Here is a 1,058,973-nt window from a genome sequence, read left to right as displayed (position 1 = left end):
TACGAGGAAGATGAGAAAGAGCCAGCACTTGGGAAGTGCCCTCATGCCTCTGGAGGGCAGGTCCCTATTTCTTCTTTGTAACCTCTGGTCTGGTCTCCATCGCTAGAAATGGCTTCTTACACTTCAGATTGCTTCTAGAGCTACACCATATATACTCTAATTTCTGGCTGCTTTCACTACGAGTGATGTTTTTGCATATCCATGTTGTGTGTATCTGAAGTTCATTCTTTTTTATTTCTGATAATACTCCATGGTAAGAATATATTGCTGCCTATTTCCCTGTTCACCTGTTGATAACTCGGACTCAAAGCATAATTGACTTGTCAAGGAAATTGTTATAGCATCTCCCAGGCCCACCCTAGGCTTGCTAGAATCTCCGTGAGCCACCTGTTGATGAAGGGGACATTTGGGTGGTTTTCAGTTTCTGGCTATTAGAAATAAAACTGGGGACAGTGTTTCCATTCCTCCTGGGCAAGTAAACTATGAAGGAAAGTTCTGGAACATCGGTAAGTGTATGCTTAACTTTATTAAAAATTGCCAAATTGGCTCAGTGACTTTATACCATATTCATGGATGGACATTCCAGTTGCTCCACATTGTCACCAACGCTTGGTAGTGTCAGTTGTTTTTATCCTCCATATCTGATGAAGTTGAGTGGTTTTTTCCCCCCTGTACTTAACCATTTATGTTTTTGTGAAGCATCTGCTCAGATACTTTGCGTTTTTAAGAAAGCTGGACTGTTCGTCATGTTGCTGTGGAGTAATGGGTGTTCCTTATACACTCTGGATACCGGTCTTTGGTCAAATACTTGTTTTCTAGGTATTTTCTCTCATCCTGGGGCTTGACTATTCATTTTCTTAACTGTACCTCCCTGTATTTTTATCTGAAAAATTGGCAGACGGGTTGTTATGATTGGGATTTCATTGAGTTTATAGATTAGTTTGGGGAGTATAGATGTATTAGAAATTGAGTCTTCAGAAACATGAACTTCTTTTTTAAAAAGAAGATCTTGGCCAGTCGCAGTGGCTCACGCCTATAATCCCAGTACTTTGGGAGGCCAAGGCGGGCAGATCACCTGAGGTCAGGTCAGGAGTTTGAGACCAGCCTGGCCAACATAGTGAAACCCCATCTCTACTAAAAATACAAAAATTAACTGGGTGTGGTGGCATATGCCTGTAGTCCCAGCTAGTCAGGAGACTGAGGCAGGAGAATCGCTTGAACCCAGGAGGCGGAGGTTGCAATGAGCCAAGATCAGGCCACTGCACTCCAGCCTGGGTGACAGAGCAAGACTCCATCTCAAAAATAGTAATAATAAATAAGATCTTTAGCCAGGTGTGGTGGTGTGCACCTGTAGTCCCAGCTACTCTGGAGACTGAAGTGGGAGGATCACTTGAGCCCAGGTGGTTGAGGCTCCAGTGAGCTGTGCTCACCACTGCACTCCAGCCTGGGTGACAGAGTGAGATGCTGTCTCTTTAAAAAAGTAAAATAAAAAATACTACTTGTTTTGGCAGCACATATACTAAAATTGGAACTATACAGAGATGATTAGCTTTAAAACAATTTTTAAAGCCTGGGTGTGGTGACTCACGCCTGTAATGTCAGCACTTTGGGAGGCCAAGGCAGGTGGATCACCTGAGGTCCCCACTTATCCTGTGCCTCTTTCTGTGCCACTGCTGGAATGCAGTCAGCTTGCACAATGGTAAGGATCTGTTGGCAAGGGTTATAGATTTTACATGTTTACTTAAATCTGCTTTGAATTGTAAGGGGTCATCTTTAAGTTAGGGACATCTTTAACAGTAACTTTTGCCCCTGCCTGTGACCAGGGATTACACACTACAGCTACTATGCACCAAGAATTCAATACTAGTTCAGGCCAGGCACAGTGGCTACACGTGTAATCCCAACACCTTGGGAGACCGAGGTGGGCAAATCACCTGAGATCGGGAGCTCAAGAACAGCCTGACCAACATGGTGAAACCCCGTCTCTACTAAAAATACAAAAATTAGCCAGGCAGGGTGGCAGGTGCCTGTAGTCCCAGCTACTCGGGAGGCTGAGGCAGGAGAATCGCTTGAACCTGACAGGTGGAGGTGGCAGTAAGAAAAGATCATGCCACTGCACTCCAGCCTGGGCAACAGAGCGAGACTCTGCCTCAAAAAAAAAAAAAAACCCAGGTGTGATGGTGTGTGCCTGTGGCCCCAGCTATGTGGGAGGCTGCAGTGGGAGGATCATTTGAGCCCCAGGGGTGGAGGCTGCAGTGAGCCATGATTGTGCCATTGCACTTCAGCCTAGGTGACAGAGCAAGACCCTGTCTCAAAACAAAAAACAACCACGGTTTATTATATACAGGGTCATACAGTACGGCTAACGATGCACTACAGATTGTACACCAGCTAACTGCACCAGAGTTTGAGTATTACAGTTTATTATATACTGGGGTTATACATTGCAACTGACTAGGTACCATGGGTTGCGCACTACAAAGTAGGAGTCAAAGGGTGGAGACCGTTCTAGCCTATTAAGGTCAAAGTTCCAGAACAAAATGAGACGCTGTAGGTAATGCCTGAGGCCTGGAAGGAAGTGTGGATTTGGCCATAGTAGGAGTGGAGATGGGCTGAGGTTGAGATGAGAAGAGTCGGGCAGGTTGTGGGAAGACCCATGCTTGGTGTTTTTGTGGTCCACTGAAGTATACAGGACGCTGTCAGCAGCAGCCTCTAGTTCAACTCATACCACCTGAGTGATACGAGGCTTATCCCTGGTTCACAGGTGAAGAAACAGTTACACAGTAATCTGACAGCCACGTGGTTAGTAGGTGCCAGAACTGGGTTGGAAGCTGGGTCTGCCTCACATTTAGGACTGTAACAACCACTAGGCTAAATGCCTCTCCCAAATTCTCCCCAGGGATGAAGACCGCACAAATTACATTTTGAAATTATCTGATACCTGACAATATCAGAATTGTCATATTTGTTTGGATTTCCCATCCACACAACCCAGTAAAATCAAAGCTCAATGCCAAAGTAAAAAGGCATTGGTGATGTACCCCAAAGGTCTTTCGTCCAGAAGGTCTAACCCTTTGCAGATGACTGGACACGCGGGAATGATGAGCCCAGAGGGCTCTGATCTCCACCTAAAGTGACACATCCTTTGTCCTTTAGTTGTCCCTCATGTTCTCTCTCAATGACAACAGCTAACACTGAGTTCACATGTGCCAGGCACTGTCCTCAGTTCTCACAGTGACCCTCTAAGGCAGGAGGGCTTAATCTCTTCACTTGGAAATGGGGGTTTGGGAGTTTAAATTCTTAGGTCACCTTGGCGCTGGAACCCAGCCCCTAGGTGTCCTGGCTTTCAGGCTTTTACCAGGTTTAGCAATGACCAGGTGTAGCAGTAATGAGGAGGGCTGTGTGTTGTTTAAAACTTTTGAATCATGCCTGGCTTTAATTTGTTATCTTTCTGCAAACAAACAGACTGGGCATAGTGGCTGACACCTATAATCCCAGCTACTCGAGAGGCTGAGGCAGGAGGATCACTTCAGGCCAGGAGTTTGAGACCAGCCTGGACAACATAGCAAGACCTTGTTCCTACTAAAAACTAAAAAATTGGCCGAGCACCATGGCTCATGCCTGTAATCCCAGCACTTTGGGAGGCTGGGGCAGGCAGATCACGAGATCAGGAGTTTGAGACCGGTCAGTATGGTGAAACCTCATCTCTACTAAAAATACAAAAATTAGCTGGGTGTGGTGGTGCGTGCCTGTAGTCCCAGCTACTCGGGAGGCTGAAGCAGGGAAATCGCTTGAACCCGTGAGGCGGAGGTTGCAGTCAGCCAAGATTGTGCCACTGCACTCCAGCATGAGCGACAGAACAAGACTCCATCTGAAAAAAAAAAAAACTAAAAAATTAAGTGGGCATGGTGGTGCATGTCTGTAGTCCCAGTTACTCAGGAGGCTGAGGCAGGAGGATTGCTTGAGCCCAGGAGTTCAGGTTTACAGTGAGCTATGATCACCCACTGCACTCCAGCCTGGGTGACAGAACAAGACCCTGTCTCTTTAAAAATAATATTTGAAATGTAACTGGAGTGTTATCTCGGACTATCATTTTCAAGATCTACTGGATAAAACCCAGATAAAGCTTCTGTCCAACATCATACTGGGTGGGCACTGATTAATGAAGTAATTAAAACTGATTTTATTAAATCATTTTAATATGCCATATTAAAATGCTGTAACTTTGGTCAATCCTCATCTTATTTCATCTTATCAAATGCTTCATATTTTCTACTCCTAACAGCAAAAAGTAAAAATGATATGTGAGCTTCCAGAGTGATTGTGGTGTATATATATATGTGTGTGTGTATGTTTATCTATACACACACACAAACATATATACACTTTTTCTTTAAAAAACAAACAGTGAGGCCCTCCTTTGCAGAGTGATTGTTTTTTAAGCAGTGTGTGACTTGGTTTCTTTACATTCATAAGAAAATCTGGTCATGATATTTAACAGCATGGATGGAGTTACTTCTGATTTTTATATTTGATTTTCATTTAATAAATCCCCAAAGCCAAAAAAAATCATTAAACATGTTCACACACATTTACCAAATGAATTTCATGCTTTCTAGCATACTCCTTACTTCGTAACTTACTACTCTAAGCACACATTATATTGTATTATTATAAATTATGTTAAAGTGGATACAGTATGATTTATTTTCTTGCTCTTGTAACATGGTAAAATAGATACATTAATTATATATCATTTTAATCTTTACTTGACTGCATTTAGCAATCTGTCTTACAAATACATTTTGTATTTCTCCGTGGCTTCTATAATAATCCTGGAAATGTGTATTAGCACATTTATTTGAATTGAAAAATGAAGTCACGTAACAGAAAGTGAGTCTATCTGGCTTTCTTGTTTGACAAGGGGGACGGGCTCTGCAAATCAGATATCAGATGCCATATTTTTCCATAAATTGAATAAGCTAAATCTACAGTTATAACTTTGACAAAAATGTATTAATATTTAAAGAAGTAATATAACTTTTACTTAAAAAACATTTTATTGCAACTGGGCAAGGTGGCTCAACCCTGTAATCCCAGCACTTTGGGAGGCTGAGGCGGGCAGATCACCTGAGGTCAGGAGTTCAAGACCAGCCTGGCCAACATGGCGAAATCCTGTCTCTAATAAAAATACGAAAGTTAGCCGGGTGTGGTGGCGGGCGCCTGTAGTCCCAGCTACTCCAAAGGCTGAGGCAGGAGAATTGCTTGAACCCGGGAGGTGGAGGGCAGTGAGCGGAGATTGTACCACTGCACTCCAGCCTAGAGCAAAAAAAAAAAAAACAAAAACATTTTGACCAGGCGCGGTGGCTCACACCTGTAATCCCAGCACTTCGGGAGGCCGAGGCGGGTGGATCACAAGGTTAGGAGTTCAACATCAGCCTAGCCAAGATGGTGAAACCTTGTCTCTACTAAAAATACAAATATTAGCCAGGTGTGCGGTGACAGGCGCCTGTAATCCCAGCTAGTCGAGAGGCTGAGGCAAGAGAATCGCTTGAACCCAGGGTCGGGGTGGAAGGTGCAGTGAGCCAAGATCATGGCACTACACTCCAGCCTGGGTGACAGAGTGAGACTCTGTTTCAAAAAATATATATATTTATTGGCAAAGACATAAATGATTTAACAATATTTTTATGTTCCTCACACCTTACTGAACATATTAGGTTAAACTTGATCCTTTTAAATTAATATTAGATATCAGCCTCAGAAAATTCTTTTTGTTTTCATTGAGGTAAATGTACATACAGTGAAATGCACAGTTTAATGAATTTTGACAAATGCATACACCTGTATAACCATCACTCAAATTGAGACACAGAACATTCTCATGGAGAGTTCCCAGCCCATAGGCAAACACCGTTCTGATTTCCAACAACATAGATTAGTTTTTGCCTGTTCTTGAATTCACATCAATTGAACATACAGTGTGTGCTTTTTTGTGTCTGGATTCATTCACTTAACACAATGTTTTTGGGATGCATCCATGTGGTGTTTTTTGTTTTTGAGACAGAGTCTCACTCTGTAGCCCAGGCTGGAGTATAGTGGCGCAATCTCAGCTCACTGCAACCTCTGCCTCTTGGGTTCAAGTGATTCTCCTGCCTCAGCCTCCCGAGTAGCTGGGATTACAGGTGCCTGCCACTGCACCTGGCTATTTTGGGGGAGTTTTAGAGACAGGGTTTCATCATGTTGGCCAGGCTGGTCTTGAACTCCTGACCTTGTGATCTACCCGCCTCAGCCTCCCAAAGTGCTGGGATTACAGGCATGAAACCACGCCTGGCGTATAATTTTATTTTTAATTGCCGAATAATATTCTATCGTGTACATATACTACAGTTGGTTTACTATTCTCCTATTGATAGACATCTGATTGTTTCCAGTTCGGAGCTTAATGAATAAAGTGGCTGTAAACATTTGTGTACAAGTCTTTTTGGGTAGGTATGTTTTTATTTCTTTTCCTTTTTTTTTTTTTTTTTTTTTTTGAGACAGGGTCTCACCCTGTCACCCAGGCTAGAGTGCGATGGCATGATCCGAGCTCACTGCAGCTAGGCATCCTCTTGTCTCAGCCCATAAAATGTCGGGATTACAGGGATGACCCACTACAACTGGCCAACTGTTTGCTTTTGTGAAGGTCTGTTCAAATTTTTTGCCTATTTTTAAAAACTATTTATTTATTGAGATAGGGTCTCAGTCTGTTGCCCAGGCTGGAGTGCAGTGGCTCAGTCATGGCTCACTGCAGCCTCCACTTCCTGGGCTCAGGTGATCCTCCCACCTCAGCCTCCCCAGTAGCTGGGACTGCAGGCATGCACCACCACATCCGGCTAATTTTTGTATTTTTTGTAGAGATGCAGTTTTGCCATGTCACCCAGGCTGTTACCCATTTGTAAAAAATTGTTTTATTTATTTATTTATTTTACAGTGAGTCTCACTGTGTTGTCCAGGCTGGTCTTGAACTGTTGATCTCAAACAATCCTCTTTCTTCAGCCTTCCAAGTAGCTGGGATTATAGGCGTGAACCACTCCACGTGGCCTTGTGCTGGTTTTTAAAAATCAAGTTGTTTATTATTGATTTGTAGTCATTCTTTATATATTCTGGATATAAGTCCTTTGTCAGCTATATGTATTGCAAATATTCACTCTCAGTCCATGGCTTGTCTTTTTATTTTCTTAACAGTATATTTTGATGAGCAATAGTTCTTAATTTGAATGAAGTTCAAATTAACACTTTTGCAACTACTTAGTGCTTTTTGCATCTTCTCTAAGACATCTTTGCCTGCCCCAAGGTTGCACGATATTTACCATATTTTCCTCTAAAAGCTATCTCACTGCAGCTTAGACCTCCCAAGCCCAAGCGATCCTCCTACCTCAGCTTCCCAAGTAACTGGGACTTTCTTTTCCCCTTTTTTTTTTCTTCTTGAGACAGGGTCTCACTCTGTCACCCAGGCTGGAGTGCAGTCGCATAATCAGAGCTCACTGCAGCCATGAACTACTAGGATCTAGGTGTATGCCACCAAGCCCATCTAATTTATATATTTTTTATAGAGACGGGGTTTCGCCACGTTGCCAGGCTGGTCTTGAACTCCTGGGCTCAAGCAGTCCTCCTGCCTGGGCCTCCCAAAGTGCTGGGATTACAGGCATAAGCCACTGTGCCCCACCATATTAGTTTTATATTCAGGTCTATGATTTGTCTTGAATTAGTGTGAGGGATGTGAGGTGGATGTTGAAGTTCATTATTTTCCATATGGAAATCCAATTATTCCAGCACCATTTGTTGAAAGAAATATTTCTCCAATGTCTTGCCTTGGTACCTTGGTCAAAAACCTATTGGCCATTTATGTGTGGATTTATTTTTAAACTTGCTATTCTGTTCCACTGTTCTCATCTGTTCTTAGGTCTATACCACATTGTCTTGATTACTGTAGCTTTATAACGACTCTTGAAATCAAGTGTAGTCAGTCTTTAAATTGGCTATTGCAAGTCATCCAATTTTGTTCTTTTTCTCCAAGATACTTTATTTTTGGCTCTTCTAACTCACTTGCAGTTATATTTACATTTTGGCACCAATTTGTCAACTTCCATGTTTTAAAAGGCCCCTTGGGATTTTGACTCAGTTAGCTTTCACTGTGTAACAGCACATGTTCACCTCGAGACACCTCTGTGCATTAGCTGGCGGTTGGCTGATGCAGCTGCATGTGGCTGGGAGGCTCTGCCTCCAGATGGACCTGGCTTCACATTCCCTTGGCGACCAGGCTGAGGAAGATGCAGGGAGGAAGGTTTCTCTAGGCCACCTGGCTGGGACCAACCCCGCAGCCAGACGGGGCAACTGCATGTAAGCCTCTCAGGGCAGGACTGCTGACATCCTGTCCACCGCTGGTAGTCACATGGTTGAGCTCAGCGCCACTGGGCTGAGGAATCAACTGTGAAGGCAAAGGAGCGATGACTTTTGGACAGTAATCTCATCTATCACACCTTTCTGCAGACACCCAGACTCAATTTGGGTCACAAAAGATCCTTTTTTTTTTTCTTTTTTTTTCTTTTTTGAGACAGAGTCTTGCTCCGTCGCCCAGGCTGGAGTGCAGTGGCCGGATCTCAGCTCACTGCAAGCTCCGCCTCCCAGGTTTACACCATTCTCCTGCCTCAGCCTCCCGAGTAGCTGGGACTACAGGCGCCCGCCACCTCGCCCGGCTAATTTTTTGTGTTTTCGGTAGAGATGGGGTTTCACCGTGTTAGCCGGGTTTGTCTCGAACTCCTGACCTCAGGTGATCCACCCGCCTCGGCCTCCCAAAGTGCTGGGATTACAGGCGTGAGCCACCGCGCCCGGCCACAAAAGATCCTTTTGAAAGCCAGGTGACTTCAGTTGTAGCTTCCATCACCCTGAGGCAGGACGACTGAGTGGCCAGCTGTGGGTCCTCACCCAGGACTGTCGGTAGGAGAGCACCGTGTGAGTTCTGGAGGACAGCCTGGGAGGAGTCAGAGCACTGAGTCACTGTAACAGAATTTCCTTCCATTCTCACCCATGCTTCCTGGGACCGCAGCTGTAAGCACTGACATTCACAAACATGGTGGATGGAAAAGAATTGTTGAAGAGCCCTGAGTCCAGCAATGGGCCACCCGGTTCTTCCTGAACCTGGGAATGAGAAAAAGAAAGGTTCACTATTTTCCTTAAGAGATTATTTCCAACAAAAATGTATACCTAATGAGTGACACTTTCATGACTAAGAATTATTATTCAAACTTTGTAATACATTTGTGTTTGATTAGTTGTGTGCTGACAATTGTAATAAGTAAACCCAGAAGAATTTTTTCTAACACTTGGTCTCACAGGAAATAAAAACGTAAGATTTCAATTTATATATACTTTTTGTTGTAGACAAGTATATAGCATAATCAATAAGATTTTCAAACATAAAAGAATTTCCTTAGGATAAAAACACGTGGAAGAATTACAATGGAAAATGGGTTCTGTGAGGAAAAGAGCAATGTGAAATATTAAAGAAGAGATGGCTCAGGCACAGTCCTCCGTGCCCTCAGAGTCAACCAACTGTGGATGGAAAATGTAGTCCGGCCTATGATGGTTATCTCTGTACTGAAGGTGTACACACATTTTTCTTGTCATTATTCTCTAAACAATACAGTATAATTATTTACTACATGGCATTTCACATTGTGTTAGGTATTAGAAGTAATCTAGGCCGGGCACGGTGGCTCACGCCTATAATCCCAGCACTTTGGGAGGCTGAGGTGGGCGGATCACGAGGTCAAGAGCTTAAGACCACCCTGGCCAACATGGTGAAACTCCATCTCTACTAAAAATACAAAAATTAGCCAAGCATGGTGGCAGGCACCTGTAATCCCAGCTACTCGGGAGGCTGAGGCAGGAGAATCGCTTGAACCCGGGAGGCCGAGGTTGCAGTGAGCCAAGATCGCACCACTGCACTCCAGCCTGACAATAGAGCGGGACTCCGTCTCAAACAAACAAACAAAAAGTAATCTAGAGATGATTTAAAGTACGTGGGAGGATGTAGGCTATATGCAAATACTGCACCATTTTACATCAGGGACTTGAGCTGTGCATTTCGGTATCCACTGGGGGTCCTGGAACCGATGCCCCACAAATACAGAGGGACAACTACACTGTTTTGACTGGATTATATAAGATATCAAATCGATATGGTATTTTTCTTTTCCATCTGGTTACATTTTTAAAAGTGATATGACAGTTTTATTTTTAAGTGTCAATATTTACAATGTTCCAGAAGTTGTATTCTTTGTAACTATTTAAACGTACATAATATTTTAGGTGTCAACTTAATATGTAAGGGGGGTAAAAAAACATTTAAAATGACATTTGGGGGTATGTAAACAAAACTGAAGACTGCCGATGCCGAGTGCATTCAGTGTACGGTGGAGTCAGAAGAAACCCAGAGATTGGCTACAGACTCCCTGGTGTGATCGTGCCACTGTACATGCTGGGACTAAGCTGCTGGGTTCCAGCTTGGCTGTGGGATCCCTCTGCCTCAGTTTATCATCAGAGGATGAGGGTAGGTGTTCCGAGGCTTGAATGAGTAAACACTCATGCAGTGCCTCGAACAGGTACTTGGGCCAGAGAAGCGCCCTGTGCCAGTGTCTGCCTTTTGATGGAAATGCATCTCTTAGGAGGCAGTGCAGGAGCCCATGGGCTGTTAGGTCATCTTCCCATGGACCCGTGCCGAGTTCTGCTTCTTCAAGAAACACAGAACAAGACTCTTCCCTTCTCCATATGTGAGCCCAATAAGAGTGTATTAGTCCACTTTGGGCTGCTATAACAAAATACCATAGACTGGGCAGCTTATGACCAACAGAAATGTATTTCTCATAGTTCTGGAGTCTGCAAAGTCCAAGATCAAGGCGCCAGCAGATTCAGTGTCTGCTGAGGGCCTTCTTCCTGGTCCATAGATGACAGCTTCTCCCTGTATCCTCATGTGGTAGAAGGGGCAAGGCACTTACCTGAGACCTCTTTTTTTATTTTTATTCTTTTTAGAAATGGAGTCTTGTACTGTCACCCAGGCTGGAGTGCAGTGGTGTGATACATCTTATTATACCCTTGAACTCCTGGGCTCAAGAGATCCTCCCACCTCAGCATCCCAAGTAGCTGGAACCACAGGTGCGCACCACTGCAATGGGCTTTTTTTTCCTCCCCCCCAAGACAGAGTCTCACTCTGTCACCCAGGCTGGCGTGCAATGGGGCAATCTTGGCTCACTGCAACCTCTGCCTCCTGGGTTCAAGCGATTCTCCTGCCTCAACCTCCCAAGTAGCTGGGATTACAAGCCCACACCACTATGGTGGGCTAATTTTTGTATTTTCAGTAGAGACGGGGTTTCACCACATTGGCCAGGCTGGTCTCAGGTGATCCGCCTGCCTCAGCCTCCCAGAGTGCTGGGATTACAGGCGTGAGTCACCGTGCCCCGTCGGCTAATTTTTTTTTTCAAGACAGAGTTTTGGCCGTGCATAGTGGCTCATACCTGTAATCTCAGCACTTGGGAGGCCGAGGCTGGTGGATCACCGGAGGCCGGGAATTTGAGACCAACCTAGGCAACATGGCAAAAACCCATCTCTACTAAAAATACAAAAATTAGCCAGGTGTGTTGGTGCACTCAGCTACTCAGGAGGCTGAGACATGAGAATAGAATTGCTTGAACCCAGGGGGTGGAGGCTGCAGTGAGCTGAGATCGCACCACTGCACTCCAGTCTGGGTAACAGAGGGAGACTCTGTCTCAAAAAATAAATAAAGAAAATAAAGAAAAAGAAAAAAAAAAAAGATGGAGTCTCGCATTGTTGCCCAGTCTGGTCTCAACTCCTGTTCTCAAGCGATTCTCCCGCCTTGGCCCCTTGAGGAGCTGGGATTATAAGTGCCAGGCAAACAAGGCCTCTTTTATTTTATGTATTTATATTTATTTTTTGAGAAAGGGTCTTGCTCTGTCACCCAGGCTGGGGTGCAATGGCATGATTTCAGCTCACTGCAACTTCTGTCTCCTAGGCTCAAGCGATTCTCCCACCTCAGCCTCCCAAGTAGCTGGGAGTATAGTCGTGCGCCACCATGCCTGGCTAATTTTTGTATTTTTCGTAGAGATGGGTTTTTGCCATGTTGGCCAGGCTGGCCTCAAACTCCTGAGCTCAAGTGATCCACTAACAGGGCTTCTTTTATAAGGGTGCTAATCCCAATTGTGAGGGCTCCATCCTCATGAAACAATCACCTCCTAAGGGCCCCACCTAATACCATCACCTTTCATGTTAAGATTTCAACATACGCATTTTGTTGGGGGAAACACACACTTAGATGATGGCAAAATGTTTGAAACAGTGACTCCTCCCACCCACTGCCTGAAATTGTCCTGTTATGTATCCTTCTGCTTCTCAATTCTGATGGCCCTCTTCCATGTGTGATGCCACTGGGAAATGCAGGCTCTTGAAACAGAGGAGCTTAGGAGAGTGTTGGGCTGTTATGTAGAGAGTATCCACTAAGGGACCAGGCCGTCATCAGGAACGGGACACATGTGCTCTCACTGTTGGTCACAACCCGCCATGTTCCCAATGAGGAGGCCACACCAGTCTCAGTGGGCTCACAGGGTATCCAGGACTGGGTTCCAGAGCTGCACACCCCACCTGTTGCCTCTTCACAGAAGCGGGGCATCTACCTTCCTCAGGCTAGTGTTGGTGGAACAAAAACACAAAGCACAACGTCAGTGCCGTGCCATTTCCTGTCACCCCAGCGTCCCAATCCATGAGCTTGCCGTCTCCCTCCATTGTGATATTCTGTCATGTTTCACAGATTTCTGTGCAGAGGTTTTGTACATCTTTCTTTTCATTTGTTCTTCCATTTTTAACTTTTCTTTTTTCTTTCTCTTTTTTAGTTTTTTTGATGGTCTCCCTCTGTTGGCCAGGCTGAAGTACAGTGGCGTGATCACAGCTTACTGTTGCCTTCAATTCCCAGGCTCAAGCCATCCTCTTGCCTCAGCCTCCCAATTAGCTGAGACTACAGGTACGCGCCACTGTGTCCAGCCTCATTCTATTTACATTTTATTTTTAGGCCAGGCCTGATGGCTCATGCCTATAAACCCAGCACTATGGGAGGTTGAGGTGGGTGGATCACTTGAGGCCAGGAGTTCGAGACCAGCCTGGCCACCATGGCAAAACCCCGTCTCTACTAAAAATACAAAAATTAGCCAGGCGTGGTTGTGCACACCTGCAGTCCCAGCTACTTGGGAGGCTGAGGCACGAGAATTGCTCAAACCTGGGAGACAGAGGTTTCAGTGAGCCAAGATCACGCCACTGCCCTCCAGCCTGGGTGACAGAGTGAGACTCTGTCTCAAAAATAAATATTTTTTTATTTTTAATTGTCATTAGTATATAGAATTATGGTTAATTTTAAAATATTGGTCTTATAGCCAAAATCCTTGCTAAACAATGTATCACTATATTATTATTTTTTTTTGGGTCGGAGTCTTGCTCTGTCGCCCAGGCTGGAGTGCAGTAGCCGGATCTCGGCTCACTGCAAGCTCCGCCTCCCGGGTTTACACCATTCTCCTGCCTCAGCCTCCCAAGTAGCTGGGACTACAGGCACCCGCCACCACGCCCAGCTAGTTTTTTGTATTTTTTAGTAGAGACAGGGTTTCACCGTGTTAGCCAGGATGGTCTCGATCTCCTGACCTCGTGATCCACCCGCCTCGGCCTCCCAAAGTGCTGGGATTACATGCGTGAGCCACCGCGCCCGGCTATATTATTTCAAAGAAACATGATGCTAGATAAGAATAATAGTATAAAGGAGTCATTGTGGAAAAGCTGAAAGTTGACAGTTGTTCACATCATTATATGCTTGGCTTCTTTGACAATATTTACTTAATGTTTCTCCCCATAGAAAAGATAGGTTTTGTTTTGTTTTGTTTCTCAGACAGCATCTCGCTCTATCACCCAGACTAAAGCGCAGTGGTACGATCACAGCTCACTGCAGCCTCAGCCTCCCTGAGGGCTTAGGTGATCTCCCACCTCAGCCTCCTGAGTGACTGGGACTACAAGCACACAACCATGTCCCACTAATTTTTGTATTTTTTGTATAGATAGGGTCCCACTCTGTTGCCCAGACTGGTATCAATCTGTGCTTAAGCCACCTGCCCACCTCAGCCTCCCAAAGTGCTGGAATTACAGGTGTAAGCCACCATCCTTAGTGAAAGATAGCTTTTCTCTTTTAACTCCAGAAAATGCTACAAGATGGATACACCACATCCACACAAATCTCCCAAGGACTTTAGAGAAGATGCATTTGGATGAATTTGTAACTCTTGACCTTAAACAATTTGGGGCAGCACCTCTCATTGTGCCCTGGGTGGTCCTCACATCAGGCTTAGAAACACTAGCTGGGCTGGGCGTGGTGGCTCACGCCTGCAATTCCAGCACTTTGGGAGGCCGACGCAGGTGGATCAAAAGGTCAGGAGTTCGAGACCAGCCTGGCCAATATGGTGAAACCCCGTCTCTACTACAAATACAAAAAATTAGCTGGGCATGGTGGCACATGCCAGTAGTCCCAGCTACTCGGGAGGCTGAGGTAGGAGAATCGCTTGAACCCGGGAGGTGGAGGTTGCAGTGAGCCGGGATTGTACCACTGGCACTCCAGCCTGTGCAACAGAATGAGACTCCATCTCAAAAAAAAAAAAAAAAAAAAAAAAAGAAGAAAGAAAGAAAGAAAAAGAAACACCAGCTGTCCTCAGGCTGGGGCAAAGGAAGGCAAGGGCACCCACACCTCGTAGGTGAGACACCATCCTTTGAAGAGGAACTACATTCACAGTTAAATTTAGGGAGCTGTAAGTAAGTGTGCCAGACTAAAAGGCAGAGATCAATGCCTGCCTGAAAAAAATACAGTTTGAAAAGAAAAAAATAATAAAAAATAAAAATAAAATGCAGTTTGACTGGGCATGGTGACTCACGCCTGTAATTCCAGCACTTTGGGAGGCTAAGGCAGGCAGATCACTTGAGGTCGGGAGCTCAAGAGAAGCCTGGCCAACATGGTGAAACCCCATCTCTACTAAAAATACAAAAACTAGCCGGGCGTGGTGGCATGCGCCTGTAATCCCAGCCACTGGGGAGGCTGAGGCAGGAGAATCACTTGAACGCGGGAGGCGAAGGCTGCAGTGAGTGGAGACTGCACTCATTGCTCTCCAGTCTAGGAGACAGAGCAAGGCACTGTCTAAAAAAAAAAAGAAAAATGTGATTTGAAAGGTGACAGAGGGCCAAAATGAAGTACCTCTTGTCTAGAGATGGTTACCTGGAGAAGCAGAAGGTGTGGCCTGCATTCAGACCTGTTCACCAGTCAAGGGAACACCATATCCAGGCCCCTCCACCCCATCCTGCCAAGGGGGCCCGGCTGGCAGACCCAGTGGAGGATGGCACTGGCAGATTTTAAAGAGAGTATCATGGCCTGTTTTTGTTCTGTTTCTGAAACAGGGTCTCACTCTGTCACCCAGGCTGGAATGCAGTGGCACAGTTATAGCTCACTGCAGCCTCGACCTCGTGGTCTCATGCAATCCTCCCACCTCAGCCTCCTGAGTAGCTGGGACTACAGATGTGTGCCACCATGTTCAGCTAATTTTTAATTTTTATTTTGTAGTGATGGGGTCTCCCTGTGTTGTCCAGGCTGATCTGGAATGCCTGGCCTCAAGCAGTCCTCTCACCTTGGCCTCCCAAAGCACTGAGACTCTGGGCACAAACCACTGCATATGGCCTGCTTAGTTGTTGTTGTTTTTTTTAGATGGAGTCTCGCTCTGTCGTCCAGGCTGGAGTGCAGTGGCACAGTCTTGGCTTATTACAACCTCCACCTTCCAGGTTCAAGCAATTCTCCTTCCTCAGCCTCCTGAGTAGCTGGGACTACAGGCGTGTGCCACCACAACCAGCTAATTTTTTATATTTTTTAGTAGAGACAGGGTTTTGCCATGTTAGCCAGGATGGTCTCAGTCTCCTGACCTCATGATCCACCCACCTCAGCCTCCCAAAATGCTAGGATTACAGGTGTGAGTCACCGCTCCCGGCCACCTGCTTAGTTTTTAATTAAACACACACACACACACACACACACACACACACAGTCTGGGCACAGTGTCTCACACCTGTAGTCCCAGCACTTTGGGGGACTGAGGTTGGTGGATCGCTTGAACCCAGGAATTTGAAACCAGCCTGGGCAATGTGGTGAAACATCATCTCTAAAAAAATTAGCTGAGCCTGGTGGCATACTCCTGTAGTCCTAGCAACTTGGGAGGCTGAGGTAGGAGGATCACTTGAGTCCAGGAGGTCAAAGAGGCTGCAGTGAGCTATGATTGCACCACTGCACTCCAGCATGGGCAAGAGTGAGACCCTGTCTAGAAAAATACAAAAACAAAAAAATAAGGTCAGGTGTGGTGGCTCATGCCTGTAATTCCAGCACTTAGAGGGGGCCAAGGTGGGAGGATCACTTGGGCCAAGCAGTTCAAGACCAACCTGAGCAGCATAGTGAGACTTGTCTCTACAAAAGTTTTTAACAATTAGCCAGGCACGGTGGCATGCACCTGTGGTCCCAGCTACTCAGGAGACTGAGGTGGGAGGATCACTTGAGCCTGGGAAGTCAAGGCTGCAATGAGCTGTATTTTCACCACTACATTTCTGCTTTGGTGACCCTGTCTCAAAGTATATATTACTCAAAGAATCACAGACTATTAGAGCCGGAAGGGATCACAGAAGACCTCTACCTCCATGTTTCCTAAAGTATGCTCCATGGAACCTCGAGGTACCTCGTGAAAAAAGGGTTCTGTGGCTAAATGGGTTTGGGGCAGGTTGCATACTCTCTCACGCCCTCCTTCCTCTTTGTAGAAGCATGACTCTTCTCACTTTGCTAAAGGCTCTGAGAAGACCTGCAGACAATAAACTTATGTATTGTTGTTTGATCCAGTGCTTCCCAATTTACCTGACTTCCCAAAGCTTCTTTAATCATGTGCAGAACATGTTTTAGGAACAAATGATTTGCTCCAGTGCCTGCATTTTAGTCTTGAAGAAACAAAGTGCCCCCAAAGCCGAGGGCTTTGTCAGCCCTGTGGCCCCAGGAGCTTGCTCTGTACTACCCCAAACCCCTCCTTTCACTCTCATGGCGAGTTGGTGCCTTAGACCAAGTACACCCAGCGTGCAGACCCGCAGTCCAGGCTGCTGCAAATGTCCCTGGCTGGGATTAGAGCATCTTATCAAAGCATCAGGATCCTAAAACACAGAGGAAGGAATTGTATCAGGGAGAAACACTGGGTCCAGAAGACCCAGAGTCAGCCCAGTCACCATCCGGGTGTGGATGTGGGTCTAGGGGAGAGAGCAGCAAGGGCTGGAGACATGTCCCAGCAAGCACCGAGAGGCACAGTCAGATGAGTTAAGCAGGTTCACTGATGGCAGGAGAGGCAGCAGGCCGAGGGGACTGCAGTTCTCAGCTCGGCTGGGTGGTGGATCTGTTAGCCATGCTGAGTGAGGAACACCAGAAGAAAAGCAGGTTGGGAGGAGGGTAGCGATGGGGCTGCAGGAAGCGGGCTGAATTCCTGAACACAGGTGTGGAGGGTGGAGGCCTGGAGAGGATGGGCTTATCTAGGAAAAGAACAGAGGGAACCCCCCACCGGTTCCCCACCCCCGTGCCCCAGAGGGCGAACTCAGTGACTGCCTGGGCCCTGGGGATGGAGATGGGGCAGACAGCAATGGCACCCCTCCGCCAGCAGAGGGCCACGGTGTCAGCCACATCCAGAGAGAAGTGACACAATGAAGCCCTCACAGACATTATCTTGCCTTCTGGAACTAAACCCTTGCAACAAAGTTCCCCAGCACAGCGCTCAAAGGAGCAGAAGGCGGGCTGAGGGGAGCCAGTGACAACAGAGCCTTCTGGGCCTTTGCCGAGGCGTACAGTGGCTGACAGCAGGGCAGCTGGGCCTCAGGGATTCCGGGCAGAAACGAGTTTTGTGGATGTGTCAGGGAGACAGGGGCAGAGAGAGAGGGTGGGCAGCTGCGAACTGGGGAGACTGATGCGGTGGCACGGTTCATCAACAGGAAAGTGGTAACATTCGTGATTATTCAAAAATTCCCATGAAATACTATAGCAAAGGTACGGAAAAAGTATATAAAACGTAAAAGTGCAGTTTAAGGGATGGCCGCCGAATGCAGGGCAGCACTGCAGGAAGGAACAGGCCTGGCACCTCCAAATCCCCCAGGGCTCTGCTGGGGTCACAGCCCACCCACCCCAGCTGTATTCACCATTCTGACACTTAGAGTAACCACCTTCTTGCTCTTCTGTCAATTATTTACTACTTAATGATGCATCCCTAAACAATGCAGTTTAATTTTGCCTGTTTTGGAATTTTTGTGGATGGCTAGATTCCACCCTGTGAAGATGACCACTGTTTCTCCATCCTGCCCTCCGTGGTATTCAGTGCCGCGCAGTCCAGGCTGTGACGAACAATGCCATGCACACTGCCACCCGGGTTTCCCGGTGCTCATAACTACACATTTCAGGAGCACGTTTTGTATCAGCAACGTGGTGAAGACTGATGTCCTTTGAGTTTTCGGAGGAAGTGCTGGTTCTCCTGCCCTTCTTCAGGGCTGTCCTCCAAGACTGCACAGAACTAGTTAGGACCAACCTGTTGGCTGCGGAGCTCCTGGCAGTCACAACTCCTGTTTATTCTTCGCCTGGAACAGGGCCTTGCACCCAATATGCAGACAGCCGATGCCACGGGGTGAAGGAATGTGCCGGGAAATCTGGAAAAAGGCGACCAGTCACTGTAGACTGTGGGTCACCCTCTGCCTTCTAATCCCCCGCCACTCAGGGGAGAAAGGAGGTAACCACAGGCTGGCTTTTCCAGGAAAGCCGCCGAAAAACCAGACGGACCCAGCGGGACGGCACAGAAACGCTCGGAGGCGCACGACGTTCCGAGGAGGCCCCGACTGCTGGAATGGGCATGTCCGCTGATCTGATCCCTGATACCAGCTACAATGCACTAAAAACTTCTTGGACTTTCTAACTGCTGTAAACGGATTAGCTGGGTTCTGGGGCCGCGCCGGGAGGTGGCGGTGTGGTCCTGCGCGAGCGGCCGGCCGCGTTCAAGTTCAAGCTCCGGGCTGGGAGGCAGCTTCCCGACCTCCGTGTTTCTGTAGTAACTTAAAGAGCCAGGCTGGGGGCCGAGGGGCTCGCGGGGGAGGGTTCCTGCCCCCGGGGGCGGCGGGGAAGGCGAGGGCGCGTGGGCGACCCCGCTCCGGCGGCACAGCCAGGGGGCCCGGCTCCTCCCCGTCGGGAAGACGCGGCTTCTCCGGGCGGCGGGGAAGGGTCCCCGGGGCCGCGCCCGCCCCCGCGCCACCCGGGCCGCGCCGCCCTCGGCCCTCGTCCCCGCTCCCGCCCGCGCTTCCCACCGCCCGGCCAGGTCCCCAGGCCCCTCCCCGGGTCCCCGCCCCAGGCCCCGCCAGACCCGGCGCCGCCGCCGCCGCCGCCCCCGCCCGCGCGCCCAGCCCCGCTCCCCCCGCGAGCGCGCTCCCGCCGCCGGCCGCGCCTCCCCTCCCCCTCCTCCTTCCTCCCCCGCCCTCCCGCTCCCGCTCCCGCCGCCGCCTCCGCCCGCCGCCCCGGCCGCGTCGGGTAAACCTGTTTGGAGAGGCGGCCGCGCCGGGGCGGATCGTGCGGCCGGCGGCTCCCTCGCGGCTCGCGGCGTCGGGGCCCGTGGCGCGCGCGCGGCCGCCCCTCGGCCCCGGAGCCCCTCGGCGGCGCCACCATGTACTCGGGAGCCGGCCCCGGTGAGTCCTCGCGCTCGGGGCGCCCGCCCGGCCGTTCGCGCGCTCCTGCCCGTGGTTGGCGGGCCCGGCGCGGGCGGCGGGGGCCGGGGATCGGGGGGCCGCGGGGTCGGGGCGGCGGGGGCCGGGGGCGGGCGAGCCGGGGCCGGGCTTGGGGGCTCGGGGAGCGGCGGCGGCGGGGCCGGGCCGGCCGTTTTCTCGGCGCCGCGTTGGACGCGCAGCCCCGGCCTCCTCGGCCCCCGCGAGTCGTCGGGGCGCCCCGCGCGGCCTGGGCCCCTCCCGCGCCTCGGGCCCGCGTCCCAGCGTCCGCATCCCCCGCCCGGGGCCCGGCGGGCTGGGGCCGGGGCCGAGGCTGCCGGCGCGTGTAGGCCCGAGGCCCGGAGCGCCCCGCTTGGCCCGGCCTCGCTGCCCGCGCGGGGATGGGGGCGCCGCAGCCCGGCCTGGCCCGGCCCTAAGCGCCCGAGGGGGTGGAGGCCGGCTCGGGGCGCCCGGCTCGGGGCGCGCACGGCCGGGAGGGGAGGGGGCTGCGCCGGTCCCGACCCCAGCCGCCGCGAGTCTGAGGCGCGCTCCGCTGTGGTCCAAGATTCTTGCCGCCAGCACTTCTTCGGCCCCTTTTCCCAAGGAAAGTCTGGAAATGCTGAATTTTGGCCAATTCCTGTAGTTAGGACTGCCGCCTGGAAGGGGGAGGACGCGGCTCCCCGGAACCCTCAAACTGCGTGCGCGGCTCGTTCTCATTCCAGACACGCCGGCCTCCCCATTCAAGTGCTAATTCCTTTTACAATTTCCTAGGAGAGGTGAGGCGAGGTGGATTCCTGTAGCACCCCTTGTTGCTAGTCGGCCTTTCTCTGGAAAAGTTCTAAAAAACTTAAAGCAGTAACGCATTGTTTTTCTTTTTAAATGCAGAGTAGAAGGCGGTTTCCTTGCTGGGCCGAGAAAACGGTCAAGTGTTGTACTGCTTTTGGCGTGCTCCCACCAGGCACGTGGCTCCTGGCTCTCCCGGCCGGCCTGGCCGCTGGGACGGGGCACCGCCTGCTCCCCTTTGTCCGCTGGGCCCCAGTCGGGCCGCAGCCTCGCCAGGCTCGGGGCTTATGTTTACCCGGCCGGTGAGGAGGCTCGCATTCCCGATGCTGCCCTCGCTGCTGCAGACCGGCCCCAACTTGTGCGGCCCGGGAGGCCCCCTGGCCCACCTGGGTCCGTTGATGGGGGCCCCCACTGCTGAGGCTGTTGGCTCTGTGCCTTGCGAATGTCGCGTCTTTTTTCTGATGTCATTTAGAAAGCTTCAACAAGGCGGAGTCTGACCAACTTTTCAAGCCATGAGGGCTATCAGCAGTTTGAAGAATGATTTTCCCCCTACACCTGGGAGGGCCACAGTCCTGGAGCAGATGCTGGCCTCTGGAGGCCCTGAGTGGCCAGGCGCCCTCGTGGGAAGGGACCGGGCATCCCCTTGTGTGAGTTGGGACCTTCCAGCTCCTTCCTATAGAGGAACACAGCACACACGGGACTGACAGCACATTTGTTCAGGTTATCAGTTTTAAAAGTTGGAGGCCCAGAAAAAGTGAAGAGCCTTGAGGAAGGTCAAGCTTTCCGTGTTGTGTTTTGCGTGTTAGTTAATTCGCTCCGCTTGCGGAGGTTGCTGGTGTTTGTGAAGACAGACAGTCAGGGCTCAGAGAAGCTGAGAACTTCACCAAGGTCACGCAGCAGTGAGTGAGTGTTGGGACCATCAGTCGGACTTCCGAGCTGGTTCTCTGGGTGCCTTCCTCAGGGCAGTGCCTTTCAGGCCCTATAACCCAGACCCACAGCAAGAAGTGTCTGTTAGGGCTGGACTGGACCAGCACCTGCCCGCCTACTTGTCATTGACAGTGAGGCTTCAGGAAGCAACCCCAGCTCACTGCTGTTCTTTACTGTGTGCTCTGCCCTGGGACGCTGGCTTGTCGATTTCATTTGTCAGTGTACCTTGGCCCTCAGGATCCGCAGGCTTGTTTCTGTCACTCGCTGCTGTTTGGAGATTGTTGCTGTGGTGTGGGCCTGGTAGGGAGCGGACCCTCTGGAACAGGACAGTGGTTGAAAGAATAAATGTGTCTGCAGGATAATTCATAGCTAATGGCAGGATGGGAATGAACCCAAGTTTCAGGTTGTATAAACGTGCTGTAATTATAAGTCTGTGGTGCAGTTCAATTTTATGCTACACATTAAGGCTTTTAATTTTGTGTAAAAGGAATTTTTGGAATAGTCTTCGTTGAGACTCTTTTTAATCTTATATTTTCTAATTTAGAATTATAAGACATTCCATTTGAATTATAGAAAAATTACATTGAGAGGCCAAGGCGGGTGGATCACGAGGTCAAGAGATTGAGACCATCCTGGCCAACACGATGAAAACCCTGTCTCTACTAAAAATACAAAAATTAGCCGGGCGCGGTGGTGCGCGCCTGTAGTCCCAGCTACTGGGGAGGCTGAGGCAGGAGAATCGCTTGAACTCTTGAGGCAGAGGTTGCAGTGAGCCAAGAGGGCGCCACTGCACTCCAGCCTGGAGACAAAGTGAGACTCTGTCTCAAGAAAAAAAAAAAAGAAAAGAAAAATTACAAATAGTTTTGCTACTTCCAATTGTAACACCCTTATTAGGCAACTTACTAATTTAAAAAACAGTTCACAATAGCTCTACATTATACCAATCACAAACAAATGCTATTACATATGTGAATGCTATTTAGAATCTGAAGTTAGAAACGTGACTGTTTTTTCCATTTTTTGAACTGAGTTATTAGGATGGGTGGATTCTCCAGTGACCTTGAACTTTCGTTGATGAACAAATTAGTTGTTTGGTTTTTTAACCATTCAAAGGCCTTGAACTGTGTCTGGTGATCGCCTCCCCCAGGATATTGTCTCTTATGACTTTGCTACGCTTTCAAGCTCCTGTGTATTACACCCCTCGCAGATTTGCCACAAAGTAACCTCTGTGACATCTAAGACTTGACAGTTGTCTAAATAGGATTGTGACTTTGAGAAGAGCTGACCTTCACCATGGTTTATAGAGCCATTTAACTCCTCCTGCCCCCTCTCTCCCTACCCCCAGTGGTCCCCATGAAGCTATGGCCAGTTCTCCCAATACTGGTGCCCATTTGCCATGGCAGGATATCGTGGTCTACCCATGGGGCAGCAGACATGGCTGAGGCCATCGCAGTATGGCTGGGTATGTGTGCAGAGTGCCCCTTGGGTCTTTGATAAACCCTGGGGAATAATTTAAGTAAGTGCATAGGAAAAAAGATGTAAATGCTTCCAAACTCCTAAAACCTGTACAATTTGAAGAAGCAGAATTATTTTTTAACTTCTAGTTTCTATCTCAAAAGTGTCCCCAATGCCAGTCGGGCTTATTCTGTCTGAGCTGTGCAGTGAATGCTCTCCTGTAATGGTCCCGTCTCAGGTGGTTTTGTTTTATGAATCGTTATTCTGAATCTTCAAAACGTAACATTTGAGTTTTAAAAATAGTTAATATTGTGAAATAATTGAAAAGACACAAAAGTAGAGTGACTTGTTTAATACCCTCCCATTTATCCATTACGAAGCTTCAACAGTCATCAAGGTTTTCCACATTTGCTTCAAATATGCCCCTTTTCTTTGTGGACATTTTCCAAAGTGAATTGCAGACCTGTCATTTTACCTCGCTATTTAAGTATGCGTGTCTAAAGCAATGGAGACATTTTGAACATACCCCAGTGCCGTTATCACAGTTAACAGTCTGTGATCAATTTCTCTCATTTTCTCAGAAATGTGTTTACAGTTGGGTGCTTTGGATCCTGAATTTTAACAAAAGTTCACACACACATTTGGGTCTCTGCCTTCCACCTCTAAAGCTAGCCCACCCTCTCTCTTCTCCCTGCATTTGACTTGTTATATTTATGTCTTTTTTTTTGAGACGGAGTCTCACTCTGTGGACCAGGCTGGAGTGCAGTGGCCGGATCTCAGCTCACTGCAAGCTCTGCCTCCCGGGTTTACGCCATTCTCCTGCCTCAGCCTCCCGAGTAGCTGGGACTACAGGCGCCCGCCACCACGCCCGGCTAGCGTTTTGTATTTTTTTAGTAGAGACAGGGTTTCACCGCGTTAGCCAGGATGGTCTCGATCTCCTGACCTCGTGATCCGCCCGTCTCGGCCTCCCAAAGTGCTGGGATTACAGGCTTGAGCCACCGCGCCCGGCCTTTTTTTTTTTTTTTTTGAAACGGAGTCTTGCTCTGTTGCCCAGGCTGAAGTGCGGTGGCACCATCTTGGCTCACTGCAACCTCCTCCTCCTCCCGGGTTCAAGCGATTCTCCTACGTCAGCCTCCTGAGTAGCTGGGACTAAGCCACCACGTCCAGCTAATTTTTGTATTTTTGGTAGAGATGGGGTTTCACCATGTTAGCCAAGCTGGTCTCAAACTCCTGACCTCAAGTGATCTGCCCATCTCAGCCTCCCAAAGTGCTGGGATTACAGGCATGAACCACCGTACCCGACCTACGTCTTTTAAAATCTCTTTTCTTCCGAGCATTCGTGCCTCCCCTCCTGCTCCATTTTTTCTTTAATGGTTTTAGAAAGAACCCCATTGCTCAAAATCTTTGTTTTTTGGTCTCCATTTTGTTGAGGGGGGCTGTTTGGAGACCCAGTTGCTCATGGTTTTAATTCTGACACATTTAAGTGGTGTTTTGTTTTGTTTTGTTTTGTTTCTGAGAATTGGGGTTGCTCTGTGTTGCCCCAGCTGGAGTGCAGTTGCACAGTCATGGCTCACTGCGGCCTCAAACTCCTGGGCACAGGCTGCCCTCCTACCTCAGCCTCCCTAGAAGCTGAGACTACGGGCATGTGCCGCCATGCCCAGCGAAGGTTTTTTCACTTTTTTAGAGGTGGAGTCCTGACATGTTGCCAGGCTGTTAAGCATGTTTTGGGGCAGGTCCCTTTGCATGTTTAATTTTCAGTTGCGGCCGGGCGCGGTGGCTCAAGCCTGTAATCCCAGCACTTTGGAAGGCCGAGACGGGCGGATCACAAGGTCAGGAGATCGAGACCATCCTGGCTAACACGGCGAAACCCCGTCTCTACTAAAAACACAAAAAATTAGCCGGGCGAGGTGACGGCGCCTGTGGTCCCAGCTACTCGGGAGGCTGAGGCAGGAGAATGGCGTGAACCCGGGAGGCGGAGCTTGCAGTGAGCTGAGATCCGGCCACTGCACTCCAGCCTGGGCGACAGAGCGAGACTCCGTCTCAAAAAAAAAAAAAAAAAAAAAAAAAAAAAAAAAAATTTCAGTTGCGGCAGAATCCTTTTTGTGGTCCTCTTTCAGCAGAAGCGACGCTGTATAACCTATGGCAAATATGGAGGAGAACTGGAGAATCTTGCTCAGTTTATCTCATAATTATTTCAAATAAGAGGGATTCTTTTCTCCCCAGTGTTGGGTTGGGAACGGCTCCCTCCTTCAGTTACCTCTGCCCTTATCGTTTGTGGCCAGCTCTGCGCTCCCTGTGGTTGCTGCCTCCTCCTCACTGGGGATCTGCTGGCCCAGCCACATATTCAGAGCCCTAAGCCTGCTGCTGCGGTCAAGGGCCTGCACTTGTTCGCTGTAGCCACTATTCTAATTTTTTCCTCCAAAAGTTTAGGAACTTGAAACCACTCTTTGTTCTCGGTCCTTTACACGTTGTGACCAAATCACCAGGCCCCTCTGGTTTCTCTCTCCATGGAGTTGTATCCAGGGTGAGTAGACACTTCATCATCTGCGCTGGGAGTTTTCTCCAGGGCAGTGGGCACCTGTAAGCTTTCCCTGGTACGACACAAGACCTGTCCACGCAAAGCAGGGTGGACGGGCGGCCTCTCAGGTTCAGTGCATTTTTAAAATCTGGGGCTTGTGTATATCTTAAAGACGAACAGGCTTGAACATTTTAAACTTGTTTCACCCCTCATGGCACTGCACTTCCTGAAATCCTTATAAAATCTGATGGGCGTGAGTGTGGTGTCATTGAGGTTGCCACTGGTTCTTTCCAAAGGGTGCTGACGCGCGTCCCCGTGGTGAGCTGGGAGAAGCAGGGTGTGGGAGGTGGGCCAGGCCTCCCTCTGTCTGCCAGGAGCCAGGCTGTGTGGGTTGCATCAGGAACTGGAAGCCCTACCTCTTTCTTTTTTTCCTTCTTTTTTTTTTTTTTTTTAAGACGGGGTCTCACTCTCATGGCCCAGGCTGGAGTGTGGTGGCACAGTCAAGGCTCACTGCAGCCTCAGCCTCCCCTGGCTCAGGAGATCCTCCCACCTCAGCCCTCCTGGGCAGCCTCCCAGGTAGCCTACAGGTGTGCACCACCGCGCCTAGCTAATGTTTTGTAGAGACGGGGTTTGCCCTGTGTTTCCCAGGCTGGTCTGGAACTCCTGGATTCAAGTGACCCACCTGCCTCAGCCTCCCAAAGTGCTGGGGTTACAAGTGTGAACCACTGTGCCCGGCCCCTGCCTTTTTCCTCTTCTCACTGTTGTCGAGGTGGACAGACAGGAGTCTGGTCAGAACTCCAGCCCCGTCCACATCCGCTTGCGTGGTCTCAGTTTTCTCGCCTGTGAAGTGGGGACTTTGGCCTGGATGCCTAGCGTCCTCTCCAACCTGACTTCCCTCATACAGTGACTCTTCTGCCTTCCCACCTGGCCCCGGCCAAGGGGCACGGGCGCCTCTGCTGGAGGGGAGTGGCACGTTCCCCACAAATCCCCACGAATCCTTAGTCTGCATGCTGTGACCCAGGACAGAAGAGAAGGTGCTGGAGGCCTGCAGTGACAGCCGGAGTCGAGGTCACATAGGCTGGCAGAGCCTGGCTCCTACTCTTTCTTGCAGTGTTTCTTTTCCTGTTTGATGTGTCAAAAAAATCCATGACTCCCAGAGTCAGGCATTTATTATTATTTTTTAATTTCTAAATTAATTAATTAATTTTGAGACAGAGTCTCTCTCTGTCGCCCAGGCCGGAGTGCAGTGGCACACTCTTGGCTCACTGCAACCTCCGCCTCCCGGGTTCAAGTGATACTTGTGCCTCAGCCTCCTGAGTAGCTGGGACTACAGGCATGCGCCACCACACCCAATTTTTTTTTGTATTTTTAGTAGAGATGGGATTTTGCCATGTTGCCCAGACTGGCCTCGAACTCCTAAGCTCAGGTAATCCACCTGGCTCAGCCTCCCAAAGTGCTAGGATTACAAGCGTGAGCCACCATGCCCGGCCTATTATTATTATTATTGTTATTATTTTGAGATGGGGTCTCACTCTGTCGCCCAGGCTAGAGTGCAGTGATGCAGTCACGGCCCACACGGCCCACTGTAGCCCTGACTTCACGGGTTCAAACGATCCTCCCACCTCAACCTCCCAAGAAGCTGGGATGATTTTTTGTAGAGATGGGGGTCTCCCTGTGTTGCCCAGGCTGGTGTCACTCCTGGCTTCAAGTAATCCTCCTGCCTTGGCCTCCCAAGGTGCTGGGATTACAGGTGTGAGCCTCTACACCCAGCACAGAGTTGAGCATTTCTTAGAAGCATCTGTGACCTAGGCCAGGTTTGGGACCCACTGGGTTTGGGATAAGGGTGGGGAGGGAGGTAGAAGCCCTGGAGCATCCCCATGGGAGTGGAATTGAGGGAGGGAGGAGCCCATGCCAGAAACCTGGAGGACAGCTCCAAGACAGTGGGGTCAGTGCATCTGTGGGAGATAGCGTGTTGGGTGCCCCACAGGGCACTTTGTGGGGTTCTCCTTTACTGATGAAGCGCGCAGTTCTGACAAGTGGCCGCCATGCTTGTGTGCGGTGCCCCCTGTGGTTTCATGTTGCCGTGAACACCACTAGTCCACTACCAGACGGAAGGGGACTTCTGAAGGTGATTACTGGCGCTTCAGTAAATGCCATGCAAATTGGCCAATACCTGTTTTTAAGGACCTGTATCCCAAAACAAACAGAACTGTAGCAAGGCTTAGAAACAGCCAGACTCAGGGACTCAGGTGGCTCCTAACCCGAATCTCTTATTGTAATTGACATCCATCTTGGGAAAATCCTACTGGGGTAGTAACTCAGGGCAGCGTTGTCCTTTGCCATGTCGTTGCTGAGTGTTTCAGCTCTGGGGTTTGTCCGTACAGAGTTAGGGTACTCTGCTGCCAGAAGGCAGCCACTAGACACTTTCATCTTGCAGCTGTACCTAAAAAGATCAAAAACCAAAGTTCACAGGTCATAGCCATTTGAGATGTTTGTCAGGTTTGACTCGTGAGTAAAATAATACAACTATTTTGAGTTTGTGTTTCCAACATCATGCTGACTGGTTGGAGGCGTTTGCAGCAGCGCTCTTGTTCCGACGGTCGGAGGACCCTAGGGTGCTTTGCCCTGTTTGTTTTTGAGCTTTGATGGTGAAAGGACCCTCCTGTGGGACCCACGTTCCCAAGCCTCTCTGGCGTCTTACTCTAAGTGAGCTTATTTAGGGCGGGAAGCTGGTGGGCACTGGGTGTAAATGGGGACCCTGTAGCCCCTGCTTTGGGGTGGGTGTCCGAGTCCCTTATGATTGTAGGGTGATCAGTGCCCTGTTTTGTGTGGCGCTTGGCGTGCTTGGAGACCTGGACACCATTCTGGTCTGAGCACGGCCCCATGCTCGTGTGCAGGCTGAGCAGTGGGAATGAGAAGCCTGGGGAAGCCCTGAGGGATGGCGGCCTCCCCTGCTCCTCAAGCTGGCAAGCCGGGGCATCATTTGTTTTACGCTGTTTTTGCAGGGACAAAGGAGTTAATAGAGTGACACAAGTAAAAAATGCAGAGAAAGCAAGGAAGATGCCAAGAGTGATGAGGGGGTGACTTGGAGCAGATCTGTGTGTGGAGGTGCCTGAGCTCTGGGGAGTGGCTGGGGGCCCATGTGACGTTGCAGGATGCCCGCCTCAGCATGACACCACCCCCAGCGCAGGCTCAGGTCAGGCCCACCTCAGTGGAATCCTGGGCACGTGACGGGCGTCTCGCCTCACCTCTCTGAACCTCAGTCTCCTCTTCGTACAGAGTGAAGGCCTCATCCTCGTGGTGGTGGTGCTTTGATCAGAGCAGATGATGCGGGCGACCTGCAGTTGCGTCCCACATGCGGGGCCCTCAGAAGGTCCCTCTGATGGTGACTGTTACTCCCTGTGGTGAGGGCGTTACTCTGCCTGGCAGTAGGGCGGGTGCTCCTCCTCCCTTTGATCCTCTTTGTTGACCTCTGGGTCTTTACTTTGCAAGCAGGGAAGGATAAGAAAACATTTTAAAACACTTATCTCTGATAAATAACACTCATCTGTCTGGTGTCCACAGCGGTCTTGAGAGGCTCGGGCTGGGGACCCAGAAAATGGCCTGTGTCGCGCAGAGCTCACCTCCATACAGACCCAAGTGCACCGGACCCCAACAGCACTTGGGGACCTTCCTTGCCCGCTCGTAGACAGGAACAACACTGAAAGGGCGCCAGCTGTGCCCCCCGGGCCACGAACCAGACTGAAGCCGGTGGAACTTTAGAAAGCCACGTGCTGCCCGTGGCTTTGCCGTGGTGGCTCGAGTGGCCCCATTGGTGACTGGGGCAGGGGGACGTTGCTGGGCACGCTTTGGTCCCTGTGCATGCTGCTGCTTCGTGAAGTATGCAGTTTGCAAGATGCTAAAATGCGTGGCTCACTGTAAGAACGGTCACGTTAGGTGTGGATGGATTCTCAGTGCTGAGACGCTCACTCATCACACCTTAACTTCGCTGTTGGCCCTGGAAGCTTTTTGGGGGGTGGTCCCTGTTCTGTGCAACTCCCCTGAGGAGTGCAGAGCATTCTCCTGGAATGTTCTGGAACACTTGAGGGTAACCCTGTGGGCATAGCCTAGCCATTCCAGGACTGTCTGGTGAACGCAGGATCTGGGTCGGGGATGCACATGGTGAGTCGGCAGGAATTCCGGTTGGACTGCCCCGGGGAAGCTTCGCAAAGGATGTGCCATTGGAGGGAGCCAGGCTGGGGTGAGGCCCGTTCATGGCGTGTGATTGAGGAGAGGGCTTGGCGGCAGCATCAAAACAGAACTCAGCAGTGCGCCAGGTGTAAAGCACCCCCTGGGTATGTAGGATAAAAGACCATGGTCGGACAGGGTCAGGGGCTGGGGTTGGGGAGGGGCGAGTTGCCTGGTGATCAGCACAGACCCACCAAGAAGGAGCGGGACTGGGCCGGGCGCAGAGGCTCACGCCTGGAATCCCAGCACTTCGGGAGGCCAAGACAAGCTAATCACCTGAAGTCAGGAGTTCGAGGCCAATATGGTGAAAACCAGTCTCTACTAAAAATACAGAAATTAGCCGACCTTGGTCGCGGGCGCCTGTAATCCCAGCTACTCGGGAGGCGGAGGTTGGAGTGAGCTAAGATCGCACCACTGCACTCCAGCAAAGGAGGGATGCAGCCAGGGCCCAGGTGCAGGCTGAGGCAGGGAGGTCAATACCAGGGACATGCAGCAGGGACCAAGCAGAGGAGGGATGCCAGCTGACTTAGTCTTTAAAAGGATCCCTATGGCTACTATGTTAGAAACAGACCAAGATGGGGGGGGGTGGAAGCAGAGAGGCCTTCCTGGAGGAGGCTGCTGGGATGGTCCCAATGGAGGGCATGCGCCGGGGGGAGAGGACCACTGGAAGGAGCGGGAGAGGGGTGTGTGCCATGCACTGTCCCCTGCCTCCAGCGTGGTGTGTCCGTGGTTGATGCTGCTTCTCTTTGAGCCCCGTCCCATTTTGCGTTTCTCATTGCAGACCCCAGTGGCATCATCTTGTTGACAGATGTTTCAGATGTCACCACATGACAAGGGTGTGTGTCTGTCTCCCTCTCTGCTCCTTTTATGCCCCCCATAGTGTCCGGCATCTGAAGGCCAAGCCTTCCTCCCTGCCGGGGAGCACACGGTGCCAGGGTTGCCCATTGCTCACTGGTGTGGATGTTCACAGTTGGCGGCCTTGGAATGCGAGGACCAGAGCCTCCTCCTGAGCCCCCAGCCTTGCTGTTTGTTGGGGACACTGGCTGCTCGGTGCTGCCGTCTCCCGCAGCTGCGTCTCCTGGGTGTAGCCCGGTGTGTTCTCTGTCCCGAGTGTCTTTCTTGCAGACCGGTGGTTGGAGCTGTAGGGGTGGTTGGATGCAGGCTCTCCAAGTTTGGGTTTGTTCTGCCGCTGTCCATCCCCGTCCAGGTTGAGGTGGTCATGCGCCGAGCACGCCGGCTCTGTGGCCTGGGGTGCGTGCAGTGTTGATGATCTGGCTTCACTTCTACAAATGGGGACTTGCCCTGCTTGGCTGGTTGGGGTGTGCTTGAAGACAGGGGCAAGGCTGGCCCCAGTGGGCTGCCTCCCAGAGTGAGGCAGGGCTCCAGAGGAAGCGGAGCCGAGTGACCCGGTCGAGACCTCCTGGGCGGGGGCTCTTCGGAGCTGGCCTGAGGAGAGTGGGTGCCACCCATGCAAGCCAGTGTGAGTGTCTGTTATGTACAAGCTTGGTTCCAGAAACCCAGGAGGGGACGGTCCATTGCACTCACCCTGCATCTTCCTGGCTCCCCGTGCATCTCGCCCTATGGTGGGCTCTCCTGTCCACGTGTGTCCATCCCCCACTGTGACCTCCTTGCCCCGGGATCATCTTGGTTCCCTTGTGTCTACTTTGCAGTGTTCGCCATGTGTTTTCTTTTACTCACTAAAGGCTTACTGCCTTTGGTCATTTCTTTGTTTAAGAGTTAAATCTGCATGTTGAAACTCACTTGCCCTATTGAAAAGTTCCATAGCCATCCCACCCTGGGACCTCTTCTTGTGGTTTGTGGCTCCGTGACAAGTGGCCTCCCAGGGCTGTGTTTGGGGTGGGAGGTGGCGTCTGTGGCCTGGCAGGGGTGATGACGGTGGCCATTATGGAGGAAGGGGCCATGGGGCCGCATCCCGTAGCTCTGATGGAGACAGGTAATGGGTGTGCACGGGAGGGAAGCATGGCCACGTCAGAGGGCACGCAGCAGGACGGTGCCCTCTGTTCCCACCAGCCCTGTCCTTCTGGGGGTTGCTAGGTCCAGGCGTGCCCCGTGTCCATCCCGGGGTCAGACCGTTGACTGGCTGCTGGAGGCTGAGTGCCTCCCTGTGTGCCCTCAGGAGACAGGTCAAGGCTGGAGTGCCGGGGGGACATGTGGCAGTGACATCAGATGAACCATTGTAAGATAAACAATTCAGTGGCATGTAGCGCATTCACTGTGTGGTACAGCCGTCATCGCTGACTACTTCCAGACCATCTCATTCCCCCAAGAGGAGACCCCATGTGCATTAAGTCGTCACCCCCATTCCCTCCCACCTAGCCCCTGGGAACTCCCCGTCTGCGTTCCGTCTCGCTGGATTGACCTATTCTGAGTATGTTCTACAGATGAGGCCACACAGCCAGTGAACTCTTGTGTCTCCTTCTTTCACTCGACATGTCTTCAAGGCCCACGTGGCATCAGTGTTTCATTTCTTTTTGTCATCAAGTATCTGAGTGGATGGATATGTCCCAGTTGATCCATAATTTGTCTTGTTTCCACCTTTTGACTATTACAAACAGTGCTGCTGTGAGCATTTGTGTACAAGTTTTCATGTGGACGTGTGTGTTAATTTCTCGTGGGCTGGGTGAGATGGTGACTCTGTGTGTAACTGTTTGAGGGCCCGCTGAGCTGTTGTACAGTGGCTGCACCATTTCCATTCCCGCCAGCCACTGGCGAAGGGTTCAGTTTCTCCCCGTCCTCATCAACACTTGTTATTATCATCTGAAACTTTTAGAAAGTGAACCATACTAAACCATTCCTAGCAGATTAGTTACCAGAGTGAAAAAAATGTTGGATGTAAGATGTCTTGCCCAGATCACCTAATGGATATTAGGTGTGTTCATTTCTTCATGCCAGAATGTACAGCATATTTGGAACCTGGATGACTAAATGAACATAATAAAGGTAAACATCATTGAACAAGGCTGAAAAGGGAGTCCGGTACCCACACTCCATCCTGGATGCCTCATATGTCAAAGAAGCTTGTTCTCTGAGTCAGTGTTGAGTGACAGCTATGCGCTGGGGTCATGCCCGCGACTGGGGACAATGGTGAATGGACACAGTCTTGGCTTCTGCCCTGCGAGCTCACGGTCTGAGTCATGAACGCAGATGTGAGTCTGTGAGCAGTCACACAAATCCATGGAAAATGGCAGGTGTCTCCAGCGCAAGCAAGTGCTTGGTCCAGTAGGAGGGGCAGGAATGTGGCCCCGAGCGTGGGGTGTCAGGGACTGCTGCGGCCAGAGGCTGCCAGAGCACGGCCATCGTCCTCCAGCCCAAGGAGGGGCAAGTGTGGGAGACAGCGAACCCACCGGCTGCAGGGTGGAAAATGGTTGGCACGTGGCTTGGAGATCATCAGAAATGGCACCTGTGAGGGCAACTGTGGGCGGAGAGATGGAACAAATGTGATGTGAGGGAGAGGCTGGTGAGAACTTCTGCTCCTTTGGCATGGATGGGCACAATTCAGGAGTCAGGGAGATTGCTTGAGCCCAGGGGTTCCAGGCTACAGTGAGCTATGATTGCGCCACTGCACTGCAGCCTGGGTGATGGAGTGGGACCCTATCTCTTTTTTAAAAAGAAAAAAGAAAAGGAGACCAGATTTATGTTGAATTTGCAAACTTTGAGGAAAAAAATTTTTTTTTTCTTTATCTTGGGGACAGGGTCTTACTCTGACACCCAGGCTGGCTTGCAATGGCGCAATCTCAGCTCACTGCCTCTGCCTCCCTGGCTCAAATGATCCTCCTGCCTCAGCCTCCCACAGATGCATGCCACCATGCCTGGCTAATTTTTTTGTATTTTTTGTAGAGACAGGGTTTCGCCATGTTAGCCTAGGCTGGTCTCAAACTCCTGAGCTCAAAGCACTCTGCCCGCCTCAGCTTCCTAAAGTGCTGGGATTACAGGCGTGAGCCACCATGCCCGGCCGAGAAGTTTTAAAGGGCTTTTCATTGTGGAAAAATTCAAATGTACTTAAAAGTGGAGGAGGAAATGTAAGGAACTCTCATGTGACCGTCACTCAGCCTGCCCTCCTCTCCTGCCCCGCACCCTCCACCGTTTGAGTCATATCATTTCATCCATAAACATTCTCTTACCATTGTACTTGACAATGATTTTAGGCTTACAGAAAAGTGTCCAGAGTAGTGCAGGGCTCCTATAGATGGCTTCCCCTGTTGCCATCATCTTGTCTGATCCTAGGGCAGGTTGGCATTGCTATAGGCCTCTTACCCGGCCTGCAGCTCTTAGGCACATCTGTCCATTTGACTAATGGCCATTTTCTGGATATTCCATGTTCGCTGCTGGAGCCCCCTCCTGCCCAGGCTCCCATGTGGCCGGTGCTGTTGCCTGAAGGCTCCTCTTCCTCTTCCCTTCCTCCTGACCTGGGACCCCTTCAGGTAGCCCCGCATCTTTTCAGCGTGCCTCTTCACATTCTCAGTTTCTCTTCTGGAACCTGCAAGCTGCTCCGGGCTCCTTGTATTTTTCCTGCACTAGCCCGTTTCATCCCTGAGCTCCTGTTCTTTTATTGGAGGATGGTGCTAGAAACACAGGTCTGGACGCAGGCAGGAGACACACACGTCCACACTAGCATGTGTGTGCACACATGCTTATCCACTGCATTCATGTTGAAAACCATGGGATCATACCAGCGTTTCAGATTCACGTCCACCCCAGCAGGGTTTCTCGCCTCCTCCATTGCTTATAACATTAACAGGTGTTAAGAAGCCTGGCGCTCACTGTCCACAGTGTGTCTGCTTATTCGTTGAAACCTAGCGTGCCCGTAGAGTGTGGAGAATTGCCGGCCCTCACCCCTGCGAGACAGACTTTCTGACCGGAACCCTCATATGTGTGTGTGGCTCTTTTTGTCTGTGGCCTTCCAGTGCAGTTGGAACGCTGCTTTCAAGAGTTGCCTGGGGGAGGTCCGTCCTCCTCTGTGCTCTGCAGTGCAGTGAGCGCGAGGCCTCCCGCGGCTTCCTTAAGCCTCTGGCCTGCCTGGTCCCTGGCGCCAGGTCTGTTTTCCCTGCTCCCTTCTCTCTGACCCCCTTGGTCTGAGCCACGCCTCTGGGCCCCAGCATTGCTGGGCCACGTTGTTGTTTTATTTCTCTTGTGTCCTTGCATCCGGAGTGGTAAGACATTCAGTGGATGGTTTGTGGATGGTCATTAGTGGTCCAGAGCGGTAAATGAGGCTGTTGTTCGTGTTGCACTTACAGCTCCTGTTAGGGAGCCGGTCCTGGTGTTGCCCGTGGATATTAGGGTTGCTGCCGAGCCTGCGCCACAGCCCATCCCTAGCGACTTGGCGACAGTGGCTGCCAGGCGCGGGTGCGGCTGTGTCTTGTATGTGTGTGGGCAGCCCAGGGCCAGGGGCCCCTCCTTCCATGGCAGCCTCTGTCTGCATCACAGAGATAAGGCCACGGCCGCCACCAGGATAAGCAGCCAGCAGCTGCTCTCAGAGGAGCCGCCCTGACCCCTCCCATCATGCCGCCGTGGGGTTTCCACGCAGAATTTTCCTTGGGCAGAGTTGCTTTTTGATTCTAGTTTTTTAAAAAAACTGTTCTTTCCATCATGATAGAAAGACATGCTCATTTCAAATAATTTAGACGATGTGGAAATAAAAGGAAAAAAAAATCACCTGTAATATTACTCACAAGAAATATGTTTTCTTTTTTTTTTTTGAGACAAAGTCTCACTCTCTCATTCTGTCACCCAGGCTGGAGTGCAGTAACACAGTCACGGCTCACTGCAGCCTTGGCCTCAGGAGATCCTCCCACCTCAGCCTCCCAGGTAGCTGGGACTGCAGGTGCACCCCGCCACCCTGGCTGATTTTTTGTGTTTTTTTTAGAGACGGGTTTTCACCATGTTGCCCAGGCTCACATGTTTTCTATACATGGGTAGACAGTTGGGATCAGCCACATTTATGATTTTCTGTCTTTCTTTTTCAATTGTCTTGAGCATTTCTGAGTACTATTTATTTGGGGGAGGTATATTTACAGTAGTTTTGGGTTTTTTAAGGTCTTGCTTTGTCACCCAGGCTGGAGTGCAGTGGCATAATCACAGCTAACTGCAGCCTCAACTTCCTGAATTCAACTGTTTCTCCTGCCTTGGCCTCCCGGAGTGCTGAGATTATAGGTATGAGCCATTGCGCTTGGCCAACTTTTTTTTTTTTTTTTTTCCTGAGATGGAGTCTTGCTCTGTCGCCTACGCTAGAGTGCAGTGGCACGATCTCGGCTCACTGCAACGTCCGCCGCCCGGGTTCAAGCGATTCTCCTGCCTTAGCCTCCCGAGTAACTGGGATTACAGGCGCCCACCACCATGCCCGGCTAATTTTTTATTTTTAGCACACCCTTAGCCTCCCAAGTAGCTGGGATTACAGGCGCCCACCACCATGCCCAGCTAATTTTTTATTTTTAGTAGAGACGGGGTTTCACCATGTTGGCCAGGCTGGTCTTGAGCTCCTGACCTCATGATCCACCTGTCTCAGCCTCCCAAAGTTCTGGGATTACAGGTATGAGCCACCACGCCCGGCCCAACTTTTTTTTTTTTTTTTTTTTGGAGACAGTCTCACTCTGTTGCTCAGGCTGGAGTGCAGTGGTGCGATCACGGCTCACAGCAGCCTCAACCTCCCAGGCTCAAGCAGTCCTCCCACCTCAGCCACTTGAGTAGCTGGGACTACAGGTGTGTGCCACCACACCTGGCTTTTTTATTTTTTAGTAGAGACAAGGTCTCACTATGTTGCCCAGGCTGGTCTCAAACGTCTGGGCTCAAGCAGTCCTCCCACCTCAGCCTCCTTAAGTGCTGGGATCACAGGCCTAAGCCACCATGCCCAGCATCCAACAATTTTGTTGTTGTTGTTTTTTTTATTTTTCTTTTGAGACAGTCTCTCTCTGTCACCCAGGCTAGAGTACAGTGGCGCGATCTCGGCTCACTGCAAGCTCTGCCTCCTTGGTTCACACCATTCTCCTGCCTCAGCCTTCTGAGTAGCTGGGACTACAGGTGCCCGCCTCCACACCCAGCTAAGTTTTTTTTTTTTTTTGGTATTTTTAGTAGAGATGGGGTTTTACCATGTTAGCCAGGGTAGTCTCGATCTCCTGACCTTGTGATCCGCCCGCCTTGGCCTCCCAAAGTGCTGGGATCACAGGCGTGAGCCACTGCGCCCGGCCCGCATCCAACAGTTTTTAAAGTAAAAGGATGATGGCAGCACACAGATCAGAGGTTGGGCTCCTGTGGGACAGGATCACGCCTGTGGGCAGCTGTGCTCGGTTCTTGACCACCAGCTGCGTGACCAACATTGGTGTGTCATCAAAACTCTTCATTTGGGCATGAGAGTGGTGTTTCTCAGCCTGGCGCAGTGGCTCACATCTGTAATCTCAGCATTTTGGGAGGCTGAGGCAGGTGGATCACTTGAGGTCAGGAGTTGGAAACCAGCCTGGCCAACATGGTGAAAACCCCTGTCTCTATAAAAATACAAAAAATCAGCTGGGCATGGTGGCAGCTGCCCGTAGTCCCAGCTACTCAGGAGGCTGAGGCAGGAGGATTGCTTGAACTCTGGAGATGGAGGTTGAAGTGAGCCGAGATCTGCACCCCAGCCTGGGCGACAGAACGAGACTCCATCTCAAAAAGAAAAATAAACAAAAAAGAATGGTGCTGCTCTCACAGGGTCACTGAGATTCAACAGGTCAGTACGCCCGAGAGTGTGATGTGCAGCGAGCACTTGCGTTAGCTGCTAGTTGTGTTGTTGTTTCTATATGCCTAGAACACCCTCTTTTTCAGAGTGCTTCCTTCCACCGTCTGACAAGGTGTTTGGGGATGAGGGGGGTCCACTCTCACTGCCGGAGGCTGGACCTGCCTCCTGCTGCATCCCGGCATCCCGCATCGTCGCTTGCAGAGAGCAGAGCTGCAGGAAGCATTTGGTGGAGGGTGTGCGGGGGTGGAGGGTGTGCGGGGGTAGAGAGCGGGGCCGGGATGGACAGGCTGCCTGGTGAAAACACACAGGGCTCCGCTGGACGCAGTCAGTGCTGACGTGTGTCCCTTTCCCGAGGGCCGTTTACAGGTGCTCCTTGTAAATCCACCTGTGCTCAACCCCTGCTGGGTGGAGGCCATACCGCAAGGTCGAGCGAGGTGGGGGCAGTGAGCTGTCTCCCCCGAGGCTCTCCTGTTCTGTGAGCCTGCTATCGGGCAGTTCTAGGGGCTCTGGCACCAAGGCCCCGGGCTCCCACCCAGGCCCTGCCCACTGCTGCTGCCTCTCTGCCTGGCTCCTTCTCTGTAAAATGGGGATAATAATAGTGACTGCTGTCATTGTTAATTATTATAAATAATACCTATGTGCTCATAGGAAATTACGTGTCATAACCATCAGAATATGACCATAATGCATTGCATTTTATTATAATTTAGTTCTTATAAACAATTGTTGATTATAATTCGTTGCAATTATTAATAAGTGATTGTGTTAATTACGTAATAGTTACTATAGTTAATAAGCGTTGTTGTTGTCATAATTAGTAACAGGAATTACACTGTGGGAGTGAAGTGAATTAATGCATGGCAAGTCTTCTTGGAGCATAGGAAGCCCCTGGTGCCGGCGGCTCGCTGTTGCGATGGGTGGCAGGGCTGTCATCGGTCCTTTGAGGAGTGAGCCTCTCCTGTAGGAATCTCAAAATGATGCTTTGGTAAGATTGTGCCAGTGCTGCCTGGATAAAGCAGGGTACAGGTGGGACGGCGGTTGGGGTCTCCTGAGGAGTCTCGTCTGGCATGGACTGTGGGGTGTGGGAGCCTCATGGGGCTTGGTTACAAGGGTGCTTGTACAAGAATGTGGAGGACTCAGTGCAAACCTTGTCTTGTTCTGAGGAAGGCACGTGCTCTGAGGGGGAGCCTCTTGGCTCGGGGCTCGCTGATGACAGGGTACGTGTTGATTCAGATGGAAGATACCGGAAAGCATGTTTCTTACAAAATGCCCTTGTAATGGGAACAGGCGTCTTTTGTTCTTTTAAGTGACTCTGCAGGTATTTGGTCCCATCGTTTGCTTGGATATTGTCAAAGTTTGTTTTCTAAACAAAGCCCCAAAGAGACAGAGCAAACACAGGAGTGCTGCAACTCAATCGTGTGTTTAATTGAGAACAGACCGTGGGCAGGATCTGTGGCGCGCAAGGGGCGTGGCTGTGGTGAGGCCGGATGGGCAGGAGGGTGGTCTGGTTCCGAAAAGCAAAACCACCTTGAGCATGGTAAAAGTTTCATTTCACTGTGGCTATCCCCTAAACATCGGCTGTAATGGACAGAAGCCACCATTTCCTACCTGATGTCAACCACTTCTGTTCTGTCCCTGAAGTGTCAGCTCCTGGCCAGGCAGTGGGGGGGGCCCCACTTCATGCTGGTTCTGTGGCTTTGAACTCACGAGCCTGCCACCCTTCTCTGAGCGGGCTGTGTGCCGGGCGGAAACACTGCCTGGGCCGGGGCCACCGTGGCGTGAGAAGGGCCGCCTGGGGGCCCAGGGCCCGGAGCAGGTGGGCAAGGAGTGGGTGCTGACTGTGTGCTCTGGGCCGTCGGCGCTGAGTCTTGCAATTCTGGCCAGGGGGCTGTCTCCATTATTTCACTCCCTGTTTGTTTATTTTATTTTGGTTTGCTTTGTTTATAATATTTTATTTTGAGACCAGATCTCACTCTGTTGCCTGGGCTGCAGTGGAGTGGCACGATCTGGGTTCGCTGCAGCCTTGACCCTCCTGGGCACAAGGGATCCTCCCACCTCGGCCTCCCAAAGTGCCGGGATTACAGACATGAGTCACTGTGCCAGCCTGCTTTTGTTTATTTCAAAAGTGGAACATTTTAAATGCTGTGTTTGGCAAATCAGGACTCATACAACAGTTAGTGGAATTGCGCTATGGATAATGAATATGTGAATGGCAGTGTCAGCAGGGAGTGGCCGCAGGCTTGGGTGTGATGAAAAGATGGTACCAAGAGACACACGGATGGAGTCTGAGGCTACAGGAGTGACTTGAGCGGTCAGAATGAGTTCTCATGACTTCAGTAACAGCAGCAGCAGTTACCAAGGGCATGGCAAGCGCTGACTGCCAGGCGCTGGCAAAGGGCTTTAGGTGTTCATGACTCTGTGGGTCCTGCCATCCTTCCATTTTGGAAGTGAGGAGACTGGGGCACAGAGGGGTTCAGGTCACACAGCAGTAAGTACTGGATCCTGGATTTGGACCTGGCGGTGCCTGCAGGTTCTAGAACCTTGACTCGTGTGCTCATGGTCTGGTCGTTGGACCCCAGACCCGGGCGGACGCCTTAGTAAAGTGTAGGCTGCATTGTCACTGCAACAGGTTGCTGAAGACATGAGGAGAGTAGCTTGTATGGCTTTGCCATAGTTGTGCAAACATGCAGGACTTTTAGGGGACTTCTCTGAAGTAGAGCAAACTTCATTAAGGAATAAAAGGAGAAGATTGGCTCAGAATTTAGTGGGTTTGGATTTCCCAGTGTTTTCATTAAGGAATTGGTTGAATGTGTTTTTTTTAGGATACTGTTTTGAATAAATGAATATTGACTTGAGTCCTGCCTTTGCTTTTGTTTCGTTTTGAGACGGAGTCTTGCTGTGTTGCCCAGGCTGGAGTGCAATGGCGTGATGTTGGCTCACTGCAACCTCTGCCTCCCGGGTTCAAGCAATTCTCCTGCCTCAGCCTCCCGAGTAGCTGGGACTATTGGTGCTCAACACCACACCCGGATAATTTTTATATTTTTGGTAGAGACGGAGTTTCGCTGTTGGCCAGGCTGGCCTCGAACTCCTGACCTCAGGTGATCTGACCCCCTCGGCCTCCCAAAGTGCTGGGATTACAGGCGTGAGCTACCACGCCTGGCCCCTTTGCTTTTGCTTTTACATCATGGGTTTCAGTCTCTTTCGGTCTGGTTCCCTCTGGTGTACCCTGTGCGGCTGACTCTGTAGGGTACAGATCACTGAGAGGATTTGCAGCGCCTCACCCCTGGGGCTGACGCTTGGGACATTTTCTGAAGCTCCTCCTACGGCTTCCTGATAGCCGAGGTCGATCTCCACATGCTTCTGTGGAGCATGATGCCAATTGGATAAGAAGGTGAAAGACCTTTGTAAAGCTCCCCTCCAGCCTCCCTACGGGGACCCTTCTCTTTTACATCACAGCGGAAGAGGCTGCTCTTAGGGAGGGGTCTGGGAACACAGTTGAAGGTGCATTTTTTTTTTTTTTTTGTTTAAGTTCTAGGGTACATGTGCACAACCTGCAGGTTTGTTACATATGTATACATGTGCCATGTTGGTGTGCTGCACCCATTAACTCATCACTTACATTAGGTATATCTCCTAATACTATCCCTTCCCCCTGTCCCCTCCCCACAATAGGCCCCGGTGTGTGATGTTCCCCTTCCTGTGTCCAAGTGTTCTCATTGTTCAATTCCCACCTATGAGTGAGAACATATGGTGTTTGGTTTTCTGTCCTTGCGATAGTTTGCTGAGAATGATGGTTTCCAGCTGCGTCCATGTCCCTACAAAGGACACAAACTCATTCTTTTTTATGGCTGCATAGTATTCCATGGTGTTTATGTGCCACATTTTCTTAATCCAGCCTATCATTGATGGACATTTGGGTTGGTTCCAAGTCGTTGCTATTGTGAATAGTGCCGCAATAAATATACGTGTGCATGTGTCTTTATAGCAGAAACAGAAGGTGGATGTTTCACAGCCATTTGGGGTGCCCTGCGGCCCTCTGCTTCTGTTGGTCACCTTGGCGTGCGCATTGATCTTCGCCCTTTAGGCCCTGGCGCTGCAGCCATCAGTGCATTGAAGTCTGGTCCCATCATGTGCCCAGACTTTGCTGGGCTTGTGTGCAGTGCCGGGTTAGAGCTGGGGATAGGAGGACACCCAACTTCAGGGCAGGTTTCTTTGTGTGCTTTTTTTTTTTTTTGAGATGGGATTTTGCTCTTGTTGCCCAGGCTGGAGTGTGGTGGTGCAATCTCGGCTCACTGCAACCTCTGCCTCCCAGGTTCAAGTGATTCTTCTGCCACAGCCTTCCGAGTAGCTGGGATTAAAGGCGTGCACTACCACGCCTGGCTAAGATTTTGTATTTTTAGTAGAGACAGGATTTTACCATGTTGGCCAGGCTGGTCTTGAACTCCTGACCTCAGATGATCCGCCCACCTCAGCCTCCCATAGTGCTGGGATTACAGGCGTGAGCCACCGCGTCTGGCTTTTTTTTTTTTTTTTGAGACAGAATCTTGCTCTGTTGCTCAGGCCGGAGTGCAGTGGGAATGATCATGGTTCACAGCAGTTTCAACCTCCTGGGCCCAAGTGATCCTCCCATTTGAGCCTCCCGAGTAGCTGGTACCACAGGCATGCACCACTACATCTGGTTACTTTAAACATTTTTGTTGTAGAGACGAGGTCTCTCCATGTTGCCCAGGCTAGTCTCAAGCCCCAGGACTCAAGTGATCCTCCTGCCTCGGCTTCCCTAAGTGCTGGGATTGCAGGTATGAGCCACCATGCCTGGCCAGCTGTATTTATAGTCTGATAGAAACCAGACCGAAATTTCTGCAGTGGTCTTGTGGATAGAGTTCCATTTGTCATTGATTCTGTCAGTATTACCATTATTCCTGAGGAAACCTCAGGCAGGGCTGCTGTGTTTTTAAGAAAATACTCTAGATGACAATCCACTCCCAGAAAGGGACGTTCAGACGGCAGCTCTTCAGCCGTTTTCGGTCAGGGCCTCCTTACATTCTTAAGTTACTGAGAACCCCAAAGATCATTTGTTTATGTGGGTTATATCTATCGTATTACAAATTAAAACAGGAGTTTAAAAATCATTTGATACAATAAATGTCATTTTATTATATTAAATATGTATTCATATAAATGTTTTTATGAAAGATAATTTCTTCTAAAACAACAAAATATAATGAGAAGAGGGGCATAGTTTTACATTTTTCCTAAATCTCCTTCAGGTCTGCCTTAATAGAAAGCATCAGCTGGCTTCTGGATTCCGTTGACAGGGGTATGTTGGGGTTTTTTTGTTTTTTGGTTTTGGTTTTGGTTTTTGAGACGGAGTCTTGCTCTGTGGCCCAGGCTGCAGTGCAGTGGTGCAATCTTGGCTCACTGCAAGCTCCGCCTCACGGGTTCACACCATTCTCCTGTCTCAGCCTCCCGAGTAGCTGAGACTACAGGCGCCCGCCACCACGCCTGGCTAATTTTTATGTATTTTTAGTAGAGACGGGATTTCACCGTGTTAGCCAGGATGGTCTCGATCTGCTGACCTTGTGATCCGCCCGCCTCAGCCTCTCAAAGTGCTGGGATTACAGGCATGAGCCACCACGCCCGGCCAGGGATATGTTGTTTTGGTTTAAGTATAAGGAAAAAAAAAAAATCTGGCTGGGCTCCGGTGGCTCATGCCTGTAATCCCAGCACTTTGGGAGGCAGAGGCAGGCGATCACAAGGTCAAGAGATCGAGACCATCCTGGCCAACATTGTGAAATCCTGTCTCTATTAAAAATACAAAAATTAGCTGGGTGTGGTGGCGCACACCTGTAGTTCCAGCTACTCGAGAGGCTGAGACAGTTGAATCACTTGAACCCAGGAGGTGGAGGTTGCAGTGAGTCAGGATCGCGCCACTGCACTCCAGCCTGGGCAACAATGCAAGACTCTGTCTCAAAAAAAAAAAAAAAATATATATATATATATATATATATATATATATATATATATATATATATATATATATATAACCTCATACAGCTTTGTAACTGGAAGGGAGGGTTATTTTCAAAGCCTTTTCAGATAATTACGGATATTTATTGCTACTACACCAAAACTCGAAAAGCAGTAGTTTCTTTTTTTTTTTTTTTTTTTTTTTTGAGACCGAGTTTTTTGGCCTTTGTTGCCCAGGCTGGAGTGTAGTGGCGCAATCTTGGCTCACTGCAACCTCTGCCTCCTGGGTTCAAAAGCAATTCTCCTGCCTCAGCCTCCCAAGTAGCTGGGATTACAGCCCCCACACCCGGCTAATTTTATATTTTTAGCAGAGATGAGGTTTCACCACGTTGGCCAAGCTGGTCTCAAACTTGATCCACCCACCTCAGCCTCCCAAAGTGCTAAGATTACAGGCGTGAGCCACCACGCCCAGCCAGAAAAAGCAGTTGTTTCTTGAAAGTCAGCCGCAGTGTAGAATTGCAGCCCGAATGGATCCTGCCTTCCATGTGGTTAGTCCATCATGCACTAGGCGTCTGGAACACACTGGCTCACGGAGTTACACGGGCCTTGCAGTAGTGACACATTTAGCAGCACAGATCATCAAAACATCCCATTCACGAATACTGTTGAACTCACCAGAATTTTTTTTTTTTTTTTTTTTTGAGACGGAGTCTTGCTCTGTTGCCCAGGCTTGATCTCGGCTGACTTTGATCTTGATCCCAGGCTGAGTGGCATGATCTCGGCTCAGTGTAACCTCTGCCTCTCGGGTTCAAGTGATTCTCCTGCCTCAGCCTCCCGATTATCTGGGACTATAGGCGCCCATCACCACGCCCGGCTAATTTTTTGTATTTTTAGTAGAGACGGGATTTCACCGTGTTAGTCAGGATGGTTTTGATCTCCTGACCTCGTGATCCGCCCGCCTAAGCCTCCCAAAGTGCTAGGATTACAGGCGTGAGTCACTGCACCCGGCCGAACTCACGAGAGGTCTTTTAGGTATTTGGAAGCATGAAGCTCATGGTGGCGAATATAAGTTTTCCACAATTCTAGTTTTTATGTTAAAGCTTGAATTTTATGATTGCAACAAACACCGTCAGCCATTTTCTTTGAAGTGCAGGTCACTCTGTCTCCTTGGAGAAGACATCTGCCCAGCACCCTACTCCAGGTCACAGCTCGAAAGGCCACACTCAAGTGTCTGTCCTCAGGGTAGCCTCACACTTAGGGGTATGGGGGTACGTGCACCTGCCAGTTCCTCACAAAGAACATTCAGAAGGCTTAAGAGGCTGGGCATGGCCAGGCACAGTGGCTCACGCCTGTAATCCCAGCACTTTGGGAAGCTGAGGCGGGCAGATCACCTGAGGTCAGGAGTTTGAGACCAGCCTGGCCAACACGGTGAAACCCCATCTCTACTAAAAATACAAAATTAGCCTGGTGTAGTGATGGGTGCCTGTAATCCTAGCTACTTGGGAGGCTAAGGGAGGCAGAGGTTGCAGTGAATTGAGATCATGCCGCTGTACTCTAGCCTGGGCAACAGAGCGAGTCTCCATATCAAAAAAAAAAAGAAAAGGCTTAAGAGTCATTGTGGAATAAACTTGATTCTTTTTGCTGCTTTCTCCGGGACGTTCTGAGGTAGGCCGGTTCTGTCCCTGTACTGTGCACGTGCTGTGGTGGTGAGTCCAGTGTCTGAGGGCACCGCCGGGCACTGCCGCCTGGCGCTGTGCAGATGCACCGGCAGTTTCACCCGAGCCCCCGGAGCAAATGTCAGCACCGGGAAAACAAGCAGCTCTGGCCCTGGGGACCCCCCTGAAGCTCCCCAGACCACACTTAGAGAGCCGCGAAGTCAGAAGACTCCTAGGTCCTCTTCTGTTTAACTCTCGAATGATCGCACTCACGCGCGTGCCTGCTTAATCCCGGAGTGTTTTGGAGAGATGTTCCACTTTAATTAAATTGTATCATGATTTACAAACATGTTTGAATAAAACCACCCAAGAAGACCATCTGATTTGGAATCTAAAATCTCATATGCATGGAGTGGCTGCCTGGCTGAGTCTGTGAGGGATTTGGGGGACTGTGTGTTTTTTTCAAAGTCTTTGGATGGACCGTTGCTTTGAGCAGATGGGGGGTTGGCCATGGGCAGGACAAGGGCTCCTAACCCCTCTGGTGCAGAGGCAGTGGGGCCCAGGGGCCTGTCGCCTTCAGGAGCCAGCCTGGGCTGGGCGTGTGTTCTCTTTTGGGCTGCAGGTATGGGAGCCGGGCTCCCTGCTCATGGTGAAAATAGGCCGCTTTCAGGAGCAGTGTCTTCAGAGGGTTGGAATTCTCTTTGTGCTTTTTGTGGAGAAGTTTTTAAGTTATTCCCTTATTAAGAAAGCCTCTGGCCAGGCATGGTGGCTCACACCTGTAATCCCAGCACTTTGGGAAGCTGAGGTGGGTGGAAACCTGAGGTCAGGAGTTCAATACCCGCTTGGTCAACATGGTGAAACCCCATGTCTACTGAAAATACAAAATACAAACAGTTAGCTGGGCATGGTGGTGGGTGCCTATAATCCCAGCTACTCGGGAGGCTGAGGCAGGAGAAGCACTTGAGCCCGGGAGGCAGAGGTTGCAGTGAGCCGAGATCATGTTCCTCCCATTCCTGATCTCTTGTCTTTGCTCTCTGTCTTGGTTTTTGGTTTTGGGGGTTTTTGTTTTTGTTTCTTGAGACAGGATGTCCCTCTGTCACCCAGGCTAGAGTGCAGTGGCTGATCATAGCCCACTGCAGCCTCAACATCCCTGACTCAAGCAGTCTTTGTGTCTCAGCCTCTCAGGTAGCTGGGATTACGGGTATGCACCACCATACCTGGCTTTTTTTTTTTTGTAGAGTCAAGGTCTTGCTGTATTTCCTGTTTCCCAGGCTGTTTTTTAATTCCTGGGCTCAAACAATCCTCCTGCCTTGGCCTCCCACCATGCTGGGAATTATAGGTGTGAGCCCGTGTGTCTGGCAGTTGTAGTCTGTCTTTTTCCGTGCTGGGATTACAGATGTGGGCCCCCGTGCCTGCCGTTGTAGTCTGTTTTTTGTCTTTTTCTGGGCAGTCATTTGTTTGTACAACTGATGTCTTGAGCACCTGCTCTGTGCTGGGCCCTCTTCTAGATGCTGAAGAGAAAGGAGCAACCAAAACAGAGCATTCCTGCTGTCGGAGAGCTATGATCTGGGGTGGAGGGGGATGGGCAGACAGACTCAGGATGAAGGGCAAGGTGTGTTCAGGTAGGGTGGTTAGGGAGGCCTCACTAAGATGGCAGATTCCTGAGGGAGTGAGGCCGCAGCTGTAGCAGAGGGAGAATTGATGGCCAGGCTGGTGCGGCAGCAGTGGGCCGGGTGATGGGTGGGCCGCTGTGCCGACCTGCTGTGGCCACACTCCTACTTGCAGAGTCTCAAGGTTGCCAGCTGTTTAGACAATACAGACTGACCCCCAAGTGTGGGCTGGAGCCCGTGTGATCTCCCCAGCCCACCCGGCAGGCCCCACTGCCCACCCACCACACTGCCAGGTGCGGTGCCCATCCTGGGTTCCCCGTTTCTGCTCATGGAAATTCCTTCTTTCCAAGATTGGCTCAAAACAGGTTTCTTATGGAACTTTGCCAAATAGCTGAGGATCCCGCAGTCCTCTCTGCAGCCGCTTAGCACTTGGCTCACGCTGGCTTTTCCTTTCCATTCTGGTGATGTACACAAGCCTGTGGCCCGCAGGGAAGGACTGGGAGGCCCTGAGGCAGCATCCTGTTCCCCGCCAGGCCCCTGGCACAGCGGAGCCTCCAAGAGATGCTTGCTGGATCTGCAGACATTTTTCGGGGTCCCGTGGGTGTTAGGCCTGGTGAGGCAGTGACCCGGTGGTGGAAGCGAGGTGGTGGGTGGGGACGGCCTGTGGTGTATTTGGGAGGAGCAGGACCTCACCATGGGCCCCCTACACAGTTGCAGATTCTTGCGAGGGGTGCCCCATCACCCCACGGGGCTGACTCAGGTATCCAGACATTGCCAGGATGCTGTTCTGTGACCCTTGCTGCCCTGGAGCGGCTGAAAAATATTAGATCTGGCAGGGACACTCCTCACTGCCTTCGTCTGACTCAGGGCGTTTTAGGGGTGTCGGATCAGTGGCCCCAAACTGCAGGTGTTTGGCCTGCGCAGCAGAGGCTGGGGAATGGCACTTCCCTGTTGATCGTCCTGGCTGGTGCCTGCCTGGGTGGCACTGGATGCAGTCCCAGGTGGCACATGGTGCCGCCAGCCATGACCTTCCCTCAGCCTGGACCTGCTCCGTCCGTGGTGTCTGCTCAGGTCCCCGCTCCAGTCTCCTGCTTGCTTAATGCCTGCCTGCCAGCTGCGGGCAGCTCAGGGCCCTGAATAGCACTGGGAGGGGACACAGAGCTGGCAAAGCAGAGGAGCTGCAGACCTGTCTGTTGGGGTCTCCACGGACGACTGTGGAGAAAACAGTAGAGGGTGACATGGCTGATGTCCTTGGGACTGTGGTGATTTGCACAGAGAAGGAGACCAGGGAAAGTAGCCACTGTGCTGCCAGAGCTCTGCAGATTTGCTGCCTGCCCTGGGGATGTGACAGGAGACCGGAGCGTGCTGGAGGGGAAAGAGGGCAGAATGGTAATCAATGGCAGCGTAAGAAGTGCCAAGTGTAACATCCACCTCTCACAGGTTATCTCTGTCTAATGCTAATGTCTGAAAAACAACAGCTTTGCTTTCTCCAGACAGAGCTCACAAGCCCAGATCACCACTGTGTGTTTAGGAGTGGTGGTTAAAGGTCTAAATAATCTGTTGTTGCTGACAATTCATTCATTCTATGTGTCCTTCACCAAAGACCACAGGGGAAGGTATCAGTTCCTCCAGGGGGAGTATAAAGGAGCTACGTGCTGAGCAGATTCATTGATTATTGATTAGATATTCCATATGTTTGTAAAGTATGTGGAACAAAACGAACTGGTTTAAAGTACCTAACTCAGCTGCGTTAAGTCTGTCATGATGTTGGGCATGCATCACTCCATCGAGGTCCGGACGTTTCCGTCACCTGGAGCAGAAGCCCTGTGCTCCATGAGCAGCTGCTTCCTATGGCCCCCTCCCAGCCCCTGGCAACCACCGCTCTGCGCCGCATCTCCATAAGTGGCCTGTTCTGAAGTCATACGTGTGACCTTTTCTGTCTGGCCTCTTTCGCCTAACAATGCTGTAAAGGTTCATCCATGTCATAGCAGGTGCCAGTGCCCCATTCCTTTTCATGGATGTGTAATATTCCACTGTATGGATAGAATACATTTTGTTTATCCATTCATTTGTCAGTGGACATTTGGTTTTTTCCATACGTGTGTGTGTGTGTATGTGTGTATATATATACACACATACACATAATTTTTCTTTAAGAGATGGGGGTGAGACGGGGTCTCACTAGGTTGCCCAGGCTGGAGTGCAGAAGCTATTCACAGGTACAGTAATAGCACATTACAGCCTTGAATTCTTGGGTTCAGGCAATCCTCCTGCCTCAGCCTCCTGAGTAGCTGGGACTTCATGTGGATACCGTTGCATCTGGCTCATTTTTAAATTATAGAATTTTTTTTTTTTTTTTAATTTCAGACGGAGTTTCACTTTTGTTGCCCAAGCTGGAGTGCAATGACATGATCTTGGCTCACTACAACCTCCGCCTCCTGACTTCAAGCGATTCTCCTGCCTCAGCCTCCTGAGTAGCTGGGGTTACAGGCATGTGCCACCACGCCCAGCTAATTTTGTATTTTTAGTAGACACGGGGTTTCTCCATGTTGGTGAAGCTGGTCTCCAATTCCCGACCTCAGGCGATTCACCCGCCTCGGCCTCCCAAAGTGCTGGGATTACAGGCATGAGCCACCGTGCCCAGCCTTAAATTATAGAATTTATTATTATTATTATTTTTTTGAGACAAGTCTCGCTCTGTCACCCAGGCTGGAGTACAGTGGTGCAGTCTTGGCTCACCGCAACCTCCGTCTCCCAGGTTCAAGCAATTCTTCTGCTTCAGCCTCCCGAGGAGCTGGGACTACAGGCGCACGCCACCACGCTCAGCTAATTTTTGTATTTTTAGTAGAGACGGGGTTTCGCCATGTTGGCCAGGCTGGTCTCGAACTCCTGACCTCAGGTGATCTGCCCACCTCGGCCTCCCGAAGTACTGAGATTACAGGCGTGAGCCACCCCTCCCAGCCAATTATAGAATTTTTAATTTGCTATGCTTCCAAGCCTTGCCAGGATGATAACTTTGTATGTAACTTTGTCAGAATGTATAGGCTTAGTTTGGCTGGTTTTTTTTCACATTGTGCTGAAAGCATCAACTTTTGGAGAATGTTTAGTGAGTCCTCAATGTTGTGGAGAGGTTCTTGGAAACTGCATTTTTAAGCAAAACAAAGTACATCAGGTTCTTGAATAATGTTTTGTTTTAATGTTGATTAGGAAAAAAATATTTGTTAAACATCACGTCACTTAAACTTGCCGTTTCCAAGAACTGTCAACAGTGTTAAGTGAACTGTGTGCTCCTCGCCTGCTCTCGCGGTAGGTGGGGGCTCCACGCTCCTGCCTGCAAGGTCTTCCTGTGCTGGAAATGGGTAGAGGCATCTCCCTGGGTCCCCTCCTTAGGGATCAGAATCTACTTGGTTTCTTCAGACAAATTAAAATGTCATCGATGCCCTGGGAGGATATACCTCAGTGGTATTTCTTGGCATATTTAATTATGGAAAAAAATCTTACTTTATTTATAGTAAACCTTTTTGAGTTGCAAATATTTTACTGTGAGCATGATTGATTTATAATTATGAGAAAGCAACTTAGTCTGCATAATTTGTTTATAACATTGGTCATGTTGAGTATATTTGGAGCCTCGAAGGCATGGAATATTGAGCAGAGTGCGGAAAATAAAGCGGTTTTTGACACCGTGCTTCATTTTGCAGGTACTAACTGACTTGTCCATTTGCTAAGCCTCATCCCACCCGTCAGTTTTCCTGCCCAGCAGCTGTTACCGCCCCCATTCTCGCTTGGCCCCCGTGCCAGTTCGGAAGCCTTTGAGCAGGTTTGTAGCTTTCTCCTCCCTTCCTGCAGAGAGTACCTTTAATTTAGCTCCATCAGCCACTTGTCATCATTCCTTTTCTTGTCCAAGTTTATAGTCAAGAGCGGTGGCTGGGAACTAGAGCTACCCCTGGACCAGCAGGGCGATGGGTCTTCATCAGCTGGGTCCCGGCGTGGCTTCTGACCTACCGCTGGGCACCCCTGCGAAAGCTGCAGATCCTCCCCTAGAAGACAGCATGCGGTGACTTGCACAGCCTCAGACACGCCTGGCGTGGTACCCCCATGCATCCTCCCTACCCCAGAGCCCTGCACCCCGTCTGTCTTCAGCCCAGGCTGAAGACAGCCTGGTCACTCCTTCATTTGCTGATATATTTTTTAAGCCTTTTTATTGCCTCTTTGTTTGAATGGGTATTTGTACACACAATTAGCGTTAATTGCAACATCGCTAAGCGTTTTTGCTTACGTAATTTTCAAGTTCTTGAACATGAACTCCCAGCTGGATGGAAGGTGCCACTGAGCAGAGACCAGCATGGTGCTTCTAACTTTCCGACAGTGCACAGCACGTTTCACTCATTCTGATGAGCTTGAGAATGTATCTGCTCCAGTGCGTTGTTTCCCTGGTGCACCTCAAGGCCTTGTGGCCTACAGCAGCATTTCCTACCGTGTCTGAGCCTCCGGGGCTGCTGGGACTGCATGACCCAGAGGGACGTCTGGTCAGAGGCCAACTTAACCTCTCGGTCACCTTGGATGGGGTCTTGCATGGGCCTGGATGATGGGCCCACTCCACGAAGCTCCTTCATCCTGAGGGAGGGGCAGCCCATCCCCGGGAGAAAGGAATCCCAGCAGAGGGCACAGCAGAAGCAGCTGACACCTTTGCAAGCCCTGAGGGATGCGGAACAGTCATGCCTGTGCCATTTGCCAGGCAAGGCACATGGCTGAGCTTGAGTCTGTGGAAGGGGCCACAGCAGTATGGGGCTGGAGTGAGCCCCTCTTGAGGGAGTCTGTTAAATCCGGCCCCACTGGAGCGCAGACACAGCTGCAGCGCGGATGAGCCTCAGGGACAACATGGCGCGTGAGGGAGGCCAGGCACAGAGGGCCACGTGCACGACTCCACCTCTAGAAATGTCCAGACTAGGAAGAGCCATTGAGAGAGAATGCAGGTGCGTGTGCCAGGGGCTGGGCTTTGGAGGGAACGAGGTGTGACGGCTTAATGGGCACGTGGCTTCTTTTGGGGGTGACAAAGGTGCCCAGGAATTGGGTGGTTGCATTGGTTACACAACAGCGTGGATATGCTAAAGGCCACCTCAGTGTACACTGGAAGATGGCTAAGGTGGTAAATTTATCTGAATTTTAACAAGAAGAAAAACCGGGCCCTGGATCCCTCCTCTCATGCACATTTGTCATCCCAGCTCTGCCAACGTAGCCCAGTGTGGAGCTTGAAGGCACCGCACCCTCTGCTTTGAGGTGTGTGTTTTGGCTGACAGAATTCCCAATGAGATCTGGGGTTCCGCCGTCTGCTGAGCCAGGTCCACGGGGCCAGATTAGACCCCATCTGTAATCTCCGCCACGCCGCCGTTGGGGCCTGAGTCAACCCGCACTGTCTGAGGCCCCCACCAATTCTGGGCTGGTCTCTGAAGTTGGGGCCAGCAGCAGGCCTGCCTTTCGGATAGCAAATAATAGAAGGAAATCCATAATTATCATTTAAAAGATGTGGCCAGAACACTGCACGTGGCATGGCCTGCGATCCAACATGCGTGCAGGTGTCATCGTTAACTTTTCTTCAGTCCTCTGAGGAAGTAGAACACCATTTCGATTTGTTTTAAATTGTGAGCTCGTCTCTCTTCAGGAAGGAATTGATCAAAGCAGCAAACACTCCTGGATATTTTGTCTGCTTGATTTTCAGCAATTTACTCCTAATTAATTATTCTGACTAGGAAAAAAATGGTAGCTCTCCGGGATGCCAGTGTTTAGAATTGACATTTCAAATAGCTGGTTGGACAAATTGGGGAAATTTTCTGATTTCTGTCATTTGTTAAATTTGCTTTTAAGTATCCCTCAGGGAGCTGTATTCATTCCAAGTGCGGGGAATTAAAGTTGAATCTCCATGCAATTGAATTAGCCTGAGCCACGAGGATGGGCTGCAGAAGCCTGCTGAAGCTTACAGGGAGATTTTACTTAAAGCTAAAGCTTATTTCACGGAGTCTGTTCTGACTGTTTTCTAACACCACCATGATGTACAGTTTACTGTTCCACGTGTGCCCTGTTTTGTTAATATTGGAACAGTTTTTCTTTTCACAATGTACGGTGATTGTAATTTAAGATAAATGTGGGAGTATTCTTCTACCTAAGGAAATGCTGAGTCGAAATGCTGGATTTCCAAATATATCACAGGGGAGAGGACAGTTTTTTCCCTTTATAATGACAGTGTTGCCAACATGACCTTATAGCTGTGTAGGCTGGGGATATTTTGATGTGTAATAAGAAAATGTCACAGAAGAGATAACATCAATAGAGGCTAAACTTTCCCTTCATGATATTTATTTTTAACATCTATTCCACTCTGTAATACGGACCCTCGGCCGGGCGCGGTGGCTCACGCCTGTAATCTCAGCACTTTGGGAAGCCAAGGCGGCTGGATCACAAGGTCAGGAGATCGAGAACATCCTGGCTAACATGGTGAAACCCCGTCTCTACTAAAAATACAAAAAATTAGCCAGGCGTGGTGGCGGCGCCTGTAGTCCCAGCTACTTGGGAGGCTGAGGCAGGAGAATGGCGTGAACCCGGGAGGCAGAGCTGGCAGTGAGCCGAGATTGCACCGTGGCACTCCAGCCTGGGCGACAGAGCAAGACTCCGTCTCAAAAAAAAAAAGGACCCTCATGTGTTCATGTGGAAAACCTAGTGACTAGGGAGGGAGGGCTATGATCGTTGCGGTGGATGAAGTTCTTAAAACAAATGAATGCAAACTCAGTGGCTCTTGCAGGAATCCAAGCCCTGAAGAAGCTTATTTTCCCTTCATGTAAATTTCCAGGGCTGTGTGGGCTTAGCTGCTCTGCTCCATGCAGCTATTCAGGGATTCAGGCTGCAGGGCATCTTCATCCCAAAGGGGAAAGACCGTGGAGGAGGAGGCTGTGTGGTTTCTGTGTGCTGCCACCGCTGACCTGCCTATCACGTAAACCTGCCAAAGCAGGGTGCCTTACCTAGGGGTAGAAAATATTTGGGGGAAAAAAGCAATAAAAAATATTATAAAATTTGAAAGTACAGTATAATAACTATATAGTGTTCGTTTTAGGTATTGTAAGTAATCTAGAGCTGATATAAGGTAGATGGGAGGATGTGTTCAGGTTCTAGGCAAACACCAAGAGACGACTCTAGCTGGCAGCCACATGCTCTGTTGCTCCAGAAAAAGAAGCAACCAGGCTGGGGCAGACAGCCCCAGACCGTGCCATGGTTGGGGAGCGAAGGGAGAACTAGAACCTAGCTGGAGACCATTCACCACGTGGTTCATATGCATCAGCCTCACACTTGCCAGGCATGGTTCTAAGCTCCAGGATAGACCAGGGGTTCTCTTTGGGTGTGCCTAGTTCAGGGAGGACCCGCGATGTAGTGTGCCAGGCAGCAAGCACTGTCGAGGCGAGCACAGCGGGGGGCTGGAGCTGCTGGGGCACGTACCTTTTTTAACAAGGTAGTCAGCAGGCTCTAAGGAGGTGACATGGAACAAAGACCTGAAGGAGGTGAGTGGGTGAGCAAACCGCAGGGATCTGAGGAAAGAGTAGACAGGAAGTGCAAAGGCCCTGGGGCGGGGAGCGTGTTGGGTGCCTTGTGGCCGGAGGGCCTCAGAACCCGTGGGAAACTGACTGCCTCCAGGTGCAAGTGAGATGCTACTGGGGGACTTAAGAGTGGAGGGATGACCCGGTCGTCCTTCCTGGTGTCTCTAGCTGCTGTGTGGACACAGGGGCCTTGGTAGGCACTGTGAAGTGATCCAGCTGGGAGAAGATGATGGCTTTGGCCTGCATGCAAATGGTGGAGGTGAAGTTGACAGATTCTGGACGCAATTTGAGTTTTTTTGTTTGTTTTGTTTTCTTTTCTTTTTGAGACGGAGTCTCACTTTGTCGCCCAGGCTGGAGTGCAGTGGTGTGATCTCGGCTCACCGCAACCTCTGTCTTCCCGTCAATCCTACGGGGTCTTGGTGACCCACTCACAGGGGTTTGAAGGAGGCAGAGCAGAGAGAGGGAACATAGGACAGACGTGGCACCGGCAGACATGGAGGCCTCTTTCCAGAAGGATGTAACTCTCCTCCGAATGGGAAAACAGAGCATGTTTTGGATTTTTTTTTTTGTTTTTTGAGACAGAGTTTTGCTCTTGTTGCCCAGGCTGGAGTGCAATGGCGTAATCTCGGCTCACTGCAACCTCTGCCTCATGGGTTCAAGCAATTCTCCTGCCTCAGCCTCCCAAGTAGCTGGGATTACAGGCACCCACCACCACGCCCGGCTAATTTTGTATTTTTAGTAGAGATGGTGTTTCTTCATGTTGGTCAGGCTGGTCTCGAACTCCTGACCTCAGGTGATCCGCCCGCCTCAGCCTCCCAAAGTGCTGGGATTACAGGTGTGAGCCACCGCGCCTGGCCCCGTGTTTTGGATTTTTAGACCCCATGACGCTGACTCCTCCATGTGCTGCAGGAGTCTGAACAGAGGCTACAGTTAACACAAGGCCAGGAAGCAGAGGCCTCGCTAAACGCAAGAGTAATTAAAGGACATGTCTTTCGAGTAGACTTCCTACATGTCCCACTTTTGTGCCTTACAGCGTTTGTTGTTTGTAATGACGTTTTGTAAAAAATAACTTTTCTAATTGTTGCTCACGTATAGGAATGCATTGTGGTTCAGCAAGCTGGCTGGATTCTTTCTGGCTCTAACAGTGCGCCTGCAAAGGTGTCTCGTCTTCACGGAGGCCGTCACGTTGTCTATATGTGTCTTTGTGTCCATTTGCCTTTTAAATCATGAGTGGGCAGGGCACGGTGGCTCATGCCTGTAATCCCAGCACTTTGGGAGGCTGAGAGAACCAGATCACTTGAGGTCAGGAGTTCGAGACCAACTTGGCCAACACGGTGAAACCCCATCTCTACGAAAAATAAAGAGCTAGCCACGTGTGGTGGTGGGTGCCTGTAATCCCAGCTACTCTGGAGGCCGAGGCAGGAGGATCGCTTGAACCTGGAAGGCAGAGGTTGCAGTGAGCCGAGATTGCGCCACTGCACTCTAGCCTGGGAGACAGAGTGAGAATCTTGTCTCGGGGAAAAACAAACAAACAGAAAAATCATGAAAGAATCTTGATTTCCAGACAGGTGACAAGATGTAAGCCATAGAAGGATGTCTGCACACCAGGCACCTCATTTAGAGAGATGGCTTTGAGCACCCCGGACGAGTGTGTTAAATTTCTCGCTTAGGTGGTGGCCTGGACCCTTTAGGTAGTGTAAATTCAAAACCCAGACCTGGGAGTGTCGGACCCGGAGCTGCAGGTTTTTGGGGGGTTGGGGGCATTCACAGGCCCTCCTGCTTTTCTTCTTTCAACTCTGGTTGCTCTTGGGCAGGCTTCGTCTTCATCATCCCAAAAGATGTTGAGCCCTTGGAATCCAACAGACTTTGTTTCAGATTCCAGCACGCGTGTTTCTGCTGTGGCCCCAGTGGTTAATTTGGCTTCCCCCGTCTCATGTATGAAACGAGCGGGTGATAATCCTGGTCACGGAATTTTGTGTTCTGGTTAAGAAACCACAGCGGCGTCACCACGTCGTGGACGCTCAGTGCACATCCCTTCGATGCTGGCCTGTAGGTGGGATGGCAGAAACTTCAGATGTGGGGACAGTTTCGCTCTGGGGACTGCTTCCCGAGCGGGCGCATCCTGCTGGATTTTAACACTGCTGGGCACTGTGAGGTGGCAAGATGAGGAGGCCGACCCTGTCCTCACTGGGCTCCGGGTCTGATGGGAAGACCTGCACCTCTGCCTGTGAGCTGCGGACTGCAGGGTAGCGTGGCCTCGGCGTGAGCAGCAGGATGGGAGCCTCAAGGAGGGAGAGCTGGGTTTGAGGAAAGTGGCCTCTGTTGTCGTGTTTCTGTCGTTGAGCAGATTGAGCAAAAGCAGAGGCAGGAAAACGCATGGGGAGGCTGGTGGTGTGAGCCCACCGTTGCCATGGGTCCTGCAAGGAGGTGGCCGGGTTTGGGCCCTGAAAGTTTTGGAGAAGAGTTGTCTTGTGCACAGTTGTCTTGTGCCATCTAAGTTAATTCTGCCCCATTGGGGCAGGTGTAGCTCCAGTTTTCAGAGGAGGAAATAGGGCTGGGGGGTGGCAGGCAGAGGAGCAGCAGGCCAGAGTGCCAGAGCAGGCGGAGAGCAGCCAGCACGCGCTTCCTCCTGGTGGGGCTCAGACAGGCTCGGCATGCAGGGCTGTCGGGCAAGTGGGAGGAAGAGCTGTGGCTCTGGGTGCGGTGCTGCCGCGCAGAGTGGACCGGCGGTCCAAGGGCACTGTGGGCTCGTACACACAGGGAAATGGAGGCACTCCCAGAGGAGCTGACTGTCACGCCCGGCACAGGTTGGAGAAGGGCTAGGCGTTCTCCTGGTAGGAAAGGTGGCTGCGAAGCAGGAGAGATGTAAACTCTTGTCTCTGGGTAGAAATGTCAGCAGCATTTGCTTTTCCTCAGGTAACGGAACACAAACGTCTGCTTCCTGTTGAGTCCTGCTGCCTTTGCCAAAGAGAATTTTTTTTGGTGCTGTGGCTTCAGAACACCTGACCGCAGCCCTGGAAGTTGTCCTCCAGCACAGAACACACCGTCTTGGGGTTCAGGCGTCTTCCCATACGGGTCGTGGACACTCGTGTGGGTGTCTGTTTCCCGACCCCGAGGCCGGCAGTGGCTGAGCTGCTCTGTGGGACCCCAGTCCCTCTTGCTGTCCTGCATCATCCCCTCCTTTCTCACCCTCCTGGGTTAGATCTTGTACAATAGTAAGCTCAGTGTTCAACCTGGCACCCAGAAAGGAGAGCCTTGCGCCCTACAGCCCAGCATGGGGCCCCACCAGGGTCAGGGCCTCCCGCAGCCCAAGCATCCGCTGGCACTGGCGCTGGCATCTGCTGTGAGGCCCCTGGCGGGCAGGGTCATCTCTTGGTCCTCCCAGGTGGCAGATGACGCAACACCCCGGCGATGAGTGGAACGGGCGTGTGCGTTTCAGCTGATGAACAGGAGATGTTGATGGATTTTGCTGCCTCGCTGATAAAAATAGACATTTATTCTTTTCAAGACAGGCAGAAAGGCTAAGATGTGTTAGTAACCCTGTGGGACGGAACTTAGATGGCAGATTTTCATTTTTGATGTCTTTTTTTTTTTTTCTTGATTCTTTTTCCCTTAAATAAGGCCTCAGAAGCTAATCTTGTAGATCAGGCTGGAAGTGACAGGAGTGGGCCTGGGATTTCTGAATGCTCATTTCTTCTTCTTCCCTCGTCGAGATTCAGGCTTGAAGCCAGGAGGCCGTCCCCCTGGAAAGGGCCCCCACTCAGGCAGGGAGGCCAGGGTGGCCCCGCCCAGCCCCCGTTCGGTGTCCCTGCCTGCTGCCAGAAATGGAGTCAAAGAAAGCCATGTCAGCCAGACTTCAACTCCAGCTGGGTATGAGCCCCTTGTGCCACCGCTGCCCACGCCACCCTGCATCCACGCCGTGCTGCGTTGGCGCTGGAGAGGCTGGGAGGCTCTGGGAATTGGAATCCCTGGCTGTGCTTGCCGGAAAGGGTGTATGTAAATGAGGTGGTTTTCCTGCCACCTCTGCAGATGATTCAGCCCAGCAAGTGTGAGGAGGGAGGGGACGTCCCTGCCGGAGCTGGCCAGGCCCTCCCCACACCGTGCAGGGCGTGGTTATAAATGAACGAAACAGCTCTTCTGATGAGTGGTTTTTTCCTTCTATACAATTCCAGCATGAGTTCGCTTTAACCATGATGTTAACCCACATTGTGGCTTTAGTCTTCTATTTCAAACGACATGTTCATCAGCAACAGGGCAGAACAGTGGGACACACTCTAGGGCCAGGGTCCCTGTCTGTACCTTGGCTGGCTGGCTGGCACCCTCAGGCAGGTCCCCCTGGGCTGGCGGGCACCAGGGGAGTTCTCCCGGACAGGGCTGTGTCTCGCAGGATGAGACAGTGATCACAAAAACGCAGCAGCCATGCGATGACATGGGCGCGTCCCCCACCCTGGCCACTTGCCTCTCCCCTGCTGTTCCACCAACTACCTCCTAGCCTCCATGTGACCGGGACGTGCTGCCTCACCTGTAATACCACTTTGTTCATCTGTGAGACTATGCTGGGCAAACGGGCTCACTGCAGATCTTGAATTGGGCACTTTTTAAATCTCTCCGGGCATCTGTTAAATGGCATAATGACTATCTGTGCTTACGTCTTAAGCTTCTGTTTTCTTTTCTTTTCTTTTTCTGAGATGGAGTTTTGCTCTTGTTGCCCAGGCTGGAGTGCAATGGTGCCATCTCGATTCATCGCAACCTCCACCCCCAGGGCTCAAGCGATTCTCCTGCCTCAGCCTCCCAAGTAGCTGGAATTACAGGCATGTGCCACCATGCCCAGCTAATTTTGTATTTTTAGTAGAGACGGAGTTTCACCATGTCAGACTGGTCTTGAACTCCCGACCTCATTGGTCAGACTGGTCTCGAACTCCCGACTTCAGATGGTCTGCCCGCCTTGGCCTCCCAAAGTGCTGGGATTACCAGCGTCAGCCACCACACCCAGCCAGCTTCTATTTTTCTTTAACTTAGGGATATGTCAGAGGAAAATAGAATGATGTATCTGACACTCACCCTCCTCCCAGAATTTGTTCATTTTTTAAGAATAATTTAGTTTTGAATAACAAATATAATAAACTTACTTAAAAAATACAGACGCACAGGCCAGGTGTAGTGGCTCACACCTGTAATCCCAACACTTTGGGAGGCTGGGGCAGGAGGATCACTTAAACCCAAGAGTTTGAGACCAGCCTGGACACCACAGCAGGGCTCCATCTCTATAAAATATATATATATATAAAAAATATAAAATATAATATTAAATATAAATATATATATATATGTAGCCTGCCATGGTGGCACACACCTGTAGTCCCAGCTATTCAGGAGGCTGGGGCAGGAGGATCGCTTGAGCCCTATGGTCGCACCGCTGCACTTCAGCCTCAGCAACAGAGTGAGACTCTGTCTCATAAAATAATAAAATATAAAATGAATAAATAGAAGCATAGAGAAGAGTAGAAAGACTATAGCTTGACCACTCAGGAGTAATCACGATAAATATTTTGTTTTATAATCCTTCCGTAAGTTTTCCCTTTCATGCACCAAATGTGTACGTGTGTATAATACAGGACAGATGGGATTGCATCAAACACCATTCTGAAGCTTTTCCCCACTTACCAACACATGGAACTCTTTCCGCGTAATTGATGGAGAAGCACGGTGTCACTAGACTCTCCTCAGTTCATTGAACCCATTTTCTGCTGATGGACCTTTCAGTCCTTCTCAGTCTTTTCATGTGTAGACGCCTGAGTATTTCCTTAGGACAAATGCCTAGTTGCTGAGTTACTAGATCAGAAGGCTTGTAATTTTAAAAGGCTTCTGAAACAAACTTGAAATCCTCCCGCATGGATGGGAGTGGCCATTTTTTCTCATACGCACTATCCAGTCATATCTCTCATCATTTCCTGTTGGAGTTTTTGATTTCATTAATTTATATAAACTGCATATTTAGGTTTATACCTTTAGGTTTGTGTATTTATGATGTCAAACAAGTTTCCCAGTTTGTCATGCAATTAGAGAAATATGTGTGTGTGTGTGTATATATATATATATATGTATGTATATATACACACACACACACACACACACAGTGGTTTTTTTTTTTTTTTTGAGACGGAGTCTCACTCTGGCGCCCAGGCTGGAGTGCAGTGGCTGGATCTCAGCTCACTGCAAGCTCCGCCTCCCGGGTTTACACCATTCTCCTGCCTCAGCCTCCCGAGTAGCTGGGACTACAGGCGCCCGCCACTTCGCCCAGCTAGTTTTTTGTATATTTTTAGTAGAGACGGGGTTTCACCGGGTTAGCCAGGATGGTCTCAATCTCCTGACTTCGTGATCCGCCCATCTCGGCCTCCCAAAGTGCTGGGATTACAGGCTTGAGCCACCGCGCCTGGCCAACACACAGTTTTTGTCTTTCCCTTGAGACAGGGTCTCACTGTGTCACCCAGGCTGGAGTGCAGTGGCATGATCTTGGATCACTGCAGCCTTGACTTCCCCAGGCTCAAACAATCCTCCCATCTCAGCGCCCCTGAGTAGCTGGGACTGCAGATGCATGCCACCATGACTGGCTAATTTTCTTTTTTTTTTCTTTTTTTTTTTTGGACAGATGGGATTTCACCATGTTTCCCAGGCTAGTCTCGAACTCCCGGCCTCAAGTGATCCACCTGCCCCGGCCTCCGAGAGTGCTGGGATTACAGGTGGGAGACACCACGCCCAGCCAGAAATCTTTTGCAACCTCTTTTTGGTTCTAAGAAAGAGGGCCAGGCGCAGTGGCTCACGCCTGTAATCCCAGAAAGAGCATTCCCACCCCAAAACTATAAAATGTTATTAAATTTTAAAATATTTCTGTGGATGTTTTTGTTCCATTTAAAAGTACTACCTATTTACAGTTTCTATTTGAAATTTATTTTGTAATAAGATGTGAGAGGGAGCTCACCTTATTTTTTTCCTTCAAATATTCAGAAAATTGTTCCGACTGAGTTATTTCTCTCCTGTCCCCTTAACTGGCATGCCCCCTCCGGCCAACCCGAGTGCCGCCAGTGGCTTCCCTGCCCATTCCGGGAGATGGTGATGGGTTTTCTCCCTGCCCTCTTCTGAAGATGAACGCCCTGAGAGCAGGAGCAGGAGGTGCTCAGGCAGTGTAGGGTGAGTGGCATTGTGCGTTGAGGTAGAGTTTAGGAAACCATTAGCACAGGGCTTGGCACCGGCAGACCTCACTGGTGGGCAGGTGCTCCTGTGCTCGCAGACAGAACTGAGGGAACTGAGTGAACCTGGTGAGGATGGATTGTCATGCATTTGGTTCCTCCAGCTCCTTTTGTTTGATTTAAGCATAGCTGTTATCAAAAGAGTTCAAGGCAGTGTGGCCTGGTGGCAAGGCTTGCGTACTCTGGTAGCTGTGAGTGCTGTGTGTGAGTCCCAGCTCTGCCTGTCAAGCGTCCTTGCGGACACCTCGGACCACATCTGTAAGGATAGGGATCCTGCCTGCCTTTCACATGGTAGGGATTAAAGGAGGTGATTTGCCTGAAGGTGTCTTCACTGTTCCTGGTGCAATGGTGGTGGCCATTGCTTCTTCAATTATGGGAACTTAAAATGTGAATACACATGTTAAAAAGGGAAGTAAACATTTTATGTAGGTATTGAGAAATGTACTAGGTATCTAGGATGAATCAGTTACTGTAAAAGGGCACAAAGTTTTTTTGTTTTGTTTTTAACTTTCCTAGCTGCTTAGCACAGATGTGAGGCATGAGGGTGGCAGATCAGTGTATGTCGGCCGGGCACCGTGGCTCACGCCTGTAATCCCAGCACTTTAGGAGGCCGAGACGGGTGGATCACTTGAAGTCAAGAGTTTGAGACCAGCCTGGCCAACATGGTGAAGCCGCGTCCCTAGTAAAAATACAAACATTAGCTGGGTATGGTAATACATGTCTGTAATCCCAGCTACTCGGGAGGCTGAGGTGGGAGAATCGCTTGAATCCAGGAGGCGGAGGTTGCAGTGAGCCGAGATCACACCACCGTACTCCAGCCTGGGCGACAGACCGAGACTCCATCTCAAAAAAAAAAAAAAAAAAAGTTACTGTCTATTTTTTTTTCTCTTTGAGACAGAGTCTCGCTCTGTCGCCCAGGCTGGAGTGCAGTGGCACGATCTCGGCTCACCTCAAGCTCCGCCTTCCGGGTTCACGCCATTCTCCTGCCTCAGCCTCCCAAGTAGCTGGGACTACAGGTGCCCACCACCACGCCCAGCTAATTTTTTGTATTTTTAGTAGAGACGGGGTTTCACCGTATTAGCCAGGATGGTCTCGATCTCCTGACCTCATGATCCTCCCACCTCGGCCTCCCAAAGTGCTGGGATTACAGGTGTGAGCCACCACGCCCGGCCTGTTGTCTATTTTTATTGATACATAATAGGTGTATGTATTTTCAGGGAACATACATGTGATAGGTAGGTCAGATTCTTGTATGTTTTGGGTGAAAAAAGGATTCCGTTTGGAGAACAATACTCTTTCTGAAGTACAAGAGATGTCACGTGGACCTGCGTCAGGGCAGTCAGCTGATTTGATGGCTGATGTTGGCGGAGGGGCAAGCTGGAAATCACAGCCCCAGCCCAGGTGCCCTGGCTGTCACCTCACCCCGTGGAGCTCCTGGCTCCTCAGCTGTGCAATGAAGACGAGTCCAAGAGAGAGGACCTGAGAAGAGACAAGAATGTGCTGGAAGTCTTGTACTGGAGTAATGTCGATGCTAAAGAAACGCTGGCTTCTTAGTTGAAACAGGCCGGGTGCCATGGCTCATGCCTGGAATCTCAGCACTTTGGGAGGCCAAGGTGGGAAGATCACTTGAGGCCAGGAGTTTGAGACCAGCCTGGGTGACATAGCAAGACCCCTGTCTCTACTAAAAAGGATAAAATATAAAATAACCAAACGGTAAAGACTATTTGTAAAAGGTAGAGTAATAGCCTTCCTATGAATGCCTCATGGTTTTGTCCTAAAAACAGTTGGGATTGAGTCGTAAACCCATGAGGCATTTTTACTAAGAGTTGGTGTAACAGCAAGATATTTTTTTATTCATCTGTGCATTCATTCAGTCAACAGTTGCACAAAAACAGACACAGTCCTTACTATGTTGCAATGCCTACATTCTAGTGGGAGAGGCAGATACAGAGTCAGAATTACGAAAGAAATCTAGAGTTGAAACCAGAAAAGGCTGCAGAGAAGAGTCAGAGAAATGTACACATAAGGCATTCTTTTTTTTTTTTTTTTTTTTTTTTTTTTGAGACAGAGTCTCGCTCTGTGGCCCAGGCTGGAGTGCAGTGGCTGGATCTCAGCTCACTGCAACCTTCGCCTCCTGGGTTTACGCCATTCTACTGCCTCAGCCTCCCGAGTAGCTGATACTACAGGCACCCACCACCCCACCCAGCTAGTTTTTTTTAGTAGAGACGGGGTTTCACCAGTGTTAGCCAGAATGGTCTCGATCTCCTGACCTTGTGATCCGCCCGTCTCAGCCTCCCCAAGTGCTGGGATTACAGGCTTGAGCCACCACGCCCGGCCTCGTAAAGCATTCTTCACGTCTGCACTGAGCGTGTCAGGCTTCGAGCAGCCCTGGACCAGCGTGCGGGTCTGCCTTGGTAGGACTGGTGGTCGAGATGCTGTGGTCTCATCAGCTGCCTCGATTGGGGAATGTTTCTGTAGGAGATAACTTAGATTTTACCAGTATTCCTTTAATTCCTCCTTGTATTTATTATAGTATGTCTTTTTTTTTTTTTTTTGAGACAGAGTTTTGCTTTTGTTGCCCAGGCAGGAGTGCGATGGTGCAATCTCAGTTCACTGCAACCTCCGCCTCCCAGGTTCAAGTGATTCTTCTGCCACAGCCTCCCAAGTAGCTGGGACTATAGGTGCCTGCCACCATGCCTGGCTAATTTTTGTATTTTTAGTAGAGACGAGGTTTCACCATGTTGGTCAGGATGGTCTCGAACTCCTGACTCGGGTGATCCACCCACCTCAGCCTCCCAAAGTGCTGGGATTACAGGCGTGAGCCACCGCGCCCGGCCTTACTGCAGTATTTCTAGTATTGTTGAGTAAAGACAGATGGTGGATCAAAGGGGATGTTTTTGACTTGTGAGGGAAAATGTATTCAAAATTTATGGGGAAAAGTTTTCTTCGTAAAGAGCACAGGGGTGGCTTTCAGGACTGTTTCTCAAAGAGATAATGGTGGTTGCAGTTTCATTTTGAACCACAGACATTTATTTTAAAAACCCCCTGTAGAGGAAATTCCATGTTGATGGTTAGTCATCTGAGGGAGCTTAGTCAGGTGTTTGTTTATAGTGAGTCCTAGACTGTACGGATGTGTCATGCTCTTCCTGTGCACACTGTATTTCTCACTAAAATAAGGGTAAAATACTTTCAGGCTATTACTCATTAAACCAAAAGAGGGGAGGGAGTGGTTTCGGGGTGATCATCAGTCTGATCTGGGGACGTGGGCTGCGTGTGTCGGCCTCAACAGCGGCACTCCATCTTCTCTGGGGGGTTCTCCCTGCTGTCCTCGCCCAGCACCTTCTACAGCCCCTGCCTTTGGGGTGACTGCTGCCCTGCTCACGTTGCCTCCCCTGGCCCATTCTTTTGGTGTTGCCAAGAACTAGGCTGAGACAGCTTGGAAATGCTCCAATAATTTCTACTCAGGGAGAACAGAAACGAAAGCCTTCCAGGAACTGCGCCCCCAGAACACAGAAGTGCTCAACAGAAGTGCGAAAACGCTGCTGGAGGACAGCCCCGCTGCCCCCGCGCTGAGGGCTGCCCCCACCTGAGGCTGCACCCAGAGCTTCCTTCCCTGCTTCATTCCGACCCAGCCTTCCCATGGGCCCAAGGGAGTGAAGGCAAAAGCTCCTTCTCAGGGTGCGGATGCAGCCAGGGAGTGGTGGTGGGTGGCCACACCCGGTGTCCCCATGCCCACACAGGAGGAGGGGCAGGGGCCATTGCCTAAGCGGGGACCCATGAGGTCCTGAGGCTGCAGCAGGGTCTGTCCCCAGGGCAGAAGGGGCCCAGGGCTCCGGTCGATTGCCAGAGTTCCCCGGCATGGATTCTGTGTGCCTGTGCCCCAGCTGCCCGTTGCTACATTGAGACCCCGTCGGTGGCATCAGCTGGCTCCTGGGCCAATGCCCCTGGTTTTGAGGAGCACTGATGCCATGGCTCCTGCTCAGGGCTGAAGGGTGTACTCCTCCTTCCCGCTGAAGAGCTCTGGCTGGAGGCGAGAACAGCGCCCCCTGTGGAGGGGGTGACCGGTCGCTGGCGAGGTGGGTTCTGTTGACTCCCTTCCGCCGTGGGGCGTGTCTGTGCCTCCGCTTCCTCGGCATCCGTGTTCAGGCGGGTTCTGTGGCCAGAAACCTGGGACCCCCACCTGTGCCTCCGCTTCCTCAGCGTCCATGTTCGGGCGGGTTCTGTGGCCAGGGACCTGGGACCCCCACCTGTGCCTCCGCTTCCTCGGTGTCCGTGTTCGGGCGGGTTCTGTGGCCAGGGACCTGGGACCCCTAAAGCGTGAGGGTTCCTTTTCCTCCCCATCTTGTCACATTTGACTTTTGGTGTGTCCTCACAGACCTGGGCGGCTCCAGAGCCCCTGTTGAGGTCAGTTTGCCCGTTTGGGAGTCAGACCCGGGGGAGGGGGTAGAACACATTAGCTGGGGACCCAGCTCCAGCCATCCCTGCACAGCCGTGGCACCTGGGCCGGACGCGTATCTGTGAACATGGGCTGGGTGAGGCTTTGGCTCTGGCTCTGGCTCACCGTGGGCTCGGTGGTGGCCCGGGCCTGGCGCGGCAGACAGGGTACAGTTGTCTGCACTGCTGCTGACAGGAGCAGATGTTCCGTCTGCATTCCCAGCACACGTTCTGAGACCGTCTCCATCCGTTTCACCAGAAAAGCTGCCGTGACTGTGTTTAGCGTCAACTTACGTGGCCCTAAGGGAGGCTTGCCTGTGTAGACAACAGGTGAGTTGTCACCCACGTGTCCTGATTTTAGCAGGAGAGTACAGCTTGATAGCATGTACTCTCTGGTCTGTGCTCACTGAGCCATCACTCCGTCCTGTTCTGCTGCTCGAGCTGACGGCACGGATCTCGGTGGCTGCTCCGCACCTGACTTGGCCCAGGGTGTGGCACAGAAGTGCTTAGCAGCCCTGAGCTATCCTTTTCACTTTCTTTGGCCTGCACACTTTCTGGTTGATGCCCAGTGTCATGAATGCAGAGTTCTAGGAGGACCGTTGGGAAGCATGGCTTTGAATAATGACTCACTCCGGAGCTCCGGAAAGTGCTTTGCGTGTCATTTGGGTGGCAGATCGTTAACCGTTTACATCCCCTGAGACATGGGTGCTGAGCACTGGGCCGGCTTCCTAGGAGACAGCCATGGGCCCCTGTGCCAGCCTCACAGCGAGGCTGCCACCCAAGCTCAGGCCGCAGCTGCGCAGCCTGTGGGTGCTGACCTGGGCCTGGGGTTCACTCGCCAGTAGCTAAAGCGGCTTCACGCAAGAGCTAGGCTGTTCATTTATTTAATGACTTTGAATTTCTGCAGCTGCTCTCCCCGACCTCAGGGTACACATCTGCAGGGGATCCCGGCAGGCCTTCACTTTACTCTTCATGCACCAACTTTCCACCCGTCCCTGTCCCTTACTTAGATAGCCCTCAGGGCAGGTGGCACAGAGTCTGCTCCCCACGTCCCTCCCTGAAAGGTCGGGGAGGAGCCAACTCCGAAAGGGGTTTTTTCGGGGGACCACCTGCTCCTGCAGGAGGCTCGCCTGCTGCCCACCTCTGCTGACGTCCGCTGTGTATACTGAAACTTTTTGTTCCCCGTGACCCAATTGCTCACACAGGAAGCCGATTACTCATTCACTATGTTTCCCTTTCACTGTGTGAGATGCAGCTCTAAAAATGGAATCTTAAACAAACGTGCTGAGTGATCTCGATTCAGTGAACGTGGCACGGCTGTGTACGTGACGCTGCGCTGGGTTCCGGGCTTTGCTCTCCGAACTCGCTCTCCAAGGAATGGGTATGGCCTTAAGTGCAGAGGGGCTTGCCAGCCCTGGGCCCTGGGTAGCCATCGCCCCTCCCAGGAGCAGCTGAGGTCCCTTCCAACCACAGGCACACTTTACTTTATTGCCCTGCACAAAGAATGTGTGCTTTTCTCCTTCCTCCCTTCCCTCCCTCCCTCCCTCCTTTCTTCCTTTCCTCTCTCCTTCCTTCCTTTCCTCCTTCCTTCCTTCCTTTCCTCCTTCCTTCCTTCCTTTCCTCCTTCCTTCCTTCCTTTCCTCCTTCCTTCCTTCCTTTCCTCCTTCCTTCCTTCCTTCCCTTCTTCCTTTCTTCCCTCCTTCCCTCCATCCTCTCCTCCTTCCCTCTCTCCCTCCCTGCCTCACTCCCTTCCTTACTCCCTCCCTCCTTCCCTCACAAGTGGAATATTTGTAGCAGCCTGAGGAACTCTTTTGGTGCCATTCTTCCAATAACGTGTGCTCACTTAGTGTCTCGATCAGCATTTTTTAAGCAATAAAGTGTTTTTAAATTAAGATATGTACATTATTTACACACAATGCTATTACACAGTTAGTAGACTACAGTATAGTGCAAACAGAACTTTTGTATGCACTGGGACACCAGAGCATTGGCGTGACCTGCTTCATTGTGGTGGTCTGGAACCGAGCCTGTAGTGTGGCTGAGGTGCGCTGTGCTAGGATCCTGGGATTCCTGAATGAGAGGATTTGCCTTTCTGTTTCCAAAGGTTTCAACCTTCAATGCAGAGACAAGACTAACACTTATGGAAGCAACTGGAAGAAGCCCATTTAAAATAAGACTGTTTGGTTAGTTGGTGGGTAGGACATGTGGCGGGGCGTGCCGCCTGTGGCCTGGGGAGGAGGTGCCCGTGGGGTGTCCGGAGAGAGCGTCCACAGAGAGGTGGAACCTCGATTACTCCTTGGAGCATCTTGGAGGATGGAGGAGATGGGGGAGGATGGCTGCTCCTAGTGGGCCTGGAAGTAGTGGGGAGGTGAGGTCGAGTCTTGGATGCAGGCCAGGGATTTGGGACTCGGCTGTTGGGCAGGCAGCGGCAACCAGGACCTGCTCCGGGAATGCCAATGTGGTGGCATCTTCTTGGTGAAGGCATCCCAGATGCCCCCTCCTCGCGGGCGTTCATTTCTTCAACAGAGAGCACATGGAGAGCGCATCCCTAGGTGGTATTAGAATTCCCTTTAAAACCATCCGTGTCAAATGTGGCGAGTGCGTGTATGGCCCATCCATGTCTTGTAGCCTCTTGTACATTTGGTCCCCACCTTGGTGCATTATTCACCTGTCGGGGCCAGGGGCTCACAGCCCGGGGGGGCAACCAGTCATCCCCTCCTTCCTCGTGCATGGGGGTCGTGTCCGCACACTTCTGCTCTGTCTCCTCTCGCACACTTTGGCTTTGATCCTCCAGCTTGTATCTGCAGCTTACACATGGGACTCCCTGTGAGTGATCACAGTGGATTTCAGGCACCCCGAGGTCTCAGGCCTGCAGAGGCGTCCTCGGCAGTGGAGTTGCCTTCTTGAAGGTGCAGGAAGGTGGACCCTCCCCGGCCCTCTGCCTGAAAAACTTTTGCATCTTTAACTTGTCATTTTATATTCCACGTGCCTTCACGTGAAATATCAGTATTTTCATTATTGAAAGCTAGAAGCAAGAAAGAACTATTTTAGGAAATTGCACATTTTGTGAATTACCGCTGCGTTTTCCCATTGCCTTTATTCACAGGGGTTAGTACCACCGGCTGCGTTCAGGTTTCCCATCTCTCACGGCAGGTGTTGTGGAGGAGGAGGTCTCAAGGGAGGCTCCTTGGGAGAAATAAGGTCAGCCTGAGCCCTGGGCCCGAGCTGCGTCTGTGCCAGGACTCTGTTTGGGGGCCGCTGGGAGGGGCCTGGTTTGGAGCTGGCCTGGCAGCCCTGCTTCACCTACGAGTCGCTCGTGTTCCAGCCCCAAACCTTCTCGCAGCCAGCAGTGTGCCCCTTTGTGGTGTGGTTGTGAGGCTCGGTTCAGTAACCGCATGAGCACCTTGTAAGCTGGGAGTCACCAAAGGACAGTGACTCTCCTCCCTGAGAGGAGCATGCCCGGCCCTGGAATTGAGATTGGCCATGGGGCTGGATTCCTGGGCTCTGTCCTAGACGTTTCCTGGGAGCCATCTCACTGGGTGGTTGGAGCCACTTGAGAATGGGGCCACGTGTTGGTGAGCGCTTTGTTCTACTCCAGTGTGGCGTATGGAGAGACTCCCTCAAGGGAGTGGCTGGCTCCACTGAGCCCACCTGGACTGCAATGTCCACTCCCAGTCACGGTTAGGGTCCTTGCTGGGAAGGATCTTGGTGAGCTGCTGAGCTTATGAAAAGTCATCAGACGTCATCCTGTGGATGACTGACACCTGGAAACTGTCCCTACTGGCAACATGGGCGCTGCTTGAGGACTCTGTTTGTTTGTTTGTTTGTTTGTTTGTTTCAAGATGGAGTCTCACTCTGTCACCCAGGCTGGAGTACAGTGGCATGATCTCGGCTCACTGCAACCTCTGCCTCCCAGGTTCAGGCGGTTCTCCTGCCTCTGCCTCCCGAGTAGCTGGGATTACAGGCACGTGGCACCACACCCAGCTAATTTTTGTATTTCTAGTAGAGATGGAGTTTCACCATACTGGCCAGGCTGGTCTCGAACTCTTGACCTCAGGTGATCTACTGACCTCGGCCTCCCAGAGTGCTGGGATTATAGGTGTGAGCCACTGCGCCCAGCCTGACTTGGTTTATTTTTGTAGCCTTGGCCCAGGGCATGGCGCCCAGCCCACAGGGGCACCCGCTGTGTGCCGTTGAAGGGTGGAGTGTCGTGGAAGTCTGTAGATGTGTCATCTGTGAAGTCATGACAGCTTGGTGGAAGACCACGCTGCCATGACCATTTCCAAATGGTGTAACTCAGTGAGCTTCATCACCTTGAAAGCGTGTTCGTTTTCTCATAGGAAACGAAATTTAAAAAAATAATAATTCAAGGAGTCTCTGAGTTTTTCTAGGTCAGAAATACAGTAAGAACAGCTCATGTTATTTTGAGTGGAGTACTTTTTCTTTCTGGTGAATGTCAGTAGGGATTGAAGTACATGGGATTTGTTTTAAATGGAAAAGGGTTGTCTTTTTAAACAGACATTTGAGTGAAAATTGAAAGGATTCTTTTATTGAAAAATGTTTATTTTTCTAAATCTACATTTTGAACTTTACTAATATGGAGCCACTGAAAACTTGAGTTGGGATGTAGTTTCTGCTGCTTATGGGTGATAAAAAGCATTTCCTGAGTAAATGAATGGTTTAAAGAGCAAGGAGGGAAGGGCACCACCTTGACACTTTCAGGCTCTTTGCCTTGTCTCCCTTGCTGGTAATTCACGCTGCCTCATCTGTCCAGTGTCTGAGACGGGAAGAAAGAACAGAAATGGACATAGCACGTTTGATCACCGATGACTTGTTATGATACATTTTAGGTAAATTATTGGCTTAATGTTGAGACGCCTCCTCTGTGGAATGCGATATTGGCCTGGACATGAATGGAAACAGCAGAGGGGGCATATGGTGGCTCGGGGCCGAGGGGTGGGAAGGGCCACAAAGCAAGCCTGCTCCCCTGTTAACGGGTGTTCTCTCTGCCATTCCAGCACTTGCGCCTCCTGCACCGCCGCCACCCCCCATCCAAGGATATGCCTTCAAGCCTCCACCTAGACCCGACTTTGGGACCTCCGGGAGAACAATCAAATTACAGGCCAATTTCTTCGAAATGGACATCCCCAAAATTGACATCTATCACTATGAATTGGATATCAAGCCAGAGAAGTGCCCAAGGAGAGTTAACAGGTATTACGTTTCATCCTTCATGACCTGTGTAAGTGGTCTGTGCAGACGGACATGGCATTTAAACTAATCAACTCTGAAATTCTCAGCAGACCCACCTGGCTTTTTTCCAGAACATTTCAGCTACATTTGTTTTTCAAAAACAGTTTTTCAGAGTCAAACCTATGGATTGGGGAAAAAAAAAATATATGTGTATATATATATATATATATAAAAAATATAAATATATAAAAATATATAAAATATATAAAAATATATGAATATATAAAATATATAACTATATATAAATATATTTTAAAAATATATATAAATATATAAAGTTTTTGTATTGAGACACAGTTTCAGGATAGTGAAATACACTCATCGTAAATGTACAACTCGAAGAATTTTGACAAATATACATACCGATCACCCTAGAAAGTTGCCTCATACCCTTTTCCAGTTACCCCAGCCCCTAAAGTCACAGTGTTCTGCTCTGTGTCACATAGATTAGTTTCTGGGTCTGTCTAGTGACACAGCCTCAATCCCGACTGCTTTTACTCAGCAGAATTTATGAGACCCACCTGCGCCATTGTGTGTATTCGTAGCTTATTTTTATTGCTAAAGAATACTCTATTGCCTATTTCATAGTCTGTTTTTCATCTTCCTTTTAAACACACGGGCAGTCTAGGCTGTGGCCATTGTGAATAAGGCTGGTGTGAACATTCTTGTTGAAGTTCTTTTTATGGAGGTGTTTTCATCTCTCTTAGATAAGTACCTAGGAGTAGAATTGCTGGGTCGAAGGGTAGGTGTGCGTTTAGCTGCATGTGAACCTGTCAAATAAATGGTGTTCCCATGTTCCCATCCGTTTTCCTCCCATCAGCTCCGCTGAGCATTTCTGAGGCCACCCACCCCCACCAGCGCACGGTGTGGTCAGGCGTTTTTTGTGTGTTTCGGTGGGTGGACAGTGGTTTCTCATTGTGGTTAATTTTCATTTCTCTGGTAACTGATGAGCTGAGCGTCTTTCCGTGTGTTTATATATTATTTTCATCGATTAAGTGATATATTATTTCCAGCAAAGTGTTGAAGTATTTTGCCTGTTTTTTTTTTTTTTTTTTCACCGAGTTTGTCTTTTTGTTATTGATCCATGAGAGTTTTTAGTATATTCTAGATGCATGTTACATTTGTCAGGGTCCTCCAGAGCAACAGAACCAATAGGATAGAGATATAGTCATGTACCGCATGACAGCGTTTGGCCAGTGACAGACCACATATACCACAGTGGTCCCAAAAGATTGTAAGGGAGCTGAAAAATTCCTGTCACCTACTGACGTCATAGACCACGTAACGTTGTAGAGCAGTGCATTACCCTTTCTGAGTTTAGATTTTTTTATTTTTTATTTTGAGATGGAGTCTTGCTCTGTCACCCAGGCTGGAGTCCAGTAGCATAGTCTCGGCTCACTGCAGTCTCCATCTCCTGGATTCAAGCGATTCTCCTGCCTCATCCTCCCAGGTAGCTGGGATTAGAGGCACCTGCCACCACACCTGGCTAATTTTTTGTATTTTTAATAGAGATGGGATTTCACCATATTGGCCAGGCTACTCTCAAACTCGTGACCTCAAGTGATCTGCCTGCCTCAGCCTCCCGAAGTGCTGGGATTACAGGCATGAGCCACTGGGCCCAGCCTAGGTATATGTAGATGCACACATCCTTACCATGGTGTTGCAATTGCCTGCAGTGTTCAGTAGTCACATGCTGTACAGGTTTGCAGCCTAGGTGTGTGGTAAACTCTACCTCATGGGTGTATGTAAATATACTCTATGATGTTCACACCGCAATGAAATCGCCTGAGTGAATTTCTCAGGCCATATCCCCATGGTTAAACCACACATGACTGTACATATATCTATAGATATGAGAGGGGATTTATTAGGGGAATTGGCTCACATGATTGCAGAGGCTAAGGTGTCCCACAGCAGGCCATTTATAACCTGGAGAGCCTAGAGTGTCAGTAGCGGGGCTCAGAAAGCCTTATAATCAGGGAAGCCAAAGACCTGGAACCCACAGGGCTGCTGCTATAAGTCCTGGAGCCCAAAGGCCAAGGGAGCCTGGAGTTCTGATGTCCAAGGCAGGAGGAAGACAGTGTCCCAGCCCCAGGAGGGAGAGAAGAAATCACTCTTTCTCTCCTTTTTTTTCTATCTGGGCCCCTAGCTGATTGGATGGCACTACCCACACTGGGGGCAGATCCCCACCCGGTCCCTGACTAACACGCCGTCTCCTCTGGAAGCAGCCACACAGGCATACCCAGGAGTCATGCTTTACCAGTTCTCTGGATTGTTCTTTAATCTAGACACATTGGCACCTAAAAACCACCATCATACGAGTCTATACTGGGAATATTTTCTCCTAGTCCAAAACTTGTCATCTCACCTTCCTAATGGTGTCTTTCTTTTAATGAGCAGAGCTTTTTAGTTTTGTTGAAGTCTAATTTATAAATTTTTAAAAACAGCCGTTACATAGTATATTCTCTCTAGGAAATTTTTGCCTACCTAGGGATCATAAAGATATTCTCCTGTTTTTATTTTAGAATTATAGTTTTTGCTTGCATATTTAGTCCGTGATCCATCTTGAATTAATTTTTATGTATGGTGTGAGGTAGTGGTCTGTTGAAAATACTTTTCTTTCACCCACTGATTTACCTTTTGACTTTTGAAAAAAAATCATTTGATTGTACAGGTTGAGTATCCCTTATTCAAAATACTTAGGACTAGAAGTGTTTCAAGTTTTCATTTATTTATTTATTTATTTGGATTTTGGAATATTTCCATTATGCTTACCAGTTGAGAATTGCAGATCTGAAAACCTGACACCCAAAATGCTCCAGTGAGCATTTCCTTTGAGCGTCATGTTGGTGCTCATAAAGTTTCAGATTTTGGAGCATTTTGGATTTGGGGTTTTCAGATTGGGGTGCTCAACCTGAATATGTGTGTGGGTCTATTTCTGGATTATCTTTTGTGTTGTCTTTAGGCCAGGAACTCTTGGTCATTTTAACTATAGTTAAGTGGTAAGGCTTGAAATCCGATTAAGTAATTCCTCCAAATTTGTTGTTCTTCACAATTGTTTTAGCTATTCTGGATCTATTGTTTTTCCAAGTACATAGAATAATAAATATAAACAACTCATCAATTTATGCTAGAAAGCCCCTTTGAATTTTTTATTGTGGTCACCATGAATCTGAAGTGTGCTGTGTTTTTGGATGCTATTATAAATTGGTGTGTAAATTTTTCTTTTCCTGGAATGATGGGGAGTGACTGCTGTTGAGTATGGTGTTGATTTTTGGGGTGGTAAAAATGTTCTAAGCCATGGCGATGGTTGCAAAACTGAATATGCTAAGAGAGAATGTCTGGGAACTTAGTTCTCATATCTGTAAAACTAAACAGTTGGAATCACTCAACATGTCCAGAGTATGTTGAGAGTTCTATGAGGTTCTTTAAATATGCACTTACTAGAACATGTATTTCTGAACAAAAACTATGTGCACCACTGGGTTAAGCAGCTTTCTTTACTAAAGGTCTTCCTAGATCTTTTAGTATATGTCATTGCTGTGTGGCTCTCCCTCAGTGGGACTGCTGGTTTGTTTTTGCATTTCCCTGGGATAGAACCCTGTGTGAATCTGTGATTTAGGGGGTACTCTTAGAAGCAGAATGAGGGCATGAAGCAGTATACACATTTCCTTTTTCCTTTTTTTTCTTTTTTTTGAGACAGGGTCTCACTATGTTGCCCAGGCTATAGTACAGTGGCATGATCTGGGCTCACTGCAACCTTCACCTCCTGCGTTCAAGCGATTCTCGTGCCTCAGCCACCCATCTGGAGTAGCTGGGATTGCAGGCATGCAGCACCACAACCGGCAAATTTTGTGTTTTTAATAGAGATTGGGTTTCACCATGTTGCTCAGGCTGGTCTCAAACTCCTGCCCTCTTGTGGTCTGTCCGCCTTGGCCTGCCGAAGTGCTGGGATTACAGGCGTGAGTCACTGTGCCAAGCTAATTTCTGTATTTTTAGTAGAGACAGGGTTTCACCATGTTGCCCAGGCTGGTCTCAAACTTGTGGCCTCAAGCTGTCTGCTCACCTTGGCCTCCCAAAGTGCTGGGATTACAGGTGTGAGCCACCACGCCTGACCCATATTTTCTGGGCTGTTGACTGGTGCAGTGGCAGGTGGGCCCTTAGGCCATCGACCACAGTATACAAGCAGCTTTCTTTTATGAAACTAGGCATGGCCAAGGCTTTGTCATCTGACACCAGAAAGAGGCTGAGGGTGATGAGAACGTGGTGTCTTTCCAGGACTGTGCTACTACACGCCGGTGGTTTCGCCTGCCAGGGTCGGGTCACGCAGTTGGTAAGCAGCAGATGCAGGGCAGGAGCTGCATGCACGGGGCCAAGGCCAGCCTATTAGGCTGTGAGCCAGGTTGAGAGTTGCTGCCTAGACCTAGGAACCTTTAGGCCCTATCTCAAAATTGTAATCAATCAAAACAGCATAGGAAAATGCCAGAAGTAAAATGTTTGTGCTCGCAAGACCTGTGTGGGAGCCCTGGCCTGCCTCGTAGGACCCTCCTCCCAGGACCCACGTTCCTGAGACCCCTGCTCAAGCATCAGCTGCAATGCCCTGGAGGTGCAGTGGTGGCTGAGGCAGACGTGGCTCCTGTCCCCAGTGGGGAGGTGGATGGTGCCCATGGTCAGTGCTGCTGGAGGGGAGCTCCGAGTGCAAAGGGAGACGAAGGTGGGGCCCTGAGCCCGTCATGAGTCTGGGCCCGGGGAGGTCCTCCGTCCTGCTGCCTGGCATCTCCTAGCCATTTCTTTCCACACTGCAGCCTCTGTGAGAGCAGGGATGGCGTCTTAGTTGTGAGTTCCCAAACCTTGTGCAGTGCCCCGGGTCGATGTTTAATGAGTCCAACACAGAGACTTTGTCCAAGGTCATGAGAAAGATGCTCTTGCACCTCAGTCACCTCGTGACGACGTTCTGACAGCTACCTAGTGAAGCAGCCTCAGTGCCCTCAGGCCCTGCAGTATAGTCCGCCCTTTCCCAGGGCTGCCGGGGTGGGGTTTGGTGCAAGCAAGACCCCTCCTCTCAGGAGCGTCCTGTACAGCTGTGGGCACCGAGGTGGCTGCACAACACAGCCAGTCTTGAGCCAGCCCCAAGAAAGCATGGGAGCAAGGCCCGCACAACCTAAGCCTTGCTGAAGTCATGTGGGCCTTGCCCGCCTGCTCTGTGCTGAGAAGCACAGGTGGGCTGCGAGGAGGAGATTGGGCTCATCTCCCTTCCCCTGCCCCTCTTCCTCCTTGTTCGTCTTGAGCTCCGTCAAGTGGCCCCAGAAGAACTAGCAGACGCGATTGTCCTGTGCTGTGAAGCGGAGGGCCGGGCAGCATGGCTGTGTCACACTCAGCCTCGCACCTGGAGCTCTGTGGCTCTGGGCATGAGCCACTCACAGGAGTGCAGGTGGGCCCTGCCTCTTTAGAAGACAGTCTGGTGCGGGTGTTAAAGCAGAAACACTTCCGACACACCCGTTCTCCTTCTCAGTCTCTGTATCTCAAGGAGATGTATAGGATGACTACTTTGAACAAAAAAGAACAACGAAAGACACCATCTGAATATCAGTAGGAAGCGACGGGTTAGAGGAGCGCACTGGGGAATGCAGTGTGGCGCTTGGCAGCAGGGGAGTGGGGCTCCCAGGTTGACCTCCAAGCCCAGAAACACAGGCAACTAAGTAGCAAGTGGTTAAGTGGTAAACACTAAAGGCACATGATTACTGGTCTGTAGTTCTAGACTTGGTGGCCACATTGTATACAGTTAGGAGGAAAGATCTCAAAGACACAGAGTAGGAAAATGGGAGCCTCAAAAGTGTGGGTTTGATACCGTGTGTATAAAAATAATAAAGCACTGTATTTGTAGATAGCTATGTGTTTATGTGAAAGCATAGGTTTGAAAAGGATAAGGTTACTTCTTAGAATGGAGATTGAAATGAGTGGGTAGTGGAAACAGACTTAGCTTTTTGGGTTTTTTTTTTTTTTCTTTTTCAAACAGGGTCTCCCTCTGTTACCCAGGCGGGAGTGCAGTGATGCAATCATGGCTCACTGCAACCTCGACCTCCTGGGGTCAAGTGATCCTCCCACCTCAGCCTCCCAAGTAGCTGGGACCACAGGTGTGCACCACCACACTCCACTAATTTTTAAATATTTTGTAGAGATAGGGTCTCTCCATGTTGCCCAGGCTGGGACTTTTAGCTTTATCGTTATGTGAAACTTTCGATGAGAATGTATTAAGGCAAAAACTGTGTAATTAGAAATTAATGAAAGGATGACATTTGTAAAAGAGGGAACCTGTCAGAGTTATGACAAAAGGGCAAACAGGCAAACAGGGCAGGCCTGATTCCCTGCATTAGCAAGCACGCTCTGGCTTCTGCGAGGCGGCCCTGGCCCTGTGTGGGGTGCTGCTTGGCACTGTCCTCGTCCTGGGTGGTGACTGAGGAGGGAGTTGTCCCCGCTTAGGACTTGGCAGAACGAGCACTAACAGCTTGGCAGTGGTTCTCCTTTTCCTTCGTTTCAACATGGGTCACGCTCTAAGAGGCTGGGGGCCCACCAGTGGACGGAATGCATGCAAATGGGCTCCTGGGCTGTCATCTTTGTTGGGAAGTCAAGAGCAAGCCTGAGACCTGGTTGGCCAGCAGAGCCGGCTCTCCAGAAGCAGGGACACTCGCTCAAGTGCTTGCACTGGATTGAAACGAAGAACCAGATTCGGGGATTCCGAGAGCAGCGTCCCCAGGTGGCTCCATGGGCTGGCTGGGAGTTAGTGCCTCACAGGTACAGTTTCACTTTGGGGAAATGAAAAACATCTGTGGACGGAGGGTGGTGATTGTTGCATGACAGCATGGACACACTTAGTGCCACTGAACTGAACCCTCAGTTGAAATGGTCAATTTTATGTTATCTGTGTTTTATCACAGTTTTACAAAGAAAGAAAATTCACTGCCAAGTATGTGGTCATCTGTGTTTGAGGAGGGAAGGGACCGCCTGTGTTAGAGTTAGGCAGCAAGGTGCCATCCTGCTGCCACAGCCACTCGGTCCACGATCGGCCCCTCCTCACCCTCAGCAGTGGGCCCTGAGGCACGGGGGCTGCGGCAGGTAGCCAGGGATGCTCGCTCTGGGCGGTGGATGCCTGAGTGGTGGCCAGGATTGTCTGCCGGCCGACTCCACGGGTGTGCATTGCAGCCCCTCGGGGCACTGCCTCGCTGGCACGACCGAACAGCCTCCTTCTCTTGAGAGATCTGCCCAGCCCAAACCGCACACCGTGCTGGGTGTACAGGACGAGCTGGACCTGACCCTGCCTCCAGGGGCCCACAGGACGGTCAGTGAGCGGAGTCATCATGCCGAGTGCTGGATGGGGCTCACGACAGTGAGTATTCATCCGGAGGAGTCTCCAGTAGCGGGGCTCGGTTGTATTTCCTTGAATCCTGTGTGTGTGGCTGCCTGCCGTAAGTCACTGAGAAGTGCGTCCTGCTCTCTCTCCTGCCGCCCCCATCCCCTGGGCCTGTTTCTGGGCTCTGGGCTCTGTCCCGAGCTCTCTGCCTGCCTCAGCGCCACTGCTTCCCTCCAGGTGCTCCTCCTCAAGAATACCTGCCAGCCTTTGTCCTTCAGATTTCCACTTCTATTTTAGGATGAGTTTATTAAATCCTATCAAACAAAAATACATCCCACTCTGGATTTTTACTGAAATTAAAAGGATGGATTTGTTTGACGAAAATATTCTGATCCGTAAACATGGTATATCTCTTTACTGAATTTTTTTTTTTTTTTTTAAGTCAGAGTGTTTCTGACTCTCAAAGAAAAAATTTCTGGGCCAGGCAAGGTGGCTCACGCCTGTAATCCCAGCACTTTAGGAGGCTGAGGCGGGCAAGGTGGCTCATGTAATCCCAGCACTTTAGGAGGCTGAGGTGGGTGGATCACGAGGTCAGGAAAACAAGAGCATCCTGGCCAACATGGTGAAACCTCATCTCTATTAAAAATACAAAAACTAGCTGGGCATGGTGGCACGCTCCTGTAGTCCCAGCTACTGGGGAGGCCGAGGCAGGAGAATCGCTTGAACCCAGGAGGTGGAGGTTACAGTGAGCCGGGATTATGCCAGAGCACTCCAGCCTGGCTTATGAGTGAGACTCCGTCTCAAACAAACAAACAAAAAACTTTGTGAATACAGGTTGGGACTCGGAACCGCCATGCCTGCCTCCATCCTCGATGTGCGTGTAGCTCTGGGAGGACCCGCACCTCAGCTGCACCCCTGCTATGGGGAGGACCACACTGCTTTTGGCTGCCGCTCTCCAATTGTGGGGCAGACAGGTGGGGGTCAGGGCAGAGGTCTTTTCTTTTAGAAACTAGAAGGAGAAGGGAGGCCAAGGTGCAGGGTGGCCACCGATTCTGAAGTATGTAATCAATGATGTATTGCCATTATGTTACATTCTACAATTAAATAACTGTTTCCAAACACAGCGGTTGCGTATCACCAAGTCACTCAGGAATTCCTCTGCTGTGATACGCAACTTAGAGTGGCCACGAGATTGTCTCATAGGGAAAAAAGGAAGGGGGAACTGCCAGTGTACTGCCAGGGACCAAATCTTTGTGGAGAACCTGGATTTCATAGAGGGGAGAGAACGGGGAAGCCGAAGGACCCATCCCTGCAGGAGGCGGTGCTTGCAGGCATCATCACTGAGATGTTTGTTGGATGGCTGACTCCGCCACTCCTTTTCCGCCACCTCTTTCACTGAGAACACAGGAGTGAAGAAAGGTGCACTGGAGGGCAACATGCATCTTTATCCAAGGAGGGGCATAGGCAGCACTCACCCTGTGCGTGGCCCGCAGCCCAGACCGGGAGGCAGCGCTCTGGCTTTCTGAAGCTCCCTTTTGCTCTGTAGCCTCTTCTGAATTTTCAGCAAATACAGTCCTAATGTCCAGCAGTAATGACAGTTTTTTTCTTCCTTACAATCCCTTTCTTGCCCTACGGTGGTAACTGTGACCTGTAGCGCAGCATTGAACAAAAGTGGTGATTTGGGCGTCTTCGTTACGTTGCGAGCCTCAGGGAAAGTTGGTTTGCTGTAGACTTTGAGAAGGTTTCTGTGCAGATTTCCTACCAGATTAAGACTTCCTTCTATCCCTACTTCTCTAATTTTTTTTTTTTTTTAAATCATAAGTACCAGGCATGATGGCTCATACCTGTAATCCCAGCACTTAGAGAGGCCAAGGTGAGAGGATTGCCTGAGCCCAGCCTAGGCAGCATGGCAAAGTTTCATCTCTACACAAAGTTAGAAATTAGCCATTGTGGTGGCATGTGCCTATAGTCACAGCTACTTAGGAGGCTGGTTGGGAGGGTCCCTTGAGCCCAGGAGTTCAAGTTCGCAGCGAACTGTGATTGCACCACTGCACTCCAGCCTGGACAACAGAGTAAGATTCTGTTTCAAAAAAAAAAAAAAAAAAGAGTGGATGTTGAATTTTATTAAATGCTTTTCTTGTACAACTTTGAAATTGTCATAATTTTTCTTTTTGTTTTTGTTGTTTCGTTTTTGAGAAGGAGTCTCGCTCTGCCACCCAGGCAGGAGTGCAGTGGTGCATTCTCAGCTTACTGCAACCTCTGCCTCCTGTGTTCAAATAATTCTCATGCCTCAGCCTCCCAAGTAGCTGGGACTACAGGCATGTGCCACCATGCCCAGCTAATTTTTTTTTTTTTTTGAGATGGAGTCTCACTCTGTTGCCCAGGCTGGAGTGCAGTGGCATGATCTCAGCTCACTGCAACCTCCGCCTCCTGGGTTCCAGCCATTTTCCTACCTCAGCCTCCCAAGTAGCTGGGATTATAGGCACCTGCCACCATGCCTGGCTAATTTTTGTATTTTTAGTAGAGACAGAGTTCCACCATGTTGGCCAGGCTGGTCTCAAACTCCTGACCTCAGGTGATCCACCCTCCTCAGCCTCCCAAAGTGCTGGGATTATAGGCGTGAGCCACCGTGCCTGGCGAGCTAATTTTTTTTATGGTTTTAGTAGAGACAGGGTTTCACCATGCCGGCCAGGCTGGTCTTAAACTCCTGACCCCAAGTAATCCACCCACCTTGGCCTCCCAAAGTGCTGGGATTATAGGCGTGAGCCACTCCGCCTGGCTACGATTGTCATAATTTTTCTCTAATATGTTACATTGATTTTTACAGATACCAACTTTTATCAAGATATAATTCACGTACAACAAAATGTACCTGTTTTAAGTATAGGCACACCTCATTTTATTGTGCTTTGCTATGTATGTATGTATGTATGTATGTATGTATGTATGTATGTATGTATGGAGTCTCACTCTGTCGCCCGAGCTGGAGTGGAATGGCATGATCTCGGCTCACTGCAACCTCCGCCTCCCGGGTTCCAGCGATTCTCCCGCCTCAGCCTCCCAAGTAGCTGGGACTACAGGCACCCGCCACCATGCCTGGCTAAGTTTTTGTATTTTTGGTAGAGTTGGGGTTTCACTATGTTGGCCAGGTTGGTCTCGAACTTCTGACTTCATGATCCGCCCGCCTCAGCCTCCCAAAATGCTGGAATTACAGGCATGAGCCACCACTCTAGCCTGTGCTTTGCTTTATTGCCCTTTGCAGGTACTGTTTGTTGTCGTTGTTTAACAAATTGAAGGTTCATGGCAGCCCTGTGCCAAGCAAGTCTTATCAGTGCCCTTCATGTCTGTGTCAGCATTTTTAGCAATAAAGTATTTTTTAATCAAAGAATGTACTTTTCTTTTTAGACACGATGCTATTGCACATTGACTAGATGGCAGTACAGTGGAAACAGAACTTTTCTGTGCACTGGGAAACCAACATCTTTGTGTGACTGGCTTTTTTGTGACATTTCCTTTATTGTGCTGGTCTGGAACCGAACCCACAGTATCTCCTAGACATACCTTTATATAGGCCTATGATCTTTAAAAAGTGTATACACTCCCGTAAGAACCGCCACAATCAATAGGACATGCTAACAACCCCAAAGCGCCTGCCCCATTGCAGTTAAGCTTGTCGTCCCCTGCCCCAAGGCAAACACAGACCTGCTTTCTGTCAGTATAGATTGTTTTTGCCTGTCAGAGAGTTTCCTATACATGGAATCATTATCATGGTATACCTGTTCCTCCTGGTGGCTGGCTCTGTTCCCCAAGCGTGTTTCTAAGACACCCGTCATGTTGCATGCAGTGGTGACTCAAGTACTGCATTGTGTGGGTCTGTCCACTCACCAGCTGATGGACATTGATTTGAATTCTTTTAGGTTTGGAGCTGGTGTACACATTTGTATGCAAATGTTTGCGTGGATGTGTTTTTTCATTTTTCTTGTGTCAGATGTTGCTGGACAGGGTGGTAAATAGACATGGACCTTTGTAAGAAACTGCCACACTTTTTCCCCAAAGTAGTCGCATCAGCCTCGTAGAAAAGAGCTTTTCCCTCCGCCTTCACCAGCTCTTGGTATTGATACCCGTTCCGATTTTAGCCTCTCTACTGGATGTCTGCAGCTTCATTTCCACTTCCCTAAAGCCTAGTGATGAACACCCTTTAATGTGCTTATCCGCCATTTGTGTATCCTCTTCTGCCACATGTCTGGTCAAATCTTTTGCTCATTTAAGTTGGATTATTTGTCTTACTGAGTTGTAAGAATTTTCCTAAATACATTATGCTTACAAGTTCTTTGTTAGATGTGTGTCTGTGTGACTATGGAATATTTCCTCCTAGTTGATTGCTCTTTTTGTTTTTGTTTGTTTTTGAGATGGAGTCTCACTCTGTTATGCCCAGGCTGGAGTGCAGCAGCACAATATTGGCTCACTGCAACCTCCGCCTCCTGGGTTCAAACGATTCTCCCGCCTCAGTCTCCCAAGTAACTGGGATTACAGGCACCCATCACTACACCTGGCTAACTTTTTGTATTTTTAGTAGAGATGGGGTTTCACCATATTGGCCAGGCTGGTCTCAAACTCCTGACCTGAAGTGATCCACCTGCCTCCCAAAGTGCTGAGATTATAGGCGTGAGCCACCGCGCCTGGCCTTGTCTTTTCATTTTTATAATGGTGTCTCTCTCTCTCTCTCTTTTTTTTTTAAGAGATGGGTAAAAGTTTTTAATTTTAATGAAGCCTAGTTTATGAATTTTTTTCTTTAAGAACACATTTCTTAGAAACTGTTGTCTATCCCAAGGTTTAGGAACATTTTTCTCTTATGCTTTCTTGGATATTTTTCAGTTATAGCTTTTAGGTTTATAACCTGTTTCATGTTAATGAATTTTATAATGTTAAATTCAACCTTTTGTTTCTGGTATCAACTGAACTTTGACACAATGATGTATTTTTGAACATGTTGCTAGATTCTGCTTGTTCCTGCCTCTGTTTATAAGTGATTGGCCCGTGATTTCTTAGTACTCTTCCTGTCTAGTTTCAACCTAAAGGTTTTGCCGACCTCATAAAATGAGTCAGGGTGTGTGCCGTCCTACTGTGTTCAGGTCAAGTTTGAATTAGGCCAGAATGATTTGTTCTTTGAACGTGAGTAGAACCCACCTTCCCTCCAATGGAGCCATCTGCACCTCAAGTTGACTGTGCTACCCTGGCCAGGGAGATGAGGTCCTCCGAAGGTTGCGGACCCTTTGTAATGGTTTGGAGAGAGCGCGGAGGAATGAGCTGTCCTCTCGCAAGAGCTGCAGGGCACACCATGTCTTGGGCAGCCCAGAGCAGGTCAGGGAGGTGCCAGGTGAGATTGTGCCCTGGCTGCCCGGTGGGCATAGCAGGGATGGATGCCAGGGCCATGCTGATGGCCCTCGGGGCTGTACCCTGCCCAGGCTGGATCTCCCAGCACTGTCAGAGGCAGGTGCAGCTTGGTGGAGCCCTCAAAGATGTCACTGAGAGGCTCTGGGCATCTGCCACGGGCACTCCCCAGACCGCAGGTGTTGAGGGCAGGTTAGCTGGATCCTTGAGACCCTCTTCCTGGGAATGTTGGAAGTGGACCCAGCAAAGCCATTCTGAATAAGGAAAGCCCTCCGGGCCAGCTTGCCTCGTCTTTTGGGAAAGGAATGGAAGGAGTTGGCGGATTCTTGCTTCCTGAGAGAGGACCGAGACTCTGCCCAGGAGAAAGACCATTCTAGCCGCGCTGTGTTCCTGCCTCCCTGTGGAGGTTTCTCAGCGACTCCCCCGCCCCCACCTTCGTCTCTCCCTCTTTACCACATCCCCTGAGCTGGCATTTCCTGGTAAAAAAAACCCGAGATGTTGAGCACCCCGTGGGCCTCTGCGCTTCCCTCACTTGGGCCTCTGTGGGCAGGCAGGGACCCCAGGTCTTCGTATTTGCACTTCATCAGGCATGGTGTGAGAGGGTAGGCATTTAGTGAGCTGAGTTAAAATGCCTCAGAACCCCTCTGAGCTGGGCACAGTGACGCATGCCTGTACTCCCAGCACTTTGGGAGGCAAAGGTGGGAGGATTGCCTGAGCCCAGGAGTTCGAGACCAGCCTGAGCAACATAAGGGAGGCCCCATCTCTACAAAAAAATTTAAACATTAGCTGGGCATAGTGGCCTGTTGCCTGTAGTTCCGGCTACTTGGGAGGCTGGGATGGGAGGATTGCTTCTGCCCGGGAAGTCAAGGCTGCAGTGAGCAGTAATCGCGCCACTGTACTCTAGTAAGATAGAGTGAGACCCTGTCTCTAATAAAATAAAATAAAACAACCACCTGAAATGCCAGGAGAATGCTATGCCCAGCTGGCACCTCTTTGGAGCAGAGCTCAGGCCAGCAGGAGGTTTGCAGAGTGTGTTTCTGGAGGCCTGTCTGTCACAGTGGGGAAGTAGGGGTTGGGGGGTGGAGGGTGGGGGTCATGGAGCACTGCAGAGCAGCTTCCTTGCATCTAGCAGCCTTCTGCCACTGGAATGCCTGAGCCCCCAACACCAAAAACTCAGCCCCTCCCAGCAGCAAGCATCCGTTTCATACCGTGGCTCTGCAAGTGGGCTGAAGTTTGGCTGGGCCCCTGGGTCAGGCTGGACTGGAGGGGCAGCAGCACCCAGGACTCGTTCTTCTGGCGATCAGAGGAGCACAGAAGGCCAAGCCAGTCTCACAATCCCCTTGACTGGGGTCACACAGCAAATCCTAGTGGCCACAGTGAGGCCGGCAGACAAGCCGAGCCACACCTGCCAGTCTGTGCACATAGTAGGGAGCCGTGCGGGGGCATGGCGCCTGACCCTACCTCCGTGGAACACAAATGTCACAAGCTCTGTTCTTCTTCTCGTCAGTGCCTCCAGGGAGCTCCGGGGGTTCTGGAAGTGTCTGCCATCTGCTGTATGGGGCCTGGAAAGTGCCCAGCGCATACCAGGTTCTCCCGTGTTTCACTCAGTGCATGAGCACAAACCCACTCATGGGTCTGGTTTGCTTCTGTATAGAAGTTGGAAGTCCTGTTGCCCAAAGGAGCCACAGGTCTTACAAAATTGCTTTAAAAGTAGCATCAGAGGGCCGGGCGCGGTGGCTCACGCCTGTAATCCAAGCACTTTGGGAGGCCGAGGCAGATGGATCACTTGAGGTCGGGAGTTTGAGACCAGCCTGGCCAACATGATGAAACCTCGTCTCTACTAAAAAAAAAAATACAAAAAATTAGCCGGGCATAGTGGCGGGCACCTGTAATCACAGCTACTTGGGAGGCTGAGGCAGGAGAATCACTTGAACCCAGGAGGTGGAGGTTGCAGTGAGCTGAGATCGTGACACTGCACTCCAGCCTGGGCAGCAAGAGCGAAACTCCGTCTCAAAAAAAAAAAAAATTAGCTGGGCGTAGTGGCATTAATCCCAGCTACGCATGAGGTTAAGGCAGGAGAATTGCTTGAATCCGGGAGGCAGAGGTTGCAGTGAGCCGAGATCACGCCATTGCACTCCAGACTGGGTGACAAGAGCAAGATTCCATCTCAAAAAAAAAAAAAAAAAAATAGCGTCAGAAAAATATCATCCTTGTATGCCATTTTCTTCATTTTATTGACATTTTGCCCGACTTTTGTCTTTGTTTCAGGGAAATCGTGGAACACATGGTCCAGCACTTTAAAACACAGATCTTTGGGGATCGGAAGCCCGTGTTTGACGGCAGGAAGAATCTGTACACGGCCATGCCCCTTCCGATTGGGAGAGACAAGGTAAGCTCCCTCGGGTGCCCTTGGTGGAGTAATGTACGGTGAAGTAAAGCTCACACGTGTTATAAAGTCCATCATGCCTGTTCTCATACACGAAACCATTTCACCGAGGAGGAGAGAGCAGCTCGTTGCCATGCGCTTAGTCCTGAGGTCCATAAAAACTACCTTCATTTTTTTTTTTTTTTTTTTTTTTTGAGACGGAGTCTTGCTCTGTCTCCCAGGCTGAAGTGCAGTGGCCAGATCTCAGCTCACTGCAAGCTCCGCCTCCCGGGTTCACGCCATTCTCCTGCCTCAGCCTCCCGAGTAGCTGGGACTACAGGCGCCCGCCACCTTGCTCGGCTAGTTTTTCGTATTTTTAGTAGAGACGGGGTTTCACCATGTTAGCCAGGATGGTCTCGATCTCCTGACCTCGTGATCCGCCCGTCTCGGCCTCTCAAAGTGCTGGGATTACAGGCTTGAGCCACTGCGCCCGGCCAAAAACTACCTTCTTTGTATTGTGGCTTTCAGTGATAGGGGTTTAACTTATCTAGGTCCTGACACAGATACGGAGAACTTGTTGAAACCACCAAAGTTTCAGTACAAAGTACACAAAACACAAGCCACAAACCGCCGTCAGACAAGAGCCTAGAGTAAGCACCGGTATTCTAAAGACCTGCAGAGGCCAAGCAGGAAGATGGCTTGAACTCAGGAGTTCGAGGCTAAGTGAGCTCTCTCAGTGCGCCGCGAATTCCGTCCTGGGTGACAGAATGAGACTCCATCTCCACAGGAAGGCCTATGGAAAAGCACGTTCATGTAGGGGTTTGTGAGAGAGACATGGCAGTGAGGCCCAGTTAACATTCTGCTCTAGCCGGTGACTCATCTGAAATTAGAATGATGGTGATTAGTCAACCCAGAAGGAGTGGGTATATTAAAATGTCACCTTCTTTTATTACCTTTATCCTTATCATGGCTTTATTTAAAAAGTAATAAAGTTTCTGCCCAGAAGTGTCACTTCTTGGGAGTGTCTTTCAACAAGTGTGCTGCCCCAGAGTGATACGGATGTTATTTGTAAGTAGAAGAAGAGCAGAAACCCGGCTCAGACATAGTCTTTATAGGCCGGGCGTGGTGGCTCACGCCTGTAACCCCAGCATTTTGGGAGGCCGAGGTGGGCAGATCACAAGGTCAGGAGTTCGAGACCAGCCTGGCCAACATGCCGAAACCCCGTCTCTACTAAAAATATAAAAATTAACTGGGCATAGTGGCGGGTGCCTATAATCCCAACTACTCTGGAGGCTGAGGCAGGAAAATTGCTTGAACCTGGGAAGCGAAGGTTGCAGTGAGCTGAGATCGCACCACTGCACTCCAGCCTGGGCAACAGAGTGAGACTCAGTCTCAAAAAAATAAAAAATAATCTTTACACATACTTTAAGAAGCGAACACATCAGAAACCAGGAATGTAACAACTATGAGAATGAAAGGCTGATTCCCTCTGGGAACAACGTGCACAGTTTGCTTTTGCAACCCTGAGTCCCTGAGAAGGAAGCCAGCTCGGTGTGCAAAGGGTCTCAGATTGCTGCCAGGGATGTCTATTTTAGTGGGAGAGCAAGGGGCCTGCTAGCAGCTCTCTCTACAGACGTTCAGTCTTCTTCCTTTTGCTTTTGAGACAGGGTCTTGCTCTGTCGTCCAGGCTGGAAAGCAATGGTTCAGCCATGGTCGCCGTAGCCTTCAATTCTCAGGCTCAAGCGATCCTCCCACCTCAGCCTCCAGAGGAGCCAGCTTTTCATTTTGATGATAATCTTGAAATGAATAAGCTCCTTTCAGCCTTTCTGGGTGGTCAGCAGGGCCCAGCAGTCTCCACGCCCAGTGATGCCCCTCCACGTCGCCACGCTCTGACAAGGCGAGAATGTGCTGTGGCTGAGCAGAGGCCGAGTTACGATATGGGGCTCTGCAGAAAGTGACCTTGTGGCTGTAACGGGACGGTGGTCTGTGCACTGTCACCGCCAGCCCAGGGTGATGAATGTTGGGTTTCTCAATGGGAGTGAGTCCTAGACCAAACGCCCATCAGTTCAGCGTGATCATCCCTTGCCAACCAGCGTGCCGTGGAGTTGAAATGTAGTATTTTAAAGTTCTGTGCTTAATTTGCATTTGTTTTTACTTAAGTTTTATAAGAAAGACAAGCATGAGGAGTTTATGCACAGTTTTGTCTGTACATATTTATATTTACACACAGGGCGGGCATCAGGGTAGTTTTTCTGAAAAGGGGCTTGGGGAGTCTATATGGTATTTGATATTTAAATTCGAGACCTGTCTTTGTGGAAATTAACTGCGCACACACTCTGGGGTAAAACTAGATACGAGTGTGAGGCCTGGCTCCGCCCTTCCTGTGGTGGGACCTGGGGCACCTCAACTGGCCAAGCCTCAACTGCCTCACCTGTAAAACAGAGAGATGGCAATAAAAACTACTTCCCAGGGGCTTTGTGAGAGTTCAGTGAGCATGTACATCCCTGCCCCGTGCCCGTCCCCTGCAGCCCCAGATGGTGCATCTCCCACCAGCCCGAGCCGGTGCCCGTGCTGCTGGCCCCATGCCACACGTTGAGTAGCGAGGGTTTAAAATTCTTTGTTTAAGGCTAGGTGCAGTGGCTCATGCCTGTAATCCCAGCACTTTGGGAGGCCAAGGCAGGTGAATCACTGGAGGCCGGGAGTATGAGACCAGCCTGGCCAATGTGACTAAATCCCATCTCTACTAAAAATACAAAAAAAAAATTGGCCAGGCACGGTGGCACACGCCTATAGTCACAGCTACTTGGGAGGCTGAAACATGAGAATCACTCAAACCCAGGAGGCAGAGGTTGCAGTGAGCCAAGATCACGCCACTGCACTGCAGCCTGGGCGACAGAGTGAGACTCTGTCTAAAAATAAAAATGTAAACAAAGCTTAAATTGCAGAGCTGCAGATTTCTGGCCCTGGTCTGTCAGCCTTGCTGATGGTCAGAGTGCTTTTCTGGGGTGCCCACATGAGTCCTCATACGTGCAACCCTACACCCACTAGGCGTTCACTCCCTCTTAAGTTTCATCCCAACCATCCTTGTTCTTTTGTCAGATGAAAAGCTCAGGTTGGCTGGGTGCGGTGGTTCACACCTTTAATCCCAGCACTTTGGGAGGTCAAGGTGGGCGGATCACCTGAGGTCAGGAGTTCAAGACCAGCCTGACTAATATGGTGAAACCCCGTCTCTACTAAAAATACAAAATTAGCCGGGTGTGGTGGAGCAGAACTGTAATCGCAGCTGCTCCGGAGGCTGAAGCATGAGAATCGCTCGAACCTGGGAGGCGGAGGTTGCAGTGAGCTGAGATCGCACCACTGCACTCCAGCCTTGGGCAACAAGAGCGAAACTCCATCTCAAAAAAAAAAGGAAAAAAGAAAAGCTCAGGTCCCAGAGGGCATAGAGAACCTACTCGAAGCCACTGTGTTCGTTAGCGTGGGGGTTCTCTGGGTGCAGACCACGCTTCTCCTACTGGTTTGGGGGTTCTGTAGGATCTCTGCGGGGTGCAGAAATTAACCCCTTCTGTCTGAGAGCCTGCGTAAGGAGGTGTCCCCATGCCCATCCTCTCGCATCATGTCCCAATGTCATCTTTGGGTTTTCTCTTTTTTCTGTGAAGTACTTTTTCGTGCCGCACTTGTGGTAAGAGCGGAATCGTTCTGGTGCTCCATTACCCTGGAGGCTCGTGGGGACTCTGGCAGCTCTGGCCCAGGCCTCTGCGCAGAGGGCCCGTGTCACATCGCCCTTACACACGAAGCTCCTAAATCTCCTACTGCAATGTTAGCCTGCCTGCCTTCATCCCAGCCCCTGTGTGGAAAGAGTTCTCCCAGGCCCGGGAGACGCTGGGACCGCCCAGCCGCACTCCCTCACCTCCCAGAACTGGAGATGGAGACACAGGAAACTATACAAGTTGATCAGCATTTGGGGTTGAACTCCTGGGTCCTTTTTTGAAGGCATGATTTGTGTCATCTGTTCTTGACTCTGGGTCCAGCCCCATAACTCCCCTTGTCGGGGCCCATGGAAAGTCTGCAGCTCCCTGGAGCTTCTTTGCTCAGTTGAGTAGAAAATTTAGAAAGGTGGCCAGAAGGAGCACCGTTTAGGAACATACGGAGACAACTATAAACTCCCTAAATAACAAAAGGCAGGTGGCATTGGCCTGGAAGGGATTCGGCTGGTGGAAGGTGAACCTGAGAATGTATTCCCACATCTCCCTGAAGGATCAAATTCAATGTCTGGGTTGACACGGTCTGGGAGTGGTGGTGGACAGCACAGGTGTCTCCTTCCCAGAAGGAAGTTAGGGCGGACCCACAGCTCAGATCAATAGTAGACCCTGCCTGGAAGCAGCGTACCTTGGGAGAAGACAGCCATGCACAGAGTTCTCTGTTGAAGGAGATGGTAGTTTGGCACTCCTGCCTGTCCACCTCTGTGCCCAGCTCAGCCATGCTATGGCCACAGGAGTGCCTGGCTGTTGCCTGCTGACCTGGGATGGGAGTGTCTGGCAGCAAGGGAGACCAAGGGCTCCTGAAGCAGTGAAGCTTCTGCACTTGAAGGCTCGGGTAGAGAAGGCAGGGGGCGAGGAGAGGCCTAGGAAGCCATGGGGGGCTCCGCTTGGGCAGTGTGCGGTGGGGAGCCTGCTTAGCCTGGGCCTGGCCCAAGCATCTTTGGGGCTGACCTGCTACCTCTTGGGGCCAAGGGTCCCCTCGAATGAGCCAGGTGCCTTGACTTGAGCCCACCCCAGTACAAGGTGGTCAGGAAGTGGTGTCGAGCGCTAGCTGAGCAGCCACTCCCTGTACCTGCTCTGTCATCTGCCAGGTGACCTTGAATTCCCACTACACTTTGCAGACATGATGGGTGGGACTGGTTTTGGTGCTGAGGTCTTTTGGGGGTCAGTGATCTGCCTTTGGAGAGCTGCTGCCCTGCAGAGTCACAGCATGCCTTTAGACCTCAGCGCCTGGCACATTTCAATAAGACGTGAGCTGCACGGCCCCTTGTGGGAGGGGAATGTGGTACGCAGCCTGGCAGCTGTCTCTCAGCCTGGGCTCAGCTGGTGTAGTGGGTGTGGTCGCTCTTCCTGCCGCCCCAGGGAGGCCACGTCCAGGTCGGGATCCTCGTGGCCAGCCAGACGTGCCACGCCTGCAGCGCCTCCCTTGCCCCTCCTCAGCGACAGTGGACAGGGAGGCCATGGGCTCAGCCAGGGCCATAGCCAAGCTTAGTGCAGGAACAGCCTTTTGAAAGGTAGCTGTGCCTCTGTGCCTTCTCCCTGGCTCCATACACAGTTTCTTTGTGCTCTTTTTTTTTTCCAGACAGGGTCTCTCTCCGTCACCCAGGCTAGAGTGCAGTGGCACAATGTCAGCTCACTGTAACCTCCACCACCCGGGCTCAAGTGAGCCTCCCACCTCAGCCTCCTGAGTAGCTGGGACTACAGGCATGTGCCACCATGCCCGGCTAATTTGCTTTTTGTAGGGACAGAGTTTTGCCACTTTGCCAAGGCAGGTCTGCAACTCCTGAGCTCAAGCGATCCAGCCCGCCTTGGCTTCCCACAGTATTGGGATTACAGGCGTGAGCCCCGGGCCGGCCTCTTTGCATTCTTTAGAGTGCTGTTTTCCCTTTGTTGTTGAGTTGTGTGATGACACCGAAATGGGAATGACCCCATGACAGCCCTACTTCTCTCACCCTGAGGATTTCTGGACAGGGAGGCCAGCTTGTGGGTTTGGCTTGTCTGGGGAGATTGGATGTCACAGCTGCCTCCCCATGCTCCAGGCCCTGGATCGGAGTCCTAGGCTGACATTTTCTATTATCCATGTTCAGAAAATGGCAGTTGGGCCACTCCCAGATGGCAGCACTGCAACACAACTGACGACAGTGCCCTGTGAGGTGGGTGGGGCCACCTACTTGTGCCCTTGTGTGCAGGAGGCCAACGGAGCCACCTGCCCGAGGCAGCCATGCTGGGAGTGACCTTCAGATGTCGTGTCATTGGGACCGAGTGCTTTGGGCTGTTGAGAGGCAGCAATGTCTCAGGTGTGGACCACCTGCTGCTGGCAGCCCAGACGCACACGGGGCCTGTCCCTCAGAGAGCCGCGTGCCTCCTGCCCTCATGGCATGACGGCCGTCGTAAAATCTCCACGCGGCCCTAAGCTGCTGCATGTGAGCACCAGCCAGCCACCATGGACACAGGATGGGCAGACAGTTACAGAGCCTGGGGTGACTCTGGTGTCCTTTCTCTGCGGGCCAAGCGGAGGCTAGACCACAATACATTTACAAATTAGAGTGTATTTTGCTGTGAGAAAATAGACCCCTTGGAATTGCCCCTCAGTTTTGACTACAGAGGTTTTTGAAGGGTGGCGTTGACAGGCGTCCGATTCGTGCCAGGGCACGGCACTGTAGGCTGGATGCTGAGTGCTGTTGCCGCAGATGTGCTCAGGCCTAAAGTACCTCCTGGCCGGGGCGTGTGTGAGATGGAAATGCACGCACTCTCCTACTCCCAAGCTTACTCCACCTCTACACTGTGACCTGGGTGTGCTGTTTCTGGCCAAGGGGAGTGGCACTCCCTTCTCAGTGACCGGCCACTCCTGTTGGGACCAGGTAGCTGCCAGCCCGAACTGGAATCGTCCCCCGCATGCCCAGCCAAGCCCCTGTTCCTGGGCCCATAGAGACTCTGTCTCGCTTTCTGAAGTCAGACAGTTTGACGGGGGCACTTGCCCCTCATAGCCCAAAGAGGCTGAGTCAGCCCCTCCAGAGCTGTTTCTTTAACTGACAGAGCAAGACTCCTTCTCAAAAAAAAAAAAAGAAAGAAAGTAAAGGGGGGAACCAGTGAGTGCAGGAGTGCCTGCCATGTTGCCATGTTACGTCAAATGTGCATTTTCAGTTACTGTTACTTGTGTATGATTTATTTAGAATTTTATTATGAAGTACCACTAATGAAAAAGAAATATATATACAATTGACCTTTGAACAACAAAAAAGGTTAGTGGTGCTTTATTAGTCTGCTTTCATGCTTCTGATAAAGACATACCCAAGACTGGGCAATTTACAAAAGAAAGAGGTTTAGTTGGACTTACAGTTCCATGTGACTAGGGAAGCCTTGCAGTCATGGCGGAGGGCAAAAGGCACTTCTTACATGACGGCGGCCAAAGAGAATGAGGAAGAAGCAAAAGCAGAAACCCCTGATAAACCAATTGGATCACTGTCACGAGAATAGCACGGGAAAGACCAGTCCCCATGATTTAGTTACCTCCCTGGGTCCCTCCCACAACATGTGGGAATTCTAGGAGATACAATTCAAGTTGAGATTTGGGTGGGGACATAGCCAAACATATCAGGCACTGATCCCCCATGCAATCAAAAGTTCATTCATAACCTTTTTTTTTTTTTTTGGAAACAATTTCTCTGTTGCCCAGGCTGGAGTACCGTGGCACAATCACAGCTCACTATAGCCTTGACTTCCCTGGCTCAAGCGATCCTCCTATCTCAGCCTCCTGAGTAGCTGGGAGCACAGAGATGGGGTCTCCCTATATTGCCCAGGCTGGTCTCCAACTCATGGGTTCAAACTGTCCTCCCACCTCAACCACCCAAAGAGCTGGGATTATAGGCGTGAACCACTGCACCTAGCTGTGTATAACTGTTGACTCCCCCAAAACTTAAACTACTACTAATAGCCTATTGTTGGCCAGAAGCCTTACCAATAACATAAACTGTAAATTAATATGTCATATGTATTATATAGTTTATTCTTCTTTCTTTTTTTTTTTTTTTCCACTCTGTTGCCCAGGGCTGGAGTGCACTGGTGCTCTCTCTGCTCACTGCAACCTTCACCTCCTGGGTTCAAATGTTTCTCCTGCCTCAGCCTCCCAGGTAGCTGGGATTACAGGCACCCACCACTGCACCTGGCTAATTTTTGTATTTGTTTTGTTTTGTTGGGTTTTTTTTTGAGATAGAGTTTCACTCTCGTCACCCAGGCTGGAGTATGGTGTCATCTCGGCTCACTGCAACCTCCGCCTCCCGGGTGATTCTCCTGCCCTGGCCTCCCGAGTAGCTGGGATTACAGGCCCATGCCACCATGTCCGGCTAATTTTTTTGTATTTTTAGTAGAGACAGGGTTTCACTGTGGGCTGGGGTGGTCTTGAACTCCTGAACTCGTGATCCGCCTGCCTTAGCCTCCCAAAGTGCTGGGATTACAGGTATGAGCCACCACACCTGGCTGATCTTGTTCCTTTTTATGGCTGCATATTATTCCACAATGTATGATATGGTTACAGCTAGTTTCTGTATTTTTGGTAGAGATGGGGTTTTGCCATATTGGCCAGGCTGGTCTTGAACTCCTGACTTTAGGTGATCCACCTGCCTCAGCTTCCCAGAGTGCTGGGATTACAGGCATGAGCCACTGTGCCTGGCCCTATATAGTTTATTCTTACACTCTTAAGCTGGAGAAAAGTTACTTAAGAAATCATAAGGTAAAGAAAAGATACTTACTATCCATTAAGTGGAAGTGGATTATTATAAAGGACCCCTCTGTCTTCAAGCCAAGGAGAGAAAGGAGGAGCTTGGTCTCGCTGTCTCGGGTAGCAGAGGCTGAAGGAAATCCATATATAACTCCACTTGCGTAGTTCCAACCCATGTTTTTCAAGGGCTAGCTATGTACATACATTTAAAGAGTGGTATTAAACCACATCCTGTACCCCCACCCAGGCCCAGCTGTTCCCTCCTCCCACCCTGAAATCCCCCATGGGCCGAGCCTTGATTGCATCCTCACCCCCTGCCACCTGCTCTGCTGTCCTGATGACTTGAGTGAAGCTGGCCCTTCCCTCTGTTGGTTTCCTCAGCTGTGCTGTATCGCCTGTGCGTGTGACTCTGACTTCCGGAAGGAATCGTGCTGCGGTGCCCTTCTGTGGCTTGCTGCTTTTCTTGCTATTCGATGTTTGAAGTCCATCCAGCTGGAAGGATTTGCTCGTTTTTCCTCACCCTCATCTTTTGCAGATGGTCCTCGGGGCACGGCCAGTTTGGGGCCGTCGGGCACGACAGTGCTCTGAGTGCTGGTGGGCATCTGCCAGAGCCAGCCCAGGCCCAGGTGGAAAGGGTGTGTACCTGGGACCCAGGTGGGCAGGTGACATCTGCAGAGTCTGGTTGTTGCTCTGTGAGGTTCAAACAAGGTGTGGCAAGAAGCCAGGCCCTGAGCGACAAGTGTGAGCAGATGGGAGCCGGGCATGGGTATGGTGGGCAGTGGGCGAGCAAGCGAATGTGCCTGGTGCCACCAAACAACACTGGGCTGGGGCATGCCGGCAAGCAGGGTTTGTGGTCCTGAATCAGGGAGGGCACCTCAGGTGAGCGGAGCAGAGGCAGCGGGCCCTGGGCAGGGTAGGAGAGGCTGGTGCTGAATGCCTGGGGCCCTGGCGTCACACATGGAGTGGGAAGGCCTTCAGGGTCCAAATTCCATCTCTGCCCTTTCGTGGCTTTGTGGCCTTGGGCTATTTTTTTAAGTCTGGGTTTCTGCGTTTTCATGTATGAAAAGTGGTGAGTCGGCCAGGCACAGTGGCTCACGCTCGTACTCCCAGCACTTTGGGAGGCCAAGGTGGGAGGATCCCTTGAGCCCAGGAGTTCGAGACCAGCACAGGCAACATGGTGAAACTCCATCTCTACAAAATAAAAAACTAAAAAATTGGCCAGGCGTGGTGGCTCAAGCCTGTAATCCCAGCACTTTGGGAGGCCAAGACGGGTGGATCACGAGGTCAGGAGATCAAGACCATCCTGGCTAACACGGTGAAACCCCGTCTCTACTAAAAAAAAAAAAAATACAAAAAACTAGCTGGGTGAGGTGGTGGGCGCCTGTAGTCCCAGCTACTCGGGAGGCTGAGGCAGGAGAATGACGTAAACCCAGGAGGCAAAGCTTGCAGTGAGCTGAAATCCGGCCACTGCACTCCAGCCTGGGCGACAGAGTGAGACTCCGTCTCAAAAAAAAAAAAAAAAACTAAAAAATTAGCCGAGCTTGGTGGTGTGCGTCTGTAGTCCCAGCTACTTGGAAAGCCGAGGTGGGAGGATCCCTTGAGCCTAAGAGGTCAAGGTTGAAGTGAGCCAATATTGCGCCACTGCACTCCAGCTGGGGCCACAGTGAGACCCTATCTCAACAAAAGTGGCGAATGAATTTTCCCTTGCTGGGGTCACTGGGCATGTGAGGATAAAGTATATAACATCCGTAACCTGTCACGTCGGTGTTCCTGAGACACTGGGAAGCATTATCAGCAAATAGCGAAGTTGCTTCACGCGTCACCTGAGTGGGCTTGTGTATGTCCACGTATTTGGAGGTATGAGGCCCAGATCGCGATTTAACTGCAGGCTGTGAGTAGCGGAGTGGGGTTTGCAGGTGACAGCAGCATGATCTGGCGTTAGGTGCAACTTGTGGGTGAGGGAAGGGGCCATTCAGAGACTGGGGAGGAAGTAGTGAGTTCATTGTTTGAGGGTGAAACAAGAGGATACGTTTTCGACCACTGTCAGTACGCTGGCCACGGCCACACGTGACTCTGTACATAAGTGAGTAGTTTAAAATTCAGTTCCTTGGTCATATTTCAAGTGCTCCATAGTCACATGTGGCCGGTGGTTGGCTAGAGGCCTGGGCAGGGACTTCCTCACCCAGGAGTAGACGTCTGGAAGCCAGCCACTGCTGGGCTGCGTCCTCCCTGGGGCTTCGCAGGAGGGAGTAACCTTGTGTGCCTTGGATCCTCGCAGGTGGAGCTGGAGGTCACGCTGCCGGGAGAAGGCAAGGATCGCATCTTCAAGGTGTCCATCAAGTGGGTGTCCTGTGTGAGCTTGCAGGCGTTACACGATGCACTTTCAGGGCGGCTGCCCAGCGTCCCTTTTGAGACGATCCAGGCCCTGGACGTGGTCATGAGGCACTTGCCGTCCATGAGGTGAGGGCGCCACATGGGACCAAGGGTGGGGGAAATCCGCTGCGGCTCCGAGGGTCCCCTGCAGGGTGAAATCTGTCCGAGGAACGGCTCATTCTCGGAACCAGGGTGGGAATGGTCACGTAGGTTTTCTGTGATGAAGATAACACAAATGGTGCTAAGGTGGAAACAGTGTTAATATAAACATAAGTCACCAGCATTCTCGGCCTGGCCCGAAAGTGTGGCCTCCCTGTTTGTGCGCACATTGGTGCCTTCGTGTTCCGCGCAGCCCTCTGCCCCCAGCACTTTTCTGCTCCTCTCTGGCCCTTGCACTTGGGACTCGTGATAGGAAAGTCATGCTGTTCCCAGTTTCGTGCTGCACGCGTGTCCGCAGCTCTGGGGACCGTCACCGCTGCTTTTTGTGATTGTTGGGGACGTCTTTATTCTCAGGATTACTCTTTTACCACAAATTGCCACGCTTGCGATTGCTGGGAGAGGATGTAGGGACAGTGTGAGGGCTCACAGTCGGCCCGGTTGCTGGGCAGAGGGTTGCGCTAATTTCCTGAGTCCCCCGCTGTTGGAGGAGCAAGGCCAGCTCAGCACGTCAGCCCTCAGTTTCCCGCCCCGGAACACCTGCCCTCACACTGGTGCCTGGGAACAATTTGAGTTTTCAAGTTTCGTCTCTTTCGAACCAAAGCCTACACCGAAACAAAGCCCCACACTCACACACCCCAGGACTGACCAAAGCTTTAAGAGTCCAGGAGAGCGTTGGGGCTTCCCTCATGGAAGAGAAGGTGCTTCGAGGTCATGTGTAAGATTTTTAGGGGACCATGGTGTTCTCAGTCTTCAGGCATGGGAGGAGGTGACCAAATACAGGACAGGCTGTCGCTCCCAGCAGGAACGCACCTTCCCCCACGTGTAATCTGTCTCTGCTTTGAACTATCGGTAGAGGAAGGCCGTAGGTATGTGGAGAAACAGTCTAGAAGGATGGTTGCCAAAATGGCATCTACTTTTTCATATGGAGTTGCAGAAATGACTGTGATTCTTTTCTGAATTCCTTTGGATTACTTCCATTCACTTTATAATCAGGGCGGAAACTGCCGTTTTCATTTTGGGATAAGAAAAGCAGCCGAGGCAGGATTATTAGCGCGTCTCAGGTGGAGAGTGAAGGGGCCATGGGGGTGGTTGGGTCAGTGCAGCCCACAGGTAGGGAGTGCCGAGGCCCACCGCATGTCTTCCCTTCAGCATCATTAGTGACGGCGCCTCCCGGGCCACCAGACCCCTCGGTGCCCGTGCAGCAGGCGAGGCTGCTGTGCTGGAGAATGTGTCTGCTTCAGTCGAGTGGCTCCAGTCCGGCCAGCACAGCATCCCTCCCAGGCCCGGAAGAGGTTGTGAAGCCCTCATGCTGGCCCTTCCACCTCCTGCGGGGGAGCCCACAGCAGGCAGCTCGGGGCCTCGGAGCCTGCCTGGGGAGCCCGCGGCTAAAGGACCTGGCAGATGCTGGGTCATGTGTGGACAGCCACACGGCCAGAAGCGGCACATCTCCCCACAGCTGAGGCTGGGCCTGGCTGCGGCTGGCACCTGGCAGGTGCCCACTTCCACCTGTGCTTGGGGACACCGGCCCGGTGAAGTGAAGAGTAGACAGTGAGGACAGTAAGGCGAGACGAAGCCAGGACAGGGAGCCTGGACCAGAAACACACCAGGTGCTGGGGGTTTGTGCTCCACCTGTGCGGTGCGTTTAAACATCTTTCACCATTCCCCAGTGAGGCCACAGGTCCCCCAGCCTGCTGCCGTTACAGCGTCCCGCACAGCAGGCCATGTACACAGGCTGGAGTGCCGCGAAGTAAACATGGATTTAAAAGGAGGGGAAACGGAGCTCTGATGAGGGTGTGGTGGGCACAGACAAAGCCCACCCAGAGGCCACTGTTCCTTCTGGAAGACGCATCTGACAGGTGGTGGGGTGGGGTCTCTTGGTTCCAGGTACACCCCCGTGGGCCGCTCCTTCTTCACTGCGTCTGAGGGCTGCTCCAACCCTCTTGGCGGGGGCCGAGAAGTGTGGTTTGGCTTCCATCAGTCTGTCCGGCCTTCTCTCTGGAAAATGATGCTGAACATTGATGGTAAGCAGTGCCCTGGGATCTTCACTGCAGGGCAGGGCTGGGCATGGGCTGGGGGTCAGGACCCCGGTGGCGGGGTGGCTTGTGGCCAGCTCCACACATGGCCTCTGTCAGAGCCGGCGCTGCTGCGTGACACCTGGCTGGTCTCACCTGCAGTGCTGGGTGGGTTAGGGCAGTGGCTCTCAGGCCAGTGTGGAGCCGCCAGGAGGTCGCGCCCTCAGAGGCTGTGGTCAGGGGCTGAGGCGGGCCTGAGGATCCCGCTGTTCCGTGCAGGACATCTGCTGCCCTCTCTGTGAAAAAGACGAGCGTGAAGTCCAGCGAAAAGGATCGGTCTTCTCATTTGGGAGTTTATTATTATGAAAAGCTCTAGAAAGGAATGAGAATTCGATCTTGCTCAGTTATACATTTATTGAAAAAGAATTACATAAAAGGGAATGGTGAATTTCAGAAATATCTCCACCAGAAGGTCCCCAGAAAATCCTACCACACTGGCTTCTTTCTCAGAGGGTGTCGCCCTGACCAGAGGGAGGGTCAGCAGCTCGGGCCTGGGCTTGTCACTGCTGGCCTGCCTGTCTCTAGGCCCAAGGCTGGCCTTGGTAGGGAGTGAGAAACCCGGCCGGGTGTCCCCACCATGGCTGGCCTGGCCTGTGAGGCCCCTCCAGGACTATGGGCCTGTCCAGCAGCCCCGCAGTCATGCTTAGGCCTTTGCCTCTGTCTTTTCTCGCCTACAGTGTCGGCAACAGCATTTTACAAGGCACAGCCAGTAATCGAGTTTGTTTGTGAAGTTTTGGATTTTAAAAGTATTGAAGAACAACAAAAACCTCTGACAGATTCCCAAAGGGTAAAGTTTACCAAAGAAATTAAAGGTAATGAACTGTCCGAGCACACCTGGCTAAGGGCTGGGAGGCCCCTTCCCGGTCTGCCTCCAGGACCGCATTTTGCGGTTGTGGTTCTTATGTGCGTTTAGGGAGATGGGGGTGGCGGAATTTAGCCATCAGATGAAGTAGCACGGAAATGAATTAGACCCATTTCCCCGAGCAGGAGTGGGCGTTTCCTAAATAAATACAACCCCGTGGGGTGGGGGTGAGGTTGAGTTTGGGGAGTCAGTCACGTCTGAGTCATGATATCAGGACTAGAAGCAGCAGCGCGGGTGTGATCAGCGTTTCGTAACGCTGGAACCTAGGATGCATTTTCTTTTGTTTTCATTTAACTTTACACAGCCCGGCAGGCATCTGTAGCCGGTCAGCCTGCTTTCTACTCCCAGAAACTCAGACTGGGGGGTCTGGGACTTGTCTGGGGTCCTTCTACCCATCAGCAACAGAGTGGGTGCCTGCCCCTGGCTCCACAAACCCTGCCTACTGAACCCGTCCTTTTGGAAGGCCATTTGCAGGGCCATCCGCAGTACCCCGTGTTACCACAATGACCCACGGGGGGCACAGAATAGCATGAGGGTGGACACCCGATGCTTTAAGCTGAGCCTCCCCCCCACCATGGGGTATTCTTGTAGGTGAGATGGACCCAGCTGGGGTGGCCTGGGGGTGACCTGTGGGTCAGCCTCCCTAGGGGAGCCCTGCAGCCCTCTGGAGCCCCCTTAACTTGAGTCCGCAGCCACATTCCTATGAAAACTGATTCTCGGGAAGTGGCGCTTGCACTCAGGTCGGGACAGCCCAGACGCTGATGCCTGTGTTCCGTGTCCCCAGGTCTAAAGGTGGAGATAACGCACTGTGGGCAGATGAAGAGGAAGTACCGCGTCTGCAATGTGACCCGGCGGCCCGCCAGTCACCAAACGTAACACGCCCTTCCTTTCAGACAGACTCTCTTGGCTGGGGCCCCCAAGGTCACCCCGATGGGCACACTCTGGAGCCACGATTCTATGCCTATTCTCCGGAAAGGACCATTTCGTGCTGTTTTTCAATCCTAAAATTGTCCCTTACATGGCTCAGTAGATTCCAAACTTCACCTAAGTTTGTGAGGCGTCTCCTGCCGTCACCGTGCAGAGGCCCTGGCTGCCAAACCGGCCTGGCCTGCTTTCCTCGTCCTGTCCTGGGGGCTTCAGGCCTTCTGGGCACTGGGAACGCGCGGCATGTAAACGGCTTCCAGGGTCGCCACGGTCTGCTGGAAGACGCACAGACCTTTCTGGACGCCTCCATTCGTCCTGACTCCTGTACACACACTGTGACATTGTGGGTAATTTATGAGTAATGACGCCTGTAGGTATTTTTTTGTTTCCCAACTCCAGAAACAAAATGAGAATTTAGGGGCTCAGGAACATTCCAGATAACCCAAAGCACGTGACGTGGTTTTCACTCCCAGAAGTGCTCTGAATGTTTGCTCCTCACACGTCACCCTAAAAAGAAAAACCAAATGAAAAGCAGCGTGAGGGAAGGGACCCCGGGATGACCTCGGCCTGAACAGCCCTTTTGCTCCTCAGATTCCCGCTGCAGCAGGAGAGCGGGCAGACGGTGGAGTGCACGGTGGCCCAGTACTTCAAGGACAGGCACAAGTTGGTTCTGCGCTACCCCCACCTCCCATGTTTACAAGTCGGACAGGAGCAGAAACACACCTACCTTCCCCTGGAGGCAAGTCACCCTCTCCCTGTGGTCTCTGGGGGCTTGGGAGGGCAGCGTTCCGGGCTGGAGCATGCAGCTTCCAGAAACTGCCGAGGCCCCAGTCAGGTACAAATGGCACTGCTGCTGCTGCTGCAGGAACTCGGGTGGGTTAATGGGCTTTGTTGCACCTCGGTTTTGCCTTCAGTAAAATGGGGTCCGCAGCTCTCTTGTGGGATTGGCGTGAGCCTTGACTGAGATTGTGTGTAACGCGCCCAGCGGGCCCCGCAGCCGGAGGCAGGTGTTCTGTCACTGCACGCTTGCGTCATTCACTCTCCTCTAACATCACGACTCTTTGAAAAAAATCCTTGCCTTGGGAAAGGGTCAAATTCCGACCCTGAGCCGTGTGCTGTAACTCTTCCCTTGGTGTTTAGATTCTGGCACTTTGCTGTCGTTCAGTAGGGCTGGGCAGCTCCAGTGCCTTGTCCCATAGGTAGACGTCTTTCACACCTGCAGCCGCTTTCATGCCCGCAGCCACCGAAGACTGGAGAAAGCCCAGAAGTGCTGGTGTCAGGACACAGCCCCGCTGACCTGGTGGGCTGGGCACAGAGGCCGTGGGATCTGTGTGTTCGCGCGACGTGGGGTTTACTTAGCAGGGATTTCTGTTGTGAAGTGGAAGGCCGTGGAGCAGCCCCCACAGCAGACACCTGCATGGCGCTTCATAGCCCAGGGATGAAAAAGAGACAGTCCCAAGCAGAGACAGGCCACCAGCCCCTGAGTCCCCTGCCCGCTCCCCTGGTCACACCAGTGCGGCACTGATGACCTGTCTCTATGTCCTCTTCGCAGGTCTGTAACATAGTGGCAGGACAAAGATGTATTAAAAAATTAACGGACAATCAGACCTCAACCATGATCAGAGCGACTGCTAGGTCGGCACCCGATCGGCAAGAAGAGATCAGCAAATTGGTGAGCGTCAGTCCCGGGCAGGGCCGCCCTGTGGAGTCCAGTCCGGTTGCCCTGGCACAGAAACCTCTGATGCTTGGAACGGATGCAGCTGCTGGAGAGATGGGAGGCCCCCACCCACTCCGTGCGTTTTCTTCTTCCCCTTTGCCAGATGCGAAGCGCAAGTTTCAACACAGATCCATACGTCCGTGAATTTGGAATCATGGTCAAAGATGAGATGACGGACGTGACTGGGCGGGTGCTGCAGCCGCCCTCCATCCTCTACGGGGGCAGGGTACGTGCGGGGCAGCGGGGACCGTGTGGCTGCGGGGCATGTCTGTGCCCCGCAAACCCTCTCAGGTTCTGAGCCATTGGCCGCAGTGTAGACTGTGTTCCATGCAGGAGAATCCTTTCTACCCCGGGCTGAGCCTGTAAAAGGCGTGAGACTTCATAAAGGAATGACTTTCCTTGGGCCTTTTTAAAGTTTTTCAGAATTACCCTTAATGTTTTCAGAAGATAATTTTTATTATCCCATGAAAGTTTAGAGAGTGCCATTCTTTGCGTGACGGATGCTCACCGAGGGTCAAATTATTTCCCAGAAGCCTGTACTGCTTTTGTATTCTTTAACTTTTGCTATGAGGGTGTTTGGTAACAGTTTTTTGTCCTTGCTAATTAAATTCTAGTTTTGTTTGTTTTGAGGCAGGGACTTGCTCTGTCACCCGAGCTAGAAGGCAGTGGCATGACCATAGGTCCCTGCAGCCTCTAACTCCCAGGCTCAAACAAATCTCTCTCCTCAGCCTCCCAAGGAGCTGGGAATACAGGCGTGAGCCACTGTGGCCAGCCCTTAACTTCTCCTTTTCATCAGTGTGGAACCAAAGGTGTCCTGAGCACTGAGCCCTCCGACGTCTCCTCTCATTTCCTCCTGGGCAGACCCTCGGGTGCAAGCACACCACGTCTGGTGGGAGGGTCCAGAGGTGACCACGCTGGGAGGGACACCAGGGCTCTGCAGGGCCTTAGTGTCAGAGGTTACTGACTTTCTTAAGCACCTGGCATCTGTGTAAGGGTCTGCCTAACCTTTTACACCCTAGTTTCTACCTAACAGAATTTTACCCTCATCCTCAGGACCTGGAACGAGGTTTTGGTTTGTTTTTTGTTTGTTTTTTCCTGTCTTATTTCAAAATATAGGTTCTGGGCTGGGCGCAGTGAGTGGTTGGCATCTGTAATCCCAGCACTTTGGGAGGCTGAGGCGGGTGGATCACTTGAGATCAGGAGTTTGAGACCAGAAACCCTGTCTCTACTAAAAATACAAAAATTAGCCTGGAGTGGTGGTGCGTGCCTGTAATCCCGGCTACTCAGGAGGATGAGGCAGGAGAATCACTTGAACCCAGGAGGTGGAGGTTGCAGTGAGCTGAGATCACACTGCTGCGCTCCAGCCTGGGTGACAGAGCAAGACTTGTCTCAAAACATAAAAAATACTTTAAACAAAAAAGTTCTGTTTTTTAAATTTTTCAGAATTCAGAAGATTTAAAAGAATGAGAGGAAAAAAGTCTCTTTTTTTCCCAGTTCTCGGTTGTCCTCTCAGGAAGCAATTGGTGTTCTTTCTCCTTTGTAAAATCACCCAGGGATGATTCACCCCTTTTTGTGAAAATAATAGCAGTACCTGTATTTCTGTGCCTCGCTGTTTTCTAGCTAAATATTTCCGTAGAGCTCACTGAGAGGCTGCTGGCCGTTCTGTGTTGCTGTGCGTGCGTGTCTTGTCCTCTGGCGCTGTTGCGTGGGACCCCATCATGTAGGGGTCTGTGTCCCTGGTGGTGGGCACAGCCATTCCTTGTCTCTCTGAAAGGAGTCTGAGCGAGGCCCTTCAGCCCTCCCTGGCTTGCTTGTCCCCCCAGGCCCCAGGTGCTGTATAAACACAGCCCAAGCCCAGGAGGAAGAGCGCATAATTCCGCTTCATGAGTTGGGGAGGAGACCCCAGGGAGAGCAGAGGAGTGCCTGCCCCCGTGGGGGGACGGGGCTTTTGAACCCAGCGCCGCTTCACAGCCCTGCTGGCTTCTTGGAAGCCCTCTTAGCAAGGGCAAGGGCAGTGGTTGTCTGAAAAACAGAAGCACTTGTGTAAGCCAACCTTGCAAAAATCTCAGAGTGTAGGGATTAAGAGAGCTTGTAGACTGGGTGCCACGGCTCATGCTTGTAATCCCAGCACTTTGGGAGGCCAAGGCAGGAAGATCACCTGAGATTAGGAGTTCGAGACCAGCCTCTGGTCAACATGGTGAAACCCTGTCTGTACTAAAAAGTACAAAAACTAGCCAGGCGCCTATAATCCCAGCCAACTCTGGAGACTGAGGCAGGAGAACTGCTTGAACCTGGGAGGCAGAGGTTGCGGTGAGCCGAGATTGTGCCACTGCATTCCACCCTAGGCAACAGAGTGAGACTGTCTCAAAAAAAAAAAAAAAGAAAGGCCGGGCGCGGTGGCTCACACTTGTAATCCCAGCACTTTGGGAGGCCAAGGTGGGCGGATCACCTGAGGTCAGGAGTTCAAGACCAGCCTGACAAGCATTGAGAAACCCCTTCTCTACTAAAAATACAAAATTAGCCGGGTGTGGTGGCACATGCCTGTAATCCCAACTACTCGGGAGGCTGAGTCAGGAGAATCGCTTGAACCCAGGAGGCGGAGGTTGCAGTGAGCCAAGATCGTGCCATTGCACTCCAGCCTGGGCAACAAGAGCAAAACTCCATCTCAAAAAAAAAGAAAAAACAACCTTGTAATTTGTTTGAGACAGAGTCTTTCTCTGTTGCCCTGGCTGCAGTGCAGTGACGTAGTAATAACTCACTGCAGACTTCACCTTCCAGGCTCAAGTGATCCTCCCACCTCAGCCTCTCGAATTGCTGGGACCACAGCCACACCACCACACCCAGCTAGGTTTTTAATGTTTTATAGAGACGAGGTCTCACTATGTTACCCAGGCTGGTCTTGAACTCCTGGGCTCAAGCAGTCCTCCCACCTCAGCACCACACCTGACTGAGCTTGTAATGCTGCTGTTAATACATGAATACCTTTTTCCAGATCTCTAAAACATTTTAATGTGAGGAAACATTCCTGTCCCCTGCCCTACCTACCCCCGGTCCATTGTTAGTGCAAAAAAACAAAATGTCCTTCAGAAAGCAGTGTGTACAGCAGGAGTTCTCGACCGGGCATGACTTTGCCCCCCAGGAGACATCTGGCAGTGTCTGGAGACATTTTTTATTGTCACAACTTGGGGGTGAGTGGGATAGTCTACAGGGCACAGGACAGCCCCGTGACAAAGAATCACTGAACTTCAGATGTCAGTTGTGCTGAGGTTGAGAAGTACCTGTATAGTAAGAGCCTGTGTGTGTGTGTGCGTGTGTGTGCATGTGAGTGCGTGTGTGTGTGTGTATGTGTACTTCCTGTCTGGAGCCCCAGGCTGTCTGTGAGACTCTTGCACACAGGGAGGCTGGTGGGAACAGGCGGAAGTTATAAAAATATAGGAAGCAAAGCGTTTATTTCTATCACGTGTCGGATTTCTACAGCAGGCATTTTGTACGAAATGTTTTCTACAGAAAAGATTTTGTACGAAAAATGTTTTCTGCTAAAAAAACAAAAATCTCTACAGAGTAAATGACAGCAACTCAGGCACAGCCGCATCCTTTAGTGATGCCCCCAGGCCTAGGAGTGCCTGTCCGTCCCACAAAGGACCCTTCCTGGCCCACCCTTCTCTTGAGAAGCACTTGAAGCCGGTTCAAACATTCCTTAGGTGACAGTGCTCAGGGCTGGTCCTTTTCTAGCTGAGAGCTGACAGCGTATTTGCACAGCTCGCCTTTCTCTTCTCAAGTGGAAGTAGCTCCCATTTCCGACACAGCTGCAGGCAGTGGCATGCTGAGTGGAAAAAGCTACGGGCTCAGTCCCAGCTCTGATCTCCCCTTCCCACGTCATTGATGATAGGGGAGCGGAAATGAGGGAAAGCTCAGTATAGAACAGGAGACCTTCCTGTGGCATGGCAAGGCACTTCTGTTTCTCCAGGCTACTCATGAGGTTGGATAGAGCTTTGGGCCTCCCTCCTCCTGGCTTAGCCCCCATCTGTCTGTTCATCACTTACCCATCCATCCATCCATCCATCCATCCATCCATCCATCCATCCATCCATCTATCCATCTATCCATCTATGCATCTCTCTCTCCATCCACCTACCTATCTTATCCACTCATCAACCATCCACCCACCCACTTTATCCACCTATTAATCATCCACCCGCCCATCTTATCCACCAGTCATCAACTGACCACCCACCTACCTTATCCACCCATCAACCATCCACCCACCCATCTTCCACCAGCCCGTCCATCTACCGTTCCTCCGGTTGTCTGCATCACTAGGCAGTTCAGAGACAGGAGACAACACAGCAGTTCTTTCCCTGAGAAGCCATTGTTGGTCAGGGGGACCAGCAGTGAGAGTAACAAAGTCTAAGGTTGAAGGACTAGGTTTTCTATGTTTTCTCACCCGGAACCTTTTGCCATTTGCAGAATAAAGCGATTGCGACGCCTGTCCAGGGCGTCTGGGACATGCGGAACAAGCAGTTCCACACGGGCATCGAGATCAAGGTGTGGGCCATCGCGTGCTTTGCCCCCCAGCGCCAGTGCACAGAAGTCCATCTGAAGTAAGCCCTCCACAGGCAGAAGCTCCGGCCTGGGGGTCCCGCCCAATGGGCAGCTCGAGTGACCACTTGCAGGACTGACTTTGGTTGGGGCGGGGGTGAGGGCACTGGCATGGGTTTTGGTGTCAGGTTCATCAGCCTTTCCCTGTCAAATACCATTGCCCGGGCCAGGACAAGACATGCTGCCCCGTCGGTGCCCCTCACTCCTGGGACCTACCCTCGCAGTGAGCATGGAGAAGTAGCGCAGACCATAGACGAAACCAAACAGGATCTGAAGGAGGTTTATAAGGAGGGGCAAAAGAGAGAATTGGATTCAAAGAACTCCAGTTATTTAAAAAAAAATAATTTAGCTCCATATTTGTGTAAATTAGAAGGAGAAAGTGAAGACAGAATCAGGAAGAGATGGGCACAGTGGCTTAGGCCTGTAATCCCCAGTACTTTGGGAGGCTGAGGCAGAAGGATCACTTGAGGTCAGGAGTTTGAGACCAGCCCATCTCTACAAAAAATACAAAAATTAGCCAAGCGTGATGGTGCCGCACCTATAATACTAGCTGCTCGGGCCGCTGAGGCTGGAGAATCGCTTGAACCCGGGAGGCGGATGTTGCAGTGAACCGAGATCACACCACTACACTCCAACCTGGGTGAAAAAGCAAGACTCCATCTCAAGAAAAAAAAATAGGCCGGGCGCGGTGGCTCAAGCCTGTAATCCCAGCACTTTGGGAGGCCGAGATGGGCGGATCACAAGGTCAGGAGATCGAGACCATCCTGGCTAACATGGTGAAACCCCGTCTCTACTAAAAAAATACAAAAAACTAGCCGGGTGAGGTGGTGGGCGCCTGTAGTCCCAGCTACTCAGGAGGCTGAGGCAGGAGAATGGTGTAAACCCAGGAGGCGGAGCTTGCAGCGAGCTGGGATCCTGCCACTGCACTCCAGCCTGGGTGACAGAGCGAGAGCGAGACTCCGTCTCAAAAAAACAAAAAGAAAAGAAAAAAAAGAATCAGGAAGAGATGGTGAAGTAGAGAGGTGGAGAGGCTGGGAGTATTATCTTCCTTCCCAGACAAGGGCAGTGATTAAGAGGAGAAAAGCTTTGGTTCAGGTCTCTGCCACTTGCCCAGGTGAGCGCCGGGCCCTCTAGGAAGCCCAAGTGCCGTGGAAGGGCCTGCCCTCACCCAGGACGCTCGCCTTGACCAGCACAGCTGTGCCAGGTACGAGCCCAGCGGGACTGTCGGGAGCACACAGCAGGGTGGCTCATGCCTTTTTGCCAAACTTCAAAGGGAACGTAAAGTCTTTGTTTCCCCGCTCTGTGGGGGCAGCAGGAGAGAACTCCAGCCTGTGAGGTATAGCCGGTCCCTTGACAGTTCCAGCAAGGGCTGGCTGTGAACGGGCACGGCCCTGGGAGCTGACGTCTTGCTGGCAAGTGGCCATCTGTCCTTCTGAGGCCACCTCTTGTCCACACTGCTGGCAGAGGAGGTGGAAGCCCAGAGAGGATGTTTGGGAAGCAAACTAAAGTAGGTTAGTTCTGAACACGGGGTCACCTCCTGCCCCTTCTTCTGTCCTTGGCCCCTTGCTTCACTTTGGCCTGGAGCTGAAGATACAGGTGGACACACACGTGTTTCTTGACCTGATCTAATGTACAGGAAATTGGACACTGGCTGGGTTGGAGTGCCTTGTCCTCGCCCTTATTGTAGAAGGTGACATGATTCTTAGTCTTCAGCTTAAAATAGAAGCCGCTGCCGTGCCTCGCACCCCGCCCCAGCTTCACCAGGCCGGCCGTCGCCAGCTGCCACCACTCCTCGGGCTGCGGGCTGTTGGATTTTCTCTCGTGATGATGTCATACGGTCCAGGTTGTGCCCATCAGAACAACTGGGGGAAAAGATCCAAAAGGACAGTGAGCTGAAAATCTCCCTCCGACAGTGCTGGTCTGCGCATGGGGAGAACGCTGGCCCCCTTCACAGGAGCTCCAGGGGCTGCTCGGCAGTTTACGGGGACAGCGTTGCGTCCGCACCGGGGCCGCCACAGCAGCGAGGCAGCGTGAGCACAGTTTAAAGGCTGCTGTGTTACGGTAGCAAGTTAGCTGCAGGTGACTTTCGAGTGCGCTTACGTGTATGTTGAGCACACTTAACCTTTCTCATGAGGCAGTATGTGTTGGGAGATGTAGCTCTGAATTCTGGCCTCGTCCAGGACTTTAAGAACAACTTTGACCTCAGTGAAAGTGCTCTGGGCTTTGTAAAAATGATGCCCTTGTGTTAGAGCCTCTGGTCGGCCTGAGTTCTCCACCATTCCCAGTGCACCGTAGTGAACTGAGCCTTCTCCTGCAGGTCCTTCACAGAGCAGCTCAGAAAGATCTCGAGAGACGCCGGCATGCCTATCCAGGGCCAGCCGTGCTTCTGCAAATACGCGCAGGGTGCGGACAGCGTGGAGCCCATGTTCCGGCACCTGAAGAACACATATGCAGGCCTGCAGCTGGTGGTGGTCATCCTGCCTGGCAAGACGCCCGTGTACGGTAGGTGTGGGCGCTCCGCTGGCTGCAGGGAGCCGTCGTGGTCTCCATGGTGTTTGTTCCTGCCTGAGCCCCTGTGTGTTTCTGCTGCACTGAGAAAGGTGATCCTTTCGGGCCTTCCAGGAGGCTGAGGAAGAAGAGGTGGCTTCTGATCACTGCCAAGTCTGTGTTCGGGGCCTCCCCGTCGTCCTGTATGATGCCGTGCTCGTGGGCAGTCAGCACCTCAGGTGGCACATGCCTTGGCACATGGGTGGGCACCCCATCCATCACACAGCATGCGTGTTGGCAGGATGGAGGAGCGTTTGTTTAACGCACAGAGCGCTGCACCAGGGTCAGCTCCTGCTCGGGACTCAGCCCGTGTGTAACCTCTGTGCCCACCTCAGAATTCTGTGGCGTTTTGCCAAAGTCCATGCCAGGGGGTCACCCACAGGGCCCCACGCCCAACCACAGACAGATTATGGACATGTAAAAGCCACACTTCTCTAAGTTCAACATCCCAAAAAAAGAAGGGAAGAAAAAGCTATTGGTGTTGACATTCTGTAACATTGTCCCGGGGTCACCATTTCCCCAGATCTGCCCAGTGAGCAGCTGACCGGTTGCTTCATGAAAGAGACCAGGAATAGCGGGGGGTGGGTCCATGGAGCTCTTTGATGTCAGGTTTACATCTGCCAAGGATTTTGAGGGTGCCAGTGTTTTTATTTTTAACCACCAAAGCATTTGCTTGCAGCCAGCGCACCGTGGTGTGAGTGACCTTCCTTTTTTTCCTTTTTTTCTTTCTTTTTTTTTTTTTTTGAGACAAGGGCTGGCCCTGTCTCCTAGCCTGGAGTGCAGTGGTGTAATTTTGGTTCACTGCAACCTCTACCTCCCGAGTTCAAGCGATTCTTCTGCCTCAGCTTCCCGAGTAGCTAGGATTACAGGCACACACCACCATGCCCGGCTAATTTTTGTATTATTAGTAGAGATGGGGTTTTGCCATGTTGGCAGGGAGCAGGGTGATAACATGGGAAGAACTCTTGGCCTCAGGTGATCCGCCTGCCTTGGCCTCCCAGAGTGCTGGGATTACCAGTGTGAGCCACCGTGCCCGGCCAGTATAAGTGGCCTTTCTGAGCAGAAGAGCCAAGTCCTTCCTTTTAGCTGGGCTCTTTCTCTCCTGCCCTGGGGCCCCTAGGCCCCTAGGTGAGGCATTTAAATTGGAGGGATGAGATAGACTCACTCAACTTCCCTTTATGAGGGAGGGGAAGCCCGGCCTGGGCAAGGCGGGCACAGCTGTGCTGGAGCCTGGACTCCAAGGAGCCTGGCATCCCCCTCGGGGCCAGTGACCCTCTTCTATCACCGACCTCGGACAGAGGGGACATGCAGAGCTCAGCACAGCTGCCATGGTTGCGCTTGCCAGATGGGGGCAAGAGGGCTGGTGGCAGCTGCCGCTCCCAGGGCCAGCTGAGGAAGGGGCGCCAGCAGAGCTGTGTGTGTGCCTCTCGTGCCCCTTAGCCGAGGTCAAGCGCGTGGGAGACACAGTGCTGGGGATGGCCACACAGTGCGTGCAGATGAAGAACGTGCAGAGGACCACACCGCAGACGCTGTCCAACCTCTGCCTGAAGATCAACGTCAAGCTGGGAGGCGTGAACAACATCCTGCTGCCCCAGGGCAGGTGAGGCCCGGCCCCTTTACCTCCGCCTGCGGACCAGGGCACGGAGGGATGCCTGGCAGGGTGGGGTGCGGTGTGCAGGGGACATGGGGACACAGTCCCCTCACCTGGGCCCAGCACCGTCCTGGCCACAGCAGAGCAAAGATGTTAGACACAGATCTGGCTGCTCAGGCTCTGCTGGGGACCAGGGGCGTCTGCAGGAGTTTGAGCATTGTGGTCAGGTTTCCAGACAGAGAAATTCGTGCCTCGAATCCCAGTGGGCAAGGCAGAGCAGGGCATGCCTCGGATGGCCAGGAGATGGGCTTCCCTGGCTCGGCAGCAGCAGCTACTGTGTGGACCAGGGCACCCCCATGCTTCCCACGCCAGGCTGGTCATGGATGCATCGTGCTGGGACTTTGGACTGAAAAACTCCTCATGGGAGCACACGTTGGCAACTCCCAGACCAGGATAGGATGTGTGGCCAAGCACTGGCCACCCGCCTGCCTCAGAGGTCCGGGGCTGACCGCCGGGGATGGGAGTTGGGGGCGATGGAGCTGCACCCTCTTCTGGCACCTCCTGACCGGCTGAGCGTCCAGCTATTCTAGGCCAGGGCCATGGTTTGCTTCTTCCCTGCCTCCAAAGCCACCAACCTGTGATGTAGGCAAGAAAGATGTCACCACACAATGACAGGCATCTTTGCCAACCCTGGCAGTTGTCTTAACATTTGGACGACAACAACAGAGAATACGTAGAATCAGATTATTTGTGCATTTGTGCAGAAGGGAACTGGAGGCTGTAGGCAGCCCCTGTGGCGTGGACCTGTTGGAGCTCCCAGTCAACGGTGGGGCTCAGCTGATAAAGCCATCCTGAGCCAGGCAGTGCGCTAAATCTGCATCACTGGCACACCGTAACAGAGTTAAGAATCCTAAATTGAACTGCCTTAAGGCAGTGACCCTCTGTGTTTGGAAAGTGGGGCGGTGGTGAGCCCCCGCTGTGTGCACAGGCCTGTGCTGGGTCACCACAGTGTCCTCACACCTCAGCAGCTCTCGAACCCCAGCGGGGCTTGTTCCCAGAGTGTCCTACTCAGCAGGACTGACCGGGAATTCCCACCGCTAGCAAGTGGACACACACAGTGTCAATGCTGCTACATGGGGGACCAGGCTTTGAGAGCCACCGAGTGACACGCACCCAGAAACAGTCTGTTGAATTCATCAGGGAGCAGGGTGATAACATGGGAAGAACCTGGATTCCCAGTGGAACGGCTGTGAGCATGGGTGTGGGCTCTGTGGTGAGACAGGTTCATGGGAATGAGCGAAGACCAGTCCCGAGCTGGCTGGGGACTGAAAGTGCTGCTCCTCAGTCAACAGGTTCTGTATTTATTGAGTACCTACTGTGTGCAGAGAGTTTGGGCCATAAGCGGACAGCACCGGGCCGGAAGTCCTGGTGGAGGCACCCAGGTCGTGAGCCTATCGTACAGGCGGCAGGTGCACAGCAGAGCCATGGGAGGGCCGTGAGAGCAGACAGGAGACAGGTCCGCCCACGTGCAGTTCCTGGGGGCCGCTGGGGAACCAGGGCTCCCTCGGGTGAGCTGGGGTGAGCTGGGGCTGTCGGAGGCACCCGACTAACAGTATGGCCAGCTCTGGCTCCATGAAGCTGAGAGGGGCTGGTGGCCTGGGCCAGGCCAGGGCAGGGGCACAGGGTGGGAGCACCTGGACTCTGAGATGTTTTGAAGATAGAGCCCTGGGGCTTGCCGGCAGGTGGGATTGGGCTGTGCGTGAAGGAATAATCAAGGCCCTTGGCCTGGGCTGCAGGAGAGACCTCGTCGTCATTAGATGGGGAGGCTGTTGGGAGGGTGAGCACTGGGCATGGGTGAACTGGACCCCACAGCCTCAGCAGAGCATCTGAGTACGGGTGATGAGTGGATGGTGGGAACCAGAAGGCTGGTGTCAGGGGAGACAGGATCCAGGAATCCTTAGCAGACAGGTGGTATTCCAAGCCCTGGGCCCTGGAGAAGGCTGGAGTTCACAGCCTGGAGAGAGAGGAACCAGCAGTGGAGATGGGAGAGGCTGGGGCAGGGAGGCTGGCCGCAGGGCCCTAGGCACCAAGGGAAGTGTGTCCCGCAGCAAGCCAGGCGCAGCAAGGCCTGAGGCTCGGCCATGGGTCTGGGTGATGCAGAGGTCATTGGTGACCTTGGGAAGAGGAGCCTTGTTGCTATGGCCATGAGAAGTCTGACTAGAAGGGGCCTGGGAGCCAGCGCAAGCAGTGATGGGTTCAACTGAGACGGGGAGCTCTGCCGGAAGGCAGGCGATGGGAGTGAGAGAGTGTGGGCGGGGAGTGAGTCACAAGCACGTGGGGAAATGGATGCGGGGAGAGGGCAGCAGAGGCAAGGGCCCCATCTGCCCGGTTTCCAACAGGCAGGGCTAGCAGAACGGCCGCTTCTGATACTTCCTGATGTTGCCTGCAGCAGCCGAGCAAGGCTGGGTGGGGTGCGGGGCGGTGCACTCTCAACCCGGCAGCAGAGTGGGGAGGGAGGTGCTGTCACCACCTCCGCCTTTCCCGGCGAGCCTGTCCCTGCCCCCGTGCATGCTGACTCCCGAGGGTCACCGCTGGGATACACTCGGAGTCTGGAAGTTCTCCATGGGGTGGTTTTGCTGCCAGGGGACATGTGGTCATGTCTGGAGACATATTGGGGTGTCAGGCTGGATGGGGTGCTACTGGCATCCAGTGGGTGGAGGCGAGGCATGCCTCTCAGCGCCTGCCCATGCTCGGGACAGCCCCCCACCCCAACGAAGAGCGAGCCGGCCCCCGCGCTGGTGGTGCCGAGGGTGATGGGAGAAACCCTGGCATGGGTGTGGCTGCAGAGGCAGTAGAAGGTGGAAGGATGAGCCCTCCTAGGCCTGAGCCGCAGCCTCAGCAGCTGTCAGCCCCTGGCCTGTCTGGTCTGGAGTACACTCCACCCAAGCCCCCCAACCCCCGGCTCTTCTGAAGCAGATTTCAGATCTTGTATCATTTAATCTGCAAGGTTTTTAGTATTACTGTTAAAAAATAAGGATTCTTTTCAAAAGTATTACCATGATACACTGACCACCTCCAAAAGGTGATGATGGCACCTACTGGGGTCGGAGGTCCAGGCGTGTCTCACCGTGGCCCCTGACGCCACTCCTCTCCGCAGGCCACCAGTGTTCCAGCAGCCCGTCATCTTTCTGGGAGCGGACGTCACTCACCCCCCAGCCGGGGATGGGAAGAAGCCCTCCATTGCCGCCGTGAGTGTCAGCGCTTTTCATGGGTCTTCCATTGACAACGTGTGGGACCCTGTCGAGGTCCCACTGCCACAGTGTGGCCAGGGGTCCTTCCTGAAAGGCATGGGGTCACACTAAGCGGTAGGGACGGCCAGGGTAGTGTGGGGGAGAGGTGTTTGGAGCGGACACTATAATGACACAAAGTAAGTTCCAAGAAGCAGTCAGAGGTGGGGCATAGGGGCTCATGCCTATCCCAGCCCTTTGGGAGATCTGAGGTGCAAGGAGGCCCCCTGCACATGGGGGCCTGACTGGCCGGTGCTAGCCTGGGGTATGATGACCCCATGCCCCCACGGCATGAAAACTCTGGCTTTGGACCCAGCCCCAAACCTCAGACAGGCCCGTGCTGCTTCTGTTTTCTTGTTTCTCTTGGACAATGAGCTTCATGTTTCCGAACTTTCTTGGGTGCAAAATGAGGAAACAAATTTTGACCTCATGGGAGAATTAGGAAATGATGTGGTTAAGCCCCTGGCACGGTGCCTGGCACAGAGTAGATGCTCAGAAAATGCTGACATTCCAGCCTGGGCAACATGGCGAACACCCAGCTCTCCAAACATAGCTCGGGGTGGTGGCATACGCCTGTAGTTCCTGCTACCTAGGAGGCTGAGGTGGGAGGATTGCCAGAGCACAGGAGGTCGAGGCTGCAGCGAGAAGAGATCGTGCCGCTGCACTCCAGCCTGGCCAGCAAAGTGAGGTTTTCTGTCAAAAAAGAAAAAAGAAAATGCTACCATTAGTATTTCATTAGTTGGGAGAGAATATGGAACAGGAGAATCTATCTGGGACACAAGGAAGTCATTCGAGCTGCCCCAGGTGGAAGAAAAGCAACCTGGTATGTGCTCTGGTGTTATTCAGGGCACACTTCCTTTAGGAAATGCACACTGCATCAACTAATTCCTGCCACTTGGCCCGATAATCACAACCCCACCACTCCCACGCATACACCACTGCTCACTTTGTTGAGTCAGATTTTTGGTGGTGGTTGTTTGTGTTTTGTGTTTTTTTTTCTTCTTCTTTTTTTTTTTTTTGAGACAGAGTAACTGTCACACAGGCTAGAGTGCAATGGTGCAGTCTCAGCTCACTGCAACCTCTGCCTCCCGGGTTCAAGCAATTCTCCCGCCTCAGCCTCCCGAATAGCACCCACCATCATGGCTGGCTGAATTTTGTATTTTGTAGAGATGGGATTTCACCATGTTGGCCAGGCTGGTCTCGAACTCCTGACCTCAGGTGATCCACCTGCCTCGACCTCCCAAAGTGCTGGGATGACAGGCGTGAGCCGCCGCACCTGGCCATGCTGAGTCATTTTTGGCCCTTTCCTCTGATGGCGAAGCACTGCATGGCCGTCACCGAGGCACAGCTGGGCACCAGTGTGCCCAGGAGGGAGCCAGGCACAGAGGGGAGCCCCCAAGGGTCCTGCAGCTGGCTCTCCCTGTCCCCACCTCACCTGGTCCCCATTAACTTTGTTTTTTTCTGTACAAATGTTATAAAGCATTCAATTATATCTCTGGCTTTTGGAGCCTTGGGCTGTTTTTTTGTTGTTGTTTTTTGTTTTTCAAGTTTTCAGAAACAGAGAAATCTGCGTGTTTATCCCCTGGGCCCCACAATTCTCAATCAATAGGAACAGATTTCTGTTTATGTTAATGTATTTCTGTTTATACCAACTGGAAACATTACAGAGTTTATTTTTCTCTTGGTTTAAGAGAAAAATTATAGCCCAAGGCAGGACAAAGGACGTGGAATAGTGGGAGAATTAACTGGGGAAGAACTTGTTCTGTAAGGATTTACGAAGAGGGAGGCAGATTGCCAAGAAGCAGTTCCTATTTTTCAGTGACATGAGAGGTTTTATTTCCATCAGTGTTTTTCAAATAAAGACCTCGCCTTCCCCAGCCAGAGGGTGGAGCGGCATGCGGAGATCTACCCGGTTCCCCCCATGGGCTGGGCCACCTCATCCCTCACGCTCACTTGGCCCCCGACAGAAGAACCACAGAGCCGTGCTGGGCTCCCTCTGTCTGCCCTCTTTGTGGCTGGCACCTTCCAGTGGCTGCTTGCCTGGCTGGTGTGCCTTCGGGATGCTCTATGTTGATGTGCTTGTAGTTTCTTTGGAAGAAATAGGGACACTCCCACCCATTGCCTTCTTTGGACTGATTAATTCAGCCACATCTGATCCCAAGCAGAGGATAGTTCTAATCCGTTTTTTGTTTTTGTTTTTGTTTTTGAGATAGAGTCTCACTTTGTTGCCCAGGCTGGAGTGCCATTGTGCGATCTCAGCTCACTGCAACCTCTGCCTCCTGGGTTAAAGCAATTCTCCTGCCTCAGCCTCCCGAGTAGCTGGGATTATAGGTGCACACCACCACGCTGGGCTACTTTTTGTATTTTTACTAGAGACGAGGTTTCACCGTGTTGGCCAGGGTGGTCTCAAACTCCTGACCTCGGGTGATCTGCCCGCCTCAGTCTCCAAAGTGCTGGGATACAGGTGTGAACCACTGTGCCCGGCTGGTTTTTTTTTTTTTTTTTTTTTTTTTGCTTTTTTAACTATGTAACTTGGCAAACTTTTATACTTCAGGAAGTATTTATGAACACTATTGCCAGACACCGAAAGCCTAAAGGCTGTGAGTTCACACCCAGCCAGCCATTGTCACTGGACTGTGATGTGAGTTCCAGGGTGGGGACACTTCTCGTCCCCATCTTCCCGAGAGTCCAGGCACACGCCCAGGAGAGGAAAGTTTCAGGAACCCTTGACCACACTCACTGCCTGTTCTGCAGGTGGTGGGCAGCATGGACGCCCACCCCAATCGCTACTGCGCCACTGTGCGCGTGCAGCAGCACCGGCAGGAGATCATACAAGACCTGGCCGCCATGGTCCGCGAGCTCCTCATCCAGTTCTACAAGTCCACGCGCTTCAAGCCCACCCGCATCATCTTCTACCGTGACGGCGTCTCCGAAGGCCAGTTCCAGCAGGTGGGCGCCTCTTGGAACCTCCTCACCCCTTCTCCAGGGTCTGTCATTCCCCTGTTTGTGCAGCAGAACCACACTCAATGAATGGCAAGAATGATGTGGCTTTCATTCAGCCACAAAGCTGATCTAGTCACAGCATGGAAGGGGGTCCAGGGGAGATGGGACAAGAGGCTGTCGAGACCCTGACACTGAGGCAGGACAGAGGGAGAGGAGGAGGGGTGGGAATGGGCCTGGGGACCAAGAGATGAGGGAGAGATGCTTGAGTCCAGCTGGCTCACCGAGCAGAGCTCCATCTGGGGGCCTCCCAAGGGCCTGGCTTTGCCTTGCAGCCTGTGGAGAGCTGTCGGGTGTCTCTGCGAGGCAGGGAGCTCATTGCATCTGGGGACACCTGTCTGCAGTGTGAGAGGTGTGGAGGCAGGGCCAGGAGGAGGGATAGGTGGCAGCTCTTTTGAAGGTAGGGTCGCCAGGATGCGTCCACTGTCTGGATGTGGAGAGAGGGATGGCCGCATCTTGGCGGCCATGTGGAGAGTGGGTCACTGCCGGGTCTGGACAGGCAAGGAAGCCATCGCAGAGGGGCGAGGGGAATCTCATTGCTGTCTTTGGTTGAGAGCTTGCGCAGCAGCCCCAGATCAAGGTGACCTGTGGGCAGGAATGAGTCCATCGTGGCCTGCAACTTGGGCGATGGGTGCCCTGAGTGTTTCTCCCGTTGACTAGAGCCGATTCCTCCCCACCTCTCGCCATGTCACACTGTCGCTTCCTTGGGAGGTGTTAACAAGAAAAGCAGAAGAAAGCTGTCACGGACCTGTTGGGGGAAGAGCCCCACACAGTGGGGTGGGAAGACATCCTTGGTGGCTGCCCCAGGAGCTCAGGACCTCGCCCGCCTTGATCAGGAGGCTGGATGGCATGCAGCCTAGCTCCCGCGTTTGCCTTCCAGTCCAGAGTGAAGCAGAGCTCGTTCCCGAGGCCCATGGCCTCCTGGGAGGACAGAATGGATACATTTGACCGGCCAGCCCCTCCTGGCTGGAGCCTGCCCTGAGCTTCTGCAGGAACTTGGCCTCTGCATGTGCCTTCTCGGCACAGAGCCCAGCCTGCACCCCTGGCCTTGGCCGTGCCCCTTGCACACACAGAACCTCCTGGGCCCTGCAGGGGAAGTGTTCTTCCCGTTCCTGAGTGCCAAGCCCTCTCCTCCTGCATCCAGGCCTCCCTGCAGAGAGGATGCTTTCTGCCCTCCTGTGTTTTCACCTCACCGTGAACACGCTTACTGTCTCAGAATCACCGCGGCTGGGAGTCCTAAACCCAGAACCCGTGCATGGGACCGTTGCTCACACGTACTGCCATCTTTAAGCACGACCTTTTCCCCGTCCGTGCCCCTAGGTTCTCCACCACGAGTTGCTGGCCATCCGTGAGGCCTGTATCAAGCTGGAAAAAGACTACCAGCCCGGGATCACCTTCATCGTGGTGCAGAAGAGGCACCACACACGGCTCTTCTGCACGGACAAGAATGAGCGGGTGAGTTTCTGCACGACTCCAGGCACGGGGCATGGTTCCCCCTCAGCCCCACACCCCAAGCACGCTCACAGAGAGCCTGCTGGCCCCAGTGCCTCTGTCCCAGGCGACTCTGTCCTCCAAGGGACTTCGGGGGATCCAGGTTTAGGCACTAGAGAAGGCTGTCCTTGATTTGGTAAAGTCTTTTTTGTTGTTGTTTTGGTGAGTTTTCTTTTGTTTTGTTTTGTTTTAAGATGGGGTCTGGCTCTGTCACCCAGGCTGGAGTGCAGTGGTGCGATCATAGCTCACTGCCACCTCTACCTCCTGGGCTTGAGTGATCTTCCCACCTCAGCCTCCCTGGTAACTAGGACTAAGGCATGCGCCACCACACCTGGCTAATGTTATTTTTACTTTTTGTAGAGGCAGGGTCTCACTGTGTTGTCCAAGCTGGTCTCAAACTCCTGGGCTCAAGCCATCCTCTTGCCTTGGCCTGCCAAAGTGCTGGCATTACAGGTGTGAACCACTGTGCCCCACCAAAAAGTCTTCATTTATAAGTCCCATAGGCCTAGGCTAGGTCTAGGCACAAGATGTCACTTATCTAATAGATTAGCAAAAGAGGCGACTCTGAAAAGGGCCGCATTAGAAACCGCAGCACAGAGCCGTGCAGTCGTAGAGAATTGGCAGAGTGGCGCAAACTCGGACCCCCCGGCAGGTCCCTGTGGCAGGGCTGGAAGGTGGTGCTGGGGGGGAGGAGAGATGGCGGCATTGAAGCACCACGGTTCATCTCACGGGTGTTCTGGAAGGAGAATGTGGAGGAGCAAGAGTTGCAGACAGAACAGCTGAGAATTCTCCACAGCTGACGAAAGCTAGGACACCCAGGTTAAAAGTGTTCTCCGTGTTCCTAGTAGGATAAGTAAAAATAAACTCACATCTATCCACATTGTCCTAGCTGTCTAACGTCAGGGTAGCTGCCTAAGGAAAGAGACCTGCCCAGAAAGGAGGCCTTGGACTGAATCAGAAGACCTTGACCTGGTCAGGGCAGGGCCAGAAGGCAAAGGGTTAACATCCACTCGGCACCCAGGAAAGAAACTTAGAGTGTTAGACTCCCTACGGGCACGCCCCTGCGAGGACACAGGGAAGGCTTACTGTGCAAATGGAAGGCGAAACAGAATTTAAGCATCACAATGAGGAAAAAGGGTATTTTATCACAGTAAAAGGAATCATTCACCAGGCCAGGCGTGGTGGCTCATGCCTGTAATCCCAGCACTTTGCGAGGCCGAGGCAGGTGAGTCACCTGAGGTCAGGAGACTGAGACCAACCTGGCCAACATGGCAAAACCCCCTCTCTACTAAAAATACAAAAACTACTCAGGCATGGTGGCAGGCACCTGTAGTCCCAGGTACTCGGGAGGCTGAGGCAGGAGAATTGCTTAAACCTGGGAGGTGGAGATTGCAGTGAGCCAACATTGTGCCACTGCACTCCAGCCTGGGGGACAGAGTGAGACTGTCTCAAAAAAGAAAAGCAAAAAACAAACAAATAAATAAGTGGAATGATTCACCAAAAAGATATAGCAACTAATGAGCTTGAATGTACCTAACACCAAATTATGTAAAGAAAAAAAAAGTAAAGCAAAAAGTAACAGAATTTTAAGGAGAAATTGATGAACACACCATCAAAGATGGGTATTTTTACACAGCTCTTATTATACTGTTTCCAGACCAAAATGAAAAACTAAGGATAAAACACATGGGGCCAGGCATGGTGACTCATGCCTATAATCCCACTACTTTGGGAGGCCAAGGTAGGAGGATCGCATTAGTCCAAGAGTTCAGGACCAGCCTGAGCAACAAAGTGAAACCCCATCTCTAAAAGAAATTTAAAAATTAGTTGTATATGGTGGCATAAACCTATGGTCCCAGCTCCTCAGGAGGCCAAGGCAGGAGACTTGCTTGAGCTCAGGAGGTTGAGGCTGCAATGAGTTGTGATTGTACCACTGCACTCCAACCTGTCTTAAGAACAAAACAAACCCCTGAAAATTGGAAGAGTGAAATGAACAAGCCAAGCCAGATCCAATAGTTAGACAGAATCTTCCCTACAAATAGCTGGGTTCACATGGAAGGTTATAAAAGTTCTACCAGGACAAAGGAAGTCTCAGGAGATTTCCAAACTTCAGTCTCAAGCCATATTTTTTTAATCATTATACAATTAAATTTTAAATCAACAGTAGAAACGAAGTTGAAGAATGTTTTCAACTTTCAATTCACTGCTGAGTACCTCATGCATTAAACATGTAACGAGAATAGAAATCACAAAGTACTCAGAACCTAACAAAAACGAGAATGTCCTGTCAAGGCTTATGCAATGCAGCTAAAACAGTGCAGTCTGTAGATTTAGATGAATTTGTTGTACAACAAGAAAGCGATAAAATAAACCTAAAGACAGGAAGGATGGGAATAAGAGACCTCAGTCCCCAGGAGTCAAGGGAAGGCTGAGGCGCTCATGGCCTTGGGTGCCTTCCCCTGTCCTCTTCCTCCCCGCTGCAACCCCCAGATCTCTGTTGCCAGGAGGCAGGAGGGCTCCAAAGTCAGCTTACTCCTGGTGACACCTACACGCCACTTCTCCATCCTAGAGTGGAAACTAATGAGGTAGAAACTGAAGAAGAAATAAAGCAGATGAACAAAATCCAAACCTACTTTGAAAAGAGATATTAGAGCCAGACTCGCTGGCTCATGCCTGTTAATCCCAGCACTTTGGGAGGCCGAGGCAGGCGGATCACGAGGTCAGGAGTTCAAGACCAGCCTGACCAACATAGTGAAACCCCATCTCTATTAAATACACAAAAATTAGCTGGGCGTGGTGGCACATGCCTGTAATCCCAGCCACTGGGGAGGCTGAGGCAGGAGAATCACTTGAACCCAGGAAGCAGAGGTTGCAGTGAGCTGAGACCACGCCATTGTGCTCTAGCCTGGGTGACAAAGCAAGACTCTGTCTCATATATATATATATATATTTTTTAAGGTTGCAAAGAAGGGAGCACACTGGAGATTCTTTTTTGTATATATATTTAAAATTTGTACAACTAAAAAAAAATCATCAGGGACCCTGCTAAATGCTGGAGCGGGGCTTGTGGGATGGGAGTTTGCTGCTGTGGTGGCCGTGCCTGCATCTCGGCTGGCTTTTTGGTCCATGCTTGTGACCTTGTAATTAAACCATTGAATGGTTCTATGTACCGCCCTGGCCTCTGGGACAGTCTCTAATGGAGCCGCCCTGCTCTCTCAGGTGCAGGGAGCAAGCCACCAGCAGAGCACGGGGCTCCTGACAGCGTTCACGCTGGTGTGCCTGTGCTCGGATGAGGGCCTGTCCGCAGCCAGTCACCTGGTTTAGCTTTGGATTTGTATGTTGGTGACAGTTTCCATCTTGACCTCCAATCAAAACAGCACCAACAGTAGTGAGGGACTCTTAAGGCATGAAAGGCACGTTCTGCAGTGAAGACTGCATTTAACTCATGGGCCTTCATGAGAGTTGGCGGAAAATAACCCCAGCCCACATAGAACATTCGCTAATTTAACTTGGCGGTTAGCACTTGTTAAATTGTATTTAACATTATACTACTGAGGACCTGTATTAGTCAATTTAAAAACTTCAAAATAGGGCACCCTGGCCAGTGGGCGGCGCGGCTGCCTGGCTCGCCTGCTTGGCTCTGCCGGTCCCTGGCCGTGTCTAACGAGATGCCTGTGTTGCCGAAGGTTGGGAAAAGTGGAAACATTCCAGCAGGCACGACTGTGGACACGAAAATCACCCACCCCACCGAGTTCGACTTCTACCTGTGTAGTCACGCTGGCATCCAGGTAAGGATGGGAGCCCCCTTTGGACAGTCTTGGCCATCTGCCGTGTCATCCCCACATTCAGCAAACACTTGCCCTCTGGCTGGCACGTGGGACGTGGTGTGTAGGGCCCAGATAGCCAGTAGCCAGGGAACCAGGAAACCCAGGCTGTGCCTGGTGCTGGGGTGGGGGTGGGGGGCTGGGAGGTGGTCAGCATGGACCTCCCAGGGGAAGGAAATCCCATTTGGTAGGGCTGAGGAGCAGGGAGCACCAGGGCCCGTGGGGAGCCGGGGATGTGGTGTGGCTGGAGCTTGATGAGGTCTGAGCAGGAATTGAGGCACTCAGGCTGCCGTGGGGTGGCAGCTGGGAAGGCCATTGGGAAGCTGCGGTAGGGGCCACGTGGGGCAGCCTCGGTGTTGGGTCACGAGCACTTGGCGCAGTCAGCCTTGCCGTCCCATCTTCGCGTAATCACTGGCCAGGGCCAGACTCCAGCCAAGGACTGGGCACTCAGAGAAGATTGCCATGGTGTTGGTTATCACCTCGAGGCTCTCCTGGGTTCTTTCATGAGGGGACCCCCATCTGGCCGAAGGCGATTCTTGTGAGCATTGAGCAGGTGCAGGAGCACCATGTCCGTGGTAGGAGCTGCCCCACCCTGGCTCTGCAGAGCCTCGGCCTGGGGACAGGAGGAACCTTAGTCACGTGCCATCCCTGCCTGCAGAGAGCTTGATCAGAGGTGCTTTTGGTTTTTCAAAGTATAAGTAAGGACTTGAATATCCCTTCCCAAAGGATTTGAACCCTAGAGTTTGAGGATTTGCTATGAACTTTGTACATACCTTTAATATTCCATTGGAAAGATTTAAAAATGTCACGTTGTTCACATGCCTGACAGAGAAGGAATAGGGGCTGGTGAGTCGTGGCCTGTGGCCAGGTCCAGCCTGCAGCCTGGGAGCTGAGAGGGGGTTCTGCTGTTGGAAGGGTTGAGAGTGGGTTCTGCTGTTGAGAAGCAGGCGATGGAGTGTGTGCAGGGTTTGTGGTGCTTCTTGGTGCAAAGCGCCTGTCCCAGTTTTGGCTTGCTTTGCCAGGGCTGTTGAGATGGGCCTGGGGCCATGCCGTGCCTGTGTGTGCCCTCTGTTCAGGCTTCCCTTCTGGTGGGGGAGCCTCAACCACCAGGGCCTCCCGGGCGTGTTTCCTGGGCAAACTCCTCCTTGAACTTTCTACCCAAAGTCTTTCTAATGGGCGATGCTTCTGTGGTGAGCTGTTTATGGCCCAAGGCTGCCACTGCTGCTGTGTCCTTAGTAGACCCACGGAGACAGATGCCCTCACTCCCCCAGGCCCCGGGACGGCCACCAGTCACACACCAGGAAAGGGGTGCCAGAGCATGTGCAGTGGAGCATCGGGGACGAACGTTCCACTGCCCACCAGCACCAGGGGCCTCAGCACAGGGCTAGACACAGAGCAGGTAGCAGGGACTGTGCTGGACAGGTTGTTGTCAGAAGGGTCTGGGAGGCTGGCAGGTGGAGCCGGCGGTGAGGCAGGCAGGCAGGCAGCGGCGGCAGAGAGGCCTGCAGTCAGCAGCTAGTGCTGCTTTCATTTCAAAGGATCTCCAGCCGCAGGAGGTGTGTAAAATGGTACTCACGTTCACACTCTCACTTCTACAAGGTTACTGCTAATGTGTAATTTTTTTTTTTTTTAGACGGAGTCTCGCTCTGTCGCCCAGGCTGGAGTGCAGTGGCACGTACTCAGCTCACTGCAGCCTCTGCCTCCCAGGTTCCAGCGATTCTCATGCCTCAGCCTCCTGGGTAGCTGGGATTACAGGCGCACACCACCACACATGGCTAATTTTTGTATTTTTAGTGGAGAGGGGGTTTCGCCATGTTGGCCAGGCTGGTCTCGAACTCCTGACCTCAGGTGATCTGCCCAGCTTGGCCTCCCAAAGTGCTGGGATGACAGGCGTGATCCACCACACCTGGCCTAATGTGTAACTTTTGTTAGAGGTCTTTTTCTTGCTGTTATAAATCAATTATATAAAAAGTAAGATACACAAATGGCACCGTCCTTGTTACGTCCACTTTCATATTGCTTTATATCTTTTTTTTTTTTTTTGGAGACGGAGTCGCACTCTGTCCCCCAGGCTGGAGTGCAGTGGCACAGTCTTGGCTCACTGCAAGCTCCGCCTCCCGGGTTCACACTGTTCTCCTGCCTCAGCCTCCTGAGTAGCTGGGACTACAGACACCTGCCACCACGCCCAGCAATTTTTTGTATTTTTACTAGAGACGGGGTTTCACCTGCATGAAACCCTGGATGGTCTCGATCTCCTGACCTCGTGATCTGCCCGTGTCGGCCTCCCAAAGTGCTTGGATTACAGGCGTGAGCCACCGCACCCAGCCTGCTTTATATCTTTGCTATGATTTTTCTGTGTGTAAATAAATGTGTACAGTTTTACACATATGGGGCCATATACTATATGTAGTTATGATGCTTTTTTTTGAGACAGAGGAGTCCCTCTCTGTTGCCCAGGCTGGAGCACAGTGGCAGGATCTCGGCTCACCACAACCTCCACCTCCTGGGTTCAAGCGATTCTCCTGCCTCAATCTCCCAAGTAGCTGGGACTACAGGCGCGTGCCACAGTTGCCTGGCTAATGTTTTTGTATTTTTAGTAGAGACGGGGTTTCACTATGTTGACCAAGCTGAACTCAGACGCCTAACCTCGTGATCCACCCGCCTCGGCCTCCCAGAGTGCTGGGATTACAGGCGTGAGCCGCCGCATCCGGCCTATGATGCATTTTTAATATAAATCTTCTTCCACAGTATCCTTTTCAAGATTTTATGCAAGTCCAACTGTCTAATCTTCTGATCTGCTTTTAGGGGACAAGCAGGCCTTCGCACTATCACGTCCTCTGGGACGACAATCGTTTCTCCTCTGACGAGCTGCAGATCCTCACCTACCAGCTTTGTCACACCTACGTGCGCTGCACACGCTCCGTGTCCATCCCAGCGCCAGCATACTACGCCCACCTGGTGGCCTTCCGGGCCAGGTACCACCTGGTGGATAAGGAACATGACAGGTGAGTGGCATTCCCGGCTGGAGGCCACAGCAGCGGTAGTTTTTGCCACGGGTGTTGGCAGCTGCTTTTCTGAGGAAGCAGCAGGGCCCCAGCAGCTGGAGCCAGCACCCTAGAAGGCCTTATTAGTGGCATGGCCGTCAGCGTGGGACTTTCCCCTCCCCCAGGTTCCTGCCGTGCCATCCCGACTTAGTTATCGACGCACCGCCTCGTCGTGCATTAAGGCTGCACATTCTCATCCTCTGTCTCTCTCACCTGCAGTGCTGAAGGAAGCCATACCTCTGGGCAGAGTAACGGGCGAGACCACCAAGCACTGGCCAAGGCGGTCCAGGTTCACCAAGACACTCTGCGCACCATGTACTTTGCTTGACATGTTTTAGTGTTTAGCGACTGTGTACCGAGTGGGATTCACGAGACCAGCTACACTCAGACCAACAGATGGCCAGCCCTTCCGTGACAGCCAGCATTGAACATGAGACGTCATTGATTTTATTAGATTCTCCGTTTTCCAGAATGCCTTCCGTCCCAGATTTCACACTTGGATTTTGAACTGCAGACCTGTATGAGAACCCAATGTCATAGGAAATATGGTTTGCTAAAATCTATAAGCTGCTTATTAAAATAGAGTCCCGTGTTTCCTAAAAATCTAAAACCAGTCTATGAACTCAGGGCTTTAAAACATTTTTAATTTATTTGGTCATTCAATTTACTTGTTTTTAATACATGATTCTCTATGAAATTGATGGGCTCAAACTAGCTGTGAATCTTCTGAGAGTGAAAGCAACACAAAACACAATTGTGGTTTTAAAGCCTTGAACATTCTGATGTTGTCACTAAAGTTGATTTCCGGGCGATGCTCGTGTGCCGCTGGCGTGGCTCACCCAAGGTCCTTGACCGAGGGCCGGTGGCCATGCAGAGGCCTCCGCAGGTGCCGAGTTCTGCCAGCACTGCCCTTCACCCGGCCTGAACTAAGGAGCAGTGGCAGAAGGTGGGCCCCGTGTGTTTACAGCATTTCCAGGTCCAGAGAGGTTGGCAGACAAGTGCCATTTTAATAAAAATGTATTTAAAAAAAGAAAAAAGACAATATACTGACAGTCTAATCATCAGATTTGTCCTATAGGACTGTGACATTTATTTTCCAAAGTTTTTAAAGAATACGGGTCTGTGGTGATGAATACAGTACAATCCTTTTTCACTGTTATGTCTTTAATGTAAGAGAAAATTATATATATCTGGTTTGCAGTATTAATGTGATAGATAGATGCTGTTTTTTTCATTTTATTGACTATGGGGTGCTTCTGTGATCTGTTTAGCATATCAAGAGTGTTTTGGAGCCTGGAGACGAGACTGCCTCTCAGTTCTTAGTGCTTAAGGACAGGAATATGCAGTTAACTTAATGTGACAGCAACCCGCTTCCCCCCGTGGAGACTGTGCAGTGTGTACCCTCGGGAGGGGCGGGTATGCTCTCTGCGCCGCTCGCCGCCCTCCCTGCCGCCTCATCCCCCTGTGTCACTCACTCAGCTGATGAAGCACAAGTGGAAATTATTTATTCTGGCATTGCTGGGAAACACATTCGCGTGTCGGGACGCACTCCTCTCCGTGTGCGCTTTTGTCAGATGACTTTCATAGATCTATGCACTGAGATTTGTAGAAAGCTGTCGGTGGTGGCTCTGCTGGGCGTGAGGCCGTCAGTCACAGCGAAGGAGCCTGCTTGGCCCTGGGAGGCCCAAGGATGGCAGGGCCAGCAGAAGGCATGGGCCATTCTTCTGGGGTTTGCATGTGGGGTCCCAGGCGTGGGGTTGCCAGTCTAGAAACTGTTGCACTAAGACTGACACTGCGGACAATTTTGAAGGCTAACAACAGACAACTCTGTTTGTGCTGAGTGCGCTTTTTGTCCCTGTACAGTTTTAGTAAGACTCAAATCCGCGTTCCGTGTAGAGGCGTCAGGAAGGAGGCGAGCCTCCCCTAGTGCTGCTGTGCGCTCCTTAGATCCCCTCTTCCTGCTGCTGTTCCCTCCCCGGCCCTGAGCGACACTTACCTCGGCACTGTGGTGGGGTGGGGTGCCAAAGGAGCTGCCTCCTGCTGAGCGGCACCCCCGCCGCCTTTGTGCTCAGCTGCTCCGGAGGCAGCAGGAGGGGCAGCAGGCCGCCGGTGGGGGGTCGCCAGACACCTCGCCTGGATGTTGGCGGCAATGACAAAAGGGATGACTATTATTTGTGAAGACGTGTACTCAGAGTGGTGTGTGTGTGTACGCACGCGTGTGTCCCTTTGTGTGTGTGAGTGTCTTATTAATGGCATTAGTCTCTTCTGGCTGTATTTTTTTTTTTTTATCTTTTTAAATGACAGAAGCCCCCACTCTAAGAAATCGCAATTCCCTGTTGTTTTATTGGCAAGTGGCACTTTCTCCTGTTTTCAGAAGGATACAGACATGCTCGTAGCTTAAATTAACAGATGCATTCAAGCTAAGGAGGGAATCTTGTGACTAGTAACTTTTCAAATTGGAAATTAGATTAGTTTCCAGCCATTTTTAGAATCATCTGGAACTATGTGTCTCGAAGGTGTGTTTCTTGCACCTGCATCAGGCTCTCTGTCTGGGGGATGGTGGTTCTTGTTTAAAATGCAGATTTGTGGGCCTGCTGCCACCTCCTGAGTGCGGTACTTCCGGGCTGGCCTGGGCATCTGTGTCTAAGCGATGGCCTGCAGCCCTGGGCTCCCTGGGGTCTGAGGACCCAGCTCTGGCAGCACCCGGCAGGGAGGAGGTGCTTCCTGAGCAGATGCCTGGGACAGACTGGGCTGGTAGAAAAGTAGGACTACAATTTTTTTTTTTTTATCATTTTGAAGGAAAAGTTTTCTTTTTAGTGGGCCAGAGTACTTTGAGAAGGGTACTTTTTTATAGCCCTATGCTTGTTTTATAAAACTTTTAATATTAAAAACATTAATAGACCAAACATCTCCAGCTGGGTCAGCTGAATACCTTTGTACATGTCTGATGATTCAGAGTTTAAATGGCTGTAGTTACAATTTCTCAGGTAAACAATTGTTTTCTCAAATTTTTACCAATCCCTGCATTATTAGGATAAATTTTGAGACAGTGTAAAACCTCAAAGTACAGTAGGGTAAGTCCCAGCCCTGTTCACGTGGAAGCCAGAGGTGGCCCCTTCCCCAGCATCTGATCGTCTGATCCTGTGGGTGCCTGGGGCCTCACCATCCTTCCCCGTCCAATGCTGCCCGCCCGGGCCTGTTGAGATTTGAGGGGTGCCCACTCGCTGGCTTTGTCCCCATCCCACTGTTAAGTAAGGTGTGCCTTGCTTTAAGCAAACTGAATGTGAAAATTATGTTGTAGAAGTCTGGGTTTGTTTAAAAGAAAAACTGGGATTTTTATCTCATCTCTTTAAAAGAGGTCTCCTGATTCGATTCCTGTACTGGGACTCTTCCTGGTATTTTTTACATGTTCACTTTTTAAAAACATTGATGTACTCCCATCCTTTTACCACTAACCTATCACATTTGACAAGTTCTTGCTGTAATGACGAATCTATTAACGAACACCAGGGGAGCCGTGGAAAGCTGCCCTCGTGTGTGAGAGCCGTGCGGTGACGCAAAGCCACCATCCTGTTGTTTGTGTGTCCTAAGCTCAGATTTTCCTGGTTTGGATAAATTTTGTAAAACTGGGCATAGCTGTACTTTTAGAAAGGGATTGTTTTCCTTAGGTTTTGGTTTTCTCTGGTTCAAGCAGTCTTTACATGCAGACATTTTATAGCACATTAGGGTCTCCCTTTTCTTTTCAAGATGATGTTGCTTTCCGGTGGTGGTGTCACACTCCTTTGAATGAATGTTTGCACTCTAGAACCACAAACGATGCGTGCCCATTGTACAGCTTGCCCGAGAGGGAACTGTTGGAAGCGGGCGGTGACCTCCGCCCTGTTTGTTTGAGGCTGACCCAAACTGCTGTCACTGATGTTTACCCCGGTGACTCAGCGCCCGTTAGAACAGATCATGTCAGTTCAGTTCCTGTAGTGGGGTTAGTAGGTGGGGGGTTTTACTGTTGTTGTTATTTGTTACTTTTATTGCTATTAAATGCAAATATTGCTATTTATTTTTTCCTTTCTGCTCTGGTTTGGTTTGGCCGACACAGATATTCCAGTGCATGTGGTACCTAATGGATGTGATAGAAATGATTTCCCCAACTTTTATAAATTACCTAATGTTTACCTTCAAGTTTGCTGGATGATTTATTTTTGAAAGCCACAAATGTGATTTTTCTGGATGAATTGTTTTTCTTATATATGCAGCAATGTAATTTTACATTGATCTGCGGGATGGTTTAAATTTTATTTTTACAAGGCAGTTTTTCAGTCAAATTATATATTTGATACAATATGCTAAGGATAGACCGGCCACACGTCAGGCAGCCGGGACACCAGAGTGTCCCCAGGAGGCCTTTGGGGCTGGGGCGGCTTCTCGGCTGCCCGTGCTGGTGGCCCGTGGCTTGCTCCCTGCACCTCTGGGAACTGGTTGAGTCCTTCGGTGGGACTGTGACCCGCTGGACAGTTAAAAGGATTTTTCATGGGCATTTTTCTACACATAAGGCAGTTCCATTAGGAGGAGCTTTAGAAGTCGACATAATCCAGACAGTGGACAATCCCAGTGGCCCAGACAAGCCATACGACATTTTCCTGTGACCTCTCTCTGACCCATCTCTCACGCTCATGAGAAAAGGAATGTACAATAACTAGAAACAGAAACTCCCTCAGTGCTCATGCGCCTCACTTGCAGAACTCGAGTGTTTTATTTATGTTTGAAGTCCTTCCCCAAAGTGACCGAGAAGTTGCGCTCTCGCTGCCGTGCCAGCAGTTTCGTCTGCTGTGATGCTCTTCGGTGCAGATGCACTGCACCTGTGACTTCGTCTTGGGGGTGCCCCTGTTACACACACACATGCTGACCCTTTTCTGTAAGGAAAATCTTCAACTCAAAATAATTGCACTGATTTTTTGACAATTCTTTTTACGATGTCCCACTTTGCATCTGCTGTACTCGTTTGAGATGACTGTAAATAGATTTATGTTAGGAGAAGTGATGTGAATGCACCACGCGGCTCTCTTGTGGAGACACTGCCTCGTATTCAGTATTATGTGTTAGAGTTGTGTGGACTTAACTCTGTTCCGCCCTTGAGCTTCGTATCTGTTGACCATTTATGAAGGACAAGTTCGCCTCATTTTCTTTTTCTTTTGAAGGGAAGTTTTAGATCTTTAACATACTAGGAGAACATGGTCTCTTGGTGCCTGATGATTTAGTCCTAAGCAGACTCATTGCAGTCTTGTGAACACTGTTGTGGTCTGTTTGATTCCTCGTCGCTTACCATGGCTCTCCAAAGCATGGTCTTCGCGTTCCACCCAGCCTGGGACAGTCCGGATGGGAGGCATCTGCTCCGCCTGCTACCAGGACGCGAGGGCCTCCTTGCGTCTCTGTGGTCAGAGTCATTTTAAAGCCATGAGGTCACTGTTGTGTCAAAGCTGTCATTTGTGCCCGTTGTTTTGCTAGAGTAGCAGTGTGTGCTGTAGCCCCCGTGTGTCACTCTGTGGTCAGGCTACCCTGTGTCACCCCCAGCAAGAAGTATTTCAGCCCAGACCAGTCTGTGTGTGTGTCCGAGTCACACCAGTGCCATTACGGTGCCCTCGCTTATGCTTCTTTCAGTATGTTTTGCCATGTTATTGTCTAAAGTGAATGTATTGGCTTAGCCAAATCACTACAGAAGATGGTTCCTAAATACCTTTTAGTTTAAAAAAAATGCAGATAAAGGCTACCTCTGAATTCTCAATACATCATCATGTTTGCTCTTAAGTGTAGCTGTCCACACTGAAAACAGCCAATATGTTGCCTGAATAAACTGAATTGTGAACATCTATCTGTTCAGTTCTGGCTTGAAAATGTGTGTGCCATACTGTGACCCACGGGCAGCCCCTCCTCCTCTGCTGTGTCAGGTGGACCAGGGTCACCTCCATGCTGCGCAGCTTTGAGATTCTAGGATTCTACGACTGGCACGAGTGGCATGGGAGGGTTCTCTGCACGGGACAGCATGCTGTCCTTCAGGCTGGCAGGAGCCTGCACAGGTCTGTGTGTGGCAAAAGCTTGAAACAGCCTGTGTCCTGCCTGGCTTTTCACTTTCCTGTTTAATATAAGAAAGCACTTTTTTTTCTGCTTTACGAATGGGTTGAAAATGGCCTCCTCTGTCCTCTCCTCCCTTTTATACCCTCTGTAAAATCACAAAGGTGCTTCAACACCGACTGTCGTGCAAATAATACATTTAAAATAGTTGCATGGTTTCAAGGACAATGCAGATGTAATTGGCCTTTGACTTTGGGACCTTGGGTTACTCTCACTCCCTACTGCAAAACAAACTAAGGGTTGAAAACAAAGCATTCTGTTCAAATCCAGGGCCCTTTGTTTGAAAGAACACAGGGCCCACAGCTGGTGTTTTGAAGTAGAAGTTCCCACTAGTGGTGCAGTGGACCGTCTGAGGCTGACTTGCGGGAAGTCGGTCCTGGGAGGCTCTGAACACCCCTCCCTGTGATTAACCACTTTGCTGTCAGAAATGTCATTTTCCCCTACACTGTGCTGTGGGCCTGGGCCTCCTTCTCTTCTCTCTTTGGGTTCCATATGTTCCCCGATCTTCAGGTTAGCGCTCGCCCCAGTTTCTCCATGAGTTTACTTCTGAGTTGGCAGCCGATGGTTTACAGTTGGAGGTATCTGGGTGTTTGGAGGTGGCCCCGCTCTTGTGTTGGTTGCTCATCAGAGATTGAGTTTGGCCCCGGCGGTTCTACTACGTCACTACCTGGAAGCAGTTGCCTTTAACACTGCTGTTTGGGGTTTCGATGCTTTTTACGCTACGTTGCGTGCATTAATTCCAGAAGAGCTAAGTGTCCTTTGCAGTCTCTCTCAGAATGTTTTGTAATTCTGCCACCAGACTGTTCCGTGCGAACAGACCTCAAGAGGCTTGGGCACTCGTGGGTGTCCCACTGCCTGCTGACCCAGGGTACTGGCTGCTTGGGTCTGCTGGGCTGGCCTTGGGCTGTCAGAATCTGGTCCAGGGTGTTTGAGGGGACACTGCACGGCTGCTCGCCCCTTGACTCAGTCATGGGAGCTGCGGCATGCAGACCCACCACAAGGTTCCTGCACGCGCATCTCCGGAATGCTGCGCTGGGGCTCTCCCACCGTCTTTGCGTTTGTGAGAATTTACTCAGAAGTGAGAGAACTGAAGATTCCTGGTGCTTTTGTTAACACATTTCTATCTTATTGGTTGATGTGGAAATTTTAGATGTGTTAGGTCTTTAAATGCTGTGGGTAGTATGACTAAAGGGTTAAGTCCTCGCCTCACCCCCCAACCCCCTTTTGGGAGGTAGGAAGAGGCTAAATTATCTCCTATTTAAAACCTCCTTGGATTTAAGTAGTTCAGAGTTAAAGCTAAAACACCAAATATTAACTCTTTCCCCCAAGTGTCTCCAGGAACTGGACGTTGGGGCCATTCTCATTCAGTTCTTTCTGAAGCTTCAAGGTCCTTAAAATGAGGGAGTTGATCCCAAGAACACCCCACAGCACCGACCAGCGGGGCACAAGGCAGGCGACTTCATAGATTGGGGTGCTCGTGTAGGGGTCCGGGACTCCTTTGAACTCTGGGAGTTGTGTGCACAGTCTTGGGTGGGAGAGGGCAGGTCCCTCTGTCCCAAGAAGCCAGTGGTGCCCAGGCCTTCCTCTGTCTCCATCGGTGCCAGCCTGATCGCGTTCTGGAAGACCCAGTCTCAGATTCTGTGCCTTTAAAGTCCGGTCCTCAGTGTCCTTTCAGAATCATTTTGGGGCTGTGTTTCTCTGGGGAACTAAGCCTGTGCCATTCCACAAGGCAGGCATGGACCTCCAGCCTTGGAAGCTTGCTTTCCGCTCCTCAGCCCTTGACTTGTAAACTGTGATGCCATGTGGTCTGGAGCCGCGGGGGACGCACTTGGTCTCATTGCGGAAAACGCTTGGTTCCAGTCGTGTGGTTTTTCCCATACCCTGACCAAGTCCACCTCTGCCAGGATTGCAGGAGATTGGTGCAAGACCCATCTCTTCCACGTTGACCATGACCATCTGCAAAGCCTGGTGGTCTTGTTCTCATAGTCACTCAACAAGAATATTTATTGTAATGGAAGTCGATTTTTTAAAAAGGAATTGGAATCATGTCTTTGTAGAAATTATGTGTGTGAAGTCCTCAGCTGTAAGGTGCTATTCAGTCCTGTGACCCTTATTTTGGAATGCTCTTCATTACTGTTGCTCTGTTTTGTGACTTCCTGGGAAACCGCTTACTTCGGTGAGATTTCACCTTGAGCTGTGCATATAGGACACCAGTTTTGACTTACCTAATGGGCAGGTTTTCTCTCCAGCTTTTTCAAGCCAGGTATTGAGCAGTTTCTTGGCTAATGGCCTAATGAGAAACCACCTTTCCCTGTCAAGGGATGATTTTATTGATTTTAAGCAGGGAAGTAATCCCACGTACTTATTTCTTAAATACCTAGAAAGTTCTTCTTGGTGGCTCCTCTTGGCCCTCCCCTCTTTCTTCCCCAGCCCACCATCCTGAAAGGCAAGGAATGGCCTCTCCCTCCGCGGAGGCCCAGGCTGCAGAGGGAGCACTGTGGCGGCAATCCCAGTTCCTCGTCAAAGCCAGACAGACACGCGCGACTCAAATCCTACAGTATGGAGGGTGGCGTTGCGTTGAAATTCCGGGCCTGAGTTTGATAGTGGATTTTAATGTAGTTGTTAAAGGTATGAATTCATGTTTTGTAACTGTAGAGGCAAGTTTTTATTTTTAAAAAAGTTTTGAGAGAATAATTTATAAGTTTCTGTGCAGCAAAGTGGCTAATTACTCATTAAATACAGGAAAAGAATGTAGTATCTAAATCCAGCTTTTTCTTACCTCTGGTACACTTCAGATTACTTACCTAATACATATTGAGGGGTTTTAACCCTTAGTTTTATCAATTTTTCTAGTTTTATTTTATTTTTATAAAATAATTGAAAAAGAACCAAAAATGAATTCAAAAGTTCCATAGATGGATTTTTGCCCCTTCTTAATTTTCCCCCACAATGAAAACATTTTAGAAGACATTTTGAATCAAAATGTATTACGACCATTGAAAGTTCACTATTTTCTAAGAAGCTGAGCAGCTCCAAGGGCCTCGTTTCAGGTGGTACTTTCTATGTATTGTCTATGGGCGTGTTTCTACCTGTACAGTGGAACCATGTGACCATGTCTTGTGCTTGCAATATAGAAACCATGCAGTGCTGTTTTGTAAATTGACAGTTTCTGTATAAACTCTTATTTATATACATTGGCCTCTCTGTATGATTTTCCATTTGCTACATGAATTGTAAAATTAATTATAAAATTATAGTACCTGCTAAATACAATTCTGAGGCTTCATGTCATTGTCTTTAGTTGAATACCATGCTGTGTGTCTTGAAGATGTCCACGCTTGCATGATGCTAGGTGGCAATGCCACTTTAAATTAAGCCTTAATCAGATGTTAAATTTGTGAGTTTCAGAGTATGCAAAAATATTAGGCAGAGTGAGTGTAAACTGTTCAGATCAAGATGCTGTATCATAATTCAAGTTATTTTTTCTGGAGTTAAAGGGAAGCATTCAGTGACCCACCTCTCTGTCTCTCTCTCTGTCTCTCTCTCTCTCTCTGTCTCTCTCTCTCTGTCTCTCTCTGTCTCTCTCTCTCTCTGTCTCTCTCTCTCTCTGTCTCTCTCTCTCTCTGTCTCTCTCTCTCTGTCTCTCTCTCTCTCTGTCTCTCTCTCTCTCTGTCTCTCTCTCTCTCTGTCTCTCTCTGTCTCTCTCTCTCTCTCTCTGTCTCTCTCTGTCTCTCTCTCTCTCTGTCTCTCTCTCTCTCTGTCTCTCTCTCTCTCTGTCTCTCTCTGTCTCTCTCTCTCTCTCTCTGTCTCTCTCTGTCTCTCTCTCTCTCTGTCTCTCTCTCTCTCTCTCTCTGTCTCTCTCTGTCTCTCTGTCTCTCTCTGTCTCTCTGTCTCTCTCTCTGTCTCTCTCTCTCTCTGTCTCTCTCTCTCTCTCTGTCTCTCTCTCTGTCTCTCTCTCTGTCTCTGTTTCTCTTTCTCTCTCTTGTCTAGCTTGGCTGTGGCCATAGCTTGATGAAAATGGACCATTGTGCATTTCTGTGACAGTCAAAAAGACCTGTTCTAAAAGTCTTGCGACTTTTTCAGGGTTTTTTTTGTTATTTTTTTTAATGTTTCTTTTTTTTTTCTCCCTCCAGTCTGAGATTTCTGTGTGGCTGATGGAGAGTGCAGTTTGGGCGTAGGTCTTATTTGCAAACCTGCTCATGTTCTAAGCTTTCTTCAGGTAGTACCACCTGTCATCGCTTCTGCATATGATTTAAATGGATTTTTGTGTTTTGATAAAAGTATCATAAATTTAGAGATAAAATGGAGGGGACCCAGCTTTCTTTACAATGTGGATCTACCTCAGTTAAACAGTTGGGTGCTATTACTAAGTCTGTCAAATTTAATTGGAAAAAGTAACCAAACAGTGAGATACAACTCCACATGAAACTTGAAATTGTAATTTCCGTTTATTTAATGATATTTTTATTTATTTGTGCCTTTTATGTTGAACCCCAATGCATTGAAAAAAAAATCAGTATGAAACAGTACATATTTTATTTATATTACAAGTGGGGAGAAACGTCCAATTGGTCATGGAATTTGATAGACTTTCCCCCAGCCAACTGCTGCAGTGTATTATAATCCCGACTGCCCCCTGTGAAAAGAAAAAAAAAATGTCCAAGAGCAAACTTAACATTTTACAATCAATAAAGTCCAAACTCCTCTATGCACATATTTATAGCTTATCACTTCATTTTCTGTGCCAGTGAAGGGGCGGCCAGAAAAAAAATCCCAAGTACCCTCATCATTGCTTTTCTAGCCATTCATGCCCCTTCTTCCTCTGGCACATTTTCTAAGAGTTTATTTCATAAGCAGCAAATGGACTGTTGTCGATTTCATCTCTCCTGACCTACCTGGTGGAGGTGCTAATGGCCATGGACAGAAAGGGGCGAGCCAGAGCTCGTGGCTTTGTGGAGGCAGAGGCCTGCATTCAGCGGCGGCCCTGTGTGCCTGTAAGTTAGGGAGGCTTTCTGACAGGTAAGAAAATGAGATAGGTTGATGACTTACCATGCTTTTATATTTGGCAGTTTACAATTCTAGACTTTTCCTACTATGGCGATCTTTTTTTACTTAGTTCTTTGGAGGTAACAATATTTTGGAGTCTTAAGAATTTGATTTTATACCAATAAGAAATAAAAATTAGGGATCTTTCCTGTAGTCTATAGTTTTACTATTTTAAAGAGATCTCTGAATTTTACAAGAGAACCAACATTCCTTAATGGCAGAACTTTGAAAGTTGATTTGGGAGGCTTTTTGCTGCAGGATCTCAAAAATAAAGAGAGATAGATGATTCTACTTAAATGTTTTTAATTTTCTAACTTCCATCAGGTTGATACTTAAGCTCTATTTTGTAAAGAGTAAATCATCCTTCAGTATGCTGCAGAAGATGATCAGCATTCTTGCACTTTCTCAGTAATAAGACGCGCCGGGCAATTGGCTCCCCAGGACGCATTGTGTTTTTAACCTAACGAGAGGACTTTGGGGCAGGTGATTAAATTTATATAGGTACCTCAAGAAAAAGAACCTGAATATGCTGCATTTTATTTCTTTAGCTTTTACATGTAGCATTTTGTTTTGCTTTTGTTATTTTTGTTTAGATATATGCTTTTTGGACCCCAATAGACTGTTGAAAGAAATTTAAAAATTACTCTTGTAGGGATATAGTATCCTTAAAAAAATAAAAAATAAAAAAAATTGCTGCAATATCTGGCTCGAAGGTTGCCCTATATTAGAACATTAGCCAAATACACCCGAGGAGGCGGATACTATGTTTATAAGCAGACAATAATGTTCTGAATCCTTTCTGTTCATGCTGCTTTCTTAATTCATTTCTCCATGTCATCAAGAGGTTGGATAACTTATTTCTAAGCTCAAGGTTAAAAATCATGTCACCTTTTTTTTTCCCCCCAACACAGACCTCAGAAAAATTGCAATTGAGGAAGTAGCATGATTCTAAATGTGTTGCTGAAATCAGGCAGCCCGCGCCTCTGGTCTCTCCAGAGAGCCCGTCTTCACATTTCTCTTCCTCAGCACTCACCCGAGACTGAACAGATGGGGGGTGGTCTTGATTGTCAAGATAAAACTGGTGAAGAAAGCTAAATGCTGAGAAACTGAGCATCTATTGTCGTGTTTAAGCTTAGCTGGGTCCTTTCTAGTTTGTTTTTACAGCTTACTAGGTTAAGTAGTTTGCACTATTTTTGCAATAAATTCATGGAAAACCTAACAGTTACTTGTTTTGTTTCTTACTGTGTGTATATAAACTAATACTAAAAGTTTGGCATAGTGTTTTTTCACCTCCTTACATAACCCCTAACATGCACAGAATGCTGTAAATCTGATAAAATATGATGTGAATGATATTTTATAAAGTTATTTTGTATGGTGTCAATTTTGTTTTGCCTCATAGTATGTCAGCAAAAAATGAAATAAAAGTCCTCCTATTTACAGCTGCCTCTTCCAAAAATCTTCAATTCCTCACGTACTTCTTTAGGCGCTTCCTTCTGCACAGGTTGATTCCAGTTCCCGAGGCAGAAGCATGCCTTCAGGGATGGAAGTCCAGAGCCCTGTTCCACAAACGGGGCTGTTCCTTGAAGAACGTACTTGGCAGAGCTGGGCATTACCCAAGGATTTGGGTTTCGGGGATGAGAACCACAGGCATGAGTTGGACGAATGGGAACAGCCATGGTGTCTCAGATAGTTGGCTGTTTCTGCTCTTGCAGCATGCGAAAGGATGAAGAAGCCATTCAGCTAAGCCCATCACGAGCAAGGTCCTGAGTTCTGTGTTGAGTGTGGGAACCTGAGCTGGCACCGTCCTGGTTCTCGGCCTAGCCAGCCACTTTGTTACTGTATCCTGGCTAGGTTTACAAACATTGGCACTGCTCCCAAATCCCTGGTGGCCTCACCCTGACTGGGCTGTTTTTGACTTCTGCTGCTGTCTAGACTGAGAAGATGACGTGCTGGGAAAGGAAAAGGGGTTTGTTTTTTTTTTTCTGAGATGGAGCCTCACTCTGTTGCCCAGGCTGGAGTGCTGTGGTGCAATCTCAGCTCACTGTAACCTCTGCCTCCCGGGTTCAAGCGATTCTCCCACCTAAGCCTCCTGAGTAGCTGGGACTACGGGCCTGTGCCACCACCATGCCCGGCTATTGTATTTTAGTAGAGACAGGGTTTCATCATGTTGGCCAGGCTGATCTTGAACTCCTGTCCTCAGGTGATCTGCCCACCTCGGCCTCCCAAAGTGCTGGGATGACAGGCGTGAGCCACTGCACCCGGCCAGGGTTTTCCTTTTCTTAAGAAAGCCCCAAATGGCAGCAAATCCCTAGGCTGTACATCACTGCTAAGGCAGGCCAAGGTTTTGTCCTGATTTCAGGTTTCCAAATTTTAAGAACAATGTTATAGAAAATGTGAAAATTCAGATAATCATCTCTAGTCACAACACATAGGTAATTAACCTTAATATTCTGATCTATCTTGTTCCACAGTCTTACTTTTTAAACAAAAATCAAGATTTCCTTTTTTTTAATGTATCTAGAACCCTTTACCACAGAATTCTTAGTATACTAAGCACCTCTGTGCCCGGTGGCCCTGGGACACGCTGGTCAAACCGGAAGAATACACAGAAACTCATCTACAGCAATATACTCGCTTGATACGGCCTCTGATACATTCTCGCTATTTCACCACCATTTATTGAATGGCCAGAAGCAGTAATGATTTAACACTTGCAACCGGGAGCAAAAGATTCATCTTCATAAAGTCGTTTTGATGATCTGACAGCAGTATGCAAGTTGGAAAGAGGAAAGGCTGTAGGCAGTGTGAGGGAACCAGTTAGGAAGCTACTGTAACAACCTGGCACCTGGTTCAAAGAGGAACTGAAAGGGTAAGTGTTCCCTGAATGATCGGGTTGTAAATACTTATGGTGCCTTAAGAATGCTTCAGGCCGGACGCGGTGGCTCATGCCTGTAATCCCAGCACTTTCAGAGGCCGAGGTGGGTGGATCACTTGAGGTCAGGAGTTGAAGACCAGCCTGGCCAACAGGGTGAAACCGCGTCTCTACTAAGAATGCAAAAATTAGCCAGGCGTGGTGGTGCGCACCTGTAATCCCAGCTACTCGAGAGGCTGAGGCAGGAGAATCACTTGAACCTGGGAGGCAGAGGTTGCAGTGAGCTGAGATCGTGCCATTGCACTCCAGCCTGGGTGACAAGAGCAAGACTCAGTCTCGAAAAAAAAAAAAAAAGATGCTATTAAGAGAATGAAAAGTGGCTGGGAGAAAATGTTTGCAAATCTCCTATCAGGCAAATAACTTGTATTAAGAATATATAAATCTCTCAAAACTCAATAAAAACTGATACCAATTTTTGTAGAGGCTGCAGAGCCACTGGAACTCACTACTGGTGGGACTGCAAAATGGCACAGCCACTTTGGAAAACAGTTTGGCAGTTTCTTAGAAACTTCTGTATCCCATTCCACTCATAAGCATATACCCAAGTAAAATGAAATCCTATGTTCACACGAAACCTGTACACAGGCCATGCGCAGTGGCTCCCAGCGCCTTGGGAGGCTGAGGTGGGCAGGTCACTTGATTGAGCTCAGGAGTTCGAGACCAGCATGGCCAACATGGCAAAAATCCATCTCTACTAAAAATACAAAAATTTGCCAGGTGTGGTGGTGAGCGCCTGTAATCCCAGCTACTCAGGAGGCTGAGGTGGGAGGATGGCTTGAACCCAGATGGGAGAGGTTGCAGTGAGCCAAGATCACACCACTGCACACCACCCTGGGCAGCAGAGTTTGTGAGACTCCATCGCAGAAAACACAAACAAACAAAAACCAGTACACAAATACTTACAGGGCTTTATTAATTGTAGTCATCAAGGCCAGGTGTGGTGCCTTATGCCTATAATCCCATCACTGGGAGGCGGAGGTGGGCGGATCATTTGATGTCAGGAGTAGAGACCACCCTGGCCAACATGGTGAAACTCCACCTCTACTAAAAGCACAAAAAAATGAGCTAAGTGTGGTGATGCCACGCCTGTAATCCTAGCTACTCAGGAGGTTGACACACAATCACTTGAACCCAGGAGGTGGAAGTTGCAGTAAGCCATGATCATGCCACTGCACTCCAGCCTGGGTGACAGAGTGAGACCCTGTCAAAAAAAAAAAAAAAAAAAAAAAAAATTACAATCACCAAAACTAGAAACCATCTATATACCTGGAAAAGGATAAACAGTTACATCCATACAATGGAATCCTACTCAGCAATATAAAGGAATGGACTGCTGATACCTGTGACAACACAGATGAATCTCAAATGCATTCTGCTAAACAGCAAAACTGCAGACTCAAATGCTACATACTGAATGATTCCATTTATATGACATTCTGGAAAAGACAGGTCAGCAAACTGTGGTCTGGAAGCCAAATCCAGCCATTTTTTAATGGCATATAAGCTAACAAGTATTTACATTATTAAATGGTTGGAGAAAATAGTATTTCATGACACATGAAAATTACACAAAATTCAAGTTTCAGTTTGCAGAAATAAAGCTCGATTGAAACACAGCCGCCTGCATTCCTTCATATATTAATTACCTGGCTGCTTTCGTACTACAACAGCTGAGTTTAGCAGCAGCAACAGAGACTATAAAAGCCCACAAAGCTTGAACTATTTACTGCATGGCCCTTTCCAGAAAAAAATTTGCTGACACCTGCTATAGGCACACAGAATAGCTTGACAGTTGCTAGTTTAGTAAAAGGTGGGGAAGGAGTTGGCCACAAGGGAATTTTCTAGAGGGTGATGTAGTTGTTAATTGTGGTGGTGGTGGTGACTTGACTGCATTTGCCAAAACTCAGAACTCTACACCAAAAAGTATTTTTAAAAATATTTTATTTTAAAATAAATGCTAATGAACAAGAGGGACAGAAAACACCAGTAGTTGCCAGGGTGCAGGAGAAGAGACTAAGTACAGGGAACAGGGGAATGTCCTGGGTGATAGAACTGTCCTATCGATTGGTTACAAAACTATGCATTTGTCAAAATTCACAGCCTAGACACTAAAAAGGGTGATTTTACTGAATGTAAATTATAAACTTTTTTATTTTTAAAAAAGAGATAATGAAGGCCAGGCATGGTGGCTCACGCCTGTAATCCCAGCACTTTGGGAGGCTGAGGCGGGCAGATCACTCCCGAAGTCAGGAGTTTGAGACCAGCCTGGCCAACATGGTGAACCCCATCTCTACTAAAAATACAAAAATAGGTTGGGCGTGGTGGCACACGCCTGTAATCCCAGCTACTCGGGAGGATAAGGCAGGAGAATCACTTGAACCTGGGAGGTGGAAGTTGCAGTGAGCCGAGATAGCGCCACTGCACTTCAGCCTGGGCGACAGAGTAAGAATCTGTCTTTAAAAAAAAAAAAAAAAAGATAATGAAATGAGAGGAACCAAATATTTACCCTATGTGGGGTTTAAAAAAAAAAAAAAGGCTTATGATAGGTTTTCTCTTAGAGACAGTAAAAATAAGTGCCAGGAATTGAAAGCAAAGAACAGTAAGATGAGAGAGATCTTCAATATACAAAATGTTTCAAAACTTTTTTTTAGTACAACATGCTTATACAAGAGGTAAGACTTATTTTTGTATTTGATTTGATAATTTGACTTGGAATTTTTCTGTGGGAATAAGTGTTAGAATGCTTATTTTTAAGTTTCTCAAAATTTGCAGGCAGTAAGCAAGGCCTTAAAGCCACAGAGGGCTCTAGAACTAGTTCCATAAAGCATTTTACTGTAAAAACATGTACAGATCTTTAATAGAAAAGTATGTTTCTTTACAGTAGAAAAATATCTGAACAGTCAACTTAAGACAAAAATTCAAATATAACATACGACCTATAAACTATCTATTTAGCTAAAACTGAATCGAGCTGTTTATAAGAACTGATTCCAAAATATACATACATGAATTTACATAACTGATACATAGAAGTTCTTCAAAATCGACTGTAAATTGAAAAGTTAAAATTGGCCTTGCCTCTGCAGTTTGGAGCTGCAATGGCTGCCAGTATCGGCTGCTTTCTTGGTGCCTGAGCTGCAGGGTGGGCCTGTCAAGGAGGGACTGCTGTCTGGGTCACTTTCCCTCTGGCTGTTTGTGGCGCAGGTGCATGAGGCGCTCAATCTTGGCCTGGAAAGAATACCTCGAAAGAATATCACGCACTGGAAGTCTGTGAGGAAGTGAAGACGCTAAAAGCGGGCAGTGCTGTGTTTACTTATAGACAGTGGAGCGGGTCCAGGGCAGTCCTCGCCAGGCTGGTTTTTAAAGCACTTTTTTGGTTTAGGATTCAGCTTCATCATGGTCACTTTCATTATCATTGTCATTCTCCTCATCTTCTTCCCTCTTTTCCTCTTTAAGCATTTTCAGGTATTTACTAGCTAATATCTTCTTTGGTAATATATCTTAAAAACATAAAGCTTACATCAGCAATTGGTTATGGTAGACTATGAACACAGCAATGCACATTTCAAAATGTACTAGTTCCTGCTTTGACCTCTACAAGAGGTTCCAAAACATAGATGAAATTCAGGCTACATTTCTGGGTAAAATATCACAGAAACTAGCATTGTCTCCTAACAAATGCTATAGGCCTCTTTCCATTATTCCACTGAGTACAAACCATGGTGTCTCTATGAGCTGCTTTTATAAGCAACCCTGCCCGATTACCTGAGATAGGCTAGGCTAGCCCCAGGGCAGACTTAAGCTCTAACTATGGGCATGTGGACCCACCCTGAGTTTTCCCTTCAGTGGCAGGAAGGGTCCCTGTAAAGGACTGCCCAGCACAGGCGGCCAACCAACATCTTCTGAATGCTGTTGGCTTCACTGTTGTTCTAGGTGGACCACATAACACACACATTCAAACAGAGAAGACTAAAAGTATCTTCCTGTGACAGCTCATAGCACTTTGCGGCCTGGAAAGAGTAGCAAAAAGTCTAATTCCATGAAAGCAGAAGGGAGGCAAGGGGTGGGGAAAGAGCTATTGATTACTAATCATTTTTTAACCAGAATGTTTCAAAGACTAAGTACCTGCAAGAAACTGAAAAGTTTCTGATTCCTGTGCAGTGTTTGCTAAATCACTGTAAGTCAGTACTTTCTTTTCCTTTCCACTGCCGTGTCTGTAGGAATAGGTGGCTAGGCATTGAACAAAGAGCTCCTAAAACAAAATGAAAAAGGAAAATAAAAGGTGTGCTTTGAAAATGTACCACAGAGCTTAATTTTGTAAAATTACATTGCTGATACCTTATTATCAGGCTTAAAATTACATTAAGACTTCAGATTATCTTGGTTTCTTAAATTACAAGAAATCACTGCGGAGGCCGGGTGTGGTGGCTCAACACTTTGGAAGGCTGAGGCAGTCGGATCAGTTGAGGTCAGGAGTTTGAGATCACACTGGCCAACATGGTGAAACCCCATCTCTATTAAAAATAAAAAATTAGCTGGGCATGGTGGCAGGTGCCTGTAATCCCAGCCACTTGAGAGGCTGAGGCAGGAGAATCGCTTGAACCTGGGAAGTGGAGGTTGGAGGTTGCAGCACTCTAGCCTGGGCGAGACTCCGTCTCAAAAAAAAAAAAAAAGAAAAGAAAGAAATCAATCACTGGGGAAAAGAAAAACATGAGGTCAGAAAGAAAGCAAAGCCGGTATCAAAACTGGCAGAGAAGCAGGCATTTTCCAGAGGCTTTAGATGTCTAACTTATGAAAAAGATTAATCATAACTGTTTAATGGCCAACCTCTAGAGTAAAAAAAGAAGCGGCCAGCAGTGCTGGCTCACACCTGTAATCCCAGCACTTTGGGAGGCCGAGGCGGGTGGATCACAAGGTCAGGAAATCGAGACCATCCTGGCTAACACGGTGAAACCCCGTCTCTACTAAAAATACGAAATCAAAATTAGCTGGGCATGGTGGCGGACGCCCGTAGTCCCACCTACTGGGTAGGCTGAGGCAGGAGAATGGCGTGAACCCGGGAGGCGGAGCTTGCAGTGAGCCGAGATCGCGCCACTGCACTCCAGCCTGGGAGACAGAGCGAGACTGTCTCAAAAAAGAAAGAAAGAAAGAAGCAAAAAGCCATTCAAAAATTCTATTTGGCTCAGTAATACATTTTTAGTCTTCTATTTGCATACACTGTTTCTAAGGTGGTTCACCTACAACTATAGTGACCACAACTCACATTTTGCCGAAACTTTTCTATTCTAGAAACTAACGTACAATCCTCAGACCTAATGCAACAACCGGAACTGATCATCTTCTCCCTCCTGCACCCCAGTTCTTATAGCAGGCCCAAGTCTTCATTTTTACAGAGGCTGAACTGAGCCTTTCTCAAGGTTTTGACTTTAATGCATCTAGTTCAGTTAATAAGGGATGAGAAAGACAGGCATGGTGGCCTGTAATCCCAGCAGTTTGGGAGGCTGAGGCAGACGGATCACGAGAGGTCAGGAGTTCAAGACCAACTTGGGCAACATGGTGAAACCCTGTCTCTACCAAAAAGTACAAAAATTAGCCAAGTGTGATGGCAAGCACCTGTAATCCCAGCTACTCAGGAGGCTGAGGCAGGAGAATCACTTGAACCCGGGAGGCAGAGGTTGCAGTGAGCCGAGATCACGCCACTGCACTCCAGCCTGGGCAACTCCATCTCAGAAAATAAGGGATCAGAAGTGCCTGCATAAATCCTCATTCCTTAATACCAACAGAATGAAACCGTACAGGAAAACACAAATGCCCCCAGATGACCCCAGGGTCACTTTCCCTCTGGCTGTTTGTGGCGTAGGTGCAATAATTGCTGAATATGCAATTATTTCCCTGGGCTCTAGGAAAACATGGCTCTGATATAAAGCGGGCAAGAAACCTGTAATTTCCCACTTCCCTTAGTTCTAGTCCAATACTGTCGGAACATCATATACTTAACTACAAGTAGGGACTGGAAAATGGAATCCAAGGCAAGCCAAAGCATTTAACTGTGTAGCTGAAACATGGCCCAGTTTCAGAACAGGAAAACATCTGGCCTAACACTATCAAGACGCAATTTCTTAAAAAAAGACAAAATTAACTATTTTGCACCCAAGAGGATGCTAAACAGGCTGTAAAACTAAGTTCCCTGGACTTCCTTAAATTCTGGTTGCGGTATGTGCTGCCTCTTAAGACGAGGGGCCAGGTGTGGCGGGCGGGTGGGCTCGAAAGCCTCGGACCGCTGGAGCTGGCACCGCACCTACGGGGAAAAAAGCCTCGAGTGGCGGGTGAAGCGCCTGGCTGCACCTCCCACGGGACATTGGAGGAGTCAGGGTCCCCAAAGCACGAAGCAGGCCAGTGACGAGAAAAGGAACGCCGGGAGTGGGAATCTCGGGCGAAAAAGCCCCCAAAAAAACCTAACGAGAAAAGCGCCACTCGACACCGACGCCCACGGGTAGAGCCGGAAACTGCGAGCCGCACGCGAGGGAGGACGGGAGCGTACAGGTAGGCGGGACGAAAGGCACGCAGAGGAACGCGGGAGTTTACAGGTTTGCCGGACGGAAGCGCGCGAGAAATGGCGGGAGGACAGTGGGGTGGGAGGGGCGAAGGTGCACAAGGAAGGGAGGGGCGGGCGGAGCGAAGGAAGGAGAGAAAGGGCGGGAGAGGCGCGCGGTAGGCGGGGCGAAAAAACTCGGGAACCGGAGGGAGCGGCGCGGGGTGGGCGGGGCGAAGACGCGCGAGAAAGTGTAGGGGCGCGGGGGCACCGTGGCGCGCGCCGGCGTGGGACGGGGACAGCGGGGCGCGCGCGAGCCCGGCAAGGGCAGCCGGCGGCGCGCGGGCCCAAGGGGAATGGGCAGTGCCCGGAGCCCGGCGGGGCGGGGCGCGACGGGTAAGGGCGGCCCACACCCCCGCCCTACCCCCTCACCGTGGCCTTGGCTGTGAGCACCAACGCCTCCTGGTTGATGCTGGACACCTCGGGGGAGCTCTTCATGATGACCCGGATGCGGGATAGAGGCAGCGAGATGAGCCGCTGCTCCCCGCACTTGTCTTTGCCCACGACCACGTCCGCCATCTTCCCGCCCCTCGCGCGGGCGGCAGCCGGCGGGCCCGACTGCTAAGTGGCTGCCTTGCCGGCCAGCCGGTGGGTGCGGGGAGCCGCGCTCGCTGCCCCGTGGGAGTTGTAGTGTGGGGAGGCGCCGCCGCGAGGCCTGGAGCGGCCCGTCCGGGAGACTACGAGCTCCGTGATGCCTCGCGCGCCCAATCTGCGCATGCGCCGCCCTTCGGATCCTCCCCCCCTACCCGAGTGTGTGACCTGATGTGGAGCCAGGAGTCCAGAGTCTAGTGAGGGGCGGGGGTCGGGGCGCTGCGGGGGCGCGCACTTCTCGGGAGTCTCCGAGCTGCGATCGCGGACTACGATTTTGATCCGGGTGAGGGCTCTGCGAATGGGCAAGCAAAACCCTCTGAGTCCGGGCCTCGTCGCTCGGTGCTGTGTGTTAAGGGCCTGCGCTGTGCTAGGACCGGGCGTGCCGCCGTGGGCAAAAGTGACGCTTTCCTGAAGCACAAATTTCTGGGGGGGCGACCAAGCGGCAGCAGATGCGTCCTGCGCCGGTAGCCACGCGGCCGGTGGAAGAGCAGAGACCAGCACGGGCCATGCGGCGGGGCCGGGCTTGCTGCACCGCTCTGCGCTGCGGGGTGATGGGGAGAGGCGCCTTCATTGGGGGTGAAGGGCGGGGAGCTGCCCGGAGGAGGTCCTGGAGCCTGGTGGGAACAGCCTCTTCGGGGCTGCTCCGAGAGACGGTGTGCAGAGCCTGGCGTGCTCGCTGAGGTCTGACAGGCAGCCCGGGGCTAGGTCCTGTTGTTTTTTTTTTTTTATCTAAAAAAAAAAATGGGAAGTCGTGGTAGGGTTTGAGCAAAGGAGTCCCGGGCAGTTTTTTTTTGTTTTTTTTTGTTTTTTTTTTTTGAGACGGAGTCTCGCTGCGTCGCCCAGGCTGGAGTGCAGTGGCCGGATCTCAGCTCAGTGCAAGCTCCGCCTCCCGGGTTCACGCCATTCTCCTGCCTCAGCCTCCCGCGTGGCTGGGACTACAGGCGCCCGCCAACACGCCCGGCTAATTTTTTGTATTTTTTAGTAGAGACGGGGTTTCACTGGGTTAGCCAGGATGGTCTCGATCTCCTGACCTCATGATCCGCCCGTCTCAGCCTCCCAAAGTGCTGGGATTACAGGCTTGAGCCACCGCGCCCGGCCCGGGCAGTTTTTAAAGGATCCCTGCAGCTGCGGGCTGGGAGGGGGTGGGTGCGCTTAAGGGCGGAGTCACAGAGACCAGGTAGAAGATGATTACGAGAACCCAGGAACTTGGCCCTCAGGAGGCCGGCGGTACCAAGGGGACAGCAGCTGGGAGGAGAGAGGCAGGAGATGGTCAGGGGCCAGACCAGGGAGGGCCGTGGAGACTGCAGAATTCGCTCTGAATGAGTGGGGAGACCCTTGGAAGAGTAAGGGGTCCAACTTAACAGGTTTTTTTTGTTTGTTTGTTTGTTTGGTTTTTTTTTTTGGTGACGGAGACTCGCTCTGTCGCCAGGCTGGAGTGCAGTGGTGCGATCTCGTGTCATTGCAACCTCCGACTCCCTGGTTCAAGCAATTCTCCTGCCTCAGCCTCCTGAGTAGCTGGGATTATAGGCACGTGCCACCCAGCTATTTTTTTCTATTTTTAGTAGAGACGGGGTTTTACCATGTTGGCCAGGATGGTCTCGATCTCCTGACCTTGTGATCCGCCCGCCTTGGCCTCCCAAAGTGCTAGGATTACAGGCGTAAGCCACCGCCTCCGGCCACCAACTTAACTTTTAGCAGGATCATGGGAAGTGGTAGGGTTTGGGGTCTGATTTCAAGAGGGAGCTGATGTGGAATATCAGCACAGCTTACTGAGATATCAGAAAGGCCTTGGTAAAGAGCTATTTACGGAGATAGGGAGCACATTTTGGCAAAGGTTTGAATTGGAGGGTGTTAAGTGTAGTGTCATCTTCACCACTGTGACCTCAGGTCCTGGCGCACATAATTGAGCACAGAAATACATGTCAGGCATTGCTAAGCACAAGGGTACAGCCAGTGAGCAGGGCTGCGTGGTCCCTGCCCTCTTAGAGCTGACCTTCAGGTCTGAGGGAGACTGAAAAATAAAGAATACCTCTGGCTGGGTGCTGTGGCTCACGTAATCCCAGCACTTTGGGAGGCCGAGATGGGTGGATCACCTGAGGTCAAGAGTTCCAGACCAGCACCACTTGCACTCCAGCCTGGACAACCAGAGAAATTTCGTCTCAAAAACAAAAAAAAAATTATTTTTATTTATGTATTTATTTCGCTCTTGTTGCCCAGGCTGGAGTGCAATGCGCACTCTCGGCTCACTACAACCTCTGGCTCCCAGGTTCAAGCAATTATCCTGGCCCAGCCTCCCGAGTAGCTGGGATTACTACTGTGCCACCATGCCAGGCTAATTTTGTATTTTTAGTAGAGACAGGGTTTTGCCATGTTGGTCAGGCTGGTCTTGAACTCCTGACCTCAGGTAATCCTCCCACCTCAGCCTTCCAAAGTGCTAGGGTTACAGGCGTGAGCCACTGCGCCCGGCAAAAAAAAATTTAATAGGGCATCATGGCATGCACCTGTGTTCCCAGCTACTCTAGAGGCTGAGGCAGGAGAATGGCTTGAGCCCAGCAGGTCAAGGCTGCAATGAGCGGTGATTGTGCCACTGCAATCCAGCCTAAGCAACAGAGCAAGACCCTGTCTCAAAAAAAAGTTTTGGAGAGACCAAAATGGGCGAATCATGAGGTCAGGAGTTCGAGACCAGCCTGGCCAACGTAGTGAAACCCCATCTCTACTAAAAATACAAAAATTAGCCGGGCATGGTGGTGAGCGCCTGTAGTCCCAGCTACTCAGGAGACTGAGGCAGGAGAATCACTTGAACCCGGAAGGCAGAGGTTGTAGTGAGCAGATACAGCGCCACTGCACTCCAGCCTGGGCAACAAAGCGAGATTCCATCTCAAAAAAAAAAGTTTCAGGCCAGCCACAGTGGCTTACACCTGTAATCACAGCACTTTGAGAGGCCGAGGCAGATGGATTGCTGAGGTCAGGAGTTCCAGACCAGCCTGGTCACCATGGCAAAACCTCGTCTCTACTAAAAATACGAAAATTAGCTGGGCATGGTGGTGAGCACCTGTAATCCCAGCTGCACGGGAGGCTAAGGCAGAAGAATCACTTGAATTCAGGTGGAGGGTGCAGTGAGCCGAGATTACACCACTGCATTCCAGCCTGGGCAACAGTAAGACTTCCTCTCAAAAAAAAAAAAAAAAAAAAAAAAAAGGTTTTGAAGGGAGCAGATCCACTTTAAAAGCACACACTAGTTCTTGAGTGATGACGAAATTGCACTGTGCCTTATGCAGAGCCGACGCCTGGCAGTTTGCACAAGCAGGAGGTGGAGCTGCAGACTCCCTCTCCCTCCCAGCCTTGCCTCTGTAAGTGGGAAAGCCCTTGACATTCACAAAAGACGGGCAGGGAACTGCTACACAAGAGCAGCTACACAAGAGGGTCCTTTGGTCCACACAAGAAACAAGCCATAGTGATGACATATTTTGAAGCTGGTAGATGTTTTGTTTCCCTAGCTGGCTATTGTTTTTTGTATGGCTTGTCTTTCTCTTTTGAGTATGTGTGAGAACAGGGTGGGTTAACATTAGGAAAGAGCACGGAAGAGGAAGGAAGGAGGGAGGGAGGGAGGGGAGAAAGAATAGGGATGAGAAGCTCAGCTTGTAGAATGGGCAGGTGATGTTTGCAGTTATTAATAATTTGAGAAGTAGAGAAGCCAAGCGGAAATCCAGACTGGAAAAGAAGTGCTTACCATTTGAAAAAAAAAAAAAAAAAGCCAGTGTGGTTGTTCACAGCTGTAATCCCAACACTTGGAGACTGAGGCGGGAGAAATACATGAAACCAGGAGTTTGAGACCAGCCTGGGCAATACAACAAGGTCCTTGTCTCTACAACAAGAAAAAAAAAAATGTAAAAAAGGAAACAAGCTTTAAACCTAAATGGCAGAATTCAAGACTGTTATCCTTGAGAACTTCCCGGCTCTGGAAAAAGCTCAGTGAGTGAGTCTCATCCTGTTGTTAGCTCCATTTTTTAGGGGCTCACTTTGTCTTAACGACAGTGCCTCTGCACCATTCTCATGGGCATCCCAGGGTGGTACAAGGCAGTTTTCTGCACTTCCCAGAATGCCCTGTTGGCTGGCTTCTGGGTAGGTTCTGCAAATTGGAGGCTACTGTGAAAGATTGCTGTGGGGTGGGAGGAAGAAGCCTGTTTATCTGCCTGCTGACTGCAGGGTAGTGACTGCAGTGGGGTTATAGGGATCACCACCTGCACATGTGGTGCTTTGAGCAGCTTCACTCTTAAGTGTCTGCTCAACAGTGGCAGCCCTGGAGTCCTGGAGCGAGTGTGGGCTCCGGGCCAGGGGCAGTCCCAGCTTCCTGATCTCTAGGTAGCATCTCCTCCCTTTTGCTCTATAGCACCTCTGCCTTTTCAGTCACACACCTCCTTCTCAGTCATGCGCCTCCAGCGCTGACAATACCCTTGAAAACAATTCTCAGCCAGGCGCAGTGACTCATGCCTGTAATCCCAACACTTTGGGAGGCTGAGGCAGGCAGATCGCTTGAGGTCAGGAGTTTGAGACCAGCCTGCCCAACATGGTGAAACCCCGTCTCTACTAAAATACAAAAGTTAGCCGGGCATGGTGGTACATGCCTGTAATCCCAGCTACTTGGGAGACTGAGGCAGGAGAATCGCTTGAACCCAGGAGGCGGAGGTTGTAGTGAGCTGAGATCACACCACTGCGCTCCAGCCTGGGCAACAGAGGAAGACTCACTCTCAAAAAAATAAAAGTAGAAATAGCTAAGAAGTTTCTGCTTTCCTGGTTGAGTGTTGAAACATTCATACTTGGAGCCCCCCCTGGAGTGGTCCTTGGAAACACCCACAAAAATGAGGATCTGGGGCTGTTCATCTGAATTGATTGCGCTGGTATGTAGAGAAGCCCTTACTGACAGCATGCCCTGGCAAAGTAGTTACTGAAACCATCACCTGTCATTGCCTGCATGGAGTGTCCATTGAAGGCAAAGTTGCCACAAGTGGCCACCATGGTGGGAATGGTGGCCACAAAGCTTGTGGGATGGGCCAGCTGCTTCTGATTGCATTGGAGAGATTTCAGAAAGAAAAAAGCTCAATAAAAGCTGAGGCATTCTCATATCAAGCATGATGAAAGAACCAGTTTGTGTGATGGCCAGAAGAGACCCTTACCTTTCGTAGCCTAGAGGTTGATGGGGCCTGGAGGCAGAGGTTGCAATGAGATATCGCGCCACTGCACTCCAGCCTGGGCGACAGAGCAAGACCCTGTCTCAAAAAACAAAACAAAACAAAAAAACTTACTACAAAGCTACAGTAGTCAAAACAGTGTGGTACTGGCATAAAGACAAACATACGGCCGGGCACGGTGGCTCACACCTGTAATCCCAGCACTTTGGGAGGCCGAGACAGGCGGATCACAAGGTCAGGAGATTGACACCATCCTGACTAACATGGTGAAACCCCGTCTCTACTAAAAATACAAAAAAATTAGCCGGGCGTGGTGGTGGGCACCTGTAATCCTAGCTACTCGGGAGGCTGAGGCAGGAGAATGGCATGAACCTGGGAGATGGAGCTTGCAGTGAGCCAAGATCGCGCCACTGCACTCCAGCCTGGGCGACAGAGCAAGACTCCACCTCAAAAAAAATAAATAAAAAATACAAACATACAGACCAATGGAATAGCATAGATAGCCCAGAAACAAATCCTTGCACATATGGTCAAATTATTTTCAATAAGGATGTGAAGACCATTCAATGGGAAAAAGTATTTTCAACAAATGTGCTGGGAAAACTGGATATCCATATGCAAAAGAATGAAGTTGGACCCTCATCTAATACCATGTGCAAACATTAAAATGTATTGAAGACTGAAGTGAAAGTTATAAAACTATAAATTTTTTAGAAAATACAGAGGAAAAGCTTCATGACACGGTTTGGCAGTTATTTCTTAGATAACCAAAGGTGCAGGCAGCAAAAGAAAAAATAGACAAATTGGATTTCATGAAAAATTTAAAAATCTGTACATAAAAAGACACTATCAGCCAGGCGCAGTGGCTCACGCCTGTAATTCTAGCACTTTGGGAGGCCAAGATGGGTGGATCACCAGAGGTCAAGAGTTCAAGACCAACCTGGGCAACATGGTCAAACCCCTTCTCTACTAAAAATACAAAAATTAGCCAGGCCCAATGTGGTGGCTCACGCCTGTAATCCCAATACTTTGAGAGGCCAAGGTGGGCGGATTACCTGAGGTCAGGAGTTGGAGACTAGCTTGGCCAACATGGGTAACATCCCATCTCTACTAAAAAGACAAAAATTAGCCAGGCGTGGTGGCACACACCTGTGATCCCAGCTACTTGAGATTGAAGCAGGAGAATTGCTTGACCTCAGGAGACAGAGGTTGCAGTGAGATGAGATCGTGCCACTGCTCTCGAGCGTGACCGACAGAGTGAGACTCTGTCGCCAAAAAAAAAAAAAAAAAAAAAAAAATGTCCGGGCACAGTGGCTCACGCCTGTAATCCCAGCACTTTGGGAGGCCAAGCCGGGCAGATTACCCGAGGTCAGGAGTTCGAGACCAGCCTGGCTAACATGGTGAAATCCCATCTCTACTAAAAGCACAAAAATTAGCCAGGCATGGTGGCACACACCTGTAATCCCAGCTATGCAGGAGAATTGCTTGAGCCCAGGAGACAGAGGTTACAGTGAGCCAAGATCATGCCACTGCACTCCAGCCTGGCTGACAGAGTGAGACTCTGTCGCAAAAAAAAAAAAAAAAGTCCGGGCGCAGTGGCTCACGCCTGTAATCCTAGCACTTTGGGAGGCCGAGGCAGGTGGACCACCTGAGGTCAGGAGTTCAAGACCAGCCTGTCCTACATGGTGAAACCCTGTCTCTACTAAAAATACAAAAATTAGCCAGGTGTGATGGTGCATGCCTGTAATCTCAGCTACTTGGGAGGCTGAGGCAGAATAATCACTTGAACCCAGAAGATGGAGGTTGCAGTGAGCCAAGATTGTGCCACTGAACTCCAACCTGGGCAACAGAGCGAGACTCCCTCTCAAAAAGAAAAAAAAAAAAAAAAACTAGCCAGGTGTGATGGCGCACGTGCCTGTAGTCCCAGCTACTTGGGAGGCTGAGGCAGGAGAATTGTTTAAACCCCAGAGTCAGAGGTTGTAGTGAGCTGAGATTGCCCCACTGTGCTCCAGCCTGGGCAACAGAGCAAGACTCCATCTCAAAAAAAACGACACTATCAACAGAGTAAAAGGGCAACCCACAGAAGAGGAGAAAATATTTGCAAATAATACCTCCAATAAGGGATGATTAATATCTAGAATATAGAGAGAACTTCGAAAACTCAACAACAAAAACAATCTGATTTTAAAATCGGCAAAGGACTTGAATAGGTATTTCTCCAAAGAAGATATACAAATGGCCAATAAGTACATGAAAAAATGTTCAATATCACTGTCATCAGGGAAATGAAAATCAAAACTACAGTGAAATACAACCTCATACCCATTGGGATGAGTACTATCGAAAAACCAGAAAAAGCCCAGCATGGAGCGTGGTGATGTGCCTCTGTAATCCCAGTCACTCCCTCCGCTTGATTTCCTGGAGGAAATTTGCATAATCCCTGTATCTAGTTGGCAGATAGCAGAGATGTAGCCTCAGTCTTTCCTTTAAAAATTTTGCTTTAGGCGGGGCACAGTGGCTCACACCTATAATCCCAGCACTTTGGGAGGCTGAGGTGGGCAGATCATGAGAGCAGGAATTTGAGATCAGCCTGGCCAATATGGTGAAACCCCGTCTCTACTAAAAATATAAGAATTAGCCGGGCGTGGTGGCACAAGCCTGTAATCCCAGCTATTTGGGAGGCTGAGGCAGGAGAATCGTTTGAACCCAGGAGGCAGAGGTTTGGAGGCTGAGGTGGGAGGATTGCTTGAGTCCAACATGTAGAGGCTGCAGTGAGCTGTGATTGTGCCAGTGCACCCCAGGGTGGGTGACAGAGCAAGACCCTATCTCAAAATAATAACAAAATAATAAAATTATAACAAAATAATAAAATTAATATTAACAATATAATAATAATATATGTTAATATATAATAGTAATGTTAATATATATGTTATAAATATTTTACCATGATAAAAACATTTTAAAATCATATATCAACTCTTGCCATTCTCCTGTTGAAAACTCTCCAATGACTTCCTACTCCATCATCCCGTGGGATGGGTCCACCGTGCTGGACCACAAGGCTCTGGACAGTATGGCTCCCACCAGCCTCTCCCCTTGGCCCAGATTGCTTGCTCCTACCCCTTTCCCTAGCTTCCAGGCCCCACAATCCCTGCATGGAGCCCTTAGCAGCTCTGTGAGCTCCCTGCCTGTTGGCAGCCGTCACAGCAACGGGCTCTGGTGTGCCCCTTGTTATCCCTGTATTCAGGCCATTATCTGTAATGACAGCCTGGCATAATTTTATTTTCACAATTTGTATAATTATATTCTATTGAGCTAAATGATCATTATCATTAAATATTTATTAAGCACTTCTAGCTGTGCAAACATAATAAGATGTGGCCTCAGCTCTTAAAATCTTCCTTCCTAATTCCAACCCAAATTCATTTCAACTTAAGCTATTCTTCTTTCTTGGAGAAGGAGGGAACTTCCGTGTTTTGTCTGGGGTTTTGCACGCCCGAGCTTATCGGAGCTTCTTAGTAATGCTATGGAGCAGATGCTGTTGACTTCAGTTCACAGATAAGGAAACAATCAGGCTGAGGAAGCTAGTATTAATAAGTAGCAGAGGTAGGATTTGCGTGTGGGTCTTTTTTACACAAAGCCTCTCCCTCTCCTTTCATGCACTATGTTAGCCAAGTTTACTAGAATAGGCAACTTCCTTTTTAAAAAATCCTGTTTACACTTTAGGTGCCAAACACTGTGCTAACCCAGTGGGAGAAACCTATGCTCAAAAAGATCACTCTCAGGCCGGGCGCGGTGGCTCAAGCCTGTAATCCCAGCACTTTGGGAGGCTGAGACGGGCAGATCACGAGGTCAGGAGATCGAGACCATCCTGGCGAACACGGTGAAACCCCCGTCTCTACTAAAAAAAAAAAAATACAAAAAACTAGCCGGGCGAGGTGGCGGGTGCCTGTAGTCCCAGCTACTCGGGAGGCTGAGGCAGGAGAATGACGTAAACCCAGGAGGCGGAGCTTGTAGTGAGTTGAAATCTGGCCACTGCACTCCAGCCTGGGCGACAGAGCGAGACTCTGTCTCAAAAAAAAAAAAAAAAGATCACTCTCAGACCAGGCGTGGTGGCTCACGCCTGTAATCCCAAGCCTTTGGGAGGATGAGGTCTGAGGACTACTTGCAGCCAGGAGTTTGAGACGAGCCTGGGCAACATAGTGAGAAGCCTCCTCTACAAAAAACTTAAAAACTAGCCAGGCCTGGTGGCGTGTGACTATAGGCTGCAGTGAGCTATGATTGTGCCACTGCACTCCAGCCTGGGAGACAGAATGAGACCCTGTCTCTAAAAACAAAACAAAACTCTTAAGCAGTATCCTATGTCAGGGTCCAAGCAGTAATGGAAATGGGTGGAGCTGACAGGTGAGTGATAGAGAATGGAGGGGTCTGTAGCAAACCTGACGGCTCTGGCTCATCCAAGAGGGCAGCCCAATTTTGCCATGAGGCAATGTGGGATCAGTGAGTGCTGTTCCAGTCTTCAATTTGAATTTATAAATAAAATTTCCAACTTTATATGTTGGCAACTTTGGCATTCCTTGCCTTAAACCTCACTGCCCCCCGCACCCCAATTTATTTCAGTAGGGATTAGATATCCAACATCCTTATAAAATCAGAGGATACAGGCTGGGCGCGGTGGTTCATGCCTATAATCCCAGCACTTTGGGAGACTGAGGTGGGTGGATCACGAGGTCAGGAGATAGACACCATCCTGGCTAACACGGTGAAACCCCGTCTTTACTAAAAATACAAAAAAAAAAAGTAGCTGGGTGTGGTGGTGGGCACCTGTAGTCCCAGCTACTCAGGAGACTGAGGCAGGAGAATGGTGTGAACCCAGGAGGCGGAGCTTGCAGTGAGCCGAGATCGTGCCACTGCACTCCAGCCTGGGCGACAGAGAAAGACTCCGTCCCCAAAAAAAAAGATCTTTTCTTCAGTAAAAAGACAAAGCTGTCTGGGTGCAGTGGCTACACCTGTAAGGAGAATTACTTGAACCCAGGAGGTAGAGGTTGCAGTGAGCTGAGATCATACCACTGCATTCCAGCCTGGGCAGCAGAGCAAGACACCGTCTCAAAAAAACAAACAAAAAAACACAAAGCTTTGAGGCCTGATGAAGAAATGTGGAAACTGCCCTTTCCCTTTGTTCTTGTCTAATGCAGTCACCAAGTCTGGAGCAGTAGCCGCCATTTTTGAACCGTGAGGCAATAAGCATGAAGCCTAAAACCAGCATGCCAAGAATGACAAAGCAGAAAGACTGAAATATCTAAGGCCCTTGCAGACGCCCTTACTGCATCAGTTCCAGACTTGGCTCCCACAGCTCCAGGTGTGGCCATGGCCACATTATACGTAAGCTTGATGGAATAAGCGCTAACACAGCACCTTAGAGCTGCTGGAAAAGAGACCAATGGACATGTATGAACGGGAGGTCCTGCCACTTACTGATTACAGGTTTCCTGTGTAGAAGGTGTCCTTTGATGAGCATTCACATGGAATACAAATCTCCTCACATCTCTCCCCAGTTCGAGAGGTTCATCCACACCCGCCCCCAGACCTTCTTGTCTTTCTGTCTCCAAACATGTTCTTTCCAAGTTCCTGAACTTTCAAAGTGTTAGTGACTGTCCCTGACTGGAGTAGACCTAACCCTTCTGGCTTTCTTTCTTTCTTTCTTTCTTTTTTTTTTTTTTTGAGACGGAGTTTCGTTCTTGTTGCCCAGGCTGGAATGTGATGGTGTGATCTCAGCTCACCACAACCTCCGCCTCCCGAGTTCAAGTGATTCTCCTGCCTCAGCCTCCTGAATAGCTGGAATTACAGGCATGCGCTACCACAGCCGGCTAATTTTGTATTTTTAGTAGAGACGGGGTTTCTCCATGTTGGTCAGGCTAGTCTTGAACTCCTGACCTCAGGTCGTCCACCCGCCTCGGCCTCCCAAAGTGCTGGGATTACAGGCATGAGCCGCTGCGCCCGGCCACGGCCCTTCTGGCTTTCTCTCCATCCAGGCAAGTGGCCCACTGGGGGACTTTCCCTTCACCTCTGCCTTTCAGTCACATTCTAAAATGAAGCTGCTATGCTACAGTGTTCCACTGCTGGCTGGTGCCAGCGTATTTACAAAACAATATTTTAACTGGGTCTGTGTCTTTCTTCATTCTTCTGCCCACGGAGAATCCCCATGAAGCCATATCTGTGGGGAGTGGCTAAGGAGGTGATGGAGTGGAAGGGGTGCTGTGGGAGCACCCTGCTCCTGTGACTTACCTGTGTTCCTGGGAGCTGCTCAAGGCTGATCTTCCCTTTGACAATGCAGTGTGGTGTGTGGCTCAATGGGCCACATCCCACCTGATTCAGATCACAGCTGGCCCAGGTCACACCTCATTTGGGGTCCCAGAGTCTGGCATTTGTTCTCTACCAGTACCTGGTAGCAAATCTGAAGCTGCGCAATGCTTAAATGGAGAATAGTCATTTGCAGAGGAGGGTATATCTTTGCTCCAAACCCCTTGGCGTCTGTGTTGTGACTTTTTTTTGAGACAGAGTCTTGCTCTTGTTGCCCAGGCTGGAGTGCAATGGCGTGATCTCAGCTCATTGCAGCCTCCGCCTCTTGGGTCCAGCAGTTCTCCTGCCTCAGCCTCCTGAGTAGCTGGGATTATAGGCACCCACCACCACACGCAGCTAATTTTTTGTATTTTTTTAGTAAAGACTTTAAATTTAAAGACATTTAAATTTCACCATGTTGGCCAGGCTGGTCTTGAACCCCTGACCTCAGGTGATCCACCCCACCTTGACTTCCCCAAAGTGCTGGGATTACAGGAGGGAGCCACCTCACCCAGCCTGTGCTGTGACTGTTATACTGGGTCCTACCAGAACTCACAGGAGCATGACCTGTCACAGATACCCTGAGCACCACTGGACCTGCAGGGTTATCTGTCAAATGGGCCAGAGCAACATACTCGAATGTGGTCGCTATTATCTCTAAAACTCAAGGAAAGCCACCGGCGCAGGACACTCAAGTCCAGATGTCATTCCACTAGCTTAGCTAAGCAAACAGTTGGAGCCATCCCAGCTGTCGAAGCTAACACACTGGATTTAGACTCTCTTGCAAGTCAGATATGTTGGTAACTAGAGGCTCTGGACTGACCCATTAGAATCCACTCCCATATATTCCCCAGCTTTCTGCTGGTAAAAACGGATTGATATCCGACAATTCCTTCAGCGTCTGAACTTCTCCCAAACCGGGTGTTTTTTTTTTTTTCTTTTTTTTTTTCTTTTTTTTTTTTTGGAGACAGTGAGTCTCACTCAGTAGCCCAGGCTGGAGTACAGTGACATGATCTCAACTCACTGCAACCTCCGCCTCCCAGGTTCAAGTGATTCTTGTGCCTCAGCCTCCCGAGTAGCTGGGACTACAGGCATGTGCCACCATGCCCAGCTAATTTTTATATTTTTAATAGAGATGGGTTTTTGCCATGTTGACCAGGCTGGTCTTGACATCCTGGCCTCAAAAGATCCACACACCTCGTGAGCCACCGTGCATGGTCTATAGTAAGTTTTGAAATCAGGAAGCGTGATTCCTCCAGCTTTGTTCTTTTTCAAGATAGTTTTGGTTGTTTGGGGTCCCTTGAATTTTAGGATGGATGTTTCTATTTCTACAGAAAACACTGTTGGCTGATATATTATTTTAACTTAGGGTGTAGTAAGCATAGAAACAGGAGACCAGGTAGGAGGCAGTTCAGGGAGAAATTGATAATGCTTCTGAATGGAGAGGTGGCACTGGATGCAGAGAAGCCTGTACAATTTGGGAAGTGTTTGGATGGTGAAATCAATAGGATTTAGTGATGGATTGGATGGGTTAGGAGTGAAAAAAGGAATCAAGAATGACTCCTCATGCCAGGCGTGGTGGCTCACACCTGTAACCTCAGCACTGTGGGAGGCTGAGGCAGGCAGATCATCAGAGGCCAGGAGTTCGAGACCAGCCTGGCCAACATGGTGAAGCCCTTTCTCTATTTTAAAAAAAAAAAAAAATATATATATATATATATATATACACACACACACACAAAAAAAAAAAAAAAAAAAATTAGCCAGGTGTGGTGGCATGCACCTGTAATCCCAGCTACTGGGGAGGCTGAGGCAGGAGAATCGCTTGAACCCAGGAGGCAGAGGTTACAGTGAGCTGAGATCATGCCATTGCACTTCAGCCTGGGTGGCAAGAGCAAAACTCCATCTCAAAAAAAGAATGACTCCTTAGTTTGAAGTTAGAGCAAATGGTGGTGCCTATTTCTGGAATGGGGAAGACGAGAAGGAATAGGTTTGGGGACAGAGGTATCCAGAGTTATATGAGGGCACAGAAGTCCAAGATGGCTCTAAGACAGCCAGGTGGGAAGGTCAGTGGAGGCTCATGGGGGACATGCAGGCTGGGATAGAAATGTGAGCATCCCCTGGTAGGGTGACTGAGTGAGGAGAGTAGCCGGAAAAGGGGAGGTCCAAGGACCCAGACCCACCTGGTTATTTCACATTTGGGGCCAGACTTTCTTTGTTTACCATTGATCTGAGCATGAAAATCAAGTGAAAATCAAAAGGAAGCCGGGAGCCGCGCCTCCTCCATGACTGCAGATCCTAGGTGGATGTTTTTCTGCTGCGGTGAGACCCCTGACTTTGTGTGGGCAGTGGGACCCAATGGGCATGTGCAGTGATCAATTGCTAAATACTGGCACTCTCATTAGCCTTGGGGTCTGGAAACCCCCATCCACCAGACACAGCCCACTTCCAGCTCCTCTGCGCTCCACGCGAGGACTTTGAACACCCTTTCTTCATGCCTCTCCTCCTCCCGAAGAGTTTGCTAACTGCCCGCTCAGGCCACCTCTTCCTGCGCACCCCTCCTGCAGCCCACCCCACGCCTGCCCCTACGTGGGCCTTGTCTGTGCAGCTGGAGCCCCGGGAACCTGTAGAGCCCCTGGAGATGGGAATGTGGTTTTTTTGTGTTTTTGGGTGTTTTTGAGACAGAATCTTGTTTTGTTGCCCAGGCTGGAGTGCAGTGGTACGATCTCGGCTCACTGCAACCTCCGCCTCCTGGGTTCAAGCGATTCTCCTGTCTCAGCCTCCCGAGTAGCTGGGATTATAGGCACCCGCCACTATACCCAGCTAAATTTTGTATTTTTAGTAGAGACAGGGTTTCACCATGTTGGCCAGGCTGGTCTCGAACTCCTGACCTCAAATGATCTGCCTGCCTTGGCCTCCCAAAGTGCTGGGATTACAGGCGTGAGCCACTGCACCCAGCCGGGAATGTGTTTTATTCATCTTTGTGTCCTGGTGCCCGGTATGGAGCCTGGAAAATGGGTTTCTAGACCGACAGATTAAGGGGTAATTAAAAATTTTTTTCATTAATATTTGAATTTCTATACCCTGGCCATGTATTCTTTGAGTAATTTTTTTTTTAGACAGTATCTCGCTCTGTCGCCCAGGCTGGAGTGTAGTGGCACAATCTTGGCTTACTGCAGCCTTGACCTCCCAGGCTCAAGCAATCCTCTCACCTCAGCCTCTTGAGTGGCCACGACTACAGGAGTTCGCCATCACACCCAGCTAATTTTTGTAGTTTTTGTAGAGACGGTTTCATTATGTTGCCCAGACTGGTATGAGACTCCTCCTGAGCTTAAGCAATCTTGCCACCTCAGCCTCCCAAAGTGGTGGGATTACAGGTGTGCGCTACCACGCCCAGTGGTATATTTAAAATAACAAAAGCTGGCAGAACACGGTGGCACATACCTATAATCCCAACACTGTGGGAGTCTGAGGCAGGAGGATCACTTAAGCCCAGAAGTGCAAGACCAGCCTGGGGAACATGGTGAGACCTCAACTCTAAAAAGTTTTTAAAATTAGCCAGATGTGGTGCTGGGCACCTATAGTCCCAGCTACTTAGGAGGATAAGATGGGAGAATCACTTGAGCCAGGAGTTTGAGGCTGCAATGAGCTGTGATTGCACCCCTGAACTCTAGCCTGGGGGATAGAGCAAGACCCTATCTCTAAAAAAAAAGCAAAAAAACAAACAAAAACAAAAGGTTGGGTGCGGTGGCTCACACCTGTAATCCCAGCACTTTGGGAGGCCGAGGCAGGTGGATCACCTGAGGTCAGGGGTTCGAGACCAGCCTGACCAACATGGTGAAACCCTGTCTCTATTAAAAATAAAAAAATTAGCCAGACATGGTGGCGTGTGCCTGTAGTCCCAGCCACTTGGGAGGCTGAGACAGGAGAATCACTTGAACCTGGGAGGTGGAGGTTGCAGTGAGCCAAGATGGCGCCATTGCACTCCAGCCTAGGCAACAAGAATGAGACTCCGTCTCAAAAAAAAAAAAAATAATAGAGTGGGCACCCACAGTGGCCAGCACTGGGCCAGGAGCCAGGATGTGCGCTCTATAAGACTCATGATCCAGTGGTACCCCATGTTAGAGAGTGAGGTGTGGCAACTGCTGCCTTCACACACTGCTGGTGGCAATGTGATCTATTCCAGACACTTTGGAAAATAGGTTGCAGTTCTTAAAAAGCTAACCATCCTCTTACCATGGGAGCCAGCAATTTTACTTCTGTTATTTACCCAAAGAAACAAACAGGTACGTCCACACAGGATTGCCCCTGAATGTTCATGTCAGCTTTATTCATAATAACTGTGACTGGAAACAACTCAAACACCCGTGAGCAGAGAGACTGTTCACAAACCATGGCACATCCCTGCACGGAACACCAACAGTGGGAGAAGCAACTGGCACACACAGCTGCCTGGACGACTCAGAAGCACGGTGCCAAGGGAAGCCAGACACAGAGAAGCACTGCCTGCAGGACCACGTTACATGAAATTCTAGATCCGGCTGAGCACATTCACAGTGACAGGAAACAGATCCTTGGTTGCCTGCCAGGGTGGGGATGGGGGCTGACTGCCAAGGGGCATGGTGGAAATGTCTGTATTTTGATTGTGAAAGTGGTTATAAGGGTGTATACACTTGTCAAAACTAATTACATTGTACACTTAAAAGGGATGCCTTTTACTCTATGAAATTATGTCATAATGAAGTTGATTTAAAAGAAAAGACCCTGTTGGCTGGCGCGGTGGCTCATGCCTGTCATCCCAGCACTTTGGGAGGCCGAGGAGGGCAGATCACGAGGTCAGGAGATCAAGACCATCCTGGCTAACATGGTGAAACCCTATCTCTACTAAAAATACAAAAACTTAGCCAGGTGTGGTGGCAGGTGCCTATAGTCCCAGCTACTCAAGAGGCTGAGGTAGGAGAATTGCCTGAACCTGGGAGGCAGAAGTTGCAGTGAGACAAGGTTGCACCACTGCACCCAGCCTGGGCGACAGAGCGAGACTCCATCTCAAAAAAAAAAAAAAGAAAAAAGAAAAGGCCCTGTCCCTGCTCTTATGAAGCCAGGGGTGGAGGACAGGGGTGAGGGGTGTAATTCGAGTTATGACAGAAATGCACGTGGAGTCACAATCTGTGATGAAGCCGCAGGGACTCTGAAGACATCACAGTGTGAACTGGCAGCGTTTGGTTGGCAGTGGGGCAGGGGACTGGGGCCGGAGGGAGAGCCCCAGGGTCGGAGAATGGCTTGTGCAGATGCTGTGCATAAAAGACAAGGACTTGTAAAACAGAAAATTTAGGCCGGGCGCGGTGGTTCACGCCCGTAATCCCAGTACTTTGGGAGGTCGAGACGGTGGGATCACCTGAGGTTGGGAGTTTGAGACCAGCCTGACCAACATGGAGAAAACCCATCTCTACTAAAAATACAAAATCAGCTGGGTGTGGTGGTGCATGCCTGTAATCCCAGCTACTTGGGAGGCTGAGGGCAGGAGAATTGCTTGAACCGGGAGGCAGAGGTTGCAGTGAGCCGAGATCGCGCCATTGCACTCCAGCCTGGGCAACAAGGGCAAAACTCCGTGTCAAAGAAAAAAAAAAGAAGAAAGAAGGAAAAATTAGCCGGGTGCAGTGGCATGTGTCTGCAGTTCCAGCTACTCGGGAGGCTGAGGCAGGAGGATTGCTTGAGCCCAGGAGTTCCAAGCTGCAGTGAGCTATGATTGCGTCACTGCACTGCAGCTTGGGCGACAAAGTGAAACCCCATCTCTAAAACAACAACAACATAACAAAAATAAGGACCCAATGCAGGAGCCCCAAGGAGCCAGCCTGCTGAGGGGAACGTTGGGAAAGGTGGGGAGGGGAGTTTCAAGACAACAGAGATGGGGTCCAACCTGGGACAGATCATTACCCTTGTCACTAGCATCATGATCATCACTACAGTCTTCCTCTTATCACCAAAGCAACACCTCTCCAGTATAGAAAAAAGCAGATAGGCAAAAAGAAGGAAAAGAGTCGGGCGCAGTGGCTTACACCTGTAATCCCAGCATTTTAGGGGGCCAAGGGAGGCAGATCACTTAAAGTCAGGAGTTTGAGACCAGCCTGGGCATGATGGCAAACCCCCTCTCTACCAAAATTACAAAAATTAGCTGGGCGTGGTGGCACGTGCCTGTAATGGAATCCCAGCTACTCAGGAGACTGAGGCAGGAGAATCGCTTGAACCTGGGAGGAGGATGTTGCAGTGAGCCGAGATCGCTCCGCTGCACTCCAGCCTGAGCAACAGAGCAAGACTCTGTCTCAAAAAAAAGAAAAAAGAAAAAGAAAAACCTCATGCTTCCATCCACGATCCTGCCTCACTCAGATTTCTGGTATGTTCCCCTCCAGACCTTTCCTATTGATTTAGGCCTTGAAGGACAAAGAGGAGCTCACCAAGGAGGGAAGGTGCTTGGGCCTGAGGAGCAGCCTGGATGATGGTGGGTGGTGGAGTGAGCTCCATGCAGGGGATCCTGCTAGGAGTCCTGCTCCTCCATGCCCTGTGAGTTCCCCAGGACCAGGGAGAGAAGGCCAGGCCACAATCCCAGCCGCAGTTAGAGGTGCAGAGTGACTGGAGGGAGTGAGAGGGGAAGGGTTCCGGGATTGGGGCTTTGATGTAGGAAGGCGCCACTGTCCGCCTGGATTCATGCCCTTGGGCTTACTCGCTCTTGACTTGCAAACCACAAAACAATTTTCTTTTTTTTTGAGACAGAGTCTCCCTCTGTTGCCCAGGCTGGAGTGCAGTGGTGCCATCTCGGCTCACTGCAACCTCCATCTCTTGGGTTCAAGCAATTGTCCTGCCTCAGCCTCCCAAGTAGCTGGCACTACTTGGCACACGCCACCATGCCCGGCTAGTTTTTTTATTTTTTAGTAGAGACGGGATTTCACCATATTGGCCAGGCTGGTCTGAAACTCCTGACCTCGTGATCCGCCCACCTCAGCCTCCAAAGTGCTGGGATTACAGGCGTGAGCCACTGCACCTGGCATCAAACCACAAAACTCTTAATTGCATCCAGCAGTGAGTAGGCTTAGGCATCTTTCGGGAATCAGCCCCCACCCTGGGCACTCATGTGTCTTCCACATGGCCAGATTCCTCTCCAGGCAGTGCCTGCTAAATGTCTCCTGGTGTCTCAGACACCCCTATTGTCCTTCCCTCTGCTGGTCGCCACCACAGTAAAAACCTTCTGTTTCTAATCAGTGTCTTGGCGCTTTCTTGGCCAGCTGGAAACCACAAGCAGCAGCAACCTGGGGGGCCTGGAGGCAAGGGCCTGGTTTGGGACCCACTCTGCTGCTGACCTGCCAAGAGACCTGGGGGCAGCTGCCTCTTGGCACCCCGGGTTCTCCTCCACTGTGGTACTGTCAAGGAGAATTAAAGACTGGCATGCTTTCACTTGGCAAAGACCCTTCCCGCACTGCTGCACCTCCCGCCCCAGCACTGGGGGACTGAACTCAGCCCAGCTGGGGGCACGTGCAAGGCCCTCCCCCTCAGACCCAGTAACCCACTCAGCTGTGGATACCTTTCAACACAGGACCCTCAGCGACGCCTCAGGGCCCTCGTCCAGCCCTGCCTTCCAGCAGGCCCCCCGCCTAACCCCCTCCCCCTGCCACCAAAGGCTTTTTGTTGCGGCTGCTGATTTGCTGCAGTTTCGTTCTTTCCATCTGGGGTTTGGAAGAGCAGGTTATCCAGTGCTGCTTGTTAGAGCACAGTAAGGCAGAGGTGTTCAGGCCCCTTATGATAGGTGCGGGGACCGCTGCAACAGCGTCTTGCAGTCGGGGAGAGAGTGGGCTCAACTCCGAATACAGCACGGGCAAGTGAGGATTTACATACAGCCAAGGAGCAGGATGGGGAACAGCAGATGCAAAATTACTAAGAGAAAGCACTGGGAGTAAGGGATGCGGGCTAAACCAGCCTAGCAGGATGCTTGCTGAAGACAGGCCAGGATGCTCAGACACTACCTGGGGGGCAGAGGGAATGAGTAATCTAATTGGATATGAAGGGTGGGGTAAACTGACTTAGAAGAGTTCTTTGCTAAAACTCGGCCATGCGCAGTGGCTCATGCCTATAATTCCAACACTTTGGTAGGCTGAGGCAAGTTTATCACTTGCCTCAAGGATTGGTCAGGTGTTCGAGACCAGCCTGGCCAACATGATGAAATCTCATTGCTACTAAAAATACAAAAATACAAAAATGAGCCGGGCGTGGTAGCAGGCACCTATAATCCCAGCTACTTGGGGTGGCTGAGGCAGGAGAATCCCTTGAACCAGGGAGGCGGAGGTTGCAGTGAGCTGAGATCGTGCCACTGGGCAACAGAGTAAGACTGTCTCAAAAAAAGAGGAGTTCTTTGCTAAAACGAGATTTTACAAGGAAGTGCACAGATGGGCCTTGGAGAAGTTTCTAAAGTTGACTAAAGATTGGCCAAGCAAAGAATCTTTGTCCATTCTCCTGGTCTGGTGGCATCAGGCAGTTGCTTTAGCTCTCTCGGTTCCTCTTTCTCCAGCCGTAAAAGAAGAACAGAACCGACCTGCAGGGCAGAGTGAGAACAGAGCCAGCCAGTGGGAAGAGGGCTCTCCAGAGCTTGGCACGGCGCTCACAGCAGGTGAGTATCTGTCCGTCCATCCATGCATTCGTTTTTCCCATGTGTGAACAGCTGTGTGTCTAACGTTTGCCAGGAAAGTCACTTTAGACCAGCATAATTACTAACAAATTTCCCTTTCTCTCTCAGAAATGTTCTGGCTTGAATGACAAATGGTATTGTTACCCTATTGCCAATGAACCACCTCAGTCCTTTCTCACTTTTTTTTTTTTTCAGACAGGGTCTCGCTCTGTCACCCAGGCTGCAGTGGCTTGATCTCGGCTCACTGTAACCTCCACCTCCTGGGTTTAAGAAATTCTCATGCTTCAGCCTCTCAAGTAGCTGGGATTACAGGCGTACGTGACCACGCCCGGCTAATTTTTGTGTTTTTAGTAGATAATAGGGTTTCACCATGTTGGCCAGGCTGGTTTTGAACTCCTGACCTCAAGTGATCCGCCCGCCTTGGCCTCCCAAAGTGCTGGGATTACAGGCATGAGCCACCATGCCCGGCCCCCTTTCTCACTTTGGAAGGAACTATTTATGTAAGTGCTTGTTTTATGTCACTTTACAGATTGGCAACCTGAAGGCGGGCGTGAGTCAGCATCCCTCAGTAGCAGGGAGTGAGTGGGAGCGGGGAAGGAGCCATACAGATTCCAGACGCACCTCAGATCCTGGTCGGTGTGCTTAGAATTCATCCCAATTATGTTTACATGTCATTCATTCACTCACTCATTTTTATTTTTATTTTTATTTTATTTTGATTTTTTTCTCTGTTTTCATACACCATTTCTGGCACCATATTTTTATTTGTAATTGAACAGCATCTTGCTCTGTTGCTCAGGCGGGAGGGCAGTGGTGCAGTCTCAACTCACTGCAGCCTTGACCTCCTGGGCTCAAGCAATCCTCTCAATCCTCTGGCCTCAGCCTTCTGAGTAGCCAGGACTACTGGTGCATGCCCCCATGCCCAACTAATTTTTTTTTTTTTTTAAAGATAGGATCTCACGGCCGGGCGTGGTGGCTCACAGCTGTAATTCCAGCACTTTGGGAGGCCGAGGCGGGTGGATCACAAGGACAAGAGATTGAGATCATCCTGGCTAACATGGTGAAACCCAGTCTCTACTAAAAATACAAAAAAATTAGCCAGGCATGGTGGCGGGCGCCTGTAGTCCCAGCTACTCGGGAGGCTGAGGCAGGAGAATGACGTGAACCTGGGAGGCAGAGCTTGCAGTGAGTCGACATTGCACCTGCCACCATGCCTGGCTAATATTTTGTGTTTTTAGTAGAGACAGGGTTTCACCACGTTGGCCAAACTGGTCTGGAACTCCTGACCTCAGGTGATCTGCCTGCCTCGGCCTCCCAAAGTGCTGGGATTACAGGCGTGAGCCACTGCACCCAGCCCATAAAGTCTGTTTTTTTTTTTTTTTTTTATACGGAGTCTCACTCTGTCATCCAGGCTAGAGTGCAGTGGCATGATCTCGGCTCATTGCAAGCTCCACATCCCAGGTTCACAACATTCTCCTGCCTCAGCCTCCAGAGTAGCTGGGATTACAGGCACCTGCCACCAAGCCCTGCTATTTTTTTTTTTTTTTTTTTGCATTTTTAGCAGAGACGGGGTTTCACTGTGTTAGCCAGGATGGTATCGATCTCCTGACCTCGTGATCTGCCCACCTTGGCCTCCCAAAGTGCTGGGATTACAGGCGTGAGCCACCACGCCTGGCCCATAAAGGCTTTTAAAATGATGGTTATAGATAACTTTGAACAGCATGAAAAACACTTTAATTAAATGTAAAAGAACCTTCTTGGTTCTTAGGATCACAGAGGCGAAGAAGTCCTACAATAAGCTGTCTGCAAGCTGGGGAGATTGAAAAGCTAGGAGCCTGGCATCCCATCTTATGGGATGAAGTTATATACATACCATGATTATAACCATTTTAACTGCAAATGTGGACTAGAAAAAGTCTGAAAAGACTTTTGGGAGACAATTCTGCGTGGGTCTCAAGTTTCTTTTTTTTTTTTTTAATTTTTTATTTCCATGGGTTTTTGGGGACTAGGTTACGTGAGTTAGTTACATGATTAAGTTCTTTAGTGGTGATTTGTGAGATTTGGTGCCCCCATCACCTGAGCAGTATACACTGAAGCCAACTGGTAGTCTTTTATCTCTTACCCCCTTTCCACCCCTTTCCCCCATGTCCCCAAAGTCCTTTGTATTCTTCTTGAACCTTTGCATCTTCATAGCTTAGCTTCCACTTCTGAGTGAGACCATATGATGTTTGATTTTCCATTCCTGAGTTACTTCACTTAGAATAATAGGCAACAGTTCCATCCAGCTTGTTGCGTATGCAGTATTCTGTCATATATATATATACCACAGTTTTTTTATCCACTCATTGACTGATGGGCATTTGCGCTGGTTCCACATTTTTCCAATTGTGAATTGTGCTGCTATAAACGTGTGTGCAAGTATCTTTTTTGAATAATGACTTCTTTTCCTCTGGGTAGATATCCAGTAGTGGGATTGCTGGATCAAATGATAATTCTGCTTTTAGTTCTTTAAGTTAGCTCCACACTGTTTTCCATAGTGGTTGTACTAGTTTACATTCCCACCAGCAGTGTAGAAGTGTTCCCTTTTCACCACGTCCATGCCAACATCTCTAATTTTTTAATTTTTTGATAATGGCCATTCTTGCAGGAATAAGGTGGTATTGCATTGTGTTTGTTTTGTTTTGTTTTGTTTGAGACAGAGTTTTGCTCTCATTGCCCAGGCTGGAGTGCAATGGTGTGTTCTCAGCTCACTGCAACCTCCACCTCCCAGGTTCAAGTGATTCTCCTCCCTCAGCCTCCCGAGTACCTGGGACTACAGGTGCTCGCCACCACGCCTAGCTAATTATTTGTATTTTTAGTAGAGACGGGGTTTCACCATGTTGGCCAGGCTGGTCTCAAACTCCTGACCTCAGTTGATCAGCCAGCCTCGGCCTCCCAAAGTGCTGGGATTACAGGCGTGAGCCACCGCACCTGACCTGGTTCCATATGAATTTTAGGATTGTTTTTTCTAGTTTTGTGAAGAACAATGGTGGTATTTTGATGGGAATTGCATTGAATTTGTAGATTGCTTTTGGCAGTCTGGTCATTTTCACAATATTGATTCTACCCATCCATAAGCATGGGATGTGTTTCTATTTGTTTGTGTTGTCTATGATTTCTTTCAGCAGGGCTTTGTAGTTTTCCTTGTAGAGGTCTTTCATGTCCTTTGTTAGGTATATTCCTAAGTTTTTTATTTTTATTTTTGAAGCTATTGTAAAAGGGGTTGAGTTCTTGATTTTCCATGGGGATGATGTGGAAGTGATCCAGGTGCATGCCACACACTCAGTAGGTTTGCGTCATAGCTGAGGAATCCTGAGCTTAGGAAGTCCTAACTTTTATAATAGGCTGCAAGCAAACCTGCTGTATGAGTCCGTTCACACACTGCTATAAAGAACTACCTGAGGCCAGGCGCGGTGGCTCACACCTGTAATCCCAGCACTTTGGGAGGCCAAGGTGGGTGGATCACAAGGTCAGGAGTTCAAGATCAGCCTGGCCAAGATGGTGAAACTCCATCTCTACTGAAAATACAAAACAATTAGCCAGGCGTGGTGGCGGGTGCCTGTACCAGGGAGGCTGAGGCAGAGAATTGCTTGAACCCGGGAGGCAGAGGTTGCAGTGAGCCAAGATCACGCCACTGCACTCCAGCCTGAGTGACAGAGTGAAACTCCGTCTCAAAAAAAAAAAAAGAAAGAAAAAAGAACTACCTGGGACTTGGTAATTTATAAAGAAAGGAGGCTTAATGGACTCACAGTTTCATAGGCTGTACAGGAAGCATGACTGGGGAGGCCTCAGGAAACTTACCACCATATGTTTCAGGTGGGACTGACCCCCTCCGACACCAGTAGCTGACCAGTCAGAACAGTCCAGCCTACAGCTTATAGCGATTTTTTGTATTTTTAGTAAAGACGGAGTTTCACCATGCTGGCCAGGCTGGTCTTGAACTCCTGACCTCAAGTGATCTGCCTGCCTTGGCCTCCCAAAGTGTTGAGATTATAGGTGTCAACCGCTGCATCCAGCCTCTCTTCCATTTTTAAGGATCTTTGTGATCACATTGGCTTCACCCAAATAATCTAGAACAATTGAACAATCTCCTATTTGAACATCAGTTGGGTGGCAACTCTAATTTAATCTGCAGCCTTAATTCTCTTTACCACATAACCTAATATGTTCACAGGTTCCTGAGGTTAGGGTGTGGGGAGGAACCCCAGTTCCAGGTATCTCAGCAATCACCTGCACTCCGGAAGCAGCAGGGGCTGCAGCCTCCCTGAGTCTGGGTCCAGGTGAATTTACACTCTTATTTTTTCACCCCTGAAATAAATCTGCTTTTGTCCATAGCTTCAATATAGATTCAGGAGAGAACACTCAGAAAGGGATTAGACCCGTATCTTCAGGCTCCTTAAACAAAACAATTATCAGCCAGGAATTGTGTATCCAGCAAAACTAAGCTTCCTAAATGAAGGAAGGATCGTCTTTTTCAGACAACTTATAGGCAGAAGAATACCGGGCTCTGACTTAGTTATGCATTTTCCACGGAAATACAGTTGTCCTTCAGGACTGATTCCAGGATCCCCAGCGGAAACCAAAATCTACAATGCTCAAGTCCCTGATATAACATGATTATATTTGCATATAACCTCCTGTATATGTTAAATCATCTCTAGGTTACTCATAATGCTTAATACAATGTAAATGCTATGTAAATAGTTGTTCAACTATGGCTGGGCAAGGTGGCTCAAGCCTGTAATCCCAACACTTTGGGAGTCTAAAGCTAGTGGATTGCTTGAGCCCAAGAGTTCAAGACAGCCTGGGCAACAGGTCAAAACCCCATCTCTACAAAAAATACAAAAATTAACCAGGCATGGTGGCGCATGCCTGTAAGTCTCAGCTACTTGGGAGGCTGAGGTGGAGGATTGATTGAGCCCAGGGGTGGAGGTTGTAGCCTCCACAGTGAGCAGTGATCTTGTCAGTGCCTCCAGCCTGAGCAACAGAAGGAGACCCTGCCTCAAAAGAAAAAAAAAAGTTGTTATACTGTATTGTTTAGGGAATAATAACAAGATTTAAAAGTCAGGACTGGGTGTGGTGGCTCATGCTTGTAATCCCAGCACTTTGGGAAGCCGAGGCAGGTTTATCACCTGAGGTCAGGAGTTCAAGACCAGCCTGGCCAACATGGTGAAATCCTATCTCTACTAAAAATACGAAAAATTAGCCGGGTGTGGTAGCACACGACTGTGTGCCCAGCTCGGGAGGCTAAAGCAGGAGAATTGCTTGAATCTAAGAGGCGGAGATTGCAGTGAGCCGAGATGGTGCCATTGCACTCCAGCCTAGATGACAGAGTGAGACTTCATCTCAAAAAATAAAAAATAAAAAACAAAGTGAGTTACATGTTCAGTACTGATGCAATCATCCATTTTCACTCTGAGTATTTTCAATCCACACTTGGCTGAATCCATGAATAAGAAATCTACAGATATGGAGGGCTGACCGTACACTTTTTCAGTGTTCTCTGCCTTCTAGCTTGTGGGGTTTCTGATGAGAAATCTGCTGTGAATCTGATAGGTTTTCCTTTATAGGTTACCTGGTTGGTTTGTTTGTTTGTTTTTGAGACAGAGTCTCGCTGTGTCGCCCAGTCTGGAGTGCAGTGGCGTGATCTCAGCTCACTGCAAGCTCCGCCTCCTGGATTCACGCCATTCTGCCGCAGCCTCCTGAGTAGCTGGGACTACAGGCGCCCGCCACCGCGCCCGGCTAATTTTTTGTATTTTCAGTAGAGACGAGGTTTCACCATGTTAGCCAGGATGGTCTCGATCTCCTGACCTCGTGATTCGCCACCTCAGTCTCCCAAAGTGCTGGGATTACAGGCGTGAGCCTCCACGCCCAGCCAGGTTACCTGGTGCTTTTGCCTCACAGCTTTTAAGATTCTTCCCTTCATCTTGACTTCAGATAACCTGATGACAATGTGCCTAAGTGATGATCTTTTTCAATGAATCTTCCAGGTGTTCTTTGAGCATCTTGTATTTGTTTTTGCTGTTGTTGTTTGAGACGAAGTCTCGCTCTGTCGCCCAGGCTGGAGTACAGTGGCGCAGTCTCAGCTCACTGCAGCCTCCGCCTCCCAGGTTCAAGTGATGTCTCAGCCTCCTGAGTAGCTGGGATTACAGGTGCGCGCCACCACACCTGGCTAATTTTTGTATTTTTAATGGAGACAGGGTTTCACCATGTTGACCAGGCTGGTCTCAAACTCCTGACTTCAGGTGATCCACCCACCTCAGCCTCTCAAAGTGTTGAGACTACAGGCGTGAGCCACCACACCTGGCCTGAAATCCACCTTGAGCACATTGCTTGCCATCCCGGAGCCAAGACCCCTTAGGTGTCAGTGGAGTTTTGGGCCCACAGCAAGGCAGGGAGGTGCGGAGGAACTGCATACAGCCCAGGCCGGGCTCCCTAGACAATAGCCCCAGCTTGGCCACTGAGTCTGTTCCTGTCCCAGGCTGGGGTCAGCCCATCTGACTTGGGCGAAGGTCTCCCTACCATCTCTGCTTCCTCGCTGTGATCTCCCAGATAACCGCCCGTGAAGTCCCTGCCCTCAGCCCTAACCTGTGAACCTGCTGCCTTCCATGGCAAAAGGGACTGTGCAGGTGTGAGTCAGGTCATGACCTTGACTGGGAAGGTGATCCTGGGTTACTTAGGTGGCCCAGCGGAATGGCATGAACCCCAGAAGAGGAGGACGAAGGCAGAAGAGCCCGTCAGAGAGAAGCGACGGCAGAGGAGGAGGCAGGGAGGCGCCGTGTGCTCGTCAGCCATCGTCGGCTTTGCAAGCTGGTAGGGGGCGGCCCCTAGACACTCAGAACGGTCCCTGCTGACCCCGGCAAGGTGACAGCACCTCAGTCCCACACTACAAGGATCTGCATTCTGCAGACAATACAAATGAGCACAGAAAAGGGATTCTCCACCGGCCCCCACTACAGAACTGCAGGGTTATACGTTGTGCCGTTTTCAGCCTCCAAATTTGTAGAAGTTTGTGATGGCTGCAAAGAAAACAAAGGTACTCTGTGAGCTCCCTTTCCCTTGGGAGGAGGGGCTGGTCCTCGTCTGGTCCGGGGGTGGCCCTGGGCCCCGCTCTCCTGAATGGATGTGCAAGGCCATTTCTCTGTGGTCTCTGTCTGGAACGTGGGTGCAGACGGGAGCTTGGGAAGTCCACGCTTACTTGACTTTGTGCCCAAACCAAGTTCTGGATATGAGTGCACTTGTTTTAAAAAAAAAAAAAAAAAAAAAAGGCGAGCACTGACCCACTTTTTCCTGACTGCTCTGGCTCAGACACGTCCCTCTGAAAGGACATTTATTTCAAGAACACGCTGTTCCCAGGACTGACATCCCCCACCTCCACTGGAAGCAGAAGCACTAACAAGAGATTGCGAGGTCTGGCGTCCAGCGTCTGATAATGTAGCAAATGTTCCACCAAAAGCCTGATGACTGCGTCGGCCTGGCGCTGGAGGGGCTGGGAGTTTGGCCTGAGCAAACTCAGTTGCTTAAAACAACACAAATTTATTTTATTTTTTTAATTTTATTTTTTTAAGTCCCAGGCTACACGTGCAGGATGTGCAGGTTTGTTGCATAGGTAAATGTGTGTCATGGTGGTTTGCTGAGCCTATCAACCCATCACCTAGGTTTAAGCACAGCACGTCTTAGCTCTTTTTTCTAATGTTCTGCCCCCCACCCCCCACTAGGACCCCAATGTGTGTGGTTCTCCTCCCTGAGTTTACGTGTTCTCATTGTTCAGCTCCCACTTATAAGTGAGAACATGCAATGCTTGGTTTTCTGTTCCTGTGTTAGTTTGCTGAGGATAATGGCTTCTAGCTCCATCCATGTCCCTTCAAAAGACATGATCTTGTTTTTTTCTTTTCTTTTGTTTTTGAGACAGAGTTTTGCTGTTGTTGCCCAGGCTGGAGTGCACTGGTGCGATCTCAGCCTTTCACCTCCTGCCATGATTCTGAGGCCTTCCCAGCCATGTGGAACTGTAAGTCCAATTAAACCACTTTTTCTTCCCAGTCTCGGGTACGTCTTTATTAGCAGCGTGAAAACCAACAAGTACAGTAAATTGGTACCAGCAGAGTGGGGCGTTGCTGAAAAGATAGCCGAAAATGTGGAAGCAACTTTGGAACTGGGTAACAGGCAGAGGTTGGAACAGTTTGGAGGGCTCAGAACAAGACAGGAAAATGTGGGAAAAGTTTGGAACTTCCTAGAGACTTGTTGAATGGCTTTGCTCAAAATGCTGATAGCGACGTGGACAATAAGGTCCAGGCTGACGTGATCTCAGATGGAGATGAGGAACTTGGGAACTAGAGCAAAGGTGACTCTTTGTTATGTTTTAGCCAAGAGACTGGCAGCATTTTCTCCCTGCCCTGGAGATTTGTGGAACTTTGAACTTGAGAGAGATGATTTAGGGTATCTGGCGGAAGAAATTTCTTTCTTTTTTTTTTTTTTTTTTTTTGAGACAGAGTCTTGCTCTGTCCCCAGGCTGGAGTGCAGTGGCTGGATGTCAGCTGACTGCAAGCTCTGCCTCCCGGGTTCACGCCATTCTCCTGCTTCAGCCTCCCGAGTAGCTGGGACTACAGGCGCCCGCCACCTCGCCTGGCTAGTTTTTTGTATTTTTTAGTAGAGACGGGGTTTCACCATGTTAGCCAGGATGGTCTCCATCTCCTGACCTGGTGATCTGCCCGTCTCGGCCTCCCAAAGTGCTGGGATTACAGGCTTGAGCCACTGTGCGCAGCCTGGCGGAAGAAATTTCTAAGCAGCAAAGCATTCGAGAGGTGACTTGGGTGTTGTTAAAAGCATTCAGGTTTTTTTTTTCTTCAGTGGAGTCTTGCTCTGTCGCCCAGGCTGGAGTGCAGTGGTACGACCTTGGCTCACTGCAACCTCTACCTCCTGGGTTCAAGCAGTTCTCCTCCCTCAGCCTCCAGAGTAGCTGGGACTACAGACGTGCGACACCATGCCCGGCTAATTTTTGTATTTTTAGTAGAGATGTGGTTTCACCATGTTAGCCAGGCTGGTCTCAAACTCTTGACCTCAGGCAATCCACCCACCTCAGCCTCCCAAAGTGCTGGGATTATAGGTGTGGGCCACCATGCCCAGCCTAAAAGCATTCAGTTGTAAAAGGGAAACAGAGTACTAAAGTTTGGAAAATTTGCAGCCTGACAATGCGATAGAAAAGAAAATCCCATTTTCTGAGGAGAAATTCAAGCCAGCTGCAGTAATTTGCATAAGTAACAAGGAGCCAAATGCTAATCCCCAAGACAATGGGGAAAATGTCTCCAGGGCATGTCAGAGGTCTTCACAGCAGTCCCTCCCATCACAGGACCAGGGGCCTAGGAGGAAAAAGTGGTTTACTGGGCTGGGCCCAGGGTCCCTGAGCTGTGTGCAGCCTAGGGATTTGGTGCCCTTCATCCCAGCCACTCTGGCTGTGGCTGAAAGGGGCCAACGTAGAGCTTGGGCCATGGCTTCAGAGGGAGGAAGCTCCAAGCCTTTGCAGCCTCCATGTGGTGTTGAGCCTGTGGGTGCACAAAAGTCAAGAATTGAGGTTTGGGACCCTCCGCCTAGATTTCAGATTTATGGAAACGCCTGGAAGCCCAGGCAGAAGTTTGCTGAAGGGGCGGGACTCATGGAGAGCCTCTGCTAGGGCAGTGCAGAAGGGAAATGTGGAGTCAGAGCCCCCACACAGAGTTCCTACTGAGGCACTGCCGAGTGGAGCTGTGAGAAGAAGGCCACCATCCTCCAGATGTCAGAATGGTAGATCCACTGACAGCTCACACAATGTGCCTGGAAAAGGCATAGACACTGAACACCAGCTGGTGAAAGCAGCCAGGAAGGAGGCTGTACCCTGTAAAGCCACAGGGGCAGAGCTGCCCAAGGCCATGGGAACCCACCTCTTGCATCAGCATGACCTGGATGTGAGACTTGGAGTCAAAAGAGATCATTTTGGAGTTTTAAGATTTGACTGCCCTGCTGGATTTCTGACTTCCATGGGCCCTGTAACCCCTTTGCTTTGACCAATTTCTCCCATTTGGAATGACTGTATTTTCCCAATAACCTGTACCCCCATTGTATCTAGGAAGTAACTAGCTTGCTTTTGATTTTACAGGCTCATAGGCGGAAGGGACTTGCCTTGTCTCAGATGAAACTTTGGACTGTGGACTTTTCGGTTAATGCTGAAATGAGTTAAGACTTTGGGGGACTGTTGGGAAGGCGTGATTGGTTTTGAAATGTGAGGACATCAGATTTTGAGGGGCCAGAGGTGGAATGATATGGTTTGACTCTGTCCCCACCCAAATCTCATCTTGAGTTGCACTCCCATAATTCCAACATGTTGTGGGAGGAAGCCAGTGGGAGAGAATTGAATCACGGGGGCAGTTCCCCCATACTGTTCTCATGGTAGTTAGTAAGTCTTATGAGATCTGATGGGTTTATCAGGAGCTTCCACTTTTGTATCTTCCTCATTTTTCTCTTACCGCTGCCATGTAAGGAGTGCCTTTCACCTCCTGCCACGATTCTGAGGCCTCCCCAGCCATGTGGAACTGTAAGTGCAATTAAACCTCTTTTTCTTTCCAGTCTTGGGTATGTCTTTATCAGCAGCATGAAAATGGACTAATATAGTGTATATGGACCACATTTTCTTCATCCAGTCTATCACTGATGGGCATTTGGGTTGGTTCCACATCTTTGCTATTGTGAATAGTGCTGCAATGAACACACGTGTGCAAGTATCTTTATAATAGAATAATTTATATTCCGTTGGATATACACCCAGTAATGGGATTTTTTGATCAAATGGTATTTCCAGTTCTAAATCTTTGAGGAATTGCAACGCTGTCTTCCACAATTGTTGAACTAGTTTACATTCCCACAACAATGTAAAAGCGTTCCTATTTCTCCGCAACCTCACCAGCATCTGTTGTTCTTGACTTTTTAATAATCGCCATTCTGACTGGCGTGAGGTAGTATCTCATTGTGGTTTTTATTTGCATTTCTCTAATGATCAGTGATGTTGAGTTTTTTTTTTTCTTTTTGGAACAAAATAGAGAACTCAGAAATATAACCACACATCTACAACCATCTGATCTTTGACAAACCTGACAAAAACAAGCAATGGGGAATGGATTTCCTATTTAACAAATGGTGCTGGGAGAACTGACTAGCCATATGCAGAAAATTGAAACTGGACCCCTTCCTTACATCTTATACAAAAATAAACTCAAGATGGATTAAAGATTTAAATGTAAAACCCCAAACTATAAAAACCTTAGAAGAAAATCCAGGCAGTACCATTCCAGACACAGGCATGGGCAGAGATTTTCTAATGAAATCACCAAAAGCAATTGCAACAAAAGCAAAAATTGGGCCAGGTGTGGTGTTTCATGCCTGTAATCTGAGCCTTTAGGAGGCCGAGGTGAGTGGATCATGAGGTCAGGAGTTTGAGATCAGCCTGACCAACATGGTGAAACCCTATTCTGCTAAAATTACAAAAATTAGCCAGGCATGGTGGCACACACCTGTAATCCTAGCTACTCAGGAGGCTGAGGCAGGAGAATTGCTGGAACCTGGGAGGCGGAGGTTGCTTTGAGCTGAGATTGCGCCACTGCACTCCAGCCTGGGGCACAGAGCAAGACTCTGTCTCAGGGGAAAAAAAAAGCAAAAATTGACAAATGGGATCTAATTAAACTAAAGAGCTTCTGCATAGCAAAAGAAACTATCATCAGAGTGAACACAGACAACCTACAGAATGGAAGAAAATTTTTGCAATCTATCTATCTGACAAAGGTCTAATATCCAGAATCTACAAGGAACTTAAGCAAATTTACAAGGAAAAAACCAAACCACCTCATTAAAAAGTGGGCAAAGGACATGAACAGACACTTAAAGACATACATGTGGCCAACACAAGTTTATTATCTTAACGTTCTGGAGGTCAAAATCTTGAAATCAGAGTGTCGCCAGGACTGCCTTTCTGATGGATGCTGCAGGGGGAGATGCCAGCTTCCTGTTCTTTCCAGCTTCCAGAGGGGCCTGCCTTCATTGCCCCCAGCCCCCTCCTCCATCTTATTTTATTTTAATTTAATTTTTTGAGATGTCTCACTTTGTCACCCAGGCTGGAGTGCAGTGGCACAATCCCAGGTCACTGCAATTCTTCTGCCTCAGCCTCCCAAGTAGCTGGGACTACAGGCATGCACCACCATACCCAGCTATTTTTTTGTTTTGTTTTGTATTTTTAGTAGAGACGCGTTTCACCATGTTCGCCAGGCTGGTCTCGAACTCCTGACCTCAAGTGATCTGCCTGCCTCGGCCCCCTCACAGTGCTGGGATTTCAGGTGTGAGCCACTGCCTCCTCCATCTTAAAGCCAGCAGCATAGCATCCTCAGAGCTCCCTCTCTGGCCCCTACTTCTGTCATCTCATCTCCTTCTCTGACTCTTCCCTCCCGCCTCCCTTTTCAAAGGACCTTTGTGGTTACACTGGGCCCATGAGGATCCTCCAGGGTCGTCTCTCTTCGCAGCATCCTGAACTGAATCTCATCTGGACGTCCATGATCAAGGCGTTGGCAAGGCTGGTTTCTCCTCAGGCCTCACTCCTTGGTGTGTAGACAGTCATCTTCTTCCTGTGTCTTCACATGGTCTTGGTCTTCCCCATGTGTATGTCTGCATCCTAATCTCCTTTTTTTCTTTTTCAGAGACAGGACCTTGCTCTGTCACCCAGGCTGGAGTGCATTGGCACCATCATAGCTCAATGCAGCCCTAAGCAGCTCCTGGACTCAAGTGACCCTCCCGCCTCAACCTCCCACGTAGCTGGGACTACAAGCACGTGCCACCACACTTGGCTAATTATTTTTATTTTTAGAGACAGCGTCTCTGTATGTTGCCCAGGCTGGTCCCAAGCAATCCTTTCGCCTCTGCCTCCCAAAGGGCTGGGCTTACAGATGTGAGCCCTAGTCTGCTCCTCTCTTAATGACACCGGGCGCATTTGCCTAGGGCCCACCCCTAACAACCCCATCTTAATTAATCACCACTTTAAAGGCCGTATCTCCAAACACGGTAACATTCAGAGGGACTGAGGGTTAGGGCTTCAGCATATGAATTTAGGGAAGACAGAATTCAGTTTATAACACATGGATGAGTACTGTGAACACCTTTTGTTTTGTTTGTTGCCCTGAAAAGGCTGCAGGGCTCCCTGCAGTGGGGACTGTGTCCAACTGACTCACTGTTGGGTACCCAGCTGGGACCCAGGACCTGACACAACTTTCCCAGGGACCGAGTGGACAAGCCAACCCCCGCACTCATCCTTTTTAAGAAATGGGAGCTCTCCTTATGAAATGGGCCTGCCCTGGCTGCGCCGGTCTCTGAGACGGATGCATTTCCAGGGGAACCAAGAAGAAGACCTGTGGGGTCAGGTATCTGATTTTTTGCACCTTGGATGAGTTTCGTCCGTTCTGGTACTTTGTGTAAACAGATCCACACAGGATGAACTCCATGGTTTGCAGCTTCCTTTGCTCAGTGTTCCCTTGGTGAAAGTCATCCATGTCATTGCACGTATCAGTGGTTTATGTTTATTGCTCAGTAGTATTGCTCTGAGGATAAATGCAATGTATATAGGAATATACAACAGTTTATTTATCAGTCTTCCCATTGACAGACAACTTGAGTTATGTCTAATTTTTGGCAATTTTTAAAAATTATTTATTTATTTATTTTATTTATTTATTTTGAGAAGGAGTCTTGCTCTGTCACCCAGGCTGGAGTGCAAAGCGATCTTGGCTCACTGCAACCTCTGTTTCCTGGGTTCGAGCCATTCTCCTGCTTCAGCTTCCTAGGTAACTGGGACTACGGGCATGTGCCACCACACCTGGCTACTTGGCTACTTTTTTTTTTTTTTGAGAGGGAGTCTTGCTCTGTCACCCAGGCTGGAGTGCAGTGGCGCAATCTCGGCTCAGTGCAAGCTCCGCCTCCCGGGTTCACGCCATTCTCCTGCCTCAGCCTCCTGAGTAGCTGGGACTACAGCACTCCGGAGTAGCTGGGACTAAACAGCCACTACGCCTGGCTAATTTTCTGTATTTTTTAGTAGAGACGGGGTTTCACCTTGTTAGCCAGGATGATCTCCATCTCCTGACCTCGTGATCTGCCCGCCTCAGCCTCCCAAAGTGCTGGGATTACAGGCCTGAGCCACCATGCCTGGCAGCAACTTTAAATAAAGCTGCTGTCATCATTCTTGGACAAGTATTTTGGTGAACATATGTTTGTTTTGATTTATTTTGGATACATACCTAGACACTGAATGGCTGGGGCAAAGAGTAAGCATATGTTTAATTTTATAAAAAATCGCCAGACCTTCTTCCAAAGTACTTGTACATCTTACATTCTCACCAGCAATGCATGAGAATTCCAGTTCTCCCTAACACTCAGTGTCATAATTTCAGCTTTTTTTGGAAATAGGGTCTGACTCTGTTACCCAGGCTGGAGGAGTACAGTCACGCAATCATAGCTCACTTGCAGCCTCGACCTCCCAAACCAGAGAGTCTCCTACCTCAGCTTCCTGAGTAGATGGAACTATGGGCATGCACCACCACACCTGGCTAATTTGTTGATTTTTGTTGAGATGGGGTCTCACCACACTGCCCAGGCTGGTCCGGAACTCCTGGGCTCAATGATTCTCCTGTCTTGGCTTCCCTAAGTGCTGGGATTACAGGTGTAAGCCACCCTGCCCGGCCGAATTTCAGCCATTCTGATCCATGTGTGCACATCTCAGTGGTAAGCCCAGTGGCTCATACACAACTTTTTGGGTTACCTCTCCCGAGCTCCTTCCTGTCCATTCTCTGTCTCCTCAACTGGGTGACACTGGTGGCCTTTGTTTGAGTTCCCGCCCTCTGTACCATGGATCAGATATGGACTCCAGGCAGAAAGCCCAGTGAGCACAAAGCTCCACTTGTTTATTTCTCATTTGTTTGTTTCTCAGGGAACAGTCCTGAGCTGCCTGTTGTCCAGTCTGAAAACAGTTCCCTTTTCTGTCCCCTACCCCCGGTTTTCTATTTGTTTATGGTGAAAACACGTCTAGAAGCTGCAATCCCCTCTATATTTATTTTTCACTTTTTAAAAATTGGCTTTGGCCAGGTGTGGTGGCTCATGCCTGTAATCCCAGCACTTTGGGAGGCTGAGGCGGGCAGATCACCTGAGGTCCAGAGTCGGAGATCAGCCTGACCAACATGCGGAAACCCCGTCTCCACTAAAAATACAAAAATATTAGCTGGGCATGTGCCTGCAATCCCAGCTACTCGGGAGGCTGAGGCAGAAGAGTCGCCTGAACCTGGGAGGCAGAGGCTGCAGTGAGCTGAGATTGTGCCATTGCACTCCAGCCTGGGCGACAGAGCAAGATTCTGTCTCAAAAAAAAAAAAAAGAAAAGAAGGTTTAAGAGCAAGTAAAAATTTGTCAGATGAGCATGGTAGGGAAGAGAAAGAGATTTATTATTTGCAAGAGCTCAGCAGTGTAGAAAGATTGACATCCAGAAAACAAGTAGTTCATCAAGGCTGAACCATGGTGTGAGGTTGGGAACTGCAGTGGGTGAGGATGGATTGGTAGGCAGGAAGCACTTCGTTTTGAATAGGTTTATTGAGATAGAAGACATCTGCTAGAAAATTCACCCATTTAGAGTACCATTCATTGGCTTTCAGTATGTTCAGAGTGTTGCATCCCACCGTCAGGAAGCCTTATAAGGTCCTATTGAGGTTCGCCTTCTTGGGGCCCCTGAACTGGCTTATGGAGATATGTGGGTACATAAAGACTGATGGCAGAGCTGGAGCAGGGTAGGTCCAGGCAGAAAAGAAGAAAGGCAGCACTCTTTGTACCCAGCTAGGCAGAGCTGGAGCAGGTTTCCTGTGGATTGTGAGGGAGGGGGAGGAGGTCCCCCAAGTCCACTCCCCACCACAGGCCACAGCTCCTAGGTCTTTTTTTTTTTTTTTTCGAGACAGAGTCTGGCTCTGTTGCTCAGGCTGGAGTGCAGTGGCACGATCTCAACTCACTGCAGCCTCTGCCTCCTGGGTTCAAGCAATTCCCCTGCCTCACCTCAGCCTCCTAGTAGCTGGGGTTGCAGTTGCCCACCACCACACCTGGCTAATTTTTGTGTTTAGTAGAGACATGGCTTTGCCATGTTGACCAGGCTGGTCTTGAACTCCTGACCTCAGGTGATCCACCTGCCTCAGCCTCCCAAAGTGCTGGGATTACAGGCATGGGCCACCGCACTAGGTCAGGAATGTGTCTTAATAGTCAAAGTAAAGGGGAACATAAAGCACCAGGAATGTGGAACTGGACCGACTGAGGCTCCCAGAAGCCTCTCATTTGCCAGGCACCCCAGAACTTCCTTGGGCAGTGCTCTGGGAGGAACACTTCCAAAGAGGATCTCAGCTTTCTTAGTTGAGAGTGGTTCTTTTTGAAGTGGGAGAGACAAGGCCTGCAGCTTAATGACAGGAATGGGAAACAAAACCTCAGCTGGGCGCGATGGCTAATGCCTGTAATCCCAGCACTTTGGGAGGCCAAGGATCGCCTGAGGTCAGGAGTTCGAGACCAGCCTGGCCAACATACTAAAGCCCTGTCTACTAAAAATACAAAAAATTAGCTGGGCGTGGTGTTGGGCGCCTGTAATCCCAGCTACTCAGGAGGTCAAGGCAGGAGAATCGCTTGAACCCGGGAGACGGAGGTTGCAGTGAGCCAAGATCACGCCATTGCACTCCAGCCTAGGCAACAAGAGCGAAACTCTGTCTCAAAAAAACAAAACAAAACAAAACAAAAAACCTCAGAGATCAGCGTAGGCAGAATTGAACCACGCAACTTGTGTGGAACGAATTCTCGTAGCAGCCGGGTGGTGATGTGGATAAAAGGAGGATGAGAGGAACCGATCCGTGTTCTCATAGCTGTTGGATGGTGATGTGGATGAAAGGAGGATGCGAGGAACTGGTCTGTGTGCACAGGCTGTGCTTCCCTCTCCCAGCCCGTGGGGAGTAGCTGCTTTCCAGACCTGGCTGTGCTTTGGAAAACACACATCTCAAGGCCACGCCTCCAGTGTTCTCATTCAGTATTTCTGAGTCAGGCCAGGAAAATCATGGGGTATTTTCAACTGCTTGGATTTTCTCTGGAATCCTCTTTTTAATAATTTCCGAAACAACTTCAAACTTAAGTCGTAAGTGCAGTACACAGAGCTCATTTGGTTGAATTGGTTTAGAGTGAGTAGCTGAGGGGTACCCCAGTACCCCTAGAGAGCTGAATGTGTCTTTTCCACAAACAAGGATGTTCTGCGTAACCACAACACAGCCCTCAAGGTCAGGACAGTAACATCCACACGTGGCTGCCAGAGCATCCTCAAGCTCTATTCAAATTTTGCCAATTATTCCAATTATATATAATATAAGCATATAAGGCAGCCACTTATGTTTGTCCCATTAGCATATATATGTTTTATATATCTATATTTCGAGACAGAGTCTCACTGACTCTGTTGCCCAGGCTGAAGTGCAGTGGCAAAATCTTGGCTCACTGCAACCTCTGCCTCCTGGGTTCAAGTGAGTCTCCTGCCTCAGTCTCCCAAGTAGCTGGGATTACAGGCACCTGCCACCGTGCCCGGCACATTTTTTTTTTTTTTTTTGGTATTTTTAGTACAGACGGGGTTTTGCCATGTGGGCCAGGCTGGTCTTGAACTCCTGACCTCAGGTGATCCACCTGCCTCTGCCTCCCAAAGTTCTGGGATTACAGGCATGAACCACCACACCTGGCCACAATACCATATTTTTGCAGCAAAATGATCCAGTTCAGAATCACGCATGTTATTTAGTTGTCATGTCTCTTTAGTCTTCTTTAATCTGGAAAGGTTCCTCAGGCTTTCCTTGATTTTTATGACCTCAGTGCTTTTGAAGGTCACAGGCCAGTGGTTGTGCAGAATGTCCCCATTTTGGTTTGTCTGTGGTTTCACCATGATTAGATGCAGGGCATACATCACAGGCACGTTGCTGGGCTCTCCTAGTTCCGTCCTGTCAGGATATTTCCAGCCACTTACATTTGCCCCATTCCCACTGATGTTCAGTTTGATCTGAATCCTCTTTACCTGGTTCAGAAAAAGAAGGAAAGGGACTGGGCATGGTGACTCTTGTCTGTGATCCCAGCATTCTGGGAGGCTCAGGCCACAGGATTGCTTGAGCCCAGGAGTTTGAGACCAGCCTGGGCAACATGGCAAAACCCTGTCTCTACCAAACAAACTACTTGGGGTGATGAGGTTGGAGGATTGCCTGAACTTGGGAGTTGAGGCTGCAGTGAGCTGAGATGGCACCACTGCACTCCGGGTGACAGATCAAGATTCTACCTCAAAAAAAAAAAAAAAAAAAAAAAAAAAAAATCGCAGAGATGTGGGTAATTGTAATTTTAAAAACTCCCAAATGCTCCACTTGATTTGTGTTCTTTGAAAAAATTCACATAATCCCTGTAGCCTCAGTCTTTCCTTTAAAACTTTTGCTTTAACTCTGTTATATTTAGGACATACAAAAGGTATAAAGAGGCCGGGCATACTGGCTCATGCCTGTAATCCCAGCACTTTGGGAAGCAGGGGCGGGTGGATCACCTGAGGTCAGGAGTTCGAGACCAGCCTGACCAACATGGTGAAAATCTGTCTCTACTAAAAAAGAAACAGAAAAAACAAAAATTAGCCGGGTGTGGTGGCAGATGCCTGTAATCCCAGTTACTCGGGAGACTGAGGTAGGAGAATCCCTTGAACCCTGGGGGTAGAGGATGCAGTGAGCTGAGATCACACAAAAACCAAAAGGTATAAAACCACACACCAGGCCGGGCGCGGTGGCTCAAGCCTGTAATCCCAGCACTTTGGGAGGCTGAGATGGGCGGATCAAGAGGTCAGGAGATCGAGACCATCCTGGCTAACACAGTGAAACCCCGTCTCTACTAAAAAATACAAAAAACTAGCCGGGCGAAGTGGCAGTCACCTGTAGTCCCAGCTACTTGGGAGGCTGAGGCAGGAGAATGGCGTAAACCCGGAAGGCGGAGCTTGCAGTGAGCTGAGATCTGGCCACTGCACTCCAGCCTGGGCGACACAGCGAGACTCCATCTCAACCAAAAAATAAAATAAAATAAAAAAATAAATAAAACCACACACCAAAACCAAAAGGTATAAAGAATAAGTTAACTTGAATTATAATACAATAACTTGATATGTAATACACAACATATATTTCCAGTTGGATTACTAGATATTGTCTGTAACATATAAAATATATAATACAATATGATGTAATATATAATAACCTGAATTTTTAAGTAACCCAGTCAAGAATAAGCCACTGCCAATTTAGTTAAATCTCGCTTATGAATGCCTCCTCAGCTTCAGCCTACTCCTGATTTGCCCAGAACTCACTGACCTAAGCTCCACTGACAAAGTGACAAAAAAATCCTGGGTTTTAGAAGCAATTTGAGGCAATTAGATGCAAATTCAGCCCAGATGAGGACGTTCGTTTTTTCTAGTGTGGCTACCTAGCTTGTTCCGGCACCTGGTGGTCACACATGGAATTGCAGCTTCTCATATGTAATCCTTGGCAGAATTTTTTTCCTTTTCGAATCCTTTCTTTTTTTAAACTTCATTTTGTAATATAAAATCTGATTTGCTTAAGTTGGATTTATCAGAATTTACTTTCAAAAGCTTTCTGGTTCTAACAGTGACTGCCCTGAATCGGTGAAAACACTTGGTTAAGCATTAACTGCTCAATTATCACAATCTTTTGATATAATTTCTTGGTGTGTATGTGTGTGTGTGTACACAATTTTCCATTATTAATTCAAAAAGTGAATTGCTAATATATACCAGGTACTGAGGTAGATGCTGGTACAAAATTAGAATAATCAGGATGGCTGATTAAAGTAATGCTTCTAATTATACCCCGTGAAACAAGAAACTTCATTTATCTACAAAGGAAGGAAACCTATCAGTAAATACTATTTATTGATCACCGATTATGTATCAGGTAACATGTTCTTTCCCAGAATATGTCACAGAGCACGTGCACTGTTTGAAATGTATTAAATGGTAAATGACAGTCATTACTAGGCTGCTTTTGATGATCATTCTTGAGGCATCTTTGGATGTTAAATTCATTGATGAAAGTTTGATGAAGAACAGGCTACTTTGTTATCTCAAAGTATCATACAAATTACTTATTACAGAGAAAAAAACAGGAACTTTGCAGTGGAGAAGCTTGGCACCCTTCACCTTAACCAAGCAACCAATGTTACCATTACAAACAATGGGACAAATCCGCATCATTTGCCTCCTGATATAACACACCAAGGATGCCATCACTTCTGAGGTATTTTTGCAAAACATACATAACCTGAATCTAATAATGAGACAGCATCATACAAACTCAAATTGAGGAACATTCTACAAAGTAGCTGGCCTGTATTCTTCCAACGTATTAGAGTTGTTAACCTAAAAATGACATCAGAGAAAAATGTCCTCTAATATAATTAATTTATTCAGGAGCAGGCAAAAAGGATGGTGCACCTGGCTATCTGGCTATGGCAAGCCACAGGTGCACCTGAAGAGGGCAGGAGTAAGTGGGAGCTTTTATTGGCCAAATGTAGAAGTTCACATAAGCTGTTTGGAAACACGTTTCTTTGGTTCTGGAGGCTCAAAGCTGGAGCGGCATCAATTCATTTTTGGAGATGCCGCTACTAGGCAAGTGTTCTTTGGAGAGCATCTTATTTGAATTGCTGTCGGCCTAAAGAATGCCTAGTGCTAAGCCTGGTCACAGAAATAACAGGGTGGCGCATGCCTGGAGTCCCAGCTAGTCTAGAGGCTGAGGCAGGAGGACTGATTGAGCCCAGGAATTTGAGTCCAGTCTGGGCAGCCCAGCAAGATCCCTGTCTCTAAATAAATAAATGTGTGTATATGTGCAAAATGTAGGTGGAGAAATGCATGGCACTTGTCACGTACATGAGGAATTTCTTGTGTGGTTATTTTAGAAAGTCCTTGAGACAGTTCTTATCTCAAACATAAGCCCTCCTTTGTGCATTCCTGGCTTGGCGTGCTTGGGTCTGAGCAGAATTGTCTCATCCTGGTAGCTGTAACTTTCATAAAGAAGAGGAAGAAAGACTGAGACCCTGTTCTAGATAAAAGGATACTAAAAAAAGATTTGACAACTAATTGCAACAGTATGATTCTGGACAGAGGGGAAATAGCTATAAAGGACATAATTGGGACACAGAGAAAGAGGAAGAATGCGAAAATGAGGCAAAAATGTAAAAATTGGTGATTATGGATAAAGGATATAATCACGATTCTTTTTACAATGCGTGTCAATTTTCTGTTAATTTAGAAGTACATATATAAAGTATATGTATACTGATACATATAAATGTTAACCCCAAAAAGTGTTCCCGAAAGTAAAAAGCTCTTTGAGAATAATTGATCTCTTTAAAAACGATTTATGTTTCATTATAAAACCAATGTATGTATGCTTAACGGGAAAAAATGAGGCACTATAGAAAAGTAAAAAGAAAACTCATCAGTCTCTGACACATGTCACAGCCCACTGCTGCCTGGGAAGGCTGAAGAGTGCAATTTCAGCAGAATGTCAGGGGAGGAGCAGGATTGTGCTAGGTGGAGAATATTCTAGACTGAAGGAACACCACAGAAAAGAAAAGAAAGAGTGGAAGGGCGTGGCTTGAGGAAAAACAGAGAGGTCGGGAAACTGGGGGTTGAAGAATGAGCAGGTGAGATGGGTAAGGACTTCCAGGGAGGAATGACCACTGGGCTGGGGGATGACATCTGGGCCAGTCACAATTCTCCCCACGTGTCGCCTTCCACAATGCCAGGCACGCGCCTGAGGTTGAATACATATTTCTGGGCTGACTAACCTAATGTACAAAAGGCAGGCCCTAAATTTCCTCTCCGCCCCGTAGCGTGCCCTGCAGCGACACCGTCACAAGCACGCGGCTTTTGGTCCCCGCCCTGGGCCTCAGGGCCTCGGGGCCGCGCGCGGGGCGTAGTCAGCCGGAGCTGTGACGCACGCGGGACGCAAGCCGAGGGCTCGGTTTCCACGGCAACAGGCGCTGGGCCTCTGTTTTTCCGCTCGCGCTCGTGCGTCACTTCCGGTCTCTCCCCTCTTCTTTTCAGCCCTGTTTGGGATAGGTTCCGATTGGGACCAACGTCGGGGTGGGAGTGGTACTGGGGAAGGGCGGTCCAAAATAAACCTTCGGTTCTGCGAGAAGAGCCGGGCGTCAGGCAGGTGGAGCTTGGCTTCCGTCCCCTAAGCCAATCGCTTTCTAATCCGTCCCTTAGGCGCCGCGGGAAAATGATGCTTCAGCTACCGGCCCTGGAGCATGCGCACTGCTACCGGAGGCGCCTCTGGGAAATCCACTGGTCCGGGATTTCCACGCAACCGGAGGGAATCCAGAGGGGCGAGTGATGGGCGCGGCATCAGGGGGCAGGGCATACGAACCACGATGTTGATTGGCCGGTGAGAGGCCTGGGCGTGGAGCGGCAGCAGACCCCTGTGGCGGGCTCTGGCGTTTCATTCATTCGTTCATTCATTGAATGAACTGATTCACTCCATGTTTACTGAGTGTAGGCTGTGTCAGAGCTTGTGTAGACGCTGGGGATTCAGAGCCTAGTCGGACACAGCCCCTGTCCTTAAGGAGCCCACGCTGCGACTGACACCGCGGCGTCCCCGCCTTTCTTCCTTTGCACCTTATCTCCTCTCTTCTCTCAAGGCTGGTGTCCTCGCAGAAGGCGGCGACGCTCAGCCCATCTTACCCCAGGGACCCTCTCGGAGGCTTCCACACCTCTGAAAGCAGCTGATAAACATGGAAAGGCCTGGCGTGGAATCCTGGCTAGCCGCTCAATCACTGAGCCCCTTTTCCCACTTTACATTCACCTCTGAAAGCATGGTGCAGGCGTCCCCAGCTTAGGGTGCCTCGACTTACGATTTTTCAACTTTGCGATGGGTTCATCAGGAAGCAAGCCATCATAAATCGAGGAGCATTTGTATAGTTATCTTGCAGAGGGCAGTGAGGTTTAAAATGAGCTTTGATGCTTATCTTGATGTTGAATCCGAGTTTCCTCCTTATACGATTATTGTGAGGATATGAGATATTTATGCCAATCACATTGCACATTGCCTGCCAGATAAGAGTTTCATAAATGAGGCCGGGCATGGTGGCTCACGCCTGTAATCCCAGCACTTTGGGAGGCCGAGGCGGGCGGATCACTTGAGCTCAGGAGTTCCAGACCAGCCTGAGCAACGTAGGGAAACCCTGCCTCTACAAAAAAAATTACAAAAATTAGCCAGGCATGATGGGAGGCTGAGGTGGGAGGTCGGCTTGAGCCCAGGAGGAAGAGGTTACAGTGAGCCAAGATCGCACCACTGCGCTTTAGCCTGGGCCACAGAGCAAGACTCTGTCTCAAAAAAAAGAGAAAAAAAAGTTTCGTAAATGGTAGTTACCGTCACTGTGTTATTTTGAAGGATGGGTTGTGACGGTCTAACCAAGTAGCTGGTTCTTAGTTGTGCTAAATAAATACAGTTATTTCTTCCCTCCATGGCCTGTGAGCTAGAAAGCCCAGGTGAGACGTGACACTATGGAGTCATGTAACATGGGAAGGAGAAGAAACTCTTTATGGTACTGGTGGGGGATCAAAACCCTTGAAAGGTGCTGGTTTTTGCCCAAAATGGAGTGATTGTATGACCCAACCGGCACATCGTTAGCCAGGACAGCAGTCATAAGCTGGAATTGTACCAGGAAAGTAAAGCTATATGGTTGGTCACCTTACCCTAAGGCTGTACAAGTAGCACGTGACAGAAATTGTCCATTCTGTCTCAAATTGCCTTCTCACACTTTCTTTAATCCTAATAATAGCCCTATGAAATGATTATCCTTATTTAATAACTGAAAATATGGGAGGCAAGTAATTAAGGAGTGATGGAGCAGGGACTCTGGCCTGCACTTTTTTTTTTTTTTTTTGAGATAGGGTCTGACTCTGTTGCCCAGGCTGGAGTCTAGTCTGTACTTTTTTTTTTCTTTTGAGACGGAGTCTTGCTCTCGTTGCCCAGGCTGGAGTGCAGTGGCACCATCTCTGCCCACTGCAGCCTCTGTCTCCCAGGTTCAAATGATTCTCCTGTCTCAGCCTCCCGAGTAGCTGGGATTAAAGGCGTCCACCACCACAACCGGCTAATTTTTGTATTATTATTATTATTATTATTATTTTTAGTAGAGACAGCGTTTTGCCACGTTGGCCAGGCTGGTCTGAGACTGCTGACCTCATGATCCGCCCACCTCGCCCTCCCAAAGTGCTGGAATTACAGGTGTGAGCCACCGTGCCTGGCCCAGCCTGTACTTTTAACGCACAGCTGTGATAATTGTCAACCTCAGCAAGCCTCTTTGGGCATTAGTCCCATATATATATTATATATTAAATAATATATATAAATTATATCTAATAATATATATAGATCATATGTATTATTATATAATATATTATATAATTATATAATATATAAAATATGTCAATATTGTATAATTATTAATATGTAATTTATATATTTATAATTATATGATATAATTATATATATTTATATATTTATAATTATATATACTTATATGTAAATATAAATATATATAATTATCTATTTTATATATTATATAATATATATAACATATTTTATATATAATATATCCTATATAATATATATGGGACTAATAACATATAATATTTTTTGTGTGTGTGTGTGTGTGTGTGTGTGTGTGTGTGTGTGTATTTAGACAGTCTCTTTGCTCTGTCCCCCAGGCTGGAGTGCAGTGGCACGGTCAAGCTCACTACAGACTTGACTTCCTGAGCTCAAGCAATCCTCTCACCTCAGCATCCCAAGTAGCTGGGACTACAGGTGTGCACCATCATGCCGGCTGTTTTTTAAATTTTGTGTAGAGATGGGGTCTAGCTATGTTGCTTGGGCTCATCTCGAGCTCCTGGGATCAAACGATCCTCCCTCCTTGGTCTCTCAAAATGCTAGGATTACAGGCATGAGATACTGAGGGCAGCTTGGTCCTATGTTTTGAGACCCCTTGACTGGATGTTTCAAGGGAGCATATTCTGGCTGAGTTTACTGGAGAATTTTCTTGTAGAGCTTGTTATGAACTGAATGTTCATGTTCCTCCCAAATTCATATGTTTAAATTTATTCCCCAATATGATCATATATGGTGGGGCCTTTGGGAGGTAATTAGGTCACAGGGCAGAACCCCCATTTATGGGATTAGTGCCCTTCTAAGAAGAGACCAGGCTGGACACGATGGCTCATGCCTGTAATCCCAGCACTTTGGGAGGCTGAGGCAGGCGAATCACCTGAGGTCGGGAGTTTGAGACCAGCCTGACCAACATGGAGAAACCCTGTCTCTACTAAAAAATACAAAAAATTAGCTGGATGTGGTGGTGCATGCCTGTAATCCTAAGTACTCAGGAGACTGAGGCAGGAGAATCACTTGAACCCAGGAGGCGGAGGTTGCGGTGAGCTGAGATCGTGCTATTGCACTCCATCCTGGGCAACAAGAGCTAGACGCCATCTAAACAAACAAACAAACAAACAAACAAAAACCAGACAGCTAGCTCTCTGTCATGTGAAAATACAAGAAGCCAGCCATCTGCCACTCAGAAGACGACCTTCACCAGACCCTACCCATGCTGGCGCCCTGATCTCAGTGTTGTTCTAGTAATTTATTATATCTGCCCAAACCAACTAAGACAAATAGCCACATCTTCAAAGTGTTCTGCCTTTTAGGACTTTTGTAGAGGGGAGAGAGTGTGAGTATGAGGTTGGACCTGATTATTTTAGAAACTCCTTCCAACCTTAGGTGTCTGTAAATTCCTTAAGGGCAGATTTTGTATATTTGAATTGTCACCCTTCAGAGGAGATGCTTAGGAAATGTTAAAGATACTAAAGGAGCACAGCCCCAGGACCTAGACAGTACGGGGACTGCTTTGGATGTTCTCATTTGATCGTTGTGGGCTGGGCTGTGGCAGACTCTCACACTATCTGAGCCTCTGTTTTCTCATCGGTAAAAATGCAGAGTAATAATACTAGCCCTTTGGGAAGCCGAGGTGGGTGGATCACGAGGCCAGCAGTTCGAGACCAGCCTGACCAACATGGTGAAACCCCGTCTCTACTAAAAATACAAAAATTAGCCGGGCATAGTGGCACGCGCATGTAATCTCAGCTACTTAGGAGGCTGAGGCAGGAGAATCACTTGAACCCGGGAGGCAGAGGTTGCAGTGAGCCAAGATTGCACCACTACACTCCAGTCTGGGTGACAGAGTGAGACTCTGTCTCAAAAACAAAAAAGAAAAGAAAAAAAAAAATTGCAGAGGAAATAGTCCCTGCCCTCCCCCACAGATTTGCTGAGACAACAACATAAATTGATTGAAGTGTGTACATTGCAAATAAGCAATGTTTCCTTTTGCCAGCTTTAAATCTTGCTTTCCAAGTTGCTTGCCTTATCCACTTATAGACAGAATAAGAAAAGACCTATGGAAAGAGTACAGTCTGTGGGGTCTGACAGCCCTGGATTTGAGTCCCTAAATAGCACCAGCCACTTGCGTGACCCCAGCCAAGTAGGGTATCCTTTCTGGACCTCAGCACTAAAAATAGCTGCCTTGCCTGGATCTTATGAGGTAAGCTTGGAGCCTAGTTTCTGCACTCAGACCTCTGTTAGTGGTGGCCTTTTAAATGTATCTTTTCTGTATTCTCTGTTAACCCCATACACCCTTTTGTTTATTTATTAATTAAAAAAATTTTTTTTTTTTTGGCCGGGCGCGGTGGCTCACACCTGTAATCCCAGCACTTTGGGAGGCCGAGACGGGCGGATCACGAGGTCAGGAGATCGAGACCATCCTGGCTAACACGGTGAAACCCCGTCTCTACTAAAAAATACAAAAAACTAGCCGGGCGAGGTGGCGGGCGCCTGTAGTCCCAGCTACTCGGGAGGCTGAGGCAGGAGAATGGCGTGAACCCGGGAGGCGGAGCTTGCAGTGAGCTGAGATCCGGCCACCGCACTCCAGCCTGGGTGACAGAGCGAGACTCCGTCTCAAAAAAAAAAAAAAAAAAAAAAATTTTTTTTTAAAACTTTTTTTTTGAGACAGGGTCTTGCTGTCTCTCCCAGGCTGGAGTGATCATAGCTTACTGCAGCCTCGACCTGGCAAGACTTAAGCGATCCTCTTGCCTCAGTCTCCTGAGTAGCTGTGACTACAGGTTTGTGCCATCCTGCCCAGCTAATTTAGGTATTTTTTCCAAGAGGCAGAGTTTCCCTGTGTTGCCCAGGCTGGCCTTAAACTCCTGGGCTCAAGTGATCCATCTGCTTCGGCCTCCCAACGTACTGGGATTATAGCTGTGAGCCACTGCACGTCCTCCATGCAGTCGTAACACTATGGGCAGCCACGTTGGGCAGCTTTTGTGTTGTCAGGGAGACACTCTTCCTCAGCCCCTGGGCACTCCGCTGCAAACTTCCTGGCTCTCTGGCATGCTGGAAGTCAGCTCCATTTGTGTTACCCTGAAGATGTGTTTGATTTATAACTCATTCTGACTCTGTAGAAAATAATTCAATAAAAACTCAATTGGTTTTCCATTAGCCCTGAGCAGGGATGAGGGATAGTATCTTCTTTTATAAAACATGTGAATAATAAAACAGCGCTGGTCACACAGCCCAGAGTGGGTAAGTGCCTGCTGGCTGAAAGGAAAAGCGCTGGTTCAGACCATTTCTCCCTTGCTGCTGTATGTGCTGAGAGAACCACTCCTGTCCTCTTTACTTTTCCTTTTAAGATTTTTTTTTTTTTTGAAACGGAGTCTCTCTGTCGCCCAGGCTGAAGTGCAGTGGCACGATCTCAGTTTACTGCAGCCCCCGCTTCCCAGGTTCAAGCGATTCTCCTGCCTCAGACTCCCCAGTAGCTGGGATTACAGGCACCTACCACCATGCCCAACTAATTTTGTATTTTTAATGGAGACGGGGTTTCACCATGTTGCCCGGACTGGTCTTGAACTCCTGACCTCAGGTGATCCAGCCGCCTTGGCCTCCCAAAGTGCTGAGATTACAGGCGTGAATCACCAATCCTGGCCCTTTTTAGTTGTTTTTTTTTTTTTTTTTTTTTTTTGGAGATAGAGTTTTGCTCTTATTGCCCAGGCTGGAGCAATGGCATGATCTCGGCTGACTGCAACCTCTGTTTCCCAGGTTCACGCGATTCTCCTGCCTCAGCCTGCCCAGTAGCTGGGATTACAGGCGCGCGCCACCATGTCTGGCTAATTTTGTATTTTTTTTTTTTTTTTTTTTGAGACGGAGTCTCGCTCTGTCGCCCAAGCTGGAGTGCAGTGGCCGGATCTCAGCTCACTGCAAGCTCCGCCGCCCGAGTTTACACCATTCTCCTGCCTCAGCCTCCCGAGTAGCTGGGACTACAGGCGCCTGCCACCTCGCCCGGCTAGTTTTTTGTATTTTTTAGTAGAGACGGGGTTTCACCGTGTTAGCCAGGATGGTCTTGATCTCCTGACCTCGTGATCCGCCCGTCTCGGCCTCCCAAAGTGCTGGGATTACAGGCTTGAGCCACCGCGCCCGGCCTTTTTTTTTTTTTTTGAGACGGAGTCTTGCTCTGTCGCCCAGGCTGGAGTGCAGTGGCCGGATCTCAGCTCACTGCAAGCTCCGCCTCCCGGGTTCACGCCATTCTCCTGCCTCAGCCTCCCGAGTAGCTGGGACTACAGGCGCCCGCCACCGCGCCCGGCTAATTTTTTGTATTTTTAGTAGAGACAGGGTTTCACTATGGTCTCGATCCCCTGACCTCGTGATCCGCCCACCTCAGCCTCCCAAAGTGCTGGGATTACAGGCGTGAGCCACCGCGCCCGGCCTAATTTTGTATTTTTATTAGAGACGGGGTTTCACCATGTTGGCCAGGCTGGCCTCGAACTTCTAACCTCAAGTGATCCACCCGCCTCCGCCTTCCAAAGTGCTGGGATTACAGGCTTGAGCCACCGCGCCCGGCCTAGGATTTTTTAATTGAAAAAGAAATACATGTACATGTTAAAAGATTCAAACAGAACATTAAACATACAAAACGGAGAACGGCTCTGTTTTCCATCTTCCCTGAGGATGCCACTGTTAATTCATGTGCTGGGCATCTTAAGTCTGTAAGCCTCCCCCATCTCCAGCTTTATTTTATTGTTTTGGAACCCAGAGGGTTTTAAATCCTTAAATGGCTTCTGCCCGCACTTAGCAAGCTTGGCGCCTTGGCACTGAACTAACGACAGCTGTCCTAGCCCCTGTCGCCTCTTTGGAACCTTTTATGTGGATGGATTGTTGGGGCCCTCAAAGTCGGGAGTGCCATGGTGTCAGCTGGGGATCAAGACCGCGCGCCACACAGGGGGCAGCCGACCCAGGCTGGGGCTCGCACCTCACGCGCCTCCCGGACCCTGCGATTCTAGAGGCGCTCCCAGGCCGCTCGCGCCACGGTCACCCAACCTGAAAAGGGGGGTCACGACCGTGGGGGTCATGTGGGGTGCCAGGGGTATCCACAGTGGGCTTCTGCGGGGCCTCCACCCCGGAGCTTCACAGAGGAAGTGAAGTTTGAGCTGCGCGCCCTGAGGGACTGGTAAGCGGCGGAGACAGGACTAGGCCTCCTTCCAGCTGCGCCGCCCCAGGTGCAGAAACTTTCCTCCCAGTCTCCGCTCTCTTGCCCGTCCCTCTCTGCCTCCTCCCTCCATCTCCCTCCTTCCCTACTTCTCCTCCTCCCTCCTTCTTTCTCCCCTCCTTTTTCTCTCCCTCCTCCTCCCTCTCTCCTCCTCCTCCCTCTCCCTGTCCCCGATTCTCTCTCGCTGCCCCTCCCTCCTTCTTTCACCCCTCCTCCTCCTCCTCCCTCCCTCTGTCCCCTTCCTCCCTGTCCCTCCTTCTCTCCCTCGCTCCACCTCCCTTCTTCTTTCACCCCTTCTTTTTCTCTCCCTCCTCCTCCCGCTCCCCTCCTCTTCCTTCCCCCTGTTCCTTCCATCCCCCTGTCCCCTCTTCTCTCCCTAGCTCCTCCTCCCTCCTTTCTCCCTCGCTCCTGCCCCCGGCTTCCCTCGCATCTCTTGCAAAACCCGGGACGGATCGCAGGCCCGGGCCCGGGCCCGGCCTCCGCGCAGGCGCAGGAGCAGCGCCGGCTCGGCCGCTGGTCGGAAGCGCCAGCCCCGAGCCGGGGAAGTGGCCGCAGAGGCTGCTCGGTCCCGCTGCCCGCCAGGTCGTGGGCTCCCGCTCCGGGCCCGGGGCCACCGGCTGTGTAAGTGCAAAGCGGGGGGGCTCCCGGTCAGGCAATTCGGGCCGGCTGCGGGGAGGGCTGGCTGCGCGGCTGGCCGCGGAGTCGGCGCGTCCCGCGGAGGGGCTCGCCCGGTCCTCACCTGTCCGGGCCGAGCCCACCACACCTGTCCGGGTCCGCTGCCCGGCCGGGGTTCAGCTTGCACCTGCTCGAGGCGCCCTCGCTCCTGTTGGCGCTCTGCTTACACCTGTCCAAGGCCGTGTCCACACCCGCTGAAGACCCGGCGGACACCTGTCCGGGACCCGGCCCACACCTGCTGCCCGGGCCGGCTCTGCTGTCCCGAGCCCGCGGCGGGGTCCCCTTCCCCTCTGCGCCTCCGAGCTGTCTCCGCCTGACTTCCCTTCCCGGGCCGTCCGCGACGCTGGAGCCCCCCGCCTCTGGGCCTGGCTACGCCCCCTGGAGCCCGCGGGGTCTGGGACACGCGGCTGGGGCCTGGGGACCTGCACAGCCCACGCCCCCGGCGCTTTCCCCGCCCTGCGATCCCGGGCTTCTCCTCTAGCTCTTTCCCTCCTGTCTCGTGGATTCAAAGTGCCTCCGATCTAGCTGGGCGGCATCAGGCGGTACTCTGTGGGATAAGCGCGCTGTCAACTCCAACTTATCCCAGGGAAGCGTGGGGAGAGGAAATCAGCCTGCTGACATGTGGTCTTCTCCCTGTCAGCCCACCCCACGCCCCTCCACTCCTACGGACCTTCCCAACGTGAATGTCTGTTAACCGAAAGTTTTCCCGTGTTAGGATGCATTGTCTGTCTTCAAATGTTTTTATAGAGAGAGGAATTAAAACGTTGGAAGCAAGGCCCAGTTGGAAGGTGTGGGGGAGTGACATCCCTTCCATCCCCTACGGCCCTAGTTTAAACTGGTGACTGTCCAGTGTTTCTAAGGTAGTCATAGCTACCTATGACATCTTTATTTGTTAACATGAAACAGAGCATCGGATTAATGATATTGGAGGCCCAGGAACATTCCCGTCCTAAAGATCTGGCTAGGTTTTGTTGTGTGTGTTTGTTCGTTTTTTTAAAAAATTGTGTGGAAGACCAGAGGGAAAAATAGTTGTCTGGAAACATGTAAACAATGAATGTTTCAGAAATCTAGTGTGTCAAAAATAACAGCTTCATTGAGCCTCGATTACCTGCCATAAAATCCACTGCTTTGAAGTGTACAATTCAGTGCTTTTTTTTTTTTTTTTTTTTTTTTGAGACGGAGTCTCGCACTGTCGTCCGGGCTGGAGTGTAATGGTGCGATCTCGGCTCACTGCGACCTCCGCTTCCCGGGTTCAAGCGATTCTCCTGCCTCAGCCTCCTGAGTAGCTGGGATTACAGGCTCATGCCACCATGCTCGGCTAATTTTTTTTTTTTGTATTTTTAGTAGAGACGGGGTTTCACAACGTTGGCCAGGCTGATCGCGAACTCCTGACCTCGTGATCCACTCGCCTTGGCCTCCCAAAGTTTTGGGATTACAGGCGTGAGCCACCGAGCCCGGCCAATTCAGTGATTTTTAATATATTCACACTCGTGTAACCATTGTAATTCCAGAACATTTTCATCACCCCAGAAAGAAACTCCATACCCATTAGCAGTCACTCCTCATTTCCCCCTCCCACAGTCCCTGGCAGCCACCAATTTACTTTCGATATATATAGATTTGCATATTCAGGGCATTTAATATTAATGGAATCATACAACATGTGACCTTTTGTATTTGGCTTCTTTCACTCAGCACAATGCTTTCAGAAGTTTTTCACATTGTGGCTTACATCAGCACTTTGTTCCTTTTGTGGCTGAATAATATCCCATTGTATGGATTTAACATTTTGTGTATCAGGCAGTTGATGGACATTTGTGTTGTTTTCACTCCTTAGCTATGAAGAATAATGCGTGCCTGGCCGGGCGTGGTGGCTCACACCTGTAATGCCAGCACTTTGGGAGGCCAAGGCAGTGGATCACGAGGTCAAGAGATTGAGACCATGGGCCAACATGGTGAAACTCCCTCTCTACTAAAAATACAAAAATTAGCTGGGCGTGGTGGCGGGCGCCTGTAGTCTCAGCTACTGGGGAGGCTGAAGCAGTAGAATCCCTTGAACCTGGGAGGCGGAGTTTGCAGTGAGCCGAGATTGCGCCACTGTACTCCAGCCTGGCGACAGAGTGAGAAAACAAACAAACAAACAAACAAACAAGAATAATACTGTGCCTGTATTCCGAGCACTTTGGGAGGCTGAGGCAGGTGGATCACCTGAGGTCATGAGTTCGAGACCAGCCTGGACAACATGGCGAAACCCCATCTCCACTAAAAATACAAAAATTAGCCGAGCATGGTGGCTCACGCCTGTAGTCCCAGCTTCCCAGGAGGCTGAGGCATGAGAATGGCTTGAACCTGGGAGGTGGAGGTTGAGGTGAGCTGAAATCCTGCCACTGCACTCCAGCCTGGGTGACAGAGCAAAACTCCGTCTCAAGAAAAGAGGAATAATGCTGCCGTGTACATTCCTGTACAAGTTTTTGGTGTGGACACATGTTTTCAGATCTCTTGGATTGCTGGTTTTATGGTAGCTCTATGGAGGAACTACCAAGTTGAAGATATATATTTTTGCTGTTTTAATACCTGTATTAGCTTAGTCTCAGATACCAGAACTGGCTCAGTGGCTGGGGCCTTTTTGTTTTTTTTTTTTGTTAAGAGTCTTACTCTATCACTCAGGCTGGAAGTGCAGTAGTGTGATCTCAGTTCACTGTAACCTCCTCCTCCCCGGGTTCAAGCGATTCCTGTGCCTCAGCCTCCCAAGTAGCTGGAATTACAGGTGTATGTCACCATGCCTGGCTAATTTTTGTATTTTTAGTAGAGAAAGGGTTTTGCCATGTTGGCCAGGCTGGTCTCGAACTCCTGACGTCCTCAGGTAATCCACTCGACTTGGCCTCCCAAAGTGCTGAGATCACAGGTATGAGGTCAGGTTTTTTTTTTTTTTTTTGAGATGGAGTCTCACTCTTATCGCCCAGGCTGGAGTGCAGTGGCACGATCTGAGCTCACTGCAACCCCCACCTCCTGGGTTCAAGCGATTCTGCTGCCTCAGCCTCCTGAGTAGCTGGGATTACAGGCATGCACCCCCACGCCTGGCTAATTTTTTTGTATTTTTATTAGAGACAGGGTTTCTCCATGTTGGTCAGGCTGGTCTCCAACTTCTGACCTCAAGTGATCTGCCTGCCTCGGCCTCCCAAAGTGCTGGGATTACAGGTGTGAGCCACCGCACCTGGCTGATTATGCTGCTTTTTAGATGAGACGATACTTTTTATTTTTAAATTATTTTTATTTATTTATTTTTTTGAGATGGAGTCTCACTCTGTTGCCCAGGCTGGAGTGCAATGGTGTGATCTTGACTTACTGCCTCCTCCACTTCCTGAGTTCAAACAATTCTCCTGCCTCAGCCTCCGGAGTAGCTGGGACTACAGGTGTGTGCCACCACTCCTGGCTAATTTTTGTATTTTTAGTAGAGACCGGGTTTTGCCATGTTGACCAGGCTGGTCTCGAACTCCTGACCTCAAGTGATCCTCCCACCTTGGCCTCCCAAATTACAGGTGTGAGCCACCATGTCTGGCCGAGATGATACTTTTAAAATACGGCCCTTTCTTCATCTGCGGTGGGCCGCACTCTCCTTCTCTGTAGAATGACGGCTTCAGTGTTTCTCAACTTCTGTTAAACCCATGCCTGCTTTTGAGAAACATGCCCTCTCCAGTCTCCCCTGCTCAGTATTTTGATATGTCCTACGAGGGGTGTTATGCCTCTTTGTTGGAAGATGATGTGATTTTGGTTCTTTCCAAGGTGGTTTTTGTGTGCAGAAAAGACTCTTGAGGGAATCGTTGTGGGTAAAGGGCAGGAGAGAGTGGGGCATCGTCCTTGAGAGTGTGAGCACCGGAGTTGGGGACTTGGGCCGAGTTATACACATACAATATACTTGTGAACTGTTTAGATCCTGGGCAGAAACAAGACATGTTGGGAGGCTAGGGTTTCCTTTCCTTTAAATATAATTTTGTCCATACTCCCCTATCCATGTGCATTTTTGAAGTTTGCAGTGGTGGGGTTGCGGTGTATAGTCCATTGTGGGATCTGCATAGTCAGAATGGGATAGCCCCCAACACGCAGTCCTTCTCTCAGTGCAGGGTGAGAGGCTTGCCATTAGAATTTCACAGAGGTCTTGTGGCTATGTCATTTTAGTCTTAGTGTCTCACCTGGGAGAGTTACTGCCACGATCTCTGCAGTCAGGCTTTGGTGACCTGAAGGTCATGCAGTTTTGGGTTTCCTATTTAAGAAAAAGAAAACAAAATTAAAAATGCAGGCTGGGCGCGGTGGCTCAAGCCTGTAATCCCAGCACTTTGGGAGGCCGAGACGGGCAGATCACGAGGTCAGGAGATCGAGACCATCCTGGCTAACATGGTGAAACCCCGTCTCTACTAAAAAATACAAAAAACCTAGCCGGACGTGGTGGTGGGCGCCTGTAGTCCCAGCTACTCGGGAGGCTGAGGCAGGAGAATGGCGGGAACCCGGGAGGCGGAGCTTGCAGTGAGCTGAGATCCGGCCACTGCACTCCAGCCTGGGCGACAGAGCGAGACTCCGTCTCAAAAAAAAAAAAAAAAAAAATGCAAAATTAGTCAGGTGCAGTGGCTCACGCCTGTAATCCCAGCACTTTGGGAGGCTGAGGTGGGTGGATCAGAAGGTCAAGAGATCGAGACCATCCTGGGTAACTCAGTGAAACGCTGTCTCTACTAAAAATACAAAAAATTAGCCGGGCGTGGTGGCGGGCATCTGTAGTCCCAGCTACTTGGGAGGCTGAGGCAGGAGAATGGCATGAACCCGGGAGGCGGAGCTTGCAGTGAGCCGAGATCACGCCACTGCACTCTAGCCTGGGCGACAGAGTGAGACTCCGTCTCAAAAAAAAAAGCAAAATTAGATAGAGGGCCATGGAAGGGGCCTGAAGCTGAACCCCATTAGCTCATGGTACAGCTGCCTCTGGCCATGGGGACCATGGCCAAATCCCCTGAGGAAGTGTGAGCCCGCTGATGGGGACAGTGGAGGTGTGTATCGAGACATCTTATTTGATACAGAGAGCTCATTTAATCTCCCTCACCTTTACAAAAATTAGACTTTTTATTTGAGACTATAGTAGTTGTAGCTCCATGTGCATTTGTCAGAAATAATACCGAGAGATCCTATATACCTTTTGCCCAATTTCCCCCCGTGGTGCCATCTTACAAAACCACAGTACGTTATCACAACCAGAATGTTGACTCGCTGACATCTTGAGGTATGTGTTACTATCCTCATTTTTATTCACGATGGAACTGGGGTTCAGGGAGGTGCACAGGCTTGCTCCAAGTCACCCAGGTCGTGCGTGTAGAGCTGGGAGTTGAATATCAGCCCTGACTTCCAGGCAGTGGGGTTTCCATCCTGACCGTCAGTGGGCTGGGGCCAGCATTCATTCGATTGTCCATTTGTTTGTTTGTTCACTCATTCCTTCAACAAACATGTATTGAGGATCTCCTATGAGCCAGATTCTTTCATGTGGGTCATCTAATTTAATTTTTCCCCAGCTCTGGGGAATCAGGTAATAACGTTTTCTTTTTATATCCGACAAAATTGGCTCAGAGAGGTTATGGCAACTCTCCCATTTATAAAGGAGTGGTGGTATATTTGTGTAATCTCTCCTTTTATGTTAGGCACAATGCTAGGCCCTTTACATTCGCAACCTCCTCAATCTAAATATAGTTTTATAAGGTAAGTTCTTTTTCTTTTAATTCTTTTTTTTTTTTTTTTTAGATGGAGTCTGGCTCTGTTGCCCAGGCTGGAGCACAGTGGCGGGATCTCGGCTCACTGCAAGCTCTGCCTACCGGGTTCATGTCATTCTCTTGCCTCAGCCTCCCAAGTAGCTGGGACTACAGGCACCCACCACCACATCCAGCTAATTTTTTTGTATTTTTAGTAGAGATGGGGTTTCACCATGTTAGCCAGGATGGTCTCGATCTCTCCTGACCTCGTGATCTGCCCGCTTCGGCCTCCCAGAGTGCTGGGATTACAGCCGTGAGTCACCGTGCCCCACCTCTTTTTTTTTTTTTTTTTTTGAGATGGAGTCTCACTCTGTCATCCAGGCTGGAGTGCAGTGGTGCGATCTCAGCCCACTCCAGCTTCCACCTCTCGGGTTCCAGCAATTTTCCTGCGTCAGCCTCCCGGGTAGCTGGGGTTACAGGCACGTGCCACCACGCCCAGCTAATTTTTGTATTTTTAATACAGGTGGGGTTTCACCATATTAGCCAGGCTGGTCTCGAATTCCTGACCTCAAGTGATCTGCCAGCCTCGGCCTCCCAAAGTATTAGGATTACAGGCGTGAGCCACCGTGCCTGGCCAAGACAAGTTCTATTATCACCACTATTTTGTAGTTGAGGAGTTCCAGGGAGCCCAGAATTCAAATCCAGATCTGACTGCATGGTGGATTTTTCTTAATATCCTATTGAGGGGATGGGGGAGCAATTACACACGTGTTTATTCATTCACTCAACAGATATTTTTGAGCACTGACTCTTACTACTCCTGGTTAGGTGGTGGGAATAGAAAGACAAGAAGCAGCCCCATTTCTGCAGAAGCTCCAAGCTGAGGCCGAGGGACTGAAGGTCAACAGTTACAGCATTATGATCAGAGCTGTGACAGCCACGTGTAGAGCCCTAAGACCTGTTGATGCTATGGCTTTCCTTGGGGCTTCCCCTGCCTCTGGCTAGTGAAGGTCAGAGTCACTGCCTCCCAGAGTGGGCTGTCAGCTCTCAGGACTCTGCGTCTCACAGCCTCATTTCTTCTCTCTGAACAGGGACTTCAAAATGAGCGTCCCTGACTACATGCAGTGTGCTGAGGACCACCAGACACTGCTCGTGGTGGTCCAGCCTGTGGGCATCGTCTCCGAGGAGAACTTCTTCAGGATCTATAAGAGGATTTGCTCTGTGAGTCAGATCAGCGTGCGGGACTCCCAGCGAGTCCTCTACATCCGCTACAGGCACCACTATCCACCCGAGAACAACGAGTGGGGAGACTTCCAGACCCACCGCAAAGTCGTGGGCCTCATCACCATCACCGACTGCTTCTCGGCCAAGGACTGGCCGCAGACCTTCGAGAAGTTCCACGTGCAGAAGGAGATCTACGGCTCCACGCTGTATGACTCCCGGCTCTTTGTCTTCGGGCTGCAGGGGGAGATCGTGGAGCAGCCGCGCACCGACGTGGCCTTCTACCCCAACTACGAGGACTGCCAGACAGTGGAGAAGAGAATCGAGGACTTCATCGAGTCACTGTTCATTGTGCTGGAGTCCAAGCGTCTGGACAGAGCCACAGACAAGTCTGGGGATAAGATCCCCCTTCTCTGTGTCCCGTTTGAGAAAAAGGATTTTGTAGGACTGGACACAGACAGCAGGTAAGTTTACCCAGAGACCCAGGCCCCTTGGCTTCCCTACATCAGAAAGGGAAAGCACATGGCAGAATTTTATTGCAGCAAGGAGTAGAAAGGTGTTGTCCTTTGGTTTTTAAAACTAATGACTTCCTGTCAGAATCTGTTTGAGTGCTGCTAAAAAACCAACCAAACAAAAACCAGTGACTTTTAAAGACAGAGACAGCCTTTGGTTTGGGGGAGTCTTTTAGAGTTGTCGTGTACACTCCCCTTTTTTTTAGTGGGGCTCCCCTTGTGGGACTCCTGGAGCTCCGTCCAATACAGCAGCCACAGCCAGTTGTGGCTTTTGATCACTAGACACGAGGCTAGTTTGAGTTGAGATGGGCGGTGAAGAAAACCCATGCCAGATTTTGAGACTTACTTCTGCAAAAATAAACTTTCTTGCTATTTTTTTTTTTTTTTTTTGAGACAGCCTGTCTCTCAGGCTGGAGAGCAGTGGCGCGATCTTGGCTCAGTGCAACCTCCACCTCCCGGGTTCAAGTGACTCTCATGCCTCAGCCTCCCAAGTAGCTGGGACTACGGGCATGTGCCACCATGCCTGGCTGAGTTTTGTATATTTAATAGAGATAGGATCTTGCCACATTGGCCAGGCTGGTCTTGAACTCCTGGCCGCAAGTGATCCGCCTGCCTTGGCCTCCCAAAGTGCTGGGATTACAGGTGTGAACCTCTGTGCCTGGCCAACTTTCTTGCTAATATGTTTTATATAGATTACATGTTGAAATGATAGTATTTTACCTATCTTAGGTTAAATAAACTATATTTTAAAAATCAGTATCAACTGTTTCATTTTTACTTTTAAAAATGTGGCAACTAGAAACTGAAATTTACTTATGTGGCTTGTGTTTTATTTCTGTTGGACAGCACTGTGCTAGAGCACAGTTTGAACACTTATTCAGTCTCATCCCTTTGGTTCACAGATGAGAGGTGAATCTGGAGAGGTAAGGGCTAGGTCCTAGCTGAGCTAGAAGTAGAGCCCATGTCTCCTGATTGCCAGGCTGTGCACCCTGCGTATGTGGCTACTTTTTCCCTCCTGATGGCCACAGTGTCGAATTCCTCACTTACAGAGCAGCCAAGCACAGGTATCGGATGCCAGAAATGCCACCTGGGAGCTCCTAAACAGCTACCTTATACAAATGGAAGTATGTCTATTCTCTCTGTGTACGAGGAGTGTTGGATAGAGCAGGAAAAGGTCGGCTTCCCATCTTGCCTGTTATTAAGTCTAAAACTTTATTTCAAATCAGAATTTCAGATGAGCTCTTCCTTGCCACTTCCTTCCACTCTCTGTTCGCTGCTCTGTCTTGCCATGGTGGCTGTTCTGCAGAGCTGGATGAGATGCAAGCCTAGGCAGCAACTGTTTGCCAAGAGGGCGTCCCCATTTGCCAGGGAAAGTGATGTGTCCCTGTGTCAGTCACTGGCCTCCTGGCTTGGACAGGGCTCTCCCTCCTCCTGTGTAGGATTGGCTGATGAGCCACAGGTGAGGATTCAGTGATGTCATGTGCATGCCACCACAGTGCCTGCTGCAAAGTAGGTGCTCAGCATGTTTCTAAAATTTATTTAAGGTCAAACGGTGTCTTTCTGGTTGTTGGTAAGTATGAGGAGAAATGATCACAGAATTGAGACACAGTAGTCTAAGTCCAGCCCTCAGAGTTGGAAGCATAGAATAGCCTCAGTCATACCTGACTGTGGTGCTTTGCAGGGTCTGGAAGGAAGGAATTTTCATTTCTTCACCCAAATGTGCATATTTGGCTTCAGGAAAGGGAAAGGCATGCCGTAGACCTGCTCTGTATTTAATCCTCACGGCAGCCCTGTGATCTACGCCGGGTTGCTGTGCTGGCTGATGTGGGGCTGAGGCAGCAAGGTTTAGAGACCTGGGCAGCCACTGAGCAGCAGAGCTGATATAAGCACCAGGTCTGTCTCTAAGGCCCGGGACCGTTTCTACCTCATCTCGTTGCCTTCTGCTGTGCCTCCTGTGCCTCTTGAAGAGCGCACACTGCTGTCCAGCCAGCAGGCATCTGTGGGAGTCATCCATGATAAGGTGTTGCTCTATGCTATGCACAGCTTGGCGGCCACCTGCGAGGTCGGCAGGGAGTGGCCTGCCCCTGCTTTACAGAGAAGGGGTGAAGGGTTGAAGCTCACAGGCAGCATGGGTCAGGAACCCCGCTCTGACCCCTTGACTCATGCCTGCCTCCTTTGCCACGTGAGTACCAGTGACATTTTTCAGTCACCCACTTCTTGGCTGTGAGGTTGCAGACCCACCTTCGAATACCAGGTCTTTTTTGCCTTTTGAAATCTGTGCTCACAACCCCGCAGGAGGAACGGGAGTGTGCTGCAACGCGGTGTGTCACACATAGTGGATAATGACTGACAAGTGTTCGTTCAGAGCCTTCATATGCCAGGCATGGCTCCAGGCACTGAAAATACAGCGGCAAATACAGCTGCTTGCTCACTGTAGTGGGACAACCGCAATTAGACGTCAGTTAGCATTTGAAGTTCGGTGAGATCATGACACCAGTGAACTGAAATAAAATACATCCTCCTCTCATAATGGGTAACCTGTTGTTGCTTTTGTTTCTCCATCGTTCTCCAATTGTTTTTTTTTTGGAGATGTCGTCTTGCTCTGTCACTCAGGCTGGAGTGCAGTGGCGCCGTCTCGGCTCACTGCAACCTCTCCCTCCTGGGCTCAAACGATTCTTCATGCCTCAGCCTCCTGAGTAGCTGGGATTATAGGTGTGTGCCACCACACTTGGCTAATCTTTGTATTTTTAGTAGAGACAGGGTTTCACCATGTTGGCCAGGCTGGTCTCGAACTCCTGACCTCAAGTGATCCGCCTGCCTCAGCCTCCCAAAGTGCTGGGATTACAGGCGTGAGCCACAGTGCGTGGCCGATTCTCTAATTTTTGAAGGAATGATTTGGTGCAGGAGCAGAGCCTTGCTCTCCCCTGCAACTCTTGGTAGGAGTGAGAAAGTGTCCAACCCGGAATGGGATAGTATTTGGTAGCTCAACAGGAAATGTCCAGATGTAAGTCCAATTATGGTTTGACACACTGACCATGCTGATAGGCCCCCTGACAGATCATTCTCCCTTCAGGTCCTGGACTTCCTGGGACGTGAGGTGCAGGTGTAGTTTACTTACAAGCTCACATGTGCCCCTCACAAAAACCCATGGCCCGTTCTTGTCCGTGTAGTGTTGTAGCTATCAAAATTATTTCTGTTCTTATATGTTTCTAATTTTTGCTTGTTCCTCTTTCTTTTCTTTTTCTTTTTTTCTGTCATACTGCCCTGTGAGTGTGTTATTGGGTGTGAAAAGGTAGGCCGGGAACACGTTGCATTAAAAGTAGCTAGATTTCCCTCTGCGCTGCCTTCTCATAGCCTTCACTGCTTTAAAAACAAACACTGCTGCCTAAATCTTATGTTAACTGGAGAGTCTTTTCATTTTTTTAAAATATGTTTTTTAATTTTAGCTTTGTTTTTTTTAGCACGTAACCCATTGGCGTTTGGTGTTTGCTAAAATACTTGCTCTGGGGGATCTTGTTCAGTCTGTAGCATTTAGTGAGTGACACATGAGCCTTTATTCTTTTGTGTGTTTGTTTTGAGGACGTGAATTGCTCATTGATTTAGGCGGCTGTAGGGGTTTTTCCTGGGATAGCTTAACTGCTTGATCCTGGGCTTCTGAGCCAACGTTTTCTGGCATGTGATTCCCGGCTGTGGCTGTGGGCTGTGCATGAAGGCAAGGAGCGCTGGTGCTGGAGTGTGCTAGTGGCCAGGGGAGCTGCGGGAGGGCGCGGCTGCCCGTCTTTTCTTTTGCTTCTGCCTTGAGCATGCCGTTTCCCGTTTCCTTCGCCTCAGCGACTTTCCACCATAAAGGAGACATAGGCCATTCTAAAACCCACCAGGCTGGGCGCGGTGGCTCATACCTGTAATCCCAGCACTTTGGAAGGCCGAGGCGGGTGGATCACCTGAGGTCAGGAGTTTGAGACCAGCCTGGCCAACATGGTGAAACCCTGTCTCTACCAAAAATAAAAAAATTAGCCGCGTGTGGTGGCATGTGTCTGTAGTCCCAGCTTACCTGAGAGGCTGAGGCAGGAGAATTACTTGAATCCGGGAGGCAGAAGTTGCAGTGAGCCAAGCTCGTGCCATTGCACTCTAGCCTGGGCGACAAGAGCGAAACTCCATCTCAAAATAAAAAACAAAAAACCCACCCCCGTCTTTTGTGCCCCATATGAGGGCTCAAGGGCAATTTGTTTAAGTATCAGGGAAATATGGCCTTCTAGTTCACTTGGATCTTGTAGACACAAGGCCCTGTATAAGTGACCACTGTTTCCTTTTTGCTTCTGCCAATGAGCATTCAGAACCAGAGAGGCAGTTCACCCGTAGCTATTGTACAGGCTCTTACCTGCCCAAGATTTTCCATTTAACCTCATGTAGGTAAGACATAGCTGTGTCTGCCTTTTTTTTTTTTTTTTTTTTTTTTTTGAGACAGAGTCTTACTCTCTCACCCAGGCTGCAGTGCAGTGGCACGATCTTGGCTCACTGCAAACTCTGCCTTCTGGGTTGAAGTGATTCTCCTGCTTCAACCTCTCAAGTAGCTGGGATTACAGGCACATGCCACCACTCCAGGCTAATTTTTGTATTTTTAGTAGAGACAGGTTTCACCATGTTGGCCAGGGTGGTCTCGAACTCCTGACCTCAAGTGATCTGTCTGCCTTGGCCTCTCAGAGTGCTGGGATTACAGGCATGAGCCACAGCGCCAAGCCTGTGTCTGTATTTGTTGACGCTAATGTCCCTCACTGGTGGCACATCATTTGTGTGCATTACTGATGTAGAGCCTCCAACACCAAGGGCAGCACTGCGGGACACTCTTTGGCTGGCCTAGTCCCCTGTGGTTTCATCCCTCTCAGGGAAAGGTTCTCATTCTGTGACCTGCTGCCACCACCTCACTGCCCAGGGGCCTTGTTTCTTCCTTAGTGCTCTAGTCCAAGTACCAACACTTTCATTCTTCGTTTGCTTTGTCCCAGTTGAGACAGGCTGGGCTTTCTGAAAGATTTCATCACATTCTAGGGTGGCGGAACAGAAGAGACATGAATGTATTAAGTCCAGGCAGTCGTAGCTGTCCAGCTTGGAAAATGCAGGGCAGGGATCCGGTGGTGGCTGGTTTATCCCGGGCTGTGGGCCTTTCCTGCTGCCACTGGCTCCCAGAATCGATGGGGACAGCCTGGCCTGGGCTCCCTCCTCCCCGCTCTCCTGGCAGCCGAGTCTCTGAGTTCACAACCCAGGCACTCTCCTGGACCGCAGGCCGTTCAGAGTTCAGACCACAGGAGAGTCCTGAGTCCTTGTTCTGGGCTGCTCTCTCCGCCTCCTGTGTGAGAGACAAGTGCCTTTCCTAAGCGACCTGTGCCGGGAGAGACCTCCCTGATTAGCAGGTGCCCTCCCGAGGTGACTCAGCACACATTTACGGGAAGCTTGCTGTGTGCTGTGCTAGGTGCTGGGGCACCAAGCTATGATATACTTGAAAGACAGAGTTGGGGAAAAGATGATGGACAGAAGGGAGAAATCTGTCTTGAGAGTGTGACTCAAACAGCACGGCACTGGTGGGCTGTTTCTTACCATGGGGAAAACTGGGAGGCCATGGGGGAAGTGTTTTTTGAGATGCCTGTTGGGCATTCAAGTGGAGACATTAAAGAGGCAATCGGATGTGAGTCTGGAGCTCAGGGGCAGGAGGTGGACTAGAGAGACACATGGTTGTTGGCCGTATGTAGCCTGTGTTGAAAATCCTGAATGTGGATGAGCTGAGTGAGAGCGAGGGAGAATGCAGATGGAGGCAGGAGGAAGGCCCCGGGCTGACCCCTGGGTGCTTGCCATGACCAGGAGACTGGAGGACAGCCCAGATTCTTTTTTTTTTTTTTTTTTTTTTTCTTCCGAGATTGGAGTTTCACTCTTGTTGCCCAGGCTGGAATGCAGTGGTACCATCTCAGCTCACTGCAACCTCCGCCTCCCTGGTTCCAGTGATTCTCCAGCCTTGCCTCCTGAGTAGCTAGGATTACAGGCATCTGCAACCACGCCCCACTAATTGTGTATTTTTAGTAGAGATGGGGGTCTCCCCATGTTGGCTAGGCTGGTCTTGAATGCCTGACCTCAGGTGATCCGCCTGCTTCAGCCTCCCAAAGTGTTGAGATTACAGGCGTGAGCCACCGCTCCTGGCTGGGGTTTTCGATGTTATTCCACCGAGTTTGGGGTTTTAGGTGCAGCTGCCACTTCTTCTAAAGGTGCTGGGAGTGGGGCTGCTACTAAAGAAATCCGAAGGGAATGATGTGGCCAGATTTGCCCTTCGCCTCCTCTGTCCTGGCAGCAGGATGAAGTCCCAGCTGAACAGACTGTCTTTCCCGTGGACCCAGAAGGGCAGATCAGGAAGGGCACCTTGAGGAGAGAGGCACTGGGGAGTTGGGGGAGGACTGTTGGATAGTTCTGGAATAGCTCTTTTTAATAAAAGATAAAAAACAGAAAACAAAACCCTCTTATGAACATTGCTAGTTACTATTGAGGAAGCAGTTCTTTTTTTTTTTTTTTTTTTTAGACAGAGTCTCACTCTGTTGCCCAGGCTGCAGGGCAGTGACACGTTCTCAGCTCACTGCAACCTCTGCCTCCCAGATTCAAGCAGTTCTCCTGCCTCCCTCCGGAGTAGCTGGGACTACAGGTGTGTGCCACCATGCCCGGCTAATTTTTATATTTTGTTTAGTAGAGACGGGGTTTCACCATGTTGCCCAGGCTGGTCTTGAACTTCTGAGCTCAGACAGTCCACCTGCCTTGGCCTCCCAAAGTGCTAGGATTATAGGAGTGAGCCACTGTGCCCGGCTGGAGGCAGTTCTTTGACATTTCTAAGTGTAAGGCACTATGCTGAGTGGATACAAGGACAAATAAGACAGCCTATCATCAGAGGCTTAAACCTGACTATGGGAGTAATACAAGTTTAAAAGGGGAGAAGAGGGGAAACAAATGTGACTACACGTCAGACACCAGTTAGCCACCCGCCTACCTATTTCATTTATGTTGCACTGATGCCACCTGAAGCAGATGGTAACAGGCCCAATTTGCTGAGAGGAAGCATTCTCAGAGGGGTTAAATAATGAGTCCAGCATCACCCAGCTGGTAATGAAACAGCAGGATTCAAACTCAGGTCCTTCAGACTTTAAATAAATGCATGTTCTCTCTCCTAATTATGTTACCTTCCTCTTATACTTGGAAGACTAAAGTAAATCAGTTTCAGAGCCTTTCAGAAAAATTGTCAAAAGAACTTCTCTTGCTTAAGTGCTGCAGATTTATTTCACAGAGCTCTGACTTCCTTGATAGTTAGGTAGCATCAAAGTGTTTTACATCCCAGGGAGATAGGTTTTTCATTTTGCTTTTACATTGACATGGTTGCAAATAATGCACATATGCAAAATAAAACGTAGACACTTCTGAACTTTTAATGAGAACTTCTCAGTTCTCTCTCTTTTTTGTTTTTGAGATGGGGTCTGGCTTGTTGCCCAGGCTGGAGTGCAGTGGCATGATCTTGGCTCACTGCAACCTCTGCCTCCTGGGCTCAAGTGATCCTCCCACCTCAGCCTCCCGAGTAGCTGGGACTACAGGCATGCACCACCACACCTGGTTAAATTTTTTGTATGTTTTTGTAAAGACGGGGTTTCTCCATGTTGCTCAGGCTGGTCTCGAATTCCTGAGCTCAAGCAATCTGCCTGGGATTACAGGCATGCTGTGTAATCCATGCAGTAATTACAGGTATGAACCACCATGGCTGGCTTCTTACTCTTTCTTTATGGAGTGATGTTTTAATATTCAAACTTTAACATAAAAAAATTCAGATGGAAGAAATCAACACTAACAATTTGTTTTCAGTTTTTCATTAGGCAAGGTACAGTATCAGTTAATGATCCATAAAGCATCTGAAACTGAGTATAAAATGTTGCATTTCTTTTTTTTTCTTTTTTTCTTTTCTTTTCTTTTTTTACTTTCTGTTTAGAGCTCTCTTGCATTTTTTATTTTTTTATTTTTTATTTTTTTGAGATGGAGTCTGTCTCTGTTGCCCAGGCTGGAGTGCAGTGGTGCGATCTTGGTTCACTGCAACCTCCGCCTTTGAGGCTGAAGCCATTCTTGTGCGTCCAGCTCTGAGTAGCTGAGATTACAGGTGTGTGCCACGGCACTCAGTTAATTTTTTTTTTTTTTTTTTTTTATACGGAGTCTCACTCTTGTTGCCCAGTCTGGAGTGCAGTGGCGCGATCTCGGCTCACTGCAACCTCCACCTCCCAGATTCAAGCAATTCTCCTGCCTCAGCCTTCTGAGTAGCTGGGCTTACAGGAGTGTGCCACCACGCCTGGCTCATTTTGTATTTTTAGTAGAGATGGGATTTCACCATGTTGGCCAGGTTGCTCTTGAACTCCTGACCTCAGGTGATCCGCCTGCCTCGGCCTCCCAAACTGATGAGATTTTAGACGCGAACCACTGCGCCCGGCTGCTCTTGCATCTTAAGGTTGTCTGCTTTGCCGCTTTAACTCTACCATGTGAGCACCTTTTAGTATTCATATTGTATTTACATCAGGCGTGTAGTAAGGCTCCCCACCCGAAAATATTGTAGTGCAAAATTATGGGCTGTAACCATTATTTAAGTATACAAAGACTTTTTTTTGAGACAGAATCTCGCTCTGTTGCCCAGGCTGGAGTGCAGTGATGTGCTCTTGGCTTACTGCAAGCTCCGCCTCCTGGGTTCATGCCATTCTCCTGCCTCAGCCTCCCGATTAGCTGGGACTACAGACTCTAGCCACTACGCCCAGCTAATTTTTTGTATTTTTTAGTAGAGACGTGGTTTCACCATGTTAGCCAGAATGGTCTCGATCTCCTGACTTCGTGATCAGCCCGCCTTGGCCTCCCAAAGTGCTGGGATTACAGGCATGAGTCACTGCTCCTGGCCCTTTTTTTTTTTTTTTTTGAGATGGAGTCTCTTTCCATTGCCAGGCCAGAGTGCAGTGGTGCCATCTCAGCTCACTACAAGCTCTGCCTTCCGGGTTCAAGTGATTCTCCTGCCTCAGCCTCCCGAGTAGCTGGAACTACAGGTGCACCCCACCATGCCCAGCTAATTCTTGTATTTTTAGTAGAGACAGGGTTTCACCATGTTGGCCACGATGGCCTCGATCTCTAGACTTTGTGATCCGCCTGCCTCGGCCTCCCATAGTGCTGGGATTACAGGCGTGAGCCGCCTCACCAGGCCCAAGGACTTCTTAAACTATGTAATACCATCCCCGACCTTGCAAAAGACATTCTCTTTATCCAGGTTCCCTTGGATTTTAATTGAAAACTGTTGTTGTTGAGCAGCTTTAGCTTTTCTTTGGATTTGAATATAGGAATTTCTTTGCAGATAAATTGTTTTTTGGACTAGAATACCAAGCTCTTGTTTTCCATAAGCCATATAAATAGTACCAAAATCACAAACATATTAAGCATTTTCTTCCTTTTTTTTTTTGGAGACAGAGTCTCACTTTGTCGCCCAGGCTGGAGTGCAGTGGTGCAATCTCAGCTCACTACAAGCTCCACCTCCCGGGTTCACACCATTCTCCTGCCTCAGCCTCCCGAGTAGCTGGGACTACAGGTGCCCACCACCTCGCCCGGCTAATTTTTTGTATGTTTAGTAGAGACGGGGTTTCACCATGTTAGCCAGGATGGTCTTAGCCAGGATGGTTTCGATCTCCTGACCTCATGATCCGCCCGCCTCGGCCTCCCAAGGTGCTGGGATTACAGGCGTGAGCCACCGCGCCCGGCCCATTCTCTTCTTTAATCTGATTAAGAGTCATGAAAATAATACAGCCTATATCTCTGATTAGATTTAATTAGTGTTAAGTGCGGAGAGGAAGTGCAGCTTGGGTGCCTTCTGTTACAGTGTTTGAAGCTGTGTAATGGGCGTTTTTTGCAGCTTCCAGAAGGGATGCATCTCCCTTTTTCAGCCGAGACTGTCAGGTTTTTGCCTATAATTTAATTATTGCTTTTTTTTAAATTTAAAAAAACTTTCTTTTACTTTTTTAAAAAATTATACTTTAAGTAAGTTCTGGGATACATGTGCAGAATGTGCAGGTTTGTTATATAGGTATACATAATTCTTGCTTTTAGAGCAGTATGGATTAGGGGATTATCCGATTCTTATTGATTTTTCTGTCAATTCTTAATTCCAATTTCTTTTTTTTTTTTTTGAGGTGGAGTTTCACTCTTGTTGCCCAGGCCGGAGTGCCATGGTGCGATCTTGGCTCACCACAACCTCTGCCTCCCGGGTTCAAGTGATTCTCCTGCCTCAGCCTCCTGAGTAGCTGGGATTACAGGCATACTCCACCACGCCCAGCTAGTTTTGTATCTTTAGTAGAGGGGGGTTTCTCCCTGTTGGTCTCGAACTCCCGACCTCAGGTGATCCACACACCTCGGCCTCCCAAAGTGCTGGGATTACAGGCGTGAGCCATTGCTCCTGGCCTCTTTTTTTTTTTTTTTGAAACAGAGTCTTGCTCTGTCACCCAGCTGGAGCACAGTGGCGCAATCGTAGCTCACTGCAGCTCCAAACTCGTGGGCTCAAGGGATCCTCCTGCCTCAGCCTCCTGAGTAGCTGGGACTGCAGGCCTGGCTAATTTTTAAAATTCTTATACAGACAGGGTCTTCCTGTGTTGCTTAGGCTGGTCTTTGACTCCTGACCTCCAGGGATCCTCCCATGGCAGTCTCTCGAGTCCCTGGGAATACAGGCATGAGCCACCACCTGGGATTACAGGCATGAGCCATACCTGGCTCATTTTGTTTTTATACAATTTAAAATATTTGTATGGTTTTATTGTATCATGACTTTCATATGAAAAACTATAAGAGTATTTGTATGACTTCTTTTTGTAGAAGTCCTGTCTTCGAAACAAATTGTTTATCATAATGTTTGCACTTTTAAAAACAAGTTATTTATTTAATTTAGAAGATGCTACTAGAAAAATATTTTTGAAATTTTGTGGGTTATATTCTGCTATAGCAGGTGTACACTTTTGTGAAGTTCATGTGAAGATGTAATAATGTACTCCTTTCTTATTCTTAAGAGACAGGATCTTGGTCTGTTGCCCAGATTAGAGAGCAGTGGCAAAATCATGGCTCACTGCAGTCTCGAATTCCAGGTCTCAAGTGATCTTCCTGCCTCTACCTCCTGAGTAGCTGGGACTACAGGTGGGAGCCACCATACCCAGCTAATTAAAAAAATTTTTTTGTAGGCTGGGCACAGTGGCTGACGCCTATAAATATAGCACTTTGGGAGCCAAGGCAGGTGGATTGCTTGGGCCCAGGAGTTCCAGACCAACCTGGGCAACATGGCGAGACCCTGTCTCTACGAAAAATATAAATATTAGCTGAGCAAGGGGTTGTGCGCCTGTAGTCCCAGTTACTGGGGAGGCTGAGGTGGGAGGATCACCTGAACCTTTGTAGAGACATGGTCTTGCTCTGTTGCCCAGCTGTCTCGAAGTCCTAGCCTTAAGTGATCCTCCTGCCTTGGCCTCCCAAAGTGGTATTACAGGTGTGAGCCACCATGCCTGGCCTAATTTACTTCTTTAGGATGTTCTAAAGCAAAGCTTTTTCTGATTGGTTAAGAGTAAAGTTTTGTTGTTGCTTTTAAGTCTAATTTAAAATGTATTAAACTAATATGCAGTAGTATTTGTAAACTTTTTCATATATTAAGAGTTGACAGTTATGTTACCGGTGGAGGAAAATGTCCATTTGGATACTGAATTTTTTTCCCATTTGGAACAGGATAACCTACCAAGGAAGTGAGCAAAACACTGTCTACCTTTGAGAGTAAGAGCTGGCTGGGCATGGTGACTCATGCCTGTAATCCCAGCTCTTTGGGAGACTGAGGCAAGAGGATCACTTGAGCCCAGGAGTTCAAGACCAGCTTGAGCAACATAAGGAGACCCTATCTCTCCAAAAAATAAAAACAGATTAGCCAGGTGTTGTGGTGCACACCTGTGGCCCCAGTTACTGGGGAGGCAGAGGTGGGGAGGATCTCTTGCGTCCAGGAGTTGGAGGTTGCAGTGAGCTGTGATTGTGCCACTGGGCTCCAGCCTGGGCAGCAGAACAAGACCTTGTCTCAAAACAACAACAACAACAACAACAACAAAAAAAAACAGTAACAATGTTCGAGAAACACATTAAGGACACTTAACCCAAAGTGCAGAGGTTGGAGTCAGGGAAGGCTTCCTTGAGAAACTGGTCATTGAGATGAGCCTAAAAGAGAGTTGAAGTTGTGAGGCAGACGGAGCCTGAGGTCGGGGGCCTTCAGCATTGCAGCAAGGTTGCCTGTGGAGTGCAAGGGCACAGTGGTAGGAGGGGAGGTCAGAGCTGTGGGAGGGGCTGGCTGTGGACTGCATGCCTCTCCCTACGACTGAATTGAGCATCCTGTGAAAGGTTTGCAGTGCAGGAGGAACACAGACCAATTTGTGCTTTGGGAAGGACACTCTGGCTGTGTGTGTATAGCAGCAATGAAGGGAAGGGGGTGCAGAGTGGGGAGTCGAGACTAGGCGGAGGCTGCTGAGGTGACTGCTGTTGGGATGGGAGGAGCAGCTCAGATGCTTTCTTTTCTTTTTTTTTTTTGTTTTTTTTTTGAGACGGGGTCTCACCCCGTCCCCCAGGCTGGAGTGCAGTGGCGTGATCTCGGCTCATTGCAACCTCTGCCTCCTGAGTTCAAGTGATTCTCCTGCCTCAGCCTCCTGAGTAGCTGGGATTACAGGCACCCGCCATCACGCCCAGCTAATTTTTTGTATTTTTAGTAGAGACAGGGTTTCACCATGTTAGCCAGGATGGTCTCCATCTCCTGACCTCGTGATCCGCCTGCCTCGGCCTCCCAAAGTGCTGGGATTTCAGATGTGAGCCACTGTGCCCTGCCAGATGCTGTATTTTCTTATGGTGAGGGTCTGTTAGCAGGGGCCATCCTGACACTGCCTTGTGGCCAGGAAGGAGACAAACGAAGGCTGGCATTTCTCCTTCTTTCTGCATCTGCCTTACATCATGATCTTTATTCCAAACATATATAGAATGGAAAAGCTAAATTCCAGAGTAACAAAGAGTTTGTAACTCGTTAGAGTTAGACATGATAGGATTTAACATTATATTGAGATGTGTCAGTAACATTCATTTACTTAAAAAACGTCACATCCTCTGGATTTCCAAAGGAGTTTCATTCTTGATAAGACTGCTTTCTCGATGAGGGAAAGTTTAATCCAGCTGCAGTTTTTCTTTTTAAAAAAAAATCATCTGTCTTAAGAAATATAACATTTAAAGATTAGAAGTATTTAAAAATGATAAAAGGAATATTTTGGTACAGTTGCTTTGGCTTCTGAGTTGATAGGGACTCAGAAGCCTTTGCATTATTTAATAGCATATCATTGCCAGTGTTTAAAGAGCTGTTAGTGGGCACCCCAGGCCCTGCCCTCTGAACGCTTTCCTAAAGCTTGCCCTGAAATAATGAGGATAAACGTCTTATTTGCTAAAGCCAAATGGTTGGCTAATAAGACGCAGCCTAGCTCTTTTTATAAAATAATAATAAGTTTGATGTTAAGAAGTGGAAGATAGTTGATTTTTTTTAAAAAGCTGAAACATAGAGTTCTTTATGCTAATGTCACAACTGAAAAATCTAAAAAGAAAAATCCAGCTCTAACATTGCCTACGTGAAATACATGGTAGAAGTCCTTATGTACCTATCACCTTTAAAAAAATTGCTTGGAGTACACTTTTGAAGTCAAGACCACTCCGGCTCACATAACTGGCAATGATTATTGCTGACTTAAAATTATAGAGCCTACAGTTGCCTTCTTAGCATTTTTAGTAGTGAGAGAACTGAATAGTGCTTAGTCAGAGTGCTTTCTGGGTGGGAGTTGTATAGTAATGAAGATACATTTTCATTTATTTTCTAGACATTACAAGAAGCGGTGCCAAGGCCGCATGCGGAAGCACGTGGGGGACCTGTGCCTGCAGGCGGGGATGCTGCAGGACTCCCTGGTACATTACCACATGTCAGTGGAGCTGCTGCGTTCTGTGAATGACTTTCTGTGGCTTGGAGGTAAGATGAGCTGATGAAGATGATCTGATATGTAATTGTTTCAACTGTTATTTAAAATGAGAGGCTGGGCTTGGTGGCTCACGCCTGTGATCCCCACACTTTGGGAGGCTGAGGCGGGTGGAACATGAGGTCAAGAGATTGAGACCATCCTGGCCAACATGGTGAAACTCCGTCTCTACTAAAAAATTAGCTGGGTGTGGTGGTGGCACCTATAATCCCAGCTACTCGGGCGGCTGAGGCAGCAGAATTGCTTGAACGAGGAGGCAGAGGTTGCAGTGAGCCGAGGTTGTACCATTGCACTCCAGCCTGGCAACAGAGCGAGACTCCGTCTCAAAATAAATAAATAAATAAAAAAAAGAAATGAGAGGAAATGGAAAAAGAAAGTCCCCAAAAAGGAGGGATGAGGGAGGAAAAGCAGCCAGCCTGTGGTGGTTGCCATGACCAGGCAACCTGGGGTGCTTCCCTGCCGTATCTGCTGCCCTCCTCCCGCCGTGCCATGTGTCCTCTGAAGGAGGCCCTGTCCACGCTTTCCCTTTTTCTCTGTTCTTAGTTTAACTTGCCCTCTGCTTTGGATGCCATTCCCCGTGATCTTCACCTCTTAGACTCATCCCTCAAAACTTCCTCCATGTGTCACATGATGAATGGATAAACGAAATGTGGTATGGGCATACTGCGGAATATTATTCTGCCATGAAAAGGAGTGAAATTGTGATACCACTGCAGCACGGATGAACCTTGATGACTTTGTGCTAAGTGAGAGAAGCCAGACATGAAAAAGGCCACAGATTGTATGGTTCTATTTATATGAAGTGGCTAGAACAGGCAAATCTATAGAAGCAGAAAGTAGACGACTATTTCTAGGGGCTGGGAAGAGGGGGAATGGGAAGTGACTGTTAACGGGCATAAGGTTTCTTTTTGGGGTGATGAAATGTTCCAGAGTCAGATAGTGGTGATGGTTGCACAGTTGTGAATGTACTAAAAACTGCTGACTTGTACACTTCAAGTGGGTGAATTATATGGTGTGTGAACTCTATGTCAATCTTAAAAATTAAAAGAAAGGCAAGAAGAAATCCTACTTCAAAGCACAGCCATCTCCGATCCCCCACAGCAGTTGGCAGAGCAGGTGCTCTACCTGAGATGTTGCCGACACTTTGTGCTGGAATTGGATGTCTGTGTGTGGTCTTCCCTTTGGGGACTGCGCCTCCTGGGGGTGGTCCTGGGAGGATGGACTGGCTGTGTCCATTGCCTGACATGTTGCAGATGCTCCCTAAATGCTTGTTAAAAGAACAATGTGTGAGTAAGGACTAAAGCAGGGTTCTTTCGTTGAAGTTGACAGTTTAACAAGGACGCCTGTCAACCACTTAATGATAATACAAGTCAGAATGAAGTAATGATGTGAGTTCTGTAACAGAAGTTTAATGAGGTGCTGTAGAACATATTAAATACAACAAATTCTTTCTTTCTTGGGGACAGAGTCTTGCTCTGTTGCCCAGGCTGGAGTGCAGTGGCATGATCTTGGCTCACTGCAATCTCCGTCTCCTGGGTTCAAGTGATTCTCCTGCGTCAACCTTCTGAGTAGCTGGGACTACAGGCATGCACTACCACACCTGGCTAATTTTTGTATTTTTAGTAGAGATGGGGTTTTGCTATGTTGGCCGGGCTGCTCTTGAACTCTTGACCTCAGGTGAACTGCCTGCCTTGGCCTCCCAAAGTGCTGGGATTACAGGCATGAACCACTGTGCCCAGCCAAATATAAGAAATACTTCAAATGGCCAGGCACAGTGGCTCATGCCTGTAATCCCAACACTTCTACAAAAAATAAAAAATAAAAAAACCTTACTTCACCTCACTTCTACAAAACAAAATTAAAAAACATTAGCTGGGTGGAGACCAGCCTGAGCAACATAGGGAGTCCTCACTTTTACAAAAATAAATAAATAAATAAACTAATTAAAAAACATTAGCTGGGCTTGGTGGTCGGTGCCTGTAATCCCAGCTACTTGTGAGGCTGAGGCAGGAGGATCGCTTGGGCTCAGGAGGTCAAGGCTGCAGTGAGCCATGATCGCACCACTGCACTCCATCCTGAGCAAGAGTGAGACTTTGTCTCTTAAGAAAAAACAAAAACAAAACTTAAAATGGACTTAAATTTAGTTTTTTAAATAGGCTAGAGAAATAAAAGTGGGGAAAGAAAGGGAGTGAGCATTAGGGATGGAAAAGAAAAGAGAAGCAGATAAAGGATTAAGCAGGCTGAGAAAGACATAGTTTTACTTGGTTTTCTTGAAAGAGCGCTGTCTCCCTAAGTACTCCTTATTATATCGATTGGAGAATCTATGCGTCTCCCAGTGGGCTCTGAGACTAGGGCCTGTGCAGCAGGTGCTTCTCCAGAAAGACTGGTACCGCCCATATGCCTTCCCCATGCGGCACTGGACTGGATCAGGAGGACTCCTTAAGGGCACACGGAGAAGGACGGTGCTGTGTGCCATGGGTCTCTTCCATGCTCAGCCCCTCAGAAGTGGACAGGGGAGTTGTCCAGAAGCTACTTATGCCTGACATCACAGCAGACTGAATGTAGAAGCCGATAGAAGATCCAGCTAACTTGTATTAACTCTGACATTAAAGAAATATATGAACATGTCAAACAATGCCATTCCTCCAGTATTTTATTTTTGTTTTGGAACACAATTATCTTTCATAAAAATGTTAACACATGACAAGCTTATTATTTTATTTTTTATTTTTATTTTTATTTTTTTGAGACAGAGTCTCACTCTGTTGCCCAGGCTGGAGTGTGATGGCGTGATCTCAGCTCACTGCAACTTCCATTTCCCAGGTTCAAGAGATTCTCTTGCCTCAGCCTCCCGAGTAGCTGGGGCTACAGGTGTGTGCTATCATGCCCAGCCAATTTTTGTATTTTTAGTAGAGTTGGGGTTTCACCATGTTGGCCAGGCTGGTCTTAAACTCCTGACCTCAAGTGATCCACCCACCTTGGCCTCCCAAAGTGCTGGGATTACTGGCATGAGCCACCATGCCTGGCCTATTTTAAAAGAAATTAATACATAAATACTTAAATCCTTTTCTCAGTTTTATTTTCCAACATGGTAAATATCTACAGGTGTAACCCATATCACAAAAAAAGCTCTTTGTGATCCTCATTTTTAAGAGCATCAAGGAGTTTTTAGAGCAAAAGTTTAAGGGCCACTGAATTAATGGATAAAGTTGATAGAGATGAATACTGCGGCACACCTTATAAGGCATGTGGCATAGCTGGAGATTGTTAGGTTGTCACGCCGTGAGAGAAGAACGGGCTGCGTAGGGAGTTGACATGGCTGTTTTTGAGGAAGAGGGAGGTCTATAGCCCCAAAAGGAGCAGATGCCTAGGGGGCGTGTGGTCTGGAAAGGCATTCTGGTCTTGCTTTGGTGCTATTACTGTGAAATATTTTCAGTCCAGAGCACTTTCCGTTATACATCTCTGTAGCTCCAGAACCTGGCGCAGTCTGCCGCACAGTCTGTGTAGGAATGCCGGCCATGCGAATGGATGAACACACCGCACAGTCTGTGTAGGAATGCCGGCCATGTGAATGGATGAACACAGAGGCTGGCCTGTTTCACGTGTGCTCTCAGCCCTGCAGGGAAGCCTCGAGTGTGGTGAGAGTGTTCTGTGTTGCCTGCCTGGACATGGGCACGGGAAAGACAGGTGGCAAGTTCCCATTTGCAAAAAACTGGTGATCTTTAGGTTTGAACTCTGTTTTGGGAGAAAAATTGGCTTCTCCAAATAATCCACCTGTTTAAATCATTCTTAGCCCCTGCAGTTTGAGCTAATGATGGGTCACTGACTTGCCTAATGATGCTGGTTTTTGTTTTTGTTTTCTTAATGCCCAGCTGCCCTGGAAGGATTGTGTTCGGCTTCTGTCATCTATCACTATCCTGGTGGAACCGGTGGGAAGAGTGGAGCTCGCAGGTTCCAGGGCAGCGCACTTCCTGCTGAAGCAGCCAACAGACACCGGCCAGGTGAGCTCTGCCCTTTTCCGGCCTCTGCTCACTTGCAGTCTTTAAATAAAGCAGACTCATTGGCTACTTTTTTCTTTGAGTTAGGACTAATATTTAAATAAACTGTAAAATCTGTTGAGTCAGAAATCTTTTTTTTATTTTATTTTATTTTCTATTTTTTTTTTGAGACGGAGTCTCGCACTGTCACTCGAGCTGGAGTGCAGTGGCGCGATCTCGGCTCACTGCAACCTCCGCCTCCCAGGTTCAAGTGATTCTCCTCCCTCAGTCTCCCGAGTAGCTGGGATTACAGGTGCCCACCACCATGCCCGGCTAATTTTTTGTATTTCTAGTAGAGACGGGGTTTCACTATGTTGGCCAAGCTGGTCTCGACTGCTTAACCTCATGATCCACCCGCCTCGGCCTCCCAAAGTGTTGGGATTACAGGCATGAGACACCGTGCCCCGCCCAGAAATCTTGTATGAGACATTTTGTTCTGATTTTATTGAATATTTTCAATCTTATTGAATACACGAATGGGTTAGAATGATTAATTTCTGGAATAATTGTGTAAAATTTCCTGGTATAACAGACTGGAGGTTCTGTGCCTAAGTCTTTTTATAATTTTATGTATTAGGAGAAGCTAGTCCCAGAGGTCAATTTTAACGCTGATTCAGGGCCTGGGAGCAATTTCTTATTTATTTATTTTTTTTGAGAGGGAGTCTTGCTCTGTTGCCTAGGCTGGAGTGCAGTGGCGCAATCTCGGCTCACTGCAAGCTCCGCCTCCCGGGTTCACATCATTCTCCTGCCTCAGCCTCCCTAGTAGCTGGGACTACAGGTACCCGCCACCGGGCCCGGCTAATTTTTTGTATATTTAGTAGAGATGGGGTTTCACTGTGGTCTCGATCTCCTGACCTTGTGATCTGCCCACCTCGGCCTCCCAGAGTACTGGGATTACAGGTGTGAGCCACCGTGCCTGGCCGCAGTTTCTTATTTTATTGGCTGGTGACGTTCTCTCAATGAGTCGTTTGATTTGCTTATGCTTGGTAGAACCAATGAAGAGTGAAAAAACTTCTTGGGCAGAGCAGACCCTTGAATGCTGAATGAACGTGAATGTTTTGGTCCTTGATGAATGAACCTGCCTTTAATAGCTCAGGATTAAGTCGTCATGTTGCATAGGTCACATAGATCATACCAAATAATGCAGAGCTCCAGGCCATACACAAAAATGCTAGGAATTTTTTTTTTTTTTTGTCCGTGAGATTTTTGTACATTTTTCCCTCCAGACAAAAAAAGGTAGTTAATGTGTATTGGATGGGGAATGTCTTGCATTTCTTTTTCCATGAATTGTGTTATCCCGTATCAGCAGCAGAGAATGCAGAGGCTGCCTTGATGAGCTACTGACTGTAGCGACACCGTCTGAAGCCACATGCCCTCTTTGTAGATTTGCTTAGATGAACTATAATGATTCTTGAAAACAATTTTATTATTCTGTCGTGGGACGTTCCTCTTGGTAGCATCTCAGTTATTGAAGAGGAAAGTGAGGCAGGCTGAGGGTGCTGTCGAAAGTCTGAAGGTTTAAACAGGCAGGTCCCTGCTGCTTGCGTCCTGTACTGTGACCTGACTTGGATGCACCCCATTAGTGTCCACCACCTGTGTTTACTCCTCATGGTTATAATTGCTGTCTCTGGTATGAGATGGCAGTGGTTTAAGTTTCACTGTTTTCTTTAGTCGGCAACCAAGTGCTAAAATCTCCAACACATCCAGAAAGGTGAAAGCAGGTTTAATTTTCTCTTTAAAAGAAAGTTTTCTGGGTTGGGTACGGGCTCACGCCTGTAATCCCAGCACTTTGGGAGGCTGAGAAGGGCAGATCGCTTGAGGTCAGGAGTTTAAGACAAGCCTGGCCAACATGGTAAAACCCCATGTCTACTAAAAATGCAAAAATTAGCTGGCCGTGTGGAGCATGCCTGTAATCCCAGCTACTTGGGAGGCTGAGGCAAGAGAATTGCTTGAAACTGGGAGGGCGTCAGCTGGAATCATGCCATTGCACTCCAGCCTGGCCTAGGTGACAGAATGAAACTTTGTCTCAAAAAAAAAAAAAAGGCTGGGCGCGGTGGCTCAAGCCTGTAATCCCAGCACTTTGGGAGGCCGAGACGGGCGGATCACGAGGTCAGGAGATTGAGACCATCCTGGCTAACACGGTGAAACCCCGTCTCTACTAAAAATACAAAAAAAAACCTAGCTGGGCGTAGTGGCGGGCGCCTGTAGTCCCAGCTACTCAGGAGGCTGAGGCAGGAGAATGGTGTAAACCTGGGAGGTGGAGCTTGTGAGCTGAGATCCGGCCACTGCACTCCACCCTGGGCGACAGAGCAAGACTCTGTCTCAAAAAAAAAAAAAAAAAAAAAAAAAAAAAAAAGTCTCTGTTCTCTCTAGGAGCGCCTTTCTTTTTTTTTGAGATGGAGTTTTGCTCTGTTGCCCAGGCTGGGGTGCAATGGTGTGATCTTGGCTCACCGCAACCTCTGCCTCCTGGATTCAAGCAATTCTCCTGCCACCCAAGTAGCTGGGATTACAGGCGCCCGCTACCATGCCCAGCTAAGTTTTGTAGTTTTAGTAGAGATGGGGTTTCACCATGTTGGCCAGGCTGGTCTCAAACTCCTGAGCTCAGGTATCCACCTGTCTCAGCCTCCCAAAGTACCAGGATTTCAGGTGAGAGCCACCGCACCCGGCTTAGGAGTGCCTTTCATTGGAGGTGGTTAGGTGTTTTTTTTGGCTTTTTATTTTTTTAAACTGTGGTTTGAAGAGCTGTAAATGTGTTGAAACTGTTTCACCGATGTGATGAGTAAGACCAGAAACTTTTTAGGGCCACATTTTATTTCTTCCGTTTCCTAATTATGGGCAAATAAAATTTAAAGACATTGAAACACTGCTTTGTCTGTAGTAGAGAAATGTCTTCATTTAGATTTGCATAGAGTAAAAAACTTGGGAACTTTTTTCTGTTGAAGACATTCTGTGGGGAAGAATATCTGGTGACAATGACACTTAGATGACAGGAGAAAGGGCAATGGGGCTGTCATTTAGAAACTTGGTAGGTTGGGCATGGTGGCTCATGCCTGTAATCCCAGCACTATGGGAGGCAGTGTGGGGAGGATCACTTGAGGTCAGGAGTTTGAGACCAGTCCAGCCAACATGGTGAAACCCTGTCTCTACTAAAAATACAAAAATTAGCTAGGCGTGGTGGCTCATGCCTGCAATCCCAGCTACTTAGGAGGCTGAAGCAAGAGTTGCTTGAACCCATGAGGTGGAGGTTGCAGTGAGCTGAGGTCGCACCAGTGCACTCCAGCCTGGGCAATGAGTGAGATTCTGTCTTAAAAACAAACTTCGTAGGTTGGGCACCATGGCTCATGCCTATAATCCCACATTTTGGGAGGCTGAGCGGGGAGGATCACTTGAACCCCGGGCGTTCTACACCAGCCTGGGCAACATAGGGAGACCTTGTCTATATAAGAAATTTAAAAAAATTAGCTGGGAGTGGTGGCATGCACCTGTAGTCTCACTTAGGAGGCTGAGGTGGGAGGACTGCTTGAGCCCAGGAGGTTGAAATTGTAGTGCGCTGTGATTGCACCACTACATTCCAGCCTAGGTGACAAAGCGAGACCCTGTGTCAAAAAAAAAAAAAAAAAAAATTATAAAGCTTGGCAATTATTTGACTACCTTCGAGGCAATACAGCATCCAGATCTGTTAATGGGCATGATCTCAGGAACAGATATGCCATCTCATCTTGGACATTAATCTCAAGATTAGTCAGTTTGTAGTGGCAGCCTCATCTCACATCAGGAATTAATGGCCTCTGTTGTTTGAGATGAAGACCAACCTGATGATTTAACATCCTCCCTTGTATTTCATGGAATGAATATCTTAGGTCCCAGTTTCAGCAGCAAAACAGCAAAAATACAGATGTCAGTCAATATCAGTGTAACCTGCAGCAAGTTGTTTAGTCTCTTTGTGCCTCAGTTTTCTTTCTTTCCTTCTTTTTTTTTTTTTGAGATGAAGTTTCACTCTTGCTGCCCAGGCTGGAGTGCAACGGTGCAATCTTGGCTCACTACAACCTCCGCCTCATGGGTTCAAGCGATTCTCCTCCCTCAGCCTCTGAGGAGCTGGGATTACAGGCGCCTGCTACCACGCTCAGCTAATTTTTTGTATTTTTAGTAGAGGTAGGGTTTCACCATGTTGTCCAGGCTGGTCTCGAACTCCTGACCTCAGTTGATCCATGCGTTGGCTTTCCAAAGTGCTGAGATTACAGGCATGAGCCACCACGCCCAGCCTAGTTTTCTTTTTTTTCTTTTATTTTTTGAGATGGGGCCTTGCTCTGTTGCTTAGCCTGGAGTGCAGTGGTGCGATCTTGGCTTACTGCAACCCCTGCCTCCCAAGTTCAAGCAATTCTCGTGTTTGAGCCTCCCGAGCAGCTGGGACAACAGGTGTGTACCACCGTGCCTGGCTAATTTTTTGTATTTTAGTAGAGACAGAGTTTCATCATGTTGCCCAGGCTGGTGTTGAACTCCTGAGCTCAGGCAACTGGTCTACCTCGACCTCCGAAAGTGCTAGGATTATAGGCATGAGCCACTGCGCCCAACGCTATGCCTCGGTTTTCTTGTCTGTAAAATGGGGAAGATGACAGTAGTCCCTACCTCATACGGTTGTTGTGAAGGTTGACTGAGTTACACATATGAAGGTCCTAGAACCCTCCTCACCAAGCACTTGGTAATGTTAGCAGCTATTGTTATTATTATTATTATTTCTTGAGACAGGGTCTGTGTTGCTCAGGCTGGAGGCAGTGGTGCACTCACTGTACTCACTTACTCACTGCAGCCTCCACCTCCTGGGCTCAAGGGATCCTCCCATCTCAGCCTTCTAAGCAGTTGGGACTACAGGTGCATGCCACCATGCCTGGCTAAATTTTTTTGTATTTTTTGTGGAGGTTTTGCCATGTTGCCTAGGCTGTCTCAAGCTCCTGGGCTCAAGTGCTCGGTCCACCTTGGTCTCTCAACGTGCTGGGATTACAGGTGTGAGCCACTGCACCTGTCTTTATTATTACCCATATTATTATTGCTGATTATCAAATAGTAACATGAATTCAGGAATACTATGAAAAGACTCTAGACAGCTCAGATCCAGGTTCCGTAGTTTCAAACAGTTTCCTATGAGAAAGGGAAGTTTTATTTCTTGTTAAAACTGAGTTATCTTAGTTTATTTTTTATTTTTTAATTTTTTTTGAGATGAGAGTCTCGCTCTGTTGCGCAGGCTGGAGTGCAGTGGTGTGTTCTTGGCTCACTGCAACCTCTGCCTCCTGGGTTCAAGCGATTCTCCTGCCTCAGTACCTGGGATTACAGGCGCTTGCCACTGTGCCCAGCTAATTTTTTGTATTTTTAGTAGAGATGGGGTTTCACCATGTTGGCCAGGCTGGTCTCGAACTCTTGTCCTCGGGTGATCTGCCTGCCTTGGCCTCCCAAAGTGCTGATATTACAGGCGTGAGCCACCGCACCCGGCTGAGTTATCTTAGTTTAAACTACAATTCCTTAATTCCTGCCACTTTTTGCTTTAATTCTCCTTTTGTTTTGATTTTTTTTTTTTTTTTGAGACGGAGTCTCGCTCTGTAGCCCAGGCTGGAGTGCAGTGGCCGGATCTCAGCTCACTGCAAGCTCCGTCTCCCGGGTTCACGCCATTCTCCGGCCTCAGCCTCCCGAGTAGCTGGGACTACAGGCGCTGCCACCTCGCCCGGCTATTTTTTGTATTTCTTAGTAGAGACGGGGTTTCACCGTGTTAGCCAGGATGGTCTCGATCTCCTGACCTCGTGATCCGCCCATCTCGGCCTCCCAAAGTGCTGGGATTACAGGCTTGAGCCACCGCGCCTGGCCTGTTTTGATTTTTTTTAACTTTACTTTCACAGTATTCAAAGGTTGGGGCCACTAAATCTTAATCTGGAGACTTGTGTATGAACCTGTAAGCCTATAATTAATGGACAAAGCTTATTTTAAAAATTAATAGGACATTTTGTAGTTAATCCAAAAGAAAGTACTTATCATGGACTTGTAAGTATTTCTTCTTTCTGGTCATTTCTACCTTTTGGACTGTCATCATTATCAAAATAGCTGTACATTATTCAGCACCTGTTGTAGGCCAGTGGCTATGCTAAAAGCTTTACCTAAGTTTTACCTCACAGCAGGCATTTGAAGGTAGGGATTAGTACCTCCGTTTTGCAGGTGAGGGGACTGAGGCTGGGTGACTTGCCCCATATCCTTCAGTGGTGAGTGGCAGAGCTGGGATTTGAACCTGGGTTGATGTGATTACAGAGTGTGTATTCTTAATTGCTCCTCAAATCAGCCTCCCCTTGACTGGCTGCCTGAAACTCTGTGCGTTTATACATGATGAATTTTAGTGGTCTAAGCCTGACTAGGGCTTAAAAGAAGAAATACTGTAAGAATATGAGAGTTGGAATATATTAAAATTGTGCCTTGTCACAAATATTTTATTGTCGGCTAACAACCTAAAAAGATAATATTTTTATTTTCTTAACTTTGTAAGCATGGGAAGCAAGCACATTAAAAATAATTACATGTCAGGTGTGTTAAATGAGGGAAAAAGGAAAAAGAAATAAAAATTAAAGAAAAATAAATGATTGCAGTACAAAATAGAAGTGGTTTAAAAAATCCAACCATTGCTAATGACATACTGCTTGTTTTTATCTAGTGATACTTGCTAAGGGAAAAAGTTATATTGAATTGATTTTATGCAGTCTTTTTTTCTTTTTTTGAGACACATGTCTATGGTATGTTGTTTAGGCTGGACTAGAACTTCTGGGCTCAAGCAGTCCCCTTGCCTCAGCCTCTCCAGTAGTAGTGGGACCACAGGCACGCACCACTGTGCCTGCCTTCAGTGTACTCTTTAGAATGGAAGAGGAGATTAAGTTAGTGAATTTTGACAGAAATTTAAAATCTATACTCTTTGCTGATGATGAATATGTAAGTTTTGTGGGACTTTGGACTTGTCAGCCTTTTTTATGGTCTAAATTTATTTCCTCATGTGAAATTAGTATGTTAGTATATAGTATATTAGTATATTAGTATATATACCATATACTTTGTATGGTTGTAAGAGTTGGATACCATGGGTACAAAGCACCTAAAAGGGGCTCGATGAAAATTAGCCGGTGGGTCAAAGCCAGGCTCAGTGGCTTGCACCACTAGCCACTTGGGAGGCCGAGACTGGAGGATACTTGAGCCCAGGGGTGCAAGGCTAGCCTGGGCAACATAGTGAGATCCTATCTTAAAAAAAAATTAGCTGTCCCAATGACATAAATTGGTTAGAAGCATCATCTTTGAATAATGAAGATGGTGGTTTATTTCTGATGCACATTCAATATATGTATGTTCATATATATGAATATGATTTAAAGTGACAAGGGTTCAGTTATGGTTTTTCAATGCAGTATGAAGTTTTGATGAAATCAGTGTCATTCTAGTAAGATAGGGAATACCTAAATTACCTTGCTGAAGAATATAAATTTTTTTAATACAGAATATATATTATATATCAAAATTCGTATTGCCCTGTAATAATCCACTAAAGCCTTTAAACTACTAGAAACTTGTCATTCAGAAGCTGACCATAGTGGCTGGATGCGGTGGCTCACACCTGTAATCCCAGCACTTTGGGAGGCCAAGGTGGGTGGATCAATTGAGGTCAGGAGTTCGTGACCAGACTGGCTGATATGGTGAAACCCTGTCCCTACTAAAAATTCAAAAATTAGCCGGGCGTGGTGGCCTGTGTCTGTAATTTCAGCTACTTAGCAGACTGAGGCTGGAGAATCACTTGAACCTGAGAGGCAGAGGTTGCAGTGAGCCGAGGTCGTGCCACTGCACTTCAGCCTGGGTGACAGAGCAAGACTCCATCACACACACACACACACACACACAGAGCTCACCATAGCAATTAAGTTTTGACAAATTGATACTGAGCCATTTTTATGGAATAAGCCTGTCCCCGGTAGAGGGTCGTGACTGCAAGTTGTCCAGGTTCTTAGTGTTTTGAACAAAGAATTGGACAAAATGCCCAACAAAGCAAAGAAAGAAGAAAGCAGCAAAATAATGAAAGCAGGGATTTATTGAAAACGAAAGTACACTCCACAGTGGTGAAGTGGGCCAAGCAGCGGCTCAAGGGCACCGTTACAGAATCTTCTTGTGTCTAAATACCTTCTAGAAGTTTCCCATTGGCCACTTCATGTTCACCTCTTGGTGATTGGTTTCAGAAAGCAGCCAATCAGAGGCTAAAGTTAACAAAGGTCACACTCCTGTGCAAACATCTGATTGGTTGCAAAAAGGAACCAGTCCGAGGCTAAGGTGAAGTTGCAAAGTTATGCTTCTATGCAGATGAAAAGCAGACATAGTTATACATCTATGCAAACGAAGACTCCACCCGCAATCAGTCTGATTGGTTGCAGACAGCCAATTTCCCATCTGCTATGCAGAAAAGGTCAAAGGGAGCAGCCTCTGGTCCTTTTGTTACTTAGTCATGGAAAGTTAGGGTTTTCCTTTCAATTTAGTTGTAGGAAGTCAGTGTGAAACAATGCTAGGTTCCTTGCCTCTAGATCCTATTCTCCTGCCTCAGGCTTATCTTTTTTTGTGATTGAGAAAATTTTGATTTTTTTTTTCTGTATCTGTAATAGATGAAAAAAGTAGAAACGTTGATTTGACATCACTTTTCCTTTATAGATTGACTACAAGGGGACATTGTTGAATAGATCATGTTTTGTTTTTGTTGTTGTTGTTGTTTGAGACAGAGTCTCGCTCTGTCACCCAGGCTGGAGTGCAGTGGCTCAATCTTGGCTCACTGCAACTTCCATTTCCTGGGTTTCAGTGGTTCTCTTGCCTCAGCCTCCCGAGTAGCTGGGATTACAGGCACCCGCCACCACGCCTGGCTAACTTTTGTATTTTTAGTAGAGACACGGTTTCACCATGTTGGCCAAGCTGGTCTTGAACTCCAGACCTCAAGTGATCTGCCTGCCTCGGCCTCCCAAAGTGTTGGGATTACAGGCGTGAGCCACTGCGCCCGGCCTGTGTATGTGTTTTTTTTTTTTTTTTTTGAGACAAAGTCTTGCTCTGTTGCCCAGACTGAAGTGCAGCAGCACGATCTTGGCTCACTGTAACCTCTGCCTCCCGGGCTCAAGTGATTCTTGTGTCTCAGCCTCCTGAGTAACAGGATTACAAGTGTGTGCTACCATGCCCAGCTAATTTTTGTAGAGACGAGGGTTCGCCATGTTGGCCAGGCTAGTCTCCAACTCCTGACTCAAGTGATCCACTCGCCTCGGCCTCCCGAAGTGCTGGGATTACAGGCGTGAGCCACTGTGCTTGACCGATTATGCTGTTTTAATATATAAATAAATGTGTTTGTATTTCAACAAAATTGTATGATCAATAGTTAGTTGCCAGTCCTTTGGGAAGTATTTTTTTGTAAGACACTTAGGCTATTTACTGACTGAAATATACAGACGTGACTGGTTTTTTTTTTTTTTTTTTTTGAGACAGAGTCTCGCTCTGCCCCCAGGCTGGAGGGCCCACTGCAAGCTCCGCCTCCGGGGTTCACGCCATTCTCCTGCCTCAGCCTCCTAAGTAGCTGGGACTACAGGTACCCGCCACCACGCCTAGCTAATTTTTTGTATTTTTAGTAGAGATGGGGTTTCACCGTATTAGCCAGGATAGTCTCGGTCTCCTGACCTCATGATCCGCCCGCCTTGGCCTCCCAAAGTGCTGGGATTACAGGCTGAGCCACTGCACCCATCCAGACGTGACTTTTATGATTATAGGGTTGGTGTAGATTAAGGTGGCTTTTGGTATAGTGCAAAATCCAAGGACTAGGAAAAAGGTTTGCCACTGATTGCTAGAAGAACAAATTCTCTGGGTCTCAACCTCACTACCTGTAGAATGAAGAGAATGGGCCAGATGCTCGAGTTTTCTTCCTGTTCTAAGATTAGTTTCTATGAGTCTGTGTCTTCTGTTTATATTTAGGAGTGTTAAAGTTTTCGGATTAAATACTGAATACTGGTCCCTTCCTTGAAGTAGATTTCAATATGTGCTAGCTGCACTTTTAGTTATGGTCTCTGAGCATCGTGTTTTAAAAAGCCCTGTTGATCATTTCTTATTATGCCAACAATTAAATTTGTTCCTTTTTTTTTTTTCAGCAACCTGGAAAGACCTTTCTGGCCATAGGTGGCGCTGTTGTACATATATATATATTTTTAATATCCTAATTTTCCTGTTGGTGAAAGATTTAAACAAGCTTCCTTCATCTGAATTTTGTTGTTGTTTAATGCTTCAGAATAGCATTATGCCCATTATATTTGGATACCTGGAAAAATATTCTAGTTATTTTTATTATGTCATTTCAGTGTGAAAATTTCAGATGTACAAAGTAGACAGTGGTGAAACTGGACTTTTTCTCCAATGTTAGAAACCAGTCAGCCATGATCTATAAAAGAGATAGAAACCATCTGGAGCACCTTAAAGCTGAGAGGAACCTGGAACTCCCTGAGTATTGCACCCACTTTTGCATGTTTGCTAGTGGGTCGTGTTGTGGTGTCATGGAACAGTCTAATTCAGCTGACTTGTGTTTGAACGCAGGTCCTACAGTTCTTTCCCAGGTGCCCCCCACCTCCTCGCTCTGCATCTGTGAGTAGGGGCTCCTAATTTCTGCTTTGTAGAATTGTGAGGATTAGAATGTGTACAAAATGTTTAGCATGGTGGTCATCTCATAAAATACCTCATGACCATTAGCTATTATTTTATATGAAGTCATCATTTTATAGTGTTTGGAAATTACTAAGGCATTGAAATAGGAAAATTGTTTTCGTGAAGAAAGACTCAGTTAGGAAATGAAGGAAATACTTGAGGAGGGTCCGTAGTTCTTATACCCATAATTTAGCTGCAGGTTTAGAGACATGGCCGTTATATAGGCATCTTGACCCTACCCAAGCCACAGAATTATTTGCGGATTAGTATATGTTGGGGCTTAAAGGGGCTCAATAATAACACTCTTGTTTTCTTCAACAAGCAATTGAGAGACGAGACAAGAGTAAGCAGGTAGAGAATAAAAATGCCGCCCTTATTAGTGATGAAACCACATTCTCTGCCAGGCATGGTGGCTCACACCTGTAATCCTAGCACTTTGGGAGGCCATAGTGGGTGGATCGCTTGAGCCCAGGAATTTGAGACCAGCCTGGGTAACATGATGAAATCCTGTCTCTACAGAAAATACAAAAAATTAGCTGGGAATGTTGGCCTATAGTCCCAGCTACTCAAGAGGCTGAGGTGAGAGGATTGCTTGAGCCCAAGAGGCAGAGGTTGCAGTGACCTGAGATTCTGCCACTGCACTCCAGCCTGAGCGACAGGGCGAGACCTTGTCTTAACGAAAAACAACCCCCACATTTTCCATGAATTTGAGGGATGAAGAAAAATGGGCATCCTACTACTGTGTATCCAAGATCTAGTGGCTCTGGGCCACAGCGGGCCTTCCTATGAGGGGCCCTGTCCCTGTCAGACATAGGCATGGTGGAGCAGAGCATCCCCTGTGCTTCCTGAGTGTAGCACCCAAGGGCAAAAGAAGGGGTTCACGTGCCCAGCTTGTCTCACAAACTCATCTCACAACTCACTCCCCTTGGGTGGGGGAGAAGTGGGGGTGGGCGAGAGGTCAGCATTGCTTAGGATAAAGCCTTTATTGTGGAAACCAGAGGAGTGGGGAGCAAGTGCTGTCTTCCCCCTCAGTTTAAGTAGGTCATGGGGTGACAGTTCTTTCTTTGTAAACACAGAAAAAAGGATATCCTTTGCGATTTAGACTAGCAAGGAAATACAAAGGATGATTAGAGGGAGATTTGTAAAATCACTGTAACAGATAACTTTTTTTTTTTTTTTAGAGGGGGAATGGAGTCTCATTCTGTCATCCAGGCCGGAGTGCAATGGCGCGATCTCGGCTCACTGCAACCTCTGCCTCCCAGGTTCACATGATTCTCCTGCCTCAGCCTCCCAAGTAGCTGGGATTACAGGCGCCTGCCACCATGCCCAGCTAATTTTTGTATTTTTAGTAGAGATAGGGTTTTGCCATGTTGGCCAAGCTGGTCTCGAACTCCTGACCTCAGGTGATCTGCCCATCTTGGCCTCCCAAAGTGCTGGAATTACAGGTGTGGACCACCACACCTGACTGATAACATTTGTTGAACACTTAAAATGTGCTACACACATTTTATTTATTTTTATTTTTATTTTTTTGAGATGGAGTCTCACTGTGTTTTCCAGTCTGGAGTGCAATGGCACAGTCTTGGCTCACTGCAACTGCCACCTCCCAGGTTCAAGCAATTCTCATGCCTCAGCCTCCCAAGTAGCTGGGATTACAGGTGTGCACCACCATGACCAGCTAAGTTTTGTATTTTTAGTAGAGATTTTACCGTGTTGGCCAGGCTGGTCTCAAACTCCTGACCTCAAGTGATCCACCCGCCTTGGCCTCTACACACATTTTACATAAACTAATTTAACCCTTTAATCTTCACAACAACCAGGTAAGGTAGGTTGGATTATCATCCCAGTTTTGCAGATGTGGAAACTGAGGCATAGAGAGGTTGAGGAACTTGACCAAGGTTATGGAGCTAGTAAGTGGCAGAGCTGGGATTTAAACCCTGGCAGTTGGCTGGGCGCAGTGGCTCACACCTGTGATCCCAGCCCTGGGAGGCCAAGGTAGGCAGATCACAAGGTCAGGAGTTCGAAACCAGCCTGGCCAATATGGTGAAACCCTGTGTCTACTAAAAATAATAAAAAAAAAATTAGCTGGGAGTGGTGGCGCGCCTGTAGTCCCAGCCATTTGGGAGGCTGAGGCAGAAGAATCGCTTGAACCTGGGAGGCGGAGGTTGCAGTGAGCCAAGATCACACCACTGCACTCCAGCCTGGGCGACAGAGTGAGACTCCGTCTCAAAAAAACAAAACAGAAGAACAAAAAACAAAACAAAAAACCCCTGGCAGTCGGACTGAGCGTTGGTAGACGGGCTTCAGGCGCTTAGAGGTATCAGCATATCTATGGTTCCATGTGTACATCTATACGTCAGTCAGCGGGCCGGCCTGTATGGAAAGGCTGGGACAGAGAGAGTTATGCAGCATTGGCATTTGTGTCTTGGCCACTGACACAGAGAGTGCACTGCGGTTTGCAGTGTCCACAGAGAGTGCACGGCGGTTTGCATTAATCATTTGTGTAGGCAGCAGGTTTCTCCTTGTAACAGAACTTTAGTCCATCAAATTCATCTGGAAAACTCCTGTTCAGAGAAAGTGGAGTTTTCTAGATGAACTTGATTTGTATTTCAACAAAATACAACTACTGAATTCTGTTTCCGGGAAGGGAGTGGTATTCAGTTCCCCATCTGAACACTTTAATGCCCCTAAATAAAAACGAAAGACAGGGGCTCACAGAGGCTCATCTTAGAACAGGAACAAACTGAAGCATCGGCCTCCTCCCTTCATCTTGTAGACAGGGGTGGTGGTGTTAGGCTTTGTTATTCAGGTGCCAGGATCCTGCTGTAGAGGTGACAACCACTAGGAAAGGGCCTAGAAACCAGCATTTGGTGTATGAGGGCATCCTCTGTAATGGTCCCAAATGAGACGTATGGACCTGACTTTTACTTACCTCCTGCCGGTGATTTGGCCTTTGAAGAGAAAATGTGCTGATCACTGAACCCTGATATTTGATTTGATTGATAATTTTGTGTCCCCTATTACATTAATGGTTAAACCTCCAGTTTTCCTATATCAGTCTCTTGCAAGTTTGGTTAATGTGAAATCAGTCCACTAGAGGCTGATGATACTAATAATCGAATGATTGATGACTGTGATAATAACTCTAAGGCATCAAAGCTTTAATTCATATCCCCTATCTAAAGGACATGGCACAGTATAATATATTTGGCTAGGTTCTTCACAGAACAAAACGTTTGTAGGATTATCTGGAAATGCAGACGTCCTCAAGGTCTGTGCAGCTGAATTTGTGCTCAATGGAGACCTGGGACCTGGTGTCGTGGCCTGTGCGATGGTGGGGCTTCCCTCGGCTCCTCTGGGCTTCCGTCTCCCCATAGACACTGAGGGCTAATACCTGTTTACTTTGTAGGGTTGCTCTGAAGGTCATACATAGTATTTGTTAAGCATCATGCTTGGCATAAAGGTGTTATTCAATGGAAAACACCTGTTTTTTATTTTAATGGTGGCTTCAAGATTGCAGTGATTTTTAGTCTACATTTACAAACAGAGATGACTGTACACAAAATAGCTCTTAAATAGCACCATAATCATGGGGCCTCTTCTCTATGTAGACAATTGAATAGATGTGCTATTTCCATAAGATTATTGGGACATACCTTTTTGAATCTTCTTAACATGTTTAAAAATGAGAATAGCTAATGATAAACATGACTCTTGGAACCAGTACCTCTTGAGGTGTGTTTTGCCGTGATGGGAAATTGCATTCTATAGGGAAGTCTAATTGGATCACACAGATATTTGGGTAGTTTAGCAGACCAGCAAGGCTTTCAAAAGTTTCTTCATAATAGTGAAGTTAATGGTTTTGTTTTGTTTTGTTTTGTTTTGTTTTTTTTGAGATGGAGTCTCGCGCCGTCGCCCAGGCTGGGGTGCAATGGTGCGATCTCAGCTCACTGCAAGCTCCGCCTCCCGGGTTCACGCCATTCTCCTGCCTCAGCCTCCTGAGTAGCTGGGACTACAGGCGCCGCCACCGCGCCGGGCTAATTTTTTGTATTTTTTAGTAGAGACGGGGTTTCACCGTGGTCTCGATCTCCTGAGCTTGTGATCCGCCCGCCTCGGCCTCCCAAAGTGCTGGGATTACAGGCGTGAGCTACCGCGCCGGCGGTTTTGTATTTTAAACTAACTACAAAGCTAGCTTCTAAAAGTTGGAAATCTTTAACTTGATCAAGTATTCAGTTGTGTGTGTGCATGTGTGTGTGAGAGAGAGAGAGAGAGAAAGAGAGAGAGAGAGGTATTTTAGGGGGGTTGTGAAAAGTTCCATAGAGCCTCTGGCACCTTTTCTCCCCCATTCTAGGTTGCTGACATACATTTGCGCAAATAGTTATCCTTTGTCACTTTGCTTATTTGTGGAAATAAGGAATTCTCATATTTGTTTAAGAAGAGCTGGGAGGTCGAGTACAGTGGCTCATGGCTGTAATCCCAGCAGTTTGAGACCAGCCTGGCTAACATGGTGAAACCCTGTCTCTACTAAAAATACAACAACAACAACAACAACAACAACAACAACAAAAAAGTAGCCGGGCGTGGTGGTGCACTCCTGTAATCCCAGCTACTCAGGAGGCTGAGGCAGGAGAATTGCTGCAACCCGGGAGGCAGAGGATGAAGTGAGCCGAGATCACGCCACTGCATTCCAGCCTGGGCGACAGAGCAAGACTGTGTCTCAGAAAAGAAAAAAAGAAGAGCTGGGAGCATGAACATAGAAAGTGGGAAGGCAGAGAGGTGAAGAGGCACTCAACAATTTGTTTAGGGTATGAGTAATAGTAGCTTTTCTTTTATCTTTTCCTGTCTGAAGCAAAAAGGCACCAAACTTGTAACATACGGTTCCTCAGAATTGCTTTTCTGATCGGATACAAGTCAGATTTTTCTCCAGGCTATGTGAATTATGAAATGTGTTTTAGTAGTTATTTTTAAAAGTAGTTTTGTTTTCCAAATAAAATACCATAATCTGTTCTTTCTTCCAGGGGCACAGGAAGTTCTCATTGATCCAGGTACATGATCTATGTGTTTAGTTTCTTTTGGTTATTTTTTTTAAGTGCTTGTTTCATGGTGATGTGAATGAATGGTTAAAATTTCTGGATGATGATCTTTGGAATATTCTGATTTAAGTAACTTTAAATCAGAACTGTTAAAACGTGATGATTGATGGGTCCTTGCTTGATGGGCACCCCGTTGCTTTATGTTATCTGTTGAAGAGGAGGCTTCAAGGAGGCTTCTTCCTCTAGCATGGCTAAGTGAATGATTGGAGAATTGTGCCTTTAATTCTTTGAATGCATTGAGCATGTTTGTCCTGTTAATTTTGAATTCATTTGTAATCATGACTTTGCTCTGATTTGTGGCTTGTGCTCCCTTCCACGTGAGTTCATTCTCTACTGCATTTCGTCTCTGTGTTCTTAACAAGAAAAAAAATCTTGTATTTTTTTACAGAGGCAGATTTTTCTTTCCCTTTGTAATATCTTCTGTAATTAATACAGCAAAAACCTCTTTTATTACACTGCTTAATTATTTCATGATGGGCTCTATTATTTTCTGACTTAATGAGAAACAATGACAGGGTAAATAGTACAAAATGAAAACAGCCTAGAATTGAAATCAGATGGCTGTGCTTAACGCAGGCTTTGTGACTAACACGTTTGCTTTCATCTCCTTGTGCATCTTGGCTCCGAAATGAAGTTGCCTCAGGTTTGCAGGCGTTGGTTTTAATATTTGCATTTACTCCTTTCTCTAGGCCAGTGGCTAAGTTTCCTGATGGGGTTTGTGGAATGTGTAGAGAAAGGACAATAAATGCTCAGTTTGGGTTTCAGGAGAACTGAGTTGCTGATGAGAAGACATCTGGGGGACAGTCAGGAGGGTAGACTTTATGCCACGGAGGTGCTGAAAGCCCCGCCAACACTGATGACAAATGAAATGGATGTTGAAGGTACTGGTATTTGACCAGTACGAGTTGCTGAGCCCCAGTTTGGCTGGTTATGCCTGCTATAAAATACCGCACTGCAGTGTGTCAGTCGCATTAGTTGTAGGAGAATTAGATGTGTCCACCGTATAGAAGTAGCTCAGAGCTGTAAGGAAAATCAGGCGTTTGTTGAGATAAGGCATTTTAAAAACATTTCTGAAGCTTTTCAAGATAAGGTTGTGTAGAGGTGAAATTGAGTTTAGAGTGCTGGGAGGAAAAGTGAGGAGATTCTGTAGGGCTTTGTTATTCGAGGGTGCATCAGGGTCCTGCTGTAGAGGTGAAAACCGCCAGGAAGGACCCAGAAACCAGTGTTTGGTGTGTCAGGACATCCTCTGTCATGGTCCCAAATGAGAAATGTGTGGACCTGACTTCTCTTTACCAATGGGAGAGCGAGTAAAGAGAATGAAAGGCCGTCCTGGCCCCACGTTCTGATTCCTGCTTTCCAGGCCACCCCAGTTCCTGCTAATGCCTTCTGGCCTCTGCTTGCGGAGACCTTTGTATCAGGACTGACTTGCTACTGAAATCATATCTGTGTTTCAAGTGTTGGTCGTTTCTAAACCCTTGCAAATGTGTTAGCAGTGACAGTGCTGGTAGGGAATCTTCCCAGCTCCTAGGAGCAATGCAATTTGCTTCTCCACAGCCTCTCCATCTGAATAGCTAACACTCTCTCAGGGGTTGTAAAAGTGTTCAGCTCCTGGAAAACCCATTCACATGAAGCTATCACAAAATTACATCACTTTCATTTCATTTTTGAGTTTTAAATGGACATAATGTTTGAAGCAAGCTGTTTCCAAATTCTTTTCCTACCAGCTTTCCCCACCACCGTTTCCAAAACCAGAAGAAGAGTTTCACGGTTTTCGGGGGGTCCTCCATCTCTTATCCTAAGAACTAAGCTTCCCCTCCCTGCATTTCTAGCAGCTAGGCCTTTGTGTTCTTTATCTGCATTTTTAAAGTGGCATGATTCTTAAAACTCTTTTTTCTTTGTTTTTTTTTTTTCCTTTCCTTTCATTTCTTTTTTTTTTTTTTTTTTTTTTTTGGGAGACAGGTTCTCACTCTGCCGCCGAGGCTGGAGTGCAGTGGTTATTCACAGCGCCAACCTAGCTCACTGTGCCCTCAAACTCCTGGACTCAGGCCAGTTCTCCCACCTCAGCCTCTGGAGTAGCTGGGACTACAGGTGTGCACCACCATGCCCAGCTAATGTTTTAATTTTTTCATAGAGATGGGGTCTCTCTGTGTTGACCAGGCTGGTCCTGGCCTCAAGCAATCCTCCTGCCTTTACCTCCCAAAGTGATTACAAACGTGAGCCACTGTGCCTGGCCTTTTTTTTTTTTTTTTTTAAATTTAATTTCTAAACATTTCATGTACATTCAGCAGCCACTTTACATAAAATGATCTTTTGGATAATTTTAGTTAACTCATAGGTGCTTTTTCCATTTTCATGTTGAGGAGAGTTTCTTCTTCCTGTAATAAAAATTAGCAGTTTGCAGTTATTATGTGACAGACAATGTTCTAAGGTGCTTTTTTTTTTTAAAACAAACAAACTAGTTTCAATGCAGTTTACCTATTTAAAGGGTAAAATCCTGTCATTTTTAGTATATTTACAGAGTTGTGCAACCCTCACCACAATCAGTTTTAGGACATTCTCATAACCCCAACAGGAAGCCGTGTACCCGTTAGCAGTCACTCTCCTTTGCCTACGTCCTTCCCTTACCCCCAAGCAACTAGTAAGCTACTTTCTTTCTCTATTATTTGCCTGTTCTGGACTTCTCATATAAATGGCATCATACATATAATGGTATGTCGTTTTTGTGACTGGCCTCTTTCACTTACTGTATGTTTCAAGGTTCATCCGTACAGCATGTGTCGGTATGCATTGTGTCAGTATGCATTTATTTTTCTTCTTGCAGAATAATATTTCATTCTGTGTATATGTGTGTGTGTGTGTGTGTGTGTGTGTGTATATATATGCCACATTTTGTTTTTCCATTCCATCAGTTGATGGACATTTGTATCGTTTGTACCTTTTGGCTATTATGAATAATGATGTTATAAACATTTGTGTGGACATATGTTTGTTTGATTTATTGATTGGTTGATTGATTGATTGAGATGGAATTTTGTTCTTGTTGCCCAGGCTGGAGTGCGGTGGTACAGTCTTGGCTCACTGCAACCTCCGCCTCCTGGGTTCAAGCAATTCTCCTGCCTCAGCCTCCCAAGTAGCTGGGATTACAAGCGCTTGCCACCAAGGCTGGCTAATTTTTTTTGTATTTTTACTAGAGATGGCATTTCACCATGTTGGCCAGGCTGGTCTTGAACTCCTGACCTCAGGTGATCCCACCTCAGCCTCCCAAAGTGCTGGGATTACAGGTGTGAGCCCCCGTGCCTGGCCCATATGTTTTAAATTCTATTATGTGTATGCCTTGGATGGGGAGTTGCTGGGTCATATGGCAACTCAACATTTAACTTTCTCAGAAACTGCCAGATTGTTTTCCAAAGTGGCTGTACCACTTTACATTCCTACTAGTAATGACTGCAAGTTCTAATTTCTCTGCTTTCTTGTCAATACTTGTTACCTTTTTGATTGTGGCCATCCTGGTGGATGTGACCTGGTGTCTCATTGTAATTTGGGTTTGCGTGTCCCTTATAGCTAATGATGTGCATCTTTTCATGTGATTATTGTCATCTCTATATTTTCTTTGAAAAAATATGTATTTAGATAGTTACCCATTTTTAAATTGGGTTGTCTTTTTGTCTTTTTATTGTTGAGTTGTAACAGTTTCTTTGCTTTTTTTTTTTTTTTTTGTGAGACGGAATCTTGCTTTGTCACCCAGGCTGGAGTGCAGGGGCGTGATCTCGGCTCACTGCAACCTCTACCACCTGGGTTCAAGCGATTCTCCTGCCTCAGCCTCCTGAGCATCTTGGATTACAGACACTTGCCACCATGCCTGGCTAATTTTCGTATTTTCAGTAGAGATGAGGTTTCGCCATTTTGACCAGGCTGGTCTCAAACTCCTAACCTCAGGTGATCCACCCACCTCGGCCTCCCAAAGTGTTGGGATTACAGGCGTGAGCCACTGCACCTGGCCAGTAACAGTTTTTTATATATTCTGTATATGAGTCCTTTATCTGATGTATGATTAGCAAGATTTTTCTTTCATTCTGTGTGTTATCTTTTCATTTTCTTGATATGGTGTCCTTTGAAGCATACAAGTGTTAAATTTGGATGAAATCCAGTTAATGTTGTCTTTGTTCCTGTGCTTTTGATGTCATATCTGCGACTTAAGATGCTATATATAAACTTTACACCTAAAGCAATTTAATCTTCACGATTCTAGGAGACAGGTACTGTTGTTATGCCTAGTCTACAGATGGGGAAACTGAGATGCAGGAAGGTTGTCTGACTCGCTGAGGGTCATAGTTAGTAAGTGGTGAAGTGGGTATTCAAACCCATGAGTTTGCACCCAGGATTTATCCTCTTAACCACCATGCTCTATTGCTTTTTATAGGGAATCATTTATTGAAAACTCTTTGCTTATTTGATTTCTTGCCTTTTTTTTTTTTTTTTTTTTGTCATGAGGGACCTCATCTCTTCATTCACCTTGCAGAGTTCAGCGTAGGTTTATTTTGGTCTAACGCAGGCAGAATCATTACTATCAGTTAATTTCTGCATTACTTACTCTCCAGTGATGGTCGCTGCTAGTTGACCTAACAAAGCCATTTAAGGCTTTTCTGCTCATCACACTAATAAAAGTAGCGCCACGACCACGGAAAGTTCAAAAACAGTATTTGATTGATTCCATTTCAATGGAATCAAAGGAAGAAATCCCCAGTGTTGACGCAGATTGTAAGCCTTTCCAGAATAGGGTTGTTGTCTTCCTTTTTTTCCTGTTGTTCACTCATAGTGTCCAGCATAGTGCCTCATTGTCCAGCGGATTAGCTAGAGTATGGCGGTCTTCAGTCACTGTGTACAAGACAGAATATTGACAACAGTATCTGTTGTTTGTTTCACAAGGGAAAAAGTCATATAGAAGTATCTCTCAGAGGTATTGAAAAAGCCTGGAATTTTTAAAAGACTTCCAGAAAACAAAAATACACAAAGGCGTTTTCACTGCGTTTAGATGCCTTAGATGTATTATGGTTATACAACAGAGTAAATTCGTTAACTAGATTTGACAAGTCATGTAATATTGATTACCTGTCATAATTAAAATATTCTGCCTCCATTAAAGTAATTAGTGCCCATGAGTAAACAAAAATAAACTAGCATTTATATGCAGCATGGGGTAGACTTTATATATATGTGTGTTCATGCATGTGTTTCTGTCTTTCAGAGAATTTGGCAGCTTTTCAACAATATTCTAACTTTAGAATTCTATTTAAAAAATCATCACTGTGGCTAGTGCACTTTGGGCTGAGTTTATCCTGTCTTATGCACAGAATTCCACTGTCTCCTAGGGAAAGATTTCCTTCCATTATATTGAGTTAATATCTGAATTACAGGAGCTGTGGTACCTTGAATTGCTGGCCTTAAGCAAGCCTCTTGCTTCAGCCTCCCAAAGCACTAGGAATTTAGGCGTGAGCCACAGTACCTGGCTGGGGCTGTAATTTCTAGGCCTATTCTGCTCCATGTGTTTAAAGTTGACTATCAGATGTGATTTTCTCTTTGTTTGTTGGGTTTTCTTTTCTTTTCTTTTCTTTTCTTTTCTTTTCTTTTCTTTTCTTTTTGAGACAGAGTCTCGCTCAGGCTGGAGTGCAGTGGCCCGATCTCGGCTCACTACAACCTCCACCTCCCAGGTTCAAGTGATTCTCCTGCCTCAGCCTCCGGAGTAGCTGGGACTACAGGCATCTGCCACCATGCCTGGCTAGTTTTTGTATTTTTAGTAGAGACAGGATTTCACCATATTGGCCAGGCTGGTCTTAAACTCCTGACCTTGTGATCCACCTGCCTCGGCCTCCCAAAGTGCTGAAATTACAGGCATGAGCCACCACGCCTGGCCGTTTGTTGGGTTTTCATTAGTCAATTAGAACTTTTGAAAATGAATTTGTTTTTATATGTTATACACATTTCCCTAGGAACTTGATGGGTTTTTGCTTTTAAGTTTTCAATTTATGAAAAACTTAAATATACTCTTATTTATAAGTTATTTTTCACTAGATATTTGTTTACCTCTTTTATTTTTATTTTATTTTTTTGAGACAGAGTCTCACTGTGTCACCCAGGCTGGAGTACAGTGGCGCGATCTCGGCTCACTGCAAGCTCCACCTCCCAGGTTCACACCATTCTCCTGCCTCAGCCTCCTGAGTAGCTGGGACTACGGGCGCCCGCCACCACGCCCGGCTACTTTTTTGTATTTTTAGTAGAGATGGGGTTTCACCATGTTAGCCAGTATGGTCTCGATCTCCTGACCTCGTGATATGCCCGCCTTGGCCTCCCAAAGTGCTGAGATTACAGGTGTGAGCCACCACGCCCGGCCTGTTTACCTCTTTATACATTTTTTTTTTCCAAGGAATATGTGTGCATGTTTAAAAAATAACTTATACATGTAACAAACCTGCACATGTACCCCTTGAACATAAAACAAAAGTTGGAAAGAAAAAAAAAAAGTAAAAACAAAACCATATTTTTTCCTTATTGTAAAAGTCATCTTCATTATAAAGAATTTAGAAAATAAAGGTAAAGAAAATAAATAAATTAAAACATTACTCATACCTCCCCCACCCCGGGTAAGTTGTAGTAAATTTTGAAATTGGGAAGTATAGGTCTTCTAAATTTGTTACTTTCTTCTCAAGATAGTTTTGGTTATTCTGGATCCCCTGAATTTCAATATGAATTTTAGGATCAGATGATCATTTTCTACAAAGAATCCAGCTGGGATTTTGATAGAGATTTGATAGAGTCTCCATACTGTTGATCAGTTTGGAGAATATTGACATTTTAAGAAGATTAAATCTTCTAATCCATGGACATGGGATGTCTTTTCAACATTTACCTTCTTTAATTTTTTTAGCAATGTTTTGAGTTTTCAGAATATCATTTTATACTTTTTTTGGGTTAAATTTACTCCTAAGTATTTTCTTTTTCATGCTATACGGAATTCTTTTCTTAATTTCATTTCCATGTGGTTCATTGCAAGTATATGGAAACACATTTTTTTGTGTGTATTGGTTTTACATCCTTCAAATTTGTGGAACTCGTTTCTTAGCTCTAAGTTTTTTGGTGGCTTTTTTAGGGTTTTCTAGAGGCAGGATCATGTCATCTGAAAAGAGAGAGAGTTTTTCTTTCTTTTTTTTTTTTTTTTTTTTGAGGCGGAGTCTTGCTCTGTCGCCCAGGCTGGAGTGCAGTGGCGCGTAATCTCGGCCCACTGCAAGCTCCGCCTCCCGGGTTCGGGTTTACGCCATTCTCCTGCCTCAGCCTCCCGAGTAGCTGGGACTACAGGCGCCCACCACCACGCCTGGCTAATTTATTGTATTTTTAGTAGAGACGGGGTTTCACCGTGTTAGCCAGGATGGTCCTGATCTCCTGACCTCGTGATCCGCACACCTCAGCCTCCCAAAGTGCTGGGATTACAGGCGTGAGCCACCGTGCCTGGCCAGCCTAGTTTGTTGAGTGTCATCACGAAAGGGTGTAGAATTTATCAAATGCTTTCTTTGTGTCTATTGAGATGATCATGTGGTTTTGTCCTTTATTCTACTCATTTTCAGACATTAAACTAACCTTAGATTTCTGAGCTGAATCCCACTGGATCTTGTTGTATAAGCTTTTTTATATCATGCTGGATTCAGTGTGCTAGTATTTTATTGAGGATATTTTCATCTATATTCTTTTTTTTTTTTTTGAGATGGAGTCTCGCTCTGTCGCCCAGGCTGGAGTGCGGTGGCGCGATCTCGGCTCACTGCAAGCTCCGCCTCCCGGGTTTACGCCATTCTCCTGCCTCAGCCTCCCGAGTAGCTGGGACCACAGGTGCCGCCACCTCGCCCGGCTAGTGTTTTGTATTTTTTAGTAGAGACGGGGTTTCACCGTGTTAGCCAGGATGGTCTCGATTTCCTGACCTCGTGATCCGCCCGTCTCGGCCTCCCAAAGTGCTGGGATTACAGGCTTGAGCCACTGCGCCCGGCCTTTTTTTTTTTTTTTTTGAGATGAAGCCTCGTTCTGTTGCCCAGGCTGGAGTGCAGTTGCCTGATCTCGGCTCACTGCGACCTCCGCCTCCCAGGTTCAAGTGATTCTACTGCCTCAGCCTCTCGAGTAGCTGGGACTATAGTTATGTGCCACCATGCCCAGCTAACTTTTGTATTTTTAGTAGAGACGGGGTTTTACTATGTTGGCTAGGCTGGTCTTGAACTCCTGACCTCAGTCAGTCCACCCTCCTTGGCCTCCCAAAGTGCTGGGATTACAGGTGTGAGCCACTGCACCTGGCCTTGTGTCTATATTCATAAGAAATGTGGGTCTGTAGTTTTCTTTTGATGTCTTTTTCTGGTTTTGGTATTAGGGCAACATTAGCCTCATATAATGAATTGGTTAATGTTCCTTCCTCTTATGTTTTCTGGAAGAGTTTATGAAGAATTGGTGTTAATTTGTCCTTAAATATTTGGTAGAATTCACCATTGAAGACAGCTGTACCTGGCTTTATTTTATTTTATTTTTATTATACTTTAAGTTTTGGGATATATGTGCAGAATGTGCAGGTTTGTCATATAGGTATACACGTGCCATAGTGGTTTGCTGCATCTATCAATCTGTCATCTACCTTAAGTATTTCTCCTAAAGCTATCCCTCCCCTAGCCCCCCCATTCCCCAACAGGCCCCGGTGTGTGATGTTCCCCTCCCTGTGTTCATGTATTTTCATCGTTCAGCTCCCACTTATAAGTGAGAACATGTGGTGTTTGGTTTTCTGTTCCTGTGTTAGTTTGCTGAGAATGATGGTTTCCAGCTTCATCTATATCCCTGAAAAGGACATGAACTCATCCTTTTTTATGTCTGCATAGAATTCCATGGTGTTTATGTGCCCCATTTTCTTAATCCAGTCTATCATTGATGGGCATTTGGGTTGGTTCCAAGTCTTTGCTATTGTGAATAGTGCTGCAGTAAACATACGTGTGCGTGTGTCTTTATAGTAGAATGATTTATAATCCTTTGGGTATATACCCAGTAATGGGATTGCTGGGTCAAATGATATTTCTGGTTGTAGATCCTTGAGCAATCACCACACTGTCTTCCACAATGGTTGAACTAATTTACACTCCCACCAATAGTGTAAAGGCGTTCCTATTTCTCCACATGCTCTCCAGCATCTGTTGTTTTTACTGATCGCCATTCTAACTGGCGTGAGATGGTATCTCATTGTGGTTTTGATTTGCATTTCTCTGATGACCAGTGATGATGAACTTTTTTCATATGTTCGTTGGCCACATAAATGTCTTTTGTTGAGAAGTGTCTGTTCATATCCTTCGCCCACTTTTTGATGGGATTTTTTTTTCTTGTAAATTTGTTTAAGTTCTTTGTAGATTCTGGATATTAGCCCTTTGTTAGATAGATAGATTGCAAAAATTTTCTCCCATTCTGTAGGTTGCCTGTTGACTCTGATGATAGTTTCTTTTCCTGTGTAGAAGCTCTCTAGTTTAATTAGATCCCATTTGTCAATTTTGACTTTTGTTGCCACTGCTTTTGGTGTTTTAGTCATGAAGTCTTTGCCCGTGCCTATGTCTTGAATGGTATTGTCTAGGTTTTCTTCTAGGATTTTTATGATTTTAAGTCCTACGTTTAAGTCTTTAATCTATCTTAAGTTAATTTTTGTATAAGGTGTAAGGAAGGGGTCCAGTTTCAGTTTTCTGCATATGGCTAGCCAGTTTCCCCAACATCATTTATTAAATAGGGAATCTTTTCCCCATTGCTTGTTTTTGTCAGGTTTGTCAAAAATCAGATGGTTATAGATGTGTGGCATTATTTCTGCAGGCTCTGTTCTGTTCCATTGGTCTATATGTCTGTTTTGGTACCAGTACCATGCTGTTTTGGTTACTACAGCCTTGTAGTATAGTTTGAATTCAGGTAGCGTGATGCGTCCAATTTTGTCCTTTTTGTTTAGGATTATGGGCTCTTTTTTGGTTCCATATGAAATTTAAAGTAGTTTTTTTCTAATTTTGTGAAGAAAGTCAGTGGTAGCTTGATGGGGATAGCATCAAATCTATAAATTACTTTGGGCAGTGTGGCCATTTGCATGATATTGATTCTTCCTATCCATGAGCATGGGATGTTTTTCCATTTGTTTGTGTCCTCTCTTATTTCTTTTAACAGTGGTTTATAGTTCTTGAAGAGGTCCTTCACATCCCTTGTAAGTTGTATTCCTAGATATTTTATTCTCTTTGTAGCAATTGTGAATGGGAGTTCACTCATGATTTGGCTCTCTGTTTGTCTATTATTATGTACTTGGCTTTTTTTTCTGGTAGATTTTTTTGATTATTGATTCGATCACTTTATTTGTTATGGGTCTATTTAGATTTTCTAGATCTTGAGTTGGGTTTAGTAGTTTGTGTCTTTCTGGGAATTTGCCTATCTCATCTAAATTATATAATTCATTGGTGTATAATTGTTCATAATATTGTCTTACAGTTTATTTCTGTAAGGTTGGCAGTAATGTCTATTCTTTCAGCCCTGATTTTTAGTAACTTGATTCTCCTCTCTTCTTAGCTAGTTCATAATTTTGTGGTTGTTTTAAGAATGAGCTTTTGGTTTTGTTGACCTTTCTCTATTGGTTTTCAATTCTCCCATTAGTTTATTTCATGCCACTGCACTCCAGCGCCACTGCACTCCAGCTTGGGTGACAGAGAGAGACTCTGTCTCAAAAAAAAAAAAAAAAAAAAAAAAAAGAAAAAAGAAAAAGAAAAAAGAAATTAAGTTTATCAAATTAGCCCTCATGACTGGAGATTCCCTTTGTTTAAAAGATGGAGGGAACACTTGTTCCTTCTCCATGGGGGGATTTCCCTCTTATGCTTTGATCATTTACTTCTCAGAGAAGAGGTGAGATACCATATGAAGAATGAAAAACCCACCTCATTCTTACACTGCTACCACCATTTCTCCAAGGGAAAAAGAGAGTAAAACTCAACAATGTAAAAATAATTCATTACAGCTAATGAAATAAATCAAGACCCCTTGTCACTTATTAAATATTAACTTGTGCTGGAAACAAATGTATTATAAGCATGAAAAGCACACAAAGCACCACACTTCTGTGGTTAAGAACATAGGCCCAAGATGGCCTCCTACTTGGGATTACCAGCTCTGTAATTGTGAGAACTAGTAAGGAGATTTAACCTCTCTAGGATCTTGTCTCCTCGCCTGCAGAGATGGGGTACACTAAGAATACTCTCATAGAGTTGCTGTAGGTGATGACACGTGTGGATGTTCCTTACGTAGGTGCTGCTTCCGCCGAGTGTGAAAAAATATCGCTTTTGCCCGGATGGCATTATAACAACCTGTGTGAATGCACTCTGCTCGAAGGGATGCCTGGTGCCTGGGGGATGGAGTTTGCAATTCTCTACCCACAGTTGATGTCACTGGGTCTTGCTGATTTGGATCTATTCTTTAAAAAGTGCATGTTTGAGATATATTTTTCCAAGCATGCCCTTTTCTATTATTATTTATAGTCCTTCCCTGTTGTCTCTTGCTGTGATTTTCACAAAGTCAGCAGGAAACAAAGTCCTAAACCACCTGCCTCTTCACAGTTCTGTTACAGTCCTTTCTTCCCTTACCAGAAGAGGATTTTGCATATGAAATGTTTTGTTCCCCTTTTCTTAGAGTTCTCCGTCCATTTGTCCATCCATCTCTCCACTTACCTGTTCATTCTTCTGTCTTACTCCAAAAAACCTTTTGAGGGAGCTTACAGAATTAGAGAACAAACAATAAGCAGATGAAAAAACTGGACCAAGATTAGAAAACAAGGGTAAGAAGTGAGCTGCACGGGCGACGAGGCCAGTGTGAGATGCACGTCTTTGGCTGTGTGAGGTTATACAGATGGGTGGCAAGCTCATCCCTGAGCCTCTCAGCGGCGCAGGGGAAACAGGATTTGTGGGAGATGCTCACTCTCTGTAAGCTAAACAAGTGGTTTCACAGAAGCCCGGCTTTTCCTGCTATTGAGATTTAGGAGAATATTTTTTGAGTGTTCTGTTAAGTCAATGAATATTTTATCTGTATTTTTTTTCTGCCAGAGTTCTCTGTGTAGTTGGTTATATTCTTTAATTGGAAGTTTCTCCAAAATGCTTGCCCATGTGGGTTTGGTGGCTAGGGAATCAGATGCTTCTGCTTATTGATAGGAGTTGGTCAGAAATAGAAAATGACAGAAATAGAAAGCATACTATCATTTATAATTTTCTTTTTTTTAATATGCTGTATGGTTCAGAAAATGCTTTTGCGTAGTTGATCTCCTTTGAGGATGCGGGGTGGTGCCTTTCTAACATGAACAGCTTCAAGCTGTGAGAGAATGCATGCTGACCTCACCGTTGCCTTCAAGACAATTGAGCTAGTTACTGTAAATATGTTACTTTTGTGTAATACATTTCATGTTCTTCAATAAAAAATTTCAAAAGGGAGGAAAACTTCAAATTTCAAAAGGGAGTTAACTAACGTTTAGTAGAATACTTTGATAGCAAGGCTATTATAGGAAGCATATAAGCTGTGAAGACTAAACACATTATTTAAATTTCATTAGGGCATATTTAAGTTTTATCTTATTCACGCTCCTCTTTAACAAAGAAATAATACTGAAAAAGCAAAAGATTATTTCTTTTCTTCCTCTCGGTTCGCAGGTGCCCTCACCACCAATGGCATCAATCCTGACACCAGTACTGAGATCGGACGTGCGAAGAACTGCCTTAGCCCTGAAGACATAATTGACAAGTATAAAGAGGCTATTTCCTATTACAGCAAGGTGATTTTATGGCTTTGTGAATTTTTTACACAGTTGTGTTGTTTTAATCAGAAGTTCCCATTTTACATTGTGTAATGCTGCAATGTCTCTTAATTATTTATTTCTGTAAGTATTCATGTCTTATTCTCTAATGCATAATACTATATGCCTAAAATGTTTTCTTTTTCTGATTCAAAACTGTAGGTTTAGTATAATACATTTGGAAAAGGGAGAAAAAGGGCTACCATGGCCCCTGTACTCACAGATAATGATTGTTATTATTTTATATCTATTTTCAACGGGGTGCAGTGGCTCACGCCTGTAATCCCAGCACTTTGGGAGGCTGAGGTGGGTGGATCACGAGGTCAGGAGATCGAGACTATCCTGGCTAACATGGTGAAACCTCGTCTCTACTAAAAATATGAAAAATTAGCCAGGCATGGTGGCGGGCGCCTGTAGTCCCAGCTACTCGGGAGGCTGAGGCAGGAGAACGGCTTGAACCCGGGAGTTGGAGCTTGCAGTGAGCTGAGATCACGCCACTGCACTCCAGCCTGGGTAACAGAGCAAGACTCCGTCTCAAAAAAAAAAATTGTGTCTATTTTCTGGTTCTTTTATCAATGTATATTATTTATATTATAAGAAATGGAGCATACTTTATTTATGTACTGTGTGGTGACCCATTTTTTTTCATTTGGGATAGTCTGTGTTTTCTATGCTATTGAAATCTTCCATGGCATAATTTTCAGTGACTGGTAGAGCATTCTATCTTATGGAGGCACCCTTCTTTTTAGTTTGGATTGAAAACAATTTTGCATTCCAAATGTACTTACTAAAATACTGAAAAAGAAAAGTTGTGCTGAAGAGTGGCATCAAGTAAAAAATGAAAGTCCTTTACCTTCTCTACTCTTACTAACAACCTGGTTTATTGGTTATCAACAACTTGGTCCATAGCCCCCTTACCTTCATGCCTATGAGACACACACAGACACACGCACACGCACACATACATGCATGTACTCACGCATGCTCACACACGCACACACATACATGTGCACACACATGCTCACACACACACACACATGCACGTACACACACATGCTCACACACACACACATATCCTATTTACAAAAATGGGATCATACTATGTTATCCTGCAGCTTGCTTTACCCACTCAGCAGTATATCGTAGACCATAGGTGTACTCTCGCCTCCAGACCTGCTTGCCTCTTTCAGAGCGTGTGGAAAAGTTTTCTAAAATCCTGCTTCCTTCTTTCAGAGAGTGTGGAAAGGTTTTCCAAAATGTGGATGTAGTCATGTATTCATCAAGACATTTTGTGAGACATGCTCATAAACAGCACCTACAAAGAGATGAAATGCCTGCTCTTACAGATTTCACAGCTTGCCTTAATTTGCTTAATTATTCTCTTGTGGATGGATACTTAGGGTTTCTCACTTTTTCACTGTGAATTAGAAAAAGTGCTTTGCCAAACATTTTTGCCCCTATATTCTTGTGTTCTTGTATCAGTATTCCTTTAGGTTCAATTTTTATAGAAATCTATCCTGGATATAATATTAACATTTATCATAGGTTATGTTCAAGTTACTCTCCAAATTCCTTTTCTAATAGAGAGTGAAAAGATGTAGAATTATTTATTTTACCAATCCTGTTACTGATTGTTATTTATTTCTGTTTTTTCTTCCCCCTATTGTAAACAGTTCTCTGACCAATGCCTCTATACATACATCTTTTTGGACTGCCTTTTTTTTAAGGGAACAATTCCTAGAAGTTGACTTGAGTTAAAGAATATATATTTTTTTGGCCTGGCACAGTGGCTCACGCCACCAATAATTGCAGCACTTTGGGAGGCATTGATGTAGGCAGATTGCCTGAGCTCAGGAGTTCGAGACAACCCCGGGCAACATGGTGAAACCCTGTCTCTACTAAAATACAAAAAATTAGCCAGATGTCGTGGTGTGCACCTGTAGTCCCAGCTACTTGGGAGGCTGAGGCTCAAGAATCACTTGAGCCCTGGAGGCAGAAGTTGCAGTGAACTGAGGTTGTGCCACTGTACTCTAGCTTAGGCTACAGATTGAGATTCCGTCTCAAAAAAAAAAAAAAGTATACTTTTCTTAAAGAGTTACATATTCCTGTATTGTCCTACAAAAAGGTTTTAACAATTTACTCCTCCATAAACAAATACCAGCTATTATTTTTAATAAATATTTGCCAATACAGCTGAGTGCAGTGGCTCATGCCGTTAATTCCAGCACTTCGGGAGGCTGAGACAGGCGGCCTTGAGGCCAGGAGTTTGGTATTATGCTTAGAAATACCTTTTTTTGTTTTTTTTTTTGAGACAGTGTCTCGCTGTGTTGCCCAGGCTGGAGTGTAGTAGCATGATCTGGGCTCACTGCAACCTCCACCTCCTGGATTCAAGTGATTTCTCCTGCCTCAACCTCATGAGTAGCTGGGACTACAGGTGCGAGCCACGACGCCTGGCTAATTTTTTAGATATTTAGTAGACATGGAGTTTCACCATGTGGACCAGGCTGGTCTTAAACTCCTGACCTCAAATGATCTGCTCGCCTTGGCCTCCCAAAGTGCTGGGATTACAGGTGTTGGCCACTGCACCTGGCTTGCTTAGAAACACTTTCTTAACGATAGATTAAAACTCTTTTCCTTGGTTTCTTAATCTCTGAAATGAGGATGATAACAGTACCCGTCATCTCATAGAGCTGTGGTTTAGATAAGTTGAGATAATATATGCAAACGTGTATTTGTATTCACTGTTATTAGCATTTAAAATATTTCTATAATTATCTGATTATCTGTAATTTATTTTGTGTGTATTATGACATAAGAATACAATTTATTTTTTCCAGATCATTACCTCATTGTTGCATCATGATGTATTGAATTCATATTTGTTTCTTTTTGATTTGAATTCTCACCTGTACTAAATACTTTCACATACTGTGTCTGTTTATTAACTTTTCATTCCTTTCTATAAATCTTTCTTTTCTTACTTCAGCACCATATTTTATCTTAATTTTAGTGGTTTACTTGATATCTAAGAGTGTTTCTTTCTTTGTTTGTTTTTTTTTTTTTTGTTTTTTTTTTGAGACCAGGTTTTGCTCTGTTGCCCAGGCTGGAGTGCAGTGGCATGATCACAGCTCATTGCAGCCTTGATCTCCCAGGTTCAGGTGATCCTCCCACCTCTGCCTCCCTGTGTGCTGGGACTACAGGTGTGCAACACCACGCCCAGCTATTTTTTTTTGTATTTTTTGTAGAGATGGGGTTTCACCATGTTGCCTGGGCTTGTCTTGAACTTCTGGCTCAAGCAGTCTGCCTGCTTCAGGTCTCCCAAAGTGCTGGGGTTACAGGCATGAGCCACTGCGCCCACTCATTTTTTTTTTTTTTTTTTTGAGACAGGGTCTTGCTCTGTTGCCCATTCTGGAGTGCAGTAGTATGATCATAGCTCACTGTAACCTCAAACTCCTTCAGTCAACCAATCTTCCCACCCTCATCCTCTTACCTCACTCAGCCTCACTCAGATGACCAAGTAGCTGTGACTACAGGTGCATGCCACTGCGCCTGGCTAATTTTTTATTTTTTATTTGTAATGATGGGTTATCTCTGTGTTGCCTAGGCTGGTCTGGAACTCCTGGCCTCAAGCAGTCCTCCCACCATGGCCTCCTGAGACACGGGGATTACAGGCCTAAGCCACTACACATAACCTCCCAGAATAAAACATATCGAAAGCCCTATCAAAACTCTAATTTGTCTTTTTTTAACTTGAACAAAGGAATAATAATCATACTGGCCATGAAAATTTGGATGGGAGGAAAGAATTAAAAAAAAAAGGGGTTGAGTGCAGTGGCTCACGCCTGGAATTCCAGCACTTTGGGAGGTTGAGGTGGGAAGATCACTTGAGCTCGGGAGTTCCAGACCAGCCTGGGCAACATGGTAAAACCCCGCCTTTACAAAATATACAAAAAAATTAGCTGGGTGTGGTGGTACACACCTGTTGTCTCAGTTACCAGTAAGGCTGAGGTGGGAGGATCACCTGAGCCTGGGAGATTGAGGCTACAGTGAGCCGTGACCACACCACTCATTCCAGCCTGGGCAACAGAGCAAGACCCTGTCTAAAAATAATTTTTTTTTCATGATTTCATTTTAAATCTCTTTGTAATATACATTAAAATATGTAAAGTTGGCTGGGCACGGTGGCTCAAGCCTGTAATCCCAGCACTTTGGGAGGCCGAGACGGGCGGATCACGAGGTCGGGAGATCGAGACCATCCTGGCTAACACGGTGAAACCCCGTCTCTACTAAAAAATACAAAAAAAAACTAGCCAGGCGAGGTGGCGGGCGCCTGTAGTCCCAGCTACTCGGAAGGCTGAGGCAGGAGAATGGCGTAAACCCGGGAGGCGGAGCTTGCAGTGAGCTGAGATCTGGCCACTGCACTCCAGCCCGGGCGACAGAGCAAGACTCTGTCTCAAAAAAAAAAAAAAAAAAATGTAAATTCAACCAAAAATATGTGGGAAAAATTTGTGATGACTTTTATTCTCACGTCAATAGAAAATGTTTTAAGAGTTTTGAAGGAAAATTGGCATTTCCATAGAATCAAGCCCCATGTTAGTTTTTTCTTGTGTCATGAAACAGTATATACAACTGATAGATTTCTGACTTAAGTGTTGGTATTTCAGTAAGTATAAATAGCTTCTTTTTCTGATCATCTGTGATAACTCATATTTAATATAACACAGACTACATGTACGTTATGTGTGTGGAAAGGGGGAGGAATGAAGCCCTACCCTTTCTGGCATAGTAATTATAAAACTGCTCGTCCCACCTTCTACGTGATTTTAGTGAGAAAGATAACCAGTTGTGCCTTTGCTTCTTCATGGTTGGTAAATAGACTGCATGTTTATGAGCAGTGATGCCACACCAGGCCTCTAGTGGGTCTCAGCAAAGCTTGTCGATTACATGCATTGGTTTTCCCATGTCCTAATGCCTCAGCGAAAGAATATTAGTGTGTTATTCCTCCCAACCTCTGTCTGTCTTCAGGTACTAGTATACAGGGACAACCTCTATAAACCTTTCTTTAACGTTAAATTAAATTATGCAACATCAGTTGAAAATCACTCCAGCTGCTATAACTAGGAAAAAAAATAACAAAAATAAAGAAGGTTTGGAGTAGAAAAGAAAAAGCAGAACAGCTAGCATGGAGGATTTTGCTGTGGAGGCTTGGGAGGGGAAGGGCATCGGAGGGAAGGAAGCAGATCCATCCATCTGAACTCTTCTTTTTTGGAAGAGTTCTGGAACCTGAATCCTTCCTCCTTTCCCTGCTCCTGGGTCTGGAGCCATATGGTGTGTAAGAGGGGCCGGGGGTGGCTCTCCTGGCTTGAAGCTAGGAGAATTGGGGATGAAGCTTAAGAGATACTCCCCAGTTTATTACGTAGTTGAATGAAATTCCACAAAGCCTGTTCTGTTCCAAACGCCCTCATTTGTTCTTCATCTCAGGAACCATAATAGGAACTGAGAAGTAGGAACAAGCAACTCTGAGACAAAATCAGAAAGCATTGAACACACAGGGAGCCAGATTTTTTGCAACTAAGTAAAATGAATTTACAACAACTGCATTAAAGCTGCAGGTGTGAGAGTTTCTAAAAATGTTTTAGAGTACTACAAGAGATGATAAGCAGAAATGAATAGCAAAGTATCCATTGATAATATTTTGAAATATTGCAAAATAGCAAGCTACTGTGGTCATATTATTTTAATGAATGCATACACATTTATGTGGCATTCATAGACTTGCTCAGCCCCACTAATCGCTTTTGCTTCCATAAAGGATAGATTTTCTCACAAACAAATTCTCTGGCCTTGCTGGGGAGGTGTATTAGTCCATTTTCATGCTGCTGATTAAGACATACTGGAGACTGGCAATTTACAAAAGAAAGAGGTTTAATTGGACTCACAGTTCCCTGTGTCTGGGCAGGCCTCACAATCATGGTGGAAGGCAAGGAGGAGTAAGTCCTGTTTTAGATGGATGGCAGCAGGCAAAGAGAAAATGAGGAGAGGACTCCAAAGCAGAAACTCCTGATAAAAACACAGATCTCATGAGACTTATCTGGTACCACAAGAACAGTATGGGGGAAATCACCTCCATGATTCAATTATCTCCCACTGGGTCCCTCCCACAACATGTGGGAATTGTGGGAGTACAATTTAAGATGAGATTTGGGTGGGGACACAGAGTCAGACCATATCATTCCACTCCTGGCCCCTCCAAATCTCATTTCAAAACCAATCATGCCTTCCAGGCGGTTCCCCAAAGTTTTGACTCATTTCAGCAGTGACTCAGAAGTCCACACTTCAAAGTCTCATCTGAGACAAGGCAAGTCCCCTCTGCCTATGAGCCTATAAAATCAAAAGCAGGCTGTTTATTTCCTAGATACAATGGGGGTACACACACTGGGTAAATACAACCATTCCAAATGGGAGAAATTGGCAAAACAAAGGGGTTACAGGGCCCATGCAAGTCTGAAACCCAGAGGGGCAGTCAAATCTTAAAGCTCAAAAATGATCTCCTTTGATTCCATGTCTTGCCTCCAGGTCATCCTGATGCAAGAGGTGGGTTCCCGTAGTCTTGGGCAACCCTGCCCCTGTGGCTTTGCAGGGTACAGCCTCTGTCCCAGCTGCTTTCATGGGCTGGCATTGAGTGTCTGTGGCTGTTCCAAGCGCACGGTGCAAGCTGTCAGTGGATCTGCCATTCTGGGGTCTGCAGGACAGTGACCCTCTTCTCACAGCTGCACTAGGCAGTGCCCCAGTAGGGACTCTGTGTGGGGCTCTGATCTCATATTTCCCTTCTGCACTGCCCTAGCAGAGGTTCTCTGTGAGAGCCCCACCCCTGAAGCAAACTTCTGCCTGGGCATCCAGTTGTTTCCATACGTCTCCTGAAATCTAGGCGGAAACTTCCCAAACCTCAGTTATTGACTTCTGTGCACCCATAGGCTCAACACCACATGGAAGCTGCCAAGGCTTGGGGCTTGCACCCTCTGAAGCCATGGCCCAAGCTGTACATTGGCTCCTTTCAGCCTTGGCTGGAGTGACTGGGACACAGGCACCAAGTCCCTAGGAGCACACAGCATGGTGATCCTGGGCCTGGCCCATGAAACCACTTTTTCCTCCTAGGCCTCCAGGCCTGTGATGGGAGGGACTGCTGTGAAGACCTCTGACATTTTCCCCATTGTCTTGGGGATTAACATTTGGCTGCTTGTTACTTATGCAAATTACTGCAGCTGGCTTGAATTTCTCCTGAAAAAAATGGGATTTTCTTTTCTATTGCATTGCCAGGCTGCAAATTTTTTAAACTTTTATTCTCTGTTTCCCTTTTAAAACTGAATGCTTTTGGCTAGGCGTGGTGGCTCATGCCTGTAATCCCAGCACATTGGGAGGGCAAAGCAGGCAGATCATGAGGTCAGGAGATCAAGATCATCCTGGCTAACACATTGAAACCCTGTCTCTATCAAAAATACAAAAATTAGCCAGGTGTGGTGGTGGGTGCCTGTAGGCCCAGCTACTCCGGAGGCTGAGACAGGAGACTGGCGTGAACCTGGGAGGTGGAGCTTGCAGTGAACCAAGATCATGCCACTGCACTCCAGCCTGGGCGACAGAGCGAGACTCTGTCTCAAAAAACAAAACAAAACAAAACAAAAACAAAAAAAACCTTGAATGCTTTTAACAGCACCCAAGGTACCTCTTGAATGCTTTGCTGCTTAGAAATTTCTTCCGCTAGATACCCAAATCATCTCTTTCAAGTTCAAAATTCCACAAATCTCCAGGGCAGGGGCAAAATGCCACCAGTTTCTTTGCTAAAATGTAACAAGAGTCACCTTTGCTCCAGTTCCCAACAAGTTCCTCATCTCCATCTGAGACCACCTCAGTCCTCTTTCGTTGTCCATATCATTGTTCATTTCATTGTCCATATCATTATCAGCATTTTGGTCAAAGCCATTCAACAAGTCTCTAGGAAGATCTAAACTTTCCCACATCTTCCTGTCTTCTGAGCCCTCCAAACTGTTCCAACTTCTGTCTCTTACCCAGTTCCAAAGTCGCTTCCACATTTTCAGGTATTTTTTCAGCAATACTTCACTCTTGGTACCAGTTTACTCTATTAGTCTGTTTTCGTGCTGCTGATAAAGACATACCTGAGGCCGGGCGCGGTGGCTCAAGCCTGTAATCCCAGCACTTTGGGAGGCCTAGACGGGCGGATCATGAGGTCAGGAGATCGAGACCATCCTGGCTAATACGGTGAAACCCCGTCTCTACTAAAAAATACAAAAAACTAGCCGGGCGAAGTGGCAGGTGCCTGTAGTCCCAGCTACTCAGGAGGCTGAGGCAGGAGAATGGCGTGAACCCGAGAGGAAGAGCTTGCAGTGAGCTGAGATCCGGCCACTGCACTCCAGCCTGGGTGACAGAGCAAGACTCCGTCTCAAAAAAAAAAAAAAAAAAAAAAAAAGACATACCTGAGACTGGGCAATTTACAAAAGAAAGAAGTTTAACTGGACTTACAGTTCTGTGTGGCTGGGGAAGCCTCAAAATCATGGCAGAAGGCAAGGAGGAGCAAGTCAGGTCTTACATGGATGACGGCAGGCAAAGAGAGAATGAGGAAGATGCAAAAGCAGAAACCCCTGATAAAACCATCAGATCTCATGAGACTTATTCACTACCACAAGAACAGTATGGGGGAAATCACCCCCATGATTCAGTTATCTCCCAGCAGCTCCTTCCTACAACATGTGGGAATTACGGGAGTACAATTCAAGATGAGCTGCCGCTACATATCAGGAGGGGTATCTGGAGCCCTGTGCTGGGGGAAGTGCTGTTGTAGTTATTGAGTTCCAGTAGCACACCCTTTAGAATGTGACAGAAACATCTGAACTCTTTTTTGACTGAGGCACTTTCTTTACACTCTGCAGTATAAGAATGCGGGAGTGATTGAGTTGGAAGCATGCATCAAGGCCGTACGTGTCCTTGCAATTCAGAAACGGAGCATGGAAGCGTCAGAATTTCTTCAGAATGCAGTCTACATTAACCTTCGACAGGTGAGTGTACGTCTACCTATAAGTGGAAGAGTTAATCTAGTTCTCGTGGAATTAACTATGAATTCAGCTTCTTTTGTTTTGCCGAGGTTCAGCATGCCATGATAAAAAATGTTGAATCTTAACTTGATTTCTAATTAACGTGGTTATTTGTATATTTTACTTCTACTTCTTTCATTGTGGTATTTAACTTTCAAAATTTAGAACTTGCTGTTCTTTGCATTTTTTTGTTTGTTTGTTTGGAGAAATAACTGTTTTACCAGCTTGGCAACCTTCAACAAACTTCACGCCTCTTGTCTTGATATTGTCACTCATGAAGTACTTGCCATTTGTAACCCTATTTGGGGTGTTGGGTTTATAAAACAGGCAGTTGATGAAAGCACTTATATAGCTCCTTTGACACAGTGGTAACCTAGCAAATAATACTTAAATCTGAATCTGAATGGATTTTTAATAAAACAATCATCAAAACCTTTCGGTGTGGATTGATGATGCTAAATCCTAAAATTGATAGTCTTAGAAGGATTTTAGATATTTAGTTAGTTGAACTTGGATCTTTATAGATAGGGAAACTGAGACCAAGTTAAACAATTTGCTTAAGGATACAAGACGAGTATGAGAACATAGGTCACTGTAAAGAGGGGAAGAGGGTGTTGTGCTAAGGGTGGGGGAAAGAGGTGAGGCAGGCGGGTCCTGTCCTCATCCATCTGACAGTTTTGTGGGAAAGGCAGACATTGAACAGTGGGTAAGTGGAAAAAAATTGGAGGTACAGGTGCCAAGGGAGCAAGTGGCAAAATAATTTAACTTAGTTTAATGGAGGTGGAGGGTGTGGGGGCCAGGGACTGTCTCTAAGTCAGTGAGACTGGAACTGGGCCTTGAAGGATGAATAGGAGATAGCCAAGTAAAGAGGGGATGGGAGAAGGTCATTCAGGAAGAAAATGGCTCAGCGTGAGTGATGTCCTGAAACAGAACACATCACTGGGAGAGACCAAATAAAGTCAGAGATGGCGGTGGGGGTAGAAAGAGGGGGAGATAGAGAGGGAGGGGAAGAGGGAGGGAGGGAGAGGAAGAGAGAGGGGTAGGGAGGACAGAGTCCGAGCGGGAGGGCTTTCTCGGCCAGGTGAAGCATCTAGGGCTGCTTCTAAGAGTGGCAGGTTTTAAAAGCAAGGTCTTGACCGGGCACGGCGGCTCATGCCTGTAATCCCAGCACTTGGGGAGGCGGAGGCGGATGGATCAGGAGGTCAGGAGATTGAGACCATCCTGGCTAACACGGTGAAGCCCTGTCTCTACTGAAAAGACAACAGATTAGCCAGGCGTGGTGGCGGGTGCCTGTAGTCCCCAGCTCCTTGGGAGGCTGAGGCAGGAGAATGGCGTGAACCCAGGAGGTGGAGCTTGCAATGAGCCGAGATCACACCACTGCACTCCAGCCTGGGCGACAGAGCCAGACTCTGTCTCAAAAAAAAAAAAAAAAAAAAAAAAAAAAAGGAAAAAGAAAAAAAAAAGCAAGGTTCTAACATCAGGGACTGATGCAACCAGATTTGTATGGAGTGGAGGGAGAGAGAGGGAGGGGGCCCATTGCAGAGGCCCTTGGGGAGCCCAGGCGAGCAGTGCTGACAGCTTCCCCAAAGGACTGGGGCTGTTGGCGGGAAGGCCAGCCCACTGGAAACGTGCTTGGGGGTCTACGTGGAAAGGGTCAGTGGCCGGCTGTGGGTCGGCTGGAATGGAGTATTCCTCCATTAGGTGCCTGATGGTCAGGCTGGGCTCCGAGGAGGGCAAGCTGCAAGGCAGTGGTGGAGGGAAAGAGGAGAGGTTCAGCTGTGCACATAACGAGAGAGGTGTGGGTCTGGGGGCTCAGGCGAGAGGGCAGGGGGTGGAGGAGAGAGGAGAGAGACTTTCAAATCAGTTTCTCTTTTGGACACACAAAATGTGTGACTAATATATAAGACACTCATGCCTCTATCATCCAGATTTAATATGTTGAAATGTTGCCATACTGACTACAGAGATTCTTAATTTTTTTCAATGAAAAGCAAATAACCTAAGTAGAAACAAAATAACAGTTCACCACCATCTCAGAGTTGGTCCATATTTTGGTACTTTATAATGTTTATAGCCATAGTCCATAAAAAGAGAGGCGTTTAGCATGAGAGTTGAGCACACAGACTGGGTACAGACTGCTAGGGTCGTCATTCCAGCTTCACTTGCCTTGGCAAGATGTTTAACCTCTGTGTGCCTCAGTTCCCTCTTCTGTAAAGTGTATTTACTGCCCCTCGGACCCCTCATCTTGGCTAATTTCCTAGATGAGACATTGGCAGGGAGGCCGATAAGCCAAAGTGGCAAGTGTCAGCATCACACCAAAGGGAGAGACCAGAACAGAGTAAAGCCCGTAAACCAAGTAAAAAACAAACGACGACACAGTCCCTCAAAGCTGTAGGCCACATTGTGTAAGGGAAACAGCGCCACTATTGGTGCAGTGTGTCATCAGGAGAGCATTAGGAAGAGGTCCATATCTTTCAGTTTATATTGAAGTTTCTGGTAAAGATGGGCAGAAGCGGGAACCTGACATTTCAAAGTGGAAGCTTCAGTTACCTGGGCGCCCAAGGGGAGGTATTCTCCCCGGTGATTCCGGGCAAATGAACCAACATCTGGATCATACCTCTCATTTGACACGCTTTTCAGGGGACCTCGGAGGGGTTCAGCACTGTGCCGGGCCACAGATTTGCAGGGCCAATGAGGATGTGGTCCCTGCTCCAGAGCTTGATGCTCTAAGTGCTGAGGGTGGAGGGCTTCCTGGAGGAGGTGCTCTCCGAGGAGACTGAAAAGTACCCAGCAGAGTGGGGCTGAGGAGCCTCTGAGCAGAGAGACTGGGTGTAAACATGTGGCTGGGTGTGAGCTCTGAGCACAGAAGTCACTTGGGGGTCAGAGCAGTTTTGTTTGTGAGGGACAATGTGGAGAAGAGAGGCCCCGACGCAGGCTGCGGTTAGTTCCTGTTGTAGGTCTTGCATAAAAGTTATCAGGTGGTCAAGAGAGAATCTCTGGAGGAATCCAAGCTGGGAGTTGCAGTGGAGTCGAGCTGTCAGATGGGCTCAGGTTCACACCCTTGCGTTACCACCTGTTAGCTGCGTAACCTTGAGGACAGTCACTCGGTGTCTCTGCCTCTTAATGTTATGGTCTGCAACATGACAAGATAACAAGCTCATGTGGTCACTGGAAGGACTGGCTTTGACACCTCCTGCCCAGTTATGTCTTGGTGCCTGCCCCATAAAGTGACTCTGCGATGGGCAAGTGTTATGATCAGATTGGAGGGTGTAAAGAGACATGTATTTGTGACAGTGGAGGGTGGTCCGTGCTTTTAAACGGACCCTCCGAAGGCCTGAAGCAGTGGAATTGCAGACAATTTGGTTGGCAGCCGGGGGCAGGGCTTTGAGACTGACTTGCCCTTAACAACTGGAGTTGCCTTTGCAAGTTAATGCTGCTAAATTGGGCTTGCTGGGAATCCGTTTTCACTGGTGGGTATAGAAACACACATTTCATAAAATAAAATGTTTTCACTTAAAATGTGAGGACATTTTGTTCTTTGGAGCAGCCTGTCCTTTTGCTGTTTGCTCTTTCTTCCTGTGGACCACTAGAGGTCAGCAAAGACACGCGGGAAGGGGAACAGCACTTTCCAGTGCTAGGCGGGTGGGGACAGTGCAGATGTGGTTCCCTGGCCCTGTGAGTTTTCCCCAGCACGAGGCTTGGCTTGAGTTGACTCATCTCCATGTTTGTTTGCCAGATGAGCAGGCAGCAAGATAATGAGTTCTGGTGGGATTTTATAAGAACAATAAAGAAGAAGGGTCTGTAGTTTTTCTGAAATAGAACAAGCTTTTGGTTCTTCATCAAGTATGTTCCATTGTAGAATTGATGAGTTGTATCTATTCCTGGAAATGACTTTGGCTAATGTGGAAATTTTGAAAGGAACCAAGATATAATTATTGCAGGTTCCTTCTGCTTTAAGAATCCCTGTGCAAATATAAAAACTGATAAATAATACATCTGGATTTAGTGGCATTGGAAAGGATTTTTTTTCGTTTTACGGAATTCACTGCTGAGTTCCTTCTCTTTGTGTGCAGGGATATGAGTGACCTGTCTTTTCTTTAGTTGTTTAGGTGAGTGGCTTATGATAATTATCTCTCTAAGATAATTCACAAATGGCAGCAAACACCTCATTTAATAACTGTCTACCTATACATTTATGGGTTGGACATGTGGATTTTACAGGCAAATAGTGAGGTAGAGGTGAGGTGGAAGAAGCGTGGACTTTGGCCCCCCAGATTTAGGTTGAAGTTGCCATTTCCTCACTGTGCGACCTGGAATAGTTATGTAACCTCATTAGCCTGTTTCCAAGTCTATAAAATGGGAATGATAGCTGGGTGTGGTGTTGGACACCTGTAATCCCAGCTACTCGGGAGGCTGAAGCAGGCAAATCACTTAAACCCAGGAGGTGGAGGTTGCAGTGAGCTGAGATGGCACCACTGCACTCCAGCCTGAGTGACAAGAGCAAAACTACATCTAAAAAAAAAAAAAACAAAATAAAATGAAATAGGCATGATGATATGCCCTTCTTTCTAGAGTTGCTGTAAGTTGTAAATGATAGAATAATGCATATAAAGGGCTAAGCAGTGTGCTTGGCTTTTAGAAAGCATTCAGCAAACATGTCTGCCTCACGCCTCGCTGGTTGTATCAAAGGGATGCAGGCAGCTCCTGTTTGTTGAGGACCCATTAACAGACAGTTTACAGGCTTGTGAATTTGGGTATTTTCTTTAATCCTTATAATTCTGTGTTTCCAGTACAGTTATTCTTGGTTGTAGAGGAGAAATCTCAGGCTAAGGAAAGGTTGTACAGCTTGTCCAAAGCCAGCCCATAATTTCAGAGGGGAAGGGCCTCTGGGAGGCGTGCTGGTTCTCTCTTTCCTGGCCTCACTCACATGTTCCACACTAAAGGCCAGGCACTCGGCGCTATGTCAGTCATCTGCTAGCCTTGAGTGTTCAGTGGTCTCGCACTGACTGAGCTTCAGGTCTAGAGGGGGAAATGGGTACTGAGCAGATAAACATAAACATAGATAATTGTAAATTTGATCCAAGGAAAAGAACATGCTCTGCCTTGTAGACCTGGGGAATTTTCTAGTCAGGCCTGCTCTTGCAGTATTAATCCTGTAAAATAAGCTCTGTTGGCACACAGAAAGGATGAAAAAGCAGAGCCTCTCCATTATTGGATAAGCGGAAACTCATTGATAATACGAGTGATTAAGCAGCCAGCTTGTTGCATGCGTTTAGCTAGATTCTTTTCAGATATTGGCCATAATCATCACAACAACTTTGCAAAGTAGTTTATTACACTCCATTTTAAGGTTGAGAAATTGAGGAGAGGAATTTGCCGTGTATCCAGGATTGTCTTGTAGATACCACCATTGGTATTTAAACCATTTGGGTTCTAAAATCCAGGCTCTATGTACCACATCAGGTAGTTTCCCCCAAACTACCCAAATGGTTGAAATTCACTTTCTTAATTCTTAATTCTTTTCTTTTTTAAGACAGAGTTTCGCTCTTTTAGCCCAGGCTGGAGTGCAGTGGTGTGATCTTGGCTCACTGCAACCTCTGCCTCTTGGGTTCAGGCGATTCTCCTCCCTCAGCCTCCCAAGTAGCTGGGATTACAAGTGCCCTCATCACACCAGCTAATTTTTGTATTTTTGGTAGAGATGGAGTTTCACCATGTTGGCCAGGCTGGTCTCAAACTCCTGACCTAAATCCGCCCGCCTCAGCCTGTCAAAGTGCTGGGATTACAGGCGTGAGCCACCATGCCTGACTCACTTCCTTAATTCTTTTTTTTTTTTTTTTGAGACGGAGTTTCGCTGTTGTTGCCCAGGCTGGAGTGCAATGGCAAAATCTCGGCTCACTGCAACCTCCGCCTCCTGGGTTCAAGTGATTCTCCTGCCTCAGCCTCCCGAGTAGCTGGGATTACAGGCATCTGCCACCACACCTGGCTAATTTTGTATTTTTAGTAGAGACGGGGTTTTTCCATGTTGGTCAGGCTGGTCTTGAACTCCCGACCTCAGGTGATCCACCTGCCTCAGCCTCCCAGAGCGCTGGGATTACAGGCGTGAGCCACCGCGCCTGGGTCACTTTCTTAATTCTTAATTAGTCAAAAATGGCAAGTGACAGTAAGAGAAAGTGGTAGTAAGGAATTGTTTGAAAAACTAGAAAATAATCTGACTTTACCAGATTAGAGAACATACTCTAGGATTAATGCACACTGAATCTAACACCCTTTGCCTCCCACAAACCAAATATTCAGGAATGATTTTGAGCCATTTGAAAACATTTTGGCTTATGATACTGCTGACTAAGACCTGCCACCTCTTTGTTCCTGGTTAATTTTCTCTTCAAAGCCATTCAAATTTTATGCAGGCTACTCTGTTCAGATGTAAGAATAGCCTCTTTAAAATTTTTGATGCAGTTCCTTAATGAAGCTGTTGCTAAGGAAACCCAGGAAAAGCCCGCTAGCTATGCACATAATAATTGCAACCTCAGAACTTTATGTCAATTTAAGCTGAAAATCAGAGGCACGGGGAGATTTAGGAAAGGCTTTTTAAGCTAGAAGGGGGAAAGTAGTAGGAATGCAGCTTAGCTATGACTGAAACAGTTCAGTCTAGCCAGCAGGGTGCGTGGCTTTCAGAGATGGTTTGTGAGGAATTCATAGTTCTCACAAAGAAGCTGTTGGATGGGGAAGGAGGAAAGTCAAGTTCCTTATTAGAGATAGAAAAGGAGAGAGAGGGAACTGAGACATTTCTGAATGAACAAGAGTCTGGTGTATAGCACCTTGTCTTTAGAAGAGAGAAAGAGGCATGTAAGGAAATCTCTCTTGAGTGAGTAGTCAAAGCTGCAGAGATAGGAGCAAGCCAGGTGGGCCTCTGATGCCCTGCTGGGCTGTGGATGGCAGCTGCCTGCAAAGCGGTGGGAATCTTTGACCCAGTCCTTAGGTTGGAGTTTCAGATCTCCATTCGAAGCCCAGAAAGTGGTGAAAGAGGGAGAGGACTAAAATAAAGGAAAAGCCAGAGCCTGGAGAATGAGTCCCATATCTGTGCTGTGGGTTGTTCTGTTTAACCCAGGAAGGCATTGAGAATGGTGCTCCAGGATGAGAATGGTGCTTCACAGCTTCCCGCATGGGGACATGCCTGCAGTTGGTGCAAATACTTATTTCATGGGCGTTGATATTTATCCCTTTTTATTTATTTATTTAGAGACAGGGTCTCACTTTCTTCCCCAGACTGGAGTGCAGTGGCCGGATCTCGTCTCACCGCAACTTCTGCCTCCCAGGCTCAAGCAATTCTCCTACCTCAGCCTCACAGGTAGCTGGGGTTACTGGCACCCACCACTACTGCCTGGATAATTTTTGTATTTTTAATACAAACGGGGTTTCATCATGTTGGCCATGATGAAGGCTGGTCTTGAACCCCCAACCTCAAATGATTCACTTGACTTGGCCTCCCAAAGTGCTGGCATTACAGGCATGAGCCACCACGCCCGGCCTTCATCTTTATTTTTTTGCTTTAGCTGTTAGGAGCCTTAGAGCTGAGTCTCTAGCTTACCCTTAATAATTACACCTACTTCATGGCAGACGTTTTTGTGATTTAACCTTCCCCTGGTTTCCTTTAACTAGAATTCTCATTTTCTCTTTAGACTGATTTTTATCTTTTTTTTTTTTTTTTTTTTTGGTTATTGTTGTTAAATTGTATGTGTTTAAAAATTTGATTTTAGATCCTTTTTTAGAATGAGGCAGAATGTAAATAAATGCATAAACAGAGCGTATTACAGACACTCACTGGTTTTAGAAATTCTAAGCTCTTTACCTTAGGGGTTACCTTAGAGCTGAGCTGAATATTAAAGTGATACACTTTTAATAGGAAAGTTTGGTAATGCATGCAGATTCTAGAGTGGGGACTGTATCTTATTAATTTTTTTAGCCACTGTGCGAAGCAAAATACTTGTCATAGACCAGGCACTTATTAATGTTTGTCGGATGCATGAAGTGGAGTTAGCTAGGACTCATGCTCCATCCTGTGGCACTCACCAGCGTCAGCACCACTTGCCTGAGCAGCCGTGACAGCAGTGACCTATTGGTGGGTGTGCACACCCGTGTCTGCATTTAATCCGTAAAACCTCCCCATAAGGGATTGCTTTTATTATTTTATATTTGTAATGTATAATATACTTTATTTTTACTTGGAAAGACTTCAAACCTTCAGAAAAGCTGCAGGAGTAGTCCAGTGAACACTTACATGCCCTTCACCTAAAAGGGCAGTGTTAGCCAGCTGCGGTGGCTCATGCCTGTAATACCAGCACTTTGGGAGGCCGAGGCGGACAGATCACCTGAGGTTAGGAGTTTGAGACCAGCCTGACCAACATGTAGAAACCCCGTCTCTACTAAAAATATAGAATTAACCGGGCATGGTAGCGCATGCCTGTAATCCCAGCTACTTGGGAGGCTGAGGCAGGATAATTGCTTGAACTTGGGAGGCCAGGTTGCAGTGAGCCAAGATCGTGCCATTGCACTCCAGTCTGGGCGACAAGAGCAATGTTTGTCCTTCTGTGTCTAGATTACTCACTTAGCGTCATGTTTTCATGGCTCATCCGTGTTGTAGCACGTATCAGTCCTTCATTCCTTCTATGGTCACGTAGTATCCGCTGTGTGGAGATAAATGTTTTATTTATCCATGCGTTGGTTGATGGACATTAGGTTGTTTCCACTCTTTGGCTATTAAGAATAATGCTGCAATGAACACTCATGTATTTTGTGGGAAAAAAGTTTTGTGGGAATGTACAAGTGTTTGTGGGAACACGTATTTTCAGTTCTCTTGGGTATATACTTCGGAGTGAAATTGCTGGGTTTAACTTTTTGAGGAAATGTCAAACTTTTCCAAAGCAGCTGTGCCATTTTACATTTCTACCAGCAATGTCTGAAGGTTCTAGTTTCTCCATATCCTCATCAACACTTGTTATTGTCCATCTTTTGATGAGAGCCATTCTAGTGGGCATGAAGTGATGTCTCATTTTGGTTTTGATTCACATTTCCCTGGCCACATGTATATCCATTCAAACTTTGTCAAGTTGTTTTTTTTTTTTTTTTGAGACAGAGTCTTGCTCTGTTGCCCAGTCTGGAGTGCAGTGGCATAATCTCGGCTCACTGCAACCTCCGCCTCCCGGGTTCAAGCAATTCCCCTGCCTCAGCCTCCCAAGTAGCTGGGTTTACAGGCATACACCACCACACACAGCTCATTTTTGTATTTTTAGTAAGAGGGTTTTATCATGTTGGCCAGGCTGGTCTTGAACTCCTGGCCTCAAGTGATCCATCTGCCTCGGCCTCCCAGATTGCTAGGATTTCAGGCATGAACTACCATGCTCGCCCCATTTCACTTTCTTGATGGTGTCCTTGGCAGCACAAAAGTTTCTAATTTTGGTGAAGTCTAATTTATTTATTTTTTCATCATGTGTCTTTGGTGTTATATATTTAAAAAAATTGCTAACCCAAGATAATGAAGATTTATTGTTTTCTTTTAGGAACTTTATAGGGTTAGTTTTTACATTTAGGTCTGTGACCCATTTTGAGTTAATTTTTGTTCATCATGTGAGTTAGAGGGTCCAACTTTATTCTTTTCATTCTTTTTTTTTTTTTTTTTTTTTGAGATGAAGTCTCTCTTTGTCACCCAGGCTGGAGTGCAATGGTGCGATCTTGGCTTACTGCAGCCCCCGCCTCCCGGGTTCAAGTGATTCTCCTGCCTCAGCCTCCTGAGTAGCTGGGATTACAGGCGCCCGCCACCACACCCGGCTACTTTTTTTCTATGTTTAGTAGAGATGGGTTTCACTGGGTTGGCCGGGCTGATCTTGAACTCCCGACCTCAGACAATCCATCCACCCGGCCTCCCAAAGTGCTGGGATTACACGTCTGAGCCACCACTCCTGGGCTAACTTTATTCATTTATATATGAATATCCAGTTGTCCCAGCAGCATTTGTTGTAAAGACAATTCTTTCCCCATTGGCACTCTTGTGGAAAATTAGTTGATTGTAATTCTTTTTTTTTTTCTGGACTCTTAATTCTATTCCATTGATCTTATGTGGTACTTATGCCAGTACCACACTATCTTGGTTATTATAGCTTTGTAGTAAGTTTTGAAGTTGGGAAGTGTGTCTCCTCCAACTTCGTTCTTTTTGAAGATTGTTCTGGCTATTCTGGGTCCCTTGTACTTCTATGTGAATTTTGGCATAAGCTTGTCAATTTCTCCAAAGAAGCCAGCTGGGATTTTGATAGAGGTTGCATTGAGTCTGTGGATCAATTTGAGGTATTTTGCCATCTTAACAATATGGTCTTCCAATCCATGAACATGAGATACCTACAATAAAGAACCAGCAAATCTTCCTTTTTTCCAGGAAGGAGACAAATTTAGTTGGCAGGCAAAACTTAGAATTTAATTTTTTTGTTTTAATTGATTATTTTTTATCCTGGCCATTTCCTAATAAGAAAGGCATCTTATGTTACTGTCATGTTTAGATTAGGTGTTCTAGGAATCAGTAATTTCATCCGCAGGGTATGGGTTTTATTAAGCTTATAGATTGTCTTCTCATTGTTTGGCTTCATCCCTTTCTTTTCTTTTCTTTTCTTTTTTTTTTTTTTTTGAGACAGAGTCTCGCCCTGTCACCAGGCTGGAGTGCAGTGGCGCGATCTCGGCTCACTGCAAGCTCTGCCTCCTGGGTTCACGCTATTCTCCTGCCTCAGCCTCCCAAGTAGCTGGGACTACAGGCGCCCGCCACCACGCCCGGCTAATTTTTTGTGTTTTTAGTAGAGACGGCGTTTCACCGTGTTAACCAGGATGGTCTCAATCTCCTGACCTCGTGATCTGTCCGCCTTGGCCTCCCAAAGTGCTGGGATTACAGGCGTGAGCTACCGCGCCTGGCCCCCTTTCTTAATTTTGTATGTCCCTTCAAGGCTTCATTTTAGTTGGTGGCTTACTTTTTTCTTTTTATACCAATTTAATTACAATAAATACTTCTTTTATAAAGCAAACAATATATGGGGACAAGTGATTTATTCTAGTATTTCTTTCCTGTATGTGTTTCACCTTAAATGTGTCATGTATAATGTGAAGATTTGGGGCTGATATTAATTCTCTTAGGGGAGGTGTGATGTGAGCAGGATGGCAGAGTAGGACCTTTTGGCACTTGCCCACCTGAAGAAACAACCTGACAACCATCCACACACACACCTTCACAGGAGCCAGGAAGCCAGGCAGGAGACCACAGCCACACCCAGGAAACCAGGCAGGAGACCACAGCCACACCCAGGAAACCAGGCAGGAGACCACAGCTACACCCAGGGCTCGCACATAAATAAGAAAAGGTGCATGCAAGAGGATGGGAAGGACAGCCTTGCACCACCGAAGTCAGCCTCCTCCGGCCCCAGGCAGCACAGCATGGAGGGAGACGACCTCCACCAGGGAAAGGAGAGCAACGTGAGTGCCAGGCCTGCCTCGGACCTCAGCACCATGCCGCCCTGATAAAATCCAGCACTGGGCAGGCCCTGTGGCCCCGAACACCAGGCTGGGCCATGGACTGAGCAATGTTTTTTAATGGAAAAAAAAAAGAAGTATGTTAATAGTTAAAAAGAAAAGAAAAATTTCAAATAATATTTAAGTTTGGAAAATACCTAGTGATTTTTGTTTTGGCAATGTAGTGGTCCAAAAACTCTCAGCACAAGTTCCTTAAAATTCTGATGAAGAGATAAAAATCCCACCATTCCCATCCCTAGCATCTTTCAAAATGCATAGCTCATTGTTAAGAAGGAAAAGGAAATCCTTTTCCCAAAAGCAGGAATTCTGAAAGTCAGTGGGCCTTGGAAGGCAGAGAATGCTCTGCCTACCTGTGGTAACAGCTTTCAGTGCTCACATAGGAGGATAGGAAATAAACCTTAGACCTGCCCAGACTTGGGAGCTGGATGGCAGACCCATGTGTAAAGCCAAGATCCCCCAAACGACACGCTTAGTAAAAGAATGAAATAGAAAGTATCTCAGTCCTTAAAGTAAGAAGATAAGGAAACTTGATCTTGTTGGAAGGTGTGTTAGGGTTCTCTAGAGGGACAGGACTGATAGGATATATATGTATATAAGGGGGAGCTTATTAAGTATTAAGTCACGTGATTATAAGCTTCCACAATAGGCCGTCTGCAAGCTGAGGAGCGAGGAGAGCCAGTCCCAGTCCCAAAACTGAAGAACTGGGAGTCCGATGTTCTAGGGGGGAAAGCATCTAGCATGGGAGAAAGATGTAGGCTGGGAGGCTGGGCCAATCTCGTCTTTTCATATTTTTCTGTCTTCTTATATTCTTAAGTGTGCTGGCAGCAGATGAAGGGTGGGTCTGCCTTTCCTAGCCCACTGACTCAAATGTTAATCTCCGTTGGCAGCACCCTCACAGACACACTCAGAATCAATACTTTGCATCCTTCAATTCCATCAAGTTGACGCTCAGTATTAAGCATTACGGAAGGAAATAAAACCAATCCAAAGAGGGTTTATTTTAAAGTTGTCCTGGCATAAGAGTGACCACAAACTCCTGGCAGAAAAACAGAAATCCTTCTGGAGTGAGAAGCTATGTTCTGAATGAATCAGTGAACAGAAAATATAAAAACGGTTCATGGAAGCTCTGGATAGAGATGTTAGACCCCAAACATACTACTTTTGTCTCTCTCCCAAGGTCTCATTTAAGTATCCCAAAGTATTTGTTTTTTTTTTTTTTTTGAGATGGAGTCTTGCTCTGTCACTCATGCTCAAGTGCAGTGGCATGATTGTGGCTCACTGCAACCTCTGCCCCCTGGGTTCAAGTGATTCACCTGCCTCAACTTCCCAAGTAGCTGGGATTATAGGCACGCTCCACCGTGTCTGTCTAATTTTTGTATTTTTAGTAGAGACGGGGTTTCACCATGTTGGCCAGGCTGGCCCAAAGTGTTTTTATAGGAAAGAAACTATAATGACAATCATATCTGTTGCCACCACGATGTGCTGGGAATTCAGAGGGGAATACGAATGGTCTCCTTCTGCAGAGAGCTCTTTCTGTTTGAGGAGACAGATCTGCAGTGTTTTGTGAGTGTAGTGCTGAAGGCATTAGTCTATTTTGGACAGGCAGGAGAGGAGTTTAGGAAAGCAGTGATGGGGGTGGGTGACGTTTTAGCTGTGTATGGTCTTATTTAATTGGTTTTTAATTTCAGGCTCCATGAGTTGTCATTGGAGGGACTAGATTTTATGGAGAACAGACTTAGAGAAACTCAGAACTTGGCCGGATGTGGTGACTCACACCTGTAATCCCAGCACTTTGGGAGGCTAAGGCGGGCAGATCACCTGAGGTCAGGAGTTTGAGACCAGGTTAGCCAACATGCCAAAACCCCTCTTCTACTAAAAATACAAAAATTAGCCAGGTGTGGTATCAGGCACCTGTAATCCCAGCTACTCAGGAGGCTGAGGCAGGAGAATTGCTTGAACCTGGGAGGCGGAGGTTGCAGTGAGCCGAGATCATGCCATTACACTCCAGCTTGGGCAAGAAGAGTGAAACTCTGTCTCAAAAAAAAAAAAAAAAAAATCTGGCATGGAAAGATGAATGTGGAGAAAAGCTGTAGTCAGAGTTCAAATCATCTTTAAAGTACACATGAACACGCTCGCTCACTAAACCCAAAGATAGTAAAAGTAGGCAGTATTTCTTGAAGCCTTTCTTGAAGTATTTCTTGAAGGAGTGGGTTTTTCAGGTTATCCAAGAGTGAATCAAAGGCTGGAACTAGGGTGATCAGGGGTCAAGTGTGGCCTTTGCTTGGCCATCTCTTTTGGATGGTGCATTTACCAAGGGCACTGACTGTTTACAAAGTATCCTTCCTCTAGCACGTGGTGGGTACACCTGGTAGTCTAGGAACCTTCCAGGTACCTGTCCAAGGCATAGGGCACAGCATCCCTGTTTCAGCCATCTCTCTGTCCATCTTCTTCCCAACACTGTGATTCTTTTTTTTTTTGAGATGGAGCCTCGCTCTTGTGCTGGAGTGCAGTGGCACGATCTTGGCTCACTGCAACTTCTACCTCCCGGGTTCAAGTGATTCTCCTGCCTCAGCCTCCCGAGTAGCTGGGACTGTAGGCACCCACCATCACTCCTGGCTAATTTTTGTATTTTTAGTTGAGATGGGGTTTCACTGTGTTGGCCAGGCTGGTCTTGAACTCCTGACCTCAGGTGATCCGCCTGCCTCAGCCTCCCAAAGTACTGAGATTACAGGCATGAGCCACATTGCCTGGCCCCAATACTGTGATTCTTTATGGGCCTATCTCCTCTACTACTTCATTAATTTTTGATGGATAGGGTCTTATTGAAGTTTTTGTTTTGTTTTCTTTCTTACCTTTGAATGATTAAAACTGAAAATGGATCCAATTACTTTAGGCAGATGTTTTTTAAAGGAAAATCCTTGGTGCATGCCTCATATTCCTATTCCGGGATGTAAGAAAGTAAGTTAGGTTTTTTCCAAACTTTTTTGATAGAACTAAATGGAAAGTTTGTATGATTTTGAAGACGTCTTTTCTCTCCGGGTAATTATGGCTGGAAATAGCTGGTGAGAGAAGCAGAGTGTTTTTTCCAAACCTGGGACTGTGTGGAGCCCACTGTTTCCCATCCTGCATTCTTCCACGGTCATCACTTACTTGAGCGCTGCCACCAGGCTGCCCCTACGCATCTGTCACGCCTTGTTCTTCTAGTCACTGCAAGTGCCCACGTTTGAGAAGGCTAATGAGGATTAAGGCATTTTCTGAGCATCTGTGGCTGGTTAACTTGGGGTTAGAACCTGTGGTTTCAAAGGCATTAACTAACAGTGATAGTTCTGTTTCTTGAACACTCACCGAGAGTTTTAGGCTTATGCTTAGTGTTCGCATTATTTTATTGAGTCTTTTCAACAACTGTAATTAGATTTGATGATCCCTATTTCTTAGGGTTAATGCAGATGTGGCCCTGGAACTCAGGACTTTACAGCTCCAGGCTGTATTCCTCCCTCTCCATCCTGCCAGAGACAGTCCTGTGTCTGGAGTTTCCCTCTGATGTTATCACTTTATTTCTTGTTAACAGAATAAAGCAGGTCTAAACTTACTTTCTACTTGGAAATGGAGTAGTGAATTAATATTCGGATCCCCCAGAGTCTGCCTTGTGAGTAAACCTCCTTGTCTTGAGGAGTCTTGGAGCCACTTCCGTTGGAACCTCACATAAACATCTGGGCCCTGAACTCGGACTTCGTGACTGTGCAGCCTGTAGAAAGATTAGAACAAAGATGTGCTGATTAATATTCCCTAAAAGAGCAGCAGGTTGGAAATGAGTTTGGGGATTTCATCTCAAGATTTCTTGAGGATCTTGGCCTAGCTTTGCCTGGGACCGTTTTGTACTCCCTGGCTCCTTGTGCCATAGGTGCCTGTGTTGACCAAACATGGCTTTGTCCCAAGGCTCCCTGGGCTCACAGCTTCTTAGTCAAGTGTCTGCCTAGTGCCCAAAAGCAGTTGCACTTGAGCTTTTCCCATTAAGGAACCGTTTTAGGGCTTTGAAGTGATGTCAATTCCATTTGCAATATAGTGTTTATTATTTGATTTCTTATTACACTGAAATGATAAGAGGAATGAAATAATATATTACTGATCATAGTATCACAACCTTTCATCTTAGAGAGAATCAATGGGAGTTCTAACGCATTGGAGGCCAAGGCATGTGACCCTCCCGGCTGTCACCTTTGTTTTAGATGTTGGCCTCTTTAAGGGCACTGGCTAAGATAAGTATTTGTCTTCTCTTCCCCAACATCTTTTATCATGTTTGGCACAAAGTGGTGCAGCTGAAGGTCTGGGCATTTCCAGATTTGTGATAAAGGCGTTAAGTACCCCCACCTCTTCTTCTTCTTCTTCTTCTTTTTTTTGACACGGAGTTTCACTCTTGTTGCCCAGGCTGGAGTGTAGTGGCACGATCTCTGCTCACTGCAACCTCCGCCTCCCGGGTTCAAGCAATTCTCCTGCTTCAGCCTCCCAAGTAGCTGGGATTACAGGCATGCGCCACCACACCTGGTTAATTTTGTATTTTTTAGTAGAGACGGGGTTTCTCCATGTTGGTCAGGCTGGTCTGGAACTCCTAATGTCAGGTGATCTGCTTGCCTTGGTCTCCCGAAGTGCTGGGATTACAGGTGTGTGCCACTGTGCCCGGCCAACCCCTGCCTCCTTTTTACAGACCACCTCCACCTCCTCCCTGGATGCTGTCCTCCCGCGCTGGGGCCTCTGTTTGCTGCTGTACTGTGCACTCCTGGAAAGGGACAGGCCATGTCCTACTCAAATTTGAATATTCATGGACCATAGACCTAGACAACAACTTCTAGATGAAAACATAGGATATCCTTGTGACCTCGGGCAAAGGTTGTCTAAGAGTAGGACATAGAAGGGCACTAACTATAGAAGAGAAAACTGATAAATTGAGCAACATCACAGTGAAATGCTTTCGCTTATTAAGACTCCCTTAGGAAAATAAATTGGCAACAGACTGGGAGGAAATATTTGCAAAACATGTATAACTAAGGACTTGCATTCAGAATATATACATTACTCCTACGACTCAGTAATAAAACAAACGGTCTAATTTTAAAACCTGTCAGAAGATTTGAACAAGCACTTCACAAAGGAAGATATACCAGTAGCCAGTAATCATATGAAAAAGGTTCAACATCATTAGTTTTCAGGGAAATGGAAGTTAAAGCCACCAGAACATCTAAAATAAAAAAGATTGATATCCTCATATGCTGGTGAGCAGGTGGAGCAACGGTGATTCTCACATGTCGTCGGCGTCGGCATGAGCTTTCACTCTAGGAAAAGTGGGGGTGGCAGAGATGTGACATGTACATAAATAGTACGGGAGACACAGAAAGGACATTATGGAGCCCAGCATGGTTAGGAGAATTTAGGGAAAGAAGTGGCAGCTTCCAGCTGAAGGGTGTGAGGACGAGCTTCTTGCAGAGGGTGGCCTTGGAACCGAGGCTCCAAAGGGAGAGTCAAACGTGGCTGTGGAGGGAGCGCAGGAGCAGAGAGCCTGTGCGCCCCGGCGGCGTCACCTGGTGCACTCCACCTCATACGCTTCCACTCATGATTCTGTGTCAAAGTGTATTTCACTGGACTTAGAGCAGCTCTTTTGTTTCTTTGTTCATTGATTTATTGTCGTCCTCCCCACTGATTCTAAGCCAGGGGACTCGCCCGTCATTAGCATGGAGGCCCCCAGGGTAGGGGTCTTAGCCTGTTTTGTTCACCGCTGTATCCCCTACCACAGAGTGGCTGGCACAGAGTAGGGGTCCAGTAAATATGTGTTGACGGAATGAGCAGACAAATGAGTTAAAGTTGTTCAGTTTGGTGAGGTCATAGTTTTCAGGGAAATGGAAGTTAAAGCCACCAGAACAGTGGGGCCTCGAATTCCCAGAGCAGGTTGGGCCTGACTGAGGAGGGCCTGGCATGCCCGTGAAGGCATTTGGCTCCGTTTTACAGTCCTGGAGGGGTCTAGTGGTTTCAAGATGGGGATTGTCTTAGTCCGATGAGGCTGCTGTCACAAAATGCCACAGACTGGGTGGCTGATAAACAATAGAAATGTACTGTGCACAGTTCTGGAGGCTAGAAGTCCATGATCAGGTGCCAGCGGGTTTGTGTCTGGGGAGGGCCCACTTGCTTGTTCGTAGACCGCCATCTTTTCTCTGTGTTCTCACATGGTGGAAGAGGTGAGCTAGCTCTTTAGGGTCTCTTCTTATAAGGGCACTAATTCCATTCGTGAGTGCTTCACCCCCCGACCCAATCACTTTGTAAAGTCCGCACCTCCTAATTCCATCACCTTGGGGGCTAGGCTTTCAACGTGTGAATTTTGGGGAGGCACAAACACTCAAACTGTGGCTGGGGTGATGGGCTCTGAGCCATGTCTCAGGAGCCTTAGTCTGGCAGGGGTGTATGGACAGGCAAAGGAAGGTGGAGAAGTGGTACGAAGACAATGCCAATTCCTCTTCCAGATGAGGACTGACGAGGGCCCCAGCGAGGCCATGGCAGTGAATGCAGAGGAGAGGGGATGGAGGGAGGGTTTGGAGGCCCAAGTTGGAGGGGTGTTCAAGCTAAGGCTCTGTACTCACAGAAACATCAGGGAAACATTCATCATCCAGGGCAGAGGAGGGAGAGAAGTGCTTCCTTAAGCAATGCTCCTGGAGCAGCAGAGTGGGCTCTGCCTGCCTTCTTCTCTGAAGGCAGCTGTGTGGTGACCAGGGCCCAGGCCCAGAGTCAGGTCTTGTCCCTGATACTTCTTGGCTGTGTGATTTTGCACCAGTGATTAATGTGTCCCTGAGCTGTTAATGTCCTTATATGCCAGCTCACAGGATGGTTGTATTGAGTTAATCAGGTACCTTAAGTCTGCTGCCATACAGTAGGTGCTGAAGAAACAGAAGTTGTCGGCTGGGCACGGTGGCTCACACCTGTAATCCCAGCACTTTGGGAGGCTGAGGCCGGCAGATCACTTGAGGTCAGGAGTTTGAGACCAGCCTGGTTAACATGGTGAAATCCCGTCTCTACTGAAAGTACAAAAATTAGCCAGTCATGGGGGTGTGCGCCTGTAATCTCAGCTACACAGGAGGCTGAGGCAGGAGAATCGCTTGAACCTGGGAGGCAGAGGTTGCAGTGAGCCTAGGTCGCACCACTGCACTCCAGCCTGAGCGACAGAGTGAAACTCTGTCTCAAAAAAAAAAAAAAAAAGAAAGAAAGAAACAGAAGTTCTGATTGCTCCACTACAGGGTTGTTGGGAGGATTCAGTTGGGTCTTGGATGAAAGAAAACTTTTTGTAAACCCTGAAGTCTTAAGTCTAATTTCAATGGTATTATTAGCAATTCATTACCCAGTTACATGGTTCTGTGTCTTCTTGTGTTTTAAGAGTTTTTGTGTTTGATGAAAGACCTTGATAAAATCCGGTTGTGTAGATGAACTCTTGTTCCTTTTCTTTTCTTTTGTAAAGGAACTTAAAGTAGAGGTCTCAGATTTGTAGCAAGTACCTTTGTAGCAGAGAATCCGGGCTTTATCAGCAGGAGGACGGGCTGCACCTGCAGCCATGGCTGGGGAAGGTCTCAAGCCACCCGGCGCTGCCCTGGGGCCTGTGCCCTGCACTGCTCACCAGGCATTCCCTCTCCTTGATGTCTCCTCAGGTCTTTGTTTTATGAAGAAACATTTTTAATGTGTGCTTCTTTTTTTCACTTATACATTTCTTTCAAAAGCTTTTTACTTTCTCTCTGTGCTTCAGCTTTCTGAGGAGGAGAAAATTCAGCGCTACAGCGTCCTCTCCGAGCTCTACGAGCTGATCGGCTTCCATCGCAAGTCTGCGTTCTTCAAGCGCGTGGCCGCTATGCAGTGCGTGGCCCCGAGCATCGCAGAGCCTGGGTGGAGAGCCTGCTACAAACTCCTCCTGGAAACGCTCCCCGGCTACAGTCTGTCGCTGGATCCCAAGGATTTCAGCAGAGGTACTGGAATCCCCTTGCTGGCGCTGAGGTGTTGCTTTCTGTCGGATGATCACATGCTGTTCAGCCCCTGCCCTGAGTGGCAGACATCGTGGTTGGTGCTGGTGGCTCCAGAATGAGTAGATCCCTGCCCTGGAGTTGGGTGCCTACTCTAATCAGATTATAGGAAAAAGTACTGGTGCTTTGCCTTGGGGCTCGGATTCTTGAATCTTTATCAGTGGGAGTCGTTTCTTGCCCTTGAGTTCATTGGCGTGGTGTGTCATCATCAATCAAACACTGGAAATACCTAATGAATTTTACTCATGAGATTTAGTTAGGTTAGCACAAATCAATGAACCCAGAATAAATATCCTTGGGTATATGTGTATACCAGAGCTATGCATTCAGCAGTAAATTCTTATTGTGAAATATTAATGCAGGGTAATATGTATTAAAAATAAAGCTATCAATCAATCTAATAACAAATATGTACAAGGATAATGCCCAGTATTAGACAAAGTCTGATTAGAAGGAGAAAAAACATTTTTTGGGGCCAGGTGTGGTGGCTCACTCCCGTAATCCCCAGCACTTTGGGAGACCAGGGCGGGCGGATCACTTGAGGTCAGGAGTTTGTGACCAGCCTGGCCAACACGGTGAAACGCTGTCTCTACCAAAAAATACAAAAATTAGCTGGGTATGGTGGCACGTGCTTGTAGTCTCAGCTACTCAGGAGGTAGAGGCAAGAGAATTGCTTGAACCTGGGAGGGAGAGGTTGCAATGAGCTGGGATCGTGCAACTGCACTCCAGCCTGGGCGACAGAAAAAGACCTTGTCTCAAAACAAAACAAAACAAAACAAAACAAAAAACAAATCAAAGAAACCATTTTTGAGGGGTTGCTTTTAGATAGGGAACATACAGCACTTTTTCTTCGGTTCAAGCCTAGAGCTAGTGAAGGTATAGGCTTCTAACAGGAAACAACTGAGATGTCATCTAGGTTCATTTCCCATCACGGCAAAAATGGGTTCTTCAGCATCCTTTTTTTTTTTTTCCTGAGACAGACTTTCACTCTCGTTGCCCAGGCTGGAGTGCAATGGCACAATCTTGGCTCACTGCAACCTCCGCCTCCCAGGTTCAAGTGATTCTCCTGCCTCAGTCTCCTGAGAAGCTGGGATTACAGGCGCCCGCCACCATGCCCAGCTAATTTTTGTATTTTTGGTAGAGACGGGGTTTTACCATGTTGGCCAGGATGGTCTCGAACTCCTAACCTCAGGTGATCTCCCTGCCTTGGCCTCCCAAAGTGCTGGGATTACAGGCATGAGCCACAGCGCCCGGCCTCTTCAGCATCTTTTTAATGTGGTCATGTGCATCCATTTCACTGGCCTCTGCTGACTGGAGGTGCTACTGGCTTCATGATGAATCCAGTTCTGCTTTTGGATAATTCTGATAGGGCTCTCCCCAACATTGAATTTCTCCTTACTTTCACCTGCTAGAATATCTGAAGATGTATCTATTGGACTTTTTTGTACTTTGATTCAACAGGTAATTCATTATACTCTGGTCCCCATGCCATGTGGTGTGTTGGGTGAGTGATGCAATGGCAAAGGAGACAGTTTCTGCCCTCTACAGTGGAAATAAACAGGTGCCTCTCACATGTGACAGCTTCCTGGTGTTTGCACAGAGCTCTCAGGTCCTTTCAGAACCTGCTTCTAACTTACGTGTCTATGGTTGCCGTGACAGTCACTCCTAAGTCACACTCCCCAGACTTCTTACTGTTCAACCATCTTCCCAAGGCAACACTTATATTTGATAGAACCTCAAATCCGATTCTCAGGATGCATTCTGAGTAGCTTCGAGCAGGGGTCAGCGAACGTTCTCTGTAAAGGACCAGATAGTAAATATTTCAGGCTTTATGGGCCACACAGTGTCTGCGGAAATGACTCGACCCTGCTGTTGTGGTGTGAAAGCAGCCACGGACAGCATGTAAACCACGAAACTGTGTTTACATTAGTACATGGTGGCCAGATTTGGCATGGCAGCTGTACTTTGCGAGATCTGTGGCTGAGAACACTGTGGTATCGGAAATCATTTATTTATTTTTATTTTTTAGAGATGAGGTCTCGCTATGCTGCGCAGGCTGGCCTCAAACTCTTGGGCTGAAGTGATCCTCCTGCCTCATTTAAAAGGAGGGCACTGGGTTTGGAAGAGAAAACGCAGATTGAGTGAGTAATATAGCAGGAGGAGAGTCAGGCGGGCAGTGAAGGGGAGTGAAGGGAGGCTGGGGATGGAGTGTACGCAGCGCTTTAGCCTCTTATTTCTCTTCAGGGAAGAGAACTAGACCTGAGGAGAGCTTTTGCAGTCTGGGGAGGGCACTTCTGCTCTTGACTGCTGTGGTCTGGCCTGAAGCTATGCCAGGAGAAGCTGAGGCCCTGCGTGCAAGCAGATGTGTTCATGGTTGAAAATCCCCCAAGTCCCATCCAGTTCTCCATATGAATCCCCAATTTTTGTGGGTTTTTGTCTCTAGAGCCGAAGAGATCCTGCCTCTCTGGAGCCACAGGGGCAGGCGGAGTGCTCATGACCGCTCTGGGCAAGTGATAAAAGCCTGTGGCGCTGTGCGCTCGGGTGAAATGGCTGAGATCTGCCAGGGAGTTTGTGTGTTCACCCTCAACATGTCAATGGTGTCCAGCATAAAGCAAGAACCAAGACGTCCCTGCAGAAGAGAAGGCCTGCTGGAGAGGGTCCTGAACTCTGCTCTTGACCTCTTGCACTCAGGATCATCACCAATAGCTAAGACAAAAGCAAGGGATAAAATCCAAGTTCAAAATGAACTCCACTAACAGTATGAGTCCAATCATCAGCACATCCAGCACGGACAGATGTCAAGCCCCATGTTTAAAGAAACCCTAAAAACCATGACGGGGTGCAGAATAGAGGAGACTTGGCGAGGTCATACACAAAGATGGATAAGGTGTACTCTGAGATGAGGTTTATAACAGTTTTTCTTTACCTGCCCTCGCTTTCTCTAATTTCCTTTTCCTCTGTGTTCCCTGGAGGGATGGGATGGAACCTGTCTCCCCAGCCCTTGTTTCATGATTGGCACCATTAGATGGACCATGAGGATGTGTGAATTGAGGCTGATGACCCACTTACCTCCTGCCCCTGCAGACGCACAGACCTCCCCACTGTCAACACCCCATACCAGGGTGGTACATTTGTTGCAATTGATGAACCTATGTTGACACATCATCATCACCCAAAGTTCATAGTTTACATTAGGGTTCACTCTTGGTGGTGTACATTCTCTGGGTTTTGACAAATGTGTAGTGACGAGTACCCACCATTATGATATCATACAGAGAAGTTTCCCTGCCCTGAAAATCCTTCGTGCTCTGTCTTCTCATCCGTCCCTCCCTGTTACCTTCTGGCAACCACTGACCCTTTTACTGTCTCCATGGTTTTGCCTTTCCCAGAATGTCATATAGTTGGAATCATACAATATGCAGCCTTTTCAAATTGGCTTCTTTCTCTTAGTAATATACATTTAAGTTTCCTTCATGTCTTTTCTCAGCTTGATAGCTCATTTCTTTACAGTGCTGAATAATATTCTGCTATCAGAATATGTCACAGTTATTTATACATTCATCTAATGAATCTTGGTTGACAGCTTGGTTGCTTGCAAGTTTTGGCAATTGTAAAGCAGCCATAAACATTCGTGTGCAAGTTTTTGTGTGGACATAAGTTTTCAGCTCATTTGGGTAAATATCAAGGAGCATGGTTCCTGGATGAATGGTAAAAATATGTTTACTTTTGCAAGAACCCGCCAAACTGTCTTCCACAGTGGCTGAACCATTTTGCATCCCCTTCAGCAATGAATGAGAGTTCCTGTTGCTCCACATCCTTGCCAGCATTTGGGGTTGTCAGTGTTAGATTTTGGCCATTCTAATAGGTGTGTAGTGGTATCTCGTTGCTTTACTTTGCAATTTCCTGATGACATGTGATATTCAGCATTTTTCTTACACTTATTTGCCATCTGGATACCTTCTTTGGTGAGATGTCTGTTCAGATCTTTTGCCTCCTTTTTAATTGGGTTGTTTGTTTCCTTGCTGTTGACTTTAAGAGTTTTTTGTATGATTTGGATGACAGTCCTTTATCAGTTGTGTCTTTTGCAAATATTTTTTCCCAGTCTGTGTCTTATTTTCTCATTCTCTTGGTATGTCTTTTGCAGAGCAGAAGTTTTAAATTTTAATGCAGTCTGGCTTATCAATTCTTTCTTTGATGGGTTATACCTTGGGTGTTATATCCAAAGAGTCATTAGTATACCTAAGGTCACCAAGATTTTCTCTCGTGTTAACTTCTGGGAAGTTTGTATTTTCTCATTCTGCATTTGGGTTTATGATCCGCTTTGAGTTAATTTTTGTGAAGAGTGTAAGGTCTGTGTCTAGCGTTATTTTTTTTGCTTGTGGATGTCCAGTTATTTCAGCACCATTTATTGAAAAGACTATCTTTGCTCCATTGATTGTCTTTGCTGCTTTGGAAAAAGACCAGTTGACTATACTTGAGGTTCTATTTCTGGGCTATCTCTTCTGCTCCATTGACCTATTTGTCTGTTCTTTCACCAGTACCACACTATCTTGAGTACTATGGCTTTATAGTAATTCGAAATTAGGGATATTTTTATTTATTAAAACAATTTTATAATAGAATGATTTATATTTCTTTAAATCATTCTATTATAAAGACACATGCATGCATACATTTATTGCAGGACTATTTACAATAGCAAAGACATGGTATTAACCTAAATGCCCATCAGTGATAGACTGGATAAAGAAAATGTGCTAATGTACACCATGGAATACTACACAGCCATAAAAAGAATGAGGTCATGTTCTTTGCAGGGACATGGATGGAACTGGAGGCCATTATTCATACCAAACTAATGTAGGAACAGAAAACCGAATACCACATGTTCTCACTTATAAGTGGGAGCGAAATGATGAGAACACATGGACACATAGAGGGCAATAACATACACTGGTGCCTTTTGGAGGGTGGAGGGTAGAAGGAGGGAAAGGATCAGGACAAACAACTAATGGATACTAGGCTTAATACCTGGGTCACAAACTAATCTGTACAATAAACCCCTAGGACACAAGTTTACCAGTGTAACAAACCTTCACTTGTACCCCTGAACTTAAAAGTTGAAATAAACTGTCCTTATTAGATGTTACATAAAATTGATTGTTCGGAAAAGGTGATTGTTCACATTTTCTTCGCTGTTTCTCGGTATTTTAGGTGACATACCTGGAGCAGCTGCTGTGCTGGGCAGGGTCGCCGTGCAGTTGTGGCCTGTGTGGGGTGCTGGGCCGTGCTTGCCAGCCATCTGCGGCTCACAGCTGGGGGTGCACTCAGACGAAGGGGCGCTGTTGCCTCCCACAGGGACTTTCCGGGCATGCCTTGCTAAGCCTGGTGCCTGCAGGCTGCGTTTGCCTACGGGGTGTCTCTTTCTAATCCACGCCAAGGCTAGCTGTGGCCTCGTGGTAAATGGTTTCACATGCGTAACCTCGTTTCTTACAGCCTGGTGAGTGGAGACCGCACGTTCCACGTGCCATGTGAGGGCCCAGGGCAGGCAGGGTGCAGTGTTACTCCTGAGGTCGCACAGCTGGTGAGAGCGCAGGATGCCATTACTGACCAGCTGTGGGATGCTGGCCGTGTCCCTGAGTCCTGTGTGCCCACTTTCTCATCCGTAAGCGAGGCACTGGTTTACACTAGTTTACTGGTGGAGGTTGTAAGGATTGAATTGGTCAGTCCTTGGGAGGTGCTTCGGATGGTGCTCAGCAAATGTTAGTGGCTGTTAGTCGAATGAGATCTTTGGTCAGGTCTAGTGTGCTTCCCGTAGCATCCCCTGAGGCCAGCGTGAACGGGGTTTGCAAGGCCCGTCCCTCCCCGGCTCCCCCAGAAGAAATGTGTGTTGCTAGGGCAGCCTTCCCTGGCCTTTGGTTGTGGATGAGGGCCAGGGAGGGGCCTGCCCTAGCAACACAGTTAATTTTGGACAAAATAACTGGACAAGCCCTAAAACTTGTAGGATTTACATTTTAAAAGGCTAAGAGTGGCCAGGTGTGGTGGCTCATGCCTGTAATCCCAGCACTTTGGGAGGTTGAGATGGGTGGATCACTTGAGGTCAGGAGTTCGAGACTAGCCTGGCCAACACAATGAAACCCTGTCTGTACTAAAAAGACACAAATTAGCCAGGTGTAGTGGCTCATGCCTGTAATCCTGGCTACTCAGGAGGCTGAGGCAGGAGAATCGCTTGAACCTGGGAGGTGGAGGGGTTGCAGTGAGCCGAGAATGTACCACTGCACTCGAGCCGGGGTGACAGCGAGACTCCATCTCAAAAAAAAAAAAAAAAAAAAAAAAAGCTAAGAGTTACTGGTGGAGGAGGAGAGATTAGATCCCAGAGTCTCAGCAGGGGAGAGTTGGGTGTCTAAGCTCATTTAGGCTGGATTCTGGAGAAATTTGATTGGGAAGGAGTAGTGTTTAGGAAGAAGAAAGAGTTTTTAAAGCAATCACACTACTGCTTTGTAGAGTGATGAGAAAGTGTGTTTTAATAGATTTTGATGTGCACTTGTGAATGGAATCCCCATTTGCTGTGCTTTTGAGAGACTTCAGGCAAGATTTAAATTGCTTTTCAGTTCCTTTTTTTTTTTTTGCATCCTTTGAATATAACTCCAGGCTGGCTTCAGGGTAAAAGCAAGCCTCCTGAGCTCTATGCAAGTTGTCTTAGGAGTCGCCTTCATTCTCCTTTTTTCTTGTCCTGGGGCCAGTTATCTATAACATTTAAGACTGCATCAGTCTGAGCTCTTCTGATGCCTCTTGCCTCCTTCGGGATGCTCTTCCCTATTCTTCCTGCCTCACTCCCAGTCATCCTCAGGTCACAGCTGGATGCCATTTCTTCAGAGAGGTCCTCAGTGGTCCTTTCAGTCTTAAGTGGAACTGTTTTATTTTTCTCTTTCATCGAACGCTGTTATTTTTCTCTTTTCATTGAATTCTCTTGTTCTTCCTTATAACACTTCTCATGATTTGTAAGTACATCTGAAAAACGTTTGGGGCTGGGAGCAGTGGCTGACGCCTGTAATCCCAGCATTTTGGGAGGCTGAGGCAGGCGGGTCACCTGAGGTCAGGAGTTCAAGACAAGTCTGGCTAATATGGTGAAACCCCGTCTCTACTAGCTGGGCATGGTGGTACACACCTGTCCCAGCTACTCGGGAGGCTGAGGCAGGAGAATTACTTGAACCCAGGAGGCAGAAGTTGTGGTGAACCGAGATCGTGGCATTGCACTCCAGCCTGGGCAACGAGAGTGAAGCTCTGTCTCAAAAAAAAAAAAAAAACAAATATCTGTGTCAGGAGGAGACATTTGCCATTATTTTGTGAAAGAGGCTAGAGAAAGAAGGTGACTGGCTGAGATTAAATAATGTAAAAATGATAAATGTCAGCTGACTGTGTGTTTAACAAAACACAAAAGTCACTTTAAACCCCATCTCCAGTGTGGCTCTGGACTGCTTTAAATAGCTCCCAGAGAATTTAATGGAAATCTACTAACACCCTGTATCTGTGAATAAAAGGCAAATTGTCTGTATTCTCAGGTCCTAAAATGTATTCTGTCTTTTTCTTGAAATGAACATTTGCACTAACTGGTTATAGACAGTCGAGGTAGGAACACTGATGCGTGCTGTGTGTATTTGCTGGCTTAAGGGGCCGCTTAGTATCATTTAAATCTTATTTGTGCTGCTGTCTATGAAGATTTTTGATCATGCCTTTTGCTCAAGCCTTTTCCTGGACAAGGGATTAAATTTTGCCCAGGAACTCTTATGAAAGAAAGAGACTGCTAAGGCAGATGGATTTGCTAAAAGGCAATAGTTCATATATATAATAAACCTCCAAATTGGTGAACTTTTTGATTACAAGAGTATTGAAAATTTTATCACTGGGTCATATGCTACAAATCTGTTTTCAGAAAAATAATTCACATTTTATAGGGAGAGCACTTTGAGCCACGTAGAAATTATGGCTTGTACACTATTTACTGTTAAGAACATTTATACTCGGTCTTACTCATAATCGCCCGTGGTAGGAACTGGATCATTATCTATTTTTAAAAGAATCAGCAAAGTGATATTTGCCCAATTCCTATGTGAGAAAACCTTCTAGATATGGTAGTGTTGAGATTAGTTAAATTGGGTCTTTCTGAATTCATGGCTAGGTTAGTCATGACATTGATTTCAGCTTCATAATCTTTAAAAAAATCTCTTCTTCATTTTGGCATTTGGTCTTGGCTTCTTTTGACAATATGGAATATTGCAGGGACTCGTCTTTCTCTCCTTTCCTGCAGTTGTATGAGAAGTACTACCATTTTACATTCCAAAAGATGTCACGAAGATAAACTACAGAGATATAAAGTAGTGGTTTTTTTTTATTTTTATTTTTTTAAGTATGTGTAGGGTCAGCTCCAAGGATTTCAATGAGAAGTTATGAAGAAATACTTTAAATATATACAAATTAGAGAGGATAGAATAGAATAGTGAGTCCATTGCCCAGATTAAATCATTATCAAGATTTGACCACACTGGCTTTATTTTTACTTTATTTATTTTTTGTTGAAGTATTTTATAGCAGATCCCAGAAACCACATCACTGTTCTCCTTCATAGCTGTATGCATGTCCACAACATGGGAGGGTTTCCTTTCATCAGCTTTGCATCTTGATCTACATGCATGTTAAGTACCAACTGTGTTATCAGGCACCCTGCCAGGCATTAAGGACACTCAAATGTATAAGACCAAACCTGTCTCCCAAGGAAATTAAGGATCGATGAGAGAAACAAAAACATGAGATTACAGATGCCTTATGGTACCTGCCAGATAACTCCTATGAGCTGAACTTTGTGCAAAATACAGTGGAAATATAGAAGAGGCACTGGTCAGCTGTGCAGGGCAGGGTGCTGAGAGAAGAGGTCAGGAAGGGCTGTGAGTGGCGGAACTCTTGGGGCAGCGTCTTCAAATATCAGTGGGCAAACAGAGAAAGGTTAGGATAGAAGGAAGGGCCCCTGCTATTTGCATTAGGGAGGAAGCATCCCTTCTTATTCTGCTTGCTCGCCAGTCAGCATCAGCCGAGCGCCCAATCTCATGCCAGGCCCTGTCCTGGGCATGCAATAGTAAGTAACACACAGTCTTCAGGTACAGGAAGTCATACCTGAATGGGGGGATTTTGACACACAAGCAGGTAATTTTAATGCATAACCTCAACAGGGATCTGAGAAAATGGAGGACTCATTCTTAGTGAAACAGTGGAACAGGATGGATCATTAATCATGTCACAGCTAGAGTCAAAGGTTGGCCTGTGTGTTAACCACATTATATTCATTGAATAATAATATTAGTAGCAACTAGCATTTATTGAGAACTTATGATAAATACACTGCTGAAGTGCTTTAAATGGGTTATTGCACTTAAACCTCACAACTTTGACTTGTACTATGACTACTGTCTCCGTTTTACAGTTTGATGTGGCCCCCTTCTCATCGAGGGTTCACCCCAGAGGTCACCTCCTTGCCCACCTACCCTGGCTGAGCACCACTCAGCCCCATCAGCCCTCACAATTACTGTTCGTGTTTGTCCCAGCATCCACCAGCACGCTGTTTCCCAGGGCTGAGGCCTAACTCTTCCCACAAGAGTGTCAATGCCATGAGAGCAGGCCCTTCATCTCCCTGCTCGTTCTCCTGAACCTGCCCTGCACAGTATTGTGTTCTCAGTAAATACTTGTTAACCAACCGTCGTGAGCTATTATGGACTTTCAGTGCATGGCAGTTTTGTCGGAGTTTGAATGAGCCTTTATGTGTTTTCTCATGGTCTTAAGTTTTGGATCAGCTGGAGCAGTGATTAGCCAGTCTGTGTGATTGGTTATTAGAACTATTGGTAGGCTGTGTGTGTTAACACAGGTTGTCTGGGAGCAGTGGCTCATACCTGTAATCCCAGCACTTTGGGAGGCCAAGGTGGGAGGATCGCTCTAGGCCAGGAGTTCAAGACCAGCCTGGGCAACATGGGGAGACCCTGTCTCTACAGGAAAAAAAAAAAAAAACAAAAAAACATAAAATAAAATTAGTTGGGCATTGTGGTGTATACCTGTAGTCCCAGCTCCTCAGGGGGCTGAAATGGGAGGATTGGATTGCTTGAACCCAGGAGGTCCAGACTGCAGTAAGCTATGATTGCACCACCACACTCCAGCCTGGATGACAGAGAAAGACCCCATCTCTTAAAAAAAGAGATACTTTTCGACTGTCTGTGCATCCAAATTTCTCCATCTTTAATTCAAAGATGCTAAACTATTTTGGAGTGAGCAGCTGTAGAATTTAACTTTTTTTCTAATTTAGCTATCTACTTTTCTTCATTTTTCTCATATTTTAGAGAAATATTTTTGATTTAATGTTCTTGGTTGTTGATAATGAAGGCCCTTCAAATATGAGTATTTTCTTGAAAAAAAAGTATGTCTCTAACTCAGATATATGAAAATCAACTTTTATTCTAAGTTTATTATTTCAAAACAGGTAATTTTTAAAATCAAATCCTGTCTTTGCAGAAGAGAGAAGCTATAATGTAATACCTGTTTTTGCTGTATGAAACCCATGCCAACTTTAAAGTCCTTTTCCAGGGTCATTAAAAACAGAGGAAATATTTTTGGTTGCTCTTTGAGTTTGATGGTTGAGGCATTTGTCTTCAAATTGCCAAGTTTTATAACTTAGATTAACTGTATTTCTTGCACCCTCTCCAAGCACTTTTGTGATGTTTTGTAACTTCCATCACAGGCACGCACAGAGGCTGGGCTGCGGTCCAGATGCGTTTGCTCCATGAACTGGTCTACGCCTCCCGAAGGATGGGGAACCCAGCCCTCTCCGTCAGACACCTGTCCTTCCTTCTACAGACCATGCTGGACTTCTTGTCGGATCAGGGTGAGTGAGCTCAAACCACAATTTTTTTTTTTTCAAGGGACTGTGAATGAGAGCACTTTAGATGCTGGTTCATGTAAACCCTGGGCTTGGGTTTCAGTGGGTGGGAGACACTGGGCAGCTCCTCGTCGGTGAGAAGGTCCCTGCCCCATGCCTTGGCGCCCTCCTTCCACACTCACTTCTCTGGGACCCCTGTGCCACCTCCTCCCACCTTGACGCCATCCCCTCCTGCTCCTTGGCCGGCCAGCACACTCCACGGCTTTTCCCTCCGCCTCTCGGGCTTCTTCTCAGCCTCCTGTGTTGCTTCCCATTTCCTTAGCCTGCCTTTTATAAAATATAAATGTCAAAGCATAACATTTACATAGAGGAGTACACGACTCGTAGGAATGTGTCTCAGTGATCTCAGTGAATTCTCACCAAGTGGCCACCACTGTAATCAACACCCGGATCAGAGACGGGCATGAGCAGAACCCAGGGGTCCCTTGTGCCCCTTCGAGTCACTGGGTGACTCCATCTTCCCTTCCAGAACCAAAGATGAGGTTTGTGTGTGTTTGCTCTCATGGGGCCATGCGGTGTCTCTGCCCGTTTCAAGGTTGCCTTTCTCCCAGGCTCCTTTCTTGGCCTTCATCTTCTCTTCTTATGCTGCTCCTGGGTGCTCTCTGCTTTTTGATAGCAGGAAACGTGACCTGTTTCCCTACGCACTTGTGGCTCAGCCGCCCCACACCTGCCTTCCTGCCTGTACCCCTGACCCTGGCCCAGTGTGTGGTGCCGGCTGGGTTCTCAGGGAAGTGCTGTCTGCTGTGGAGACTGATGTGTGCAGAGCGTATTGGGAGGTACTCATGGGATCAGCCCCGTGGAAAGAAAGAGACGGAGGCGAGACTGGACAGTGGGAGAAGCTGGGCTTCAGTGCTTTGACACAGGCCTCAGCCGCATGGGGAGCTCTGCACTGCCGTGCCCTGCAGACGTGTCCCATGTTGTTCTGAGGGGCCGGGCCTTTCTCCTCTCTCACTGACCAGCAGTTGGATGCAGGCTACCCTGGGTGATGTGGTTCTCTTCAGCAAGGAGACAAGGCTTCTGCTGACCCAGCAGGGCCTGTGCAGCTGGGAAGCTGTTGGAGAGATCTCTGGCGATGGGAGGGCCGGGACTTCCTGTCCCCGTGCCAGGCCCTGGGTGCTCACCACTCCCAGGAAAGGGTAGGGTCTTGAAGGGCTCTCTCCTGTCGAGGACAGCTTCTGGGAAGGCAGCACTCTCCCCTGGGGAACCGGCTCTCCTCCCTGCAGGCCGTCTGGTTGGCTCATTACTGCCCCCTGCAGTGCTGCTCCATCACTGCTGCTGTCCAGGCAGGGACTCCACTCCCTCACTCTCATGTCCTGGCACCTCACAAATTTCGTACTTCTCTGTTTTTCACATTTCTGAAAGCAGGACATCTTTCTCTCCAGCCCTCCACCCACTGCTTTCCCCTGGCTATTCGCTGTCTGTCTTCGAGTAGGCTCTGGCTCCAGGATAATGTGGGGTGTGCATCTCTGAGGGTAGTTGTGAGGTTTAAATGCACTAATTCTGGCCGAGCACGGTGGCTCACTCCTATAATCTAGCACTTCCGGAGGCCCAGGTGGGCGGATCACCTGAGGTCAGGAGTTCGAGACCAGCCTGGCCAACATGGTGAAACCCCGTGTTTACTAAAAATACAAAAATTAGCCAGGGGTGGTGGCGGGCCCCTGTAATTCCAGCTACTCAGGAGGCTGATGCAGGAGAATCACTTGAACCCAGGAGGCGGAGCTTGCGGTGAGCCAATGTTATGCCATTGTACTCCAGCCTGGGCAGCAAGAGTGAAACTCTGTCCCTTCCACCCCCGCCCAAGAAAAAAGAAACCCAGTATACACTAAGCAGCCCTCATAGAGCCCCTCTTCTCGCTGCACCTGTTGAAATGCTAGCATTCTTTAAAGGAAACATTGATTTCTCTGTAGTGATTTCCACGGCCATCTCTATGAGAAAGGAATTCTCCTTTTGTGAACTCCCGTGGTTCTTTGTTGCCAAGGTTCTGAAGGCACACACTGCTTATTGTGGCCGTTTGCATCCTCGTGTGGAGTAGCTGTTGTTTGCTATTGAGGACTTCTGGTGACCCAGGTGAATCTCTGCTCTGACCGGGGCCCCTGCGACAGGCATGCAGCTTTTCTGCGTGTATTGGGTCGCTGTTGCTTTTGGGGCTGCATTTGAACTGCGCTTTTCTTGGTTGTACCTGCAGAGTGAGCAGGTAGCCAGCAGGGCCACCGTGGAAGCTGGCTGCATGGCCCATTTGCACTGTGGCGTTTCGGTGACAGGAGGGAACAGCAGGCCAAGGCAGAGCTCCCAGTGCCACCTATGTCTCCTGCTGGGGAGGCTGTGGCTCCGTGGTGGCTTGGGCAGTGGTCTGGTGTTACCTGCTGTAGTGAATTTTTGCTCTCCCCAGCCCCTGGGAGTGCTGCCCACCTCCCCCGCTCTGCTGGGATTTCTTGAGCCTCTCCGTGATCCAGCAACTCTAAGGAGGCAGAGCCTGGACTCTGTTTGTGCAGGGGCTTAGAATCTCGGGTGCCATTCCTGACCCATGGCACATCCATCTGCCCCTGTAGCCAGGACTTTGTTCTCTCCTGGTGGCAGTGTCCCCACACACCTCACCTCAGCAAGCACAGTTCCCACGGCTGGTGAGTTGTGACATGGCCCTGAGCCCTTCGCCTGAGCCGTCAGTGTCACTCCTTTGCCTGCTGTGTCTGCTGCATCTTGAACTTCTTCAGCACACACCTTCCTTCCCACAGTAGGGCTGGTGCACCTCCCCTGTCCCCACACCCTGTGCCTTCACCACGTGACTCCTCTTGGGCCTGGCCTCCTCTTGAAAGCCTTCACAAGTCTTTAGCTAGGCCAGGAACTCTGGGCCTCTGCTGTCTTCCTTCCTGCACTTACCACAGTTACAATTCGGTCATCAGTTGCATATTTAGTTGGTCCATGCTTGTCTCCCTCCGTGGGAGAAGACCTCATTCTGCCTGCTCTCTACCTGGAGCTGGACCTGGCAAAGACTAGATGCCAAGCGCATGGCTGCCGAGGTGTGAGTGATGTTGTCACAACCCTTGCCTTCATCATGATTGCTTATGGGAAAGTTGATTCTGACTTGGGTCCTCAGGCATTTTTCAAAAGCACATTCTTGGCCAGACATGGTGGCTCACTCCTGTAATCCCAGCACTTTGGGAGGGTGAGATGAGCGGATCACCTGAAGTCAGGAGTTCGAGACCAACCTGGCCAACATGGTGAAATCCCATCTCTACTAAAAATACAAAAATTAGCCGGGCGAGGTGGCACATGCCTGTAATCTCAGCTACTTGGGAGGCTGAGGCAGGAGGATCACTTGAACCCGGGAGGTGGAGATTGCAGTGAGCTGAGATCACACCACTGCACCCCAGCCTGGGTGACAGAGTGAGACTCCATCTCAAAATTAAAAAGTAAAATAAAATAAAATGCACGTTCTTTTTACAATGAACACATATGTGTGTGTACACTGTATGTGTATGTATACGTATGCTGTATTGTGTTTTTCTGTTGGAGTTTGTATTTCTCAAGGGCATGGGCCATATCTTCCCCTTTGGGTGCCCTGTGGTTTCCATGGACATGGTGAGATGACTGAGCGTGTATGCAGGACCAATAATTGGAGTGACCCATTCCACACTTCTGTGTCAGGCTGATGAACCCGACTGTCTCCACTCCAGACATGTGAGGCCTTGTCTTGTTTTGATGACAGCACTGAGAAGTAGACTGTGTTTCCCAGCCCCACGTGCTCAGAGGTTGATGTTTGCACGCGTGTCCATGAGATGGCCGCCGGGAAGAGCAGAGTGGATGAGCACATAGGGCTCTCCTGTTAGTTGCTCTGTTGCTGTGTTTCTTTTTTGTTAATAGCAGTCATGCATTGTTGATGAGCATCCTTGTGCCTGGGAGTGGTGGTGGGTGTGTGCCTGCCTATCTCCCCTGCCCTTCCTGTCCAGAACGCAGAGTCAGCGTCTTTCTCCGGGTGGCAAAGAAAACCTCTACAGGAAAATACAGCGAGGGTTCTCGGTGATGCTTTAACCTCTGCCTTCCCCTCCTTTTTTTCTTATCCTGTTTATATTATTAAGCTTTGTTCACTTCTAAGCCTATCATGTGATAGTTGTACCTTTTCCTCATGTGATCTTTCAAAAAGGGTGATCTGTATGCTATATTTTTGAGTAATTAGACATTTTGTAACGGGTCACGTTGGAGGCTCTTTTAATATATATGTGTAAAATAAGTAAATGTGAATTCTTATTGAAACAGCATGTTTAACCGTGGCCTGTGGTCTTCACCAGCCCTAAGTGAGGACGGAGGCTTTGAGTTGGATGTGGCTCGTCCATTAGACTCCTTGTCTCCCTCACGTGGTCACGACTGGCCATTGCTTTTATGGCCAGAGCCCTTAGTTAATTCCCCCCCATGCTGTGATCTCTCTTCGGTGTATCTTCTCCACACTCGTATCCTGAAGACAGTTTCTTTTTCTTTCTTTTTCTCTTTTTAAGATCTACCAGGAATACTGGAGGAGAATATATGTTGAAAATCTGAGTTTGAGTTAGTCACGGTAGGAAGTTTTCTCCATTGTATTTGTAGAGTGAGTGAGGAGAGATTTGTCATCTCAGTTTGGATGACTGACAAAGCTGCAACCAGACTCAGCTAGATTTCAGATCAGGCGGTTTATGGGAAAAGAGAGGAGGAGCTATGATCATGAGGTTTTTCTAAGATCCGTTGTTTTTGGTGGATTGTTAATTCCCGGTGAGAAAACAGAGAATGAAATCAGTATGCTTCCATATGGGCTGTGTTTCCATTAGATGTAAATTGCGTTTGATTTTTGATGAAAAGTCAGCATAACCGTCTAGAGGTGTCAGGTGCCCCTTGTCCTGGAAAGAGGACGCACACTGTGATTGATGGGGTCCTGGCTGTATGTTTTTAGGTGACAGGGAAATTTGTTTACCCATGAAATGTGGATAGTGTCTTATGGTTATTTAAAGTCATATTAATTAGTGATTTAAAGACGCTTAGTTTGAAAGGAGAAGAACTTAGGATGCTTGATACTGTTGAACAAATAACAGTCTCTTGAAAGGCCTTTATATAATGGTATTTGGCTAATTGGAGTCGTCTGAGAAAAGGACAAAAGTCAGGAGGTCTGAAAGGTTCTTTCCGCTCACCTCAGCCTCTAATTACTGTAACCGCCGATCAATAATGACATCCTCCCTAGCCTCCATTTTCTTGTTTGGACAGCTAGGCTGTGCAGCGCTATGTGGCAGTTTGTTATTTTTAATGATAGATACTATAATTTATTGGATGGTCTTTTTTTTTTCTGAAGAGCTCATGGTGCCATTCACAGATAACTAACATTTCTACGTTTTGCTGAGTTGAAATAAAGTATGGAATAGAAGAGCAGCCAGGCACGGAAAACACATGACCCCAGGGCTGAGGAGGGTCTTTCTAGCCTTCTTGTAATCTGTGAAACTAGACTGGTGACATGCATTGAAGACAGCATCATCTGGGGACTTCTGCTCCATGTGTACTCTCCAGTATGTGCTAAAGATTGAACCTACAAGATACATTATGAGGGCAAGTATTTACACAGAAAGGCTCTGAGTTCCCCAAGACTTTGGTCATTTTTTACAAGATGAAGTATTACCTTGATGATTTGTGGAATCTTCTTAGGAAGCGTGACTGTGTTGCTTTTCTGATCGTGGTACAGGGCATCTTTGTTGAGGCTTCCCGTGTGTGTGGGCACAGAGCTTCCATGGCATTCCAGCAGTAGATTAATGGAGCTGTCATCCTCTGAAGCCTCATGGGTTGTGCGTGCAAACCTGGTCCTGTGAACTGCACAGGAGTCTCTTAAAAGGGCAGAGGGATTCCTTCCTTTGTGAAAGGTTTAGAATGGCACATATTTGTAATTTCCAGCCTCATTTTTTGCCACTTTCACATTCACCCTGTATTTGGCCGTACTAAATTGCTGACAGTTCTCCAAATACAACAGCATTGCTATTCTGCTGCCTTTGTATATGCTGTTTCCATTACTGTTACATTGTCCAGGAATTCATCCCGGCCATGACTGCAGTGCCCCCTCTGGCAGCTTCCCATGCCCTGAACCTGCCTCTGTCAGAGCCTCCAGCATGCTGGGCTGTGGAGTTGCTGGTCTGTTTCCCCACCCAGCAAGCCTCTAAGCTCCTCAAAGACACGAACTGTCATGTGTATCTGGAGCAGCACCTGGTAGCTTACAGGTCCTTAAATGCCGGCTGAATGAATGATGTCTTCTGTCTCTTTCAACCCACCTTCTGCTATGCTACCAAATGGATATTTCTTCTAATTGGCGATTTTAAAGATCCTGCTGTGGCCTTTGATCAGGCTTTTGAGCGGTGTTTGGCAAACGGTGGCCTACGGACCACGTCTGGCCTGCTGCCTGATGTTCATCCTTGCATTGGCTGTTCCAGGATGAGTTTATAGTTACTGACACCAATTCCTGTGGAAAATAGTAAAGACTCGTGGCTTTCACATCAAATAGCTAAAAAAGGGAACAAGGGGAAAAATTAGCTAGGTAAACTGTTTCAGAGACTGAGATCAAAAGCCCCAGGTAAGCGAGTAAGGTTCAGCCATATGTTGGCTCTGCTACTGTGAGTGAAGTGTGGTTTAAAAATGCATACTATATCAATGCCTACGAAAAGAAGGGGAAAAAAAGAAAAAATGCATACTATAAATATGTCATATTAATGCTACTGTGAAAAGACTGAGGAGTGACAAAAGGGGGGTCCCATGAGATGGGAGGGGTCCAGTGAATGAACCTGTGTTAAGGATGTGCCTTATTTCACAGCATTTCTGCTGCTGGAATGACTTGACCAGGTTAGGATGGCAGGGAGTGTGATGTGCTCATGCTAGAGTACAGATGGTTTGCGTTGCACGTGCTTTCCTGGGCTTGGTCTTGTTGGGATCTGAAGGCTTTTGGTTTGCCTGTTCTGCTGTCGTCCAGTGTCTTTCTGGAGGCCTCCGGGTAGATGGTGTTTCCTTGAAAACCCTCTCTGTATCTTGGTTTTGGCATCTACCTGCGGGATTGTTTTAAGGACTGGAGGTGACACACTTGAAGTACCTAACAATGTCTGCTGCCAAGAAGTGCTTAGTAAATATCATAAGATGGCACTGTTTTCTTTCTGGGGGACCTGGACACCAGCTCCTTGGTCAGACGTTAGTGGTTCTTTTGCTCAAGGTTACCTTAAGAAGACTTGGAGAGGGAAATAGGGAACAGCAGAATCACCCCAAAGGGCTGTCGTATGTGGATGTGATTCTTTTCCAAGATGTGCTGCTGTTATAATTTGTATTATACTAACATAATTACCCATAGCACTGCTCTGACTGGCCTGGGGAAGGGGTGAGTGGGAGGTGGAAACAGAGGAGGAGGAGCAAGGGGAAGGAAAGGATGGTGCTGCTGAGAGGTGTTCTTCCAGGCAGGGAACGGCGGCCCGTGTAACCGGGGCTTCAGTGCGTGCTCTTTCCACTGCGTTTAATGCTCAGCCCAGTCCTAAGGTGTTGGGAAGGTGGCCTTTCCACCTCGCCATTGAAAGCGTAGATCAAGATTAGGCTGCCAGTTCCTCGTTCAGCGGAAGCAGTATAGAATCCCAGGTCTCATAGTATCCAACACGAATCTGACTTACTGTTAGACCTTGAGGTTGTTTAAGCATCTTAAACTTCCGAAACAACTGTCGCTATAAAGTGCCTCTCTCCCCATAGCTGCTGTCATGCTTTGCCTACAAGAAACGAAAGCCTTACTAAAATAAACGCAGTTTTTGAGAGCTAACTCATATGCCATACAATTTATCCATCTAAGGTATGTGAGAATACTCACAGGGCTGTGCAGCCACACCACAAGTGAACTACTCATCCATGTTGTGGCATGGCTGATCCTTTAAAATGCGATGCCAAGTGAAGGAAGCCAGGCTCTGAATTCCACACACACGTTGTATGATCCCAATGATTTGAAATGACCAAAATAGACTATAGGGACAGAATGGATTAGTCTTTCTTAGGACTGGGGGAATGGGGGACTTGGTGGGGGCGATGGCTAAAGTGTATGGAGTTGAGGCGGTGAAGATATTCCAGTGGTACATTGTGGTGACTGTTGCACGACTGTGGTATATCCTCAAAACCATTGAATTGCACCCTTTAATGGGCCAACTGCTATGCAAATTATATTTCAATAAAGCTGTTACAAACGTTTTTAAGAGTCTCTAGGAGACCTCTCTGTCTCATTGGCTAGAACCGGATTGTGGGGTCATGCCAGCCCACTGTAAGTGTGATGGGAAGCACAGTCATCCCTGAGTATTGGCGGGGGGCATTGGCTCCAGGCTCTCTCTTGGATACTAAAACCTAGGGATACTCAAGTCCCTGATATAAAATGGCATAGTATTTGCATATAACTTATACACATCCTCCCCCATAGTTTGTTTATTTATTTATTTTTATTTTTAGCAGAGATGAGGTCTCGCCATGTTGCTCAGGCTGGTCTCGTCCTCCTGGGCTGAAGCAATTCTCCTGCCTTGGGCTCCCGAAGTGTTGAGATTACAGCCGTGAGCCACCGCACCCAGCCTCCTGTATGGTCTAAGCCATCTCTAGATCACTTGTAGCACTTCATATGATGTAAACGCTACCTACATAAATCATTATTCTCCTGTATTGTTTAGGGAAAGGAAAAAAAAAAACTATACACGTTCAGCACAGATGCAATTTTTTTCCCCAAATATTTTCAGTCCTTGGTTGGTTGAATCAATGGGCACAGTGCTACGGCTAGGAAGGGCCAAATGGACTTGGCTGTTTTTGTCTCTAAGGGCAGGCAGCGTGGGGAGCTGGAGGGGTACGGGGAGAATGGCAGCACCGTCAGCTACCAGCGTGGGCCTGTGTCTCTTGTCCATTGTCACCTCTCCTTCCTTGTCCTTTACCAGACTACCCATGCAGTTGTTCTGGCCCAGCCCTGGAATCACCTTTTCTGCCATCCTCTACTCAATGCACCTTGGATGCGTCGAGAGGCCCAGCCAGCCTGCTTCCACTTTCTCACCCTGACTGCCTTTGTTCTGTTTAATTTGCCATCATCTCCTCTCTGGAGCCTCCTGCCCCTCTCCCTGGCTCCACTCTGGCCTCCCGTTGCTTCATTCTCCGGACACCCGTTTAAACTGCAACTCAGATCGTATTTTGTTGCTCCTGTAATAAAACCCAGGACTCACGGTGGCCTGCAGATTCTGCCCCTGGCCCTGCCCTCTCTCCCACCTTGTCCCTTACTTTCTCATCCGCTCCCGGTTCCAGTTCCTTTGGCTTCCTTAATTAATGCCTACATGCCAAGCCTTTTCCACCCCAGAGCCCCACATGCCTGTTCCTGGCGATCTTGAATGGTGCACTTCTCCATGAGGTCTCACCTCCAGTACCGTCTTCCCCGGGAGACCGCCCTGACCCCTGGCTCTTCTGCATCATACCCTGTGCTTTGCGTTTCCCAGTCTTAACATGAGAGGCTAGCAGACCTCATCTGCCTTGTCCTGGGATGGCCTGGAACACAGTAGGTGTGAAGAAATACCGTTAAATGGATGGACAACCTCCCTTTGATATTTACCTGCACACTGCTTTGCCACTGTCCCTGTCACATTGCGGTGGCCGTTTAGGAGAAGTCTAAATGTCACTTCCTCATCTGGTTTGCTAATGGGACTTGCCCGGGGTGGGCACTGATGATTGCACTTGCAGGTCGCTCATCTTGTCATGGGCTGCTTGTCTCTATCAAAGTCACCTTGATGGAGGGTGGAAGTGGCAGCAGACGTCGCTGAATACAGGAGACCAAAATAATCACTGCAATTATTTGGAAAGAAGGCAAAGTTTGTTCTTTCAGAAAATGTTTTCAGAGCAGAATTCAGATCTCTGCTTCTAAACCTTAGTGCGCGTGTTTGCTGGAAAGCGACGTCTTCCTAACCAAGGCTGCCGCAGATCCCACTGTGCCCTCAAAAGGTGCTCCTTGACTTTGTGGCAGAGGGAACCAGTTATGTTAGGTGACTGTAAAGACATTTTCCGAGAAGGAAGTTAAGGGAAGGATTACTGAGTCAGAGCGAGGCTTGGTTACTTAGAGGCTGTAGATCGTCTGCTGACTGTGTAGCTGAGTGAGAGTGAGGCATCGCTGGGCAGAGGTGGCTTCTACAGCCTGACACTCCGTGCAGCCGCTGCCGGGCTACCTGGACATGGTGGCAGCCCGTTACCCTCATCAGGTCTTCTTCACCTTCCCCAGTTCCCACCCCTATTCTTGGCGCAGTGCTATGCTTTAAGGGGCACTGCTGGAAGGGGCAGATGTTGACTTCACCAGGCCTGGTGTCTCATTAGAATGTTGCGGAACGGCCGCAAAGCCCATGGCACAGGGGCTTGTGCCCTCCTGTCCTCTCTGTGTTCCCCGCCCCCTCCTGCTGCCTCTTTTTCTCCCACCCCACTGGCTTCCCTGTGTGCAAATGTGCCGTAATTACCACAATGTGCAGCTCAGCTCAGCCAAGCCAAGCGGCCTTCCGCTCTGAAGCAGAACCTCTGCCAGGGTCGTCTGCCTTCCCTCACGCACCTTCTTCAGCCCTGCTGTGTGCCCTTCCCTCGCGCGCCTCCTTCGGCCCACCTGTGTACCCTTCCCTTGCGCCCCCTTCGGCCCCCTTGTGTGCCCTTCCCTCGCGCGTCCCCTTTAGCCCCCCTGCTTGCCCGTCCCTCACGTGCCCTCTTCAGCCCCCCTGCTTGCCCTTCCCTCGTGCGCCCCCTTCGGCCCCCTCTGCCGGACGTCCCTCTCCTCTCCCTTGCCAAGGTCACCAGTTTCCAAAGCAGGAGTCATTTCCTGTCCTCTTTTTCTCTCCGTCGACAGTGTCCTCTCAGTCCAGCGCTTCCTCTACGTGGTGCTTTTTTCCTTTCCCCAGCTCCTCCTGGAGCTTCCCCACTTCTGATGCCCATGTGCTGGGCACTTGCGTCAGGGCTTGGTTCTGGGTCCGCTTGTCTCTTTGCTCCCGGTGTCTGGCGATTCCCCTCAGACCATGCCTTTAGATGCCATTTACAATGTACACTTTAGCTTTCTGGCATGTTCACAGATACGTGCACCTATCACCACAGTCAGTTTTAGAACATTTTTATCACCTCCAAAGGAAGCCCGCACCCTACCGCTAGCTAGAGGCACACTTTGGCAGTCACATATTGTTGAATGCATTAATAATACATGCTTTTCTTCTTTTCCCTTTCTTGCTCGCTTTCCAGGTTGTTTTTGGTACTGTTGATAACACTGTGGTGAACATCTTTAGGCCTTTGGCTTTTTTTAGCAGGAGAGAGTTTTCATCAGGAGGGGGCCTCCTGGGTCAGCCTTTTTGGGTGTTGTGATTGCTGCTGAGACACTGTGGATGCGGCCACAGCAGGGCTGCTAATTCAGTGTGTGCAGGACGCTGCCGTCCTTTTCTAATTTGCGTTTTCTTGATGACTTGCAAGGTTGGATTTTTTTCTGCAGGTTTGTTTGTTGTATCTCTTTTATGTGAAGTTCTTTTCCAGTCTTCTGATTGCTTCCTCCCTCCTGCTCATTTGACTGTCACTGAAACTTAGTTGGGGTTTTGTGGGGCAGATGGTGTCCTGCCATTGTGCTTTGTGATGTGAATGAAGTGGTCTGCCCACAGTCACCCAGTTATCCAGTCAGCTGTGAGTGGCAGAGCAGCAGGACCCCTGGCCTCCCAGCGCCTCAGAAAGGGGGAAACACTTGCCATGACACCTTTGACTGACATTTTGTTTAGTTGTCATGTGAGTGAATACCCTTCTTAGAGCTGCTGGACTTGCTGATGGCAAATTCTTCTTCGCCCAGTGCTCCTGGCCCCTAGTGGTGGGGTGATGATATATGTTTATGTTTTTTTGAAGGAAAAGACACCCATTGAACACTGAACCTGGAACAATTTCAAAACAGCCTTTGACTAGAGGACTTAAGGAAAAGGAAGAAGTACCACCTTGAAAATTATGAGAAAGCTGTAAAAATCACTGTATTCGTCACAGTTCTAGAGATATACATGTACACCATTAAAGAGAAATTATTCTGACACTTGTTAAAATGGTGAGGAGGATTTTACTTAAGACTACTACAGTAGGAGTCCACTCTATTGCAACAGAGGAGAGATTGAACTCAGCTCTGAATACAGGGCCAAGTGGGGCTTTATAGCCAGTGGGCGGAGTGAGGGGTCAGTGGGTGGAGAATTACTAAGAGGAGAGACATTAAGTGTAGGGGATTCTTGCTAAACTTGCCTAACAGGGAGGCCCAGAGTGACTTCCCAGGATTCTTGCCGAAACTGGGCTAGGCAGGCTGAGGACAGGGCTGAAGGATGAGGCCTCGTTGGAAAGAGGACTCGCAGGAGCTTATCTGAAGTTTGGTCAAGGAGAGAGTCTTTGTCAGTGCACACGTCTATACATATGCACACATAGATAGGATTTCTTGTGGGGGACTGGGCTATGCACTGTGGGAGCTGGCTACCCAGGCCTGTGAAGCATCGTTTTGGTGTCTGCTGCTGGATCCCAAAGGCCTCAGGCAGGCAGGTGGCTGGGAAGGGAAGGCAGATGTGAAGGGAGGGAAGCAAGGGTAAGCCAGGAACTGTGGGGCTGAGCTGGACCCCAGAGGGATGGCCTGGAGCCCATGTCAGCGTCTCCCCACCTCCCAGCCTGCTGCTCTGAGGGTGGGGGCTCCTGGAGGAGAGGCCGGTGCCTGCCCTTTGCGGCCGTGCTAAACATGCACGCCTGGCCCAGAGCTGGAGGAGCAGAGGAGCTATGGGTGGGATGCTGCCCGGCCCACCAGTGTGGGCGTGTGTCCTGCCCCGGGCCCCGGGACCGACGCTGCCCCCTGCCTCTGCCTCAGATCTTACACCAGGTGCCGACTCAGCTCTGCGGCAAGGCGCTGGGAAGTGTCATTCCAACTCAGCCGAGTGGATTCAGTGGTGAAGATTTTAATTTCTGGTGTGAATCTCAAGTCCACTCTTAGGAAGCAGGAGATAAATCCCCATCAAGAAGAAGCGTTCATTTTCTTTGCATCTCTCTCTAGCATATTTGATATTTGGTTGAAATTTTAACACCTGAACCAACTTTTTGTTTTGTTTTCTCTTTGGCAAGTCCGTCCTTACATGTTTAGTTAGATGGGTTAGACAGGGATACTAACAATTCTCCTCCTCCCTCTTCCCATTTTGGATAGAAAAATACTGATCTGATATTATGTGAGGCTTTCTGAATGAGGTGAATTGGACAGTGAAAAGCATAAGAAAAAATAAAGTAACTAACTCCTTTAAAAATCTTGGTTTTTGCATGTAAAATTGCAGTGTTTAAGCTGAGCATTTAATTTTAGTAGACCCTCAGGACTCCAAAGGATGTCTTTTACGGGTTCTAGGAGTACTGTTTGGACAATAAGGGACAAGGAGGAGCTGGAAAATCTGCACAGGAGCAGCAGCTCTCTTTACTTCCTTTCTGCAGGTATTTGTGGATCATCTCGCTTAAGTTGGGTACTATGCACAATTGCAGTGTGAGGGGCGCGCAGTTCCTTTGGGGATGGCCTGGAGAAACTGGCCGGGGAGATGGAGCAACTGGGAGAAGCCGAGGTTGGCTACTGCTTTCCATGCCCTCAACCTCCCCAGCCAATGCACTCCAGGCAGTTTCACGTGTTTCAGCTTCCTTAGGTAGAAGGCTCGGTTTCTATTTGGTGCCATCCTACCTTGGATGTCTGAGTATGGATTTGGAGGTGGCAGAGCTGGCTTTGAACGCTAGGATCTGTTTGTTTCCTTAACTCTTCCAGTCCTGTAAGCCCCTTTGGGTTGTCCCCTTGCATCTGCCCTACCCCCAGGGCTGTGTCCAGTCTTCCCTGCATCTTCAGCTGCTGCCCCTCGGTCTCCCGGGATGTCCACGGTGGCCACATCTCTGTGCGTCTCCATTCTGTCAGTGGCCCAAGCCCCAGGTGGTCCATCTCCAGGAGTCTTCACCCCAGCCCCATTTCCCATCCCTCCCTACTCCCATGACCCCTTCCGTGGTGACTGCAGGAACTTGAGGTCTTTTGATAGCTGACTCCTGTATTTCCTCATCCTCTTCCTCCCCGAGTGTTCCCTTAACCTTCTTATATGGAGCGAGTGGCTCTTCAGCAGGGAGGTTTGGAAATGTGTGGGAGTGTTTCTGGCATAACTGTGACCAGGGCCTGTTGCCAGCATTTAGTCGGAAGGGACAGGGAAGTGAAATGCAAGTGTAGCCCAGTGCCAGGCAATAAATTACCGTCCCACTCACGATGCCATCCTAGCAATCCAGGGAGATGAAAACCAGCCCTTTCCTCGGCCTGCCTCCCCTGCTGTTCTCTCAAATGCATGCTGGTTTTTCTCCTCTGCCCCCAGGACCTCAGGGCCTAGAGATGGGGCGGGCATCATTTTCCGTTGCTACTTCCAAACAGTCTTCTTCGGAACACTCCAGCTCTTTGGGAGGGTGTGCCATTAGGATTGATGGCTCCTGCCTTTCCTTGTGTTGTGGTCATTGCCAGGTGAGCTGGCTACTTCTCACTCACCGGGGGCTTCAGTCCCTGGCCTGTTGCAGGAAGTCAGAGACCCTGAGTGGAGGGACTGGCTGAAGCCGTGGCAGAAGAACATAAATTGTGAAGATTTCATAACATTTATTAGTTCCCAAAATTAATACTTTTATGATTTCTTACGCCTGTCTTTATTGCAGTCTCTGAACATAAATTGTGAAGATTTCATGGACATTTATTACTTCCCCAATTAATAATCTTAATAATTTCTTATGCCTGTCTTTAATCTCTTAATCCCATCATCTTTGTAAGCTGAGGATGTGTGTCACCTCAGGACCCTGTGATGATTGTGTTAACCATACAAATTGCTTGTAAAACGTGTGTTTGAACGATATGAAATCAGTGCACCCTGAAAAAGAACAGAATAACAGCGATTTTCAGGGAACAAGGAAAGGTAACCATAAGGTCTGACTGCCTGTGGGGTCGGGCAGAATACAGCCATATTTTTCTTCTTTCAGAGAGCCTATAGATGACTGTGTGAGTAGGAGAAATATTGCTGAATTCTTTTCCCAGCAAGGAATATTAATAATGGATAACCCTGGGGAAGGAATGCATTCCTTGGGGTAGGTCTATAGACGGCTGCTCTGGGAGTGTCTGTCTTAAATGCGGTTGAGATAAGGACTGAAATACGCCCTAGTCTCCTGCAGTACCCTCAGGCTTACTAGGTTTGGGAAATTCCAGCCTGGTAAGTTCTAGTCAGACTGGTTCTCTGCTCTTGAACCCTGTTTCCTGTTAAGATGTTTACCAAGACAGTGTGTGCACAGCGGGACATGGACCTTCATCGGTAATTTTGCCTTGCCTTGTGATCTTTGTTGCCCTTTGAAACGTGTGATCCTTGCGACCTATTCCCTGTTTGTACACCTCCTCCCCTTCTAAAATCCCTAATAAAAACTTGCTGGTTTTGTGGCTCGGGGTCACCATCACAGTCCTACCAATATGTGATGACACCCTCAGAGGCCCAGCTGTAAAATTTCTTTGTACTCTTTCTCTTTATTTCTCAGACTGGCCAACACTTAGGGAAAATAGACAGAACCTACGTTGAAATTTTGGGAGCTGGTTACCCCGATACTGGCCTGCTCTGTCCTCAGCACCTCCACCCCTGTTCTTTTCCTGCCGACTTCAGCACCCACACAGAGGACCTACTCAACCCTGCCTGCTCTCCCACCTCTGCACGTCCTGCTGGGGGATCTCACCTGGCCCTAGGGCTTCAGGAATGGTCTTTGCATTCACGGTGCCTGTACTTCTTCCTTCTGCGGTGCTGTAGGCCTGACTGTCTACCTGCCCACCCTGCCCACCCTGCCACCCATCTCAGCACAGGGTGCCCCTGCCAGCCCGCTGCTTGGGCAGAAACCTTGACGCCATCGTGGCTTCCCTGCTGTCAGGCCCCACGTCTAGTACATCAGGAAGTCCTGGAGGCTTCACTGCCCCAGCACATCCCAGATATGACCACGGCTTCGTAACATAGCACCTTTCTGCTTAAACCTCCCCAGTGGCTCCCAGGACACATATCAGGAAATGGAAGGAAAGCCAGGTTATTTTTGGAAGCTTCCCAGGTCCACCTGATGTTTCCTCCTCAGTTCTCCTTGCTCACCTCTCTCCAGTTTTCTGCACATTCACTCAGCACCCGCCAGGTTTGTCTGTTTCTGTGTCTTGGAGAAAACAAGCTTGATTTCTGGCTCTTGTCCGGGACCTTGCACTTGTGTTTTTCTGCATGAACAGCTTCCCCTGGGTCTCGGCATGGCTGCCATTTCTGCACACCTCAGTTCTGAGCCAAACACCCACCCCTCTCTGCCTGGTGCTACCATCAGTCTCCCTCCTTGCTAGATGGAGGCTCCTTGAGGGCAGGCATGCTGCCATCCTGCACGGTCTCTGTGGCCTGGAGCACTGTGTGGCAGGGGCTCAGCAAATGTCTGTTGACTCCCTGTGCAGCAAGGGAAAGTCATGTAACTTCTCTCCACCTCATTTTCCCCATTTGGAAAAGGGGCACAAGAAGGACCCACCTCCTGGGGTGCATCTTCATTGGTTGCTTTAACAAAATACTGCAGACTAGGTGGCTTATAAATAAGGCTCATTTACCTCTCATAGCTCTGGGGGCTGGAAGTTCAAGACCAGGGTGCCAGCAGATTCATGTCCTGTAGGGCCACTTCCTGGCTCAGAGACATGCCAGAAGGGGCGAGCGAGGGAGCTCTCTGGGGTCTCCTTTAAAAGGGAACTCCTCCCATCACGAGAACCCTACTCACATGCCCTGATGACCCCTGCAAAGGCCCTGTCTCTTAATCCTATCACGTTGGGAGTCAGGGTATAACATGAATTTGGGGGACACAGACCATAGCAGGGTGTATGTGAGGATTAAAGCTGGTTCCATTTCCATCATTCCCTCTGCTCTGTCTCTGCTTGGGAAGCTCAGACAGCTGTTAGTTCCTCTCTCCCTCTGCCCTCCACACTCAGCTGGGTGTGGATTTGGTTGTTCTGTGCAAGTAAGACTTAGTTCTCAGGGACAATGCTTACATTTTTAAAGAAAATCTTCAGAATTTACAATGCCAGTTCCAGGGCCCCACTCCTGTCAAGTCAGAATCTCTGGCCCAGGAGTCTGTGCTTGGCAGGGACCCTGGGGAGGCCAGGACAGGAGGTGTGCGCCAGGTCTGAGACACAGGCTTTGACAAGTGGAAATTATTAGTGAAGTATTTTTCACCAAGGCCTTCTCTAGGTCTTTGTCTTTTCTGAAAACCAGCCTCCCTTCTTTCCCCTCCTCACTGATCATTTGACTGGTTAGGAAGTGAAATGTACAGAGTCACCTTTGCTGCTTGTCACCCCCAGAGGGACTCTGCGTCCTGTCCTTTCGTGGCCCTGCCTCTGTGGGTGGCAGTATTTCCCAAGTCAGATTCACGACGTGACCCAGTGAGATTTCTCATGGCTTGTAAACTTACATGTTTGAAAAGTAGTGCAAAACAATGTATCACCTTTGGTTAAAGATTTAATGAAACACTTTTATTGAAAAGAAAACTGCTGAGGCTGATGTGCACGCCATGGGCTTCAGCCCAGCAGTCATCCTTGGAGAGTGAGGGTCGAGGCCACAGCCCAGCACTGCCGGGCTCAGGACCACACAGGGCCAGAGCCACCCCTCCATTTCCTACCCCAAGCTGGTTTTTCACTTATGGGGAGTTTTCAATTGTGATGTGCTTTTCTGGTCATCTTTTATCATCCTGGATATTTTAATATATGTTCTTTATATTTTTTAAATTTCAGTAAATTCTAAAATAGTATTAAAACAAGAATGTATTATTTTTGCTGGATTTTGGAATTTTGCTAGATTTTGGCCATAATGATTGCAAGCTTCCTGTTATATAGATTAACAGACTGAAATATATGGGGTTCAGGTTGAAGGCCCTATATGTTGTATGTTGATGTCATGTGTTATATTTTGTTCCCATTGTGAAGTATCTGCAGACTTCACATTTGAGTTTTTGTCCCTTAGCTTCATATGGCAGAGCATAAAGAGCTAAAATACGAACTCTGGCTGAAAATGAATGGTGTGATTTTGTATAGCTAAGGCCATATATGTGTATACACATATATATACACACACACATATATGGCCTTAGCAATATGTATATATAAACATACATAAAAATATGTATTTCCTATTTTTCATTCCTGACATGCATTTCCCCCCTTGCATTTTTTTCTCCAGATGGTTTATGTGGTTTCTTTGGGAACTTTGATTTGATATATTTCATGTTTCATCTGGGCTGGGGAGAAGGGAAGGTATGCATATGCATTGTTGTGTTACAAGGAATCCCAGTGGGAGTTCGTCAGTAAAGGGGTATAATTTGTTTCCATTGCAATTTATGCAAATCCCTTTTGTTTGTTCAGAACTAGAGAGAAAGGATTGGATAAAACCCCAGCAGAAATGAAGGGAAGCTTTTCATGTACTTTTAGTTGTATGTTGAAGAGGTCATGGTATGTTCTACCATGTAGTAGAACATAACAAGTACCTGCTAATAAAATGCATGCTTGGTAGAGAAACCACACATGTAAAGTAGTGAAGTGAAGAAAAACGATCAGTAAGTCAAAATCCCAAATATATCAGTGGATTTACTAGTTATAGGAAAATGCTAATTTGCCAAGTTTTAGGTGAACCAAAATAGAACATCCCAGGGTGGTATCAAAAGGGACCTTCTGCAGCATCATGAAGGATCTTGTCTCTGGGACAACGTGGTTCCAAGTGGCATCCTCTCCCCAGCAGTGCAGTGCAATCCTGCTTTCCGTTTCCCTGTCCACCATCTACTGCACAGAGTGCCAAGACACCATTACTCAGGCTGGACTCTGCCACTTCTGGTCCGGAATATGGCAACTCATCCTGAGAGACCGCCCTGTCTTCCAGATCCGCCCTTTCTTTCCTGTCCTCCACCCACATGATAAAGCGATCTTTCTAAAGCTGGTGTTTCTCTGCGGCAATCTTCTGCTGAAATAGTGTCAGAGGCCAAAGGCCCCACGTGGTGCTCTTTCAGTCTGGCCCAGGCCGTCTCTTTAGCTTGGGAGGGAGACTTAGCTGCTATTCCCAGAGCAGAGGCTCTGCACGCACGTACTGTGAGTTTCTTCTGGCTTTTCACTACCCAGAATGGAGCACCAGCCCCCTGCCCGTGCTCCCTGCCTCCCCCCAGCCCCTTTCCTTGACACCTCTTGGTAGAAGAAAATTTCTTTCTTTCCAAAGTTTTTTTCCCCATGTGTATATAACAATGCTTATCACATTTGTGAACATGAGTTCCCTGAAAAGGACTTTAGAGGAGAGACTTCATTCCAGGGAATAGTTTACAAACTGAGGAGAACACGTTTGATGCAGTGAAGCCACCCATTCCAGAGAACAAAAGAAAGGTTTGTCTGTTACAGAGAAAGTTCCTGCCCACGTTCCCACTCAGGTTCACTTACGTACTTGAAGGTTTCAGACTTGCTGAGTTCTGATTGGTTGTTGCAGGTCACAGTCTGTTGATGGCATGAATGGGAACAGGCAGCTATGTAGACCCCTAAGTTAAGCAGACACGAGGGTTTTCCAGGAACTCAAGGTCTGTGTGTGACCTCTAGTCAGCAGATGACTGCTTGAGTCTAACTTGAATCTAGGTCCTTTTAGCCACTCAGGATGGATTCATCCTGTGGAGCTGGCTTTTTCAGGGTCTACACATTACTTTTTATATTTCATGTATATTAATTAGTTTTCATGTCTGTGGACTGAGGTGTGAGGCGGGACAGCTGGAATGTGGTCTTTTTGTTTTTTTAATCCCAGCCTAATCATAGAGGCTCAATGAATGCTTGATAAGCCCAATTGCCTTTTTTTCCTCTGCCATTGTTTCCTCCTCAGTAACATGAGGAGGAATACCTATCCTCCTGTGCTGTCAGAAGGATTAGAAATGATGTATATAAAGAACCTGTTCTCAACCTGTTCCCAACTGAGAACCTGTGCTCAATATATAGTAATTGTTGTTGCTTATGTGGATTTGTTCGTGACTTCCAAAGAGTGTTTCAACATATGCTGCTCTTAAAGAGTCTCACCGTTTTCTGTTTTGATGATGTATGCATATCATTCATGGGTATTTGAGATGCCGACTGTCCCTGAGCCTGGGCTACTGCGTGTGTAGGAAGGGGACGATGATGCTTTAATTCAGCAGAGGACAGCAGGGGCTGTGAACTTTGGGCTGAGGCAGAGCTGGGTTTGTATCCTGGCTCATGTACTTATCAAATGTGACCTTTAACAATTTACTGACTTTACCAAGCCTGTTTTCCAACTGCAGAATTAAGAAGGTTGTGCCTTGTTAGGTGGAGGATTTATCAGAAAGAGTGTGTCAGCTACCTGGCATCATGCCTGCCACAGTGGGAGTGCAACAGTGCTGGTGTCTTTGCTTACTTCACCCACTAGGCAGGTGGGCAGTTTCCCCGATGAGGCTGTACAGTTCTTTCTAACTTACAGACCTACGTATTTTTACTTAGGTCTCTCAGTTAGAAAGAAAAGTTTCTATCTCTCTGGTGAAATGTTAGGCTTTCAGAGGGTATTATTGAAAGTTTTAGCAGCAGAGTAACCAACTAAAGTTACGAAAAGATTGTTTCTCTGCAGGATTTTCACAGCCAGGTGGGAACAGATGGGGGAACCTTTATTTTTGACTGTGTCTGACTCTGACTTTAATCTTTAACTGACCAATTTAGTTTAAAAAATGTTTATCTTGGCTGGGTACAGTGGCTTACGCCTGTAATCCCAGTACTTTGGGAGGCCAAGGCAGGCGGATCGCCTGAGGTCAGGAGTTCGAGACCAGTCTGGCCAACATGGTGAAACCCCATCTCTATGAAATACAAAAAATTAGCCAGGTGTGGTGGTGCACGCCTATAATCCCAGCTACTCGGGAGGCTACGGCAGGAGAATCGCTTGAACCTGGGAGGTGGAGGTTGAGTTGTAGTGAGCCAAGACTACACCATTGCACTCCAGCCTGGGAAACAAGAGCAAAACTCCGTTTCTGGAAAAAAAAAAAAAAAAATTTATCTTAGTGGTATGTTCCAGGTACTTACTTAATGCTAAGTGTGACTTCAGTGATGAAAATGTAGGCATCTCTGTATTAGGACCACGTGAGAATAAGATAAGCAGAATTTCTGATGATTGAATTGAAGCCAAAGTGAAGTGGTAGGGTTTCACATGGAAGTATTGAATCTGAAAATTGGAATGAACTGGAAAAGGGCATGCAGGCTGGATGCACAAGGACTGTGGGTCTTCCTCAGGGTTCGGCCTGGTTTGTTTGGACAAAGGGCAGGATGAGGAGTTGGGAGGTGAGACTTTATCCTTAGCCTTTCCATGAGTGACCTTCTCTTCTCCCTGGCCCTCACTTTTCTCCTTTATAAAAAGTGTAGGAATTGGATTAAATGAGCACTCATATATGTTCATTCACTTGTTAAAGAGCTCTGTATTACATACTGAATCTCAGATTTGATTTGTAATTTCAAATCTATTAGTATTAAAATAATTATTATATACTGTAAAATTTAATTTTGCCGTATGTTTGACATATTGCAAATTTGCAGTTCTGGCCCTGAAGGCCCGAGATCTGAAATGCAGGTGTTGGTGCTGGTTTGAGGCCTTTCTCTTTGGCCTGTAGGTGGCCGTAAGGCCGGAGATCTGAAATGCAGGTGTTGGCGGTGCTGGTTTTCTTTGAGCCCTGTCCCTTTGGCCTGTAGGTGGCTGTCTTGTTGACAGGTCTTCCCATTGTCTTTCCTCTGTGTGTGTGTCCTAATCCCCTCTTCTTATAAGGGCACCAGTCATATTAGATTAGGGTTCACCATAACAAAGCTCATTTTACCTCTATTATCTCTTTGAAGAACTGTCTCCACACAGGTCACATTCTGAGGTGCTGGGGTTTAGGACTTCAACAGATGCATTTTGCGGGGAGGAGAAACGATTCAACCTATACCATGCACCATGGTCTCGTCCGTCCTGTCCCATCCCAAGGGACGCTGGTCACTATCCAGTCAATTAATTTTTGTGACCCACGAAGGAGGTCACAGTGGCTGACAGTACGTTATATGCTTGTGTTGCTCTTTTGGAAGTGGTCGTGGAGTGGACACATTTGAAATGTCAGCTGAAGACCTGCCCTGTGCCTCCTGTGACCTCTGGTCCAAATTTGCAGACTTTGCTTATACGTATGGCGTGGGGACAGAATACAGTTCTTTGGCCCATGCAGCCACCCAGTCGTGCTGGTGTCCACTTCGGTGATCTGGGAGAGAAAAAGAAGACTTCTGGCTGTCATTTAAAAAAAGACACTGAGCTTAATTCAAAGTAATAATATTTATTTAGCAACTTCTAAGTGGCAGGGATCTGTTTTAGGGGAAGAAATGGCATATTCCTTGGTATAAAATAAAAATATAGAGGCCCTCTTCAGAACGTTCAGGTTTATCTCCTCCCCGACTGACTGTCAGACAACCCTGTATTGCAGGGGAGAAGACTCTCTACTCAGTCCACTGGGGTCCAGCCTGTGCTGGAAGGCCCCTCCGGAACACCTGCACAGGCAACAGGGTGCCCAGCCCATGGTGCTGGCTTGGCTGTTTGTGCACAGCCCTGAGGGCCTGAGGGTTAATCTCGCAGCCCTCTCAGTTATTATTAACTGCCCTCCTAAGCCTCGTCTCCACCTCCCTCTGTTCCCACAACCACTCTCACAGCCCCGCTCATCCCGTGCCCATCTGACACCTAGGCAGCCCATTTTGGTGGAGGAGGCAGCAGGTTCAGGGCAGGTGGATCCAGTGCCTGCACTCACGCGCTGCGTGGCAGAGCCGGAGGGAGGCACGTCTGGATGAGGCGCGGTCCGTTGGTTCTCTCTCTTGCCGATGGCCTTGTTCCCTGTGTCTGCTTTCTGGATTGACAAGACCTGATCCTCTCTGTCTGTGGCTCATATGTCACAGTCCTGGCCTGCTCAAACTTGATTAATTAATTTTCTCACTCACCCAGCCAGTATTTATCTTCTTAGAATGTTCTTCCTGCTTTATCTTCCCTCAAATGCAGCACCTTCTGGATGTAGAGGCCAAGTGACCAGCCTTTGCCTGAAGTCAGTTTCTGGGTCCTGGGAGAGTGTGTGGCGGGAGTCGTTATGCACCTCCTGTGTGCTGGGCCTGGTGTAACATGTGCCTTCGTGTGCGTGAACTCCTCTGATCGTTGTGGTTAGAGGGCACATTGCAGCTTAGAGTACGAGCAGGAGGCAGTAGAGGCATGGTGGGCCTCCGCAGCTGCGTGTGGGAGCTGGGATTATAGCCCCCGGCGCCTAGCTCTGGAGCACATGCCTGACCCCGCATCCTGGGTCACCTGCAGCCGGCTAAGGACACTCACTCAGAGGACGTTGGATCTCAGTGTCTGACACTGACAAGGGGCTGCACCTTGTGAAGGCTGTACCAGCCAGCGTCAGACACCAGTCAAGGGTGTTGCTGTTTTCTAAGTTTTGGAAGCTTACAGCTATTGGAGTCATCGTTAAATTGTCGTACTTACCCCATATCCTGTTAATCGCCTGGAATACTCATTCTAATGCTTGAGTTTATCGCATGTGAAATTCCTCTTCTTCCTTCCATCATCACGGCCCTGGTTAGACTTTCAACACTGATGACTTGTGTTAGTTTGTTTCTGTACCAAGGAGGTTATCTATCAACTTTGATGCAGTTGTCATTTGTTTGGAAGACAAGGATTGGATGAGATAGAAAATGTCAGATGTAATTTATTCAGCTACCCCTTCGTTTTATTGCTTGCTCATTATTTTGCTACTCAGCCCAAAGAAAACGTGTTAAAAGTTTGCCATCCATCAGTGTCAGAGTAGATAGGGACTTGGTCTGGGTGAGGGTGTGCATTACTGGGGCCTTGATCTTAGTGAGATGGACCTCACCTCATTTTACCATGTTTCTTGGGGCTGGGGAAGGGCAGGAAATGAAAGAAGTGGTGCATTTTCTATGTATTTCCAATGGCCCTCAGTTTTGGTGTTGCCTTTCTTTGCCTCCCTGTTCACATCGACTGTCTCTCATTTTCCGCAGAGCAGAGCGTGGTGTAGACAGAGGCAAGCCAGGGTTGGGAATCTTGGCTGGCTTGCAGCCACAGCTATACACAGTTGAACAAAATCTGGAATTTTGTTCCAGGAATATCTGTCGAACAAAATCTTTTCTTGTTGTAACTGTGATCATTATGTCATAAATAAAAAAGGGGCTTTTACTGTAATTGTTAAGTCCCATGATGTCAGGGACGTGACACAGAAGTATGCTTCATCATGGGGGAGAAAACTGAGCAGATGGAAAAGAAAGTTTGGTTTCAAAAATTATGAAATTAGTTATACATCAAAAGTAATAATTTGAGTTGTGGAAAAAAGTTCTTAAAAATAAGGAATTACACAATGAGTCAATGAAATTATAAATTTAAAAAATATTGTTGGCCAGGTGCGGTGGCTTGCACCTGTAATCCCAGCACTTTGGGAGGCCAAGGCGGGCCTATCACTTGAGGTCAGGAGTTTGACACCAGCCTGGTCAACATGGCAAAATCCCCGGATCTACTGAAAATACAAAAACTAGCCAGACATGGTGGTGGGAGCCTGTCATCCCAGCTACTCGGGAGGCTAAAGCGGGAGAATAGCTTGAACCTGGGAGGTGGAGGTTGTAGTGAGCTGAGATCGCACCACTGCTCTCCAGCCTGGGCGACAGAGCGAGACCCTGTCTCAAAAAATAAATAAATAAATAAATAAAATAAAAATTGTGAAGACTTATGGTGGGATTCAAGAGCAAAGCTGTTGATATATTCAAAATATAACAAAAATTCATTCATGATTTCACATAGTTGTATTTCCACTCCTGACCTCTGAACTTCAGTTTCCAAATGTAGGCTGGGTTTGTCTCCTGAACGTCTCATAGGATCCTGCAGTTACCATATCCTCAGCTGAATTCATTCTCTTTTCCTTCCACGTTTCCCGTTTGAGTTAAGGGTGTCAGCATTTTCTTAGCCTTGGAAACTTAAAACTTTGGCAGTCATCCCCAAGTTGTCGTACTTATCCTATATCCTATTGATTGCCTGGAATGCCCATTCTAATGCTTGAGTTTCTCTCATGGGGATTTCCCCTCTCCCTGTCGTGGTCATGACTGTGGTTCAGACACTCAACACCTATACTTGGATTAGTGCGGTAAACTCTTGACATCATGTCCTGTTCCCTGGCTTTGCTCCTTCCGGCTTGTGTGTCGCATTGCAGCCGGAGTTACCTCCTTAGAATGCAAGCTAAATCACATTCTGTTCCTTAAGAATCTGCAGTGTCTACCCTTTGTCTATCTAGTAAAGTCTCAACTCTTTCTCAAGGACATTCACAATTTGATTCAAACCATCTTTCTAGCCTCGTTGCATACTTTTTCCATCCATGTAACCTACCCTTCAGATACACTGAACATTTTTTGCTTTTAAGTGTATCACATGGTTTTCATGCTGCTCTTATTGGAGCATGCTCTGTTTTTGTAGTTTCCCTGTTTCCTGTTATTAAGAAATTAATTTATTCCTTGGCACCTCCTTATTATCTTGCTTAGTTCTCAATTCAGCATCATTTTATTTTACCTTCAGAGTAATTTACCTATCCGATTCCCTCACTAGATTACAGACTCCTTGGGGACAGGGACCATGTCTAGTGACTTTTTATCTTTAATCATTTTGGGCAATGCTTTTACCTAGAAAGTAGTCAATACATGTGGAACTGATTTATTTATTTATTTATTTATTTATTTATTTGGAGACAGAGTCTCTCTCTGTCGCCCAGGCTGTGGTACAATGGCACGATCTTGGCTCACTGCAACCTCTGCCTGCTGGGTTCAAGCGATTCTTCTGCCTCAGCCTCCCGAGTAGCTGGGATTACAGGCATGCGCCACCAGGCCCGGCTAATTTTTGTATTTTTAGTAGAGACAGGATTTCACCATGTTGGCTAGGCTAAGTTTCGAACTCCTGACCTCAAGTGATCCACCTGCCTTGGCCTCCCAAAGTACTGGGATTATAGGCGTGAGCCACCGTGTTGAGCTGTGGAACTGATTTAATTTCACATTGCCTTTCTCAAATTATTTCCTAAAATGTATCAATTGAGACTCCACCAGGCAGACAAAGGAATTACGAGATTTTGCTGTTGTGCTTGACGATGTGGGGCTCCAGTTGAGCGATTTAAGATAGGCCTCTTCCTTATAGAGGGTAGATATTCAATATTTGTTTGTCGAATGAATATGAAGTGAAATATGAAATAATTTTAGAATAAAGGGAGATGGCTGAGCATATTACACATGAGAGATTGTGGTGGAGAAGTAGAAGGCACACTGAACTGAATGGAGGTGAGATCTTTCTAAGCTTGAATTTCCCTCATCTGTAAACAATGGCACTGTTTTGGTAAGGTTTTGGGAATAATTTAATAAGTTATATGTAAAGTGCTTGGACTAGTGCTTGGCATGTAGTAAGACCTCATTAAATGTCAGTTGTCAATGCAACTGTTATTTATAAAACATCTGTGTTACACTGGGAAGGGCTATAAATTCCCTTACTTTAAACTTCCACCTTTGTGAAAGTGAAGGAACTTCAAAGTTTTCTTACGCCATTGACATTTTATGATACTATGTTCTTCACTCATGGGGCATTTATAAACAAACCCTGATTTTTCTTTGTAAAACCTCTATGAAAATTCAATTTTGAGCATTAAAAATATTGGTTTTATGGCCGGGTGCGGTGGCTCACACCTATAATCCCAGCGCTTTGGGAGGCTGAGGCAGGCGGATCACCTGAGGTCAGAAGTTCAAGACCAGCCTGGCCAACATTGCAAAATCCCGTCTTTATTAAAAGTACAAAAATTAGCTGGGTGTGGTGGCGGGTGCCTGTAATCCCAGCTAGTCAGGAGGTTGAGGCAGGAGAAGCTTGAACCCGGGATGCGGAGGTTGCAGTGAGCTGAGATCGTGCCATTGCACTCCAGTCTGGGCGACAAGAATGAGATTCCGTCTCAGCAACAACAACAACAACAACAACAACAAACCAAACAAAAACCAGAAACCTATATATCTATATCTGTCTGTCTACCTGCCTATCTATCTATCTATCTATCTACCTACCTACCTACCTACCTATCTATCTATCTATCTATCTATCTATCTATCTATCTATCTACATATATATAGTTTTTATTATACAAGTAATGTATGCTTCTTTTAGAAATCTTGGAAAACATAAACAGGAAAAAAATATGCATAATCCTATATAGGCAAGCCCTGTTAACATTTTTAGTGTATTTCTTTTGTATTGTTTTCTGTTCTTTTAAAAATTGGGTTAATTGCTTTCTTTCCTTTTTTTTTTTTTTTTGAGATGAAGTCTTGCTGTGTAGCCCAGGCTAGGGTGCAGTGGTATGATCTCGGCTCACTGCAACCTCTGCCTCCCGCGTTCAAGTGATTCTCTTGCCTCAGTCTCTGGAGTAGCTGGGACTACAGGCATGTGCCACCGTGTCCGGCTAATTTTCGTAGTTTTGGTAGAGATGGGGTTTCACTATGTTGGCCAGGATGGTCTTGAACTCCTGACCTTGTGATCCTCCCCCTTCAGCCTCCCAAAGTTCTGGGATTACAGACTTGAGCCACTGTGCCCGGGCAGGTTAATTCCTTAAATTGAATTTATTTTGTAAATATAATTCTGTATCCTGATTTTCCATGTGACATAACATTTTCCATATTGTTGCAGTCTTTATAAATGTCATTTTTAATGATTGCATAAATTTGCATTATGCTGCTATACCATAGTTTATCTAACTGTTACTTCATAGTTAGATGTGCAGATTCTAATGATTTATTATCTTTATTTTTTTAAAACTTAAAAGATTTTTTATTTTAGTATTTTTAATTGATGCAATAATTGTATATGTTTGTGTAGTACTTTGTGATGTTTTGATACACATAACGTATAATGTTCAACTCAGGATACTTTGCAAATCCGTCTTCAAACATTTGTCATTTCTCTGTGTTGGGAACATTCAGAATCCTCTCTTCTAGCCAATTGAAAATACAGAAAAAATTCTTGTTACTTTTAGTCACCCTACAGTGCTGTAGGACACTAGAATTTATTCTTCCTGTCTAGCTGTAAATTTTGTGTCTGTTGACCAACCTCTCCCTGTTCTTCCTTCCCCCAACCCTTCCCAGCCTCTACGCTCTCCTTATGAGATCAACTTTTTTAGCTTCCACATATGAGAGAGAACATGTAGTATTTGCTTTTCTGTGCCTGACTTATTTTACTTAACATAATATCCTTTAGGAAATTAGGTTCAAACATGTTGTAGTGAATCACAGAATTTCATTCTTTTTTTATGGCTGAATCACATTCCACTGTGTGTATATACCACATTTTCCTTATCTAGTCCTCTATTGATGGACACTTGGATTAATTCCATATCTTCGCTATTGTGACTTAGTGCTGCAGTAGACATGGGAGTGCAGGTATCTCTTTGACACCCTGATTTCTTTTCCTTTGGAAATCCCAGCAATGGGATTGCTAGATCATATGATACTTCGATTTTTAGTTCTTTGAGGAACCTTCAAACTGTTTTCCATCATAACAGTACTAATTTACGTTCCTATCAACAACACAGAAGAGTTCCTCTTTCTCTGCACCCTCACTGCATTTGTTATCCTTTGTCTTTTTGATCACAGCCATTCTTGCTGGGGTGAGATGATCTCTCATTGTGGTTTTGATTTACATTTCCCTGATGATTAGTGATGAGCATTGTTTCATGTACCTGTTGGCCATTTTGTATGTCTTCTTTTGAGAAATATCTATTCACGTCTTTTAATTTTTAATGAGATGATGATGATGATGATGATTTTTTGCTGTTGAGTTGAGTTCCTTTATATTCTGGACATTGGTCCCTTGTTGGATGAATAGTTTGCAAATATTTTCTCTCATTCTGCAGATTGTGTTCACTGTTGTTTCCTTTGCTGTACAGAGGTTTTTTAGTTTGATATAATCTCATTTATCTATTTCTGTTTTTGTTGGCCTGTGCTTTTGAGTCCTTATCCATAAAATCTTTGCCTAGACCAATGACCCGAAGTGTTTTCCCTATGTTTTTCTTCTGTTAGATTTGTAGTTTTAGTTTTTACACTTAAGTCTTCAATCCCTTTCTAGTCAATTTTTGTATATAGTGGACATAGAGGTCTAGTTTCATTCTTCTGCATACTTATATCCAGTTTTCCCAGCACCATTTATTTAAGAGATTGTCTTTTTCCCAATGAATGCTCTTGGCAACTTTGTTGAATATTATTTGGCTGTAAAAGCCTGGATTTATATCTGGGTTCTTTATTTATTTATTTTTAATTGGTCTACAAGTCTGTTTTTATGCCAGTACCATGCTGTTTTGGTTACTATAGCTTTGTAGTATATTTTGAAGTCAGGTAATGTGATGCCTCCTGCTTTGTTATTTTTTGCTTAGGATTGCCTTAGCTATTTGAGGATTTTTAAGGTTCTATATGAATTTTAGGATATGTTTTTCTATTTCTGTCAAAAACATCATTGGTATTTTAATAGGGAATATTTCTAGGATATCTGCGTTTTCTTTATACTTTTTCATTTTGGGGCAGTCTGGGTGGGCAGTGTGACAAAATGAAAAAAGCAGAAAGTTGGAACTTAAAGCTTTGAGTTTGAATATAATCTAGCAATTTATTATGTGACTAGCCCCAAGAAAGTAATTTGAATTTGTAGATTGCTCTGGGTAGTACAAGTCTTTCTTCTTAATATAATTTCTTCTTCTAGGCATTATATTAAGATCTCTAGAGATGTTGAAAATGTTTCTAGGCAGTGCTTGAAATAGACGTTTTTATAGTGAGCTGATGGTTTAACATAATTACCTTTCATTTTGGTAGAACATGTTTATAAACCTGAAAGGAACAAGGAAAAATATTCAGTCTTTTGGTGCACTTGAATGATTGTTCATCAGGACCTCCAACTGGTCACTCTGAAAATTAAGTGACTAGCAAATATAAAGAATTATTGATGGGAGGCAGTTAATGTGGCTCACTGCAAATTTATCTATGTTAATCCACACTCTGTTAAGGAAATGCCTTGTTTTTTTGTCACATGACATATCTTCTTCCGTATCTCCTGGTTTGCCATATCATTAATATTGATAGTGGTGGCACATGACTTTTTCAACCTTTCTAGGTAGACCAATACGCTACCTGGATGTATATGCAGAGTGAAGAAAAGCTGAGTTGATTTCTCTTGCTCTGTAAGATGCTTAACTTCCCATGTTGGAGTGGCTGTTTCAGGGTATTAGTCACATTTTGGGGCAATCTGGGTGGGCAGAGTAACAAACTGAAGAAAGCAAAAAGCGTGAACGTATAGCATTGAGATTTTTTTTTTTTTGAGACCGAGTTTCACTCTTGTTGCCCAGGCTGGAGTGCAATGGTGCAATCTCAACTCCCTGCAACTTCTGCCTCCCAGGTTCAAGCGATTCTCCTGCCTCAGCCTCCCAAGTTAGCTGGGATGACAGGCGCCCACCACCACATCCGGGTAATTTTTGTATTTTTTAGTAGAGACGGGGTTTCACCATGTTGGCCAGGCTGGTCTCAAACTCCTGACCTCAGGTGATCTGCCCGCCTCGGCCTCCCACAGTGCTGGGATTACTGGTGTGAGCCACTGCGCCTGGCCGGCATTGAGTTTGAATATAATTTAGCTGCTTATTACCTTAATAACCCCAGGAAAGTAACATGACCTTTCTAAGCCTTAGATTCCCAAATGGGCACAAAAGTGCCGAGGAAGCTGCTTAATATGGTAGAAAGAGCAATAGATTCAGGAAGCCTGGGGTTAAAATCTCAGCCTCACTCACTAGCAGTGTGGCCTTTGAAAAGATTAATAATATCTCTGATTCTCACTTTTCTCTTCCCTACATTGGGGCTAATGATAATATTTGACTGATTGGATAAATGTAAATATTAAGTAAGGCAATGCAGGTGAGCCTCTAATGCAGCACTTGTCTTCCAGACCACTGCCTGAGTGCGCCTGAAACACCACGTGCTCCTTGGGCGATGAGCCATTGCTTCGTCTGCTCCTGTCCCATTTTGAATTTTTTGCTGCTGGATTCCTGCATGGATGAAAGCTTTTTCGAAGGTCACAATTGACCACTTAACTCCCACGTGTGGTGATCCCCAACGGACGTTTCTCTCATATCCACCCCCATTTCTTTTCTTTCCAGAAGATCTCACCTTTTGGCCTCTTGAGTCTCATCTCGAACCTCTAGCATTCTTTCCAGATGTGTTTCTCACTGCCCCTCACCTCTGTGTTCCCCAGGGTGTCGTCTTGGGCCCTCTGTTTTTCTTTGTCACCTTCACATTCTAGCTGGGAGTGTTATCTCTGCTGATGTTCATCGTGCTCAGGGGTCCGCTTGTGCCCGGTATACTTTCCTAGTTACCCTAGTTTGGGTCTCTCCTCCCTCTGGTGCTTTAGACTCATCCTGCCTGAGCTGCTGTCTTCCGACGAGCTCGCCCTCCCCTTCCTCTGACCTTGGGCTTCTGTCTTGGCCAGTGGCTCTCCTCCACCCGGTCCCCAAAGCTGTCACCCTCAGTGCCAGTCTTGTCTCTGTCTCCTTCAGTTTCTGTGTCCAATCGAGCATCAAATCCTTTTACCCTAATTCATAAATTATAACCATGCTAATTAGACTGTGGCCTCTTTGGTCATAACTAAGCATCTCTAAATCTCCAGGACCTTTTTTAAAAATTAAAAAAAAAATTTTATTTCCATAGGTTGTTGGGGAACAGGTGGTATTTGGTTACCTGAGTACGTTCTTTAGTGGTGATTTCTGAGACCTGAGCAGTGTACACTGAACCCAGTTTGTAGCCTTTTATCCTTCACCCGCTCCCACCTTTTCCCCCAAGTCCCCAAAGTCCATTGTCTCATTCTTGTGCCTTTGCATCCTCATAGCTTAGCTCCCACTGAGGAGTGAGAACATATGATGTTTGGTTTTACATTCCTGAGTTACCTCACTTGGAACGTTGGTCTTGCGTCCCATCCAGGTTGCTGCAAATGCCATTAATTCATTCCTTTTTATGTAAAGCTCCACGTCCTTATACCACATCTGACACATACCATGCCTCAACAATTAATCATGTACATATTTTGTTAGAGTTCTACATATTTTCCTTTTTTTTGAGCTTGTAAGTGATATTGTTTTATTTTAAATTATTGTTATTAATTAATTAATTTTTTTTTTTTGAGATGGACTTTTGCTCGTTCACCCAGGCTGGAGTGAAGTGGCATGATCTCAGCTCACTGCAACCTCCGCTCCCTGGCTTCAAGCGTTTCTTCTGTCTCAGCCTCTTGAGTAGCTGGGATTATAGGCACCTGCCACCACGCCCAGCTAATTTTTTTATTTTTAGTAGAGATGGGGTTTCACCATGTTGGCCAGGCTGGTCTCAAACACCTGACCTCAGGTGATCCACCTGCCTTGGCCTCCCAAAGTGCTGGGGTTACAGGCGTGAGCTACCATGCCCGGCCGATTTTAAATTATTTTTACATTGATTTTGAAAACTGTGGTGAGATATACACATCACAAAATGTACCATTTTAACTGTTTTAAGCATACAATTCAGTGGTATTGAGTACATACATTCACAGTGTGGTGCAACCATCACCACCCTCCATTTCTAGAACTTTTTCGTCACTCCAAACAGAAGCTCTGTGCCCATTACACACAAATTCTCATTCTCTCTCCTCTCATCCTCCTGGCAACCATCATTCTACTTTTCGTCTCCAGGAATTTGCCTATTTTTGGTACCTCATATAAGTGGAGTCATACAATATTTGTTCTTTTGTGTCTGACTTATTTCACTTAGCATGTTTTAAGGTTTATCTGTATTGTAGCATTTATCAAAATTTCATTCCTTTTTAGAGCTGAATAATATTCCATTGTACGGATAGACTACATTTTGTTTATCTGTTCATCAGTTGACGGACATTTGGGTTGTTTCTACCTTTTGGCCATTGTGAATGGTGCTGCTATGCACATTGGTCTACAAGTACCTGTTGAAGTCTCTATTTTCAATGCTTTTTTGGTATATGTGTAGTGGGAGTGGAATTGCTGGATCATATGGTAATTCTATGCTTAAGTTTTTGAGGAACTGCCAAACTGTTTGGCACAGCAGATGTACTATTTTATGTTCCTTCCAGCAGTGCATGAGGGTCAGATGATTCTTGTCTCGTCTTTTTTAGACGTCCTGTCACCCAGGCTGGAGTGCAGTGGCATGATCTCAGCTCACTGCAACCTCCGTCTCCCAGGTTCAAACAGTTCTTCTGTCTCAGCCTCCTGAGTAGCTGGGGCTACAGGCTCACACCACCACACCCTGCTAATTTTTGTATTTTTAGTAGAGACGGAGTTTCACCATATTGGTCAGGCTGGTCTCGAACACCTGACCTCAGGTGATCCGCCTGCCTTGGCCTCCCAGAGTGCTGGGATCAGGCATGAGCTACTGCGCCCAATCTGGATGATTGTTTTTTGTATTACTGTATCATGTTTCTTTTTTGTGACCAAAAGAGAAAATAAGCAATATACATTTTATTTTATTTTTTTGAGACAGGGTCTCGCTCTGTCACCAAGGCTGGAGTGCAGTAGCACCATCAGGACTCACTGCAGCCTTGACCTCCTGGGCTCAAGTGATCCTCCCATCTCAGCCCTCAGAGTAGCTTAGGACTCCAGGCATGTGCCATTACACCCAGCGAATTTAATTTTTTTGAATTTTATTGGAGACAAAGTCTCATTGTGTTGCCCAGACTGGTTTTGAACTCCTGAGCTCAAGTGATCCTTCTGCCTTGGCTTCCCAAAGTGCAGGGAGTACAGGTGTGAGCCATCACACCCGGCCATAATGCACATCTGAGAGTCATCATTGATGATGTTCGTCTTGTTGAGACATTAGTATGTCAGACATCACTGTCGTGGTTGTGGAGCATTGTGGGTGGTGGCAGGCAAAGCGGGCCCTTTGATCATGGTGGGGGGATGTAAAGCATTTCTAGATCACTGCTACCTATGAGGCACATCGGCCACCTGTGCACTACATGGCCTGCCTCTGCATCACCAAATCCAAACATGACAGAGCGGAGCACAAGTCAGAGTCACCAGGCAAGGTTCCCCGAAAAGTAGTGACTGCACAGGTCTTTAGGTGCCTTCCCTGCAGTAACCCCCTACTTCTTAGAAACTACCCAGATTTTCGTTTGTATATCAGATTTCCATTTGTGTATTTCCATTCGTATATCCATTTGTATATCAACTTCTTTAATAAAGACATACGAATTGCAGTTTTTAAAAGGCTTCAGTGTACTCTTATTGTATAGTGCTTTGGGGGTGCTAGCTGAGAACTCGTGGTATTTTTGGGGGTCTCTCTTCCTTGGTGGATCCTGAACGCTGCTGTTTCTCTCTTTAGTTCTGTGAGAACGCTGAAGACTCCACGCTGCTTTTACTGTCTAAGTTTATTCTTTTAATTATTTTAATCAGGTTTCGGTGTCAGGGTTGTGCTGACTTCATAACACAAGTTGGGAAGTATTCGCTCCTTTGTTTTCTGAAAGAGTTTGTATAAGACTGATGTTATTTCTTCTTTAGATGTTTGATAGAACTTATGAGTAAAGCCATCTGGGATGGAAGTTTTTGTGGGAGTTTGGATTACAGATTCAACTTCTTTAATAAATACAGGACTGTTAAGATTGTCAGTTTTTTCTTGTGTCATTTTACCCCCAAGGAGTTTGTCTGTTTCACCACAGTTGTCAAATGTATTGGCATATGGTTGTTTACACTATTCCCTTATTGTCCTCTTAATGAGTGTGCGATCTGCCTCCTTTTTATTCCTGACATAGATGATTTGTGTTTCTCTCCTAGGGGTTTTTCCTTTTTTCTCAAAGAACCGTTGACTTTGTTGATTTTCCTTATTGTTTCCTGTTTCCTGTTTCATTACTTATTTTCTTTCTACTATATATTTAATTTTATGTCTTTTTCTAGCTTCTACAGTGCAGACGTAGATATTGGTTTGGGATCTTTGTTTTTTTCTAATATGAACATTTAAAGCTATAAATTTCCCTCTAAGCACTTCTTCAGGTACATCTCACAAATTTTGACCTGTTGTATTTTTATTACCATTCAGTTAGAAATGTTTTTAACATTTCACTTTTGTTTTTATTTTTGACGTGTGTGTGTATTGCTTACTTTTCAGGTATTTGTAGCCGTTATGGAAATGGTATTGTTATTGATTTCTGTTTTAATACTGTAATGGTCAGAGCATATTCTGTGTGATTTCGGTCTTTTAAAATGTATCGAGATGTGTTTTATGGTACGGCATTTGGTCTTTCTTGGTGGATTTTCCATGAGTACTTGAAAAGAACTTGTATTCTGCAGTTGAGGGGTATAGTGTTGTATAAATGTCAATTGAAGAAGTTATTTAATAGTTTGTTTAAATCTTCCATATCATTATTGTCTATTCTTTTACTTTAAAAGTTTTAAAATTTCATTTATTTATTTTTGAGATAGGGTCTCTCTCTGTTGCTCAGGCTGGAGTGCAGTGGCACGATCGTGGCTTACTGCAGTCTCTGCTTCCTGGGCTCAAGTAATTTTCCAGCCTTAGCCTCCTGAGTAGTTGGGCCTATGGGCATTTACTACCACGCCCACCTAATTTTCTTACTTTTTGTAGAAACAGGGCTCACCATGTTGCCCAGACTGGTCTCAAACTCCTGGGCTCAAGCAGTCCTTCTGCCTCGGTCTCCCAAAGTACTGGGATTACAGATGTGAGCCACCATGCTTGGCCTCATTTATTTATATTAACAAAGGGGTGTTAAAGCCTCCAACTTTAAAAAAGTCATGGATCTTTCTGTTCTTTAGTTCTAGCAGGTTTTACTTCATGTATTGTAAAGCTCTGCTATTAAGTACATGCAAATTTAGTATTGTATCTCCTTGATGAATTGCCTCCTTTTTCATTATGAAATGTGTCCATTCATCCCTTTGCTTACACTGAAATCCCCTTTGCCTGATATTAATGTTGCCACACCAGATATATTATGCTTATTACTTGTGTTCATGCAGTATATCTTTTCTCCCCATCCTTTTATTTTCAATCTGTGTCTTCATATTTAAAGGTTGTTTCCTGAAAACCAAACATCGTATGTTCTCCTTCAAAAGTGGGATCTAAGCTATAAGCATGCAAGGCATAAGAATGATGCAATGGACTTTGGGGACTCCGGGGAAAGCGTGGGAGGGGGGTGAGGGATAAAATACTATAAATTGGGTACAGTGTATATCGCTAGGGTAATGGGTGAACCAACATCTCAGAAATCACTAAAGAACTTATTTATGTAACCAGACACCACCTGTTCCCCAAAAACCTATGGAAATAAAAAATATATATATATATACACACACACACATATATATATATATTTTAAAATACTTTGTTTCCTGAAAGTATAAAGTATATATAGTTGGATCTTGGGTTTTTTATCGAGTTTTGTGTGGATGGGTTCAAGTCTACCATCGTGGTATTTGTTTTCTGTTTGTCATATCTGTTTTTTGCTCTTCTTTTTTCTCCTTTTATGCCTTTATTTGGGAGAATAAAATATATTTTGTTCTGTGGAAAAACACACTCAAAGTGTTTTTTCTGTTCTCTCAGCGCAACAACCAACACAGAAAATTTCTGTGACCTCTGGTTACCAAAATGTGTGTGAGGATTTCTTCCCATTAATAACCAGTCAGTCAGTTTTCCAACAGATACTAGCTGATTGTCCTCTAATTCACTTCTGATACCACCTATCTGAAGATAGTGTGGGATCCCACAGATTGAGAGTCCAGTCCCATGAAACTGTTCCCCGCCACCCTTTCAGATACGCTTAGAGGCCCCAGGTGATGACCTCTGTTTCTGATTGACTGTCTGTGAATCAGAGATTCCACCACCTCCTCCTTGGGTTTGAATAATTTGCTAGAGCAACTCTCAAAACTCAAGGAAACACTTACTTACGTTTACTGGTTTATTATAAAGGAGATTACAAAGAGCATAGATGAAGAGACGCCCAGGGCGAGGTGTGGGGGAAGGGGCGCAGAGCTGCCGCGCCTCTCCAGGTGCACCACCCTCCAGGAGCCCCCAGCTATTTGCAAGCTCTCCGAACCTTGTCTTTTTGGGTTTTTATGGAGGCTTCATGACATAGGCATGACTCATTAGACCACTGGCTGCTGATCAACTCAACCTTCAGTCTCTCTCCCATCCCTAGTGGTGGGGCTAAAAGTCCCAGGCCTCTAATCTTATGCCTTGGTCTTTCTGGTGACCAGCCTTATCCTGAAGTTGCTTGGGGACTGTCAGCCTTCGGTCAACTCAGTGCACAAAAAGACATCACTTCTAAGTGATGTCTTAGATTCTGTTGGCTTTTTAAGCCATATCTCTATTTAAAAAGTGCCTGCTCTGGAGATTATAAGGCATACAATACTAAATTTGTATGTATTTAATAGCAGAGCTTTATAATACATGAAGTAAAACCTTAGATGTCTTAAGATTCTAAGGATTTTAGGAGTTGTATGCCCAGCAATGTAGTCAAAGAGCAAATAGATATTTTACGATAACACGCTTGTATTCTACTTTGTCTTTTCTGTTGGCTTTTTTGTTTTTTGAGACAGGATCTCACTCTGTTTCCCAGGCTAGAGTACAGTGGCCCATAATCATAGCTCACTGCAGCCTTGAACTACTGGGTTCAAGCAACCCTTCCACCTCAGCCTCCTGAATTGTTGGGAATACGGGTGCACACCACTGTGCCTGGTTACTTTTTACCTTTTTTTTTTTTTTTTTTGTAGAGATGGGGGTCTTGCTATGTTGCCCAGATTGGCCTTGAACTCCTGGCCTGAAGCAGTTCTCCTGCCTCAGCCTCCAGAAGTCCTGGGAACACAGGTGTGAGCCGCTGCATCCAGCTTCTGTTGGCTTTTTAAGCCATGTCTCTATTTAAAAAGTGCCTGCTCTGGAGATTATAATATGCATTTTTAACATAACCCCCTTCAAATATTGTACTACTTCCTCTTTTGGATTTGTATTAAAAAGCGTAAAGTAAATATTTACCCTTATCAAAAGGCTTGCCACCAGGGGGGTGGGGCATTGCCGGTGTGTTCTGTAGCTGAGCTGAGTGTAGCCTTGGTCCTAGCTCTCCTGGGGGTCGTTTCATCTTTAGCTTCAGGTGTTTGAAGGTGTGGTCAGGATTTGACCTTCTCTTGGCTTGGGGTCTGAGCATAGAAAAGACTGGTGTTTGGTTTGCAGCCAGTCACCAGCTTTCCGTCTTTGTGCTTTGAGCCTGGATGCTGGATTTGTGAGTTTGGGGGAGTTTTCTTTGATCTCCAGCCCTATCTCTGGCTTTCTGCATTTTGGGAGTTCTCTCTTGGTCCTGCCCCCAGCCTTCCACAGGGTACTGCCTTGCACTCAATGAAGGGTCCTGATGCTTTGGAGGGATTTCTTCAAGCTTTGCTGCTTGGCCCTAACCTTTGGCAACCATGGTCTTGGAGGAGGAATCTCGGTTGTTCTCTTGTCTACCAAGGCTCAGCAAGCCTCTGCTTTGCACTTGGAGAAAGCACAGTGCCCCTCAGGGCATCTGCCAGCTCCCTGCCCTGCCTGGACTTCTATGGCAGCTGCCAGGCATCTAGGGGAGTTCCTGAGTGCCTGGGACTGTCTTCCTAGCTGTTCTGCCTGCCCTCAGCCTCAGTGTACCGCACCGTGCCGTCTGCAAAAGCCCGTGGGAGGCGTTGGTGAATGCGTGTAGATTTTCCCGTGGGATTCTGCTCTGTTGCACCCACCTACATGCAGGCAGTGAAAGTATCTTCCAAGTTCAGCCCTTTTCTCCTTTCCCGGTTCTCTGCCCAATTCCCTCTTCTCTTGCTGCTCTGCCAGGGACAAGCAGCTGTGGGGCCCTCTCTCCTAGAAAGAGCTTGCTACTTCCTGGATTTTAGTTCATGCCTATTCCTTTGCCTCCTCGGCTCTCTGATGGGTTTTTCAAGAAGCCCCTTTTACAGCTTATGCATCTCATTCTCATCGTTAGTGTGCAAAGGCCATCTGGTGTCACGTTTTAGAGTTGAGCAGCAACTCTGCTTTTGAGGCGGTGTTGGATGGACCTGGCAACCTCCTGTCCTACAGAACTGAATGGGAACAAATGAGGGGGGAGCTCATGCTGAGCTCCAGGTTCACTCTCACTACTCCTGGCTCCTCCTGGCACCTGGCTCCTCAGGGTCTGCCTCACTTGGTGGCTCCAGCTCCAGCTGTGGCTCTCTTGGCCCCATGAGACTGCCTGGAACTCTGCTGGCTTCTCTGCCCTGGGCATTGGTTCTCTCCCTGTTGAGAATCTGCACCACTCCCAGGGTGAAGTGGCGCACAGGCAGCTGGGCTCCTCTCAGCGAGCTTCCCTTCTCTCTGGAATCTTGCGAGTCCTCCATGCCTTGGCCACTCTCCAGCGCCCCCTCCTCTTTTTGACACTTTATCTGTCTCTTTAAGTTACTGGTGGGAGTGCTGTTCTGCTAGAAGCTGCTCTAGAAGTGGAAGTTGCCACAGGTGTACTCGTAATGGGCACTTAATGGGATAGTGCATGTGGTCAGGTTTAATATGTTGGAACAGGAAGACTCAGTCAATTCTGGATCTGAATCCTAACTCTATTCCTTTGTATGACCATGAGAAAATAATTTCAGTTCTCCAAGCCCATTAAACTTTATTGCTGTGTCCATCAACAGATGAGTACATAAAGAAATTGTGCTATGTATACACAATGGAATACTATACAGCTGTAAAAAGGGAAGAATTTCTGTTATTTGTGACAGCATGGATGGAACTGGAGAGCATTAGGCTAAGTGAAATGAGCCAAACACAGAAAGGCAAATACCACATGTTCTCACTTATATGTGGGATCCTAAACAACTGAACTCATACAAGCAGAGAGTAGAATGGTGGTTAGCAGAGGCTGGGAGATAGGTGGAATGGGGAGATGATGGTCAAAGGTAGAGAGCCTCAGTTAGACAAGAGGAGTAAGTTTGACTTTTTTTGGGGATCTATTGCACAGCCTGGTGAATATGGCTAAGAGTTGAGTGCTATACATTTCAGCATTACTAAAAGAACAAATTTAAAATGCTCTTATCTCAAAAATGTTGAATATTTCAGGTGATGGATACGCTAATTAGCTTCATTTAATCATTTCGCATTGTATTAAAAATCCTAACACTTTGTACTCTATAAATACATGCAATGATAATTTGTCAAAATATAAAAAAAATTGGTTGCTATGAAACATTTCAAACATAAAGGTAAAAAAAATTGTAAAATGAATCCTCATATATCCATTACTTGGATTCAGTGGTTATCAAGACTTTTACACATTACTTCATCTCTTGCTTTTTAAATTTGCTGAACTATTTTAAAGAAAATCTCAGAGATATATCATTTCAGACCTTGAACTCTTCCCCATGCCAACACCTTAATAAGAGCTTCCGAAGGGGAAAAACAATCCTGAGCTTGACCTTTTCCTTATGCCAACACCATGTTGAACCTCAAGGGCTTCCAAAGGAGAAAAGAATTCTGACCTTGAACTCTTCCCCAAGCCAACACCGTGCTGAACCTCAAGGGCTTCCAAAGGGGGACACATTTTGACCTTGAACTCCTTTCTATGCCAACACCATGCTGAACCACAGGGGCTTCCAAAGAAGAAAAGAATTCTGACCTTGAACTCTTCCCCATGACACCACCGTGCTGAACCATAAGGACTTCCAAAGAGGCGAAGAATTGTGACTTTGAACTCTTCTGCATGCCAACACCATGCAGAACCATATAGACTTCCAAAGGGGGAAGAAATTCTGACCTTGAATTCTTTCCTATGCCAACACTATGCGGAACCTCAAGGGCTTCCAAAGGGGAAAAGAATCTGACCTTGAACTCTTTCTCATGCTAACACTGCTGAACCTCAAGAGCTTCCAAAGGGAAAAAGAATTAGGGCAGATGTACACCCCTGACCAGAGCCAACCAGAGAGGGGATTAGTATGAACATAATCTCAAGACCATCCCAACCATACCCCCTATTTACTCCCTCTCTGGGAGACTAATAGAGCCCATTAAAAAAAATATATATATATTCTATGCCAATGTCTGGAGTTCTCTAAAAAAGAATAGGCCAGTTCTACAAAGACAAATGGGAAAATCCTGAGTATCCAGAGGCCTGTAAAATGGAGACAATTGTGCCTACTGCACAGACTCCTCTGAGGTCAGAAGAGATGAAAGCACAGCTATCTGTGAACTGGAGAACATATACTTTAGTATGCATTGCTAAAATATGAGCATTTTCTTATAAAACTGCAATATTATACTTAAAAACATTAATAATTATTTTTTGGTGACATTTGATACCAATCCATAATCAAACTTCCAGGGTTGTTCCTGGGTTCATCTTTATGAACTTTAACAGGGGGATCATAATGCCTTTCCCCTCTTCTTTGGCAGGTATTTTGTAAGAGGGCATTATATGACTATTTTGGATAAAAGATATACAAGTTTGTTATTAATATATACCAGAATCCCTTGCCTTAAAGATTTTATAGTCTAAAGAACATAGTACAATATTTGGCACATAGTAAGTGCTCAGTAAATGTAATTGTGAGTAATGACACGACTTTCTTCCTTTTAAGGAGCTGATAGTCCAAATGTCTTATTTTTAGTTGTCAAACTTAAAAAAAAAATTAAAGCAGAAAGCACTTATAATCTTACCACTGTAAAAACTTTGTAAGTTGGCCTGTCCTTTCTAAAGCCCTTCAGAGACAATGAGAATCTAGGAGCAATGAGTACTTCTAGCCTCTGGGTTTTAGTCTTTAAACACTTCTTTCCACTAAAGGGAGTAAGAGCTCCTTGGAGAAATGATTTTATTCTAGGCCTGGGGCTGGATATGAACCAGAAAGAATGGGATCAAAGAATAATGGGAACCAACCAGAAGGGACTCCCACTGGCCAAAGATGGTGCCTACATCAAAAAAGAAGAAAGCTTTCAGATAAACAATCTAACACTGCATCTTAAGGAACTAGAAAAACAAGAACAGACTCAACCAAGGTTAGTAGAAGGAAGGAAATAATGAAGATCAGAGTAGAGATAAATGTAATAGAGATTAGAAAAACCATACAAAAGATTAATGAAATGAAGAGCTGGTGTTTTGAAAAGCTTAACAAACCTTTAGCTAGATTATGAAAAAAAGAATAAATGTCAAATCAATAAAATCAGAGATTAAAAAGGAGAAATTTACAACTGATAACACAGAAACATAAAAGATCACAAGAGACTATTATGAACAATTATATGCGAACAAACTCAGTGACCTAGAAGACATGGATAACTGCGTGGACACATACAACCTGCCAAGATTGAATCATGAAGAAATAGAAAATCTGAACAGACCAAAAACGAGTGAGAAAATTGAATCAGTAATAAAAAGTCTCCCATCAAAGAAAACTCAGGACCTGAGGGCTTCACTGCTGAAACATTTAACAAAGAACTAGTACCAATTTTTCTCAAACTACTTCCAAACTCATTCGTGAAGCCAGCATTACTTTGGTATACTAAAACTAGACAAAGACACACCATCAACAAAAGAAAACTAATCTCAAAAGACAGATATCCTTGATGAAGATTGGACGCAAAAATCTTCCACAAAATACTAGCAAACAAAATTCAACAACACATTTAAAAGATCTTCCACCATGATCAAGTGGAATTCATCCCAGGGATGCAAACATGGTTCAACATAGGTGTGATATATCCCATTAATGGAATGAAGAACCAAAAGCATATTTTCATTTCTATAGATGCAGAAAAAGCATTTGACAAAATTCAGCATCCCTTCATGATAAAAACTCTCAACAAATTAGGTATTAAGAATACTCACAAATAGTTTCCAAATTCTGGAGGAGTCAGGTAGAATGAAACAAATAGGTTCTAAATTTTGTTCATAATACACTCAATCATTAAAAGCTGTTAATAGCTCAAAAGAAAAGTTTCCTTGACTCTGAAAAAACAAAACAAAGCACCAGCAAAGTTTTAAGCAAAAGTCAAAAAGATTACTTAAGTCTTGTATTAGTCCAGTCTGTAGTTAATTCCTATTCTGCTTGATATTCCTGAACATTTCAGATCTCCATGAGTCCTGAAAGTTTTTCTTTTGTTCTGATGTCACAATCTCCAAAGTTATCAGAAACTTGTATTCAAGAGCACTGGGTAGAGTTTTATAGCTGATTATAAAACCACCTTCTAAAGAGGACCAAAACAGACAACAGTTGTCTGTGGATGACAAAAGGTTTTAGGGCAGCCATAGTCGAAGATATAATCCATAAAGAAATTTGTTACCTCTGTAGCACACAATAATTTAACATAACAATTATAATTATTATTGATAATGTACACTATGTCATATCAGAATTATAGGAGTTTCCCTTGATTTTGGAACACATACCAATAACATATTTGTATAAATATAACCTAAAGAGAACTAAACACCATTTCATATTTGACAATGTTTCCTGTGTAATTTTTATACCAAATAAGACAAATTATATAACTTTTGGACTTTAGGGAACCTAATATCTTCAAGGATTAATTAGGTCAGAAAAAGACATAATTTATAATTTGATTTTGGAAAGGTCAGAAGTTTAAAACACTTGGTATCACAGATAATTATAAAATAAGTCATTCATTTGACCAAAGTAATAATTCAAGGATTTTTTAAAAAAAGGTGAAAACCTTCATTCTTTGAGAAAGAAGACTGAATTTTCCAAACAATATGCCCTAATAAAATAGCATGAAGCCAATTAAATTTGTTTTTCAAAATTTTATGAACTATCTATAAAATTTTAATCTTGAACGTAAGATATAGCTTTCATAAGCCTTTTATAATCTTTATAACCTTTACTAAGGAGTTGGTTACTGCTTCAAGAAAACCTTGTTAATCTGGCACAGGGGCCCATATGCTGGTCTTGCATCTGTGTGCCTTTGACAATAATGATTAATATGTAGAGAAACTGAACGTATTTTATCTCTCAAAATCAGCCCTTATAATCTCACATGCCCTCCCCCCACAAAAAAAAAAAAAAAAACCCAGACATACAAATAGCCAAAAGATATGTGAAAAAATGTTCAACATCACTAATCATCAGGGAAATGCAAATCAAAACCACCATGAGAAATCACCTTTCTCCAGTGGGAATGCCTATTATCAGAAAGTCAAAAGATGAAATGTTGGTGAGGAGGTGAAGAAAAGGGATCCTTTACACACTATTGGTGGGCATGTAAATTAGTACGGCCATTATGTTAAACAGTATGGGGGTTCCTCAGAAAACTTGAAAATAGAACCACTGTATAATCTTCCATTCCACTACTGAGCATATATCCAAAGGAAAAGAAGTCAGTGTTGAAGGGGTGACTGCATGCCTGTATTTAGTGCGGCACTGTTCAAATAGCCGAGATATGGAATCAACCTAAGTGCCATTCAGCAGATGAATGGATAAAGAAAATGTGATATAGATACACAGTGGAATACTATTCAGCCATAAAAAAGAATTAAATCCTGTCATTTGCAACAACACAGATGAACCTGGAGGGCATATGTTAAGTGAAAAAAGCCAGGCACAGAAAGACAAGTCCTCCTGCATGGTCTCCCTCAGGTGTGAAATTTTTTTTTTTTTTTTGAGATGGAGTCTCGCTCTGTCGCCCAGGCTGGAATGCAGTGGCCAGATCTCAACTCACTGGAAGCTCTGCCTCCCGGGTTTACGCCATTCTCCTGCCTCAGCCTCCTGAGTAGCTGGGACTGCAGGTGCCCGCCACCTCTCCCGGCTAGTTGTTTTTTTGTATTTTTTAGTAGAGACAGGGTTTCACCGGATTAGCCAGGATGGTCTCGATCTCCTGACCTCGTGATCCGCCTGTCTCGGCCTCCCAAAGTGCTGGGATTACAGGCTTGAGCCACCGCGCCCGGCCAGGTGTGAAATTTTTAAACATTTGTCTCATGGAATTAACAGAATAGAGGTTAGAAGAGGCTGGGGATGGTCGGGGGAAGGGAGATGGGGAGAGGATGCACAGTGGCTACAATGCTCTGGTTAGATGGAAGAAGTAAGTTCTGGTATACTAATGCACGGTTAGGTGACTATAGTTCACATAAAGGTATATTTCAAAAAAGCTAGAAGAGAGGAATTTGAATGCTCTTATCACAAAGAACCGATAAATGTTTGAGGCAGTGTGTACGCTGATTACCCTGATTTGATTGTTACACAATAAGTGCGTTGAAACATCATACTGTACCCCATAAATATGTACAATTATTATGTATCAATTAGAAATAAAAAAGGATGTGATGACAACAGAAACATCAGTTAGATAAAAATCCATCAATATGTAATGATACCAAACAATAAACAAAACAACGCATTGGTCATTACTGGAGTTTGATAGGGCAAGAGTTCTCCACTCAGTAAATAAAGGGAAAGACTCAACTATATATTAATGTCTGTGTTGTCTGTGTTCCAGGATAACCAAATGATTGATGAGGAAAAAAATCCTTCCTTATAGACAAGTTCTAGCTTATAAGTGCAGAGGAATTAGAGAATTAGAAAATCACCAGTTTGTAATTCCTGATGAAATAATAGATCTGGCAACAATTTATAGCCGACACTTGAATCCTTTAGGAGAAGGTGGATGGGGCCTTTGCACTGGATGGGCCATGCTGACAATTGGGCATAAGCGTTTGACTCTGGAAACCCCACTGAAGTGGCAATGGGGTCGTGTGGTAGTAGGGGAAAGCCAAGAAGCAACCCCCATTCCCCGTGCCTAGCAGGAGCACCACGCAACAGTAGGCACTGCTGAAAATCACTGATGATCGGTTACATATCCACAGATCACCTCTGCCCCTGCAGCAGGCGACGGTCTCTTTTCCGTCCCAGCAGAAGATGAGCATTTGACTCCCTTCAGGGAGTCACCAGGCACAGCCGGAGAGGTGTGCCCTGCAACGCTCAAGGGGAATAAGTGAATATTGAGGTACCCCCAACCTAGCCTTCCACAAAGCTCTGAGAGTGCTCATAGCCAGGCTGTACCCCTACATAGGAAATTCCTCCACAGGATAGTGACCAGACCTAAAGCACAAACACGGGGGTTCTCTAATGAAATGGCACAGCCAGACCACGCTGCAGTGAAGCAGCTTCCCTGTGCTACTCAGTGTGTACGTTATTTTCTGTCTAGAAATGCCGTTCAGAGCTTAGCCGAATGATACACTGTGGTGCCTTTCCTTTCTTGGATAACAGTGCAAGTGGCATGAGGCACTGCAAATAGATCCCTTTCCTTCTTCATTTCAGCAGCATTTACCGAGAGTGCGTATGGGGTGGTAGATTTCAACTGAATAGGATACCTCACCCATAAGTGCTCTGCCTAACATTAGGCCAATTAGATAATATACATGGTATCAGCTGGAGCCCTTTGGGAGATTTTTATAGATTGAGAATGGTTAAGTTATTTAAAGACTTTTTTCATGTTTCAGATTAACCTTGTTGTGTTGTATTCAAAAGTCATTTTGGTCACTTTTCTGCTCTGCTCTCTGGCTTCCTAAGAATGATGCAGGCTGGGTGTGATGGCTCATGCCTGTAATCCCCGCACTTTGGAAGGCCAAGGCGGGGGGATCACTTGAGCCCAGGAGTTCAAGACTAGCCTGGGCAATGTAGTGAGACCTCATCTCTACCAAAAATTAAAAAATCAGCCAAGCATGGTGACACATGCCTATAGTCTCAGCTACTTAGGAGGCTGAGGTGGGAGGATTGCTTGAACCTGGGAGGCGGAGGTTGCAGTGAGCTAAGATTGTACCTCTGCACTCCAGCCTGGGAGACTAGTGAGAACCCGTTTCAAAAAAAAAAAAAAAAAAAAAAAAAGAAGAATGCTTTGCTTAGGCACAGACAATTCCTATGGTAGCAGTTTACCAATTAATACATGTGCCTGAGCTCTATGAAGTCCTTGCCTTGATATTTATTATTTATGGTCACCAGCTTCAGTGGAGCACTTGGCTTCACTTTGCAGCTATTTACCTGCTCTTTGTCCATTCCAGTGCATCTATATGATAATGATGATAATGGTTATTATCATTTCCGTTTATTCAGTGCACCGTATCTGCCAGTCATTGTTTTTTTTTTAATGCATTATCTCATTTATCCTTAGTAATTCCTGATACAGGCACTCCTCTTACTGTAGGCAAACAAGATGCAGAACGGTTGAAGGACTTCCCCTAAGGTGGTAGCACACTAGACAGGGAAAGACCAAGGCGTCTCCTGGAGTGGGATCTAACTTCGCTGTTCTAGGTCTCATCCCTGGTGATCGTGTCCCTCTGCTGCTCTTCTCTCCAAGTCCTCTGTCTTCCTCATCAGCAGTGACTTCGGTATTTCACAGAGAAGGTAGATGCTGCAAGGAGAGACTCCCTTGTTCACACCTGTCCCGTAATCCCATCCTTTCCTTAATTCTTTAAAACACTCTAGTGAGAAAACCACAGGCCTAAGGCCAAGTACATGGTCTTTGACAAGCTGCTTAACTTCACTTGGTCTCAGGTTTTTCATTTGCAAAGTGGGGACCCGAGTGCCTGCCTTCCTGAGCCAGCCTGAGTCATAGAGCACAGCGGTGCTCCTGAGCTCTGTCGTGCTGTGGTGAGAAGGGGTCTGTGTCTGTGGCCTGTCTAGAGTGTGCCGTGGGCAGTAAGCGGACATGATTATCGCCTGTGTCCTCTTTTCCTCCCTCCTTGTGAAAGGGACGGGGGCGGGGTGGGGAACAACAGTCTTTTCTCACAAAGCTCTACATTTGCTTCAAAAATGTTGATTTGCACTTATTTGCCTAAGTATCTGTCATACAGATAAATTACAGACTCCTGAGGGACAGACAGGTCCTGGCGTTTTGCTTGGTAATTACCTAGTAATTGCCGAAAAAGTATTGTTAAGTTATAAAATGTACTGATTCTCTAGTCCTGCCTACAGACTTTCTTGAAATTTGATAAGGGTTTATTTTCTTGGAAAATGGAAGTCTCCTGGAGGATACTAACTTAATTTCCCTTTTATCCACAGGCCCTTACGAGGAGCAGTTGCTGGTGATTTTCAAATAAGTGGAATATAGCTTCTGTTTTGTTCTGGCCTCTTTTGCTCACTGCCCCTTAATTTCTGTCAGAAGATTGGACTCATTGGACTGTCATGAAATGCCCCAAGTAAAATGAAAGCCAGCCACTTTGACTTTTGCCTAATAAATCTTTATTTTGTTTTCATCTTCTCTTCAGAAAAGAAAGATGTGACCCAAAGCCTAGAGAACTATACGTCCAAGTGTCCTGGGACCATGGAACCCATCGCGCTCCCTGGCGGCCTCACCCTGCCGCCGGTACCCTTCACCAAGCTTCCCATCGTCAGGTGAGATGGGCCCTGCGGAGCGGGAAAGGCAGCTGCCCTCCGGGACACCGTCCGCTAGTCTGATTGTGAATAGAGGTCTTTAGAAGAGCTCCCATTTTTGGTTGGCTATGTATCAGGTTCATTATCTCATTAAACTGGAAAGCGGCCCTATGACATGGAAGTAAGTATTTTAGAGATGAGAGAGTCAGGGCCAGTGACATTCCGTAACTGCTGCAGTTCCATGCCCATTGAATGGCAGAGTCCCGTCTGCACCCAGCCTTGCTTGGTTCCAAAGCCTGCCTTGCGACCACTACACCGCAGTGGAAACTGGCATGACCACATCATCTTCTCCTTGGAAGCTTTCAGTCGTTTCCCTTGCCGCAGGCCATGCACCCCAGCCACACGGGAACAGGGCAGCTCCTCGCCCACACGAGCGCTCGCCAGCTCCCGCCTTTGCTCTGCACGGCCTCTGCCTGGCAGGCTGTCTCCTCTCCCGTCTTCATTCTGTCTGTGCTCCCTTGTTCCTCCACACTCATCCTCAGCCCCGTTTCCAGGACACCTTTTCTGAGAGGCGAGCTCCCTGACTTTCCAGGGCACCCATTGCTCACCACTCTCCCAGGATTTGCTGCCATGTGCCGTCCTTTCTGTGTAACTGTCACTCCTAAGAGTGTGCGATTTGAGAGCGGAGACCCTATGGCACGTGCGAAGTGGGTCCTTGCAGAGGGGTTTTGTTTTTTCTTAACCACTCCAGGCTTAGGACCTGCGAAAGCTTTATGAACTAGTCTTGTGAGGTGATTTCTGAATTTCTGAAAGATTTGTTTGAAGACTGGAAAGAAACAGTTGAATTTGACATTTTGCTGTTGGTTGGAAGTGCTGTAGCCTTAGGATTCGGTGTGATGAAGATGCTAAGTATCTTTAAAACGCTCTTGGCTTGGCTGTTGTTCCCCAGCTTCACTTGGTCTTGCCATGCCCTGGGCTTTGACTCACAGGCCTGCTGCATTCCATGAACGAGTCACTTAACCTCCTGGGTATCAGTTGCTTATCTCCCCACTATGCTCCCACAATTAAGAATGAAAACCCATAGCATTAAGCTATTATGAGAATTCAATGAAGTAACATGTAAAAGCATGTGTATGGTGCTTAACAAATGTTCGTTTTCTTTCTCCCTGCATTTCTTTGAAGGCAAGTATAGTACTGCCAAATGAAATGGTTTCTTTTTGCCAAAGAGTTGTGTGCTCCCAAGAAGTGGGGGCAGAAAGGGTCGCTGTGCATTGCAGCCCCTGGCAGGCCACACTGGAATTTTAAGGCGTTCTGAAGGACACTGCTGAGATTGTTCATCAGGCAGAGCTGCAAAGAGCAGCATCCAAACGGCGTGGCTGCGGCCTGAGAAGTTGCTCTGGCTGCTCCTCAGAATGTCCAGAGGGACTTGCCGCACCGCTGTACGGAGGGTCCAGGAATGGCGTGGCTGCCCTGCATGCCCAGTGCTTGCTCAGCACTGATGCAGGCTGTGGAGGGAAGGGCCTTTGAGGCTTTTCTATGACTAAGACTTAGAGCCGAACGTATTTGACTTGGGATTAAGGGCATGATTCATTTTTTAAAGATTAAGGCCTAGAAAAGCCTTTCTTAATAATTTTATGTTTACATCATGACTTGAATCATTTTTAAATTTAGAAAACCTTGCCTAGTAGAATGTTATGAAGCTTACAGAACATTCTGGGTGTTTGGTGCTGTGTGTAGATATCCAGGAGCTCAGGCTTCTTGTCCCTGAAGCTGGGGATGATTGGTCTTTGCAGGTCATTGGAACCAAGGAAGGAGCATGCTTGTTCTCCTCACAGCCCGCCAGGCAGGCCTGGAGTGAAGCGAGAGGCGGTGGGTTCACTCTCGCTTGTGCGTGGCCTTGGTAAAGAAGCAGCCTCTTTACACTTCGTTTTCTTCATCTTTAAACGAGGCTTAAAAATTGCCCCACACAGGGTGGTCTGGTTCTGTTTCAGCTGAGCAGAGGCACACGAAAGCACAGAGCACCATGCCTAGCGCCTGGGAAGCGCTCAGTACGTCTTAGTTTTCTTCTTGGAGACGTTTTTTCACCTGTGTTTTCAAACAGCACATTGAAAAGTACTGTAACATTCACATCTTGGTCCCTCGGCTATTAAAACATTAGAAAAAGGCCGGGCGCGGTGGCTCAAGCCTGTAATCCCAGCACTTTGGGAGGCCGAGACGGGCGGATCACGAGGTCAGCAGATCGAGACCATCCTGGCTAACCCAGTGAAACCCCATCTCTACTAAAAAATACAAAAAACTAGCCGGGCGAGGTGGTGGGCGCCTGTAGTCCCAGCTACTCGGGAGGCTGAGGCAGGAGAATGGCGTAAACCCGGGAGGTGGAGCTTGCAGTGAGCTGAGATCCGGCCACTGCACTCCAGCCTGGGCGACAGAGCCAGACTCCCTCTCAAAAAAAAAAACAAAAAAAACCAAAAAAAAACATTAGAAAAGACAGATTGGGTGAAAGTATAAAAGTCTACCATTTGGGCAGGCGCTGTTTTCCAAATCTTCTGTGAGCCTCCCTTTCCTGGGCAGTGCGTCTCTTTCACTGTTAGGGTCCTGTGGCCCTTATGGCGGAGCTCCCTGCAAACAGCTGAGTCTTGCCTGGCATCCTGGTGCCATTGCTCTTGCCTGGTGTGGTCATGGACTGTGGTTTTTTTTTTTGGAGGGGGATGTCGTTTTGCTCTGTTGCCCAGGCTGGAGTGCAGTGGCATAATCTTGGCTCACTGCAACCTCCGCCTCCCGGGTTCAAGTGATTCTTCTGCCTCAGCCTCCTGAGTAGCTGGGACTACAGGCACGTGGCACCACAACCAGCTAATTTTTGTATTTTTAGTAGAGACGGGGTTTCACCATATTGACCAGGTTGGTCTCGAACTCCTGACCTTGTGATCTGCCCGCCTCGGCCTCCTCAAAGTGTTGGGATTACAGGCGTGAGCCACTACGCCCGGCCATGGGTTGTTTTCAAAAATCTGATTTTAGGTATGACCCACCATCTGTGTAAACATATTCGTGATGGTTTTCTGAAGACTTTAGCTAGAGAAGTAACCCCTAAGTGTCCTGGGACTCCTTCATCACGTGGATCGTACCTGGTCTCGTTGAAAACTGGGAAGAAGAACTGCCTGAGATTCAGTGTGGTAAACCCACGGGACGTCAGCACGACTGGTCAAATGAAAGGGAATGTCTTTGGAACATTTGGAGAGCCGGAATATCTCGTAGCCTGCTCTGCTCCCCACCGCTTAGAGAACAGACTCTAATGTACTTGCTTTGCATGGCTTGCAGGGCCTCTGTGGCCTGCCCTGTCTCCAGACTTGATTGTGAGCCCCCTATTTTCCTGGTCCTGCGCTCCTGCTTTCCCTTGTGGAAATACTTAAGAGTGGGCCAAATGTGTGCCCGGTTTTGTTCCTGCATTTAGGCTTTATCTCTGGCTTGGAATACCTGTGCTTCCCTGCGCTGCCTGACGATACTTAGTCATCTTTCACGATTTTAGTTCAAGGATTATGTCCTCTATAAAGCCTTTTCTGGAGTCACCCAGGTAGAAATGACTATATTGTCTTTGTAAGTTAGGAATTATTTCAACTGTAAAGGACAAAAGACCTAGTAGTAGATAGTCAATAGGAAGTTATTTTTCTAGTCTATTAAGAAGCTGGAAACAAGTGGCCTCTCTGTCATTCTGTCTTTACCTCATGATTACCAGATGGCTGCTGCAGCTCCAGACAACACATCTACATCCCAGGCAGAAAGAAAGGAGAAGGGGCAGGTCTAGGGATGTCTATCTTTTGCTTAATAGGGAAGCAAAAATGTTCTTGGCAGATTTGAGTAGGCTTCTGCCCCCATCTCATTAACAGGCAGTGTGTCTCATAGCCACTTCTAATTGCAAGACAGGCTGAGAAAATAAATATTTAGCTTTCCTAGAATCTGTGATATAGGTGGGGAATGAGAATGGGGTCAGAAATTGGTGCTTGGTCAGCCAGCCAACAGTATATGCCATGTCTTTCTTCCGTGGCGTTTATGGAACTTGACTGTGCATCTTTGTTGACATTTTGGGTCCTTCTCTCTTCTGTGTCTTTGTAGCCCCCAGGTGACCTTGTGTGTTGAATGAGTAAATAGTTGGATCCCTTAGAATATTTTGTAATAGCAGCTGATAGAAACCAGACTAACTTAGGCAAAAATAATTTATGGCACATGTACCTGGAAAGTTCAGGGAGAAATTCAGGTAGGGCTGGAGTCAGGGCTCAAACAACCTCATCAAAACTTGGTTTCTTTCCTTCTGAGCTCTGTCCTCTGCAGTATTGGCTTTAGTTGCAGGCCCCAGGTGCTATCATAGTGGCTCGTCAGCTCCAGGCCTCACATCCTCTCACTACTGTGTCCAGGAAAAGAGAGCAGGTGCCTTTTAGTAACACCTGTAAAGGAACACTGCTTTCTTTCAGGGGGAGAATGTCCTTTTGCTTTTCACTGCCCCTCATGGAGTTATGTGCTCAGATCGAACTGAGTCCCTGCAAACCACATGGCTGCAAGGAGACCATATATAGTTCCCCTAAAGCAAAACCTAGGAATAGTTGGGCACAGGAGAAGCAGCAAGTGGATGTTAGGAGGCAACTGACAAGGACACAGTAGCAAATGACACCTAAGACCCACTCATCCCACCACACTGCTCCAGATCAAAAGTCCTGGTTTCGGTTTGTGACCTGTAATGCTTATGAGTCAAGATAATGCGTTGATGAATAGCTGCCTTCCCAAGTCAGAAAGCATACCTTGGGAAAGCACAACCTTGAAGCGAGTGCACGCTTTATGAACTGCATGTTCTCTTCCTTGGAATTGTGACACTTTCTGACGCAGAAAGCTGGTTATATGCTTCCATTCTTACTAATAAACAGGCTCGTGTTTTATATGAGACGAATTTTCACCTGTAGATAAAAATGTGCACACCGTAATGTGCTGGCCAGATTAGCTTTTCATGCCCTTCTCCTAAGTTTTTGCCATTTGAAAGTAGGGAGAATTAGGACAGATGTGATGTCCTTGCTCCATAATTCTTTTTTTTTTTTGGAGACAAAGTCTTGCTCTGTTTCCCAGGCTGGAGTGCAGTGGCGCAGTCTAGGCTCACTGCAACCTCTGCCTCCCAGGTTCAAGCAATTCTCCTGCCTCAGCCTCCTGAGTAGCTGGGACTACATGTATGTGCCACCTTGCCCAGCTAATTTTTGTATTTTTAGTAGAGACAGGGTTTCACTATGTTGGCCAGGCGGGTCTCAAACCCCTGACCTCGTGATCTGCCCGCCTTGGCGTCCCAAAGTACTGGGATTGCAGGTGTGAGCCACTGTGCCTGGCCTTCGTAATTCTTTAGCCTCCTCCTTTTCTTTTTCTTGTCAAAGCAAGATCTTTTTTCTCCTAATATATGCTGTGAGCCATACTTCTAGAACAGACTATATGCCACTTCCTCCTCTAAGACTGTCATGATGATGTGTGAGGGATACTGATGTGTACGCATCTCTGTAGGTTTCAGAAAGGAAGGATAGTAACTAAAATGCATTGACATTATTTATGCCAAGTGCCAATAAACCCCCTTCATGTAAAATTGGAAAAGCTACTGGCTTTTGTTTAGTAGTCTTATATTCCCATCCCACATTCTGCAGTTAGTTGTGTGACTTTGAACGATTTAACTTCCTCTTCTTGGACTGAGGTTGATGAGACATACCTCCCATGCATGGATCAAATGAAATGTTTGGGAAAGTGTTTTATAAGCAGAAAAACTCTTTGCAGACATGAGTTCTTACAGAAGTTTCAGGGAATTTTGCCTCTAATTAGATGTCACCTTACCATTCCCTGTCAGTTTTTACTTTTGTTTGTACATGTTAAATTAAATCAAATGAATTAGGCCCATCACTCCCTCAAGAAAAGCAGATATGTAGCTATTTAGTTATTTTTTTAAATTCCTGGGTCAGGCGCAGTGGCTCACGCCTGTAATGCCAGCACTTTGGGAGGCTGAGGCAGGTGGATTGCCTGAGCTCAGGAGTTCGAGACCAGCCTGGCCAACATAGCAGAACCCCATCCTTCCAAAAATAGAAAAAATTAGTCGGATGGGGTAGTGCGTGCCTGGAGTCCCAGCTACTTGGGTGGCCGAGGGACCAGAATTGCTTGAACCCAGGAGGCGGAGGTTGCAGTGAGCAGAGATCACACCACTGCACTCCAGCCTGGGTGACAGTGTGAGACTCTCTTTCTCTCTCTGTCTCTCAAAAAAGAACAAGTTCAGGTAACCAGAGTGAAGGGAAAATAACAGTGGGATAGAAAATTAAAGTGACAAGTTCTGTTAGTACCTGGAATTTATAATGTCCTACGTAATGGCTGGAGATGGGAGAGAGCACAATTCTGAGGTAACTGACGAGAAGGAAGCGTGATTGGCTACAAGAGCCCCTCTCTCTCAAGAATAAGCCTGTATCAGTCACACTGGGGAAATGCATCTCTTCCCAGCAATGAGGTGGGAAACCCCTTTAGTGGATTATCTCAAAGAGAACATTCTGATGTTTCGAGTAACATGCTCAGCAACATCCCCATGAAGATCTGGGCAGGTGTCTGACGTTGTTTTGCTGTTAGCCTTCAGTAGTGCACACTGAGGGCATGGGGCCGGAGCACCAGCGGATGAAGGCAGCTCTCCCAGAGAACACAGCGGTGTGGCCTGCTGTGGCTGGCTTGAGTTAGCCCTCCTGTTGCCAGCATCTAGGATAACAGGCGGGCCGCTGTGCATCACACACTCCTTCATGAATGCCATTTCTCATAAGTGAGCTTTTGGCAGGAGTTGGGCAACAGATAATCCAGAGTTACGTACCAGGCATCAGGAAGAGCTGGTAGGTGTCTGCTGATGCCGAGCGAGGGGAGCAGGCCCGTGTTGTTGGTGCCCTCAGCACCTGGTCCGTGGCAGGCCTGCAGTGAATCTGTGTACAGTGGTTAAATGTCCACATCACATGTAGGGTTGTCCCCCTCTTCCTAAATCCTTGTTCCTCATCTCCACCTGAAGGGAAGCCTGGGCAGTAGCTATTGACTAGGCCAAGGTGCTTCCTTAGGAAAAAAGTCTGGGACTGTCTTCATATATCAGCCAAACACTTCAACACCCTATGCCTGGAAACCTGGATTTTACCAGTTTAATTAAAAAAAAATTGGGGCTGGGCGTGGTGGTTCATGCTTGTAATCCCGGCACTTTGGGAGGCCGAGGTGGGCAGATCACTGGAGGTTAGGAGTTTGAGACCAGCCTGGCCAACATGGCGAAACCCCATCTCTACTAAAAATACAAAAATTAGCCAGGCGTGGTGGTGGGTGCCTGTAGTCCCAGCTACTTGGGAGGCTGAGGCAAGAGAATCGCTGGAACCCAGGAGGTGGAGGTTGCAGTGAGCCAAGATCATGCCATTGCACTCTAGCCTGGGCGACAAGAGCGAGACTCCAGCTAAAAAAAAAAAAAAAAAATTTAAGTCAGGCATTGCAGGTCAACCCCTATGACATAAGAAGAGCTCGGTAATATGTGCACCTGAAGACTAAAGCTCCTGTTAGTGTTACAGGATAAAGTTGAAAAATGTCAGCATTGGTGAGTAAATTATCAGACCTGCTATATAGAATTGTTAGACGTGAACGAATTTACTGCTGGGGATGGCTCCTAATTGTGACTTTAGTTTTAGAATAGATGATCAGAGCCATTTTCTTTTCCCTTGAGGCCTTTCTTAGTATTTGACAATAAAACTATTTTAGCAATTTACAGGAAAATACTTACTTGTTCTCTGTAGCATGGGAGCCTGAACTAGGCTTACGCAAAGATGGTTTCAAGTAATTATGATGCAGGTAATGAAAAAGGAGCCAAAATACATCCCTATTTTAATTCTATTCCAAAATTCAATTGATCAAATATTTATTGAGTGTCTACGATGCGCTTTTGGCCCAAGGCTAATTGCGAGGAGACGGTAGTGGCCAAGCGTGATCTCATCTGCCAGGAGGTGGCCGAACCCACATCCTGTTACTGTTGCCCAGAGTTAAAGCAGAGGATGGTTCTGATAGAACTATACGCGATCTTTTTTCCTTACTTATGGAATTCTCCGCGAAAATGATAAAGTGTGTACACAGTAGCCAACAGTAGACTATCAGGCCCCTAGTAAGCATGTAGATGATGAACACACTGTAAGTCCTGAATTATTATTAAGAAAGTGGAATAGAGTTTCAGTGCCATTTCCAGTTAACCAGTGAATCTTTAATTTGGGGGCAGTGATGGGCGAGTGGGATTCATTGAATATTTTCTTTTTTGAGAGCTAACGTTGAGCTCCCCATACATGGTCTGGTGGCCAAGCCATAAACTTCCTTAAGAATTTCTTAAACCAGAGCTGTTTGGAGCTGATAAGAAATGTATAGCGGCATTCAGGAGGGTAGCGGCTGGCCCCACCTTGCTGCCACAGCTGGCGCGGTCGCCCCTTCCAGCTCGCTCAGTTACTCCGGACTCGGAGCAAGCGGCCTCCACGCTGTCACACACACGAGGCACTAGAGGCCAGCTGTAGTCCCCACCCGTCTCTTCTTAGAGAATTTCCCTGTGAATAAGGTTGATGAATTAAAAACCAGGAAACAAAAGGTGAGTAGTTTTTGGCTGTCATTCCTCTTGACCAGTTTGTCTGGCGTCGCTTTCCTGATCAGCACTCTGCAATGCTTTGCACGGCCCGATGGCTGCTTCTCCTGAGGGAAGTCAGGTTTTTATGGTGTCAGCAGTTTCCAAATGGACTCTGTCAAAATCATCCTTGTCTTGGACACTTTATTCCTAGACTTCTGCTTTACTGTTGGCAGCTTCATAGGCCAAGTACGATTTCATTAGTTCTGCAGCTAGAGACAGACAAGGCCCGGTGCCCCTGTCCTCAGCAGGCTCACAGCTGAGTGGAAACAGACACAGAATGAAGTGGTTCTGATCCTGTATGATAAAGGCGTAATGAAGGGCGCACACAAAGTGAAGGGAGCTGGGGAGCATGTGCTGGGTGTGCCCTTGGTCTGGAGGGCACGGGGTTAGCACCATCTCCTGCCGTGAGTCACTGAGGGTGGCGGGAGAGAACCACGCACATGGCAGGCTCCCCAGGGCTGGGATGTGGGTCTCTGGTGGGGACTGTCTGCTGAGTACTGTAGGCGTGCTTTGCACAGGGCAGGATGGAACAAGGCACCTGAGGTCCCTCCTCACTGAGAGAGGTGGTGATTTTGTGGATTCGGTAAGGCAGTCGTTATTACACGGTATAGGTTAGGGTGCACTGTGGCAGAAAAATCAACCCTGAAGTCTTTGTGATTTACTGTAACAACAGTTTCTGCCTCACTCACACAAGTTTGATGCGGGTTGGGCGGCTCTCCAGGGCAGCTGAGCTTTGGGAGGTTGCTCTGTGCTCCAGGCTGCATCTGTCTGGTGCTCCACCTTCTCAATGTCCAGCCTCCAGGATCGCCATGGCTGTGCGGCTGAAGGAGAGAGCTGGGGGCTGGCCCATCGCTCTAGAGTGTGTCTCACAGAGGCCTCGGTGGCTCCAACTCACAACCTACTGGCCAGAGCTCCTCAGGGGGCCTCACCTTCCTGCAGAGGCCAGGAGGCGGGGGGTGGGGGCCCGTAGATTCATCACGATCAGTGTCACTATCCATCTTCCTGTTTTCCCACCTCCACCCCCGTCCTTTCTGTCTGACATCCAGGAGTGTTCCAGATCTTAACCACTGTCTTCCCAAACTGGTCACAAGGGCGACAGCACCTTCTAGTGCTGTGGTTTAAGAGCATAGTGTCACCTATTGTTATTGCTTTCAGCCATGGGGGAGTTGGGGGATTTGGGGCAATATACTTAGTCCGTCCTGTGTGAATTTCCTTATTGATGACATGGAGACAATAGTAGTAGTATCCAAACTAAGAAGGTGGTTGTGATGTTTCAGTGAGATAATACGTATGCAGTGGTTAGCACAGTGCCTGATCATGCTCAGGCTCCATGGATTGGTACATTTATCTTAATGCTAGCTGGATGAATTCGAGCATGAGTATAGATTGGCAGACATCCATGGCTGGGATGCTGTGGGAAGCAATGTCAGATGCAGATGCTGCTGCTGGAGAGGCAGTCATGCATGCGAGTAGAGCAGAGGGTGCCGTTGACCTTCTCATAGATGCCATCTCTTCCCATGGGTCAGGGTCTGGCTGCCACTTGCTGCGGGCAGGTCCCTTGGGAAAGGGAGAGGCAAAGAGAGAAGAGCCATTCTGGGCCGAGCAGTGGGCCCCGTGCTAGGAGTCTTTAGCTGGATCCTCCCCATGGGTCCACGGGGAAGGTGGTGGCCCCACCTGCACTTGATACACAAGGAACCTACATCTTAGAGATGTCAAGGCACGTGCCCAGAGGCACACAGCTGGTAAGTGTGCAGCGAGATTGCAAGCTGGCCTTTCTGACTCCAGACCACCCTTGGGCCCAGTTCAGGAGCTCCCAGTGGGAAGTGGCTGCTCCCCGAGTTCCAGGGAGCGATTTCCCCTCTCTGGGAGAGTCTTGAGTTACTGTTGCAATGCTTTCCTGGTCTGTCCTGCTGCCTTGGAGTGCTTTTCCTCCCTCCATTTATCTTCTTTCTGACCGATTTACTGTTTTTCTAACACATCATGTTTGGTTGTGTTTATTCTGAAACCAGGCTAACAAGACAGTTGAAGTATTTGTGTTCTGTTTGAAACAACAGGCATGTGAAACTGTTGAATCTCCCTGCCAGCCTCCGGCCACACAAAATGAAGAGCTTGCTGGGCCAGAACGTGTCGACCAAAAGTCCCTTCATCTATTCACCAATTATCGCACACAACCGTGGAGAAGAGCGGAACAAGAAAATAGGTAGGATGTTGATCCTGGCTTTCCCACCGTGCTATGCCACCTGATTTCCAATGGCTTTTCTAGATTTTTATAACAGAATTTTGGGCCAGTTCATGCATGTGTGTGTGTGTGTGTGCGTGTGTGCGTGTATGTGTGGATGTGTGCACGCATATGTGTGTGTGCATGTGTGCATGTATGCGTGTGTGTGGATGTGTGCATGCGTGCATATGTGTGGATGTGTGCATGTGTGGATGTGTGCATGCATGCATATGTGTGTGTGTGTGTGCCTGTGTGCATGCATATGTGCATGCATGCATATGTGTGTTTATGTGTATTTGTGGATGTGCATGTGTGGATGTGTGCACACGTGTGTGTGTGTGTGTGTAGTCTGTCACGGAAGTTTATTTGATTTGCTGCTTTTGGCAGGCAATTGCCCATAGATCTAATTTTTAAAAATGTATTTCATATAAGGTAATTTTGTGAAAGTTCTAGAAACCAGAAAGACGTTTGTTAACTGAGACTTAGGTGAACTACAGAAGAGTGACAATTGGAGATGTAGACTGATTTTCCAAGGGCTGAAGTGACTTTTGAATCATCAAAGACTCAGGGTTGGGTTGTGTTCAGGATTGAGCGGGGGATGAGGTAATTGTGTTCTGTTCTTTTGTGAACACAGGTGATCAGGATAGCCAGTCCTGGGGTTAAGCTGTGCTGTGGGAGAGACTGGGAGTGGACAGTTTCTCCTGAGCTTTCCTGTGTCTGAGCTCTCGTCCCTCCTGCACCAGGGCTCAGCATGCACCGCCGGCCCTGTCCCTTGGTGGCCTTCCCAAAGCCCGGCTGTGGCAGCAAGCTCCCTGTCCCTTGCTGCCACAAAGACACGCCTGAGGCGTCTTGCAGGAGATTGTGATTTCTTGTCACTGGCGACCACTGCTGGTTGAGCCCACATGTCCTGTGACAGAGCCTTGAGGGCCTAGAGGCTGGCCGCTGCTTGGCGACAGCCGGGGCCTCCGAGGAGTATGAGCGGAAGGCCTGCACGACCGTGGTGCTCTGCGTTTGATATACAGTGCTTTCTTCTCCTTCTGTTTCTTCATTTCTACTCTTAATTCCTTTAACTCCGATTTAGGAAAAAGGCATTCCAACTCCTTTTTCCACCATGCTTTTCTTTCCAGGACAGAGGCTTCCTCTTGCACTCACAAGCTCACCCACACCCCGAGTTACGGACTGCAGGCGCTTCCCGACCCCGCCCTGCCCACACCCTTCCCTCTCTGTCGGGTTTCTCATGCCGCCTCGTGCCACCATCACTCTGGTTTAGCCACAGCCACTCCTTTCGGGTCTTGGAAAGAAACAGGCTTGTTCCAGGCCCAGGGCTTTGGGGCTCGCTCTTTCCTCTGCCAGGAACTCGTCCCCTGCCCCTCTGTCATTGTTGTCACATCCTTTTGGTCTCTGTTCACATGCCCCCTCCCTTAGAGGGGTGTTTTCTGATCCCAGGGCCTCGCAGGCCACTCCTCCCGCCATCTCTAGCGGCACTGTCTGCCATTCTCTTCCCGGCCTTTCTCCAGCCCAGATCCACACTGGCCTGGGATTCTCTTCCCCGCCTTTCTCCAGCCCAGATCCACACTGGCCCGGGATTCTCTTCCCCGCCTTTCTCCAGCCCAGATCCACACTGGCCCATTGATGCTTTGCCCCGCAGTATCACCTGAAGCCAGAATTCTGTCAGGCTGTGTGCGGCTGCTGTCTCCCCAGCCGCTGGAGCAGTGACAGAAGAATGAATGAATGGATGGGGTACCTATTATGAATTCCTTTTTATAGATTTTGTATACAGGGAAACTGATTCAGGACGTTTAAGTGTCTTGTCCAAGAACTCACAGGGGAACCTAGATCTCACTGTACGTTTCGTGTTGCTGGCAGGGCATGGCAGAATTCAAGGCAGAAGGGACAATAAGAGCATTACATGTAGCACATAATCTTTTTTTTTTTTTTTTTCCTGAGACGGGGTCTAGCTCTGTCATCCAGGCTGGAGTGCAGTAGTGTAATTAGGGCTCACTGCCGCCTCAGCCTCCTGGGCTCAATTGATCCTCCTGCCTCAGCCTCCTGAGCTGGGACCACAGGTGCACACTACCATACCCACTCATTTTTGTATTTTTTGTAGAAACGGGGTTTCACCATGTTGCCCAGGCTGGTCTCGAACTCCTGGGGTCAAGTGAATCGCCTGCCTCGGCCTCCTAGAGAGCTGGGGTTATAGGTGGGGACCTCTGCGTCCAGCCAGCACATTGTCTTGATGAGCATTTCTCGTATATTACTAGCTCTGGGATTTCTTAGCTTCTGTAAGGGTCTCATGATAAACTCCATTAACTATTTGTAAATTATCTGAATGCCTTAAAAAATAAAGTGCTTCAGAAGAAATAAAGTTGTTTGCTAAGATAAAGGGCATAACTAGGGAAGGAGTACTCAAAGAACCTTGTGCTTTTAAAAATGGTCCTCATTTCTTTTATTCAAACGGTGCTATCATATGTTGAGGCTATCATATGTTGCCTTACGGAGTTTCCAGTAGTTTTGGAAGATTTCATTTTTATCTCCCTTTTACAGATGAGGAAACAAACTCAGAGAAATGACTTTTGGAAGTAACTAAAAATTACTCAGTTAGTGACAAGCTTGATTTCACATCACAGACCAAGCGTCCTGTTCCTGTGAGCACCCTCTGGTTTCCTCTCACATGCATAGAGGGTGTGGGAGAGACCTGCTACCTGGACCCCACAGTCATGCAGTTCATGCAGGCAAGACACAAACATGAGAAGCTGACTATCGAGACTAAATGTGAACAAAAGGTCTCTAAAAATGTACACCTGTCAGCAGGGTACCTGGTTACTTACACATTGAACTTGAATGAACAATAAACACTGGGCTAACTGGGAGTGGGGTGTGGGGTGGGGCCCCGCACACCCTGGGGAAGCCCCCTGGAGGCTCAGACGCAGCCTCCCTCGGAGGAGCTGTGTGGGCTTTGCAAGGAGCGGCTCCAGCTGTTCTAGCTGTTCATTGTTAGAATGAGAAGAAAATAAAGAGACCTGGGGTCATGCCCTTGAAAAAGTGCAGCCAATTCTGAATTTTGGAAAATTTATGAAAACCTGAGTGCTAACTATATAGTCTACTGTAGAATTTGTGTGTATGCATGTGTGTGTGTGTGTGTGTGTGTATGCCTGTGTGTATGAGTGTGTGTATGCCTGTGTGTGTGTGTGTGTATGCCTGTGTGTATGAGTGTGTGTATGCCTGTGTGTGTGTGTGTGTATGCCTGTGTGTCTGAGTGTGTGTATGCATGTGTGTGTGTGTGTATGTGTGTATGCGTGTGTGTATTGTGTGTATGTGTGTATGAGTGTGTGTATGCATGTGTGTGTGTATGGTGCGTATGCGTGTATGAGTGTGTGTATGCGTGTGTGTATGCATGTGTGTGTGTATGAGTGTGTGTATGCGTGTGTGTGTGTATGAGTGTGTGTATGCATGTGTGTGTGAGTGTGTGTATGAGTGTGTGTATGCCTGTGTGTGTGTGTGTATGCCTGTGTGTATGAGTGTGTGTATGCGTGTGTGAGTGTGTGTATGCGTGTGTATATTGTGTGTATGCCTGTGTGTATGAGTGTGTGTATGCATGTGTGTGTGTGTATGCCTGTGTGTATGAGTGTGTGTATGCCTGTGTGTGTGAGTGTGTGTATGCATGTGTGTGTGTGTATGAGTGTGTGTATGCCTGTGTGTGTGTGTGTATGCCTGTGTGTGTGAGTGTGTGTATGCATGTGTGTGTGTGTATGAGTGTGTGTATGCCTGTGTGTGTGAGTGTGTGTATGCCTGTGTGTATGAGTGTGTGTATGCGTGTGTGTGTGTGTGTATGCCTGTGTGTATGAGTGTGTGTGTGTGTATGAGTGTGTGTATGTGTGTATGAGTGTGTGTATGCCTGTGTGTATGAGTGTGTGTGTGTGTGTATGAGTGTGTGTATGCATGTGTGTGTGTATGGTGCGTATGCGTGTGTGTATTGTGTGTATGAGTGTGTGTATGCATGTGTGTGTGTGTGTATGTGTGTATGAGTGTGTGTATGCATGTGTGTGTGTGTATGAGTGTGTGTATGCATGTGTGTATTGTGTGTATGCCTGTGTGTATGAGTGTATGTGTGTGTGTGTGTGTATGCCTGTGTGTGTGTGTGTATGTGTGTGTGTGTGTGTGTATGCCTGTGTGTGTGAGTGTGTGTATGCATGTGTGTGTGTGTATGCGTGTGTGTATTGTGTGTATGCCTGTGTGTATGAGTGTGTGTATGTGTGTATGCCTGTGTGTGTGTGTGTATGTGTGTGTGTGTGTGTGTATGCCTGTGTGTGTGAGTGTGTGTATGCATGTGTGTGTGTGAGTGTGTGTATGTGTGTGTGTATGAGTGTGTGTATGCATGTGTGTGTGTGAGTGTGTGTATGTGTGTGTGTATGAGTGTGTGTATGCATGTGTGTGTGTGTGTGCATTTTTAAAATGCCATTTTTAGTCTATTGATTCTGAAAGACACCCCAGCCTTGTCTCTCCTGCCACTGCTTCTCTGCTCTGGAGAACACGAGGTGACAGGAAGCGCAGGCACTGGGTGGATGTGCTGCATGAACGGGCAGGGCCTGATGGCGGCCCCCTATGATATGCTCCAGCGTGTGTTGCAGTAAGCAGGAGAGAGCTGTACAAATCCCGTCCTCGCTGTGTTTTGGGGACGTTGTTTCCCGGCCTCTTGTGGGAACTCCACCTTTCCTCTCTGGAGGGCATCTCCTGAGCTCTGTGGGGATGGGCGGGCCACCCTCAGGGCTCCTCTGTCTCCCCTGGCCCAGGACTCACTGTCCTATGAGTGCTGAGGCTCTTCCCCCGGGATCTTCTAGAGTCTCTGGCTGCTCTTTTCTGTTCTCATCAGGGTTGGTGATGAGCTATCTCCCCTACAGAACTTTTGAGGAAAGCTTCAGTCCTTTTGTTGAGAAAAACCTCTAGAGGTGATTTAGGAGACTGGAAGTGTGAGACTCCCCTTCTCGGGATGGGCCATATGATTTGTAGGGCCCAGTGCAAAATGCAAACACAAGGCCTTTGTTCAAACATCGCTGAGAATTTGAAGACAATAACAGCAGAGTGTCAAACCAGATGCCAGAGCACAGGGCCCTGCGCCACTGATGGCATGGATTGCAAACCCTGCCTCTCTGCTTTTCCTTTTCAATCTTAAGAAGTTGTTGGCCGAGTGTGGTGGCCCACGCCTGTAATCCCAGCACTTTGGGAGACTGAGGCAGGTGGATTGCTTGAGCCCAGGAGTTCGAGACTAGCCTGGTCAACATGGCAAAACCCCATCTCTACACAGAATACGAAAAATTAGCCAGGCCTGGTGGCGGGCACCTGTGGTCCCAGCTACTTGGGAGGCTGAGGTGGGAGAATCACCTGAGCCCAAGAGGTTGAGGCTATAGTGAGCCAAGACTGCACCACTGCACTCCAGCCTGGGTGACAGAGCAAGACCCTATCTCAAAAAACAGATAAAAAGACATTGTCGAGCATTCTTTTTATGAAAATTACAGTCTGTATTTGTTGAAGAGGGCTTAAGCAAACATCATCCAGTGATTCTCAAAACTTTTGATGCTGATGCTGCAGGTGTCATTATATTCCCTATTTGCAGATGAGAAAATTAAGACTGAATGAATGTAAGTACCTGCTCCAGGTCAGACAGTTTGTCAGTGACAGCCCCCAGGCGCCATGCCAGGTTGCAGGACTCGATGCCCAGGGCCTTTTCCCTTTATAATATGGCTTCTCACTGTAGTAAGAAGTACCTGCTCATCTGGGCTGAGGACGAATTCAGTGGATGATGTACGTTTTTTTTCTGAGCTATAACACTTGTGTGGTAGGAAAGTGTAATTGACATCCCATAGCTTCTAATATCTTTTTGGCAGTGTACTGATCAGTGAGTGCTTGCCCAGAGGCTTGACAGATCCCATAACTTTAACCTAAAGTTCCAGTGTCTCTCAATGAACCTTGGTGTATAATTGGGGGAGGTATCATCACAGCAGGTGGCATTGGGTCTTAGAGATGAGGAAACTCTTGAGGGCAGCGTTTGAGACCATTTTCCACTTTCACTTGGAATAATTCCCGAGTCTGTGTGTGTTGGCTGGTGTGGCCATCATCTGAGCTACATCCATGCGAAGATGGCTGCAACACCGGCCTCAGCTTGAGTGTGTTGGCTTGAAGGCCTTCTGTCATTTGTGATAGGTCTTTGTGGTGCTGCCAGGCTTGGTGCCAAGGTCCACTGCTGACCCAGAGGCAGTGTGGTGGCCTGGAGAGGCTGTGGCTGTCAGGTGGACTTGGGCTGCAGCCTGGCCCTGCAGCTCCCCACTGTGTGGCTGTGGACAACTGATCACGCCTGTGTGGTCTGCAGTCATGCCCTCTATGGAATAGGGACATTAGAAGCTGACACGGAGGGTGGTTCTGAGGATCAAGAGAGATAATGTTTCTAAAGTCCCTGGCAGCGATTCAGTAACATTTTTGGTAGCAGTTACCTGCCCTGTGCTATGTGCTGGGGATGCATTGATAAATCAGGAGTCTTTCCCGCCATGTGGGTCCATACAGTGTAGCAGAAAGAGACGAACTTGTCAATAAACGCCACCACCCGATGCTGTGTGTCCACAGATGACAGCAGGCACAGTGTGTCCCACAACAGGGAGGGCAGGGCCTGAGACGAGGGCGTTTCAGAGACGCTAATTCTTGTGCCTTCCCACTACTTCTGGGACAAAATAGTGAGGAAGGGCCACCACCGTGTGCTTTGACATGCTGAGGGTGGAAAGGGGTTATCTCCTTCTTTCAGCGAAAATCACTTTTTAGCCCGGGCGTGGTGGCTCATGCCTGTAATTCCAGTACTCTGGGAGGCCAAGGTAGGGGGATTAGTTGAGGTGAGGAGTTTGAGACCAGCCTGGTCAACATGGCGAAACCGTGTCTCTACTAAAAATACAAGAAAAATTAGCCAGGCATGGTGGTGCACACCTGTAGTCCCAGCTACTTTGGAGGCTGAGGCAGGAGACTTGCTTGAACCCGGGAGGTGGAAGTTGCAGTAAGCCGAGATCACACCACTGCACTCCAACCTGGGTACAGAGTGATACTCCGTCTCAAAAAAAAAAAAAAAAAAAAGAAAAAAAATAAATTTTTATGTAATCAACGATTTATCTTAGATTTACCCTTTAGTAGACATGGACCATCTAAGTATACATTATTTTTTCAGTACCCCAGAAAATGATTTTTTAAATGGCTTATCATCATCATCATCATCATCATCATGACCATGATAGGGCAAGCAATTTCTTAATTGCCAGGCATTAGCCACTTGTTTAAAGAGAGTGACCTTCTTCATTTGTGGTGAGGAGTGGGCCGGGATGCTGACCATCAGTGGCCCCGGGCAGGCTGGGTGAGGCCGGGGGCAGGTGGCGTGGGAGCATGTTGTGCTCTGGCCACTGACTTATATGAATGAGGAGGGCGGATGAGCCCCCCGCCACTGAAGGTCCTCAGAAGCTGGTGGGCCTAGAAAGTGGGGGGCATGGAAGCTGGGATGAACTGGGATGACATGGAAGCTGCAAGGACAAGACCTGAGTTTCCGGAGTCCTGAGAGGTGAAACAGTAGGGTGAAAAGAGAGTAGGTTTTGGAGCCAGACAGACTGGAGTTCGATTCTCAGTTCTCTTGCTTCCCAGGACCATAGGACGGGCAGGCGGGTCAGCCTGTCAGGGGGATTCTCCTTTTTTGCAGAACGGGCATAACATTTGTGTTGCTGACATAGACTGTAGCCATTCACTGCATTGTCCAGAGGCTCAGATGAGAACATGGTGCTGCAAGCATTAGGGGAGCTGTTAGCTTACCAGGTGGACGCTGTATTAATTCATGCAATGTCAACATGCCAGCTCTGGGTCAGATGTCATAGGTGTGGTGGAGTCAGTCCTCATCTCTTTGCAGGGTGCTTGGTGCAGAGTGTGTGGAAAAAGCTGTGTCTTGAGAACATGCTTATGAAAGCTCTGTGAAAGTTGAATAATTCCGGTCAACAGACTTTCTTACTGCTAGAGAAAAAGCCCTCCACCGCCCTGTTAGCCACACATGTCTGCTTGGGATGCCTCTGAGTTCAGAGGCCTGAATCCAGCAGCTTCTCTCGCTTGCTGGGTGGTTCCTGGGCCAATTTATTACCCTGTTTGGACCTTGAGTGTTTGCCTTGCAGTGATAGGGGTTATGCCTGTCTCAGGAGGTCCTTATGCTGAGTAATGAGATAACTTGTGTGGAAGCGCCTCACACCTAACACATGCCTGCCACCTGTTGATTGATTCTGAAATTCCTTCGGGTTTGCCTAAGAGAGGATTGTAAAGGGAGGAGGGGTTGATGGAAATTGGGACAGATGCTGAATTAGCTTTCTGTTGCTTTGTAACAAATGACCACAGACTCAGTAGCTTAAAACAACACAAATCTACTTCCTCATGATTTGTGTGGGCTTCGGCTGGGTCCTCTGCTCAGGGATTCACAGGACTGAAATTCAAGTGTCATCTGGGACTGTGTCCTCATCTGGAGGCTCAACTAAGGGAAGGGCCTGCTTTCACGACTCCTCAGGTGGTTCTTCATTCATTTCCCGTGGTCCCCGTTCTCTCGCCGGCTGTCTGCTGGTGCTGCTCTCAGTTCCCCGCTGTCTGCTGGTGCTGCTCTCAGCTCCTAGAGACTGCTCTTAGGCCCTTGCCATGTGGTCCCCTCCACAGGCCCTCTAGGAAAGGCCGTGGTCTCCTGTGAGGTCTCACCTGATTAGAACAAATCTGTCCAGGACAACCTTCCTTTTGATTAACTCAGAGTCAACTGATTGGGGTCCCAATCACATCTGTAAAATCTTTCCACCTTTGTTTTACAATCCAGCCTAATCATCATATTCACACTGAAAGTGGGGTTACACCGTGCATGCACACCAGGTTGTGCACACCAAGGCTGGGGGTTTTGGAGGTCATCAGAATTCTGCCCCTGCACAGGTACTGAACTGCGGTTGACCTGGGAGTGGGTGGGGAGGAGAAGCCCCCCGCCCCCCCACAATCTTCGGGGAGTAGAGCAAATCACACTCCGTATTACTCACAAGTGACCCCAGTACCATCTTCCTGTGTTGCCAGCCTCTGGGCCCCGTGAAGCGCGGTGTGCCTTATGGCTCTGTACCAAGAACAGTGCCATCTGGACAGATGCTGGCATGAATGCAGCCTGCTGAAGGTGGTGACAAGCGCCATTCATGTGGCATCAAAGCGCCAGTGACGGCTGCCTTGCTTTGTTTCAGAGAAAGCCGGTGGAAAAAGCAGCTTTGACTCACCCATCTCAAGATGATCATAGAGCCTGCTGCCTCGTTGAGAATATAAATTGCCAGAGGAATAATTGGAAACCATGTGGAAAGTGAAAAAATGCCAACAAATACATGGATTTGTTGATGTGTGTGTGTGTATTTTCTAGATTTCCAGTGGGTTCAAGGAGATGTGTGTGAAGTTCAGCTGATGGTGTATAACCCAATGCCGTTTGAACTTCGGGTTGAAAACATGGTATGTATCACCCATCATTTGATCTTTTTGGGCTAACACACAAACTTCTCATTAAAGCAGGTTTTTACTTAGTGTCTGAGGCACACATCTTATGATATGTGTCTCTTTTTATGTTTGTTTTGCCAAAGCATATAAGCTTATTGTGAATGAAGACCATGTTTCATTATTCCTGTGTCTTTAGGCTTGATTCTCAATACATATTTGAACCTACAAAGAAACCTCTGATTTGAACACATACCGAGCTTAGTTGATTGGGTATAAGATGTGAAATAATCATTTTGAAGCTTACATGAGATGAGTTGAGGTTGCAAAGTCCACGTTATGCCTGCTACTCAATGATATCAGCATTATTTTATCGCTGCAAGATGATAAGATGATCAAGGCCCCGGGGAAGAACCAGCTGTGGAATGGGAGGATAAATGACCACACCACCATCATCAGCTTTCTCTTGTTTTGAAATCCTGATATCCCGTTTCTATGCTTTGTGTAGGGTGTGAAAGATTCACTTTGTAATCTCTTCTGTTGGAAATGCTTACCCAATTCTCTAGTCAGGGGGAAGGAGATTTGTACTGGCCCTCTAAGCTGATTCTATGTTTTCAGAACAGACCCTCCCCACGCCAATGTAGGTTCCATCCCTCGAGTCTTCTCTGCCTTGCCGTGTGGCGCTGCTGTGTAACTTTTCAGCAGCACGCAAAGGATGGTGCTGCGAGAGTGGACGTTGTCTTTTAGGGTTTTATGACTGGTGTTCAGGGTAAGAGGCAGACTCTTCGTGCAGGTATTTTGCTGAGTGCTCTTGCCACGCGTCAGGCCCCAGGCAAGGCCCTGAGGGGACAGAGATGGTCAGGCCCTGGTCCCTGCTGCGACTGTGATCAAGGTTCTGTTGGGGTGCACGAGGTGTTGCAGGCCTGATGTGGAGGGGAGTCTGCCTGGCCCTGGAGAGTCAGGGAAGGGTTCCTGGGACAGATGTGACAGCCTGGCCATGAGTACAGGCTGAGTTGCAGCTTGGAACTCCTGGAAGCTCCTGGAAGCTCAGCTGGATGTTCAGCTTGTAGTCTTGAGGTGCACTTGGGAGGAGTGCTTCTCCTTCCATTGGGTGAGGACTGACCCGCAGTACGATTTGGCTTAGGCCTTTCCCGTGGCTTTCTGTCTCAGCCTTAGTAGGGAGAAGCAGTTTAGAGAATTTTCCCCAAAGCGGTTAAAGTATCAAATGCCTGCTGCTCTTTCTTACACATTTTTTTTTTTGGTCTTAAAATGTAGCTTTCATTTTTATCTGGTTTAAAAACAATATGTGCTTATTATAACAAATGAGGAAAAGCAGGGAATAAAATAAAAAGCACCACATGGAGATAGCCCACAACTCATGGGCAAAGTTTTAAAAATTAAATTAGGAAGTATTTTAAACATACCAAATGTTACAGGGAATACTACACACGCGCATATCCAACATTCACATTTAAAAAATGTTCACAGTTGGCCATATTGCTTTAGCTATTTTCAAAGGAAATAAATGCCAATATATTTGCCTAGAGACAATTGGCTCCTCGGCTTCCACCCTTGCCTGCTACATCTGTTCCACACATAGATCATTTCACACCTTGGCTCCAAGTCCAGGCACTAAGTGTACTCACTGCCGAGAGAGTGGCTTTGCTTCTGGGTGCTTTCTGTAGACAGAGTTAGGAAAAGTCTGTATGCATATACACATACATGAGAACGCACATATCTATCTAAGCCCATATGCCTACATATATGTACACATGTGTATATCCCTGCGTCTGCACCACAGACATGCATGTAGCATCTGCCCTTGCTTTCCAGCGCTTCTCCAGAGGGTGCTTGCCTTCCTCCATCCACGTGTGTCATTTCTTCCCAAGTGAGACTCGGACTCCCAGCATCAGCACATCTACTCAGATGCTCAGTCCTGTCCTATCTGAGAGAGTTGACCATACTGCTGCAGAAAACCAACCCGCTAAGAAGAATCCAGGATTTCCTCCTTCGCCCAGGGCTTCTTTATCTCTGCGGTGTTCTGTAACTGTTGTGAGACCTTGCCCGTCATTTGTTAGGTTTTTTCTAATATAGTTGATGGTTTTGATCGCTTGTTAATGATATTTTCCCCAGTTGTTTATTGCTAAACTATAGAAATAACTCCTTTTTTTTTTTCTGACTGTATCACTTTGCTAAATGTACTAGAAAGTTCAAGTTTCATTGTAGATTCCATAGCGTATTCTATGACCCTGGTTTTGTTTTCTGTGAGTAATTGCCTTTATGCCTTTTCTTCCTTTTTCTTGCTTTAGTGCCCTGAGTAGGACCTCTATTACAATGCTGAGAAGTCCTGAGGGCCGACATACCTGCATTGCTTCCAATCATGGGCCACCGTCTTGAGGCCAGGGAATCTGCCCGTCTTGTTCACTAGCAAGCTTAGTGCCTGTACTAGCAAGCTTAGTACATACTGAAATAAGTTGATAACTCATAGATGTATGGCAGGGATATTAACTCGTGGCATATTTCCACATTGTATTGATGGATTGATTGAGGTAGAATCTCACTCTGTCCCCCACGCTGGAGTGCAGTGGTGTGATCATTGCAACCTCAGCCTCCTGGGCTCGGGTGATCATCCCACCTCAGTCTCCCAAGTAGCTGGGGCCACAGGTGCGTGCCACCTTCCCCGGCTAATTTTAAAATTTTTTTGTAGAGATGGGGTCTCACTATGTTGCCCAGGTTGGTCTTGAACTCCTGGACTCAAGTGTTCTTTCCACCTTGGCCTCCCAAGTGTTGGGATTACAGGTGTGCGCCACCATGCCCAGTCAAGTTTTTATTTATTTTTGTTTATAAATAAAATATTTTCTCTTTGTGTTCACATTCCCATTTGGTAAAATGATAAAACAAATATCAAACATACAGCAAACAGGGCTAAAACCAAGTGGCTCTGTGGTTTATCGCCTGAGCACCCGCCGTGCCTACTGCGTTTAGGTGGTTTTGCGTTACACTGTTCACTGTCTCTGAAGTTCTCTGTGGGTTTCTATAAAGACTGTTGGTCATTTTCTTCCAGCAGTTCCAGATGTGCCATAGCCAGTGTCTTAAGGCGCATTTGGAACTGAGCGCACAGTAGGTTTGGTCCGGGCTCATGATGCCGCGTGGCTCGTTTTAGGGGCTGCTCACCAGCGGAGTGGAGTTTGAGTCTCTCCCTGCGGCGCTTTCTCTTCCGGCTGAATCTGGTCTGTACCCAGTGACGCTCGTCGGGGTCCCGCAGACGACTGGAACGATCACTGTGAACGGTAAGGAGAGCCCCTTCGTGGTTCCCGCTCAGGAGGGTCTGCTGCACCCTTGCATGGCCTCCGTGAGGTCCAGAGCCGATCGCCCGTCCTGCCAGTCCTAACCAGTTAGAAGATAATGAAGACCGTGTTTCTTCAGGAAGCATGAAAAAAACCTGTTCGTGAGGTGCAGGATGTGTGGTGGTGGGAGGGGTCCTTCCTGTGCTCTGACCCTACTGCCCACGCCCTTCCTCCCTCTGCTCCTCTCCCTCCAGTGAGCCTTCCTTCTTCCTCCTCCTTCTCGCTGGAACTCCTCAGAGGGTGTCTACACACGCTGAATCTCCGCCTCTGCAGGGGGCTTCAACCCTCTGCATCCTGGACTCAGCCCTTTTCACTTCACCAAAACTCCTGTCACAAGCAGTATTTTTTTGGGCTAAATCCAGGGCCTACTTTTCAGTTTTTTTCCCCTAAATTCGCTCCACAGTGCCCTTTGAGTCCCTGGCTGACCCTCCACTAGGCATGCCCTCTCCTCTGGCTGCTGTGAGCCCGCCCTGTGGATGCTTTACCGCCTCTCTGCTCTGGCTGCTGTGGCCCTGCCCCTCCGGATGTTTTACCGCCTTTCTGGCCTTTCTATTTGGGTCTCTCTTGTCTTCTGCAGCCCACCCCTCTCAGCCAGGCCTTCCTCACACCCCACTTCTTTCCTTCCCCACCCCTCATCCTGTGTTCCCTGGCCCTGTTAACTCTTTCTCTTCCACAGGCTACCTTAGGTGATCCCACCAATGCCCTTGACCTTCTTGTCTTCCAGTTCCTCCAATGTGCAGATGATTTCCAGGGCTGGGCTTTTTCCCAGCCTGCACCTCCAGCCCTTCCCAGCTGGCTCCTGGGCACCTCTCATACAATAGGTGTAAACCAGAACTCCCTACCTCGCCTCCCCAAAGCTGCCCCTGCCCCCGTCAAGCCTCCATCTCAGCGCAGGCATCCCCATCACCCATATGCGTCATCCTTGACCCTCGCTGTCTGTCACAGCCCCCCCACGTCCCCTCCCTCAGTGCTTCCTGAGAACTGCCACTTGTCTCCACCTCCACTGCCCCTTCCTGTCTTGCAGATCATAACTCTTCTAGGGTTTGTCAGAAAAGCATTGGGGCTGGTGTTTTTGCCCTGGTCTTGCTTGCTAATAGACCCACTTCCCATCTGTGGCCCAGCAATCTTCCTAGTGGGAATCTGCTCCTGACATCTCTCAACTAGGAGCCTCGCAGCTGTCGCCAGGCCCGAGTTATCAAGGCCTGGTCTTTAAGGGTACCTCTGGAGCCCATTGTGGTCCGGCGCCTGCTGGCCTCCGCAACCTCCTCTCTGCCCCTCTGCTCCTACTTCAGTCTCCGAAGACTCTTTAGTTCTGGCAGTTTTCCAGGCTTTCTGAGGCTTTACCTGTGCCGCATTGAGTGCTCATCACCCTGGCTGGCTCCTGGGCTTCCCTCAGTCCTCAGCACAGGCTTCCCTTCCTCTGGGAGCCTTCTTCGGTATGTGCTCGCTGGTCTAGGCCCCTGGTCGGTGGTCTCCTTCCTGACTGTGCGATAGATTCCTTGCTGGCCCCGTGTGTCTGGCTCAGCTGCAGCTCCATGCCTAGTGTGGAGCCTGGCACACAGTAGGTCTTCAGTGTGTGTTTGTTGGCTGGAAGAGCAAACATTTGCTGGAAGGGTGCTCCCTACGGGTGGGTGAAGCAGGTGTCATTGTAGGTGAAGGTGTGCTGCCCCAAGTGGGAAGATGGAGTGGAGTGGCCGTGGGAGCAAATGACTCTGGGCATGGACCCAGTGGGGAGAGTGGGTTGGTCAGTGACCCTGAGGCTTGAAGGCGAACTAGGAACTATTCAAATGAATGGGGCTGGGCTGTGGGGGGAGTACACAGGGGGCAGAAAGAGAATTCCAGGCAGAAAGAACAACGTGGTGGTAAGAGAGAACATGGTGCATTTGGGGGACCGGGGGATGGTCAGAGTGGGTGGTCCAGGCCAGGGTGGCAGGGATGAGACAGGCTGGAAGGGAGGCAGAGTGCCGACCTGGGGTCTTACACCCTGTGCCAAAGGATGCCAGCTTTCTCCGGAGGGCAGTGGGGCTGCTGCGTTCTTTGAAGAGAGATGTGGTCGGGTGGGCCGTTCAGAGCCATCCTCAGGATCCAGGACCCCTGTTGAGATGGGAAGGACTGGAGGCAGGGACACCAGTGATCAAGCTTCAGCGATGACCCAGGAAGAAAGGGACAGAGGCAGGACCATAGGCATGGCCTGGCAGTGGAGCATGGGAGATATGAATAGATGAGAGAGGAGTAATGAGGAGTGAAGGGCCTAAATCCGAATAACATGTAACCCGTAGCTAGTATGTTCACAGATGAGAAGTCAGAGCCTTAGTCACACAGTTCTTAGTTGTTTATCCTGGGTCCACACTAGGGAGTGTTCATTTTTGGCCCGCTTTGGGAACCAAGTTGAAAGGACTGACCTCGTATTATCAGACGTTGTAATGTACTATTTGTCATCAGACTTTTGGGTTTATATGGCAGTTATTTTAAGCAACGGGTAAGAAAAGGAAAATGGTTTAAATTAAGAATTGCAAAACAATGGCTGCGTAGCAGACAAAACCACGTCATACCAGGTATTATAGAAAGGACATTAGTGCCAGATGTGGTTCTGGGGAGGAGAATGTTTGCCAGTTAAAGATGTTTTTGAAGAGGTATACTTTAGAGGAAGTGTGGCTGCTCTGAATGGGAGTTACGCTGATAGGGCAGCTTCGGGCTGGCAGGAGGTGAGCGCAGGGCTGATTGAGGCTGTGTAAGGTCCCTGATTTGCCCTTGAGGGAGTGCCTGCCTCTCCTTTTAGTGTGGAATAGTTTCGTGTGAAGGCAAAAATGTTGTCACCCTAGGCATCTAGCCATGGGGTATTGTTTAATTTTGTTATAGAGTGAATGTTGTTTATAGTAATTATCTTGTGAAATTTCAAAAGCCATTTTAAAGCTTTGCTTAAACAATTTCAAGTGCTTATCTAACCAGTGAACTTTTTTTTTTTTTTAACATGGGAAATTTGCTAATCTTAAATTATGGTGCTTATACACATACAGCACATCTGCCGTTATCAGCAGCAGCTACAATAACATTTGGCTCGTGAACTTTCATCTTTCAACAGAAGGGTTTGAAACATTTTTCAAATACTCATTAAGTCACATTATGTCCTGGGAAATAATATTAACGTTCTCGTTTTAGAGATGGATAAATCTGAAAAGCAAATGAGTAAAGGGATGAGATACTGATTATTAAGGAGACATTTATGGTTTACAAGGACCTTCACTTATATAGTCTTTCATTTGGACCCAGGCTAGCCTTGTGAAACAGGAATGCAGATGCTGTTATCCTCCCCATCACCTACAAGGCCAGTGACGGTCGCGGGGTTGAGGGCTGGAGTGTGGGTGAGCGCCGGCGGGCCCTGGGCAACTGCGGAACTCAGGTCTTCTGAGGAGGAGCCTCGTGCTCTTCGCACTGCTTCGGCCGTGGGTGTGAGACCCAAAGCCTTGCCAGTGGAGTGAAGATGCTCATTTTCTGTTCCAGGTTACCATACCACGGTCTTCGGCGTGTTCAGTGACTGTTTGCTGGATAACCTGCCGGGAATAAAAACCAGTGGCTCCACAGTCGAAGTCATTCCCGCTTTGCCAAGACTACAGATCAGCACCTCTCTGCCCAGGTAGTGTGTACGAGGGTTACAGACCAGAGTGGCTCTGAGGCATCATTGGTTTTTTTTGGTCATATATATATATTTTTATATATATATATATTTTTTTTAATGGCACAAAGAGCCTGTAATTCTTATGACTAGAATATAGGTGAAGGATTTATTTAAGATAAGCAACATCAATATGCTTTGCTTAAAACGAATTAGAACAAACTTAAAATCTTTCTTACCATGATCAGAACAGAATGTGAAATTAGCCTTGGAATCATAATTCTTTTGAAAAACGAAATTAGGGAATTTAGGAATTCCCTTAAAAATATAGGGAATTTTGGCCGGGCGTGGTGGCTCATGCCTGTAATCCCAGCACTTTGGGAGGCTGAGGCGGGTGGATCATGAGGTCAGGAGATCGAGACCATCCTGGCTAACACGGTGAAACCACATCTGTACTTAAAAAAAAAAAAAAAATTAGCTGGGTGTGGTGGCAGGCACCAGTAGTCCTAGCTACTCGGGAGGCTGAGGCAGAAGAATGGCGTGAACATGGGAGGCAGAGCTTGCAGTGAGCCGAGATCGTGCCACTGCACTCCAGCCTGGGTGACAGAGTGAGACTCCATCTCAAAAAAAAAAAATAAGGGGGGGGGGAAATTTTAATTAAACTTTTATATTATATTATATTTTAATTAATTAATTTTTTGAGACAGAGTCCCACTCTGTTGCCCAGGCTGGAGTACAGTGTTGTGATCTCGGCTCACTGCAACCTCCACCTCCCAGGTTCAAGTGATCCTCTCACCTCAGCCTCCTAAGTAGCTGGGACTACAAGTTCCCACCACTATGTCTGGCTAATTTTTGTATTTTTTGTGGAGATGGGGTTTCACCATGTTGCCCAGGCTGGTCTCGAACTCCTGGGTTCAAACAATCCTCCCATCTTGGCCTCCTAAAGTGCTGGGATTATAGGTGTGAGCCACCGTGCTCAGCCAACTCTTATCTTCTAAGAAATAGTTTTGATCTTATTTGTTTTTTAGCATTATAGGAAAACATAAAGAAGAAAGAAAAAGAAATCTCATGAGTCCCAGAAGCAATTAGTATAAATGATTTGTTGTGATATTTCCTTCCAGTGTTTTATCCATCCTATTTAAAAATAAGTATTTGAATAGTTGAGATTACACGACATCATATATAGTATTATAGGTTGCTTTTTGCATAACCACATAATGTAAGGTTTTCTTCATGCTTTTACAAATTCTGGAGAAAATCCAATTTTAATTGCTTCAACAAAGTGTATCATAAAGATATCTCAAAATTGCATACCCATTAATTTCCTTGCTATTGGAATTTGGGATGTTCTCTGTTTTTTTTTTTTTTTTTGACAGAGCCTTGCTCTGTTGCCCAGGCTGGAGTGCCGTGGCACAATCTTAGCTCATTGCAGCCTCCACCTCCTAGGTTCAAGCAATTCTCCTGCCTCAGCCTCCAGAGTAGCTGGGATTACAGGTACCCGCCACCATGCCCAGCTAATTTTTGTGTTTTTAGTAGAGACGGGGCTTTGCCACATTGGCCAGGCTGGTCTCAAACTCCTGATCTCAAGTGATCTGCCTGCCTCTGCCTTCCAAAGTGCTGGGATTACAGGCACGAGCTACCACGCCCAGCCTGTTCTTAATTTTTGCACTTACGAATAACACTTAACGGATACCCTTTTGGCCATTTTTATAAAACGTGTCTTGGGATTTTCTGAAATGTTTTTAAAGCCCATTCATGTGTTTAATAGGCACTTTCATTTGCCAGTTGCTGTGCTGGGTGCTAGGGCTGTAGCAGTGATCATGACAGTCCTGGTCTCTGTCCTCACGGGAAGTTCTGTCAAGCGGGGAAATTGACAAGTCGTGGAGTAATCACAGTGCACTGTCGTCAGGACTCTGATGGGGGAGGTCCCACGTGCTGGGGGAGGTCACGGACTCAGGGAAGAGTTCTTCCAGGAGGCAACACCAAGCTCAATGTGGGGGAGGGGACTGGCCAGGTACAGGGGCAGGCAGGGCGGTCTTCTGACAGAGGAAGGAGAGGTGGAGACACTGACGTATAATCGGGGAATAAAATGAAACACAGACAACATTTACTGGAAAGGGATCATAGACCTGAGTGTAAAAGCTGAAAGTATATAACTTCTAGAAGAAAATAAAGGAAAATTATCATGACCTCGAATTGGGCAGAGTTCTTTGATGTGACACCAAAAGCAGGATCCCTGGAAGAAAACGTTGCAGATTGGACTTCGTCAAAATTAAAAGCTTTTACGCTTCCAAAGACACCATTAAGAGAATGAAAGTTACAGACTGGAAGAAAATATTTGCATATTAAATATCTGATAAAGAGTTTATATTCACATTAAGAACTCTTAAAACTTAATAAAAAGAAGATGTACAACCTAATTTTAAAGATGGACAAGAAATATGAGTAGCTGTTTCACCACAAGGTATACAAATAGCTCATAAGCAACCTGGAAGGATGGTTGACATCTTTAGTCTCTGGACTGGCACCACGTGAGGCTCCAGTTCACACTGGAGGCTCAGGGGGCTCACGAGAGCAGGGCTGCAAGGTTTTGGAGACGCTGGACACCTCATGCGAGGCCGATAGGGATGCTGATGGACACCCCTTTTGAATACACATTGGCAGTTTCTTCAGAAGTTACACATAAGTTTACCATATGACCCAACAATTCCACTCCTAGGTACCTGCTCAAGACAATGGAACACATATGTTGACACAGAAACCTGTGCGCGAGTGTTCCTAGCAGCATCGTCCACAGTCAGAAAACTGGAAAGGGCCCAGATGGCCGTCAGCTGGTGAATGGTCAGCAGAATGCGGTGCGTCCCTGCAGTGGAACACCACTCTGCAATGAAGGGACCAAGGAGCACGCGCCCCAGTGCAGACCAGCCTCAGAGGCGAGTTGCTGAGTGCAAGAAGCCAGATGCGAGAGGCGCAGAGCGTGAGTCCTGTGATGTGAAACATCCAGAAAGCAGGTCTCTAGTGGCGGGACACAGCTCACTGGCTGCCTGAGGCTGCCAGTGGTGTGGGGACTAAACTGATTGGAAGTACTCCTGTGGCATCTCTTTGGGGTGCTGCAAGTGTTTTAAAATTGGGTATCAGGCTGGGCCCTGTGGCTCACGCCTGTAATCCCAGCACTTTGGGAGGCCGAGGCCGGCGGATCACCTGAGGTCAGGAGTTTGAGAGCAGCCTGGCCAACATGGTGAAACCCCATCTCTACTAAAAAAATACAAAAATTAGCTGGGCGTGATTGCAGGCGCCCGTAATCCCACCTACTTGGGAGGCTGAGGCAGGAGAATCACTTGAACCTGGGAGGCAGAGGTTGCAGAAAGCCGAGATCACACCACTGCACTCCAGCCTGGGGGATAAAGAGCGAGACTTCGTCTCAAAACAAAAACAAAACAAAATGAAACAAAAAAACACTGGGTATCAGTGATGTGTAAATTTACCAAAAATGATTGCATTGCATACTTAAGCTAGGTGGATTTTATACCTCCACACACTGTTTAGAAAGATGAATTTTGGCAAGACTTCAGTGTTGGATGGACACATGATTTCCGCTGAGCCTGCCACCAGGACTTCCTGGGCCTGGACACTTCTGAGCCCATTAGCTTGAACAGCCAGACGCGCAGACTCCCAGCTCTGGCTTTGGCTGCTGAATTCTGCCACTGCTGTCCGTAGAACTGTGGCAGCCGGTGGGCGCTAGGCTAGGAAGGACAGCAGCTTCAGCTACAGTTTCATGGCGCGTGCGTACAGGCCTGTACAGAGCACCAGCCGCCCAACAAAAGCTGGAGGTGAGCCCCGAGAGCTCATACAGGAGATCGCAGCTCTGGCTCCAGCTTAGTGAGCCCCAGCCAGCGCTCCAGCAAAAGGGCAGGGGGTGGCTTAAGGCGAAGAAATGCTAAGGGCAGCTATTACCAAAAGGGAAAAATAACTTGAGAAGAGGTACTTTAACTTTGTCATTTGTCCTGCTAATAAGGCCTCCCCGAAGGTCCCTGCCAGCTGTAAAAGGCAGTGAAGAAAGCAGGTCCTCTAGCTGCTTCTCTTTGCCCACCCCACATTTTTCTCCTGTGTTTAGAATCATTTCCAAAGATAATGCCTCTGACGCCCCATTTTTATTGTCCCGTGGATGCGCTGTGACGGGGGTGCATGCATGCTCTGGTACCTGCTACCTCTCAACAAGAAGATGTGCCGCTGTGGGCGGCCACCACGGCACTGAGCCTGGGCCCTAGGGAGGAATGTGGATCCCAGCAGGTCCTGCTGAGGACCAGGGGCTGGAGGAGAGGGTCCAGTGGAACCGATTTGGAGTTAAAATGTTTGTTTTTTATTTCTTATTTTAAAAAATTGTATATAATGTATATATTTTTCTAAGGTGACTTCCTGAAATAAAATGTGATTATTCTTTGAGTTTTGATTGTTATTAATCTAATATGAACATTCCAGTGACTTATTCATTAAATTTACTCACAAACATTTATCGACACCTACCATGTGCTTTAGGCCCTGTGCTATAGGACTAGCAATTAATAAAAAATGCAATGAATAAAAAATGCCCTCAACCTAGGCTGCTCCCCTTGTATGAGTTCACAGTCTGGAAGGAGGTACTCAGACTAACTAGAGTCGAATTTGCTGACTGGCCCTGTCATATAAAAACAAAGCAGAGGTTGACCCTGTCTTTGGGGTTCGGAAGGCTTCATAGAAGATGTGGTATTCTACTGAGCCTGACAAGACCCACAACACTTGGGCAGATAATCAAGCGTGGAAGAAAACGCAGAGGGAACAACGAGTCAACCAATCCAACAAATACAGACTGTGGTGCAGGAGAATTTGGTGCTGTGACGAAAACACAGCGGGTCAGATGAGATGAGATGTCCAGAAGAGGCAGGCCTTCAGAGACAGAAGGCAGGTCACTCTGCGAAACAGCGTCAGATGGCGAGGCCTGCTTTGCAGGGAGCTTCTCAGGAAAGGCCTCTGCCGAGGAGACACGCAGAGGAGCAGAGCCGGTAAGCAGTGGGTGGGACGCGGCAGAGAGCATTCCAGGGTGGGAGTCAGAGGTGCCCAGATGGAGCCTGGCGGGAGTGGTGCCTTGAGCACTGACAGTGACGAGGGCCGAGGTCAGGAGCAGGTGGCCTGATGGTGTCTCCTGTGGAAATGCGTTGTCCCGCCTTCTCCATGGCCAGGCAGCCATGCAGAGACGCACTGCACAGGGTGAGGCTCACCGGGAGGCAGCCGTGAAGTGCGCAGCAGGCCACTCTGTCCCAGGCCCATTTTGATTACTGCTAGGGTGCTTTTCTGTGTCGCACAGTGGTTCAAGTTTGAGATGCTTATTTATTTGTTCAATACATACTTAGTGAGTACCTGCTGTGTGCCAGGTACCTGGCTAGGTAGGAGCTGATAATGCAGAGATAAAAATACTGTCATGGCCGGGCGCAGTGGCTCGCGCCTGTAATCCTAGCACTTTGGGAGGCTGAGGCAGGCGGATCACCTGAGGTCAGGAGTTTGAGACCAGCCTGGCCAACATGGCCAAATTCCATCTCTACTAAAAATACAAAAAAATTAGCTGGGCCTGGTGGCATGAGCCTGTAATCCTAGCTACTCGGGAGGCTGAGGCAGGAGAATTGCTTGAACCTGGGAGGTGGAGGTTGCAATGAGTGGAGATTGCACCACTGCCCTCCAGCATGAGTGACAGAGCGAGACTATCTCAAAAAAAAAAAAAAAAATTGTCCCTGTCTTGAAAAAACTTTTGGTCCAGTGCAGGAGTGGGGAGGGCTAGAGCTACAGGAAGGGCAGCTGAGCCCACAGAGTGCTCGGGGGACACAGGCGTGCCAAGCTTCAGACACTGGTGATTCCCCCTTGCAGTTTCCTCTGCTGCTTAGACCCAGGGGCTGACTCATCTAACACAGACCACATATTAGGGGCCATCTCCTTAAACAAGAGAGTCTCGTTGGCATAGACCTTACTCCTACCTTCCACAGTTTGCCCATAGTCCCACATTGGAGTTTCTCTCTGCCAAGAAGCTCCTGGTCCCCATCTCCTCCTAGGAGACTGGACCTGACCTTTGCCCAACCTCTGCAGCCCCTCCCTGGGGGCCTGACCTTGGCTGGAGTGGGGTCCCTGCTGCCATCTCTTTAGTGCCATGGCCTGTTTAGGACTCACCTCCTTTTCAGTGCCAGCCTGAGTCCCACCCAAGCTCCACTGCTCGTGACAACTGGGACGCTGCAGCTGGGACCGTCAGGGCCTGTGTCAGGCCCAGGCCCTGTGACTTTCCGGTCAAGCATTGTTTTGTTTTGTCTCAAAATCCTGTTGTTTGAGACACAAAATCCTGAGTCTTGGCCATGTTTTATTTTTTTCCTGATACCTTCTCTGTAAATCCATATTGACTACAAACTTTTGCTTGAGAAAGGCTGCCTGCTAAAAGATGGGAAGAAGCCCTTTATGGCAAGGACACAAATCCAATTTTCCTTCCTTGACAGAGGAAGTTTATTTCTTGACTCATGAGCATTAAAGATACTTAAATTCCAAGGAGCTCACCTTGATTTATGATGCAATTATTTCACCAAGATTTGGTTTGGACGCAGAAGCTCCTCTGTCAGAGTCTACATCTGGAAGTCCCCAGGAAACACGTGCCCAGCGCTATGAGCTTGACTTGTGTTAAGCAGCATTTCTTCCCTTGGATGGCAGAGATGTGAGTCTGGAACATTCTTTTCTGTCCTTCGGACCAAGTAGTGTGTGACACCAAGTGCTCCCATGGCATGGGAAGCAGATCCAACTCCGATCCTGTGCGCTGTGACCGGGAGCAGGGCCGGGAGGAGCTGGGCATGGGGAAGACTGCTGGAGAGTGTCTGGGGTGGGGTGGTCCGCAGTCCGCTTAGTTGACTTCATGAGCCATTTCTCGTTGCACTAAGCACACGATGTTGGCTCAAGTATGTTGGACTAATTGTGTGTCTCTGTGGAAATCCTTCAGGGACAGGAAGAAGGCAGTGGGGTACTCAGGAAACCTTCAGGCCCCAGGAGAACATGTCGGCCTCCCCGCTCTAGCCACCTCCTCTGGCTGCCCCTTTGTTTTGTGGCCAGACTTCTCCAGGGAGCCATGTGTGTGTTTAACCTCACCTGTCATGTGCCTCTATTTGTCGTCCACTGGTATTTGTCCCCATTGTGCTACCAGATATATTTTCTCTGTGATCACCAGTGACCTCCTTCCCAACCCACCGTTTGCAGCCTGTGGGGTGGGAAGGACACAACCAGGACAGTTAACGTTGTGGATTCAGCTAAAGTCAGTAGAAGTCAGGCGAGGGCTTACAGGCTGACAGCTTGAGTGCAGGAGCCTCAGGGAGGCCCTGGCCTCTGCGCTGCACGTTCGTCTGGCTTGGCTGCATTGGCCTGTCCTGTAGTCCAGGGCCTCACCTGACTGGTGTGAGGATGGAGCCCCACAGATACTGCCTGACCCCAGGGCCTGGCCCAGCTGCCCTCGTGTGACACCAGGTGTTGGTGGGCATTCCTCACAGTTTGTACCTGTAGGAAGGGGTCTGTGGGACAGCTTCTCGTTTCTCTTTGACCTCAGCTCTCATGTTATCAGCTGGAATGGTTGGTATACGTTTTCCTCTTAAATCTGGATTTTCCCAAGGCACTTCTAAGCATGACATTTTTTAGATTTTGAGAGAACAATGCCCTCATGGTTTATTTGAATCAATTCATTGTTTAATTTTTATCCTCCATAACTTAGTAATTAAGTATTTTTATGCTTCACATACGCATGAGAAATGAATGCTGAGTGAGGGTGTTCATGTTTATGACACACAAAGACCTGGACGTGTCTCATGAGGAAAGCATGAGGCATGTGGCGGCTCACTTTCCATTCCTGATAGCTGGGTAGTGAACTCCATGTGTGAAGCCAAGATTTCCTAGTCTCTGTTTCTGAAATGCATGAGTATGGCGATTTTTCTGCCTGATGTGAGTAATTCTAAAATGGCCTTGGCTTCTTCCTTATTTCTTCTTTAACTTTCTTCTTATTATTTTAGATCTGCACATTCATTGCAACCTTCTTCTGGTGATGAAATATCTACTAATGTATCTGTCCAGCTTTACAATGGAGAAAGTCAGCAACTAATCATTAAGTTGGAAAATATTGGAATGGAACCACTGGAGAAACTGGAGGTCACCTCGAAAGTTCTCACCACTAAAGGTAGGTAGTAAGCAGCTTTGACCCTGGGAATGTTTGTATTGTTTACCTGTAGACGAGCTACTTTAAATACTTCGTTTCCAGAGATTCTAAAAGCTTCTTTGTGGATTCAGTGAAAGTCAGTAGAAGTCAGGCGAGGGCTTACAGGCTGAGAGCTTGAGTGCAGGAGCCTCGGGGAGGCTTGGTGCCGTCATGACAGTGGGAAACCGGTTCTTCATGAAAGACACTCAGCAGCGGACAGTGGGACCAAGTACACACCTCTGTATCCCCAGTGCCCTTTCCCAGGCCTCAACATCCATCAGCTACTCAGCAGAACTATTTCTTCAATGAATGGGAGAGAAGCATTAGCAGGCCCGGAAGGAGTCTGTTTGGGATCCCACCCGTAATGCATCCAGCTCACGTAGTTTGGGGTCAGGGGACCTGTGTTGAAATTAGGACTTCACCATTTACTAGCTTAGCTGTTTGCCCTTGGGGAACTGTTACTACTGTGCCTCGATTTCCTCTGGGATAAATAGGGGAGGTAGTATTTAGCACATACATTACAAGACTGAACTAGGGAGGTTGTGGTTGGCAGGACACCTGGTGTGTCAGAGGCTAGTGAGTGCATTGATCAGGGGGAGTGTATTGTATAGGAGGAGGGAAAGGTATCAAGGGTAATATGTGGAAATAAAACTGGGTAATGTAATACAGTGAGAGAAATTGTAGACTAGTGAGACCAGACAGAGGATGAAACAGGGAAAGCAAGTCAGCAGGCTTTTGGGGGTGTTTTACGTGCTTCTGACGTATGGGTGAGATGAACCAGGTGTACAATGGGAGTTTGACTGGTTCTGGTTAAGCTTCCAGTAGAGGATGTACTAATCGCACGTTACTTCCTGACAGAGGGCTCCCTCCCCATGCTAATGACATTCTAATGTGAAAAACCAACTTTATTAGGGGTAGAGCCACAGACCCTCTGGTTAGTTCCAGCTTGAGGGAAGGCCCAGGGCTGAGCTTGGGAGAATTTGCAGGCAAAGAATTATGTCATGAGAGGATGAGTTTGGAGTGTGTAAGAAAGGGTGAATTTGGGCTTGTACCACTCTGGAGAATTTCAGGGTGTCTTGTATTCCCGTATTTCTTCCACTGATTTTGATAGAAATCTGTGTCTGTAGGAAGTAAAGCAGGAAGCTTTGCATCTGCATTGTCTAACCCATTCTCCTGGTGGGTCCGTGTCTGCCCTGGAAGGAGCCTTGCCCTGGGGAGTGACCCAGGCCTGTCCTTTAGTGATTTGTGTGCGTGGTCATGGGACTGGAGCTGTGGGGCAGCTCACCTTGTGTTCTTGCTCAGGAGGGCCAGGTGTGCCTAGAGCAGGGAGTGGGGGTGGAGCAGGAACCCTGTAGCTTCTCGGTGCACATTCATTTTATTTTTTCTTGTCTTGAATCCTTCCCTTTTTGGTGGGATTTTTTTTCCTCTTTCCTTTCAGTGCTAGTCACACAACATGGAATAACAAGTATATTTTTTATTGAGCGAGGCCATAAGGGGCAAATTGTTATATGCTAAATAGTTATTAAAAATGCAAGTCTGATGTGTTCATCTTACTACCTTGCCCCCGAGGAGTGGTTCTTGCACTCATCTAAGGCTTTGCTTCAGCCCTAAGGAGGTCACAGTGAGGTGGTCCCATCCCCTGGGAAGCCAGGGCCCAGTATAGAACCTGCTGGAAGTTGTTAACTTGGCATGGTTTCTGCACAAAGATGGCAGAAGAGTAGCATTTTTATTCTACTCTTTCTCTTGAAATCTCCCCCGAACAACAAAGTATGAAGAAACAGTGAAAATAAAACCATTCCCTGTGAAACAAGGAAATCATTTCAACCCCACGCAACAAAGCATTGGCTACAAGTGTCGTGGAAGCTGGGTTAGAGGGAGGGCGAGAGTGGAAGTGGGACTCCGGGAGGACTAAGGAAAAGCTGTTCCCCGAGAGTAGGCAACACAGCACCCAAAAGTACCCCAACAATGAAAACCAGACAGAGGGGCCTGGGCAGGCGCCTAGAGCAGTGGGAATGCAGAGGGGTTACCTTTTCTGTGCCAGGTCTTTGGCCAAGAGAGGGGAGGCCAGGGGTGGGAGGGGAAGGCGGCGGTGGATCTCACTGATCACAGAACCTGTGTGTGAAAGCCTTCACTGCAAGCCTCACCTGCATTTTCAACAATAAAAACACAGGCGGACTGCCTCTGGGATAAGAGAACTAGTGGCATAGCGGCCCAAGCCAAGCTGGATCACAGCTGTCGGGGCTGTGTCCCTCCTCATGTCATTCCAAGTCCAGGCAGGAGACAGGCCACACCGGAACAGAAAGAATCACTATGAACAATGGCCGACAAGTGCGAAGCGTTTGAGAGGCAAAGATAATTAAAGCAACAAGAGGTGTGAGGAGGGAGGCAGCTCCTGCCCTGGGCTGGGGCAGCCTGTGAAGAGGTTGGACTAGTGTGGCCTAGAAGTTGAGAAGAAGTACCCAGGAGCGGCAACTGAGACCTCAGAGGAGTGGCCTGGCTCCGATGCTGGAGTCTCTGAGCTTGGGGCATCTGGACCTCTGGGGAGGGCACCGTCTGGCTCTGCTGTTCTGTAAAATGACACTAAGAATGGTACCTACATCTCAGTGATTTAACTGAGAATTAAATGAGATAATATGTGTGAAGCGCTTGGGACAGTGCTTGGCGCATAAGCACTCGGATTTGTTCTCACACAAGTTACTACTTGCTGTGGTTTAGGTGTGTGTCCCCTCCACCTCTCATGTTGAAATATCATCCCCAGTGTTAGCGGGGGGCCTGGTGGGAGGTTTTGGGTCATGGGGATGGATCTCTCATGAATGGCTGGGTACTCATCTCATGGGAATGAATGAGTTCTCACTCTGTTAGTTCTCATTAGTGCTGGTGCCTCCTCCCCTCTCCTCCCTCACTGTGTGACCTCCTGCTCCCGCTTTGCCCTCTGCCATGAATGGAAGCTTCCTCAAGCCCTCACCAGAAGCAGAGGCCAGTACCATGTTTGTATAGGATGTGGAATTGTGGGCCCAAATAAAACCTCTTCTCTCTGTAAATTAGCCAGCCTCAGGTATTCCTTTATAGCAGTGCAAAATGAGCTAATGTACTGCTACTGTTGCCACTACTGCCACCACCACAACCACCAGTATCACCACTGCCACCACCACCATCACTACTACTATCATCGCCACCACCATCATCATCATCATCACCATCACCATTATCACTACCATCACTGTCACAACCATTATCACCACCACCATCACCATCACCACCACCATCATCACCACCACCATCACTACCATTGTCATTGTCACCACCACCATCACCACCACCACCACCATCACCATCACTACCACCATCACCACTACCATCACTATCACTACCATCACCATCACTACCATCACTGTCACTACCATTATCACCACCACCGTCACCATCACTACCACTATCACCATCACCACCACCATCACCATCACCATCACTACCACTAGCACCATCACCATCACTACCACTACCACTTTCATTATCACCACCACCACTGCCATCACCACCACCACCATCACTACCACTGTCATTGTCACCACCACCATCACTATCATCACCACCATCACCACCACTGTCACCATCACCATCACTACCACTATCACCATCACCATCACCACTACCATCACTACCATCACTGTCACTACCATTATCACCACCACAGTCACCATCACTACCACTATCACCATCACCACCACCACCACCATCACCATCACCATCACTACCACTATCACCATCACCATCGCTACCACTATCACCATCACCACTACCATCACTACCATCACTGTCACTACCATTATCACCACCACCGTCACCATGACTACCACTATCACCATGACTACCACTGTCACCATCACCACTACCATCACTGTCACTACCATTGTCACCATCACCATCACCATCACTACCACTCTCACCATCACCATCACTACCACTATCACCATCACCACTACCATCACTACCATCACTGTCACTACCATTATCACCATCACTACCACTATCACCATCACCATCACCACCACCACCACCATCACCACCACCATCACCATCACTACCACTATCACCATCACCACCACCATCACTACAATCACTGTCACTACCTTTATCACCACCACTGTCACCATCACTACCACTTATCATCATCACCACCACCATCACCATCACTACCACTTATCACCATCATCATCACTACCCTCACTACCACTACACCACAACCACCAACTCTCTCCACTGTGACCACCAAAACCACCATCACCACTATAACCACCACAACCACCCCTGTCACCACTGCCACCACCACCACCACAAACACCACCCCAACCCCCACCACCACCACTACCACTATCAACACAACCACCACCCTCACCACTGCCACCATCACCACCATAACCACCACCACCACCACTACCATAACCACTGCCATCACTGCTACCACTACCACCATCACCATCACCATCACCATCATCGCCACCACCATAATCACTATCACCATTGCCACCACCACAATCACCTCATCATCAACACAACCACCGCCATCATCACCATCACTACTAGAACCACCACAACCACCACCATTACCACTGCCACCATCACCCCTGTCACCACCATCACTACCACCACCACCACCATCATTACTGCCATCCTCGGACAAGCACCATCACCATCACTGCTGCTACCACTACCACTATCACTACCACCACCACCATCACTATTGCTATTGCCACAGACACCACCATTTTGTAGAGTTGTCATGAGGATTGAAGTTGTTCATCAGATGTCTACCCACTTCTCTGCCTAAGGCTACCACCATTCAACTTCTAATGGCATAGATTCATTTCACCTGCCTTTACTTGGTATTTGCAGTCATGTTATTCATTCTGGTGGTGAGAGTGAGGTATATAACAGTGTAGCATTGGGGTTTCAATTTGTTTTTCCCTGATGATCGGTGAAGTTGAGCACTTTTCCAATGTTCTGGTCACTTGTATATCCTCTTTTGTATGAGGCCTTTGCCCTTTTTTCCCCCATTGGTTGTCTTCTCTCTCTCTCTGTCTGTCTCTATCTCTGTTTCTCCCTCCCCTTCCCCATCTCTCCTGACTTGGGGGACTTCTTTATATATACCCTGGATGTGAGCTCTTTGTTGGTCACATGGCACGACCATCCTCTCCCATACTATAATTTGTTTGCCTTTACCTCTTAGTGGTGGCTTTGGATGAAGAGAAGTTCTTAACTTTAATGTGGTTCATTTAATCATTTTTTATTTTAAAAATGTTGTTTATTTGTGTCTTATTTTAAAAACTTCGTATACTCTTAGTCTTTGAGAAATTTAATGATACTACCTTAATTTCATGCTTTCCTACCCATCCTCCTTTTGGGACCAATTTAGGTAAGGTAGAAAGTGCTTCTCTGGCATAAAAGCCTTCATCGGGTACTCTGAACTTAATTAATTGGTTATAGAGTTTTGTTGATATCTGAACAAGCAAGTTAATATTGAATAACAGAAAATTACAGTCTACGTGGCAAACGTTTCTCACATCTGTAATTTACCTTGCCCTCCCAGCTTAGCAACTGGAAAACGTTTTTGCCTTCCCTCAAATAAACTCCATGGTAATTGTGTGCCCATTATTCATTACAAAATCGCCCATTCTTTCTGAAGCAAAAGTCTTCACCTGCTTCTCTCTTCAGAAATCCGTGAGTGGCTGCTGTCGCCCCTGGCCCCAGTGGCCCTGTGTGGCCCCTGCAGGCCTGTGTGGCGGAGCCTCTGCCCCATGCTCGGCTTCATCTGTGGCCGCTTCTCCTCCTCAGCTGGAGTCGCATTGCTGTCAGGAGCTAATTTTGGCTTCCTGGATGCTCCTGCCATCTGCCATAGATGTGAGGACACACCGTTTCCTCCCCGGGCACGCCGTGCTGACTTCTCCCACCCCTCCTGCCTCCTCAGCTCCGGAGCATTTATCCTCTGGGCTCTGGCTTGGCTGCCCCTTCTGGAAAGCCTGCCTAAGCTGGGGCTCCTGGGTCTCCTCTTTGCTGCCTCGGGCTGCTCTGACTTAGTGCCACAGGAGGTCTTGCCACTGTGTATGGTGATGGCTTGTTTATCGGTCTCTTTCTCTAATCAGGGTATGGTCTCTACAAGGCAGTGCCTGGGTTTTCTCTTTCATTTCCAGGGCCTGGCACATAGCAGGTTCTCAGTACCGAGTAGGTGGTGACGGAAAGACATTTTGTGGCATGGTCCTGTTAGCCGCATTTCCAGAATGAGGCTGATGGTAGCATGCCTGTCCCTCCTGTTGGCTGAGTGGAGGACGTAGACAAGCGTGTGGGAACCACTCTGCGATGTTGAATGTGGGGCATAGCTGTGCCTTAGGTGCTCCCCTCTCCACCCCTGCTCTGTGCGGGTCACTGCTTCCGCTGCTCTGCGTAGATGCCGCCCCTTCCTGGAGAGGCCTGCCTCTGCTTCTTGGTCATCTGAGGTCTCATCTCAAGATCCAGCTTCTGTCCCACCTTTCTAGGCTACCTTAGCCTTTGGTGTTTCCCTTTTTTTTTTGAGATGGAGTCTCGCTCTGTCGCCAGGCGGGAATGCAGTGGCGCGGTCTTGGCTTGCTGCAACCTCTGCCTCCCGGGTTCAAGCGATTCTCCTGCCTCAGCCTCCCGAGTAGCTGGGATTACAGGTGCCCACCACCATGCCTGGCTAACTTTTTGTGTTTTTAGTAGAGATGTAGTTTCACCAAGTTGGCCAGGCTGGTCTTGAACTCCTGACCTCAAGTGATCCAACCACCTTGGCCTTCCAAAGTGCTGGGATTACAGACACGAGCAACTGTGCCCAACCATCCTTGGTGTTTCTTATGCCTCAGACTTCATCTGGAACTTATTCTGTATCAACCAGCATTTCCATCCTCAAACTTTTATTATAAAAATACTGAACCATGCAGAAGAGTTGAAAGAATTTTATAGCAAACACTTACATACCAACCATCTAGGTTCTGTGATGAACATTTTGTTATATTTGCTTTATTACATATCTATCCAGCCTCCTATCCATCCTTTAATCCATCTCGTTTATTTATTTATTTATTATTATTTTTTTGAGACGGATTCTCGCTCTGTCACCCAGGCTGGAGTGCAGTGGCAGGATCTCTGCTCACTGCAAGCTCCGCCTCCTGGGTTCACCGCATTCTCCTGCCTCAGCCTCCCGAGTAGCTGGGACTACAGGTGCCCACCATCATGCCTGGCTAATTTTTTATATTTTTAGTAGAGACGGGGTTTCACTGTGTTAACCAGGATGGTCTTGATCTCCTGACCTTGTGATCCGTCCACCTCGGCCTCCCAAAGTGCTGGGATTACAGGCATGAGCCATTGTGCCGGGCCCAATCCATCTTATTGTTTTAATGCAGTTTAAAGTAAGTTGCAGATTTCAGTATATTTTACCCCTAAATGCTGTAGCACGTGTATCATTAACTAGAGTTCACTTTTTTTTTTGGTAAAATACATGTGCAGTGACATGTACAAATCTTGTGTACCATTTATTGAGGTTTAGAACTACATGGCTCTGTCTAACGCAAACCCTTATCAGGGCATAGTATAGAACATTTCCGCCACCCCAGAAAATTCCCACATGTTCCTTCCCAGCCAATCCCTGCCCCAGCCCTGGGACAAACCACTCTTTCCATTTACCTGGTCGGCCTAGTGAGCACTTCCTAGTGATGATGTAGAAGGTGGGGAGCACTGTGGCAGCGGGACAGAATTCCAAGGGAGATGCTTTTGGCGGTGGTTCACGCTGCGACCATCAACATGGTCGTCTTCTCTCCCCAGCCCTCAAGCATAGCTGCCCGTCATGGCTTGCCCAAGCCTTGTCTGTCTTTGTTATTGTGTAGTTTTCTGTGGTTCTCTCCAGTCGGGGTCCCCAGTCAGTCAGAGGATGCACAGGGCACATAGGGCCACCCCGGCTTTATGCACAGGGAAAGCGAAAGCAGAAGAGGTGGGTGGCTGGCCTCGGGTCACAGGTCAGCTGCATGAGGAACCGGAACAAGAACGAAGGCCTCCTCCTTCCCAGCTCTTGTGACTTTACCTGTAATCATGACAAATGTAAATAGCATGGCAGAGCCATTTTCAAAACAACAGGGTTACACGTGAAAAATGAAAGCTATTCATTCTTTTTTAATTCTTGTTCCAAGCTGCAATACATTTACATGTGGAATTACATTAACGAAAACAAACCATCAGTTTCCAAAATACACAAAGGGAGTAATTCCTGTCACTTTAGTCCTATAGCACTGAACTGCCAGCATCAGTGAACAGAGGACCTGCTCTGAGGACATGGGAATATGAGCAGGAGCTACTGGTGGTAGGGAGGGTGAGGGAGGCAGAGCAGAGACAGTATAGGATTTGGTTGTGGGCGTTAACTGTAGGAGACGGTGTAGGACTTGGTTGTGGGCGTTAATTATAGGAGACGGTATAGGACTTGGTTGTGGGCGTTAACTGTAGGAGACGGTATAGGACTTGGTTGTGGGCGTTAACTGTAGGAGACGGTATAGGACTTGGTTGTGGGCGTTAACTGTAGGAGACGGTATAGGACTTGGTTGTGGGCGTTAATTATAGGAGACGGTATAGGACTTGGTTGTGGGCGTTAACTGTAGGAGACGGTGTAGGACTTGGTTGTGGGCGTTAATTATAGGAGACGGTATAGGACTTGGTTGTGGGCGTTAACTGTAGGAGACGGTATAGGACTTGGTTGTGGGCGTTAACTGTAGGAGACGGTATAGGACTTGGTTGTGGGCGTTAACTGTAGGAGACGGTATAGGACTTGGTTGTGGGCGTTAATTATAGGAGACGGTATAGGACTTGGTTGTGGGCGTTAACTGTAGGAGACGGTATAGGACTTGGTTGTGGGCGTTAACTGTAGGAGACGGTATAGGACTTGGTTGTGGGCGTTAACTGTAGGAGACGGTATAGGACTTGGTTGTGGGCGTTAATTATAGGAGACGGTATAGGACTTGGTTGTGGGCGTTAACTGTAGGAGACGGTATAGGACTTGGTTGTGGGCGTTAACTGTAGGAGACGGTATAGGACTTGGTTGTGGGCGTTAACTGTAGGAGACGGTATAGGACTTGGTTGTGGGCGTTAACTGTAGGAGACGGTATAGGACTTGGTTGTGGGCGTTAACTGTAGGAGACGGTATAGGACTTGGTTGTGGGCGTTAACTGTAGGAGACGGTATAGGACTTGGTTGTGGGCGTTAACTGTAGGAGACGGTATAGGACTTGGTTGTGGGCGTTAACTGTAGGAGACGGTATAGGACTTGGTTGTGGGCGTTAACTGTAGGAGACGGTATAGGACTTGGTTGTGGGCGTTAACTGTAGGAGACGGTATAGGACTTGGTTGTGGGCGTTAACTGTAGGAGACGGTATAGGACTTGGTTGTGGGCGTTAACTGTAGGAGACGGTATAGGACTTGGTTGTGGGCGTTAACTGTAGGAGACGGTATAGGACTTGGTTGTGGGCGTTAACTGTAGGAGACGGTATAGGACTTGGTTGTGGGCGTTAACTGTAGGAGACGGTGTAGGACTTGGTTGTGGGCGTTAACTGTAGGAGACGGTGTAGGACTTGGTTGTGGGCGTTAACTGTAGGAGACGGTGTAGGACTTGGTTGTGGGCGTTAATTATAGGAGACGGTATAGGACTTGGTTGTGGGCGTTAACTGTAGGAGACGGTGTAGGACTTGGTTGTGGGCGTTAACTGTAGGAGACGGTGTAGGACTTGGTTGTGGGCGTTAACTGTAGGAGACGGTGTAGGACTTGGTTGTGGGTGTTAACTGTAGGAGACGGTGTAGGACTTGGTTGTGGGTGTTAACTGTAGGAGACGGTATAGGACTTGGTTGTGGGCGTTAACTGTAGGAGACGGTATAGGACTTGGTTGTGGGCGTTAACTGTAGGAGACGGTATAGGACTTGGTTGTGGGTGTTAACTGTAGGAGACGGTATAGGATTTGGTTGTGGATGTTAACTGTAGGAGACGGTATAGGACTTGGTTGTGGGCGTTAACTGTAGGAGACGGTATAGGACTTGGTTGTGGGCGTTAATTATAGGAGACGGTATAGGACTTGGTTGTGGGCGTTAACTGTAGGAGACGGTGTAGGACTTGGTTGTGGGCGTTAACTGTAGGAGACGGTATAAGATTTGGTTGTGGGCGTTAACTATAGGAGACGGTATAGGACTTGGTTGTGGGCGTTAACTGTAGGAGACGGTATAAGACTTGGTTGTGGGTGTTAATTATAGGAGACAGTATAGGACTTGGTTGTGGGTGTTAACTGTAGGAGATGGTGTAGGATTTGGTTGTGGGTGTTAACTGTAGGAGACGGTATAGGACTTGGTTGTGGGCGTTAACTGTAGGAGACGGTATAAGACTTGGTTGTGGGTGTTAAGTATAGGAGACAGTATAGGACTTGGTTGTGGGTGTTAACTGTAGGAGATGGTGTAGGATTTGGTTGTGGGTGTTAACTGTAGGAGACGGTATAGGATTTGGTTGTGGGCGTTAACTATAGGAGACGGTATAGGATTTGGTTGTGGATTGATTTTTATTTTAGCATTATCTTTATTCTAAGCCCATTGAGCTTAGCTTCTTTAACTGTCTCTAAAATGTCTGCTGTATAAAATTTTGCCACATGGGATGAAACACCCTCTTCTCTGGGTTCCCATATGATTCTCTTTGTGCTACGATAGAGTTATTTTATATCTCAGTAGTAAGAACGGCTTTTACTCAGCTGGGCGTGGTGGCTCACGCCTGTAATTCCAGCACTTTGGGAGGCCGAGGTGGATCACAAGGTCAGGAGCTCAAGACCAGCCTGGCCAATATGGTGAAACCCCCTCTCTACTAAAAAATACAAAAATTAGCTGCGCGTGGTGGTGGGCGCCTGTAATCTCAGCTACTCGAGAGGCTGAGGCAGGAGAATTACTTGAACCCAGGAGGCGGAGGTTGCCGTGAGCCGAGACTGTGCCATTGCACTCCAGCCTGGGCGACACAGTGAGACTCCGTCTGAAAAACAACAACAACAACAACAAACTAAAAAGAATAGCTTTTACACTTAGTGCTCTCCACATACCAGGTCTGTGGTACTTCATGTAATTTTTTTCTGATGAAATAATCGCAACCAGTGTAAGAGGTCTTTTTGGGTGGGTGGTGGTGGTGGTCTGTTTATTTCACTGCTGCATCCTTAGCACCTAGGAACTAAGAGCAATGCTTGCCACATAGTAGGTGCTTACATAGTATTAACACTCTTACCAGTTGTATAGGGTTGTCGTAAGCGTGAAATGTTAACGGAGGATGGGGAAAGCTCTTGGGACAACGTTGAGCTTGTTTGCTTTATAGATAACAGTTGTTATTGGTGTGTGCATCGTTTCTGCAGACCACGTTTGCGTGCCGATGCCTGATGCCTGCAAGAGCCTGCCTGTGAACCCTACATCTTGTCCTTACCCTTTTCCTTCCATCCCTGACACCTTCGAGGCACCAAGAGTCCCATCAGGGGCCCCCTCTAGTCTCTGCACACTTCTTCACTCCCTCAGAATAAACTGCTTTTTCTTCAGACATCAACCTTCAGATAAAGAAGTTTCTTGCTTTGTTTTCTCCTCTCATCTTCTTTGCTTTCTTGACTTATTTTAATTCTTACTATTACAGACTCCCTTTAAAATCCCCTGCATTTTAAGTTTATGGTAAGGATGCATGATATTAAGGGTCAGACAGACCTTTGTGGGCCTCTCAGGAGTCTAGACTGTCACTGGGGCTTTTATGGGGTGAGTGTGTCCCTGTGTTCACAAATCCCTAATACAACGATGAATAGGTTTTTTTTTTTTTTTTTTTTGAGACGGAGTCTCGCTCTGTTGCCCAGGCTGGAGTGCAGTGGCAGGATCTCCGCTCACTGCAAGCTCCGCCTCCCAGGTTCACGCCATTCTCCTGCCTCAGCCTCCCGAGTAGCTGGGACTACAGGCACCCGCCACCACACCCGGCTAATTTTTTTGTATTTTTTAGTAGAGATGGGGTTTCACCGTGTTAGCCAGGATGTTCTCAATCTCCTGACCTCATGATCCGCCCGCCTCGGCCTCCCAAAGTGCTGGGATTACAGGCGTGAGCCACAGCGCCCGGCCACAGAGATGAGTGTTTATAACCCACCCCATTTCTGGACAAGGAGGGTCTAGCGATGGCATGCGATTCTTCTAATTTGAATTTACGTGTAAGCAAGTGTTTTTTTTTTTTTTCTTTTTAGACAGTCTCACTCTTTCACCCAGGCTGGAGTGCAGTGGTACAACCTCGACTCACCGCAACCTCCGCCTCCCAGGTTTAAGCGATTTTCCTGCCTTAGCCTTCTGAGTAGCTGGGACTCCGGGTGTGAGCCACCACACCTGGCTAATTTTTTTTTTTTTTGTATTTTTAGTAGGGGCAGGGTTTTACCATGTTGGCCAGGCTGGTCTCGAACTCCTAAGCTCAAATGCTCTGTCTGCCTCAGCCTCCCAAAGTGTTGGATTACAGGCGTGACCCACCATGCCTGGCCACTTGTAAGCAAGTTTTTATGTGTAGATTGTGAAAGACATGAACTCTTGCTTTTGCTTAGTCATAGATTTCATTGTAATAAAGCTCAAATTAAGAAACATTTACTATATTAGCTTTTCCACAAATGTTCGAAGATATGTGTATGTGAGTGTGATACAAAAAGAAACATATACATACCTGTATACATAAATGTACATACTGCTTAATTTCTTCATTCTTCTGTTTAATATTTTAACAAAAAATGATGGCTTTGTATTGTTATAATTAAAAATTCATAAATGTTTTGAGGCGAGATTCTCTTTATTGCTTTTCTCATGAATGTTGTACCAGAGCATCCCTGGAGATAGAAGCGAATATTAATGGCTTCTTACATGTCTCAGGTTCACAGCAGCAGTAATTCCTCTGCTATTATCAACATAAAGTAACCAATTTCACTTGATAGCCCTTACCTAAATGCTAGCATTTAAATAATGACTATTATTTCTGAAATGAAATTTCACAGGGGAAAAATTGGTGACAGATGCTCCACTGTCAATTGATGGCTCTCTTGTTATTCCTGCAGCATAGTACTGTGTAGGATTCTGCAAAGCCCCTTCAGACACCCAGTTCTGTGCCACAGGAGGGAAGGGGGAAAACAGAAAGGCCCACTTTTAAGGTGCAAACACATATTAAATCGGACGACCAAGCTATTCAGCTTTCCACAGTGCTGTGGCTACAGAAAAATCATCTCTGCACTGTGAATTTCATCTCTTATTTCTTAGCTACAAATACCTTGGTTATTTGGCATCAGAGGGGAATAAGCTGTTCCCATGTGTGTGGATTTGCTTGTTATTTGAATATGTCACTCTTAAGCTACAGGACTTAATACACAAATAAGCAGTGTGGTTAGACATCTTCTGAGCATACCTTATACTTGGAAATAGTAGGATTCTGAAGGTGGGACTTTGAACGTTCTTCAGTTACTGGCCTGGGCGCGGCCTGGGGGTGCAGTGTGGAATCTCTTCTCGCACTCTGCTGCTTCTGCGTTGGTGGAACAGGCCGGCCTGTCGCCCTCTTGGTTTCTGTGTGCTTTTCCTCTCTCTCTCGTGGCTGTCGCTGTTGCTCGTTGCCTCTCGGCGCGGGTTGTCTGGCACAGCCTCTGTTCAGCTAGAATGATGACAAGAACGTGGGTTTGGGCGTCTCATATTATTAGCTGTGTGACTTGTCTTGAGCCAGTTGACCGACTGCTGGAGGCTTGGTGTTCTCATCTGGATACTTACCAGGATCCAGTCCCTCTCATTCGGTCATCCCAGAACACGCGCTCCTGTCTCTGGAGGACCTAACACAGTGCTTAGCATAGGGTGGGTGGGGTGGGAGTAGCTGTTTAGTTGCAGTCCCAGGACTGATGGTTTGGCTTCCTTGGTCTGCCAGGGCCTGGAAAACCAGCACATCCAAATTGTTAAGGCTGACTCGAAATAAGCAAATGCGCGCCCCGCTTGAGGAGGACAGGTGCCTTTGTCTATGTTTCCTGGCTTCATCTCTCTGTCTCTCTGTCTCTCTCTTCCCTCCCCCTCCTTCTTTTTTTCCTTAGGATGTTTCAGAAACTGTCTTAGCTTTCCCCTTGTTCTCAGACTTTCTGGGATGGTGAAATGTAACAATCCCCAGATGAATAAAGGTATACTTGCATTAAAACCACAGCAAATCCAAACTAGAAGCCACTTAGTAGAGTCAGCATAAGCCCTGCTCATTACACAGGGAAGGAAGCTGGGAAAGGCAAGAGGGTGAGAAGCACTTTGGGAGGCCATGGGTAGTGCCCAGGAAAGGCAAGAGCGCGAGAAGCACCTTGGGAGGCCGTGAGCAGCGCCGATGGGGAGGAGACAGTTGGCTCCTGCTGACAAAGGGAAACCTGTTACTCGTGCAATTCTCAGGACCCGAGGGGTTCGGTAATAAGCTGGCTGAAGTGCCATATGAGAGCTACCCACCCTACTGGGCTTTCTAACTTTCTGGTCTGGTCTGTTTCCGAGGTGCTTTTCTTAGGCTATTTTTATATAGTTGTTTTCTTAAAAAAAAAAAAATTGCGGCAAGGCAGGGCGAAGTTTTAGAAATCAGTCTTGGAGAAAAGTGGCTCCTGCTTCTTGGTATTGTCAGAGCGGAGCATCTTGGGGAGCAGGGGGAAGGATTCCGATTCTGCCATCTCTGCTTCAGTTTTGACACCAAGTCCCACTTGCATATCTGGGCGTGGACAGAGGTAGAGATGGAGCTGAGGACAGCCGCGGCAGCCGGCTCCGGGTAGCCAGGCCAGCAGACTAGTCGGAAGCCCCTAGGTCAGGCCTCCCTCAATTTTCAAGTTACTTATGATGGTCAACATTATAATATTTAGGATCAGACGGACTTTTGTTAGAGTCCTGGCTTTGCCACTTACTGGCTGGGTGATCTGGACCAAGTTACTTGTGTCTGTGACCATTGTCCCTCCTAGTGGAGCTACCACTCCATAGCTCTTCTGGTTGTTATACTACATGTAAGGCACTTAATACAGTACCTGGCATGAGTTAGGGCTTGGTAAATGCTAGTTCCTCCTGTAAGGTGCTGTTATCTTTGATGCTGCTGCCATTGTCATCTTATAAAAATGTCAACTCATTTGTCACCTTTCTAAAACCTTTCTGAAATCATTTTCCTGTCCCTGGTTTCTTAGCCCAGCATTCAGTGAAATCCATCCTGTGGCTGGCTGCCCGCCTTTTCCCTTCCCTTTCTTTCTTGCACACTTCCCCAGTACCCACTGTGCTTCAGGTATTGTGGCTTAGGGAGCGGGACCACAGTCATCCCTGTCCTCCTGGAGCTCTGAGAGTCATGGGAGGCTCAGTGGTGAACAGGTGCAAGGTGTCCCGTGAAAGCAGTGGGCAGGGCGGGGGCAGCAGAGGGATCGTCCTCTCTGCTCTTTTTGGAGTGGTTGCTCCCTCTGGTGCTCCCCTGTCTGTCTTTATGGCTGCCACCTGCTCTTGCCTTTGGTGGACTCCTCAGCAGCCCATACTGAGCACCTCCTACGTGGTGGCCATCGTGTCGGGCACTGGGGACACCCAGGTGAATGTGATCCAGGGCTCCACCCTGGGGAGTCAGAATGTACCGCCACAGCCCTTGTACTCTGGCTGTCTTTGAACAAACACACTTTTATGTATTCGGAACTTTGCTTACTCCTAGACGTCCTCTGTGCATCCCAGTCTATCCCTCATTTGCAGTTCCGTCCACTGCCGCCTCCTGAAAGCTTTCCCAAGCCCTTCAAGTAGAATTAATTATGCCACTTCTACTGTCCATTGCCTTGCTGATATTCTGTTACAATAACACTTACCTCACTTGGCTTTGTATTATTCAACAGTCAAACATTTACATCACATTGACATGCCAGTCAGCATGCAGGCACATGAATAATACATGAACCCTGTCCTGAGGAGCTCACGGCTCAGTGTAGGAGGCAGACGTGTGCACTGAATTGAACTGAATTCCAACTGCACATCCTGTATTATTTCTGCTGCATGTTGACTAACCACAGTGAATGGATTTACTGGTGTGTCTCCTAGAAAGACATTGAAATTCCTGAATGACTAAAAGTCATTCAACTTGCTGCCCCCTTGTATATACGATTGCAGCGGCTTTCTGGTACAGTTCAGCATTTTACACATTTCTAGGGTCACGCTGGAGAGGTTTACAAAACAAGCTGATCTTAAGACAAAGTGAAATGCCTTTTAATGAGTTCTGTGAGTCCTGACATGTTCAGCGCCTCAGGAGCATGGATGGGAAATAAATAACACAGGGAGGGCTGAGGGGATGAAGACGTCTGGCCTGCCACTTGGGAGCTCCTGAAAATCAAACTCCCAGTTAGTTGTTCGGGGTCTTTGGTATGTCATGTCTCTGTAAAAAAATGAGGAAAAAAGTACACTTCTTAAAATGGAACTACAGCACGATTTCACAGGCTTTTAGGATTAAGCCAGTGAACTTATTAAGGGGTGGGTTGTAGAGCAGAATATTGAGTCCTGGCTATACCCACTTCTGCATGGCCTGAGCAGCTTCCCTAAAATGGGTGTGATGGCAGGACCTATTCAGATAGTCGGTGTGTGGATTTAATGAGTCTGTAGACGTACAGGTCTTAGCACCTGTTTTACGGAAGTGCCCCGTAGAAGTTAGGTGGCTGGTGATGGTGGTTTAAGTAACAGTAGCCAGCATGCTAAATGTTTGTCTCCTCCCCCTGTCTTCCTTCTGGGTTGTGTTTGGTAGGTGGTATTTCTTTAGTTTCACGTCTCCCATTACAAGCCACTCCTGCTGGTCTGGGTGTCTGATGCATCCTGCAGCCATGACCATGGGGAAGCCTGGTGGGCATTCACGGTCCATTTTGACAAGGTTCATCTCTCAGTTGAAGCACGTTTAAGAAATGAAAAGCCATCCCGACGGGCAAGGATAGTGCTATAATTATAGTGTTTGAATTTAGTTGTACAGTCCTGATACGCTAGACTGATAGCTGAAAGAACAAGGTATTTTATAGAGGTCTGGGACCCTAGCAGGTTCACCTTTTACTTCGCAGCAAGTCCTCTTTCAGTTATATGCTGTCCTGGCTTGGGCAATTACTTCAGCAAGCAGTTGTTGAGCCTGTTCTTTGCGTAATGGTATTGTACACTTTACAGAAATTTTTAGATTGAGAGAAGCCTCATCTCTCATCTGGTCCCAGCTTTTGGGGGCTTCTCCTGTAGCCCCCATACCGTTTCTTCCTACAGTCAGAGACAACCTCCCCAGAGGGCAGGGGCTGCATCTTCTTTATCTCTGTCCCCAGAACCTAGCATAGCGCCTGCCATGAGGATATTTTAAGGCTCCGCAGTAAGTGTCCATTGAATGAATGAAATGGGCAGTCATAGAATGTAAAAACCAAGGCTCATCACAGTGCTGCAGAGCAGACAGAGGACTGGGTTAGTGCTCCAAGAATAAAAGAAATTATCAGCAGACTTCTAAAATCTTTATGTTCCATAGATTATTATAGAGGAAGAAGATAGCAAGAGCCCTGTGTGTGAGGCGTTTTGAGTGAAATGTCAAATCCATTGCGTGTGCCAGGGAGCGTGTGAACGCAGGGAACAAGTCCAGAGTTAGTCACACAGGGCCACTCTCCCTCTTTTGAACCTCCTTGAGCCCTCCTGTTCCCTCAGGTTGTGTCTGAATGGTGGTCTCTCCGGGGAGTTTGTCTTGTGTCCAGTTTCCTGCCTGATTTCTGTCTCCTCCGTCAGACCATGAGCCCTGGGAGAGTGGTCACTGGCCTGTTTGCCCACTGATGTGTTTTTTTGTGCCCGCTACAGAGCTTGACACACAGGAGATACTCAATAAATATTTATCTGAAGAATGACTACTTACTTTGCCAAAGGACAGTGATGCAGTCCTCACACTCACATCACAGTGATAGCTACAAACAGAAAGATCAACTCACACAGTTGGGTGCAGAGTGCTGGAGTCTGTCCTGGAGGCATGTGCAGGTGTTTGCAGGCGCGGCAGGAGGGCCTCCAGCCTAAGAGCAAGGGGTGGGATGGTTGCACATCTGAGTAGATACCCTGGACCTGGGTATTAAATAGCCCTAGAAAATCCAGCCAGGCAGAGAAGGTAGGGGAAGACATTTCTGGAGTGGGCACATGAGGGAGCAGAGGTCTGGACTTGAGAAAGCATTCTGCATATTCAGGGACCCCATGCTAGGAGTCTGTTGGAGGCATCACCAGATGTCAACTTCTGAAAGGACGCGTGCTTCTTTCCTCCCTCCCTGTGTGCTCATACTGCATGGGGTCCTTTTTCCCACTCCTTGGCTCCTGTTTGGGGAGGCTTCTTTTCAAACCAAGGTGGGTCTAAAGTAGTGTCGTCAGGATGGCACCTCCGAGTGCCATTGGAGGAGAAGTAGAAGGAAGGTGGACAGGTTAGCTCAGCACAGAAGAGGCCCAGGTCGGTGCGAGTGCTGCTGCGTGGACAAGAGGCAGCAACTGCGTTCTGAGCTGCCAGAGGACAGAGGCATGGTGAATGGGTGTGAGGGCTGGGGTTCACCTCTTGACTCCGGGACATCGTAGCTTGGAGGGCTTAGGAAAGCTGCCTGATCTCTCTGAACTTGAGCTTGCTCATTCGAGTGAAGTGGTGGGTAATGCTGGCGTATGGAGATTTTAGGGGGAGCCAAGGGTATGCTGTAAGCTAACTACTCTGCACTATGGCTGATGCTCATGCCTCCTCTGTCCTTAGTATAGGAACTTCAGACAGTGCCTGGCACAGAGGGAGAGCTCAAACACCTGAACGCTTATTGGGACTATCCCGTAATGGAAGTAGCAGGAAGTAGCAGGCATGGAAGCCTACGAGCCCCAATCGTTGGTGGTGTTCTTGCCAAACCTGAATAATTATAAGAGCAAACACTTAACTGAGACTCAGTGGACCCTGTGACCTGTCCTAAGTACTCTGTATGTTTTAAACCCGCTAACCTTCACAGCAGCCCTAGAAGTAGGTACTGGTATTTCTACCCGCTTTACTTGTAAAAGAAGGGGAAGCTGAGACCCCAGGAAAGTAACACAGCCAAGGGCAAGCTAGGAAGGTGAGGATCTGGGGTTTGAACCCAGGCCTGTAGTTTCGGTTGTGTTTAGCCACAGCTTCTGCAGCTGCCCACAGATATGTCAGCACCTACAGAAGAGCACAGTGGAAAGGGACTCCAGTGTCTCGTGGGAGGGTAGATTCTCAGAATACACGTAGAGTGGCAACCGAGCAGAACCAGGTGGGCGTGCCCGGGAGCCCTGCATGGAGGAGGTCACATTGAGTAGGCAGAGAACTGGCATGGCCTGAGAGAGCAGGTGGGAAGGAAGGAAGTCAGTTACCTAGCCAAGATGTCGTCAGAGCCCTTCTAAAGGAGTGGGAAGAAAGCAGCAACCCAATTGATGATATGATTTCATGTTAGACTCTCCTTTTCCTTCTGCTTTCTCAGCTGTAAGATGGCTTTGAAGTTTTTTTCCCATTTGGAGACAGATCTTTGTTCTTTCTCTGACTGAGTGACTTACCTTCTAAAGGATAAATCACATATGTGAGTATCCACACATTCCCCTGAGCAGCCGAGGGCCAAATGTTGTGTGTTGAAGCGGGTTTCCGAACAGAGAGTTCACTAACCTGTTATCATCATGAAATACCAAAGCGACCAGCATTTGGTACCCTTTGCCCCCAAAGCTTGACTGAAGTGTTTAGATTTTTATCCTGTAATTAGAGTGGCTGTAATCGGATGTGATGCACTTTCTTCTGCTTTCGGTGATTCTTGTTGACCCATTCCATCTCCCACTTGGAGTTTTGGATAATACTTCGCTCCAATTCTCCATTTCCCTTTCTGTCACTAAATTCCTGTAAGAATCTCATCCAATGGCCACAGCTGCTTCTGTTTTTGGGACGGAGTCTTGCTTTGTTGCCCAGGCTGGAGTGCAGTGGCATGACCTTGGCTCACTGTAACCGCCACCTTCCTGGTTCAAGTGACTCTCATGCCTTGGGCTCCCGAATAGCTGGGACTACAGGCGTGTGCCACCATGCCCAGCTAATTTTTGTATTTTTAGTAGAGACGGGGTTTCGCCATGTTGCCCAGGCTGGTCTCAAACTCCTGACCTTAGGTGATCTGCCCACCTTGGCCTCCCAAAGTGCTGGGATTACAGGCGTGAGTCACTGCGCCCGGCCCACAGCTTCTCGAAATCATATGAACATAGGGATTCATTCCTCAGGCTGTCATTAAAGTTGACTGCTCAACGATTCCATCATCCTTTTCCCAGCTGTCTGTCTTTTCCCAGATCATTCTAAAATACTGTGATAGTATCAGTTTACAAAGCATCTGAACACCATCTAAGGTGGTAGACTGGGTGATGCTGAAGGGCAGCTAATATTCATTGAACATCTATTATATGCCAAGTCTTCCACTGACAGCTGAATGACCTGTTACATATGCTAACCTCCTTCCATGATTTCACTGGTTGTTGGGAGGATTAAGTGAGGTAACACGTGGAGTGTCTGGCACATTTGAGGTGTTCTGTGAATGACTAAGTAAATAAATGAATGTGACGTGGTTTCTAAACACTTTTCAAGGACGCTGTCCCCTGGATCTGTCTCTCTGTGTTAGTATCCTTCTTTAAGGAAACATGGAGACATAAACGCCATCTGTCAGGTGTGCTCCAGAGGGAGCTTGGCCGGTTCTGCAGGACCGTGCTGTGGTCGAGCACACCTCCGGCCAGGAATATGTCTGCTTATTTTGCAGCTCAGTTTGTCCTCGTGTTCTGGAGGTAGCACACCACGTATCTGTTTTCTTTCATGGGGATTTTGGTCAAGCTCTCCGTCTGCCACTGAGCTCCTGGGAGGCTCATGTCTGGGTTCTCCGACCAGGTCTTCATATTTGAACGTCACCATGAAATATCTTCATGTGGGAGGTGAATGTGACTTTGGAATCATTTGGATCTCGGATTCTAGACTGATTCCGTCATTTGTGACCGTGGATAAGTGACTTCATCTCTTTAAAACTGTCTCCCTATTCAGACCGAAGACGCTCAGCGTAGAGAACTGGTTCCCAGAAAGGGATGGTGGGAAAGCAGCAAGTTCCTCCTGCCTCCTAGGCTAGAGGGGCACCAAGAGGAGGGCCTTTGCAGAGCCTGGAAGCTGGGCCCTTCCTGGTAGGAGGAGGGCCCCATACTCATGGCTTCCTGTCCCCTGTGATGGTCAGGAGGGTTTCTTGCCCTACCATGTGGGGACAGCCAGACACCTAGCACGTGACACAGGACATGTGCACCTGACAGCAGTTCATTGGTCACAGACACTCACAGCTGGGGAAGGAGGATTCCGTGCCATGTAGGGCCACATGGGGCTGCACTCAGGAACAGAGAGAGCAGCTGCCCAGGGGCTGGGGGGAGGCGGGCTTTGGGGTATGGAGAGGGAGGGCTGCCCCTGGCTCCCTGGGGAGGATGTGACCAGCTTATTTCAGTCCCTCCCAGACTGGCAGGGAACTGACACCCACTGCTCAGGATACACAGGGCTGCACCTGCTTTCCACGCCTAGGAAGCCTGCCTGGCTGAGGGACCCTGTGTCTGCAGGAGCAGAGTCAGGAAGGACTTGTGGTGAGGCCATTTGGGGCCCTCCCAGTTTCGCTGGATGTCAAGGTAGCATGTCATACTGTGCCTGGATTTTAGGAACTGGAGCTGGGGAGAGACACAGCTACTTCAGAGGGCACCAGCAATGGCCTCCCTGTGTCTCCTTCCTGTCCTCCTTCCTCCCGTGTTGCCTGAGGTTCTTACAGTGCTGTGGTCTTCTTGGTGCTTTTAGATAGTACTTTGTTGAATCTGTAAAATGACTCTGTGGTGCATTAATTGTTATCCCCGTTTTACAAGAAACCTTGACTCCAAGGGATCATTGGTCTCCATGGCACTTGAGTTAGTCAGTGTCAAAAAGGCACCAAAGTCAAGGCCATGTGACTCTAACATTGAAGAATTTTTAATTAAAGACCACGGTGTATGTGCAAGAAAGCAAGGGAAACACCTCTTCCTGGAGGCCTTTCCCAAGGTGCTGTCCTTAATTCTGTGATTTGATTTTTTTTTTTTTTTTTTGAAATGGAGTCTCACTCTGTTGCCCAGGCTGGAGTGCAGTGGCGTGATCCTGGCTCATTGCAACGTCTGCCTCCCAGGTTCAAGCGATTCTCCTGCCTCAGCCTCCTGAGTAGCTGGGATTACAGATATCCACGGGCACACTGGCTAAATTTTATTATTTTTTGTAGAGATGGGGTTTCACTATGTTGTCCAGGCTGGTCTCGAACTCCTGACCTCAAGTGATTCACCCTGCCTCAGCCTCTCAAAGTGCTGGGATTATAGGTGTGAGCCAAAGCGTCCTGCTTGGGTTTTGACTTTGTATTCTCTTTTTCTGAAGAGGTGTCTCATATTGAATATATACTTTCCCTACTACACTTGGATCTGTTTCTCTTTAAGGTGATGTAATACAGCAAATATTCATTGTGGAGAAATTTAGTTTAACTCTGATTTAGTTTATAAGAGCCAAACAGCATTTTTTTGGTCAATGAGAAGAAGTTGCTCACTAAGGCGTCAAGATGGCTTGGCTTGAGCTGGGTGCCTCTAGAGATGAACTGTTCTTCCTCCTCCCTGTGCCTTGTTCATAAACAGGGGTGATTGCCTTGCAGCACTTCCTGGTTCTGGAATGTTCTTGTCACTTTGATCTTATACATTTTAAAAGCTCTTCGTTTTCCTTTGCTTTTGAGAATGCATCAGAATTTTCTAGGGGACTGGTAAGTCCCATACTGCCTCAGTTACAACATCCTTATCACTGTCATTGTTATTATTATAGAAAAATTGTATGGTGACTTCTTGAGCTGGAAGCTGGAAGAAACCCTTGCTCAGTTCCCTTTGCAGCCTGGGAAGGTGGCCACGTTCACAATCAACATCAAAGTGAAGCTGGATTTCTCCTGCCAGGAGAATCTCCTGCAGGATCTCAGTGATGGTAAGCACTTTCCTAATTTTAATTAGCACGTCAGGGTCCTAGATACAGTGTAGCAACCCCCGTCCCTTGATGCCTGCTGTTTGCTGTTTGTAAGTCACTTGTCATTCATTAACTCAAGCTGCCTGAGACATCTCCTGGGCACTTTGTTAACAGAGAGTTACTGTATGTGTCTGAAGGTAATAAAAGTACTTTTTATCTAGCTGATTTAATTCTCACTCTTTATTATTTTGTATTCATTTACCAGCAGGTCATTCTAAATTAGTGGAATGTAAGAATTACTGCATTTTTTCAAGTAAAAAATGCTGTGATTCTTTAGACATCTAATTAGCTGTGATGATAAAGTTTTCCTTCAAAGTCTGATGATATCTATAAGGAGGTGGAGTGTGGAAGACATGGAAGTTTACATTTGTTGTAACATTAGGACTGATTAGAGATAAGATTCCATAGATTGGCTGAGTGTGGTGGCTCACACCTATAATCTCAGCACTTTGGGAGGCCAGGGTGGGCGGATCACCTGAGGCCAGGAGTTTGAGACCAGCCTGGACAACATGGTGAAACCCTGTCTTTATTAAAAATACAAAAATTAGCTGGGCATGGTGGTGCACGCCTGTAATCCCAGCTACTCAGGAGGCTGAGGGTAGGAGGATCATTTGAACCTGGGAGGCGGAGGTTGCAGTGAGTCGAGATCACGCCACTGCATTCCGGCCTGGGTGACAGAGTGAGACTCCATCTCAAAAAAAAAAAAAAAAAAAAAGATTTCGTAGATTGATTATGCCAAATTATGAAGCATTCATTTGGAGGCAATATGGAGTCTATCCGCCAACTCAGGCTCCCCTAACAAAATACCACAGACAGAACAGCTTAAACCATCAAGATTTATTTCCTCATAGCTCCGGAGACTGGGAGTGTGAGATCAGAGTGTCAGCCGTGGTGATTTTCTGGTGAGGCAGGGCCCTCTTCCCGGCTTGCAGATGGCCACCTTCGTGCTGCATCGCCACGTGGAGGAGAGAGGGAGCTCTGGTGTCCACCCCTTCTTACAGGGGCACTCATCTCATAGAGGGGGCTCCACCCCCATTGCTTCATCTAAACCTCATTACCTCCCAAAGGCCCCACCTCCTAAAGCTGCCTCATTGTGGGTTAGGCCTTCAGTAGATCCTGCTGGGGCAGGGGGAGCGCAGCTCAGTCCCTGGCAGACGCCCTCCGTAGAGTTTGCGCTCTGCACCCTCTGCAGTTCAAATAGTCAGCATGAGCTTCTTGTATAGCGCTGGTACTTGGTAACATATTCTTTTTATATTATTCACAAAAGTAGAAAAAGAGATTTAGGGTTGGACACATTAGAATATGAAAAAGTCAAGAGGATTTAAAATTATACCAAGACTTAAAAATGTCTGATGAAATGGATTTTGTTTGTTTGTAAACACCTTTATACCACTGAACTGCATTTTTTCTTTTTAATCAGTAGACAGAGGGTTACATAGGTTCTGACTTCTTTTGCCCAAGAAGGGGGTTTGGCAGAATAAATGGTGCCCAGCACCTGCCCCTGAAATACTTGGGACTGGATATTACACGAGGGGTATGTCTTGGCATGTGGACTCCAGGTAGCAGTGAGGGAATGGTGACCATGGTTTCTCGCATGGCCTGCTGGGGTCGTCTTATTCCTGAGGAACAGTGGGGAAGGCTTCTAAGGGGAAAGCTTGGCTTTTTGTGTTTTGGTTGTTTGAATTTACATGTTCAATGCAGACCTATTTTGCCCTGTTATTATTGTGCTTCTGCCTTTTTTTATAGAGTGGATGGGGGCATTCTCTCTGCCCTTCTGAGGTCAGAGAGAAAAACTGAGCAAAATTGCAATTTGGGACTTGTAGTCTGGGAATACCTTCTTCTATCTTTTAAAATAAAACCAAATCAGACCTCGAATTATGGTCACCGAGTGGTTTGTAAATGTGAGACTGGCCTGACCTCGAATTATGGTCATGAAGTGGTTTGTAAATGTGATTTGCCTGATTACTGGTCACGGCACATAGTGGTTACTCATGAGATGCCCCTTTATTAACAACAGTGAATAGGAGCTCTGGCTGGTTATTCACACAGCATGTGGCAGAAAGAGAATCTCTAGGTAAGTCTTACAGAGGAAACCAGGTCAAGTTTTATGGAGGAAAAGGTAGGCACGAAGAACCTCCCAGAGCTTGGTCCATGGAGGATGCCTTGTTATGTGCAGTTCAGTCTGAGGAAGCACGAGACCATTGCTGCACCCTTAAGCGAAGCGGCTTTAAACTCAGTGACAGAGGCTTATTCGTGGCCTCTGGGAACTGGGAGACGACCCCCTGTAGCTCACAGTCTAACAGTCTCAGAGACATCTAACGGGGGACCACATGTGGACCCAATTTGATTCTCAGGCATGGACTCGCATTAATTATGGTTACTGAAGTTAAATGCCGCTTAAAAAATTCACAGCAACCTGGATAGCTGTTGCACAAGCTGGGATCCTGGATTCAGTGTGGGCCATAGACAGCTGGAAGATAATTAATGTTTATTGAGCATTGTCACATGTTGTGTATAAAGACTGGGCTAGCCACTTTTTTTCTGGCATTATTTCTGTTTAATCTTTGTAAAAACTCTATAAAGTAAATGTTATAATTCCTATTTTATGAAAGCAGGTGGGAAGAATGTTCTAGCTTAAAGGAGATTGAAGAGATATAACAATCAAATGCTGTGCATGATCCTTAATTGTATCCTGGATTTAAAAATGACTTTTTTTTGGGACAATTGAGGAAATTGAATACTATAAGATAATACTATTGTATCAATGACAAATATATTGAGTATGAGAATGAAATTGAAATTTTAGCAGAAAATTCTTGTTCTTAGGAAATAAATGCAGAAGCATTTAAGAGTGAAAGATCAGGCTGGGTGCAGTGGCTCACACCTGTAATCCCAGCACTTTGGGAGGCTGAGGCGGGTGGATCACGAGGTCAGGAGACCATCCTGGCTAGCATGGTGATACCCCATCTCTACTAAAAATGCAAAAACAAAAATTAGCTGGGTGTGGTGGTGGCTGCCTGTAGTCCCAGCTATTTGGGAGGCTGAGGCAGGAGAATGGCATGAACCTGGGAGGCGGAGCTTGCAGTGAGTCAAGATCACACCACTGCACTCCAGTCTGGGCAACAGAGTGAGACTCTGTTTCAAAAAAGAGTGAAAAATAATTTGCCTGCACTTACTTTAATAGGGTGAAGGAAAAAAAAATACAGTGTGAATGTGAATCTAGAGAGAAATAAAGTAAAAATGTCAAATTATTAAAAATTAGTGGCTTTAACTATTTACAATACCAAATATGTGGAATCGACCTAAGTGGCCATCAGTAGTGAATTGGATAAAGAAAATGTGGTGCATATACACCCTGGAATACTCTGCAGCTATAAAACAGAATGAAATCATGGCCTTTGCAGCAACATGGATGCATCTGGAAGCCATTATCCTAAACAAATGAATGCAGGAATAGAGAAGCAAATACGGCATGTTCTCACATATAAGTGGGAGGTATGCACTGAGTCCTCATAGACATAAAGGTGGCAACAACAGACATGGGGGACTACTCGAGAAGGCAGGGAGTGAGGGGGACAAGGGGTGAAAAACCAGTTCTTGGGTACCACACTCACTGTCCGGAGGACAGAATCATTCATTTCCCCAACCTCAGCATCACACAGTATACTCTTGTAACAAACACACACATGTACCCCCTAAATCTAAAATAAAAGTTGAAATTATATTAAAAAAGTGGCTTTAGATAAAGAGATACAGATCTTCATTTCTCTTCTTGTAACTTTTCTGTAGGCTCGATGTTTTTCAAAATAAAAAATAACAATAAAAATATTTTGTGGCGCACCGTTTTGATATATTATTTTGGTTTCTAAGTGAATTTTAGAAATTGTTTCTAAATGAAACATCAGAAAGCAAATTATTTCCCTTATCTTCAGATAACTTGGTAGATAGCTATCTTCTTCATATAACTAGCCTAGGGTAAGAGAAGTCAACTTTTCACCCACAAAATAGGATATTCTTTTCCTATGATCCTTATAATACTTGAAATCTCTGATTTCTTGGAATTTTATGTTTAAAATTAGAAGTCCTGGAAGATGGTGGCAAACTGTCATAGGTTTTGAATATATGAACTATTCAGTCACATAGACTGAACAACTAGAAGAGAAAAACCAGATACCCATAGGCAAAAATATACAGCAAAACCAGATACCAGAGTATCCCCACAGACCCCCAAATATAAGTGGACAAACCACTAATAACGACACGGTTTCACCGTCTGCACAAGAGGAAGCTGGAAACACACACCCAGGGATCCCCAAACAGCCAGGAGATACTCATTGGACAGCTCAGTGGGCCAAGTTGAGAACAGCAGTTGATATGTGGAGGAGTTTTTATGTTCCAATAGCAGATGAGTGCAAGTAATTCCTCTAGAACAAAGCTGTGGAGAAGTGCAAGTAATTCCTCTAGAACAAAGCTTCTCCACAGCTCCTCACCTGTGGAGAAGCTGCTAGGAGCAGAGGTGAGATAGCAGAACCAAGGAAAGAGAAGGTCTGGCTGAAACTGGGGGAGGAGAACAGAGTTAAGTGGTCTAGAAAGTAATTTCTTATATTCTTGAGTACCAACTAAAAACACAGAAAACAGTGTGTAGATTTACTAGAATTAGAAGAGCTGTCCTGAATCTCCTAAACATTCATGAAAACTAATTTCATGTAAAGATGGTCAACAGAAAAGGATTATGGCCAAACTCTATGTAAAGTGATCCTAGTGAAAACATAAACAGTGAGATAACATACAAGAACATGCTCAAAAGCTGATAAAAATTACAAAAACCCATAAGGAGCTAAAAGACATGAAGAAAAAGTACAAAAGAATAACATAAACCTGAATGAGAAAAACTCAGAAATGAGATGGATATAACTCAGGAAAGAATTAGAAGAATTTTTTTTTTTTCCAGCAGTGTAGTTTCTAGTGAGTTACATATACCTGCCAGATACATTAAGGGAAGCAGAAGATGAAAAGAGAGGAGAAAAAAACAATTGAAAGAAAGATGATTAAAGAGAAAGTGACACACTTAGAAGCTAGGCAAAGAAGATCTAACGTACGTGCATGCATGCATACATCCATCCATCCATATATCTGCTATGAGACACCAGAGAAGGAAACTGAAACAATGGAGCCACAACATGTTAAAAACCATAATTCACAGAAAACTTTCTGTAAAAAAAAAAAAAAAAAAAAAAAAAGAAACAGAAACAACCCTTGAAACTATTGCATGAATGTGTACACTGTATACATGAAAATCTTGACCTAGAATGACCGGGAAATATTCTAGTTCTATTACTGGACTTAAAGAAAGTCTTCTGGGCTTTCAGACTCAAATAGCAAGTGATTTATGAAATAAAGAAAATCAGATTATCATTGGAGTTTTTGACAGCAGCAGTATTCCAGAAGTCAATAGAATAGCATGTATCTAGACTATGTCTAGTTACTCATGTAATGAAAATTTGAGCCAGAGATTTGTAGGCACAGCCACACTAACTTTTAGGTATACAGGGCTTTGACAAATTGTTGTCAACATGCAAGACTGGAAGGATTAAATTCTCATGGTTTCTTGAGGATTCTACTAGGGAAGGACAGCCAACATAACTAGAGAGACATTGTTATAAGGACTTGCGGTGAGCATTAAACATACAGTTGCTTGTATAGCTAAGACCAAAAGAGCATTCAAAGGGAGAAGATAGTATGCCATGGTAATCTGCTCTTACAGTATCCATCACAATAATTTAAAAGATAGGGGGAGCACAGGAAATCATATGCAAAAGTATTTTTTTTTTTTTTGAGACAAAGTCTGGCTTTATCGCCCAGGCTAGAGTGTAGTGGCACGATCTCAGCTTACTGCGATCTCCTCCTCCTGGGTTCAAGTGATTCTCCTGCCTCAGCCTCCGGAGTAGCTGGGACTACATGCATACGCCACCACACCTGGGTAACTTTTGTATTTTTAGGAGAGACAGGGTTTCCCCATGTTCGCCAGGCTGGTCTCAAACTTCTGACCTCAGGTGATCTGCCCGCCTTGGCCGCCCAAAGTGCTGGGATTACAGGCGTGAGCCACTATGACTGGCCCCAAAAGTAATTTTTAAACTGTTCTCCATAATTGTTTTGGTAGAAATAGTGTTAGTACTATTTTTCTGAAACTATGTATCAGTGTGGAGTAAATGATTAATTCTGTGATAATCTCATTCTATCATCTGAATCTAGTTTTGAACTAGGATTCTCATATGGAAGACAGGAAGTAACTGATGTCAGATTATGAGGTTAAGTAAAAACCTTGTAGTCTAGAATTTGAATAAAAAATATCAGTAAGGAATCATGAACTGTTTGAAAATCTGTCGATCTCCCAGCCTCGTACACTGTCCGAGTCTAGAAACGGACCCGCCCAGCAGCAGTGAGTGTTCCTAATGCCCACCTCCTGGTCTTGAAACACACTTTCTCACTCAGAGAAACCAGCGCTTCTCGGAGAAATAGCCAGTTCTAGATGTGGAGCAGGAAACAGAGCAGGAAGGTGATCTCGGATCGTCTTGTCAAACTTGCAGCAAAGGGGCGATTAGAGAGCATTGAGGTTGTGCCGAAGGGCCCCGCCTGAGAGGTGACCCCTGGCAATTTGAGCATCAATAAGGATGCGAACTGTGTTCCAGTCCATGAGTTCTCAATGCTGCTTGAGAGAATTGTTCACCCTTGGAAAATGATGGGGAAGCGATTTGTCATTTTGAAAATGGTAAGCAATGAGTATTTATTCTGCCTTTTCATACAGACCGTGCGATTGGACGATCTAATAACAGTTGATGAAGGGAGTCTCTCTTTATAGAAGTATTTGAGCTAACAATTGAGAAAAGGATGATAGAATTCGAATATCATCATTTTGCCATCCCTAATAGATTAATGGGTCGAGACAGTAAGCATCCACATAACAAAAGAAGAGACAGCCACACATTATGTTCCTCCTGCTGCGAGAACACAGCACCGTCTGTGAATCAGCAGTGGTCCAGAATCACACCTGAGGCTGATCAGCGCTCTGGCTCTAACTACTAATTTACAGGACTTCAGAGGGCAGAAAAGCTTGTTAAACTACACTGTGGGGACACAGTTGGCCGTCCAGACTCCAGGAAACCCCGCAGTCCATGAATTGGTTCCCTCAACAAGTAAATTATCAGGGGGGAAAAGGGATGAAGTTCTGGAGATGGATGATGGTGGTGATTGTACAACAGTGTGAATGTGCTTAATGCTGCTGACCCCATATAATTTACAAATGGTTAAAATGGCAAACTTTAAATTATGTGAATTTTACAGACACACACCACAAAAAAGAGATGAAAAGGCTATCTGTAGTTAGAGAGTTAAATGACACATTTAAAAATAGGCACAGCTAAACTGTAGTTTCATTACGGTGTGCTTAGGTGGTAAAATGGCAAGGAGAAGCAAGGAAGTGACTAGCACGAAGTCTGGGTGGTGGGCCCTGTGGGTGAGTGAGGACATCAGCATTGGGATGGGCAAATCGAGGGCTTCTAGGGGGCTGGTAAAATTCTGCTTCTGGACCTGTGTGGTGTTTTCTAGGGTGTTTGCTTCATAATAATTCATTAAGCGATACCTTTATTTTTGGCAGTTTTGTCAATCAGTGTTATATTTCATAATAAAGTGTTTTTTAAAAGAATAAAGGAGGTTGGGCGCAGTGGCTCATGCCTGTAATCCCAGCACTTTGGGAGGCCGAGGTGGGTGGATCATGAGGTCAGGAGATCGAGACCATCCTGGCCAACATGGTGAAACCCTATCTCTACTAAAAATACAAAAATTAGCTTAGTGTGGTGGCGTGTACCTTAATCCCAGGTACTTGGACGGCTGAGGCAGGAGAATCACTTGAACCCGGAAAGCAGAGATTGCAGTGAGCTGAGATCGCGCCACAGCACTCCAGCCTGGTGACAGAGCAAAACTCTGTCTCAAAAAAAAAAAAAAAAAAAAAAAAAAAAAAGGAATTGGAAACACCTTAGTAATAATACTTTTGCATAATAGCTTTCTCATCTGATGAGATTGAAAAATTATTTTATCCAAGAAGGTTTTCATGAAGGAATTATCTGGAAGATCGAGCCAGGCTGCTGCGTGTGCCCTCTTTGTCTGAGGGACGTGTTTGAGCACAGGGAGCTGTTGGAAAGACTGATAAATTAGTGTTTTGATGTTATTGGGATTGATGCCTCAGATGAAAACTGCCTTCGGGGTTGCTGTTTCTTGACAGTGGGATGAAAGCATCACCTGCTTTGGTTTCCTTTTCAATTAATTAATTATTTAATTTGGTTTTCTTTCTCTGTGTACTTTTTGGCTTTTGGTTTTATAAGAGAAATGTCAGCTTTCCCTGCTGACAGTTTCTGTTTGACATGATAATTAAATGTGGCATTTCAGTTTCAGTATGGAAAATAGTGATCCCTAGTACCACAGAATGAGACGAGACGGTAGATGTCAGCTAATCAATCTGGTTTACAACAGGAACCTGAGTCCCAGGAAGGTGGAATGATTTGTCCAAGGCCTCACACAGCAGCACCAGGGGCCCTGCCTGCTGCAGAGCTTGTCCTGCTGTTATCCACTCCTTCCTTCCCTTTGGGCAGAGGTCCCCAACCTTTTTGGCACCAAGGACCAATTTTTCAGCAGACCAGGGTGGCGAGGGGATGGTTTTGGGATGAAACTCTTCCACCTCAGATCACCAGGCATTAGATTCTCTTAAGGAGCGTGCAACCTAGATCCTTGGCGCGCACAGTTCACAATAGAGTTTGCACTCCTGTGAGAGCCTGAGGCCGCTGCTGAGCAGACAGGAGGTGGAGCTCAGGCTGTAATGCTCGCTAGGCTGCCGCGCACCTCCTGCTGTGCGGCTCAGTTCCTAACAGGCCACAGACTGGTACTGGGGGTTGCTGGCCCCTGCCTTAGGGAACAAACAGAACAGTATTTCTAGGTCCATCTTTGTGGTACCTATAACTTCTGGTTTGCGGGGAAGTGAATGTCACAATTCTGTTGGACAAATGGAGACTTGATTTTTTAAAAAATGGGGATATGATAGCAGTTCATGTAAGGAATCTTTCAGTCCTTGTCAGAGAGGAGGGTAATAGAGAGTGGGCAGCAAACCTGGTCCTGTAAGTCATCTGCTGCTTTTGTGTCTTGAGAAGGGATAGGTTGACTTTGGTGAGTAGTGTTCATTTTATCTCATGATTTGAACACCATGGGGAAAATATGCATATCTGTATCACAGGGCTCTCCCACTAAACATTCATTCATCACAACACAGGGGCAAGTGTGCACCTAGTTTTGGCTGTTGTCAACGTGCCACTTTTTTAAGGCTTTCCCCCACTCTTGTGTCCCTTCCTCTCAGCAGATGGTCTCTTTTCAAAGATCCACTAGAGGCCATCAGGCAGAAACCTTCTCTGCTGCCTCCTTTTCCTCTGGGATACACTTGTTTTCCCATCTGTTTCGTTCTGGAGGAAGATGGGGTCCTCCTCTCATCAGAGGTGAATCGTCCGACTTGTGTTCCGGATCAGGTATCCTTTGTCTTTGGTCTTTTGAACTTTCCCTTGTTTTTCTAGGTCATGGTCCAAGGACCACCTGCATCAAAGTGTCTCTGCTAAAATGCAGATTCCTCGGCCCACCCAGCTCTTCGACATCCCTTTCTGTGGGCGCTGGGGTGCGATCTGTGTTTCTGACCCATTCTCTGGGGAATGCTGCGTACCAAACTTTGAGCAGTTTTGTACCAGGCCCTCAGCCGACATGCCCAAACCCTCTTCTCAACCGTGGCTTTCTCTCTGGCTCCTCCTTACTCTTTCCCCTTCACTTTTTCATCCTTCTTATACTTTTCTGCCTGTTGAAATCAGGCTTTTAACCTCCCTCCCCCTCTGCGGTTGCCACTTACTCATCCTCGTGAGACGCCAGTGACTGGCCAGTCCTCCGGTAGGTGGGGAGCTTCTCTCCCCTGGTCCTTGCCGTGCCACACTGACTGTTCCCGACTTTCCTTCACTGCTGCATCCCCAGCTATGGATGTTCCTAACAGTTTTGTCCTTGATACTTATCTTACGCCATATTTTTCCTAAATGATTTCACAGGCTCTAACACGATGGTAATGACTCTGAAACGTCTATTTCTGGTCCTGAATTCCATGTCAATGTTTTTAGCTGGCTTTCTGACTTTTTCACCTGGCAGCCCCGAAAGCACCTCCAGTTCAGCCTGTCCAGACTCTGATGGATTGTCACTCTCTCCAGACCGGCTCACCTTTCTGGGTTTCCTTTGGTGGCAAAAGCCATCATCATCTGCCGGGAAGTGCCGGCGAGAGGCCTGGGGCTGTTCCGGATGGTTCTCTCACGGTTAGAGTTCCATCCGTTCTTCCCCAAGGCTCATCTGTTCTTTCTCTTAAACATCCCTCCATCCTCTGTCCCTCTTTGCCTTGGTACGCACGCGAAGCACCTTTTATCTGAGCCATCACAGGAGCCTAGTAACTCTTCTCCCCGTCACTAGCCTGTCCCTCTTGAATCCATCTTCTGGTATGTCTTAGAGTTTTCTCAAAAACAAATGTGCTCCTCACTTTGGTGTCTATGTCTCTATGTAATCTGCTCCCAATCTCTCTCTCTCTCTCTGTCTCGCTGCCTCTTTGTGTTACTGGGCCCTTGCATGCCCCACCCTGGCTCTTCCCTTCATCTGTGCTCTTCCCTCCACCTGGAACGTCTGTCTCTCTTTTTCTGCCAACCCACATCAGCCCCTCCCTCCTGCAAGCCCTTGAGTGTCTCCTCCCTCCATGTCCTGTGGCGGCAGAGCTCGGGCTCATTCTTCCCGGAGTCTCCCATGCAGCTGGCCTGTGCTCTCTTCTTTCCCAGGACGCAGCGGGGCCTGGTCAGAGCAGATTCTTGGCATACGTTTAGCAAGTGAGGGACGGAAGGCACGCTGCGAAGGCTGCCGAGTGTTCCTCACCCTGAGTTCAGAGACAGGAGAGCTGTCTGGCTGTGACGATCTGGTGTTGCTTTCTGAACTCTGAATGAAGGGTCTTTTAAAATCTTTTTAATTTTAATTCAATTTAATTTTATTTTTTTGAGATGGAGTCTCGCTCTGTTGCCAGGCTGGAATGCAGTAGCGCAATCTCAGCTCGCTGCAACCTCTGCCTCCCAGGTTTAAGCGATTCTCCGGCCTCAGCCTCCCGAGTAGCTGGGACTATAGGCGTGCACCACCACACCCAGCTAAGTTTTGTATTTTTAGTAGAGACAGGGATTCACCACGTTGGCCAGGATGGTCTCAATCCCTTGACCTCATGATCCACCCGCCTTGGCCTCCCAAAGTGCTGGGATTACAGGCATGCGCCACCACGCCCGGCCCAATTTTTGTTTTTGAGATGGAGTGCAGTGGTGTGATCTCTGCTCACTGCAACCTCCATCTCCCGGGTTCAAGCGATTCTCCTCCTGAGTAGCTGGGATGACAGGGACACACCACCACGCCTGGCTAATTTTTGTGTTTTTAGTAGAGACAGGGTTTCATCATGTTGGACAGGCTGGTCTCAAACTCCTGACCTCAGGTGCTCCACCTGCCTCGGCCTCCCAAAGTGCTGGAATTAGAGATGTGAGCCACCACGCCTGACCTGAATGAAGGGTCTTTGAACAGATCCTGACTGAAGATGAGCTGGATACCACCAGCAGGGATGCAGGTGACAGGGTGGCCCTGAATAAAGGCTGGTCTGGACAGCTTAGAGGACCCAGGAGCAGGAGGGGATCCTCGTGGGAATGGCAGGCTCAGGTAGGCTGTGGAAGGCCTGAAGTTCCAGAAGTAATTTGGACTTCATTGAAAGATACTGGAGAGCTGCTGACAGCTTTTTAAAAGAAGGCTGGTATGATGGGAAACTCTGCTTTAAGAAGGCAAGTGGGGCTGGGTGCGGTGGCTCACACCTGTAATCCCAGTGATTTGGGAGTCAGAGGTGGGAGAATCGCTTGAGCCCGGGAGTTTGAGACCCGTCAGCGCAGCAAGACCCCATCTCTACAAAAAATAAGCAAAATGAGCTGGGCTTGGAAGGCTGAGGCAGGAGGATTGTTTGAGCCCAGGAGTTCCAGGCTGTCGTGAGCTGTGTTGGTGCCATTGCACTCCAGCCTGGGCGACAGAGTGAGACACTGACTCAAAAAATAAAAGAAGGTAAGCGGGCTAGATTTGGGAGTGTCATCTGAGATTCACCTGGGTATGGCAGGCGGTAAGTGTAACCACCTGAAGTTGAGGCAGGACGGTCTTAACCAGGAGTGTGCCAGGTGTCCTGGAGAGCAAGAGGCGATGTGGACATGCAGTGGTAGGGGAGATCCCATAGCCTGGGGGATCAGAATTCTCCCCAGTCCTCCCCCCAGCGCCCCTGCGCACTGTCACCGTTGGACGCTGCTGGGTTTGCCGCACACAATTCAGTAGCAGGTCGAGTAGTTTCGTGAGCTCCCATTAGAATCTCTTCTGTCCGGCTGGAAAAATGCAGTTCTTTTTGCCTGAAATGCCTCATGCTTATCAGGCGAAAGACAAACTGCCTCTGGGAAGTTGGAATCAGTTCAGTTCTTTGTCCAGAATTGGGGACTAGGGGGAAAAAAACACGTCTATTTGGCATTTCATTATATTTTGCTTCTTCACAGTTTTATGATAATGGATGCTTCCCCTTATCATTGTGGTCAGGAATGAATGTTACTCGAGAGCCATCGCTCTTGAACGCATTGTATTCACTTCCATAACTTGCCCCTTCCCCCCTTATTGTACTCTGAAATTGGGACAGTTATTCAGTGTCTTTGTCCTCATCTGCTACTGCTCTTGAAAACAAATACTAATTTTTGGAATTCGTAGTCTTATTTTTTAAAGAACAGTGACTCATCCTGAATTGCCCAGAATTCAAAGACAAAGGTGACTGGAATCTTAATACCATAATATTTCTTTTTTTCTTTGCAATTTCTATTTGCCTGAGTTTTTCCCACAAACATGTGTTACTAAGAAGAAGGCCAGGGATTTCATGGAAACTTGGGTTCTTTCCTGAGACCAGAGAGCCCAGGGGCCGGCGAGAGCAGAGGACCTGGCGGCGTGCGCGTGCCTTGGTGTCGCTGTCCAGGCGCCTCCCACGCATCCCCTCCAGGGCGGTGAGGTGGATGCGGCCTCCATGCCAGTGAGTCCCGAGCAGCGGGAAGCACACCTGCACTTCGTGCTTCTCACTCCACCACCCTCATCTCGCGGGCAGGGCCGGAGTCTTGTTTTTTTGTTCCTAGCCCCTGGTGAGTGCATCTTCCTCCAATACTCTTGCTTTTCTTACTGCCTCAGGAGCAGCTCTCTGTCCCATTCAGTTGGAGATTCTTCCTTTTCCTCTTTACTGAGAAACACTGGAACTCCCGAAGGCCCCATCCGAGGCCCTCTTACACTTTGTTCCTGGGCTCCGTCTCTCAAGAGGGGCCTCGTGTGCTCAGGCGGCTCAGCGGCCCTCCACCCCCAGCTGCCTGCCTGCCTGTGGGCTCCTGATTTGAGGGGGTTGAGGGAAGCGCGTCTGGGTGGAGGCTGGCGTGGGGCTTCCCTCTGTGCCCTCACACTGCTGCCGTCTTCATTGTTCTTCCCTCTGCTTTGACTCCGTGAAACAGAAAGGGAGAATGGCCTGGTGCCCCCAAGCCAGCTCCAAGGAGCGGCTTTCTCCGGGGCCTCCTCCCTCTTCCCGGTGAGCTCCTGGTGGGAAGCCCCTTGGTCTGCAGCTCCCGGGCCCCTCCACTCTTGCCAGCCCACCCTAGCCTTGGGCAGTTCCTGAAGGTTCTAGCTGAAGCTTTTTGTTGCCTTGCCTGGTGTTTGCTGGAGCCCTGGCAGCACAGGGGTCGCGCTTCCCCTGCGGGGGCCTCGCTCTGCATTCCAGGCTGGCTGTTTCCCGTCGCCCCAGCTCTCTGATCAGGCAGGGAAAGTTAATTTTCAGTTTATCCAACTCTTTTTCCTTGTCACAAGAGGGGAGCATTGTTGTTCCCAGCTCTCTACATCTTCGAGCTGAAATCAATTCACATCTTACGGTTTAATTCAGATCTGCAATTATTTTCGGATTACGTTGGCCATTTGTCATATTATGCGCTGCTTTTGTCTTGTGTTTGGTGGGTTATCCGCCTTTGTTCTGAAGGAAAAAGGTTAATGACGCTTTGGACAGCCTGCCCATCGTTATATTTAGCCTGTGCCATCTCCCTGCCGTCTGACTCACAGGCACTAATTTCACAGCGTGGCGGTGCAGCCTAGGGAAAGGTCAGCCTGCTCCTGCTTCCCTGGAGCTCTCAGGAGCACTTTTCTGGTGCTGGGGCTCCTCCGGACCCTGAAAGTTTTTCAACACCCCTAAGCTGAATATGCTCCAGACATCTGTCTAATAACCTGTAAGTGCACTTCTCCCTAGCCACTGTTAGCCTGTAGGTGGGGAGGTTGACTCACTTCTTTGATTTAAATTTGGGTTGGAAAATAACTTCCTAAACCAGCAGGAGAGAATGAAAATCCAGGTGTTTGTCATTCGTCAGCAACAGGTGATCCCCATTGCAGGCAGCCGGAGCCGACGTCTCCCGGACCACTGAGCTGGCTGTTTTCATTAGTGCCCTTTACGCCCAGGCTGGCAGTGACTCACCGTGAGACAAGTCAGCTAGGTGTTCAGGACAGGGATTTCAGAGTATTTTCGTCCCAAGAGGAAAGGGAAGATTTCTACGGATCACTGCCAGTTGGTTTACTGTTAGCTCATCGTGTTGATCACACCAAGTCTTGCCAATTTGGTTTTCTAAGTATTTTCACGCCTTCTCCCTGTGTCCGCGTCACTGCTCTGATTCAGGCCCTTGTCATTTCTCATCTTTGCCATTTTAGTAGTCTTTGGATTGGGCTCCCGGCTGCTAATTTTGTCCCCTTTTCCACTATCTTCCACATTGTCACCGCAGTCATGTTTCTAAGGCAGAATCTGACTCTGCCCCTCTTCTGTGGGGTGACTTCTGGTGGTGTCCTGTCACCCTTGGGACGATCTCTCCCGGGGCCTGCACGGTGTGCCCTTGCTGCTGCCTTGCCATCCCCCTCCTCCCTCCTGTGGTTTATATTCCAGGAACACTGAATTACTTGCATTTCTCTGATTTGCCATGCCCTCATATTTACTGCAAGAATAAACCAGTGGCTCTCCAGCTTTTCTGCACTCTGGAATCACCTGGGGATCTTAAAAAAACATGTCTGACTCCTAGTCCTAAATTTGGAGATTTAACTGGACTTACAGTTTTTCAGAGTACCCCAGATGATTCTAATGTGCAGCAAAGTTTGGGAACCATTGGTATAGACTGTCTTTCTTCTGCTCGTTTTCTTGAAAAACTCTTACTCATTCTCTGAATCTCAAGGCAGTTGTTCCAAATTCTGGGCTTCTCCAGGCAGACCTAGTTGCTGCTTATTCTCTGTTCCCCGTGATGATGAGTTTTGAGGTCTGATGGGGCAAGTCTCCCGACTAGATGATTGTTCAGGAGCTTTTTGGATGCTCTGTGTCTGATGATCTTCCACATCAATTTTATTTCATTTATTTTGTATATTTTTTTGAGATGAAGTCTCACTGTCGCCCAGGCCAGAGTGCAGTGGCGTGATCTCAGCTCACTGCATCCTCCACCTCCCAGCCTCAAGTGATTCTCCTGCCTCAGCATCCTGAGTAGCTGGGACTACAGGCATGTGCCACCACACCCAGCTAATTTTTTTTATTTTTAGTAGAGGCGGGGTTTCACCATGTTAGCCAGACTGGTCTCAAACTCCTGACCTTAGGTGATCCGCCTGCCCTGGCCTGCCAAAGTGCTGGAATTACAGCGTGAGCCACCGCACCCAGCCCACATCAATTTTAGAATCAATTTGTCAAGTTCCTGAAAGCAGTATGTTAGAATATTGACTGGGACTGCATCAAATCTATAGATTAATTTGGAGGAGAATGACATGTTTATGGTGGTTAGTCTTCCTATCTATGAATATTGTATGTCTCTTCATTTATTTGTCTTTTTAAATGTCTTTCAAAAATATTGCCTCATATTCTCTATAAAGGTCCCACAGATTTTACTACATTTATTCCCTAATATTTTTTGTTAAGTGGTATTTGAAGTCTTTTTTTATGGAAGTATAACTTACATACAGTAATGAACACAAAGGTTAAGTTTATAGCTTGATGAATTTTTATTTTTATGTTCATATTAATCTGTGTAAACACCCAGATCATGATATAAATAATTTCCAGCACCCTCCAGTTCTCTTGAGTCCTCCAGTTGATAACTCCTCACAAAGATAACTGTAAATTACGACTTCTATCATAGATTAGTTTTGTTTTTACTTAAGTTCCATGTAGAAGAAATAAGTGACCACTGTGGCTCATGCCTGCAATCCCAGCACTTTGGGAGGCTGAGGCGGGTGGGTCACTTGAAGCCAGGAGTTTGAGACCAGCCTGGCCAACATGGTGAAACCCCATCCCTGCTAAAAATATAAAAATTAGCTGGGCATGGTGGCACATGCCTGTAATCCCAGCTACTTGGGTGGCTGAGGCAGAACTTCTTGAACCTGGGAGGCGGAGGTTGCAGTGAGTCATGATCACACCACAGCACTCCAGCCTGGGTGACAAAGTGAGACTCTGTCTCAAAAAAAAAAAAAGTACATTCTTTTGTTTTCTTTTTTCCTTTGGCCTAAAGTGACACAATTGTATGCTCTTAATTTCTCCATGTTAGAAGTCTGTATCTTGTTTTTTTCCTTCTTCCTGCACTTGATATCTGAGATGCATGTATATTGTATTTTGCATTTGTTCTTTTCTATGGCTGGACGGTATTGCGTGAAAATGCCACAGTTTATTCATTATACTTGTGATGAACATGTGGGCGGTTTTTACGTTTGGGCTGTTATGAATGATGCTGCTATAGACATTCTTGTGCACGTATTTGGTGGACATAAGCTCATGTTTATGTTGGCTTTCATGGTTCCATAACCAAACAGATTTTCAAAATGTTCCTTGGGATTTCTGTACATCCCTGTGCTACGTATGAACTCTCTCTTGCTCCAGATCTTCACCACGCATTGGTGTTGTCAGTATTTTAAATTACAGCTGTTCTGGTTTACATGTGGTGTTGTCTCACTGTGGTATTAACTTGCTTTTCCCAAGTAGCCAATAATGTTGCACGTCTATCATATACTTATTTATTATTTGGATATATACTTTTGTGAAGTGTCTATTAAAATATTTTCTTCATTTCTTTATTGGGTTATTTACCTTCCAACTGATTTATAGGAGTACTCAACATATTTTGGATATTAGTCCATTGTCAGCTATGAGTATTGCACACATCTTAGAATCTGTGGCCAGGCTTTTTACTTTCCTGATGCTGACTTTTGATGAAGAGAATTTATCAATTTTCTTAATTAAATTTCTTAACTAAAAATTGTAAATTTTCAGCCAGGCACGGTGGCTCACGCCTGTAATCCCAGCACTTTGGGAGGCCGAGGCAGGTGGATCACCTGAGGTCAGGAGTTAGAGACCAGCCTGACCAACATGGCGAAACCCTGTCTCTACTAAAAATACAAAAAATTAACAGCACATGGTGGCAGGTGCTTGTAATCCCAGCCTACTTGGGAGGCTGAGGCAGAAGAATTGCTTGAACCAGGGAAGTAGAGGTTGCAGTGAGCCTAGATTGTGCCACTGCACTCCCTCCTGGGCAATAAGAGTGAAACTCCATCTCAAAAAAATATATATGTATTGTAATTTTTCTTAGGTTTCTTAATTTTATTATAATTATTTTCCTCTTGGTTAGTGCTAATTTTTGTTTAGGAAATCTTTACTTACATCAAGGTCATGGAAATATGTTTTCTTCTAGAAAATGTATTGTTTCAGTTTTTGCATTTAGGCCTATGAACCATCTTGAATTAACTTGTGTGTGTAGTATTGTGTGGCACATATAAAGTACTCACAAGTATTTGTTGAATAGGGAGCAGGAATTATAGAAGATTTTGAATTATGTCATACAGTTTTAAATTATGGAAGTAACTAGTTCTTAATGTTCTCTCTAATCAGGTAACAGGACTTACACAATTTCCTTCTTTCTGGGTTTTTATACTTTAGCAAAGAAAGCAGTCATAGTTCTTTTTTTTTCTCCATCTTCGTCAGAAATATTTGTTGCATATCTGTTTTATTGCATGCACTCTGCTACTCTTGGGAGTGTCTGGAGTAAAATAAGACACAGTCTCTGCCCTCTAGGAGCTTAGCATCCAGGGTGGCACCATCCACAGGACTCTATGTACTGGCGGGAATGACCTGTGCAGTACTGTCCACCATCGCAGCCACCAGCCACATGTGGCCTTGGTCACTTGAGACATGGACGATGCATCTAAAGCAGAGGTCCCCAGCTTTTTTGGCACCAGGGATGGGTTTCATGGAAGACAGTGGTTTCTAGATAAAGTTGTTCTGCCTCAGATCATCAGGCGTTAGATTCTTGTAAAGAGCACGCAACCTAGATGCCTTGTGTGTGCATTTCACAGTAGGGTTTGTGATCATATGAGAATCTAATGCTTCCACTGATCTGGCAGGAGGCGGAGCTCAGGCGTGCTCACTTGTCCTCCACTCACCTCCTGCTGCGTGGCCCATTTCCTAACAGGCCATGGACCGGGGGTTGGGGACCCCTGATCTCAATGACTCATTATTAATTTTATTTAATTTTAATTACTTTAAATTTAAGTACCCACGTTTCTCTAGTGGCTACTGTATTAGCGTAAGTCTAGTGAGAGGGATAAGCAATTTCACAAATAAATGAAAAATTGTAACTGCTAAATGCCAGCTACAGAATATATGATGCCGAGAGTATATAATCAGGGTTCGACTTAATTTAAAGGGCTGGGAAGGCTTTTCCTTGGGAATAATTACTGAGGTAAGATTTACAGAAGAGGCAGCACTTAAATAGGTGAAAAGGGTAGGGTGGGAAAATGTTGTTTTATGTGTGTGTAAAAACACTGTGGCAGAAAAGAGCAAAGTCAATTCCAGGGACTTAACGTGTGTGTGTGTGTGTGTGGTGGGGGAGAGACCATGTTTATGTGTGTGTGTGTGTGTGTGTGTGTGTGTGTATGTGGTGGGGGAGAGAGTGTGTGTTTATCTGTGTGTGTGTGTGTGTGTGGTGGGGGAGAGACCGTGTTTGTGTGTGTGTGTGTGTGTGTGTGTGTATGTATGTGGTGGGGGAGAGAGTGTGTGTTTATCTGTGTGTGTGTGTGTGTGTGTGTGTATGTGGTGGGGGAGAGAGTGTGTGTTTATCTGTGTGTGTGTGTGTGTGTGTGTGTGTGTATGTATGTGGTGGGGGAGAGAGAGGGGTCTCTACTAAAAATACAAAAAAAAATTAGCTGGGTGTGGTGGTGCCGCACAGGTAATCCCAGCTACTTGGGAGGCTGAGGCAGGAGAATTGCTTGAACTCAGGAGGCAGAGGTTGCAGTGAGCTGCAATCACACCACTGTAATCCACACTGGCCGAGAGAGCAAGACTCCATCTCAAGAAAAAAAAAAAAAGCAGTGATTTACTAGCAGTTTTTAAAACTAATCTTTGGTTTTGAAAGCCCGGCAACAAACTGCTAACTGCTTTTCTCTCTTTTTGCTGGTCATTTACTTATTCATTCATGAAGTCATTAATTCACAAACTCATTCATTCCTGTCATTATTAGGCGCTTTTCAGTGCAGGCATGCAGTTCTTGGCTGCCACATGACACAACTTCAGGGAGTGCCTGTGCATCTGTCCCTGGAAATGATGGCCTTGGAGGGGTGTCCTGGGCTTCCCATGTGCCGGGCAGCACCTGAGGCTGCGAGGCATTTTTCATCACACAGGAACTAGGAAATGACATTAGCTCATTCGTTCACCCAGCAAATATTTTTCTCCATTGCTACTATGTGCTAGGCACTGTGACAAACTATTTGGATACAGACTTTAAATGCAGGTTTCCTGCCCCCAACACTCTATGGTCTAGTAAAGATGTCAGTGCAGGTCACTGTTTTAAGTGCCCAGATCCAAGTCTGATTTCCTGTCTCAGTCAGAGGGGTCCTAAGACCCCCAGCCACAGTTTCCACTTCTCTTGACGATTTCCGCGGAAGAGGGCACGTCCTCCAGGACCGATTGCCAGTGCTCACAAATGCCTTACTTACCTGTGGCTGAGTCCTCACCTGCTTCAGTTTCATCCACTTTCTTTTCTTTCTTTTTCTTTTTTTTTTTTTTTTTTTTTTTGAGACAGAGTCTCGCTTTGTCACCCAGGCTGGAGTGCAGTGGCACGATCTCGGCTCACTGCAGGCTCCGCCTCTTGGGTTCATGCCATTCTCCTGCCTCAGCCTCCCGAGTAGCTGTGACTACAGGCACCTGCCACCTCGCCCGGCTAATTTTTTGTATTTTTGGTAGAGATGGGGTTTCACCGTATTAGCCAGGATGGTCTCGATCTCCTGACCTTGTGATCCGCCCACCTTGGCCTCCCAAAGTGCTGGGATTACAGGCATGAGCCACCGCGCCCGGCCTCTTTTCTTTTTTTTTGAGATGGAGATGTGCTCTTGTTGCCCAGGCTGGGGTGCAGTGGCATGACCTTGGCTCACTGCAACCTCCACCTCCCAGGTTCAAGCAATTCTTCTGCCTCAGCCTCCTGAGTAGCTGGGATTACAGGCGTGTGCCACCACGCCTGGCTAATTTTGTATTTTATTTTATTTTATTTTTTTGAGACGGAGTCTCACTGTGTTGCCCAGGCTGGAGTGCAGTGGCATGATCTCGGCTCACTGCAAGCTCCACCTCCTGGGTTCACCCCATTCTTCTGCCTCAGCCTCCTGAGTAGCTGGGACTACATGTGCCCGCCACCACCCCCAGCTGAATTTTTTTTTGTATTTTAGGTGGAGATGGGATTTCACCATGTTGGTCAGGCTGGTCTTGAATTCCTGACCTCAGGTGATCCACCTACCTTGGCCTCCCAAAGTGCTGGGATTATAGGCATGAGACACCGCGCCTGGCCCTTCTTCTTTTTTTCTTAACCATCTTTAGAAGGAAAGAAAATGCAATAATATCCTTATGCTAACATGACTGTTCAGTGCTTTCAAAGTGCTTTGTAGTTGGTTTTCTGTGTGGCCAGTGTTTTTGTCCAGCAAAGGAGATCATTCTTACCAGTAGGTACCACATGCAGTCTTGGTTGGACATTAGCTCTTGGAGCACATTTTATGCTTGTGCCTGTTGTGAGATGGCCTTGCTGCTGTATGAATGTTTACTTTTGCCCTGGCAGGTGACGGTCTGGACTCCCTGTGAAATGACTGGGAGGAAGTGTGCATCCACTGCCATGTGGAGTTATCTGGGACCCTAGAAGGAAATCTCACTCTCAGATTTTAGGGCTGCAACTTTAAAGGACCTTTTCTGCCTATATGATGTTGCTTTGTACATTTTAGAGGCCAAGGGAATATTTGGTACATTGAAAACATATAGAGGCCGGGTGTGGTGGCTCATGCCTGTAACCCCAGCACTTTGGGAGGCTGAGGCTGGTGGATCACTTGAGGCCAGGAATTTGAGACCAGCCTGGCCAACATGGCGAAACCCCATCTCTACTAAAAATACAAAAATTAGCTGGGTGCGGTGGCGTGCGCCTGTAATCTCAGCCACTTGGGAGGCCGAGGCATGAACCTGGGAAGCGGTGGTTGCAGTGAGCCGAGATTGCGCCACTACACACCAGCCTTGGCGATAGAGTAAGACTCTGTCTCAAAAAAGAAAAAAGAGGCCAGGTGCGGTGTCTCACACCTGTAATCCCAGCACTTTGGGAGGCTGAGGCAGGTGGATCACGAGGTCAGTCAGGAGTTCAAAACTAGCCTGGCCAAGGTGGAGAAACCTGGTCTCTACTAAAAATACAAAAAAAAAAAAAAAATTAGCTGGGCATGGTGACAGGTGCTAGTAATCCCAGCTACTTGGGAGACTGAGGCAGAGAATTGCTTGAACCCGGGAGGTGGAGGTTGCAATGAGCGGAGATCACACCACTGCACTCCAGCCTGGGCCACAGAGTGAGACTCTGTCTCAAAAAAAAAAAAAAAAAAAAAAAAAGGAAAAAGAAAACATATGGAGTTGACTAAAGCACAATGTTTTGATGTAGCTACTTGCCTACTGCTTTCTATGTTTCCCATTCTTTTCTGTATCTTTGACCTTCCTTCTGAAATGATTTTCTATGTACCTGAAGTGTAGTATTTAGAAGTTCCTAATGAGAACGTGTTGGTGGTAAGTTCTCTTAATTTTTAGCCAAAGAGTGTGTTTGTCACCATCATTCTTTAAAAAAGTTCTGCTGTATACATAGTCTAGTGTAGCAGATGAATTTTCTTTAATATTTTGAAGATGAATTCTTATGACTTCCCTTGCTGCTGGGAGGTTAGCTTCTGGTCTAATTGTTATTCCTTTGGATATAATCTCTCTTTTCTCTTTATCCTCCTCCCTCCCCCCAAAGTGTGTTTGTACCCTAACACAGTTGTACTACTCTTTTAGTTTTTAAAAAATATTTGTTGAGATAGAATTCACGTGAGATACAATTCGGTCACTTAGTGTATTCACAGGGTTGTGCAATTGTCCCCACAGTCTAAGTTTAGAACAAGTTGGGAACCACCCAGAACATTTCACAGGAGGTAGTTACAGCCTCCTGTACCTGGAGGCTTCCGGTGTCGGTGAGGGCAGAGGGCTTTAAGTCTGGCCCCGCTGCAGGGAGCATCCGACAGAAGGAAGACCAGTCTCAAAGTGAGGCTGCCCGTGGGGAAGATGGACTGTTGCCATTTGAATAGTATGTGAAGGCCACTATTCCTGTATGATTATTTTTTCTTTCCTAAGCATATTCCAAAGTTTCTGAATGAATGAGCATGCTACTTTCTTTATGGAAATTTAGGATGAGTATTGGCTAATTTCTTAGCCAACTGCTTCTACTGCTTTGGTTTTCTTGAGGATATTTTATGATAACCAGATGGGCTTTTTTGGCACCTGTGGATTTTATGACTAAATGAGAAAGCATCTTTAAAATATATTCTACCTGGAACAGCATATCCCTGACAAACTCCCACTGAGCAATTGTTGCCTCCTGTTGCCTTTGTTAATGTATTTTATTCTAGTTTATTTTAGGTGCCTCTCACAAGAGAGGAAAATGTAGTCAGCCTTATGCATTAGTGTCTCTTTTAAAAGTGTACCAAAATGGACACATCCCTGCGTAGATCCCACCACTGGAGATAGATGCTAAAGCCCCTGCAAGGGTCCTTGGGATTAGTTTAGTGGAATGCATGGTACACAGTTTTGGCCCGGTGATGTGCTGCAGAACAACCTTGGCTGGTGAGCTTTTGTGGAAGCCCAGTTTGGGGACTGAAATATATTATTTGGGTCAGTTTTGCTGGGTAAAACTGACCAATCCAGTTGTCATGAGGTCTACTTCTGACTGTGCTTCTGATGAGCTGTGTGATATTGAGCAAGTTACTTACCTTCTCAGAGCCTCAGATTCCTCATCTATAGAATCGGTAAGAGAACGCCTGACTTTGCAGGGTGTAAAGAGTTGGATGGTGCATACTGAGCGCCTGGTGCCAAGCCATGGACGTGGCTCTCAGCCCTCACCCCTTCCTAGAAGAGCTGTTTTTATTGTGACTCTGCTTTTTCTTTCCCCTGCACAAATCCTGCTTTCAGCTGTCATTTCCCCCAATTGTCATCGTGGTTGGGATATGGCTGAATTCTAGAGAGAAGTATTATTTTAGCATACAAAATGGTCTTTCTGAATTTCCCACAGAGTTGCTCTTAATAGAAAAGTTGAGCACTATAAATGGTAAGTATGAAATTCTCTCTAAAAGCTCAGTTTTATTCATGATGATCTACCAGACTCATACCATTCTTAAATACCCTCTGTCCTGATAAATCCACTAAACTCTTTAGTCCTCCTACTAGGCCGCCTTCATCTGTTTGTAACTTTTTTTGTCCTGTCTTCCTATTAATTGTCATCCCAATCTGTTCTCTGTTCTATTTGTGATAGCCTGTGTTGGCAGAAAAATTGGCTAAATGATTGAACATAATTTTCTCCCCTCCACCCCACCCCAACTGGAGAGAGATCCTTCCCAGGCATGCCCTGTGATTTGCTTCCCTGCTCACGACATCTTATTCCATCTCATCTCTCGCCATCCCTCTGCAGCTGCCCCTTCTCTCCAACTCTGTTCCTGTATGGGCGAAGGGCTCAGCTTCAGTTTTCTGAAGGCTGGCTTCTGCCTCCTACTTGAGCTGGTTACATTCTGTCCCCATTTATAATTTATATGCTTCTTGTGTTTTGTATCTTCAGCTGGATTTGAGAACAGGCTTCTATAGTCTATAAAGAATCCATAGGGTGGCTTTCTTAGTGTTTTTCTGAGCTTGAAGATGGCAGGTTTTTGAGGTTTCTTGGAGATTTTGAGGTCTGTGTCCAAAAAGGAGGCAAATTTCAGATGGAATTTTAAGACTTTTTTTTTTTGCCAAGTGCTCATATCCCAGAGCCTCCTAGTTCCAAAACATTGCTGATTTGTGTTTTTCCAAAGTACTTTTACATCAAATCTCATTGAGTTTTTTAGTTGGTTCCCATTTCAGAGCCAAGAAAACTAAGGTTCATAGAGTTGTGTGTTGCCCAGAGTATCTCAATGTGTTGGGGAAGGAGGGCTGCAGGCAGGCCCCATAGCTGGATCTTTTTCTTTTTCGAGACAGGGTCTCTCCCTGTCACCCAGGCTGGAGTACAGTGGTGTGATCTCAGCTCACTGCAACCTCTGCCTCCCAGGTTCACCCAATTCTCCTGTCTTAGCCTCCCCAGTACCTGGGACTGTAGGCGTGCACTACCACGCCCAGCTATTTTTTGTATTTTTAGTAGAGATGGGGTTTCACCATGTTGCCCAGGCTGGTCTTGAACCCCTGACCTGAAGTGATCCACCCACCTCGGCCTCCTAAAGTACTGAGATTACAGGCATGAGCCACCACGCCCGGCCCATAGCTGGATCTTTATAACGTGATTCAGAGGAAGACAAACCAGACTCTTTTCTTTCTAGAATTTGTAAATCAAATCTCATAGAAGGGCTTTTCATGTCCCTTCTTGTACCTTCTGTTTGTTCTCTGGATAAACACTGTTGATGGGGTGTTTTCGTCTCTGGCCATGGCAGGATCAAGGCCAACCTTGATCCAACCAGAACCACATGGGACGAAGAAGGAGCTGCTCCCCAAAGAAAAGAGAAATGCGGGGCAGACAAAAGCCAGATGTTCACTCTGCTTTCCTCTACAGGCCAAAACATCTGACCATTTCCAGAAATGAAGAATTTACCATTGTTATAAGTGTAAAATAGGATTGGTATTTCCAAGGCAAAAAAAAAAAAATAATAAAAAATAAAGAAGAATCAGGGTCCTTCGGGCGATGAAAGTGTTTGTGTGCTTGCTAAGGATGGAGCCTCCCTTGGGAGGAGCTAGACAAGCTGTATTACAGGCCCTGTGTATATGTCAGAGAGAGGGATGGAGACCCAGGGAGACACAGACACAAACAGACATGAAATGGCAAAAATACCCTGTTGGGCACCTGGCCTTCACTCAACAGAGGACAACTTATTGGGCGAAGTCACATTGAGTGGTCTTTCATACCATGCTTGCTTAGAGGTCCACTTGACCTAGTTTCTGGGGTAAGATGCTAAACAAATGTGGAGTTTATGTTTTGCAAATGGTTCTGTTCGTAATATTAGTACCCTTCACAGCAGGCATCCGGGCATCATGGTGTCATGGAGAAGTTTTATAAATTGTGTCCCTGGTGCTGAGAGAAATGAGGAAAAAAGAGAGAAAATTAACTCATTCAAACTTAACAGCTTTTGATTGAGTCTTTACAAATAAGTCTTTGCACATATCTACCTGATGAAATTTCAGTTAACCAGGAGTTGGTTGTTGAATGTGACTTTGGGATGATGGAATTTTTTATTGAGCGTGTGTGTGTAAACTGTGTGCATGTCAACTAAATACTGAATTTGACCCTGTGATTTATTCATTCATTTAGTTACTATTTACTGAGGGCTTCCAATTTGTTAGAGCCTGCGTCAGCTACTATGAGGGACACAATGGTGAATCTGACAAGAATTCAGTCTTCAAGGAGTTTATAGTCATCAAGGAATCTAAGACGTGCATAATTTGCTGCGGTGGGAATAAGAACAGCTCTTTTTACTGAATGCTTGCCCCATGCCAGGCATTATGATGAATCCTTCCTGTGCAATAATTCATTTATTCTTCTATATAACCTCACAGCGTATGTGTTCTCACTGTTCCCATTTAGGGGATGATGGATTTAAAGCTCGTAGAAGGTTATTTGACTTGATGAAGGTCATTCAGCCAGGTAGGAGGGGAGCCATACCTGAGCCCCGACCCCTCTGACCTCCTACGAGGCTCTCTGCCTGTGTACAGGTCAGCAGGAGGTAGACACGAGTCTTAGGATAGAGAAGATGCTGGAACTCCGAGGAAGATGTACTTGCTTTCCATTAGGACAGCTGAGGGAGGCATTATGGAAGAGGTAGCATTTGAACTGCGACCAAAAATAGGGGCATATTAGGATATAAGGTTGTCAGAGGGAAGATAATTACCAATGCATAAAGGCAAACAGAAATGGAGGTAGAACAAGGAGTGACAAGAAATAAATTTTGGTAGAAAAATGGCCTACCAGTTGCAGGGACTGACATGGTACAAAGCTGGGCCTTAGGCCCAGTGAGGGCTGCTTTGTTTCCAGTCTGCCTTCACTTTGTGGCCCTACCTGAAGCTTCCTGGATTTACTATCCACTCTCCACGGGGAACACTGAACACCAGTGTTTTTCACATCAAGTCCTTTGAATATGTCAAAGGTTCTCCTCGGATTCCGCTCAGATTCTCTTGGTGAACTCTTCTGAAATCTGCAGGCACCTCTAGGGGATGTTTGTCAGGCTCATGTATCTGTATTTCCCCCTCTGCTAGACAGTAACCCTGTAGTTCTTGTTAGCGCTCTGATGCTTGCATGGATTTTAAGACTACTTTGTCCATGTTTTCTAGCTGTTCTCAGTGGCTGAGCTGGTCTGAGTTGTCTAGCCTGTTATGAGGAATATAATCTTCTGAATTTCGTTTCGTGCCTATGCAGCCCGAGCTGCTCGTGGGACGCCAGGTGGATCTTTGCTGCCCACATGCAGTGCTTGAAGAGGGGCCGGTTGGGCACCTCCAGTTTCTTCCAAGTGCAGAGAGGACCCTACTCTTAAGTGCTTGATCACAGTCTTCATACGTGTCTTCCATAGGCACCACCAACAGAAACAGATCAGTTTGTCATTTTTCTTATTATAGATGCACAATGTCTGGTTCCTTCATGTGCTATTTTGGGCATAAGGTGTCATGAACTTTTCAAGTAGACAATTTTTTAACTTAAGACAGTTTAACTTTTGAAGATTTGAAGCCTCTAAATAGAAAATTGCTTAGTTATTCTTTACCCAGTTGAATATTGTTTGTCATCCCTGAAAATTGAACTACTTAAGGGGATATACCTTAGCAAATGATGCTTAAGAGAAGTTATTTTTTTTAAATTATGAACTATTTCTATTATGCTTGGTTAATTGATATTTTTGCAAAGAGATATTAGGCATAGGGCCTTGGGTCTAAGTGATTGGGAATTTGGAAATATATGTTTTGTATCAATTAAAAGTAAATATTCTTCATCTTATCACAAGAAGCTTTAGTTTCTTAATAAGAAGTTACTTAGATGGGTTCGTTTGAGATATGCAGCTATTGAATTTTTCTTTCCCAACAACTGTGTTAAAGTGAAAAGGATCCTAGGCTTAGAATCAAAAACACCGAGTGTGAGTTTCAGACCTGCCACCCATCCACCCATCCATCCATCCAATCAAGTTTCCTAAATATCCATTCATGTGTAGTACGATGCCTACGATCAATTATCGCCAGTATGACTGTGAGCAGGTTGTTTATTGCTGTTCTATAAAATGGGGGCAAGTTTCATTATCCTCAGCAAACTAACGCAGGAGCAGAAAACCAAACACCGCATGTTCTCACTTACAAGTGGGAGCTGAACAATGAGAACACGTGGACACAGGGAGGGAAACAGCACATACTGGGGCCTGTCGGGGAGTGGAGTGAGGGGAGGGAAAGCATTAGGAGAAATAGTTAATGCATGCTGGGTTTAGTGCCTAGGTGATGGGTTGATAGGTGCAGCAAACCACCATGGCACGTTTACCTGTATGACAAACCTGCACATCCTGGACGTGTACTCTGGAACTTTAAAAAAAAAAAAAAAAAGAAAATTAAAATGAGGGCAAGCTTAGAAACTATCAAGTGCTGTACTGATGTGAGTCCACATCTTACCAACCTCACTTTCTACCATTTGCTCTTTTGTGTCTGCTGTTCCATGTATCTTAAGCCAAAATCGGTATTAACGTGATTTCTTGCACAGGTTGCCTCTGGTGGTTTGTTCTCTTGGCCTGGTTTACGCTGGAAGTCTGTGATACTTGCCATACTTATAGGTAGGCTTCTCCTGCGTGCCAGCTGGGTTCTGTCAGGGAGCTGCAGCTCCTTGAAAATAACTCCTTAGGAGGCAGTATCTTTACGTTCTTGAGAATATATAAAACTGCAGTCAAATAACTCATTCATTCCGCCAGGTCTTCTCTTCTGTTAAATGGGGTATCATGCAGAGGCCTTGGAGACCAGTGCAGACTTTGACATTTCCTCTTGAGTGCTAGGGGCAGGGGGTGAGCCCCCTTTCCTCAGGCGACTCTGCCTGCTGTGTGGGGAATTGACTTAGGGAAAGGAGTGAAGGCAAAGGGGGAGAAGAGCCAGGAGGGTAACAACAGTGACTCTGAGTGGGTGCTGGCCACGAAAGCCATCCCTGGGCACACTCCGAGAGCTAGCAGGATTTCCTTTTGGGTTGGACATGTGACATGAGGTGCAGAGAGGACTTAAAGATGATTCGTGGGTTAGACTGATCAATCGATAGATAACGAGTAAGAAAAAAACCCAGGTGGCAGCGTGTGGCTCCTCGGAGGTTTAAGTAGGGTCTTGTGGCAGAGAGTGGTGGCTGCTTGAAGCTGGGTGAGGAGGTAGCGCTTAGACTAAGGTCAAGTGGCAAGAGAGAGCTGGCCGCATGAAGGGTGGGGAACTCGTTCCAGCCTGAGGAGTGGCTCAGCAGAGGCTCATGGGAGAGATGGGCTCTGCATGGTCCAAATGCAGAGGGCAGGCTGGGCCTCGGCCATCACATCCAGGTGGTAAGGAGCTGTCCTTTTTAAGGAGTGATGCACTCTCAACTTTTACTCAGCGGATATGAGTATGTGCTGACGGAGGACGCATCAGGCAGTTGTAACTGATACGAGATAGAATAGTCAGGACAGAAACTGGCGTGCTCCTTACAGTCACAGTTTCTGAACAAAATCCCCTACATAAACAAAAACAAAAACAAAAACTAAACCAGCCTGGGCGTATGGCGAAACCCCACCTCTACCAAAAATACAAAAATCAGCCAGGTGTGGTGGCGCGTGCCTGAAGTCCCAGGCACTAGGGAGGCTGAGGTGGGAGGATCACCAGAGCCCAGGAGGCAGAGGTTGCAGTGAGCAGAGATTGCACCACTGCACTCCAGCTTGTGCGACAGAGTGAGACCCGTCCCAAACAACAACAACAACAACAACAACAACAACAACAACAACAACAACAGCAGCAGCAGCAGCAACAACACAAACAACAAACCCCAAAACCAAGCTGACATGTTACTTCTGATTTTTTTCTTATTTTGTAGATGGAATCAGTGTGAGTGGCTTTCCGCTGTCCAGCCCTTTTCGGCAGGTCGTTCGGCCCCGAGTGGAGGGCAAACCTGTGAACCCACCCGAGAGCAACAAAGCAGGTGACTACAGCCACGTGAAGGTGAGTGGGCTTGGCAGGTGGCATCTGCCACGTGCCGTTCGGGCCTCTGCAAAGCCTTTTCTGAAGCACAGCTTTGAGTCCTTTTCAGAAAGGAAAGGCTGTGTGTATTTGAAAGCTGGATTCTCGGTAGTTTTTGTTCTTGGACAATGTTTTGGAAAGCAGTCACAGTGAAGCTTGAGTGCATTGTTTGGTGTTGCAAACTCTTATGTCCTTGGAACACGGAGATTCCGTGGGCTGAATTCAGGCGTGCGGTGATTAAATCAGGATCTCTCCTGCTGTTTCCCTATTCATTTGAAAAGTTTATTGATTGCATACTTATCCTCGGTTCGGATGTTTACCCTGTACATTTTTCGTAATCTTTTGGCAACCCTTCCCAGTTGTTGGTTTGGAAGCCCCAAGGAAGCCAAGACAGATACGCCGGTAACAAGTGAATGTGAGTGCAAAGCTGCGTGCTGCGGGCTTGTGGGCCAGCGTGAGCAGAGGTAGCTGCTGGCTCTATGGCGAGGCCCACACGAGTGCTCGGGTTTTTGAGTCTTCAGTACATGGGAAGCTCTGGCTGTTTGAGCCGTCCCGGGGACAGTGTGTAGAGCAGGGCCTAAGATCTGTGACTGGGCTGCAGGTGGCAACGTCACTTTCAGGCATGCATATGTTCAGGACCAGCCTTTGGGATGCTGTTTACAGTCCTCACGCCAAATTTAAGAGGGCAGGGACTGGTTAGGAACGTCAGAATCGCTTGGCGAAGATGCCTGTGAGTCAGTGATACAATGGATTTTGAGGCGTCGGGGCCGCTGTCACTCAACCAAGAGGAGGGGTGGAGGAGCATGGGTCTGATGAGGCCATGGCAAGAGGGCATAGGCCAGTTCTGGTGGATGGAGGTCATGTCAGTGGATCGAACTTTGAAGAAGCTAGTTTTGGTGGAAGAGTCCTCTCCCCTTTCGAGCTCTGCAGTGAAGAAAGGGGTTGTTGGTAGCCGGGGGGTGCCCCGTTCCTGGAGAGCTTCTGTTTGCACAGCAGCTTGGTTACTGTGTTGTTGGGCTCTTGCGTTAGCCAAGGGGACTGGTGTGGGAGAAGCTTCCCAGCAGACGCAGCAGAGGCCCCAGTGTGCAACTGCACAGCACATGCACGGAGCTACCAGGTACAGGAGGTGCTGTCGGGTGGGCTTGAGGCAGGGAGGACTGGGGAGGTGGCTTTCTCCGAGAGCCCCTCGGATTTCACATCGCCTCCGGCCTTCCTGCAGCCACATCCTCACCACCTTCTGACTGCGTGTTCAGGCCCTCCGGCATCATTATGTTTGTGCTGCAGCTCAGCCCCCCACTGTGTGGCTGTACTCTGTCTGCTGTGGAGAGCAGCAACCATTCTCTTTTCTCCATGTCTACACACATGCTCCCCTAGAGCTCTCAGAAGGGCTGCTGGAGATAGCGGTGACTTTGGAGTGGGGAGTGTTGGTGGGGGAAGGCTTATACCACACAGGGGCTCTCTGCTGCCTGCTGCTTTGCACTGAGCTGTTGTCTGATTGGGGTACAATGGATCGGTGATCAGTCGCTGGTTTGGGAGTGAGACAGTCTATGGTGGGCAAAGGCTAATCAGAGCAGCGGAGCACCTCCTGAAGCCGCCAACTTTACCTGTGCATGAGTCATGTGTTCCCCTTTCTTTGCATGTCCATAATTTTTTGTGGAAAGCTGGATCTTTTAGATAATGGATCGTAGCAAGTTCGAGGCTGAGCCCCCTGCCCTCCCCTGTCGCTGCGTGTTGCTGTTCTTCTTGTTTGTCCGTCAATTTGGAAACTTGCCTTGACTTATCTTCGTGGAGTCTGTTTTCCTCAGTGTGTGATGTCTCCGCTTTGTTGATGATTTTCTCCTTCCTATTTTTACTGCTTACCTGGATTCCCAGGGCATGCCCCAGGTGCCCCAGAGCTTTGTGGGCAGCCAGTATTTGACTAGAGGTTGTGCTGACACACTTCAGTTCAGCAGGCCTTCCACCATTCTCCGATGGATCTGCGTGTGCCTTGGGGATTGCTTTCAAACTTCACGGCTGTTTCTTTGGTCTGAATTCACAAGGCCTCACATTGAGTGAGGACCAGTGGCTCCTGGGGGCCCTCTCTGGTTTGTCCTGAGCGTGTGGGGGCTTGTGCATGTGCACAGCTGCCCAGGTTTCCAGCGTTGTGGGACCAACAGGCTCATTTGCGTCCTGCATAGTAGCAGACCCATGACATGGAGACAGCAGGGTTTGCAGCGAAGAAAGAGTTTAATGACAGCAGGAAGCCACACAAGGAGATGGGAGGAGACCCTTGAACCCATCTCCCTGAAGAATTTTGGGCTGTGGGTTATAAGGGGGTCGTGGAGGGTGAGGACCTGAAAAGCTGGGGTCATTGGTTATGGTGAGGGGGATGAAACATCAGGATGTGGAAACTGCATTCTTTGCTGAATTAAGTCTCCATGAGGTCCTCAGACACCTGGCAAAGTGGGGTCCTTCAGGCCAGCTGATGTCAGTAGTTACAGTGGTATGCAGGACCTGAAAGAATCTCTCAAAGGGAAAACGTAACGTTTTGTAATGTTCAATGGCTGTCGATGGAGCTGTTAGGGGAACTAGGGTCTTGGAGCAGGGTCTGTGTGATTCTGGGGCAATTTAGGCACCGGTAGCGCTGAGGAAGCAGGTCCGGCAGGCTGCCCTCATGATGAATGTGCTGCAGGCTTTTTTATTTTCTCTTCTCCCCTTCCTTTCTTCCCTGATTAATTTTGTAAAGTTTATGGAAACGGTGTCACTGGGGTAACTAGGGTCTTACCAAAGCCTTCTGTGCTCTTTCATGCTCTGGCTCTTCCTATTGAATTTCTGGCGGGTCTGCTGTTTTACCATCTCCCACGACTACTTTTGTGACTTTAGGCCAGCTGCAGTGTCACCTTCCCTGCCTGTTTCCTGCTAAAATCCACTGTTTTTTTTTTTTTTTTTTTTCCTTTTAATTTGAGATGGGAGTCTCGCTCTGTCACCCAGGCTGGAGTGCGGTGGCGCAATCTCGGCTCACTGCAGCCTCTGCCTCCTGGGTTCACGCCATTATCCTGCCTCAGCCTCAAGAGTAGCTAGGATTACAGGCGTGTGCTACCACACCCGGCTAATTTTTATATTTTTAGCAGAGATGGAGTTTCACCATGTTGACCAGGCTGGTCTCGAACTTTTGACCTCAAGTGATCCACCCGCCTCTGCCTCCCAAAGTGCTGGGATTGCAGATGTGAACCACCACGCCTGGCCTCCCACTGTTATTTTTGACAACAACCCTGGACCTCCGCCCTCTGATCCAAATAAAGTCAGCCTCTTCTAGCAGGTAGCAGAGCAGCAGCAGTCTTCTGCCTGTCTCTCTTGGCCAGGTGGAACTTGTGTGCCAAGGAGTTGGGGGTAGCAGGGGCAGTGGAATCAGCCCCTGGCTGAAATGCCACAGTCACCCTTCCTCTTCTCAAGATTAATGAGATTGCCATGAATAAATGCTTCGCAATTTGTTGCACGCCTTTGGTCAGTTTGAAAACCTTTAAATGCTTGTTCTTGATGACTTTGTCCGTTTGCATCTTTGCTTTTTGGGCAGAGGTTTAGCCAAGCTTCCCACTAAGCAATTCTGGAAATACCACCCCTCAGACCTATTTACCTTCTGGTTATTCTTTCAGAGTTGGGGATAGAATGAAAAGTGCTGGTTTGGAAAGATGTTCCTTTGGGCCTATTTGCATCTCAGGTGTTGATTCCTAAATGCTGGTGGAGTAGTGGAGAGGTTCGAGTGTCGTGGTGGCGTCCTGCAGCTCTGCTGGCTGTTTGCTGTGACAGCAGCTACGATTTTCTGTATAGATTATTGGCATGCTTTTGTCTGAGCGTTTGAACTCCTTCTAGACTTTCGCCATGGCTTTTTTTTTGGAGACAGAGTCTCGCTCTGTTGCCCAGGCTGGAGTGCAGTGGCATGATCTCAGCTCACTGCAGCCTCTGTCTCCCGGGTTCAAGTGATTCTCGTGCCTCAGCCTCTGCAGTAGCCGGGATTACAGGTGCACCACCATGCCCGGCTAATTTTTGTATTTTTAGTAGAGATGGGGTTTCACCATTGTTGACCAGGCTGGTCTCAAACTGCCAACCTCAAGTGACCTGCCCGCCTTGGCCTCCCAAAGTGCTGGGATTACTGGCGTGAGCCAGTGCGCCTGACTCGCCATGGCATTGAATACACTAGCTTGCTCACGAGTGTGGGCCCTTTCGCCATCTGTGTTCCTTGTTACGGTAGGGATTCACTGGCTCAGGCAGGCCCAGGGAATTTTGGGGAGCAGGGGGATGTTTACACATGTCTGTGAAGCGCTTTGACACGGCTGCAGTGGTGTATTTATTTGTGTTATGCTGTAAGTCCACATGTGGGGTTATGGAAGCTTTTGTGGGAAAAGAGCCTCACTAGTGTCCCCTTCTGGTGCTGCTCCTCGTGCCTAGATCCTGCCAGAGGCCGTCCCCTGCCACCGGCGCCCTCTCATTGCGCAGCCCATTCTCATCCTCGGACTCCAGCCCCCCACAGAGTTTACTTTCAGCCCTGTGCTGCTTCGTGTCGTCCTTCCACCTTCCTTGTGCCATTCCAGACTTCCTCCCGAGTAGGACCTCCTCAAGGCCACAGAGGATGTCCTTGTTTTGCCTGGCCACCGCTGTATCACTCCATCCGTTTTGCAGTGCACCAGATATGGCACTCTCCCTTAAGCCCCTGCGCCCCCACCCTCTGGCCTTGAGCAGAACTCCGGCATCTGGACAGCATCTGTATCCTGGCAGTGCTGACTGCAGAGCCCAGGTTCAGGCTTCCTTCCGACCCTCCCTCACTCTGCCTCTTTGCTCAGTTAAAGCACAACGTATATTGTGCTCCTGTTGTGGGTCAGTTACGGTGCTCCGGGGGGAGGGGACGCAATGATGGATTTCAGGGGCCTCCTTTTTAGGAGCCCTCGAGTTGGGGCTGTCATACAAGCCAGTAACTCAGCCTTGTCCACTGAGGACAATGTTGAGAAGCGTGCCGTGTGACGGGGAAACAAGGGTGCATCATGGCGCTCTTGACTTCATGGAACTCCTGGGCTGGTGGGCAAGATACAAGTAAATAAAACAGACAAAGTGGTTAGAATACAGGTGGTCCTCATTGCTATGGCTGCACAGAGGAAGCTGAGGAAGGCCTGTGAGAGGAAGTTGCGCTCAAATGGAGTATTGAAGGAAGACGAAACTGGGGTGAGCTAGCAGGCCAGAGTGGAGAGGGCATTCCTGAACCTGGGGCTGGCAGGTGCAGAGGCCCCTGAGGTCTGCGTGCGTACGGCATGCTGCTGCAGGCCTGCTGTCCTGAGCACAGGAGCACGGAGAGGGCTGAGAGGAGACTGAGGCCAGGCTGCCAAGGGTTTCAGAGGCATGCGAAGTTCATTAGTTCCTTCCTTCACTTTGTGATCCACTCATACTTCTTTTGTGGGCATCTCTCACATTTTAGGTACTCTGTTAGACAATAAGGGGATTTTTTCTTTTTCTCACAGGCTAGGCTCTTACAGTTTAGGGTACAATTTCAAAATCTAGGAGATACTCTTCACACTTGGTTGGGTCTTGGTGCCTGTGGCATGAATTTTGTTTTCTTCAATTGAGTGTTGCAAGGGTGAATGCACTGTTTTCCTTTGGAATCATTATAAATGTATATAGATATAGATGAATGTTTGTACATGTATTTAAACGTAATGATTAAAATATCATTACCATTTACCGAGGAACTCTTGTATATCAGGCACTTGCATCTAAATGGTCCTTTTGGATTCCCATGAGAGCTGTTTGAGTAGGTACTATTATCTAAGGAGAAAACCAAGGCTCCTTGAGGTGATGTCGCACTGTCCAAGTTACCCACTTTGGTCTCTGTCAGTTACACTGTGACACCTTCTTCTGTCACTACACCTTTTCTGAATTTTACTTGTGGACAGAGTCCCAACGCCTCTGTATCCTGCCCCCAAGGCCTTTGATGCCTTCCCTGTGGACCATCAGTTCGTCAGTTCTCTGTCTCATTGCTCCCATGCGACCCCCATCTGCACTTGGGGACCAGCCGCTTTTCTCCAGTGGCCTGGGCACCCTCCAGGGCTTTAATGTGGGAACTGAGAGTAAAAGAGCTAACATTTATGGATTGGCCTCTGTGGGGCAGGGACTGTTTGGGTGCTTGCCATTCCCGAGTTTCCTCAATCCCTGTAAATATCCTGTGAGGTGAGTGGGGAAACTGAAGTTTAGGGCAGACTTGCCCAAGTTCACCGAGTCTTTGGCTGGTGGAGTGAATCTGTGTCTTTTCCTGTTTTGTTTTTTTTTTTTTTTTTTTTTTTGGAGATGGAGTGTCGCTCTGTAGCCCAGGCTGGAGTGCAATGGCGTGATCTTAGCTCACTGCAACTTCCACCTCCCGGGTTCAACCAGTTCTCCTGCCTCAGCCTCCCAAGTAGCTGGGACTACAGGTGCCTGCCACCATGCCCAGCTACTTTTTTTTTTTTTGTATTTTGGTAGAGATGGGGTTTCACTGTGTTGCTTGGGCTGGTCCCGAGCCCCTTAGCTTAGGCAATCCACCTGCCTCAGCCTCCCAAAGTGCTGGGATTATAGGCGGAGCCACCGTGCCCAGCGCCCGCCCTCTGTGTCTCTTCTAATCTTCATTCTGTGGTCCAACCCTTAAGGCGGACAGGATCTAATGGGAAAGGTCTGTGAAGGGCATTCCAGGCAAAGGTGATGTGCCACCCATGGGAGGAGTGTGGGTGCGTCCTCGGTAAGAGGGAGCAGTTGGGTTTGCCTGAGCTCTGTCAGTGGCTAATGTGGTGAATTTCAAACCTGTGCAATCATGCGGCATTTTCTGGTTGTCGAGGTTTGTCTTCTGCGGGACGGCTGAGCCTCTCTGGGGACTGGAGCGGGAGCTGTGCAAGTGAAGTGGCTGACACTGCTGTCTGTGGGGACGTCTATTGCTGTAGGGGCATCTGGCACCATGAGCTTGTTACAGAGCCCTTCTCCCTGAAGCAGGAATGATGTGATTTAATTGGAATCGTGCTAAACCTATAAAACTATCACCGAGGAATGGTGTAGTCATGGAAACAAGTAATTCAGTGAAAGCTGCTCCTAGGGAGCACCCTGAGAAGTGGGAAAGATAACGTGTGTTTCTCAGGTTTTCCAGAAAGATGCCTTCCTCCATTTAGCTAGAGTGACTGTGTCTGTCCATGTTCACGACTGCCTTTCCTGCATGCCTTGGGAGGAATCTTCTAGGGCTGAAAATAGGGACTTTGTGAATTGGATGCGCCTTAGAAACAATATTTATGCAAGCCAGAGGAGACAGTCCAGCTTTCCTGACTCTCAGCATCCCCCTCTGTAAAACCAAATGACAATGCTTCCTTCATAGGGTTGTTGCAAGGCTTAAATGATAAAAGAGCCTGGCAGGGGAAAGAAAGAAGGCTGGACCAAGTCAGGAAATAATTCACTGGGACTTCATTCTTGTATGTAAGGAGGAAAATGAGATTTGGTCAGTGAGTCCAGGTCAGTCACAGTCCTGCTGGTTGTTAACATCAAGAGCAGCTCTGGACTAGGCAGGGGTGTAAGGGCCTCTGGAACAGGTAGGTGTCAGGTCCCCTGAGTGGCTGGGGGTCTGGTCTTTGCCCAGATCAACTGTGGACCTTTGGCCAGGTACTTAGTGCTGCCTAGTCTGGCTTCCCCCAGCTGCAAAGCCAGGCTAGTGTCTACCTTTTGAGTTGGATATGACGTGCATAAAATCATGTCATCGTGACCAGAACATGGCAGGGCCTCCATTGAGAGCCCTTCTGAGAAGGGCCCAAACTTGGTGCCCACATCACGGGCTGGGGCTGCAGAAATGCCGGCAACAGGAGGCTTTTCACTGAGTTGGACTGTGTGCCGTGCGTCACAGCACACCCCAAGTAGTGCTGTGTGTCACTGGAGGTGCCCATGGCTTTGCCTGTTGAAGGCATCCAACTTACTCACAGCCTCCAGAGCTGCATAGAGCTGTGGGAGCCAGCTGAGACTTGGAGGATAAAGCATTCCAAGTGGCTGGAACGACGGCGAACCGTCAGGAAGTCGACACCAGTGTGGACGGCTGCAGCCATTGATCATGGTGCGCTCTCTGGCTCTGAATAGATTCCATTTCCTCCGTGTGCAGTACTGCTCTGTAAACACTCCACACCTGCTTGTAGCTTGCTGGAAAGCAGTTTTGAAATTCTAACAAAACCATTTTGCCAGGAGGTGGGGCCAGGCCTCCCTTAAGCTCTGTGCACAGTTGGCTTTGGCAAGCCTATTGGTTCATGCTCCCCCTTGTCAACATCTTGTCTCTGAAAATTTGAGCAGGTAGATGTAATAGCTGTAGCTTCATTCATGGGCAGCTCCCATGGGAGCCAGGGGTTGTGCTTCAACTTTAAGAAATTAGAAAAAAAAAACGTAGATTAAACCCAAAGTCAGTAGAAAAGGAAAGATCAGAGTGGAAAACAATGAAATAGGAAACAAAAACCCAACATAGACAAAGCAACCAAAAGCTTATTCTTGAAGAAAAATTAATGAAATTCATCAGCTTCCAGCCAGATTGATCAGAGAAGACACAAATTAACAGTATTAGAAATGAGAGAGCTGGCATTACCACAGATTTTATAGATATTAAAATGATAAGAATATATTATAAAAACTTTATGCTAATAAATGTGAAAACTGAGATGATGTGACAAATTCCTTAGAAGACACAAAATACCAATGCTTACACACAGAAATAGACAACCACAATAGACATATCCACTTAGGAAACAGAATGTTTTGTTAAAACCTTCCCATATAAGCTCATGAGGGCTCAGAAAGAAAATCGAAATGGAAAATATAATAAAATAAAAAAGTCAACAAAAAAAAAGATCAGAAAGTAAAAAAAAAACCACACAACTTTTTTTTTTTTTTTTTTTTTTTTTTTTTGCTCTGTCACCAGGCTAGAGTGGTGCAGTGGCATGATCTCAGCTCACTGCTACCTCTGCCTCCTGGGTTCAAGTGATTGTCCTGTCTCAGCCTCCCGAGTAGCTGGGATTACAGGTATGCACCACAACTCCCAGCTAATTTTTGTATTTTTAGTAGCAACGGGGTTTCACCATGTTGGCCAGGGTGGTCTTGATCTTTTGACCTCATGATCCACCTGCCTCAGTCTCCCAAAGTGCTGGGATTACAGGTGTGAGCCACCATGCCCGGCCAAAAAAAAACTTTTTAAAAAGACAAAAGAAAAAAAAAAACCTTTCCCATAGAGAAAATTTTGGGTCCAGATGGCTTTACTTATACATCTTACCAAACACTTTATGGAGAAATAATATGAAATCTATGTAAATTCTTCTTTCAGGAAACCTGAAAATGAAGGAATACTTCTTAAGTCATTCTGTGAGGGCAACATTTCTCTGATACCAAAACCAGGCAAAGAGATTATGGGGGAAAAAAATCCCCAAAGAACAAAACCCCAAGCACTACAGACCAGTATCCCTCCTGACCACAGATGCAAACATTTTAAGCAAAAATTGAGCATCTACTATCTAACCCTATTAGTAAAATATTGACTGATTGGGGTTTATCTGGGGAATGCAAGGTTGGCTTAACGAGAAAACCTGCAAATGTAATTCTCCATATTAGCAAACTAAAAATGGAAAACTATGTGTGCCATCTCAAGAGACAGAAAAAGCATGTGATAAAAACCCAGCATCTATTTAGAATGAAAACTCTCAGCAAACTAGAAACAGAAGGGAGCTTCCTCTGCCTGATGAAACACATCTATCAGCCCTGGGCAGCTACCCATGTCCTTCAAGGTGAGAGGTGGCCTGTGCTCGCCTGAGGCCAGCCATCCGCACCTGCTTACTCGGCTGGACAAGGTGTGCCTTCTTGCATTCCCGGCCCTGCGCTCAGGCTCTTTGCTTGGCTGGGCCTTCTCGCTCACTTCCTTTCATTCCTGGGGTGCTCCTCCGTCCTCCTGGGTGAGCTCTGAGGTCACCTGGTCTGCTGAGCCTTCCTCCGCAAGTGGTGTACCCAGAGTCAGGCCTCTGGGTCCTGTGTCCTTGCCTGCTGTCGTTTCCCTCCTAGATGGTAGCACCTCCCACACTGTTACTGTTGTCCTTTGCTTATACTGCTGAGCTCCCTTCACTGTAAGTGCCTCATGGCCATGGGCCTGTGACGCGTGCCTTCTGTAAACATTTCTTGACCTGGATATTCCAGACAGTGAGGCCAGACAACCCCTCTCCACAGGGTTGCCTGGAGATTCTCTTCATTAGTGAGGCAAAGCAAGACAGTAAGGTATGTTTTATCTCATTCGATCAGAATAAAGCTTACCTTTGGGTTTTCTGGGATCTCAACAACATTCAGATACATCGTGTAAAATATGTTACTTTAGCTTTTAAAATAAAGAATTGTGGGATGTTTATAAAGTTTCTATATACTTTTATATGTTTTTCTTAAGAGACAGAGTTGTACTCTGTTGCTTAGGCTAGAATGCAGTGGTGTGATCACAGCACACTGTAGCCTTGACCTCCTGGGCTCAAGTGATTCTCCTGCCTCAGCGGCTGAAGTAGCTGGGACTACAGGTGCGTATTACCACAACTGGCTAAGTTTTGTATTTTTTGCAGAGATGGGATTTCAACATGTTGCCTAGGCTGGTCTTGAACACCTGAGCTCAAGTGATTAGCCTGCCTCGGCCTCCTAAAGTGCTGGAATTATAGGCATGTGCCACCATGCCTGGCCTTCCAGCTAATTTTAAAAATATATATTTTAAAATTTTTAATTTGTTGTAGAGATGTGATCTGGCTTTGTTGACCAGGTTAGTCTTGAACTTCTGACCTCAAGTGAACCTCCTGCCTTGGTCTCCCAAAGCACTAGGACTGCAGGTGTGAGCCATCACACCCAGCTAGCTTTTATATTTTAATAATTACAGTTGCAAATTGACCAAAAGAATCTGTAAAGACAACGTAGAGCAAATATATTTAAGTTTAAAAAAAAAACCCTATGATATATAACAAATAGCATTGTTTCTTAATCAAGCTGTGTTACAAATTTAAAAATGGTTTCCACGAGCCCTTTGGGGCCTGGGGGCAGCACAATGGATGTTCCCATGAGCGGTGAGGAAAACATGTATTATGCCCGTTATTCCTGGAACACTTACAGCAGCCTGATGTGTGTGAGGCAGTGTGGCCACAGGCTTGCATAAGACATGCTTCTACCCTTGGAGATCTTGCAGTAGAGCCGGAGGAGAGAACATCCACAGAAGCAGTGGCGCCCAGCGCTGCTCTTGCCGTAGAGGTGTGCTGTTGGGACTGTGGCCTTCCTTGGGGACAGGCAGTGTCTTCGTCATCTGTTTGTTCCCAAGACATCCATGTAATCGTTGGTTTGCTGGGTGGGAAAGGGGGTGGGGGCAAAGGGAAGCCAGGAGAGAAAGGGCTTAGGCCAGGGAGGGAGACGCAGCTAGCGGGGGAGTGGGGTGACATGGAAGAGAGAAGGCTTCCCGGAGAACCGGACGAGATTATTCAGGCAGACGGGGGGATGGGGAAGTCAGGAGAGAGTGGAGGAACCCCCCACCTCCCTCCAACAGCAGCAGCAGCCACAGTGTCCTTCCAGCATTTTCCGACGCTCACTTGGTGCTGGGCCCTGCGCCTGGGGCTTCCCCTGCATTAACGGTGTGCCCTCACCACGGACCTGTGAGGCGGGGGTCACTCCCAGCATTCCTGTTTTCTAGATGAAGACAGCGTCATGGCCTGCTGGGTGCATCGCCCTGAATCACCTCAGTAATTCAGCGGCGGAGGCAGGCTTGGCACCGGGCCGGCCGATGGCAGAATTCACAGTTCCGGCCCCTCCACTAGGCTGGCACGCCCAGGCATGGCAGGCAGCCGAACAGGCCGAGGCCAGAAGAAGAGCGAGACAGAGGCTCGGGATGTGATGCCGGGGAGATTTAGCACGGTGACAGTGTTTACAGATTACTTCCCTCATGACTACAACTTCACATCATTCAAGTGGAAATGACTGAACAGCTTAGCAAGATGAAGTTAGCCCAAGGTCAAGCAGTTACTAAGTAGAAGTTAAAATTCACATCAGGATAGGTCTGAATCCAAAGTTCACGCCATTTCCATGATATCATGCTGCCCCTTTATGTATAATTTCTAAGTTTCCCAACTTATTATGGGATACAAAACATTCTCTCTCAATTCAAACCATATTTATAGAGCAGTCGAGTATAAACCCTTTAGCCTATCTGACCTTCAGTTTCCAATCTGTGAAATGCAGATAATAATACTTTCTCTCGGGCTATTGTGAGGAGTTAAGTGTCTGCTATTAGCCTTGGTAGATAAGAAAAGCTTACAAAATGGCAAATCCAATTCAGTTCCAAATTATTTCTAATCTGTCCCAGTAATAGTTACAGAGACAGGGAATTTCTTTCTACAAAGTTTAAGCATAAAAGCTTCAAAGGAATCCTTTAATCTGCTCAACAATTTCAAAACTGAATAAGAAATGTAGAAGTGAGAGATGTGGAGAGAGTCTGCTGCGCGTGGAATTCTAACACAGATGTTAAGGACAGAGAGGGGTGGATGGCCTGTTCCTTGAGTTCCTGTGACACCTTAGAACCTTTGCCTTCCATGATGATCACTGGCTCCCAGAACTCCCGTGACATTTCATGTAATCCGTTCCTTCAGCAAACATCCAGTGAGCGCCCAGAGCACACCCAGTTCTCAATGCTGGGGGCGTAACAGTGAACAAGGCGAAGTTGCCAAGCTGACATCCGGCAGAAGAGACAAGCAGCAAACAAATACCGTGTGGACAAACAAGGAAAGACGTGGGAGTGACTCCTGCTCGCCCACAAAGGCCTCACCACAGAGATGCCATGAAAAGGCGGAGTGCGTCCGTGAGGCCCCTTCTCGGCCTCCGTCAGTGACAGTTTGCTGTGCTGAACAACAAACGCTATCTGAACAACATCAGCACCAACTGCCAGAGTTTTAAATGATGGTCTCCCCTTGGCATACATGGGGGATTGGTTCCAGGATCTCCCACACACCCAAATCCACACATCCTCTAGTCCTGCACTTGGCCCTGCAGAACCCCCGAATATGAAAAGTTGGCCTCGAAAATATGTGGGTTTCACATCCCACCAATACTGTGTTTTTGTTCCACCTTTGGTTGAAAAAAAATCTGCTTCTAAGTAGACCTGCGCAGTTCAGACCCATGTTGTTCAAGGGCCGATGGCATGTACGTGCAGTTTCCCCAGTAGACTGTGTGTGCCTGAATCAGAGTGGGATACCACAGGAACCTATGCATTTCCAGTGCCTGCTATAGGGGCTGACATGGAGCAGGCTGTCATTAGATGTTGGGCGAGCGAACCAGAAAGCAAATGAAATGACTTCTAAAGAATTGCTCTGCTCTTCAGTGTGTCTTTCTGTTGATCACAGGCTGCTACATTTGATCATGCCAGCGCCTTAAGGCAGTGGCACCTACATTAGGCTGAATCAGCATCACCTGGAAGGTTGGTTACGCCGCAGCTTGCTGGACCCCATTTTCAGAGGGCTTGGGAGTTTGCATGTAGAATAAGCCCCCAGGTGCTGCCGCTGCTTCTGATGTGGAGACCATGCTTTGAGGATCGCCGCCTTAAGAGATGAAATATTTTTCAAGTTGTTTTGACATTTTTTGTTGTCTTTAGGACTAGACCACAAGCATCCTTATGAACACTTCTGGTGTGTCTCATGGAAATGGTACATGGTAAGTTCTCTCTAAGTAGCTTAGTTTGGGATGTCTCGGCGACTGATAATACCTGAATTCCTGAGAAGGAATTTTAATAAACATTTGAGATGAATCTTTTTTTTTTTTTTTTTGAGACGGAGTCTTGCTCTGTCGCCCAGGCTGGAGTGCAATGGCGCGATCTCAGCACACTGCAACCTCTGCCTTCCGGGTTCAAGTGATTCTTCTGCCTCAGCCTCCCAAGTAGCTGGGACTACATGCGTGTGCAACCATGCTCGGCTAATTTTGTATTTTTAGTAGAGACGGGGTTTCTCCATGTTGGCCAGGCTGGTCTCAAACTCTTGACCTCACGTGATCCTCCTGCCTCGGCCTCCCAAAGTGCTGGGATTAAAGCATGAGCCACTGCGCCCAGCCTGAGATTAAATTTTAATGTAAGCATCTAATTAATCTAGGCATTGACATGCTTATTTGGGGGAGGTCTAGAAACACTTGTCTGGCAAATGTATACAGCCACCAGCCCTGCTTCAGCATTCTCCCAGGTTATGATTCATGGCAGCAAAACACCAGGATTCTCAAAAATCCTCAAATCTTTGCAGGATGCTGTCATTGAGAAGCACCAGGTAGTTCATCTGCAGCGTCCACAGGGACTCTGGGGAATCTTTGCAGTGCTAGGTGAGACTCATGAGCTATTCTCTTAAGACCAGCCACCACCAGTGCGTTCAGCATGATCCATGTAAAGACAGTAGGAAAAAACCAGACAGTGGAAGGAAATGTGTGCTTTTATTGCATTTCTTGCCAAACAGGAAAATTGAGTTAGATTTGCTATTCAGAATGACTGACAGAAAGCAAATATGTTTGCTTTGGGTAAGGACATTAGGTGACATTATTAGTTTCTAAAAAATCCAAAGCAGTTGAAATAGAGACATCATCAAACAAAGAATTCTGTCCCTCACCCCTAGAAATATCTCCACTACTGAAACGGGCAGAATGAAGGAGGGAAAACCCCACATGTATTTGGCTTCAAACAGATCTGTAATGAACCTCAGCTTTTTCCCTGCTTTGTTAGAGTGGACGGGTTACTTCAGGCCATCTTTGAAATGGAGACCATCCTTAGTATGTCAACAGCAGTTCTTATGGTGAAGCACGTTGCACAGAACCCAACTGCAGGGAATGCTCTGCTTCCTGGGGGCTGAAGAGACACACGGCTCCTGCATGCCTTCTCCAGGTGCAGTCTCATCATCACTGGGCGGAGTCGTTGGCACTATCCTTGTCTGTCATCCCACTAGACTTCAAGCTCCATGAAGGCAGAAATGCTTTGCTTTCATCTTTCCCCATGCATGGCACATGATGGGTGCTCGACAGATGCTTGTTCCCACCAAAAGGGTCACAGATGGCTTGGGAAGGAGGCAGGCAAAAAGGCGCAGGGAGTGGTGGAAAGGCATTCTAAGCCAAAGGAACAGCCTCAGCAAAAACAAGGAGAAATGGGCTTTTTAAATATATATGTGTGTGTGTGTGTGTGTGTGTGTGTGTGTATGTATGTGTGTATATGTGTGTGTGTATATATGTGTGTATATGTGTGTGTGTGTGTATATATATGTATGTATGTATATATGTATTTGGGGCAATATTGTTGAAGTAGGGCCATAAAAGATGAGGTTAGAACATATAAGGTGAGACCACAAATGAAGACTCCTGAATGCCACTTTAAAGATCCAGACTCCATGATGCAGACCATGGAGCCACCTTAAGACCGTAAGGAAATAGTAATACTGTGACTCACCCCTAGCCAGAATTTATTAGTTTGGTAAATCAAAACTTGAATATCCTAGTTTTTTTTCTTGTTCTGCCAAGGAAGACAGCATACAGAGAATTTTCTGACATTCATTTCAAGGCATAAGATATACTATGATAAAGTAAATTATTGCTTTATAAATAATAGCCCCTAAGGAAAATTTTAAGATAAGAAAGAAAAGAAAGAAAGCAAATGTAAGACTACATGCAGAAAAAGAATTAGATATTGTTTAGGCTTTGGCTGACTTTATAAAGCAGTTCTGTAACATAGAAGATAATTGTTTTGTCTTTCTGAACTTTATAGTCCTAGTTTACTGATAATTTTTTTTTAAAATTAGGAAAGGACATCAAATTTTCCTGAATGCTTATTATGTATCTTTTGAGATGATCATGTTTTTCCTTTCTTTCTTTGTTAATATGGTGACTTACATGGATTGGTTTTAGAATGTTAAACCAACCTTGCATTCTGGGGATAAACCTTATCTGGTCATGATGTAACATCCTTTTCAGCCTCAAAACAAATGACACACTTAGGAATAAATCTGACAAAATGTGTGAAGGATCTGTTCAGTGAGTCATAGGGAAGATGGTGAGGGTTGGAAATAAGACTGAGGACGAGGGGGTGGACCAGAGTGGCCACTTGTCAGAGACGTCTCCTAGGTAATGTCGGTAATGCTCTATGGGAATCAGCATCTGGAGAGTGAGGTGAAAGGACAAGAATGGTCGCATGGTTGGGCAGATGGTGACTCTGGTAGCTGAGATGGAGACTGTAGGAGGGGCGGTGAGCTGGAGCCCAGATTCAGATTAGGTTGCCCAGGCCTGCCTGAACCAGCTGTCTGGGTGGCAGCTGAGCTACATTTAACATAGCTTCTGGGTGGGGATTCCTCCTGCTCATCTGTATTCTCATTAATCCATTTGAGTTGTTCTCTTTGATTTTTAAAATAGTTCATGTAGTGCATTCATGATTTAAAATCTCTTATTTTCAAGTAGGCTGTGAAGTGGCAGTCTTCTGAGAATTCTGTTTATTTAAGTTAAATTTCTTAATCTTAACGATTTCCTCTGGATCAGAGCACTTGAACATTAATTCTGTGTTAATGAGATTTACATAACACTCTCTTTGTAAATGATGCTTTTAGTGATGAATGTTTCCAATCTTTCTACATATTGTAGTTTGGGTTCTTGTTCTTACAAAGCAAAAAATAAATGAACACATTTACTGTAGACTTCAGGAAATGGTTTCATGTATCATGCAGCATAAACTTTTGATAACTTTTGCTTTGTTGAATGACTTATCCATACTTTTGGTAATCTTTGTATCTTCTGAATACCAGTGATATCTTATTTAACTCCTAGTGACACTAAGAATTTTCTAGGCAGCATAAGTTTGACATTAGAATCATTGTAAAGGAGATGTCAATATTGCTACTTAATGTGATCATTCTGTATCTACTTTGAGTATTCCTACACATACTTTCTTCCTTCTTTTTCTTTCTGTTTGTCTGTTTTTAAACTGACATCTCCGTAGATAATTTTTAAATTTATTGAGCAAGCTCCCCCAGTGTAACCTTCTGGCATCTGGCCGACATCCTCAGCATTTTGATGAAATTCCGTTCACTGGAATTGTCTGTTAAGATTTCCTCTCAATAAAGTCCAGTGATCTTTTTCTCACTGCCCTTGTTCATCATCTCTATTAGTCTGTTTTCATTGCTATAAAGCAATACCTGAGACTGGGTAATTTATAAAGAAAAGAGGTTTAACTGGCTCATGGTTCTGCAGGCTGCAAGGAAGCATGGTGCCAGCATCTGCTTCTGGTGAGGACCTCAGGAGGCTTCCTATCATGTTGGAAGGCAAAGGGGGAGCTGCTGTGTCACAGGGCAAGAGCAGGAGCAAGTGAGTGATGGCAGGCTCTTTTATTTTTATTATTATTTTTTCATTATACTTTAAGTTCTAGGGTACATGTGTACAACGTGCAGGTTTGTTACATATGTATACATGTGCCATGTTGGTGTGCTGCACCTGTTAACTTGTCGTTTACATTAGGTATATCTCCTAATGCTATCCCTCCCCCTTGCCCCCACCCAACGACAGGCCCCGGTGTGTGATGTTTCCCTTCCTGTGTCCATGTGTTCTCATTGTTCAATTCCCACCTATGAGTGAGAACATGCGGTGTTTGGTTTTCTGTCCTTGCGATAGTTTGTTCAGAATGATGGTTTCCAGCTATATCCATGTCCCTACAAAGGACATGAACTCATCCTTTTTTATGGCTGCATAGTATTCCATGGTATATATGTGCCACATTTTCTTAATCCAGTCTGTCATTGATGGACATTTGGGTTGGTTCCAAGTCTTTGCTATTGTGAATAGGATGGTAGGCTCTTTTAAACGACCAGCTCTTATGTGGACTCACAGAACGAGAACTCACTCATTACTGTGTGGAGAGCACCAAAACATAAGGGATCTATTCCCATGACCCAAACGCCTTCCACCAGACCCACCTCCAACACTGGAGGTCACATCTCCACATGAGATTTGGAGGAGACCAAACATCCAAACCATGTCATTGTCCATCTTTCACCAAGTTTGACAGCACTGGCCACTGTAATCTCCTTTATGTGCCCTGTCCTCCTCCAGTTTGTGTGTGTGGAGGGCTTCTGGGTTTTCTTGATGTTCTTAATCTTTGCAGCTTAATACTTGGCCTCATATGTGATCCTTCCACCACTCCTGGTACCCAGCCAGTGGGGAAGTCCTGCACACTCTTCCTTATAAAGGACTCTTAGATGATTGTGATGTTCCATGGCCACATACAGCCACTGCCTTGGCTGAGTCCTTCTCACTTCCAGCAGAATTCCTTTGATCTTTTCTAGCCGGTCTCCTCTGTCTCTTCTGCGAAATTTACCTTGCGCTTGTCTATTAGCTCAGCCTTCCCACAAGCACTGATTTTCACTCCTTCCTTCCTGCTAGGAAACTTGCCGTTCATCAAGTGAAGCTCCGAAGTCCTCACTCGCATTTTGAATGACAAGCCCTCACACAGGTGGAAGCTTTCAGCACTGCCACTGTCCTGGCCTCACTGGGCAACACTGTGAGGCTGTTAGGACACTGGGACTTTTCGGACAAACAACACATGGTTGATAATTACAGAAGCACTATCAGCACAGACTAGCGCAGGAATACCGTTGAGACAAAAATGAAAGGAGAGAAATTTCATTTTCCTCCTGCCCAGAGATCACGACCATGAAGCCAGAGTGTGTATCACTCAGGATCATTTAATGAATTGCCTATATGAATACCTGTGGATGTGTTTTCCCTATAATTCAAAATTAGATCACTGTAAATACTATTTTGTATCTTGCTTTGTTCAATTAGTGCTATTCCATTTTCTATTTCAGTAATTTTTTATTGCTTCTACTCTGCAGATGATTTTAAATTTTTTCCCATTTGATCCCCAGATTTTATTATAACAAATTAGCCACACCAGTACACAATCCAGGACCACTCAATGCATCACATTTTGCTTTTAAGTTTGTTTTCAGCTAGCACCACTTTTTTCTTTTGGACGCTTGTTGAAGAGACCAGATCAGTTGTCCTGTAGAATGTCTTACCTTTTGGATTTATCTAGTTGTTTTATTGGATCTGTTTCTCCATCCCCTGATTTCCCTTAACCTAGAATTTGTATGCGAAAGCTCGACGATTCAGACGAAACCTCTTTGCCTAGAATACTTCATAGGTGAAGCTGGTACTTCAGGTTGCGTTACCTTCGACCACTAGTGAGGTTAGAATTGACCCCTGGATAGGGCAATGAGGGTCTGAGCCCATTGTGTCTTTCCCCTTGCAACCAGAGAATATTCTAGGTGTCAATACTTTGGCAGTAGTACAAATACGTCAGTCAGGCATCCAATGTTTAAAATCAATGGATAATCTTTGCCTGGTTTAATAATGTCATTCAAGTTCTGTGAAAGGATTTTCTCTGTTATTTTTTTTACTTTTATAAAGTGACCTTTTCTTGTAAATTTTAGAACTTTTAGCTCAACCACTGGGGCGATTTAATTACCCAGGAATAGAGTGCCTAGTAGAAAAACAGAAACAGGATGTTGCTTTTTTTTCCCTTTTACTGTCTAATTTGAAAGTAAGGGATTGTTTAAGAGCTTCTGCAGAAGTTGAGAAGTTGGGGTTTTATTTCCCTTTTCTGTTTTTGAGGATCATTGTGGACAATCTTTGAAAGACTTGTTGGCTTTTTTTTTTTTTTTAATTACAAAAGATGAGCTTTTATCTCACCAAACGGCCGTAATGTGTTGATATCTCCATTTGGAATGGGGAAACTGAGGCTTAGAGCAGATACTTTATAAACTAATGTGGCTAATAAATGATATTGTTGTGGTGCAAACTCAGGTGTGCCTGACTCCAAAATCTTTCCCGCGGTGCTGGAATCTTCCACATTCTTTCCTCAGAGCCCTCCCTGACCTGCCATAGCTCTGATGGTTTGTCACGGCCAGCTGAGCCTTCTTACTCCCTCCCGCCCGACACGGCACTGCTGCTGTGTGCTGTGTGCTGTGCCAAGCTTGGCCATCATCCTGTCCCCCAGCCTCTCCCTGTCCCTGGCTGCTCCCCTTTTCCCATTCTTCCCTTCATAAGCTCTAGGATGAGAATATTGACTTAGTGTTTGAGTGGGAGTCAGATGTATTACATAAAAATGTCCCCAGCATCAAAATGACTCAGAGTATGACTGTATTTTTAAATTAAATATCAAGACCTATCATCCGACAAAACATATGAATGACAATGAGATATAATATTTGAAATTAGATTTGTTCAGGGGAATCAAAGATATTTTGTAACAGTATACACAGTAGGCATTGAGTAAGTAAATGAGAACTCTATGAGCTGTTTTCTGGAAAAGTTTAAAATAAAATTTGTCAAATATCAAATGATTGTTAAGAAAACTCAGTGGAAGCAGCATCCTTGGAAGAATCCAAGAACAGTTTTGTTTGTTTGTTTTTTGCATCAAGGCAGATCAGCAGGTGAACAGTGTTTGGGAAATACAGGACAGGAGACCTTCTCTCAAGAAACTGCATAAACAGCTGTAATTAATTCCATTGTGGAAATTGCATTCTGGTTTCCAATCTATACTTCAGCTTAGAGGAAGCAAACTGGCTGGACGGGCTGGGAAATTCAGCCTGCAGGTTTCTGTTTTCTCTTTCAGAATATTTTGCTTTAGGATGTCTTAGACAGGCACGTGCTTCCCAACCGGTCACAGTCCTGCCTCTGCCTGGGTTGACCGCTTGCCTACTTCACATTCTTCTTGCCCCTCTGGACTCTGAAAGGCCTGGGTCTGTGAGCCCTGCATCTAGCATTAGAACAGCACAGTGGTGACATGCTATTGGAACACAGGAAGAATATTACATCTATTTTCATCTCATCCTTTTGAAAAGTACCTTTTGATTTCAGAATGGTTTTAGATTTACAGAAAATCTGCGAAGATGGAACAGAGAGTTCCCATATATCCTTCATATCAGTTTTCTCCATTGTCAGCGTTGTACATTACTAGGGTACATTTGCCACACAATAAGAAACCAGCATGGGTGCATCACTGTGCATTAAACTGTATCCTTGATTCAGATTTTACTCATGTATCTGCTCCTCTCCTTTTCTGTCCCAGGTCCCATTCACTTGATGGACCTTGATGACATTTATCCTCTGGGTCTTCTTAGTGTCTTCTGGTTTATGATGGCTCATCTGTCCTTGTTTTTCATGACCTTGAGAGTACTGAGGAGTGCTGGTCAGATATTTTGCAGATTGTGCCTCATTTTGGGTTTCTCTGATATTTTCCTTATAATGAGAAGGAGTTGACGTGCCCTTCTCATGACGCCACTGCAGGGGTGCCCATCTGAGTCATTGGTGATCAAGTTGTTGGCCTTGATCGCCTGGCCAGGGTCGTGTTTGCCAGGTTTCTCCATTGGAAAGTGACTCTTTTTGGTCTACTTTCTATATTCTCTTCCTGGGAAGTAAATCACTAAGTGGAGCCCACACTCTAGGGCTGGAGGCAGGGGCTGGGAGGATGGGAACTGAGCTCCCCCTTCTGGTGGGGGTGCATCTACAGACATTATTTGGAATTCTTTACGGAGGATTTGTCCTGGTTGGCCTTGCTTCTAGGCCCCTTCAGTGGATAGGGCTAGGAAACCCATGCAGCTACACATCTCTGTAATTATTTCTGTATTTATCCATCTGGTTAAACATGAGTGTAACTAAGTCCAGTCCCACAGGGCTCATTCTAGCTTTCCTGTCTGGTTTATCTGTGCCTTCCCTCTCCGGCTGTGAGAAACTAGGTCCCACCAGCTACTCTTTGTTGACTTGACTCCAGTGTGCATGTAAAGCACTTTCAGGGTTGCTCCTCTGCACCCTGTGAGAAGCAACTTTACCAACTAGAGTACACGGTTTCCATGCCATTCCTTTTTTAAAAAACATTTTATTTAAAAATTATTTTTAATTTTTGTGGGTATGTAGTATGCAGTTCCTTTTATCTTTAGCCCTACGGTTTTCAGTCAAAACATTGTCTTCCAAAGTTACCGTCTCATCTGTTTTAATACTTATTTTTGCATTCATTTAAAAATGTACTAATGTATACTTTAAATAAATGTGCATATTGGGGATGTATTCTCAAAAGTGTTTTTTTTTAAGCTCATAGGAGTGTGCAGTAAAGCAATTGAAGATCTGTGGATATAGATCGTGGTGCTGGTGATGCAAAGATATTTACCTTTGACTTTGGGATACTTAGTGATTTACTGAGTTGAGTAGATATTTATTGAGAAAGCAGCATGATGCAGTGGAAGGAAGAAAGGCTCTGGGGGCGTAGATGGCCCTAGGTTCACATTCCAGTTTGGTCACCTACTAACTGCGTGACATCAGGCAGGTTACTTAACCTGTCTGCGTAATTATTTCCCCCAGTGACGTTGGTTAATACGCATTTCACAGGATCCCTGTGTAGGTCAGAAGGTCTAGGCCTGGATCTGTGTCTTTACATGTATCCGGATACCTGGGATAGTCCGCATTCTTGCTACTCACAGTGTGGTTTACCAGCTAAGAACATCAGCATCCCCCTGGGAGACCTGTCAGAAATACAGACCCTCAGGCCCCTCCCAGACCTCCTGAGTTTGGAATCTACATTCCACAGACCCCCAGGTGACTCGAATGCATGTTCACGTGTGAGAAGCCCTGCTTTGTACTGTGCTTTGAGAAGCTGTGAGGCACACAGCTCCCCAGCTCCACTCGTTCTTCTCGCTCTCTGAAATCTCCTGGGGATCCAGACCTCAACTGCACTGCTGTCTTCCCCCAGGAGTCCCGCACTCGCCCCTTGCCCTGTGCTGGGTGTTGCCGCGTTCAGCCTGCTGTGCTGGCGTCATCTGTCTCCCTCTTTCCGTCTCACTGTGGTGTCCTTCGTTGCAAGCACAGTATCTGGCACGTTGAATGTGCTAATAAATATTTGCTGAATACAAGAACGTCCTTGGTGCTAGGCCAACTTCTGAGACTACCAGAGGAGAGACATGGTTCCTGCCATTCAGGAAATCTCAGCCCAGAGAGGAGGTGGACTTGGAGTGGACATTGATACCATAGGATTGTAAGCACCCAAGGGGTTCACCTTGCCTGCTGCCTAGACAGAGCCGATTCATCAAGACAGGGGAATTGCAATAGAGAAAGAGTAATTCATGCAGAGCCAACTGTGCGGGAGACCAGAGTTTTATTACTGCTCAAATCAGCCTCCCTGAGCATTCGGGGAGCAGAGTTTTTAAGGATAACTTGGTGGAAGCCAGTGAGCCGGGAGTGCTGATTGGTCAGGGCTGAAATCATAGGGAGTCAAAGCTGTCTTCTTGTGCTAAGTTGGTTCCTGGATGGGGCCACAAGATCAGACAAGCCAGTTTATCAATCCGGGTGGAGCCAGCTGATCCATCAAGTGCAGGGTCTGCAAAATATCTCAAGCGCTGATCTTAGGAGCAGTTCAGGGAGGGTCAGAATCTTGTAGCCTCCATCTGCATGACTCCTAAACCATAATTTTTAATCTTGTGGCTAATGTTAGTACTACAAAGGCAATCTAGTCCCCAGGCAAGGAGGAGGTCTGCTTTGGGAAAGGGCTGTTACCGTCTCTGTTTAAACTATGAAGTTTCTCCCAAAGTTAGTTCAGCCTATGCCCAGGAATGAACAAGGACAGCTTGGAGGTTAGAAGCAAGATGCAGTCAGTTAAGTTAGATCTCTTTCACTGTCTCAGTCATCATTTTGCAAAGGCGGTTTCAGGGCCACCCTGTGGATGCTGTGAATGCTCTGAGGGGGAAGCAGACGGTTTCCCTAGAATGGGTGTTGCTTAAGCTGAGCATTGGAGACTGGATGGCCAGTGCACCAAGCTTCCTTGTGTCAAGGAAAGGCTCTTCCTGAGCCCCCAAGACCACCTGCCCTGCCCTTGTCTTTAGCCCATATTGGCTCCCCCGTGACAAATCTCGATTTGTTTTCTTTTGTTCTGTTCTCTTTTGTTTTATATTCTGTGCTTTTGAAGAGATGTGGCTGTTTTAAAAAGCAACATGGAGCTCATTAAATGAAATATCCCTAAGGGTTGGATTGTGGCCCAAATGTCAGTACATATCTGGTAAGGAAAGAGGAAATTAAAACCCACATCACTGTATTTCATCTAGATAGTCCTTGATACCAAGGCAGACACATCTCAATAGCAGAGCTGCATACCATCCAAACAGCAAAACAAAACACAAACACAACCACCCCGGGGTTCGAATTCAGCCTTTGTTTCCTCAGCCCCTTTTCCGTGGGAAGTGCTGCCCTGGGCCTCACGGCTCTCATCTGCAAAGTGAGGAGGAGGTGCCTGCCCTGCCCTCTTTACAGGCTTTTTAAGAGGATGCAAGTGAAGAAAGGGTATGTGTGTTTTAAGACTGCAGTGCTCTTATGTTAACATCGGCTCACGTTAGGATTCGCAGTTCCAAAGCTCATTCCCGGTTTATTTGCAAAATATTATCCTAAATTTGTCTCAAGGTCTTCTCTTTCTGCTCTCTCCTTTTCTTTATGTTCTCTTCCTCTTCCTCACTCTCTTTATTCTCCTCCTCTTTTCTTCCTAGTGTCCTGATCCAGTCCCCTCACTTGTTATCGATCCCACAGTTTTCTGTGGGGCAGTGATGTAACCTGCGTTCATCTATGATGCACTCACGTATGCATGTAGTTTATGTTTACTGAGTGTTACTCTATTCCTGGCAATTGCTATATGCTGTGGATATAAAAGATAAAATGATACTTTCTCAAAAGGAGTTCACACATGGATCATTGCATGTGTTTTCGTGTCACAGGTGCGATCTGTACAGTGGATCGTTGAGTGTGTTTTAGTATCACAGGTGTGGTCTGTACATGAATTGTTCATTGTGTTTTAGTGTCACAGGTGCGAGCTGTACAGTGGATTGTTGAGTGTTTTAGTGTCACAGGTGTGATCTGTACGGTGGATCGTTAAGTGTGTTTTAGTGTCAGAGGTGTGATCTGTACGGTGGATCGTTGAGTGTGTTTTAGTGTCACAGGTGTGATCTGTACGGTGGATCGTTCAGTGTGTTTTAGTGTCAGAGGTGGGATCTGTACGGTGGATTCAGTGTTTTGGTGTTACAGGTGCGAACTGTATGGTGGGTCAAGTGTGTTTTAGTGTCAGAGGTGTGATCTGTATGGTGAATAGAGTGTGTTTCAGTGTTACAGGTGCGAGCTGTATGGTGGGTCATTGAGTGTGTTTTAGTGTCACAGGTGTGAGCTATATAGTGGATCGTTGAGTGTGTTTTAGTGTCACAGGTATGAGCTGTATAGTGGATTGTTGTGTGTTTTAGTGTCACCGGTGTGACCAGTACAGTGGATCAGTGTGTTTTAATGTTACAGGTGTGATCTGTATGGTGGATCATTGAGTGTGTTTTAGTGTCAGAGGTACCATCTGTACGATGGGTCATTGAGTGTTTTAGTGTCAGAGGTGCGATCTATATGGTGTGTTTGTTGAGTGTGTTTTGGTGTCACAGGTGTGAGTGGTATAGTGGATCATTGAGTATGTTTTAGTATCACAGGTGCGAGCTGTATGGTGGATTGTTGAGTGTTTTAACGTCACAGGTGTGATCTGTATGGTGGATTGTTGAGTGTGTTTTAGTGTCAGAGGTGTGATCTGTATGATATGTTTGTTTTAGTGTCAAAGATGCGAGCTGTATAGTGGATCGTTGAGTGTGTTTTAGTGTCAGAGGTGCGATCTGTACGGTGGATCATTGAGTGTGTTTTAGTGTCACAGGTGCGATCTGTACGGTGGATCGTTGAGTGTGTTTTAGTATCAGAGGTGCGATCTATACGGTGTGTTTGTTGAGTGTGTTTTAGTGTCAAAGGTGCCAGCTGTATGGTGGATTGTTGAGTGTGTTTTAGTGTCAGAGGTGTGAGCTGTACGGTGGGTTGTTGAGTGTGTTTTAGTGTCACAGGTGCGATCTGTACGGTGGATCATTGAGTGTGTTTTAGTGTCAGAGGTGCGATCTATACAGTATGTTTGTTGAGTGTGTTTTAGTGTCAAAGGTGCCAGCTGTATAGTGGATCGTTGAGTGTGTTTTAGTGTCAGAGGTGCGATCTGTACGGTGGGTTGTTGAGTGTGTTTTAGTGTCACAGGTGTGATCTCTACGGTGGATCGTTGAGTGTGTTTTAGTGTCAGCGATGTGATCTGTATGGTCGGTCATTGAGTGTGTTTTAGTGTCACAGGTGTGATCTCTACGGTGGATCGTTGAGTGTGTTTTAGTGTCAGCGATGTGATCTGTATGGTCGGTCATTGAGTGTGTTTTAGTGTCACAGGTGTGATCTCTACGGTGGGTTGTTGAGTGTGTTTTAGTGTCACAGGTGTGATCTGTGCAGAATGCACGGTCAGGGATGTGTAAGTGTAGTCATGCAAATGCTCACAGGAATTTTAAAGCTTCAAAGACAGTTGATACCAGAGCTGGGTATTGAAAGATGAGTCGGTATTGAGGTTCCTTTGAGACCTTCCAATCATTGAGTGCCCTAGGTACAGGCACAGAGTGTGACTTGTGTATCTCAGGAGCCTCAGTTACAGTTGGCCTCTGTGTCCACGGGTTCAGCAGCTGTGGATTCAGCCGACCTTGGATTGAAAGTATCCAGACAAAAAAACTGCATCTGTACTGAACATGTACAGACATTTTTCCTATCATTCGTTCCTAAATAATACAGTATAACTATTTATATAGCATTTACATTTTATTAGGTATAATAAATCTAGAGAGTAAGTTATACAGAATGATGTGCATGGGTTATATACAGATGTGCTATTTTAGATCAGGGACTTGAGCGATTTTGGTATCCAAGAGAGATCATGCTGTGGGAGGGGAATGACTGTATTTCATGTGGTTGGGGTGTGAAGGGGTGCGGGCTGGGGAGAGATTGGATAGGAGGAGGTAGGAAGGCAGAGAAAGGAGGACAGTGAATGTAGAGGCAGAAAAGATAGACAGGGGCCTTTGCCATACTAAGGAGTTTAGATTTTAAATGGGTGGTCATGGGGGTTTTAAGCAGCAGAGTGTATGGATGGAATTAATTTTCAGAGAGTTCAACCCTGGGAACCCCAGGGTTAGAATGGATTAAAACTGGGATTAGAATTTGTGGCTCCAAGGAAGTACTGGAACTGGGACTGGACCCTGTGTTTTCTGAATCTGTTTCTTGGACTTTTCCCAGAACATTGCCTTGTGCAAAATGACAAAATGTATTAGCTTCTACATACTGGGAGCCTTCTCGGCATTGGGCACTGTGCTGAGTGCTTTGCATGCATTACTAGCCATTTTCAGACCAGCCCTGAAAGACAGGTATTGCAGTCTTCATTTGCAGCGATAGTTTGTCCACAATCACACAGCTTGGAGGTGGCCTTGGCCGCCTGACCTCAAAGTGCACGCTCTTCCCATTAGAACAGTGGGCCTCCTGTGGACCGGCTGCAGTCTTTCCAGTGGACATTCTAGCAGTAGGCACCAACCAAGCTTTTTTTTTTTTTTCCTGAAAGTACAAAGATCCCTTCTGCCCTTATGGAACTTTGTGGGAGAGCGTCATTTCTTCTGGCTCAGATATGAACTTCTTAAACTTGCCAGTGATATAAAAAATGGACAGTTTGTCTTAGTATATGTTTCCAGCTCAACTTTGAAGATTTATACCCAATACTTATATTCAGCTGACTCAGGTAAGAAGCTAGGCTTTGCAATGCCTACACCATGAAACTTCTCCCTATCTGAAGGTAGGTCACTCTGTTTGGGTTAAATTTGTGTTCATGATATTAAAGCTTAGATCTGCAGGAATCTCGGCCTTAGTCCTAAGTGTGTAATTTAAATTTATTCCTGTGGGGAAATAGCCAATATCTCCATTAGAAAATCACTTCGGAACACATTTTCACATTTTAGATTGATGAGCCAGGGATTTAATAGATTATTTAGAAAATTTCCTCCACGCAGCTCTGGAATGAAGGTATATGTGGCAGAGGTGTTTGAAATCTGTCTTTCCCCAGTGAAATACTTGTTTTACTTCTGCAAGATTTAAACAGCCATTCAGCTGGGCATGGTGGCTCACGCCTGTAATCCCAGCACTTTAGGAGGCCGAGGCGGGTGGATCACCTTAGGTCAGGAGACCAGCCTGACCAATATGGTGAAACCCTATCTCCACTCAAAATACAAAAATTAGCCGAGTATGATGGTGGATGCCTGTAATCCCCACTACTCAGGAGGCTGAGGCAGGAGAATCATTTGAACCTGTGAGGTGGAGGTTGCAGTGAGCCAAGATTGTGCCGCTGCACTCTAGCCTAGGTGACAGAGTAAGACTCCATCTCAAAAAATAAATAAATAACTAGTCATTCCTTGAGTGTTTGGAGAAAATATCCGATAAATAATGGCTACTAGTTGTTATGTGATTAGTTGGAATAGTTAATAGTTACCCATGATGTGACAAGCAGTTAATTCAGTGCATTGCATATTATGTCTGGTTCTTAAACCTCGTTGGAGCAGGTTTTGCAGGTATTGAAGCCAGGCTCTGCATAGTGGGGCCGCCCTGACTGCACAGCTGATGCGAGGGCTGTGGGAGGGCAGCTTGCTCCTCCCCTGCACCATGCTGCCTGTTTTTACTGCTACAAAACACGCCGCGGGAACTGTGCCAGGAGGTTTCTACATATCACCTTGCTCTGTGGAGGACTGGGCCTGTTGACTGCAGAAGTTGGCCACATGTCACCTTGCTCTGTGGAGGACTGGGCCTGTTGACTGCGGAAGTTGGCCACATGTCACCTTGCTCTGTGGAGGACTGGGCCTGTTGACTGCGGAAGTTGGCCACATGTCACCTTGCTCTGTGGAGGACTGGGCCTGTTGGCTGCAGAAGTTGGCCAGTGACTTCTTCTAACAGAGTCCTTTTGCCTACGTTGAGGTGATCATGCCATGGAATATGGCACCCATCACTCTTGCATGGCTGTGGGGAAACCATTTTCAGTTAAATAAGTGAAATACACGTGTGCCACTCTTGTGACCTTGCTTTAACTTTCTGAAACCTTTCTTAGGCTTGACAATTTACTCAGCCTGCTCGGCCTTCATTATCTGGATCTGGATTTGCAAATTATAGATTGTTCAAGGAACCTGTGTTGAAGCTTGGGGTTGATTGGAAATGAACACAGCTGATTTAGAGTCTTTTGATTAACCAAAGCTTCAAGATGTTAACATTTTTAAAGAAGAGAAGGGATACCGTATTTTTTCAAATTTTTGCTACATACCAGGCACCATCCACGATCTTTTAAAATCCTCATTTTAGTCCTGAGTGATGCTTCTCACCCTTTGGTGGTGGCTAGGCCCAGAGAAGTGAGTGAGTGATGTGTTAGTGTAGGGGAGGAGATTTAAACTCAGGGTTACTGACTCTCAGACCTGTGCCCCTTCCGCTGTGCTGTGGGGTATTAGCCAGTGACATCTGCCTTTTTGTGGACAGCATAGTATTATTGGGGGAAATATGGGGCAGGGCAAGCATTTGGGTTTTCTGTTAGGTTGTTCTTGCATTGTGATAAAGAAATACCTGAGACTGGGTAGTTTAAAAAGAAAAGAGGTTTAATTGCCTCATGGCTCTGCACAGGCTGTCCAGGAAGCCTGGTGCCAGCGTCTGCTTGGCTTCTGGTGGGGCCTCAGGAAGTTTCCAGTCATGGCAAAAGGTGAAGCCAGAGCCGGCGTGTCACATGGCGAGAGCAGGAGCAAGAGAGAGATTGGGAGGTGCCACACACTTTTAAACAACTAGATCTCGCGTGAACTCACTCGTCACCAAAGGAATGACGCTGAGTCATTCGGGAGGGATTGGTCCCCCATGATCCAGACATCTCCCACCAGGCCCTACCTCCAACACTGGAGATTACATGTCAGCATGAGATTTGGTGGGCACATAAATCACCATATGAGGCTTTAAAGGCAGACCTGGCTTCACCACTATTAGTATCACCCACTGGCAAATTACTGAGTTTCTGTGAGCCTCAGTTTCTTTATTTCAAAAATAAGAATAATATGGGTCTCAAACAGCTCTTGTGAGCTTGGAGAAAATGCATATGAGAGCATCTGGCACCTTGTCGGCCCTCAATAAGAGTAAGCTTTGAGTTCGTTTCCTGTCTCTGTTAGTGATCAAAGCCTGAACGAATGCACCTGTGCCTTGGTGGGGGCAGATGCTGAGCACTGTAGAGGCTATTGCAACCCCACCCCTCCTCTAATCTGGCCACTCCTAGAGACTGCCCATTCTTCCCATTGAGAACAGGGATTAACAGCAGACGTGACTTTGATCCTGGACAGTGAACTTGAGAATCCCATTATTGGAGAATCCCTCAACTGTACAGCATCTGTTTGGCAGCAGCAAAAACACGCTTCAGTGCTCCAAAGGTTTGCTTTACCCTCGATTAGTCTCTGTTCTTATATATTTGACCTTCTTTCTTTGAAAGGCTGGGCAATGAAACTGGGCACGTTCTTGAAATTTGCTAAGGGTTTAAAAAAAGAAACCTACTTCTCAAATAGCCACTTTCTAGAGTGAGGAAGGAGGGAAAGCCATGGCGGAGAAGCAGCTAGCAGTTTGTTCTTCAGCACAGCTTTTTGCCTCTTTCTCTTTGCAGCCTCCTTTTGTGTAACACAGTGACCACCTTTTCTCAAGTAAGATCTGGTTCCTCCAGGCTCTGCTTCTGTGTATACCTGGGCAGTTGGGCCCAGTCTCTCTGAACCAGTTAATTCCTGCTTGCAATTCCACTGCTCATCATCCCTTAGTAGGGATTAGTGGTTGTTTTGTTGTTGTTGTTGTTGTTGCTGCTTTTTTGAGATGAAGTCTGGCTCTGTCGCCCGAGCTGGAGTACAGTGGCACAATCTTGGCTCACTGCAACCTCTAGCTCCTGGGTTCAAGCACTTCTCCTGCCTCAGCCTCCCGAGTAGCTGGGATTACAGGCGCCTGCCACCACGCCTGGCTAATTTTTTTTGTATTTTTACTAGAGACGGGGTTTCACCATATTGGTCAGAATGGCCTTGAACTCCTGACCTCAAGTGATCCTCCAGTCTTGGCCTCCCAAAGTGCTAGGATTACAGACGTGAGCCACTGCACCTGGCTGGATTAGTGGTGGTTGTTATTATAGCTGTTTTCTATAGAATTTTAGTAACACGTTCACTTCTGGTTTCTGACCAGGGCTCCTGATATAGGACAGTGATCAACAGGCACTTGTTAGCTTTGGTTTCTCTGTCTTCTCAGTTCAATTGATCACATCTTTATGAGGATTTGTGCTTCAAAACTTACCAAGAATGTGGTGATGCCTCAGATAGACGAGAGAGCTATGGAGGCCGTGCGTCTGCCCTGCAGAACCTGGCTGTTATTCCAGGACTGGCATATGTGACTGCTGCTGAGGAGGAGGAGTTTAGTTTATGCGCATGAGGTGTGGAGAGGAGGGGAAGATAAGACCATAGAGAGAGCCGAAAACCAGATGGCTTGTGCTAAGAGCTGCACATGCGAAGCAAAAGATTTGGGAGATTGTTTTTATTTGTGCTTATTTTTTTCCTATCACAAAGTAATGAGTGATCCTTGTAAAAAAAAATTCTAGAAACTTGAGGAAACTCTAAAGGAGAAGCGCAAAACATTCCCCAAAATCTCGCTACCCAGCAATGGGTGCTACTCTCATTTTGGCATATTTCCTTCCAGTTTTTCTCCATGCATCTCTGTATGTAGGTGAGATCAGACCTTATGAGCAGTCTAGTCCTCTATTTTACTAAAATTATGTTATAAGCATTTTCTTACCCCCTTCAAGCTTATATTTAAGTTACTGCTCAGTAGAACTCTAACATGATTTCTAAAATGCCTCCCCTTTTGTTTGAGGCTTCAGTTGCTAGTTTTTCCCAGTGATAACACTTTGGCAAGAGGAGCTGATCTTCTGAAATAGTGAGCTGGCAGAACTTTTAAGGCAAGGAGTTATGTATCTGATCTTACTTTCAGGGCAGTCACTTCTGTGGCCATGCGGAAACAAACCTGGCAGGAGGAAGTACTGGAGGAAGCAGGGAAACTGTTCCTTGGTTCCGGCATTCTTTCAGCAAATATATGCCAGGCATGTGTTAGGCCACTTAGGAAGCTGTTGAAAGAGCACAGGCAGAGAAATGATTCAAGTTTGCAGAAGGCAGTTTTAGTGAGGGTGGAGAGGAGGGAATTGATGTGAGAAGTATTTGGTTGAAAAACAGTATCTGTGTATGGTATGGGTTCCATACACAGAAGCATTTGTAGTGTTATTTGGGCCATGTAGCGGATGGCAAAGCCACGCCCTGGGTTAGAAACAATGGGAGGAGGGCTGGTTTCAGAGAGTATTTGGGAAGTTACTTACAGGGCTGCCTCTTGGCCATTCAGGTGAATGTGTACTACTAAAGAAGTCAATTTCAGCTGGAATTCTGGAGGGAGGTCCAGCTTGGTGGTATCAATTCAGGATAATCAGCTGTGGATGGTCAAATTGTGTGTGGTTCCTTGGAATGAATCAAGAGAGAAGAGGAGCAAAAGTAGATCCCTGGGGAACAGGGGGCAGTCGGGAAAGTGAAGGGAGACTTGAAGGAGGAAGAGGTCAAGGGCATTTCAGGCCTGGATGCCAGCAAGTGCGAGGCAGAGGCTGGTAAAGGGGAATGCCATGTTTAAAGGTAGGGATAGGCCAGCGTGGCTGGGAGAGCTGTGCCATCGAGGTCAGAGTTGTAGAGGTTTGGAGTTTTGCAGGGAGCAGGGATTCAGGAGGGATAAAGATAGAAGCTGGGCATAGAAACAAGCATGTAGCAGAATAGAGTCCCAGCTTCCCCAGAGCTGTGCTGAGAAGTAATGTGGTTTTGAGTTCAGAGGGGGGAGATGTTACTTAATCTGAGGGGTCGGAGGCAGCAGTCGGGATCAGGAGAGATGCATTTAGTCACGGGTTTTTCTTCATGCTGTCATATATTTTTTCAATTCGGTGTTTGTGCATTGATTTTATTATCTGTATGTTTTGTGTATCTACTTGTAGATACCAGGGATTGTATAAAATTTAAATCCCTGAAGGCACTGACACTGTCACTCATTCTTACTGGGGAAATCTCCCCCACCCTCAACCTGCTGAAGAATATTATATTTCTGTTCACACATTTAGCTTCTCCTTCCCCCATGATCTCTGGGAGGCCAGGATAGGGAGCACTATTTTCTTGGCTGCTCCTGGATATTTTGGGGGGAGTAAACTGGGATAATGAGAAGAGCCAAATGAGCCCAAAGGATGTACAGGTGTGGGAGGAGCCCAGTTCCTCTCCCGACCATACTGACCCATCACTGCTTTTAAGAACCTGTAGGATTTGGGAGGCCAAGGCAAGCAGATCACTTGAGCCCAGAAGTTGAGACCAGCCTGGGCAACATAGCGGAACCTCATCTCTACAAAAAATACAAAAATTAGCCAGGCATGATGGTGCGTGCCTGTGGTTCTAGCTCCTAGGGAGGCAGAGGTGGGAGGATCACTTGAGCCCAGAAGGTCGAAGCTGCAGTGAGCTGTGATTGAGCCACTGTACTCCAGCCTGGGTGACAGAGCAAGTCACTGTCTCAAAGAAAAAAAAACACCAATAGGGAGAGGCCAGGACGATGAGGGGAAGTTGGTATCTTTTTGTTAGGTCCAGAGTTTGTGCTGGTGAAAGAAGGATGTAGAAAAGGGATTTAGAAATACAGTGGCTGCTCTTCAGTGCTCTTCAGGGGCCCAAGTGAAGAACTGGAATTTTTTCAATGACATGTGACAGTTGACCTGTGTTTCAGGAAGTATAGCCTTGAGCTGAGTCTGAGATATGTGGGACCCTCGGAACTACTGCAACTACAGCTTCTTAGTACAGATCGAGCATCCCAACTCCGAAAACCCCAAATCTGAAATTTTCGTAGAACCGACATGACACTCAAAGGAAATGGTGATTGGAGCATTTCAGATTTTCCGAGTTGGGATGCTCAGCCGGTATGTATATTGCAAACACAGTTGTCCCTCGGTCTAGGTGGGGCATCGGCTCCAAGGCCCCTGTGTATGCTCAAGTACTCTAGTTGGCCTTGCAGAACTTGTGCATGTGAAAAGTCAGCCTCTGTTTACATGAGTTTCACATCCCACAAATACTGTATTTTCCACCCACGTCTGCCTGAAAAAACCCGCATATGAGTGGACCTGTACAGGTCAAACCTGTGTGCTTCGAGGGGTGACTGTATTCAGAAGTCTGAAGAAATCCCAAATTCTTTTAAAACACTTGTGGTCCCAAGTACTTGGGAAAAGGGATACGCAATCTGTAGAGTACCATGTAGAGATGAGTATCGAGTCGGTGTGGTTGATCCGATGCTCACTTCCACTGGAATCAGAATAACATAGCATTGCTCTCTGCTATGGTTTTTAACTGGCTTTCATCCATAGATTTATTGATTTGCTTGATTCAAAAAAAAAAAAGGAAAGATTTTGCAATATTGGGTTTAATTTTTACTGTTAAAAATAATGAAGAAGACCTGATGATTCTGCACCTTAGGGCAAGTGTTTCACCAGCCATACATTCCCACTCACACTGTCAAGATCCCAGCATTTTAGGATTCCTGTGTTTCTACTTGTTTTAATTAAGAGTAATGAAGAGCTACAGAGACCTCATATTTGGTGAAGTATACAATCAAGAAGAAAAGGATAATTATAAACTGTATTGCTTATATTACAAACATAATATTAAATATAAGTAGCCATTTAATAACTTTTTCTTCTTTTTTTCTGAGACAGACTCTTGCTCTGTCGCCTAGGCTGGAGTGCAGTGTCAACCTCTGCTTCCTGGGTTCAAGCAGTTCTACTGCCTCAGCTACCCAAGTACCTGGGATTACAGGTGCCCGCCACCATGCCCAACTAATTTTTTTGTATTTTTAGTAGAGATGGGTTTTCACCATGTTGGCTAGGCTGGTCTCAAACTCCTGACTTCAGGTGATCCACCCGCCTTGGCCTCCCAAAGTGCTGGGATTACAGGCATAAGCCACTGCGCCCAGCCTAATAACTTTTAAAACAAGATAGAAGTAGTTCTGTTGAGCAAGGAACAGTGATAAAAATGTATAGAAATTGTAAAGTGACTATTTTGTAGCTATAGAAATTCTTTAATAGGGTTGTTTAAATTTGCTTTGTAAATTGGTCAAATTAAGTTTGAGAAAATGTTTTACTTTGAAGTTTGTGTAGTAATTTATAATTTTCACAGGGCGTTATTATCTTTTGCATTATTCGCGCTTCACAACAGGCGTATGACAATTGTTACCCAACAGACGCAGCTTTTGGGTAACAATACCCCAGCTTCACAGACAAGGAGCCTGAGGCGTGGAAGGGTCTTCCTTGGCAGCCACCTCTTCTCCTTGACTTTTTTGCTGGGTAATTCCTACCCTCAGTGTCTGGGTCAGGCTTCGAGGCCTCCCAGACTCCACAGCAGCATCCTGACTGCACCCTGAGCCTGTAGTTCCTCTCTGCTATAAAGTATCTGCTGGATACTTAAGCGCTTCCTAAAATATATATTTGTTTGTATCAGTTCTCACCTAAAACCCTTCCCCATCTCCCCATCAGCTGCAAAATAATACCGGGTTGCCGAGCATGGCGCCTGTGGCCCTGCACCCCGCGGCCCTGCACCAGACGGCACTGCACCCTGCGACACTGTACCCTGCGGCCCTGCACCCCGCGGCCCTGCACCCCGCGGTCCCCGCCCCTCCCTGGTGGTGGCTTCCCCTGGCCCTGATGTGGGAATGCGGCTGAGCCCTGAGCAATGGCATCTGCAGGGTGGGCAGCATGCCTCGAACTCCGTCTTCTCCGGCTGGTGGGACCTGGCAGGAGTTGTGGCCTACCTTGTGCTCGCAGGATCAGGCCACACCCTGGGGTAGGTAGAACAGCAAGGTGGACTCGGTCCTCAGCCTCCTAGAGCTGTCCTGTTAGGCCTGAATTGCCTGAGCATGGCTGTTAAGGGAGAGAGAAACCCAGTTCCACAGCCCTTAAGGCACCAGCATTTTGGTGGTGGTGTAGCACCTGGACCTATGTCCTGACCAGGCCACCTGTCCAGCCTTCTCTGTGCAGGTGGGCCTGTCCAGCATTCCCTGCTCTGCCGAGTTCTCTAACTCCACGTGCGTGTGTCCCGCTGGACTCAGAGCCCCGGGAGGGCGGGGGCGCATCCTGTCCCTGTGTGTGCTGTGTGAGGAGTGCCTGTCACCAGTGTGCCTGTTGGATGCTTCCCATGTCTTCCACCATACTCGGCGTACGTGGTGGTCTCTGGCTGTGAAAAACAGTCTGTTCTATAGGTGAATTGATGGCTGCATCTGAGAACATAGTGGGATCATAGGTAGTAGCCTGCTGTTATTGGCAAGCTGTCTCGTGGAAAGAGTGCTCTCCTGTCTAGAAATGCTATCATGAACTGAAGAATCAAAAATTCGTTTATTTTTATTTATTGCATCTTTGCACATCTAAAATGTTGTTAGCAGTCAGGAGAGAGGGTGCTCTGGGGAGGGATGGGCTTGGTGACAGAGCAGACAGGAGAGGGTGGTGGGCGCAGGCATGTTCTTTCTCCAGCTGGGTGCTGGATTTAGATGTATGCTTTGTAATAATTCATGGACCTTATTCATATTTTGTGTGATTTTCTGTATGTGTGTTTTAGTTCATTATAAAAACAGTATTTAGGATGCCTGTAATCCCGGCACTTTGGGAGGCCAAGGCAGCTGGATAACCGAGGTCAGGAGGTCAAGACCAGCCTGGCCAACATGGTGAAACCCTGTATCTACTAAAAACAAAACAAAAATTAGTCAGGCATGGTGGCTCACTCCTGTAATCCCAAGCTATTCGGGAGGCTGAGGCAGGAGAATTGCTTGAACCCGGGAGGTGCAGGTTGCAATGAGCTGAGATTGTGGCACTGCACTCCAGTCTGGGCAACAGAGTGAGACTCTGTCTAAAAAAAAAAGAAAAAAAGTAAAGGTATTTAAGAGATAGCTAATTTTAATGATTCTAAAATATAAAAATGTTTAAAAAATGAGCATTACTTCTACCAATTAGACAAGCAGTGTCACCTTTTGGTGAACTTTCTTCCAATTCTTTTTTTTTTGCCTTGTGTGTTGCTTTTCAAAGAACAGTATAACGCTTTTAAAATGGAAAAAGAGCCACCTGCCATATCTTGGGTAAATTAGACTAGTGTAGACTTAAAAAGAAGAATTCTCTGAGATGTCACTGGGCCTCATGGATATGTCTGCTCTGTTTCTGTGTGGGTTCTCTGCTGTCCTGCTTTCTTACCAGCTGTGGCCCTGCCCCCACTCTCAGCCCACGACTGCTGACATTGGCAGTCAGTTCTCCAGGCCTGATCACAGGGTAGAGAAGGCCAGTGCTCAGACCAGGATCTTCTCTTCTCTCCTCCCTCCTCCTCTCCTCTCCTCTCCTCTCCTCTCCTCTCCTCTCCTCTCCTCTCCCTTTCCTCTCCTCTTCTCTCTCTTTTTTTTTCTTTTTTTTTTTTTTGACAAAGTCTCGTTCTGTCACCCAGGCTGGTGTGCAGTGAGGTGATCTTGGCTCACTGCAAACTCCCCATCCTGGGTTCAAGCGATTCTCCTGCCTCAGCCTCCTGAGTAGCTGGAACTACAGGTGTGCACCACCATGCCCAGCTAAGTTTTGTATTTTTTAGTAGAGATGGGGTTTTACCATTTGGCCAGGCTGGTCTCGAACTCCTGGCTTCAGGTGATCCGCCCACCTTAGCCTCCCAAAGTGCTGGGATTACAGGCATGAGCCACCGCACCCAGCCGGGTCTCCATTTCTAATTGGTAGAAGCTCAGGAATGTTTACCAGCTAATGTGTTTTTTAGACCCTTTTAATTCCGATGTGAACACTCAGAGCTGCTGTGTGGAATATGTAATCGAGGTGGAATTCTGCACTTGGTAGTTTTTAATAGCGTTCATCACTTTCCTAAGTGGATTCTTTTGGTTATATCATTGAACTTGATGGTGTCTCCTCTTTCCTCCCCCATGTATTCAGTAAGTTGTGTCAGGAGCTGGGGTTGTAGAGCTGGTTGTAGAGTTTGTTCCAGTTTCTCTGTACATAGGTCTTCCACCAACCATCCCCATCCCCAGCCACACTGGGAACACCTCCAAGCAGGGATTAACTTTTATTCTCTTCCAGTGCCCAACACAGTGCCTGGTACCTAGTGGACTCAGCAAATGTTTCTTGGATTAAAGAATGTGTGAAGACATAAGACATGATTCTGTCCCTGAAGGAGATTATGGCTTAGTGGTAGAGAAGGCTAGTACTGGAGGAAAAATATGACAAATTCAATCTCATCTTTTTTTTTTTTCCTCCGATAACACAGAGTTTTGTGTGAGAAACAAGGGAGGTGATGTATATGCAGACTTCTAGTTTATTTTGGAAGGTAATAGGAAGCTGATTATAGTAATACAGACAAACTGCTCTGGGAGGAGAGAGTGCTGGCTCCCATGCATTGGAAAGGCTGCACTGGGAAGCTGGTGGGTGAGCCACAGTTTGGGGGATGCGTAGACAGGCAGAGAAGGGGGAACAGTATGACGCAAGTTGTTGTGTGTGTGACGATGTGTTCAGCTGAGAGTAATAGGTCAAGGCCTGGTCAAGAGGGTCCTGATTGCCAAGAGGCTATATTTTTGGAATTTGAAATTTCTTAAAGTAAGCTCATAGGATTTAACAGTCAAATGGCACAAGGATTTGTTCTGCCAGCTCCTAATATTCTTTATTGGAGAATGAAATGGAAAGGCTCTGAGCAAGAGGTTGAGAGGACACTTGGCAATATGACACTTTGCAGTAGATCAGTGTGCACTAAATCGCCTTAAAATAGTATGAAGGTAGAGCTGTACAGTTTCAGAATTAACAGACACTAGTGTATCAGTAGTGAAGCTGTTTTCTGTCTATCAAATAACAGCTTCGGGAAGTGGCCATTCTCCAACATATTTGTGAAATCGAATTTAGAGTAGTGGGCAGTTACTTTTGGAAGCCAACATTCCCAAGCTGTATTTTTTTGTTGTTGTTGTTACAATATGTAAACAGATGAATAGACCAAGTTCTTAGGGAAAGGCAGGCTTCTGAAACATTTGCCTGCTTCAACCCAGAGACCATAATGTAAAGAATTTTTGGATAAATGTATGTACTGGAAAGCAAGATTTCCAGGTACCTGAAGCAAAGAGGAAATTCAAAATCTGAGTGATTAGCAGAAACTAAAGCCAAAGTGCCTCTTTGTGATAAACTTTACCAACCAGCACTAGGCCTGTTATGCTGATGTGGAGAAGGGAGTTCAGGCTGCAGCTCCCTGGTGCTGAGTCATGCAGGGCTTCCCTCAGATTGGACCAGGAAAGTCTGTTCCCCAGACTGGGGAGAGGCAGGGAAGCCTGCCATGGCCTAGCGCCTGAGGATGCACAGAATTACCACAGGAGACCTGCAGGGGGCAGCCAAGCCAGGTAGAAAACTGCTCCATAGAGACACTTCCCTGGCTGCAGATACATGGACTTCCCATAGGAAGTAATTTCTGTGGATCATGAGTGTACAGCCACAGACAACAAACTACACAAGGAGGCAGACCACTATGAGGGAGAATCTACAGGGAGGACAGCAGATGGGAGAATTTATACCTCAGGAAAGAGACTTTTAAAGAACCGTGTTTGAAATGGTCAGAATGGCATTAGAAGAAATAAAACCACAAGTATGAGACAAAAGCAAGCTAATTTGAAAAAGAATCTCATGGAGATTCTAAAATAAAAAATATATAGCGATGGCTGAGTGCGGTGGTTCACACCTGTAATCCCAGCACTTTGGGAGGCTAAGGTGGGTGGATCACTTGAGGCCAGGAGTTTGAGACCAGCCTGGCCAACATGGTGAAACCCCATCTCTACTAAAAATACAAAAACAAAACAAAACGAAACAAAACAACAAAACTTAGCTGTACGTCTTGTCAGGTGTCTGTAATCCCAGCTACTTGGGAGGATCAGGCAGGGGAATCGTTTGAACCCTGGAGGTGGAGGTTGCAGTGAGCTGAGATGATACCACTGCAGTCCCTCCTGGGTGACAGAGCAAGATTCTGTCTCCCCACGCCCCCCACCCCCCAAAATAGATATATAGTGGTTGAAGTAAACAAAAACTTAAAACACAGAGTGGATGGTTAAAGATTAGATGCAATTGAAGACAGAGTGAATGAGAAGATAAAGCTTAGGGAACTTCACAAAATGGGTTACAGTGAGACAGGTAGAAAATGTGAAAGAATAGTTGAGAGCGTAGAATAAGAGTCTAGTTAGAGGTCCAGGAATAGAAAGCAGAAAAAATCCTAGAGAGAAAAATATTCAAAGAGACGGCAACTGAAAATTAGCCTGAGAAATGCATGCATGAGGTCTTAAATTGAACAAGTACATCAAGTTTTGAGTTTTCAAGTTTAATGAGAATGATAAATCCTCAGATCCAAGAAGCTGAACAAACCCCAATCAGGATGGACAAACACACACGCAATCACATCAATTAATCAAATTACTGAAAACTGGTTATATTGAGAAAAATCGTTAAAGTAGCCAGAGGAAAAGCCACAAATTACCTGGGAACAAAACTGATGATAATTGTAGACCTCTTGTTTGAAAAAATGCCCCTGGAAGACAGTGGAATTTGATCTTTCACTTGGTTAAAAAAAAAAAAAAAAATAGCTGTTAATTTGGGATTCTGAATCTAGCAAAAATATCCTTTAAAAAAATACAAATAAAGACAAAAGCTGAGAGAATTCCTCTCCAGAAGACTTAGTCTGCTAGAGTGCTTAAAGGAGGTTCTAAGGCAGAGAAAACAATGCCTCAGATCTTGAAATGTATTGGAAATGGTAGAAATATAGGTAAATATAAGAATAAATAGAAATTTGTTTTCAATTTTTAAGTTTCTTTGAAGGAATATTGATCACATTTTAAGCCAAAACCTCCATATACTATTATGTCTTTAAAACATATATAAAGGAAAAAATACGACAAACATAGAATGGAAGGGAGAAATGGAAATATATGGTGGTAAATTCTTATATATAAGATTATATGATATTATTTGAAAATAGATTGTGATAAGTTTAAGATACACATTATAATCACAGAAGAACCACAAAACAATACAAAGTGTTATAGCTGATAAATCTGTAATAAAATAGAATTCCAAAAATTTCAATCATAAAATAAGGCAGGAAAAGAAGGGGAAAGGAACAAAAAAGAGATGGGAGAAATAGCAAGGTGGTAGAAGTAAGCTCAACAACATCTATAACTACATTAAATGTAAATGGCCTAAGAACTTCAATATAGTGGTAGAGACTATCATACTGGCCAAAAAAAAAAAAAAAGAAAAAAAAATTCAAGATATAACTATAAATTGTTTATAGGAAATTCATTGAAATATAAAAAATATAGATTAAGTATAAATGGATTGGAGAAGATATATTATGCAAACACTTGTCATAAGAAAGCAGGAACAAGTTTTTAAATATAAGACAAAGTCGACCAGTAGTATTATCAGGGATAAAGAGGGATATTTTGCAATGATGAAAGGGTAAATTCTTGAAGAACATGTGACATTTCAAAATATGTACACACCCAATAACAGAGCTTCAACATACATGAAGCAAACAGCTGACAAAATTGAAATGAGAAATGGACAAATCTATAATTATAGTTGGAGATTTCACCACTCTTTTGTTGATAATTGATAGATCAAATAGAATTTCAGTGAAGATATAGAAGACTTTGACACTCACTACCAATTTGATCTAGTTCACATTTCTAGATTGCTTAACAACAACAAAAAAACACATTATTTTCAAATACATGTTGAACATTTGGTAAGTTAGACCATATTTGGGGTGATAAGTCAAGTCTCAGTAAATTTTTAAATGTTAAAATCACTTACAGAGTATGCTATGTGACCACAACAGAATTAAATTAAAACTCAGTAGCATTAAGATTCATTGGTAAGCCCCAAATATTTGAAAATTAAGCAACACGTTTCTAAGTAACCCATGGGCTCCAAGAAGAAATCACTGGGCAATTTGAAAACACTGTGAATTGGCTAAAAATAAAAACACAGCATTTCATAATTTCTGGATGCAACTAAAGCATTGCCTCAATGGAAATTTGTAGCCATAGGTGCTTACACTGGGAAAGGAGACTTGTTTCAATTCATGAGCCATGTTGCCTCTCAAAAGAAGAAATTAAAGCCAAAGTAACTAGAAAGGAGTAGAAAATAAAGACCAGAAATTAATCAATTTTACAACAATGGAGAAAACCCGGTGAAACTGAGAGCTTATTCTTTGAAGAGATCAATACAATGCATGCACCTCTAGCCAGACTTTACCAAGATAAGAAGACATAAAATAACAATATCAGGAATGAAAAAGGAGACATCAGTCTTTCCTACAGACATTAGAAGGATAATAATTTTAATGGAAAACTTCATGAGTAAATTTGATAAGTTAGATGAAGTAGAAAAATATCTTGAAAGATGCACATCACCAATGTTTGTTTATTGAAGATGAAACAGAATGCCTAAATAGCCCTTTCTTTAATAAAATAAAGTCAATTATTTAAAAATATTTCCCCAAATAAAATATTGGTCACGGAATTTCACTGGTAAATTTTGTCACATTATTATAAAGAAGAAATACAACTATTATAAAAATTCTTTCAGAAAGCAGAGGAGAGAACATTCCCCAATTTGTATTATTAGGCTAGCTTTATCCTGACACCAACATCAACGACACTATAAGAAGATTACAGAACGATGTCCATCATGAACATGTATGCAAAACCCTTGAAAAATTAACAAATAGAATCCAATAATTATTAAAAGAAAAAGAATGCAGCATTATATGAAATGGGTGGTTCATTGTGATCTAGTGAGATTTATTCTGATAATGCAAGGCTGGTTAAGTATTCAAATTTCAATCAGTATCATTGACTATATTAATAGAATGAAGGAGAATAAAAACCATGATCATAGCAATAGATGTATAATGAGCCTCTGATAAAATGCATCACACATTTGTGATACAAAACACTTAGGAGACTGGAAATAGAAGGCCGCTTGCTAACAGGCCTCTGTACAAAAATCTGTGCTCAACGTTATACTTAATGGTGAATGCTTTCCTCCTAAGGTCGGTAAGAAGGCAAGGATGTTCATATTCATTACTTCTATTTAACATTGTGCTGAATAGTCTAGATAGTGCCATAAGGAACAAAAAATGTGCCCAGATTGGGAAGGAAGAAATAAAACTCGTTATTCACAGAAAACATTACCATGCATATAGAAAATACTTAGGAATTTACAAAAAGTAGAGTAGAGTAATTTAGCAAGGTAATAGGATACATGATCAATGTACAAAAGTCAAACCTATTTCTAAGTATTATCAATGGACATTTGCAAAATGAAGTTAAGAATACGATATCATTTATAAAAACAAAAATTATATACTTGGGGATAAATTTGAGAAAAGATGTGTAAGAATTGTACATTGAAAATTACAAGAAAATATACATTTTCTCAAGACAATTATGAACAATTGTCTATTCCCAAGACATTGTAAAAGATTGTCTTGAGAAAATGATCCAAATAAATAGAAAGACATTGAAAGATATACATGGTGATGAGTAGTAATACCTTATATTAAGATGACAGTTCTTCCCAAATTGATCTTTAGATTCAATGCAGGTCTAATCGGAATTCCAGCAGGCTTGTTTTTTTTCTTAGAAATTGATTACTTTATTCTAAAGTTTGTATGACATACGTAGGAGCTAAAATATCCCAGAGAGCAAAGCTGCAGTAATTAACACAGTGTGGTATTGGCATAAGGATAAACATAGATAAATGGAAACAAAATAGAAGTCCTCATTAATAGTAATAGACCTATCCATAAATAGTCAATTGATTTTGGACTAATGTGCCAAGGTAATTCAAAGGGGGAAGGATTGGCTTTTTCAACAGGTGATGCTGGAACAACTAATTATCTATATGCCAAAAATTAACTCCGACCCTTAACCCCATACATACATAAAATTAGATCAAAATGAATCATAGACTTAAATATAAGAGATGTAAAGCTTTAAAGTTTCTAGAAGAAAACACTCAAGAAAGACTTCTCAGTCTTGAGGTGGGTAGAGATTTCTTGGGATAGAAATTATAAAACACAAAGGACAAAATGATAAATTAGACGTCATCAAAATTAAAAACTTCTCTTCAAAAGCCACTTTTAAAGCAATAAAAAAGCAAGCTCAGCTTTGGAGTAAGTATTTGCAAAACATGTATCTGTTAAAGGAACTTGTATCCAGAATAGACATAAAGCTCTTACAACCAATAGTAAGACAAATAACTAGATTTTAAAAATAGGCAAGTGATTTGAATAGCTAATTCACCAAAGAAGATACACGCATGGCAAATAACACATGAAGAGATGCTCAGCATCACTTGTCAGTAAGGAAATGCAAACTAAAACCATAAGGAGATTTCATTATGTGATCCATTTGAATGACTGAAAAGAGTGATTATTGCAAGCTTTGGTGAGGCTATAGAGTAACTGGAACTCTTGTATACTATGAATGAGAATGTAAAATAGTATAACTACTTTGAGGAAATGTTTAGCTATTTATTGTTAAACATATACTTACGTGATGAGCCAGCAATTCCTCTTCTCCCCTGGGTACCGTAGGAAAATGAAAATGTGGGTTCACTCAAAGACATGACAGATGCCCATAGCAGCTTTATTCGTAATAGCCCCAAACTGGAAACAAAATGTCCAGGAACAGATGAATGGATAAATAAACTTTAATACACCTGTGCAGTGGACTACCACATAGCAGTGAAGAGAAACAAGCTACCGGTATGCCCAACGCACAGATGAATCTCAGAAACGTTACCGTCTGTTGAAGCAAGACACGAAAGAATGCACACTGTGTGATTCTGTTCATAAGGAATTCTGGAATGTGCAAAGTGAAACTGTCATAACAGCAGGCAGGTCCCTCGTTGCTGGGGGCTTTGGGCTGGGCCATTAGATGGCCAGGGAGGAGGCAGGAAGGCACTTTTAGGGGTGATGGGAATACTCTACATGTTGTACAAGTGGATACACCAATACTTTATTAGGGGTGGTTCTGCATACACTTAGAATGGCAACATTTTGTTGCATATTATTTCTCAATAAAATGAATTAAAACAACTTTCATAGTTCAAGAGAGATCGTCTTTGACTGTCTTTCCTTACCTCTCAGCCTGTCGATGTGTTCAGTGACCCTGTGTTTTCCTTTGTCACATCACTGAGCACACACTAAGTTGCGATTGCTTCCTTCCCTGTCTCTTCCATCAGACTCTCAGTCTCTTAAGAACAAGGAATGTCTTTTACGTGTCTGTCCTCAGGGCACAGCCCGATGTCTGGCATGCACATTCCTTGCCAAGTAAGTGTGTGTTCAATAGGATGACTTCAATTTATTGATTGCCTATTATGCGCCAAAGATAGTAGTAGATGTTTTGCATTTATTATTTCTGATCCTTAGTAAATGTTTGCTACACAAATAAAGAATCCTCACTGCGTTCCAGAAGTCATGGTACACGGCGGCACACTGTCACGGAGTGTATAGCATGGAGCACAGCACACAGGGAGGCCGGATGGTTTAAATATTCTGTTCAATGGCAGTGTCAGGATTAAACCCGTGGATGTCGTCAGATTTTGTTGTTTTACATCTAAATCTTCAGCTATTGTCTGCACATACTTAAGACTCAGTTACTTTTCTGTTTTTAGAATTGGTCTTGTCAGCAAGTAGAGTTTACTCTGGAGATGTGAGCCTTACATTTTCTAATCTCTTTGGTGTTCATTTCTTTTGTTTGAGGCAATGATTTAAAGTAGGAAACATGCTCGAACCAACGCATTTTCAGAACCTGGCCGGCATTTCAGGTGAGCAGCATTGCTGCTTGCTTAATTGCATAATAAAGGAACTCTGTGGTAGAAGCCTCAAAACTGCTGTGGCGTCTCTGATGCCAATGTCTGCTTGTTCCTTTTCCCTCAAAGAAATAATACATCTCTTACTGACACTCAGTGTAATGGAGGTTCATAATTCAAAAACCAATTATTTGGGGCAACTATTGGATGAAATTTCTTTGGCATCCTTTTGTTGGCTGATTTTCCTGTTAGCTGTGTGTACTGTTTTCTAAAACACGGTAAGTGGTTGTCTGTAGGAAATTGGATTGTAATTGAATGGATTCTGAGATTTGATGACTGAAACCAGGCAACACCATGTACTCCCCATTTTTCTTGTCTGTTAAATTCTAAAGAGATTTTTAAATATCTTTGACTTTTGGTTACAGTAAAACAAATATCCCTAGGTGCATTGAAAGACAGTTTGGTAGTTCCACAAAAAACATAGTTCTCATATGAACCCACATTTCCACCGTGGGTCTATACTCAAGAGAACTGAAAACATGTTTGCAAAAACTTGAACACAGTACTCATAGCAATATTATTTATGATAGTCAAACAGTGGAAACAACCCAAATGCTCATCAGTTGGTGAATGGACAAGCTGTTGTAGATTAATGCAACAGAATTATTAGCCCTGAAAAGGAGTGAAGTACTGATCCATGCTACAACATGATGCACCTTGAAAACATCGTTAAGCGGAAGAAGCCAGACACAAAAGACCACACATCGTATGACACCATTTATAGGAAGTGTCCAGAACAGGCAATTCCATGGAGATAGAAAGCAGATTGATGGTTGCCAGGGGCTTGGGGGAAAGGAGGAGGGAGAATCGAGAGTGACTGCTAATGGGTACATGACTTCTTTTTGGGATGATGGAAATACTCCAAAATTAGATAGTGATGATGATTGCACAATTCTGTGAATATACTAAAAGCCACTGACTTGTATACCATTTTCAAGGGGTGAGGTGAATTTTATGGTATATGAATTATACCTCAATTTGTTTAATTTTTTTAACTTTTAAGTTTAGGAGTACATGTGCAGGATGTGCAGGTGTGTTGCGTAGCTAAACATGTGTCATGGGGGATGGTTGTGCAGGTCATTTCATCAGCCAGGTATTAAGCCCAGTGCCTGTTAGTCATATTTCCTGCTTCTCTCCCTCCTCCCACCCTCCATCCTCCGAGAGGCCTCAGTGTGTTCTGTTCCCCTCTATGTGTCCATGTGTTCTCATTATTTAGCTCCCACTTTTAAGTGGGAATATGTGTATACCTCAATTTAAAAAAATCCTTAAAGCTAACCATTTTTCCTCCTTCCCCACTTTTCTTCTTGCCCTTTACCCCCCAAACTCATGTCCTCTGAATAATGATGATAATGGCTACCATGGATCCTTCTCCACTTTTCTTCTTGCCCTTTACCCCCACAAGCTTATGTCCTCTGAATAATAATTATAGTGGCTGCCACGGATCCTTCTCCACTTTTCTTCTTGCCCTTTACTCCACAAACTCATGTCTTCTGAAAATGATTATAATGGCTACCGTGGCTCAGGCTCCCACCATATGTCATCTGCTATGCTAGACACTTGGTATTTGCCATTTTATTAATTATTACAATAACCCCACTTTACAGATGCTGATGTCATCAGAGGCTCAGGGAAGCTGAGCCACTTACCCAGTTTCACGTACTAGTGAGCAGGTGGAGCCAGGACTGAAGCACATTCTAGTCTGACTGCTGGGCACATTTTACTGTCTCTGATATTTTTGTACCACATTCATGAAATCTTCCTGGTAAATATTTCCAATGCATGGAAAGCTAAGTTTATGCCCTGGTCTATAGACATATCTTAGAGTAGGGTGAGCAAATGCTTGCATGGGACAAGCAAGTCCCCTGCTGGAGGTATGCGGGGACCAGAAGATCTATACCCTGACTGAAGGCAATTCAATCACCAAGTTTCATATGACACTGAGTGGGCTAAACAGAAGAGTTTTTTTTTTTTTTTTTTTTTTTCCCCCTTTTCTTTTTTTTTTTTGAGACGGAGTCTGGCTCTGTCACCCAGGCTGAAGTGCAGTGGCGAGATCTCGGCTCACTGCAAGCTCCGCCTCCTGGGTTCACGCCATTCTCCTGCCTCAGCCTCCCAAGTAGCTGGGACTACAGGTGTCTGCCACCACGCCTGGCTAATTTTTTGTATTTTTAGTGGAGATGGAGTTTCACCGTGTTAGCCAGGATGATCTCGATCTCCTGACCTCATGATCTGCCTGCCTCGGCCTCCCAAAGTGTTGGGATTACAGGCGTGAGCCACCGTGCCGGCGCCACAGAAGATGTCTTTAATCCAAGGGTTCTAGTTTGTGATTCCACTACTGCATCTGTTCTGTCTTGGTTCTCTCCTTCCTTGTAATTCTTGTAGTAGTCTTGTAGATTATTGATTGAAAGCTGTTGTCAGTTAATAGGTTGTGCATATATCAGTATAAAACCTAGTAAAAATGTAGACCATATAGAACAGTAGCATTATCTCTGCTTATCTTCTCAGTGTCTGTCTCCATAGCTACTGTCTCATGCTTAGGGCCCCATGATCTCAGGCTTTGACCACAGTTTTTGTGCAGCTTTTTAACCGGCCACCGGCTTCAGTGTCTTCCCTCCAGTTCATTCTACACTGGACAGCCAAAAAGTATAGTGGCTCAGAGACAGTGTCAGCAGTCACATAATTGGACCTGAGCACTTGGTAGCTGTTGACCATGGTCAAAGGAATCTCACCGAATCTCAGTTTTCTCGCCTATAAATTTGGGAATGATAGTACTTTTCTTGTAGGTTGGTTAGGAGAATTATTTTTGATAATAGTAATAGGTAATGTTATTGCTGCTTCTTGTGTGCTAGAAACTTTCTAAACTCACATAAAGCATTTAGCACAGTGTGAGACATTTCTGAGTGCCAGGAAGTGTCAGCTGCTGCTGCGATTGTAGCTCTTATAAAACTCAGGTTGGCTATTCCTTTCTTAAGTCTCCTCTATTGTCCAGAGGTAGTTTAACCTCCCTCCATTGTCCAGAGGTAGTTTAACTAAACCCCCTTCATTGTCCTAGAGGTAGTTTAACGCCCCTCTACTGTCCAGAGGTAATTTAATTCCCCTCCACTGTCCATAGGTAGTTTAACTCCCCTTCATTGTCCAGAGGTAATTTAACCCCCCTCCACCGTCCAGAGGTAGTTTAATCCCCCTCCACTGTCCAGAGGTAATTTAACCCCCCTCCACTGTCCATAGGTAGTTTAACCCCCCTTCATTGTCCAGAGGTAATTTAACCCTCCTCCACTGTCCATAGGTAGTTTAATCCCCCTTCATTGTCCAGAGGTAATTTAACCCCCCTCCACTGTCCATAGGTAGTTTAATCCCCCTTCATTGGCCAGTGGTAATTTAACCCCCCTCCACTGTTCATAGGTAGTTTAACCCCCCTTCATTGTCCAGAGGTAGTTTAACCCCCCTCCACTGTCCATAGGTAGTTTAACCCCCCTTCATTGTCCAGAGGTAGTTTAACCCCCCTCCACTGTCCATAGGTAGTTTAACCCCCCTTCATTGTCCAGAGGTAGTTTAACTCCCCTCCACTGTCCATAGGTAGTTTAACCCCCCTTCATTGTCCAGAGGTAGTTTAACTCCCCTCCACTGTCCATAGGTAGTTTAACCCCCCTTCATTGTCCAGAGGTAGTTTAACCCCCCTCCACTGTCCATAGGTAGTTTAACCCCCCTTCATTGTCCAGAGGTAGTTTAACTCCCCCTCCACTGTCCAGAGGTGGTTTAACCCCTTGTCCACTGTCAGAGGTAGTTTAACCCCCTGTCCACTGTCAGAGGTAGTTTAATTTCCCTTCATTGTCCAGAAGTAGTTTAACCCCCCCCCCCCACTGTCCAGAGGTAGTTTAACACCCCCATCCACTATCCAGAGGTAGTTTAACCCCCTGTCCACTGTCAGGGGTAGTTTAACCCCCCTCCACTGTCCAGAGGTAGTTTAACCCCCCTTCATTGTCCAGAGGTAGTTTAACCCCCCTCCACTGTCCAGAGGTAGTTTAACCCCCTGTCCACTATCCAGAGGTAGTTTAACCCCCTGTCCACTGTCAGAGGTAGTTTAACCCCCCTCCACTGTCCAGAGGTAGTTTAACTCCCCCATCCACTATCCAGAGGTAGTTTAACCCCCTGTCCACTGTCAGAGGTAGTTTAATTCCCCTTCATTGTCCAGAGGTAGTTTAACCCCCTGTCCACTGTCAGAGGTAGTTTAACCCCCCTCCACTGTCCAGAGGTAGTTTAACTCCCTGTCCACTGTCAGAGGTAGTTTAACTCCCCTCCACTGTCTGGAAGTAGTTTAACCCCCCTCCACTGTCCAGAGGTAGTTTAACCCCTCTCCACTGTCCAGAGGTAGTTTAACTCCCCCATCCACTATCCAGAGGTGGTTTAACCCCTTGTCCACTGTCAGAGGTAGTTTAACCCCCTGTCCACTGTCAGAGGTAGTTTAATTCCCCTTCATTGTCCAGAAGTAGTTTAACCCCCTTCCACTGTCCAGAGGTAGTTTAACACCCCCATCCACTATCCAGAGGTAGTTTAACCCCCTGTCCACTGTCAGAGGTAGTTTAACACCCCTCCACTGTCCAGAGGTAGTTTAACTCCCTGTCCACTGTCAGAGGTAGTTTAACCCCCCTCCACTGTCTGGAGGTAGTTTAACCCCCCTCCACTGTCCAGAGGTAGTTTAACTCCCCCATCCACTATCCAGAGGTGGTTTAACCCCTTGTCCACTGTCAGAGGTAGTTTAACCCCCTGTCCACTGTCAGAGGTAGTTTAACCCCCCTCTGTCCAGAGGTAGTTGAACACCCCCATCCACTATCCAGAGGTAGTTTAACCCCCTGTCCATTGTCAGAGGTAGTTTAACTCCCTGTCCACTGTCTGGAGGTAGTTTAACCCCCCTCCACTGTCCAGAGGTAGTTTAACCCCCCTCCACTGTCCAGAGGTAGTTTAACCCCCCTCCACTGTCAGAGGTAGTTTAACCCCCTTCCACTGTCCAGAGGTAGTTTAACCCCCCTCCACTGTCCAGAGGTAGTTTAACCCTCCCATCCACTATCCAGAGGTAGTTTAACTCCCTGTCCACTGTCAGAGGTAGTTTAACTCCCTGTCCACTGTCTGGAGGTAGTTTAACCCCCTGTCCACTGTCCAGAGGTAGTTTAACCCCCCTCCACTGTCTGGAGGTAGTTTAACCCCCTGTCCACTGTCAGAGGTAGTTTAACCCCCCTCCACTGTCTGGAGGTAGTTTAACCCCCCTCCACTGTCCAGAGGTAGTTTAACCCCCCTCCACTGTCAGAGGTAGTTTAACCCCCCTCCACTATTCAGAGGTAGTTTAACCCCCTGTCCACTGTCAGAGGTAGTTTAACCCCCCTCCACTGTCCGGAGGTAGTTTAACCCCCCTCCACTGTCCAGAGGTAGTTTAACCCCCCTCCACTGTCAGAGGTAGTTTAACCCCCCTCCACTATTCAGAGGTAGTTTAACCCCCTGTCCACTGTCAGAGGTAGTTTAACCCCCTGTCCACTGTCAGAGGTAGTTTAATCCCCCTCCACTGTCCAGAGGTAGTTTAATCCCCCTCCACTGTCAGAGGTAGTTTAACCCCCCTCCACTATTCAGAGGTAGTTTAACCCCCTGTCCATTGTCAGAGGTAGTTTAACCCCCTGTCCACTGTCAGAGGTAGTTTAATCCCCCTCCACTGTCCAGAGGTAGTTTAACCGCCTGTCCACTGTCCAGAGGTAGTTTAACCGCCTGTCCACTGTCCAAAAGTAGTTTAACCCCCCTCCACTGTCCAGAGGTAGTTTAATCCCCCCTCCATTGTCCAGAGATAGTTTAACTCCCCGTCCATTGTCCAGAGGTAGTTTAAACCCCCTCTGTTGTCCAGAACTAGTTGAAACTGACACATGGTCCTTTTTCAATCCGATACCATCCTGGCTTTTAATTGTATCTCTTCCCATCTCTGTGGAGTCCTCCCTGTGTGCTCAGAGTGCTCTGCTTCACGTTGCTGTGCTCCACAGGTGCTCATGCTTTTTGGTCCAGTGCAATGCCACAGCCTCTGTCTGCCCTTCCTCCTGAATAAAGAGACAGTTCTTCCTTTGTGTGGCCACAGCAGTTGGCACATACTTCACCGGGAGCAATTACTGCACTGAATTTCTATTATGTGTTTGCTTAGCCTTCAGATACGAACTCAGCCTTTCTCTGAGCCTGGCTCCGAGTACGTGCAGCACCCATAGCAGTTGTCATTTTCTGTTACTTTTCTGCCCTCCTTACGCCACCAGATACTCCTGAAGACAGAGCCCTTATGTTCTGAACGGTTGACCCCTAGCACCCCAGGTGATTCCTGCACAGTGCTTTGGTTGGTGCGGCCATATTCCTACCCCAAAGTCCTGCTTTAATGCACTAAAAAGTATAAATATTAGCATGGCACTGGAGTAGAGCATGGGGGCATCTCAGGAATGTGGACTTTGAGTTCTCTCAATTTTTTCCTCCTACGGGTCCACAGGGTCCCTTTGTCCCCCTCAGATGCAGTGCAGATGCTGGGGGCTCGAGAGTGGGAGAACCTCCATGGCAGAGGGCCTTGGCTCTTGGTGTGCTTTGACTCGACAGGTACTTTTATACTTGCTGTTTGTGATTCTTGCTATGAATAAGTCTTGTAAGATTTAACAGGACATAGCTGTAAGCATAGAGAATCACAAAGACCCTCAATGACTTGGAGGGTAAGTTTTACAGGTATGTTCTTCCTGAGAACTTAGTCTTCAGCAGTGGCCTAGATGATGTTCCATTTTATACGTATAGTAAAATTTTAATCTTTTCAATGGATGGGTGAATAAATAAAGTTGCAGCATTTATTTAGTAATTGTTTCTTCTTCTAAAAGAGTATTTTTCTTTACCTATGTATCCTGTCACCAATCTATTTCTGTCTATAGTGAGATAGGTATTTTTTTGGTCTCTGTAATGTTTATGCATAAGAATATTAAGATTGAAGAGGATATTTTGATTGTCTAGTCAGAGACCCAGAAATGCCCAACCCCAGCTCTAAGTGGTATATTCAAAGAGGTCATTTATCAGCTCATTTAGTGGGAAAGTGCAGATGGAGGTTTGTTTTCAGTTTCAGACATCATCTCTCAACTCTCTAACCTGTTTCTCGCAACTTGACATCATTCTTAGGCTCCAGGTGGCAGGAATGTGACTGGCCAGGTGTCAGGCTGGTGTTTTCCATGTGGGATGATGAGAAAGTAGTGTGCACTTCTCTGTCTTGATTGAAAAACCTCTGACCCACGTCTTCACGACCCAGTCACCTGCCTGAGGTTCTTGGAGGCTGGGGCTGGCTAGGCCTGAGTCTGAGATCCGCGGTGAGGCTGCAGGCCTGGCCATTCTCACCCCAGCACAGGAGTAGCGCTGGAGCTGGCTGGTTCTCCAGAGGGAAATGGGGGCGTCGTGACCAGAAGAGGAATGAGCTCATGTTGGGCTATAAAACAACCACGTCGTCCATGCTTTCCTTCAAAGAGTGCTCCCGAGCCTGCTTTTCTAAGGCTCTTTCTGATCCTCGTCCGTTTCCCAGTGAGCCTTCTTCGTGTCTCCTTGAGTCTCTGTAGCTCATTCTGTTACAGACCAGAGTGGGATGTCTATAGGTTTCCCTAATTGGGTTTTGAGTTCCTGAGAGGTAAAGACTGTTTTTCTACCTTTCTCCCACAACCCTTGACGTGTGTCAGATTCTCAACAAACGCTTCAGAGAGGCCACAGGCAAAGAGGAGGTGGAATTTGGAATCAGACACACCTGACTTCCTGTTGCGGCTGTTTTGCTTATTGGCCGAGCAGCCTTTGGAAGATTATTTTCCTTCTGTGAACTTAGTTTCTTCATCTAGAGAACAGACATGATACTGTCTCTTTTGGTGGAGTGATTTGAGGATTATGGAGGGTGCCTAGCATAGCATCCGACAGAAATTAAACATCATGGCTCTCACATGTGTGACATAGAGGACACGGTCACACAGCAACTCCCGCTGTCCCTACCCCACTGCCACTTCCAGAAATTCCAAATAATGATCATCCTGATAAGGCTTCTATTTGTTAAAACAGCAATAAAAGAAAATTTATATAATAATTGTATTGCTTCCAATAAAGTACTTTTAAAAGTCATGTAAAAGACTCATGTATGGCAGGGCACTGTGGCTCACGCCTGTAGTCCCAGCACTTTTGGAGGCCAAGATGGGTGGAATTCTTGAGTCCAGGAGTTTGAGGTCACCCTAGGCAACATGATGAAACCCCGTCTCTACAGAAAATGCAGAAACTAGCTGAGCGTGGCGGTGCACACCTGTAGTCCCAGCTATTCAGGAGACTGAGCTGGGGAGGTTGAGGGTACAGCTTCAACTGAAAAGGAAACCCTATACCCATTTAGCAGCTGATCCCCCTTCTCCCCACCCAGGCTCTGAAAACCTCCAGCCTGCATTCTGTCTCTCTGGATTTTCCTGTTCTGAATGTTTCCTATAAACGGAATCATATACCCTTTCACTTCCCTTCTCTCAGCCTGTTCTCAAAGCTCATGGATGCCGTGCTGAGTGTCAGTGCTTCCTTCCTTCTCGCGGCTGGACAATATGTCATTGTACGGTGCTTCCGCGTTCTCTCTGTCTAATCATCTGTCGATGGCCATCTGGGCTGTTTCCATCTTCATGCTACTGTGAACATGTGTGTGCATGTATTTGCTTGGATGCCTGTTTTCCTGCCCCTTGGGTCTGTACCTCTCTGTGGAATTGCTGGATCCTAGGCTGACTCTCTGTTGAACTATTTGAGGAGCTGTATTCCACAGTAGCTGAAGCATTTTCCATTCCCGCCAGTCATGCGCGAGGGTTCCAAATTCTCCACACCCTCATCAACACTTGTTATCCGCTGGCTGTGTTATTGTAGCCATCCTAGTGGATGTGAAGTGGTGCTTCACTGTGGTTTTGATTTGCACTCAGTAACTATTTTTTATTTCAAATATTATCGATGTTCACTGTAAAAAGCTAATAGCAATTTTATTTTCATTTACTTAAAAATAAATGAATTTTTCCCAGTTTCCTCAGAGATGTACAGACTCCACTGTGCTCATATTTCCCCCATGCTTACCTCATGCATGTTGGCTCATCTGCCTGTCCTTCCAGGGGACTGCCAGCCCCTCGAAAATGATTTGTGTCAGAATCTCCAGTATCCAGTCACTCATTTAACAGGCATTTATTAAAAGCCTGCTATGTTCAAAACTCTAGGAGCAGAGAGCAGTAAACAAAACCTGGTGCATCTCCCCATAGAACTTACACTTTAGTGAAGGGGACACAATAACTATTAAATGCATAAAAGATCTGTGGGCTGTGGAGAAAAATCATCTTGGGGAGGGAAAGCATGAAGCTGGCGAGAGTGAAATGCACCCCAGATCCGGATGGCCTGGCCCCAGGCCTGTTCCCCTGGACACTGGCCTCTCAGGCAGCGCCACCTCTCCTGGCCCTCAATCTGTCCGTCCCTGCCTTCAAGGGAGGACCAGACATGAGAGCAAGAAATTCCAAAGGAAAACAGACTTCACTCCGAGGACAGTGAGGAATCATCAAAGAGCCCTCCTGACTTGTGCTAGCAGCAACTGCTCAGCGTCCACGAGCCTTGAGAACAGGCTGAGAGAAGGGAAGTGAAAGGGTCTATGATTCCGTTTATAGGAAACATTCAGAACAGGAAAATCCAGAGAGACAGAATGCAGGTTGGAGGTTTTCAGAGCCTGGGTGGGGAGAAGGGGGATCAGGTGCTGAATGGGTATAGGGTTTCCTTTTGGGTTGAAAAAAATGTTTTAGAACTGGATAGAGGTAGTTGCATAACATTGTGAATGCACTCAATGCTGCCAAATCCTTCACTTGAAAATGGTTGATTTTACATTATGCCAATGTCATCTTCGATATGTTATTGACGAATTTTAAAAATCATCCTAATCACTTTGAAATGATCAAAGTGTATGATGACAAAATGATAAAGTTGCCACGCAAATAAGACACCTAGATACCTTTAACTACCTCATTGTCAGTGCATTTCATTATTGAGCAAGTGACCTGATAGAGGAGAAAGCTGGCGTTTGGGTAGTGGGAGATGATGGCTTGGCGTCTTTTTTAGTCTCGTCCATGTATCTCACAACCGTAAGCCACATTTCATACAGTTGCTGCATAGATTTCTGCAAAACATTAACTTCTCCTTTTCTCCATAATGCCTATTTTCTGGGCGCCAGAGTTACCGTTGCTCTTTGAGTAGGTTCATTCAGAGCAGAGCCCTCCTGTGAGAGGGATGCTTTTCCCTGCAGTTAATCATCGAGAAAATGGAGATGTTCCCATTTAATTACTGTCATTTCTTTGTAGAAGTACTGGGTCAGCTTTCGTGTGGCCTTTTGCTTTAGAAATGAAAGAAAGAGAAATACACATTCATGCCTGTGAAGTAGCAGGAGCTTAAAGCTCATCATCAGCCCCATCTTCCTACTTGAGCTTTCCTCTTAAATTTCCAATTTTCTTTGAGCTATTCCCATTCACATGCCTTCATGTTCCTATAAATTCCACATGTCTAAAGGTGAAGCTGTCTTTTTACCAGTCAGACAGAGACTTGAGAGCCATTCCAGCTGCTGCCAGCTGTATGGTCTCAGTGAGTTCTCAGAACCTTCGTTTCCACCCTTGTCCGGTGGGGGTGGTGGCGGCTTTCCGAGGACGGTTGTGAGAATTCAGAGGGACGCTGTGGTGTACAAAGCGCCTCACACGCTCTTGGCGTGTGCTGTGTGTGCAGAGGCGCTTTCTCCCCCTCCTATCCCAGTCCTTAAACCACTTCACCCTTATTTCTGAAATCCTCTTATAAAAATCTATGGCACAACCATTAATCCTTTACCTAATCGTCAGTGTCCCGCTTATGTCCCAAGAGCCTTAGCTCTTTGCTTATTCCTGTGCTCTGTGTCACATGGATATTGACATGAATCCTGCATACTCTGATCTCAAACTGATTGTTACGAGTTTTTTCTTTTTTTTTAAGCTATGAACTATCACTTAGATTCCTTTGTGTCCTGTGTAACCTGGTACCATTGTGAAAATACAGGCAGCTGCCAGTGAGTACTCATGTCTGATTCAGCTACCTTTTTTGGTTTTCAGTACTGTAATGGTGAAATCGTGTGTTTTACACTCAAACAAGCTAAGTAGCAATGATGCTCACTGGGAGGTGGAGGACAAGTGGCTTTCCCTCCCCAGCTGTGGAGTGGAGGCAGTACCAGTTCTTGGCTCAGCTGGGAGGGAGTGGGGCAACATGTCAGGCCTAGGCCCAGCCCAGGGCTTCAGATGTGGGAACTGCCGTTCTTTCATTGGAAGAGGCTGTATACACATTTGGAAGAGAAAGACGGATAGGCGAGTTGGCTAAGCTCTAGGTGCAGGTGTCTAGAAACCAGCACTCCCATTCCACAGGGCTGCCTGCTTGCTTTCTTGCTGCATGTGGCCTTCCAGACCCCAGCCTGGTACCTGAAATTCCTCATGCTGGAGGAGTGGAGGATCTTGTCACACATGTTGCCAGACCCTGGGATGTCTGGGGAAAATATTTCCCTAGAAACACTAATCATGATACTCATGCATTCCCTCCCTTCTTTAACCGTATTCCGTCGGACGGCTTGCAAACGTTCCTGTGTGTGTTCACAATCCCGACTCCCCGTGGGAACTTGAGCTCCCTGGAGGTGAGGACCATGTGTCCACTCTGTTCTCTACCCTGGGCGTGACTGAGAGCATGGCTGTCCAGGAGGAATGACTTTTCAATCAGTGTTGCAGTTGGTACCCTAGAAGGTTAGGGCTGGAGGGAGATCGCATTTCTGGCTTTTCTTCTTTCCAGTTGAAAGTTGTGTTGGTCTAACCTCACATCTGGATACTGGTGTGACGGCACTCATTGCTGATGCCCAGCAAGGCTGCTGGGAAGGGAACCATGGGACCCGATGGCATGCCTTATTGCACAGGGGTTGATTTTGGGGAGCTTTCTGTCATGCCTTTTGGGCATCATGATGAGTGTTACCCCACTGAGGCTGCTATTCCAGCTGGACTCCACGCCACCTCATCCTAGGTGCACGTATACAGAGCGTGCTGTGGCGCATGCAGGCGGGGCTTCTGGAGGAGTTACGGCCACCATGGACAGTCCAGGCGCCCTGGCTGCTCCAGGCATCGAGGGAGGCAGGATCATGGCACTTAAGCAGAGGCAGCAGCATGAGCAGAGAAAAGTGCAGACGTAGGAAGCAGTTGGGTCTCACTGGGTCACATGTTTTCAGGGGGTAGGGTACAGTGAGGGGTGAGGGATGATTCTGGAGAGGTAGGCAGAGGCACCAGGATAGAGTGGCTAATAGCCTGGGCTCTGGGCAGGTTGCTTTGGTTTGAACTGTGGCTCTGCTCCTGCCTGCAGATAATCTCAGGTAAGATAATTGAGCTCCATGGACTTCAGCTTCCTCATTGTCAAATGAGGATAATGGTCCCTTTCTTCTTTCCTCCCTCCCTCCCTCCCTCCCTCCGTCACTCCTTCCCTCCTTCCCTCCCTCTCGTTTCTTTTTCTTTTTCAGCAAAGACTCATTCTGTTGCGCTGGCTGGCATGCAGTGGCGTGATCTCAGCTCACTGCAACCTCTGTCTCTCAGGTTCAAGTGATTCTGCTGGCTCAACCTCCTGAGTAGCTGGGACTACAGGCATGCACCACTGTACCTGGCTAATTTTTTTGTATTTTTATTATTTTATGGTTTTTTTTTTTTTTTTTTTTGAGACAGAATCTCACTCTGTCACCCAGGCTGGAGTACAGTGGTGCGATCTCAGCTCACTGCAACCTGTGCCTCCCGGGTTCAAGTGATTCTCTTGCCTCAGCCTCCCTAGTAGCGGGGATTACAGACACGGCACCACGCCTGGCTAATTTTTATATTTTTAGTAGAGATGGGGTTTCACTCAGGTGAACTGTCCGCCTCGGCCTCCCAGAGTGCTGGGATTACAGGTGCAAGCCAGTGCGCCCAGCCTAGTACTCATTTTATAAAGGGAGTGTTGGCATTGAATCTGTTTATCCATGAAAACATTTGGCACATTTCCTAGTACATAGTAAGTACTTACACATATGGCATTACCTTATTATGAGCAAGGCCAGGTGTTGTGGCCCCATCATCGCAGCGGCCTGCTCATGCTAGACTAGAGAGAGGCAGGGGCCGCTGCTGGTGGGGGCTGAGAGATGATGTGGGCTTGAGCCAGGAGTTCGGTTTGGGCAGGAGAAGCTGTATACAGGGGACATTCAGGTGATCAAACAGACACACATGAGGGATTGGCAGGACGTGGCAGGGTGGATTTTGGTTCCTGACTTGTGTGGCTGTGGATGGAGCGGGGAAGTGACAGGCCCATGCGGAGTTCCACCTGTACTCGCTGAGGCTGTGGGCCTGTGCTTCACGGAGGCCCAGGAGACCATGCCTAGCTGTCCAACCGAGTGTGAGCTAGAGACAGAGACATGGCTGTTAGTATCAGGCAGGGGAGAGGACAGCCGCAGAATTGCACCGGTCACTCAAGGCATGATCCTGTGGGAGAGGAAATTGGGCCATTGCTGAATTCTGCATCCCAGTGTCTGAGGGGTGGGAAAATGCAGAGCTGTTCACAGAAGAGCCTGAAGAGGACGAAGGAAGAAGGTGGGTGGCAGAAACCAAGGCATTGTCCAGGAAAGATATACACGATTAATAGCAGGGAGGCCCAGCAGGAGAAGTGTGAAAGATAGCCACTGAATTTGGCAATGTGGATTTGTTGACGACTTAGGAAGCTTTTAGGCGAGGTTTCTATAGAGTTTATGGGCAGAAGCCAAATTATGTGCTGAGGAGCCACTGGGGTAAAGTGAGTAGCAAACGCAGTCTCTCTGTTGTGAGGTTTGGTTGTAGGCATTGTGAGAGACTGTGTCGGAAGATGAGGTGTGGCTCTCTTGCATCTCCGTGTCCCCACTGCCTGGAGCTGCCCTGGTTTGTGGGGGTGGTGGCTGTGTTTGCTGAGTACATGTGGGTGCTGGGTGATTTCCCCCCATTTGTCTGCCAAATACTTTAATAAAAGATACACAGCATAGAGATTTTTACTCCTTCTAAATGTTTTTGTATCTTGTCTTCATGAACGATTTAAATTAGCAATTCTTTTATTAGGCGAGATATTTTTAGTTTCTCTAAAAATTTCTCCTCCTTTCCATTTGTTAATTAATGCTAAACCTTCTTTTTAAAATATCGTTTGTAAGTCAGTTGTCTTTTTGCAACTCTCTTCTTGCTCCTGGATTTAATAGGCTTTTGCATTGACCTTATCCCTGTTTGGAGACCTGAATGAATAATTATATTCGGAGTCGTCTCCCCTCCCCCTTCTCTCCCTTAGAAGGCAATTTATTGAAACAAAGGCTACAGTAACTCTTGGGAAATCTGGATGTGTTCTGTAGGTATAGTCAGGCTGATCTGATTTCCGGACTCAGACGTTTCCCTAGATGCCGGCCGCCATGTGAGACGCACCGCACGGCGTTGTCCTGTGTGGTCCCGCTGCCCGCCACCCTCTCCGTTTCCTACCAAAGTTCATTCATTCAGCGCTTCATTCAGTTATTTGTTATTTCATTCGGCACTGAGATAGCAGCAGACTTGGAACTGATTCTCTTTGGGGGAAAATGGCAATACCATCCAGAAAATTCGACACGTAATCTCTGCTCCACATCTGGGAGCTACTGTTGTTTTCTACTGAATGCTGCCTAGGCCCGGGACTCTGGGCTAGGTTCTGGGCATTGAGAGAGGCTAGTCCCTCACTTTAAGGCACTCACAGCCCAAGTTAGAAACTCGAGGAATTTGGTTTTGAAAGTCACCATGAGGTGGACCAAGCTACTGTGCTTCTGGGGCTCAGGGTTGATGACCCCCGCGTGGGGCTGTGGAGTGGGTAGCAGCTCTGCACAGGGCTGGCGGGACTGGTGGTTGGCAAGCCTCTGCGTGTATAGCTGCCACCTTGCTTCAGGAACTGGGCAGTTCTCCACACCTGAAAGAGTGTGGACTATGTTTTTAAAAATTGTTTTAGAAATTTTGGTAGAATACAAATAATGTAAAATTTACCATCGTAATAATTTTTTTTTTTTTTTTTTTTTTGAGACAGAGTCTTGCTTTGTTGCCCAGACTAGAGTGTGGTGGTGCAATAATAGCTAACTACAGTCTTGAACTCCTGGGCTCAAGCAATCCTCCCGCCTCAGTCTCCCAAGTAGCTAGGACTACAAGTGTGTGCCACCACGCCTGGCTAATTAAAAAAATATTTTTTTGTAGAGATGAGGTTTTACCCTATTGCCCAGGCTGGTTTCAAACTCCTGGCCTGAAGCAATTCTTGTGCCTCAGCCTCCCAAAGTGCTGGGAACACAGCATGAGCCATTGTGCTGGCCCCTGTAACCATTTTTAAATGAAGAGTTCAGCAGCAATAAGTTCATTCACATTGCTGTGCAACCACCACCACCATCCATCCCACAGAGCTTCATGCTTTTGAGTCTGCCCTCTTCCCCTCAACTGAATTATTTTGCAGTGTGGACAGGTGATATAGTTTGTTGATCATTCATTCATTTATTTAATATTTACTGAGCACCTATTATAATCACTGTACTTAGTTTTGGAAATACAGATCAAATAAGATAGGTACTGTCCTTAAGGCACTCAGTGTAATATGCAGATCAATAAAGGAAGCAGTACTGGCCTAGGTTAGAGTCCACAGAAAAGCCTTCCACGCAAGCACCATGTGGAGAAGCAGGGGGCTGACACCGCATGCTGTTTTGGGGGAAACACGAGCAGTTCAGTAGGCCCGGAGCCTAGGCATGAGGCTGAGTATGAGTTCAGGGAGTGGCAGGAGGGGAGGGAAGGAGCAGGGTGGCAGGCTGTGGCTGTCCCCTGTATCACTCATTCTTGAAAGAGAAACCTCGGTATTTCACTCATTCTCAGTTTCACCTGGATTCTCTTGGTACAGCTCAGTATAATTTGCAGAAATGGAGTGGTAAGCCAGAAACTCAAGGCAGACACATAGAGTCGCTCCGCAGGACTAGCGTCCTAAGTGGTCCACTAGGGGCTGGTGCAGGCAGCTCTGTCCACAGCGGCACCGTCAGGGAAAGCCAGCTCGGGGCTCCTCGCTGCCGGACACTCGGGCTTGGCTGTGGGGGGCTGCCCATCCGCCTGCAGCCAGGCCTCTGTGTGTGTGTCTCTGCACCATGCCGCTGCTCCGGGCATCCTGGGGGCCTGCTCTGCATCTGTAGCGCCCTGCCCCTCGCCCTTTCCCCTGTCTCTCCTTCCCTCCCTTTGTCCCCTTCTGAGGCCTCTCATTGCCCGAATCTAGATGCTGAGCCATTGCTGTGCCTCTCTTGTGGCCCTGTGATATGCTGGAAAGAACAGTTGTGCAGATCAGGCATCCCTAACTTGAAATCCAAAATGCTCCCAAATCCAAAACTTTCTGAGCGCTTGCATGAAGCCACAAGTGGAAAATTCCACACCTGACTTCACGTGATGGGTCACAGTCAAAATGCAGTCGAGACTTTGTTTCAGGCGCCAAATTATCAAAAGTGTCATGCACAGTTACCTTCGGGCTATGTGGATAAGGTATATATGAAACACAAATGAATTTCATGTTTAGACTTGGGTCCCATCCCACAGATAGCTCATTATGCATATGCAGATTTAAAAAAAAAATGGAGATATTTCTGGTCGTAAGCGTTTCAGTTAGGGGTTACTTGACCTGTATCTGAAGTCGAAAGACCAGGGAATGAATCTTGACTCTGCTGCGTGCTAGCTGAGTCACCCGGGGCCAGCCACTTCATCTCTTTGAGCTGCAGCTTCTATATCTGTAAAATTGGGGTGAGAGTAACCTCGAGTGTTGTGTGTGTGCAAAGTACCTGGAACATGGTAAGCGCCCAGCAAATGCCTGCAGGTGATGTGCTCTCCTCCCCTGCTGAAGAGGGCGTAGGGGGACATGGGCGTTCTTGCTTTAGATGGAAACACTGAGTCCCAGCAGACTCTAGGGTCAGTGAGTTCTTAGCCATGAGACATTTTAGCAGTCATTGACTCCTCTAAGCCTCAACTTCCTCATCTGTAAAACAGATAAAAATAGCCACTTCTGATGAAGTCAGGCAATTAATTTAAGCCCCGGAAACATTCTACGGCACATAGCGAGCGCTTAGGAATCTCGTTCTTGTTTCAGAACTCATGATAATCTGGTTCATTGGTATCTGCTCCCTTTCACTGACTATTAAATAGGGCAGGAACTTCTTTTTTTTTTTTCCAAGAATCTTCAAGCTTCCTTTTTATTTTATTTGTTTTTTATTTTTTATTATACTTTAAGTTCTAGGGTACATGTGCACAACGTGCAGGTTTGTTACATATGTATACATGTGCCGTGTTGGTGTGTTGCACCCATCAACTTGTCATTTACATTAGGTGTATCTCCTAATGCTATCCCTCCCCCACCCCCGCACCCCCCCACCCCCCGACAGGCCCCAGTGTGTGATGTTCCCCTTCCTGTGTCCGTGTGTTCTCATTGTTCAATTCCCACCTATGAGTGAGAGCATGTGGTGTTTGGTTTTCTGTCCATGTGACAGTTTGCTGAGAATGATGGCTTCCGGCTTCATCCATGTCCCTGCAAAGGACATGAACTCATCCTTTTTTATGGCTGCATAGTATTCCATGGTGTATATGTGCCACATTTTCTTAATCCAGTTTATCATTGATGGACAGCTGGGTTGGTTCCAAGTCTTTGCTATTGTGAACAGTGCTGCAATAAACATACATGTGCATGTGTCTTTATAGAATGATTTATAGTCCTTTGGGTATATACCCAGTAATGGGGTCACTGGGTCAAATGGTACTTTTAGTTCTAGATCCTGAGGAATCGCCACACTGTCTTGCACAATGGTTGGACTAGTTTACAGTCCCACCAACAGTGTAAAAGTGTTCCTATTTCTCCACATCCTCTCCAGCATCTGTTGTTTCCTGACTTTTTAATGATCACCATTCTAACTGGTGTGAGATATATCTCATTGTGGTTTTGATTTGCATTTCTCTAATGAGCAGTGAGGATGAGCATTTCTTCATGTGTCTGTTGGCTGCATAAATGTCTTCTTGGGAAATATTTGTTTATATCCTTTGGCCACTTTTTGATGGGGTTGTTTGTTTTTTTCTTGTAAATTTGTTTAAGTTCTTTGTAGATTCTGGATATTAGCCTAAATAGGGCAGTAACTTCTAAAACAGGGGCCGCAGACTCTTTTCCCTGGTGGTGTGAGGAAGAGGAACGCGGTTGATGCAGTGGCAGGCGATGTGGAACATTGCAGTTCATCTGTTTGGCCACACAGGGCTGCCCTTTCTCATGAAACAGTGCTTTGCACCACCGTGGGCACCTTACACAAGGCTTGTTTCAGAAATAGGATTGAGAATTTGATTTGGGGTTTTTTTGCTCCTCTTGTACATGTAATGCTCGGTTTTCTTTGGATTTGCGGAGAGACTCGACTTCCTTCCTTACTTTAGCTAAATGATTTGGATGAGATTCAGAAGACATTCTGGCATTATCTATGAAATATTGCTTTATTTAAAATGCAGTACTCTCTTTCTTCCTTGCCTAATGTGCTGTATTTATGGACATGATTTGGAGGTAGGTAGGAGGCAGACCTTTGCAGAGGAGACATCGGCAGATGTCTAGGGAGTTGGAGAACAGTGGGATACTGGGGAAATTGCATGAGCTGTGGTCAGCAATTCAACAATTATCTCCTGAGGGCCTGCTATGTGCAAGGCACTATTCCCGGTGTGTGGGATAAATCCATGACTGGAAGAAAGATTCCTGCTCCCGTAGAGCCTGCGTTCTGGTAGGGGTGATAGTAAATGTGATAATAGATTTAGGCATTTTAAATCTAAATTTCCCGAAGTGGAATTTTAGGTACTAGGTATTAAGAACAAAAGAAAAAGGCAGAGGAAGAGACTTGCAGGCTTGGCAGCGGTGGGCAGAGGAGTTGCTGTGTTGTGGGCAGGTGGGACTTAGGCACCCAGCCTGGCTCTCCGCTTCCCGGGTCTGTCCCTGGCAGGGAAGTTCTACCAAGGGCAGAGACTCAGCCTCACACACGCTCCAGCTTCAGTGCGTAAACTTCAGCATCTGGATGTTCGTAGGTGTTCTTCCCGTAGCTGATGGATGATGGATGAATACAGACATGCATCCAGGGGAAGTCACTTGACATTCTTGAGCTCTCGTTTGTTTTGTTAAGTTGTAAAATCGTGTCAAATAAGTTCTTGTTTCCAAGTTGAGGGGAAGAGATGAGATGAATCCAGAGTAGAGCTTGGCACATAGTAGATGCTCAAGACAATGTTACTTCCATTCTGGGGACAGTCTGCCCACCATCCACAGCAGGGGAATCTGCATGGCTCTGGAGCACAGAAGCTGCTCAGCTTGCAGGACTAGAATGGGAAGGTTGTAGTGATTTATCAAATATCGCTTACTTTAGAAGTAACGTACTTTTAAAATAAACATTTAAATTTGTTAAACATAAATGTGGTTCTTATTGCTGCTATAAGAGACGCTATAAACTCAGTGGCTTAAAACAACACAAATTTGTTACCTTGCAGTTCTGGAGACCAGAGGTCTTAGTGGGTGAAACGCCTTCACTCCCAGGGCTCTTGGGGAGAGTCTGTCTCCCTGCCCTCCTGGCTTCTGCAGGCTGCCTGCATCTCTTGGCTTGTGGCCCCTTCCTCTGTCCCCAGAGCTTGCAGTGTTACACATTCAGTTTCCTCTGACATTCCTGCTTCCTTCTTTCCCTAATAAGGACCCTTGTGATTACACTGAGAGCCTACTAGGATAAGCCAGGATCATCCCCTCATCTCAGAATCTTCATCTTAACCACATCTGCAGTCTCTTTTGTATGTAAGGTCACGTTTTCACAGGTTCTTGGGATTGGGATGTATTTGAGGGGGGGCTGTTACTTGGTCTACTGTCATATACAAATCTTTTGACTAACAATTCCATGTTGAAGAAAAAAATGGACGAGTGCACCAAGATGTGTATATTAGATTATCTGTTATAGCATTATTTATAATGCCAGGATTATCAGAAGCATCATAAATGTCCAACAACAGGGAATGAAATTATGACATATGACCATTAAAAATAAAGGGCTAGAAAGACTATTAACACAGAAAACTATCTATGGCTTAAGAAATAAAAGGCAAGTTATAAAACAGTGTGAATGATATGATCCTGTTCTTATAAAAATGCATTTATATATATGCATAGAAAAATGTCTAGGGGAATATACACCAAGATGTTAACAAGGGTTATTTCTGTGTTTTGGGATTATAGGCAATTTTTCTTCTTTTTGCTTTTCACTGTTTCCTAATGTTTTGACAGTGAAAATGCGTTAGTCTTAGAAAAAGAACCCCCTCCTTTTTTTTTTTTTTAAAGAAAGATTATTGAATTTAGTGAAAAAGAAAATGTGTGATCGAATACAGAATTGACATCTGAGAGTTTCACTTGTTGAAAATGAGTTGGGTTTTTATTTTAATTGTCTTCTTAGCCCCAGATTGAACGAGAGTCCCCTTGCTTTAGCATCTCACAGTGTTACATGGAATCTCATTGTTCTGCTCCGGAATCTTCCCAGACCCCTGTACTCCTTTCGTCATTCATTGATGGTGGATTGGTTCCTCCCTCCCTTTTCCTCCCTCCCCTCCACCTTGTCACAGAAGGAAGAAAAGGAAGGCTTTTGAATGGAAAAGGAATATGCTTTTCCAATTTTTGCTGCAGCACAGTGGCTTTATGCTCATTTTATTTGGGCCTGCTTTTTTGAAGCTCTCCCCTTCTTGCATTAAAATTGTTGTCGTTCTGTCTGTTTTCACACCTTTTTATTTTAGCATCTTCGCTGCAACGTCTCCATTCTACAGCTCCTCTGACAGCCCTTATATTGTATCAGTGGTGGTACTCTTTTCTTCATGGCTGTAACTTAAAAACGGATGATTTTTCTTCATCTCTCTGAGCCTGAGGCTGCATCTTCTGTTTCTAGAGAGGTCACGGAGGAAGCAGGGCTGGAGCTCTGTTGCTTCAGCAGTTCCGTTCTAATATTACAAAACTCTGAGACTCCCGCTGCAGAGACAGCCTATTGACAGATTTCTTTCAGGAATCATGTAGTCTTTTTCTTGTACGATAGAAGCAGGAAAATAAATGTGTAATTACAAAATAATTTGTTAGTATTTCTACTTGCAGTGATAATAACCCAAGTTTCACAGAGTACTTTTGTATCCATTTTTCATTTGAGCCTCGCAGGATCCCTGTGTGGGAGGCATTACCATTATTTTCACTTTTCAGGGCAGAAACTGAGGCTTTAAGATGTTAAGTGATTGCACTGAAGTTACATAACTAGTGAATGTCCAAGTTGCATTGAATGCCCTGGTCGCCTCGCTCCCAGGTTTGTGCTGCCAGATGTCTGTGTGTTTATCATTTTCGTCAGGGTACACAGGCTACATGAAGCAGGTGGTGGCGGGAGGTGTTGAGTATGCGAATGGGACCCTGGCGTTGTGGTGGTTCTCTTCTGATTCACCCAGCAAGCCTGTCTGCATTGCATGGTACCCTTTCATGTAGCTGCGGCTCAGAGAGTCAAGAAGACTGTCCTCAGTCACACAGCTAACGTGACTGGCGGGAGCTCGGGCCCCCTGATTCCAAACCCCTCCACTCCCTCCCCTCCATGTTTTCCTTGGGGGCCATAAGCAAGTGTATTGACTGTTATGGCTTCCCAAGCAAGGTATGCCCTTGAATGTCAGTAGTGGCTCTCAGATAAGTTATTTTAAAGGTTTGCAAGTGTCTTTGGAAAAAGAGAGATGATATCTTTGTTGTTGTTAGAACATAGCCCCTTTCCTGGCCGGGCGCGGTGGCTCACGCCTGTAATCCCAGCACTTTGGGAGGCCGAGGCGGGTGGATCACAAGGTCAGGAGATTGAGACCACGGTGAAACCCCGTCTCTACTAAAAATACAAAAAATTAGCCCGGCGCGGTGGCGGGCGCCTGTAGTCCCAGCTACTCAGGAGGCTGAGGCAGGAGAATGGCGTAAACCCAGGAGGCGGAGCTTGCAGTGAGCCGAGATCGCGCCACTGCACTCCAGCCTGGGCGACAGAGCGAGACTCCGTCTCAAAAAAAACCAAAAAACAAAAAACAAAACAAAACAAAAAAAGAACATAGCCCCTTTCCTATGAGGCATTGCCAATCCATTTGGCAACTGTTGGAAAAATCAAATGATACGTTCAATTGGTTTAGCTATCTTGCTTTTTTGGACATTGATTGACAGCCAGGGGGTCCCTATCAATAGACCCAAAGAAATTTATCTTTTTGGCTGAAGGGTTACGTGTTAAAACAAACGAGATTGTCCTTTTAATTTATTAAAGTGATTTCTTAGAGCCCGAGGGTTGGAAGCAGCCTGCGTGATCGCCTGCGTGATCATCTGCGAGCTCCCCTCTGTTGCAACATGGGTCTTCTCTGTATCTCTTTCTCTGGTTCCCGGCTTTCATGTCACAGGTGTTCAGCAAACGCTCTTGAACATCAGGAATCTAGTTGAAACTGTAGCAAAGGCAGGGCTGTGGGGTGGCGGTGGCCGCCTGCTTGGTAACAGGTGCCAGTGGTGGGAGCACAGGCTCTTTCCCGTAGCTGCCACCTGCAGCTTCCACTTATGGGTCCTGGTCCCTGCCTCTGGAGCCTCACCAAGTTGGCATTAGCAGCTCCTAATCCTGAGGGGAGGGAGTCTGGAGTCCGTCTCTCCTAAGCCTCTCTGTCTTTGAGCCAAATGGCCCCGGTGGAGAAACCCGTCGTGATCTCCTCACCCCTTTTGTGGTATTTACCAATGAAACCTTTGGTCGTTTTCACTTGTAGCCCCCAGAATCCACCCAGCCCTTGAATATACCTTCCAGTCATGAGATATTTATTGAGCCTTGGCTGAGTGCCAGGGATTGCCATGAAGAAGCCTGTCCAGGTGAAACTCACAGTCTAGTAGGAGAAGATACATCAACAGAGGATTCTAACAGGATGCCCTGCATGCTATGCTAGGATACTGACAAGGCACAGTGGAGCCTGCAGAGGGGAACTGGCCATTCCTACTCGAGAGTTACAATGATAAAGATTTTGCTTCACAAATACTTTACTGAGTGCCTTCTCTGTGCCAGCCATGTGCTGGACAATAGGGACATGATGACATGGTGCCTTCTTCCATGGGTTTATAGTCTGTAGACATAGTAATTTAATTCAAATGAGGATATTACTTCTAACTGAGATAAAAGCTGTGAAGAAAAGGGATGTGATTTCATAGGCAGGCCTAGACAAGGGTGTAAGACCAGGTTTTTCTGGGGAGATGAAGTGCAAGCTGAGATCAGAAGGATGAGTAATCGTTAGTGAGTTGAAGGGAGGAGAGGGGAAATGCTCAAAGCAGAGGTGGCAGAGGGCTAGGAGGTGGGAGCAGTGGTGGGGGAAGAATTGAACACACAGTTTGAGAGGCCACAGTGGGGTTGGATATTGATCATCAGAGCAACACCACAGTGGGGTTGGGCATTATTGATCATCAGAGCAATGGGAGCCTTTTCAGGACTGTGCTTGGGGAGGAGCAAGATGATGAGATTTGCACCCCAGCTGCTGGATGGGGAGGCCAGTGTGGAGGCGGAGAGGGTCAGTGAAGAAGCTGTTGTACAAGATGTGGGAAAACACGGTGATAGCTTGGAACAAGGTGGATGTGGAGCCAGAGAGAAATGGGTGGATTTCAGAGACACTTGGGAACAAAAAAAGGACATGGAGAGAGGTGATGAAATCAGTAATGGCTCACAGATTTCTGGCCTGGGTGTTGGATGGGGAGTGGAGTCACGGTTGAGCTAGGGCACATGGGAAAGGAAAGATGTTCTCTTTTTATGGGCAGAGGTAGGGTAGAGGCGATCATGAGTTTAGTCCTAGATCTGGCGAGTTTAGGGTGCCTTTAAAACATCCAAGCAAAATCGACAGCTGTATAAACAAATCTAGAGCTCAAAGGTGATGTTTGAGCTGACTCTTGAGAAAATGATTGGGTGGTTCCAGGTAAATAGTAGGGAAGGTTGTTCAAGGCACTCTGAGGCAGAGGGTGTGACGTAAGCAAACGTAGGAGGCTTGAATGAGCTCTGGGTGCCAGTTAGAGCATGGGGTGTGTTAGAAAAGATGCGAATGGAGAGCGGTGCGGTCAGGGCAGATCCTGGAGAATCTTTGATACCCTGTGAAGAAATTTGGACTTGATCCTGAAATGTATCTGCGGCTATTGAAGGATTTTTAGCAATTGAATGTTACAACCAAATTTGCACTTTAGAAAAATCACTATGCCGGTTAAGTGAAAGATTGATTTGATGAGTCATTCATTCATTCATTCATTCAACAATGTCATATGTTACATACTGTATGCAAGGCACTGTGTTAAATGCTGTAAAACAAAGGTCAATAAGGCAGAGAATGCCTTTAACGAATTGATTGTCTATGGGGAAAGACAGAGCCATAAACATAACATTAGAATACAGTATGATAATTGTAATGATACACATGTACACAGAGTGTTGATAGCATAGGAGAAAGGAAGCTTACCTACATTACATTTAGGGAAGTTTTCTAAGATGAAATCATGCAATTTAAAAAGAATTATAGGAGCAAATGAATGGTCATAGCAATTGCATTCCAAACAGAAGAGACAGAAAGAACAAATCATGGAGGGAAGAAGTAGCAGTGTATGTTAGGAAATCTTAATCAATTTGTTGCCAGAAGTCAAGGGGCAAAGCAAAACTGGTGAGGAATGAGGAGGGGCCTGTGTTTGGTCAGCGTCCTGTAGTCTGAAGAAAAAGCTGTGACATCATGAGCTTCGCATTTTAGGAAGATCACATTAGGAGCTGTGGGGAGAATGGATTTGCAGGCAAGAGACTGAGGATATCCTTTCATGATACAAATGAGCAGGAAACAGAACCAAAGCCTCATTAGAAATAAAGGTGAAATTCCTTAAATGGATAACGGATAACTTTGAAAAACCCTCAGCTAACATCACACTTAATGGTAAAGAAAAATAGGGTTCCTTCTAAGATTAGGAATAAGACAGGGATGTCCACTCCTGCCACTTAGATTCAACATTGTGCAAAAAGGTCATAATTGTGTTAGAAACTGAAATAAACAGCATCCAGGTTGGAAAGGAGGAAGTCAAATGACCTTAAAAATAGCAAAATAATTAGGAATAAACCTAACAAAAAGAATTGCAAGACTTGTAAACTGACCACCATAAAAACATCACTGAAAGAAGTTAAACAAGACCTATTTATGTAAAGACATACCATGCTCATGGATCAGAAGACTTAATATTATTAAGATGGCAACATTACCCAAACTGATGTACAGGTTCAATGCATTCCTTATCAAAATCTCGTTTTTTTGGTAGAAATTGACAAGCTAATCCTAAGAGTCCCGGTTTTTTTTTTTTTTTTTTTTTTTTAAAAAGCTTAAGTTCCTGGGAGAATGCCTTCATGCACATAGTTAACTTAATGAATAATCAATATGTATTAGAACTATACTGTCTGAGGTTTTTTTCTAATCCTTTTATATGGGTTAACTACTCTTTTTTCTTTTTTTCTCTTTTTTTTTTTTTGGAGATGGAGTCTGGCTCTGTCGCCCAGGCTGGAGTGCAGTGGTGCGATCTTGGCTTACTGCAAGTTCCACCTCCCGGGTTCACGCCATTCTCCTGCCTCAGCCTCCTGAGTAGCTGGGACTACAGGTACCACCATCACGCCTGGCTAATTTTTCTATTTTTAGTAGAGACGGGGTTTCACCATGTTAGCCAGGATGGTCTCGATCTCCTGGCCTTGTGATCTGCCCGCCTCGGCTTCCCAAAGTGCTGGATTACAAGCATGAGCCACCGCGCCCGGCCGCGTTAACTACTCTTAGTAAAAGGGACCCTATCAAGCCACATTAACTAGGCGAGGAAATGGGAAATAACCAGCCCAAGGTCATAGAGCTGGGAAGCAAGGAGAGCAGAATTCCAGCCATTCCGGCTCCCCAGTGCATGGTCTTAGCCTCCATGGAATATGGCTCTTTTCCCAGGGCAAAAGTGAATGCCAGAGCAGTGTGGGGCGTATCGAGGCTGAGGTGTTGAGCAGGCAGTTGGCATCACATCTGGAAGTAGGAGAGAGAACTAGGCTTGTGGTAAAGATTTGAGTGTCACTGGCGTGAAGACAGATGTTGCCGTCATTGTGGGGTGGAGATCACTGGACTGTCCGGTGAGGAGAGCCGCTAGCTGATGACAGGCCTTCTGGGTCACAGGAGCTGAAAGAGTATTACGGGGGGTTAAATGACATTCCCACCACATTCCTGTGTTGAACTCTTAACCCTCAACACCTCAGAATGTGATCTTATATGGAGAGTCTTTACAGAAGTCATCCAGGTAAAATGAGGTTACCAGGGTGGGCCTTAGTCCAATATGCCTGGTGTCCTCATGAAAAGGGGACATTTGGAGGCAGGCACACTTATAGCGAGGGCACGTGGGAGCATGAAGATGCCATTGGCAAGCCAAGGAGAGAGGCCTCCAAGGAGCTGATCCTGCCTATGTCTTGATCTCAGCCTTCTGGCGCCCAAAGTTACAAGGCGAGGAATCTGTGTGGCTTCTGCTGCTGGGTTTGCAGCCTTTATCACAGCAGCCCTCCCAGTCTAATACAGAGCGGGAGGAAGGACGTCCCATAGGGAAGCTCAGCAGGGTCAGAGTCACCAGGGGACAGAACCCCAGGCCTGCTGTGAGTCTGAGCCCAGAGGCCTGAGATTACAGCCGCTGCATGGGAGCAGCTTTGATGTGGATGCCACCTGAGGCTGTGCCCCCCACCAGCGCTGAGTGGTGCTTCTGGCCCCCCTTGAGGAGAAGTGGGGGTGTCAGATACCTTCCCTCATTCTTTATCCCCTCCCCTGCTGTCAATCTCCACTTCCCCATTTCTGTTCCGGTGCAGCTGATTTTTTTGAACCTAAATGTGGGAGCTAGACGCGTCTCTGTTAGCTAAATGTCATCGTGCTGGTTTTGGTTCTGTGTATCAGCCAGTAGAAGTCGCTTATAATTTCAGCTCTGCTGTCTTTCAGGATAGTGTTCCCTACAGACCTGTGGTGTCCACAGCATTGAAACAAACATACTTCTTTTGTCCTTATTTGAAGTCGCTGATGAAAAACAAACAAAAACAAGCTGCAAGACACGGTGACAGAAGGGTGGCCGAGCCTGGAGGTGGCGTTGAAGGTCTTCTTCCTCTTGTCTCTGGGTCCCAGGACCCTTGAAGTTGTGCTCATCTGATTCCTTCCTAGGTTCCTCTTCTCCCCGGGCCCCTGGAATGTGGGTGCTGCCCAGGGTCTGGTTGTCACCCACGTGATCTTTATACCTTCCTTTCCCTGCGTGGATGATTTCATCTCTCTGGTTCCAGCTGCTGCCTGCTACTATCCATGCCCCTTTGGATGAATCCTTTAGTCTATTTAATATCCATCCCAACCAACTCTTGGGCTTCAGTTTCCTCATCTACAAAATGAGGATAATACGTACACATGAGGTTGAATGATTAAATGAGATAATTTTTTTTTTTTTTTTTTTTTGTGACAGTGTTTTGCTCTTGTTGCTCAGGCTGGAGGGCGGTGGCATGATCTCGGCTCACTGCAGCCTCCACCTCCCGGGTTCAGGCAGTTCTTCTGCCTCAGCCTCCCGGATAGCTGGGATTACAGGTGCCTGCCATCACACCCGGCTAATTTTTTTGGTATTTTTAGTAGAGACAGGGTTTCGCCATGTTGGCCTGGCTGGTCTCAAGCTCCTGGCCTCAGGTAATTTGCCTGTCTCGGCCTCCCAAAGTGGTGGGATTACAAGCATGAGCCACCACGCCTGGCCTAAATAAGATAATAGAGAACTTGGCCACAGTGCCTGGTACATGCTAAGCCCTTAAGACCTGGTCACCATCATTATAACCACTGCCACTGTCATCATGTGACACACATCTCTCATCGGAGATGGCCTGCCTCTGTGTCCTTGCTATTGGATGGAGGCTACAAATGTTTGAGCTCTGTTCTGGCTGAGAAGGTCTCCTGGTTCCTTCTTCCTCTTACCAAGTCTGGAATCCTATGGGATTTAAATAGTGTTTTATATAACACATACACATACATACATGCATGCATATATGCATGATATATAGAGAGCCACCTCACGTAGGCTCCACTGGGCTTGCACTTGTACTTCATGTGCTGCGTCAAGGCAAGCAGACATTTCGAGGAGATGAGAAGGGGATTAGTAAATATTTGCTGGGCATCATGGAAGATGACTGACGTACATTCGAGTCAGACAGCATCCCCACGTGGTAGAGATTTTAATCCCATTTCACAAATGAGGAATTGAAGCCTAGTCACTAATCGCTGGAGTGCAATGGCGTGATCTCAGCTCACTACATCCTCCACCTCCTGGGCTCAAGTGATTCTCCTGCCTCAGCCTCCTGAGTAGCTGAGACTACAGGCAGGCGCCACCATACCCAGCTAATTTCTGTATTTTTATTAGAGACGGGGTTTCACCGTGTTGGCCCAGCTGGTCTCGAACTCCTGAGCTCAAGTGATCCACCCACCTTGGCCTCCCAAAGTGCTGGGATTACAGGTGTGAGCCACTATGCCTGGCCCTAGGGAATAATATTCTCATTCCTTTTTGAGAGCTCAAGGATCCTGCATTTGTTTTTGAACTTCCTGGTCCATTGGGAGTGGCTCTTCTAGGCCCATGCTGGCCATGCTGCTGATGGGACCCATTGGTCCTTATCTGCAAGAGCAGAGGGTGACATCTTAGATGCATGGAACAAGAGCAGAGGGTGATGGAACAAGAGCAGAGGGTGATATCTTAGATGCATGCAGGGGCACTCGGACGCTCGTCCTGCCACCTGGAAAGCGTTTTCATATGTATTAGTGCCACAGGACAAACTGGTTTAGCCCAGCAAAGCACACATTGAAATATAAAACCCTTGTGCTCTTTTTTGTTTTAGATACGGTGAACATAAGAAGAAAACCACTCCCAAATGCATTAGCTTCTTCAGGAAGCATGATCGATAGAACACAGCTATAAATAATGGCTGTAAATTAACAATTTGCAATCCCAATAAAGTATGAACCGATTGCAACAACAAACAGAAAAACTGAACACAAGAATGAGAATAACTCTATCCAAGTTGTTCATTCTATCATTCTTCTTGTGCTGAAAACTATGAGCTCACCAGTCCCCAAAGTGTTTTTTATGCCTTCTGTTTTAAGGTGGGATGTGAGTCTCTAAATGAATTGCTTGGCATTTTCTCTCATCTGGAGCAAGGTAGCTGGAAGGCATACTGGAAAGGAAAGCTTTTTGGGGGGAACCTCATAGGGTCAGGGTGAGTGGGGACATGAAGCTTTCACTGAGATGTGTTGGGACCATGGGATGTTGGCATGTGGCCAGAGGGGTTCTTGGTGCCCTGAGCTTCAGTGTGGACTATTTATGGCCTTGCAGCACATTAAAATGACTCTGGACAGTGAGGATGAGGTGATAAATGGACAGCTCTGAAGTTTCTTTGCAGATAGTGAGTCCATGAAGGACACCGGGAATTTTCTTTTCTCTGACAATGGAAAACTTGGCATGAAAAAGAGTTCAGTGTAACCAAGCTGAGTCTAGAATGTGGGTGTGAAAGTCAAGTGAAATGTGGTTTACTCCCGTGAATGAATGATGAATGGAAATTAGCTCTGAAAATGTGGAATAATGACCAAGAGCATCATTTTTTATTAAAATGATCTGGGTTTTTACATACAAAATGTTCAGGATATATCTGACTCCCTCCGGCTGTCTGAGGGCTGTCCCTCCTCCCTGCGCACTCCCCTAGCCCTGGACCTCACATCCTGCTTGGTGGGGGCTGCCTGTGTGCGTGACAAGGGAGCGCGGAGCACAGGCTCCAGGAGGCTGAATGTGTCTGCTTCATTGCTGTGTCCCCGGGGCTGGCCGGAGCCAGCACCTGGCACACAGTGGGATCTCAGGAAGTGTTTCTTGAGCAGGAGAGTAAGTGCATGGCTGCCTTCCCTGACCACTGAGTTCCAGTGAGAAGCCGGGCACTTCCGTGTGCCTGGCAGGAGGAGGCAACACCTTAGACCCGCCGGGTCTGGGCGCAGGCTCCATGTGCTTGTCCTGAGCCGATGCTGTGTCGCTTTGCTGAGGTCTGTACTTCGGCTTCGGTGTCATCTGTAAATTAACTCTCTGCGGCTTATTTTGAGAATCAAGTAAAATAATCCATATGAAAATGCTTTTAAAACCACGAAGTGTTATTAATCAAACACTCATTAAGCTGTGTCTGTCTGTCTACCACTGTCTATCACTGTAATTATACTCCTTTAAGCCGGAGTGATGTTCACTTAAACATAACTCTAATCATGTTGCTAAGTTCTTATTCAGGCTTTGATTTCTTATCTTCTTGCCCAGAAGTTATCCATGTATAATAAATATTATGACCACTTATGAGAAAGGCATTGAAATAGGACTTCCTGTCTGACCAGCTCACCTTTCCAGGGCCGGCCACCGCACCTCAGTCTTCAGGCCGGGAACAAGCCTCACCTGCAGAATTGAGACGTTTGTGAATTGCGAAGTTGTGCCTGTGTGCTAGGAGCATTTGTGCTGCCCTCACTAAACAAAGGAATTCATTTAAATCTATTTTAGAGATTCGTGGCATTAGGATTGACCCGGAGGAGAGATCCAGACATCAAAAGAGGTTCTTACCGGTGGCAGCACTTACGCCTTCCTGGGTTTTCTGCGTTGGTTCACACTAAAGTGTGCGTTCTAAGAAGGCAGAAATAGTCTAAGAAAACCAGGAAAAGGCAGGAACAACAAAACCAGGAAAAGGCAGGAACAACAAAGTGGGTATTTAGCTGTTTAATATTGTAGGGTAGAGTAAAATATGGAACTGGAAAATGAGAGGAGGCAATAATGTAGAAAGAAAACAAGATACTGCTACTTTCAGTGGCAAAAACTGCGATTACTTTTGCACCAAGCCAACAGTTTGAATAGAAATGTTGATAGAAGGAAATAAGTCTTTATTGAGCGTCTGTGTAACGGGTACTTTCACATACTTTTTCACATTTAGTTATTAAAATCATATTGGAAAATAAGTGCTCTTTTCCTCGCCTTTTTTTTTTTTTTAGTTAGAAAACTGAGGCTCATAGATATTAAGTAACTTGCTCAAGGTTATAGAGTTTATAAAATGACAGAGCAAGTGGTTTCAGAGCCTGGCCCGTGGGATGCTGTAAGAAGCTTATGAGTTACATTCATTATGAAATATTAGAGGCATAGGAAGATGAGAGAGGCAGGCAAAAGCCATCTCGTTAAGGTGGAGGTCACATTTTTAAAGGAAATTTTAAAATTTAAATTAATTACAAAATGTCATACTTAAGAAAAGTCTTTTAAAGTAGATGTAGTTTCCAAGGTCATGCTGTTTTTTTTTTTTTTTTTTTTTTTTTAATGGAGATACATAAACTGGCTGAAATAGAAGTCGAATTAGAAACAATGTGTATATGCACACAGTCACATTCTTATACCGCCTTTCCCACACCCAGCACACACGGTTCCCACTGACAAATACTCCCCAAGGTTGAGTGTAGGATTCAGTTCCTGGCCACATGCGACTTGGAACCTATTCTGAGTGGGCAGATAGGTGTCTGCTGTAGGCACTGGCATCCATGCTGGGGTGGCCCCCACAGCTGCCTCCTGCATGTACAGTAGCACGTAATGCATTTCTGAACCGGGCAGAGAAGATATTTAGAAAGTCCAGAAGATAGAAGAATTGAGTAGCTGGTCAAGAATTTATTAGATATATAACATTTCCAAACTCTTTGTCCTTGAAAAAAGTTGGTTTTGAAAATTTGACTAGTTTGTTGAACATCTATCAGTTAATTGGATTGACTCACTATGATATTCCAGGTATTTTACTAGGACCTTTAATATCCACTGTCCCATGTGAGGTGATAAGTACTGAGTTTAGGTGAAAGTCTGGAAACGGGAGAGATGATGAGGATGGAATGATTGAAAGGGAATTGGCCCGGAATTCTAACCAAGATAGCTCAGTAAGGTCAGGCTTTGATTTGTCCTTGCCAGCAAAAAGACTTAGGCAATAACAGAAAACATGTAAAGGGAGAAAATAAAAAATATCTCTGAGTTAAAAAGTAAGATAAACGTTTCATGAAATGGAAATAAAATCTAATATGAAGCAGTTAGCTGGGTTCTTGGTCCAAAAAGTTCACCAGTGGCTAGGATTTTAGCATATTAAAAAAAAAAAAACCCAACTAAGTGAAATATTAGCAAATCCAAATCTGCCAGGTATAAAATAAATACCATGTCAGAAACAAGTAGAGTTTATCTCAGAGATGCAAAGATGGTTCTACAGCAGAACATTTCCCGATGTTACGTATATACTAGCAGATTAATTGAGGAAAAAATAATTTAAATAGTAATTCAGTAAAGTTCACCATTTGTTTATAATAATAGCTCTTTTTAAATAGACTGCAAGAGAGCATTATTGGCTTAATAAAGCATGTCTGTCAGAAATCTCTAGGAAACATACTTAATGTTGAAACTCTAGGCATATTACCTTTAAAGTCATGAACAAGACAAGGACGTCTGCCGTCACTGCTCCTGCTTGGAATTTCTCCGTTCTAGCTACTGCAATAGGGAAAAAAAGGTATATGAATTAGAATGGAAGAAACAAAACTGTCCTTATTTGTAGAAGAGAAGATTGTCTGTATGGAAAATTCAAGACAATCTATGGATAAACTGTTAGAATTAGAGAAACAGGCTGGGCACGGTGGCTCACGCCTGTAATCCCAGCACTTTGGGAGGCTGAGGCGGGTGGATCACCTGAGGTCAGGAGTTTGAGACCAGCCTGGCCAACATGGTGAAACCCTGTCTCTACTAAAATACAAAAATTAGCTGGGTGTGGCAGCACGTGCCTGTGATCCCAGCTACTTGGGAGGCCTCTGAGACAGGAGAATCGCATGAACCCGAGAGGCGGAGGTTGCAGTGAGCAGAGATCACTCCACTGTATTCCTGCCCGGGAGACAAAGTGAGACTCCATCTCAGGGAAAAGAAGCAAACAAACAAAAACAGAGAGAGAAAAAGTTCAACAGGTTTCCTCTATTCAACATAAAAAATTAATAACATTCATCTAGATCCATAAAAACCAGGTAGAAAATACAGTTAAAGCTGGGCACGGTGGCTCACGCCTGTAATCCCAGCACTTTGGGAGGCCTAGGTGGGCGGATCACCTGAGGTCAGGAGTTTGAGACCAGCCTGACCAACATGGTGAAACCCCATCTCTACTAAAAATACAAGTTAGCCAGGCGTGGTGGTGCATGCCTGTAATCCCAGCTACTCAGGAGGCTGAGGCAGGAGAATCGCTTGAACCTGGGAGGCAGAGGTTGCAGTAAGCTGAGATTGTACTGCTGCACTCCAGCCTGGGCAAAAGAGTGAGACTCCATCTTAAAAACTAGCTAACGAAATAAATAAATAAAAGAAAAATAGTCTCATTCATTAACCAACAGTACCCTGAGGTACCTTGAAAAGAACCTCATGATATGTACAAGACTTTATGAGGAGTATTACAAAACAATAAACATGCAAAATGTAAATGTAGACCTGATAAAATAGCAAAATATACCATATTCATGGATTGGAAGACCGTATTTTGAAGGTGTCAACTTACTCTCTATTTATGAATTGCACATAACTCCTGGCAAAATTCCAACAGGAATTTTAAAATCAACTTAAGAAGTAAATGTTAGAATTCATATACTAGAAGAAGGAGCCAAGAATAGCCAAGGTAGACTGAAGGATGTGACCAAGTTAAGGGGTCTTGGCCTATTAGATATTAAGGCTTATAAAGCAACAGTAATTAAAATAGTCTTATATGGATTATTTATTTGACAAATAGACAAATGAATGAGAATAGAAAGCCCCAAATCAGATTTATAGGTATAGAGAAGTTTGATATGCACTATGTCAGTAATTCCAAGAAGCATCTTTGTTTTATCTTGAAATACAAATTCATCTTACAATCTCTGGAGTTTTATAATTGTTGTCAGCCAGATGGCAGACCATACATAGTTTTATGAAAACCTTCTGATAAGAATTTTAGAGTTGATGGAATATGGAATGGCATGGAGGCATTATAAATCAGTGGGAGAAAGTCAGAACTTTTCATAAATGATGCTGGGACATTTGGTTACACATACGAAAAAATGTGAAATGCCACTAACAAAGTCAGCACCCGCTAGGATAAATACACAGGTATGAATGAGAAACATGTTTAACATTTTAGAAGATAATGTAGGAGCCTGTCTTAAAGACCATGAGATAGAGAAGAGTTTCTTAAGCTTGGCAGGTAAAGCACAAACCAAGAAGGAAAAGATTGATCCGTTTGATTCTATTAAATGTTTACAAACTTTTAAGAAGGACATGATGATCAAAATTTACATGCAGGTTACATGTGTTATGCATTTTTCTGTATATATGAAATATCCCAAATGAAGAAAAGTTAGAGAATTTCCAAAAGGGGAGGAGATGTGACTGACACATATAGCCATCAAAGGACTGGTATGTAGACTATAAGAGTGAGTCCCACTGAGAGATCAGTGAGGAGGAGTCAGGGAAGTGGGCGGTGGAGCTGAAGCCTGAATGAGTGGGGCACAGATTATGCTGCCAGGGTCCCTAGCATGACCATGCCCAAGCTTCTGCCCAGCCTTGCTTTGATTGATGGATGCCTGTACACCACCTGGAGATGAAATATTTTTGATAATGCTTTTTTTTTTTTTTTTTTTTTTTTTTTTTTGAGACAGAGTCTCACTCTGTTGCCCAGGCTGGAGTGCAGTGGCACGATCTCGGCTCGCTCCCAGCTCTGCCTCCCGGGTTCACGCCATTCTGCCTCTGCCTCCCAAGTAGCTGGGACTACAGGCACCCGCCACCACGCCCGGCTAATTTTTTTGCATTTTTAGTAGAGACAGGGTTTCACTGTGTTAGCCAGGATGGTCTCGATCTCCTGACCTCGTGATCCGCCCACCTTGGCCTCCCAAAGTGCTGGGATTACAGGCATGAGCCATCGCTTCTGGCCCATAATGCATTTACAAATACTAATCAGGGAAACGCATGCTAGCTAGCACACTGTCTCAGCTCCCTTTATTCTCTGCCCTGTTCCTTTCTTATATGTGTCCCAGAGCTCAGTATGGAGCTGCAGCCACTCATTCACTCGCTCATCTAACGGCTGCTTTTATCCTGGTTGCTGTGCTACTTGGATGTGTACTTTGGGTGATGTGGTCCCCGCTTTTCAGAGGGTTTTAATGTACCTGAGTAGAAGAGGAAGAAAACTCACAAGTTGGGCACTACCAGATGTGAGGCATTTTTCTTTTACTCTCTGATTTATTCCTTACAGCAGCCCTCTACATCTGGCATTTCATTATACTTCTGTACAAATGAAGAAATGAAGGTTCGGAGAGGCTAATTTATTTAGGCCAGTAAACTAATAATGCAGCTAAGCTGAAATTCAAGACTGCAACTGTCTAACTTCAAGCACCCTGCTCGTATGTGGAAAATAACCCGTCTTTTATGAGAAATGTGGATAAGATGTCCCTGGAGTGTAAAAGTGGGGGAAATAGGAGAAGACTGCATGGAAGAAGTGGGCTGTCCACCTGGCAGGGCTGTGAGGGCGGGAATCAGCCACCCCCTTGCTGGGAGCAGCTGTTCAGTCCAGCCTGTCGTCTCCACGTGGGTCCGTTGCAGGAGCAGCCTTCCCAGTGAGCAGGGCACATGGAGCCTGCCAGGGCCACACTGCCATGTGGGCAGTGGGGCTGCTGCGGTGCCGGCCCACACCAGCCTACTGTTGAATCTGGACCAGCATATGGCTGCCCTTTCTCTTTTGGGGGTGCTTTTTGGAATCTGGCAGTGAAAGAGGAAGGTCATCAGATGTCACATTGTCTATTGTGTGCCTCAAATGTTCAATTCTTGGCACTTGGAGAAAAATGAAGATGAAAACTCTTTCTGTGCGTGTGCGAATGTGTGCACGAGATGCCGTGTTTCTGAGGACATGTCTTCAAATGCAAGCGTGGGGAGCTATTTTTAGGCACCTTTCCTCCCAACAGTGCTGTTTAAAGATTCAGCTCAGGCTGCTAATAGGTATATTTATAACCATTCTGTCGACTGCCCCAGCATGAATGCTGCTGCAGATGATGCTATTCTTGGAGGCAGTTGCCATGGTTACCATTAACCCTTTTGCCTTGGAAGAGTCTATCAGCCCTGTGCTTTGTTCCCCCAGGGTGCTCAGCAGCATTTGAATGCATAAATGTACTCTGAAACGGAAACCAAGATGGAGTGCCTTTTATGTTTCAACAGTGAATAAACTGGACAAATGAGTGGGCAGCACCACTAATTAATATTAGTCAAGGTTCCCCCTGTCCTTAACATATAACAGTAAAGGTAGCTAGGTAGCCACTGCCACCCGCCGGGGTGCTGAAGTCATCTGTTGATTTTGAATATGGACTAACCAGTCCCTTAAGATCTGTTGTTCCTGCTTCACTGCATATGATTTCTCTCATTTAGCAACTTATTGATTTAAAAATCAAAGTATCTCTTTATGAATATTAATTTGTTAACTAGAGCACCACTACAACAAGCTGTGAACCTGACATCCCTTAGGACATGGTGCAGTCCTGATTTGTCTAGAAGGACTCATGGGTCAGTGGGTTCAAAACAAACAGAACAGAGACATATAGTCATCCCCTCTTATCCTTGGGGGTGTGTATTCCAAGACCCCAGCAGATGCCTGAAACTGTGGACAGTATGGAACCCTATGTGTACTGGGTTTTAAGAAAATCTGATAACCGAGGCAGCTCCTAAGTGACTGATGGGTTGAGAGTGTCTACAGTGTGGATGCGCCAGATAAGGGAGGATGCTGGTCCCAGCAGGGAGAGAGCAGGGCGGTGAGAGATTGATCATGCTACTCAGAAGGCACTCAATTCAAAACTTACAAATTGTTTATTTCTGCTGTTCTCCACTTAATATTTTTGAACCATGGTTGACCATGGGCAGCTGAAACCATGGGAAGTGAACAGGGGAAAAGGGGAGAATATAGTCTAATAAGTAGACTTACGAATTCCCCATGCTTTTAATGAACTCTCCCATGAGGCACGCCATGTTAGAAATGTGGTTGGTTCTCCTACCCACAAGTTGCTTATAGTTAAACAAGTATGTTAGCAGGAGGAACAAAATAATTATTATACAAAGATAGCAGAAGTGCTCTGTAGAAGTGTCGAAAAGCTGCCGTTTGGATAACTCCTCGGGATTAACTATGATTAGCATAGCGAGGGAAAGTAGTAGAGAAATGACTGGCTGAGGGGAAAACTGACCATGCAGCCCATTGGGGTGGTGATTGTAGCAGAAATAAATCTCTGGAGGGATCTAGTGGAAGCTGAGGCTGGAAAGATAACACGATGCTGGACCACTGAAGGCCAAGAGCACCTCACTGAGGAATGACTACTTACTGAGGAGTCACTGCAGGTTTCCGAGGGAAGAGCTGACTTGATCTGACTTCTGCTTTACGAAGATAGCTATGTGGGTGATGTGGCAAGATCTGGGAGGCAGAAAGGCAGTGGGACATGAGGGATTATGGGTGGAATTCTGAAGTGCATACAAGTTTTCTCTCTAAATCACTATATGGGAGGATACCTTGTTGAATTATGTTTCATTCGCTGATTGATATGTAGAAGAGACACTTTGATGCTCTTGTTCAATGCCAGATACACCCAGCATACTGGGGAAAGCAAGGTATTAAATATACAGGCCAAAAAAAAAAAAAAAAAACCCACAAAACAAAACAACCCACCAAAAAACCCACCACCACACAACACCAGTAGGAAAACAGAAGTTTCTTGCTCTTTAGAACATCTCACTTAATCGGAGGACTTGCATCTCTGGAATGAATAGCCTATCTGAACAAGTTAAGTGTAATTTATAAACATGTGAAGGAGTGGTTTGAGGAAGACAAAGGGCTGCCACAGGGAGCTGGGATGTCTGAATTCTAAGGGAAAGGAGAGAGCAGTTCATGATTCAGTGAGTGGTTCATAGAAGAGTATGGGACTACTTCCAAGAAGCCCTTTTCTGGTTCCCTGCCTCTGCCGGTGCTCACCCCCTCACCTGCCCCCTGCCTCTGCGCGTGCTTACCCCCTCACCTGCCCCCTGCCTCTGCGCCTGCTCACCCCTTCACCTGCCCCCTGCCTCTGCACGTGCTCACCCCCTCACCTGCCCCCTGCCTCTGCGCGTGCTCACCCCCTCACCTGCCCCCTGCCTCTGCGCGTGCTCACCCCCTCACCTGCCCCCTGCCTCTGCGCGTGCTCACCCCTTCACCTGCCCTCGCGGGGCACACAGCTGTTCACGACTGCCTGCGCACAAGCGCTCCCTTGTGGTCGTGCCTTCACGGGGTGTGGTCATTATTATTCACAATGAACATAGTATACCATTCCCTCAGTAAATGGTAGCTGTTTGTATAAAAATGAACTTGTTGTTGAATTAAAGCACAAAGTCAGAAAAACGCACAAATCATCAGGTGGCATACAGCATAATGAAATACTGCCTACCTTGGCAAAACTGCAAACTTTTGAACACTGTTAGATAACCACTTCTCAGAATGAGAAATGCAACATAAGCAGCTCTCGGAGGGCCTCCCACGGTGCCCCTGTGCATTCACTGTCCGTTCCTCCCCAGGGTAGCAACTGTCCCAAACCTAATACCACAGGTTATTTTGCCTGTTTTGAACTTCACATAAATGGCTTTGTATGATGAGTACTTTTTTTTGTATCTGGCTTTTCTGCAGTGTTATGTTTTTGTATGTGGCAGTAGTTTACACATTTTTCGCTGGACTACTGTATTCCACTGTATAATACACCACAGTGGATTCTTTCTGCTGTTGATGGGCCTTTGGATTATTTCCCATTTGGCGCTGTTATATAAGGATGCTGGATGAATGTTTTTGTCTGGGTCTTTTTGGGGCACGTATTCACATAGTTATGTTGGGTATAACCCTCATGTGAAATGCTGGATCAGAAGTTCTGTGTCTTTATTTATGAGAACATTCCTATGAGCACCGTGTAGTCAAGGTGAAAGGGATACAAAGTGGGAGGAGGACCTAACTCTCCCAGGGAGGGTTTTGAGGAGGGTTTCACCGAATCTGAGCAGGCCGTAAAGTATGGATAGGAATGTGCCAGGCCAGGGGTGGGACAGGCTCCCGGCAGCGAGAACAGGAGTGACAGGCACCCACCATTCCCTGACTTGCTGTCCTCCTCAGCCCTCTGCCCATTGGACTCTTGACTTCAAGGATTCCTTACCTGTGCCATCCTTTGCTTCTGAATCCTTTAGTTGGCTGCTCTTTCTAGAATGGGCGTGATGTGGACTTCTGTGCCTAAACCTTAAAGCTTCCAAGTATCGTGCGTGGCCTACTCCCAGTTCTCTGAGCATTAGGATGCCATTGAGTCTCTGACTCTGACCAAGTACAGACAGTTTTCTGTGATGGTTCAGCGCTCTGCACCCTCAGACTGCACACCTGGCTCACTGCCCCAGGCTACAGACATTGGCCACTCCCTAGATCAGGGTTGAGCATGCTGCCGTGTATCTGACACTGATCCCCCCCCCATTTAATTTACCTTTTTAGGAGAAAAAATCCTGACACCAACCTGTTTGTTTGCTTACCACTTGTTTCTGTCTCCTGAAGGCTGAGCATGGCAGATGCATTCCTGCCATTGTGTGTCTCTGCTGGTTTAGACTCCGAGTGGACCAGGCAGAATATGCTTACTGTTCTGAACTATACAGGGAAGCATCAACCCAGAGACAGAAGCTGGTCTCACCTTCTGGGATCAGTCAGGCCAGAACTGGAAATTACCATAAATTCCAGCAAGCACGTGGAGGGACGGGGGATGCAGTGAGAGCACCTCACACTGAGAGAACTGGCAAAGACGCTGCTTTAGAAAGGGCCTCTAGGACGTGGGGCATCCTTTTTACCCCTCCCAAGCCCCTTCTTAACAGACCCAGAGCCCAGAGAGAGATTGTGTGTTAAACACACACACAGTGCCTAACACGTAGTTTAGTGCACTCCAGGATTAGCTGCTATTTTATTTTTATATTTATTGATTTATTTTTGAGATTGGGGTCTCACTCTGTTGCCCAGGCTGGAGTGCAGTGATGCGATCTCGGCTCACTGCAACCTCCGCCTCCCAGATTCAGGTGATTCTCCTGCCTCAACCTCCTGAGTAGCTGAGATTACAGGTGTTTGCCCACCGTGCCTGGCTAGTTTTTGTATTTTTGGCAGAGATGGGGTTTCACCATGTTGGTCAGGCTGGTCTTAAACTCCTGACCTTAAGTGATTCGCCCATCTCCGCCTCCCCGAGTGCTGGGATTACAGGTGTGAGCCACTGCACCTGGCCAGCTGCTATTTAAATTATTGCTTTAATAAGATGACAGTAATATTGGCATGTATTATGCCAATATCTCATGGAGCTTTGCTAATAACACATGATATGCCTATGTGCACACATTTCAGAATCAAACATACCTGGATTTGTTTTACTTATTGAAAAATTATATATGTTTATGGTTTACAAAGTAAACATACATGGATTTAAATGCTAACCTCATTACTTGGACAAAATTAATGATATCCCCAAACCCCAGTGTTTCATATATAAGATAGAGCTGCGAATATCTACTGCGTAGTATTGTAAACGAAATACCGAAGCGTGAATCAGATGCATCTCAAATTTTAAAGACAATGTAAACCGTTGGAGAGTCTTGTTAAAATGTAGGACCTGATTCAGCAGGTGTGGGGTGGGGCTGGTGTGGGAGATCCTGCTGCAGTGGCTTAATTCTGGCCATCACAGTGGGTGGGCGGTGTGGGGTGAAGCCTCCCAGCGCCGGTCTGCGGTAGGCACCCAGGACATGCTCGCCACTGTGTTATCCGCCGTGGAGAGCTCACTGCCTGCTCCAGAGTGATCTGGAGCAACGCATTTTGTACACTCGTCTCTATGATGAGACCCAGCACTTATTAATTACACAGACCTCCTTGAGTGCCAAGTGTGGGGCCAAGGTGGTCACTGGAGCGTGTGGTCTCTGCTTTGGAGTTGCTGACAGCTCAGTGAGGAGCACTGACTTCCAGGATGACTCAAGTAAGGGGATGCGGTGAGCCCTCTTGGCGTACTGTATGGCTTTGTCCATTTGCTGATTGTGGCCCTGTTTATTTCAAGTTAAAATGGTCAGGCCGCGGTGGGTGTGCATTGCCGGAGCCCTGTGGGTGCTGGCCCTTCCCTTACCCTCTCCCCGCTTTTTCCTGAGAGGTTTTTGCCTTCTCTTGCTCCGTCGTGCTTTGGGTATCTTGTCATTTCTGTCCTGCCCAGTTTTACAGTTTAGTTGGGCAGTTTTATCCCTCCCCCTTCAACCTTGGGTTTAAATTCTCTTAATTAGGTGGGAAGTCTGCAAAGCACATGCTTCCTGGTTTGGAATCAGGCACTTCCTCGGCACCGTTGGTCAGCTCATGTCTCTGGTCCTGTCCCTCTGACATGGGCACCTTGTCCACTCGGGCTGTACCCAGGATGTGGCACAGCCTGGACCTCCCACTGTCCCATCAGCCTGGGGACCTGAGTCTAGACCCTGTGCCCTGCCACCTCCTGGGGTGGGTGAGCCTCCTGCTGCTACAATGCTCCTGTCCGTCTCTACCTGTCTGGGTCCTCCCTGTCCTTCAAGACCCAACTGAAGCGGTACGTCCTCCCCAAAGCCTTGGCTGCTCCTCTCACCCCTCCCCTGGTGTTCCTTTCCGCATTCGAGGCCGCTCCCATTGTAGGCCCTGCCCTAGTTGTTGTTGTTGTTGTTTTTTTTGAGACTGAGTTTTGCTCTTGTCACCCTGGCTGGAGTGTAGTGGCATGATCTCGGCTCACTGCAACTTCTGCCTCCCGGGTTCAAGTGATTCTCCTGCCTCAGCCTCCCCTGTTGCTGGGGTTACAGGCGCCCATGATCATGCCCAGCTAATTTTTGTATTTTTAGTAGAGACGGGGTTTCACCATGTTGGCTAGACTGGTCTCGAACTCCTGACCTCAGGTGATCCATCCGCCTCGGCCTCCCAAAGTGCTGGGATTACAGGTGTGAGCCACTGTGCCCAGCCAAACTGCCCTAGGTTTTAAGTTCCTGGAGGACAGGATTAGAGTTTGAGACTCATTTCTGTGCTTCCCAGTGTCACACTGTTCCTTGCCCATGGGTAGGTACCGAGCAGTAAATGCATGAAGGTGCTCAGTAAGGCCCCATGAAGATGGCACTTCAGACAACAGGCTCTGAGTGGGGAGTTCGTCCTGCTCGTGCCTGCCAGGCAGCTGGGCCTTGTGTCCCTGTCCTCGTGCGTGGACTCCTGCTGCTTCAGAGAGGTCACGCCCAGATTTGATGGTCACCTGGTTTTGTGTGGCTTTGCTTTTTCCGGTGGAACCTGAAATATCCAGACCAGGTCCTTCCGACAGCCCTCTCCCCTGCCCACTGGTCCCTAAGCCACTACTGCCCTTGTCTTTTTTTTTTTAAGCCTTCGTAGGGCATGGGAATGTACCTATCTTCCTCTCCAAATTACTGGAAACACAACAGATACGAAAATGGAGAGAGAAATCCATTTCCTTTTTTTTCTCCCCATGCCCCACTGTGGTGTGGTAATTTGTAATTTCATCTTTTCCTGATTAGAGTTTAGTAATTTATCACTTTTGTTTTATCATCATGATGCATCTTTCTAGAACACAGAGCTGACTCCATTACGCTTTTCTTTATAGAAGGAAAGCCAGGCTCCCACTACCTTACCAGCAACCCCGAACCAACCACTGCTTCTTAACTCAGAGCACAGCAACTACTTCGTGTTTTTGTTGTCTCTTTTAAAAAGTTGTATTGTGACATTTGCATGTCATTTCAACCATCTTCACATGTGCAAGTCAGTGGCATTAATTACATTCACCATGTTATGCAACTCTCGCCACCATTTCCAAAAGTTTTCCATCACCCCAAATAGAAGTTCTGTATCCATGAAGCAATAATTCCTCGTTCTTCCATACTCCTAGCACCCGGTAACCTCTCATCTACTTTCTGTCTGTATGGATTTGCCTATTCTAGATGATTCAGTATGTGGAATTATACAGTATTTGTCCTTTTGTGCCTGGCTTATTTCACCTGGCATAATGTTGTTAAAGTTCATCCATGTTGTGGCATGTGTCAAAATTTCCTTCCCTTTATGGCTGAATAATATTCCATTATGTATATATAGCGCATTTTGTTTATCCATTTATGTTTGGTTTGCTTTTGCCTTTTGGCTATTGTGACTAATGTTGCTATGAGTATTGGGATAAATTATATGTTTGAATCCCTGAGGTATACATCTGGGAGTGGAATTGCTGTGACATACGAGGATTCTATGGTTAGCTTTTTGAGGAACCACCAAAAGTTTCCACATTGGTTGTACCATTTTTCACTCCCACTAGCAATGCACAAGGGTTTCAATTTCTCGACATCCCCCAGCACTTGTTATTTTCTGTTTCTCTCATTACTGCCATCTTACTAGGTGGGAAGTGTTAGCTCATTGTGCTTTTGATTTGCATTTCCCTGATGACTAGTAATGTTCAGTGTTTTTTTCATATGCTTATTGGCCATTTTTATATCTTCTTTGAAGAAAAATCTCTCTAAGGCCTTTGCCCATTTTTAATTTGGGTTTTTTTTGTGGTTGAGTTGTGGGAGTTCTTTAGATATTCTGAATTTTAAACACTTATCAGATACATGATTTGCAAATATGTTCTACCGTTCTGTAGACTATCTTTTCATTTTCTTGATAATATCCTTTGATTCACCAAAGTTTGAAATTTTGATCAAGTCCAATATATCTGTTTTATTTCTTTTGCTTGTGTTATTGACAAGTCTAGGTCATGAAGATTTATCTGTTTTTCTTCTAAGAGTTTTATGGTTTTACCCATTACATTTAGGACACTGATACTATTTGAGTTAATTTATGTATATGGGGTGAGGTAGGGGTCAACTTCATTCCTTTGCATGTGGAACTCCAGTTGTACCAGTAATATTTGGTGAAGAGACTATTATTTCCCCATTGCATGAACTTGACACCTTTGTTGAAAATCAATTGGCTGGCCAAGTGTGGTGGCTCACACCTGTAATCCCAGCACTTTGGAGGCTGAGGTGGGTGGATCACAAGGTCAGGAGTTTGAGACCAGCCTGGCTGACATGGTAAAATCCTGTCTCCACTAAAAACACAAAAATTAGCTGGGTATGGTGGCAAGCACCTGTAATCCCAGCTACTCGGGAGGCTGAGGCAGGAGAATAGCTTGAACTCAGGAGGCGGAGGTTGCAGTGAATCAAGATCGCACCACAACTTTCCAGCCTGGGTAACAGAGCAAGACTCTGCCTCGGAAAAACAAAACAACAACAACAACAACAACAACGAAAGACCATCAATTGGCTATGGAAGTATGAGTTTATTTCTTGACTCTCAATCTTATTCTCTTGGTCTGTGTGTCTATTATTATGTCAGAACCACAATTTTTGGATTATCATGGCTTTGTAGATACTTTTGAAATTAGGAAATGTGAGTCCTCTAACTTTGTTCCTTTTTTTCAATATTGTTTTTGCTATTTGGGGCCCCTTGCAATTCTGTGAGAAATTGAGGGTCATTTTTTCCATTTCTGAAAAAAAATGCTGTTGGAATTTTGAAAGGGATTGAGTTGAATCTTTGTTTTGGGTAGTATTGGCATCTTAATAATAAGTCTAATATCCGTGAATGTGGGATGTCTGCCATTTATTTAGGTCATCTTTTTTTTTTTTTTTTTTTTAAAGCAATGTTTTGTAATTTGTACTGTACAAGTCTTTTACCTCTTTGGTTAAATTTGTTCCTAGGTATTATTCCATATACTATTTTAAATGGAATTGCTTTCTAAATTTTCTTTTCAGATTACTCTTTGCTGGTGTGTAGAAATACAACTGATTTTTGTGTGCTGAATTTGTATCTTGCAACTTACCTGAATTTGTTAGCTCTAGTAGCCTTCTTGTGTGTTCTTTGAGATTTTCTAATGTAGGCTTATGTCACCTGTGAATACAGAGAGTTTTACTTTTTCCTTTCTAATTTGGATGCCTTTTATTTCTTTTTGTTGTTTAATTGCTCTGAGGATGACTCTGGTTCAGGATTGAATAGCAGTGGGGGAAGCAGGCATGCTGTCCTGTTCCTGATCTTAGGGGAAGCTTTCAGTCTTTCTCTGTTGAGTATGATGTTAGCTGTGGGTTTTTCATAGATACCCTTTATCGTGCTGAGGAATTTCCCTTCTGTTTCTGTTTTGCTGGCTGGATTTTTATGTTTTATCATGAAAGGATGTTGAATTTTGTCAATATTTTTCCTGCATCAATTGAGATGATCATGTGGATCTTTTCTGTTATATCAATATGGTACATCACATTGATTTTTAAAAAAATGTTGAACTCTCCTTATGTTCTAGAATAAATCCCCCTTGGTCATGGTACATAATCCTTTTAGTTTACTGTTCAATTTGGCTTCCTAGTATTTTGTTGAGGGTTTTGCATTGATATTCATCAGGAATATTGGTAGCTTTCCTCTTTTCTTGCGATGTCTTTGTCTTGATCTGGTTTCAGGGTGATGCTGCTGGCCTTATAGAGTGAGTTTAGAAGCATTCCTTCCTCTTATATTTTTTGACAGTTTAACAAGGTTTGGTTTTAATTCTCCTTTAAATGTTGGGTCAGATTTTCTAGTGAAGCCGTCTGGTCCTCGACTTCCTGGTAGGGAGGTTTCTGATGACCCATCCCACTTGTAGTTCCTTGGGTGCACATGCCCTCCCTTGCCTTAGCACTTGCTGCTGTGTCCACCATCAAGGATTTCTCCCCTTTCCTGTTTCCTCCTCCTCCTCAGAATTGGCCTCCTGTTGGAAGGTTATTCTGAGCCTCCCACCTGCACCTTTCCCGGGCATTCTGCATGACCCTGTCCTCATCAGCGTCCTGTCATTGTCTTGTGTCCTATCTGTCTTGCCCACTAGACCCAGGTCTCCAGGGCTAAAGTCTTTTCATTTCACTTGGTGAGTGCTTGTTGGAGGGATTAGGAGGCCCCGCCGTGTGCGTGGGGACTGCTGTTTGTTCTGTGTTTGTGTCAAGCTCTGCGATGGTGGGCTTGATGGAGTGAAGCTGCAGTGGTGAAAGTAAAGCCCTAATCTCATTTTTCAGTGACTCACAGTGGAAACAGGGAAGATGATGGCAATCTACTGAGGTTGGGGTTTGGGTGATAATAAAATAATATGAGAGAAAATGATGCTGTTTTACAAACGCCTCTGGCAAATACAAAGACCCGTGGGTGTCAAGATTAGAAATGAAGTCTTATGTGGTTTCGGCCCCTTTTTAATGGCCTTTTCCTCTTCTGAGTATAAACACTTCCTATAAAGGGAAAGTCCAAGGAGCACGTTGTTTTGGAGGCACCAACTTCTACAGCCTTTGGACGGAGGACCGTGCTGTGCTGGACCCTGGATGCAGAGATGAGAAAGTCCCCGTCAGTCACCACCCCTATTTAGTTTCCAGGGAACAGGGACTGGATTGGAGACGGCTCTCCTGTCATAGCATGGAAGGTGATAGCAGAGGTGTGACCGGGGGATCTGGAGAGCGGGGACTACGTGGCCTTCAGGGCACACGGGAATTCTGTGGCTGGAGGGCTGAGAGATGTCCTCATGGGGGGCCGAATGTGAAAGTTCACGCTGCATCCAGTAAGGTGCAGGGACAGCGGTCCCCTTGGTCCCCTGGGAAAAGGGCTGACTCCGAACCCTTGTAGGATGTGAGGCTGGAGCCAAATGTAAGCTTTGGGCCAGATTAAGGAGAGCTTTGGTGGACTTTTTGCTAAACCTTGAAGTTGTTGAGATGTTACTGAATGTGTGTGAGTGAGGAGTTGTCTGGGAGCCCTGGATTGTCTGGCTGGCGAGGACCACCAGGCAACTCCCCCTCAAGCCTTTGCTCCCTCAAGGTTCTTTGTGAAAGAACAGGTCTTGGGTTTGAACCCAGAGGGGAAAAGAAGTCAGTCCTTCATTTTTTGGTGGCAGGGTTGTCTAGGACAGGGTCATCTAGGAGAAGGGGTGTACAGTTTCCACCCCAGAGCCGCACTTCTTGGCAGCCAGGAGGCCTGGCTCATGACTGAGCCTCTGAGCCTGGCTTTCTCAGGATGTAGTTAGAGGTTCATGCTACTCTTTTCTTCTTCAGGGGGTGTTGCAGAGGCCAGATGAACCATGTCTATGAAAAAGCCTTATAAGCAGCTAACACTGGACAGATGGTGATTGTGTTAAAATTCAAAGCACTTTTTAGCAGATACTCTGAATACAGTTGTGTAGTATAGTTTAGTGTAATGTTTCTGCAGGGAAATTTGGCAGTCCTTTATGTATCAAGAACCTTTAAGAAGTCTGTACCCTATTACCCAATGATTCCACTTTTACTAATATACCCTAAGGAACAAAACCTGACAGGCATAACGATGTGTGTTGCAGTGTTATTTATCACAAAGGAAAAATTGGAAACAATCTAAATTTGAAATAATAGAGGATTGGTTAATTGAATTATTGAACACCTTTACAATGGAATAAAATGTAGCCACTGAGAAAGTTTTAAAAGTGCCCTTATAAAATATCTTTACAGTATAATTTCAGCTTATTAAAAATCTATTCATAGCAAAAGCATTGGAAGGCTGCATATGGAATTAATGACAGTTACCTCAGTGATGAGAATAATAGATTATTTTAATTTTCTGTCCTGTTTCCTAAATTTTTTACAATGAACATTTATTGTGCTTGGCAATTTTTTTGTGTGATTTTTAAAACTTTTGACGCAATCACATACTTACAGAAGATTCGAGCATAGTACAAAGAACTCCCTCAATCCGCTGAGCTGTCAACCTGATGGCCCGTCACCCCAAACACTTTCCTGTGTGTTTCCAAACAACACAAAGCATTCTCTGTACCCCACAGCATAACCATCAAAATAAGGAAATGGTCATCCGGTCCACACGCCCTGTTCACATTTGCCAGCTGTCCCAGGAGTGCCTTTAGATGAAAGGGTTCCATTTCGAATCATCTGATTCTTTTAGCCTCAGTCTGTGATCTGGAGCATTCCTCAGGCTTTCTTCAATGTTCAAGATTATAATTCAGTGATTTTGGAGGATGCCCCTCAAGTTGGCTTTGAGGCTACCTCATGACAAGAGTCAGGTTCTGTAATTTGGACAGGAATACTACGGAATGATGCCATGTTCCCATCGTACGTGTCAGGTGGTTCATCGCAGTTCTGACAGTGTCACCATGATCACTTGAGTAAAGTGGTGTGTGCCTGGCCTCTCCACTGTGAAGTTACTCTGAAATTTGGAAGCATTTCTACGAAGGTGCTGTAAAGTGATGTAAAGATCCTGTTCTTATCAGACTTCTGGTGTGTGCACGCCTGTCTTCACGGCACTATGAATTCACGGTCTCATTCTGTTTAATGGTGGTGATCCACCCCAGTTCTTTATTTTGATACCCAGGTTGTCTCAGACCTGACCAGTGGGCACCCCTCAAGCTGCTTGTGTCCTTCTGACACATGGGCATCACTCTTTGAGGTCTTCCTTGCTTCCTGGCGTGAGATGCTCCAGGCTAACGTTGTCCTTTCCCTGCTCCAGCCCTGTAATCAGTCATCTCTCCAGGGGCCCTGATTGCTCCGGAGCCACAGTTGGGGCTTGAAGTGTGCATGTAGCTGATTGGGATGCCACTGCTTTCAGGCCCTCTCAGTGAATGGGTCATATATGTATGTACGTGTGCATGCATACACATGCATTTACATTTCTATCTATCTGTCCATCTCTGTGCATCGAAAAACATGAATTCTCAGAGACCCCTCCAATTCCGATCCGGTATCACTGGCTTTCTTCTAATTTTCTCTCTCTGTGTTTGTAACTCCCTTTTCTCTCAGGGAGAAAGCTGGCTCTCACCATCCTTCCACGTTGACTTAGGTGTTCAGTCCTCCTGTGTGTACCCAGTCTCCCATCGCCTCTACTGCCCCCTGCCCTCCGTGTGGACATCCTGCCCACCCAGCTCAGGCTGCATCCCCCGTGCTGGCTAACTCCATGTGCAGACACCCTTCAGACCCCTCCTTGGCTCCAATGCCCTGGGCCAGCTTGCCTCTCCCTGGGATCGCTTCCTCTCCCTAGTTGGGCTCTTCACACGGCCTGTTTGGGCTCCACCTCCAGGCCCCCGCACCCTGCTCAGGCCCTGAGATCTCACACACAGATGTCCACTTCATCCTCTTGGGGCACTGACTCTCCCCTGGGCGTCCCCCTCAGTGGATGCCACCTCACCTTGCAAGGTCAGACACCTGCCCCCGCAAGCCAGCCTCCCCTCCTCATGGATACCTGCCTGCCCTGCCTCACCCAGGAACCTCAGGCTTGCCTTGTTCAGAAAGGAAATGTACACCAATCTGTTGTTAAAGAAACAGATTTAAGTAGGGAATTAGCATATGCTTTACAGGTGACTGGAGACTTAGAAAGAAGGACTTTGCTTCTGCTAACTGAAAATCCCCGTGAAAATCAACCTTGTTGGCAGAGCAGCGAATCTGTAGGAGAGGAGTCTTCTTAACGGGCAGCTTAAATGACTGGGAAGTTGTCTGCTTTCAAAAGGAAGCAGCTTTGGGATCTCCCGTGTGCAGGCCTGTTCCTAGGACCGACTCATCGCCAGGAGGGCGTAACCGAGGCAGAATGGCTAGGTGGAAAGAGCAGTGGCTTTGCAGCTGGACAGAGCTGGCTCCACATCTAAGCTCCGCCATTGACTGGCTAAATCATGCCTACCCCTTGGGAGCCTCAGTTTTCTCTGGAAAAGTGTAGCATTGATAATCCCCGCCTCACGGGATGATTTTGAGGATCTGCCGTACAGGGAGCACAGTGGGTATTCAATAGTGCCAGTTTCCTGCCTTCACTTCTCTCAAAGAGAATGAATTTGCCTCACCCAGATTTTTTTGGAAAAATTGGACACAGTTTATACCCTAGCATTTGTCCCCACCCTTGGCCTTTAGCCTGCTCATCAACCTCAGACCATTAGTCACTGCTTGTTGCATGCAGTCTCCGTTCTGGCTGGGCACAGGGTGACCCACTGCGGTCTCTCTGTGAGCACCAGCCGTCTCCCGTGGACAGGTTGCTTACGCCGGAGCTGGAGTTGGTTTCCGTGAAAACTTGTGTGTGTGTGTCTGTGTGTGTGTGTGTGTTTGTGTGTATTTTTTTTTTCTTTGCTCTAAAGTAAATGAAACCAGCTGTCTCAGCACCGAGCATAATTGTGATTGAACTGTACTATGGTGATCTGAATTAGGCTGCCACTAAAGGAGCCACAGGAAAGTAAGATAAACATTTGTTGCCTTTGGTATTGATAAAAACAAATTAACACAATTGTAAATTCTAACTTTTGTATATGCCATTGTCTGTGCTGTCTTTGTTTTTGGCTGAAAAGCCCATTTAGCTCTTCACCATGAATCATTTTAGTAAGGCAAGTAGACGCTATCTCTGTTGGTTTATAACTCACCCTGCAAAAGCCACCACACTGCTTATACTTTCTTAATGCAGGTGAATTTATGCTTTAGAATTTATGACTTCAGGTTAATTCAGTAAAATCACCTCAGCTCTTATATTCTTGGGGACTCATTTTTGGCAAGAACCTGGTGGAGCCACACAGATTTGTAAACTCAGATTTTCTTTAGTGTCATGGTTTTAGGCTCGTGCTAGTTTCTATATAGGAGCAATGTTTTTGGATATGGTAGCTATTTCCTGTGATGGGAATGCCTTTGCAATCAAGAACGTATCTCCTTTAATGTTTGTTGATAAAATGAAATGATTTCTGGAATATGCACTTTTATTATCAATGAAATCTGTGGTTTAAAAAAACCCTGAGTCCTTAATGTGATTATAAATCAAGGAGGCCAAGAGATACTTGTTTCTTTAGGTCCTTGGATATTTCTTGAGGGCCTGCTCCATGCCAGGTGCCAACCTTGCTGCTGGGATAGGGTCATGGATGAAGCATGGCCACTGTCCTCAAGAGGCTTAGCATCTGATTGAAGAGAGCTTTGTGATAATGCGTTTTATAGGGTATGATGTATGATTTAAATCACTGAAAATAAATTTAATTCTGTTTCTGAATACTCTGACATAGTTGGTCATGTATGTTCATGATTCTCTTCATTCATCCATTCATTTGTTCAGTCAATGGATAAATATGTCCTGAGCCCCTGTCCATCACACAGGTAGGCTTGGAGCATGCCTCACAGAGCTTCTGTCCAGATCCTTGTTTGTTGCAAACCTGCATGTTTGAGAGACAACGATCAGACATTGCCTTTGAGCCAACTGCCATGCTAAATGCCTTTTTGCACTTGACCATCTTTAATTTCCAGAGCCCATTGAGAGGAGGGTTTCTCTCTCTTGGTTTGCAAGTGAAGAAGCGGTGTCTCCAGATACATATGTTAGAGATGCCCAGACATGGCTGCTGGAGAAAGGTAGACTCCAGTTCCAGACCCAGCTCTCCTCTGCCTCGTCTAGCACCCAGCCCCATCCGGGAAAGGATTGGGTGAGGATGAGAGCTCATGGCTGTCAGTGGTGTGCCATGAAGCTGGGGACGCACAATTAGTGATGTGTTCAGTGTCATCCAAATAGTGAGGGTCACAGCGCCCGTGAATCCACTCTTTGCCCCCAACCCCTGCCACGCCAGGCCCACCCTGCAGGATTTCAAGGCTTCCCTTCCACATCTCTGCCTTTGTGGGGCCTGGAGATGAGATTTGGTAAAGTTAGCCAGACTGAGCTACTTCTCGCTACTTATGCTCTGGCTAAATACACTGTCCTAATTAAATGTTTCTTTTTCATTTAACATTCCACAGTGCTGTAATTCAAATTAGAAAGCTGCTGTTTTGACAGATGATGTCATTTAATTTCAGGATCATTGTGCTTCTTGTATTCAACTGCAGACTAAATTGGACCCTATCTCAGAGCTTTTATCACTGTAAAATATTATGTTCTTACAAGTGTCTGATTAACTTCTCACGATGGGGTGTTTGAATTCCCTTCCGCCGATGTTCCTTGAGAGAACTCCTTGACATGGGACTGGGGGGCTGATTCGTTAACGTCTTTGTTTGGAACCTGGTGCCTGAGAGTCCGGTTCTGAAATGGACCTGTCAGTTTTCCTGTGTCTGGTGTCTCACACTTAAGATGCTCCAGATGGGGCCTACCGTGTCCCCTCTTCCAGCCTGGTCGTCTCCCTCCCTGGCCGTCTCAGTGGACACCCCGCACTGGGGAGCCAGGAGAAGAGCTGAGAGCAGCTTTGCCCCTCATCTGCTTTCCTCCGAGTCTGCTTGACAATCTCTTTCAAATCGACTTTACTAAGGAAGAAGTTACATACCACAAAATGCCCCCATTTGAATTGTGTAAAGAATGAGATTTGACAGGCCTGGCACGGTGGCTCACGCCTGTAATCCTAGCACTTTGGGAGGCCGAGGCTGGCGGATGACAAGGTCAGGAGATGGAGACCATCCTGGCTAACACAGTGAAATCCATCTCTACTAAAAATACAAAAAAAAATTAGCCGGGCGTGGTGGCACACACTTGTAATCCCAGCTACTCGGGAGGCTGAGTCAGGAGAATGGCTTGAACCTGGGAGGCGGAGCTTGCAGTGAGCCAAGATAGCGCCACTGCACTCCAGCCTGGGCGAGAGAGGGAGGCTCCATCTCAAAAAAAAAAAAAAAAAAAAAGAATGAGATTTGACAAATGAACATGCCCAAGACCTAGAATGTTCCCGTCACCCACAGGTCCCCTGCACACCTTCCCTTCACCCCCATTCCCGGACAGACACTGCCATGCTTTCTGAAATGACAGATGACACCCTTTCCAGAGTTCCATGCCAATGATCTGTGACCTCGTAAACCTGAGTTGACCCCGTGGTCTGCGTGCCCCTGCTCCGTGCTGGTGACTAGGCTCCCATCGATTCTCCCTGGGTTGCTGCAGCCATCTGCTGAGCAGCACTCCTTTCGGTGCCTCCTCTGTCTCCAGAGTGATCTTTCCTAGAAACAACCCAGCTTGGTGGTTCCCTCTGAGTGCCCCTGGGCCAGTTACCTTTGAGGCCCTTAGGGAGGCCGTGTCCTGCCCCCGAGCTCTAGGTGGGCCTCTGCCTGCTGACCTCGGCTGCCGCATCACCATCAGCCCAGCTCCTGCCACTGTCCCTTGCCTCACTTCCCCTCGCAGCCCCTTGAGGAGGTGGGCAGGGGATGCTGCCGTCTCTCTTTGAAGAATGTGAAGAGCAGTGTCCGGGTTTTTTCTGAGGCCACCTGGTTGGGGGACAGTGATACCCTACAGTTTTTATCAAGAACTTGCCCTCAGGGTATGGGGCTTTCTTTCTAAAAATGGCAACATTTGGACCCAAATGTCTTCTTTTTAAGCTCTACAAAATATGAAACTACTTATTAATATTTCCTAGAGCCAAATAATGAAGACTCTTTTCTCTCAGTGACCACCCCTACTATGGCAGATCCTGTGATTACTACCAGGTATGTGCTGCCCTCCCTGTGGGAGGTTATACCCCCACCTCACTGCCTTCAGACTTCTAGAGTGATTGTGGTCCTCCTTTCAGATGGTCCTCCCCTGTGAGGGTCCTCCCCTGTGAGGGTCCTCCCCTGTGAGAGTCCTCCCCTGTGAGGGTCCTCCCCTGTGAGGGTCCTCTCCTGTGAGGGTCCTCCTGTGTGAGGGTCCTCCTCTTTAAGGGTCCTCCCCTGTGAGAGTCCTCCCCTGTGAGAGTCCTCCCCTGTGAGGGTCCTCCTCTTTGAGGGTCCTCCTCTTTGAGAGTCCTCCCCTATGAGAGTCCTCCCCTGTGAGGGTCCTCCTCTTTGAGGGTCCTCCTCTTTGAGAGTCCTCCCCTGTGAGGGCCTCCCCTGTGAGAGTCCTCCCCTCTGAGGGCCTTCCCGTGAGGGGCTGTGCTTCCCTGCCTGGGCGGTGTCAGGCTTGGGTTTGTGGTTTGCTTTGGCCCCTGTGAATGGTCAGGGCACACGGTAGATGTAGTAATGCCCCTGCCCAAAGATGTCCACGTCCCGATGCTCAGACCTTGTGTATCAGACCTTGTGTACATGTGACCTGACGTAGCCAAAGGGACTTTGCTGATGTGATGAAGTTAAGGACCTTGAGAAGGGAGGCCATCATCCTGGATCATCCAGGTGGGCCCAGTGTCATCAGCAGGGTCCTTCTAAGAGGGAGGCAGGGCGGGGCAGAGAGAGGAGTAGGGGCTGTGACTATGGAAGCCAGAGGTTGGGGCAATGCAGGAAGGGGTCACAGCCAGGAAGAGCGGGCAGCCTCCAGAAGCTGGAAGGGGCTCAGGCAGAGTCCCCCCTGCACCCCACCCCAAGAACGCAGCCCTGGAGCCACGCCGGTGTGCAGGCTTCTGACCTCTACAACTGGGAGATTATCAGTTTGTGTTGTTTTAAGCCACTAAATTTATGATCATTTGTCATAACAGCAATAGGAACCTAATACAGGGGCACATGTAAACTGCTGAGCAGAAGTTTAAAGAGCCGATGGGGGGCTGTGGCCATCTTTCTTTTGCTTCCAGCATGAGGTGAGCAAAGTCCTGGTGGGGACACGTGCTGCTTCAGCTGGGGTCCAGAGTGAGACAGACATGGACCAGAGCCCGTCCAGTGAAGAAATGAACCTTGGTTGTAAGCCACTGAGATTTGGAGGTTCTTGTTACCACAGCATAACCTTGCCTCTCCTGATGGTCCCACTTCACCTGTACTCCTCACAAAGAACTCAAGACTTCCATTCATTCAGTAAATACTTTGCAGTGTTCTTTGATGGCCAGGCACTGTTTGGCCCCAGTATACAATCAGTAACAAACAGACACCAATTGTTCTTACTCTCGTGGAGCTTATAGTTTTCCTGGGAAGACAGAAAATAAATAAGCAACAGATGACTATGTAACTATAATTTTTGATGAGTGATGTGCAAGAAATACACGGGGCATGATGGAATAAATAAGGTGTGGTGGAGTAAGAAGACCCCAGCTGTGCAGTTGGGGTGGGGATCGTGGCTGGAGAGGAAGCAGCATGTCGGCACCCTGGATGCCCACGGCGGAGTGGGTGTGACTGGGCTGTGAGGGCAGGGCAGGGAGAGCAGATGTGACCAGTCCAAAGCTGGCAAGGCTGGGTTCTGCAAGGCCGTGGAGGTGGTCGGGGGTCTGCATTTGATCAAGAGGCAGTAGGTGCCAGGGAAGGGTTTTTCAGCAGGAAAGTGAAATGTGCAGTTTCACTTAAAAACAGATCCACTTGGGAGAATGTGAGCAAGAGGCAAGTGTGGCAGTGGGAGGTCCAGCTGGAGCACTTGTGAGCTTGGGTGAGAGTGGGGTGTCATGGCGGACGTGACCGTGGAAAGGGCTCTGAAGCGCTTTGTGAGGAAGAATGAGGGGTCGAGGACAGTGACCAGCAACAAGGTGGATGGTGCGGCCAGTTACTGAGATGGGAAGCCTGGAAGAGGATCAGGTTTAAAGGGAAAATTAAGAAATGTGGTTGAAGAGGCAGTAATTTGAGGTATCTGTGTGACATCCAAATAGAGATGTCAGATTGGCAGTTGTGTGGGTGCATCTTTCTCAACACAGTAAATAAAAATAAAAATGTATAGGACCAAGTAACACTTTTCGATGTGCACATGCAGCAAACGTTAAATCTATGCAAACTGTGAATGACCTCGTTCTCAGGATGGCTGTGGATCCCATGTTTCTGGCCCCAGCCTCACAAAATCATTTGGGACCTTCAAGATGGGCTCAGGTGCCCCTTCTTGAGAGAGGCTTCCTGAGCCTCACGGCTGAGTCACCTGCCTCCCGTCTGTGCTGCACACTTGCCTTGCAGCATGGAACCCCTCCTCAGACACTTGAGGCAGCTTTGTTCCTCTCTGCCGCTCCCTGCTCATTACCCGGTCTTTGAGGTACAGAAGAGGCACTGAGTTCTTCTTTGTGTTGAATCTAGACATACACTTAAAAAAATTTAATTCTCACAGAAACATCAGGATGTAGGCATTCTTTCTCTTAGAAAGGGAAAACTAAGGCTCGGAAAGCTTTTATCTCTTAACCCAAGTCACAGAGGTAATAAATAGCAGATATGGGCACTGAATTAGATCTGAGACTTTTGTTCATTTCGACTATATGCAATAGTTATCTATTGCCTTCTAACAACTTGCCACAAATGTAGTGGCCTAGAACAACGTGTATTAATTAGCACACAGTTTCTATGGGTCAGGAGTCCAGGCATGGCTTAGCTGGGTCCTCTGCTTAGAGTCTGACAAGGCTGAAGTCAAGGTGTTGGCCAGAGCTGCAGTCTCATTTGAAGCACAACTGGGGATGGATCTGTTTCTGAGCTCCCTTTGATTGTTGGTGGAATTCAGTTATTTGTAGTCACAGGAGTGAGAGCTTTGGTTTCTAGCTGGTTATTGGCTGGAGAATGCACCTCAGCATCTAGAGGCCACCTGCAGATCCTTGACCCATTGAAGTTTCCCAGCATGACTGTTTGCATCCTCAAAGATAGTGTGGGAGGAGCACTTTGGGAGGCTGAGACCGGCGGATCACGAGGTCAGGAGATCGAGACCATTCTGGCTAACACGGTGAAACCCTGTCTCTACTAAAAAAAAAAAAATACAAAAAACTAGCCGGGCGCGGTGGCGGGCGCCTGTAGTCCCAGCTACTCGGGAGGCTGAGGCAGGAGAATGGCGTGAACCCGGGAGGCGGAGCTTGCAGTGAGCTGAGATCCGGCCACTGCACTCCAGCCTGGGCGACAGAGCGAGACTCCGTCTCAAAAAAAAAAAAAAAAAGATAGTGTGGGAGGGAGAAAGGGAGGTGGGGGGGGGAGAGAGAGAGAGAGAGAGAGAGACTGAGAGAGAGACGGACTCCAGCAACATGAGCCTACAGTCTCTTGTAATGTAATCATATATGGGTAATCACATAGGTCCTACCACCTCTGCTTTAAGCAAGTCACAGGACCCATCCACATCCTCAAGGGAAGAGGATCACATAGTAGTATGAACACCAGAGGGTAGGGATCATGGGACCCCTTTAAGAGCCTGCCCTGCAGACACATGACTCTGCCCTATTTATCACTTTCACCCCTACTGGAAGGAGCACAGAGCTCTCCAGAGGATACCTTCAATAAGTGATGGTGAAGTGGAAGCCAGTGATTCTTCATCAAAGGGCCTATAGTTGAGTTTACAATAGGATAGGCACACAAGTTTGCCTTTGGTAATGACTTCACAGTGTGCCTATAATTATAACATTGGCAGGAAAATCTAGGTCATCTCTCTGAATCCACTCTGTCCTCTCTGGGGCTTCTGTTGCTGCTGCTGCCTGGGCCCTGCCCCAGGCCTGCACCACTTCTCCCCTGGGTCACTGCAGCACTTTGTGCCCTGGCCTTCCTGCCTCTTCCTTACTGCCAGAGTATCTTAAGTGACAGTCTGACTGTGACTTCCCCATGGCTCTGAGATAAAACTCAAACTTCTTAGATAAACCAAGTTCTCCATGGTCTTTTCCTTTCTTGCTTCTCCAACCCTGACCCTTGGCACTGTCCCTCTTGCATCTCAAGGTCCAACAACACCCAGGCCCGTGGATGTTCTGATCACTCTGTTCTGTCTCAGGCCTTTGCACCCTTTGTGTTCTCTCCCTAAAAATCTCCTTTCATCCCCTTCCTCACTTAAATTTCCCACACAAATATGTGACTTAGTTAATTCCTACTTTTCTTTCAGGGTTACTCCTCAGTGGAGGCATCCCTGACATCCTGAGGGAAAGTTCATAGAGAACTCTTAGAGAACACAACATCTTGCCTAGTGATTTGGTTTTATTCCTTGATCCTTAAAAAATATTTACCTCTGTATTCTCAGAAACTTCCACAGTATTTGTTGACGGCGTGTGCCCCTCACATCTTGATTGAATGGGTGGATGGATGGTTAAGTGGATGATGTTGGATGAATGGATGTTGGATGGATGGATGTTGGATGAATGGATGGATGGATATTGGATGGATGGATGTTGGAAGAATGGATGGATGACGGATAGATGGATGGATGGATGTTGGATGGATAGATGGATGTTGGATGGATGGATGTTGGATGGATGGATGGATGTTGGATGGAAGAATGGATGTTGGATGGATGTTGGATGGATGGATGGATGTTGGATGGATGGATGATGGATGTTGGATGAATGGATGGATGTTGGATGGATGGCTGGATGTTGGATGGATGGATGTTGGATGGATGCATGTTGGATGGATGGATGTTGGATGGATAGATGGATGGGTGTTTGATGGAGGGATGGATGTTGGATGGATGAATGGATGTTGGATGGATAGATGGATGGATGTTGGATGGATGGATGATGGATGGATGTTGGATGGATGTTGGATGGATGGATGGATGTTGGATGAATGGATGGATGTTGGATGGATGGATGGATGTTGGATGGATGTTGGATGGATGGATGGATGTTGGATGGATGTTGGATGGATGGATGGATGGATGTTGGATGGATGTTGCATGATGGATGGTTGTTGGATGGATAGATAGATGGAGGCTGGATGGATAAGAGTATTGCAGAAAAGCTGTGTGGAAGTGAAAATCTTAAAAACAAAATCTATTTAAAATTCCTTCTTGGGAGAAGCGCTCTATATTGTATTAATTAACTCAGCTTGCTAATCAGGGAAATGCTAACGATCTCTCCTTCCAGTTGCTGAGGAGAGGTGCTGGAAGAGTACCCGCCTCATTCATCATTTCAGCTCAGGGCTGGTTGTGTTTATTTTTCTGGTAAATAAGGGAAAGAAATTACACTATACTTTGAGCTGAAGGTATTTTCTATTGGAGTTCAAGGCTGCCTTAATTTCCATCTTGTGGTATAAGTTATCTAACTCAAGGCTGGGGCTGTGTCGCCTCTCATCTGCCACAGTGCCTAGACCAGTGCTGAACACATACATGCCAAAAACCCAGGGGTTACCTTAAGAAATAAATCCTAAAGGATGTGCTATGTCAGTTTATCTTCATTCGCTTTCTAAACATCTACTGACCACCCATTATGTGAAACTGTGGCGTCCTGGAATCTGAATGGGACTTGGAAGGAATTCAGTCTTGCCAAGGGTACTGAGATGTGTATAGAAGGAAGTAGGTTAGAGGGAGATGGAGGGAAATACTGTGAGAAACCCACAAACAGTTCTACAGGAGCCCAGGTGAGAGGAAGAGGGGTTCCTTTCTGGTTTGGATGAACTTGGAAGGTTTTAATAGAGAAGGTGACATTTGAGAGACCCCATGGTATGAGGTAGAAGAATTTGGAGTAAAAGACCTGGTTAAATTCCCTGGTTTATTTCTCAGCATGAGCCACTCTGAAGATGTTACGCGACCTCTTGTTACCTCAGTTTTTAACCCCAAAGATGGGAATGTTACTATGTACCAAGTGTGTATATATGTGATGGTCTAATGACTTAATAGGCTATGGAAATGCCTTGAGGGATTACGTTCATCTTCATTAGGTTGTGGGAGCTGGCCCTTAGAGGGTGGCTGGGAGTTGCACATGAAGAAGAAAGCACTTTATAGCCAGAGGGGCTGATAGGAGGCTGGGGTGGGGCGAGCCGTGGAGTGAGGATGCCTCTGGTCAGCGGTGCTGGTGGCATGGTGGGGACTTGCGGGAAAGGGGGTTGGGAGGAACCACTTGAGGGGCCATCCTGAAAGGACTTCTGTTTTGCCCTATCATGCATTATGTTTTTGCTCAGCCAATTCATCCTGATCACAGTTTTCTTAGGCTATGGCTAAAATTAGCCTGAGTTTCCTGAACTCATTCCAGATGACAGCCCTGTGTGCTTGCTGGCTGCAGGACGCCACGCCTGGCATGGTTCGGCTGGCCTTCTTTTTGTCCTCGCCTCCTGCTGTGCACTCCGGCTTTCCACTTCTCTTTTCCCCTGCCTTGTCTTGCTGTGACACAGTTGTGCCTACCTGGGTCTCCTGGAGATGCTTACACTTCAGATGGCCTTGGCCTGACGTTAGACTGCATTTGGAAGGGGCCCATTTAAATGAAGACCCTTGACTGTAGTTAACAAAATCACCTTCACGCTGTCGTAAGCCAAAGAGGGACTGTCCTAGTGTCTCACAGGAAGCCAGGACACACTGCAGGGCCAGGCTGCAGGTGGAACCTGGGCTGGAGAGTCCTCAGAACCAGCCTGCCGGACTCTCCACACCACTGTGCACTGTCACTCAAGTGCTGTCACTTGCTCTGTGGCTTCTCATCCTTCCTTTGTCTTTTTCTATGCAGTGGCTCCTCTGCTGCTTCAAACCCATGCCCCTCACCCATAGCTGTCTCAGCCCCCAGTTCACATCATGACAGATGAGACCTACAGCCTGTTAGGATTCTCTCAGCACCAACTCCAGACCGGCAGGTGGAGGCATCTTCTTGGCCCAGCTTCTATTACGTGTCCTTCTCTGGTCCTGCCACCTGGGGCCAGTGGGACCTGAGCCCCTTAGTGACAGACATGGCTACCAAAGGCCTTTCCTGTGCACAGACGACAGTTCACAAAGAAGGAGACCATTGTGGGCTAGGAAGAGACTTCACAGGGTATCCACTAAGGTACTCAGATGTTGCTGAATCCTTTGACTACTAACCTGGAATCTCTGGAGCCTCTTGAAGGCCCTAACAGTTGAAATGATGGATGTTCATTCATTAAACATGTGCTAATCACCTGTAATGGCAGGCGCTACCTACATTCCGGGGGTGAAGCGTGTGTTGCAGTAGTTGCTTTGTTCTAGCTGGACTCAGGTGAACTTCCTGTCCGGTTCCCTTTCCAGGCAGCTGGGCTGTTGTGTGGGTGCTGTAGCCACTGGGGTCTCCCTCCTCGGTATCAAAGCACCACCCACATGCATCTCATGGAGCTTTGCCTGGAGCAAATCTTGGTTTCTGATTTAAATGGGATTAATAGTGACCATTTCATAGAGTTTATGAGGTAAAAATGAGAAAATATATTTGTATGGACTTTGTAAGCTCTAAATTAGTTACACAGTTATTATTTCAAATTCCTAGTGGTTACAGGTAAACGGTATAGTTCAGTTCTGAGAGGTAAATTACAAATGCATTGTTGGTCTTTGAGGCTCTTTAGCGTGAGAGAAATCTATTTTTTGTTTTCTAGACAATGTACATTTGATGTTGTATCTTGTAACTGTAGTGATGAATCAGAATTTATTTTCCAAATTCTCTTTGAGAGAAAAAAACATCAAGCTTACTTTTGCTGCTCAATGAGTTCTGTTATGTAGCATGTTAGAGGCTCACTCACTTCCTATGTTTGTTTTTTCACTGCTCAGCACTAAATAAAAGCTGCCACCATATGCCTTGCTATGGTTTGAATGTTTGTCCCCTCCAAAACTCATGTTGAGATTTAATTGCCAGTATAATAATGTTAAGAGGTGGGGCCTTTAAGAAGTGATTAGGGCATGAGGGCCCCACTCTAATGAGTGGGCATAATGATTTCATAAAAGAGCTTTGGGGAGTGAGCTCTCTTGGCCCTTCTGTCTTCCTGTCATGTGAGGAAGTAGCGTGTCCTCCTCCAGAGGATGTAGCACGCAAGGTACCATCTCGCAAGCAGAGAAACCAGGCTCTCACTTGCTAGAGCCTTGATCTTGGACTTCCCAGCCTCCAGAACTGTGAGCTAGTTGCTCCTTATAAAGTACCCAGTCTCAGGCATTCTATTACAGCAGTACAAAATAGACTAAGATATGCCTACTGTGTGGTGAGCACTTTGCATGTATCATCTCATTTTTATCCTTACACCAGTCTACAAAGAACATATTATCTCCACTTTACAGATGGAGAAACTGAGTCTTAGTGTGTGAAAATGATGTGCACAGTTAAGTCAGTAAGACTCTCAGACTCCAAAGACTCTTCTCTTCCCTTAGTACCCTGCTAGCTCAAGGGTCAGAATAGGGCGGTGTTAGAACTTCAGGTGAGAGGACATCTCCTCCTATTTGTGTCGATCCAGCCTGTGACCGGTTGCTCTGGCTGCATCTGGGTGGTTGGTGTGGGAGAGCCTGAACTCCGCCCACTCAGCCCCACCATTGCTGCTCCCCCCACTGTAGGAAACCTCTAGGGTACCTTCGGACTGAGAAATGGTAGATCACTTCTCTAGCTTGTCAGCTGCTGCCAGAAGGGTGTACCTCAGACCTGAGCAGCGCCTGGGGTAACTTCTACTCAGAACCACAGCAAGCATTTGTTGTCTTTAAAACACAATAGCATCATGAATCAATTTTAGTGCTGGAGAGATATATGTGACTTTAAAATGGTCCCCTAAAATATGTAAATTACAGGCATCAGCATCAGTAAAATAACGGCAATGCCAAACAAATGACTCATCACCTTCCCTCAGGTTCTGTACAATTCTTACCTTCTCTCAAAGGAAAAAAACTGAGTGCTTAGTTGGCTGCTTAACTGGATTCCTTTGAAATTTCACAAGAAGAGAACACATCACATGCAGAATTGGTGCCTCTAGGGGAGTGATAATCGTTACTTTTAGGTATGAATTTTCTGCCTCCGAATGGTGGTCGTGGATTCTTTTAACAGGTGCAAAATAAACCCTGTCCAGCTTCCATATAGCTGCCAGCATGGCCTTTCTATAATGCTGGTACGATCACATCTCACCCTACTTTAAACCTTTTCATTACTGCTAATTGCCTTAAGAATAAAAAATTTACCCCCTTAGCCCATCAGACAGACACACACCCTGCCCCTGCCTCTCCCTGTCCCCTCATATCCTGCGTGCAGTTCCTGGGCTCACTGTTCTTTGTCACACCTCTTTGCCTGCTGCCCCCTCTGCTGGGAACAGCCTTCCTCACCTTTTATGCTCGTGAGCTCCTTCCAATCTGTGCTCAGGCACTGCCTTCTATGCAGTCTTTCCTTCCTCCAGTAATAATCATAATCCACACCTGCTGTGTACCAGGTGTTCTTGTAGGTGTTCACGAGCACTGTCACATTCACTCGTCACACCATCCCTTGGAGGGTGACTATTACCGGCCCTTGGAAGGAGAACAAGGGCCCTGGGCACAGCATCCTCAGTGTCCCATAGCCCAAAAGTGTGGAACAAACCTTTAGGCCCAAATCTGGTTCCAAAGGCTGTATGCTCTTCCCTTCGCCAGGCCGCTTCTCCCAGGTGATTATCCAGCCCCTGCTCCGTGCATTCACTCTACAGCTAGGCCTTACTGCATCCACCGGTTCCACATCCTTAGATTCAAGCAACCATAGATTGAAAGTATTTGGAGGAAAAAAAATAATACAACCGAAAAAATACAGTATAACAGCCAGGTGCAGTGGCTCACACCTGTAATCCCAGCACTTTGGGAAGCCGAGGCGGGTGGATTATGAGGTCAGGAGTTCAAGACCAACCTGGTCAAGGTGGTGAAACCCCGTCTCTACTAAAAATACCAAAAAATTCCCTGGGTGTGGTGGTGGGTGCCTGTAATCCCAGCTACTCGGGAGACTGAGGCAGAGAATTGCTTGAACCCGGGAGGTGGAGGTTGCAGTGAATTGAGATCATGCCACTGCACTCCAGCCTGGGCGACAGAGGGAGACTCCATCTCAAAAAAAAAAACAAAAAAACCAAAAACAACTGTTTACAAAGCACTTACATTGTATTAGGTTGTAAGTAAGTAACCTAGAGATGATTTAAGGTACACAGGAGAATGTGGGTGACATGCAAATACTGTGCCATTTTATACCGGAACTCAAGAATCAAGGACTTCGGTGTTTGTGGGGTTCCTGGAGCCAGTTCCCCATGGCTACACTTTTTATTGCTACAGTTAGCAAACTCTATTGTCATTTATTACCTGCCGTTGTACTTTGCTTCCATTGCGGGCTTCCTTCAGTCAGGAAGTATCCTGCTTTATTCTTCTCTTTCCTTCCATGGTCTAGCACAGACCCAGCTCTCAGGAGGTGGTCAGACTTTTGATTGAACTTAATTGAATGTATTATTCCGTGGATATTGCATCTTTTTCATTGAGTCCTATGTTATTACTCACATATTCCGGATCATCGACAATTCCCTCCCTCCTCTTGTCTCTTGGCTCCTTTTACTTCCTTCCTCTTGCAGAAACTTTCTGTGTTTCCGAGGAGGCTTTGCAGTTCTCCCTCCCGCTCCCATATGCTTCCTCCTCACGTGCCACGTATTTGCTCTCCTAATCGCAGGCACTTCACCTCTTCCCTCCTTCTTTGTCTTTAAGTCTTGGATGTAATGACCCAGGGCCTAAAAGCAATTATAAAATGATTGCATCAGTGACGGATGGTCCTATTATGATTCCATCCTGTGCTGGGATTAAAGATTTTACCACAAAGTGCCAAGGATGGCTACATTAATGTCATCTTTCTGATCAAGCTTAATTCAAATTTTTGTCGATGAGAACACTCAAATTAATGACATTATGATATCAGATTTCTACTTTGGACTACATGGCCCTCAAGTGTCATGTATCTTTTGCAGTGTCAGCAGTTGCTGTTAGGAATATTTTCTTTTGGGAGGGTTTTTTTTTTTCTTCAGTTCTTTTCGTCCTTATGAACCCATCACTAGGCACATAGAGGCATTCATTGTTGACTGGTTCGCTGGAAAATGGCCTGGGGATGGTGTTGCATTGACTCCTCAAATGTAAGGAGTGCCTTCTGACCTGGAGGTGTTAGTCTAGGTGATGGGATTGGAAACAGGAGTAACAGTCCCCGCTCGGAAGCAGAGTGAGTTTTGTGAGGAACTCAGACCAGCCACCAGCCATGCGACCAGAGGCGCTACTGGGTGCTGCTGAAGTATGCGAGAGGCACCTCACTCAAAGGAAGGGCTTAGGGAGGGATTCTGGAAACAATCAGTTCTGATCAGAGACTTTGAGGCAGCTCTTATGTAAATGAGCCAGAAGTTCCGCGGATGAGCGGGCTGCACAGGCTTTGACTGTGTCCGGGACTCTAATGTGGACATGTAGATGGCCTTTTGAGTTGAGGGCCAATTAAAGGTTGGGAGGTGAAAACTCCACGTGCACCACTCATCAAGTTGGCAGCGGAGAATTCAGTTTATCAGTTCTACTCATGTGGGCTTCCCTCCCTGGAGTTGAACTTATCCCCCAAAACTTGAGGAACCTGCCTCTGTGACTTGGGGTGTAGGAAATGGAAGTTGTTGCTTCCTAGGGACAGGCAGAGCCCAGGTTCACAGTGGAAGGTCCCTGCTGAGCCTGCCTGGCGTCTCCTCCCTTACTTCCCCACACCCAGGACTCCCTCTGAGCGGTGAGTGGCCAGGCAGGTGCCTGTTCCTGCAACCCTAAAGCCGGGAAGGGGTGGTCTCTGTCCCCATCCTTAACATAGAAATCACCACCCGACATTTTTGCTGTATGAAAACAGTTCATCCTGCCATGGTAAGTGATGGCAAACATCTGTGTCATTTCATTCTCAAAGGCCCACCTTCTGTGCTGCCTACTTCTGGACACTTTCCTGATGGTCCTGCTGGAAATACCGTCCCAGCCGCCATGAGTTTGAGAGCAGGCTTCAGCCTCCCCATGACACAGCACATGCTGCCTGGGATGGCGCTGCTTGTGTCATTCTCCCTGAAATGAAGCACCTGTGTCCAGTGGACTATGTTATATTTGTCGAAACTTCACAGGACATTGGTCACCGCTGGGCCTGTGCTCTTTCCTTTCTTCACCCATCTCTCTGTTCCCCACATAATATTAGACATATTTCCAACCCCTGAAATTCCCAACTGCTCTCTCATATATAAGTAAGCAAAGGAAACATTATGTGGAAGAATTTTTTTTTTAGTCAAGAAAAGAGGAATTTAGGCTGGGTGCAGTGGCTCATGCCTGTAGTCCCAACTACTCGGGAGGCTAAGGCAGGAGAATCACTTGAACCCAGGAGGTGGAGGTTGCAGTGAGCCGAGATTGTGCCACTGCATTCCAGACTGGGTGACAGAGCGGGACTCAGTCTCAAAAATAAAAAATAAAAAAAAGGAATTTAAAAAATAGCGATATGTCTGGGATATAGCATGATGCAAGCCCCCAAATCAGACAGACCTGGGTTTGAATTGCAACTCATGATCTGCAAGGCCACCTATTAAAAGTGGGGCCTCTAAGTAGAATGTCTTCACCTGTGAATGTGGCCATTCTATCTGACAGGCTGTTATGAGACTAGGAGATGATGATGAACCCGCTGTGACCTGTAGTTTCTTCTGGAAAGATGGGGACAGCTCACAGATCTGTTGAGAGGGTGAAAAATCATGCATCTCCAGTGTCCAGCCCAGTGCCTGACATGAAATGGAGGCTTACTGGAGGGGAGCTCCGACCATTATCTGGAATTCTCCATTACTCTCCTCGCACCTGTCCTACCAACATCTGGAATTCTCCGTTATCTCCTCGCGCCCAAGGCAAGGCGAGCCAAAGCTTCCCATTGACGTGTCAGTTTTATTATTCCTCCTCTGTTTATGAACATGGCCAAATTGATGAAGGAGAAGGGCTACCCAAAGAGGTTCTTTTCTGGAGAAAGCTGTGAATATTTTATGAAACATACCACCAGGTCCTGCCATGGCGCCTGTGCCTGAGCCTCCTGCAGGAGTCACCTTATTAAGATGTCCCCGTTGATGGAGTGTGCTGGCACATACAGGGAGAGCTTGCTTCTTTTCAGAATCACTCGAAAGTCATAAATATTTTAAGGAGTTTTATCTGCCCACTGTTTTCTGTATATTAATCTGTCACACTGATCACTTTTCCAGGACAAAGTATCTTGCCTTGTTCTTACCAGTGAGTTGCAAATCCTGCTGTCAGTGTCTTTCCTTTCTGTTTTACCTCTGTTTTGAAGGAAAGTTCTATGTTGTCCTCATCCATACATTGGGACTCTTTTAATGAATGAATGACTCTCATGCCTGAGAAACGTGAGCGTGTGCACCCGGGTTTGTATCTTAGGGAGACCTGCTCTGGGCGTCTCACTCTGCTCATGGGCATCAGTGCAGCTGTCACTGAGTGCCCACCTTGTTCCAGGTGCTGTTAGGTAGGGGGCTGTGTGGGGAATGTACATTGTTCTCTGTGCTCCTGCTTCCCCCCACCACGTTCCAGGGGCAGCAACAGCAAAGTGACCAAGGAGCACAGCATGGGGTTAGGGTGCTCATGGGGCTGGCAGCCAAGGTGCTGAGGCCAGCCTGGGCAGAGGCAGGTGGAGAAGAGTCTGGATGGGTGTGTTGAAGGCAGTGACCTCTGAGCTTGCCTGGTAGGAGGAGCTGACCTCACTGAGCCTCAGGGAATCTGGTCAGCCTGTGCCAGGTTTAAGGCCCAAACTGAGGAGTAACTGAAAAAGGAAGGGACTTTTAATGGATGTATCAGTCAGGGCCCCACAGGAAATAGGCAGCATACTCAGAGGGGTGACTGGGGACAGTTTAATAAAGGGGACTTTCCAAGGGCCTGCGTGGTGAAGGGAAACCCAGGAGGCATGGGAAGCAGCCTGGGGCTAGCAGCAGCTGGGGGCTTTAGACCCTCCAGGTAGAAGGACAAGAGGAAGCAGTTACCCAAACCGGTGGGGAGCTGCTGCAGGGGGATCTGCTGCAGGGGGTGCAGAGGGGAGCTGCTACAGTGGGAGCATGGGGGGAGCTGCTACAGGGGGTGCAGGGGGATCTGCTGCAGGGGGAGCTGCTGCAGGGGAAGCATAGGGGGAGCTGCTACAGGGGGTGCAGAGTGCAGAGGGGACCTGCTATGGGGGGAGCATAGTGGCAGCTGCTACAGGGGGTACAGAGGAGAGCTGCTGCAGGGTGTGCAGGGGAGAGCTGCTGCAGGGTGTGCAGGGGAGAGCTGCTGCAGGGGGTGCAGAGGGGAGCTGCTGCAGGGGGTGCAGGGGGAGCTGCTGCAGGGGGTACAGAGGAGAGCTGCTACAGGGTGTTCAGGGGAGAGCTGCTGCAGGGGGTGCAGGGGGAGCTGCTGCAGGGAGAGCTGCTGCAGGGGGAGCATGAGGGGAGCTGCTACAGTAGGAGGATGGAGGGAGCTGCTACAGGGGGTGCAGGGGGGACCTGCTGCAGGGGGAGCTGCTGCAGGGGGAACATGGGGGGAGCTGCTACAGGGGGAGCTGCTGCAGGGGGAGCATGGGGGAGCTGCTGCAGGGGGTGCAGAGGGGAGCTGCTACAGGGGGAGCTGCTATAGGGGGAGCTGCTGCCGGAGGGCAGCTGGGCTCTTTGGGAAGAGCAGAGCAGAGCCTGGCAGTCCGGGGTCAGGGGAGCAACGGCTGCAGCCCTACTCTCTGCTGTCTCCTCTGTTGCCTCCCATGGGCTGAGCCTGGCCGGAAGCTCAGGGGCATGCGGAGCCTGTTGATACTGTCACCTGAGTCTGCCTCTTGGAACACAGCACAGGGTGGAAGCAGATCAGGAGGAGCATACAGAGCATGTTCAGCATGAAGGGTTTAAGTGTAATTAATTTTTACAAGGATTCAAAGCCCAGTCCCCCCAGCTTCTGTTGACTTTCCTCAGCGTTCATCAGATCAGGAAAGTGACCTGGGCGGCCGGGGTGGTCCAGGGTAAAACACGGGGCTGTGTCTGTCATCTGTTTTGATGTTGTCAGGTGGGAGAGATTATTGGTTGGCAAATGAGGAAAGGAATTTTTTGGGAGGTTCAATAACTTGCCCCATATCCCTCAGTTTTTGACAGGGTGGAATGGGAAGGCACCATTGACCCTTAGCTGCTTCTCACTATACCCACAACCCTCTGAACACAGTAGGGTGCAGTAGATTACACTCATATTTTTTTTTCTTATTTAATCCTTAACCCTGAGGGATACATCGTATAGTATTTTTTTCAAGGTGATGCACCTAGTAAATGGCAGGCCTGGAATTTAGACCCAGATATGTTTGTATCACTGTGCCACGTGGTCTGTTTTGTCTTCATATTTTTGAGTGGCAATCATATTTTGCTAGGACTTGACCCTCCCAGATGATCATCATCCATTTTGACCAATGGTGACCTCGCATTTAATGACCTGCTGCTGGTTATTACCAGACTGACCTGTGTCCCGGTTTGTCCGAGACAGGCCCTGTTCATACTGCCCAGGAGTGATTAATAGTGCCCCCTCCCCATCTCAGAAAGTCCTGGAGTCACTCGGGTTGTCCTCCTGGTGCTCAGCAGGTGGGGGGGGCCTCTGTTTGTCTCTGTGCTCTGCCCACAGATGGCGAGAGGCTTGTGTCGACCTTACCTTCCCTTTGCTTGTGAGGCATCACTTTCATTATGTAATTTTTATAAAATCTGAACATGTACCTAGAGGCATTTTGGAATCACATTTGTTTCAGAATTGGAAAGGAAAAGTAAAGTATTTTGGGTAGTTATAAATTACCTCTGTTTTGGTTTTTGGAAACTCCATTTATATTGCACTGTTTTTCAGTAAGTAAAAAGGCTTCTCGAAATAAGGAAAAGAAAAAAATATCTCCCCTCTGGATAGTGGTTTTCAATCTATTCTTAGTCATAGGATGTTGCTGCTTCAAGTGAAACCTTCACAGATCCCCCAAATACATAACAGATAAATGTCACACTGCTCTCGCTGAAGCCAAATAGTAGCTGCATGGGTCATGGGGAACATCCGGCCAGTGAATTCCCTGCATACTTGCTGAGGGCCTTCTGCACACCGCGCGTGCTTCTAGGCACTGGGACACAACAGAGAACAAACCAAACCAAAAACACCATCAGGAAGATGCTCTTCTAAGGTGGGGGAGTCTGACAACCACCCTTCAAAAAGGCTTCATCCTTTCAACTTAGCTTCCTGGTCATACACACCTGGGAGGCCTGAGGGTAGGAGTAGCTGTGGGAGCTGGGAAGGCCCTGGGCAAGGGGGCGAATCAAGATTTGTACTACCAAAATGCTGTGAAGTCACATTGACACTTCGCTTTCAGCGCCTTCTCTGGGTCAGGCACCGGGCTGGTGCCCGGTGCAGAGCTTCTATGTGACTGGGTTGGGGATGAAAGACCAAACGAGCTCATCAGAATTGAGCAAGTGCTGCCCATCCACTCTGAGAGGCTGCCAGGGATCTAAGATGTGTGACGACGGGCTGTGGGCTGTGCCCCTAGAGCTTGTGGGCGCAGGGCTGGGCATCTGCAGTTTGGCTTCTGATTCTGGTTTTCCAAATAACTAAGAGACTTATTTGATAATTATATACTTGGCTATTTACCTTCTCTAGGACTCAGTTTCCTTATTTGGAAACAGAGGACTGTACTGGGAAATTCTCAACCCCCACCCACCCCCTTCTCTATTCATCCTCCACAGATTTATGAATCAGTGAATTTTGAGTTCAGATATCACCCAGAGGATAGCCTGTCTATATATAAACACATGTATCCTCATATCTACATGCATATATATGTGCATGTCTGTCTCGTCTCCCTACACCCCACCCCCACCACACACATTTTGAAAACCAAGAGCCCCATACTTGCTCTTCCTGGCCTAAATTGTGGGCAAGATGGAAACTGCCAGACTTTAAATGTTTCACTCCTCTCTGCCCTGTACAGATTGAGTCTCCGTGCTGCCTCTGTGACCCCCAATCAGAGTGCACCATGCATGCCTTCCCACCTCCCTTAGAATAAAGCCCACACCCTTGGCCAGTCTTGCCTCAGCTCTTCCCATGGCTGTCTTGTGGCCTGGCCACAAGGAAATGATGCCCATGCTCTCGCCTGTAAGCCTTGGCCATACTTACCTACTGCCTGCGGCACCATTCCTCTTCGCCCTTGCACTTGGCTGCCTCCTCCTCCATTCTCCGGTGTCACTTCTGAGAGGCATTGCTGGAACTGAGGGCTGCTCCCACAGTAACATTTGCCTCCAATTCTGGACGGCTCGGCTTCATGCCCCTTTCATAGCATCCTTTGGATCTCTTACAATGACAGTTATTCAGTTACTTAGTTTTATCTTTGTTGCAGTTGTCTGGAGGGCGGGGACTGTTCCATTTTACTTGATGTTCTGGTCTTAGCATAGAGCGCCATGCCTGGTGCATTGGAGGAGCTGAACTGAATACTTAGTGAATAAACAAAGGAATGACTGTAAAAAGCCTTCCGTTTCTACCTTCCTGTGGATCTGAGATTTCATAATTACTAAGGCCTTGTACAGACAGTAAGTGCTCTGAGACTTCAGAGGAGGGGATTTGAATTGAACCGGGACTTGAAAGCAGAGTAGAGAGGAGGAGAAGAAGGCTATGCTCCCAGTGGTGGTTTCAATGCCTGTAGTACGGTGGTCCTTGCTGTATTTTTGGCCAAGGACTCCTTTGAATCTCTAATTTAAAGCCATGGATCATTCCCTCAAAAGAAAGGACACATGCACAAAATCTCCTCTCTATGCCCGGAGATTCTTAGACTGCCGGCACTCGTGGAGCTCAGGATCCGAACTCCTGTTTTGAACAGAGGCGCCACTGAAATGTGAAAGTTTGCACATGTTTATTAAGACTGTATTATGTGCCAGACACTTTGCTAATTGCCAGGGATGTAAAGATCAGTACTATTCAAGGAGAAACACAGGAAAGGGGTCTGTGTTTCTGTGTATCTCTGTGGAGCTTGGCACTGTTCAAGCCCTTTATATAGGCTACCTTACTTCGTTCTCATAACAATACATTTGAGGTTGGCGTTATCCTGCTTTTTCACGGGAAGAGTTTGAGCCTCAGAGGTGAAGTGGCCGTTTTGAGGTCACACAGCCGGTCAGTAAGAGACCTCAGTCTGTTTCTCTCGCTCCAAAGCTTGGGTTTCCCTGTCCCACCTCACTTCCGCCCCCCGCAGCCCCCGACCAAGAACACGGCTGGTGTCTGCCCCTCCGTGTATGGTTGCTTTGAACGGCCATCCCAGCAGCCCCATAGGCCATGGCATCTACTCACCCTGCAGGCATCTTGGTGAGGCCTGGCTTGACCTGCATTCCTCAGGGACCGATGTTGTGTGAACTTGCCTAGGAACCGGCAGTCCCCTCTCAGGCATCTTGTTTAGTTTTGGGATAACTGATAGTTGGGAAATTCTTTTTGATCTTCAGTCAAAATCAGTTTCCTAGGCACCTGTCAGCAACTCTTCTGGCTTTTCTGTGAACGGCTGTCTGACCCAAAAATGCAAACCTGGTGCTGAGTTTTTGGGACCCAGGGCCTCCGCTCTGATGGCCGTCGTTCAGGAGCTGAATGAGGAAGCAGGCAGAGAGGCTCTCGCCCCGGCAGCACTGACCTTGCCTTTGTTCTGAATGTTGAGCTGAGCCCTGTGTGATTCATCACCCAGCACTTTGTCATTGGTGTTGCTTTTTGATCTGAGCACCAGACTTTTTTTTTTTTTTAATTCATCATTACAAAATCCACATTTGACTTGGTGATTTAGCTCTTTGGATAGGCTTGGACCTTTCATCACTCGTTCTTGTCCTTTCTGCTTTTAAGGAAAAATGAGAGACCTTCTGCCACATGAGGTCTCCTGTGATGGAGTGGCCAGCCTGGTAACGCTGCCCGCTGGCCCTCTGAGTATAGACCCTCGGGTGGTCTGCAATTCAGACCGCATGCAGTCTGTCTCCTTCCTGGAGCCTCCCCGCCACAGGGTAAGTTAGGTAATGAAGACGTGATTAAAGACAAGAAGAAAGTGTCCCAGAGGAGACATAAGGAGGGCAGGAGGAGGAGCTGAGGAAAGGCTTCACAGAGCAGGTACCCCTTGGTCTTGGAGGAGATGAGGTGTTTACCAGGTGGGCAAGAGAAGGGTAGATGGAGCGTCCACAGGGTGCTCAAAGGGAGGGAAGTGTGAAAAGATAAGGCACATCAGGAGGTTTATACACATGGCGCTCTGTTTTGTCTCCTAAGCAGGTGTCTGTGAAGTATAGTTGTTTCTTTCTCTCTTGACAATGAGGAGGCCCAGTGGTTCCGGGAAGAAGGACCCTGTACTGTGGCCAGGAAGGAGCCATCTGACCAGCCCAGGGAGTCAAACCGGATAACCAGGAGGAGACAGATTCAACAGTGTGAGCCAAAGTCTCAAGAGAAGCGCTGAGTGTTCAGAATAAATTACCAATTCATCCATCAGTTTGCCATATATTTATAGAGCATTTATGATGTGTCAAGCACTATTTCCCTTGAGATGAGGCCTCTGGGTGAGGCCACTAATGATAATGATATGCTGCTAATCACAGTAAGAAACAGGAACCTAGGACTTTATGACCTGGGATTGGAAAGGGGAGACCTGGCGGAGGGTGGACTAGGTCTATGTATCTGTATAACCTTCAGTCCTCGGGGTGGGTGGTGGGAGCTGGCCACGTGGTGCCTAAGTACATTTGGGCTGTCCCAGGAGCCATGCAGTCAGGGCTGCTGCTGAGCGGGACCCTGCCACGATGTAGCGTGGATGACAGGCCCAGGGGGCAAGCAGAGGCAAGTCAACTCAGGGAGCTCCATGTCGTTAAGTGTCGCCATTAACACTGTTTCTAAAAGGGTTAGAAAGAGGAAGTGAGGCTTCAGTTCGCGGCAACTCTGGGAAATGTCCTAATCACAAGAAGGATGTTTAAGAAGTACGCTTGTTGGTGTGAATCATTCTTCTGTTAGCTGGGTAACTACAGCTGGTCCAAGCCTGGTGCCTGGGCTGGGGAATGGCACCCCCAGGAGGGTGTGTGTCATAGCTTTTCGCAGCACCTGTGTGTGACGCAGCATTCCTGCCGCCTGTGTTGTCATCTCCCTGCCTCAGAGCTGCTGCATTTCAGACCGCGGCTGAAAACCTGGGGGGAAACTTGGCCTCTTTCATCTGTTTCCCTAGCTAGTTCACATCTGCCCCCATCCTGCCATCATACTACTTGCATATTATTTGTCTAAGATCGTGAGTGCCCACGTAGATATCCAACTGTTGCAGGGGCCTGTGAGTGTCTCACAGACCTCAGGGGCTCAGTCATCTTTATTCCTGATGATATGCCATGTTGCTTCATAGTTCTCCCTTCCAAGAACATCTTTCTTCACTGATCTTCCTAGAAAACGCCTCATTCTTCAAGACCCATCGCAGAGCGGGGAGCCCTTCTGGTTCCATTCAAGCTGTTGCAGAGGTCTTTCCTCTGGCTCCATAGCTCTGTGCTTATAGCTGACAGCCCTGGCATGCAGTGTAGCACATGTATTCTACTGTCATTCTTTGTTTACAGATCTGCCCTCCCAGGAGACAGTTTCATCCCTGCGTCTCCAGCCTGGCATATGGTACAATGCTTGGTACCCAGGATAAGTGCTAAGTAACTGCTGAGTGAATGAATAAACATAGGAAGCAAAGGGATGGTCCAGCGTCTGGATTTAGAGATGCATGCCAATAAATTATTTCTTCAGATATCTTCATTGATATGCTCAAAAGCACGTATTTCTGTTGCTCAGGAATCAGCTGTTGGTATACACTGCCTCTCTCTCCCAGGTGGGAGGGTGGAGTGGTAGAAAGAACACAGGAGTTGGGCTGCCCCTGTTCAAGACTGATCCTGTTTCTTCTTAGCTGGGCAACTCTTGGCAAGTCACATTTTGTCTTAGAACCTCTCAGTACCTTCATCTGTAAAAAGAATAGTAGTGTGCATCTCCGAGGGTCATTATGAAGACCAGCTGAGATAGCATCATGGCTAAGGAGAGTGCTTTGTAGTCATGACGGTATCATTAGTAATGTGGTATCAACTATTCTTTATTGCTACTTATTAGATTCTAGGCACTATTCTAAGATTTCACATCAGGACTTTTCAACAGCAACACTATGACATTTTTTCTAGATAATTCTTTGTCATTGGGGGTGGGTACAGGATATAGGATGTTTAGCAGCATCCCTGACTTCAACCCACTGGAGGCCAGTAGGGTCCCTTCCTGCCCCAATCACTTGTACCAACCAGAATGTCAACCAGATATTGCCAAAGCTCCCCTGCAGGTGGGGTTGGGGACAGAATTGCCCCTGGTGAGAGGCGCTGCCTCACTTGAGTTCTGTCATTAAATCTTCACAATTCTCCAAGGTGGGTCCTATTGCTAGTCCTGGTTTACAGATGAGGAAACTGAGGCACAGGGAGGTAAATATTTGCCCCAATAATGCTACATTCAAAATGCTCCTGAAAAAGGGAAGCTCCTAAACAATTATCATCGAGGGTCTGGAAGAGAGCGCTGATGTAAGTAAGGAGGGTGTCTCAGGCTGAGTATGAGGAAACCCTACTGCTAACCCTCTGTTGTTACCTCGTCCCTCGGTCCTCTCGTCTGTGCTGTGGGAGTGGGGAGTGGCAGGTCTTTCATGCCTCCTCCTGCTAGTGGAATTCCTGCTTTCTGGCATCCCTTCATTTCATCATTGGGTGCTTGTTTGGTGAGGATTGTGCATCATCTTGTTAAGTCAGACATGACCCTGGCTCTTCAGACACTCAGCGTTGCAACTCCCTCAAAATGGGAGCTGCAGGCCTGTGGGGGGTTGAGCTTTACCCTGCCCAGCCCCTCGCTCTGCAGGTGGACAGAGTGAGAGGCAGAACTTGAAAGTATTTGCCCAGAATCATGCAGCAAGATAGCATCAAGTGCAAAAGGCAGCCATGTGTCCTCTGAGTCCACACTGCCATTCTTGTTGGCCTTTACAGGCCAGCCTCCTGAAAAACTTGTCTCTGCTCACTTCTCCAGTCTCTCTCCTTCTGTCCTCCCTTCAACCTACTCTAATCAGAAGATGGAGACAGAAGTAAGCAGTGAACTAGGCAGGTCCATACCAAACCAAACCAAGAGTTGTGTGTGGACCAGCCAAAGAGGAAGTTGTGTGTGGGAGAGAACATGGTAAACTATGTCTTCTCCTCCCTCATGTCTCTCTCTGTGTGTGTGTGTGGTAGGGGGAGGCTGGTATTTGATTTATTGGACAAATATTTATTGTCTAGCAGTATGTGCCAAACACCTACTTAAGACATTTATAAGAATTTCAATTTCTCTGAGACCCAGGCTAAGATTTTCCATTAAATTCACATGAGTCTATTACATCTCTTTCTTTCATTTCCACCTGGGTAGTCAGGAAAACACATTAGTCACATTTTTTCAAATTAAAGTTAACACAGAGTATTATAAACTTTGAGAGAAGCAATAATTTTGAGTTGCACTAGTAATCACAGCAACAACCCCAAATACCACATTTATTGTCTCTTACAGAGCATCATAAGTTACATCAATCACTGGTTTTAACTACATTCTGTTACAGTTTGGACTCTGGTAACTAGGCAGATACAAACCAACAAAACAGCATATAAAACCACAAGGAACAAAAAGCAAACTACTCTCCAATATGCATTTTCTGGAGCCAATCTGATATTTAACTGGGATAAGACACTCCAAATAGCAATTTAAATATTGGTATACCAGAATATCATGAAATAAATATTTTTCCCAACTCTGAAGACATTCCTTTCCTCATGCAAAATTTACCAAAAAGAAAAAAAAGAAAGGAAACAACAACAACAACAACAACAAAAAACCAGGCTGGGCACGGTGGCTCACACCTGTAATCCCAGCACTTTGGGAGACTGAGGTGGGTGGATCACCTGAGGTCACAAGTTCGAGACCAGCCTGGCCAACATGGCGAAACCCTATCTCTACTAAAAATACAAAAATTTGCTGGATGTGGTGGTTCATGCCTGTAATCCCAGCTACTTGGGTGACTGAGGCAGGAGAATTTCTTGAACCCAGAAGGTGGAGGTTGCAGTGAGCCGAGATTGCACTATTGCACTCCAGCCTGGGTGACAAGAGGAAAACTATGTCTCAAAAAAAAAAAAAAAAAAAAAAAAAGAAGAAGAAGAAGACCCTACAAAACCAACCCAAATTCATAGTAACCAGAATTTTCAAATATTTCTCTGTGATCAGCACCTAAAAATGTATGTTAAAATGCTTATTTTAATGGCCAGACACAGTGGCTCAGGTGTGTAATCCCAGCACTTTGGGAGGCAGAGGCGGGTGGATCACCTAAGCTCAGGAGTTCAAGACCATCCTGGCCAACATAGTGAAATTCCATTTCTAGTAAAAATACAAAAATTAGGCATGGTAGTGTGCACCTGTAATTTCAGCTACTTGGGAGGGTGAGGCAGGAGAATCACTTGAATCTGGGAGGCAGAGGTTGGAGTGAGCCAAGATGGCACCATTGCACTCCAGCCTGGGTGGCAGAGCAAGACTTCCTCTCAAAGAAAAAAATATGCTCATTTTGATTTGGACTAAAGCTTCCTGGCCAAAAGATGGCCTGTGGCTAGAAGAGGAAGGACAAATAAGAAAACATAAATGGTTCAAATAGCACTCCATGTACAAAAGCATAAAAAGGTGGAAATTTCTTAATTTCAACTTTTTGTTAGAAATTAGTAAGTCACAAATGGTCCTCCAGGGAGCGCTCTGAGGCTGTTACTAGTCCTTTAGTTAATAAAGCAAGAAGGCCCTGGAACTTAGCCTATAGGATTTTAGCGCTGACGCCCCCGAACCCACCCAGGTTTTCGCTTCGGAAAGGCACGGAAGAGGCCCCGTGTAAATACCCGCAGTCTAGGACACAGAGTCATCCTCAGGGCCTGTCTCCGGTGAGCGAGATTACAGTTGCAAACAGCCTTCACAGCTCGCAGACGCACAGCCGCCCTCATCTCCAGCACCCTCCCCTTCCAGAGCACGTGAGCCTGAATGCAGAGTCTGCTTCGGATCCGGTGCGAGCACAGCCCTGCTTCTGGGCCCCAATGGTGCCCAGGAAGGGAGTGGCTGAGGGCGGGGCCGGACGTACGACTAGGGGTGTTTCCACTGCAGTCTGCGCCAGAGCCGCAGTGGTACATGGAGGACCTGGGCTGGCGGGCGTCCTTACTGCGCGGATCATGTTGCGGCTGAAGTCACGAACCGAGACCTAACTGGGTGTCCCGACCCTGCATACTGCAGTAGAAGACCTGGGTGACCATCAATACCCTGTGAATCGCGGCACTCCTGAAACCATGCACGGAGACCTGGCTGGGTATCACTACCCTGCTTATTTTAATGCCCTGCTGACAGCTGCGGAGGACCTTGGTGGGCATCAGTACCCCGCGGATCATGGGGATGCTGAAGCTGCGCACTGAGACCTAGCTGTGTATCTCCCCTGCGGAAGGCTGCGGAGGACTTGGGTGGGCGTCGATACCCTGAGGATTGTGGCACTCCTTCCGCAGTCTGCTGCTCTAGGCTGTGGAGGACCCGGGTGGACGTCAATACCCTGAAGACTGCGGTACTCCTTCCGCAGTCCCCTGCTCTAGGCTGCGGAGGACCTGGGTGGGCGCCAATACCCTGCAGATCGCGGGGATGCTGAAGCCGCGCGCTGAGACCTAGCTGGGTATCTTCCCTGCGGAACGCTGCGGAAGACCTGGGTGAGCGTCAATACCCTGAGGATTGTGGCACTTCTGCAGCAGCGCAGAGACCTAGCTGGATGTCCTCCCCTGCAGAAGACTGCGGAGGACCAGGGTGGGCGTCAGTACCCTGCGCGTCACGGGGATGCTGAAGCCGGGCACTGAGACCTAGCTGGGTGTTCCTACCCTGTGGAAGCCTGCGGAGACCCGGGCGGGCGTCAGTACCCTGTGGATTGCGGCAGTCCTGCAGCTGTGCAGGGACCTAACTGGGTGTCTCCCTTGCAGAAGGCTGTGGGGGACCCGGGCGGTGGTCAGTACCCTGTAGACTGCGGCACTTCTGCACTTGCGCACTGAGACCTAGCTGTGTCTTCCCTCGGGACGACTGCGGGGGATCTGGGCGAACGTTGTTACTTTGTGGATCCCGGGATACTGAAGCAGCTCACTGAGACCTAACTATGCGTCCTCCCCTGTGGAAGGCTGCGGAGAAGCCGGATGGGCGTCAGTAGCTTGTGCATTGCGGCACTCCTGCAGCTGCCCGCTGAGACCTGAGTGTCTCCTCTGCGGAAGGCTGCGGAGAACTCTGGAGGGCGTCAGTAGCCTGCAGATTGCGGCACTACTGCAGCTGCGCAGACACCTCGCTGGGTGTCTCCGCTGCGCCATGCTGCGGTATACTGCGGCAGATTCCGGAGAGCATCAGTACCCTGCGGATTGCGGCACTCCTGCAGCTGTGCAGAGACCTAGCTGGGTGTCTCCCCTGCCCAAGGCTGTGGAGGATCACGGAGGGCGTCAGTACCTTGCGGATTGCGGATTGCGGATTGCGGATTGCGGCACTCCTGCAGCTGCGCACTGAGACCTAGCTGAGTGTCTTACCCTGCGATGGCGATGGAGAACCCTGGTGGGCGTCTTTACCCTGTGAATGGCCTAGCGCTGCTGAAGCTCCGCACTGAGACCTAGCTAGGTGTCCTTCCCTGTGCACAGCTGCGGAGGATCTGGGCCGGTGTCGTTACTTTGTTGATCGCGGGAATGCTGCTGCTGCGCACTGAGACCTAGCTGGGTGTTCTCCTCTATGAGCGGCTGCAGAGGATATGGGCGGGCGTCATCACTTTGTGGATCGCGGGATTGCTGCAGCTGCGCACTTAGACCTAGCTGGCGTCTTCCCCTGCGGAGGGCTGCGGAGGACCAGGGTGGGCGCCATTACTTTGTGCATCGCAGGAATGCTGCTGCTGCGCACTGAGACCTAGCTGGGTGTTCTCCTCTATGAGCGGCTGCAGAGGATATGGGCGGGCGTCAGCACTTTGTGGATCGCGGGATTGCTGCAGCTGCGCACTTAGACCTAGCTGGCGTCTTCCCCTGCGGAGGGCTGCGGAGGACCAGGGTGGGCGCCATTACTTTGTGCATCGCAGGAATGCTGCTGCTGCGCACTGAGACCTAGCTGGGTGTTCTCCTCTATGAGCGGCTGCAGAGGATATGGGCGGGCGTCAGCACTTTGTGGATCGCGGGATTGCTGCAGCTGCGCACTTAGACCTAGCTGGCGTCGTCCCCTGCGGAGGGCTGCGGAGGACCAGGGTGGGCGCCATTACTTTGTGCATCGCAGGAATGCTGCAGCTGCGCACTGAGACCTAGCTGGTGTCTTCCTCTGCGGACGGCTGTAGAGGATGAGGAGGGAGGAGGCATCGTTACTTTGTGCATAGCGGGGATGCTGAAGCCATGCACTGAGACCTAACTGGGTGTCCCCACCCAGTGGACGGCTGTGGAGAACCCGGGCGGGCGTTATTATATTGCGGATGCTGGTGCTGTGGACGCTGTGCACTGAGACCTAGCTGTCCCTGCCCTGCGGATGGCAGCGAAGAACCCTGGGGGGCGTTTTTAGCCTACGGATCGCCTGGTGCTGTTGAAGCCGCGCTCAAAGACCTAGCTGAGTGTCCTCCCCTGCGGAAGCCTGCGGAGGACCTGGGCGGACTCTTTACACTGTGGATTACGACGTTGCTGAAGCCGCGCACGGATACCTAGCTGGGTGTGTTCCCCTGTGGTAGACTACGGAGGATCTGGGTGGCTCTGGAGGTCGCAGGAATGCTGAAGCCTCGCGCTGAGATCTAGCTGAGTGTCCTTCTCTGTGGATGGCTGTGGAGGACCTGGGCGGGCTTTTTACCCCACTGATCTCAGCGCTGCTAAGCCCTGCACTGAGACCTAGCTGAGCGTTCCCTACCCTGCAGATAGCTGCCGAGGAGCCCGGCAGGCGCCCTTACCCTGCGGATTGCCTGGTGCTGCTGAAGCCGGCGCTGAGAGCTACCTGGGTGACACTACCCTGCAGTTGGCTGCGGAGGACCTGGTGAGCGTCTTTACCCTGCGGACTGCGACAAGGGTGCGATTGCATATGTTGGTGGGCATCTTTATCCTTCATACGGCGGCTATTCTGCAGCTGCTTATTGAAGACATGAGCTGGCATCATTCCCCGTAGGACTGTGGTACGTCTGTAGCCACGCACCAAGGACCTGGGTAGGCGTCATGACCCTGGGAGCAGCGGCACAGCTGCGACTGCGTATGGAGGACCCAGGCAGGCTCCTTACTCTGTGGACTGCAGCGCGGCTGTGGTTGTGCACCAAGGACCCACCTAGATAGGCATTCTTATGAGGACAGCAGTTCAGCGGCGACGACTGGGTACCAAGGACCGGCGCGATGTTCTTACCCTGTGGACCGAGGCACACCTGGGGCTGTGCACCCCAAGATCCAGCTGGGCATTCTTATCCTGTCACCTGTGGCACATCTGTGGCCAGGAGTTTTTATCCTGTGGACAGCAGCACAGCTGTGGCTGCACACTAGGGACCCAGTCGGGCGTTCTTACTTCGTAGACTGTGGCAGGGCGGTGGCGGGGCACCCACGATGCAGGCGAGTGTATTACCCTGTGAATGGCAACACAGGCTGCGCAGCCAGGACTCAGGCGGGAGTCCTTACTCTGGGGGAGTGCTTACCCCACGGACTGGGGCACAGCTATGGCTGGCACAAGAATCCAGGTGGGTGTTCTTACCCTGCAGACAGTGGCAGGGCTTCTCATGGAGGGCTCGGGTGAGCGGTCTCCTCCTGTGGGCCGTGTTACTGTTGCGTCTGTGCACTCAGGACCTGGTGGTTGGGGGTGTTCCTCTTCTGCTGATTGTGACACAGTGCCAGCTGCACGGAGGACCAGGGCGGATGTCTTTACTTTGTCAACTACAGCACTGCTGCAGCAGTGCAGGAGAACCAGACCTGGAGCCGGATAGAGGAGGTCCCTTCCCTTCTGACTGCAACACAGCTCCACCTGCACCTTGAAGACCTGGGTGAGCATCTTTGCCCTGCCCTGTGCCATTGTTCTGGCCATACACCAACCCGGACAGGTTTTCACACCTCTATGCTGGATGGGCTGGCTCAGCTGATTGTGCACTGTGAGGTGCTGCAGGAGGGGCTTCGAGGACACATTCTTCTTGACTTCTCAGCATAGGAGTGTCTTACATCCAGTCCACGTCCCTGTCCTAGTCCTCCTCTCTGCTGCTTCCACACTTCCTCACGGTGGTCTCCTGCACGCTCGTGGCTGTCAGTACCAGATGAGGGCAACTTCTGCATTTTCTCAATTTCAAGCACTCCTCTCCACTTACCTACCTAGTATCTCTACTGGGTGTCTTCCAGTCATCCTGCACTCAACGTGACTGATGGTTTACTCCCAACCTGCTCTGCAGTTTCCCTGACTTTGATGGTGGCAACTTCATCCTTCCAGTTGCTTAAGCCAGATACCGTGGAGTCATTCTTTACCATTCTGTTCAACTTCATACCTATTCCTCAAGAATTCTGTTTTCTCTATCTCTAAAATGTGTTTAGAAGCAGCTACTTCTTACCTTCTTTCACGGATTCGGGTCACCATTCACACTCACTTGGATTATTGCAGTAATTTCCTCACTGGGTTCCATGTTTCCAGCTTTTCTGTCTGCAGTCTGTTGTTTTCAACATGTGGCCGGAGGGATCCTGTTAACATCTAAGTGAAATGTATCATTTCTCTGCAGTGGCTCCCTAGCTGCTCAGAGTAAAATCTAAAGTTTTTACAATGGCTTGAAAGGCTCTCCGTAACCTTGTCCCCTCCCACTTACCTCCCTGTCTCCTCTCCTCCCTCTGATGCTCAGCCCCTGTGTATTTTAGCTATTGAAGGAATATGTGGACACACTGCTAATTTATTGTCTTTGCAGAGGCTTGGGTTGTGCATTCATTATTTCAGACATTTATGGGTGGACTCTGGTAATCACCCGTCATATTTGTGAGTCCCCCTCCAAGTGGGTAAATGTACTAGGTGGAGTATATGTCCTCCCTCACGTGGTATGCTCTTGATACAGAGCCAACCAGGTAGTACCGTTGGTCCTGCTTTGTCGGTGAGGGAATGTAGACCCAAAAATGAAGAAAGTTGTCCAGAGTTACATGCTGGGAAGTGGTGGAGCTAGAATTCAAACCCAGAGTGCAGGCTTTGTCTGCACCTCAGAGAGACACCCCTCTTCCTGAAGTGCTCCTTGCTGGTTATCTATGAGGCTGAAGCCCTCACCTCTTTCAGGTCTTTGCTGAATTAGAACCTTCTCAGTAAGGCAAGGCTGATGCTGAGCACCCCGTTTAACATTTTCCACTCTCCCAAGACCCTCTTCTCAGTCACTCATTTCAGGTGTCTAGCACATCATGCCCTGTAATAAATTTTTCTAGTATTTCTCAATGACCATGAGAAAGTGTTTTTGTTTTTTTTTTTTTTGGTGGGGGTTGATTTTTCATGGCACATAAAGGGCAGCCAGGTTTCTTTGGGTCCCGTCTGGAGGCCCGAAGATCACGCTGGGCTTCTGGGGAGTGGGTCCCCTTCCTGCAGCCTCCCTTCCCACTTTTGTGTTTCTCACTCCTCTCTCTCCCTGGGAAATGTTGCTTCATAAAGATGCACCTTTTAATTAATGTAATTGTTCAAGATTACAGCCGGCCATCAGCTTTCTAAGCAGTGCCTCACAGCTCTGCTGGAAGAGCCTTGCTCCAGTGATGGTTGATTTGCCATTCTCTGTCCCAGCCCAGAGAAGGTCCCCTCACTGTCAACGTGCCATCTGTCAGGTGCATGTTATAAAGCTGCCGTCATGATCAGCTCACTCACACACCAGCTTTAGCTTTTAGAAACTGCCAGCCATGGTGTTGAAGACCTGCTGAGGCCTCCAGCCAGATATCTGATGTTCAGGTCTCAGGGGGCCCTTGCTGCTTGTGTAGCCTGACAGGTGTGGCCGTGGCAGGCACACCATCGTTTGGAGTTTGGAAGGAAGAGACCCTGTGTTATTGTAGAGTGACCACTGGATTTGGCTTCTGGAAATCCAATTCTAATCAGACTTGGGTTATGAATTTACTATTTCAATAAAACATTTATGGATGGACTCTGGTAATCAACAGTCATATTTTCGAGTACCTACTGCAGGTGAGGAAATAAATGTACTAGGTGCGATATACATCCTCATGTGCTATGCTCTTGATACAGAGCCAGTTGGGTAGTACTGTTGGTCCTGTTTTGTAGGTGAGGGAACTTGGACCCAGAAAATGAAGGAAGCTGCCCAGAGTTACGTGCTGGCAAGTGGGGAGCTGGGATTCAGACCCGGAGTGCAGGCTCTGCCTCTGTTGCAGCATAGACGTCTTGCTTGCCAGGGCACGTGCCCAGTGCTAGGTCGGATATGATTGCTTACAGGACGCGGTCCTCTTCTTGACGACTTCGCTTTCCTTCCCTCCCCTTCCTCCCCGTGGAGCTGTCGGGTCACTGGTAGGTACCAGTCGTGTTGGGTTACATGGTGGATACACTGTGGAGTGCTGTGGCTAACAGGGTGGCCAAAGGCAAGACATTTCCCCTTTCTGACCTTTCCTTTGGCAGCATCTGGATGGTGGTGGGCAGGAGGTGTGAGGGGGACGTGGAGTTTGAGGTATGGAGTGACTGTGCGTGGTTCTCGGAGCCAGCCCGACCTGCTCCTGTCTACGCTGCCACACCCACAGGCTGTCTACCTGTTGCTGGAAACCCAAGCATGAGTTTCTTCTGCAAAATGGAAGTCGACCACCCTTTTATGCTCCTGGGATGAGGTGTGCTGTGGGTGCGCCTCCCTGCAGGCAGCTGCTCCTCAGTGAGTGGTGCCCATTGCTATTCAGAAGTGACCCCCATGTCTCCTCCAGCCAAAGAATTTGGCAACTGTAAGTTCAGAGTGGTGAGTGTTGCTGAGAGAGTCAATCCGCGGGGTGAAGCTGGTCCAGAGTGATGAGTGGGCAGAATGGGCCAGGTAGTCAGAGTGGAGATGGTCTAGGTGTGCTCTCATGACCTCCTCAGCTCTTCAAGGGAAGGGAAGCCACCTGGGGAGAGGGTCAGTATGGAACCCTCCTGGACTGGCTGGTGTGTCCTGGAGGGAGCTTCCTCAGACTTCATAATCGATGCAGTATGGACTCCAGGGGGAATTTTGGAAAGAAAGCAACAGTAATGAGGATGACTAAGGGTGAAAGAAATTAGGTGTATGGCCATGGTTGAGATTCTAAGTCTAGCCCTGCCAGTCATTGCCAGGTGACCTCAGGCAGGCACCTTTGTCTCTGGAGGACTCAGCTTCCATCTCTGCCCAATGAGGAGTCAGGCTTGGCCTCTAAATTCTATCCAGCTTTAAACACTTTAGTTTTACTGTCTGAAGCCTTTTTCTTTTTTCTCTTTCTTTTTTTTTTTTTTTTTTTTTTTTAAGATGAAGTCTTGCTGTCTCGCCCAGGCTGGAGTGCAGTGGCACAATCTCAGCTCACTGCAACCTTCGCCTCTTGAGTTCAAGCAATTCTACTGCCTTGGCCTCCTGAGTAACTGGGATTACAGGCATATGCCACCATGCCTGGCTAATTTTTTATATTTTTGGTAGAGATGCAGTTTCACCATGTTGGCCAGGCTGATCTTGAGAACTCCTGACCTCAAGTAATCTGCCTGCCTTGGCCTCCCAGAATGCTGGGATTACAGGTGTGAGCCACTGCACCTGGCCTGAAGCCTTGTTTTTAATAGTTGTTGGACTTTAAGAGCTTGTTCTTCAGGTCACCAACTGCTGGGAATCATCCACTATTCTCAAGACTAGGCAAGGAACACCAGTAGAACTCCAGCCTCACAGGGACCCCATAGCAACTTCCTGCACAGGATGCACCTCCAGGGAATGCAGAGAACATGAATCTCTGTCAAGAAGTGTTGGTAGCTACTAGAACAAAAGTCACAGGGAAAGGTCCTTATCTTAGATTTTGGAGGTCCTCTGATGGCAAAGAGTTTTGAGTGTTTGGGGATGGTTTTTGTGTAGGCTGATAAGAGGAAGATGAGCAGGGGGACATTCTGGAAAGCTTTTTTTTTTTTTCTTCTGATTTTTTTTTTTTTGCATTAGGCCATGTGCTAAGTACTTTATATATGCTGCCTAACTTGATTCATAATAATCTTGAAGTGAATGGATTATCTCCCTTTAACAGATTAGGAAAATAAAGCCTGGAGGGTGTAAGCTCTCATAATTCCTACGTGACTGAGCCTGGAATCAAGGTCTTTCTGAATCTGAGTTCCATTCTCTTAACCCTTCTGCTGTATGTTTAAAACAAATACAAAAATATGAAAAATACAGAAATGTCTTGAAAAGTCACCATCATTTCTGGAACCCAGAGATGATCACATTGTGAGATGTTTTCTCTTCATCATCCCTTTGTCACCAGAGGTAGGCAGTCGTCACTTTTGGTCTTATTGGGGTGGGATATGGGGAAAGAGAAGTGCTTGGGGGGACAGTCAGTCTGTGGTTTGATTCCTGGACTCATTAGCTGTGTGCTCTTGGATAAGTTACTCAGTCTCTCTGATTCCTTTTCTCACTTGGAAAATAAAATGATATATATTTTAGATGCTCTATGCACTGTGGCTAGGCGTGGTGGCTCATGCCTGTAATCCCAGCACTTTGGGAGGCCTAGGCAGGCGAATCACCTGAGGTCAGGAGTTCGAGACCAGCCTGGCCAACATGGTGAAACCCCGTCTCTACTAAAACTACAAAAATTAGCCTCGTGTGGCATCGGGGGCCGTAATCCCAGCTATTTGGGAGGCTGAGGCAGGAGAATTGCTTGAACCCAGGAGGTGGAGGTTGCAGTGAGCCAAGATCGCACCATTGTAGTCTAGCTTGGGTGACAGCAAAACTCCGTCTCAAAAAAAAAAAAAAGTGAAAAAAAAAATGTTGAGGAATAGATTAATGTCTTTTATTAGTAGAGTACATGACTAATGGTGGCTTCCATCAATATTTTGGTACAAAAAGTTTTTTTTTTTTTTTTTTTTTTGGAATGCTTGGAAAGTGGCTAAGTGGAGCTGGCCGGCAGGAGGAGGGAGGAGATTCTAGACTGAGGAGACAGCAGAGGTCTGGGCTAGGGGTGGTCAGGGTTCTGCGGCTGAATCGAAGGGTCGCTGTGGGGCTGGCGGGAGATGGGTCTGCAGAGGTGGGATGGGCGCAACTGTGGAAGGTCTTGAAAGCCACGCTGGGGTTGGCCTCTGTCCCCAGGCAGTAGGGAGTCACTGACAGTTGAGAGGAGACTGCTGGGTAGAGCAGTCCTGGGTTGAGGACAGTTTTTAATTCTCTGTTATTTTTGTAACTTCATCGCAGCAGGCGGGACAGCAGATCAGAACCCTTTGAAGCCAACTTCAGAGGCCCCTCTTGCCCCTGCCGCAGCTGACTTCCTGCTGTCTTTCATCTCTGCTGTTATCTAGATCACTGCAGTTAATTATTTCTCCAAATATTAGCTCCATCCTCGACGTTATAATGAGGTTTTCCATCATCTTCCAAAGAGAACCTCCTGGTTTCTACAGGAAATACCCGTGGTAGTAGCATTGTGGTACCTAAGAAGTAGAGGCATTTTCAAAGGGTGCTTCCTTTAAGCAAGCTCACCTGGAAATTTGGGAGGAGTTCTTGGGACTCTGAAAGCCCTGGCTGCCCTTTCCCAGAGCATGAAACGGAGACCCCTCCAGTTAACTCAGCCTCACCCATCCATCCTCCTGCCAGTCTTTCTTGCACGACATTTATTCAGCGTTTAGTGTGAGCCAGGTCTAGTATTACGCCCTAGCGTTATGAAGCCAGCTGAGGCCATTATGGTACGATGGACCCTTGACAGGAAGGCAGATATTCCAGGGGATTCAGGGTGAGGGGGCAGGAGAGGGAGAGCCTGCAGCGGCGTGCATGGGGCCTGACTGCCACCTCCAAGTAGTGGGGCCTCAGGTGAGCTATTGCGTCTCACTGTGCCTCTGCTTTCATTAAGAAGGGATGTGATCCCTTACCCAGTGTTTTGCTTTTTATCGCTTGTTCTTATATAATTATGGTTTGTTGTCTTTCTCTCTGCAGTCTTCTGTCAGTCCTTGAGGCTAGTCCTCAGCCTTTTGGACTTTTAATTTTTGTAGCACTGGGAGCACTCGAGTCTCTGGGAGCAGGGCCACACCAGTCTGGCTCCTGGAGCTAAGACTTATCACCCAGAAGCCAGCCCATTCATATGGCCTAGAAATGGGGTTTCATGTATATCCCACTGTGTGTCACATCAGCCTGTTGGCCACCGCTGTCCATGAGCAGCTGCGTGGGAAGCCAGGCTGCAAGGCAAGGCTGCTCCGTGAGCTCAAGATGGAGCCGGGCATTAATGAGATGCCCGGCTCTCTACCCTCCTTATCCTGGGATGGACTCATGTACTTTGTTCTGAAAGCAGGGATGGGTACACTTGGTGAGGGATGATGATTTTCAGGGTTAGCCATGAAGTGTGGTAAGGGCCTGGCCTGGACCTCTGCACAGCTGGAATGGCCAGGAAATCTGGAATTATTGGATTAGCTCCAACCCCCTGGTCTCCCAGGTGACCTGGAAATGAGTCACCTGGTGCCTGATAATCCGCCAGTGGAGATAAGATAATAGGTTACTTTTTTAAAGTATAAGCTGTTTAATGTCAGGTGACGAAATGAAACTTGCCCTCCACTTAGGGTTCACTGTGAACCTGGGGCATCCTGAGAGCTGAGTTCTCTCAGTCCTGGGTCTGAGAGGTGCGGCGCACCGTCAGAGGGCTTCTGTAGGAGCTGCTCACGGAATGGGAGGCAGTGTCTGGTGCCAGGTGAACAATGTGTTTCCATGTGTATATATTGGTGTGAGTATTTCCGTATTATGGGCAGAAACTGAATTCATACAGACACATTCAACTGATTTCAAAACCGGTCAACCTACATGTTATAATAGCCAGTGGAGACCAACATAGTCACAGTTGTATTTGAATTTGCATAAACGTTGCCTGCCCTTATGTTTTCTTTCTTTCTTTTTTTTTTTTTTTTTTTTTTTTTTTGAGACAGAGCCTTGCTCTGTTGCCAGACTGGAGTACAGTGGCGTGACCTTGGCTCACTGCAACCTCCACCTCCCAGGTTCAAGCTATTTTCCTGCCTCAGCTTCCTGAGTAGCTTGCACTACAGACGTGTGCCACCATACCCAGCTAATTTTTTTGTATTTTTAGTAGAGATGGGATTTTACCATGTTGGCCAGGATGGTCTCAATCTCCTGATCTCATGATCTGCCCACCTCGGCCTCCCTAAGTGTTGGGATTACATGCGTGAGCCACCATGCCTGGCCGCCTGCCCTTATGTTTTAAGCAAACACTCAGAAGGTCTACCAGCCTACTCATCTATCAAGTGCGGGACTTCTCCTGTGTGCCAGACCCTCTGCTTGGCTCTGGGGATCTGTGATAAAGAAGGTGAGGTTCTCATCTTTATGGAGCTCAGTGTCTCTCAGGGAGACAGGCAGGAAGGCAGCTTAGGCAGCTCCGTGGCCCTCCACCTGCTATTACAAAATCCAAAAAGCTCCCCAAAGAAAGGCTTTCCTTTTCACGAAGATGGTGTCCAAGCCCATTAGTGGTGAAACCTGGCATGAATTTGTATGGGACCACTTAAAGTCTTCCCTTATTTTACGCAGTAGGACTATTTATTGATTTGACTGCAGACTTAATTCATCTGATTACAGGGTATGCCTGGTCCATGGTGTATATACCCTATGGTCTTTCTAAAACCCGAGCAAGTCTCAGTTCTGAAAAACACCTGGCCTCAAGGGCTTTATATGAGTGTATCTCTGACTTCTGGAAGATAGAGAAATTCATGCAGATAGAAGAGGATGAGGTGCTGACTCTGGGGAACACATGGCGGGGAAGAGGCTTTTGAAGTGGGCTGCCCAGTGGGAGAGAAGAGAAAAGGCCCCATCAGTGCATTGAGGGGCTTCGAGGAGAAACTTGTACAACCCACAGTGGGAGCTTGGTTTGCTAAATTATGAGGTGGAGCTGCTATTTTTATTTCTGTGTTTGTTGTTTAAGTGCAGTTTGCTTAAATATGATTTTCAGTTTTACCAATGCAAGCACAACAGAAGGGTCTACAGAAGAAGGCTTCCCAAACCTTACCACCCAGAAATCGATGTTATTAACATTAGAGAAACCTTCAAACAGACCCGTCCTCTGTATTTATGTGTGCTGAGAAGGACTGGTAGTAAGGAGAAGTTATTTCCCCTAAAAGTGGATCACACTCTACTTGCTCTTTTAAATAAAGCTATTAATTTAATTTTACTTGAGCGTATCAGAGAAAAACATAAATGGAAGTGAAATTTATGGAATTGCTGAACTTCTGATACGTTTATTCATGATGAGAGATACGATTTCCTACAAGGTCTCTTTAAGGTGAAGAAAAAAGATTGGGGAAAACCTGAGGAAGTAGCATAGTTACATTGGTAAACGGTGTATGTCACATTTTCAAATTAGTGATGAATTTCTTGTTAGGAAAAATAAGGGAATTTATGCACTTAGACTTTCTACCATTTCCCACCCCACCTTCAAGTACTGGCCATTTCTTCTTTGTTAAGGGTTATAGCACTTATATTCTGCTCTCAAGTCATAATTTCAAAAGGCCCCAGTCCTCGTTGTGTGTTTAAGTGGAGATGAGGCTTGCCGCTTCTATGCTACAACTTTTCCATTCCCAAGTTTGTTCTTATTTATTTCTAGGTTGGTAGGATCTTATCACTGAGGTGGTTTCGAGGATGGCTACCTCTTAGGCGATAGATTTTCACCTTTCTTGCATAACTATCAGTTAACAAATACTGAGCACCTACTATGTGTCAAATGGGTTACAGGACACTGAAAATACAATTGTGAACAAGACAATTAAGAGTCCTGCCGTCACGGAGCTTGTATTCTAATGGGGAGAGGGTAAAGTGTGAGTGTGAACAAATAAATAAAATAGCTTCTGGAAGGGACAGCTCCAGGAAGAAATATGAGTATGTGGTCCAGCAGGACTAGGGAGGCTGGTATAGCCAAAGTGACCAAGGAGCATCTCTTGAGGAGGTAGCATTTATCCTGAGGTCTGAACCATGAGAAAGAGATAGCCGTCTAAAGAGCGAGGGGCTCTGGTAAGCCATATCTTGCAAGCTGAAATCACAGCTGCTGCAGAGGTCCAGAGATGGTACCACATGGTGGTGGAGGAGCTGGGAGCTGAAGCCTGCTCTTCAGGCCCTTGTCAGTGATGGTGGGTTTTTCTGGGGCTGGCGGCGACAACCCGCGGGAGAGAGCCAGGGAATAGTGCGGTTGCTCGTCATGTGTGAGGATGGTCACTGTGGCTGCTGGTTGGAATGGATTGCAGGGTGGAGAGGGAAACGTGGACAAGTACAGGCAGGGGAGACGAGGTGGGGAGCCGGTGGCATTGTCCAGACAAGCGATGACAGTGACTTGGATTAGGGCGGCAGCAGAGGAGGTTGGCGACAGTGCTCAGACCTGAGATGCACTTAAGAATAAGCAAGGGTGCCTTGTAAGGTTTTGGCCTGAGCAACTGGATGGTGGTTGTTTTATTTACTGAGATGGAGGCAGCTCAGTGGGGATTTGAGCGTGGGGAAAGCGCAACCATATTCTTCAGGCGAGTCATGTGTGAGCACCGTTCAGCACTCCAGCGGGGCTGCGCGGGAGCCTGTTGGCGCTCCATCTGTGCTCCCGGGAGAGGTCTGGGCTAGAGGGAGAAGTGTGAGAGTCAGCAGCTTGGAGGCAGCGTTTAAAATCCTGGGCCTGGATGACATTCCTGAGGGGGTTGTAGAGATAGAGTGCTGTGCTTTCGAGGCACCCCGACATCTGCAGGGTGATGGGGCCGGCGGGGAGGGCACGGGAGACACAGGAGGAAGAGCCAGGGAGTGGGGAGTAAAGCAGGCAGCTCAAAAGCCGGAAACATGGGGCGTGGCTTAGGAGCAAATGACAGCTGCTGAGAACATCAGGAAGACAAGGCCAGGACGTTGACCACTGGCTTTGAGATTGGAAAGAGTCATTTCAGAGGAGTAGGAGGATGGCAGGCTGATGGTGGTGAGAAGAGGAGCCAGCCCGAGCAGGCAGTGCTTGCGGGAGCTCTGCTGTAGAGAATGGGGAAACAGGATGGTGGTTGGAGGGAGGTGTGGGATGAAGAGAGGGATTTTTTTTTTCTTTTTGTGAGACAGAGTCTCACTCTGTTGCCCAGGCTGGAGTACAGTGGCGTGATCTCGGCTCACTGCAACCTCTGCCACCTGGTTTCAAGCAATTCTTCTTCCTCAGCCTCCCGAGTGGTTGAGATTACAGGCGCTTGCTACCGTGCCTGGCTAATTTTTGTATTTTTAGAAAAGTAGAGATGGGGTTTCACCATCTTGGTCAGGCTGGTCTTGAACTCCTGACCTTGCGATCCACCCAGGATCCCGAGCCTCGGCCTCCCAAAGTGCTGGGATTACAGGCATGAACCACCGCACCCGGCCGAGAGGGGGATGTTTTGAAGGTGGTGTTGGCAGTGTGTGATTGTGTGCACTGACAAGGATCGAACAGTGGAAGAGACGGGTGGAGCAGGTCAGGATGGGGTGCCCAAGACCAGTCCCCCAGAGGCAGCAGGAACTGGGCACCAGGGCATAGGTGGAGCTGTGGCCCCTGAGAGCCGTGGGGGGAGGCTGCTGCCCTCGTCCCGGAGGAAAGGGGCTGTGTGGGGCTGCAGTGTGAAATGGTTGCTGGAGAGACGTGTTGTTTCAGCTGACTGCCTCACCTGCTCCCCTTCCATTTCTACCCCCCTTCTTCTGTCTCTTCTTGCCTCTCCCTGCTCTTCTCAGCGTCTTCCCCTGTCCTCCTTTCTCTCCCACCATCTCCTCTCTCCCCTCCTTCTTCATCCTCCATACTCTGGGATCCTCTTGTACTTTCTTTGTGATAGCACATTTCAAAACCTGTGTCTTTCACCCATACCATACCCGCTCTCAAGCACACGATCCAAGCCCTGGTTAGGCTGTGTTTCTGGTTTAGTCTCCAGGAGGATGGGAAGGATCTGGCAACCTGCTAGGTTGCCTTCTGCTTCAGGTGGGGAAAGTCATAGTTAGAAAATGGAGAAGTCTTCTTAGAGTTGTGTGTGCAAGTCTGAACGGCTTCATTTTTCCTTCCTTCTGCCAGCCTACCCTTAGAAAAAACTGCAGCGATTCCTAAGGGGTTGTGGGGTGGGTGGGGGAAGCAATAGGCTTAGGGGAGAGTTCTGCCAGCACTTTGAAGAAGAAATGTTTATTTTTAACAATGAATCAGAGAAATGAGAGGGGATGCGTTGACAGGGATAGGCTGTAGCTCCCCATGTGGAAGGCGCCAGATCGGGACACGGTTCTCCGCAGCAGAGGCTGTCATCTGCTTTTGTAGGGGCAGGGTGGCGTGGACCTCAGCAGGCTCCTGCAGTCCACGACTTGCCCCTTTCTTCTCTGAGTGAGTAGGCAGGGCAGAAGAGGGATGCTCACTCTGGAACAGCAGAATCGGTCACCTGGTGGGATCGAAAGTCCTGGGCTCCCTCCAGCACGTCAGCTTCAGCGAACCCAGTCCCCAGAGCTTAGGCCAGGCTGCCTGACGGGGCTTCCCTGGCGTTTCCATTCGGGAGAGTTTTTGGTGGTTCTCATTTGACAACAGAAAGAGCTTCTGCATGGAAAAGAAAGGATGGTTTATATTTAAAGAGAGAGATTTTATCAGGATGGTAAAGATACAAGAGGTTGAAATTTCTGTTTTTCAGTCTAGACCAGTGGTTTCCAAGCCTTTTTTTTTTAAAGACAGTAAGATTCTTTCTGCAAACATACTTAAGCAGAGGGAACCCAAAGTGTAAAATAAGCACCAGTGGTGTAGTCCTGCTGGAAGTGGGCGTGTGGGCTCGTGGAGCCTTCATCACATAGTCCCCATCATGCGTGTAACTGCATCAGCAGAGACTGTGGAGCGTTGGGGAGCTCTCTTTTTCAAAGAGTCATGGGGCATAAGGTTTGCAAAAGGTGTTTGCAGAGAAACATGGAGCTCTGCAGAGTGTGCTCTCCCCGCACCCCCATCTCCACTATCCATGAATCTGTACCTGGTTTGGCTATAGATCACACAGATAGAAAGCTTTCAGAGTCAAGCGCTGCGAGCACAGGCCTCAGAGTCCAGCCTAACTCTCATCCCAGGCCTATCCTCTTGGGCAAGTTACCATACCTCACTAGATACCAGTTTCCTGTCTGTAACATGAGCCTATTGATACACTTTCTCCAAGGATAGAAGATACCAGACAAGAGCTTAGCCCTGTGGCTGGCAGTTACTCATGCTTAGTAAACGTCTCCAAGGGAGGAAAAACCTTATCTTACCCTTTGAAGTTTCAGGCCCCAGAGCCAGGGCTTTCTGACAGATGCATCACCTGGCTGAGAGGCCGAGGACCACGCCAGATCTTTCAGGATGCTGCTTATCACAGGGAGCCTTGGACAGTCCTGGGCCTGCGTGTCAGTCAGAGGGCAGCCCTGTCCTTGGTGGCTCTGGGGCAGAACTCAGAAGGCAACATTAGCACTGGGGAAGTGATACATTCTGATTTCCATGCTGGCCTTTTAGAAAGGTAGGCTGGGGTCAGATCATGAAGACCCTAGAGTGTCATGCGATGAGCCTGGATATCATCCTGTAGGCTATAGGCTACTATTGAAGGCTTTTAACCAGAAAAGGGACACACTCAGCCTGTTTGCCACGGATTGGCCGTTATATATGGATTAAAACAGCTGGGTTCCCATCTGAGGCAGAAAGGAAGTGAAAGTGAGGAGACTAATAATATTTTTATTACCCTATCTATTTAGGATTTTTAAGTGGACAGTTTTAGATTTATAGAGATTGATTTTCATTATAGCAGTATAACATGTTTACTATAGAAGATGCTAAAATTGTAAGAATGTTGGAGGAAAAAAATTAACCATGGTTCTACTGCCCAGCCTCAATCATGGTATGTTTTTATTCCTTTTTCTATGTACAATTATAATAATAATAGCTACCATTTTCTGAGTGCCTACTCCATGATGCATACTATTCTAAGCTTTTTATTAAAACGGTCACTTGGATGATGGTGCCTGTGAACAGCCACTGCACTCTAATCTGAGCAACACAGCAAGACCCTGACTCTTAAACAAACAAACAACCCAAGCCCGGGCCAGGTGTGGTGCTCACGCCTGTAATCCCAGCACTTTGGGAGACTGAGACGGGCAGATCACGAGGTCAGGAGTTCAAAAGCAGCCTGCTCAACGTGGTGAAACCCCATCTCTACTAAAAATACAAAAATTAGCTGGACATGGTGGCACGCGCCTGTAATCCCAGCTACTTGGGAGGCTGAGGGAGGAGAATCACTTGAACCCAGGAAGCAGAGGTTGCAGTGAGCCAAGATCGCACCACTGCTCTCCAGCCTGGATGACAGAGCAAGACTCCATCTCAAAAAAAAAAAAAAAAAAGAAAGAAAGAAAGAAAGAAAAAAACCACCAAACCGTTGTGTGGATATTCTTTTCTCCAGTTTACACAAACAGAAATGGAAGGGCAGCAAGATTAGGTGGTTTGGCCAAGACCTCGCAGCTTGTGAACGGTGGAGCTGAGATTTCTGTCCTCTCTTTTCTCTCTGTGGTTCTCACTCTTCCCTGGGTGCCGAGTTGCGTGTGTGTTTCTGTGCTTTGCCTTCTCCACTCAGCACTAATACAGAAGCATTTTCCCATTCCAATCAATGTTTGTCAGTGTAATTTTAAAGACTGTCTATGATGTTATCAGAATATTCTAAATATTTTTCCAAATGTTAGACATTGAGATACTGCCCCATTTATTGGTAATTTTATTAAACACTGCTGTGATTAACACTGTTTATCTCTGTGGAAAGATTTTCCTGGTCGTATTATTAGGATAGATTCCCTGAAGTAGAATTACTTTGAGTCCAAAGATGTGAACACTTTTTTTTTTTTTTTTTGAGATGGAGTCTCACTCTGTTGCCAGGCTGGAGTGCAGTGGCGTGATCTCAGCTCACTGCAACCTCTGCCTTCTGGGTTCAAGCAATCCTCCTGCCTCAGCCTCTTGAGTAGCTGGGACTACAGGCACATGCCACCATGCCTAGCTAATTTTTTTTATTTTTAGTGGAGATGGGGTTTTACCATGTTGGCCAAGATGGTTTCGATCTCTTGACCTTGTGATCCGCCCACCTCGGCCACCCAAAGTGCTGGGATTACAGGCGTGAGTCACTGTGCCTGGCTGATGAGAACGTTTTTAAGTCCTTTGTTACCTGCTGTTAAATTGCTTCCCAGAAAAGCAGTCCCAAATCAGTGTGACCAGCTGAGTTTGAGGATGCTCCTTGTCTGAAATTCATAGAATTGTGACCTCCAACCACACAATCTTGAACTAAATCAGACCATTTAGATGTATTTTGTTTAACAAAAGGAGAAAAGAATGTGTTTAACAATGTTTTGCAAAAGCTGTATTTCTAGCAGAAAAAATGTGAACGTCAGGCTGGAAAAATATGAAGTTAATAACAGTTTGTCAAAGGCTAGGCTATTCAAAGCAGTATTTTCAAGTTCAGTCATTTATATTCCTTTATTCCTTTACTCCTTAACCCTTTTGCTTTTGTGTATCTGTCACCACCTAATGTTAATTAGGTTGTTAAAATGCATTAACATATCAAGACATGGTGGCACTTTCGCCTCTCACCTGCCTTTATTATTTGGGAAATGCAGATGCCCTTTCTGCTAATGCTTCTGGGCATTACTTCTCACTGGGGCAAGCTGGGATGGAGTTATATTTGTGTCAAGGAAAAAAAATGATTCCCCACTTTATTCAGCACATTTTTCATCCTTAGAAAACACATTGCTGTCTAATGTTGTGTTTCAGGTTCTTCCTTCCCTTAAATTCTTAGGAAAAAAAAAATCACTGCTGGGCCCAGGTCAGAAAAACATGTGGCTTTTATGTGGCTGTTGGGTCTGATAACAGAAACATGTGGCTGTTGGGTCTGATAACAGAAACATGTGGCTTTCGTATGGGCTGGAGAGAAACTCACATTTCAGATAAGGAAGAAATGGGTCAAAACATTTTAAAGCTGCTGCTTTCACTGACAACATCCTTTCCTTGTTATGCACGTTTCAATTTGATTTGGTTCCCAGGCTTGCTTTGAAGACAAGCCGTGTGCTAGAGAAGGCTGGGCCTGAGGAGTTGGAGGTGAGCACGGGTGTGCGTGGTCCCCTGGGAGAGGCAGAGATGGTACTGATATCTACAAACTGCAGTGCGTGCTAGTTAAGTCATTTTAACTGAGTTCCTCCCGTAGGCTAGGCCTTGGACGCAATGCTGAGGACAGAGATATGGACTGAGAGGCACATGGACTGGTGGGGGGAAGGCAGCCTTGTCTTGAGAGAATAGCGGATTGAAACACTTGAGTGACTATCTTTTTCCAGTCCCCGCCCCAAAAGAACATGTGACTTGACATAGTTTCCCCTCATTTGTAAGTGTTTTTATGCAAAATGTCTTACAGAGGAATCAAATGTGCATTTCTAAATGCACTGATTGGCTGGGTGCAGTGGCTCATGCCTGTAATCCCAGCACTTCGGGAGGCCAAGGAGGACAGATCCCCTGAGGTCTGGAGTTTGAGACCACCCTGGTCAACATGGTGAAACCCCGTTTCTACTAAAAATACAAAAATTAGCCAGGTGTGGTGGCGGGTACCTGTAATTCCAGCTACTTGGGAAGTACGAGAATTGCTTGAACCTGGGAGGCAGAGGTTGTAGTGAGCTAAGACTGTGCCACTGCACTCCAGCCTGGGCAACAGAGTGAGACTCTGTCTCAAAAAAAAAAAAAAAAATTGCGTTGATTTTATTCTTCACCTTGACTGTATGGAGCAAAATGCTGAGAATAAAGAGAAGACATTGGAGCCATCTTCTGTGGAGAGGCGCCAGCGCTGGAATTCCAGGCTGATGGGTGCTGAGCAGCCTGAGATGTGGGAGTGGACTGTGAGGAGCAGAGGCCCAGGTGGAGTGTGCTGCTGAAGAAGGAGGGTTCTCAGCTGCAGAGACACTGGGGATAGATGGCATAGGCTGGTTAATCTTGGCCTTGCCTCTCTGATAAAACTTTGGTTACACCTCCAGAGCCAGGGTGGGTTCCTCCCTGGAGGAAGGGGCTTTCCTGGCTGGTGGCACAGGAGAAGTCTAGGCTTTGTACCGTGGACACCATGGGCTATAGCAACGCCTTCCCCACAGTCCTTCCGTGAGGACCTAGGGAGAGAGTGGACGTGAAGCACTCTGTACTCTGAAGCATTCAACAGAAGCTTTCTGGTTCTGTACCTATTTCTTTGGCACTTGAGTTCATTTGCAGGGTCATTACACGCATGATCAAGGCTCTGGCCATAGCACTAGAACTCATGTTTTTAGGGTATGTGAGTGTGACAGGTGCTACGGTTTGGATGTGGTTTATTTCCACCAAAACTCTTACTTGAAGTTTAATTGCCAGCATGGCAGTGTTGGGAGGTGGGGCCTAGTGGGAGGTGATTGGGTCATGGGGGCTGAACCCTCTGGAATAGATTGCTGCTGTCTCCTGAGAGAGTTCTCGCCGTCATGGGGCTGGATCAGTCACCATGAGAGCGGGTTGTTATAAAGCAAGACCACTCCTAATGCCCATCTCTTTACACGTGCCCTCGGGCATTTCTTCTTGTCTGCTACATCTTGATGCAGCCCAAGGCCCTCACCAGAAGCTGAACAGATGCCAGTGCCATGCTTGTGGACTTTCCACCTGCCGGAATCACAGCAAAACAAACCTCTTTTCTTTTGTTTCTTTTTTTTTAAGATGGAGTCTCACTTAGTCACCCAGGCTGGAGTGCAGTGGCACAATCTCGGCTCACTGCAAGCTCCGCCCCCTGCATTCACACCATTCTCCTGCCTCAGCCTCCTGAGTAGCTGGGACTACAGGCACCCGCCACCATGTCCGGCTAATTTTTTTTCGTATTTTTAGTAGAGACGGTGTTTCACTGTGTTAGCCAGGATGGTCTTGATCTCCTGACCTCGTGATCCACCCACCTCAGCCTCCCATAGCGCTGGGATTACAGGTGTGAGTCACCGCGCCCGGCCAATAAACCTCTTTTCTTTACACATTACCCACCCTCGGGTATTCTGTTACAGCAACACCAAATGGACTAAGACAAGAATGAGTGTGGTATGGTGTTTTGTACTGTTAGCTGTTGTGCATTGCAAGCGGAAGGAAAGTTCACTCGTGTGGTTCTCAATTTCCACAGTGCTGAGCATTAAGTTCCAGGTAGAACTATTAAGGACCCATGCATGGTACGGAATGTTCATCATTGACTATATATGTGCCTTCTCTGACCTTGTATGTACTTGATTCCCCTGGATCATTCAATATCTCTTCTTGGGAATCTTGGCCTTTTGATGAAACAGCGTTAATTCCAAAGTGTCATTTCTTAAAGCAAACTTTGAGCTGAAATAACATCTGACTGAGGAAAGTGATGCCTTCACCTTCTTCTCTTCCGTCTTCTCCTCCTCCTTCTCCTCCTCCTTCTCCTCCTCCTTCTCCCTCTTTCTCTTTTCTCCTCCCTCCTCCTCCTCCTCCTCTTCCTCCTACTTCTCCTCTTCCTTCTCCTTCTTTATTATTATTATTATTATTACTGTTATTATTATTATTATTATTATTATTAGTTTGAGACAGAATCTTGCTCTCTCGCCCAGGCTGGAGTGCAGTCTTGTCTCACTGCAACCTCCACCTCCCAGGTTCAAGCAATTCTCCTGCCTCAGCCTCCCGAGTGGCTGGGATTACAGGCACCCACCACCATGCTTGGCCAATTTTTGTATTTTTAGTAGAGATGGAGTTTCACCATGTTGGGCAGGCTGGTCTCAAACTCCTGACCTCAAGCAATCCACCTGCCTTGGCCTCCCAAAGTGCCGGGATTGCAGGCATGAGTCACCGTGCCTGGCCTGCCTTTTTATTATTATGCACAATTAGATGTTTCTGTTGCCAGTGTGCCACTGTTGTTATAAAGTGGGGAGAACAACAGTCCAGGTCCTTGAGTGTAGGGAGAGCACTTGTAATAAATATCAACAAACTTCACTGCCCTTCCTCAGGTGCCTCTTTTCTGCTGGAGTCTCTGCTTGTGACCTCTCTGGTCCTGGGGGCACTTTGCAGGGGGTGTTATCTTACTTCTCTGGGGCCTCATCAAGTTAAGAAACTTGCCAAATTCAGACACCTGGTAAAGGAGCAGAAACAAGAATGAACTAAGTGTGACCCACTCAAGGTCTGAACTCGTCTCAGATTCTTTGTTGCTTCTGGCCATCTTTATCAGTCTGTTCTCACTCTGTGAATGAAGGCATCCCTGAGACTGGGTAATTTATGACGGAAAGAGGTTTAATGGACTCGCAGTTCCACATTGCTGGGGAGACTTCATTATCATGGCGGAAGGTGAATGAAATGAGGAGCAAAGTCACATCTTACATGGCAGCAGGCAAGAGAATGTGTGCAGGGGAACAGTTCTTTATAAAACCATCAGATCTCATGAGACTTATTCACCATCATGAAAACAGCATGGAAAATACCCGCCCCCGTGATTCAGTTACCTCCCGCTGGGTCCCTCCTATGACATCATTTCCATGGGAATTATGGGAGCCGCAATTCAAGATGAGATTTGGGTGGGGACACAGCCAAACCATATCACCATCCAAGGCTGGAAAGCTGTACAGTTGCTGGAGAGATGATAGGATCCATCCTGCTTTAGGAATGTCAGAGCTGAAAAGCCTTGAGCCATTGCTGGGCAGGCCCCCTGCTGACCGGTGGTGACTAGGAGCAGGGAGGGGAGGTGGCTGACCTAGTGTTAGAGCACAGACCTCTGAGTTTGGGGCTGTGGCTCCTGTGTACCTGCATGTGACATCCTCTCAGTTCCTGCATGGGCTCCTCAGAAGATGACACATTCTCAACCCTGAGCTGCTGCCTCTTAAAGTGGGTGCAATTCCTCCACCAGACCATTCTTTGTCCTTGCAATTCAGGTTTTTGCCCGTACTGCCTTCAGTTCCTGGAATAATTTCCTTTCCCCACCTAGGAAGCTCTTTTCCATCCATTTATCCCTGGCCATCCAACCTTTGGCCTTCTGTCCCATTTCTGGAAGCCCTCCCCTGTGTTCAACCCTGTACCTCACTAAGCCTCCATCCAGTGCAGTTGCCACTCCACCATCCCTGCCTGAGGCCAAGATTTTGGTGGGGTCTAAGAGTGCTGAAAAGCCTGGGCTTGAACTCGAGTCCAGCCACTCCGGCGTACCTGTCCTTCTCTGAGCATGATGGCAGTGTCTCCCCATGGCACTGCTATAAAACCACTAGCACATTCGCAGTTTTCTTCTTGCTTTTTGTTAAAATGAAATGTTCTCTAAAAAGTTCTTCCAAAATTCTATACAAGTTTGTATTCTTGCAAGTGACAGTGTGGGGACATTTGAACGCAGAGAAAAGCACAAAGAGATGGTTTGGAACAGGTTCTTTCTTGTCTGGAAGCTGATTCCGGGACAGTTTTTCTTTCTTTCAGAGTAATTTCCAGTTAAATAGAGATGAACCGCATGCTTTGAAGACAGTTTGCCTTGCAGTGTTTCTACTAGTGTTACTGGTTTTTCACACTTTGTATCTTAATTATTTTATCTCCATGACAAATGCAGGGTGAAGTTCTTGATTTTCTGAGGAAAGTCATGTTTTTTCCATAAGAAACACCACGATTGTCCATGCTGGACTTTTCTATCTGGGGCCACCACAGCCTTTTCCGTCTCCTCTCCCAGGTTTCTCTTGTTCCGGCCCTTTGGTTCTTCAGCTTTCCTGCCTCTCTGTTTTCTAGGCGATCATTCTTCTGCTTGCATTGCCTTCTCCCCATCTCAGCATTTCCGGTCCCATCCCTGGGGCCTGGCCCAGCTGCTGCCATGTTCAGGAAGCATCTCCTTATGTCCGCAGTGGGAAGGGTCCTCTCCCTGTTCTGTGTCCTTGCCTTGTCTGTCACGTCACATCGACCTGCCTCTTGGCCATGGAGTCCCCCTGACCAGCACCTGCCCTGCTCAAATGCGTGCAAGCAAAAGATATTAGAAGGCACCTTCTCTGGGCTGCCTTGGCCCTGGGGCTCAGGCTGGGATCTCTGGGGTCAGCTCTTTGAGAGTAGGCATCTGGTCACACCTGCCTTGGTACCTAACTCTGTGAGATGCCAGAAAAGAAAGTTGGAAAGTCATTAGATTATCTGTTTATTTTTTATTCTTTTCCACTAAGCTGCATGTTCCCTAAGAGCAACGATTATGTTCATTCACCAATTTATTCATTTACTCAACCATTATTTATTGAGTATCTTGTGTGGAACAAGTGAGCCTTGATTCCTGTCCTCATGAAGCTTTCAGTCTAATGGGAAGATATTTGTTCAATATACAAAGAAGTATGTATCATATAACATTTATATTTTGTGGTTACATTTTCTTCCTTTTTTTTTTTTCTTTTGAGATAGGATCTGGCTCTGTCACTCAGGCTGGAGTGCAGTGGCACAATCGAGGCTCACTGTAGCCTTTACCTCCTGAGTTCAAGCGATCCTCCTGCCTCAGCCTCCCGAGTGGCTGGGACTACAGGCGTGTGCTACCATGCCCAGCTAATGTTTAAATTTTTTGCAGAGACAGAGTCATGCTATGTTGCCCAGGCTGGTCTTAAACTCCTGTGCTTAAGCCATCCTCCTGCCTCAGCTTCCCAAAATGCTGGGATTACAGATGTGAACTATTGTACCCTGCTGATTTTGTGGTTATATTTTCTATATATTATATAAATGTTATTTACATTTTATGTTTATGTCAGATATAATTACATCTATGGCAACTACAAATTTTAACTAGCGCATGTTGTTTTCATGGATGAACTCATAGCAGCTTGGATGTGGTCTTGGTGGGGCTGTGTGACACTAGGCACTGATGCCAAGGCCAGCCTTGGGGTGCCATGGCTGATCTTCGTGATCATATTCAGACCACACAATGAGTGGCCTAGGAACTGGGTGTTGTCATCTCTGAGTTTCAGATGGGCACCCAGAGGCGATGGTCCCCACGGCCCGAGGGACACAGCGTGGAATGCAGATGGATGCACACCTTGGCCCAGGAGGCCTGGAGCTCTCCTCTGCACTCTTTCTTTGACCTCACTTTCTTTGATGTTTGATCCTGGCTAGATCCTGGCTTTTTCAGAAAGAACAGCGTCTGTGGACTTTTTACTTTGTAAAGCAAGGATGCGGCTCGTACAGTGGTCACTGGAGAGTGTCATCGAAGGCCCGCTGATGAGCAAGGGCCACACGTACAGCAGCCGGGGGAGGGCAGCTCTTCTCGAGGCTCTCCGGGGTGCCATTTTGGCAGTGATGTCATCAAGTGGACATTTATAGGCCATGTTGTGTTCCACATGTGCAAATCAGAAACTGTCTTCCTTATGTAGACTCATCACAGTGATGCTATGTATGTATACAGTGCTTAAAAGTGGTTGGACAGCTTGCGCCTCTCCATCTCCTCATCTGTAAAATGGGGGTCATGATAGCACCTCCTCTCAGGACTGGCCTGAGGCTTACAAGAATCATGTGCAAAGCCTGCAGGAAAGCAAGAGCTTTCTGTTAGCTGTTATTAATAGCATTGCTCTTCTCATTATTGTTGCATTAGAAGTGGGCTATCATAAGAGATTTCACTCCAATGTTTAGTTGCTTCAAATCAGTAACAGCAAAAGGCAGCTAAGCAGAAGTGAGTCAGAATGCTCCGTGTCCCGCTTCAGAAGGACGTTTTCCTTGTGGCTGTTGCAGCTCAAGGTGAACATGTGTGCAGCCCTAGAAATATCACAGACATTGGCTCTACAGCAGAGAGGGGCGTCCGAACACTTGGCAGCCTCTTCTTTTCTCCTAAGGGAAAATGGTTGTAGGAAAGAAGGGGGATGATGCTGTGCCGTGCTCACTTCACTGATGTGCATATAATGGACATGCTTAACAAATGTTGGAGCTGATAATGGTGGTGGCAGTGATGACACTGGCTAACTACTTATATGGCGGCAGCGAAGGCAGTTCAATGGGGCTGCAACCCTCCTAATGGAGGAGGAATAAGTGCCTTTGCATCCAACATGGTGGCAGTAAGCAGGCTGGAGGAGGAGAGGGATGTGGGGACTTTGTCCATATTGACAGAGTTGAGATCTGACCATTCGCGCTGACTGCTGCCTGTGGGCTGATCTTCTCTGTCTTTACTCCGTGATGACCACACAGAGCTGCTGCTAAGTTGGCCCCAACCAGTCAAGAGTTATTAAAATAATATTTATAATTAGAGTAACAATAAAAACATAGTTTCTCTGTGAATAATTTTATGTACATTATAGTATTTAACCTCCAAAACAGTCCAGTGTGGTAGGTGTCGGTAACTCCATTTTATAAGACACAGGGCCTAGGAGGCAAAGAAGGGAGGTGATTTTCTGGAGTCACCTGCTCTGGGGCCGAGCCCTGTCTGCAGGGCTCTGATGGTCACCTTCTTGATGGGCACACACTGCCTCCTTTTATTACAGGGGAGAGTGGGTCAGAGGCAGGAGGTCTAGGCTTCAGATCTCTTCTAACATGAAGGCTGACCTTGGGCAAGTGATGTCTCTCTTCTGGGCTCCAGTCCCCTCATCTAAAAAATCGGGTAGCAATTTTCCTGAGATGCTTACAGGGATCAGCATCTGAATTCAGGTCATAGCACTGGCAAGCAACACACCAGAAGCCCAGCTACTTGCTGTGGTCCCGTAGTCCCTGCCCTCTGACCCCTTCCTGTCCCTGCCCGACGTTCTCTCTTCCTGAAGGACCTCCAGAGCTCTCCACCCAGCAGCCCTTCTTTTAAGAGGCCTGCATTGCCCACAACTAGATTGGGACTCCACTGAGCTGAGGTCTTTCACAGCTTGATCTTGCTTGTCTTCTCCTAAGGAATTGGCTCCCTCAGGGCGGGGACTGCCTTCCTCTGAGTTTTTCAAGTGCCCAGAACAAAGTCCAGCTGACAGTGAGAGCCCAGTAAGTGTTTGTTAAGTGCAGTGACTTCAGCCAAGAACCCCATGTATCCTTCCCACCCTGCCATCTTCTGTGCCTCTCCTTCCTCCCCTACGGAGGTACCGTGGTGGACGGGAGGCAGATGTTGATGAAGTGGCCTCCCTTTTGGAGATGAGGAAGAGGGACGGGGAAAAGCTGGAAGGGGATACACTTGCCCTGAAGCCCAAAGTAGTGGCTTTTCTGAGCATTTCTTCCTTAGGGGACAGTGAAGCGTGGCTGTGACCACTGGAGTTCTGATTGCTGGGTAGTTTGGGGGATGCTGTGTCCTGAGAGGTGAAGAGTAGGGCCTGCCCACTCCGGTGTCCCTGGGCTGGAGGGATGGAGGAGGAGGAGGAGTCTTGTCAGGAAAGCAGCCCTGCGTGCCTCCTGCCCTCTGGACCTCAGTGAGCTCTGCTTACCTGCCCTGCACTACTCACTCCGTTGCTGTCTGCCCGGCAATGCCTTTGGGACTTTGTCCGTGATCGGGAGCACTTCCTGTCTGTGACGGTAAAGACCTGTATTGGTCAGTAGTGGGAGGGTTGACAGGCAACATGGGGGTCCTTGGCTGGCTCTCCACATCTCATTTTCTTCTCCTGGACAATGGACTTGCCTCACAGGATTGTTGGGAGGACTTAATGAGGTCACAGGTGTGAATGTGCAAGGCAGATTGTATCAGGGATGCAATAGGTGATTAAATTTAACTCATTTACTATGGAAAACTTTTAACATATAGAAAGTAAACAGAAGAATGTGAGGAACCACCCACACATCCATTTAACAGCTTCAGTAATCATCAGCGTTGAGCCATTCCCATCTTTATCATCTCTGCCCAGGTCATCATCCTGTACTGAGTGACGGTGTGGAGAATCATGATGATAATGAGCTTCAGTTACTTTATTTCAAGGTAAAGCTACACACATTTAAACGCACACATCTTAACTCTACAGTTTGGATGGATGGAGACATTCTATTAAACCTTCTCCCTCTTAGAACATTTCTATCTCCCCAGAAAGTTCTCTTGTATCCCATCAAGGTTAATCCTCATACCCTAACTAGAGGTGTCCTCGGTTCTGATGTTTTCGCCTTTGCCTAGTTTAGAGTGTCACATAATAGGCATCTCAGCTGCTCTTCTGTCCTGCTTCTTTGCTCAGTGTAATGTTCGTGAGATCAACCCAGTTGTTGTATCAGTAGTTCATTTCTTTTTATTGCTCAGTTAGAATCCGTTGCATGGACATACTGTAATTTGTTTATTCTTCTATTGATAGACATTTAAGTTGTTTTCAGTTTTTGGCTATTATGAATAAAGCTGTTATGAACATTTTTCAAGTAATTTTGTTGACATGATTTTTCTTTCCTGGAAATATTGGTAGATTGGAAATACTAGTAGTTATTAAGGAGTAGAATTGTTAGGTCATATACACTAAGTGTGGGTTTAACTATAAGAAACTATCAAAACAGTTTGATAAAATCGTTGCTCAGTTTTACATTCCCCTGGCAGGTAAGAGCTCCGGTGCTCTGCATCTTCACTGTAGCACAGTGGGATCACATTCTAAATTGTAGTCATTCTGATGATTATCTTTTCGTTGATTATAATTTATGGTTCCCTCATTCTAAGGACATTGAACACTTCTTCATGTGATTATTGGCCATTCATATATTTTCCTTTCTGAAGTGTCTGTTCAAGCCTTTTGTGCATTTTATGGGTTGTTTGTATTTTTATAGACTCGTAGGAGTTCTTGAATATTCTGGATCTAAATAATTTGTCAGATATACAGTGAAGATGTATCTAGTGAAGATATGTATACATATGCATATATATTTATATACATATAGTGACACTATGTTATGTATACACACATATAGTGAAGATATATATATATATGCACTGAATAGAGAGATTGAAGACATATGACACGTTCTCCTAGTGTATATTTGTGGATTGCCTCTCCTCCTCCTCCTCCTCTTCTTCTTCTCCTCCTTCTCCTCCTCCTCCTCCTTCCTCCTCCTCCTCCTCTTCCTCCTTTTTTTTTTTTTTTTTTTTGGACCAAGTCTCACTGTGTCGCCCAGGCTGGAGTGCAGTGGTGCGATCTCGGCTCATTGCAACCTCTGCCTCCCACGTTCAGGTGCTTCTCCTGCCTCAGCCTGCTACAGGCGCGTGCTACCACACCTGGCTAATTTTTTGTATTTTTAGTAGAGACGGGGTTTCACCGTGTTAGCCAGGATGGTCTTGAACTCCTCACCTTGTGATCTGCCCGCCTCGGCCTCCCAAAGTGCTAGGATTACAGGCGTGAGCCACTGTGCCCGGCTGCCTCTTCGTTTGTTAAAAATTCAGATCTATAGAAATATAGTTTACATGTGCTGAAGTTCACTCTTCTTGGTGTACAGTTCTGTGAGTTTTGAGTGAAATCACACCAACAAAATAAAGATGCAGAACAATTTCTTCACCTTAAAAAAATGTCCCCTCATACTCCCTTATAGGCGACCCTGGCCTCTACTCCAGACTCTTGACAGCTGCTGCTCTATTTTATGTCTTATAGTTTCGTTAGAGGCTTTTTCTGCATCGGTTGAGATGATCGTGTGATTTTAATCATTGATCTTGTGAATGTGGCATAGCGCACTGATGGATTCCAGGGCTAACTGGTCCTTGTTTCCCCGGGATCAACCCCACTGGGCTACGGTGTTTTTTGTCTTTTCCCTACTGCTCGTCATGACGCAATGCATGTGTTTCAAAATCTCTTAGCTGCTTTTGTCTTAACGATTTGCTCAGAGCTTTTGTGTGTGTTACCTCATTTTATCCTCAGAATTGTTCCCCGAGCCAGAGTGTGGTATCTGCTTGTCCAGAGAGGCCCAATGAGAGAAAGGAGCCACTGCTTATAGAACCCCTGGGTGTATTGCATGTATCATCAGCTTAACCCCCAGAGACCCTGTGGGGCAGGCGTTACCATCCCGTCTACATGGGCAGACTGAGGGTTCCAGAGGCAGGCACTGGGCCTCTGGCAGGACTGCGCAACTCCAGGGAAGGCCCCGTTATCCAGCACATCGGGGCCTCCCAAGACACCATGGCTTCGTCCAGTATCACAGGGCTGCTCTCTAAGAGGGAGGCGACACACTCGAGCCCATGTTTCCTCACTCTTCAGGGACAGTGCCTGTTCTTTCTGCCAGTCTGCTTGCCCACGGAGGAAGCCTGGTTGTGGCTTAAAGGACAAAGCAGATCTGGTGTCTTTTAGGGCCAGGGACTGAGCAGCATGATCGCTGGAGTGACAGCAAGACTGAGTGTCGAGGGCTGGCCAACAGAGGTTCCTGGACTCCGGCAGTCCCTTCTTGCAGCTCAGTCCATCAGGCACAACCACAGGCTGTAGGTAAGGCCGTGGGTTTCAAGATAAGCCAGACATGAGTTTGAACTGGCTGTATCACTTAGCCTCGACTTCAGCTCAGGCAGGTGTCATGATCTGAGCCTCAATTTCTTCATCTAGAAATTGGAGAAAAAAATAATATTTACCTGTGAGGATTAGGTGAGATAATATGGGGCACCAAAGCTCGACATGCTGGAACGATCACATGTGGCAACCCTGCTTCCATTGCTCCTGGTCATGTGCTGCCAAGGTCTGTGCCCCCCGTCCCTCTGCGTCACAACAGTGCCTGAGCTGTAGGTAAGTGACGTGGAGGGGCTGGCACCCAGGGCTGCCTGGCAATGCTTGTTTGCCTGTCTCCAGCCCTCTTGGAAGTGTTTCCTGGGCCTGCTGATGGCTTTGACCATGTGTGGCTCTATGGAGAGTCTGTGTGTGTGGCTTTAGGGGACAGCCCTGCTGGTGAGCAGCCTGATCTTTCTGAGCCAGTTTTTGGCGTGTTTTGAGAACCTGCCACACTCCTCTGTCACTATGGTCAATTTTGAAACGAGACCTTACTATTCCTCCCCTCAAGGAGCTCCTTGTCTAATTATGGAGCAAGAAACAGTCTGGTTTTTCTAATCCTTTTTCCTCGTGGAATTACTAATTAAGTGTTGATTATTGAAAGAAAAATCACATAGCTTTGAGCCATCATTATGTAGGTATGTATGTATATATTATATATATGTATATGTATTATGGATATATGCATGGATTTTTTTACATTAATTCCAGTGCTGACAGAAGTTTATGGAGACTGACATATTAATATGTTTTTGTTGCCAATGTAAGTTGGTACAATGTCTTAAGAAGGCTGCATGGCAACACATATCATCTGTGCTGTGACATTTCTATATGTTGCCTCTACCTTAAAATAATTCAAAACTAGAAAAAAAAGGTATGCATGAAGATGCCCTTCCAAGTGTATTTGTATTAGCAGATAAGTTCCTCTCATGCTGCTGAATTTCAGTTGTCACCTTGACTGGATTGAGGAGTACCTGGAGAACTGGTAATGCGTTGCCTCTGGGTGTGTCCATGAGAGGGCTGGTGTGTGAGTTGGGGGACTGTGTGGGGACGATCCCCCGTCAGTGTGGGTGGCACCGTCCATTAGCTGGGGTCCTAAGTGGAACAGAAAGGCAGAGGAGGGGAGAATTGCCTCTCCCTCCTGGAGCTGGAACACTTTTCTCTTCCTGCCCTCGGACATCAGAACTTTGGGCTCCCTGGTCTTTGGACTCTAGGACTGACAGCAGCAGCCCCGAGGGTTTTCCCCAAGGGTTCTCCCTGAAGGTTCTTGGCCTGGGGCTTTAGACCAAGGGTTACAGCACTGGCCTTGCTGGCTTTGAGTCTTTCGGACCTGCAGCTCCTCTGGTTCTCCAGCTTGCAGGTGGCTTGGTGTGGGACTTCTTGGCCTCTGTGATCTGGGGATTCAGTTCTCCTAATACATCCCCTCCTCATGTCTCATGTCACACACTATGTCTGATGGGTCCTCTAGAGAACCCTGCCTGATACACCCATCAGCAGAAAACATTTTTGGTGGCTTACGGTTTATTTAAGTGATGCTCTATTATGGGGTCATATGGGGTATATTAATGTGATTTGCAGGCCACAATCAAAGTTACCTAAGTTTATGCAGATTATACTCATTTATAGGTTGTGTGTGAGTAAACAGGGCCCAGAGAGACTGCCCTCGGTGAAGCAACACTGAGGCCTGTTCAGACCTCTGTGCCGAGCACTTAATTCTTGGTACCTTCCCCTGCCCGCCAAATTCCACCCCTGCCGTTTAAGGTGGATAACATTCTTACTGTTTAGAGGAATGGACTGAGGCCTTAAGTTGCTGATTTTCCCAGGTGGGGTGGGCAGTGAAGGTTGACAGTGGACTTTGAGCCAGCCTTCCGATTGTGGGCCCTGATGTGTCTGCGCCACTGCTACACTCAGTGGTGAGAGAACAGCAACATGCAACTGAACATGTTTCTTCAGCAGATACTGAATTCTGCTGTTACGCTTGCATTCTTTAACGGTTCCTTGAGCACAGTGGCTTCAGGAGGGGATCAGGACAGCTCTCTTTGACAGGCGTAACTGTGCTCTGAGCCCTGGGCGTGGCCTGCTCGTTCTGCTTGTGCTGGGAACTGGACTCAGGCACAGCCAGTTGGCTTGTGCATTTCAGAAAGTGAGTTTGTCGGCATCATTTAAAAATCTTCTTTTCCTTCTTGTATTTTTTATCCCCTGTATATTGCGCATGCAAGGGAAATTCAAAGGTGAATTACTCAATATAGTTACACAAATTAAATAATCAAACTTGCATTGACACAGAAAGGTTCATGCATAATTCAGGTAGTTAATACTCACCGATTTAATTTATTAGGCAAAGCTATATTGTTGTGCCAAATGAAGAGTTGTTCTGAATGCAGATTGAACAAGCGTCCAGAGTAGTGCTGTTTGTGGTAAACTAATTAGACTGTGATTGTGGCCTGCAAAATACAAATGGATGAATTAAGCTATTTCAATTTAAGAATTTCATAAGGCAGGTGATCATCCACTCTTGTTTAACCAGTGGCCTGATTTCATGACAAGCGTGGCTGGGTTTGAATCATTCATTTGGAAGAGCAATATTAATGATAGGAATGTTTTTGAAAGTGAAACTTATTTAATTCATAATAGTATACAATTCCCCAGTGAAGGTTCCCTCCAAATGTAAAAGTTCCTGTCGCTTGTGCAGCCTGCCCAAGCGTCTTCGCCCTGATGCGAGGTGACTGTGGCTTCTCTCAGTTCCCTGCAAGTCTAATTGGTCTTCTGGTAGCATTTGGCATCCGTGTCTTCAAGGCTCCTCATGGCCAGCAGAAAACAGAGCTGCTTCCCTTGCCTGGAAAGCCGTCTGTGTTCTCTTCATCCTTTCTGAAGCCACCGTTTCTTTCTTAAATGCCTCACGAAGCCTTCCACTTCCCCAGGCAGCTCTGCTCTATTACTGGGTGCCACGCATAGCACTGGGGCTGTGAGGGTGAATCCATCATAATCCTTGCTTGTAAGGCGCTGAGACAGGAGACTGACAGTTCCTACACGAGGTCTCCACCCATCCACATGTACACGCTATAGGTAAGTTAGATTCAGAAGCTATACAGGCAACCAAAAAACGATACATAAATCAACTTGTTTTACTTGCCTAATGAGAAAACATGGCTCCAGTGGGCCAGGTGCTCCCACTGGAGACATGGTGTGTGCCTCAGTTCCTCTTTCTGCGGTCCTGTAGAGCTCTGAAGTTGGCAGCCAAGCTTCTCTTGACTTCTTTCCTTCCGTTTCAGCATCTTTTTCTCACAAGTCTTGCCTTTTCTCTGCATCAGCTCTGATTGGTCTAGGTTAATAACACATATAGAGAAAGAAAATAAGACTCTTGTATTTGATACTCACCTCCTTTCATGTGCTTATATTGTCCCTTTACTTGCCCTGTGACCTTGATCAAGTCACTCTCTTCTCTGGATTTTCATCTGCAAAATGAAGAAATTGAGGAGGATGCCCCCAACTTCCCTTTCAGTTCTTTTCTTTGCTTAGATGCAACCAGGGACCAAGCTCTGTCCTCTCATTAGTGGACGTGGACAGTAGTTCTCATGGGATTGAAGGAAATCAGAACAGGTGGTCTATTGCCAAGAGCCCAATTTGATCATTTAAAAACTTAGGGCCGGGCGCGGTGGCTCAAGCCTGTAATCCCAGCACTTTGGGAGGCCGAGACGGGCGGATCACGAGGTCAGGAGATCGAGACCATCCTGGCTAACGCGGTGAAACCCCGTCTCTACTAAAAAAAAAAAAAAAACTAGCTGGGCGAGGTGGCGGGTGCCTGTAGTCTCAGCTATTGGGGAGGCTGAGGCAGGAGAATGGCATAAACCCAGGAGGCGGAGCTTGCAGTGAGCTGAGATCCGGCCACTGCACTCCAGCCTGGGGGACAGAGCGAGACTCTGTCTCACAACAACAACAACAACAACAACAACAACAAAACTTAGAAGGTTGGTGGGGCGCGGTGGCTCACGCCTGTAATCCCAGCACTTTGGGAGGCCGAAGTGGACAGATCACACGAGGTCAAGAGATCGAGACCATCCTGGCTAACACGGTGAAACCCCGTCTCTACTAAAAATACAAAAAATTAGCCAGGCGTGGTGGCGGCGCCTGTAGTCCCAGCTACTCGGGAGGCTGAGGCAGGAGAATTGCTTGAACCAGGGAGGCGCAGGTTTCAGTGAGCCGAGATCGCACCATTGCACTCCAGCCTGGGAGACAGAGCAAGAATCTGTCTCAAAACAAAACAAAACAAACCTTAAAAGATTGAATTAGAAAGAAATGAGTCTTTCATCAGCCACTGCTTCTTCTCTGAATGACTCCTTACATTCTGTTAAACGGATATGCGACAAAAATATGTCAAGCAGAGGAAATACTTTTACCCTATTCAGGACTCCTGTCACTTGTCCTTACAGATGTTTTCCCTAAGCCTACAGCTGGAACCTGGAGAGGGTGCCTGTCAGTAGATGGCTTGGCTTCACATGCAGGAGCCTTTCTTCCTCTGACAGCTCCCCTGCAAGTGTGCAGGCAAAGACTGCAGCTTCCCCTCCACAGGCTTGCTTTGTGCCCCTTGGCACTGCTCCCTGAGATGACGGGTTCCCATCCATTGGTGCGAGGTATCTTTGATCTCTGTCTCCTTTTCAGATTTCTTTTTAAACACAATACTTGTCCATTATATATTGAATTTATATATAGGCTCTGCACAGAGTAGGTGTTAAGCACATCCCTGCTAGTTGAGAATTGCATGCTGCATGTAATTACTCACTGATTAATGTCTTTACATTGGCGTATTTACAAATTGTAGTCTAGAGTAAACCTAATAAAAACTTCTGGTAGTCATTTTCTCAGAGAGACATTTCATTTTGTCTGTATTCTGCATCTCATGGGTCTTGCCCCAGCTCATATCAACTTAGTTCAGTTCAATTCACTGCACTTCAAGAGATATTCATTGTGTGGACCGTGGGGGAGCGACCTTAAACACAGCACAATTGCCGTTCTTAAGGAGCTCACAGCCATCTGATGACCACTGGCATCTTCAGTGTCTCCCTTCACATAGGCTCAGGTCTCCCCGGAGCTTACAAAGTGCTTCTGTGAACTCTCCACCCCACTTACTGCTCCCATTGTTTCCCTCCTGTTCGTGGTGGATTTCATTAACAACAGTCACATGTCTGTCGGTTGTCACATCTTCAGACTCCACTTCTAATTCTAATTCTCCTGCTATTTCTACCATATCTGCAGTTACTTCCTCCACCAAAGTCTTGAGCCCCCTGAAAGTCATCCATGAGGGCTGGATTCAGCTTCTTCCACACTCCTGTTCATGCTGCTATTTTGACCTCCTTTCAGGAATCATGAATGTTCTTACTGGCATCTAGCATGGTGAATCTTTTACAGAAGGTTTTCAATGTACTTTGCCCAGATCCATCGGAGGAATCACTATCTATGGCAGCTCTAGCCTTATGGAATGCATTTTTTAAAGAATACATGTACATGTAAAGATACATTGGCCACTTTCAATGTTTGCAAAATTCCCAGGACTCTTTGATCCATGGGCTGCAGAATGGATGCTGTGTTAGCAGGCTTGAAAACAACATTCACCTTCTCGTACGTCTCCATCAGCTGTCTTACGTGATGTGGTGCATTGTCAATAAGCAATAATATTTGAAAGGAATCTTTTTTTCTAAGCAGTAGGTTTCAACAGATGGCTTAAAATATTCAGGAAACCATGCTATAAACAGATGCGCTGTGATCCAGGCTTTGTTATTCCACTTAAAAGCACAGGCTGAGTAGATTTAGCATCATTCTTAGGGGTCCTCAAATTTTCAGAATGGGAAATGAGTGTTGGCTTTAACTTCAAGTCACCAGCTGCATTAGCCCCTAACAAGACAATCAACCTGTTCTTTCAAGCTTTGAAGCCAGGCATTGACTTCTACCCTCCAGCTATGAAAGTCCTAGATGGCATCTTCTTCCAGTAGAAGGCTGTTTCATCTACGCTGAAAATCTGTTGTTTAGTGTAGCCGTCTTCCTCAGTGATCTTAGCTAGGTCTAATGGATGTCTTGCTCTAGCCTCTTCATCAGCACTTGCCACTTCACCTCACACTTTTATGTCGTGGAGATGGCTTCTTTCCTTCAACCGCATGAACCAACCTCTGCTGGCTGCAGACTTTTCTTTTGCAGCTTCTTCATCTCTCTCATGTTTCATAGAATTAAAGAGAGTTAGGGCATTGCTCTGGATTAGATTTTGGCTGAAGGGATTATTGTGGCAAGGTAAATAACAGTGGTAAGGAACATCAATACAAGTTGTATTAAGCATATGGATATAATGTCTTCCTTGGTATACAGGGGATGATATCTTACTGCCAAGATCACCAACCTTTTCCTTTGGGTGAAGTCTGTGCTCATGAGGAAGGGGAGATGACAGTTGTGTGAATATAACAGGATCATTTCTTCTCACTGTAGAAGTGAAGAGGTACTACACTTGTAGTTCCCATGGACAAACATTGTTTCAGAAGTCTTGGATGGGTAGAGGCCTTTACAGTCCTGCAGTGAATGGGGGAAGTCTTTTGTGTACTAGCAGCACATCCAGGCCATAATATTGTATCCTTTTTCTTTAATCTGGTGTCCAAACCAGTCACACAGAAATACCTCCTAGAGATCCTATTGCCAGGAATTAATAATGTTGCTGAGATAACATTGGCTAATGTTTGTGCAATTCCCAGGACAAGAATCTAAAGTTTTCTTTTCTTCACAGCTTCCTGCCCCTGCACTTAGCCCTCCAGCATTTAAACCTCTAGAATATACATGTCGATTTCTCTTTGCTTTGTTACCTCTCTAATTCTGTGAGGACCCTGTGCACCTGCAGGGGAAATTGACAAGTAAAACCTCCTTCCTGCGTTCCAGGAGTTCTGGTTCTGGCATGCAACCTGTGCTATCAGGTAGAGATAAAGACTATCATCCCAGCTTTTGGTTTCCTAAGAGCCTTTATATTTCATCAGATTTAAAATGCCTCCTTGTCGCTCCTGTGCTTTTCTGTTTCTGCTCCTTTTTACCCTTAGAATTGCAATCTCCAACTCATGTTACACAGGACTCTAGGTATAGATCAATGAATGTCACTTTGTAAAACCAGAAAAGGTAAAAGAAAGCTGACCATTTCACATAACCCATTATTGTATGAACACAATGCTATTCTTCATATTTTCCAGGAAAGGGTCCTGTAGGGTAGTGTATAATTGGCATAGAAATTTGTTATTCCTGCCAAATGTAACAGTCGAGTTGGGAAAATTAATTATGTGACTATGTCATCGTCGACAGGTATGCTGTTTTGATGCATTGAGTCACAAAAACCACACTAGATAAATGGCTAACTGAAATGTAATGGCTACGCAGAGAAAAAGGAATTCATCTTTCCTAGGAAGGGCTTCATGAAAGAACTGCCATTCTAGGAGGGCCTGCAGCCTGCAGCAGGGAATTGGATTTTCACTGGCAGGAAAGAGGAGACACAGTGTCAACAGAGAGGCAGAGCAGGGGCCAGCGTGTTTTGGGAGGCAGAGCCACCCGTGTGCCTTGCATTTAGGGGTGTGCTAGGGAGCAGGCAAATCATGAACCTGAAAGGGCGACAGAGAGTAGGCAACATGGGCCACTGAGGAGACACTAGGAGAAATTTGATGCGTACCCCTCCTGCAAGTCCCACCTTTAAGGAAATACAGAGCAATTCCTCAAAAGCAGAAATATTTTTAGTTAATGATTAGTTCAGCATCCTGCTGAAACAATTCTTTTATGGAGAAAAGTATGCACTAAATTTTGCATGTGACCAGTACTCAGGCACTATTTTTACTGATTATCAAAATCTAAATTTTCTTTATTGCCTTTCACTGTTCTGTTCAACAAACATTTTCTCCTGGGCCTTTTATGGTATAGACTTGGATAAGGCACAGTGTGATGTGTTTAGAGCTCTGTTTGGAATGCCACATGCTAACAGGGACATACACTAAATCAACTAGGAGCTCTAAGAATGAGATGGCCGTAGGATTATTTCCCAAAGTGAGTACCATGTTACCTGGCTTGTGAAAGATACGTGAGAATTGACTGCGTGGTGACGCGAGGTGAAAGCACAGGACGCGGAAGGCCATGGGCACCAAAGAGGAGTAACTGAAAACCAAAACGTGTTGGTGATGTGCTTAGGCTTTGTGCCTCCACCCAAATCTCACTGAAATTGTAATCTCCATAAGCCCCATGTGTCTTATGGAGATCATTGAATCATGGTGGCCGTTTCCCCCACGCTGTTCTCATGATAGTGGGTGGGTTCTCATGGGATATGATGGGCTTGTAAGTGTTCAGGTGTTCAGTAGTTCCTCCTACACTCACTTCTCCTTTCTGTCGCCTTCTGAAGAAGGTCCCTTGCTTCCCCTTCACCTTCTGCCATGATTGTAAGTTTCCTGAGGCTTCCCCAGCCATGCTGAACTGTGAGTCAATTAAACCTCTTTCCTTTATAAATTACCCAGTCTCGGAAAGTTCTTTGTAGCAGTATGAGAACAGACTCATACAGTTGGCTACTGAGAAGTCGTGTGTTACAGTCTGGGTGCTGGGTGGCTGTGGGGCCAAATTAGGGGGGTGGAATGAAGACCCTCCATTGCTTCCTCAAGCTTTCTGAGCGCCACCATGTGCCAGGTGCCATTGTGCATGCTGTTAATGACACAGTGAATAAGGTCAGGTTTGTGCTCCCCAAGGAGCTCATCTTCTAGCAGGAGAGCAGACAAGCAAGTGGACAGGAATGTGGCTGGTGACAGGTGCTGTGAAGGCTGGAAACAGGAACGGGATAGTGCTGAACAGGGCTTACGGGAAGTGAGGAGGGTCTCTGAGGGTGCTGTCAAAGGTGAGCCTTGAGGAATAAGAGGGACCCAGACGCCAGTGGAAGAGGCAGGGAGAAGCAGCAGCTGGAGTAAAGACGCTGGGGCTGGGGAGGACACGGCCAGGACACAAGGCATGTGCAAGAGAAATAGAAGGTGAAGTTGGAAAAGCAGGCAGGAGCCAGGTTACACACATCCTGCCGAAATGTCACGCTCAGTAGCGTGGGTTTATTCCATGTCTGAGATTATGCTAAGGTCTGATCATGCCCAGTAGGATGGAATACCAAGCATCAGAGATCTCGGAGGAGGGGAATGACAGGCACAGCCCCTTGCAGAGAGCCCACTGTGTACAGGGAAGGTGGAGGCCCATCCTGGTTTTAGGCAGGTGCATCCCAGGCCCCATCCTGTCCTGCCCTGCAGATCTGTGCACACTCAGGCTCCCAGGTGGTCAGGCTAGTCCTGGAAGGTGTTGCCTTTATCCTCAGGTCAGATGGGTGAACTGCAGGGAGGCCCCTGACTGTGCGTGTTTGTGTTGGAGTGTGCGCACACCTGCGAGGGAATGGGGCATGACTGGGCTGTGAGCTTTGATTGATTTGCAGTTGTAAATGTGGAGATGCGTGGGAGGTGGCCCCTTTTGTATTCTCACCCTGCTCCCTGTAATGTTGAAGTGGGCCTGGTCTCCAAGCCTGTGGCGGGAGGACTGGCCTGGAGAAAGTGTTCCGCCAGGACATACTGATTTCAGTGCTCTGTTAATGACAGGATTAGAGGTCTCCAAAGCCCCTCCCAATGTGGGCCCTGATTGCTGCTCTGTTCTCAGCCTCTCCTCCTTCCGTCCAGGCTTCTGGCCTGTTCAGTTTTATACTTTCGTTGCTTTGTGATTAGAGCGCGTGCCCAGTGCTTCCACGTCATTCCCCTGTGTACACCTCCTTTTCCTTCAGAGCCCAGCTCAGACAGCCTGTCTTTTGGGGTAGCCTCCCAGACTGCTGGGGCTGGACAGGGCACCTCACCTTTGTCCAAGGCTCTGTGGCGTGCTGCCAAGCCTGTCAGAGCAGCCATGGCTCTGTACTCACTGTGCCACTGCCTGTGCTTGCTTCTCTGCTTCCTGCTTGACTGTGGGCTCCTTGAGGGCAGAGAACCAGACTTGTGTATCCATCCCCAGCTCTGAGACAGCGTCTGGCACATATTAGGTATTCACAAAATGCTTCTTGATTAGAAGAATCAAAATTAAAATTGGGACCTCAAGAGCTACAGTAGAGGACACAACAGGCTGCCGGGCAGCCTTGGGAATGGCATTCTTCCCGTGAACACTCGCCCCTTTCACGTTGCTAAGAGAGTATTTGTAAATTAAGGGCTTATACCAACTTCAGTCTGAAACCAAATATTGGCCTTAACTGTTTCCAAAATCTTCCAGTGACTCCCCAGTGCCTACAGATCTGTTTCTCAATTCTGGCTTCTCATTAGATTTGAATGATCTGAGGATATTAAAAAAAAATGCCCAGTCCCCATGCCAGACTGCCTGAATCATCACTGGAGCTGAGGATGGTGTACAGCCTCCCCAGACTGTGACAGTGTGACTGGGAAATGCTGGCCTGTAAAGTTAGATCCCTCACACTTAATGCCTTGTTTTTGCAAATTGGCTGAATTTTGGAATCATTTGGAGAGCCTAAGAATTCAGCCCATCTGGACATGGCCTTTGCCCTAAGATCTCTAAGAGCACACTGGGTCCGCCATGATGGGGCAACTGGTGCCAGGCCTGCCCTCCTGCTGCAAACCACTAAAAATTATGGGGGTGATGAATTAAATAAGGGTTGTCAGATAATAGACAAAACCCTTTCTCCCTAATCTTCCCTCTCCCAAAAAACAAACCAAAACCCACCCAGGACAGCACTGTGGTCTCTGAGGGCAGAGAAGCCAATTTGGTAGTGCCCATGGGTAGGGACGGGTAGGAACAGGTAGGGACAGATAGGGTTGGGTAGGAATGGGTAGGAATGGATAAGGGTGGGTAGGGATGGGGAATGGTGAAGAATGGCAGCTTTGCTCAGTGGCGGGGGTGGAGGTCAGAGTGCAGGAAGCCAAGGGGCTGAAATATGGGGCAGAACACTAGAGAAAAAGGAACTCAGCAAAGAGAGAGCTCCAGAGTCTGCTGGGGGTCACCTTGAGGCCATTGCTGAGTCCTCAGCTGAACACATGGAGAGTGAAACCGCTGCAGGTAGGCAGAGAACTCCAGGCAGGTGTACACTGAAGAGTCCCAGAGCCTTGCAGGCAGGGGAGTGACCTGGCGGGACACCTAAGGCCTTCTGGATGAGAGACCGCAGAAGAACCCCCTACTTAGCAGGAGGGCCAGCCTGGCCCCAGAGTGAAGGCTACTTTAGGATATGCCTTAAAAGGACTAGAAAACAGGTATCAGGCAGAATGAGCTGGTCCACAGGTAACTTAACTGCCAATCAAAAGGAGACCCGACACTCTTTAAAGGATGACAGCAACATTCAGACATTCATCAACTGGAAACTCACAGTGCCCTATAAAAGTAGCAGGAAGATAGGAACTGTAACTGGGAGAAAAGCCTGTCAATGGAAGCGGACTCAGAAATGATAAGGATGATGGTGTTAGCATACACAGACTTTGAGATGATTGTTAGAGTTATGCTTAAGAATTTAAAGGAAATCATAAATATAATGAGGAAAGGACTGTAAGGAAAAGGACAAAATCGAACATTTAGCGCTGAAAATGTAGCTCTCGTGTCAAGAATACATGAAGAAATTTTGTTACTCAGCAACAAGAAGACAACACAATTAGAAGTGTGCAAAAATGTGAACAAACATTTCACAAAGGAAAGTAAATAGATGGCCAATGAGCATGGGAAAAGATGCTCAATATCACAGATTTTCAGGGAAATTCAAGTCAAAACCACAATTAGACACTCCTACACACACATTGCACCCAGAAGACCAGTGGCGTGTGATAGCTGATACGCACCTGTACTGATGGTGACAGTGTACAATGGTGTGGCTTCTTTGTTGAACTGTTCAGTTTCTTTTAAAATTAAACACGTAGCTCCTGTACAGTGAAGCAAACTCACTTCTAGGTACTTACCCAAGGAAAATGCAAATGCATGCCTGCACAAGACTTGTACTTTGATGTTCATTGCAACTTTATTCAGAATAGCTCCAAACTGGAAATAACCCCTGTAGCCAACTATATATAAATCAATAGTTGTAGTATTGTGGAATGCTACTGACAACAAGGAACAAGCTGCTGCTCCACTTAAGAATGTGGATGAATTTCAACAAAGCATGCTGGGCGAAAGATGCCAGACACAGAAAGTACACACTGTTAGATTCCATTTATATGAATTCTAGTTAGATAGATCTAGATAGAAAGCAGATCTCTGCCGTCCTGAGGGGGTGAGAGGGCTTTGGATTGGTTGTAAAGGGGCAGGAGGAAGGTTTAGGGGGTGATGGAGTGGCTTTTTCTTTTCTCTGTATGGATTATACAAGTATACATTTGTCAAAATACATTGAACTTGACAGTTAAATATGTATGTTTTATTATATGAAAATCATACTTCATTATGATAGATTTAAAAACAACAGCAGCAGCAACAACGCAGAACCAGCCTCCCAGGGGTTTGTAGTACGCAGCGGAGTCTGAGAACCATTGCCGCAAAGGCCCTCCCGACTCAGCTCCTGCCTCTTTCTCCATCGTGGCTGTTTACGCTCTGGCCAGAGCCCGTGTGGAGTTGCATGCAGCTTCCTGCACAAGGCATCCTGTGTTCATTTTCTTTTCCAGATCTGTCAGTTTGCCTGAATGTCTGTCTTCCACATTCTCTTTCATCCCCACAGGCCTTCTTGGCAACCCTGGTTCTCCTGGCTGTTCTTAGTTCCTCCTTCCACTGTCTTTCTTGCGGGTTTCGTCAGGACACTCCCTGTCCAGGCTTGTCTTTGTCTATGAGGTTCCTTCTCCTCCTGTATGGTAAGAACCTTGTAGGCTCAGGCCCTGCATTTCCATCTCTGTGTTCCTGGTACACAGGTAGCCCAGGCCCAGAGGTCTCTAGTGAGCAAAAGAGGCTGAAGGGATGAATAAAGAATGAATGAATCAATAGTTGAGGATAGTTCATAGAGTCATGGGACTGGAAGAGGTGAGGGCTGGGTTCTCATGCAGAGAAAGACAAATCAGTGGAGAATATTTCATCAGTGGATTTAAATTATCACTGAACCCCGTGGACATTTACAGGGAGGGCATTTTGGGACTAGTTGTCAAAGTGACACCGCAGTGTCTATAACGTCCTCCCCCACCCACTCCCAAGCACATCATATATTAAAGATTCTGAGAAGTGACTGGAGAAAAGGAAATTAATGTTCCACTGTTGCTGACTGATTTCAATCTCAGCTCATTTTAAGGGCTGACCTGGGAAGTTTCTAAAACCAAACAGGACGGTGTCCCAGAAGTCCGGAGTAGACGTGCCCCATGAACTGTCACATTTGCCAGTGCTTCTGTATGCAGCGCGCTTAGAAAAAACAAAAGCTCCCCTGGAATGCCAGCCATTGCCGGGTGGATGCTGCCCCTGGTGTGGCGCAGGTGGCCGGAGACTCTGGCAGGACCACCTTCACTAGAGCTCTGATGTGCTGAGCTCATCCCGGATCAGACGCTGGGCCACCTACTGCATGTATGCATTTACTCTCATTTTTTTTTCCATTGTAGGAAGAACGTTTCCCTTGAGATCGCTTTTAACAAAATTTTTTTGAGTGCAATACAATATTGCTAACCACAGGCACAATGTCGTATGGCAGATCTCTAAACTTACTCACCTTGCGTGACTGAAAACTTGATAGCTATGAGACACAACTGTCCATTTCCCCTCCCCCAGTCCCCAGAAACCACCACGTGGCTTCCTGCGTCTATGAGTTTGACTACATCCCTTAACTAAGCAGAATCGTGCAGTGTTTGTCCTTCTGTGACTGCTTTATTCCCTTTAGCATAGTGTCCTCAAGGCTCTTCCATGTTGTAGCATATGGCAGGGTTTCCTTTTTTTGAAAGACTGAACAACATTTCATTGTATTTATCGACCACAGTTTGCTTATCCATTCATCTGTCCGTGGACACCAAGGTTGTTGTGAATAATACTGCAGTGAACGTGGAAGGGTAGGTATCTCTTTGAGATCCTGATTTCAATTCTTTTGGATAAATAACCCGTAAACAGAATTGCTGGATCATTTAGTAGTTCTATTTCTGATTTTTTGAGGAAACTTCATGCTGTTTTCCATAGCAGCTGTACCTTTTTCCATTCCCACCAACAGTGTCCAAGGACTCCAGTTTCTCCACATCCTCACTAATACTTGTCATTTTGATTTTGATAATAGTCATCCTAACAGGTACGAGGTAATGTATCATTGTGTTTTTGATTTGCATTTCCCTAATTACTCGTGAGGTTGATCATCTTTTCATATATTTGTTGGCATTTCTGTGTCTCCTTTGGAGAAATGTTTCTATTTAAATCTTTTGCCCATTTTTAATTGGGTTATTTATTAGTCATTTATTATTTATGTTTTAGTTAACTACAGTAGTTAGTTGTATGAGTTCTTTATATGTTTTGGATATTAATTCCTTATCAGATAAATGGTTTGCAAATATTTTCTCCCATTTTGTAGGTTGCCTTTTCACTCTGTTGGTTGTTTCATTTTCTGTATAGAAGCGTTTTAGTTTGATATAGTTCATTTTGTCTGGTTTTTCTTTTGTTGCCTGTGTTTTTGGTGTCATATCCAAGAAATTATTGCAGAGACCAAGTCATGAAGCATTTCCCTTATGTTTTCTTCTTGGAGTTTTAACATTTTAGATATTAAATTTAAATCTTTAATTCATTTTGAGTTTCTTTTTGTGTATGGTATAAGATAAAGATTCAATTTTATTCTTTTGCTTGTGGGTGTTCAGCTTTCCCTGAACCATTTGTTAAAGTGATTATCTGTCCCCCATTGTGTATTCTTGGCACCTTTATTGAAGATCAGTTGACTTTATATGCATGAGTTTATTTCTGAGCCCTTTATTTTATTCCATTGATCTCATATGTCTGTCAGTCAGTACCATGCTAGGTTTTTGTCGTTACTTGTTTTTTATTTTTTTAGAGACAGGATCTTACTCTGTTGCCTAGGCTAGACTGCAGTGGTGGGATCATAGCTCACTGCACCCTCCAACTCCTGAACTTAAGCCATCCTCCCTCCTCAGCCTCCTGAGTAGCTAGGACTACAGGTGCACACCACTACACCTGGCAATTTTTTTTTTTTTCTTTCTGTAAAGATGGGGCCTCTCTATGTTGCCCATGCTGGTCTCAAACTCCTGGGCTCAAGTGATCCTTCTGCCTCAGCCTCCCAAAGTGCTGGGATTCCAGGCATGAGTAACTGTGCCTGGCTACCATGCTGTTTTAATTACTGTAGCTTTGCAGTACATTTTGTAATCAGGAAGTGGATACCTCCAGCTTTATTTTTGTTTTTCAAGATTGTTTTGGCTATTCTGGGTTCATAATGGTTCCATATGAATTTTAAGGTTTTTCTGTAATTTTGTTTTTAAAAAGCCATTGTTTAGATGGAGATTACATCTGTGGATTGCTTTGAGTAGTATAGCTATTTTAACAATATTAATTTTTTCAATCTGTGAATATGAGATGTCCTTGTATTCATTTGTATCTTTAATTTTGTTCATCGATATTTTGTAGTTTTCAATGTACAAGTCTTTCACCTCCTTGGTTAAGTTTATTCCTCAGTATTTTTGATGTTGTTATGTTATTATAAGTGAAATTGTTTCCTTAATTTCTTTTTCTGATAGTTCATTGTTAGTGTTTAGAAGTGTAACGAATTTTTGTATGTTGTATCCTGTAACTTTGCTGATGTTTGTTTAGCAGTTCTAATAGCTTATGGAGTCTTTAATGTTTTCTGGATATAAGATCATGTCATCTGCAGTAATAATTTTACATCTCTTCTGATTTGGATGCCTTTTATTTGTTTGCTTTTCCCCCTAATTGTTATGGTTGGGACTTCCACTGCTGTGTTGACTGGAAGTGGCAAGGGTGGTCATCCTTGCTTCATTCCTGATATTAGAGGAAAAGCCTTCAGTTTTTTTATTTTTTTATTTTTTACCATGGAGTGTGATATTAGCTGTGGGCTTTTCAGATATGGTTTTTATTTTATCAAGGTAATTTCTTCCCATTCCTGGCTTGTTGAGAGTTTTTATTATGAAAGGGTGTTGAATTTTGTCATAGGCTTTTGCTGCATCAGTGCAGGTGGTCCTGTGATTTTGCCCTTTATTTTGTTAATGTGGTATAGCCACATTGATTGATTTCCTGTGTTGACCCTTCCTTCCATCCGGTGATAAATCTCACTTGGTTAATGTGTTGTTGAATTTGATTTTGTTGTTGAATTTTCTAAATTTTGTTGGTGATTTTTGCATCTATGTTAATCAGGGTTATTAGCCTGTAGTTTTTTATAAGGTTCTTGTCTAGCTTTGGGATTAGGATAATGCTGGCCTCCTAAAATTTGTTTGGAAGTGTTCATTCCTCTTCAGTTTTTGGAAGAGTTGAGAAGGATTGGAATTAATCCTTTAAATGTTTGACAGAATTCACCAGTGAAGCCATCTGGTCCTGGAATTTCCTTTGCTGGGAGATTTTTGATTACTAATCCAATCATCTTACTAGTTGTGGTTCTGTTCAGGTTTTCTATGTCTTTGTGATTCAGTCTTGGTAGGTTTTGTGTTTTTTTAGGATGTATCCATTTCTCGTAGGTTATTCAATTTGTTGGTGTATAATGGTTCATAGTCATCTTCTAATGATTTTTCAAATTTCTTTGGCATTGATTGTAATGTCTCCTCTTTCATTTCTGATTTTATTTATTTGAGTCATCTTTCCTTCTTCCTTTTTTAGTCCCACTAAAGGCTTGTCAATTTTAGCTTTTCCAAAAATTTAGTTGTTTTTAAAATTGTTTTACTATTCTCTATTTCATGTATTTTTTCTCTAATCTATTATTTTCTTCCTTGTGCTAATGTTGGGCATAGTTTGTTTTTTTCTCATTCCTCAAGGTGTAGAGATAGGTTGTTGATTTGAGGTTTTCTTTTTTATTACAGGTGTTTATTGCCAGAGACTTCTCTCTTAGTACTGCTTTCCTGCATTCCATAGGTTTTCGTATGTTGTTTTTTTTTTTGTTTTTGTCTGAAAATATTTTTGAAATTTCCTTTTTGATTTCTTTTTGAGACAAAATTTTGGATTCAGGAGATACATGTGCAGGTCTGTCACATGGATATATTGCATGATGCTGGGGTTTGGGCTTCGGGCTTCTGTGGAACCCATAACCCAAATAGTGAACATAGTACCCAACAGGTAGAGTTTCAGACCTTCCCTTGACCTCCTCCCCTCTTTTGGAGTCCTCAGTGTCTCTCGTTTCCATCTTTATGTCTGTGTGTAGCCATTATTTAGCTTTCACTTTTAAGTGAAAACATGAAGTATTTGATTTTCTGTTTCTGTGCTAATTCACTTAGCATAGTCACCTCAAGCTGCATCCATGTTGCAGCAAAGGACATGATTTCATTCTTTGCTATGGCTGCTTAGTATTCCATCATATATATGGACCACATTTTCTTTATGCAGTCCACTGTTGATGGGCATCTAGGTGGATTTCATAACTTTGCTATTGTGAATAGTGCTGCCGTAAGCATATGAGTACAAGTGTCTTTGATAGACAAAATAAACCTGAAGGCAAACACTGCCATAAGACAAAGAAGGCCATTGTATAATGATAAAATGGTTATTCAACAGGAAGATGTAACAGTTACCAGTATATATGCACCCAACATCACAGCACCTAAATATAAAGCAAACACTGACTAAAGGGAGAAAAAGACAGCAATACAGTAACAGGAGAAGACTTCAATACCCCACTTTCAAGAATGGATAACATCCAGACAGAAAATGAGGAAGGAAATCAGTGGACTTGAACAACACTATAGACCAAATGTTCCTAACAGATCTACACAGAACATCCCACCCAACAGTGGCAGATTATACATTTTTCTCAAGTGCAGACAGAACATTTTCCAGGGGAGATCACACATTGGGTCACAAAGCAAGTCTTACAAAATATAAAAAGACTGAAATTGTACCAAGTATCTTCTCCAACCCAGTGGAATAAAACTAAAAATCAGTTGTACAAGGAAAACTGGAAAATTCACAAATGTGTGCCAGTTGAGCAGCACACTCCTGGACAACCACTGGGTCAGCCTTGTCCTGGTGGTGGTAGCTTTGGTCACCGTGGTCAGGGGGTGTCTGCCAGTCTGCTCCACTAAAAAGTTTTCCTCTGTGTTTAATGAATAACTGTGGGAGGAGCTTTGAGACTAAATCAATGTTCTGTCTCATCATCCTTTCTCTCACGAATCCTGCGATGATTCTTACCTTCAATGATTATGTGTTTGCCAAATGGTGATTTTTCTATTTTTATAATTCCTCCTACAATCATTTGTGGGAATTCTGTGGGAAAGAGATGTCTGTTTTTCCCCCACTTTACTTAGTAGTGTCAGTAGGGGGTCATGGGCATTTGTTTTATTCAATGGATTTGAATCCACTACTATCATTATTTTTTATTTATTTTGAGACAGGGTCTCGCTTTGTCACTCAGGCTGGAGTGCAGTGGTTCAACCATGGCTCACTGCAGTCTGGACCTCCAGAGCTCAAGAGATTCTCCTACCCCAGCCTCTCCAGTAGCTCGGACCACAGGTGTATGCCACCATGCCTGACTAAATTTTTTTTTTTTTTTTTTTTTTTTTTTTTGAGTCACCCAGGCTGGAGTGCAGTGATGTGATCTCGGCTCACTGCAACCTCTGCTTCGCAGATTCAAGCAATTCTCCTGCCTCAGCTTCCTGAGTAGCTGGGATTACAGATGCACGCCACCACACTCGGCTGCTTTTTGTATTTTTGGTAGAGACAGGGTTTCATCATGTTGGCCAGGCTGGTCTCAAACTCCTGACCTCAAGTGATCCGCTCGCCTTGGCCTCCCAAAGTGCTGGGATTACAGGCATGAGCCACCATACCCGGCCCTGACTAAGTTTTTAAATAATTTTTTATAGAGATGGGTTCTTGCCATATTGCCCAGGCTAGTCTCTAATTCTTGGACTCATGCAATCCTCCCACCTCAGCCTCTCAAAGTGCTGGGATTATAGGCATGAGCTCTCATGCCCGGCCATTACTATCATTATTTATGGCTGAAATTATTCCAGACTTATTAAAGAGAAGGTTTCCTTGCATTTACATCCAATTAAGAGAAAGGACTGCAGTTGCTGGCTGTTTGTTTGTTTGTGTTTTGGAAGAATACTGTGTGATGAGGTACCTTTGGATGTTCTTTATTTGCTGTGGTAATTTTGAATTAGCATTATAAGCCCTCGAGCTGGAACGCAGAAGGCTGCACCCTCTTTGCCGCTCCTCGTGCTTTGCCTGCTCTGCCTTCCTCCTCTGGTGGTCACTTGGCCGGCCCCCGGCGCTCCACCTTTCTTAATCACTGGAGAGAAGCTGCAACTAGGGGAGAACGTTTTCTTCTCCACACTCTTCCTCTTCCCTTTCCTGGGTCTGCTACCCTGCATACAATGGAAAGAAATACGGTGGATGCATTTGAATTGGAAACACATTTAAACTCCTGCTGTGATCTTACAGGAGAGTGAAAAGTACTGAATCACTACTAATGAGTCTAGTGTCTGCTCTTCTCATTAGTCCTCTCTGCATATTCTTACCCACAAGGATCCAGGACTACAAATACTCTCTCTGTCCTACGTGGGGGGGGCAGCCGTCCTTACCATGCATCCTTAAATAATTATCAATGTCCTTGATAGACCATTTACTATAAATCTCTGGAGAACAAATTTTTCTGTTTCCTAAGAATTTGCTTTATATTTGCTATTTGCTTTATGTTCTCAAAGGCAAAAAAAGAAGAATGAACAGTGTTTTCGTGTGTGGGTGCCATGGGGCGGGAGGAGGAAGCCTGTTTCTTGCAGGTGTATGCAGCACCCTTGGCTCCTCATCGTCTGTGTCAGGAAAGGGAGAAGGGCCCCTCAGATGCTTGCTGCAAGCAGTTGAGAAACCTGGAGCCATTAAGGCTCCTGAATCCAGGGTTGAGGGTTCAGATACACCCATGTGAAAAATGACCGAGCAATGGTGCAGGGCTTACAGGAACTCCCAGCATTCAGATCCCAGTGTGGAGCTGCTGTGTCCATCCTGGTGGGTCCCATGGTGCTCACTGAGGTCACGGTACTCATGGAGGAGGTCTCATTGGCCCTGTGCCCTGACTTTAAAGGCTCCACCACCCCTTCAGGTCTTCTAATGGGCATGAGGGAGGGAGGAGTGTGCAGGAATGAAGCCACTTCTCTCTTGCTAACGTCTGGTGGTCTCTGATGACTCATTCAGTTAAGGATGCTATCTGTAGTGGGAGCTCATCCTTCTTGTTAATTCCTTGTACAGAGTGGCCACAAACCCTCTCTGTACAAGATTGTGTCTTAATGGCAGTTGAAGGTCTAAAAATAGCCACCAGGGACTGTTTTGGTGACTTCCGTTCCTTCAGCATGGAAGACAATGTCCGGAAGAACCTGAGAGCGCCGAGATGCTCAGCTGAGAAAAGCCACATGCAGGTGCCCTTCCCCCTGTGCAGGGCAGTGTGGCCACCCAGTGTGTGTGCCCTGGAAGCTGGATGGCATTGTTTCCCTCCTGGGCTTGGTGGTGAGTTGTTCCCGTCTGGTGTTTCCAGGTGGGACCCCAGGCTGGTGACTCATTACTTCCCCGCTTCTTCCCTCCCCAGCTCTCATCTCTCCATCTCCCGTCTCTCTTCCTCCATAGACATTTCATGAGTATTTCCTGTGCCCCAGGTGGAGGTGCTGGGGATCAGGAAGGGTGTCCTGAGTCCTGTGTGCCCCCATCAGGGGACCGTGAGACCCAGAGTCACGGAGGCCGGTGCACGCAGTATCAGAGGGAATTCTGTTTAAGGGGTGGGGGCACTGAGGGAGGACCTGGGGTGGGAGTTGGGGTTGGGCATCTCTCCTGGTAGAGGCTGGAGATGAGGGCGCAGCATGATACTTCTCTGAGCCTCAGTCCCCTGATTTGCAAAGTAGGAAATTGTTGTGAGAACTGCATGAAACCGTGTGCGCACATCGCTCAGCACATCGGTTTTCCACAAACGTTAATTCTGCATTCTCCGGTTGGAGAGCAGCTAATGTGCGTATTTCATGCCAGACTCCCCACAGCTGAAGTGTTAAAGGGAAGTTCAAATGAATCCTCTGCCAAGGACTTCTTCATTGGCTTTGATGACTCATGAAGCACTGGAGGCTTTACGCCTGGGCTGCCCCGGCACATGACTGCCCGGTGTGAAAACCAAAGGCCCCCATTGCCGAATCCTCTCTCTAGCTCATGGCAGACCTCAGATCGGGTGGCCTCACTGTCAACATGGGTCCCCAGGTGGCCCTTGTACACTCAGTGGCTTAGCCCTGTTGCCCCCATGCTGTACTCACGCCCCTGGTGTTACACACCCCAGTGGCCTGCCTGACAGTCGCTGCTCACACCTGCATGTGTCACTTGGTGTGTAGGCAGCGGTTACACACCGTCTGCTCAGTGACGATCCGATTTGGGGACTGAGTTGTGGTGGAATTGAAGGAGCCTTTCCCACTTGATCTTGGACACGTTTTCTGATCCCTACAATGAAGAATAAAGCTTGCCCCTCACAGAATGATCTTGAGGACTCAGCGGGAGACCCTCCGCAAGACCTCGCACAGTGCCTGCCCTGTGGGACACACGTGCTCAGGAAGGCTGCTCAGAGATCTGCTTTCGTTTCCAGCCTCAAGGAAACCCCAGGGTTTGGTGTTTGGACAGGGGGGCCCCTGTGACCTTCCCCTTTCAGCTGTATGTGAGTTTCAAAGACCGACGAGCAAATGAGAGGGATACATAACCTTCTGTCCACTTCCTTGGTTGACAGGGAAATAATTTGGTGGTCTCGGAGGGAGGCCCTGTGGGATTTACCTTCATGCTTGATGAGAGGTGGGCAGAACACATCACTGAGGGCTGGCTTTTCCCACAGTGTCCACGGGGTGCCTTCCGCAGGCCCCTAGTGAAAGAACAGGAGCCCAGGTGCAGTGGCAGGAACCTTGGAATGCTCCCCTTCCTCCAGCAAAGCGTAAGGCTGGGCTGCAGCTCGTTGATTTTCCACTTCGGCCAGGAAGGGAGCATTTATTTTTTTAAGTCAGTTGATATGACTCTCCTTGTCAAAAGTTTTAGGGGCCTCATGCCGTAGGACCAAACTCTGGACCCGCAGGCCCCAGCCGTGGGCTTTCGTTCTGGCCCTGCCCTCAGTTGTGCCTGTGAACGTGGGGCTTTACTTTACCTGTATGGGTTTCTGTTTCCATATCTATACAGCAAGAGAGTCCCCTTGCTGTGAGATGAAAGGGATGGGGCCGGTTCTGTCATCGCGGGGAATCAGATGTGGCTATGGGCCTCTGGTATGATGTGGGCCTTGGGTTAGATCGGTAACCACCCCTGGAGGCCTGCCTTCCTTCTGCCTCAACTTCTCATGTTTTTTCTTTTGGTAAACATTTCTGGAATTTCTGCTGTGTTCAGGGCACCGAGGTTATAAAGATTAATGACAACTGATTCCTGCCCTCAACAAGAGGGGTGGTAGTGATGTACTGGTTGGAGCTGGGAGTAGGGGAGCAGGTGATGGGTGACAGGAAGCAAGTAAGAACGGCCCTGGGCCTGCTGTTCATGCGGGAGAGGGCGTCCTGGGCTCATGGGCACCCTCCCTTCACGCTGGACCCCGCACCTCCACTAGCTTTGTGACTTTGGGTGAGTCACTTCAGCTCCCTAAGCCTCAGTCTCCCCCTCTGGGAAGAGCATTGAGACTTGAGAGTTAGAATCTGCGTTTGGGTCTTCAGATAGATAAAAAGCCTGTCCCTCTGCACCCAAGCTACAGCTCCTGGCCTTTCTGATCCTTGCTGTGCTCATGTGTTCCATGGAGCTCTTGGTCTCCACTTCATGGATGGCTGCAAGCAACCATCTTGCCCACACCTGCTCTAATGTTCCTGGCCTGGCACCTGGCATAGGGCTATTGTCCAGAAATATTGCCCTCACCCCCTGACTTTCCTGCTCTTCCTCCCAAGAGGCAGGCCCTTAAAGAGTTACTCTTTGTTTCTTCCAGAGCTTCCAGTAAGATTGTCTTTATCCCACATGAGTGTTACCCTGTAGAAGATGGAGTCACTGTCATCATTGTCATTATCTTCTTTATGACAATTGATTGGACACATTGCGTATGCCAGGCACTGTCCTCACAGCAGCTTTGTGAAGCCACAGTGGTTGGCTGCCTCATCTAGACAAGGAGATAGGTGTACTCAGGGACCCGCAGCTGTTAGTGCAGAGCTGGTATGGACAAGCCCATTATGTCCATCTCCAAAGATGGCATTTCCAGGAGGGGACTTCAGAGAGTCTGCCTATCAGAGGGGCTTCAGGCCAGCCCAGCTTATGCTGGGCCATTCATGAAGATGCAGCTGGCCCGACCAGTGCGGCATATGCGTCCTTGTTTGAGCTCTGGCTGGGGCCTGTGGTTATGGCTGGACCCTGCCTTACTGGCAGCATGTGACCTGGGCCCTGGTGGCCCTTTGTCTCCTGACCTCGCCATCCACTTCTGCCCCAACCTCTGCTAGATCATGGAAACTGGTGTGTGCCTGGAGTCTGGTTGGAGTCTGATCTGGCTTTCTGCTAAGGGTGGTGGTAGAGCCAGCTGGCCTGGGCTCACGTCCCACGTCTGCTGTAAAGAAAGATCCAGCACACCGGAACTCGGGGCTGGCACCCAGCCCCTCAGCACCAACTGGGCGTTGTTGTTCCTGTTGTTCTCCATGTTGTCCTTCAGCAGAGGCTGTGGCTGTGTCTGCTCTCACACAGCCTGCGGAGAAGTGGGTAGAGCTGAGCAGCGGCCGCCAGGCCCAGCCAGCCCACTCTTGTCCCCTTCTTCATGCGTGATGTGTTTTCTTCCCTGTATCCCAAGGCAGTCACTCATTTTCTTCTCCATTCTCTCAGCCTCTCCTCTGGCCCCCGGACCCGCCTTTCACCCCACGGGCTGCCATGCCTGGCTCTCCGGTGCCAGCAGGGCCTCCGCAGAGAATGACTTCCATGCCCTTCGCATTTGGGCTCTTATTGCAACCCGGGCTATTCTTAGCACACTGAAATGTGAGCTGTCCCCTGTGTACTGGAGGTGGATTGATTGAGCTTCTGTGTGCATGTTTCCGAAAGGGGCCTCCGCCGAGGAGCATGTGTGTGCGTGTGCGTGCGTGATATGGAAGGAGGCACAGACCGGGCGGGTGACCATCCGCCCTGGAGTCTGAGGAGCTATATTTAGCTCCTCCAACATGCCTGCTGTGAGGCTGTGCCAGGAGAGGCTGGCGGGGCCCAGGCAGGGTTGGGCTAGAATCTCTGGGGGAGCTGCAGGCCTCCCTTCCAGGACACCGCACAGACAGACGGTCACAGAAGAGCTTCCACAGAAAGGAACAAGAGCAGTTTATTGTGGGTTTCACAGGAACCTTTCTAGACTTTTTCTGTACACATTGCTAGTTCTCAGAACAAGCCTACAGAGTAAGTAATATTTGTCCCATTTTATAGGTGAAGAAAAGTTGAGTTCCAGAGCGTGAAATAATGTGCCCAGGTTGGTTGCTTGTGGAGCTAAGATATGAACCCAGATCTCAGTTTACATCTTAGGATGAAGGGCCAATTACTAACACTTATAATTTAGAGCAATTATAAAATATGGGACAATTCTAATTTAGAAAAGGGGTATGAGGCATTGAAGAATAAATTCTGGGTCCTTTCTTCATGCTAGATTATTTAGAAAGTGCGAGATGACTGCACTTTCTTGAACGCAGCAGGGCCCAGGTCCACCAAAGCACAAAGGAAGACGGGCATCCAAGAATGGTCTGGGAACCATTTTCTGGAGGAGAAACATCACAGAAGTCTTCCCAGGCTGCGGATAGCAGGGGCTCCTTTTGGAACCTCCTGCCTTCTAGCCAGAGTGACAGAAGCTGCTGGAGACAGGGAGGAAGGGGCAAGGAAAGGGAGGGAGTCGGCGGCTGTGGGGAGTCTGGGGCGAAGGCCCCTTGGCCTGCCCGCCCTCCCCATCCAGCTCTCTTTCTTGCTATAAAGCCTGAGCTGTAGCCACACTGGGCTCCTTGCCTGTCCTTGCCAAGAAGGCATTGTTGCCCTGTCTCACAGAGGAGAAAACAGGTTTCATGGCCGTCGGCGAAGACCTGGGATAACACACAGAGCATCCATGCACTGTGGGCCGTGCCAGGCACCACTGGAGAGCACAGTGCTAGTGCGAGGCAGGGGGTGCCAGTCTCCTCGGGCAAGACCACTCAGCTCTTATCCAGGTGTTCCTCAGGGAGAAGGGTGGCTTACTGTGTCACAGGAGTCCCATCACCCCCTCCAGATCCAGCCCCACATGAAAAAAGAGTCTACAGATGCCTTTTTCTTCTGGTTAGAATCCCACCATTCTTTTGAGAAGTACAGCTGATTTATGGAAAGCCAGTGCTGCTAGAATATTAACTAACTTCAAACTGTAGTCTTGGTGATAACTGCTTTTCGTTTTTCTTAGTTACATAGAATGGTATTGACTCTGAACCACCATTTGGTGAAAGGATGAATAAGGGAATGTAACTGATCTGGAACTGTGCTGCCTTGAGGCTGAGCTGGGCATGTCCTCCTTGGACACTGTGGGTTTCATCTTCCCGGAAGACCTGAGCACCCACCATCATCTTCCTTAGGATGTGTAATGTTCTCCAAGCAGAAGCAAAGAAACTTGACTTGGGTTTTGTTTGTTTGTTTGTTTGTTTGTTTGTTTTTCTCCTGCTGAGGTGGAGTCTTGCTCTGTCTCCCAGGATGGAGTGCAGTGGCAAGATCTCAGGTCACTACAACCTCCGCTTCCCAGGTTCAAGTGATTCTCCTGCCTCAGCTTCCCAAGTAGCTGAGACTACAGGTGTGCACCACCACAGCCAGCTAATTTTTGTATATTTAGTAGAGACAGGGATTTCACCACGTTGGCCAGGATGGTCTCTAACTCCTGACCTCAGGTGATCGACCCGCCTCAGCCTCCCAAAGTGCTGGGATTACAGGCGTGAGCCACTGCACCCGCTGGACTTGGGTTTGTTAAACCCAAGGTCCTTGTGCTCATTTAATGCTCACAGCCCCCAGCAGGCAGGTGTGCCACCATCCTCGCTTCGTGTACGCAAGGAAGCTGAAGCGCAGAGGGTCGGGTTGTTTGCCCAGGTCTCAGAGCCCGTGGAACAGCAACACTGGACTGGTGTCTGGCCTGGGGCCTTCAGACTCCTCACCACCTTCTCCTTTTCCTCTCCATCTCTGCTGGAGATGGGGTAACCAGAAGCAAGGACTCACATGAAAGAGGAAGTCAAATGCCTTGGTGGTGACTTGGCTCTGGTTTTGGAGGTAAAGTTCTATGCCTTCATTCTGCATCTCATTTTGTTTTCAATCTTAGCGATTCCTTGTAATAACTTATTGACTCTTCACCAATCCTAGTTTACCTTTGGCTTAATTTTTCCAGCTGACGTAGAATATATTACTCCTTTGTAAATTATATCAGTTAGCTATTCTTAGTCTTTAGTGAATGCGTCTTAGGTGAGAGTAATTAGAAATGCGTATTTAGCACACAAGGGATAATTTTCTCTTTTGCAGCTGTGCATTAGGAAAAATAAAGAGCATCTGCGGGACTATAAGGTTTCCATTTATAATAGGGACTTATTCTCCCTGAGGCGAGAAGCTGTAATCTTCTGAGAGCCCTGCATATCAGTGCCGAAGGTGTTGCTTTCGTCATGTATGTATGCCGTCCGCAGCATTTACCCACCACCTCCGTTGGGCAGCTTGCCAGGCTCTGTGCTGCGCCCTGGGGGCACCGTTGTGCCCTGGAGAAACGCTCATGGGTGGGGCTCGAGAGTTAAACAGGTTATAATGCCAATTTTTACAGTGGTGTCATGGCTGTCTGTTAGCACGGTCTTCAAAGTTGGGCAGGTTTGGAACCAAATTCTGCCACTGAAGTTGTGGGATTCGTTGGGCAAGTTGCACATCCAAGCCACGGTTTCTTTACTGGACCATGAGAGGCTGTGGGGGAACAGTGGCCGAGGGTGATTGATGTCTTGGGATTGACTGCCTAAGTAGGATGTCATATCCTAGCCCATTGTGATTTTTTTTCTGTTTCTGATCGTCATTGTTCAGTTGCTTCTGGACCAGCACAGTGTCTGGCACAGGGGGGGCACCCAGCAAATGTTTGTCCAGTAGTCGAGGGGTGTGGCTTTTCCTTGGCCTGCTATGAAGCAGAGGAAAGAGGGGATGGCACTGGGGTCATCCTTGGCTTGACCGTCTACCTTGGCACGTCTTCAGGGCGAGTACCAAGGTTTGAGGGCGCCTAGCTGACACCCTGCTGGCACAATGATCTGAGTTTAGAACAACTGCCAGGTATGGGCAGGAATGGGGGGTCTGCTTACCACAGGGTGTGGCTGGAGTCTGACCTGGCTATAGGCAGACCTCATGGTAGAATTCCTTGTACCCAGGCAGTCATGGACAGGCCACACATGGGGCAGGCTCTAGGACTCGGGGCAGGCTGGCAGGGCCACTGGAGGAGAGAGGCAAGGGCTAGGGCCCATGTGACCATGCTTTCCCCATTCACTAATTAGGGAACTTGCCTATATTGCCCATTTCCATTGCAGTGGTTCTGAAAGTGTGGTCCCTGGACCAGCAGCTTCAGGAACCTGGACTCTTCTTAGAAATGCACATTCTCAGGCCCCTCACTGACCTGTACATCAGAAACACTGGCGTTGGCCCAGCGATCTGGATGTCCAAACAAGCTCCCCTGGTGACCCTACTGCAGGCTGGAGGGCAGAGCCGCTCCTGCGAGAGATGTGCTGTGAATGAATCTCAAGGGTTATGCCACTGCCCCATCTGGCCTCAGGGTGGCCGGCTGGGGTTTGGGGTAGCCGGGGCGAAGGGACTGTGCCGGGAAGGTCCTTCCCATGGAAGCAGGAAGAATGGAGAACAAGGTTTATCCCTGAAGGTGAGAGGTCTGGGACGTGTTCCTTCTTGCTCTTTAAGCCTCATCTTCCTCACCTGGAAAATGGGAATAATGGGCTCTTTTCTATAGGATGACTTTGCGGCTTAAACCACAAGATGATTAAAGAAAACTGAATTTAGTGTACAAGAGATGTTTGTTGAGAGGTAGCTTCCTTTGTTTACCCTCTTTTCCAATTGGCCTATGTAGGATATTCTGGAAACTATAAAAAGTGGAAGAGCTTATAGACTAGAAGGAGAAATTCTAGATGCTGGATTCAGCCTTTCTTACTGCACATAGAAGCCAACAGAGGGTTTAGAACAGCGTTTCTCACCAAGTCCTAGCACCTTAATCTTCATCAGGGAGGCAGAGTGGGACAGCTGATGTCCATGGAGGAGACAGGACAATCAGGGAGGCAGAGTGGGGACAGCTGATGTCCATGGAGGAGACGGGACAATCAGGGAGGCAGAGTGGGGACAGCTGATGTCCATGGAGGAGACGGGACAATCAGGGAGGCACAGTCGGGGACGGCTGATGTCCATAGAGGAGACGGGGACAATCAGGGAGGCAGAGTGGGGGACAGCTGATGTCCATGGAGGAGACGGGACAGGCGGGCCCTGGCTCTTGTTCTGCTAGTCGAGCTGAAAAACAGTTCAGTAGGGAAGTTATTACATTGGTTCCCATGTGAAGACAAAGGGACTGAGTCCCTGAGATGGGAGCCGTTCATCTAAGGCTGCCCAGTGAGAAGGAGCCCGGAGGCACAACTGCTGGCTCAGCAGACAGAAAGTTTCTGTTTTCTGTGTAAATAAGGAGGTTTGCTGGCATGAGAAAGAAGCAAAGACCACAGACTAGAAGAGTCAGTGAATAACTGAGAAGATCAGCAGGAGGAAATTCAGTCAGGAGCAGCCCCGTGCTGGGAAGGCAAGCGCAGCTGAGGGAGGTCAGCTAGGCTCCCTAAAGACTGGGTGTCCTGGGGTAAACTCTGGGACCTTGGCCGAGTCCCAGTTATCTCAGCTGAAAAAGTAGGGAACTAATGTCCATGCCTTGGTCTTCCTCAGGAAGATCAGGAATCTTCTTTTTTTTTTTTTATTAATTAATTTATTATTATTATTATTATACTTTAAGTTCTAGGGTACATGTGCATAACGTGCAGGTTTGTTACATATGTATACTTGTGCCATGTTGCTGTGCTGCACCCATCAACTCATCAGCACCCCTCAACTCATCATTTACATCAGGTATAACTCCCAATGCCATCCCTCCCCCCTCCCCCCTCCCCTTGATAGGCCCCGGTGTGTGATGTTCCCCTTCCCGAGTCCAAGTGATCTCATTGTTCAGTTCCCACCTATGAGTGAGAACATGCGGTGTTTGGTTTTCTGTTCTTGTGATAGGAATCTTCTATAAAAAGCAGCACTTTGGGAGGCCGAGACGGGTGGATCACGAGGTCAGGAGATCGAGACCATCCTGGCTAACATGGTGAAACCCCGTCTCTACTAAAAATACAAAAAATTAGTTGGGTGTGATGGCATGTGCCTGTAGTCCCAGCTACTCGGGAGGCCGAGGCAGGAGAATGGCGTGAACCTGGGAGGCGGAGCTTGCAGTGAGCCGAGATCCGGCCATTGCACTCCAGCCTGGGCGACAGAGCAAGATTCCGTCTCAAAAAAAAAAAAAAAAAAAAAAAAAAAGCAGCCGGAACCATCCTTGGAGCATGCCTGTGCTCAGCAAGGTGGCTGCGTCCTTTACACATTTTCAGTGATTGTTTTAAAGTCAAAGACTCTAGAAGACTTGATTTGTTAGTATTTCCCCCAACATTTTATTTTGAAATATCTCTGCTATGAAGTTGAAAAAATTGTATACTGATCATCTATATCCATTTTTAGTTTTTCTCTACTTTTTCTCTCCGTGTATGTTTGTACACACACATGCGTGTGTGCGTGTGCGTGCACACACACACTCACACTCTTGGGCCACCAATTGAAAGTAAGTTGCAGACTTTATATTATTTCTCTCCTTAAATAATTTTACATGCCTCCTAAGAACGATACTTTCCTAAATAACCATTGTCACACCCATGAACTTTGACATTAGTACAATAGTGTTATGTCATCAACGTTCCATATTCAAACTGCCCCAGTTGTCCTGAATATTGATTTGTTATGCTTCTTTCATTGATAAGAAGCTATAATAGATTTTTGTTTTTGTTTTTTTGAGACAATCTTGCTCTGTCGCCCAGGCTGGAGTACAGTGGTGCAATCTTGGCTTACTGCAACCTCCACCCCTGGGTTCAAGTGATTCTCCTGCCTCAGCCTCCCGAATAGCTGGGATTACAGATATGCGCCACCACGCCCAGCTAATTTTTGTATTTTTAGTAGAGATGAGATTTCGCCATGTTGGTCAGGCTGGTCTTGAACTCCTGACCTCAAGTGATCTGCCCGCCTTGGCCTCCCAAAATGCTGGGATTATAGGCATGAACCACTGCATTTGTCCCAGAAGCTGGAATTAGATTAGATTTAGATGCCATGTTGAGGCCCAGGATGGTGTGATTGCCGTGAGGGCGAGCAAGGCACAAGCGTTCTCCCCATCCCCTGCAGAAGGGGTTGGGTGATGGGCAGGGCTAGGGTGGAACACAGGCCTTGGCCTTGAATTCAGGGGTATGGTCTGTTGACTGTTGGATCTTGGGCTTCCCAGTTGAAAAACAAAGTTACTGACTTGATTCTTAGCCTCTGTTTAATTCTCACTTTCTGTGGAAAAAATCATTTAATCTTTAATGTTGGGAGGGAGTACTTGCAAAGTCGCTCAGTTTACCTTGCTGTGCAGGTGTACACTGTTTGAACACCTGTACTGATAGCTCATTGTTTCACAGGCCTCTAGTCATTTGGACACTTCACTATATATGTGTATATTTTTTCCCTGCCAGGTACAGTATGTTGATGTTATTGATTATACATGATTCTCCTAATCTCCCTTCTTCGTGGGTTCAGGGATAGAAACTCTCAGAGAGAGGAGATTCAGAGTGTCTTGTGGGTAGGGCTGGGTCAGGGAGCTCCAGTGGCTGAGGGCTTGTTTTCCTCTTCTGCTATTGCAAGAGATGTTGGGCCTGGTCATTCTTGGAGGTCACCGGGACCATGAGGTCCACCATTTATACTTGGATATTACCTCGACTAAGTAGTTGTCAAAGGTAAATGCCAGCCCCAGCATCAAATGTTTCCGTCTTTCCATGGACAGCTCTATTGAATGTTTCCACCTTTCCGTGGACATCTCTACTGAATGTTTCCACCTTTCCGTGGACATCTCTATTGAATGGTTCCACCTTTCCATGGACATCTCTTGACTGTTTCCCCCTTTTCATGGACATCTCTATTGCACTTTACTCGCACCTCCCCATGGCTCAGGACACCTTCCAAGGAGTCCTTTAGTGATTGCATCACCACCTTCTTGAGGTCATCATAATTGGCTTCCTCTCGACAGTAGGTCATATCCCTGAATGATGTGTGTTGGGATGGCGACATAGAAAGCTTGCCAGTGTGCTCCTGTGAAGCTCAGAGATGACCTTGCCACTTGATCACTGACCTTGGCAGTGTCTGTGGATGTCGGATTATGTTGTGAGCAAGGCCATCACGTTTGCCTTTGTTAGAGGGGCAGTCTCCTGGGAAGTAGTGTTGGTGTGCACTGTGGTCGTGAGTACCTCCACTAGGCCATGATTGTTGTGGATAGTCTTGGCTGGGGGGCTTGGGTGGTGAGTAGTTGGTGGTGGGCTGGGCAGTGCTGACAGTCTCAAGGGAGTTTTCATGTTTCTCATTACATACATGTGTCTATCAGCAGTGGACGAAGGAAGAGATAGTGACTCCTTTGGTTCCCTTCAGGTGAGTCTCAAATTTCTTAAGGCAGCTATAGACTCCTCCACATAGTCAGTATTAGAATTGCTCCATTTGATCTTGGTGGGGTCTCGCCCCTGGGAGATGGATATGGGTTTTCCCTTGATCACAAGCCTCCCGTATGCAGCCCTGGCCATCCCTTTAGAGTTGTGGAGTCATACTAGAACACGCACACCGTGTAATTGTTCAGCAAAGAGATCGATGAAAAGGGCAATGGAAAGATCATGACTGGCCACTGACAAGTTGTCCAGGGTTGAAAGTAGCCCTGGTGATCAGGTGCCTCACACAGCCCAACCCACATGCTCTGACCGTCACCATCAGTTCTTAGGGATATCGCTAGCACCGTAGCAGGAAGGCAGCTACCTAGTGAAGAGAGTGGGCTGGAGAGCGTCCAGCTGCGCCTTCCACAGACGCTCATACATCAAGTTTTTTATCAAAACATTGAAGTGAAAATCGAAGAAGAAGTAGTCAAGTGTACTCCATGGCTTAATGACTAGAACACAGGCTTTGAATTTAAATACAGCTGGCATTTAAACTATTTATTTGTTGTGCACATTAAATCATTCAGTGTTTAAGTTTTCTTACCTATAAAAAGTGGGTAATAATTATATATTATGTTTTTTAAAATCACACAATCCAGGGAAGCACTGAGTATACTGGAAAATCCTCCCACTGTTTATCTGATATATTTACAGCTCCCAAACGTAAACCTGGCTCCTTACTCCAACCTCATTAATAAGAAAGTGTCCTCTGTGAATCAAGCCTTTCTTATTCTTGTAGCTCTCTTGGGTGAGGCCATAATTGCATCTCTACCATTTGAGTAAATGAACTTCATGTTTATAGTCCTGGTTAATAGGGCACGTGGCCCCATGCCTATCAGAGAGGCTGTGGACAGTAAAAGTGGATTTGATGGTGCTTCCAGACTCTGAGGCTAGAATGTTATTGGCACCTTAATGAAGGTACGGAAGCGTAGGGCTAATGATATCAAAGACGGACTGGCTACCACAGATTTAACACCGGATGGGATCTTATAGATCATTCCACATTGACCTGAGGATTTGACAATGCAGGATGGGCCCCTTCTCACTCCGTTCCTTCTCCGGCTCTGTACTGAGCTCCCCGTGAGTTACAGGTACCAGGGTGTGAGGATGAAATGCTGGGTGCTGTGTCTCGGGGGACACACAGTCTAGCAGGGACACAGAGCCATCTGAAGCTGTGACTTGCGTCCTGTGGAGGCTCCGAGGAGGGCCTCTCATCAAGCCCTGCTAATGGGAACCATCTAAGCACGTGGATTAGACAGACTCAGCAGATATTGGCACATCTGGCTTCCTACCAAGACCTCTGTGCTCAGCTGCCTCTCTCCCTTTGTGGTGTTTTTGCTTTGACCTTACCCTGGCCGCCGTCATGCCTGACACTGGGTGTTGTTGCATCAGGAGAGGCCGCCTCCCTCTGGATCAGTTGCTGTGTGCTCTGCTTCTGTCTCACCACTTGATTGCCATCTAGACAGCGGTGTGGGTGGAGCCAGGGCCACCTGTCCATCCACACACACCTTGTGTCAACGCATTGTTTGCTGAAGGTGTTTTCCAGATGTGCTGTTGCTGACCTGTGATGCACAGGACATAGCTTATTTGTTCCCCACAATACTGTCATCTCCACTCTCTAGAGTGAGGGGCCTGGTCCTACTCATCGTCCTGACTTGAAGGCCAGCTTGGGATGCAGCCTCAGGGGTGTCAGGCCACGTTCCAGGTGCTGGAGGCCCGTGTGGCCCTGCCCATGGAGCATGAGTGAGCAGAGGAGAACAAGAGAATGCCGGAACCAACACCTGTGGAATCCTTGCCCTTGGCCAGGCACTGTGGCGAATCTCCTTCTCATTCAATTCTCACAGCAGTCCTGTGCTGTCCTTTTTATTCTCCACTTCTCACATGATGAAAATACACTTTGGTGGGATGGAGACATGGAGGAGATGTCTGGTGACACAGAGGCCAGAGAGAGTGTGTCTAAGCTGAGGGCAGGGAAGGGAGTCCCAGAGGGAGTGTCTTAGTCTTCTGGAATAAGGCCTAGGAATTTCCTAGTTGGAGAGAGTGGGTAAGGACATTCATTTCAGGCACACAGGTGTGAAACAATATAGCTTTCAGCAACTTTTCCACCATGCAGCACGAGGGAAGTTCTGGGGGGGGGTGCATGTGTGTGTATGTGTTGGAGGTGTGTGTTGGGTGTGTGTGTGTGTCTGTGTGTTGAGTGTGTGTGGGATGTGTGTGTTGGGTGTGTGGTGTGTGTGTACATGTGTGGGGTGTGTCTGTGTGTGTATTGCGTGTGTGTGGTATGTGTGTCTGTATATGTGTGTGGCGTGCGTTTGTGTGTGTGTGTGTGCATGTCTGTGTGTGTGTGTATTGGGGGTGTGTGTGTGTTGAGTGTGGGATGTGTGTGTTGGGTGTGTGTGTCTGTGTGGTGTGTGTGTACATGTGTAGGGTGTGTCTGTGTGTGTGTGTATAGCGTGTGTGTGGTATGTGTGTCTGTATATGTGTGTGTGGCGTGCGTTTGTGTGTGTGTGTGTGGTATGTGTGTCTGTACATGTGTGTGGCGTGCGTGTGTGTGGCGTGCATGTGTGTGTGTGTAGGGGGGAGGGGATATGTGTTTGACCTGAGACAGGAGGAGGAGTAGAGGTCTGATGTGGAAGGACTGCGAGCGGCTGTGCTGAGGTCTGAACTATAGCTGGGTGATTGGGGCCAGTGATGGTTATCTGTAGGGACAGATGTGGAAATTTGTTCCTTTATTCTTGGCTCTACTGATGAATTCATTTGTTCCAAGTATCTTATCTTCCTTTCTCACTGTTGAATACTGATTGAGTAATAATAATATTAGCTGGTACTTACAGCACTCTTTCCAAACGCCAGGCACTGTTCTCGGTGTTTTTAAAACTAACTGGTTTTGTCTTCCTGATAACCCACACGCAAAAGCTGCTGCCTGAAGAGATCAGATCGCTCCCTCAGGGGCCCGGGCAGGAAAGACGATGGCGTATGAGTGCGGGCAGCCTGCTTTCAGAGCGGGCGCTGCTGACTGTTTTATTCTTTGCTGCTTAATGTAAAATGCATTTTGTAAAAATTTGAAATACGTCACATGACAAGTGTTTATCAGCAAGAGGGCTGAAAGACTGTATGATAAACTAATGTGATGGTCACACACTGGGGCCTGTCGGGGGCTGGGGCGCATTAGGAGAAATACCTAATGTAGGTGACAGGATGGGTGCAGCAAACTACCATGGCATGTGTATACCTATGTAACAAAACTGCATGTTCTGCACATGTGCCCCAGAAATTAAACTATAATTAAAATATAAACAACGTGATAGTGATGGTTTGTTTCCGTAAACACACACGCAGCAGCCTATCTTCCGAGGCACCCCAGGCATCAGGCGAGGGTCGCTCTGCTAGCTCCTGCGCGCTCTCTGGACAGATGGGCTCCCTGCTCTGAGCTCTGCAGCGCCTCCCTGTGAGCCATGTCTCTTCAGCCTGACTTCTCCCCACTCAGGATTCGTGTGTCACGCTGTCATCACTTGGATGTCCTTGGGAATCTCACACTTACTGTGTCCTAAATCAAAGTCGTGGATCTTCGCACCACACCCTGTCCTCTTGCTCCTCTCCCACTCTCCCCGACTTCAGTAACTGGTAGTGCCTTCTTCTCGTTTCTTTGGTCGAGAATCTAATCTTGAAGAGAACCGTGGCTCCCCTTTTCCCTTCCCACTCAGCGTACAGTTGGTCAGCTCTGACGTCTTTATTGGCAGCACGCGTGCAGAGGCTGAGCATCAGTGTTCACTCCGTGCAGAGGCCGACCATCAGTGTTCACTCCGTGCAGAGGCCGAGCATCAGTGTTCACTCCGTGCAGAGCCCGAGCATCAGTGTTCACTCCGTGCAGAGGCCGAGCATCAGTGTTCACTCCGTGCAGAGGCCGAGCATCAGTGTTCACTCCGTGCAGAGCCCGAGCATCAGTGTTCACTCCGTGCAGAGGCCAAGCATCAGTGTTCACTCCGTGCAGAGGCCGAGCATCAGTGTTCACTCCGTGCAGAGGCCGAGCATCAGTGTTCACTCCGTGCAGAGGCCGAGCATCAGTGTTCACTCCGTGCAGAGGCCGAGCATCAGTGTTCACTCCGTGCAGAGGCCGACCATCAGTGTTCACTCCGTGCAGAGGCCGAGCATCAGTGTTCACTCCGTGCAGAGGCCGAGCATCAGTGTTCACTCCGTGCAGAGGCCGAGCATCAGTGTTCACTCCGTGCAGAGGCCGAGCATCAGTGTTCACTCCGTGCAGAGGCCGAGCATCAGTGTTCACTCCGTGCAGAGGCCGAGCATCAGTGTTCACTCCGTGCAGAGGCTGAGCATCAGTGTTCACTCCGTGCAGAGGCTGACGATCAGTGTTCACTCCGTGCAGAGGCTGAGCATCAGTGTTCACTCCGTGCAGGGGCCGAGCATCAGTGTTCACTCCGTGCCACCTCCTGAACGCGCCCCCGTCAGTCTTCACCTGGCAGTGACTTATCTGCTAGCTTGGCACCTCCTCTGTAGCCTTGTCCTCTGTCTGTCTGCCACATTACAGCCAGAGTGTTCTTTTTTTTTTTTTTTAAAAGAAGTCGTTGAGGTCATGCCTTTAGCTAAAAAGTCTTTGAAGGCTTCCCAGCTCCTTCGGAGCACAGGCGTGGGTCCTTTCTGAGCCTGGTGTGCCTGCGTGGTCTGGCTCCGGCTGCCTCTGCTCTCTCCGCAGCCCCACCACGTGGCCCCTCGTAGCCAGTGTTTGTCCAGTGATGGGTGCGCTGGGCATTCAGTTCTGCTGTATAGCCCAGTCATGTGGAAAGGGCCACTGGAGATTAATTGGTCCAAGTCCATATTTCACAGACGGGAAAGTTGATGCCAAGAAAGGAAAAGTGACTTTCTCGAGTCTACACCTAGGCTTGAAGGGGAGCCGTGACCAGACTCCAGGATTCTCCTGCAGGGGTTCTCAGTTTACCACCTTGCCTGGTGTTGGCGGTGGGCTCACGCGGAGCAAGGCATTGAAAGACACTTCTTCAGGCCAATTCCTGGTGAAGTCACAATGCCCCTTCCTGTATCAGTGGCCTTCAGTGTGGTTAGCGCCTGGCAATTGTGGCTTTTGGGCTCAGACGCACCTGAGCTCTGTGGTTTACTAGCTACGGGAGCTGGAGCAGTGTACCTTACCTTGCCGAGCGACAGTTGCTCTTCAAGGCCTTCCTGTCGGATAGGATGGGGAAGTCCCGAGAGAGACCCAATGTGTGCAGCTCCCAGCATTCTCTCTGGCAGGAGCCGGCCATCCAACACACACTGGTTGTTAGGGTTGCTTCTTGCTGACCTGCTAGCAGTTTCTAGCCCTCTGCAGTTACTTAGTTTGGCATCCTTGCTGTGGGTCCCCATCAACTTCCCCATGCGTAACACCTTAGTGTCTCCTCTCGAGTTGATTTCAGTCATACAGCTTTGGAAGGATATAGCATTCCTTTCTCTAAGCCAGAAGTCTGTTGAAGTGCCTGGCTCTCAAGTACATTTCTAGAATATTGAAGATCAGCAGTATTTAAAAGTCCACATCTTATGGCCAGAGAGTGTTTCTCATAACTAAATGAGTACAAATGGAAAATGTCCTAATTGCTTATGGCTTGTAACAGTGAATTAATATAAGGACAATTCTGCTGATTCCTAACAAATCTCTGCTGTCTACTTTTATGCTGATTGTATTTCAGTTTTACTAAATGTATTAAAATCATCCCTTCCACAGTTTACCCTCCTCCAGCTGTGTATACAGGAGGAGAAAAACTGTAAGCATCTTGAATGCACCATTTAGCACCAAGTCCAGGGCAGCCTCATGGTGTGGCATCTGTGAAACTGGTCTTCCTTTGGGAAGCCAGGCCTACTTCTTCAGGGCAGTGCCAGCTTTCTGCTCACAGTCTCATTCTTTGTCTCCGTAGCTTTTCTCTGAAAGACAGCATAGGGCTGTTGGAAGAGCAGGACCTTCGGACTCAGGCCTGGCTTTGAGCTTTGTGGCAAGGCTATTTCTTGCCCTAAGCTTTCAATAGTAGTGAGCTTTTTAGGTAGTAACACCTGTGTAGCATTGTGGTAGGACTTAAAGTTCCTGAAGTGCTGCTCACATTGCCTGGAGCACAGTATGAGCCTACTGAGTGTCAGCTTTCTCCTTTCTCTGAGATTCGTTGTGAAGATGCTGTCGTTCGGTTAAACGGAATGCATGTGGGGCACCTGCTCTTCCAGACACCTAGGTGTGGAACATGGTCCCTGCCCACAGGGAGCTTTTATTCTGTTGAAGGATCCAAGCACTTGTGCTGCAGTGTGGTAAGTCAGAGGCAGGCAAAGTGCTCTCTGCTGTTTATTGAGGAGGTGCAGCCAGCCTGGGCTTTGCAGGATCACAGAGACTCCCTAGGTGATGTGAGTTGTCCACAGAAACCTAATAACCAAGGAAGAATTTGTCAGTGGGAAGAGGGTAGGGTGGAGAGGTGGGGGAAATCTTTGTAAAGCCAGGTTATGGAGTCTGGAAAAAACATGTTTATTAATAAGACTATCCATCCATTTAATGGACATTGATACATAGTTAATACATAAATCATCTTCAAATGTAATTCTACTTAGCAAGCATTTATTAAATAGTTGCTTTGTGGCAAGTCCTGTGTTGGGTACAAACACACACTTGAGAAAATTAACAAAGCCAAAAATTAATTATTTCAAAATATTAATAAAGTTGATAATTCCCTAGCAGGTGTCTCAACAAAAGAGAGAAACACTATTAACATCTGGAATGAAAGAGGGACATACTATGGATCTTACAGACATGAAAAGGTTAATAAGAGAACATAATGGGCCAGGCGCAGTGGCTCGGGCCTGTAATCCCAGCACTTTGGGAGGCCAAAGCAGGTGGATCACGTGAGGTCAGGAGTTCAAGACTAGCCTGACCAAAGTGGTGAAACCACGTCTCTACTAAAAATGCAAAAATTAACAGGATATGGTGGCACAACCCTGTAATCCTAGCTACTCAGGAGGCTGAGGCAGGAGAATCGGTTGAACCAAGGAGGTGGAGGTTGCAGTAAGCTCAGATCGCGTCCCTGCACTCCAGTCTGGGTGACAGAGCGAGACTCTGTCTCAAAAGAAAAAGAACATTATGAAGAGTTGTGTTTCAGTACGTTTGACAACTTGGATGGAATGGACAAATTTTGTGTTCTAACTTTTTTGAGATTTCCCTGGATGAAAATTTATCTTAAATGAAAATTTTTTCCTTTGCTGTTTAGTGCTTTTTGTGTCTTCTGTGAGATCTCTTTTCCTATCCCAAGACTGCAAAGATATTCCATGTCTTCTTCTAGACATTCTAGGTGTTATATGTTTAGATGTATGACCCACCTCAAAATAATGTGTGGTCAATGCCGAGATTTATTTGTTTCTACACATTTGTCCAGTTGCTCCACCATTGTTTGTAGAAAAGGTAAATTTTATCATTGAATTGCCTTAGCTTTTGGTAAAAAATAAATTACCTGTGTCAGTGTGGGTTTATTTTTGGAATCTTTATTCTCATCTATTGATTTACTAGTCCTGGCCAGTGCAATAGTCCAAGAAAGAAAATTTAAAAGGCATAGATTTTGGAAATGAAGAAGCAAAACTGTCTTTATCTGCCGACATGATTTTGTACAAGGGGTAATCTCCTTAGTGTAGAAAACCTCCCAGGAATCTGGACGAAAAAGACAGGTCAACTAAAAAAACAGGGAAATGATATGAATGTGTAATTCATGAAAAAGGCATGAAAATGCACCAAGTTTATGGAAAGGTGTTCAACTTTTCAAATAATGAGAGAAATGTAAAATGAAACTACATTGAGATTCTTCATCTGTCAGACTGTCAAAAAGCCAAAAGTTGAACAATAGACCTTATTTTCAAGGCTTTGAGAAAAGAAGTGCTCCCTCAAGCGTAGCTGTTAACATGTGAAATGGGTAGTATCCATTAAAATGACAAGATTTGCTTTTTGACCCAGAAATCTCCCTTGAAAAATATATCTTTCAGAAATATCTTCATATATAGAAAGTGACTTATGTTTATGGTTATTTATTATAACATTATTCATAACAAAATATTGAAAACAACCAAAAATCCAATATATAGGGGACTGTTTAAATAGGCTATAGCATATCTGTTCCATGGAATGGCACACATGTCTACAAATAACCTGCAAAGAATATTCTATAAAGGATGCTCTGTCTGTACTAAGTAAACATTTTCGGGATCTATTAAGTGAAAGTTAACAAACCATAAGGCATACAAAGGTGGACAGCATGTGTAATTTATTTATTGCAAGGTGATGCTAGGTGGAGGAGGATGGTGGGGAGGAAAAAGGTTTTACATTTGTATTTTCTTGTATCTGTATAAATAAATCTATGTAAATACATGTGGACACATTAAAGAAAACTAATAAAAGTGGTTGTAGGGGATGGGAGAGGACAGTGGTCTGGACGTGGTGACAGAGGTGGGAGCAAACCATCTCAGCACCGACCATTTTATATCACTTACATTTTAAACGATCGACTACACTTCTTATTGACAAAGTATGTAACTCCAGGTGTGATGGGTGCTCTAGCAGTGTAGAAGCAGAGTGTCCATGTGGTGTATGTTAGAGAGTGGCAGAGTTTCTTTGGAGATGCCGGAAAGGCTTCTCAGAGAAGGTGAAATTTGGCTGGAGTGTAAGTGCAGGTAGGATGTAGCAGCCCTCTGCGCTGCTGTGGTCTATGGCGTTGGGCTCATCACCCGGGCAGTTAGGTTGGGGGTCCCAGGTTCTGTCTGGCCTCGACTCTCTGACTCAGTGCTCTCCTTAGTACCCTAAACCAGACTTTCAACTTGGTCTTCTAGCAGTCCCTAGACATACCCCCTCCTCTGGACCTTGTGTCCTAACTCTTCTCAGTCACCATGGGACTCCTGGGCCTCTTGGCTGGAAACTGTTTTGATGGCTGCTGTTGTTCAAACCCACGCCTGCACTGCTGTGGATGGATCACTTAATTTGTAGTTACTTGGCATCGTTAAGGCATCATTAACACTGAAGAAAGACTTTGGCTGAAAGTGCTAATTAACTGGAAAGTAATGGTATGGCTTTCATTTGTGAGTTTCATTGACCTTAAGTAAACCGTTGTGCTGGCCTCTTGAGGAATGAGCCCCAGCCTTTGGTCTTCAATGTTTGACTTATTAAGTGGATCACATCACAGCTATTAATTTTATGTCATATTATAGAAACAGAGCAGAAGGAAATCTGTGGTGATAGGTTCAACTGAGGTCTTTAAATCTTAGAGATCTACTTCATATACATTTAAATTGGCTGACATACATATGAGGGTGATTGTTTTTCTCTGACAATAATCTTAGTTATATTGGAAGTTGTGGAACATTAGGAAAATAAGAATAACTGTTCATATAAGAGCTGGTCAAAACCTCAGGCAACATCTGGCATGACCCTCAGGTTTTAAGGGGAAACTGAGTACTAGAAAAGTGATGTGACTTCTCCCAGGTCATGTGAAGCTTTAATTATAGTGAATAATAACCTCACTGCTGTTTCTTCTGATGCAGAACCCGGGACTCTTAAGTCTCCATCTGAAGCCTCTTCGAGGGCCTCACATTCGCCCTTAGACATGGCCAGTCCCACATCAACGTGGCCCACACTGTGACTTGGAGTCTTTAATAATGTTTACAAGTGATTAATGGTCAGGATCAATTTCAAAAATCAACTTTACTGAGTGTAATTTGCTTTCTATAAAATGGAGCCTCATTAACCATACAGTTTGATGAATTGTGACAAATATATACCGCATGTAACCACCACCACCACCGCCACCATCACCACCACCACCACCATCAAGATATAGAATATTTTTATTGCCCTCCATGGTTTCTCTGACCCCTTTGCAGCTAACCATCTCCTGCCCCTAACTCCAGGCAACTACTGATCTCCTTCTTGCTACCAAAGGCTGAGCTTTTCTAGTATCTCATATACATACAAGCAGTGGTATGCACTCTTGTGTGTCTGGCTTCTTTCTTTCAGAATAAGGTGTTTTGGGTTCTTCCATGTTGTGTATGTGTGAGTAATATGCTCCATTCTTTTGCAGAGTAGTATTTCATTTTATGAATTTACTACAATTTGTTCGGTCACCTACCTCATGTTGGACATGGAGGTTATTTCCAGTTTGGTATTATTATGAATAAAGCCTCCGTGGACATTTACATACATGTTTTGTGTAGATACGTGTTTTTATTTTTCTTGGTAGGAGTTGCTTTGCTGAGTAATATGTTAATTATAGGTTTAAGCTTAGGAGGATTTACCTAGCTATTTTTTCAAGAGGATTTTACTATTTTATAGTACCACCAGCAATTTCTGAGAGTTCCAGTAGATTTCTTGGTATGTTTTTGGCACATGATTATGTTGTCTGCAAACAAAGACAGTTTTACCTCTTCCTTTCCAACATGTATGCCCTTTGTTTCTTGACTTATTGAACTTGCTAGGATCTCAAATACAATGCTTATAAAAATTATTACAGCTACATCTTTGCCTTAATCTGGATTTTAGGTGCAAAACATTCCACTGCTTATCATTAAGTAGGTTTTGACTGTAGGTTTTTCATGGGTGTATTTCATAGAATGAGGATGTTCCTTTCTGGGCCTAGTTTGCTGAGAACTTTTAAAAAACTATAAATGGGTTTTGAATTTTGTCAACTATTGTTTCTGAAGCTGTTGATCATTCGGCTTTTCTTTTTGTTGCCTGCCAATAGCCTATTAGTATGGTAAATGACATTGATTTTTGAAGATTAAACCAACCTTGCGCTATTGATGGCCATGATGTATTACCCATTTTACGTTTTACTGAACTTGATTCATTAGTACTCTAAAAATAATTTTTACATTTAAATTCATGAGGGATATAGGCCTCATGAATAGTTTTCTTGGAAGTTTTCTATCTGATTTTGATATTTGAGTAATATTGGTCTCATAAAAAGATTGGGAAAGTTTTCTCCTTTTTTCTAATGGCTAAAAATGTTTATTATATAAAATTGATATTCTTTCTAATTTAAATGTTTGTTTGAATTCAGCTGAGAGACCATCTGAGCTTGGAGTTTCTTTTGGGAGTATATTCCTGTTTGCTCGTTTGTTTGTTTTTGGAAACAGAGTCTTGCTGACACCCAGGCTGGAGTAAAGTGGTGTGATCTTGGCTCACTGCAACCTCCACTTCCCAGGTTCAAATGATTCTCATTCCTTAGCCTCCTGAGTAGCTGTGATTACAGGCCTGCTCCACTAAGCCCAGCTGATTTGTGTACTTTTAGTAGAGTTGGGCTTTCGCCACATTGGCCAGGCTATCTCAGTCTCTTGGGCTCAAGTGATCTGCCTCCGCTCAGACTCCCAAACTGCTGGGATTTCAGGCATGAGCCACAATGCCTGGCCATCTTTTGGAAGTATATTCTTGATTATGAATCCAATGTCTTCGATTGGCATGAGGCTCTTCAGATTTTCTGTTTCTCCTTGATTCCTTTTGGTAATGTGTGACCATTTTATGTAAGTTGTTGCATCTATTGGCACAAAATTGTTGACACTCTTCCCTGATTGTCTTTTTAATGTCTGTAGGATTTGTACCGATAATCATTTTCATTCCTGATGTTGGTGATTTGTTTTTCTCTTCTCTTTTTCCTTGATCAACTCAACTTAGAGGATTGTCACATTTATTGATACTTTCAAGAAGTAGGTTTAAGGATAGTTGGGTTTTTTTCTGTTATTTATCCATTTTCAATTTGATAATTGTCCAATCCTGTCTTTCTTACTGTTTGTTGTTCCTTCCTCTACAACTCCTACCCACCTGGCACATGTAGTCCTTTTTCCTCCTGTATTCTCATATATCGTAATACACTTATCCATGACACAGCATGTCACAGTTTACTCAGAGGCCTCAAGGCTTGTTTCTTTTACTAGAGTCAGGTGCGCCAAGGGTGGCACTGTGCCTTCTTCCTCTCAGGTGCCATAGTCCCTGCGACATAGTAGACAGGGTTAGTGAGTGAATTATTACATGGGTGAATGAATGCTATTCTAAACAGTTTGCCTGAATGGCAAGAGAGTGGGCTGTGCAGGTACATTGCTCTGCATTCAGTTCCTGCCTGTGCTGCTTCCTGGGTGCTCTGAGCCTCATTGATGAAAACAGCGCTTCCCTTCTGGGGCTCTCATGACCGTTGCAGTTGGGGGCGTAGATCACTCAGTGCCGCACTTGGCGTGGAGTAGGTGCCTTTAATACAAGGTACCCACTGACTGGCCTTTCATGTTAGCTGGAATACTAAGTTATGTGCCTAGAAAATAAACATTTTGGTTGTAGTCCCTTGTTTATGAATGATTTCTGTAATAGTCTTCTGTCAAAGCAAGGATTGAAAAATACTCTCAGACAGGAACGTCTTACGAAGTCTCTTGGATTGAGGAAAAGGGCTTGGACATCCTGTGTCTTTCCACTTCCCAGCTCCCCTTATGCTCTGATTATTCTGATTATTAATAAGACCCCCCCACACACACACGACCTTATATATAATATTCTAATTTTAAAAGACTGAGGAGGCTTTTTTTTTAATTTCTGGTTTTTGTTTTTATCTCAAAGAAGTAAGGCAGTGACACTGAACTTCAGAAAACCTTTTGATGTGGTTAGGCTCTGTGTCCCCACCCAAATCTTATCTTGAATTGTAATCCCCATAATCCCCACATGTCGAGGGAGGGACTGGTGGGAGGTGATTGGATTATGGGGGCGGTATCCCCCTTGCTATTCTCATGATAGTGAGTTCTCATGAGATCTGATGGTTTTATAAGTGTTTGACTGTTCCTCCTTCACACACTCGCTCACTTTCTCCTGCTGCCATGTAAGACATGCTTCTTCCCCTTCTGCCATGACTCTACGTTTCCTGAGGCCTCCCCCGCTGTGCGGAACTGTGAGTCAGTTAAACATCTTTTCTTTATAAATTACCCAGTCTCGGGCAGTTCTTTACAGCAGTGTGAGAATGGACTAATACACCTTTTCTGTGCTTGATTTTGTTAAATTAGATACTGCTCCTCATAATTCTATCTTTTTTGTGGTTTTCTACAGAGTAAAGAAACAGTGAATTCCCAGAAAGTAGAAACACAGACTATTTCTTCTTGGTGATGTGCTACTTTGACAGTTGTCTATGTGTATTTTTTGTTCATTCCCCAGGTGATTTCTTTTACATCACTCTCTGTAGGTGACTTTTAAGTTTACCTTAAAAAAAAAAACCAAAAAGCCAGTGTGACATTTGTTGTTACTTCACAGATTTTGGCTTTTCACAGCCATTACTGGGAGTTTGTTGATTTCCATGACCACTGTGCCTGCAGTTTGAGGAAGATGCTGCATACATGTTAGGCAGTTGGTTAGTTGGTTGGCTTCATTTATTTATTATTTAATTTATTCATACATTGACTCACTCAGCATTTACTGAGCTTTCTGAGATCAGGGACTACATCTTCTTCATCTTGTACTGAGCACAGAGCCCTGCACTTAGAAGATACCCAGGAAGTGTTAGAAAAGATGAATGAAAAAATAGATCAAACAGGTGAAAGTCAGTTGAACTCTGAAAGTTTTGACAGAAAGACTTATTGAGTATGTGTGTGTGTCGAGACTCACCTTCTGCTGATGACAAGGGCAATTTAAGAGGTCTAAGACACGTTCACAAGAAATCAGCAACGCTTTGGAGATGACAGGGTGGTGCTTGGGAGTAAGGGGAATGAAAAAAGGATTTGGGATTTTGGTGAGGCCAAAATATGATACTTGAATATTTTTAAAAATCTGTATTTTACTGAGCCATTTGTAAGTAAGGGGAAGGGGTGGCTTTATTTGGGCTGTCGAGGAGGAATATTTACATAGGTGGGGAGAATCAGTGAAGGTATTTCTCTGGCAGTACAGATATTGAAGGGAACCTGTCAATATGTAGTCATGAAAGACACCTTGAGGAGTGGTGAGAGGGGATTTGGAATAGTGAGCTTTTAAAATGAGACTTGAAGGACTCAAATAGAAATTTCTCCAAAGAAGATACATAAATGGACCATGAGCACGTAAAAAGATGCTCAACATTACTAGTCACCAGAGAAATGCAAATCAAAACCACAGTGAGATATCCCTTCATGCCCCTTAGGATGGCCGTTATCACAAAAACAGAAAATAGCAAATGTGTGGTAAGGATGTGGGAAAATAGGAGCCCTGTGCACTACTGGCGGGAATGTAAAATGGTGCAGCCACTGTGCAAAACAATATGGTGGCTCCTCAAAAAGGTACATACAGAATACCCACATGATTCAGAAATTCCACTTCTGGGCATATACCCCAAAGAACTGAAAGCAGGGTCACGGCATTGTCCAACCAGAGCAGCTCTGTTCACAAGAGCCAAGGGGTAGGGGCAACCCAGGTGCCCACTGACAGATGAATGGATGAGTAAGATGCAGTGCATACATGTAACGGAATATTACTCAGTCTTTAAAAAGAGGAAATTCTGACCCATGATTCAACATGGATGAATCTCAAGGATATGATGCTGAGTGAAATCCGCCACTCACAAACGGACAAGTACTGTAGGATTCCACTCATGCAAGGTGCCTAGAGTGTCAAATTCAAGAAGACAAAAAGTAGCATGGTGGGTGCCAGGGCCTAGGGGAAGGGAGACCATATTTAATGGGTTCAGAGGGTCAGTTTGGGAAGATTCAAAAGTTCTGGGGATGGAAATGGATGATGGAGATGGTTGATAAACAGAATGAATGTGTTTAACACCACTGAACTGTGTACTTAGAATTGTTAAAATGGTAACTTTCATGTTATGCATTCTTTGCCACTTTACAAGAATATGAAACAAAACCTAGAAGAAGCGGGACTGAAACTAGTTTCTCCGATTCTAAGCCATGTTGCCTCAGGGTGTCAGATGGGTACGTTGCGGGGGAGAAAGGAATTTATTTAATGAGCGACTTCTTGTTCTGTCACTGTGTTTCCTCATCACATCTGCACTCTAGTGAGATACGTATTAATGATTGTCCCTATTTAACAGTTGAGAAGCTTTGATTTTTTTTGGGGGGGGGGTTTTGCTTATGCTTTTGGTGTCATATCTGTGAAACCTTTGCCTAATCCAAGGTCATGAAGATTTGTTCCTATGTTTTCCTCTGGGTTTTATCTGCAAATCTTTGATGTAAAGGTCCACATAGTAAGTATTTTAAGCTTTGCCAGTCGCATATGGTCGCTGTTGCATATTCTTCTCTGGTTTTGTTTTGTTTTGTTTTACAAGCTTTAAAAAAATGTAAAAACTGTTCTTAGCTCTCAGGCCACACAAAAACAGGCGGTGGCCAGATGTGGCCCATGGGCCGGATCTGCTGTGTCTGCTGCTTCCGGACGGTCCTGGGGAAGGCGGGGTCCTTCAGTCCAGAGGCAAACCTGGTTGAACTTCTTGTTTCTATGGTTACTTTGGGTGCCCCCCAGGCTCCACAGTCCCCTGATGTTACCCTGTACTCGGGGATGCAGAGAAGCTGTAATGTTCCCCTTCCATCCCCAGCCATCCTGTGTGCAGCACCACCCCCACTGGGGGGGTCTCCGCATACCTCTGTTCCTTGCCTCTCACTGGGTGCCACTGGGCCCCAGCAGGAGCACATGGGCAGTCCCCGCTGTGCAGCACCCTGCCCCTCCTGGAATGCCTCAGTTGCCCTGTGAAGTCATCTCTTGGATGGATTCCAGGAAGCATCCTGAATGTGGAGTTTGTCAGCTTTTACTCACTGTCAGCCCAAGTGACCCTACCTTCTGGATAGAAGCACCCCCACCCCGCCTGTCACCTCATTTTATGTTGAAATGGTGCTCACACAACATTTTATGTTGAAATGATGCTCTCTCCAAAATGCCGTGTTAGGCCAGGCGTGGTGGCTCACGCCTGTAATCCGAGCACTTTGGGAGGCTGAGGCGGGTGGATCACCTGAGGTCAGGAGTTTGAGACCAGCCTGGCAAACATGGTGAAACCCCATCTCTACTAAAATACAAAAATTAGCCGGGCGTTGTGGCATGCGTCTGTAATCCCTCGGAGGCTGAGGCAGGAGAACTGCTTGAACCTGGGAGGCGGAGGTTACAGTAAGCCAATTTCATGCCACTGCCTCCTGCCTGGGCGACAGAGTGAGACTCCATCTCCAAAAAAATAAAATAAAATAAAATAAAGCTGTATTTAACCACAGAGTAAGTTTTGGAAGCCCTTTCCGTTTGCATGTACAGGCTGAGAATTGTGTACACTCTGGGGCATTACAGGAAAGACAGTGCCCGCCAGGGGTGTAAGATGGTGCCCGCCGGGGGTGTGAATCGGTGCCCGCTGGGGGTGTGAGTCGGTGCCCGCCAGGGATGTAAGACAGTGCCCGCGGGGGATGTGAGTCGGCCAATGCTGATGACTTGACTAGTTGGGATTATCTTCAGACTCTTCCTAAGCAAAGCCGCTTGCCTCCTGGTGGATCAAACTAGAGAGTTACTAACATGTGTATGTGTATGTGTTTTTGTTTTTTTTTTTTCCCAACATCTTGTAGACCCTGGAAGCTATCCTGAATTTCAAATACTCTGGAGGCCCGGGCCACACTGAAGGATATTACAGGAACCTCTCCCTGGGGCTGCATATAGAAGTCGAGCCGTCTGTATTTTTCACCCGAGTCAGTACTCTCCCAGCAACCAGGTAAATGTCTTACTGCCACACAGCAGTCTTGTTCTAGAGTCTCAGCAGCACTGCGTTTAGAATCCTGACCTCAGTGTGTTTTTGTCCTGCCTCCCATTGGATCTGTGCCATTGCCAAGTTGCTTAGCCTCTCTGGGATGTAGGCTTTTCATTAGGAAACCAGGTGTTACATGAGAACTGCCTCTCAGGTGGTCGTAAGTGAGTGGGCTTTACATATCATGCCATGCCATAATAATAATGCTGATGATTGCAGCATTCCTGTGTGTGGTTCTCACTGTGCACACACACTTCCCGCTCAGCCTGGCATGGCTCCATTCTGGCTTGCTTCTCCTGTGAGTGGGGGCTCAGTGGATAGCACATGTCTTAGGAACTCCTGGACAAGTCCAGCATCTCTTCTGCATCACTCCCGGCATCCCCGTAGGATGGGCACTTTGTGGAGCTCCCAGCCATCTGGGCCTCAGGTCATTTCTGACTAGGAGGCCCTTCTCATACAAAGGCTTTCTCTCCTGCCTACTTTCCAGACCTAGTCTTCCTTCAGGGAGAAAGAAATTGGACAGTTTGTACACTTGAAACCCAGAGGTGGCAAGAGATACTCAGGGTATTCTTTTCTGAGTTAGGAGAATGACAGTTTCTCACCAAAACTTTTCCTTCTGGCAAAGTTGGAGTAGCGGAATCTGGAAGCTGGAGGTGGAACTGAGTCTCCCATTCCTGCCACAGTGCCAGCATCCTTTGGGAAGCAGGTGCTCTTCACCTCTGAGCTCGTCCCGGTGTTCCTGTCCAGCTAGGTCTTGCTTATCTGAGTAGCGTGGGCTGGATGGGTATTATTTAAATGCTTACCTGTCTGTCCTCGAATGGGGAGGCAGAGGGATCCCATGCAGCCCCTCCTCCTCCAGGGCCCTGTGTGCTGCAGCGTAAGATAGCATGTTGTTGTCCATGTTAATGTTGGCATAAAATCCCTTGAAAATGATACAGCTCTAAATAATAAGTGTGATTTTAGTTTATAGGAAAGACTGTTTTTCTTCCCAACCATTGGAGAATGCCTTCAGCAAGAATTAATGGTTTAGCTGGGCCTTTTAGCGTCTTATTTCACCATCTGTCACTTTTTCAGTCCTCAGAGTAAGAGCCTTCCCTGCCAAGACTCACCTCTGTTTTGAATTTGTATAAAGCATTAAAGCTCTTGCCCCTGGGGAAGGCTTGGCCAGGACGGCTGTGGATGTTAGAGTATTTCAGGCCCTTTCTGAGCATTCCATTTGCTCCATCATGAACCTGGTGTGTGTTTCTTTCTCATCCCCTCATCTCCTGCTGCCGTTACCCATATAAATAATTCTTAGAAGTGGCACAGGTTGTCACCGAGTTCGTCTTTTCTTTTCCCCCTATTGATATCTGGCTTTCACGTCATGACCCCTGCAGTTCTAAATGACAGTTGAAGATGAGAAAAATGCTGCCGTGTGGTTTGCTGCACGCAGAGGTTTGGAAGCGTGGGTGGACAGATGAAACGCTATGTGGATCCTGCCCCCCAGCCTGTGGCCCTTGCTCCCTTTTCTTTTGGTCTCTGTGGTTCTTTTCCCTGCTTTTGGGATTGAGATTCGATGTCTTCTAATTCTCCTTTTCCGTTATTCCCAAGTCTAAGTGGTCCCTACGCCCTGTGGATTGGACTTCTGTGATGTCTCCCAATGACTCTGCAGTCCACTGCACGCCTTTGTCACTGTAGAGAGAGTTGCCCCGTCGGTCTCTCTGCTGACAGCCTTGTTTCCCGTTGTCATCCTTTCGGTACACACGTGCCCGTGCCACTGTCCTGGTACATACTTTCCCAGTGCTGATGAGATAAAGTCCAGAGTCCCTCCTATGACATCCATGGTACTTAAGGATCTGGCCCAGATCTTCCCCTTCAGTCCCTTTGCCCCAATCCCATACTTCACGTAAAGGGCACTTGCTCCTCGCCATTGCTGGTATATGTGCAGGTGGTTTACACCAACGAGCTGCTGCACACACCTTTTTCTAACACTGTTCTCTCTCTTAAATGAAGATACTGTATTCAACCTTTTGGAAAATATCTGTTTGACCTTGGCCCATGTTACCATTTTGGTAAAATTGTTCTGAGTGTGACTAGGCAGAGTGGATTGGCCCTTCTGTGGGTCCCTTAACATTACATGTACTTCTGCTCATGCACTTTCCTGAGTGTATTGGAAATAGTTTCATGTGTTCCTTAAGCCAACACTTCCAAAGTTTCAGGTACTATATAAAGAGATCACGGTTTAAGAGACAAAGGGAGCACAAGTCCTGTTTTTTATTTGCCTGATATAAGCTCGTCAGAAATCAAATGGAAACCAGAAACTATATAAAGCAGTGATGAACCTAATAAATAGTAAATAAGTGAATAAATAGAAAAGATGTGTTTCCTTCACTTTTAAAATGTCTTTGAAAGATTAACTGACTACTTAAAGAAGAAATAAGAACACTGAATTCTGTAGTGTATAGCGCATATACAAATAAAATATGTAACAAAGCGGCACAAAGAATGGGTGGGAAAATAGAAGTTCTTGTGTTATATGCAAATTGTTATAATATTTTTTGAAGTTAAGATGTGATCAGCTAAAGATACATGTAAACTCTGGAGCAATCCACTTAAGGAATGGATGATAAGCCAGAAGAGATAAAATGGAATATTTAAAAATACTTAATCTAAAAAAAGGGGAAGAGGTATCAAGAAAGGAGGAGAAAAGAACAAGGAACATACAGCCAAATAGGAAACAGATGGCAATGTGGAGGACTCAAATCTACTGTATCCAGAGTTACACTAAATGTAAATAGATTTAATACTACCTTTAAAAATGGAGATTGTCAAACTATATAAGAAAGTAAGATACCAACTACCTTTTTATAAGAAATTGACATTAACTATGCATAATGTAAAACGAAAAGATGAAGGAAAAGACGTATGTAAACCCAAATAATTAGTTGGTTTGGGTGTCTTAATATCAAATGGTTAGGCTTTCAAGAGAAAAAGAGGACAATTTTTAATGACAGCAGAATCAAGTCATCAAAAGTACATAATGATCAAATGAAACTGTTTACAAATATAACTTCAAAATAAAACTGAAGGGAGAAATTGATAACCCCACCATTATAGTTGAAAATTTCAACATTTTTCTGTTAGTATTTGGTAAAATAAGTAGACAAAAAAATTAGTAAAAATATAGAAAACTTGGACAATTCTTTTAATCGGCTCCACCTACTTTTGTGTGTGTATAAGTGTGTGTGTGTGTGTGTGTGTGTGTGTGTGTGTGTATATATATATATATTTTTTTTTTTTTTTTTTTTTGGAGATAGAATCTCACTCCATAGTCCAGGCAGGAGTGCACTGGCACCATCATAGCTCACTGTAACCTCAAACTCCTGGGCTCAAGTGATCCTCCTGCCATGCCTCCCAAGTAGCTAAAACTACAGGTGCACAGGACCACAAATGGCTTATTTTTAAAACTTTTGATAGAGATAGGGTCTCACTATCTTGCCCAGCTAGTCTCAAATCCCCGGCCTCAAGCAATCCTGCTTCAGCCTCCCAAAATGTCTAGTTGTTATTTATAATACAGTAAATGTTTGTATTAGAAAAGGTGAATGGTTTAAAATCAGTGATATTTCTTGTTTATTAGATAAAGAAGAGCAAAATGTACGTAGAGTAAGCAGAAGAAATATAAAGAGTGGATATCAGTGCTATAGAGTATGAACAAATAAACTCATAAAGTCGGTGAAACCAACAGTTGGTTCTCTGAAACAATTAATAATAAAATTAATAAATTGTAAGCAGGGTGGTCAGAAAAAAATGTGGAAACACAAATAACCAATAATGAGAATGAAAGAGGTGGCCTTACTACTACTAATTCCACAGACATTAAAAGGATAATAACATAATATTATGAAAAATCATAAAACATACAAAACATTTTAAAAAATTAGCTGGGTGTGATGGGACATCCCTGTAGTCCTAGCTTTCAGGAGGCTGAGGCAGGAGGGTCCCTGGAGTGAGCTATGATTGTGCCATTGCACTCCAGCCTGGGTGGCAGAGAAGGAACCTGTCTCTTAAAAAAAAGAAAAATGACGGCCAGGCATGGTGGCTCACACCTGTAATCCTAGCCCTCTGGGAGGCCGAGGTTGGCGGATCACCTGAGGTCAGGAGTTTGAAACCAGCTTGACCAACATGGTGAAACCTCGTCTCTACTAAACGCACAAAAATTAACTGGGCATGTGGTGCATGCCTGTAATTCCAGCCACTCGGAAGGCTGAGGCATGAGAATCGCTTGAACCCAGGAGGCAGAGATTGTAGTGAGCCAAGATTGTACCACTGCACTCCAGCCTAAGCGACACAGTGAGATTCTGTGTAAAAAAAAAAAAAAAAAAAAAAAAAGACACAAATTACTGAAATTGACACAGGAAGAAGAAACAGAAAAAATAGTCACACATCAGTTAAAGATTTTGAATTCTTAATTAAAAACTTCCCACAAAGCAAACTTTAGGCCCAGAGGGCTCGACTCTGAAATACATGCAGTTTTTTAAAGAAATAATATCACCTTTACAAAAACTTTTTCAGAAAATAAGGAGGAAATACTTCCCAACTTCCATTTCATGATACCAACATCACCTTGATGCCAAACCCAGACAGAGACATTATGAGAAAAGAAAACTGTAGACCAATAACCTCATGTAAATACATGTGAAATATGAAAACAAAAAATCAAATCAACTTCTGTGATATATGAAAGGGACAAAACAGCATGAACAATTCAGGTTTTACTCAGAAATATGAGGTTGTTTTACCCTTGAGAAACCAGTCATTAGAATTTAACACGTTAGCAGAATAAAGGAGAAAAATAATGATTTTATCAGTTGATGAAGAAACATTATTTGACAAAAGTCAACAATTATTCCAGAAACACTCAGTACAGTAGGATTAGAAGAGAACTTCCTCAATCTGACAAAGGCCATCTACAAAAAACCCCATAGTTAATGTTACACTTAGAGGTGAAAGTCTGATAACTTTTTCTCTAAGAATAAGAACAAGGCACATTTCCACTGTACTCATTATTTTTCTGGCAGTCCTAATCAGAGCAATAAGGGAAGAAAATAAATAAGGGTATTAAAATAGGAAATGAAGAAGTAAAATTATTATTCACATGTCTGTCTTTGTATGGTACATATGATTATGTACACAAATAAGAAATCTGCCACACCGAAGAAATTATTAGAAATAATAAGTCAACTTAGCAAGATTGCAGGATGCCACTCAACATTTAAAAATCACTTATGTTTATATACCAGCAACTAACAATTTGAAAATTAAATTTAAAAAATAACGTATGCAGTAGAATCAAAATCATAAAACACTTCGGAAAACATTTCTACAAATATTATCCCTACGTAGAGAATGATCAAGCATGATAAAGAGAAATGAAAGAAGACTTAAATAGAGAGGTGTCCGGGCATGGTGGTTCGTGCCTATAATCCCAGCACTTTGAGGGGCTGAGGCAGGTAGATCCCAAGGTCAGGAGTTCAAGACCAGCCTGGCCAATATGGTGAAACTTCCTCTCTACTAAAAATACAAGAATTAGCCAGGCATGGGGGTGGGCACCTGTAGTCCCAGCTACTCGGGAGGCTGAGGCAGGAGAATCACCTGAACCCAGGAGGCGGAGGTTGCAGTGAGCCGAGATTGCGCCATTGCACTTCAGACTGAGCAACAGAGTGAGACTCTCTGTCTCAAAAAAAAAAAAAAAAAAAAAAAAAGGTATACCTTGCTTAGTGATTGGAAGAATTTGTTTTTCTTAAGATAGTGGTTTTCCCCAAACTGATTATAAGTTTAATGCAATTCAATCAAAATCCTAGCAGAATTTTTGTTTAATGACATTATAAAATTATTTTGAAATTGAACAGACCTAGAATAGACAAATAACTTGAGAAAAAAGAACAAAGTTGAAGGACTTACACTGTATGATTTTAAGACAATGTAAAGCTATGGTAATCAAGAGAGTATGTTATTGGTGTAAACAAAAAGAGATCAATGGACCATAATAGATAGTCCAGAAATAGTTCCAATTGTATCTCATCAGTTGATTTTTAACAAGATGCAAAACTAATTTCATTGGGGAAGAAAAGTCTTTTTAATAAAAGATGCTGGAACAACTGGACATCTATGTGGGGGAATAAAATTAACCCTTCACCCATACATCACATCATGCCCAAGAATTCACTGGAGATGAATTTTAGGCCTAAAAGTAAAAACTTTAACTGCAAGCCTTCTCAAAGAAAATGTAGCAGAGTATCTTCTTGATTTGGGGCAAATATTTTCTTAGATGGGGCCAGAAACTGCTAACCATAAAACTAAGAGTTGATAGGATGAATTTCATCAAAATTAAAAACTTCAGCTCATTAAAAGGCAAATTACATTCTAAGATAAAAAAATTGTAACATATTTATGTAACATTCGTTTGTATCTTATTGATGAAGTTGTATAATTCTATAAAGGTGATAAATAGGCAGAAGATTTGAACAGATATTTCTCAAATGACCTGTAATCTCCGAAAAGTGTTCAACATTATTAATCATTAGAGAAATGCAAATTAAAACCCCAATTAGATACTAATATATACCCACTAGAATGGCTAGAATTAAAGAACAGAACACCAAATGTTAGGGAGAATATGAAACAACCAGAATTCACATAAACTGCTTCTGGGAGTGTAATGTGGTATAGCCACTTTAGAAATCAGTCAGGCAGGCCGGGCACGGTGGCTCAAGCCTGTAATCCCAGCACTTTGGGAGGCCGAGGCGGGCGGATCACAAGGTCAGGAGATCGAGACCACAGTGAAACCCCGTCTCTACTAAAAATACAAAAAATTAGCCGGGCGCGGTGGCGGGCGCCTGTAGTCCCAGCTACTCAGGAGGCTGAGGCAGGAGAATGGCGTGTACCCGGGAGGCGGAGCTTGCAGTGAGCCGAGATCGCGCCACTGCACTCCAGCCTGGGCAACAGCGTGAGACTCCGTCTCAAAAAAAAAAAAAAAAAAAAAAAAAAAAAAAAGAAATCAGGCAGTTCCTCATGAATTAAAACATATTCCTCCCCAGTAATCCAGCAATTTCATTCCTAGATATTTTCTCAAGAGAAATGTAAGTCCATATCCACAAAAAGACTCCTACAAGTATTTTCATAACAGCTTCATTCCTAATAACTCCAAACTGGAAAGAATTCCAAATGCCCCTCAACAGGTAGATGAATAAACAGTGTGGGGTGCTCCCACACAATGGAATACTCCTCAGAAATAAAAACTGCTGGGACAGGTGACAAAATGGGGTCAGCACAAAGTTACGATGCTGGTCAAAGGAATCGAGTCATAAGAGAAACATCCTGTGTGACTCCATGCGTACACCTTTCTAGAACAGGAGAACCTGTTTTATGATAAAAGAAATCTAACCAGTGGTTGACTCTGGGTTAAGGTGGGATGGGGCAGGAATCGACTGGAAAGGGATTAGGGTTAGCAACTGTCTGGTTTGCCTGGGATTTTTTAGATCAGCTCTGAAATTCCCTCACCCTGGGAAAGTCCTCAGTACAAACCGGGACAGTTGGTCATCTTAAAGGGAAGAGAAAAGATCTTTCTGACTTGATGAAATGTTGCATATATTGATAGGGGTGTGGGTTATAGGGTTGTACGCAAATAGACTAGTAGACGCTTCAGATTTGTGTATTTCATTGTATGTAAATTATAACCTTGATTTAACATTTCATGTACGAAAATATATATACATTGGAGAGAGCACCTAATTTTTACTGGAGAGATCTGGAAAGGCATCACAAAAAATGAAACATTGTACTAATTCTTGAAGAAAGAAGGATTTCACCACCCACAGTGGGAGGAACAGGAGAAGTGTTAACACTGGGTTTCTGGTTCTTCTACTAGATTTTGAGCTCTGTGGAACAGGGAGCCAGGTGTTTAACCTCTGCCTCCCAGGACCCAGCACCTTGCCCCACGGTGGGCAGCCGGTGAAGACTTAGGAATGACAGGATGTAAAATACCAAGACTGTATTCATTCAGGTGTTTTTTTGTATAAAAGGGATGACCTCGTTTATATATATATTTAAGTTCTATTTTTCTTTTCTTTTGCCCGGGCTTGAGTGCAGTGGCATAACCTCAGCTCACTGGATCCTCTGCCTCCCAGGTTCAAGTGATTCTCCTGCCTCAGCCTCCTGAGTAGCTGAGACTACAGGCATGAGCCACCACGCCTGGCTAATGTTGCCCAGGCTGGACTCTTAACTCCTGACCTCAAGTGATCCACCCACCTCGGCCTCCCAAAGTGCTAAATTCTATTTTTCTTAATAGGGACCTGTGTAAATTGCAAGGCCCGGAATACAACAGAATTAGTATGCATTTTCGGCTCTTGGCCTTTGCAGTTTGTTGAAGTTCCGTGATGCATGGTGTCTTGTGAATTCATTACTTTTCATTTTGCTCACGGGTGAAGATGTTTGCTCTGGCATCATGCCGTGTTAGAGTTCTCTGCATCCCCAGAGATGGCCCATCTCAAACATGTGCATCACAAACGAGGCCCAGAGAGTTTTCCGATTTGCTTAGTTTCACACAGCTTGCAGGTGACAGGGCTGGCATCTAGATGTCCTGGCTTCCAGGCCACTGCAGCATGGACAATGAAGCTGGCCATATACGTGTCAGTGCAAGCCTGCACAGAGATTCAGACTAACTTTAATGCAAATAGAAGCCAATATATGTTGAAAGACTACTGCTGGCATGACATGAATCATATATTCTATTGTGAAACCAAAATACAAATGGATGTGAGTTATTTACTCCTGGGATAGTCTGTGCGTCTGCTCCTCTCACTAATATTGATAATTTCTGTAGTTTTTCTTATTGGTATTTTTTAAAAAGATGGTTTTCTATATGAGAATGTGGGAAGGAAGAGCAGTCCTATTTATTCACAGCCTGCTACACTCCAGGGCATGCCCTGGGTGTTGCCTTCGGCATCCCATGCACACTCCCAAGAACCTTCTGACATTGGCTGGAGGTGTTAAATTCCTCACCTTGTCCTGCTCGTTCGTGAGTGGAAGGGAGGCAGTCTGAACTGTGGCCTTGGGGACACCCAGACCAAAGCTTGCCACCACACTCGCTCTGACCTGGGAGCCTGGAGTCCCGGGCTCTGGTGTCTGTTCTGCCACTGACATCCTTCGTAGGAGCCGTATCTTTGGAGGAGTGTGTTTCTCTGCCCCAGTTTTGCCCCTACCCTCCCTAGGGGAGAGTGAGCCTCTTAGCTCTGCCCACCTCACCAGGGCGATAAGAGAATCCATTTAAATAGCAGAGGGGGTGGTTTTTTTCTAAATGCCAAAGCGCAATATAGAGGTTAGGTAGAATTCTCATTATTCTCATTATTATTTTCTTTTTACTGTTCTCCCTCCAGGGAGTACACAGGTCTCAGTTGACTTTTATTTAGAAGATCAATTACCTTTGAGATTTGCTTTTTACACAGAGCTGCCTGGTAACGTTGTTAGGGACGAGATGGAAATGGATTAGGCTGGACCGTCCCTGTCTGAGTGCTGAGCCTCCCTCTCTCCTGAGGAGCAATTTCTTTCTAGCCTGTTACAATAAACGATCCAATCTTAGACATTTCTACTCTGATCTATGTGGAAAATGCACTCCTCTGAGCAGGGCGTGGGGTGTAATCGTTACGACATTATTGATAGACACCCTGCCACGGAGACCTTAGACACTTCCCCGTGTGGTGGGGACAGCTAACCCCTGGAAGGGGCACTACGGAGTTTTATCATGGTAGATCTTTTTCCAGTTGCTATGTTTATTTATTAGATTGGTTTTAAATCTAACAAGAATTTAGAATTGTAGTGCGCACCAGGAGTGAGAGCCAAAGGTGCCTGTGTCTGATTTCCAGCGTTGATTCTCCTGCTCATTTGCACTGTGGTTTTGAGCAAGCCATTCACATTTCTCTAAGCCTCATTTTTCCTTCATCTTGAAAAGGAGATAACATTGATTGTGCAGGGTCATAAAACTGTGTGTTTAAATACCGTGTATAGAGTGTCTGAAAAATTATAAACAGTGCCTGACACAAGGCAGATAATTGAAAATTAGTGGTTGTCATTTTCCTTGTGTGTGTGCGCACTTCTGTTGTGTGTCAGGTTCCAGGGACAAAGGGATGAGCCAGGCTTGTAAACACAGGCGGCTTTGCAGCAGCTGGCCCCAGCACTTGTGAAGGACATCACTGACCTCAGCGGATCCTGAAGCCTTTGTTGGCCTTCCTTTTCACCCATGGTCAGCTCTCTGAAGGCAGCCACTCTGTGACTCGCTGTTTGAGCAGCACTAGCTGAAATGAGCAGTCAGTGGTCCATCGAATTGTTGAAGAAACGCTGCAGTGGGACATCTGGGGTATGAACGACACGTGGCAGGAGCTTTGAAGAAAGAACAACCAGATTTGTGTTGAGCAGCCGGAGGACCTACAGTGGGAATTGAGTTGCTTGTTTAGATCACTGGGGAGTACGGCTTCCTTCCCTTAGGGTCAGGAGTGGCTTGACAGGAAGTGCAGTGCTGGGGAAGGGAGAAGTTTGGAGCCCAAGTACAGACAGGTTCCTGGAGGAGTGGAACACAGCTGCCGCGGCTGTGATGGGCTTGATGGGCTTGAACTCCATCTGGCCCTTACCTGACGAGCAGGTACCCAAGAGCGGGGTCGTTTTTTCACAAAAGCATTAATTATCCATTACACTTGGGGTCCCATTGACCAGGCTGTTAGCACTCTTCCTTCCTCTGTGTGGCCTGGTCAGCCCTGTGCATGTAGGTGTTGAGGCGCTGTCGTCTCCGTGTGTGTGGAGGAACTGGCTGATTCTTGAGCACACACTAAGTGCCAGGTGCCTTGCTAGATACGCTGCTCTCCCTGTAGCCCCTTTGTCCCCTTCGGAAGCATTTTCCAGGTGTTGCCACTTTTCAGAACTTACGGTGACCCTCTGCAAAGTGAGGTAGTCCCTGAATCCCCCTCAGAGGCTCACGGGAGACTTCCGCGCCTGTCCTTTTACATTTGACATGCTAGGGAGTGTGGGCTGGAGAACGTGTTGCCCTGTTTTGCAGGTGAGGGACTCGGGCAGAGTGAGGAGAAGGAACGAGCTCGGTGTTGTTCCTGGCTGCATCAGGCCCTAGTCACTGGGGGGCCTCGGTCTGACCGGGAGGATGCAGCAGGGCCGAGAGGTGGAGGATCTGGGTTTCGGAGGCTAAGTGCCTCGTGTTGGAATCCCAGTTCTGCTGTGTTGGGCGAGTTACAGAATCTTTATAAAGCGGGCCTCCTTATCAGGCTATAGGGAGGATTCCAGTAAGAAACTGTGTGCCTGATGCGTGGCAAGCCTGCAGCGCACGGGGTCCACGCCCTTCTTCCCTCTCGTTCTCAGTCTTTACAGGTGTGTTACAGGCAGCGTCTTTTCTGTGTCTCCCCTTTTAAGTAAGTCTCTCAGATGACTGGCACATGGTAGAGACATAGCAAATAACTATGGCGGGGTACCTTGTTTTTGTGGAGGGAAGAAAGAATTTGAAATTAGAGGGAATGGCTCTCTACTTCCTGCCTTCAACAGGTCTCTCAGATGCTCTGAGCCCTGCATTACCTTATCTATAAATAGTAGGACAATTATATGAAAGAATACGTTTTTTCTCCCCACTACTTTCTTTGAAAGCTACTCATTCAAACTTGTTATACAAAATGTATGCCTGGCTGGGAGCGGTGGCTCACGACTGCAATCCCAGCACTTTGGGAGGCTGAGGCGGGCGGATCACGAGGTTAAGAGATCGAGATCATCCTGGCCAACATGGTGAAACCCCATCTCTACTAAAAACACAAAATTAGGTAGCACAGTAGCTCATGCCTGTAATCCCAGCACTTTGGGAGACCAAGGCAGGAGGATCACCTGAGGTCAGGAGTTTGAGACCAGCCTGGCCAACATGGTGAAACCCCGTCTCTACAAAAAATACAAAAAGTAGCCAGGTGAGGTGGCGGGCGCCTGTAATCCCAGCTACTCGGGAGGCTGAGGCAGGAGAATTACTAACTGAGGAGGCAGAGGTTGCAGTGAGCCCAGATAGTGCCATTGCACTCCAGCTTGGGCTACGGAGCAAGACTCCGTCTAAAAAAAAAAAAAAATTAGCTGAGTGTGATGGCATGCACCTGTAGTCCCAGCTACTCGGGAGGCTGAGGCAGGAGAATTGCTTGAACCCGGGAGGCGGAGATTGCAGTGAGCTGAGATTGTACCACTGCACTCTAGCCTGGAGACAGAGTGAGACTCCATCTCAAAAAAAAAAAAAAATTATGCCTTGTGGAAGCATGTTAAGTATAGATGAGTATTTGTTGCAATATCATCTCACATAGATACCCATTATTAAAAGTTTGACACAAATTTTTCCAAATTTTTTAATTCATTTCAGTATATATAATAGTTACTATTATTTTTATTTTTAATTTTTTTGAGACTGACCCTCGCTCTGTTGCCCAGGCTGGAGTGCAGTGGCACAATCTTGGCTCACTGCAACCTCTGCCTCCTGGGTTCAAGTGATTCTCCTGCCTCAGCCTCCCATGTAGCTGGGATTACAGGTGCCTACCACCACGCCCAGCTAATTTTTGTATTTTTAGTAGAGACGGGGTTTCACCTTGTTGGCCAGGCTGGTCTTGAACTCCTGACCTTAGGGGACCCTCCCTCCTCAGCTTCCCAAAGTGCAGAGATTACAGGCTTGAGCCACCATGCCCTGCCTGTTACTATTATTTTAAAAATAGAAATAAAATTTTAATCTTTTGCAAATTAAAAAAATATGATACATGTTGATCATCTTTCCATATCAGTACATCTAGGTCTCCTCATTTGTTTACAGATCGCATGCCCTTCTGTCCATTAACACGACACCCCGTAACGTGTTAAATGCTTCTCTGTTGAGTGAGGTTTGTTTTCTGTGTTCTACTGTGTCAAGCAGTTTTGCATTGGACATTCTTGTATATAAACTTTGTGCGTGTTTGGGTGGTTTTTGTAACATAAATTCTAAAAATTTAGCTTTAATATGGAATCTTCCTCCATAGTTTACCCTCCCGAGTATGTGAGAGTGTTCGTTTCTCCCTATCATAGACATCATTGAATAGCTCACTCTTTTCACGGTTTGCAGTTGGATGGATGTGAAATATCTCACTGTGTATAATTTTAATTTCCTTAGTTTTGAGTAAGGTAAACCATCTTTATGTTTACTGAACATTTGCATTTCTGTGTATTCTCTTATGTGTAATCTTGGCCTCTTCAAAAATTTGTATTAATCTTTTTCTATTGATCTTCAGGAAGTTTTGTGTGCTGTATATTTTAACCTTATCCGAATTTGCTATTTGTATTTTACTACAAATTATTTTGGTCACCTTTTGCCAAAATTTTTAGTAAAATTATTTTGTTCTTATTGGTTTCATTCGGGCTTCATTTTAAAAAAAAACTTACCCTACTTAAGATTATATATATGTTCTCCTTGATTTTCTGCTAATATATTTATAATTTTACATTGCGCTTATTCATCCATCTTTCATATGTTTTTTGTAGATGGTGTGATATTGGGAACTAATTTTTTAAATTGCAAAAATCTAAGGTTTTACAAAATCTAAAGTATAAAGTGTTTCACAAATTTAGTTGTTATAACTGTTAAAAATTAAATTTTGATTTGTTATTCATGGTGTAAATAAATAATGAAATAAGACTTACAAAAAGTCATAAGTAATTTCTAGATTTTGGTCTATTGTTTTAAATTGTTCATCAGAAATTCTTGGTATAGAGTACAGTGAAGTTTCCATCAATGGACCTGGTTCCCTGCAGCCTGACCAGCGTTCATCTTCCCTCCCTTTCTCCTTCCTTGGAACAAATACTTCTTGCGTCCTATTTTCTGCGAAGCACTGTCCTAGGCACTGAAGACAGCAATGAGTAAAGCTGAGTTCATGCTCTCAAAGAGCTTATATTTGAGTGGAGAGAGATAGGCGAGAAGCATAAATATAGTAGGTTGTGTAGACAGCAAACATCAGCGTAGCAGGTGGGAAGTGCTCTGAAATGCCTAAGAGCTGCTATGGGAGAGCGCCACAGGTGGGAGTGGGTGTCAGTCCTGCCGCAGTAACTCTGGGATGGGAGCAGGTCGGGGTGGAACGAATGGTCAGGTTCTGGATATCCTTGGAAGAAACATTAAGTAGGCTAAGCCTTGCTATTTCACAGGAGGTGTGGTGACTCCAAGGCCTTTTTCCTGAGAATCTGGGAAAATGGAGATGTCGTGTATGAGAAGGGGAAGATGGTAGGGGAAACAGTTTGTGCAAATCTGTTGCTAAATTAATAAGTACAAAGTATAAATAAATGTAAAACACTTCTCACTATTTTTTATTTAGATCATGTAAGTCATATACATGATTGGTTTTCCTGGTCCTTGCTGACTGTACTTTTTTAAATGAGCGTAATAAACTGGGCCAGTGCTCATTTGTCTTGTGATGTCTTGACAATATCAGTCTGCTGTTATAACAAGAGCACCATATTTGAACCACAGAAGTGATACTAAGCGTTGGTTGACCTACTGTAGAAATGGGGGAGTCTACGGATGCTCTTCTGAAGTATCAAGGGCTAAGACTTTCCTTTTTTTCATGATAAGTACATTTCTGCAGGGGAAAAATGGTCCACTTCCATTACGCTTCTAAGCCCTGGAAGGAGCTACAGGACTGTAGACCTTTTTCCCTCTTCCCCTCCTTAGATGATTAAAAATAGAAACAGTTTTTAGCTTCTCTTGGTTTGATTCAGACCCATGTCGTATTTTTTTCGGCTTATTTTGAAACAATTACAGATTCACAAGTAATTGCAAAAGAAACAGATGTATGGGGAAATTCTATGCACCCTATACCCAACCTTTCCTACTGGGATATAAACTCTCAGGTCTGTGGCTGGGATATTTAGAAAATAAATATTGAAAGGAATTATCTTAAGTGCCACGTTAAGACTCCTTTGTGATATTTTAAAAGTCTGATCAACTTTGCAAGTTTTTTTAAAAAATCATTCTGTGTCTATAATGAGACATCGGATGTAGACAAGGTTTAGGAGGCCAGGAGGTGACAGGTGGTCACAACAGGCGCAGGTGAGGGCGGAGTTTACTCTCGACCCTTGTGCCCTGTGCCTGCTGTTTGTCCCGTGCACGCGCAGCATCAAGCCAGGCTGGGTCTGCCAAGCAAGCCGTGGCCCTGCTTCCTCTTTGACAGTGATTTAATCCTCCAGATGCTGCCGTCAGCGGCTGCTTTACCTCTCAGAAATCCTCCGAAAGAATATTCCAGGCAAGGTAAGGGGCTCATCCTCTTCGTTGTGGAAGTTGCAGAGAAACAGCGCAGTCAGCAAATCCCTCGTGGTGGTTGATGAGAGGGACAGGGCTGTGCTTTAAGAAGCATCCCAAGGAAGACTGAAGAAGAGATGCTGCGAGATCTGCACTGAGACCTGCTTTTGTGAGAAAAGGAGGCTGGAGAACAAGTTGGAACCCGTGTCACAGGCTCCACACAGCACCCCCTGCCCTGAAATTGCCATCGTGGTCAATTCATAGGCCCTCTTGTTGGAAAGGAACTTAACAATTCAATGTATCTGCTTCATACCATCCCTCACCTGTTGGCTTGTGTGCCCTGAGATGATGAACACACATTTTGTTGCCATTCCTATTATTACTATATTGTAGCTCTGTGCAGGGCAGGAACTGGGACCCAGCCTCCACAAGACAGGAGCAGGTTGATATTCCGTCTGGACTGACACTGACTCCATAACTAGTGCTCCCAGGTTCCATGTGTCACCCACTTGTTATCCAAGCAGCTGCACCCTCTCCTAGTGAATGACCTCACAGTATTCTGTGTGTGCTCACAGGTCTGTCTTGAGAGGACCTATTTTATGTTTTACTGATGCATATTACTATTAAAAGCAAGAATTTTATGTGATCTATATTTTATTTTAGATTGGTATATGACTAAATATTAAAGTTCATTTTAAAATAGTAATAATATTAAGAACAGATTTAAAGAATTTGTATTAATAAGCACTGTATACTTTTTAATATATTTCAAAGCCTGATTTATAAACATCAATTAAAAACAAGCATACCATACTTGGTTTGGGGATTGAATGTATGTTGAAAGGTAGATTGTTCAACATCATCAATTAGTCAGTTTCTTTTCAAACTTATGTTTGGAATTCTTGCATTTTACATTTTTAAAGTTCTCTTCGTTTCTTTGTTTAATCACTGTAGAGTTTAATTTCCAAATGGTGATGCATGAAACATGATTTCAGGTTGTTATTTGCAAGTACTTTTCTACAAATAATTTCTTGTGAATTTGGATTTTCTTAATTCCCAGAAAACAAAAAGCAAAATTGGACATAATCATCATTATACGTTGTGTTTTAAACGTTGTATTTTGAGGCCTTACAAATGTCTTGATGTGCTGCAAATGGATTTTGATTAGATGAATGCAACTCAAGAGACCTGGTAACTGTCACCCGGAGGCACAATTGCGGAGTTATTGTTATGTCCCTCATTAACGTGCGTTCGTCATGGCTCTCCTCTTTAACCAGTGATCCCTCGGGGGCACAAATTAGACAGTGTAACAAAGCTTCAACTGTTTGTTCAACTGTGGCACTACGTGTGGGTCGGTTGAGAAATGAAGCATTGCTGTGTGCGCCATGACTGTGTTTGGTGGATCTCTTCCCCCAGTTCCTGGGCGACCCTGCTTCCTGTACACTCAGGATCTCAAATGGTCTTCTTTTTAAATAGCTTTATTGAAATATAATTTACATGCCACATAATTGACCCACTTAAACTGTATAATTCAACATTTTAGTATATTCAGAGTTGTTCAGCCATCACAACAATCTGATTTTAAAACTTTTCATCCTCCCGTTTCATCCTCCCAGAAGAAACCCTGTTCCTGTTGCTGTCATTCTCTTTTTCCCTACTTCCCTCCCTCACCCTAGGCAACCACTAATCTACCGCTAATCTACTTTCTGTCTCTCTAGATTTACTTACTCTAGGTATTTCATATACATGGAAACAACATGTGACTAACCTCTTTCACTTGGCGTGTTGTTTTCATGATTCGACCACAATTACATATAAGTATGTTATTTCTTTTTCCTGAATAATTTTCTGTTGAATGGATATAATATATTTTGTTCATTAGTTGACAGACGTTTGGGTTGATTGCACTTTTCTGCTATTGTGAATAATGCTATTATGAACATTCGTGTGTAAGTTTCTGTGTGGATGCATGTTTTCATTTCTCTTGGGTATAAACCTAGGAGCAGAATTGCAGGATCATATTATAACTCTATGTTTTAATAGTTTAAGGAGCTGCCCGATTGTTTTCCAAAGCGGTTGCACCATTTTGCATTCCCATAGTGTACGAGTATCTGATTTCTGCACATTCTTGCCAGTATTTGTTATTATATTTATCTTTTTGATTCCAGCCATTCCAAATTGTTTCTCTTAAGGGAAGATTTAAAAATGATATTTAAAGTTTACTAACTAAAAAGTTAGAAACAGTTATTATCCTTCCTGTCTTCAATAACGTAAAGCTTCAGCGACGCTTCACAAAGACTGGGTTGCTTGTCAGTCATTGATGGGGAAATGCCCCCACATTCCCATCTGCCACCAAACCTGTTATTTGTACTTGAATAGCCATGTGTTGACTCAGGCTTGTCACCTTTGTCCCCCAGGACAAACCTCCTAATTTCTTTCTTGAATAGTTGTGACAACTTTTCAAAGCCACTTTACCTTCAATTTCTTCCTTTTCAATTATTTCTCTCAGTAGATGCCAAAGTATTCTAAAACACATACATGACATTTTCCTTCCTCTTCCTCCTGTTCCTCCTCCTCCTCCTCCTCCTTTTTCTTCTTTTTTTTTTTTTTTAGACAGGGTCTCACTGTCACCCAGACTAGAGGACAATAGTGTGATCATGGTTCACTGCAACCTCAACCTCCTGGGCTGAAGAGATCCTTCTATTTCAGCGTCCCATGTAGCTGGAACAACAGGTGTGTACCACCATCCTTGGCTAAGACCTTTTCCTCTATTTTCTTAATGTCTTTTAGTGATTCCCATCATCTGTAGGTCAAGTTCCAGTTCTAGAGCTTGGTACCCAAAACTTCCTATAATTCGACCCAGCCCTTCTCCCTTGTCTTCCCAAAACCCACGTTTCCTCACTCCTGTGAGGAAGGTCCTGGAAGTTCCCTCCCAATAAGCAGTGCTGATTTAGCTTGAGACCTTTGCACACACTGTTCACGGTGTCTAGAGAGCCCTCTCTCTAGTAGACCTGCTTGTTTACCCCCAAAACTTCAGCAGGCTGCTGCTTAGAATCATACTCAGTGCCTTTGTGAGTGCAGGGGCCACTTCCTTTTGGAACCTTCCCTGACTGGTGTCCATGCTGCTGTGTTTCATGTGCTGGTGCTGTGTGCTGGTGTTCCTTCCCCATCGAGATTTCAGTGTCTTCCTACTCTGCAGGTTCAGCTTGCACAGTGAAGCCCAAACTCAGAGAAGGTCAGAGTCCCTGGGTGTCACTGCTAGAGGTTTTGACTCATTGAGTCTTGTCTAGAGCCGAGGATTTGGTTTTCGGTGGTTGGTGTGCTATGTTTCAGAAACCCTGATCTGGTAGATGGGCAGTCATTCATAGTCCTCTGTGAGATCAGGAAGCTCCATAGCAGTGTGGCAGAGGTAAGCGTGAGGTTACATCAGCAGAAAACCCTATGATTCTTTGTTCTGTGTTTTCTCAGGACTTCAGAGTGAATTAGGCTCCCTGACTTTCTTAAAATGTGAAAAAGCTCTCCAGTCTCATATTGACTACCTATTCTGGAAAGAAGACCGATTAAGAAGATTGGCAGGCTTATAGAATTTTAAAAGATCACGTGAATTTGAACACAGGTGTGGATGGCCATCCCTACCTGTTTTAGTTTTGCGTTAATTCCCTTTAGTACACTCCTGGGAGTGGGCAAACATTGGTGTCTGGACCCTGGCAGGCCTTGGAGATACCTATCAGACTTGGGGAAAAGAGAGTCCCACTTGATTTCTAGTCATGGCACTATGGTTTTTAGACATGCTGGACCTTGGCGGGTACTCATTTTTAGCTGAGTCAATATTGAGTTGTTGGCTGGCAGGTTTTGCAGCTCCACTGACAGCAACCAAGCTAATAATAATCACCCCCCCCCCATATTTATGGTGGTATTCTTCTTGTGATTTTACAAAGCACTTTCACTTACTTTTTTTCACTGGAGCCTCCTAATAATTCCATAACATAGGCATTGTTATCCCCATTGGAGGACTGGGGAAACTGACACTCAGAGAAATTAAATGACTTGCTGATGATGTTATAGCCATTAAGTAACAAGTCCAGTATTGGAGTAAACTTAACGCACTGTGGTCCTTCAAGCTCATCATGATGTTTGTTTTTTTAATTGCATTGATTTAAATATTTTTAAAATTAACATAGAGTAAAATGAACTTTTTTCATGCACAATTTTTTGAGTTCTAACTTTTATGAGCAACACAAATAGCTTGGTGTATCCATCACAGTCAGGACAAAGAACAGTTCCAGTACCCCCAACACTTCACCACACTGCCACTTAGAATCATGCTCTGCATCCACCCCTCACTTGTGGCGATGCTGATCTATTTTCCATCTCTATAGTTTGGCTTTTCCAGAATGTCTTATAGATGGAATAATACTGTATGTTCCTTTCTTGGAGTGACTTCTTTCATTCTGCATTCTGAGATCTGTCTGTGTTACTGAGTCTATCAACAGTTTAATCCTTTTTATTTTTGAGTTGCTTTCTGTTGTGCAGGTACATCACGGCCTGTGGATCCAGTCACTGTTTAAAGGACATTTGGGCTGTTCCCAGCTTTTTGTGATTATGAATCGAGCTGCTGTAAATACTCATGTAGAGTGATTCTTGTGAATTTAAGTTTTTCATTTCTCTAGGTTAAATACCTAGGACTGGGATTGCTGGATTATATGATGTATTTTTCACTATTCAACTTTGTAAGAAACTGCCAAGGTGTTTTCCAGAGTGGTAGTACCATTTTCCATCTCTACTAGCAGTGGAGAAGTGCTCTGTTTCCTCATCAGCGTGTGGTATTGTCAGTTTTCAAAAACTTTTCTACCCATTTTAATAGGCATGTATTGATATCGTCCTGTGGTTTTAATTTGCACTTTTGTGTGTGTGTGTGACAGGGTCTCACTCTTTCATCCAGGCTGGAGTACAGTGGTGCGATCTCATCTTACTGCAACCTGTGCCTCCCAGGTTCAAGCGATTCTCCTGCCTTAGCCTCCTGAGTAGCTGGGACTATAGGCGCACAGCACCGCACACAGTTATTTTTTTGTATTTTTAGCAGAGAGAGGGTTTCACCGTGTTGGCCAGGCTGGTCTCAAACTCCTGACCTCAGGTGATCCACCTGCCTCAGCCTCCCAAAGTGCTGGGATTACAGGCATGAGTCACGGCACCCGGCCTAATTTGTGCTTTCTTAGTGAGAAAGACATTGATCCTTTCTTCATGTGCTTATTTGTTGTCTTTCTGGCTTTTTGGTAAAGTACCTTTTTAAGTCTTTTTGCCCAATTAGGTTATTCGTTTTCTTTTCTTTTTTTTTTTTTTTTTTTTAGGATTTAGGGAGTATTTTAATATTCATTTACATGTTCAAAACATCTTAATGAGCAAGTATTATTTCATAGAGAAAAAAACTTTTAATAACATTTTTCAAAGAATGAGTTTGACAGACTTTTTATGCACAAGTCAGATTTTCACCTAAAACCAATGAACATAACCTCAAAATAGTCATATGTCTTCTAAAATAATAGATTCAGTATGAAACAGAATGTTCTCTCTTCTCTTACCATGCCCTTCCCTGGTATCCTAACACTATTTGGAAGATGCAAGCCTAGAAAACGGGAGGCAATGTGCTTGTAGGGTACTATGCTGCTCACCACCTCAAATCATGTCACAACGGTAGAAGATTAAGAGGAAGGCCTGCATCTTTGTGTAGCCCATGGAAGGAGAAAGGGAGAAGTCATCTGCCTGGTTCCTTCCTGCTTGATCCAGTTCCACTGATCAAGCTTCACTCCACAAGGAATTCCCTCCGTCCCCTACACTTCAGCAGCCAGAATGGACGGCCATAGCCCAGTGCGGATGGACCTCTGATCAGGAAACAGAAAGCAAGCACCTGGCACGGAAATCTGAGGTTTCTTTTATTGTATGAACATGCGATGTTTATCCATTATCAGATGATATACATTGGGTGATTTTCACTTTTTGGCTATTGTGAATACTGCTGCTGTTAACATTCACATACATGTTCGTGTGTGGACATATGCATTCTGTTTTTCTTGGGTATATATGCAGGAGTGGAACTGCCAATTTTCCACTGAAGCTGCACCATTTTACATTCTCATCAGCAGTGTATGTGTTCCAATTTCCCCACATTCTCACTGACACTTTCCTTTCTTTTTTAAAAAAATTATAGCCATCCTAGTTGCTGTGAAGTCTATCTCACGCTGGTTTTGACCTGTATTTTCCAAGCAACCAGTGATGCTGAACATCTTTTCACGTGCTTATTGGCCATTTGTATATCTTCTCTGGAGTGACGTCTATTCACATCCTTTGACCAATATTTTGCTCGAATATTGACTAATTATTTTTGAGTTGTAAGGGTTCTATATTCTGGATTCTAGATCCTTTTCAGATAAATGACTTGCAAATATCTGCTCCCATTCTGTGTTGTCTTTTACGTTCTTTTTTTTTTTTTAATTTATTTATTATTATACTTTAAGTTGTAGGGTACATGTGCATAACGTGCAGGTTTGTTACATATGTATACTTGTGCCATGTTGGTGTGCTGCACCCATCAACTCGTCATTTACATCAGGTATAACTCCCAATGCAATCCCTCCCCCTCCCCCCTCCCCATGATAGGCCCCGGTGTGTGATGTTCCCCTTCCCGAGTCCAAGTGATCTCATTGTTCAGTTCCCACCTATGAGTGAGAACATGCGGTGTTTGGTTTTCTGTTCTTGTGATAGTTTGCTAAGAATGATGGTTTCCAGCTGCATCCATGTCCCTACAAAGGACACAAACTCATCCTTTTTGATGGCTGCATAGTATTCCATGGTGTATATGTGCCACATTTTCTTAATCCAGTCTGTCACTGATGGACATTTGGGTTGATTCCAAGTCTTTGCTATTGTGAATAGTGCTGCAATAAACATACGTGTGCATGTGTCTTTATAGCAGCATAATTTATAATCCTTTGGGTATATACCCAGTAATGGGATGGCTGGGTCATATGGTACATCTAGTTCTAGATCCTTGAGGAATCGCCATACTGTTTTCCATAATGGTTGAACTAGTTTACAATCCCACCAACAGTGTAAAAGTGTTCCTATTTCTCCACATCCTCTCCAGCACCTGTTGTTTCCTGACTTTTTAATGATCGCCATTCTAACTGGTGTGAGATGGTGTCTCATTGTGGTTTTGATTTGCATTTCTCTGATGGCCAGTGATGATGAGCATTTTTTCATGTGTCTGTTGGCTGTATGAATGTCTTCTTTTGAGAAATGTCTGTTCATATCCTTTGCCCACTTTTTGATGGGGTTGTTTGTTTTTTTCTTGTAAATTTGCTTGAGTTCTTTGTAGGTTCTGGATATTAGCCCTTTGTCAGATGAGTAGATTGCAAAAATTTTCTCCCATTCTGTAGGTTGCCTGTTCACTCTGATGGTAGTTTCTTTTGCTGTGCAGAAGCTCTTTAGTTTAATGAGATCCCATTTGTCAATTTTGGCTTTTGCTGCCATTGCTTTTGGTGTTTTAGACATGAAGTCTTTGCCCATGCCTATGTCCTGAATGGTACTACCTAGGTTTTCCTCTAGGATTTTTATGGTATTAGGTCTGACATTTAAGTCTCTAATCCATCTTGAATTAATTTTCGTATAAGGAGTAAGGAAAGGATCCAGTTTCAGCTTTCTACTTATGGCTAGCCAATTTTCCCAGCACCATTTATTAAATAGGGAATCCTTTCCCCATTTCTTGTTTCTCTCAGGTTTGTCAAAGATCAGATGGCTGTAGGTGTGTGGTATTATTTCTGAGGACTCTGTTCTGTTCCATTGGTCTATATCTCTGTTTTGGTACCAGTACCATGCTGTTTTGGTTACTGTAGCCTTGTAGTATAGTTTGAAGTCAGGTAGCGTGATGCCTTCAGCTTTGTTCTTTTGACTTAGGATTGTCTTGGAGATGTGGGCTCTTTTTTGGTTCCATATGAACTTTAAAGCAGTTTTTTCCAATTCTGTGAAGAAACTCATTGGTAGCTTGATGGGGATGGCATTGAATCTATAAATTACCTTGGGCAGTATGGCCATTTTCACGATATTGATTCTTCCTATCCATGAGCATGGTATGTTCTTCCATTTGTTTGTGTCCTCTTTTATTTCACTGAGCAGTGGTTTGTAGTTCTCCTTGAAGAGGTCCTTTACATCCCTTGTAAGTTGGATTCCTAGATATTTTATTCTCTTTGAAGCGATTGTGAATGGAAGTTCATTCCTGATTTGGCTCTCTGTTTGTCTGTTACTGGTGTATAAGAATGCTTGTGATTTTTGCACATTAATTTTGTATCCTGAGGCTTTGCTGAAGTTGCTTATCAGCTTAAGGAGATTTTGGGCTGAGACAATGGGGTTTTCTAAATATACAATCATGTCATCTGCAATTGAGTTTCGAAAGTTTTTAAAATATATTATAGATATAAGTCCTTTATCTGATATGTAATTTCTACATGTTTTCTTGAATTCCATAACTTTTTCATTCATTTAACAGTGTCTTTCACAGAGAGATATTTTTAATTTTAATGAATCTAATTCTCCTTCTATGGATCCTACTTTTGGTTATGCTTTTTTTTCTTTTATGTTTTCTTGTAAAATCATATAGTTTTGTATTGCATTTACCTGTGTGTTCTGAGTAACTTTTGTATAAATTGTGAAGTTTAAATTTCTTTCACTATTTTTTTTTTTTTTTTTGACAAGTGGAATCCAGTTGTCTCAATACTGTTTGTTGAATGGATTATCTCTTCTCCACTGAATTCTCTTCTTAGTCAAAAATAAAATGACCGTATCTGTGTAATTCTATTTCTGGACACTTTGCTCCAGAGAACTACGTGGATATTCTTTCACCAATACAAACACTGTCCTGATTAGTGTACCTTGTAGTAAGTCCTTACTACTATATTAGTGTACCCTAGAATAAGTCTTTACTACTATGTTAGTCTACCTTATAGTAAGTCTTTTACTATGAAAATTGGGTAAAATCCTCTAAAACTTTGAGTCCTCAGTGTTTTTTTCTTTCATTTTTAATGGTTTTGTCTATTGTTTCTTTGTATTTCCATTTTAATCTTCAGATAAGATTGTCTACGTCTACAGTGTCATTCTAGGATTTTGATTGGAATTTTGTTAAATCTATGGATTAACTTGGGAAAAATTGGTACGTATGTTGCACCTTCCGGTCTGAGAGCACTGCATACACTTCCGTTTGTGTGGGTCTTTGGTTTTATTCATCTGAATTCTGTACTTTTTAGCATTCATATTTTTGAAGATTAAGGGTTTTTTTTCTATTAATGGTTGAGTGTTTTTTTTTTTTAAATCATGAATGAAATTTGAGTTTTGTCAGATGCTTTTTGGGTATCAAAACTTTGTTGAGGATCATTGGTATGAAGGGTATTTGTGGTCGTTTTTTCTTCTGTCTTTGTCTAGTTTTGGTGTTAGATAATGCTGGCCTCATAAAATGTTTCGAGAAGTGTTTCTTCTACTGTTTTCTGGGAGAGATTGTATAGAATTGTTTCTTTTTGAAATGCCTGGTAGAATGCATAAGCAAACAATCTGGGCATAGAGATTTCTTTTTCAGAATGATTTGCAAAACAATACATTTAATTTATTTAATACATATAGGACTTTTCAGGCTACCAATTTAACTTTTCATGTCTCTAGGGTAAATACCTAGGACTGGGATTACTGGAATATGATGGGTTTTTCACTTTGTAAGAAACTGCTAGCTGTTTTCCAGAATGGTAGTACCATTTTCCATCACTACTAGCAGTGGATACGTGCTTTCTTGGATGGATTTCTGTAGTTTGTGACTTCCAAGAAACTGGTCCATTTCATCTGAGTTGTCACATTTATGTGAGTAGAGCCGTTTGTAGTTTTTCCTTATTGTCCTTCTAATGTCTGCGGCTGAAGTGGTATTCCCTCGTTTATTTATGATACTGGTCATTTGTGTTCTCTCTCCTTTTTCCTTTGTAATTGTGGCTAGAGGTTTATCAATTATATTGATCTTTTTAAAGAATTGGTTTTTTAGTTTATTGATATTTTTCTATTTGCTTTCATTTTAATTCATTTTTGCCCTTTATTATCTCCTTCTTATGCTTCCTTTAAGCATTTGTTCTTTTTCTGCTTTCTTTTTATTATTATTATACTTTAAGTTCTAGAGTACATGTGCACAGTGTGCAGGTTTGTTACATATGTATACATGTGCCATGTTGGTTTGTTGCACCCGTCAACTGGTCATTTACGTTAGGTATTTCTCCTAATGCTATACCTCTCCCAGCCCCCCACCCCCCGACAGGCCCTGGTGTGTGATGTTCTCCTCCCTGTGTCCATGTGTTCTCATTGTTCAACTCCCATCTGTGAGTGAGAACATGTGATATTTGGTTTTCTGTCCTTGCAATAATTTGCTTAGAATGATGGTTTCCAGCTTCATCCATATCCCTGCAAAGGACATAAACTCATCCTTTTTTATGGCTGCATAGTATTCCATGATGTATATGTGCCCCATTTTCTTTCTTTCTTTCTTTCTTTTTTTTGAGATGGAGACTTGCTCTGTCGCCCAGGCTGGAGTGCAGTGGCGCAATCTCAGCTCACTGCAAGCTCTGTCTCCCGAGTTCATGCCATTCTCCTGCCTCAGCCTCCAGAGTTGCTGGGACTACAGGCGCCCGCTACCACGCCTGGCTAATTTTTTTGTATTTTTAGTAGAGATGGGGTTTCACCATGTTAGCCAGGATGGTCTCGATCTCCTGACCTCGTGATCCGCCGGCCTTGGCCTCCCAAAGTGCTGGGATTACAGGCGTGAGCCACCACGACCAGCCATGTGCCCCATTTTCTTTTTTTTTTTTTTTTTGAGACGGAGTCTCGCTCTGTCACCCAGGCTGGAGTGCAGTGGCCGGATCTCAGCTCACTGCAAGCTTCGCCTCCTGGGTTCACGCCATTCTTCTGCCTCAGCCTCCCGAGTAGCTGGGACTACAGGCGCCTGCCACCTCGCCCGGCTAAGTTTTTGTATTTTTAGTAGAGACGGGGTTTCACTGTGTTAGCCAGGATGGTCTCGATCTCCTGACCTCGTGATCCGCCCGCCTTGGCCTCCCAAAGTGCTGGGATTACAGGCGTGAGCCACCACGCCCAGCCATGTGCCCCATTTTCTTAATCCAGTCTATCATTGATGGACATTTGGGTTGGTTCCAAGTCTTTGCTATTGTGAATAGTGCCACAATAAACATATGTGTGCATGTGTCTTTATAGTAGCATGATTTATAATCCTTTGGGTATATACCCTGTAATGGAATCGCTGGGTCAAATGGTATTTCTAGTTCTAGATCCTTGAGGAATTGCCACACTGTCTTCCACAATGGTTGAATGAATTTACATTCCCACCAACAGTCTAAAAGCATTTCTATTTCTCCACATCCTCTCCAGCATCTGTTGTTTCCTGACTTTTTAATGATCGCCAGTCTAACTGGCGTGAGATGGTATCTCATTGTGGTTTTGATTTGCATTTCTCTGATGGCCAGTGATGATGAGCATTTTTCATATGTCTGTTGGCTGCATAAATGTCTTCTTTTGAGAAGTATCTGTTCATGTCCTTTGCCCACTTTTTGAAGTGATTGTTTGTTTTTTTCTTGTAAATTAGTTTAAGTTCTTTGTAGGTTCTAGATATTAGCCCTTTGTCAGATAGGTAGATTGCAAAAATTTTCTCCCATTCTGTAGGTTGCCTGTTCACTCTGATGGTAGTTTCTTTTGCTGTGCAGAAGCTCTTTAGTTTAATTAGACCCCATTTGTCTATTTTGGCTTTTGTTGCCATTGCTTTTGGTGTTTTAGTCATGAAGTCTTTGCCCATGCCTATGTCCCTAATGGTATTGCCTAGGTTTTCTTCTAGAGTTTTTATGGTTTTACGTCTTACATTTAAGTCTTTAATCCATCTTGAGTTAATTTTTTTATACCATGTAAGGAAGGATCCAGTTTCAGCTTTCTACATACGGCTAACCAGTTTTCCCAGCACCATTTATTAAATAGGGAATCCTTTTCCTGTTGCTTGTTTTTGTCAGGTTTGTCAAAGATCAGATGGTTGTAGATGTGTGGTGTTATTTCCGAGGCCTCTGTTCTGTTCCATTGGCCTGTATCTCTGTGTTGGTACCAGTACCATGTTTTTCCGGTTTCTTAAGATAGAAGATAGGCTTACTGATTTGAAGCCATTCTTTCTTCTTATATAATCACTTAATGATATAGATTTTTCTCTAAGTACTACTTTAGCTCCAGTCACAGAATTTTGATATATCATATTTTATTTTTGTTCACTCCAAAGTATTTTATTTCTATTGGGGCTTCCTCTTTGAACAGTGGGTTATTTTGAAGTGCGTTGATTGAATTTCTAGATAGTTGGAGATATTCTAGCTTTCCTTCTGCCATTGAATTCTAGGTTAATTCTGTTTTGGTCAGAGACCATACTTTGTATGCTTTATATTTTAAATGAGTTTAAGATTTTTTCTGTGGCCTAGAATATGGTCTACGTTGTTGAGTGTTGCTGTGCGCTTGAGAAGTGTGTTTATTCTGCTCTTGGTGAGTGGAGTGTTCACTAAGTATCAATCAGTATGAAGTGGTTGGTGGTGGTTATTACTTTTACGTCTTTATTGATTTCATGTCTATGTTCTGTCAATTACTGAGAGAAGAGTGTTGAAGTCTCTTAATTGTGATTTTGTCCATTTATCCTTTCAGTTTTCTTTTTTATTTCATGTATTTTGAAACTCTGTAGTTAGGTTCATACACATTAATAATTATTGTGTATTCTTGGTGAATTAATGCTTTTATCATTATGTAATGCTCCTCTTTAAGTGTCTGATGTTAATATAACAGTCCAGTATTCTTTTGATTAGTGTTTTCTTGGTGTAATTCTTTTACTTTTAACGTATCTATACCATTATATTTAGAGTGGATTTATTATAGATAGCATATAGCTGAGTGCTTTTTTCTTTAAATGCATTCTGGCAATCTCTGTCTATTAATGAGACTAGGTCATTTGTATCTAATGTAATTCTTGGTGTGTTTGAATTGAGGTCTATCATTTTATTTTTGGTTTGTCTTTTGTTTATTCCTCTGTTGTTTATTGTTCTATTTCTCGTTTTCTATGTTCTTTTAAATTATTTGATTTTTTAAGCGTTGTGCTTTTAACTTTATCTCTTTGCAGAGCTGTTTTAGTGTTTTATCTAGGGAGTATAATAAGTGCTCTTAGATTTTCACAGTTGACTTAGAAATAGTATTTTATCACTTGGTGGACTCTCAGATATAGGCTCTTTTATCTCTCCCTTCCCCATGTCTTAGTTGTATAATGTATTACATCTGTATACACTGTAAACCCAATGTTATACTTTTTGTTTGTAATCATCATATATCTTTTTTTTTTTGGAGACAGAGTCTTGCTCTGTCGCCCAGACTGGAATGCAGTGGTGCAATCTAGGCTCACTGCAAGCTCTGCCTCCCGGGTTCATGCCATTGTCTCAGCCTCCCGAGTAGCTGGGACTACAGGCACCTACCACCATGCCTGGCTACTTTTGTTTTTGTATTTTTAGTAAAGACGGAGTTTCACTGTGTTAGCCAGGATGGTCTCAATCTCCTGACCTCGTGATCCACCCACCTTGGCCTCCCAAAGTGCTGGGATTACAGGCGTGAGCCACCGTGGCCAGCTCATCATATATCTTTTAAGTAACTTAATAGGAAATTACATTTTAGCCAGATATTTACCATTTTTGTTGCTCTTTTTTCTTCGTGTTCAAGTTTCCCTGTATTATTATTCACCTTTTGTTTAAAGGACTTTCTTTACCAGTTCTTTTAGAAAAGTTATACTGATGACTGACATTCTTAATTTTCCTTTATCTGTGAATGTCTTTACTCTTACTTTTATTCCTGAAAGATACATTCATGGATATGGACTTATGAGTTGGCATTCTGTTCTTTCAGCATTTTAAAAATGATTCACTTTCTCTGCCCTCCAGGTTTTTTTTTTTTTTTTTCCGAGATGGAGTCTCGCTGTGTTGCCCAGGCTGGAGTGCAGTGGCGCAATCTTGGCTCACTGCAAGCTCTGCCTCCCAGGTTCACTCCATTCTCCTGCCTCAGCCTCCCAAGTAGCTGGGACTACAGGCACCCGCCACCACGCCCGGCTAATTTTGATTTGGTATTTTTAGTAGAGACGGGGTTTTACCGTGTTAGCCAGGATGGTCTCGATCTCCTGACCTTGTGGTGCACCTGCCTCTGCCTCCCAAAGTGCTGAGATTACAGGCCTCCATGGTTTTTTATGAGGATCCTTCGGACTTTAGAAAAATTTGTTGTTTCATTTCCCCTGTGTAGGATGCACTGTCTCCTCTGTGTAGGGAGCATTGTCTCCCCTGTGTAGGGAGCATTGTCTCCTCTGTGTAGGATGCACTGTCTCCTCTGTGTAGGATGCACTGTCTCCTCTGTGTAGGATGCACTGTCTCCTCTGCGTAGGATGCACTGTCTCCTCTGTGTAGGATGCATTGTCTCCTGTGTGTAGGATGCATTGTCTCCTCTGTGTAGGATGCATTGTCTCCTCTGTGTAGGATGCACTGTCTCCTGTGTGTAGGATGCATTGTCTCCTCTGTGTAGGATGCACTGTCTCCTGTGTGTAGGATGCATTGTCTCCTCTGTGTAGGATGCACTGTCTCCTCTGTGTAGGATGCATTGTCTCCTCTGTGTAGGATGCATTGTCTCCTGTGTGTAGGATGCATTGTCTCCTCTGTGTAGGATGCATTGTCTCCTGTGTGTAGGATGCACTGTCTCCTCTGTGTAGGATGCACTGTCTTCTGTGTGTAGGATGCATTGTCTCCTCTGTGTAGGATGCATTGTCTCCTCTGTGTAGGATGCACTGTCTTCTGTGTGTAGGATGCACTGTCTCCTCTGTGTAGGATGCACTGTCTCCTCTGTGTAGGATGCACTGTCTCCTGTGTGTAGGATGCATTGTCTCCTCTGTGTAGGATGCATTGTCTCCTGTGTGTAGGATGCATTGTCTCCTGTGTGTAGGATGCATTGTCTCCTGTGTGTAGGATGCATTGTCTCCTGTGTGTAGGATGCATTGTCCTCTGTGTGTAGGATGCATTGTCTCCTGTGTGTAGGATGCATTGTCTCCTGTGTGTAGGATGCACTGTCTCCTGTGTGTAGGATGCACTGTCTCCTGTGTGTAGGATGCACTGTCTCCTGTGTGTAGGATGCACTGTCTCCTGTGTGTAGGATGCACTGTCTCCTGTGTGTAGGATGCGTTGTCTCCTGTGTGCAGGATGCGTTGTCTCCTGTGTGTAGGATGCGTTGTCTCCTGTGTGTAGGATGCGTTGTCTCCTGTGTGTAGGATGCGTTGTCTCCTGTGTGTAGGATGCGTTGTCTCCTCTGTGTGTAGGATGCGTTGTCTCCTCTGTGTGTAGGATGCGTTGTCTCCTCTGTGTGTAGGATGCATTGTCCTCTGTGTGTAGGATGCATTGTCTCCTCTGTGTGTAGGATGCATTGTCCTCTGTGTGCAGGATGCACTGTCTCCTCTGTGTGTAGGATGCATTGTCTCCTGTGTGTAGGATGCACTGTCTCTTCTGTGTAGGATGCACTGTCTCCTCTGTGTAGGATGCATTGTCCTCTGTGTGTAGGATGCATTGTCTCCTCTGTGTGTAGGATGCATTGTCCTCTGTGTGTAGGATGCACTGTCTCCTCTGTGTGTAGGATGCACTGTCTCCTCTGTGTAGGATGCATTGTCTCCTCTGTGTAGGATGCATTGTCTTCTGTGTGTAGGATGCATTGTCCTCTGTGTGTAGGATGCATTGTCCTCTGTGTGTAGGATGCATTGTCCTCTGTGTGTAGGATGCATTGTCTCTTCTGTGTAGACTGCATTGTCTCTTCTGTGTAGAATGCATTGTTCCCCTGTGCAGGATGCATTATTTGCTCTGGCAGCTTTCCAGGTGGCTTCTGTTCTTTAGCTTTCTACAGTTTGATTATGTTTCCAGGCAAGGATTAAAAAAAAAAAATAGGTTTTGGGCCCGGCATGGTGGCTCACACCCGTAATCCCAGCACTTTGGGAGGCAGAGGCAGTTGGATCACCTGCGGTCAGCCATTGGAGAGCAGCCTGGCCAACGTGGCAAAAACCCATCTCTACTAAAAATACCATAAAAAACATTTAGCTGGGTGTAGTGACGTGTGTCTGTAGTCCCAGCTACTCAGGAGGCTGAGGCAGGAGAATTGCTTGAAACCAGAGGCAGAGGTTGCAGTGAGCCGAGATCGTGCCGTTGCACTCCAACCTGGGTGACAGAGCGAGACTCTGTCTCAAAAGCAAACAAACAAAATAACAACGGCAACAAAAGCAAAAACCTTTCTGGGTTCTGAGTCTGTTTATGTCGTTTGCCAAATTTTTTCGGGGGGGTGCGGCCATTATTTATGTAAAAATGGCGTGTTATTTTCTTCTTTGCTTTTTAGTCTCCTGTGACGTGATTTTTAGACGTTTTGTTGTCCCGTAAGAGTGTTTCTTTTTTTCTGTCTTTTTTTTTCCCTGTTGTTTCCATTGGATGATTTGTTAATCTGTCTTCATATTGACTTGTTTAATTCCTTAGTGGTCCCAAAAACACATTGTGTGATTTTCATTTTACAGTTGTTAGAGTCCCCCTCCCTGACCCGTGGTCTTGGAATGTGATTGTTGGTAATATTGCATGTACACTTGGGTAGTGAGTATCCTGCTGCTTTTGGGTGGAATGTTCTCTCAGTATTAGTGAGGTCTGGGTGGTCAATGGTAATTTTGTTTATCTTATATTCTTTCTGATTTTATGTGTACTTGTCCTATCAGTTACTAAGATAATTCACCATCTGGTGAATTTTTCTTTTTTTTTTTTTTTGCTTAAGTTTTTCTGGTTCTTTTTTATATCTTCTTCTCTTTTTTTTGCTGAGATTTTCCATCTTTTCACTTATTTCAAGTATGGTCACTTCTTGGAATGCATTTAAAGTCTCTTTCTAATAAGACAGTCATCTTCAAGTTATTGTCTGTTATTTGCTTTTTCCTCGTGACTTGATATTTTTCCTTATTCTTTCTGTGTTGAGTTATTTTAGATCGTATTCTGGACATCTTGACTGTAATATCGGGAACCACTGGGGTCTTGTTTGAATACTGAGGAACGTGTTGGTACTTTTTTTTTTTTTTTAAGCAGAGTACCTTTTGCAGGCTGTGCTGCAGTTCCAGTTTCAAAGCATTTGTGGTGCTCCTTGGATCAGCCTCATGTGAGTTCCCGTCAGCATTCTTGCCTGGGGAACAGTTATCAAAGCCCATGGTTTGCTCTTGAGGGTCTGATTCTCTCAAGCTCAGCTCCCTGGTGAGCTTAGGAGGTCATGCATGACTTTATTTGCTCTCTGAATCAATCTCCTTTCTGAAATATTCCCAAGGTACTGGGGACTCCTATCCCTATGTGCCTGCTACAAAGCCAGGATGAGAGCTTCCCCCTCTGTGTGTCTACATGGAGGACGGACTGCCCAGAGGCGCAGAGAAGGAAATCAGAGTGATGCAAACTGGCCCCATGGTTTTGGGACCTCAGCTCTCTGAGTCAGTGAGGTGGTTTGTATCAGGGAGGTGTGTGACCTGTCCCGCCAAGACTGCTCTGGTGTCATTATCTCCTGTGGTTTGCTTTGAGGCTGGGCTGGGAGAAAAGGGAAGAAAAAAAGGAAAAGACTCAAGGATTCTCCTACTTTCTGTGGCCCTTCATAGTGCCTTTTCCCACTTGTTGGACCAGGAAGAGAGGCTGCCCTTGGAGCTCTGTCTGGCTATACCCAGGGCATGCCTCTGGACTCCATGCTGCCTTTCAGTTGAGGCCTGGTGGTACTGGAGAGAGATGCAGCTCACTGCCAGTTCAGAATAACTTCAGTTTCTGGCTCCTACTGTGATCCACCTTCTAACATTTATTTTTTGAGTCTTCATCTTTAGCTCAGTGCATTCTATCTATGATTTATAGTTGCATTCAGTGGGAGAGACAGGGTAGATTGTGCTTACTCCATCTTTTCCAGAATTGGAACTCACCATTTTTTTTTTTTTTTAAACACAAACCAATTCATGTCACTCATCTGCTTAAAACTCTCAAAATAGCTTCCCATTATGCTTGGAATGAAATATGAATATTTCCCCATGACCTTTCCTCTGTTTTTACTCCTACACCACTCTCTGCTTGTTCTGTTCCTTGATCACACTGTGCCTTACGATTTTTGCATTAACTGCTCATTCTTTCTGGAAAGCTATCCTCCAAGACCATCACATGATTGCTTTCTTGTCGTTGGATTCCTAACTGAAACATCATTTCTTCAGAGAGGCTCTTGTTTGCCATCAAATCTGAAGTCATTTTAAAACATCTTTGTTAATGTTGTCAAGAGATTCACTTAATTTTTAAAAATATTTGTGTCATACATGTCTTCTGCCCTGCCTCATATAGTAGCCCACTTTTAGACTAGCTATTGTCGTGGCAACCAAATTTATTCAGGTGTCACCTGACAGCACCTTACCTTAGCGGTGCTGAGCGTCTCTTGCTTTCTGGAATATTGTAACTGCCTTCTCTGAGGCTGTAGGTTTGGGTGGCCATGGGTAGTCTCTCTGCACAATTCATGGATGAAGTGTGAGAGAATTGACCCCTCTGGGGGAAAGCTTGACTAGTGAGGGAAAGAGTTGGGAGAGCAATTATTTCCTCTTCTGTGCCTCAGGCACACAGTGTGAAGCACAGTCCTCTCAGCTCCACAGAAGGACGATGATTGAGCCCCAGCTGCCCACAGGGCCGCCAGCTCAGTGAAGCATAGCAACGTGCCCTCTGTCATCGCCTTTTCCTCTGCTGCCCCACTCTGCCCACTCTACCTGCTTCCTGGCATCCCTTCCCTAAGCACTAGCTCTGTGCAAACCCTTTTTCTCAGGCTCTGCTTTCTGGGGGGATCCCAGGCTAACAGTATTCTAAGTGACTTTAAAAGTAACTTTTTATAAGACATTTCAAGTAAAAGAAACATAAATAAAGGTCTAGGAGGTATCAATTCATCTACCATACAGACTCATCCATTTTTAATATTTCACTATATTTGCTTTTATGTTTTTAATTTAAAGAAATAAAAATATGCTGTTAAAGCTCTGTATATTCTTCCACACTGTGTCTCTCGCTCTCTTAGCATGAATGACCACTCTTAAATGTGATGTTTATAGACAATATCGAGTATTTTAAAACATATTTTAAAAATTTGATGTACATATATTGTATGATATCTTCTGCAACTTATTTACCCAGGAGTTTTAACTTGAACGTTGTGGTGGGGCATATAGTTCTTTTAAATTCATTGTCACCTCTGCATAGGTTTCCATCATATAACTCGACCATTGCATGTCTGCATCTGCTCCCCAGTTGATGTGCACTTAGTTAAAAGCAGTTCTTTACTTTTATAAACAATGTTGCATTGAACACTTTCGAATGTGCCCTTTTGCCAAACTGTGTTGATCCAAGACAGGCAGCTACAAATGGAATTGTTAGGTCAAACTTTTTCTCTCTGAAGGAGTTGTACCAATTTGTATCCCTACCAGCAGTGACAAGAATTCCCATATTTCCTATTGATCTATAGCTTGACCAACACTTGGTACTGGGACACTTTAAAAATATTTCCAATAGGTTGGGTGAGAAAGAATACTTTTAGGTTTATTTCCATTTCTCTAACTACTAGTTGGATTGAGCTTCTGTTCTTGTTTATTGGTCATTGGGTTTCCCCTACTTTAAATTGTTGGTTCTTGTCCTTTGCTTGATTTTCTATTGGGTCATTTCTTTCTTATTGATTTATAGGAGTTCTCTATAAATTGAGAATTCTAATCCTTAGTCAATTTAATGTGTTGCAAATGCCTGTGAAAATATATTTGCAACACATTAAAAATGAAGCTTGTCTTTGCTTTGATTTTTGATGTTTTTCGTTGTACCAAAATTCTTAATTTTAATGCAGCCAAACATTTTATTCTTTTCCCTTATATTTTATATGTATTGTAACTCATTTGAGAAATCTTTCTTTTTTCCAAGGTCATGAACTGTTCATCTATATTTTTTCTAAAGATTTTTAAATATTGTTTTTGTATATTTAGCTATTCATTCTGTTTGGAATTTATTTTTATATATGATGTGAGGTAGGGATCTAATTTTCTGTCTTCCTTCTTAATCATTTTTCCCAGCACTATTTGATGAATCTTGTCCTAATTAATCAACACCACCAATACAATCATCTCTCCAGTTTCCTTATATTCATGGGTCTCCTTTGTGGCTATCTTTTCTTTCACTAACGCATTTCTCTGTCACTGCCCCAAGTGCCACTGTCTTCATGATTACAGCTTTATAACAATTCCTGACATCTAGTAGGCCAGATTCCTTCCAGAAACCTCCCACATCATTGTTTTAACAAAACCCTGCTGGGATTTTTCTTATTGAGTTGCACTGAGTTTATAGAAATTTGGAAAGAGATAACTTCTTTAAAAATATTAAGTCTTTCCATCTTTGAACATAACGTGGGTTGAGCATCCCAAAACTTGAAATGCTCCAAAATTCAAAACTTTTTGAGCACTGACATGATGCTCGAAGGAAATGTTCATTGGAGTGTTTTGCATCTCAGATTTTTGGATTTGGGATGCTCACTTCATGAGTATAATTCAAGTATTCAAAAATCTTAAAAAACCCAAAATTTGAAACACATCTGATCCACACATTTCAGATAAGGGATACTCAGCCTGTACATCTCTACACTTATTTTTCTTCGTTAATATTGTTCCATGAATTTATAATTTTTTTACATAAATATCATGCGTATATTTTGTTAGATTTATTTCTACCTGCGTTGTGGACTGTGTTGCTATTATAAATGTATTTTCTCAAAAAGTTTGTATTGTAATTGTTTTTAGTTGATGTGTACGACTGGTATTGATTGTGTGCCTTAATCTTTTATTCAACAATCTTTCTCAACTTTTTTTTTAAATTTTATAAAAAATGACAGCAAATTTTATTTTTTAAAACAACCCCGTCAGTCCCGCCCTTTTCCCTCACAAGAGTATAATAGCCACGAATGTAGGGATCTTGTCTTTCTCATTCAGTTCCTCAGGAGGTATTTGTTGGATGAAATAATTAATAAAATATCCAATTTGGGATATAGTGTCCACTCACTGTTATCAAAGTGGTTTTATTAATACATAACTGCTCTCTCTGCTGAAAAAGGACTTCTTTTTTTCACCTGGCAGCCTGGTCTCCCACACTCAACCTGACTCCAGATTCCCAAAATAACTGGGCCCCTCCATGCTGCCGGGGCTTTGTTCCCTTGTCTCTTCTAAGCCAGGCAAACGTGTCTGTCCCCTTCAGAGACTCGCCCTGGTCTCAGCTCTTCTGGGAAGCTTTCTTGGATTTTCCCATACTTCAGATAGATGTGTCCAGAAAGTAAACAAACAAACCCAAAAAGCAAACAAGAATTAAGGTAAACCATATGCTCAGAGCATCAGCCTTAAAACCAAGCATCCAGAGCCATATGGAAAGGTACATAGAATAAATGACATTATGATGGCACAAACCGCTGCTGCAGTCTGGGAAAGGAAACTTATGAATAACAGATAGGAAGCCAAGCTCCACCAATACATCATCATGTCAACAATTAGAAGGAATAGAAACACTAGATCCAGACGCCCCCACACTCAGACAGTGAGTCAGAAAAAAGAAGAGCAAGAGGACAGAAACGCATTGTGTATCGATGCTGCTCATTCCTGTGCCGTTTCCTAAGCACTCTATTCTGTGAGTGAAAACAAAATATATTTGAACCTTTTATTCCAGGCTTTTAAAAAATCACTTCAATTTTCCTCCTCTGATAAATGTTTTACGAGTTCCCTTTTCTGATGAAAGATTTTGCTGTGATTAAAGATTTCATGAAGTTATGACAACAGAGGAATAGATCTTCATTCTCGGAAGCTCATTTTTCTGTGAGCTGAGCGAAGAGGCCTCTTGTAGGCAGCTGTCAGAGCTAATGAATGTTTTCCAAGCGCCAAACCTCTGGGGAAGACAGCCCCACCCAGAAAACCCAGACTCAGCTGACGGGAGCTGTCATCTCAAGGTGTGCGGCACCCTGTTGACGCTGTGCTACATGATATAAATGGTGACATACGGCCGGGCGCCGTGGCTCACACCTGTAATCCCAACACTTTGGGAGGCCAAGGCGGGCAGATCACCTGAGGTTAGGAGTTTGAGACCAGCCTAGCCATCATGGCGAAACCCCGTCTCTACTAAAAATACAAAAATTACCTGGACATGGTGGCGGGCACCTATAATCCCAGTTACTCAGGAGGCTGAAGCAGGATAATTGCTTGAGCCCAGGAGGTGAAGGTTGCAGTGAGCCGAGATCGTGCCACTGCACTGCAGCCTGGGCGACAAGAGTGAGACTCTGTCAAAAAAAAAAGAGAAAAAGAAATGGTGACATGCTGCCGCTTTCCCCCTGAGAGCAGGTCACATGCCCATGTTCTGAGAAATTGATATTTCACAGATGCCCTGTGTCCTTTTGACAAAGTCATACTTGTGTGTGCGTGCGTGCACGTGTGTGAGAGTGTATATGTGTGTGCGTGAACTTCTGGGCCTGTCACTGCACCCCCTGTGCCTCACTTCCCCTCTCTGGGAATTGCCGAGGACATGTGTGGCTTTGGAATGAATAGAGGTCCACATCTATCGGGAAAAGCCAGGGGTTTCGAGCTCTGCACCCAGGGCCTGAGGCATCACAGCAGCATGCCTGTCCTCTCCTGAGCCTCCGTCTCAGCGCAGCTGGGGATCCACGGACTACCCCCAAGGCTGTTGTGATGAAGTCACAGGCGATTGTCCCTTTCCTTTGACCGGACTTTCCTTTAACAGCCAGCGAAGCCTTGCCTCCTACTTGGAGAAATACATTTGAGAATTCAAATGCCCTTTGGAAGGCCATGTTTTGAAGTCACACTAGGCTAATAATGACCCAGAGCACAGATCTTTTTCTCTTAGTTTTCTCCCCCCATGAAAACTGTTTACCCTGCTCTTCCAAGAAGAATGGCCTCTGTTCAGTTACTGTCATCTCTGTCTGTCCTGTCGTGGGTGCAGCCATCCACTGAGCTCAGCAGACATTTATTGATGACCTGTTATGTGCTGACTGTGATACTTGGTGTCTGAGATACCGTATGAGTTTTCGGCAAGTATTCAACTGTAACGTTAACCTATCAGATGATGACGGACACAGACGGCGCGTGTGGGGCTGGATTTTTCCACTTTGCATGGAGTTCACACGGCTAGAGGGAGGCTGGCAGTGCAGGGCTGCCACGACCACTCAAGGATGTGGCTCTCAAGCACCCCCGACCCTGCTCTGCCAGCCACAGCCTGTGGTTTTTGTCCTCAGTGTCCCTGATGGTTACTGAGCTTCTGGGCATCCTGCTTGCTTCTAGGGAGGAAGGAAGGGGAATGAGGAAGGCGGAAGGGTAAAAGCCTTCTCCCAGGACATGGTGTTTGTATTTGGGAAGGAAAGTCTCTAGGGGCCTGTGCCTTACTGGCTAGAACTTCACCACGTGGACCAGTCCCTGCAAGGAACAATGGGAACTTGAGCATTTTACTTGTCACCTCTAGAAGAGAGGAAACAAAGGAGTAGAGGCTTCAGAGGGTGGTGAATAACCCCCCAGTGTCTGCCCCAGTTCTAGAGGTGCCCGCATGGGAGAAGCTCACACTGGGTGTGCACACACACACAAGCAGGACACCCGTCGCCACACTTCGGGGCCCAGCGTGGAACCTGGTAACTGAGGATGCTGACTTGGACACAGCACCCTTGAATGGCACTGTATGCCTGCGTTTCTCCGCAGGCATATGACGCAGATGACCAGACTTTAGAGTCAGGGATGACCAGACTTTAGAGTCAGGTGTTCCAGTCGTCAGTGTATGTCGAGGTGTGGAGAATTCAGGTTACCTTCCCAAGGCCACTTGGTTGGTAAAAAGCATGGCTGGGCTGTGAGCACATGTCCCCAGGACCCCGGGCCCAGGGAGAACCTGATGCTGACACCCGCTCCTTAGAGTTCACACTCGTGTTCAGAACCAGTCTCCGTAATCCTCTGAGCCCAGGAGCACTTGGCATTTTGATATACTTTGCCCCTCTTAAGTTGCAGGAAATCTTTGGAGAGGAGAAATAGGAAAAGTTATTCCTCTTTGGCTGTCAGAAGATTCTGAACTTTCTTTTGTCTTGATCGCAGTACCCGGCAGTGTCACCTGCTCCTGGATGTCTTCAACTCCACCGAGCATGAGCTGACCATCAGCACCAGGAGTAGCGAGGCGCTCATCCTGCATGCCGGCGAGTGCCAGCGGTAAGTGCTTCATGGCCCCTTGCGCTGCCGCAGGCCACCCTCTGCCTTCACCACCCTGCTTGGGAGGGTGTGGAGCTAATCCATTCCAGGTCCTGAGAGGACGGGCAGTTTGTCTCCCTTTCAGAGATATCGTAGTGGTTATTCAAGTTTGGTGGGAGAATCTGGAGTGGTTTTAAATTAGAGCTAAGTGCAAAGTAGGTAAAGCCGGGTGGCGTCTGAGGAAGTAACACATGTGCTTTCGGAGCCCGCATTTGAGGACCCGGCAGCATCTCGGCATCTTCGCTGTTAAATTCTTAAGAAAGTGGTATCTGGGTGGGGCGTGGTGGCTCACGCCTGTAATCCTAGCACTCTGGGAGGCCGAGGCAGGTAGACCACCTGAGATCAGGAGTTTGAGACCAGCCTGGCCAACATGGTGAAACCCCATCTCTCCTAAAACTACAAAAACTATCCAGGTGTGGTGGCACATGCCTGTAATCTCAGCTACTTGGGAGGCTGAGGCGAGAGAATCACTTGAACCCGGGAGGCGGAGGTTGCAGTGAGCCGAGATTGATCGTACCACTGCACTCCAGCCTGGGCAACAGAGCGAGACTCTGTCTCAAAAAAAAAATAATAAAAGGTAGTATGTGGAAATATTTGGCATCAGTTTGGGAACTGCATGTCAGCATCAATAGGAATTCCTTTGAGGAATTAATGCTACAGAAAGACAGGCCAGGCTTAGACCTTCAGGAGGGGAGCACAGTCACTCAAACCCAGTCTCTGGAGGGCAAAGAGAGGTGGCACTACCAAACGCTGGCCAGGGTCAGCCTCAGGAGACCCCTGGCCCAGCAGAGGTGAGTGAAGGCTGATGCAGAAGTGAGAGCTGGTCAGGAGCGAAGCCAGGGCCGCCAGGGCATGTCTGGAGGCTGGTGGAGCTCAGTGACTCCGGGGTGATGTGGTCCTTCCATGGTGGAGCCCCTCCATGGGCCCCTGACCTGCTCCCCACTCAGCCTGCCTCCATACTAAGAAGCTGTGCCTCCGAGCCCAGCCTGGGTTCTAGGGACATCCGCTTACAGATGGAATTGCAGATGGAATAATATTTTTATTTTTAATTGCTAAAGACTTCAAACATACAGAAAATAACTTTGAACTTGGCATACCCACATCCTAGATTTTGCTTTTTTTTTTTTTTTTTTTTTGCCCCAGATCATTCTCTCTCCCTCTCTCTGCCTCTTTCATTTGTTTTAAGGAAATAAAATGTTTTTTAAAATGGCAACGTTAACATTATCAATCAGTGGTGGAATATAAGTCCAAACCACGATGAGACAGCATGACACACTCATCAGGATGGTTAAAGACAGCACCAAATGTTGGTGAGGGTGTGAAGCAACTGGAACTCTCATGCCTTGTGGGTGGGGATATAAAATAGTGCAGCTCCTTTGGAAAAAGGTCTGGGGCTATCCTATAAACTTAAACGTACACTTACCCTTTGCCCAGCTATTTCAACCCTAGTTATTTATTTAAGGATAATATAAAACATGTGGTCACAAGAAGACCTATACAACAGTGTTCCTAGCCAGAAAACAGAGGCCAGGTGTCCGTTACAGGAGAACGGACAAACAAATGGTGGTGTTTTCTTACAAACGGAATGGTACTCTGCAACAAAAACGAATGAATTACTCATACACAGAACAGCACAGGCAACTCTCAGGAACAGGATGCTGGGTGAAAGGAGCCTTACCCAAAGTGCATATGCCATGTGATCCCATTGATATGAAATACTGGAGGTTGCTGCAAAAGTAATTGCGGCGTTTGCCATTATTTTTAATGGTGAAAACAGCCATTACTTTTACACCAACCTGTAGAACAAGCAGAACCAGTTTATGATGGAAAAAGTCAGAACATTTGTTCCCTCTGGAGAGACTGGAACGGGGTTTGATCGGGAAAGGGCATAAGGGTAGTTTTCTGGTGACGGTCATGTTGTATATATCAGTCGGGTTTTGGGTCACACACATGTATTTATTTGTTAAAACTCAGCAAATAATCACTTGAGATTTGTACATTTCCTGATGTATCAGCTTTGTATCAGAAGGAAAAACTAAACCAGTGTGGAGCTCTGTTAATGATATGCACGCTGGAGGGTTTGAGGTCCGGGCATGATGTCTACAGTAGTCTTTGAGTTGTATAAAATATCTGACAGATTAATAGATGGGCAGATGAATACATTAGGTGCTAACACAAATATAGTATAATGTTAACAGTAGCGTCTCTTAATGGGCATATGGGGTATTCATTGTAAATTTTTTTCACCTTATATTTGAAATTTGCTAGAAGAAAGTATTGGGAAAAATAAAAGTAAAAATAGCTAAAGTCTTCTCTTCTGCCCACCTCATCCTATCTTCTTTTCTCTTTCCTTCCTCTTCAGGGTAATTTCTTTCTTAGAGGTGATGGTATCATTGCACATCCATGTTTTACTACTTTATTGTACATACATATATCTCCAACCAAACATTATTTTGAGAGTTTTTTTGTTTTGTTTTGTTTTTGATATGGAATCTCGCTCTGTCACCCAGGCGGGAGTGCAGTGGCACAATCTCGGCTCATTGCAACCTCCACTTCCTGGGTTCAATTGATTCTCCTGCCTCAGCCTCCTGAGTAGCTGGGATTACAGGTGCCTGCCACCACACCCAGCTAATTTTTGTATTTTTAGTACAGATGGGGTTTCACCATGTTGATCAGGCTGGTCTTGAACTCCTGACCTTGTGATCTGCCTGCCTCAGCCTCCCAAAGTGCTGGAATTATAGGCAAGAGCCACTGGGCCTGGCCGAGAGTTTTTTTTTTTTTAATGACATAAGTGGTTCCATATCATATGTGTCCTTTTAAAACTTTAAAAATCAGCATTATTCTTTGGAGCTAAATATAAATCTGGTTCTTTCATTTGAACTGCTATTAATATTTCATTGTGTAAATATGCCACTTTATTCATTTCCATGCTAATGCACTCACTGTGAGGTGGCTTCCAGGATATTCATATTTAATGTGATTACTGTTAATGACATGCATGAATGTCAAGCCAGGCCCTGCAACCTTGTAGCAGGTCCTGCTTGGGCTGCTGGAAGCTAGAGATTCAATGGCTTGGGGGGCATTTATGGCCTGCCTTTGAGAGGTGCCATAGAACCCTCCTTCCCAAGATCCCTTGGACAGGACTTGTCACTTGGGTGTGGGAACACGTGTGTATGAGCTGTGAGGGCTGTGGCTGGATGCTGCGGCACCTCAGGTTCCTAAGGATGAGGACAGGTGCCTTCAGGGAGCACCGATGCATCCCCTGGGGTCTACGCCTTTGGCAGTGCTGGGTCCAGTGCTGCTGCATAGAGAACTGTCAGCCCTCGGACTACTCTTTCTTGTCTAAATGCCTTGATGTAGTCCAAGATCCCAGAGAACATAAATCTGGTCTTCTGATGACACTAGTATAAAACACTTTAAAGAAATTATAAATTGCTAAGCTTGTCCTGTATAGTAAGCTTGACTCATTCTTGGCAATGCGAGGCTGATGACATTAACAGTCCCAGCTGCAAATAATCACAATTTAGTCTTGTGCTTCAGGCTTTTTTGTTATTAAGTTTTTGCTTAAATTCTCATTTCTGAATGCTTCTAACTCGCTTATTCTTTTATTTATTCATAAAATATTCATTCAACAAATATTGATACTTCAGGAATTTGCTGTGTGGTAAGCCCCGCATCAGGCTTTAGGCGTGCCAAGGAGAATAAATAAGGGCCCCTTCTCGCTGGGGAGTGGCAGCACACTGGGACAAGTGTCTAACCCAGCCAGAGCAGCTGCCTTTTGCTGCCTGACAAGGGCATCTTGCTGTCCCGGGCCGGGTGGGAGCGGCGGGTGAACTAGAGGCCGTGAGGTTACATTTGTCTAGGGAGTCATCTTAGGTGCTCCCCCCCCACCCCCGCTGTGCCCACTGCTGTAGACACCCATGAATCCATGTGACAATGCCCTGAGTGCCTGTTTGGAAGGCTTGAGCCCTGAGCCCTAGAATGCATGATTCCCTTCCCCTCCCTTTCCCAAACCTCTCTCAGTGCCTCACCAGCCTCCTGGGGGTCAGATGCACACTCAGCCTCCGTGGAGGGGTTGTGCAGAGCAGTGCAGGTGGAGGAAGGGAAATGGTTGTACCTTACTTCACAACGCCGGGCAGCACCTTACAGACCTCAGACCTGGTCCCTGTCCATCCAGGCTTTGTCTCTTGAGTACCCAGTTCCTTCCCAGAGTCCTGAGCTAAACCCCTCTCCTGGCTCTTCCCTTCCCCTACGAGGAGGCACCCCTGCCACCCCCCAGGCTGTGCTAAACCTAAAGAAGCTTCCTCTGCCTGTGTTTTGCCCTCTGGAGTGGGGAGGGCGTGGACTCTGCCTGGAGGTGCGGGCAGTAGTGGGGCTGAGACTCCAGGTTAATCTCTGTCAGCGGGAGCGGCAAGCAGTGCTCTTACTGCTACCTGAGGGAGGCAGGTGCACAGCACTTTCCTCTGCAGATAGCACAGCCTCCTCTTAAAGGAAGAGCCAGATTCCTGGAATTAACATGGCTTTGATGCTGCCGTTTGCAGAACTGGCATTCAAAGGTGGCCTGCAATCTAAGAGAGAGACCAACCCCAGTTAGATAATTGTGGTGCCGCTGCCTCTCCTCCCTCCTAGTAGGAAGGGGTGATCTCATCTCACCCAGTGCAAGAGCTATGGATAGAAATGTGTCCCCAACAGCACGAGGAGGAGCAACATGCTTCCTGGGGGAAGAGAGGATGGAAATAGTATTTACCGAGCACTTCCCATATGAAGTCACATTCAGTCCTCATAATATTCTCATGTGGGAACAGTGTCCTCATTTTATAGATAAGCAGACTGAGTGGCTGATCAAAGCCACTTTGTGGAAGCCCGTCTGTCTGACATCCAGCTCTGCCCTGTTGCTTCACACACCAAGGGGGGATGATGCTGGAGCCAAGCTTGGGATGGTGTGAGAGAGGCCGGGGCAGGGACAAAATTCTGTTTATTTCCCACATTCTGCTCTGTGTAGCCTTTGTTAAGTTGGGTTCAGGATTGTAAAGTCCAGCTTCACCCAGCTGAAGAAAGGGTGAGGTGGAGATGCAAACTGGGCCTTTGATGTCCAGGGTGTTCATTTGTTAATTCTTATGTATCTCCCAGGTGCCAGGCCCTCTGGGAGTGAAGCTGCTGAGTACATGTGGTGCTGCTTGTGTTTTCACTACACTTATATTTAGGTGTGGAAGAAAAGCACACAAACAGGCAATTGTTACACAGTGTGAGGAGAGTGCAAAGCACGTAGGAAGGCACCCAACCCAGACTGGGGGTCCAAGGAAGGTGGCTAGGTGGGCTTCCTGGAGGAGGTGATGAGAATATGGAAATGCCAAGCTGCTGTAACAAAATACCATAGACTGGGTGGCTTATAAACAACCGAAAATTATTTCTCATGGTTCTGGAGACTGCAGGTTCAAGATCAAGATGCTGGGCAGATTCTGTGGGCGGTGAGGGCCCATTTCCTGCTTCATAGACGGAGACTTTTCACTGTGTCCTCACATGGTGGGAGGGGCAAAGGGGTTTTCTCAAACTTCCTTTAGAAGAACATGATCCTAATCACGTGGACTCCATCTTCATGAGCTATCACCTCCCAGAAGCCCTGCCCTTTAATCACCGTGGGGGGTAGGAGTTCAGCATGTAGATTTTGTGGGGCATAAACATTCATTTACAGCACGACATGACGAGTGAGCAGGAGGTGGCCAGGGCCAGTGTGCCAGGGAGAGCGGTGCAGGCAGGGGGAGCAGCATGGTGGAGGTGGATGTGGTGGGGTGGTAAGCAAGAAAGAGGTGTTCATAGACTGTGAATATTAGAGCTTTTAGAAATTAGCAGTGCCACTCTTATCATATTTCATAGCGAGATCTTGTTAATTTCATACTTTACAATGGAATATTGAAGCGATTGGATATAGAAAGTACTTTTCCACCTTCCTAATCTCTCCTTTAAAAGGTCCTTTGGAAATTAGTGACTCATCCCTGAGCTTGTGCGTGTCTGTGTCATGTGCGATGTATCAGTTCTGTAATTAAGGACCATTAGTTAACCTTGTGTTTGCCAGATGTGATTTGTGATGCTTGGTGCCTGGTGATTATGTTTCCTGGGCCCCTGCCGTTAGTCATGACATTCAGAGCCCTGTTCCCAGTCGAGCAGCTGATCTGTATTGACTTACATTTCTACCCCGGGGCAGTGTTGGAAAAGATGCCGCTTTCATAGGCAGTTCTACAGGGAGTGGGCTTTGCACTCATTTTTCCCTATGAGTAAAAGAGGTCGAGACCTACCAGGGGCATGCAGTCAGCTGGAGCTGGAACTGGGCTGCTGCACACCAGCCACCTGTTCTCCACTGCCCGCCTTTCTGCAGGAGTTGCCCACGGTTCCCTGGGCTGCGTCCCCAGAATCGGCTTTCCCTCCTCGTCCAGTTTTCATGCACAACTGGAAACAGTGGATGTCTCACCTTAGTGAAACCACATGAGCTGTCCTAGGAAAATACAGTGTTGGCAGCTCAGCACATTTACTGGAAATTAAGATATGATAATTATTGTGGGTTTTTTTGCTTAATTATCAAACCATTGAAATTAAATTTCATGACAACCCTCATGTATGTATAAACCTCTTTATAATGTATGGTAATAGATGTTATCTTATTACATGCTTTGAGATGCCCGGCTCTGCTCCCCGTCCCTTGCTGCAGGGACACTGCATTTAGAGGGTGCCGCGGACCTGACACCAAAGCACCCACACGCCGTGGCTGCTGGGGAGATTGACCGCCGGGAGGATCTGAGCGGCCAGCTCTGGCTGTGTCTTGCTAGAGCACCCATGTGGATCGTGGCATGGCTTTGCTGCGAGAGGGGCAGGGAAGAGCTCCACAGGCAATGGCCAACCTGGGGGCTCCAGAACTTCTCCTCGAGGATGCTTTGAGGAGGTGGTTTCTGAACAACCCCATCTCCTGGGGGTTACTTGGGGGCTGCACATTCCTGTTTATCCCAGCCCAGAGCAGCCCCCAACTCAAGTATCTGGCTCCTCCTCTCGCCTGTCTCTAACTTTTTGTTTCTTGTTTAATTCCTTCAAACATTCCAGAGAACCTTGTGAATCATCAAAGTGATGGTTAATCATGTGGAGCCCAGTCTTCTTGCAGGTTGTTATTGAAGCTTATTTATACGGTGTTGGCATTGCTCGTCCCTCTGTGTTCCTTCTGCAGTCTGAGTTACAGATGAGTTTTTGTGTGGATTTTCTTTGTACTTTGTTTTTCAGACTGAAAGGAAATGAGGAGAGTCCCTCAGAAACGTAATTTCTAGAAACAAGGAGAAAGCATCCTGATGTGCCCTCATCCCTTCAGCTGATGTGAGGAGATGGAGGCCCGAGGTCCGTTAGGGAGCCCCTGGCAGACGCCTGCTGGAGCCCGGGCTCTGGAGCCCCTGGCCAGAGCCGTCTCTGCAACCCCCACTGGCTCCACTAATGAGCAGTTTTTACAGTTTTCCCGATACAAACCCAGATGGCTCTGGGATCAATAGGGACCTCCCAGTGATTAATAGGCAGAGGGAAGGAACGTTCGCATTCAGCCTGGAGAAGCAATTTGATTCGAGAAATTCAATACTGGGGAAGATGCAGTGGTTTGCTGACTCAGATGACAAGAGAAATTCTTCTCTTTTTGTGAGAAAAGAAAAATAAGATGACTTGATTGGCTTTCCACACACCACGCGCCTCTTTGTTCCTCAGAAACCTTCGACAGGAGGTTTTCCTTCTGGGTCTTTGTCTCTTTTGTCTGTGGGTGGCTTCTGTGGTGGGGACATGTCTGGAGCCTTTCCTAGTGCGTGGGAGATCGGGGGCGTGTGGCTCCTCCCACGCCCGTCCTGTCTGCAGACCTGTTCCCAGCTGTCCACTTGCTGGGCAGAGATGAACATGCATGGGCTGGAGCCACGCGGAGCCCTCCGCAGCCTCAACTCTGTCCCGAGCTGGCTTCGCTGGCCTGGGCAGGGCCTTACTGTGCACCAAGTGCTCTTCGTAAAGTAGGAATCGAATCCATGCCCAGCAGGTTGATCTAAAGAGCAGTGTTAGAGGCCATGCCTGATGCATGACTGGTGCCCAGCCGTTGGTGATGGTGCTGTTACCTCCTGGTGCCCCTTTGTTACAGGGGTAATTTCAAAGCCGTCCCCCTCCAGATTGCACGGCCGGAGCACGTCATGGCTCGTGTGCAGGGCAGGCATTCGGGGGCTTGTGTTTCCTTCTTGTGGAGGTAACTGGACCCAATTTCTGCTCAAGTAGTTGGTTGTTATTTGGGGCCCCATTTGCCTGGATTCTCACTGGCACTGAGAGTGGGGGCAGAGAAAGTTCTCCCGGCATTGGTCAGGAGTGAGGAGCCACCCGGTCACTGAACAGAGAAGATTCGCTATGGAGAACTGTGTCCGAGGTGTGATGTTGGTAGCTGGGCCCCGGGCAGGCAGGGGACGACACTGAGGTGTGCCAGTTATGGGGCAGCTGCAGGGAGGAGTGTGGTCCCTCGGGGTTGGCATCTCGTTAGAGAAGTTTCAGGGGGCATGGAGCTGCCACAGCCCTTTGAGAAGGGGGCACCTGGGGTCTTGGAAGTGAGGTGCGATGTCACTGGGGTTCACCTGCAGGAATTGTAGACAGAAAGCACTCGAGGGGCAAGGGGAGGCCCGGGGAGAGAGCAGATTGCTTCTTCCCTCTGTGGTCCTGAGGCTTCCTGCCAGCACCCACGAGCACAGCGGGAATGTGGTCTGTGGAGTCTCATCCCCATACCCCAGGCTGGCAGAGAGGAGTCAGCGTGCGCCACTTGCACATCGGCCACAGCTCTTCTTTCCCTCAAGCCCCACTTCAGGTCAGCTCTGTCCTGGGTCCCCCTGGCCGAGCTATGAGGGGCGCTGTCCTGCCCTCTGGATGCCATCGGTCTCTCGGTCCCCTGGCCTTGCTGTGAGGGGCGCTGTCCTGCCCTCCCCGACTCTGGGTCTCCGGTCCCCTGGCCTTGCTGTGAGGGGCACTGTCCTGCCCTCCCCGAAGCTGTGGGTCTCTCAGTTCCCCAGCTTTGCTGTGAGGGGTGCTGTCCTGCCCTCCCCGACGCTGTGGGTCTCTCGGTCCCCTGGCCTTGCTGTGAGGGGTGCCGTCCTGCCCTCCACGACGCCGTGGGTCTCTCAGTCCCCCGGCCTTGCTGTGAGGGGCGCCGTCCTGCCCTCCCCGACGCTGTGGGTCTCTCGGTCCCCCGGCCTTGCTGTGAGGGGCGCCGTCCTGCCCTCCCCGACGCCGTGGGTCTCTCGGTCCCCCAGCCTTGCTGTGAGGGGTGCCGTCCTGCCCTCCCCGACGCCGTGGGTCTCTCGGTCCCCCGGCCTTGCTGTGAGGGGCGCTGTCCTGCCCTCCCCGACGCTGTGGGTCTCTCGGTCCCCCGGCCTTGCTGTGAGGGGCGCTGTCCTGCCCTCCCCGACGCTGTGGGTCTCTTGGATGGGTTTTGTTGTTTTCCACGTCAGATTCTCCCTCTTGCTGGACTAGAGGTTCGTAGACTTTGCTGTGTATTGTCCTCACCAGGGGGTCTTTACTAAAGAGGGGTGCCTGCCCCTCCCCTCACCCGCCAGCATCCCAACTGGACTGGCTGGGGGCAGCCTGGGCATTGGGATATTTAATCTGCTCTGGTGCCGACTGTGCACCCGAGCGCAGGAGCCGTGACACCAGGGTGGAGCTGTCTGAGATCAGCACCCGTGTCCGTTCATGTCCAACCTTCCCACCACCTTGGTCCTCCATCCGGCATGTGCTGGGCTATAGACTTTTGGCTGGTGAGTGCAGATTGACTGTTCACCTCTTTTACTCTTGGACATTTTGCATTTTATTAACAAGGCACCACAGTGGGGGGTTCTGCCAGTTGCGTGCCTGTGATCATTTTAAACTTGTTCTTCAGCCAGGTGCCGTGGCTCACACCTGTCATCCCAGCACTTTGGGAGGCCAAGGTGGGAGGATCCCTTGAAGCCAGGAGTTCAAGACCAGCCTGGCCAACAAGGTGAAACTCCATCTCTACTAAAAATACAAAACAAAACAAATCTTGTTTTTGGTCTTCTTTCTCTTTTTTTATTCCTCATTAAATTAGGAGTAGGAGGCCGGGTGCGGTGACTCACGCCCATAATCCCAGCACTTTGGGAGGCCGAGGCAGGTGGATCACCTAAGGTCAGGAGTTCGAGACCAGCCTAGCCAACATGGTGAAACCCTGTTTCTACTAAAGATACAAAATTAGCCGGGCGTGGTGGCGCACACCTGTAATCTCAGCTATTTGGGAGGCTGAGGCAGGGGAATTGCTTGAACCCGGGAGGCAGAGGCTACAGTGAGCAGAGATCGCGCCACTGCACTCCAGCCTGGGCAACAGAGTAAGACTCTATCCAAAAATGAATGAATGAATGAATGAATGAATGAATGAGGAGGAGCGAGGCTTGATCGTATTCAGCATTGTTTTTTGAAAGTACTTCATGGATACTGTTGTGAATCTCCATCGGCAGGTACTGAGTGTTTATGAGTTCTGTGATGGAGCCGTTTCATTTGATGGTGTTCTCTTACCCAGCCCTGTCTGGCACGGACCGTTACACCTGTTCCTGGCACATTCAAGCCCTCTCATCCCCAGGAAAGCCTTCACTCTTCTCCTTCATGGCTCGAAACGAAATACGGAAGAGCTTTACTGCCTGAGGTTTGGAAGTGATCAGGTGAAGATGTGAAGACATTTCCTGTATGTTTTCAGGCCAGAATTGTCTTACTCATCAGATAATCCAGACCCAGTAGCTGCCTAGGGAGAGAAAATGGGGCAGCATTGGCCCTGGTCCCGGGGCCCAGAAGGATTGGAAACTTCCAGAGACTTCTGGCAGCTCACCAGTTTGTCTTGGGGACCCTGTATCTCCCCCCCACAGCTCCCTCACACTGCTCCTCTCAGAGAAGCAGAAGTGAACGGGCATCATCCTGCCTTCCAGGGGCCTGTGAATGAGTGACTCTGGTGCCAGTATCCCCGCAGAGGATGAAGGGCACTGGGAATGCAGCTGAGTCCTCCCTGCAGGCCTCTGCAAGGCTGCTTCCTGTACGCCTTGGCCTGTGGCTTCTCCCCGTGGTTTTCATTTACCTCCCTGAGGGCTGATGGGAGCATTTTCTTAGCTGCTTACAAGCTGTGCGCAGATCCCATGTGGTGAGGCGCCTGAGCCTTTAGCACCCTTTTTAAAACCAGGTTCGTAGCCGCCTTATGATTGAGTCAGAGTTCCCTGTGCAAAGGGTTGCAAGCCCTTTGTCAAATGCCTGGTTTGGAGATACTTTTCCCAGTCTGTGATTTGTCTTTTTCTTAGTGGTGAGAGAAGTTGTAAGTGCTGATAAAGTACAATTTGTCAATTTTTAAAAATAGGATGTACCTTTGATGTCATCAACCTCTGCATAATCCGTGGTCACAGATAGTTGCTCCTATGTTGTTTTTAGAAGTTGTATAGTTTTAAGTCTTACATTTATGTCCATAATCCTTTTGAGCTAATTATTTTTTGTGTCGGGTGTGAGGTAAAAGCTTTTTTTGTGTTGCACATGGATATCCAGTTGTTCCAGCATGGGGTGTTAAAAAAGACTGTCCTTTCTCCATTGGATGGCTTTAGTACCTTTGTCTAAAATCAGTTGACCATAAACGTGAGGGTTATTTTCTGAAGGCACTTATTAGAAGAGAGAGCAGCTGATGGGGATGCCAGTGGATGGGTGACAGGTGACATGAGGAGAGGAGGGGCGTTGGCAGAGCCTGAGCAGCTTGAGTGGGGTGAAGATGGGAGGGAGATGGTGACCCATGGCCTGGGCTCTGATGCTTGGTACTGATGTAGGAGTGTGGGAGTGGTGAGGGGCCAACTTGGCTGGGCCAAATCCTAGAGGACCTTGGCTACCAGGTTGGGGGAAATGGATCTTTGTATTTTTTAATGAGGGATTTGTAGGTTTTTGAAGAGGATGCCTTTGCCTTGATCTTTGTCTTTTGGGGTTTCTCTGTTTTCACCTGTAGCGTAAATGACCACTTCACTGCTGGCTTCAAAGCCTCCTGTCAGAGCCGTGTTCTCAAAGTGTGGACCCAGGCCAGCAGCAGCACCATCACCTGGGAACTTGCTAGAAATGCAAATTCTCAGACCCACGCCAGACTTACTGTGGGGCAGGGCCCAGCGATCTGTAGTTTAAGAGGCCCTCCAGGTGCTCTGCCGTTCAGGGAAGTCACAGAACCTGTGTGCTAGAGAAATGCGGAGGCCAGCGATCCCGGCGGACCACGCAGTCGCCACTGTCTCAGGTGCTGCCCAGAGGCCGTGCGTGTGTCTGGAGCACTGGACTGCACGGTGGCCACGGTCTCAGGTGCTGCCCAGAGGCCGTGCTTGTGTCTGCAGCACCGGACCACGCGGTGGCCACTGTCTCAGGTGCTGCCCAGAGGCCGTGCTTGTGTCTGCAGCACCGGACTGCACGGTGGCCATGGTCTCAGGCACTGCCCAGAAGCCGTGCTTGTGTCTGGAACCTCATTCACATGCAGTTTGGTGGGAAGTCTCGTCTAGGGCAGTCCTTGTTTTCATTGGCCTCTAGTGAAAGTTGCCAGACCTTGGTCCTAGGTCCACTTGGAATCACCGCTCTCCCTTCTTGGTGGTGCTTTGCGGCGTGGAGAGTGAGCTGGAGACGCAGTCTGGAGACAAGGATGGGCTCTGATTCTGACAGGGGATGCAGTGATGGGGGAGCCCTTTGAATCGGGTACGGCTGATCTAGGTCTGCTGATGGGAAGGAGAGCAGGCAGCCCCAGGGATGGCCTGTGGGAGGTGCCCTCAGCAGAGCTACAGCCCTTGGGAAACTGGGCAGAGAGGGAGAGGCAGCTGGAGGCTGGCTGGCAGAGTGGAAGACCGTGGAAACCTGGGCCCAGCCTCCACATGAGCTGGCCTTCTGTGAGCCTCATGTCCACGTCTGTAACATGGAGCATTGTAGGAGCTGAGAAAGGAGCATGAACAGCGCAAACGCAGCAGGGCCAGCATAGTGGGCAGCCTGGGATGTGCCTCACCTCCCTTTTCTACGGTGATGCTTTAGTGGGCCCAGGGCCCTGGCCCCAGCTGGCTGAATGTCATGGAAAAAACCTTGACCTCAAGCCAACCTGGGTTGAGTAACTTCATTTTCTTAACCTCTGTGAGTTTTAGTTTCCATATCTGCACAATCAGGACTGTTGTAACTACCCCTCCAGGTTGCCAGGGGGTTGTAATGAGGTCATGTGGATGTTTTCGTGGTGGGCACTTAACGGAATCAGGGGATGGGGTCTTCTCTGCCCTGCCGAAGCTGCAGCTGCTGGAACGGGGAGATGTTGGGTTAGCTCAGGAAGAACCCGTCACGTGGCGGAGGCTCATCCCCGGAATTCCTGCCCTTCCTGGGAGACTTGACATCCACGCTCTGAGATTCTACTAGCTTTCCATTTTCTGTTGTGTTGCCTGTAACTTGTTCTCGTAGAAGCGCACAGTTTTCTCCTGAGTACCGATACATGAGCCTGCTGGGTGAGCTGTGAATTCAGCCTCTTATTATCTCCGATTCCCCATCCATCTTTCAACCATGGCAGGCCCAGGAGAGAAGCCTGAGTCTGAGTAATCTCAAACTCCGTTTCTCACCGCCTCTCCCCGACCAGTACCCAGTGTGGCCTGGAGGCCTGGGCGGCGGGGATGGGGGGACCATGGAGCCATCAGGCCACACTCTAAGCTCCTACTGCTTTCTTTGACACTCTGCCCTTGGTCACCTGCCATTTGTCCTTATAGATCATTTCGTCCTCCCAGGTGGCTCACAGGGTGTGTGGGGAGGTTTGCAGGGACTCGAGAGGGATGGCAGTGGCTTGAAGGGTCTGGTGCGTGTCTCTACATCCAGGGGTGGGTCTGTGGAGAAGTTCCCTGGGGTGGTTTTGGGGCCTGGCACTCACCTCGGCCTCCTCCACAGCCTCCCAGAGGGTCCTGGAGACTAGCAAATTCCTGGACAAGGAGCATGTGGGGAAGGAAAGCCTTTCTCGGTACCGCCTTTGACTCCGCCCTGGTGACGCTCACTCAGCGTGGTTTCACCCGTGCCTTCCAGGGTCAGCGCCAGTGACTCCAGGCCAGAAACTACTTTTGTTCATTCGTCATTTTCCAATTTCACAGAAATTTCTCAGTGAGTTTTCTTCCCTTTTCTATTCCCTCTTCTCTTAGCAGTGTAACATTTCAACCTTTTCAGACATCATCAGTTTGCCCCCCGTCCAGGTCAGGTCTTGGTAGGAAGGTGGACTTGGTAAGCCCTGCCTTGTGTGACCCTCACAGTCACTGTGAGAACACGCTGAGGCGGGTGGACGCCACAGCCCTGTGATTTTCCTCCAGGACTGTAGATTTTTGAGAATGAAGGGCAGACAGTGATCACAGATCTTGCAGGGACGGCAGGCCTAAACCTGGACTGCCCAGGAGCTCTGGCACATGGCCACCCTGCCGCTGGGGTGACACAGTGCGGGACCTGACCCCTCCGAGGCTCCCCCATCCTAGACCTTTCCTGTTGGACAATGCCTCAAAGGCCAGTCTGCACTGGGTCCATCTCTGTTCACATGACAAGGACTTGCTAAATGTTTGTCTATGCAGGGCCACAATAACTGGCACGTACTTTTTCTTATGGTAGAAACATTTGCCATAAAAAAAGGGTGGCTTTTAAATTCCACCTGCACTCTAGTTGTTGAAGCCATTTCTTCCTCCTCCCCCTAGTCCCTGGGGTAGCTGGGGACAGGAACAAGAACGCGGTCGTCCCTTCTGAGTCAGCAGCGGGAGGAGAGGAGCTGCTGGGCTTCAGCCGAGCCCCTGGACAAGGGGAGCCTGAGGCCGGGTCTGGGGTGGAGTATCAGCTGTGGGGAACCCAAACCCTGACCTTCTTCTTCCCCATCTGCCTCATCTATAAGCATTTTGGCAATGGGAAAAAAAATGTATTTATTTTGCATCCTCCATGTTTTAGGGAAGTTCTTTGGGGTCTAAGTTGTCATTCTCTCTGTGACCCCAGGGCTCCAGCCTCAGATGCTGAGGCTTCGTTGAGGTACAGATAAAACACACTTTGGCCACGGCATCTGTGATTTGTGTTGCTCTGGGCTGAGTCATGGCCAGGGCTGTGGTGTCTGGGGCCCAGATTGTGTCTTGTGTGAGTTGTACGTGGTCTGGGGAGTCCAAAACTTTGGGCTTTTGCGGCCCTGTGCCCTTTTTCCAAGTAGCCTGTCAGAGGGAATGGGGTTCTGTGGCGTAGCCTCCCCGGAGAGGCACATTTGCAAGGATACAGAGGTGTTTTGTGTTTTCCTGCACTCCTGGGTAGAGCCTCCTAAAATGCAGTTATTTTCATCATCTTAATTTCAGTCTACTCCTGCGAGAAAACTCTGGTAAAAACAAGTATCAATGGTAAAAACAAGTATCACATATTGTTGTTCTGTACAGAAGCACCTCCCGGGTAAGTTTGGGACTCACCCCTCCTCAGAGTTGGGCCACGGGCATTTTATAAGCTGAGAGAGTCAAAGGTATTTGTTTCCTTAAATGCATTTTGCTCAATTCTCCCTGAAGCTTTGGTGGTGGCATGAGGGCATGGGTATGGCGTGGTATTAGGGTGTGTTCTTTATACTGAAAATTTAAAATATATAACTAGGGCCGGGCATGGTGGCTCACACCTGTAATCCCAGCACTTCAGGAAGCCAAGACAGGCGGATGACTTGAGGTCAGGAATTCGAGACCAGCCTGGCCAACATGGTGAAACCCCCATCTCTACTAAAAATACAAAAAAAATTAGGTGGGCGTGATGGCGCACGCCTGTAGTCCCAGCAACCTTGAGAGGCTGAAGCAGGAGAATCGCTTGAACCCAGGAGGTGGACATTGCAGTGAGCCCTCACTGCACTGCAGCCTGGGTGACAGAGCGGGACTCCGTCTCAACAACAACAACAACAAAATTGTGTGTGTGTGTGTGTGTGTGTGTGTGTGTGTGTGTGTGTATCTGGACTTTAGCATTCATTCTTGCCATTGATTCCTCATATTAAATGCATGTCATCTTGCCAGGGGTGCTGGTGAAACAGCTGAGAACAAGGCATGGCTCTTTGTGCAGAGAGCACTGGGCTCACGGGGATAGAGCCAGAGTGTGAAGGCAGGGGCAGCCCCAGAGACTGCAGAGGAGGGGCTCATCCTCCAGCCAGCCTGGGTGCAGGTGTTGGGGACAGCTTTTTGGTGGAAGAGGCCTTCAGGGGAGATTTACGGGCCGGGAGGAGCTGGGCAGGCAGAGGGCAGTTGGGTGGGGGTTGCTTACCAGTGAGGACTGCCTGTGCCAGACCAGGAGGTTGGGGGCAGGGAAGCACACTGGGTTCCCGAGGCTGAGGCTGTTCAGGGTGGGAGTGAGGGCAAAGAGGAGAGTCCAGGGTGAGGCTGGAGGGGCAACAGGGCCCATGAGCCAAGGTCGAAGTCAGTCAGGTCTCTTGTGAAGTCAAGGAATGGTCATGAGAAGGCAGGAGAGTGTGCCATCAGATTGGCCTTTTGGGAAGTGCCTGGAAGGGGTGAGTGACAACTGGTGGGAGCCTGGGTGCTGAGATAAGGGTGGGTTGCAGTGGCTGGGCCTGGGGGTGCCATTTGGTGTGGAGAGAGGAGGTGGATTCCGGGATGTGTGGGTAGGAAGAGAATTTGGCAGGGTTTAGGGTTGTGGGGTATGGAGAAGGATGGGTGTGGGGTATGGAGAAGGAGGGGAAGGGTTTGGGCCACAGGGTAGGTGGGGTTGCCGTTCACTCACTCGGGGAGGGCAGGAGTCAGAGGTGGGGTGGAGTGGGTTCAGCAGGGGGCAGTGATTGTCCAGCCATGTGGCCCCCATTCTTTCAGGTTCAGTTGGCTTCTGGCCACACCAGAAAGGCTGTACTGTGATCTTGGACAAAGGGCACTGGACTGGGCATTGCAGGCCTGGCACCTGACTCCACCCCTGCCACAGCCCTACTCCCTGAATTTGGCCCTTGACATTTAGGTCCAGTCCAACAAGCTGGGCCTCTGCTGGGTCCCATGAGGAGGCAGAAGTAGAGCTGATTGTAACCCTGCAAGGTACCTGGAAAACCTGACCCTTTTTCTATTCTTCCCTCTCATGAGTGAGACCCTGGGAAAGGCGGAGGGAAGCCGCGCTTCTCCCGTGTGTCTGGGGTCTGGTACAGGATGTATGAAGTGGCCTCTCTCTGGGGTGCCAGAAGGATCTCAGGCTACTGGCATCTGCTTCTCCCAGCCCAGATCTGGCTTCCTGCCTTCCCTCGTGCTTTCCCTCCCCTTGATCCTCTCCTTCCTGCCCATTCTTGGGTCCTCAAATGCCTCCTATATCCTGGGTTCCCTTATGTCCGAGACTTTCACATCTTCTCTCATGTGACATGCCAGTGAGGCTGTGAACAGCACTGGGGACCGAGTTCCACAGTTCCCAGCAGAAGGCCGTGATGCCCAGAGATGCTGCGGGCACCAGCATCAGGCGGCAGAGCTGGGACCTGGACTCCTGATGCCCAGCTCCTGTTTGGGCATTGCTGGCACCTGTTTCCGAGGTGCTTCCCTTCAGCCTTACATGATGCTTTTCTGCCTAGGAAGGGGACTCTAATCCCACTGTGGGCTGCAGAAGGAGCAAGAGTAGGAGGTCTCTTAGGAAACAGGCTGTGGTTTATGACCAGGCTGTTTATGGCCAAGAAAAATTGCTGTCTTTCCTTAGACTGTGGCTAACACAACATTTTTTGCATAATGAAAGAAATACTTCGATGTGGAAAACTGGCTGGGAACTTGGATAACAAGACAGTGTCATAGAGCAAAGTACTTGCCTCTTAGAACTGTTGGCGGCAAAACCAAAGTGAAATGAGGCTGACATAATGGAGTCATTTAATTTGTGTTAGTTCCGAAAGTCTTTGTGAAGTTACATTAACTCAAGATCTATTAGCCACTGGAAACTGCCCCAGATAGACACAATCAGAGCATCCATGGCAGGGGAGAGCATTTTGGGCTTCCCGCACTTGAACCTTAATGCCTGGTGGTGTTGGGGGACGAGGAGCCCTCCACGGCTTCCCACTGACATTTGCTGACACCTTTGTGCTCTACAGGTTCACTTTTTCCAGCCCTTCAGTGTTAGCTGCAGGTTTGCAGATCTGCCTTGTCACCTCTGTGACCCTTGTCATATTCCTGCGAGCCCATTGAGGAGACCCAGGCTTGGTGAGGTGAAGCCCCTTGCCCCAGGTGGCACTGCTAGGATGTGTCCCAGCCAGGATCCGAACCTAGGCCATGAGACCCTCCTGCAGTGACTTCTGTCACACCCTGCTTGCTTGTCCATTGCAACTCTGAATCACGTTTTCTCCAGGAGCCAAGCCACGTACCAGGCGCTGCAGATGCAGATATTAAAAGGACAGTGGCTTTGAGGCCCCAGTCTAGCGGGAGGCAAGGGCTGCAGTACAAATGAGCACAGGAGGTGGGGGCATCCAAGGGGGGACACAGAAGCCGCCCTGGGGTGGGAGGTGTGTGACACGATGCCCTCTGTCTTGTGCCCAAAGCAGCAACACTGGATCTTGAAGCATGAGAACAGGCATTTGCCCATCAGGGGCCACCTTCTCAATTCCCTTCACTCATCTTTCCACTTGGAATGACTGCGTTAGACATGTACGATCCATGTGCAGTGTGCACATGTGTGTTCAGAGAATGTGGCTGTGTTCACACATCTTGCACACACACAAAACCATGTCTGCTGTTCCTGCCATCTCTGGACTCCTGCTCTTCTAGCATGGAGTTTGTCTGAAGTGCAGTTGGAGCTGATGGTCTTTCCATGTGAGAAATTGTGGCTAGTCCATAAGCTTCTGGGCTGCAGAGATGGGGGTTAGAGTCCTTCCTTCACCACATTGGCACATGGTGTAATCTCAGACCAGTTCCTTAACCTCTCTGAGCCTCAGTGTTGGCATCTGTGAAATGGGGACGATGTCAGTACCTTCCTCGCTAGGCCGGGATGAGGACAAGTTGGGTGACTTGCTCTTGTGCATCTGGTGTAGTGCCTGTCTCGTATTTAACAACTCATCCATAAAGCGTAGTTGCTCCATTTTCCTTGGAGAGCTTGGAGTACTCTTCTGTGGAAGTCTCCTGTCATTGTGAAGAGAAGAACGGGAAGAGGCCTCTGCACATGAGCCTTGGCCGGAGTAGACAACGTCTCCCTTAAGGAATGGGTGACTTTGTGAGCACACATATCCCTGCCCACCAGCGACATGATTCTGGAGCCCAGGCTGCCGAGTCCCATTGTCCCTGCTGGCTTTGTTCCCACCATATTTCAGGGTCATCTTGGAGCTCTCTGAGATCCAGGGAAGACAGGAGTCAGACTGGGTATCCCCTCCTGGGAAAGAACATAAGGCTCTCCATAGTGGGGGCCCGTTTCCAGGACTTGCTAGGGACGTGGGGACACACAGATAATAGGCACCTAAACACGGGGGAGATGATCAGGCTGTGAGCCAGGGGTGCGGGTTTCTCAGCTTTACATAATGAAAGAGCACACAGAAGCACCATTGTGCTTTTTTTTTTTGAGACGGAGTCTAGCTCTGTCGTCCAGGCTGGAGTGCAGTGCCATGATCTCAGCTCACTGCAACCTCCCAACCTCCACCTCCCTGGTTCAAGCAATTCCCCAATTCCCCTGCCTCAGCCTCCTGAGTAGCTGGGATTACAGGTGCATGCCACCACGCCCGGCTAACTTTTTTGTATTTTTAGTAGCAACAGGGTTTCACCATGTTGGCCAGACTGGTCTGGAACTCCTGACCTCAGGCAATCTGCCCGCTTCGGCCTCCCAAAGTGCTGGGATTACAGGTGTGAGCCACCTTGCCCAGCCACCGTTGTTGTTTTTTTTTTTTTTAAAAAAACAAAAACCATGCATGCTTTTTAAAATCTGTTTTATTATACAGTTTGCAGTTATTATTCCATAGCAGAAGGAGAAGACAAAGGGAAAATATTGGGGTAATACAACATACAGTGCTGTGGGTGCGAGGCCATGAACAGCCAGTTGTGCTCTTTCTTCCTGGAGGGCCCAGTCATTTCCTCACCATGTCACATGCCTTTAGCTTCCCCAGCCACTGTGATCAGGGCTCCTGGAGCACTCTGTCCACATGTCACGCACAGGACATGCCTAGTGTCATTGTGTAGACATCAGTCTCTCCACTGGGAGCCCCCTTTGGCAGGAATCCTGTCTTCATCATCTCTCTTTGCCAGTGCCTAGCTGAGCGGCCAGTATAGTAGGAACTGGATTGAGTGATTCGAACCCTAATCTGTAGCATTCTGTGCAGAACAATCTATTCTCCAGTAACAAATGGCCCAGAATCTTAGTGACTTAGTGCAGCGGCACAAATACTTGCTTCTCATTTAAGTTCTGTGTCCATCGCGGCCTAGTTGTGGCTCTGCTGCGGTCTGCTTCCATTCCGTGACCCAAGTCCTCTCTGAGACATACCGGGGAGTATGGCAGAGGGAAAAGCGAAGGGGAAGGACCCCAGGATTGCTCATGAGCATTCTGCTGGCCAGTGGCCCGTGTGACTTCCATTATGCTCTCAGTCAAACAAGTCATGAAGCGGCTAGAAACCAACAAGGCGAGGCTGGATGATCCTGTAGGAAGGGGCCCTGAGTGTTTCGGACGGTAATGCAATCTACCACACTGCCATTGCATTTAAAGAGAAACTACCATCTTATTAAAACTTTGTCTTTACATTGACTGTTTGCTCTCTCTAAAGGGTGCCTGCTTTTTTCTTACCCTATGTTAATATGTCATGTTACAGTTGACTCTGTATTCTCTTATTCTTTTGTATTTTCATTCCAAAGACTTTAATGGAGCACCATTTTGTGCTAAACCGTATGTTGGGAATGGTGCTGAGGTCACACAGAAATGACCATCTGAAACCTGCCATGATGTATGTTGATGCATGTGTGTACGCAGCATGTAAATGAGGCCCTTGTTCTTTTAATTGGGATTCACTGAGCACTTATATTAGACTCACCCCCCTATGGCCAGTACAGAAAAACAGCACTGTCCCTGCTCTCGAGAAGGTTTTGTTATAACGGGATTGGAAAGGAGCTGGCATTTATTGACACCCAGCGTGTGCCAAGCATTGTGCCACCTGTGGCCCTAAGGAACGGGTAGATTTGTACCCATTTGACACATGAAGAAACAGACTGAGACAAACACAGAAGCAGTGTGTGCGCAGTAGGCTCTTCTGGAAGCGGGACCAAGCTTGGCCCTGTGTACCTCCCTGCAGGAGCCCCACTGCTACAGGAGCTAGGGCTGAGGAAGGGTGTAGCGTGTGTCCTGTGGGAGCAGAGAACAGGGTTTGATGGGTGCGAAGTCTCAGCCCTGGGGGAGAGCACCCCACTCTGACAGAGAGAGGAGCTGGCAGGCCCGGGGTGATCCTGTGTTCCCCAACACTCCGTGTGCCGAGAACCCAGCAAAGCAGGGCGTGGATGCAGGTTGTCTGGCGTCTGGTCTCCTTCTCTGGGGTGGAATGGGATGACTGTGCCCTGTGTCCACCTCCCTTCTAGGATGAGAGAAGGTCAAGCCAGAGGCCTTGTCTGTTCTGCCCCCACCTCTCACACTGTGACTGGCTCAGAGGAGGGGCCCAGAGACACTGGCTGAGCAGAACTCTTCACGACTTCATAGAAACGTCCTATGTAAAAGCAGTAGTGGTAGTTTTTGTTTTTCAAAATGAATAGGTACCAAGGACATTTTCCCCTTGCAAAGCCTCCCGCAGACAGGCCTGGTGCTGTGCCGGAAGTCCTTGCGGCACAGGCTGTGGGAGATGTCAGCCCGAGATGTCAGTCTGCTGTGCTTCCGTCACTGCTGTTTATTGGTGATTAGGTTAAAGGAAATGCTTTTATTTCCAATTAGTCCTCCCCAGTGAACCTGTTCCACATTCAGCACGTAGCCAACTCTGCTGAACATGGAGCCTTCTCTCCCCGGTGTGATGCGTGTCTGCTTTTTAAAAGTAATTGCATTGTTTATGTTTCCCCTTGCACTGGGGGACGTCTCTGGAATAGGGAAGCAGAGGTTAGGTTGGTGAATGTGAATGGACACGGGGTGGAAAATCTTAGCCAGTGTCACCTGAGGGCTCCTGGAGACCAGCAAGCAAAGCTTCTTTGCCTTGGAAACCTTTGTTCTTTGTTCTTGATACATTTTCTGACTATTAAAAATTCATGAATGCATCATTTTCAGCTCAATGAGATCCTAGGACCTACCTTGTGAGCCCCAGTTCCGCAGCTCCGATGGACTCCCCTGAGGAGGACGTGTGCAGACCTCAGTCTATTCAGAGGAAGCTAATGAGGTGGCTGGGAGCCTTGGGAGCTGCTGCAGCACCCCAGGGTGTCAGCCTGGGGAAAAGGTGGCTTTTCAAGGATTGTCATGTGGAGAGAATCTCCCAGTATTACAAGTTACAGAGGGCACATTTCAGAAAACACAGGACTATCCTAAATGGTCATTTTCCACTGGACAATCATTTCTCGATTCCTGAACATGCAAAGCACTGTGCTAGGGGCTGAGGGTCTGCAGATGAATGGGCTATCATCCTTGCATTGTGGTTAGAAGTGTGTGGAAGGCAGCTGGGCCCTGTCTCCCCCACAGAACCCCCACTGAGGGACGAAGACAGGCAAGTCCACAGAGAGTTACAGCCAGCCTGGGCTGACTTGGAATAGATGCAGTCCTAGAGCTGAGGACAGTTCAGCACCTTCACCTGGCCCCGAGTCCAGTGGATCAGTAGGAGAGCAACAGTCGCAGTTACGCTCGGTGCGATAGATCAGTTGCATTTGGGCAGTGTTATGGACAGCATTCCTCTCCTGCTGTCACGTAAGCTTCTCAAGTGCATGTATGAGCAGCACTGGGGTCTAAGGTCCTTGGTGGGAATCGTACTTTAGAGAAATTAAAAATCTGATCTCCAGCAAATATTGTTTTTCCCCAAATTTGTTGAGGACTCAAAGGTATACAACGTTGCCGTGCTTCCTACCATTTCATCTCTTTATGTTTTCTTAAGTAACTGTGCTTTATCGTCTTGGAGATGCTGTTCTGCATATTTGTAATGATTTTTCTGTGTAGAAATACCTCCGAAGTCCCTTTAGCTTTGGATTGGTAAAGTTGGAAGGGATCTTTGAGAAACCGAAAGCCCTGGCCCCTGCCTCCCAGATGAGGATCCTGAGGCTCAGAGTGGCCTTCTCAGGGTCTGGTAGAAGAGCCCTGAGTAGAACGTGGCTTTCGGCTTCTTAGATCATAGCCGCTGAATCTTCCCCAAGGCGGAGGATTCTTAGGGAGTGTTGAGTTAGTGTTCTGTGAGGGAGTGCATTCCCAGAGTCAGCGATGAACTGGTTCTCCACACACCCTGTGGAGACACTGCCGTCCATCTGTCAGTCTGGAGAATCCCGCCTCATTCTCCCAGACCCACCCTAGACATCCTCTCTGCTCAGAGGCATTCCCTGGCCTCCTGAGGTGCTCCTCTTCTTTTTTTTTCTTTTTGAGACGGAGTCTCATTCTATTGCCCAGGCTGGAGTGCAGTGATGCAATCTCGGCTCACTGCAAGCTCCACCTCCCGGGCTCACACCATTCTCCTGCCTCAGCCTCCCGAGTAGCTGGGACTACAGGTGCCCGCCTCCACACCCGGCTAATTTTTTTGTATTTTTAGTAGAGATGCGGTTTCACTGTGTTAGCCAGGATAGTCTCGATCTCCTGACCTCGTGACCTGCCTGCCTTGGCCTCCAAAAGTGCTAGGATTATAGGTGTGAGCCACCACACTTGGCCAAAAACAAACACAATTTCTTTATAGCTGCATAAGTCAATTCTACATACGTGTCATAATTTACTAATCATGTGCTATCATCGGTCATTTTAATTGATTCCATTGTTTCTATATTTTAAATAACATAGAAATAAGCATCCTTGTGTTTGAGACTTGCTCTGTAGGGTTTTTTTGTTGTTTTCTTTTTGTTTGTTTATTTTTGGTAGAATTGGTTCTCGGAAGGAATCCCTCACTGGTTCTGATGCCCTTTAGGTCTTGTGTTACGTATATCAGATGGCTCTGCAGGTGTGCTGCAGCATGCAGGTGTGCTTAATTTTCACAAAAACCTGAACATTTCATGGAAGATCATCTAAAAGTGGAAGGGAAAGGGGCCCACGTGACCTGAGGCCCTGAAAGGAGAATGAGTTGTGTTGCCTTCAACTGAAAGGACGAGTCTCCCATCCCTCCAAAAGCTCCTACGTGGTCACAGGGAGCCACACTTACCCTGGGAACAAGGATGAAATGGAATGAGTGAGCAAAACAGTAAATCAGTGAAAATGGGCAAATTCCTTAACTCCTCTCCACCTCAGCCATCCTTGGGAAGCCTGGAGTGAAATCTAACCTTCCTAGAAGGATCTGCTACACTGTTTCCATAGCATGGGCTTAGAAGGAGGAGATGCAGCATTGTCAGCCACGATTTAGTGCAAGGCTGCAAGGGACACCATGAGAGCCACTGGGGTAGAAAAAATACCAGTATGATCACCGATTTCTATGTATTGTATCCAAAGGCTTATGAAAAATTAAACCTTCTACATGATATTTAATGTGCAGGCCAAGACGCCTCTGGCTCTCATTGGTGGCATTAGTTCTCTGTTGCTGTTCTAACAAATCACCACGAGCTTATTGGCTTAAAACAACACACATTTAATATTTTCCGCTCCTGAGGGTCAGAGGTCAGAACATGGAGGAACAGGCTGTGTACCTGCTGGAGGCCTGTGGGGAATCTGTTCCCTTGCTCCTCCTACTTCCTGAGGCTCCTGCACTCCTTGGCTCATGGCCCAGCCTCCCTCCAGCCTCTGCATTAGTTTGACTCCTTCTGTGGCTCTGACTGACTGCCTACCTCTCTCCATTATAAGGACCCTTGTGGTGCTCAAGGCTGTGAGACCAGGCCTTCCTGAGCTGACCAGGAAGGGAGCTCTGGTGGGCTCTCGTAGAAGCTCTTTGGGTTCTGCTGTGAAAGTCCATGTGTCCTCCTGGTCACTGTGCCCACATGCTTCTGGTGGGGCTGGGAGAATGGCAGTGGGTTCCCCAGGATTGGGACTGATGTCTGGCACCATGTCAAGGCCCAGCTTCAGGCTCACCCCAAGTTTATTTTGGCAACATGGATAAATGTTCCAAAGAATAGATGGAAGAGGCAGGATATGATGGTGTTTAGATGATAGACACTACTGAAAAACCACAAATACTATGTGCTTGTTGGATGAATGGATGAATGAAAAAAAGAGAACATACAACTTGTGTTCTTACACCTTGGTGCCTTTGCTCAGGCTTCATGGCTTATGGATGGCTATCAAGTTTATTCTGATGTGTTGTAATAGCTATTTAGCATGTGATATATTACAGACACTGAATCTTACTGTTCTGGGATCTTTGGACTGTCAACTTTCTTCCTGGAAATCTCTGTGGCTGGTGGTGCCTTTGCCCGAGTTCTTGTCCTGCATCCAGGAAGACTGAGGTACACAGACATATGAAGGGTGAACAAGATGAAGTGAGTGTCATTGAGTGTTACAACAGCTAGAGGAGACCACAGTGGAAAGCTCCTCTTTGTAGGCAGGTCATCCTTTGAGTGTTCAGTTCTCAGCAGGGAGGAGGCCCTGGAGAGGGTAGCTCCTCTGAAACTGGTTGTCCTGATGTCTGCAGCTCCCAGCAGAGAGAGTAGCTCCTCTCTGCAGCTGGTTGTCCCATCATCTCCAGCTATCAGCAAAGGGGTTGTCTCTGTAGCTGGTCATCCCATCATCTCTCTGCCCTGTTTGTCCTCTGGCTATCCTCTGTCATCCTCTCTGCTGCTCTGGCTGAGTCTGGGGCCTTTATAAACCTCAGAGGGGAGGAAGTACCTGCTGACTGGTCCATAGGCAGCCATGGGTGGGCCCAGAAGAGGCACCACAAGTACCCCGCTCTGAGATCAGAGCAGGCACTAGGAGCTGAGAGAGGTCAGGCAGTGGGAGCAGACACCCCTGAGCCTGCAGGGATTAGGGGAGGATCCTTTCTGGGGCCCCCAAGGGTGCAGGCTGCAGAAACGGCCAGGTCCTGCCACTGGGAGGGTGGCTGCAGCCACACCTGGGAAGGCAGTTCCTGCCTGTTCCCAGCTCCCGCAAGAGCACAGGGAGGCTTGTCTCCATAGCTGCAGTTTCGGTGGCTGTAGCCCTGCCCAGTAGGGTGGGGCTCCTGCCTGCTCCATAGAGCAGGAGGCCTGGGTCTGTAGCTACGGTTTGGATGGTGGTTTGGGCAGCTGTGGCACCTCAGGTGCTTCCAATCCAATTCAGAAGGTGTGGAGTTCTCACCGGCTCCGTGAAGGGTGCAGCCCCAGCCATGCCTCCCTGCCACAGCCGGCATGATGGCAGCAGCTACTGCCATCATATAGAAATAAGGCCCTTGAACCCGAACCTGTGCACCCACAGCTATCCCCGCTCTGTGTAGTGGGCAGACAGTAGAAATGTGCAGGCACAGCTGAGTACACACATGGGTTTGTCTGCGTACACACATGGGTTTGTTTGAGTACACATGGGTTTGAGTACACACATGGGTTTGAGTACACACGTGGGTTTGTCTGAGTACACACATGGGTTTGAGTACACACATGGGTTTGTCTGAGTACACACATGGGTTTGAGTACACACATGGGTTTGTCTGAGTACACACATGGGTTTGAGTACACACATGGGTTTGTCTGAGTACATACATGGGTTTGAGTACACACATAGGTTTGTCTGAGTACACACATGGGTTTGAGTACACACATGGGTTTGTATGAGTACACACATGGGTTTGAGTACACACATGGGTTTGAGTACACACATGGGTTGGTTTGAGTACACACATGGGTTTGTCTGAGTACACACATGAGTTTGAGTACACACATGGGTTTGAGTACACACATGGGTTTGTCTGAGTACACACATGGGTTTGAGTACACACATGGGTTTGTCTGAGTACACACATGGGTTTGAGTACACACATGGGTTTGTCTGAGTACACACATGGGTTTGAGTACACACATGGGTTTGTCTGAGTACACACATGGGTTTGAGTACACACATGGGTTTGTCTGAGTACACACATGAGTTTGAGTACACACATGGGTTTGTCTGAGTACACACATGGGTTTGAGTACACACATGGGTTTGTCTGAGTACACACATGGGTTTGAATACACACATGGGTTTGTCTGAGTACACACATGGGTTTGAGTACACACATGGGTTTGTATGAGTACACACATGGGTTTGAGTACACACATGGGTTTGAGTACACACATGGGTTGGTTTGAGTACACACATGGGTTTGTCTGAGTACACACATGAGTTTGAGTACACACATGGGTTTGAGTACACACATGGGTTTGTCTGAGTACACACATGGGTTTGAGTACACACATGGGTTTGTCTGAGTACACACATGGGTTTGAGTACACACATGGGTTTGTCTGAGTACACACATGGGTTTGAGTACACACATGGGTTTGTCTGAGTACACACATGGGTTTGAGTACACACATGGGTTTGTCTGAGTACACACATGAGTTTGAGTACACACATGGGTTTGTCTGAGTACACACATGGGTTTGAGTACACACATGGGTTTGTCTGAGTACACACATGGGTTTGAATACACACATGGGTTTGTCTGAGTACACACATGGGTTTGAGTACACACATGGGTTTGTCTGAGTACACACATGGGTTTGAGTACACACATGGGTTTGTCTGAGTACACACATGGGTTTTGAGTACACACATGGTTTGCCTGATTGGGGTTTCCTGCTGTTCTCCTCTTCAGCATATACCAGGAGAAGGACATTCCGTGTTGGGATCTCATGTCCTGTAATTGGCTTGTTCGTTTTTTTCTTCCTGTCTCTAGCTCTGAAGGAGTTACAAAAGGAGATGTTCTGTTATTTGTTTGCTTGTTTTATGGAACTTGGTATTGGTGACAATTGGACCCTGAGGGGAAATCCTAACAAGTTAGGGGTTAAGCCACCCAACAACCGTTCTTTATCCCCCTACTGGCTCCTCGCAGGCACCACTGGGAACAGATTGTGACTTGCTGTGGAGCCCCCATGCAAGCTGAGCCCCACCAGCTGCAGTGGGAGGAGTGTAGAAGGGACAGCAGCTCTGTCACTTGGGCTCTTCCTGAGGGCCAGGTGGGGTGCTTGGGTGTCCCCTACATGGTCACTGTCCTCTCCACAACTCTGCCTAACAGGCAGGGTTCTGGCTTCCCTGTTGAGGATGGAGAGATTGGCGAGTCCTGGCCTACAGCTGGCGAGAGGCAGAGTCCAGATTCAACAGCTGGGTCCCCTATCGCAGTGGTTGGTAGCCGTGGGGCGGTGTGGCCTGTGGAAGGCACAGACACAGGTGGTAGTGGAGCTGGCCTGACAGAGGGTCAGCCTGAAAAAAAGGATGAATGACATTGAAAGGCAGGAGAACCCAAGGAGGGGTGGCCAGTTCAGACCAGGTTCAGAGGGAGAGGGCTCTGGAACACAGGGTGTCGGGGCTCCGGGCCAGGCTGAATCTTTCGGAGGGCTATGCTGGGCAGATTCGCCCCGACAGGAGTCTTACTGGGCCTTTATTCTTTTGTAAAGGCTTCTGCCACTTGGGTGTCCCAGCTCTGGGAGGTTCAGTGGTGGTTAGAGGAGTCTCATCAAGGGATGGGGCTCAGACCATCGTCTGTTGACAGCAGCTTCACACACTGTAGGATCCAAAGTATGCCGACCACAGGTGATGAGGCCAGATGGGGTTATATTCAAATTCCAATCTGGCATTTATTTGCCATCCATCTTGGGCAAGATACTTAACCCCTGACACTTTGATTTCCGCATCTGAGAAATGATTCCTCGTGACTAATACATGAGCTGTTCTCTATAAAGTGTCTCCTCAGGCATCTGACACATGTGCTCAGTCTGTGAGAGCCTCTTACCACCGTCTCCTTCCTCCATCGCTCACAGCCCTCGCTCTCTGTGTCTTGGGTTGTGACCTAACTTAAGGCTTTGCTGAGACTCCTGGGTCTTGTGTGGTCTGACCCAGTGGCCAGGGTGGCCTCATGGGGCCCTTTGAAGTTCTCCACCTACCTGGAGTGAATTCGACAGGGGTCTTGAGTTAGCGTCTTTACTGTGTCCCTGCTAGGATGACATCACAGGGCCACGTCCTGGGTGGCTCCCTTCGCCCTTCTCTTCTGGTGTAGTGGCCGAGTGGCTGTCCTGGCTAAAGCAGTGCCTTTAGTTGTGGCTTGCTCCACTGATGAGACCCCCTTTATGGTCCTGGTCACTGGGTTCTCTGTCTTTTGTTCTCCTTCCATTTGTTCCCTAAAACAAAGCTGTTAGTGCCCAGGGAGCCCGTGGGGAGGGGTGCTGGTGGTGGGAAAGTGGACCCTGGCAGTGCTGTTCTCTAGAGGGCTTGCCAGCATTGGTGCCCAACAGCTCAAGGTCCACGGCTCAGCTTCACCTCTCACCAGCGGTGGGGCGAGAAGCAACTCATTCCCTCTCTGAGCCTCCATTTTATTGGCCATAAAATGGGGATAATGACCTATTTTACAAGCTTTCCTTGGAGGCCATTGATTTATGGATGTTGTGGCTCCCAAAAGAGTCCCTGGCACAAAGGAAGCCCTCAGCAAGTGCTCGGTGAAGTTGGTGTTTAAAGCCCTCCGTTGGTGTTGGCGTCTTAGACCAGGCGCTTCACCTAAATACTTCATCAGACTCTCCTGACAGCTTTTGGGGCTTGACAACTGTCTATAACCTTATTTTACACACAGGTAACTGTGGTTAAATGATCTGCTCCCGGTCACTTATCCAGAAAGTGGCCAAGCAGGGAGCCAGCCTGCTGTGTGGCTCAGAATGCAGTGCTCTGCTGTGTGGCTCGGAATGCAGTGCTCCGCTGTGTGGCTCGGAATGCAGTGCTCTGTGTGACTCGGAATGCAGTGCTCTGTGTGGCTCGGAATGCAGTGCTCTGCGTGGCTCGGAAAGCAGTGCTCCCCTGTGTGGCTCAGAATGCAGTGCTCTGTGTGACTCGGAATGCAGTGCTCTGTGTGGCTCGGAAAGCAGTGCTCTGTGTGACTTGGAATGCAGTGCTCCCCTGTATGACTCGGAATGCAGTGCTCTGTGTGGCTCGGAATGCAGTGCTCTGTGTGGCTCGGAATGCAGTGCTCCCCTGTGTGACTCAGAATGCAGTGCTCTGTGTGGCTTGGAATGCAGTGCTCCCCTGTGTGGCTCGGAATGCAGTGTTCCCCTGTGTGACTCAGAGTGCAGTGCTCTGTGTGGCTCGGAATGCAGTGCTCCCCTGTGTGACTCAGAATGCAGTGCTCTGTGTGGCTCGGAATGCAGTGCTCCCCTGTGTGACTCGGAATGTAGTGTCCCCTGTGTGGCTCAGAGTGCAGTGCTCCCCTCTGTGACTTGGAGTGCAGTGCTCCCCTGTGTGGCTCGGAATGCAGTGCTCCCCCATGTGACTCGGAATGCAGTGCTCTGTGTGAGGCTGTCATCTCTGGCGTGTGTTCCCTCGGGCAGTGGTCACATCTCATAGTGTCTACACAACTCCCCTTGTCCTTGTGGAAAGGAAAAGGCACTTCTTACGTGTCTAAGGAAGTCAACTGCACACCCTGTCCAGCCTGGGGGTGTGTGTCTGTAAATAAGTGTGGTGCCTCCACCATCCCAGGCACCGTGTTCCTGGGGCTACAGAGCGGTCAGCCTCCCTTCAGGAACCTGGAGTCCGTTTCTTGGTGGAAGCAGCGCTTTTGAGTATGGGTCTCTTTTATCCAATTAGACACATTTTACTGAGTGATGGCTCTGTGCTGAGTGCAGTGGGCATAACAGAAAGTGTTGAGAAGTCAGCCTTCCTGTAAGCCTGCGGAGCAGGCACAGACGCAAACGCTGTCATGCAGAGCCGGGGGTGGGGGCAGCCACCTGGAAAATGGGGTCGGCAAAGACTGTGCTTCTCATGGAGACACCTGAGCTCAGAGCTGTGGGAACGGTGTGGTTCCAGCATGCTGAGATAATGGGGAAAGGAAAGAAAAGGCATTGGGGTTTAAAAAACCAGAGCATTTAGTGGCAGGAACAAAGATACACATCTGCTAGCGTAAGAGGTGTGAGTGTGTTGTCAGGGGAAGGGAGCTGTGGGGACTGGCCTTGGGACCTGGAAGCTCAGGGGCAAGGCGGCCACTTTCCTTCCCTCCTTCTGGGACGCCTGTCTCGGCTGCTGTCCTCATGCCTGCAGTTGCAGTGAGTCCTTTCAGCCCAAGTGCCTATCACCAACGGACTCGCGCGTGATTGTGATTGGCATCCGGGCCCGCAAGGGGTCTGGCTGGTTTGCATCAAGTGTCTTTCTGTGGGCCAGTCAGCCACCATGTCACACTCAGGGTCTTTTTGTTCAGGGAGCCTCTCCTCAGGGGCTGTGGGTGGAGCTGGAAGGTTGGCAGAAACCTCTGATACATTTGGGAACAGAAACGATGTCAGTTTGATTAGACACGGGACTTTGGAGGGGACTAAGAGGAGGCTGGGATGGTTGGCAAGCCCTGTGTGATGGGCTCCCCTTATGCTGCTGATGGCTCGGCCTGAGGGGGACAGTGCGACCTGCATGGCACAGGGGGGGTCCTCCGTCTGCTGAGCAAGCGAGTGAGCCAGACCCACGGCTATGGCTGAGGGTTTCCCCCATGACATGTGCCTGGTGCCGGGCCTTCTGGGCCGGAGAAGGCGACACTTGTTCCTTTCTCCCTCTCCCCCTCCAAGCTTGGACAGCTGGAGGTGGAGGGAGTGCAGCCCTGTGTACTGAGGACACGTGCCAGGCACCAGAAGGCACAGCACATCGCCCCACAGCCCCTGCGGTGCCGTGTTGCCGTCCCCATTTTATTCCCGAGGACACCCAGACACAGCATGCCCTACCTAGGTCCCCAGAGTCAGCTTGTGACAGGTCCCCTGCTGTCCCTGCCTCTCTCAGACTCCAGAGTCCTTGCTGTCTGCCAAACATCCCTTCGTTTATTTCAAAAGGAAAAGGCTACATGACACACTAGAGCGTTACAGGTTGCCTGCTGTTCCCCTCAGACAGGTGCCACCTACCCTGGCGTGCCCCGTCCGGGACAGCCACCTCGGTCGCCCGAGTCCCCTGAGGCTGTGGGGCAGGTGCGCAGCCCTCCCTGTTCATGGCATCCTCCCAGGCCTGCTGTTTCCATGGCAACCCTCTTGGCCTGGGCTGGCCCAAGCTTCCGGACTAGGGTGGCTGTTGCTGTTGGACTCATTGGAACTGTGTTAGCTATTTTTAGCTCCTGTGAGGAAAATCTGGTGGCTTATAAATGTCACAGGATCAAATATGTTTTCAGAGCGTGGGGCCCGCTCTGTGTGGAATGCGATTTTGCCGTCTCTGAGGAAGTGGCCTCTGAAGCCGTGTCCCTCCCGCTCGAAGGCAGCCCCTCAGGGCCTCATCGGGTGTCCCCGCTGATGTTCTATCCCCCCTTCAGCTCCTGAAATCTCATCAGATTTGTGGGTTAATTAAGAGAGAGGCTGGTTCTTTTACCTCAGAACTCACCCCTCAGCACAGCCTGAAGGAGGTGCTTGTCCTCCAGGGTGTGGGAGGCCACTCTGTAGGGGGAGGGGAGCAGGAGGCACAGGACCTGCCGGGGGTCGCACGGGGAGTCTGTGCGGAGCCAGGACAGAAGCAGCCTGGCCAGTGCACGAAGTGGCTCACTGTCCTCTGCATCCACAGGCGCCAGGCTCTGCTGAGCTGAGCAGTGCTCTTCCAGGCACGCAGGTCTTTGTTTCTTGTCAGTCAGAAGGGCCTGTCCTGATGGGAAACAATTCCTAGGAGGCATTTGCCATGTACGAGGCACCATGGTGGAGGATGGAGAAATAGGTCAGGCGTAGGCCCAACATCAAGGAGACGCTATGCTGGCAGCTGATGGAGACACACACCTGAGAAACAACATCCCATGGGCTGGGCGCCGTGGCTCACGCCTGTAATCCCAGCACTTTGGGAGGACAAGATGAGCGAATCACGAGGTCAAGAGTTTGAGACCAGCCTGGTGAACATAGTGAAACCCCGTCTCTACTAAAAATACAAAAAATTAGCTGGGCGTGGTGGTAGGCGCCTGTAATCCCAGCTACTTGGGAGGCTGAGGCAGGAGAATCGCTTGAATCTGGGGGGCAGAGGTTGCAGTGAGCTGAGATCACGCTACTGCACTCCAGCCCAGGCGACAGTGTGAGACTCTGTCTCAAAAAAAAAAAAAAAAAAAAAAAAGGTAACAACATCCCATGTAGGGTGAAATGCATGAAAGAATGAGGTGCTGTGCACACAGGGGTGGGTGTGTCGAACAGGGAGCGTCAGAGCTGGTTCTAGGCACAGCCGCACTCTCATCAGGTCTCTGCGTGCTAACCAGCTGCCTCCACTCCAGACACGTGGTGGGAGAAACGAGGACCGAGACAGAGTCTTGAGAGCCAAGGTGCATCCATAACTGAGCGTGAGGGAGGGCGAGGCGCTGGGGCAGTGGTGCTGGACAGCAGCAAGGCAGAGCACACCAGGCATCACAGGAGCACTAGAGAGCTTTCAGTTTCTCAAAGAAGCCCCTGGGGCCTATTTGAGGATTCCTTGATGTTGGTGGACACTGAATGTTAGCACTGCCCTCACAAACAGGAAACTCAGACTGGAGGTGAGTCTGGTTGATAGCCGGCTGAAAAAGGTGGATTTCCTATTTCCAGAAGGCCTGTCCCACATTCCCACTTTTGCTGTTGTTGTTGTTTTCCAATTAGATACTTTTCATCTCCTTCCAATTGTGCAGTTCTCCAGGAATCCTGCATTGCCTGTTTCTGGACTGGCTGCCTGGGAGGGAGCCTAAATCCCTTCCTGTCTTAGAGCATTTGCAACAGTGGGGTTGGAGCCTTTCCCCTTTTTGATAAGTAGGAGCTGTTTAATGTTTGTATTTGCTTCACGTGTTGATGCTGAATGTAGGCGCTTGAAACCAAGTTTGCTCTTGGATCCATCTCGGAGGAGCCCCTGGGGCCATCCAGGGTTTTTTCCCAGCCTGTGCGGCTGGTGCTGTGTGTCACAGCATGCCAAGACCCCACACGGAGATGATCAGGCTCCTGAATTGAACCTCAAGAACCCAATGAACAAGGCCTACACGAGGCTCCTGCAGGATCCCTTCTGGCCCTGATCGTTCCTTCATCGCTGTTACCAGAAACGGGGAGGCGAGGGTAGGAGCGGTCAGATGGTGCCGTTGGCTAGTGCCTCTGGTGGCAGAGGCTTTGAAATCCGACCCCTTTCACAAGAAAAAATGTGCTCGATCCCTACCATTTCTGTAACCAGTACTATAATAAAAACATTAAATATGCATCAACATAAAATTAAATACAGAATCCTTATGCTTATAATACTTATATTTGTGAAACCGCTTTTCCAAATTATATACATGCCAAATTGTAAGAGCAATACAAATAAAATTACCAGATTAACTTGATGAGATATTTTGGTACAACTAAATTGCCAGTAGAATTGTGAACGTATATGGACAGCTGCAGAGCTGGCTCCTTTTATTTTAACACGCCTGTGTATACAATGGAGTGGATCTGTATTCTCAACATTGGCCTTTATTCAAACCAGGGCAAACCTTCTCTGCCACGCTGTGATGTCACTTGAGTGTCAAGTGGCGGGAGCACCTCTACCTTTGTTCCTTATTGTTAGCTGGTGGCAGTGAAGGTAATAATACTTGCAGCCAAAGACACAAACGCAAACACAGGTCCTGAGATTACATGGCAGTTTCTTCTTACAAATGGCCATTTAGATGCTTTAGAATATGCTCATATTGATTTTTAAAAGCTTAGTCTGCTGGGGCTGCCGTAACAAAGTACCGCAGACTGGGTGGGTGGCTTAAACTGCATACATTTATTTCTCTCTGGTCTAGAGGCAAGCTGTCTGGTATCTCTTCTTATAAGGACACTAATCCAATCGTGACCGCCCACCCTTATGATCGCATGTAACCATGGTTCTCTCCTAAAGGCTTTACCTCCTCATACCATCACACTGAGGGGTTGTGAGGGGTAGGGTACCACATATGAATTATTGGGGGGCACAGTCAGTCCATCACAACTGCTTTTTTGAGGTATAATTGACATACAAAAAACTACACATATGCAGGTGTACAATGTGATAATTTGGGGCATATGTTTACACGCAAGAAACCATTGCTTCAATCTGGACAGTGAGCGTATTCGTCATCCCCAGAAGTTTCCCTGTGCCCTCATCATCACTTCCTACCCCTGGCCCAGTCCCCAGGTAACCACCCATCCAATCTGCTCTCTGTCACTGTAGGTAAGTTTGCACTTTCTAGAGTTCTATTAATATGGGGATGGATCATGTACTACTATTCCTCTTTGGTCTGGCTTCTTTCATTCAGGATAATTATTTTGAGATCTGTCCACACTCTTCAGTGTGTCAGTGGTTCTCCACATTGTCTCCAGCATTGGATGTGGTCAGTCCTTTTCATGTTAGCCATTCTAACAGATGTGTAGTGGCATATCATTATGGCTTTAATTTGAATTTCCCTGATGATCAATAGATATCATTGTATATAGTGATATATTTTTATCAAATGAAGCCTTTTTATATGCCTCCTTGCCATCTGTAGATTTTGTTGGTGAAGAATGTGTTCAAGCCCTTTATTTAAATAAAATTGGGTTGTTTGTTTTGTCACTCTTGCATTTTGAGATCTTCACATGTTCTAGATGCAGGCTGTTAATCAGATATATGATTTGCAAGTATTTAATTTCAATCTAGTTTATTTTTTCAAGTGTCACTCAGAGCAGAAGTTTTTAACTTTGATGAAGTCCAGTTATCAGTTTGGAGTCATGCTTTCTATGTCTTTTCTAGGAATTTTTTCCCTTTAATGTTTACTTCTACAAGTTTTCTTTGAGACAGTCTTGCTCTGTCACCCAGGCTGGAGTGTAGTGGTGCGATCTCAGCTCACTGCAACCTCTGCCTCCCATGTTCAAGCAATTATCTTGTCTTTGCCGCCTGAGTAGCTGGGATTATAGGTGTGTGCCGCCATGCCTGGCCGATTTTTGTATTTTTAGTAGAGACAGGGTGTCACCATGTTGACCAGGCTGGTCTCAAACTCCTGACCTCAAGTGATCCACCTGCCTCGGCCTCCCAAAGTGCTGGGATTACAGGCATGAGCCACCACTCCTGGCCTACTTTTACATGTTTTATAGTTGTAGGTTTTACGTATCTTAAAACGATCCATTTTGTTAATTGTTGTGGATAGTGCAAGGTGGATCGAAGTGGGTGTTTTTGCATGTAGATAATCGATTGTTCCATCATGTCCTCTGCCTCCGAATCCAGGGCACTTGAAACTGCCATCCTGTTACTTCTTCTGGCAGGCAGTTTGGCCTGCATCTCAGGCTTGGTGTCTAGAGTCAGACGACTCAGATTCAAGTCCAGCTCTGCTCCTGACAAGCTGTGGGGTCTTGGAAAGTTAGCTGACCTCTTTACCTTCACTTTCCACATCTGTAAAGTGTGTTAATAATAGAATGTGCTGCTTTGGGTTGTTATAGAATCTGATTAGAGAATGGATGTGATGTGCTTAGCACAGTGCCTGGTGCAGAGGAAGTGCTCAGTAGAGAACAGCATCAACGCTGTCACTGCCGCCACCACCCTGGCAGTGCGAGGCGACTGCCATAGCTGCTTTCCAGGTGCCCCACCGGCACCCCTCGGCACCATCCTCTGGTGACGTGCCTAGTCTTGCAGTATCTTGTTCTCAAACATAGGCATCCTAGGATCTTCGCCTCTGAGTCTTTTTTCTATCCTCTTGTTCCCTTTTCTTGGTACCCTCTTTGCCCAGGCCTTTGTTCACTGCCCCTGGGGACAGCCCTCTGGTGACCCGAGCTGCCGGGCTCCTGTGCACTGTTGCCGTTTCAGGTCCTGTTTGGTGCATTCTACTTTAGTCTTCCTCAAAAGTTCTGTGAAATAGAAAGCACTGTGCCTGGAGTCACACAGACCCACGTTCACACCACGCTTTTGTCACTTGTTTAACCATTTGATTCAGGCAAGTCACCTGAACTCAGTGAGCCTGACCCTTCTTCTGTCATAATAATAATTAAAAATGATTTCCTCTTTCATTATTGTGATTATGGTGAAGATTAAATGAGATTCTGGATACAAAAGCCCCTTATGCAGTCTCTGGCATGCAATTTGCTATTAATCTAATTCTGAAAGTAATGTGGATCAGGGCTTTAGCCACAAAAATGCAAAAGGAAGAAAAACAGCCATTTTGGACTGAAGTTAGAAACAGCTTAAGTCGTGGGTAAGAAAGTAAAGTATTTCTTCAGCTTTTAAACTTGAAGAGATGATTATTGCCTTCACCTTACTCCTTAGAAAGAAGGAAATTAGAAGAGAAAATGTGTCCTTGATGAAAACACGTGTTTGTGTGAGCCTGATGAGTAAATGATTGGAATGTGGCAATTTAGGAGACCAGAACACCTTCCTCCCGGATAACGCTTAATCGCCGTGGTGATGAGAAGGTATATTCACCTGCTGCTTGGCCCGAAGCGTTGCAAGAGCGTGTTTTTCTTCGCTTGCATTAGATTGGAAAGAGCTAATCACTATTCACTCTCTGGCCTGTAGATAATCTCTGTGAACCCCTTTTCTGTCCTGTCAGTGCCCTTTGGTGCAGACTCAGAGGTGGCTGGAGTGAGCTTGGAGTCTGTAATCACATAGTGAGAAGAACAAAGGCCTGCCTCTGCCTCCCAGCCTCTAACTCTGCAGCGTGGGGTACAACTTCTCCTAAGTTTCAGTGCCCTGTGTGGAAAATGGGCATTTATTCCTTAAATGAGCAACAGACATGTAGTGCCTCTGGCCCTCTGGACTTGACATTCTAATGGTATGAACAGAAGAGGAGGTGCTGGAGGTCCAAGGACTTTGTCTGCAAGCAAGAGCACTCTGCCGGGGAAAGTGGCAAAGGCCGGGATGGTGGCAGTGAGGACACCTGCTCCCCGGGCAGCAGAACGTGACTGTCACCTTTCTTCTCATCTTGAACCCTCATGGCATGGTTTTTTGTTCAGTTCTTTGAATAGGAAGGTGACAGAAAAAAAATGGGTAGCTCCAACTGGCCTGACTTGTGTGCTAACCACTGGGACACCCAGCTGTGACCACTTCTAAGAGAACGTGGGGCCTGCAGGCATCAAGCACCTGTAGGGGCCGGGCTTTGTGTGAGGAGTGTTGGCAGAGGCCTTGTTTCTTTCCCATACCGATTCTGTGAGGCGTTAGGGTGATTCTCCGACTCCTTAGGAGGAAGAAGTGGAACTCAGAGAGGTGACATAACCAGGCCTGTGTCACAGGTGCGGAGGTGGCGGTGGGGACATGCCTGCCTGGGTCTGGCTGACTCCAAACCGTGAGCACATAAGGCACTCTGTTTGGCAGGGCGTTGTCCTCGGTTGACCCACCTCACCCTTTTATAGTTCATTTGTGTGGCTGTAAGGGGGGCGCGGCTCCCTCCCCACACCGCGCCTCGCCGCCTCTTGCTGTGTGCCAGTGGGTTTTGGTGCGTACCAAAGAGGCCTTCGGAGCCTGGTGCTCACTTACTGGTTGGTGTGCAACCACTGCATCAGTCCGTTTTCTCTGTTCTTGTACCCTGATTGAATTGTCAGTTGCCAAATGTTTTCACCAGTGTTTAAGTTGTTGATTTCTAGGACTATATCAGGAAACCCACGGTGATTTGGGAAAGGTCTGATTCATACCTGTAGCATTCTAAGGTTTGGGGGGTTGGTTTGTTGCTTTTATCACCAGTACTTGGAAGGCCCTTGGCTGGTGCAGCCTTGTCAACATGATGTCTGGTATGCCTCACAGCGGCAACTTAAGCATTCATCCTGTGGAAAGTCACGCCTCGGCCAACTGGCTCTCTTGCTTAATGCCGCCTGTTCAGCAGCAGATTTGACTTGAGCCCTGGTTTACTCATTGTGAAATCAGCAATGCCACTCTGGACATGTTCCCCAACCGCTCTGAACTTCAATTCCCTCAGCCTTGAATTTGCGAGAACCATTGTTAATCAACAGCCATCATCTGCTGACAGGTTCAGCTTCCGTTTCGTAGGCGAGTGATAAAAAGCCTGAGCTCTGCGGTTTGCCAAGTAAAAAGTATTCCTGCGTATTGTTACTTTGAATCCTCATGAGAACTCGTTGAGGATGAAAGTTGCCTTCATTCCATAGGAAAGGACTATGCAGAACCTGGACTGTGGACCCACAATCTGTCCTGGGCTCCTGTGGCCACACACCCCACTTCCCCTACAGTCACCTGAAGCTGGACTTGCCACTTGCCCCGCCATCATGGAACAAAAACTTTCTAGGGGGTGCTGTGCTACCTTGAATGATTTTATAGACGTTTGTTCTGTAGGATGTGGTGTATAGGCTGAGATGTCTGTGTTGAAGGTGGGGCAGAGTTATTTATGTCAGACATGTATAATCAATAACAGTTTCTTTTCTTTTTGAATGGCAGTTTTATTGAGATGTAATTAACATATCCTATGATGCACCTATTTACAGCGCGTAACTCAGTGGTGTTGAGGATGCTCACAGAGTTTTGCAGCTGTTAACCATGATTGATTTTAGAACATTATCACCTATGCTGCTACAAAAACTCCTACCCATTATAGCCACTACTCCCCGTTTCCACTCCCCCCACCCCTAAACCTAGGCAACCATTGATCTACTTTTGGTATCTATGGATTTACCTATTCTGGACATTTCATATAAATGGAATTCTGTGTGTGGTCTTTTGTGACTGGCTGCTTTACTCAGCATATAATGTATTCAGGTTCTATTCATGTTAAAGTATGTATCAATACTTCTTCCTTTTTACTGGTAAATGATATTCCATCACATGGATATTGCATATTTTATTTAGCAGTTTATTGATTGATGGCACTTACGTTGCTGCCCCTTTTGTCTGTCGTGAATGACGCTGCTGTGCGCGCTCTTGTGGGTGCTTTTATGTGGAAATGTTCTCATTGCCCACGGATGTATCCTAGAAATGAAATTGTCGGGTCATACGGTAATGCCATGTTTAATGTTTTCTACTTTTTCTTCAGTCAAGTTTGGTGAGTTACATGTTTTCTCCTTTAGAATTATTTCTCAATTGTATTATGTCTAAGGCTTTAAAGTTTATTGGCAAAAAATTATTCATAATTTTCTTTTACCCTTTACAGTCTTAGTACCTGTATTGAAATCAGGTTTCACTAATTCACTAGTATTATTATTTGTGTCTTCTGTTTTTTTTCTCCTGTGATCATTCTCACAGAGATTTCTGTTTTAATTAGTTTGTTATTGTCTTTTTTATTTTTATTTTTTTGAGATGGAGTCTTCCTTTGTCTCCCAGGCTGGAGTGCAGTGGTGCAATCTCGGCTCACGGCAACCTCTGCCTCCAGGGTTCCAGATATTCTCCCGCTGCAGCCGCCCAAGTAGCTGGGATTACAGGCGCCTGCCACCACGCCCGGCTAGTTTTTGTATTTTTAGTAGAGACAGGGTTTCACCTCGTTGGCCAGGCTGGTCTCAAACTCCTAACCTCAAGTGATCCGCTACCTCGTCCTCTTAAAAGTGCTAGGGTTACAGGTGTGAGCCACTGCGCTCAGCCTGTTACTGTCTTTTTAATATCTCAGTGAGCAGGCTTGGTTGACAGGCTCACCCTGATAATGGGAAAGGCTGCAAAGGGGGCACCTGTGTGTGAGGCCTGGCTCCTAGCCCTAACCCTGTTGCCGTAATTGGAAACCTTGATAAGAATTTTATATTTGAAAGTGAAGATGGAGGTGGGGTGGGGCGGCTCCTCCTAAAGGAAGGGGCTGCCGTAATGAACAAAACTTGGGGAGAAGGGCATCGGGCCAGCCTGGTAATTTGTGTTCTCTCCTGCCTGCCTCTCTGTCTTAGCCACATTGGCTTCCTTGATGTCTTCTGACCTTCCCAGATGTCCTCTCGCCTTAGAGCATTGGCATTTGCTGTCACCACTCCCTGGGATGCTCTTTTCCCTGCTCAAGGGGAAGCCATCACATTGGGAAAAGCAAAAGGGAGGATGTGAACACCAGGGCAGGGGTCATGGGGACCACGCTAGGGTCTGTACATCACTCTGTGTGTGTGTGTGTGTGTTTTATGAAACATCTTCCCCCACTCAGTGTAAGGAGGGCTCTTTATTTTGTTCTCTTCTGTTTCCCTAGCATCTAAAACAGTGCCTGGCACAAGGTAGTTCCTGGATGAAAGAGTGAACTTAATACTCAAAGACCCTGTGATACAAGGTTCATGATTCGCACTCCACAGATAAGGAAACTGAGGCTCGGGGTGGGTCAGTAACGTCCCCATGACCATGCAGGTGCCAGTGGAAAGAACGTGGACAAGAATCCAGGTCTGTTGGACTCAAAATCCCGTGCTGTTAATGCTCCTGGCTCCCTTAATGTGCTGGTTTTTTTTTTTTTTTTTGAGACAGAGTTTCGCTGTTATTGCCCAGACTGGACTGCAGTGGTGTGATCTCAGCTCACTGCAACCTCCGCCTCCCAAGTTCAGGCGATTCTCCTGCCTCAGCCTCCCAAGTAGCTGGGATTACAGGTGCCCGCCACCATGTCCAGCTATTTTTTTTTTTTTTTTTTTTTTTTAGTAGAGACAGGGTTTCCCCATGTTGGCCAGGCTGATTATAAACTCCTGACCTCAGGAGATCCATCCACGTAGGCCTCCCAAGGTGCTGGGATTACAGGCGTGAGCCACCGCGCCTGGCCCCATGCTGTATTTTAATTATACAAGATTTCAAGGGGAATAAGAACTTTATTCTACTTTTCAACAAGGACAAAACAAAGCTTTATTTCAATTAAAGCAACGGAGATGTTGGCATATACAACAAAGGTCCGTTTTTCTTCCTACTTTGTCCTGGTTAATTTGTCATTCCTCTGTCCTTCACTGCCGGCACCTGAATAACACACCATTGCTTTTCCTGCAGCCTGCCCCGGCGACAGAACCACATGATCTCTTCGTAAATGCTATTGGGTGGTATTGATGGAGGTTAGTACATGGTGGTTTATGAAAATGGTGAGAACCCATCACTCGCATCTGAAGTGTGAGAATATTTATAGCGGAAGAAGCAGCGCGCGTGTAGTTCATTTCCTTTGTTCCCCATCATGCTAATATTTCTTGAATGATACCACCCTGTTTTGCTACAGCATGCTACTTATTTGACTTGCCAGGTGAGTCGCACGGAAACCCTGCAATTTAATTACCAACTCATTTCTCTCTCCATTTCCTCATACGGGGTGTGAAAATCCTTCTTTTCCCAGCCAAGGCCCTTTTTGGTTTTTTGTTTTGTTTTGTTTTTTGAGACGGAGTCTTACTCTGTTGCCCAGGCTGGAGTACAGTGGCGTGATCTCAGCTCACTGCAACCTCCACCTCCTGGGTTCAAGCAATTCTCCTGCCTCAGTCTCCCAAGTAGCTGGGATTACAGGCGCCCGCCACCACACCTGGCTAATTTTTTTTTTTTTTTTTTTTTTTGGTATTTTTTAGCAGAGACAGGGTTTCACTGTGTGAGCCAGGATGGTCTCAATCTCCTGACCTTGTGATCTGCCAGCCTCGGCCTCCCAAAGTGCTGGGATTACAGGCGTGAGCCACTGCTCCTGGCCAGGGCCTTTTTTTTTTTTTTTTTTTTTTTTTTTAGAAGAAAATCCTGCTGATTCTCTCATATCTCTTCACTTGCCCTTGTGCTGCCACCCAACATCTTTATTATCTGGCCTTTGAGACACTGGCGTAACTCTGCTAAATGCTTGCTTTTCCTGCTTCTTTTCCTCTATAAGCATTCATGGTAAATAGCACTGCTAGAGAAAGAGCAAAGAAGCAAAGCTCCAAGCATGTCACTCCCGACTCCAGAGGACGAAGGAGAGAGGGTGACTATAAATTCTCACGCGCCTGCTATATACTAGCCATTGACGTGGGCTTCTAACACACCTGGCCATGTTTCATTCTTACAGAATCCATTGAGTGCATGCAATTTTTAGCCCCATTTAACAGATGATGAAAGTGAGACTCAGAAGGATGAAGTAATTCCACAGTGAGGAATCAGTGAAATTAGAATAAAGATCAGGTCTGCCTGGCACAAAGCCTGCTAGGGCCTATTCGACCACACCAGGAGGGTCTTTGAGCCTCGATTTCTTTGAGATCTTCCTTAAAAGGGGTGGGGTTGGTTCTTGAGACAGATCAGTTGGAAAATTCCTCATATCCACCTACCCCTCTTGGGGATTTCCACACACATTTGTATCTTAAGGATTTTGAGAAGTCTTGCATTTCAGAAAATGAGTTGATTTTTAGATATGTTTTTAATTGTAAAGATTTTTAAACATGCAGCAAAGTTAAATCTAGGTGGTGCGTACACCAGTGATTGTACCACTACTGTTTTGCTATATTTCCTTTATTGAGTATCTTTTACTATATCCACCTTTTTATCCATGTCTTAGTCCATCATATTTTGTGCATGCATTTGAAAATAAATTGCAAACCTCAGTATATTTCCCCTAACAACCAAGGGAGATATATCCTTCACTAGAGTCGAATGTGTACTCTGTATCTCTTCAGTCATTTTAAATCTATTCAGACTTGTCTTGTGACCCACATCAGCTTCATCCTGGTGAGCGCACCTTATGTGCTGGAAGAGGACGTGGATCTGAAGTTGTTTGCTCCAGTGCTCTCTGCACATCAGCTCTGGAGTTGCAAGTGTTGCTCAGTTCATAGTTCATTTACGTCTTTACCGACGGTTTTTTTTTTTTTTTTTTTTTTTTTTTTTCCCTAATTGTGCTGTCAATTGCGGAGAGCAGGATCTCAAAATCTCCAACTATGATTGTGGAATTGTCTGACTCCCTGTAATTATGTCAGCTTTTGCTTCATGTATTTTGAAGTTCTTTGATTGTATCCTCATATGTTGATGAGTATTATGTCCTGCTAATGGATTCACTTCACTTCGTTATGGACAATGATGAGTCTTTGGTAATACTCTTTGTCTTGAAGTCTGTTTCATAGGATATTAATATAACCACTCCAGTATGGTAATGCAAGCATACTACTTGCAAAGGATGCCTTTTTCAGTCCGCTCACTCCAAACCTGCCTAAGTTTTCATATTTGAAGTACTTTACTTATAGACAACATATGGTTGAATTTTGCCTTTTTATTTTTTTGTTTTACTATTTGTTTATTTATTTATTTATTTTTTGAGACGGAGTCTCACTCTGTCGCATAGGCTGGAGTGCAGTGGCATGATCTTGGCTCACTGAAACCTCCATTTCCTGAGTTCAAGTGATTCTCCTGCCTCAGCCTCCTGTGTAGCTGGGATTACAGGCACCCGCCACCACACCCGGCTAATTTTTTGTATTTTTAGTAGAGACAGGGTTTCGCCATGTTGGCCAGGCTGGTCTCCCACTCCTAACCTCAGGTGACCTGCCCACCTTGGCCTCCCAAAGTGCTGGGATTACAGGCATGAGCCACCACGCCCGGTTTGCTTTTTTAATCTATTGTAACAATCTCTGTCTTTTAGAGTATTGAATTTATTAATATTTAAGGTATTTATTGGTATTTGCTTTAAGTCTGCCATTTTCATACTTGTTTCCTGAATGATCCCACTGCTTTTTATTCATGTGTTTCCCTTTTCCTGCCGTCTTTTGTATTATTTAATTATATATAATATATCATATATGTATGTATTTATATATGAATTATATATTCACATATGAATTTATCTGTCAGCTTTTTACCTATACCTCTTTATGTTTTTAGTGGTTGCTCTTGGGATTGCAATACACAACCTTAATTTTCATGGTCTATTTAAAGTTATTATTGTGTCATTTCACATAAAATATAGAATATTTGCAACCACATCGGTTCCTATGCCTCGGCCCTGTCCTTTAAGCTATAGTTATCAAATTTGTTAAATCTATGTACGTTATAAATCACACAAGGATAATGATATGTTTTGTTTTAAGAAGTCCTATGTATTTAAAATAAATAAGAAAGCAATATTTTATATTTTCCCAAGTATTTACTATTTCTGATGGTCTTCACTGTTACCTAAATAGCCAAGTTTCATTTCCATCTGGTACTCATTTCCTGTAGCTCAAAGAACTTTCTTCTAGCATTTCTTGTAAAGGAGGACTTCTGTTGATAATTTCTCTTCGTTTTCTTTCATCTAAAATGTTTTTATTTTGCTTTCATTTCTGAGGGATATTTTAATTGGATATAGAATTCTAGTTGAAAGTTCCCTTCCCTTATTCTGCTTGGGTTTTGCCAAAGTTCTTGAGATTATATATTTATGTTTTTCACCAAATTAGGGGAAATACTGGCTATGACTTCTTTGAACACATGTGTTTTTCGGCCTCATTCTTGTGACTCCAAGGACAGTTATGTTAGAATATTTGATATTGTTCCACAGGTCCCTGAAACTTTTTTTTTTTTCCTAGCTGTTCATGTTTCATTTATCTGTCTTCTTAAGATTGGATGACTTACTTTGACCTGACTTCCATCTACTGATTCTTTCCTCCATCACTTTCTTCTGTGAAGCCTATCCAATGCATTGTTTATCGAAGATACTCTTATTTCTCAGTTTTAGCTTTTCCACTTTTTAAAGTGATTTTTATCTGTCTGCTGAGTTTTCCTATTCTTTCCTGAATTGCCAAAGTATTTTCAATAATGTTCTGGAGTATAGTTTTAATAATTTAAAAAATATTTGTCTGCTCATTGCAACATCTGTATTCCCTCAAATTGATATCAATTTATTGAGTGTCTTTTCTCTTAAGGATGGGTCATATTTCTTGGTTCTTCTTAGGTCAATTAACTTTCAATTATATCCTGAGCATTGTCATCTTATGTGTGGAGTCTCTGGATTCTGTTATGGTCCTTTGGAGAAAGTTCATTTAAAAAATTATTATTTAGCAGGTGTTTATCTTTGTTGGACTGCAATTGAAAACTCTCCCTCGGCTGGGCACAGTGGCTCACGCCTGCAATCCCAGCACTCTGGGAGGCCAAGGCGGGCGAATCACCTGAGGTCAGGAGTTCCAGACCAGCCTGGCCAACATGGTGAAACCCCGTCTCTACTAAAAACACAAAAATTAGCTGGGCGTGTTTGTATGAACCTGTAATCCCAGCTACTCGGGAGGCTGAGGCAGGAGAATTGCTTGAATCCAGGTGGCAGAGGTTGTAGTGAGCTGACATTGTACCACTGCACTCCAACCTGGGTGTCCGAGTGAGACTCTGTTTCAATTAAAAAACAAAAAAAGAACTCTGCCTCTTGAACATCTCGAATCTCAGTTTTGTTCTTTTCTCCTGAGCTGGACTTCACTGGCTCTGCTCCATGCACACCAGGTTCAGGAGTAAGCCAGAGCTCTGGGCAGATCATGTGCACAACATTCTGGACTCCTGCTCTCGGCCCTCTCCTTTCCTGAACTCTCCCTCCCTTTCCCTTGCTGTGGTTGGCCCAAACTCTGTTTTCAGACTGTTTGGCCAAGAAAGATGGCAGCGTCTCTCCCCAAACTTTCATTTCCAAGTGGTGCTGACTCGGCCTGTCCTCAGACCAGAAGTCATAAAGGAAGGGTACCTGGCACCGTGGTTTTCCTTCTTCCTGGTGTCTGTTCTCTCGACTATGTCTGTTTTTCTTTTCCTGCCAGTGCCTTCAGATTGCTTATTAAAAAAAAATGTGCCCAGAATTTATAGTAATTATTTGCAGGAGGCTTTGGAGCTTGCTCAGATATACTAGAACTTTGCTACTCTTCCAAGTTTCATGCTTCCCCAGTTTATCTGACTATGGACCTCTTGTTACACCTATTAAGCACCAATAAGAAGTTCTGGGAACGATGGTTTTTCTCAGGCATGTTGAGAATGGTTTTTCTCAAGTTCTGTCTCTAGCATCTTGCCCCCATTAGAAGCTCTTAAGATTCTCATGATTTTTTAAAAATAAAATGACCAGGCTGGGCGCGGTGGCTCACACCTATAATCCCAGCACTTTGGGAGGCCGAGGCGGGCGGATCACAAGGTCAGGAGATCGAGACCATCCTGGCTAACACAGTGAAACCCTGTCTCTACTAAAAATACAAAAAAATTAGCCGGGCGCGGTGGCAGGCGCCTGTAGTCCCAGCTACTCAGGAGGCTGAGGCAGGAGAATGGCGTGATCCCGGGAGGCGGAGCTTGCAGTGAGCCGAGATCGCGCCATTGCACTCCAGCCAGGGGGACAGAGCGCGACTCCATCTCAAAAAGAAATAATAATAAAATAAAATAAAATAAAATGACCAATGACCAAATTTCTGATCCAAATAAGAACACTTTTCGGGTCAGTACCCAGGGATTCAATAAATAACTGTTGGGTGTCTATTCCTTAACTGACCCTAGGAAGGTAAAATGCCAGAATGAGGGAGAACCTCCGTGCTTGGCAGACAGAGCTGTCATCACCCTCGCTGAGAACTAGAGAAAGGTTGCTGTGTGGCCGCCCCCTGTTACTACCATCCCGAGTCACCGTCCACAAAGTGCTGTCACATCTGTCAGCCCAGTTCAGTGTTCACAAATCAGTAAGGCGACTCTTCTAATCTGTAAAGCACACAAAAGGACACTGAGGCTTGAGAAGGTAAGTGACTTAGTGGAGGAGCGGGTTCTGTCCCAGATGGGTTTGATTCTGGAGCCCGTGTTCTTCATACATCCTCATGTGTCTCTGTCCTTCCTGCACACTGGTCTGCAGGACCCTCTCCATGGGGTCCTTCAGATGTGCTCTGGCACTGTCTCCCATTTGCCTTAGGAAGAAGTTTGCAGAACAGTGTGGCAAACCCATGCCCGGAGCACATGTGGGCCAGAGACTGAGCCCAGGGGTGCGGAGTGGCATTTGCCCTCTGCCCAGCCTGCCTCCTGCTCGGCCGGTCTGCCCCGAGACCTTCACTGAAATGCTTGCATTTGGTCATGTTTGGGAGCACTGGCTTGCCGCAGTTAGTCATACTGTCTGGGCAAACCAGTGTGTTGTAGATAGCTGTGACTAGCCTTGGAAAATTCCTTTCCTTGTGCTGTTGAATTGGATGGTGATGTTACCACCTGGCACAGTCTCTCTCTGCCTTTGTTAAGGCTAAATAGGATGAGGGCACTGACTGCCCTCCTGCCATACTGGGCCCTCTGTGTCCCTTTTTCAGTCCTACTCTTCTAGCCTTGCAGCTCAGAGCACAGCCTCTTCCTAGAGTAAGAGGCTCCACCCCGAATCCTCACTTCTGGGCACTGGGGCAGCATCTCGGCCCCACTTCCTGGCTAGGGGCTGCTGGCCCTCTGGGGAAGTGGACAAACCACTTTTGCTCTGACGGCCTCTGTTGTCCCCCTGTGAGGCTTCCCCAGCCCCAGGGTCCTGGTCATAGTGCATGTGGACTGTACCCTTCTCACCTGGCAGCCTCCTGTGAAGGCTGAGGGCCGGGGAGGACGCCCACCCGCTCTGAAGACAAGCTGATCATGCCTCCCCCAGGCCCTGCTGCCCTGTTCTGCAGTGTCTGTGCTGAGGCCCGACAGGCATTGCCATTCACCCATGCCAAGGGGTTCTGGGCCTGCCAGAGAACCAATCATGTAGGTCTTCCCCAGGTACGTCCCAGTGAGGACAGTGATGGGAGGTGCTACCCCAGCCCCCCTTCATAGGCTGCTGTGGGTGCCCGGCTTATGCACTTCACTATCGTGGGTGCTAGGGGACACCCACAGCCTTGTCTGCTTCCCCAGCTCCCCTTCACCCTGGCCCAGCGCCCTGCTGGAACTCAGCCTCCCTCTGTGTGGGAGAGTAAGTTTGTCCCTCCCTAGGGTTCCAGCCACCTTTGCTGTGGTGGGCTTCTGATTTCCAAAGCTCTGTATGGCCGGCCATGAGGTGGGGAAGGAGGAAGAGGGACATTGGCCTAAGGTGCCTGTGGCTCTCCTCTGGCTGGTTTGGTCATAGCTTCTTGGAGGAAGTTCTGTGGGTGACAGTGGAGCTGCCCTTGGCCTAGCTGGAGCGTGGCCCCTGCCCTGTGTCCCTGCCAGCCCCTCTGCACCTTTGAGCCCAGGCTTGTGACTCTGCTGAGTCTGGCGCTGCCGCTTTCCACGTCCTGCCTCTGGAAGGAGGGAGCAGATACACTCTAGCTGTATGTCGGATTCATGTACTTTTCAATTTTTCAAAATCCCACCTCCCCATTTCATTATGATGTTTCATTTCATTCCTTCTGGCACTATGAGGTTTTCACAGTCTGAAACTGAAAATGAAGATGATGAAGATGATAATATTTGTTGGAAATAGAGCATAGCAAAAACTCCCCAATTAACACAAACTTCAGTATCGGATGTTTCTCTGTCTAGTAATTCGTGTCAGTGTCTAGAGAGATGGTGGAGAAGATGTAGTAAGAAAAACTTGACCGCCAGGGCAGTTCGGAGGTGAGAGCGACTTGCGGGCAGTCACACACCTGTGCTCCTTGTGTGTCAGGTGGAGGCCGTGGCAGCTCCTCTGAGGCGGGGGTGAGGGGACCTGCTGATGGTGTGTTCCGACCAAACGACGAGAGTCCCAGACGTGCGGCCAGCAGGCCCAGTCTAGCTCGCAGATATATTTGGGTTGCCTAGGGTGAAAAAAAAAAAAAAAAATTGAGCTGTCATTGTAAGAATATAGGAATTTCGGATTCAATCTCCTTTCCGGTTCTCTTGAAAGATCAGGAGCTGGAGCTGGGCAGAGCCACATGCTGCGGCCTGGCTGCCCGCGGGGTAGGCCTTTCCCGCAGACCAGACCTGCGCCTGCCTCTCCACCAGCTCCCTCTCTTCCTGGGCCCTGGAGGCATTTTTGTTGCCATCCTGAACTGAGAGATTTCTTTCCAATTCTAGGACTTAGGAACTGAAACTGTTTTGGGCAATACTGAATAAGCCATGATCAGATGTGACCAGGCTGTTCTGGAGCCACAGAAGGTGGGAGTGGTTGCTCAAAAGGACCAGGGGGAGGTACGCAGCCGCCAGCGATGGGGTGGCCTGGGACACGGGGCTGCCAGAATGCACACTGGTCCCCGCAACAGGGGTGCTTTCCACACCTGCAGCCCTGCAGCTTCAAACAGGAGCCTTTGTGGACCTGGATGGGCTGGGAGCAGATTCTGCCCTGGGAATGGGGCCTGGGGGCGGGTGGCTGAGGGTCTTGGCTGGGGAGGCTCTGTCCTTTGAGCCCCATGCAGTGTGCCGGACCACCTCCTTCTGGAGTTTCCTCACTCACAGGGAGCTGCCCTCTCTGGCTCGCCCCAGTCCCTGGCCTCCTCTCAGGTGCTGGCACCTGCCCTCCATACCTCTTGCTGTGCGTTGCCCACTTACTGCAGGGCCCTGGCTCCTATGCTCCTCGACCTCTCCAGACCGCCGTGTCCAGCAGAGGTGTTACCTCTTCCAGGACCTTCCTTGGACTCTGGGCTTTCACCCATTCTCTGGCTCCCATGGCAAATGTCCCAAATATAGCCCTTAGCGAAGTATGGTGGAGTTGCCTGCTTACTTGTCTGGCCAGTTCTTTGAGGACAAAGTCATGTTTGAGTGGCCCTTGTGTCCTGGTACCTGGCATCTGGAGAACAGTGGGCATTCCCTCCTGTCTGTCAAGAGGCAGGGAGGAAGGGAGGAGCTGAAGCTGAGGACGTGGCACTTTATTCACTTGTCTCATTTCTCTCCTTTGGCCTTTTAAAATTAATCGGGTATATCTCTGTGTGTCTCAAGGAATTGCACATTTAAGATAGACTGTTTCTGGTCGGGCGCGGTGGCTCACGCCTGTAATCCTAGCCCTTTGGGGGGCCGAGGCAGGCGGATCACGAGGTCAGGAGATGGAGACCATCCTGGCTAACACGGTGAAACCCCATCTCTCCTAAAAAATACAGAAAATTAGCTGAGCTTGGTGGTGGGCGCCTGTAATCTCAGCTACTCTGGAGACTGAGGCAGGAGAATGGCATAAACCTCGGAGGTGGAGCTTGCAGTGAGCTGAGATCTCGCCACTGCACTCTAGCCTGGGCGACACAGCGAGACTCTGTCTCGAAAAAAAAAAAGACTGTTTCAAAGGACCCACTGGCTGTGTGGTTTTCTCATCTGATTTCAGCATAGGGACGGCTGAGTTGACACACAGGTGGGGCAGCTTTGTCAGTTTCCCAGACAAAGACGTGCCAGGCACCGGTGGGTGGAGAGAGGCTGCAGCTTTATTGTTTCAATTCAGGAATGTATTTCTTATCCCTAATTGTCAATTTCATATCGTTACAGACATTGTCCTATTTCTATTTCAGTGGTTGTGGCATTTTCAATATTAAGCCGGACTCCCAAACGATTTTTCTGGCTGAGTTGATCTCCCACAAGGGGAACTCTGTTTTCAAATGCCCAAAGATGCAGGGCCGCTGAGGAGGTGTCTCTGTGCATCTGGCAACATGTTTCACCTGTCAGCGTCCTGCGCCACAGCAGGCAGCGGCGTACATGTGGGGTCCTGGTGGCAGCTGCTCACTGATGGCTTTGTCAGGCGCTGGCCAGAGAAGGCTTCATTACCCATGCTTAACGCGATTAGAAACCATGGCGGCAGCGGTAATAATACGTGACATTTGCATCCACGTTTCCGCTTCACACTGTGCCTTCCAAGTGTTTTCATTCACCGCCCTGCCGTCTGCCAGGAGCACTTCCAGAACTGCCTCATTCTAGTTCTCTTCCCCTCCTCTCCTTGCTGCCTCCAGTGTGGACAACAGGGGTCTCTCTGTTGGCTTACATGGATCCTCCCTCTTGCCTGGCCTCACTGGCTCCAGCACTGGCCCCGCCACCTCAGCCCTCCAGCCTCCGCCTGCTCCTGAAGCTGCTGCCCCCAGCGCTATCCCCGCAGCTGCCCTGGGCTCCCAGGAAGGGGATTTCTTTTCTTCTTTGAGACGTCAGTCCAACCCACAAAAATAACATGTGTTCATTTTAGAAAAGAAGGAAAAGTATGGAGAAAATAATGTTTGGATGACACGGAATCCCAGCACCCAGAGAGAATGCCTCCCTCTGGGCCCATACCCATATTGCTGTCTGTGTCTACTTTACCTCATTCACACCAAATTGGGATCGTTTTGTGTCCACTCTTCTGAACCTCTTCCCCATAATATAAAAAAAGAGTTTTTACTGTTACTCTCCAAGAATACGATGTTTCGTGGTTTCACAATATCCTGTAGACACAGGGGACTAAAGCAGCCCCCTCCTGGGACGCAGCAAGGCATGGTCTGACCTTGCCCCCCCTTCCAGCCTGAAGTCCAGCCCCACCTTCTCCGTGCTTTATACCACACTGCAGCGCCCACTCCCCCACTCTCTCCGTGCTTTATACCACACTGCAGCGCCCACTCCCCCACTCTCTCCGTGCTTTATACCACACTGCAGCGCCCACTCCCCCACTCTCTCCGTGCTTTATACCACACTGCAGCGCCCACTCCCCCACTCCCTCCGTGCTTTATACTACACTGCAGTGTCCACTCACCCTGTGCATGCCACACGCTTACCTTTCAGCTCTCATCCCTGGTCCTGAGGTGTCCTGCCCTTGCTCAGGGGCCTAGTGGCTCTGCTCTACCTTTAGAAGGCACTAAGCCCAGTGACTTCCCCACGCTCCCACCGGATGGGCTCCCAGCTCTGGTACAGCGTCTGTCACAGCGTCTGTCACAGCTCCGCAGATAGGCGTCGATCTCCCCACTCATCATTCACACCTGATTGCAGGGGCTGCGTTTTCTTCATCTTTGTGTTCCTAGCATGTGGCCTCGTGCTCCTTGCAGAGCTGGCACTTAGCATGCATGTTATGAATGAAGAAGCTCACTGCCTCCCTCGGAAATCACTTTAGGAGGTGTTTGGGATTTCCTATCTCTAAAGCCTCCCTCAGCAGGACTAAGAGCTGTGATGGTACGTGCTAGACGGTTTGTTGGCCTGTGGCGTTCCTGGGCTCTGGTAGGCCCTATCTCAGCAGGACTGGAGTCAGAGATGCCAGGAATCCTCAGGTGAGGAGTCTGAGAGTCTTCAGAGACCAACAGGTGTGGAGCAGCTGAGGTGGAGGTCAGCGTGAGCATGTGATGCCACTCCAGGCCTGTGCTCGTACCAGGTTCCCCGAGCCCTGGGCAGGAGTGGCTCTCCCCACATGGTGCAGGCTTCCCCATTGTGGGACTGGAGCAGGAAAGGTCACGTGCCATCCTGACACTGCATTTCCGGCTCCATCCCTTTGGGTGACTAGTGTGGCATCTGTGTGCCTCAGTTTCCCCATCGGTGAATGAGGAAGAGTTCTTGTATGGATGAAATGAGGTGATTGTTCTGAAGGTGTGTTAAATTATAACACACTAAATAATGGTAGGCTATAATAGCAAAATAATTATTTTGTTACTGTCATCAAGCGGCTTGCCAGCGTTCATACGGCAAATAAGTTGAACTTGGAACAAATGTAAAAAAAAGAAAGTGAAGACTGGAGAAGCATATTTTAACTAAGAGATGCTTTGCACAAAAATGCCATATCCTATCCCTGTTTCCCAACTTGGAGCTCTGGGAAGGAAGCTAGATACCATCCTCTTTGCTCTGTTTTGTAGGCAAGCAGCTAGGAAGGGAGGGGAGGACTCCAACACGCTGGCCATGGACTTGCCCGGCGCTGTCTGCACACGCAGTCTGTTCTCTCTCATTGAATTCCTGTAAGAATGCCATGGGATACGCATTTTTTTTTCTTATTTTATGGATGAGGAAATTGAGACCCAGAGAGTCAAGGAAATAGTCAAAGGTCTCAGAACTGTGGCAGGTCACCCTGTAACCCTGAGAAGCAGACAGGATAAGCGAGATCTCCCAAACACAAAAGCATGTGTAATTTTTAAGAAATCTTTCCCCTCTCCTTCCGTGGCAGCCACTACATTGAAGAAGTCCTGAGTCCGCCGTTTTGGGGTTCTAGGACAGAAGGTCCTGCATGCAGACACCAGTAGGCTTTCATTCACCTCGCACCTTCTCTTGCACGGTGCTATCTTGTCTGGTATTTCAGGGCTCCCATGAGATAATGTACAGGGAGGGGCTGAAATCCTAAGCAGTGAAGTGACAGGTCTCCTATGGAATACCTGTGGTCCTCTGTCTTCTCCACGTGTTGTACTGAAGACTCCGTGAACATCGTCTTGCCTAATTCTCACAAGAAACCTGGGAAGCAGGTGTCCTGGCAAAGCCTCAGAATGCTAACCTGGTTTGACCCAGCCCACAAGTAGGACTTGGCAATGCTGGGGCTCCTATCTCAAGGGTGAGTGGCTACAGGTCAGGTCCTCTTTGTCCTCTGGCCAGCACACAGCCCTGTCCAGAGCCGTGTCACCTGTCTGAGTGAACACTGACCAAGGAACCTTTGGGGTTGGGCCCCATGTGTCTACTTGCAAGAGCAGAGGGGCACGCCTTCCCCGGTCTAGAGCAGAGGGGCGCGCCTTCCCCAGTCTAGAGCAGAGGGGCGCGCCTTCCCCGGTCTAGAGCAGAGGGGCGCGCCTTCCCCGGTCTAGAGCAGAGGGGCGCGCCTTCCCCGGTCTAGAGCAGAGGGGCGCGCCTTCCCCGGTCTAGAGCAGAGGGGCACGCCTTCCCCGGTCTAGAGCAGAGGGGCGCGCCTTCCCCGGTCTAGAGCAGAGGGGCGCGCCTTCCCCAGTCTAGAGCAGAGGGGCGCGCCTTCCCCAGTCTAGAGCAGAGGGGCGCACCTTCCCCGGTCTAGAGCAGAGGGGCGCGCCTTCCCTGGTCTGCAGGGATGGGGCCTCCTGTGGCCACATGTGCAGCCTAGAGATTCCTCAGTGGATGGAAGGCAGTTTCCTGAAGGTGGAAGAGGATTGAAAGAGAATTGCTGAGCAGTTTAGAAGTGATGACTCAGACAGGGGCTGATCATTAAGTAAAAAGCGCTGTCTACACTGTGAGTACCACTGAAATAGCACCAGGAAAGCCAGTCAGCAGTGCACGGCCTACAAGAGATTGGAAGAATGAAGTTTCAAGAACCCAGATTTTCCATTGTCTCTGCAAATTGTCATTGATGGTGGTAGAATATTTGTCATTATTATCACTGCTAACTATAATGACAGGAGACACCCCTGCCAGGCAGCCTGTGCATGCTCCTGCTGTACGTACAGCTACTCTCATCTTCTCTCTCTCTCTGTCTGTCTGACTGGACTTGAAGTCAGGGATTCAGCCGCATTTGCCTAAAACAGTGGCTGTTAGTGTTGGCACACAAAGCATTTTGTTGAATGAATAAAGGCAATCACATAGCTTAACCTGTTTTACAAAAAGTTTGTTTTCAAAAATGAATTCTGCTGAGTATAACTTCTCACAGAGATTTCTATAATGTATCAGCTAAGGATGGAGAAATATAGACAGGATAGTGTTACAATCAGGTAGGTTTATAAATAATAGATGGCACCTACTAGCAACCACATAGCATAGTAGATGCTTTTGCTATACTATTTCTCATCTTTACCTTAATTCTTCATAACATTATTGTTGCTGCTTTATAAAGAAACTCAATGGGTTATGTAATTTACCAGAGCTCACATGGCTACATGAGGTGGATCTGGAGTCCATAGCAGTCCAGAACTGATCATGAACTTTGATTAATCTCAAATATGTATGAACTGATTCCCAAAACTTTGTGTGGGAAGAGCAGAAACCAAGACAGGGACTGGCCAAGAGCAAGGATGACGAAAATGCTGAGCAAGTATAAGTAGAAGAGTCAGGTTTGGCTTGCAGACAGTGTGGTCCTCAGGGAGGCAAGACCCGGCCATGGGGTGCAGAGAGCTGGGCAAAAACGTGGAGAAGGGTCCGCTGCAGCCGCGGTGTGTCAGAGGCGTACCATCAAGGGCTCAAGACGCTGGCCCTGTGGTTTCCATGGCCTGTGTCAGCCCAAATGGGTCCTATTCTGCCCCCACATCTGAGGGTTATAACTCGTGCTCTGTTTTTTTCAAGGCTGTGCGCTGAGTGAGTCAGTGGGAGGCAGGACTTCCTTCCTGCAGGAGAGATGGTATCTCCCTTGGCAACTTGGTTCTCTAAGCACTGCGTCTAACGTAGTTTCCATACTCATTGATTCATTCACAATTCAACACATATTCATGTGCTAATTAGGCCCTGTTCCTTAAATGTTAGAAGAGATCTTAGCTGTGGAGTTTTCTGCTTTAGATGGAGCAAGTAGGCACAGAATGCAGGTAAGATTCAGAGCGCCATTCCCTGGGCATGTCCTCAAGGCAGCTGGAGAGACACAGCTTGGTCACAAAGAGTCATGCAAAAAACAAACACGGAGGAAGTTCTTGGGTAGACAGCTGAGGGGTTGGGGTCTGGAGAAGAGAAACGTTGCTCCCGGCTGGGAATGAGGAGATGCTTCTGGAAGTACTGGTTTTTGCACCATGCCTTGAAGAGAAAGCATTTGTGTACCAGAGCAGAGGTGCAGGGGCATTCTGGGAAGAAGAGCTGTATGATTTTTTTTTTTTTTTAAACCAGCTTATGCTGTGGTAACAGACTATTCCTAAATGTCAGTGGCTATAAGCATGAGTTGACATCTACATTACATATCAACGAGAGGTTGGCTGGGGCCTGGGACCTTGCCCTGCATGATATTGCTTTATTTTATTTATTTATTTATTTCTGAAGACACAGTCTCATTCTGTTGCCCAGGCTGCAGTGCAGAGGTACTATCTCAGCTCACTGCAACCTTCACCTCTGGGGTTCAGGCAATTCTCGTGCCTCAGCCTCCCAAGTAGCTGGGACTACAGGCATGTGCCAACACACCTGGCTAATTTTTTTGTAAATTAGTAGAGACGGGTTTTACCATGTTGTCCAGGCTGGTCTCAAACTACTGAGCTCAGGCAATCTGCCTGCCTCGGCCTCCCAAAGTGCTGGGATTACAGGCGTGAGCCACCGCGCCTGGTCTCTACATGATGTTTCTACCCCAGGAGTCAGGTCAGCCAACGTTATCTTGTACTTATGATGGGAGAAAGAAAGGAGGCCATACCACGTGGTGGTCCATCCAGCGTGCTTCTGATCCTGTGTGGCATATGTCACTCTACTCAGATCCCGTGGCCAAGGACCTGTGGCCAAGCCTGACATCCGTGAGGTGGGGACATTCTCCCACGGTGGCTGCCCTGAGTGAGGCCCCGTGGTGCGGGACTCCCTCGGCTGCACGGCGAAGCGGCTCTGGGGGCTGCCTGCGGGGCCTGCCCGGCTGGTTTCTCCTTGTTCCTCCCTGTAAGGTTAATGTTTCTGAGCACTGAAGCCCTGCCTTTGGGCCAGCACGCAGCCCTCAGCCGCACGTCAACACCTCCGTGGCCTTCTGTCTCCTTTTGAATTGTATTATTGCTCTTAGGTGCTCTTGTAATGCTTGACAAATTCTCTGTGAATAAGGGAAAAAAATAGAAGCATAAATCATCTGGAGAGTAGCATTTTCTAATTTGGATGTGTGGCAAAACAACTCTGGGTGATTTTTATTCTTTATTTTCAACACAGAATTTCTCTGACAGGCCATCGTCAGCTGCTATAGAGCAATAAATCAGAGTCATCTTTTCCGGGTGAAATGGGCTTAATTTCTCATCACTTTGTTCGTGTTTCCCTTCCTCTTCTACCGTGTGGCACTTGTAATCCTAATGACGCTGTGATGAGATATGATGGTCGGAGCCTCAGACTTATCAGGATGGGCTGACAAATTGTGGAGATCTGCACCGGTGCCCCCCCGCCTCTGTGCTGGCAGGCAGGATGTAGACCTGCAGACTGGACCAGCCAAGTTGATAGCCCCATAGGATGCAGAGAAAGGAGCACTTTCCAGACTGCGGGGCCCGGAGGCTCAGGTCCAAAGCTTTGTGTGACCTCGGGACTTGGCTTTTTGTACAATGAGAGCTTTGGACTAGGTGGTCTTCAAGGTCAACTGTAAACTTCTTGACACCACAGACAGGGTCCCAGTGGGCACCTGCCTTAAGGTGCGTGCCAGGCCCTGTGGAAGAGTGTTCATCCTTCTTTCGAGGGCTGTGGTTGCAGGTGGTTCCACTAGAAAAGCCTTGCGGAAACTGTCGTTGTGGATATTTGCCACGTTGTTAACCTCAGTCTCCTGCTCTGAGACGGGGATGTCAGGATCTAGCTCCTGTGGTTGCGGTGAGGATTACATGTGTGCTCGGCTCTACTGCAGCTGGTGTTCAGTGAGTGGCAGTTATCTATGGTTAATATTCTCGTTTTCAGATTAGAAAACTGAGCCTCATGAGGTTGAAGTGTTTCCCAAGGATCTCACAGCTTGTGGTTATAGAGGTGGGGTTAGAATCATCTAGAAGCTATTTTCCTCACCCCTTTGGGGCAGTTTTGGAGGTGGGAGGACAAGAGCCAGGGCCTCGACCTGAGGGCTGATTCCAGCAGGGCGGGCACCCTGCGTGTGCCTGTTTCCACACCTGTGAAAGGGGGCACCGCCAGGCGCAGTCAGTGAGCTAATGCAGGTGTCCGGCATACACTGAGCACTCTACAGTGTTGCTGTCATCGTGATTTCATCCTCATGATAACCTAGGGGTGGCCCCATTTTTGCCTCCTTCCCCGTCTGAGCCTCCCCTCAGAGGGTCTCATCTGTAAGATAGTGGTGGAATTAGGTTGGGTTTCTAAGGGAGCTCCAGCTCTGGAAGGCCAATCACTAGGGCTGGTTGAAAATGAAGTCTCATTGCAAAGTAAGTTCCCTCCTCCATGGGTCTAAACAGGGGGATGCTCCTTACTGGATTTGATGGGTCTAGAAGGATCAAGATGGCCTTTGAATGTTAATCTGTCACTGCTACCATTCTGTCTGTTCGATGTCTAGGGTTGAAAACAGAGGGTGTGACTATCTCCTATCTGTTCGATGCCTGCCTAGCATTGCTGCTTGGAAAGCAGAACAGAAGTCCATTTCCAAGGCTTGGCTCTAGTCATTAACCCCCTTGTCTTCCCTGTGATCCTGAGCCACCCACCTGCCCTACCGACACCATGGCAGAAGATGACCGGCGAGAACCGTGATGTGTGAGTGCGCTGGCCTTGCCACTGCTCACCTTGGCCGTGTCTTGTTTATGTTACACGTCAACTCCCGGCTGGCGCAGCCCCACTGCCCCACACTATAAGCCTTCCCATCCCAGGAGTTGGGATGGAGGGTAAACATGCGTTAAGATAGAGTGTAGGAGGCTTAAGGGGCTCAGCTCTTCCTGGGTGTCACCCCCTTGGCTGCCACCTCTTAGGCATCCAGGAGGTCCCAGAAATAAGGGAAGTGAAGTTATGCTTGTCCAGCCCCTAGCATATGCCATTCGTGATGCTAAATGTTTAAATTACCTGTGCATAACAGAGAAGTGTAGAGAAGCGGCGGAATCCACGCACAGTGCCAAACATGTATACCGATGGCTTTCTGTGTGTCAGGTGCTGCTCCTGAGCACTGCAACTACAAGGTGGTGCTTACTCCATTTTACAGGACATCGAAGGGTCTGAGGCAGAGAGGGCTGGGCTGGAGATGAGGATGGAAAGGTGGGGAGGGCAGACCCCAGAGGCCCATCCCAGCTCAGCCTGCTCTGCTGGGCCTTCCTTGAACACCTGGCCAGCGCTGCCCAGGCTTGCTGGGTGACCAGCCAAGGGACCTGAGTCCACTCCCCACACACCTACGCGTCGGGTGCACGGCGCCATGGTTCCTGAAGCAGCCGGGTATGTGCAGAAACATGGTTTCAGAAGAGGACAGTATTGTTCTTCTGGAAGACCATGGAAGCCTGTAGCTCAGGAAGAAGAAGCAGGCGCATGGTGACTCTGTGCGGAGAGAAAAACCAAAGCCAAGAACTGCCTGAAGCACAGGAAAGCTCAGTTTTTTGTTTTTTTTTTTCCTCACATGATCCACCCACCTCGGCCTCCCAAAGTGCTGGGATTACAGGCGTGAGCCACCACGCCTGGCCCGCCCCCCAGCTTTTTTTTTTTGGTAAGCCTGGGACCACTGCTGTGTTTGAGAAAGGCATTGCGCTAAAGTTATTTCAAGGCACCTTGTCTTAACTCAAATGTATCAGACTTTATCTATTATCCTGGTGGCCCCAAGCTTTCAGTAGATTCATGTATTGATCCTCCACTCTGTGCTGTGGTTTGTAAGAATTTAGGGATGTGGTTGTTTAAAATGTGACGGGCATGGTTCCTACCTCTGTGACTTTGTCAGGGAAAGTGACAGAAAAGTATATAAAACCTAAAATGTAGAAGCTTGTTCATTAATTAGTACATTTTTAAGAGAATGGCTTCTTTATTTTAAACAAATAGAACTAAAGATAATTCCTGGTTTTGTGAAGTATTTGCTAGTCATAGATTTTCCACAAGATGGGATTGCCATTGGCATGCACAGCACCAGCTCGGGCACCCTCCCGCACCCACGCATGGGTCTCCCGTAAGCAGCATGGAGGGGCTTGCTGCTTGCAAGGTGTTTTCTTAGGGACCGTGGAGAATCAACGGACTGTGATGCAAGGGACTGTGGAGAATCAACAGACTGTGATGCATTCTTCCTCTGCAGCGCCTGTGGTTTCCTAGAGATAAAAATGCACCCACAAAAGGGTGAGACAAGACCCTGTGAGCGCCATACACAGACTGTACAGTGCCCTGGGATTCCCAGGAAGGAACTCACATGAGTGGAGAGAGGGCAGGACACTGTGGCCGGCGCACAAGCATGGAGATGGCGTGGAGAATGCGTCACCTCCAGGGCGGGGACAGACCTCCCAGCCACGCGCTCACTCAGTACCTACAGCAGCCCCGAGGTCGGTGGATGCTGTGGGGTTTTTCATTGTACTCACAAAGACCTTGAGGTCAAGGAACTTCAGTCTCTTGCCAGGCCTAAGATTCAAATCCAGGTGTTCCTTTTTTTCTTTTATTTTTTTTTGAGATGGAGTCTCGCTTTGTCACCCAGGCTGGAGTGCAGTGGCGCGATCTCAGCTCACTGCAACCTCTGCCTCCCGGGTTCAAGCAATTCTCCTGCCTCAGCCTCCTGAATAGCTGGGATTACAGGCACCCGCCACCATGCCCGGCTCATTTTTGTCTTTTTAGTAGAGACGGGGTTTCTCCATGTTGGCTGGGCTAGTCTCAAACTCCTGACCTCAGGTGATTCACCTGCCTCAGCTTCCCAAAGTGCTGGGATTATAGGTATGAGCCACTGCACCCAGCCCAAACCCAGGTGCTTCTGACTTTAGACAACACACTTCTCAAGTGGTTTTGGTGGGGAGACATTTACACAGGGCTTGTGTTTTGGTACAACTTTATAGAAGGATTGTTGTGGAAGAGTAAACTGTACATATTTAAAGTGAATAATTTGGTCAGCTTTGATACATGTCTACACCCAGAGAATTTTCAGCACATTCAGTATAACAAATGTTTGTGTCACCCCAAGAAGTTCTTTGTGCTCTTTTTGCAGTCTGTCCCACAGCAGCCCCTGGCCTGCTTCTGCCGTAGATTAGCTCGTGTGTTCCCGGATTTATATAAATGGAATCACATAGCGAGGACTTGCATTTGTCTGACATCACTCACTCAGCATGATGGTTTGGAGATTCATCCACGGGGTTGGCCTGCAACAATAGTTTGTTCCTTTTTATAGTTGAATATTTTATTCTAAAAATATTCCATTATTTATGTATCCATTTGCCTGTTGATGGGCATTTGGATTGTTTCTACTTTTTTAGCTATTGCTATTAAATCTGCCATAACCATTCCTCAACAGACCTCTGCACAGACCTATTTTCATTGCTCTCGGTGAATATCTGGGAGTAGGATTTTGGCCCATGTGATAGGTCTGTGGATAACTAAGAAACTACCAGACCAGACCAGGTGCAATGGCTCACACCTGTAATCCCAGAGCTTTGGGAGGCTAAGGCAGGCGGGTCGCTTGAGCCCAGGAGTTCCAGACCAGCCTGGACAACATAATGAGACTTCATCTCTACTAAAAATAAAAACGTTAGCTGGGTGTCGTGGTGCACACTTGTAGTCCCAGCTACTCGGGAGGTTAAAGTGGAAGGATTGCTTGAGCCTGGGAGGTCTAGGCTGCCGTGAGCTATGACTGTGCCACCACATTCCAGCTTGAGTAACAGTAAGAGACTGTCTAAAAAAAAAAAAAAACCAGCAGACTCCTTTGCGCGCTCCCATCAGCAGTGTATGAGAGTTCTCGCTCCTCCACGCCAGTCATTGCCAGTACTTGGTGTGGTCAGTCTGTTTCACTGTAGCTGTTGTGGGTGTTTCCCATTGTGATAATTTAACATTTCCATTTCCCCCATGACTGTGGATGCTGAGCATCTTCCCAAGTATTTATGGATTATTTGAAACTGTCTTCGGTGAAATGTCTATTTAACTATTTTACGTATTTTTCATTAGGTTGTTTGAGTTCTTATTATTGGGTTTTGAGATTTCTTTATATAGTCTTGGATACAAATCTTTTGTTTAATCAGTGTGTTGTGATTTTTTTTCCCCCAGTCGTGATTTGCTTTTGAATATCAAAAGTTTTACATTTGATGCAGTTCAGTTTCTCAATATTTTCTTTTATGACTTGTCTATCTTCAAGTTAACTTACCCTCTCCCCCGTTACCTCCATTCTACTGTTCTCCATTCAGGAGGTGTTTTTGTTGGTTTTTCTCTGAGACAGAGTCTCACTCTCTCACCCAGGCTGGAGTGCAGTGGTGCGATCTCAGCTTACTGCAACCTCTGCCTCCCAAGTTCAAGCTATCCAGGAGGTGTTTTTTTTGTTTGTTTTTTTAATTATTTGTATTTTTAAGTTGTAAACTTTCCACTTGCCTCTCTTTTGTATTTTCTATTTCTTTGTTGTAAATTCCTGTTTTTAAAACTTCATTTTGAATGTGTTTTCTTTTACCACAGGAGTCTGGTATAGTCTTGGCAGGTCCTCAGTCCAGTTAGGTTCAGACCTTAAGTTCTGCCTGGTCCTATTGGGTGGAAGTTCACATCTCAGCTCCTCAAGCTCAACTCCCTAGGCCTCTGCTGCATTGGTCTGGGTCTCTCCAGTGTGACTGTTAATTTTTAACAACCAGCCCTGGATTATAGCAGTTGCTGATTTTTGTAGTGCAAATACTTGCCTTCTGGCCAATTTCAAGCTATCCATATAACGTCACTGAATGAAGAGTGGAGAAGAGACGCTAACAGTTGGCTCTTGGGAGTGGGAACCAGCTAGCTGCAGCACACTATTGGGTCTGTACCACCTGTGTGCCTCTTGGGGAGTCAGGCTGAGACGTGTGTGGTTCAAATCTCATTTCACGGCTTTCCCATGCTGCTGAGGTCTATCCTGTGCATAACTCAGAGGTAAATCTGAAACGTGTGTGTGTGTGTGTGTGTGTGTGTTGGGTAGTCAAACCCCAGTTCTGTTTTCTAAGGCTTTCTTTTTTTTTTTTTTTTTTTTTTAAGACAGAGTCTCATTCTGTCGCCCAGGCTGGAGTGCAGTGATGCGATCTCAGCTCACTGCAACCTCTGCCTCCCAGGTTCAAGCAATGCTCCCACCTCCGCCTCCCAAGTAGCTGGGATTACAGGTGTGCACTACCACACCCAGCTAATTTTTATATTGTTAGTACAAATGGGGTTTCACCGTGATACCCAAGCTGGTCTCGAACTCCTGGCCTCAAGCAATCTGCCCGCCTCAGCCTCCGAAAGTGGTGGGATTACAGGCGTGAGCCACCGCGCCCGACCTGTTCAGCTCTGTACTGTTGGGCTGGGTCTGTTTTGCTCAGGGATCAATCCGAGATTTCTGCAGGTTTCTGAGCCACCACGCCTGGCCTGTATGGCTCTGTACTGTTGGGCTGGGTCTGTTTTGCTCAGGGATCAATCCAAGATTTCTGCAGGTTTCTATGCAGAATTAAAGGGTCTGCTTCTCTAGCTCTCTCCCCTCTAAGATTCCCCCACCTCCATATGCAACTCTGCAGCCTACAAAGACTCCACCCCTTTTCCTGGGCAGAAAGGCAGTATTTCTGTTAGAGTTTCAGCCTCCAGTGCTGCTGCCTGATGCTCTGTAACGGGGCATTTTTTCCACCCTGTGGAGAAAAGGTGGAGGGAAAAGTGGGAGACGCCCCCACCCCGTGGGCGAGCTCATTGTATGTGTTGACTCCTCCACATTCTCCTGCTTTTGTTTCACTCCTGGATTCCTTGGGGAGCTATTTCTGTGTGTCTTGGGGAGCTCTCTCCTGTAGGCAGTGGGAGGCGGGAGTTGCAGTGAGGTGGCCTCTCGTGCTGGAGAACAGAAAGCTGGTGGCCACTGCAGCCCATCTGTTCTGGCCACATCCTCTGGGGCCACACTGAACACCGCTGACCCCCCTGCTCGTGAAAGTCATTCAGGTGATCTAAGGCAGCTTCCAGTAACTCATTCAGCAAACATGTAATGAGCCCTTGAGTTCTAGGCCTGTGAAAGATGAGTAAGACGTCATTCCCTCCCTCTGTAGAATTCATGGTCCAGTAGCGAAGGAGGCAGACAAAACAGGCCTCCAGAGAAACCAGTGTCAAGTGTGGCTGATGATGGATTAAAATGTGAGCACAGACTGATGGGTATATAGCTAGCGAGGGCTTGGTTCTCGGGGGTGGGGTTGGGGGTGGGGTTGGGGGTGGGGAGGAGTCGAGGTGGCTTACAAAGCAGAATGTATTAGAGCTTATCCCTGAAGAACCAGTCGATTCCTAGGCCAAGAGTTGAAGGCAGGGCCTCCTGGCGGCTGGAATAGGATTGTGCCAGGGCCCAACAGCATGATGGTGCGTTGATGGTTCCCAGGCAGGATACAGTCCCATGGTACGGGTGTGCAGGCAAGAACCAAAGGTGCATGGGCCCAGGGAATTGGGGGATTTTGAATGCCTTCCTAAGGAGGTTCTGGCATTTTCTGTGACCTCTGCTTTCCCTTCAGCTCCATGTGGCCGGGTCAGGTGCAGGGCTCCTATTGTCCATGGGAAGCAGTGATGCCAGGTACCACCGCTGGCCCTCAGGTGCATGCTCTGTGCCCAGCGCTTGGCCTGCGGCTTTTTAAACCTCACTGTTACACTCTCAGGTTAGCATTATTGTCCTTTACCTTCACAGTCAGAAAACACTTCAAGAGGCTGACTGATTTATCCAGATGACACTGATACTGAGGCAGAGCTTGGATGAAAGTCCGGGTTTCTGTGACTCCACACCCTGGAGTTCTGCTCCGTCACCCTGCACTAAGCTCTGGGGCCTGAGACAAGACGGCCTGTGGGGCCCTGGCCACGCCCCCTCCCCCGTGCTCGGCATGGACCTTGTCGATTGTTTGCAAGGCACATTTGAATATTTCCTTTTCCTGTTTGCTTCCCCCCTTTAATCTAGGGAAAATGAGATTGCACTTAGAATTGATGGAGTATATAATTAGATATAATATCATTTTTAAACTAATAGCTACTGATTCAGTATGATTGAGACATTTTGTTAACGAAATGGGGGCATTTCACTGCCTTAAAACCAATCAGCTCTCTACTGAGTAGTTCTCTCCAGGAGGCTTTTGGGTGCCTCTTAGTTCCACCAGCCTCTTCTTCAACCATCTGCTATGTCTGAGGCATTGGGTCAGGTGCTAGAAAGGTGAACACACAGACCTTCTGTCTCCGCTCTTCTGAGGACTCTCTGCACACGTGCAATGCTGGCCCCCTCAGACGTGCTTCGTCAGGGAAGCCACTAGAAGCACGGGGAGAGAAGGAGGCCGGCAGATGGGGAATTTCACCAAGTGAAGGTGGGGCTGAGACGAGGTTAGCCAGGTGAAGGTGGGCCTGAGGCGAGTTTAGCCAGGTGAGGGTAGGGCTGAGGTGAGTTTAGCCAGGTGGAGGTGTGGCTGAAACTTGGGAGTGACAGGAGCAGAGTGTTGCGTGAAACGTGAGTGGGGGTGGGGACACCAGTGCGAGCAGTGCCAGCCACAGAGGCCCATGCAGCTCCCATGTGTTCAGATGGGGCGCCAGAAGAAGCCCACGGCGTGGTGTTTTACATGTCTCCTGAGCCCTCGTGGGGTGTTGTCACAGGGTCACACTGAGGCAGGCATCGTGTGGAAGGAAGAGAGATTTGCATCCTAACATGGAAAGATTTTTGTCGAAAAAGACTGATGCAATGTGGTCATCTTGTATAGGTTCAGCTCCACTCAAAGGGGAGATGATTATACAGGGATGTTTACTTCCGTGGAGGCTGATGACCCAGGCACGGTGTCCCTCCGTAGATTTTCATTCACCTCCGGAATGGCTGGCATCCCAGGACCCTAATACTGTGTTTTAGCTGGCTTACCGGTCTGGCCCATCTGCAGCTATTCTACAAAAGCTATTGCGGGGCTTGACTCTGCTGGTTCTGTGGTTTCTGATGAGCCTGATGAGGGAGGCTGCCACGGTGTTCCTGAAATCCGGGTGCCAAAAACACTCTTGCCAATTTCTCTTGCTTGCTTGCTTTAGTGACATACCAGGGAAAAAAAAGTGGCCAGAGAGGTTCCATATTCTTTTCCTGTCTACCTTCGGCTCTCTGGGCCTGAGCTTCATGTCCCAGCTCTGTCTGGTGTCCACGGGATGGATTTGGACCCATCCTTTACCTCTCTCCTGCCTCCGTGTGAGGAAGGCAGGAAGATGCACTTTTCTTTGGGAACCTCAGATCTGGTCCTGGGCTCAGAAGTGGCCTCTGGGCCACTTCTCACTTGGAACAGGGGGAGGAAGCCATGCCTCACCTGTTGTCCTATGGAGGCTGCCCCAACTCTTGCGGCCAGCCATGCCTGTCTGGCCCAGGGAATGACATGTCGTGTGTCCACATGGACTTGACTCCTGGCAGTCACTTCATTGCCTGAGCTTCAGTTTCCTCATCTGCTTTATGAAGACAAAATCCATTTCAGGCCAGGAGTGGTGGCTCATGCCTGTAATCCCAGCACTTTGGAAGGCTGAGGCAGGCGGATCATGAGGTCAGGAGTTCGAGACCAGCCTGGCCAATATGGTGAAACCCTCTCTCTACTAAAAACACAAAAATTAGCCGGGTGTGGTGGCACGTGCCTGTAGTCCCAGCTACTCAGGAGGTTGAGACAAGAGAATCGCTTGAACCTGGGAGGCAGGGGTTGCAGTGAGCCAAGAGTGTGCAACTACACTCTATCCTGGTCAACAGAGCAAGACTCCACCAAAAAAAAAAAAGAAAACCAAACCATTTCAAGGATTAACCTTGGAAGGAAATGAAAATAAATGAGTTAACATATGTGATTGTTGCAAACTAAATATTCTCACTCTCTGTAGTTTATGTCCTTTACTTTCTTCTGTTGTTTCTTTTCTGGGCTACCTTGCTTGATTTCCTGTCTTCTGAATATTAGCCTTTGACATTTATTTCCATGTAGGCTTCTCTGTCCATCTGTTTGACCATCCATGACAGCAGGGAGGGGCAGGTGTGCACACCCCTGGATGAGGCTGGTGTGGGGGGTGGCGGATGAGCTGTGTATGCTCCCAGATGCAGCAGTGGGGGGCAGGTGTGCACTCCTGGATGCGGTAGTGGGGGGCAGGTGTGCACCTGAATGCAGCCCATAGCCACTTCTTATATGGCCCCTGCTTACCTCTCAGCTGCGTCCCTCCCCAGTCCCCTCTGTCCACTCCGATGATCATCCAGGGTCCCTGGCTGGCCTGCATGCACTAGTCCACCCGGCTCTTTGCAAGTAATGCTGCGTGTATCTGGGATGGTCCTTTTCCACCCGCAGCCCTCTACCTGCCAGCTCCCCTTACTACATGTCTTAACTTGGTCAACACTTCTCTCCAGCTCTTCCTGAAGCTTCTCAGGCAGGATCAGTGCCTGATACTGTATATTCCTCTAACATGCTACAGGTTCTGTATCACAGCGCTTACCACAGCTTACACAAACAAAGCCTGGCTCTCTGTTGTCCATCTCTCTCATGGGCTTCTGAAGCTCCTGGAAAGATGAGGGCTTGTTTCTGGTTCATTTTATGTCCCCATGCACTGAGCTTAGGGCCTGCAAGATGACAGCTGTTCTCTGAATACTGCTGAGCCACCCCCAGTATGGTTTGTCCCAAGCTTCTGCCCTCAGATCTGGCCCTGGGCAGCATCCCTGTTTCTGCCGTGATGTTATGACTGCCTGCCCTCGCACATTAGCTGGAGAAGTCGCGTGGTATGGTAAGACTGCAGAGCCTCGGGAGACTACAGCCGAGTGGTTCCATCAGCCTGTGTTTCACAGGAGCGCCAGTGTCCTCTAGCTGTCCGGCAAGATCCAAATTACACAAATGTGATGGGGGCTGCCAGGGTCCCGCCTGCTTGGCAGGGTGGCCTCCCCGTTGTGGCACCCACACCTTCAGAGACCTGTTACAGCAGGTGTGGAACGTAGTCACGTCTGCGGCAGAGGTGATGGAGGCAGAAGCAGGCTCTGTGACCACCACACTGCCGTTCCTTGGCCTCTCTCCTCGAGTTCAGACAGGCACTCCAGAAGAACCTAACAGGAACTGAGAGAAGCTGAGATTTAGTCGGTGCACCAGCTTTTCATTTAAGGAAGTGTGGACCATAACTTAGCTGCCTCAGCAGATGCTGCTGGTCCTGAACCTAGCTCCTTCACCTAGGCAGTTGCTGTGGTAGCAGATTTTTCCAGCCTACTGTGAGCTGAATATGACCCTTTGGAAAAGCAAGGAAACACTCTGGTTCTCTGTCATCTAAGGCAGAGAAACTTCAAAATAGTTTATTTTCTATTACAATTCAGAAAGCAGGAGGGAGTGAGCCCTGTTCGGGCCCCAGCTGGGTGCCCTGCCCTGGGCCCACTTAGGTCACTCACTGGCTCCTGGCTGCCACTGTGTAGGCAGTGGCTCCTTTCTTTACAGACCAGGAGGGAGGCTCAGGGACAGGGTGACTTGCCCAAGGGCACAGCAGATTAGAAGTAGACCCAGGCGGAAACCAGGTCTTTCAGACTTTAAACGAATAGCAGAAAAGTGGTAAAGAATCTTTGTTTGTTTGTTTGTTTTGTTTTGTTTGAGACAGACTTTCACTCTATCACTCAGGCTGGAGTGCAGTGGCATGATCTCGGCTCACTGCAACCTCTGCCTCCTGGGTTCAGGTTATTCTCCTGCCTCAGCCTCCAGAGTAGCTGGGATTACAGGTTTGCACCACCATGCCCGGCTAATTTTTGTATTTTTAGTAGAGATGGGGTTTTACCATGTTGGCCAGGCTAGTCTCAAACTCCTGACCTCAAGTGATCTGCCTGGTTTAGCCTCCCAAAGTGCTGGGATTACAGACATGAGCCACCGTGCCCCAGTGGTAAAGAATCTGATAGGTATTTTACTCTTAATACAAACATCTTCAGAATTTTCAGTGAGGAGCATTGGAGAAAAACCAAAAACCCACCTTTAGAGACAGAGTAAATCTGGAAGAGTGTTGGAACGATTCCCAGCACTAGGCGGAAGTGTCTGGGCAATGCCATGCTGCGCCTGGGGTCTGAGCGGGTCACAAAGGGTAAAACCAGGGAGCATGCAGACCCTGCTGCCTTGGGCCCTTGAGCCACTGCTTTCCTGCACATGGGGTCCTCCGCACCTGCTCTGGGCCACACGCTGGTAGCATGGGGGCAGCAAGTTGAAGAAAACAGCTCTGACACAACCAAGGTGAGGATGGAGTGGAGACGCAGACACCCTGATATTAGCTTGAGTGAAGTGTTACCTATGTACACGGTCAGTGGGTAAAAATAATGCCCAGAACATCTCATATTTATTTTGCATTTTATACCTTCACAAAATGTCTTCATAAAAGCTACCTAGTTTGATCTTTATCACGATAACTTCCCTTAATAGCCATACTTTTTAATAACAGCTTTATTGAGATTTGATTTGCACACAAGGCAGTTTACCCATTTAAAGCGTATGGCTCAGTGATTTTTGTTTATTCACAGAGTCGTGCCACCATCGCCATCGTCCACTTCAAAACTTTTGAATTGCTCCCAAAAGTATTAGAATAGCTATAATTGTTTTGAGCACCAATTATGTGCCAAGTGGTTCAAATCAATTCTCCCAAATCCTGACTAGCCCTGCAATATAGGAGATCCACGTTGTGGATCAAAAACCAAGGCCTGGGGACACTCAAGTGACTTGCCTTTGGTCACAAAGCAAATAGGTGAGAAGAGGGTTGCTCCAGTCTATGTTGCTGCAAGCCCATGCCCGTTCCTCTGCGCAGCGCCCCATCCCAAACGCAGCCCTGCAGCCGGGACACTCGCCCCAGTGCCAGACCCTCAGGGAGTGGAGAGCAGTGGTGGGCGCCTGAGCTCTGCCTGCTGACTCCAAGGCCTGGCCCTGCATGCTGTGCCTCAGAGGCCATGGGGAATGAGGCCCTGGGCACCGGCTCCTCCCTGCTTTTGCTTTTGCTGGACCTGTGGCCGTTTGGACCCAGCAGGCCAAGCAGTCCTCAGGAGGCCTCTGCAGAAGGAAATCAATTAAACACGACCCGTGGTGCAGGAGCCCAGGTCTTGCGCTGCCTTCTGCCGTTTGAAGAGGGAGGGCAGCCAGCAGCCAGTGGCATTAGGTGAATTCCATTTTCTTAAGCACTATTTTCTGTGCTGAAGAAAACAGTACTTAAAGGTCCTAAAGTAAACATTGATCCGGAGAAGTGCAAGCAGAGGGGCTGTGCTTCCCACGGCAGTGCTGGCTGGGATGGAGGGAGAAGCTCCCAACGTCGGGCACTTCCGAGCTGAGAACAGGCACTGCTCAGGGAAGGCGGTGTCTGGCTGAGTCCTAAAGCACAAGGGGAGCTGGCTCCATGGTGGGAGGGCTGGGGAGGGCCCCTCGCTCTGGCTGTCTTGCTCACGCTCTGGTGACTGGCTGGTGATTTCTACTCGTATGAACTCAGTACACCTCTCTGTGACGTGAGGGTGGTGATATAAGATCTCTGTAAGCATAAAATGAGATGCTGTGTATTTGGGGCTTTCCCAGTGCAGAGTAGGGGACTCTTCGCAAGTTCCCTCCGTGGGAGACCAGCCAGGCCGATTGATCGAGGAAGCAGAGTGCTCAGAGCACACCATCTCTCTTCGGAGAAGCCACCTCTGCAGCAAGAGGCCACCGTTCCCTGATGCTCACTCTACTCCCAACCCTTGGCCTTCTCTGAACTCCCAGAATCCAAACTGAAGAAACAATGGGCCCCACTCAACCTCCAATTTGCAGTGAGGAGCTCAAGATTCAGAAAAACGAGATGCCTCCGAATCATAGACTGACATGATTGAAGGAGTGCCAGGCTCTGCCTCACGCTTGCACCTCCTCAAGTTTCTCCCATTGAGTGTTTTTCTAGCCCTACGTGGAGCAAAGAACAGGACGGCAGACTGCCTGGCCCCAGGCCACAGCTTGTTTATTTGCAGCAGGGACCTCTGGCAGAGCTCTCAGTCCCCTAACTGCATGGGCCACAGCTGGCTGTGGGGGTGCTGGGCTGCTTGTTAACAATGAGCGGTGTTATCTCCAAGCACCTGTCAGCGTGTGTGCCCGAGTTCAGGCGATAGGGACGGCTCTCTGGACCCTTATAGTCGATACTTACCACAGGTTCCTGGCTCCTGCCAGCCTGGCTTTGAATTCTCCGTCTCCCATTTGCCATCTCTGTGACCCTGGGCAAGCGACCTTATTTTCTGCAACAGGCGGATCTGCTCCCTCCCAGGGCTGCTGCGGGGATGGAGGTGGTGGCGACAGAGCCTGTTGCTTGGCAGCGGGGCGGGCCCACGGCAGGCCCAGGGGACAGGGGCACCATTGCTTTGGTGTTGGTGCAGTCCCTGATGGTGCTGTGATTGGATCACCTAGAGCTTTGACTTTCAGAATACAGCTTATCTTTCCCCTTCAATTGAAAACAATAATGAGGAAGAATTTCTCTTTTTTACCATAATTGATCTAGGAGGCTGAAGGAGAAAATGATCCTCTCTTGGGATGTGATCCATATGTCCGTGTTCACGCCATTTCCTTGTCTGCTCAAAGTCCCTTCTCATTCGGGATGGACGAGTCAGGAAGCTGATGCTTCCCTCTCACGTGGCGTTGTACTTCCGTACAACACAGAGCATAGGCTGGTGTTCCGCACAGGCAATAGATTCCCATATGATGTACCACATACATTTGCAAAAGTAGTCCTATAACTAACAACTCTCTCTCAATGAAAGTTCAGTTGAATTACATGCGGCCAGTCCCCTGAGATCCGACTCCTTGATTTGTACTTAAATGTCATTGTGACTTCCCTGGTGAGGCTATCAGCTGTTCAAAGACTGAATTGTATGATCTGGTATTTTAAAAACCACCATTTTTTTATAGACTCTTCAAAAATCACAGCACCTTTTTTTAGTGCCAACTCTTGACTATTATTGTCACATTTGGCCATAAAATTAAACATGAGAATTGGCGTTCAATAATCGTATTAATTTTATTTAACTCTGCCTTCAGAGATGAACAGAATCAAGTAGCAGTGGAGTGTCACGTTCCGAGGAGCGGATGGAGGGCCGGCCCTGCGTCTGGTGTTTGAAAAGAGGCCCCTCCTTGGCCTTGCTTTTTCACTTTGCAACCTTAGGTCATCTTAGCACCTCCGGTCCTTAGTCTCTTCATCTGTAACGCGGGATTCAGAATCATGACAGCAGCCACTATTTATAGAGTGCTATTTATGTACCAGATACTTTGCTGACCATTTGTATCCACCATCTATCTTATTTAATCTACACGAAATCTTACAAAATGGGGTTTATCAGCCTCAATCAGATTTTAAAAACTAAACCACATTGTTTTGCACCTTGTGAAGAAGTTTAAAATTGTGAGCGAATGTGACTATTCCAGGAGGACAGTGTCCTGAGGGGGTTTATGTAGTTGGACAAGCCTCCTAGAAGAGCCATAGTTTGATTGTGTGTTTTCTAGGCCTGTACGAAAGTAATTGCACTGACCTAAATATAAGCTCCCCTGAAGTCCTGCCTTGGAAGATTTGTGTGGGCCTGGTCCTTTCCTCCATCTGGGATTTAAATCTATTCCTTTTAGCGAATCTCTAGAGAGCATTTCAAAGTGCCAAGTGCATTTACACGCACAAGCCTCTGCCTCACAGAGTGACCAGTGACCCAGCTAGTATGAATCTTATTTTCCAAAAGGAAGTTTGGGTGCAGAGAAGCTATGGCTTGTGTGGAAGAGACGCAGGTGACTCAGACAGCCCTTCCCTCACAGAGCTCCCAGCCCAGGACCAAAGATTGCTCTCTGGTTCAGCAGACGGCAGTGCAAGGACTGGCCTGTTGTCCCCTCTGCCCATTCAGCGAAGATGTCTTTGCCCTGATGTTCCCTGCAAAAGCCCCTCCTGTTCTGCAGAGGATCCTGGACTGGGAGCCAGACTTAGATTCTTGTCTTGGTCAGACATGAACAGCGGGTAATATGCCTTGTCCTCAGCATGAAGTCCTTACTTTATTAAAAATTGAAACAAGGCTGAGCATGGTGGCTCATGCCTATCATCCCAGTATTTTGGGAGGCTGAGGTGGGAAGATCAGTTGAAGTCAGGAGTTCGAGACCAGCCTGGGCAACATGGTGAAACCCCATCTCTACTAAAAATACAGAAATTAGCCAGGTGTGGTAGTATGCGCCTGTAATCCCAGCTACTCGGGAGGCTGAGGCACGAGAATCGATTGAACCCGGGAGGCGGAGGTTGCAGTGAGCGGAGATTGCACCACTGCACTCCAGCCTGGCCAACAAAGCAAGACTCTGTCTCAAAAAAAAAAAAAAATCAAAATAATAACATTAGAACCCACTCTAGCGAAAAGGCATCACTCAAAGGCTGTTACCATACTGGGCAGACCCCTGGGCCAGGCCTGGCACCGCCACCCTCTGGGAGCCGCCCAAAAGGCCATTCCTGCCAACACCCGCTGCAGACGAGGCAGGTGACCTCACCGTTAGTTCTGCGCAGGTTTCCTCACTCACCTTTTCCACGCAGTTTCCAAAGATAATGATTTCCCACCACTTTGCTGAGACTTGTCAGAGCATCAGCCATGGTTCCGAATCCTTTTTGGATACGTTCTGATGGGAAATTGAATATTCCATCAGAAAATGAATATTCTCTGATGTGTCACTCACCCCAACATAAGACCTCACCTGTGTGTTTAAGCTTAAACCCAGGGCGAGGAGGGATGTGCCGCCGCATGCAAACCACACCTGCAGGTGGGCAGACTTCTGAGGCTGCGGGGGCCAAGTGGTGAGGACCGTGGCATGAATGTGGCATCACGGTGTCCTTGCTTTGTTGTTGTTATGAAAAGGAACTTGCTCATTGAGAAAGTCGTTACGGAGCCATCAAGGCACTCAGCTGGTCATGGAGTGTGGGCTGGTGATGGTAGACCCTGCTGCTGGTGCTAAGAACTTGCAAACCCTCCCAGCTGTTAGGTGCAGGTAGCGCTGACTGCATTCCGCAGAGATGCTCAGGGAAGTGCCAGGCCTCGCCCCAAAGTCACCTCCAAGCCGAGCTGGGCATCCAGCCCAGGTGGTGGGCTCCGAAGCCTGCCGCCATCTCCCGCTGTGCTGCCACCCGGTACCCACCATAATGGACAGGCCACTGCCAGCCACACCTCAGCACCTTCCACCCTTCCCCTCTGGAAGACAACGACTGCAGTAGGTGGTCTCAACTTCGGGCCCCTTGGTGGCCCTGGGTTTCTTCCTTACCTTCCAACACCCAGGTGTCCCTGCCTGCAGGTCATCTCCCTGTGAGCCTCTCAGCCAAGTGCCACCACCCCACATGCCCTCTGTCACTCTCTGTGGGGCAGACACCCTGTCTACCTCTCTCCAGCCACCCACCATCATCGGGAGCTCTACTCTCCACACGAGTGACAAGCCTCAAACCTAATGGCCTTGGCTCTCATTTAAAGTTCTGGCAGTGCTGCCACTGAATATAGAGCAAGGTCACCTACCAGGGCAGCCAGCCAGGGGCTCTCACCTTCTATGATGCAGGCCTTGCAGCTGCTGCACACAACACAATGGTGTCTTCCGGCAGAGGTGACCTCAGGTGTGAGGACTCCTCCGTGGGAAAACCTCTTGCAGTTTGCCAGGTTAACAGTCACAGGGCTGCCGTCACTTCCTGGTGGGGAGGAACTAGGAGAAGGGGGCTCGGGTTTAGGGGCTGTGCCTGGGACCACGTGGATAGAAGTATTAGAGGTGGATAGAGGTATTAGGTAGAGCTCCTCTGTGGTTTGGGGAATTCATCCTTGGCTCTCGGAATTCTGGCAATAGGACTTGAAGCTGGTTGACCTTAGGTGAGTCACTCAATTTCTTGATAGGCCAGTTTTGTCACTGCAGGAAAAGGAATGCTGCCTTTGTCGCCCATCCCAGGGCTGCAGAGGAGAGGGTGATTATAAATGTGGGAAGCAGTTGGCCGTTAACACAAGCAGCAGAGGCCTGTTGGGGGCAGGGTCTGCAGTTCCAGGGTCTCTGTCCCATGCTGCTCTGCAAACAGCATAAGCAAGAAATGATCTCTCATTAGGTGTCCTGCCCAAGCAAAGCAGAGCCGAGTAAAACTCAAGACAAAACACAGAGGACGGAGTCTGTGACCCAGGCTCTGAGCGAGGCCTGCTAGCTCCGTGGTGTCGGGCCAGATGGCTTGGACACTGAGAGCTGCAGCCTGTCATCTGTAACATGAAGCAGAGCACGGCCTTCCCTGGGCTGGCTGTCAGTTAAAAAAGATGAGCATGCACACAGAACACCCAGGGCTGGGCTTGGCACACAGCACGTGCTCCTTACATTTTGTTTTCTTCCCTTTTCTGTTTTATGGGCAGAGTTGGCTACAGTTTTGTTAAGGTTGGAGGTGGGTAATAGAGTATGATGATTACTCAACCAGAAATTGTTTGAAAGATACCCCCAGATAATCACACAAATGTAGTTCCAGTGGCCGCAGCATCCGGTGTGTGCTCTGACCCAGGGAGCTGCCTGCTGGCTGCTTCTCCCTTCTGTGTTCAACAGGAAGAGAACTTGCTACAGGGGACTATTGTCAAACTCAACTGAGAGGTGAAAGTTATTAGTTCCTTTTGGATTACCAAGCAGTGAACTTAAGCTGGCCTTTTTAGCAAAACTTAGGAAATATTCTGACCTTTTGTTTGAAGAGAGCACTAGTTTGCTTCAATCTGCCTCTGAGGTGGGGAAGTAAGAGGAGCTTTTTGCTGGGTGGAAAATTAGAAGCTCTCGCTGCATGGGTAGGTTACTCACAAGGGAAGAAAGAGACATGGTTAGTAAGCTTCTGAAAAAATGTTCAACCTGAGGGGGAATTCAGACCTGCACATTAAAACATCAGTGAGGTGGCATTTTGCCGATTACTGCAGAGATTAAAAACTGATCATCGCCAGTATTGGCCGTGGTGCAGAGAGGGAGACAGGGCTGTCCGTGCTGCTCAGGGATGAGCTTCTGGAAGATTCCTCTGAGCCTGAAGCACCTCACACCCTCCAATCAGTGGCGCCACTTCTGGAAACAGATCCTGAGAGTCAGTCATAAGTGCAGGCAGAAACACTCAGCACAAAGGTGTTTGTCAGGCCTTTTTCTACAGCAGTCTTTTTTTTTTAAACATGAAAAAGAGCAGGGAGTCCAAAAGTAGGAGAACCGTTCTGTAGGCTACGATACACCCTAAGATAGAATATTTCGCAGACTAATTTTTAATGATGGGAAAATGTTCATGGCATATTAAAGGAATAAAACAAGACTTCAGACTATGTGTGTGGGTGTATTTCTTTGTGTATATGATACATCATGATTTATAAAGATATATGTAGTGATTTTAAACTATGTTAAATACAAATACTTAGGGAAAAGACTGTAAAGATATTAACATTAGAGTATAATATTTGAATGCTTTTATTTTCTTTTTTATGCTTTTTCTGTCTTCCAGCTGTTTAAGCTATCTACTTAGATAACCAGAAAATAATAGTAAAAGTGATTTTTTAAAAGACCATGTTTTGCAACAAAAGCACCGTTCTCTGCTTACGGGGAGCATCTCTAGCTCTTCTGAGGCTCAGCCCCACACATGATGCCTCAGGCCGAATGCTAGAGATTTATTGACACTGCCGTAGTTCTTTCCCAAGCTGTCCTGGAGACCGAGACTTCTTCTTTGGGTTTAATCTTGTCTTTATATCCCCTTAACAGCAGGTCCTCTTATTTCTTGCTTGTTCAAGGGACTAGCCACAGAGGCCAATTAGAGCATGGTTTTGCTAAATATTTTGGCCGTAGCACAGTCTGTGCAATAATAAAAAAGGCCTACTTTTTTTTTTTGATGGGGTCTCGCTCTGCCATTTAGGCTGGAGTGCAGTGGCACAATCTCGGCTCACTGCAACTTCCGCCTCCTTGGTTCAGGTGATTCTCCTGACTCAGCCTCCTGAGTAGCTGGGACTACAGGTGTGCGTCACCACGCCTGGCTTATTTTTGTATTTTTAATAGAGATAGGGTTTCAGCATGTTGGCCAGGCTGGTCTCAAACTCCTGACCTCAAGTGATTCTGCCTGCCTCGGCCTCCCAAAGTGCTGGGATTACAGGCATGAGCCACTGTGCCTGGGCCAAAACGCCTACTCTTATCCATTGAGTGATGAACCCTTAGTCATTGTATTAGTTTGTTTTCACACTGCTGATGAAGACGTACCCGAGACTGGGCAATTTAGAAAAGAAAGAGGTTTAATTGGATTTACAGTTCCACATTGCTGGGGAAGCCTCATAATCATGGTGGAAGGCAAGGAGGAGCAAGTCACGTTGTACATGGATGGCAGCGGGAAACTCCCCCTTATAAAACCATCAGATCTTGTGAGATTTATGCACTACCATGAGAACAGTATGGGGGAAACTGGCCCCATGGTTCAATTATCTCCCACCAGGTCCCTCCCACAACACGTGGGAATTATGGGAGTACAATTCAAGATGAGATTTGGGTGGGGACACAGCCAAGCTATATCATTCTGCCCCTGGCCCTCCCAAATCTCATATCTTCACATTTCAAAACCAATCATGCCTTCCCAACAGTCCCCCAAAGTCTTAACTAATTTCAGCATTAACTCAAAAGTCCACAGTCTAAAGTCTCATCTGAGACAAGGCAAGTCCCTTCCGCCTGTGAACCTGTAAAATCAAAAGCAAGCTAATTATTTCCTAGATACAATGAGGGTACAGACATTGGGTAAATACAGCCATTCCAAATGAGAGCTGAGGGGGGCTGTGGGAGGGGCACGCCCACCTGCCTGAGAAGGAAAGGGTTGGGGGAGGAGGCAGGCAGCACTCAGAGGATAAACAGGAAGTTCCCAGGGGCCCGATGGGTCCCCAGGGTTAAATAATTGTCAGCGTTCTCCATGACTGTCTGCACAGGACTGTAAGTCGCCATCCAGCTCACTGTCTATGGCACATTGGTTCTTCCCTGCCTTGCTGTGTTATGGAACTGAAATTTTTGTCTGGGGTAACACAGGTCTTCCCAGAGGTTTGAAGCAATGACTGTGTCTTCAGCTCCAAATTGTGTGTTGAACCAGCTCTGAAGTCAGGGCCACCTTGGGAGTCTATTATTTCATTTTCTTGGAATGAATCCATTATGAATTACTAACGATAATGATTCATTATAGTGTCTCACGCTGGCATGTGCTGATTCTCCAACAACCGACAGAAATTGCCCTGCTGATGAATTCTCTGCTGTGTTTTCCGCTTTCTCGTAGAATGGCTATTCAAGTGGACAAGTTCAACTTTGAGAGTTTCCCGGAGTCCCCTGGGGAGAAGGGGCAATTTGCAAACCCCAAGCAGCTGGAGGAAGAGCGGCGGGAAGCCCGAGGCCTGGAGATCCACACTAAGCTGGGCATCTGCTGGAGAATCATATCCTTTTCCGGGGGCCACCTGGGCCTGGGGGCACCTTTGCTCAGGGTTCTGACCTCTAAGAAAGACCCGTGAGGGTCTCAGCTATTGAATTTTCACCACAGATAGCTCAGAAATGCTGTGGCAAGGAGATGTGGACCAAAGGCTTGGCATTTCCTTAACCTCTTAACGCTTCAAAGGCCGACTCAGAGCAGTATTGATTGGGGACGAGGAAAGGTCTTCTCGGAGCCGGTGGTGCTCTAGTCTTTGGATCACATGCTTCTTGCCAGTGTTGATATTCATGTTAGTGACAGGTTCTAATGGCCACCTATCAGTGCCGGGCTCGGGGGGTTCACAGACTGACAGCTGAAAACACGAGCTCAATTGTCTGAGAAACTGAAATCGGATTGTACAGCTTACCGAGGCATGAAGATGCCATTTTGAAAAGGCGAAGAGAGTTTTCAGAAGGATTTTGTGCTATAAACACAGTGTTTCACAAAGTCACGGAGCCTGGTCTGGACTTCAGATCAATGCCTGACTCCTCGCAGACACTCCGCTGACTGACCCAGCGCTCTGGAGAAGCCCAGGTTCCCTCATGTGTTTGTTCAGCCATCTTTGGAGAGCACCTGCTTTGGAGTCAGGCGTTCTGCAAGGCATTTAAAAGGCTGAGACGCAAAGACAAGGTCTCCCTGCAGTTGTTTGTCTAGTAGGAAGTGGCTGTGTCCTCTGGGAATTAAACACTGCTGGGGAGCAAGGACAGAGCCCCCCGCCGAGTGCTGTAGGTTCAGAAGCCACTGGGTGGGGGCATTCAAGGAAGGCTTCATAGAGGGGGTGAAGCTGTTGAGTGGCTGCTGGAAGTGGATAGAAGTTTGTTACAGGGACAAAGGTAGGAAATAGCCCCAAAATACTGAGGCATGAGAGCCCATCTCCAGGGAGGGCGCAGCTCTGATGGGAATGTCTGTTCATGACCTCAGTCACGCACACATTCTGCAGACATGGGGATACACGCATTGCTCCATTGTGTGGTCTGGGATCCTTCCAGATGGCCTCCTGGATTCCGAAAGGGTCCTCACTCTACACAGCATAGGTTCCAGAACCTGAGGTCAATTCCTTTGTTCAAGCTAAAGGGATTTTGGGCCTGGCAGACCCACTGTCTCCAAAGAGTTTGTGAGAAAATAAGGACTCTACATGTAGATGGAAGGTTTTGTGAACCAGACACGAAAAATAGAGTGCTTGGGGACTCATGGAGTGAACAGGAGCAGTCTGTTGTGGAGTTACAGGCGTTTGTCTCTGGTACAGAGAGAAGTAAAAAGGTGGGGATAATGGGAGTTGTCTTTCCCTTGCATTCCCCTCAGAGCTCAGCACAAAGTCAGGGTTCAGCCAGTTCTTAATAAGCAAAATGCCATAGCAAGGAAGCAAGTCAGACTAGTTCCCACCCATCACCCCATTTATCTCCTGCACATCTCCCTGACCAGCACTGTGGCTCCCACAGAGGAAATTGAGTCTCAGCCATGAGGGGTAGGGCCAGGGACCAACCCAGGTAAGTTTGCCAGCAAAGTGCTCACCCCTCAAGTCTCAGACTTCAAACGAGAAGGCTCCGCAGGCAACTGCCACACTGTCAGGCTGGGGAAAGGAGGGACCCCTGGCGCTTACCTCCTGGCGTCTGTGCTGGGTCTTGGGTCTTTCTGATGGGCCCATGTTTCTGGTCATCTTTCTGTCTTTCTGTTGGGTCTTTCTGATAGGCTGAGGGTTGGAGGGGCTCTATGTGAGGCAGGAGGCATCTCTCACTCGGGGTCTGAGATTCAGCTTCGGCCGGGAGCCCCGTGCAGGGCAAAGCGGTCCTGGATGGGTCTGATGCAGCCCCAGCTCAGCGCCAGCAGCACCAGTAGAGGAAGGGGCGGGTACATCGTGTGCCTGGCAGGAGATTATTCATTCTCCTGAATGATCTCTCTCTGCGCTCAGATAAAAGCCAGAGCCCTAGGATGGTTGGGATTTTGACCTCTGTGTCCCCACACTTCACAGAGTTTGAGCCCTCCCCTCCCCTCCCAGGGTCTCATTGTGCTGGGCACATAGGGGCATCCTGCTAGTGTCAGAGCTGCTGCCTCCCAGACACCACCCTGGGCTGGTGCTGCCCTGGGCCGTGTCGCCGTCGTCAGCAACCTGACTCCTGGGGTGGTTTCATCATCCCGTCCTCCTGTCTTGCAGATGAAAACTGCGACTCCACTTTACAAAGAGAAAGTGGCGTGGCCAGCTCCTGCACCCCGTAGCTTGTCCGCAGCCTGCAGTCCCCGCCCAGCACATGCTGCCTTCAAATGGGATGATAGTGGCCCACAGAACTCTTGTGTTCTTTGAAAACCAGTATCAAAAAAGTACAAAATGTCTTTGCGTTTGACTTCTCTATTTTCTGTATATTTGCTTAGTAATTCATGTGACACATATTTATTGATTGCCTACCATGTGCTGGGCACACCTGCCCCATGCATTTTCTGATGGGAAGTTTCTGAGAGCTTGATTGTCCCTGTAGGCACATTTAATGAAAGAGAGTTGACATTAAGGACATTCTCTCTCTCTCTCTCTCTCTCCCTCTTCCTCCCTCCCTCCCTCCCTCTCTTTCTCTCCCTCTCCTCTCCCTCCCCCCCCACTCTCATCTGTTAATGACATCTGGCATCAGAGGAATAGCAGAATTTTGCTATTGTAAACCTGAATTCAAGCAGATGGAAAGACCAAAGATTGAATTGGCTAATAATTTCATTATACATTTTAATAATATTTTCTAAACATTTCGACTTTGTGCGAACATCGAGGCTTAATTTGACACCCATCCATAGTTGTAGCAATTGCCCACCTGTAGCGCATGGGTCTGAGTAGATGCGTTTTAAAGGAAATTGGGGATCTTGCACTGGGTAGATGCACACCTGTCTACGCAGCATCTACAATGACATGATGGGCAGCCCGGGGCTGCCGGGAGCTCTCGCCCCACTCTTCACCTGTTAATGACAGATATGATACAGATTTGCTTGTTCGTAGGAGGTGAGCCCTGGAGATGCCCCCATCGAAGGGGATGGGAAGAAACAGAGGTGGGTACTTGCAGTGCAGTGTTATGGAGCTGATGGGAGCTTCCCTCAGGTCTCAGGTCGCGGCCGGCAGGAGTGGGTGGAGATCTCAGCCCATTCCCGGACAGGGCCCAGGCCCAGGGCGCAGCATGTGGCATGCTGTCCTCGGCATGGGACCCAGAAGGCAGACTATGAGCGTGGCCAGATTGATGTCTTAGAAAGCCACGCTGGCCACAGTGTGACAAGTGGGTTGCAAAGACACAAGCGCCCCTGGGGACGCTGGTGGGTTGAGGAACCACTGCATGAGCAGCTCTAAGTCAGGAACCAGGAGGGCCTGAGCGAATGGAGCACCCAGGAAAAAAGTGTTGAGGGACCACGAGGGCTTGAACAAAGGGAGCAGCATGGGAAGAAAGTGCAAAGGTGACCACTCATCACCGAGAATCTGCAGGGTTCAGACAGGGGTGGCCTCTGAGCGCCTGTCCCTTCCCCTCTCCTTCCCAATCCTCTCTTCTCCATCCTCTCTTCCCCCATCTCTCCCTCCTGCCCCTCCCCCATGTCCTTCCCTACTTAATTTCTGTCGAAACAGAGGGTTAAACTTAGTAGTCTCCTTGTTCTTGTCCCTCCCTTCAGCCCCCGTGTGTGAGTGGGCACCCCCAGGCACTCCTCCTAGAGTGCTGGAGGGCTGTGGGTGGCCTCTGAGTAGCCCCCAGCCCTGCTGACCAGCTCCTTCTCCCACTCTGAGACCGGGCAGGTTTATCATAAGGAGCCCAGGGCCAGAGAAATTACCATGAAGACACCTAGGATTGTGTCCCAAGGCACTGGCCGGGCACGAGGTCCTGTCCCTGCTATGGACAGGGCAACCTGTTATGGGGGAGGTGGCCCAGGGTGGTCAGCCGTCCTGCTTCCGGCGGGGGTTCACATTCTGGTGCTGGGCCAGACCGGATGAGCTAATGGGTTAGGTACCCTTTTTTCTTTTCTTCTTTTTCCTTTTTTCTTTTTTTTTTTTTTTGAGGCAAAGTCTCACTTTGTCACCAGGCTGGAATACAGTGGCACAATCTCGGATCACTGTGATCTCTGCCTCCTGGGTTCAGGAGTTCCCCCTGCCTCAACCTCCCGAGTAGCTGGGACTACAGGTCCGCACCAACACGCCTGACTAATTTTTTTGTATTTTAGTAGAGACGGGGTTTCAGCATGTTGGCCAGAATGGTCTCAATCTCCTGACCTCGTGATCCGCCCGCCTCGGCCTCCCAAAGTGCTGGGATTACAGGCGTGAGCCACTGCGCCGGGCCGGATACCCTTTTTTTCTTTAGGAAATCTCTTTTCTTAAACCCTATTTATCATTCTTCTTGTTGTTATGACTATGAAAACCACTTCTTGTGTGGCTGCTCTGTGTTAGCTACTGTATAGCAAGCTGTCCTCACTACCTGCCACCAAGCCTGGGGCTGCGTATCCCGTGAGAGGCCGGGAAACCTGATCAGACACAGGCAGGTCCCCGCCTTTCTCCCACCAGTCCCTGCCCCGGGTGACCTTGGTCATGGCCACCTTCTCTCTCTGCTTCTCTGTTCTCATCACAAAGTGGGGACTGCGAGGGCTTCTGCTTCCCCAGAGCTGCACAGGGCGAGTCCCTGCTCCTGCAGTGCACTCAGGGGAAGCGCCCTCCCTCTGTCCCTCCCTGTCATGCGTACGCCAAGTTGGAGGGCCTCTGCCGTCTTCGTGCATTTATCCTTATTCTATCCCAGGATCAAAGTTTCCACAAAGGACTCCTCCTGCTCACATATCTCTTAAGCCCTTTCTTCCACATTTCCTAGGCTTTCTTGCCCACAGTAGCCTGCTGGTTTTAAAGAGACTCCTTCCCCCCAGCCCCTCGACCCAGACCTCTCCTGCTTGATAAGAGCATGCTTGTTTGTAATGTCTGTGTGGTTTCCCTGGAGGACGGGACATCTCTTCCTGGTACAGGCAGCATCTGGCCCAGAGAGCCGGACTTATTTGCTATACAGCAGTGCTTTTTTGGATGAAACCTACCCTTCCTTTCAGCTCCTTGGAACCCTCTTCTTTTAATCTTCTTCTTACCCTCCAGCTACCAGTACTGGACTGTTTTACGGAACTTGGGGAACCTTAGCATAGCCAACTCTCTGTGAACTCTGTTAATAGCAGATCATAGCCTTTACCACATGATCTAGAAATCTTCTATATTTGACTCTGGGGTAGGACTAATGATGTCACATTGTTGAGGACTGGAGCCTAGGGTCAGAGGCTGGCCCTGCCCCTTCCAGCATCCAGAAGGGGAGGCCATGTGACCTGAGGGCCACGTCCTCAACTGTGCAGCTGGTGTGACAAAACCTGCTGCAGACCGTTGCTGTCAGGATGAGTTCTAAGAATCATCAGCCTTTCTGATCACCTATGGGTGAGCAGAAGCATTTTCCTTACCCCAAATCTGCAAAGCAGGTAGTATCTACCCCTTTCCAAAAAATAAATAAATTTTAGAAGTTCAGTAACTCACCAGAGATTGTGCAACTAGAAGGATAGTCGGGATCCCAAAACTTGTTATTTTCCCGTTGACTGCTTCAACTGAGGTCACACCTGCGAGGTGCAGACATAGCTCCTGGCCCTGGAAGGCATCAGCAAATGTGAATCCCCCTTGCCCGTTTCCTGCTGGGAGACCTCATGCCACGCTGTGACCTGACCTCAGGTGAGGTCCTCCTCACTCATCCTTCAGAATGGACCTCACTGTCTGCTCCTCAGAGCCTTCTCTGCCATCAGCCACCCTCCCATCTCGCCCTGGCTGCAACAGCCCCTTCCCTTGGGCTCCTGTGACACCCACTGCTTTATTATCGTTAGTTACAGTCTTTAAGTAGTACGGAAAATGAGTTTTTTCTGCAGGTTTTCTCCCTTGCCAGATTGTGCCGTCTTGAGGTCCGTTCATCCAACAGCTGTTACTGAGGAGCTACCATGTGCCAGAGGTTGGACTGAACACCAGGGCACACCAGATGCTCAAAATCAGATGTGGACCCTGCTCTGATAGTGTGTATTCTCTTTTGCTTGCCCAGGTACCTATAGCTAGCACATAGGTATGAAAACTGTTTGTTTTTTGTTTTGTTTTATTTTTTGAGATAGAGTTTCACTCTTGTCACCCAGGCTGGAGTGCAATGGTGTGATCTTGGTTCACTGCAACCTCTGCCTCCTGGGTAGCTGGGACTACAGGCACCTGCCACCATGCCTGGCTCACTTTTGTATTTTTAGTAGAGATGGGGTTTCACCATTTTGGCCAGCCTGGTCTCAAACTCCTGACCTTGGGTAATCTGCCCACTTCGGCCTCCCAAAGTGCTGGGATTATAGGTATGAGCCACCGTGCCCAGCCTAAAATGATTTGTTGAATGAATAGTTTCCATTTCAATGACACAGCAAACAGAATGGCTACCAGCTCAGTTGCGCTATGCCTAGTGCCGTGATGAATGTGTGAAAGGAGCTGCAACTCACGAGATGAGTCTGCAGCACAGCTTGGCTCCTTTTCCAGAGGCAGCCCTGCACAGACCGTCTGTGGTGGAAGCAGGGGAGGGGCACGCCTTGGGCAAGCCTAGGGTCAACTCACCCTTTCATTATCCTTGTTTTTGTTGCAAATCACCCTTTGGAGAGCATTTCAGGGATTGGTGCAAGGCTTGCTGAGGTATCAGAATCCAGCTGTGTGAGTTGGAGTAGGAAGAATTGGGTGCAACAGTTTGATCCCCATGAAGGCGAATGACCTGGGTTGTCTGGGCAATCTCTTCCCACCAGGCTGATAAGCATCCGCCTCCTCCATTCTGTCTGGAGGAGCATTTTTAACCAATTTGGCTGCTTTGAGAGTGAGGCACAGGCCAGAGAAGCCCAAGGCAAACGGCTTTAGATACCCAGTGTAGGGGATGGGAGTGGAATATCTGTGAAATGCAGAGGCCAAATGAACAGATATGACTTGGAGAACGGAGGGATATGGACAGTGTAACCATGACCTCGGTACAGGGGGCCTCGTGTCCTCGAACAGCTGCCTTCCCAGGCACAGGGAGCCCAAGCACAGCTTGGGTCTCAGGCTGTGCATTGCCAAGGGGTGTTGAGTCTTGCAGAGAACTGTCACCCTCTGCAAAGTGAAGAGGCTCCACAGTAGCGTCAGTATTTGTCAGTTTTATTTGGGCTTCACAAGCAGGACAGCATAAGGATTTTAGGCACAGTGGCCCTGTTTGGGTGATCCCACCTAGAATACAGTCACACTGGGCTTTGTTCTCCATTTTCAAGACTGCCTTCTTTCCAGTAAGGAGGAGTTGCCTTCAGCTGACCTGTCCTCCCTTTCAGGACAGAGGCGGGACTCAAGCACTTGACCTGGGCTGTGTGGGCCCACCCTTCGGCCTCTCACAGTGGCTTCTGGCCTATTCTCAGGCGTGCTTCCTAATGGAGCTCCGTCATATCTCCTGAAAAAAATTAAATGTCTTTAAACAAGATTCTTTAAAAACATAGCACACTGTGTTTTTCTAATCGTTATGTTTGGAGAAATAGTTTTCTCTAAATGAATTTTACTATAAATGGCTCTTGCCATCAGTACAGCTGATTCCTTGATCATTTTAAGTAAAATGCAGGGTTGCATTTTGTATCTGCCTTGAGGGAATTTGGCTTTTATAGCTGTTTGTAATAACGTGGTTCTGAGGCCTTTAATCTCCCGTAGCAGGGAAGCCCTGCCAGCCACAGAGAGACGTCCTGCCTTGCCAGCCAACAAGGCCGTCACATCGCCCTGGCTGTTTGGCCTTCGATGGGCTGGGAGGTAAGGTGGGAAAGGCACAGATTTGATTGCTGCCTCCCAAATCCAAATCTGATGGCCTTGCACACCTTGGAATGACTTCGAAAGTAGTCGGGGTTTGACACATAGGCAACACAGACTTCAGATCTGGATCACGAGAGTGGGGAATGGCCTTTCCCAGCATTCACGGCACTATTTCCATCTTCGTGTGTGTGCATGCATATGTGTGTGAACATGCACATGGATCGACGTGCGTTGTGTTTGTGTGATCAGGTACATGTTGGACATATACACACTGTATTTTTATCGTGATGATTGTGCGCATGCGTAGCTTATGTAATCGAATCATAAAATTACAGAGCTTAAGTAACAGCTAAAACCCATATGGCACTTACTAGATGCCAGGTACCGTTCTGGGCAATTTATATAGATTTATTCCCTTGACTTTCACAACAACTCTCTGAAGTAGTTTTATCCACGTTGCACAGATGAGAAAACAGGGAGGCCCAGCGAGGTCACCTCGCTTGTTGTAGGTCACCCAGCTGGTCCGTGGCAGAGCGGGAGGCACGAGCAACTGCTGCCGTCAGTGCTGTGTGCTCAGCTCCATCTAGGAAGAGCACAAGAGCCTCTGGCTTCTGCCATGGCCTCACATTATCCCCACTTAACAGAGGAAGCCTATGGAGATGGCAGCATTCCTGGGTCTCACCACTGATTGGTACCCATCGCCCCATGCAGAACTCTGTCCATTTCACCCGCTCTCCATTGTGGGACTCTGGAATAGTCTCACCCAAGCAAGATTTGTAGCAGTGAGCCAATTGCAGACCTCTCCTCTTGGCAGCACACCCCACTGCGTGACGTCTTCTGTCCAGTTGGGTCTCTGACACCAGGGAGCTCAGCCGAGATGCTGGGGGCACTTACTGAAATGAGAGCAGCAAGAGCATCAGCATTCTGAAAGTTCATGATGCAAATTAGAAAACAAAGTCATGGCAAAGAGGCTCATTAATCATTTAAAGCAGTCTTTCCATTAGTGTAATTTCTATTTATGACAATTCACTAATTTATTTGATCTGCAGTGGGGCTGGGCTGAGCCCCTGCACCTGTAGTCATTCACTCCCAAGCTTGTGCATGGGATGCAAACAGCCTATTTTCGAGCAGGGAGAGATGACCCGTCTGAAGGCACCCCCTCCCCAGAGCACCCACTTCATGATGCTCAACCCAAATCGAGTGTGAAAACCTTCACACCAAATTCTCCATGACAGAGCTCAAGCTTTTGCTCTGTAGACTTTGGATACTCACCAAATGTTCTGAGCATAGCACTTACTTTTTTTTTTTTTGAGAGATCAGGCTCACACACCTCAGGTCTACAGGTTCCGAAGAGAACCTCACAGATTCCCATCTGGCTTCACGTTCCCCAGGAGCAGAGTGAACCGAGCAATCATTTTTTCCTAAAATGCCAAACCAGGTCATGGCAGACTTCAGTCACATAAATATAGACAGGATCTCAAAGCTGCCCCATGGTTTCAAGGCGCACACGGGCTCAGGGTCTAAAAGGGGAAAGGGCAACAGGAAAAGCAAGCTGTACGGGAGCTTGTGGATTGTGCTAGGGTGTTGGGACTTTGTCCTGAAAGCAGTGGGTCGCCCTGAAGGGTTTTGACCCAGCGAGCGACGGGATCACCTTCACCGTGAGGAGGACGGATGGCTCTGATCAAATGGTGGAATGAAGTCTTCCTTTCCACCTGCTCCTGGCCTGGCCTTGTATGTCTAGAACACGTTTGGTTCTGTGGGGTTGTGCTCCCTGCCTTTGGAAATTAGGCACAAGAGTCTCCAAATGTACATATAGGGCAGTACAGGTCTGTTTCTGCTTTCTCTCCTGGCCTCCTGCCCTCAGCCCTTGGTGAGGCCTTTAAAGGGTGTCGAGTTGGAATGAAGGAAGCCAGCAAGGGACAGGATTCTTGCTGGTGTATAGGTTACCTGACTTGTGAAACTCATTTCTGCTCTAAAGGGTTACAGTGGAAAACCAGAGCAGTGACCCTTCTCTGAACCCTGCAGTTTGCAGAGAAGGAAGATAGGATGGGGCCTCTCTCTTGTGGGTAATTATGGAAGTATCCAGTATAGCTCAGGGCACAGTTGACCATTGAACAACACAGGTGTGAACTACGTGGGTCCACTTAAGTATAGATTTTCTTCCACCTCTGCCACCCCAGAGATAGCAAGACCAGTGCCTCCTCGTCCTCCCCTTCCACCTACGCAACATGAAGATAAGGATGAAGGCCTTTATGATGGTCCACTTTCACTTCATGAATAGGAAATGTGTCCTCTCTTCCTCATGATTTTCTTAATGTTTTCTTTTCTCTAGCTTACTTTATTGTAAGAATATAGTATGTAATACATACAACATGCAAAATATGTGTTAATGGACTGTTTATGTTATCTGTAAGACTTGGGGTCAGTAGTAGGCTATTAGTAGTTAAGTTTTGATACAGTCAAAAATTACATGTGGATTTTCGACTGTGTAGGCGGTAGGCACCCCTGACCCCATGCTGTTCAAGGGTCAACTAAATATCCTTTTTTGTTTGTTTCTATTTTTTTAATTTTTTTTTTTTTTTTTTGAGACGGAATTTTGTTCTTGTTGCCCAGGCTGGAGTGTAATGGCGCGATCTTGGCTCACTGCAGTCTCTGCCTCCTGGGTTCAAGCAATTCTTTTCCTTCAGCCTCCCAAGTAGCTGAGATGACAGGCGCTCACCACCATGCCTGGCTAATTTTTGTATTTTTAGTGGAGACAGGGTTTCACCATGTTGGCCAGGCTGATCTTGAACTCCTGACCTCGGGTGATCCACCCACCTCGGCCTCCCAAAGTGCTGGGATTACAGGCGTGAGCCACTGCACCTGGTCTGTTTCTGTTTTTTCAATGTGTGTTTTTTTCTCTTCAAGCCAGATTTTTTAACTTACGGAAGGGATTGAGTTCTCATACTGTTGGAGAGAGCGGAGTATGACATATGCAACTTTTGTAAACCTCAGTTTCCCCTTTGCAGAAGAGCCACATCCTCTGCATCTTGCATGTGGTGGGCATGAGGCTCGAATGTGGCTCTGAGTTTAGCATGCTGTGTAATCTTTGTGGGCTGAACACACACATAAGACCACTACTCTGAGGAAGCATGGCTTCCTCCAGTGCCAGCTACAGAGTAGGTGCTCAGTAAATGTTCCTGGACACAAGCTTGTGTGGGTGGACATTCGTTGATAAACTGGCCTTGCATAGGTGGTAGCTGAAAGCTACCATCAGGTTCCTTCTGCATCATCCCTGGAAAAAAATTCATTCATTAAGTTGACTTGTACTTCCTGCCAACTCTGTGGAAATGAATTAGAGACTCGGAGACAGTAAACTTCCCTCTTATCCTCAGGATGCTCACCGGTTTCTAGTTTGGGAAATCAGCCATGGCCACAAGTATCTGGAGCCCAGGGTGGCTGGTGCTACAGTGGGAGTGAGGCATAGGGCCCAGGGCCAAGGGGCAGCCTACCAAGTGCTGTGCTGGGGCTCCCTGCCTGCCAGATTTGGGGCTCCTCTTCCTGGGCAAGTCACCACCCCTTGCCCCTCTTCTAGGAGGAGCCCCACTTGCACAGGCCACTTACTCCTAGAGTTACGCATCACCATCTCACTGGCAGGGGATGAGCTGACACCGTTATTGGCCTAAGCCAATAATGCAGAGCACATCTGTGTTCCCACTGCCTTATGTCCTCCCCCAGAAAACTTTATGTGTGACCCCACAGGAGAAAAAGGCTTTCCGAGTCCAAGAGGCTCTTGACCTCTTCAAGGGGCCAACACAAGTGCCTCTAAGGTTCCACAGCACCCAAAAGTCTCTGTGCCTTTAGTGCTACTTTGAAGGTGAGCTCCTGACCCTGTCACTCTGGCACGCCGTGGACTTCAGACTGGTTGCGCTGGAAACATGGATTCGTGAGAGGAGTCTGGACAGGGAAGGGGGCACTACTCTTGGAGCAGCAGACCCCAAATTTGAATCCCCACTGGGGTGAGTTTGAATCTACCCGCTTCTGGCTGTGTGGCTTTGGGAGCATTACCTAATATCCCCAAGGAGGCTTCCTAAACCTGAAGTTGTTGTGAGGACTAAGTGGGATGATCTCTAGGTAACTGACACACCACAGGTGCTCAGTGAAAGCAGCAGGCATTTATGGAGCCTGTATCGTGTGGCAGTGACCAGGGCACTGTCCCTTCCTCTCCCAGGGCTTGGAACCACAAGCAGTCCTCTGAATTCTTTCTTTAGTGGATTGGATTGCATGTTTTCTGTTCTTCGAAGTAATATTTTCCCATGGGAAGGCCCAGAAGCTAAGCAGTTGGGAAGGTGGGGCTGCCTCCTCATTGACCTTGCTGGTTTGAGCAGGGATGGCAGAGGAAAGTTAAACTGAGCAGAGATAGCCCCAGCCCCTGGACCTCATGGCTCACTGCCTCCACAGGTGTTTGACCAGCAGGGCATGTGGGCAAACTGTAATGGACTCCAAGTAACTCAGCCACATCTCTGAGGCAGAAAGTGGCAAGCTTGGAGGACACTGTGAGAGGAATTTGTATTTCCTTGCAAGGGCGTTAGAAACTGCCTGTGGGCAGCTCCAGCTATGAGAACATGAGCTGGGCTGGGACGTGCGTTTTCTTAGCGCTCAGGCACACAGGGATGTCAGTCATTAAACAGTAGGCATGGGTTAGGGGACTTCTGTGAAGCCTGGGTTGGCCCCAGCAGTGATTTCACAGTCCTGCTGCCAGTGTCTTCATCTCTGTCTCCTGAGAGGCAGGGACAGAATGGTGGGGGTAAAAACCTGTTGACGGTTTGGAAACTTCATCCCCAAGTGACTAGGAAGAGCCTTGATGGGAGGCAGCTGTTTCAGCACCATGGAGAGCTCTCTGCTGGGCACCCCTTGGGCTGGAAAAACACTGGCCAGGCTGGGTGTGGACACTAACCCAACCGCTAGCCAACTGCGGGGCCCTGGTACAACCTGGCCCTGTGGATGGCAGGATCTTTGTCCAGTGGGACTCATGGCTCCTAGTTTTTAGGTTTACTGTGAGGAATCAATACAATATATCGAATAATCCCTGAAAGCCAGAGAGCAGAGTGTGGGCTCAGGGGTCAGCCTGCCTGGGTTCAAGCCTAGTCCCTGTCACTTGCTAGCGGCATTGGCTTTCTTTTTCTTTCCATGAGCCTCAGTTTTCTAGAAAAATCTTTGAAATGAAAATAACAGTACCTATCTCATACACACCATATTCTGAAGTCTTAGCTTGAAAGTAGTGAGTATTGCAGTGAGAAGATGCGGGTTGGACACTTACCCAGGGCGTCCCTCCAAGCAAGCACCTTGGAAATGTTCTCTATGGTGGCAATAATGATAGGAACTACTATTGTCATCATCATTATGGATTGACCTCTTGCTCCAAATGCCAGGGTCCATGTATTTAAGAGACAGTAGCCACCCCCATCACTGCCACCATCGCCACTGTATGTTGTAGTATTACAACTGTGGCTGTAGTCGCTGCTGACCCTTCAGCCAGCCTTGCCATTCTTGTGCACAGGCTGAGATGCAAGACTGTTTGGGTGGCTTACAGGGCTGAAAGGAAGTCAGATATGCATGCAGGTAATTAGCTTTATTAGCTCAGCTGTATAATTTTATGGCTTACGTCCGAAAGCAAATTAATATAGAAATATGCTATTGGAATGGCTTCCAAAGCTCCAGCACCATTTGGCAACTTGGTAATTACTCACAGGCGGACTTGCTCCCCGGACTAATCACTGCAGAGCTTCTCAGCCTGGCCGGGCCTGTTAGGCATGGTCTCTGCTCTGCAGGCACGGGGCTGCTGCCTGTCTCCAAAGCCTGGTGTGAGATTTTTTAATGAGAGTAATATGCCATAGTCTAGGTCTTAATTTCATGAAAGTGAAAATAAACTCCAAAGAGAATCAGGAGGGAAAACAGAAAGAAAGAAAAACAAGTATGTGTGTTTTGAGCCCAAATGTGTCAGTGACTTGCCTCCGTCCCTAGAGCCTCTCAGTGCTGACCGGGGTGAGGCTACACTCGAGTGCGGCTGTGTCCCAGCGTCCCAGGCCTGTAGCGAACTGTCAGCATTTAGTTTTGTTCATGGTGTTACCAAGGGCACATTATTGTTTACTTTTGTTATACTAATTTTTGTATTACTTTAAGTAAGTGCACATGGTTCAAAATTGTTTTAAAAAATAGACATTCCCATCTGCCCTGTTTCCTCCCCGCCTCCCAGAGTGCCCACTTTTGTTTGCTTCTTATAGAAACTTACAAAATTTATTTCTGAAATAATAAGTACATGCAAACACACCCTTTTTACCCCAATTTTTTTTTACACAAAAGGTATACATTTTACATCTTGCTTTTTTCACTTACTGCATATCTTGAGAAACTTTTCGTATTATTTCATAGACAATGTTCTCTCTCCTCTTTCCTGCTGCAGAATGTTACCGCAGAGCGGGAGCATGCCTGTGTGCCCCCGCCTTGTCAATAGGGATGCTTTTCCACTTCCATATTGTCGCCAGTCTGGCAGACGGGCTCTTGAGGAGGTCCTTTTCCTCTGGAGATGTCGTTTTGCAGCAAACAGCCTGGCCTCTGGAGTTAAAGCGGCTCCGGGGGGGGGCCGTTCTGTCCCTGAGTAGCCTGGGACACATTGTTGAGCCCTCTGCTTTCTGGTTCTTTCCCTGAGTGAGAGTGGCAGCTGTCCTGGCCCCACCTGGTTGAAGGGAACGTGCCCAGCACTTGCTGTAGTGCTCACTACACTACAGGCATGTCCCGACATGTCTTCCCTTTCCCCTTCCACTCTGGGACCCGGTTGGACGACTCTGAGATTGAGAATGGGCCAGTGGGAACGTTTTCTTCACTGAGAATTGGTCACTGCTCTGAGCATGACTTCGTGTGCCTGTAAGCCATGTGGGCCATGAGATGACAGCTGAACACCAAAACCAGAAACAGTGAAACTGAGCTCATCTTGCCAGCACGGCACACACGTTTCCACTCTCCCCTGCCTTTGATTGGAGTGAGTCACAGCATGGCTCGCAGGGGTCTGGTCAGGAGCAGAGGAAGGGAGATCTGATGTCTTTTTTACTGAAGAGGAAGTTGCTCTGTTCTGTGGTGGCTGCAAGGGAAAGAGAAGCGGCAGCCCCACTTGCTTCCGCTGCAGGCACTCTAGTTCCCGGGGTCCAGTCCCCTCACACTCTGCAGGGGATGGCGTTTCCTAGGAGGGGTGGCATGCTCGGGGCCCCACAGCAGTGGAGCTGAGCCCAGGCCGATGGTGGGGCGGGGGCTTGGGGCAAACTGACTCAGCAGAGCTGACCCCTCCTGGAAAGGACAGCATCCCCCAGGATCACCCAGTCGTGTGCACAGTGACCAGTGGTCTCATCGGGGGTTGGCATTGGTCCACTTCTGGGCTTCCGCCCTCGGGAGGGAAACAGCTTTGCACACTGCTTGGTGAGGGTCTTGTTGGTGCAGGGACTTGACTGGTAGAAAGTGCAGGGCACTGCCCTGAGTCAGCCTGAGACCTTCTAGAAGCTTACCCTAAATCAAAATTAATTGCTTGAAACCTCTAAGAATTCTCATAAAGGGCACTGGCTGTGTTTTCCCGCTGGCAGTGTCACAGCACGCAGGGCTGGTGTGGCCGATGGAGTAACAGGGATTGAGGAGGCAGCCGCAGGGTGGCTCTGGGCAGGGATGCGGGTACCAAGCAGTTGCCACAGAAGAATCCACAGGGCTGGTCGGAGTTATCTGGGAGCAGGCTTGCATCTGCCCGATGCCCCTGTGGGCAGGGAGGAGTTCCACTCTGTGAGCATCACGTGGTGCTAAGCGACATCCCAGGCCGGGGCTAGCGTCCTGCCTGTCACTCAAAGCCAGTGAGTTGTTTGACCTTCCTGAGGCTCGGTCCCCTCACATGTTAGACGGTACTGGCTGTGTGTGCCAGCTGTGTGCTGAGGGACAGCATCAGTTACCTCCTGGTGTGCCAGGGTGGATCGTCTGGGAGCCACTCTTTTCCTCATGCTGAAGACAAGTTGTGGGTGCACTGCCGGTGAAGGGCGGCTTTTGATGAAAACCATCCTTTTCTTTATGGCTACATTCATGCGGACTTGCCATGCGTGCTTTCATTACATTGTTTAGTCCATGTTTATGGAGCTACTTTTGGTCCCAGGAGTTGCATGAGACATGAGAGCTTCACAGAAAGGTGCTCACAGTGCCTCAAGGGAAAGAGACATGCAAGTGTCAACTGCAGCGTTTTTGGATCAGGCTTGAAAGAGCATTGTGCAGACCGCCAGGGCAGGGCGGCCATGTGGCTGTGCTTAGTTGGCTCCCCTGAGGGGTACGGTTGTGCTGGGTCTGAAAGAGAGGAGTTGACCAGACAGAAGAAGGGAAGGGACATTCCAGGAAGAGCTGGGCACAGAGCCTGGAAAGGAGAGAGCAGGGTGCGTCCAGGTCTGCAGCACGCGGTGAGGATATGGAGAGTCCACCATGAAAACAGACGTGGAAATGGACAGTTAGCATGGAGTCCCTGAAGCTCCACAGGAGAGGCATCTCGCAAGGCTGTGGGGCACAGAGGAAGGAGCCCCTCGCCGGGGCTACGAGAAACGTGGCACATCTCCGGTTTGTAAACCCTTGGAGGGCAGAGTGAGTTACTCTTTAACTCCCACAGGGCCTGTAGAATTAGTAAGGTTGAAAGCCTTCCCCTCTATCTTTTCATCCTCCTGATCACCTGCAGAATGGGCACTGGGGACTCCCTCTGTCCAGAGGAGGTGCCATTGTGGACTGAGGCTGTGAACACTGCACCCAGGGCCCCTTCCCCGGCTGGTAGACGACTGGGTGCCAGTGATGGTGCAGCTTCTACAGCAGAGGGGTGCCTGTGGTTTGACACACTTCCACAGTGGAGGGATGCCCGCGCCGTGGTGCGGCTTCCACAGTGGAGGGACGCCCGCGCCGTGGTGTGGCTTCCACAGTGGAGGGATGCCTGCGCCTTGATGCGCTCCTATAGTGGAGGAGTGCCCAAGCTGCTATGTGCTTCTGCAGTGGAGGAAAGCCAGAGTGGTTTCAGAGCAGGTGTGGGTCAGGCTGGGACAACCTTAGGAGCCCTGGAATTGAGCAGTTTTGGAATACACTGTACCGTTTCCAAGAAAATAAACTGTGGGTGTCTGTCCCAAACCTGTGGTGCATGTTACCCGTGACTGGGAGATGTCATCATCGTAATGCATGCAGGGCCAGGGCCAGCCCTCTGGCCTGTTCTTCGTCTTCCTCTGTCTCCACATTTTCTCCTGCATCTCTTCTCTCCTAGTGGGGCCCTAGGGCCTCTGCCTTGAGATTCTTGAGGACAGACAGTCCTGAGAGCTAGACCATCATCAGTTCATCTGCAGCAGGTTCTCCTTCACCTCCTCTCCAGAGAGAGGCAGCTGGAGTCTCAGGGCCGCCTTGGGGCTTCCCTCCCTGTGCCCTGACCTTCTCCTGGGAGGGTCCTGGTGTGAGCCATTGTGATGTCCCTTGGGTACTACATGGGGAGGGAGGGCCCCACGCTGGGGTGGGGGCCAGAGCAGCACAGCAGTGCAGGAGACTTCCCCGGCCGGGAAGGAGCAGGGCCCCGAAGCTTCTTAGCAGCCTTGCCTTTGTGCGGGGCTCAGGGGGCTGCGCCGCATGTGCTTGTGGCGGCCTGTATATGGATATGTGGCCATTCACACTGGCGTGCACGCACATATTCACACAGAAACATGACATTGGGGCCTGGTATTGTTGCCCAGTTTCTGTAACTTGGAGGCCGTTGGCAGTGGCTGAGAATGCAGCCTCTGGGGTCAGAGTGGGCTGCTGTGTGGCATGTGGCCTTGGCCAGGTTCTTGACCTTTTTGTGCCTCTCTTTCCTTCTCTGCAAATTAGATAATGCCTACCTTGTAATGCCATGATGAACGTTATATCACTGAGCACGTGTAAGCTGCTAGAGCGGTCCCTGCCTGCAGCACGCACCCTGGAGATGGGAGCTCTTGGCTGTTGGTCTGCCCACCCCCACAAGTGTGCAGATCCATGGGGTTATGGTGGGCTCTGCAGTTTTTGCCTGCCCTCTAAAAAGCCCTTGAACCCCGAGTTTGATGATGCCTCATGCATTCAGGGAGCCCCAGGAGGGAGCAGGGCGCAGCCAGTCCCACCTGGCCTGTGGCCACCAGACTAGGAGCTCCAGGAGGGTGCAGCATGTGCCGCTGAGCTGGGTTCAGGGCCCTGCATCCAGCACAAGGCCCAGCCTGAGTGTATGAGCACGTGCATGGGGAAGCATAGGCATGGGAACCACACAGCCCTGGGATCACATCCTAGCTCCAGCCCTCACCCAGTAAGACTGCAGGGAGGGTGAAGTACAGGCCCCTGAACTGAGCACCTGCCCCCTCACCACTGGCCAGGTGTCCCTGGGCCTCTCCGATGTGCCAGGCACATGCTGTGCTTCCTCCTCTTCCTTCAGAAAAGTTCTTTAATCTTGGCTGATGCGATTCCCTTACTTTCACATTCCTCACCTTGACGAGTAATTTAATATGGTGCCTTGAGCATTAAAATGGGGATATTCAAATCTGTGGGTTCAAAGGGAGAAAAACAATTCACTCATTATCCATGAAAATGAAACCCTGCAATGCCCTGCTCAAAAAGACACAGACCTTCCCAGCCAATTAGCTCTTAATACTAAGCAACTCCTCTTAAGAAAATAAAATTTCTGGGAAACTGAGCGTGGGTTGCCATTTACTCAGGAACTTGGCTGTGGGCGGGGTAGGGGAATGGAGACCCCTTCGCCTCAGCCGTAGTGAAAGCAGGTGGCCTAACCACTGAGCTGAATAGTGGCCCCTTCTCGAGAGCCAGCACTCAGGCACAGACAGCCAGATATTTTCTAACCTCACTTGGGGCCTGAATCGCCTGAACTAGGTGCTGGGTTACGAGAACAAATGTTTCCAGGAGTGCTCAGTCCCTCAGGGAGACAAGCCTTCGCCTTCCCTTATTTGAAAACTGAGAAAACAGACCCGGAAGGGGCCCCTCACAATGGCCTTTGACCCCTCGTCGCCCAGCCAGGCCAGCCCTCGCTCCACCTGTGAGCCTGCCACATATCTGGATCCTAAGGCCCTCCCAGGAGACGTCTGGGAACCTGGTTTCACCACGAGTCTGGGAGTGGACTGCCCTGGGCAGGCAGACATGGTGTCCTTGGGCCCGGCTGTTTCTCCTGAGAAGGGTGCAGTGGAAGGGAGCAAGCTCAACCTCTACAGACGTCCCTGGGCCTGGAACAGGGCACCTCCTTAGCCCTGATGGGGTGCTCTGAATGGACAGCCCTAATGCCCAGATGCCCATAGGGCCTGACCTCCCTGTTTTGACTTAGGGCTTGGAAAGGGACCACGCAGCTCATGCCTAAGGTCCCAAACACCCTGGACATCCAAAGCACCCACTGGGTTCCACCTATGCTGTCTTCTTGAGGGAGAGACGGATTTGCTTTTGCAAAAAGATAAGGGAGCTGCAGGGCACTGCCTCCTTGAGGGGTGCCTCGCTGCTGCTGGCGCTCAAAATAGGCCTGGGGCTGCGGCCTCCATCCTCATCGTGGGAGATGCAAGAAGGCAGGACCCCAATCCCCAGTTGTTGCTTCCTGTGCCTACTGCCCGAGAAGGGGCACCCCTCGCAGAGATGCAGCCTGACTGCCGAGGGAGAAAATGGCCATTGATGCAACATGAATGAACACACGGGGCGGCTGCATGCTTGACTGGGGGAAGCTGCCTGCAAAGTTGCTTAGGAAGGATGAGGGGGCCGCAGGGGGGCCGTCCTTGTCAAGAGCTTCCCGAGCTCCCGCCATGGCCGTCTTCTCAAATGCCCCTACCCTGTGAGATTTCTCAGTTCTCTGTCCCTGATTATGGCTTCCTCCGGGCTTCCTTAGCGTCGCTCCGCTTCCTAATTATAGCCTCCCTCCTAGGTCGGCATTTTAAGAAAATTTGCTGTCTTAACTATGCTTCATTGTACAGCTCAGGAGTGTTAAATATTTTCAAATTATCATGCAGCCATTACCACCATCTGCTTCCAGAACTTCTCACCTTCCCAAACTGAAACTGGGCACCCATGAAATGCTCCCTGCCATTCCTTGCCTCCCTGCCCCCGGTGCCCACCATCCATTCTGTCTCTGGATCTGACCACTGTGGGTGCCTCAGGTCGGTGGAATCGTAAGTGTTCGTCCTGTTGTACCTGGCTTGTTCCCTTTGGCATCATGTCCTCAAGGTTCATCCATGTTGTAGCACGTTTTCAAAATTTCCTTTTCTTTAAAGGCTGAATAACATTCCGTTCTGCAGATAGATCACATTTTGTTGATTGGTTCCTCTATTGGCGGACTTTTGGCTGCTTCCACCCTTTGGCTATTGTGAATATCACTGCAGCGAACATGGGTTTGCAAACATCTGCCTGAGTCCCTGCTTTCAGTTCTTTGGGTATAAACCCAGAAGTGTGATTGCTGGAGGTCACCGTGTTCTGAAGGGCCGTCTGTTGGGTCACAGTCAGCTCCATAACCCCAAACCCTAGCTCAGGTAGCTACCTGTTAACTATTGAATGAATGAGGATTGTCACAGGTCAAAAGAAGATAATTAAAAGTTCATTGCAGAGTATTTATCAGTAGCCATATCAATTCAACAGACATGGGCCGTGTGTGTAATGAGATGGAGGAAATTTCGTTTGGAGAATTCTTCTAAGGAGGGAATTATCTGTGCAGGAAACACTTTGATAAATTGCTTGCGGAAGAGTGAGATCCCCAAGGGAGTTGGAGGCAGCAGAAATGATGGCTGAATTCCTGGGGCAAGGAGAGAAGTTTCTGCATCTCCTCTGAGATGGAGGAGGAACAGGAGAGAGGAGAAGAATGGGGATGAGGCTGATGCTAACGGTAGGCGACACTTACTTAATGCTACCCACAGGTCAGGAGTATGATTCTGGGCACTCCTCGTGGCGGCCCTGTGAAGTTAGCACTGCTAGCATGCTCGTCTTACAGATGAAGAAAGTGAGGCCAGGGACTTTAAGTAAATTAACCAAGGCTCATCAGTGGCAGTGCCAGGATTCAAAGTTGGGCTGAGTCTCCAGAACCTGCCCTTTTGGGCACCAAGCTCCACGAAGAGAAAAGAGGGAGCAGAGCCAGTGAGAGCAGGAGCTGTTTACTCAGGGCCGGGGCAGCTCTGCCGGCCTCAGAGCTTCAGCCACAGCTCCCAAGCCCTCAGATTCTCTACTGAGGGAAGACGGGATGAGTTAGACATTTGGGTTGCTGTGGAATGAAGCAAGCAGCATGTGTGGACTGGGGCCAGGAGCAAGAAGACCCTGAGCAGTGAAGCCTGAGAATGTGCAGAAGCCGTCAGCAGGCCCCGGGCGTCAGGTGCAGGAAGGTTTGCTGAGTGTCACAGCCACTGCGCTGTGCTGTGTGTGGAGGGGCTGCAGGCTGTGCTGCTGAATGAGGCGTGGCACCTGCACTTCCACCTGGGATGTTTGCTCATTTGGTGTTCATTTATTCATCAGGCAATATACTTTGAGCAACTGCAGTGAACCAAACACTGTTCTAGGCCCTAAGACCAGGTCTCTGCCTTCATGGAGCTCACAGGCTAGGGCTGAAGCCAAGAAACAGGAAGATGACCACGTCTAGCGCAGGTTGTCAGGGGATGCATGCACGCCTTCTGGAGGGTTCCTGTAGAAGCAAGGTCAGGTTGAAACATAACGTCAGGAAGGAGAAGAGGGCAGGGAAAGACATCCCAGGCAGAATGCACAGAGTGTGGGAGGGGAGGCTTGGAATTCAGAGAGAGCACACAGTATTTGGGGAGAATTGAAAGAAGTCCACAATAGCTAAAATAGGGCCGGGTGCTGTGGCTCATGCTTGTAATCCCAACACTTTGGGAAATGGGCAGATCACTTGAGGTCAGGAGTCTGAGACCAGCCTGGGTGAACATGGTAAAACCCCATCTCTACTAAAAATATACAAAAATTAGCTGGGCGTGGTGGCGGGTGCCTGTAATCCCAGCTACTTGAGAGGCTGAGGCAGGAGAATCACTTGAGCCTGGGAGGCGGAGGTTGTAGTGAGCCGAGATCGTGCCACAGCACTCAAGCCTGGGTGACGGAGTGAGATTCTATCTGCAAAAATAAATAAATAAATAAATAAAATAAAATAGGACACAGGAGTGGGCAGGGGTTCCTGAGCCCCCAGGCCAGCATGTTGCTGACCTTAGCCTGTACTGCTGCTGGTGGCTGTGGTGCTGTGGCCAGCTGGCTCTCTTGGGCAGCCTTCTTGTCTGGACAGCCCTCTCTGGCTAGTGCATTGGACCATTGATGAGGGGGATGTGCCCGCTCTGCTCAGCACTTCTGAGCCCGACTCCCCCACCAGCCAGCAGGAGAGACCCAGGGGCCTCCGTCCTGCTGTCTCTCGCTTGCAATGCTTAGCCTCTGCTCCATTCTACCTCAAACTGCAGGAGCTTTGTTCTCACAGGACTGTCCCCAGGGTTGGCCATTGCAAGTCTTAGGTTTCATGTTGCTGCCTTCACCAGAATGTGAACCTCTCAACTTCAGGGTGCGTGGCCTGCCCTTCCTTCATCCTCAAGGCCATGCCACCCACTGTGCCTGGCATGCTTCAGATGAACTGGATGTGTTTGTTGAATGGAATTAACATGAAAGGAAGAAGGAAGGTGGGGTGTTTTTTCCACTTTTGCAATCACTAGAGAATGTCAGAAACTAAAAATTTACCCTTTTATTGCAACTTAAATATGGTGGCTTTAACTTATGTAGGAAAAGGGAAACAGGTTTACAGATCTGTTTTGCGAATCACATTGGCTGTTTAATACTAGCGCAAGGGAGGTTTCTGTTTTCTACATTTTTAGACCTAATTACTTCATCCACTGATACTTGCTGAGAGACTTTATGGCTTCCTCGATTATGAGCTCTCTTAAGTGAGCTCGTTCTTAATAATATGTGTAGTTACATCAAGACGGATAACAGGACCGACGTGAAACCAGCATGAAACTGACGTGCGTCAAGGAACTCACGAGTTGTATTGAACAGTGAACCAGTTTGCATGTTTTATTAAGGAAAAATAACCTTCCATTTCTCTTTATTTTCCCCAGCAAGAATAGTTATTGGATTAAAATTATCCCAGTGGATTTCCCTTTCTTACATAATAGTAGTTTAATTTACTAGATTTGAGGGGTAGAAGGAGAAGCACTTGCTGTTGTATATGCCCCTAATATCCACATACCCAGGGTGATGTCATAGTGGTTGGTTAGACAGTCCCTTCAGAAGAGGGGAGACATCTGCTCTAGGAGGTTTCCCATCTGAGGGTCTCTGTCTAGAGACTTCTAGATATTCTCCTGTCTCTGGGCTCAGCAGGAGCTGCGTTTTCCTTGACCAAGACTCACCCGTCCCTGAAGCGCAGCGGAGAGGCGAGTGTGGAAGGACTCCTGAACCAGCTTGTCCTGGAGCACCTGCAGCTGGCGCCTCTGCAGTGGGGTGAGTACCCGCCAGCCGCCCATTGATTCTGGGTGGATGTGCTCCTTTTCTCCAAATGCACAAACAAGGTCTTGGGGGGTGTGGCCAGGCACCCCAGATGTGGGTGGGTGCTGAAGGTCATCACGGGAAACCTTGGGGGAAAAAGACGGGCTCCCCATGCTGCGCCGGCACCTCTGCGTGGGGGCATCTTTGTTCACCTGGGCGGGCAGCTCGGCACTCAGGTGACAGTGCAGACATGAGAAGGGCTCAGTGCCCGTCAAAACAGGTGCAGCAGGCGGATCTCGGCCTCCGTCTTGACTTGCACTTGCTGTAGAGTGGGCTGCCTTCTGAAATGGCAGTTGACTGTGTCTGGCTGAGCGTGTGCTCTGCAACTGTTTCCAGAACTGAGAGTGGCTTGGGATGGCAGAAGAGAACAGGGTGTGGTGAACCCCTTGTTTTCACCCCACTCACCACGACGATGTGTGGACAGCTTTTCATGCTGTTTGTGCGGAAAAATGTTTGTTTTGTAAATGCCTCAACTCAATGTTGTGTTCAACCCCAAGAGAACTCCATTACTGGACACTTAGCACAGTTTATTTGACGGCTTCTTCTTGTTGCACCTGGGAACTTCCACCCTACACTGTGCCTTTCTAAATTGAACTCAAAAATATTTTGCTGAGAAACGAGCTTAGTATTTCTATTGAAGTGAGAATCTTTATTCTCTGGAAATTATTTAATCAGCTCATCTATTTTGGATCTGCTGCAGACAGTCAGTTGTAAGCATATATATCCCCTTTCTTCCTCTTCTTTACCCAAGAGGTCATTGTGAATGAGTAACTCCTCTTTGATCCAGGATCCAGTTCATTAATAAGCTTGTTCTGCCCCTTTCATGGGCTAGAGACACATGGAAATGATTCCAGTGGCATGAGGAGAAAGCAAGCCTTTCTCCTTGCACTCCACCAGCCCCCTTCAGCCTGGAGACCCCCTCGTCCCGCCCGCAGACCCCCTGGTCCTGCAGAGGCTGCCTCCTGGCCCCTCATAGGTGAACGCTGTTGGGACCAGGTGGGCACCGTCGTGGCGGCTGTGGGTTTGCATTTTACACTCGGGCCCCTTCTGTGGACTCTTCCTCCTCTCTGAGCCCGCCTGAGTGGCAGGAAGGAAAGGCCTGGTGTTCCTGCAGAGGGTTTCACTGTTTGGTTCTCTGGAGGCTTCCCTGTAGCCCAGCCACTTTTCTAGGTGGAAATGTCCTATCTGTCTCCTGATGACCTGGGCACAGTCAGCTGTGTCGCTGGACTCAGACAGCTGAGCCAGGGAAGACACCTGGGTCCCCCTGGCTGTGGGGTGGGGTCAAGCCCAGGGGGACTAGCTGTATTTTATCTATTACCGAAGGAGATTCCACCAGGCAGCTATGCAGGACTTTCATGGGGCAAGTGAGCGAAGGGAGGGCCACAGGCAGAACAGGGTGCCAAGAGCAGAGAGCAGAGTGACCTGGGGTGGGGAGGTAGACAGCAGGTGGGCTCCTCCCTTCTGTCTTAGGGTCGGCAGCCCTAACCCCAGGTAAGGGTTTTTGAGATGGCTTGGGGGCCTTTGTTTGGTTGGATGACCAGCGGGGCACCTAGGAGCAGAGCCCTGGGGGAGAAGTTCTGATGGTACAAGGCTGAACGGGGAGAAGTCCCTGCAGTCTGGAAACGATGCCCTTCCCAGGGCACGGACTGCCCTTGGCACTGTTCTAGGTAGGCCCTAAGGGTAAGGAGGGTTCTAGAATTGGAGCGGCACAGGACAGAGAAAAGGGAAGGACCTCAGACTGCTGAGCATCTCCTGTCCCGGGCATTTTGCATAAGAGCTGCCATGCACTACTTGCCACAGTCCTATGAGTGAGGTTTTCTCCATCATTTACAAACAGGGAGACTGAGGCTCAGAGACTGGCACTTGCCCCAGGGGCTCCAGAGTGAACAGAGCTGGGAGCACTGCGTTACGGGCCACTAGGTCTCCACCAACCAGGGATGAACCGGTCCTGCCTGAATACTGGTGGGGCGGCTGGAAGAAGCCCGGGCAATTTGGGAATTTCAGATGAAGAAAAGCTTTAGTCCTTAATGATCATAAAGGTCCTTTCTGTTCATTTTGGCCTCTCCCCTGGGTGTACTAAGAACACCCTTTAAAAATTGACAATAGTGGGGAAATTAGAGAGAACAGTGGACAATTAGAGCCAAGACTAGGAAGTTGGTTTGGCCCCGGGATGCCTCTCAGCACAGAACAGCCTGGAAGCTGCACATGCCTGTGTGGGCAGAGATGCCTGCCGGGAGGCGTGAAGGCTCTGGGTCGGCCTCAGCCCCCTGCTGCGTTACATGCTGCTTCCATTTCTTGCCCTAATTTTCTTCCCCTTTTTGTACTAGTTCGTTTTCTGTTCCTTATAGCAGAATACCTGAAACTGGGTAATTTATAAAGAAATGTATTTCTTATAGAGGCTGCAAAGTCCCAGGTCAAGGAGCTATGTCTGATGAGGGCCTTCTTGCTGCCGGGGACTCTGCAGAGTGCCCAGGTGGTGCTGGGCATCACATGGCAAGGGAGCTGAGCGTGCTCATGTGCTAGCTCGGATCCCTCTTCCTCTTCTTATAAAGTTACCATTTTCATGCCCATGAGAACCCAGTCATCCATCAGCACATTAATCCTTGAAAGGATTAATCCATTCCTGAGGGCAGAGCCCTCATGACCCAGTCACCAATTAAAGGCTCCAGCTCCCAACACTGCCACACTGGGGATTAAGTTTCGACATGAGTTTTGGAGGAGACATTCAATCTGTAGCACCCTTTTTTCATAGGGAGGCTCAGGGAGTTCTTTTGGAAATGTAGTTCGGTTCCATGGCCTCTCAGAATCAGGCAGCCCTGGACTCAGGTCCCAGCTCTATCATGCGTTAGCTATGTGACCTTCGACGCATCACTTTACCTCTTGGAGCCTGAGTTTCTTCTTTATGGAACGGGGTGGTGTCTGCTGTGCAAGTTGCTCCAGGGATTACATGAGATGGTGTCTATCACGTGCTCAGTGCAGCCCCTGCCTCCATGCACTATTGTTTCCAGACCCGCATCTGTCTCCTCGTCACCCTCCTACCGCCTGTGCTGACTCCCTTTCCCCATAGGTATCGTGGGCCAGTGGTGGGACCAGGCCTGCGCAGATGCCTACTGGGCCCCCACAGCCGGGCTCAGTGCAGGGTGAGAGGTGACATTTCATTGACGTTGTTGACCTTGTTTCACTGCAGCCTCTGGGGAAACAGGTAGGGGGACGGGGTGAGAGAGAAGAGCCATGGTTTTCACTGCACTCTTGTCTGAAAGCAAAGACCTTTCATGGTGCTTCAGTCCCCTCTGTGGTGTAGTAGAGGCTTTTGGTGGAGCCAGGGGACCTGGATGTACGTTTCGGTCCTGCTGCGTGCTGCATCAGGGATGCCCCCTGAGCCTCCATTTCCCCATCTCAGGGCGGCATGGACCTCTCCCATGGCGACCTCACATATTGCTCTGAGGCTCAGAATCAAAGTGAAATGACATTTGTAAATGTGTCTGGCACACCATAAATCCCTACCGCCTGCAAAGCAAAGATTTATTATAATCACTTCTGTTTTAAAAGCTACAGTCTTTTATGCGATATTTCTGTTATTCCTGGAAGATCAGCCCAGTTCCAGGAGCCATATACCCGAGCCCTGGTGTGAAAACTCACAAGGGGCTCTCCGTGAATCTGTGGCATTCATCCTCAACACCCCCTTGCCCACCCCAGGGACTGGGCAGCACGTGGACCCCCTTCCTGGCATCCATGCATGGTGGGGCCGCCTCCAGACAGAGGCCCAGGCAGGCGCTCTTCAGTCTGGGGGACAGCAAGGAGAGGGGTGAGGCCCTGCGGTGTGGAGTGTGGCCCATGGCATTAAGAGGTTGTTACATGTTTTTCTTGCTTTCAGTAAATCGGAATTGGCCCAGGAGCTGCCGTCCTTTACTGTCTCTTCTTGGAGAATTTGAGAAGGTGGTTTTGAGGTCTCGCTTGCATGGCATAGAAAGATGGTTAGCAGTTGGGAGGCCACCTCTTTGTCTCATAACTAAAGAAGGGTGGGCTTGCCTTTGTTAGGGTAGTGGTTTGAGACGCAGCACTTCGGACATCTGAGGACAGTCGCCAGATGTGGCTGAGTGACTTCATCATGAGGCCAGAGCAGGTCTATTTGCTAGTTTGGAGGACATAATAATTCCCACTTCACCAGGTGGTTAGGCAGCTCAGGTGGTATAGAGGGTGGATGGGAGGTGGGGGTGCTTACCACATGTGATGCTCTGTACATGAGTGTTGAGTGAACCAATTGGCAGTCAGATCTATTTTTGTTAAATTATTAAGGTTCGAACAGAAAACACAGCTGGATCTAAAGGAATTTTGGTTCCCTAAAAAGGCTAATAAAAATGAAGTTCAACTTGTCTTAATATATTCTATCAGGCGAAAGAAACAAATTCCCCAGGGAGGGATAGTCAGCTGCTGCCACACCTGGAGTGAGCCTGTGGACAATCTGTCCTGCCAGAGGCCACCGGGAGGAACCTCGGGAGGGAAGGAGGCTGCTTCTGCAGCACCAGGCCGTTTCTTCCCCAGGCTTGCTTTTTCTGTTTGGTAATTGGTAGTGTTTGGGTTGTCGTGGGCACAGAGGCATGTTGGCAAATAATGTGAATATTAATCCCTTTATCCTGGAGGAAATGCATGGCTTTTAAAAAACAGTGCTAAGATCTGCAAGGCATTTCTGCCTTCAGGAGGTGAGCCTGTCCCTGTGGGAGCCCTGACAGCGAGCAGCCCAGCCGTGCGCTTTCAGTTGCCGGCGACACCTGCCAAGGCCAGGGCCTAGCACGACAGTGTGGAACCATTTCCAGAAACGGGGCATGATATTTTCCTGTTTGCAGTGTCACAGTTTATCTCACTATTATCATATCTGGCTGTTTCCAGTGAACATGTTAATACATGTAAATTTCGGTTCGATTTTCTGACTAGACAAGTTTTCTAGTTAGGCGTTACTCCTAGGTCAAAGGCTATGAACCTTTTGAGGGATCTTGAGATGTTTATTCATCACGTGGGCATGTGACTCTGAATCGTGATGTGGACGTTGTTGGAACTTGGATTTCCAAGGTGATCTTCCGAGGGGACACAGGACACTCAGGCTTCCCGTGTGAGGAGGGTGGGGAATGCAGGGATGGTCTGGGTTGGGTCAAGTCCTTAAACCTTAAACGGGACCCCAGCACATTCTTGAGACTTTGCAAGTCACAGGGCATAGGAGCTGAACTGGGCAGCAGGGGTCATGGTGACTCCAGCCCCCTCCCCAATGCTACAGCTGGATCTGTGAGCCCCAGTGGGGCAAGGGTCTTGCCATGGCCACCAGGGCATCCATTTCCACTCCTACTGCATTCCACCACTTAAGAGGCCCTTGGCATCTTTGCTTTGCTTGGGAACCATGGCTATGCCGGCCGCCTGCACACCTGGGTTGGTCTCTGACTGCAGCAAGATCACGGTGGAAGCCTGCGGGGACCTTGTCAGCTGAGTTGAATGGCATCTCTTCCCAGAGCAGCCGTGTGGGGGTTTCCATTTCTGAGCAGAGTCTCCTCTTTGAGCATTGTTTGGGATCACACATTTATATGTCTGTGTATATGCAAAGAGAGGGAGAACAGGCACCTCGCCCTGTGACTCATAGTTCAGGCCCTTGGGATGTGGAGGAACAAGCAGACGCAGACCCCATGGAATGATCTTGGCTTCGAATCCCACAGACCTGCTTCTGGTCTCAAGTTTGCTGTGTTTTGCCAAGTTGGCCGAGTGCCCTGAGCAGTCACTTATGCTCTGAGCTCTGGTTCTCTGTGAAGCACTGTGACTCAGCCACCATGCAGGGATGCCGGCAGAGTGAAACAAGCTAATACAAATAATTCCTTGCCATATAACCAGTGCTCACAAATCGAGCATTGAAAATCTCCCTGGTTTCTTTCTCTGTCTTTCTCTCTCCTCATTCCCTTGAGGAACTCCAGGCTAGGAGAGGAGGTGCCTGGTGTAGGACAGCAGCGCCAACACAGGGGCCTGGGGAGAGCCTGCAGGGGCCAGAGCAGCCTGATCCTGCAGACAGAGGGCATTTGGGAGGAGGGGAGATGGCTCTGAAGGGAAGGGGCTGGGATGGTGTTGTGGAGGAGGGAGCTCTCAGTTGGGTTGGAGGGATGGGTGATTGGGTTGAGTTTACCAGTGTTTACCATCTGGACAGGGACAGTTGGAGAGTTCAGACCTTGGCTAGCCAGCCACAGCGTGGCAGTGCATGAGAAAAGGGTGAGGTTTGTCTGCCCCTCACTCTGACTGCATCCTGCGCCCGTCTTCAGGCCCACTGGGGGCAGGTGTGGTGCGGGATCCGCATCCCAGGACACAGCCCAGGCAGCTCCCCTCCAGTCCTGCACAGTGGAATCCAGGTCTCAGACTCACCCACTCCTCACCCCCAGCCAGGGCTTTGGGGCTGCCACGTTCCCTGCATCCCACCCCCCATGACCTGGGCTCCCCTCACCATTCTTCCAGAGTCCCCTCCAACGACAAACTGAGGCTGCAGCTCCCTAGAAGCCCCCATGGCCTGAGGGAGTTTCTATCACACCCGTAGGCCGCCATGCCAGGCCGGGCCCTCGTTCCCTGGCAGACCCAGTATCCCCCGCTTTGGCCTGGCCTGACTGATTCTTTCTCTGACTTAGAGCAGGCTCACTAATTCAATTCAAAAAGGAAAAACGTTCTTCTTTAGTTTTTGACTTTTTGAATTTGTATATAGTTTTGAGACAGGCTCCTGCTTATTGCCCAGGCTGGAATGCAGTGGTGCAGTCATAGCTCACCGCATCCTTGACCTCCTGGGCTCAGCGATCCTCCCGCTTCGACCACACCCAACTAATTTTTGTATTTGTTATTCGTATTTGTTAATTTTTGTAGAGATGGAGTCTCCCTATGTTGCCCAGGCTGGTCTTGAACTCCTGGCCTCAAGCGATCCTTCTGCTTTGGCCTCTCAAAGTGCTGGGAGTTCAGGTGCGAGCTAACAGGCCCAGCCTCTAATTTCAAAGCAACTGTTTCACAGTACAGGTCACCTGCTGGGCCAGGCATGAGGTCTTTATGTTGTTATTTCCGAGCTCTCCACAGCCCTGAAGGCTGAGGTTCTCCCGTATAGAGGAGGAACTTGAACTCAGCGCAGCTGGTCTCCTCCAGCACTGCACAGGTGGGAGGGAACATCCCCAGGTTCAAATATGAGTTCCTGCCCCCAGAATCTGAACCTCCCACCAGAATCTGAACCTCCCACCAGAATCTGAACCTCCCACCAGAATCTGAACCTCCCACCAGAATCTGAACCTCCCACTGGATCACTTCATGAAAGGAATATATCCTCATGGTAGAAGATGAGAGAAAATCAGAAAACATAGATAAAAAATAGCCTTTCTCTATCCCCAAAACAACCTCTAATTCATTTTTGTGCATTCCCAAGTCTTTTTGCTACTTTCCAATTCTAATTTTGTCCATAGGGATGATCATACTGTATTTATACTTCTGTGTCCCTTTTTATGCTTGACAAAAGTATAAGCATTTCCCATGTTATAAACATGTCTCGCACATATTGTTAAGGGCTGAACTATATTTTATCAAATGAATACAAGATAATTTAATACTTGTTCTATTGTTGAACATTTAGATTGCTTCAAAACATTTGCTATTATAAAAGTTATATGTAGTGGTTTTCTCGTAGAGCCTTTTCTGTGTTTTGGGGCGATTCCCTCAGCGTGGATTCTCAGAAGTTATTAATATTTTATGGGATCTTGGCAGAGAGCAAAGCCGTCAACTTTCTTGTGTGATGATGACAGCGGTTGCATGGCTCGGACTGGCATGGAGTCAGCGCTGAGCCGACTGGGGTCTCGGCGCAGCCTCCGCCACATCCTTGTGCTGAGTCTTGACTTCAGCTGGTGGTCAAGTCCTGTGAACTTGGGTTTCCCTCTTTGTAAAGTGGAGATGCTCAGTGGAGGTTTGAGGAAACCCCGGGAGCCCAGCACAGAGCCTGTTCCTCAGGCTCATAGAGGCGGGCGTGCTCTTTAGGGAGCTGTGCTGTGGGTGCTGATGCCAGACTTCGGGCAGTGGGGGACTACTGGAATCTCCCTGCTTCTGGGGCCTGAATCCTGGAGTGAGTGTGTTCCTGCTGCAGAGGGTCTGATGGCAAGGCAGGAGGCAGAGGGCAGGGCTGGGCCAGGAGCAGAGCCATGCTCACAACTGGACCCCGAGTCTGCACATCGGGCTGGAGCTCCCGAGACCCCTCCGTCTCAGTCCATGAACAGTCCTGGAAAGGGTGTGCTGCTCCCATCCTCCAGGTAGGAAGAGCAGGAGGCAGGGCTGGGCCTTTCTGTGCCTGCTGCAGAAACCCAGCGTGCTCCCTGACTGTCTATTTTGAGGACCATCTTCCAGGCGTTTCCATAGAGACCCGGTCATGGTGACTAATGGGGCTAAGCGTTTGCCATGCGGATTTGAGTGTCCCACGACTGTGCCACCCTCCGCCTGCCTCTTCCACTGCTAGCACTTTCCTCTTTATAGCTCTTTGTATTTTCTCAGATGCATCAATGATTGGTCTGTGCTGTCTTTCATAGCCATCCAGTGAATACAGATTAGGTTTTAGCCACATTAAGGAGTGGATATTTTCAGTACACATTCTCCAAATAATCACCAAGCAAATCCCATCATGAGCTCCAGTTCTGGAGCTGTGATGTGAAGGTTGCACATGTGGGAATGAGGGGAACACCAGCCTGGGAGGCAGAGCAGCCACCTGAAGGCTTGTGTGCGGGACAGTCCTCTGCCTTATCTCAGGGAGATGTGGTGCTGTCATATTTGGGGAGCATGGCTGAAGGTCCAAACTCTTCATGACTAGGAGAGTACAGCGGACAGCAGATACAAAGGCCTGGAAGAGTGAGGTGGGGATGGACATGGTTTGTGGGGACAAATGACTGCCGTTGATGGAGCCTGGAACCACAGAGAAGATGGGTGGGCTGGTAAGGAGAGGGAGGTGAGGCTGGGGGCCTAAGGTTGCATGGAGGATGTTGATTGATTGATTGATCCATCCATTCATTCAATAAACATCTGTTGATCACTACTCTGCACCAGGCACTGTCCTCAGTGCTGGGCACCCAAAAATAAACTCAGTCCTTGCCTTAGGGCCTCTCTCAGTCTAATGAGGGCTGGGGTTCCAGATCAGTCAGCAGGTTGTTTACACAGATCCTGGTATTTGCCGGCCTCAGAGCTTGTGCAGACGTCCTAGAAGCGGAGGCAAGAGACAGACTAGAGCCTGATCCCCAGCTGCTGCCTTCCCAGGAAGAAGTCCTGGGATTCATGGGGATGTGGCTCAGAAGCCGTGGGCCTCCCTGGGGACAGACCACCTGGAGCAGGCTGTGGATCCCCTGGTGTCTGGGTATTGCTGCTTCCATCTGAACAGCACCTTCTGCCCTGAACCAGCTCCATTCAGGAGTCTGGAGCCCATGGTGCCAGCAGCCAGAGCTCTGCCTGGTGCCTCTGAGACTGAGCTGCACCCTGGTGCTTTCTGGGGCTTTGCAGAGAGACGTGTCCCTACACTGAGAACGTGCCCTTTCATCAAATTGTGTGACATGGACATTACGTGAGGAGCTTTGTTTATTTCTAATATGAAATGCATGTAGAATGGCTGCTGAGAGTCACTGAATACATTCAGAGCTCAGACTGCCTGGAAAAGGGAGTGAGAAAGCCAGCTCCTACCAGCCAGACAGTAGGATGGCCATACCGATGGTGGCAGTGAGTGCCCCAGGCCACCCTGGCAGCTGGGCTTGCCCGCCGGCCCTCTGCCTCCTTCCCAGGTAGCTTAGCAACAGCACCGGCAGTGGATTTTCCCAGCACAGCCCACATCTCCAAACATCTGCTCCGGGCCAGTGTTAGTCAGTACTTCTGAGGCCTGTGGAGGAGTCCCCGTCCACTGGGGCAGGTGAATTGGGTGGTTTTGGTGACTCTGAGGGCCTGGTCTGCCTGAGTTGAGAGCCACTTCCTGGGGACCATGACGGCTTGTGGCAACTGGCCTGAGGCCCAGTTTGCCCGGCAGTGGGTGTGGGGGACGAAAGCATGCCCCAGTTGGCTTCTCTGGGCATGGGTTGACAAAGAGGATTGTTTGTTTTTCTTTACAAAAGTAGTTACCTTCTTTTTGAAGGGGGAAAAAGATGAAAGCAATCTATATTCAGAGGAAAAGCCCCAGCTCCTAATCCCCTATTTGGAGAGGCCCCTGCTCACAGGCCCCTGCTGTTCCGTCTGTGGACGTGGCTGCTGCGTTTCAGGCGCGGTCTCCATGATGCTTTCTGCATCCTCGCGGCAACCCTGGAGGAGGTTGCTGTGACATCCCTCATGTGGATGGGAAATGCGGCAGCCCCAGGGTGGCCTCGTCCCATCTGAACCCGGGCAGTCTGGATGCAGGGCCTGTCCCCACCCCACCTGCTACCTCGTCTCTCTCCTCTTCCTCCTGTCTCTTCTTTCCCCATCGTGTCTACCTTCACTGCTGAGTCTTCTATTTAGCTGCAAACATCTCTGTTTGAGATACCATTTGGGAGCCTGCTTAATGGCGATCTTGTTCTGCAAAAGAAAAACCGTTTGTGGAGCATGTACCGCACCTGTCAGGAAGGTGTAACTTCCGGCGTCCCCTCCTCTGTTTCTCCCAATTCCCCAGTGGGGTAGGCACTGACTGCTTTTGGAAGAAACCGGTGGGTGGAGAGGCTTTGCAACTGGTCCCACAGCTGCTGTCCCTGCCCCCGGTTATGCTCGTGTGGGACTCGCGGTCTCCACGGTGCTCAGGGTGACCTTCCACCTGTGGCCATGCTTGTTGTTCTCCTACCTGGAGCATTCTCGCGGCTACAGAGCCCTGAGGATCCACTTCCAAGCCTGGCCTTTGGCTCAGAAGGCCCCCCACCACCCGCAGCACCTTCCTCAGCCTTGCCTCCCTCCCCTGGGCCTGTCTGTCTTCCCTGTGACTCAGGCTCCAGGCTCCCTCAGCTGCAGTTGCTTGTCCCCATGAGCCATGCTCCCCACAGGCCTTCATACCTGCTGCTTCCCATAGTCTTATCCAGCCCTTTCCTTCCAACTCAGGTTCTTGTAGGCAGCCTGCCTTGGCCTCCCTGGCCCTATACATTTGTGCCCTGCCTGGGCCCAGCTGCGTTTCCGCCTGCGCATTTCCCCACCCCCAGCATGGTGCCTTTCTCCTTAAGGTTGTACTGTCTGCGGGCTGTGTCTTCCACTGCTGGTGGGTGCCTGAGAATGCAGAGATCCTCAGCACCTGTGGGTGCTCAGTAAGGGTTTGCTGACTCCATCAAAGAGTGAATGAGGCCGTCCTCCTCCTATCGGTCCAAGGCCAGATTTGAGCGTAGGCATAGATGTCATTCTTCCACGTTATTTAAATAGTTCCATGTTGATGTGCCCAGATGCACTGAGACAGTCCCTTCTTATTGCTTATTAATTGTTTAATTTTTCCGTTTGTAACTCTGAGGCGGGTATTCCTGGCATCTGCCTTGCGACAGCGCTGGTCAGTTCCTGAGGATCCATTCCCAGAACAGCCTTACTGGTGCAGCGTGCATGCCTGTGGCCAGCCTGGCCTTCAGGGTGGTTGACTGACCCATGCTCCTGCCGATAAGAACGGCCTGACTGTGGGTCACTCTGGATCCTCTGCAAGGCAGCAGCCAGTTCGAGAGGATGTGCGCTCCAGGCTCAGGAGAGGGAGGTGCTCACCCAGAGCCAGCACAGAATGCGGTGCCATGGTGGCTGGACTGGTGTTTGTTTGTTTCTGGGGGCCAGAGGTAGACTAGGGGTTCTGATCCTAGAGCTGGGGCTACATCTTTCTGAGCCAGGTCCCTGGAGAAAACTCTACTACAAAGGACAGGAATATGGCCTAGAACAGAAGCCAAGTGGAACAAAATGTCCCCCCAGCCCCTGGCTGCTTCCGCCTGAAGTAAGTCTCCCTGCAGGAGGCCTTCATCACCCTTGTCTGCTCCTGCGCGACACCCTCTCCCATTTACCTAGCCATTTGTCTGTCTTCTTCCCGAGACTGTGAGCTCCTTGGAAACAGTGACTCTGTCCAGGCGGGTGAGAGGAGGTGCTCTGCACGGCTTCCTGGATCCTCCTGAGCAGGGCCTGGCACTGAGGGAGAGCAAGTGCAGGGAGCAACTGGCCTACCCCTGACACTCACACACAGCCTGATGGAGGGGTGGGGGAGGGTGCCGGGGAGAAGGGGACAGTTCTGCTCAACCCAGTATGCTGGGAAGGGTCCAGCTGATGCAGTTGTGAGTGTTCACTTATTACTGTTATCCTTTTTAATGAATAATATGATCACCTATCAGTGATCAATGTATTGGCATCCTCTTTCTATCCATGAGGAAAATGAGGCTGGGAGATGCTGATGGACTGACCCAGCATTCCCAGACAAATCAGCAGTAATGTCAAGACTAGTCTTGAAGCACTATTCTGGACTTTCACTCACTTACTTTTATCCTCCAAGCATCCATTTCCCATCCCTGCCACCTACCCACCCACCTATCCAACCATCTACCCACCAACCCACTCATCCATCCATTTACCCACCAACCCATCTATCAGCCCACCCATCCTTCCATCCATCCATCCACTTATCCAACCATCTACCCACCAACCCATCTACCAGCCCACCCATCCATCCATCCACTCATCCAACTGTCTACCCACCAGCCTATCCACCAGCCCACTCATCCATCCAACCATTTACTCACCAACCATCTACCAGCCCACACATATGTCCATCCAGTCATCCAACCATTTACCACCAACCCATCTAACAGCCCACCCATCCATCCATCCACTCATCTAACCATTTACCCACCAACTCATCCACCAGCCACCTATCCATCCATCCACTTATCTAACCATTTACCCACCAACCCATCCACCAGCCCGCCTATCCATCCGTCCTCTCATCCAACCATTTACCCACCAACTCATCCACCATCCCACCCACCATCCCACCATTCATCCATCTGTCCATCCATCCATCCACCCACTCATCCAACCATTACCCACCAGCCCGTCTATCAGCCCACTCATTTATCCACAAGCCCATCCACCAGCTTATCCACCAGCCTATCCACCCACTTATCCACCAGCCTATCCACCCATCCATCAACTCATTCATCTGACCACCATCTGTCTGCTCCCACTCACCCATCCATTCATCCAGTCACCCACCAACTCATTCATCTACCTACCCATTGATCCATTCACCCACCTGTCCACTCATCAATCCAGCCACCCACCTACCCACCCACATATTTGTCCTTTCACCCAGTTGTTCACCCATCCAGCAAATTGCTATTGAACACCTTTGGTGCCGGTCTGTGCTAGACTCAGGGGGGCTGCCTCTGGGGTACCTCAGCTCGTACTCCTCCTCCTCTAGCTGCCTGCTGCTTTCTTTAAGAGACATCTCCTTTTTTTGGAAGGGTAATTTCTGCAGTCATGGGACATGGGGCCATGCCTTTCATCATTTGATTCAGACTCCAGGAAATGTAAGGTTCTAATAGTCCTCCTCGGTGTGGCATTTGGCCAACTCATGTGCTCCTAGTGCCTTCTGGCTCACCGGGCTGGGGCATCCAGCAGGAAATGAGAGACGCAGTATAAATGCCTGCAGGTGCTGAGGAAAGGGTGCTGTGAGTGCAGTTTTCAGGTTCTGAAAACAAGCTAAGGAAAGAAGTCTGAAATCTCCATAGAGTGGCAAGTAGCAAGTTATTAATCTTGATAAGCCAAGAGCTAATAAAAATGGACTCAACGTAGCATGCCCTATGCTTACCCAAGGTGGGCCCAGGTGTCCGGGTTATAACAAAACTGAGCCACAGAACACAGGCACATCTCAGCTGGCAGACTCTCACTTGTAATCAGCATAACTACCTTTACTGAGAAGTCTCTACTGCAGGGACTCTGCTGGCATTTAAATTCACTCATGTCACACAGCCCTCACACAACCTCATCAGATACATAAAACCACCCTTGTTTTACCGAGAGGGAACTTGAAAATCAGAAAGCTCATTTCATGACCACCAGCGAGTAAGTGTGGGAGTGAAGAGAGACTGCCCCACTCCCAGCACTGCCCCACTCCTCACCTCCGTCCCACTCCTCACCTCCAACATCAGTGGAAAGCCTTTCTTCTGTTGCGTGGTAGCCCCTGCAAGCCAATGCACTAAGTGTTTATTTGTTTTATTTGTTTTGCAAAGAAAAAATATGCACAAACATACTTCAGAATTTAGGAGGTACGAAAGGATATGCAATGAAAAGCAAGTCTCCTTCTCCTTAACCCCAATCGTCTCCCTGTGGGCTGCTGTTGTCCCGTTTCTGGTTGTGTCTGCAGACATAGTCTGTAAATTTCTTTTCCTTAATGGTATCCTGTGACAGCTGTTCTACCATATTTATTTATTATTATTATTTTTTCACTTAATGGTTGATCCCGGGTATAGTTCCATCGCAATCCTGTGGAACTGGCGCATTCTTTTGAACCTCTGCATCAGATGCGTCCTCATTCATTTGCTCTGTACCTTTTGATGGGCGTAGGTTGTTTCTAATGTTTTGCTGTTATAAACATGATGGCAACAAATATCCTCGTAAATACGTCATTCCTCACTGGAGTGAGTCACACTGTATGATATTTATTTCAAACTGAGCAGTCTCTTAAAAAATATCTTCTATGTTGGAACCATGCTTTAAAAGACCTTCTTCATTTGGATTACGTTTTCAAAACATTCTCCCATGTTGTCTCCTGGTACGTTCATGGTCTCATTTGGCTTACTGTTCAAATCTTTTATCTGGAATATACTAAGGTGTGAATGAGGCATGGGTCCTCCCTTTCTTTTTCTAAAAAGCCACCTCATTGTCCCCAAGTCATTTAATCCATAATCTATCTTTTCCCAATCACTTTTCTCGTATGTTTAGGGAGATTTTTGGACCCTCTTCTGTCCGTGTACCCATGAGTGAGCACTACCCTTGTAATCATTCTAGCTTTACAGTACAGTATATTTTAATATCTGCTGTAGATAGTCCTCCCTCAGTGTCTTTTTGCCTTTCTAAATTTCTACCTGTGGGTTGCATTTAATTCATTTAAAATGTCCTATTATAAATGCAGTTCTTTAAGGCTATGAATTTTCCAGTAGTCCCTGTTTCTACTCTGTTCCATGTTCTAGAATTTAATGTTTTCTTGCTTGATATTTTTTAGGCGTTCTGCAGTTAATTTATGTTTCACTTCTGTCCCAAGAGTTGTTTAAAAGATAGTTTTTAAAAAAAACTTCCTATGGTAATGACTTCGTTTTGTTTTCTTCTTTTGTTACTGCTTTCTAATGTAATGGCATTATCAGTTCAGTACTATTTTTACCACTTACAGTTTACCAAGTTTTGTTTGTGCTAAGATTTTTGTAACTATGACATGGGAATTTTTAAGCAAGTTATGTTCCATGTTTTAAGTGTATTGAGTTGAAAATGTATCAATTAGCGCTACCTTATTAATGATATGGGGTAGTTCATTAAGATCCTTTCTTATTTGATCTACTATGGGGTTTGAGAGGTGACTCACAACTAATGCTGATGTGGGTCCATTCCACCATGAGAGATCTTCTGTCCACTGATGTGACATGTCCGTGTCCCATGATATCTGCAGTGTGAATGCTGATGGCCTGTAGCGCACAGGTGCTCGTAATTGGTGTCCTTTGGTTGTCCCCTTTATCATTTAAGATGCCCTTCTGTGTCCCCTTTCATGTTTTTTGCCCTTGTTTCATCCCTGTTTGATATTATAACTACCACCCCAGCTTTCTTTTTGTTTGACTGGTATACTTTTGCCTATCATTTGAATTTAAACCTTTGAGAATCATGTTTGTATGTGGTTCTCTTGGATGAAGCATTGAGTTTTGCTTTCTGATCCAACTTCAAAGTCTTTTTCATTCATAAGTGAGTTTAGGCCATTTATACGCATTGCTATGGTATAAATGTTTGCTCTTGGTTATGTCATACATTCTGTTTTGCTTTTTGTTTTTATAATTTTTTTATATACTTTTGTGATCTGCATTTTCTTGGTTTTATTCTGTATGGTGATTTTCTTCCTCTTTCTTTTTAGACTTTCCTTCTACATCTTCTGTCTGACCTACCACCCCTTCTTTCCAAGGTCTGAGTTGCTTTATTTTTCTGCACAATCATTATAATAATCCTCATATTTAGTCATATCACAGATTTGTTTCTAGTTTCTCTCTCTACCCTCATTAGAATATAAGCTCCATGCAGGACAGATTTGTTGTCAGTGTATTCTCAGAGCTTAGAACTGTCCCTGGAGCATCTATTACATGCACAATAAATATTTGATGAAGAAGTGAATAATACAGCCTTTACAACACATCTCCAAAGTACGTAGTGTTATTACTATGCTTTAGGGGAAAGAACAAAGAGTATGTGAGATTCAGCCTGCAAAGCAAGGACCAGAACACAGTTACTGTGGTTTCAAAATTCACATTTTTCCCAATATATTTATATTTCCCATAATCATAATGATGAGCTACTGGCCTCCATCTGGATTTCAAGCCTTGGTCTGCTGACTTCCAACCACATATTCCACTGCAACACGCTCCTTTAAGGGGAAAGAAAGGAAATAATATCATGCACAAACTCGCAGAAAAGCTGCAAGTGTGGTAGTAAAATTTTTCTGAACATTTTATTTATTTATTTATTTTTGAGACGGAGTCTCGCTCTGTTGCCCAGGCTGGAGTGCGGTGGTGCAATCTTGGCTCACTGCAAGCTCTGCCTCCTGGGTTCAAGCAATTCTGCCTCAGCCTTCCGAGTAGCTGGGATTACAGGTGTCCACCACCACACCCGGCTAATTTTTGTGACTTTAGTAGAAACAGGGTTTCACCATGTAGGCCCGGCTGGTCTTGAACTCCTGACCACAGGTGATCCACCTCCCTCGGCCTCCCAAAGTGCTGGGATTACAGGCATGAGCCACTGCGCCCAGCCTGAACCATTTTAGAACATGAGGTTGATCTGATGCCCCAGACACCTCCAAATTATTCATGTGTATTGCGAGCAAGGACATTCTCTTGTGTAACCACAACACTGTCATAAAAATCAGGAGATGAATATTGATACATAATGATCTCATACCGAGATCCCATTGCAGTTTTTCCAGCTATCCCAATAGTGTCCTTTATATTTAAGATTTAGGTCTCATGCAGAATCATTTGCTGTGTTGAGCTGTTATACACCTTTAGTCTCCTTCGGCCTGGAACAGTTCCTCCATCTTTCTTTGACTTCCATCACCTTGACACTTTAAGATATTACCAATCAGCAGTTCTGGAGAAGGCTCTCACTTTTGGTGTGTGTGATGTGTCCGCATGATTAGATTCAGTTTTGAACCTTTTTGGCAGGAATATCACAAACGTGAAGCTGAGTCCTTCTCTTTGTGTCTGTCAGGTGGCCCACAATCTCCAGTGGTCCCATTGCTGGTGACGGTTATTTGACCATTTGATTAAGATGGTGTTTGCTTCCTTCTACTGTAAAGCTACTCTTTCTCTCCTTGTTGTTACTAAGCATTTTGCGGGAAGGTGCTTTGAAACTGTGTGAATATCCGAGTCCTCATCAGACCTTTAAATTTGCTTATTTATATTTGTATGGATTCATCATTTTCAATTTTATTCATTGGGTTGAAATTCATTGCTATTGTTAGTTATTTTTGATACCCAGCTTATCCTGATTTGACCTCTGGGTGCTCATTCAGGCTGACTTCTGTGTCTCTTGACCTGTCTCCATCATTATTCTTTGAGCACACACTTATTTTCTGGCCCAAGATATTCCAGGTTCATCTCAAACATAAGCCCTGATGTCACTTATTTCTCACAGGAGTCTTGGTTCCCTCTAATGAATATTGATCTTTAGGGGCCGGGTGCAGTGGCTCACGCCTGTAATCCCAGCACTTTGGGAGGCCAAGGCAGGTGGACCACTTGAGGTTAGAGTTCGAGACCAGCCTGGCCAACCTGGTGAAACCCCACCTCTACTAAAAATACAAAAACTAGCCAGCTGTGGTGGTGGGTGCTTGTAATCCCAGCTACTCAGGAGGTAGAGGCAAGAGAATCATTTGACCCCGAGAGGTGGAAATTGCAGCGATCCCACACCAACCAAGATCCATACTTTAGGGGGTGGTCATTCATATTGGGATGTTGCTGTTCCCAAGTGTTCTCAGAGGATGGAGCTGGGAAAGACATATACATATGAATAGAAATACACACACACACACACACACAAACACACACAGCCTCAACATCTCTCTGTCTATCCACCTTAACAGCCACAGGCCCACACTGACACCACTAATTCCAATCCACCACTGCAGAGTTCCTTATGGTTTGTCCGTTTTCCTTTCTGGTACCTCATTTCCTCAGCATGGAAAGCTTGACTTTCATTATCTTTACTGTAATCTGTAACTTATCAGTCTTCCTGTATGTAACCAATCTCCCATCTCCATCCCAGCCCTTCCCACACTCTCCAGCTCTCAACCACTCACCAAGGGGACCCATCCCAGAGATCCCACAGGTTCCTGCCTTCCCCTGTCACTCCTGCTCTGGCACCCAGGCCAGGCCTCCCCACCGTGTGGATGCCCTTCTCCCCTGAATGGGCTCTGGTACCCCACACAGGATGCATAAACCAAAAATAAAGTTCTAAGGCCCCCGACCATCTGAATGGACTTCCTCTTCCACCAGGGCTCTTAAAATTGAACCTGACAGATGGGTTCAGGCCATGATGGGAAGTGGGGCTGGAATATTCCTCATTATCCCTCCCCAGCGTTAACATCAACACCACACAGACTTTAAGTCTGATAAGAAACATTTTGCAACCTGTTGTCTCTGAAGCCCGCTAGCTAAAAGCTTCATCAGCATGATAAAACTTTGGTCTCCACAACCTCTTATGCTAACCCGACATTCCTTTGATCCCAGGTCTTTTAGACAAACTCAACCAATTGTCAACCAGAAAATGTTGACATTTACCTATAGCCTGGAAGCCTGCAAGCCCCCGCCCCCCACATCCCCACCCCTTTGGAATTGTCATACCTTTTTGGACAGAACCAATGGATTTCTTAAATGTATTTGATTGATGTCTCAGACTTCCCTAAAATGTATAAAACCAAGTTGTGTCCTGACCACATTGGGCACATGTTCTCAGGACCTCCTGAGGGCTGTGTCACAAGCCATGGTTACTCATATTTGGCTCAGACTAAATCTCTTCAAAGATTTTGCAGTTTGACTCTTTGGGTCAACAGGTGGCTCACACATGGGGCAGCTCTACTGTGCGGATACCCTCCTCCCCCTGCCCTGGGTCCACATCCCTCCCTGGACCAACTCGGTTCTCTTGGGACTCCATGGCTTTGGGCTGAGTTGTCTGGGGAGGGAAGGGGCAGCCTCTGACCTTAGGCCCCTGCCTCTTCCTGTGACATTCCCTTCCCTGCCGTGTCTCCATAGCTTTCCTTGCCGTTCACTCTTACTCATTCTTCCAGGCCTAGGTCAGTGGCGGCCTGGTCTCAAACATACCTTTTGCTTTCTCCTCTCTCTGCTCCCATCCCAGGGGTGGCTCTTTCTCACTCCCCTCTGATGATCTGTGTCTGTTTCACCCCCTCTATGAACTAACAACACAAAGTGGGTACAAAGTAAATGCTTGTTGGATGAGTGGTCTGTAGTAAGCCTTCAGCAAATACTTGTTTTGTGAATGAATGAATCAGAGAGAAACATTCCCTCTCCTCAAGGAGTCCTCAGGTGTGTAGAGGAAAAAGTCTGTCTTCTGCCAGACCAGAACGCGTGGACGTGGGACCCGATTCCTTCTGCTGGGGGAGAGCCTCCTCTGTCTGTAGAGATGCCTGTGGCCCTCGCCCTGAGAGCAGCCTTCTGAAACGCTTCCTTCAGACTCCATGGGGACAGCCTTAGTTGTGATGATGGCTTCTTTTGCTGGGCCTCCTTGAGTTTTTCCTCTGCCGCCACCTAATCACAGCAAAATCAAGATAATTTAGACTGCTGGCTTGAACCGGTGCTAATTAGTGCAGATATGAATCAAGCCCAGGTCTCTGTGGGATTCTTAGTTCCAGAGTTTCACGTGAGCTTCCAGACAGCGTTGAGACATGGTTCCTACGGAGCTCATGCTGTCCCCCTTGGACCTGGTGATATTTATTCCCCTCATCTCAGGGTGCTTCCGACTGGGGTGTGTCCACATCGGTGCAGGTGAATAACTGCTGGCGTGAAACACCTTTGTTCCCAGCAGATGAGCCAGTCCGGGTCCAAGCCCTTTTCTTTTGCTGAGGCTTCACCTCCAGGATCAGGAAAATGGCCCTGGGAAGGGTGGTAGTGCCCACAGCCCTGCAGGGCTTGCTGGCAGTCAGCACGCTGCTGTCTGCTCTACAGATGCTGTCCCTTGCTCCCGACAGGCCTGTGGAGCAGGTGTGCCACTCTCATTTACAGAGATGGAAACTGGGGCTCTACATTCCCCTAGCCAGGAAGTCACAGAGTGGGCATTTGAATCAGCATCTGTCTGGTGCCATCCACAGGATGTGGCTTATGTCACAGTGTCCCAGGTGTATTCCATCCCTTAAATGAGAAAACGAATTTCAAAAGATAGGATGTGCTAAAAATAAGTGATGGAGATTTCAGTCTTTCTCCAGTTTTCCATTGTTTCTTTATAAGATTAAAAACAAAATTAACCCCTGGCGCCTTCATCTTGCAGGAATTTTTATATCCCTGAATTTTGCAGCCTTTCCAAACCCTCATATTGAAGGACGGACGTGGAGGGAGAAAACATATGTTGTTGGTGGAGATAAGAGTAATTGAATGGGCTATTTGGATGTGGATCAGCTGGGACTTACTGTACCAGTGAATGGAATCTCTTGTTTTTCTTGGATGCCTCATCCAAGGACAGCACAGGAAAGAGTTCTGGACGCCAGCTGAATAAATGGCTCCTTGAACTAGCCTCGGGCTGCAGGAGAGGGAGGGGCTTTGTGGTGGCCTGATGGAGCTGGGCCAGAATGTTGGGTGCTTAGCAGGGCGGGGAGGCATTGGTCCCGCTGGTGGGCAGTGCTGTCCCCAGCACCTTGATGCTCTGGTCCCAGTCCTGGCTGGGAACTGTCGGGCTTTCTGGCCATCCTGGGTGATGTCAGCTAGAGCCTCAAACCTTCACTGTTTTCCAGCCTGCCCGGCATGAATGTGGCTCCTTGCCCACTCCACATCCCCTCCCCGTGCCCCTCAGTGGCAGATCTATTTTTAGCTGCAGCTTCAAGCCAGGGCTGCAGACAGAGCCAGTGGGGGTGAGTGCGGTGGTGTTCGGGGTTGTCCCTGCCTTCCCCACATTGACATGTTGACCATCTCAGCCTTTCTCAGAGGTGGAAACAGCGATTCTGAATGGGAAGTGGAGGCCCCTTCAGGGAATGCCTGCTGAGCCGTGCCTGGCGAGGGGGAGCAGCACTCCTGCTGGGTAGTATTGCGCCTCACACCATCTGCGGGTAGAAGGGGCCTCACCCCCCAGGTACCAGGTCCCAAGCCTGACCTGTTACAGTGCTCGAGGTTCCACATTCTGGATTTCACCACAAGCCTGGTGAAGCATCCCCAGCCGAGGAAGTAGCGCCATGGGAAAGAGGTACTCCCAGGCAGCCTGGAGAGTATGTAGGGGCCAGGCACACCCCTTCTTTGGGCCCTCCATGCCTCCTCCCTGTGCTGCAGCTGGGCAGCGGGCAGGTCCCTGTCCTTTGACCCTTTCCATCTCTGCATGTCCCGGGCTTCCTGGGGGCTCAGGGCCTGCTCACTGAGTCCTGGGGAGACAGGGACCACACCTGTGGGGTTAGTGTGTCAGGCTACTGTGGGGTTAGTGTGTTAGTGCTAGGCCCCGCCTGGGCGAGAGCTGAGAGGGGCTGCAAAGTCCATCTCCTTCCTGGGTTCTGCCACTTTGCATAAAATGCAGCCAATTCCTATGGTGTTTTCTCCTAGAGAAGACACACCAAATGAGCTTTTGTCAGTAGTCTGGGAACTGTCTCCTGAGATGGGAGCAGGGCCTGGCCTCAGAGCCCTCCCCTCTGTGCAGGTGCTGGAGCTTCCTAGCAGAGGAGGGGTTGTGCGTTCCTGTGCCACTGCCATGTGCCAGGAGATGGAGAGAGGCTACCAAGGGCCACCCACCCCATTGAGAGGTGGTGCCACACGGAGCACACGTGTCTGTACAATGACCTGGGTTGTGGGAGGGACACGGCGCCCGGGGGGAATGCAGCGCCCTGGTGCACGTGGGGCCGGATCACGCGCTGTGACCCTGGGGAGCCCCTGGCCTCACTGTGCTTCCCTTCCCTTTCTGTGGCTTACTTAGGACTTGCCCAGGACTTGCTGAGTATGCACAGAGCAAGTGCTTCATGGAGAGTGAGATTTAAGATATTGAATGTTCTAGGAAGAAGAGAGGTCTGGAAGCACACGTAGGTCAGCTTAGGCCTTGGTACTAAGAGGTTTGGGGGAAATCACTCCTTCCCCTTGCAGAATTGACAGAGGAAGTGATCCTTACAGCCGCCCCCGCCTCTGGGCCCCTTTGAAGCTGACCTTGAGCCTGATGAGGCAACTTCAAAGACAGCCCCTGACCTTTCCCAGGCAGCTCTTGCCGACATCCTCTCCCCAAGGCCCAAGGCTGGTGCTCCGTCACTGGATGGCTGGGCCAGCCTAAGAACTGGAATAACACGGCTGAGTAACCTTTGCCCTCTGAGACATCAGTGTTCCCAGAGGACAAGCCCCTTCTCTAGAAACAAGCTCACAAGTCCCCATTTATGGTGGAAAAGGCAGAGACTTGGTGGGGCAGGGCACACACAGGCAGCAGCCCTTTTGTGAAGCAACACAGTCCAGGAAGAGCCGAGGTGCTGAGGCCAAGTGCCCTAGCTGCTTCTCCCAGCAGAGCCATTTTTGCTCAGTGACCATGACCTTGCAGAACTTGTTTCTGAATCTGTAAAATGGACCAGAGTTCCAATGTGTATGGCTTCAGAGAGATGAAATCGGGTAATGTACGCATTGTATCTGCCTAGCAAAGGCGCCTGATGGTCTCGCATTCAGACAGACAAGTAGTGCTTCGCCGATCTGTGTCCAAGGCTCATTGGGGAGTGGAATGATGAAAACACATGGACACAAAGTTTCGTCTTTCCTCTTTCCCAGAGAGGTGACCATTTCACCCTTGGTCTACCTGGGAGCCCCCAGGCTCTTGGTGAAGAGCCCTGCCTTTGTAGGGAATGGGGCGCTGCAGCACCAAAGCATGACAGGCAGGGGAGACAGTGCGTCTCCACGTTTTCCCATAAGGAGACCAAGGCTCAGAGACTCAGAGGGTCTGTTCAAAACTACTCGATTTATGGATTCTGTAGCACGCCAAAGCACATCCCCTCTCCTGCAGCCTAGAATGGGCAGAAGGAAAAGTGCAGAGCATGTTAAATATAGTGAACCCCAAGTTTCTTTTCAAAGAATCAGTACGTCATTATGTTCAGCTCTCTTATTCTTTGATTCTCCTTTTTTTTTTTTTTGAGACGGAGTCTTGCTCTGTCGCCCAGGCTGGAGTGCAGTGGCCGGATCTCAGCTCACTGCAAGCTCTGCCTCCCGAGTTCACGCCATTCTCCTGCCTCAGCCTCCCGAGTAGCTGGGACTACAGGCTCCGCCACCATGCCCGGCTAGTTTTTTGTATTTTTTTAGTAGAGACGGGGTTTCACCATGTTAGCCAGGATGGTCTCGATCTCCTGACCTCATGATCCACCCGTCTCGGCCTCCCAAAGTGCTGGGATTACAGGCTTGAGCCACCGTGCCCGGCCGATTCTCCATTTTAAAGTTTAACTTCCTGGTTCTCTTCACCCCCTTGCTTCTAGCTTCAGTAAACAACTTTCCCACCAGTCCTAATCAGTAATTCACATCTGTTCCCCTGGTCACCCGATCCATCCTGACTCATCCTGGTCACCTGCTCTGACCTAAGTCACCTTTAGTTACCTGTTCCTAATTGTCCTTCCCACCAGACTACTCACCCCACCACTCTGGCTCATACCCCTGCTCTCTTTAAAATAGCCAGTCGAAATTAGCTTAGACTGTGTGGTCTAACCCTAGCCAACAAGGGAACGACACAGCAGTAGGGTCTACCTGCATCAGGAAGAAGAACTCCTTCCCCTCCCCTGTCCAGGTGTGCTCTCGCCATTGTTCCATCTGCGAGGAGCACCCTTTCTGCAGAAAGTAAAAATTGCCTTGCTGAGAAAATTAAATGTATGTTCAAGTGCTATTTCTTTGCAGCACCAGAGAACAAGCATTTCTAACAAGCACAAATGGAACCCAGTTCTTCCCGCCAGCATCTGCCACCTGACAGAAAGTATAGAAAGGCTGCCATGGGAAAGTGCCAGAAAGCCGGCAGACACCAGCCTATGAGATGCCTGCTCCACTGGCAGCCACAGCTCCCAGGCTCTCCAGGCTGTAGTGTTTGTTGATTGTAGCCTGGTAAGGAGCAGTTATTTCCAGGTGGTAAAGGTGAGGGTGCAGAGCTCACAGCCTGGAGGTGTGCAGGGCTGGGAGGCCCCTCAGCGGGAACCTGCCACTGGGCCCAAGGAACCCGGGAGAGAGGCTGCCCCCAACATGAGGGCCCATGGATGGCAACAGGCATTGGTCTATGCTTAGTGAGGGATTCACTCGGTTAGAACTTGTTTGCTGACCATAGACCATGGACCCAGCTCTCGGCCAGGAACTGGAGTGCAGGAGGGATGAGCTGGGGGGAAGTGCTGAAGGAAGTCTGGAAAGAGCCAGGTTTGGGCTTCAGACAGCCCTGAGCTCCAGGCCTCGTTTGTTGGATGACCTGAGCATGCGGTGAGGACTGTTAGAGCCTCTTTGAGCTGGGGGCTGGAGATCCTGTGACACACAGGGGAGGCCCAGATCCTGGCATTGGGGGTGACTGTCTTGGAAACAGCCATTCATTCACCAAATGATCATGCACGTAGCACAGAATTACGATAGCAGCAAATGCTGTGTGGGGTCAGCACGTGTGCAGTGGGAGGGAGTGACAGGGAGATGGGATTAACTCTGGGTGGTTTGGACAGGGTTTGCAGAGGAGTGACCTTTGAACAGAGACTAAGCAGAGTAGGTGTTGGCTGGGCTCAGAGGGCAGTGGAGAGCAAGTGTGGGGGTCCTGTGTTCTAGGAGACAGAGACCAGGGCCAGGCCAGGGGTGCTGTGGTGGTCTGGTCCTCATGCTGCTCCAATCTGCCATGGTTGAGGTGGGATGGAGGCTAGCCTGGCCTGGGCGTGGTGTGACCTTTGTGGTAGGAAAATGCAGAGTGCCCAACTGATGGGCTACATTTCTTTGTGAGTAGGAATTGAGGTCATCTCATGGGATTGGGGAGGTGGCACCAGTGGATGCTAGAAGTTTGAGGATTGTGGGAGAGCTTATGTACAGTGCAGGGCACTGAGAGAACTTGGCCTGCAGTCAGGATTCATTCAGTATTCACTGAATTAAGGGGAGGGACACAGGAAGGGAGGCATATGACCAAGGAAAGGTGGACTCTGTTTTAAGAAGGATTTGGTAGGAAAAGAGGCGGGAAGAGGTGCCAGCATGAGCAGAGCCTATTGTTGAGTGCCATGCCTGACAGACTGAAGGTTCTTGATCAGCACATCCTCAGAGAATTGCTCAGGACTACAGCATGGGCAGGCGCCAGGCAGACGTGGCAGGTGCCCGTAGCAGGAGAAAGCCTCACTGTCTAGTGGTCAGCAAATTTCCATGTGGGTGTGTCCCATCCTTGCCTCCTTTCCCAACTTCACTTCTCCCCCAAACCTAAACTGATTGTGGGGATACTGGTGGGACTGTCCGAGTCTGGTCCTGGAGGAGCCCATGCATGGCCCACTGAGCTGGTTGACCTGGACACAGCTGGGGACGTCGAGTGGGCTGTCCACAGGCAGGTAGACTTATGGTTCCACAATGTAGACAGAGGTCACATAGAAACTGAGGGGTTCTGGGTGGTCCCACGGCCAGAGGAGCAAGCAGAAGTCACCCACAGAGAGGGTATGAGGAGTATGGGGGTCCCCGGGGAGTCCCCGTGTGGGTATGCACAGGGCAGGGAGAGAGTCATGGGAGGGAAGAGGCCTGGGAAAGGGGGAAGTGGATCACTGGACAGGAAGGGCTCTGGGGAGAGGGACCTGAGTTACCACTTGCCACAGAGGTCAAACAGTGAGTCCCTGAGTCCACGGTGACCCCTGCTGGCTTCTGCTCCCTGCCCCTCTCAGCAAGCAGGGCTGAGCACCTAGCACTCCACCGTGGCTTCTGCAGTGACCGCCTCCACTCTGGCCCTGCCTTTCTCCACTGCTGCTGCTTTTTCCAATGGAGGACGGTCACTTGCGTGGCTGCTTTCTTATCCTGGCTATAATTGTCTTGAGGTCAGAACCCGTTCGTTGCTGGTGTTCCCAGCCCCTCACAGCACGTGTCGTGGGGTCTTGGAAACAGACTGGCATAGCCCATCATTTCTGAAGCAGAAACCAAGGCTCAGCATCTGACCCAGGGTCTTGGTGCTTCAGAGCTTACCAGGTGGCCTGAGCATGCTGAGGCCATCCCTGAAGATGTGGACATGTGGCCTCCGGACCATCACAGCGGCTGGAATAGGGCAGTTGGAGGAAATGGGAGCTCAGAGGTCACCATAAACGTTGAGAAATGGAAGACTGGCAGGCGGTGGGGAAGGAAGAGTTACCCCGAATTGGAATTCTCTTCCATTCTGAGATTTTGGCATGGAGTAGATTGGCTCAAATGTCTGTGGTAGTTTTGATTTTGAGAAGCCTCTGTGTTTCCCCCGGACTTGTTTCTCCAGAGTCCACGCCGGTCTTTAGTGTGGCTGCGCCTCAGGACAGCCGATCTCATGAAGCAGTGAGGCCTATGGGGAGCACACAGAGCCAGCAGAAGGTCTTGCACAGGAGTGGCAGGTAGCTCCCTGGGGTTGTTCCCCACCTCTGCCCCTTGGAACCCTGTGACAACCCCTTTTGAACCAGGTTCTGAGAGCCTCAGCATGTGTGGGGTCATACCCGGCTGGTCTTCAGTGGGCTTGCTCTACTTTTTGAAGATGATGTGGACTTTTCTCTAGAGGGCGTGTACTTGGTTAAGGCTCACTCATAGCCATGGGTGGTTTGGAAGGATCATTTATTCAATTGTTTATTCACTCCACAAGCATCTGTCCAACTACTGGATGTACCTGACACTGTGCTGATACTGGAGCTGCAGAGATAAAAGATGACTTGTCCTCAGAAAGCTCACCTTGCAGTGAGCAATTGTTTGAACCAAGAGTTGAGGTAGGGGCCATCCCCAAAGCGTATACAATTGTACTCATTTTATGAATGTGAGTTCATTTTTCTGGGAATAGGGTCCATAGTTTTCATCATATTCCCAAGGGGTTTGTGGCCCCAGAGGGGCTGGACTTGCTTTGTTTAAAGAATTAGCAAAGTAGTTTCTTTCCCTCTCCCATCGTGGTTCCTTCAAGAGACTGCCTGCTGTCCCCCAACCCGGGTTGCTGGCCACAGAGCTCCCTTGATGGTGACCAGAGCACACTGTAGCTCTTCCCACAGACATACCTCTCTTCTTGGCACCCCACGTCCTCTGGGCGCCAGGGCCTGGCTGAACTGTTATATGTCCCCAGCTTCTCTGGCCATCTGGTCACATGGGGCAGATCTGACATCAGGACCCACTCTGTGTGTGCAGGCTGAGTGTCTCCAGTCAGAGCAGAGCAGGCATTGGTCATTCTCTTTTTTGGAATGGAGAAAGTGTCATGATGTCATCAGGGAGAAGTGTTAATTTTCATTCTTTCTGAAGCTGTGACATGTTACCATCCAGATGCCTTTTCTATTTCTGGAAGCATGAACTTTATTATGCAGAAATTCAGCTTTGCTTAGTAAGCAGTAGAAGCCCTGCTTTGACTAAATGTCTCTGTGGGTCATTAGGACAGTGAGCAGTAGCGATGGTTGCATCCAGAAATGGAAGCGCAGGCTGGGCTTGGTGATTGGAAAGGAGCTGGCCTAAAAGCTCCTGGGTGCTGCTAGCCAGGAGTCCAGGAACAGAGAGACCCCTCAGGTCACACGGCCACACCGGGGCATGTGGGCATCCGACGCAGGCGGCTCAGTGCACGTCAGTGACTCCTCCTGGACTCTGACTCGGGCCGGAAACCGGAGGGCTGGAGGAGTAACCCTGGAGAAACAAAATCCCTCAGCTTGGCCTGCACGCCACTCCTACAGCTTAGAGGACAGGGAGTGCTGAAAGGGCAGTGTCTGCTGTGGGAAAGGAGGGAGAATCCAGGAAGATGTGACATCTCAGAGATGCCTGAAACTCAGGGCCCAATTTCACCGTGCAGAAGCAGAGGAGACGGCTTCTAGATGGAGACAGTAGGAGGAGGCAAGGCTGAGAGATGGCAGTTACGCGAGGCGTGTTTAAAGGGACAGGTTTAGAGCGGGTGGAGAGGGTGTGCAGACTGTGCTCCCCTGGATTCACAGTCCTGATCGCAGTGGCTGCTTGCCGGCTCTGGCCTCGGCAAAACCATTGGTGCTGCTTGAAGGCACAGAGCATTACCATTGAGCAGTTAAGTTCCTGCAGGTGCCGGCTGTGTCGTGGGTGTAGACACTCATGAACGAGCGGTCTCTTGTGGAGGGAGCCCCTCGCCTGTGTCCTGTCCCCTCTAGCACTGATCTCCCACCCACCCAGTCCCCAGATCTACCAGGGCCTTCCCAGCTGTCCATTGTGTATATGCACCTGACAGTGGAGTGCAGAGAAGATGTGAGTCAGTTGCAAAGTCAACTAAAAATCTTGGGAAAGATGCAGTGTTTCTCAAGATTGATAAAAATGGCATGGAAGAGCTGCAGCTGGAGTCCCACCCTGAGCAATGGAGCAGTCCGGCAGAGGGCTGCGAGGAGCCGGCCTGGGTCTCAGCAGCTGGGTGGAGGTCTCAGGGAGGCACGGCAAGCATCATGCAAAGATGCACAACCCTCTTTATGATTACAGAAGCCAGGCACACGTTTGTCAGAAAAGTACAGGAAAAAGCAGCCAAAACTTGACTGTTTCTTTGTTTTTTTCTTTTTATTTCTTTTTTTTTTTTTAAAGAGTTAGTACTTATGGCAAAGGGAACCTCAATTTTATTAAGTACGACCTCTAATAAACTTGTTTTCATAATGTTTTTAGATTTCATTTTTCAAGGCAAAGCCCCAGTCACATCTTATTTGCCATGATACTTTGGTCCCACTTCTGAGCAGGTTCCTTCGAGTAGCCATTTTGGAAGCAGTTCTCCCAGATGGTGAAGCCTCCTTTCCCTTCCTTTCTACTTCCGGCTGTTTATCCACAGTGGACAACTGGGAAGGCCCTGATGTTGAGCTGATGGCTCAATGGGTGGGAGACGAGTGCTAGAGATGGGGACAGCTGCCTCTTCAGTGACCTGTCAATAACAGCTGAAGGCAGCAGGGTCCCTGGCCAGGCCACCTGGGTCCATTGCACCTTTTTTGGGGCTAGTTGCTCTTTCCACCTGCTGCTGGCTGTGTGCGGCTGTTGGCAGCCAGCCCAGGGCACCCAGCCTCGTGCTTCCTGGTGAGGAAGTTGCTTTACAAGCAGCGGGCCGCCCAAACAGGGAGGAGGCAGAAGGTGGTCAGATGGACCCATGCTCAGCTCCTGACTCTCAGAGGGCACCACACAGAGCTCCTGTGGCTGCTGTGACTGTTGTGAGTCAGCTCTGCGGCCACCATGCCTTCCTCGGCCAGTGGCGGCTGTGAGAGTAAACAGGCCTTGGACTTAGTGTGAGCAGGCCTGGACTGGGTCCACCGTGAGAGTAAACGGGCCTTGGACTTGGTGTCAGCAGGCCTGGACTGGGGTCCACATTTTGCCTCTTGTGTTTATTGTGTGACTCTCAGTTTCCCCAGCTGTTAAGTAGAGATAAAATGGGGACGATCGCCTTGGGTTGCTGTTGGGATGTAGGGAGAATGGCACGCAGTTTCTTGGTGAGCACACTGGAGATAGTGCTATGCCTAACCTTGCCTCCGTGGGACAGGCCTTCTGCTGCAAATGCTCATTGGTACTCTTTCTCCTCAAGATAGAAACCAGGCTGCTGTGTGTGTCCTGCGATACCAGGCCCACGAGCCGCCGCCAGCCTCTGGCCTCACCTCCTGACACTCCACCGCTCCCTCCTCTGCCATGCTGATCCCTGTGTACTTGCTGGAAACCGTGGACTCGCACACTCCGCTGCCTTCGCACATGCTTTCCTTCTGCCTGGAGTGCCCTGGGCACCTTTCTGATCTTTCGAAACGCAGGGTAGGCACCCTCTTCTGTCTGAACCAGCTCCCCCAGCCCAGATTCCCAGGGTGTCAAGATTGTCCTGTTGCTCCTTATCACCCTGCCTCCTCTCTCAGACCTCAGTGCTCCCGGGAGCAGAGGTGCGTGCCCGAGCCATCTCTGTGTCCCTGTGCTGAGCAGCATCAGGTTCACAGCAGCAGCTTAGAGAATACTTGAATGAAACATGACAGACAACATTAGAATGAATGGGTGGGTAGATGAATGTTTGAATGAATGAGCACATTCTCCTTCTACCTCACTGGTTTTGCCTGTACCTTTCCTCCATTCCCTCCCCTCCCTTCAATCACTTGCTGTTTTTTGCAGGTGCTGGGTTTTGACATGGGAGGAAATTAGCACCGAAAGCAAGCCTGTCCTATTTACAAAGGGAATTAGTGCTCACAGCGCAACTAATGCCATCGCTCTTGAGAAAATTCACAAATCCATTTTGCACACCACCCCCCGCTGCTGTCCAACTGCTTTGCTCTTGACCTGTGTTACCCATGAGTTCAGGGGAGGCTGGGAGGAGACTGTCCCACACCTCTCTCCTGCCAGACTCAGGCTGCTGTGGGGAGATGGTGGGTTCGCTTCCCAAGGCCAAGTCTCCCGGCCTCCTGGCCCCAGAGGGGGAAGGCAGTAGAGGAAGGACAGCAACGGCAGGGCTGTCTGAGGTCTTGCTTTCTGGGGAGCATAGATGGCTTCAGGAAAAAAAGCCCTGGAGAGTGTTGGCCTTGACCCTGAGTTGGTTGCAGGGAGAGGTGGCCAAAGGCTGGAAGAGGTGCCCTGAAGTTCAGTCCCCGACCTGCAGCCCCTGTGGTGCCTGTGTGCCCCTCCCCCACAGGTCTCTCCTCCAGATCCCCACACCTGAGGGGCCCTGGCTGCGAGCATGGCACAGAGGGAAAGAAGCTCGGGGCCCTGGCTCAGTCTGTGCTCAGTGTCCCTGGCTGTGTGCGTTGCCTCGGTCACCCTGCCACAGAGCCTGTGAAGCTGGAGAGCGTCATTTTTATTTTGCTGATGAAGGCCCTGGGACTCGGAGTAGGGGAACTTGCTCAAGGTCAGACCAGATAGAGAAGATCAAGAATTTGAACCCAATTCTATCTGTCTCAACATGCAAATGCTTTTTACCAGGCCTCACTGCCTCCTAGTTCTGTGGGGAACCCAGGCTTCCTGTTACTGATGAAATAAGAGGCATATGGCTTGGCCTGTGCCTCAAGCAGTTGCCAGCCGTATGAGCTTTATAAACCATGCACCAAGTGGCCCCTTCACAAGGGCAACCCTGAGGGGCTGGGGTCGAGCGGGCCTGCGGCAGAAGACAGCACATGCCCCACGTGCAGCTCCTGGACGCCCTCCCACCTTGGTGGGGCTTTACATTAGAGGTTCCCAGAGGGAGGCGCCAGGGCCTTGGCTGGCCGCATAAGACTCCCCCGAAGAGCTTAAACAGGCGACTTCCCACTCCCTCACCTTCCAGGGAATCTTATCTAGAAGGTCAGGAGCAGAGCCGAGATCACGCATCGCGTAAGCACTTGCACAGCTCTGGTGAGCTGCCAGGGAATTACTTTTTATCCTCTCAGGTCTCCACGTGGACCTGCCATGTTGGTGATGCTGTTGTCATTTGAAGGTGTTGAATCTGAAGTTCAGAGAAGGAAGTGACATGGCAAGGTACCCCTGCCTGCCGGGGCTGAGTGCCAAGCACTGCACTGCCCCTAGGGCCGCGTGGGAGCAGCGTGGGACTCTAAACAGGAGATCTGGACAGCCCAGGCCTGCTCACCTGATTATCGAGGAAAACAAATATTTAGCTGCTGCCTCTTCACTTCCCATAGCGATTTTGGCTTGATAATCTCAGATGCAGAATCATTGGGCCTATTGTATTTATTTGTCTTTTGATCTGCAGCCCAGCTCTGGGTTACAAGGAGACCAGGTGGGCCCTATTGGCTTCCAGGGATGTTTGTGGAGGAGGCAGCATCTCCTGCCTCTCAGAGACATGAACAAATAATGGTTTAATAATTCATGCGTCTGCTTCAGGAGACCGTGCCAGCTTTGAATGAAGACGATTGATAGGAAGGGAAGGAGCCAGCCCATGTCAAGGCTCAGGACTCCATCGGCCCTCACTCCAAGCCAGGAAGGGGTTAGCCAGGCTGGGTGATTTTGCGGGGCATGAGCAGGCCAGTGTGCTTCCCAGGCAGGTCATAGGGAGACCAGCGCTGGCCTCAGTGCCCGTTTGGCACGCTCTTTGCTGAGCTTATTTGAGAACCTGCCACTGCCAAGTCCTCACATGCTGCTGAGGGTAGCTGTGAGCAAGGTTCTGTGAGATTTGACCAGGAAAGAGAAAGCAGAGAGGAGAGGATGAGAGCAGCACTTACTAGGATTTTACACGTGCAGGCATGATGCCAAGCATAGCTACCACCCCTGCTACTCTTACCATCTCACCGAGGCTCAGAGAGGTTAAGCTCCTTCCCTGGAGCCACACAGCTGGAAGTGGAGGAACCAGGGTTTGAATCTGGGTGGTTGATGGGTTGCCCTTACTGAAGGCATCCTGTGTGCTGGGTCCTGTGCTGGGTGCCGCAGGTGTCACTTCCCGACCCCAGGGCACAGACACAGACACCAAGGGCCTGGCCAGTGCCCAGCTTCCATGGCTGGCAGGTGGCAGAGTGAGGCCTGCCCCAGCATGGGCTCTTGCCTCTTTCCTGTACTAAAAAGCGTCACTCACGGCAGCGTCTGTGAGCTGAGGCTCCAGGGAACCAGCCACCCCTGTCGATTCTGACTCAAAGAACATGAGATGACTTCAGTTCTGATGTTCCAGAGGCGTGTAGGGGGTGGAAAACATTCCAGAATGTGGAAGAATTCAACCTGCAGAGGTTTCTGAACCCAGAAAGCCTCGCACACCCTTCCAGGGTCTGATAATCAGATAGAGAATGGTGAGTTTTCTCCTGTAGGATGCTGAACACAAAACATCGTCAGATGTGTTAATTTTCCTGGTTTTATTGTTTTGTTTGGATGACCCTTTCAGTGAGACCATTTGCCCTGAGGATTAAAACAAAATTAAACAATAAAATTAAATAATATTTTTGTATAATATAGTATTATATACATATGGTATACACATGTATGTGATAACTACACATATGTTGGTAGTATAAAATATTAAATATTTACATATTTATTTGCAAATAATTAGAAAACCCCAAAACTAAACTAAGAGCCCTTTGCTTCCTTTGTAAAGATACCCCTACCTTGGCCCTCAGGCCCTTGTCCATCGAGGGGCCCCTGCCCCGGGGCTACCCTGGGTACGCAGAGTGAGCACAGGATGCTCTCAGCAGTCCACTGCCCCCAGCCTACCCCTTGCCCTGCTCCTTCCCGGGTCCTGCCATCACTGGCCTAGGAGGAACTGATGCAAAGGCCTCCTGTTTTTTTGGAGCTTAGGCCTGAATCCCACCCTGCAGGAGGCAGTGGCTGAAGCCCTGTGTGTTCATTCATTAGTCCTTGCATTTATTATTTCCTTTCTTTGTTCATTCCTTCAGCAAGCATTTCTTGAACACACCTGCCTTGTGCTAGGTAGAGGTGATTCAGGATGAACAGAGTTATGTCCCTTTCTTCCCAGTCCCTTCCGCCTGTGGGGTGGATTCTCTTTGGTGAATAAGATGCGGGAGTCATAGGTACCATGGGCACAGGGATACAGTTTCTGGCTCTTTTAAAAAGGAGAAGAGATTTGGAAAATGCCTCTGATCGCTTGGCCTCCCCTCCTCCTTTTCTCATGAGGACCCAGACTGCAAATGGGAAACTGGTTGTTGTGTCTCCAGAAGGGCAGGCATCCTGCACATTGCTCCTGCCACCACCATGTGCTACAGGAGTCGAGCTTGGGAAGGCTGGCCAGAACCTTCTGGAACAGGGAAGGCCAGGGGGTCAGCGGCCTTTCCAGAATTCAGCATGGAGCGTCCCTGTGCTGACAAGAAAGGAGTGGTTTAATGCTAGGTGTTGGCGTCACCACAGAACACTTCATGGGAAGCCTAGACTCACTGTTAGGGGAAAGAAGATACAAAGAACCTTTGTGAATGATGAACAGTAGCGTATGGCTTGGTCAGCGGCTGACCCAGATGCTCAGATGGGGAGCAAGCGAGAGCTCAAGATGCCAGTTTGCTCTGCCTACCTCCAAGAGACTCTGTTTGCGGTGTCCTCTCCCCAGGGGCTGCCCGTATTTTGAGAGATGCTATCCCATCCCGTTGAGTAAAGGATGATGAACTTACCTTTTCATGTTATCAATCAGAAACACATATCTGCCAACCAGAGCTCCCAGCCAGCCCCAGGTAACTGGTGTAACCTCATGGAACAGAGATCATGCCAGCCCAGAGGGAGAAAATGGAATGTGTTCTTTGATTTGCGCTGACTGATGGAAGATAAACATATGATTTCCAACGGATTGTCTGAAATATTGAGAATCATTACCATTAATACCATTAGTGCCTTTGGGAGCCCAGGTAGAAATCATCAGTCTGACTATTCTCTGTCATTTGACACATTTGTAAACTGCCCACAAGAAGGAGGTTCATCAGTGGCAGAACCAGGACCAGGGAGGAGAACAGATACTGTCAGAGCACCCACTGTGTATCTGGCACTCTGTGAGGAGCCTCCCGTCCAGGGGGGAAGGTGGGCGTCAACCCGTGAATTCATGATCCAGTACCAGAAATAAGATGGGTATACACCAGTGCTCTGGAGTGTGAAGGAGGGAGAGGTTAAATCTCAGAGACTGTATTAGTCCATTTTCGTGCTGCTGATAAAGACATACCTGAGACTGGGCATGTCTTTACAAAAGAAAGAGGTTTCATTGGACTTACAGTTCCACATGGATGGGGAGGCCTCACAATCGTGGTGGAAAGCACAGAGGAGCAAGTCCCGTCTTATGTGGAAGACAGCAGGCAAAGAAAGAGCTTGTGTAGGAAAGCTCCTCCTTACCGTCATCAGATCTCATGAGACGTACTCACTGTCACGAGAACGGCACATGAAAGACCTGCCCCCATGATGCAGTTACCTCCCACAGGGACTCTCCCACAACACGTGGGAATTCAAGGTGAGATCTGGGTGGGGACACAGCCAAACCATATCAGAGATGTCCTTCATTCCCCTGGCAGACCCTCCAGGAGCGCCTGCGGGATGCACAGCCAGTCCGTTCACCAAATCCAGCGTCCTTCTCCACCCGCCCCTCACAGAGCCCACCCAGATCCCTCGGAGAGACTGTGCGAGACTGAATGGCTTTGGAGATCTCCTGCTGGTGCCAGCTCAGGTTCCTCTATAACGTTAACAACAAGTACTGTATGCAGCCGTACATAATGCTCCAAAGATCGTCAAATGTAAACACTTGCCATGAGTCCACGGGACACCCTCTCCCCTTCCCAGCTCGTTTCCCTTTTGAACGTTGGGTGTGGTTTTCTGACACTCTCCAGGGTTCCCAGGCTGTGTTCTTGTGTCAGTGGTACCCCACTTGCTCCGCTTCCTCTGGAGACCAGAGCTCAGGGACCTGCTCTGATGGATGATTTGACCGTTCATCCCCGTTTGAAATAGGTACTAGGTGGAAAGCAGGCCCGGTCCCGTGCCTTCCGGGACACACCACCGTGCAACCACCATCCTGTTGTCACTCATACAGCTCCTGGAGTCAAGATGGAGGAGCAGGTGGTGGCATCTGCGGTCAGTATCTATCTTTTGAGTTGCTCTGGGCCTGAGCTCCTGAATTCCAGTTGAAAGTAGCATGGTGACACAGAAAGAGTGTGTGTTCTGGAATGACACTGACTTAGGTTTGAATTCGGTCAAGTTCAAGAAAGTATGCTGTTCCCTGACCCTGATACACTGTTCTCCTCGGCTCCTGTCGTCCTTTGTTCATACCTCTCTGCAGAGGTTCATACCACTGTCTGATCACATTGTTATACAGAAGTTCCTCTGTTCACTGACAGGTTAGGCCCTGATAGTAACAGTGTGTAAGGAACCCATGGCATCATCTGCTGCTTGGGAGCCAAGCTGATGTGCATTGTCTCCATTATTGATTCTTGTGAAAGTTCCTGAGGTGAAAAATCTGTGGATGGAGAGCTTCTTTTTACGTGATGGTCTCTTTTAGACAGAGTTCTTTTGAGCGTGGAGAATATCTTACTCTTCTTGATCCTGCCGTATCGGGAGTGCTTCTTGGTGTGTGGTAGGACTTCATTAAGTGATTTTTGGGAAGGTGGATGGGGACTGAGTAGACGGGAAGATGAGTTGATAGCTGGATGGGTCAATGGTCAGATGGGTTGGTGCATAATTGGGTGGAGTGATGAAGACTGGATTAGTAGACAATTGGTGGTGAAAGGATAAAGGGTTGGACCGCTGATGAGTGGGTAGATGGCCATATGCATTTGTAGATGGATGGATGGATGACTTGATTGTTCAACTCATTGACACAGAAAAAAGTTTTTCTTCTGTGACTTACATCCCTACAAATGGCTAATTATACGGCCCAGTGGTTTTCAGATGCATTGGCATGGATGTTAACATTTCACTCTTCCTTTAACAGTTATGATGACTTCTGATTACAGGGTTGTCACAGGTAGCTCAGTTTCTCCCCAGGACAAGGCAATTCGGGCATTGCAATGGCAAGAGAGCCACCGAGAGCTCCTGCCCCATGAGGGGCACGGGTGCTTTGGGCTATCTGGAAAGAACGCTGAACTCTGTGAGTCAGGAGCACTGGGTTCTAGTGTTGGCTCTGCCCCTGCTTGTCATGAGAACCAGCCATCTGCAGGATTGAGCATTTATTGATGTCATGCACATAAAATAATTACCACTGTGATCAGCCCATGGTAGACATTCACAAATTCTAGTTTCTACTTGATTCTTCTGAGCCTCTTCTCAGTCCGTCATACCCATTTGTCATATGTACGAGGTGAGAAAAGAGATGTCAGAGTAATTTCATGACGGTCTAGTCCCCAGGGGAGCACTGAGAAGGGGCTCAGGGCTCCAAGCAACTGGGCAGAGATGCAGAGTTGGGGTCAAGTGTTCCTGGGAGCTGATGCGGGAACCGAGAAGCAGAGCAGAGAGCCCCTGGGAGGTCTGGTCACTGGTGGGCAAGGAGGATAAGAGTTTTCAGGCCCTCAGACCATTCCAGGCCCTCTCCTGGACAGGACCAACCTCAGGGCCTCCTCCAGGTGGGAAGCTGCTGGTGCTGAGCCAGGGCGAAGTGAGGTATGCTGGCAGAGCTGGCTCTCTGGGCAGGCAGACTCCACTGTGAGGAAGTAGCTTTACCTCCTGACCATCTCATCCTCTGTAAAATGAGGACGTTAATATCTAGAACTCAAGAATGCAGTGAGGCAGAGGGCAGAGAGCACTGAGCACACTTCCTAGTGTGGACACGCTCAGAAATGTTCACACTTACAGTGTTACCACAACAGTGTTCACACACCATATGGTGTCTAGAGTATTATCAAATACTCTAATATGTAACCTGGAACATGTGATCTGTTTCATATTGTAATGTAATACATTTACATTATAAAACTATAATTACTCCATAGTTTCCTTAAGACATTCTTGTGGCTAGAATAAGGTACACAATGAAAACAAAGAAGGAGAGGAGAGGGAGCAACTACCGTGTTCCGGTTTCTGTTGCGGTATCTGGCACACAGTGGACTTTCCCAGAGGCGTGGCCTTGGCTCCTGCTGACCCCTGAGCAGAACACAGGGACAGCCCCAGTGGCAAACGATTGCAGATGCTTGGTGTCAACAGGGAATCTCTCCTGGTGTCAAGAGAGCAGTGTCTTAATGGCCCAGCCCACATCATCCACTTCCCATTTGCTCTGTTTCTGGCTGTGGCCCTCTAAGTGGACGTTTGGAGGTCTCGGGAGATCTTTTCTCCAGGTGTCCTAGACAAAGGCTTGAACAATGCGATTTGAGAATGGCTTTGCCTGATAAATGGCTGGTGGTTTGTCATCCAGAGTTCAAGGGGACACTGAGCACTCTCGTTTGACTCAGGGGCCAGTGGGTACCTTGAGTGACTCAGGCAGAATCAGGGGGCCGGGAAGTCACCCACATTGAGTGTTGTGAATTGACCAGGCAAATGCTTTTCAAGATGATTCTGTTCAACTTTGGATGTCTGCAGAACACTGCATTCTGAACAAATCTGTCTCTAGCCTCATATGCACGGTCAGGCTAGACAGCACACCTGCTGAGGGGCTTCAGTATGTGAAGCAGCAGCATCTAGAGATGGAAAAGCAAACGCTGAGCCGAGGGAAGGCTGCCTACGGGGAAGAGAAAGACAGCAAGGGCTCGCTGGGAACACAGGCACACACCACCCCTGCGTCTTTCTTTTTAAACACTGTAATTCATCTAAGTATATAGGCTTCTATTTTGGGAGCTGGGAGATATATATACACACACATGCATATTTATATGAAGAGAGCTGTATCTATACATTTGTGTGTCTATATATAGAAGGTGATCCAACTTGAGCTATATGCACACAGATTTTGGAGATATATATATGTGTGTGTGTGTGTATATATATATCACATATATGTTTATTCTATATATCATGTCCTCGTTTCCTAATAAACACTGGGAGTTTTCCTCTCTGGGTTGTGGATTGCAGGCAATCTATCACTGTGTGACATGCCACTCTAGAATGTGTATCTGTGTGCGTGTGTGCATGCCTCTCAGGCATGTGTGTATTTTGTCTATTCTCTGTCATCTTTAGAGGCAACATGGGCTTCAGTTGATAGTATTTTATCTGCAGTGTTTGCAGGGAAGCTAGCAGAGGAGTGAGCAAAGTGCCCCTCATGTGTGATGCACACTCAGTGCTCAGGAGCCGGTGGCTGGCTGGACAGTGGACATTTGTCTTCAGTCTTGCAGGACTGTCTAGACCCAGGCTGTCATCTGCCTGTCCCTCCATCCCTGCGTCCCTTCTCCCTCCAATGCTTATGGGAAAAGCCCTTAAGATGGTGTGATTTGTCCAAGGAAAGAGGCTATGGAGCTTCTGGGACAGGCCCTGTGTGAGGGGCTGGGGGCCTTGTTCCAGTTCCAGCAGACCAAGTCCAGGCCTCACATGCCCCAGGGCTGCTGCTGACATGGGGCACAGGTGGCAGCAGCAAGGAGTGGAGGCTTTGGTGGTGGTGAGCTTTTTAAGCCTTGGAGGGTCTTTAAGCTTTTGTTGCCTCCACCCACTGTCAGGGAGGCTGGTGCTCATGCCCATCCCCAGGCCGGGCCGTTGGAGAGGCAGGTGCTCATGTCCATCGCAGGCCGGCTGAGGCGGGACTGTTGCAGGGTTTCCTCATTGGTCCGCAAGTGTGGCGTGCATTTGGGTAAGGAGTGGGATGAGCTGGCTCCAGAACCCCGTGTTTGCACGTGTCTTTCCTTCTGACTGAATTAATTGCATTGACTCCATCCCTTAGCCAGGATGGAAATTGGTTCCATTTGTTTTTCACCTCACACTTCTGGGGGTGTGTGGATGGAAGAGCGTTTTCCCTGCTCAGAAACCCTCTATTGGTTTTGCTGTCTTCCATCAGCCAGCATTCAGCTTTGTTGGCAAAAGCCCTTGGTTTTAGAAGGCTGGTGCATTTGCCCCCCAGGAACCCTCTGATCTGCTTCTTATGGTCTTGCGCCTCCTTCCCTCCCTGTTGTCAGAGCTTTGTCCTGCCTGCGTGCCCACAGTTGCTGGCATCTGGGGACCCTGCAGGGCAGGGATGGTTGCAAGCCCAGGTCTCAGCACAGTGATCTCTTAATAAGTCATCGCTGAATACATGATTGAAAGAGTGAATATTGTGATTGACTGGACCAGACAGCTTCAATAGCTTGTTAATGGATTTAGATAATCAGTTGGCATGATCAAAACAATGGATTGATTTGCTGTGGTCTCGAATGCACGGCCTGCCTGTATGGTCAGTCGCCTACCTGCTGCCTAGGCCTCTCCACAGGCAGCGTGGTGGGTGGCCCACTGGGCACAGCCCCAGTGCAGCAGGGACCAAATGAGGGGGGGTGGGAACAGGCCCCCTCCACGCGCAGCTCCGGGATGGCCTTGCGTCTGAGTTTTGAATGCATCAGTCAGCTTCCAATGCGGCTCGCATCGTGTTTGCTGACACAGATTAACTAGAGCTCAGCAAAATAGTTGCCTTTTCTTTCAGAGACCATTAAAATTATATGTGTGTGTGGGTGAATTTCTTTAAAAGTTGTTTGTAAATATCCATCTTCATTTTTCATCTTATTCCTGAGGTAATGTATTCACTACCTCCACTTGATTTAGGATATAATTCACCTCGTCCTGCCAGAGGCAGTCGGTTTGGAGAGATGAGTCCGCATTTCACAGGCTGGTGCCAACTGGTGGGGCCTGGTCCCGGGCCATGGGTAGGAAAACAGCAGCCAAGCGAGGCGAGTGTTATCCTGGTCCCCACCCTACCGCGGTGCTGGCTGCTGCAGGGAGAGGTGGAACTAAGAGCTCAGTTCAATCTGGGATTGATTGTTGATCATCAGCTTCAGTGGGGAGCCGTGAGTGCAGGCCGGCCTCACTTCTTGCTGGGACTGTTCACACAGTCCCTACTGCTTCCGGCACCAAGCCGAGCTGTCTGACATGGCTCCCCTTCCTGCAGCCTGTAGCGGTGTTTCTTCACATAATGAAGGTCAAGGCCCATCATGGCCAGGCCGGCCCCCTAGGCCTTGGTCTCAGCTTGTGGCACCCACCCCTTCCTCCAAAGGGAAACCTCCAAAATTTCCCTTTGGAGCTTCCCAGTCCCCATGTCCTTCCCTGGTGCTCTGGTCCTTCCTGCTCCCTTTTCAGAGTGTGTCCTCTACTTCTCTGACCCCCGGGCTTGCTTCCTGGTCTCATCCGCAAGCCTGGGAACCCTTTGACAACAAGGATCCTGCCTGGCAGCAAAGGTCACAGCTTGTCTGTTGGGGTCTGCTTGGCTGCAGGTAGCAGGCACCCCCAAATAATAGAGGCTTCAGTAAAGCTCTCAGGTCTCCATCACATTAAAATCTGGTGGCAGACAGGCCAAAGCCGATGCGACCTGCCAGTGCCAGGCACCTGCACTGTACCTCTGCCGTTGCCCTGGGGCACGGACAGCTGCTCCCACACCTCAGGGAGCATGGAGGAAAGGAGGAAGGCGCTTGCTCCCTGGTGTAAGGAGACCTCCTGGAATTTGCACAAACCTCCTCCCTTAGTCCCTTGGCCAGACTTAGTGACGGTGCCATACCCAATTGCAAGGGAAGCCTGGAAGTACAGGCTCCATTAATATGCCCAGCTAAATATTGGGGTTCCATTCTTTTGGAGGGGGAAAGTGGATATTAGGAAGCTATTAGCCATCTGGCACTCCAGTGAGTTTTAATGTTGTATGCTTTGATGGAACCCATGTGTGTTTATAAAGGCCTGGGCCAGGAATGCAGCGGAGCAAAGGCGAGAGTTTGCGCCTCTGTTGACTACCAGCCTGGGCCAGCACTGTACCCCATGCAGCTCCTTTCCCCCTTCCCAAACCCTACAATGCTTGGTGGCATTAGCCTCATTCCTGAGACCCAGAAAAAGTAATTTGTCCAAGTCATACAACCATACAACCATTAGATGGTAAACCAGGGGTCAAACCTAGTGTCTCCTTAAAGGCGACATCATCCTTAGCTACCTCGAATTGGAGAAACTCAGCTCCATGTTGACTGAGTGCTGGGACACACAAGAAACCACGACAAATCTGGGCAAGGCCAGAGAGAGGGCGGGTGGGAAGGAGTGGAGGACATGGTGCTGGTAGCCCAGTGGGGTGCCAGGCCTGGGGACAGGGTGACGAGCTGGGAGCATGGGGGTGGCTGAGGCCTTCAGGCCAAGCTTGGCCAGCAGGTTGCCGCAGCCAGCTGGGGACCCCGGGCAAGGGCGTCGCATTTATAAGCAACCTGGACCTTCTGAAAAAGCAGGAGAAAGGCCTTGCTTAGCTGGTGAATGAGGCGGCCCTTCCTTACACAAAATGAAAAACAGTTCTCTTTTCCCCAGACTGTCCCGAAGCTTATTCCAGTCCCCACTCCCACCAGCAGTCCATGCCAGTGGAGCTCCTCCCGACGCTCCTGTTCTTCCCTGCCTCTCCCCCACCTTTTCCCTTCCTTAATTTAAGGTGTAAAATTTGGAGTCTGTGGTTTGTGTCCAGACAGGCCCAGTCCAGCCACAGAGCAGTCCTCTCCCACTGCCCGCCCTGCACAGGGCTCTGCATACTCTCCTTGCTGGAAAATTAATGGCCCCTCCGTTGTTCACAGAAAGAGCGGGTAAGGAACGTCTTGACGAAATAGAAAAGCCTCATCCTTCTTTCTCATCCTGTGACATGTTTAGAGCCCAGTTATTTCATGTGGGGAGGGCAAAGCAGGGGGCCACCCTGGTTCCACCCCCTTCTCCTGCCAGGCACTCTGCTGAGAGATGGACATGACATTCACGACAGCCAGGTGTGGTCTCAGGTGCCCTGTTTCACATCAGGAAGGTGAAGCTGGGAAGGCGCTGTACCAGCAGGGCAGGGACAGAGTTAGGAGTCCACAGCTGTCCTTGAATTTGTCCTCCTAGCGACGAGGAGGTTTCCTTGATGAAAGCCACTCTGTGACTCCGACGGGTGAGCATAGTCACCTGCCCGCCTGCGGATGGGTCTCTGCGAAGCTGCTGTGCCTGGAGAAGTCCATAGCCCATGCCTTCTGGAGACCCAGAGCCGGCCTGAGTTGGGAGGACAGGACGAGATATGCCACACTCAGATTGCCAAGGAACAGCTAGAGAGCACCATATGGGGAGTAAGGGCCCAGCGCTGGAGGCCGCAGCTCATCGGCTGCAGCAGTGGCTGGAGGCTCCTCTGGTGAATCAGCACACATGGTGGCTTAAAGCAACACAGATTTATTCTCATGTGGTTCCAGACGGCAGAGTCAGAAGTGGGGCTCCTGGGCTAAAATTGAGGTGTCACAGGGCTGATTCCTTCTGGAGGCCCTCGAGGAGGTTCCATTCCTTGCTTTTTCTGGTTCCCAGAGGCCACCTGCTCTCCTTGGCTCCCAGCCCCTTCCACCAAAGCCAGCAGTGGCTGGTCCAGCCTTTCTCTTGATGCCCCCTCGCTGGTTCTAACATTCCTACCTCTCTCTTTCACTTTTAAGGACCCTAGTGATTACATGGGGCTCACCTGGATAATTCAGGATGAGCTTCCTGTCTCCAAGTGAGCTGATAAGCAACCTCCATTCCCCTTTGGCCATGGAAGAACACCAGTCCACAGGTTCCATGGGTCAGGATCTTTGGGAGCAATTGTTCTGCCTATCACATCTGCTGTGAATGACAGAAATTCAGAGGAGTCCAAGTTCACTCGATGCACAAGTGGACATTTCAGGGCTTCTCCCATCTGGTTCTGAGGCACCTGGAAGTCCCAGAGAACAATGAGCCGGAGACCAGCCTTGGGGCTGAGTCTCAGCCCTGCCACCCTCCTGCTGACTCTGGGAATTCACTTTTCTGAGCCTCAGTTTATCTGTGTATAAAATGAGGCCAGCGGTCTCTGCCTTGTTTACTTCACACGACTGTTTATTCAGCAGATGCCCAAATGCCTATAGCGCGCCACGTATTCTTCCACTTATCCGTATCTGTCGAGTGCCCACCATGTGCCAGTCATGGTATTGCACATGAGGTATAAACCAGCAAACAAGACAGCCCAGTCCCTGCCCTCCAGCTGCCTCTACCTGGACTGCCAGGCCTGGGCTGGGCAGTGGCTGGGCAGGCCAGGCTGGCTGGAAGCATCTGGCAAGGTAGGCCCAGCCTGCCACATGCCGTTCCTTCACCTGCCCGGGCCTGTGCAATGAAAATCCTCGTAAGATTAGAGGGGTGACATGAAATGAGACCTGGTTGTAGGACCTGGCAGCCCTGCTGCTACGTTAGTGACTGTAGGTGCAGAACTGGGAGGACCCACCTGACCAGGATGCCCTCCCAGAAGCACCCGGCCAGCACCCTGAACATGTCTATGGGCAGGACAGCAAACAGCAGGACAGGGCGGTGGGGAGACAGCTCTCTGTGCCGCAGGCCCGCCCCTCCCCACCCCCTGCCAGCCCCTCCTCCACGGGAGACCGGCCTTCTCAGGCAGGGGCCATGCTGTGACCATGGCCGCGGGCACGAAGGCGAGAGCCGATGTTGATTCAATTCACAAATGTGATGAATCGCCTGCCGACTGTGTTTATTTGTCAGGGCTGCTGTGAAGCTGGTGTCAGTGGGGGATGTCTGTGCAATCGAAGCCAGTATCCGCTTTGACAAGAGTTAGAAGTGGGGTTTATTTTTTTCCATTAGAAACTCTTGCTGTTCACTTTGAACGTGGAGTGTGGAGGCCTGGCTGGAAGGCTGCTCCTCAGGACAAAGAGCTGGACAGCAGTGGAAATTCTAGAGCAAGTTTCCACAGGTGGGAAGCTCTGGGTCTAGACTGTTCTTTAAAAAGAAGGCGGAGGAGGAGAAAAATCCCCAAGGCCAGCAGCAGCCATATTTCAAGAGGCAATGAAATGAACTCTCCCTGCAGCTGTCAAAAGAGAGGCCGCGAATTGGCCAGGTTGATGCCAGGACAGTGTTTTAAAAGCACAGCTCTGACCAGTGGCCAAAAGTCCAGTGAAGACTTCCTACTTTCTAATGCAAGGGCCTCATGGACCGGCTTCTGCTGAGTTCTGTTTCCTCATTTCGAAGCCCCTGCCTTTCAGCTGGACTCATGCTGCTGTTTTCCAAAACGGTCTGGGCTCTCCTGTGTCCCAGGTCTTCACTTGCTCAGTCCTCTCCACCCCAGGTTCCCCGCTTCCCTCCTGCACTGTCTAGTAAACTTGGACTTGGTCCTGTGGCGTGTCATTCAGAGGTTCCCTGTGCTGTGCCACCAGCCGAGGCTGCTCCCCAGTGGGTGGTGGCTTTGTGCTGGGCCTCTGTCACATGGCCTTGGGGTGCTGTAGGGGGCTGGGTCCCCCACTGGCCAGTGAGCTCCATGTGAGTGGGCAGGGCCCAACATGGGGGTGCCTCCCTTCAGCTCCCCACTGTGGGCACTGTGGGTTCTGGAGATTCTGCCTGTGCCAGGAGCTCCTGCATCCATGAGGTGCCCATGAGCACACCAGGGACAGAGGAGGCTGTCAGCGGCACCACCCTCCCTACCCAGCCAGCCTTGCCCTGGGACGGGTTAGCCAGAGCCTGCACTCGGCAGGTGTGTTGACCATGAGCACAGTCATTTCCATGCTGGCTGACTTCAGGGGTCAGCTGCTCCTGCCAGGCAAGCAGGCATCCTGGGGGAGATGGGGAAGAAACAGCACAGCAGCGAGGCCTGCCAGCCCCCACCAGCAGGCTCCTGTGCCCCCCATGTGCTAGGCAGAGCAACACCCCCTAAGATGTCCACAACCCAACCCCAGAACCTGCAGATATGGTGCCTTACATGGCAAAGGGCGATTCGGGTTGCAGGCGCAGGTAGTTACTAACCAGCTGCCTTCAAGCCTGGTTATCTGGGTAGCCCCGGGGTAATCACAAAGGCCCTTTCAGAGAAGAGGGAGGCAGAAGAGGCCGGTGGAGTGATGCTATGTGAGAAGGGCCACAAGAAGGAGCCGGGACGAGGGGATGTGGTAAATCCCTCAGCAGGAAAAGGCAAGCGAGGGGTGCATGTCTCCCTGGAGCCTCCAGGAGGAATGCGGCCCCACCAGCATCCTGATTTTAACCAGGCGAGGCCCCTTTCAGACTTCTAGCTCTAGAATTTCAAGACAGTGAATTTGTCTTGCTTTAAGCCACAGCAATAGGAAACTAACATATCCCCTTTGTACCTCCCAGACCCCAGGCATCAGATCCTACCCTTCCAAGCACCCTAGAAGGGCTGGCTGCAGGAATGTCAGTCAGGCAGCCATAGAAAGTAGCAGAAAACTCTGGCCATGGGCACAAGGGAAGGACAAGCCTAGGAGAGGCAGCCAGGCCTCCGTGAGCGACCCTGGGCAGTGGGCGGGACAGGCTGGATGTGCCTGTTGATTGACACATCTGAGTAGGGGCGAGACCAGTAAAGAGAGTGAGAGTGTGGACTGTGCCACTGCCTTGCTGAGGAACCTCCCACGCGTGGAAACCGCCGCCCTCCTGGCCCGAGTGTCTGGTGCAGAATCCCCATTGACGTGTTGAAGGCCCGCTAAGGTTTAGGGTCAGGCTGTGTTTCTGGTCTGTTCTCCAGGAACACGCTACCCTTGCCGACCTCCAATTTGAGTCATGCAGCTTCCTCATCAACATCCACCGCTGCTAAGTTAGTTCCTTTGCCTCCTTTCAGGCCCCGTTCACATGGTGCCTTTGCTGTGAAGACTTAAGCATTTGAGTCTCAAGGGAATCAACTCACATTCCCAGAATCCAGGATCGCTCCTGATCCGTAGGAGATGTAGAATCAGTTCTGTTGGAACCAATGAAAAATGAATGAAGTTTTCCTCCTCCTCAGCTCTTCCTCAGCATCTGAGAGGAGCGGCCATTGCAGGCCACCTCCCTGCAGGGGAGGCCAGGGCCCCCGCAGCCAGTGTCATGGTGGAGCCCTCTCTGAGGAGAGACATGACAGTAATAAGGTCTGCTTGTGTGTGGTTCACATCTCCTGGGCCTGCTCTGCCAGGCCATGGGATGGACTGCACCGTCTGGGGGAATTTAGTACAGACCCTCTGGTGGTGCCCAGACCAGCCGAACGTTTCATTTACTGTGCTTTCGGTGGGAAATAACCACCCTCTGTGACTCTCACTACGGAAATAAAGTCATTGTTAATAGCCAGGGTTTCTTTGGAACGCAGTCTCAGAAAGTGAAGTCCATTGGCTACAACATAGAGAACTGCCAGGAACGCAGGCATCCAGTAGGGAGAGGCCATTTGTTTGCATCGCTGTCCCAGGGCCTGGCACCGGCTGGCACTTTCTGTCTCTGGAATGGTCCATGCCCACTCTCCCTTTGGATGGTCCGTTTGCTCACCCTGGAACATTCTTTGAACTTGGAGGCAGTGCCCAGCAGAGCTGGAGGCAGCAGCATTTCAGCTGTGACCTGAAGGATGGGTGGGCGCCCCTCGGAAACAAACAGTGGGAAGAAGGAATGCGCCATGAGCATCTCCGTTTGGGGAGCAGCTGCTGTAGGTTCTGAGCCTAACTAACAAGGAGGGATCAGTCTCCCCTCTGCTGAATCCCTTCACAGAGGCCCAAACCATTGACCCCACCGTCTACTCCCCTGAGAACCTTTCTTGAGCCCGCCACTTCTTCCCCACTGTTCCCTTTCCTGCAGTGACAGCCTGTCAGCCCCTCACTGCCTGGTGACCTATCTGTCCCCTCCTACAGCATGGACTTGGCTTGTCGAAAGCCGTCCCTGCCCTGGGGCTGCATGGGCCCCTCCACCTGGATCCTGTTCTGCTGCATTCACTGCCCAGCCCGGAGTCTCATTCCAGAGTGGTCTCCATGATGGCATGTCCACGATGCTCACACCCCCTGAGGATGTCCCTGGTGCTGGGCACAGTGTCTGGCATGGCAGGTGCTCAGCATTTGCTGAATGTGTGAGGGAGCGAGTGCCTGGGCCCAGGCCTGTGCCACATCCCAGACAAGCACCGTGCTAGGCCCAGCAGTCAGACCCGGGAGGGCATCTGGCCAAAGACACACCCTGAGCAAGAGGCCGGGGCTGAGCCATCCTAGGATACCATCTTTCATGATTCAGGAGATGCGTCTTCTAAATAGGGCCTTCCCTTGTGGAAAGGGAGAATCCCCCCCACCCCAACATGGCCGTGTGGATTTGCCCCTTGGTGTGTCCCCCTCGCTGCGTATCAGCTGACCTGGACCCTCAGCTACGCTGCTGGTACCATCCAGATGAGGCCCTGGACCTCTCCACAGCAGGGCTAGACAGGAGAGCAGCAGGAGGAAGAAAATCAATGTCTAAGGTCCTAGGCAAGCCCTGGACATCAGGCCTCATTTAGAGAGCCTGTCTGTCAGGGGCAGCCAGGAAAATACTTTGATGAGGTCAAGAGTTCCTGAGGCTGTTCCTCCTCCCAGAGGCTGGCAGGCCTCCTCGATAACCTTGCCACCCCCCATCATCACGGCATCAGTCTCTTCCTGGAGAGGCCTGGCCCTGAAAGAAAGTGGACTAACTCTGTGGCCAAGGAACCCTGCCAGGGTGGTTGGGAGGCTCCCATGTTCTCTTCCTTGAGTGACTCCGAGCAGCTCATGAAAGTGGCACACACCAGAAAGGGCCCTTCTGTGGCCCAGGCTCGCTCCCCGCTCGGTCCTGGTGCCGCCCCAGGAATAAACAAGTTTATTCATGTTTGCTTGTTTGTGTTTTGGGTTATGACCGTAAGCATGACAGATGTGACCCCTGGGCCCCCAGAGCTTGCAGTCTAGCAGGGAAGAAAAGCCATAAGGATGTCACACTTCAGCGACGTGTGCCAAGTGTAAAGGCAGGTAAAGGCAGGTGCGTGTGCCCAGCACAGTGGGCAGGGGAAGCTTCCTGGCAGAGGAGATGTTTCAGCTGAGACCTGCAGGATGAGGAAGAGCTATCTAGTCACAAGGAGAGGCAAGTCATGGATGGGGAGCAGTGCATCCAGGGGCTTGGGGCTGTGGCTGTGGGGAACTGGGAGAATTCCACAAGGAGAGAGACAGGTCCTGGTGCAGAGGCCTGTGGGTGCGGCGAGCCTTTAAACTCTGTCTTGGAAGCAGGGGCGTCAAATGCTTTGGGTTATATGATCAGATGTGCAGTGTGGAAGGAGCCTGCAGCCTGGGCTGGAAGAGGGGACAGCATGGTTAGAGATGGATAAGCTATGAGAAGACAGTGTAGCCACCAGGCCAGAAGCTCCTGCTGGCCTGAACTGCCATGCCAGCCCTGTGGACAGACAGACATGGGCTGACTGGGTGGACTCTGGAAGGAGAATCTTGGTGGCAAGTGAGAAGCAGAGAGCACAAAGGACGGCTGAGGGGCTCCTGGCATCTGGGTTGGGTGCCTGGAAGGACGAGAGACCAGGGGTGTGGAGAAATGGCAGGGGACAGCCACATGGGTGTGCAGATATGCCTGGACAGAGCTAGGACTCTGCAGCTCAGGAACGCCTTGGGCTGGAGACAGGCCTGCCTTCAGGGGGCCAGGCCCACTCCATGGGTCTCTGCAAGGTCACTCAGTGAGAGCAGACAGAAGCAGTGCAGGCAAGGCCCTCCCTGGGCACATGAGCCTTCAGGCGGTTGGTGGGGGAGCATATTGTTAAGTTCCTGCCATGGCAAGAAGTACCCCTCAGAGTTCCTCTTTGGTCCCACCCAGTTGCTAGCTTTGCCTTGGACAAATGGCTATGGGAGGACAGGGGCCTTTTGGAAGCGCTGTTGGGGGCTGTGGTGGGCTGTCAGTTGGGAGCTGGAAGGCCTTGCTCCGTGGCTGCTATGCAGCGGGGGTGGTGCCTCTGGTTAGTGTGCTGCCTCGACAGGGTGTCACAGAGTGAAGCATGTCCCCCGGCTGGTGTGAACACCGACAGCAGGAGGGCCCTTGCATGTATGTCACGGTGATGGTAAGAACTGTAGTCCAGCCTTTCTGTGCTTTGCAGATGTATTATCTTGAGCTTTAAAGTTTACCAGGGGTTTCTCTGTTCACTTCCTGGTTTGTTCCCTGAACTAACACCACCAGTGCATAGACTATTAAAACCTTAGTGTCAACTGTACAGGTCCTGTTCCTTGCTCCGGGTCTCACAGGCAAGTAGGACTTGAACCCAGATCGCTAGGTCCCAAGTCCTCATTATCATTTCTTTTTTTAACAACAGCCAAAAAACAACGAAACCCACAGAGACAGAAGCAGCAGTTCACATGAAGTCTTTCTGACCTCCTTGGAGGCAGTGGGGTACAATCGTATCTCATTGTTTCTGGCAAGGATGGCACATATCAAGGGTTTGTAAAGATCATATTTTTTAGTTTACAAAATGAGGCGTCTCCAGTTAGAAGCATCCTCCTGAAAGAGCATCGTTTCTCCCCATAACTAATTGCGTGCATGCCGAGATTTTGTGGAACCTCGGTGTCTGCTCCTGGGAATTCACAGAATGTCCCACATGACTCTCGGGAAGCCACGCCCATCTCTCTTCAGCTCTCTCTGGAATTGGGATGAATCGTGTGAGTTTTCAGTCTCCCTCAGCTGCCCTGTGTGGCTGTAGCATCTGCATTGCTGCAGGGGAGCAGTTGGGCTTCATGTAGGCCTGGACTGGACCCTACCTGCCTCGCTCAACCTTGGGCTTGCTCATGGAAGCTCTTTCTCCTCCGGGTCCCCCCAGCAGCTTCCCATGCACTTGCCCTTGTAGAGGATTGCAGGAAACACACGCATCGAGTGCCTGGCGCAGGGTCAGGACCAGGATGGGTCCCGCTCCGGGGTCTGAGATGGAGAGCTGGTTCTTCTTTCAGACATGCTTCCCTTTGGTGGGGTGTGGTGGCTCACGCCTGTAATCCCAGCACTTTGGGAGGCCAAGGTGGGGGGATCACCTGAGGTCAGGAGCTCGAGACCAGCCTGGCCAACATGATGAAACCCCATCTCTACTAAAAATGTAAAAATTAGCCAAGTGTGGTTGTGGGTGCCTGTAATCCCAGCTACTCAGGAGGCTGAGGAGGGAGAATCGCTTGAACCTGGGAGGTGGAGGCTGCAACTGAGGTGAAATGGTACCACTGCACTCCAGCCTAGGTGACAGAGTGAGACTCTGTCTCAAAAAAAAAAAAAAGAAAGAAAGAAATGCTTCCTTTTGTCCCTTTGTGCTACACCCAGCTTTCCTTGGTGGAAAATAGCATTTATGAGAGATAGATGGGTAGGTAGATATAGATATATACAACCTGTCCAAACAGCTGGCAGGCTCACGCTGCATCCTCCACTGGTGACTGGGGTTATGATTCTTGCACTCTCTGCTGTCCTCAGATTTTTTGTAACGGATTCTGTGGGCTTTCTAGGGAAACTTTTTTTTTTTTTTTTAATCTTCAGCTTTCCCTCTCATGTCTTGGCAAACCAGTGAGGCTTGGAGTCTCTTCATTTCACTCTGACAGCTCTTATCAATCTCCGCCTTAATTAAAGAAAGCAGATTTGGCAGCGGTGTCTCTTATCTGCTATCCTTTGGGACTCGATCGCTTTACAGCGGCAGCACTGATTGGCCTTTCTTGCTGCTTTCCCCGCTGTCCCCAGGGTTATTAGTGAGGATGTCTCGTGGATACAAAAATAGATACCTAGATGAATAGATATTAGACATCCATCCGTGCATCCACGCACAGCGCGGGCAAACGTGCGCACTGTCATAGTGACACAGTGGGGCACAGGAGGGAAGGCTGGACGGCAGCGAGGACGCTTGCTGCAGAGTCACGGAGCAGCGGAGCCCCGAAGGACCTGCTGGGTTCCTTGGCTCAGTGACTTCAGAAATTTATTAATCAAAGGCAATGTGTGTACAACACAGTATGTAAAACACATAGAAGGCAGCTCTGCTCTGCTCGAAGTGGGTGAGGAGGCCAGAGGAGCTGGTCAGATGGGTAAAGATTTGGGGGTGCTTTCACCCCTATCCCCTCCAGCTACCCTATTTAAAAACCAGTACTCTAGTCCAAGGCTCCAAGAGGAGAGGTAATTCGCCCAAGGTCACATTCGTTAACAGCAAAAAACCAGTCAACAGAAACACCTCCTAAGGAGTCTGATGCCCACTCTGTGGGGGGAGCTTTCACCTTTGAAATCTTCACCTTTGGCATCTGGGCTTCCCTGTCCAGGCGAGTCAGCACCGGAATAAAATAAATCCTCAACAAGTGGAATAGAAAGCGCCTATTTAATGACTGCCGCGGGGTAGTGGGGAAAACATCGGACTCGGAACCTGGGAGAGCTGGCTCCCAGCAACAGCCCCGCTACTTGGGCAAATGACTTGTTGTCTGAGCTGCAGTTTACATCCTGAAATGGTCCTGATGATGACAGTGCCTGTATCTCTCAGGTGTGAGATCCCTCTCTGGAACTTGGACATAGCAAGGAGAGATGGAAATACCAAGAACTTTGCAGCCTGCCAGACAGGACTCCAAGTTCAGGCTACTCTGCCCACACTCCTGGTAGACCAAGGATAAGCCATCCTCTCTGGCTTCAACTCCCTCAGCTGTGAGATGGGGCAACAACGTCCCCACTAGTGTGCTGGTCCTGAGGGCTCAGCATCATGGAGAGCGGCTTCCCTGTCATTCACCAGACACCATGTTCCCCCTGCCTGCTGGTGGTGGGGGGTCTTCCGTGCCTTGCAGCTGTGCCCGCCTCCCTTCCTCAGGAAGCCAGCTCTGTCTCTCAGTTGTGCATGTCACGTAGTGAACACACACATCATTGTCTTAGGTCCTTAGGAATGTCAGACTCACTGCTCCCGACACAGCCCTCTGTGGTCTGTGGAGCGTTCCCTGGATCTCCATTTGCAGCCATGGAGTTGCATCAGGTTTCTGCTGCCAGCTGGTATAGGCACCATCATTGCAAGAATCCCTAACCTTGACTGAAGTTCTTGCCTGGCCGAGTCTAGCAGGTGGCACTAACCACACCACCAGCAAGCAAGCAGAGTCCCTTGCGACTCAGCTCCCACTGTGACAGGCTCTGGCGGGTGCTGGGTACGCAGAACCTCACCTCGGTCTTACAACAACTCTGTGCACTGGAGAGTCTCCCCCTACTTCGTTCCAGAGGCCCACACAGGGCTCCATGACTTGCCCAGTGCCACGTGGTTGCCAAGGCCACTTGGTTGGTATGAGTTGGGTAGCGATTTGCACACAGGTCATGCCACAGGAAAGCCTGTGTTTCCTCCACCGCCAAGGCACCTCCTCACCAGTGGCTCTCATGTTTCTGATCCCTCCTGACTTGCAGTAGCTCTGGAAGTGGCCCCAGCCACTTGCCAGGCCCAGGAATAACACCAGGGTGGCCCTGCCTCCCCTCCCCCACACTCAAGTTCATTCCCGGCCCCTCCTGCTCCTGAAGCAGAAGGAAGCTGAAATCAATCCGTCCAATGACGGGCACACCTCCTAGCTCTTCTTATGCGAAAGTCAACACTGCACGGTAGCAGCGGCCCCTCTTTGGTGGCCCCGGCTGCTTCTGGAAATGCCTCTTTCCTGCCTATTCTGCTGGGACGGCCACGCCCAGGGAGGGGCAGTGCAGTGCCCTGTCTGCGAACCACCAGTCAAGGCCTGTGTTTAGGGCAAGCCTCTGCTTTGAGTAAGGAAATGACTTCTTTAGTCTGCGGGCCATATGGCCTGCCAACTTCTGAAGTCAGCCAGGTGCCATGGCCAGGTTCTTCATGACCAGCAACTTCCATTGCCAGAGCAGAGGAAGCTGGGCCATCGGCCAGAGAGGGTGGGCCTATGCGGGAAAGGCAGGACACAGGCAGCAGCCTGCCTGGAAACACTGCTGTCCTGGCAGGTAGCAGGGACGTTCTCTGGAGAAACTGAGGCAGAATTGCTGCCCCACTGTTAGCAGAATCTTAAAGCTAAGGAAGAGGAAGTCGGCTGGCGGAAGGGGGCTACGGGCTTTATGAAGGCTCTCTGCTCCAGGATCGCAAGGCTAAAATCAGGGTGTTTTGTCAGACCGAGTTCTCACCAGGGAATGGAGAAAAATCTACTTCCAAGCTTGTTCTTATCGTTGGCAGAATTCAGGTCCTTGTGACTGTAGGACGAGGCCCCAGCTTCCTGCTGACATCAGCTGGAGGCTGCTGTCAGCTCCTAGAGGCCACCCCCATTCCTTGACACGTGGCCCCTCCATCTCAGACCCGCAATGGGGTATTGAATCCTTCTCATGCTTCTCATCTCTGACTTCCCCTTCTGAGATCAGCTGGAAGAACTTCTCTGCCTTTAAAGAGCTCACTCTGTTAGGTTAGGCCCACTCAAGGAGTCTCCCTTTTAGCAGAGAATGCCATAATCATGGAAGCCCTAACATTCCCAAGTTCCCACACTCACAGGTAGGACACTGTCCAAGGGCGAGGGTCTCCGGGGGCCATCTTGGCGCTCCCCGCAGGGAGGGACACCTCATCCACCTGGGGGGTCAAGGCTGCTTCCTGCAGGAGGCTCTTCTGGGCAGGGTCATGAGGCAGAAGAGAAGTCAGCCAGGCTTAGAGCCCCCCAAGCAGAGGGAAGCCCTCTGTGCTCACTCTGGAGGACCTTTATTTACCTTTCCTCAGAATATGACACCTGCCCTTGGCAAAGAGCTCACTGAGTTCAAGGTGGCAAAGCTGAGTCCTGGGGAGGCTGGGGAAATGGCATCGTGCTCCTGCTGGACCCTCTCCCAACTCCGTGCCCACTGGTCTCTCACCCCCCACCAGCCTCCCCTGCTTCGGGCCATACCCGCTCGTCCCAGACCAACCAGTGGCTGGGCTTCTGGGAGGAGCGGCAGGTCTCACTGGCGGCTCCACGCGAACACCCTGCGCGTTCTGTCTGCGTGGTGTACGTGCCTTGTCAGATTTCGAGTATTATAAGCAGTCTCTGAGCTGGGTGGTCGTCAGATGTTATCATGCAAATGTAGCTATTTTTACTGGAAGGCCAAGGAAGAAAGAGGCCGTTCTGCTCATTGATTAGAAAATGCACTCACAGGGTATCAGACTCGATCTGATGCGTCTCGCAGGGCCGGGAGAGCCTTTCCAAGAGAAGCTTGTGAGCTCGAACGAGGCCGTCAGAGGTGGCCCCTGCCCTCACCCTCTCAGAGCTGGTTACTGGCAGGGGATGCCCGTGACAGCATGAAAGGTGGGCACTCACTGTGGGCACCTTGGGAGGGGAAGCGGGAACCTGGAGACACAAGGTTAATGGACACTTCACGGAGAGGAGAAGGGATAATTGAGTAATAGGCGCTCCGAAACGTAGCCAGGACAATAGGGCTACTCAAGGCAATGTGATGGAGTGGGCGGAAGCACTGTGGAAAGAGCATGGAGGCAGAGGCCTGGGCAGCCTTCCGCTCTCCCCACCGCAGGCCGAGACACTCCGAGCATGTCCATCCCCCAGGCCTGCACTCCCCTCTCTAAATTGAGGAGAGTAATGCTTTCACTGCCACAAGTTGCTTTGCATAGCAAACGAGCCTCCTGTTATGTGATGCCTGACCCCCCCATCCAGTGGGGCTTAGCGAGGGGTGGGTGGGGCGGATGACTGAATGGAGAGGCTGTGCACAGGGTATGGCGGTGGGGGTGTTCCCACAGGCTGTGGGGCGCCCAGCGGGGTGGGGAACTTGGGTAGTGATCCAGGTCTATGCCAGTTCCTTATAGGGAGCAAATGGTGTAATTAATTTCTCAGTTAAATTGAGGTGATTCGTGTGTGTCTCTGCATGCCTGTGTGTGACTGAGTGAGCATGTGTGTTAGTGTGCCTGCACACGTGCATGTGTGTGGGAAGTGTGTATAAGTTGTGGGTCTCTTCCCGTAGCCCCTGTTAGGATCAAATATCAAGAAACCTGGTTGATGGCTGGGGAGTCTCTTGCCCACCTCCTCCACCCCAGAAACCCAGGTCCTGGCACAAGCAGGTCCTCCTCAGAGTCTGTCAGACACACACGACACAGCAGACCACAGAAGTCCAACTGACGTGTGGGCAGCTGTCTTCTGCCCCAGATGTGTCCTTGGAGCCTACAACAAGAAGCTTAGAGTGTGAACTTGAGCCTGCAAGCCCTGGGTTCAATTCCCAGCCCTCTCTCCTGTTTGCCCACTGAGTGCCCGCAGGGAGCTCCTTCCTGTCTCTTTGCAGATGGCTCATTTCTGAAATGGGGCAAGTGCTCCCACTTCCCAAGATCGCTGTGAGTGCCCAGTGCATGTGGGCATTCGGCACAGGCTGTGTGCGGGATAAACGTCAGTCAGCCGGCCAGTGATGGAGCTTGCTGCCGTGCACATCATCACTGTTCAATAACCCTGATGGCTCAGCCTCCCTAGAGAGCAGGTGTCCTGGGCGGGACCCTCTGTTCATGGTCACCAGCAGCCTTGCTCTTCACAGTGTGGGCCTGGGATCCAGAGAGGCTTCCAGGGTCCCTGGTGCAGTAGCCCAGGCTGGTGTTTGGCATTGCCTAACACGGCCCCTTCCAGGGGTGTGTGTCTGTGTGTGTGTGTATTCGCACGTGTGCATGTGTATATGCATGTGTATGTGTATTTGCATGTGTATGTGTGTATCCTTATTTGTATCTGTGTATGCATGTGTGTGTATACATGTGGTGTATGTGCATGTGTATTTGCATGTGCATGCTCATTTGTGCATGTGTGTGTTTATTCGTGTGTATATGTGTGCATCCTTATTTATATTTGTGTATGCATTTGTTTATGTGTATGTGTGTAGTGTTTGTGTGCATGTGGATGTGTGTGCATGTGTATTTGCGTATATATGCTCGTGCGTGCGTATGCATGTGTATGTGTGTAGTGTTTGTGTGCATGTGGATGTGTGTGCATGTGTATTTGTGTATGTATGCTCGTGCGTGCGTATGCATGTGTAAGTGTGTAGTGTTTGTGTACATGTGTATTTGCGTGTGTATGTTCATTTGTGTGTGGATGCTCATTTGCGTGTGTATGCGTGTGTATGTTTGTGTTTCTATAGATGTGTGTGCACGTGCACGTCAGGTTCCTTCCCTTCCTTGCACGCCGGCAGGCCACAGATCATCATCCTGTTTCTAGATAGCTCTATAGGTGCATTTCTGTTTCCAGCTAACTTCAGCTTATCCTAATGGAGTATCTGTGTTCACAGTTGTTCATCTTATCTCTTTCCTTCCATGTCACTCTTCTCCTTGCCACCCCTACCCATGCATGTAGAGAGGAGAGTTCTATGGTACAAGGGCCTGGGAAGTGCATGGTCTGTGGACACAGATGAGGCTGGATTCCAGCCCCAGCTGTCACTCACTAGGCATGTGACCTTGGCTAGCCATTGACCTCCGTGAGCTGCAGTCTCCTGGTCTAGAAAGTGAGAAACCTAGCTCATGTGTGTAGCATCACTAGACAGTAAGGAGCAGATGTCCATTCTTTCTGCATTTTTCCTCCCTTGTCTGTCTCTCAGGACCCATTCTTTTCTCTCTTGTGTTATAATATTTGGGATCATAGCCCCGCAAAGTGTGTGAGCTGGAAGGACCCTCCCTCCTGGAGTGCAAGAGTTCCTATTGATTCTCTCCCACAGCGCCCATCCCAAGGCTGTTGGTGAGAACCAGGGTTGTGAGCATCTCCAGATTGGGGCATCCAGACGTCACTCCTCCTGGGACTGTGTGTTAGTAGATTGCACTCGTGTTTGCGTGCGGATGGGCATTGAGGCAGAGCTCTCCCAGTACAGCACATGTGGGAGACCCATGTCAGGTGGTGGGATGGGAACAGGTCACAAGGCCGCAGCTGAGACAGAGACCCCTGCTTCGGGAGCTGTGAGCCTGGGCAAATATTTGACATCCCTATCGTCTGCTTCCTCCTCTTTGTCTGCACAGTGGTTGTGAGAGTAAAGGAGACGATGGCTTTAAAAAGTGGTGCATGCGCCAAAGCAGTGATGGGATTGGTACGTAGAGCAAAGAGAGAGAAAAGACTTTGTACCCTCCGGAAGGGCGTCTCCGTACATTTACACATTCTCACACATTAGTCTAGTACACATATGTATGTTACAGTCAGAAAAGAAACTCTCTCTAAATATAGACAAAGATTTGTACAGGAACAAGGAAAGAGAAGCTTGCCATGTTGATCTGTGGGCATTTTTTTTCTTCCTCCATTCTGCCTCTCCAAATGTAGGAATTTTTAAGCAGAGAACATATATGGAAGGAAAGAAGAATTTCTTTTCTAAGTTTTGATCTTACAAATATAGAATAGTTGGGTATCTTTAGCTGATTTTATTCCAATGAATCTGTCATTTCATTGGGTGAGCGCTCCCTCGGATTGCATGTATTTGTATAAATATTGCTCATCTCTTATTCATTGGTTTCATGCTGAGACTCAGACGTTGGGCTCTGGGGGACAGAGGGCCTGCTGGCCTAGTCCTAGGGTTCCGTCTCTGGAGCCAGACAGACCTGGGCAGTGTTCCTTCAAGTTGCTCACTGGTGATCAGCTTCAGGGAAACAAAATGATGTGTCGATTGACCTTGTAGGCCTGGCCCTTAATGAATGTTACAGCCCAGTGTCAGACACCCTGGGGAACTCAAGCAACAAATATTAATTGCATCGCCCAGCCCCATGCCGGGAAATCTCAGGATGTTCCTTCAAAGAAGCGTTTCCCGACTTAGTAATCACTTTTCTCAATGGAGCTTGGTCTTTGAACCACTTGGTAGAAAATGTGAACGGTTATCTTCAATTGACAACCTTTGGTGTGCCTTTGGCCGCATTGTCTGGCTTATTTCGAGGACAACATGTAGTGTGGTTTCCTAGATTAGCTCCTGGGGACCAGAGATGCCAAACAGATCATAAAAGAGAATGCTAGGAGGAGAGAGTAGAGGGTATTCTGTCCTCACACCAGTTTAGGACAAGCCAATACAAACTGAGGACCTCCGTGTACCAGCTCCAGCATGACCCCCAGCAGACAGGCGTCAGGTGGGCACACTGGGCAACATGCTGGGGAGAGGTATGGAGTGAGGGGAACACAGCCCTGCAGCCAGACCCACGGGGGGAGCTTGCTGTAGATGGGATGTGTGTGTGTGTGTGTCCCCTCCAAGTCTCATGCTAAAATGGAATCCCCGCTGTTGGTGATGGGGCCTCGTGGGAGGTGTTTGGATCATGGGGGCAGATGCTTCATGAGTGGCTTGGCACCTTTCCCTCAGTGATGGGTGAGTTCATGTAAGATTTGGTTGTTGGAAAGTGCATGGCACCTCCCCCTGCCTTGTTCCCACTCTTGCTCTCACTGTGACACGCCTGCTCCCACTTTGCCTTCTGCCATGAGTAAAAGCTCCTTGCTGTCTCCCAGAAGCTGAGCAGATGCCAGTACCATGCTCCCTGTGCAGCCTGCAGCACTGTGAGCCGATGAAGCCCCTTTTGTAAACCACCCAGCCCTAGGTGTTCCTTGATAGCAGTGCAAGAACAGCCTGGCACCGAACTCCTCCCTCTTACTGCTGTCCTGGCTGGCTTTGCCAGGACGCCTGGCTTCTCAGAGCCTCCATTCACTCATCAATCACGTGCAGGCACGCAGTCCTCATTGGCAGCACCCCAGCACATGGCCGGCCTGGGTTAAAAGGTGGGGCTGCCTGACCTCCTCTTCTTGCTTGTATCCCAGCTCCTGGGAAAGCAAACGTGGTCTGTGGCCGTTTCCTTTGGCCCCATCTGAATGCTGCTCCCCTGCTCCCAGAGTCCCCATCAGGGGGATCCCAGCTTGCCGTGGTGTCTTCAGAAGCTGCAAGAAGCTTCAGAAGCCCTTCTAAAGGGATTACAGGGACAGCCGTGGTTCAGCCTTCCTCCGTGCCAGACACATGCCTGGGCCCTGCAGATACTGCGATGGTGAAGAAACCAAGGTGCCTGTCCTCCTCAGGCACAGGGTGCCACTACCCCGAGCCGCGAGTCCCTGCTCCAGGCCGAGACCTGCTCTAGGCGCTTCCTGAGCTCTAGCTCACCATCCTGCAACAGCTGTAGGGCAAGTGTCATCCCTTCCCTATTTTAGAAATGGGCAAACAGGTGTGAGAGGCGTCCCGCGAGGGTTTCCATGTGATGGCTATGTTCCGTGTTAGCTCCTGCATTGGGAGCTACTGCAGTGACTCCAGGTTCCAGAAGATGGACCTGCAAGCAGTCTGTCCCTTCTTTGATCACGCGTATATTCCCTAAAGACATGTGTGTTCCATTCTCTTGGGGCTTCTAACTGGTTCTCCTTCCCCATGGTGTGTCTCCAACTTCTGTGCCTTGCTCTCTGTACTGATGACTTCCACAGGGACCTGCACTGACCTCTCTCCAGAATCCTAGGCCTTCCTCCTGTACCTTTCTGTCCACAGTTCAGTGTATCTCCAGAATGGAGTTCTTTTCCTTCCCTTCCAACCTTGCTTTTCCCCCGGCATCTCCAGTCCACAGGAGCGGCATCAACTCCAGCCTTGCACACCAGCCAGAGCCCCGGGCCAGCCTGACGCTCCTCTGCCCTTTCCTGTCCACCCCCAAGCCCTGCCCATATGGCCTGGCAAGGTCTCTGCTGTCCCCTCGTGTGGCCCCTTTCCACTGCCTCTGCCGTGGTTCCCACCCTCTTCATTCAGTTGTGCCTTTATTCAGTGCCACTCACAGGGGCACTCTGTTCTCCCCAGACACCGACCCTGCCGGGAGAGGAGGCCACAGCCCCAGCTGGCCAGGGCCGAAGCTGGCTGGCCCAGGCTCACCCAGCTGGCTCCTGCAGCCCCCATCTGCTGAGAAGCCCTGCCTTGTCTTGTCTGGCCCACCCTGTCTCTCATTCTCCTGTTCCGTCCCTCCTCTTTTCACCTGCAGAGTAGTCCTCTGGAAGTGCCCCTCCGATTGGGCACTTCCTCTCCTAGGACCACAACCCAGTGGACTCCCTGTTTATTGATTCTAGGCCACCAGAGTCTGGCTTTAAAAGCCTCTCCCTCCACTCCCCTCTCACAGCCTGCCCCTCTGGGCCTAGTAAGACTGGGAGAACCAAGGAGGCTCCAGGTTGCGTCACCCTGGGCTCTCTGTGCCCTCCCCTACTTCAGACCTGGCCAGGAAGACCTCTCCACGCTTCTCTTCCTTGACCTCCAGGCAGAATGGGCTCTCACCCCCACCTGGGAAAGGACAGGGGCCCTGGAGCTCCACTGCCGTCACATGTCATTGTCATGGGCTGGTCCACGGGTGGGTGATATCCGAAGCTCACCTCTCCCCACCGGAGCCTGGCATGACAGTTTGCACAGGAAATACTCAGATCCAGGAACCTGTGAGTGAGGAAGCCCCGGAAATGCTTGGGCATTGACACTCAGCTCTGGCCATCATCTCACAGCTGTTGTCTCGGAGGCTCCGCTGCGCTTCGGAATCGCCTCCCTTTTGCCTTCTGGGCGAGCCAGCTGCGTGGCAGTATCCTCCACAGGGCGTCTGGTCACTGGCTCTGTCCTGCAGAAGCCCTGGCCCAAAGCAAATAAACCCGGGCCATGAAATGTCCCGCAGGTGGAAGTGACCTTTTTCTCAGAACTTATTATGGAGAATAAATTTCCATTTTTCTTGGGAACATTAATTGATCCCAAAGGGATTGAGGGCAGAGATTCTCTGAGTAGCGTTTCAGATCCTGAGGTCTGAGGCTATGTATGCGACCCACGCAGCCCCCACCTGGCCCTGGTGCCCGTCCATCCAGCACTCAGGAATCACTTCCTGGACCCACAGCCCGTCATTCCTCATCCGGCACAGCCATGGGAAGCACAGGCCATTATCCTCACAGGATGCCAGTGCCGCCTGCACCAGGCCCTGCGCTTCTCCTCTCCTCCACTCAGCGGGAAAGAACGGGACCCAGTGTGGCCGCAGATCCCAGACGAGTGGCTAGTTCCAGGAAAGACAGGAGCCGTTTCTCTGCCCACCCTGCATGGGCTGCCCTGTTGGGCTCCAGCTCTGCCCTGAGGCCACCCCACCCCTCAGTAAGACCTTCTCAGACCCCTCTGTAGTCCTGTAGTCCCACTGTCCCACGTCCAGGGCCCAGGTCATCTGGGCCCCCCACTCCAGCAACCCCACCCCTGAGTGTTCTCTGTGGAATGAGAGGTCCTTTTGGCGCTCTGTGAAGAGGAAGGACTTCCCTGGTCATGTCCACCACCCCGCAGGGCACTCACGAGAGCACACAGAAAACCCTGGAGGTCTGGGGTAAAGAAATCTGTGAATCCCATCACACCCAGCTGGGCCCCGCCTCCTTATAGCATGGAACCCTTTACAAAGGTAAAGTCAGCCGGGCACAGTGGCGCATGCCTGTAACCTAGCACTTTGGGAGGCTGAGGCGGGTGAATTGCCTGAGCTCAGGAGTTTGAGACCAGCCTTGCCAACATGGAAAAACCCCGTCTCTATTAAAAAATACAAAAATTAGCTGGGTGTAGTGGTACATGCCTATAGTCCCAACTACTCCAGAGGCCGAGGCACCAGAATTGCTTGAACCTGGGAGGTGGAGGTTGCAGTGAGCTGAGATCGCACCACTGCACTCCAGCCTGGGTGACAGAGTGAGAATCTGTCTCTAAAAGATAAAATAAAATAAATATAAAGGTAAAGTCCATTAAATCCCTTGAAACGGGTGTTCCCATGGAGCATCCTTTGGAAAGTCGCCCTGCTCAGCCGTGGGTTTCCTCTACAGCCTGACGTGCTCCACTGCCTCTCCGGTGGTCCTGGCAGCCCCAAGGCCTTGGCCACAGGGTGACAGATGTTAATGACAGCACTGTGGTGCTGGATGTCCCTGCAGGCCCCTGAAGCTCCGCACAGGAAACAAGCTTGGCGTCTTCAGTGACCTGGCGACTTCCTCACCTTGTCCGTTTTGCAGGGGAGGAAACTGAGCTCCCGGAATTACGTGATCTGTACACACACTGCTCAGGGCTAGTTCCAAAACCCAGAAAACCTTGTGGCCAAGGCCTGACCACTTTCTTTAACAGCCAAATTCTTTGAGTCTGTTTTCTCCTCTATAAAATGGGGAAGACATCACCTCCCTCCCATAAGCTTTTGGCTCTGAGTGAAAATGGGGTGAAATGATACACATGAGAGCCCCATGTAAACTGCCTGCTTCTGTCATAGAAGGCCTGGGGATTTTTATCCCGATCCTCGTGGGCGTGTCTCACAAATTATCAGCAGTCAGTCCAGTGCCTTTCAACTCTCTCCAAGACCTTCTGTGCCAAGGGTGGGTGAAGGGAGGGAGCAGGTGTGGGCTTGAACACTGTCACGTGGCCGTGAGACCCCAGCCGTTCACATTTTGTTATCCCGAGGATGCCCATCAGGCCTCTCTTTGTGTCAGCGCCGTTGCCTCTGCAGGCCCCAGGGATGTTCAGAGCTCAGCCTCAGCCCCATACATGGCACCTCTGCTGCAGGGCTCCCCAGGAGCACTGTCCGTCGGCCGGCAAGTCTTTCTGTAGGTCTCTGTTTCCACCTGGGAGAGACCCCCGTGCACCCCTCTTCCTGGGCACAGCAGCTCCTGAAGCACAGGCCCAAGGCTGGGGATAAACGGGGGCATCTGCTGGTCTGGGTGGGTCACTCTGAGTCTCTGACAGTTGCAGGGTTGCAGGGGGCTGCAGGGGACCTCTGAAGTCCTTGGCGTGGCGTTTCAAGCTCTTGGTGGCATCTTTTCAGGCTGTTCAACCACCCACACCCTGGGCACCTTGATCTCTTCTCTTTTCTGTGAACCCACTCTGCATTCGGGCACCAAGTCTCTGCTTGCTTGAGCCCCTTAGCCTGGATGCCAACTCTCAGTCCCCACCTGCTTCCCCCACTTACATACACACACTTTCTCCACGTCAGACTTCTGGGCACCTGGTCCAGCTCGAGCGCTGCCTTCCTATGACAATCAAAGCTCCTCCCCCCTCGTGCCTCTGGGGTGACTGGGCACTGGGAAGGGTACTGATACGGACTGAATGTGTCCCCCTAAAATTGCATGTTGCAGCCCTGACCCCCAGTGTGATTTGCATATGGAGATGAGACCTTTGAGAAGGCAACTAAGCTGAAATGGGGGATGAGGATGGGACTTTGAGTCAATCGAATTACTGTCCCCATAGGAAGAGGCGCCAGAGAGCTGCACACACCTGAGGAAAGGCCATGTTGAGCTCACAGCAGTAGGTTAGCAGACTGCCAGCCAGGGGAGGGCCCTCACCAGACACCCACCCTCCTGGCACCTTGGTCTTGGACTTGCAGCCTCCAGAACTGTGAGAAATCAGTGTCCGTTGTTTAAGCCACAGTCGTGACACGTGATGGTTGCCTGAACTGACTGGCAGGCAGGAATAAGGCTTTGCTCATGTTTGCACTACTGCCACCCTAGCCAGCCATGGTCCTGGTGTCTGAGGACTCCATGTGCCAGCAGCAGGCAGCGTGGCTGAGAGGGCTCGTGCACTCAGCAGGCCTCTGGCAGGTGGCAGCCCCTCCGTTGTCCTTCACATGGAGGCAAGGCAGGCCCCGCCCTCCTGCAGCTCTCGGGTCAGAGTCCTCTACTTGAGGGAGGCCGTCTCTAGCACCTCCTTGAGGTCTGACCCCTGGGTGCGCTCTTTTCAACCACACAATGGGGTGTGAATACACAGGCCCGGGTTGCCAGTGTTGGTGCCCTCACCTGAGCTCCCCAGGAGCCTGGGGCAGGGTCTCCTTGCCCTATGTAGCTGGTACCTGGCATTGTTCTCTCGGAGCACAGGAGCACCTGGGCAACCCTTTCGTTTGACAATGGGAGACTGTGCCTTAGAAGGCTGTGGAGATCATCGCCTCATGTGTCACTGACCCCAGTAACCTGGGAGCCACTTCGGAGTGGGTCGTGCAGTCTTCCAGGTCTGCTTCCTCGGTGCTGGCGTGTGGCCTGGAGTAGATGCTAATACAGAATTGAGGAAGGGACTGAGGAAGTCCCCTGTCCTCCCCCACGGCCTGGCCCAGGGCTGGCCCAGCTCAGCGGCAGGTGATGGGTTTTTAATTGAGCTGGATGAACTGGTCTGCCTACAGCCTCAAGGCTCTTTGCAGCACCCCACGGTCCCTAATAAAGCCATCATGACTGAAAGGGTAGGGGTCAAAGCCATTGTGCCGAGAAAGAACTCTCAAATCTCTCTTCTTTATTGCTCAGCCACTTAACGAATTCTCAGAGTGAGGAACAATTTAGGCCCAGCCAATAGCTGAGCATGGCACCACGATTCATTTTCTCTCCATCGAGCTCCGTGGGGAGAACTCCAGCTGCTACCTTTTTGATTCCTATTTACCAGGCTATGATGGCACACGAATCTGCTGATCTCTACTCAGAAGCCTTAACAAGCTCATGGGTCCCGTGCGCCATGGTGGCTGAACCGTCATGGAGCCCCAGCATGGGTGCTGGTTCATAGTCAAGAAAGCACTTTAAAAACATTGATTATGTTTTTTAAGTTGTAAGAGTAATCTCCGCTTATTTGAACTAGTGAAATAATGCAAAGCAGTATGAAAAGTGTTAATCTTCTCTGCCGTCTCCATTCCCATCCTTCAGAGAAGCCCAGTCTAGACCCTGGGGTAGGACGTTTTCCACATTTCTACAGGCTCACATCGATGCATACAGAGATATATTAACATATAGGAAATGGATTTGTTTTACAGAAGCTAGGTCCTGCTACTCTTAGATTCCTCTGAGACCCGCATGCTGACATTTTGACCTTTGCCCCAACGTACTCTCCAAGTACTGGGCTGCAGCATCTGCGTGGCCCCAGCCTGGGTGAGCAGCCCCTCAGCCTCACCCTTCTCAGCACTGTGCACATGCAGGGGCTTCATGTTTTGCCATTTGCCATCCACTGGGTGAAACACATTGTTGCTGCTTTAACTTGCTTTTCGCTGGCTGCTGGTGAGGCTGGGCTTTGCTCATGTGTTTCTTTGATCATGTGGATTTCTCTCCTTAGATGCCCTGTTCACATTTTCTGCCCCTTCTATAGAATTGTGTGGCTTTTTCTTGTCCATTTTTAGGAGATTGTGACCTGGAGTAGGAAAAGACTGCTGTGTGTGCTGCAGATACGTTTCCTGGTCTGTTATATTTCTTTTGACTTTGTTTTCATGGCTTTTGCCATATAAAATTTGCTCGTTTTTCTGCAATCCAGTATATCTTCTTAGGAATGTCTCCCCATTGCCAGATTTTATATGTATAAAACATACACACACACATACTCTCTTATTATTTTTAATATTTAAAACATCTGGAATTCATTTATGCATATACAGTAAGATAGATCCTTGTTTTGTTTTACTTGGTGTTTAGTTGGTTATGCCAGGACCAGAGTTGATTTTAAAAACCATCAATTTTTCCTTGAATTAATATGCCACCTTTGTAATATCTTTAGTTCTTTTGTAAACGCGGATCTATTTCTGAATTATCTGTTCTACTGACTGCTGTGCTAATGCCATGCCCTTTTGTCGTAAGGGCTTTAAGATATGTTTTAATACCCGATAAAGCAAGTTCTTTCTCACGTTTCTTTACAGCTTTCGTAGTTATTTGTCCATTTGAACTTTAAAAGCATATTATACAGTTTAAAGTTAGCATTCTATTTGGAAATACATAAAAATGTGTATATGTGGAATATTTGCTTTTTAATGAAATAGTTCTTATAAATTTGGCCAGGTGTGGTGGCTCATGCCTATAATCCCAGCACTTTGGAAGGCCAAGGCAGGTGGATCACTTGAGGTCAGGAGTTCTAGACCAGTCCGGCCAACATCGTGGAACCCCATCTCTACTAAAAATCCAAAAAAATAGCCAGGTGTAGTGATGCATGCCTGTAGCCCCAGCTACTCTGGAGGCTGAGGCAGGAGAATTGCTTGAACCCGGGAGGCAGAGGCTTCAGTGAGCCGAGGTGGTGCCACTGCACTCCAGCCTGGGTGGCAGAGTAAGACTCTGTCTCACAAAAGTAATAAATAAATAAATAAATAAATAAATAAATAAATAAATAAGATAATTTTCTTCTCTCCCCATTTTAAGAGTTTTTTTTTCTGAAATCTGAAATTAAAAAAAAAAATCAAATGTCTTTTGGCATTTATCAGCATACTTGTAACTTTTTTTCCCTTTTCAATGTTGTAATGATTTTGAATGGCCACGTGGGGCGATTCTCCTGCCTCAACCTCCGGAGTAGCTGGGACTACAGGTGCATGCCACCACACCCAGCTAAATTTTTTTGTATTTTTAGTAGAGATGGAGTTTCACCATGTTAGCCAGGATAGTCTTGATCTCCTGACCTCATGATCTGCCCGCCTCAGCCTCCCAAAGTGCTGAGATTATAGGTGTGAGCTACCACGCCCAGCCTGGATGGTAGATTTCTTGATGTGAGCTCTCCTTGAACTAATCATACTTGGTGCTGGTGGATGATTCTTTCGGTGCACTGCTGGGTTTGATTTGCCAGTGCTTCATTTAGAATTTTTGCCCCTGTGCTCATCAGTGGAATTTATCTATAGTTGTCTCTGAAATATTGTCTTCCATATGCCACCTCTGTGCACCGATGAGATCGTCCCTGTCCCAGGGGCCTCCAAGGAGTGATGATAAATGCTAGAGCAGTGGTCCCCAACCTTTTTGGCAGCAGGGACTGGTTTCTTGGAAGGCCATTTTTCCATAGTCAGTGGCGGGGGATGGTTTCAGGATGATTCAAGCCCGTTACCTTTATCATGCACTTTATTTCTACTATTATTACGTTGTAACATGTCATGAAATAATTCTATAACTCACCATAATGTAGTATCAGTGGGAGCCCTGAGCCTGTTTTCCTGCAGCTAGACTAGATGGTCCCATCTGGGGATGGTGGGAGACAGTGACAGATCATAAGGCATTAGATTCTCATAAGGAGCACACAACCTAGATCCATCACATGTGCAGTTCACAATAGGGTTTGCGCTTCTATGAGAATTTAATGCCGCTGCTGATCTGACAGGAGGTGGAGCTCAGGCAGGAATATAAACGATGGGGGATGACTGCAAATACAGATGAAGCTTCACCCGCCGCTCACCTCCTGCTGTCCAGCCTGGTTCCTGACGGGCCGTGGACCGGTACTGGTCTGTGGCCAGGGGGTTGGGGACCTCTGTACTGGAGAATAAGTCTTGTGATTAAGATGTGTACAAGGGACTAAGGGGTCACAGAAAATTGCGTCTGAAGAGGACAAGGACAGCTTTCCTTAGGCATTGCCGTTTGATCTGGTTCTCATAGATTAGGGAAAGCTTTGCCAGGTGACGGAGGAGCAAGACTCTTCGCTCAGCTTGGACAGCTCACATTGTCAGGAATTACATGAGCCAGTTAACATCACATTGGTAACTAGAAATCAGCCAGGCAGGAAGTATTTACACCCTAGAAATTGGAAAATAATAAAAGTCAGGTTACCTGCACAACAGCCAGTTGTTAAGCATATACCAGCACACCACTGACTGTGTTACTATTTTTTTTTTTTTTTTTTTTTTGAGACGGAGTTTCGCTCTGTTGCCCAGGCTGGAGTGCAGTAGCGCAATCTCGGCTCACTGCAAGCTCCGCCTCCCAGGTTCACGCCATTCTCCTGCCTCAGTCTCCCGAGTAGCTGGGACTACAGGCGCCTGCCACCACGCCCGGCTAATGTTTTTTTGTATTTTTAGTAGAGACGGGGTTTCACCGTGTTAGCCAGGATGGTTTTTTTTTTCTTTTCAGACGGAGCCTTGCTGTGTTGCGCAGACTAGAGTGCAATAGCATGATTTCAGCTCACTGCAACCTCCGCCTCCCGGGTTCAAGCAATTCTCCTGCCTCAGCCTCCTGAGTAGCTGCGATTATAGGCACACACCACCACACCTGGCTAATTTTTGTGTTTTTAGTAGAGACGGAGTTTTGCCATGTTGGCCAGGCTGGTCTCAAACTCCTGACCTCAACTGATCCACACGCTTCAGCCTCCCAAAGCGCTGGGATTACAGGCATGAGCCACTGTGCCAGGCCTGTCTTTTTCTCTTATCCTCACAGCTCCTAATCGGACTCTCCACCCCTGAGGGAAGGATCACATCATTTCGTCACTGCACAGGGCCCAGCACCTAGAGACAGGGCATGCATGCAGGAAGCTGTTAAGAATACTCTTTGCTAAGAATGATGGATTCCAGCTGCATCCAAGTCCCTACAAAGGACTCAAACTCATCCTTTTTTATGGCTGCATAGTATTCCATGGTGTATATGTGCCACATTTTCTTAATCCAATCTGTCACTGATGGACATTTGGGTTGATTCCAAGTCTTTGCTATTGTGAATAGTGCTGCAATAAACATACGTGTGCATGTGTCTTTATAGCAGCATAATTTATAATCCTTTGGGTATATACCCAGTAATGGGATGGCTGGGTCATATGGTACATCTAGTTCTAGATCCTTGAGGAATCGCCATACTGTTTTCCATAATGGTTGAACTAGTTTACAATCCCACCAACAGTGTAAAAGTTTCTCCACAGCTGGAATCCATCATTCTTAGCAAACTATCACAAGAACAGAAAACCAAACACCGCATGTTCTCACTCATAGGTGGGAACTGAACAATGAGATCACTCGGACTCAGGAAGGGGAACATCACACACCGGGGCCTATCATGGGGAGGGGGGAGGGGGGAGGGATTGCATTGGGAGTTATACCTGATGTAAATGACGAGTTGATGGGTGCAGCACAGCAACATGGCACAAGTATACATATGTAACAAACCTGCACGTTATGCACATGTACCCTACAACTTAAAGTATAATAATAATAAATAAATTAAAAAAAAAATAAATAAAAATAAATAAAAGTAAGAATAAAAATAAATAAATAAATAAAATTAAAAAAAAAAAAAAAAAAAAAAGAATACTCTTTGGAGTCAGAAAGCCCTGGGGTCAGTCACTAACTAGCCAAGGGCAAATGACCTAAAGTCTTTGAGCCTTTCTTTTCTCATCCATGAAATGAGGATAGTAAACCCTACACTCATGTGTAAACAAAGTATGCCAATTACTTAGCATATACTGGTACACGCAGTAGCTTAAGAATAAATGACAGAACTAAAATGGATTAATTCAGCACATCTTTTTGTGATCCTCCTGTTTCTCTTTGGGGATCTCAGTATGACTTTGTAAGACATGAGTAAGCAAGTCTTACTCTCTGATCCAAGGGTGCAGGTCATGTTGTATGTGGCTCTGTCTGTTCCCATAGCCTGGAGGTATTCCCGAAAGTCTTTTACCTAAGTTGCGTCTATTTCACCATCTATACCATAGAGGAGTGAGCAGCTCACGGCTGAGTGGCCCCCAGCAGTGGAGGAAGCGGAAATCACTAGGACCCCTGCAAAGGAAAAAAATTCTAAAGAGAAGGGCTATGCGGTGAGCTGCAGCCGTGAGCCCAAGCCTCACCCTGCTCACCAGCCACGTGGCGCCCGCTGCCAGGACGCATCCACAGGTAAGGGGTTAATGAACAAGAATCCCAGCCTGTGGAATGGGAGACCAGGAGGGCACGCCGCAGCTGCTCGATTGAGGGCCGTGAAGACGATCCATGGGTCTGGCTGCCTGGAGCAGCCCTGAATCGCAGATCCATCCTGCTCCTTTCCCACTAGTTCATCCTCTCGGTAGTCTATCAACTTCTCAGTTTTCAAGGAAAAAGGAACTCCTGAGATGTAACTGCCATAAGTAGCATTCTAACATTCTGTCCTCAAAGAGAGACAGAACTGTCACTGCCACTGCTGCATGGCATGCGGAAATACATGAGATTTTCAGCCTGAACCTGCTATCCCTAGCCATGTCCATTGAACTGGTGTCTCGGCCTCTCTCACCTCATTGACTTCACTCCAAATAGGACGCTGCGAACCTGCTCCAGCGGCCCCTGCAAGGCATGGGACTGACCTGCACAGAGCACTAGGCCCAGCCTGCAGCACCCTGGGGGTGCTCAGAAAGCAGTGGCTGGTGTGTGTGTGTGTGTGTGTGTGTGTGTGTGTGTGTGTGTGTGTGTGTGTGTGTGTATGTTTATGTCCTTCGTTACTGAAGATAGGACTTAAATGGCTCACAAGGATTCATCAAAAATGCAAGATAATATACACTTAAATGTATATCATCTGGAGCAAAAGGAGAAAAAGAAAAAGAGTGGTTATTAAATGGAGACAGAAATGCAGCTGAGACTGCCTGCGCGTGCAGTGAGGGCGGGCTGTGAGTTTGGTTCCAAGCAGCTGATGGAAGGAGGTGAGAAGTCACCGTTCCTGGCAGGGGTTGGCGGACCCAAGACAGTGTCCTTATCCACGAAGCACAGGAAGGGTGGCTTGGCATTGCAGAGGTCATGACAGTGCTCTTCCATTTTAAGATGTGAATATTATGTACAAATGAAATGCCCCTCTGTGGGAGGCTCCTCACCCGTGTTTGCCCACTCAGCCTCCCTGCCCTCTGTGTGTTCCCCTGCTGGTGACCCCTGGAGCTACCGCTCACCCCGCCTTCCCACCACGAGTCCCCAGGTAGCATAGTCCCTCCTGTCAGAAATATCTGTGGATTGACTGTTGAATGTTAGTGAGTGCTTGCCGGGCACTGTGGCTCACGCCTGTAATCCCAGCACTTTGGGAGGCTAAGCCAGGCGGATCATTTGAGGTCAGGAGTTCGAGACCAACCTGGCCTACATGGTAAAATCCCGTCTCTACTGAAAATACAAAAATTAATCAGCCAGGTATGGTGACGTAAGTCTGTAATCCCATCGACTTGGGAGGCTGAGGCAGGAGAATCGTTTGAATCCAGGAGGCAGAAGTTGCAGTGAGCTGAGATCGCACCACTGCACTCCAACCTGGGCGACACAGCGAGACTGTCTCCAAAAAAAAAAAAAAAAAAAGTTATGAATGCTGAGTAGTTGTGGTGATTTAGAAATGGAAGGAATGTGAATTGCAGATCAGCTTTGTGACCTTGAGCAAGTTATTTGCTACCCCTGCCCCCATTCTCATCTCCAATGAGAGAGGATGACATGCACCTTCTGCCACAGGGAAGATGGGCAGGGAGTTGGTAGTGATGGGAGCTTATCCGGACTGAAGGCTCTCTTGCATTTCTTCTCCTCGTTTTGCAGTCCCTTCCCCTCAATTGACGGATGCAGATGTTCTAAAGCAGACTGTCCACTGCAAGACTTTACAGGTGACCCTGGGATTGCAGCTGACCCATAGCAGGACCTGGGGGAAGCTGCTGAGAGCCAGGCCCAAGTGCTGGCTGCTTTGCTGTGCACATACTGGTGGCAGTAAGGAGCATGCGAGTTTCCTGCAACATCAGTGGCCCTGCTGGCATCAACTCGGTGTCCGGCCATGTCTGTCCTCAAGGAGCTAGCAGCGTCGTTTTCCAGACCCTGCTCTGCAAGCATGTTGGGTGATTTACAGGAACTCCTTGGGTGCAGGATTCTAAAACCACACCTTCTGTCTGTCTTTGGCGCCTTCTGGGAGTATTTTAGGATAAGCAACCCTTGGAGCTCACAGCTACTGTTTTTCTTCCTTTGCTTTCCTTTTTCCTTTCTTTTCCTTTCTTTTTTGAGGCTAACTAGCAGAGTTTAGGAGGGAAAGCTTTGAAAACAGACCTGGATTCAGGTTCTGGCCCTGCTACTTTTTGGCTGTACAACTGGAAAAGTTAGTATTTCAGAGTCTCAGCTTCCTGTCTACCTGGAAGGAGAGCTGTGAGATCTGAATTTAGGGAAGTAAAGCCGGTCCCAGAGGAGCCTCTGAACTCTGGATTCCCTGTCCTGTCCTTTAATATCCTCTTCAGGGCCCCGGGTCCTTCCTCTGGGCCTAATGTCCTTCTCGGGGACCCTGGGTCCTTCCCCTGGACCTAATGTCCTCCTCAGGGCCCCCAGGGTCCTTTTCCTGGGCCTGCTCTTGCCTGAGGGACTTCGAACCCTCCCTCCTGCTAGACAGTCTGCTTCTCCAAGCTGAGCAATTTCTCCCCTCTTCCCTGAGAGCTTGAGGGGCTCTGAGCAGTGACAGTGACTGTTCTTGGCTTCTCATCGCCCTGTCTCCACTGGGAAGGCCATTGGCATGGAAACAGGCCCAGCTCGAGGCTTCGTCTCTGTCCCGCTGCCTCTCCCAGCAGACATAATTCTCCCTGTTTGACATCACAGCCTGCCCCTGGCCGCCCACCGCCTGCTTCACGGAGCACAGGGATGCTGGGCAGACTGAACAGCTGCGGCGGCTGCCGAAGGAACGTGATTCTTCTTCTTGCCGGGCTTCGAGCTCAGAGGCAGTGAGGGAAGATGGAGGGAGAGAAAAGGGGACTTTTGAGTCAGTTAGACTGGGCTGAATTCTGGGGTCACCTTTTCCAGGAACTTTCTGGGGCGCCCTCACCGAGCCCCGGGCTGGGCTGAGCAGTCCGCCCTCTGTGAACCACATTCCTGCCCGCAGCCCTCTGCCCTGACGCTGTCACCTCTGCCCGGTGCTGTCACTTCTGCCCCGGCACCATCACCTTTCCCCCGGCACCGTCACCTCTGCCCTGGTGCCATCACCACGTGGTTTTTGTCTGCTACCTGCCTGTCTTTCCCGTGATTCTGTGGGCTCCTTAGGGCCTGTGACGTCTGATTCATTCTGTGTCCCCAGGCAGCCCATTCTGCGGTCTGGCACACATTAGAACCCAGGAAGCCTGCCTTGCTGACCTGAGCACCAGCTTTCTGAGGACCCCCAACTAGTGCTGAGCAGAGCTGGGCCCAGAGTCAGCTCTTCAGGCCTCATGGTGAGCTGTTTGCCTCTCCCCACCCAGTGCTGCTGCCAAGGTGCTAGAAACGGTGCTCAGGGAGGCCTGGTGGCTCCCTCCTCACTAGGCCTGGCCCTTCCCACCTCATAGACCAGCACCAAGTCTCATTCCTGCAGCATCTGCCATCCTTCTAGAGAATGGTTCTGGAAGGTGCCTTCTCTCTGGAGCATGATGCGAGAAGGGGGCTGGCCGTGGACCTGGGAGGCACTGCAGCGTGTTGCTTGTGGGACAGGAGGGGTCTGAGCTGGTGCTCCCCCTCCCTTCTTGCACTGTCCCCACACCAGCCCCACAGCAGCTGCCTTGTCATGACATTTTAAGAGGAGGAAACTGAGGTGCAAGAGGGGACATGACTTACTCTAGGTCTCGCAGATGTGAGACCTCATCAGAGTGGGCCTAGTTCGCCTCCTCTTTATGTTCTGCCTGCCGGGGCATGCCCTGCTTGTGGGGACACAGGGAGACCGGCAGCACAGTCCTCAAGCAGCTGGCACCCGGCCTCTGCATCCTCAGCCCCCTTCCCTGGTAGAGCTCAGGAGAGCTGAGAAGACAGCCTGAGGGAGGGCGGAGAAGTAGGCCAGTCACTCCCGTTCGGAGGAGGCTGTCAGGGCCAGGCATGGAGCTTGCAGCTCCAGACCCTTCTAGCAGCTGTCTGCAAAGCACCGTTCCAGCCCAGCCTCACACATGCGGGGTCTTTAACCTTCCCCAAACCCATGTAAAGTAGCTTATGTTTTCCCCCATTCCGTAGTTGAGGAAACTGAGGTTCACCTTAGCTATAGCCCATACCCCTGGAAGGCAAAGCTCTTCCAAGGATTCAAATTCTAGGCCCTGATTCCAACACCTTTACTCTTGGTTTGTGTGTTTTGGGGGTGCAGAAAATACACTAATTTATATAGGAGTCTCTAGTTAAAAATATCTGTTATTTAACTCATTAACATTTTCCTTTGATGATGAGTTTTCTATAAAGGTTTTTTATTTTTAAGTGATATATACATGTGACTTAAAAAGCCAATTCATTCCACAAGGCACATAACGAAGACCAACAGTCCTCACTCCTACCCTCCCCATCACCCAGCGCCAGTCCTCAGAGGCGCTTCTGCAAATGCTAAGCTGTTTCCTTAGGCATTTACCTTGAAAATATGACTGAATTAATGCCAAATAGAGTACACTGGTGTAGCGTGATCTTTCGGTGTTAGACATCATCTGTGGGCTGCTCACCTCTACCTGTCTACTACGGTTCTATCACAGTTCTTGGTTAAATCCCCACAGAGTTCTTCTGTTCATTTTTACTGTGACAATGCGATTGTTTTTCACAGCTAAGCCAAGCATGTATTATGATTATACTTCCCTTCCTTCAACAGTTTTTTTTTTTTTGCTTTTTCTAGAATTATATTTTCTTACTGTTTATTTTTCTATGATGCTAACTTTTCTTGGACTTTCCATCAGAACCACAAAATTCCTCTCAATACCACCAAACCCATTAGCTACATCACGTGTGCATGTGTGATTCTGGGAGATGGCTCTCCAGCATTCTCCTGTCTTGCTTCCGTCTGGCCTGCCGTCCTCCAGGCCTGCTGCAGGGCTGTGGTCCTGGCACATTCCACCATCCCTAGCAAGCCCCTGGGCTCTCGTCTGTGCCAGATCCTGCTTCTGCTTCCCCTGCCTTTCTCTTTAGAGGTTTACTTCTTCAGTTTGCTGGAGCGCATCTTCTAGTGCTTTTCCAGGAAAAAGTGCATAGGAAAAAAAATGTTTTTGAAATATTGCATGTCCAAAAAAATATATCTTAAACCTCCCTCAAATTTAATTGATCACTCAGCAGAATTTAGGATTTAGATTCTTTTCCCCTGGGAATTGTGAAGGTGTTGCTCTCATCTTTTAGCTTTCAAAAATACATAGCTTTAAAAAATGAGCTCCCTCCATCCTATTGAGAATTCCCCTGCCATCCAGATTCCGAGCTCCTTATCCTTTGCAGGTGACCTGCTTGCTTCTCTTGGGAAGCCTTTAGTATCTTCTCTTCAGTCTCCAATGTTCTGTAATTTCACATAATGTCTCCTGATGTTCTTCGAAACTCATTTGTTCTAGGCCCTCAGTGGGCCATTTCAGTGAAAACAAACACAGGCACCAAAACAAGGACTTTGAAAAATGGCTTTTACACTAATTCTACCTCCCTGTTCCTGGGTTTTCTCTTCCAGAATGCCTGTTTATTGGTTCTTGGGCCTCCTTGGCTACTCCTTTAATTTTCTTTTCTGTGCTGTTTCCTATCTCTTAGAATGCTTATACTGCTTCCTGGAAAATGTCCACAATTTCATGTCCAATCTGCGTATTAAATTTTTTTATTTAATTTTTAATTTCCAAGAGCTCTTCCTTGTTCTCAGTTCCTTTTTATAGAACCTTGTTCTTTTGTAATGGTTGGACTGCCTTTTCTTATCTCTGTGAGAATATTAATTGCTGCTTTCTTTGAAGATTTGTTTTGTTCTCTGCATTATTTCTGCCTTTCTCTTTGTCTTCCCCTTTATTTCTCTTTGTCTGTTTTACTTTAAAGGTTGTCCTCAAATGGCTGTGCCCTTTGGCGTGTGTTCCTATGAGGCCCTAAAGCAGATGGGAAGTGCTGGGCTCTGTGCTTGGGCAGGATGGCTGACTGGTGGGCTTCATGGACAGGAAGTGTGGTGGGCCCCACCCAGAGTTCATTAGGGACTCCCTCAGCTATCCCAAGTCTGTCCTCTGGCCTGGTCTGTCCTCTGGCCTGGCCAGAGGAGATCCTGGAGTATGCCATGGACCTCACTGCCAACGTTCAGGGAGCCACATCCAAGAAGGGGGCCGTCCCACTCTGTAATTCAGGGAGCCACATCCAAGGAGGGGGCTGCCCCTCTCCATAATTTGTGTCAGGACTTTGCCTTCATCCCTCCTTCATGGAATCTTGAGTCCAGAGGCTTCCTGGCCCGAGTCTTGCCAAGAATAGAACTTCTGCACCGTCTGACCGAGGTCCAGTTCATCCGTGGCCATTTGGAGGAGGAGAGTTTTACACAGTGGTGTGCTGGTAGAGGTTTAACAGCCAGCTGTCAGGGGATGGGGAGCCCTGGTCTGTAGCATTTGCTGGTGTCTGAGATGTAAACACTCCTGTAGTGTCCAGTTTCAGGCTCCCTACACGATGTCAGCCAACTCGTGAAATCCCTGAAACTTTGTCAGCTCTGGCTGGACCCTGGCTCGCAGGATCCGTCATGGTCATTCAGCTGCCACTCTGCACTCATTGCTTGTCCCTGCCCATGTCCTGCGGCTGCTCCTGCTTTGTGAACCCCCACCTCTCCGCCTCCAGCAGCAGTCATGTCTCCTTGGCGTTGCCTCCCAGGGTTTAGTTTCTGTTGCTCTGTTAGGTCAGTTACCCCTCACCCATCCTCTTTGCTTCTTACAAAAATTAGTTGCCCTCTTTCCACAGCTGTCATTGCCTCCTCTTCCTAGTGGCTTCATATCTTATTTATTCTGGCACTGTCTGTCTCTCTGTCGGTTTCAGGAGAGAACAGGGTGAATGTGTGTGCCAGGTCTGCCCGTCTGAGCAGAATCTCCCCCACCTGTATGTTTCCAGTTACCCAGTGATTTAGTATCAGGCAGATGTGCAGAGATGCCAGATGTGCCTCTAGCAACCTCTGCTCTCAGCACACACAGGAGTCAAGGAAGAGGGTCCGGGGTGGCGGGAGGAAGGGGGTCACTCAGTATCCTGCCGCTCGGGAGCATGCCTCGCCAACCTCAGGGGCTGGCACGTGGAGTGTCTGGTGGCTCAGCGGGGTGGTGGCCACCGTTTATATGGCAGGCACAGTCACAGCTACCGGGGTTGAGGTGGGGGTTGGCTGTTGTGGCTGGGAGAGGATGGTGCCTGCAGGGCTGTGCTGGCTGTCATCTGGGGACTCCTTAAGAGAGAATGGGGGCTTCTGCAGGAACAGCAGGAAGATCAGGGCTGGGCTGTCAGGAGGCCAGGCTCTGGAGGACCCCAGATACCAGCAGGCAAAATGAGATTTGTATCCCGGGGCCACGGAAAGGCCCTGCTGTGGGACAGAGACTGAAGTCGGAGGCAATTGCCCAGGTCCCCTGCTTCAGTAAGATTTACACCCGGCTGTCGCATCCACAATCAGTGATTTCATAGCCTGCCTCCTGTCTGGTGCAGGAAATTGCCTGGTAGCTCTTGGGAACTTTCCTGCTATTCCTCAGTTTGCGATCTCCTCCCTCTCCAGTATTGTCAGTCTCTAGGCATGCCTAGAAGAGGATGCTTCACTCCCATTCCCCGTGCCCACTTAGTGTTGCTGATGCACTCAGGGCGAACTGCTGCATCTACCTTTGGACAAGACTGTACTGTGAAGTCAGTTTCAGAAATGGCTTCTGTATAATTCAAGGTGACTTTTTCTCTGTTTTTTGGACAAATGCTAAGTGGGACAAGTTAAGTGGATTATCTGGATTTGGCATTTGTTTCCTAGTCCTTAGAAGGGTTATCAAATCAGATGTTTTTGATAATGAAATATTACAATCAGTAGACTCTGGTGTTTATCCATGTTGGAACCTTTGTCAGATGCAAGTCAGAAATCACAAAGGGGTTTGGAGTCAGGCACATCCACTCCTAGGCAAAGAGCGTTGAAAACATACATCCACACAAAACTTGTACATGCCTGTTTGTGGCAGCATTTGTCATAATAGCAAAACGTGGAAACAGCCAGCTTAAGTGTTTTTGTTTACATATCCATCAGCTGATGGATAAAATGTGGTATATCTATACAATGGAATACTACTCAGCCAGAAAAAGGAACAAAGTACTAATATACATGAAAACATAGGGGAATATTTTTAAATTATGCTAAGTGAAAGAAGCCAGACACAAAAGCCCACGTATTATGCAAATCTGTTTATATGATACATCCAGAATTGGTAAATCTGTAGAGATGGAAAGTAGATTGGTGGTTGTCAGAGGGGGTGGGGAGGGGAAGGAATGACTGCCAGTGGGTATGACATTGCTTTTTAGGGGGACATGGGAATATTCTGACATTAAATAGTGCTGAGGAGAGATAGAAATATTCTGAAATGTAATAATGCTGATGGTTGTGATATATTTTAAAAACTCTGAATTGTATACTTTATTTTTTTTAAATGGAGTCTTGCTCTATTGCCCAGGCTTGAGTGCAGTGGCACTATCTCGGCTCACTGCAACCTCCACCTCCTGGATTCAAGTGATTCTTCTGCCTCAGCCCCTTGAGTAGCTGGGATCACAGGTGTGTGCTACCATGCCCGGCTAATTATTTGCACTTTTTAGTAGGGACGTGGTTTCTCCATGTTGGTCAGGCTGGTCTCAAACTCCTGACCTCGAGCAATCTGCCTGCCTCGGCCTCCCAAAGTGCTGGGATTATAGGCATGAGCCACTGCACCCAGCCTGAATTGTATACTTTAAATGGGTAAATTCTATGCTATGTGAAGTATGTCTCAATAAAGATGTAAAAAAAATAATAGTTCATAAAAGGTGAGGCCGCACCCAGTTGCACGCCTCTGTGATCCTCGGGCTTGGTGACTTTAGCGAGGATTTTCCCGCCCCCTGCCCTCCTCTTGGGCCATCAAGATACCCACCTGCAGGGATGCATGTTCCATTTGTGCCTGCCCCCACATCTGAATGCCCTTCCTGTCTGTGGAGAAATTCCCATGTTATGAGTCCAGCCCATCCAAGGCACAGCCAGAGCTCATCCCTGCCTCCAGGACCCACCCATCTGATGCCCGTGCTTTGTTCATTTAGTAGAGCTTCATTTTTCATATTATTTTATTTATCTTATTTGTGTTGAGCTCCTCCTGTGGGCTCTACACTGTGGCTTTCCTTTGAGGCTCTTCACCTCTGTGCTCACAGTCAAAGAAAGCATTTCTCGGGCATTAAACAGAGAGGAGCTGTAACACAGAACCCCTACTTGGTGCCATTCGCCCAACTTTTGTGAGCACCCGCTTCAATCTCTGTGCACTTTCGTCTGCAGTGCCTCCGCCGATGGTCATGTTGGGACATCCGTCAGCTCCTGTGCTGTTCATCGTGTTTTCCTTGCGGATTTTTGTTGGTGGTTAAGCAAGGACACAGTTATGAAGCGCCCAGTGTGGGGCCCTCTGTTTTATTAATGGAAGGGAATCGGTAAAGCAAGTTTACATTCCTCCCCACTTTAGCTTTACCAAAGCTGCCACCTGTGCTGGCCAGGGGAAGGGCTGCCAGCTGTCCACTTTGCCCCTCGGAGTTTAGAGGCTCTTCTGAATGCATGGGTCATGAAGAATGTGATTCTGGGGATGGGTCTCTGATCCCTGTAACTGGCTGGTGTGAACTGCACTGCTACGGCCTTGGCAATAATGGTTCTCTTCAAAGGACTCCTGACCTGCTGGCTATGCTTTCCAGTCTCTCCTCACCCCACAGACAGCCCCAGCTCTCTGCACTGGAAATCCTTGGCTTCCCAAGTTTTCTGTCCCTTCCCTGGTAAGCCACAGTCCTTCTGAGTGGGTGGGGGCTGTGCAGGGCATTTTTTGGTGACAGCCTTCCTCCTGCCTCTGAGGCCCTTGGTCGGCTGAAAGTGTCTCGAGGGCATCGGCACGCAGCTCTCCGGAGGCCGCTAAGTGCTTGGGCCTTCCTGGCCTGCGGCCCATCAAAGCACTGGCTCTTTTCCAAAGTCAAGCTGAAAGACAATTTTCCTCAACACTCCCGCACCTTCTACAAGCTTCTCCCCCGTGCGTGTGCACACCGGAGGAGTGAGCGAGCCTCTCTCCCCATCACGAGAAGCGGGATCCTAAGGGAAACGGCTCAGCTTTGATGGGAAGGGCCTCGTGTGAATCGGGCAGCTGCTGCTTAAGAATCAGGGTTCTTAGCTGCTAGCAACAGAAACGGACTCTGGCCAACTTCAGCAGAACAGCAGGTGCCTGGGAAGGCTATCAGGGAGTTCACGGAGCCACTCAGAGTCAGAATGGGGATTCAGGAGGCTCGGCTACTGCCGGACCCCAGCTAAGGTCACACCCCGACGCTGTCTGGTTCAGGTACACCCTTGGGGAGCTGCTCTGGGACCTGAGGCTACTTCTGTTCCACTCTTAATCCTGTTGCTGCAGCTGCTACATATTGTTTTCACGAGTCCTTGGTGTCATTCCCGCTGAGCCCCAAGTGGAAACATCCAGGTGGCCAAGATCATGTGCCTGCGTTTTAGCCCACCAAGGACAATGAGAGAGGGGACAGGGAAGCTCTCCCCACAGCCAGTAAACCAGCCAGGACCTGCATCCCACCACTGCTGCACGCAGGAGGGAAATCTACCCCTCCCGCCGGGACCCACCCATGGGAAGGGGTGGAGACCGTACGACCACACAAAGAAAATGCAGATCCACTGCTCCCTCTGATTGTAGGTGATCATTTAATCTCTGGGAGCCTTGGCTTCCTCACTGGGAACAGGAGCCATAGCTGCCATGTGGGATGATGGTAAGAGTTAAGCCCTTGGAGTTTATGTTTAGTGCCTGGCACGGTACTTGGCAGGTAGGAAGCTCTCAATTAACGCCCTGTTCTCCTCGAGCTACACTTTGCAGCCCTTGACTGTTACACTGAGAGCTTAGGTCTTCCTTCTCCAGCATGCTCCGCACACACCCCTGCCTCTGAAGGCATCATTATGTGATTATATGGATACGTTGTGATTACAGCTTAGCCTTAACCAGGCTTTTATACATTGAGACACTTATAGGCTTGCATTTTAGTCTAATCTGGAGTGGGCTTTCTGGTACTTTAAAGTGTGTTATGAGCCCTCCTTCTTGGTTCTGTGTATTTTCGTCTATACTTAATAACTGTTCTCTGAGGCCGTGTTCTCTGGGTCTGTGGTTGATGTTTTTAATACATGTCAGGAATTACCAGCCCTCCCACTCATGCTACGGGCTCCTTTTATAACTCCTCTTGTGGACTCTGCATTTTGAAAGGTTTTATATGTGTGGACTCTGCACTTTGAAAGGTTTTATATGTCGAAATATATACTACTCAGAAATCATTAATTCACCACCCCTGGACAGTAGGGGAGCCTGGCCAGCCCCGACTCCCAGAGGAACGCACCAAGCACAGTGCCAAGCCCACACTGGATGCTCAATAAATATTTTCTTGGCAAATGAGAGAACAAAGATCCTGGGGCCCCGGAATGTTCAGCGTCTTACCCCAAGTGCACAGCTGACGAACGGCAGGGCTGCCAGGTCTGCGGGCCCCCACCTGCGGAGCATGGGGTTCTCCCACTTCCTACCCTGGTGGGGGCCCTGCACTGGGAGGAGGTTGGATTGGGTAGGCTCTGGATGCCTGTGCATGGCCTGGAGTTTTCAGACTTCCAGGCGGGAGCCAGCCCAGGCACACCCCACGCCACGCCTGATTCCACAAAGCCACTGAAACTACCGAAAGGACACGCGGGGGGAACGCCTACTCTGCATCCAGGGGGTCTCCGCAGGGTTTGGTGTGGATCTGACAGTGGAAGGAGGCCGGCAGAGAGCTGTAGTCTGACCTTCACTGCAACCCCAATGGGATGCATGATGAAGAGACACTTCCCTCGGGTTCTATCATGCCCCTGGACCCCAACATGAGGACCCCTCGACCCCAACATGAGGACCCCTCTCCAGGGGAGGGGGCTTAGTGAGTTCGTGCGTGAAACATGCTGTGAATGTGGCTGGGATTTTCATTTCAGTCACTTTGGCAGCAGTTGAGGACCTGGCCCTGAACTCCAGCTTGCTGCTCCCACCATGATGGCTGGTGGGGACCTTTGCTTGGTTGAATTTTATACTCCTTCCCATGCAGGGGACCTCATGAGGATTCGGTAACATGTCTGAAGCACTGCACGGAAGAGGCTGTGGGGAGACAGCTGCCTCAGTGGTGGATGGTGGCTGCCTCGGTGGTGGGTCGTGGCGGGTGGTGCTTGGTGGTGGTGGTGGTGGTGGCAGTAGTGCTTGGTGGTGCTTGGTGGTGCTTGGTGGTGGTGGCGGTGGTGCTTGGTGGTGGTGGTGGTGGTTGGCGGCAGTGGTGCTTGGTGGCGGTGGTGTGTGGTGGTGGCGATGGATGGCAGCGGTGGTGGTGGGTGGTGGCGATGGATGGCGGCGGTAGTGGTGGGTGGTGGTGGTGGGTGGTGACGGCGATGGGTAGTGGTGGTGGTGCTGGTGAGAGCAGTTGTTGTTGTGTTGTTTGCAGACTCGAGGGATTCATTGGAGAAAGGTGATTGGGGAGCACCTTTCTTCATCTATGGTAAACTCCATTGAAAGTTCAAATGACACATTTGGACATCATTTATTGCAGACTGCTGCCAAAGTGACTGAAATAAAAATCCCAGCCACAGCCCGGTCCTCCTGGGGAAGTGGTAAAGTGGAGCAGCAGATTCTGAGAAAAGAAACTAGACAGCGTGATGCATCCATCTCAAGAAATAGCCCTGCCTTCCAGTGACTCTGGGGAACAGCCACACATCGCCTTTGAGAAAAATGGGTTTGAAGTTCTCTGGAAAACCTTCTGCCAGTAAACTGGGAAGGAAATGAACATTTGTTGATGGGCTGATATGTACAAGTGATAGGCAGAACATGAGACATGAGGTGTCGGCATCCAGCTGTGTTTGGGGTCTGTGTGTGCACACCCTCCAACTGTGGGCTTATGGTCTGACTGCCTGCACGGAGAGCAGTGCTGGGCCTGAGGATTCCCGGCAGTTGCACTGTCCAGAGGGTGGGCTCCCACGTGAGGTGGCTGTGTCCCCTGGCACTGTGTGTGGTGCAGCAGAGGCACGAGCACCTGTATCCCTTCTCTTAGGCAGTGGCAGAGTCAGTTTCTGCCCACGGGACCGGAGGGCAGGGCAGGCTGCAGGACTCGCCGCTCTAGAGTTTCCTCCGGACATTGCCTTCCTGAGAGGCTGTGAGCTTGATGAGAGCCTATGACACACACGTGCTCAACAGCACACAGACACACACCTTCACATACACAGTCACACATGGATGCACACACATACACAACACGCACACAGCACACTCATGACGGCACACAGACACCTTCACATACACCCACATTCACACAGGGATGCACACACAACACACACTGACATACGCAACAGGCACACAGTGCACTCACACGACAGCACACAGACACACACCTTCACATACGGATGCACACACTTCACATTCCACACCCTGGTGATGCCTACACTGCGAAGCTTCAATTCTCAAATCAGAGCCTAGAGGCACTGACGGTCTTTTTTTCCAAACAGAATGTTCCACGTCGAAAGCATTCCCATCATCGTCAGCAATGAATACTAGTTGATCTCTTGCCCGTTAAAGAGAGTATTACTCAACTTTGCACTCCTGGACTAACGTAAGCACCTTGCAGGATTTGAAAACTTGCGATCACTATGATATTTCATCCTCACAGCGATCCTGTGAATTGTTTAGTAGCAACTTCATTTCGAAGTTGAAGGAACTGAGTCAGAGGGCCACGGGATGCCTGAGTCCTCACTGGGTGGTGCTGGGAGCCAGGGTGGGAAGCCCACTCCTCTCACTGCGCTTCTCCTCCACTGCCCCAGGGACCCCTCCTGTAGCCAGGATCTCAGATCACTGAGGGACCCCTTTCTCCCAAATGCAGCTCCTCTCCTTGTCTCCTCTCCACCCCTTGTGAAAAGCCAGTCCCTGTGAGGCCAGCAAAGCGGAGGTGTGAGCAGGAACCCGTGCCCTCATCTTCTCGCTGGTCTCTCCTGCCCCATGGTCAGGTGGGCAGTCTTCACTCCAAGTGCATTTGTGCAGGGCCAGATTCTCCACCCTGCTGGTTCCCCGCCTGGCACAGAGGGTGTGCTCAGCTGACTGTGCCGTTCTGTACTGGGCTGTATGGGACAACGGCGTGGAGAGGAGGGAAGAGGAGTGGGCTAAAGGAAGAAGCCCAGAACTAGACAATCAAGCTCCAGCTGATTCCTGGGGGACACAGCACCTTGAGTGGGCTCTGCTAAGAGCACCTGGGTGGGGAAGATCCTCTGGAGCCCCAGGAGAGGTCCAGGAACCATGTCCACAGGCCTCAGGGACTCCCTGGCAGATTCTGCAGGCCCAATCCTGGATTAGGAGGTTACCGAGAGGCGCTGATTGTTGACAGGTAGACCACTGCTTCAGGCTTTGCATGCTCAGCAAATCCCATTTTTTAGCTAATTGGCACTTAAGAGGTTTCAGGATAAAGAACAGATTTGAAGAAAGGAGGTAACACAGCATAACTGACACAGAAGTTCATGCGGATTCCTGGCAGGTCCTGTCTACGACTGTGCAGTTCAAACCCAGAACTCGAAAAGTCACAGTGCCTCCTGACTGGAACAGGAATCCTGGTTGATAACTGTACCCCACCCCCCACTTTCCCATCCCCTTGTTACAGGTTACAGCTCCTGGCATTTTCACTGCCTCTGCTTCACTCACATAACAGTGGACGCACCAAGGGAAGGGGGGCAGGGCAGGAGCTCCAGCCACTGTGCCTCCTTGGGGGCCACGTGCCCCTCTCCATAGGCATGGGCTCCCCCGGCCCCAGATTCCTGCCACAACCACTCACCACTCACCACTCACTTGTAAGCCCTGATGCCTGTGGCTTTGCTCCTGGCTCAGGAGGTGTCCAGGCTGGGATGCTGGGGTATGTGGCCCAACGTGAGCAGGAGGCATGGACTGTCACCTTCAGGAGGACACATCTAAGCAGGGAGGCCACCAGCCGAGTCTCCCCAGGAAGCTCCAGGAAGAGGAAGGCATTATGTGGTCTGTCCCCACCCTCATTCCTCTGGCACCTCACACTTGGCCCTGTGCAAACACCCATCCCATCAATGGACAGCTGCTGGAGGGAGGGAAGAGACCGGAGGGAGGGAAGATACCGGAGGGTGGGAAGATACTGGAGAGCAGGAAGATACTGGAGGGAGGGAAGAGTGTGGTTTCAGACGGCTCTCCTGGGCTCCAATCCCTGCCTTGCCATGGACCAGCTCTGGGACCTCGAGCCAGTGACGAATGTCTTAGAGTACCGTTTGCCACACAGATGAAAAACCTGCCTTCTGGGGCAGTGGTAGTGGCCGCCTCAGGAACAGCTGTCGGTTCCTTCCTGGGAGGGGCATCTGCTCTTTCTGGGAGCTGCACATTGCGCTGCCCCTCAGCTTTGGAACAGGGGACCCAGAAAGCAACTGGTCTTTCCGAATTGCCTTCCTACCTCTGCACGGACCCACCAGAAACCCTGCTCTTGGCCCCTTTGCGTGGACACGCGTGTCCTCTTCCAACAGCTCAGTCTCACTCAGTCTCTGGGGCACATGCTCCCAGGACAGCAGCTCTGGTCACCCACATCCCTGGCCCTGTTGGCTGAGTTCTTGGGCCTGACTGCTTCTTAGGCCTTGGCCAGCCACAGAGTGCTGCCCTGGCATAGGTGGCTACCACTTGTGTAGTCAGCATGGCACAGGTGACAGGTCTCACTGCACCACACAGTGCAGCGGGCTGGGGACCTCAGCCAAAGGCGCCCCGGCGGCAGGAGTGCACTCTGGCCCATCCAGCACAACGCCTGCTCCATCTTTTGGCACATGGCCAGGTGCTAGCACATGTGGGTGTCTTGTGGCATCTGTTTGCTGTGCCTTCCACGTGTCTGTGGAATCTAACTGCCTCTGGAGCGAGTCCTGCCCTTTGTCCATCTCCGCGTCTGTCTCAGCTGCTGCCCTCTGGGCCCCGCATGTCTTCCCTCTCTGGAGGACAGTGGTCTGTTTCGCTTCGCTCTCTGGAGGTAGTGATCAGTTTCCTTGCCTGTCTTTCCCCATCGGCCTGAGAAGCCCTTGAGGACAGCAGTTCTGTTGTATTTGTCTCAGTGGCCCCATGCGCGGCACAGTGTGGGGCTTTGAAAAGGGGAACGAGCCCCCAGCCCATGGGACTGCAGGGCCTTTCCCAGGGCTTCCCGGCCCTGCTCCTTCCCCTGCCAGGCCGGGGTAGGACATTCTTCCTGCTACTGCTCTAAGAGCTCATGGGAACTCTTCCGTGCTCCTTGCCCACGGACTGAGTGTGGACAGTTGTAGATGGCAGGGAGTTTTTATGGGGGTAATACAGAATTGGGGATCCAGGGTCTGACCGAACACCGTGAGACTGGATAGCAAATGCAGTCTGAGGAAACAGACCCTCGTGGGAGCCAGCGGTGGACTGACGGCTTCAGTAGGTGATTCAGGAAGGGTAAGGGCCGGCCCCTCCATGGATGTGGTTTTGGGGATGCCGTGTGTCTACAGAGTTATCCTCATCTGCACAAGGAGCAGTGTGGTCAGTGGAAAAATGGCCCTCCAAATCCTCATCTCTGGATGGTGTGAATGTTACCTTATAGTGCATAAAAGGTTGGGGTGGATCTTTGCAGATGCGATCAAGGAATTTGAGATGGGTAGATTATCCTGGATTATGTGGGTGGGCTATGTATTAGTCCATTCTCACACTGCTATAGAAAAAAAAAAAAAGATAGGTCTTCTTGCTATTATGAGAACGGTACCAAAAGGGAAGATCCACCCCCAGGATCCTATTACCTCCCACCAGGCCCCAACTCCAGCATTAGGGATTACAACTCAACACGAGATTTGAGCAGGGACACATCCAAACCATCCCAGGCTCTAAACACCATCATCACATGCATTTTTCTAAGAGGGAGATGGGAGATTTTACCCACGGCAGAGGAGGAGGCCGCGATTGGAATGATGTGGTTACAAACCAAGGAATTCCAGGGGCCCCCAAAAGCTGGAGAAAACAGGGAACAGAATCTCCACCAGAAAAAGTACAGCCCCGCCGACACCTTGACTCGGCCCAGTGGTCCTGTTTCAGACTTCTGGCCTCCAGAACTGTAAGGGAATACATTTCTGTTGCTTTAAGCCCCTAAGTTTGTGGTAATTTGTTATAGCAGGAACTGATGCAAGAGTATTTCTCAGATCTGGTTATGTGTTCCCAGATAAATTCAGGGAAGTGTTGGTCAGGACCCTGAGCTTCAGAAGAGAACCAATGGCATACCATCTCTTCCCCAGGGAAGCATATTTAATTACGCCCTTGACAGGACTGACCTCTTTCAAAGCACAGCTCCTGAGAAAGCCACACCTTGGGCCACACCCTGTCCAGACCTCCCCACCGCTCCTGTCTTTGAAAAAACCAAACAAGCAAGCAGTCTCTGGAGCAATCCCAGCCATTGCTCAGGTCCCTGTCTTCTCATCCTGGGTTACACATCAACCCCCTTCTGATTTCAGTGTCTCCAGTGTCTCCAGAATCTTCTCTTTAGAGTGCTGAAGTAGTATTTCTGAATCACAGCTCTGTTTAAAAGTCTCTATTGCCATGCAGGATTGGTATACAAAAATCAATTGTGTTTATATACACCAGCAGTGAACAATCCAAACATGATATTGAGAAACTTCCATCTATAATAGCAACAGAAAAGAATAAAATACTTAAGTGTACATTTAACACAAAAAGAGCATAGCATGTACACTGAAAATTACAAAACATTGTTAACAGAAATTAAAGACATTTTTAAAAACCCAAATAAATAGACACCCTGTGTTCATGGATTGGAAGACTTAATTTTGTTAAGATGGCAACACTCCTCAAATTGATCCATAGATTCAACACAATCTCTGTCAAAATCCCAGCTGGCTTCTTGGTAGAAAGTGACAAGCTGCTGATCCTAAAATTCATATGGAAATTCAAGGAACTCAGAATAGCGAAAATAATCTTGAAAAAGAAGAACGAAGTTGGACAACTCACAGTTCCCAATTTCAAAAGTTACTACAAAGCTGCAGTAATCAAGACAGCGTGGTGCTGGCATAAGGATGGACGTACAGATCAACAGACTGAAATTGAGTGTCCGGAAACCAACCCTTGCATTTACGGCCAAGCAATTTTCAACAAGGCTGCCAAACAGTTCAATAGAGAAAGAATTGGATTTTCAACAAATGGTGCTTGAACAACCAGAGATCCTTATGCAAAAAAATGAAGTTGATCAAATATCTAACTATGACAGCTAAAACTATAAAACTCTTAGGAGAAAACACAGAATTCTTCCATGGCCTTGGATTTTGTGGTGGTTTCCTAGGTAGGGCACAAGAAGTACAAGCGGAAAAAAATAAATAAATAAATATGGCCAGGTGCTGTGGCTCATGGCAGTAATCCCAGCACTTTGGGAGGCTTAGGTAGGCCAATCACCTGAGGTCAGGAGTTCGAGACTAGCCTGGCCAACATGGCAAAACCTCATCTCTACTAAAAATACAAAAATTCGCCGGACATGGTGGCGGGCACCTGTAATCCCAGCTACTCGGGAGACTGAGGCAGCAGAATTGCTTGAACTCGGGAGGCGGAAGTTGCAGTGGGCTGAGTTCACACCACTGCACTCCAGCCTGGGCGACAGACCAAGACTCCATCTCAAGAAATAATAATAAATAAATTGGACTTCATCAAAATTAAAAACATGTGTGTTTCTAAGAACACCACCAAGAGAGTGAAAAGACAACACATTGGATGGAAGAAAATATTTGCCAACTATATATCTGATAAGGGACTGGTATCCAGAATATGTGAAGACCTCTTTCAACTCAACAGTAAAAAAGACAAATAACCCAACTTAAAAATGGGTAAGGACTTGAATAGACATTTTTTCAAAGAGAAATATAATGGCCAAGCAGCCACAAAAAGATGCCAAGCATCATTCATTAGTCATTTGGGAAATGCAAATCAAAACCACAATGAGATGCTGCTTCTCACCAGCCAGGATGGCTAGAATAAAAAAGACAGATAGTAACAAGTGTTGATGAGGATGTGGAGACACTGGAACCCTCCCACTACTGGTGGAAATGTAATAGTGCAGCCACTTTGGAAGACAGTCTAGCAGTTCCTCACAAAGTTAAAGTTACCATATGACCCAGAACTTCTACTTCTGGATGTATACCCAGGAGAATATATGTTCACACAGAAACTTGTACACAAATCTTCATAGCACCACTGTTCATAATAACCAACAAGTGAAAATAACACAAATGCTCATCAGCTGCTGAATGGATAAACAAAATGTGGCATAGCCATAACATGGAATATTATTCAGCTCTGAAAAGGAATGAAATGCTGACACATGCTATAACATGGATGAACCTTGAAAACATGATACTAAGTGAAAAATGCCAGGCACAGCAGGCCCCTTACTGTATGATTCCATTTATTTGAAATGTCCAGAATTGACAAATCCATAGACACATGCATTCAAGGAGTGGTTGCTGGCTGCTGGGGATGGGGAGGTGTCTGATGCATCATTGGATCAGGGTCTCTGGGCGGGAACCAACCACCTACCAGGTAAAGTGAGGTCAGCTCCTCCCCCTTTGCTGGTGAGCCCAGTATCACCAAGTGACCTGCCCAGGCCCTCAGATAGGGCAGAGCAGGGCTCTGCTTAAATGCACTGAGTTTTGTGAATAGCACCAAAGGGAAGCCTCTTGAGCAAAAGCATCTCTTCCTCCTCCCCCTCCCCCATTTCATGCTCTTACCAACGGTGCGAGATTCTTAAAGACAGCAATTTGAGTCTGGCCGCCTTCTCCTGTGTTGTGTTTGTTCAGTGAGCATTCGCCATGGGCTGATGACCCTGTGCATTCACACACTGGCATCCAGTTCCCTCCCTGTGCCATTATGAGGATCCATGTCAGGGTGGTAATTGGCTTGTGCGCAGCTGATTTTCTGTCCCAGAGGTCCGCCTCCCACCCCTCACGCTCACTGGCCCAGGAGAGCATCATGACATCTGATTGTTTCCCAACACTTTAATTGTGTACTCTGGGTTTCAGGTTAGTTTGTGGATTATCTTTCAGATAATTGAAAAGGATGCTTTCAGATGCCAAATGATGACTGTAAGTACTCATCAAAGTGTCCACTTACTGATGACTTCACTTCTCCCCGCCGCCCCCACCCCCTCCCTGCCCAGCTTTGATTACAGATCCTATCAGCTGCATTGCCTAGCAATTAAGCCATGTGTGGCTCGAGGGAAAAGCTGTGTTTGAATCACGCAAACAGGCTGCTAGTGGTGGAAGGGTCCCTGGGGATCATCTGGCCCGACTCCTCATCTCATAGGCAGTGTTTTGAGATCTCTGTGTCCAGGAGAAGTGTGACATCTTCCTGAAGGGCCCATGGGGAATTAACTGCAAACACAGGATGGCTGCCTGGCTCTCCAGACTTCTCGGCAATGCCCTTCCTCTCACCATAATTGTCTGATAAATGGGGCCGTGGGCACGATGCAAACCTTGCAGAGAAGAACAGGCTCTGTGCTGGAGCCAGGGCACCTGGGACCCAGGCCTTCCCAGCAGGGCCCGTGGGGGACCTGGGCTGGCGGTGAAATCAATTTTTGTGCCTGCCCATTGTCTTTGGTCTCCCTTCAAGACCCTGATAAGTTATTTTTTCCTAGGGAGTTGAGAGGTCTAAGCAAGCTAAGGGATGACAAATACCTGGCACATAGTAAGTGCTTAATAAATGCTGGTTCTTATCTTTATATTCCCTGTGTTCTCCTCACCCCAGGTTTAGGAAAGGAGCTGGATCTGTGTTGGGCTATGGACCTGATGTCAGGTGACTCAGATTGGCACAGCCTCTGCCATGTGAATGGCCTTAAAAGTCCAATGACTTCTGGGCCATCCACTGCTGCTTATGCAGAATGGCAGGCGACTCCCACAGGCTGGGTTGTATGGCTGGATTGCTGTCTTTACTGAGCACTTGTCCTCGCCAGCCCCTCTGAGGATGGCAGGGACTAGTACAGCCTCAGGCACCAAGAACCCCCAGGCAGAATCACGGGGTGCCCGCCAGTGCTTCTGCCAGGAACAGGAGCCAAGAGGACGGCCAGGTCATGGCCCTGCCCTGGGGGAGCACACAGTTGCTGGGCAGGGTTCACACCTGGGTTTCCCTAAGTGTGTCCCTGAAGTGGGCCCAGCATCTGTCGTGGAAATGCCAGCACCTCAGCTCCACTGAGGCTCCCAGGAGTCCCTGCCTAACAAAACCGGTTCCCTTTGGTAAGCGAGAATGCCTCCATTTGGCCTTGGACTCCCCTTTTTCTGGCATACCTGTCTATGGACAGCAACCTCTGGAAACGGCCTGAGATGGGGTGATAGTTTGAGATGTCTGCAGGCGAGTGCCCGAGGTTCAGCTAGAGGACAAGTGCGGGCAGCTTGTGAGGAGGAGAGGAGGCCCTGTTTGACCCCATGGCACATCGTTAGGGGACCACCAAGGTCACAGAGCCAGGCAGGATTCCTGGTGCTGGGACCACAGTGGGAGCCAGGCCTCTGCTCTTGGGAGCTCCTGGGGCAGGTGGCACAGGGCAGGCATGAGCCACATGGGTGGGGTCTGCCCAGCGGCGCTCAGAGCCATGAAGAGCAGCAGAGCAGGGTGGGGGACAGGAGTAGTGGGGCAGGGAGGGGGTCAGCAGGGGAGGCCTCTCCCAAGAGACCTGCAGGGGCAACGGGGAGGGGCCTGTGTCTGAAGTCCCGAGTGTGCAGAGGCCGAATCGGGAGGTGCCGTAGCCAGTGGGGTGGAGCTGGGAGCTTGAGGGTATAGGGATGACAGTAGAGGAGGGCATGTGGCCTTGCAGTCCTGGGAGAGACTTTCTATTTTATTCCAAATATCACTCCCTCCTTCATTCCGACTCAGGTTAGCGAGTGAACTGCTCTTTTTCCACTGTCTGGAGCTGCTCAAGCCGGATGTTGATCTGGGACACTGTGGGCTGACTTGTGCACCACCCACGGTGTACCGTACCACCTCTCTAAACAGGCACAGCCTCTGACCCCGGGCCACCCCCAGCGACTTCAGCCCTCAGGGAAGCTGTGTCTCCTTCAGCTGAGGCTCCTGCACTCTGCACTGGGGTGCAGACATGACTAAGTCTCTATCCAGTCTTCGGCACTCTTGGGCCATGATGGCACAAACAGGTGACTGTCAGTAACAGTCCAGGCCCCAGGTCAGCACAAGGCACAGTGGGCTCCCAGGGGCCAGGCGGCAGGCGGCGGGCAGGAGCCTGTGAAGGTTGGAGAAGGTTTCCTTGAAGAAATGCTGCTGGAGTGGAGCCCTGTGGGCTGAACAGGAGTCCCCGGATGGGTGACAGACCTGCAGTCTCCTGCAAAGACTGGCACCAAGTAGTGGAGGGCACACCCATGAGCTGGAGCGGGCACAGTCAGGGCAGGCGCTGGGCATGGGTGGAACACACAGGGAAAGGAGTCTGGTTGGTACAGGGGGGTCCTAGAAGAGAAGGCTGCAGAGGAGGGGGCAGCCGTGTCCCCTGGTTCAGTCCTGGTGGTGACTCCAAGAAGAAATGCAGGCTCCGAGAGAGGGAGCATCTTGCCCAGTGCACGTAGCTTAGTCAGTGGCAGAGGCTGGATGTGAGCACAGCATTCCTCCCTGGCAGCTGGGCCACCTTGGACTGTTTGCTGGGTGTGCATCTCAGGGCAACGCCAGACCCAGCAGATCACTCTGTCCAGGCAGCAAGCTAGTCCTGTGGGCCCCAAGATGCCAGGAGCTGCTCTGTGGAGCTGTCCCTGCCACCTGCCAGCTCCGTCCCTTGACAGAGGATGGCCCATGGAGACCCTGTGTTCCTCTTGCTTCCCTGTGGATGTTTTTTCCAACTGCTGTTGGTTCTCGTCCCTGCAGGAATAGGATGTAAAGTCTGACTAGAAAGCAGCACTATTGCCCTAGGTGGGGTGCAGGCTGAGCCCATCCCTCGCTGGCCGGGGGTCCAGCTCTGCGATGCACTGTAGGGGTCCCAGGCCTGCAGCTCCGGAGCTCCTGCTTCCTTCTTTGTGCAGCGCAGACACCCAGGACTAGTCTTCAGGTGTTGGGTTGGAGTTTTCAGACACGGGGAAGCAGGGCTCCTAGACTGGTGGCCTTGACTCCCCAGCCTGGCCCCGGCCCCCCCATCAGCCCCACATCCAGGCGTCTGCCCCCAGGTTGCTGCTCCATTCAGTGGGAACAGTGGGGTATTTGTCTCCCAAGTGCATCTGTGTTCATAAGCGCACCACAACATACCATGCCAGGCCCACGTGCACACGCGTGCGGCACACACAAACTGTTCTCTCTGCCTCTAGGCCTTTCCTGCCTGCTGCCATCTGGGTAATTCTTTCCACCCTCAGCATGCCACTCAGGCATATCCTCCAGAAGCTCTCCTGAGACGGGGAGGTTCCCCTGCTCCCCTGGCCACCCCCCATTTCAGGACCTCAAGTGAGACTAAACCTGCTGTCTGAGTGTCTGTCTCCCCAGCAGACAGGAATGGGGGACTGTGCTGTCTATCCCTGGAGCCTCCGTACCAGCACAAGCCTGGAGTCTAGCATAGGGCGAATTTTGACGGAGACAAAAAAAGATAGGTGCCAGGCCCCTGTTTTATTTGGAGGAAATCAGGGAGGGCTCCCTGTGGGAGGTGACATGTGTGCTGAAAGCTGGGGTATGGACAAGTAGCTCCTGGGAGCCTGGCCACGCAGTGATGGTGGAATCCTTGTCGAGGGGCTCCTTCCACACCCCCACCCCACCCGTGCTGCAGAGGAGTGACGGCAGTGCTGAGTCCTGGGTTGCAGAGCCACATCCCATGCAGAGTTGCCTGTGCACTGTCCCTGTCCTGTTGTGTTAGGCAACTGGGGTTCTAGTGTGCCAGCAACCACCCAGCTAGGTGAGGGCAGATCCAGGGCTGCCCCTGAGCTGGGCTTGAGACCACCATGCTCCCCTGCCAATCCATACAACATCCGGGCTGGAAGGGGCGCCAGAGCCCAGCGCCTTGCCCTAGTGCAGGGGAGACGGGCGCCTGTGTGTGTGTGTGAGTCTGTGCAGGTGAGACGGGCGCCTGTGTGAGTGTGTGTGAGTGTGCAGGGGAGACGGGCAACTGTGTGAGTGTGTGTGAGTCTGTGCAGGGGAGGCAGACATCTGTGTGAGTGTGTGTGAGTGTGCAGGGGAGACGGGCAACTGTGTGAGTGTGTGTGAGTCTGTACAGGGGAGACAGACATCTGTGTGAGTGTGTGTGAGTGTGCAGGGGAGGCAGACATCTGTGTGAGTGTGTGTGAGTCTGTACAGGGGAGACAGACATCTGTGTGAGTGTGTGTGAGTGTGCAGGGGAGACAGACACCTGTGTGAGTGTGTGTGAGTCTGTGCAGGGGAGACAGACACCTGTGTGAGTGTGTGTGAGTCTGTGCAGGGGAGACAGACACCTGTGTGAGTGTGTGTGAGTCTGTGCAGGGGAGACGGGTGCCTGTGTGTGTGAGTCTGCGTGTGAGAGTGAGAGTGCGAGTGTGAGTGGACTGCTGCAGTTGCCTAAAGCTGGCCAGCTGGCAGCATGACAGGGACCGTCCCTGAGGATCTGCAACCCTGTTCTCACCAGCGTGGCTTGTGCACTCCCCTGGGAGCCCCATGCCTTCCTTCATTGCTGTCGAGGAATACTTGAGGCTGTGTGGTTTATAGAGAAAGGAGGGTGAATTGGTTTGTGGTTCTGCAAGCTGTCCAGGAAGCATGGCAGTATCTGCTTGGCTTCTGGGGAGGCCTCAGGGAGCTTTGACTCATGGCAGAAGGCAGAGCAGGAGCAATGGAGAGGGAGGAGGCAGTGCCACACTCTCCTAAACCATCAGACCTCGCGAGAAGTCCCTCACTGTCGCAAGGACAGCACCAAGGCGCTGGTGCTAACCGTTTATGAGAAATCCACCCCGACATCGAGTCACCTTCCACCAGGCCCCACCTCCAGTGCTGGACTGGAGATTGGGGATTGGATTTCAGCATGAGATTTGGTGGAGACAAACATCCAACCATATCCCACTCTCCACCTGGACAGATGGACATTTGGGGCCCATCGTCCTGTGCCGTGGGGCTGTCCTGTGCATTGTCAGACGTGCAGCAGCGTCCGTGCTCTCTACCCACTGGATGCCGGTAGCACCCACTCCCCGAGATGTGATAACCAGCAATGTCTCCAGGCTTCGCCAAGTGTCTCCCCGGGGGCAGGAGCACCCCGGTGAGAACCCCCACCGCTCGGATTGTGGCAGTGCCCGGAGCCTGCCTCTCAGGGCAGAGATGGCGGCCTGCCTTCCCCTGTGAGCACCAGCTCTGGTCTCTGAACCCCACACCCCACGCTTGTCCGCGCCCCCACCGTGGCACCTCTTGCTGAAGAATGAAGCGCCCCCCGGTCTGTTTCATTCTCAGCGCGGTTTCTGAAACTCTAGGTGGTGGGCTCGGAACTTCTGAATGTGATTAGTGGAGCTGGGCTCTCTGCGTCAGAGGCAGCAGAGCACTTGAGTTCCTGTTCAAACAGGGCTAAACTTATCTTTCAGAAAATAGGCTGTTTTTGAGGCCTAATCATAGGCATTAAAGCCATTAATTAGTAATAAGATTCAATTTCCCAGTGTCCTTGCCCGTGTGTGTGTCCTGATGTAGAGATTGTGCTGTGAGCATTTTCCGCAGATGCATCGACAGACACCTGCTGTTCCCGCTCAGCAGCGACGCGGCGTCATGTTCCCCAGCCCGGCCAGGCCCCGAATAACCCCATTACCGAGAAGGATGATCCACACCAAATGTCCTTCCCCTGGGTCGGGAGGGACACACAGGGATGGGAGCCCGAGAAGGCTGTTGGCAGGGCCCGCCTTCATCAGAGCCCCACCTTCAAACGCTCCACTGAGGCTGGCCTACAGAAGGGATGTACGGGTCCCGGAGTCGAGGTCTCTGCTCAGTCCGGCCGCCATTTGGTCCTCCCTCGATCACATGATTCTCTCGGTTTTCTTAACCACCGCCCTCCCAGCTTGCCTTCCCCTGGGACCCACACAGGCTTCCGGGGTCACAGGTGTATTTACCCTGCATCCCAGCACAGGGCACTCGGGAGCAAAGAGCCAGGAGCACATGGAGGGTCGGAAGAGGGAGGTCTGGGTGTCCCCCCAGCACTGTTGACCACACAGGTAGGGTGCCAGTTTACACGAACAGATGGCCCCAAAATGCTGGGCCTATAGGAAGTTCTCAAAGAGGCACTCGCCACTTCCTGTTTAAGTATGGTTCAGTAGGTCTGAAATGTAAATATCCTGGGGGTGATGAGGCCACATCTAAATAGGCATGTGAAGATGGGTCAGGAGAGGCTGCTGTGATAACCAAACACAGCCACGCACCAAGGGGCAGCGCGCACACCCTTGGGCCACGTCCCTGTGGCTCCCAGAAGGCCTGGGGAGTGGGCAGGGAAGACCATGGGATCCTCACTTTCCATCTCACAACCCAACCATGCAGCTCCCCTCAAGGCAGCACCAGAGCTTGGTGCAGGCCCGGGACCCTGGACACCTGGCTGTGTGCTTCCGAGGCAGGCGTGGGTCTCCCGCCCTCTGGGCAGGCTGTGCTTCCGAGGCAGGCAGTGGGCTGCAGCAGATGAGTGTGAGCAAGTGCCAAAGTGAATGGAGCACTTTCCCACACAAGAGTTCCAGACTGACATTTCTGGTGCATTTTGGATAATTTCTGATGTTTAGATGAGCATGCATGCTGATTTTAGCTGTACTGTGTTCTTAGCCTCCCATAATTTGTTTGCATCTTCATGGATAGAGTGTTTCTCAGAAAGAATTCAGTGTTTTGTTTTTGGTTTTTTCAAAACAAAATGCTCCTCATGTGGGCTTTTATTTTAAAACGGTTGGGTCTGACCTGCAGAACGTTGGCAACAGGGCCCCTGTGCCGGCCCCTAATATCTTGCTTTGTTTTTGAAAGCCCCCCACCTCTTGTGAAGGCAGGTGGCCCAGGGTGTTGTGTGATTTGTGGCTCACAGTGAGTTGACTTTGTGTCGAGGGAGGGCTGGGGACCTTGTGCTCAGCCTGTGCCCACGAAGGCAGGCGTGATGGTAACTCAACTCTGCGTGGCCATCAGGAAGGAGATGGGAGAACAAAGCATGTGCCCAGGGCCAGCGTCTCACATGGGGATGGGGGGTGGGTACCATTCTTCACAGGCTGTTGTGGAGTGGCCATGGACCTCCGTGCCAGGGTCTGCTGGCACTGCCTAAGCAGCTGCCATGCCCCAGGACCATGGGCTGCCTGCTGGCTGGCTGTGCCTGGGTGGTGCCGGCACCAGGAAGGGCCAGGCTGGGATCCTCCGCAGCTCCCGCTCTCCCTCCCCAGCAGCCGCCATCCTTGCCCTGCCTGATAGTTAACAGTTTTGACAGGCCAGGCTATTTTTAGAAACCTGTTCCCACTCCTTTTCCCTGTGGCAAAAAGGGAAGCAAGTTAAATTTTAAAATTAATCCACCACCCTTCCCCTCCTCCAACACACACTGACACGCGCATTATCCACCCGCGACCTGAAGCTTGGCAGAGTCCTGGGCCACAGGAGGGGCTGCCCTGCCAGGCACCGGGAGAGGCATGTGGGTCTTTGATCTGGGAGGCGGTCCTGTGGGACTCAGCGTGTTGTCATCATCGTCCCCAGCAGAAACCAGTGCAGAGGGGAAGCAGCTTGCTGGGCTGAAGCCTGGTTGGAATTCGGGTTCCTAGTTCTGAGTCTGTGCCCTTTGTAGTACTGTGGTTGGCAGTGGTGGAGGACGCCACCGGGTCAGATACCCGCGGTGGGGTTCCTAGTCTCACTTCCCATAACCCCACGCCTTGCAAAGCTCTCCCATGCCCCCACTCGATTTGGTCCTGACAGTAGCCCTAGAAGAGAGGCCCAATGAAGATTTTTACCCCCATGTTACTCAGGACACACCTGGAGGCCTGGCGATGAAATCAAAATTACTCAAAGCTGCGCCCCGGGAGCCGTCTTCCTGTGGGGTCTGGTGAGCACCCAGTGGTCTCTAGACAGAAACACACCCAGGTGCTCATTGGCAGGTAGCACCAACCCCAGACAGGGATGTTGAAAAACAATGGTGTTAGCTTGAACAATAAACTTCAAGTGAAAGTTAAATAGTCACCAGTTTTTAACTATTAACCTAATAACAATGTAGAAAGAAATTCTGTGTATATCAGTGTCCTTAGCTTGGTTCATTTACATTTAAGCTTTCGGTGAGGCCCTTTTCTGTATTAGACTTTGAAAGCATCTGCAGGGTCGGGCAAAAGGGAGGACAGAGTCAGGCAGGCCCAGTTCCCACTTTCCCTTGGCTCTGCCCCTGCCTGGCAGGGAGATTTTTACAGAAGGTGTCACCTCGCTGAACCCCAGGTCCTCATCCTTAAAGGGTGGCAACCGCAACCCCTGCTCCCAAGGCTGCAGTAAGGATGAAAGAGTCGTGACTGTACAGCGGGTCCAGCCACATCTGCTCCCCACCTTTCCCCCCTCCCCGCTCCCTGCTCAGGCTGCAAGAGACATAAACCAGCTCAGTTGCCTCTGAACAAGATTTTTCCTCCTCAAATTCAAATCAGGCGGTGACTGGCCATTCCCCCAGGCTGTGACTGTGCTGGGTGGCCATACTCACTCATGCCTGTCAGCTCGCTGCGTTTTCATATAAAAGGCAAGGCCTTATTGGGTGCTGCTAGTAATAAAAGTGATTGTTGGTATGCCGTGACCGACTCAGTCTCTGAATTTTTTTAACAGCTTTGTTGTAGTCTTATTGACACATAATAAATGAAACACATTTAACGTGTATCATTTGACGTGTTCTGTAGTGTACACACCCATGAAACCATCACCACCACCACCAAGATCGGATGGGGCACATTCATCTCTCCCAAGCTCCCTCCTGCTCCCTTCTGCCCCTCCCCGATGCCTTCCCCTTCGATCGCTGACCTGCTTTCTGTCACCGTAGATGAGGTTGCACTTTCTAGAGTTTTAAATAAATGGATACCTACGCTGTTTTTTTAACTGGCTTCGTTCATGCAGCGTGATTCATGTATGTTTTCACGTGTCCCAGTAGCTCTTTTGTTCCGCCGGGAGTAGTATTCCACTGTATGCATATACCATAATAGTTCTGATCCACTCACTTGATAGATACTTGGCTTGCTTCCAGTTTGTGGCTTGTTACAAATGTAAAGCAGCCAAGACCATTTGTGTAAAAGGCTTTGTGTAGACGTGTGCTTTCATTTATTTGGAGTAACTGCCTAGGAGTAGAATTGCTAGGTCAGGTGGTCGTTGTGTTTTTTATTTTTTTATTTTTAAGAAACTTCCAAACTGTTCTACAAAGTGGTTGTGCCATTTTACACGCCCACTGGCAGTGCATGAGAGTTCCAGTTCCTCCACCTCCCCACCGCACTTGATGTGGTCGGTGATTTTCACCCTAGGCCCTCTAACAGATGAGTGAATTCACGTCTCGCTGGAGTTTTGATTCGCATCTCCCTACTGACTCACAGTGTTAAGTACCTTATATGTTTACCTGCCATCTATATTATCTTCCTTAGGAAAGCGTCTATCAAATCTTTTGCCTATTATTTTACTGGGTTTGTTTGTTTGTTTGTTTGTTTGTTTGAGACAAAGTCTCCCTCTGTTACCCAGGCTGGAGTGCAGTGGTGCGATCTCAGCTCACTGCAACCTCCGCCTCCCGGGTTCAAGCAATTCATGTGTCTCAGCCTCCCGAGTAGCTGGGACTGCAGGCGCCCACAACCACACCCGGCTAATTTTTTGTTTGTTTCTTTTTTTCAGTAGAGACGGGATTTCGCCATGTTGGCCAGGCTAGTCTCCAGCTCCCCACACGATCCACTCACTTCGGCCTCCCAAAGTGCTGGGATTACAGGTGTGAGTCACCCTGCCAGACCAAGTATTTCTTTTATAAAAGGCATGTGCTTTTGGTGTCATATCTAAGAAATCTTGGCCTAACTCAAAGTCACAAAGAGTTTTCTCCCACGTGTTCTTTCAGGAGTTTTGTAGTATTAGGTTCTACATTGGGGTCTCTGTTTCATTTTGAGTTAATTTTTTACAGAATACAGAGTAGGGACTGAAGTTCATTTTAGTGAGTGTGTATTCAGTTGCTCCAGCCTCATCTGTTGAAAAGACGATCTTTTCTTGACTGAATTGCCTTTGCATATTTGTCAGACATCATTTGTCCGTATATGACGGATCTACTTCTGGACCATTTATTCTGTTTTATGGATCTGCTTGTCTGTCTTGAAACTAATACCACGCAGTCTTCATTATGGCTGTTGTGCGAAAACTCCTGAAGTCAGGTAATATTTTGGCCATTCTAGGTCTTTTGTATTTCCATATGAATCTTCTCATCAGTGTGCCACTTTCTATTTTTTTTTAAAAAGCCTGCTGGAATTTTTATTGGCATGATGTTGAATATGTAGATCAGTCTGGGGAGAACTGACATCTTTGTGTTGAGTTTTCCTAACCAGGATCAAGGTATATCTCTTCATTTTTTTGAGCCGTCTATAATTTCTCTAAGTATTTTGTGGATTTCCACATACCAGTCTCACTCGCCTTCTGTCAGATTCAGCCCTAAGTATTTTGTATTCTTTATGCTATTGTAAATAGTATTTTTTAAGTTTAAATTTCCAATTGCTTATGCTACTATATAGAAATGCAGTTGATTTATATATATATGTCAATCTTTTATTTATTTTTTATTTTTTTGAGATGGAGTCTCACTCCATCTCAAAATGGAGTGCAGAGGCGTGATCTCTGCTCACTGCAACCTCCGCCTCCCGGGTTGAGGCGATTCTCCTGCCTCAGCCTCCCTAGTAGCCGGGATTACAGGCACCCACCACCACACCCGGCTAATTTTTGTATTTTTAGTAGAGACGGGGTTTCACCATGTTGGCCAGGCTGGTCTCGAACTCCTGACCTCAGGTGATCCACCTGCCTCAGCCTCCCAAAGTTCTGGGATTATAGGCATGAGCCGCCACGCCTGGCCTATATGTTGATCTTATAGCCTAAAACCTTACTAAACCTACTTATTAGTTCTAGTGGCTGTTTTTAAAGATTCCACTGGATTTCCTACAAAGTCAGTCATGTCGTCTGAGGATAAAGACACTTTTAATTCTTTTCCAAACTAACGCATTTTATTTTTTCTTTGCCTAGTTCTTCCAGTGCAGTGTTGAATAGAAGTGCTGAGAATAAGACATTTTCTGGTCTGAAGGGGAAAGACATCATTTACCCTTAAGTATGATGTCTGTGGATTTTCAGAGATGGTCTTGATCAAGTGGAGGCACCTCTCTCCTGTCCTGGTTTGTTGAGAGTTTTTACATTTTTAATCAGGAATGAATGTTGTGTTGTGTCACACACTTTTTCTGCAGCCATTAAGATTATCATATGGTTTCTTTTTTTTTATTTGTTAATATGGTGAATTACATTGATTCATTTTCAAATGCTAAACCAACCTTGCATTCCTAAGATAATCTTTAGTTGGTAATATTATTTTTTCATGTAAGTTAGATTCAATATCCTGAAAACCCTTGTAAGAATTTTTAAATCTATGTTTATAAGGAATATTTGTAGTTTTCTTGTAACATTCCTGTCTTGGTTTGGCATCAGGATAATGCTGGACCCAGAGGATGAGTTGGAAAATATTCCCTCTGATTTTCTGGAAGAGTTTGTGTCTTTCTTCAATGTTTGGTAGAATCTGCTAGTAAAATAATCGTGATCTGGAGTTTCTTTGTAGATATTGACTATGAATTCAATTTCTTTTATAGGTATATTAAAGAATCTTCTGGTTGGCTGTTTCTTCTTTAGTGAACTTTGGTAGTGTGTGTCTTTCAATGAAATTATCCATTTTATCTATGTTGTCATATGTAATGAAATATTTTCAGAATATTTATTTTCTTTTCAATATTTAGAGAACCTACAGTGATATCATCTCTTTTATCCTGATATTGATAATTTATATCTTCCTTCCTCTCCTGATCAGTTTGGCTAGAGATTTATAGATTCTATTGAGCTTCTCAAAGAACCAGCTTTTGGTTTCATTGATTTTTTTCTGTTGATTTTCTGTTTGCTATTTCATTGATTTCCATTTTGCTGTTCATCCTTTTCTTTTCTTTCTTTGGATTTAGTTTGTTCTTCTATTCCTGATTTATAAAGTGGAAGATGAAATCATAAATTTGAGAGTTTTTTTCTAATAGGTGGTTTGTGCTATGAATTTCCTTGTAAGGATTGCTTTAGTGATGGCTCACAAATTTTGATATGTTATACTTTCATTTTTATTCAGTTCAAAATAATTCCTAATTTATCACTTAATTTCTTCTTTGACCTGAGGGTTATTTGGAAGTGTGTTGTTCAGTTTCTAAATGTTTGGGAATTTTACATGTATTTTTCCATTATTGATTGCTAATTTAATTTCATTGTTGTCAGGGAACATACATTGTATGACTTGAATCCTTTTAAACTTAAATTCTAGTCAAGAATATGGTATATATTGATAAATACTCAATGTTCACTGGAAATAATTTATATTTTACTATTTTCAAGCAGGATGTTCTGTAAATATTGATTAGAACAAGTTGTTTGACAATATCATTTCTGTCTTTTATGCCCTGGCTGATTTTCTGTTTGCTGGTATCGATCATTGAAACAGGATATTGAATTGCCCACCTACCACAGTAGATTTGTCTGTTTCCAATCAGCTCCATTAGATTTTACTTAACGAATTTTGGAGCTCTGTTATTAGGTACGTAATTTAGGATTCTTATGTAATTTTTGAGGAATTGAGCCCTTTATACTTATGAAATGGCATTTGTAACTTTATAATATCAATTGCTATGATGTTAATATAGCCAATGTAACCTTCTTTACATTTGTATTAACATGATATACTTTTTTCCACACTTTTTTTTTTTCGTGGGAGGGGGCCCTGTGGCCAGGCTGGAGTGCAGTGGCATGATCTCAGCTCACTGCAACCTCCACTTCCTGGGTTCAAGTGATTCTCCTACCTTAGCCTCCTGAGTAGCTGGGACTACAGGTGCACGCCACCATGCCTGGCTAATTTTTATATTTTTAGTAGAGGCAGGGTTTCACTATGTTGGCCAGGCTGGTCTCAAACTCCTGACCTTAAGTGATCTGCCTGCCTTGGCCTCCCAAAGTGCTGGAATTACAGGTGCGAGCCACCATACCTGGACCCTTTTTCCATACTTTAAATTTTAACCAATTTTTTTTATACTTAAAGTACATTTTTTGTAAGTGCTTGCTTTTTTTTTTAATCCTGAAAATCTCTGCCTTTTATTGGGTGCACCTACATTTAGTTCATTTACATTTAATGTGATTATTAATACACTTAGATTTAAGTATATCATCTTCTGTTTGTTTTCTACCTTCCCCAACTGTTCTTTGTTCTATGTTTCTCTTTTCCTGACTTCTTTTGGATTCACTGAGTACTTTCATGATTCCATTATTTTTATAGACTATTTCTAGAGCAATTTTAGGTTCACAGCAAAACCGAGTAGAAGTACAGAGTTCCCATATACCCCTCCCTCCCACCACAGACGCAGACCTTTCAAACTCTCAACATCCCACACTAGAGTGGTACATTTGTTATGATCAATGAACCTACATTAACACATCAATATCAACCAAAGTTCATAGTTTTCACTAGGGTTCACTCTTGGTATTGTACATTCTATGCATTTGAATAAATGTCTAATGATGTGTATCCACTATTAGAGTATCATACAGAATAGGTTTATTGCCCTAAATATCCTCTATGCTCTGCCTATTTATCCTTCTTTGTTCCCTAACCTCTATTGTTTTGCATTTTCTAGAATGTCATATCGTTGGAATTATACAGCATGTAGCTTTTTCATATTGGCTTAATTTACTTGTTAATACACATTTATGTTGCCTTCATATTTTTTCATGGCTTGGTATCTCATTTCTTTTTAGTGCTACTATTTCATTGTCGATATGTACAGTTTATCCATTCACCTACTGAAGGTTGCTTGGTTGTTTCCAAGTTTTGGCAATTATGAATAAAATTTCTATAAACATCCACATGTAGGTTTTTGTGTAGACATAAATTTTCAACTCATTTGGATAAATACCGAGAAGTGTAATTGCTAGATTATACTAGTAAGAGTATTTCAGTTTTGTCATAAATCAACAAACTCTCTTCCAAAGTGGCTGTACCATTTTGCTTTCTCATCAGCAATGACAGAGTTCCTGTTGCTGCACAGCCTTGCCAGCATTTGGGATTGTCAGTGTTTTAGGTTTTGGCCATTCTAATAAGCATGTAGTGGTATCTCATCGTTACTTTAATTTATAATTTCCTAATGACATATGATGTTTAGCATCTTTTTATATGTTTATTTGCTTTTTTTCCTCTTATTTGTTGAGATATCTGTTCAGCTCTTTGGTCCATTTTTAAATCATGTTGTTTGTTTTCTTATCATTGGGATTTTGGAGTTCTTTGCATATTTTGGATAACAGTCTTTTGCCAAATAAATCTTTGAAAATATGTGCGATGGCTTGTCTTCTCATTCTCTTGGCGGTGTCTTTAACAGAGCAGTAGCTTCAAATTGTAATGAAGTCCAGGTTACCAGTTATTTCTTTCATGGATTCTACCTTTGGTGTTGTATGTAAAATGGCATTGCCATACCCAAGGTTGTCTAGATTTCCTCCTGTGTTATCTTCTAGGAGCTTTACAGTTTTGCATTTTGCATTTAGGTCTGCAATCCATTTTGAGCTAATTTTTTGTGAAGGGCATAAAGTCTATGTCTAGATTAATTTCTTTGTGTGTGGATGTCCAGTTGGTCCAGCACCATTTGTTTAAAAGGCTATATTTTCTCTATTTTAGTGCCTTTCTTCGTTTGTCAGAGTTTATGATATAGACATGAGTGTATTTCTGAACTCTCTGTTCTGTTCCCATGATCTGTTTGTTTCTGTTCTGGTACATTGATCTATTTCTTTCACCAATACCACATTGTCTTCATTACTGTAGCTTTATAGCAAGTCTTAAAGTAGGATAGTGTCAGTACTATGACTTTGTTCTTCTCCTTCAATGTTAGTGTTAGTTGTTCTGGGTCTTTTACCTCTCCATATAAACTTTAGAATCAGTTTGTCAATGTCCACGGTTGGATTGTGGTTGGTATTGCATTAAATCTGTAGATCAACTTAAGAAGAACGGACATCTTGACAATATTGAGTCTTTCTACCCATGAACATAGACTATTTCTTCATTTGTTTAGTTCTTCTTTGATTTCTGTCATCAGAGTTTTGTAGTATTCCTTGTGTAGATCTTGTACATGTTTTGTTAGATTTATATCACAGTATTTCATTTTGGGGATGCTAGTGATACTATGTTTTTAATTTCAAATTTCCCTTGTTCATTGTGGTATATAGGAAAGTGATTGACTTTTGTATATGAACCTTGTATCCTGCATCCTTCTAATTATTGCTCTTCATTCCAGGAGGTTTTTTGTTTTGTTTTGTTTTGTTTTTTTGTCAATTCTTTTAGATTTTCTAATAGACAACCATGTCATCTATGAACAAAGATAGTTGATCTCCTTTGTTGGCTTATTAGCTATAACTCTTTTATTATTTTAGTGGTCGCATTTGGAGTTTAGAGTATACATCTTTGACTTATAGTCTGTCATGAAGTGACATTATACATCTCCATGTGTACAATGAGAACCTTATTCTAATATAGTCGCAATCCTCCCTATGGGCTTTAAGACTATTGTTGTCATACGTTTTATTTATACCTATGTTATAAGCCCCACAGGGCATTGTTATTACTGTAAAAAGATTTCAAGAAGAAAATCTTACGTATTTAGTCATGTAGTTACCATTTCCTGTACCTTCATTTCTTTTTATTAATCTGTGTTTCCATATGGTGCTATTTTCTTTATGCTTTAAAGACTTTAACAGTTCTGATAATGCAAGTCTACTGCTGCTGAATGCTTTCTGATTTTGTATTGCTGAAAAATTCTTTGTTTCACCTTAGTTTTTGAAAGAGTTGATTTTTTGCTGGGTTCAGAATTCTAGGTTAACAGTTCTCTGCCCTACTCAGCCCGCACTTAAAGATGTTGTCCCGTCGCTTCTCTTATATTGTTTAAGATATGAAATTGGCTGTCATTCTTATCTTCGTTCCTCTGCATACAACATGTCTTTCTTTTCTGTCTAATTTTAATATTCTTGTCACTGGTGTTGAGCAGTATTTATTAGATTGGTGCAAAAGTAATTGCAGTTTTTGCCATTACTTTCAATTTGCCATTAAAAGTAATGGCAAAAACATTTTACAATATAGTGTGCCTTGGTGTAGTTTACATTATGTATCTTATGCTTTGGATTTGTGTAGCTTCTTGGATCTTTAAGTTTATAGTTTTTATGGATTTTGGGAAAATTTTGGCCATTATTTTAAAAATTATTTTCGTGTCTCCCTCCACTCTCTGCTCCTTCAGAGGTCTCCAATTACAGCTGTGTTCAGCAACTTGAAATTGTCTCAGAGCTTACCAGTGTTTTCTTTTAATAAAATTTTTGTGTCTGTGTGTTTCATTTTGGATAGTTTGTATAGCTGTGTCTTCAAATCCACTATTTTTAATTCTGCAAGGTCTAATCTGTTAACTCCATCCTTTTTGTTTTTATCTGAGATGTTATATATTTCATCGACATAAGTTCAGTCTGGATCATTTTTGTATCTTCTATGTCATTAAATTTTTGAACAAATAGAATACAATTATAACTGTTTTAATGTCCTCATTGCTAATTCTAACATTCATGTCAGTTCTGGGCCTGTTTTGATTGGTTGTTTTTACTCCTCGTTGTGAGTCATATTTTTCTGTTTCTTTGCATGCCTGGTAATCTTTCATTGGGTGCCAGACATTATAAATTTTGTCTTGTTGGGTGCTGGCTATAAATATCTTTGAGATGCTAAGATACAGTTAAATTACTCAGAAACAGTTATATCCTTTTGGGTTTTGCTTTTAAGATTTTTTTAGGCAGAAACAGAGCAGTGTTTAGTCTAGGACTAATTATTCCCCACTACTAATGCAAGAGCTAAATGTGCTACCTAATGCCTTATGAATTCTGATGTGTGCGTGTGTGTGTGTGTGTGTGTGTGTGTGTGTGTGTGTATGTGTGTGTTTGTCTGATGGAAACAGGCACTATTCCTCGCTCTGTGTGAGCATCAGGCACATTTTCCTATAACTTCTCAAGTGTTTCTTGCCCTTAGTCTTGGGTACTTTCAGTGTCTTGCTGAATCCATAAGGGAACTCTCCACCAATCTCTATAGTTGGTTTTGTTTTTTTTTTCTCTCTCTCTCTCCCTTCCTTCCATCACTCCTTCCCCCTCAACTGCAGCCCTCTTGTCTCCTCTCCAGTATTCTGTCCTGTCACCTCTAGCTGCATTCACCTTCCTAGACTCTCAGTTCTAGCTTCTCAACTCACAGTCTTTAGAGGTGCCCCAGAGGTCTCTACTCCCTGTGCTGTCGCAATGAGCTGGGATGATTCTAGGGTTCACTTCATTTGTGTCTTTTCTCTCTCTGTTCTTTGTTCCCTAATGACCAGTGTCTTGGAAACCATTGTTTCATGTATTTTGTCTGTTTTATTGTTTTATGTTGTTTGTTCCAGGAGGAGGATTAATCTGTCCTTGTTACTCCGTCTTCACTGGAAGCAGAAGCCTCTTTCATTCTGAATGTTCTGATAAGATTTTGTTTCAGCAACATACACATTATGTAAGAAGTCTCATGGCCAGGATAAATACATGAATCCTTTATTGTCAAGGAGGAAATCATTCCTTCATTCATTTGCTCATTCAGGAAATGTTGGCCTCACCTCTACAAGGCCTCTCCTCTACAATGCCCTACAAGGCATTAGGTAGTACATTTAGCTCTTGCATTAGGGGATAACACAGTGAATAAACAGGCATGTGTGTTCCCTCTGGGGCTTATTTGGAGCCAGACCTAAGGAGTTTTAACAACTCTCATGGGTAAACTTTAGAAAAATGAAGCTCTCTATCCTTCATTCAGCAAACATTTTCTAAGCACCCAGCCTCTGTCAGACCCTGCCTAGCCCTGTCCCTGAGGAGCACATGGTCTAACCAAGGTAGACGGTGCAGAAGTACTTTCTGCTAACTGCTGAAATGGAAATCCATAGAAAAGAGGACTGTGTTTAATTTTGATGATGCAGTAGAGAAGACGCTTCCTAGAGAAGGTGGCAGCTGAACTGAGTCTTGAAAGATGATCAGAGCAGGAGGCCATGGAAGGTGAAGGACCTTGGTGGTGTGTTCCAAGAGTGGAAGGGCCTGGTGTGGCTGGAACCTCAGTGTTTGGGGCTAGTTCAAGAATGACTCCGCAGGGGTTACAGGCAAGCTGGGAACTGGCACACAGGAACTACAGAGGGTATAAGACACAGCCCCCACATCATGAATTGGTGGTTTAGGCGAAAGCGATCATGTTGTCATTTTATAGTAATTCACAGGCACAATGGACTTTGGCTTTTATTGCCTCAGAATCATTTTTGTTTTCCCTGAGGAACTTTTTATGCAGTCGTTTCCCAGGTAAGATTTATCATTCCTTTTGTTAGCTGGGGAGCCTGTCCTATACCAAACTCTTGAAGCCAGCACACATGTACCTTTCTGTGCATGCATGCACACACACACGTGCACACAGGCAGATGATGGGACCAAAGCTCCAGAGGCTCCGAGCCATGTGGCAGAGTCCAGGTTCAGAACACAGCTGCGAACGAGGCCTGGGTGGTCAGCTGTGCCTTCCTAATTAGGCAATCGATTTTATAACGAAGCTCCCGTTTGCCGAATGAGTTGAGATGCATCACCTGTGTAAACAAGCGATGCTAACCACTGGGTGACAAGCATGTGTCTTCACCCTGGTGCCACCCCGTCCTTCCCAATTCGTTGTGCCCTCTCTTTGGGTCACGGAGGACAGACCGATCAATACTGTGTTGTGACGAATGGGATGACATCACATAGCAGCTGACGTCCCCTATTTGGGCCTGTTGGCTTTGTCTGGTGTGGCTGAATTCATCTGTGCACTGAGTCATCTGACTGGGAGGCTGCAGCCTGGCATCTCTGTGCAGGAGGCCTGCAGGGTGGAAGGAATCCTGTTGGGGACCCCAGAGACTGAGGCTGGGTCCCAGGCCCCCATGACTAGCACGTGGTCCTGGCAGATACCAGCCTTGTCCTCTTGTCCTCAAGAAGGATGTTGGTCAGGGCTGGTGGCTGTTGCTCAAGGCCTCTGAAAATGCCTGGTGAGAGGAGGAAGACAACTCAGAGCCAGAAGCAACAGAAGCTGGGAGGCTGGTCCAGGGGCAGCCTCGCTTGTCAGATGCATGGCCCAGAGACACTGTCTGGAGTGGACCTGCCTTGGGTGTGTCCCAAAGGCAGAGTTGACCCTCATCTGTGGAAATGGACGAGGGCATTTCCAGGCACAGGGCACTTTGAGGCCCAGGTACTGGGCAGGAAGGACAGATGGCCACAGAGAGCCAAGCACTTCGTCTTGACCATAGTCAGGCAGGTCTCTGAAGGCTCCAGAATTTGGGCTTCACCTTGTGGGGCAACAGGAAACAAGAGGGAAGTGGCCAGCTAGGGGGATGCCGGGGTGGCCCCAGCCTGCCAGACTCACAGCCTGGGCTCTGGGCTTAACACCTGGTGAGGCCAGGCCATATCTGTGGGGGAAACCAGGTTGGCCTCAGATCCCCTTGGGACTCAGCCCTGGGCTGCCGCCATGCCCCGAGTCAGCCCACACCCCTCCCCTGACGATGTGGCCTCGGCCCCTCAACTCCCCAGCGCCCCTCGACTTCCCAGTGCCCCAGAAAAGCGGTCGGTGATTTCTAGCTGAGAACGACATGCTCTGGGCCCAGCCCAGGCCAGAGGCCTTTTCTTAAGCATTTCTGGGAAAAGCAAATGTATCAGCCTGTGCAAAGGGGAAATGTTTACAGGAATGGAAGACACAAAGGGAATGAATAATCAGGGCTCAGCTCGGTCTCCGGAGACCAATATTCTCATCTAGTTTGCTTTTATTAGAGAAGCGAGCAAAGAGAGCTCACCCTGTGACTGGGAGTCAGCCCCTCAGAGCCTCCGGACTGGCAGGTGGGAAGGGGCTGAGGTCCTCCCATCTGGTGCAGAGGTGGCCCTGTGAGCCCCTGGGTGGGTGTGGGTCTGTGTAGAGGCCCAGGGTTCCCCAGAGTCCCGCCCAGGTCAGTGCTAGGTGCCCCACAGCCCGGGACAGCCCCAAAGATGCCTCCTGGGCCCACTCTGGTCCTTAGACAATCTTGGGGACCAGAGCCCCTTTGGACCCCTTAGTGGCAGCCTGTGCCCCACTCTCTGGTTAAGCATTGCATGAGGCATGATACCATCCGAGTGTTCCCCTCAGGTTCTTGTTCCTGGGACTTGCAGACTTTGCTGTTGATGTTGTGTGTTCTGTGTCCCCCCTGGGCACTCCCAAAAGTGTGTGACATCCACAGGGATTAAGGCTGGGCCAGAAAAGCAAACCTAGCTCTGCCCCTCACCTGTCCACTGGCGAGATTCTGCTCCCTTGCCAAGTCTTCCTGTCCTCATCAGGAAATGACAATTTCAATAATTGCTGATAATAAGACAGGTCAGCCTTGCCAGGAGATGCCCTCGTTCCTTCGGGAAACGTTATCGAGCACCTGCTCCCAGCCATGTGCTGCTTCCGGTCCTGGGGAGGCCAAGGAAACACTGCACTGTGCTAAGGCAGGTGAGCCAGGGAGGGAGGACGCGGCACAGCTGCTGTCCCTGGTGGTCAGTGGGAAGGGGGCCTCTCCAGGCAGTGACGCTTTTGAGTGGACGGTGAAGGTCACGGGGATGAGGTTGTGTTGGGGGAGGAGATAAAGCTGCCCCAGGGTGTGCGCACATGCACACGCACAGACACACACTCGCACGCATCCGTGCAGACACATGCCCACACAGCCCTACCCGAGGCTGGCCAGCCCACTGCGCCCCCAGTCCCGGCCTCCATCCTCCGGTTTCTCCTGAGCCCCTTCCAGAGCCTTCCACATGTCCCCACTCAGTGTCACCACCCACAGTCTCTTCTCACAGGGAAGCCCCAGTGGCCTGTGATCCATAAATCCGTCTGTGACCCTCTGCTTAGCCCTTGCCGACTTCTGTCTCACTCAGGGCAGGCGTGGGAGCTTCTCGTGGCCTCTTTCTTGCCTCCCCAGTGGCCTTCGCCTGCATCCACGTGGCCTGGGGAGCTCGTCTCCCTCCCGCTGCACTCACAGCAGCCTGCAGCTCCGGCCTTCCCCGCGCTCCTGGTCCAGCTCAGCACCGTGCCCCTCTCCCCTGAAGCCGGCCTGGTTTTCCTTCGTAGGGTTGACCGCTGCCACACGTGGGAGATGATGTTCGATGTCTTCTTTTTTTTTTTTGAGACGGAGTCTCGCTCTGTCGCCCAGGCTGGAGTGCAGTGGCGCGATCTCGGCTCACTGCAAGCTCCGCCTCCCGGGTTCACGCCATTCTCCTGCCTCAGCCTCCCGAGTAGCTGGGACTACAGGCGCCCACAACCGCGCCCGGCTAATTTTTTGTATTTTTAGTAGAGACGGGGTTTCACCATGGTCTCGATTTCCTGACCTTGTGATCCGCCCGCCTCGGCCTCCCAAAGTGCTGGGATTACAGGCGTGAGCCACCGCGCCCGGCCGATGTTCGATGTCTTCTGACTTCTCCACTAAACATGCGCTCCCTGAAAACAGGCCCTTTGTCTTCCTATGTTATTTATTTTTAGACATTTTAATTTTCTTTCTAGAAGGGTGCCTGGCACATAGGAAGAGCTGAGTTGAGAGTCACTGGATGAATGAATGCACGGTTGATTGGTTGGTCAGTTTCAGGCAAAGGTTCCACATGCACAGAGCACTACAGAGGTGGCTGGTGGGTGGTTTTGCTGCCGGCTGGAGTGAACGGGTGGTGAGGGACTTTGAGGCAGGTGGCAGATGCCTGGAAGGCAGGGTGGGGGCTGCAGGGAGGGCGCAGGCTGGCAAGGAGCGTGGGAGCGATGGTGTGGTGAGCAGGAAGTAGCTGTCACTGTCCAGCTCAGCCTAGCGACCCAGCTGTCCGAACGACCTCTGAGGTCCATCCACCGGGGAGGACTCGCGCCATCACCTCCTCCATTTCCCTTCGGGGCAGTCGCCGGTTCAGGCTGCTGATTCCCACCCAGTGCTGTCTGCTGCACTGCCTGCTCCCAGGGAGGCATTCAGGACGAGCTCCAGGAATGTAGCCGGGGCCTCTGGCAGCCATGGGGAACTTTGGCTTCATTTGAACAAAGCATTCACTTTGGATTTTCGTTGAAACCTGTTAGAGACAGAGGCAGAGACCTGCGCGTGCCAGGCGTCATGCTGGGTGATTAACCCCACACAGCCCTGCCTGCCTGGTAGGTGCAGCCCACGTGACTCCCGAGGCAGCCAGTGCTCCCTCAGAGGCATGGTCCTGCCATGGGACCCACAGCCGCTGCGACGTGGCCCGGGGCACGAGCTGTGGGCCTCCTGGAGAACAGCCTTATTGGGACTTTAGGCTGGAAAGGAACACAGTGACCTCAGCCTCCAGCCTCACCTGCTTCACGAAGCTGCTCTGCAGTGATGCACCTGGGCTTAGCTGTGGCCCTGGGAATTTTATGCGTAGCCGACTCCAGGCGAGGCAGTAGGGGTGGCTGTGTGCACCCCGAAGACAGATGCCTTGGGGAGCTAACGGGCAGAGTGTGGGACTTCTCAGGATCCCAGGAGCGTGGGTGGGATGGTGGCCATGGCGATGGCTAGAGTGAAGGGGTTTGGGGACTGTCAGATGAATCCCTGACGAGGCCCCAGCCCCCATCTCCTCATCTGTAAAATGGGATAATACTCTCCCCTCGCTGGGTTCCCATGAGGTGATGTGAAATGACCTCTGTGTAGCACTAGGCACTGGTAGGGTACTCAGTCTGGGCCTCTCCCTCCGTCTTGCATGGGCCTGTAGGGCCACAGGCACAGACCTGCATGTCAGTGGGTTCATCTGGAGCCTTCCCTGCTCTGCAAAGGAGCAAAACATGGAAAGAAACATGAATCTCAAAATGCAGGGAGCCACAGTAAGGACCGGCTTCCGGGAGCCAGGCCTTCTTCAGGTAGAGGTCCCAGCCCAGCACACAAGATCGGGAGGTGGCAGCAGAGCCTCTGTCCAGGGTGTCTGGACTCCATTGTCGCCGCTGCCCTCTGAGCCAGGCTGCCAGGAGTAAAGGGCTGGCAGTGCTGTGGGTACCTTAGGAAATGAAGGGTCCTACAGTGCAGATGGGAGACCAGCACTCAGGATAGGCTGCCCAGGGTGGCTAGAGTCTTCCAGGCCAGCGCAGTCAGAGTGGCCCGCAGGGCCTGGCCCACCACTGGCGGGTGGCAAAACCTGCCTGCCCTGTGCCCCCAGTTCCCTGCCTGCCCAGGGAGCTGCAGGAGCTGGGGTCACAACCGTCATATTCACTGCTGTGGCTCCAGGGTCCAGCACCAGATCCTAGATGTTGAGTAAATGACTGCTTCCTTTATGTATTTCTTCTTTTTTAAAAGCATGTTGTAAACAATTTGTACAAATCAATGTAAAAGTAATTCATGTCGTACCTAAAATTTAGTGAATATTAGTTCTTCCACTCATTTTCTCTGACCTGTAAAACCTATGTTACTGTTTATTTTAAGCCTTTGGATCGTTATTATTTAATCTTATTTTTATTCTTTTATTTTTGTTTGTATTCTATGTTTTCATTTGCTTCTTTCTAAAAGTATCTGGAAGTGCAGCAATTCTCCGTTATCCTCAGTTTTGCTTTCCTTGGTTTCAGTTACCCTTGTTCAACCACAGATTGAAAATGTTAAATGGAAAATTCCAGAAATAAACAATTCATAGGTTTTAAATTGTGCAGCGCTTAGAGTACCACGGTGACATCTCGCCCGTCGTGCCCTGCGTCTCCCTTTGTCCGGCGAATCCACACTGTACACGCTCCCCACCCTGAGCCACCTAGGAGGTGTCTGCCATCAGATCAGCTGCTGTGTTGTGGTGCTGGCATTCGGTCACTTTCATTTTACTTCATTGTTCTTTTGTGTTACTAGTTAATATTGTAAGTCTCTCACTATGCCTAATGTATAAGTTAAACTTTATCATAGGTATGTATGTCGAGGAAAAAACATAGTGTATGTAGGATCAGTACTATCTGAGGTTTCCGCCGTTCACTAGGGGTCTTGGAACATACGCTCGAGGATAACAGGGCTACTGTATTAGTTTTCTAACAAAGCACTACAGACTGGGTGGACAAGAAAAAGTTATTTCTGACGGTTGTGGAGTCTCGAAATTCATAGAAATTCAAGGTTAAGATGTCAGCAGCGTTGGTTTCTTCTGAGGCCGCGCTCCTTGCCTGTAGGCGGCCACCTTCTTCCTGTGTCTTCGCTCTGTGTGTGTCTGTCTTAATCTCCTCTTATATGACACCAGTCAGAGAGAACTGGGCCCATCTTGGGCCTCATTTTACTTTGTACGTCTTTGAAGACCCTGTCTCTAAATACAGTCCCACCCTGAAGTATTGTACTGGGCTTTAGGGCTTCAACATGGGAATTTTTGGAGTCACGATTCAGCCCCTCACACTGCGTGTCACATGTTAGTAGACATTTAATATAGCTGTACAAAGATTAGAATAAAAGTGAGCTATGAGCTCTGTGTCTAGATAACCCCTGTTGATGAATTAAAATGAAAATGGAAGTCATGCTTGTTGTAGAAAACTAACAATTAGAGGTGAACACAAAGAAGAAATGGACTATTACCAGAAATCCCACCATCCAGAGATGGTGACCATTAACAGATAGGCGTACAGCTATCCAGATGATTTTCCATGTACATATTTTATTCAAAATTAGACATCACTGAAAATATGGCTAGAGTCTTCCAGGCCAGCGCAGTCAGTGTGGCCTGCAGGGCCCGGCCCACCACTGGCGGGTGGCAAAACCTGCCTGCCCTGTGCCCCCAGTTCCCTGCCTGCCCAGAGAACTGCAAGAGCTGGGGTCACAGCGGTCATATTCACTGCTGTGGCTCCAGGGTCCAGCACCCGGGAGGCACCAGATCCTCGATGCTGAGTAAATGACTGCATCCTTTATGTATTGCTTCTATGCTTTTACTTCATATGTAAAACTATGCTTTTACTTGGTATGTATAACCACTGTCTTTCCATACCAAATCTACGTGTAAATTATGATTTTTAATGGCTGCATAGTATTCCTTTATGCAAATGTTCCCAAAAGTATTTAGCCCATCCCCCTATATTTTTGGACTATAAGAAGTGTTTAGTTTCTCAGTGTTACAATACTAACTATATTATAAATCTGGCCATATTATTAATGTTATATTATAAATCTGCCCATATTAACAATGTGAATAGGCCCTGAGTCAAAGGGTCTGTGTATATTTTCAAGGCTGTTTGCTACTTATGAGGTTGCCCTCCATAAATGTTACAGCTTTTAGACTCTAATCAGCCATGTATGAAAATATCCATTTCCCTTGACTCTTGCCAGCAATAGCTTTTATTTTCCTTAAAAATCTATGCCAGTCTACTAGGTCAAAAAGAATGGTGCTGCAGTCTGTCAGCCTGCATTCTTTGATTACTGGAGAGGACTGGCGCCTTGCCGCGTGCTCATCGGTGGCTCATGTTTCTTCTTTGATGAAGTGCCTGTCCTGCTTGTTATTTCCACATCTCTGTGCAGAATCTGGGCCTGGCCAGAGAGGCCACTTGGTGCAGCTTAAGCCCAAGCCTCTACCTCTGCACCTTGGTTCATCTGTTCCCTCCATCTGGAATCTTCTCTCCCTCCCCCTTCCACCCCCACATGCACCTGCCAGCGTGTTCCTCCTGGATCTATCTCACCCGGCATTGGAGGCCTTTCATTCCCTCCCACTCTGTCTGGGACGGAGCCCTCGTGAGGATGGGATGCTCTGTGGGACAGCCATCCTGTTGGTGTCAGAAGAAATGGATCCTCCTTTTCTGGTAGCAGTTCGCATTTTCTACCTGTGTTGATGAACTTAGCTCACCTCAGAAAGCACAGGCAGAGTGGGAAGAGCAGGGCTTTGGAGGCGTGCAGACTTGGCTCACTTCTGTGCTGTACCCTGTCTAGCTGTGTGATGTGGGCAAAGTCCCTACGCCTCTTAGTGGCTGCCTTATTTGTTACATAAGAAGTAGTAATTCCTGCCTAGCCAGGTCTCCACTAAATCAGATGATGTGTAAAGCACCTGGAGCCACATGGTAGCTGACCTGTGGCCTTGTCATCGTCAGGGTCCTCGTTGGCATCCTCAGCAGGCATAGCGGGGGGCACGGTCCAGGGGACATGGTCCCGCAACTGCCAGCCGGGCCCTGTGCCAGGGCTGCACTCCAGGGGCTCACAGTCATGTCGTGGGCACAGACATGCAGGTGAGGACTCAAGAGAACATATGATAAGTGCTGTAGCCACAGGTCTGCGGGACGCACAAGACAGCGATTCCCCCAGGGAACAGGGATGCTTCCCAAAGGATGTGACATTCCGTTAGCTTTGGCCTTGAAGGTGTTCTTAGGAGGAGCCAGGCGGGAGGCTCTTGTGGGCAGTGGGCTGAGCCTGAGGCCGAACTGTCGTCTCCCTCCAGTGACCGACCTCGGGAGCAGGGACCTTAATGGTAGAAACTGTGTGTTGAGCATCTTGTATGGAAGGGCTGCTGAGTCCCCGTGTGATGCTGGTTAGGTCGTTACCAATAAGGAGGTGCACCTGGGGCCACATGTGCCCTCCCAGGTCCTGATCTGAACACAGGTCTGATTCCAGAGCCCCTGGTGCAGAAGTCAGTACATATGTATTGAAGGACTTAGATGGAGCCACAACTTGCATTTGGAGAATCAATTGTGACACTAGAGGCAACCTGGGGAGAGAGGCTCCCAGAGCACAGCCACTGTGCCATCTGTTGGGGTAGGAGGATTGTGATGGGCACAGGGAGGCCAGGCGAGGCCCAGCTTGAGGGTATTATTGCAGCATGAGGAGCCGCAGGGGTGTAGAGCCAACTGTGGGTGGCCAGACCCCAGTACGGGAGCAGGGGCACTCCTCGGCCTTCCCCCTCCTTTTACAGATGGGCTGAGCCTGAGCAGGTGGCAGACACGCCCAAGGACACACGTCCCGTCAGGGCTGGCAGAGCTGGTGAGGGAGCCTGAGGCTGTCAGAACTCCTCTTTCTTTCCATCTCTGCTCGCTGGTGTTTGGGGCCAAGGAGATTTGACAGGTTCCCTGAGGCCTTGGAATAAAGAAAAGCAAAACATTTCACTGTTGGATTACTTTGTACTTTAGCTGTTACGTCTATGGAAATTATACGGTGATGATGTTTGTGCTGGTAGCACTTTGAGGGATACAGCTTCAGGGCCATACCTGCACCCTTCAAGGCAGCCCCAGCAGGGTGAGGTCAGATGCGGGAGAAGCCTACCTGCGCTCCCCGCCCTGGCACAGACCCCGGCTGGGGATGAAGTGTGCTCTGTGCCAGACTGGGTGATCCAAATTCAGTTGTGGGAAAGAGCTCTCCTGGGTTATACCTCAGAGCCAGACTGGCACAGGATTGGCATTTCAAGAGCACACATCTGTGTGCCCGCTCCTACGGTTCCTGCTTCTGCCCCCAGACCCTCACCTCTCTACCCCACACAGGGTCCTCTGGCAGCCTCCCAGGAATCCCAGCTCCTGTCCATCATCACGGGCTTCCAGAACCTGCTACCGTTTCACCTGCCCAGCCCCTTGATGGGGGTTCTGACCTGAAACCAAGAAAAGCCCTCCCTTCCTTGCCTTTTTCTAAACTGTTCTTCCCTTAAGTCTAATCCTCTTGCCCTCACCTCTCCTCCCACCCAAGGCCACCCTGTCCTTTTTCCTTTTTTTTTTTTTTTTTTTTTTCTTTTTTGAGACAGAGTCTCTCTCTGTTGCCCAGGCTGGAGTGCAGTGGCGCGATCTCGGCTCACTGCAAGCTCCGCCTCCCGGGTTCATGCCATTCTCCTGCCTCAGCCTCCCGAGTAGCTGGGACTACAGGTGCCCAACACCACGCCCGGCTAATTTTTTGTATTTTTAGTAGAGACAGGGTTTCACCATGGTCTCGATCTTCTGACCTCGTAATCCGCCCGCCTCAGCCTCCCAAAGTGCTGGGATTACAGGTGTGAGCCACCGCGCCCAGCCGCACCCTGTCCTTTAAGATATTGGCTACTAACCTTTTGGAGCCTCAGAGCATTTTGATGATTGGATGAAAGCTGTGGGCTATTTGTCTAGGAAAACGAAAACCCACACATGTCTACCCAATAGCGCTACCCCTTGAGGGCATCCGTGACCCTGTAGCTGGGGGAGCTTTAGGAATCCCATTCAGTGGGTCTTCTTGACCTCAGCCTGGCTTTTCCTTCCTTCTCCTACCAGAACTTGGGCACTTACCCAGGTCCTGTGGTGAGGTCCCCCTCTGAGCGATGGGATGGAGAACAAACCAACTGGAGAGAGTGTGTCGGGGGGGATCAGGCGGCAGCCCCACCCTTGAGTGCATCCTTTTCCAGCCTGAGCAGGTGTTCAGTGAATCCTCATGCAGGAACCAAAGCGCTGGCTCAGAGAGACTGGCAGGAAGGTCACGGAGTATGTCCTTTAGAACAAATTGTCTTACATGGCCTGAAGACCTACTGTGCACTGGGGTGATGGCGACAATGAGGGGAGAGAAGAGAAGGCAGAGTGTATAGATCAGTCTTGCGGGGAGACAGGAATGTGGTTCTGGGACGAGAACTGAGTACTTGCTGCCACGTTTCAGCGTCTTCCTCACTCCATGCATGCTGCTTCTTTCCCCAACACATTTGCAGACTCGATGCACCAGACCGTGGTGGGGAATGGGCTGCTCAGGGGTAGGGATCACCTCCTCTAACCGGTTGCCTGGCTGATCCAGATCCAGCTGTCTTCCTGCACATGCCCTACGTACACACCAGGACAGGGATGCCTCCAACTTGGGGTCCACGGTCATTAAGTGTGGAGCATGGTGTGTCCTTATGGACATAAGCATGCTCTGGAAAGTGAACTAAGGCCATAGTAGGACAGACCACAGGGGGCAGAGCAACCTCAGCTGAACCTGGGTCTCATTCAGTGCTGGGAAAGCCGTTCTGCCAGCACTAGAGGGGAATGAAATGTTGTGCCTGCATTTTAAGCATGTCCTGGACGATGGATGATGGCCTATCCATGGCTTCATGGGTGACCCATGTTGTCCCTCTGGGACACAGTTTTGCAGCCCTGCCCTGCTCCCTGGTCTGTCTTTCTGGACTGTTTCAGGTTCTTCAGCAAAGATGTTGCAGCATCTCCTATCATAAAATGCCACCGTCTCCTGTGACCCACGTCCTCCTCCAACAACCGCATTTCACTGCCCCTGCCACAGCCACATAGACTCCAAGGTGCCGCCTCTTCTCATTCCTCCTCTCCTTCCCCCCAGCTCTCTTGAGCACACCCACACCAGGCTGCAGCTCCCACCAATCCATCCAGACAGTGGATGTGTCACTGTGGCCTCCACGCCAACACAGTCCCCACACCTGTGCCCTCACCGCACTTGCCATCACTGATAGCTCCCTCCTCCCAAGGCCCTTCTTCACTTGGCTTCTGGGACACTGTTCTCCCTGGGGTTATGACCCCCCATCAGCAGACCAACCATGTATCTAATGGGTACTTCCACCTTCACAAGGCCAAGATCAAATGCTCGATACTGCTAATCTCCCAAGTCCTAGTCCTCCTCATTGTCCCCAGCTGTCAACAGGCAGCTCTTCTGGCTGCTCAGGCCCAACACCACACCTGACCCCTTCCACACTATGCCTGCTCCATCACTGGCCTGCTGGAACATGGCCTGACCTGACCACTTTTTAGCTTGTACAGCTTCCTCTTGGTCTGAGCCACTGCTCAACCCACGTGGCAGCCTCCAACCGCCTTTATCCTGTCCCCACTTACCAGCACCTGAATGATTGACGTGTGTGTGCACGTGTGTGCATGTGTGTGCATGTGCCTTTGTGCACGTGTATGTGTGTGCATGTGCCTGTGCGCTTGTTTGTTTGCTGCTTTCTTCTCCTACCAGAAGGAAGGGACTGGAAGCCATGGGTGTTGTTTTGTTTCTAGAGCCTGGCACATGGTGACTGCTCAGTGAATATTTGCTCTGAGTGAAGGAGGGAGGGAGGGAGGGGCTTAACGTGTCCCCACGGGAGAGATGCTGTAGCTTCTGTCAGATTTTCAGAGTTCTCCATGACTCAGTAAGGAATTAGTTTTCTAGATAAATCCATGGGTCTTTTTCATTCATGGCAAAGGCGAGGCCTTCCTGTAGTCATAGTGAAAGATCGCGAGCTTCATATTCAGCCAGAGCCACGTTTTATCCCCCGCGCTCCTCTGTGGTTTTAACCAAATGGCTTACCCTCTCAGAGCCTTGCTCTTTTTCCTCTATAAAGCCTGGCTTCCGGGGTTATTAGGAAGACAAAAATGAGTTGCTTGGAAAATGCCTATTGCGGTATCTAGCACCTGGTTAGTGCTAAATTAAGGCCCTCCGGAGGAATTATTCGTGTTCAATCGCAGAATGAAGAAAGCTTCAGCTGGTCCGTAGCAGAGACTCATACCCCACTTCCAGGAAGCCAGGGTGAGCACTGGCCCTGCCCTGGCTTCAGCTGCAGCCTCATGCTCACACCCGGCACAGGGCGTGTGCAGGGGCTGCCCTGGACTGCGCTGCTCCACCTCCCATCACCAGGCAGCTGAGACTGGGAACTTGGTCCTGATGTTCCTTCTGGATGAACAGTGGGCAACTCAGAGGTGGAATGAGAGGCTGAAGGTCCTGCAGCTGAGACCTGAGACAGCTGCCTGGGGCTCTCCCTTCCCAGGTGCCCTCCGCACCTTGGCCATCTGTTTCCTGGGCACATGCAGGAAGAAGAGGGGAGAAGAGGGGAGTGGAGAGCATTAAATTACAGTCATGTGCCACATGCCATTTCAGTCAATGGTGGACCGCGTGTATGACAGTGGTCCCATGAGATTATAATTCCTTATTTTTACTCTATCTTTTCTGTGTCTAGATGTTTGGGTATCACACAAATACTTACCATTGTGTTGCCATTGTCTACAGCTTTCAGTACAGTCACACGCTGTACAGGTTTACAGTCTAGAAGCAGTGGGCTCCACCACACGGCCTCAGTGTGTAGAGGCTTGACCTCTGGGCTCGTGTGAGTGCCCTCTGTGATGTTCACACTAGGACAAGTCGCCTAATGACGCATTTCTCAGAGCCTATCCGCAGTGTTAAGCCATGTGTGTGAGTGTATTTAAGAGAAAAAAACTGTTTTAAAACACTGTGATTTGCATACTAGTTCTTAATATGCTAATTACACATCATTCTTTGGGTTCTCAGAAGCAACACTTCAGGGCACGTCTGCAGCGGGCTGCTCTGCTTGCGTTAGAGGTACTCCAGGGGTCTTCCTCAGCCCGAATGCAGGCTGCTGAAAGCTGGCCTTCTCCCACTTCTCCAATGAGCATGTGGCATCACATGCAACCTCACTCGGGCTGCAGGGCTGGGTGGCTCAGAGGGTGGGCCTGGGACCCAGAAAGGAGCAGAGCATCCCTGGGCCTGGGAACCTGACAGGGCCGGGTTATAGAGGGACACCTATAGATCCAGGCATGGCTTTACCTGTGCAAGTGCAAAAGAAACAATCTGTTTCTCTCTGTCAAGAATCTTTCTCTGAACTTAGCACCAGAGCATAAACAAGGGGGAGTCAGGGGAGACAAGCAGAAGCAGATGCACAATGCAGGCAACCAGGCGTGGTGCAGGAGGCCTTGGGGTTGAGAAATACTCAGGGTGTGGTGTCAGACCTGGGAGAGTGGCCCTGTCCCGTGAGAGGACAGCAGAATGGGGCGGGCCTGGGTTCAGGGCTTGGGCCGCTGTCCAGTGGGCTGTCCCTGATAGGGGTGACCCAGCACCTAGAGCCAGGAAGTGGAGGATGGGGTAAGGTCATCGAGGTTGCTGTGTTGACAGCAAGCCATGAGCATGACGCCTGACAGAGCTGTGCTGAGGGGTTGGGTCCCAGGCCTGTGGTCAGAGTGTGGGGTCATAGTATCGGGCAGGGTGTGGAGTTGGGAGGAGGAGGTGGGCAAGCCAATACCAGGGCTGGAAGCAGGGAACTGGTGCCCACCGCATCATCACTTTCCAGCCCAGAACTCTGAGGGGCCCGGGAATTCTACATTTTCACTTGGCCTTCTTGGTCACTACAAAGGTAAATTTGCCAGGAGGATTAAACAAGTGTCATATCCAGCTGTGAGCTTGATTGGTAACTTCTGAAGATTCAGACGTTGATCTAATGTGGCAGGTGGGTCCACAGCTGTGCTCTTGCCCTGCACCCCATGAATGGTGTATCTGGGCCCAGTTGGTCTCTGTTTCTCCCCCAACCTTTACTAACAGGTCCCCCAGCACAGGCATCTCATCCCCTGCCCAGTACATGATTCAGGGACCTGACATTGCCTTCCTGTTAAGTAAGTAGACAACAGGGAGGCATTCATTTCCAAGTTGTCTTCAAAAACCCTGTTTTTCCCCTGGCAGCAGTGCTGTTGGCCCAGAGAGGCCTGTACTGCTCCTTGGTGGATTGTAAGAGGTTAAGCAACCAAGCCAGGGAGTGCAGAGACTCTAGGAGATTCATAAGGCAGAAAGACCCCAGCTACCCACCCCATCTGACATGGTTTGGCTCTGTGTCCCCACCCAAATCTCATTTTGTAGCTCTGATAATTCCCATGTGTTGTGGGAGGGGCCTGGTGGGAGATGGTTGACTCATGGGGTAAGGTCTTTCCCATGCTGTTCTCATCACAGCAAGTGCGTCTCACAAGATCTAATGGTTTCAAAACTGGGAGTTTCTCTGCACAAGTGCTCCCTTTTTGCCTGTTGCCATCCATGTAAGATGTGACTTGCTCCTCCTTGCCTTCCACTTCTGAGACAGGCTGGGGTGATCAGATGTCATCTGAGGGCTGGTGGAAGGCGAGGAACTCCATCAGATACGGAGGGTGATCAGATGTGGAGGCTGGATAAACTGACTTTGCAGGATTCTCGCAAAAGGACAGTGCAGAAATTAACGAGGAAATGTACAAGTCGAGGCCTCATTGAGAAAGAGCTCAGGGAGTCTGAGAGTTTGGCCAAGGGGAGAATCTTCACTACTTTGCCAAGTTGCTGGATGCCCTTTGGATGATTTTCTGAGCATGTGGTCACTTTTTGTTTGCCTGAGACAGGCCACTCTGGGAGGGAGGGGCCAAGCAGAGCACATCTCGGCCCCACTGCCCACTCCCCAGGGTTGGCCTTCTCCGAGCTGTCTGTCTCCTGCCCCCATTGCTTTCCTTCCCTGCTCTTTGCTGTCTGAATCTGGTATTCCAAGGATGGAGAGCAAAGGGTCCCGTCCACCCTCCTTCCCCTACTCACACAGCCACACAGACCTGGCCTTGCTGCAGCCTCCAAGCTATGGGAGTATGTCATATGCACTACACTCCACACCCACATACACTCACACACAACACACAGCACACTGTGCACAAACGCACACACGCACGTGCATGCTTCATGCTGAGATGAGCATGGGGGATCAGACATGACAGGCGTGTGCTGGTGCAGGGGCCTGGGCTTGGAGAGGCAGGGCTGGGAGTTGTGTCCATCCAGCCCCCAGGGACGGCTTCACAGACAGCTGGGTGGGTGCTGGTCTGGGAGTCTATCTTGGAGACAGTGATGGTGCTGGCTGCCGGCAGGCTGCGCTGCCCTGGGCCCTCCGCACATCTGGCCTTCAGGGCCACCTTGCCTCCACACCTGGCAGGACTGACTGGGGGAGTGCAGGAGCGGGTGCCAGCCCTCCTGGGAGCATTGGGTGGCAGCTGGATCCAGAATTTGTGTCCCCCTGGGGAGCCCAGCCCCCGCGTCTGCGGTTGGTGTTTCCCAGAGGAGGCTGCCTTTCAGAAAGCTCCTTGGCTTTGTTTAGAACAGCGCTCATCTGTCTCAGATGATTTTTCCTCGTCTGAAAAATCGCCAGGCTCGCTCCTCTGCAGAGGAAACCGCTGTAGCCCTACATCAGGAAGCAGAGTCCGTCCTCTCCGTATCCTTCCACGCCTTTGAATTCCCAGCAGTCCTGGCATTTCAGCACTGCCCGCGTGGCACGGCCCAGGACACCAGCCTTGGCCTTTCAGCCTGGCCAAGGCACCTCCTCCTCTGCCTCTCACCTTCCTCATGGCAATAGTACTCATCTCAGAGGGCGGAGGCAAGGATTCCAGGGGACCATGTATGTAAAGAGCCCAGTGCAATGCCAGGAAGATGATAAATACTCAGTGAGCAGCAGGCACTCCTCCCCACCCCCTCTGGCTTTGCCTTCCCTTTCCCAGGGGACTGAGCTTGGAAGCGTCCCCGCTAGGTTCAGACTCCAGCTTTGCCACTCCCTATGCAGCCTGGGCAAGTTGCTGACTTCTCTGACCCTCAGTTTCCTCATCTGTGAAATGGGGACAGTCATAGCTTCTAATTCAGAGGGCTGTGGGTGGAGCTGGAGCAGCACCCGGCCCACTCACCAGTTGCCATCAGCACCTCTACCACTGCTCATGCTGAGGTGGACCAGAAAGAGAATAGAGGCACCTCTCACCCATGCAGTGTCTTGGGTTCAATGCCAGGGAGGCCAGGGCTGCCCCTGCCCCTCCACAGTCTCCATCTGGCTCCACAGATGCTTGGCTAGGGGCCGCTGGAGGATGGGGAGGCAGCACAGGCTTTGGCGTCAGAAACCCGACTCAGTCTCACCACCTGGGACTGGGAGCAATTCCCATAACTCACTTGGCTGATTTGTGGCATAACCCGGTTTCGCTACCTCTCTGGCCTTTTCCCTGCCCCTGCCTCCCCACACTGAAGCTAGGAAAGCTTCCTCAGCCCGCCCCGACCATCTTCGCCTTCCGACACAAGGTTTTCTTGCCCCTGCCTTCCCAGCACAGGTCCTCCTGCCGTGGGACTGCCCCTCCTTCAGGGAGCCTGGCTCCGTAAACATTTTGTTGGCCGAACACACGAGGCGCTTCCTTTGTACCCCGTTTGCCTCCCTGTGTCTGCATCCCCATCCCCGCGCCCCCGGCCTCCCTACAGCAGGAAGAAGGGCACCGGGCCTCATTTCTGCATCGGCCTCACCTTCTAGCCTGGGGTATTCCTGGTCTAACTAGTATGAGAGCTAGAACGTTGACAGAGTCAATATGTGAGCCAAGCTCAGCTTTCGTTTCTTTCCTTTGCAAGATGGACAGGATGAAGCCTCCACCACCAAGTAAGAAATGTAAAGCACACGACATGGGCAAGCTCCATGTGAGTCCCATTCCACGCAGGGCGGTCTCCTCCACAGGCATACCTGTCCCCACCCCACATAAGCCTGGCATTCACTCCAGCCCCAGCCAGCAAGTCCAGCTATGGACACCTCCAGTCATGCCAGCCCTGAGGGGTGACACTGGCTTCCCAGGCCTGAGCGCTTGGCCTCCTCGCTGTCACGGGATTCCCTTCCAAGTGGAAGAAGACAAAGATTAATTTGTTTTTAATTCATCTTCTAATTGCTTTCTTCTCTAAAGAAGGCCTCCACAAGGCCCAGGCCCAATCCCTGGGGCCATGGTTGTTTAAAATAAAAAATGAGGCTGCTCGGCAGGGCCACATTTTTAATCATTGGAAAAATCCTCTTGGCATCAGGGCATGCAGCCTCCTGGCACATGACTCCCTCTAGGAAGCCCAGCAGAAAGCATCCTTGCCGCGAGTTCAGGGATTCCCCCTCAGATAGGGAGGCAAGCCCGCCAGCAGTGCTGACTGCTGGCCTACTAAGTGTGAGAACTGCGGGCAGTGCAGGTGCTGTAGAAGGTCCTCTCTGCACTCAGCCCACCGGGCCCCGAGAGACTAGGCCTCAAGAACGAGACAGGCCTGGCCGGTGGCGTCAAAAGTTGGATGATGCCTGGGCTGGGGCGACTCCCTCTAGATGGTACTGACAGGCACTGCCAGAGCGGCCACTGGGCCCAATGCACACCCCACTTCCAGGGCCCCTGCGACAGGCCATCCTAATACCCATGCGCCCTGGCTCCTCCTGCGACATGCTGTCCTCATCCCCAAACCCTGGCTCCTCCTGCGACATGCTGCCCTCATCCCCAAACTCTGGCTCCTCCTGCGACATGCTGCCCTCATCCCCAAACCCTGGCTGGCTCCTCCTGCGACATGCTGTCCTCGTCCCCAAACCCTGGCTGGCTCCTCCTGTGACATGCTGTCCTCATCCCCAAACCCTGGCTGGCTTCTCCTGCGACATGCTGCCCTCATCCCCAAACCCTGGCTGGCTCCTCCTGCGACATGCTGTCCTCATCCCCAAACCCTGGCTGGCTCCTCCTGCGACATGCTGTCCTCGTCCCCAAACCCTGGCTGGCTCCTCCTGCGACATGCTGCCCTCATCCCCAAACCCTGGCTGGCTCCTTCTGCGACATGCTGCCCTCGTCCCCAAACCCTGGCTGGCTCCTCCTGCGACATGCTGTCCTCGTCCCCAAACCCTGGCTGGCTCCTCCACAGGTCTGTCCTGCATGCTCCTAGGTTCACTGATTGACCCAGCACAAGTTACCCGAGGACTTGGAGGGCTCCAGGTGCCACACCAACACTGAGTCAGCAGTGGGAGCTGGGGCAGATGCAGGCTCGGAGCTCATGGCTCCCCCAATTACAATAACCTCTCAGATGACCTCAAGGCTGGCCGAGGGCCATCTCATCACCCCTGTCCTGTTGACCCCAGGCAGCCAAGACAAATGGCCTTGGCTGGTCCTTCACAGGAGCCCTGGCAGTGACAGCTGTATATGCTGCACAGCTCCAGGGGTTCCCCTGGTAGCCACCCACTGAGTTCTTAGTACGTTTTGCCCATTTGACAGATGAGGAAGTGGAAGCTCAGAAAGTCAGTAAGCGGTCAGGCCAAGGCTAAGTCTCTGACAGGAAATCAAATGTGGTTTTGCACCAGCAGGAAGCCTGTCTTCAGCCAGGGGAGGAAGACGTGCTGTTCAGCTTGTGTCACAGGGCAGGGTCTCTGGAAAACAGAGGCTGGCACACAGCACCCTCAGGTCAGCATGGTGGAAGGAGAGGAGGAAGCAGATGGACAGAGAAAGAAGCCAGGCAGGCCCAGTGAGGAGTTCAGCTGACCTACGGGAGTTGGGATGGCTCCTTGGTGTGACTGGTGAGGTGAGGGGCCCGGCCTTGATACCCTGTGTGGATCAGTCACCACATGTGGGTCACCCCAGGAAGGGGCTGTGATCTCAGTCGAGGCAGCACTGCCAATTCGAGGCATCTTGGAAGGGACTGTCTGCAGGCAGCACCCAGGGTGCCTATGGACTGTGGCTGTGGCTTTGATTCCTGAGGAGCACCTCCTCAGACCATCTGCACTCCTGGGAGCAGATGTGGGAGCCCCAGGTGATACAGACTGACCAGTTCTTGGTGACGTCTGCTGTTAGTTGTGCAGCTGAGACCAGGCAGTCGAAGGGGAAAGGGCTGTGGGGGTCACTCATTAGATGGCCTCGTTTCCCAGGGAAGGAAAGCGGGGTCTGGAGAGGGCCAGGCTCCTCTGGAGGTCAGGAGCAAGGCATGGAGTAGCAGCAGGCTGGGGGGGCCTTGGCTGTTTCAAGTTCATGCCACATGGCTCCAACTTTCCCCGCAGAGCCAGCCTGAGCTAAGAACACACTGGATGGTCTCTCTTTTTGCACTTCTCCGTTCAGGGTTGAGACGTGCCGAGATGAAGTCAGTTTGATTCAGCAAATATTTATGGAATACCTGCTGTGTGCCAAGAAGCAGGGTTGGGATGCACAAACAACCGTAATGGGGGTGCTCCAGCTGAGGAGACAGACACGCAGACACCTCGCTGTCCCATGACCGCAACACAGGCGAGGAGAGGGGGTGGCATTGCCGAGCAGCGTCATGTGTTGAGGTGGCAGCGCTACTCATACAAGTCCTTTCATCCTCGCAATCACCCTTAGTCCATGTTCCAAATGAGGATTCCAGGACTTGTAGAATGGGTGGCTGGCCAGAGGGCCACAGCTAATAATGGCAGACATAACGCTTAATGGGACTCATCTGACTCAGGCAAACAAGGAGAGTATGACCAAGGCCTCAGGGGAGCATAGAGAAATCTAGAAGAAGTACAGAAGGCTTGCAGCAATGACTTACTGCATCCAGACCTTAAAGGATAGATGAGCATTCAGCAGGCACTGGGAGTATTTCCCCTGAGGGAAGAATAGAACAAATCAGTAAAACAGTAAAACGCATGAACGGCTATTGGGAAAGCTGATGAAAAGTGAATAAAGGGAGGGAGGGAGGAAAAGAGGGATAGATGGATAGGTGAAGGATGGATGGATGGATGGTAGATGGGTAGATGGATGGGTAGATGTTGGTTGGATGGATGGTAGTTGGGTGGATGGATGCATGGGTAGACATTGGATGGATGGTGGATGGGTGGATGGTAGATGGGTAGATGGATGGGTAGATATTGGGTGGATGGATTGGTAGATGGGTGGATGGTGGATGATGGATGGATGGTAAATGGGCGGGTGGATGGATGGATGGATGGATGGATGGGTGGGTAGATGTTGGATGGATGGATGGACGGCAGATGGGTAGATGGTAGATGGATGGTGGATAGATGGCAGTGGATGGATGGTATATAGATGGATGGATGGATATATAGATGGATGGATGGTAGATGGGCAGGTGGTAGTGGATGGATGTATGAATGGATGAATGGTAGATGAATGGATGGGTGGTAGAGAGATGGATGGGTGAATGGATGAATGCTGGATTTTGGATGGATGGACGGGTGGTAGATAGACAGCAGATGGATGTGTGAATGGTGGATGGGTGGATGTTGGATGGATGGTGGGTAGATGGTGGATTGATGGATGGTGGATGGATGGTGGATGGATGGATGGATGGATGGATGGGTAAAGGGTGAGTGGATAGATGAATAGTGGGTAGATGGGTGGATGATAAATGGATAGTGGATGGGAGACCCAGCCAAAAATACAAAGGAGCGGCAACCTGAGGGCGCCTCTTATCTGCTGGAGGATGGATGGATGGATGGATGGATGGATGGATGGATGGATGGATGGATGGATGCATGCATGCTGGATGGATGGATGGTGGATGCTGGATGCCGGGTGGATAGGTGGATGACGTGTAGTCTAGTGTCGATTGAGTTTGTGGAGGCAGAATAGGTTGTGTCCAGGTCATTGTTCTAGGGTTGGGGCATAGGAGTCCAGCTACCTAGGCAGATAGAGCAGAGAACCTCACAAAGTTGAGGTCAGCGACTTTAGAAGTGAAACAGGGGAGCCCCACCCTGTTGCTAGTGGCCACAAGCTGGTATTGGAAGCAAGTGGGAAGTGGGAAGAATCAGAAATGAGCAAGTCCAGGGCATGGCCTGGAGGGATATGCAGGGGCGATCTGGTGTCTGCAAGGGCCAGGCTTACCTAAGTGCCATGGCAGGGGTCAATCCCAGGTGCTGTGGGCCTGGCCCCTGGGCATCCCCAGCCTCTGGACCCTGCAAAGATGCATTCTGTCTAGTTCTGGCTGCTGATCATTGCACAGCCGAGAAATCCACTGTGATTTACAGACTAACACCTGACAGAGTTGGGCCGGAGGTTTCAGATGTGTGGCTGGGTGGGCTGGCTGTGTTGACTTCCCATAACCTTTCTCCCAGGCAGGGCTGTGCTCATTTTAAATGGCGTATTGATTGGCCAGCCAGCCATTCTCTAGGATGACCCCATAGCCCTGCTGGCCTGCCCTGGTGCAGCCCACCAAAAAGTCTCCTCCCCTTGTGCTTGGCTGTCTGCAGCCTTTGGGGTGGGTCAGAGATTCCACCGCACTGCCTGGCAGAGGGTGGGGGCTCTGGGCTCTAGTGCTGGAGTCACACTTGGTTTCCCTGTGTTCAGTGGAGTGAAGACCCACCTGCAGATGTCACCTGCTGCTGCTCCAGGGAACAAATGGATTCCTGGAGATGGAAGCAGTTGAGCGTGTTAGTGAGCTCTGCAGGTAGAATCCCGGCTTAGGCGGGGACCTGGTGGACAGGTGCAGTTTGAATGGTCCCACGGGACTCATCCCAGGCAGGCCCAGGGCGTGCCTGCCCCCTCAGTGCTGGAAGGCTCATTTAGAGAAGCCGTACAGTCTTTGGAGAGAGGCCAGAGGTCTATCCCCAGGAGCAGGGGCCACAAGTCAGCTTTGGGGGTCCCAGCAAGTCCTCTCTTCCCTGGTTCAGGCTGCCTGGAGAGCCCCTCAGCCTATGCTCAGCACAGCTCCATGGGCCTTTTCATGCGGGGGTGCAATGCAGGGGTGCTGCCTGGCCCTGAGGTCCTCCTCTGCACACTGAGGAGGCCCAGCAATAAATACAGGGGCGGCAGCCTGAGGGCGCCTCTTGTCTGCTGGAGGTGGCTCGAGTGGAAGAGGACAAAGAGGCATGGTAGACCTGAGCCCGCTGAGGCCTGGGGAGGCGTGGTTTGCCTCCAGGGTCTGGCACATCAGCATTCATTCTCAGGGTGGCTGCCATAACGGAGAGCAGGAATCCTGTGCACATCTGAGACCCTGGATTGAATTAATACTTGCAGCCCCATCAGAGAAGCCTGGGGAGCGGGGGAGGTCGGGCAACCCATGGTGGGTACCTCAGGAGTGAGGCAAGGTCTGTGCCACACTGGGACAGCCAGGGCTCCTATGGACCCTCCTGTATGTAGCCCCCGCCACTCACAGCTGAGATGGGATGGGGTGGGGGACACTCCTCACCTGGTCTTGGAGTGTGTGGGCCTCAGTCTCCCCTGCAGGCTGTGAGCCCCTGGTCGTCTCTGTGTTGCCAGCCCAAGCCTAGGGCAGAGGGAGCGTCCGGGCCCATCTCACTTAACCGGGTCCTCAGGAACCTCCAGGCTGCCTGTGGCCCTGCTTCTAAAAGCCCCTTGCCCAGAGTCTCAGCAGAGAGGCACTCTCTGCTGGGCAGCCCTGCCCCTCCAGTCCAGCACAGCGGCAGCAGCTCACCGCCGCCCGCTCATCCAGCTGCCCGGCTCTGGCGGTTCAAGCAGATGGGCCACTGAAGGTCCTTTTGCACCTCGTATCCTTCCCATTTGTGCTCTAGGACTTTGTAGTTCTATGTGAAGCTTTGGCTGTCACCATGTCGAGTCTGTTTAACTTCGTAAGCGTTGACCCAGCACTAGGCAGGGGTCAGCCCTGGGCTAAGTGAGGACAGTCTGGGGGTGTGGGGTGTGAGGGGCTCCTGGCATGCTTCATGACAAGCATGGCACCTTTTCATGGTAGGAGGAAATTCTGGACATGGCGCCCAGAGATGAGAACACGAAATAGTGACCCTGTTTGAAACCATTCAGCCCATTCCTCTCATGTGACAATGGGGAAGCTGAGGCTTAGAGAGGTTAAATGATTTACCTCAGGTCAGACAGTAAGCCATTGAAGGGCCAAGGTCGTCTATCATCTGTCCATTAGTATAGCAGAGGTCTCCCAGGAGCTCAGGAGAGACGGCCCCTCAGCAGCAGGTTCCCATGTGGACCATGCAGGCCATGGCGGGGTGCTGGGGGCTGGATATGCTTCAGGAAGTCTTCCTGGAGCAGGTGCTGCGGGAGCCGAGCTTTGGAAAGGCCACCAGGAGTCGGCAGGAAGGAGGGACAGATGGAGCAGGGGAAGTCGCAGGGCACTGGGGTGAGAGACCACAGGGGAGGTGACCAGACAGCCTTGAACTTGGCCTTGAATACTTTGGAGGAGCAATTGGAGTCGTCATTTCTACATCCATGATCACTTTATGTCTTCTCTCTGGAAACTCTTTCTTCCTGCTGTCTCCCTGTGCACACACCAGGAGTCCAGAAACCTGGTTTCCAAGCCTGGCCCTACTGCCAGAGTTCAAGGTCTAGAAATCCTGGTGGAGGCCCCATACAGGCCCCATACACACAGGCCCTGCTGGGCACTAGGGCATGGGGGGAGGAAGTGCCAGCCTGTTAGTGGAGACAGACCCCTGCCCCCAAGGTAAATGCCCTTCTAGGTGGCACACATGGGCACACGGGTGCAGAATGCTGAGGGTAGCAACTGAGGCCCCTGGGAAGGAAGGCTTCCAGGGAAGAGAGGCTGTGTTGGACAGGCCAACGGCAGATGCCCAGGCAGAGCCAACAAGCAGCCTATGCAAGGCCCGGCACAGAAAGCCAGCTGCAGCCCCTCAGTACTCCTGCATGCCCCCCATGCCAGCTCTGACACCTGCAAATCTCCACACACCTGCTCTGACCCCTGCACACCCCCACACCCACTCTGACCCCCGTACGCCCCCCACACCTGCTCTGACCCCTGCACAGCCCCCCACACCTGCTCTGACCCCTGCACAGCCCCGATGTCAGCTCTGATCCCTGCACACCCCCTCACACCTGCTCTGACCCCTGTACGCCCCCCATACCTGCTCTGACTCCTGCTCTGTATACCCCCTGCATCTTCTCTGACCCCTGCACACCCACCCTCCCCCATGACCTGCTCTGGCCCCTGCACAGCCCCCGACATCAGCTCTGATCCCTGCACACACACCCACACCTGCTGTGACCCCTGCACACCACCACACTTGCTCTGATCCCTGGACACCCCCACACCCACTCTGACCCCTGCACACCCCTCACATCTGCTCTGACCCTCCCAAGCTCCTTCGCTTCCAGGCCTCAGCTTCCTCCTCTAGGAAAGGGTCTCATGATTCCTCCAAATCCCCTGGGTGCCGACAGTGCCCGCGCGTACGATCTGATTGGCAGATGAGAAAGTCTGAGGCTGGGTTGGCATTGTGTGATGAGGACAAGGGCTCAACACGGAGCCACACAGAGCGGTGGGGGTGGGGGGCCTGCCTGGGCGGCGAGAGTCTTTGCTTTATTTAGACAGGCTTGAGAGAAGATGAAAAATGAGAGATTGAAAAGGTAGAGACATTGCTTGGGGACAGAGGAGTCATTTTAAATTCTCTGCTGTTCTCAGAAAGCTGTCTTTGCATAATGCTACCAGCCAGCAGGCATATTTTCCATTTTTTCCCCCTTTCTTTTTCTTCTGGTTTATCTTCAGTTGTCTGAAGTGCTTGTCCAAAAAGAGAAGGTTGAAGGGGAAGGACTTAATATAGTCATTGTCTCCGTGAGCCAAGGCGTTCCTGGTGTAAAACACAGCTTGCGTCTGTTGGGAGAGAAGGGACTGGAGGCCCAGTGCCTGCCTGCCATGGATGCCCAGTGTGGCCGTAGGCACAGCAGCACACGGGGGCCCTGGTGCTTCCCCCTGAAAGGGAGGGCTTGGTTAATTGAGCTCTGGTGGCCTGTAAATGTCACAGCTAAATGCTGTAACAAACAGCCCCAAATTTCAGGGACCTAATGCACCAACCCCGTTTTGTTTATATCTCATGGTGTTCTTGTTGCAGGCAGCTTTCTGGTGCTCACCTGGGGACCCAGGCTCCACAATGTTCTGGCTCTGACCACCTCGTGTCTTCATCCCCTGTATGTCCCTGCCTACCCTGAGGCTCTGCCCACCCGGGGCCCCACCCCTAGAGGCTCCCTGACCCTGTGGACCTCCCGGTCCCATAGCCCACCTCTCTTGCAGCTCCTCCCTCCTCAGCCCTGTTTCTTAAGTTCTCCTCTCAGCCTGAAGATGGGGGACTGTAGGACGGATGTGTTTATGGTCAGGTTTGTCATTTCCCTCTAAGTCCCTTTGGTCTGAACTTGATCTTGTGTTTCCAACTCACTCCCCAGGGAGAGGGGCGGCAGTCTGTGCCCAGGAGGAAAGGTGATGGCTTCCCAGACAGCCTCTGCAGCCAGAACCTTCTCGAGATTGAGTGTTCCTTGAGAGATCAGGGAACCGCCTCACGGAGGGGGCACGTAGGCAAGGCCTTGAGACACGGAGCTGGGGTGCTGCCTGCGGTGACTGCAGGAGCCTAGCATAGAGGGCAAGGGGCACAGATGGCAGCAGATGCCACCCTGAGCACAGAGCCTTGGTGCCAGGGAGACCTGGATTCAAGTGCTGGCTCTGTCTCTTCAAACCAAAATAGCCTTGTCCATCGAGGAAGCAGGGCAATGCCTCTCAGAACATCACCGAGAATATTCAGTGAAGCAGTGCCAGTGTGCTCGCCATGGGCACGTGGAGGTGGGCTGCTGCCCACTGACTCAGTTTACCCCGTGCTCTAGATTTGTACATTTGAGCTCAGAGAGGTGAAGTCTTGGCCAAAAGGCACGTAGCAGCAAGGCAGCGAGCCCAGCCCCTGGTCCCCCAACTGCCCGCTCCATCCAGATGCCCTGGCTTCCCCTTTGCCCCCGTCCTGCTCTCTGTTTGTCCCCAAGGGAGGCTCCAGCCAGGGCAGCAAATCCCAGAGCCTCCTGGGCCTGAAGGAGTACTAGTTTCTTCAGCAGCCCGTGTCCTGCCCCTGCCAGGACCACTTGGCCTGTGTTCAGGCTCAGCCCTCTGTGCACAGCCCGCCCCAACTCACCCGCTGTCCTACCAATCGCTTGGAGCGTGCTGAAGGCGGAGCTGAGCCGGAGCCGCTGCAAGTGCGTGGCCTGGATTAACCCGCAACTCCTTCCTCAGCTCTCCTGGGTGTGGGAGCCGGGCTCCAGCGATTCACACCCCTCTGTTCATTGGGCATTTCTCTCCGGCCAGGCCCGGAGCTCAGCCCTCTCCTAACACATCTCCTTCACCCCACGCACCACCTTTCCCTTTTTTAGACAAGGAAGCAGAAACTCTGTCTTCTGAAGGGGTTCACGCAGGCCCCTGAGTCAGCACCTAAGCTCCAACCGTCATCTAACATCCAAGCCATAAAGCCAGTCCGAGGATCCTGGCCTGGTATCCGTGGCGGTGTCTGTGGGCTGGGAGACCCTGGCCTCAGTGTGTTGTGTTGGTGACGGTGTTTCACCCCATCCTCAAGGCAGCCACGGCCACCATCCCCAGGAGGTCCTGGCCATGCAGGGTGTAATCAGGAGGCCTTCCTGGAAGGGCAGTCCTTCTCCTCTCCAGAGCTCACCTCCTGCGCATCCCCCAGGCCTCCCGTCCACAGGGGCCCTGGCATCCCTGGATGGAGGGTGGGTGAGCTCAGGAAGTGGAGAGCCTCCGATGAGAGAACTTCAAGCTGCACAGGTCTCCTCTCCAACTTCATTTTGCCCTAATTTTAATTTAATTCCCTTTAATCTTTAATGAAAAGTTGTAAAAGTAAATTATTTACCCAAGAGAGCCCAACAGCTCCTCAGGAGCTGTTCTCGACTTGAGGGTAATTACACATGCGGGGCTGGCACCACCGCCCTCCCAGGATGCCGGGGAAGAGGCGTCCTGGTTTATGAACTAATTAGCTCCCTCAGTAACTGTTAAAAATGCATGCCATTTGGTGGAGTGAGAGCAAAGCTCCAGCTTCACGAAGTGCGCACCCTGACAGTCGCTGATCGGGGAAAAGAGCCTGTGTTCTGTGTTCATGGGGTCAGCGGGAGTGTAGCTGGCTGGAGCGTGCGGAGCTGGGCCTGCCTCTGCTCCTGGGGGAGCAGTGCTCTGGGACGCAGAGATGGAGCCAGCCCTTCTTCCGTCGCTCTCACCCGGCCTCTGTCTCCCTGTCTGAGCCTTCCTTAGACTCCAGCACCCTGACAGAAGGCCCATTCCCAGCAATCAGGGAGGGTCCGGAGGTGGGGAAGGGGTGGTGGAAAGGAGCAGGGGTGGGGAGGGGTGGGGACTGTGTGATTCGACACATACATCCCAGGCTGTGGACTGCCTCTTTGACTAGACACTGTCACAGCACTGTCACCCCCATTTCCTGGCCATTATCCACGCTTCTCACTTCTTTTCCAAACTCTCTCTCGATACACAAAAAAGAGGCGAAATAAAATGCAGAAAGTCGGGACCAAGGGAAACCATATTGGCATAGTTGATCAAGGCGTGGAAGAGCAGTTGTGCAGGAGAGGCTGTGAGCGCACGTTCGTGTGGACCTGTGCGTGAGCACACGTGGCAGTGGCTGTGAGCACGCGTTCGTGCATACCTGTGCATGAACGTGCGTGGCGGTGGCTGTGAGAGTACAGTCACTGAAGGCCAACATGGTGCTTTAGGTGGATTCATGTTTAGTTCTGAGCTTCCTAACAGCCAAAGTGAAAAGGTCAGTTACTTGGCTGTCATCAATAAAGAGGGAAAATGTGCCGGGCTGGGGGATTGAGTAGCGAGCAACCAGCTACATTAGCAGTAGAGAAAGTTCGCCGGTTATATTAGATAATTGGAAATTAGAGGGTTTTATATGGGACGTGCCTGCCTGCCCCCCACCCCCACAGGACAGCTGGCCTAGTGTTGGTGAAGGGCAGAAAGCCTTGACTTCGCAGTCCTCTCTCATCTCGGGTCTTGGCTATTTTATTTCTCCATAGAACTTCTTTTACTTCATCTGAAGAGGGAGAAAACTCCTTGCTTAATTCTGAAGCCAAACCTTGCCTGAATCAAATTTGGCTCTGAAATTTAGGACCACCCAAGATTTATGCCAACTAGAAAAATGCGTGTCTTCTGAAATTTGAAAGTTAAATATATTACAGCTGAGGCAGGCTTGATAGAGCCTTAAAAACCTGACTCACTTTGTTCCTAGGTCTTCAAGTCATATATTTCCACTGCATTGTTCTTGTCTTTACATTTTTAAATCCCAAATTAGATATTTGCGCCTGAAGTCTACTTAGTCCCCTGTTTCTCGCCAGCACAAAAGGTGGGAGAGTAGGGTGGTGAGGCCAGTTCGGGGAGGCCACATCGCTGGGAGTTTGAGCTCTGGAGGAAAAATAAACCTTCAGCAGCCAGCCTTGGAGGGGCGTGCCCTGAAGGACAAGTGAACAGATTGTTGGACGAGCCAGTTGGACAAGAAATCCACAGATCATTCCTCTGTCACTGTAAAGTAATTTGCACACGACCCTGTGCCCTGTGGACATTTTAGCTGTTTTCTTCAACCACCTAAGAAGCCCACGGTAGCCCCACCCCACCACCTTCCACATTTTCTCCTGCCCTGGCTCCTCTGAGCCCACTCTGAGTGAGACGGACATGACTTGTGCATTGGGCCTGCAACCCTGGACACATGCACGTCAGAAACTTGTGCTCAGCACCACCCTAGACAGAGGAAACCCACCTCTCTGGGGTGCAGTCAGGAAGGTCTCTTGAGAAGTCCACTGTGGTGTGAAATCTCTGCTGTAGACTGAACCCGAGTCCATAGGTGGGGGCTGTTCTTCTTCCACAGATGCAGCACTTCAGTGAACATCTCGTGGGTGCCAGGAGTGTCTGCCAGCTCCCCACCCCCACCCACCCTGCAGATCAGAATTGAAAGCAACCATGCATGCTGGGCCCATCTGACCTGCTGGTCCTCATGTCTTCAAGGTCTGGTCTCCATCTGGCCCCATCTCTTGGCTCCCTAACCCCTGAGTCCATCGTGCCTCTGCCCGTGGCCATGTTCTGGGTCCATAGTTTGCTCAAAGCTTGGGTCCTGACCCTCTCTGGTGTCCCCTGACTTGTCTGGCGCCTGGCCGCACGCTGTGTTCTGCTGTGCTTCAGGGAAGAGACTTCCAGCTTCAGCCCTGGCCTGCTGTCTGGCCCCAGGCTCCAAAATGTGAGAAACTCCCAAAATATAGAGGTCAAGGGCTTGGAGTTCTAGAGGGTTCTCATGGCTTATGGACGTAGCAAGCAAAGAGGACTGCACAGAAGGGCCATTCCAAACAGCTGTCCCAGGCTGGTGGGGCACAGCGGGACTGTCTGTGCAGGGAGCAGTGAGCGCCAGCAGCATGGACGGGTGGGGGTAGATCAGGGGAATGCACATGAGAACCACTGCAAGATGTTACTTCACCTCCACCAGGATGGGTGAACCAGAGCCAGGCAACCACAGTGCCATAGAAGGCGTGGAGCACTCAGGCCTCTCCTGCGCTGCTGCTGGGAATGGGGGTGCCGCCACCTTGGAAAACAGTCTCGTGCTTTCTCAAATAGTTAGACAGAGTTGCCGTTTGTCCCAGCAAGTCTGCTCTCAGATGTACACCCAAGAGAAATGATAACCTGTGTCCACGCAAAATCTTCTCCATAAATGTTCACAGCAGCAACACTCATAACAGCCAAAGGTGGACACAGCCCACGTGTCCCTTGGTGGATGCATGATGAACAAAACGTGCCCCATCCAGACATGGAGTATTGTTCTGTCATGAGAAAGAACGCAGCACTGACCCATGCTGCAACACGGGTGAGCCTTGGAGACGTCGTGCTCTGTGAAGGAAGCCAGGCACCGCAGCTCACTGCCCTCCACTTCTATTTATATGTGATTCAGAGTAGGGAAATGTATGGCGCTGGAAAGGAGATTACTGGGTTGCCCAGGGCTGGGGGTGGAGCAGGCCTGGGGGGCAGGGCAGTGATGGCTAAAAGGGTACAGAGTTTCTTTTGAAGGTGATGGAGATGTTCGAAAACTGGCTATGGTCGCACATATCTGAATATACTACGAACCACTGAATTGTACACTTTAAATGGGTGAATTGTGTGGTATGTGACTTTTATCTCGATAAAGCTTTTGGAAAACAACAACAACAAAAACAACAAACCAGACCAAGTCTGGAGCCCAGGAATCCAGCGGGGGCTCAGCACCTGCTGCTGTTCACCTGGGACCAGCTCCTGAGCCACTCACCGCCTCAAGGACTTCATCTGTAAAATGGAACAGGGCCAGTCCTCCTACTGGCCGGCTCTAAGGACTGAATTAGGGGATACCTACAGAGCCCTGAGCCCCAGGCCTGGAAGACAACGAGTGCTCAAGAAGTTGACAACCAGAGGAGCACCAAGGAGGAGCGCCACGCCCTGCTGGGGGCATCACGCCCAGGGGGAGCGTCAGGCCCAAGGGGGAGTACCCTGCTGGGACAGGCTGGAGGGAGGGGAGGCCCCTTCCTCCATGTCCTCCACCCTCCTCCTGGGGCTCATTCGGGTCACAGAAACCTCTGGCTGGAGTCCCAAGCTGTGGAATGAAATGGGGATGGCAGCTGTCCAGGGCTGGGCCTCTGCATCTCCCTGGATTCACCTCTCCTGGCGCTGCTCCTGACACAGCCAGAGCACAGTGGAAGCAGTGCTTGGCAGAGCCCAGGCTGGAAGGCCTGCAGCAGCCCCACATCTGCCCTCCAGGAGCCTGAGTCCTGAGCGGGTCACGACAGCCGGAGGTGGAGAGGCCGAAGGATGTGCCTGCCCCAGGATGGCTCCAGTTGGGGCCCCTGTCCCCATGGAGCACCTGAGCTCACCGCCTGTGCTGGCCTTGTCCTGTTGAACATCCCCGCTGGCACTGCTTCCCCTGCCTACCACTCTCCAGGACAGGGCTCCCAGGCCTGCTTCCACAGGGCCTGTGCAGGGCCCAGGCAGCTCCTGTCACCTCTCTACACCTCAGTGTGCTTCTGCAAATGCAGTGAAGCTGCACCTGCTCTCTGCCCTCCTAGAAGGATGTGGGCACCGAGTGAGATATACTTTACTGCCTATGAGCCTCGGCCAGCCTACCTACCACTGCCCAGCGTGCGCGTGTTGCCTCGTTCTCATCCCCACAGTGGCCCCCAGGCCCATGCACAGGCTAGCCAATGGCTTCCTTTCTCTGTGCCCTGCCAAGCCCCTCCCAGGCGAGCACAGCCTTTATTTATAGTCCATGTTTCTACCAGAGCCTGGACGTGCTATAGCATGAATGTGGCAGGGACTTCAGGATGAATTCTGGGCCAGACACAATTATGTCCGTAACTCTACCTGGTATTAAATGTGAAGCAGAAGCAGGGCCAGGGGTAGGAGGGAAGAGGGGGCCAGTGCCGATGTGATGCCTTGAGGAAGGAGGCTGATCGGCTCCCAGGAGATTCCTTACAACATGAGGTTCTCCTGCGTACGTCATCTCTGGAAGCGCACCATGGAGTATGGGCCTAGAGGGGAGCATGGTAGCTGGTCCTAGAGTCCTCATTCGAGACACACTTCTGGGACGTGGCCCCGGTCCCTCATGTGCCAAATGATGCACTAGGGGCTTGAATGGGGCAGGGCACAGCCAGTTGGCGGTAGAGCCAGTGTTCAAACCTGGGCACCTAGCCCCAAAGCCCAGTTATTTACTCACTCATTCATCCATCTATGTGTCCAGCATGTATGAAATGGAATTTGTGTCTGCCATTTGCCTGCCTGTGCTGGGTATTGGGGACACAACGGTGAGTGAGACGGCCAAGTGCCAGTCAGTGTTCCTGGAGCTTCCTGACAAGGAAGAACACGGGTAGTTAATAATGAAACCAATGGATAAACAAGGTCGCTTCAGATCAGATGCTAGGGCCATGAGAAAATTCACGAATGTGGCCGAGTGGCTGGTGGGGCAGGAAACCCTCTACTGTATGGTCAGGGACAGTCTTTCTGGCAAGGCCAAGACCTGACCATCAGGATGGAGCTGGTGGGGAGGCGAGGATGGCAGGTGCAGAGTCTCGGGGACAGGAAGGATGTGCTGGAGGGACAGGATGGCCAGGGACCAGTGGCAGGGAGGACACAGCCTGGGAGATGGGCTCTGGGAGGAAACTCGTAGGGCCAAGGAGACCAGAGTTGGGGTGAGAATTTCATCAAGACTTTCTTTTATTCTGAGCATAAACAGAAGCCATGGGCCAGGCAGGGGAGGAGCGTGGAAGTGACACTATCTACCAGGATCTCACACCAGTGCTGTGGCCGTGCAGAAAGAAGAGGGAGCAGCCAGCCATGGCAGGGCGGGGGAGGCTGAGCAGAGGCCCAACTGCACAGGCACCAGACATGTCCCAGACTGCAGCTGGGTGTCCGGGAGGAGAGGACCCAGCTTGAGCTGCTGCCGGTGGTGGAGCCACTCCACTGGGGAAGGCATGGGGAAGAAGGGCTGGAGGAGAAAGTGGACGGTGAGACCCCATCAGATGCCCGGGGGGAATGTCAGGGTTGCCCAGAGGAGCACGTGCCTGAGGCTCAGGGCCTCTCGGTGCTTGTTAAATAAATGAATCTTAGCCTGGGGTGCACTGGGTTTCAGAAGCTGGGGGCGGGCAGAAGCCGACATTCCTGGAGCACCTTGTTCTGTCTGGCACTTCTCATAGAGGATCTGACACTCGCACCACATCCTTGAGAAGACAACGCGACCATTCCAAATGAGGGAACCGAGGCTCAGAGAGCTGTGCACCCTGCCTAGCGCCGTCTGCCCCAGGCCCAGCTCTGCACCCAGGCTGGGTCTCCCCCAGCGGCCTGGGAAGTGTGGCCCCGAGGCTGACTGGGGCCCCTTGGGGGCTCTTTATGTGTCCTTAGACACCTATCTGTGTTGGGCTTACCAGCTGCTCTCACAAGCCACCACAAGGTTCATCGCTTAAACAGCGCATATCCCCGCCGTGCGGTTCTGGGGTCCAGAGTCTGATCGGTGTTGCGGGCTACCTTCCTCCCTGGGCTGGCCTTCTCCAGCTCCTGGGGTGCCTGCACTCCATGCACCTTCCCCCGTCTTCATAACCAGCAGCGAAGTGTGCCCCTCTCCTGCCTCCCTTCTTGCCTTGTAAGGACTCTCGTGACACCATTGGGCCCACTCCAGTGACCCAGGGGCCTCTCCCCATCTCCAGGACCTCCATTTCATCACATTGGCTAAGCCCTTTCTGCCACAGGAGAGGACATACAGGCTCCCAGGACTGGGACATGGGCAAGTGGGGGGGGGGCGCATTATTTTGTCAACCACATCACCCCCTCTGTTGCGAAGGAAGACCTGGGGATTCAGGAGGCTTTGCTAGGCAAGTTTCGACCTTCAGTCATTCTGTCTCTCAGCTCATGACCCCCCTACCACTGGCTGCCGTGGGCACAGGAGCCCCTTCCCTCCCTACCACTGGCTGCCGTGGGCACAGGAGCCCCTTCCCTCCCTACCACTGGCTGCCGTGGGCACAGGAGCCCCTTCTCCTCCCTACCACTGGCTGCCGTGGACACAGGAGCCCCTTCTCCTCCCTAGGCCACTGCTTCCCTCGGCTAGGACATTCCAGGTCCAGGCAAAAAGGCCTACAGGGACCCAGCATCCCCAGAGGTCCCGGGTCTGCCTCCCTCGTGGTCAGATGGCTGAAACTGCCTGCCTGGCGCCTGGCTCGGGAGAGGCCGGAAGGGTCTGCCCCGCCGCGTCTGTCCTCTCAGTTGCATCCCGCATGGAGCTTCGTCAGTGTTCACAGCCAGCCCACGGGCGAGGAAGGACCCTGGAGAAGCTGTCGAAATGCAAAGCATCCCCATCCTGGTTCCCCTCTGCTGCTCCTGCAGATCCTCCCCTCCTCAGGGAAGGCTGGGAGCCATGGTGGTTAGGATCAAGCGGCCCCTAACAAAACCCCACTTGATGTGGTCTCTTTCTACCTAGACTGGGGCTCAGAGGGGTGGAGATTCACAGAGAAGTAACTCAAACCCAAGATCCGTTCTCCAGCCAATCAGGAGCCTGGGGCTTGTGCTGCTAACAGCTCCTCAACAAACAGCTGTGCAAATCCCGCCCCATCCCGCCTGGGAGAGGGAAGGAGGAACCAGTCCTGCCAAGAGGCGGCTCATTTGGTGGACCAGGAAATGGAGAGTGGCAGGAAGCCTGGCAGAGGCCAGCCCCAGAGAACAGTGGGAGAAAACTGGACCCCACACACCCAGATGCCATACTCGGGGCTTCGCCGGGGGAGGGCGGATGACCCCCACCTGAAGGCTTTGGGAAGGTGCTCTCGGCGGTGGTGAGGAGCACTCGAGGGAGGGGACACATGCACTGGCGTCCCTGCCCACCTCCTGGGGGCCAGCCAGCTGGGCTGCTGTGGTCACAGAACTGTCCACCCCTCGCAGGGTCCCGGTTCTAGGGCTTACCTTGTGATTGAGCAGCGGGCCCCCCAGGAAGCACCCACTCTTCCCAGCTGAAGCTGACAGGCAGGCTGCGTGGCCCCTGGGCTGCCCACTCTGTCCCTCATGGCCTGCCTGGGGAACGTGGATGGAAGCTGGGTGCTGGGGGAGCCAGGAGTAGAGCCAGCCCCCGCAGTGGCCAGGCTGAGCTCACAGGCCGGGCTGAGCTCCCAGCAGCACCCACGGTTTCACATGTGGTTCCTTCCCGTCCCTCAGCGGCAGTTTAGAAACTGCTTCAAAACAGCTTGTCTGTGAGAAATTTTTCCCATTATTTATCCCAGCTCCTTCCTGGTTGGAGTCGGGGAAGCCATTTTGTGATGGACGATGACCCCGGCTTCTCTTCCCTCGTCCTAGCTGCTCCGTGCAGCCCTGCTCAGCAGGGTGTCTGTGGAGAGCGGGGCCCTGCAGAAATGAGCCCACTTCCTCTGATGCCCCAGGACGGGACACAGCTTGTTCGGGCCCGGAGTCAGAGAAGTGAATTGGCAACAATGGACGTGGTGGGGCGTTGCCGCTACCCAGGCACAGCCCTGCCATGCGGTCACACGTTCTCGTTGCAAGGCAGCTGCGAGAGTCGCCACCATCATGATCACGGTCATTAGACCCGTTTCCACCACATTCCCTAAGCTGTACCCTGTGGGTCCCAGGAGAGACCAGGGCATCCTTTTGAATTCGGGAAGTTTAATGCTCTCAGACAAAAACAGACCTCTGCTCTGCCCCGTTGTAGGAAGGTTTGCTTTTCCTCTGGGTCATGGGAAGGAGTCAGCGTCAGGGATTTGGGGCCTGTGTGCCTGGTTCTGAGCTGCTGGAGTTGTAGGGGCTGCCCCAGCTGTGGTGCAAGGAAGGAAACGGCTGCTCGCTGAGCACAAAAATGCATTAACTTGGTCAGCAGTCATTGTGGATGCCAGACCTCGGGGTAACGTGACCCACCGTCCCAGTTTGCCTGGCACTGAGGGTTTCCTGCAATTCAGGCTAAAGCCAAACTAGCCCTGGGCAAACTGGGATAGTTGGTCACCCTGGGAGCGGGGACAGAGCAGAGAGCAAGACAGGTGCTGCCTGCCATTCCAGAGCACTGCCCTTCTTCTGCAATGACGGCCACACAGGAGAGCCTGTGGCAGGAGCGCCCGCTCCGGCTGTGTCCTCTCTGCTCTTCACCCCTGCCCCCAGCCTGGGAGGTCAAGATCATTGTCCCAGTTTCACAGGTGAGATGGAGGGGGCACCAGTTGGCAAACGGTCTTTCCCAGTGTAAAGGGCAGTCAGAGGCAAAGTTGGGACTGCAGCCTGGCCGCCTGCTCTGAAAGGTGTTGCTCTGCCCACAACCCCTGCCAACCCCTACCAACCCCTACCGCCCTGACCTCACACCTAAGTGCCACACATTCCTTACCCTCTTCCTAGAGAGAAAGTAGCAAAGAAAGGTTCCCTCAGCAGCATTCACAGGGAGAGCTGGCTCTAACCCTTCATCAGCTTTCTCTTCCCCAGGGGTTGTACAGAGCTGGGGCTAGGAAGGGTTAAACAAGCAGGCCAGGGTGGCTCTGCCCAGGAGCCCACAGACCAGTCCTTTCCTGCCCCAGCAGCCCACACAGTTCTCTGCAAAAAGAAAAAAAAAAAAAAAGAGCAGGACGATAATGAGCCAGCCACCCTTCACTGATTTGCACATAATCGTATCTTTCCCTTGATGGAACCAGCAACCGGGCTGCCCCGACATCTATTCTCTCTATCTCCCCCACTTTTATTCAAGCGGCTCAGACTGCGCTTGCTTTGGTTCACTGTTCAAGAAACATTTACTGAGGCCTGGCTTGGGTGGCACAGAGGTAGAGGAGGCAGAAGGGCTGGGGATTGATGGGAGCCTCCCTGTGCTGGGCTGCACGGCACAGACAGGTAACCAAGGCTCGAGATGAAAGCCACTGCCCCAACGGCACTTCCCAAGACAGAGTCCCTCAAAATGCTCATGGGTACTGGGGCGTGCTGTGAGTGAGCTCCTCACGGCAAGGATATGAGCTTATCACAACTGTTAGCATTAGCGTCGGCTCCATGTTACAGAAGAGGAAACTGAGGCCCAGGAGGTGTAGTGACATACCCTGGGCCCCATAGATAGAAGCGATCAAGCTCAGGTCCCTCTGGTCCTACCTCCTGGTCTCAGCAGGACAGACCAGCTGGGAGAACAAAGAGCCCATCTTCATGCTGCATGTCAGGCACTGTCGGAAGTACTCAGGGAAACTATGCATAGCCCAGTGGGCAGGGCCTCAGGACCCCTGGGCTCATCCCGGTCTGGTCAGACTCAGTGCAGGTGACCCTGCACATCCAAAAGCATAGGATGCAGCCAAAGCCGGGATTTGAGGGCAAATCCGCCCTCAAATCTTCTGCCCCGTATAAGGACATTGTCACTAACTGCAGGGCTCGCTCGAATCCAGAATGAGCTCCTATAGGGCCTTTCACTCGGTGACATCTTCAAAGCCCCTTCTCTTCCCTTCCCCAATGCAGCCACATTCTCACATGCCTTTCGGGGCTCGCCATCAAACCCGCCACCCTGACCATCAGCTCGCTTCCCTGAGAGGGGGCACCCCCACTACCCCCCGCCCCACCCTGGCTTCGGGCTGCTTTCTTGCTGCTGCCCAGTTGGCAGGCGTCCTCCTTGTCTGCAAGCTCCTGGAGCATGTGGGCAAGGAAGGGAAAAGGGGTTGAATCCATACTCCTTCTCCCAGGCCCTACCTGGCAGGGTCCACAGCTCCCAGAACTGTGCTGCTCCCCTGAGCACCTGTTCTGTGCTGGGCTGTGTGTCCGGCACCCTGGACAGGCCGACAGGATGAGGAGAACACGGTGCAGCCACTTTGCAGGGAGTGCCGGAGCCCATTGTGCATTCTTCCTGGGGAATGAGATCAAGACACCACCTCCCGGGGTGTGTGGTCTTGCAGCCCCCGGAGGAGAGGGACCCCCGGGCCTGCCTGTGCTCCAAAGCTCACCTGACCCCTGACCTGGGGCACTTTAGGGTCCCTTCCACGCCCTCACTTCTACGGTGTCAGACGCTCACCCAGACAGGAGCCCCTGACTCACGAGAGAGCTCCTCCCCTTCCAGGTGGGCTGTGGTAGGAGGCCCCTCCAGTGGAGTGCAGACCCCTTGAGTTATAGCTGTAGCCACCACACTTGCCTTTGCCAGGTTCCTCTTCTGGAGACCAGGAACTGGTCACGCATCTGTGTCCCCAGTGCCCAGCCTGGCAGGGAGTGGGTGGCAGCCTTGAAGGGTGAAGGAGGAAAGGAATGAATCAGCGAGTGGGTGGGGTAGGCCGGCTGGGCCATGCAGGCCAGCCCAGCCCCTGACAGTCTCGTGTCCCTTGCAGATGTGCTGGTGGACGGACAGCCGTGTGACTGTGAGTCTGCGGCGGCCTGCCAGGTAGGCGACCCCGTGCGCCTGGAAGTGCGGCTGACCAACCGGAGCCCGCGCAGCGTAGGGCCCTTCGCCCTCACCGTGGTCCCCTTCCAGGACCACCAGAATGGCGTGCACAACTACGACCTGCACGACACCATCTCCTTCGTGGGCTCCAGCACCTTCTACCTCGACGCGGTGCGTGGTGGTGTGCAGGGTGGTCTGGGAGCCTCTGGTCATGTGGCCCAGGCCCTCATGGTCATCGTCCCCCTTCCCTGGGTGGTGGGCTTTGGGGTCAGCATACGTCCAGCAGACGACAGTAGCAGGGGTTCTGTGGTCACGTGTGCACACTGAGTCTGAGCCTGCCCCACCCACTGCAGGAACTTAGACAAGCTCACCTCGTTCTCTGTCCTGGGCAGTGAGGCCCTGAGCGTTGGTGAAGCAGGAAAATGTGCAGGGAATGGGAGCTATGCCCAGGACAGGGTGCCACTCCATGATTGGACCCTGCTGTGGCATCACTGTGATGTCACTGTCACCCATCCCATGCCTGCCGCTCCTCCCATGGAGAGGCTCCAGCCCACACCCTTGGCCCCCACCTCCCAAGCTGCCTCTCAGCCCCTCACTGTCAGGCCCCAGCACAGGCTGTCATTCCGTTCCCCTTTGCCCCAACCTCTCCCTCACTCCCTCCCACACTCCTGACCCCCTGTACCCCCAAACAATTCAGGAATGGGAATGTTGGCAGCTCCTTTCAAAGACAAATCTGGCTTGGAGAGGCACAGTGACCTGCTGGAGGGGGCATTGGAGCCAGGCCTGGGCCGCCCTCACTTCCCCCATAGCACCTATGTCCAGGCAGGTTCCTGAGATTCCTGGCGGCTTTGGGTGGCCCATGCTGCTGACCAGACTGACGCGTCTTTCTCCTCCCTGCTCAGGTACAGCCATCTGGCCAGTCGGCCTGCCTCGGGGCCCTCCTCTTCCTCTACACGGGCGACTTCTTCCTCCACATCCGCTTCCACGAGGACAGCACCAGCAAGGAGCTGCCACCCTCTTGGTTCTGTCTGCCCAGCGTGCACGTGCGCGCCCTGGAGGCGCAGGCCTGAGCCCGCCCACTTCCGTGCCTGTTTCTGCAGGGCCAGAGGTGACCCAGCCTGGCCTCCCACACCCCCTGCGATGAGCAAGGCCTTCACTGCAGCCCTGTCTCCCCCTCCTTCCCCAACCCCCACCCAACCCTCTCCTCCCATTCCTCCTGTAGCATCTTTGCTGGGCTACGCAGAAGCCCCCAGACGTGGCAGCCCCACCCCATGCCACACCCCTTCCCACACTGTTCCCTGCACTATACACAGGCCGGAGCAGAGGAAACCCCAGAGTGGGTGCCCATTCAGCCCAGGTCCCAGGATCCCTGCATCCGTTTATGTGACCTGGGGCCCCAGCCTTGCTGTGCTGCTCACCCCAGCAGAGGGACCTCCCTCATCCAGCCACTTCCCTTTGGCCATAGAAAGAAACGGTGAGCATGAGGCTGGGCACAGCCTGAGGGCGTGGGCAGCTTCCCTCCCTCCCTGGGCCTTGGAATCCCCCAAGGCTGGTTTTCTTCCTGGAGACCCCCATGGGCAGGAGAGATGGTGCCGTAGGTGGTCATGGATGGTTGACACCAAGAGAGGCCTTCCACCCATGGTGGGCAAATGTCCAGGCCTGGGCTGCCAGCCCAGGGCTGTTTCTGGGTGCTCCCTGGCCCCAGGGTGGTATCTGGGTACCGTGGCTATGTGGGTCCATGTCTGTGAGCAGTTCTTCAATAAATGGCCTGCCTCCTCCTCCTCCCTGCCTCCCTGCATCTGCTGGCCCAGTGCAGTCCAGGGCCCCCACCCAGCCCGTCAGCCCCCACCTCAGGTGGCTGGCTTCCCAGCAGAAGCCAGACCCAGGAAGGGACGGGTTCTGAGTTCGAGATCCTGCATAAGCAAACCCTGAGACAGGAATCTGGGCACCAGCAGCTTGTCTGGGAGGTGGAGGGGAGCCCCTCAGGGGAGGGAGATCACCCGTGAAGGAGTGTGACTGGGCCCGAGCTGCCACCACAGTGGGCAGCTGGCCCTGCGTTCCTCAGGGAGAACAGGAGAGAGAAAGCACACGGCTCACATCTCCCTTGAGGGCCAGAGCTGGGGGGTGTCTACACCACCCACAAGAGTCCTGGCCTGGGGGCAGGCTCCTGGCTGTGTTGACCCTTGGCTCTCCAGTTCCCGGGAAGGATAAACAGCCCTTGGTCCCCAGCAGATGTCAGGCTTGTCAGGCATCCACTGGGCACTGAAAGTCCCATGGAGTGTTGGGGACAGAGAGCAAGGCTTCCTCAAGGCCACTTGGCCAAACAGGCAGAGCCAGGAAGTGGCTGCCCTGGCCCCCTATGCGGCAGAGTCGTGTTGGCATCAGGAGGCCTGCAGGGCTGAGGGAGCTTCCGGAGGACCTGAAGCCCCAGGCCCAAACCTCCCTCGCTGGGAGCAGGGTCACCCTGTGGCCTCCGTCCTGAGGAGCAGGTTTTTCTTCCATCTATGTCCTCCTGTTGTTGCCCAGTGAATGATGGGAGCACTCTGTGAATGGTGGGAGCACTCTGTGAATGGTGGGAGCACTCTGTGATGTGGTGTGGGCTGGGGGCATGTGGGGGCAGCTGTCCAGTGGCCCTCAGTCCCTGGAGCTCATTCAGCATCTGCTCGAGGCTACCCAGGGAAGGCAGCCCCAGAAGGTCTGGCTGCAGTAGTGGGTGGGGACCCCAGGGCCGTCTCTTCAGCCCTTCCCTTCAGGACGCATCAGTGTAGTTGAGGGCCTGGACACTTGGGCTGTTTCTGAATGGAACAAACAGCATCCATGTGTGTCAACCTCAACAGAGCCCAAAACTATGCCATTGAATGAAACAACACTTTGCAGGATGATGGGCGCAGCGCAACCCCACTTGTGTAGACAGTGTGCCCCCCAAATTATAAATTTTATATGCCTCCGAACATGTCTATAACAACATGTTTAAAGGTAGAAAGGATACACATCCCCTGTAGAAGAGTGACCTCAACTGGGGTTGCAATTGACATCTCATCTGATGTCACAGTGAGGGTGCTGGTCACCGGGGACTTGAGTAACGTACTTTCCCTTCAAAAGCACAAGAGATGAAGATACAGGTACACACATGCTACAGACATAGATCCAGATTAGATATAGATGCATATAGAAGCCTAGAAAAGCCAATATGGAAAACTCTGCTAGGTCTGATTCTGAGTGGCAAGCATATTGGTGACTGTAATTCTTTTTTGCAGTTTTCTATATTTTTTAGTTTCCCCAAATACAAAAAATACCCACAACAGTTACCAGAGAAAATGCTGGATGCCACAAGAAGAAAGAATGTCAAGGGGCAGGAGGCAAAGTTGTCTTCTTGGAGGAGAGAGTGTTAGAAATAACCCAGACCTCCTGGAAAATGACCCAAATACAGCCTGACTGTGCCAGCCCCAGGCCCTTCCCCAGCCCCAGGGCACCCTTTCTGTCCCAGTAGAGAAGGTGACCTGGAGTCAGGTCTTGTGTGTGCTCCAAGCATTTGGAGCTTTACCATGGGATGTGGGGAGCCAGGGTGTTTTTTGCTGGCATTTCTGTGGCTGGGTCATTCTGGCTGTGGAGCTGTGTTCGTGGGCAATGGCTGAGATGGAGGACCTGAGGCAGGTGTCTCAGTGACAGCACAGTATCCTCCAGCCTCTTCCAGGGCCCCATGCTGCTGGCTACCTGGCAATACAGTCCAGCGGTTGCTGCTTCTCTAGGACCCTGGTGCATTCAGAAACCTCCTGAAGGCCAGCGGAGGGTAAACCAGGAATAGACCATGTCCATTTCACTTCACTAGCTGAGCGGGTTGGTTTTGCCCTTCTGATCCTTGGTCCCTCAGGGCAGGACAGGCCTGCAGTGACCCCATAATCATGCAACCGTCATGCTTGTCATCTGAAATTCACAAGGAAGGCAAGGATTCAAAGGAAGATGTCTGAGATGCTGAATTCCAGCTCAGCCACTTGCCAATTCCTTGACCTTGGACAAGTTACTTAAATTAAGCCTTGATTTTTTTCATCTGAATAAATAGATATACAAATACTTATTTCATGGGCACTTTCATACCAGTTTGTTTGATTTAATCTCCTAGATTTTTTAGCACATGATAGCAACTTCTCAATAAATACTGGGCCCCTTCTCTTAGCCTTCCCATTGCTGTTCTTTTTAATTCCATCCACATGTCCTGTGCCTGAAATATCCTGTGCCATGTGCCTGAAATTCCATTCTTCTCTTAGGACCCTTAACAGGCCACATTGCTATGCTCCATTACTCCCCTGCATGGCTTACTGTATTAGGTAACATGAAGCATCTAAGGAAGAACTTTCTAACACAAATGCTAAAATGGGACAGGGAATGCTGATGGAGTGAGCTCTTTGTCAATAGAGCAAAGTCCGGACCTGTAGATGGTTTCAAAACATGTAAGCATCATTTGGGGCTTCTGAGCCTGCCAGCCAAGAAATTGTCAATGATGACTTGTGAAGAGGTATTTCTGATCCCAGTAAGCAGGGGAGAGAGAGTGAGATGTATGTGACCATATGGCTCTTGGGACCTCAAGCAATGTCTTAAGACACAATAAATTTTGATCAAAAAAGGGTTTCAACATGAAGGACTAGAGATCTAGACTAGGAATCTAGGCTAAGCCTCTCACTGAAAACAACTGAAAACACATTTGTAAGTGCATCCATGACCTGGCAGGAGAGTCAGAAATACTCAGCTCAGTACCTGTGTCCTGAGAGGTAAGCTGTGCACTGATGCCAACTTCCACTTTGAGGGATTTTGCCAAAGCCAGAGTATCAATTTCTTCAGCCTTCCAAAACTGGAGGAAAGATGACAAAGCCCAGGGCCCACTGGCTGGGGAATCGAACAGGTGACTGCTTCCCATCAATTCGAGAGCCCAAAGATTACACCTTTAGTAAAGGATGAACTAAAAATAATCCTCTTCCCACCCTACTAGGAGAGTAGATGTAACACTTCCCTGTCTTGATCGTTTGATTCCAAATTGACCCTCCCATGAATTTGCAGTCCCAAATTACACTCCCTAACTGCCTCTTCCAAACCTTAAGTGTTAATTAATTTCAAAGACAGACTGCACTCCATCATACAGGTACCAGACAAAGAAAGAAACACATCATTTTTGGAGGAATTCATTTTTATCCAAAATCCTGCAAGAGTTTCTATAAGGAAAATGATTATTTCAGAGTTTAAAAACAAAGAAAGTCATGAAATACACAAGGAAGCAATGCATCATGAGTGAGAGCTAGGAGAGACAAAATCAGCAAATGCAGGGTTGAAAAAGAATCAGATACTGGACTTATCAGACATAGACTATAAAATGACTATGCTTAACGTGTTACAAGAAATGAAAAAGAAGACTAAAATGGATAAAGAGCTAGAATATAAGAGAATCAAGCAGAACTTCTGCACCTGAAAAATAGAATTGAAGTGAAATATTGAATGAATAACTTGAAGAGCAGATTAAACTCAGTTCAAGACAGAACTAGTGAATGAAAGGTAGAATTGAAGATGTTATTAAAAACAGAAACCAGAAAATATGAAAGAAACTTAAGGAAACACGGAGGACAAAGTGAGAAACTCTCAAATATATCTACTTGGAGTTTCTGGAGGAAAAGATAAAGAAAATGGAGAAAATGCAGTATTGAAGAAATAATGACTGAGAACTCCTCAAAACTCATAAGGATAAAAATCCACAGATTCACGAAGTCCAAGAAATTCCTAGTAAGATAACAGTTAAAATACACAGTTGACATATCATAATACAATTTCAGGAGACCAGATGCAAAGGGATGATTTTTAAAAGAGAAAGACAAGACAAATTACTTTCCAAAGAGTGGCAATTGATTAACAGCTGACTTCTCACCAACAACAATGGGGTCCAAGAGTTAGTGAAATAATACCCAGACGTGCTGAGCAACAAAAATACTTCCCAATGAGTAAAAATAATGACATTGTATTATAAACAAAAGCAGAGTTTTCCACCACCAAAACCTCATTAAAGGGAATTTGAAATACAAGTAGAAGGAAATTGATACCAGATGGAATGTCAGCGATGCAAGAAGGAAGGAAGAACAAATTCAGTGATACATATGTCAGTAAATCTAAACAAACGTTTACGGTACGTGTAATAATGTGAACTGTTGAGTTACAGCATAATAGAATTAACGTATATAGCAAAATAGCACATAAATGTTGGTGAGGGGATTATTGGAATTAAAGTGTGATGAGGTCCTTTAATTTCAATTTCAAATATTTAGGAGGAGGGTAAAGGTATTGATTCACTTAGACTTGGACTTTGGTGCTTTATTTATGAAAGTTTCAGCCAGGCATGATGTTTCATGCCTGCAATTCCAGGACTTTGGGAGGCTGAGGTGGGAAGATCACTTGAGCCCAGGAGTTCAAGACCAGCTTGGGCAACATAGCAAGACCCCATCTCTACAAAAAATTTAAAAATTAGAAGTGGTGGCTCATGCCTGTAGTCCCAGTTACTCAGAGGGCTAAGATTGGAGGGTCACTTGAACCTGGAAGTTTGAGGCTACAGTGAGCCATGATTGTACCACTATACTCCAGCCTGGGGGACAGAACGATAACCTCTCAAAAAAGTTTCCAAGTTTCCATTTCTGGGGTAACTATCAAGAAGATGAAAAATAGCATGAATAACTTCTAAATTTGTGAACCCCAAAACTGGAATAAGGAAAACTAATCAGTCTGAAAGAAGTCAAGAAAGAAGAAAAACTACAGAAAGAAATACAAATGGTAGAGCAAATAAAACCACAACCCTAATGGTATCAGTAATACCAATAGTGATGCTTACACTTAATATAGCCATATGTGTTGGGCATTCTTCTAAGATTATATATATATAACCTTTATGTATATGCTATAAAATATAAACTAAAGTATGCTTATAAGGAAGTCTCTATTCCTTTCTTAGGAGATACATATAGATAAGCTTACTTACAAAGTCTTTTTTTTTTTTTTTTTTGAGATGGAATCTCACTCTGTTGCCCAGACTGGAGTGCAGTGGCACAATCTCAGGTCACTGCAACCTCTGTCTCCCAGGTCCAAGCGATTCTCCTGCCTCATCCTCCTAAGTAGCTGGGATTACAGGTGCCCGCCACCATGCGCAGCTAATTTTTTTTTATTTTTTTAAATAGAGATGGGGTTTCACCATGTTGTCCAGACTGGTCTTGAACTCCTGACCTCAGGTGAACCATCTGCCTTGGCCTCCCAAAGTGCTGGGATTATAGGTGTGAGCCATGACTCCCAGCCAAAAATCTTTAAAGTAGATATTGTTATTATCCCTGTATTACAGTGGAGAAAAATGAGGCACAGAGAAGTTACGAAACAGCTAAAAAGTGATTATAAGTTACAGAAATAAGTACCTACAATAAACGAAAATATACTAAATCTGTTAGATGAAAGATGACAAAACCCACAAGATCAGGTTTATGATGTTTACAATATACATTAAAACATAAGGATACAGAAGGTTGAAATAAAATGGCAAGAAAATATGTACCAGAAAAGCCCTAATGAAAAGAAATTATAAGGCACAAAAAACAAAATTACTTCTAGAAATAAAGACAATAATATCATGATGATAAGAGTAGTAATTCACCAGGAAGCTATAATAACTCCAAATTTGTATGCAAGTAATAATACAGTGTCAAATACATAAAGCAAAACCTGACAGAACTATAAGGAGAAATAGACAAACCAATAATTACAGTGGAAGATTTTAACACAGCTCTCTCAGAAAATGAAAGATTAAGAAGACAAAAATTATTAAGGGTATAGAAGATTTGAAAAGTCTAATAAATTTGACTTAATGGACATATATAGAGTATTTCACTCAACAGCTCTACAGAGACATTTTCATCAAGCAAATATGTTATTATTTGTTTTATGGCCCAATATGTAGTGGAAGGACTGTTATGTAGATCACATTATCTGAACCCAATATGATTCGGTTAGAAATTGATCACCTTGGCCGGGCGCGGTGGCTCACGCCTGTAATCCCAGCACTTTGGGAGGCTGAGGCGGGCGGATCACAAGGTCAGGAGATCGAGACCACGGTGAAACCCCGTCTCTACTAAAAATACAAAAAATTAGCCGGGCGCGGTGGCGGGCGCCTGTAGTCCCAGCTACTCAGGAGGCTGAGGCAGGAGAATGGCGTAAAACCCAGGAGGCGGAGCTTGCAGTGAGCCAAGATCGTGCCACTGCACTCCAGCCTGGGCGACAGAGCGAGACTCCGTCTCAAAAAACAAACAAACAAACAAAAAAAAGAAATTGATCACCTTTTTGTTGTTTATCACTTTAATTTTTTATAATTATAAAAGTCTCATGTATTTGGAAATTAGGTAACACTTCTAGGTAACTCATAGTTGAAATAAGAAACCACCATGGAAAGTAGGAAATATTGAAAATGGACAATAATAAAAGTATATGTCAAAACGAGTGCTTCAGATAAGTCAGTATTTAGAGGGAGAATTTATAAACTCAAATGCTTGTAATCAAAAGAGGAAAGTGTGAAAGTTAATGAGCTAAGCACCATCCCCAGGAACTGAAAATGATGGCAGTAGAGATCAAAGAAAAGAGAAGGATATAATAAAGATAAGATCATAAATTAATAAAATAGAAAAGACTCACACAATAGAAAAAAGCCAAAGTTTGTTTATTGAAAAAGCTGATAAAATGGAGAAAACTCTGACTAGATTAATAAGGACAAAAGAAAAGGCACAAATAACCGCATTACAAATAAAAGGGACATCAGATATTGCAGACAATGATACAAGGATATTATAAACATAAGAGGAAATGATGAAGAACTTTATATCAATAAACTTGAAAACAAATATAAATTTTCTAGAAAAATGTAATAAAATTTATGATAATAGACTGCATAATCCTAAAGCCAGTAAAGAAATCAAATCAAGGTAAAAGTCTTTCCAAGAAGAAAACTGTAGGCCCAGATGGTTTTTAATCTAATAAACATTTTAAGGAACAAAAAATTGTCATGATATACAAAATATTTCTAAATGTGCTAAATGTGGAAAAAGTAAACACTCAAATGTTGTTATAAGGTTAGTATAATCTTAATACCAAAATCTGACAACATGAGAAAGGAAATTTCAGGCTAAATCAGGCATCATTTAAAATGCAAAACTTCTAAATGTTAACAGATTCAATGATGTGTGAAAAAGTTAGTGTGTCATGATCAAGGTGTCTTCATTCAGAGAATGCAAGGTTGGTTTCACATTAAAAAAGCATTAGTGAATTCACCCCACTAACAAATTAGAAAAATCGTATGATCATCCTTTAATGATCATATCAAAAGCTTTTGATAAAAATCAACATTATTTCAGTGTTAAAAACTCCCCAAGCCCAAAAAGAACTCTCAGCAAGCTAGGTCTAGAAGATAATTCCCTTAACCTGATAAAAGACTACCTATAAAAACTACATACAGCAAGCCTTATTCTCATTATTGAAGCAGGAATAAGACAAGGATGCTCATTATCTTCACTTTAGTCAACATTGTATAAGGGGTCCATACTAGCATAGAAAAGCAAAGAGAATCACACATAAAGGCATAAAATCTAAAAAGCAAGAAACAAAACTCGTGTACATTATATCATCAATAACAAAAACTAAAGAATCTTTAGATTTACTAGAATTGTAGTCAGCAAGGTTGTTGTATACAAAATCGATATACAAAAATCTACAACATTACTGCACCATAGCAAGAAACATCTAGAAAATACAATTATAAACGTTATTCTTAGAACTACAAAAAATATAAAGAACCCATGGTAGGAAGAATAACAGCATCTGAAAGATGTCTACATCCTAATTCCCAAAACTTATGATATACTGAGTTACATGGCAAAGAAGAATAATTAGTACAGATAAAATTAAGCTTGCTAATCATCTGGTCTTAAGATAGCGAGATTATGAAGGTAGATGTAATGTAATCATGAGAATTCTTAAAAGGGAAAGAAGGAGGCAAAGGAGAGCCAGAGGGATGGCAGCAAGAGAACTTAGCTCAATGTTGTTGGCTTTAAGGATGGAGGAAGGGGTCAAGAGCTAAGGAATGCCTCAAACTTCAGAAGCTGGAAAAGGCAAGGAAATATGTTCTCTAGAAACTCCATAAGGAATGCAGACCTACTGACACCTTTATTTCTGCCCGGTGAGACTCATTTCAGACTTCATCCTTCCAGGACTGTAATATAACGAATTTGTGTTGTTTTAAGCCACTAAGTTTGTGGTAATTTGTTACAACCTCAATAGGAAACTAATACAGAAACCAAGAATAAATCTTTCTTTAATATCCAAGACCTTTATGGAGAAAGTTATAAAAATTTATTGTAGGACATTAAAGAAGATCTAAATAAATGAGTTCAAGACTCCTCATAAAGATATAAATTCTTGCTACATTGATCTACAGATTCAATGCAACACCAATAAAAATCTTGACTTTTTTTGGTGGAGTTTGGCAAGCTGATTCTAAAATTTATATAGAAATGCAAAGGTCCAACAATAGCCAACCTACTCCTGAAGAATAAATCAAAATGCATTTTTATGCTAAAGCAATTAGACAGTGTGGAATAGACAAATGGACCAGTGGAGAGCCCAGAAATGGACCCATGCATATGTGAAGACTCAATGCATGACATATCACTATCACATGCCAGTGGAGAAATGAGGGGCAGTTCCTTACACAGTGCTGGGAAAATGAGTAACCATAGGGAAAAAGAGATGTTGGACCCTACTACACACCATATAAAAAATGCTTTCTAGGTAAATATGTAAATATGAAAGGCAAAGTTATCAAGCATATAGAAGACATTATAGATATCTTTATTATCTTGGCATAGTGAATGGATGTTCTAAATAAGACACAAAAAGTGCAAGCCATACAAATGATAAATACAACTATATGAAAGTTAAGAACGTTTGTTCATCAAAATTTACCACAAACAATGGAAACACAAGTCACAAGCAGAGTAATAGGAGGATCTGACACTGAACTAAGAATATTCAACCTGGCAAGGATATGTGACTTATCTTCAGAATCCATGGGGCAGAGCAAGTTTCATGACTCCAACTGACTGCAAATGGGTCCTATCTCTCATAGGAGTAGGAGATAATGGGATATAGTGAACACCTTAAGTCCCTACCACTTCTAGTAAAGTTGAGCTAGTCACAGGCTAGAACCCAACAATTCCACTACCAGGTACATACCTTAATGAAACCCAAAGTCTTGTTCAACATAATATATGTTCCAGAATGTTTATAGCATAATTACTAATAATAGGAAAAAATGACAAAATTCATATGTCATATTAAGAATAGAATGGATACACTATGGCATATTCTATAGAATAATACTACAGTGGTCAAAATGCAACAACGTGAATGCGTCTCAAACACATAATGTGGAAGGAACAAAGCAGGGGATAGAAGAATACATGCAGTGTGAGTCCAATTAAGTGCAGTTTTAAAAGTAAATCAATGTATTTATGAAGGATATATACACAAGTTGAAACACACACAAGCAAATGATAAAGACCAAAAAGTAATTAACATGAAATTTAGCACACTGATTCCCTCTGGGGGAAAGAATAATGGGATTTTTGAGGAGCAAACAAAGGGCTTTAGAAATTAGGAAATGTTCCATTTCTTCACCTGCACAGTGGAAACTTAATTCTAGGTCTCTGTCCAAAAAGTGAGATATTCAATTCAGGTGATGAGAATTGTCAAAGACGTGGCTTTTGGTTAAGAAAAAAGAGAAAGAATTTTAAGATCCGTTGGCACTGACCCAGCAAACCAATAAAGAATTCTTCCTTCCTTCCACCTTTAGAATTTAGTTTGCCATTTCAAACCTGCTGATTAAGCACCGTGTGCTCCTGGCAGCCGCCCAAGCCTGCTCCTTTGTAAGTGAGTGAAGCTGGAGCCCTCAGGCAGGAACGCCTGTAGCACCACGGACAGCGACCTGCAGCTAGCACTTGGGAGACAAGCCTTATAAGGCACTCAGTTGCAGAAGGGCAGAAGTCTTAAAAGTCTTGGCCCAGCCCCCCAAAAAGGTGGTGGCAGAGCATGAAATAGAATCCAGGTCTCCTGATGCTTAATTCAGTGTCTATTGTATTCCGCCTGGCCTTGAATAAATGGACTGGAACTCTTCGATGAACCAGGAAGTCACCAGAGGACGTGTAGGGCTTCCATGTCTGTCATTGAAAGCTTGGACGTCACATCCAGTCTCATCTGGGTTTAGATCTGGACTATGCCCTTTAGATCTGGACTCTGCCCTTGCCATTTGAATGTCCTGGGAAGTCACTGCACCTCTCCAAGCCTCAGTGTTCATAGTATCGCCTCCCTACAGAGTTTCTCCCTACAGAGAATTCAGTGATAGTAGGTATATCTCATGCTCAGGATAGCAGTGTGCACAGTGCTGCTCACTTCAAACACAGGAAAATTCCCTTAGCCTTTCCCACAGTGTATTTCAAATCATAAGGGAAAGGAATTGGTTTTATAGAATGTATAAAAGATGCTGAAACAATATCATTGTTTAGAGCCTGCTTTGGAAATAAACCCAGTAAAATTTCCGTATAAAATCTTGGTATTTCCTAAAAGATATTAAGGCTCCGTTGGATGTCTTGGATCTCTCTAGTCTTGTTAATTTGAGCTCGTCAATGCACTAGTAACCATTGCCTAACATCTACTTGCCTCTGTCATGCCAAAAGATGCTGGGAGAAGAGGGGTGACAATATCCTACAGTGTCCCCAGGGCCAAGGGTCCCCAACCACACAGTGCATTCCCAGAATAAACCTCATAGGGTAGTGTATTATCTTTTTGAGATGTTACTGGATTCTATTAATGTTTGGTAGTATTTTATTTAGAAACTTTTAACTTATAAGTGCCATTCATGTGTGGTTTCCATTAACGCATATTACCCGTACTAAAGTTATTCTAGATGCATGGAATGAATAAGGGAGTTTTGCTTCTTTTTTTATGGCTCAAAATAGTTTAAACAACATTGAAATGATTAGTTCTTTAGAAATTAGGTACAACTCAGCTGTAAGCCTGTCTGATTCTGCTGCCTTTCACTGACAGATCTCCCATCACCTTCTCCAAATGATAATTGGTCTATTAGAATTTTCCATTTTTTTCTTGAATTGATTTTGGTAATTCTACTAGAAAATCATCCATTTCCTTGAGGTTTCAATTTGTTATCACAGAGTTGCATATAATATTCTGTCATAATTATTTTTTATCTCCCCTGTATCTGTAGTTATATTGGTTATCTCTGCATTCTTATTCCTAATCTTGTCTAATTTCGGTCTCTTTCTTCATTCTCTGTAACTGGACTCATGAGAGTTTTTTTCTATTTTATCGGCCATTTCAAAGAACCAGCTTTTGCATTTACTTATTCTTTACACTATTTTTTAATTTTCTGTTTCATCAATTTCAGTTCTTATCTTTGTGAATTCCCTCTTTCTTGTTTCTTTTATTGTTTCTTTTCCTTTCTTGAAACAGGTAGTAAAATAATGTTATGTTTAGTCTTTTTCCCCTTCTAATAAAGACATTTAAGGCTGGATGTTTCTAAACAGTCTTAACTTCACTCCCTATCTTTTTTTTTTCCCCCCTTTGAGATGGAGTCTCGTTCTGTCGCCCAGGCTGGAGTGCAGTGGCCGGATCTTGGCTCACTGCAAGTTCCGCCCCCCGGGTTTACGCCATTCTCCTGCCTCAGCCTCCCAAGTAGCTGGGACTACAGGTGCCTGCCACCTCGCCCGGCTAGTTTTTTTTGTATTTTTTTAGTAGAGACGGGGTTTCACTGTGTTAGCCAGGATGGTCTCGATCTCCTGACCTCGTGATCTGCCTGTCTCAGCCTTCCAAAGTGCTGGGATTACAGGCTTGAGCCACCGCGCCCGGCCCATTCCCTATCTTTTAATAGGAAAGCTTCTCTTTTTCTTTGTTTTCCAAATAGTATTTAATTTTTTCTTTGATTTTCTCTCTAATCCAAGGATTATATAGGGATATTTTAAATTTTTAAGTAAAGCATTTTTCTTGTTTTGCTCCCTTTTAATTATTTATTTCTACTTATATGGGATATGGCCAGAAGCACATGGCCTGTGCAAAACTTTGTTCTTGTGTCCTTGAATTTGGTAAAATGTTCTTTAGTTTCTATCATATACTGATTTTTAGCCAGGTATAGTGTGTGGCATGCACCAATAGTCCCAGCTATACAGGAAGCCGAGGTGGGAGAATCGCTGGAGCTGTTCGAGGAGTTTGAGACCAGCCCACACACCATAGTGAGACCCCATCTCTAAACAAACAAATAAAAGTATTCTGTCCATTGTATATCATATGGATGGTCACATCTGTTTGTTGCATTTTTCAATTCTGATGTCATTCTTTGAAGCTGGTTGTTCTCAAAAAATTTTAAATGTACAGAAAAGCAGAGAAACAAGTATCATGAACACCATATACATTGCAAAGATCCAATAACTGTGCGTATATTGCTATATTGTTTTTCACTGGGGTATTAAAAGTAAATGATAGTCTTCATGGACTTTCACTCCTAAATGCTTACATATCCACCTTTAATAACAAAGGGTGCTTCCCCCCATAACCATGATACCATTATTGCACATGAGAAAAGAACAATAATGTCCTATGGCATTCTAAAACTCCACTTACGTTCACATTCCCCTAATTGTTCCTCAAATGGCCTCTTTAAATCTGATTTGTTCAAACTATGATTCAATCAGTAGGCATACAATACATCACACTGCTGCTTCCCTGTCTAGTATTTCTGTGTCCATGTCTGATAGAAGTATGCAGTTATCTCTCATTATAATTTTATTTTTATCAAATTCTCTTTTCTTTCCTAGTATTTTTTGCTTTATATATTTGTTCCTCTTTTTTTCCCCATACAGGCTTATGGCTATATATTGCTTCATTTTATATATATATATATACACACACACACACACACATATATAAATTATATATATACATTTTATATATATATATATATATATATATATATTTTTTTTTTTTTTTTTTTGGGGAGACAGAGTCTCGCTGTGTTGCCCCAGGCTGGAGTGCAGTGGTCTGATCTCGGCTCACTGCAACCTCCACCTCCCTGGTTCAAGCAATTCCCCTGCCTCAGTGTCTGGAGTAGCTGGGATTACAGGCGCACACCACCACACCCAGCTACTAATTTTTTTGTATTTTTAGTAGAGACGGGGTTTCACCATGTTGGCCAGACTGGTCTCAAACTCTTGACCTCAGGCAATCCGCCCCCTCGGCCTCCCAAAGGGCTGGGATTACAGGCATGAGCCACCACACCCAGCCGTTTTCTGTGTATTTCTAATACATGGCTTATTATTATCTCTTTTTTTGTTCATTTTGCTTGTTGAACCCGATATGACAGTGTTTGTATTCTAATGGGAGAATTCACTTCTTTTCATTTAGAGTATTAACTTTAATTAATTAATGTAATTCCTACAATATTCTTTTGTTGATTTTTGCCATTTTTTTGTCCTTTCCCTTTCTCTCATTTTTGATGGTCTGATTAAGTTGTTCTTCCTTCCATTTCTTCCCCTTTGTTAATTAGGAAGTCCCTACCATATCCTCCCATTGCTTTCAAAGCCACCTCCTTTTCCATCTTATGTAACCAGGCACAGATTTCTCTACTATTAGCTGAAAACAACATGCCAACTATTTCACACAACAAGATGTTCTATTTCTTCCATAATTATTATTCTTTGGTCTAAAAACGTGACACTTCTAGAGTTCTTTTATTTTCTTCCTCTCCCCTCCCCTTCAAGGATGAAACTCTGGAAAACGTCTAACTTCCCCTCCCCTCAGCTCCTAGAGGCTGCTGAGCTGTGACTTTTATGAAGAGCCTATCATCAGAATTTTCCCTTCCAGTCTGGACCTCCTATTTCAGGAGCCCTTACTCAGCACTTCTGCTGTGCAGTCTGAGACAGGTCTATCCTTATTCATTGTGATTTAATTTATCCACATATCAAGGTCTGCTGCTCACCACTGTGTCTTTCTCTTTTCATCTCTCTTCATTTCGTAGCCTCTATTCTGTCTCATTTGTTCTTGGGTTTGAGTCTTCTCCCAAGTCTTTTCCTCAGCTGGGAGATGTGGGTGATTCAGGCAGCACACTCTCAAACTTCTCTCATTTGCCTTCCCAGGTGAGGGGAAGCTTGCCTGGGGACAGGATTCTTGGGTCAAGGTCTTTGCTTGGTGGGAAGCCAAACTGCACTCCCCAGGCATGACCCTGTGACATGCTGCAGCCAGGAAACGAGATTGGAAGTGATGTAGGACTTCTGGGCAGAAGTTTTCAAACCCATTGCAGCATTTGTCACATTCCCTTTCCCTGCCAGGGATCATGAGGCTCTTATCAGAAGAGCCTGGCCTGTCTGGGAGGGACCCCAGGAAACAGAGCTACCTGCAAAGCCACCCATTGACTCACATGAGCAGGAAATAAGCCTTTGCTGTTTTAAGCCATCGATTTTTAACTTTTTGAAATCTTTTGTTACTGTTGCATAACCTATCCCATCCTGATTGATTCAGAAACCTATAGGATATGAGCGCCCTTTCTCTAGGTGTAACTGTTCTCCTCTCTGACTGGTGGCCCCTTACATGTTATAATTTTTCTTTATCAGCTCTTGAGGGTGCAGGTCTGATTGCCAAATGCCCCTGGGTAAAGATGCTGAGATGCAGTTGAACCCAGTAGAGAGAAATTGATTAGGGAGGAGGCCTTCAGAGAAAATGGGAGGGTCTGGGAGAGGCTGGAGAACTATCACACCAGCATGTAGGCCTGGCCCCGGGTGAAGACAGAGGGAAAGATGAAGGAAGCTGTGGTCCCCAGGGCCTGGCCTTGAATCTTTTTCCTGCATACTTACCATGATGCCAGAAGAGATGGCAAAGCCATAGTAGAGATGAGTGCTGGGTTGGCTGAAAGTCAGATTGGCCAAGGATACAAGGAGTGGGGAAGGGGATGTGTTTGAAGCTGACCTGGGGGCCTTGTTGCTGATGATGAACCATGGCCATGGTGATGGCAACATGAACATGTGTTGTCAGCAATATGAGCTCCCAGGGGGCAGGGATGGTGCCCACCTCACCTTTGTATCATCAGTACCGGGACCGGGAATTGGCCAAATAGATGCTTAACAGATGTTTGTGTCAAGAAAGAATGAACATGTGTTTTTCTCCTCTGGTCCTGAGGCTGTTGAACTCTAAGGTCTAGTCTGGGAGAGGGAGGACTCTGGAGTGGAAGCACCAAGGAGGTGCTTGGACCAGAATCACAGAACCTCACTCTGGGTTAAGCCTTCTCTGCCATTTCTTCTGTCTGTCTGACCACCTGCTCACTTTCCCTTCTATTGGGGGAGTTCCCCTGCTTCTCCCCACATTCCCCTCTTCCCCCCTGATGCCCAGATCCTCCTGCTACCACCTTTACCTGGCTGGATTTGGAGTCTCCAGGACTGCTGGCGTGTAGGCGTCACTGGTGCCCCTGTGGCAGGAGAAGCAAGAGTAGCTTGCTACAGAGTGAGGTTCGAGGCTAAGGACAGAGGCAGACACCACCAGCTCACATCCAATCAGTGCTTCCCTGTGCCAGGGACTCTGTCAAGAGGAAAACATGCACCCATCCCTACTTCAAGACAGGAAAACCAACACTCAGTCTGGCGAAGTGACCAGCCCACAGCCAAACAGCAGGTACACAGTGGAGTCAGGATTCCAAACCAGGACCATCTGACTCAAAGCCCACTCTTTTGTGCTCTCCTGAGTTAAGGTCAGAGACTGAACTAGTGCAGTACATGGCCCACATTATAGATTTTCATCCACCCTCGCCCTGCCTGATTAGCAAGGAGTCTTCATTACATCCATTCTGCAAGGGAAAAGCCTGAAGCTCTTGAGTCCAGGGCCCTCACCCCAGGACATGTTGGTGCTCAGGCCAAGATCTGAACCAGGTCTGCCCAAGGGCACAGCCTGGGTTCTTGACCAATATTGCCTCCCTCCTTGCAAAAGGTGTTCTTTCCAGCCACATCCTCCCTCAAGCATGGCGGTCCTGAAGTGCCCATGCTCAAGTTGGCTTTGATTTGGGGAATATTCACCAGTGCTCCAGACTGCAGAGTTGTCACTACCCAGGGGAGACCAGTCTGATGCCTCCTGACGTCCCAGGAGGTGGCACCGTCTCTGACCTTATGCTCAGGAAGTTCTCCTAACCCCCTCTGGGTACCTCCGGAGTCGTGTCAGAGTCAGCCAGGATCAGATAGAATGTGGCTTGCCCAGGGAGGCTGACCATGTTGGGGACAGATGGGGCCTGGACTGGTTGCATGGGCTTCTGCTCTTGACACATCCCAGACCAGCTCTCTGGCCTCGGGCTGAGCCCTGTGTTCAATGGAGACAGGAATCTCTGCCTGGTCCCATCCTGGGCTGTACTGTGGGAACGTAGGAAGTGCCCCCAAAACAGGAGCACCACTCAAGATGTGCTTGCTGCAGAGGATGGTGGTTCTGGGCCCAGACACAACCTCTCAGCTGGGCTGGTGGGGGCATCAGTGTTTCTTGTTCCTCTCTGGGGCCTCCTCTGACCTCCTCCCCTGAATGCTCCATTGCCTTTGCATTGCCATGGCTCCCTTGAACTCAGCTTTTGACTTGGGGCTGTGAAGTCTATGTTTCCTGAAGCTGGCCCCCACAACCGCTAAAATGGTACTGCCAGACTTCCCCAGAGGCAAAATCCTTAGGATTTGGAGTCGTTTTTAAATGTATACTTTATTTTTCAAATTTTTGTGTTAAAAGGTATTAATTTTGTGATCAAAAATAGAAAGGGTAGGGCCGGGTGTGGTGGCTTACACCTGTAATCCCAGCACTTTGGGTGGCCTGGGTGGGTGGATCACCTGAAGTCAGGAGTTTGAGACCAGCCTCGCCAACGTGGTGAAACCCCTGTCTCTACTAAAAATACAAAAATTAGCTGGGTGTGGTGGCGTGTGCCTGTAATCCCAGCTACTCGGGAGGCTCAGGCAGGAGAATCGCTTGAACCAGGGAGGCAGAGGTTGCAGTGAGCCGAGATTGTGCCACTGCACTCCAGCCTGGGCGACAAGAGTGAAACTCCATCTGAAAAAGAAGAAAAGGAACATGATATTTTTTAAAAAGGGTCCATGACTCAACCTGCCACCATTAAAGAGACTTCAGGCATTGGAGTGGTGATGGGAGAGATCTGGAGAAATAGGGACACTTCTCCATTTCTGTTCCAAGGTACTGGGGGCCAGCTGGTGGCAGTTGGTATCAGAAGCAGCTGTGGGAACTTCACCAAACTCACCCCAGCAGCCCCTGGTCCCTGTGAGTGGACCCTGACACTGTGAAGGTGGTCAGCGTGGCAAAGGAGGCTCAGCTGTGGCTCAGCTGTTGCCCAGCTGAACCTGAGCCATGCACACCATAACCTGCACATATTTATAGTCATCAGTGATGCCGTCATGATGGCTTGAACTGGCCACCCATTTCTTGGGGGTCTTTTTCCCTCCAGAATCAGAAATACTATCAGAGAGCTCCCTAGGTCCCAGGTCCCTGTGCCCCAGAGGCCAGCAGGGATGTGGGTGCTGAGATCCCATACCCATCCAACAAGGTGTTCCATACCTCAGCACCCTCCTCTACACAAAGCACAGAGCACATTTCTGCGAATGCACAAGGGAAGTCCAGTCCTGCCTATGCCTTCAGGAACCATTGCAATCTAGCCCTGCCTCCTGTCTTCCTTGGGGCCAAGGAAAGCTGACCTCTGATCTTGTCTTGTGACACTTCTCCTGGCTGCCCTCACCCTAGCCACATCAGCCACCTTGCTCTTCCTTGAACATGCCAAGCTCTTCGCCCTCAGGGCCTTTGCATCCGCTGTTCCCTCTGTCATTCAGGCCTCAGCTCAAATCCCATCTCCTTGGGGACTCTTCCCTGACAGGTGCATCCCAAAGGTCTCCCCCTACACCACACACTGCCTCCTAATAATTGCCTTCTGTTTGATCATCTCCCTGCAATCATCCTCTCAGCTTATCCTGCCGGTTAACTGACTCGTTGCACATCTGTGCATGAGCATGTCTGCTCTGTGCGAGAAGGGACCTTGCAGGTTCTGCTGCCTGGTCCCCAGTACCCCTTGTAGATACCAGTGGGAAGAACTGGGTTTCTGAGCTGCATCAGACACCCTGGGGAACTCAGGACGGCCTGGACCTGGGTTCTGGGGACCCGGAAGGTGCATGGTGTCCCCTTTTACAGACAGTTAGCTCCGTGACCTGGGGCAAGTCCCTAGAGTTCTCTGTGCCAGAGTCTCATTTGTCAAATGAGGAAGATACCTAATTGGCAACCTGCCTTCTTGCGCTATGGGAAGGGACTTAAACTTGGATGAGCCCCTGCTGTGAGCCAGGCACATCCTAGAGGCATCGCCTGTGTTGGCTCAATGCTCACAGCAACTGTGTGAGCCGGGAATTTGCCCATCTTCCTGCCTGGGGACCAATACCAGACCCTCTACCGGGAAGCCTGCTGGGACCCCCCAGCCTGAGCTGACCAGGGCTCCTGCAGCCCCGACATGATCCCATGGGCCTCTGTTTCCCACACCTGCCATCTCCCATCAACCTCATGTTGCCAGCAAGTGAAGGGAGCAGAGAGCAGCTCAGGAGCAGAGAAGGCTCTCTGAAGCCCGTGTACTTCCAGAGGCCACCAGGAGGTAATTCAGTTTGGTAAATGTTATCCGGCCCTGTGCTGGGTGCTGTGCTGGATGCCAGGGGACACAGATGGATCGGATACAGGCCCTGCCCTTAGGAAGCTCCAGGTGACAGTGACGAGTGCTGAGGGCAGATGCTGTTGCAGTGGAGAGCTCTTAAGGCCGTGGCTCAGAACAGCCTGGGGTCCAGGAAGGCATCCTGGGACAGCGCCAGTGCTTGGGGGGGCCTTTGGGGGCCTCTGAACGCACCCAGTCCTCTCTTCTCTTTCTCTGGGAGTTGACAGCGCCTGTAATGATACAAATGATACACCTGTGCGTCCCCGAAATAGCAACGGCGTGTGCAGGGATGCCGCATCACGCTGCGAAGTTGCTGCCACCTCGGCTGCGTTTGCAGAAATACCTTCTGCCACACAAAGGTGAAAATGGCAGAGGCGACAACCAGGCTTCTGAAAAGGGAAAATATTTAAACACCTTCCACAGGGATCTGTAAACTCTCGGCATAGGCACAACGAATGCTCCACGTGACTGGGCTAAAGTTAGCTCCCGCGGGGAGGGAGCCGGCTGTGTAGTAGCGTCTCCACCGTCAGCGTGTGGCGGCTGGCACCGCTCCCTGGCTGGCGGGCAGTTAGGTGGAGAGAGGAGGGCAGCATGCCCTCTACACTCGGAAGAGAATCAACATTGGCTGAGTGCACACTGGGCACCCGGGCCTCTGCCAGAGCTGTGCGGCCTCGTATCATGACTTCACCTGGCAGGGGACCGGCTCTTTCTTCTTGTTTCACCAACAACAAAAGAGGCACAGAAAGGGTCCCTCACTTGCCCAAGGTCACACAGGGCACAGGTGACCACATCGAGTTTGGGACTGGGCCTGACTGGGAAGCCATGCTCATCCCACAGCCCAAGGGGGCTCCAGAGATCATCTGGGGAAAGCCAAGGATTCTGGTGATAGAGAAGCTGGGGATGCCAGGCGTGTGCTTCAGGGATAGGCTCGTGCTGTGGAGGGAGAGTCCTCAGACCCAGGGTCCAGGCCTTGCTTTGGCTCTTCACCTGTGCTGACACTTTACAGGTGTTCCGGCTCCGTAACCTCAGCAGCCCTGCAGGCGAATCCCATCTCATCTCCAAGTGCAAGACAAGGAGACCTGACTGGGTGGCTTTCCTGGCCTCACAGCTAGTGAGGTCTCAACACGCTGTGATCTTTGTTTTTAAGAGCACATTTTTATTTTTATCTTTATTTTAAGAAGACAGGAGAGCTGGGTCCAACAAACATCCCCTTACTACGAATATCCTGTTATTCTGGGCACTGGGTGGGGGTAGGTGACTGAGGGAAAGGGGACCAATGCCATTTCCTGGCCACCAGTCACTATGCTGTCTCCACATCTATTTTATTAATCAGAGCAACAAATGCCTGGCAGCCTCTGATTTGTGCCCAGGGCACCCAGAGTGAGAGCTGGGGACAGAAATGTGTTCCCTGCTGCCCAAGAGGCCCAGCTTCTTATCCCAGCCCTGGATCGCAGTGAGAGCCTGTGGGCAGAGACACACACTGTCCTTCCACGCCCCCCCACCCCCTTGCTTTGGAACAGCAGGGTATCCCCGGAGTATCAACCCTGCCTCACCTCAGTTAATGAGACCTTCATGGCGACGTAGGTTTCATACCCACTGCAGCCCCTCTTGGGATGTGTTGGCCAGAAGAGCCTCTGCAGATTGTCCGATTGATCCTGGCAGCCGCTTGTGCTCCGTGGGGAATGCAATGCAGCTATTTATGGATCAGGCGTGGAGATGGGCAGTGGTTCAGGCTGCATTAAGAAGCCTGATATCCGCTAATCAGATTTCCTCTAATAAAGCAAGGGCAAGTGCATGTGTGCAGCTTGGTGGGGGGGCGTCCTTGGCTTAAGCGGAGAGGGCCTTGAAGGAGGGGGGCTTGGCCTGGCTTTTCCTTCCTTTGCTATGTGATCTTGAGTCTGGGACTGATCTGCTCATCATCTATTCAAATGAAATCCCTGCTCTTAAAAGTCCCCTAGCTCTGGGGCAGATCCACCCCACTCTGGGCCCGATTCCGCCTCCCATCCTCTTCCTGTGCAGTGTGGGCGTCAGCCATGCCAGCACCTTTGCCCATGTGGCCACAAGGACACCCCCTGGCACACCAAGAAGCTTTGAGCTTGAAAATGCCCAGGAAGACCACCAGGGCTTGGCATCTAAGGGAGAGACCCCATCCAGTTTGGGCTCATGTCCGCAAGTCACCCGCTCACTTCCTGGGCAGCTGGAGGTCTAATAACTCAAAGGTCGCCTGAGCTCAGTCAGGCCTGGCCTCGGTTCCCCTCTTCCACTGCTGGCTCTGCCCCTTGTCTCTCAGAAGTTCTGAGCCAGATTCCTGCCTCCCTTCCTCCTGGCGCTCACCTCATCACTAACTGAGTCCTGGGGACTCCTCTTGTCATTTTTGGATTTATCAGGGAGCCAATGAAACAAGTTCTGAGCACCTACTGTGTACCAGGGCCTGGGTCGCCCCTCCGTCTTCCATCTCAGTTTTCTGGTTGCCACACTGGCCCAAACCCTTGTGGCCTGTGCCTGGTGAAGAAGGACACTCCTTTCCTCAACTCCTGGTCCTACAGAGGCAGTGCCTTTCAAAGGACTCCTCCCACAGCAACTGTTGTACGCTCAGAGACCCTTGGCTTTGTCACTGGCCAGTGGGAATGATAGTGACAGTCTCACAGTCTTATCCTGAAGTCTTATTCTGAGTCTTATCCTGAAGACTCAAGTTAGAGCAGGGAATGTGCCAGCTCTGGCTCCACATCCAGCAGGTGATTGAGACGTATGCAGTCACCTGGATCAGCACACAGGGGCCTCCTTTCTCCATGCCGCATACACCATCACTGCCACTCCCGCCTGGCTCCTCTCTTCTCTCACACTGGGTTTAAAATCTTCTTTGCCTTCTCAGCTGGGGCCTTGAAAGGAATCAAGTCAGTGCTGAGTCCAGGAATGGCCTTATGTGTACCCCTGTTCAAGATTCTCAGGCCGTAATAGACCCCAGCCGGAGACAGTGGTGGGATTGATTAGCAATGTCTACTCTGGGCAGAGGTGGAGGGAAGGGCAGGTTGTATGCCAGGATCAGTGAGCCCACCTGTAGCCCCACTCCCCTCTCTTTTCACCATTTGAGCCTCTTTCTCTTTGCTTTATTATTTCTCTTCCACCTCTGTCTGTCTTGCTCCTTTTCCTCCCTCCTCACTATATTGGACACCCACAGACATTAGAGCCAAGGCCTAAACCTTGGGGACTCTCTCAGTCATGGCCTGGGCCATCTCTGCCATATGCACAGCCTTGTGTTCCCTGGCTCTCCTGCATCTACTTCTTCTGCCTTCCTGTGAGAGCTCTCACAAGGAGCGATGACTGATGATTGAACCAAACCCTGTTCTTTCATTCTCATCAAATATTCATTGTGCACCTACTGTGTGGCAGGCCCTTTGTGGCCAGGTTGGGTCAGATGTGGCCCCTGCCCTCAAGGAGCTGACAGTCTGTTGGGGGAGAGTGGCAGTCCCCAAATGAGTCATTGTGATAGAAGTATTCTGCCAGGAGTATATGCAGGGACACAGGGGTCTAGTCCAGCCTGTAGGGGCAGGGAAACTTCTGGAGGAGAGACCGCCAGAGCTGAATCCTAAGAGATGGGGAAGAGGGGCTGGGTGAGAGAGGTCATGGAGGCCAGATATCGGGATGGGAATGCCAGGCTGAGCTTAGACTTGACCCACAGGCTCCTGGACAGTTTTCACCAAGAGTCAGCCTGTTTAAGAAGGTGGCCCTGGTGGCAGGCGGAGAAGACAGTAGGAGGTTCAGCTGCAGGCAGCAGGGCCAATGAGGTGGCTGAAGGACCAGAACTGGTGCAGGGCTTGTCTATGCAGAGCCAGAAGCGGAACTAAGACCTCCTGCCTCCCAGTAAAGGTATCTGGGCTGGGCCAGCAATTCCCCAACGCACAGTCCTCAGGACCTGATGCTGCAGCTGAATGAGTTTGGGAAACGCTGCTCACAGCGTCTAGGGGTCACCATGCCTGTTAGCAGAACAAAGGCTCTGAGAAGTCCTGCACCTGCCCCTATTTAACCCAGTGTTTCTCAAACTGTATAACCACAGAACACACTTGTTCACATTCTGAAGAGGAGGCTGGGAACCCCTGGATGAGCATGGCTGCCTGTCTTGGGAGTGCTTTTCTCTGGAATCTGACACTGGAAGTCTAAAGTTATCAACTGTACCATCAACTGTGCAAATGTCACTGGCCTTGAGAAATCAGCTAGGAGCAGTGAGGAATCTCTACATCTGGCAGGGAGGCCACTGAGGAAGGGGAGACTCATCACAGCCTCTCTCTGTGATTTGAGGCCACTGGACTCCTTGGTGCCTCACCTTCCTTGAAAGTAAACAGGTCAGTGTTAAATCCAGGAACGGCCTTATGTGTACCCCTGTGTGCAAGATTCTCCAGCTGTTACAGACCCCAGCCAAAGACAGTGCTGGGATCAATGAGCAATGTCTGCCCCAGGCAAAGGTGGAGGGAAGGGCAGGCTGTACACCAGGATCAGTGAACCCACCTATGGCCCCACTTGCCTCTCTAGCCTTCCCCATCTGTAAAATGGGCACCCCTACCTTTTTCAAAGATGTGGGCATTAATGTGACAAAGCGTTAAATATACCCAAGGAATCAGGATGTTGTGGAGAAGCAGACAGCCCGCCTTGGCCCAGACGCACTGCGGTGATGTGGAAGAAACACTGACCTGGGAGTTGGGTCCTCCATTAGTGTGGGACCAGGATAAACTGGTGGGCCTCTCTGGGTAAGAACAGGGGCTGCAGGCACACCCACTGTGTGTAAAGAACGAAGCAAACAAGTAGGCAGCAAGCAGATAGAGTTATAAAACCATGATGTTCTTTATTAGCTAATAAGGTACATCTGTTTTCACAGAAACTGAGGTCCAAGGGAGGCCCATGTTGGGGCTGCTGGAGGGCGCAGACAGGCTGTGAACACAGCACAAGGGCACCAGCAGCACCGGGCAGGCTTGGGACCAACTGACGGTGGCTTAAGCCCACAAGAGAATGCACCTTCTCACCCCAGTTGGGTGGCTCTCATGTGTGCCACGTGCCTGCATTGGGGTTCTCAAAGAGTCAGGAAGGACCCGCCTCCCTCCTCAGGTCACATATCTGCTGACAGCTTTATAACCAACCAGAGGAGGACTCTGATTGGTGGAGGTGCACCTTCACACGTCCAAGTCCAGCCAATCATCGTGGCCCTGGGGAATTCTGGACTCTGGCCACACCTCAGTTCCACATCCTTCTCCAGGGGGAGCTAGAGTTGGGACACCCAGACCCACAGGGGCTGCGAGGGAGGCAGGCATCCAGAGGCACCGCCCCCAGCCAGACTCTCTGGGCTGCCGTGTGGCACACACCATCCGGGATGAATGCCGGGGATGTAGGGAAGATACTTGATTGAGCCCCAGGCTTTGCTCCAAGGAGCTCCCATTCCACCCGCAGGTCCAGAGCCTTGGAAGGTGGCACATGTGGGGTGTGGATGGGCGGACCAGGAACCCTCTGCTTTCAAGGCTCAGACACTGCCTGGGAGGACCTGAGTCCACGGGTCTATTCCCACAGGTGGAAGAGAGGAAGAACCAGCGTCTGGGGACTGGTGGGTGGCCACTCAAGGCACTCTAAGCTTGGGGCCATAAAGCAGTGGGGGTCCTCGAAGGAGCGCTAGACAGAAGCCAGGGAGAAGCTTCCAGGACTGGCTCCACATCGGAATCACTGTGGGATCCTGGGCACGTGATCCTGTCTTGCTGGAAGTTTTCCCATCTGTAAAACAAGGGGTTTGGAGTAATTCATCTCAGAGGTCCTTCCAGTACGCACACAGCGGTTGCGCTTTCCTGAAAGGCTGTATGCAAATGAAGTTCCGTAAACCAAATCTAAGTGGCTCTGCAGAGCGCGGCGTCTGCCGGTGCGCCCCTCCCCCGCCCGCGCTGCCGCGGGGACAGCCTGGACTTCCCCGCAGCGAGGCCGGCTGCGCGGCCGCCCCGTGGGTCGGAGTCCAGTGCCCCCTGGCGGCGCCGAGGCGGGCAGGCGGCTTCCGGACCGCGCGGAGGCCCGACGGCTGTGACTCAGGGGTGGCGCCGCTGCCAGGGCGGCGGGAGGCCTGACTGGGGTTCCGTCGTGGGCTGAGCCACGGCGCAATTAATTACCAGCTGCTGGGAATCCTTGTCGCCCGCTCGCGGTGACTCACCCGGCAGCCAGGCTCACTTGCCGAGCGCGGGGGCTTTGGTTTCCAAAATGAATCTGGGGAGAGTGCCTGCTCGGGGTGGGGCTCCCCGCTCCCTCGCCCCGCGCCCGCAGACCCAGCGGGGACCTGACGGCTCAGACGTAGCCCACAGCGCGGGCTCCCCTTCCCTGGTGGGCACCCGTGAGCCCTGGAAGTGGGGTGCAGAGAGTCCCAGCTGGGGGACCTCGGTGAAGCACTGGGGTCCCAGACCCGCTGGGCCCGGGGTCCCTGAGGCCGGGGAGCCGGAGCACCGCTCCAGAGGGCGACCCACAGAGGGGCTGGTCTCCTAGAGCCCGCGAGGTGCGCAAGGGTTAGGTCTGATTCCCCAGCCACCCCCTGGCCAGCTGCTAACCCGCCGCCAGGCGACCCTTTCCCACTCCATCCCTTCCTTGGCTGGGGTCAGGAGAGGAAGGGGAGCCCCGGGGTCTCTGAGGCTTGGGTCTGTCCGTTTGGAGCTCCACTGCTCCAGGCGGGATTCAGGAAGCCGGTGGTCAAGGGAAAGCCCCTCGATAGCCTAAACGGAGAGGGCGGGGAGGGGGAGGAGGCAAAGGAGGCTGAAATGGGAAGGAGATAAAGCCTGGAGAGGGCTCATCTGGAAGCAGGGAATAGGTGCGCCCCGGCCCGAGCCTCGTGTTCCTACCCCAGGTGGTCCTGAGGGGGCTTCTGCGTGGCTCAGGGCTGCATCCAGGACGCACCTTGCGCCCAGCTGTGGGGAACCAAAGAGTGATTATATATATATATATATGTGTGTGTGTGTATATTGTTTTTTGGTTTTTTTTTTTTCTTCAGTAAAGCAACAGAGAGGGTACTGGGTCGGGGGATTGCGATGTCTTTCCCCGCTGTCCTGACTCCAAAACTGGCCGCCCATGCTGTCCTTAGCTCTCTCCAGGGAAACGACTCAGGTCTGCAGGTGCTGGCCCAAGCGGGCTGTGCCGCTGGGAGGCCAGGGGTCCGAGGCAGCCCTCGGGACCCTACCACTCCACGAGGCCATGTCCCTGGCCAATGACACGCTCCCGCGCCGGGTGGCTAGGTGGGGTGTGGGGGGTGTGGGAGACCTCGTGCACCGCTGCCGCCGCGCTCCTGTGTGCCCATGGCCCCCTCCCCTTCTGCTCCCCACTCTCCGCCCGATTTGCCTGAAGCTGCCAGCTTGCCATCTCGGGCTGAATCCCATTTTCCTCCCCCAACCCCTAGTCCCTCAAACTCTCCACCCTCCAGGGCTGCTCGCGCTCTTGGGGAGCGGGGCTAGAAGGACCCAAGCAGCCTCGTTTATCCTCCCATCCCCCGCCAAAACCCGCCGGCGGCTCCGCCCCCGCCCCCTCCCTGGCGGCTCAGGCCGCCCCTCCCGGGCTCCCTCCGCGTGCGCCCTGCGCCGCGCTGGGTCTGCAGCGGGAGCTGCCACAGCAGCCTCGCCAACTGGCTGGGGACCAGGCGGGAGGTGGCGCGCCCTGGAGGCTGCGGGAGGGAGGGAGGGAGGCCCGGCCTCGGCGTAGCCCGGCCCCCACTCCCCGAGGCCCTCCCGCCGGAGCGGGGCTGCCAAGCGCACACACACACACACACGCACATACACACACGCGCACACACACATTCGGGCTCCCAACGGCGCGCACGCACGTAGCGCCCGGGGCAGACCAGCGCCGCGGCCGCCTCCCGGGACGCCCGGACGCCGGAGGGCCCGGACTCGCGCGCGGCTCATGCGCCCGCGCCCGCCCAGCTGCTCCGCGAGGCCCGCGGGACCCCTCCCGCCGCCGCCGCCGCGCCCGCCGCCCCCGGAGGAGCGGGCTGGCTGACCGCCACCGCGCTGTCCCCCGGCAGCCCCCGAAGCCGCTCCATCGCTGTCCCTGCTGTCCTGGGGCCGCGCCCCGCTCCCGTGCTTTGGGGGTTGAGCCGAGCAAACTTCGCGCACCGGCCGACGCCCGGCGGGGACCCCGCTGCGCACCCGCGCGCCCGGGTGGGCGCTAGGCGCGCGGACCTTTGGGGAGCCGGCTGCCCCGCCCGCTGCACCTGCTCGGCCCCCTCCCCTCTTGCAGGGGACTCCAGAGACACCGCCACTTCGCAAACTTTTCCTCCCCACCACCGAGAGGGGGCGAGGAGGGGTAAAAGGGGAAGCAGGTCCCGCGGGGCGCGCGGACCTGCAGGCTCCTTGCTGGGCGCCGCCACCCGCGAGCTGGACCCACAGGGGTACCGGGCCCCGCGGCCGCCCTCCGGCCGCTTTCTGGCTCCGGTTCCCGTCCCTGCTTTTCCCGCGGGAGCGGGGGGCGGGGTGCGGAGGGCAGCGAGGCCCGCGCGGTACCCAGCGGGGCCGCCCTGCATGGCCCTGCGCAGTGGGGCGGGCTGCTTCGGCCGGGTCTGGCGCAGGGTGTCCGGGTTCCCGGACGCCTGGCCCCGGCGCTCGAGCAGCCTCCTGTGCCTGTCCGCCTTCTCGGCTGAGCCCGGGCCCGCGCCGCCCCTGCCCCGCCAGCCGCCTCGCGGTGGCGGTGGCTGTGGCGGCCCCAGCGGAGGGGGCCCCCCCCAGCCTCCCCGCCCCCCGCCTCCCCGCTGCTGCTGCTGCTGCTGCCGCCGCCGCTTACAACTTGGAGGCGGCGGCGGCGGCGGAGGAGGAGGCGGCGGCGGCCGCCGGGCGCTGCAGTGGGACGCGCGCGGCTGTGAGCCTGCGGGACATGCCCCCCGCGCCGGCTCCTTGCTGGCGGCCATGAAGAGGCAGAACGTGCGGACTCTGTCCCTCATCGTCTGCACCTTCACCTACCTGCTGGTGGGCGCCGCCGTGTTCGACGCCCTCGAGTCGGACCACGAGATGCGCGAGGAGGAGAAACTCAAAGCCGAGGAGATCCGGATCAAGGGGAAGTACAACATCAGCAGCGAGGACTACCGGCAGCTGGAGCTGGTGATCCTGCAGTCGGAGCCGCACCGCGCCGGCGTCCAGTGGAAATTCGCCGGCTCCTTCTACTTTGCCATCACGGTCATCACCACCATAGGTAAGGGCTGGGCGCGCCGCCGGGCTCCCGCGCCCCGGGAGGAGTCCGGGGAGGCGGCTGAGCGCGCGGCGCAGGGCTGGGTGCAGGGCGTCGAGGGTTAAACGCAGCCTCCCTTGGGGGCCTTCCCGCAGCGCCCCCTCCTCTCTAGGGAGCCCCCACCTCTGCGGCGCCTCCAAGCCTCACCCTTCGGGGACCCCACCCGGTGCTCTCCACCGCGCTGGTGTCTGGGCCGGGCGTGCGAGCCCCGAGCGAGTGTGCCTGAGCCGGGAGGGCGGAGGCGCCACTTTTGCGAAGAGAGTGGAGCGCTAAGAATAATCCCATAGCAGACACCCACCCACCCACCGCCCCGGCGCGGGCTGGGCTGCGCGGGGCTCTAGAGCCTTACACTTACTACCTCTCTGGGAGTTGGAGAGGGCTGGCCTGGCACCCATGGCTCCCAGAGGGACTCAGGTGGCAGGGGAGTGCGCCTGAGGCATGGGAGGCACTGACCCTCCGTAACCCCTGGACCCCCCCGGCAGGCTTCGCTGAGCTCAGATTTCATCTTTCTTCCCCGGGTCCTTTTTCTCCCTGAGTTCCAGTTCTGGAGCTTGGACTTCCCAGGCCCCTGGGAGGAGAGAGTTTGCTCTCTGGTGCTTGCGGTGGGGGTGGCAGCCCCTCAGTTGCTCTCAGTAGAGGTGGAGAGTGGGGGCAGGGCAGAACCTGCCCACTCCCTAGGCTGTGACAATGGGAAAGGCCAGTCTAGATATTGCCCACAAACCAGGGAACTTGAGCCTCAGTCACGAGAGGGGGTCCAGCTGGTAAACTGCAGGGATGCCTGCCAGCCCCACTGCCAAGGGCGCTATTCACAGAGTAGGGTCTCTGGTGGGTCCCGAGGGCAGTGTCCCCTCTAGGGCTGGGGGCTGGGAGGACTCCCAGACGTTATACTTGGAGACCTGTGGGAGCTGGGGCAGGTCCCTTCATCCGGGTGGACGCTGTGGATACCCTGCATGGCAGGAGGCAGGGTGGTTTCTCTGTGGTTCACTTGCCCCAGTGAGGCAGGCTGCCTCTCTAGGGCCATCTCCTTGGACCTGCCAAGGCCAGTGTGTTAGTGGGGGTGGTCTGTTTCCTGCACCCCTCAGGGCTTGACACTCCTGTGCCCTGGGCAGGGACCTCTTCCTTCCCCCCTCCCTCCTTCCCAGCTCCTCCTGTCTCCCTTCTCTGGACCTCCTCTTCTAATTTCCCTCTTGATATTTTTCTTTGTCTGGAAATCTCTGCATACTGAAAAAACAGGATTTCTCAGTGCCATATGCAACAGGAAGCGCCAGCACAGGACGGCTTGTCTTTCCTTCTTGGTTGAAAATACTTTTTAGAGAGTCATCTTGTTTTAAATGTTTAATTCATTGGTGCAGGTTTTTCTGTTTGTGAAGGAAATTGTCCTTCTGTTATCTACATAATCAGCTTGGCTCTTGCTTGCCCCACGCCCTTTGCCCAGCACCCCAAATACAGATGACTCCTTCCCTTCCCACACTGTGATTCCAGCATCTGAGAGGGCCAGTCATTCCCATCATCTCTGGCTTTAAACTGTGGCAGTGGCACGCAGATGCACAGGGCAGTGATTCTGGAGGACAGGGGCCTGTGTGCTGGAGAGCTGGAGAGTAAGAAATACGCCTCTGAAACTGGCCACCCCTGGGGAGAGGAGAAAGCCCCAAGCCCCTTAAACATGCCTTTCGGGTTGAAGATGGAAGACAGGTGAAATTGGCTAGCATACTGGCTTCCAGTAGTAAAACAGGCACATAAAATGCTTGGCTGATCCCGAGAGTTGAGCTGCAACATTGAGGAGAGGATTGGTGTTAAAAGCAAACCCTGAAATGTGCCAGTTTTCCTTAAGAAATACATTGTTGAGACTGATGAAGTTTTTATTGAGGTCTGTTTCTGTGATTGATTCTGATTGGTAGCTTTGGGTGTATGCCTGTCACGGTTAAAACTCCAAAGAGAAGCTGTCAAGGGAAGTGTAGCTTAATGGAGGCTGTCGGCTTCGCTCAGGGCTGTGGGACTTGTACGAACAAGGGACCAGAGGCCATCTGAGGAATTCGCTGATTTTCCTTGCTTCCTTCTTTGGGCTTTCCACTGATTTTCTGGAAAGAAAGGTTGGGAAAAAATTGTGTGTGTGTGTGTGTGTGTGTGTGTGTGAATAAAATACAGCTCTGACACTAACATAGCTATCCTGTTGTGGAAAGACATTCAACTTGGAACCCACAGACCTGACTTGGAATCTGAATTCTGCTGTAGTGTAAAGACCATAGGGAGGGCATTCCCCAACTCCTGACCTCAGTTTCCCCACCTGTAGAAGGGATGTCTCACAATAACTACCTGACAGGCTGACTTTTAAGGTCCAGGTGAGATTCCGTGGGCCGCAGCTGCCAGGCACAGTGTGGCTGGCGCTTAGTAGGAATGGAATCTGCGCTCTTGGACGAAGCCTGATTGAGCCTCCGCTCTCTGCCGTATGAAGCTGTTTAGCAGAAGAGCTCAAATTTACAGGAAACAAAACACCTTTCCAGTTAATTCTGTTATTTTCTTTTTTTAATATAAATGCAAATTAAGGTGCTCCTAGGCCTAGAACAAAACCCGGTCCCAAGCCTTGCCCTCTAAGGATTTGTCTGCTATTGGGCAGTGATGTTAATGAGTCAGGTTAATCTTCATGGGCGTTCTGATTTTTAATCTAACCTTGAGCTATTTCTTGAGCGTGCTTTAACTTTTTGTCCAAGTCTCCAAGGCTGGGACGGGAGCCGCTAGTGCTGGGCAGCCACGAATGAAGGCTTCTTCTCAGATGCAGCTATTAGCTTGCTCTGTGAGATGGATTTTTAAAACGTATGTAATTACCACTTCGCGTTGAATCTGTGGCCGCGCCTTCCTAAAAGGCTTTGGAGGGATATTACCCTGAGTCTCGCCCCGGCTCTCTGGGGATCCCAGGACATGGTGACCACTGTCATAACCAGGGAAGAACGGGAGTCCAGCTGGGCCCCGCAAAGGATAAACTCAGTTACATCATTTATCAGGCTCTGTTTCCATTCCTCCCCATTTGCTTCCTTTGATGTCTGTGCCACTTGTAGCTATTTCCGCAGAGATTATGTTTAGTTCTAAACTTGTGAAGTGCTAGACCTTTGCATGGGAGACCCTCGTATTTACCCTGTAGTTTCCTTTTGATTAGGGGTTCAGTCTGATCTGCCCCCCAACCCCCAACCCACCACCTGTTGGTGGAAGTGATGAAAGTCAGGAGTGCTGGGCCAGGGTCTGGACAGGGGTGGAGGAGTTTTATTTGGATTTGGCCTGCTTGGGGCTAAAGCTCAGTTGTGTAAGGGACCCCGGGAACATACGTGTGAACTTCCTACAGTAGGCGCTTTAGCGTCTCCCCACAATCTAACAGAGTTGCAGTCTCCATGACACTTCTTTTTCCAATCTGACATCTGTGACCTGAGCTGTTATCACCTTCAGGATCATTAAAAAAGAAGAAACCATGCTTAGAAATCAGGTCTCATCTGCAGAGTGTGGAGGACAATTTAAAATCGGGTTTGGGCAGGGAAGGAGAGGTGGGTTTTTCCTTTTCCTGCTACAGTTTGCAGGAAGGGGAGCCGTACATCAGGGGCAGTATTTCCCCAGAACCTCAGGCCCAGCTGAAGCTAGGAGTGGTTGCTGTGGGAGTTGAGCTGACTGGCTGGGGGCAGAGTACATTCTGAGAAACAGCTTTGGGGCTCCTGGAGGTGCCTTGCCCCCAGGCCTGTACCTGCTGGAAACAGAGTGCCTTGGGATAGCTTCCTTTTCTCATTCATAAACGGCACCTTCAACAGACTTTTTGTGAAACAGACAGCATTTTCCATTTTTTTCCTGGCACTCTTGGTGTGGTTTTTGGTATACAGTTCACACTCTGTGCGAGCACCTGGCCCTGCCTGGCCTGTGCTGCTCCAAGGCTCTGAGGCTCTGGGGACAGTCTAGATGACAAGATAAGGTCTGGCCTTGAGCAAGGAGGAGGGAGCTGGAAACCCAAACAGTTGGTTGCAGTCCAGGGGCAGCTAACCCCAGTGGCTGCTTGAACCCGTTCCCTGCCATCCTGCTTAACACATGCAGGGGTGTGCTCCTTGGTTGGCTCTTTGAACCCATCTTACAGGTGCTTGCCCTCCAAGAAGTCTTCCCAGCCTTTGCTCTCACTGCCTCCCTCAGTCCCAGCCTTTTTCTTTAATAAGCACTATGTTTTCTGCTCCAGGCCCTAACTGTGTGTGTTTTCCCTGCAGGGCCAGGACAATGCCTGGGCCAGAGTGGGCTTCTTCGAAGGGCTGCAGAATACAAGCAGCCCCAAGCAGACCCCACAGGCTGGTGCCAGAGGAGCACGGAGCCTCCACACGCATGCACTCACCTCCCTCACTTTATAGATCAGGAAACTGAGGCAGATAAGGCCACGCACACTAAGGCAGAAGGTCTTGAACTCTGTGATGCAGTTGGGATCTCCTTACCGAAGGCTCCAACCGTGGTGTTTTCCCTGGGGCCAGGGCTGGGCTCGCAGAGTAGTCCATCATGTTTTTCCTTCTCCCTTTTTAGCTCTACCCTTCGGTAAAACTGCCCAGCAGACCCAGATGAGGGGCTGCCAGTGCTCCATGGGGTGGACCCAGAGGAGTAGGGCCTCCTGGGTAATGTTCAGCAGAGTAGCTGGCCACGCTGGTGAGCCAGGAGATGCCTGTGGGCAGCTCCTCTCCCCCAGACCCTTCTCAGACCTGGGCTCACTTAGCCCTGGGCCCTGTAGGAAGCACTGCCTCTTTATAGATGTCATGGATGAGGCAAAGAAATGGGGCAGAAGTGGGGTTTCTTCTGATTCTGGGGTACATCAAAGAGACATCTCGGTATGCAGAGACACCCAGCATGGTGCTCTGAGGAGGGGTGGGAATCAGGTGAGACCCAGGAGTTGGAGATACCCATTGCCTTCACCTACTCTTTCCTGGGTCACTTTCATCAGTGGAGTCTAAGGAGGTCAGAGCAGTAGGTGAAACAGGCCTCAGTATACGCCTCTTCCTCCATGCAGCGGTTATTCACACCTCCATCTCTCCATTTACAGTGTACTCACTTAGTCCTCCATGCACCTGCTTATTCACATATCCATCCACCCACCTACCCAGCTATCTACCATACATCTGCCACCCATCAATCCACCCATCTACACATCCATCCATCTATCCCCATCCATCCTCCCATCCACCCACTTATCCATCCATCCATCCATCCATCCATCCATCCATCCATCCATCCATCCATTTACCCATCCACTCACCCATCCACCATTCATCTACCCACCATCCATCTATCCATCCACCATTCATCTACCCATCCATCCATCTACCATTCACCCATCTACCCACCTACCCACTCACCCATCCATATACCCATCTACCCACTCATCCAGCCATCCACCATCCATCTGTCCACCCACCCATCTATCCATCCATTCATTTACCATTCATCCACTATTTATCCATCCACCTACCCATCCATCCACCATCCATCTGTTCCCCTACCCATCCACACATCCATCAATCCATTCATTCACCATGCATCCCTCCACCCATCTATCTATCCACCATCCATCCATCCACCCATTCATCCTCCTACCCACCTACCCATCCATCCATCTATTCATCCAACCACCCACTCCTTCATCCATCCACCCATTCACCTACTTATCCATCCATCCATCCATCCATCCATCCATCCATCCATTCATCCACCCACCCACTCCTTCATCCATCTACCCATTCACCTACTCATCCATCCATCCATTCATCCACCCACCAACCCACTTACCCATTTATATCCATTTACCCACTCATCCATCCATCCATCCATCCATCCATCCACCCACCCACCCACCCACTCATCTATTCACCCACCCATCCACCCACTCACTCACCCATCCATCCATCCGTCTATTTATCCACCCATTCATCCTTCTGTGTATTCCCTCTCTTCTTCCCTCCCTCCTTCCCTCTCTCCTTTGTGTGCTCAGTGGGTCCTCAACTCACTTGCTTATTGGATGGATTTCTGCCCCTGTCTTTCCATGTGCTGGGTGGGAGCCCTGTGCTGGTGGGAGGCACACAGTGGTGAGCAGGCACAGTACCCTGACTAGAGCCTCAGTGTTAATGCCTCAGTGGCCTCCATGAAGGATCTCCAAGATGTTCTAGCCCCATCTCCTTCCTGTAAATGGTGAGCCAATCCCAATTACTCGTGATTTTTAAGCATTTTTATTTAAGTATAACGTTCTTATAGAAAAGTGCACATTTCACAAATGTATTGCTCAGTGAATTCTCATAAGGAAATCTTGTCCATGTAACCAGCACTCTGAACAAGAGACAAAACATTACTAGCACCCCAGAACCCCCCACACTAGTCATCTCGAATGCCTCCAGTGGTAAAGAGCTCATTATGTAACACATAATGAAGTGGTGGTGGATGTGTTTAGATGAATGTTGAGATGGTCTCTTGTGGGGTTCTGATCTGGTGAGGAGAGGTGTGTGCATGTGGGTTGGGGTGGCTTCTCTTCAAGGGGCTGCTTGTCTCTATAGTGGTCACCCGAGGAGGAACCAGCAGATGTACATTTAGAAACTGGAACATGGGGGGCTTAAACCTGGAAAATGAGAGGGATTTTAGCCCACAGATGCGAAGCTGAGCCTGGAGTGGGAACGGCATGCTACAGTGGCCCAGGGAGCTGGTCCCAGAGGGTTGGCCCCTCTGACTCAGACTGCAGCAAGCAGCTCCGGGCTGTGTGTACACCAGCCACCCAGAGGATGAGGGAAACATGGAGAAAGAGATACAATGCTGGTTCTCAGCAGAGCCCCAGGAACTAGGAGGCAACCAGCCCAGGTAGGCTGGGCTGATAAAAGAAAGGCAGTGGGCATTCTTGAGAGAGCCCCACAGGCAGAGGAATTCTGGGGCCCGAGAATTGGAGGAGGGTCCTTCCCACCTCCAGATGGAGCACCCTGCCATGGCCAGCCTGAAGGAGCCTGGAGTCTGGGGTCCCTTTCCTCAAGGGATTTTGTCGTGAGGGTCTCTTTTTCTTCCCATCCCCACCTGGGGCTCCACCTGTAGAAAGCTCTCCCTTTTTAGGTCAGGGCACTCACTGTGTAGCTTATGATCCTCCGAAGGGAGGGCTGAGTGGAGCTTGGCCTCCCTCCTGTTCTGTAACAGCCTGTAGGGATTTGGGGATAGCCTTGGGCTCCCGAGTTTCTTCCAATAATGCCATTTGTAGCCAGTTCCTCTCCTCTGAGCAATTTTAGCCTGTGTGTGCTTTCCCAGTCCAGTCTGAGCATTCAGGGAGAGCTGACCATCATCTCCTCTTGTCTACACAATATACTTCTGTTAATGTCCTCAGTTGGTATACTAGCTTTTCTGGGTAGCCCCTTCCTGCATTAACTTGTTTTGAGCACATATACTTCCATTTTGTGCTACTAAGCAAAAGTGTCCCTGTCTTGCATTGGTATGGTCCCGAATACAAACCCTGCCATTGACACTTCAGCACAAAGCAGAATTATGTGCTAGGGACCAAGAAAGGAAGAGATGGTTGATGGAAAAATTCATGGCAGGGAAGATGAGAAAATTCAGGCGCATCTGTGAGTGTGTTGGCCTGGCTTGTCAGGACACCGTGGGCGGATGTCAACCTCGGGGCCTGAAAGTCCCTCCAGCTCACAGTTTGCTGGCCTCAGCCCAACCATGCCCTTGCATGGGGTCTTGGAGTCAACCAGCCCTGAGTGATGGAAGACCCTGGCCGAGGAGTGGCTGCTCGAAGGTGGTACTAGGTGAGTGGGGTGGACCTGCCCTGAGTCGTCCTCATCCTTATCACAACTTGAGCCCTGGGAGGGACCAGTAGGTGGCAATGGGGTGGAGGGAGGGGGCCGGAGTAGAGGAGGGTGGGCTGGAGCTTGGGGTGGCGGGTGGTGGGTGGAATGTTGGTGTCAGGGATGCTGGGCCAGGCATCTGGAGACTGGGTGGCAGGTCCCTACCCTACCCCTGGTCAGCCATCCAGTGAATGGGCCATGATGCCATCTGTTGCCTGGGCAGGATTTCAGGGGCTCCTCTGTGGCCTCTCTTGTGAAGGCACACAGCTGGGAAGCAGGCAGGCCCGGGGTGCCAGTGCCTTGCAGGGTGGCTCACATCTGGCTTGTGCCCCATCCCAGAAGCCCAATCCCAGGCACACTCCTTAAGCCTGGGCTCCCTCATCTATGAAATGGGGACGGAGAGCTCAGAATTTGTGTCCTTGTAAGGATGGGAGGAAATGTATCTGAAAGGTTTCCTCGCCTCCTCCACCCAGGAGCTGACGAGTGGCAGCTTTGTTGTGACGGTGGTCATTTGGGCACGCTCATTAGGGGACAGTCACCTGGGTCTGGTTGTGCTCTGTCCACTCTCGGCAAATTCACTTTCAACTTCCCCTCACCACTTCCTCACCACCCCCCTTTCTGCTGCCGCCCAACCCCTGATCCTAATCTCATGGCCCCAGTCCTAGCAAGGGGCCACCTGAGGCCCCCTCTGACTGAGAAATGCTCCTCAGAAATGGAAATGCTGCTACCATCCAGTGGACGGGGGCTGGGATGGTGTCAAGCCGGGGGCTTTGGGGGCCCCAGGCTGCATTCAAGGTGTCTCTGTGTTGGATTGGTATGGACTCAAATACAAGCCCTGGCTCGTTCAAGGAGTAAGATTTCCCCAACTCAGTTCTGTTGGGATACTATGGCTTCCTGGGACATCACCTTCTACTCCACCACTGCAATGACCTTTAAAAGCCCATGGCTGCCATCTTCCCCCTGCCCCAGACCCCAGCAGCTCCCCATCCCCTGCAGAGTCAGACCCAGGTCTTTAGCTCGCAGCCCTTTTCATCCTCCAGCCCTGCCCAGGCCTTGTGACCACAACTTCTGCCCTGTGTCCGGCTCTGCCTTCCTCTTTTCCCCAATTGTCCTTTATCCTCTTGAGCAAAGGACTTGTTTCTTTGCTCCCCAGCCCACTGTGCCTCAGTCTCCTGAGTAGCCATCCGGATTCCCCAGGGGCTGCTGGTCTCAGGCTCCCCTGCACCTGGCCAGGCCCACAGCAGGTGCTCAGGGAAGGCTGGCTGGATGCTGGCTTGTACTTCTGGTTCCCCGAGAGCAGGAGCGGCTGAGAGCTGAGCAGTTTAGGGTGACATCTTTCTGCTTGGTTGTGCCTCGGGACCACTGGGCAGGTGCAGGACAGGCTGCAGCCTTTTGAACTAAAGCTGTTGCTTTTAATGGAAGACGACAGGTTAGGGATCCATCCTGCTGAGTGGGGAGCTTCTCACTCAGGCTTAGATGTGTGATCTTGGTCCCCAAGGCCACCTGCTGGTGCCAGGCCTCTGTGAGTCTGCAGGGCATCTGGCAGGAAGAGATGCCTACTTGTGAAATAGACATTGGCTATCACTGGCCCTGTCAGACATGTGAGGTGCAGCCCACTCAGGAAGGTGAGAGGCCTTTACCTGCGGCTGATGGGCACACAGTGCACCTTGGTGTTTGTCAGAGGTGTGGAAGACAGGCATACATCTGGGATGAGCTTGTCAGGTGGGGCTGGGGTGAAAATTCAGGTGAAGTTGAGGTAAATCTCTCAGGTGGGCCTGGGGTGAGCCTCTCAGGTGAGCAGGGTGAGCTGCTCAGGTGGGGCTGGGCTGGTCTGCTCAGGTGAGCAGGGTGAGCTGTGTGATATAGAGAACTGTGGGGTGGACACTTGGTTTCTACATTTGAAGCAGAAGCTCTAGGCAGCATTTTGTGTCAGGACAGCATGGGTGCATTGCCCCGTGTAGTCTGGAAACAGGCAGTGCCAGGCCACTCATGGGTGCCAGGGTGTGGGCATTCAGTCGGGCGTGGGTGGGAGCTGCTGATACCGGGTGGCCCTAGGCTGAGCTTACTTGGGCCGCAGGGAAGGGCCCAGCACAAGGATGCCGTGGGGCCTGGGAGAAGATTCCCCAGTGAGTCTGGCCTTGATGAGAGGCTCTCCCTGTGCAGTTTCCTGGAGATAACTTCTTTGACAGCACCCAAGTGCTGAGGAGCTCTTGCAGTTGGGGAAATTGGTCTGGTGTCTGTTTGGGACAGTGTTCAGGCCATAGGTATCCAAACACTAGGGAGGGGGAAGCCAGTGTGTGTTGGTTCCCCAAATAACTTTTATACTATGGGAAAGGGAAGGTTGGCAAGCCACGGCAGAGTGTTTCATGAAAGGGAGGAAATTCCCCATGACTCTCCTGCGACCCCCATGATCACGTCCAAGAATGGCTTCAGCATACCATGTTCACCTTCTTGTCATTTCCCAAAGGTGCTTGCTGACTTTATCATTTCATTAGAGTGGATCATGTAGAGATCGTGTTCAGGTGCCTCTAGCAGAAAACCCAGGTAACAAGGACTTGGGCAAACAGCTGTTTTCTCTTTCTTGGTTGCAAAGTGTGGGGCAAGCAGACGGGCTGACAGGTGGCTCCACAATGCCTTGAGAGCGCAGGTTCTTTCCAGCTTTCTGCTCAGTCATCTTAGCTTGGCTTTTGTCCTCTGGTTGGTGTCTCATGGTTCCATGGTGGCTGCTCCACCTCCAGCATCCTCTCCAGCATCCCTCCTGGCAGGAAGAAGAGGAAGAATACAAGTCAAAGGCATGCACCAGCTGAGCCTGCTTCTTTCTAAAGAACCTTCCTGGACGACCCACCCAACGGCTTCTACTTATATCTCATCAGCCAGGACTATGTCTTATGACCAACTCTAGCTGCAAGAGAACCTGGAAAATGGGGCTTTCTGCTTCTCAAAGCAAGGTGGGGTGCGGCTGGTGAGGAGGGGGTGGAGTCAGGTGTTGGGAGGTACCCACGGGGTCTGTGGTGATAATGCACAGCATTTCAGAGCCCCTTTTCTCTTTAAGTTTACATCACACATTACCTTGAGTTTCCACAGAGTGAAGGGGAATAATTTTAATGGCTATATATCCACTGAATGAATGGACACTTAACTATTGAACCATGCCTCTATTTGTAATGATTTAATGTATTTTTTCTTTTTTTAGGCTAACTATTGATAATACTTTGTTGGACATCTCTGTGTGTGTGGATTCCGTGAGGTCCTCCTTTAAGGGTTTGCTGGCTGTAGTGGGATCAGCACATCAGAGGGCACAGCACTCAGTTGTGTTACTATGTTGTTTCCATCAACAGCTGTACAAGCAGGGGTGGGTCTTCTAGCTTCACTGCAACTTCAGCAGCCCTCGGCAATGTCGAAAAAGTTTCTGATGTTCTTACTATTTCAGAATGTTTTCCTAGCGGTCTTCAGGTGGCCTTGGAAAGGCAGCTGGGACAAGCTCATGTGGAGCTGGAAAGCTGGTGTCCACAGTGAAATCCTTGCTCACCCCAGACACAGCCAGTCCAGGGGGATCTGCAGTGTACTTGTGGACACATGAAATGAGGAGGGGGAAGAGAAGGGAGCCTGCAGACCCAGTTCAGCTCCAGGGATGGAAACAGTTTGCCTTGGCAGTCTGGCCCAGCTGACTGGCTCTGGTCACTGGAACATTGTACCAAGAAGCAGTCTCAGTGGGGAAGGGTGCCATCTGTGATTGATTAGTCATGTCTGACATGGGTATGGGTCAGGCAGTGGTAGCGTGTTTGCCACATATGCCCACCCTGGACTGGTGGAAGAATTTCAGAGGTGGATACCTTTTCATCACTATGCCAGGAATGATATCACTATGGATAATTGCTTGACCTGGGTGTGATCTAGTTTACAAGACAGGTTCCCATCCACAACTATCTTTCATCCATTAACAAGACTATGAAATAGGGTCAGTGGTTACCTGGTTACTCTGATGAGACTCTGAGAGATCTGGTGACTTGCCCAAGGTCATGAAGTGGAGCTTAGGACTTGAACCCAAATCTGTCCTCAAGCTTGATGTGGTCTCCATTACACCCACAGACTGTCCAGGGTGTGGTCCCAGACACTGTCCCTCTGCCTGGGGGGGGTACAGGAAGAATTAAGAGCTGTGATACAGGAAGGATCAGCCTCAGTGATTATCACCTGACAGTCAAGATAACTCAGAAGTCATCTGGTCCCACCCTCTCAGGATGGCAGCATCACTGAACCTTCCAGTGATAAGGAGTTCACTGCCTCACTCATAGGGAAAGGCAGATGTGGCAACAGTTTTAAAATAAAAGGTCAAAACAACTCTCATTGGTTTGTCTTAGTTCTCCTGACCAGAGCTCCCCAGGATAAGTGTGACCTCAATTCTCTTACCACAACCAAAGAGTTATTGTTTATGGCACGCCCGTGGGATTCTGTTTTTTTTACAGCCACTAGCTCAACTAATTCCATCCTCTCAACAACCCTATAAGATAGATATTTTCATGTATCCCCATTTTACAGATGAGGACCTAGAAGATCAGAAAGAGTAAGCAATTGCCTAGGGTCATGTAGCTAATAAGTGGCAGAAAGGAGTTATGCCTAGGAAGTCTGACTTCAGAGTCTGTGCTATGTTGTTACATACAGTGTCTTTTCACCTGCATCAGTTAGCTAGTGACGTGTAACAAATCATCCACAAACACAGAGGCTGAAAACAACCACTGCCTATTACTGTTCACAGTCTGAGGCTCGGCTAGGCAACTTTTACCCACTACTGGTCTGCAGGCTGATGGGGAAAGCTCTGCTTCAAGTCATTGCATGTTTTTCACTCAATGATGGCAAAGGCACAGGAGAGCAGCAAAAGCAAGTGACGACTTTTATGCCAAGACACTGCTGTGATGATGTCACTTCTCCCACATACCATTGGCCAGAGCAAGTCATGTGATGAAGGCCAAAGTCAAAAGGTGGGAAATACATCCTGCCCACAATGAGCCCAAAGTAATGGTACAGTGTCTCAGCCTGCCGTCTGACCATGCCTCTTGCCAAGTCCCTCCTGCCATCCGCTCGTCACCATGATTTCCTTCCTGGTGTAGTGGAGGGCATAGCTTTGGTTTCCAAGTGGGTTCAAATCCTGCCCATTGCATAACTCTCAGTTGATGTGCTGTTTTCTCATCTGTAAAATAGACAGTCCACAGTCTACCTTTGGATTAGTTTCAGTTTGCTGGGGCTGCCATTACAAAGTAAGACAGGTTGACTTAAGCAGCAGCAAATATTTTTTCTCACAGTTCTTCAGGCCTGAAGTCCCAGATCAAGGTGTCGGCAGGTTGATTTCTTCTGATACCTTTCTTTTTGGCTTGTGGATGATCATCTCCCTGTGTCTTCATACAGCCATCCCTCTGTGCATGTCTGTGGTCCTAATCTCCTCTCCTTATAAGGACACCAGTCAGATTGGATTAGGGCTCACACGAAGGGCCTCATTTTACCTTAGTTTTTCCAAAAACAGTTACATCCAGAGGTCCTCGGGGTTAGGATTTCAACATATGAATTTGGGGTGAGGCAACATGATTCAGCCCACAGTAACCTCCTAGGACTGCTGTGAGGATTAAGCGAGATCAGGGGGATGAAAGCACCTAGTTCAGGGCCCATCACATAGAAGTCACTCAGCACATGTTGCTTTTCTGCCAAATCCCATGTATGAATCTGAGTTTATCTTACTATGGTCAAGAAGACTTTGTTGTCCAAACATGTTAATTAATCTATTGTTACTTATCAAAATCTGACCATCTGCTAGGCTGAAAGCCTACCATGGTGGAGTGGACCCAACCCAGGATCAGTCATTGATATGGTTTGGCTCTGTGTCCCCACCCAAATTTCATCTCAAATTGTAATCCCCATGTGTCAAGGGAGGGAAGTGATCGTATTATGGAGCAGTCCCAGGCTGTTCTCATAATAGTGAATGAGTTCTCACTAGAGCTGATGGTTTTAAAGTGTGGTACTTCCTCGTTCTTGCACTCAGTCTTTTCTGCCGCCTTGTGAAGAAGGTGTCTGCTTCCCTTTCCACCACGACTGTGAGTTTTCTGAGGCCTCTCCAGCCATGTGGAACTGTGAGTAAATTAAACCTGTTTTCTTTAAATTATCCAGTCTCAGGTATTTCTTTATAGCAGTGTGAGAACAGATTAAGGCAGTCATGGAGGGACCTGAGTTCAAATCCCTCATCTACCTTTTATTAGCTGGGGTACAGCAAGTAAACCATTTTTTTGCTCTCATCCTCAGCATCCTTATTTGTAGGGTATGGGTGATCCTATCTCCTTTAGCATGTTTTGAGTTCTATGAAGTCTACTGTGCTTTTAAACTTTTTCTTAACTGGATTTAAAAACTGGTAACATATAATACCTCTGTAATTTAAACATACAAACACATTAATGTTAGGTTTTTGGTGTGATTATTATTATGACTGTATATAATAAATGAGTACTTATATTTAAGAGAGAATGATGCATGTATAAATGAAATGTCTGGGATTTGCTTTAAAATAACCTGAATCACACGGGGAAGTGGATGGGGGTTTAGATAAAACAAGATTGGCCTTGAGTTGTTGATTGCTGAAGCTTAAGTATTCATATCTGGGAGTTATATTTTTCTCTACCTTGATATATGTGTGTGTGTGTGTGTGTTTGTGTGTGTGTGTGTGTGTATATATATATATATATATATATATATATATATGCTATGTATGAAAATCTACATAGTGAAAACTTGAGAAAAACCAAACAAACATAGCATAGAAGTAGAAGCCTCCTGTCATGGTCCAGCCCCTTAGCCCCACATCTAAGAGGTGACAACTAGCAGCAGGTTGCTGCATAGAAGAGGATGAAATACTTGGCTCTGTTGCAGGCTCTGGCATGCACATGTGTTTTCTTTGGCTCTTACATTCTTTGAAAATATTTGGAATTAGTTGTCAACATTTATTAATCTTTTAAAAGAACCAGCTCTTGGTTTTATTATAAGAGGTTATCTATTTTATTGATTTTTTGCTTTTATTGTTATTATACACTTAATTTGCATTCTTTAGGTTTATTTATTTTTTTCCTCCCTTTGTGCACTGATAGTTACTAGGCTTTCTCGTATTACAAATAAATTCACTAAAGGCTATATGTTTTCCTCTGTGTGCGCCTTTGGCTGCATCCCATAGGTCTCTCATTATCATTTGTTTGTAAATAATTTGCAAGTGAGTTTTTTTTTTCTTTAATCCAAGGGTTATTTGAAGTGTGTGTTTTAAAGTTATACACAAAACACACATGCATACACACACACTTTTGTTAGCAAAATGATTAGGTAGGAGAATGAGTTTTGGAGCCAGACTGCTTGTGTATTATTCTGTCTTGGTCATTTACTAATTGTAATGTAATTACGTGGACGTGCATTTCAGCCCCTCTGTGCCTTGGCTTTTGCAATCTATGAAATGAGGATGATGACAACAACAATAATAGACCTCAAGGTTGTTGAGAAAATTAAGTTAGTTCTTGTATTTTGCACATTTAAAATAGCTAATGTGCATTTTTTCATATGTCTGTTGGCTGCATAAATGTCTTCTTTTGAGAAATGTCTGTTCATATCCTTTGCCCACTTTTTGATGGGGTTGCTTTTTCTTGTAAATTTGTTTAAGTTATTTGTAGATTCTGGATATTAGCCCTTTCTCAGATGGATAGATTGCAAAAATTTTCTCCCATTCTATAGGTTGCCTGTTCGATCTGATGATAGCTTCTTTTGCTGTGCAGAAACTCTTTAGTTAGATCCCATTTGTCTATTTTGGCTTGTGTTGCCATTGCTTTTGGTGTTTTAGTCATGAAGCCTTTGCCCATGCCTATGTCCTGAATGGTATTGCCTAGGTTTTCTTCTAGGGTTTTTATGGTGTTCGGTCTTACATTTAAGTCTTTAATCCATCTTGAGTTAATTTTTGTATACAGTGTAAGGAAGGGATCCAGTTTCAGCTTTCTACACATGGCTAGCCAGTTTTCTCATCAACACTGGTCATCAGAGAAATGCAAATCAAAACCACAATGAGATACCATCTCACACCAGTTAGAATGGCGATCATTAAAAAGTCAGGAAACAACAGATGCTGGAGGGGATGTGGAGAAACAGGAACGCTTTTACACTGTTGGTGGGAGTATAAATTAGTTCAACCATTGTAGAAGACAGTATGGCGATTCCTCAAGGATCTAGAACTAGAAATACCATTTGACCCAGCAATCCCATTACTGGGTATATACCCAAAGGATTATAAATCATGCTACTATAAAGACACATGCACATGTATGTTTATTGCGGCACTATTCACAATGGCAAAGACTTGGAACCAACCCAAATGTCCATCAATGACAGATGAGATAAAGAAAATGTGGCACATATACACCATGGAATACTATGCAGCCATAAAAAAGGATGAGTTTATGCCCTTTGCAGGGACCTGGATGAAGCTGGAAACCATAATTCTCAGCAAACTATCACAAGGACAGTAAACCAAACACCTCATGTTCTCACTCATAAGTGGGAGTTGAACAATGAGAACATGTGGACACAGGGAGGGGAACATTATACACTGGGGCCTGTTGAGGGGTTGGGGGCTGGTGGAGGCATAGCGTTAGGAGAAATACCTAATGTAAATGACAAGTTGATGGGTGCAGCAAACTAACATAACACATGTATACCTATAGCACATGTAACAAAACTGCACATTGTGCACATGTACCCTAGAATTTAAAGTATGATAATAAAAAATAAATAAATAAAAATAAAATAGCTAATGTCTTTCAAGTGTTCACTATCTGTAAGGCATATTTATAATGCATAATTTCTATATTTTAAAATTTACAGGACTTTTTCTTTGTAGTGCAATGATTAATTTTTGTTGAGTTCTGTGAACATTTGAAAAGAACATTTATTTCTTTTTTGTGTATAAAGTTCTACACAAACCTATTAAATCAAACATATTTGTTACGTTAATCAAATCCTTTTCAAAGTCTGAAAACTGGTGATTCCTGGCTAAATCAGCTTGCACACATGTTGGGTTTAGCACATATAGTGTTTAAATTATCATTATTTTATTAACTTTTATGCCTTAAATGGAGCATGTGCTCTGTCTAGTTCACCATAGTCCCTAGCATCATTATATCAGGTCATCTCACTCATTTGCTTTAGGTGCCTCACTCTATAGGCATTTTGATATGTATCTCTTGCTTTATAACCTGATTATAATTATTTGGTCTACTTAATTTCTGAGGGAGATCCCTTAGTATCTCTACCAGTGCTTGGTCACTGTAGCTTGTCTGTTTCTCCTTGTATTTCTGACAATTTTAGTTTTATGTTTTTTGAAGCTATGTGGTTGGATGCATAAAGGTTTATGTTTGTTGTTATTTCTTCTTGGCAGAGATAAGCTTGCCTATGTAAAACAAGCTTTTCTATTATATTTGATCCTTTTGCCTTTTTTTTCTCCTTGATCTTATTGCTGTGCCTGCTTTTTTAAAAATTAGCATTTGTTATATACATGTTCATATTTTTAGCTTATTTTTACCGTTTTTCTTCTAGAAAAGTTTTTGACATGGCTTATAACAAAAGACATAAAAATAAGGTATAAAGTTAGTCCCAAAATATGAGTTGTGTGTGTGATTCGTGTATACTAACCTTCATATTGGCTGTGATACAGGTTCACATTTACTTATGGCTTACAAGGAGAGAAGACAGAAAGAAAATATGTCAAAAATTATAACTGCTATCAGAAATGTGTGGTGCTAAATTGCACAAAAGAATGTGCTCTCATGCCTTCACTGAATGTTCACCAAGTAATGTTGTATTAGTGTGAGGAACATCAAAGAGGACTACACTGAAATGTGGCTGACTTGGAAACATCCAGGGCCATGGAGTTCTCAGGGCATGTCTGGGTGGGATGTCCGGTGAGTGATGGTGTGGTCTCTGGGGTACACTGTCCAGGGCCACCTGGGACCTGGGCTTCTTTGATTTTTTGGCTTTGTCTCCCTTAGTGTGGTGGCATTTGTACTTGGGTTTATCACATCTCTATTCCAGGCAGGAATAAGGAGGGGGCAAAGGTTGGAAGGGTTACGCCAGTTGAGATTGTCCTTTTAACAAACTTTCCGGGAAGCCCCACTCAGCAATTTGCTCCTCTACCCCATCGGCCAAGGGTGGGCCTCATGGCCACACTTAGACCCATCATTGGCAGATGACTGGGAGAAGGAGGTGTGGCGGCATTTCCCATCTCATGCCTGCCTTAATACATAGGGGACATCCAATCTGGGCTCCTGGAAAGAAATGGACCTTCTGGTGGCCTGTTCAGCAGCCCTTCACACTCCGCCCACACACCTCCTGTGACAGGGACAGCCCTCTGAGCCCTCAGCTGTGGTCAGCTACCACGTATCCTGGATGGGACCTGGTAACATGTGGTCAACTGCAACCCCTCGGGCAGACCTGGCTTCCCGGTCTGGGCTTTAGTCTCCCCATGTGTAAGTGAGCCCATGGACAAGGTTGGCTTTGAAGTCTACTGGCTGGTGATGGAAACCCTCAGACCGCTACTGAAGGAAGAGGCCACTAGCTGCTTCATTTGGCATCTGGGGATGTCTCAAGAGTCCCCTATAAAAGAATCAGAAGAGGAGATGGAGCTGAAATGGGGAATGCTTTTGGCAGGAGAGCACCTGAGAGTGAGAACAGCAGAGGGGAGGAGGGAGGGAGCAGGAGGAAGCTGCCGGCAGGGGCGGGGCGGGTGCTCTTCTTTCTGGCTGCTTCCTTCTCTGCCTGGCTTCCAGGGCACCTGCTCTTCACCCTCATCTGGCAGGGGAGATATCTGGAGCTGGTGGGTCACTGCTCTTATCTCCTTGAGCCTTTTGTTCTGGGACCAGAATCTTCCCGTACAGGCAGAGTGTCAGTGCTTTGACCCTTTACTTCTTCCTATCAGGTGGACATTTGCTGTAAGCTGGGATCTTGCTTCTTAGATTTAGAAGGGAATTGTAGATGCCCTCTTCCCTGGCCCCCACTGCCTCTGGTTGAAGTCCCTCCCCACCCCAGGAGGCCTGGACATTGGAAATGCTCTGGTTTTTTTCCTTTGGGTTTTGTTTTCCAGCTCAGTCTAGATCCATTCTGGGCACACAGAGGAGCCCTCTCTAATTTTTGGCTTCCTCTGGGGATGACCTAAGCATTTGTTTTTAAAGGGCGGGTGTGGGGGGGTCACCAGGCATTATGCAACACTGCACTACAGCAACATCACCCACTCGGCCTTCTCCAAGCTGCATGCATTTCTGAGATGGCCCAGGGCCTGTGCTGATGTGCATCAAGCTAGCCACAGGAGATCGAGTCACTGCCCTGCTCACAAGCCATCCATGGCTCCCTGTGGTCCACAACCTGCAATGCATTGCTTACCATGGCCCTTGAAGTCTAAGCTCTTGCTTGCCTCTCAGCCCCGTCCCTCTCTCCACCCCGTCCCTCTCTCCACCCCTGTCCCATGCAGACCGAGTCACAGGCTAGAGTGGGGCATCCCTAGCCACTGAAGATGCCTCCTCTGTGCAGCCTTCCCAGGCAGGTGAGATGTTTCTCCTATGTGTCCCTGCAGTTCCAGGGCTCCTGCCAGTTCAGCACCTGCCACCCTGTGTCATGCTCAGCTCTTTCCAAGCCAGTCTTCATCCCTTGCCCCCAGCACCTCTCAGCAGGGACCCTCTTCTTCATCTCCCAGGGGCTTAGGCCCCCACCTGCCCGTGTCTGGCACTAAGCAGGCCCTCCAAGAACGTTTGTTGAATGAACATAGGCATGGAAATGGGACAGCTTTCACGAGAGCTATATTTAACTGTTCTAGAATATTCTCTAGATCTTTCAGAAAAGCAAATCCTTGAAAAACAGCAGCCCACGAATCTGAATGGCAGGTGTTTGTGAGAAGAGGTGGGTGGTCCCACTGGGAGAGCTTCCCATGGAGCCGGGCTTGTCCCTGCACCCCTCATGCTCCCACTCAGTCCGAGGTGCCTGCTGACCTTGCTGTTCTTCCTCCAAATCCCAGGGTACTTGCAGGTCCTGGCCTGGTTCCCATGGTACCACCGGAAGCTTCCATGGAGTGGGCCACAGGAAGGGAGCCCTTCTGCCCCACCTGGGGCTGGGCCATCTTTCCTGGTGTCTCCCTGAGCTCCAGGTATGGCTGTGACTGTCCAGGCCACCTAAGATGCCAGCTGGTTAAATAGCAGTGTCTGTGCACTGACATCTTCTTCCCAAGTAGAGTGCTGAGGCCAGGTGTCCACTACAGGTTGCCTGGAGCCCCACACCATGATGTGAGATTGGCCACTGCCAGCCTCCCCAGGGAGCTGGCCCCAGTGGCCTCGGAGACTCTTGTTCCTTGTGGCAGAGGGAGCAGCCAGCTTGCAGCCTGCTGTGCTGCTGTGCCGCCTGCAGCCCCTCAGCATGGGGTGACCTCCTAAAGCCAGCGACCCTTGTTCCAGCTCCCAAGCACTCGGGGGCACCAGGAAGTCTGCCCGGTCAAGTTCAAAGTAAGGAGATGTGTGGACCTCACCCACCTGACTCCGCCCTGCTCTCCCAGCTTCTTGCTCCTTCCCCTGGGGCTCTGGGCATGGGGCTCTGGGCACTGGCTGCTGGTGCCTTCAACACGGTCCCTGCCTTCTGCCTCACACCTTGGCCCAGGTTACTCCATCTGCTGGCGTCTTTCAAGGCCACTCTGCTGTTTCTTCATTTGGTGAACTTCAGTGGGCGGTGTGCTGGGGAGAGAAGCACAGCCCGATGGTTCCTTCCCTGCCTCTTTCTCGTTGTGTGACTTTCAGTGGACATAGCTTGGAGCCTAATATTTCCATATGTGAAATGGGTAGAATGATGACTGCCTTCTGGAGATTTTGTGAGGCTTAAATGAGATCACATGGGGAAGGCGCTGGGCCACATGGCACAGGATGAATGCACAGAGGGCACTATGATTAGTGTTCTCATCTGCCTGTTCGATGCCATGCTAGATGCTGTGCTAGAGGCTGTTGGCTCCAAGGCAAAGAGAGCAGACACGAAATCCACATGTGTGCTTGAGGAGACAGTTACAAAGCTGGAGCTCTAAGTTGTGGGAGGAGAGGGGCTGACAGGAGGCTGGGGTGAGGCTGGAGAGAGCCCCAGGCTGCTGGGCAGGACCGTGGAGGCTGTGAGGAGTTTAGATTTTGCACCCTAGACCTTGGGATCAGAGAGAGGTGGCATGGCTCTGCAGTTTGAGAATGAGACCGGCTGGGTTCCATCCTAGTGTGGCCTTTAATAGTAGGTGGCCCCAGAGAAGCTAAGCACCCTCTCTGGGCTGTGTTTCCTCTCCTGCCAAGTGGGGATCCTGAGAGTGTCAGCCTCAGGGGGCTGAGTGTGGCTCAGGGATGAGGAGCATGCAGGGGAAGTGCCACCGTGAACACTCACTCAGCCGTGTAGGTGGAGGGTTTGCATGGGGCAGGGGTAGATCTGAGATACTGAAGCCACAGAAGCTTAGGGCAGCCTCCTCCTCTGATCTCCTCCATGGGTAAGGATCTGTCTTCCTGTCCCTCCTCCAGCCCGGGACTGTCCCTCCTCCAGCCCGGGACTGTCCCTGAGGTGGCCCTCCTGCTGTCCAGGATCACTGCCCCTCCGGAGGTGTGTAGGACCCAGCTAGCCCCCAAGCTGCTACTTGTAGGCCTGGGATAATGGCTGTGGTTCCTGGGGAAGGTGAAGGGCAGATCCGGGCGGGGAGGTGGAAAGTGAGCCTCCGTAGCCCTGGGGAAGTTTCCTTCCTGAAGCTGGGCCCCGCCTGCCCCCTCTGCCACCCCCAGAAGACCCAGACATTGGAACTGGTGGTCCCTGTGCCTGCCGCTGCTGGCCAAGGCTGAGCCTGGAGCCTGCACTTGGCTGGCTCTGGGCAGAGGCGCTGCCAGCCGGAAGGGATGCTGCCAGCCCTCGCTGGCCTTGGGCACCACTCCTGAGTCCCCGTAGGCATGAGGTGGGAGCAGGTGGTTCAGGGGAAGAGACCTGGTGGGGGTGGGAGCCATGGTCCCCAGACCATGCACCCAGGAAGGCCTATGCCTAGCACACAGAGTGTGCTCACCTCACCCAGGATGCCCTATCTTTCCTGAGCGACACAGCTGTGACATACTACAAGGTGCATGTGAGAAAGGCACCCAGGCTGAGGGAAGCACAGGCTGCCGGGCAGAGTGGAGGTGGGGGTTGGGGACACCACAGCCTTGGATCACAGGAAGGGCTGGTGACGTAAACACTTGCTTGTTGCTGAGTGAATTGGCTTGGACCCCTGTGTTTCCCAGGTTTCCCTCTCTAGCTTCTCTTTCCGTGAAGGCAGAACCTGGGCTTCTTTGAAAAGACCTGGGTTTGAATCCTGACCCTCTCACACAGGCTGTGTAACCTTGGGCAAGCTCTGTAGCCTCTCTGAGCAGTCTTCCCATCCGTCCAGCAAACAAGTTGAGGAGATGCTGGCACGTGCTAAGCTCTCAGTGACTTCGACAGATTCCTGCTAAGCTCCCGTCAGCTTTATCCAAGGACGTGCACACCCAGAGGCCCTGGGCTGAATGATCGCTAGACTGTGTTGACTTCAGAAAAATCTGACCACTTCGGGTTTCCCTTGTGACAAGAAGTGGGTGTCAGCAGGCCCGGCTGGTAGGGCCCCTTGGGGAAGTCATCACAGACCTGGCCCGTGCAGCTCCCGCACCCCTGTGCTCAGGGAGTGCCTTTCACCTGCTGTTCCGCATCCTGCCTTCTCTGCGAGAGGAGGGGAGAGCAGAGGCAGGTGGCAGCTGGGCCTGCACCTGTGCGTCAGGGACACAGGCGCTCTCCGGGAACCCACCTGGCATCACTCCCGCTGGCTGTCATTGGCTGGAACTGGGTCACATGGCCACTCCTGGTATTTTTAGCTGGGCCCGTTGTTGTTTTAAATAAAACTGGGGTTCTCTTAGTGAGGAAGAAGGGAAGAGCCCACCCTGCCTCTGATGCTTAGGACTATGAAGTGGGCTTTTAAAAAAACAAAGCAAACCCTAACACCCCAAAACCAGACCTGCAAATGCATCTTTTCAGCCAGTGTTCTTTCAGCCAGGGCAGACCCAAGCCTCTGCAGGGCTGCCTGGTCTTGCCACTGTGTAGACGTAAAAGCTGGATTTATCTGTGCCCTGTGGATGAAGGTTGTATTTTTCTTACCTGTTTAAAACCTGGGGAGAGAGGCCATTTACTGCTGTGTTGTCTGTAGACCTAGGACCTTGGTCGGAGAATGGGAGCCCACGTGGCATCAGGGGCCCAGTGATGGTCTTCAACCCTGGCCAGGTGAGGTCTGGGGGCCAGAACAGCACACCCAAGCCCACAGGCCTTGACCCCCAAAGAGGAAGGTACCTGTGAACCTTGCAACTGGCTGTGAAGTTTCTATCAGCGCTGTGAGGCTGCATCCAGGACTTTCTCCAGGGACGGGCCAAGGCCCTCGGGGGTGTTGAGAGAACATTCCAGCTGCATGAAGACCTGGCTTCCTGAGCCTCCTCCTGGAAAAGCAGAAGGGCCTGTGAAGGCCCCGGAGCTCAGAGAATGAGTGGAGAGGGGCCGAGCTGGCTGCCGATCAAAAGCCAGATGCATCTCGCCCTGAGCAGGAGTGGGACTTCTTAAGAGACCAGGATGGACACAGGGCTGTGGTCCTAGAGGGACAGTGACCTCAGGGCTCTCAGCCAGACGGGAGGGGGTTCCTGCCTCAGACTGGAGAAGGGAGCTGCCTGCAAGGCGTATATATCAGGAAAGACACTTCCACGGCACCCTGGAATCCCTTCACCTCTGAGAGAAAGCAGCCTGCACCTTGGGCAGAATCTTGATTCCAGTGGCTTCCAAGGAGTTCTTATGGCCCTGAGAAACCTGAGGGATTGTGTGGAACACAAGTCCAGTCAGCTCCAGGGCCAAGCAGGGGGCAGCCTTTGGTGCCAGTGGGTGCAGAAGTCTGCCAGCTGCAGTTGAGTGGGCCTGGATGGGTTGGAACAGACTGTGGGGCTGGGATGTGAGGTATTACTCTGCAGCTCTAGGGACCCATTGGACTGGGACTCGAGGTATTACTCTGCAGTTGTAGAGACCCGTTGGGCTGGGATGTGAGGTATTACTCTGTGGCTGTGGGGACCCGTTGGGCTGGGATGTGAGGTATTACTCTGTGGTTGTGGGGACCTGTTGGGCTGGGATGCGAAGTATTACTCTGCAGCTATATGGACCCGTTGGGCTGGGACTCGAGGTATTACTCTGCAGCCCTGGGGACTCATCGGGCTAGGATGCAAGGTGTTACTCTGCAGCTGCGGGGACCCATTGGGTTGGAATGCGAGGTATTACTCTGTAGTCCTGGGGACTCGCCAGGCTAGGATGCGAGGTGTTACTCTGCAGCCTTGGGGTCTTGTTGGGCTGGGATGCATGATATTACTCTGCAGCTGTGGGGAGTCAGGGAACACCTCCTTTGTTTTTCTTCCTCCTTGTAAGAGTGTCCAGTCCACTTTTTCACCCTCAGTCAAATGCTCAGCATTTAGAGTATTCTCTCTTGGCCCTGAGCTGCTTCTTGGTGTTTAAACAAACCAGCAACCCAGGAGAACTGGGTGATGAATACTTCTTGGCATTTGGGGTCAGACTAGCCCCTGGGACAAGTGTTGTGGAAAGAGTCCCCAGGGTTGGATGAGCCCAAATAAGTCCAGCATTGTCCATTTCTCCTGGTGTGACTCAGTGCCTCTGCCTCAGTTTCCTCATCTGTGACCCAGGGGTGCACACACCCACAGGTGATAGGAGAAGCATCTAACACCCAGCACAGGCACAGGTGTAGCCGCTGCACCACCTGCTGTGCCCAGCATCAACCTTTAGTTGGTGGCTGGAGGAGGTAGGGTCCCCTGCGGCCACCAACTAAAGGCAGGTCCAGAAACATGCCTTTGGGGGAGGTGCATACATTCTGCAGCCTGCTGGCCAGGCCAGGTTTTCATCCCGTCTTTGCAACCTACCAGCTCTGAGACTGTGGACAAGTGATTCACCACCTTTGTTTGTTTTGTTTGTTTGTTTGAGACAGAGTCTCACTCTGTCACCCAGGCTGGAGTGTAGTGGCACAGTCTTAGCCCACTGCAACCTCCACTTCCTGGGTTCAAATGATTCTCGTGCCTCAGCCTCCTAAATAGCTGGGATTACAGGCATGCACCATCACACTCAGCTAATTTTTTTTTTTTGTATTTTTAATAGAGATGGGTTTCACTGTGTTGGCCAGGCTGGTCTTGGGCTCCTGGCCTCATGTGATCCACCTGCCTTGACCTCCCAAAGTGCTGGGATTACAAGTGTGAGCCACCGTGCTTAGCCATGATTCTCCTATTTTGTGCCTCCATGTCGTGAAGGTCAAAGTGAGAAAATATTTGAGAAGAGCTTAGGATGGTTCCTGGCATATGGCTTACACACATGGAGTGCCTCTTCTCAGAATCAGGGGCAGGCTGGGTCTAGAAGGCCTTTTGAGGACAAACTTCTCATTTTCCAGGTAGCCCTATTCTGAGACATCCTGGTGTGTTCATCAGATAACATTTATGAGTGCCTGCACTGTACCAGCCCCAGCTGGGAAACAGAAATAAGTAACTCACAAGTTGTAGTTCTGTCTTCAGAGAGCCCACAGACCAGAGCAGGAGATGACAAGTACCTAGCTGATGATAGCTCAGAAAACCAAGGGCTAGAAGTGGCTTGGGGGAATCCACCACTGGACACTTCGTTGTTGGAAGAAGAGGGAAGGATGTATAGATGTGTAGTAGTAGTCAGCACAGGCTAACTGCTGTAACAAACTGCCCTCACTTCTCACTGGCTTAACACAATACAAATTTATTTGGCTTTCACATTAATGCAGGTCAGAGTTGAGGCTCTGCTCCAGTTGGTCATTCAGGGCGCCTTCCATCTTGTGGCCCTGCCCTCCTCTAGGGCTTTGGCATTCTTTCATTCAACTAGCCAGTAGAAAAGGAGAGGCCCATGGGAAGATGTGGGACATTTGTCATGCCTCAGACTTGGAAAAGCAGTGTATTATTTCTGCCCACATTCCATTGGCCAGCACTTGGTCACATGACCCTACCTAAGTGCAAAGGATTCTGGGAAATGTAGTTTATCTGCGTGCCCAGGAGGAAATTGCACTAGGTTTATGACATTTGGTGAACACGAACAGGTTTTGTCACAGGAGGCTTCTAGGAGACCTTAAGGTTGACTTGGGTTGTGAATGAATGGGAAGTGAGAGTGGGGGACACATAAGCTCTCCAGGCAGGGGGTCAGCTTGGGCAAAGCAAGGACTGAGAGTGTCTTGTTTCTGACTGCTATAACAAGACTTCACAGGCTGGGGAGCTCAGAAACAACTGCATTTGATTTCTTATGGTTCTGGAGGCTGGAAATCTGAGATCAGGGTGGCAGCTTGGCTGGGTTCTGGTGGGGGCCCTCTTTCGGTTGCAGATGGGCAGATGTCTGACTTCTCCTGTGTCCTCATGTGGTGGACAGAGAGTGAGTTGGCTCTCTGGGGCCTGTCCTTATAAGGGCACTAATCCCATTCATGAGGGCTCCACCCCCAGGACCTAATTGCCTCCCACTGGCCCCACCTAATGCTGTCATATTGGGGTTAAGATTTCAACATATGGATTTTAGGGGACACACTGAGTCCATTGCAGAGCGTGGAATACATTTTGGGAAGGACAAGATGCCTAGGCAGTGGGGCAGGTGGAAGGGTGAGCAAAGAGGTGCTGGGACGTCTCCCCTCCACCTCTCCCACCCTCTTCATGCGGCCCCATGTCCCGAATGTTGCCAGGTCAGCCACTGCCTGGAGTAGGGCCTGCCATGGACCTTATTACCTCATTCGCTCCTCCCCCGCTGCTCCTTTTGGGGTTGGTGGATAACCGAGGCTTGGGAAGAGAAAGTAATTTTCCTGTAGCTCACTCAGCCAAAAAGTAGAGAGCCAGGATTGAATCCATTGTGGCTGACTCTAAGGCCAGTGTTATTTCTGGGGGTGACAGCAGACACTCGGAACTGTGTCTCTTGTCAGTAAGGCTAAGAGGGGTAGGGAGAGGGGATCCAGAGTGGGGAAGGCTTCGTGGGGAGGAAGAGCCAGAGCCATGTCCCTGGGGTGCCAGGCCAGGGGAACATGGCCTGTAGGTGTGGCTTTCAGGGAAGTGCTTGCTGGGTGTGGGCCTCACAGGCCCCACCCCAGGCTGAGTCGCTGTCTTGCTGCTAGGTCTCAGGGTCACTGGAGTGCTTGGCTTTAGTGACTGACAGCCTGGGCCCTGTCACAGCACCAGTGGCTCTCACACATGTGTAGGCAGCACGGAAGAGGGAGAGGCCGTCTGGCCCCGTGAGGCACTGTAAAGGCATGAGGGCAGAACTGGGGGCTGGGGCCTGGGGTCCTGGGTTGGAGTCCCGGCTCCTCCCTTAAGCTGTGTGACCTGGGCATGAAGGAGCCCCAGGCTCCTGAGCTGTGAAATTGGAGAGCTGGGTCCCTGCCCCTCAGAGGGACTGCGGGAGACACTGGTGCCCGCCCACCTGGCCCTGGCCCCCTATACTCATCAGCTCGGGCTGCCCTCGGGGCGGCCTGGAGAGCAGACATGGACTTCTCACAGGATAGAGGCTGGAAGCCTGAGAGCAGAGTGCTGGCAGGGCCTGGTTCTAGGGAGCCTGCTTCCTGGCTGTACCTGCAACCCTCCTGCTGTGTCCTCTCATGGCAGGCAGTGGAAAGAGAAGAGGTCATCCCCTTCCTCTTCTATGAGGGCCCTCAGCCCATCACAGGGCCCCACTCTCACGACCTCATCTAAGCCTGATCACCCCCAAAGGTCCCAACTCCAAGTACCATCCTATTAGGGGTTAGGGCTTCAACATGTGAACTTTGGGGGAATGCAAACCTTCATTCCACAACACACCCCACATGGGTTGGCTGTTAGAAACAAGCTTGGGGTTCTTGTTGCCCTGGCACACCGCAGGGGGTTAGAGCCAGAAGGAAGGGCCTAAGGAAGGGAAGGGCTCAGGCAGACGGGAACAACACAAGGCCAGGGCAGTGAGGCAGGGGTGGGGCTGCTGTGGCTGGAGTCATCAGCTCTGGCTCCAGGAGGAGGAGGGGTCCCCAAATCTGGCCTTGGAGGAGCCAGGGAGCAGGTGGGATGCTGGCTCGGCGTGATCCTGGGATGAAAACTTTCCTCTCTGCAGGGGTGGGGAGGGGCTGGTATCCAAGAGCACCCCGAGAGGCCCCACCCCGCTTCTGACTGCGGCAGAAGAGGGCCCATCATCTCTTTGGTGGCATTTTTACAAACTGCAAAGGGGCTTAACTCACTATCCCAAATGTGTAGAGCTGATATTTTGCTCACATTTTCTTTCTCTTTGCAGTCTGTTTGCCAGCTATGCGGCCCTGGCAAGCCCTTGAAGCTCTCCTAACCCTGCTGTCCCTATCTGTAAAATGGGCCAGTGGTGTTTTACCAGCCACACTGTCAGGGATGCTAAGTGAGGTGACACCTGTCAAGGGGATGGGTGGGCTGCATGCGTCCCCACTGCTCACCTGCTCCCATCCGGTGCTGCTAAGCTGCCCCTCACAATTCCTGGCATAGGTCTGGCAAGGCTTTTGATTTTTTCATTTTTGTAGCAGCTTTATTGAGATTTCGTTCACATAGCATACAATCCCCTAATTTAAACTCTGCAACTCAGTGGTATTGAGCATTTTCACAGATAGGCACAGCCATCTACACAGTCGATTTTAGAACCTTTCCTTCACCTGAGAAAGAAACCCTGTGCCCTGTAGCCATCACCCCCAGCCCTCCAGGCCCCAGGCCTGTGCCACCACTAACCTACTTTCTGTCTCTATCACATAAGGTTTTGAGCCCAGTTCTGCTGGACACTCATTTGTCAACTAAGGGGGCAATTAGCTCCCCAGATCCAAGGATTGAGGACTTTCTTGCCTCTCGTTCTCCTTGCCCGAATCCCATTCTGCACGTGGTAGGTGGGTTGAGCCTCTGGTTGTTTATTTAGTTGTTCCTCCCGCCTTCTAGTCCTTCCCCAACACTGGCTGCTCCCAGCATGCTCCCACCCTCTCCCGCCTGGCGCAGCGCCTTCTGCACTGTGATGCCAGTGAAGGTCTGGGCAGGGAGGAACCCACACAGGTGCCCCAGGGCTTGGGACCCCTTCTGCCTGTGGCCTTTCCCAGCCTGCACGCCCTAGGATGTGGGTGACCCCCAAACACTCCACTCCTCAAGCTCGTTCCCATGCGGCTCTTGTCTCTGGAGAGGAAACAGGACTGGAGACCCAGCTCTTGGCCCTAAGCCTGCTGTGGACAGAGAGGCTCCCCCATGGGGGCTGTGTCTGGATAGGCTGGGCCGACCCTGCCCCACAGCCATGCCCCTCTGCTCCAGGCTCCCTTGGGGACAGCCTGAGGTGAGGGACCATTGCCATGGGAATTGTGTATTGGAGTCTATTTTGAGACCATCTTGTAGTGTGATTTTTAATACAGCCTGGTGTTGGCTATTGGTTTTTCTACATTTGCCCAAGTGAATGGATTTTGACTGACCAAAAGCGTTGAGCTGATTTTGTCTTCAGATGTGGTGTTACCCAGAACATTGTCTGAACAATTAATTGCAGGTGACAGGGGCCCCAGAGCACCCTCTTAAAGACTGGGCTTAGCCTGCTACCACGAAGTGTGGCCGGCAGGTGACTAGATACAGTCCCAGGAAGGAATTGTACCAGCCCTGAGGCCCTTTCCTGGTCCCGATCCTTCCTCTGGGCAGCTGGGTGCAGTCAGGTGGGTGGTGTGTGTCCTCTCCTAGAGAGGAGGAACCCAGAAAGCCACCTCCAAGCTGCAGGGAGTTAAGCGAGGGACTGGAGTGAGGAACCTGGCCTCGAGCCTTGGCGAGCACCTGCTGAGTGGCTGCTAGGGTCAGCCCCACCTGCCCGGCCTGAGGAAGGATCTAACCGCTGCCCTTGTTCTCCTAGTCTCAAGCCACTACTGCATCACATTCATCACAGCAGGAACTGCGAGTGCGTTAATATTTTAACATTTACCTCTCCCACTGGACTGCAGACCCCATGAGGACAGGTGAGGGCCAGTGGTGCTCCTGCCATGCTCAAGGGAGCCTCGAATAAATACTTATGAATAGAAGAATTGGCTGGGTGCGGCAGTGGCTCATACCTGTAATCCCAGCACTTTGGGAGGCTGAGGCAGGTGGATCACTTGAGGTCAGGAGTTCAAGACCAGCCTGGCCAACATGCTGAAACTGAAAACACAAAAAAAATTCTATTGAAAATAGAAAAAAAATTACAGTCTACTGAAAATACAAAAAAAAATTTGCAGGTGTGGTGACACGTGCCTATAACCCCAGTTACTTGGGAGGCTGAGACAGGATAATCGCTCATTGCTTGAACCCTGAAGGCAGAGGTTGCAGTGAGCCAAAATTGTGCTACTGTACTCTAGCCTGGGCAACAGAGCAAGACTCCATCTAAAAAAAAAAAAAAAAGAAAAAGAAAAACTAAAAAAAGAAGAATGAATGTCAGCAAGTGGCCTTGGGCACGGGCTCAATGCCGGCCACGCAGGGACTCATCCTCCCGCTCTTGCTGGTGGGAGCTCATGGCTTAGGTGTCTCTCACCTCCTCTGGGCTGGCTTTTGGTTCCTTCCACTGTGAGCACAGCACAAAGAGGTGAGGATGTTGGCCCAAGGGTTCCAAAAGGGCGTCCCCTAGGAGGGCGCATCAGTGAGTGATGGGGGCTGAGCCAGGCAAGAGACGGGGATGTGCCCTGCCGCCACAGAAGCCCTGCCCTTCAGGCTGGGCAGCTGGAAGCCCCGGCCTCCTCTGCACATGAGCTTCTAGGAGCAGAAGGGCCAGTGACACCCGATAGGCCTGTGGTTGCTATTGTGGTTATGCTTCCTTCTGGTTACTGATAATTGCTATTAGAATAGAGGTTCCAGGAAGGAGCGAGGGAAGGAAGACCATAGGAGGAGTAGGATTTAGAACAGAGTGGGGCTGTCCGCATGGCTTGGGGGTGGCAGCGGTGGAGGGGATGCAGCTGCAGGTGTGTGTCACAGGCCAGCTTGGGGCCCTGTCCTGCCCTGTGATGAGAGTGTCTCCGGGTGGTCATCAAATTCTAGAGCTGCAGAAGAGGCTGGTGGGTAGGCAGGCCACCCACGTTTGACCTGCTGCATTGTTTTTAATGTTAAAAAACAAAAACATTTTAATCACACCAATAATATATAATTATTGTAAGAAATATAAGAAAATACAGATGAGTTAAGAAAGATCTGATCTCCTGCCCTCCAAAATCAATGGCTCTGAGACTCAGGATGTTGTTGGCCCATATTCTTCCTTTTCAGATATATTTGTCTTTTGGTATCTGGGGGAGAATGGATCCTCTCTGAACCCCAAATTGATGGGTGCTCAAGTCCCTGATATAAAATGGTGCAGTCTTTGCACATAACCTACGTACATCCTCCCATATACTTTAAGTCATCTCCAGATTACTTCTAATACCTAACACAATGCACAGGCAGGTCTTGTTTTATTGCTTCTCACTCTATTGTACTTTATAGATATTATAGATACTGCTTTTTTTTTTTTTTTTTTTTTAACAAATTGAAGGTTCGTGGCACCCCATGTCATCAAGCCTACCGGCATCATTTGTTCCCAAGAGCATGTGCTCACTTGGGGTCTCTGCGTCTCATTTTGGTAATGCTCACAATATTTCAAACTTTTTCATTATTTATTAAATCTGTTATGGTGATCAATGATCTTTGACGTTACTATTGTAATTGTTTGGAGACACCATAAACCACATCTATATAAGAGGGCACACTTAATTGATAAATGTTGTGTGTTCTGACTGCTCCACCCACCAGCCGTTCCCCCTAATTCTTCTCTGCCTGTGTTCTACAAACGGTACAACAAAGCCTGGATGGCAGCCTATCTGTTTACATCGTGGCTTACTGAATATTTTAAGGCCAATGTTGAGACCTACTGCTCAGAAAAAGATTCCTTCCAAAATATGACTGCTCATTGACAATGCATCTGTCACCCAAGAGCTCTGATGGAGATGTACAAGGAGATTAATGAGGTTTTCATGCCTGCTAACACAACATCCTTTCTGCAGCCCATGGATTAAGGAGCCATTCAGACTTTCAAGTCTTATTATTTCAGAAATACATTTTGTAATGCCGTAGTTGCCATAGATAGATTTCTTTGATGGATCTCAGCAAAGCAAATAGAAAACCTTTTAGAAAGAATATACCATTCTATATGACATTAAAAACATTTGTGATTCGTGGAAGGAGGTCAAAATATCAACATGAACAGAAGTTTGAAAGAAGCTGATTCCAACCCTTTGAGGAGTTCAAGACTTCAGTTGAGGGAGTAACCGCAGATGTGGTAGAAATAGCAAGAGAACTAGATTTAGAAGTGGAGCCTGCAGATGTGACTGAACTGCTGCAATCTCATGATCAAACTAATGTATGAGGAGTTCCTTCTCATGAATGAGTGAAGACAGTGGTTTCTTGAGATGGAATCTACTCCTGGTGAAGATGCTGTGCACATTATTGAAATGACAACAAGGGATTTAGAATATTCCATACACTTAATCGATAAAGCAGGAGCGGGGTTTGAGAGGATTGACTCCAGTTTCGAAAGTCCTAGTCTGTGTAAATTGCTATCAAGCAGCAATCGCATACTCCAGAGAAATCTTTGGTGGAAGGAAGAGTCACACTATGCAGCCAACTTCATTGGTGTCTCATTTTAAGGACCTGCAACAGCCACCCCAGCCTTTAGCAACCACCACCCTAATCCGTCAGCAGCCATTCATGAAGACAAGACTTTTCACCAGCAAAAGAATTATAACTTGCTCAAGGCTCAGATGATCATTAACTCTTTTTTTTTTTTTCAGCAATAGAGTACTTTTAATTGAGGTATGTATATTGTTTCATTTTAGACGCAATGCAATTGCATACTTAATAGACAACAGTATAGTGTAAACAGAACTTTTATATGCACTGAGAAACCCAAAAATGTGTGTGGCTTGCTTTATTGCTGTAGCTTTGTTGTGGTGTCTTAGACCGAACCTGCGTTATCTCCGAGGTATGGAGAATAGATGTGAGCTAGAAAAGAAAGCAGCTGAATATGACAAGGTTGAGCCTCAGATTAAACAGAAATGACATGTGCAGCCCTTCCTCAGAGATACTCAGGCTCAGTTCAAGATCACTGCGAGAAAGTGAAGATTGCAATAAAGGGAGTTACACAAATGTGTTGGTTTCCCAGTGCATATAAGAGTTCCATTTACATGACAGGCACGGTGGCTCACGCCTGTAATCCCAGCACTTTGGGAGGCCAAGGTGGGCAGATCACCTGAGGTCAGGAGTTCGAGACCAGCCTGGCCAACCTGGTGAAACCCTGTCTTTATTAAAGATACAAAGATTAGCTGGATGTGGTGGCACACACCTGTAATCCCAGCTACTCGGGAGGCTGAGGCAGGAGAATCGCTTGAACCTGGGAGGCGGAGGTTGCAGTGACCCAAGATCGTGCCATTGCACTCTAGCCTGGGCAACAAGAGCAAAATTCCATCTCAAAAAAAAAAAGAGAGTATTGTTTACATTATACTATAGTCTGTTAAGTGTGCAGTACCATTGTGTCTAAAAATACAGTGTACATACCTTAATTTTTTTTAAATTTTTATTTTAAGTTCAAGGGTACATGTCCAGATTTGTTATGTAGGTAAATCCATGTCATGGGGGTTTGTTGTACAGATTACTTCATCATCCAGGTATTAAGCCATGAGTTAATTGTTCTGCTCCTCTCCCTCCTCTCTCACCCTGCACCCTCCAAAACATTCCTCAGCAAATGCAAAATCACTGAATTCATAACCATACACCTTTCTTTTTTTTTAATTTATTTATTATTATTATACTTTAAGTTGTAGGGTACATGTGCATAACGTGCAGGTTTGTTACATATGTATACTTGTGCCATGTTGGTGTGCTGCACCCATCAACTCGTCATTTACATCAGGTATAACTCCCAATGCAATCCCTCCCCCCTCCCCCCTCCCCATGATAGGCCCCGGTGTGTGATGTTCCCCTTCCCGAGTCCAAGTGATCTCATTGTTCAGTTCCCACCTATGAGTGAGAACATGCGGTGTTTGGTTTTCTGTTCTTGTGATAGTTTGCTAAGAATGATGGTTTCCAGCTGCATCCATGTCCCTACAAAGGACACAAACTCATCCTTTTTGATGGCTGCATAGTATTCCATGGTGTATATGTGCCACATTTTCTTAATCCAATCTGTCACTGATGGACATTTGGGTTGATTCCAAGTCTTTTGCTATTGTGAATAGTGCTGCAATAAACATACGTGTGCATGTGTCTTTATAGCAGCATAATTTATAATCCTTTGGGTATATACCCAGTAATGGGATGGCTGGGTCATATGGTACATCTAGTTCTAGATCCTTGAGGAATCGCCATACTGTTTTCCATAATGGTTGAACTAGTTTACAATCCCACCAACAGTGTAAAAGTGTTCCTATTTCTCCACATCCTCTCCAGCACCTGTTGTTTCCTGACTTTTTAATGATCGCCATTCTAACTGGTGTGAGATGGTATCTCATTGTGGTTTTGATTTGCATTTCTCTGATGGCCAGTGATGATGAGCATTTTTTCATGTGTCTGTTGGCTGTATGAATGTCTTCTTTTGAGAAATGTCTGTTCATATCCTTTGCCCACTTTTTGATGGGGTTGTTTGTTTTTTTCTTGTAAATTTGTTTGAGTTCTTTGTAGGTTCTGGATATTAGCCCTTTGTCAGATGAGTAGATTGCAAAAATTTTCTCCCATTCTGTAGGTTGCCTGTTCGCTCTGATGGTAGTTTCTTTTGCTGTGCAGAAGCTCTTTAGTTTAATGAGATCCCATTTGTCAATTTTGGCTTTTGCTGCCGTTGCTTTTGGTGTTTTAGACATGAAGTCTTTGCCCATGCCTATGTCCTGAATGGTACTACCTAGGTTTTCCTCTAGGATTTTTATGGTATTAGGTCTAACATTTAAGTCTCTAATCCATCTTGAATTAATTTTCGTATAAGGAGTAAGGAAAGGATCCAGTTTCAGCTTTCTACTTATGGCTAGCCAATTTTCCCAGCACCATTTATTAAATAGGGAATCCTTTCCCCATTTCTTGTTTCTCTCAGGTTTGTCAAAGATCAAATGGCTGTAGATGTGTGGTATTATTTCTGAGGACTCTGTTCTGTTCCATTGGTCTATATCTCTGTTTTGGTACCAGTACCATGCTGTTTTGGTTACTGTAGCCTTATAGTATAGTTTGAAGTCAGGTAGCGTGATGCCTCCAGCTTTGTTCTTTTGACTTAGGATTGTCTTGGAGATGCGGGCTCTTTTTTGGTTCCATATGAACTTTAAAGCAGTTTTTTCCAATTCTGTGAAGAAACTCATTGGTAGCTTGATGGGGATGGCATTGAATCTATAAATTACCTTGGGCAGTATGGCCATTTTCACGATATTGATTCTTCCTATCCATGAGCATGGTATGTTCTTCCATTTATTTGTGTCCTCTTTTATTTCACTGAGCAGTGGTTTGTAGTTCTCCTTGAAGAGGTCCTTTACATCCCTTGTAAGTTGGATTCCTAGGTATTTTATTCTCTTTGAAGCAATTGTGAATGGAAGTTCATTCATGATTTGGCTCTCTGTTTGTCTGTTACTGGTGTATAAGAATGCTTGTGATTTTTGCACATTAATTTTGTATCCTGAGACTTTGCTGAAGTTGCTTATCAGCTTAAGGAGATTTTGGGCTGAGACAGCTTAAGGAGATTTTGGGGTTTTCTAAATATACAATCATGTCATCTGCAAAGAGGGACAATTTGATTTCTTCTTTTCCTAACTGAATGCCCTTGATTTCTTTCTCTTGCCTAATTGCCCTAGCCAGAACTTCCAACACTATGTTGAATAGGAGTGGTGAGAGAGGGCATCCCTGTCTTGTGCCAGTTTTCAAAGGGAATTTTTCCAGTTTTTGCCCATTCAGTATGATATTGGCTGTGGGTTTGTCATAAATAGCTCTTATTATTTTGAGGTACGTTCCATCAATACCAAATTTATTGAGCGTTTTTAGCATGAAGGGCTGTTGAATTTTGTCAAAAGCCTTTTCTGCATCTATTGAGATAATCATGTGGTTCTTGTCTTTGGTTCTGTTTATATGCTGGATTATGTTGATTGATTTGCGAATGTTGAACCAGCCTTGCATCCCAGGGATGAAGCCCACTTGATCATGGTGGATAAGCTTTTTGATGTGTTGCTGAATCCGGTTTGCCAGTATTTTATTGAGGATTTTTGCATCAATGTTCATCAGGGATATTGGTCTAAAATTCTCTTTTTTTGTTGTGTCTCTGCCAGGCTTTGGTATCAGGATGATGTTGGCCTCATAAAATGAGTTAGGGAGGATTCCCTCTTTTTCTATTGATTGGAATAGTTTCAGAAGGAATGGTACCAACTCCTCCTTGTACCTCTGGTAGAATTCAGCTGTGAATCCATCTGGTCCTGGACTTTTTTTCATTGGTAGGCTATTAATTATTGCCTCAATTTCAGAGCCTGCTATTGGTCTATTCAGGGATTCAACTTCTTCCTGGTTTAGTCTTGGAAGAGTGTAAGTGTCCAGGAAATTATCCATTTCTTCTAGATTTTCCAGTTTATTTGCGTAGAGGTGTTTATAGTATTCTCTGATGGTAGTTTGTATTTCTGTGGGGTCGGTGGTGATATCCCCTTTATCATTTTTAATTGTGTCGATTTGATTCTTCTCTCTTTTCTTCTTTATTAGTCTTGCTAGTGGTCTGTCAATTTTGTTGATCTTTTCAAAAAACCAACTCCTGGATTCATTGATTTTTTGGAGGGTTTTTTGTGTCTCTATCTCCTTCAGTTCTGCTCTGATCTTAGTTATTTCTTGCGTTCTGCTAGCTTTCGAATGTGTTTGCTCTTGCTTCTCTAGTTCTTTTAATTGCGATGTTAGAGTGTCAATTTTAGATCTTTCCTGCTTTCTCTTGTGGGCATTTAGTGCTATAAATTTCCCTCTACACACTGCTTTAAATGTATCCCAGAGATTCTGGTATGTTGTATCTTTGTTCTCATTGGTTTCAAAGAACATCTTTATTTCTGCCTTCATTTCGTTATGTGCCCAGTAGTCATTCAGGAGCAGGTTGTTCAGTTTCCATGTAGTTGAGCGGTTTTGATTGAGTTTCTTAGTCCTGAGTTCTAGTTTGATTGCACTGTGGTCTGAGAGACAGTTTGTTATAATTTCTGTTCTTGTACATTTGCTGAGGAGTGCTTTACTTCCAATTACGTGGTCGATTTTGGAGTAAGTATGATGTGGTGCAGAGAAGAATGTGTATTCTGTTGATTTGGGGTGGAGAGTTCTATAGATGTCTATTAGGTCTGCTTGCTGCAGAGATGAGTTCAATTCCTGGATATCCTTGTTAACTTTCTGTCTCATTGATCTGTCTAATGTTGACAGTGGAGTGTTGAAGTCTCCCATTATTAATGTTTGGGAGTCTAAGTCTCTTTGTAAGTCTCTAAGGACTTGCTTTATGAATCTGGGTGCTCCTGTATTGGGTGCATATATATTTAGGATAGTTAGCTCTTCCTGTTGAATTGATCCCTTTACCATTATGTAATGGCCTTCTTTGTCTCTTTTGATCTTTGATGGTTTAAAGTCTGTTTTATCAGAGACTAGTATTGCAACCCCCGCTTTTTTTTGTTCTCCATTTGCTTGGTAAATCTTCCTCCATCCCTTTATTTTGAGCCTATGTATGTCTCTGCATGTGAGATGGGTCTCCTGAATACAGCAGGCTGATGGGTCTTGACTCTTTATCCAGTTTGCCAGTCTGTGTCTTTTAATTGGAGCATTTAGTCCATTTACATTTAAGGTTAATATTGTTATGTGTGAACTTGATCCTGCCATTATGATATTATCTGGTTATTTTGCTTGTTAGTTGATGCAGTTTCTTCCTAGCCTCGATGGTCTTTACATTTTGGCTTGTTTTTGCAATGGCTGGTACCGGTTGTTTCTTTCCATGTTTAGTGCTTCCTTCAGGGTCTCTTGTAAGGCAGGCTAGTGGTGACAAAATCTCTAAGCATTTGCTTATCTGTAAAGGATTTTATTTCTCCTTCACTTATGAAACTTAGTTTGGCTGGATATGAAATTCTGGGTTGAAAATTCTTTTCTTTAAGAATGTTGAATATTGGCCCCCACTCTCTTCTGGCTTGGAGAGTTTCTGCCGAGAGATCTGTTGTTAGTCTGATGGGCTTCCCTTTGTGGGTAACCCGACCTTTCTCTCTGGCTGCCCTTAAGATTTTTTCCTTCATTTCAACTTTGGTGAATCTGGCAATTATGTGTCTTGGAGTTGCTCTTCTCGAGGAGTATCTTTGTGGCATTCTCTGTATTTCCTGGATTTGAATGTTGGCCTGCCCTACTAGGTTGGGGAAGTTCTCCTGGATGATATCCTGAAGAGTGTTTTCCAACTTGGTTCCATTTTCCCCCTCACTTTCAGGCACCCCAATCAGACGTAGATTTGGTCTTTTTACATAATCCCATACTTCTTGCAGGCTTTGTTCATTTCTTTTTCTTCTTTTATCTTTTGGTTTCTCTTCTCGCTTCATTTCATTCATTTGATCCTCAATCGCAGATACTCTTTCTTCTAGTTGATCGAGTCGGTTACTGAAGCTTGTGCATTTGTCACGTATTTCTCGTGTCATGGTTTTCATCTCTTTCATTTCGTTTATGACCTTCTCTGCATTAATTACTCTAGCCATCAATTCTTCCACTTTTTTTTCAAGATTTTTAGTTTCTTTGCGCTGGGTATGTAATTCCTCCTTTAGCTCTGAGAAATTTGATGGACTGAAGCCTTCTTCTCTCATCTCGTCAAAGTCATTCTCCGTCCAGCTTTGATCCGTTGCTGGCGATGAGCTGCGCTCTTTTGCCGGGGGAGATGCGCTCTTATTTTTTGAATTTCCAGCTTTTCTGCCCTGCTTTTTCCCCATCTTTGTGGTTTTATCTGCCTCTGGTCTTTGATGATGGTGATGTACTGATGGGGTTTTGGTGTAGGTGTCCTTCCTGTTTGATAGTTTTCCTTCTAACAGTCAGGACCCTCAGCTGTAGGTCTGTTGGAGATTGCTTGAGGTCCACTCCAGACCCTGTTTGCCTGGGTATCAGCAGCAGAGGCTGCAGAAGATAGAATATTTCTGAACAGCGAGTGTACCTGTCTGATTCTTGCTTTGGAAGCTTCCTCTCAGGGGTGTACTCCACCCTGTGAGGTGTGGGGTGTCAGACTGCCCCTAGTGGGGGATGTCTCCCAGTTAGGCTACTCAGGGGTCAGGGACCCACTTGAGCAGGGAGTCTGTCCCTTCTCAGATCTCAACCTCCGTGTTGGGAGATCCACTGCTCTCTTCAAAGCTGTCAGACAGAGTCGTTTGCGTCTGCAGAGGTTTGGGCTGTGTTTGTTATTGTTTACTGTGCCCTGTCCCCAGAGGTGGAGTCTATAGAGACAGGCAGGTTTCCTTGAGCTGCTGTGAGCTCCACCCAGTTCGAGCTTCCCAGCAGCTTTGTTTACCTACTTAAGCCTCAGCAATGGCGGGCGCCCCTCCCCCAGCCTCGCTGCTGCCTTGCCGATAGATCACAGACTGCTGTGCTAGCAATGAGGGAGGCTCCGTGGGTGTGGGACCCTCCCGGCCAGGTGTGGGATATGATCTCCTGGTGTGCCTGTTTGCTTAAAGCGCAGTATTGGGGTGGGAGTTACCCGATTTTCCAGGTGTTGTGTGTCTCAGTTCCCCTGGCTAGGAAAAGGGATTCCCTTCCCCCTTGCGCTTCCCAGGTGAGGCAATGCCTCGCCCTGCTTCAGCTCTCGCTGGTCGGGCTGCAGCAGCTGACCAGCACCGATCGTCCGGCACTCCCCAGTGAGATGAACCCAGTACCTCAGTTGAAAATGCAGAAATCGCTGGTCTTCTGTGTCGCTCGCGCTGGGAGTTGGAGACTGGAGCTGTTCCTATTCGGCCATCTTGCTCCGCCCCTCCATAACCATATACCTTAATTGAAAAATACTTTATTGCTAAAAAACGCTGACACAGAGACACGAAGTGAGCACATCATGTTGGAAAAATGGTGCCAATAGACTTGCTTGCTGCAGAGTTGCCACAAACTCGATTGATAAGAAACACAGTATCTGCAAAGTATAGTAAAGCAAGGAACGGTAAAAGGCGGTGTGGCTGTGGAGTGAAGCGGATGTGCAGCACTGTGCATGGCCCACCTGTGCAACGGTATCTTAATCAGCCATCAGGAATTGTTCTCCTGTGTTGGAGGTGTAGGTTATTTCATTTTTTACCGTTACAAGGAAAGTTGTGAGGACCATTTTATTTATTTATTTATTTTTTTCTGAGATGGAGTATCACTCTGTTGCCCAGGTTGGAGTGCAGTGGCATGATGTTGGCTCACTGCAACCACCGCCTCCCAGGATCAGGTGATTGTCCTGCCTCAGTCTCCTGAGTAGCTGAGATTATAAGCACGCATCACCACGCCCAGCTAATTTTTGTATTTTTAGTAGAGATGGGGTTTCACCATGTTGGCCAGGCTGGTCTTGAACTTCTGACCTCGTGATCTGCCCACCTCGGCCTCCCAAAGTGCTAGAATTGCAGGCATGAGCCACTGCACCTGGCCGTGAGGACCGTTTTTATGCACATTCCTTTCCACACTTGTCCAATTTTCTCCTTAGGATAAATCCCTAGAAGTGCAATGGGAGGGTCACAAACACCTTTTACAAGCCCATTCAGTTCCATCTTGATGGAAGAGGGCTTTAGGGACAGAGCTGCCTGGGCGGCAAGGATGGAGCTAAGCCCAGCAGGCGGCTGGGAGTGCATCCCCTGTGGGAACTGGTCTGATTGATTGGGGGATCAGGGCCAGAATCCCAGCCCACTTGGGTGCTTCTGAGATGGTGTGGCCTTGGGCCACTTTGTGTCCTGGGCATGCAGGTCTGCATCATAGCAATGTTCCCCTTGGGTTGTCTGGTCTGCACCAAGCCTTGTGGGAGCCCTGTGAGAAATGGGCAGGATGGAGGGGCAGGCCTCACCTGGGCAGGGCCTCAGATGCAGCCGTGACAATGCTGCTGTAGGGGACAGGCACTGGAGGAACGATGGCACCATTGCTGAAGGGTGAAACTCAGCCCTCTGGGCCAGGGCAAGGCCAAGGGCATCAGTGTCCAGCTTGGGTCTTATCTTGAGGGGGGCAGGTGCCTTAAGGTTGAAAAATGGATGAGGAAAATGTTAAGCAGAAAGAAATGACAAAAATCAAGCCAGATGTTGGTAAAGAGCTGGTGATGTGCCAACTAGTGGATACTGCTAGACATGGATCTAGAGCTTTCCATGCAGCCAAGCACCTTCTCCGTTCAGTCAGCAGGGATTTGAGTACCTGCTGTATGCACAGTGCTGGGCTCTGCAGCCTGGGCTCAGCAGCCTGGCCTCAGTAATGGCGTGGTGGCTGCGAGTGCAGAGCCGGGCCTAGGTTCAAGTCCTGACCATGCTGCTCAGTGGCCTGTGAGCTTTTAGTGACTGATGGAGCCTCTTTGTCTCAGTTTCCTTATCTGTAAAAATGGGGATGACCACAGTGTCCTGAGCACTTTTGGAGAGTGCTACCGGACGGCTGACTCATTTAAACCCAACGGGCTCCTGCTAGATATTTGTATTAGCACTTACTAGACAGAAAGCACCTCACACAGCACTGACATAGTGCCGTGCTTAGTACATGGTAATGGGATTACATATTGTGTTCCCCACCCTACACAACAGAATGACTTCCACTCACAGATGGGGAAACCAAGGCTCAGGGATATTAGGAACTTGCCTCTTGTCACCTGGCCAGTGCACTGGAAAGCCAGGCTTTGCAGCTGTCTCCCTAGTAGGTATTTACTGTGACTCCCCTCTCAGTTCTCTCCTGCTTAGAACAGGGACCTAATTGCCACAGGGCCCATGGCTGGTGACCGGGTAGCTGGGATCAAATCCCAGATGGGACCCACGTTCTTCCCTTACAAGACAAGCTTCCCTTACAAGCTCCGGGGGTTCTTGGCTTGCTTTAGGAGCACTCACTACTTCCCAGGTGCTGTGTGGTGTGCGTTGAGGCATTTAACTCTCTCAAGGTGGTTTTTCGGGCTGAGCTTCTCCGGCTCAGCCACACTGATGACGTTTGTAGGCCAGCAGTGCCAGCTTCACCTGGCAGCAGGGTGGATGGTGCAGGCTCAGCCCTGCCATACCTACCATGTCGGAAGCTGCATTCTGACAAGACCCCAGGGCACTGTGTACACATTCAGGTATGAGAAGGGCTGGTCTGGACAGCAGGCTGTGGGGTGATCTGACACCAGCCCTTTGTGCGTGACCACCTCATTTTACAGAGTTAGCTGTCAGGAGTAGGGTGGTTGGTGAAGGAGCTAAGGTCCACAGAACACCTGTGAAGCTCTTTGGGCAGGTGGGCACAGAGCCAGGGCAAGGTAGACACCTAACAGTTGGCAGAATAATGTCTTCTCCTTCACCCCCACAAAGATGTTCTCAAATCTGTGGCTGTTACCTTCCACAACAAGGGGGAATTAAGGTTGCAGATGGAGCTCAGGTTGCTGATCACCTGAGCTTAAGAAAGGGCGAGGCTCCTGGATCAATCCAGGTGGACCCAATGTGGTATCAGAGTCTTTATAAGAGGGAGGCAGGAGGGTAGAGTCAGGAGAGTGCTGATGATTGAAGCAGAGGTTGGCGGGGTGTGCTGTGAGAAGGACGACAGCCCTGCTTTGAAGACAGAGGAAGGGGTCATCCATGAGCCACGCAGTGCAGAAGCATCTAGAACCCAGAAAAAGCAGGGAGTGACCTCTCCCGGACAGCCCCCGGAAGGTAGGCAGCCCTGCAACCCCTTGATTTTAGCTTAGTGGGGCCCATTGCAACTTCTAACCTCTTGAACTGCAAGAGAAAATGTGTTGTTTTAAGCCACCGAGTTCGTGGCAATTTGTGACAGCAGCTTCAGAAAACTCAAACATGCAGTAGCAACGGCTGTGTGGCTTCCTGGCCCGTTACCTTGTGGAGAATTATACTGGTGCTGGGCCTGCTGTGCTTGTTGTAGAAAGGAGACATCCCCTCCAGACCCCTCAGGTTTGATCTTTTTTTTTTAATTGCTGGAGGAGGGTCATCTTTCCCTCCCTTCTGCAAAAGCCACGCCGTGGCCCCACCCAGCCCGAGCTCCAGAAATGAAGCCAGAGGGAGCCTCTGCAATGGCTGGAGGAGCTAGCTCTTGGGAACCAGAAGTTCCCAGTGACTGGGGACTCGGGCCAAGGAGAACTGGGCAAGACCCTGGAGGGCCATGACAGCAGTCTGGGATGTGGTCACACGCCTTACGGCTCCCAGCCTGACCAGGCTGGACTTGCTGGTGGTCAGGATATGCCTGTAGAGTGGAGGGGCGGGGTCTGTGCCCTGTCTGTGCTTGGCACCTGACAAATCAAAGGTGATGGCAGTTCCTGGCTGCCAGCTCCTGGTGGCTAAGCCTCTTCTGGACTCTCAATTCGGTGAAACTAGGTTTGTTGGGGGGCTTGAATTTGGGGGAGCATATTTAGGTAATAAAGGAAGCTGGACCTAGCTTGAAATGCAGGCAGCTTGCAGTGATATGTGAAGGCCTGGAGGCTGCGGAGGGGAGAGGAGGCGGGCTCTGGAGGGCTTTGCCCGGCTGGGAAGGCTGGGTGGGCTAGGGCGGGAGACAGAGCAGCTCCCTGGAGCAGCAGGACTCATGCTGAAGAGTGGAACCAGCAGGGTTTGCTCTCAAGGAGATTCAGGGCGGGGAAAGGACTGCAGAGAAATCTTTAAACACAGCATACCCATCTTGCAGGTGAGGAGACGAAGGCCCTGAAAGAGGACAGACTTGACCAAGGTCACCCAATGTCAGACATCAGAGCCCTGGTTCCTGCCCCTCCCGGTCAGTCCTGTCTGGGTTCAAATCAGCGTATGGCCTTGGACAGGCGGCTTGATCTCTCCCTGCTTCTGTTTCCTCCCCTGTAGGAAAACCGCAAGCCCTCGCAGGGCTCTCCGGAGCGTTAAGGGACTTGGCACAGGGTGTCAGGCCCCGATGTGTTATTTCTCAATTTCTTCTCGTTTCCTTGACTGACTTCACGCTTCCTGTGTAAGAGCTTGTTCCACTTATCTGTGGCTACGTAACAAACATCTCCACCTCCGTGGTGTAAAGCGACAGCAATCGTTTGCTAATGTTCTCTTTCATTTCTGGAGGCTGGCTGGGCTCAGGCAGGCAGTGCTTCCTCGAGGTCTTTCAGGCGGTTGCAGTGACACTGAGTTAAGGCTGGAATCGGCATGAAAGCACCTTCACACACACACACACACACGTGTCTGTTCCTGGGGGGAAAATGTGAATGCCTGGGGATCCCTCTGTCTGTGTGGTCTCTCTGCAGAGTGTCTTCAGAGTAGCTGGACTCCTGCACAGGTGCGTCCTCAGGGTGAACGAGCAGGCGGGAAGCAATGCTGTCATCACCAAACATCACTGTGGCCTCACTGTCTTTTGCTACAGGGATTGAGGCTAAGGTGGTGGTGTGTGAGGGTCTAGATGGGGTCCAGAGGAGGTGCTCTGTGTTGATGGCAGGGGCCGAGAGCGTGTGACCACCTGTGGTCCCCCCAAAAGGGATGGGAGGAACATGTTTGCTGTGTTGCCCTTGCGCTGACCTGTCTTCCTTTTGTCTCCAGACCTGGACTCTCCCAGGCTTTGATGCTGGGTGGCCTGGGAGGATTCCCCGGGACACCGTGTGCACATGTATGTCGGGCATGTGCACATGTGTGCATGAGGAAGCTTCAGTCCATTTCAGCAGAGGCTTTGGGTGGGTCTCTTCCTCTTCAGACCTACACAGTCTCTCCTTTCCTCCCAGGGAGCATGTTGTGTCTGGGAGATGCCATGGATTACTGACGGGCTCAGAACAGCACCGGGGCACTTTGTGGGGCTGGAGGTTTGCTGCCCTGCTTTGAGAAGCTGGGGGTGAAGGCAGGGGTGCTCCCTTTTACTAAGCCCCTGCACACTAAGGGGCATCTACCGACTGCAGGGTCAGGAAGCTCCTAGCCTGAGATCTGTCCTCCAGCACCCCCGCCGCCCCGCTCCCCTTCTCCCCTCCTCTGCCCCTACCCCACTCCTCCCTTTCCCCTGCACCCCTCTGTCCCCTGCACCCCACTCTGTCCCCTGCACCTCACTAGGAGGGCCAGACTGTGTCTCTTTGATTCCCTGCTAAATCCTCCTGGCCGGCACAGTGTCTGCTCAGGGTGGGCGCTCATGAAATAGAGTTGGGTTGAAAATGGCTGTGGCTGCCCACCCTGGCTAGACCCTCCCTCAAGGCCAGGAGCAGCTGGAAGAGCAGGGGTTGGGGTATGGCTGACTGAGGCCTTAACCCAGCAGCCTAGGCCTGTCCAGTCTAGACCAGCAGAAGGGTCCAAGCCTGGACCTGGTGCTTGGGGTTAGGCCAGTGGCTGGTGGTGGCACAGAACTTGAGCCTCCTTTTTTTACATGTTCCTGTCTTATGAATACAGTGGCCACTAGGGAGCAGGGTCGATGCCATGTATAGCTCAGCATAAAGAACTCATCCCAGTCCCCTTCTCACACTGCCCTGGCCACCTGTGTGTCCCGTCATCCCCCACCCTGGCCACACCCCACCCCTAGCATGCCAGGCCTTCGGTACATCTGAGTCCCTGCTGTGGCTTTACTTGTAGAGCCCTGGGCAGGAAGGACCCCAGCCTCCCAGCTCACCCCATAGCCCGCTCCTGCCGTCTGCCTGCAGTAGAGTGGGATGTGGGGCCTCAGGAGGAGGGGGAGGCCCAGAGACCCACAGGGAGTGGGACAGCTATTCCTCCTCAAGCAGTGTGGAGAGGCGGGCCCCCGACTGCAGTCAGGCTAGGCAGGCACTGGGGAAGTTCAGTGAAGATCAGCCTAGCCTTGAGGCTGCCTCTGTCCCATCAGCACCACCCTGACCTGAGCCCCTCTCGACACACCTTGGTCCCCAAGCCACTGCTTGAGGACCCACTGTGGACTGTGGACCAGCAGCCAGCAGTCCCTCCCCACAGGAACAGGAGGCTGGCCCTCACAGAGAAAGGGGAGTGAGCCTCTATTCACTTCCTGGGGCTAGGCCTCACCACATCCCACCCAGGTGGGTCAAATGGTCCCCTTTGCAGCCCAGAAATGGACATCCTCAGAGGTCTGGGAGCTTGGTCCCAAAGTGACACAGCCTGCACTTCCTGTGTGTCAGGCTCCAAAGCCAGGCCTCGGCCCTGGAATTGTAGACTCCAGTCTCTGTTGGCCTCTCCTGGGACCTCCCTTGAAACTCCAAGTTCCCTGGAGCTGGGTCATCAGCCTGGGCTGGAGCTGGGGGCTGGATGATGGGGCACTTAGGACACCTTGTTCCAGGCGATTCTTATCACTGGGAAGCTGAGGCCCCAGAGGGGAGGGCATGCCCTTCCTGTGGACCCTGCCTGCTTCCCAGGGCTGTGGTGAGGGCAAGCCTGGGAGGGGACACCCACGACCCTACTTTGGGTACTTTGGGCCATTTCTAAACAGCTGGGATGGGAAGAGCCCTGAGCCATGGCCAGCGTTGACCACCTGAAAGTGCTGGGGGTCTGAGCCTGCAGCCCCTGACTGACCACCTGGAAAATGGAAATGGCCCAAAGCGCTGAGTTGGGGTGGGGGGGATCCCCACACTGGGATGTAAGCTCTGTGTGGGTGGAGACTGGGATGTGGGGCATATGGTGTGTCACACAGCAAGAGGCACATGGCCCAATTCAGCGTCTTCAGTGTCTAAGACTGGGTCAGCACGGAGTAGAAGCTCTCTACCTTGTCTGCATGATCGGACCCCACTGCAGCGACTTTGGCCTGGGAGTGGCTGGAGAGCTGGTGCCCTGATATCCAGCCCCACTGGGTTTGAGGCCTGGCTTTGCCACTTTCTCAAGTGAGCCTCAGGAAAGTTATTTTGAGTTGGGCATTTTCACTGCTTTTCTGTCAATGATGTACAGCGGTGCTGGTGCCTGTCACAAGCTGGGGGTTGAGGATGCTCCCCTGGCCAGAGGACAGGGGAAATAAGGGCTTTCAAAGTGGAAGAAACTGGGCTCCTCTACCAGCTAGCTCTCAGGCCTCCTTAGGCAGATGACGTGACCTCTCTGAGCTTTAATTTTCCCATCTGGAAAATGGGAATGGTTGCAAGACACATCTTCTCATAACAACCTGTCCAGGAGGGGCTGTCTCCTGGGCTAAGTCCTTTAATGACAGCCAGTATGCATTATTGTTAATCAATAAATGCTTGTTGACTCAATGAAAAGCACATCTATGTCAGTTTTATCCAGACTTTTTTTTTTAAAGATAGGGTCTCCCTCTGTTGCCCAAGCTGGATTGCAGTGGTACAATCTTGGCTCACTGCAACCTCTGCCTCCTGGATTCAAGTGATTCTCCTGCCTCAGCCTCTTGGGTAGCTGGGATTATAGGCCTGTACCACCACTGCCTGGCTCATTTTTGTATTTTATTTATTTATTTATTTATTTATTTTTAGCGGAGACAGGGTTTCACCACGTTGGTCAGGCTGGTCTCGAACTCCCAACCTCAGGTGATCCGCCCACCTCGGCCTCCCAAAGTACTGGGACTACAGGTGTGAGCCACCATGCCGGGCCTATCCTATTTTTAATGCATTGTGTGGAGGAATGGGGCGGGGGGCCCATCATCAGTCTTCATTGTGGGCTGTTATTACAGGGGGCTTCTGCTGCCTGTGAAGGGGTGCTCTAAGTGCTTTTTAGAGGCTCTTTCACTTAATCAATATAATATTCCAGAGAGGTTGAGGCTCAACATGTACCTTCTGAAATGTGCCCGGGGTCACAGAAAAATAAGCAAACAAATACAATAGTTCTGACCAGCTATTTTACTGAATAGGCAACGCATTTACATAGTTCTTCTGTGGAGACAGAATCTGAAGGTGCTCCTTAAGACTCCCACCCTACTCTGTTCTTTCCATCCCATCTCCATCCCTCCCACTTTTTCCTGTTATCACAAATAGGAGATTGTTTTAAAAATCAATATATTGTTTCTGGTATACACACAAATATATATAATCCTATCCCCCCTTTCTTGCACGAAAGGCAGTATACTTGATCATTGTTCTGTCTCTTGCTTTTTCTTATAAAAATAGGCTGGGTGTGGTAGCTCACACCTGTAATCCCAGCACTTTGGGAGGCCGAGGCAGGCGGATCATGAGATCAGGAGATTGAGACCATCCTGCCTAACACAGTGAAACCCTGTCTCTACTAAAAATACGAAAAAAGAAAATTAGCCGGGCGTGGTGGCGGGCACCTGTAGTCCCAGCTACTCGGGCAGCTGAGGCAGGAGAATGGCATGAACCCGGGAGGTAGAGCTTGCAGTGAGCTGAGATTGCACCACTGCACTCCAGCCTGGGCGACAGAGCGAGACTCCGTCTCAATGATAACAACAATAAAAATAAAATCCCAGAGATCTTTCCATACCAATACAGGGAGTAGGGTCCAAGCCAGAGAGAGGTCAGGGGTCTAAAACCTGCTGCTAGAGGGTAGGGGAGGGGAGTATTCTCTATTTTTAATCAATATGTCTGAGGCAAAGGACAAAGAGAAGAGGGAAAGTCAGCCTGAACCCTCAGTCCTAGGCATGAGCTTTGTTTCAAATATTTGAAGGCGGCTCTTGTAGTGGGTAGGGAAAGCCTTGGGTCAGGTCTCAGGGGGTCAGGACTCCAGCCTGGAGCCATCCCTAGCAAGCAGGGGACCTTTACCAAGTCCCTGACAGCGGCCAAGAGTCAGGGTCACATCCACGCAGGTGTTTAGGTCCCAGAGCGGTTTCTTGCCTATGAATTCATTTGATACTCACAAGGCCCTGAAGACTTAGTGGCTTGACACAGGGTGTTTCTTCCTCCTAGAATGCCTTTCTGGCTAACTTGTCTTTCCCCCCAACTTGAATTTTTGTATTCACACTTACCTCTGATCGCAGACCCTCTGGGAGCTTTCCTGGGGCGCCCCTTCCACAACTGCCTCAGCAAACCTTAGCCCTCCCCGTGTACCCTGAGCCGCAGCAGTGGTCAGCACCTCGGACAGCGCCCGCGGGCAGGTGGACTCTAGAGGCCAGGTCCCCAGGGCAGTGACAGACTCAGGACATGGGCACGGAACAGCCCAGAAGGAGAGCCACTTCGTTTCCTGGACAGTGGCCCTGCACTTGGGGGCAGTGTGACTGTGGGGAAGTCCAGGCCTGACAGCTGCAAAGCTGGGGCTCTGGAGTCCGCCGGTTTCACAGAGCTGGTCCCTGGACACATCTGGTTTGTGAGAATAACATCCAGAACCCAGATCTTGCTTCTTGGTGGGTGTGACTGAACCCCGGAAGGCAGGGGCTGGACTGGGCTCTCCCCTCCCTGGTATCTCTTGCACAGTGGAGGTAGTGAGGCTTGGATTGAGGGGGAGCTGCAGAAAAGGAAAGGGGTACCAGTAGCCAGGGACTTGCTGGGCAGCAGGGAAGTCAGGTGTGGCCTGTGTAGCCTGAGGCTGCCATCCGGCTTCCTTGTGTTCAGCAACGTTGTGGGGCATTCTGGAGGAAAGAGCTGGGGGCGGGCCTCCAGGTGGGTCCAGCCATGGGGCTTTGGGATGGGTGCACCTTCCCTGCTCAGCTTTTCCAACAGAGGTGGTTCCCCCATGACTTATAGCATCCACTAGGTGGTCTCTGCCCCTGGTTGCAGTGCTCACGGGGCTCCCCTCTGCCCTTAGGGCCTGTGGGTGGTAATAGCTGCCCCCTGCTAGCCCCTTGTGTCTCACTGCCCTACTTGGTGCCCTCAACCTCTCCTTGCCTCTGCAAACTCTCTCTTCATTGAAGACAAGAGTTTTTGCCCTGATTTGATCCATCTGAGTGGATGCCATGACCTGTTTCATGCCATGACCCTGACCTGAGACAGCCAAGGACTTGAGATTTTATTCTAAACCCAACAGGAAACCACAGCCCATGTGTCTGCGTCTCCACCAACCCCACTATGGCATCTCCTCTGCCTGTCCTGTGGGGGAGACCTGCCATGGGACAGGGAGAATCCTGGGAGCAGGGACTAGCCACGTTCTCTGCCTGGATGGGGGTGGGGACCACTGGGATAGAGGTGAGTCCCGGAGAGACCTCCCTACCCACCAGGGTGATAATGTCCCTCCTCTCTGAGGAAACAGGAAGTTAGTTCATGCAAAGCTTTTATGAATAAAATGGGGCCTCTTTAGTAGTAACCATGTGGTGCAGCTTAGCAATGATCTCCCTTCTGTATGTGGGGAAAGGGAGTGTCCCAGTCAACGTCCTATGCTCAGATCCATCCATCCCCTACTTCTCCTGCAATGTATGGTGGGAAACTGTTTCTTAGGCTCTATCGCTCTCTGGCTCTGGGGGTTTTAGCTCAGGGAACCAGTGCTGGAAGCTCACAGGGCAGGATGATAAGATCCACAGGCAGACAGGGTGCACTGTGATGCCCCTGGCAGCTGCCACAGGTCCTCCATGGCTGCTGTTGTGGCCAGGTGACCTGATCCTGACTTGCCTTCTCCCACTGCCTAAGGGTGAAGGCAGCTTCCTATGCTATCCTCATCACCTCCGTGACTAATGTTCTGAATTGAGTTCCCTCTGTTCTAAATTCTCTCAAGTGGTGGTGGTTTTCTGGCCAGACCCCGTGAGAAGTTAAGCTCAGAGAGGTTCAGCAACCCACCCAAGGTCACACAGCTAGTTAGGGGCACCAGGATGCTTGATTCCAATCCTGGCTCAAGCTAGCACCTGCCTTCCCACCACTCTCACTTCCCCAAGAGAGACAAGTGGAGGCTTCCTGAGGCCAGCAAAGCTGGAGCTGAGCCTCAAAGGAAGAGCTGGATTCAACCAGGTAGACCAGGCAGGAGAATGGGTGGTTCCTGTTGGAGGACATAGTACCTGCAAAGGTGTGGAGGGGGCAAGTGGTGGGTTTGGAATGGATACTGAGGCCAAGGGGCTGCAGGGTCGGTGAAGCTGCACTGGGGAGGGCTGAGCCTGCAAGGGAGAGCCCTATCTTGGGAGGGTGAGCAGGGCCAGGGCAGGATCTGATTTGTGTTGGAGAAGATGATTCTTGTTGTGGATGGTATGGCCTGTGGGGCCAAGAGTGACCCCAGGGAGGCCCTGAGAGGCTGTGGTCTCTGTCCAGGTGAGAGATCATGGTGGCCTGGGCCAGGCTTCTGCATGGAAACTAGGAGAAACTGCAGGCCTAGGAGACAACCATGGTCAATGAAGAAGCATTTGTGGCATAGATGGGGCACTGCGTGGGGTTGAGCTCCTCTGAAATTTGGTGTAAAGAAGAAAATCATCAGTCATTTCCAGGGAAGCAGTTAGGGAAGGTTGGGGCGAATGGATGGCTTCCCGGGGCCGGTGTCATCTGACAAGCTTCAGCATTCCAAGCTGCTCACTCCTCTGTCTGCACCTGGCCGGTCCTGTCTACAGATTTTGAGGGAGAGGCAAAGCGTGCCCAGGACAGTGGGGAAGGGCACTCCAGGCTGAGGGAGCGGTGTGGGGAAGACCCAGAAGTGGTAAGAGCTTGCTGCATCTGGACAGCAGGGGTGTCCGAGAGCACAGGACCTCAGGAGCATGTGGGCTGGAGGGGCCAAAGAGTTAGTGGCCCAGGCTGAGCCCCAGCTGGATGGGCTCTCTGCTCAGGCTGCTCTTGGCTTTTTATACTTTTTTTCTTCCTGGTACTCCTGAGGACCAAGCTGCTTGCAGGGAGGGCCTGACAGCTGCCACTCAGGTCTGGGCACTAGGTGGGGTGTATTTACCTGCACCTGGGGGCATCAGCCTGTACCCCAACCTGGCTCATACATACCTCCTTTGCTGCTCCCATGAGGAGGGGTGACAGAGGGAGTACAGAATTGTTTGAATGTCCCGGAGCTTCATGGCTGAGTGTACATTAGAGGGCCACCCTGCTTGTCCCAGCCTCTGTCTGACTTGAACTTCACCTGACCCCTGCAGGGGCAGAGCTCTTCTTCCCATTGTACAGAGGAGGAAGCTGAGGCTTGGGGGGCTCCAGGGATGTTCCCAAGGCTGCACGGCATTGCTCTGTCTCCCCCTTGCTGTAGGCAGAAATCCTCTCTTAAATCCTGTCTTCTCTCCCAGGAAGCCTTCCCTGATGATCTAGGGGTGCCCACCACGTCCACTTTCTTCCTCTGGCTCTGATTGGCAGAGCCCCTGAGTGGGGAGAGCCCAGGGGTGTGGGAGGAGCCCAGTTTGGAGTTGGCCACATCTGCTTGGAGTCAGACATGTGAGACCTTAAGGAGTCACTGCCCCTCTCTGAACCTCAGTTTACTCAGCTAAGAAATGGGGATTTCTCACAAGGTGGCTGTGGGACTCGTCCCCCATCCAGAGCTGGGTACCACTTAGCTTCCTGCCTCCCTCCTGGGGCGGCACTGCCCTTGGTGTTCTTTCACCTGGACCTGATGGGGGTCACAGCCTCCCATGCCCCTTCCTCCCCCAGCCCCAGCTCAGAGCTCCAGAAAATCTGCCTAGTCAGGTTTGAATGGGAGAGAGCCAGCCAGCCAGCATGTCTGGGTGGCGAGAAAGGCTATTTTGGGAACAAGCCGGGGAAGGAGTGTTTTGTTTTGTTTGCTCCTCGTGATTACAAGAGGTGGCAGAGTCCTGCTCCTGCTCTTGGGCACTGAGTGAGGTCTGGGTGAGGGATGGGGAGGGAAGGAGGGATGCACTTCTCTGAGATGGACTGTCAGGCTTCTTGACAACCCGAGGCCACATGGGTCTGCAGCCTGACCCCATTCCCTCGTCACTGTCAGCTTGGTCCCAAGCAGTATCTGAGGGAGGGGAGTGGGGGCGAGGAGCCTGGAGAAACCAGGCCATTTGGATCTCGACACCAGACTTTTATCTCCAGCTCTGCCACCTAAACCAGCGCCCACCCCCTGCCATCCATCTCTGTGCACTGGAACTGTGTCTTTAGCTGACCACCTATCCATCGTGCATTTGTCCATCCATCACCCATCTTTCCATTCACTGCCCCCTGCAGCCGTTCTCTCGCCCATTTATCTGCCCACTCTAGCCGCCCTCCTCTGCACCCACCCAGCCATCCTCTAGCCCCAGCAGCCCACTGCAGCTGATGCCACAAGGTGTCTGCGCATCTCGAGCTAGGCCCCGGGGTAGCATGGTGATCAAGCCGCTGATGTGCCTTCCCCCGCCCAGAGGCTATGAGTAAGCAACCAGTGTGGCATGTAATGCGCGTCTTCGTGGATCTTACAGTATCCTCAGGTGCCTGGAAGGATTAGCACAGGGAACTGCGTAGGGACCCACATGAAAGGCTCCTGGAGAAGGTGACAGTTCAGCTGTGGCCTGGGGGCTACCGCAGAATCTGCCTGTCATCTACCTGAGGGAAGAGCCTCACAGGGGGGCTTTGAGGTGGGGAGGGGTCTGTTGTCTGGTTGTGGGGATCAGCCAGAAAGCCAGAGGATCTGGAGCTCAGGAACGGGGTGGGGACGGGTCAGACAATACCAGGGCCTGAGCGGTCAGGGCATCTGCTCCTTGGCTGTGGTCCTTGGAAGGCCTGGCAGGGTCTGGCCGCGCTCCGAGGCCAGTGTCCTGTTCAGCATCTCTGCTCTTTGACCAGGCAGAGCCATCTCCAGACAAAAGGGGCCGAATGCTGCAGGTCACCAGGGCACCCAGCGATCTGGCAGCTTGCGTTTTCCATGTTAATATTAAAAACTCTCCCCAGAGCCTTCGCTGGATATACAGGCAGAAAATTCAGACAAACCTCAGCTATTCCTCGGTGATTCTCAGTCTTATTTACAGTTTTCTTTTTCCTTAAATAACAGCATCGTTCTTTTCCTAACTGGAAAGCTCTGTTCCTGAGGCAATTGACTTAACAAGGTCCTAGGCAGGGGATGGGGTCAGAGTCCAGGCTGAGCACCCACTTGTGTGGCCCCTGAGCCACGGACTTGCCCCCCCTGGGCCTCTACTTCCCCTGGGTGGAAGAAAGGAACATGGGCCTTAGCTCCAGCCCCTTCTGCTCTGAGGCTCTGGGGTTTAGGGACTTGGAATTGGTGAGATCCCTGGCTGCCCCAAGCAAAATTCCTGGGAGGGTGTTGCCCGAGAGCTGAGCTGGCTGGTGGGAGGAGTGAGCTCCGCGTGGGCCTCTGGACAGTGTGGAAGATGGATTTTTCTTGAGCTGATAATGCCGCCTCCTGTTTGTAGAGCGATTTATGGGTTTTGAAAGCACTTTCCCTTGTGTTGTCTGATTTGCGTTTGAATATCTATTAAACAAGTGTTTGCATATAGCAGGCAGTGGGAGCCTGGTCCAGGCCCTTGGGGTGAGGGAGGGGGTGGGGCTGGACCCGCTCCCCTCCAGGGCTCAAATTCCCATGAAGCATCTCAGCCACACCCCGGAGCTGTTGGAGAGAACAAGAGGAAAGGGGGTTCTCTGTTGGGGGAGTCCTGAGTGCAGACACTGGAACGATGGACCTAGAAATTGGGCGGAGGCTCTCTTGCAGGGGCTTGGGGAGGGACTAGATCAGGCAGGCACTCCAGGTAGGGGACCTCAGTTTTGCTTAGGCTTAAGCAAATACGTCACAAAGAAATTTTAGGTACTGTTTTGATTATGTTATGATAAAGCCAAGTGTGTGTAAATATATTCATAACATTTTCTATTCCTGGCCATATATCTGTGGCATCTTATCATAAAATTCATTTAAAAAGAGGGCTCTCGGCCATTTGGAATTTCAGTCTGGAACCAGAGGCTGACAGGGCTGGTGGCATCCGTGATGCTTCTTCAGCCTCACAGTAAACCCCTGAGCAGCTGGACTGGGCCTGGCGCTGCACCCTGTCAAATTCACAGCCTGGTAGCATTTGAGGAGTGCTGGGGTGCTGGCATGGGGCGGAAGGGGGGCCTCTACGCGGTGCATCATTAGGGACAGCAGCAAATTGTCAGCACTGCACACAATGCTTGTGCATGCACCAGCCCCCGACCCCAAGATGGTGAATTCTGACTTCAGGACAGGGGAGGATGGAGCTCTTGTAGGAAGCTGGGACCATGATCCTGCCCCTGTCTGGCCCCTGCAGCTTCAGCGGCTGAGGGCCCCCAGAATTTAGGCCCTAGGAGCACCCGGAGCGTGCCACCCGCCAAGGGGTGCTCCCGCAGGTGGTAGCTGACAGCGTTTGGCTGCATGGTGCTCTGTGTATTTATGGACCCATAAAATATTAAAAAATCATCACGCAGCACTTTTTCTCCTGAAAGGCCTTTAAGGTCCGTATTTCCCCCATTTGGAAGGCAGAGCAAATAACCATTGAATCAGCCTTCAGCTCCCAGCAGGAGAATCCAGCCCTTGGAGGAGTGCCAGGGCAGGCTGGCTGCCCCCATCCCCAGAGCATGGGCGGAAGGCCCCTCTGCTTACAGGGAGGGGGTGCAGGTACGAGGCAGAGAGGGAAGGACCCCACATGCATGCCCACAGCCCCCCATATGTGCCTTAGGATGCCCAGGTGTTGCTCCTTCAACACCTTAGCAGAGAACAAGGACACAGAATCCCAGAGCCATGATGGGCTCAGGCGTGAGCACTGCACTTGGAGTCAGCAGACCTGGAAGAGAATCTTCTTGGAGCACGGTCTTGGGAAAACCAGTTCCTAGTCGACCCTTGTGTGGGATTCAGGGTTGTTGGGGCCACCTGTCTGCTGGGAGGGAGGGCTCGGCGTCTTGTGGAAGCACTGGGATGGGTGTTTTCTACTGTCTCTGCTGTGCTATCTCTATAATCTCTGCAAGCTGGGGATCCTGTGCCCCAGCTCTTCGGAGTGTTGAAAGGAGGACATTTGAGACTCAGGCTTGTAACACAAGGCATTCACAAGATGGGGAAGTTCAGGAGGAGATCACATTTCAGGTCCTTATGGCTCCAGGTGCATAAAGAATGTCAGCCAGCCAAGGGTGGGAGGTCAGGTGCTTCTCATTGCAGCAGGGAGGACTGGGTGAGTCTCCCTAGGACTCAGACCACAGCATTTGGTACCCACTCCAGATCTGGAGATAATGACTCCAGATCAAAGAGTCCCTTAGAGCAATAGCAGGGAAGGACTTGGGTCAGGGGGAATATAGCAATCCTGTATAATTGTGTCGGCAATATTGGCTTTATTTTAGCAATAGCATGATTCCTCCTATTCTCCAACACATGAGAATTTCAACAAATATTTATTTTAAACCCCAACCCCAGTACTCTTCCTCTAATTAGTCTTCTTCTGGCAGCAGCTGGGAAGTCAGCCCAATTCGGCCTCCATCCTTGACTCCCGTCCATCCGCTACAGAAGGTCCAACACCAGTCTCACCCTACTCCATTCTAGCACAATAGTTATTGCAGGGGTTTTCCTACTTATCAGGTTCCACCCTTCAATAGAAAACAATGCTCCAAACCCTCACATTATGTCTAGGAGCTATCACCACTCTACTCACAGCAATCTGCACCCTAGGTGTGATTGATGACTTTGTCCCCTCCTGTGACTACAGGGGGAGGAGCCACAGGTGGCCAGGTGTGGTTGCTGTGCCCATCTGTGGTCAGGGGGTGGGACTGTGATCAGCAGCCTTCACCAGGACCAAGAATAGGAGGATATGTGGGGGTAGGGGGACTCCCACAGGTGGAGGAGCAGTGCTGCGTGGGACACATGCTCATGTTTCTGACCGTGCAGGTTGAATGCATCTTCAAGGTGCCTTTGCTCCAGCCCCACCAGGCATGTGAACTGCTAGAGGGAAGTTTCTAGGTCTTAGGCTTACAGCCGGGAAGAAGCAGAAGGGGATGGAAAATGCACTCCATGACCTGCAGCCTAGTACTCTTCTGCATCCGCCCCGATGTTCTGGGACTTTCAGCATTCATAGGAGCAAATATTCTCAGGGTTGGGAGGGGCTCTGAGGGCCTCCCAGGCTCATTCTGAACCATGGCAACATCACTTCCGAGGGTGTCTAGGGGCTGGGGGCCTCTGCTCCAGAATCCCCGAATGAGGATGGCCAGGCTCAGCTCCCTGAAGGCCATGGGGCTGCCGCTTCTCTCCCACGTGCTGCCTTCCCCGCCGGACGGAGTACCTGCAGCCACATCTTGAGAACACTTCTCATTTCTCAGGGGTGTGTGGCTGTCGGAATTTCTTCTGGTGCAGATGTAAACTTCCGTCTCTATCCGATTCAGTGCCAGCCACTGCCTGCACAGGAGTCAGATGCTCTGGGACCCTGGCGTGGAGAGGGGAGAGGGTCCCTGTGTGCACCTTCCTTCCCCCTCCTTGGGGTCTACTTCCTCAGGTAGCGGGGGACACGGGGAGGAGGGAGGAGGGAGAGGAGCAGCAGCCAGACACCCAGGTGCACACAGGGGACCCAGTTCTGCTCAGCTCCTGTCCCCATCCTGAGTCGGTGCCCACCCTCAGGTTCTTTGTTGCTCTGTTCGTCATCATAGTAATGCTTAATAAACCCCTGTGTGTGCCAGGTCGATGCGTGTTCAGGGTGAGATGTGACGGAGGCTCGCAGGGATGGGAATGTTGCCAGTAACTCCGAGCTGTGCAGTAACGTGAGTGAGCTAAGGCTCTGCCGGGTTAGCAGAAGGCGCTCCCACCTCACCCCTACAGTCTGTTCTTCAAACAGCAGCCAGCGTGATCCCTTGAAAATCCACCCCAGATGCTCTGCTTTGGATCTTACTCTGGGGGAGATGAGAAGCCCCAGGAGAGTTTTGAGCCAAGTTCTTCCCACAGCCACAGGCCCCACGTGATCTTAACTTGGCTGGCATTCCTGGGAGGCTCTCTTGCCACAGGGCCTTTGCACCTGCCACTTCTTTTCCCCCAGGTAGCTGCCTGGCTTGCTCCCCCACTGCCTTCAGGGAGATGACACAGAAGGGTCTTCCCTAGGTGTCCCTCCCACACCTACCTCTTTCCTTGGGGAGTGCAGAATTCCTGCTCCTCCTTGTCCAAGGAGCCTCTGCTCCAGCATTAATTGCCTTTCGGGCAGTACCACTTTGTTCTTTGCCGTATCCCCAGACCTAAGAACATGTTAGGTGCTCAGTAAATACTCTTCAAATGAATGATTAAGGCAGAGAGGTTAAGCAATTTTTCCCCCAGGGTTACACAGCTGAGAAGTGGTAGGGCTGGGATTGGAAGCCAGGCAGTGCTGCCCTGGAGCCACACCCTGTTGTCTTGCAGGTACTGGGGAGCCATTGAAGGCTTTTGAGCAGGGGAGTGCATCTGTTGCACAGTGCAGGAGGAAGGGCTCAGGAGTGGGAGTAGACCGGGCATGGAAAGACCATATCCAGGCATGTGGCTATCCCAGGGGAGGGTGGTAAGGTCCACAGTAGGCAAGGCAGAGGCAGGGACCCAGTGAGGGACAGCATGTGTGCAAGGCACATCTCGGGGTGACTTTAACCCAACCCGATGATTCTGATTTTGCTAAATCCTTCCTCGTTCTACACCCCCAGTGTCCACTTGCAGCCAGCCCCCAAATCAACAGGTCCACGCTCACCTCTGGAGCCTCCCGGTGCCCCAGGCTTCAGGGCTTACATAATTAAACACACACTTTTGATGCGCCACTCAGGCCAATTTTCCAGATCTCATCTACTTGAAAATCCTGTCATTTTTCCACCAGCTGAGTTACTGTGAAAAAGGATAATTTAACCGGAGTCCATCCATCTTCAGTGAAAGTGAGCAATTCTGGCCCGTCTGTAGTTGAAGGTCCTGAAATATGGAGCAAATGGTGTGGGAGGGGAGGCCACAGCATCGGGGATGGAGAGAAGGCTCCTGGGAGGATAAATATTAGCTCTGCATTCTTGGGCTGGGTTGGGTTTGGTTTTGAAAGAGTGCTCATAGAAGTGAATTATGAAAATCAACAGAAGTAATTTGTTAGGTGTCCAGTCGCTTTCTTCCCCTTCATGTGCTAAGATGATTACCTGTCACAGGGAAGATGTAAGCTGCAGGTTAAAATCCAGGAAAGGCAGTGGGGGGATGGGAGCGACACCCCATCCAGCCCTGAGGCTGCACTCCAGCCCTCATCTGCCCACGGCACGTATCATTGGCGGCTGGTACTACCCAGTGCCAGCCGACTCTGCCCATAAGAGTCCAGGGGCCTGGTGGTGGGCTCTTTGAGGGCAGGGGCCACGTCCTTACCCATCTGTCAGCTGGGGAAGCATTTGCTACTGGTTAATCTCACTTGCACCAGGCTCTAGGCTGAGACACAGCTGCTCAGTGACGGGGCTGGGTTTTATGATCAATAGTCAGGGACTGGCGAGTTCCTGAATGTGTGTGCTGGGCTAGTGGCCCATTCTCAGTCCAGAGGGACAGGAGGCAGGCTGGAGGGCCACGTCAGGGTGACGTGGCAGCCATCACCATCTTGCATGGGTTGTTGCAATAGCCTCCCCTCATTTTAATTGAGGTAGAATACGCTTTACAAAATTAACGATTTTAAAGTGTACAATTCGGTGGCATTTAGGATATTCAGTGTCTTGCAACCATCACCTCTGTGTGGTTCCAAAACAGCATTTTTTTTTACTCCAAAATGATACCCCATTCCCAGTAGCAGTCACTCCCATTCCCTCCTCCCCAGCCCCTGGTGACCAGTGATCCACTTTCTGTCTCTGTGGATTTGCCTAGTGTGGACATTTCCTATCAGTGGAATCCTGTGCTAGGCGACCTTTTGTGTGTGGCTTTCTTCACTGAGCATTAGGTTTTCAAGGCTCATCCATGTTGCAGTGTGTCCATACCTCCTTCCTTTTTATGATTACATGATATTCCATTGTAGGGATAAACTTCCATGTCTTATTTGAAGGAGATGGGTTTTTTCCACCTTTCAGCTAGTGTGCTGCTATGCACGTTGGTGGACAAGTGTGTGTTTGACTCCTGTTTCCCATTCCTTTGGGCATATTCCTAGGAATGGGATTGCTGGGTCACGTGGCAATTCTAGGTTTAACCTTTTGGGAAACCACCACAGTACCTCCCACAGCAGCTGCGCCATTTTCAGTCCTGGGGTGGCCACCTGAGAGGGAGTAAGGGTGGAACGGGGAGAACTGAGATCTTCTTTAAGGTGGAACTTAAGTACCTTAGGGGCTCAGAACCCTGGAAACTCCTTGTCTCTCTGAGTGAAAGCCAAAGCCCTTATGATGGCCCCGAGACCCTGTGACCTCCCTGCCATCATCACTGCCACCTCCTCTCCAGCTGCACCTGACTGTCCTGGCCTCTATGCCCTCCTCCATCTGGCCAGCATGCAGGTGTCTCAGGGCCTTTGCACAGCTGTCCCTTAGCCACAGGGGTCACTGCAGAGGAACGTGCACGTGCACATTCAGCCATCTGTCCTTCCATATCATTTATTGTTCATCATGCTGGGTGTGCACTGTCTCCTGCCCTGCCCCTTCCCACACAAGAATCTGAGCTGCACAAAGGCAAAGACCTAGTTTTATTCACTAAGAATCCCACATGTCTACAGCTGTGCCTGGCAAGCAGCAGATGCTCATGGGCTGTTTGTTGAATGGCTGAATGAAGATATGGCTGGGGTAGCTCCCGTCGTAGACCTCCAACCAACCGCCCCAGGCTCCTGGTGATGGGGAGCCTGAGACCTTCAGAGCTGCTCCACCCCGGCTCCCCCATGTCTTCTTCCCAGTCGCCATCCTGGGCCCGCTCCACCTGTGGGTGCTCCCCTAAAAGCCCATGCTCACAGAGCCCAGCCTGAGCCTCTCTGCTCCTGTCTTCCAGCCTCAGACCTGCAGAGCCTCCTGCCACCAACAGAGGGAGGGAGAGGTCCCTTGTGTAGGGTCTGGGAGCCCAGTGCCCAGATGGACCCAGCCCACCTTTGTGTGCACTGCACACCCCGCCTTGTGCACGTGTTTGGGCTGGCAGCCAGTGTTAGGACAGAGAGCCAGGGGGCCTCGTTAGAGATGATAGAGCTGCACACGGCCATTCCTTTTAGGGAGCCACAGCTGGCTGCTTATTGTGTTAAACTGAGAGGTACTGGTTGGTGCTCTCTCTGTTTCTGCTATGGATATTTTGAGTCCATTTGTAGGAATTCATGTTTGTCATGACTTATTTCATCTTGCTAGATTCAAGATTTTAAAAGATTTCAAAAGCCTAGAAAGATGGCCAGCACTTTCATCTAAGATAGGATGCATTCATTAATTCATTCAGTCAGTCAGCAAATAGTCCCTGGAATCCCTGTTTTTCCCAGCCATAAAAACATGGCACAGTCCTTTAGGAGCCCTGGGGCTTGCCCCTGGATGCCTCCTTCCATGCTGACCTGGCCACTAGAATCTCTGTCCTGCTTATTTATCAATGTTCAGAAGCCACAGAGCTGACTGTCGTCTGCCCGTGATCACATGTCTTCTCTACGGGATACTGGAAGAGACTCGGAAATGGAGGAATTTGGCAATGTGTCCGTTGTTGGCCTTGGGCTTTGCAAAATGGAACCAGCACATGGCTGGTTGGAGAGAAAGGTGGTTCCATGAGCTCCGAAGTTAAGAAGGGTGGTGCCCACAGTGTTTCCTGAGGGCTGTGACCCTGTGGCTTCTGCTCACAGGCAGGGCTTCCTGGGCAGGTGACATCTGGCTCAGTCTCTGAACACTGGATCCAGTTCTAACTTGACAATTAGAGGAGCAGGAAGCCTTCTGGGAAAGCAAGCCACTGTGCATGGGGTGAGGGAGCCAGAGAGCATGGGCCCTGGGGAAGCTGTGGTCATCCCCAGGGAGTGTCTGAGCTTGCTGGGAACGGGGAAGAACAGGATGGATGTGGGGCACTGGGCTAAGGAGGTGGGGTAGCATCTCATTAGCGTTGGGGAGTCTTTGGGGTTGGGCTTCTGGCACCTGCAGGGCAGTGTCTGGTCTGGGGCTTGGAAAGCTCCCTCTTGCTGGGTGGAGGCAGAGAGCAGGCAGGAGGAGGGGCCAGGCGATGGCGGATTCCTCCTGTGCACCGCTCAGGGCCTTGCACGGGGCAGGTGCTCAGGATGGATGGCTAATTGGTTCCAGGTGCCTTGAGAGCCTTCTGGCTGAAGCTGTCTGCAAAACAAGCTGTGCCAGGCTTCTGGGGCACGTCCAGGGCTCTAGAGTGTGGGGGATGGGCAGGAGGGAAGGGACTGTCACCCAGCACCTGCTCTGGGCCCTGTGTCAGGCTCAGGGTTTTCAAGAATGCCTTGTCTTGTAGACCTTTCTGCAGCCCTGTGGGGAGGTGGCACCGGCCTCAGTGTACAAACAGGGAAGCCGTGGGCTGGAGAAGGTCCCAGTTCTTCCACTGCCCAACTATGCCAACTTCCCCTCCTCCCTACCTGGAGCCTGAAGGCCCCTCCCTGGACCATGCTGAGGGCAGGTGGGCATGGGCAGGCATGGGTGGGCAGCCTCTGCCCTCTAGAACTGAATCCTTGAGTCTGGGGGGCATTGGGCTCCCCGGGCCGGTCTGAGCCTTCAGAAGGTGAAGGGATCCTGACCCCTTCTTGAAGGTGGGGCTGCTGGGGCCCTGAGATGATGAGGTGCTCCGGGTCTTCCTCGGGCCCACAGCACCTGGAGAATGCCTCCCTGTGCCCCACTCTGGACTCTGAAGCACTTGGTGGGAGCCCCTGCTAGAAGGGACTGTGGTCTGTGGCTTGTACTCTCTTTGTTAATTCTGGGACAACAAAAGCCTCCACGGTGTGGGAGGGAAGCCACCCCATGCGTGGGTCTGACACCAGCCTAGGGCTTCTGCAGCCGCCTCGCGCCTGGCGCTAACCTCCTGGGGGCTTGGTTGGCCAGCCTGTGTCTGTCTGCACTGTGGGCGGGGATGTGGGGGGAAGCACAAATGGATCAGAGATGGCAGCAGCCTCTGGAACAGGGGGTGGACAGCTCCGCGGGGGAGGCAGGGCTCTTGGCAGAGGTGCACTGGCAGTGCCAGGGCCCAGCGGAGGTGACCCTGAAGCCTGGTCAGTGCCTGAGTGGGCACTGCTGCAAGGCATGCTGGGATTGCAGCAGCCAGAGGGCAGTGGGAGGCTCTGGGGGAGGACAGGGCAGGAACACCCCAGGGAGCAGGCTGACTGGTCTGATGCCATGCGCCTGAATGGCCCTGGTTGCGAAACCACCTGTGCTACCCAGGTTCACCGAGTGGACTCCTAGAACCTCAGTTTCCTCATCTCTGAATTGGAGGAAGTGACACCCACCTTAGGGTGTGGATCTGAGCCTCAGAACCCACTCAGTATGTTAAGCCCGCGCATGCGGGAGCCCACCCCGAACTGCCTCTGGCTGAAAAACCCTACCCTGGAATATGGTTTCAGCAGTGGGCTATGATCCATTAATGGGTCATGAAATCAAGTTAGTGGGTCACAGCTAGAATATTAAAAAACGAAACAGAACAGAATGGAATCAGATAATAGAAGAGGAAAAATGGGAGCCCGCTGGAAGGAGAAATGTTCTGAGGATGTCGGTTGAATATCCATGGCTGCCGAGACAGGATGCTAAGGACATTTCTTGCTCTGGGTCAGGTTCAGCCTGTCTGCGTTTGGATGTCCACTCTGCCTCCTACAAGCTGTGGATACTGGTTCTTTCCACATCGGTTGGACAGGGATGATAGGGACAATAATGGCACCTATATTTCATAGTGCCTGGAAAGCCCTTACTGCAATGGGCTTGGGTCTGACCCTTCCTAAGCACGGTAATCAAACCAGAGTTACAGTTATTTCAGCAACAGCTACCAGTTCCTGACCATGGGTCAGTTATTTCAGCAACAGCTACCAGTTCCTGACCATCGTGGCAGAGGTGGGGACCACAGTCACTGCCCTTATGGGGCCTGGATCTAGGCAGACACCACCCCAGGTCCAGAGAGCTGGAGTCCAGGGCAGGTGTGGGAAGAGCCCCCCTTGACCCCCTTCCATGGTACAGAGGAAGGGGGCTGTGGCTCAGCTGAACCTGGGGGCCTACGTGAAGGTGGCAGCAGTTGAACCAGGGCTTGTAGACTGGGGAGAGGCTTTGGCCAGGGGTCCTGGGGAGGAATTTCAGGCACAGACTAGAGGGAGCAGAGGCCCCTGAGACCCCCATGCATCTCAGCAGTGGGGTGGGGGCTGCCAGCAGCCTGGTTAGACTTGAGCCAAAGAACAGAAAGCCGTGGGCTCATCCAGGCAGCAACTGCCAGGGGACACCTGTGCCCTGCTGAGGGCCGGCATCATGTCTGGCATCAGGCATCAAGCCCTGGGCCCGCCCCTTTTTTCCATGCATGGTGACCTTGGCCCAGGAGGGAAATCTTCAGGATCCAGAACGCTCCTGTTTCCCTCAGTCCCTACAGCCCCCTTCCCCAGTGAGTCCTGGGATCCCTGGGGTTGGTCTTGCTGCAGTTGAGTCCTGAAGGGGGAGGGAGGTTTCATGTCATTTCCTCCAGAGAGCCACCTGGAACACCCCAGTCTGGGTGAAGGATGTTGGGGCATAGAAATGGCTTGGAGATCCAGACAGAGGTGGGGGTAGCGGCCAGCAGAGGGTGGAGACCAATGGTGGGGGACGTTCAGAGGGGACCCGGCTCACTGGCCTTTTGGATTTTAGGCTGTGACTGAGCCTGGTGCTGGTGTGTAGCCCCTGCTTTGTGGAGCAGTGATGGGAATGGAACAGGGGAGTGACAATCCCACTTGGCTCGTGAGGAAGCCCATGTCCTTTGCAGGCTGGTTTACTTCTTGCCTGGCCAAGGAGGTCAGGCAGGGGGACCACATGGGCTCATGGGTCTTGGAGTACTGGCTTATCAGATGCAGAGGCTGGGCCTCGGTGGAGAGAGGGGTCCTGAGCGTGGGAGGGGACAGGAGCTATCTGACCATAGGAGACGAGTTCTTTTCCTTGGTCACCTACCCCCATCTTGTTCTGCCAACAGCGATACTTTCTGGGGTTTCCTGAGCAGATACAACAAAAACACCCCCCACTGCTCAGGCTCCCCGTGGGGGCTGCCACTCTCCTGGCATCCCCTCTTCCAGAATTTGCTTTAGATGAAGCCATACAAACAGTACTGTCCCCTCCTGCCCTGGCCTGAGCAGACCCTGTGGGGGCTGGAGGGCCCATCCACGGCTCCTTCCCCAGGACTGGGTGCAGGTCTCAGGAGAAGCAGCGGTGGAAGTGGTTGCTCCCCACTGAATCCCTGCATCTGTGCTCCTTGCCCGGGTGTGCCTGGTCAGGTGTGCGGGGAGGAACCTTCCAGGGCAGTGCGTCCTCCTATTTTGACTCGGGGGTTTCAGGATGACTTCCTGTGGGCAGCCTCCAGGGACTGTCCCCTTGCCAGGCAGAAGCAGGATGTGTGGGAAGGCTTGACATTTTTTGTAAAGCATGCATTTATTGCTTTTGAGCTCACTAAAATTGTGTATTGTTTTTGATTGCAACAAACGAGTGAATTTAAGTTTTTAATTTTATTGCTTTGGTGCCATTTCCAAGTTTTTCTGTGGGGGTAGAATTGTCTTCATGCAATGACCTCTGGTCCCAGCCATGTTCTTCGCCTCTCCCAAGTCTCAGCAGTTCTCTTTGAAGGAGCCACTACATTCGCACAGGCTGCTCTTGGTGGGGAATGAAATTTAGTTGCTTTATAATTTTAGGTGGGGGAAGGGTTGCCCCTGTGTCACACATGTAACTTGGGATTATAGGAGTGGCTGAAGTGGCTAACAGGAGGACACTTCAAATTCCCTTCTCTGATGCAGGAATCTGTTCTGGACTATCTTGGATGAGTACGTATCTGTCCCTAGTTTGCATGCTCCCAGTCATGGGGAGCTCCCTACCTCACCAGGCTATGGCTGGCTGGCCCCCATTCCTGAGCTGAGGTGGACATCTATATGGCAGAGCCCGAGAGGAGGCCTGTGCATCACAGAAGCTGAGCTCTGCCAGCCAGGCAGCCCTTCCAGTGACTACTCCCTGAGTGTTCACTCCATCTCCTGCTGGACACCAGTGTGGCCCGGTCCTCAGCCACACTGCAGCAGTGTCAGGGCAGCTGCACTGGACTCACCAGAAAAGTTGGCTGGTCCTCCCCCAGGAGGGCAGCCATGTAGTGGGCACGGCAGGGACAAGGGCTCCTAGGGAGAGAAGGCTCAGAGCAGTCAGTGAAGAGGTGGCAGCGAGGTATCCTGGAAATTGGGTGTGTAGCAGAGAACATGAGGGGCAGCCCGGAGCGCTGGGGCAGAGCCGGAGGCCACCAGCTTCTGGAGAGGCCCGCCGTGTGCCACACCTTTGCTGGGCACATGTCACAGGCTCTGGTCATCGACGCTGTCCACCCTGCTCCACCTCCAAAACAGCAAAGGTCATGATGCCCATTTCAGGGGGCTAAGGAGTGCCAGGATCCAGGGCCCCAGGTCTCTCCAGTCATCTGCTGGCTTGACTGTCTGGGCTGAGCCCTGTGTCCTGCCAGGGTGGGCTCTTGACTGCAGGCGGGAAAGTGCTGGGATGACTTTTAGGAGGGCAGGATGGGAGCCCCACAGACAGCAGCCCCGTGCTGTGAGGGCACCCCGAGAGTGGGTGCTGGGTGCAGCTGAATGAACTGTTCCTGCAGGGTCTGGGCCCAGGGTTCTCACCACAGCACCCACTGCTACCCCCAAAAGTACAGGTCCCTGGGCCGCTTGACCCACAGGAAGGCACCCTGGTCAGGGCCTCAGGGATGGAGAGGATAGTGAACCTGCCTCACCACCTCGTGCTAGACCCCTTCTTGATGCCAGGCCCTGGGCAGGGCAATTCCCTGGTGATCTCATTTGGTCCTAAGACACCAATGAAACAAACACAGGTATGAAAATAATTCTTAAAAACCTGTGATTCAGCGATAAATATGCTTCCTGACTGATGCATTCAATAATGAGAGCTACTGGTGGGCCTGGCACCTCCAGTGAGCTCCGAGTGATGGTGCACGTCTGCAACGCTCAAGACGTCTGCGACCGCAGAACGTGGCATGAAAATACAGCTTGTTTCTGTGGATGACGCAGCAACAAGAAATGCTAAGTTTCAGCCAGAGGGCGGTGGAAATGAAATGGTGGGTTTTTCCCCATCCAGGTTCTTGGACCCTCCTGAATTTTACTCAGAGCTGCCAAGGGTTCAGGAGCCCTGTCCAGGCTCGTCCTTGGCCAGCCCCACAGGGCAAGGGGGGTTGTGGTTATAGGATGCACAGGCCCCAGTGGCTTGGGGCGCAGGTATGTGACTGGGACACAGCAAAGAAAGTACAGTGCTCCATGCTAAGGGCTCTGATGCTGATGAGCAAGGGGGCTGTGGAGCCCAGCGAGGACCCCAACCCAATCTAGGGTGGCTAGGGAGAGGACCCCTGGACTGTTCTCTTGGAGAAAGGGGTGTGGGGTGTCACAGGCTGTGGAACGAGCACATTCACATCCCAGCAGTCTTACTCAATTTGGCTCATTCTTAGATATACAGTGTGTCAGGGGCTCAGGAGGTGTTTTGGGGTAGGATGAGAAGCAGGTAAGTCTGGTGGCAGACCAGGATTCTAGTCACAAGCCCTGCTGCTGATGTGCCTGAGCTGGGATGCTTTACAGATGGGAAGGTTGCATGCATCACGTCCTCGGAACCTCACAGAGCTTAGCATGGTGTCTGGGGGACAGACAGGGCGTTTTGGCTGGGGCTGGAGAGGGCCCTGAGCCCAGGGGGCCCGAAATCCATCCGAGCGTGGCCTGGGAGGCCGGGGATGAGCCAGGGCTGGGTGTGGTGTGAGGCAGGTATTGGCTCACTGGGGCTGCCTGGCAGGAAGTGGGTGGCGGCTGGTATGGGAACCAGACAGGCCCCCACTGTTGCTGGGTCCTGGCCTTCACAGTCATGCACTCGTCTGATGACGTCTCCTTGACGGGGCAGAGCTAGGGTCCTTAGCACATCTTGCAGAGGCAGACACTGAGCCCAGAAAGGTTAAGGGCCAGCTGTGTAGTGGGGCTGGTCTTCCTAGGGCTGGCTCATGCCCCTGCAGTTAGCAGGTGGGTAGGCTAGGGAGGTTGTTCTGGGGTCCTCAGCCTGGTCCCTGCCATGAAGTCTGACACCTTAGGGAAGCTGGGGTCTTGTCACCCAGAGAGTGGGCTTCAGAAGTAGCAGGAGGCTTCAAGTCCTGACACGAATGTGCTTTTTGAGCCTTTTCTTGTGTCACATGCTGGGCCCAGACTCCAGACCCCCAGTGCTGGGCTGGGGAGCCGTGGCTACTGTAGGGCAAACAGCTTTGAGCCCCAGTCCTTGTCCTTCATCAGTTCCTTGGCACAGGGGACTTTCTCTGGCTGTGGTCCTGGGGCTCCATGGGTGCTTTGGGACAGAGAAGAGAGACAACTAGCCTGTGTTGGTCACTACTCCCCACCAGACAGCGTGCCAGACACACTTGCAAAATGAGCAGGGGCAGGCAGAGCACCCAGGGCTACATCTTGGCATCACTACTTGCTAGCGGTCTCCACCTTCCATGCCTCCATTTCCACTTCTGCAAAATGGGGACGATGCTTGAACCATCCCAGGGGATTCTGGTGAGAGTCAATGGGCTGTTTCATGGAGCGAGTGCTCAGTGAGTGGTAAAAGCTGATGCTTTATGGATGAGGAAGGTGGCACAGCTGGCTCCTGGGCTCCAAAGCTCAGGTTTTGTCCAGAACCAGTCAGTGGCAGAGACTGCAGGAAGGGGTGGGGCAGGAGTGACTGTGGCAGGTAGCAGCGAGGGGCACAGGGGTGGGCTGCAGTGTGGGCCTGGGGGAGGGTGGGATGAGGGACATGGGTAGGAAAAAGGCACGAGAGTGGGGATCAGTTGGAGGCTGATGCTGGAGGCCCAGCAGGAGTTGGACTGGTGAATGGGAGAAGGGGCAACTCACCAGAGAGGGCTGGTGGACTCGCTCCAGGCCTCCTGCGTTCTCAGCTAATTAAACAGGCAGAGCGGATGATGCCTCTGTGTGCCATGTGTTCAGGCTGGGGAACCTGGGGACTCCCAGGGAAGCCACCTCCCCAGCGGGTGCTGAGCCAGCTGATTCGTAAGGAAAACTGCACTCCCAGCTGGGACTTTGCCTGACCCCAGAGCCTGGGGTGGGTGCAGGTGTCCTAGATTAGAGGCATCCAGGGAGGCTGGTAGGGACTATCCCCAGGCAAAGCAGCTAGCACTTGGCTCAGGGAAAGTCAAAGGGACCACCGAAGCTTCCTGCTCCTGGTCCTGCAGTAGCCCGTGTGCCCCTCTCCTCACCAGCCCTGTGTCCTGCTCTGGTTTGAGTTAAATGCCACCATGGAAGGTGTTGAACAGTGAAGGCATGGCCTAATCATGGCCAAATATTCTAGAAGAACGGCTCTCCCACCAAGTCTTCCATAGCTCCTGTTCGTTCATATAGTCACCTGTATTTGGCACCTGCTGGGTGCCAGATCCTTTGCTGGGCATTGGGAATTCTGATTATGTTAGGCTTGGTAATTCATGACCTGTGTGGTCTCATCATCTGCAGCTGTTTGTTTTCATGTTTGTAAGTGTGAAATAAACAGGATGTACAGGTGAGGAGCAACTTATCCATGTCATGTCTTCCCAGGTTCCTGGAGATGGGGACATTTGGGTTGAGTTTTGAAGGATGAATAGGAGCTTGATGTCTTCCTTCTTTCTTCCTTGTCTGCTTGTTAGAGAGATTCTAGCTAAAGGTATGGGGATGTGATCTAACATACTTCCTGTTCTCTTATTCCACAGACGAGGACACATCCCTGTGGAGGTCACAGCAGTGAGTGCTCAGTGAGGTCAGGAAATGTGTTTGACCTGCACATGTGTTGGTACTAGCACAGCTTCCTCACATTCTCCCTCTGTCTGGCCAAGGCTGGGAAGAGGGGTGTGGAGGAGGCATCAGTGGCCCAGTGAAGTGTGGGGAATACCGGGGGATGAGGTCTGCTGCTGAGTTCAGGCCTTAGACATATTCATCACCTCCCAAAGTTTCCTCCCACCTCCCTTACTATTATCGTGTGTGTGTGTGTAGAGTAGGAATACTTAAGATCTATCCTCTTAGCAAATTTTAAGTATTCAATACAGTATTGCTAGCTGTAAGCACTGTGCTATATAACAGATCTCCAGAAGGTTTTTTTGCATAACAAACTTTGTATGTTTTGACTGTGACCTCCCTGTTTCCCTGCCCCTTATTAACCACTATTTTCTGCTTCCATGAGTTTGACTGTTTTAGATGACATCTTTTAGTATTTGTCTCTGGCTGATTGCACTTAGCATAATTTCTTCCTGGTTTATCTATTTAGTCACAAAGAGCAAGATTTTCTTCCTCTTTTTTAAAAAATTTCTGTTTACAGATACTCTTTGGTGAGCCATTGGTCTCATACTTTCCTTTAATTCTTCAGACATGGTTCTTTTAGTGCTTTGAACATCCTTATGGCACTTGGTCAGCTTAGTGGTTGGCTGATGACTGGACAGATGTCCTTAAATGTCTTGTGGTCTCTGCCAAGGAAGCCTGTGTGTGTTGGGGTATGCAGTCAGCACTCTGACATGCAGTTCATGATTCCGTCTTCACCTTCCCTTCCTGCCTGGGCACAGCCTCAAGGTCAGTTGGAGGTGAGATACTGGGGCCATGTCAATTGCACTGCCATGTACATGCACATGGCCTTGTAGGCTCCCAGGAGTATGTCATAGCTTTCCAAAGCCTCCTTTGAATCTCCTATTCCCATTTTTCCTTTTTGTCTTTTGGTTAGCCTCTTGTTAGACCTACATGGTCATGGTACTTTGGACAGCTGCTGTGTTAAAACATTGCCTCTGATTGTTTTCAACAAATGCTGCCCTCTCACTGAGTGAGCTCTGGGGACAGAGCTTCCAGACAGGAGTGGCCCTTCCATGGCCACCAGGATGCTATTTTCACAGCTATTATGATTGCTGAGCTATGGGTGTTCCGGGTCACCTTGGAGCTGAGGCAGGGAGACAGGACCAGGGCAGATTCAAATGCCATAAAACTTTCTTTTCTTCCTGAAATTTAGTCATTTTTCTTATGTAAACATTTTTCCAGTTGTTACAAGACTTCAGCTAACTTCCAGAATTCAAAAAGGTTGATTTGATGGTTTTGCCAGTGTTCTCATTGCTTTTCTGGAAGAGTTGAGTTCCTGGAGGTCCTTGCTCTGGCCTTCTGGAAGTTGGATGAAGTTTTGTGACCTCAGAAAGCACTTTTAGCATTAGGTCAGGAGCTGGGTCTACCTCTGCTGAAAGGAAAGGGACATAGGGAAGGGAAAAGAGGTTCTGCATCTGGCCAGGTGAATGGCTTAAGAAGTGGTTCTACCTTTGGCAGGGGAACTGGCAGGGCCCATTCATCCCAACCTGGCCATGACCATCAGCACACCAGCATGAGAACAGCTGAGGTACTGGGGGTCAGAGAAGAGGGTGGGCATCTCAGTGTCACCACACGAGAACTGTGTGAACTGTGACAGGGTAATTAGCCTCTCTGAGCCAGTTCCTTCATCCAGGACAATGAAAGCCATCATCTCTAGCAGTTGGGCATGCCATGAGAAGAATATCATTGGTGCTGGGCCAATAAAGGGTGGAACTCTTGCAATGCCCAGCTCAAATCCCGGCCACCATATTGGTTTCTGGTCTTTGTATGTGGAATGAACATAATTCCAGGGGCCAGAAACAGTGTGCTTTCGGCTAAAACGTAAATAGGGGTCCAACAGATTCCCTATTTAGCCCGTTAAGGTGAAGACATGCCACATCTACTTGAAGCTTATGAGGAATTAAAATGTTTATGAAGAATTTTTATCGGAAATATGATAGCATACACATTTTCTGATAAGTAGGAAAAAAACAGGTTCCATAATTGCTTCTACATAGCCTCCTCTCAGCCATAGAGGAGAGGTATTCAGGAAAAGGACTAGCAGGGACTATTAAGATTCTCCCAGACTGCCTCCTGAGTGGTGGGGTTGTGGGTGATTTTTTTTTCCTGCTGCTTTAGATTTCTTTCAACTTTGTGATTCTCTTCAGTGAGCAAGTATTATTCCTGTGATCTGCAAAATACAAAATAGAAAAATCTAAAAAGTAGAAAATAAAGAGAGGTGGCTGGGAGTCCAGGAGATAAATTAATCAGGATTTGCAGCAGCAGGCTTTTTCCATTTCTTTTTTGGTTTTGTGTTTAGGTCTCTGACTCTCTGCAAGGTTAGGTGACTTGCCCAAGGTCAAACAGTTGAGACAGGAGGTGGGCTCAGCAGGACCCGGGTCTTCCCTGTTATTAGAGTAATTATGACCATAAAGTGTCCCTCCCGGAGGTGCCAGCCTGCCTCCCACACTGGTGCTGCCTGGCATTGGCCTTGATGGGAATCAGCAGCGACAGCTGCAGAAGAGTGTCCACCCAGCAGCTGTCACCCTTGGCTTTTTTTGGGAAGGGTATCAAGGGCGATATGCTGACAGGGCATGGTTTTCTCCCAGCAGAGAGAAGGCCAAGAAGCTCGAATCTGTGGGGACTGGTCCTTGGGGACCTCATGGGCTACCTTCTGAACTGCAGGACCCCTGGCACTCCCACTTTCCCTCTCACAGGCCCAGAAATGTGTACCAAACCCCAGTGCATGATACAGCTGCTGCTCTCACAAGCCAGCTTGTTGTGTGATGTGGTGTCATCATCCTGCTCTCACGGGGCTGATTCAGTGGGTTAGGGTTAGGGCCAGGGCCTGGACTCTTCATTTTGACCAGTACCTGACAGATTCCCGTGAAGGGTCTATAGCCATGCTTTGAGAAACCCTGGCCTGGGACAGAGGGAGAGTGGTTGGGGGGCATCAAAAGTAAAGGGACTTGGGATTTTACAGAAAGACACATAGGGCCACCTCGGGCTGGCTTGGGAGAGAAGACAGTCACCACTGAGGCTGGCAGGGACCAAGCTGTGTGTGCTACCACTCGCTGTGGGAAAGATGCAGGGACACCCTTCCCTTTGACAGATGAGAAAACAGAGGCTCGCAGAGGCTGAGCGAGCTGCTCTCAGGTGGGCCAGAGTTCCCCGAGTGTCCCCTTTATCCCGTTTGAAAAAGGTTGGAGGGACCTTCATGCTATGCAGCCACCCCAGCTTTGCGCATAGATCCTCCTAGGAGGAGTGGTGGTCTGGGGGACAGGTTTTGATCGGAAGAGCCATGGGGTCAAGGGAAGGGACTCGGCTTCTACTAACATCTATGGACAGTTTCCTACGGCTTGCTATTGTGATTTCATTTAATATCCACCACGGTGCTCTCAGGAAGATGGTCACCAGTGAGGGCTCTGAGTGTAAAGGCAGTGATGCCTCTATGCCTGGCACAGCTCATCAGAGTTCAGTGCTTTGCCAGCTGGCCCAGTGTGGCACCCTCATAGCTATATCACATGGCAGGACAATCTGTGACAGGGAAAACTGAGTCCCCAGTGGAGACAGTGACCCTGCTGTAACCTGACCTTAGGGTTGGACTCTGAGTCCAGTGCTCCTCCCAGGTGGTCCGTCGAAGGCCAACTTCCCAGGGCCGGGCTCCTCGGGCCAGCATCAGGTGGCCACAGACAAGCACTATGCGGCTAGGCAGGGACTGCCCCTGTAGCACCCATGCAGCTGAGCCGCTCTGCGCTTTCTTCCTGGGGCAGAGGCCTCGGGCAGGGGTAGAACAGAGTGTGTGGTCCTGAGAGCAGCCACCTGCTCAGCTCTGGGATGGGGTAGCCCTCTCCCTCCAGCTCCCTGGGCCCAGGCTGTCTCCCAGCCCTGCACAAGCAGCTCCTGGACACCCAGCCACTAACAAGACAGATGCGGGGCTGCTCTCACGCCCCGAGGTCCATTCCTCATCCTCAGACAGCCAGGCAGCCACTTTAATTAAAAGGGCTCCATGGCTCTGGAGAGATGAATCGGGGCCAGCTCCTGTTTGTAAACGCATCCTCCCGCAGGGCTGGAGGTGCCTGGGCCGGTTCTCCACTTCCTCAGAGCCGGGTGGGTGGGCCCCCCTCCCCTTCTCTCTGGGTGCTGAGCCCGGGGCCAGGTTTCCCATTTACAGCCTGATGCGGGTCAGGGGGCTCAGCCTGTGAGCCCCAGGTGAGTGGCTGCCTCCCTGTGCTTGTTTCTCCTCTGCCGACTGAGGATACCAAAGGCCTTCCCCAGAGCCGTTCTCCCCAAGCCCCGCTACACCCTCATGATCGCTGTGCCCTCTGCTGACGAGGCAGGTGATTTAAAGCTGTCTTGGGCTCCACTGAGCTGACGGTGATGCCTGAAATGTTAGCATCAAGTTGTCACTGTTATCATTTTTATCATCGTGGTCCTGACTCTCCAGCACCCACCACAGTGCCTGGCCCATGGTAGGTGCTCAGTCATGATCTGTTGAGTGAAGGACTGAGATAAGGTGCCTGTATGTGCCAGGCAATGCCAGACACCACTTCACCCACCCAGACATGAGGGGAGGAGCTGCCCCCGCCACCCAGGACTGTCACCCTTGTTCCTGTGGAGGCAGGTGTACACCCTGGGAGAGTCTCAAGCCACAGGACCCTGGTGTCAGAGCCCTCAGCTGTGTTGTCTACTTTGACATTCCCACTTTCCTCTTTGAAGGCTGCTGTCCTCCTTCCGGCCCTAGTCCCCTCCGCTGGCCCTTTGGGGCAGGGCTAGGCTCCCCTCAGGGGACAGTGAGCAGTGCTGCTGTGTCATATGTAGAAAATCTGACTCTGCCCTAGCAACAAGGTGGCCTGGGTGACGGGTTTGGGATGGAGTTCTCGGTTTGCATCCACCTTTTGCCAAGTCACCAGGTGGCGGACGCCCTGGCCTCCGTTTTCTTGTTTATGATACGGGATAGTACCTGTTACTCTGTTTAGAACAGTGCCTGGCACCCTAACATTTGTTATACACTTCTGTTTGTTCATTTATCTATTTAACAATTTTTGATGAGGAGCTACTATGTACCAGGCAACGGAGCTGTGCATGGCAGTAAAACAGGCTCTAGAATGTTCTCAGACAGGACTGCCTGCTCACCTTACCCTTCAGGGGTCCTCATGCAGCAGGGGAACAACCCAGACAGTGATCCATGAGAATCCACTGACACTGGCCCTAGATACCTCACACCACACCTGTGGAGGTGGCTGTCCCTGCCCGCTGATAACTCAGGCAACACCCTTTAGATGATGCCCCAGAAGCTCTTTGTAAAACACCCAAGGAGGGGCCTTGTCCCCTCACAGAGGCTCTCAGTGCAGGCCTCGGCTGATGGCTGTTGTCTTCCTCCTGCTCCCCTTCACCCAATGATTCCCCTTCCCCCCACTTTCAATCAAGGGCGAATGATCTCGGGAGGAGGCACTGGTGCGAGCCTCCCGTGTCCAGCTGTTTGGGGGATGGTTACTTACTAAGTGCCAGGCCTGGCCCTGGGGACCTGGAGACAAACTGGGGTCCGAGCCATCCTCAATGCTCTGGGCAGGACAGTCCATCCCAGCAGGGCAGAGCTGGCCCTGCCCTCATGGAGAATCCAGGCAGCTTCCGTAAAAGGGCTCCTGAAGAGGTGAGCGGCTGGGGGCATCTCGGGATGTGCCGTCCTGCAGGGCCAGCACTGGCGGACTGGTGGATTGAAGGCAGTGGGGGCTTCAGGAAAGGTGGATCTGGAAGGCAGACAAGAGGCTAGGGAGGCCATGGGGCACCACGGCCCATCCACAGGTGCATCTGTATGCCTGCCTTTCCCAGGAGGGTTAGGTCAGGCCTCCCTGAGCCGTATTCCCTCAAGCCAGTAACTGGAGCTGCTTGTCAGCTGCCCCCTTAGGTGGGCACATGATCTCTTCATCAGGGAATCACCTTCCCCATGACTGGCACTTACCTGGTCCCTGAAGCCATTTAAACTTGAGACCCAACAGCCTAAGGAAACCAAGTAGTAGGGGCTCCTTGACTCAGCCCCATGAGTCCACTGTGGTAAGCTCTCCCAGCCCTGGGTTGAGGGACATGGGAGTGAACCAGCAGGCAAGATGTGGCGTGTCAGGAGGACTGCTGGTATATATAAGGCCTGTGTGTGGCAGGCACAAATGCCCTGGGGCAGAGAGCAGAAGAAACAAGAAGCGGATGCCTGTGACAAGCTCGATGCCAATAGTTAGAGGGCTTCTAGGGAACCAAAGGGCAGATTCAAAGGCTGCAGGCTCCAGGGGAGAGGCCCCTGCCTTTAGGGAGGCCATGCCCCTTGCTTTGTGTGTGTCGTCGTCTTCACACTCACTGCAGGCCTTGGGGTGGTGGTAGTTGTCTGGGATGGGAGACCAGGACACAAGGTACTGAGGCTGCACAGACCGAGAGCAGCTGGGCTGAGCTGGTGAGCCTCGCAGCCTGGGTTTTTCCACTCTGCTCTGCAGACTTGGAGACACCTCAGGTTGCTGTTATGTAAGGGAGGGCCTGGGAGAGCCGGGGCTCTGGGCTGCGTATGTATGTGTCACTGAGTGTGCCTGTTGAGTGTATACGTGTATCTGCGTGTGTGTGTGTGCCTGCAGCATTTTTGGAAGGAGGTCAGCACAGTAGTTGTGCAGCAATCCAAGATTGCCACCTATTAGTCGTGTGTCCTCGGGCAAGGGACTTGGCTGAAATCATTTAATCCTTACAGCTCCAGGAGGTCCTGATTGTCATTGTTTGGCCAACTAGGAGACTGAGTGACTATGTGCCAGGCAGCTTTCTAGGCCTTTTACAAGTGTTCGCATTTATTGCATGTTTACTATAATTAGGTAAGGAGTGAGGAGGGCTTTCAAGTCCTCAGGTTAATATTACTTCTATTCCACCCCAGCCAAATGCCTCAGGCCAGATGTGTGTGTGAGCATGTCATATGTATTTATATTCGTGTATGTGAGCATGTCTGTCTCTGTATACATGTGTGTCTGTTTATATGAGTGCCTGTGTGTACCTGTCTGCATATCTGTGTCTCTGCATGTGTCCACATGTGCACATGGCCAGTCAGTGTCACACGGCAGGCTGCACCCTGCCAGATCGCCCCCCTGCTACTTGTGTCCCTGAGCCCTAGTTTTCTCACCTGTTCCATGGACATGACTGCACCAAACAGAGGTTCTTCTCGCATTTCGTTGAACAATAAGCGGGGTGGGCCTGTCTGTACGTCTTTGCTCTCCAAGTTCAACTTCTGTGCTGGTACAGAATCATCTTAAGTACATGTTATGAGCTAGGTGCATAGCAGATGTACCCCCAAATGCCATTGGCTTCATGCATCACGGGTCACTACTTCTCTTGCATCACAGCCACTGTTTCTCAGCAGGGGCTCTGCTCTAGGTCACTCAGAACCCAGGCTCCTAACAGCTGGAGGCATCATCCCACCTTAGGTTCTGAGGCTTCTATGTTTAGGGAGGGAGCAGGGGGAATGGGGAGCAGGGGGAATGGGGAGCAGGGAGAGAGAAGCAGAGGCAGAGACAGGGAGGGTCAGAGAGAAAATCATATGGCAGGTTTTAGTGGGCCAGGCCTGGAACCCTGCTGGCCAGCACTGAGTCACACAGCCATGTCTACTTGCAAGGGACTCTGGCCCAGCTGTGTGCCCAGGAGCAGGAAGAGGTCACATATGTGGGTGGACACTGACGGTCTCTGCTAGAACCCACCTGCTTCTGTTGCTTCCTGACAAAATGAGCATCCTTCCACGCGGGAGGCCCTGGTGGAAGCCAGTTTGCTGCCATCAGACTCTAGCGTGGGCTGACTCTGTTGTCAGCGTGCACTGAGTTCAGTGTTAACAGTGAAAACATGCTAGGAACAAGGCCTGGGGCACCCCACAGATCTTACCTGCTCCTTTTTTGAGGCCTTTGTTTTTGCATGATGTGGGGTCTGTGGTGACTCGTGTCAATGAGACACTTGCTAGAAATGCAGAGGCCCCACCCCCCACCTCCCATGCAGAATGGGCATTGCAGCAAATCCCAGGCGATCCCATTATTAGGAAGCAATGCTTTAGACATCACACATGCAACACGTCTTACCTTCATTTCCACTGTCAGACCTCCCAGGAGGCATTGGGTTTTGTGGTTCTCACCTGGTCTGATTTGACCGGAACTTACAGCTCCCAGTAACTCGGCATTCAAAGCTCTTGTTCTTTTGACCTGTAGATCCTTCCAGGGTGAACTCTGCCTGTTCCCTCTCAGACCCTGCAATAAGGTGAATTAGCCCTCAATGAGAATCCAGCAGAAACAAAGCAGGAATTAAAGTTTGATTTGATTTCACTTTTTTAAAACAAAATGTATCAATTATTACTTACAGATAGTATTAGGGCCTAGGCTTGATTTTCAGTTCTTCTATCACAGACTTTTCAAAAGTCAGCCACATTTTATATATTTTTTTTCCCTCTGTACTTTGTTTTTTTAAATTTGGGCTTGTTTCCCCACATTTTCTTGTAGTATTTCTAAAAATTTTTTTGGAGTGGGAGAGGAATTATTTAGTGGTGGGAAGAAAGAGTAGAACGGAAGGGAGTGAGGAGAATTTTGCTGGAAAGGGATGGAGGTGGCCAGCAGGAAAATGCAGGTTTCTCTCGAGTGCCTGACCAGGTGTGGGCACCCGGCCGGCAGCCAGGGCCAGGCTCTGAGTGCAGAGGCGGAAGATCACATCAGGCTGGCTTGGGGGCTTACAAAGGCAACATGCTTTGCGCAGGGCTAGGGGGAGTTTTCTTACCCATGCCACAGAAAGAATACCACTGACCCTGCAAAGGGTATCGCCTTCCCCAGAACCAGTGGGTTGAGGAAGGGGAGAAATATTTTAGCGCAGTCCCTGGCTCAGCACCAGCCTGCAATATCTGGTGGTCGTTATTGTTACCATTATTTATCTTTTGTCAATGCTAAAAGGCCATTGATGGATGCCAGCTTCTAAGATTCATCACATGACATCTCATCTATGAGAAAGAAAGATTAGCGACTTCTCCCAGATGATTTCTGGATTCTGGACACAGTCACCGGAAATCGTGGGCGGCCGACCCGCACCCACGGCCGTGTCCCTGCAGTCACCCAAGCGACCGCCAGAGGGCGCCGTTGCCTCTCCGGTGGCTGGCGCTGCGCAGGGCGCCTCTTGCAGGGAGCGGAGCCCCTGAGGCAGAGGCTCTCTGTCCTTGTGGCCCGTTCGGCTCTTTCCTGGCAACACTTTCTAGGAGCCGCTTTCAAAAGCTGACTTGCTTGGGGGATGGATGACCTCCAGCCTCTTGCAAGAGTGTGATTGCAGGCTTCTGTGTTTCCCAGCCTTCGATATTTTGGGGGACTGAGAAGGGGTGTGCCTGGACCCCAGCCTTCTCCATCCGCCCTGCTGTCGGCCTCCTGCTCAGGACACACGATGTGCAGTGCGCTTGTGTGGCTCTTTCATAGGGGAAGGCCTTCTAGGCACCTGTCTTCCCCTCTGTGTCCCTGGGCAGGCCCAAGGCCCCGGACCCGAGAAGTTCACCTACACCCTCTCGGAGCTGCCACCCCAAAGCCACTCCATGGGCCTTCCATTGGCAGATACGGTGCAGGCTTGGGCCCATGTCTGCAGCCTGTGCCTGGAGGCTGGAGTGGGTGGAAGGGTAGGTGGCTAAGTGGGACGAGGGAGCCTGGAGCCTTGGGTGGTGCTGCTGTTTGGTTCTAGGATTGGGGGCTGGCCCAAGCCTACATCCTCCGAGAGAGAGAGGCCCCCCGGGGAGGGGCGGCGGCGGCAGTTTCCAGGCCCGTAGCAAGCCCCTGCGAGCAGACCCTTTCTTTCCAGCACCCACAAAGCCTCGCCGCCACCACTTCCTTATCCTCTGAGGCTCAGCTTAAGAGTTTTAGAGCTTAGAAGCATTAAAAATAATGCTTTTTCAAAATTGAGGTAAAATTCACGTAGCAAAATTCCCCCTTTCAAAGAGTATAGTTCAGTGTACAATTCAGTGCAATGCTGTACGACCACTGGAACTGAGTTCCAAGCCATTTTCATTACCCCCAAAAGAAACCCCTTACCCTTTCGCGGCCCCTCCCTACCACACCACCTCCCCCTGCAACCCCTAGGCAACCACTAACCTGCTTTCTGTCCCCATAGGCGTCCCTGTTCTGGTGTTTGTGGACTCCTACAATACTTGTTATTTCCTGACTGGCTTCCGTCACTCAAGGTTATGGACTGAACTGTGTCCCCCCGAAATTCACACATTGAAGCCCTAACTTCCAACGTGACTGTATTTGGAGATGGGGCCTTTAGGAGAGGTAATTGAGGTTAAATGGGGTCATATGAGTGAAGCCCTAATCCAGGAGGTTTAGGATTCCTAAGAGGAGGAAGGGATATGGGGACACTGTCTCTCTGTGTACCATCTGGGGACAGCCTGGGAGAGCCCACACCAGAAACCTCATCTGCCCCCCTTTCATTGTGGAGTTCTAGCCTCCAGAACTGTGGAGAAATCAGTGTCCCTTGCTGAAGCTGCCCGGTGCTGTGGTAAAACATTTTCTTATGGCAGCCCAGCCCGAGCTGACTAAGGTTCATCTGCACTGTAACGCCCATCAGGACTGCATCTCTAAGGCTGAACACGTTCTGTCATACACATGGACCACATTTGTTTAGGTGTCCATCCACCGACGCACGTTTGGACTGTTGTGAAGCTAGGCTGTGAACACGTGGGTACAAGTCTTTGTTTAGGTTTTAGTGACACACCTAGGTGTGAAGTTGCTAAAAATGCTTTAAGAACGGATTTCTTTGGTGTTTGGGTATGAGCCAGGAATGGAGAACATCTCAGGGTGCACCGTGTAGGCCTTCCTGCCCTCCCCAGGGGTGCCCCCGCCATGCATCTAGGCCCCGGCCAGCAGAAGGTGTTTCCTGATGCCACCTGGTGAGAAGCACATGTAACTATGATACCTGATGTGTACCGAGGCTCAGCCTCCCAATCCATAGAATGGGGACGAAGACTCTTCATTTAATCTCGGCTGTGTCCTCATAATGAGAAGGGACAGGGGCCCATGGGAGGTGAAGCCGCAGAGCTGGAAAGTGGCCGACTACAGTCGGAGCCAGGCTGGCCGAGGCCACTGCGGGAGGTGCTGGGTCAGTGATAACCATGGGTCAACCAGGGACGAGATGTCTATCCAGTGCAACCCTGGGCCAGGCGCCGGGGCTCCCTCAGGCTGGCCTTCCTCAGGAAGGGGCCCTAGGGCTCTCCCAAGGGGGCCTCACCCAAGGCCCTACATGGAGCAGAGGAGGAGAAAGGCCTTCATGAATGTTGTTGGAAATTTGTGCTTTGCAAGCTCATGTTTTAGAAATATATTTTATATCTTTAGTCCATTTCCCCCCTTAAGGCATCAAATGAAGGGAAACCAAAAGGGAACTGAAGTTCTTTTTGAGAATTAATAATAAATCATATGAGGAAATTGCTTTCATTAAATAAAACACCAAATCTGCCAGATTTTCCTTCAGGGAACACAGGGTGCCAAGCCTGAGAATAAGCTAGTTGCCAGGGCTCTGAGGGCAGCTCAGGGCTGGGGCCTTGGAATCCTGGGGCATGGGTGGATGTGGAAGACGAGGGGGCCATGCCCTGCCTGAACAGCATGAGGGGCCGGGGCCTGGGGCTCAAGTTCTCCATGGTGATTGTGGGAAGAGGCCTTAGATTACCCAGAATGACCATGTTTGCCAGGGTGGGGGCTCCTCGGCTCTCTGTGCAGGGCACTCAGCCCAGTGTGGGAGGTGCTTCTATGTCACCTTTATTTGTGCATCTGTGAAATGGAGCCAACTGATGGTTCTTGTCCCAGGCAGCCTCGCCACGAGGGAGGGAAGGCAAAGAAAATGGGGAGCCGTGCGTTCTGTGGGTCTTACCCCAACTTGCCTCACTCTCCTGCTGCCCTCCTCCCCCACAACCCCAGGTCTCTTCCGTTCTCGCTCTTCCTTATTCACCATTTCTGGAGCATGTGTGGCCTCCATTTGAGACAGATGGTCTGTTTCATCTTATTTTGTTTGGCCTGTGCCATGTTTTCAAATGTTTAATTGGACACTAATTAGATACCACATTTAAAAAATCCATATTTTCAGCTTCTCTTTAAAACTCAGAATTGAGTCACCCTGGCCCAGCATCCTGGGGCTGGGACGGGAGCGGCTGTTCTTTGAGAGGCCCTGGCCTGCCAGCTAGCCATTGCCTGCTCAGCCCTGTCACCTTCCAGCCCCTCTCCCCAGGACATATATATCAGCGGTAGCCTCCAAGAGAAAGTTGGAAGCAAGAGACACAGGAGAGTGTGAATTGCAAAGTGCTTTGTTGAAAAACCTGTTGTGGGTTATTTGTAGTCTTGCTAGGGTATTAGGATGTGTACTCTGGGTTGGGTGTTAATCACCTCCAGTGAAACCCTGGCTAAAGCCAACACATTTACAGGGGGGACAGAATGAACTGCCTGTGAGATGGGCTGACTCCAGGTAGGACAGGTTTAGATGCAGCGTGAAACATCCCTGTACAGCCTCCCGTCTCTGAGATCGGGGATGGGATGTTATCTTCTGCGGCTGAGTTCATCCTCCTGATAGTGAAACGACTGCAGGAGCTCCGGACCTCACCCTCCCGTCTGGCAGGAAAAAGCAGATGTCTTTGAGTCACCCATCAAGCCCCAAACCCTGAGGCTTTTGCTGAAACCATCAGAGTGCCTGCAAACTACCCATTCCCTTCTTGGGCCGAACAGGAGACCAAGCCTGCGTGTAGTGCCCAGTAGAGATTGGGGTTGTGTTATGTTGCAAGAGCCCTTGACACACCAGCACTGATATCCCTTATCCATGAAAGAACAAGTTGGGAAAAGCATTGTCGAGTGGATGTAAAGTGCCGTGCCACTGGAGGAGGCTGCTTCATTCCATATTGCCTTTGCCAGAAGGGAAGGTTAAGGCTTAGAGCATGTAAGGTGTCTTGCCCAAGGTCATGGTTAGCAGGTAGGAGATGGAGCCAGACCCAGACTTTGGGACCCATTGATTCCTGCCTACCCCTACATGTGACCCATGCATCACTTTGCTTTTGGTGTTTGCAGATGCCTGGGTTTAAATCATGCCGAGCTCATTCGGGGGCCTGAGTGGGGCCGATGCTTGCCGCAGACTTCTGTGGGAGCCAGCCGGGAAGCCCAAGGGCAGCTCACCTCTCCAGCCTGCTCCTCCTCCAACCCACCCCGAGTCATTCTTTAATGGAATTTGTGGCTGTTTTAATTCCTACCAGCACAAACCTTTGCATATCCTTTATATTTTATTCTCTTTCAGCGGGAAGTTTCTCAGTGCCTAAATACTTGTATGGCCATCTCCTTCCAGTGCTGGGCAGTCTGTCCCGGGGAGCTATGGGCTAGGGGAGACAGCCATGCTCACCCCTCACCCGCAGGACAGCCGCTCCAGCTCCTGGAACAGCCAGGCTCCCTGGGAGACTGGGGTTGCAGTGACAGAAGAGAAAGAGGCCCAGGGAGGGATGTGACCATCCACAGTCCCTACAAGGGCACAGTCAGGGCTCAAACCTGGGCTGGCCTGACACCAGGAGCTAAGCTCCTGCACTCCACCCCACTGTGGTGGGAATTCAAAGCTCAGCTTGATGGGTTCTGGTGAAGGGATCAGGTAAGTGGGGTAATGGCCTGGGCATTCCCAAGTGGAAAGAATAGGGGTAGTAATGCTGCAGAGGCAGGAGGGTAAAGGCCCTGCTCTCCCTACCTCTCTCCTGAATAAGCTCCACAGTGGAGGGCAGGGGTTTTACCCTTTAAGTCTGTGAAAGTCACTCATGGTCAGGTGTGGATGTACCTAGATTGCCCGGGGGTGGGGGGGACGACATGGGGAGCCACAGACAGCTCTTGAGCGCTGGAGTGCAGGAGCGAGGCTGGTCTGCAGTCCACTTGGCCCAGGCTACCCTATTTGCCTTTCTCCAGTGGAGACAGCCCACTGGATACTTTGAGTATCTAATTAAAATATGGAGCTCAGAGTAGGTGCCTCTTATGGTCTACTCTACATGCATATAGTATACATCTTGTGCTACTATGTCCCATGTGCTTAGAGTGTCTTTAAGTGAAATATGCTGTTCAGAACAGGAGAAGCTGGGAAGCTTCTGGTACCTGGTAGCCGCCACGGCTTCTGGGAAATCTCGCAGAGCCAGTGGGAAGTTAATGCTGCCTTCCAGCCACAGCTGGTGGTTTGGGGAGCTCCAGACCCAGTAGAAATGATTAGTTTTATTATCCTTCTCCTCTGCCTGTCTCCTCTCTGGGAAGATGGAGCCTCTTCATTTGTTTCTTTTTTCTGTGTTGTTAGCCAGCTGCAGCAGAGATGAAGGCTGCTTCTCTGCAAAGCCTCTCCCAGGACAGATCAAAGAGACCCACTAAGTATATTAAAGAGGCCATGAAAATCAGGCTGGGCAATGCCGTGTCTTGGGCAAAGCTGCCCCCAGCCACCTTGGGCCCTGGGCTTAGGGATTGGCTGGGACTTCCAGGCAGGCCTGGGAAGATGGAAGTCGATTGCACAGCGAGGTGTCTGGGGACACCATGTGCTGCCTTCTCCTCCATGCTGGGCCCTGGGATCTGCACAGCTGAGTCAGTGGGCTCTGCTCTCCTCGGGAGCTCATGGTCTGGCCTAAGGTGGCCCAGGCTGTGACTCCCCAGCAGGGCCAGTCAGTGTCTGGATAGGTGAGGAGTGCAGCCTGTGGGTGCTGTCCTGGGAGCCCCCAGCCTTCCACCAGGGTCTGGGGCTGGAAGAGGCACCTAGTAACCAGCTGAGAGGGCCCTGTGGAAGCAGGCAGGCTGTCAGTCCCCTTGGGCCCAGATATCGTTGGCTGCGGATCCATCTGGGCACTTGGGGGCTGGAAGACCTGACCCCCAGGGCTGCATACCAGCCTGAGGTGAGGCTCAGTTCAGAGGCTGCAGGGCCCAGCTCTCGGTGAGGGACCCATGAATTTGGTCAATTCTGGGTGGGGCCCGGTGAGGGGGCCGATTCTCATTCCTCTCTGATGCACGTCCTATGCCCCGTTTCACAGATGAGGAAGCAGAGGGGTCCTTCCAGAGTGCTCAGGAGTCATAGTGCACAGTGCAGAGCCAGCTTTTCTAAGTGGGCGTTGTCATTTTTACAATGACTGTCCCCTTTCCAGATCTATCGGGCAGGAACCCCATCACCAGCCGGCCCTGTGGAGGTGGGCGTCACCGGCCCCTGGGTGTCAGTTGCCTCTGACTGTGGAGGTGGGTAGGGTGAACTGGAGGTTCTCTTTCAGTACTGGCTTCACTTAGCAGGTGACCTAGGATGCTCCAGACCCCTGGTGGGGCACCACTTGAGGAGTTGGTTCCGTGTGCTGGGACATGGGGCTGGGCTGAGTTGGGGGTCTTCCTGAATCTCCTTCACTACTCACATCTACCCACCCTGCCTGGTCCTGGGCACTGCCACCTGTCGGCAAAGCTGAGCAGGCCATGGAAGGGCAGGTGGGTGGGCAGACCAGGACCTTGGAGCCTGAAGCACTGAGTGATGCGGGGGCCAGCCGGGCTGAGGAAGCTGGGACAGGCACTCGACTGGAACTAACTGTAAGCCCCTCCAGGGTCCCTGAACTATGCCGGCATCCTGGAATCTTGGGAAGGATGGTGTCAAGGAGCCGCTGCTGCGTGAGCAATGCTGGAGGCCAGATTTCAGGCTGTCAGTGCTGTCTCTGTCACCAGTGCCACTGTGGTTAACCTCACACCCAGAGGCCTGACTCCTGGCCATCCAGGTCCCAAAGGCAGGCATGTCTCTAACTCCGCATCCCCTTAGACATCAGCAAAACAGGCGGTGAAGCTCTGGAGATGAGCAGTGTGGGCTGGCTGTGTCCCTTGTGTGCAGGGGCTTTGTACCCTGTGTGTGGCCTTTGCATTCCTCAGTTGGTGGGACTCTGGCTTGGGGCTCTGGCTTAGGGCCCCTGCTGTTGGCTGGGTGCCTGTAGGGGGTGCCAGGCATTGGGTTGGGTAAGGATGATGTGGCCTCTTGCAGGGCAGCTGTGAGTTGATCCAATCTCCCTCCTGCAGCCTCATCTTCCACATCTGTAAAGTGGTTCGAGTGACTGAGGCTGCTTGGCTGGACCTCGCCCGCAGGCTGCGGCGCCCCTCTGGGAGTCCTGGTTTCGTTATCTCTACCTTTGGTGCTGTATGTGTGCCTCCTGAATTTTGTGCACATCCATTTCAGAAGTCTCATTGCCAAAGGGACGAGTGATCCCTTTATGACGAGGGATAGGGTGGCCAGCGGTAGGTGGGACTTCTGAGGTTCTGTCACCTCTGTGGTCCTCAGATGGAGACGGTCACCCCTTGTAGTGCCTGGTGGGTGTGGGGTATTATAGGAGCCTGGAGTCCTAGAGGGAAAATCCACATGGGCGTGTGTGGTTCCTGAACTCACAGGTGGGGTGGGAGGTGACCAGGAACATAGCCCAGGGGTCACTTGTGGCCTTTCCACATCCATGCCCCAGCCTCTATCTGTACCTGCTCGTGTTGGGTACAGGCTGGCTGGAGCCCCTTGGGAGATTTGCAGGAATCCCCTGTGCCAAGAGCAGGTCCCGGGCACAGTCAAGTCTCTGGAGTTGTCTGAATGGGTAACATATGAGTTGATGAATGAATACGTCTTCTGAGCCCCGGGCGGCGGGTATTGGGATATGTTCATTTGCAGATGGGAAAAAATAGTCTTTTAAGACTTGAGTTGTCACACAGGTGCTGGGGGAATGTATTAGATTTGTACCTCATTCTCCCCTTAGGAAGAGCTTAGAGGCCATCTTCTGTGTCATGTATCCAGCATACAGGCATTTTCTATGTTCTTTATTGTATCTTCTACATATAACCTGTAGACATGGTGTGTGCTACTAAAACATACATGTGTGCAGTCTGCAGCATATACATAGGTATGGCACATGCACAGCCTGTGTCATGTGTGTTCTATAGGCATACATACTGCATAGACAATATTTGCTGGTGAATATGGGTGTGCTGTAGTTATGAGCCTCTTGGTCTAATCTATCTATATATACTGTCACATGTGCTGTTATTCTACACATTAGGTTCCAAGTATATACTGTGTGTATTCTGTATGAAGTCTTCATGGATGTCATGTATGTGTGTTCCATACAGGTATTTGGGAACATCTGACATGTGGACTTAATATCTGCAGACCTGTTTGTACACAGTACCTGCAGTGTTCTATCATAAACAGATTTGTGAAACAGACCCAGGGGAGAACAGAGGGAGAACAGGGTCTCTGCAGGAAATACAGCTCTCACACTGAATGATTAATAAATGGGCTATTGATAAATTCTTCTTGAACACATAGGCAGGGTTGGGGGGCAGCAATGAGGGGTATGTGGAACACCAGTGGAGAGCTATTAATACACCAAGGGTGCAGTTCTTGGAACTTGTAGAGAGTAGCTGCTGTGAGCCTGCTGGCAGATGCAGCTTAATTGCCGAAGTCCTCTTCCCTTCCTCTGATCTACTGGGGCTGTCCATTGGATGGACCCAACTGGAAACCAGAGGGCAAAGGGACACTTGCTGTAGCTCCCACGGTTGAGAGCAGGCTGTGGCTGGGAACACCTGAACAGGACCGGGGAGGATACCCTGCACCGCCTTTTTCCTCGAAGGCCTGGGGAGTTCTGAAACTTGTCTCTCGCTTTAGAGGGAATGGTCCTGTTCCCCAGACCACTGGGCCCCCAGGAAATGTGTTAATGTGGAAGACCCCCGAACCTCAGTGCTGTTCATCTCCCATACTCTCTCATGCATGTATCTTACCAAGGGATATCATCGATGCAGTGGACCAGTGAGAAACACGGTGTCAATGATCAAGTGTTTTCATGCTCTAGTAAGACAGCAGAATTGACATAAGCCTGAGACAGGACATACCAGTGTACTGCTGTCCAAGCCCTGCCAAGGCAAACTGCTTCTTATTTTTACTAGCAGGAACAGAAGTCAGGGTGGAGGACTGTGGCACCTGGTATGCAGTTTTTGACCCAGAAAATGCTGTGTTGACTTCTTCTAGTAAATATATCACATACGGAACATTACCACTTATTAAGTTTCCAACAACCTTCTGTTATTCTCCAGCATTCCAGCTGGCTTTTTTTGTATCAGCTCTATGGGTGAGCTATATGGAGATAGAGTAGGATTCCCACCCCTGCAATCTTTTATATTTACCCTACTTGTTTGCCAAGATGTGCCTTCTTTCCTGAAGACCTAAGTTTCCATCTGGTGTCCTTCTCCCCAGACAGAGCAGCCTTCAGTAATCTTGTTGTACAGATATGCTGGTACTGAACTCTGTTGGTTTTGCTTAATTTGAAAATGTCTTCGTTCTGCCTTTCTTGAAGGATAATTTCTCTGGATGTAGAATTCCCAGTGAGCAGTCTTAGTTCTTTACAGCCGTGCTTCCACTGCTTCCTGGCCTCTGTTGCTTATGTTTAGAAGTAAGCAATATTATGTTGCTGTTTCCCTGTATGTGGTATAATTGTTTTTCTCTGGCTGCTTTCATTATTTTCTGACTTTAAGCAGCTCGACTCTGGCGTGTGGTTTTCTTTGTATTTGTCCTGCTTGGGGTTCACTGAGCTTCTTGAATCTATAAGTTTGTGTCTTTCATCAAATTTAGCTTTTTTTGAGATGAAGTCTTGCTCTGTCACCCAGGTTGGAGTGCAGTAGCGCAATCATGGCTCATTGCAACCTCCGTCTCCTGGGTTCAAGTGATTCTCCTTCCTCAGCCTCCTGTGTAGCTGGGACTACAGGTACCTGCCACCACACCTGGCTAATTTTTGTATTTTTAGTAGAGACGGGGTTTCACCATGTTGGCCAGGCTGGTCTCAAACTCCTGGCCTCAAGTGATCCCCCTGCCTTGGCCTCCCAAAGTGCTGGGATTACAGGTGTAAAGCACTGCACCCGGCCTAAATTTGGCTACTTTTGACCAATATTTCTTCTTTTTCTTGTCTCATTCTCTTTCCTTCTGGGATACCTTTTGATATTGCCCCACAGCTCCCCCAAGGCTTTATTTTCCATTTTTATTCCTCTCTGCTTTTCAGATTGGATAATTTCAATTGATATATATATACTCTTTTTTTCAGCTTTTCTCTTTCCCTATCCCTACCCTGTCCTTTCTGGCCTAACTTTGTCACATCATCTCTTCTTTCGTAAGGACTAAGGGGTGTCAGAGCTCAGTGCTAGCTGGGATTGAGGGCCAGAGAGGATGGGGAGAAGGCCTTCTGGAGGCAAATATGTGATGTTATTTCTCAAGTGACAGTTTGGCCCGTGGGGGTAGGTAGGTCATGGCACATATTCGCACCACCAGAGACAGGCAGACTGAGCCACAGGCAATGAAGCCCTGATGGAGAAACGTGAGGTAGAGCAGTCAGGGGCAGCTTCCTGCAAGAGGCAGTGGTAGAGGATCCTGGGGTCTGGTAGATCCCTACTGTGTATCAGACTCTGGGCTAGGAGCTGTCTGATCTCGGCAGATCCATACAATGCCACCTATCCCATGTAACAGATAAAGACACATGGGTTTGGAAAAGCTTATGGAACCCAAGGTAAAGCAGCAAGCTAAGTGACCATGAACATGTGACAGGGTTACGTCCGGGAACTCTGTCTCAATGGGCAGGATTTTAGATGTTGGAAGACCAGGTACATCCCTCAAAAATTTCAGTCCAAATATTGTCCATGATCCAGGTTTTTATTCTGGGTAGTGTTAGTGCCACAGTTTGAACCTACTGAGTCCCTTGTTCCTTCTGCTGTATTGGGAAGAGCCCATCCTGGTTCTGACGTTGTCACTGACCAGCTGGGTGACCCTGCAGCTGACTTCACCTATTCAACATCATTGCCTTCATTTTGAATGTGAGGAAATAAAGGCTTCACTTGGATTCCCTGCAGCAACCACGCAATGAAGTTGCATCAAGAATTTCAAAAGTACTTACACACATAAGGTCTTTAAGGGTTGTTTCCTGATTTCTATCCAGGCTCCATTCATAGAGTGGTGCAAATGTATTCATTCCTTTATTAAATAGTTTACTTTCTAGGTATGGGGGAATACAGCAGCGAACAAAACATTTTAAAAATATGCCTTTGTGGCATTTATGTCTCACTCCGCAATTGCCTCTCTTGATTCAAAGTCTCTGCTTTTGAGCCTCATTCTTGGCAGTTGAAAACTCTGGGCTGAAATCCCAACTCTGAAGAAATCAAGCTACCCTGCTATTAAGTAACTCACTCAGTTTTCTTGTCAGTGAGGTTGGAATCATTATGGTTGTTTAGAGGCTAGAATGAGGTGATGTGTGTAAGAGGATTTAGCACTGTGCCTGGTCCATGGCGGGTATCATCCTTTGAAAATCTATTCTTCATGCCAATCCATAGTGGACATAGAGAGGTTTCTCCTTTGGGCTTGGTACTTTGAGTTCTCTTAGTAGTGAATCTGCTTTTATCTTTTTAAAGCCTTTGTGTTGCTCCAAGGTGGCACTGGAATGCCCCTCCATCCCCTCTCAGTGGCATATCACAAGTGACCTTGATTCTTCCTTGTTTTTCTCTTCTCTTCCATCCCAGGTTGTAACATCCCCAATCCCCTCCCTACTGAAATGTTCCTACCCCCAGTGCCATCCCCCAACCTCATGTGACTTCTAAGAAACTGGCTCTCCTTTGTTCTCCTCCCTCCAAGATATGGCCATGCCCTTCTACCCTGCAGAGGAAATTCCCCCAGTTCCAGCCCAACTGAAGCATACCAGGTCCCCCTGCACTGCACTGCACTGTACTGCACCAAGTCGACCTCTAGACCCCTCCTCACCTCTAGACCCCTCCTCACTTGTTCTCCCTGTTCTTCTCGTCCCCTCCCCACAGGTTATGGGCACGCTGCACCTGGCACCGATGCGGGCAAGGCCTTCTGCATGTTCTACGCTGTGCTGGGCATTCCGCTGACGCTGGTCATGTTCCAGAGCCTGGGCGAGCGCATGAACACCTTCGTGCGCTACCTGCTGAAGCGCATCAAGAAGTGCTGTGGCATGCGCAACACTGACGTGTCCATGGAGAACATGGTGACTGTGGGCTTCTTCTCCTGCATGGGGACGCTGTGCATCGGGGCGGCTGCCTTCTCCCAGTGTGAGGAGTGGAGCTTCTTCCACGCCTACTACTACTGCTTCATCACCTTGACTACCATTGGGTTCGGGGACTACGTGGCCCTGCAGACCAAGGGTGCCCTGCAGAAGAAGCCACTCTACGTGGCCTTTAGCTTTATGTATATCCTGGTGGGGCTGACAGTCATCGGGGCCTTCCTCAACCTGGTCGTCCTCAGGTTCTTGACCATGAACAGTGAGGATGAGCGGCGGGATGCCGAAGAGAGGGCATCCCTCGCTGGAAACCGTAACAGCATGGTCATTCACATCCCTGAGGAGCCACGCCCCAGCCGGCCCAGGTACAAGGCGGACGTCGCGGACCTGCAGTCTGTGTGCTCCTGCACCTGCTACCGCTCGCAGGACTATGGCGGCCGCTCAGCGGCTCCTCAGAACTCCTTCAGCGCCAAGCTTGCCCCCCACTACTTCCACTCCATCTCTTACAAGATTGAGGAGATCTCACCAAGCACATTAAAAAACAGCCTCTTCCCATCTCCTATTAGCTCCATCTCTCCTGGGTTACACAGCTTTACCGACCACCAGAGGCTGATGAAACGCCGGAAGTCCGTTTAGGTGTGGGGAGGGAAATGGGACAGAAAAGTCATTTGTCATAGTTGGTGTTAATTTCCATTGGTCCAACTCGTCTTTTCTTATTTATTTATTATTATTGTCATCATTATTACTTTCTCTCCTTCCTCTTTTCTTGGTCTCTTGGTCTCATTTTCCCCCACCTTTCCAGCCAGACAGAGCAGGCCAAAGGGAAATACAGGCCCATTCTCCTCTGAAACTCACATCTGAGCATGAAGCATGGATCTCCTCCTTCCTTCCCAGCAGACTATGCCTTACATTTCTCACCCCACCCGCCCCATCTCTGCAGTGGTTTTCCCGGGACAGATGTGAGACCAAGACCACGGAGACAGAGCTGAGAGGATACCCACCCCAAAGCTGCACACCACGCTCAGAGCCTTCAATCGCCCACCCTTAGTGGTGTCTCTGACCTAACTCCTTTCTCTTTTCCTCCCTAAGGACTGAGTGGCTGTGTGCGTGTGTTGTGTGTGCTTCTGTGTGCACATGTGTCGTGACAAAACGGGAAGTATTAGGTATTCCTTTTTCTTTCCCATCATATATCATAGCCTGCTTTTGGCTGCTTCCAAACAAAAACAAAGACAAAACCCACAAGGTTTTAGATTTATCGTCTTTTGCCAAATCAAGCATGTTTCATGAGCAGTCCTTATCCCTGATGTGTCATGGCCATGTTTTCTAAATGCTAGGTTCTAAATTATATTAAGGTTTTTTTTCGGGGGCGGGTGGGCAAGAAAACCCAGATCATTTTAGCTTGCCAGTTCAAACATTTTTTAAAAAGCATGCACTTTGTTAAACTGGTATGCACTATCAACAAGAAAACTAGAAATGGAATAATCCAAAGCCAGTAACATTAATTTTTTAATTTTGTCACCTCCAGTTCCAACAATTTACCATGCAACTGGAATCGTCAGGGGAAATGGGAAAATTGTTGGAACCCTAGAGTATCTGTTTTATTTTCCTCTTATTGATGATTTTGTGCAGCACCTACCTGCATAAATAATTATTGTGTTGGAATGCTTGGGTGAGAATGGGTATTAGTATGTGGCTGTGTTTCCTTTTCCTAATGAAAAGTGACAGGGCATTCCTCATTAAAAATACATATCTATTTCAAGAAATATCGTCTCTAATTGCATTTGATTTGTAAATAGGGGAAAGTTCACATTGGTCTCAGGAAGAGTTTAGAGGCAAGGAGCTTTGTCTTGGCCTACTGGGAACTTGCCAATCTCAGGGGACAATTTTGTCTGAGTAGTGTAGAAATTCCTCCCTGCTCTCAATAGGGGATGACCCCAAAGTCATCAGGCTGTAGAATATGGCACATTGGAGGCTCTTATAGTAACAGGATTTAAGGACAGTTTGACCTCCAGATTCACTGAGGGGACTTTAATTTCCCTCATTACCATCCCTGCCATTTTCTAAAAATCACCCATTCATCCATCCTCCCATTCTTCTTTTGTAAACGAAGTTCATGGCTCTTGCATGGAAATGGACCTTGGCTGTGCTCAGAAGGAACACGTTTACTGGCCTGTCTCAAGGCCCCAACGAGATCTCCCAGAAAGGAGGTTTGCTCCCTAGAAAGAGTAGACCTACAGGATTTCTTAAAGGAGACAACATCTGAATGCCACCAGTCCCAAGCATTTGGGCCAATGGGCTGAAACACTGGAGCATTCAAGACTCCTCTGAAAAGGCTGTGCATGTACTTTAATGCTACATCCCATGTTGAAATTTCCCCTTCGTCCAGGACACAGGGCCTTCGAAGGAGTCTGCGAACCTCAGATTCTCTAGGCCAAAGTTGACAGTTCTCAACCTTCAAGGTCTTTATTGATTTACTTGTTTTAAGATTTTGTTTTATGGGAGGCCCTACTTGGGGCTCTAAAATCTGTCCAGAGAATAGCAGCAGTTCTTTTCACTTTTTTTTTCTCTTGGATGAGTTTGTTGACTCTAGGGGGTCAGAGGTATAAAAGCCCTAATGCATTTGCAGAAGGCTTTGCTTCGGAAGAGTGTGCCTGGAATAAATGTGGGATTCTCATGAAAACCTTTGTAAGAGGTGCCTTCAAATGGTTGGGGTGGGGGGTGTGATCTGATCTATGATGACACCAAGGCACTGAGAGGGTGATTTGCTCAGTGTCACAGGCTGGCTGTTGACAGAACTGAGACAGGTGTCTCAGTCTGGAGCCCAGGATAGTCCAAGGAGCTGACTTCACACCACCATGTCCTAACTCAGCCCTCGGAGGAGGGCGCCTGCCTGTTTCCCCACTGGGGGCATGCAGCAGGCCCTTGGAGCCAATTAAAGGGACACCGAGTCCACCCCGCATACAGAGCTGGTTTCCACACTACACTATCTGTGTCAAGTTGGTCATATAGGAGCCCTACTTCTGCTTGAATGCCTCAAGTAACAAGGAGCTTCTCTATTCCCAAGAACTGTAGAAAAACATTCTCTATAGGATTAAGGATTATAGGATGAAGTCTTTTCTCCTCACATGACCACTGACATAAGTATCTGAGGCAACTTGTAATTTATCTTGGCTCTATTTCCCTCTTATGTCTTCTCTTTGCTACTGGTTTAGCCCTTTGAAGGATGGTCACTGAGTCTTCCCTTTCAAAGTTAAACATCCTTGTTTATGGTCAGTGTTTAGGGGATGGAGGCAAACCTTGGTTTGCTTGGTGATGTTCATCTTTTGCTCAGATGGTCCATCTCTTCCCTACTGTGGTCTGGCCAAGGAGTTACCTAGGTATATCATGAAATGATCTCAGAGTAGGGAGGGCAGGGGCCAAGTTAAAGGTTCAGGGTTCTTTCTTCTCTTAATAAAACAGCGCTAAACAGATGCCCAACTTCTACCACTCAATCAGCATTAGAATCAGATCCTCAAAGCCAGGAGGAAGCTTGGTCCAAAGTCATCTCACTGAACAGCCTTTATTTTCAGAGGAGGACACTGAGGTCCAGAGAAGGTAAACACTTACCTAAAGGTCACAGAGGTAGAATCTAGGTCTTCCCACTGATTTCTCTACCATTTTGCTGGCTAATTCTGTTGCTGTTTACAGCCTTCTGAAGATCTTTTGTTGCTGGGTGATTTTAGTTTCTTAGCCCCAGGTCTTCCTCCCTCTTGCACCTAGTAATTTCTTTCATTCATCCAAGTGATTCTCATACTCTTCTCCCAGTTAACCATACCCGTTCAGTAAGGGGGTCAAAGTCACAGCAGGCTGTTTGGATGTAGGGTTCAACTTCTGTTAGAATGAGCTCAGGAAGAGCCACGTGCTACCAGAATCACCCACCATCAGCCCACCATCCAGTACCTAGAAATCAGCATACTTTGTAGGTACTTAGGGATCATCAGTACCACTGCCCACCTTCCTCTTATTTGGAGTGGACAGAAGGTAGAGAGCTCTTAGTTGAAAAGAAGTCAAGTGAGAGTAATATCTCTCAGACCCCTGGGGGCAACACTTGCTAGAGACCATCCTGCTATAATCCTCATTGTACCCATCCTGGGTGGAAAGTGCTGTGTTGGCCTTCCGCCTGTTAGACTCTTATGTAGGACTGAACCCCTCTGGGTTTTGAGATACTTGGTTATCCCTACAGCTAGTATCAGATCTGCTCTTTCCACCTGCACTGCTTCGTCTTGAAACCCTGGCAACAGCCCCTGAAGTACAGGGGGCTGCCTGGCTCTAAATGTGAACCCTCTTGGAAGCATCTGCACGCTCCCACTGTGCATGGCTGATTGGGAGGGGAATGCCTGCATTCAGGCATGGTCACAGCAGCTCATTTGCAGCCCAGGATTCCCCCTGGGTCCATCATCCTTTCAGGAGAGGTGGCAAATAGACTTAGACCACTGCCCACAAAAGCCTCCTTGGGAGGTGCTCATTAAAACCCCACCCATCAAAGAGAGGGAGATTGATGAATCTCAGCTCACCTGTTCCTTATCTGTGCACAGGGCCTTAAGAGAACATCGGGACAGTATGAGAAACTCACAGATAAGCCTAGGCAGGTCGTTTTTCTCTGCCGCATCTGTATCTGGAAGCCAATGGGTCCTGTTTCTCATTGACAATCACTTACAGCTGGAAGCTGGAGGGAAGAACAGGGTTTCTCAGAGGCCTCCCTTGTCTGTGCACATTGGCCGGGAGAGGGAGGTGAGCAAGGAGAAAATGACCAAAAAACCACCATCACTGAGGCTTATGGCTCCATTTCTTTTTATAATGTTTTTTCAAATGACAGGCCCCAAGATACCCTTTGAAGCCCTCTGCAGAGGCACATGCCCCCGTCCTATCAGTGCACTGGCCCTGTCATCAGTGAGGCACTCTGGCAAACTGTGACTTTGTTCTGAAAGTGGTATGATTTGGGGTCTGTCCCATGCGGGCCAGCTGCCTGGGGGTCTAAAGTGGGTTTCCTCCAGAGTTGTGGCCAGCACAGGACCCTGGAAACACCCTAGATGAGGACAGGGTGGCAGGCAGGGGACCTGTCATTGTGCTGTGCTCCATTGAGCTCCTGGAAGTCATTTCACTCCTGGGGCCTCTGGGGCTTCCCCATCAACATAAGACAGCTTGGGCAAGATTTATGGGCACTTAGCACAAAACCAATTTGACCCACAAAAGCATTTGGCCGGGATGTTCTGATCCCTGGGCACACTTGAAGCTTGAGCCACCCAGAAGAAAGCCAAAAATCACTTTGTTTGGCAGGGGATGGGGAGCTGGGAAGATGCAGAGGGACCGGCAATAGCAGAGAGCACCATGGTTATCACAAACCAAGGCCACGTGCATTCCGGGCTCCCCAAAGCGCTGAGCATAAATCCATTTTATGTGGTTTTCTCGACCACACCCGATAGAGGCTGCTGATTCAGGAAAACAGGAAGTCTATGACCACTGTCCCCCACACTGACCTATGTTGAAGATCCCAGAATTACAAAGAATGGTCCAATGAGCTTCCCTAGACTTCTCGCCCAGACCCCCCAGCCTCAATACTTTGCCACCCTGCTCCCCAGCTCTCACTCAGATGTTTGGACGACGTGTTGTCACGTCTGCAACTTTTCAGTGGTTCAGCCAGAGAAGAAATTGTCTGCCATGAACAAGTGCACTTTCCTAATGGTGCCATTGTCACACCTAAGAAACATAGCATTCATACAATATTATTGTCTGGAACAATCTGTATGTAAATCCCCAATTGTCCCAAAAATGTCAAGAGCTTGAGTCTAAAATACAACCCAAGACCGCCTCTCACAATTGCTTGTCTTGTTCCAGACTTCCCCTGAATAGGACCGTCCCCGTCACCATTTCTGTCTTCACGATGTTGGCATTTTTGAGGAGTCCCGGCCAGGGTCTTGTAGAATAATGCCCCGTGATCTCCTCTGCTTGTTTCCTCAGATTAAGACACTTTTGGCCAAAAAAAAAAAAAACAAAAACAAAACAAAACAAAAAACAGTTGATGTCAAGCAGCCGTGATTTATGCATTTGGTGTTTGGCTCTCTGGGGACCTCTGTGGTAACTGCTTTCAGTGTGGATAAATAAGTCATATTAAATGTTGTTTTCCTCTGTCAGGGGAACTAACTGCACATCCAAGAGAGGCGTCCGTGGATGCTGGGTCTCACTGCCAAAGCCGAACACGGCTTCGGGATTTCTGCCTTCTCACGTGGACCTCTGCTGTGCTGGGCGAATGCCACTACTCATTCCCCTAAACACCTGTGGGGATGGTCCAGCTACACATAGATGGGAAGCCCAGAGAAATGCTCGATGTGAGGGTCCCCGCAAGCCAGTTGGGCTGTTTCGGCACCCGCCCCCAAAGCTCCTCAACGAGGAGCAGAGACTGCCAAGCCCTTCCACTCATTCATCATCATAAAAATGTAACTTGCTATGGCAGCCTCTTGGCCATTAAGGGCTATCCTTTGTGACCTCTGTCCTTGAGATCTTTGCTCTGGCAAGTTCTATAGCCTTCTCAGTGCTGCTATCGTGATGCAGTCTGCCTGCTGTGGCTAAGTAACCTTTCGTTTTGATCAAGATTTGTCCATGCAGACTCCTACCTCTGCGCCTTTCCCCGTGCCGTTCCCACTACCTGGAAGGTCTCCCTGTTGCTCTCCAGCTTTGAGGTGGAGACAGAGCATCTCACACCTCCTTTTGGTGTCTCCTGACCCTTTTGCTCCCTGTTGGACTTGGCAATGTCCTCTTCTGGGCTCCCCTAGTCCTTGTTTTGGTCGTGAGCGACCGCACCGGGGAGCAAACCTTCTGTGGCCCCAGCCACAGGAGCAGCAAGCACTGGGCAGTGCCCCAGAGGCAAGGACCATCGTAAGAATAAAGGCACTGAGATGTCTGGCATCTTGCCCAAATGGCCACTCATCACCGTGATTGAGGCATGTCTTAACTTGCTGAAGTGGAAACAGGGTAACTCAATGCACACCTCTGCACCATCCCTGGAAACCAATCCAGATTTCTGAGAAGAAAACTGGTCATCATAGCGTTGGTGATTCAACAGCACCTGCCCGGCAGGGTGGAGCGTGCCCCATACAACAGGGCCGGAAGCTGCCACGCCAGGCGTTTCTCATAAGGCGGCTGACAGGGATGGCACCAGACTACAGGAGCATACTTGCGATGTCACTCTGAAGAAGTTGGGCCCCGTGATGGGAATGTCATCAGGAAACTGGGTCTGCACTGTTTTCTTGTGGCAACACTTCTGGTGGAGGCTGCGAGGGGATGGGGACATGCACCATGAGTGACTCAGGATCCCCAGCCTCTGTGGCCTGGCTCCTGCCCACCCCTAGCTCTGGGGCCTTGAGAGAGGCAAGCACACGCTCTTCTCGCCTCCAGAGAGCAGCGTAGGGGTGTGGATGCTGCTCAGGCCCTGGCATCTCGCACGCCTGGGACCAGCCTCTGCCATTCACAGGTGGGTGGTGGTTTTGCCTCTCTGAGCTTCAGTTTCCTCACCTTTAAATTGGAGATTATACATAACCCCTACTGCAAAGGGTGCCTGTGAAGACTAGATGTGATGTGATGACATTTAATGGCACCTGCTGTGTGCCAAGCACCCCGCCAGTGTTCTTATACATGTTTGCATTTCTCATAAAAGCAAGGCCCATGTCTCCCAGAGGAAGTTACTCTGGGGGCATTGGACTTGAAATCAAACTGGGGGCGGGGGGAAGTGATCAAGTCTGGTTGAAGAACTCAGGCAGGGCTTCACTGGGGAAATGGGATTCGGAAATCATTGAGGTGAGCCTTAGAGGAGCAAATGGGTGCTATTTTAGGCAGAGACACAGCACAGGCAAAGGCATGGGCCAAGGCCCAGGAGTGCGACAGTACAGGGGGCACAGATTCCATCCCACCATCAGTGGAATCCTGCCACTCTTGGGAGAGATCAGACAGCATAAATCTCAAGGCCCTCCACAAGCTGGCCACATCCTAAGTCATTCAAGCCATTCTTCTGCTCAAGAACCTTCCCTGGCTCTCTAGTGCCCACAAAGTTAGTTTATGTTAAGGTCCTGCACTCTAACCACCATAGCCTGAGTCTCAGGCTTTCCAGGAGGCACTGTCCATCTAGATGTCCCTCCTGGGTCCTCCCCCCATAATTCATAAAATAGATCCTGGAGTCTCAAACTTGAATTCTGTGGTAGCCTCTTGGTTGGGTGGGATTGTATTTCTTTGACAGGTGGTGGACATTAGCTCAAATTTGCATATGGAGAACTTTCTGGAGAAGATCTTGGTCTTTCACTTAAGCATCCTGGGGTCTTATCCTGACAAAGTCTTCTGCCGGTTTTACCAAAGACTAGCATGAAACTAACAAAAGGAAAATGTGGTATAAAATAAGTTCTTACGCTTACTTGGCATGAGGAACTTGTTTCCTGATTGATTTCATGAACAACAGTGATCATGACCCCCTACATCTGTGCCCTCTGGGACTGAAGCCGGCTAAGACCTTGTAGGCACTTGCTCCCCCGACCCCCAGGAGATGAGACCTCTCTGTGGGTCTGTCACCCAGCACAGGGTCCTCTGAGGGTGTCAGATGATCCAGGAGTGCCTACTGTCATGGTGAGTGCTGGTGACCCAGAGGTAGCAGCTCCTGGTAAGAAGCTCTGGGTACAAAGCTGTCCCCATCAGGACTTAGAAATATGAGCTTGATTTTGAAATGAGGCCTCTGGGTGGCGGAAGCTGAGGGAGGGCAGAGGCTGGGGTAAGGGTGGGATGATATACAGGAAAGAAGTCAAGTCTAGGGAATGTGGGTGGAATCAAAACTCAGACTTTCTCTTTGTGATTTGCTGTGTGACCTAGGGCAAGGCACCCCACTCCTCTGGGCCTGAGTTTTCTAACTTCTTAAGGGTCTGGCCAAGCTCCCAAGGCCCACTTCACCCCGCCCCAGTGTCCACTGTGGACAGAACGCCGGTCTGGGGAGGACAAACTGGGAGGACTAGCTGGGCTGACTTCAGCTGCGTTGGAAAATCTGTCCCCCGACACTTTCTGTTGCAAGTGAATCTCAGAGGCTTTATTTTTAATGACATATGGATCCTTAATTAACCAACAGCCCTTTGCAATCTTTGCTTAATTTCTTGGTAGGCTCTCCTCCTGTCCTCACCACATGAGGTACCCTGCTCTAAAGGAAGAGAGCCTTAGCCAGTTGAGCTGTGAGTCATCAGTATTTGCAGAACAGCCCACAGGCCTGGCCCCTGGAGCTCACCCCTTCCTGGTGAGAGAGGCCTGCTCCTGCCCAGCATTTACCTTTGGGCTTGGCCCGAAGCAGCTGTTCCACCCTGCTGTGTCTTCCTCTGGGTTGTCCTCACTCCAGGGTTCTCTTTGCTTCATGGGAGAATATGTCCCCCCACCGCCTTTTGAGGGCCACTTGGCCCAGCAAAGGGCCTTGCCTCCGGTCAGCTCAGCTCGGCTGGGGCCCAGACCTCTTAGACTTGCCTATAGTGTAGCACTGTGCAAGTGAAGATGTTTCTTCCCATTGGCACACTCACTCTTCATGCTTAGTGGTAGGGGAGTGGTGGGAGTGGTAGGGGAGTGGTGGCAGTGGTAGGGGAGTGGTGGCAGTGGTAGGGGAGTGGTAGGGGAGTGGTAGGGGAGTGGTAGGGGAGTGGTGGCAGTGGTAGGGGAGTGGTGGCAGTGGTAGGGGAGTGGTGGCAGTGGTAGGGGAGTGGTGGCAGTGGTAGGGGAGTGGTGGCAGTGGTAGGGGAGTGGTGGCAGTGGTAGGGGAGTGGTAGGGGAGTGGTAGGGGAGTGGTAGGGGAGTGGTAGGGGAGTGGTAGGGGAGTGGTAGGGGAGCGGTGGGAGCGGTGGGAGCGGTGGGAGCGGTGGGAGCGGTGGGAGCGGTGGGAGCGGTGGGAGCGGTGGGAGCGGTGGTACAGAGCACTCCCATTTGGCATATGGGGTAACAGGGCTCAGAAAAGTGGCAAAGCTGGAACTCCAAGTCAGGTGTCCTGACTGTACATTTCCAGGTACCTCTCCTGAAGCTCGAAGGGCGGGATGGGGCGGGTCCCTCAGATTGCCATAAGGAAGGGACATAGATTGGGGCATGTCTCAGGAGAAAGAGGGAGGGGGTGTCATCTCCAGGTCAATCAAATACATGGGCGGGGGCGGGGGCGGGGGCGGGGGTGGGGGGGAGTGAGCATCTCACATGGGCAGCAGGCATCAGAGAGGAAGGAGCACCAGGTCAGCCAGAGAAAGATGTGCTGAGTCTGCCAGTTCCTTCACCAGGTTCAAAAGCCCAGCTCTGGGCTCAGCACCGCAGACAAAACCGTAAGCCAAGAGCCATGTTCAGATGAAGCCTTTGTTAGTTATTAATCACACAGAGCTTTGTCCGTCTTTTCTCTATAACAGTGGCCCCCAGAGGGCAGATCTGAGACCAGCAATAGTGGGGTCTCTGGCCTGAAGGGTGGGCTGGTGGACCTGAGCTGGGTACGGCATGCAGTACGTTGTGTAGTAGAATGTGGCTGGAGGGCACAGGCATCCCCCCACCCCGCCCCACAAAGCCTGCAGCAGCCCCTGCACAGGACAGGGCTCTGCAACGGGGGTGGAAGAGCCTCTGCTGAACCCTCCCACACTGTGGTGTGACCCAGGCTGGCCGCCTGTCCCAGGAGGTAGATCTGACAAGGAGCTGGAGAAGCACAGCAGTGCTCAAACACATCTGGCAAACATGCCCCCCCGAGCCTTCATTTCCCCGTCTGTGAAAGAAGGATCTGGAAGACAGGACTGTTCTGGAAGGACTAGGGGTGGAAACCCCTGTTCTGCAGATGCTGCTGTGATAAAACATCCAAAACACTGGGTGGGAATCTGCCCCCAGGGTGTGCCTGTGTTTTGTCTGAAGCTTTGCGTGGGACTCACAGGGTGGCAGGGAATCTGGAGTTGGTGGGGAGGCAGGGCTTGTCCTTCTTGTCACCAGCACCTCCCTCAATGTGGTGATGGTTGGTCCTGGCACCTGAAGGGTCCAGCTGGGAAACAGAAGGGGGAGTCAGTTCCTTGGAGACCTCTATGCATCCAGAGAGCAGTGCTTGATTTTGAGGAGGGAGGTCTTGTAAGCCTCAGCCATGAGTCTTTGCCTCTTAAAGTCTGAGCTCTCAGCCTTGCCTCTTCTAGCCACCAGGCACTGGGTGGTGTAGACATCGGGGGCCTTCGTAAGCACCCAACCCTGGTTCCTTGCCCTCCTCATTTGTAGTAGGACCACTTGGCCTTGGCAAGTCATTTTTCCCCTCCTACAAAAGATGAAATGGCCAGGTGAGATAAGAGGCAGGTGTCTTCCAGGCAGATACTGGTGAGGATGAAGTGAGAGTGTAGTCACATACTGGACTGACATTTCAGTGGGGGAATTTGGAGAGACAGGGCCCAGTCTTTCTAGCACTGGGTTGGGTTCCTACACAGGGGCCAGATCCTCTCTCCCAAGGACATCACCTGTTTCAGGTAGACTGGTTCTGTAGACTCCCTCTCCTCTCACTGGAGACTGTCCCCACAGAGCACTTTTGATCTTTCTGATGGATTTTCCCATCAGATGGGGTCTCCTTGATGACTTTCCCATCAGATGGGGTGTCCTTGATGACCCCAGCACTCAGTCCCCAATGAAACAGATGCCTGGACAGTGGTGTGGGTGAAAGCATGCTCCAGGAAACCAAAGTCCACTTCTCCCAGATGACACATCTACGAGGCATGAGCTGCTGCAACAGTGGGCCCGGCAGCTCCCGGGGGCCCCTTTGTGCAACTCCGGCTGCTGATTCAGCCGTTTCTCCAGCCACTATTAACTGAGCACGTTGAGCATGTGCTGCCTGTCAGCCTCAGAGGGGACCAGGATGGTGAGCTAGACAATCAAGTCCTTACCTTCATAGGACTAAGATGCCAACGGACCACAGCCTCCCTAGTGCACGGAGTCTAGAAGCAAGGCCGAGGAGCAGGGAGCAGGGAGCAGGGAGCAGGAATGGGAACCAGAACAAGTCTCAGCAACTGTTTTACTTTCTCACTTGGAATTTTAGAAGTTGGGTGGAAAAATATGATAAAAGGAAAAACACGATTAGTGGGAACCCAGTGAAGCAGAACCCACAATTAACACGATTTCTCTATAATTTGATAGCTCCTCAGAGGAACACACTCCTGAAAAAGGCTAATTATATATTTGTTTGTTCAGCCCACAAATAGCATTTTGATAGCCGTTTTGTGTGTGTGTGGTGGGGGGTGGGGGGGAAGGACCTTGTGAGATCATCTCAGTCCACCTTCTGCTTTATCAGAAATGTCCACTAAATAGACATTGCACTGGGTTAGGCAAAACTGTTGGTTTCATTGATTAAATTTAAATAAGAAAACAGATTAGCCCCACTTGGGAGATTTGAAGATATCAGGTATATCCAAAAACATTGCTGAGGCAACTTGCAGTTAAACAGACAGGACAGAGATATCAAAGATGAGTAGAATTTAAACCACTGAATTAAGGAGAAAAAACTTCTAGTCCATTCCCAGCAGGCCAAGAAATTGCTGATAATCCCTCTTAGATGTACAGTAATTTTGACTTCAGCCAACTGTGTATCCTTGTACCTTAAAACATCAAAAAGAAAGAAAACTTGTCGTGACTCCAGGCATGGAAGAAATTAAGCTTGAATTAGTTTCGAACTCACACCCATCAAAATGATTGGCATATACTCACGGGGTGCCTCCTGGGGAGGGTGGGGTATGGGGATATGGACCCTCGTGCATCCATTTGTGGTATGTGTGCGCATGTGCATTGACTGGATATCTGTGGGTCTTTGGATTTGTGTTCCTCTTCTCCAGCCCCCAGCATTGCTGGGCATTTTTGTGACTGTGCAGTAACGGGACCTGGATTTGGTTCTTGTGAAGATGCTACCAGAGGCCTGCCAGAGCACTCCCTGTGGGAGGGTGATGGAAATCAGGAAAGTTCTAGCAGAAATGGGCTTAATCACCTTGGGACTGTGTGTTTACATTCCAGGAGGATGAAATGGTTGGTCCCGGACACTTAGCAGGGACCCACCTTCCTACCTTGGTGAGTGGGATTTGAACAGGCCCTACTGTGGTCAAGGTGTCAGGCCTTTGGTAGGAAGCTGTATCAGATTTGGCAAAAATCAGCGGTTCAAACTTATCCACAGAGAACCGAATTCAAAAGGAGCCTACTGCTTCTGTTTGTTGTCTTTTGTTCATCTTCTCTGGCCTTCTCTGTCTGCGGAGACGGCACACCTTCACAAATGGCCTTAGAATGCCATTCTGAAGTTCAACAGAATGAGACAACCATCAAGTATCAGATGTATTTATTATTGTCACAGCTTACCTAATATTTAAAAAACCTAGTCACCAATGTTTACAAGTCCTAGTAGACATCCAGCCCATGTAGAGTATGTAACTTACACTAGAGTTTGCATCTTTCTTTTGTAACGAGTGCGGTACGCAGCCCTGTATATATTTTACAATGTCTTTACAGAAAAAAAATCATTTAATGTGGTGTTGTACAATGCACTTTTCTAATTTTTTTCCATTAAAATCTCTATGGCACGTTTACAAATGTATCTTGGTCTTTCTTCACTGAGAAAGGTTGGGCAAGACTTGCTTTGATGCCTCGTCTTCCTGCCTGTAAACCACATTCTGAAAGCAGAGAGCAAGGTCGACAGTCCTGGCCGTATACCCTGTTTGCTCTTGGTCTTCCTCGTTGTGGACAGGCCTGCTTGGAGGCCGTTCCCCTAACAACCTTGGTCAAGTAAGGAATTTGCCTTAAAATACGAGACTATCCTTCTTGGATTTTATGTGCTGACTCAGTTATATTGTGCAGCTTGAATTGGATCCAGGAACCAGAAAGTAGATGAACACCACTTCCAGAAGGCAATGAAACCAAACCAAGAGTTTGACCTCAACTGAACCGAGACCAGATTTGCTGATTTTTGTTTTTCTTTCATGGCCAAGGAATCTGAGTTAAAAATGAGAAACCATGCTGCCCTTTTTCACCGGTGTGTGTATGGACACAAGAAGGGAAAATGAGGCAGTTAGCAGGTGCTCAGTGTTCTTTATATCGAAGGCAAATCTGCTCCCTCCAGCTCCATAGGAGCTGCCCAAGTACTGGGGCTCCCGAGCTCCACCTGGAAGGCTCACGAAGACAGGTTTAGTCTGGATCTAGGATGGGGCCGAGAAGGTGCATTTCTAAAGAGCACTCAGGTGATGCTGCAGCAGCTGTCCCAGAGATTAATGGGAGATGCTGGTCAAAAGCAGACCATGGCCACAGGTCATGTTCCTGAACCTGGCCACACAAAGCCAGGTTGCTTTTTGCCTGTCTTGGAGGCCATGCCTCCTCTTTCCCTGCTTACCTGCTCAGCTCTGTTTGGCTTTCCCCAGGGCGCCTACCCAGGGCTCATCCAGGAAACAGATGGGCCAGAGCCCTGGTAAGAATTTTAATTCTTAGTGATTGAGGCTTAATTTACATACGGAAAAACTTACTCCTGGGTGTTCCGTTCTCTGCATTGTGACTTGGGGTCTTAAATCCTCTTAAAATGTAAATAAGGACAGATTGCTTTCTCTCCTCAACCCTTCTGTGGATGCCTGGGCTAGAAGCCAGGTCCTTCCTACCGGTCAGCTTTGCTCCTATGTGCGTGCCCGGCTTGTGCTCTCCATGGCGTGCAGATGTGCCCACGTGGCACCCCCACCTGCTGTTCCTTCTACCAGCAGCTCTTTTCACCCCACCTTCTCCCGTCCCAGTGTCTCTGCTCAGATGTGACCTTCTTGGAGGGTGCCTCTCCAGCCTGCTTTCTCCTCTAGCACTGATCACCATCTGCCAACTACTAAACATTTGACATGTCTATTGTGTCTCCCCCAGGGGAGCATGAGCCCCACGGGGCAGAGGGCAGGGACTTTCACTTGCTTTATTCATTCATGGCTCTACCCTAGAGCCACGTCTGCAGACAATAGTCCTTCAGCATTCCCCGAAAACCTAAATGATGGGATGAAGTCAGAGTCTGCGCCCTGGAGAGCCAGTGAGGCTCTTGCATCCTTCTCTTCCTCTGCTCCTCCTACCCCAAACATTAGTCTTGTGACCTGCACTGGCCCTGAAGGAGAACTTCCTGGCTCAGAGATGGATCTGAGATCCCCAGCACCCTGACACGAGCTCAGAGAGGCTGTGGGACCATCCAACTCAGGCAGGTCCTGTTGCTAAAATGCATCCTGGTGTCCAGTGGCTCCAAGAATGTGAACTGGGGGATCCACAGCAGGGCTGGCTCTTGGTTTATGACTTAAGGTAATTTCTATTTCTCTTCTCTTTGGAAGAGTTTCTATCCTCAGTGAACCGGGTTAGTGCTTCCTAAGAACTCTGTGCTTTCCAGAATCTTCAAGGGATAATATGGCTGAATTCCTTTCTTGTCTTTTCTGTTATTTTAGCCAAGGCCCACTCAGCTCAGAGGGACACCCAGGGCAGTCGTGGATGAGGCATTTTCGAGTCCCTGGCTAATCAGTGCAGGATCCACTGATTTTTTTGCTCCCTAATGAGAACTCTGATCAGGACACCTGAGATTCTAACCCCACATCAGCGCCTTCCCCTCTCCCCACCATCCCCCTACTGCTGGTCATTCAATCCAAACACACAGGGGCTTGTGCTGCTACCCAAATGAGGAATGGGGGGCAGTGGGCAGGCAGGAGACTTTGGAGCATATTCCAGGGAATCTTCATCACTGTCATCATTGTTATCACCATGCACCTGTTAAGAGAAATAACGGCCACTTAAAATACTTTTCTGCATATCTTGATTTGTTCCTCCATCATGTGGTTAGATATTTACTATGTTCTGTGCAGGCTACATTTGGGATGGTCTGATGAGAGCTGTAGGAGCACACCACAGCAGGAATACACAGCATACTTGTTGTGAGGTCCCTGAACGGGACACTTGAGGAAAAAGCAGTTATGCTCTAGGGCAACTGAAACCACGGCGACAAAGAGGTCGTGATTGGCAGCCATACGCCACCATGTAAAGAATGTGAGGTTTCAAAGGTTTTACTCTCCCTTTCTGCAAGTGGAAAATCCTATCAATTAAGAGCCACAACAGTAGATGTTCCAGTTTGCAGGTGCCAATTTTCAAAGGAGCTCCTTCGCATGTGAGCACCTCTGTGTTACGCTCTAGAATGAGCAGTATCAGAACTTCTTTGTTTTATGATTCTCACAAGCAACCCAGAGGCGTGAGCCCTACTATTTAGTATCCCTGTGTCCTTGGTCACTTGGCTCATCTGCAAATGGTCAAGTAGACGTTATCAAATAAGACATAGATCACCTGTGCTAAGTAGTTCCTATCATCGTGTGGTAGGCATTGTGTGCTAAGTTCTTTTCTGGTAATCCTCAGAGCATCTCCTAAAATGCTTTCCATAGCATCCTGGTCCTACAGGGTCCTCCATCACCCTCCAAAAAAATGTAACAGGCATTGCTGTGTTCTAAGTCCCTTTTGTGCAGATTTACAACCCACACCACAAGATATCTCACAGCATTTACTGTCTTAAAGAAAAATTTGAACTTTGCCAACCTAGGGGGTTCCTGAGCAAATCTGATGAATCCGTTTTCCCCGGAGCACTGGTGGCATTCATCACCAACCCATCCTGTATGCCTGTGGTCAGCAAGGCTGTGCAGCAGCCCCTCCCACCTCTGCACCCTCCAGGTGTGTCAAGGTTGCACTTCCTGGTCCCCTGGGTAGGTGCGGTGATGTAATTAGTTCTGGCCAATGAATCACAGGTGAAGCGGCACAGATCACTTCCCGGCTGCAACCTGAACTGTGAGAGCGTCTCCAGGACTTTCTTTCCTTCTGTTGCACTGACAGGCAAGTTTCAAGATAGTGGCTGCTAAGCCCAGGTCCTGAAGAGAGGAGGTAAGGTGGGGACTCCCCAGCCGGCCTACGCTGGACTCACACGGTGAGAAAAAACCTTCAAGCCGCTATGTTGTAATGGTTGTCAGCCTATCCTGATTGCTCCACGTTTGTTCCTGGGGACACCGTTCCTCAGGCGGTCAGTGCCTGGCGCATGCAGGTTCATGATAAATATGAGTTAATGACTGGCTGACATCATCTTCCCAAACAATTAGAGGGGTCTCTATAGAGGCTCCAACATGCAATAAAATCTTACATCAGGAGCAGGGGGTCTTAATTATTATTGCCCACTCCAGTTTCACCCTCATCCAGGGTGAAATATTTAATCCATAGAGCCTTTTCCATTTAAATGTGATTTTCACTTTCAATTCTTTGTGTTTCCTCCTTAAAACAGGACTGTGTGGGCGGCCCCATCAGAGGACGGCGACAGCTCTCTCCTTCTGTAAGTGAGGCAGTCTCATCCTTCCCTGGATCCTCAGCATCTCTTAACCAGCAGTGGCAAAGGTTGAATTAGAATGGCACCAGCTTCGGATAAAAATCCGGATCTCGTTTTTCAAAACGTGTCTAGAGCTGGTGGCTGTAAGGAACCAATCAAGCCTCAGCTGTGATTCTAATCCTGCCAAGTCTGCCTGAGAGCCGACTCATTCATCCAAAGAGAGAACTGTTTGGATAGAGCTCAAGGTGCATGGCTCGCTGGCATAGCCCAGACAACCTCTTAAAGGCTGGGCTGCAGAGCTAGAAGGTCTGTCACTCAGTTGGGGAAATCGCCTGAGAAGTTCAAGTCCACTGCCTGGCAGCTCAAATGAGTCAGCCTCACCAACCAAGAATCGTGTTGATAAACAGACTCAGAGCCCGCGCCCCGTGGGGTTCCCCCATCTGCAACTGTCTCACCTGGTCCCCCTGCAGGGCCCGGCGGGGACTGGGGAAGGTCAGTGCTCCCTGGGGCGGGGACTGGGTCTGTTTCCGGGCTCAGTGCCTCCGAGTCATACAGATGCCAGGTGGTCCTGCTGCTTACCCTTGCTGAACCTCAGGCTTCTCGTGTAAACAGGGCGCTTTTGAGGAATTATTAACATCTCCCTGTGAGTCAAAGCACCTACTGAGATAATGTATGTAATGCTTGTAATAAATGCAGCTATGTGCCAGGCACTCTGAGACACTGCCTTTGTGGTTATTTTTAGTTCAGCTGTATGCGTGCCGGAACGTGTTCCTGCTGGCTGTGCGTCTACCGTGGAAAGTGGCTTCTAGCGTGTTTATTTGCCTGGCACCTGCCCCTTTGTGCTGCTCCTTGCAATAGCCCAGACTTGAGCCAGAGTACAGACCCAGAACCCCTTGAATGACAGGGAGACCTGGTGTCCC

The 1,058,973-nt window shown here is 48.4% G+C and overlaps 4 protein-coding genes and 14 long non-coding RNA genes across 42 annotated transcripts; 8 read left to right on the top strand and 10 right to left on the bottom strand.

Annotated features, from left to right (window-relative positions):
- Positions 1–19,664: 19,664 nt before the first annotated feature.
- On the top strand, positions 19,665–127,360 carry AGO2 (argonaute RISC catalytic component 2). Of its 12 annotated transcripts, XM_028852955.2 has the most exons (20): positions 49,104–49,227; positions 50,439–50,557; positions 71,020–71,215; positions 86,262–86,382; positions 97,112–97,293; positions 99,250–99,386; positions 100,115–100,249; positions 101,084–101,171; positions 101,815–101,962; positions 102,776–102,895; positions 103,044–103,166; positions 107,408–107,541; positions 109,857–110,041; positions 111,527–111,686; positions 114,835–114,925; positions 117,719–117,913; positions 119,285–119,419; positions 123,142–123,243; positions 126,085–126,284; positions 126,543–127,360. In XM_028852955.2, exons 3-20 carry the CDS (start codon positions 71,139–71,141, stop codon positions 126,649–126,651), a joined length of 2,442 nt encoding a protein of 813 aa, XP_028708788.1. In that variant the 5' UTR covers positions 49,104–49,227; positions 50,439–50,557; positions 71,020–71,138; the 3' UTR covers positions 126,652–127,360. The 12 variants fall into 12 exon arrangements, 9 of the variants coding, with proteins under 9 accessions (XP_028708787.1, XP_077800245.1, XP_077800246.1 ...); XR_013397446.1 differs by lacking the exons at positions 49,104–49,227; positions 50,439–50,557 and adding an exon at positions 19,665–19,854 and having other exon boundaries at positions 117,719–117,966; positions 119,256–119,419; XM_028852954.2 differs by lacking the exons at positions 49,104–49,227; positions 50,439–50,557 and adding an exon at positions 19,665–19,854.
- LOC144330871 (uncharacterized) lies at positions 31,920–35,450 on the bottom strand. The gene is made up of 2 exons (XR_013397461.1): positions 34,408–35,450; positions 31,920–32,335 (listed from the first exon to the last, which is right to left on the bottom strand). It is a non-coding gene; the product is annotated as an uncharacterized LOC144330871 (long non-coding RNA).
- On the bottom strand, positions 104,833–107,881 carry LOC144330873 (uncharacterized). The gene is made up of 2 exons (XR_013397463.1): positions 105,846–107,881; positions 104,833–105,389 (listed from the first exon to the last, which is right to left on the bottom strand). It is a non-coding gene; the product is annotated as an uncharacterized LOC144330873 (long non-coding RNA).
- An 8,748-nt stretch (positions 127,361–136,108) lies between the features above and the next one.
- Positions 136,109–147,586, bottom strand: CHRAC1 (chromatin accessibility complex subunit 1). 2 transcript variants are annotated; one of them, XM_015146053.3, is made up of 3 exons: positions 147,392–147,586; positions 144,553–144,679; positions 136,109–137,082 (listed from the first exon to the last, which is right to left on the bottom strand). In XM_015146053.3, exons 1-3 carry the CDS (start codon positions 147,536–147,538, stop codon positions 136,991–136,993), a joined length of 366 nt encoding a protein of 121 aa, XP_015001539.1. In that variant the 5' UTR covers positions 147,539–147,586; the 3' UTR covers positions 136,109–136,990.
- On the top strand, positions 146,959–187,459 carry LOC114680359 (uncharacterized). Of its 3 annotated transcripts, XR_003732188.2 has the most exons (8): positions 147,261–147,893; positions 167,696–167,794; positions 175,764–175,859; positions 178,362–178,415; positions 180,331–180,466; positions 180,562–181,423; positions 184,609–185,431; positions 186,890–187,459. It is a non-coding gene; the product is annotated as an uncharacterized LOC114680359 (long non-coding RNA). The 3 variants fall into 3 exon arrangements; XR_013397449.1 differs by lacking the exons at positions 147,261–147,893; positions 178,362–178,415; positions 180,331–180,466; ... (1 more) ...; positions 184,609–185,431; positions 186,890–187,459 and adding exons at positions 146,959–147,014; positions 177,981–178,111; XR_013397450.1 differs by lacking the exons at positions 147,261–147,893; positions 180,331–180,466; positions 180,562–181,423; positions 184,609–185,431; positions 186,890–187,459 and adding an exon at positions 166,840–167,009 and having other exon boundaries at positions 177,981–178,446.
- LOC144330861 (uncharacterized) lies at positions 162,061–164,216 on the bottom strand. Its single transcript, XR_013397451.1, has 3 exons — positions 162,900–164,216; positions 162,517–162,585; positions 162,061–162,376 (listed from the first exon to the last, which is right to left on the bottom strand). It is a non-coding gene; the product is annotated as an uncharacterized LOC144330861 (long non-coding RNA).
- A 2,051-nt stretch (positions 187,460–189,510) lies between the features above and the next one.
- Positions 189,511–921,824, top strand: TRAPPC9 (trafficking protein particle complex subunit 9). 9 transcript variants are annotated; one of them, XM_077944066.1, is made up of 25 exons: positions 198,080–198,200; positions 204,030–204,103; positions 205,069–205,662; positions 208,982–209,002; positions 219,654–219,799; positions 223,679–223,807; positions 239,581–239,607; positions 252,369–252,490; positions 261,454–261,579; positions 280,952–281,168; positions 292,000–292,143; positions 340,569–340,695; positions 351,424–351,539; positions 360,988–361,073; positions 364,219–364,345; positions 367,904–368,036; positions 376,070–376,233; positions 399,141–399,293; positions 429,113–429,237; positions 631,785–631,927; positions 671,548–671,658; positions 750,217–750,370; positions 773,569–773,659; positions 919,994–920,217; positions 920,949–921,824. In XM_077944066.1, the coding sequence occupies exons 2-25, from the start codon at positions 204,030–204,032 to the stop codon at positions 921,114–921,116; spliced, it is 3,522 nt and encodes a 1,173-aa protein (XP_077800192.1). In that variant the 5' UTR covers positions 198,080–198,200; the 3' UTR covers positions 921,117–921,824. The 9 variants fall into 9 exon arrangements, with proteins under 9 accessions (XP_077800196.1, XP_077800195.1, XP_077800198.1 ...); XM_028852949.2 differs by lacking the exon at positions 204,030–204,103 and having other exon boundaries at positions 351,394–351,539; XM_077944069.1 differs by lacking the exons at positions 198,080–198,200; positions 204,030–204,103; positions 208,982–209,002 and adding an exon at positions 197,128–197,540 and having other exon boundaries at positions 351,394–351,539.
- LOC144330865 (uncharacterized) lies at positions 228,237–235,789 on the bottom strand. The gene is made up of 2 exons (XR_013397455.1): positions 235,200–235,789; positions 228,237–228,627 (listed from the first exon to the last, which is right to left on the bottom strand). It is a non-coding gene; the product is annotated as an uncharacterized LOC144330865 (long non-coding RNA).
- LOC144330869 (uncharacterized) lies at positions 342,371–347,866 on the bottom strand. The gene is made up of 3 exons (XR_013397459.1): positions 346,814–347,866; positions 343,609–345,858; positions 342,371–342,812 (listed from the first exon to the last, which is right to left on the bottom strand). It is a non-coding gene; the product is annotated as an uncharacterized LOC144330869 (long non-coding RNA).
- Positions 432,163–463,694, top strand: LOC144330867 (uncharacterized). The gene is made up of 3 exons (XR_013397457.1): positions 432,163–432,416; positions 439,765–439,864; positions 462,639–463,694. It is a non-coding gene; the product is annotated as an uncharacterized LOC144330867 (long non-coding RNA).
- On the top strand, positions 502,804–513,100 carry LOC144330875 (uncharacterized). The gene is made up of 2 exons (XR_013397465.1): positions 502,804–503,633; positions 510,115–513,100. It is a non-coding gene; the product is annotated as an uncharacterized LOC144330875 (long non-coding RNA).
- On the bottom strand, positions 560,325–566,028 carry LOC144330860 (uncharacterized). Its single transcript, XR_013397448.1, has 2 exons — positions 564,233–566,028; positions 560,325–561,528 (listed from the first exon to the last, which is right to left on the bottom strand). It is a non-coding gene; the product is annotated as an uncharacterized LOC144330860 (long non-coding RNA).
- On the top strand, positions 561,919–570,778 carry LOC144330859 (uncharacterized). Its single transcript, XR_013397447.1, has 2 exons — positions 561,919–567,151; positions 570,313–570,778. It is a non-coding gene; the product is annotated as an uncharacterized LOC144330859 (long non-coding RNA).
- On the bottom strand, positions 568,454–570,404 carry LOC144330864 (uncharacterized). Its single transcript, XR_013397454.1, has 2 exons — positions 570,110–570,404; positions 568,454–570,012 (listed from the first exon to the last, which is right to left on the bottom strand). It is a non-coding gene; the product is annotated as an uncharacterized LOC144330864 (long non-coding RNA).
- LOC144330876 (uncharacterized) lies at positions 570,988–575,008 on the top strand. Its single transcript, XR_013397466.1, has 2 exons — positions 570,988–572,625; positions 574,672–575,008. It is a non-coding gene; the product is annotated as an uncharacterized LOC144330876 (long non-coding RNA).
- LOC144330874 (uncharacterized) lies at positions 677,239–704,932 on the bottom strand. Its single transcript, XR_013397464.1, has 2 exons — positions 704,647–704,932; positions 677,239–681,630 (listed from the first exon to the last, which is right to left on the bottom strand). It is a non-coding gene; the product is annotated as an uncharacterized LOC144330874 (long non-coding RNA).
- Positions 921,825–945,684: 23,860 nt separating the features above from the next.
- LOC144330857 (uncharacterized) lies at positions 945,685–950,793 on the bottom strand. The gene is made up of 2 exons (XR_013397441.1): positions 949,825–950,793; positions 945,685–946,621 (listed from the first exon to the last, which is right to left on the bottom strand). It is a non-coding gene; the product is annotated as an uncharacterized LOC144330857 (long non-coding RNA).
- Positions 948,516–1,058,769, top strand: KCNK9 (potassium two pore domain channel subfamily K member 9). 3 transcript variants are annotated; one of them, XM_077944065.1, is made up of 4 exons: positions 948,516–950,053; positions 1,040,489–1,041,330; positions 1,046,866–1,048,201; positions 1,058,012–1,058,769. In XM_077944065.1, exons 1-2 carry the CDS (start codon positions 949,390–949,392, stop codon positions 1,041,328–1,041,330), a joined length of 1,506 nt encoding a protein of 501 aa, XP_077800191.1. In that variant the 5' UTR covers positions 948,516–949,389; the 3' UTR covers positions 1,046,866–1,048,201; positions 1,058,012–1,058,769. The 3 variants fall into 3 exon arrangements, with proteins under 3 accessions (XP_077800191.1, XP_028708779.2, XP_077800190.1); XM_028852946.2 differs by having other exon boundaries at positions 1,040,489–1,043,153; XM_077944064.1 differs by having other exon boundaries at positions 948,525–950,053; positions 1,040,489–1,041,059.
- Positions 1,058,770–1,058,973: the final 204 nt, after the last annotated feature.

Source organism: Macaca mulatta, chromosome 8 (assembly GCF_049350105.2).
Source record: "Macaca mulatta isolate MMU2019108-1 chromosome 8, T2T-MMU8v2.0, whole genome shotgun sequence".
Classification (NCBI taxonomy): Eukaryota; Metazoa; Chordata; class Mammalia; order Primates; family Cercopithecidae; genus Macaca; species Macaca mulatta.
Note: the sequence above shows the minus strand (reverse complement) of the source record. Positions and strands in the feature narration are given on the sequence as shown.

Bases quoted from the DNA above. Each gene is read 5' to 3' on its own strand.
- TRAPPC9 (XM_077944066.1), top strand. From the start codon at position 204,030: ATGGAGTCTGGCTCTGTTGCCCAGGCTGGAGCACAGTGGCGGGATCTC. The intron at 205,663-208,981 runs GTAAGTTTACCC...CTGCCCTGTGAG, and splicing joins GGACTGGACACAGACAGCAG to TGTGTTATTGGGTGTGAAAA. The intron at 376,234-399,140 runs GTAGGTAGTAAG...TTATTATTATAG, and splicing joins GAAAGTTCTCACCACTAAAG to AAAAATTGTATGGTGACTTC.
- CHRAC1 (XM_015146053.3), bottom strand. From the start codon at position 147,538: ATGGCGGACGTGGTCGTGGGCAAAGACAAGTGCGGGGAGCAGCGGCTC. The intron at 144,680-147,391 runs GTGAGGGGGTAG...ATTTTGTTTTAG, and splicing joins TGCTCACAGCCAAGGCCACG to GAGCTCTTTGTTCAATGCCT. The intron at 137,083-144,552 runs GTACTTAGTCTT...TTCTTTTCACAG, and splicing joins AACTTTTCAGTTTCTTGCAG to GGGGCAGTCGGGATTATAAT.
- KCNK9 (XM_077944064.1), top strand. From the start codon at position 949,390: ATGGCCCTGCGCAGTGGGGCGGGCTGCTTCGGCCGGGTCTGGCGCAGG. The intron at 950,054-1,040,488 runs GTAAGGGCTGGG...CCCTCCCCACAG, and splicing joins CACGGTCATCACCACCATAG to GTTATGGGCACGCTGCACCT. The intron at 1,041,060-1,046,865 runs GTACAAGGCGGA...TTCCTCTGTCAG, and splicing joins CCACGCCCCAGCCGGCCCAG to GGGAACTAACTGCACATCCA.
- AGO2 (XM_077944119.1), top strand. From the start codon at position 19,833: ATGTACTCGGGAGCCGGCCCCG. The intron at 97,294-99,249 runs GTGAGGGCGCCA...TCTTGGTTCCAG, and splicing joins AGGCACTTGCCGTCCATGAG to GTACACCCCCGTGGGCCGCT. The intron at 100,250-101,083 runs GTAATGAACTGT...CCGTGTCCCCAG, and splicing joins GTTTACCAAAGAAATTAAAG to GTCTAAAGGTGGAGATAACG.